Raw genomic sequence first — 1153433 nt, 5'->3', positions numbered from 1 at the left:
AGATGCTACCCATTGAGCTCATTTCCTGTTCAATAGCTGTATTGGGTTAAGCATTAACTTAAATGATTACGCTGCTAATGTGTCGTGGGCCACTTTAGACGTGCAATTGCATTTCAGATATCTACATTGTGCCCAATGATGTCTTTTCTGCTTTAGTTCAGCTCCGATATGTTGGAAAGGGGTTGAGACTAAGTGATATGAAGTATGTTTTAACATGTTTACAACTGAGAGATGTATTTACTTTCTTGAGAACTTGAGAATTCAGTTTTAATATTTCACCGAAAGCAAATTGGTGTACTTTATTTAGTGGTGTTCAGTTTAATGATGTTATCAATTCTATTGGAGTTTGGTAGAGGCATTTAGATGTATTTAACCTATCGTGGTGGGTTGCATGTGAAAGTGGGCTTCCGCTTTCCTCAGGCTTTGGCAAATCCCTCCAGTGTGCAGTGCCAGGGCCTGCTACCATCTTCATTGTTTGCTCATCCCTATTGCTAGAAATTAGAAAAACAGCGGAGCTCCGGTAGAAGGCTGACAACCTCCTAGGCAGGAGGAATGTGTCATTTTGCTTCTTACCTGTTGCTTCCGGGCTTGGTGTCCCAGCTGCCTTTGCAACCAGGAACAACGCTGGGTGGTGTCCACACGCAGCGTGGCCAGAGAAACACTTCAGTGTTGTCTGATGGTGTTTGGGTTGAGCTTTGGATTATCCCATGTGGATGTCCCCTCAAAGTATATTGAAGTCCTAACCCCCAGTACTTCAGAATGTGATCTTGATCGCAGGTAAGGTCCTTACAGAGATACACAAGTTAAAATGGGGTCATTTGGGTGGGTCCTAATCCAGTATGACTGGTGTCCTCATAAGAAGGAGAAGAGGACCCTGAGATACCCACAGAGGGAAGATGACGTGAATCAGGGAGAAGACGGCCGCACCAGCCAAGGAGGGAGGCCTGGACAGCTCCTTCCCTCACAGCCCACGGGGAACCAGCCCTGCTGACATTTGCTTTTTGGACTTTGGCTTCTAGAACTGTGAGATGATAAATTTCTGTTGTTTAACCACCTGGTCTGTGTCGCTTTGTTGCTGTAGCCCTCGCAAACTAATATAGTGAAGTTGGACCATTTCAACTCAGCAGCAGTCTGTGTTGGAGTCTGTGACCGTTTTCACCGCAACCTTCCCAACAACATGTATGATGATATCTTGAAATCTCTCGATATCCAGCACATGCCTGGCTAAAGCAGTATTCATGTTTGTTGAATAAACAAATTAATGATTATATTGAATCTGTGAACTTCTTTGGCTTTTTGCAAAAGCATCACCAATATTCCCTGCAGCAATGTGTGGGAATACCTAGTTGACACCTTGATGTTGACAGTTTGCTCCTCCAGCTCCCCCACCTTCTCCCCATCTCCGCACGCCTAGCCCAGAGCAAAGGAGGTTCTCATATACATCTAAGTCTGTACTTTCAGCATCAGTAGAGGACATCTTCACACATCAGGACAACGTTCCCTTGAACCCCTTGTCTCCTCAGAGGGGTTTCTTTAGGAAGCCTCTGTTCTCTTACCTCAGTAAGTTGCTGAGATCCTGGGTGTGAGCAAATTGGCAGCCCAAAGTTGCAAAAGACAGTTGACTGCTCTAATGCCAGGGCCGCTCTGGAAGGCACCCCATGGTGACAGAGTTCTTGCCTTGAGGATAGCTGGATGAAGATTCAGATGTGATCTCTAGTCCAGTTAGGTGTTGTAGGAATATGACTGCTGCCCTCAAGGATTCGTGCAAGGAAAATGTTTATTTTGCCCGGGACGGCCAGGAAAGACTTTTTTTTGAGACCCTCACTCTGTCACTCTGGGTAGAGTGCTGCAGCATCATAGCTCACAGCAACCTCAGTCTCTTGGGTTCGAGCAATCCTCCTGCCTCAGCCTCCTGAGTAGCTGGAGAAAAGACTTCGTGATTATAAAGCAAGCACCTTTTGGAGGTGAAGGGAAATATACTCCGTACAAGGAGACAGTGTACACAGAACTCAGAGTCATGGTCAGGATATTCCCAACAACATCCTCATAAAGCAGACCTGAAAAAAGGGCTGACAGTGGATGTTTTCCAGTCGGGTGGACGACTTAGTCACGGCCAAACTGTTCTTGCTGCACAGAGCCTGGGCTAGAGACTCGTGTTAAACCTTCGCATACCGTCCCCACTGGTAAACCAGTATACTTCCTTTTCTCTGTGTTACAACTTTTTTCCCCTCTCTTCCATGTTCTCCTCTCCTTTTTTCTTTTTTTGTCTTTCTCCAGAACTGATTGCAAGAAATACAAGGTACAAGTTTGAGGTTTTACTTATAACCCTTTCTTATTTCTGATTATAAAAGCAATAATCCTTATGAGAAAAACACTGAAAGTACAAAAATGGTGTAAAGAAGAAACAATTTAAGTCTTTATTAAACCCACTCAAAAAACAACTGATAATTATTATCAAAAAGACAAAAGATAAAAAGTGTTGTTGAAGGTGTGGAAAAAAGGGAAGCCTTATACACCATTGTTGGGGATGTAGATTTATGAAACCATTATGGTAAAAAGTATGGAGGCTCCTGGCTCGGCGCCTGTAGCACAGTGGTTATGGTGCCAGCCACATACACCCAAGTTGGTGGGTTTGAACCTGGCCCGGGCCAGCTAACCAACAATGTTAACTGCAACAAAAAATATCCGGGCATTGTGGCGGGCACCAGGAGTCCCAGTTACTTGGGAGACTGAGGCAAGAGAATCACTTAAGCCCAAGAGTTTGGGGTTGCTGTGAGCTGTGACAACACAGCTTTCTACCAAGGGTGACATAGTGAGACTGCCCCCCCCCCCAAAAAAAAAAAAAAGTATGGAGGCTCCTAAAGAAATTAACAATAAAATTACTACAGGAGCTAGCAATCCCTCTTCTGGGTATACACATATCCCAAAGAAATGAAATCACCACCTTGTGAAGGTGTCTGCTTCTGTGTTCACTGCAGCATTATTTACAGTAGCCAAGACAGAGCAACAACCTGTGTCTGCTGGTGGATGAAGGAATGAAGAAGTTGCAGTTAGTGTACTCAATGCACTGTTATTCAGCCTTAAAGAAGATCATGCCATGTGCTGGAACACAGATAACCTGGAGAACATTATGTTCAGTGAAATAAGCCAGGCACAAAGAGAAAAATATTGCATAATCTCACTTATATGTAGAATTAAAAAAGATAAACAACCCTCCCCAAATATATAGAGATACATAATAAAACAGTAGTTACCAGGGGGTGGGTGAAAAATGGGGAGATATAGGTTGGGAGCTACAAAGTAGCAGATGTGTAGAATGAAGAAATCTAAAGATCTAATGAACATGTGAGGACTATAGTTAATAATAAAGTATCCCATTCAGAAAAGAAACCAACCCAACTGTTAACCTTTTGGTGATTTTTCTATCCAGCCTTTCTACTGTACATACAAATTAAAATACATCTACAGTTGTAGTCATAGTTCATATACATTTATGTAATGATTTCCACAATGAAAGTTAAACTATGCAGCTTTTCTGATGTGTTAAAAAGTAATTATATGTGGCTCAGTGAGTAGGGCGCCAGCCCCATATGCCAAGGGTGGCAGGTTCAAACCCAGCCCCGGCCAAACTGTAACCAAAAAATAACCGGGTGTTGTGGCGGGCACCTGTAGTCCCAGTTGCTCTGGAGGCTGAGGCAAGAGAATTGCGTAAGCCCAAGAGTTAGAGGTTGCTGTGAGCCGTGTGAGGCCACGGCACTCTACTGAGGGCGGTACAGTGACACTCTGTCTCTACAAAAAAAAAAAAAAAGTAATTATAATATTCACAGCCATCGTCCATAATAGATAACATAGTTTATCTTCTGTTGTTTGACACTCAACCTGATCAAAGTCTTCGTCATTAACATGACAAATACCTATCTTGGTTTCTAATTATTTCCGCAACTAGATTCCTATATATATTTTCATCTTTTATATCCCTCTTTCTTTGATGATTGCTTATCACCCAAGGGGTGGGGAATGTATCATTTTGAAAAAAATACTCCCAAGGTGATTCTGATAAGTATACCTCCCTCTTCCCGACTCTGGTTAAGAATCACAGGATTGGTGGCGCCTGTGGCTCAGCGGGTAGGGCGCCGGCCCCATATGCCGAGGGTGGCGGGTTCAAGCCCAGCCCCAGCCAAACTGCAACAAAAAAATAGCCGGGTGTTGTGGCGAGTGCCTGTAGTCCCAGCTACTCGGGAGGCTGAGGCAAGAGAATCGCCTAAGCCCAAGGATTTGGAGGTTGCTGTGAGCTGTGTGACGCCACGGCACTCTACCAAGGGCGATAAGGTGAGACTCTGTCTCTACAAAAAAAAAAAAAAAGAATCGCAGGATTAAGGTAATGAAATGATGGTGTGGTAGCTGGGAGAAAATATAGTAAATGCCTGAAGACCTAGCACTCTGGGAGGCTGAGATGAGTGGATTCCCTGAGCCAGAGTAAGACCTCATCACTAAAAATAGCCAGCCGTTGTGACAGGTGCCTGTAGTCCCAGCTAATTGAGAGGCTGAAACAAGAGTAAGAGTTTGAGGTGGCTGTGAGCTGTGATGTCACAGCACTCTACTATAAAGACTCCGTCTCAAAAAAAAAAAAAAAAAGAGGAACCACAATAAACACCCAAATTGTGATATCTCTTTTTTCACTGAATTTGCCTAATTTTGCAAGCTCCCTGTGCTTGCATCTAGAATTCACAGTCAAAGCAGATGTCATCAAGAGTATTTTTTGCAGCAGACAGCAGTGGAAAGCTGGCTTGCTGCTCTTCCTTCCAGAACTTTCCCCCAGTGACCAACCTGGAGGGGGGGCAGAGGAGGCCTGGGGCAGTGCCTGGCTGGAGCTCAACTTTGCAAACAATTCGTGCAGTATTTGTATTTGGATTGATCACGGAAGGAAATAGGTAGTGAGGTTCTTTGGAGGATATCAGGTGATCTGCCTGGTAGGAAGGGAAGGAAGGAAACTCCTGGTTGATTTGCTTTTTAAGATTTCTTGCTCAACTAGAGCACAGACTCAGTGTGAGGATATCTGACTTTTTAATATCAGATACATGATGTCATTTTCTGAAATCAGATTCCTGATTTGTAGAGTACAAGATGTGGGTTCTCCTTAAGGGTGCTCCCAGTTCTAATGTTCTGTTTTCTCCACAGTCATTTTGCACACAGGCCTTTTTAGGAGAGAGCAGCTCTATTTTCATAAATCTTACCTAGCCTAGGTGTCTGCTAGGGTCACACCTTCTTTAGAAATTCAAATAAATGCTTTTATTATGAAGGAAGTGTCACAGAAAACAAAAAGACATAAAATGCATATGATCTAAAAACGGCCTTTACCTTCCCGTCACGTGTCAACACAAATGGAATAGATAGAACCAGAAATGAATAAATTAGAAAATAATGCTATAGCAAGAGCTGGTAAGCAAACCCAAAAGCTATTCCCTTAAGATATATAAATGTTGCAGGGAAGGCTCTGTCTAGAGTCATAAAGAAAAGAAAAGAAAAGAAAAAAACATTCCTCTTTAGGCACAAGAAAGGTACTCACAGATATGGAAGACAGTGTAGGATTGTAAGAGCTCGCAGTGCTAGGGGTGGTGTGTACCGACTATTAACAAAACATGAACAGTGTAAAAACAACAACCAACAATCTCGGTCCTCCAGCTATGATGCTTAACAAAGACAATGATCAAGCTGTCTAGATAACTAAACATACCCAGGACTGAACAAAGATTTGGAAAGGTCTGAACCGACGCAGTCTACAAGGTTTCCTTGAGACACGCTGTATAGGAAACCAGCTTCCCTTGAATCTGATGGGTGTTTGTTTTCCATGGGATTGGACAGGTTTGTGCAGCTGCCGTTCCCAAGCCCTGCCAGGGCAAGATTCCCAGTTGAAACACATAATCCTTACCTTACGTTCTATTTGTTCACAGCGTGTTTTGTTTGATCTGCTGTGTGACACCTGCCCTTCTCGTTGCAGTCTCCTGTTTGCTGTGTGTTTTCAGTCACTGATTTTCATTTTGATTGATGCAGGCAGGTAGCAGAAAGAGCAAGACCATTTGTAAGGATGGGCTGGATTTGTGGAGGATTTATTTATGGGTCATATTAGATATTAAAACATTTTGCAAAACTACCATCACTAAGTCACAACAAAAATAACAGCTAATGTTACTGAAATGTTGTGTTGTTGTAAGGAGGTGTTCTAAGGCCTAAGAAGTTGGTATGTACTAACTCATTTAATTCCTATAATAGCCCTTTGATGCAGATGTACTGTCATTCTCATTCAACAGTTGAGAAAACTGAGTCACATAGGAATTAAATAATTGTCCTGAGGTTATGCAGCAGCATCAAGATGTAAACTCAGGCAGGTTGGTGCCAGAGACTTTACTCTTAACCGTTACATTATTGCTGTATAATTTCAAAAGAACGATAAATCATAAATTATAGGAAAATATTGTTTACATTTTGAAATGGTAAAGTCTTCCTAAGAAATCTCTAGAATTTGGGCATGGCAAAGGACATAAAATTAAAAGACAAGTGATAGACTGAGAGCTATGTCTGTAAAACATGTAGAGACAGGTTATTGATAACCTTTAATATATAAACAACTTTTCTAAACCAGTATGAAAATAATAAACCATTCAATAGAAAATATAGGCTGGGTGTGGTGGCTCACGCTTGTAATCCTAGCACTCTGGGAGGCTGAGGCAGGCCGGTCACCTGAGCTCTCAAGTTTGAGACCAGCCTGAGCAAGAGCGAGACCCCGCCTCCAAAAAACAGCTGGGGCCTTGTGGCAGGCGCCTGTAGTCCCAGCTACTTGGGAGGCTGAGGCAAGAGACTTGTTTAAGCCCAAGAGTTTTGAGGTTGTTGTGAGCTGTGACACAACAGCACTCTACCAAGGGTGACATAATGAGACTGTCTCAAAAAAAAAAAAGGAAAAAGAAAAGAAAAAATATATAGACACAGGATGTAAATATACATTTCAGAGAATAAATAAAAATGACCAGTAAAAATGGAAAAACATGTTGTGATCTAATAATTAGATACCACCTTCTGGGCGACAAAAGTGAAAAAGATTTACAACAACTAATGTGACAGTTCAGTCAGATGGTCACTCTGATGCATCATTGATGGATTTTCTGGGAGCGTAATTTACTAATATCGACTGCAACAAAACCCTGCAAAGTCACTTCCCGTCATTATTCCACAGGAATACTTAAGTCCTCCTGCACAATTACATCGAAGTGTTACAACGTTTTGTACAAGCATAGCATTGTTGGTAACAGCAAACAAGTGAATTTACATCAAGATGGACTAGTTAAATTCATTAAGGCACTTTTGTATGATGGAGTACTCTGCTGCTGTCAAAGGACAAGCAGAATCCATCTGTTTGCCAGACTGGGATGTCCCTTCCATATTGATAGGTTAAAACAAACAAAAAACTAAGTTGCAAAACAGTATGTCTCTGACCCTATTTCTAGTACAAAGAGAAACTATATATAAAATACATGATCAAAACATGCAAATATATGTAAAATTCACCTGTACAACTTATTCCATATTCAGTGGGGTAACACAGCATTTCTACCCATTTTCTGAGGGTTTGGGGAAGATGGTATTTATCATTAGGGCTGATTTTCCTCTTCTATATACAGCCTTTTATGTTTCACTTCTGCTGTTGTTCGATCCTGCCTTGATCCTTTTACTTGATCCTCTAAAACACCTGCTTACATCAGCCTATTGATTTGGTGGTGACATTAGGGAATGAAATTGTAGCAGAGTACAATAGAAGACAGTATTTTAGTCATTTTTGGTTTTGGTTTTTTTTTTCCGTCATTTGTGTCCTTAAAAATCCTTTAAGCAAATAGTTCCTGGTGGCTCTCCCTGTACCGCCAGCCCACTGTCTCTTCCTCTTTCCCTTTCAAGTGAGCCCGAGGTCCCCAGCTTTCTGGTCATTTCTTCTGGACAGCAGTTCAGTGATATTTGGGTCACCGGGAAAGTTTTGAGACAGACTGACTTAAGGTCTATTATTTCACACATACTGTTATCATCCCTCTTCTAAAAACATTTTTGCTACTACCCTGGTTCCCCGAAAATAAGACCTACTTACAGGAAAGATAAGACGTCCCCTGAAAATAAGACCTAGTGCATCTTTGAGAGCACACCTGCAAATAAGACACTGTCTTATTTTTGGGGAAACAGGGTAGTTCGTCTCATAGATTAATATGTCAGGATTAGGTTAAGGTGTGTGTGAAAGAAAACTAAAAAACTGTACTGGGCTACGCAAGATTACGCAAGATAGAAGTTGATTTCTCTCTTCTAGGTAAGTGGGACCTGGAGGTGGGCGCTCCCAGGCTGGTATGGCAGCAACCTCATCTTCTTTCTAATTCCTTCCAGATCAAACTCATGGCTTTCATTTCATGTTTGAAGTTGGCTGCTCAAATGTAAGAATCTTAGAAGGAAAGGACAAAGAAGGGAGTATCTCTCCCCCTTAGGACGTTCCTGGAGGTTGCCTAGAGGTTGTTCCATACCATTAGGCAGAATTTAGCCCCGTCACTACTTTTAGCTGAAAAGATTGGGAAAAAATAGCTTTTTTTCTAGGGTGCTATATACTCAGTTGAGAGTTATGTTCTACCACCTAGGAAAGGGACTTTGGGGGTGGCCAGCAGTCTCAGCTACAATGTTTTATCTCACAGGGCAGGAAAGTGTGTTCGCGGCGGCTGGTACAGGATGTGTGGTGGGAGATCAGGCTAGAAAGACAGGCGAGGCCACCTTAGGAAAGACTGAAAGTCAGGCTAAGAAGTTTGATTTTGTACTATAGGCACGAGGGAGCCAAACATTCTTATACTTGATATTGATTCTTGCAGGATTTAAGTTGATGGTTTGTCTATAGGAACTCATTTTATATTTTTTACTGTAAAAATTGTAAGGTATGAGGCCCAACATTTAGAAAACAGAAACACTGTTATAGTCACAATATATATATGTTACTGAAAGCTTGAGTACCCAAATGCTGAGCTTTCAGTAACATATACACCCCCAAATCTGTTTTTTGTCTTTTCACAGCATCACGATCAACGACCTTCTTAAATATTATTTCTAAATGACTGTATGCTATTCCAGTAAAATAAATCTTCCAGTCATTTCCATAGTAAACATTCTACATTGTTGGCCATTTAGATTGGACATGGGTTAAATTTTGTAAGATGTTGGCAGCTTCAACTTCAGACTTTTATTACTTGATACTAAATCATTAGGAGACATTTGATTTCAAGTGTTATTCTAATATTTGAAATCCCTCAACTGTGGCTTAGATAATAAACACTGATTTAATTACAGCACATAATGAAAATTGAGAGGTGGTAAGAGGGCCAATAGTGTCAGGCTCTGGCGGTGGGTTTCCTGCTTGTCCTGAAATGCTGTTCTCCCGGCACCAAATTCTCACATGACAACACCCAAAGCATGAAAGGAAAGGTGTTCCTGCCCAGGCCTCCCTGATCTAACTGCTGAAGAACACTTTTCCCAGGAACAAGAAAGAAGGCTTTCCCCGGCTGGGTCGCATGGCCGCCCATACCTGCAAGGGAAACTGAGGAGCAGGAATCAGAAGATTCTTTTTTTATTCTTTTCTTTGAGACAGTCTCACTTTGTTACCCCTGGTAGAGTGCTGTGGCATCACAGCTCACAGCAGCCTCAAACTCTTGAGATCCTCTTGGCCTCCCAGAGTGCTAGGATTACAGGCATGAGCCACCGCGCCCAGCCTTAAGATTCTTTTTCATGGTCTTAGACAAACATAGGTTCTTTTAAGGAAGAAGAAATGACAGGTAGTCAACCTATGGTAAATAAGTTGGGACTTATTATAGAGACAAAGAAAACCATAGAAACGGTTTTTCAGGTACTCAAAACCTGCCCTTTATTTTCCACATGGACTAATAAGGAGAAACAGACCCTCAAAATAAATAATTGTGATTTCACATTGCTTTTTCTTTTTCAATGAAACTTCATTTGTTTCCTTTTTTAAATAAAAAATTCCCAGAAAACCAAAAAACTGAAGTGAAACCAAATGCTAGGCTAGATGTGTCCAGTACTTTCTTTGCCCAGCTGACACCATGATTTTATATATGTTATTAAAAATAGATTGTAATGTGTATCTGATTATAAAGTTAATCCTTACTGATTATTAAAAATTTGCAGAGTACAAAAATTGAAAGAAAAAAATTGTCTCCAATTTCACCTTTTGGAAACAATTACTATTATTATTTGGTATATTTACTTTTACCTTTTTGGACATATGAATAAATTTTTTAATATAAAATTGGGATTTTACTGCACAGTTTAGTCATGTATCTTACCCCTTATAACAATAAATCTATGACTCCTTAAAAATAACAGACTTTTTTCTATTTTTTGCATATCTCTCTTTTATTCAGTATGTACTTCTTATCATGCTATAATTAATTAGGAAAAGTAATTTGTTATCTTGGGGTTGGGAAATGCTGTAGAAGTACATTGATCCAGAGAGTTCCCTCGCTCATTGGCTGTGTGACCTTATATAAGTTGCTTAACCTTTCTGAGCTTCAGTTTTTCATTTAAAAAAATGAAGATGTTCATAATCATAGTAACATTGTTTTTTGCTATTTTTATGGTGATCTCATGATACATAAATGATAATATAGTATTTATAAATTCAATCTGAAAGATAAAAATTCAAAGTTAAAAGAAAACTTAGTGGCAGCGCCTGTGGCTCAAAGGTGCTGGCCCCATATTCCGGAGGTGGTGGGTTCAAACCCAGCCCTGGCCAAAAAAGTACAGAAAAAAAAAAGAAAACTTAGCAATGCTAATATCCTTTTAAAGTATTTTAGAAATTACATTATTTTATACTTAGAAGATTAATTTAAAAGACAGGAATTAGACAACAAAAATGATTTTCTTTTATATTTTGAATAATAAATATAGAGATAGGTTTACTCAAAATTGAAAAATCTGCTTTTGATAAACACTTGAGAATTTACATTTTTACTTAGAAAAAATGTTTTAATAGAAATTTTGCTTTTTTTTTTTGTAGAGACAGAGTCTCACTTTATGGCCCTCAGTAGAGTGCCGTGGCGTCATACAGCTCACAGCAACCTCTAACTCCTGGGCTTAAGTGATTCTCTTGCCTCAGCCTCCCGAGTAGCTGGGACTACAGGCGCCTGCCACAAGGCCCAGCTATTTTTTGGTTGCAGTTCAGCCGGGGCCGGGTTTGAACCCGCCACCCTCGGTATATGGGGCCGGCGCCTTGGTTTATTTGGTGAAAAATAAGTTAAAAAAATCAGATATTTGCTTATGACTAATCTTGAAATTTTATGTGTAATTTAAAATGTCCTTTATGCGGGAAATGCCCATTTAGGAGAATTTATAAAAATACTTCCTTTTCTTTTAAATGATTAAAAAATGCACAGCTACAATAATTTAGGTAATAATCATAATAAGAAGAAAATAGCAAGTTTTACTTTGAAACCAGATCTTGCAATCGTTGGGCAGCACCTGTGGCTCAAAGGAGTAGGGTGCCAGCCCCGTATGCTGGAGGTGGCAGGTTCAAACCCTGGCCAAAAACTGAAAGAAGAAAAAAAAAGAGATCTTGTAATCGTTGACTGCACTTGTAACAAACATGTTTTCCTCTAATAAGCGTCAAGCATTTCCCACTACCTCTTTCTTTTTGAGCTCAGACGCTGAATTAATTTCCCGGAAACCTCACTCTTTGAATTTTGAGTACTCCTTAATCTTCCCATGAAAAGATAAAACTACTAATATAGCCCAGGATATCTTTCCCAAGTGTCATTTCCATTTTTAGAGAAAGTTAAGATGGGGCTTTTAAGAGGTTTAATGCAAAAGTCTCCTTTGTTTTCAGAGTCTGTCTGGAAGTTGGAATTTGCATCTATTGGAATAATCTAAAAATGACCCTGTGAGGGCTAATGAGGAAGATGACTTCGCTATGTTCAGCTGTGGTTCAGCCATTCTCCTCTGAGAATCAATTGCTATAAAATTGCTGGTCATTGCGCAAAACACATTGCAGCTGAAGCAATGACAAGGATTTATAGAGAAAACGTAGGTGGACTTGCTCAATGCAGTTAAAACAAACAATAACTTTCCATCTGGTTTATATGAATAATAGATGCTCATTATAGAAAATCTGGGAAATACAGAAAAGCAAAAAGAATACCATGACAATTACTCATGACCTGTCAACTAAAGGTAACCTCTATAAACAATTGCCTTACCTATGGAGCAGGTTGAATTCAAATTCAAGTTTTATAACCTGCCTTTTTCACTTAACAACATATTGTGAGCATGTTTCCACATCATTAAAGGTTCTTTGATTTACAGAGAGCTGATTTTGGCTGCTTCTTAGTATAGAAATGGAACCAGTGCCTTCCAGAAGTAAGTGGTTGCCTGTAGTACCCGCACTTGTCTCTCTTTTGTTGCGCCCATGGCTATTTTTACTGACAAACAGTGGCAACTGATGTCAAGTCTCAGCAAGATGGCATGATTTTTTTTTTTAATCTGTGGGACTAATTGTAATTTATAAGTGAGAACAAACTTTTACACAGATATTTGAGGCTGGTTCTTTCCATGAAGGCTGCAACAGTAATAAAGTAAATGAAATTCACAGTTTTACTTGACTTACTCCACATCTGTCATTTATCTTGTCTAAGTGGATATTTCCAAGGCAAGAAGTTAATTAAAGAAGGGATATGCTAATCTGAATCTGTCTTCCTAAAGCTCTGTCTAAATTATTCCAGATTTGCCAGCAGTCAAATATCAAATATAAATTTTCTGTGGAAGTAAAGAAAGACTCAGGCATATATTACTTTCTGGTCAGTTCCTCTTGACCTTTGAAAATATTATAAATGAGAATCAGCACCTGTAGCACAGTGGTTACGGTGCCAGCCACATACACTGAAGCTGGTGGGTTTATACCCAGCCCAGGCCTGCTAAACAACAATGACAACTGCAACAGAAAAACGGCCAGGCGTTGTTGCGGGTGCCTGTAGTCCCAGCTACTTGGGAGGCTGAGGCAAGAGAATCGCTTAAGCCCAAGAGTTTGAGGTTGCTGTGAGCTGTGTGAGGCCACAGCACTCTACGGAGGGTGACATAGTGAGACTCTGTCTAAAAAAAAAAACAGAAAAACTATAAATGGAATCTTTAAGAAACAAAATCCACATTCATCCAAAGCCAAAAGGTATACATATTTGGGGTATTTGTGCAAAATAATTCTTTAACTGCTACATGTATCTAAAATGACACTGGCCATTTTATTTCCAACTCAGAATATACCCTGACTTCCTTTTGTTGGTTATATATTCCTGTTAGGTGCATTTAATTCACTTAAGAGAAATACCTGTTCAGATTATGACCTGACAAGCTGTATCACTTCTAGTTTTGTGTGACTCTCAGAACAAAGATACACCTCATCTATAAATCTGTAAATGTCTGTAACATCTTCCAAACCTTTTTCTGGAGGGCAAACGAAAGCCTTCTTTTTGGAGAAGAATCTCACTCTGTTGCCCTGGGGTAGAGTGCCAGGGCATCAGCAACCTCAAACTCCTGGGTTCAAACGATCTTCCTGCCTCAGCCTCCTCAGTAGCTGGGACTACAGGTGCCTGCCATGTTGCCTGGCTAATTTTTCTATTTTTAGTAGAGAAGGGGTCTTGCTCTTGCTCAGACTGGTCTCAAACTGCTGAGCTCAAGGGATCCACCTGCCTTGGGCTCCCAGAGTGCTAGGATTACAAGCATGAGCCACCGTGTTATATCATGTAAGTCATTTTTGCACATGTCCCTCACATTGTCTGCAGAGCGGTGCAGTAGTGAGTGAAATTTTTTCACTATTTGTATAGTGGCAATAACTAATAAAATAGCATTTAAAATCAAATGTCAGATGGGCATGGTGGCTCATGCCTATTATCCCAGCAATTTTGGAGTTGGGGCAGGAGGATTGCTTGAGGCCAAGAGTTGCAGACAAACCTGGGCAACATATCCAGACCCTTTTCCTACAATATATTTTAGAAACATAGCCAACAGTCAGGCATGGTAGTACATGCCTGGAGTCTCATCTGCTTGGGAGGCTGAGGCAGGAGGGTCCCTTGAACTTAGAAGTTCAAGGCTGCAGTGGGCTATGATTGCTTTCCTGCACTCCAGCCTGGGCGACAGAGTGAGACCCTGTCTACACATAAATACATAAATAACATAGAATGTCTCAAATTTATGTCCTATATGCTACAGCAGGAAAAAGAAAAAGACAAAAAGAGGCAAGAAACTGTTCTTTAAAAGTGCAAGGGACAAAGAGAGTCCACAGGAAAATGTTTTTTTTTGGGTAGGGAGCTAAGAATAATAGAAACTTTTGAAGTTTAAAATTGACTATTGTCAATGATCTATTTGGAATTCAGCGTCAGACAAACTAGCTTGAGAGGTTGGGGTACCACCTGGAGTGAGAGACCTAATAAATAATACTGAAATGATAGAGTTGTGTCCTGCAGTCAAGGATACCAACGATACTGGCAGAATTCAACTGGCTACCATCATAAAGAAGTGAAAAGATGAACTATGGGATCAGGCTATGTCGTTATAGCCTATGGGACCCTAGGCAAGATACTTAAGCCCTCTGTGCCTCAGTTTCCTCCTTTGTAAATGGAGATAACAGTGATACCCAGCTCCTAATTGCTGGTATGATGAAGTAAGCAAACATATACAATGTGCTTAACTGGCACATGTTAAGTACTCAGTAATACGTAAGCCAACGTAACTAGTAAGTTATATTATGATTTGTTAACGGGGTCAAGGGAGCCTAGAATAGCAAGCCTAAGAAGAAAGCAGCGTCATGACACTGGGTCTTAAAAAGCTCCCATTACCCTGGAATTTTCCAAAAAGCAATTAGCTTGGATCTCTCTAGTTATCTTTAGATGTCAGTGGTCTGTCTTATAAGACTTTCAGGGGCTGGGCCGAGTCAGGTGGATTGCTTGAGCTCAGTAGTTCAAGATCAGCCTGAGCAAGAGTGAGACCCTCGTCTGTACTAAAAATAGAAAAATTAGCCAGGTGTGGTAGACGCTTGTGGTCCCAGCTACTCAGGAGGCTGAGGCAAGAGGATAGTTTGAGCCCAAGAGTTTGAGGTTGCTGTGAGCCATGATGACACTGTGGCACTCTACGCAGGGCACAGAGTGAGACTCCGTCTCAAAAAAAATCAACAAACTTTAAAGGATTAAGAGAAGAGACTCAGAAAGCTAGAGGGGTGAGCATTAAGTGGAGGGTTGGAGCTGCGAGGTGAGCATGAACTTGGTCCCAGTGCAGAGCTGTGTGGGCAGCCCACTTCCACCCTGTATGAGCAGAAAAGGAAGCCGGCCTTCCGTCCGTGAAGAGAAGGCCAGGACTGGTGATGCTGTGACCATCAAGCCAAGGGATTTGTGCTGATGAAGTTAAGGACCATTAAACATTGAAATGACTTTTGGATGTTTTAAACACCTGCTTCATCGTCCCACCAAAGATTTTCCTGACCACTGTATTTAAATATGCACCCACACCCCAGTTTCCTATCTCCCCTCCCTGCTTTATTTTCCTTCTTAGTTATCAGCACACTGCGACATACTCGCCTGCTAAAGTCTCAAGTTCAAACTTATTTTCCTAATAAGTAGAGGTAAACTCACAAGGGCAGCTATTTTTATTCTTGTTGCTCACTGTTACCTCCCTAGCGCCTAGCCCAGTGCTCAGTAAATATTATAACGTATTCAGTACATATTTGTTGAATGAAAGGAAAGGCTAACTTCTCATTTATCTTAAGGCATTCGTAATGTGGCGATCAGATGATCTCAGGAGGCATTTCTGAAGATTCCGTGTTGTTTACATTATGAATAAGGAATTAACTTTAGCAATTTGGGTTTAAAGTTTCTGGACCCTTTTACCCATTAAGACAATAAACACATGACATTAGAATCCTATGCGTAACAAAAAAAAAAAAAAAAGAATCCTATGCGTGATGTGTGAGCTTGTATGACTTGATGCCAACAGAATTTAGGTTCTGGCAAAGCCTCTCAAATTTTGCAATTCAACGGTTGTTATTTAAAGAGGGGGAAGGGATGGAAAGAATAGCTCCAGAAGGCAAAATTCAAAACAGAAGCGGCTAATACTAGCCACCATGTTGAGTGTCTGTTGTATTCCAAGCACTATACAGCATTTTTTTTGATAAAATTCTCCCAAAGTGGATATTTTACCTGTTTTGCACATGGTAAGATCAGGGCCTCATCCACAGCAGTAAAAGGAGAGAGGGATTTGAATTTTGCTTTATCTGAATCCAAACTTAGACTTTCTCCAAAATTTCAGATTGCCTTTGAGTATAAGCTTCAACCCCTTCCCCCCAGAACGGTGCAGGCGATCTGTTATTTTGAAAAGATGTTAAGTTTAAGCTTGTCTGCTCTGCCTTCTAACTGAAATGTTTGCAACGCCCGCTCTGAGCAGATGTGCTGGGTTGCAGTTACCCTGTGATGTTTGTACCCAAACTGAAGATCCCTATCACACTAATGTGTAAAACGTGAGTCTGAGAAGAAGCAGGGATGGGCTTGTTCTTCACCCCTTTCTTTTTTGAAAAAAAAACAACAAAAACCAGAATTTTTACATCAGCACTCATGTTGTGTGCTTTGTGGTATGTCCCCAGTAGTTTGGGCACTCGACCCCACCATGCCACTTTTACTAACACCGCATTTCAAATTTCTCTTCTGGACTTAGTCTCAGAGTCTGTGGCACATGCTTTAAAAATGTCATCATCCGTTTAGAGTGAATTTGATTTTACAAGACAGCCATGTGGAACTACAGGCAGTGAATAGGTGAGTGAAAAAGCTGGATTATATTTTGAGTAAAAAACAAGGAGTGAATAGAATATGGTGATACTGGTTTTATTCTCTAGTTTATTAAACTGTCTCTGAAGGATACTGTAAAAAAGGTTCTAAAAGTGCTTTGGCTTATGTCTGCGATGTTGGAAAAGTGTGTCAGCTACTAAGGGACTGTGTTGAAGGGTGACGGTCATTTGACCACATTGGCTTTGCTCTGATAGTCTTTAAAAAAAAAAAAAGTTGTATGGTAACTTTAGAGCCACAGCTTGAATTACTACTTTGGGCGCTATCATCTTTTGCAACAAGACTCTATATTGTTATGAATTATGGCTCTGCAATGAAAAGAACCAGGATGTGAATGTTTGCCAGATAAACATAATTATACAGGACAAGCACGTCAGGATAAAAATGACAGTTGAGAAGCCTGAGAACCTAATATTATTCACTGAAACAAAAAATAATACATTATGTGACATTAAAATACTTGAAGAGAAAATAGGCGATCAGAATAACAGCAGGAGGAAATGATGTCTTTATGGTTATGGTAATAAGAAGGAAGCTAGAAGATGTTTAAAATGATATTCTTATCTGGTTAGGGAGGCTGTTGTTTATAATGAATTAAAATGCCAGAGGAGGAATTCATTCCTGAGCTTTCTAGCCTGTGGCATTTCGAAGATATTTCAATATTTGGAATTTTAAAGGGTATTTTATATGAATTTATTTTTACCCTGAAAGTGATGGGGGGGGAGGTGGAGCTGGGAAGAGAATAATTGCAGTAGTACTAATGCCCTGTCTGAAGTTCAAGGCGTTCAGATGAGGTTTTAGTACATATTTCCCATCTTCAGAACCCACGGAAATATTTTATTAGGCGGGGGTCTGTGTTAACAGTAAGAACTACCACTAAATCTAAATCATTTCAGCTTTCAGTTAGTATGTTAATAGTAAGAAGGAGGGGGAGGCATCTTCCCCAGGGTAGAAGCGGTTTAGTAAATGATTCATATTCATTACAATTGCAGTTGTCACTAAGAGTTCTTTCTGGCATGTGGCAGAGAGAACCTTTGCAGTCAGCGACAGCCGTGCACTTACCCATGAGTACGGGGTGCGCCGGCAGTGGTCATATTATTTAAAAACCCTCCATAAAAGAGGTCTTTGTTCTTAAGAGAACAATAAAATAAGCTGTTGTTTTGACATATCAGAGAGCATTTCAAACAGAGGTGGTTTTTTTTTTCTTTATTGCTTGGGATTCATTGAGGATACAAAGAATTAGGTTGCATTGATTGCGTTTCTTAGAAAAAAGTTCCTTACCCCAAGAGTTGTGCCCTACACTGTGACCTCTCCCTCCTCCCCTCTCCCTGCTATCTCATTCCCTTACCCCACCCCTTGTATTAGCTCCTCTACTACCTTCATATTATAATTGAGTACATTGGATTCTTGCCTCTCCATTCTTGTGATGTTTTACTAAGAAGAATGTGTTCCACCTGCAAACAGGTTAATACAAAAGATGTAAAGTCTCCATCTTTTTTAATGGCTGCATAGTATTCCATGGTATACCTATGCCACAGCTTGTTAATCTTCCTGGGCTGGTGGGCATTTAGGTTCAAACAGAGGTGTTTTTGAGAAAGTAAGTCTTTGCTTTTGAACCTGACAGGTAGGGGATTGTGTTCGCCTGTAAGCAGTAAGCCTTGGGGCTGTGGCGCCCCTTCCTCCCCACAGAGGCTCACTTTTCCCCTTGGGAGGCAGCAGAGTGAAAAGTCAGGACCAGGGTTGGGGAGTGGGGGCCGGATCTGGGTTCTGCTTTTCCTTCATGGGCAGTAAGCTTTCATGCAAATCATTTAAGCAGTTGAGGCTTCTGTTTCCTTGGTTTTAAAATGGTTACCACAGACGGTGGCTGTGAAGGTTAGACAGGAGAATCAATCTATTGGTCAGCAAGTGGTTATTTAGTGACCAGTGGGATATCTCAGTAAGCAGGGCTGGGCCCTGAGCCTGGGGACTTTGAACGTGGACATGGCAGGGCCGTCTGCTGAGTGCTCTGGCACTCTGGGGAGCACTTTACCTGGCTGTTGTCAGCAGCGGAAGTGGGTGGTGGTCACAGTAGGCTTCCTGGAGGGTCCAGGCCCATAGTCTCCTTCCTTTCTGCCACTCGGAGGTCCCCAGGATTCCCTCCACTCTGTCCCAAACCTGGAGCACACAGCATGAGGAGTGACACCCTGAGCTTTGGGCCATGTTTCCACGTGTGTCGGTGGCCGTGTGAGTGGGGTCCGCATGTGCTGTCAGTGTGTGTGTGCTTGTGCTGTCAGTCATTTGCTCTCCCCATCACCCCTACTCCTGTGGGTTAAAAGTCTGTTGAAGGAACGAGGGGAGGAGAGAGAGACAGAACACCAGAAAGAGAACTTTCAGGAAGGGAACAGAATGAGACGCATGTCCCCTCCTGTTCCTCCCAAGAAAATCCCCTCAGAGAAGAAACTGCATGTGAGGATTTAGACGTGTGTAGGAGGCAACGGGATAAAACAGATTCTCCCCGGGACCATGCGGAAGCGTGAAGCTGGCCATCTAAAACTGGCAATTCCATGAACAGAGAGGCGGTGGGAAGAGAAGGGTGGTCAGCCAGGGAGCCGAGAGGAACAGCGACCCCTCCAGCCAGACGTGGCCGTGCCTTCTCCAGTGCTGTCCAGGATGTGGAGTGGGGAAGTTCTTGGGCCCGCACATATACCCCGTTCTGACCCTGGAGTACTTCTACCCTTTTGTGCATCAATTTTTGTACAGCTGAGGCCCTGAGCTGATGAATCATGCTCCGGGTGCTTCTTGCTTTGTTCTCCAAAGGGCAGGGTCTGGCCTCCCCTTCAGGAGGGGCGGGAGCTGTCATGCTGGCAGCTGTCCTTGTCTGCCTCCTCTGCTTTTTTAAGAGGACAGGATCCCACTGAGACACTGAGAAAACCACTGGATCTCCTGCTGGGCGAACAATCAGTTTTGAACTCTGGGTCACCCTGAACCTTTTATAAGCTTGGATACGAGAAATCTTGTACCCAAATTTTCTAAAGCACATCTATGGATTAAATTGGAACATCAAAGCAGCCCTGTGGGGCAGCAAGCACCATACTGATTCCCTGCCACACTCTCTCCTGCTCCCACAGTAGGGCTGCTTTTAGTAAACTCTTTGGCTAAAGTCAGCCTATGTTGAGGAATAATGTAAGGACCCACCCCACAGACTTGTGGCTGGCTGCATTGGGGCTAAGCATGGTGTTTCCCCTGAGCCATGATGTCCTCTCTATGCGGATTCAGGGGCAAAGTTTCTCTGTAGTCTCAGCCCTGGGGAGCCGGGAAGACCTTACCATCCTGAACAACACATTCATTTTTATGCGGCCAGCTCTGGATTTTCTATGTGATCATTTTTTCCCGTTTCCTACCAGTTGCCAAAAGGCCTAGACCCACCCGGCACACATTCTCTGTATTTATCTCCCCTGTGGTTCTAGCTTCATTTTGGTCTTCATTGCTCTTGACCTCATTTTAAAATATCTTGTTTTGAATTCATTTTACCTTGCTGTGGTGTATAGATTTTTTTAAGCTGTCCTAAATCCTTTGACGAACAAAACCTGAGGTAAAGAAAGTAGCCACACACCGTATGTTCTGCTCATCTAATAACATCAGGATGGTGATGGAGTTGCCACAGAGGGGTTTCTAGGAGGAGAGGACATGCCCAGGAGAGGGCTCCAGGGTCTCACCTGGAAGACTGGGTTCCTACTGTACATTAACAGACTGACACCCGGGTTCATGTCGAGTCCCCTGAGAGCTCGGTAATTGTGTGTGCAGCTGTGATGATGCCCATCTGGTACCCTTCGTTCTCTCCATCACTACAGACCAGATACATTAATCTTCTATAACTTCTTTTTTTTCCTTTCCTCTTTTTTTTATTAAATCATAGCTGTGTACATTAATGCAATCCTGGGGTACAATGTGCTTGTTTTATATACCATTTGAAATATTTTCATCAAACTGGTTAACATAGCCTTCCTGGCATTTTCTTAGTTATTGTGTTAAGACATTTGTATTCTACATTTAGTAAGTTTCACATGTACCCTTGTAAGATGCACTGTAGGTGTGGTCCCACTGATTACCCTTCCTTCACCCATCCTCTCCTCTCCCCTCCCCTCCCTATCCCCTTTCTCCATATTCTTGGGCTATAGCTTCATATGAAAGCTAAATTTAGTTTCATAGTAGGGCTGAGTACATTGGATACTTTTTCTTCCATTCTTGAGACACTTAGCTAAGAAGAATGTGTTCTAGCTCCAGCCATGTAAACATGAAAGAGGTAAAGTCTCCATCTTTCTTTTTTTTTTTGGGCCAGGGCTGGGTTTGAACCCACCACCTCCGGCATATGGGGACCGGCACCCTACTCCTTGAGCCACAGGCACCGTCCGTCTCCATCTTTCTTTAAGACTGCATAATATTCCATGGTATACATATACCACAGTTTATTGATCCATTCGTGGGTCAATGGGCACTTGGGCTTCTTTCAGGACTTAGAAATTATCTTTGACCTCCTTGAGTGTGCCAAGCTGTTTTCTGTGTCAGGACCTCTGCACACACTGTGTGCCTCTACTTGGAAGGTTCTTCCTCCCACTCTCTCCAGGTTGCCTCCTTCTCATCCATTAGAGCAGCGGTTCTCAACCTGTGGGTCGTGACCCACAGGAACTGTATTAAAGGGTTGCGGCATTAGGAAGGTTGAGAACTACTGCATTAGATGGATATTAGCACGTTAGGCTAATTAGGGGAGTTAAAATAATATTAAATAAATATAAATATTACTATAATATAAATATTAATAATAATAATTATTAATATTATTAATAAATATAAGCTTAGGAAAAAGCCCCTTAGAACTTTGTTTAATATTTAAATAATTAAATATTAGCAATATTAATAATATTAATAGTAAATAATAAATATTATTAATAAAATAATATTGATGCCCAAGCCCCAACCCAGACCAGTTAAACTAGAATCTTTGCATTTGGAGCCTAGGCACTTATATTTTTAAAAAGCTTCTCAGATGAATTTACTGCTGGGACTGAGAGATGTGGCATTAGGTCCCTGCTTAAATGTCAGCTATCCAAAGAGGCCCTCCTCCAGCACCTCTAGGAGGAAGCTACGGTCTTGCCATCCAGCTCAGCTTCTTCTCCAGTTCCTTTGTAATAATGTTCATACTTTGGAATCTTTGGAATTGTTGCATTTATTGGATGTTTCTATGTGTCTTCCCCTGGTCACTCTTGAGATTTAGCTGCTGTAAGGACAGGGACTACGTCTGTCTCAGTCTTTGTGCTTTTTTTCTGTGCGGTGTCAGGCACATGAATGGATTCTGAGTCTGCCCCAGCGCTGAGGTCTGTACCCGCACATAGTGGGGGCTCTGTACACGCCCTTGGCATGAATGGAGCTGCCTGGATCCTTACTGCGGGTAGGTATTCTGACCAAGATATCAGCTGGGTGGTAGCATTGACAGTATTGGGGGATTTGGGACACAGAGGGTTGTGAAAAGTTCAATTTGTTGGCTTAGGCAATTTAGCCATAATTTAAATAGTTGCTGATGGTTTCTACAGCTGGGATGGCACAGAAGGACAAAACAAGTCAATTTGTGTTTTTAGGCAAATAATGAAACTCCGAGGAGTCTGAAAACAACTCACAGTCAAGTCCCCTGCAATCCAGGTGGCCATCCATGTGGGGTGAGTGTGTGGGATGCCTGAGTTCTCGCTATGGCTGTGTCTGTTCTCTCCAAATTATTATCTGGTGGTTTTTAAATAAAGCAAAGCAAACCCAACAACTTGCCTACTGTTCCCCCCACCCCCACCCCGTAGTTAGTATGGTCACCAAGCTGACCTGGAAGTTCTAAGGGGCTTTTTTCCTAAGCTTAAATTAACCAAGACTGGTCAGTGGTGGGGACACTTTTTTTCTTTTTGCTTTATTTCACTTCCTTGAGGAATCATCTTGGTTTATTTCACTTCCTTGAGGAATCATCTTGGTTTTTTCACTCTTCCTCTCAGTTTCACGAGGTGACTGAGAGGGGAGGGGAGGATATGGGCTGAAGGTGGGGGAAGAGGGAATAAATAAAACCCAAATCCAGCCATGTAACAGAGGCCGTATTCTGCCTCTTATCTGAGGAGGTGTTACATTCTCATGGAGCGGAATGCGCGTGCACACACACACACCTCTGAACCCACACAGATGAAACCCCCTCTGCGGAGAAGCCGGCTACAGGAAATTGACTTGTGCACAGGAACTTGCTAATCTCTTTTGTCACATCGGGCTTGTCTCTGCCACCTCAGTCGCCACGCACACTCAGCCTGACCATCTTGGGTTGGATTCTCTACCAGCCCAGCTCTTCTGTTTTCTGTTCTTCTGATGTGAATCAGTTACATTCTTGGGGAAGAAGGAGAGATTGATCCTGGAAGGAAGTCACCACAGGGTGACCTGGGCTTGGGCTGCTTTGTTTTTTACCCACCAGTGCCGAGCACACTTGACTTCCGGAGTCAGTCCTTTTGGCGTCAAGAATTTTCTTCAGTATTCCACCACAGGTAAGACTTTTGCTTCTTTAAAAATACTTCTTTAGTGTCAAAAGGAATCTTTCTACTTCCACATAGTATTTGCTCTAGGCTGAAGGTGGTAAGCACCCTGTTCTCCCAGTTTACAGGGAGAGGACAAGGGGGTTGCTGTGTTATCTGCTGTGTCCTCCACCAAAGTCTTAACAAGATGCTTATAGTCTTTGAAACATTAAAAGTTGTAATAGTTGGCTTTTTTATTTTCCCAGATGTTCTCCTCCAGAATGCTTATGCTTGTGCTTGACCATGACTGAGATCACCTACATGGGTAGTATAAATATCTCCCAAGGTTTCATGAAGTAAAATATAAAGATCCTCTTAGGTACACAAACATGAATTTTAAAATTTTCTAGTTCAGAAAGGAAACAGAATCAAAGTCTAAATATATAGACTTGGATCTGGGATTCCGAGCTTGTTTGTTTCACCTGTCACCACAGCTGATGTCCATTTTCTAAAAGTGGTATATGATATGTAAGTATTCTTTTTAAATTAAATCAAATTTTGGTTTTGGAAATGGTTTGGCGTGGAGACACGCTGTGAGGTACCCATCAGTACAGCCCGAGTTGTAGCTAAACAAAGTTTGGGAAATCACCAGGTTTCAACGCTTTACTAAATTAAAGCTGCCCTGGTATATTCAAGCAAACCACAAAAACTTGATTACTTATCAGTTCTAAGCTGGTGCTGTGGAGGCTATAAGAGAAATATGTACAAAGAAATCTCTACTTTGGAGGACTTTGTAATCCAGTAGTTGTGGTGAAAAGTAAAATTTAGGAAGCAGTGTGAGATGGGAATTCAGTGATAGACAGGGTGGCATAGGCTTTGAGACTTACAGGAGTTCCAAGAAGCGGTTTGGGAGTGGACTGGAGTATTCAGGAGAGGTGGACTTTGCAGGAGGTGAGGTCTGAGTTAGTGGGAAAGAGCAACATTATTTCGGACTTGGGGGACTGTATGGGGAAAGACACCAAGATGAGGCTGATTTGGAGGTGACTAGTCCATTGACGAGATGGCTGGAGAAGACAAGAAAGCTTATTTTACACACTGCAGGAAATAAGAAAGGCGAGTTGGGGTGTGGACAGATTAGGGAGGACCTTGCCAGGCCACGGGGGGGAAGAGCCTCCATTTGGTAGTTTCTAGTCATCTGCCTTTCAGCGTTTCCTCACCAGCTCTTGCAGGCCCGGCAGCATTCCGTCTCCGTGGGAACGAGGGGAGCTTTGCCTCCTGGTGTCGGGGCTCTTTCTGCATCCCTGCATCCGTCTGCGGTCCCTTGTTTGCCCGCTGGTACTATCTTCCCTTTGTACATCACGGATGCAGAGGAAGGTTTGTGTGGCATGGAGTACCTGTCAGACCTCCCCCTCTACAGTTTTAGGAGGCCCTTCAATCATCCAGTAATTGAAGTGGCCTTCCTCTTGGGAGAATACGTTGGTTGATGATTTATGAACAAGTCTCTATTTCTCAGAAGGCTGTCTAACAGTTCCATGAAATGTGTGTTCCTTCCTCTGTCTAAATGGGATAGTATGGATTTGCTTCTGTTCTTTGGACATTCCTTTAGTGAGTCAATGGATCATAATGATTCCAAACACCTTTTTTCTGCATCACAAAATATCTAAATCCATATAATAACAAACGAATGGTGAATAAGAACCCACACTTTGGAGTCAGGTTGCTTCAGGTCGAGTCCCAGTTCTATCATTTCTGGGCTGTGGGAACCTCAGACACGTTACTTCTTCAATGGTCAGATTAAAAAAAAAATTATAAAATAACTACAGGCAGTAAAAATAACTGAAAATACCTACTACTTCACAGGTTTGTTGCAGAGAGAAAATGAGATATGTAAAGCATTTAGCCAGTGCTTGGCATAAAATAAACTTTCAATAGATTTAGTTATTATGGATCTTATTAAGAACTTGGCTATGAAAAGCCAAGTGCAGTGGTTCATACCTGTAATCCTAGCACTCTGGGAGGCCGAGGTGGGTGGATTGGTTGAGCTTAGGAGTTCAAGACCAGCCTGAGCAAGAGGAAGACTCCGTCTCTATTAAAAGTAGAAAAACTAGCCAAGCATTGTGGCAGATGCCTATGGCACCAGCTACTTGGGAGGCTGAGGCAAGAGGATTGCTTGAGCCCAGGAGTTAGAGGTTGCTGTGAGCTGTGACACCATGGCACTCTATCCAGGGTGACAGAGTAAGACTTTGTCTCAAAAAAAAAAAAAATGTATATATATATATATATATATATAAAATAAAGAACTTGAGGCAAAAGAAGATGATATGATTCCTGGCTTGGGAGTAAGAAATCTGAAAACTAACTTTTTAAATGTCAGTATTCCTATCAAGGGAAATTGGGGGTGACAGGCGGAGGTTGTGAATCAACATTTTTTTTTTTTTTTTTTTTGAGACAGAGCCTCAAGCTGTCGCCCTGGGTAGAGTGCTATGGTGTCACAGCATCACAGCATCACAGCTGACAGCAACTTCCAACTCTTGGGCTCAAGTGATTCTCCTGCCTCTGCCTCCCAAGTAGCTGGGACTACAGGCTCCTGCCACAACGCCTGGCTATTTTTTGGTTGCAGCCATCATTGTTGTTTGGCGGTCCTGGGCTGGATTCGAACCCACCAGCTCAGGTGTATGTGGCTGGCGCCTTAGCCACTTGAGCCATAGGCGCCAAGCCTGAATCAACATTTTTTAAGCACTGAGTATGGACTAGGCACAGGGGTCGAGTGTTTTATAATGATAATGCATATCACAAAAGACAACAAGATTAGGAACTGATTTTTGAACCTTTCCACGCCAGGTTCTCAGGCTTAGAAGAGCCCTCCTCTGCGGAGCTGCATGATGGTGCTCCCTGAAGGCTTTGCCTGGAACCATAGAGGTGCTGGGAATTAGAGACAGAGAGAATGACTTTTCTTCCTTGGCCAGTTTAAATTAAATTCTTTAATTTTTTGCTATTTTAATTTCAACACAAGCAAGGCACAGCTAAAAATCCATTTTTATTGAGGAGTTGGGGACCATTTTGATAACAAGCGTTTATTTGGGTTCTGGGTGTTTGGATCTGGGTGGAAACCAAGATTAAAAGGAATCTGTGTGATTAAAAAACATCCTGCTTCCCCCATTCCACGTTCTAGATTAGAGGTTCTGTGGGATGAGAAATCTCCCCTTTAAAAATGCATATACAGCTGGCATGTTAATTATGCAGAAGACTCTCAATTATGTGTGCAGATGACTTCAGTGAAGTGTTTTCCTTCTAGAGGAAAACATTTGAGATCATAGGGAGGACATTTGGGGGCATGGTGGATGGCAAAGGATAGGCATGGCCAGGATGGGGTGCCCAGGCGAAGGCTGGCAGGCAGCAGGAAAGTCCAAGGGGCTGGTCAGTCAGTGAGAGCAAAGAGGGTGTCAGAGATGGGGCAGGTGACCAGAGGGTACAAGGAAGGGTGCCAGAAACATATGGCTCCATTGTAGCTTTACAGCAGCTGCTTGAATGCCCTCTTGACAACTTGCCCAAGAAGTTGTCATTCTGTTCCCCAGATATGGACCCTTGTTCAGAGATGAGGTTGAAATGTCTGGTTCAGTCCTAGAAGAGCAGTTCCTAAGGCTGTCTGGACCTCGGCTTGGGGAGCTTATAAGAAGTAGGAATTTTCATGTACCATAGCCCAGCCCTAGGGTTGGGTCCAGGAATCTGTGTGATTAACCCTAAAACAACTTACAAACATTTCACAGTAGGGACTGGGGAGCCATCAAACCAAAATTCTACTGCTAGGGTCCCCAAAACCAAGATGGTAAGTTGAATAACTGTTTATAATGCTTTACATATTATTTCATTTCTCTCTGCAACAAATCAATCCACTTTCCACTGTGATTGATTATTACGTTCACGCAGAAAGTGTTTCCCTTTGTTTCAAATGTGTTCCTTGGAATGAGCTCCTGGAAGTGGATGACTGTGTCAAGGGTGTGAGCATATTTAGCTCATGTACATTTTAGCATGTAAATATAGGGCATCACTTCTTTAAAAACTCTGAAGCGTCATATACATGCAGAAACTATGTATTATTGCTCAGGGAGAGCCCAAAGAAAAGAATTTGCTTTTTAGGGACAATGTGCCAAATCACTTTCCCATCTCTCTATTCTGGTAAAATATAATATTAATGCGTTACACTTGGAAGAAATTTCCAGAGCATTACTGAATGTTCAATAGCTTCTTGGAGAGTGAGTTAGAGCTTTCTTATCTCTCTGCTTAGTTTCTTGTAAAACTGAAGTCAGCAGTGATCTCTTCCTCATTTCGTAGAAATCACCAAGGAAGAGAGTGGTTAAGTAATAGTGGTTCTCCTCACATTTGCCATGAGAACTACACATAGACATCTGTTCAGTTCATTGTTAAGGTGAGTAAATGACCGAATAGTTTGCATACAGGACTTGGGGGGGGGGAACACTGTAAAATGAATGTCTTGCAGACAATGAATTGACCCAAATAGGAGACAGATACCCCACTCTATCCTTTTTCTGTTTTTATTGTGTTTTATTCATTATTTGTATGATCTGCTGACCCCAAAACATGGTCATTGTTTGTCACCAAATGGGAATAAGGTGAATTTTCAATGGCTTCATTGAGAAAAAGAGATATGCTCTTGCAAAATACCAAGTGGGGTATTTACAGTGGTGTTCTAGAACTAGCCTGTGCTTGTTTGCAAAAGCTGATTATAATATTTTCTGAAATGTTCCAAGCCAGGGAAGTTATTTTCTTCTATTTATCTCCGTGACGGAAGTACTGTACAATGGTGTGCTCTTTGAACATTTCTTTTTAGTTTTGCATTCAGTGATGCCATGTAGCTTGACATTGGCCACGGTAGGAAAAAAATCAGCAAACACAATAAATTGGGCTCCTCCCAGTCCTTTTTCGGGTAAACCTGTTGTAAAACCATTCACTAGCATATGATTGAGGAACTGGGCAAAATACAAATGCAGTAATTTGGCAATATGTATTAAGAGCCATTAAAATGTTCATACATTTTTATCCATCCCTGGCAATTTATTCTAAATAAATAATTCAAAGGAGGAAGAAATAGCATGCATGAACACATTCACTGTATTATCACTAATAACAGTAAAATCTGAAGATCTGCCAGCACACAGCAATAGAGTTTCTGGTAGCATTAACTCTGTGGGATGTTTTATAGTCATTAAAAGTTGACGTTCTGGCTCAGCGCCTGTGGCTCAAGTGACTAAAGCGCCAGCCACATACACCTGAGCTGGTGGGTTTGCAGCCAGCCCGGGCCCACCAAACAATAATGACAACTGCAACCAAAAAAAAATAGCCGGGCCCAGCTACTTGGGAGGCTGAGGCAGGAAAATCGCTTGAGCCCAGGAGTTGGAGGTTGCTGTGAGCTGTGATGCCACGGCACTCTACCCAGGGCGACAGCTTGAGGCTCCGTCTCAAAAAAAAAAAAAAAAATTGAAGTTCTGATAGTTATGAAAATATATTTTATACGATAAGTTAGAAAACCAGGATTAAAATTTTTAATTATATTCTGATTTCATTATAATTGAGAATAGATGTGAGCCATAAAAAAATGACAATAGTTGGTGTGTTCGAATGATGAAATAGTAGAACTTGTTTTTGCTTCATTTAATGTAGCATTAGTGTGTGTGCATTTAAAGGATTTGGAGGACACCTGTAAGTAAGTGATCTCGAGTAGTTTTAATTTTGATCCTTGGTTTTGCTCTGTTGTCCAGGGTAGACTGCTGTGGCCTGATCATAGCTCACTGCAGCCTCCTACTCCAGGGCTCAAGTGATCCTCCCACGTCAGTCTCTGGAGTAGCTGGGACCATGGGCACATACCCACCCTGTCCAGCTAATTTTTAAGCTTTTTCTTTTCAATTGCAGTTTAATATGAGGGTACAAACAACCAGGTCAAAATGTTTGCATTTGTTAGGTAGAGTCCTTCTTGTAGTTCTGACCCACATTCACAAAGATGTGCCAAACACCCCTACACCCTGCCCATGCAGTGGGAGCACCCCACCCCACCTCTCTGCCCCTTCCTTGTTCCCCCTGCCCCCAACTTGAATTGAAATGAGCTTTTCTCTTATGTGGGCATGCACTAGATCAGAGGTCCTCAGACTTTTTAAACAGGGGGCCAGTTCACTGTCCCTCAGACCGTTGGAGGGCCGGACTATAGTTTAAGAAAAATATATGAACAAATTCCTATGCACAATGCACATATCTTATTTTGAAGTAAAAAAACAAAACGGGAACAAATACAATCACACCGCCTCATGTGGAGTTTGGGGATCCCTGCTAGATAGTCTACTGGCTTCATATTAGTATTGAATACTTGGATAATTGCTTTTAAATTCTTGTGAAAATTTAAAAAATTTTTGTAGATGCCCAGGCTTGTCTCGAACTCCCAGCTTCAAGCAATTCTCAACCTCTCAAAGTGCTGGGATTACAGGCGTTAGCCACTATTCCTGGCCTTATTAATATTTAAGAGGAAGGCTGTGAATTTCCTGGAGCAAGTGAAATTTGCTTTTAATATGCAGATGTTACTGTAAATCCCTGGGCAGGACATCATGAAGGGAGTTTGGATCTGGGATGTCTTGAGTCTGGAGGTGTGGATGCTAAGGGGGTTTCTTTATAGCAGCTCAGGAAGGAGGAAGAAGTGAGTAGCTGGGTGCTGAAGACTTGCTAAGCTAGATGCAGGGGATGAGAAGTAAGCCCAGACAGAAGCTGCCACCAAGAGAGAAAAAGGAGAGATTTCTTAGGAAGAGCAAGGGGATGCTAATCTCAGAGGTGAACAAGACAGATGTGAAAATAGTTCCATTTTGACCAAAAAAAGAAGCCCTAACCAGAGTGGAAATGATGCTTCCAAATTATTGGTTCTCAAATTTTAGCGTGTTTAAGAATCACGTTGATAGGTGGGGGACGTGTTAACTAATATACCATCCTAGGTTCCATCCCTATGTTTTCTGATACAGTTGGTCTGGAAGGTGGCAGGAATTTGCTTTTTTTTTTTTTCTTTTTGGAGACAGAGCCTCAAGCCGTCGCCCTGGGTAGAGTACTGTGGCATCACAGCTCACAGCAACCTCAAACTCCTGGGCTCAAGCAATTCTCCTGCCTCTGCCTCCCAAGTAGCTGAGACTACAGGCGCCTGCCACAACACCCGGCTATTTTTTTGGTTGCAGCTGTCATTGTTGTTTGGCAGGCCCGGGCTGGATTTGAACCCACCAGGTCAGGTGTATGCGGCTGGCGCCTTAGCCGCTTGAGCCACAGACGCCGAGCCGGGAATATGCATTTTTAACAAGTCCTTCTACCCTATGAAGACTGATGAGAATGGTCCCCAGATTGTATGTACTTTGAGAAACACTAACAGATTAAAGGTAATGGTTTGGTTGGGCTAATGTAGGGGTGTGTGTGTGTGTCTTGTGGCTTAGGCCGTTGCCTGGAAGCTTAGAATCTAAGGACTTACTACGTGATAGGGAAGTGACAACAGAGAAAACCCAGAAGGGACAAGTTATGTATTTATTACAGAGATAAACTGAAAACAGAAGGTTGTACTTAGGATATTCCTAAAAGGAACACAGACTGTACCACCAAATTCCTTTCTACAGTTAAACAGCTTTTGTCCAGCATTTACACCAACGGAAAGTAGCCGTGAACATGGGGGGAGTCCAAGCACAGAGAAAGGCTGTTATGGGGAGAGCCTGGGACCCACAGACATTCTATTTCAAACTGCTGAATGAAGGCAAACTTGCAGTAGAAGATGGGGGCGCTATGTACAGAAAACGTTTTGGGCCTTAGTGTATGATGGACATTACATTAAAAAAAGAAAGTATAATTTTTGATGAAATGTATGTAGTATTTTATGTATAGAACTCTAACACTTAAAATAGTAATAGCAATTAGAAATATGCCATAACAAGAATATACCACAAATAAACCTGTTGAAAGGAAATGACTTCTTTGCCATGGTCCTGAGATGATCTATTTCAAATGGCGTTAGAAATGTACTAATTGTAATGAGCTCTTAAATAGCCTTCCAAGTTCCTCGGTGTTCTTGCACTGAAGATGATTGTTTTACTTTAATCGTGTTCTCCATTATCCAGGCCTCTAGTCTCTCGGGACGCGGTGAGATAAGTAAAGATGTCACAACACGGTGTCTGTTGGGTGTGCAAGGGCCTCTCACCTCAGGTCAGACCTCCTTCCACAAGCACCTGTCCACTGGCCTAGTCTCCAAGTACAGGGTTTCCTGTGGATCTGATTTTCTTAATACTTTGTTTCTTTTTTTTTTTTTTTTGTGCTTTTTGGCCGGGGCTGGGTATGAACCTGCTACCTCCGGCATATGGGACCGGTGCCCTACTCCTTGAGCCACAGGCGCCACCCAATACTTTGTTTCTTAATCACTTTTTTTGGTCATAAATTCCTTTGAGAATCTCATGAGAACCAAAGAGTTTCTCTTCTTACAGGTGCATATACATTTGCCATATAGTTTTAGGGGATTTAGGGACACTTTCCAGTCCATCCATGGACTCCCAAGGATCCAGAGGCTTCATGTTAAGAACTTGGGCCTCAGATGCCTCAGTGTAGCAGAGGAAGCTTGGCAGAGGCTGTGAGAGTAAATTCTGGTTATTGCTGGCATCAGATTAAGCCCCTAAGGAAAGAAATGCTGACTCTCCAGTTGGTGGCTGAAATGACAAGATGGCGGATATGTGAATTGCTTTATAGCATCGGATTCTTAAATTGAGTAGCACCTGGCGGGAGACTTGGTTCCTTTCAGGGCATATATGATTCATGTTCTGAGTCCCTAGTTCTGAACTCTCTTACATGAAGCCAGGGTCAGTCCCTGTCTGGGAAAGCAGTGCGGCTCAAGATTCCACTTTAATGCCTTGCTTTCCATCATGTGAGCTGTGGATGGCACAGGAAGTACAGGCGGGTCGTAAATACCAATCTAGAAAGCCTCTGTGCGTGGTGCGGGGTCAGCTGATGCCCCTCAGCAAGTCCTGGATTCCCAGCTGGGCTGCCTTTAGGGGACAAGGCATGGGCCCTGATGGCTCTGGAGATAGTTCTGGTCCTGTGTAGACTTTGGACCATGGAAGCCCAGTTAGCCATCTTCCATTAGTGGGTACCCGACTTGCAATGTGGGGGAACGGGGTGTTTTCAGTTGAAAGCTCTTGCTCTCGTTAATCTCCTGTCCACTGTGAGATCAGCCAGAGTCTGGAGGCTGGGTCCAAACCCATCTGTATATATTAGCCACCTCTGCTGAAAATGACCAGATGAGACCACATCCTCAGGTCGCGGTCACTGAGTGCATTGACACAGGACGGGAAGAGGAAATGCAGCCCGTCTTCAACCCTCCAGAGAAAAAGTCTGTGAAATTGACTAAATACCGTGTGAGCCAAAGTTCTCTTGGTCTGGGACAGTATAAAGATCACAAGTCTGTCTTTGGTAGAAAATGAAAATCTATAACTATATTTATGTAATTTGTATACCTTAACTTGTGTAACCATTTTAATTATTGTACATCCATGATTAGGTTTCTTGCTAGTTTCAATATGTATTTTAATCATAATACAGCGTCATATCACCTCCAGGCATAGTCCTCAAAACACAAATGTTTCATATATACCAAAGGCCAGTAGCGAACTCTCTTATCTCCATCTCCTGGAGATTATTTCCATTTTTTGGTCATTATGTCTGGGAATCTAGTTGCTGAAGCAGGGAACTGCCTGGCACATACCTTTTCCTTGGTGCTTTTCTTGTTTGGAGGCAGGATCTCCACTTTTGCTTCATTTCCCCCCATTTCTGGTTCAGCTATTATCTTCTTAAGCATTTCTTTCTTTCTTTCTTTTTTTTTTTTTGCAGTTGGCCCGGGCTGGGCTTGAACCCACCCACCTCCAGCATATGGGGCTGGTGCCCTACTCCTTTGAGCCACAGGCGCCGCCCCTTCTTAAGCATTTCTAAATGTGCAACCCTCACCATGAAGCTTTTCCTCCCTTTCTTGCAATGTTTTTCAGTTGCCACAAAAAATTCTACCATCTTTACTCCGACTGTCAGCTGAAAATGATCCCCACCATGGTTGAGCGATGTAAGAATGCCTGTGATTTTAACAAAAAGAAGGAAAACTGTATATATTGGGCTCAAATTTATTTACTTTTATTTTTTTGTTTTTTTTAAATTCCATACGGGTTACTTTCTATTTTTATTTTTTTGCAGTTTTTGGCCAGGGCAGGGTCTGAACTCACCACCTCTGGCATATGGGGCCAGCACCCTACCCCTTTGAGCCACAGGCACTGTGCCCTGGGCTCAAATTTAAATGATGTAAAACCATTGATAGCGACTTCAAAAACACCTAAGGGATCTAGAAATCTCCTTCGATGTACTTTCTCTTGGTAAAACCTGATTTTTCTCAAGCTCCAGTATCTTTGGGGAGTCACTTGCTGGAATTTTTATTGATAGTCTCTCTTTCTTCCTCTGGGTGTGATAAAGGAGAAAGAAAAGGTGTTGGAGGTATGTACAGGAAATAGGAGGGGAAAGGCCAGAAAAACCTTACATCGTGACAGTACCACAATTTCCTACATCTGCCAAAACAATATTGTCACTATATTCCTATGCACAGACTGGCAATATCAGAGAAGTATCTGTAATAATGTTAGCTTTAAAAACACGGTAGTAATGGCTCAGGGCCTATAGCTCAGCGGCTAGGGCGCCAGCCACATACCCTGGAGCTGGCAGGTTTGAATCCAGCCCAAGCCCACCAAACAACAATGACAACTACAACCAAAAAATAGCCAGGCGTTGTGGTGGGTGCTTGTAGTCCCAGCTACTTGGGAGGCTGAGGCAAGAGAATCGCTTAGGCCCAGGAGTTGGAGGTTGCTGTGAGCTGTGACGCCATAGCACTCTACCCAGGACGACAGCTTGAGACTCTTGTCTCAAAAAACAAAACAAAACAAAAGAAATCCATAATTGTAGCAAATGTGGCTTATGCCTTTTGACTTAAATATGCTTGTATACATCCTATTTATGTCTTTAATTAGGTTTTTATGTATTAAAACTTCCATCATCCCAGTGTTTTCCCTCCAAGATGTGCAAAATCTATAGAAAGAAGCTTAAACATTGCTTCCTAGTATAATAGAAAAAAAAGCTAATGCTTAGAAGAATCATTTGCATTAATGAAGGACAACAATGGGTATCTTTTTTGAGACCTATGGCCATCTTTTCATTTTTTTCATTCTTATCTTAGGAAAGCCAATTAAAATGTAGATTGTGGCAATGTTTCCAGTAAATTCTGGAACCACAAAAATATATGGATAGTTTTCACATGGGAGCAGGGGAGTCCAATCCAAAGTTCAAGACCCCAACCAATAATTTTGGATTTCCCTAAGGGATACCCATTTGACGTGTCATCCAGGAAAGACCCATCACACACATATGTGGAAGGAAAATTTAAGGTTTCTCTTCCAACAGGGGCTAAATGCTGTGGTTTCTGTTTAAAACCAGATTGTGCAATTGTACTCAAGAAGAAAAATCGTCAGTGCTTTCAGCTTAAGTTCATGTTCACTTTTTTTTTTCAACCTGTAACGAACCAACCTTATGAAGTTATATTACCTTAAAGCTTCCTCTGATTTATTGATCCTTTCTTTGGACGACTGAAATGATCATCCTCTTTATTTTCCTGTGTTCACTCTGTTTGGAATTTAAACATCAGTGCTCTTTCCTTCATAAATCTGGGCCTGGACTGGTTTCATTTCTCAACAGGTATGTCGCTCTTTATTTTAACCACAAATTGTAATTATTTTATTTCCTTTGCCAATTTTGAGAATGCTTAAAAACTCTTAAGAACTATATCCTGATTGAATAACTAGGGTAAAATGCAGAATAAATAACAAGTTTGGGTGTCTTTAATTCTTTGAGGTTTAATTGGAAACCTTTAAATTATAATCAAGTTTTTCCTTTTTCTATAAACTATTGGTCAATTTATAAGTAATATCACCAGCCCGTCATGGAAAAGAGCCAGATGACCCCTTCTCTCTACTAAATATGCTCTGCCTAAATTAATATTTTTGAATTGTTTTAGGTGGCTGTAGAGAGGCCTTTTTTTCTTGAAACATTTCAGCTATGCATGACCAGCTTAAAATGTTCATAGTCTTTGACTAGCAATATTTGATGTTCTATTATAAAAGCAAACCTTCTCGGGCGGTGCCTGTGACTCAAAGGAGTAAAGCGCCAGCCCCATATGCCAGAGACAGAGGGTTCAAATCCAGTCCCGGCCAAAAACTACAAAAAAAAAAAAAAAAAAACAACTTCTCAACACGATATTTTAAATAACAGAGACACCAAAAAGAACCTAAAATTTTTATCTTTGAGTTTGTTAAGGATTTGCTGCTATATTTTTGAAAAATGGTTAGCGACAAGTGAAAGAAATTGGAATATGAAATTACATATTTTGTATACATAAAAATGGCCCATCTATGCATTTTTTATAATGTTAAAAGTTGTTTTCTAGTATGTGACAAGATTACATGGGACTTTAAAATGTTTTCCATTGGTCCTATCCTTTCTGTAATTAGCATGTATTATTTTTATGTAAAAAAGGCCAATAGGCCAAGCACAGTGGTTCACCCCTGTCATCACAGTACTTTGAGAGGCTAAGGTCAGAGATGGAAGAATGCCTTGAGGCCAGGAGTTGGAGACTAGCCTGGGCAACATTGTGAGACCCTGTCTCTAAAAAAAAGGCCAATTATTAAAAGAAAGTTAATTTTTTTTTGAGAGGTAAACAATGAAACTAATAAGATAATTCTGACATGAGAATTATTTTGACATTTTGAAGGAAACCTAATGCTTGGAAAGCTGTAAATCTATAATTAAATGTTACCTAATAAAATTAAAGTTCTTTAGGTTCAGAGGAATTTTGATTTTCTTGGTCTTGAGCCTTGGTAACCATAGAAACCATTTTTTCCCTACTGTATCCCAGCTTCCAATCTGAAGGAAAACCATTTTTATTTTTTATTTTTTTTTTTGAGACAGAGTCTCACTTTATCACCCTCAGTAGAGTGCTGTGGCGTCACAGCTCACAGCAACCTCCAACTCCTGGGCTTAGGCAATTCTCTTGCCTCAGCCTCCCGAGTAGCTGGGACCACAGGTGCCTGCCACAACAACGGCTATTTTTTGTTGCAGTTTGGCCAGGGCTGAGTTCGAACCCGCCACCCTCGGTATGTGGGGCCAGCACCCTACCCACTGAGACACAGGCACCGCCCTGAAGGAAAACCATTTTTAATGAGAGCCATGGGAGTTATTAAATATTTGTGAGTGGTTTTGTTTTAAAGACAAGAGATAAGAATTTAAGCAAAATGTAAAATTTTGAAGTGATGAATACTGATAATTGTTTCTGAATTTTTAACATATGAAATGGTTCCCAAAGTGATTCTTTAAGAAATTTTCTTTATGCATCTTAAATATTCAATTTCAAATCATTGTTTTTCAGATATTTTGAAAAACTTACCTCTTAGGTAAATCATAAATGTATTCATTTGGATATAAAGTAGGAAAATAAAGGAAAATTACCTTGGATCCTTTCATAGGCATTTTCCTTTTTTTGTTTGTTTATTTATTTTTGAGACAGAGTCTCACTATGTCACCCCTTGGTAGAGGGCCGTGGCATCACAGCTGTAACTCTTGGACTTAAGCAATTCTCTTGCATCAGCCTCCCAAGTAGCTGGGACTACTGGTGCCCGCCACAACGCCCGGCTATTTTTCTGTTGCAGTTGTCATTGTTGCTTAGCTGGCCCAGGCTGGGTTGGAACCCACCAGCCTCCGTGTGTGTGACTGGCACTGTAACCACTGTGCTACGGGTGCCGAGCCTTTCATGGGCATTTTCTATACAGTAATACCAAATATCTAAAAGTTTGTTCATTTCAAATGCCAAATATTAGTTGGAATATTATAAAATTCTTTGAAAAGTTGATCAGGTTTGTGAAAAAATGTTTTCCTTTTTAAAAAAAAATTTTTTTTTTTAGAGATAGAGTCTTACTTTATCATCTTCAGTTGAGTGCTATGGTGTCACAGCTCACAGCAACCTCCAGCTCTTGGACTTAGGGGATTTTCTTGCCTCAACCTCCCAAGTAGCTAGGACTATAGGCGCCCAAAATGTTTTCCTTTTAAACATAAGTGAAATCTCGTGTCTCATTTGTGTCATATTCCTGATTACATTTTTTGTCTGTGCTTCTTTCTGGCTGTGGTTTGGCAATAACTCATGACATGTTAGGACAGCTATTGTCTGTGAGACACAGCATACCGAGGCAACAAGATTTCAGCTGCAAGTTATACAATACCTGACTCAGAGGGGCTTAGACCAACCCGGATTCATTTTGTCACATTACAAAAGCTTGGAGGTCTGCATTTTTGGCACCAGTTCGATGACTCAATGAAACTGTCCCTGCAGTTTTCTTGTCATGGTTGCAAGATGACTGCTACAGCTCTGAGCCTTCTACTCTGTTCAAGAGGCAAAGGAGGGTGGAGGTGGACAGGAGGGAGCTTTGGCAGTATCTGTCTCTTTTTTCCAGGAAAATAAGAATTTTCCCAGAGACCTCCCAAATAGATAATCAGCTTCTATGTCATTGGCAGATGGGGATACAGGGGCATCCAAGCTGCCAGGAAGGTGGAGAAACAGGAAAGAGAATAGTTATAATTGCCTCAAATCATGCATTCTTAACAGGGATGGTGGGCAGGAGTGAGGGTGGTGGTGGAGGTGGGATGGTGCTATTAACATCCTCCCTAAGGGGAAAAACATCAGGGTTTTTGGTAGGAGGAAAAGGCAGAAAAAAAATCTGATTGTTTATGTATATAAAGCACAGATAGACATACAGAGCCTAAACATGGCATGAAGTTTATCTATAGGGTGTTAAAACCTCACGGATGGGGCAATTAGGAAAAAAGCGTCTAAAAATGAAAGAAAAATTGAGAAATACTGGCCTAGACCACTCACGATCCATTGCCTGAGGTTTTGCAGATTGTCTGACAAACAAAATTGAATTCTATTACTTGTTACAGAGAACAGAAAACTTACAGTGCCATAGATAATGTCATAAATGAATGAATCGTCTACATTATCCTGTTGATCATTTCTCATGGACTGCAAACTCCATAAAATTAGGAACTATGTCTTATTTGGGCGTGTATCTTTGTATATTAGTAGTGTACTAGTCCTCAATATATATATATATATATATATTATGTAGTTGAAAGGAACAAAAATTTTACCTAATGCAGTTTATACCTGGACTGTCACCCCCAAAGGTCGATTTGCACATATTTCTCTACCCCAAAGCCTTTGTCGGCTTCCAGCAGATCGTAGGCACAAGGTCCAACTTCTTCTTCCTACTGCTATTTCAGGAACAGTAGGAAGAATGTCCTTTGGAGTCCAGGAACAATGAGCCACTTGGTTCCTTAACACAACTTTGCTTTTAGTCCTCTGAGTACTTGCCACCCCCCTCTTCTTGCTGTCAAATTCTTTTCCCTTCTAGTCTATTTGATGTCCCTGCCTCTGTGAGGTCTGTAGGCAGGTCCAAATATCAATAGATAAAATGAGAGCCAGCAAGTTGTTGGAAATCCTGTTCTCTTTGCAGTTCTAGAACCCACCGTATTTGTGTTTCAGCATAGCTATACCAAGCATCATGGGGATTTACTCATAAGGAAAAAACGTAGAGGCCTGACTTGCGAGCCAGAACAGCCACTAGCTCTGTTCTGCCTTCCAGCTCCAGGAAGAGAGTGTGTGGGAGTGTTGGAGGCACCGAGATGTTGCCTAAAGCTTAGGATTTTGGAGTTAGCCCTGAGGTTAAGTCAGCCCTGGCTCTGATACGATTCACTGTGAATCTAGGACAAATTATTTAATTTCTTTGGCCCCAGTCATCATGTCTAAAAAATGCTCATAACATTGGCTACCGTGTGGGATAGTTGTGAGGATAAAATGAGGTTGTATATGAAAGTTCCTGCTTCATGATTGGTAAATGGTGTTGTGTATGTTTGGGGGGCAAAATCCCTTCGTTTGATTGAGTTTTCTTCACAGTATTGTGTGGAAGAAAGGAAGTCTCTTAGCTGTAATTGTCCAAAATTGGGATTTCTATCAGAGTAGTTAAAATAAGAGTAATACCCACATTTCTTAGCATTTTGAACTGGAATGAAACCCTCTTGCTTTATGGATACAAGCCCAGTAATTTGCTCCTGATTACAAAGGCAATGGCAGAGATGAACTTGAGTCTTGAATTCAGTTATCGTCATTCCTGATTAGGATTTTTTGTTTGTTTTTTTAACTTGTCTAAGGTTGTTAGATGTAGCAAATAAAAAATACAAGATTCCAGTTAATTTTTGGATTTCAGATAAACAACAAATAATTTTATATATAGGTATGTTCCATGGCCGTTAGTTAAAGAAATATGTACCACTTTTGGAGAATAAGCTAGGAAAAAAATGTGCAGGGGCTATCTGATACATAATTATGCTTTGGGCAAGCTGATTCAGTAGGCAGTGGGAACCTACCTTTAAATGGGGAAAATGGCACTTTGGGAAAGTGAGTATATTGATTTTTTTTTTTTTAATTTCTAACACATTCAAAAGAAAAGCAAGTAGTAAAATCAGTCCCCATATCCTATCACTCAAATTTAGCAATTGTTAGGGTAGCCCCTATGTGTTTCATCTCTTTTTCTCTCCCTTTACTGAAGCAGTTTAAAGTAAAGCCCTAAAAGTCACTTCACCCATATGTACTTCACTATACATTTCTAAAAACAAGAGTATTTTCTTATACACGTACTACCATGATGCCATCTTCCCACCTAATAAAATTAGCAGTAAGTAACCCTTGAAATTGTCTAACACCCAGTTCACATGTGTTCCTTCCTAATTGTCTCAAAATATATACTTTTCGGTGGGTTTATTGAATTCAGCATCCAAAGAAAGTCTATCCATTATGTGGTTAAGTCTCTTAAGTACCTTTAATATTGATAGTTTGTTTTTAATTATTTGGGATTCATTGAGGTACAAAGAATTAGGTTCCACTGATTGCATTTGTTAGATAACATCTCTCTTATAATTGTGTCCCACCCTTTAGAGTTATGCCATATACCTTGACTCCTCATCCCCCTCCAATATTGATCGTTTTTAATGGTTAAAATGAAGTGATGAAGGAAATTTAAGAGTCATCGTTATTGTCTTTGGGGGTAGTTTTACTGGGTTCACAGCAAACTGTCCGACTGCTCTTATGCAGATGGTACGGACCCCAAAGAGGTTTGATTGTTTATGAGATAATCAGATCTGATAGTTCCGTTGCTTTATTTGTAAGAGATAAAAAGAAAGAACATGGGGAGAGATTGTTTTGTTTTGATTTGTTTATTTGGCCTCACTGTTTTTTCCTGTGCCTGAGCAGTTTGAATTGTAGAATGGAGGATGATAATGTAATAACCCGTCCTCCGCAGATCATGATGAAAGTCAAGTGAACAGCTAAGGAAGCAGCACCTATAACAACAGGGTTTTTCCAACCTGACTGCTCTGACTTACCCTGGTACTTTTAGTTTCCCTGGCTCCCCAGGCCTGCTGAATGAGAATGTCCTCACCAGGGCCCAGGAAAGCAATTGAAACAGCCTCCCAGGGCAATTTTGATGCTCAACTTTGGACACCTCTGACTTCACCCTGGGGACCTTGACTGCTTTATAGATTATGAATAATGATACTTCCTAGGCCTGCGGGGTGGGTAGCAAATGCAGTGAGTAAATTGCCAAAGGCTTCCTAACGCCTGAGTTATGATCAATATTATTAATCAAGGTGATCTTTATTGACGCACTGGACGCAACTTTGGAACAGATTAGAATCTCTATTTACTTCATCTTTTAACATCTAGTACATTGCCCAGGGCATTGTCAGAATGCAGTACGTACTTGAGGACTGATTCTATGACACATCAGATTATTAGGCCACAGAGGACGTAGGAAACTGAGGGGCCGCCAGGGCTAGTCTAAGTCAGTAGGGGCCCAGACTTACCAGGAACGGCTCAGAGAGTGGGATTAACGCCAAGTAATGTGTATTTTTGATGCTCCTCCTCTCTTTTGTATAGATGATCTTTACAAAAACTTCCTTGTCCTCTGGCCAAAAGTGGCTTTGAGGAAGGAATAGAAGTGGAACCACATTCATGTAAATGAGGAAAGGGGATACGAGGCTTTATCTTCTAAGGGTATTTACATGTCGACAAAGTACCGAGCCCCAAGAAAAGGGGCTCTTCCAATGGTGGAAGGTAAATTTGGGGGAGAGGGGACTTCTTATCACCTTTGATTCACTCCATGCAGGTGCCTTCTGGTCCCCCTGGAAGGGGACTCGGTGGACTTGCTGTGCCAGTTGGCTTGTAACCCCAAGGGCCGAACTTTCTTGCAGGGGCTCATTACCAGCAGGGGTGGCAGCCGCTCCTGCTCCTGGGGAGCTGATTCTTCTGCAGTCTCCCCAGAGGGAGGATTCCCCCAACCTGAGCCTCTAATAATCCCAATCTAAGAGGCATGCTGTGGGAATCTTATCAGATGTTTCTGACTACAGTCCTTCTTAAAAATGAGAGGCCTAGAATACTTCATTTTATGCACGAACAGCAGTGATGACTCATAGCTAGGAAGACACTGGAATTCAGCCAGGAGAATTTCATTAAGGGTGGAAGAAGAGATAATAGAGTTTCATGTGATTAAAGCCTCCTATATCATGATGTGCACAGTGGTGCCAAAAGGAGGAGATACAGTTTACCATAGACAGTTAACTCTCGGCTTACCATGGGCAGTTAACTCTATGGTAGTGATGTTTCCTAGGATCTTGTTTTAGAAAAATGGTAAGTCTGGGTCTCGCTCTTCTAGTTCCTGATCTATCTATTCCTCTCTCTCTCTCTCTCTCTCTCTCTCTCTCTCACACACACACACATCTTGGGCCAGTTAGTAAAGGAAATGGAACATAGAGGAGACAATGGGAGTTCTCAAATATAATCTTACTAGGTAAGAATTATTAACACAAAACAAAAATTCTCTAAAACAAATAAACCCTTGTTGGGATTTGGTTGAGAAAACCAATAAGAACACAGCCATTAGAGCATGGTTACCAAAGAGTTGCTCTGGTAAGAATGAGGGTGGGGTAATAATGCAGAAGGGTGACTTCCTTCAAAGCCGTCATCAATCCTGGGACAACTGGTCTGGACCCCTGCTCCTGCACCTGTCCCTGGAATGTTCCTTCCTCGAGATCCTGTGTTTTAAAAGCTTATGTTCACAAAAGCGTACAGTACTGTGAAGATTTGCTTAATATAAATTCAAGTTCTTTAATATCCATGTTGGATTTTTGATCAGTGAGCTGTTTTGGGCGGCACTTGTGGGAAAACCAAAGGAAGCTTTCTGATGGACGTCTGCGTGTGTATCTGAGTTATGAGACAGGAGCATAACGCCCACGTGAAGGACTAGTGAGAGAGGTGATTTTCAACTGTGTGCCACGGAACACTGGCCTGCCATGAGAGGCTCCTAGGTGCGCTGGGAAAAATTTTAAACAGCATTCATTAAATTATTTTTGAAAGAAGTTTCAAGGACAGTCAGTATATTCTTTCTTTACTCTTTTTTTTTTTTTTTTTTTTATGAACATGATTTAAGCGTGCCATGGAAGTTTAACTATAGGTTGAAGTGTACTGTGAGATAAAAAAAGGTTGAACAACACTGGATTAGAGGATGGTGGAGGAGGTTAGGGGATTATTTTCTGGTGCAATTCAGATCACTTTGGGATTATAGATTTAAGAAGGTTGGTTAGCGCTTATGTCATGGGGTTCTCTTTAGGAATTCTACTATTGTCTCTCTTTTTTTTTTTTGAGACAGAGTCTATGTCACCCTTGGTAGAGTGCCGTGGTGTCACAGCTCACAGCAACCTCAAACTCGTGGGCTTCAGTGATTCTCTTGCCTCAGCCTCCCAAGTAGCTGGGACTACAGGCGCCCGCCACAACACCCAGCTATTTTTTGTTGCAATTGTCATTGTTGTCTAGCCGGCCCAGGCTGGGTTTGAACCTGCCACCCTCGGTGTATGTGGCTGGCGCCCCAGCGGTATGAGCTACAGGCGCCGAGCCACCATTTGTCACTTTTCATCTCCATTTCTTTCAGTTGACAAATGTTGTTTACCTCACTGGGTTCTCATTTTCTCTTAGGTTTTGGCCTAATAGTTCCTGACGTATTTTCACCTCTGTGCAACTTTTAAGAAGATGTTCTTATATTTTAGACATTTTAAGGTTTTGTTTTATTTCCATTAGAAAGAAGATTGAGGCCAGGCGTGGTGGCTCATTCCTAGAATCCCAGCAATTTGGGAGGACAAGGGGGGAGTTTGGGAGTTTTGAGGCCAGGAATTCAAGGCTGCAGTGAGCTATGATGGCACCATTGCACTCCAGCCTGGAAGACGGAGCAAGACCCTGTCTCAAAACAAAAGAAACAAACAACAAAAAGGAGGGAAAAAGTACAGTTTGCCATTATCAAACATAGCAGTGTTTGATCATTAAAAATGTAGTCTTGGGCGGCACCTGTGGCTCAAAGCGGTAGGGTGCTGGCCCCATATGCCAGAGGTGGCGGGTTGAAGCCCAGCCCAGGCCAAAAAAAATAAATAAATAAAACTGCAATGAATAAATAAATAAATAAATAAATAAATAAAAATGTAGTCTTTATCCTTATTAGTCTGAAGCTGTTTATTTTTAGTCTCAGTTAATAAAATCTTTAATAAGTTTCTAAACCTGATTTTGGGTGATCAGAGGATGAATTTACTCAGAGTAGTATTTTGCTAACTAGATAGCAGGCCAGTTTGTTGCTATCAAAATAGCCCTGAAATAAAGTTGTTCCATATTTTTTTGCACAATAAGAATAAAAATGTCTGTGAGCTGTATTTATGGGATTTTATATGATTGATGAGATGGATTATTTCAAGCTTCTTCAGTATGGGTTCTATTTGTTCCAAATATAGGTAACATTAAATCTGCAGTAAAATAAGTTATGAAAATGCCTTATTTGACTAAATCAAATGCTGCCCTTATGAACTAATGACTACCCTGTTTCTTGGTAACATCAGGAGAGATCCAAAGATTATTATAATCTTCTTGTGTGCCTTATTCAAAATCAACAAATGAGTGTCGGGTTAGCCTACTCCAAGGATTATTTACCTACCTGACTCTAGGCTGAATTATTATTATTTGTTTTGTAGAGGCTGATGAACAAAATAAAGGAAAGGAAATAGAACAAATAAAAAAATAAACACACAACTCCTTCCCACACAAATATGGGTCTTTAGGCAAGAGGTTTATTTCTCTGGGAATTAGTTTTCTCAACTGAAAACTTTGAGTATTAGATTGCGTATATATTACCCTAAGTACAATATATATATCAAAGGTGGTAAACAAGATCTTTTTAGGGCAAGCATTTTAAAAAAGTTTTTAAAAATATAATTATCTATTTCTTTCAATATTTTCAGAAAATATAATTGGCAATCAAATCTGATTTCATACATTTTATTGCTTCTGTTCAGGGGTGTCCAACCTGTGGCCCATGGACCACATGCAGATTTTTTGAGGCCTATTTTGCTTATCTGTGGCATTGGATATCTAGAAAATTATGCACAGACATTTTTTATGCTCATCAGCTTGTGTTAATATTTGTATATTTAATGTGTGGCCCAACACAATTCTTCTTCCAATGTTTAGCAGAAAAAAAAAAAAAGATTGGAGACCCCTGGGACCTCATGAATTCACTGGAGTTGATCTTTATTTTTATTTATTTATTTTTATTTTTAAAATTTATTATTTTATTTTATTTTTTCAGGTTAATTTGAGGGTACAAAGAATTAGGTTACAGTGTTTACATTAGTTAGGTAGAGTCCGTCTTATAATTATGTCCCACCCTCAAGAGGTGTGCCATATACCCATTAAGTGGGAGCACACCCATCCCCCACCCTCTTCCCCTCTCCCCACCCACCCCCTTGAATTGATTTGAGTTTTTCTCTTATGTAGGTGTGTAATAGATCACCTACTGGACTCATATTAGAATTGAGTACATTAGATTCTTGCTTTTCCATGCTTGTGATATTTAAGAAGAATGTGTTTCAACTCTATCCAGGTTAAAATAAAAGATGTGAAGTCTCCATTTTTATGGCTAAATAGTATTTCTATTAATTTATTTATTTTGAGACCACTCTGTCACCCTTGGTAGAGTGCTGTGGCGTCATAGCTGACAGCAACCTTAAACTCTTGGGCTCAAGTGATTCTCTTGCCTCAGTCTCCCAAGTAGCTGGGACTCCCAGCTCCACAACTGGGCTTGAACCCGGCCACAACTCCCAGCTATGGAGTTGATCTTTAGAAGATATCAGGTAAATAATAGTTCAGGGCTCAGTGCCCGTAGCACAGTGGTTACAGCGCCAGCCACATACACCAAAGTTGGTGGGTTTGAATCCAGCCTAGGCCAGCTAAACGTCAATGACAACTGCAACAAAAAAATAGCCGGGCATTGTGGCGGGCACCTATAGTCCCAGCTACTTGGGAGGCTGAGGCAAGAGAATCACTTAAGCCCAGAGAGCACTGAGAGTTGCGATGCCATGGCACTGTACTGAGGGAAACATAGTGAGACTCTGTCTCACTCTGTTGCCTAGGCTAGAGTGCCATGGTGTCATAGATCACAGCAACTTCAAAATCCTGGGTTCGAGTGATCTCCCTGCCTCAGCCTTTTCAGTAGCTGGGACTAGAGGTGTCTGCCACAACACATGGCTAATTTTCTTTTCTTTTCTTTTTTTTTTTGGTAGAGATGGGGTCTTGCTCTTGCTCTTCCTCAGGCTGGTCTTGAACTCCTGAGCTCAAGCCTTTCACTGGCCCTGGTCTCCCAAAGTGCTAGGATTACGGGTATGAGCTGCCGCACCTGGCCACCTTTAGTTGTTTTAAGGTTATCTAATGCTTTATCCAAACCCCAGAACTGTGTCCTTGGTGTGGACATTTGGGAGGCAAATGAGCGATGTGGTCTGTGGCTGCCTTTTTGTCTAGGAAGGCATGAGGATGCCTCAGAGAACCGAGAGGTTTCGTAGAGTCGAAATGACACATCTCTGGGCCTCTCAGCTACCCTGGCCACCTAATCCTTCTGCCAAGGTGCTGGGTGGTTTCTCCAAGCCGTCTCTGAGAGCTCTTTGAGACACTCATTATATGCAATTTATCTTTGTCACAGAGTAAGCCAGTGAACTCTAAATTGATCTGGAACATGTTCCCAGGCAAAGATGCCCAAATTCTTTCTTGAGTAATTTCTACGTACGTAGTATTTTGTGTAAATCTAAGACAGGCTCTGATCACCCTGAGCTGCCATCTACATGTGACACTGGGGAACAGTCTCAGCTGCCACACTGGCTCTCCGTTTACATTTGGTCTTACAGTATTTATATTTTAAGATGAATCCATAGGACCAGGTGTGCTGGTTCATGCCTGTAATCCCAGCACTTTGGATCGCTTGACTCAGGATTTTGAGGCCAGCCTGGGCAACACATCAAGACTCTGTCTCTCCAAAAAATAAAAAAGAACTGGTCATGGTGGCACATGCCTATAGTCCTAGCTACTCGGGAAGCTGAGGCGGGGCAGATAACTCAAGCCTAAGAATTGGAGGCTATAGTGGGCGATGGTCACACCACTGCACTCTAGCCAGGGCAACAGAGCAAGAGCCTGTCCCAAAAAAATAAATAAATAAAAATAAAAAGAAAGATTATTTATAACTGAGGAGGCCTAGTTTACTCCTCTACTAAAGGACTGTGGCTCAAAGGAATAGGGCACAGGCCCCATATACCGGAGATAGCGGGTTCAAACCCAGCCTCCGGCCAAAAACTGCAAAAAAAAAAAAAAAAAAAAGAATCAAGAAACTAAAAATCTCCTGAAATGTTTTATGATACATTACCAAGAAAGGCACCGTGGAGTATATAGTATAGCATGCTACAATTTGCATGTAAAAATGCCTGTGTGTGTGTGTGTGTGTGATGATTGCCCACATGGATTCTTATGTCTGTGCGTGTGAATTTGTGCAATAACGCAGTAGCTTTGGGAAAATGCATGAGAAACCCAGTACAGTGGTTGCTTCTGGGGAAGTGTCCTGGGCTCTAACTGGCAGGACAGGAGGAAAACATATTTTTTTCGCTTCTGTACTGAATTTTACTACGGGAATATAGTAACTATTCCAAAAAGGACATGAGAAAATATTTAAAGATGATATGTGAGCTCAAGTAAGGGAGAAAAATAATGCTTTCTGGGAGTTTCTGGAAGGCCTCACGGTAGAGGTAGGCTCTGGAACGGTAGATGTTTACCAGGAAGGGTCAGAGCAGAGAAGGTCGTATTTTAAGAGAAGAGAACAGCATGATTAAGGTTATTGATGCAGAAAAGGGCAGGGAGAGGGTAAGGGATATTACGTAGTCTGGAGACATTGCAGCAATGGCTAGGTGACGTGGGGACAGGGCAGAAGAGGAAGGTGGGGAGGGAAAAGGTTGGCTGGAGGTTGCTTTCTCCTTCACGTGGAATAAAGGACCCTTTACAAACTGGCCCCACTGTCCTTTTCCGACATCATCTTCCACCTGGCTTCAGCCGCAAGAGCCAACTCTCTACCCTGCAAAAACGCACAGGCCTTTCCCATGTGTGCACCTGGGCATCAGCCACCCGCCCCATTTTCTTTGTCTCCTCCGAGACCCAGATCAGACGATCTTCCTCTCCACCCCTCCACCCTGGCAGATTTTAACACTTTATCCTCAGTATTCTCTTGGCATTTTGCATTTACCTTTATACAGCACTTGTCCACTTAAAATTTGATGTTTTGTGAGATGAAGCTGAGAGCAAGATCATTTATATGCAGAATGTGGCTGCTCCTCTCTCTAATTCAGCATTTTATTCTCGCGGGTCCCAGCTACGTGGGACCTTACTATGATGAAGTGCAGCCACATCACTGCCTTTTCATGGCCATTGCATGACCTCTTTTCACGAAATCATTTCTTCTATAGACAAAAATAAAATGTGAGTACTGGAGACATAATTAAGTAAAAAATAATTTATTTTAAACCTCTAGGCCTAGCCTAAACTATATGAACATTTTCTTTATTATCTTGTGCCCATTAGACTCCTTAAGAATAGGCCTAGTTTCAAACCAATTAAAGGAAACTATTCTGTCATTTGTTCTCAGACATCTATGAATTTGGAATTTAATGTTAATTGAACATTACGTATTCATAAGCAATGAATGAATCCATTAAAAAAGAATTTTATTCTGGAACATCCTGCAAGTTTCAGGGTCATTACACGCTTGTTTCTTCTAATTTCTTGATCTTTCTGATCAAGTCCTTGATCAGAAGCGGAACATCTGGGGAAGTATTAAATCCCGTTACTACGTATCTGCCTTTTGTCTGTATAAAAAACACATGGCTTTATTCCAAAAGGGGATTCAAAAAGTTTAAGAGAATCTGTACAAATTTGTTCTTAGATTATTCCTCCATGCTCCTCTTCTCCTTTAGATAATTTAGGGAGTAGCTGCTATTTTCCTAGTGTGGTTTTAGCTCCATTCTTTTTTTTTTGAGATAGGGTCGTCCTCTGTTGCCCAGGCTGGAGTGTGCAGTGGTATAATCATAGCTCCCTATAAACTCGAACTCCTGGGCTCAAGTGGTTCTCTCACCTCAGCCTCTCAAAATGCTGGGATTACAGACATGAGCCACTGCACCCAGTTTATAGACTTTTTAATCCAGCAATTCCTGCTTGCTTTTTATCATACTCTTCCTGGGCAATACTCATACACTGACCTAATTCTTATTAATGCTGTGTCAGATGCTGCCATTCGGATATGGCATAGTTAAATAATGCCTCTTAATGGACTTTTCAGTTATTTCCAGCTTTTTTCTGTTATGAATAATGCAGCAATGGAAATTCTTGCATGTCTTGAGTACTTCTGTAGGAAGAAGTTCAAGGCCACAGTGAGCTGTGATTGCACCACTGCACTCCAGCCTGGGCAACATGTCTCTAAAAAAAAAAAAAAAAGGTATATAGATTATATATGTTTTTTTTAAATTTTGAGACAGGGTCTCACTCTATAGCAGAATAAGTTCTTTTTTTCTTTTCTTTTTTTTTTTAATTTATATATTTTATTAAATCATAACTGTATACATTTACAGGAGCAGAATAAGTTCTTATGGTGTGCACAGATTTCACGAGAGCTTTGAGGGCAAATTACGTCTCTGACCCCTGTGGACTATATATTCTTGAGCTTTAACAGTAGATTTGAAATAAACAATGATAGTGCAATGATTGTGGAGACCATAAAACAGAACTTGAGTTACTTCAATGCTGTTATTCTATATGACTTCCTGGACTTTTGTATTTAAATTTAAAGGCAGAGGCCAAACACAGTGGCTCACACCTGTAATCCTAGCACGCTGCAAGGCTGAGGCAGGATTGTTTGAGTTTAAGAGTTAGAGACCAGCCTGAGCAAGAGTGAGACCCTGTCTCTACTAAAAATAAAACATTAGCCAGGCCTTGTGGTACACTGGAGAGGCTGAGGCAGGAGGATTGCTTCAGCCCAGGAGTTTGAAGTGGCAATGAGCTAAGATGATACCACTGCACCCACCCAGGGCAACAGAGTGACTCTGTCCTACAAAAAAAGAAAGAAAAAAATTAAAAAATTTAAAGGCAGAGGGAAAACTACAAAATATAATTTGTTTTGATTGGTAAGTACAATTTTAGTTCATCCATGAAATATTTTGCTGAATTCGAATAATTTTTTGAAGTTCAGTTTTCTTTGTGAATTTTAACTTGTTTGTTTTAAAGGTAAAGAATGAATTCAAAGTGATTTTGTGCTCACACATTATTATGAAAATTATTTTGTCGTACAGAGGAGTGAGGTTGAAAAAATGATCAGCTCCAGGCATCAAATACAGTTTGCCACCGGATGCTGTTCATTGCTGTCTACAAAGATGGCCGCCTTCTGCACATCTACCAGTGATGTGGGAGAGTGTCTGTTAGGAAGAAAGAAATCTTTCAAATGCTGTTAGAAATCATGGTAGTAAGAAAGAGATCACCCACCAATAGAAAAATGACTTTTCGGCTCTCCCTCTTCACCTCCTGCCTTTGTTTTGGGATTGTCTGTTTCTTCAGGGTTGAGAGGGTAGGCAGACTCCTGCCAAGGAGAGGTGGGGAAGCGGGTACCAGGCTCACAGACGCTGGACCTCAGGGTTCAAACCCCAGCGTCTCTCCTCTCTGGCTTGCTCGCTTGGCCACGATACTTTACTTCTCTGGGCCTTAGTTTCCTCATCTGAAAAATGAAACAAAACGGCATTTTCACAAAGCTTTTAAATCAGTGTCTGGCAAATGTGTTTATTTTTATGTGTGTCTATTAAGGGTCAGGCTTATATATGCAGGCCTAGGAGATAGATTTTTTTTTTTTATTTGCCTTACAGACCCTACAATGGTGGATTTTTATCTACATTTTGCAGTTGTTAGTTACACGATTTGCCCAAGGTTATATTACTCATGGGGGAGTTGAGAATTTAACTCAGGCTCCTGACTCTCTGAAAATGATCGAATATTGGCAATTTTATACATCGAATCTAAAACTGAATTGCTTCACTCCATTTGGTGCTCTGGGCTAACTATCTGGAACAAAGTACCTTCACTTCAAAGTAATCTATAAATGAAGGGTTTAGCCTATAATAATTCTAGAGAATGTTGAAAAGTTTAGTGATCGCCCTTAGGTGAGATGAGCCAAATGGAAGGAAACCAATGAGAATGGGAACAGCTGTTTGAAAAGCATTTTGATATTAAACCAGAATACAATAAAATCTATCTCTGGAGAAAAGGCAAAACTGGTTACTGTACTGAATGATTTGGAATCTCTAACTACCCTGTTTTCCCGAAAATAAGACGCTGTCTTATTTTAAGGTGTGCTCCCAAAGATGCGCTAGGTCTTATTTTCAGGGGATGTCTTATCTTTCCTGTAAGTAGGTCTTATTTTCGGAGGATGTCTTATTTTCTGGGAAACAGGGTAGCTATCACTATAGGCTTTGTGCTTAAAAGATCAAGGAAAGTAAGGATGGGCTATAAAATATAGACAAAATGTGTCTTTGAAAATGCTTTCTAGAGGTAAAAAGCATGCTGACCGAGCTGGTTCAGTTTCTGGGCTTCAGTGAGCCCCCAGAGGCTCAGCCGCTTCTCTCTAGTTCTTGACTTCCTTGCGGGGAAACGAGTGGGTTGAATGAGATGACCTTTTGTGCGTCTCATCATACTGAGTATTTTTTCCACTGAAGGAGCCATCCTACTTTACACGATGATTAGGGGTTGCTCAGTGATGGGAGAGTAACAAGAATTTGGGGGAATTTCCAGAATACATGGGCACAATATGTGTGTGTGTGTGTGTGTGTGTGTGTGTGTGTGTGTGTACATGAGAGTTGTCCTGAAAGTATCCAACCATGTATGTCTCTATTTTTCATGTTACATGGCTGAATACTTTCCGGAAAGCCCCCCCCCCCCCACACACACATACACGCATATACTTGTAATACTCAAGTCACATTTGAGTTCTCCAATTACAAGAGAATACAATTCACAAGATAATAGTTACCAGTATATATTGAGTATTATAATTTTAATACAGTTTTTCCCTTTCTTCAAATGTGTATACTTTTTGGCAACTTCCGCATATATATGTATATATATGTATATAAATAAAACATTTGCAGCATACTTAATCAAGAAGAGATTAATATCCTTAATGTTAATACAACATTACGTTATTAATAACAACTTTTAAAAGATTTTGAAAGTTAAAAAATGGTGACCATCTTGCTAGAAAAGTAGGTAACACCAATAATAATGTACAGAGGAAATGGGCATGTTCAGGGTGGTATCGCCATAGACATAAACCAATCATTTACAAAAGAAAAAATATGCACAGTCAGAAAACAGATGGGAGAATTTTAATCTTCAGCAATCATACATGAAATGTGAATGAAAACAAGTCAAACTGGCAAATACTATACCCAGGGATAGTTGATAGTGTAATGAAATGATGGTCTCATACTTGGTTTATGAAGTATAAATTGGTTCAGTTGGTTCAATTTTTCATCTCTTTAGTTCTAGCAATTGTACTCACATCTATCCTAAACAAATCATCATATATTTATACCCATTTACGTTTAAAAATGTTCACGCAATGTAATTATAGTAAGAATTAGAAACAATGAAAAACCAAAGTAGGTAATTGGTTTAGGACACAATACTATGTTTGCATAAGGAAACTAAAATTATGTTTGAGGAATCTTGATCTGGTTAATGTTTAACATATAAATGTTAAATTTAAAAAGCAAGATGCCAAACTGCATACTAAGTACGGTATTAGTTTAAAAATAATGTGAGGCAGTGAAAAAAGAGACAGGAAATGATACACTCATGTTTTACAGGTTTTGGTTCTAGGTGGTCATTGGTTTTTGCCTTCTCCTTCATATCAGTGTTGCTGAAATGTTCTAACCTGTCTTATGTCCTACTTTCATGATCAGAAAATAAGGTTATACAGAAACAGTCTAGAGAAAATGAGGGGAGAAGTTAGCCAGGATGGGGGAATCACTTTCGGTCTGTTTGGTCCAGCAAATAAGAAGGGGATGTGTTGTTCACCACGAGTCATGGTGCGGCCTTGACCAATGGATGGTTTGACTGTGTGTCAGATGGCAATGGTGGGGGTGGGTCCCGGCTGGCGTCTGGGGGAAACCCAGGAACATGACAGTTTTCTTAATCATAGATCTTGCTTTAGAGCTTGGAGGTATCTTGGACTTGGTGGACGTCCAAGATGTCAGTCAGATATTATCACAAGTAAGACAAAGAGCTACTTTAAACCTAAGAAGAAAACTTAAAATCCTAAAATAGAAACTTCATTGACCTCTCACCTTTTCAAATAAAAAGACACCCCACCCCACCCCACCCCCAGGGCAGAGGGTCTCCCTCACACTCCAGGTTCCTTTGATTTATGGTCTGGTTTCCTGTAGGTAATCCATTTTCACTCTTGAGTTTCTTTTCTTTCAAGTTATTTTCATTATGACTTTTTGCTCTTTTGCAAAGAGCTAATTCTGCAGAATTAGGGCAGGAGGGCCAAGGGAAGTCAGTGAACATAGAACTATCAGCTAGGAAGTGAAGAAGTCCAGTAATCTCAAAGCAATGTTAACAGCATGCTTTGGCTGGAATATTTTTTTGGTGCAGGCCTGGATAGCGATGTCTCCACTGCATGGCACAGTCTGAACTCGAAGCCTAAGACTTTCTTCTACAACTTGTCTGGAGAGCCTTTCCCAGGGCTGTGGCTTTTCCTCCTCCAGTCCCCTCCATCGGGATACAGGCTCTAAGCCTTTGCACTGTCATCCTTTTGTCACTTGCTTATTTCATGCTTCAAATACTCGAAAAAGTCACTATAGCATAAAGTGTACTTTTTTTTTTGATGATACTTTTCTGCATTTTCTCTATAACTAGAGAGGGAGAATGAAACTGCAGATTAGACAAAATGCCGTAGGAAACAGAAGACTCCACCCTCTAAAACTTTTAGCACCTACAGTTTTAGAATAAATTACTACAATGTGGTGTACTCATCACTTCAACAGCTCTTATCCCTTTCCCAACTTGTTTCCTCCATCACCTCTACTTCTTGTTGTTCTTGTTTTCTGGAATAATATAAAATAAATCCCAGACATCATATTTTATTAAACACTTAATACATTTCATCAAAACATCAACATCTCTAACACATAAAGACCTTAAAAATATGACAATCACTTAACAAGATTAGCAGTTGTTCCTTAATGTCATCGAATACCCAGGCCATATTCACATTTCTCTCAATATTTTACAAAAATCTAAAAAGGACTTTTAGAACTCTGTTCTGAGTAAGGAGGAGGAGATGGGCTTGGGGCTGAAGATACTGTGGTCAGTGAAGAGAGAGGAGGCCAAACTCCTCAGCTCTGCTTATCTCCTTTCCAGGAAGGAGCTACCATAGGCTATGCCTATTTTTTCCAGGCACTGTTTTAGGCTCATAATATATGGTTGCTCACAGTACCCTTTTAATAAGCCTTCAAGGTAAATGATAATAATGGTAAATATTTCTGTAGTTCTCATTCTGTGCCCAGTGCCATTCAACATCCTTTACATGCACTACACATTTAATTCAGTACAGCAAGCTTGTAAAGTAGGAACTGTTATTACTGCATACTTACAGTTGAGGAAGAGAGGCTTATCATGGTTATGTAACTTTCATGAGATCCCACAGCCAGCAGTTGGTGGGGCTGAAAGGCAGAGTTGATGCCGTAATCACTATGCCACACTGTCTTTGTGGTTAAAGGAGCTGAAGCTCAGAGAGGTTAAGTCATTGGCTCAAAGTCACACAGTTAGTGGCAGACATTAGAGTGAAACCCGAGCCTGCCCGACCCTCCTTCTTACTCTGCACTGGCTTTCTGTTTATAGCAGAAGCCAGCACACCTTTTGTGAAAAAGACAAGATTGAAAATATTTTAGGCTTAGTTGAGCCATAAAGTTTCTGCAGCAACTTTGCACTTTTGCCACAAAGCAGCTATAGGTAATATGTACAAGAGGGCGCATGACCGTCCTCTAATACAGTGCTACTTATAGACACTGAAATTTTGAGATTTTTATAATTTGTGCATTATAAAATTCTTTTCTTTTGATTTTTTTCCAGCCATCAATATATGTAAAAACCGTTTTTAATTTGTGGGCCATACAAAAACAGGTATTGGAGTGGATTTGGCCCACGGGTGGGCCTTAGTTTGACAATCTTGCTTTACAGCACCGTGACATCATACAATTAGAGATGCATGATTGATGGGTCCCTTTGTGCACTCTCTCCTTAAATAATTCAGCTCCAGCTCCAAACATGCATACCCAACCAAGAAAACATAAGACCTTCAGTAAATGAGATTCACATTCCTTAGAAAGAAGTTCAGAGACCGTGTAGCCATCCTTGAGTAGCCCCTTGGGGGTTATACCTTCAACTCCAAGCAGTTTGTCAGAGCATTCCATTTTTTCCATCGCTTTAGTTTTGACATGAGGTACGAGCATCCCTTGAGGGTACTCTAGACCGTCACCTAGGTGGCTAGCTTTGTATTTGACTCTGAACTTGGACCATGAACCCACAGTCCCTGGATTGTGCTCCTGACAGAGGAAGAGACTAGTCAGGGCAGGGCCACTGGAACCGTAGAGGAGAAGGCTAGAGGTCACAGGGGGAGGGTGCAGAGAGGCTTCTAGATAATGGGATGACTCAGCGCTTGGGGGCCCTGTTTGTTTTAATTCAACTATGCAGGGGCTAAATGGGCTTCAGGCTTACAAATGTAATCACTGTGGAATCTTGACTCTGGGAACAAACATACATTAAACATTGTAAGCCAGCATCTTACAAACAAACTTCCAGGACAAAATCTGTTTTGAACAGAAATGATCTGTGCATAAAAATACATGGACTTAAAAGTGATTTCTTTTTGTGATTTTTGAGGGGGAATTGAACGATTATTTGTAGCAATTAGCAACATGCTAGGGCAATGTTTCTCAGCCTTTTTTATCTCGCTGCACACTTGAACCTGTAGTTAGACTTCTATGGCATACTTAAATTATGAAGATCAAAAAAAGAATAAAAAAGGGATCTACTTACTGTGCTTTGAACTTCTTTAGAAAATAATTTGTTTTGTTTTGAGACAGAGCCTCTAGCTTTCACCCTGGGTAGAGTGCCGTGGCATCACAGCTCACAGCAATGTCTAACTCCTGGGCTCAAGCGATTCTCCTGCCTCCACCTCCCAGGTAGCTGGAACTACAGGCACCTGCCACAATGCCGGACTATTTTTTGGTTGTAGCTGTCATTGTTGTTTGGCAGTCTGGGGTGGATTCGAACCTACCAGCTCAGGTGTATGTGGCTGGCGCCTTAACTGCTTGAGCCACAGGGGCTGAGCCTGAAAATAATTTAATTGATGATCTTAATAAACTTTCAAGATCCTTGGGCGGCGGCTGTGGCTCAGTGAGTAGGGCGCCGACCCCATATGCCGAGGGTGGCGGGTTCTAAACCCAGCCCCGGCCAAACTGCAACAAAAAAATAGCCGGGTGCTGTGGCGGGCACCTGTGGTCTCAGCTACTCGGGAGGCTGAGGTAAGAGAATCGCTTAAGCCCAGGAGCTGGAGGTTGCTGTGAGCTGTGTGATGCCACGGCACTCTACCAAGGGGCATAAAGTGAGACTCTGTCTCCACAAAAAAAAAAAAACAAAAAACAAAAAACTTTCAAGATCCTCTCATGGCACACTAGTTGAAAATAACTGCACTTGGCTGCGTGAAGTGGCTCATGCTTGTAACCCCAGCACTCTGGGAGGCTGAGGCGGGCAGATTGCCTAAGCTCACAAGTTCGAGACTGGCCTGAGCTAGAGTGAGACTCTGTCTCTAAAAATAGCCAGGCATTGTAGCTGGTGCCTGTAGTCCCAGCTACTCCAGGGGCTGAGGCAAGAGAATCGCTTGAGCCCAGGAGTCTGAGGTTGCTGTGAGCTATGACGCGACAGTACTCTAAAAGGGGCTACAAAGTGAGACTCTGTCTCAAAAATAAAAAAAGAAAATCACTGCACTAGGGGGATTATTAAAGTAGGACTAGGAATTAATGAGATGAACTCTTGCAAGATGAAACTTGACAAAATACCACTTGAGAAGATGAAACCTTATCTTTTAAGATACTTTTTATGCAGTTTAATTTACCTATAGAAAAAGGGAACATACTGCACGCAGCTTGAGACATTTTTCCATACTAAACTTACCCGTGGAACTGCTTCCAGATCAGGAAGCAACAGACTTCTTTTAAAATATCAAGAACTGATTTATTAGCTGTGGGAAGAGAATGGGAACGGGAACTTGGTTGAAGGGATCTCTTTATTTGAGATGCCTTTGAGACGGCTGATGAAAATTACGGTGTGTGGGTGTCACTCAGAGCTGCCGCTGCTTTGGAGTCAGACTCGACCTGGGTTTACTTCTGCTTCTGCCATTCCTGCCTGTGTGGTTCTGGGCAAGATTCTCAACCTCCCGAGTGCTCTGTAGTTGTGACCCAGTCATCTCTTGTTCACTATTGCGTCCTTAGGACCCATCACAGTGCCTCACACACAGGATACTCTAAGCAGAAAAAGTATTAAATGAATAAAACAGCTAATCAATATTATGTGCAAAGTACTTAGTACAGTACCTGGAAGAGGCACAATAACGTGAAGAAAGTCACAAAGTGACCCACTGACCCAGGAATGCCGTTTGTCAACAGATCCCTCACGAAAATCATCCCACGGAGAAGTAACTCATCTATCTGCATATATGTAACATACGTGCACATATCTATATACATACCTACACATCCGTATGCGTGGACTTCAAAAAGTTCATGGAAAATGGAATTAAAAGATAACATTAAAAAATATTTTCTTTTCAACATAAACTCCACCAAGTTCAAGACACTTTTGTAAGTGCTGACAGTGGCCACATCCCTAAAGAACTAAGCGTCCTGGGAATTTAACCATGTCAACATAGTCTTTTCTAGATTATTGATGGAAGGAGAATGGGCGCCCCTTTATGGGTGCCCTTTTTTTAAGATTAGGAAACAAAAAGATGTCAGAAGGAGCCAAATCAGGGCTGAAAGCTGGATGCTTAATGGCTTCCCATAGAAACTCTTGCAAAATCTTCCTTTTTGAGGAGAGGAGTGAGCAGGAGCTTTGCCGAGGTGGAGAAGGACTCTCTGGTGAAGCTTTCCCAGGAGTTTTTCTGCTAAAGCTTTGGCTGACTTTCTCAAAACATCTCATAATAAGCAGATGTTCTCGATCTTTGGCCCTCTAGAAAGACAACAAACAAAATGCCTTGAGCATCCCAAAACCTGTTACCATGACCTTTGCTCTGGGCCAGTTGGCTTCTGCTTTGACGGGACCACTGCCACCTCCTGGTAGCCATTGCTTTGGTTGTGCTTTGTCTTCAGGATCGTACTGATAAAGCCAGGTTCCGTCTCCTGTTACAAGTCTTCAAAGAAATGTTTCAGGATCTAGGTCCCACTTGTTTACAATTTTCATTGAACGCTCTTCTCTGATCTCAGTGCAGTGGTTTGGCACCCATCGAGTGAAAAGTTGCTCAGCTTTAATTTTTCAGTGACAATTGTGGAAGCTGAGCTACCTGAGATATAGGTTAGTATTTCTGCTGGTACCCTTGCTTCTCTTTATTTAGGGTAAAAGATGACGTTTTTTCTCATAAATTGATGTGGATGGTCTGCCACTGTAGACTTAATCTTCAAAATTGTTTCAACCTTTCTTTCTTTCTTTTTTTTTTTTTTTTTTGAGACAGAGTCTCAGTCTGTCACCCAGACTGGAGTACAGTGTTGTCATCATAGCTCACAGCAGCCTCAAACTCCTGGGCTCAAATGATCTTCCTGCCTCAGCCTCCAGAGTCCTTGGGACTACAGGCCTGTGCCACCATGCCTGGCTGATTTTTCAGTTTTTTTTGTAGAGATGAGATAGGGTCTTATCCTTGCTTAAGCTGGTCTCAAACTCCCGACCTCAAGTGATTCTTCTGCCTTGGACTTCTAAAGAGCTAGGATTAAAGGTGTGAGCCACCAAGCCCGCCTTAGCTCTTCCTAAAATGAGTTATACATTCATACACCGATGATTTCTTTGGGGGCATTGTTCCCGTAAACCTTTTATAAAGCTTCAGGGATTTCACCATTTTTCCATCCAAGCTTCATCATAAATTTGATGTTTGTTTTTGCTTCAGTTTTTGCAGAATCCATGTTGCTCCAACTGGAGCTCTTTTCAAACTGATGTCCTGTTTATCTTAGTGTCTCAAACTAGATCCTGTTCAGACATGTTATGCCAAGTTAGTACATGTCTATTTTAGTGGAAAAAAATTTTGAAATCCATGCATAGTTTTTCATAATATGCATTTTCCATGAACTTTTAGAAGACCCTTCGTATATCCTTAGTTATGGTGAAATACTGGAACTAATTCAAAGACAATGCCAGCAACGAGGAATAGCTGTGCAGTTATGAATTGTTGAAACAATGAAAAGCTATTTAGCTAAAACCCGACAAGCATGTAGACTATGTTAAACTAAAAGAAATTTTAAAATCTGAAAAAATGTTTAGAAGATATGCACAGGTATATGTTTATATATGAAAACTGAGCAAGAATTTGGAATGACAGTTTAGAGATGGATATGCTTTTTCTCTATTAAGTTGCCTAAGATATTTCCTAATTTCTTCCCTTTCCCTCCACAAGAAAAATAAACAAAAACAAGGCTCCCAGCTCCCCTTGCTAGTTGGGGAGCTCCCAGGGGTTCACCTATCCCAAGCAAGATTTGCCCTTGCTGTGACCTCCCTGAGAAGCTGTGAAGGGGCTGCTGACAGAAGGTGCTGGCTGGATGGGGGTTGCTGAGGAGATGGTGACTTCTGGTCATCTCAATGTATTAGGTTCAGGACAGAATCAATTTCCTTGATGAACAAATTGGCTGCTGCCAGCACAGGCACTTTGTTCAAAGGTCTTTGAAGAGGATGACAGTTAGATGTATTCTCTGTTATTGATAGGCTGTCTCTGGCTGAAGGTTGCCATGCATTCCCATTTTTGAAAAAAGATAACTGCAGATTCCATGAGCATTCTGAAGTCGGCCGCCTCCCCCAAAGGCCAGCTAAGCCCAAACCTGCCGTAATAATAATGAGTTCCTAGTCGTCAGGATTCCTCCTCAGTTTTATATTATGCTTGTATTGTTTTAAAGGGACTTTCTCCCAAAACCGACAAGACGGTTTTTCCAAATGTGCCTGCTATTGTGAAAATAACAAGCACAGACCACTGCCGTGTTGCTGTCATTTCTACCTGATCCTTATGAGTGCCCTGGGAAGGAGATAGGGCAGATCTTACCCAATGAGGGCTACACCCCGGAAGGCCAGCCAGTGCAGCAGAAAGTGAGGATTTCTACCAGAAATGTACCTGGAGGGCATCATGGGGACACATCCAGGGCCTGACCTAGCAGGGGCGGCCTGGAGGGCTTTCAAGAAGGGGTGGAAGTTGGGGATTGAGCCAGGGGCAGGAGTGCGTGTGGGAGGGTTTCACTGACAGAATGGGTGACTGTCAGCATGGCCACCATATCTGATGCTAACATGAAATGATGTTTTCCTCCGGGACAGCCCTCAGTTACCCAGAGGAGAAAATGGATTAGGAGACCTCATTCTTCCCTTCTGTTCACCTTTGTCCCAGAGCAGGCAGAGGGCCCAACGCCTGGACTTGTACATGAACCCCGCTTCCCTCCTCGGTCTCTCTCTGTGTGAACCATAGGGCCTGTTGAAAGTGCTCTTGCTATGAAAATGGTGCAAAGAGGAAAAAGGGCAAGAAAAACCAAATGGAGACCTTCTAGGTTCTGGGGCTGAAGGTTCATTAATTCCTGTCTGATCCAAGCCCAGCCTAGGGGGTGATAGAGCGTCGTCACCCACGATGCTATGCAAGACACTCACAGCCTCTCTTCTGTATGAAGGACAGATACTTGGGCACCCTTGCCTGTGAAAATGCCACTGAAAACTCACTTTTACTTTTCACCTAGAAGCCCTTTTAGGGAGGATTTCTCCCTTGAGAAGAAATTCCACTGAAACCAAGCCCATCAACCTTATACACAGACATGAATCACAGCCTCTCACTCTCAGGCATGTGACCTGCTCTGAAGATAATCTATCATGTCTATATAGGGTATTGCTCTAACCTGGATGGGCTCCTCCCCTGACCCCTCTTCTTCTCCCCCAGCTCCTCCTCCTGCTGGAGGCTACGGGTGTCCTAAGGTTGAGCGTCCATCTTTACTGCTGGGGAATAAGGCCGTAGTTTATGTTGTATTCACTGTGGCAGGTAATAAACATGATAAAGATTTCCCCTTTAGTTTCAGTTTTAATAGAACCACAAAGAAAGCTAATCTTATCTAACTACAGTAGAACCCCATAGTCGATTGCCTCCTTGCATTGACCACCTCCTTGAGTTGACCTAATTTTCATTGACCAGACATGCACCATATGTACGTATCAGTACAGTAGGCCTGACTCCCTAGATTGACAGGTTCGTGATGGTCTCTTGGGTGGTCAACTCACAGAGGTTCTACTGGACTGTATAGTTTAGGAAGCAGACTCTGAGAGCTGACTTGATGTGCTCCCCAGGGCTAGCACTGGCTGGCACATGAATGTCCCTTGATTGAACAGAGCCTTTTTCTCCAGTCTCACTCTTTGGGGCTCTCTGGGTAGCAAAGCTCAAACAGGCATTTGTTTGTTCACATAATACTTTTGTTAGTTTTGTTATATTTTTTAAATTTCAATAAAAAAAGGTGTATTTTTTTTTTTTTTTGAGACAAGGTCTCACTTTATCACCCTGACTAGAGTGCCATAGGACCATTATAACTCACAGCAACCCCAGACTCCTAGGATCAAGCAATCCGCCTGCCTCAGCTTCCTGAGTAGGTGAAACTACAGGGATCCATCACCACACCCAGCTAATTTTTTTATTTTTTGTAGAGATGGGGTCTGGCCCTCACTCAGGGTGGTCTTGAACTTTTGGCCTCAAGCAATTCTCCCACCTTCGCCTCCCAGAGTGCTAGGATTATAGGTGTGAGCCACTGCATCCAGCCAACATTTTTATTTTTATGATACAAAAAGAAATCTCTCTCTCTTTTTTGTTTTTGTAGATTGAGATCAGAGCACCCTTTGCTGGAGAAACTTCTTTTAGTGCTACTTCAAATTCCCCACTTATAATGAGGAATTGTTTATCATTATGTTTAGTAATTATTATTTAACAATGTTACACATATTAGTAGGGACTATTTATTGTGTGGTTACTATGTACATATGGTATGTTTTCAGTATGTCCTCTGCTAAGGATTTTATACATCTACACATGCTCTTAATACTCTCAGAACCCTGTGATTCTGTGATATAGATATTATTACATTAATTTTACAGAGGAGGGTTAGGGAGTTTGAGAGAATCTTCTAAGGTCATCACACAAGGTAGTTGGTTGCACAGCTCAGATATAGCTCCATGTCTACCCAACCGTAAAGCCTGTGTTCTTAACAATTATGCCTCATCGACTTCCTTTTACAGATATTCACCTCTGGAAATTTGGCGTTAGCTCAATCAATTTATTAGAAAGGTTTCATTTAAATTAGCAAAAGCCTGACATATTCACATTTTCCTTAACTCTGGTCCTGCTGCCTTGGGGTCAAGGTAAAACTGAAACCTGGACACAGTGGCTCATACCTGTAATCCTATGGCTTTGGAAATCCAAGGCAGGAAGATCGTTTGAGGCCAGAAACTTGAGACCAGTCTGAGCAAGAGTGAGACCCCATCTTTACAAAAAATAGAAAAATTAGCTGGGCATGGTGGTGGGCACCTGTAGTCCCAGCGACTCGGGCAGTTGAAGCAGGAGTATCATTTGAGCCCAGGAGTTTAAGGTTATGATGAGCTATGATCAGGCCACTGTACTCTAGCCTGGGTGACAGAATAAGACCCTGTCTCATAAAAACAAAACAAAACCTCCTTAAAAATGTCTTAAGAGGTCTTGGCTCTGGACTAGGTCACAAATATATATATATTTTTAAGTGGTCCTCTGGTCTAAGCAACAACTGAGATCCTATAGATCTCCTGAGGAGTTCCTCCACAAAGGTCTGGTGACAAAGAGGGTCTAGGACCATCGTGCTGAGAGTAACCGGGTATGAAGTCTTCAGAAAGGGTCTAGGCAAACATTTGGCATCCCATATCTATGCTATGGATGTTCAAGTTGGGGTATTTTTGTTTTATTTTATTTAGCAGGCCTGGGTCAGGTTCAAAACCACCAGCCCTGGTACATGTGGCCGGCACCCTAACCACTGAGCTATGGTGCCCAGCTGATTTGGAGTATTTTAAATGCATAGTAATGGAAATAGATAACTTGATGTCTCTCTGTAATTCCTGTATGCCAAACTCTCAACCTGCGATAATCATATGAGGAAAGCGCTTTTCTTTCTTCATTTTTGTGAGGAAACAAGGAAACAAAGACTCCGAGAGGTTAAGTAATTTGACCAAGGTAACCCAGCTTACTTATGTTTAAAAACACGAATATGTGAAAATCATGTGAATTATTTATTTCACTGGCTCATTTACAAAGAATATTAGGTATAACTAAACTAAGTGGGTTGACAAGAGTAAAAATGGCTTGGAAGGGATGTCCTTTAGGATTGAGTTTTAAAAATTAATTAGGAGTAATTTCAAAAAATTATGTTTCTGTAGGTTTGTTTACTTTTATCACTTTACATGTCACATGTTGGGAAGATGACCAATGGGTGGTTATAGCCCCAAATGGAATTAATCACCTTTACTCTGAATTTTGTTCTGAAGATAATTCCTTTGAAGCAGGGGTGGCCCTGTGACGACGCGCCTTGACAGACAGGACAGGGTCTGTGTGGTGACAGAGGTCTCTCACCTGCACTGAATGAGAATTTATTTGGCCTTTGCTTGAAAATCAGATTCTGTCACATTTATGCAGTCGTGTTTTAGTGACAGACATGGAATATGGTTGCTTTCAAGCAAGTTATTCTGTTTAACCAGAGGCCTAGCAGAGTTCCTGATATGCAGGTGGCCATGCAAAAACGTTAAAAGAAATAATTCAGTCCTGACAACATCTCTGAGAAGTGGTTTCTAAGTTTATCACAATCTTGCAGATGTGTAAGCTGAGGCCTGGAGTCTAAGCCATGTGCTCAAAGCCACACTGTTACGTAAGTGATGGAGCCTAAGTTCAGACTCAGATGACCCCCAGGCCCGTCCCTGGCAATGATAGCCAGATTTGGAAAAAACTCAAGGAGGAAAAATCATAGCAAATTTTTGGAGTTCTGATGATTTCTTTTCTCCTCCCTCAACATAAATTCCCCCATCAACCAAAGACTGAGTGATTGATCAGTAAATGAAAGGAAATTCATAAAGTGCCTGCCACTCACTACACTTCTCTTTCTTGCAGTTCCCAAGGTCGCGGGAACCCACTGTGAGAGGGGAGTGCTCTCAGCCCCGCTTCCCCACTTGGAGCAGACGCCTGGAAACATCTCATTCACACAGCAGGTGCTACTGAGGTCTTTTTCAAGTTGCCGTCAGAGAAGTTGCTTATATTTTTATCACTAGGCTGATTTAAAATCAGCTTCCGCTTCTTGACCAGGAGGCGTTGTGGGGGAGGGGTGTTGGGAGGGGCAGAGACAGAGCTTTCTTTGTGAAGGGGAAGAGTGGAGTTGCACAAAAGGGTCCGATGGCCACGCTGAAATCGGCCCACATGTAATCAGCTTGTCAACCAGCAAGCTCCCCATCCTCAAAAAAGGCAAAAAAGAAAGGCTCACTTTCCTTCCTCTCTTTCTGTTTCAGTTGAAGACTCAGCTTTGAGGTTTTCGAAGTAGCTGGTGCACATCTTTCAGATGGATGGGGAGAAGTAACAGTCCCCCAGTTGGGGGCAGAGGTCCTGTAAACTCAACCCTGTCTGGCTGTCACCCCCCTTGCTAAATGACACTTGCTGCAGCAGCCCACTGAGGGCTCTTTTCCTTGGTTAGGACTTGTGAGTGGGACGCTGGGCTGGGAAGAAGATGCTGAGCTCCATCAAGTGCGTGTTGGTGGGTGACTCCGCTGTGGGGAAGACCTCTCTGTTGGTGCGCTTCACCTCTGAGACCTTCCCCGAGGCCTACAAGCCCACGGTGTACGAGAACACCGGGGTGGACGTCTTCATGGATGGCATCCAGATCAGCCTGGGCCTCTGGGACACAGCCGGCAATGACGCCTTCAGAAGCATCCGTCCCCTGTCCTACCAGCAGGCAGACGTGGTGCTGATGTGCTACTCTGTGGCCAACCACAACTCGTTCCTGAACTTGAAGAACAAGTGGATTGGTGAAATTAGGAGCAACTTGCCCTGTACCCCTGTGCTGGTGGTGGCCACCCAGACTGACCAGCGGGAGATGGGGCCCCACAGGGCTGCCTGTGTCAATGCCATTGAAGGGAAGAGACTGGCCCAAGATGTGAGAGCCAAAGGCTACTTGGAGTGCTCAGCCCTGAGCAACCGGGGCGTGCAGCAGGTATTTGAGTGTGCCGTCCGGACTGCTGTCAACCAGGCCAGGAGACGGAACAGAAGGAGGCTCTTCTCCATTAATGAATGCAAGATCCTCTAGGCCCCAAGAGACTTTCACCCAACTCTTAGGTACTCACCCCAAGATGAACAGGGAAAGGAAGCGTGGACAAGCCAGGAGGGGTCAGTGCTCTTTCTGGTGCAACTTGAACAGCATTTCCTTTTGGATACAGTTATTGTCAAGGCTTGGCCACACTCCACAGAGGAACTCCTTCCCCAGTCCAATTAGAAAATTCCTTGGGAAGCTGTAATGAATATTTCATCTTCATTTAAAAAATAAAATAGTCCATGGGAGGGGTGGTGTGTGGTGTGCACCTGTAGTCCTAGCTACTTAAGAGACTGAGGCAGCAAGATTGCTTGAGCCCAGGAGTTTGACATTGCTGTGAGCTATGGTGCTGTCCCTGCCCTCTAGCCTGGACGACAAAAGGAGACCCTATCTCAAAATAAACAAACAGATTAAAACGAGTTCCATAATTTTGGACAACAAAGTGACTTCTCCAAAGAATTCCATATTTAAAGACACATTTTATTTAAATAATAACAAAATGTATTGCTCTTGTATATATAATTAGTTTTCACACTTGGAAAATCTTTTCCTACATACTCAAAAACACAAACTGCTGTATGTGTGAAAGAACCTCGTGGGTCTCTGCCATGTGTTTGTAGTGTCATTATTTTTGTCTGAATAGTAATTTTGTTGAAACCACTTGCCTGCTGGATTTCACTAAGTAATCAGATTTTAAAACAACCGTAAACTGATCCCTTGCAATTCATTTCTTACCTACCTGTTATTCAGAGTTGTATATAAAATACAGTTCCATAAAATAGTCTAATACTGCCTAATGCCTTTAAAGTTATCCCTGTATTTCCCTGTAATTATAAAAAAGTATTGGGGCGGCGCCTGTGGTTCCAGGAGTAGGGCGCCAATCCCATATGCCAGAGATGGCGGGTTCAAATCTAGCCCTGGCCAAAAACCAAAAAAAAAAAAAAAATTATTTATTTATGATATTACCTTTCACTTAACTCCAACTATGCACTAAGTATCACTTTCTCATTCACCAAGACAGATTGAAGCAAAATCTTTCAGGTAAGGGATCAGACTGCTCTGAGTCACAGCCACAGAACTTGGAGCACACGTGAGGAGTCTCTTTTACCTCTGGAACTTCTCCTTGCCCCCTTCTTCTGACATGGTGGTTCCTCTCTTGCTGGAAGTCTTGTGACACAGAGAAGCCTCAAAGTACTGTGTGATGGTAAATTTGACACAGAAGGGAAAAAAGGTAGAATTGGTAGCATTTCATGAATGTGAATCACTGGGATGAAAAAACATCACAAATTCTGAGCACAGGGCATAGGAAAGTCATATAGCAATTGCTCAGATAATAAAATTCTCAGGGAAAATTCTAAATAAATAGGGACACACCCCATCCAACCCCATTCTGTCTACTAGATCAGATGTTCAAGTTGAGAACAGAGGACGATGTGAGTTGAGGGAGAAAGTGCTAATAAGGCTGGCACCCACATATACCATTTACTACTCCGATCAAGTAACACATAGAAACACTGAACCACATTTATGAAAGTACATCATTTGGGGGTGGGGGGCAATGTGGTTATTGCATACAAAAGATAAGGTAGTGGCATAAATGATTGTGATTAGAATTATGTTGCCATAACCAAAGCAATTTTTCTGTTTCCATGTGGGGTCAAGTCCTCATAGCTATAATCAGCGTACAGACCAGATTTGTGCCCACCTCCACATCGCTTTCTCCTTCTGATCTCTCTTCTCCCATTCACAGCCAGTGAAAGGCCTGGCCCCCAGTCCTCATAGCTATAATCAGCGTACAGACCAGATTTGTGCCCACCTCCACATCGCTTTCTCCTTCTGATCTCTCTTCTCCCATTCACAGCCAGTGAAAGGCCTGGGCCCCCAGTCCTCATAGCTATAATCAGCGTACAGACCAGATTTGTGCCCACCTCCACATCGCTTTCTCCTTCTGATCTCTCTTCGCCCATTCACAGCCAGTGAAAGGCCTGGCCCCCAGTCCTCATAGCTATAATCAGCGTACAGACCAGATTTGTGCCCACCTCCACATCGCTTTCTCCTTCTGATCTCTCTTCTCCCATTCACAGCCAGTGAAAGGCCTGGGTCCCCAGTCTTAGTCTCTGCTGGGAGAGCTCTGATGGTATCTCAGCCCTCCGGTCCCAGGCTTGTCCTTGCCTCTTTGTCACCAGCATGCATCCCTTGACTCGAGAGTCCCTAGCTCCAGACCTCAGCATAAGGTGTCCTAAAGGTTAGGGGCTTGAAGGCTGACCAGACCAGGATTGGTGGGGGTGGGGGGAAGATGGGTGCTCCTGTCCTGTGATGGATCTCCCATCTTCTTCCTCCCCTCCCCACAGGGTCTTAAATAACAAATACAGATCTTCAAGGCTAGTCTTTGTGTGGGAGGTATTTCATTCAGTAAGAATGAATTTCTGTTTACTAAAGTTGGCTGTCTTTCAAGCTTTTCTTTCTTCCTTGTTGAGGAAAGATGGGGGGTTGTCTGAAAGGGGGAAGGGCCCAGGAACCTGATTCTAAGTAAGGAAAGAGGAGGTGGTTCTTTGGTGGAAGTGGAGGAGGAAGGAAGGTCAGAAAGGGCACAGTCAAATGCTTTTGCTGTCACCTAGGCAGGGTGCCACACATGAGACCTCTCCTGTTGGCAGGAGCCAAGCTCAATGGCTCCCTGTGGGAACTCTCAGTGCTGAGACCAGGAATCTGTGTGCAAAACCTCCCCAGGGCTGGAACTTGGCAGGAATGGCGCCAATCAACATCTGTCTCTCCTGCCAAACCCCAGTGTTCCCAGGGCCCAGCACAGGGAAGGAAATGTGGCCAAAGTTAGGCTGAGTTGAGTTGTAGGGAGGAAGACAGGAATAGGGCCTCCCTGTGGCAAAGTGGGTATGGGCAGTGCAGACCCTCACCAGCCCTGCAGGGGAAAACAGGCCATCTTGATGGAGTTCACATACTGGATGTCTTTTGAGTGAGCAAATATTTATTTCTGCCTGCCTAGATCCAGACATGTTTCTTACATTTCAAAACTTATAGTACCATTTTGTTGACTATTATATGTCTATTCTTAACTATTCCAAATAGCAACATGAAATATGCTCTTGTTGACATTAAAGAGTTGATTTGAGTGCTCGTCTCAGTCAGTCTGGGCTACTGTGGTGGAATCCACCGACTGGGTGGCTTAAACCGCAGAAACTTATTCTCGTGGTTCTGGAGGCTGGAAAGTCCAAGCTTAGGCCCAGTTGGTTGGCTTCTGCTGAGAGCCTTCTGCCTGCTTTGCCATGGCGGTCTTCCTGCTGTGTTTTCAAGTGGAAGAGAAAGACCTAATCACCTCCCAAAGCCCCCACTTCCAAATACCATCCATTGGAGATTAGGCTTTGACATTTCAGAATTTGGGGGGAACACAAACATTCTGTCCATAGCAATGTTATTCTGTCTTACGTTTGCTGACTGGTTACATGGGCAGCAGAATCCAATGTAATGAAATTAGGCTTAGCGACTAGAGAGCTGGCAACAGTCTAAGGGTTAAAACTTGTTCAGTGTCGCAGACGTGACGGGCAAGTGTGAAGCACTTAGCCTTATTTATGTCACCGCGTGTGTAGAAGGTCACGCATGGGGAAACTGAGGGTCAGCTTGTGGACAGGACAAGTCCAAGCCCGTGTGGCAGGTGAGAGGCACCACCAGGAGTCGTTGAGCTGGTCTGGGTGACTCCAAAGCTCTGCTCAACACCACTCTGCCCCATTTCCACCCAGGGCCCCTTGACTGATGGCTTCGCCACTTCCGACCCTGGTAGTTCGCAGGCCCCTCCTCCACCAGTCAAGTGGCCTAAATTTAAAGAATTATTTCTAAATAAGGTATTCCAAGTCTGATCTTAGTTTTCCCCTTTTATTTTTCTTTCCGACAATAAGAACAGGACCCACCTAAGTCAACAGAGCACCTTCCTTTGCAAAGATGCCTGCTCTAATTATTGGCTTTTAAGTGTAATTTCATAGGCTGATTTTGTGTAAATTGGCAGAATGAAATGCATCATGATTTGATAGTTTTAAAAAGCTTGGGAAGTATTCTCTTATCTCATTTTTCCACCCCTTAAGTTTCAGGTATTTCCTTTGAATTAGGGAGTGACGGGAGAGGAGAGTCCGGTTCTTTCCTTTTAAGGATTTTTACACAAAATGAGATGAGGTAGCAGGATTCTGATTTGGTACATCTGTAGGGTTACATGTGGCAGAGGGGAGAGGGTGTGAGTGTTCCTTCCCAATATTGAGAAGGCAATATTTGCAGGCTAAGTAAGATCAGCACAACTCAATGGTACAGACTTGCTTTTCTTGAGACCGTGCCTCTCCTGATAAAGCAAAGAAACATAATCAATGGCCAAGATCTCAAGCGGTTCAAGAAAAAGACCAAATAAACTATGGAAATTACTTGTGATATAAATTAATAAGTTAATAACTTGTGATATAAGTTAATAAGTTAATAAAGAGTATTTGATTAAACCTAAAGTCCATATGAATTTTTTGGACCTAGCACTACTCAGTGGTAGATAGAAAGTCACCACAATTGTGGTGAAGTTTGGAGTCAGAAAACTCTGCAGTATGTGTTTTTCAGTCTCAATTTCCCTTTTTTAAAACAAAGATACTAATTGCTGGGATACTCTATAATTATTGGTACAATAATGACAGTGGAAGTGCTTTTATCTGTAAACTATGTCTCAAATGGTGGTGTCATCATGTTTTTGGTAGATTGCCTACGCAGATACGGAGGCTAAATAGTCCAGATCAGATTAGAATATTCTAGAACACGTCCATGTGGGCCATATGATGGGAAACCCACACAGAAGCAGGCTCCATTTGTGACACTGTTAACAACAGTAAGATGAGTAAAAAGACACATATGGATAATGAACATGGTAACAAACTACATAAGAAGGCATCCTGGTCCCAGGCCCGGTGTTAAGCACGGCTCATTTAACGCGCTCACAGGGTAACCTCTTTCTGTTGATCAGAAAATGAGGCTCACAGAGATACACAGAGATATTTCCCTTTTACAGTTACTTTTCAGAATGTCCCAGTTTTACTATATAATTTTGGTATAATTAAACTTGACCAGCCAAAAATTGTGTCAATAATGACACCCAGTGTTCATTGAGCTAAGAACCGTAGCGGCGTGGTGGTGGTTAGGGTCAGGCAGCCTTTGCGTACAAGCTTCCTTTTGTCATTCTTCTCATAAAGAAGTCTCAGCTGCTTCAGCCCCAGCCCACCCCCGTCCTGGTCGCCTCTTCATTTTCCACCTTTCCCTGCCTTCCTCTGTGCCTGCGATGCCGACGCTGTGGACTGAATCACCCAGTATCTCTTCCTGCCTGGCTTGCACTTAGGTTCAGCCAATGAGAGACTTTGGTGGGAAGTCATAGGGTAAGAGGAGAAAATAGCTGGTGTTTATCCCCCATACCTTTCCTGCTTTGGTACTGCTTATTTGGCAATAGCTCTGCATACCCCTCATGGCTACAGCTCCTGCCCAGCTGCTCGTCCTCCACAGTTCCAGCTTCCAACAATGCTTCCTCCCCTGCCCCTCAGCCCTAAAGGAGGTATTAGAGGCACCTGACCTGACCCCTTACCTCAGACTTCTACTTTAGTACTTTCATTCAAGCCTGTTCATCTAAACCACCTGGAATAAATGTGGTTTCCTGCAGGACTCTGAGTCCTAAAGTCACTAAATATTAAGAGTCATATTCTATCACTAAGTGATTACTCACATCCCTATTGAAAGGTATAAGCTGGCAGCCTGGATAACTGCCTTTTCTGGAGTCTCAAAGCCTAGGAAATATCACTCTCCACATCTGTTTGCTTGGAAGAGAAAGGAGGATTATGTTGATTCATTCTAACTGAGTAATCCAAAGAATAGGGGGTAGCAATGTTCAAGAACCAAAAGTCTTCTAATAACACTTTTTTTTTTTGAGACAGAGTATTATTTTCTCGCCCTCGGTAGAGTGCTGTGGCATCATAGCTCACAGCAACCTCAAACTCCTAGGCATAAGCAATTCTCTTGCCTCAGACTCCCATGTAGCTGGGACTACAGGCACCCGCCACAACACCTGGCTATTTTTTAAAGATGAGATCTTGCTCTTGCTCCGGCTGGTCTCAAAACTGTAAGCTCAGACAATCTACCTGCCTTGGCCTCCCAAGTGCTAGGATTACAGGCATGAGCCACCGCGCCGGGGCTTTAATGACACTTCTTAATATTTAAGGAGCTCTACAATTATCCATACTATACAAAGAGTGATCTTGAATCAACAAGAAACACAGTCTGATGTTAAAATGGACATTTCCCAGAAGAAATATAAATGACCAACAAACACTAGAAAAAGTACTTAATTTCCCTTGCACTCAGGGAAATGAGTAATCTGCTAATGAGATATTTTCAAACTACTATGTTGGCAAAAGAATTAAAAAATGTGACAACACCAAGCACTGGCCAGGACACTTACATAGGATTAAAAAAGCAATAGGAACTCATATGCTGCTCATGATTGTGTAAATTGGTATAAAATTTTGGCCTTACTTTGTAGTGCAGAATATCCTATTCTCTTAACCCAGAAATTTCATGTCCGGTATCTTTGCATAGATTTCCTGGGAGACATGCTTGAGTTTACATTCTTAGTAGTATTGTCAGGAACAGCAAAAACAACCCTATGTCATCAACAGAGAAGGGCTAAATAAATTTTGGTGTATTCATACATAGAATACACACAGCAGTGAAAAATGAATACACTAAAGCTATACACATCAATACATATGGATATGGATGAGCGCAGACTATGTTGAGGGACAAAAGCAAGTAGCAAAATAATACACCCGTACGCAGTATGACGACATTTATATGACGTTCAAATGTAAGCCAAACTTAACAATGTAATATTTGGGGTTTAAAAAATGTTTTAAGCACAGAAATCATTAACATAGCCTTTAAGTGAGTAGTGATTGCCTCTCCCTGGGTAGGAGAAGGAGCTGGAGCATGGTCACCCAAGAGTGTCACGGGGTACGTTAGTGTCCTACTTCTTCAGTTTGGGAAGTCGGTGCTTGAGTGTTTGTTAATTTTTTTCTATTATTTTGTCCTCAAAAATATTCATATGGTGTGTGGTGGTTCACCCTCGTAATCCCAGCACTTTGGGAGGCCAAGGTGGAAGGATGGCTTAAGGCCAGAAGTTCAAGACCAGTTTGGGCAACATAACAAGACCCAGTCTCTACAAAACAAACAAACATAAAAAAAATAACTAGGTTTACTGGTGAGTATGCTAAAAGAAACTTATGTATATTATACAAGGTGGCCATAGTTTGTGTGCAATTTAAAATCGCCCTGAACTTTATGGCCACCCTGTATATTCTTTTTTTTTTTTTTTTTGTAGAGACAGAGTCTCACTTTATGGCCCTCGGTAGAGTGCCATGGCATCACACAGCTCACAGCAACCTCCAACTCCTGGGCTGAAGCGATTCTCTTGCCTCAGCCTCCCGAGTAGCTGGGACTACAGGCGCCCGCCACAACGCCCAGCTATTTTTTGGTTGCAGTTCAGCCGGGGCCGGGTTTGAACCCGCCACCCTCGGTATATGGGGCCGGCGCCTTACCAACTGAGCCACGGGCGCCGCCCTCACCCTGTATATTCTTTATGTGTATGACATAAATTAATTTTAAAATCATAAAAAGTGGCGGCGCCCATAGCTCAGTGGGGAGGGCACCGGCCACATAGGGACACCGAGGCTGACAGGTTCGAGCCTGGCCCAGGCCTGCTAAATAACAATGACAACTCCAACAACAACAGCAACAAAAATATCTGGGCGTTGTGGCAGGCGCCTGTAGTCCCAGCTACTTGGGAGGCTGAGGAAGGAGAATTGCTTGGGCCCAAGAGTTTGAGGTCGCTGTGAGCTGTGACGCCATGGTAAAGGGGGACATAGTGAGACCTTGTCTCTAAATAAATAAATAAATGTATGTCATAAAAGTTCAAGTTCTACAGTCCAATTGCCTGGACTTGAATCCCAGCTCTGTACTCACCAGCTCTGCAGCCTTGTGTAAATTAACCTCCCTGTGTGTCAGTTTCCTCATCCATCAAATCGAGAAAATGTCATAGCACAGTGAGCATTAGAGAAGCTATTACAGGTAAAGTCTATTCTATATCTGGCACAATAAATGGCAGCTGTACCGTTCAGTTGTCGGATACACACTTCAGAGCTGGGGGGAGCCCTGCTGTTTTATGGATAAAGGCACTAAGGCCTTGAGACCATTAACTGGCTTACCCAAAGTCCTACAAGTTGGTGGCTGACCCAGACCACCTGCCTTTTCTTTCTTTTTGTTGTACTTTTTTCTTTTTTTTTTTTTTTGAGACAGAATCATACTACGTCACCCTCGGTAGAGTGTGGTGGCATCATAGCTCACAGCAACCTCAAACTCTTAGGCTCAAGTGATTCTCTTGCCTCAGCCTCCCGAGTAGCTGAGACTACAGGTGCCTGCCACAATGCCTGGCTTTTGTTTTTGTTTAGCAGGCCCAGGTCGGGTTCAAACCCACCAGCCCCGGTGCATGTGGCCAGTGCATGTGGCCGGTGCCCTAACCACTGATCTATGAGCGCTGAGCCTATTGTTCTTTTTTCTACACTTGGTAAGTAGAGAGGAACTTGGATTTCTACTTGCTCACCTTTTGTATGTTTTGTTTTCAAGCCGTGTTTCCTGTCCTTTATAATTTGTAGTACTGTTTCTTAGCACATCTTTTAGTATCTTGCCAAAGGTATCAACAGGGCTCAGTTCCTTTTTGCACGTGGAAACAGACCTCCATTCACCTGTTCATCCATTCAGCACATACTAAGGCCTTCAAGTTCTCTGTGGGGTTGGTTCAGGGAAGTAGAGGACTCGTTGACTAGCAGAGAGCACATGTCCATTGCTGGACTTGCCACATTGTTTCGTAAACATTCATTTGAATTTCCAGCTCTTTCATTGCACCATGGTCTTCTTAATACCAAACTGGGGAAATAGCCAAAGTTCCTGCTTTCATGGAGTTTAGATTCTAGTTCAGGATAGGTGTGTTGATAATAATTATGTAAAGAAATAAGATCAATGTGGATGTATGATCAGTACTATATGGAAAATAAATTAGTATAAAAGAGTTCAGTAGTTTGGCAGCAGAGGGAGGCCTCATTGAGGAGAGGCCTGGATAATGATGACAGATTGGGTCAGCGACTTACTTTTAACACAAACAACCCCTCTGAAAAAGAAGGCAGCATGCGTTTTTCCCTGCCACCCCAAGAGAGTCATCCACGCTTTCCACAGTGATCAGCGTTCCAGGTTGCCCAGACTACTCCGGAAGTGACTGCCTTTTCTGGGGACTTGCAGCCATGTGGTTGCCAGCTGGGAATGACTGGATCAGGGCACCTTCAGGGGATTGACTGGAAAATAGCTGGGGACAGAAAACTGACATGATTCATAGAAGCAGGGGTGCTGGGGCTTATACAGGCAAATGGTTTCTAACGAATTTTGGAAGGAAGGAAATGACGAGAACTCAGGGCCTAGATAGAACTCAAAGTAGAGTCAAGAGCTCGCCCTCTGGGCCCTGCAGAGCGATTCCAAGAATCTGCAGCTGTGCACATAGGTGGCAGAGCCAGAATGGTTACAGCTCGTAGGAGCCTAGCTGTTGATGCCCCGGGATGTCATTTACAGCCATGCCGTCCTAATAGAACACAGGAAGGTGCCGCCACCTGCGTCTGGAACCTTTACCCTGATTGAAACAGGCAAGGATGCAATTTATAAGGGAGGCAACAAGCTCAGCATCTGTAGCTCAGGGGCGAGGGCACCAACTCCATACAACCGAGCTGTTACCCGGGCCTGCCAAGCAACAATGACTACGACAAAAAAACAGCTGGGCATTGTGGCTGTGGCGGGTCCCTGTTGGCCCAGCTACTTGAGAGGCTGAGAAAAGAGATTCGCTTAAGTCCAAGAGTTTGAGGTTACTGTGAGCTGTAACGCCACGGCACTCTACCCAGGGCGACAACTTGAGACTCTGTCTCAAAACAAGCAAACATACAAACAAGGGAGGCAACAGAGTTATCCCAAGGGCAAGTCGTATGGTAGACGGTCACCTCAGGGAACTGATGTACAGAGGATTTGGAGTGAAGGTTTTTTAAAAGTTTTCAGAGAGCCCCAGATGTATGTATCCCTGCAAACACGTACTGCGCAAATATATCTCCTCTCCCTCCCCTTTCTCCTCCTCCTCTTCAAGACATCTCTCTGCAGCCAGGTACCCCTCTCACCTGTCTTTGAAACGGTGCTGTGTCCATTCTTAAGTGATTCGACACTTACAAGCATCATTTCCACACATTGATTCAGTTAGCACTATACGATCTGCCACACTGCTTTTTCTTGTCTTGGCTTTATTTTCTATTTTTATAGATTTAGGAGACGTAAGTGCAGGTTTGTTACATGGATATATTGCATATTGATGAAGGTTTGGTATACTGGCACTTGAATAGTGTACATGCTACCAACAGATATTTTTTTTTTTTTTGAGACAGAGTCTCACTATGTCACCCTTGGTAGAGTGCCGTGCGTCATAGCTCACAGCAACCTCAAACTCTTGGGCTTAAGTGATTCTCTTGCATCAGCCTCCCAAGTAGCTAGGGCTATAGGCTCCCACCACAATGCCCAGCTATTTTTTTTTGTTGCAGTTGTCATTGTTGTTTTAGCAGGCCCGGGCCAGGTTCGAACCTACCAACCTTGGTGTATGTGGCCGGTGGCCTAACCACTGAGTTACAGGCCCCAAGCCCAACAGATAATTTTTCATTCCTTACCCCCTCCCACCTTTCACCTTTCGGTGTGTCCAATGTCTATGGCCCACTCTGTATGCCCATGTATACCCCCTACTTAGCTCCTCTTAACAAGCGAGAACATGTGATACTTGACTTTCTATTTCTGAGGTATGTCACTTAGGATAATGGCCTCCAGCTCCACCACGGTTGCTGCAGAGAACATGGTCTCACTCTTTTTCATGGCTGAGTGTTATCCCATGGTACACACCACATTTATCCTCTCACCTGCTGATGGACACATAGTTTGATTCCATGTTCCTTGTCTGATAATTATTGCCAGTATTTGGTTAGCACTTCATAAAGCACTTTAAGTACACTGTCTTCCATAACACTCTAACAGTGCTGTGAGTTATTATTCTGTTCATTTTGCAAGACAGGAAGCTAAGGTTTAAGAAGGCTAAAAATGAATCTATGTGTGCATAATTAATGCTTGCAGAATCAGGTTTGTGTTTGCGTCTCTTGCTCCAAAATTCCCTTTTCCCAACCCAGCCTTCATGGGAGGCTCAGGATGGGAGAGGGAGCGATGAGATCCAGGAAGGTGACATGGCTTGTCCAGGCCACGTACATACAGTTACTGACCAGAAAGGAGGTCTTGTTCCAAGTCATAGCTGTCATATCATCAGCCTCATTATTAGACAGAATGTATGTATTTTTTATTTGCCCTATTACTGTGTGATTGTCTGCTAAGCGCTCATTAGGTGGTAGACAGATCTAGATTCTATCTCTGTCTGACAAATGGAAAAGTCTGAAAGAAGGAAATTATCCATAAGTCCAGGCTCCAAACCATATTTGGTTTTATTCTCTGGTAAACTACATACAAATCAGTATGAACTTTCCCCTCTCCTCTTAGTGTGGGTATTTTCATTAAGTCTAATATCCAAATCAACATGGTAGGACATTTTCTTCTACTTTTCTGTTAGTTCCTAGACTCATGTTTTTTGAAGTTGGCCAAGACAAGGAGCATTTAGCTCAAACCCATCACTTTACAGCAGAAGACGTGACTCTCCTACTTGCCCAGGGATACACAGATGGCATTGGGCAGAGCCAGGACTCTAAAGCCTCAGCTCCCAGGTGTCCCTGCCTCCCCCTGCAGCCTTCAGCCTCCAGCCTCTATCCTGGAGCTTTGGATTGTGCCTATTTGTTTCAGGTTACAGTGATGGACGTTTACAAGCTTTACTCTTTGCTTAAAATGTTGGGAGAGTTTGCAGGTGCTTAAAGAAAAAAAAAAGTATGAAAATGTCAGAGGCAAAGGCCATCATGGGAAGCCAGCAAGAGCAGAGAGGCAGGCAGGAGGACACAGGCCAGCCAGCCAGGCAGGGGCATTACCCTACTTGTTAGTTACAAGCTCAACCACCAGCTGTGAGCCCTGAACAATGAAGTCTGGGGCTTCAGGAATCCTGGGGCACCCCAGGATTCTCTCTCACCCACCTCCATCCCCACCTTCCATTTGTTGAAATCCTGGGGCGCCCCAGGATTCTCTCTCACCCACCTCCATCCCCACCTTCCATTCGTTGAAAGAAAACCTTCAATCCAACCTGGCCAGCACACACTAAAGGAATCATAAAGGGAAGAGATTCTTTGTACAGTTGTTTTCCCATTATAGATCTGTCCTCAAAAAAAATTATAGAAATAGTACATGCTTATTGTTGAAAAGATTAGAAAAAGCAGCAAAGCAGTGAAATGATGATAAAAATCACTCTGATAGCCACTGTTATAGAATTTTTGTCTCTAACCTTCCAGATTTTCTCTTACCCACATATGTGTGTATTTTTACAAAAGTAAGATCATATGGTGCAATCTGATTTGCAATCTGCTTTTTTCACTTATTATATTGTGAACAGCTTTCAATGTCAGCGTGTTAATGAATATACATACTCCTACACTGTTTTGTGTAATGGCAGTGTGGCAGCTAGCCCAGATTTTGCCAAGGAACCTGTAACCACATTTGCTGATTGCATCTAGGGGCTTCCATTGAACTTCACAGTGGAAAGTGTCTGTATGTGCTTGTGCTTATGTACAGATGTCCCTGTGTGTGAGTGTAGTCTTGCCACAGTACTAACCACAGATATATCCAATACTATATCCTTCACATACATTAATTTACTTCCTTCTTGTTAGCGCCCAAGATAGAGGTACTATTATCATCCCCATTTTACAGATGAGGGAGCTTGCTCACAGTCTGACACCAGCATGTGGCAGAGTCAAGATTCAATCCAGGCAACCTGGCTCCCAGCCCATGCCCGGTCTTGACCACCATACTGCCAGTGATGGCTCCACAGTCGGGGCTCTATACCCTGACTCCTGGGTTGCAGAAACTGGGAGAGAAGACTCCGTTCCAGAGTGACGCCCTTCTCTGTCTGGTCCCTTCTGCTCCTCCTGCTGGCCCTGCCCCTGTATCTTTTTCTACCTTCTCTGCCCTTCCCCACAGGGCTGGGCTCTGAGTTGGAGGTGAGGCTGCCTCAGACCCCATTTGTCTCTAGAGGAAGCTCAAGCCTTTCAGATTATCTGGGGTAAAACAGCTGTGAAACAAAGCCCCCCCTCTTGGCACCCTAGACACCTGTCACAACAGAGCTGCTGAGTGTCAGGCTCGCCTAGTCACTTTCCTCCATTTTACCAGACTTCCTCCCAGGAAGGGCTGGGAGGGGCGGTGGGGAGGAAGGAAAGGTGGGGGCAAAGGGGGGGAGAAAACCCCCATCCTGCCACAACACAGAGCCCCGGATTTTGCTCTGCTTTGATGCCAACGTCTCTGATTCTCCCTGGTTCTTTCTGAAGTTTGCGGGTGGGGTAGGGAGGAGAGCTCACGAGTGCTGAGCCTCCAGGCCGCGGAAGCTCTAAGACCGCTGTAGAGGAGGACCCCGGAGGGGATACCTCTAATTTCCCTCCCCTTCCCCCCCAAAAGCTAATCATTTTAGGTGGGGCTGTTACTAGGTTTGACTGCTGAGGGTTTATGTAGCCGGGACTCAGTATTCCGTTTTCTGCCAGGGCATTTTCTTAGAAATGGAACTTCGCATAGGCTAAAGAACTCCATCCTTTCCAATGGGTCAGGGACCTTCCGATTAAACTGGTGTGCTGTAGGATCTTTCCTTTTAAAAAGTTTATAGTCGGGCAGTGCCTGTGGCTCAAAATAATAGGGCACCGGCCCCATATATCAGAGGTGGCGGGTTCAAACTTGGCCCCAGCCAAAAACTGCAAAAAATAAATAAATAAAATAAAATTTGTGATTATAAAAGTTTCCAGTCATTGAAGAACAGCACAGTGAAGTCTGAGATGAAAAAAAAAAGCCAAAGAGTAATAGGAAAAAAAAAAACAAGGGCATATTAAAATGCAAATCTGGGTTTTTATTAGTAAATTAAACAGACATCGAATCTAATAATTGCTATCAAACTTTTAACATCCATCATACTTTTAATTTCTATGCTTTGTCAACCTAAAGATGGAAACTGGGGCAAAGTTAAGATCGTTTATTTGGGCCAGGGTTGAGGACTGTAGCCCAGGATTACCGGGAGTTCTCCCAGGAGCAAAGAAGAGACAAGTTTTCAAAGAAAAAAGAATGAATCGGGGGAGGGGCCATGACAAAAGTTGTTTTTGAGGAATTCTCACAAGTTCATGGGAATCACATTGGTTATTTATTGATTGGCTACGCATTGTTGACCTGTAGGGTATGAACCTGGCATTGCTCGGTTAATTTATAACTAGTTGTGCAACACTCAGTCTATTAAGCTAGTGCCTTCAAAATGATTAGAGGTGACTACAATCTCATTGTAATGCCTCTCTGGGCCTAATAATTTACAGGGGTGTGTATTCCTCAGATAAAAAGTTCTTTTTCTTTCTAACCTTGCCATGGTCTAGAAACAGTTTGCAGACACGCCCTGAGGGCAGACGGCACTTTGCGCAGCGTTGATCTAATCCGCTCATTTCTTCTCTCTTTAGGAAAGTTCACGTGTTCACTGAGTAATATTCATTAAGTATATTGTAAGCCTGTCATATAGGTGATACTGACTTTCTCTGTCCCCAGATGATTGGGTGACATCATGATCATGCGTTATCACCATTACATCATTGAATTGCAATAGTCATTTAACAAGCAATAGAGTGCGATGTTCACTGGAACAGCATTGAAAAGGGAAACAGTCCCAGACCTGGTCTGGGACAGACCCATTTTGTGCATGATATAATTCACAACTTCCTTCTGGGAAGAAACAGTGCTCCTGATAAAATTCCGAAGCCACCTTCTGGGGGCTATAAGGGGATTGAGACTTGTTTGGGGAAACCAGTCACCCCTTCCTCCCCCACCCCCACAGGCTTTCAGACAACAGTCTAGCTCAGTCTCATGGACCTTGACCCAGACATTCCTTTCCTTCTGTGTCTCCTCTAACAATGACCATCTGCCATTCTCTATGCCTATAAAAAGACCTCTCCCAGAGTGAGAATCTTGGAAATGGACTCCCAGACGCCTTCCCATGGAAGAAAGGCTGCAGTATAGTCGTGACACATGACCGTAACTGAAGAGGCGGGAGAAGATAATTCTGACGGGCTGATGGAGTTGGTGGGAGTAAGTGACCCGAGCAAGCTTCATCATATTTCTGAGTCTCGGTCTTCTCATCTGTGAAACGGAGACAATAATACTTGGGAGGTTGGTTGTGAGGATTAAACATCGAATGGAAAGAGTTTATTACCATGCCCAGCACATGTTAGGGTACCATAAATGGTCACCATTAAGATGATGACAAGTATGGCCCCTGAAGAGGTTAAAAATATGCCCCCCCCCAAAGATGCCATTCTGGCGCCTCAACCGTTTAAGTTAAAGGCACTTGAAAAGCAGCAGGTGCAGGAAGAACACTCTGACCTTTGCGCTGTTTCTTAAAAGCAGGAGATGAAATTCCTATGTGCAAAATGCAGCCTCCTTATCCTCAAGGATGGAAAGTAGAGACCAAGCCTAGTCTGCACAGACCTTGTTAAAATAACTTACCTTTTAAGCTTCCCTGCATCCTTTAGTTCCTTCCTCGTGGCTTACTACTCTCTGTCCAATACAAGATATAAGTAACTGACTGTGACTGCTTATCTGGAGTCCTCATTTCCTTAGGAGGACTCCCGTGCCATGTGAAGCTTGTGTGATATAAAGGTGGAGCTTTTCTCTGGTTATTCTAATGTCAGTTTCATCCTGTGGCTCAGCTGGGACCCTGCAGGAATGGAGGGGGAGTTGTGCTGTCCCTCCATCTCTTGAAGTGAAGGGTCCTGGAGCACCAGGCTCCTAGCGGTCCCAGCCAAGTTCTGGGCCCAGTCCCTGAACCTGGAAGGCCCAGCTGGGCTTGCACATAGGGGAAAACTTCCATTTCCCACACTTTCCAAGCAAGGGCAGAGGGGAAGAAGTGAAGCCGGAAGGAGCATGGGGGCTCCTGGAGCCTGGGCCACAGCAGGTGTGCAATCTGGAACCCGGCCAAGCCGGATCACCCCACAACTGTGGAAGAAGGCAGGGCCCTCCTGTGGTTTGAGCTCTGCGGCTGTTGCTCAGGTACCATTTCAGGGCTGTTCTTTTTTGCAGCTTTTCTCTAGCTCCAGGCTGGGTTGAGGGCAGGAGGGAGGCTGCGTATTCTGTCTGCATCTCTTTTCTTTCTGCCTGTTGGTAGGAAAAGCACACTTGTCACATAGTGATTTTTCTTTTTCAATCCTAGTCTAATCTACTTACTCTGAGAAAGCAAAGTCCATGTGTAAGAGACTCTAGAAAAGGGAGAAGAAGAGATGGCAGTCTGACCAGAGTCACCAGCCTGCGTGATATCGTGGAGACCACAAGCAGGGTTCTCTGCCACGGCTCCCTGTGGTAAAGGGAAGAGGAGGAGGCTGGAGGACAGAACAGAAAGAGCAGAGCGTGAGGCAGGTGGTGCAGCCCTGCTAGCCTGCGGCATCTTTGTGAGGCTCAGAAATGGCGCCTGCTCTGGGTGCTCAGGGCCTGGCCAGCCCAGCATAGGCGGGGTTTTAGTCCTCACTGTTCCGCTACCTAGAGCCTTGCTCAGTGAACAGCCTGTGCAACTGTGCCCAGCAGCCCTGATCAGGGGAAGATTGATCCCAGCTGCTGTGGAAGATGAAGGCTCACAAGGAACTGAGATAAGTGAAGATGTGAAACCTGCCCTTGGTTATGGCTACAATGTCTGATGGGTGTAAAGGTACAGTCTATTTCCAGAAAGCCTTACTATGAGGCAATCACTCCTACTCTTTGAGTATAACTCCTTATGTCCTCCACTGAGGCACTCACCAAACCCCACACAATCTAGTTCAGCTCTCTCTCTCCTCTTCCCCCAGACTTGGACTCAGTCCTTGTTTCCAACCCTGTATTGATTTGTTTCACTTCTCAGAAAGAAGCTTCCTACTTCTCAGAGCGAAATTTTTACCCCCAAACTTTCCACTCCTAATATTCACAACCAGTAACTGGTGCCTAAAAAAGTCTTTTTCCTCCCCCTCTTATCAACGATAAAGTAGAAGAAAAGGAGATTTGAGGGCAAGGGAAGCCGAGAGGGGAAAAAATCCTGCCTAGCCACACACAATTTTTTTGCTTTAATTCACTTTTTGTTCTTAGAATAGCTAAAGCTTTTTCTCAAAAGAGTCCGTGACCACAGAATTTCAAGAGCCACCTCTATGAAAGGATTCATAAAATTTCTAATAAAAGGGCTCAGAAAGTTCAGGGAGGTTTATTAAATTCATTTTATCCCACTGTCTGATTCTTAGCAGGTTATCTAACTCCTTTTAGACCATGGGCATGAAGCATGTTGCTTATTTTCCTGAGTGGCTTGTGTGGCCCCCAGCATCACATTATTCTAATTGCAGGTGTCCCATGATTCAGCCCCATCACCCTCTCAGCCACCTCACTGTGTCCCCAGAGTTGTCATCCAAGGCTTGAAGCTCCTGTGTCCTTACCTATCTGAACACACCTTGCTGTTTTCCTCAGCCAGCTCTCCTGATGGTCAACATACTGTCCACAATGTGGGCGTCATGGCCATCTGCCTCCAGGCCACCGTTCACAATATCCTGTCACCTTTTCTCCTTGGTTCTTCACATCCTCTCTACAATTTGAGGTCAGCTCTTTCAAAGTGGGGGGCCTGCCTCTGTGTTCTAGTAGAACCCCACTTCCCCTATTGTGGACTCATCAGGGTTGTGCTAACTCTTGTCTGGCCAGTCCATCTTGTCTACTGGTCTAAAAGTATTCAGAGTCTGTGTCAAGTTCATTGGTGTCTGAAGGGGGCCTGGAACATGGTATAGCTTGAGAAATGTTTGTTGAATAATTGAAGCCTTCTCTGACAATGGTAGGGCATTTTGACCCTGTATTTCCCCAAACTTCTATTGTATTTATTGTTTTTACCAGGGACTGATGATCAGAATTACTGAAAAAGTTATCATGAAATACAAATTCTCAGAGTTCTAGCCCAGCTTTACTGAATCACAAACTAGAGAGGTGTGGCCCAGAATTCATGTTTTCACGAAGTTCTCTAGATGATTCTGATAATCGAGTTGGCTTTATATTTACAGTTCTCAAATTTTTTGGTTTGGGGACCATTTTATGCTCTTAAAAATCCTTGGAAATCCCAAAGGGTTTTTGTTGATGTGGGTTGTAGACATTAGTATTTACCACATTAAAATTATAACTGATAAATTATTAAATATTCATATATTCAAAGTAACAATAATAAACCCATTAAATGTTAGTAAAATAACACATTTTCAAGTGAAAAATGACTATAGTTTTCTTTTTTCTTTTTTTTTTTTTGAGACAGAGTTTCACTTTATGGCCCTCGGTAGAGTGCCGTGGCATCACACAGCTCACAGCAACCTCCAACTCCTGGGCTTACGCAATTCTCCTGCCTCAGCCTCCCGAGCAGCTGGGACTACAGGCGCCCGCCACAACACCCAGCTATTTTTTTGTTGTAGTTCGGCCGGGGCCAGGTTTGAACCCGCCACCCTCGGTATATGGGGCCAGCGCCTTACCGACTGAGCCAAAGGTGCTGCCCATAGTTTTCTTTTTTCTTTTTTGGGACAGAATCTTACTCAGTCGCCCTGGTGTTGAGTGCCAGGCATTATTGCTCACAGCAACTTCAAACTGTTGGGCTCAAGTGATCCTCTTTCCTCAGCCTCCCGAGTAGCTGGGACTACAGGTGTCCACCACAATGCCTGGCTATTTTTAGAGATGGGGGTCTTGCTCTTGCTCAGAGCTGGTCTCGAACTCATGAGCTCAAGTGATCCACCTGCGTTAGCCTCCCAGAGTCCTAGGATCATAGGCATGAACCCGGATTAACTATAATTTTCTTAAGCAAAAAATTTTGGTGAGAAGAGTGCCATTGTCTTATATTTTGCAAATTGCTTGAATGTTTAACTTAATAGGTAATGCTTCTGCATTCAATTTGGTGCAATTTGCTGTTTTGGATTCAATATATGAAGAAAATAGCAGCTTAATACTTATTTAGTTAGGACAAAGACAACTGTTTTAATAGTATTTTCAGATAATTATGGATATTTTTTCTTTGACAGTACTCAAAAAACTTAAGTTATGATTACTTATTTATCAATAGATACAAGGTCTCACTCTGTTCCCCAGGTTGGTGTGCAGTGGCGTGGTTATAGCTCACTGATGCCTCCAACTCCCAGGATCGAGCAGTCCTCCCATCTTGACCTTCTCAGTAGCTAGGACTATAGGTGAACACCACCACCCTGCTAATTTTTTTAATTTTTTGGCATCTTGCTACATCACCCAGGTTGTTCTCAAACTCCAGGCCTCAAGCAATCCCCTTCGTCTCAGCCTCCCAAAGAGCTGGGATTATAGGTGTGAGCCACCACACCTGACCAAGTTACAGTTTCTTAAAAGTTAGTTGCAATATGGAATCTGAAACTATATCCATGAACTTACTGACTTTGGGGTAATAGTAAAGGGTGAGATTGAAATAGACAAATAAGATATTAGGGGCAGTGCCTGTGGCTCAACAGAGTAGGGCACCAGGCAGGGTTCAAACCCAGCCCCGGCCAAAAACTGCAAAAAAAAAGATATTAGTGTTATCATGAAAATAATTTTGGCCCCAGGGTCCCCCTAAAATCTTGAGAAACCCCAGTGTTTCCTGGGCCATACTTTGAGAAATGCAGCTACATTCTTCAACATTTAGTATTTATATTTTGTTCTCAGATTATTGTATATTCATTTATTCAACAAATATTTGTTAAGTGCTGCTGTGTTCCAGGCAGTGTTCTGGGCACTCGAGTTCTAAGTATAACTGATCAATGACCAAAGGGAAGACAAAAGTCCCAATTTCTGCCTCTTGGGAACCCAGCTTCAGGGCTGCTGCTTGGCCATTTGGCACCTAAATTAGGAAAAGTCAGCCCATCTGAACAGACATACCTCTGCAAGCTGAGCCCGCTCTGCATCAAGTGGATGTTACCTGGTCCTGGACACAGAGCTTAGAGCAGCGTGGGCAGAAGTACAGCCGCTGCTCAGTCCTTGGCCGGGCATCTTTATGCCGTGAACAACTTAGGCAGCTGCTCACGACATGCCTACACGTACATGGTCTGTATTTCTCTTGCTCTCTAAGCTGGTAAGCCTTGGAGCCAGAATTTGAACTCAGGCAGTTAGGTTACAGAAGGCTCTACTAAGTCCGTGACCTTAGTCATAGACTACACGAGGTCTGATGCCTGGTCGGGCCCCACTAAGCGACAGTGGTGGAAGTAGCAGCAGTTGAGAACGCTACACCCACCTCGGCTCGCCCATCTCTGAGGAGTTTCTCTATGCAGACTTGATTACTTGGTACGTCCTGAAGACAGAACAAAAGCTTAGTTGAAAAGAACTGAATATTTCACAAATGGACCTATGTGTGGTTGACTTCAGCAGAAATATACAGAGGGTGCCAAAAAATGTATACACACTTTAAGAAAGGAAAAATCTGTATGAAAATTGTTAATACTTAGGTCCCATTTGACTTCGGCAGTTACAGGATGTGCTCAAACATGACTTGTATTCATTTTTTGTTGCTGGTAGATATTGAATATTACAATTCTAATACAGTTTTTTTCTTTTTTAAAAATGTGTATACCTTTTGGGGGCACCCTTTGTAGACTGAATACCTACAAAGAATACTGGTTTACTTTGGTGTTAACTACTAAAACTTTGTCCCCAGGGCATTGATGAACCCTTTAGCCTAGGGACATCATTATCTAGGGGACTCACCTTGGCTTTAATTATGTCAAATACTATTGGTGATTCAGATAGAAGAGAACTGTCCCTGGGATTTATTAGCAATAACCTTCCTGAGAGCAATCTCTAGCAAGAGGATGTTGGCAAAGGCTTGCTTGGAGTGTGTTCCACTGAGAATTTTCCATTTGGATCTAACACATTTTAAGGAGTGGGCTTTTATTAGTTATATTTCAATAGATCTCTGTATTTGGTTTAGTTATTACCTTACTATGTTTTGTGTTGCTATTAAAGACTATCGCAGACTGGGTAATTTACCAAGTTCTAGAAGCTAGAACGTCCAAGGTCAAGGGGCTTGCATCTGACGAGGGCCTTCTTATTGCATCATCTCATGGTGGAAGGCAGAGGGACAAGAGAGCACAAGTGTGTGAGAGAGATGGCAGAACTCGTCTTTCTTTTTTGAGACAGAGTCTCACTTTGTCGCCCTGGGTAGAGTGCCGTGGCATCACAGCTCACAGCAACCTCAAACTCTTGGGCTTAAGGGATTCTCTTGCCTCAGCCTCCCAAGTAGCCAGGACTAGAGGCGCCCGCCACAACACCTGGCTATTTTTTGTTGAGGTTGTCGTCATTGTTGTTTAGCAGGCCCAGGCCGATTTCAAACCCGCCAACCTCGGTGTATGTGGCTGGCGCTGTAAATTAATCCATTCATGAGAGCAAAGCCCTCAGGACCTAATCACATCTTACAGGACCCCCTCTGTACCATTGCTTTGGGAAATAAGTTTCCAAAATATGAACTTTGGGGGACACATTCAAACCATAGCAGATAAATTTCACATCTTTGCTCCTACATGGATCTGTGCAAGGACAGGACATGCAATGCTCGACCAGGTCTGCCAACATCTCAGCTGCAGTTGCCTTGATGTGGGGGGATGCTCTCTCTGCTGTGGTGGGCTGAGGATAGCTTGGGTCTGGGGGGAATCTCTCAGTTCTGTCACGACCCATAGGAACTGTATTAAAGGGCCGTGGCATTAGGAAGGTTGAGAACCACTGGCTTAAACAGAGCTCGCTCTGTAGACCATCCTGCCGCCTTCACGCAGAGCTTTGTGAATACAGGCAGCCAGGGAAGCACACAGCTTGCTGACCCAGGGCACAAAGATGTGCTCAGATGGCGGGTAGAGGAGGGAGTGAGGGAAGGAATAGGCACAGGGGAATTTTCAGTGCTTCCAAGAAGCATCTGAACAGAGGTTAAAACTCCCCGAAAAGGACCAGGAGAAAAGTAAATGAAGGCTGGCAAATTTGACCTACATTGGAGCTGCACGCGGCTGGGTGGGTGACCTGCTCTCCCAGCCAAGTGTCTTCAATTAAATACAAGAGGAGGCCACTGGTCTGTATGGCTGGGAAGGTCCTGTCTGGTGCTCTGAAATGGTACCACACAACCGCAAGTTCCATGGACTTAGAGTAATTAAAACAATTTTATTTTTTTGTTTTTTGATGCTATTAACAAGTAGAGACTAGTGTTTCAGAAGTGAAGTTTATTTTGGAACCCAACACTGCATACAAAGAATAATAAGATATAACTGTCTTCTGTTTTCATTACTCTTCTAATACAAGCAGTCTATCTTTTTTGGACGTGTAATGTGAGTTCCTCGATGTTTTACAATTTAGTCAAGAGTAGGCGGTATGAAGGTTGAAAACCAGATTTTAGCATTATTAGATGGATCTGAGTTTAAGTTCCGTTTGTGGCTATTTGTTAGCTGTGTGATCAAAGGCAAATTATATAGCATTTCAGAATCTCTGTTTTCTCTACTGTAAAATGTGGATAATACAAGTATCTTTCTAATAAGGCTTTTGTGGAGACTGAACAAAATGAATAATAAGATACACAGAGGTACTTACAGCTGCCATCATGATGACCACCATTTATAAAGTAAGAAAGAGCAAAAATCAACTCATTTTACAGATAGTAAAATGAAGAGTCAATGTTCAACTGGCCAGATGCACAAAGAGAATGACGTTCCATCAAGCTCATCAGTCAAGATGTCTTTATCGAGTTGCCCCTCCCCATTGTTAACATAAAACAAAAAAGTACCCACATCCAAATAAATTCTTGCTTCGCACTCCTTTAGAAGAATGTCAGAGTGGTTATAGGGACTTTTACTCAGTAGTAATACCCAGAAGGAGGAAGATTGTCCTTTTCGTGTGCAACCACAGGGTACATGCTGAAAGCTCAGTGTGAGTGGAACACGGTAGGTGTGATGTTCTATCACGTAACACGGAACTGGGGCTGTGTATCCAGGGAAGGCTGGTCCACCTGCTTGGCTGAGTACAATATCCTCTCCTCACAGATAATTTGTTATCACCCTTAATATCGTGTGATCTGGAGCTAGATGTGTTAAATTTTTGTTCTATTTTGTTTGGCTTTTAACTACAAGTGAGGATGATTATGGGTGTGAGAATGGGAGCAAAGAAAAAGCTCTAAGGGCAGGCATTCAAATTGAGGGCTTTAGGAGAACGAATTTTTTTTTGCTTATACCTATTTAATAGATAGTTCTTATGGCTTCTAATAAAACATACCAATCCTTTAAATGTATTGATAAATGCCAACCAGATGATATGATATGAGTAATGATATGACTTAATTATTTGCAAATATTTACACTTTTATGATAGTATAGTATAATGTTTTACATTTTATAAATTTAAAATTGTAGTATGCTTGTTAACTATTTTATTAAAATCTTATAAACTTGGGATGACAACTATTTATGCTATTTATATAGTAATCTAATCATTTCTTTTTTCTTTTTTTTTTTTCTTTCTTTTTTTTTTGTAGAGACAGAGTCTCACTGTACCGCCCTCGGCTAGAGTGCCGTGGCGTCACACGGCTCACAGCAACCTCTAACTCTTGGGCTTACGCGATTCTCTTGCCTCAGCTTCCCGAGTAGCTGGGACTACAGGCGCCCGCCACAACGCCCGGCTATTTTTTGGTTGCAGTTTGGCCGGGGCTGGGTTTGAACCCGCCACCCTCGGCATATGGGGCCAGCGCCCTACTCACTGAGCCACAGGCCCCGCCCTAGTCTAATCATTTCTAATTGTGGTTATATTTTTATAGAATTGCAATGAATGCATATATACTATTTTATGCGTGGATTTTTTTCTTGCTTAACATTGTTTTCTGAGCAACTTTTCATGTTTTCTCGTGGTGATATTTATTTTGTTGCTTGAATGGATGTTATAAATATCTATGTGTTTTTGCTTCTGTTTATCTCTTTAGGGTATATTTAGAAGGTATAAATATTTTATAATTCTTATAAAAGTTGTTTAATACTCAACAAATTGACATTGTTTTGGTATCTATCAGTTCTTAGGTTATTTGTAAAACAGTAATTTTCTTTAAAGTTCTCTTTGATTGATAACTTTCCGGACCAATGTATAGATGATCAAAAATTCTAACAAGGGAAATGAACAAAAGAAGTTTTATTGACCATCTATGGGGCAGTGGCAAGCACTACGCATGGATTTAGGTAGTAGGTGACAAATCTGGAATTTTTTTTTTTTTTTTTGAGACAGAGTCTTAAGCTGTTGACCTGGGTAGAGTGCTGTGGAGCCATCATAGCTCACAGCAACCTCCAACTCTTGGGCTCAAGCAATCCTCTTGCCTCCGTTTTTTCTATTTTTAGTAGAGAAAGGGGTCTCGCTTTTTGCTCAGGCTGCTCTTGAACTCGTGAGCTCAAGCAATCCATCAACCTTGGCCTCCCAGAGTGCTAGGATTACAGGCATGAGCCACAGTGCCCACCCTCAAATCTGGAATTAAAACCGTGGCAATGTAGCCTGGAGTTCATTTACTAAGCCACCATGCCATTCTGCCAAGCCTGACTCAGTTCTAGAAGGATCCTTCAGGCATGTGTATTTAACCGCCAGTCTTATGAAGAAAACTAAGACTGAGTGAATTAAGAGCTCAAGCTGAAGTGTATATGAGTGTCAAGCAGGTGTGTGTGTGGGGGGGCAGTGTAAGAACATATAGTCATCCCTTGGTATTGAGGAGAATGGTCCCAAGACACCCCCCCCAGATTCTAAAATTGGAGATGCTCAAGTTTCTGATTTAAAACAGTATTTGCATAGAAATTATGCATTTCTTCTTATATACCTTAAATCATCTCTAGATTATATAATATAAGACATTGTAAATACTATGTAGGCTGGGCAAGGTGGCTTATACCTGTAATCCCAGCAGCTTGGAAGGCTGTCATGAGAGGGGGTCTCTTGAGGTCAGGAGTTCAAGACCAGCCTGGGCAGTATAGCAAGACCCCATCTCTGCAAAAAATGTAATAATTAGCCAGTCCAGGTGGTATGAGCCTGTAGTCCCAGATGCTTGGGAAACTAAGGCAAGAGGATTGCTTGAGCCCAGGACTTCCAGGTTACAGTGAGCTATGTTGAAGCCACTGTACTCCAGCCTGGGGAACAGAGCAAGACCCCATCTCTAAATAAATAAATACAGACATACATACTGTATAAATAGTTTTTACACAGTGTAACCTGGCTTATTGTACCCTCAATGAATCCCCAACCATAAAAAAAAAATAGTTTTTACAGTATATTGCTTAGGGAATAAGGAAAAGAAATAAAAGTCTATTTATGTTTAGTACAGACACTTTTTCTCTGAATATATTTTTTAACTTTTTAATCTTGATATCAGACTTTCTATTTTCTATCAGCAGTTGTTTGAATTCACAAATGCAGAGCCCATGGGTACAGAGGACTAACTAATTTTTTTCCTCTGCTCTCCCATATTTCTCCCTAGTCTTTGCAATCTCTTTTGTATACAAATATTTATAGTCATGGTTATAAGAACCATTTTAGTTTACTGTCAACCCAATCAATGAGAAAAGCAGTATCTCGGGAATGATGGTTAATGGCAGCTGTCACTCAGTCACTGTGTCACAGAGACAACAGAGTGTAGCATACAGTTGGGAGCTAAAAATTTCATGCCTCATCTTAAGGGCTTACTCGGCCCCAGCTAACAGTTTGTAATGAGCAACAGCAGGCCCAACATGGCTGGGTGTATCAGTTAGCTATTGCTGCGTAACAGATTAACCCCCAAACCCAGTATCTTACATCAATAGGCATTTGCTATTGTTTGCAATCTATGAAACAACTGAGACAACTTCTCTTTCTTTGATATGGTCTCTCATCCTCCAGCAGGCCAGCCCAAGCTTGTTCAAATGAGGCCTTTGCGGCTTATGTGAAAGAGAGAAAGGAAGTGTACAAGGCCTCTTTCGTCCAGGTTCAGAATTGGCACAGTCATTTCTGCCATATTCAAGAGAAGAATATGTCACAAGGCCAGTCCAGAGACATAGGAGGGAGACAGAGGCCCCAAGCCTTTATGGGAAAAACTGTAGCAACAATGCAAAGGATGTGAACAAAGGAAGAAGTAAAGAATTTGAGCCGCTTTGGGCAGCACCTGTGGCTCAGTGGGTAGGGCACCAGCCCCATATACTGAGGATGGTGGGTTTGAACCTGGCGCCAGCCAAACAGAAACAAAAAAATAGCCGGGTGTTGTGGCGGGCGCCTATGGTCCCAGCTACTCGGGAGGCTGAGGCAAGAGAATCGCCTAAGTCCAGGAGTTGGAGGTTGCTGTGAGCTGTGACGCCACGGCACTCTACCAAGGGCAATAAAGTGAGACTCTGTCTCTTAAAAAAAAAAAAAATTAGAGCCATTTTTGCTCAATCTACCACAGAAAGTCTCCCAAGTTTTCAGAAGAAGCCAGAAATCCAGATCTTTATGTGAAACCTCCCAATTTTTACAAACTGTCAACTAATCTACAAGCTTTTAAGACACTAGTGGGTCAAAAATGTATAGGTCAAACAGATTTTATCAGAGCTGGATGTGGTTTGTGGGCCATCGGTTTGCAGTCTCTGTAAAAAGTTTCCCTGGTAATTGGCTGAGGAGAAGAATTGAACCTAGGTCAGTCTGGATACCAGGTCTCTATTCATTCAGCAAACCTCTATGTGTCTTCTGAGTGCAAGACTCACAATTTCTTCCCTCAAGAGGCATTTCTTTTATTCATTCCACAGCCTGGAGGTGGATGGGGGAAACCACCATGTATGTCCAGCTCAGTTCTTCCCTTTATTCTGTTGGGGCCAGGCCTGGCCGAGGGGCGTGTGGTCTCCTCCCTGCCTTATGTGGCAGATCCCCTGGGGGCATTAGCTGCCCCCTGTGAAGCACTGCTGAGCATCCCCTGATCCACCTGCTCAGGGGCTCCTTCAGCTCACTCCCCAAGCTCTCTCCCTTCTTACCTAGCTTGAGCAGCAATAAAGGTGACGGTTGGTCTCCAACCTTCTCTTCACTTCTATGTCTGTTCTGGACCCAGGTAGGGAAGCGAAAAGCCATTTATTGCGGGGTCGACTCAGAGGCCTCCCTGGTGGTACGATGATAGGGTCTGTGTATACACACACACACACACCCCTACAGAATACGCACATGGCTGGGTGAGGGCCCTGCCCTTCTCCTTCCTCCCAGAACTCTTGAGTTTGTGTGCACCTAGGTGGGGATGTAAGTTCCCTGTTCAAACCAAGGAAACAGAAATGAACACAAAAACTGGTGCTGAGGGAAGGCGCCTGTGGCTCGAAGGAGTAGGGCGCTGGCCCCATATGCCAGAGGTGGCAGGTTCAACCCCAGCCCTGTCCAAAAACTGCAAAAAAGAAAAAAAAAAGTATCAAAAGCTGGTGCTAAAAATGCGGAGCAGCCCTGCACCCCAGCACACAGCGGCACTTCCCATTTGGATGCCTTCTTTTCCTTCAGGAGTCTCCCTCCCCAGATCTTCACCCTGCCCCAGCTTCACTCTCCACCTCGCTGCTCCTGCACTGTCTTAAGCTAAGGGCACATGTTTCCCAGGAGAAAATGGGGCTGATTTCGAAGGACTCTGTAGGCTGCTTCTAGGGTCTCAGTGTCTCCTGAGTTTATTCTCCAAAAGGGTCCTGCACACCTGCTGGGGGCAGCTGAGTGCTGGACGATAAGGATGTGCAGGGCTATATCCTCACCCTCCTATGCTCCAGGCTCCTGGGGGAATATGCTGCCAAGACAGGGCAATAAGCGAGTGCCCTGATTGTGCCAAGGAACTCGAGGTCCAAGTAGAGAACTAGTGAGGGGCTGAGGATGAAAACTCGGTTTCCTCAGATGTAGACCTTGTTTCCCCGGGTCTGTTTCTCCCTGGTAGCGCTCAGTGTCTGTCAGTGTTGTGAGCACAGTCTGAGGGCACCATCGCGTATTTTCCATTTGTCCAACAGAGATGGCAGCTTGTCAGGAGTCGGGCGTGGTGCAGCCCAGAGCGAGCGTCCTCACCCACTGGCTCCCTTTCCTTCTCTCCGCTTTTCCTTCCTCTCTAGCAGGGTGAGTGGAAACTGAGTCAAATGCAAGGAAGTTCATTTCTCTCTAGCAGTTTGACAAGGTTAGCTTGAGGGGGAAGCCACATCAAAGGAGAAGGCTCTGTACCATTAGGTGTCTGCAGTCCGAGTGAGTCAGCTGGCCTGCGTTTCCGTGGGACGCCCATAGTAAACCGGGGGCAGCTCATGTTTTCCATTCCCAAAGGGTATCCGTGACCATTTTATGGCACATGTGTAAGAGTCCCCATGACATAACATTACCCACATCACCTCATGTTGACAAATCAGTTGGGACCTGCAGTGAACATTAGTCTGATTGCCATCAAAAGGATGCAGATTTGTTCTTTGACCAGCTTCCCTCTCAAGCTAATCTTGCTAAATGGATAGATGGAAATAAAATGCCCTTTCACTTCAGAGAAGTGAAAACCACGTCAGATGACCTGAATTCAAAATCTTCAGTGATCTTGGGCAAGTTATTAAACTTTCTTTTTTTTTTTTTTTTGAGACAGAGTCTCACTTTGTTGCCCTGGGTAGAGTGCTGTAGCATCACAGCTCACAGCAACCTCAAACTCTTAGGCTCAAGCAATTCTCTTGCCTCAACCTCCCAAGCAGCTGGGATTACAGGCACCCATCACAATGCTCGACTGTTTTTAGAGGTGGGGTCTTGCTTTGGCTCAGGCTGTTCTCAAACCTGTGAGCACAGGCAATCTACCTGCCTCAGCCTCCCAGAGTGCTAGGACCACAGGCATGAGCCACCATGCCCAGCCTTACTAAACATTCTAAATGTCAGTTTCCGTGGTCCCAGCTGCTTGGGAGGCTGAGGCAGGAGGATCACTTGAAGGCAGGAGTTGGAGGCTGCAGTGAACTTTGATTGCATCTGTGAATAGCCACTGTGCTCCATCCTGGGCAACACAATGAGAGCCCATTGCCATTTCTTTAAAAAAAGAAATTAAATATTATTTTTCTGTCCTGTAAAATAATAATTTTTTATTGAATAGGACAATACTAGTATCCATCTCATAACATAATTACAAAGTTTAAATGAAAGAATGCATGGACACTCAGTAAAAAGTTCAATTCTGTCATTTGATGGGGGGCATCCTCAGTCTTGTAAGTGAGGGTGAAATAAAAAGGAGGGGGAACACACCACTTGGTCTAACATAGGTTGTCTGCTGTGCACACAACGCAGGTGGTCCCTGGGTCTTTGTGAGTTGGGGGAAGGCCTTAAGAAACTGTACCCAGAGCTGAGGTCTTTCCTCATCCCCAGGGCAGGGTGCATATGGCCCGGGCACCTGGATAAAGCCAGAAGAGCCCATATTCCAAATACTTTAGGCCAAAACACCCACCAGAGGAGATCTTAAGAGAGACCTTGAAGAGAGGGTTCTGAGGTCAAGTTGTTGGAAAAAGGATGAAAAGAGAGAGAAAAGAAAGATTGAGTGGGAAATAGGGATTTGCACAGCCTTCCACCCTCAGCTGATTCTGCTTTCTCTTTTTTTTTTTTTTTGAGACAGAGTCTCACTATGTCACCCTGGGTAGAGTGCTATGGTGTCACAGCTCACAGCAACCTCAAACTCTTGTGCTTAAACGATTCTCTTGCCTTAGCCTCCCCAGTATCTGGGACTACAGGCGCCCGTCACAACGCCCTGCTATTTTTTTTTTTTTTTGGAGTTGTCGTTGTTGTTTAGTAGGCCCGTTGGGTTTGAACCAGTGAGCCCCGGTATATGTGGCCAGCGGCCTGACCACTGGGCTACAGGCGCGGAGCCAATTCTCCTTTCTTCTCACCTCCTTGAAACCTGGGAGGAAACACTGCCTGGTTGGGTTGGGGCTGTTTTCAAAAGGAAGGCAAATACAGCAAAACTCTCAGCCCTCAGAAGTCTTAGCCCTTACCTACTTCAGGAGAGAAGCTTCTTGTGTGAAGGGGGCAGGGCCCAAGAGCACCCCCAAGGACAGAGTGTCCTTAGTAGGTTGGCAGCATGCCCTGTGGGGAGGTGGGAGCGGACAAACCAGCCCTACAGAAGATGGACCTCCTCTCCTCCTGCCATTGATTTAGGCTGATTTTCACTGTCGGACTCATACAATGCAAGCCCCAGGAGTGGGTTGCCATGGTTATACTGGTTTTAACAGCGAGGGCTAAGTGGCTTCCCTCGGGCCATGTAGCTTTTAGCTGCTGATTTTGGATTTTAATTTTTTCTCCCCACAGTCTCTCTGCTCTGCAGGGGGGAAGGAAAGAATCAGCGTGTGGACAGGTGTGTCCTGGGAGCAACTGGGGAGGTGGGTGAATTTGACTTGAAATAGTTTATGCTTCGCCCATAGACAGGAGATGGAAAAACGTAGGGGTGAAGTGAAAGGCTTGAGAGCAGCAGTTCTCAACCTGTGGGTCGTGACCCCTTTGTAACAATAAAAACACATCTCAGCATTAGGAAGGTTGAGAACCACTGCTTTAGAGTCAAGTAACTTAGCCTGAATCCTGGCTGTGTTGGGTACCTCCTGTGGGCCCTTAAGCACATTACTTAACCCCTCAGGGAAACAGGGATGACAGTAGCATGCATATCATAGGACAACAGTGAGGGTGACTAGACTGATGCAGAACCCGTGAAAAGCGCCCTGCGAATGTTGGCCTTACCAGGTCCTTTAATTCTCATTGTCGTAAGGGCTCCCAGAATGACTCTGGGACACTGACTGTCAACACCATCATAATTTTCCAGAGGAGGGAAAACTAGCTGCCATTATTACACTCAGAGACTTCTGTCGCCAGCCTTTGAAATGGACACATGCCTGCTTCTCTGACGTCATCTCCCAACACTGTGCAGTGGCCACACCGCCCTCTGTGCCTGACCCAGGCCACCCCAGGGCCTGCCCCTCACAGCCCCCTCTCTCTGAGCCACTCTTCCCTGGCTTTTCATGACATTTGCTCAGTGATTTTCAACTGGTGTGCACACTGGTGAGCCATGAGAGGTTAATTAAATTATTTTTTAAACAGTTCAAAGTACAGTAAGTATATTCTTCCTTTTAGTCTTTTTTTGGGATCGACACAGGGCGGCGCCTGTGGCTCAAAGGAGTAGGGCGCCGGCTCCATATACCAGAGGTGGTGGGTTCAAACCCGGCCCCGGCCAAAAACTGCAAAAACAAAAACAAAAAGGGATCAACACAATTTAAGTGTGCTACCAAAGTTCAACTACAGGTTCAAATGCATCGTGAGATAGAACGTGGATTAGTTCCTTCTCTTCTTTGGGTTTCAGCTGGAGCCTGGAGACCGTTTTTCCTCAGCCCTACTCCACTAGTTACTTACTAGTTAATGTCACTTTATTTTCTTTAAATGAATCATCATCACCTGGAATTATTTTGCTTATTGTCCTTAACATACAACGGATCACAATCTAAAATCATTCTGTTTGCTATCAGCCAACGGATCACAATCTAAAATCATTCTGTTTACTATCAGCCAACGGATCACAATCTAAAATCATTCTGTTTGCTATCAGCCAACGGATCACAATCTAAAATCATTCTGTTTACTATCAGCCCGCCATGACTAGAACAGAACCTCCTATGTCACAGGGCTCCTGTGATAGGCCCCTGGTTTGACTAATCCTGGGGACCCACTGGGGTCTGCGGTAGAGTTTGGGCTCTATGAATTTGGATAGAAAAAAAAATTACAACTTTATTTTCACCAGTCCCCAAACTGAAATGTAGAATTTCCTTCCATCATGAACACAGAGACAATGATCCATGGTATTATGAACTGGGTTTCAGACTTTGTCCCATACTCCAGTTTTGCAGATATCTGGAAATATCATTTATGCTGATCATTAATATATAGTTTTTAGCCCTACTGCTAGATCTTATTATTTAATGAAATAACAAAGAAAGATGTATGTTACTATATCACAATTCTTAGATATTATGGTAACTGTTTTAATACATTTGGGTCCTCTTATGAGCCTCTGTGTTAATTTTATGCGTTTGAAAAGCTTTATCCTGAGAAAAGGTCCGTAGGTTTCACTAGGTTGCCGTAAGTGTTCATGGTTCGAAAAAGATTAACTATCTCTGTGGTCTAGAACACTGCTTGGCACGTGATAAGGGCTCAATAAAAATGTTTTTGAATGAATGAGTTGGCTGGAAGGAAGATAAAAAAGGAAAGCCTATACTAGGTGGAGGAAACTGCATTCGAAGGCAGGGAACTTTGGTTCTAGAAACAGAAAAACTGGTATTGTTTTTGCTTAGAAAGCTGGAGAGCGGGGCGGTGCCTGTGGCTCAGTGAGTAGGGCGCCAGCCCCATATGCCGAGGGTGGTGGGTTCAAACCCAGCCCCAGTCAAACTGCAATAAAAAAATAGCCGGGTGTTGTGGTGGGCGCCTGTAGTCCCAGCTGCTGGGGAGGCTGAGGCAAGAGAATCGCGTAAGCCCAAGAGTAGAGGTTGCTGTGAGCCGTGTGACGCCACGGCACTCTACTCGAGGGCGGTACAGTGAGACTCTGACTCTACAAAAAAAAAAAAGAAAGCTGGAGAGCGTGTTATAAACTAAAACTAATCAGGTAACTGATTGGAATTTATCCCAAGGTGGTGGGACACCAGTAGAAGGTATTAAGCAGGGAGAGGAATGATAACCATTTGGGTTTAAAAAAAAATCTCTTTGCCTGTCAAGAGCAGAGAAAAATGAAAAGGCAAATGTGGATGCCGAGTAAGAGGCTACTGTGTGTGGCTTGAAGTAGGCTGGTGGTAGTGGAGGTAGAAAGTAGATAAATTTGAAAGCAAATTCAGAAATGAAATAGACGCAACTTGAGGACTGATTAGATATAGGGGGTATGGAAAAATAGGAAGTACAGAAAGATGGTAGCTTTCTGTGAGTTCCCGAGTGGATGGTGAGCCTCTCAGTGTCCTGATACCGAGAGCAAATACAGTGGAAAGGAGAGGGAAAGTAGGGAGTAGCCTGAAACCTCAGTAAAAGTCTTATTATTATTATTATTTTTGGTAGAGACAGAGTCTCACTTTATCACCCTCAATAGAGTGCCATGGCGTCACACAGCTCACAGCAACCTCCAACTCCTGGGCTCAAGCGAGTCTCTTGCCTCAGCCTCCCAAGTAGCTGGGACTACAGGCGCCCGCCACAATGCCCAACTATTTTTTTTTTTTCATTGCAGTTTGGCCAGGGCTGGGTTTGAACCCACCACCCTCGGTATATGGGGCCAGCACCCTACTCACTGAGCCACAGGTGCCACCCAAAGTCTTATTATTTTGTTCTCAACCTGCCCTTGGGACTCAAACGATGGAGACCTTAGTGTTACCTCTGGTTCTGCCACTAACTTGGCATGTTTGGTGCTGCTATGGTCCGAATACTCACTGTGGCTCCCAGCTGAAATCCTCACCCATACATATGTTGAAATCTTGACCCACATGATGGTATTAGGAAGTAGAGCCTTTGGGAGGTGAACTTCTGCCCTCATGATGAGATTAATGTCCAGAAAAGAGGCCCTGGAAAGACCCTCTCCCCTTCTGCTGGATGAGATTAGGTTAAGAAGTCAGCTGTCTAGGAGGAAGTGGGCCCTCACCAGAAACAGAATCTACCAGTGCCTTGATCTTGGACTTCCCAGCCTCCAGAACCGTAGAAAATAAATTTCTATTATTTACAAGCCAGCCAATCTGTGATTTTGTCCTAGCATCCCAAACATGTGAAGACAGATGCCTTTCTCAACTTGTCTGTGCTCTCATCCGAGCAATGGTGCTCCTAACCCTTGTTCCTCACAGGCTGAAGCAAAACTCTCCTCCCCACTCACCTTCCCCAGGTCAAGGAAGAAACATTTGAGCATCTGACTTTGCCAAAGGAGTCTCAAACTGATTTTTCTCTGAGCCTTGAATGAGAGTTTGGGCTTCATATTAATATTACAATGAAATTAGCTAATGTTATCATTAACGATAAGAGCTAATCCTTACTGATCCATACAGAAGCCCTCTGCTAAGTACTTTAGGTACATCATTCCTTTTACTTCTCTATGACAAGGCTATGAGGTAGATATTAGTATTATACCCAATTTACAGAGAAGAAAAATGAAGCTTAGAGTTGAAGTAACTTCTCTGAAGTTACATGGTTGTAGGTGGTAGAGACTGGAGCTCACGCATTCTGACTCTAGAATCTGGACTCCCACCTACTACACATTCCTGCTTCTTGGATTAATTACTATGTTTTCATTCAGGAGTCCATTGGGTTATTCTGTTCCCTAGGACTTAGATTGAAGTAAATCATCGTCTGTTCCATATTCTGTGCAAAGTTGAGACCCTCCCTGAGATTCCTGTGAATTCAGGTGACCGTCCATTGTCATGGAAGTTACCTCAGTTTATGGCCCGTGCTGCACTGTTCTTCTTGGTCTGTAGTCTGTGGAAACCAGTTTCCTTCTGAGATTCCTACCAAGACTTTCACGCACTCAAGGCCTTTATGTTTGTAACAGATTTTGCCAAAAGTCAAGAGAAGGAGGGTTTACCGTATAGAAAATGCAAATTTTATTTCTATTTATTTATTTATTTCAGGCCAGTATGAGGGTACAAATAATCAGGTCACCATATTTGAGTCTGTTAGGTAGAGTCCCTCTTGTAGTTGTGCCCCACACCCTAAAGGTGTGCCGTACACCCCCACTTCATGACCCCTCCTTTCCTCTTCCCCCTCCCCCCAACTTGAACTGAATTGTGTTTTTCTTCTATGTGGGTATGAAAACACAAATTTTAATAATTGAATAAGATTTATCTTTACTTTTCAAAAGCCCCAGAGTAATTTCTGCCCTTGTATTAGCGGAGATTTAGGCTAAGGTGCTGAAACAACAATACCCCCTAGCCCTTCCCATTCTCAGCAAACCTTTGTGGCTTTCTCTCTCTCCCTAGGGATGCAAGCCACAGTTCTTGCTATCTTGTTGGGTTGCCATCCCCTAGGAGGGTGTGTGTCCTCATCTGCATGGTCAAAGCCAGGTCAGATCACAGCCACAAACGGTGAATCAGAAGGATGGAAGAAGAGGGTATGGAGGCCAAGGATATCCTTCCAGGGAAGCCGTTGTTCACATCACTTCCACTCTTGGTCCATTGGCAGGAACACAGTCACGTGATCACACAGGCTGCAGTGAAGCCTGGGAAACAGAGTCTGTAATGGGGCAGTGGTGTGCCCAGCTACAGCACTGTGAGTGCACAAGAAGAGGGGGGAAGGTTTTGGGGGGAACAACTGGAGGTCTCTGCTTCAACCGACCTGGTTCCTGGCTTTGCTTAGTGCTATGCTCTCTTCCCACTCTTGTTTTATCTCAGCTCTCTCTCCCTGGCCCCTGACCCCATTCTTATTTATTTCTAAAAGGCACATTTTAGTCACCTCTCATTTTTCCCTCTTCTGTTCTCCTGTATCTCAGGGTCTCACTTTCCATCCCAAATAACCTACAAAGCTATTGTCCTAAACAGAGACACTTCATATTCAAATTGGGAGTTTGTGCCAGCCGTGAAGATTATGTTCCCTGTCCCACTACATGGTAAAAATAAAGCAAGGCACCATTTTAAGACACTTTTCCTAAAAACAAATGAGTTAAGATTCAGAGAGATCCGCTGGTCTGTCATGTAAATACCCCAAATCTTAAGTGATTTAACAAACCTTGAAGAAACACAGGCTGTTCCTTGCTTAAAATCAAATAATTTCACACTATGGCAGAGCAGAAAATCCAGACTTCCAAGAAAAAGTTTCAGAAGAGACAGCTGTTCCTCTTATTACTTGCAATGTAGAAAAATCTTCATGAGAGAGTTCTATGTTCTTTTTCCCCACTTGCTAGGGGCCACCTGCTCTCGGTTCAGCCAAACCACACAACCACTTAAAGTTTCTGTTAGGACAAGTATAGGTCATGCCTGATTACACTGCATTACGTTTTGTTGGGCTAAGCAAGTGATGTGGACAAACCCCACAGAGCAGGAATGGAGGCTCCTCCCGAGTGGGCCCTGCAAGTCACAAGGCACAGGACCATCTGCCTAAAGGGAGACTGTGAATACTCCAGCACAAGGATCAATTCACTGGATGCAAGGGGTAGGACCAGAGTGGAGAGGGAACCTGCAACAGAGGGATCTCTGAATGTTAGACCTTACAATTGGAACTTTATTGAAAGGCTGCCGAGAATCACCAAAAAATTTTGAGCAGGGTGGTGATGTTATCAGGGCTATGCCTTAGGAATGCCGAGGAAGAGCATGACCTGCTCCACCTTCGGAACCCACTGTGGTAGGAGGAATAAAAAAAGCTGAAGTAGTAGATCATTACAAATCAGAACTTTATTCCTCCTTCTATTCTGTCCCCAGCTAGCCAGATGATGGGTCAAGCCACTGCCTTAGTGTTCTCCAGAGAAACAAAACCAATAGGATAGCTCTACCTCCAACTCTCTCCATCTACCTCTGTCTCTAGCTCCATATCTATCCCTTTCTCTGTCTCTGCCTCTATCTCTGTCTCCATCTCTATCCCTTTCTCTGTCTCCATCTCTATTTCTATCTCTGCCTCCATCTCTGTCTCCATCTCTATCTCTGTCTCCATCTCTATCTTCATCTCTATCTCTATCTCTGTCTCTGTCTCCATCTCTATCTCTGCCTCTATCTCATCTCTATCTCCATCTCTATCTCTGTCTCCATCTCTGTCTCTATCTCCATCTCTATCTCTATCTCTGTCTCCATCTCTATGTTTGTCTCCATCTCTATCTCCATCTCTCTGTCTCCATCTCTATCTCTATCTTTGTCTCTGTCTCCATCTCTGTCTCTGTCTCTGTCTCCTTCTCCACCTCTATCTCTGTTTCCATCTCTATCTCCATCTCTATCTCTGTCTCTATCTCCATCTCTATCTCTGTCTCCATCTCTATCTCCTTCTCCATCTCTATCTCTGTCTCCATCTCTATCTCCATCTCTATCTCTGTCTCCATCTCTATCTCTATCTTTGTCTCTGTCTCCATCTCTGTCTCTGTCTCTGTCTCCATCTCTGTCTCCATCTCTATCTCCTTCTCCATCTCTATCTCCGTCTCCATCTCTATCTCCATCTCTATCTCTGTCTCTATCTCCATCTCTATCTCTGTCTCCATCTCTATCTCTATCTTTGTCTCTGTCTCCATCTCTGTCTCTGTCTCTGTCTCCATCTCTGTCTCCATCTCTATCTCCTTCTCCATCTCTATCTCTGTCTCCATCTCTATCTCCATCTCTATCTCTGTCTCCATCTCTATCTTTGTCTCTGTCTCCATCTCTGTCTCTGTCTCTGTCTCCATCTCTGTCTCCATCTCTATCTCCTTCTCCATCTCTATCTCCGTCTCCATCTCTATCTCCATCTCTATCTCTGTCTCTATCTCCATCTCTATCTCTGTCTCCATCTCTATCTCTATCTTTGTCTCTGTCTCCATCTCTGTCTCTGTCTCTGTCTCCATCTCTGTCTCCATCTCTATCTCCTTCTCCATCTCTATCTCTGTCTCCATCTCTATCTCCATCTCTATCTCTGTCTCCATCTCTATCTCTATCTTTGTCTCTGTCTCCATCTCTGTCTCTGTCTCTGTCTCCATCTCTGTCTCCATCTCTATCTCCTTCTCCATCTCTATCTCTGTCTCCATCTCTATCTCCATCTCTATCTCTGTCTCCATCTCTGTCTCTGTCTCTGTCTCCATCTCTGTCTCCATCTCTATCTCCTTCTCCATCTCTATCTCTGTCTCCATCTCTATCTCCATCTCTATCTCTGTCTCCATCTCTATCTCTATCTTTGTCTCTGTCTCCATCTCTGTCTCTGTCTCTGTCTCCATCTCTGTCTCCATCTCTATCTCCTTCTCCACCTCTATCTCTGTCTCCATCTCTATCTCCATCTCTATCTCTGTCTCTATCTCCATCTCTATCTCTGTCTCCATCTCTATCTCCATCTCTATCTCTGTCTCTGCCTCTAGCTCTATCCCTTTCTCTGTCTCTATCTCTATCTCTATTGCTATCTCTTTCTCCATCTCTATCTCCTTCTCCATCTCTATCTCTGTCTCCATCTCTATCTCCACCTCTATCTCTGTCTCCATCTCCATCTCTATCTCTGTCTCTATCTCCATCTCTATCTCTGTCTCCATCTCTATCTCCATCTCTATCTCTGTCTCTGCCTCTAGCTCTATCCCTTTCTCTGTCTCTATCTCTATCTCTATTGCTATCTCTTTCTCCATCTCTATCTCCTTCTCCATCTCTATCTCTGTCTCCATCTCTATCTCCACCTCTATCTCTGTCTCCATCTCTATCTCTGTCTCTATCTCCATCTCTATCTCTATCTCCATCTCTATCTCTATCTCCTTCTCCATCTCTATCTCCGTCTCCATCTCTATCTCCACCTCTATCTCTGTCTCCATCTCTATCTCTGTCTCTATCTCCATCTCTATCTCTATCTCCATCTCTATCTCTATCTCCTTCTCCATCTCTATCTCCGTCTCCATCTCTATCTCCGTCTCTATCTCTGTCTCTGCCTCTAGCTCTATCCCTTTCTCTGTCTCTATCTCTATCTCTATTGCTATCTCTTTCTCCATCTCTATCTCTCTGTCATGCATTTCTACTTCTTTTTCTCTTTTCATTTATCGATCTATCTATCAAGAGATTGATTTATTTTTATTTTAAAAAATTAGCTCACTTGATTGTGAAATCGGGCAAGTCCAAAATGTGCAGAATAGGCTGACGGGCTGGAGACCCAGGGAAGAGTTCCTGTCACACTTGTGCCCCCTCTTCCTCTGGCGAACTTTGGTCTTTTTTTCTCTTAAGGCCTTTGACCAATTGGATAAGGCCCACCCGCGTTATGAAGGGTCAAAGTTTAATCAAAGTTCACTGATTTAAATCTCGTCTTATCCTAAAAATACCTTCGCAGCAACATTAAGACTGGTGTTTCAACTAATACTTGGGTGTTGTGACCTAGCTGAGTTTACAGGTAAAATTAACCATCACTGCCACGTATCCCTTCATCCTTATCTTTATAATAGGCACGGATTTGGCTGGGCTAATGGGATTGCACGGGGGAGTGTCTGCTGGCAAAGAAATCAGTATGAACAACAGGCTGTGGGATCACTGACAGGGTCTGACATCCAGCTCAGGCTGCCACCCTCCTGTGAAACCTCCTGGGGGCAAATCACCTTCCAGGAGGAGCATTAGTGAAATGTTCCCACCTCTTCAGGTCAAGACCTTATGACCCTTTCCCTGGATTAAGACACTTCCTTCTCATGCTGCCACTCCTCGTTTCAAAGCACAGATTTGTCAGACAACCCCCCCCACCCCGCCCCATTGCATTCCTGACTGAGGGCAAGCACAGGAGGGCCTTTAACACCTGATCCCAACCTGCTCCAGCAGATCCACCCCCCATCATCATGCTGCAGGGATATCCCGTCTTGGGTCCCCAGTCCTTACTACCCTGTAGCCTCATGGGCCACTTCCTGGGAGAGGGGTCTACTATTGCCCCTACACAGTCAACCTGAGTTCATCTACTGGGCTCTCACTTACAGTTTTCTTTGTTGTTCAGAAAGGATTCTGTGGTGAGGAAAAAGTTTGAAGGATACTGTTTTGGTAATGCCAAACTGCTCATAGTTCACCAGGCCGTTTCCGCCTCTGGGAATGCCCATTTTTCTTATGTATTTATTTATTATTTGGGATTCATTGAGGGTACAAAGAATTAGGTTACACTGATTGCATTTGTTAGGTAAATTCCCTCTTTTAATTGTGTCCCACCCCCTAGAGATGTGCCACACACTGTGACCCCCAAGCTCCTCCCTTCTATTTTTCTGTCCCCAGGATTTACTCATCCTTTGCTATGGACTAAATGTTTGTGCCTCCCCAAAATTCATACGTTGAAATCTTCACCTCCATTATGATAATGTTATCTCCACTTTATTTTCATTTATTTATTTATTTAACACTGTAGTTTTCAACTACTTATTTATTTTTTATTTTTTTTGCAGTTTTTGGCAAAAAACTGGGGCTGGGTTTAAACCTGCTACCTCCAGCATACGGGGCCGGCGCCCTACTCCTTTGAGCCACAGGCACCACCCCACTTATTTATTTTTAAAAAGTAATTTAAGGAGGCCTTCTAAGACCTGAACCCAACCTGTTCCAGCAGATCCACCCCCCCATCCATGCTGCAGGATATTTATTTAACACTGGAATTTCCAACCACTAGGTATTCATCAAAATTTTAGTTAGTTTTTTTTAAATTTCAGATTAATATGAGGGAACACGTGATTAGGTTACACTGTTTGCATTTGTAAGGCAAAGTCCAAGTTGTAGTTGTTTCCTTTTTTTTTTTTTTTTTGAGACAGTCTCACTCTGTCACCCAGGTTAGAGTGCCACGGCATCAGTCTAGCTTACAGCAACCTCACACTCCTGGGTTCAAGGAGTTTTCCTCCCTCAGGTTCCCAAGTAGCTGGGACTACAGGCACCTGCTACCACACCCAACTAATTTTTCTACTTTTGGTAAAGATGGGGTCTGTTCTTGCTCAGGCTGGTTTCAAACTCCTGAGCTCAAGTGATCCTCCTACCTCAACCTCCCAGAGTGCTAGGATTACAGGAGGGAGTCACAGTGTCCAGGCTGTAATTATTCCCTTCACCCAAGAAGCGAGACTTATACCCGCACGTGGTTCCCTTCGGGCAGGAACTTGTCAAATGCTCCCCTCCCCCATCATCTCCACTTTAGAGAGGAAGAAATTGAGACAGAGAAATTATGTAATTTGTTCAAGGCACAGTAAACAAACTATTAGAGTCCTGTGTGTCTGTGTGTGTATGTATATGAGTTAACTTTCACATAAACACTCCTTTTTTTGTAGCTGCTGAGGGTTGTAATTTTTACATCCATAAGTGATGAAGCCAAAGTTAGCTTGTAGAAACATTTGGCAGTTGGCTGATGTTTGGAGACAACTTCTGCTTTATTATCTCCAGTCAGACACACTGGGTCTGCCTTGTGGTCAAGGTCCTGCTTCTCTACTGGGTCTAGTCCTGCTTCAAAGAGAACTTCAAGGGTCAATTCACTCTGCAGCACATTGGAAGGAGAATTGTTGTCTTGGGCCACACATTAAATATACAAACACTAACGAAAGCTGATAAGCTGGGAGAAAAAAAACAAACTAAAATGGGGGCGGCGCCTGTGGCTCAAAGGAGTAAGGTGCCGGCCCCATACACCAGAGGTAGTGGGTTCAAACCAAGCCAAAAACTGCAAAAAAACCCTAAAATGAACAAAATATATTTCCCCAGTATCCAACACCACAAATACACAAAACAGGCCTCAAATAATCTACATGTGGCCTGTGCTTGGACACTCCCATAAGCTTCCCCAGTTTTGATGGCTTAGGGAGATATAGGAAACTTCTCAGGGTATTCTAAGGAAAGATTGCCTAAGAAGTATAAAGTGACTCTTATTTCCAGTTCTTGTGACAGACTTCTTTTTAAATAAATTAATTAAAAAAATTACTGTGAATCATAAGAATGTTTGGTAAGTGCCTAATAAAATTGATTTTTATATATTATGACAATAAGTGTTAAACTAACAGCTTCTAAGAATCAAAAGTCTACAATAACCAAGTTCGTGGTAGCTAACAATGACCGTAGGTAGAGCTTTGTGGAATATATTATAGTGTTTCAGTTATTATTGAAGTATGACAAACCACTCCAAACTTAGAGGCATAAAACAAGGCTTCATGGTTGTCTGGGCTCTAGGGGTGGTTCTCACTTGAAGTATTTCATGAGGTCCCATCAGAGAGTGACAGAAGGCTGTCTGCTCACTAGGACTTCAATTAGGGCTGAGAATCAGACCCATAGGTCTGGCCTCTCTGCTGTTGTCTGGTCTTCCTCCTATCATGGCAGCCAGGATAGACAAGCATCCCAGGAAAGAAGCTAGGCTGGAGGTCACAGTGTCACTAGGTCCAGCCCATATTCAAGGATAAGGAAATTAGAATCTACCTCTTGATGGGACCAGTGTCAGAGAATCTGTAGACATATTTTAAAACCATCACATACAGAGTTTCGGCAAAGGTTATGGATTTCATCATAGAATGATTATTCATACTTAATAGTGGACTTATCTTCCAAAATGTCCTGGGCACACATAGATTTTCAGCACACTGACTGGTTCTCAGAGGTCCCCATACTGGATGCCACCTTTTATGACAAACAGCTCTATAATGCCATCTAACTCCTGGCTTTTGTCACTGTCTTAAAAGAAACCCTTGATGGATCTAAAAGTGCTCTGTGGGGCCTGCCATGATTCCCGGCATGCAGCTTTAAAGGGGAAAGACTGTTGGAGCACAGTGAGTTTTTCTTTGTCTTGTGGGCTTCTCCTACCCCGATCAGGTACAGAGGATGGCCAATAAAATGGAACCTTTGCTTAGGTCCACAGCAGGTAGGAACTGGAACGAGAAGAGGGTACCCATGAGACAGGGAAAGAGAAAGTGGAGCTATCCTTTGGGCCGTGATTATATAGCAAATAATACGTATCATCTATGGAGCGCCTCCTGGGCGCCAGACATGCAAACCACGTTACCTGCGTTAATCTCATTCAACTTCTCTTCTTACCAGGCTTAGCAGTAGGCACCATGTTTATCCTTACTTTACAAATAAGAAAACAGCGGCCGGAGTGGTCAGATGACTTACCAAGTCACACCTGTAGCAGACAGAGCCTGGATCTGAAATCAGGTATGTTGGCCTCCAAAGGCAGCACAGTGGTTAGGAGTTTAAACACTGGAGTCAGACCACTTGGGCTTGAATTCTCACTTGGGGTAATCTTTGACAATTAACCTCTCTGTGTTTCAATTTCCTTGTTGGTGTGGGGGTAGATGATACACACACACAAAGAGGATGCCAAAAACTGGGCACACATTTTATGAAAGGAAAAAAAAGTGCATCCAAATTATAATAGTCAATATATATCAATAACCGGAGATGGAGCACTGCTTGTATTTGCAGAAGTCAAACGTGACTTGAGTATTACAATTTCATTAGTTTTTTTCCTTTCTTAAAATGAGTATATATATTTTTGGCACTGTGTGTGTGTGGCTAGTGCCTCATAGAGATTTTAGCATTAAATAGGAAAAGCTGTTTCAAGTGTTTGGCATTTGAAAGCTATTGTTTCTCTCTCCTATACTACTTACATCTGCTGGGGATGGTGATTTATTCAAAAGAATAATATCACAGAAGTCCAGAAATATGAAGAGGTGCAGGATGAGGATGTGCTGGCCACCTGCTCTCAGAACTGGGCGTCCGGAGACTCACTTTACCTCCCTAGGTCCCCTCTGTAAAGTGGGCTCAGGGACAATGAACAGAGAACCTGAAATACTTCTCCCCTGTGGCGCCCCAGTGCTTTCTCTACTTCCAAGGCCAGCTACATTTGCTGACCATTCTCCAAACCAAATGTAAATGTTACGTAATGGAAATTGGTTGGGGAACTCAGAGGCAGAAAGGGCTGCTCACAAACCGTCTCCACTTTCTTGCTGGGCTCAAAACACTGTCCAGTTCATAGAGGGGCCAGGAACTGGTCTTTTCTTTTGGGGTGAAAACCTGGACGGTGAGAGTATGACTTCCTGGATGTGTTTAGACTGCTACCAAGTGATGGGGTCTGTCACACAGGGTTCCATCCATTGTCTCCACAAGTAGCTTGGAGGCTGGGGCTAGAAAGGGCCCCAGGCAGGGTCTGGTGGTGCGATGGCTGCCACGGCCATCGCGGTCGCTCAGCTCTGTCTGATCAGCGCTGTCTTCTGAACACAGAGACCTGGAGGTTTTCACGGTGTGTGGTTGAGCCCCCTCCCAGGTAGGCTGATTTGTGAATGCGCTGAACTCCAGCACACCAGCGGCCTAACCACAGAGCCGTGTTTTGTTTCTCTACCGGATACACCTGCCCAAAAGGCAGGGTTCGCTTATGCTGCAGACTCTGGTTTGTATTACTTTTTAAAAGATTGTACCCACTAGATAAACCAGAGCACACAATTGTGTGCACTGAGAGCCAGCAAAGGTTGAAGAGCCATGAAATTTATTTTCTTTTATATTCTTTTGGGAGTGACAGGCAATTCTATACATCCCCCACTTCAAGTGAAATGCTCCATTTTCACATGGGTCATTATTCCCAAAAGAAATCATCCAAGAGGATGTTAGGGACACAAGGACACAGTGTGGAAGATCATTGAGCGCACACTGAGAAACTTAGAAACTTTTCAATGCTTTCAATCTTTCTGGTTGAAGAAAAACGTTTTCCTTTGAAGTTAGTATATCTTTAACATCTAACCCTTGTTAATCTCCCTGTTTAAAAAAACGAAAACAAAATGAATGCAGACCTCAGATTTGGAGCCTTCATTTGATGAAGTGTCTAGCTAAATGTTATAATCTCGTCTAAATAAAGTTTGCTAATATTGTTTTGTCTTTATCGTGATCATTTTTAAGATTACCTTTAATTGTTTTTTTTTTGTGGATTTAAGTTAAATTTTTTTTTTTATTAAGTCATAGCTGGGTACAATAATGCAATCATGAGGTACAATGTGCTGGTTCCGTATACAGTCTGAAATATTTTCACCAAACTGGTTAACATAGTCTTCATGGCATTTTCTTAATTATTGTATTCAAACCCTTATACTCTACACTTAGTAAACTTCACCTGCAGCCTTCCAAGATGCACCCTAGGTGTGGACCCACCTAATTGCTTTTTTAATTTCAAAGTATTAATGGAGTACAAATGTTTATGTTACATGGATCACTTTGGTAATGTTCGAATCACAGGTATAAGTGTGCCCACCACCCAAATAGTGTTTATTATACCCTTTGGGTAGGTTTTTGCCCCACCCCTTCTCTCCTGGGGGTTACCTTTAATTTATGGCAAGGGATAGCAATCTGCCATTTACTTTAGGACTACTAAGATTTATTTTATTGTATTTATTTATTTATTATTTTTTTACAGACACAGTCTCACTTTGTCGCCCTATAGAATACCATGGCGTCACAGCTCACAGCAACCTCAAACTCTTGGGTTTAAGTGATTCTCTTGCCTCAGCTTCCAAGTAGCTAGGACTACAGGCTCCTGCCACACACCTGACTATTTTTTAGAGACAAGGTCTCCCTCTGGCTCAGGCTGGTCTTGAACTCGTAAGCTCAGGCAATCCACCCGCCTTGGCCTCCCAAGTGGTGGGATTACAGCTAAGATTTATTTTAAAATAAATATATACAAATTTTTTAAATCAATTAATTTAAAGAAAACTATGAAGCAAAGAATTATATGTGTGCTATTCATAAGTAACAAAAGTCATGAGGATAGTATGTAGTGATATTGAAATCTAATGAAAATTGTGAAAGGAATACATAAATATTTAATGGGTTTTCGAACAAGACAAACTTGATCTGAATTACTGTCGACCACCTACAAGGAGGATGAGCAAATGATTTAACCTAGTTCCATCTATAAAATCAGAAGACTAGCAATCCATTACCCACCTTAGGATTTCTGTGAAGACAATCCATGTAAGGGTGATATACAGGGCCCCAGACCATTGTATATGCTCCACAGAGTTAGCCATTATTTTTCTTACTGCCAGGGAATCTAATTCCCCTTTTCAGAACTGTGCTTGTGTGAGCACAGTGCCTGGCACACCGTTTGCTCCTACATGTGCAGTGTGCTCACCAGCATCACAGATCAGTCTGCTGAGGAGCAGATGTCAAGATATATTAACTGTGCAAGAGACGGATGAAGTTCAAGCCTGTGAAAGGGTAGGAAGGAGGAAGCCGGAGGAAGCCAGGGAGGGGTGCTGACTTCTGTGATAGGAGGGATGACTGGATCGGAAGACCCTGGGGCCGGAGCCACAGTGGACTGTTGGAGTTGTCTCTGTTCTGGCTCAGTCAGTGGCTGTAGCAGCTCACAGGGTGTTGGATCCAGAGGGCAGCTTTGGGGTGGCACTCAGTCCTGGGTCCCAGAGCCCCCGTTCACGCCTGCTGTGTATACCATCCACTGTACACCTGGAGACGAAAGCCAGAGTTCACGTACCTGGTTAACTAACTACCTGGTCATTGGATTCTTTCATGGCCAATTCATGATTTTCTCATGTTTCAATGTCCAACTAACAAACCAAATAAATGAATTACTTTGATGAGTTTGTCTTGATAACAGCTCTTTGCTAAGCCTATTTGGTTTTTAGCTCTAATTCTGAATTTCAAAAGTTTTGCATTTCAGGCAGAGATTTAAGCACAACAAACACTTGAATGTGGATTGAATATAAGATAGAGTCCCAAATGGCAGTTCTTGGGCCGTATCCAGTCCACAGAAATGTTTGGCCCACATGGGTTTTTTTTTGTTTGTTTGTTTGCAGTTTTTGGCCGGAGCTGGGTTTGAACCCGCCACCTCCAGCATATGGGGCCGGTGCCCTACTCCTTTGAGACACAGATGCTGCCCGGCCCACATAGTATTTAAAAAAAAAAAAAAAAAAATTTATTGGGCGGCGCCTGTGGCTCAGTGAGTAGGGCGCCAGCCCCATATGCCGAGGGTGGCGGGTTCAAACCCAGCCCCGGCCAAACTGCAACAAAAAAATAGCCGGGCGTTGTGGCGGGCGCCTGTAGTCCCAGCTACTCGGGAGGCTGAGGCAAGAGAATCGCGTAAGCCCAAGAGTTAAGAGGTTGCTGTGAGTCGTGTGATGCCACGGCACTCTACCAAGGGTGGTAAAGTGAGACTCTATCTCTACAAAAAAAAAAAAAAAATTTATTATTTTAGCCAATATTTTAAAATTGGGAGATTTTCATAGTTTTGTTTTTTTTTTTTCTGAGACAGAGTCTCACTATGTTGCCCTCAGTAGAGTGCTGTAATACCACAGCTTATAGCAACCACAAACTCTTAGGCTTAAGTGATTCTCTTGCTTCAGCCTCCCAAGTAGCTGGGACTACAAGTGCCTGCCACAACGCCCGGCTATTTTTTGGCTGTAGTTGTCATTGTTGTTTAGCAGGCCCTGGGCCAGGCTCGAAGCCACAGCCTCTGTGTATGTGGCTGGCCCCCTACTCACTGAGCTACAGGCACCAAGCACATTTTCATAATTTTAAAAATGTTGATTTCTGACTGCTTTTGAAAACCAGCAGATCTGGACATGGAGCCTGAATTTCTGTGTGATATTATCTAAAACGAGCATGGCTGCTGCTTAAAGTAGGGCCCTCCTGTTTGCTTTGTGCTCTAGCCCCCACAGCAGATATGACTTTGTACTTGAGGGTTCACTGACTTAGTTCCTGTCAGGTTATTCATGCAGACAGTCCAGCGGCCTCCCAATAGACATTCTCTCCTTCTTCCACAGTACTATTCCAGCTGGGGTCAAGACTGCCCACCTAAGCCTACGTTTACACCCTCTGTTGGCTGCTATGTGTGGCCCTGTGACTAAATTATTGTCAAGGGGATGAAAGTGGAAACGATATTGGAGATTTAAAGACTGTGCTTTTAAAGGAAAGCAGGATGTCGGCTCCTGTTCCTTTTGTTCTTCCTGCTGTGGATGTGGATGTGATAGTGGGAGCGGGAGCAGCTGTCTGAGATCACAAGATAGAAGTTATGTATTAAGAAAGAACAGCAGAGCAAAAAGACAGGAGGAAACTGGATTCCCAACCTCACATACCCATACATGTGCTCTGGAACGCTGGTGCTCAGATTCTTAAATCAGAAAAATAAACTTCTAGGCCAGGCCTGGTGGCTCACATCTGTAATCCTAGCGCTTTGGGAGGCCGAGGTGGGTGGATCACCTGAGCTCAGGAGTTCAAGACCAGCCTGAGAAAGAGCGAGACCTCATCTCTAAAAATAGCCAGGTGTTGTGGTGGAGACCTACAGTCCCAGCTATGTGGGAGACTGAGTCAAGAGGATTGCTTGAGCCCAGGAGTTTGAAGTTCCTGTGAGCTATGACTCCACAGCACTCTACCCAGGGTGACAAAGTGAGACTCTGTCTCCAAAAAATAAATAAATTTAAAAAATAAACTTCTATTTCTGTCTCTTTTTTTACAGCAGTCCAAGCTACTGTATCCTGTTTGCAAGTGGATCTGTGGCCCCTGGCTTAAACCAAGAAATTCTGGAACTGATGTATAAAGGCAGTGATTTTCAACCAATGATTTAAAGATCATTCATTAAATTAAAGTGCTTTGGCACACTGGTTGAAAGTGTGCCCAAGTGCTGGGAGACGATCTTAGGTGTGGCTCGACAAAATGTAAAGATCATTCAATTATTTTCTAAAGAAGTTCAAAACACAGGAAGTATTTTTTTTTTACTCTTTTTTTTTTTGATCAACATAATTTAAGTGTGCTGAAGTTTAACTATAGGTTCAAGAGTACTGTGAGATCAAAAATGTTGGAAAACACTGCATAAAGGAAAAGACACTTCATGATTCTCCAAGTTGTTTTTCCTCATAAATGGCACCCGTGCGGGCAGCATCACATCAAATTGCTCGGAGAGCCAAGACGAGCCGTAAACTCCTTTTTATGGTAAAATGATATTGGAAAACCCTTTCCGTGTCTTGAAGGCCCTGTTTGCAGGTGGCTGTGAACTGGTTTGTACAAATGGTTCCCTCGGGGCCACCGTTCCCCACAGCTGTGTCTCAAGTTCACAGGCCTCAGGACCGCATTCTCACCTCTTTTCCATTTCCACCTTTAAAAGCCACACTTGAGCAGGCAGCCCTCCCACCCTTTCTCGGCAGTACCCTCTGAGTGGAAGTGAGGCTGAAACTTCACTGGTCTGGTTTCCAAGGGGCTGACAGAGGCTTCCTGGTGTTAAGTGTGAAACCATTGGGGATCCTGATGGTTTCAATCTGAGCCACCCTTGTGTATTATGTGAGGGTAAAGAGCCAGCTATGAAAATGACCAATGCAAAAAAATGTTATTACTTCCCCAGAGACAGGTGCCAAAAATGACAGGTTATTGTGTTCCTTAGAATGATGAATGAAAACAGTGAATGAAATCTGGGTCTTAATAATATGAAGCCATTTAGTGTAGCCTGGGACATTTTTCTTCCAAGCCAGGACTATTTGGAGAACAGGAGGGAAGAAAGGAATTGCTATTTAATGAGCACTTAATGTGCTATAGTAATATGTACATTTTCTAATTTAGTCACCTCAAAAATCCTATGATGTAGTACTATAACTCCTCATCTATAAAAATAGCCTAGAGACAGTCTCCCTCTGTTGCCAGGGCTAGAGTGCAATGGTGTCATCATAGCTCACTGCAATCTCAAACTCCTTTGCTCAAGCAACCTCCTGCCTCCGCTTCCCAAGTAGATGGGACTATAGGCACACACCACCATGCCTGGCTAATTTTTTAAATTTATTTTTATTTTTATTTTTTGAGACAGAGTCTCACTTTGTTGCCCTTAGTAGAGTGCTGTCGTGTCATAGCTCACAGCAACCACAAACTGTTGGGCTCAAGCGATTCTCTTGCCTCAGCTCCCAAGTAGCTGGGACTACAGGCGCCTGGCACAATTGCCCGGCTATTTTTAGAGAAGGGATCACACTCTGGCTCAGGTTGGTCTCAAACTTGTGAGCTCAGGCAATCCACCTGCCTCAGCCTCCCAGAGTGCTAGGATTACAGGCATGAATCACCACGGCTGGCTTCAATTTTTTTATTTTTTGTAAATATGGAGGGCTCACGATGTTGTTCAGGCAGGTCTCAAGTTCCTGGGCTCAAGGAATCCTCCAGCCTTGGCCTCCCAGAGTGCTGGAATTACAAGCATGAGCCACCGTATCTGGCCTATAACTCCATTTTAAAAAAGCAGAAATGCTAAGAAAAGTTATGTAACTTGACAAAACTTCATAGGAAGTTAAGCATAGTAAAAAGCCAGGACTTAAAAAAAATTATTATTAAAAAAAAAGAAGTTTAAAAAAAAAAAGCAAAAAAAAATTATTATTTTAATCTCTATGTTAAATTTCTCTGATAGGCTTCTGAATTCCTTTTCTGTGTTGTCCTGAAGTTTAGTGAGCTACTTTAGGACAGCTATTTTGAACTCTTTGTCTGAGAGGTCACCTATCTCCATCACTCCAGGGCTGTTCCCTGGTACCTGATGTGGTTTCTTTGCTGAGGTGCTGTCTTCCTGCATATTCTTGATGCTGTGGGTATTTGTTGCTGTCTGGGCATTGAAGATTTAGGTATTTATTTTAATCTTCACAGTCTGGGCTTGTCTGAACTTCTTTAAAAATGGTTTGCACTGGGGCGGTGCCTGTGGCTCAGTGAGTAGGGCGCCGGCCCCATATGCCAAGGGTGGCGGGTTCAAACCCAGCCCTGGCCAAACTGCAACAAAAAAATAGCCAGGCATTGTGGCAGGCGCCTGTAGTCCCAGCTGCTCTGGAGGCTGAGGCAAGAGAATCGCGTAAGCCCAAGAGTTAGAGGTTGCTGTGAGCCATGTGACGCCACGGCACTCTACCCGAGGGCGGTACAGTGACACTCTGTCTCTACAAAAAAAAAAAAAAAATGGTTTGCACATACTCAGAGGGAATTGAGTGTTGTGGTCTAAGTTTCTGGTCACCGCAGCCGTATCAGCATTGGCAGTGACCCAAGCCCAGTAATGCTGTGACTTTTGCACACTTCTGGTGGTACGTCCTCGCTGAGATGATTTTGGTTCTTGTGAAGGTACTTGCTTGCATGGATAGTTGTTGGATTAAGCATTTGTGTAAAGGGACAATTGCTGGAGGTTTCTATTCAGCCGTCTTCCTCTGACCCATCTAGCAAAAGGCCAGGATTTTAATGTAAATCTAGTGACTTGTGTTTATTCCCTATTACTCAGTCTCACGGGTGCTTGAAGGCTAGCCTAATCAGGGGGAGAAGGCAAGAAAGATAAAGGTCAAGGGCTGCGCCTGTGGCTCAGAGGAGTAGGGCGCCGGCCCCATATACCAAGGTGGCAGGTTCAAACCCAGCCCCGGCCAAAAATTGCCAAAAAAAGAAAAAAAAAAGATAAAGGTGAAAATCTCTGGGGAGGAAAGGATCTGGGTGGGGAGGGTAGTTTGTAAAGGATGCAGAGATAGTGAGTGAAGAAAATGGGAAAGATACATCGAAAGGTGCTATACCTGCATCAGATCATCCAAGGACCACACAGATTACAGAGTCAAGTCCATTGCAACTCTAGTCTATAGGGTAGAAGGGATGTGCGAGAGGCAGTTGGCAGATAGGTCTGGGGAGGGCTGATCTGGCAGTGAGACGAGAACAATGTGAAAAATAAATTTGACAATGAATGTTCTTTACAGCGAATAATCTTGCTGAATAACTGGTAGATATGATAAGGGATAGAGAAGGAATTACCACCTAATAGTCAGCCAGACAGAGGAATTAAGAGCTCTCCATATTTAAATGGGTGTAGTTTTCCCATCCCTGGCAACTACTTTAGTTTTACCCTACGTACCCAGGTGATTCTTCTATATAAATGGGCTTTATGTCTGTTCATACTGTTGTGCAGATCAAAGGAGAAAATAATTCCTGAAGCAATGTTCTGGGACGTGGGATGTCATCAAACATCAAGCAAAATTGTATCAACATTCATTTTTTTTTTTATCTCTTACCTTGTACTTCTTCAGAGAGGCAGTTCATCTTCACATTCATTTAGAGGTAAAACATTTTTCTAACAGCATCAGCAAAATTCTGTTGGGAGTTAATGGCCAGCTTTTTAGACATGACAAATGCAAGCTCTGTTTGGCACAAAGTGACTGCCAACAGATCTTTTAATATGTTTCTTTCTTGGCCATTGATGGGTGTCTGACAGCTCCAAAGTCCTACACTAAGCTGATTAGAAGTTGAGGAGTTGTCTGAGCTGTGGCTGTTTACACTTGAGTGGCGGAAGGTGGGCAGATGGGCTCCAGATGTCTGCATTCAGGCTGTAAACGAGAATGATTCCCTCTCAACTTGGGCTGTCAAGCTTCATCTCCAGGATGAGTCTCAGGTGATTGAATATCGTCCTCTAGACAGGAGTAGGGATGGATAAAATAGAGACATTGATAAGGCCTGGAGAATGACACTCCAAGGCCATTGGTAGTCCTACAGACTTATGTTTATGCTTGAGTTACAGCAGGCTGAGGATGGAGGTGAGGCTTGCAGAGAGTTGCAGAGATACTGAGAAGGACAAGGACTTCTGGTTTTCAGAAGGATTCTTGGAGATTTCACCACACATAAACCTTCCAGAGCTGGCATATGGGCTTAGTGGTGTGGAGGACTCAGATTCTTCCTTTTTGCTCTGCTATTCTCAATACATAACTATATTTCACCAAGTACCATGTGTCCTGTTTGCCCAAAGTTTTGAGGAGTACTAATCCCATATCTATATAAACGTTTTTAATTATTTACATTTATGCATTAAAAGTGTAACTCTTTCTACCATAATTTGTTTTGTTTTGTTTAGAGACAGGGTCTCACTCTGGCTCAGGCTGGTCTCGAACTCCTGAGCTCCAGTAATCCATCCGCCTCAGTCTCCCAAAGTGCTAGGATTATAGCCGGGAGCCAGCACGCCCGGCCCATAATCCATTGAAAAAAATGCTAACCTTCCTTATAATACAAAAAACAAGTACAAGTATTTGTTTTAAATATAAACAAATAAAAATTTGAATTAAAAAGTGAAACAAAAGATTTTTCTTCCTGAAAGTGTGGGACAAAAACATTGTCGTGCATTATACGCTGAAGCACATTATATACGGCAAAATATGGTAAATGCCTTCTGGTGATGTCAGATGGGAGTGAGGTAGTAGACGAGGTTTGCTTCATTTATTCTTGACCCATGGTGCTAATAAGAGGCCTTGTGAATGGGAACCTGCTAGATTTGAGGTCAGAAAGAAAAACAAGCGTGATGAGGAGTTAATGTTGTTGGCAGCTGGAAAATTGATGACATCACCGAGCTCTCTGATTTAAGTCCTTGCCTACTTTGCATTGATTAAAATGGAAATGTAGCTGGCCCAGCACCGCAGAAAACAGTTCTCCATCACTGTGACCTGGGGGTGCTTGGGAGGAAGTGATACTAACTGGGGCTTCATTCCCTCTGTCCATTCTTCCTGTGGGGCCAGGAGAAGCAAAGGGTTATTCATGGGAAAGGGAAAACATGGTCAGAAGTGGAACTTTGGGGTCGAGAGTTAAGCAATTTCCTTTTTCTTGAGGAGTTGCTATTTGACCTCATCTTTTTTTTTTTTAGGTGAAATTTCCAAGTAGAAAAGGCAGAACTTGTCAAGTGCTACAATTTACATTAGGCTGACTGGGTTCTGAGCATGAAGGCCCTTTTCCCTCTCATGATATTTTTATTTTTTTAATTATTATTTTATTTATTTATGTAGAGACAGAGTCCCACACTGTTGCCCTATGTAGAGGGCCATGGAGTCATCATAGCTCACAGCAACCTCCAACTCTTGGGTTCAAGCGATATTCTTGCCTTGGTTTTTCTATTTTTAGTAGAGACAGGGTCTTGCTTTGGCTCGGGCTGGTCTCGAACTCCTGAGCTCAAGCAATCCACCTGCCTCACCCTCCCAGAATGCTGTGATTACAGTTGTGAGCCACCACGACTGGCCCTCTCATGATATTTTTAAAAAGTTATAATAGTCATGTGGCATTAGCACTAATTTATAGGTTCTTCCTCATTTGCCGCTCTGATAACCCTCTGAGACAGCCATTGTTGTCTTCTTACGTTGAAGACTGTTATCCTTCAATAGGGAGACTGAAGCTCAGAGAGAAGCAGCTGGGCCAAGGTCACATAGTTGGTAAGTGGCAGAGTCCAGGATTTTCTCTTTCTACCACAACTGTTCCCCTGGTCTCAGGGATGAGCAGATGCTTCAGATACCTGTTAGGGTCTCTGTTATCCCCGGGTCTCTGTTATCTGCAGTCCTCTGGGCTCAGTGGGCTCAGTGTGATCCACTCACTTTGTTCAGCTCCCTGCAGTTATGTAATGAGCCCCTGCAGAAACTTCTGTCCCTCCTTTCTCCCAATGCATCCAGAGCTGCAATCACTAAATTGCTTTATTGTTTTAGAAGTGCTAAAAAATTCTCAGAGGGGAACTTATTCTTGGTGCAGAATTGGCAGCCTTCATTCAGAAGGCACGCCTTCTGGAGCATGCTGTTCTGGTGAGAGGGAGACATTCTTAGAAGTAGAAGACAAATTTAAAAAGGGAGCAAGAGAGGCCTAGCTGAAGGGAGGATGTTCGGGTGGGATAAGGAGTCAGGCCCTCTTTCCTCTGACCCCAGCTGGGTCACTGTCCTTCCTCCCCACCTCAGCTTTAGGCGTCTCAGCTTCCTTCCCTCAGGAGAAAGAAAGGACGGCTGCCTTCAAAGTCAAACAGACCTTGCTTCAAATCCTAGCTCTGGTGGAAACTCTTGAGGAAACTCTTTAATCTCTTTGAGCCTCAGCTTTTTGTCTAGAAAACAAAGATAATGATATTATCGCCTTCTTCGCTGGGTCACTGGAAGGATTTGGTGAAATCATTCCGTGTTTTTCCAAGTGTGACATGCACAGGACAGGTGGCAGTGACGTGAGTTTCTGGTGACACCAAAACCCAAACACCAAACCCATCATTTTCACACATCTTATTGCTTAGGGCAAGACTAAGTTAAAAATGCAACCCAAGTCAAAGACTATTTTACTAAAAACATTAAACATGTTGTAGAGAAGGACTGGAAAGGGGGCCCGGATTTCATCCGGGATCCCCCAGTGAACGTGCATGAAAACTGCCCGCCCTCTCTGCTCCACTCCAGTTTGGTTGAAGTCTTCACCCTGGTTGACTTTTGACAAAGAAAATCAGGAAGACCAGGTTGGCCAGGAAGGCTTGTGATGCTGGGACCTGAACCTAGCCATCCCCTGGAGTCCCTGGACTTTCACCTCCTGCTACTGCCCCCTCGTGGTCGCAGGCTGTCCGGAGCACAAGACGAAGCAGAGCTTTTCCGACACCCGGTCACCTCTGCATTTCCCTGTCCGCCTACCCCGAGCATCACTTCCTCTTGCAGCAGAGTCCCAAGCCCTCTCCTCCCCCAAGACTGCTCCCACACCGGCAAACCATGCTCCTGGTTCTCAGGTGTGACCATGAGCGAGCTTAGCATTCCCAGGGGACATTCCTTTTAAATGAGGAGAGGAACCAGTTTAACAAACCCAAATGAACTCAAATCAGCAGGAAGTGAAGGAGCTATATTTTTCCTTGGCTCTCAGGGGTTTTTCCTACCTTCTCTTTAAGAAGGCATCCAGGGGGCGGCGCCTGTGGCTCAGTGAGTGATATGAGTGATATGAGGGCACCCATATGCTGAGGGTGGCGGGTTCAAACCCAGCCCCAGCCAAACTGCAACAAAAAGATGGCCGTGTGTTGTGGCGGGCACCTGTGAGTCCCAGCTGCTGGGGAGGCTGAGGCAAGAGAATCGCGTAAGCCCAGGAGTTAGAGGTTGCTGTGAGCTGTGTGACGCCATGGCACTCTACCCGAGGGTGGTACAGTGAGACTCTGTCTCTACAAAAAAAAAAAAAAGAAGGCATCCAGGAATGAAATCCTTCTATTTCTCTCCAGGCAATTTTGCCAGAAACTTTGAAATAGTTGCACTTTGGGTGTTATTCAGAGGGAGGACTGAAAACCCTGGATAACAGTGGGGTTTTCCCCCTTGTAGAGGCCACCCAAAGCTAGGACGGTGGCCCCCTGATCACCAGGTTCCTTCTGTCTTGTTCCAATCTTTTCAATACCTGACCGAAGAAGGCTGTTGTAGCTGTAACTTTGGGTCAGCAGTCTGGTCACTGGTCAGGAGGGAAAGGCTGGAGAAAGGTACACTCTGTTCCTTCCAAGTGCTCACCCTGCTGAGGAGGACTTGGGTATGAGTTCACTGGAAGGCATACTGGGGAATGTGGCTGCCCCCAGCAATTTGATGTTTTACTATTGAAGTTGAAAGGATGGATTTTGGAACCAATCTGCTGCGGCTATGAGAAATGTTCGCACCTGCGTAGGAGCAGCTCCCAGGACTAAAGAGAGGCTCTAACATTCTCGTTCTGCCATTGTAGACATGCCACTGGAACAAGGGCTAGTGCTTTGAACCCTCAGCCCAGTTTGGCTCTGCCACTGTCCACTGCTGAAAGGGGTTTGGCAGTGTACCCAGAGATGAGACCAGAAGCAGTTCTGGCCAAGTTTAATGAACAGGGATAGAGACCGGCCTAGACAAAGATGGCGGCTACACTGACGGTAGTTGGGGGCATGTTTTTCCAGTGGGCATAGCAGGAGGAAGATTCCACAGGTGGCTGGAAGGTTTTGGCTGACTAGGGTCTTTCCTGTGGAACTCCTGGGGCAGGGCCATGGAGGCCTTTTGTTCTGGGAGGGGAGGAAAGGGAGGGTTTAGGCTCCTAACAACTACTATGGCCTTGAGAGAGTTGTCTAACATTCCAGAGCCTCAGTTTCTCTAAAACAAATTTACTTCCTCCTGTAACATTATGACTTCATATAATACTGCCATGGCACCTGTAACCAAACGACTGAAAAGAAAGTCAATGTATTATCTCCCTTTCCATTGTGAACATCCAATGCTGTGAATAATTAAGAAGAGAGAACTCGTTGCTGGGTCTCACTTATCCTTTAACCTTGCCATCCTTCAGCAAAACTCCCTCCTGAAGGAACTGGCTAGAAATGGAGTCTTTGGCCAAGAGATCCATTTTCTTTTCCCACCGAGCTTTGGAAGCAGAAGGTCTGAAGTGACTGACAAAGAACCTCGTGGCTGTGAAGTCTCTGTTTATATCAGGTCGTAGTGGCTGTAATCGCCCATCTTCAACCACAGGGACAGGAAGCTTATGCGGCCAGTTGATAAAAGGGGTGTCTGCTGTGAGTTCTCTAATCTCGAGGAAACAGTGATGCCACAGGCACCTGGATTAGCCACAAACTCAAGGAGGCTTTCCTCTCGGTTGCCAAGACACTATGTTTGAAAAAACACCTCCCATCCCCACCCAAAGGAGGAAAAACAGAACTGGCCATTGCTCAATTCCTTACAGACAGCCAATGCGCCCTGTCATGGGCCTTAACAAATGGCTAACCTGAAAAAAAAAAAAAAAGCCACTTTTTCTGCTTTTGAGTCAAGAGAGTGAAGCTGTGTGCTAGTTGGTCTCCATGGCTACAAGACATTGCTTTTCAGGTTCCATGTGACAGATTGGATGGGCTTGATGACGGCAGGAAGAGGGTAAACAGTGCATCAGAGTAGGAAATGGGGCGGCAGATGGCAGCCCCCAGTCCCAGGCTGAGCCTTGCTCCTGATTTGGGAGAGACTCCCCAGACACTGGCCATCTGATAAGGAGGACAGGCACTCCCAGATGTAGCATTTAGTGATGAAGGGGAAAGGACCCAGAAAGTTCTGGAGTGAGGCAGAGTGTATCTGGAACTGTGGTTAAAAAACAAAAAAATGGGCCAGGTGCAGTGGCTCATACCTGTAATCACAGCACTTTAGGAGGCCAGTATGGGAGGATTGTTTGAGGTTGGGAGCTCAACGTCAGCCTTGGCAATATAGCTGTACAAAAAATTAAAAAATTAGCTGGTCATGCTATAGCTATGCACCTATAGTTCCAGTTACCCAGAAGGCTGAGGCAGGAGGATCACTTGAGCCCAGGAGTCTGACGCTGCAGTGAGCTGTGATCACCCCACTGCAATCTAGCCTGGGCAACACCCCTGTCTCCAAAACAAACAAACAAACAGTCTCACTTTACTTAAGTGAGAGCAAGTTCTCCCTGTGGCTGCCCCACATTTTGGCCCCTGCCTGTTGCGTGACCGGAGACGCGAATGAACAGGAGCTTTGCCGTGGGTGTAAACTCGCTCCTGTAATTATTAAGTCAAGAAACAGACTACTTGAGATGAGATGGCGTGTAGCAAAGATCTTTATTTAGGGGTTTGATTTTATACCTTTCTAGTCACGTACACACTTAATCTATTATCTATTAGTTTCACCATTACCTCAATTTACCTATCTGAAATCAACTAAAAAGGAAATATCCTGTTATCACATCAACACAATCACCTTTGCAGTAAACATCTTCTTCTAAACACTGACTAATCTCTGGGCAGGTGTGTAAACAAAATCATAAAGAAGAAAGTAGCCACAGGGGAACAGAATTAATGGAAGAATATCTTCAAGCATTCACTCAGTTTGCTCAGTATGAAGTAACGACTGTGTCTTTTCCTCAGGGCAGAGCACCTATAGCCTCTGACAATATGTTGTTAATATACGTCAACCCTCTGGGCCCTATCTCTGAGGAAGGGAGGCATGCCCTTTGATCTTAGGCTTCACGGAGTGTACAGCTTCAGAGAAATGGCTTATGGAATTTATAACTCCAGGGAAGCCAACTCTGCGTGTATTCCAGGTCCCTTAAGCCTCTGGAAGAAAAGTAAGTCATTTTAAACTCACACTGAGTTCACTTTGTGTGCTTGATGTAGGATATGTTTATTTTTGAATATTATCCTACACTGCCTGACTAATCCTAGATCCTCCGTGTCAGCTTTGATGGCTGCTAACTTTGGCATGAGCCCCCATACACATTTTTATTCAATGCTGGATGGCCAACATTGATAGCTTCTCACTGAGCGCTCACTGTGTGCCAGGCTCTGTTCTAGCATGTATTTTCTGATTTGATCTCATGGCTACTGTTATCCCCACTTTACAGGTTCCAGTGACTCACTCAAGGCCACACAGCCAGCTCCAGGCCCTGCCGGGCTCATTGAGCACCTACGGTGTGCAGGCACTGTGTTTGGTGCTGCTTGTGATCCCGATTTTGACGCCTCAGCTGCCTGCTCTGACTTTGACTGGGACGGAGGTGCTGGGTAGCTCTACTCTGACAGTGTGTGGCCAGGGTGTAGGACTGGCTCTCAGCTGGTGGGCACCGCACTGGCTGTCCATGCTGCTTTGTTCTGATGGTTGGATGCCATGTCCTTCCAGTTGTCATGTCACCCTTGCCAATGCTGCCAATGCAGCATATTCAAAAAATGAAAACCTTGAGTTGGTCATGACCAGCACAAGCTTCCATGGGCACCCCAACTTGCTATCATCTTATTATTTGCCTTCTCATTCATTTTAGTTCCTTTTCTGCATTGGAATTTGTTATTCCTAGCCTATCCTTTGATCAGCTCAAGCCGGGCCTTACACTGGCTGCATGGTTTCCCAATGCCTAGGCCTGAAAGGAGGGATCAGAGGGAAGGTGGGATTTAGAGCCTTGGAGGTGGGATCAGCTGGATAGAGAGTCATTTCTACCTGAGTTTAAGTAATATTTTTAAAAAAACATAACATTGTAAAATATTGTCAGTGTGTCTTGGGCTGTGGTATATTTTATTTTATTTTATTTTATTTATTTATTTGAGACAGAATCTCGCTATGTCGCCCTTAGCAGAGTGCTGTGACATCACAGCTCACAGCAACCTCAAACTACTGGGCTTAAGTGATTCTCTTGCCTCAGCCTCCCAGGAGCTGGGACTACAGGTGCCCGCCACAATGCCTGTCACTTTTTTGTTGCAGTTGTCATTGTTTAGCTGGCCCCGGGCCAGGTTCAAACCTGCCAGCCTCGGTGTATGTGGCTAGTGCCGTAACCACTGTGCTACGGGCACCGAGTGGGGCTGTGGGTTTTTTTACTAAGTTCTTTCATTCTTTTACATAATAGGGAAAACAGAAAGTTGGAGGGGAGGGGAAACTTGGAATCAAAACAGAGTATGTAAACAAAATGGAATAAATGGAATGCTGCTCCCATGACCAGAGATCCCCCATCTGTCTGGGAGTCCTTCCGTTTCTTCTAGTCTAACTCACTTGTTACTTCCTTCCAAACTCTCAGAAGGGTTACATCATCCATTTTACATCACATCTACTTACTATATTTTATTTTAACAGCAGCTAACACTTTTGAACGCTTACTGTGTATCAGACAGTAAAGTTTAAATACTTTACCAAGGCCAGGGCTCATGCCTGTAATCCTAGCAGTCTGGGAGGCCAAGGCAGGTGGATTGCTTGAGCTCAAGAGTTTGAGCCTCGCTAAAGCCGGAGCGAGACCTCGTCTCTAAAACTAGCTGGGCATTGTGGCAAGCACCTGTAGTCCCAGTTACTCAGATAGCTGAGGCAAGAGGATCGCTTGAGCCTAAGAGTTTGAGGTTTCTGTGAGCTATGACCCCAGTTACTCAGATAGCTGAGGCAAGAGGATCGCTTGAGCCCAAGAGTTTGAGGTTTCTGTGAGCTATGACCCCATGACACTCTACCCAGGGTGATGGAGTGAGACTCTCTCTCTCAAAATAATAATAATAATAAAAATATACAATAAATAAATACTCTACCATTACTGATTTATTTAATCATTTTGACAGTGCTCTGAGCTACATACACTACCATTATCCCCAATTCACAGATGGGGAAAACTGAGGCACAGCCATGTTAGGTAACTTGCTTAAGTCATACAACTTTGAAGCAAAAGAACCTGGGTTCCAATCCCATCAGCCTAGCTTGGGAGTCTGTGCTCTTAACCATTCTGCCTCTCTTTGCCCAGTCATTTAGACATCAGCCTCCCAACCAGCCTGTGTGTTTGTAACACTCTATTTTACTTGCACAGAGTGTGGCCCTTGGGAGTGTTCAGTGATGGAGTTGATGTACACCCAGCCCTGAGTGTTGGGAGAGAGACCTCTTAGTTGGGAAATATTCAGCGTCAATCCTTTCTTACATCCTAAGACTGTCCAGGGCAGCATGCTGTTTCTTTGGGTGAATTCTCTGAAACCAGAGCTAGGAATGTTCCTTTGTTTGGAGAGGTGGTAAGGCTGAAAGCTTTAGAGCAGGAGAGTTGCATGATCTGATTTTAAAGCAAGGACATAATAGCCAGGGTGAAGGGATGACTTGCACCAAATCTGATGCAACTTGACCGCCAAAATAATCAAGGACAGGAACGGAAGATGAACAATTGAAAAGGAGGAATGCACACGTGCACCCTGGCAAGAACTGGATAGGGAAAGGGAGGGATCTTGCCTATGGGGTGATGCCAAGTGCTAACTGGTAGATGTGCAGGATGAGCGAAAGTTGGAAAATCACCATTTGCAACCACTCAAGTAAAACCTGGCTCAGGCAATCTTTGATGGTTGCTAAATCTAAGTGGGAATTTGATGACGAGCATGGTTTTTGCATGGCCTGAGAGTGCCTAATCATAGATTGCTTTGGGGAAGCAAAAACGAGGGAAAAAATCTAGTGTGGACATGGGCCTGGTTAAATAGTTTCCTGGGATATATTATCTAATTATTATTAAGCTAAAGCTCATAAAATGGCTAATTACCTTGCAAAGATTTCTGCAAAGTATCTATCCACAAAGATAAACTTAATAATACAAACAAGTGAATTTCCAAAATAGTGTGTTTTTGGTGGACAAAGGGAAAAAGTAGTGACTGTAGTGGAGAGGTCAAGCAAGGCCTTGACAAGGTGATTAAAATGTATGTCACCAGTAAAGGGCAGATGGACCTTGAGTGCTAAGATTACAGGCGTGAGCCACCAGGCCTGGCTCCAGCATCAGACTCGTGGTTGTCACTTTAAACCATTCCTCTCTCTTTGTCTCAGTTGCTGACAACTCTAGCTCTGGGTGGCCGAGGCAGGCGGATTGCCTGAGCTCAGGAGTTTGAGACCAGCCTGAACTAGAGTGAGACCCTGTCTCTAAAACCACCCAGGTGTTGTGGTGGGCGCCTGCAGTCCCAGCTACTCAGGAGGCTGAGGCAAGAGAATTGCTTGAGCCCAAGAGTTTGAGGTTGCTGTGAGCTATGATGTCATGGCAATCTACTGAGGATCACAAAGTGAAACTCAGTCTCAAAAAAAAAAAAAAGAGTCTAGTATTAGGGCCAGGTGGCTCACGCCTGTACTCCACCCAGTCTGTATTAAAAATAGGAAAACACTAGCTGGCGCTGTGGTGGGCGCCTGTAGTTCTAGCTCCTCAAGAAGCTGAGGCAAGAGGATGGCTCAAGACCAAGAGTTTGGGGTTGCTCTGAGCTATGACACCACAGCACTTTACCCAGAGTGAAAGAGTAAGACTCTGTCTCAAAAAAAAATCTAGTGTGGTCATGGGCCTGGTTCAATAGATTCCTGGGATATATTATCTAATTATTATTAAGCTAAAGCTCATAAAATGGCTAATTACCTTGCAAAGATTTCTACAAAGCATCTATCCACAAAGATAAACTTAATAATAAAAACATAGGTGAATTTCCAAAATAGTGTGTTTTTGGCGGACAGGATTCAAAGAGTGGTCAGAAGCATCCTTCTTCCATTTGGATCTAGGTGTATCTGTGAGGTCTCCTTCTGAGACAATGATCCTTAAAATCAGTGATTGAAACATGCCAAGTTTAAAATCAGACTCCATGGGTTGTGCCTGTGGCTCAGTGGGTAGGTCGCTGGCCCCATATACCGAGGGTGACAGGTTCATACCCAGCCCTGGCCAAACTGCAACAAAAAATAGCCGGGTGTTGTGGTGGGCACCTGTAGTCCCAGCGACTTGGGAGTCCCAGGATTTGGAGGTTGCTGTGAGCTGTGTGACGCCATGGCACTCTACTGAGGGTGACAAAGTGAGACGCTGTCTGTACAAAAATAAAATACAATAAAATAAAATAAAATCAGACCCCAGAATAACTACAAAATGGGATGTTAAGCCAATATTCTTACATATAATGAAGTATATACAATCACATTGCTCTTATCAAAAGAGTGCATTTCCTTTATTACAATAATATTGTGTATGATTTATCATTATAGAAATAAATAATGTAACATATTTATTTCACTTTTATTTTGCCCCATTAAGATGTCCATTTTGTGTGTATTTCTATCATGTATATCATATGTTCATGAATATATGTAATTTACATGTGTGACACACATATGTAATTTATAAACAAATATATGCATAAAGGAGTGTATGCTCAAAATTTTAACCAGTAAGTATGGAGATCAGGAAAGTTTTGGGAGCTCTAGATCAGACTATAATATTACAGCTAGATAAAGATGTTACCTTTGTCACCATCTGTCCGCTGTTCCTGCAAAGGTGTGGAGTGGATGGAACAGCTTAGACCAGCGGTTCTCAACCTGTGGGAACTGTATTAAAAGGCCGTGGCATTAGGAAGGTTGAGAACCACTGGCTTAGACTCAGATCCCATGCTGGGAACCCAGCTCACTGAGCATGTGTACAGTCCATTAATGTTATGGGATGAAGAGGGTCCAGCCGCCTGTCACTGTCAGCCAGTATGCAGAGACAGAGCTAGGTCCACCAAACTTTGTCAGAAGGCCGGAATTCTGGAGAACAATGAGAGTAACCTTTCCAAGATCGTTCTGTTCTTTCCATTTCCAAAATTACAGTTTTATACATTAAAGTTCAAAGTGAAAACCAGTTAACCCTTATAAACAATAATTGGCAGAACCCATGACCCATAGTAAACAATAATATTCTAATTTAGAAGTTAATCTCCTAAATCAGGGGTCCTCAAACTCCACATGAAGCGGTGTGATTGTATTTGTTCCTGTTTTGTTTTTTTACTTCAAAATAAGATATGTGCAGTGTGCATAGGAATTTGTTCATAGTTATTTTTTTTTTTTTAAACTATAGTCCGGCCCTCCAATGGTCTGGGGGACAGTGAACTGGGCCCCTGTTTAAAAAGTTTGAGGACCTCTGTCCTAAATCAATCCACCCAAACTACTCAAGATAGGCATCTTTAGGGTGGGAGCTAAATTTACAAAGCAGTGAGAATGGGAGTCGGGGGGTGAAGGTCAGGCAGGACCTGAACCGACCAGGTCAGCTGTGTCCTGTGGGCCCCAGCCTGACAGACTCCATCTTTTTCTCATCACATGTGCTTTTGTTAAGAGGTCTTTGTCTAGAGCAAATAAGTGAAAGTACATCATCTAATGAAATATTCTGCAACTTGTAGAAGAATGGATCAGTTTGGATTGATATGGGAAGATGTCTGAGATACAGTAATTCAAACAAGCAAGTGTTGGGTAAAACAATGTGAAATGTCAAATAAACAAATGATATATATGTGCTTCCACATTCATAAAAAACTTCTGGTAGAGTGGTACCTGGAAGAAGTGGAGGAGAAAGGAAAATTCACTTTATATCTGCTGCTTTAATTTTTAAAAAATCATAAACATGTATTACCTTATGTTTTAAAGAAATGGTTTTAAAATGTTCATGCTCTTTGAAACTCCTTTTTTGGCTGGATGCAGTGGCTAATGCCTGTAATCCTAGCACTCTGGGAGGCCGAAGTCGGTGGATTGCCTGAGTTCAGGAGTTTGAGACCAGCTTGACCAAGAGCGAGACCCTGTCTCTAAAAAAATAGCTAGGTGTTGGGCGGCGCCTGTGGCTCAAAGGACTAGGGTGCCAGCCCCATATGCCAGCGGTGGCAGGTTCAAACCCAGCCTCGGCCAAAAACTACAAAAAAAAAAAAAAAAAATATATATATATATATATATAGCCAGGCGTTGTGGTGGGTGCCTGTAGTCCCAGCTTCTTGGGAAACTGAAGTCAGAGAATCACTTGTGCCCAAGAGTTTGAGGTTGCTGTGAGCTATGACAACACAGCGCTCTACCAAGGGTGACAAAGTGAGACTCTGTCTCAAGAAATTAAAAAAAAAAAAAGAAACTCCTTTTCAATTTTATCCTGAAGAAAAAAGAGATATAATAAGTATTGTGTACCAGAATTATCACCACAGCATTCATTATAATGGTGAAAGATTATTACTAATCTAAAGGTCCAGTGGAAAATGGACTGTAGTATAATGTAACCTTTAAAAAAATTAAGTTTCTGAAAAATTTTGCCAGATGGGGAGATGCTGGCAATATGGTAAGTAAATTCAGTATTAATCTCAACATAAAATCAGTATTAATCTCAATGATATTTAAAATGCAGAGAAAAAAAAAGGATAGAAGAAATAGCCCTAAGTGATAACAGCCATTACTTCTAATAGTGAGATTATGGCAGATTTTTTTTTTTTTATTTCTGGATCTTTATATTTTCACATTCTTTCCAATTTTCTGCAATGAGCCTGCATTATTTCATGATGTGAAAGAAAAAGAAAGTAAATACCAAGAAAACCATGATGTGTAATCCTAGCATGAGTCAGGAGCTGAATTTTCATGTTTAAATTAGTTTCAGAAACACAGGAGTGGTTTCTAGGCAACCTGCTTGGGAAATTATGTTCATTTCCATTGTTGCTGGAACGTACGTGCCTCAAGGAAAATGTAAGAGATGAACCCTTGCGACAGCAGGCTCCAGCTAAGGAAAAACAAGCTTTGCCACCCAGTTTTGGTCATGGGGGCTTGAGTTACTGCGACCCCAGAGGCACATGGGGCCTGAGATTTCTTTTTTTTCTTTTTGGCAAAGGAATGATTGATGTTAATGAGGATTGCCATAGGTAGGCTACAGTGTGATAGATGTTCCAGTCTCTGTATAGGGTGTAAGAAACTCAGGGCGGGAGGGAGTGGGGAGAGCCCTAAACAAAACCCCCTGCCGGATGACCGTGCTGAGAATCAGGGCTGTGAATTCAGACAGTTGTAAGGCTTTACAAGATGAATTGCAGCCCAAGATGTGAAAAGATTGCCTCACTATCACTAGAACCATAGACAAAACTGCTGAGCCAAAGGGCTTTTAATCAGAAGGAAACACTGAGAAAGGGGATCAGGCCTAAGAAGCCTTTGGCCTAGCTTGATGGGCTGTGGAGGATGGACTGAGTTTTCCTCAAGGGAGAACCAAAGGTTTGCAGAAGGCACAGAAGTTGCGGAAGGTATTGTTCTCAGCCTTCAGTGTGTTGCTGATCTGACTACACTCCTGGGAAAGAAAGAAAAGGCATTTTGCCTTATGAATGGGGTCAGAGCTCAGCTGCTAGTCCCTGGGCCCCCTAGTGGTTGTCTTTTGCAACCAAAAAAATTCAGTGCCTTGAAATAAACAGTAGGCACTTGGAGTGATGAGGACAGTTTACTGCCTTTGACCTTAATTCCCCCCAAGACCTCCTCAAAGATCAAGAAAGAGGTCTTCAAAATCAAGAGCTCTAGGCAAGGCGTGGTGACCCACTCCGTAATCAATCCTAGCACGCTGGGAGGCTGAGGCGTGTGGATTGCTTGAGCTCAGGAGTTCCAGACCAGCCTGAGCAAGAACAGGATCCTGTCTGTACTAAAAAATAAAAAATGAAAAACTGAGCCAAGATGCTCACTTGAGCCCAAGAGTTTGAGGTTGCTGTGAGCTATGATGCGAGAGCACTCACTCAGGGCCCCAGAGTGAGACTCTGTCTCAAAAAAAAAAAAAATTTAGGAGCTCCAGCCTTGGGAGAGACAGACCCATTTTCTCACAGAAAGTGAAACAGGAGGGCAGGAACCTCCCAAAGTGGATGAAAGAGCTTATTGTGTCTCCAGGTCTCTGAGCCAACACCCCGCATTGTGCTTATGGCTTCCTGGGTCTACCCAGCCCTCCTTTAAAATGACAGACACCTGGAGGGTAAAGAAAGAGCAGAGCCTTAACATTCCTGCCCTTCCTCAGGTGGTAGTTCTAGAGGGCAGGCCCTTCTCTTTCTTTCTTTGTTCTCCTGAGCTTGTCACAAGGCTTAGATGACACAAATATTTGTGGTCTTGCATGGTATATGGAGCCCATGGAGGTGGATGACATCGTTTCTTGTTTCACCGATGAGGAAACCGAGGTACAGAGAAGTTAAGAAAGTGCCAGAGGTCTCTAGCTAATAAATGGCGGAACAGAAACTCCAACCCCAAATTCTGAAGGATCTGCACTTTTCCTTCTGCCAAGATGCTCAGCCACCTTGCCCTGCATCTTGCTGGTGCAACCTGTCCAACGAGAGCCTCCTTTTGATCAGTTCACCCTGAGGGGCCCCACATCCTCTCCCTTCTCTGAACTCCTGGTCCTAACCTGTGGTTTGGCAGTGACTCACCCCTTTAGGTGTATTTCTTCTTGCATTACTTTTTTTTTTCTTTTTTATTGTTTGGGTTACATTTGTCAGGTAAAGTCCCTCTTATAATTGTGTCCCTCCCCCAAGAGGTGTGCCATACACTGTGAGCCCCCTCCCTCCCTGTGGCTCCCTGGGCCTGTGGCTCAAAGGAGTAGGGTGCCGGCCCCATTTGCCAGAGGTGGTGGGTTCAAACCTGGCCCCAGCCAAAAACTGCCAAAAACAAAAAAAAGTAGGGGCCAGGCCCCATGGCTCACACCTGCAATCCTAGCACTATGGGAGTCCTAGGCAGGTAGATTGCTTGAGCTCACAAGTTCAAGACCAGCCTGAACAAGAGCGAGGCCCTGTTCCTAAAAAATAGCTGGGCATTGTGGCAGGTGCCCGTAGTCCCAGCTGCTGTCCTTGGGAGGCCAAGGCAAAAGGATCACTTGAGCTCAAGAGTTTGAGGTTGCTATGAGCTATGATGACACTTGACCAAGGCCAACAAAATAAGACTCTGCCTCAAAAAATAAATAAATAAATAATAAAGTATACTTTATAAAAAAAAAACAAAAGTAACTCTCCCAGCCCCCACTCCACTGAGGGTCTTCTAACCTGAGAGATGTTAAATACACGTCTCTTCTCTAGAAGCTTAGACTCTGGAATGTATACTTAGCTTGGCTGTTTCTATACTGCATTCAGGTCAGAGGTGGACTCTAAATTCATTTAGTTCCTTCTGGAATCTGCCAGTTCCCAGGCCAGACACACACAGCCTTTCAGAGACAGGGATCCACTCAGACACGCTAGGTCACTGATGAGCCGGGGAAGAAGCAGAAGTAGCCAGCTTCTGTGCCAGGCACATCTTCATCCGGGTTCGTTTTCTCTTCCTTTAGGGAACCACGCTTGGCACGAGGATGGACACCGCAAGGTGGGGCCCCAAGGACTCAGCAGCTGCCCTCCTCTCACAGTGAACACAGGGCAGTGCCAGCCAGGACTGCCAGGGGGAGTGTGGCGTGGGAAGAGGTGCTAGCACTCGGGAGACCCCGACCTGCCTGGATCTTGCCACTATAGTCATGTATTTCATAAGCATTTATTGGACACCTCTTGTATGCCAGGCCCTGGAGATACCAAGACAAACAGAGCCTTTGGGAGATGGTGTCATACTAGTTGGGGAGACAAATATGTGAACAATTAAACATAGGACAGGTGGTAGACGTACATACCAGAACCTTCGAGGACATGGAAGAGGAAGTTCAGAATTCTGCTCAGAGATGATGGGAAAGGCTTTCCCGATTAGGTGATTGTCAATGAAAGAGAAGTTGTTCACTGGTTGGGCAAGGAGGGGACAAGTACTGTGGTGGTGGGGAACAACACAGGAGCAGCATGGGGACAGGAAGAACACGGCAGGTCCACCTAGCAGGTGAAGCATCTGGTGAGGAAGGCGGAGCTGAGGATGTGAAGGGCCAAGTCCACCAAGCTTCAGAGCAGGGGCTTCCTCCTGCGGGTGGTGGGCACATGAGAGTTTCAGATGGATGGAGGCGTGCAGCACCGTCAGGGATCACAGAATCTGTGTAATGACAATGTGAGGGGGACCAGAGCAGGAAAAGCCTGAAGGTAGAGGGACCAGCCTGAGTCCAGGACATGCTCCCTGTAGGGTGTTGGGAGGAGAGAGGGGTGGTATGTGTTGGGGGCCTAACATGAACCCCCTCCTCCTCCTAAGACAAAGAACATGAAAGATCTAGTTAGCCTCACCCCTCGAAGTTTGAGGCAGAGGACTCTAACCCACCAAAGCCTTCTGAGCAAACTGTGAAATTTGCCCACCCTCTATGGCCCCATATAAGAGGGTTCTCTAACTGCCCACAGGTCCAGGCACCATCTTAGCGCTGCCCAGGAGGGGCGCTGTCCCTTTCAATAAATCAGACCTAAACTTCTCCGCCCTCTGGTCTCATGTCTGGGTGCAGCCGCTTCTCCCTTCCAGGGTGGGTTCAGCAGATGGGACCGATGGAGCCTGCTGGCAGGTGGGAGGGGAGTCCCAGGCGGCTCCTACGCTTTGTCATAGGGGACTGGAGAAAGGTGGCTTCATTCACAGAAATCAGAAACATGTGACAGGGAAACGTGGCCGGGGATTGTGAATTAGGTTTGGCCACGTCTGAAGTGCTTGGGGGACATTTACATGGAGCTGTCCAGTAGGTGGTTGTTTGTGGTTGTTTGTGGACATCTGAGCTTGGGGAAAACACTGGCTGCTGGAAGACAGAGGCTGGGCGGGGCTTCTTTCTCCATAGACACTCAGTAAACATTGTTTTGAGCAGCTAATTAAAGATTATAGGGAGCTGGGAAAATAGAAGGATGGATGCAACATAAATGTGGATGCTCCTACAGTAATGGACTGATGGTTGCAGAAAAGCTGAAGCTAAGTAACACTAATTTTTCAGCTATAAATAAACCTGCCTCTGCAGTCAGCGTTTTCATATACACAGCAGAAAAAAAAAAAAAATGCAGCCATGGAAACAAGGAAGAGGGCTCTGCAGAGGGCACAGCTTGCCTGCAGGGCAAATATATTAGCAGGTTCCAGCCAAAATGGAGAGGCAGTGATCCCACCAGGTGGCAAGGAGATGCAAATCTAACGTCCTGAATTCAAGTCCAAGTTGGGTGTCAGTAATACATTATCAGACATGTAACGAATGTTTAACTGGCTTTTAGAGATCCAGTCACTGTTGTAAGCTCTTTGTGTGTGTATTACCTCATGCAATCCTCAGAACAACCTCATAGCCGGTCCCTTATTCTGCCTCCTTTAGAGATGAGTGAACTGAACTTGGAGAGTTTAAACGACTTACCCTGGGCCATCACCCAAAAAGTGGCCATTGCAAGATTTGAACCCAGTCCCATCTGCACCCAGAACCCTTGCAGGTGCTCTGAACTGCTATGCTATGACTGCCTCTCCATATGATAATTAAAAAATTAGGAAATATCCTTTGCGGGGCCTTCACTTTCTTAGCAGTCCATGGATTTCATAAAGGGCAAGTGGCATAATTTATATTAAGGCCTAAATTCCAGGTGTATATTTTCATTGTGTTCTCTTATGCTTGGCCCTTTGAGGAAGCAATATTAAAAGATTTGCCCCAGGTGATGCCTGTGGCTCAAAGGGGTAGGGCACTGGCCCCATATGCCCGAGGTGGCAGGTTCAAACCCAGCCCCGGCCAGAAACTGCAAAAAGAAAATAAGAAAATAAAGGGAGAATAATAGCTGATGTTTAAAAAAAAAGATTTGCCCCAAACCTTCTTCGTAGAGAAAGTTCTGGGAGTTCCCCTAATTCTGTGACTTTGTGTTTGCCAAACACAGCAGGTGACCTGAGCAACGCTACAATTCAGCATCAGAGAGCACCATTTATTTCTGAATTCGGCACAGTAATAATGACTATGGGCTCACAGTAGAAGAGACCTTGGTTTTGTCCTAGCCCTGCAACTTACACATGCTGCTAAAAACTCTCCAGACAACCTCCCATAAATGGGATAATACTAGAAATCTTATAGGGATATAAAGGTTACAAACTGTCTCCACTGTGGCTCACAATCCAGGTTAAGAGAATCATTAAACTCACAAATGGGCATGCAAAGATGGGGGAGGCACATTCTAGGAAAAATTGCGGAAGTCTTGGGCTGGCTCGGGAACTTGAGTTGTTCAAAATGCCACAAGGTCAACAGAGCAGTGAGACCTTCTCATAAATTTGTTAAGCAATTAGCATTCTTTTACATGATCAATGGTCATTATTCATACAGTACATATAAAACTAATAAAACAAATCCTATGCTTTTTTTTTTTTTTTGGCCAGGGCTGGGTTTGAACCCGCCACCTCCGGCATATGGGACCGGCGCCCTACTCCTTGAGCCACAGGCGCCGCCCACAAATCCTATGCTTTTAAGAAAATAATTTTCCTCAAACTCTTAAACATGGATTAAAAGCAAGCCTGAATTAAATTCTTCTGTTTGTATAATTAAAATCACAACATGAACACATTGTATCTTCCTAAATGCATTACTTTAAAATAGCTGATAAAACATACTAATTATGATATAAATTTGATTTAAAAATTACTAATATCATGGATTTAAGATTGTTCCATCATCTCCATTGTTATGCATATTTTAATTCTTAATTTTATTTTTTATCTTCGTAGGGTTTCTATTTCTATATCAGTTTGGGATTGCAACAATCATACAGATTATCCTTCCTCCTCACCAAAAAAAATTCAGGCTAGCCAGAGCTATGGATTCTGAGTTATAAAATAATTGATTTTTCGTAGGGATATTCGGCCTAGTAATTCAGACCTGTTGTCTTCAGATTGAACCCTTTAAAAAGTGTGGTTTTGTATCTGATGTCATGGAATTTTTTTTTTTTTTTTTTTGAGACAGAGTCTCACTATGTTGCCTTGGGTAGAGTGCTGTGGCGTTATAGCTCACAGCAACCTCCAACTCTTGGGCTTAAGCAATTCTCTTGCCTCAGCCTCCCAAGTAGCTGGGATTACAGACGCCCGCCACAACACCCAGCTATTTTGTTGTTGTTGTTGTAGTTGTCATTGTTATTTAGCTGTCCCGAGCCAGGTTCAAACCTGCCAGCCTGGGTGTATGTGGCCAGAGCCCTACCCACTGAGCTATGGGCACTCTCAGTAGAGTGCTGTCGCATCACAGCTCACAGTAACCTCCAGCTCTTGGGCTTAGGCGATTCTCTTTCCTCAGCCTCCTGAGTAGCTGGGACCACAGGCACCTGCCACAATGCCTGGCTATTTTTTGTTGCAGTTTGACCGGGGATGGGTTCAAACCAGCCCTCAGTACATGGGGCCGGCTCCCTACTCACTGAGCCTCAGGTGCTGCCGGATGTCATGGAACTTTTTTTTTTTTTTTTGTAGAGACAGAGTCTCACTTCTCACTTTACCATCCTTGGTAGAGTGCCATGACATCACAGGACTCACAGCAACCTCCAGCTCTTAGGCTTACGCGATTCTCCTGCCTCAGCCTCCTGAGCAGCTGGGACTACAGGCACCCGCTGCAACGCCCGACTATTTTTTTGTTGCAGTTTGGCAGGGTGTCATGGAACTTTTAAGTCACTTTTATGTTCACATAGATTTTGAGCTTTAAAAACCAGAAGCATGACTTGTTTAAATTTTTCACAATCTACATTTCTGATCGCACAGTTCGGCCATGCTGATGTTACTGATGTGGTCTGTTGGTGTATTGACAGTCTAGGTAGGCTTTACCCCTTGCTACTCAGCAAGCTGTCCATGGACCAGCAGTCAGTATCCTGTGGAATGCAGAACCTCAGCCTTACTGACTCAGAATCTGCATTTGAACAAGACCTCATAATTTGCACTTTAAAACAAAGGAGGCATCAGCTAGAGGTGAGTGACCAGGTCCACAGGTGCACTCCTCTTCAGCAAGTGCAATGAACATCTTAGAACCCCTATTGCTCCTTCTTTTCTTACAGCTTGAGACTTGATCATAACTGCCGAGACATTCTGCTATGTTGACCAAGAGAAGAGGTCTGGAACTGAATCCTGAGAAATCCAACGTTGGGGGAGTTGATAGATGAGGAAGAGTTGCCCAGAAAGAAGAAAATCAGAAGGATTTCATTGCCATGGAAACTCAGAGAAATGACCTCAGGATAAGCAGTGAGCACCCCATTGTCAACATTAGCCATTGGTCCTGTTGTGAATACAGAAGAATCTCCACAGCTGACGACTTCCCTACACTGACCTCCTTGGGGTGACGCAGTTTTCATAGACTCAACATGCACCCCATGTACATATCAGCACAGTAGGCCTGTTCCGTATGTTGCCCACTCTCCTGTTGACCAGTTCATTACAGTCCTTTGGTGGTCAACTTACAGAGGTTCTGCTGTATTCCCAGCAGTAGTTTTAAAATGAAGAACAGATTGGACAGGCTGGAGAAGCTCAAAGAGCCTTATTACAGAGCTGTCTCCCAAGAACCATTTGCCTGGACCCTCAGAGGAAGGATCGTGGTCCCCCTGGGGCAGTAGTTCTCAACCTATAGGTCACGACCTCTTTGTAACAATGAAAATACATCCTGAATATCAGATATTTACATTACTATTCATAACAGTAGCAAAATTACAGTTATGAAGTAGCAATGATAATAATTTTATGGTGGGGGTCACCACAACATGAGGAACTGTATTAAAGGGTCCCTGCATTAGGAAGGTTGAGAACCACTACCCCAGGGTATTGAACAAAGAAGGGCTTATTTGCAGAATTAACTCAGAAAAATATTGAATCAGTTTGTTCCCTGAAGTGTTACATTTTCTTTTGAGTGCAAGGTGAGGTCATGGAGGGAAGGATGATAAGCCTAAACTTATCTTTAAAGAAAAGTACAGCTTTCCACCACTTTGATTTTTGGGCTTTAGCACATCAGATATTTCTTTTTTTTTAACATAAGCAAACATTTTTTATTTTTTGAGACTGTGTCTCACTATGTCACCCTCAGTAGAGTGCCATGGTGTCACAGCTCACAGCAACCTCAAACTCTTGGGCTTAAGAGATTCTCTTGCCTCAGCCTCCCAAGTAGCTGGGACTACAGGTGCCCGCCACAACACCCAGCTATTTTGTTGTTGTTGTTATTATTGTTGTTTAGCAGGCCCGGGCTGGATTCCAACCAGGAAGTTCCTGTGTATGTGGCTGGCACACTACCCACTGAGCTACAGGCACCCAGCCATAAGCAAATATTTTTAATACTGTTTCCAAAATTCGCTGCCTGAAGGTAGTGGGTAAAATCTGGTCCTGAGAGTCTCGTGGAGTACTGTTTTGGTCTTAAAGAACTGTTCTGTACTAGAAGTTTATCCAGCTAACTGATAAGGAAAGAATAAAGCAGAAACATTCTAGAAAGTATATTTATTTTTATCAGAGACAAAATGACTCTGATAATCCATTCTTTAGCTTAAATCTGTTAATAGATTTTATTATCATAAGCATTTGGCTATTAGCCAGAAATGTTGGATAAATGGATGGATTGCTGTGAATTTGGTATTCGAGGCTGTCATATGTCACACTGGCTGGTGTGTGGGTGTGAGTCATCTCTTCAGAGTGGGTTGCAAACAGCAGATTTCGTAGCTGACTCGGCTTCCTGAGCAGAGACCTGAGGGAGTTCACAGAGACATCTGGTGGCTGGGAGCGGGAACTACATCGGCTTTGTTAGCAGATAAAGGATTTGAATTGCGTCTAAAATTTCATTTGTTTTTGTGGCTGAGAATTTCACTCTTCTAATTCTTTTAGTAGGATTGCAGTTAAATATTTTTTTAAAAAGTAGACTTTGATTTATTTATATTATTTTTTGGAGTTCCTAGTCTTTGTTCCTAAAAAAAATCGTCTACCAGGGATTTGAGCTGCTTGTCAACTAGGCTAATCAGGGCCAGAACCAGGGAGAGGCAGGGACTCTATCTCAGTGTAAATTTAAGGGGGTGCCGACAATCTTAGTAACGAATATAGATAGTATTTTAATGTAATATTTTTAAGGTCAAAATTAATGCAAAAAATATTTTATTATAAGCAGAACTATCCAAACTTTAAAAGCAGGATTAGTATTACTGATGTTCTTTTTTATCTCAGGCTCCAAGATGGCTCTGAAAGGCGTTGAAAAGAGCTAAGGTCCCCAGAGGCCTGTCTCCGGGCCTGGCTCCTATATGGTGCCCGGATGTATGCCCATCCTCCCTCCCCTCACAGGGGTGCCCCTCTCGTTTTTGCGGCTCTCCTGGTCTCCTCTCATTCAGCTCAGGTCTACAGAGCCTGGGTCAATGGAGTGGTAGGTGAGAAGAAGAAGTAGAGAAAACTAAAAAGTGGCCCTGAGAAAAGAAATTGGCAATTAGAGCTCCGGTTCCCCTGATATACTTTTTAAGACACTTCTCCTGCCCTGCAAAAAAGTGAGGACATGAGGCCACAGGGTGTGCTGCTTCTTGGGGCACACAGCTGTGGGAGATGTCCGGAGCTCCCCCATAGCCTGGGAAGGGGATCCGTTTGGTTTGCACAGTGCTATCTCCACATTGCCCCTCTCTGCAAGGATTAGAAATCTTGAGGTTGCGTGTTTCTGTTCTTAGGAGGAGTGTGTCCCCTTCTGAGGGGGCTTTCTCTGGTGTGTCATTTGCCTGTTATATTGTCATCAGAAAGACAGTGCTTGCAAGCAAATAGCAGAGAAATATTGTGCAACTATGACCACACCATCTGTTAGGAAAAGAGGAAGTAAGTAGAGCCAGTGGGGTGAGAATATACCAGGTTGAGAAAGCCTCAGAAACTCAAGAACAAAGAAAAATTCCAAGTTCCAAGAAGCAAGTGGCCCATCAAGGAGGCTAGAAATTTCTTACGGACAGGGTATCCTTGGCACCCAGTAAAGAAAGACCCCAGAAATAAGAAGAAGCCAGGAGAGACTGAGTTTTAAGGCTTTCAAATATATTCCCTTAGAGCATTTCAGGGAGAACAGCATGTGCCCTCCAACAAGGCACAGACATCAGAGCCCGCCACTGTCCCCCGGATCATTCACCAGGACACACTGGATACCCCGTATCATGTACCAGCTGCTCTCCTGACCCAGAAAGGCATGCCTCCTATCACCTGCTCACGTCTCTTCATGAACTTCTCTTTTCTGTTGGCAGTGTAGTGGGTTTTTGTTTTATTAGTTGGCATTTTGCTGACTACCGTAGCCCGTGTGGGTTAGCAGGGGAAGTCATGGTCACATTTACCGAGAGCCTGCTACAGGCCAGGTGTGTTCCTGGCTCTCTGCTTTCTCTTTCGTCCTCACTGTAACCCTTTTGGGTGAGTATTACAATCCTCACTTTAACAAACGAGACAATCAGACTCAGATAAATTATTGTTACTGGGCAGCGCCTATGGCTCAGTGAGTAGGGCGCTGGCCCCATATGCCGAGGGTGGTGGGTTCAAACCCCGCCCCGGCCAAACCGCAAGAAAAAAATAGCCGGGCGTTGTGGCGGGTGCCTGTAGTCCCAGCTGCTGGGGAGGCTGAGGCAAGAGAATCGCGTAACCCCAGGAGTTGGAGGTTGCTGTGAGCTGTGTGATGTCATGGCACTCTACCGAGGGCGGTACAGTGAGACTCTGTCTCTACAAAAAAAAAAAAAAGGAAAAAAGAAATTATTGTTACTGACTTAACTAGTAAGTGCTGATCCTAAGACTTGGCCTTGACCTCTGATGTCCTTGTGTTCTTTCTGTTGCGTTAGGGCAGCAGAGACATAGGGAGATACCTCCACCCCGGCTCATGCTCCTGTGGCAGATGCTGTTGACGGATCTTGGTGGTGGCTCTCCTTGAGTGAGGACTACGGATAAGGCACAGGCTTTGGACACAAGGGAAAAATTATGGCCCATGTTGTCAACGCTAAAATATAACATGGCAGTAGCCTAACAATGTAAGACTGTAAATAACACCCCAGCCATCACTGCTAAAAAAGATCTGGGAAGTTTATGAATCATAAGAAATCCATCCACCACTCTTCATCTGAAAGAGTGGCCTGTCCCTACTTTTTAATTTCTTAGATTTCTTTTTTACTATCAATATTACTCAGTTATGCCATCAATAAATAGCTTTTCTATATCTGGGAGACCAGCACAGAATAAGACCAAGCCCCTGCTCTCATGAGACTTAATTTCTAATAGGGAGACAGACAATAAATTAATAAGTGAGGTTGCACACACGTGCACACACACATGTCCGCTAGCTGTTAAGTGTGAGGAAAAGCCAAGCAAGGAAGACGGGGCGGGTGGAGGGTAGAGTGTTGCTGTGTAGGGCCACAAGGGGAGACTCCTAGTGAGGTGGTCCGGGCTGCTCTATGACAAAAGAGAGGGAGGGAGTGAGAGCAGAAGGCCAAGGGTAGCCCTGCAGAGGGGACAGAAAGAGCACAGGCCTGAGCAGTGGGGGTGGCTGTGCCTGTGGAGCGGCAGGGAGGGCAGATGGGGCAGGCGTCAGAGAAGGAAAGTTGGGGAGACATCGTGTACCACCTTGTAGTCGCTGCTGAGGATTTTGGTGAGAATCCACTGCAGAGGGCTGAGCAGAGGTGACATGACCAGACTTGTGTTTTCAAATGACCACCGCAACATTGTGAGAAGATGGGCCTGGGCTGGCTGTTAGCAGGAAGCGCAGTGGTGCCCGTGGGCGTCAGAGTGACTTGGACCAGGACGCAGGTGGGGAAGGTGGAGAGAGGGGTCTGGGTTCCAGACATGTTGAGAAGGTGGAGCGGGCACGGTTTGCTGACAGACTGAACGCAGGGTGTCGTGGGTTGAATTGTGTGCTCCAGTTCAACCCTGCTACCCACGCCCTAACCCTGCTACCAACGATCATGACCATATTTGAGGATAGGGTCTTTATAGATTAAGGGGAGGTCCTTGGGTTGGGACCAATCCTGTCTGACTGGTGTCCTTAGAAGAGGACACGTTTACGCAGAGGGAAGACCATGTGGAGACACAGAAGACGGCCATCTCCAACCCAGGAGAGAGGCCTCAGAAGCAGTCCCGCTGACACCTTGATCTTGGATCTCCCGCCTCCACAATGGTGAGAAAATAGACTTTTGTTGTTTAAGTCACTGGGCAGACTAACAGGTGGGGCGTGAGAGGGAAGCAGTGAGGTTGAGGCCCAGGAGTCAGGTGTGCTTTAAGTCATGGTTAGAAAAGTCAGAGAATGGGATGTTTCCTTCATGAAGCTCAGAGGCACCAAGAGAAACCATCCTGCTGGGTTTCACAAGAAGAGCTTTCCAGTCCGCGACACATCACTGGAACACCAGGGGGAAAGGGTAAGACGCGTCCGTGCAGCTACAGGAGGACTTGGCCCCTGCCCCGTGTAAACCGTTCTGGCGCCCATGCTGCAGTGAGCTCTGTAGCTACTGTTCCTCCTTCCTTGCCTTCCTGAAATCCCTTTTGTTCTAACGGGTGTCTCCCCAACTCATACGGATTTGGGCACAATTGAGGGATGAAGGTCAGGATCCTAGACACGAAACAGTGTTCTGGGACTCTGTACCTCTTCAATGGCCAGAGCCCTGCCCTCCAGGCCCTTCCTCACTCCCAGGGACCAGAGAGACTCACAGGAACTTCTAATGTCTCTCTGTTCTTCACCCTGCCAGCCCCTGGCCTGGCTGAAGCCACAGTTCCTCTCCTCACTGGATGTGTCACCCATATCTGTGGACTCTAATTCCTTGTCCACGGCACTCTAATGGTCACTCTGTGGAAGTGTGGAGGTTGCCCAGCCTTTACACATCAAACAGGGCTGCTGCACACTCTCCAGCGCCCTGCATCAGAAAGCCTCCTTCTCCGACCAGAGCCTCTGCTGGAGAACAGGTGGAGTCTCACTGGCTGAGCTGTGCTCTGTACCAGCCCCAGCCCTGGCACACACCCACCCACATCAACTCTCTTTGCCCTGCAGGCTTTGCTCTGCCTTCATCTGGGACACTGAGTCCTATTGCAATTTGCACAAGCCTGGGTAAGTAGATTTATGGATCTGATGACCTATTTCAGGGGCCAACAATTATGGCCTGCCATCTATTTTTGTAAATAAAGTTTTATTGGAACACAGCCACACATTCATTTTGCCTATGGCTGTTTTCACAGTACCGGCAGAGAAGAGTAGTTGCTACAGAGACCATATGGCCTACGATGCTGAAAATATTTACTATCTAGCTCTATACAGAAAGAGTTTGCCAATCTCTGTGATAGATTTAGAGGGAGTAGCTCTCACAAAGTGAATAAGAGTATTAAAAAGACTGCTACAAAAATAAGTAAGTAAATAAATCTGCCGTGGATTGACAATAATGTTAACATTGCAATAAAAAAAGGACAAGAAGAAAATGGCAGAATGGATTTTCTCCCACCCCACAGTGTAAGTTACTTGTCAGATAAAACAATTTATAATTATCCTCTAACTAGGTCTGTCAAGAAGCTGGCGGGGGCAGGGAGATTGAGGGATGGGAGGGAGAAGAGGGAAGAGGAAGAGAGAGAGGAAAAGAGGGAGGGAGGGAAAAGAAATGAAAAAGAGAAAGAGAAGAGAGACTGTGGATTTGCAACTACAGATTAGGTTATATGCTGGGGTGAAGTTTTCCTCTTTAATTATCACTTATTTAGCCAGATGCAGTGGCTCACGCCTGTAATCCTAGCACTTTGGGAGGCCGAGGTGGGTGGACTGCCTGAGCTCACAAGTTCTAGACCAGCCTGAGCAAGAGCAAGACCCCGTCTCTAAAAAAACTAGCCGAGCATTGTGGTGGCACCTGTAGTCACAGCTACTTGGGTGCTGGGACTACTAGGCTGAGGCAAGAGAATCACTTAAGCCCAAGAGTTTGAGGTTGCTGTAAGCTGTGACACCACAGCACTCTACTGAGAGTGACAAAGTGAGTCTCTGTCTCAAAAAAAAAAAAAAAAAAATTGCACTCAATTTTAGAAAGAAGCAGGGAAATAGGACCCAGGCACAGAGTTCCACTGAGGTCTTTCCTGCAGATTCAGTGAGTTGTGAGCACTGATGAGCAGGTGTTGCCCAGGACAATACTCCTTGGCTAAGTGCTCAGGCTCAAGGGGGGCCGAGGGTCTCTGATGGAGACCCTAATGGAGAATCAGCTGCCTCTTCTGTCCATCCACATTCCTGTGGGGCAGATCGGGGTCTCACTTGTCCTTGGCTGAATGTATGTGTCCTAAACATGCACTTGGCTGTGGTTTCTACTGAGCTTCCTTGCTGGCTGCTCTGGTCATCAGGAGCACTTTGGTTAGAGTCAGGCAGTGGGTTCCTTGCCCAGATAACCACGCCATATTAGGAAGCCGCCTCACCTCTCTGGACCTCAATTTTTTCATCTACAAAATGAATGAGCTCAGCTAGAGGGTGTCTGAAGACTCTTCTTGGGTTAGAAATGTTCTGATTCTGCATTTAATGAAATGAAGAAAACATTTGTGCCATGTCAATTTGTGGAGGAATGAAACTCTTGACATGTACTCTTGACAGGGTGCTCCACTTTTGCAGTTTTTGTTTCAAAAATACATGTAGGTATTTGTCTTTCTTGCCCTACCCACCCTGTTGCGGGGGAGAGGGTGTTTTAGCAAAAGAATTCACTAGTACTCTTTGTCAGAAGGGAGCCCGATCCCAAGGAAGGGCCGCGCCATCACCATCCTCCTGGAATGGAGCCAGGGAGGCCCCCTGAGACTTGACCCCAGTGGGCAAAGGTTCTCAGCAGCTACGCCCAAGAGGGGTCCCTGAGGGAAGCAGGGACTCTAAGTGGGAAAGAGGGGTAGGAAGGAAAGGGGTACCATTCCAGGTGGATCCTGTGTGAACTCAAGCCAGCCCCGTGAGTGCTGTGAGAAGTAAAAGAAATATGGAGTCTCTGCCCACAAGAAAGTCACCACCCAGACGGCATCAAATGCCATGTTGATGGAAGACAGTGCGGAGATGAATTGTGAGTGCTGTGATGAGCGAAGGATGGGGACAGGTGGTCTGGACCTTGTCTCTGGCCAACGCCACAGGGGTCTCTTGGGGCCTCAGTTTCCTTCCATGGAAGGGAAGTACCAGACTCAATTTCAAAAGTACCTTCGGCCTCTGAGATTCCAGACTGGATGGTTCGCTGGAGGAGGCCTGAGCGTGGGCGCCAAGAGTTATGTCATTCAATGAGTGAGTCAGACCAGGGGTGTCAGGAAAGTAATTATCTTCACAATCAACGCAAGCGGAAAGGCAATTAAGAAAAGCGCTTTGCTGATGGCTTGAGTGTCTGTTCCACGCACCGATATTCCTGAAGAGGGGTGGTGCGGCTCATCAGATGGCTGTAACCTGATGAAATCAAGCCAGCCAATTTCCGCGCTCTGATTCCAGGCAAACAAATTATCTTAGTTTGGTTTTCCAAGGCAGTTTCCCCAGGCAAATGAAGGAACAGACATGAATTCTCGGATATGGCAATGAGAAATTTGTGTGAGTAAAATTAGATGACATATGAGAAATGACTGAAATTTTATGTAAAGATTCAAATGCAAAAAGTCTCACCCTTAGTGAAGTTGGTTATGAGTCACCCTTGTGCTGATTTGGATAGCCTCTGAAACATCTACAATTTTTTTTTTAGAGCTGGTAAACCCCGAAATGACTTAGGAAATGTAGAAATTCTGGATCTGCAAAGCTGATCAGAGGTGAAAATCCCCAACATTTACAAAGTGTTCTAACATCCAGGATCTCCTCTCCTCTGGGGTGGGGGGAGGGAATATTTTCCCCAGCCTATAGTCAGGAAGGCTCAGAGAGGTTAGGGAATTTATTATATTGAATTATATTGCTAGTGAGGGTTTGAGCTGGCAGTTCAATCCAGATGCTCAACTCCAAATCCAATTCACAGAGCTGGTGCTTCTTGAGGGAGCAAATACTCTTCTCCCCTCCAACACGCCCCTCTCACACTCACACACATTGACTGCACAAGATCCGTGCCCAGCGGCACAGCCCAGGAGTGATCAGAAGCAGAGGCGGAGAATAGACCCCAATGCTGATGTGTTCTGGAGTTCATGGAACTGTTCAGCACGTAGACCCCTTCTGCGTGGCTGCCCCATGGCTGGATCTGTTTAGCTTCCCTTACTTAGTCTTGGCCCTTACTTCTGTGGGCTCAGGCTGGAACTGATTGCTGCAGGACTAGAAAGCTCTCATTCTGCTCAGGTGGCGTCTCTGGGGAGCCAGGCATAACCCTGAATCCTGCTCCTACCTTCTGCTGTTTGGGGGGATGTTCCTGCTGAGGGTGGCTAAGGATCTTCACCTGAGATGCTCCCCCCCCCCATACACTACTGGACTAACCCACCCTGGGTCCTGGCATCACAGCTACCGGAGCTGCCAGGCTCGGATTACAGGAAGGGAGGGAGGGCAGGTCTGGGTCTCAAGACCTCAGTCCCATGTTCAGTGCAAGCCCAGTTCTCTGTCTGCCACCACCAGACTGTGGCGCGAGGGCTGTCTGTGCCCAAACCCTTCATATTCACAAAGGAATAGAAGTCCCAGCTGCCTGACTGGGATTCCATAGGGGCTCAGCAAAAAGATGAACTGGTGCCATCCCTGCATCTCCTTTTGCTGGATTTACTTTGCTGCATCCAGACCCAGAGGTGAGAAGCTGGTGGCTTATCTGGGGCCATTTCTCTGGTGGAAGGTGGGTTGGGACAGGGAAGATAAAACCAAAATGACCCAACTGCACAGAAGGGCTCCGAGCTCCATCCTGACGCTCGCCGGTCTGGGTAATGAGTGCCAGAAAAACAAGCCATCCGGCTCGGCGCCTGTGGCTCAAGCGGCTAAGGCGCCAGCCACATACACCTGAGCTGGCGGGTTCAAATCCAGCCTGGGCTGGCCAAACAACAATGACGGCTGCAACCAAAAAACAGTTGGGCATTGTGGCAGGTGCCTGTGGTTCCAGCTACTTGGGAGGCAGAGGCAGGAGAATCGCTTGAGCCCAGGAGTTGGAGGTTGCTGTGAGCTGTGATGCCACAGCACTCTACCCAGGGCTACAGCATGAGGCTCTGTCTCAAAAAAAAAAAAACCAAGTCATCCATCAACCCACAGCTTGTCCCGGTTTTGACCTCAGATTGGTGTTCTTTGGCTTGAAATACACACGACACTCTGAAGGTTGATCTAGGTCTCTCTTTTTGAGCAGCTGTAGAAACAGCAAATGGAAAATATGCTCAGAAGTTGTTTAATGACCTTTTTGAAGACTACTCCAATGCTCTTCGTCCAGTGGAAGACACAGATAAAGTTCTGAACGTCACACTGCAGATCACACTTTCTCAGATTAAGGACATGGTGAGTGATGGATAGTGGTGAATCTTTGCAATGGTTCTTAGAACGGCAACAATCATGCTTTCCAAAGTGGATGGGGAATTTGAGAAGGAATTCAAGTAGATAGCTCTGGGTGCAAGCTGCCAGGGGAAGGAAGCTTTTTACAAGACTAATTAATTTCACTAAATGTTAGCTAATCTTGGTCATTAACTGTAATAGTCTAAAGAACATTGGTATTATATATTGTATGCTTCCATTTGCATGAGTTCTTCAAAATAGGCAAATCCATAAAGTCAGAAAGCAGAACAGTGGTTGCCAGGGGCTGGGAGAGGGGCGTGGAAATGGCCATGACTGCTTAATGGTTAATAGGGTTCCTTTGTGGGGGTGATTAAAATGTTCTGGAATTAGATAGTTGTGATGGTTATGCAACATTCTGAATGTATTGGAAACCACTGAATACTTTTAAACTAGTTTAAATGGTGAGTTTTATGTTACATGAATTTAATTTCGATTTAAAAAAAGGAAGGTAGTATTGTAAGATGATTATTGAATACTTATTACATTTAATCACACAATATTATGAAACTTGAAGGATTTTTCTTCTGTAAATTATATCATTTCCTCACTGTCTCAGTTGTGTGCAGCATATGAACTTTACAGCCACCCTGTATATCATTAGTTGATCAGTTTTCAGAGAAATTTGAGCAGATCTCTACAAAGATCCGAAGACTTAAAAATGTGTCTACATTGCATCCTGAACAATAAATCCAGAAAGAAAAAATAATGTGGTGTTGGTAGTCAATCAAAGGGATAGAACAGGAAAAAAGCTCTCATTTATTGAAAATAGAGTAATGTTCTTAAAATTCTTGTTATGAAGAACAATTGTCCTAAAGATGGAAGACATCTGGTTGAGGTGTCTGCTGGATAAAGTCACATCTGGATTCATGTGCAGGATGAAAGAAACCAAATTCTGACGGCCTATCTGTGGATCCGCCAAATCTGGCACGATGCCCACCTCACCTGGGACCGAGACCAGTACGACGGGCTGGACTCCATCAGGATTCCCAGTGACCTGGTGTGGAGGCCAGACATCGTCCTGTACAACAAGTAAGTGCAAGTCAGAATTAAGGCTTTCCAGGAGGGGACTAGCTGATTTCATGGAATTTAAACACAATGAAAAAGGAATGTTTGAAAACATGCAGAAAGTTAAGTATTAATCCATGTTCCTAGGCCTCGAAATAGTAGTCATGAAATCTTAAATAAATAAAATAGCAGGTCATAAAAGTTTAGAGCTGGAAGGAGACCATCCAATTCAATCTAGAGTCCCCCTTTTCAGGTGACAAATTGAAGGCTGCATTAGTTTGTTGGGAGGGTGGGTTCCTCTTAGGACTGCGAGAAAGAATCTGTTTCAGGCCTCTTCCTTAGCTTCTGATGGTTTGCTGGCAATTTTTGGTGTTCCTGGAATTATAGAAGCATCACTCTGATGCCTGCCTTCATCCTCACAGGGCGTTCCCCCTGGGTGGTCTCCTGTGTTCTCCCTGCCCTTCCCTATGTCCAAATATCACCATTATATAAAAACTCTGGTCACATTGGATTAGGTGTGCCCCCTACTCCAGTGTGACTTTATCTTACACACCTCTGCAGCAACCCATTCTCAAGGTCACATTCTGAGTGTGGGAGGCCAGGACTTCAACATGTGAAATTTTCAGGGACACGATTCAACCCTTAACAGGGGCACTCACTGTCCAAAATCGCACATCAATAACCACGATGCTACTTGGATTAGACTGAAATGGGCCATGGATTTTGGACTTTGAGTGGAGTGGAAGATGAACCCGAACACAGCGCACCTTTTCCTGATCTGAGAGTAAAGGTCCTTGTACACATGAGTAGGTGAGGTTTCTGTCTCCAACTGTAAAGTGCACACAAATCGCCCAGGAATCTTGGGTGATTCTGATTTGGGAGGCCTGGCATGGGGCCTGTGGCTCTGCGTTTCTGCCAGCTACAGAGAGTGTTGGCCTTAGGCTCTACTTGGAGAAAGGAGCTAAATCTCTCTGTCATCTGTTGTCGAAGGAGCTTTTTGCTCTTTGTATCTGGAACCCAAGTTTCTATGCATTGGGGAAGGGTCTTCTGCAACTCAGAACAATGCAAATGAGGGGCAGTTGGGGGCCTCCCCTGGGTGGAGGCTTCAAATGGGCATGAATTTCCAAGGAAGCGATGCTGGTGGGTTACAGCCTGGATTTTAGTCTCACTCTTTACTCAGATAACTCATCCATGGGTCCTGACTTCTTGAATCGAAGCCTTGATCCTCCTGGTCATTCCCCACCTCCATATCCTGCCCAGGAAAGAGAACATTTAGGTATTGGTGTTTTGTTACAGCAGTTCTGTCTCTGTCGTCTCTTTCTGCTTCTTCTAAACACAGACACACAGCATGGATAGAGTTGGAGGGAAAACTCGGAATTTACTTGGAATGAAAGCTTAAACGGTAGAAGAACTGAGAGAGAGTTGCGCCTTGGAAACCAAAGGAAGACGTGTCTAGGAACAACCCACAGGGTGAAATGCTGGGGCAGAGTGGGACAAGATGAAGACTCAGGTCTCTAGATTTTGCCAATTTGCACTTGTCAGAAAGAAGTCAAAATGTAGGAGTTGAGAAATAAAAACAAAATGGGACGTGATGACAGCATGAACATCAGTTTACTCTTGTGAGCAGCTTATGGAAGGAGAAGAAAGGTGGGGAGCTGGCTCGGCGCCTATGCTCAGTGGTTAGGGTGCCAGCCACATACACAAAACAGGCGGGTTCAAACCCAGCCTGGGCCTGTTAAACAGCAATGACAACTGCAAAACAAAATAGCCAGGCATTGTGGCAGGTGCCCGTAGTCCCAGCTACTCGGGAGGCTGAGGCAAGAGAATCACTTAAGCCCAGGAGTTGGAGGTTGCTGTGAGCTGTGACGTCTACCGAGGGCGACATAGTGAGACTCTGTCTAGCAAGAAAGAAAGAGAGAGAGACAAGGAAAGAAAGGCAGGGAGTGACTTTAAGGGGTAGAGGTTGGTAGGAGAGACTTGGGGACAGAGCTGGGAGGGGACTGGAGGGGAGGAGAGAATGACAGGGACCATGGGAGGCAGAGCTCTAAGGAGGCATTGGAGGAGAGGAGTCACAGGAAGGGAAGTGAATGTTGGAAAGGGGGGAGGACTTGGTGACAGAAAGAGGAAGGAATTGGGGCTGAACAAACAGACAAGTCTATGCCAAGGTTTCAGCATTCCCTATGAACCGAAAACCCAGATGACACTCCAGTTCCCTTGTCTGCCAGCCTGTTCCTCCCCACTTGTCACGAGGGGGCTTCCTACACCCACCACTGGCAAAGGCTTCTTCACTCAAGTGAAAAACAACTAAAGTTAGCTCTGTTTTTGATCAGATACAGAGGAGGAGGAAGGGCTGCCTGAAGGCCACAAAGTAAAATTTTAAAATGAAATCACAGGGAAACACACAGGGAAATGATGGGAGGCTCAGATTCTTGAAGAAACTTCCTGACCTCCATTTTGAATTTCGCTGCTATATTTTTTTCACGTGCTAGTTGAGAATGAAACCCGGTGAGAAACTGGTAAGTAGAAGGGAAGAAATTCACATGTATCAGGTACTGTGCACTGGCAACAAGGTGGGCCTTTAGCAAGTGTGTTGACAAAATCTTGCCCTCCCCCAAGTAACCACATTCTAATCCCCTGCACCCGTGAATATGCAATGTTACATGGCAAAAGAGAATTTGCAGGTGGGATTGAATTAAAGGTTAGCGATGGGAGGATTATCCTGGTGGGGCTAATGTGGACACAGGAGGGCCAGGAAGGGGACGCAGAGGCAGTGTCACCAAGGAAGAAGGGATTAGTGATGCCAGGAAGGGGCCAAGGAAAGCAGGTCGCTTCTAGAAGCTGGAAAAGGCAAGGCAGAATTTCTCCTGAGAGCCTCCAGAAGGAATGCAGCCCCGATACATGTTAATTTTAGGATTTCTGACGTTAAATTGAAGAATTGTTAAAATGATAAATCTATGTTGCTTTATGCGACTAAAACAAAGATGTGGTTTGAATACAGCAGCAATGGGAAATTAATATACATTGTTCCTTAAAATGAAATGTAACAGAAGACTTAAAGTAGTATAATGCCCACATACACAGAGAAATGACAGAGAAATAACTTGCTTAAGGACTCTGAATCAGATTTCGAATCCAAATCTTTCTGTGATATTGTTATGAGGAATAAATAAGATCTCTGACATCTAGGAACAAGCTAATAAGAAATGTATGTAAAACTACCTATAATATAAGGTGAAATGTAAGTCCTCTGTAACACACAAGTAAAGTGCTCTGGCCCTTCAAAGATAGAAAAACAGAGGAGGTGTCACAGAGAAGGTGACACCTTGAGCTGAGTCTTAAAGGATGTGTTAGATTGGGACATGAAGAAAGGGAGGCTGCTATCGGTAGAAAAAAGAGTTTAAATAAGGGAAAAACTCACATGGTATGTTTGAGCCTTGACTGGGGGACTGTGAGCGAAGGGACCTGAGGGAGACTAAAGCTAGAAAGTGCAGTGGGAATAGACCAGGGGATGTCGGGAACCCTAAAACAAGGAGCATGGAAAGTTATCTAGTGAGCCATAGAAGCCACCATGTTTTGAGCTGTATAATGAGATGATCAGAAAAAACCAGGGATATAAAACAATAATACCGAGTGTGCCCCAAAAATGTATATGCATTTTAAGCAAGGAAAAAACTGTATTAAAGTTGTAATACTCAATATATACTTTTTTTTTTTTTTTGAGACAGAGTCTCACTCTGTTGGCCTGGGTAGAGTGGCGTGATGTCATAGAACTCATAGCATCCTTGAACTCTCGCCTCAGCCTCCCAAGTAGCTGACTACAGGCTCCTGCCATAATGCCTGGCTATTTTTAGAGACAGAGTCTCAATCTTGCTCAGGCTGGTCTGGAACTCCTGAGCTCAACAATCCACCCACCTCAGCCTCCCAGAGAGCTGGAATTACAGGCGTGAGCCACTGCACCCTGCAATACTCAATATATAATGATAATGAAAAATGAATACAAGCCACTTTGAGCACCTCTTGTAATTGCAAAAATCAAATGTGATTTGAGTATTACAATTTTAATTCAGTTTTTTTTCCTTTCTCAAAGTGTGTGTACATTTTTTCGGCACCCTCTGGTGGTCACGAAGTGATTAAATGAAATTTTTTTGCGTGGTTCCTGAGTAGCTGGGGTGATGTTTTCCGTCAGTGGGTTCCCTTGCTGTGTGGCCTGGGGTTGGGGTTGGGTTTGGCCAATGGGAAGCACCAGGGGGCAATTTCAGGGAGAACAGGGAGGTGAGGGTGGGCTTTTCCCCTTGCTCCCTCCTGTCATAGTGACTTTTCATGACACTCTTCCTTTCCAGGGTCTGGTGACTGCACTTTCTCTTCCCTTCTTCAAACTGAGGGACGGTAATGGCTCTGCTGTCACTGGATGCAGTTGGTTCCCCACAGCTTATCCATTCCTTTCTGACTAGTCTTTTCATTAACTCTCCTCAAACTCTCTAATCTGAGTGAGCCATCAATTTCCTGCTTTCTGACCCCTAAGTCTCTCCTCTCACGATAAAGAAGCAGGAGGGGTAAGTGGTGGTCTCACTTCTTGTATAACTATATACAGATTTCTCATCATTCGGAGTCCAGGCATTTTAAAAAAATTCATTTTGCTCTTCACAAAGATTTGCATTAAAGATCCCTTTGGGTGAAGAAAAAGATCACTTTATCATAAGGACACTTGCACTAGATTGTATATGGAAGCTCAATTTACAATCACCAAGATATGGAAACAACCCAAGTGCCCATCAACCTATACATGGTTTAATAAACCGTGATACATAGATATCATGGAATACTATTCAGCCATAAAAAGATGGAGACTTGACATCTTTTGCATTAACTTGGATAGAAATGGAAAATATTCTGTTTAATAAAGTATCACAAAAATGTAAAAGCAAGTATTCAATGTATTCAGTACGAATATAAAGCCAGTAGATGAACTAATACATGCCCACACAAGAGAAAAACTCAGTTTAATCAAGTTGCAGGGGACGGGGTAAGGGGAGAACGGAGGAGAGAGGGGGATTGGTGAGCTCCCACCTATTAGGCACAATGTAAGGATGCACGGCACACCTCCTGGGGGCAGAGCACACTACAACAGAGCCCTTACCCAAGCACAGACATCGTAACCCAATCGTTTGTACCCTCATATTAATCTGGGAAAAGATTAAAAAAGATCCCTCTGGGTATGAAATGGACTCAGACCATTGCAGTTAACCCTGTGGTCCATAATTTTTAATAAGCAGGAACAAGAAAAAGAAAAAAGCAACCTTAAAGTATGTTCTGATCCAGCACATACTTTTCCAGCAATTAACCTAAGGAAAGAGTCAGGGAGTAGTCGCAAAGATTCAACTACACGGATGTTTCCTGCAACATTGCTTATATGAGTAAATATAAAAACAGGAACCAACCATAATGTCAAACATTAATAGATTGGCTAAACAACTATGGTATATCTATGTAGTAGAATATAAGGGGATTCACTTTAGCCATGAAAAGAATGTTGAAGAAGAGCATAAACAGATGACCACATACATTTTTAAAATTTTGTCTCATCCATTTTTTTTCTTTTTTCTTTCTCCTTTGTTTTCTTTTTGTAAATTGACTTTTACATTTTGGGATAATTTTAGCTTTGCAGAAAAGTTCCAAAGACAGGACAGAGTTCTCATAACCTTCACTTCGATCCCCTTAATGTTACACCTTACATCGCTGTAACAGATTTATCAAAATTGAAAGAATACCATTAATTAAACTGCACGCCTTATTCAGATTTCACCAGTTTTTCTACTAGTGTACTTTTTCTGTTCTAGGATTGAATTCGGGATACCATGTTACATTTAGCCAGAATATATTACAAGGAAAAAATTGTTAGGAAAAGTGGGGAACATATGCATCCAAATGTTAGCAGAAACGTATCAGTTAATATTCTTTGGTTATAGGCTCAGAAATGACTTGGGTACCTTGTGAACACATGAATTTGTTAGAAGATATGGTAGATCTCATTGAATCAAAGGAAAAAGAAAATGCTCCGTCCTTGGAAAGGACCAAGCTGAGACTGCTGTGGTGTTTGAGACAGCGGAGACTATTGAGCTACTTTATTTTACAGGGCGCCATGACCAGGGTGACTATTTTTGGTCTTTGGGTCACTCGGCTTGAGATCTAAACTCCGGGGCATGTAAATTAATTGCACCTGTTCAGCTTCACCCAAGCCAGTCCCCGCCAGGTGAGGCTGGGAAACCTTAACCAACAGATGCTTTGCCTTGAAATAGTGGTGGAGAACGAGTAATTCCCTAGAGAAAAATAGAAATTCTACACCCCAAAATGCTAGGTATAAATGTTGATAGATCAAAAAATACATATCTCCAGAATAAGTGATTATGTCTAAGCTGATGAGTGAATGACCCTTTTTCTCTGTTTTCCAAATGTTCCAAATAAACAATTGTACTTCTTACAACAGCAACAAAAAGCTATTGTTAATATGCTAACACCTACAGTAAACGAAGTCAGGTCAGCAGATTTTGGCCTTAGCAGGCTTACTTTTTGAATGGATGTTTAATTCATCATACCTGGACCAAAAGAGTAGCATTGGGAATAGGCGGGAGGAACATAGGGCACAGATGCTTTAAAAGAAGACCGGGGGAAAGAACTTGGTCCTGCCTAATTACAGGAGACGGAGAAGGGCGAATTAGAGTTAGTTCAGTCCAGATTTTCAAGCCAGGGTGACAAGCAAACTGGCAATCCATTGCCAAAGCACTGAGGTGATGGGCACAGGGCAGCTAGCTGTCTGGGGTAAGGAAGTTGGAGAGGGCCCCTGGCAAGCAGCTCTCGTTTTCCTCATCTAACCTCCAGGGCTGACGATGACTCCTCAGAGCCCGTGAACACCAATGTGGTCCTGCGGTATGATGGGCTGATCACCTGGGACGCACCAGCCATCACCAAAAGTTCCTGCGTGGTGGATGTCACCTACTTCCCCTTTGATAACCAGCAGTGCAATCTGACCTTTGGCTCCTGGACCTACAATGGCAATCAGGTGGACATATTCAACGCCCTGGACAGCGGCGATCTCTCCGACTTCATAGAGGACGTGGAGTGGGAGGTCCATGGCATGCCCGCTGTGAAGAACGTCATCTCCTACGGCTGCTGCTCGGAGCCGTACCCGGACGTGACGTTCACGCTCCTTCTGAAGCGGAGGTCCTTGTTCTACACCGTCAACCTCCTCGTCCCTTGTGTCCTCATATCTTTTCTGGCTCCCTTGAGTTTTTATCTCCCGGCAGCCTCTGGGGAAAAGGTCTCCCTGGGGGTGACCATCCTGTTGGCCATGACTGTCTTTCAGCTAATGGTGGCAGAGATTATGCCAGCCTCAGAAAATGTCCCTCTGATAGGTGAGTTCTAGCGTCTTACACTTCGAGCCAGCGTCATAGCCACTGGGGTCACGCCTGTCCTGTTGTGTATCTTCAGAGTTGTCACGAGCAGGCCAACTTCAGACACCACACAGGCTGTCAGTCATTCCTTTGGTGTCTGCAGTAGGCGACACTGAATAGAGATGTGGCTGTTGGAATCAAAACTGGCTTTATGGTCTTTGGGTTTACACAAAAGAACAATGAGAGGTGTTCTGATTTAGAGCAGCAATTCTCAGCTCATGGGTCTTTGTAACAATGAAAATACATCCTGCATATCAGATATTTGTACTACGATTCATAACAGTAGCAAAATTACAGTTATGAAATAATAACGAAAACAATTTTACGGTTGGGGGTCACCACAACATGAGGAACTGTATTAAAGGGTCACGGCATTAGGAGGCATTAGGAAGGTTGAGAACCACTGGTTTAGAGCAATGGTTCTCCAAGCGGTGGTCCCGGGACCCACAGCATCAGTATCATCTGGGAACTTTTAGAAACGCAAATTCTCAGGGCCCACCTTATACCTACTGAACGAGAAACTGTGGAAGGGAGGCCTGCCTGTCTGTTTTAACAAGTCTTCTAGGTGATTCTGATGCACTTTTTATTCAAGTCTGAAAACCACTGACCTAGAGGTGAAAGACCTGATTTTCAAGTCAAAAAACCCTGCATTTGAACGCTAACTTCACCACTCACTCCTTAATCAGCGGTAAGCAAATCACTTAACCTTTTAGTCCCTTTAGCATCTGCAAATTTTGTGTAACTGCTCCCTTCTGTGTCATTGCCTAGCTCAGAACCTGGCATATAAAGGTCTGTCAATTAAGTTCATGAACTTGTCCTCAGAAAAGTGCTCCATACCTCATTGCTGACTAACATATGGCCACCTTGGAAGTCCTCCCCTCGGGAAGCTCTGCACCAACGCCAGAGCCTCGTCCACCCTTCAAAGCAATTTTGGAAGTCTTTTTCTGGAATCGTCATCAGAGTTGGCATTTTATGGCACACAAAAACAGTAGTGAACACCACTCAGAAGACACTGCCACACATTGACAAGAACATAGCAGAGAAACACTGATATCCCAAGGTTATGATACCTCACCAAGTTGTTTGCACAATACTGCCGTCATAAGCACAGGGCAACAAGTTTGTAAACTTAATTGTCAGACCTCATACACAGAGAAGGAAAGAGAGTTTACTAATTTGCTAGCAAATGGATAGGTCAGCAGACTTCTGTCTCGAAAAAAGAAAAAAGAATACCAGCATCCCCCTTCTAAACAGAAGCACAGAGCTTTTAAAGGTTCTGATCAATCCCATAACCCCACCTTGGGCTAAGACAATCTCATGCCCCTGCCCAACCCTCAGTATTTAGATGATGTTATTACACCTATACAGAAGGAAGCTGAGGCCAAACAGGGTTATATATCTTGCCGTAGGCCACTCTAGTGAATGATAAAGCTGGGATTTGAACCAAGGAAGTCTGTTTCAAAAATCTCCATTGGCAACCACTCAGGGTAGACCACTTCCTTAGAAATGCTGTTCGCTTCTTTTCTTTTTAAGCCAGCCACAGATATGTGCTGCATAACAACATTTTCGGGCAATGACAGATCGCATATACTGTGCTGGTCCCATAACATTAGCATGTCATATTTTATTGCACTTTTCCCATGTTTTTTATTATTATTAAATCATAGCTATGTACATTAATGCAATCATGGGGTACAATGTGCTGGCTTTATATACAATTTGAAACCTTTTCATCTAACTGGTTAACACAGCCTTCACAGTATTACTTTTTCCGTGTTTAGAGACGCAGTCACAGTTACCTGCAGTAGTCAGGATAGCAGCGCAGGTGTATAGCCTGGACGTGTAGTAGGCTAGACCACCAAGGTTTGCACAAGTCACCCTGTGATGTTCGCACAGCAACAAAATCCCCTCATGATGCGTTTCTCAGAACAGATTCCCGTCACTAAGCGGCACATGGCTGTGTGAGGATAATTTTAAAGCTAATGTCATGGTTGTTTTGATTCCAGGTAAATATTACATAGCCACCATGGCCTTGATCACAGCGTCCACTGCCTTGACCATCATGGTGATGAACATCCACTTCTGTGGGGCCGAGGCCCGGCCAGTGCCACACTGGGCCAGGGTGGTCATCCTGAAATACATGTCCAGGATCTTGTTTGTACGCGACGTGGGTGAGAGCTGCCTCAGCCCACGCCACTGCAGAGAGCAGGACCACCTCACCATGGTTTACAGCCAACTCCCAGAGTCTGACCTGAAAACAGCCAGGAACAAAGACCTTTCCAGAAAGAAGGAACTGAACAAACTCTTCGAGAATGACCTGGGACGGCAGGGTGAGAATGCGGGGGACGCGGGTGCCGACTGTGCGCGGTACAGGGTGCTGACCAGGAACATCGAGTACATCGCCAAGTGCCTCAAGGACCACAAGGCCACCCATTCCAAGGGCAGCGAATGGAAGAAGGTCGCAAAAGTCATAGACCGATTCTTCATGTGGGTTTTTTTCATCATGGTGTTTGTGATGACGATTTTAATTATAGCGAGAGCAGACTAGTAGGCATTTGATACCTGAGGAGCAATTAATAAAATTCCCCGTGGTCTCCTCCGGGTTCTTCCCAGCCAGCTTTTATTCGTAAATGATGTAAGGGTATACTGTCTGTACTTTTTCTTTTTAAACTTCAAATAAAAAAAAACAACTTCAAATCCATATTGTATAATAGCTACCCGCCATGTTACATTAAGTAGGAGATCCAAAATCTCAAGGGCAGGAAGATGGAGAAAATTGAAGAGGACCCCTTTTATTGCCTACCCGAGTGGTACGTGACTGGCCTCTGGTTTATATAACTAGTCACCTCTTTAGCAGTGTAGATCGCAAAGTATACCGCTTTACTGCTCCACATTTAAAACAAAAAAGGGCAAAGCAACACAGCTGTGATTTAATTAAAAAAAAAAAAGGCAAAGCAAAACAAACTCACTTTCCCCTTAGTTCCTATTAAACCGTGCTTTTAAAAAAAGAAGTTAGTCATGGACACCCTGATGGGATTTATCAAAGTCTCAATGTTGCCTTTGTCAGACATAGTATATTTCAAGCCAAATCTGAAATGGTGAAATAAAGGTTTTGTCCCATATAAAGAAAGTCCAGGGTGGCGCCTGTGGCTCAAGGAGTAGGGCGCCAGTCCCATATGCCGGAGGTGGCGGGTTCAAACCCAGCCCCGGCCAAAAAAAAAAACACACACACAAAAAAAGAAAGTCTAAGATAGCAATTTAATGGAAAAGAGAGCTCTCTTCATAATGGTGATGTCGTATATGCTGGTTATATTTTATATGAACCCAAAAGATGAGGTCCTTCCTGCATTTGGCCTTTGATTAAAATTAGATAGATGGCTGTGACTCAAACATTGCAAAAGCGATCCACATAACCAAAAAGTTTGTATCCCCTATTTTGAAATTTAAAAAAAGTCATAAGATAGATGAGATTGTTCCTGTCTTTGAATTAAAATAAAGTGACCCGCAAGCCGGGTTCATTCATTCATTCACATTCATTCATTTAACTATGCACCAAACATTATTTTTTTTTTTTTTGTAGAGACAGAGTCTCACTTTATGGCCCTCGGTAGAGTGCCATGGCATCACACAGCTCACCACAACCTCCAACTCCTGGGCTTAAGCGATTTTCTTGCCTCAGACTCCCGAGTAGCTGGGACCACAGGCGCCCGCCACAATGCCCAGCTATTTTTTGATATGGGGCCGGCGCCTTACCGACTGAGCCACAGGCACCGCCCGCACCAAACATTATTAAGTTTCTCCTGCGTAGGATAAAGCTACATGGTTCACATTTGCATTAGGTGTCATAGCAAATCTTGTACACAAGCCCGATCACTTTTGACATTCACAACCGTTCTGTGAGTTAGGCAGGGCTGTTGCTGTTCTTCTGTCTCAAAGGAAGAAACTGCCTTTAAAAAGTAGTCACAAGACCTACCTTCTCAACCTCCAACAAGGTAGTAAGTGGAACTGGATTCCAGCCCTCAGTATTGTGACTTCAGGTCTAGTAACACCACACTGCTTTTGGCTATGACAAATTTTGATTTAGGACAGGAGAAACTGGGAAATTCTCATTCCAGTTCTGAACTTCTTTTTTTTTTTGAGACAGAGTCTCACTGTATCGCCCTCGGTAGAGCACTGTGGCATCACAGCTCACAGCAACCTCAGACGCTTGTGCTTAAGCAATTCTCTTGCCTCAGCCTCCCAAGTAGCTGGGACTACAGGCACCCACCACAACACCCGGCTATTTTCTAGTTCTGAACTTCTGCCCTAATTTATTTTCTACTTTTTTTTTTTTTTGTAGAGACAGAGTTTTACTTTATCGCCCTTGGTAGAGTGCCGTGGCATCACACAGCTCACAGCAACCTCCAACTCCTGGGCTTAGGCGATTCTCCTGCCTCAGCCTCCCGAGTAGCTGGGGCTACAGGCGCCCGCCACAACGCCCGGCTATTTTTTTGTTGCAGTTTGGCTGGGGCTGGGTTTGAACCCACCACCCTCGGTATATGGGGCCAGCGCCCTGCTCACTGAGCCACAGGTGCCGCCCTATTTTCTACTTTTGTCAACGTCTTTCCTACTTTCAATCAAATGTGACTTCAAATCACCCTCGCCCATTCCCACTTGAATTTAAATGATCCAGGTATTAATATATGTTCCCTAACTCCTAACTCTTCAGCTATTCTTTTTCCAGCTAAAAATGAACAAAGGAATAGAGGTCAGCCTAGGAAGAAGATGGTATTTTGTTTAAACATATAGACATTGTCTTTTTATTCTTGTGTTTATTCTTGTTTTTACCCCACTTGTTGTGTACCTACTATTTACTTAGTTATGCTAGCCTTGGAGAGAACAAATACAAAACATAACATATGTCCCCAGCTGCTCACAATTCAGTGGAGAAGACAGTCAAAGAAATAGACAAACACAATCTAGTGTAAAAAGTATCATCACAGAACCATGGATAAAATGCCAAGGGAACAAGGATGGTAAATCTGCTTGAAGAAAAGCTTGGGAAACACTTTGTAGCAGTGTAACATTTGAACTGAGTTTTGAAGGATGAGTAGGGGTTTGCTAGATGGAAAAAGAAGTGGGGTGAGGATTAGAAGTCATTTTTTTTTTTTTTTTTTTGTAGAGACAGAGTCTCACTTTATGGCCCTCGGTAGAGTGCCGTGGCCTCATACAGCTCACAGCAACCTCCAACTCCTGGGCTTAAGCGATTCTCTTGCCTCAGCCTCCCGAGTAGCTGGGACTACAGGCGCCTGCCACAACGCCCGGCTATTTTTTGGTTGCGGTTTGGCCGGGGCCGGGTTTGAACCCGCCACCCTCGGTATATGGGGCCGGCGCCTTACCGACTGAGCCACAGGCGCCGCCCCCGAGGATTAGAAGTCATTAAGGAAGAGAAGAGAGTCTTCAGAGCTTAGAAGAACAGAGACCTGGGTCTGCCCTTAGAATGGACTGATGAGGAATTAGGGGGATGCAACTTGGAATTAGAAAAATTTTCTTCTTTAATTTTATTTTAATTAGAGAAGTAATTTTATCAGTTAGAATTGCATTTGGCTGCACGTAACAGAAATTCAATGAACCATGATTTAAGCACATGAGGTTAGTCATCTCACACAAAATTAAATCCAGAGCTCCAAGTCCAGGGGTCTCACGGTTTTTCCTCTCCTCTAATCGCAGAGTGTAGTCTGACAGCCTTCGGCGTGGTGCTTTGTGGTCGCAGACACCTGTTGCACCTGTAAGCCTTGCATCCACGTTCCAAATGAGAAGAAAAAGGTATGAAAGGCCAAAGGGACATACAGCCAAACCTCACTCTTTAAAAAAGGGATTTCTAGAAGGACATCAATGACTTTCTTTTACAACTCATTAGCTAGAGTACATTGGTAGGCTGCTCCTACTGCAAGAAAGTCTTGAGATATTTTTACCTTCCCAAAGAAAATCAGTTTTATCTCTGTTAGAAGGAAGGGGAAAGTATTTTCTTTTACTCTTATTATGTGTCTGATTCCTTTTTTACTATAATTATAATCACTGTGCATTTATTATTTTGCCATTTCTATTCATGTACTTTTAAATGACTATTCTTGAAAGTAGCTCTATCATGATTTACGCAATCATTCCTCTCTCACTGGACACATAATTTACTTCAATTTTTATAGAACCTGTGGTAGGCAGAATAATGGTCCCCAAAAGATGTCCATGCCTTAGTCCATAGATGAGTGTGTTAAATTACCTAGCAATGAGGATTTAAGGTCACCAATCAACCGACCGTGAGATGGGGAGATTGTTTTGGTTTATTGAGGTGAGTAAAGATCTTTTTAATTGAAAGAAGGAAGCAGAATTGAAAACCAAAGAGTTGACATCATGAGAACTCAGCCAATGATGCTGGCTTTGAAAAAAAGAAGGAAGCCATGAATGCAAGTAGCCTTTAGAACAGCGATTTTCAGCCTTTTCTATCTCACAGCACACTTGAACCTATAGTTAAATTTCCATAGCACACTTAAATTATGCTGATTTAAAAAAGAGCTTTTAAAAAAGAATATACTTAGTGTGCTTTGAACTTCTTTCAAAAATAATTTAATTAATGATCTTTAAAATTTTTTGAGGGATTCCTAAGATCCTCTCACAGCACCCCAGTTGGAAATCACTTCTCTAGAAATTGGAAAAGGCAAAGAAACATATTTTCCCTGGACCCTCTAGAAAGAAAGCAGCTCTTACGAAATCTTGATTGTAGTCCAGTGAGACCCATCCTACACTTCTGACCCTCCAGAACTCTTAAGATAATAAATGGGCATTGTTTTAAGGCACTAAATTTGCAGTAATTTGTTAATGTAGCAATAGAAAATGAATACAGGCTTGGGACCTGTAGCTTGTAGCTCAGTGGTTAGGGCACCAGCCATATACACCGGGGCTGATGGGTTCGAACCTGTCCCGGGCCTGCTAAACAGCAATGACAACTACAACAAAAAAATAGCCCGGTGTTGTGGTGGGTGCCTGTAGTCCCAGCTACTTGGGAGGCTGAGGCAAAAGAATCTATGTATTTCATATTTTGTGTTTTCATGTTAACTTTAATTCTCTAATTGTTAAGAGTATTATTATTTATACTTTTTTTCATATTTTAGATTATTTAATTGGGATAGATTTTTCTATAGGCAGATTGAGAAGGCCCTATTGAGCCACACTAACAAAAATGGAACATTATCTTAGAAGCACTGGGAACCACAAAAAGATTTTAAGCAAGGGAGTGATAATTTCAGAGCTGTGTTTCAGAAATAAAACTGTAGTGGCAATTAAAAGATTGCAGGAAAAAAGAATAAAAGCAAGAAATCTTTGGAGATTTTCTTTTAACCAGGGAAGTGATAATGAAAGCTTGACCAAGATGGTGGGAATAAGAAGATGGAAAAGATGGGCGGCGCCTGTGGCTCAAGGAGTAGGGTGCTGGTCCCATATGCTGGAGGTGGTGGGTTCAAACCCAGCCCTGGCCAAAAATCACAAAAAAAAAAAAAGAAAATGGAAAAGATTACAGATCACAAAATAGTTATGGTGTGAAGTAGACAGAATTCGGTGACTAACTGGATATCACTGAGAATTATTCAGACTATTGGGGTGAAGAGGAAAGGAATACAAGGTTTTGGAGCTAATAATTCTGTGTAGGACATTTTGAGTAGGAAATGCTAATAGCACATCCCGATGGAAACATTTACTAGGTAGTTGAACAGGCATTTGAAGCTTTGGGGAAAAGCGAAAGCTAAATAATTTAAAAATTAAAAATATTTTAGGCCGGGTGTGGTGGTGGCTCACACCTGTAATCCTAGCACTCTGGGAGGCCAAGGCAGGTGGATTGCTTGAGTTCACAAGTTCAAGAACAGCCTGAGCAAGCATAAGACCCCTTCTCTACTAAAAATGAAAAATTGAGGCAAGAGGATCGCTTGAGCCCAGAGTTGAAGGTTGCTATGAGCTATGAAGCCACGGCACTCTACCCAGGGTGACAGCTTGAGACTCTGTCTCGAAAAAAAAATATTTTAAGGCATTCACAGTAATTGTTACAGCATTTATTAAATGATTTCAGTGAGTGAGACACAGTACTGCAAACTGTGAAGAACAATTGAACAGAAACATATTTCTTGCCAGAATTCCAGAGGCTCACAACCATCCTAAATCCTTAAAGCTTTTACCTTGTTATACGGTCATTTCTTTATTCAGCCATCTGCTTCTCCCAGTGTATTGACGTCCCATCCAGACCCAGGTTCAGAAGCTATGTCACTATTCTTTTAATCCTTTGTGATACAGTTATTCTCTTTTTATTCTTTTTTGGCCCCCCAAAGAGCTTCATGTGTTATTATTAGCCATTAAACTATTGAAGAAATGATTGTTAGCCATTAAACTATTAAGAGTTAGAGACTGGCTTGGCACCTGTAGCTCAGCGGCTAAAGCGCCAGCCACATACACCAGAGCTGGCGGGTTTGAACCCAGCCAGGGCCTGCCAAACAAAAATGACAACTATTACCAAAAAATAGCCGGGTGTTATGGCAAGCGCCTGTAGTCCCAGCTACTCTGGAAGCTGAGGCAAGAGAATCACTTAAGCCTAAGAGTTTGAAGTTGCTGTGAGCTGTGACGCCACCGCACTCTACTGAGGGGAACATAGTGAGACTCTGTCTTAAAAAAAAAAAAATTAAGTGAAAGGGAGAGCTGTAAGAGAGCCCAACAAAGTACAACAGAAATGCCGGAAAAGATTCTCCTCATGTGCAATACAATACCTTCAAAACAACAGCTCTTGAACTGGAAACAGATTTCTCCTCTGCAACAATAGAAGCCATAAAACAATGAAGTAATATCTTCAAAATGCTGAAGAAAAAGTGACTGTCAACTCAGAATTTGTCTACCCAACTGAACTATTCATGTAGCAGAAAAAATGAGGATGACAAAAAATTAAAATATTCACCTTGCTCCTTATCCCTGCCCCTGAATCTAAACAACCATGCAATTTCAACAAGAGGAAAAGGGAATCTAATGGAAAGGAGAAAAATACAAGAATCAACAATGAGAAAAGCATCAATAAAATATAATTTGTGTGGCTTGGTGCCTGTAGCTCAGTGGCTAGGGCGCCAGCCATGTACACTGGAGTGGGCAGGTTCGAATCCAGCCCAGGCCTGCCAAACAACAATGACAACTACAACCATGGTTACAGCACCAGCCACATACACCAAGGATGGCAGGTTCAAATCCAGCCCGGGCCAGGCTGGGTTCAACGACAACTGCAACAACAACAACGACAACTGCAACAAAAAATAGCTGGGCATTGTGGCGGGCACCTGTAGTCCCAGCTACCTGGGAGGCTGAGGCAGGAGAATCGCTTGAGCCTAAGAGTTGGAGGTTGCTGTGAGCTGTGATGCCATGGCACTCTGCCAAGGGTGACATAGTGAGACTCTGTCTCAAAAGAAAAGAAAGAAAGAAAGAAAAAGAAAAAAACAACTACAACCAAAAAATAGCCAGGCATTGTGGCGGGCTCCTATAGTCCCAGCTACTTGGGAGGCAGAGGCAAGAGAATTGCTTAAGCCTAAGAGTTTGAGGTTGCTGTGAGCTGTGACACCATAGCACTCTACTGAGGGCAACATAGTAAGACTCTGTCTCAATAATAATAATAATAATAATAAAATTTGTGTAATTATTGCAATAATACTCATATTAATAATAATAGAAAGCATGTTTGAATAAAAGATAGAGCAATAACTCTACATAAGGATTTGGAAAATGTAATTTCATTGAGTAAGACAAACTACTACAGACTGCAAGAAATAATTGAATAAAAACCTGTTTCATGCCAGAATTCTAGAGGCTTGCAACCATCCTGAATGTTAAAACTTTTGCCTTGTTATACCGTCATTTATAGTATGATAAGATGGTACCCAACCCATGCTAACATCTTTGTGGGTATCAAAGGACTTTTAGCATTGGTAAAATAAAATAAGTAAAGTTTGAACAAATGTTAAAAAATTAAAAGTCAGCATTAAGAGTACAGAAATATTGGCTCGGTGCCTGTGGCTCAAGCAGCTAAAGTGCCAGCCACATACACCTGAGCTGGCGGGTTCAAATCCAGCCCGGGCCTGCCAAACAACAATGATGGCTGCAACCAAAAAATTGTGGCAGGCGTCTGTAGTCCCAGCTACTTGGGAGGCAGAGGCAGGAGAATCGCTTGAGCCCAGGAGTTGGAGGTTGCTGTGAGTTGTGATGCCACGGTACTCTACCCAGGGTGACAGCTTGAGGCTCCGTCTCAAAAAAAAGAGGGGCGGTGTATAGAAATATTAGTTGTGTCGGGTGGCGCCTGTGGCTCAAAGAGTAGGGCGCCAGTCCCATATGCCGGAGGTGGCGGGTTCAAACCCAGCCCTGGCCAAAAACCAGAAATATTAGTTGTGTCTTCCAAGTTGAAAAGGAAATAAAAGGATATGTCAACTTTTTCCTACAGAAAAGAAGACAAGAAAGGGGGGAAAGTGACACTTTATTAGACTGCTCTCAGCCACGGGTACGCAATGCAGACAGACACAAACACAAAACCAAAATCGATGGCAAAGTGGGAAGGTAAATGTTAGGTAACTCTTGGCACAATCAGACAGTAGTATACAAAAATGAATTGCAGATGGATTAAAGACTTAGATATAAAAACAAAAACAAACCAGCCAACCAACAAACAAAAAGGCTTGTGGCCGAGCCCAGTGTTAACGTGTCATCCTAGCACTCTAGGAGGCTGAGGCAGGAGGGTTGCTGGAGGTCAGGAGCTCAAGACCAGCCTGATCAAGAGCAAGACACTGTCTCTATTAAAAATTGAAAAAATTAGCCAGGTGTGTTGGCACACACCTGTAGTCCCAGCTACTCAGGAGGCTGAGACAGGAGCATCTCTTGATCCCAGGAGTTTGAGGTTGCAGTGAGCTGTGATGACACCACTGCAGTCTACCCAGGGCCACAGTCTACCCAGGGTGACAGACTGCAACTGTGTCTCAAAAAAAAAAAGCTTGTAAGAAAATTTAGGAGACTTTCTGCATGAAGTTTCCCACTTCAATACCTTTTAAAATGTGGTAGGTGCTATTAAAGAGCCCAGGGCTCCCTGAAGGAGAGTAACCCAGGGCCTGGGTGGTGGGTGGCCAGCTGATGAAGGCGTGTCCAAGATGGAGCTGGCCAGGGTAAGAGTTGAGGAAAGTGCCAGATTGCAGGTCAGAGCTCAGGCTCAAAGGCAGAATGGGGCGTATTACTTCTGAGAAAGAGAAAAGAGGTCCCGAGGTGGAGCAGTGCAGTCAAACCAGTGACCCACAAGAGATGCAGAATTGGGACTGGCCAGGTGAGCAGGGCCAGGCCATGCAGAGCCTTGCAAAGTTTAAGAAAACACCCACTGCTTTGCTTATTGTCTGACTGCTTCGGTGCACTGAGGTGTGTCTGGGTTGGTTGAGGCCTTGACCTTTGTTATTTCTCCTTCTTTAGCCTCTGTATCTGCTTTTCCATCAGCTCAGGGCTCAGACCAACACTTGCCAACGCAGCCATGGGCAAAGCAGGCAAGTGGAGTGTCTTGGACAAACTGGAAACACGAGTTCTAGGACATCTGAAGCTATTGTGGTGAGGCCACTTGTAATGGCACCAACTGGCTAGCTTTGCAAAAAGCACTGTGCTGGTTTCTTCCTTCCTCTCAGATTACACTTTGAAATCAGACCTGGCTATTAAAACTTCATGGACTTGTCAATATATCCAAGCCTCTCCAACCCTTAAAAAATAAAACCCCAGGACAAACCTCCCTTGCCTCTGTGTATTTCTATCTCTCTGCTCCTCTCAGCCACAAAACATTTTAATAAAATACTTCTTGAGGGGTTAAGGGGGTAGAGTCGAGGGAAGGCTCTATAAGAAGGAGAGGAGGCCAGTTCAGGCGCTAGGAAAGGCTTTATTAGAAAAGAACAGAGTGGAATCTGACCAGGAACCAGCTCAGCTTTTACACAGTTTCAAGAGGCTTTTATTACCCTTTACCAGTAGGGTTGAATATGGTAGAGTTTCCAGAAGTCATCGCTTTTGCAGAGGGACTAATTTTTTCACTCAAGACAAATCTAAAAGTTCCTCCTTCAATTGGCTACCAGCCAGGGCCACAGTAGAGGTTACTGTTCTGTTTCCCAGGAACGCTGGCCTTAAAGCATACCAGGAGTTAGGCAGGAGGTTTGCAGTGATCATACCATTTGGTTCCCAGCTTCCTTTTCTCACCAGCTATCTCCCAAAATGGCTGCACTCTTGTCAGGGCCATGAGGATTTTTTCCCACACTTCCAAGGTGTGGGCAGTGATAGAGAATCCCAGGCCCAGCAAAGATGAGCTATTTCAGCTATGAGGCCTGAGGAGTGGTCAGAGGGTGTGGCAACCTGGACTGGACCAGAGTGTGACTGCTGGTTGAGTGAGTGCAGCAGACCCCTCCGGGAGGGAGTTGGGGGTATATATCCCTCCCTCACTCTCCTTCCCCCCAGTCCCCTCCAGGGCTCACCTTCAGCCAGCAGCCATGGGAATCTCTTGATGTCACCTGCGTGCCCAGGACAGAGAGCAGAGTGGGAAGGGGGTGAGCCTGGAGCGACAAAGGGGAGGCATCTCGCACATTCCCTCCCTCTTGGCCTTCACTCTGCATTTAAAACCTGACTTCTTTTCTCCACACTCAACTGAAGCTGCTTCTGCCAAGTTCACCCTGAACTAGGTCATTGTCAGGTCCACTGGAAGCCTCTGAGGCCTCCCGCTGTCTTTCCCAGGGAGGCAGAGTCCTCCCTCCTTCCTGAAACAACTCTCTTATCTTCCCGTTACCACTTCCTACTTCTTAAAAGGCTGCTGCTCAGAAGCTCTGTCTGGCTCTGATTCCTCCTCTTCTGGTAAAAGTCAGTGTTCCTCAGGGTTCCATCCTCAGGGCTCTTTCCTTACGTATTTTACACCACTTATATCCTGAGGACTCTCAAAACCGGTTGTCTAATCTTACTCTCCCTTTAACCCCAAACCCAGAGCGATTCTCATGTCTGCTGCTTCTCTCCACTTGGACGTCTCACAGGTCTTTAAACTCAACATGTCCCCAACCAGGTTCCATTATGTTGCCCCCAAGTCTACTCCTCCTGTGCCTCCTGAGTCGTTTAGTTGTACTACCGTCCTGTCCATCACCCAGGCTAGAATCTGAGCAGTCATTCTGGAGTCTCAGCCAACCCAGTATCAAACCGGTCACTGCCCCTGTCGGCTGCACCTGCTAAGTGGTTTTCAGGTCTGTCCACATCTCTCTTGTGCCCCTGACAATTGTTCCCTCAGGTCTCTGTCATCTTTGCCTGGACTCTCAGGGTCACACCCTAAATTAGCCTCTGACTTCCTCCCCTCAACTCCATCTTCCTCACCGCAGCCAAACTGATCTTGTGACTTTTCCACCTACAACTTTTAAATGGCTAACTAAATGCCTACAGGATAAAATCCAACTTCCTTAATACGATATAGCAGAGATTAAAAATGTGTGTGGTGTTTTCTTTTTTGCTGCTCCAGGACGAGCTGTCCCTTTGTTGACCCCAGTCATGTGAATTAGCTCCTTGGCATAGAAAGTAACCACCCTCCAACCTCTTTCAAAGGAAGTGGTCAGATCCCTCCTGCCATGAGGGTCTGAGCCCCCTGGGATGATGATGAAGTCAGTGTCTTTGTCATGGGAGAGGACAGAGAAATGAGACCTTTGGGGGCTGACAGTTTAGGAAGGAGGAACAAAGCTGACTTTTTACCCTGAGCGCGTGACTCTGGCTGAGCCAGACGGGTCCTTCACCCAAGACCTTGTGTGTATATGAAAAATGGACACCTAATACCAATCAGAAAGGTAAACACAAAGAAGACCGTGAGGGTTCTTGCCTGAGAGGAAACTGGAGGTCATAGTAAGCAAATCAAATTGGGATTGGACTAGGATTAGTAAAAAAAAAAAAAAAAAAAAAAAATTTAATTAATTAAAAAAATAAAGAAAAAAGAAATCAGTAGAAAGGAATAGAGAATCCAAAAATGGATCCCAGTACATATGAGAATTTACTGTAAGATAAGAGAAGGTTAAATCAATGAGAGAAGCCTCCCTTAGGGAAAAAATCAGCCCCTTGTTTCATATAGAATATCGAAATTAATTCAAGATAGATTAAAGACTTAAATGCAAAAAGACAAAAGAAACAAAAAACATAAATCTTAGGAGTCTACATGTAAGAAGCAGAGATCTTACAAAAAGCAGAAACACGATAAAGAAAACAGAGACATATTTGACTAGATAAAAAAACAAAAATTGGGGTGGTGCCTGTGGCTCAGTAAGTAGGGCGCCGGCCCCATATACTGAGGGTGGCAGGTTCCAGCCCGGCCCCGGCCAAACTGCAACAAAAAAATAGCCGGGCGTTGTGACGGGCGCCTGCCGTCCTAGCTACTCTGGAGGCTGACGCAAGAGAATTGCCTAAGTCCAGGAGTTGGAGGTTGCTATGAGCTGTGACGCCAAGGCACTCTACTGAGGGCGACAAAATAAGACTGTCTCTTAAAAAAAAAAAAAAAAAAAGCACCCAAAATTTTATGTCACAAAAGGTATAATGAAAATAGTTATAAATCTGAAAGGATTAAAAAAAAGGAAATAGTTAATGAAGTTAAGTGATAGATGATAGACTTGAAAATACCTTTAATTCTGCTCATATGCAAATGACTCTTCCTAACTGACAAAAAAGAGTAAACAACCCAATCAGGAACAATTAATTCAATAATGTGAAAAGATAATTCACAGAAGAACCAATTGATGTGGCTAAAAAAATCCAGGAAATACAAATTAGTAAGATGTCATTATTATATTACCTTATTGTGGAAAGCATTCTAATGACATTTTAAAATATTAAAAGTAGGTCACTGTCTGGGCGGCGCCTGTGGCTCAGTGAGTAGGGCGCCGGTCCCATATGCCGGAGGTGGCGGGTTCAAACCCAGCCCCGGCCAAAAACCACAAAAAAAAAAAAAAAAAAAAAAAGTAGGTCACTGTCTACAGAAATCCGACTCCTAGGAATCTAGCCCATAAAAATAGGAACAGAAATATGTAAGAATATATGTCCAAAGATGTCTCTTGCAACAATGGTTATAATGCCCATAAACAGGAGAGTGATTGGATAGACTTATAGGATGGAATGTTAGGCACCCACCAAAAAGAATGAATTAGAGCTCTCTGGATAGAAATGGAGGGATTTCTGCAAGGTTTTGTTGAGGAAACAAATATACAGAAAACATCTATAATATGATCACAGTTTTATAAATGAACAATTATGCTCGGCACTTGTGGTTCAAGCGGCTAAGGCGCCAGCCACATACACCTGAGCTGGCGGGTTCGAATCCAGCCCGGGCCTGCCAAACAACAATAACCGCTGCAACCAAAAAAATAAATGAACAATTACCACATGACTGATTACCTAAGTATGGAGAAAAACATGGAAAAATAAATACAAGAGTATTAACAAGGTTAACTAGGGTGGGGGTTGCTGACTGACATGGGTTGACAGGGGAAGAGAGAAGAAAAGGAGCTAAGCACAAAAGGGAGAAAGGATTCCCTTTAAAAGACCAATGTTTTGGTATATAAAGAAAAAAATTGGGGGCAGTGCCAGTGGCTCAAGGAGTAGGGCGTGGGCCCCATAGGCTGGGGGTAGCTGGTTCAAACCTGGCCCTGGCCAAAAACTGCAAAAAAAAAAAAAAATTTACATTCACCTTCTATTGCAAAACTTTCCCTGTGCTTCTAGTTTGTTAATTATCCCCTCCCTGGTGTCGCCTCCACAATGTGTACATTTCCACATTCATACTTGGGACACTTTTTTTTTTGCAATTTTTTGACCAGGGCTGGGTTTGAACCCACCACCTCCGGCATATGGGGCCGGCGCCCTACTCCTTTGAGCCACAGGCACCGCCCGGGACACATGTTTTAAAATGTGTAATTTAAAAATGTCCACAGCTGTGTCTTCTAGCCTGTGACCACCTGATGACAGGAAGCGTGTTTTATTTATTTTCACATTTCCATCATTACGCTGGGAGTTGTCCAAGGGCTACTAGAACCAAATATCATAAACGAGGTGGCTAAAAACAGCTGCAAGTGATTGTCCTACAGTTCTAGAGGCTAGAAATCCAAAATGAAGCTGTTGGCAGAGACCTGTTCTCCTGTAAGACTCTAGAGGAGACTTCCTTGCCTTTTCCCATTTCTAGCAGTTGCTCACAGTCTTTGACGTTCCTTGGTCTACAGTGGTCTACAGCTCTGGTGCTCTGTGCTGGACCTCTGTCTCTTCATGGCTTTCTCCCTATACGTCTTTCTCTCTGTGTCCAAATTACTCTTTCCTCATATGAATGCTGGGCATTGGATCAGGGCCCCCCTCATCCAGGATGACATCATTTCAACTTGAATACGTACGTACATCTGCAAACACCCCATTTCTAAAAGATCAATTGGCAGATATCAAGGTTTAGGACTTCAACGTATCTTCTTCAGTATACAGTTCAACTCATAACAGGCATGCATACTTGATAAAATTGTAGAATCTTCATATTAATAGAAAAATTCATAGAGCTTTTAATAAGCAATACAATTTCAGAGATCTAAGGGAAGGTATAATAAAAGCTACACAAAAATACACTGATTTGTAGCCCATCATTCGTGTCAATTGGTGGGAGTGAAGTAACAATAATAAAATAAGTACATATGTGTATGAGAGGTGTGGGGATCGGGATTATGAGGGCTATAATACATCTCATTCCTTTTTTTTTTTTTTTTTTTTTTTTTTTTTTTGGGTTTTTGGCCGGGGCTAGGTTTGAACCTGCCACCTCCGGCATGTGGGACCGGTGCCCTACCCCTTGAGCCACAGGCACCACCCATCTCATTCCTTTTTACATGTTTCCTTGTCCAGGTCATGGAATCCAATTATAATAGAATTTCTATTTTATTTTTGTGCCTTGATTGCATTTAGAAATAAATGACTCACCACAGGTTGAAAGTGCAAGGATTAGGATTATTCAGACTAAAACACACATTCCCAAATCAAGAAGAGGGCACTACTTTAGGGCACCCAGAGGAAGAGAAATGTGCCTGTGGTTCAAGAATGAATATTCCACACAGCTATTGTTTTCACTAATCAAACCACAGGGAACAAAGCTGAGTAAATCTTGGCTGGGAGGAGTACACAGAATTCAAGGTGAGAAAGCTTTGAAGGGGGCCTGAGTTTAAATAAAAAGAGTTGAGAAACTGTAGGTAAGTAGAGACAGTGGTGTGATTCAGAGGGATGAGCTGTAGAACAATTCCCTGCTTTTGTGCAGGCAAGGAAAGTCTGATACTTCTGTGAGTCTGGGGAAACAGTATTTTCACAAATTCTGCCTGGGAGGTCCCCTGTCTGGCTATAAACCCAGGAAAGGTTTTCTTTGCTCTGTCTCTGGCTTGAAGACTGGCGTTAGAACCGTCTGGGCTCAGTCGTTTACAGTCTAGTAACTCCATTTGTGGGATACATAAACCCAGAGAAAATGAATGACTCTGTTCTAATGTCTTGGAGATTCAGAGTAGGGCTGTCTTCCCCAACCCCTGAGAGTCTTGGGCCAGGTTGAAATGAATTCCAAGCCAAAGTTGATATTATCATCTTTGTTTTCTTAATTAATTCAATTAATAAATGGTACATGACTGTAGTTGTAATTGAACAGTTGTAAGGGCTCAGAAACAGCCCACAGGTGTCCCTGTAATCCTTAAAACCTACCTACAGAGAGGGATTTGTCTCCTGTGCTAGCTATGTTGAATTCTTAATGGTTGGTTTTGTGGGGAGTAATTTAAGCCGTAAGATTATCTGAGCTTTCATAGGTAATATGGCTGTAGAACATATAGCAATTGAGATTCTCACATCAGATAATTGGGCCAAGGTCCAGAGACCAGCTACTAGGCAGCGAGATGGCTGGCATCCAGGTATTCTTTGTCCCCAGGAGCAGACTCTCAGCATTCTAATTCTTGCCCCATCTTGGGCAACTGCCGCAGGCTCAAAGCTACAGAATTCCAGGAGTTGTATCTTTTCATAGGAACTGGCTCTAACATTCAGTTCAACCCTTCCTAAGAGAACTTGGGAGGTAGCAATTGAAACTATTCTGGAAGATGTTCTGTAAGTGGAGCAAGTAATAGAAAAAAGATTTGCAAGAGAAAGCCTTGAAAAGTAGAATAACTTTTTCCTACTTTTGTCAGGGAACAAAATCCTTCTCAAAGGCTTCCGCAGTATTCTTTCTGTCTTGGCCAGAACTTGGTCACACATGAACCCCATGATCCAACAAAGATGTGGACTACTGTGACTCACTTTAGAATAATTAGGTTTATTCCTTGGGGAAGGGGTGAACTCTGCCCTGCTCCCCCACTGCACTCCCAATATCTAAGCAATAACAGGCCTTGGGAGGAAGGTTTTTGTTGGGTGCCCAGCATTATGGACGACAACAACATTGGAAAAAAATAGAAAATAGGGCACCAATTAATTTGGGTATCCACGCATCACTCTTTATGTAACAATATAAATTTGTCCCTGTCTTGTCAAAGTGGACATCATCCTTGAATGGGGAGCAAAACTTCTTCTCTATGTAATGCATGTTGCAAAGAGTCCAATTACATAGACCCCACCACCAACTCTGATATCAACCAGCCAACAGCAACATAAGGTTGGCTCCCAGAGCCTGCTGAAAGCATGAAACTTCAGTCCTGTACTATTTTTTCTTATTCTTTGTCTGGTTTGATACATTGTAAAAGAATACATAAGGAGAAAAAGAACTTTAGAAACCAAGGGGATATTATGCCAACATGAAAATCAGAAAAAAGGCTCAGCGCCTGTGGCTCAAGTGGCTAAGGCGCCAGCCACATACACCTGAGCTGGGGGGTTCGAATCTAGCCCGGGCCTGCCAAACAACAATGACGGCTGCAACCAAAAAATAGCCGGGTGTTGTGGCAGGCACCTGTAGTCCTAGCTACTTGGGAGGCGGAGGCAGGAGAATGGCTTGAGCCCAGGTGTTGGAGGTTGCTGTGAGCTGTGATGCCACAGTACTCTACCCAGGGCGACAGCTTGAGGCTCTGTCTCAAAAAAAGAAAAAGAAAATCAGAAAAGAGCAAAGCAAACTTAATAAATGTTGAATAAGACTTTGAAGCTATATCACTATGTCATCCTTAATGCCCATGAATGACCACATACTACCCAGTTTTGAGCGACAGAAACAATATAAAATGAAAGACATTTTCATTTCATAGCGTAGAAAAAATCTATGCTATGTTGTTTTTGAACATAAAAATATATGTGTGTGATGTATCTGATTGTATTAATAGAAAATCCCTTTCTCCTGTCTCAGCTAAAATAAACAATGAACATTTACTGAGCGTAGCTTTAAAGAGGTGCCACTTACTGCTCGGCCTCGAGCAGCTGGTCTAGTTCTGTCGGTGAGGCCATCCGCAAGGGACAGAGCCTGTGGCATTTGGAAAGCTGGCCTGCAGCACTGTCACCTCTACGACTTTGAACAGGTCCTCAATCTTATTGATTCTCAAATCCTCATTCATAAAATGGGAACAATTTCTCTCAGATTCTTGAGACATGGTAGTTACCTTTTAGTCGCCGCCAGGTTTATTAAAAGCAGTGGTTTTCAATCAGATTTATTTCAGCATCGGCCCAGCCAGGAACTTGTTAGATAGACATGCAGACTCTGGGGCTCTACCCCAACCCAGCTGAATCAGGAACTGGGGTGACCATCGTGGCCAGTGATTTACAGGTCCTCCTGGGATCCCGATGTTTGTTGGGTTTGAGAACTGCTGGGAGGAGCACAGGCGGTAAGACAGACTGGCCAGGATGTAAACCAGCTCCACTTCCTCTATCTGTGTGATCTTGAGCAAGTGATTGAACTTCCCGTGCCTCAGTTCCCTCATCTGCACACCGAGGATAATAGCAATCCCTGCCTCACGGGGCTGCTGTGAGGATGCAGTGAGTTCATACCTATGAGTGCTTAAGACAGGACCTCACCTAGATCGAGGGTTTAATAGATGACAGCTGATATAATTAATTATTAATAACCCCGCTCCACTTCTTGTTCTGCTCCGAACATTTCCCAGGCAAGGGCTAGCAGGGTAAGGTGGCGTGCACGCTGGAGGATGTCTTGACATCCCTAAGCCTTCCTCCTGTTCTGTAGCTTCTGCTCCACTCCCACCCAAACTGGTTTGGGGAAACTTAGGAACAGTAGGAATATACAAGAAATATGCCTTTGCCAAGAAATTGCTACGTCTTGTCATGTTGAGACATTCATTGAGCTGCTGAAATCATGTCTGAACTGTTTATTGTTTATCCTGGGTTTTAACAAGGCTGAACTTGTTCTTATGAGTTCAATCTTATTTTTTCAAATACTAATAGGGGATTTTGTTTTTATTTAAGAAGTAATTCGTAGAAAGAACTGATACTGTATGGTGCCACTTATTTGAGTTACTCAAAGTAGGTAAACTTTATAGAGACAGAAATTAAAATGGTTGTTGGGCTCGGCGCCCATAGCTCAGTGGCTGGGGCGCTGGCCACATGCACCGGGACTGGTGGTTCGAACCCTGCCAAGGCCTGCTGAACAACAATGACAACAATACAAACAAACAAAAAAAATAGCCGGGCATTGTGGCAGGAGCCTGTAGTCCCAGCTACTTGGGAGACTGAGGCAAGAAAATCGTTTAAGCCCAAGAGTTTGAGGTTGCTGTGAGCTGTGACGCCACAGCATTCTACCGAGGGTGACATAGTGAGACTTTGTCTCAAAAAAACAAAAACAAAAACAAAAAAACGAGGCAAGAGGATTGCTTCAACCCAAGAGTTTGAGGTTGATATGCGCTATGACAGCCACAACACTCTACCAAGGGCAACAAAGTGAGACTCTGTCTCAAAAAAAAAGATAAAAAAATCATCTAGGTATAGTGGCACGTGCCTGTGGTCCCAGCTACTCAGCAGGCCAGGGTAGGAGGATCATTTGTAATGCCACTGTACTGTAACCTGAGCAACAGAGTGAGATCTTGTCTCAAAAAGAAAGGTAAAAAGGATAAAATTTATGCTGTATTTTACCACAATAAAAAACAAAAAAAGAAGTAATTCCTAAAAAAGTAACACATGGACTCAAAAGGGTAGAATATGCAGAGAAAAGTATTTTCAGAAAGAATCCCACAATCCTGAATTATAGGCAATATTCTATTCCTTAACCTAGATGGTGGTTACATAGGTATTGATTTTGTAATATTCCATCAGGCTATTCATTTATGTAATTTTCTATCTCTTTGTTAGATAGTTCACAATGAAAAGCTGGAACAATGTATGGGAATGATACACATTTCAGAAACACGAGGATACAAATCTATCCAGATATAAACACGATCAGTGATTTGGAATATTTTCTTCCTTTTTTCCTCTGCATATATCTACATATTTTTCACTCATTTGGTCAACCAATATTCACAGTGCACTATTTTCAGTCCTGTAGTATGTTAGCAATCTATTGCTGAGTAACATATTTTGCTAAAATTTAGCAGCTTGAATCAAACATTCGTCAGTTTACAATTTCTGTGGGTTGGGAAACTGGGCACACCTTGCCTGGGTGCCTCTGATGTAAGATCGCTCCTGAGGTTGGTGTCAAAATGGGCCATGGCTCATTTGAAGACTCGCAAGAGGATCCACTTCACTCTCCTTGTGGTTTTGGAGTGAACCCTCGGTCTCTTGCTAGCTGTCAGCTGGAGGCCTCCACCAGTTCCTTGCTACATGCTGTCTCGACGGGGTCTTCTGTCTTCTGCCCTTGCAAACCTAGCATCTATTCAGAACCTGGCAGTGAAACTGATGCTGTTAACACGTAAATACACGTTAGGAGCTGAATTGTGATCCCTTTCACCAAATTCATAGGTTAAAGCCCTAACTCCCAGTACCTCAGAATGTGAGTGAATTTGGACATAACACCTTTTAAAAGGTGATTAAGGTTAAGAGAAGTTCTAACAGTGGGGCTCTAATCCACTGGGAAGAGACCTCAGGGGTTTGTGCCACATGAGAAGGCAAAGAAAGTCTGCAAGCCACAGACAGAGGTCTCAAGAGAAACTGACCCTTCTAACGCCTTGATGTCATACTTTTGAACTGTGAGAAAATGAATTTCTGTCGTTTAAGCCACCAACGTGTGGTATTTTGTTATGGCAGCCCCAAGCAAACTAATGCGTTAGATTATACAATCCTTTTTCAAAAACTTTGTGGCTTTCTGTTTTCTTCCTTGTTGACGCTGAAGTTCTTACAATGACCTTCAGGGCTCTATGCCATCCAGCACCACCCCCTTCCCTTAACTTTGTCTCCTGTGGCTGCCTTGCTCTTCCCTGAGGAGTCCTGCACCCCCCAGATGTCTGCCCCAGGGCCTTTGCCCTTATTACATCTCTGCTGAGAAGACCTATTCCCAGATACCTATGTGACCTCACTTGTCACGCACTCATCCCTGGCCACCTTATCTAAGGGTATACCCACCTCAATCCCCTCTTCTCTGTTGCTCGACTGTCCTTTCTAGCACTTATCAATCATCTAACAGACTATATATTTTACTTATTTATATTTTATTGTCTGTCTCCAATAGTAGAATGACATTACCAGGAGGGTGGTATTTGTGTCTACTTTTTTTTTTTTTCTTGCAGTTTTTGGCTGGGGCTGGGTTTGAACCTACCACCTCTGGCATATGGGGCGGTGCCCTACTCCTTTGAACCACAGGTGCAGCCCTTGTGTCTACTTTTTTCATGCTGACACTCTAGCATCTGAATGGGGTCTTGCATACAATATGTGTTCCCTATTTACTTCTTGTATAAACAGACACATGATTTGACAGGCATGAAAATTTTTTTTTGAATTTGAACTTATTGCCAGGTGCAGTGGCTCACACCTGTAATCCCAGCACTCTGGGAGACCTAGGTGAGTGGATTGCCTGAGCTTATGGGTTAGAGACCAGCTGGAGCAAGAGCGAGACTCTGTCCCTAAAAATAGCCAGAGGTTGTGGCAGGTGCCTGTAGTCCCAACTACCTGGGAGGCTGAGGCAAAAGAATCACTTAAACCCAAGAGTTTGAGGTTGCTGGGAGCTAAGATGCCATAGCACTCTACCAAAGGTGACAAAGTGAGACTCTGTCTCAAAAATAAATAAATAAATGTAAACTTTTCGAGTTATTAATGATGCTGAACCTTTCTTCCAAAAGCATTTTAAACATTTTTATTTATTTCTCTATGTTTTGTCTATTCATGTTCTTTGGCAATTTAAAAAATACAGGGTCCAAAGACAACTGTGTCTCCTCCAAACATTACTAACTAGCATGAGTTATAGACTAAGGAGATTAAACCTTTTGTCACCACATTTTACAACATACATATTTTTAGCTTGTGATTAGCTTCTTAATGGTCTTTTAAGATAAAACAGTTTATATTTTTATGTAGCTAAATATACTGTGAGTTCTTCCTGTTAGGTGAGCTTGTTCTTAGAGCAGCAGCTTTTCATAATTCTGTCAGTTTCCCGGGCAATCTTCCCTTTTCTTATTTCCAGAGACCCTCTGATGCTCATTTATCTGAAATTCATTCTCTTCAGGAACCTGACAGTAAGCTCTTTTCCTGTAAGGAGTGTCTATGAAGAATTTTTATTATAGTAACCACACATGGATTTTGCCCTCATTAAGCTGTATCATCAGCAAAGAGTCACGTGTGCCTAGGATGTTTTTATGGGGCCATCCAGAGCCCATTCCCACTAGATTGGCCTTGTGTATGACTGATGGTCTATTTCAGCTGCAATGCACAGGACTATCTCAATTTCTAAGCTGCCTCTCATCATCCTCAGATACCAATCACCAAATTAGCAGCCTGCCCTTACTCCAACTCCAAAGGGCATCGTGGCGCCTGGCAAAAAGATGAGGAAACTGAGGCTTAACAATGTTTAAGCAACGTGCTAAAATTTACACAAGAAGAGGCGGATATTCAAAACATTTAATGACCTACATAGTAGAGGCCAAAAAAACTGACCAGTCAGAATAGACACTAGATTGAAGTCTGACCAATCAGAACAGAAGCCAGAGATGAGTGACCGTATAGCCCCACCTACCGAGGACAGGCTCTTTGTGAGAGGTAGGTCAGGGGCTCTGGAGCCTTCCCTCTCCCGTGCATTTACCAAGCTCTGAATATGGTAGCATCCTGAAGAAAGAGAGAAGAGGGAAGCCAGGCGTCCCTTGGAGAGTAGTGTCAGGAGTGTTTGAGATGAACTTCACCCTGGAGAAAGGTTATGGGAAGGCAGAACCGACCCACACGGCAGCTGTCTAGGTAAGGGATGACAGTATTCAGCAAGTCCCAAGATTTTGAGAAATCTTTGGAGGGGAAATAGATTTTATACAAACATAATATAGGGTGGCGCCTGTGGCTCAAAGGAGTGGGGCGCGAGCCCCATGTGCGGGAGGTGGCGGGTTCAAACCCAACCCCAGCCAAAAACAGAAACAAACAGAAAAAAAACACTGCAAACATAATATATAGGATGTGGTTTCAAGATATCATCATTATTAATATGTTATTAAAGGAATGGGTGAGCCAGAAGAGTGAAAATGTTGGGAACGCTTTGATAGACACATTGAAAAGCCAGGGCAAGGTTTTTTTTTGGCCGGGGCTGGGTTTGAACCCGCCACCTCTGGCATATGGGACCAGCGCCCTACCCGCTGAGCCACAGGCGCCGCCCCAGGGCAAAGTTTAAGAAGACCATTTTCAGAGTCAGACAGAGGTCTAGGTGTGACTATCACACTTACAAGTTAAGTGACCTAAATCAAGCCTCCTTCCCCAAATCTTCTTAATCTGTAAAATGAGTGTAATAGTAATGTCCACTCCCTACAGCACTGGAGAGGGTGGACAGGAGTAACACTTGTGTCCAGTTGCTGAGTGCAGTGAATGTCGAGCTTCACCATCACCATGATCTCCAAAGCATTAAGTCCTTAAAAACACACTCACAGGGCGGCGCCTGTGGCTCAAGGAGTGGGGCGCCGGTCCCATGTGCCGGAGGTGGCGGCTTCAAACCCAGCCCTGGCCAAAAAACCACAAAAAAAAAAAACACACTCACGGATACAGAATAAAAACCCAAGTAGAGGCTGGGGCAGTGGCTCACACCTGTAATGCTAGCACTTTGGGAGGCTGAGGCAGGAGGATTGCTTGAGATCAGGAGTTCCAGACCTGCCTGAACCAGAGTGAGACCCCATCTCTATAAAAATAAGAAAAATGAGTTGGGTGTGGGGGTGTGCGCCTATAGTCCCAGCTACTCAGGAGTCTGAGACAGGAGGATCACTTGAACCCAGGAGCTTAAGGCTGCAGTGAGCTATGATATGTCCCTCTCACTTGGGAAACAGAGTGAGACCCTGCCTCAAACAAAACGAACAAATTCCATAACCCAAGTAGGGATGCTTGTATATTTCTAGTTTCCAAATGCAGAAGATGAGAAAGCAATGATGCAAATTAGAAACGAGAGAGGTGCCGGGCATTTGAAGCAACACTTAAAATAAATTACTGGGACCTGATCAAACTAAAAGGCTTCTGCACAGCCAAGAACACAATAAATAAAGCAAGCAGACAGCCCTCACAATGGGAGAAGATATTTGCAGGTTATGTCTCCAACAAAGGTTTAATAACCAGAATCCACAGAGAACTCAAACGTATAAGTAAGAGAAGAACAAGTGATCCCATCACAGGCTGGGCAAGGGACTTGAAGAGAAACTTCTTTGAAGAAGACAGGTGCACAGCCTACAGAATTTGGAAAAATGCTCATCATCCTTAATCATCAGAGAAATGCAAATCAAAACTACTTTGAGATAGCATCTAACTCCAGTAAGATTAGCCCATATCACAAAATCCCAAGACCAGAGATGTTGGCGTGGATGTGGAGAAAAGGGAACGATTCTACACTGCTGGTGGGAATGCAAACTAATACATTCCTTTTGGAAAGATGTTTGGAGAACACTTTAGGGATCTAAAAAATAGACCTGCCATTAGATCCTACAATTCCTCTACTAGGTATATATCCAGAAAACCAAAAATCACATTATAACAAAGATATTTGTACCAGAATGTTTATTGCAACCCAATTCATAATTGCTAAGTCATGGAAGAAGCCCAAGTGCCCATCGACCCATGAATGATTAATAAATTGTGGTATGTACACCATGGAATATTATGCAGCCTTAAAGAAAGATGGAGACTTTACCTCTTTCATGTTTACATGGATGGAGCTGGAACTTTACTTCTTAGTAAAGTATCTCAAGAATGGAAGAAAAAGTATCCAATGTACTCAGCCCTACTATGAAACCAATTTACAGCTTTCATATGAAAGCTATAACCCAATTATAGCCCAAGAATATGGGGAAAGGGAAGAAGGAGGGGGGGGGAAGGATGGGTGGAGGGAGGGTAATTGGTGGGACCACACCGGTGCATCTTACAAGGGTACATGTGAAATTCACTAAATGTAGAATATGAGCATCTTAACACAATAAATAAGAAAATGCCAGGAAGGCTATGTTAACCAGTGTGATGAAAATATTTCAAATTGTATATAAAACCAGCACATTGTACCCCGTGATTGCATTAATATACACAGTATGATTTAATTTAAAAAAAAAAGAAAAGAAAAGAAAAAAAGAGCCGGGCGCGGTGGCTCACGCCTGTAATCCTAGCACTGTGAGAGGCTGAGGGGGGAGAATCGCTTGAGCTCAGGAGTTCGAGACTCGCCTGAGCGACAGTGAGACCCCGACTCGTGAAAAAAATGGAAAAACCCAGCCGGGCGCCGCAGCGAGCGCCTGTAATCCCAGCGGCTTCCGGAGGCTGAGGCAGCGGGGTGCCCGCAGCCCGAGTCTGAGGTTGCCGTGAGCTACCACGCCCACTGCACTCTGCTCAGGGGCATAGGGTGGGACCCTGTCTCAACAACAACAACAAAAAAAAAGTGAAGAAAGAAAAGAAAAAAAGAAATGAGAGAGGTGGAATCAGAGGGCTATGAGAAAGCTGCTGTGGGGGCGGTGCCTGTGGCTCAGTTGGTAAGGCGCCGGCCCCATATGCCGAGGGTGGCGGGTTCAAACCCAGCCCCGGCCAAACTGCAACAAAAAAATAGCCGGGCGTTGTGGCGGGCGCCTGTAGTCCCAGCTGCTCGGGAGGCTGAGGCAAGAGAATCACATAAGCCCAGGAGTTGGAGGTTGCTGTGAGCTGTGTGAGGCCACGGCACTCTACCGAGGGCCATGGAGTGAAACTCTGTCTCTACAAAAAAAATAATAATAATAAATAAATAAATGAATTTTTTAGGGCAGTGAAACACTGTCCATGATACTATAACAGCATGTACATGACATTATACCTCTGTCCAAACCCCATAAATGGTGCTACACAAAGGGAACCCTGATGTAAACTGTTGACTTTGGGTGGTAACGATATGTCCGTGTAGATTCATCCATTGTAACCAATGTGCTGCTCTCCTGGAGAGTGTTGATAGCAGAGGAGTGGGTGAGGTTATATGGGCTATCGTTGTACTTTCCTCTTAATTATGCTGTGAACATAAAATGCTCTTTAAAAATAAAAAATAAAAATAAAAATAAAGCCAGGCACAGTGGCTGACGCTTGTAATCCTAGCACTCCAGCAGACTGAGGCAGGTGGATTGCTTGACCTCAGGAGTTTGAGACTAGTCTGAGCAAGAGTGAGACCCCGTCTGTACTAAAAAAAATGAAAAACTGAGGCAAGAGGATCACTTGAGCCCCAGAGTTTGAAGTTGCTGTGAGCTATGACTCCACAGGGTGGAGACTACCCAGGGTGAGACACTGTCTCAAAAATAAATAAATAAAATATAAAGTCTTTTAAAATACAGTAAAGCCGGCTGGGCACAGTGGCTCATGCCTGTAATCCCAGCACTCTGGGAGACAGAGGTGGGTGGATTGCCTGAGCTCACAGGTTCGAGACCAGCCTGAGCCAGAGCGAGACCTTGTCTCTAAAACTAGCCGGGCACTGTGGCAGGAGCCTGTACTCTCAGTTACTCAGGAGGCTGAGGCAAGATAATCACTTGACACCTGCGGTGCATCTTACAAGGGTATATGTGAATCCTAGTAAATGGGGAATGTAAAGGTCTTAGCAAAATAACTAAGAAAATGCTACAAAAGCTATGTTAACTAATGTGATGAAAATGTGTCAAATGATCTATGAACCAAGTGTATGGTGCCCCACGATCATACTAATGCACACAGCTATGGTTTAATAAAAAACAAAAACAAGGGCGGCGCCTGTGGCTCAGTCGGTAAGGCGCCGGCCCCATATACCGAGGGTGGCGGGTTCAAACCCGGCCCCGGCTGAACTGCAACCAAAACATAGCCAGGCATTGTGGCGGGCACCTGTAGTCCCAGCTACTTGGGAGGCTGAGGCAAGAGAATCGCTTAAGCCCAGGAGTTGGAGGTTGCTGTGAGCTGTGTGAGGCCACGGCACTCTACCGAGGGCCATAAAGTGAGACTCTGTCTCTACAAAAAAAAAAAAAAAAAAAGATAATCACTTGAGCCCAAGAGTTGGAGGTTTCTGTGAGCTATGATGCCAGGCACTCTACTGAGGGTGACAAAATAAGACTGTCTCAAAGAAAAAAAAAAAAAAAAGGAGACCCTCCATAGTTGATCACCTCCCTACATTGACCACCTCCTTAAGCTGACCTAATTTTCATAGACCGGACATGCACCACGTGTATATATCAGTACAGGGGCTTAATTCCTTATGTTGGCCACCTCTGCATGCTGACCAGTCTGTAACAGTCCCTTGGGCAACTTACAGAGGTTCTATGATGCATTAAATAAAAACCCATTTCCTTCTTTTCTTTTCTTTCTTTTTTTTTTTTTTTTGAGACAGAATTTCACTATGTTGCCCTCAGTAGAGTGCTGTGGCGTCACAGCTCACAGCAATCTCCAGCTCTTGGGCTTAGCCAATTCTCTTGCCTCAGCCTCCCGAGTAGCTGGGACTACAGGCTCCTGCCACAACTCCTGGCTGTCTTTTTTGGTTGTAGTTGTCACTGTTGTTTGGCAGCTCCGGTGTACGTGGCTGGTGCCCTAGCTGCTGAGCTACAGGCGCCGAGCCTTTTCCTCCTTTTCTTTCCTCCTCTGCTCTCTTTCTTTGCAAACCAAGAGCCTGGTTATTCTGGTAATGAAAGCAGACCATGACCCACGTGGACTTTGTCCCTGGTCCTCCTCTCTCCCTTTGTTGGTCTTGCTGGGGGCTTTGGACTGGGGTCACATGGCTTCCTCCAGGGTGACGGACCTCCACAGGGTATGCCACTCAACAGCCACATTGTTGGGGTCCAAGCCAAACTGGGCTGGCCACCTCACCAGCAGGGACACTCCAGGTTTACTTCAGCATACTTTTCTTAAAATTCATCTTGTTTCAAAGATCTCAGAATAAGCCCAAGGAAGTGGGAAAAAGTGGGAGGAGAGAGGATAGTAGTTTTCTTATCCAATAATACTTTTACTTAGCAAATTAAGAGTCATACCTGGTGGCCTCAGTTTGGATGAACTTGGTTGATGAGAACCATTTTAGTCTCAAACCAAGCAGAAGCACAGTGTTTGAACTTTTTCCATAGAAGAGGTTCATTCATTCATTCATTCATTCATTCCCAGCTCCTTCTCTATGCCAAGCATTGTTTTAGGCACTGGGAATATACCTGTGAATAAATCAGGAGAACTCGTCCTTGATGGAGCTTATTTACTGGGGGCAGGAGTCAATGTTGAATAGTACACTGAAGAAAAATTAAGCAGAATAATGGAGAAAGGTGGGGTAAAGTGTGTGTGTGTGTGTGTGTGTGTGTATAGACAGAGTCCTGGGAAAGCCCTCTTAACAAAGATATGTGAACACAGGCCTGGAGGAAGTGGGACAGAGAGCCCCGGGGTATCTCCAGGAAGGGCTTTCTAGGCAGAGAACAGCAAGTGTGAAGACCCTAAGGCGGGGATGCCTGGGGGGTAGAGAGGAGGCCAGTGTGCCCAGGAATGGGGTTGCAGAGTTATGGGAAGGCAGGGCCATGTGCAGCCCTCCAGGCCTTTCCAAGGGCTTTGCCTCCCCCTTAGTGAAATGGAAAGTTACAGGGTGTGTGCAAAGGTGGTTCCCAGCCTTGGCTGCACAGGGGTCTCCTGAGAACTGTAAAACGAATCATGAAGCCTGAGTCCCACCCTCAGAGATTCCAAATTCGCTGTTGAGTCCTAGGCATCCAAATTTAAAAAAACTGATTTTAATGTGAAGCCAAGGTCGAGAACTACTGATGTCAAGGGCTCACTCTGGCTGTTGTGAGGAAAAGAGAGAAGTGGGGACAAGGCTGGAGGTGTGAGGACAATTAGGACATGCCTGCAGTAGGCCAGAGGAGGGAGGTGGATGACTTGCAATTTCTGTTTGTCAGTTTTACCCTAATACAGATGGAGAAAAATGAAAGAATTGTTGAAGTTGGGGACAAGGGAGGGAGCTGGAAACATAAAAAAGAGAGAGATAGGGGTTGAACTGCTTAACACTAAGATTGCAAACAGATTGTTAGTGACAAGGTCTAATGCGGTGATTTTCAACTGGTGTGTGGTGACAAGATCTTAGATGTGTTGTAAAAAATTTTAAAGATCATTAAATTATTTTTGAAAGAAGTTCAAAGCACAGTAAGTGCTTTTTTTCACTCTTTTTTGATCAACATAACTTAAGTGTGCTGCTGAAATCTAAGTATAGGTTCAAGTGTGCCGTGAGATTAAAAAGTTGAAGGCTCAGCGCCTGTGGCTCAAGTGGCTAAGGCGTCAGCCACATACACCTGACCTGGCAGGTTCGAATCCAGCCCAGGCCCGCCAAACAACAATGATGGCTGCAACCAAAAAATAGCTGGGCATCGGGCGGCGCCTGTAGCTCAAGGGATAGGGTGCCGGTCTCATATGCCTGAGGTGGCGGGTTCAAACCCAGCCCCGGCCAAAAAAAAAAAAAAAAAATAGCTGGGCGTTGTGGCAGGTGCCTGTAGTCCCAGCTACTTGGGAGACTGCAGGAGACTCTCTTGAGCCCAGGAGTTGGAGGTTGCTGTGAACTGTGATGCTATGGCACTCTACCCAGGGCAACAGCTTGAGGCTCTGTCTCAAAAAAAAAAAAGTTGAAAAACCTTGGTTTAAGGTCTGACCATTGCAGTGGCCGAGGTGGGATAGAGGACAAAATCACCCAAGGAGAAAAGGAAACAGTGCAAAGTAAAAAAAAGTACTGAACTTGGCATTAGAAGTCCTGGGTGTGAGTCCCTGTTCAGTCACTGACCAGCTGTGTAATCTTTTTTTTTTTGAGACAGAGCCTCAAGCTGTTGCCCTGGGTAGAGTGCTGTAGCATCATAGCTCACGGCAACCTCAAACTCCTGGGCTCAAGCAAGTCTCCTGTCTCTGCCTCCCAAGTAGCTGGAACTACAGGCGCCCACCACAACATCCAGCTACGTTTTGGTTGTAGCCAGCATTGTTGTTTGGTGGACCCGGGCTGGATTCGAACCCGCCAGCTCAGGTGTATGTGGCTGGCGCCTTAGCCGCTTGAGCCACAGGCACTGAGCCCAGCTGTGTAATCTTGGAGAAGGCCCAGCCCTCTACCACGCTGAGCCTCCTTTTCCCCACCTGTGAAATGTCAGTCTGTTGGGCAATGGGAGCCCCTAGTGGTGTAATATACGTGAAGCTCTTTCATAATCTGGAGGACATACTCTCTTTTGGGGAGGGATTGTAACCACTGGGAAAGGATGCAAAATGACCTTTTCATAGTTAGTGAACCAAAGCAAGAGTCAACAGAACTCTGAACTTCAGGATCTGGGACGCTGAACAAGCTGAGAAACTTGTTCTCAAAGAGAAATGAAGTGGCTGAATGGGTGACTGTGAGACTTGCCCGCTGCTGGTCTTTCCGGTTCTCTTTCTGTGATGAATAAGTCTAGAAGTAAAGTGTTTGATGACATTATTTCCTTTTGCAGGTGAGAAGAGCGGCTTTGATGTCAGAGAGAAGGCACAAGAACGGAGGGGAGAGAGACAATTAAGTAATCCAATCATTGAGCAAAAGAGTGGCTGCTAGATTTAAATTGTGTTGGAAGCTGAATGTGTTAAAGGAATTTTATTTACCTTCAAATACAAACATCAGGAACACAGGTTGGAAAAAACACAAGCATGGAAAGAAGGAAGCAATTGTTCTGGAATTCATGCAGAGAAAAACATCTATCACACCTGCTAACAAGCCTACGGGATACTGAAATATATAATAATAAATATTTTAATATTGGTAAATGACATTAAAATAACAATATTTACAAATATTACATATTAATCATTACATATTAATGTTAAATATTAAATAACATTTAGTAATTAATTGTATTGATGTTAAAATATTTATTATTATATATTAAAATATTAAGATAATATTAATATTATTTTAATATTTCATATTGACTGCCTTTGACTTTGTCCTTGACTCTAGTGACACTAATCTTTCCTGCACCCCCATAATCTGACTCTCATCTTGCATTTCACCCTTCTAACAAAAATAGGTCCTTGGGCAAGGTCAGTGGTTCACACCTACAGTCTCAGCCTTTTGAGAGGATCACCTAAGGCCAGGAGCTCAAAACCAACCTGGGTAACATAGCGAGACCTCATATCTACAAAAAATGAAATAAAATAAATTAGCTGGATGAGGCTCGGCACCCGTAGTTCAGTGAATATGGGTGCCGGCCACATACACCAAGGCTGGCGGGTTTGAGCCCAGCCCGGGCCTGCTAAACAATGATAACTGCAACCAAAAATAGCCGGGCGCTGTGGTGGGCACCTGTAGTCCCAGCTACCTGGGAGGCTGAGGCAAGAGAATCGCTTAAGCTCAGGAGTTGGAGGTTGCTGTGAGCTCTGATGCTACAGCACTCTACCCAGGGCAACACAAGGAGACTCAGTTTCAAAAAAAAAAAAGCTGGACGTGGTGGCATGTGCCTATAGTCCTAGTTACTTGAGAGCTTAGGAAGCTGAGAAGGGAAGTTCTCTTGAGACCAGGAATTCTAAGTTACAGTGAGCTGTGATTGTACTACTGCACTCCGGCTTAGGCAACAGAGCAAGACCCATCTCTAAGGCGCAGCACCCGTGGCTCAAAGGGGTAGGGTGCCAGCCCCATAGGCTGGAGGTGGTGGGTTCAAACCCAGCCCTGGCCAAAAAACTGCAAAAAAAAACATTTCTAAAAAAGAAAAAAGAAAAGAGATTCCGTTTCTGCTCTGTTTTCCTTTCTAGTATTCTATTTCTTTAAGAACTGAGGTCCTACCTTGGTCTTAAAGTACACAGACTTTAAAGTCAAAGATTAAAAGTCTGAAAAGCGAGGCAGATGGATTGCCTGAGCTCAAGAGTTCGAGACCAGCCTGAGCCACAGTGAGACCCTGTTGTGGTGGGCACCTGTAGTCCCAGCTACTGGGGAGGCTGAGGCAAGAGGATCGCTTGAGGCCAAGAGTCTGAGGTTGCTGTGAGCTATAATGCCATGGCACTCTACTGAGGGTGACAAAGTGAGACTGTCTCAAAAAGAAAAGTCTAAAAAAGACGAAAATCAATTGCAATCAGTGTAACCTGGCTTATTGTACCCTCAATGAATCCCCAACAACAAAAAAAAAAAAGACAAAAATAAAATAAACATCCCCTCTCATTTGAAATAAAAGGATATTGGCTAGCCGGGCGTTGTGGCAGGCGCCTGTAGTCCCAGCTACTTGGGAGGCTGAGTCAAGAGAATCGCCTAAGCTCAAGGATTGGAGGTTGCTGTGAGCTGTGTGACACCACGGCACTCTACCGAAGGCGATAAGGTGAGACTCTGTCTCTACAAAAAAAAAAAAAAAAGGATATTGGCTCAGCGCCTGTAACTCAAGGGGCTAGGGCGCCAGCCACATACACCATAGCTGACAGGTTCAAATCCAGCCCAGGCCTGCCAAACAACAATGTCAACTGCAACCAAAAAATAGCTGGGCATTGTGGCCGGTGCCTGTAGTCCTAGCTACTTGGGAGGCTGAGGCAAGAGAATCATTTGAGCCCAAGAGTTGGAAGTTGCTGTGAGCTGTGATGCCACAGTACTCTACCCAGGGCGACAGCTTGATACTCTGTCTCAAAAAAAAATAAAATAAAATAAAAATAAAAAAAATAAAAGGATATGGGAGGGTTTGAAAATAATAAATGGAAAATTGCAAGTAAAGTAAACCATAAGAAAGCTAGAGTAGGAATTTAAATAATAAAACAGAATTTATGATGAAAATAATCACAAGGGACAGGGCACACATTAAATGGTGGTTAAAAGAACTGTAGATCAAGACTCATAAACACTACTGTTTAGCCACTAAGAAAGATGGAGACTTTATATCTTTTGTAGTAACCTGGATAGAGTTGGAACACATCATTCTTAGTAAAGTATCACAAGAATGGAGAAGCAAGAATCCAATGTACTTAATTCTAATATGAAACCAGTAGATGAGCTAATACATACCGTCACAATAGAAAAACTCAAATCAATTAAGGTGGGGGGCAGGGGAACAAGGGAGAGGGAGAGAGGATGACGGAGAGGAATGGGGGTCACAGTGTAGGGCACACCTCTTGGGGGCAGGACACAATTATAAGAGGGACTTTACCTATCAAATGCAAACAGTGTATCCTAATTCTTTGTTCCCTCGATGAATCTGAAACAATAAAAAAAAAAAGTCATGAACACACAGGCACCTAATAAGACAGCCTTGGAACGTGTGAAGGAAGCACTCACAGACTGATAGGCGTTTAAACATCCTCCTAAGAAATGGATAGATCAAGCAGGCTTTTTTTTTTTCTTGCAGTTTTTTGGCCAGGGCTGGGTTTGAACCCACCACCTCTGGCATATGGGGCCGGTGCCCTACTCCTTTGAGCCACAGGCACCATCCTCAAGCAGGCTTTAATGACTATCAAACTGACCTGGGCTCACCACTTACTAGCTGGGTGATGTCATTTCGTTACCTATACTTGATGCAGCTCCGTATTCTCAACGTGAGTAACAGGAATGATAACATCAGCCTCTGAAGGCCGCTATAAGCTTTTATGTTGAATCTCACTCTGTCTGCCTGGGTATCGTACAGTGGTGTCATCATAGCTCACTGCAACCTCACACTCTTGGGCTCAAGCAGTCCTCGTGCCTCAGCCTCCCCAGTAGCTCAGGATGTAAGATGTGTGCCAGCATGCTGGTGTCCTGCTTTGCTCAGCCCAGTCTTGAACTCCTGAGCTCACGCAATCTCAGTCCTCCTGCCTGAGCCTCCCAGAGTGCTAGGACTACAGGTGTGAGCCACTGCACCTGGCCTTGCCATAAACTTTAAATGAGATAATACATACAAATTGTCCAGCACAATGCCTGGTCCATAATTTGTTCTTTATAAATGGCTGCAATAAAAATTATCCTTTAGATGAGATCCCTCATCCCTAACCCACCCATTCACCTGCTATGTTCCAGTTGGGTCTTTTGATTTTGAATACAGGCTATCCTTAGCTTTTCCATTATTAAAACTCTAGAGATATGGGCGGCGCCTGTGGCTCAAGGAGTAGGGCGCCGGTCCCATATGCCGGAGGTGGCAGGTTCGAACCTAGCCCCAGCCAAAAAAAAAAAAAAGAGCACCGAACACAGAGTCAGGTAGATGTAGGTTCAAATTCCAGTTCTGCCACTGACAATCATGCAACCTTGGAAAACTCCTTAATCTCTTTTGGTCTCTGTTCCATTACTAAAATGCACAGGGTTGTTGGGAATATACAGTGAGGTTCCACCTGCTGAAACTCTGAGCCCAGTGCCTGGTAGATAATAAATGCCTGTAAATGATAGCTAAGTTAGTATTGGCTCAGCACGCAAGAACCATGACCGTGTGAACCGTATTAAGATTCTTAAGCTTTGCAACCAAGCCCTGTGTTTTTTTCTAGTCCTCCTTGTTTGTTTTTCTGGAATTCTTAAGAGAGCCCTTCAAAGAATAAAGCTATGTAAACACATATCCTTGGGGACAGCTAGAATGAGATCTTACTTTGCAGCCATCCTGGGGTAGAATGGAGGAGCAATGAGAACTCCAAGGCATGGGGAGGGGCAGCTTTCAAGAGGAAATGGAAATAGTTTTGAGTACCTGGGGCTTGTCGAAAAGAAGAAAAGAGGAGCCCAAGGCCTGGCCCCTAGAAAATAGCTTAAGGGAAGATGAGAGGGTATTTCCCCACCTCCACCATGCAGGTTTCCCTTCTGCCTCTCTCACAATCAGGGCAAGAGCAGGGAGAGAATATTCCTCTGTGATTCACTAATCCCAGGGTGGCTTTCCTTGTTCCAATCAGGAAACAAGGTCAAGTCAAACTCCCTCTCTCAGTCAATGCTTCATTGTTTATGGAACTGAGGAAGTCCTTGGTGCAGATTTTATAATCCAGACCAGACCAGACCTTTAGCATATAATGTCACTTTTTAAAAGGAGTCAAAGCCCCTTTTCTTCCTGACATTTCAAAGTCCAAGTAAACCCAGTCACTTCCAAGCATTCTGTCACTTGGCTACCTCTTTGAAGCCTTTGACTTGAACATAGGAAGAACAGCAGGACTGCACCATGAACCATCCAGCCAGATCTCTCTCCCAGTTTCGTACAAGGCAAGTGTGACAGGTGGCTTTTCCCAGAATGTGTTCCATTGTGAGCTGTTTAAAACCTTCTATCGGGTGGCGCCTGTGGCTCAAGGAGTAGGGCACCAGTCCCATATGCCGGAGGTGGCAGGTTCAAACCACAAAAAAAAAAAATAAATAAAATAATATAAAACCTTCTATCATGGGCGGCGCCTTTGGCTCAAAGGATTAGGATGGAGGTGGTGGGTTCAAACCCAGCCCTGGCCAAAAACTGCAAAAAAAACCCTTCTATCACATGTGTTCTTACATCTTCTGCCTTGTAAGATTCACAGTTGAAGTGAGTGCTGGCCTTCTTAAACTCCTTGGCTTTCCTGTTGTCTGTACAGGTATCAGGAAGGTATCTGTCGCTGGATGCTGACCAATAATGGCAGGAAAGGAATTGATAGAAAGGTTACTCATAGAATCAGTGAGAAGGCATGAGCAGCAGGCTTAGAAACCAGCTCCTGCATGGAGGAGCCTCTCAAAATAGCCACAGAGAAAGCATTCACTCTATGGTGGAGCCTGTGGCTAAAGGAGTAGGGCACCAGTCCCATATGCCGAAGGTGGCGGGTTCAAACCCAGCCCCTGCCAAAAACCACAAAAAAAAAAAAAAAAAAAGAAGAAGAAAGCGTTTACTCTAGCTGTCCCCAAGGACAACTACGTATCTTTATTCTTTTAAGGGCTGTCTTCTTAAGAATTCCACAAAAACAAACTAAGGGAATAGGAAAATACAAAGGGGTTAGTTGCAAAGCTTAAGAATCTTTTTTTTTGAGGGCGGCGCCTGTGGCTCAAGGAGTAGGGCTCCGGTCCCATATGCCGGAGGTGGTGGGTTCAAACCCAGCCCCGGCCAAAAAAAAAAAAAAAAGAATCTTTTTTTTGAGATGGAGTCTCACTCTATCACTCTGGGTCTCTATGCTGTGGTGTCATCATAGCTCATGGCAACCTCAAATCCTGGGCTCAAGCGATCCTTCGTTTTGTTTTGGTTTTTGTTGTTTTTGAGACAGAATCTCATTTTGTCACACTTGGTAGAGTGCCGTGGTGTCAGAGCTTGCAGCAACCTCAAACTCTTGGGCTCAAGTGATTCTCTTGCCTCAGCTTCCCAAGTAGCTGAAACTACAGGTGCCTGCCACTATGCCCTTCCAGTTTTTCTATTTTTAGTAGCTATGCAGTCTTGCTCTTGCTCAGGCTGGTCTCGAATTCCTGAGCTCAATCAATCCACCTGCCTCAGCCTCCCAGAGTGCTAGGATTATAGGTGTGAGCCACCATGCCCAGTCTTAAAATTTTTATATGGTTCACATAGTTATGGTTCTTGCAATGTGGCCAGGATGTCACTACCCTTGCCAACCAAGGTCCCCATCCTTGGACACTAATCTTAATGTTAGACCACATTGGCCACCACCATGGATCCAGTATCACTGTTCCTGTAATTTTGCATGGTTCAGAATCCTGGATGGTGGTGCCCTTGAACCTATATGGTCTCTTTGGCAACCAAGGACAAGAGGCCAAGGGCAGCGCCTGTGGCTCAAGGAGTAGGGTGCCGGTCCCATATGCCGGAGGTGGCAGGTTCAAACCTAGCCCCGGCCAAAAACCGAAAAAAAAAAAAAAAAAAAAGGCCAAGATTTTTATCTTTTAGCTTCTGTACAATGTATGTGTTGGCTAACAAGCAGAAGAGTCAGCATAATTACACTGGGTTCCCTTGCCTCTGGTCATTTCTTAAGATCCTGGTACCAGAAAAATGCCTGACAACATTGGGGAATTCCTCAAAATTAGGAAGGGGATTTAGTTGCTGGGCAGCAAGGAATAAACAAATAATGTCCACTGACATGCCGGAAACTTGGACAGTGTTTATAGTCCCAGGCCTGCCGCTCTGCCCTCACCCAGCCTCTCCCGTCTGGGGATCGGGCCTGCCCCAGCCCTGCCATGCTCCAGCCCCTAAGCAGGTGCCTGTGCTGCCTTCCAGGGTCTGGCGTTCTGCCATCCGTTTCTCAACCCCAAGCTCTGTTGTTTTAACATTTGGCCTTCAACTCCAAGACTTCTTCTGGCTGCAGTTCTTGGAGTCAAGTTTCCTCTCACAAAGCTGCATGTTGCCAGCTAAGCCAATCATGGATCTGGGGACTTTGATAGAAATGACCTTTTTTTTCCACCCCCAATTCTTGGCTCTCCAAACCCTGAATTCGAAAAAAGTGCTAAATGGAAGCTGGGAGATGCAGATTTTTGAACTGTAGACTTGGGTAAGTAATCTGACATTAGGAGCCTCGGTTTCCTCATCTAGAGACTGGGAGGTGGTGACTGCAAAGATTTCTTGAGCTGCAGAGTCTCAGTGATTGTGATTCTAACATGAGAGTCTTTGTTCTCAGCTCTACTTCTCGGGCTCCTGACTTCTCCGACTCTCCTGCTCCGGATTCTGGTCTGTGTCATTTCTGTCCCTTTTGCTCATTTTAACATACTAGTTACGGAGCCACTGTAAAAATGGAAATTTTCCATTCTTCGCTTAACCCAGAGTCCTCCCACTCAATAACGTGCATATACTGCCCTAAATCACTCAGCCTGTGGAGTCTGACTTTTCTGGGGTCATAAGAGCACAGAAGGGCTGGGCCCTCAGCATCTGATCCTTGCCCTACAGTGTGGGAGTCAAACATCCTAGCCATTTTCCGAGTAAAAACCTGGATGGTCCTGGTTACATGATGCTCCTTTTTGACAACACGAACTGCCACGTCAGAATGGTATCTTTGCTCCAGAAGGAGAAAAAAACATATAAAGTGACCTGTTGCTATTTTATGTACCAGAGGATCTTCTTACAGGTTTTTCCACCCTGCCTTTCCTGTAGTCTTTTTGGGTTCATTAAAAATAATGGCAGCCACCATTTACTCACAACCTGTTAGGCACCAGGCCCTGAGCTAGGTGCTGGGTCTGTTGTTTCACATGACCTTTTCCTCAGGAACCCTGCCTAGCAGGCCCCACAGAGAGATTTTCTTCTTCCCAGAAGCCTCCCGCAGTTTCCAGAGCATCAGGAGCCTTGCCATGAGGCATTTCACAGGCGCTGTGTAGAACCGAAGACTTCTTGGTCTCATAATATTCTGGCTCTCATAGAAGCCACAATGCCGGGTGTGGCCAGGCGGAACTCGGGCTCCTGAGGGCACACACAGGGAAGATGGTACTAACATAGCTCCTGAGCTTTCTCAAGGTTAGGGGAACAGGAGTGGGATTTGAAGCCTCTGATTTTATCCCTTTGTCTTTGACGTGATTATCCCTCCTATTCCAGATCCCAAGGATGGTGACATGTCTAGCCTCTCTCATGCTACTCAAAAACATTTCCCATGGGCGGCGCCTGTGGCTCAGCCGGTAGGGCGCCGGTCCCATATGCCGGAGGTGGAGGGTTCAAACCCAGCCCCGGCCAAATTAAAAAAAAAAAAAAAAACATTTCCCATTCCAGTTTCTTAAATTTTATTTTTTCCTTTTTATTTGTAGCTCCTCATCAGTCAACTTGATTCCATTTCTGTTCAAATCAGGGAATAATTAGTTACAATCTTTGAAATATTCGTTTCCTTCCTTCCTTTTCCCTTCTTTAAAAAGAGCACAAACCAAGAGCTCTGGGGGATTTTTCCTGCCCGTCAAGAAGCACACAAACTAATACCACAGGATAAAAATGGGGGGATTAATGTGCTTTTCTTTTTTGATTTTCCCTAGTGGTGGAGGAACCCTTGCATCTCCGGAGGGAAAGGAAGTGATTAGAATGGTTCCCAAAGGAATTCAAAGACAAAGAGAGTCAGTGTTCAGTTCCTGACACTGAAACTAGGATTTCACAGTGAGAGAATGACTTGACTGCTAGGTCTGGGGTGAAACAGTTTTTCTGAATCCCTTCAGCTCCCAGTTGGTTGAGATCCTGGAGTTTCTCCTGAAAGACAGAGATGATAACTGTGCTCAGGGTTAGGTTGAGCTGCAATTCGGTTGTCAGGAGTAAGGAAATCATCAAGGTGAATGAATTTGCTGCCTCTTCTTGTTCTGGGTGACTATGGGAAGAGGAAGCCAGGACAGGAAGCTGAGAGGGAGGGAAGTGTGGGATGTGTGCTCTGATGTCCCTCTGAAGGGCTTGCTCTGGAGCTGAGAGGCACAGGGAAGACAGGGCTATGCTCCCGGTTTACGACTCTGGAAGGAGCAATCTGGAGGCAGGATGTAAGGTCTGGAGACCTAAAGCTTCTAGAAGGTAGGTGGCCAACATGGAACAAACAGCAGGTGGCTTGCCCAGCAGTGAAAGGAGCCACCCCATGGTTCCATCCGAGGTCCAGTTGATCCAGGGTTTTCCCATCCAGGGCTGGACAATGACCCCTGTTTTCCAGGCCTAAGCAAACAGACCTTTTCTTTCCAAACTCACTCTCTTAATATGAGCAAGATAGGAGAAAAGCAGTTTTTCCTGTATTTCATGTAAGTTGGGCCTCTTCTGGAGTAGACTCCCTGCCATTTTGCCCAGAGCTGGAAGGGACTACATTCATTTGTTAATACACTCATTCATTCATTAATCACCTTGGACATCTGCCAGGTTATGGCCAAAGGTAATTCTCAAGATCTCCCTATTTACAAAACAATATATAGCCCCTAGACAGACCTGCAGGGGCACTCTCACTTGGGTCTCCCCCACTCTGCTAGAGGCTGTGGGGCCTTTCATTCCTTCTATTCCTTTCCAGCTAATAAATTCTATCTTATCACTGATCTCCGTGGTCTGTGGGTTCATTCTTCAAATCTCCCAGATCAAGGATCTACTGCAGAAATAAATTCCATCAATACAGTGAGACAGCCCTGATGTCTACTGCTCCAGGAAGGCAGAGGGAGAATGGGCAAAGCTCTGCTGGATCCTTTGCTCCAGAAGGAGCTGAAGTAAGGTGAAGGGTCGGGGGTGGGGAGGTAAGGGCTGACCAGTGATCACCACTGAACCCCTAGGGTTGAGCACCCTCAACTGCTCCCTAAGCACCTGTTCAAGGCCAAGGTGCCTTCTTGCTCCCTGACAACTCCATGGGCCATAGACTCAGACACCTTTTGAGGGGGAACAGGGAGAAGCCAATAGAATTAAGAAACCCTAGGGCGGCGCCTGTGGCTCAAGGAGTAGGGCCAGAGGTGGCAGGTTCAAACCTAGCCCCGGCCAAAAAAAAAAAAAAAAAAAGAAACCCTGAGCAGGACCCAAAAGGGACCAATGAAGCTATTGACTTGGACTAAACTTTTTTTTTTTTTTTTGTAGAGACAGAGTCTCACTACTTTATGGCCCTCAGTAGAGTGCCTTGGCATCAAACAGCTCACAGCAACCTCCAACCTCCAACCTCCAACTCCTTAAGTGATCCTCCTGCCTCAGCCTCCCGAGTAGCTGGGACTACAGGCGCCCGCCACAACGCCCAGCTATTTTTTGGTTGCAGTTTGGCCAGGGCCCGGTTTGAACCCGCCACCCTCGGTATATGGGGCCGGCGCCTTACTGACTGAGCCACAGGCGCCGCCCGACTTGGACTAAACTTTAAACTGAACTGGGCATTTAGTTATATTTCTTCTCTGTGCCTAGCAAACAGCAGCAAATAAGGAGACGAGACAACACATGCAAAAATATTTTCCCTGCACATCCAAGTTGTATGATGAGTGTATTTAAGTCATCCCAGATTTTAATAAAAGAAAAGCAGCCCTTTCTATTTCAGGCTGATTTAGTGGTTTCAGTTCTTGTAACGTTTCTTCTTATTCTTGGTTCTCGTTGCTACCCTCAGGAGAGTTCTCCTACTTTTATATCCCTCTGAATTTCTAGTCTACGTTCCCTTCTTCCTCCTCAACATCAGCAACAACAAGAAGCAGGGAAGCCTTACTGTTACTGGGCTGGATTCCAACCTTCACAGCTCAGAATGCGACTGTGTGTAGAGACAGGGCCTGTGAAGGCGTTGTTAGGTTAAAATGAGGCATGAGGATGGGCCTGAATCCAAACTGACCAGCGTCCTTCTAAGATGACCTGGGGACAGCAGGAATGCAGGGGCGCAGAGCAAAGGTGGTCATCTGGAAGTCGAGGAAAGAGGCCTCAGAAGAAACCAAACCTCTCACACCTCAATCCCAGACTTCCAGCCTCCAGAACTGCGTAAGAATAAATTTCTGCTCTTCAAGCCACCCATTGCATGCGGTATTTTGTTATGGCAGCCCTGGAATACACTCAAGCTTTTTTTGTTTTTTAACCCAGATGACAGAATTGTTCAAATAAATGTGCCCCTGCTTAATGAGAGCCACATTTGGAGGGCAGTGTGGGCACACTTTTTATAGAAATGGGACATCGTTCTACAAGGCCCATGCTCCTATTTGGAAGTTTTTGCTGATGTATTGTCATCGTTTAGCAAAAAGTGTGGTCATGGAAGGAAGGACCAGTGAGCGAGCTATTAAATACAGGTACATGGCTCAGCACCTGTAGTTCAAGTGGCTAGAGCACCAACCACATACACTGAAGGTGGCGAGTTTGAGCCCAGACCAGGCCTGCTGAACAACAATGACAACTGCAGCCAAAAAGTACCTGGGTGTTGTGGTGGGCGCCTGTAGTCTCAGGTACTTGGGAGGCTGAGGCAAGAGAATCGCTTAAGCCCCAGAGCTGGAGGTTGCTGTGAGCTGTGACACCACGGTACTCTACTGAAAGTGACATAGTGAGACTCTGTCTCCCAAAAAAAAAAAAAAATACAGGTACATGACCTCTGCAGCCCTTGCAGCCCTCACCCCTCTGAGCCTAGGCAGCAGACAGGCTGGGAGGTGTCCTTGCCCACTTGAGCCACTTTTCTGTGACAGAAGCTTCTTTTACACTGAAGGGGAGGCATGGAATTAGCACAAAATGAGAAACAGTATAAAAACTGAAATGTGATCTTGAAAGTTTATCCTAGTACAAGCCATGTAGGGGAAACTTCTGGAAGTTTGTCATTTAGCAGAGACCTTCCAGCTGGGAGGGTGACAGAAACCCTGTGACTTGTCATCCAAAGCGCTAGGGTCTTGTGAATATTCTTAATGAGAACCACATTTTACCAGCTGGAAAGCAGCTCCTCCTTAACTGACATCTGAAAATTTCTTTCCTTTTTTTTTTTTTTGAGACAGAGTCTCACTTTGTCGCCCTGGTGGGTAGAATGCCATAGCTTTATAGCTCACAGCAATCTCAAACTCCTGTATTTAAGCAATCCTCCTGCCTCAGCCTCCGGAGAAGCTGGGACTACAGGCACTCACCACAACAGCTGGTTAATTTTTCCATTATTATTATTTTTTTCTTTTTAAGGTTTTTTTGTGTGTTTGTTTGTTTGTCTAGAGACAGAGTTTCACTCTGTCGTCCTCCATAGAGTGCAGTGGTGTCACAGCTCACAGCAACCTCCAGCTCTTGGGCTTAGGTGATTCTCTTGCCTCAGTCTCCCAGTAGCTGGGACTACAGGTGCCCGCCACAATGCCCGGCTATTTTTTGCAGTTTGGCTGGGGCCGGGTTTGAACCCACCACCCTCAGTATATGAGGCCGGCGCCCTACTCACTGAGCCACAGGCGCCACCCTATTATTATTATTTTTATTGTTGGGGATTCATCGGGGGTACAAGAAACCAGGCTACACTGATTGCATTTGTTAGGTAAAGTCCCTCTTACAACTGTGTTTTACCCCATAATTTTTCCATTTTTAGTAGGGATAGAATTTGGCTCTTTTTGTTCAGCCTGGTCTCAAACTCCTAAGCTTAAGTGATCCTTCCAACGTGGCCTTCCAGAGTGCTAGGATTACAGGTGTGAGCCACTGCGCCCGGCCAACATCTGAAAGTTTCTAATGGAAATTAGAAGAGGCCTCCAAACAAACAGGCTGTGAGAAAACATGAATTGTAGAAAATGTGCTCTACATAAAACCTAGGGTTTTCTATTTTTCTAGATTTGTTTTTATGTAGATGAGGCCTATCCTAGATATTCTAGGAATGAGCCAGTGTGCGTTATTTAGCACGAGGCCTCAGAGACCTGAGTATGTGGGAACCAATTTCCCTTTGCCTTGTGTACAAGGTACTCAAACCTTATCCCATGATGTGCCTAAGGACATCAGGACAACCCAAAACACTAGGCAGGTAAAAGGCATTAATAGGGTTCCACCTGCCTTCAATTTTCATTCCCTCCATCCGGGAGACACCAGCATTGACTCGTCCACCCATCGCTCCCTCTGCGTGATATTCATTCAGAAGGAAGAGCTTTTGCTGCATTCAAGCAGAGTCCAGAGGGAAATTTTTCTAAAAGTGGGGATCTGTCCTATCTCCCCCACTGCCCACCCCCTGCCTGTTTAGGGGGTCAAATCCCAGGAGATGGTGGGTGGACTCTAAACAAATGCTGGTGTATCTGTCATGACCCAAGCCCAAATCCTATCAATTCCCACTTCTGAGCAGGTTTTGCTATGCCCAGGCCCTGCTGCCCAGAACCCTTCCCTCTTCTAATCCTGTATTTACAGAAACAGCCCAGTTTTCTCCTTGTCCCACAGCCTTGGAACTCGATTTAAGGGGAGGGAGTGAACAAGCCTTCTCAGCTGACAAAGCTTTTGCTATCTGAGCATTGCAACAGCAAAAACAAATGGCCTAATCTTTTACTTAGATAGGCAGGGCCAGAGCTGAGCCAAAGAATCCTGTTTGTCCTAGAATGATAGAATATGCTAGAACCAGGCTACCTTGAGACCATCTGACCCACAGGGCACAGATGAGGAACTACGACCCAGAAAGATAAAATACCTTGCCAAAGGTCCTGCAGACAGTGGTAACAACACTGGTCACTCCAACTTATTTCAAGCACCTATTACGTGATCTACTCTTGGGCAAAGATGTTATCTGCATATGACTTCCCACAACAACCTTGCAGGATGGACACTATAATCTCTGATTTACAGAAAATAAATGGAAGCCCAGAGAAGCCAGGTGACTTGCCCAGCACCTCCCACCTCCCCAGCTGAGCACAGAGCCCCGTTCCGACACACTCTGGGCCACCACTCTCCAAAGTAAGACTCTTTTTCGGTGGGATGTCAGAATGCTGGCTTTTCATATCTAAAACATGAGTGGCAGGTTGCAACTGCTGCTTCACAAGTGACCGGTACAACAGGGGTAAAATACCAACCACCTGGCCTCCCTACGGCGAAAGGATTATACCTCCCAGCTCATCTTTCCACAGCCCTCTCCAAAAAGGCTGCATGAAATGCTGACAAACGGGTTGAAGTAGGGTCAGGTGTCAGCCCCTGGGCATTTACTTCCTGATTCGCTGTAGCCCTGGCACTTGTTGTGGGGAGACAGAAAAGCCAAGAGGATGTTAGCCTTCTCAGAGGCTGTGGCAGCTCTGGGAGGGGCCCCAGCTGGCTGGCATCTCTTCTTGTCCCTTCCCTCTCATGGGGGGCCTGGTGTCTTTTCCTTCACATCCCCAGGGTTCTCCGCAGGCCCTGCTCCTAGTCGGAACCTTTGCCCCAGTCCTGCCTTGCTCTGCCCCATAAAGACCTGTCCCATGAGCCATTTCTAGGGGGCCTGTGCGCTGCCCCAGGCCTAACTGATAAGCTGATCCATGTGACATGCTCCAGGGAGACTCTTGTTCCCTTTAAGTAACACAGCTGAAATTGACAGGGTAGAATTGTTAAGTTTCTGAGCAGTCAGTCAGGGATCCACTGGAGGCCAGGAAGGCCTTGGTGGGGACACACGCTCAGACTGATTCACTGATGACTAGGGTCCCAAAGAGCCTGATCCTCTGCTTCCTGTCCCCCAAGTCCCCAGGGGCAAGGTTTCCAAGTTCCACCTGTGCAAAGCCTGTAAGGAGGGGAACTCATTTGCATCTGTTTTCCCATACAGGGGCTCTACCTAATGGGACTGGGGACCTGGTAACTTCCAATTCTACCGCAGGTCATTCATTGCTCATTGTCTTTCTGTGTGCACAGAAAAACTGAAATTATGCTTAAAAGTATGCAAAATAATATTAAACTGGCATGTTCAAACACTTCCTGTTTATCAGACTCCGTATTAGTCTCGAATCTTTATCACACTTTCAGAGATCAATATTATCATCCCATTTTATTGATGAAAAAACTGAGATTTGGTGAGTGGCTCAAATTTTCATAAGAAGTCAGAGAAAGGTTTGTCTCACATCATGGCCCTTGTCCATTTATGCAAAGACATACGTCTCTTAGCATAAAGTGTGCCTCTCAGAGCCCAGGCTGGAGCTGGCTTGTGCTGGCTCATGAGAGCTGATTGCTTAAATTTCAGGGATGTGGCATGCCAATTGTTAAACATAGGTAGTATTAAAAATCAAACTTAAAATGGAATTTAAATTTAAATGAAATAAATTTTATTTTATTTTTTTTATTTTTTATTTTTTTTTGTAGAGACAGAGTCTCACTGTACCGCCCTCAGGTAGAGTGCCGTGGCGTCACACGGCTCACAGCAACCTCTTAACCCTTGGGCTTACGCGATTCTCCTGCCTCAGCCTCCCGAGCAGCTGGGACTACAGGCGCCTGCCACAACGCCCGGCTATTTTTTGGTTGCAGTTTGGCCGGGGCTGGGTTTGAACCCGCCACCCTCGGCATATGGGGCTGGCGCCCTACTCACTGAGCCACAGGCGCCGCCCATGAAATAAATTTTATTAAAAACAAAAGCAATACATAAAACTCACCACCATTATCTGTGCTCTTAAGGTTATTCACATCTATTGTATCTGGGTGCTAGACATACCATTTAACATCTCTCCCCACGTTTGTGTTCAGTGCTGGCACTTTGGTAGTTTGCAAGCAGCAGTGAGGAAGGGTGGGTAGTATTTGTACAACAGAAATTGACAAATGGTACTATCAGCTGGGTGGGGTGGCTCACGCCTATAATCCTAGCCCTCTGGAAGGCCACACAGGTGGATTGCCTCAGTTCAGGAGTTCAGAGACCAGTCTGAGCAAGAGCAAGATCCTGTCTCTACTAAAAATAGAAAAACTAGCCAGGCATTGTGGCAGCGCCTGTAGTTTCAGCTACTTGGAGACTGAGGCAAGAGGATCGCTTGAGCCCAAGAATTTGAGGTTGCTGTGAGATATGATGATGCCATGGTACTCTACCCAGGGTGACCGAGTGAGACTCTATCTCAAAAAAAAAAAAAGATATTGGGTGGCTCCTGTGGCTCAAAGGGATAGGGCACCGGCCCCATATGCTGGAGGTGGCAGGTTCAAACACAGCCTCAGCCAAACACAGCAAAAAAAAAAAAAAAAAGATAAACACTACAATCATTTTTTTTTCTTTCTGGAGTACCAGCTGTTAAACATCAGTTAATAGCTACTAGTAAACCACTGCTCTAGTCCAGAACCTTCTGGGGTGTCCACCTTTTTTTCTTTTCTCCCACACATTGGAAGAATAAAAGCTATCTTGGGTCCCACATTAAAGGCACAAACACCAATGAAATCTGATTAGCAAAAAAAAGTCCTCTGCATACTTTTTGTGATATCCCACACAAAAGAAAGATAAGCTCAAAAGAAAAAAATGTCCTCAAGAAATCAGCATGCAGGCTTGGTGCCAGTAGCTTGGCAGTTAGGGCACCAGCCACAAACATGGAGGCAGGCGGATTTGAACGCAGCCTGGGCCTGCTAAACAACAATGATGACACAACAACAAAAAATAGCCAGGCACTGTGGCGGGCACCTGTAGTGCCAGCTACTTGGGAGGCTGAGGCAAGAGAATCCCTTAAGCCCAAGAGTTTGAGGTTGCTGTGAGCTGTGACAGCACAGTACTCTACCCAGGGGGACAGCTTGAGATTCTGTCTCAAAAAAAAAAAAGAAAAGGAGAAATCAGCATGTAAGGCGGCACTTGTGGCTCAGTGGGTAGGGCGCCAGCCCCATATACCAAGGGTAGCAGGTTCAAGCCCAGCCCCGGCCAAACTGCAACGAAAAAAAAAGAAAAGAAATCAGCATACAGCCTGTGGGGTGCAGATTGGACACCCCCACTTAAAGCATGGGGCTAAAACCATAGAAGAAATCTAACTTGATGGTCTCCAGATTTATTTTATCCTGAGGGAAATTATTTTGACAAATGTTGGGCAGCAGCCTAGACCATGACAGGAAAAAGCCGAACTGGTCTAGTTGGTGTTCTAAGCCTTTAAGTTTTATGGTCGATTTTTGTGTAGCAATAAATAATTGAGACATAGGGTTTTCCTCCCCCTTCTCTGACTGTGGCTTCTCAGGGGCACACATGGGCACCTTCTGACTGCCCCCTAATCCCGAGTGTTCCCAAAGCTCTTGTCACGACCTGTCTCCTTTGTCTGTGAGTATTCTCTTCCCGTCGGATCTGTTCCACGTCTCTACCTGCCAGCGTGTCTTTTCCCCTTCTGTAGTCTGAATAAACTGAAAAACGAAACAAGGATTTAAAAGCATAAAAATCAGATTTGTTTCTACACATGACCAATGAACAAGCTAAAAATGAAATTCACAATTCTATTTACGATAGCATCAAAAAGAATAAACTAGGAATCAGTGTAACTATGGTGAGAAGCTCTGCATCTTCAGGGTGGTCTCCGGGCTCTGCTGAGGCAGTGAGCTGATGTCACCTGTTCCCTGGGTGTTTTGGGTCCTGGTGCTGCTTGGTGGGGTCTGTGGCCAGTGAATCTCTGCTTTTTTTTTTTTTTTTGTAGAGACAGAGTTTCACTTTATCGCCCTCGGTAGAGTGCCGTCCCATCACACAGCTCACAGCAACCTCCAACTCCTGGGCTTAGGTGATTCTCCTGCCTCAGCCTCCTGCACGAGGCCCGGCTATTTTTTTTTATTGTTGTTGCAGTTTGGCCGGGGCCGGATTTGAACCCTCCACCCTCGGTATATGGTGCTGGCGCCCTACCCGCTGAGCCACAGGCGCTGCCTCTCTGCTTGGTTTTCTTAGCAGGCACCAGGAGTTTGGCTGCATCTTCCATCTAGATCACTGGGGCAGCTGGTGTTGGAACTACAGACTCGAGTCTGTCACACCCTCCCCCAGGTCCGGCCTTGGGTGAACATGACACCCTTTGCTTTGTGTCACCCTTGTTACCACTCCTTCCCTGCTGGGTTGGGGACTGTGGGGAGTGGGGGGCAGCAGGTGGAAGTATAATGTAAGATTGTGGGGAGCACAGGCAGATGGAGCCAGCAGCACTGTCGCAGGTAACCCAGCCAGCACATTGCAGCCAGTGTTGAAGCACCTGGATTCTGTGGTCAGACTGCCCAAGTGTAAATCCTGATTCTGTCACTTACCAGCTGTGATACCCTGTGTAACCCACTTAAACACTCTCGCCTAAGGTTCCGAGTCTGCAAATGGAGATAAGAATGATGCCATCTCACTGAGTCATCACAAGGATTATGTGGGCCAATTCATGTCAGGTGCTAGCACAGAGCTGCCTGGGAATGTGAGCGCCATGAAACTGACCACTGGTCATCTGACTCCCAGGCCAGAAACCCGTGAGTCAGCCTTCCCTTCTCTAGGCCCTGTCATGTACTAGTCACCAGCGTTAATTAACTCTAACGTAACACCTCTTGAGTCCTTTCCCTGTTCCTTTGCTATATTGCATTAGTCCAGCCCACTGTCACCTCTCACCTGCTTTCTGCAACAGCCTCCGACCTGGTTCACCTGCCTTGGGCACCCTTCCCGTTCCAGTCTAGTCTCCAGGCTCTGGCCAGAATATTCTCTTTAAAGTGCAGTTTGGATCAAGCCACTCTCCGGTTGATGATCAATCACTGACTCCCCAAAGTGGTCAAGATGGAGTCTCATGTCAGAGTCATTGGCACTGCACACCTCCTGCCCCCACACACGGCTCCGCATTGCTTTTCAGTTTCCCATCCCCAGCCTCCGCTCCTGCCTAAGCTTTCCTTATTTTATTTTGTGTTCTTTACAGACCCATTGTTCCCTTTTTCTAGAGTCCTTCTACCCCTTCTCAGCCTTCAGACGCCAGCTTAGATCTCCCCCCCTCCAGATCAGCTCCCTGAATCCTGAGTCTGGGTTAAGTGTCCCTTCTCTTTGTTCTCCAAGCACCCAGGATTTATTTTGTGCTAACCTTTTTGTCCCTATTTTATAACTATTTCTTGAGTTATCTGTGTTCTCACTAGAACAGAGCATTCTTTAGGGCAGGACTTTTATTATTTTTGTGTGTGTGTGTGCAGTTTTTGGCAGGGGCTGGGTTTGAACCCGCCACCTCCAGCATATGGGGCCGGCGCCCTACTCCTTTGAGCCACAGATGCTGCCCTAGGGCAGGACTTTTAGCTTTCTCTCTTGAATGCCAAGTACAAGTCTTGGTATCAAGTAGGTGCTAATAAATGCTTGAAGAATGAGTGGGAGTTTGTCAAGTAGACACTACTAGAGAGAAGGGAGCTTTTAAAAAGAAACTGCAGGTTCGGCGCCTGTGGCTCCAGCGGCTAAGGTGCCAGCCACATACACCTGAGCTGGCGGGTTCGAATCCAGCCCGGGCCCGCCAAATAATGACAGCTGCAACCAAAAAATAGCTGGGCGTTGTGGCAGGCACCTGTAGTCCCAGCTACTTGGGAGGCAGAGACAGGAGACTCGCTTGAGCCCAGGAGTTTGAGGTTGCTGTGAGCTACAATGCTATGGTACTCTACCCAGGGCAACAGCTTGAGGCTCTGTCTCAAAAAGAAAAAAAAAAAGAAACTGCAAATAGGCTTGGTGCCTGTGGTTACAGCACCAGCCACATACACCAAGGTTTGAAACCGGCTCAGGGGCCTGCTAAACAATGACAACTGCAACAACAATAACAACAAATAACCGGGTGTTGTGGCAGGCTCCTGTAGTCCCAGCTACTTGGGAGGCTGAGGCAAGAAAATTGCTTAAGCCCAAGAGTTTGAGGTTGCTATGAGCTGTGATGCCATGGCACTCTACTGAGGGCAACATAGTGAGACAAAACAACAAACCAAAACAAAAAAAAACAAACCAAAACAAAACAAAACAAAAACTGCAAATAGTCTGCAGAGATAGTGGAGAGGATGAAACAAAGCTGACATCTTCACTAACCAGCACAGGCACTGGTCAGAAGGACACCAGCAGTAAATGACCACAAAGGCCATACTGACACACCCTGGCTGAGAATCAGTGCTGCCTATATGCAACCAGCCGATATAATTCCAGACAGATGTGCAGAGGCCAATTTATAAAAGACCTTGTGTAAGCTAAAAGCATCTGAACTTTCAGTAGGATGTCCCTGAAGACTTTTGACACGAGTGACATTCAGATTTATTTTAGGAGGATCACTCTGCTCACCAGTGATCTTTAAAACACCAGAAGCCAGATTCTCCCCTTGGTGATTGGCCAAGGTAGGACTGACCTTGGGAGAAAAGAAGGAACATCTGAAAGTGAAAGTGTAACCTTGGTGGGTCCATCTCCCTCCATCTCTGGGGTATCCCTGCTCTGTCCCGAACAGAATATTTAAATTAAATTAAATTAAAGCCTCAAGCTATCATTGCGTGGTTTTGTTTTGTTTTTTGAGACAAAGTTTTACTTTGTTGCCCTGGTTAGAGTGCTATGGCGTCCTAGCTCACAGCAACCTCGAACTCAGGGCTTGAGCAATCCTCTTGCTTCAGCCTCCCAAGTATCTGAGACTATAGGTGTGTGCCCCAACACCTGGCTAGTTTTTCTATTTTTAGTAGAGACAGGGTGTTGCTCTTGCTCAGGCTGTCTCTAAAAATTAAAAACAAAAAAAACAAAAAAAAAAAGAAAGAAAAGAAAAAGAAAAACATTTCTTTCTTTTTCTTTTTTTTTTTTTTTTGTAGAGACAGAGTCTCACTTTATGGCCCTCGGTAGAGTGCCGTGGCCTCACACAGCTCACAGCAACCTCCTACTCCTGGGCTTAAGTGATTCTCTTGCCTCAGCCTCCCGAGTAGCTGGGACTACAGGCGCCCGCCACAACGCCCGGCTAAGAAAAACATTTCTTTTTTTTTTTTGCAGTTTGGCCGGGGCTGGGTTTTGAACCCCACACCTCCGGCATATGGGGCTGGTGCCCTACTCCTTGAGCCACAGGCGCCGCCCCAGAAAAACATTTCTTGATTGAAAGAATGGCAAAGCAGACAAGAAGGTCTTCTGTACTCAGGATTGTCATGAGGCTCAAGTGAGACGGAGCTTGGGAAAGGCTTCAGTGGGTGGTGAAATTATATTCGAAGATAAGCTGGTCATCCTTGATTGGTGTGTCTTTCCAGCATTTTATACAATAAACTGGACACTGGTTGTTAACACTGTTCAGTGAACTCTTCAGAGGGTTTAATTATTCGACTCTCTAGACTTTGTGGTGCAATGTCATGGGGGCAGGGGAAGGACCTCCTGACCTTTGAACTCATTCTCTCTATTTGACTGATTGTGGCCTTGAATTTCAAAATTGGGGCTTTATTCCTCAGCTTATTGGATAAGGGATTTGTTCTTAGTGAAAAACATGTAACTCACTTCAGTAGGAAGTTCGTGTCTTCCTTCCCTTTCCTAGGGTAAAGTTTGATAAATGGTGTCGTGAAGTACCAGAGAGGCACCAGGAAAAATTAAATATAGAAAGATGATCCTACTTGTGATCTGGGGCACGTTATTAAACCTCTTTCCGCCTCCTTGTTCTCCATCTGTAATGTGTGGTGATAGCAGTAGCCCATCTCAAGTATGAAACAATGAGCCATGCAAAACAAGGTGGTTAGGAGTCAGGCTGGTAGTCTCTCTTGATGAGGCAGTCACTGAAAGGGGCCACAGGGAAGCTTCTGGAACACTCGTCATGTTCATCATCTGGATGCTGGTGATGGATGTGCTCAGTTTGCAAACACTTACCAAAGTAAGGCTCCGCACCTGTGGCTCAAGTGGCTAAGGAACCAGCCACATACACCTGAGCTGGAAGGTTCAAATCCAGCCCGGGCCACCAAACAATGACGGCTGCAACCAAAAAATAGCCAGGCGTTGTGGTGGGTGCCTGTAGTCCCAGCTATTCAGGAGGCAGAGGCAAGAGAATCGCTTGAGCCCAGGAGTTAGTTGGAGGTTGCTGTGAGCTGTGATGTCATAGCACTCTACCCAGGGTGACAGCTTGAGGCTCTGTCTCAAACAAACAAACAACAACAACAACAAAAACTCACCAAACTAATACGATATGTACACTGCTATGTATCTCTATTCTTTTAATAAGAAGTTTTTATTTTATTTTATTTATTTATTTTATTTTTTGAGAAGGAGTCTCACTATGTCATCCTTGGTAGAGTATTGTGGTGTCACAGCTCATAGCAACCTCAAACTCTTGGGCTTAAGCGATTCTCTTGCCTCAGCCTCTCACATAGCTGGGACTACAGGTGCCCGCCACAACTCCTGGCTATTTTTCTGTTGCAGTTGCCATTGTTGCTTAGCTGGCCTGGGCTGGGTTTGAACCCGCCAGCCTCGGTGTATGTGGCTGGTGCTGTAACCACTGTGCTACGGGCACAGAGCCGATACAAAGTTTTTTTGGCCAGGGCTGGGTTTGAACCCATCACCTCCGGCATATGGGGCCGGCGCCTTAATCCGTTGAGCCACAGGCGCCGCCCTGATACTAAGTTTTTAAACATCCGTGTAAATTACTTCATGTATAGTAAGTATTCAATTGGCACATAGTAAATTCGTAGCCATTACCCTTATCTTCTGCTGAGTAATCACCATTTAAGGCTTTTAAGTCATTCTTAAAACATAAGGAAAATGAAGAACAAGGGAAAAGAAACGCTCGCTGAAGGTAGCCTTGACTGTGTGCTCAATGTATGGATATTTGTACTTAAGGGCTGGGAAATTATGGTAACTAGATTATTATTATTATTATTATTATTTTTGGCTGGGGCTGGGTTTGAACCCGCCACCTCCAGCATATGGGACCGGCGCCCTACTCCTTGAGCCACAGGCACCGCCCTATATATATATATATATTTTTTTGTAGAGACAGAGTCTCACTTTATGGCCCTCGGTAGAGGGCCGTGGCATCACACAGCTCACAGCAACCTCCAACTCCTGGGCTTAAGCGATTCTCTTGCTTCAGCCTCCTGAATAGCTGGGACTACAGGTGCCCGCCACAACGCCCAGCTATTTTTTGGTTGCAGTTTGGCCGGGGCTGGGTTTGAACCCGCCACCCTCGGTATATGAGGCCGGCGCCCGACCAACTGAGCCACAGGTGCCGCCCGGTAACTAGATTATTTTTGCTGTTGTCTCTCCTCTTCCTTTCTTCCCTTCTTCCCTCCTTCTCTCTCTCCCAGGCTACAGTGCTGTGAAGACAGTCTAGCTCACAGCAACCTCAAACTCCTGGGTTTAAGCTATCCTCCTGCCTCAGCCTCCTGAGTAGCTGGGACTGCAGGAAACCGCCACCCACCCAGCTAGTTTTTTCTATTTTTAGTACAGATGGGGTCTTGCTCTTGCTCAGTCTGGACTTAAATTCCTGAGCTTAGGAGATCCTCCAGCCTCGACTTTCCAGAGTGCTAGGATAATAGGCACGAGCCACTGTACCCAGCCCGCTGTTGTTTTTTATGCCAGAAAGGTTCTCTCTGTAAATGCTAGAGCATATTTAGAATTAGCTGTATTTTCAGAATTTCTCTTCTTAAGGGAGCATTTTATTTGGAGAAGGTTGATTAGCTGAGTCTGCCTAGTACTTTATATAAGATTGAGAAAGTGTCAGATGACCATATTTGAGTTGGGATAGTAAAAATGGTGAGGTTGTTGGAAATGATACCACCCCTTGGTGCTACCACAGTTTAAAAGGAATGTCCTGAAAGAGGAGAGGAAAAATCCCAGTGAAATCCAACTTGTATGGCCTGGTATTATCCTAATACCGTAAGCTCAAATGTCTTGACCCAGCACCCCCAGCAAGGTCATCTCAGAAACAACTGGGCTTTGGCGACATGTCTTGCCTACCTGGGAATGACTAAGGCCTATTTGAACCTCATGGTTGGTTAATCATTATTGGAGATTTCTGACAAACAAAGTGGAGCAAGCCAAGAAATGAGGGTGGCTAAAAATTAGCTCAGCAAAGGTCATAGCAAACCCAACTGAGTATTTCTTGCACATGCAGGGTTTGGTGTTGGGGTCCTAGTACCGTATGAGGAGCAGAGTTGCATGGAGATACAGTCCTACTGGGGAAGCCAATGCTTGGAGGTCTTACTTGGGATCCTCCATCATCTGGAGAACTACAGGCCTCCTCACCAATTGCTGAAAAGGCAGTATTCCATCCTGAGGGGGTTTCCTAGGGACAGTGGGGACACCCTGAAGGGCACCCCAGAGAGAAAAGTGTAGAAGGTCCCGGACGCTAGATCCTGGACCAGAAGAAGGAAGGGGTGGGCTACCCTACAAAGTCACCTCTAGGCCAGACCGATGTTGGTAGGCAGCCCCTGGGGCTGGGAAGGCAGCAGGGAGGCAGCTCTCCGGTGCACAGTAACAGCCAGTTTCAGCAGTGTGGATAGACCCAGGGCTCCATTAAATGATGTAGGGTTCTCCCCACTTAATTATTGGCTCCCAGCTTCCTTGTTGTAGAGACTAAGCCTTTTCCTTCCACAGTTAATTCAGAGCCACGAACCACATTTACTGTTGGCTGTGTTTCTTTCACACCCTTCTCCTTTGAGGCAGCCACCTTGAACTGCTCTTTTGGGGACATGACTGTGTTTCCTGTGGGCCTGGTTTTCTCATCTGCCCTAACTCCAACTCATTTTGTAGATCCCTGCACCAAAGAAGCAGCATCTCCAAAGCTGCCCAAGCCTGGGTGAGTGGGTGCTCATCCCTAAAGCATTATCTTGTGCCTGATGTTTCCAGAAGGCAGAGGGGGTCAATTTTGTTGACCACTGCCTCCCATTATACTACCCTGTTTCCCCGAAAATAAGACAGTGTCTTATTTTAAAGTGTGCTCCCAAAGATGCACTAGGTCTTATTTTCAGGGGATGTCTTATCTTTCCTGTAAGTAGGCCTTATTTTCGGAGGATGTCTTACTTTCAGGGAAACCGGGTAGCACGTAGTTGGCCCTCAACAAATGTTTATTGAATAAATGGATGAACAGAAGAATTAAAAGGCTTAAATGGAAAGGCTTGATAAAATTAACATGGAGGAATACATTCACACGAGTTTTAAAAGGGAAAGGAAAGAACTTTCTAGAAGTGTCTACAATACAGCAGGCTCTTTAAGATTCATTAACTCATTGGATTTTCTCAATAACCTTATGAGGTCAGAATTATTACCTTTATTTTACCAATTAAGAAACTGGTGCACAAAGAGGCAAGAAGTCTTTCCCAAGGTCAAATGACTGGTACTCTGGAAAGCTGGGGTTTCTCTCAGGAGTTCTGACTGCAAACCCAGCCTGTTCAGCTGGCCATGGGACTTGCTCATAGAGGTTAAGTTATTTGGGCAATCACATTTTTCCCTAGGTTTGCTGGCATGAGGATTTGGGAAAGAGGAATACTGGGCATCTAGAAAGGGTAGACTAAGTTTGTGGATGTTCTCTGAGTCTCTTCTTTTGTTTAAACCTCATCTTACATTTTACCTTGGGGGTTCAAAATGGGGAATATGTCAAGGAAGAGAAAGTGTAAGGTCAACATATCTGTGTCATCTTACTCAATATATTTTTTTTAAGCTGAAGATGTGGCTCAGCGGTTAAGGCGCTGGCCACATACACTAGGGCTGGGGGATTCAAAACCGGCCAGGGCCTGCTAAACAACGACAATAACAAAAGAAGCCGGGAGTTGTGGCGAGCACCTGTAGTCCCAGCTACTTGGGAGACTGAGGCAAGAGAATCGCGTAAGCCAAAGAGTTGGAGGTTGCTGTGAGCTGTGATGCTACAGCACTCTACTGAGGGTGACATAGTGAAACTCTTGTCTAAAAAAAAAAAAAGCTGAAGATGTATTTTGCTTAGGGTCGTGGTGTCAAAATGTTACTTTGTCAAAATGGCCATGCCAGAATGTTAAACTTTATATTAAAAAAACAAAACAACAAAACCCCAAACAACCCTGAGATAAAAGATGAGAGCCCAGAACATATATTTGTGATAAATGTCATGTGCAAATTAGGCAATGTATAAGAAATAATCAGATGTTTCCTAATTGTTCTGACTTTCAACTAAGTAAGTCCTTTGTATTTTGTGCATGGACATATTTTTATCATTTAAAAATGGGGCCTCTGGCTCGGCGCCTGTGGCTCAAGAAGCTAAGGTGCCAGCCACATACACCAGAGCTGGCGGGCTGGAATCCAGCCTGGGCCCGCCAAACAACGACAGCTGCAATCAAAAACTAGCCGGGCGTTGTGGCGGGCGCCTGTAGTCCCAGCTACTTGGGAGGCGGAGGCAGGAGAATCGCTTGAGCCCAGGAGTTAGAGGTTGCTGTGAGCTGTGATGTCACAGCACTCTACCCAGGTGACAGCTTGAGGCTCTGTCTCTACACACACACACAAAAGGAGCATTTGCTTCAGTGAAGAGTAAGAGGGGTGTGGATTGCCTGAGCTTACGGGTTTGAGATCAGTCTGGGCGAGAGTGAGACCCCCTTCTCTAAAAATTAGCCAGGCGTTGCGGTGGATGCCTGTAGTTCAGCTATTTGGGAGGCTGAGGCAAAAGGATTGCTTGAACACAAGAATTTGAGGTTACTGTGAGGTATGACCCCACAGGATGACCAAGTGAGACTCTGTCTAAAAAAAGTATAAGAGGAAAATATAGCTGATTTCCTATGATAGCTCTTTAGCCTCCTCCATAATCTTTTAGACGGGCTTGCGGATAGAATTCCTTAAATGGACCAGTGTACACACTTTCCCCAGCCCCACCCCCATACCTATCGCACCTTCCAGCTGACAGTGGGCGTTTCTACCCATTCTTTCCACTCCCTAAGTTACACATGAAAACACACAGAAAAGCCATCAGAAACTACACTGGCACACAAGCTTTTCTTTTCTTTTTTTTTGAGACAGAGCCTCAAGATTTTGCCCTGGGTAGAGTGCTGTGACATCACAGCTCACAGCAACCTCCAACTCCTGGGCTCCAGTGATTCTCCTGCCTCTGCCTCCCAAGTAGCTGGGACTACAGGCGTCCACCAGGACGCCCAGCTATTTTTTGGTTGCAGCCGTCATTGTCGTTTGGCAGGGCCCGGGCTGGATTGGAACCCACCAGCTCAGGTGTATGTGACTGGTGCCTTAGTGCTTGAGCCACGGGTGCCGAGCCAGCTTTTCTTTTCTTATTCTAAAAGAATGGGTTTGCTCATTTCCAGGGCCAATGTACTGCTAGAAGGAATCTGGGACTTGGGGTCTGAGTGCTGATTTGAGTCCCGGTTCTCACCACCAGTGGGACTTGGCCAGTCACATATCTGCTCTACCTACTTCACTGAGCTATTGTGAGGTCCACCTAAGATTACGGAAGCCAAGGAGCCTAGTGACTCCCCTGACATACCATTGACTCATTTTGTCTGTGTTCTACCACTGTAAGATGAGCCATAGTGCAAGGTTTTATTCTTTCTGTAGCTGCAGCCCCTCAGAGAGGTATAACGTGATTTGTATGATTTTTTTTTTTTTGTAGAGACAGAGTCCCACCTTATCGCCCTCAGCAGAGTGCCGTGGCGTCACACAGCTCACAGCAACCTCCAAATCCTTGGGCTCAGGCGATTCTCTTGCCTCAGCCTCCCAAGTAGCTGGGACTACAGGCGCCCGCCATAACGCCTGGCTAGATTTGTATGATTGTTAATCATTTTCTTCTGAGGCAAGAATCTCACTTTGTTGTCCTTGTTAGAGTGCTTTGGTGTCACAGCTCACAGCAACCTCAAACTCTTGGGCTCAAGCAATCCTCTTGCCTCAGCCTCCCAAGTAGCTGGGACTATAGGCACCCACCACAACACCTGGCCATTTTTACAGACGGGTCTTACCCTGGCTCAGGGTCGTCTCGAACTCATGAGCTCACGCAATCCATCTGCCTCAGCCTCCCAGAGTTGTTAATCCCTTTTCAAACGAGATAAATCTAATTCTGAATGTATTCAGCAACTTTAAGGGCATCTGTACTTTTCTACTAGAACTAGAAAGAATCAGCAGACCTTGTTGCCCTTAATAACATTGTCTAATGATCTTTCATTTGGGGAAGTTTCCCAGCCTGTTCTGTCTCTAAAAGGGACTTCATCCATTTTAAGAGGAAACATTCCAAGAAATGGGAATTGAGAAGCCATAATCCAGGTTCAAATTTCTTTCTTTTTTTTTTTTTAAGATAATGTTTCACTCCATTGTCCTGGGTAGAGTGCCATGCCACCATCATAGCTCACAGCAACCTTAAACTCCTGGGCTCAAGTGATCCTCTTGCCGGCAGTATCCAGAGTAGCTAGGACTACAGGTGCCTGCCACAATGAATAATTAATTTTTCTATTTTTAGTCGAAATGCGGTCTCACTCTTGCTCAGGCTGGGCTCAAACTCCTGACTCAAGGGATCCTCCTGCTACTGCCTCCCAGAGTGCTAGGATTACAAACATGAGCAACTGCACCCAGCCTAGGGCATAAAATTCTTAATCACCAGCAAACCTAAACAGAACGATTTTTAGAAGTAACTCCACTGATAACCCACCACCTCCCCTCCTATCATTTGATCGACTGTGCTGATAGTATCTGAAGTCAGTGGTGTTCTCTAGAGAAGTGTTCTGTTAACCTTGCTATGCAATGTGAAAAGAGAAAGGAGAAGGCTCTGGTTTCAAATGCAGGGATCAACATCAAGGTCATCCCAGCATATTCATGAGACCACAAAAAAAAAAAAAAATCAGCATGATTATCAATTGTCTCCATTAAGGGCTCTCAGTATAAAGCTTTTCTGATTATAAACAAACTTCAGCCCTTAGATCAGTGACAGGCTTTGGCATAACCTATTTCAATTCTGATGCTGAGGTGTTTGAGCTGAAGTTTGAAGATTCTGATAATTCACCAACTATGCAACCCATCTTCAACGGGAATTCAAGCCAAACACATGACTATAACTCGCCTATTTCTCTCACTGAAAATACTAAATTAGTCAGTCCCTTCTATGTTGTAAGAGTTTTGTTAATTTTGCTGGAAAAAAAAAATCAGTATAAGGAAAACACAATTTAAAATAAAATCTTGAAACTGCTTTAAAGAAAGCTTTATTTACTACATACATCCTAACAACGTACTATAAATGGAGCAAATCTACATAAAAGCTTTTCAAATACAGAGCAGCTAAAGATAACTAAACTACTAGCATGTTTGAAAACAGAACTCTAAAACTTTTTTTTGTACTTATATAGTTTGTTCTTAACCCTAAAAAAAAAAAGTTCACATTTCAAGTTATAAACTTACCTCAGTAGTGTACATGAAATGGTTTTGAAACAACAGGAACAGACAGGTCCACAAATAGGAGGCTCATTGATACTTAACTGGCTATATCACCAACATTTGTTTAGAAGGTAGTTTGGTAGTTGCCATGTTAAGATACCTTTTTTTTTTTTTTTGCAAATAACTTACAGGCACATGTAAAATACAGTAAGAATACTGGGTCAGAACTTCATCCGGTGAACCTATGTGACAATCCTTCACAGGAAGGAGAGAACTTCTTTCACACAGCCAAGGGATGAGGATCTGATCCAAAATGCATTTTGTTGGAATTATTCATTCCAACAGATTCGAGTTGGGATGCAGCGTGCTGGCTACAGCATCATCAGGAACATTGCACAATTACGTTATGTCATTCGGGAAGGATGGAAGGGAATGCTGGGAATGTTTAAAGGCCTTAGCAGGCACTCAATAATTTTATAGAATAGTTAAATAAATATTGCTTATATATAAAAACTCATCTCATCCCAAGATGGGAGAAGGGGAAGGGCATTTGGAAATCTCTTAATTTAAAACAAAATAAAAGTACTGGTTAAGGGCATGATCCTATTATTAATCCACAAGTTAAGAATTCAGCCTTCAACAAAAATCCAGTGAGTGGACAGATTTTCTGGATCACTAACATGACATAAAAACACAATTGCGTACTTGCTACCTATTGCACACCCCACTTCCTTGATTGAGCCTTAAAAAAAAAAATTCCAAGCTGGTCTATTTCATAAAGTAGGTGACAATCTTAACATTTTACTGTATTTTACATTCACTCTGCTAAACAAAAGCCTTGAAACAGGCACAAAACACTGCAACAATACATTTACTTCCTAATAAAACAACCTCTTTAATACCATGAAAATAATATGGCATAATTTTGCATTAAACTACATACCATGAACTTCTGCAACATAAAAGGACTAAAAACAAGCATGAGAAGATATTTACAAACTATCTTTTAACTCCTATAGGTCTCTCCTCCTTCTCCTGGAGGGGCATACCCCAATTCAGTTCACCTGCAGAGAACACAGCTACACAGGAATGCCCCATTCCATAAACAGAATATCACCAACAGCCTCGAGGACAGACATTCTGCATGAAACATGGTAAGGTAACAAGCATCATTCTCCACTGACAAGAGTCTTTGGGGGTCTTCCCTACAATTAGCATACATTCTTTGCCCCTGAAAACTCATACTTCAAAAACAAAAGCATTAGAACGGGAATTAAGATTTTATACTGGGCAATTAAATAACTATGCAAAGGTGTCTCCCATAAACCTATTAAAACCTTGTGCTTACTCTGCTATTAAAAATAGCACACATAGAAAATAATACCTCCCCACCAACACGACCCAACAAAAAAACACAAGAAAACAAACACAAAAAACCCAACAAAAACCTGGGGAGAAGCAGTATAAAATCCATCAGCTGTTCTATCAAGACTTATCCATTTGTCCTAGACTTGCCAAACACAGAAGCGGGTTTGGGCATTTGGGGAGGAGGGAAGCAGGTAAGAGATGGAGGTGCTGGGGCATTTTTAAGGGAAAAGGTAGGTGGAGAACGAGCCCTGGGAAATGGTGGCTGGTGGGCACTTTCCAGTGTTTGGACTCAGAAGTGTGATAGGTCTTTTCAATGTTGGCTGAAAGAGAGACTGGGTGTTTAATTTCTTTTAAAAAATAGAACCACCATGGGTAACGCCTGGTAACACCGTCAACCCTTAATGCCAGCAGAAATAAAGAGGTTTTACTCATTTTAAAATTGCACTTTCCAGTATAACCTTTAAAAGAACGTTTTATGTAGTATTTTAAAGCACTATTGTTTGTATCTTTAAATATTGAATATATTTTTCAAAATAGTTCCCTAGCTGCTCAAGTGTGCTTTTTTTTAATATACAGTTGATATTTTATCAAAGGTACTACAAAATAGAAATCTCTGGAGTGCAGAAGTTAAGAAAATAACCTTCATACTGAAAATATATCCTTAAAAAAAAAAAAAAACCTCTATACAAATGTAGTACAGCATATAAACTTTTAAAAGATGGTGTCAAGGCATGAACCATTGCAAGTATCTTAGAAATGTATGAACGCGGGCCTGGCTAAATGGAAAATAGTCTTAAAAAACTAGTGAAAACTTCATGTATATAAAATATCTCAATATGACATCTGACAGCATTCTTCACTTTCGGGTGTGCGCTGATCCGACACGTTCTTTCTTCATTAATAGTACAGCGTTCCTTCAGTGGTGTTTCTGTGGTTTGTCTTCGTGCTCGTCCCCAGGCTCAGTATGTCTGGTAGACGTCGGGAATGGGGACCTGAATAGCAGCAGCTGGGAAGGCCTGAGGTATGTAGCCCGCGTACCCCCCGTACACGGCGGCCGCGTTCTTCTGTAGTGTGGCAATAGTGGCCGTGGCCGGAGCAGCAAATGGAACATAACTGGCCCCGTAGATCCCGGCAGTGGGAATTCTCTGAACATTGGGAGCCACGGTGTATACTGGAGTTATTGGGCGGCCCTGAGGAGGAAAAACAAAAAGAAACCCTTCCTGAACACGTGCACATACCCAGCACCTGTTCATTCCACTAGCACCTCCCAGGCAATGGGAACACAAAGGCAAAAGCAAAGGTTTCCAGGCTCAGGACAGGAAGGCGCAGGTGGACGCAAGTAACAACCACTGTAAGGCAGCAGGATGAGAGACGTGGAAAGAGGGAAGGTGGAGTTGCATCTTCCAATTCAGTGATGTGACCTCAGGGAAAGTGAGAGACCTGGAGAGCAAAGGGAACGCTAAACTAGAGATGGCTTTCAGGGGCTGGGCGCGGTGGCTCATGCCTATAATCCCAGCATTTGGGAGCCCAAGGCGGGTAGATTGCCTAAGCTCACAGGTTTGAGACCAGCGTGAGCAGGAGCAAGACATCATCTCTAAAAAATTGCTGGACGTTGGGGCGGATGCCTGTAGTCCTAGCTACTTGGGAGGCTAAGGAAAGAGAATCACTTGACCTCAAGAGTTCGAGGTTGCTGTGAGCTATGATGATGCCTCGGCACTCTAGCCTGGGTGACAAGAGTGAGAATCTGTCTCAAAAAAGAAAGAATACTGAATGACATACATACTGATGGATGAATAAACTTCAACAGTTTGGTCCACTGTGAATAATGCAGTCAAGACTCAAGTAGGCAAAGGCAAGTAAGCAGCAACCTGCTGCAGAGGTGTGCCAGCCTGCCGCTGCTCCATAATCATGAGAACTTGTGCAAGACATGAATTCTAGAACCCCAGCCCAGTTCAACTGAATTGCAATCTTCAGGGATTTGAGCCTAAGAATCTCTGTTTTTTAAACACACGGCCCTGGATAATTCTTATTCAAATAGGTGAGAGACCCTGGGCTTGATTATTAGCGATTGGTGCTTGCAATTCTCTGCCTCTTATTTAGAGAACAGCTCTAAATAAGACTTTTTTTCTGTTAAACAGATACATTCTCTATGCACTAAAGATACATAGAGAGAAACCCTAAGACATAGCTTTTGGCCTGAAGGAGCTTCTTTAACTGGGAGAGAACATATGGGCAGTCATATGCTAAGTAATAATTTCATAAGAGAAGTACAGGAGAGCAGATTTCTCTAGGCGAGGTGGGTGGGGAAAGATTCTGCAGAAGAGACGAGACTGAAGAAAAGGCCGCTAAGATAAAACGAAGGTGGGGAAGGAGGCCAAAATGGTAGGATTAGTTTGGGAAGAGATAGGAGAATAGTGGGAGAGATTGGTTAGAGGAGAGGATTACAGGCAGATTTTGTAAAATTTCACATATCAGCTGGGCAAGTGGCTCACACCTATAATCCCAGCACTCTGGGAGGCTAAGGCAGGTGGAATGGTTGAGCTCAGGAGTTTGAGACCTGCCTGAGTCAAGAGCAAGGCCCTGTCTCTAGTAAAAGTAGAAAAACTAGCTGGGCTTTGTGGCAGGGCGCCTGTAGTCCCAACTACCCAGGAGGCTGAGGCAAGAGGATACCTTGAGCCCAAGACAGTTTGAGGGTGGTGCCCATAGCTCAGTGGGTGCTGGCTACATACACCCAGGATGGCAGGTTCAAACCTGGCCCGGCCAGCTAAATAGCAATAACAAGTGCAACAAAAAAAAATAGCCGGGCATTGTGGCAGGCACCTATAGTCCCAGCTACTCGGGAGGCTGAGGCAAGAGAATCACTTAAGTCCAAGAGTTTGAGGTTGCTGTGAGCTGTGACGGTAACAAAATGAGACTCTGCCTCAAAATAAAATAAAATTAAATTAAAAAATAAAATAGAAAGTTCCATATCTACGTACATATATCCTTTCTCTCCCCTTCTCTACATACATATAAGTATATACTCACACACACTCACATACGTATATGGGTGTAAATATCTTTTTAAAAAATCTTTATTGAACTTCATTGAGCTGTGGTTTGGAATGTGGAAATGTGAAAGACCTCCCTGGACTTTCTGTCAGCTCTGTAATGACATGAGCTAGAAAAATTATCCAATGCCATTTAAAAATAAATGGTCTTTGTACTATTAGGGCACCGTGAAATCACACGTCATTTTCTCATTCTGCTTCCCGTCCTTTAATACAACGGTAACATTAGGGAAGTAAATTATTACTTAAAATTGTTCTCGTCTCTTCTGTCATCATTCACATTAAAAATACTGTCGCCCAAACCCGGGGTTCTAAGAGAGTGAGGCACACGGTAGAGTCTCCGTGGTGAATACAGAAAGCACATGTGACGAGAGGCGCGTCACACACAAGTGGCAGCGGCTGCGTCAAGAGCTCAACCTGGAAAGGTGGCGGTGTCGACACGGCAGGGATAACAGCGGCAGCGGCGGCGGCGGCGGCGGCAGCGGCACTGGCTGGGTCCGGCTGCACCGCAATAGGGCTGATCATGTGCTCCATCGTGTGAATTTTGCCGTCTTCAATCATTTTAGGTGCTGGGGCTGCCGGGAACATGGAGTACTGGGCCCCGATGGCAGGGATGGCCACTGCAAGACAAGGAAGAGGGACAAACAGGTGTCTCCCTTTCAGTCACCAACAAGAGTCCATCAAACGCTCCGGGATACATTTAAAATCCACTTAGCATCCCCGGCCTCTCCCTGATCAGCATAAGCCATGTGGCCAGGTACTTGTTCCCCAACAGGAAAGTGGCAGGTGACTATTGCCCCTGCTTGTCATTCAAAAGGAACCACAGGGCATGGGGGCTCCCAATAGATCATCACGGAAGGGAAGCCCAGAGTTAGGCTTTTGCACCAACGTGTTCTACTATTTCTACAGAAAAATTCATTTGAAACTTATTCTTAATGCCCTCCTGAGAAGAAGGGCCTTGTGACTCTGGGATAAGCGAGATCAGAGGCTGGGGCCATAGCACGTGAGAGGGTGAGTCTGCGGGTCCCTCTCACCCAGCTCACTCATCACCAGAGAGACGGCCTTCTGGACTTTCGCTGCTTTTTAAGAAGCAGTGTTGCTCAGAGATCTGTGCATATCCTCCTCATCTTGAATTTCAGATTTCAACATTACTGATTCAAGGAAAAACGTAAGAAATGAGGGGATTTTTTTTCTTTTGAGATAGTCTCACTATGCCACCCTTGGTAGAGTGCCATGGCATCACAGCTCACAGCAACCTCAAACTCTTAGGCTTAAGTGATTGCCTTGCCTTAGCCTCCCCAGTAGCTGGGACTACAAGTGCCCGCCACAATGCCCAGCTCTTTTTTTGTTATAGTTGTCATTGTTGTTTGACAAACCCAAGCTAGGTTCGAACCTGCCAGCCTCAGGGTATATGGCTGGTGCCCTAGCTGCTGAGCTACAAGGCACCAAGCCAGCGGGGATTTTTTTTTTTCCAGTTTTTGGCTGGGGCTGGGTTCGAACCAGCCACCTCTGGCATACGGGGCCAGTGCTCCACTCTTTTGAACCACAGGTGCTGCCCCCAGTGGGGATTTATTTTATTTTATTTTATTTTATTAATGTCTAGGCGTAGTAGTGAAGCAGTGGAGTGACTTTTTATTTTCTTTGGTGGGACCTGCCAATACAAAAAAATTTCTGTAAATGAAGTCCAAAGGACTGACTGCGATCAGATTCAAAAACACAGTAGGTATTAAGTGTCAATGTATGATAAGGAGATCAAAAGGACATCAGCCCTGATTTAGGGGAGTTTGTGTATGTGCTTGTTGTGTGTTGAAAAGATGAGTCAAAAACACGGAATTTATACACAAAGAATCCTTTCATTTATGGCTTTTCTCTAACTGTATGTACATTTATTCTATTAAAGACCCACTTGATTGGGCAGCACCTATGGCTCAGTGGGTAGGGCACCGGCCCCATATATATTGAGGGTGGCGGGTTGGAACCCAGCCCCAGCCAAACTGAAACAAAAAAATAGCCGGGTGTTCTGGCAGGCGCCTGTAGTCCTAGCTACTCAGGCAAGAGAATTGCCTAAGCCCAGGAGATGGAGGTTGCTGTGAGCTGTGATGTCACAGCACTCTACCAAGGGTGATAAAGTGAGACTCTGTCTCTAAAAAAAAAAAAAAAAAAGGCGGCACCTGCAGCTCAAGGAGTAGGGCGTTGGCCCCATATACCGGAGGTGGCTGATTCAAACCTGGCCCCGGCTCAAAACTGTAACAACAAAAAGACCCACTTTATCTTTTACTTGACTTTCCAACCATATCTTCCATTGATCTTGTGCCTATGGGCGGTGCCTGTGGCTCAAGGAGTAGGGCGCTGGTCCCATATGCCAGAGGTGGCGGGTTCAAACCCAGGCCCGGCCAAAAACCAAAAAAAAAAAAAAAAAAAAAGAAAAAAAGATCTTGTGCCTAGATATTTCACTACTTCCCTGGTGCCTTTCTTCAAATACAAAATTCTAATTTTCTGGATGATCGGAAATAGAATTTTAAAGGAATGAGGCCCAGAGAGGGTTCTGAGTTTAAGTGACATGGGGCTGTACTAACTCTAGAGTTATTTTGGATACTATGCCATAGGAATTTCTATCTCAGGCCCCAGGTTGCATCTTTACTTGGCTAAAGATTGTTTAACCATTCTTTTCTCTTGCTAAATAAAACTGAAGCTTTCCCAACAAGTAGAAGCAATAGTTCCTATATCCAGGGTCTGTTTGTTTTATGTAGCTACTGAGCTATAGGATCAATTTTTAGAGACAAGGTCTTGCTGTGCTGCTCAAGCTGGTGTACAGAGGCACAATTACAGCTCACTGCAGCCTCGAACTCCTGAGCTCAAGTGATCCTCCCACCTCAGCCTCCCAAATAGCTAGGATTACAGGTGTGAACCACCACACCTGGCTAATTAAAAAAAAAAAGGGTATTTTTGGTCAGGTGCAGTGGCTCATGCCTGTAATTCTAGCACTCTGGGAGGCCAACACGGATGGATTGCTTGAGTTCTAGAGTTCAAGACTAACCTGAGCAAGAGTGAGATGCCGTACCTACTAAAAATAGAAAAAGAGTTTGAAGTTGCTGTAAGCAATGATGATGCCACGGCACTCTACCCAGGGCAGCAAAGTGAGACTCTGACTCAAAATAATAATCATAATAATATATATATATATATATATATATTTTTGTGTGGTTTTTGGCCGGGGCTGGGTTTGAACCCGCCACCTCCGGCATATGGGACCAGCGCCCTACTCCTTGAGCCACAGGCACCGCCCAAAATAATAATATTTTTTTAGAGATAGGGTTCACAACGTTGCCCCGGCTAGTCTTAGACTCTTGAAGTGATCCTCCTACCTTGGCCTCCTAAAGTGCTGCATCTGTAGGCATGAACCAATATACCCAGCTGCCAAGAAGAAAATACAGTCTATGCAGTCACTTAACTGCAAAGATTGCATGATTTTTAAACAGGCAAAAAAATCATCATTGGATTATTCAAAAGAAGGCTCTGCTAAGAAAATGCTTTTTAGCCCTGTGAGGCCAGGGAAGAAGTATAGAGTCTCAACCAGATGAAAACCAGAGTCGCTGAGCTTTAAGCACCTCTTCAATCTGCCCTCCATGAAGCCAGAAGAGGTCTAGAGGAGGATCATTCCAATTACCCATGACTGAACCTTCCACCTGTTTGGATGCTTGTGTGCTATTAGCAAGTTTGTGCCAGACTCACAAATGGACCTAATGTTTTCTGCAGGTTTGGATCTGAAGTCCTACCTCACATTAGGGAACCACGGGCACTAAAACATTGGCAAACTAGTTTGTGGGGCTTGGAGGTGAAAGCAAAGTTCAAGGTCCCTAGTCTGAGATACTTTAGTGTCCCCACACCCAATCTCCTGGCCCTGGTGGAAGAGGAAATGAGTGATGATAGTTAGGGAATTAGCAGATGCAAAAACGTTCACTGCTACCTCGTCCCCAGGCATTCCTATTTGCTCGGACTATGACAAGGGACAAATGGTGCTATTTGCTCCTGAAGGGGAATTTTCTATCCTGCTCAACAACTCCTAGAATGAGCAATGAGCTGCACCCTCTGGTTTCCCATGATTGGGGTAGAATCAGGCCTGAGAAGACCTGGAGAGCCTCACATTCTATCATTCTCCTTCTCCCCTCCACATCCCTGACAACTCTGCCTACTCAGCTGCAGATGGAGAAAAAGCCTAACAAGTGGTGACATCCACTTGAAAAACTTACCATCAGAAAGTTTGATGTGAACATGGTTAGCACTAGACCATCCCCTTAAGTTGTAGCTTTGCTTCTGTCTAGTCTCTAGCTGCCTACAAGCAGAGGAAGCCATGTACAGAATCCCAGGAAGGCTGTACTCACTGCAGAAAGAGGGCTGGAATTTGGCTGAGCAGATGCAATCTCAATCTGGTTAATACTGACCTGTACCAGGTTTAATGGCAACTGGATTCACGGCAGAGATTTCCAAATTCGGCACAAGTTCATATCCTTTTTCTTGCTGCTTTCCTTTTCCTTCATGATATCGGCTATATATGCCACGGCCAGCAGAATATCCCCCAAGGTAGGAACCCCTGGGCCCCGGGGCTCTGTTGCCAGCTGCACCTCGCCCTCGGCCTCTTATGCTGCCTGCTTATAATGACAGCATAAAAAATGATGAGCACCCAAAAGGGACAGCACAGGTGGCAGACCTTAGCACACAGTTCTCGGCATTTAGTTGTTTGCCCTGAGTCTGCTGCAGGTGGCTACACCTCTGTTGTTTCATGGGCTGGTAAATATTTTCCCAACATTCTGTTTCAGCCTAGAATTATACTTGAAATATATCTGCATAGTCCAAATGTCCCTTAGTGCAAACTCACAAGGTGAGCTCCAAAGCCTGTATTTGCCATTTCAGCAAAGGAAAACATTCACAGGCTGTAAAAAAGTTAGATGTGGAAGGGGATGTGCTGGTATACCTTCCGCATTTTATGCTTGAGAAAACAGGCCAGGGAAGGTTAAAGTGACCCACTAAAGTCACTAACCTAGTTAATCAAAGAGCAGGGCTCAGAACTTAGGCATCTCATCCTGGTCTCAGTCTATCCTACTCAGTGAGTAATAAAAAACAAACAAACAAAAACCATTGCCCCCACCCACATCTTAAGATTTAATATTAATTAAAGCTGATTTTTTTTTTTTTTTGTAGAGACAGAGTCTCACTGTACCGCCCTTGGGTAGAGTGCCGTGGCGTCACACGGCTCACAGCAACCTCTAACTCTTGGGCTTACGCGATTCTCCTGCCTCAGCCTCCCGAGCAGCCGGGACTACAGGCGCCCGCCACAACGCCCGGCTATTTTTTTGTTGCAGTTTGGCCGGGGCCGGGTTTGAACCCGCCACCCTCGGCATATGGGGCTGCCGCCCTACTCACTGAGCCACAGGCGCCGCCCCAATTAAAGCTGATTTTAAGCCAAGAAACTGTTGGACGAGCCCCAGGTCTGGCACTCTGGTGAGGCAGAATGCAAGAGCTGGTGTACACCCCATGATTTCACGGCTCAACCCACAACGATTTGTATTTCTTTCAAGGCTACCGAAGGGACAGAACTCAGAAGGGAAACGCAAAGCCCGCGCGCCCTGCCTGGGAGGCGGGGATCTCGCGGGCCGGGGCGGGAGGTGTGTGCGCACCCAGGAGAAGGGTCCCCACTAACCTTTCACGAAGTAGTCCCTGTTGGGCCCGATGAGCGCGTTGTAGGGGTAGCCGTAGTAGGCCAGCGTGTAGGGGTCGCACGAGTACACGTAGCTGGGCGGCTGCACCGCCGCCTCGGCCGCGCCGCCGCCCTTGGCCGCCTTCTGGTAGCGCGAGTACTGCTCCTTGTCCACCGGCTTGGCCAGCGTGACCTCCAGGCACGAGCCCTCCAGCTCGGTGCCGTTGAGGCTGTTCATGGCGTGCACGGCGTCCTCGCGGCTGCTGAAGTGCACGAAGGCGTAGTCGCGGATCTTCTTGACGCGCTCCACGCAGCCGGGGTTGAACTGGCCGAAGCTCTTCTTGATGGTGTCCTCGGTGGTCTCGATCATGAGGTTGCGCACGTAGAGGATCTTCACGGTCTCCATCACGTCCTCGTCCACGTCGATCTCAGGCTCGGCCCAGTCCACGGCGATCTGGTGGCCCCACAGCTGGATGCGGCCGGGCATGAGCTTGCGGCGCGCCATGGCGGCCGCGCGGTGGCTCTCGTACTCCACGAAGGCGAAGCCGCGGTTCTTCATCTTGTCGGCCGCGCTGGCGTACACGATCACGTCCAGCACGCCCTCGGTGACCTTGGCGATCTCCTCCAGAATCTCCTCCCGCTTCTTCATCTTGGGGATGCCGCCGATGAAGAGGCGACAGTTGTCCACGCTGCAGCACACGCCCAGCAGGCGGCCCGGGCGGATCTCGTAGTTGTTGAGCTCGCGCACGGCGCGCTTGGCCTCGTGCTTGTGGCAGTACATGACGAAGGCGTAGCCGCGGTTCTTGCCGTCGAAGTCCATCATGAGGCGCAGCTCATAGATGCGGCCCACGGTCTCGAACACGGGCACCAGCTCGTCCTCGTACACGTCTCGCGGGATCTTGCCCACGAAGACCTCGCAGCCGCGCTGCGGGTGCGCGCCCTCCCAGCCGGGCGGCGGGCCGCCGTACTTGCGCTGCCCGTTCTCCTGCACCAGGCTGTAGCCCGTGCGCTCCATCAGTGCCAGCAGCGCCGCCTCGTTGGGCGCGCCCGCCACGCCCTCGGGCACCTTGGCTGAGGACGCGCAGGCCGAGTCGCTGCTCATGGCTGCGGTGGAATCCTCTGCGGTCATAATGTCAAAGGCATCCACGGCTGGTGGCCACCTGGGGAGGCAGAAGGCAGCGTGAGTGGGAAATCCGCATCGCGGGCAGCGGAACCGGGCTCTGTTTTCTTGCTGCCTTGCAAGGTGCGCGCTAACCCTCATAGAGGGGAGGGTTACATGAGAAATTGGATGGGGGCCTTTTGGAAATGCGGCAGCCCTAAAAATAATCTGAAAGCGAGTCAAGCTGTCTTGCAGCAAAACCCAGAAGTGACTTGGAAAACAACCAAACAAAAAACAAAAACAAAACCAGCGTGGTTAAGTATTTCCGCTTCCTTAGGACCCAAGTGCTTTGAATCGTCCTTGGTGAAAATCTCATATTCTTGCACACGAATGGCAAGATCTTTTTGCTTAATTCCCACACTGTCAACTCAGGTTGATTCCCCCTCGGTTATATAGCATTTAACTAACCTCGTTGACTTTGTTGGTGAACACAGCCTTTTTCTATTTTCTTTTTTAAGGCTGTCATTTTCATTGTAGAAATGAAACTAGAGCAATGTATTTACAGTGAAGACTTTAACTTATTAACGAAAACTTTGAGGAAGTGATATGTAACTACAGAGCTGTGTACTAAAGCTTTTTACAAGGAAGAAATGCAACCACCACATTGCCACGGACTTAGTCTAGGAACTACAGTAATTCTCATTTTTCTGATGTCATTCAGGCAAAATTCTTGATATGAAGCATTCATGAGTTTGAAGTCAGTCTACAAAGAGCTAGATTAACTTCAACCTGGGAGACCTGGAGGCAACATCTACCTACCAGGTAAACCACGCTACAGTTTTCAGAGAACTAACACCTGCATTCTCTTATTTAGAACCTTAAATCAAAACAACAATATAAAATAAAACAAAGTAAAATCCTACAAATGTAGTAAATGGTATTATCATTAGTTCCAAGTTGCCCATGGGGAAATAGGCTTAGAGGGCTTGAGAAAATTGCCAAGGATACTCAGCTACTCTGTTCCTCAGTTTTCCTACCTATGAAATGGGAATAATGATAGTATTAACCTCATTAAATTTAGACGAATAAATGTGTTACTATACAAAGTACTTTGAACTGTGCCTATAACAGTGTAAATGCTGAAGAAATGAAAGTTAGGGCGGTGCCTGTGGCTCAAAGGAGTAGGGTGCCAACCCCATATACTGGAGGTGGTGGGTTCAAACCCAGCCCCGGCCAAAAACTGCAAAAAAAAAAAAAAGTAAGTTAGTATCTTTCATCCAAATTTTTGAGTAAAACTTTGGACCAGTTCTTTCCATTTTAAAGTTAAATTTTAAGGTCATCCCCCTCAATTCTTTAAAACACATCTGTTCTTATTTTTTGTTTTCTTTGCTCTTCAAGTACTTGGAAGCTAATTTGACAACATCTCTAGTTATCATGAAGTTTTTTTCAGTACAAATTTGAAAATGAGACATTAGTCCTGGAGTTGCATGTCAAAAAAGAAATTTCTTCTTTTTTTTTTTTTTGTAGAGACAGAGTCTCACTTTATGGCCCTCGGTAGAGTGCCGTGGCCTCACACAGCTCACAGCAACCTCCAACTCCTGGGCTTAAGCGATTCTCTTGCCTCAGCCTCTAAAAAAGAAATTTCAATGTCAGATTTGAACATAAAGGTCGTTCCCTCCTTCCAAATGGAAGATAAGGACATATTTTTTAAAACTGTGCAAAACACATATATGTCTAATCTGTAACTTGGGAAGGAAATGTCAGGTATGTGTGTAAAATGAGGCAATCAGGATTACACCTGTTGTACCACATCACGAACATTACCCGATCAAGTCCAAAGGAACAGAACTTCTCACTCTGCAGAGATGGGTGGAGTGGACATTTTATTTTCCTAATTGTACTTTAAAAAAAAAATTTTCAGGGACGGAGGGAGGGGGGTGGGGCCTTGGTGTGTGTCACACTTTATGGGGGCAAGACATGATTGCAAGAGGGACTTTACCTAACAATTGTAATCAGTGTAACCTGGCTTGTACCCTCAATGAATCCCCAACAATAAAAAATAAATAAATAAATAAATAAAAACAATTGACAGTAAAAAGAAAAAAAATTTTTTCAGAATATTAGGGCCACACATCTTTTGTTTATATACTTGTTTTTGTACCGATTGAGTCAAAGTTATATACATGAAGTGTGCCCATCACTCAGATAGTGTGCCCTCAGTGCCCAGCCCAACTGTACTTTGAAGCTACTGTTTTACATAAAAACAGTATAATGGTCAGGCTGTGGAGTCCTTTTACAAACCCCCCACTCCCATAATTTAATCAAAAATTCTGTTAGCTTTTGGTCTGAAACCTGATTTCAGTAACAATAGTCTCTTTAAAAACTTTAAAATAATTATAGTTTATTTTGTACCTCAGTGAGTCAAGAAAAGCATTGTGCTTTTGTCATCTCAAATAAACCATGTTAGTGACCCTGCGTCCCTTTTCTTGTTGGCTACTAGGAAGTTCAAAATTGACTAGCCATTTTATTCCAAATTTAATAGGGGCATTACAACACACTTTCATGTTCATCGAATTTGGGCTATAGTTTCTTTTTTTTTATTTTCTTAGTTTCTTCTATATTCCTAGTGCCATGGATTGAGCTACTTATATTAGTCACCCCCAACTTCTTAGAAGCCATGTGACATAATTTTAGTGCTAGTGGAGGAATACATTCATACATCCGTGCCTATATATACCCAGTGTGCAATAGATGTTAATTAATGTAATATCCAAATTTACTGTATATTGGTACTACCTACAAATACTGCTTAAAAACCAGTCAGAACCACAATGAAATACTACTTCACACTTACTGGCTTGGTTATTATAGCAAAAAGCAGAAAATAAGCATTGGCAAGGATGTGGAGAAGTTGGAACCCTTGTGCAATGCTGGGACCATGTAAAATGGTATAGCAACTGTGCAAAAAAGTGCAATGGTTACATAAAAAAGAAATTAAACATAAATTTACTGCATGATCCACCAATTCTACTTCTAGATATATACCCCAAAGACTCAAATGGATTATTTGTACACCAATGTTCACAGCCGTACCACTCACAATAGCCGAAAGATGGAAACAACCCAAATGCCGGTCAACAGATTATGATAAACAGAATATGGCACCTATATACCATGGCATATGATTCAGCTTTAAATAAAGTTATGATACGTGCCATATTTAGAAGAACTTTGAAGACATGACAGTAAGTGAAATAAGCCAAGCAGTAAAAGACAAATGTTATATGATTCCACTTCAGTGAGGTACTTAAGAGTTCTTAGAAGAACAGTGGTTACCAGAGGAAGTTAGGATTTAGCAGGTGTGGACTTGAGGTTAGGGGTGATAAGACAGTTCTGCAGATGGATGGTGGTGATGGTTGCACAACAATGTAAATATATTTAATGCCACTGAACTACACACTTAGAAATGGTGAAAATTTTGTTGTATATACTTTACCACAGTAAAAAAAAAAAAAAATCCTTAAAGTAAGAAGGTTTAGAGATGCAAAAAGGACAAAAATAAAAGTAAAGTTAGAATTTCGTGGGAGGCCACTAAGTGGCAGGTAAACACATTTAAGAACATCTTTTAGTCTACAAATTCTTATCATTCTGCTTAATATACCACTGTTAAACAAATGATATGATGTGCTGCTTGGTGAATTCTTAAGGCCCAAGGCTTGGATATATTAGAGGATAAATGATTGTCAGATGTGGTGGCTCTTGCCTATAATCCTAGCACTCTGGGAGGATAAGGCGAGAGGATAACTGGAGCTCAGGAGTTCAAGACCAGCCTAAGCAACAAAGCAAGACCCTGTCTCTACAAAAAACATAAAAAAATTAGCTGGGTATGGCGGTATACACCTGTAGACCCAGCTGCTTTGGAAGTTGAGGCAGGAGGATCACTTGAGCCCAGGAGTTTGAGGTTGCTGTGAGCCCTAAGGATGCCACTACATTCTAGCTGGGACAACAGAGTTTTATTTTCTGTTTCCAAAAAATAAAAAATTTTAAAAATATGAATAAATGATTTATTTAAGGCCTTGGAAAAGGAAACCATACAACTAATATATTTTAGAGATTTAATTGAATGCTTATTACAGTTATGCTTGGTTGGGTGGCGCCTGTGGCTCAACGGAGTAGGGCGCCAGCCCCATATGCCGGAGGTGGCGGGTTCAAACCCAGCCCTAGCCAAAAAAAAATTATGCTTGGTTTAGCAAACTACACCTATGGGCCAAGTATGGCCTACCATCTATTTTTAAAAAGTTGGGCACACTAAAAATGTGGTAGTCTTCTCCAAAGCCTGTTAGCATTAAATAAACATGGTGATATATTCAAGACAAATCATTTACTCACAATTGGGCATATAAAACAAACATAGAAAAATATACTTGGTGTGGCACCTGTGGTTCAAAGGAGTAGGGTGCTGGCCCCATATGCGGGAGGTGGCAGGTTCAAACCCAGCCCCAGCCAAAAACTGTAAAAAAAAAAAAGAAAGGGAGAAAAATATACTTGAAAATCAAGCCATTATTATTCTGAACTATGAGCTAGAATTTCAGGGCAAACTTAGGTGTAAAGCAGAAATCATCAAGGACTTGAAGTCCCTTTTTAGTCTTGGTCCAGGGTATCTTTCATTAGGATTTTAACTTTGAACTGGGAAGTCTTAGAGGTCAAGAGATAACACTGCACTACTGGGAAACATTTCTAATGTTTACAAACCTGTCTTTAGAAACAAAAACAGCATGAGTTTACTCTAGAATTATTCAGACTACAAGTTAGCTTAGGCTCACAGCTTTTGGAGGGTGAATGGGGGTTGTGTGTGTGTTTGAGATGACTATACCATTTGGAATTCTTGGGAGAGTTTTATTTGTTGACCAAGTGACAAATAGCAATTTACAAATCTACTTGGAGGGGTGCAGTGTACAGATATAATAAAACATAAATAAAATAGAATATATTTAATATAAAATACATAATTATCACAAGCAAGGACCCTGGAGTCAAAGAAATACAAGTTCAGACCATCACAATGCCACTTACCAGGTGTGTCTCCTGAGGCATATGACCTTACTTCCATTTGCACACCTCTGTGATGATTCTAATGACAGCACTGTATCTGAGAATTGGTTCCAGCATGAAGTGACATATGACAATGTCTGGTGCACACAATGTGTTTAAAAAAGTCAGCAATTATGATTACTATTCCTTTAAAGAAGGTCGCTTAAAGGCCATAAATTCAAGTTTTTGAGATGGTTGTCACAAAAGTTGACAAAAACTTTGTGATGTACAGAAAAATTTTGTAAAGGAAGACACTGTCCCAAATCAGGGAGTTAAAAAAAATTGGAAGGGAAAAAAAAGACTAGCTTGTGTAAAAAGTTTCCAAGATCTGGCCTCACCCTGAGCATTTTATCTGATCGCCCAGGTCCAAGTTACCACAACCCACCAGAGTAAACATTAGCAAGAACACTCCCCCTGGCCGCCAGACTCTGGCACTGGGAGTTTCTGTTAACTCAGAGTTTGAAAGTGGATGAGTTCTGGGCGAAATGGAGACGAAACACTTAGAATTTACCTTGGGACCTAAACAATAGTCTGAAGACTCGGAAACAACGGTCTCTTTTTCTCTGCCTTAGCCTGTCTGTCACCTTATGCTATTTAAAGGCATGGCCCTTGGGACACATAAAAATCTTTCCCCGATGAATCATCTCTTTAGGATAGAGACACGGTGGATGATGACCTACTGGGCCATCCCTTCTGCCCACCTCTGGCTGATCTGAGGAAGAACTTGTTCATAATGGGTCTTAACTGTGTTTATTCTTGTACAGATATTGCTACGGCAAAGCAGTCCTTCAATGAATGTTTGTATTGGATAAATAGATGCAAAGCCAAGAGGCTCAGTTTTCCCAGACACTTGCTATGAATACATCTCTGAGAACGTGGGATTCTGCTGTGGGTTCTCAGGGACCTGGGCTGTATCCCACAGAAGAGGTTGAAGCCACCTGCCTAAAATCGGTGAGGTGGGGGGGGATTTTCTGCAGGTATTTGGCAGCACAGAAATACCTATTAGGAACTATTATTTTGTTCTCTTTAAGCATTACTCATTTTATTCAATAGGTTGATGGGGTGATACTAAAAAAAAAAAAAAATAATGAAACCCACAAATTCAGCACACATACGCCTCCTGGGCTAACGTTTTCCCAAACTGTGAACAAACAGTAGGAGGCGCTTGTGGTTTCACTCCTTATCTTGGGTCCTTGGACATAAGCCTTTGAAGGCTCTGGCAGGGAACAGAAAGGAGGAGGGAGAAGCCAAGGTGGCTTATATCATGTAACAGGAGCTTGAGTTTCTGCAATGTTTTGTATGTATTATCTAGTTGCACAAAATCCCATAATTCGAGCTGCAAAGGGAATTTAGAGATTTATCCCAGGGTTTCTGAACCTCAGTCCTGGGAACAAGTGGGGTATGATGATTCCATGCTGTGGGCCTGTGCTGAGCGCTGCACGGTGTTTCCCAACATCCTTGCTCTTTGCCCACGAGATACAGAAGCACCTCTAACCCTGACAACATTGGGACAGCCGAAATGTCTCAGGCTTGGCGCCTGTGGCTCAAGCGGCTAAGGCGGGTTCGAATCCAGCCCGGCCCACCAAACAATGACGGCTGCAACCAGAAATGTCTCCAGACACTGCAAATGTTGGGGGTAGGGAGTCTACACAAAATTGCTTTCTGTTGAGTCTGTCTTGGAGCTATGAACTAGGATTATATACTTGTATGTGGCAGCGACTCATTAAATAGTAGGAGAAGATTTTAATTTTCTTTTTTTAAAGACAGGGCCATTGCCCTGGCTCGGGTGCAGTGGCATCATTGTAGCTCACAGCAACCTCAAATTCCTGGGCTCAAGCCATCCTCCTGCCTCAGCCTCCCGAGTAGCTGGAGATACAGGTACCCACTACCACACCTGGCTAATTTTTTCTATTTTTTTTTTTTTTTTTTGGCCGGGGCTGGGTTTGAACCCGCCACCTCCGGCATATGGGACCAGTGCCCTACTCCTTGAGCCACAGGCGCCGCCCAGTTTTTTCTATTTTTGGTAGAGACAGGATCTCACTTTTGCTCAAGCTGGTCTCGAACTCGTGAGCTCCAATGATCCTCCCACTTCAGCCTCCCAAAGTGTTAGGATTACAGGCATGAGCCACTACACCTCATCATTTTTTTTTTTCCTTTTTAGAGACATAGTCTTGCTCTGTCACCTAGGCTGGAGTACAGTGATACAATTACAACTCATGACTGTCTCAAACTTCTCAACTCAAGTTATACTCCCACTCCAGCTTCCTGAGTAGCTAGGACTACAGGTGTGTGCCACTTACACTTGGCTAATTTTTACATATATTGTTTAGAGATGGGGTCTCAGTATATTGCCCAGGCTGGTCTCAAACTCCTGGTCTCAAGTGATCCTCCTGCCTCAGCCTTCCAAAGTGTTGGGATTATAGGTGTGAGTCACCACACCTAGCCAAAAAATTGGTATTTTATACCATCTGTCTGCAACATGGGCTGACTTGATCTGACTCTTACTGTCAAGGCTATCAAGAATGAAAAATGAAATGAAAAATGAATGAAAAATGTCAAAGGTTTTAATCTAGTTGTGTGTACCCTCACATTAACCTTAAAGAAAGAAAAAAAAAGAATGAAAAATGTGGGGGAGGCGCCTGTGGCTCAAGGAGTAGGGCGCCGGTCCCACATGCCAGAGGTGGTGGGTTCAAACCCAGCCCTGGCCAAAAAAAAAAAAGAATGAAAAATGTGTAACATTTCCCAAGGGTTTAAGTAAATGTCTCCATGGTACCACACTACTTACTAAATTTAGTTGAAACTCTATGAATGTAATTTTTCAATCCAAACAACTACCACCACATAGCTCTGTCAGACTGATTCTGTTATTTAATTAATTAATTAATTTTTTTTTTTTTTGGAGACAGAGTCTCAAGCTGTCGCCCTGGGTAGAGTGCTGTGGTGTCACAGCTCACAGCAACCTCCAACTCCTGGGCTTAAGCGATTCTCTTGCCTCTGCCTCCCAAGTAGCGGGGACTACAGGTGCCTTCCACGATGCCCAGCTATTTTTTTGTTGCAGTTGTCATTGTTGTTTAGCAGGCCAGAGCTAGGTTCGAACCCGCCAGCCTCAGTGTATGTGGCCGGTGCCATATGCACTTAGCCACAGGGCCACCTGTTTAATTGATTGGCCTGGGGCACACAAACTCCACTTTGAAATCAGTCTAAGGATCTACTAAGTACCAAACCGAGTGTCTCATTTAAATTAAGAACGTGCTGCTTTGTGGACACATGAAAACTGCTGGCAATCGGCTTTTAAGACTTGGACCATTCTCAAATGACGTTACTGGTTTCTTCAATAATGTAACAACCCTCACTTAAAAGTCACACTTAAAGAAAAAAAAATCCGCATTGTCAGCAATCACTGAAAATATACTCCTGTAACACAGTTAAGTCACCGGTGCTACAGCCAGGCTCTGTAGCTCTATCTGCGTATACACTCATTCATTTGCTCATTTAAATACTAAATGAGCGCTTGCTGTGTGTGAGGCTGTGGTGGGTATTTGGGGAAACAGTGGTGACTAGTGCGCAGACCTTGGAGTTCACAGTCCAGCAAGGGTGGATGAAGAAGAGAGAGGAGAGATAGAAGCGGGAACACCACAAGCCAAGGTGAGCATTTACAAAAATGCAAGAATAGCCCAGAGTGGCTGACATGTAGGAAGCTGGTGTGAGGCACAAGAGGAGGCTCAAGAAAAAGAAAGAAGCAGCACAGGGCCTGTAGCTGAGTGGCCAGGGCGCCAGCCACATACACCGGAGCTGGCAGGCTCCACCCCAGCCCAGGGCCTGCCAAACAATGACAACTACAAACAAAAAATAGCCGGGTGTTGTGGTGGGCACCTGTACTCCCAGCTGCTTGGGAGGCTGAGACAAGAGAATGGCTTCAGCCCAAGAGTTTGAGGTTGCTGTGAGCTGTGACGCCACAGCACTCTACCCAAGGGACACAGTGAGACTGTCTCAAAAAAAAAAAAAATGAAGAAGTCAGATCCAGAAGGGTTCAAATCTTTCATTTTCTACAGGAGACAGTGGAGAACTCTGAAGCTTCAGCTGTGTGTGAAAATCACAGGCTGAGTCCTCAGTGAAAGAACGAAGAGTTCTTGCACTAGTGGTTTATTCAGAGGGATATAAACAGTTTCACTAACATGTTCATGAACTATTCTATTCTGTTAAGCAAACAGGGTCTTAATAACTGTTAAGCAAACAGGTGGTCTTATAAGGGGACGGGAGGCCCGAAACTCAAGAATTAAAGGCACAAGATAAACCTGAAGTTCTGTATCTGGTCAGCCTTAGTCTAGTGCGTGCCATGTCAAATCGCCTGTTCATTGTAGACGCCCCCCTTTCATAACACATATCACTGCTGCCTTTATTTTTCCTGAGTCAGTCTTCTACAAGTAGAATGTAAAGTCTAAGAAAGCAAAGTCCATGTATCTTCTTGGTCACCACAGTGTCTTCAAAGCTTGACACTTAAAAGACAAATATTTATTAAATAAATAAATGGACTGTGATTTCCTTCTTTTGTACAAAGCACTGTGTAAGAAGCAATGGCCATGGGGTAGGTATGGGAGCACACAAAGCCACATAAGATCTTTAGCCCAGGCCAGGCCCCCTAGCACTCTGGAAGGCTGAGTCGGTGGATTGCTTGAGCTCAGGAGTTCAAGACAAGCCCGAGCAAGAGTGAGACCCCATCCCTACTGAACATAGAAAAATTTATTTTAGGCAAAAAAAAATAAATAAATAAAAATCCCGTTTTTAAAAAAGGGGGTTTAAATATTGTTGAAATTCATTTAGAGGGAAATATTTTAAGCCAAAAAAAAAAATCCCTTTTTAAAAAAGGGGTTTTCGATTCACAAATGGATTAATAAATTATGGTACATGTACATCCTGGAATATTATGCAGCCTTAAAGAAGATGGAAACTTTACCTCTTTCATGCTTACATGGATGGAGCTGGAACATAGTCTTCTTAGTAAAGTATCTCAAGAATGGAAGAAAAAGTATCCAATGTACTCAGCCCTACTATGAAACTAATTTATGGCTTTCACATGAAAGCTATAACCCAGTTACAACCTAAGAATAGGGGGAAGGGGGAAAGGGAGGGGAAGGAGGGGGGAGGTGGGCAGAGGGAGGGGGATTGGTGGGATTACACCTGCGGTGCGTCTTACAAGGGTACATGTGAAACTTAGTAAATGTGGAATGTAAATGTCTTAGCACAATAACTAAGAAAATGCCAGGAAGGCTATGTTAACCAGTATGATGAAAATGTGTCAAATGGTCTATGAAACTAGTGTATGGTGCCCCATGATCACATTAATGTACACAGCTATGATTTAATAAAATAAAAATAAAATAAAACAAAAAAGGAGTTTAAATATTGTTGAAAATAGAAGTTAGCCAGGTATAGTGGTGGGTGCCTGTAGTCCCAGCTACTTGGGAAGCTGAGGCATGAGGATCACTTGAGCCCAAAGAGTTAAGAGGTCGCTGTGCGCTATGATGCCACAGCACTCTACCAAGGGTGACAGAGTGAGACTCTGTCTCAAAAATAATAATAAAATAAAATAGATATTGTTCAGTCCTAAGAGGTCACACATATTCTTTCAACAAACCATTATTAAATGCGCAAGCTAAGACACTAGCTTGGCCAGGTGTGTAGGCAACAACAGACCTACGTCAAAACAGACCTCAAGGAATGCTCCAGCTATAACATGTAGGCTGAAAATCTGCCCATTTCTGGTTTAATGGAAATTTTGCAAGGGTAGAAGCTCTCTTTATCCCCTTACACTTAGAACTGTGTCATCATATACCACATTATTACACATGTGACACACAACGATGTTACAGAATGAATTAAAATGATGAAAATCAAACTCTGGTTATTCTGAGCGTTTTTCTGAGTAAGACATTCTGCTGACTGCTGTCATTTAGCACCGTGAGAGACTGCAGAGGAGGATCCTGTTCCACTGTATGGCTGGTATTCCAATAATGCAAAAGTGGCTGTAGAGTGTATTTCATTCACATACTAAGACCAGAACAGGGCAAAAGGAGAGTAGATGGCTTAAAAGCAATCCTGCCTAGAGGGAAGCAGATGGATTACAAATAATCTCTCAACTTTCCTTAATGTATGATTTAAAAACTCGGGAGTCAAGGATGGCTTCCATTTTTCTTGAACACTTATGTGTAAAAGACACCTTGATTTTTATAACATTTCTGTAAGTAACAGTCAAAAATGTGGGCCCTAGAGCAGGGGGTCAGAAAGCTACAGCCAGGGGGGCCGAGTCTGATCCTCAAGTTTTATTGGGACGAGGCCATGCTGTATTTTTACATGTCCACGGCAGCTTTTACACGACATCAGCAGAGTTGAGTTGTTGCAGCAGAGACCGTTAGGCTAGCAAAGTCCAGGGTATTTGCTGTCGTGAACCTTCACTACAAAGGTTTGCTGACCTTTGCTGTAGAGTCAGATTTTCCTGGCTCTTCAACCATGTAGCTGTAAAGTCTGAGTTTCTTGTTTTTCTTACTTGTAAAATGAGAATAATGGCCATAAGAATCAGTATCTCAAAGCGGCACTATGAGGAATAAATGAGATACTGTATGTCAAGTGCTTAGAACAAGACTAAGTTCATATTAATAATAAGGGTTTCATAAATGATAGCTATTACTGACCCATTCTAAAGATGCAGAAAGAGTCAAATAACTTGATCAAGGTCAATGAATCGAAATGTAGGTCAATCTGACAACAAACCCAAACTCAATTATACCTTGTTACTCTTTCTTGCTAACAGGTTTAGTGACAGCCAGTGTTACCAGAACGTGTCACTATATAAGTGAGACATGGGGGGCGGCGCCTGTGGCTCAAGGGGTAGGGTGCCGGTCCCATATGCCGGAGGTGGCGGGTTCAAACCCAGCCCCGGCCAAAACAAAACAAAACAAAAAACACTATAAGTGAGACATGGATACTGGCAGATACAGCTGAAGGAAATTCAAGTACAGACCCATGGTAAAGTGGGTGAGAACTATTCCTTCTTTTTTTTTAGAGATCATCTCACTCAATCGCCCTTGGTAGAGTACTGTGACATCACAGCTCACAGCAACCTCCAACTCCTAGGCTTAGGTGCTTCTCTTGCCTCAGCCCGAGTAGCTGGGACTATAGGCACCCGCCACAAAACCTGGCTATTTTTTGTTGCAGTTGTCATTGCTGGTTAGCTGGCCTGGGCCGGATTCGAACCTGCCAACTTCAGTATATGGGGCCAGCACCCTACCCACTGAGCCACAGGCGCCGCCCATATTCCTTTCTACCATACTCCCACTTGCTCTTCTCAGCTTCCAGAGAGTTCTGAAAAATATCCATGGACTATTTTTGGCTCTTTGGAAGGTAGTTAACATAGTCAAATTATTTTTTTTTTGAGACAGAGTTTTACTCCGCCATCCTGGGTAGAGTGTCGTAGCATCACAGCTCACAGCCACCTCAAACTCTTGGGCTTGAGCAATCATCTTGCCTCAGCCTCCTGAGTAGCTGGGACTATTTAGGGGATCACCACAATGCCTGGCTATTTTTAGAGATGGGGTCTTCTTGCTCAGGCTGGTCTCAAACTCCTGAGCTCAAGCAATCCCCCTGCCTTGGCCTCCCAGAGTGCTAGGATTGCAGGTGCGAGTCCAGTCTTCAAATTATATTTAATTTAATTTATTATTCAAATTATATTTTTTAAATTTATTATTGAATTAAATTCTTAAACTAATATTGAAAGACAAGAATTTGCGTAATCCAAACATCTAAGTGAGAATACAAGATCAGGAAACACAGTGGCTGGCTACACACAGGGTCTGAGACCAGACTACCTGGCTTCCTACCCTGGCTCCACCACTTGAGAAACAAATGCCACCACGTAAGTTGCTTTAATCTCCCTGTGCCTCAGTTTCACCATCTATAAAATGCTGATAACACCAGTAACAATGTTGGGAGAATCACATAAGGCAACGCAAGCACCTGACCACAATAAGGAGCTCACAACCCTTTATCATTCTTATTTTTGTTTTTCAAAAAGAGTAGATTTTTTCAAGGATCTTCTCTTTATAGAGAATCACACAATCACAGTTTAGAATCATAACTTATCTGCCAGAAAATGTCATTTTTTTTTTTTTTTTTAGAGACAGAGTCTCACTTCATGGCCCACGGTAGAGTGCCGTGGGCTCACACAGCTCACAGCAACCTCCAACTCCTGGGCCGAAGCGATTCTCTTGCCTCAGCCTCCCAAGTAGCTGGGACTACAGGCGCCCGCCACAACGCCCAGCTATATTTTGGTTTGCAGTTCAGCTGGGGCCGGGCTTGAACCCGCCACCCTCGGTATATGGGGCCGGTGCCTTACCAACTGAGCCACAGGTGCCACCCCAGAGAATGTCATTTTAAAAAAGTAAAACATAAGGCCGGGCACAGTGGCTCACGCCTGTTAATCCTAGCACTCTGGGAGGCCGAGGCAGGGTGGATTTTCCTGAGCTCACAGATTCTAGACCAGCCTGAGCCAGGGTGAGACCTTGTCTCTAAAAATTAGGTGGGCGTTGTAGTGGGCGCCTATAGTCCCAGCTACTTGGGAGGCGGAGGCAAGAGGATTGCTTAAGCCCAAGAGTTCAAGGTTGCTGTGAGCTATGACACTACAGTACTCTACCTAGGATGATAAAATGAAACTCTGTCTCAAAAAAAAAAAGGTAAAATGTAATGAATCTGAGGGAATTTACTCCCAAATGTTCATGGTCCAACTGAAAGGGAATTTACATAAATATTACCTTCCATATTTATATGGGAAACATATGGTTGCAATGATGTACTTTTAAAACTAATGATTATGCAAAAAGCTAACACTAGGATCTCTTTTGTACTTTTCCAGTTCCTTGAGTATTATGTTCTTTGGATCACTTCTCACTATTCCCACACGAGAGCTTTGTGCCTACCCAGTGAATAGTAGTAGGTCCTAACAACAACATCAAATAAACCATGAGTTATTCTCTTCTATAAATAATTAAGTTGAATGGCGGTAGTTTTCAACTACCAATGATGGGTGCAAGTTTAAGAAAGAAACTTAGGCATGATATTCTCAGAAAAGTTTCATGTGCCAACAGTTGAATATATGAACTGGTAGTTTGATGGATGACTTTTTTATTATGAAAAATAATCATTAGGGGTGGCGCCTGTGGCTCAGTGTGGAGGGCACCGGCCCCATATACCGAGGGTGGCGGGTTCAAGCCGAGCCCCAGCCAAACTGCAACAACAACAAAAAAATAGCCGGGCATTGTGGTGGGCGCCTGTAGTCCCAGCTACTTGGGAGGCTGAGGCAGGAGAATCCCGTAAGCCCAGGAGTTGGAGGTTGCTGTGAGCTGGGTGAGGCCCCGGCACTCTACCGAGGGCAATAAAGTGAAACTCTGTCTCTACAAAAAAAAAAAAAAAAAATCTTTAGGGGCGGCACCTGTGGCTCGTGGGTAGGGCGCTGGCCTCATATACCGAGGGTGGTGGGTTCAAACCCGGCCCCGGCCAAACTGCATCAAAACATAGCCAGGCCAACGTTGTGGTGGGAGCCTGTAGTCCTAGCTGCTCAGGAGGCTGAGGCAAGAGAATGACCTAAGCCCAGGAGTTGGAGGTTGCTGTGAGCTGTGTGATGCCACAGCACTCTACCGAGGGCCATAAAGTGAGACTCTGTCTCTACCAAAAAAAAATCTTTAATTGCAAAGGGATTCATAATAGAGTTCCTTTGTGGGGAAATTTTCTGTGTCATTTAGAATATGATTGAAGTTTTTGAAAAATTGCTATCTGTGTGTGTACATAAATACAGTAGAACCTCCATAGTTGACCACCAGCCTACATTGACCACTTCAAGTTGACCTATTTTCATAGACTGGCCCTGCACCACACAGACCTGTCAGTACAGCAGGCCTAGTGCCTTATGTTGACCACCTCCATATGTTGACCAGTTTGTTAACGCCCTTGGGTGGTCAACTTACAGAGTCCTACTGTGTTTATCTGTCCTGTTTGTACTATTGCTATGTAACTGTACATATATATTCACAATGCCGTGTAAAAGTCTTAGTCTCATTTTCTTTCTTTCTTTTTTTTTTTTGTAGAGACAGAGTCTCACTTTATGGCCCTCGGTACAGTGCCGTGGCCTCACACAGCTCACAGCAACCTCCAACTCCTGGGCTTAAGCAATTCTCTTGCCTCAGCCTCCTGAGTAGCTTAGTCTCATTTTCTTGATGGAGAAACTAGGAAGGATCATGTGCTTAGCTCAAAATCACAATTAGATAATGGTAAATCTGGGATTATAATCTAATAAAGATGCCTTACTGTTGGTGATACTCTACAATTTAACTTCTATTTAGCACAAGAGTCATTTTATATTCAAAACAAAACCAACACAAATAGTCCAAATATAGTAAAGTTCAGATACACACAGCTTTTTAAGAATTCCAAAATTTGCATGTAAAAGGTATTTTTCATTTGTTAAATTTTCTTTTTAAAATTTTTTGAGAGATGAGGTCTTCCTGTGTTGTCCATGTGGGCCTCAAACTCCTGCCTCCAGTTATCCTCCCACCTCAGCCTCCCAAGTAGCTGAGTCTTATTGGCGTGAGCCACTGCACTCAGCTCATGTTCAATTTATTGAATTAAGGCCAAAACAGATTTAGAAAGTGATTTTTTCCAAATATAAGCTAGGTAGTCATGATGATGGTTTGTAAATGCTCTTTTCCCCCTAATTTCAAACTACTGCAGGTAGTTTGTAGTAATAGTAGTTATGTAGTAATAGTATGGTCTGTTGTTATTGCAGTTTTTTTTTTTTTTTGGCCGGGGCTGGGTTTGAACCCACCACCCACGGTATGTGGGGGTATACTCCTTGAGCCATAGGCGCCGCCCTGGGTCTGTTATTATTATGTCCTATCACACACAAGGGCATATGCTAAAGGATGTGTTCTATCATTATTAATACCTTCTGGTGGTATGTCAAATAGTATATGAGAATATCATAGGTCTCTTTGTAAGAAAAATGACAAATTGCTTGTACTGGAATAAAGGGTCTGAAATAGGGTGACACAGTCAAACGTTAGTTTCAGTTTCAAATGTGACCTGATTTTATTTGATTAACCTTGGTCATTTTTGTTGAAACTATAAAACAAAATCTGCTAGCAAAGAAAAAACCCAGATCTTGTTTAATATTATGGCCTTGTATTTCAATGACCAAATATCTCAACATTGAATAAACCACGAGTTACTCTCTTCTATAAATAATTAAGTTGAATGGGGGTAGTTTTGAAGTTAAAAATATTCAGGCTCGGCGCCTGTAGCTCAGTGGTTAGGGCGCTGGCCACATCCACGGGGCTGGCGGGTTTGAACCCAGCCGGGGTCTATTATAAACAACAATGACGATTACAACAACAACAAAATAGCTGGGTGTTGTGCAGGCGCCTATAGTCTCAGCTACTTGGGAGGCTGAAGCAACAGAAGTGCTTGAGCCCAAGAGTTTGAGGTTGCTGTGAGCTGTGATGCCACCACACTCTACTGAGGGCAACATAGTGAGACTCTGTCTCAAAAAAGAAAAAGTATTCTTAAACTATAACAGTATTTTATGGCAATATAACTATAGTGGGTTGTTTGTGAGAAAAAATTTTAAAAGGAAGTGAACTTTCTAAGGGGAGATGAGACAGTATACATTAACATACAATTTTAAGCCAGAAAATACACTTCCTTTTCATTCATTACACCTTTAAATGTTGTTGTTTTATCTAGCTCTTTAGCTTTACAGTTTCTCTGATGATATTCAAACTTTTCTATTTTTTGTATGTACTGAGAAACAAAAATGATACCTAATGAACAGGTCCTCCTAGCAAAAGTACAGCTCAGGTTAAACCTTAATAACCCTTAGCTTAATTCTTTTTTTTAAAATAGATTTTATTTTATTTATTTATTTATTTTTGTGTGTGTGTGATTTTTGGCCGGGGCTGGGTTTGAACCCACCACCTCCGGCAAATGGGACCAGTGCCCTTCCCCTTTGAGCCACAGGCGCCGCCCCACCTTAGCTTAATTCTTTACTACAAAAACCTGGTGAAGAAAAAAGAACCACGAATCCACTGGTATCAGAAGGAACTTGGGTCACCCTGTGGTGGGTATTTGTGAATACCATGGGCTGTTTGATAAGGGTCACTTATTTTTAAGTCTTTTCAAAGGACTCTATTAGAAATGGGACCATCTGTGAGAGTGTTTTTAACAAAAGAAAAAGTAAAGTGCATTTTTCTTTTCTTTCTTTTTTTTTGAGGCAGCGTCTTACTTTGTCCCCCTCAGTAGAGTGCTGTGGCATCCTAGCTCACAGCAACCTTAAACTCCTGGGCTCAAGCAATCCTCTTGCCTCAGTCTCCCAAGTAACTGGGACTACAGGTGCCTGCCTTAATGCCTGGCTAGTTTTTCTGCTTTTAATACAAACAGGGCAGGGAGGGGAGAGGAGGGAGGGTCTCACTCTTGCTCAGGCTGGTCTTGAACTACTGAGCTCAAGCAATCTACCCGCCTCAGCCTCCCAGAGTGCTGAGAATACAGGCATGAGCTCCTGCACCTGGCCATCATTTTCTATTATGACTTGATTCTACACTATTTGAAATATCTTTTTTTTATTTGAAATATCTTTAAAAAATTAAGACAGTATGGCCTATACCCTTATTTCATTGGCCATAATTGAAGCTTTAAAAAGGCAGGAATAACATTTTATCCAGGGATCCTTATTTTATTTGGTGGTCACTGCCTAGCGCTGCATGAAAGGATGTTTTAAAAAAAATGAATGAATGTAAGAATCAATGAATGAGTACAATGGTCTTTCATAAGAAGTATGGTACGACAAAGCTACAAAAAGAATTTTATTATCTGACATAACTACCACTAAGTTGCTCTGGACATTTTTTTTTCACCGATCCAAGTTTTATGGTTTACTTGCATCTAGAATTGTGTACAATAGTCACACCACGCATTGATCGCTGGCATGTTTGCTGACGAGCTCATCAGAGAATGGACAGACCAGCTTGGGTATGGAGACCAGCATCTCTAATTCGCAGCACAGCATCAGGAATGTCAACTGAAAAAGTTATACCAACCCCCGCTGGACTATCCTGAAAGCCAGTGTTACAAATAGCTTTTTTTTTTGGGGGGGGGCATGGTGTTTTATTAGTCAAGAGATACGTGAGTTATATATGCTTCACATGGCCCCATGCTCAAAACTAGCCTACGTTAAGTACAATTCACATGGCAATTAATGTGTAATACCCCTAGAGCAGTGGTTCTCAACCTTCCTTTTTTTTTTTAAGAGACAGAGTCTCACTTTGTCGCCCTCGGTAGAGTGCTGTGGTGTCATAGCTCACAGCAACCTCCAGCTCTTCGGCTTAGCTGATTCTCTTGCCTCAGCCTCCCAAGTAACTGGGACTACAGGTGCCCGCCACAATGCCTGGCTATTTTTTTGTTGCAGTTTGGCTGGAACCGGGTTTGAACCGGCCACCCTCGGTATATGGGGGTGGCACCCTACTCACTGAGCCATAGGCACTACCCTTCCTTTTTTTTTTTTTATTAAGTCATATACACATAGATCATGAATACATTTTGCATATGTGGGGTACGATGTGTTGATTTTTTTACACAATCTGACATAGTTACATCAAACTAATCAAACAAAATAAACAAAATAGCTTTCGCCTCATTTACTTGATTATTGTGTTAAGACATTTATGTTCTGCACTTGACAGATTTGACTTGTACCCTTGCAATATGCTCCATAGGTAAAATCTGTAAAATCCACCCCCCCCCCGCCCTCCCTACTCCATTTCTCTCCTTCATCCTGGGCTATCCTGTGAGTAAGTCGGGTTTCATAGAAGTACTGAATACATTGGATACTTTTCCTTCCATTCGTGAGACACTTTTCTCAGGAGGTTCTCAACCTTCCTAATGCCGCGACCCTTTAATACAGTTCTTGTGGATTGCGACCCACAGGTTGAGAACCGCTGCTCTACAGCCTTCTTGGTAAAGCAGGTACTGGTTAGGCAGCTGTAATTTCCACGAGCTTTTTGTCCTTTTGCTTTAGCTGATAACCTTAGCTTCTATTATATGGTCTCAGGAATTTGGTAGAGATGTTTTGCCACGAGGAAATACGTAGATAAATGGGGCCTGAATATGAAGGCAGAATGCAGTTGCTCTTTTATCTGAAGCTAGGTTTGAGAGGCTGAGAATTACAATGCTTGAGCTGGACTACTTGAGATTAAGTGCCATTCACCAGCTGTGTGACTTTCAGAGGGTGACTGAATCTCCTAAGCCTCAGTGCATGCTCTTAAAATGGGAATAGTAAAAATAGCCATGATATAGTGTGGCTATTAATAAGGCACAGGACACCACTATGTTATTATAAACATTTAGAGTATCTCAAACAGGGGCACTTAGTAAATACTCGTACCAGCTGTGATAAGTGATCATTAACTTTGTTTGTTTATTTATTTATTTATTTATTGAGTCTCACTATGTTGCTCTCAGTAGAGTACTATGGCATCACAGCTTACAGCAACCTCAAATTCTTGGGCTTAAGGGATTCTCTTGCCTCAGCCTCCCTTGTAGCTGGACTACAGGCGTCCACCATAATGCCTGTGTTTTTTTGTTGTAGTTCTCATTGTTGTTTTTAGCAGGCCTGGGCCAGGTTCGAACCCACCAGCCCCCGTGTATGTGGCTGGTGCCCTAACCCCTGAGCTAGGGGCGCCGAGCCTGATCATTAACTTTAATCTACTAATTTAAAGATGGATTCTCTGTGTGCTTAGTTTTATTTTGTTTTATTTTTTGTGACAGAGCCTCACTTTGTCACCCTGGATGGAGTGCCGTGACATCACAGCTCACAGCAACCTCAAACTCTTGGGCACAAGTGATTCTCTTGCCTTAGCCTCCCCCAAGTAGCTGGAACTACAGGCACCGGCCACAACAGCTATTTTTAGGCATGCGGTCTAGATCTTGGTCAGGCTGGTCTCAAACTCCTGAGCTCAAGTAATCCACCAGCCTTGGCCTCCCACAGTGCTAGGATTATAGGCATGAGTCACTGTGCCCGGCTCCATATATGCTTAATTTTAAATGAGGGATGAAGATTCTCTGATTTAAGTATAGAAAACAGACCACTGAATACAAGTGCATTTTGCCAAAGACTGAGGAAGGCACTGCGATGGGGACAGGGTCCCTTTCTCCCTGGGGTGTCTATGCCTCAGGGCAGTCCCCTACTACGCAGCAGAGGGTACTGATGAGTTGGGAACAGGTCACAAGTTAGCCTGATCCTCACCTATAATACAGCTATGAAAAGGTGGAACTATGGAATCGAAGGTTCTCAGTCCACTGCTGCCACTCACATACTCTCCCCTCCGTGTTCCGTGAGTGGCCACACTGGGGGGAACATCCTGTGTAGCAGATGGAGAAAAAGCTGGAGAAGCAGCACAGGGAGGCTGGATTTAGCCCTGCCAGCTTTCCTCTTTATCCCCCTTCCCTTCCCTTCTCCTTCCTTCCCTTTCCTCTCCTCTCTTGCTTCCTTCCTTTCTTTTCCTTCTCATTGCAAACCAAAAGTAAAACCTTTTCGTTTTCTTGTTAATAGGACTTTTGTCTCTCATAGCAAATTCTCATTTAATACACTAGGTTTTCTAATGCAAAGACCTTGGTTAATAATTACCCCAGAGTAACACGTGGGAACGGAGCAAGGATGCAGTCTGATGAGCTGTTTGCATTAATCCTTGTTTATATTTTTAAAAAGAAAGAAAAGAAACCCCAAACACTTTTTAAGGAGTATAAACAAAATGTAGCAATATAGGGTTTAAAGTGAGGAAAGGGAAGAGAGCTTGTCAATTAAAAACTAGTGAAATGCTGGGCGGCACCTGTGGCTCAAGGAGTAGGGCGCTGGTCCCATATGCTGGAAGTGGTGGGTTCAAACCCAGACCCGGCCAAAAATCACACACACACACACACAAAACAAACAAACAAACAACAAAAAAAAAACTATTGAAATGCTAAGTGTATGTATGACTAATTTTTAAGGTGGAATTTGCAGAGATTTGAAAAAATGAAGTTGCTCTATTGACTTCTAAGGAAAGATACTTATAAAAAGGAGAAGAAGGGGCGGGGAAGAGAACCAGTTTTCCCAGTCTCTATAATTAACCTAGGCAGTTAAAAGTTAGTTGGAAATCATTAAACGTTACATGGGAAACAGAACTATATTAATTCAAGAAATGTATGAAATATGCACTCAGATTAAGAATGGAAAACAGAAAATACATATCCAGAGTTTTACCAAAACTACAGTATTTAAAATGAAGCGCTCAAATGTTAGGAAACATATGATTTTCTAGGTATATCGAACTCCTGTGATTACTGGATTTCTTTGTTGTTCATGTCTTATGTACTCTGAACTTCCATTGTGTGCACTTGGAGTTAATATTTCAATTGAGAAACTAACATACCGGCCCGGCGCTTGTAGCTCAAGTGGCTAAGGCGCCAGCCACATACACCGGAGCAGGCGGTTTCGAATCCAGCCAGGGCCCGCCAAACAACAATGGCAGCTGCAACTAAAAAATAGCTGGGTGTTGTGGAAGGCGCCTGTAATCCCAACCACTTGGGAGGCTGAGGCAAGAGAATTGCTTAAGCCTAAAAGTTGGAGGTTTTGCGGTGAGCTGTGATGCTACAGCACTCTACCCAGGACAACAGTTTGAGACTCTGTCTCAAAAAAAGAAAAAAGAAAAACTAACATACCAGTAAAAACAGCCCTGCTTTGAGCTAATCATTTATTCCCAGTCTCATGGGGAAATATTGGATATTCTTTGAATTAATAAAGTGTGAAATGACTTTCAGGCTTCAAGGGAAATATACTATACCAGTCTTGCAAATTATGTATAGGAAGGATGGCCTATCTTATCCCAGAATGCTGGGTGGCATTCTGCTGCACAGGTCCCCAAGTCAGATTTTAATAGATTTAACATCCATCAACTTATTTGGAATTTGGGCACTTGGTCACCAATAATGTTGGGAGTCTAATTGAGAATCTGCTTGCGTGGAGCCCTGAGACTGTCGGTTGCATTCAAGTGGTGCTACTGTTGTTATCTCTCCGACACCGGGAGAGTGGCCAGCCCCGCGCAGACATCTGGTATGAGTGAAGACATCTTCCACAGCCCGGGGGTTTCTTCTGACTTGCCAAGATCCTACAAAGGGAACTCTTAAGGTTCTGTCCACAATCAAACAGAAGTAGGACAACTGTTTGGGAAACACAGTTAGCACATAACTGTGTCTAATCTAGTTTTGTTTCTTAAAGTAGCAAGAAGAGGTTTATTTTTGTATCATACAAACCATGTTTTTATCTACTGTAGCCCACACGGTTCACAACCACATCTAGTGTGTCCTGTCCCCTTTCCCTCTGCTGCCAAACGTATGTACCTATACAACCCACACGTGCTCGTGCCCATATGCTCACACACGCTTTTCTACTAGTCTGAAACGCTATCTGGCTCCGTTATTCTTGGGGATTTCTTCAAGCATGTTTACATCAAAAAGCTTGCTGATCCCAGGCACAGCCTCCCTGTTATATTCTAGCTACAGGGGCCATCGGTTCCCCCAAATGCTTTCTTTCACCTGTCTGTTGGGAAACCACCTAAGCCAACTCCAGGAAGTAAAATAATTCAGAACAAATTTGGGGTGCGAAGATTTGTGTTTTTACTTAACCAGCTGACACAGGCCTTCACTGAGACTTGGTGGGAATGAAAAGTACACCCTTAAAAGAAATCTGGCTTGGCTCAGTGCGGGTGGCTCAAGTGGCTAAGGCACCAGCCACGTACACCTGAGCTGGTAGGTTCGAATTCAGCCTGGGCCTGCCAACAACAGTGATGGCTGCAACCAAAAAAATAGCCAGTCGGGGCGGTGCCTGTGGCTCAGTCGGTAAGGCGCCGGCCTCATATACCGAGGGTGGCGGGTTCAAACCCGGCCCCGGCTGAACTGCAACCAAAAAATAGCCGGGTGTTGTGGCGGGCGCCTGTAGTCCCAGCTACTCGGGAGGCTGAGGCAAGAGAATCGCGTAAGCCCAGGAGTTGGAGGTTGCTGTGAGCTGTATGATGCCACGGCACTCTACTGAGGGCGATAAGGTGAGACTCTGTCTCTACAAAAAAAAAAAAAAAATATAGCCAGTCATTGTGGCGGATGCCTATGGCCCCAATTATTTGGGAGGCAGAGGCAGGAGACTCGCCTGAGCCCAGAAGTTGGAGGTTGCTGTGAGCTGTGATGACACAGGACTCTACCTGGGGCGACAGATTGAGGCTGTCTCAAAAAGAAAACAAAAAAAAGAATCCTGGCTTTACCTTACACTATGTACAAAAATTAGCTCAAACAAACGAAACACTTAAATGTTAAGAGCTCAAATGATAATAATCCTAGAAGAAAATCTAAAGGGAATGTTTCATGATATTGAATTTGGTAATGAATTACTGGATGACACCAAAAGCACAGGCAAAAAAGAAAACAAATAAACTTCATCAGAATTAAAAACTTTTGTTCATCAAAGGACACTGTCAAGAGAGTGAAAAGGCTACCCATGGTGTAGGAGAAAATATTTGCAAACTGTATGCTTGATAAGGGATTAGTATCCAGAATATATAAAGAACTTCTATGATGACAACCAAAAAAAGCAAACAACCTAATTGAAAATGAGCAAAGGATTTTTGAATAGATATTTCTCCAAAGAAGATAGATGCCTGGGCGGCGCCTGTGGCTCAGTGAGTAGGGCGCCGGCCCCATATGCCGAGGGTGGCGGGTTCAAACCCAGCCCCGGCCAAACTGCAACAAAAAAAAAAATAGCCGGGCGTTGTGGTGGGCGCCTGTAGTCCCAGCTACTCGGGAGGCTGAGGCAAGAGAATTGCGTAAGCCCAAGAGTTAGAGGTTGCTGTGAGCCGTGTGACGCCACGGCACTCTACCAAGGGCGGTACAGTGAGACTCTGTCTCTACAAAAAAAAAAAAAAAAAAAAGATAGATGCCTAATAAGAGCATGAAAAGATGTTCAGCATCATTAAGGAAATGCAAATCAAAGCCACATTGATATACTACTTCACATGCATTATAATAGCCATTATCAAAAAAACAAAACAAGTGTTAATTAGAATGTAGAGAGATTGAACCCTTGTTCACTGCTGGTCAAATGTAAAATGGCACAGCTGCTATGGAAAACAGTAATGGTGGTACTTCAAAACAACAGCAAAAACACAGACATACCACATGAGCCAGCAATTCTACCACTGGGTATATATCCAAAATAACTGAAAGCAAAACTCAAACAAATATTTGTACACTATCACTCTTAGCAATATTAGTCATAATACCCCCCCAAGTGCAAACAAACCCAACGTCGATTGATGGAGGAGTCTAACATGACAGTTATTTTTATCTCATATGACAGGTAAGCAAATAGAAACTTAGAGAAGGTATGAGGATTGCTCAAAAACACAAAATACTATCACACTGAATCCAGTCTAGTTTGTACAAAGAAACCCTTCCTTATGTCCTACACATTGAAAGGCAGTCTGATTGCAATACTGTGGACCTCAGGTGGCATCTGTGGCTCAAAGGGGTAGGGCGCCTGCCCCATATGCCGGAGGTGGTGGGTTCAAACCCAGTCCCGGCCAAAAACTGGAAAAAAAAAAAAAAAAAAGAAAGAAATACTGTGGCTCTCTTTTTGTGGGGGCTACTAGGCAGATGTATAAGCAATACATGATTATTTTTTGGGTCTTAACTCCTAAGAAGATGCTCACAGATACATACAGAAGCAGCTGTTTTCCTTAGTCTATAAAGATGTAAAGTGTCCAAAAAGGTAAAGATTATCATGGCTTCCAAATGACTTAACATGTTGTTTCTACAACTAACAATCCCCTAAACGCATCCCAGGTGCACAATGTCCACGAAGCAGACAACATGGTTGATAGGAATGAAAATTTAGGGCGGCGCCTGTGGCTCAAGGTGCCGGTCCCATATGCCGGAGGTGGCGGGTTCAAACCCAGCCCTGGCCAAAAACCACACAACACACACACACACAAAAAAAAGGAATGAAAATTTATATTCTTCTTTAAGTGGAAAAGAAAAGATCCCAGGAGGTGTACTCACCAAAAACAACCAATTTGATCTGTCTGGTTCTTTGTAAGATGTAGAATGAGAGGATACAGGCAAATTCGGGCAGCTTGCTTGTGGCTTCTCTAGAGTTCAGTTTTCAGAGGGCCCTTTGAGACAAATCCTAGAGGGGGAAAAAAAAAGAAATGTTTCCTATTTCAAGATGGTTTTCATATATGCATTAGGAATTGGGGGGAGGGGTGGATTTTCATCAGAAAATGAAATACCATTACTCTACAAATGAAGAAACGCAAGCCTTCTCCTATTCTAAAGAAACATGGATCAGTAATAAGAAAATGACCCGTTTCTCCCACTTGTTGCATTTTTCTCTCTGCCTTTTTTACAGCACACATGACTTCAACATGGACATAATGTTTATAAAGGAATACAGACGTGGCCTATGTTTTATACTTATGATCCCGTGAAAAGATGAAGTAGGGCCCTGAGTGGTGAAAATATTATCTAGCTCATGGCCTCCCCAGCCCATTTGGGGGCTTATGCTTACATAACCACTAACAATTCAGCACAGTCTTCCTATAGATTTCAGAGAGGGTCCCCAAAACCACTGAAACAAGTACTCCAGCTATCCACTACCAATCAGAGTTGTCATGAAAAAGACTTATTCTGCCCCAAAATACATAGCTAAGACTCTTCTGAGGATGTTCTTTGCATGGAGAGGCCTATGAAAACTACAATTTGGGGTTCCAGCATCATCTTAAAAGTCATGCTACAGAAAATATTCAAATGAAAAGGATTTAAAAGTTCAAGACAAAGTTGATTTCAGATGAGGCATTAAAATATATCCTAGTTCTGGTGCCTGGGGCTCAAGCGGCTAAGGCGCCAGCCACATACACTGGAGCTGGAGGGTTCGAATCCAGCCCTGGCCCGCCAGTGATGGCTGCAACCAAAAAATAACTGGGTATTATAGTGGGTGCCTGTGGTCCCAGCTACTTGGGAGGCAGAGGCAGGAGAATCGCTTGAGCCCAGGAGTTGGAGGTTGCTGTGAGCTGTGATGCCACATCACTCTACCCAGAGCAACAGCATGAGGCTCTGTCTCAAAAAAATAAAAATGAAATATATCCTAAGGGTGGCATGGGTAGCTCAAGAGGCTAAGGTGCCGGCCACATACACCAGAGGTGGCAACCCAGGCCTGCCAAACAATGACAACTACAATCAAAAAATAGTTGGGTGTTGTGGTGCCTATAGTCCCAGCTACTCGGGAGGCTGAAGCAAGAGAATCGCTTAAGCCCTGATGCCACAGCACTCTACCCAGGGCGATAGCTTGAGACTCTTATCTCAAATAAGTAAATAAATATCCTAAGGCCATCATTTTATTATTATTATTATTGTCATTTTTTGGCCAGGGTTGGGTTTGAACCAGCCACCCTTGGCATATGGGGCCAGTGCCCTACTCCTTGAGCCACAGGCACCGCCCGCACATCATTTTATTTTTATTTTACATGTGGAAATATAATCTGCCTGATTCTCTCAACTGCTGAGAGTCCTCATGGAACCATCTGAGCTCCAAACGACTTGTAAGTGTCCGGATGTGTAAGATTCAATATGGCACGGTGGTTGAAACACCGAACTGGGAGCGAGATGGCTAGTTTTAACTCCAGCTTTGCCATGCCCTGTTCTGTGATCTTAGGCAAATCTTTTCATCTCTCTAAGCCAAAGTTTGCTCCCCTAAAAAAAATAAAGGAATTGGATTATCAGTAGTTTTCACACTTTTTTTCTTCATTTTTTGGGGATAGTACCTTTTCTTCCACCAAAAATCTAAGTAGATACAGAAGCAAATAAAACCAATAAACAAGAGCTGGCTGAGTGCAGGTAAGGGATGAAGTGTGTGTGTGTGGAGCGAGTGGAGGGTGCCTCTAGCTCCATCATCTTATGTGGTCCAGGGGAACCCTACAGGAGGGGATTCCATAGAGTATAATTGGACACTTCTGAATTAAGTGGTCTCTGAAGTCAGTTACAGCTCAAAATGATTCTGCCATAACTATCTTCATGTTGGAATGACTTGCAGCTCAGTGCCATTTGTAACCTTATGGGATTACAACAATACTTAAGCATCACCTAGTTTTAATCCTTACTGATTTCCTTTCCAAGAAAAGGTACACCCTCAAACACATCATAGAGTAATACTCCCATGTTGACTGCAGCACTATTTACAATAGCCAAGTGTTAGAATCAGCCTAAGTGTCCATCAATAGGTGAATGGATAAAGAAATTCTGGTACATAAACACAATGGGATATTACACAGCCACAAAAAAGAATGAAGTCCTGCCATGGGAAATGACTGGGTTGGAACTCGAGAGGGTGAGTGAAATAAGGCAAGCACAGAAAGACAAATCTCACATGGTCTCAATCATACGTGGGAGCTAAATACTAAAAACAATGGATCTCATAGAGGCAGTGAGTAGAAGGGTGGTTATTGGTGTCTAGGAAGGGAAGTGAGAAGGGGGGATAAAGTGGGGATAGCTAATGGGGGCAAAAATGTAGCTAAGTATTTGGATAGAATGAACAATATTTGATAGTACAACAAAGTGACTATAATCAATGCTAACTTAGGGTATACTTTAAAATAATGAAAGAGTGACCTTAGAGTGTTCCTAACGCAAAGAAATGATAAATGCCTGAGCTAATGGGTACCCCAATTACTCTGATTTGCTGAATTCACATTATATGTCTGTACCAAAACATCACATGTACTCTATAAAGATATACAACATTATGCGCCTATAATAATTAAAAAGAAAAAAATTACAGAGCAATAGCTGCTAAACAATTTCTCAATGCATAGTCTTCACCCAACTTTGTGAAAAGAGAATTCCCTAAAGGCTATATCCTAGATAATAGCTAATAATCAACATCAGGGTGTTTGATAAAAACTATGAAAATGAACATGCAGATTACAAAAGGTATGTTGTCATGAAACTAATTTGACACACCGTGAAGACAATGGACTAACATTTAGATGGCTGTATCACTCATTTACTAGATAAGCAAATCCGGACAAGTTTATTCAACTTTTTGGAGCCTAAGTTTTCACGTCCATAAAATGGAGATAATTCTTAGTCGTACTATCATGGAGAAGAGAGAAAATATATATAAGCACCATTCCTGGCTCATATTATTGATACAGAATTATGAATTTTCACTCTTTCTACAATGGTACTATTTCCCTCTTTAAAATGTCATATCAAGGTAATAGAGTATAAACTCCAAACACAAAAATTGTACAGTTATGTTCTGTATCAGAGAAAGGGAAAGAAGGATCACTGATGTGCCTCTTGTGGCTACTCCAGGAACAGAAAATTTCCAGAACTTTCCAGAATGACTCCTAACACAATCCATTTTATGCATTTTTAAAATATTGTTCTATTGTTTTGCCACCAAAACCTCCAAACAAAACCCATTTGCCAAGTATGTCCTGTGGTTTTACATTCCCCATGAATGTTGGGTACCCCAGGGGACCTAGTCTGAGAAGTTGAGTTCTAATGTAAACCGTTGATTTCACGACAGAGGAAACTGTCTTAACGAAGGTCACACTGGTGAGTAGAAAATACATTTATTGGTTAGATTTGTGGGGCGGTTCCCAGGGAAATGAATTGGCTTCCAGACATTACTAGTGTTCATTCATTCATTCCACTCCCGCCCCCAACTCCTTGTACTGAGCTGTTGTGGATTTGCTCACTGCGTGACCGAGTTTCATGAAGATCTAAGGGGGAAATTTTTGTAGATTCCAGTAGTAGGGAAAGCTATCCTGAACAAAATCCTCTCAACCATGGGACTCTTACAGATGTGCACGACCCCTTCTTGAGTAAATGGTGGGATCTGAGGACAAATCTTATGTGAATTTGCCTGCCCTGAGTTTTTTGCCCCATCTTCTTTCTTCTTTCTGTGCCATATGAAGTTTTGAAAGCTGTTGTTTTGTTTTGTTTTGTTTGAGACAGAGTCTCACTTTGTCACCCTAGGTAGAATGTTGTGGCATCACAGCTCACAGCAACCTCCAACTCCTGGGCTTAAGCGATTCTCTTGTCTCAGCCTCCCAAGTAGCTGGGACTACAGGTGCCCGCCACAACACCCGGCTATTTTTTGTTGCAGTTGTCATTGGGATTTTTTGCATGCCAGTGTGTATCTATTGAGGTTAAAGGAAATGGGAAATTACGCGGTGGGTTTTTTCTTGTTTTGTTTTGTTTTTTGAGACAGAGTCTCACTTGTCATCCTCAGTAGAGTACGGTGGCATCACAGCTCACAGCAACCTCAAACTCTTGGGCTCAAGTGATTCTCTTGCCTCAGCCTCCCCAATAGCTGGGACTACAGGTGCTCACCACAGTGCCCACAACGTCCAGCTATTTTTTTTTTTTTAGAGATGGGGTCAGGCTCTTGCTCAGGCTGATCTTGAACTTGTGAGCTCAAGCAATCCACTTGGCCTTCCAAAGTACTAGGATTATAGGTGTGAGCCACTGAGCCTGGCCCTCGAAAGGTGTTTCAAATCCACTTTTGGAACGAGGCAGGGCATACATAAATATGGGACATTAAGAAATTCATTTTTTCGGGCGGCGCCTGTGGCTCAGTGAGTAGGGCGCCAGCCCCATATACCGAGGGTGGTGTGTTCAAACCCAGCCCCTGGCCGAACTGCAACAAAAAACTAGCCGGGCGTTGTGGCGGGCGCCTGTAGTCCCAGCTGCTCAGGAGGCTGAGGCAAGAGAATCACATAAGCCCAAGAGCTGGAGGTTGCTGTGAGCCGTGTGACGCCACGGCACTCTACCGAGGGCAGTAAAGTAAGACTCTGTCTCTACAAAAAAAAAAAAAGAAAGAAATTCATTTTTTCCCAAAAAGACACTCCAGTCTAACATAAGTCATGTCCTAGTCTACTTTCATCATAAACCTGGGCTAAAAATAGCTTTCTTACTCCAACCCTCCACCAAGGAATGAAAATTCTATTTCTTTAAAAGAGATCCATTTCAGGAGCAGTGGCCCATGCCTGTAATCCTACCATTTGGGGAGACCAAGACAGGAGGATCCCTTGAGGCTGGGAGTTCGAGACTAGCTTGGGCAAAATAGCAAGACCCCGTCCTTACAAAAAATTAAAGAAATAAGCTGGGCATATAGCAGTGCATACCTGTAACTCCTAGATACTGAGGAGGCTGAGGTGGGAGGATCACCTGAGCCCAGGAGTTCAAGGCCTCAGTGATCTCATCCACCAAACCATTTCAACCTGGGCAACATAATGAAACCCTGTCTCTAACAACAATCCCTCCCCCATCCTTTCTTATGATAAATCAACTGGCCACACCCAGGGATGTTAATACATAGGCCTAAGGCTGCAACAGGGTGCCAGATACCAGAGTTCTAATTCTCACTCTGCAACCTGCATGGTATGACCATGGACATGCCATGTAACTTTCTGAGCCTCATCATCCTCACTCATACACTGAAGTTGATGCTAGGAACTCACGTGAGGTCCTTACAAGGACTAGATAAGATACAACATTAGAAGGCATCCTGTAAACTGCCAACCACCGGCTCCTGCTTAGATACCTGCCATAGTCTCAGCTGACTTCATCCTGGCCACCGGGGCCCATGACAATCAATCAGAGTCTCCACTTTTAAAAAAATAACAATTTGGGGCCAGGCCTGGTGGCTCACACCCGTAATCCTAGCACTCTGGGAAACTGAGGTGGGAGGATCATTTTAAGCTAGGCATTCAAGATCAACATGAGCAAGAGTGAGACCCTGTCTCTACCCAAAATAGAAATTAGCCGGGCAAATAGTCCCAGCTACTCAGGAGGGTGAGGCAGGAGGATAGCTTGAACCTGGGAGTTTGAGGATTGCTGTGAGCTAGGATGATGTCACTGTACTCTAGCTGGGGTGACAGAGTGAAAATAATTTGGTCATACCACCCTCCTGCTGAACCTTCCCTCCTACATTCTCTTCCCATTGCCCTTAAAGTCAATGTCCTTCATAAAAGCCCATGAGGAACACTCCAGGTCCACCTACAGCCTCATCTTGTGTCACTTTCTATCGTTAGGTGCTGTTGCCAGCTTCAAACCATCTCCAACCCCCTGCTTTGCCAGCTGACACCCATTCCAAATTCATTCCTCCCGGGAAGCCATCGCTGGAGCCCCCTGAGGTACGTTCCTCCAGCATCATATCCTTCATAGCACTAGACTGAACCATATAAAAGTAAACAGTAGAGGGGCGGCGCCTGTGGCTCAAGGAGTAGGGCGTCGGTCCCATATGCTGGAGGTGGCGGGTTCAAACCTAGCCCCGGCCAAAAACCAAAAAAAAAAAAAAGTAAACAGTAGAATGTTGACAATTTTGTTTGGTTTAACCTTACTGTAGGCTGATGCCTGTGACTCAAGGAATCAGGCGCCGGCCCCATATATCGAGGTGCTGGGTTCAAGCCCAGCCCCAGCCAAAAACTGCAAAATAAATAAAAAATAAAAAAATAACCTTACTGTAATTGCTATCAGGGGTCATCCTTAGTCCAATTTTAACTCCACAGGGGCAGAATCTAGATCTGACTCACGACTATAATCCTAGTGCCCCACACCCAATCCTAGCCCATCCTAGGAGCTTAATTAATGAATGGGAGGCATCATATTACCTTTTCAATTCTAAGCACATAATTATTACATTGTCATTAATAGTTAAAATCATGCTTTTATTCAAATGCTATTTTTACATTCCATAGGAATGAAATTTTTAATAATAGAATTTTTAAAAATCACTACAATATTTTCATTTCTGGCATTTCCACAAAGCATGAATTCTAGTAAGAGTAATATTATATATTATCAAGGACAGAATTTAGCCCACTGGTAAAGTATCGTTTATGGATTTTATTAAAAGCTCCAGTGTTTCTCACTACTTGGCAGAATGAACAGAACTCTCAAAGGAAACCAGATCATTTGGATTTATCTCCTTTTACAGCTTTTGCCATGTGACGGCAAATCAGCAAGGAAAAAAGATAGCATCTAAAAGAGGGCTACACTTGACATTGAGCAACGTTAAAATACACACACCCCTGACATTCAAATCACCTCATTCCACTATGTCATAGCTGTGTTCCTCATGAAATGAACAAAGACCAACCTGTAACCATGTTGGAATAGTGGGCAGGGTAGCCTAAGCTAATTTGCAACCCAAGCGATGTAATAATATTAAGCATGGCTGGAACAGTGAATACCTTTGTATTTATTATGCACGAAGCACTGTGCTAAGCATTCCACAGACATCATGTTATTAATCCTTGCTATAACTCCAGGAGGCAAGTTCTACAACAGAACCCGAGGAGCAACGAGGCTTCCCATTTGATAAGATCCCTTAGCTGGAAGTGATAAAGTTGGGATTCAAAGCCAGGCCTTCTATGGAACAACCTAATTGCTTCTGTTCCCCAGTTTGGAAGAGCAGAAAGTTCAAATTTGTGTTACCACAAAATCAACAAATGATCCTCCATGTCTAAACCCTATTGCAGCTTCAGAGTTACCATGAAGCATCAAAACTAAACAGCAAATCTCTGAACTGTCAAGGCCATCTAAGAATTTCTTCAAGAGGCCCAATATTCAACTTATGAACAGTAGAGATATTCTCAACCCGGGTTAGAAATAAAGATAGGAGTTCAATTTTACGGGTGAAGAGTAGAGAAAATCAGATGTGCATGACTACCACAGGTTCAGAAATACTTGGTAGTCCTATTTGTTCCCCAGATTTTTACAAAATGTCACCTTTTAGAAAGATTTTGAGAAATCAGAGACTCCACAAAATGAGGAAATGAACCTGCAATTTTACTTCCTACTTGTTAGCCAACAATCTCTCATCAGACAGATCTTTCTTACAAACATTTAACAAAATTATCTACCTCTTTCAGTAGCAGAGAAAATGAACAGGCTAGCATTCACACAGTGGAAATATAATTTTAAAGATAAACATGAATTACTGAAATCTTAGGATTCATAGATGGTAGTTATGAGATTATCACTCCCCTCCCCCTTCCCTCTATGTGCGTTGACATTTGGCCCCTTTTATATTATGCACCTTGTACCAGGGAAACCTAAGGCACCAGCTAGTTACTCATTAAACTCAGGTGGCAAGGGCTAACTTGTACAAATTATGCTGTTAACTGCACAGACTGGCCTGTGTGCAAAAGGGGGAAAAGGCAATCATCATAGCTGTGAAATTCTGTCATATCGGCAGAATTGAACCACGAATTGCAGCAATTCGGGCCTGACCTCTGATCTGTGAAGTTAGTCTAGACCTTTGAGCCTTAGCTTGGAATTAAGAAACAGCATTATTTAGACTGGGGAAGATGGCTAGCAAGTCTTTTGCACTGTGAAGGATTAACACTGTAAGTTGTCCCCCACACCTGCCTCCCCTAGGAGTCAACCAGAAAAAGAAACATCCAAATGGGGATGTCTTGCAAAATGGCATTAGGAACAAATCTAATACAAATAGAAAATTTCAGGGCGTAAATCTTCTAAAATGAATATGGCAGAATCAGAAAAGGGATTCTGAGATAATTGAAATGATTAGAAATTTAATACTCAGTGGCTTGGGCACTGAGAGCATTCTCTTGACAAATTAGACGAAAGGAGTGAAAAACTAAATATTTAAGATAATTTTTAATCCAATGGTGCCATTTCTCAATAGCTCTTTGTTACAAAAATACAAACCCATATTAAGCCATATTTGGAAAAAAAAAGGCATGGTGGAAAAGCAATTATACTTTTCCTTGAATCCAAACTTGTCTTTTGATACTAAACATTAGTTGTGGCTAATAATCACATATAATAATATGCATTTCTCAGGTATACATTTTGTTCCGACATGGAGTCATCAAAATGAAGAGGGATTTTACTGTGAGGGCCAGGGGCTCCTTACCAGGAAAGAGTATATCTTTCTTTTGAAGAATAGCTTCTATTTCAAATGCTATCCAAATCGCTCCCTTTCCAGATAGAATAAAAATTTTCTTTCTCTGATCATGTGAGTTAACATAAAAACAAATGTCACACACCATATAAAATGTAAGTAAACGAAAGTGAAACTTATTTCAATGTTTAAAGCAGATAACGTACGCTGAAATAATTCCCTTTTGTAAACTTAAATATTGGTTTGAAAAAAAGGACTGACATTTATCTCTATATCAGAACTTTTCTCTGAAAGGAAATGTCATTATCGTTAATTATGTATTAATTATCATAAAGCTAATTCCATTACTTTTTCTTATTTTTTATCATCACATCTTAAAATTACAGTCTTCTCTACAAGATTCTCTCATGATTTTGGAAGACAAATGTGGAAATTATTGGTAAATTCCTACTGTATCCTAAGTAGCAGCAAATTGCAAAAAAAGACTTTATTTTGTAAATATCCAGATTCCCCACCTGTGGGGAGTGAAAAGCTGCTACATGAACTGATTTTTTTAAAAAAATGTTGTAACTTAAGGATTTTGGTTCTACTGCAGGTAAGGGAAATTGTGCAGCAGTTGAAATTCTTACAAACTTCCAAATTTTCTTTTTGCCTTCCGTTAAAAAACAAACAAAACATATTATCTGTTTATCTGGCCAGACTTAAATTGCTTTAGCAAAACACAATCATCTCCTCCTCTCTTTAATTAAAACAAATAAGGCTTCCCCTACCTTTCCAGTCTTGAAATCTGGATGCAACAGGCTAACTGTAACAAAAGCTTTGCTTAAAGCAACCTTCGATCCTGATCCCAGGAACTGCGTAGTTTTGGTATATATGGCACAGGTCTCCTCATTGGTCAATGAAATGAGCTTTGGCCACTTAAATACCTCCGGAGTCATTTGCTAAAGGCACCTGGAATGAGCTTGAGTGGGTGGTACAGAAAGAAGGGAGGTGTTAAAACTGCCACATAGAAAATGCACCAGTGACCTGAAACGTATTGGAAAACCTAGTGCAAAAAACGGACTTGGGGGAGCCCCAAGAAGACAAAGCTTTGGCCTTTCATAGGGAAGGAAATTTCACTGAAATGTCTTATTGAAACCCCAGTAATAACCAAAAGGAAACAAGCAATTTTTTAAAAACCCAGCATAATAGAACAAGATGAGTGACCATAACCTTGTACTGTTGGATGCACATAAGGTAGAGGATAATTCCTACCCTATCCAGGTTGTCACGGGGATTCAGTAAACGAATACACATAAAATGTTTGGAAATGCTCCCGGCATGTAGAAAGCACTCAAAAGATGCCCCTATGATTTCTTAGAAATGTTATATTTTTAGCAAATGTTGCTCCCCCCTCCTACTTTCTAGTTGAGACTTTTGGAGACGGTACCCCTTCGTCTTTTCTCTTAATTGCCATTAACAATCATGTTTATGATAAGTCTGGTGGAAATACATATATAGGCAAAAATTACTAAACCCTCATTTTATTTTCCTTTATCAGTTTGGAGCTGGAAACGGATTTGCTGGTAATTAGTGGAGAACAGAGAAAGAGCCACAGAATGAAAAAGGCGGGGATGATAAAACTTGATTTATGACAATAAAAGCATCTGTACATAACAACGGGATCAGAAGGGCCTGAAGCACTTAGGCCCAGTAAACACACTCCTTTTCAGCCAAAGTCCCTCTGGAGGGTGAGCTTGTCAGTTCAGGCAACTGGGAGATTAGAGGAGAGGGGGAAAGAAGAGGCACTCGAGAAGGTCCTGAAAGCAATGTGACATCTGGGTCCCCTCCAGGAGGTCCTGAAAGCAATGTGACACCTAGGTCCTCTGAACTACGATTACAAGGAGCTCCATAGCACACAGGAGAGTGATGAGCATCTGTAACTCTCCCCAAAACAAGAATTTCCCATCTCTGGTCCAACTTACACACATCTGTTGGTTGCATCGTTGTTCACCTTATTCAATTAAACCTTAGCAATGTGAGCAACTTTACATCCACAGTGGGAAGTAAAAAAAGGACAGAGTGACAAGAACATTTTCAATCTCTTCACCTCCCCATATTTCTAAAGAAAGACAGTTTTATGACTCCTAGATAAAGTAATCTAAAGCTATCCATAGCAACTATAAAATATCAAGTTAATAAACGGTCAAAATTCAAAACAAGTCCAAGGTTATAACCATGTTAAATATTATATAAAAATAAATTGCTAAGTTCAGACTGGAGGAAAACCAAAGCAACGCTTAGTTACTAAAGGCAGTGTTTTAAAAAACCAGCAATTTGAGGTAAATTTGAATTACTCTTGACTACAAATGGGATTTGGAAATCTGTTTTTATGTAATAGTAATTAAGTCTATCATATAAGAAAAAATTCTGAATGTATAGCATGTTTTAAGTGTTAGGAAAAGAATCTTTGGGGTTTGGAAATTGGTGAGTGGGTATGTGTATTCTTTCCTAAACATCATTTCCCCCAAAATGCAAAAACTTAGGAAAACTGTCTCAAGATGATAACTTTTTTTTTTTTTGAGACAGAGTCTCAAGTCGTCCCCCTGCGTAAAGTGCTGTAACTACATAGCTCACAGCAACCTCCAACTCCTGGGCTTAAGCAATTCTCTTGCCTCAGCCTCCCAAGTAGCTGGGACTACAGGCGCCCACCACAATGCCCAGCTTTCTTACTTCTTTTTTTTTTTTTTTTTGGTTGTAGGTGTCATTGTTGTTTGGCGGGCCCGGACTGGATCCAAACCCGCCAGCTCGGGTGTATGTGGCTGGTGCCCTAACCGCTGACAAACAGGCCCCAAGCCTCAAGATGATAACTTTTAAGAGTCAGAAGGTAAGGACAAGGCAGCTTTTCACTGAATTCCTGAAAACAATAAGTACAAGTATAGCCAGCCCTAAATAAACACAAGCAAATTTTTCTTCCTTGGTGTTGAACACGGTTAATTAAAAAAAAAAAAATACAGGGCGGCGCCTGTGGCTCAGCGGGTAGGGCGCTGGCCCCATATGCCGAGGGTGGCGGGTTCAAACCCAGCCCCGGCCAAACTGCAACAAAAAAATAGCCGGGCGTTGTGGCGGGCGCCTGTAGTCCCAGCTACTTGGGAGGCTGAGGCAAGAGAATTGCCTAAGCCCAAGGATTTGGAGGTTGCTGTGAGCTGTGTGACGCCACGGCACTCTACCGAGGGCGATAAGGTGAGACTCTGTCTCTACAAAAAAAAAAAAAAAAAAAATACACTCACATATATATGCATACTAGTTTTAACATATTCAAACAATATAGAAAAGTACACAGTGGGCGGCGCCTGTGGCTCAGTGAGTAGGGTGCCGGCCCCATATGCCGAGGGTGGTGGATTCAAACCCGGCCCCGGCCAAACTGCAACAAAAAAATAGCCAGGCGTTGTGGCGGGCGCCTGTAGTCCCAGCTGCTCGGGAGGCTGAGGCAAGAGAATCGCCTAAGCCCAGGAGTTGGAGGTTGCTGTGAGCTGTGTGACGCCACGGCACTCTACCCAGGGCGGTACAGTGAGACTCTGTCTCTCAAAAAAAAAAAAAAAAAAAAGAAAAGTACACAGAAAAAATAAACGTCACCCCTTCTACTGACATTAAACAGTGGCGTCTACTAGAAAGTCCTCTGTGTAGGCAAATGTGTAAAATTTACATAAATGGTACCATGGAAGACATGTCACACTACACGGGCCATGATAGATCCGGCTTGCAACAGGCTGAACTCTCCCCTAGAAAAATGGTCCTTTGTCTTCACAACACACCTTTGTTTTAGAGTAGAAATTCAGCAGGCAAATCAGAGGTTTAAGACTGAAAAAAATAGGCTCAGCGCCCATAGCTCAGTGAGTGGGGCGCCGGCCACATGCACGGAGGCTGGCGGGTTCGAGCCCAGCCCGGACCTGCTAAATAACAATGACAGCGCAACCCAAGAATGGCCAGACATTGTGGCGGGCACCTGTGGTCCCAGCTGCTTGGGAGGCTGAGGCAAGAGAATCGCTTGAGCCTAAGAGTTTGGGGTTGCTGTGAGCTATGACGCCATATACTCTACCAAAGGCGACATAGTGAGACTCTGTCTCGTGGATAAAAAAAAAAAAGACTGAAAAAAATAATTTAGGAACAAAATAGAAGCTTGGGACAAGATAAGCTCTAGGGTAGATTTGAAAAAAGGAGCATGAGACAAAAATCAGAGAGGTCTGGGAGAGGAGCACGCAGGGCACAGGTAAGATGATCCGTAATTATGTGGGCTATTTTAAATATAGGTAATATCTATAAAAGGCCACCATGCCATCCTACTAAGAGAGCATTATTTTTTATTTTAATGTATCTAAAGGCTTTAGCCCATGTAAAGATCATGTTTAGTGTGTATCTGCTTTTGTATATTAACATTTGTCTATCATGTTCCAGAAGTCAATTTGACAGTCTTTCAAATTTCAGAATCTTTGCTGAAATAGCTGTTTATTGTAAGAAATTATTCACACACATGTGTGAGCACACACACCTCCATCTACACAGGTGTCAAACCCGGGCGGTGAATTCCTATAACTGTATTGGTGGTGTCAACTATTAGCAGTTGGCCATGAAACCAATGAACCGGTGCTGGAAAAGAAAGGAGGTCAAGGGCAGAACCGGCCCACCTGGAGGACTAATGTACCACAGTAGCTTCTGGTGCAATTGTCAAATATCTTGTTATGGTATCAACAAGCACAGAGAAAAAATAGTTAAACAGCAGACATTGCCATAGCTGGAATGAAAGGTTTATCTTACAGGACATTAAGAATGATCCGAGGGCTTTCACTTTAAAATTTAAAATGACATCCTTTCAATTGTATAACTGTTTTTTTTTTTTTTTTTTTTTTTTGTAGAGACAGAGTCTCACTTTATGGCCCTTGGTAGAGTGCCGTGGCCTCACACAGCTCACAGCAACCTCCAACTCCTGGGCTTAGGCGATTCTCTTGCCTCAGCCTCCCGAGTAGCTGGGACTACAGGCGCCCGCCACAACGCCCGGCTATTTTTTGGTTGCAGTTTGGCCGGGGCCGGGTTTGAACCCGCCACCCTTGGTATATGGGGCCAGCGCCTTACCGACTGAGCCACAGGCGCCGCCCATAACTGTTTTAAAGAAAGAGCAAAGTTATAACAGTAACTAGCATTTGCATAATATAGTTCATCTATTGGTTCTAGGCACTGGGGCTGTAGCAGTAAGCAAAACAGATGAAAATTCCTGCCCTTGGGAACCCTGTGGTCTCATGGGGGAGACAGACATTGGATGAATAAACCAGGAAAATGTATAGTGTGTGAAATTATGAGAGAACTAAGGAGAAAAAATAGCAGGAAAAAATGGATCAAAAAAAAATAGCAGGAAAAGAGAATAGGAATATATGTTTGTAGAGAAGACTGTGGCCCCATGGTCTCTAATTTATAATTATTAGGGAAAGTATATTTATTGCTTACTAGTTCTAAAGACTAAGTATGTGAATCCCTTAGATTTCTCATGGGATATACTAGAACGCTAGGCATATATCTAAGGTCATTTAAATCATATGTTAAGGCAGAGTGCCTGTAGCTCAGTGAGTAGGGCGCTGGCCACATATACCAAGGGTGGTGGGTTCGAGCCCAGCCCAGGCTTGCTAAACTACAATGACAACTGCAACCAAAAAATAGCCGGGCATTGTGGCGGGTGCCTGTGGTCCCAACTACCTGAGAGGCTGAGGCAAGAGAATCGCTTAAGCCCAAGAGTTAGAGGTTGTTAGAGTGACGCCATAGCACTCTACAGAGGGCAACATAGTAAGACTCTGCCTCAAAAAAAAAAAAAAAATATGTTAAATACTTCCTGCTCACATGGCAGTAGCTATCTAATGTGGACATAGGCCAGGCAGCAGAATACAGTAATAGGACCCACGTATGGGGTAGTACAGGGGAAAAATATCCATGAGTGAACATAATGCTGTTGGATTGACTGTTTTAAACTGAAACTAGAGGGTGTTCAGCATGCTCCCTGGGTGAAGGGCTAACTACAACTTGAACTTTACCTTATAATTGAAAACAATGTAACCTAAACTTTTCTACCCTTATATTAATTTGAAATTAAAAAAAAAATTGAATCATAGGAAACGGGACCATCTACATTATCCACAAAAACTATCACCGTGTAGGTGCTGGTAATATTATTTCCATTATCTCTTGCCTCAGTTTCCAAAGAGTAGATTGGGAGTTATTGGAGTTGTCAAGATTCAAAGGCTGGAGAAGGGTAACTGTGACTAATGAAAAGAAATAAAATGAAGACAGATCGTCAAACTCAAAACAAAAAAAAAAAAAACTAATTTCCTACAGATCTCTCAGGTTAGCGGGAACTTCAGAGGGTTTAAACTGGCCAGGCTGGGCTGGGCTGGGATCTCCACCTCCCCCCCAACTCTCCCTCATTATCACCCATCCATGCCCTTTAAACCACAATCTTTAGCCCCTGCTCCCCCCCACTGCTGGTACACTTACAGAACCCCTGTCCCTCATATAACCAGGACACTGACTCCCAGGGAGCAAGAGAGATGTGTGGGAGTGGATGGATGTGGACTCACTTTTCCCAAGATGAAGGGTTCCAGCCCCCAATACTGGATGAGTAAATCAAAAGCTGCGCAGTATTAGGTGTTATCACACCTACTGTGCAGCCGGCAACTAACTTCTTAGACACTGAATGAATGAATTAGCCCATATAATAGATCAAGTAACTCTACCTACATCTCAACCAACTCCTCTCCCAGGCTTCACTCAATCAAGCAAGGGACATTTCTATTTTTATCTTTACATTGAAACTTGTCACAAAAGCAGTCAGCACAAGTGTTCCCTACGATCCCGTGTAACAAGCGGTCTTCTAGCACCCCCATCTGCTGCGTACGGCGCTGACGTGAGGACATGTGGTGAGGCAGCCCCTTCAACGCATCACCTCCATCTGTAATAAAACAACGGTAGCGGGCAGCGCCTGTGGTTCAAGGAGTAGGGCGCCGGTCCCATATGCCGGAGGTGGCGGGTTCAAACCCAGCCCCGGCCAAAAAAAAAACAACGGTAGCTAACTCCCATGGAGAGTTTGTTCTACTCCTGGCACTCTTCAATACATGAACACGCGAAGTCCTCATAAATATGCTGAGGTAGGGAGTAGTATCATCGCCACTTTATAGATGCAAAAACTAAGGCACGAAAAACAAAGTAAATTTGTACCGGATCAAAGGCAGGCAAATAGTGGTGTGAGGATTTGAACCCAGGCACTCTGGCTGCTGCAGAGCACGCGTTCCCACCTGGAGATAAGCAGGTCATCGTCTCTCTCCTCTCATACTCACCTACCTCGCTACAACCCACTGCTGCTCTGACAGCCCACCAGTGACAGGAATTTTTAGACTGAACAGGGAAAACTTTGGAACTTTGGAGGTACCTTTGGAGCTAGGTATGAAAACCTATAATGCTTGATGTGAAAAAAAAAAAACGGGGGGAAAGCCACAAAATCTAATTTGAATCTAAAGAGAATAGTTCCCCCTAAACCCTTCCTCTTTGCTAGGCAGCACTCTTCATTAATTCTTAGACACCTGTTAGATATTGTGGTGATCACTTTCTGCCCCTCTAACACAGCAAGCCACAGCAGCTCAGAAGCTAAGTACTCACCAGTCTTCACTCCATGTATCCTGTGGTGGTTTTAACAGACTTTTTATTTATTTATTTATTTTGAGATAGTTTCCCTTGGTCACCCTCGGTAGAGTGCCTTGGCGTCACAGCTCACAGCAATCTCCAACTCTTGGGCTCAAGTGATTCTCTTGCCTCAGCCTCCCAAGTAGCTGGGACTACAAGCACCTGCCACAATGCCCGGCTGTTTTTAGAAACGGGGTCTTGCTCTTGCTCAGGTTGGTCTCGAACCTGTGAGCTCAGGCAATCCATCCACCTTGGCCTCAGAATTTTTATTTTTAAAAGAGAAAGTTCAGGCTTGGGGCCTGTGGCTCAAGCAGCTAAGGCGCCAGCCACATACACCTGAGCTGGTGGGTTTGAATCCAGCCCGGGCAGGCCAAACAACAATGACAGCTGCAACCAAAAAATAGCCAGGCGTTGTGGCGGGCACCTGTGGTCCCAGCTACTTGGGAGGCAGAGACAGGAGACTTGCTTGAGCCCAGGAGTTAGAGGTTGCTGTGAGCTGTGATGCTATGGCACTCTACCCAGGGCAACAGCTTCAGGCTCTGTCTCAAAAAAAAAAAAAAGAGAGAAAGTTCACTATGTAAGTATTGAATGCAGGTACAGAGCAGATATAAAGTAAATATTGAAGGCAGGTAGAGAGAAGGTTCCTATTACAAAGTCATAAATAATATGTAAAATCAAAACCCATGTTCTACGTTTGTTAGAGAAAAGCCAGCTGCATTAAGTCACAATGGGAAAAGTAGTTATTTTTTTCCTCCCGTAGCCTAGCAGTCAGGTTAACAAGGACCCAGGAAGTGTGTGGTTTTGCCAAGTATTCTGTGAGTTTTACTCTGTAATAATTAAACAATGTTTTAATAATTTCCTCAAAATGGCCACACACAAAAATCCCCTGCCATTCCAGATTTACCAAGGATTGGGTTTATTCTGTCCCATCTGGGGTTGTTTACTGAGCACTTTCCACAATATTCTGAGATGTACTCAAACTGTCAACTAATAAACTTTTGGGGGCAATGATTGAATGACAAACAATAAGAGCATGTAGAAAACAAAGCAAAATGAAGCCCCAGGTCCTGTCTACGCAGTGAGGCAGTCAAGCCAGAGCATCACCTAGTTAGACCAGGGTCCGCGGGGAAAGCTTCCTGCAAGAAATGTGACTAGGCTGCATTTTTATTTACAATGGTATTACTTCACAAACCCTACTGCTTCAAAATAGGCATGTTTCTGTATTTGTTTACCTTGTATTAAAAAAAAAAACCAAACAAAAAACCCCCCACCTCTTTCCTTTAGAATCTTCCTATTTCAAGAATTGAGCATTACCAAAATTAGAACAAACCTTAAACACAGGATGTCGTATACGTAGGTTATAATAATTAACCAGGAAATGGAATCTTATCAGGGTCTTGATAAGCTGGCCAGTTACTAAATAAGCTACGTCTGTTCTAAAAAACTGACAATTTTATTCAGAAGACCTTTGAGTTCAGTTCTTACTTAAGCTTAATTTCCTGTTCAACATGGTCTTTTACCACTCTCAGTTTTCTGAGAAATAAAAATAGATATGCTAAAGAAATGTGTAAAGAATATGGAAATGATAGAAATCATGCAAAAAAAAAATCTAACATCTGCTGCAGTGGATCTGTACACAATGGTTACATCATTCACGATTACAGGTGAAATTAGGAACAAGAGGACATCTTTACAAGGCCGAACGCAAGGCTGATCAGTTGAGATAGGATGTTATAATTAGCATGGAGTGTAAGTTCAGGACAAAAGAACAACATAAAATACCTACTGAAGCAAATAATTTAGACACGGTGAACCCAATTTTCTACCAGCAAATGGTAACTTTGGCATTCAATTTTATATCGGTTGCATGAGTCATTCAATTATCCACTAAATGGTTATTGATCATGGGCGGTGTGTGGCTTTGTTCTAGCATCTGGACCCTCAAGACTAGGTGGTGACAAGCAGACCAAGTCTACCTATCCTGTAGGGGATACCATAAAAACAAACAAATACGTATGTTTAGGAGAGGGGGCGTGGTGACAAATGCCATGAGGAAGAATTGAGCAGGGTTAGAAGGAAAAACGCTGTATTGGTGGCTGGATTGGTTAGGAAAAAGTCAGGAAGCCTGCTAGTTTTTCCATTTTTAGTCGAGACGGTCTAGCTTTCTATTTTTTTTTAGTAGAGAGAGGGTCTCTCTTTTGCTTAGGCTGGTCTCAAACTCCTGAGCCCAAGCAATCCACCTGCCCCAGCCTCCCAGAGCACTAGGATTACAGGATTCCACAGAGCCTGGCTGGAAATGCTTCTAAAGAAATTTGATAATCTATATAAAGAGCCTTGGAAACACTCATTCTCTTCACTTAGCACTCCCCAGAATCTTTAACTATCATTAAAGATCTCGCCTAAAGAAATTTAAAAAATGAAGTTTACGTATAAAAATGTTATCTCAGAATTCTTTTTTTTTTTTTTCGTGGAGACAGAGTCTCATTTTATGGCCCTCGGTAGAGTGCCGTGGCCTCACACAGCTCACAGCAACCTCCAACTCCTGGGCTTAAGCGATTCTCTTGCCTCAGCCTCCTGAGTAGCTGGGACTACAGGCGCCCGCCACAACGCCCGGCTATTTTTTGGTTGCAGTTTGGCCGGGGCCGGGTTTGAACCCGCCACCCTCGGTATATGGGGCCGGCGCCTTACCGACTGAGCCACAGCTGCCGCTCTATCTCATAATTCTTCATAATAAATTGAGACACTGCCGTCACTAATACCTTTATGAAGAATTTTAATGTCATAAGCAAAGGTTCATGATATATGAGATTAAGAAAAACAGACAGTAGAGAAAGCTTCATGTAAGAGAGTGTGATTTCTCCTGAGACTGTGGAAATAAAAATTAGAAAAACAGTCCGGGTGCAGTGGCTCACGCTTGTAATCCCAGCACTCTGGGAGGTCGAGGCGGGTTGAGACCAGCCTGAGCAAGAGTGAGACCTTGTCTCTACTAAAAGAAAGAAAAACTAAGGCAAGAGAATCACTTGAGCCCAAGAGTTTGAGGTTGTTGTGAGCTATGACACCACGGCACTCTACTGAGGGCAACGAAGTGAGACTGTCTCAAAAAAAGAAAAGAAAAACATAACAAAATGTTAATAGTCATTCTTTCTGAGTATTAAATGGGTGATTTTTAAAATATATATGATATACATGTTAAATATTAGTAACATATATAACTCTGATCAGCAAATTTAAATAATTTGGCAAAATAATGCCTTTGTTCTATCCCCTATTCCTTCCTTTTCAGCCCATCACTAAGTTCTGCTAATTGTTCTCTTTTCCTCTCTTACTGAATGAGCTCAGCACTCCCCATGCACAACTTCCCACTCCCATGCTTTTGCTTTCCTTCCAGACACTTTTCCCTGCCAACCATCTCCAAAGCAGTAGGAAGAACCATCTTCCTTTAGTGTGGTTGGGGTCATGCTCCTCCCACGGAGGAACCGGCTGTGCTCCTTGGTCATCCATAGTATTACAAGCTTGGATCACAAACTGCAAACCTTTGGTTTACTTCTGATTACAAACCACTGCCTAGAGCCTGGGGTGGTGGCTCATGCCTGTAATCCTAACACTCTGGGAAGCCAAGGACGGGGGATTGCCTGAGCTCAGAAGTTTGAGACCAGCCTGAGCAAGAGCGAGACCCCCTAAAACTAGCCTGGCGTTGTGGCAGGAGCCTGGAGTCCCAGCTACTAGGGAGCCTGAGGCAAAAGGATCACTGGAGCCCAGGAGTTTGAAGTTGCTGTGAGCTACGCTGCCACGGCATTCTACCAAGGATGACAAATGAGACGCTGTCTCAAAACAAAACACCACTGCGTAATTTCCCATTTTCTTTAACCTTAATAGACACATACTGACTTGCAAAACGTCCCAAGACCACCCTTCTTCTTCCTGTCTACCAGATCCTTCTTTTCCTGCATAACTCCTCTCGAATAATCTTCAGAAAGGCTTTTTATCCAGGTGTCTGCATTTCTACAGATAACTTTATTTACCAGCACACTACCTCAGCCTTCCTTCTTTTCTAAGTACTTGGCAATTGTGTGTTTGTTCCTTGCAATCAGCCTTGCAAAGCAGATGGGAATTCTTGTTTATCACAACACTACCCCCACAGCAAATGCTTCTAAGTGTGTATAACCACTTATACACAAAATTTAAGGCTGTCTCTTATAAAAACTGTTTTTGGCCAAGCGAGGTAGCTCAGGCCTATAACATTAGCACTTTAGGAAGACTGAGGAGTGACGATCCCTTGAGGCTAGGAGTTCAAGAGCAGCCTGGGCAAGACCTTATCTCTTCAAAATACACATTTTTTGTTTACAAAATTGACAAAAGTTGTCCTTTGTTTGCCTGACAAGCTGATAGTTCCTTACAAAGTATAGCCAAGGCATTTGCTTTCAACCTCTCTCTCCATCAGGGTATAAACACAGAAATTCACCAATTTGGGTGCTCTGCGATTATTCACAAAAATTCTAAACTACTGGTCAAATAGTTTTTACTCAAAACATGGAGCCAGAAGTCATAAGAAGGGGCAGCGCCTGTGGCTCAAGGAGTAGGGTGCCAGCACCGTATACCAGAGGTGGCCAAAAAAAAAAAAAAAAAAAAAAAGAAGAAGATTTAATTTATAAAGAATTATTGTGTCACGCCTGTAATCCTAGCATTTGGGAGGCTGAGGTGGGTAGATTGTCTTGAGCTCACAGGTTCAAGACCAGCCTGAGCCAGAGTGAGACCTCGTCTCTAAAAATAGCGGGCGTTGTGGCAGGCACCTGTAGTCCCAGCTACTTGGGAAGCTGAGGCAAGACAATCCCTTGAGCCCAAGAGTTTGAGGTTGCTGCAAGCTATGACACTACAGCACTTTACCCAGGGCAACAAAGTCAGAATCTATCTCAAAATAAATAAATAAAAAATTCTTATGAAATAAAGACCTTAACGCTCAATCTATTTATCTGTTTAGTAAACAACTCTGGAAATGGAAAAGCAGGTTACCAATGTATGTTTTTAGAAATGCCAGTGCTGAAATTACCAGTCCTCCAGTTCCAAGGCAAACTATAATTACCAGAGGACAACCATCGGCTCAGTCATTACTCCTGGTAATTGCTCAGATAGACAATTTTTCAAATTGTCAAGACATATTCCTGTGATAACGTACTTTTATAAAGAGAAAATAGACACGTTACCCAAACATACAAGCACGTGGTGGTATACGGTAATTGTTTACTACATTTGAGTGGTTGTCCCTAATGCATTTATTGGAAGTAAAACTACAAAAAAAAAAAAAAATAGTAATAATGATTAATTGAAAGACTAGAATACCATTAGTGGTACTCAGCTCTCTTTCAGAAACAAAGTAGGGAAAATTATAAGAACTCTCCATGTAAGACTCCTTATGCGCCAAAAGACATACAAGTTTATAATTATACTTAACTTGGAGAATTAAACAACTAAACACAGTAGCTAAGGCAGAAATTGAGAATTTATCTAAATTTCAAACTTAAGTAAAAAATATGGTCCCAATTACTCTTTTCCTTTTTTGAAGAACATTATATAGAATTTTAAAATATTTACTAAAATGAAGCAAAGACAAATACAGATGGGGGTGGGTTGTTAAAGAGTCAGTTTCCTTAATACGATATGCCAGAACTCGTTTACATATCAATGAGAAAACTACAACCCAACAAACATGAGCAATGATACGAACAGACAATTTATAGAAAAAGAAAATATAGGCGGCACCTGTGGCTCAGTGGGTAGGGCGCCGACCCCATATACCAAGGGTGGCAGGTTCAAAACCAGCCCCAGCCAAACTGCAACAAAAAATAGCCGGGCGTTGTGGCAGGCACCTGAGGTCCCAGCTACTCGGGAGGCTGAGGCAAGAGAATCGCCTAAGCCCAGGAGTTGGAGGTTGCTGAGGGCAATAAAGTGAGACTCTGTTCCTAAAAAAAAAAAAAGAAAGAAAGAAAAGAAAATATTAGGGGCTAGAGCCCACAGCTCAGTGGTAGGGCACGGGCCACATACACCAAGGCTGGTGGGTTTGAACCTGACCCAGGCCTGCTAAACAACAATGACAACTACAACTACAACAACAAAAATAACCAGGCATTGTGGCAGGAGCCTGTAGTCCCAGCTACTTGGGAGGCTGAGGTGAAAGAATCGCTTGAACTCAAGAGTTTGAGGTTGCTATGAGCTGTGACACCATGGCACTCTTTCGAGGATGACATAATGAGACTCTGTCTCAAAAAAAAAAAAAAAAGAAAAGAAAGAAAGAAAAAAAAGAAAACATTAGGCCAGATGCCATGGTTCATGCCTATAATCCCAGCACTTTGGAAGGCCAGCATGAAAAGATGGCTTGAGGCCAGTTTGAGACCAGCACGGGCCACATAGCAAGACCCCATCTCCACAAAAAATTAAAAAAAAATTTTTTTAATTAAAAAAAAACTGGCCAGGCATGGTGGAAATCACCTGTAGTCCCAGCTACTCAAGAGGCTGAGGCAGGAAAATTGCTTGAGCTGAGGAGTTGGAGGTTACAGTGAGCTGTGAGTGGCCCCACTGCACTCCAGCCTGGGCAAAACCCTGTCTTAAAAAAAAGTAAAAAAAGAAAGAGAAAAGGAAGAGGGGACGGGAGAGAGAGGCAAGAAGGAAGGAAGGAAGGATCCTGTGACTAATAAACATGAAAATATGTTCAATTTTCTTCAAATTGAACTTTGTTCACTTTAAGTAGATGGAAATCTAAACATTGAGTCCTATCAGATTAGTGAAAATTTAAAAATTCGACAATAGCTGGTATTGGTGAGACTTAATGAAACAGGCGCTCACACGTATTACAGTGGGGACATACATCAGTATAAAGACCGTATAAAGAGAGGGGACACAGAGTGAAGTCTTTCTAGTCCATACTCTTTGAGCTGCCTAGACTACTGGCTTCCTTGAACATAGATGCTCAATAAAAATTTGTTAAATAAAAATATATTACTTTTTTCATTTCATGTTCATTTTGATCTAGCTTTAGTCTTTTTTTGAGACAGAGTCTCACTATGTTGCCCTCAGTAGAGTGCCGTGGTGTCACAGCTCACAGCAACCTCCAGCTCTTGGGCTTAAGCGATTTTCTTGCCTCAGCCTCCCAAGTAGCTGGGACTACAGGTGCCCGCCACAATGCCTGGCTATTTTTTGTTGCTGTTGTTTAGCTGGGCTGGGCCAGGCTCGAACCTGCCACCTTCCGTGTATGTGGCTGGCACTGTAACCACTGTGCTACGGGCACTGAGCCAATCTAGCTTTAGTGTCATAAGAAAAAGAAGAAAATATCTTTATATTTTCAGTAGTAAAGATAATTACTAATATTTGTATAGTGTGGCATAATGTATAAAATTCACTCTTATCTCAGGGTACAGGATAATTAAAATATCCTTCTACATTTAGACATGGATCACACATACAGAGTACTTTTTCACAATGTTAGGTCTTGTAGTGGTCACAGATTTAAATGGAAATGGTAAACTAATCTACTCCCAGTTTAGAACCTCAGAGGAAATGGGGTTGAGAAACATTGGGTGTGATGTCTATGAATTTACAGTCAGGCAGAAGAATTCCTCCCTGTGACTATGATTCAACAGAGCACACACATTCTGTTCAACAACAAAGGCATTTATGCAATAATTATTGCACATTTCTAGGTAACTTACAAGTTGCTCGATCTGAATAATCCACATACATTTTTAGCCAATCCTTAGCTTTTAGGTAATCCCTGATTATTACTGTTTCTTATAGTTACCCATAGAGACATTCTGGGTCCACTCAGGAATCCAGGTTTATTTTGGATTCCTAAAGTCAATGCCTGTACTTCCTCAAAACACTCATTAGAGTAGAAGTAGTCTTAAATCCTAAGACTTTGGTAGCCAACAAAAATCATTCTCCATATTCCCCCATAAAGGGGAGCTACCATGCATAACCTTTAGGATGTTCAGGGGTCATCGATATAAGCTCTTTCAGAAGACACTGGAACCTTCACTGGGGATTGGCAGATGGAATTGAGTGACACGAAAAAGATGCTAGAATAAGTTAGGGTCTCAGGAACTGAGATGTCTCTCATGTTCTGCATCATCTGATGATGTTAATGATTTCAATTCAACATCTTCTGTTTCTTTTCCATTGAAAACTAGAGTTAGGCCTGTGGCTCAGTAAGTAGGGCACTGGCCCCATATACCAAGGGTGGTGGGTTTGAACCCGGCCCCAGCCAAACTACAACAAAATATAGCTAGGTGTTGTGGTGGGCACCTGTAGTCCCAGCTACTCGGAAGGCTGAGGCAATGGAATAGCTTAAGCCCAAGCCCAAGAGCTGGAGGTTGCTGTGAGCTGTGAGGCTATGGCACTCTACTGAGGGTGACAGAGTTAGACTTACTAATGTCTGGACTGGACATAGTGGTTCGTGCCTGTAATCCTAGCACTCTGGGATGCTGAGGCAGGAAAATCCCTTGAGTTCAGGAGTGAGCAAGAGTGAGACCACATCTCTACTAAAAATAGAAAAACTAGCCAGGTGTTGTGGTGGGCACCTGTAGTTCAGCTGCTCAGCAGGCTGAGGCAGGAGGATGTCTTGAACCCAGGAGTTTGAAGTTGCTGTGAACTAGACTGATGCTACAGTACTCTTCTCTGGGCAGCAGAGTGAAACACTGTCTCAAAAAATAAATAAATGAATTAAAATTTAAATTAAAAAAAAAAACCCCACACTAGTGCCTAGATATAACTATACACACGCTCCCTTTATTACCCGTCTCACTGTGTGTGGTTAACTTGATGAATACAGTCAAGGCCCTCTTTGAAAATGATCATCTAAGGTGCTAGTGATTTCTTATTCTGGCAAGTCTAAAAGTTTTGGTAAATAATAAATGGTCAATAAAATTTACTGATTGATATTTGTTTTGTTTTGTTTTGAGACAGAGTCCTTCATAAGCATGGCTACTCAAGGAATAAGAATGGCACACTCGGGTATGAAGAGATTTAGTCTTCCAAAAAATAAATCTACTTTTAACCCATCCTTGGTGTATATACTCACCTGATGCGTTTGCCCCAAAAAGTTGATTATCAGTTTGTATACTAATGGGTTTCCTTCACTTTCCCCTAAATATAGCCTAGTATTTTTAAAATTTCTTTGTACCTACAGGGCTGGGGTGGGGGTGGGGGTGGGGGTGATGGAAATCTAAAAATAGACATTTTTAATGCTACAGTGATACGTCTGATAAAATAGAATAATGGTGAGAGAGAGAGAAAGGAAGGCAGGCAGGAAGGAAGGAAAGTTGGTTGGTTGGTTGATTAGCATACTGGCTTGTGCTTATCCCAAGTAAAATGGGAATAATTATTTCCCTGTAACAATCTCAGAGATGTTTTGAAGGGAAAAATACATACAGTAGGAGTAGAAATATTCCGAGTTTTCAGGAAGAGAGGCAATATCATTAACCAGAATGCATTATGACTAAAATATTAAATATTTTAAAATATTATTTAAACATGAAATATTAAAATCACATTCAAAGTGTAATAACACCAAAGTATTATCTACCTATAGCTAAAACTTTTTATATTACTAAAATATTACTTTGGGGCGGTGCCTGTGGCTCAGTGAGTAGGGCGCCGGCCCCATATACCGAGGGTGGCGGGTTCAAACCCAGCCCCGGCCAAACTGCAACAAAAAATAGCCGGGCGTTGTGGCGGGCGCCTGTAGTCCCAGCTACTCGGGAGGCTGAGGCAAGAGAATCGCTTAAGCCCAGGAGTTGGAGGTTGCTGTGAGCCGTGTGACGCCACGGCACTCTACCTGAGGGCGGTACAGTGAGACTCTGTCTCTACAAAAAAAAAAAAATTACTTTGCCTAAAGGTTTTAGGATTATTTTAGCTAACACCATTCCTAAATAACTTGAGTTTGTTTTATTTTTGTTTTAAAAGAGGCTATGGGAAGTTTCATAATGGGGAATAATCCATGCTTTTCTTCTTGTAAAAGTAATGGCCATTCTTTGACTGAAGGATGAGAGTAATAATGTATGTTTTGTTTTTCAAATCCTGAAAGGGCAGGGGGAGAACATCCTGGAAACATACAGCCCTGACTAAAGGGACTTTTAACAGATCTGGTGCATTCAAAAAGTGCGCGTCTATCCCCCTCTTAAACCCATTGACGGAAACACTGCCTCTGTTCTTGTATCATTACTTGTTCTCATATCATCACTCTACCATGGGTGGATGATCAAATAAGAAGGCCTGCAACCTGTCTGAGAATGGACCTCATTTGGAAGTGACATCCAGGGCTGCACAGCCAGAAATGTGTCACAGCTCCTGGTGTCATAAGCAGGGAAGGTCATGGATGGTTGGCAAAGAGGCACTAACTTCTGGGAGCACAGCTGTAAGCGTGGCAGCTGCTTTGCATGGAATTGACTCAGCATATGTCCACCGGCCCTAACAACGAGATGAGAACAGCTAACCTTTACTGAGTATTTGCCCTGTTCCAGCTCTAGGCTCAGTGCTTCACATGTTACTCCTCTTAATCCTCACAACAACACTATCGGGTAGTAACTATCTTTCCGCTTACTTTACAGATGTGGAAATTGAGGTAGAGAGCTTAAATAAGTCCCCGAGTGTCTCATAGGTATTAGAGGGCAGAGGCAGAATTCACACCCAGGCAGCCAGATCACAGAACCACAATGCCCCACAACCTCCACCCCAGTGGGAGATCAGCGTCCATCATGCTCTGTAAACTCCCCTCCTGCTTTCAGTTGACCTGTATCTGTGTCTCCAAGGGGGACACGAGTCCCCCGACTCATTTTCAGTAGCCGCCATTCCCACTCACAAGCTGTCTTGTGAAACAGAGCTTGGGGATGGAGACAAGAGTTAAACAATCTAGGCTGCCACTTGAACAAAGCAGAGAAAGAGGAGCAAACTCAATCTGAAACACTATAAGGAAGGGAAAAATTTAAGTGGAAAAAAGAAAAATAGACACCAGAAAAACAATAAAGAAAATTAATAAAACCAAAAGTCAGTTCTTTGAAAACATCCACAACACAGACAAACTTCTGGCTAGAATGACTAAGATAAAAGACTCATGGGTATAAGGCACATTTCACGGGTGAAAGACAAAACTACATCTCAGACTTTACCTTACAAACACAGGCAATGTAACCTAATCATATGTACCCTCATATTAATCAGACATCAAAAAAAAAAAAAAAAAAGAAGGAAAGACCCAACTTCCTAAATACGGTATAAAAGAGAGAACATCACTACCTACACATAAAAATAAAAAGGATTGTAAAAGAATAATATAGATAATTGTGTGCCAGCAAATTAGATAACCTAGCTGTCATGAGCAAAAATACCTGGAAAGATACAAACCACCAAAATAGAAGTGCAGTTTTCCCCAGGAATGTAAGGTGGGCTTAACAGATAAAAAAAAAAAAATCAATCAGTGCAATACACCATATTAATTAAGGACAAAAACTTATCCTACTAACACCAAAAAAAATTTTATATAATACAGTATTATGTTTCACGACTAAAACACTCAGCACAGCAGGTTGTACCTCTTCAATCTGAAAAAGAACATCAATAACAACAAACCCACAACTAGCATATTTAATGGTTAAAGACTGAATTGCTCTTCCCCTCGGAGCAGCAACAAGGCAGAGACTTGCACGCTAGTCACTTCTATTAAACATTGTACTGGGCTCAGTGCCCATAGCACAGTGGTTACAGTGCCAGCCACATACACCAAGGGTGATGGGTTCGAACCCAGCCCAGGCCAGCTAAACAACTGCAACAAAAAAATAGCCAGGCACCTGTAGTCCCAGCTACTTGGGTGGCTGAGGCAAGAGAATCGCTCAAGCCCAAGAGTTGGAGGTTGCTGTGAGCTATGATGTCACAACACTCTACCGAGGGTGACAGAGTGAGACCCTGTCTCAAAAAAAAAAAAAATTTTTTTTTTCAGGTAGGTTCTGTGAAGTAATTGATTGAGTTGATCCTAAAATTCATACAGTAATTCAAGGGACCCAAAACAGCTGAAACAAACTTGAAAAAGAACAAAGCTCAAGGACTCACAAGTTTTTGGTTTTAAAGTTATTACAAAGCCACAGTAAACAGATAGTGGGATACTGACATAAGGACAGACATAGAATAATTGAATGGAAATGAAAGTATGGGGGGAACCCCCAAAGCCTAAGTCTATGGTCAATTGGTTTTTGACAAGGATGCCAAGACCATTCATTATGAAAAGAAATAATTCTAGAAAAACAGTGTATCCACAATGCAAGAGAATAAAGTTGGAGCCCTAATTCAAACCATACACAGAAATTAAATCACCAAGGATCAAGCACCTAAAGCTAAAACTGTAAAACTCTGAGAAGAAAACACAGATCAGGCAAGCAGTAGCCTTTTAGATAGGAGCTCAAAAGCACAAGTAAAGAAAAAACAATTAAACTGGACCTCATCAGGTGGTGCCTCTGGCTCAGTGAGTAGGGCACCGGCCCCATATATGGAGAGTGGTGGATTCAAACCCAGATCTGGCCAAAAACTGCAAAAAAAATAGCCGGGCGTTGTGGCAGGCGCCTACAGTCTCAGCTACTTAGGAGGCTGAGGCGAGAGAATCACCTAAGCTCAAGAGCTGGAGGTCGCTATGAGCTGTGACACCACAGCACTCTACCATGAGAAAAAAGTGAGACTGTCTGAAGTAAGTAAACAAAGGGCGGCGCCTGTGGCTCAAAGGAGCAGGGCGCCGACCCCCTATGCCGGAGGTGGCAGGTTCAAACCCAACCCCGGCCAAAAACTGCAAACAAACAAACAAATAAATAAATTGGACTTCATCAAAAGTACAAGTTTATGAACCTCAAAGGACATCAGTAAATAAAAAGACAGCCCACAAAATGGGTGAAAATATTGCAAATCATACAACTGATAGTAGCCTTATATCTATAATATATAAAGAACTTCTATAACTCAATGATAAAAAGACAAATAACTCAATTTAAAAACAGGTAAAGGATTGGAATGTACCCTCTCCAGAAGACCCACAAATGGCCACAGGCACACAGAAGGCTGCTTAAGTCCATGAACATCATTCAGGCTTCAGGGAAACGCAAATTAAAATCTCCATGAAGGCAGGGGTGGTGGCTCATGCCGGTAATCCTAGCATTTGGAGAGGCTGAGGCAGATGGATTGCTTGAGATAGAGAGTTATTGGCCAGCCTGACTAAGAGCCAGATCCTGTGTCTACTAAAAATAGAAAAACTAGCTGAGCATTGCAGTGGGCACCTGTAATCCCAGCTTCTCAAGAGGCTGAGGCCACAGGATCACTTGGGCCCAAGAGTTTGAGGTTGCTATGAGCTACAGTGCCACAGTACTCTACCCAAGGTACAGATTGAGAGACTGTCTCCAAAAGAAAAAAAAATTAAATTAAATAAATGTAAACATGAAACAACAACAAAAACCAGGATGAGATAACACTTCATACCCAGTATGATGGCTGTAATCAAAAAGGTAATAATAATCCACGCTGGTACAGGTTGAGGAAATTAGAGCCTTCATACTCTGCTGTTGGAAATGAGCGGGGGTACAACCACTTTGAAAACTGTCTGGCAGCTCCTTCAAACATTGGACACAGCTACCGTAAGACCCAGAAATTCTCTTCTGAAGTATATACCCAGGAGAAGTGAATCGCCATGACCTCACAAGAACTTGTAGTGAACTTGTAGTGGCCGCCTAGCAGCCCAAAAGTAGAAACAACTCAAATGTCCATCAACTGATAAATAAATAGGTAAATAAAATGTGTTATATATTCGGCGATAATAAAAAGAAATGAAACAGAGGCAGTTCTCAAGTTACAAACGTCCAACTGATACGTGACTCACACAAATAGAGACAGTTACAGGTACCCTGTTTCCCCGAAAATGAGACAGTGTCTTATTTTAAGGTGTGCTCCCAAAAATGCGCTAGGTCTTATTTTCAGGGGACGTCTTATCTTTCCTGTAAGTAGGTCTTATTTTCGGGGAAACAGGGTAGTAGGCCAATGTACTTGTTCCAACTTACAAACTCAACCCAAGGATGGAGCTCCAGAAGCTATCTTGTTCATAACCCAGGGCCTGCCTGTATTAATTACAGGCTCCAACTTAGATGAACTTTGAAAATATGCTAAGTGAAAGAAGCCAGCTACAAAAGACCACACACGGTATCCTTTTCTGGGAAATGTCCAGAGTAGACAAATCTATGGAGAAGAGAAAGCAGAGAACAGCCATTGCCAGGGGCTGGAGTTGGGGGGGGAGGGAAGTGACCAGAGTCAAGGACAGTGGATTTCTGAAGGGGTGACAAAGATGTTCTGAAAGTGATTAGAAGGATGGCTGCACAATCCGTGACGATACTAAACCTACTGAATTGTACAGTAGAAAGAGATGAACTTTATGATATGTGAATTACATCTTTAAAAAGCTGTTATTTAAAAGAGAAAAAAAGCCATGCATATAAATAAGAGCAGAAGAAGTATGGCTTCCCCTAAATCACCCCTTTTCCAACCATTATTTCCCAGGAATAAAGTTCAGGCACGCAGCTTGGCATCCATGTTCCATCTTCTCCCTGATTTCTTTTCAGACTAGAACCCTGCAGGGGAAGCCTCACTGTGCAGAGTAACCTTACAGAGAAGGTTCCGATGATGCTATTTTTATGTCCCAATAGACACTTTAGTGTCCCAGCTCTTTGTCATTCTCACACGGAACAGTTTCCAATGAAATGCTTTCTCTGGTCACTGGGGTGCGAACCAAGGGGTCACAGCATTGCTGTTAAACTGAGCCATGTGTCAGCCTCCCTCCCCAGCCTCAGCAAGTGACAGCTCCCCTTCCCCTTCCACACCCCCTGCAACACCCTCATCACACCCACCAATGCTGCTTTCCAATATTCCCAAGAGACCAACCTGGACGAAGCAAATGTCCAGCCGAGCAACAGGAAGAAAACAGGCCTTAGGGTCTGGTAGACGGAGTGCAAACCCCAGAGCCCTATCACTTTCCACCCAGCAACCTTGGGCAAGCCTAAGACAAAGTCAAATTTGTCAAATAAAGACCACACAATACCCACTGGTAAGAAGCATTTATAGAGTCCCCACCATGCGCTGGGGGCTGAGGTTCCAACCTGAAAAAGATACAGACTCTGTAGTTGAGAAGCTCACAGTACAGCAGGAGATGGAGAAACAGAAACCAGTAACTACACAGCAGTGGGATAAATGCACCAGAGATGGTGGCGAGGAGGAGGGAATGGTTAATTCTCCTAATCTAGGGTGGATGTGCGATTTCAATAGGACAATGTGTCCAGGTTGGGTGCAGTGGCTCACACCTGTAATCTCAGCAACTCTGGGAGGCCGAGGTGAGAGGATCACTTGAGCTCAGGGGTTTAAGACCATCCTGAGCAAGACCCCATCTCCACTACAAATAGAAAAACTAGCCCAGCAAGATGGTGGGTGCCTATAGTCCCAGCTGCTTGGGAGGTTGAGGCAAGAGAACTGCTCAAGCCTACGAGTTTGAGGTTGCTGTGAGCTATGTCACCACAGCACTCAACCACAGGGCCACAGAGTGAGACTCTGTTTCAAAAAAACAAAGTAAGACAATGTGGCCACAGAACACGAGGTACATAGTAGGTACTCAAAGAGTGTGAAGTTCTTTCCAAAATGTAGGAATTTAGGGGGTGAAAAGTTGTGTGTATGTACAGAGGATGCCAAATGATGTCTACATTTTAAGAAAAGAAAACCTGGTATTAAAATTGTAATACTCAACAAAAGAATACAGGTCACATCGAGCACCTCTCGTAGCTGCGGAAGTCAAACATGACTTGAGTATTACTAAATTCTCACATTATGGCCCTCGGTAGAGTGCCATGGCCTCACACAGCTCACAGCAACCTCCAACTCCTGGGCTTAAGCAATTCTTTTGCCTCAGCTTCCCGAGTAGCTAGGACTACAGGCACCCGCCACAACGCCTGGCTATTTTGTGGTTGCAGTTTGGCCGGGGCCGGGTTTGAACCCGCCACCCTCGGTATATGGGGCCGGCGCCCTACCGACTGAGCCACAGGCGCCACCCGAGTATTACTAATTTAATATAGTTTTCTTCTTTCTTAAAATGGGTATACATATTTTTGGCACCCTCTGCATATATGCTTTGGTGAGAGAGGTGGAAACTGGAAAGGCTCTGGCCAGACGATTACCAAGGGCTAACTCAGCTACAGGAAGTGGTTTGTCCTGCTGACAAACATGATAACCAGAAAGATACCAATTATAATAAATTTATAGTAGAACACATAAATGTTGATCTCCTGGGGTTATATCGTGAATTTCAAATAATAATTCTAATTCTGCCAAATAAGGACATTCTGGAAAAATGGCCAAAAGATTTTTGATCCTTCCTTAAGTCAACACCTATCTATTGCCTCCGTTCTATGTGATACCAGGCGACAGAAACACAAAACTGAACTTAGAACAAACTTACAGATGACTAGGAAAGATAAAACAAGCCTCAGTAATTATCATAATGCACAGCAGAATAGCATATTCCCTTTATTCTTCCATAGTAAAGATGTTTTCTTGGGCGGCGCCTGTGGCTCAGTCGGTAGGGTGCCAGCCCCATATACCGAAGGTGGCGGGTTCAAACCTGGCCCCAGCTGAACTGCAACCAAAAAATAGCCGGGGGCGGCGCCTGTGGCTCAGTGAGTAGGGCACCGGCCCCATATGCCGAGGGTGACGGGTTCAAGCCCAGCCCCGGCCAAACTGCAACAACAACAACAACAACAACAACAACAAAAAATAGCCGGGCGTTGTGGCGGGCGCCTGTAGTCCCAGCTGCTCGAGAGGCTGAGGCAAGAGAATCATGTAAGCCCAGGAGCTGGAGGTTGCTGTGAGCTGTGTGATGCCACGGCACTCTACCAAGGGCAGTAAAGTGAGACTCTGTCTCTACAAAAAGAAAAAAAAAAAAAATAGCCGGGTGTTGTGGCAGGTGCCTGTATTCCCAGCTACTCGGGAGGCTGAGGCAAGAGAATCGCTTAAGCCCAGGAGCTGGAGGTTGCTGTGAGCTGTGTGAGGCCACGGCACTCTACCAAGGGTGATAGAGTGAAACTCTGTCTCTACAAAAAAAAAAAAAAGATGTTTTCTTGCTCTTAAAACAAAGCAGCAATGTAACATTGGTCCCTTCCTGATCAGCCCATTCCTGTACCCTCATGCTAATTTCCAGAACTACTTATTGATCAATGGGGTTTCCCTTGGTGAAATAAGAAATGATAAAGTTTTTCAGCAGAGATAAGTCAAGTCCTTGGTGTCCTCAGAACAAAATCTTGCTGAAATGATAACACCGCTTCCACTTACAGAGGAACAATCCTGAAAGTCAGTAAAGCCTTGGCAGGGCAACAAACAGGGGTTACTCGACTCTGGGGGCAACAGACTCTGTGGGGATCCCAAAGCCAGAAATCAACGAGGCACCTGTCTTGAGGAGGAACACAGGTGCACAGACAACACCTGTTTCTCCCGCCCATTCACCTTCCCAGGTCTTCCAGAACAGACTCTTCCCCTCACCTCAGAGGTCGGGAACAGGTCCAGAAGCGGGTCAATCAGAGTCCTTTCGGGGATTTATATGGATCCTACACTTGGGAAAGCTAAAGCATTTGCCTCAGGAACACTAGAAAATAAAACCAGCACCAAAGACAACTGAGATTAAGAGATATACAGAGAAAAACAGTCCCAGTGGCCTCATTTGAATATTGTCACGCTCTGCTCTTTGGAATTTCCAGTTAGACATATATATATACACATATATGTATATGTTTTTATGTATTTGTTGTATTTGTATTGGATGTATTTGTTTTTTTTTGTGGATTGAGTCTTTATTTGGGGCTGGGTTTCTGTTACTTGCTACCAATAAAGTCCTAGTTAAAGGAACTCAGAGGGGCTTTCTTCCTTGGAATATATTATTATGGGATTGGGATAACCAAGGTCACGTGGAAATCTCATCTGGGGGCAGAGCCCGTAGCTCAGTGGGTAGGGTGCTGGTCACATACACCCAGGCTGGCGGGTTCAAACCTGGCTCCGGCCAGCTAAAGAACAACAACAACCACAACAACAAAAAGCCAGGTGTTGAGGTCAGCGCCTATAATCCCAGCCACTTGGGAAGCTGGGAGAATCGCTTAAGCCCAAGAGTTTGAGGTTGCTGTGAGTTGTGACGCCACAGCCCTCTACCCAGGGCGACAGCTTGAGACTCTGTCTCAAAAGAAAAAGAAAAAAAAACTCATCTGGGCCAGGTGTGGTGACTCACGTTTGTAATTCCAGCACTCTGGGAGGCTGAGGCATGTGATCGCCTGAGCTCATGAGTTCGAGACCACTCTGAGCTAGAATGAGACACCCCTCCCCCCGCCTCTAAAAAACTAGGCATTAAAGAAAATATCAAAAACAACAACAAAAAAACCCAGGCATTGTGGTGGGTGCCTGTAATCCCAGCTACTTGGGAGGCTGAAGCAAGAGGATGGCTTGAGCCCAAGAGTTTGAAGTTGCTGTGATGCCATGACACTCTACTGAAGGTGACAAAGTGAGACTTTGTCTCAAAAACAAAAAGAAAAAAGAAAAGAAGTCTCATCGGAAATTTTTCCAGTTCCAAAGCTTTTCATGAGAAAAATTTCCCTCTTCAATTCGTTTCCTAAAGTTTTACTCTATGACTCTTTGCTCTTTTAGAAAAGGACATTTAAGGCTTGGCTCCCATAGCTCCGTGGTTACAGCGCCAGCCACGTACCTCAAGTCTGGTGGGTTTGAATCCGGCCTGGGCCTGCTAAACAACAATGACAACTGCAACAAAAATAAAAATAGGCGGGCATTGTGGCAAGCGTCTGTAGTCCCAGCTACTTGAAAGGCTGAGGCAAGAGAATTGCTTAAGCCCAAGAGTTTGAGGTTGCTGTAAGCTGTGATGCCACTGCACTCCACCAAAGGCGACATAGACTCTGTCTCAAAAAAAAAAAAAAAAAGAAAAGAAAAAAAGGAAAAGAAAAGGACATTTAATCATTTATAGAGAGTTTTTGGCATAACAGAATTGTGGCGCTCATCTAACGTTTCTTTGAAAAGAGGAGTGTGAGCTTTCAAACAGGAATTTGACAAACACACTTTGCTAAAAGAAGGCTCCTCCCAGATAGTCCTTGTCTTTAGCTTCTGAAAAGTTGTCAGATCACTCTCTCTGTCCTCTGTAGCAGAAACTAACAGAAAGAACTCCCATTCATGGAGAGAGCCTTTTTTCGATGATTATAGCTGATTGCTGTCTAAGTGCTGCCCCTAAAAAGCCCCCTCTCCTGTGGATCCCTCCTCTGTATCTGATGTTCACTGGGATTGCTCAAAGGACCAACAAGCCATTGATCATCCCCATCCTTGTATTTCCTTTTATTTTATCTGCCTTCTGCTTCCCTCTGAGAACAAAGGCGTGAGAGCAGACAGGGTAATGAATAAAGTCTAGGGCGGCGTCTGTGGCCTTAAAGGAGTAGGGCGCCAGCCCCATATGCCGGAGGTGGTGGGTTCAAACCCAGCCCCTGCCAGGCAACTTTTACCAGAAACTATGGAAAATCTGTTAAACTTTTTGACCAGGGTTGAACTAGATCAGCACCTGGTCCAACTAGTATACATCAACCTTGGCTGGAGAAGGTTAAAAAAACCCTAGAAGCTTTGTAGGGTCCCAGGATTTGGCAGTCTTTTTCTTTCTTTCTTTTTTTTTTTTTTTGAAACAGAGTCTCAAGCTGTCGCCCTGGTACAGTGCTATGGCGTCATAGCTCACAGCAACCTCCAACTCTTAGTCTCCAGTGATGTTCTTATAATCCCAGCACTCTGGAAGACTTGTAGTCCCAGCTACCTGGGAGGCTGAGGGGGCCTAATAACCTGAGCTTAGGAGTTTGAGATCAGCCTGAGCAAAAGCAAGACATGGTCTCTAAAAATAGCTGGGCATTGTGGTGGGCGTCTGAAGTCCCAGCTACTCAGGAAGCTGAGGCAAAAAGATCCCTTGAGCCCAAGAGTTTGAGGTTGCTGTGAGCTATGACATTACAGCACTCTACCAAGGGTGAGAAAGTAAGGCTCTGTCGCAAAAAAAAAAAAGCTCACTGATGTCTTTAGAATTAAATCTCCTCAAAACTCCAATTTGTTGGCTACACACTGCATTTTCATAGAATATTCATTGTAATTGAGCCTTGTGAGCTTTTCCAGTTGATGAAATCTTTAAACGACATAACAATGAAGATGAATAATTAATTATGCTGGGCGGTGCCTGTGGCTCAGTGAGTAGGGCACTGGCCCCATATACTGAGGGTGGCAGGTTCAAACCCTGCCCTGGCCAAACTGCAACAACAAAAAAATAGCTGGGGGTGGCGCCTGTGGCTCAAAGGGGTAGGGCGCCCACCCCATATACGGGAGGTGGCAGGTTCAAACCTGGCTCTGGCCGAAAACTATTATAAAAAAAAAAACAAAACAAAAAACAGCCAGGCATAGTGGCAGGAGCCTATAGTCCCAGCTACTCAGGAGGCTGAGGCAAGAGAATCACCTAAGCCCAAGAGCTGGAAGTTGCTGTGAACTGTGACGCCACAGTACTCTACAGAGGGCGAAAGTGAAACTCTGTCTCAAATAATAATAATAAATTATGCTGTAAGTTAATACTGTAATTACAAACTTTTAAGAAGTCTTAGAGAAGATAAGCAGATACTGAGTGAATGTCATTTATATGAAATTCTATAATAGGCAAAACAAGTATATGATGGGTAAAATCTCCGGCAGACTCTGGAGGTGGAGGGTGGGAGTGGCAGTCACTTGGGAGGGGCACGAGGGAACTTTCTAGTATGGTGTTAATGTTCTCAGTCTTGTTAAGGGTTGAGGTTACACACGAGTGTGCCTTTGTTTTTTTTTTTTTTGTTTTTTCTTTTTTGTTTTTTTTTTGTGGTTTTTGGCCGGGGCTGGGTTTGAACCCGCCACCTCTGGCATATGGGACCAGCGCCCTACTCCTTGAGCCACAGGCGCCGCTCAAGAGTGTGCCTTTGTGAAAGTTCCAGAAATGTACAATTAACATCTGTGCATTTCATTGTATACAAATTTTATTTCAAAATAACAACAAAGAAATGGTGTTGAACTTTAGTTAATAACGAACTTCAGGGAGAATATTGCAATCTTCAGCAATCTGTTTTGAAGAGCATAAAAGATACCATGAATTGGGTGTCACCTGTGGCTCAAAGAGTAAGGTGCTGGCCCCATATACGGGAGGTGGGTGGCAGGTTCAAACCCAGGCCCAGCTAAAAAAAAAAAAGATACCAGGAATTCGTGGATAGAAGATGGATTAGATCATAGGTAGAAATATGATAAAGCAAAATAAAAAAAAGAAATATGATAAAGCAAGTACAGCAAGATTTTAATGTCATAATCTATGTTTTGGGTATGTGGGTATTTGTTGTAAAATTCAAATCTGCTGTGTATTTAATAAGATAATAATAAGATAGTGAAAAATGACATAGAAAAAGCATATTCTGCAGATGTTGTCTGGTGCTTAATAAAGAAACTATGACAACTGAGGAAATGTGCATATGATGATATTGATGAGAGGTATTGATGGGTATGATAAGGAATGATCACAACATACAAGTTATAGAAGATATTCTCCATATTTCTCAAGATGCATTAAAATACTACAGGTTAAAAAAGACGATGCTTTCTCAAATTTGCTTTAAAAGATTTAGTCAAATGGAAGGTGGAAAGATAGTGTAGCAACCTTCATGGCTGTGCAATCTGTGTGACGTGTATACTGAAATTTGCATTTTATTCCCTTGGTATTAAGACTACCAAAATCCGAGGGCTCGTCAAGGTTCTCTGAAATTTTTGAAATTATAGCAATCTGTGATTGATGTGATTGCACTCTTTCATCGAAAGTGCTGTTAGCTTTTAGATTTTCTTTTTAAAATTAAAGTGTATATGATTTCAGTTTGTTACTTTATTTTTTTGAGACAGAGTCTCACTCTGTTGCCCTGGCTAGAGTGCTGTAGTGTCATAGCTCACAGCAACTACAAACTCCTGAGCTCAAGTGATCCTCTTGCTTCAACCTATGGAGTAGCTGGGACTACAGGTGCCTACCACAATGCCTGGCTAGTTTTTCTATTTTTAGTAGAAGTGGGGTCTTGCTCTTGCTCAGGCTAGTCTCAAACTGAGCTTAAGCAGTCTGCATGCCTTGGCCTCCCAGAGGGCTAGATTTACAGGCATGAGCTACTGTGCCCAACCTGTTACTAGAATTTTAAAAATTAAATCCTGTGACTTCTTGGAATGAATTAAAAACATCCAGGTCATAACTGTGAGCCTTAAAACCACTGGATTAGTCATAATAAATTAGAGAGTGTACTTATTCATTCACTAAATGTGTGCTTAATGTCTTTCTTTTGCAAACTCCATAGTAATAGAAACCTCAAAAAACATTCTATAAAGATGACATAAGATCCTAAAACACTTTGGGGGGGTACCCCAAAACTACCAGCTGTGCCTAAACAATTCTAACATATCTACTTGTGACATTCAAAAATATAACCAAAAGGCTCAGGGCCCATAGCACACTGGTTACAGTGCCAGACATGCACCAGGCTGGCGGGTTCGAGCCCAGCCTGGGCCAGCTAAACAACAATGACAACTGCAACAAAAAAATAGCTGGGCGTTGTGCCAGGCACCTGTAGTCCCAGCTACTCAGGAGACTGAGGTACGAGGATGACTTGAGCCCAAGAGTTTGAGGACTCCATGACACTCGACCCAGGGTGACAAAGTGAGACTCTGTCTCGAAAAAAGGAAAAAAAGAAGTGTGGTTGATTTCTTTCAAGATTCAGAAGATGTATAGATGAGAGTCAAAGAAAGCTTCCCTTCCTGATCCTGACGATAATTACACATACAGTCACCCCCGGCCCCTCAAAGCAAGGTCCTGGCAGATACAACCCTTCTTCCACCGTGTCCTGTCTCCCCAAGCTCAGAAGTTTCCATTCATGCCGTCTTCAGCACTAACACCATCTAAAAACCTTGGTGCTGACCCATCAGCTCATCACAATGAACTTTACACAAAGGTCAAGGTCGAGTAATTTACTAATATAAATTAGTATAGATTATACTAATTATAGTATATTTATCATGTTGACTATCACACAAAAATATCACGTTATATTTTTATCATGCTGACACATGTCCCATAGCAAATTTGTTTGGTGTGTCCTCGGTACTCTGCTCAGAAAAAAAAAGAGTCCTGAACTTCACTCAATGAATACGGCCTGGTCTGAACTGAGGGGAAGTCAAGCATGAAGAAAGTGGCCTGAACTCCGAGTGCTGTTGAGAAATGTTTCCCCAGCTGTGACAGGGTTTTTGCCATCTCTGTAGCGGGAGTTGGGGGGAGGAGGAGTGTCAATGATTACTTGTGAATCAGTAAGCCTTCAATGACACAGAACCTGAAAACAGTTGAATTTGTTAAGCCTGAACAGATGTAGGACAGTGCTGTATCACAGACTCAGAACCAGGGACTAACATCAGATGTTTATATCTTCCTTCACTTTCTGTCCTTGAAACCAGCACTACAAAAAATTGACATCGGGGCGGCACCTGTGGCTCAGTGGGTAGGGTGCTGGCCCCATTTACGGAGGGTGGCAGGTTCAAACCCAGCCCCAGCCAAACTGCAACAACATAAAAAAATAGCCGGGTGTTGTGGTGGGCACCTGTAGTCCCAGCTACTTGGGAGGCTGAGGCAAGAAAATCGCTTAAGCCCAGGAGTTGGAGGTTGCTGTGAGCTGTGTGACGCCATGGCACTCTACCAAGGGCAACAAAGTGAGACTCTGTCTCTAAAGAAAAAAAAAATTGACATCAGAACTAAAGATGAGAAGGAAGAACAAACGTAATAGAAATATAATGAGTTTGTCAGGCCCAGGGGCTCACGCCTAACCCTAGCACTTTGGGAGGCCAAAGTGTGAGGATCATTTGAACCCTGGAGTTCGAGACCAGCCTGAGCAACAAAGTAAGACTCCATCTCCACAAAAATTAGCCGGGCATGGTGGCATACTCATGTAGCCCCGGCTAGTTGGAAAGCTGAGGCAAGAGAATCACTACAGAGCCCAGGAGGCTGCGGTGAGCTATGATTGGCCACTGTACTCTAGCCTTGGTGACAAAATGAGACTCTGGCTCTGCAAAAAATAAAATAATTTTAAAAAGTAGTACGATGACGAGTCTGCTTTAGGCAGGGGGACTCTCCCCACAAGGTGGTTTCATCAGGGTGATGAAAGGAGCCTGGACAGATGTTTCTGGAGGTGCCAGTGGTCATCAGTAGGCGATGGGCATCAGGAAGAGAAGCTGGACAAGGGTTATTCATGAAAGGTGATTGCAGGTCTGCCTCTGAGGGAAGGGGGAGTGTGGAAAGGACCAGTGGGTCAGGGCAGCGCCTGTGGCTCAAGGAGTAGGGCGCTGACCCCATATGCCGGAGGTGGTGGGTTCAAACCCAGCCCCAGCCAAAAAAACTGCAAAAAAAAAAGAAAGGACCAGTGGGTCAAGTAATGTCAGTCCTGGATATTCTGAAAAGACGCGGGAGATTCAAGTGATTGCAACTGAGGCCAGGCACATGGCTGACTTTTGGCAGCTGATATGGAAGGATTTCATGAAACCAGAAGTTCAAGACCAGCCTAAGGGTCTCTCACCTTCTCTCCATCTTAACAACCTATTTCCGTGCTCTAAACTCTCTCTTTAATCTTCCTAAATAAAATCTCTCTTTGTAACTCTGAAAAAAAAAATAAAAATAAAATAAACCAGCCTGAGCAAGAGCAAGATCACATCTCTACGAAAACTAGAAAAATTAACGTGATGTGGCAGGCACCTTTAGTCCAGTTACTTGGGAGGCAGAGACAGGAGGATGCTTTAGCCCAGAAGTTTGAGGTTACTGTGAGCTATGAGATGATGCCACTGTACTCCAGCCCCCGCTCCTGAACAACAGAGTGAGACCTTGTCTCAAAATCAAAACAAACAGCAAAAGAAAGAAAAGTGGAAGGTCAACAGGCACCTGCCACAACGTCTGGCTACATTTAGAGACGGGGTCTCACTCTAGCTCAGGCTGGTCTGGAACTTGTAAGCTCAAGCGATCCACATGCCTCAGCCTCCCAGAGTGCGGAGTTGGGTTTTTGTTTTTAATTTTCTGCATTTCTTTTTATTTTATTTTTTGCAGTTTTTGGCCTGGGCCGGGTTGGAACCCGCCACCGCCAGTATATGGGGCCAGCACCCTACCCCTTTGTGCCATAGGTGCTGCCCTGAGTTGGGTTTTCTTATGGCAGGGAAATGGCACCTCACTGCAGGTTGTAAACCAGTTTTTTTCTTTTGTAAATAAGACTGTTTCTTTCTACTTCCTCCCAACCTCAGATTCTATGACAAGGCTTTGTTAATAGAAATTGAATTAATAGGCGGCGCCTGTGGCTCAGTCGGTAAGGCGCCGGCCCCATATACCGAGGGTGGCGGGTTCAAACCTGGCGCCGGCCAAACTGCAACCAAAAAATAGCTGGGCGTTGTGACGGGCGCCTGTAGTCCCAGCTGCTCGGGAGGCTGAGGCAAGAGAATCGCTTAAGCCCAGGAATTGGAGGTTGCTGTGAGCTGTGTGAGGCCACGGCACTCTACCGAGGACCACAAGTGAGACTCTGTCTCTACAAAAAACAAAAGAAATTGAATTAATAAATATTGGATTATTTGTGTTGCATGTCCCTCCCACCAAAAAATTATCACCATTAATTTAATTTATTCACATTCTACTCAGATTCTTTTTTTTTTTTTGGTAGAGACAGAGTCTCACTTTATGGCCCTCGGTAGAGTGCCGTGGCGTCACACAGCTCACAGCAACCTCCAACTCCTGGGCTTAAGCGATTCTCTTGCCTCAGCCTCCCGAGCAGCTGGGACTACAGGCGCCCGCCACAACGCCCGGCTATTTTTTGGTTGCAGTTCAGCCGGGGCCGAGTTTGAACCCGCCACCCTCGGTATGTGGGGCCGGCGCCTTACGGACTGAGCCACAGGCGCCGCCCTCTACTCAGATTCTTTATTTGGTTATAATTTTCATGCCCAGAAAAATGCCATTTGTGAGGTATCTATCAATTGTAGATTCTTTACCAAAGAGGTACTTAGGGCTGCCAACTTCTAAAGGCAATTGAGAAAATAAAAACTTTTTCTAGAGCGACACCTGTGGCTCAGTGGTAGGGTGCTGGCCCCATATCCTGAGGGTGGCAGGTTCGAACCAAGCCCCAGACAAACTGCAACAAAAAATAGCCAGGCGTTGTGGCAGGCACCTGTAGTCCCAGCTATTTGGGAGGTTGAGACAAGAGAATCACCTAAGCCCACGAGTTGGAGGTTGCTGTGAGCTGTGACGCCACATCGCTCTATTGAGGGTGACAAAATGAGACTCTGCCTCAAAAAAAAAAAAAAAAGAAAAGAAAAACTTTTTCTACAGTTTCATATAAGTTCAATAAGAACAAGATTGTTTAACTTTCCTTTTTGAAAAGATAAAGACTTTTGGGAGGCGCCTGTAGCTCAAGGAGTAGGGTGCCGGTCCCATATGCCGGAGGTGGTGGGTTCAAACCCAGCCCCGGCCAAAAACCACAAAAAAAAAAAAAAAAAAAAAGAAGAAAAGATAAAGACTTTTATCTTTAAACGATGCTGGACTAAAATTTATAAGCCAGCATTTCCTGATATTTAATTTTTCTATAATGACAGTACAGTATTCAAATAGATCTTATCTTCTAGAATTAAAAATATATATACTTTGGCCCAGCACAGGGGCTCACTCCTATAATCTCAGCACTTTGTGAGATTGAGGTGAGAGGGATCACTTAAGCCCAAGAGCTAGAGACTAACCTGAACAACATTGCTAGACCCTGCCTCTACAAAATAATAAAAAATTAGCCGGGCATGGTACCATATGCCTGTGGTCCCAGCTACTCAGGAAGATCACTGGAGCCCAGGAGTCTGAAGTCGCTGTGAACTGTAATCAGGGCACTGCCCTCCAGCCTGGGCTACAGAACCAGAAAAGTAAGTAAATAAATACATATATTAAAAATATATACACATATGTATTTTTTCCACTGGGCAAGTGCTCCTAGGAAACATATAATGTGAGTGCTGTACAGACGACAGTGGCTAAGAACAGAGAGATATTTCTCTAAGTCACAGAAGCAGTCAGAGGAAAACTAAATAGATAAATAAGTAAACCTGCATCTTCAGGATATTCCAGAAGAAGCAATCAAGTAGGTTAATCTCCTAAAAGTAAAATAAGATATTATCTGTATTTCCCTGCTCCAAAAAAAGGAAACCAGTCAGAGGAAGGCTCAGGAGTTGAACATGACCTTGATTCCATGTCCTTCCCACAGAGCCCATACTCTGATCATTTTTTCTATGAAATTATTCGATTTTGAAATTCCAATTAAAATATTTGTCATTTTATGTAACAAAGCCTTTATCATCATATAAGTGGGATTATAGACAATCTTCAGCGGGGGGTGGGGGCAGGGAGCTGTATTTAATACCTTCATTATAAGACCTCACTTTCTCTGACATATCTATTATCAAACAACAGCGAGGACTATAAACATGAATTGCTCTACTACTATTACTACAAAATGAAAGAATATCCATTTCATCCGGCTTTACAATGAAAAGCCATTTTATTGGAAAACCACCATAAAAGGCTTTGTTTTGTTTCCACCCAGAGTCCAAATTTGCATTCGTGATTGACAGATGATGCTTACGTAAACATCGACTAATTTAAATGTTTCACAATCCTCCAGGGGGAAAAAAATGTCACCTGAGACAACATTCAGTCTCTTGAATTCAGTCTTCAGAAAGAGTCCCTTTCTGTTCACATGAGCAAACTTCCTGCTAGGGAATCCTGTTGGAAGGGAAGGCAAACTAAGATGTCTCGGACGCCCCTGTTCTCCATCATCTCTGCTAATCCCAACAAGAACCAAAAGTCGATTTATATTTGCAGAAAAAGTCAAAGTGCTGTGCAGAGAAAGGTGCCGCCCTGGGAAGGACAGAGGCTCGGCTGCTGACTGGCTCTTCTTACACAGGACAAGACCGGCGGGAGGTCAATCTCATGACAAAGTTTTTTTTGTACCCAACTGGCTTCCAAGACACCTTTCTGGCTGACTCGGTGTCTCTGAGACCGCTCTGATCGCCAACCAGCATTTGTACCTTGGTGCTGGACATCACTCAATTCAGCTTCTTCTGCTGTCTAAAGACTTTGCTCTTTGGTGAAGAAAGACAATATTCAGAAGGAACCAAACGAGCAACGGCTTGAATGCTTCTCTCCAATTTTTCTTCACAACACTTTGAGAGTTAAAGAGATCTTGGGGATCACCTGACCAACCTTCTCCCTAAGGAGTTGCCCTTTCTACAATATCCCCAACAAGGGGTCAGCTCACCTCGCTGAGGAAGACGCCCCGCTTCAGACACAATTGACCCCATGGCAACCTAGCCTGGTTTTCCTACAGCTCTAATTTAAAAACCAAATCCAACCCAGGACATGTCTTTGTCTAGTTCCAAAGAAAACACCTGTTTGTGTTTTTAGCAGAGTATACTGAGCTAACTCTGGTCAACAGTCTGTTCTAGGGCTCTGTACTTGCCTCAATTATAACTGAGAAGATAATTAGAAGATGTTACTTTCTGACAGGTGGCAGGATGACACAGGGAAACAGATGCGCTCTGGGGGGTCAAATTAATCTGGGTGTGAAGACAGTCTCTGGCATCCTGAACAACGTGGCTTTGTGCAAGGCACGTGACCTCTTGGTGCCTTGGTTTCCCCATTTGTAAGAAAGGGTTAATGATGCCTCGCTAGCAGAGCTGTTGTGAGAATTGGGAATAATACACGATACTTGACTGACTACAATATACTATACTAACATACTAAGTACTAATATACTAAGACTGGACTGAGTCTTCAAAGGCAAGACTTAAGACTTGACTAATATACTACACTTGACTAAGTACAATATACTATACTAATATACTAAGTCAAGTACTTAGTACAATATAAGTACAATATACTAAGTACACAATAAAACAGCACAATCTGGCTTGGTGCCTGTAGCTCAGTGGTTAGGCCACCTGCCACATACACCAGCGCTGGTGGGTTCAAACTCGGCCCAGGCCAGCTAAATAACAATGACAACTACAACAAAAAAAATAGCCAGGTATTGTGATGGGCACCTGTATTCCCAGCCACTTGAGAGGCTGAGGCAAGAGAATCGCTTAAGCCCAAGAATTTGAGGTTGCTGTGAGCTGTGATGCCATGAGACTGTCCTAAAAAAAAAAAAGAAAGAAAGAAAGAAAAAAAGAAACAGCACAATCTCAGAAGCCATCATAGCCCAAACAGGGCTGCAAAAGCAACTTTTTTTTTTTTTTTGTAGAGACAGAGTCTCACTGTATTGCCCTCGGGTAGAGTGCCGTGGCGTCACACGGCTCACAGCAACCTCTAACTCTTGGGCTTACGCGATTCTCTTGCCTCAGCCTCCCGAGTAGCTGGGACTACAGGCGCCTGCCACAACGCCCGGCTATTTTTTTGTTGCAGTTTGGCCGGGGCTGGGTTTGAACCCGCCACCCTCGGCATATGGGGCCGGCGCCCTACTCACTGAGCCACAGGCGCCGCCCGCAAAAGCAACTTTTTAATGGCTGACACAGTTCCCCAAATGCTGTACGGGTGGCAGTGTGAGCCAGTGGAAAGAGCTGGAGGTGGAAAATCTGTATGTCAGCTCTTTTTTTCATGGCCAACTCATGATTTTCTCATTTTTCTTTCTTTCTTTTCTTTTTTTTTTGTGTGTGTAGAAACAGAGTCTCACTTTATCGCCCTCAGTAGAATGCTGTGCCGTCACACAGCTCACAGCAACCTCCCCCTCTTAGGCTTGTGATTCTCTTGCCTCAGCCTCCTGAGCAGCTGGGACCACAGGCGCCCGCCACAACGTCCAGCTATTTTTTTGTTGCATTTTGGCCGGGGCCAGGTTTGAACCCGCCACCCTCAGTATATGGGGCCAGCGCCTTACTGACTGAGCCCACAGGCGCCGCCAGATGTGTGACCTTAGTGTCTCCAGTTCAACTTTCTGACATATAAAATGGGTGTGTTTAACTTTACAGAATTAAAAAAAGGGGGCGAGGAAACATGAAATTTAAGGAAGTATTTTCTTTAAAGTATGTAAATACAAGGTATCATTCCTGTGGTTCATACAGTTAAAAAGAAACATCTCAACCCAACCTGTGATGACTCCCCGGGAGCAGTCCCATATAAAAAAGCTTTCTGGGCAGTGCCTGTGGCTCAAAGGAGTAGGGCGCCGGCCCAATATGCCAGAGGTGGCAGGTTCAAGCCCAGCCCCAGCCAAAAACTGAAAAATAAATAAAAATAAAATAAAAAAAAAAAAACGAAAAAGCTTTCTATCAACCGTGAAAATGAATACAGTCTTTGTAGCACAGAATGTGGGCATCTCTTGCTCTTTCTAGAAGTGACTTAAAACATCTGACTGAGACACTACCGGAGCATTTTATGTTCTGCTGGGCAAAGAATGGGTTAACCAGCCTATCTGGCCTTGTTGAAATGATGACGTGAGCACACGCACTTTATGACATTAGCGCAAAATTTAAAACACCACCTCTTTAATTCACAATTAGAAAAAAGTGGGTGCATATTCCCTTTTGTTAGTCTGAGTGAAGGACATTTGGAGCCAACGTCTGGTAACTTCTTTGTATTATGCATTTGTGTGAATGTGTATGTTGGTAGGATGGAAAATTGAAGAAGGTAGTAATGAAAGGGAAATTTAGAAACTTTAGGCCCTTATCCCCACTCTGAACTCTGTTCATTTCCAGAATGTTCAGTGAGGCTCCCACATCCATCAGGTCAACAGCGTCTTCTGTGAGATAGAATTTCAAGCACTTTCTTAAACTCTACTTTAAAGCATATGACCTTTGACTCCCAGGACACTACTCAGTGATTCTGACTTGAAATTCACCTAACTTTCTTATAGTGATTAAATATTGCTTTATGGGCTTGGCACCTGTAGCTCAGTGGCTAAGCCCCTAGTCACATACACCGGAGCTGGCAGGTTTGAATCCAGCCCAGGCCTGCCAAACAACAATGACAACTACAAAAACAACAACAACAAAAATAGCTGGGCGTTGTGGTGGGCACTTGTAGTCCCAGCTACTTGGGAGGCCGAGGCAAGAGAATCACTTAAGCCCAAGAGTTTGAGGTTGCCGTGAGCTGTGATACCACAGCACTCTACCCAGGGTGACACAGTGAGACTGTGTCCCAAAATAAATAAATAAATATAAATAAATATTTCTTTAGGCATACATCCTAAAACCTGATCTTAAAAAATTTCAAAAACTAGGGCGGCGCCTGTGGCTCAGTCGGTAAGGCGCTGGCCCCATATACCGAGGGTGGCGGGTTCAAACCCGGCCCCAGCCAAACTGCAACCAAAAATAGCCGGGCGTTGTGGCGGGCGCCTGTAGTCCCAGCTACTCAGGAGGCTGAGGCAAGAGAATCGCTTAAGCCCAGGAGTTGGAGGTTGCTGTGAGCTGTGTGAGGCCACGGCACTCTACCGAGGGCCATAAAGTGAGACTCTGTCTCTACAAAAAAAAAAAAAAAAAAAAATTTCAAAAACTGCTAAACACAGATTTTAGAATATACCATGTGCCCTTGAAAATAAAAATTCTTCAAAAGCGGGCGGCACCTGTGGCTCAGTCGGTAAGGCGCCGGCCCCATATACCGAGGGTGGTGGGTTCAAACCCGGCCCCGGCCAAACTGCAACCAAAAAATAGCCGGGTGTTGTGGCGGGCGCCTGTAGTCCCAGCTACTCGGGAGGCTGAGGCAAGAGAATCACCTAAGCCCAGGAGTTGGACGTTGCTGTGAGCTGTGTGAGGCCACGGCACTCTACCGAGGGCCATAAAGTGAGACTCTGTCTCTACAAAAAAAAAAAAAAAAAAATTCTTCAAAAGCAAAAATTTAAATACAGGAAGAGGCTTATTTTTAAAGCTAGGCAAATGTGAACGGAAAGAGAGAAAACGACCTAAGGAAAAAAGTCAGGTGAATGGTCAGCTTTCTAAGAGAAGAAATACAGGTCTGCACTGTTACATAAACGCTGAGCCTTGGGAGGCAGGGGTGGCTGCGCCTCAGCAGTGTTCTGATCATCTTTTTGCCAAGGTGGAGTCACGCCCTGGTGTAACTGACAATTCTTGGTTTTAGTTCAGCCCAGTTGCAAGTCATGAAACTTTTCTCATGCACAAAACAGTGGCAGTCGCCTCCTAGAGCAATTATTTCGGTTAAACAAATAACTCACGTAGAACACTCAGCAAATACACGCCCAGAAACAGACTTCCCGCGCTTCCACCTTTTCAGGTGATAACATTTCCATCCCACCTTTTACGAGATCACTTGACTCTAAAGAGCTGGCACACACAAGGAACGATCTTCAGCTCATCCAGTCCTAGTTTTAATTCCCTTGAATTTCTTACATAGGCCCTGTTCTTACTCTGCAGAAACCAAAGACTAAATTATAACTATGTGAAACTACGTAGATGAAAATCACAGACATACATGTCGAGTGAAAGAAACCAGATATAAAAGAGCACATGCTCTATCATTCCATGTTTACGAAGTACAGGAACAGCCAGAGCTAATAATCTGTGGTTTAGAACTTGGTTTTGTTTGAGATAGAGTTTCACTCTGTGCCCTGGGTACAGTGCTGTGGCATCATAGCTCACAGCAACCTCAATTTCTTGGGCTCAAATGATCGATCTCCTTGCCTCAGCCTCCCAAGTAGCTGGAACTGCAAGCACTGCACCTGGCTAGTTTTTCTATTTTTAGTAGAGATGGGGGGTCTCTTGCTCAGGCTGGTCTAAACTCCTGAGTTCAAGCAATCCACCCGCGTTGGCCTCCCAGAGTGCTAGGATTACAGGTATGAGCCACTGGGGCCTACCTGGTATAGAACTTGGAATAGTGGATAGAAAGTAGTAAGAGGTTAGTGAAAGAAAAGAAAAAGAAGTGAGAACAGTGGTTACTTGTTACAGGTAGGTGACAGGAAGAGCAGAACAGGGAGCTTTCTGAGATCCGGGTGACAGTTACACAGCTGCATATATAATACATGCAAAAATCCGTCAAACTATATACTTATGAGCTGTGCATTTTTTTTTTTTTTGAGACAGAGTTTCAAGATGTCACCCTCAGTACAGTGCCGTGATGTCACGGTTCACAGCAACCTCAAACTCTTGGGCTTACGCGATTCTCTTGCCTCAGCCTCCCAAGTAGTTGGGACTATGGGGTGCCTGCTTATTTTTCTGTTGTTGTGGTTGTAGTTGTCATTGTTGTTTAGCAGGCCTGGGCCTGGTTCAAACCCGTCAGCCCAGGTGTATATGGCCAGTGCCCTAACCATTGTGCTACGGGTGCCTAGCCTGAGTTGTGCATTTTACTGCCTTTATGTTATACTCCAATAAATGTTTTATAATAATTTTTTCTTTTGGGGCGGCGCCTGTGGCTCAAAGGGTAGTGCGCCAGCCCCATATGCCGGAGGTTGTGGGTTCAAACCCACCCCTGGCCAAAAAAAAAAAATAATAATAATAATAATTTTTTCTTTCTTTCTTTTTTGAGATAGAGTCTCAAGCTATCACCCTGGGTAGAGTGCTGTGGCATCACAGTTCACAGCAAGCAACCTCCAACTCTTGGGCTTAAGCGATTCTCTTGCCTCAGCCTCCCAAGAAGCTGGGAATACAGGCACCAGCCACAAAGCCCGGCTACTTTTGGTTGTAGTTGTCATTGCTGTGTGGCATCCAGTCCGGGCTGGATTCGAACCTGCCAGCTCCGGGTGTATGTGGCTGGCTCTCTAGCCACTAAGCTTCAGGCGCCGAGCCTACAATGATTTTTTTCAAAGGACTTTTTTGACTTAATCTTAAATTTTGGTCTGATTCTTGCCAGTCTCTTTCACATTTACATGAAAGATATACTTTTCCTTGGTGCCTCAGGATTGATTATTGAATTTATCCATTTAAGCAAGAAAACTATTGCTTTCTTGGGTAAAAATATTTCTACAATAGTATGTTCTCACTACTATCTTATTTATTTATTTTTTTTTTGTAGAGACAGAGTTTCACTTAATTGCCCTCGGTAGAGTGCCGTGGCGTCGCAGCTCACAGCAACCTCCAACTCCTGGGCTTAGGCGATTCTCCTGCCTCAGCCTCCCGAGTAGCTGGGACTACAGGTGCCTGCCACAACGCCCGGCTACTCACTACTATTTTTTTTTTTTTAGCCGGGGCTGGATTTGAACCTGCCGCCTCCAGCATATGGGACCAGCGCCCTACTCCTTGAGCCACAGGCGCTGCCCTACTCACTACTATTTTAAACAGAGCCTATGAAGCATATTTTCGTGGCAAACCAGGGTCATCTGTAGAACTCGTGTAATCAAGCTCAGCTGAGATGAAGTTAGGTTTCAGGGACCCTTGCTCCTACACGGGATGAAGTCATTTTTGCCTATTCTTTGCTGCTGTTCTTCACTGTTGCTTGCCTGTCTCTAACCACCTCTGTCCTGTGGTCTCTTTCATTCATTCATTCATATATTGGGTACACATCTTTTAAACACCTGGCTATGCCACCCACTGGATATAGTGGAGAATAAGACACTTATAGTCCATGACCTAAGGAAACTTTTAGCAGAAGAGCCAAGTATAAATCAAGCATGATATACGTCTTGAAGGCAAAAGAATAGGACCTCACTTAGGGGTCTGGAAAGGTCACCTTGAAGAAGCGACACTTGAGAATTGAGAGATAAGAACCCAGGCAAAAGGGAGCCCTTGGTATTTTTTGAATGAACAAATGAACAGTCATTAGCCAGGTAAAGAGGAGAAGGCAGAGTTCTGAATATATTATGCAATAAGAAACCAGAAATTTTACTGAAAAATGTTTAAACCAGTTGCGAGGCACTGAGTGAGGTGCTGGTGGAATTTATGGCATTGTTTTTGGCTTCCAGGAAGACTATTTTTTGGCCTTACCCAAGACCCTGAGTTGTTGGACATGTGGAGAATTTTTAGTTACCACTTAGCTAACCTATACACATTCAATTTTTCATTTCATCTTGCAAAAACAAAACCACCCACAAATGGTCCAAGTTTCCATGAAGGCTCCCCCAGGCTGCTTGTGTGGTTCTGACCCCATGCCACTATGCATGTGACTTCTCTGGCACAGTCACCAGAATCACCTTGAAAGGTTGTCACCCACCTAAGCCTTAGCAAAGTCACAACAGCTCTGTGCAGGAAGGCCAAAACGGGCCTCCTTGGGCATTATCCCATATTACAAAATACCATTTAATTTGGGGCCTACTATTGTCCCCAGAGATCTCACCTTAATGACATTTTACACGTCAAGAACTTCTGGTCTAGGCTCGGCACCTGTGGCTCAAGCAGCTAAGGCGCCAGGCACATACACCTGAGCTGGTGGGTTCGAATCCAGCCCGGGCCCGCCAAACAACAATGACAGCTCCAACCAAAAAATAGCCGGGTGTTGTGGCGGGCGCCTGTAGTCCCAGCTACTTGGGAGGCGGAGGCAGGAGAATCACTTGAGCTCAGGAGTTTGAGGTTGCTGTGAGCTGTTATACCACAGCACTCTACCCAGGGTGACAGCTTGAAGCTCTGTCTCAAAAAAAAAAAAAGAACTTCTGGTCTAAAAGACAGAAGAAAGATAGTAACAACCACCATTCTGGAGAGGATGCTACTCAGTTCTGTTTTATAAAGCCAACCTGACATAAAAACTTCATCATCCTATCACCTTTAACAGTGGCAGAGCTTACAGTGCCAGAGAGGTCGGTGAAGTTAACTTGATCCATCAACCAACTACCACGGAACTCTAAGAACCCCCTAACAAGAGGGGTAAATACAGCCGTTAACAATCTTAGTTTCTTTATAGTTCCCATGCAGCTCTTTGGAACTTGAAATGTGAAAAAAATAAATGAAGAGATGGCATAAAATACAGACTTTCCTGATGAAATAAAGGGAAAAAAGGAGTAACAAGTATCTAGAAATGATTTGTTTTTAGACTTTTCCCCAGAGTCTTTCAGTTTCTTCTGATAAACTGCAGTATTGATCTACTATAGAGAATACAGGAGTTCTTTCACTAGCCAGGGTCTACATTTGGGATTTTTGTCCTATCACAGAAAGTCAAAAGCTTCACAGACTCTTTTTTTTTTTTTTTTTGTAGAGACAGAGTCTCACTTTATGGCCCTCGGTAGAGTGCCGTGGCCTCACACAGCTCACAGCAACCTCCAACTCCTGGGCTTAAGCGATTCTCTTGCCTCAGCCTCCCGAGCAGCTGGGACTACAGGCGCCCGCCACAACGCCCGGCTATTTTTTGGTTGCAGTTCAGCCGGGGCCGAGTTTGAACCCGCCACCCTCGGTATGTGGGGCCGGCGCCTTACCGACTGAGCCACAGGCGCCGTCCGCTTCACAGACTCTTAAGCAATCTAAGTATGTCTATATGACAGGAATAGATATAGCAAGTAAAAATCTTTTTTTTTTTTTTTTTTGGTAGAGGTAGAGTCTCACTTTATTGCCCTCGGTAGAGTGCCGTGGCATCACACAGCTCACAGCAACCTCCAACTCCTGGGCTTAAGCGATTCTCCTGCCTCAGCCTCCCAAGTAGCTGGGACTACAGGCGCCCGCCACAACGCCTGGCTATTTTTTTTTGTTGTTGCAGTTTGGCCGGGGCTGGGTTTGAACCCGCCACCCTCGGTATATGGGGCCGGCGCCCTGCTCACTGAGCCACAGGCGCCGCCCAGCAAGTAAAAATCTTAAAAAAGAGGTAAGAAAAGGTTAATCCATTTGTCAAAAGTTACATAAACTTTCAGTGATCACGGCAGTTTAATGATTTGTTGCTAAACTTGGTTTTCTTTTCTTTTTTTTTTTAGAGACAGAGTTTCACTTTGTCACCCTCAGTAGAGTGCTGTAGCATCACAGCTCACAGCAACCTCCAAGCTCTTGGGCTTAGGCGATTCTCTTGCCTCAGCCTCCTGAGTAGCTGGGACTACAGTTGCCTGCTACAAAGCCTGGCTATTTTGGGTGGGGGGGGCTGGCGGGGCAGGGGCTGGGTTTGAACCCACCACTTCTGGTATATTGGGCCACCCCCTAAACTCAGTTTTCTGATACATATAAAAAGATAACAGAGGTATGTGCCATCCCTCCAGCAAACTCAATGTCATTTGGCCTCCACAGTTGTTAGATTTAATCCTATTTGACTAAATGGACAAAGCCTGAGGTGAGTTCATCCCAGGGAGGAAGTTCCTTCCAATTCTGAAACCATCACTTCTTCCAGCCATTTCAAACAGACTAGAAAGATCATTGGCTTGTTACTGCCAGCTGACACCAGGCAAAAAAATGTACCAAAATCGTGTCCTTGCGTAATTGATGAGCTCCTTGACTTTATACTTATGTCCCCTGCTGTACGACACAGTAACAGGCCGAAGAGTCCATACTCTTGTTATACTGCAAACACCTTTCCCCAGGAACTGGCGATTGTAGAAATCTGCTAAGCTATTCTTCTCCTAGATTTTCCCACTTAACTGTTTGGGTTTTATCCATTAATAACACAGGTATAGCTATCTGTGTCTGGAACCTCATTATTATAACTTATCATATATAAATATTTGATTAAGGTCCTAGCTTTAGCCCATGTGCTCCTATTTTCTACCCACCAAAAGTTAGAATATAAAGATTTAGTATTCCCAAGAACTATTTACCCATTAATTTCTCCAAAACCATGACCAGCATACAAAAAGTCATGCTGTGTTCTAAAAACACAGATTTGGGGATAAGAGGCAGTGTTTCAAGCTGACCTTTAATTTGTTGTTATCTTGTCTAAATTTAACAGAATCAGGGCGGGGACTGGGGAGAGAAAGTTTAAAAGTATTTTCATGCAACCAGAGCCACCATTTAGCAAAACCTTTAAACGGAGTGAGTCAGCCGTACACGGAAGTGCAAATCGCAAGGTTACACATCGCCTCCTAGAAACCCAGCACCTTGGTTCCCACCTCAGTGCTCAAGTGAACACGAACATCTGATTTAGCCCCCGGTAAAACCTCAAACAGGTGCAGGATTTTACCTCAATCTCTGTGACACACGGGTCCCTCTAGCAAAATCAAAAACAACGCACGATGGAAACCAAAGATTACAATTATCCAGGGACGCTGAGCCACCGAAAAATAAGAGTTTGCAGAGAAGTCCCTTCTGCTCTTGTCTTCTCTTTTTACCATTCCTGTCCCTTCTACAGAAGAGAACGCGAATCCTGTGTTATCTGAAATTTTAAATATTAATAAACACTAAAGTAGGAAGCACATACCTGCCAGACACCTGGCTTTCTCTTTCCCTTGCTCGCTCTCTCCTCCCACACTCTGGCAACGGAATGCCCTTCAAAATCATGGCTCAGTGCTTTTGGTAAATGTTTTACGAGACACTGAACAGCCTTCTGTCCCACCCTCAGAGCAAACACCATTGAAAGAACACAGTATAATGGTCGAAAAGATATCGTATAATGTACAGTAATGAAAATGAACAAGGAGGGTCTATTTCCACACTTCCCCTTAAGGGAGGGGGGGACATCTAAACTTTCAGATGGTGGGAGTGGAGGAGGAAGGGCTCTCAGAAATAAACCCTGATTCTGGAAGCAGGTTGTTTTTTAGAGGTTTTTTTTTTTTTTTTTTTAAGGTGGCATTATTGTAAGCTCATTGTTCTAATCCTCAAACGAGTGTTGGCTTGCCGAACTAAAAAAGTGTCAAAGGCAAGAGATGATGAAGGGTAGAGTTCACCAGTGAATCTGAAGACTCACGGTAGCATCTATACATTTACCACATTTACGAGAGAAGATGCAACGTGAAAAAGTTTTCATAAACCATTTTTTATGGGATAAACAAGGGATACTCCCAGTTTTCTATATCCCTCAAGTTATTCACAGTTAAAACTCAACTCTGCTCCAAACCAGAAGTTTTACATTCCATTCAAGTTAACAATTATAACTGCAGGATAACAGAAACTGGCTGGCACCAAACTATTAGCATACCCAGAGTGTCAGGTGCCTCTCGGTACCACCAGGGTTAACAAGATAAAGAGAGGGTGCCCAGGGATCATCGGTCTGCCTGGTTTTACAGAAACCACACATGGACATTGCCAGAGACTTGAGCCCAGGTGAGAAAACACAACTTCGTGCCCTTGGAGCTCTGAGTGACACAGTCCAAGAAACGAGAAAGGAGAGAGTTGAATTATTTAGCTACCATCAAGCCTGGTTGCTGAAAGGAGGCCAAGTCCATTTAGAGAAGAGTTTGGCTTTGGCTTTGGAATCACATACACACACACACACACACACACATACACACAGGTTAGGCAAATAAGATAACCTATTCATGTCCCCACCCCCTACCCCAGTGCTCAAGAGCACTCAGAATTCTGACTTTCATTCTCATACCTTCAAGATGTTTGGAGAGATGGAAAGCAAACTGACCTTAAAACCAAGACCATGAGTTTCCTACACTCCAGCTGTGTGACCTTGAGCAAGTACCTTAACCTCTCTGACCCTATTTTCTCATCTATAAAATTAAAACTTCTAGAACCACAAAAATTACCTCAAAAAACTGACAGCTCGCCAAGTCCAAGCTTCCAGAATGTGAGCCAAAGAAGTTATTCACATTTTCAGAGCACCAAAACCCTTATGTCGTTGCAATTTTTTTTGCCTTGCCCTACCTTACACGGACGGGTCCCATCTTATTTTCAGTCTCCTCCCGTTACAGTAGCTTCAGGTTAGTTCTGTGACTAAGGGCAATTGACTTCACAGCTCCAGGCTCTGATTGACTACTCTGTTAGGGCGGATATCAGAAATGCCCGGTTATCTGCCTGCTGGGGCGTGGCGCCAGGGCCTCCCCGCCCTCCAGCCCTGCCAGTCAACTCCCTGGCTTTCACAACACTTCTCCCCATCTCGCCCTCAACCTCAATGAGCTAACCTGCCTTCTCAGGTCTCCTGGCCTCTCTTTTCCCTCTTCCTTCTCTCTTCTTTCCCATCCTTCCCCTTCCGTTCCTGCCTTGCTTCCCCCAGAGATGTGGTGGGCATGGGGGCAGGGCAACTGCTGTCATTCTATTTCTTCTACTGTTGGCAGTGACATGTCAAATAACCCAGTGCAGAAGTCAGACAGATGTTATGAGTGCCCAGATTCTACAGATGAGGGAGCCGAGATAGAATGAAGATCTAACAACTGGCCCCAAAGCCATTTAGTGTCCTGAAAACCCAGGATTTCCTGTTGCCACGCAAGCCACTGACCTCCTCCTCACTCCAGCTGTACCTCTTCTCAGGCCCTAGGTCCCCCTGGTCTAATCTGCTCTCCCTTGCCTGCTGTGGCCTGTTTTCCTCTCCAGCACCCCTCTCATCTCCGTCCGTCCTCCTCCTGGCTGCTCGGCCTGACTCTAATTGGTGGGGTCTGTCTCACTTGACCTCTCCATACCCTACGCCTGGATGCTCCCGTCCCTTGTGTGCCCTTTGTTAGGCAGACCCAGCAGGAGCAGATCCTCAAAGTGACAGCCTGGATGCGGGGGCGGGGGGGGGGAGATAAGTGTCCCCTTTGCAGGCGTCTCCTATGAGTACCTCTCCTGCGTCACGCGTCCTGTTACCCTCTGCACTGAGGCACTCGTGTGTCCTACGCTGCTCACCACCGGAACGCTCAGTCATGGTCCCCACGTTCACAGCTGCCGGGCACACCATCTCCACTGTGCACGTGGACAGTGCAGCCAGAGTTCATGTACCTGGCTAATTAACACCTGGTTATTGGATTCATTCATGGCTAATTCACGATTTTCTCAATTTTCCTTTCTTTCTTTTATTTTTTTTTGTAGAGACAGAGTCTCACTTTATCGCCCTTACAGTAGAGTGCCGTGGCGTCACACAGCTCACAGCAACCTCCAACTCCTGGGCTTAAGCGATTCTCTTGCCTCAGCCTCCCGAGTAGCTGGGACTACAGGTGCCCGCCATAATGTCCGGCTATCTTTTTGTTGCGGTTTGGCCGGGGCTGGGTTCGAACCTGCCACACTGGGTATACAGGGTCAGTGCCCAACCCACTGAGCCACAGGTGCCGCCCACTTTCTCCACTTTTTCTTCTTAGCCTTAAGAAAATTTCCGCTGTACACTCTGAAATCTATTGATGAACTCTGTTTATTATTAAGGCCCCATTTAACCCCATTTTACCTTAAAACCTAACCAAAGAGTATGGATTCCCCTACCTTAGGGTAAGCTTTTCATGTTCATTTTTTTCTGTGGTCACATATTTGACCTTAAATCCTGCAGGCTGTGTTAGAATTCCCTGTGTTCTTTTTTATTTTTATTTTTTCTTATGAAGGGTTCTTTTTTTTTTTTTTGTAGAGACAGAGTCTCACTTTATGGCCCTTGGTAGAGTGCCGTGGCCTCACACAGCTCACAGCAACCTCCAACTCCTGGGCTCAGGCAATTCTCTTCTCTTGCCTCAGCCTCCCGAGTAGCTGGGACTACAGGCGCCTGCCACAACGCCCGGCTATTTTTTGATTGCAGTTTGGCCGGGGCCGGGTTTGAACCCGCCACCCTCGGTATATGGGGCCGGTGCCCTACCAACTGAGCCACAGGCGCCGCTTGTTGTTGTTGAGTCCCACCCTATGCCCCTGAGCAGAGTGAAGTGGGCGTGGTAGCTCACCGCAACCTCAGACTCAGGCTCTTGGCATCCCGCTGCCTCAGCCTCCGGAAGCCGTGGGGATTACAGGTGCTCACCACGGCACCCGGCTGGGTTTTTCCATTTTTTTCTTGAGTCGGGGTCTCACTGTTGCTGAGGCAAGTCTCGAACTCCTAAGCTAAAGCAATTCTCCCTCCTCAGCCTCCCACAGTGCTGGGATTACAGGTGTGAGCCACCCTGTGTTCTGTATAGCACCTGGCACGCGACCATATTCAAATGTTACCTCTCAGGCTACTCCGAGATTACATTCTGTGTCCCTGAGAAAGGACTGCGCCTGCTGTGCAAAATAAATGTTTTAGAATAGCATTTCCAGGCCGGGCACAGTGGCTCACGCCTGTCATCTAACATTCTGGGAAGCCAGGAAGGGTGGATTGCCCGAGCTCACAAGTTCAAGACCAGCCTGAGCAAGAGCAAGACCCCATCTCTAAAAATAGGCAGGCATTGTTGTGGGCACCTGAAGACCCAGCTACTAGGGAGGCTGAGGCAATAGAATCCCTTGAGCCTAAGAGTTTGAGGTTGCTGTGAGCTGTGATGCCATAGCACCCTACCAAGGGTGACAAAATGAGACTCTGTCTCAAAAAAAAAAAAAAACAATAGCATTTCCCACCTCCAGCCACACTATTCTCAGTGAAATGCTTGCTCTATTGCCTTTGATATGCCAGCGTGCGAGTGGTCTACCTGTAGGATGTAGAGTGTCCCACGGCAGAGTTCTGATAGTGCAAAACAATTCACCCGTGCCAGTGCTATTCTGTTCCAAAGCAAACGTCAGCATTGGGGGCCCATTTCTAGCCCACATCCCTTTGAAGCTAGCATATACTTGGTCTGCAGAATAGTTTCAGATTCTGAAAAGAAGTTTTGAGCTCCCTTGGACATGGGGGAATAGGAGAGGTGACAGGAGAGGTGGAGATTTGATCTGGATGGTCTAAGTCTCCTGGATTCTCCCAAAGGCCTTTAAACTCCCATGAATCCCTCAAGCCCCTTCAGTTCTCCAGAGAGGGCTTCAAAGAACGCTGGGAGTGAGGCCTCAGAAACAGCATCACCCAGCACAGCCACGTCACAGAACTCTCAACAAGGTCCCAGCTGCCCTTGGTATTTTCCCAAGTCGCCAAGGAAAGAGAGGCTAGAACAGGTGAGGGGAGCGCAGGATGTCTGGGCAGCGCTGTCTGTCTGTGGGCACAGCACCCAGGAGCCCAGAAATTCTCAGAGTGAAGTCCCCAGGTCCCTGGGAAATGCCAAGACCCAAATAATATTATAACATATTTTTCTTTTTCACTCTATTTACATTTGCTCCAGTGATGGGTAAAATTCTTGGCACTATGCAAGGCAATGCCACCAAGCCCACTAGTAATTACAGCATTTTTCGTCACCACTCAAAGTTTCTTTTCTTTCATCTTTTTTTTTTTCCAGTCAGTTTTCCTGAAGAATGTATTTGATAAGCCAGGTGTGGTGGCTCATGCCTATAATCCTAGCACTCTGGGAGGCTGAGGCAGGTGGATCACCTGAGCTCAGGAGTTTGAGACCAGCCTGAGTACCGTCTCTACTAAAAACATTCAAATGTTACAAACAGAAAAAACTAGTTGGGCATTGTGGCAGATGCCTGTAGTCCCAGCTACTCAGAAGGCTGAGGCAAGAGGATTGCTCGAGCCCAAGAGATTGAGGTGGCTGTGAACTATGACAATGCCATGGCACTCTACCCAGGGCAACAGAGTGAGACTGTCTAAAAAAAAAAAAAAATGTATTTGATAAAGTAGTAAAATATTAATTTTATTAAATCAATTCTTAAGTATTTATTTTAATATTCTGTATGATGAAGTGGGAAGTATGATAAAGTACTTCTACTGAATAACAATTATGATCATTGTCTCAAGAAAAATCACTTGTGTGACTGAGTCATAGGCTAACCTAGCTGCTTTTGTCCTGAAATGCCATTTGTACTTGAAAGAACCAACTAGGGTTATTCAGACTTGAATATTTGGCAGACATTTTCCAGAAAATGAACAAGCCGGTCACATCAAACTGATAGTATTTGTTTTCAATGACAAAATCAAAACTTTCAAAAGTTAAAATATAGGGGAACTTGTGTTTACCGCGAGGAGCTTCCCTGCTGTCAATAAAGAAAGGCTTTGCTAATGAGATCAGTTGTGATATGAATAAATGAGATTTTTTAATATTATATGTACATGGAAAGGTATCAACATTTGGAAGATGTTCACAACTCAATGAACCAATATTTTCCAACGGATCAATGCTTGTTTATTTATTTATTTTTGTAGAGACAGAGTCTCACTTTATCACCCTCGGTAGAGTGCCGTGGCATCACACAGCTCACAGCAACCTCCAACTCCTGGGCTTAGGCGATTCTCTTGCCTCAGCCTCCGCGCGAGTAGCTAGAATTATAGGCACACGCCACAATACCCAGCTATTTTTTTGTTGCAGTTTGGCCGGGGCTGGGTTTGAACCCGCCACCCTCAGTATATGGGGCTGGCACCCTACCCACTGAGCCACAGGCGTGCCCCCAAAGGGTCAATACTTGTTACAGAATCATGCACTGTTAAGGGATTTATCCAAAGTTCAAGACAGGCCAATAGATTGTAATGCAAAAGAACATGAAAAGGTTCTTTTTTGTTGTTGTTGGGGTTTTTTTTTTTTTTGAAAAAGAGCCTCAAGCTATCATCCTGGGTAGAGTGCTGTGGCATCACAGCTCACAGCAACCTCCAACTCTTGGGCTTAAGCAATTCTCTTGCCTCAGCCTCCCAAGCAGCTGGGACTACAGGCGCCTGCCACAACACCTGGCTATTTTTTGGTTGTAGTTGTCATTGCTGTTTGGCAGGTCCGGATGGATTCGAACCCGCCAGCTCTGGTGTATGTGGCTGGTGCCCTAGCTGCTGAGCTAGAGGCACCGAGCTGAGACTCTGCCTTAAAAAAAAAAAAGAAAGAAAAACTTTTGGATTATGAATTTTTTTTTTTTGAGACAGAGCCTCAAGCTGTCGCCCTGGGTAGAGTGCTGTGGCATCACAGCTCACAGCAACCTCCAAATCCTGGGCTTAAGCGATTCCCCTGCCTCAGCCTCCCAAGTAGCTGGGACTGCAGGTACCGCCACAACGCCCAGCTATTTTTTGGTTGTAGTTGTCATTGTCGTTTGGCAGGCCTGGGCTGGATTCGAACCCGCCAGCTCTGGTGTATGTGGTTGGCGTCTTAGCTACTTGAGCTATAGCGCCACCCTGAATAATTTTTTAGTATAAAAAATATGATTTTGAGACATTCTTATACTAAGAAATTTACTGCTTATCTGAATGTCTTATCAGCATGTTAAAATGTCCAGAGCTCAAAAAATTTGAGAAACACTGCACTGGCCCATACCCCTACGCGAGTGCTGAGACACTACTACACACTCACTTAGAACCTGCTGCGTGCCAAACACAGTGCTTAATTCTTTTTTTTTTTTTTTTGTAGAGACAGAGTCTCACTGTACCGCCCTCAGGTAGAGTGCCGTGACGTCACACGGCTCACAGCAACCTCTAACTCTTGGGCTTACGTGATTCTCTTGCCTCAGCCTCCCGAGCAGCTGGGACTACAGGCCACAGTGCTTAATTCTAAACATACACAGTCTTAAACATACACGTACCACTATGATCCCTATCTTCTCAATAAATGAGGAAACAGAAACCCAAAGAAGTCAAGTGACACAAGTCATTGGTGGAAGGCAGGACTGGAACCCACCACTCAGCCTGGAAGTACTAGCCTCATCCTGAACTCTCAACACAGGGGATTCCCACAGCAGTTGGCTTCTTTGTATATTTGCATCTTGAATTTTAGTACATCAATTTCTGCTGGTCATTTTCTCTCTTTCTGTCTTGTACCTGTGTGTTCTGCATTAGTTGCCATGTTCGGAGAATTCTAACCAGAACTGCCATCTCCATTTTTGGAGAATTCTACCCAGAACTGCCATCTCCATTAGGAACCTGGATGCTTTCCTGGGCATGACGACAGTATCATTCCAGGCTGAGAATTCCAGCATGACGCAAGAGTGCACAGCCCTGCTCATTACTATTATTAATTAAAAGACCCTGGGGTTGAGGTGGCACCTGTGACTCAAGGAGTAGGGCGCCAGTCTCATATGCCGGAGGTGGCGGGTTCAAACCTAGCCCCAGCCAAAAACCACAAAAAAAAAAAAAAAAAAGACCCTGGGGATAAGTGTAACCTGGCTTATTGTACCCTCAATGAATCCCTAACAATAACAATAAAATAAATAAATAAATAAAAATAAATAAAAAGACCCTGGGATCCAGCGCTGGGCTACCATCATCCTTGAGAACAACTTGTGAATTTCTCCAAATGCACCTCTACCAACTGAAGCCAGCCAGCCATGGCTGAAGGAAGCCAAAGTCCTGTTTCTCGCATTGATCATGACCCAGGTGACAGGATAATGAGCTCAGGCTTGATAGTAGGGAAAATATTTTTACGAACCAGCATGAGGGCAAGGATGTGCACCCCACAGTGCCATATGACCTGCAAATACAAGAATGAATTTGCTTGCCACCAGCTAGGGGGCCTCCCCAAAATACCAGCTGCCATGATGGACCCTACAGCATAATAATAAACATGAGGGAGAAGTACTGGTCTTTTATATGGGAAAGATGGGGTGTGTTTAAACAAAGGGAAGATTTGCCTTTCAAATATTTTTTGTTTTGTCAATTTAGATTTTTCTTAGAGGTGAGGCACATTGGATTATGCTAAGCACAGTTTGTGTATACAACAGCCAAAGACAACAGAACTTTGAAAACAGCCTGGAGGAAAGAATGAGACCCAGAGAGAAGAAAAAAGAATAAATAAGGGAGGGGAAGCTGCCAAAACCAGCGTGTTAGATAATTAGGAAGAGGTGCATTTGAGAAGCTAAGACTTGGTGAAAACCTAGAGAAAGGTAGAAAGAGGGTTTGGGGAAGTCCAGAAGCTCTGGATACCTGGCCAATGGGCAGCAGAAAGTAAAGTAAGAGTCCTTAAGAGAAACTGTCAACTTTGTAGCCAGCCTCCCCAGCTCAGTTCCTTGATCTGCCCACCCAGTCTAGAGCCCTCAAGTGTCGCCAGGAGAAGCAGCTAGAACAAAAAGAAAAACAGGACAAACTGAAATGTAACATGGGCCTTAGCCCTTAGACCAGGGACTCTCACAGCTCTCCCCTTCATGGGGCCTTGAGAATTAATTCCTGCAACGCTCAGTGGCAAAGAGGACACAGCCAGGAACTGTGACTCATCAGATTCCTGAAGCCAAGTCCAGAACATGCAGACTCCGGATCCAAGGACTGGCTCCTCACCTTCTCAACAAAGGACCCTGCCTGCTTCCTAGTCCATGTTCAGTGCAAAGGTGACGCATTGAAGTGTCCCCAGTCTCCTCCCCACCAGTCTGGTTGCCTGTCTCCACCTACAGGGTTCTCTGCAGTGCAGAGCACAGGAGTTATATTTCAGTGTCTGAGTCATGAGCCCTCCTATCACTTCAGAAAACGAATTGCCTTAAAAAGCGGTTGGGTGGGTCTGTCCACAAAGGTCACTTAGTACAGGAGGTGGCAAACTTTTTCTGCCAAGAGCCATGTGGCAAACATTATGTGCTTTGCAGGCTATTGGTTTCTGTTCCGTCTTTTCCTTTTTCTTCCTTTCTTTCATAAACTTCAAAGGACTACAAGGTTACTTTTGCATAAAATCTTTTTTTTTAAGATACAGTGTCAAAAAAAAAAAAAGATACAGTGTCAGTTCCCCTCGATAGAGTGCCCTGGCTTAGCTCACAGCAACCTCAAACTCTTGGGCTCAAGAGCTCCTCTTGCCTCAGCTTCCCAAGTAGCTGGGACTACAGGTGCCCACCACAACACCTGGCTATTTTTAGAGATGGGTCTCACACTTGCTCAGGCTGGTCTTGAACTCCTGAGCTCAAGCAATTGGCCTGCCTCAGCCTCCCAGAGTGCTGAGCCACTAAGCCCAGCCTTTTTTTTTTTTTTTTTTTTTTTTGAGACAGAGTGCTATGGCCTCAGCCTAGCTCAGAGCAACCTGCTAGTTCAAGTAATCTTCCTGTCTCAGTGACCCAAGTAGCTGGGACTACAGGCACTGGGCATAATGCCCAGCTAGTTTTTCTTTTCTTTCTTCTTCTTCTTTTTTTTGTAGAGACAGAGTCTCACTTTATCGCCCTCAGTAGAGAGCTGTGGCATCACAGTTCACAGCAACCTCCAACTCCTGGGCTCAGGTGATTCTCTTCTCTTGCCTCAGCCTCCGGAGTAGCTGGGACTACAGGCGCCTGCTACAACGCCCGGCTATTTTTTTGTTGCAGTTTGGCTGGGACTGGGTTTGAACCGGCCACCCTCAGTACATGGGGCTGGCGCCCTACCCACTGAGCCACAGACACCACCCTAGTTTTTCTATTTTTAGTAGAGGCAGGATCTTGCTCTTGCTCAGGGGTCTGAAACTTCTGAGCTCAAGGGATCCACCCGGCCCTGCCTCCCAGAATGCTAAGAATACAGGCATTAGCCACCGTGCCCAGCCACGAAACTGTGTCTAACACAGGGCTGCCTAATGTAACTTTCTGTAATGGGGAAAAGCTCTGTATCTTCTTTTGGTGGGGGAGGGCTCTATATCTTTGCCGTTCAATACAGTAGCCAGTGGCCACGTGTCTACTGAGCACATGAAGTGTGGGTCCTGTGACTAGGAGACTGAACTTTGTAATTGTTCACATGCCCGTCCTCTTAACATAGGGCCACATCCTGACAAACCCAGCGTAAGTCAAAAATACCTTAAGTTGAATATGCATTTAATAACCTGATAAATCCAGCAGCAAGTTGGAAAAATCGCTAAGTGGAACCACATTTAATTTTAACTAATTTAAATGTCAATGGCCACATGTAGCCAGTAGCTACCATATGGGACATTGTAGGTCTAAAAGGGTGGTCATAGATCTGGATGGAAAACGGCACAGGCCTTCCGTCATTTCCCCTTCTGTGCCTACAGCAGAAACTACCCTTGATCACAGAACTCTCACCCTGTGAACAGAGGGGCTGGATCTCGAGATTCTCCACCCAAACATTTTCTACTGCCTGGATTTGGTGCATAAAGTGAAATCTTTCCTGTTGCAGATCAAAGGTGACAAAGGTGAGCTGAAGGAGGAAGTACTTGAGCTGAGCTTGGAAAGGGGCTCCCCACGGGGAGGAAGGCAGGAGCAGAGGAAGTAACTTGCTCTCCCCTGCTCCTAGCACAGGAGGATGCTGGCCACTCAAGAAGGGAGGAATGTGCTGGGTGGGCTGGGAAAAAAGTGCACAGACAAGGGTGGGGCTGGGTTAAGACTGTCTCACCTTAGCAACAGGAGACTGCAGAGTTGAGCAGGGTAATGACTGAAGAAATTGTTTCAGGAAGGCACTCTCCTATCCTCAATAGGTTATATAATGGACATATACTTTCAGAGACCAGTAGAAAGGCTATCACAGTACTGGCTTTGGTTTTCCCTCAGGAAAGCAATACTTGTTTAGTATACAAAATGTATATACCACAAAAAAACAGAGATGGAAAGAATTCAAGCTGGGTGTGGTGGCTCACGCCTATAACCCCAGCACTTTGGGAGGCCAACTCAGGAGATTTGCTTGAGGCCAGAAGTCTGAAAATAGCCTGAGTAATATAGCCAGACCCTGTCTCTACAATCAATAGAAAATAAATCAAAATAATTTAAAGTCACACATGTCCTGTTCAAGTCCAATCACTGTTGACATTTTGTTTTTATTTTTGTTTTTTGAGTCAGAGTTTCACTCTGTCCTCTTGGTAAAGTGCTGTGGCCCCACTGTAAAGCTCATAGCAACCTCAATCTCTTGGGCTCAGGTGATCCTCTTGCCTCAGCCTTCTTTTTTTTTTTTTTCCAGCCTTCTGAGTAGTTGGGACTACAGGCAACAACAACAGTGCCTGGCTAGTTTTCCTATTTTTAGTAGAGATGGGGGTTTCACTCTTGCTCAGGCTGTTCTTGAACCCCTGAGTTCAATTTATCCACCTGCCTCAGCCTCCTAGAGTATTAGTATTACAGGGGTCAGCCACTGCACCCGGCCCACTGTTGGCACTTTGATGTACTTTCCTCCAGTTTTTTCTTCCTTCAATGCTATTTATTTATTTTTATTTTTTTTAAACAGTCTCACTACGTACTCCCAGTAGAGTACTATGGTGTCACAGCTCACAGCAACCTCAAACTCTTGGGCTTAAGCGATCCTCTTGCCTCAGCCTCCCAAGTAGAGTCTCACTTTGTCGCCCTTGGTAGAGTACTGTGGCGTCACAGCTCACAACAACCTCCAGCTCTTGGGCTTAGGTGATTCTCTCTTGCCTCAGCCTCCTGAGTAGCTGGGACTACAGGTGCCTGCAACAACACCCGGCTATTTTTTAGTTGCAGCCGTCATTGTTGTTTGGCGGGCCTGGGCTGAATTCAAACTGGCCAGCTCAGGTGTATGTGGCTGGCACCTTAGCCACTGAACCACAGGTGCTGAGCCTATTTTATTTTATTTTATTTGAGACAGAGCCTCAAGCTGTTGCCCTGGGTAGAGTCCTGTGACATCACAGCTCACAGCAACCTCCAACTCCTTGGCTTAAGCAATTCTCCTGCCTCGGCCTCCCAAATAGTTGGGACTACAGGTGCCGGCCACAACACCCAGCTATTTTCTGGTTGCAGCCATCATTGTTGTTTGGCAGACCTGGACTGGATTATTATTTTTTTATATATATTTATTTTACATTGGCATTTTTTTAAGGTTCACAAAATGATTAAAACTGAAGTACAGGCCGAGAGCTCACACCTATAATCCTAGCATTCTGGGAGGCCAAGGCAGGAGGATCCCTTGAAATCAGAAGTTCAAGACCAGCATAAGCAAGAGTGAGACCCTGTCAGTACTAAAAAGAGAAAAACTAGCTGAGCATTGTGATAGGCGCCTATAGTCCCAGCTACTTGGGAGGCTGAAGCAAGAGGAGTTTCAGGTTGCTGTGAGCTGTGACACCACAGCATTCTAGGGCATCTAGCCAGAGCAACAGAATGAGACTGTGTTTCAAAACAACAACAACAAAAACAAAAACAAGCACTAGAAGATTCCCCAGAGCTAAAAACAGTTCAAGGGTCAGAGGAGCAGTGCAGGATCCATACTGTGCCATTACCCATACTGTGCCATTACCAAGTTCCTTAGTCATGGGGGAACCAGAGGCCAGATTGCATATTAAACTACATATAGTTTCTATTTCAGAGTGTAGGGTCTGTCTTTTTCTTTCTTTCTTTCTTTCTTTTTTTTATTGTTGGGGATTCACTGAGGGTACAATAGACCAGGTTACACTGATTGCATTCGTCAGGCAAGGCAAAGTCCCTCTTGCAATCGTGTCTTGCCCCCAAAAGGTGTGGCACACACCAAGGCCCTATCCCACTCCCTCCTTCCCTCTTTCGGGTCTGTCATTTTCAACGCATCCTTTGGTCATTTTCACTGAACTGTTAAGTTAGAGCACCGAGGACCTGGCTGGATCATTGATGAAATGTGACCTTTCCTAAGGATCCTTCAGCCCCCCACGGAGCTAGTATTTTAAAAGGGCAGGCTGTGGCCTTAGTGTGACTAGGTGTGACCTTGTGTAAGTTCCAGATTTTCTTTTAAACCCCAGCATCCTTATTTGCAAAATAGGAATCCTGACACCTTCTTTATAGGATTATGGTAGAAATCAAGAGTCTACACAAGGAAAAAAAAGAATTCTCTTGCACCTGGCTACCACAGTAAACACTCCGTACATGTTAATGATCCTTGTTATTTTCATCATCACCTCTAGAGTTCCTTCTAACTCTAGTATTTTGCGATTTAAGACTCATTTGGATTATACAAGTACAGAGATGAACAAAAATTGATCAGTCCCGATCAAGGCTTCCATTGAAATGCCTTATTCTTGTTTGTGTGCAGCACCACTTCATTCTTTGCTTGGGGTGTTCCTTATATTTTGCTCATCTTGTTCTTAGTTTCAAAAGAATCTCATTGGTTTTGCACATAGAATACGAGAGCAATATTGTTGTTCTGTTACTGTTATTTCTTGGCAGCCAATACCAGCACAGACACCCATAAGCACGGCTGAAGTGAATGTCAGACATTCTATTTCTGTCGGCTCTTGGTGCCACAACTGAGGACACACCTGGGGGCGACCCGTTCTAACCAACACGCGGTCTCAGATGTGGCCCCAATTCATAAGGTGGATGCATGTCTAATGATTAATCTGAAAACCTTGTTCTCAGAAACTTCAGGGCTGACATTTGAGTGTCACCCATGAAATTTGCCTAAAGGTTTGATGTTGACCTTAGCCGCAGATTTCTGCCTAATAACTTTGGAGTATGCTCCTTGCTTTTCAGAGCCTTAAATAGCCTCCCACAAAGCATAAAGCCATCATTGACTGTTATTCTGCCAAAAGATACATACGTTTTATTAATGCCCACAGCTTTCTTTTTCCTTTTCCATGGTAAGAACAAACTTCTTCCTCTTAGGAAGACAGACCTCCTTTTGTAGGCAAATATCTGCTTGTTTGCCAGATTATCACACCCACCTCTTTCCCTTTTCAGTTTTGAAAAGTCATCAAAGAGCAGGTGGCCAAAGGAACCACTAGATCTGTGAAAAGCTTGATCACATGAATAAAATAATTTTTTAAAAGGGTAAGTCATCAAGTTTAACTCTCTGTTCTTTTACCATACAAAAACCTGTTTTTTCCAGTTATTTGAGTTCAGAAAAGACCATCTTAGTTATTACAGGAATGTCTTATGATGAAGTCCCTGATCGACCATATCCTCAAAGGGGCCAATAAACTACTCCAACACTAAGTCTTGGGAAGTTCTTCCTTTTTTTTTTGCAGTTTTTGGCTGGGGCTGGGTTTGAACCCACCACCTTTGGTATATGGGGCCGGCGCCCTAGTCCTTTGAGCCACAGGCGTGCCCCTCTTTTTTTTTTTTTATCATCATGGTAATTACAGATTTATATGCATAAACTGCAAAGGTCTACAAGGTTACTTTTACATAAATTCTTTTTTTTTGAGACAGAGTCTCACTATGCCGCCCTCAGTAGAGTGCTGTAGTGTCACGGCTCACAGCAACCTCAAGGTCTTAGGCTTAAGCAATTCTCTTGCCTCAGCCTCCCAAGTAGCTGGGACTACAGATGCTTGCCACAATGCCCGGCTATGTTTTGGTTGCAATTGTCATTGTTGTTTTAGCAGGTCCAGGCCAGGCTCAAACCCACCAGCTTTAGTGTATGTGGCCCGTCCCCTACTCACTGAGCTACGAGCAACGAGCCTCTTTTTCTTTTTTTTGAGACAGAGTCTCACTCTGTTGCCTTGGGTAGAGTGCCATGGCATCATACCTCACAGCAACCTCCAACTCTTGAGCTAATTTTTCTATTTTTAGTAGAGACAGGATCTCACTCTTGCTCAGGATGGTCTCGAACTCTTGAGCTTAGGCGATCCACCGTCCTCAGCCTCCCAGAGTGCTAGGACTAGAGGCATGAACCACCTTGCCCAGCCTGCATACATTCTTAATACCAGGAGGCCCCATACCGGAATTAACACTGATACTGAAATGGATAAGAGATTAGACAAAACAAAAGGAAAGAGAGAGCTCCAGTCAACAGGGTAATGGATTTACTCTCTAGTAAATCTGGATACGTATGAGAAAAGGGATCCATTAACTTCTATTGCATTTTTCTTTTTTTTCTGTAGAGACAGAGTCTCACTTTATTGCCCTTGGTAGAGTGCCGTGGCCTCACACAGCTCACAGCAACCTCCAACTCCTGGGCTTAAGCAATTCTCTTGCCTCAGCCTCCCGAGCAGCTGGGACTACAGGCGCCCGCCACAACGCCCGGCTATTTTTTGGTTGCAGTTTGGCCGGGGCTGGGTTTGAACCCGCCACCCTCGGTATATGGGGCCGGCGCCTTACCGACTGAGCCACAGGCGCCGCCCTCTATTGCATTTTTCAAAAATATTTTTATATATTTTGAGTTATGATATTCTTTGTTCTAATTCATTCTTCTTTTATTGTTAGCACTTTCTATCAACTAATTATTTATTAAACTCTCACTTTTTTTTTTTGTGGTTTTTGGCCGGGGTTGGGTTTGAACCCACCACCTCCGGCATATGGGACCGCCGCCCTACTCCTTGAGCCACAGGCGCCGCCCTAAACTCTTACTTTTAAACTCTGCTGGGCGCAGGATAATGTCTCAATTATCTTTGCATTCCTCATGAACTTGCTCCAGTTATCTTTCATGACAGTCCTATGTAGGTTCATTAATTTGAGTCTAACTAAATTATGAGCCATTGTCTCCCCTCTTTGCAGTACTGAGACATGTTGTACAAAAGAAACAGTAACAAGTAATGTGTGAAGGGTAAACATCTTTTCCGCTTTTAAGTGAAGAAGTAGAAAACTCACTTTTAGAACCTGCCTTTGGGATTGCCTTGAGCAGCCTGAAGTCACTTTGTGACAGATCCTTTTTAATAGCTGTCTGTTTCAACTCAGTTGTTTGACTTTTGGAGTATATTTGTTCTTTTATAGGTTTTCTTCATATGAACTATATGAGTTGTACAATTCTAAAGACATTAGCTTAAGTCCTATTTGGGTTAGAGTCTGCCTTTTTGGAACAAAATGACGGGATGTCATTTTCCAAAAGATGTCTCTTCTAGATGTCATTGAAAGGTTTTAGGGTAATTTGTTTCTAAGAGATCTGTGATGGCTCTGAGCTACAAATCAGAAACCAGAAGAACCACTTACCAAAGAAACAATTCTTTTTTTTTTTTTTTTTTGAGACAAAGCCTCAAGCTGTCACCCTAGGTAGAGTGCCATGGCATCACAGCTCACAGCAACCTCCAACTCCTGGGCTCAAGCGATTCTCCTGCCTCCGCCTCCCAAGTCGCTGGGACTACAGGCGCCTGCCACAACACCCAGCTATTTTATGGTTGCAGCCGTCATTGTCATTTGGTGGGCCCGGGCTGGATTCGAACCGGCCAGCTCAGGTGTATGTGGCTGGCGCCTTAGCATCTTGAGCTACAGGCGCTGAGCCAAGAAAAAATTCTTTACCAGCCCACCTTTTCCTCCTTTGCAAATGCAACTTGCATTTTCAACTTGTAGGTTATACAATACCCATGTCCAAATTTGTTAACTTACTTGAGATAAAAATTTAGACTATGGGGAGGCGCCTGTGGCTCAGTGAGTAGGGCGCCGGCCCCATATGCCGAGGGTGGCGGGTTCAAACCCAGCCCCGGCCAAACTGCAACAAAAAAAAAATAGCCAGGCGTTGTGGCAGGCGCTGTAGTCCCAGCTGCTTGGGAGGCTGAGGCAGGAGAATCGCCTAAGCCCAAGAGTTAGAGGTTGCTGTGAGCCGTGTGACGCCATGGCACTCTACCGAGGGTGGTACAGTGAGACTCTGTCTCTACAAAAAAAAAAAAAAATTTAGACTATGATTAGGAAAGGGTCAGGACTTGAAATGTTTTACAGTTTTATTCAAAGTCCCCATCAGGAATTCTGTGACTTTTTCCCACAGGCCTTTCCCAGGGATCTCCACGATCAGCCTCCTGATGGCCACAGGTTGACAAAAGAACACATATTTCCTGTGGCCTGAGAAAAATTAGCTGGTAACTTGGACATTAACTTTTTTCTTGAGAGAATCTCAAGCTGTCACCTGGGTAGAGTGCCTTAGTGTCATATCTCACAGCAACCTTCAACTCTTGGGCTCAAGCGATCCTCTTGCCTCAGTTTTTCTATTTTTAGTAGAGACAGGGGTCTTGATCTTGCTCAGGCTAATATTGAACTTGAGAGCTCAAGCAATCCACCCGCCCCGGCCTCCGAAGTACTAGGATTACAGGCATGAGCCACCACGCCCAGCCAGGCCGTTCCTTTTAAAAGGTTAATGTCCAGGCTCACACCTGTAATCCCAGCACTCTGGGAAGCGAAGGTGGGTGGATTGCCTGAGCTCACAGGTTCAAGACCAGCCTGAGCCAGAGTGAGAACTTGTCTCTAAAAATAGTCAGGTGAGGCTTAGTGCCTATAGCTCAGCGGCTAGGGTGCCAGCCACATACACCAGAGCTGGTGGGTTCGAATCCAGCCTGGGCCTGCCAAGCAACAATGACAACTGCAACCAAAAAATATCCGGGCATTGTGGCAGGTGCCTGTAGTCCCAGCTACTTGGGAGGCCGAGGCAAGAGAATCACTTAAGCCTAAGACCTTGAGATGCTGTGAGCTGTGACGCCATGGCACTCTTCCCAGGGCAACATGGTGAGACTCTGTCTCAAAAAATAAAATAAAATAAAAATAGCCAGGTGGTGTGGTAGGCACCTGTAGTCCCAGCTACTCAGGAGGCTGAGGCAAGAGAAACACTTGAGCCCAAGAGTTTGAGGTTGCTGTGGGATGTGACTCCACAACACTTTACCAAAGGTAAGAAAGTGAGACTCTATCTCAAATAATAATAATAATAATAAAATAAATAAATAAATGGAATGGAATAGCCAATGAGTTTACTAAAAGTCCACACTAAAAGTTCAAATTTCTGACTCGGCGCCTGTGGCTCAAGCAGCTAAGGCGTCAGCCACATACACCTGAGCTGGCAGGTTCAAATCCAGCCCGGCCCACCCAACAATAATGACAGCTGCAACCAAAAAATAGCTAGGCATTGTGGCGGGCACCTGTAGTCCCAGCTACTTGGGAGGCGGAGGCAGGAGAATCGCTTGAGCCCAGGAGTTGGAGGTTGCTGTGAGCTGTAATGCTACAGCACTCTACCCTGGGCTACAGCTTGAGGCTCTGTCTCCAAAAAAAAAAAAAAAAAAAAAACGTTCAAATTTCTTCATATTACCGAGGGTGGAGGGTTCAAACCCAGTCCCAGCCAAACTGCAAATTTCTTCATATCATTCATAGCCAGTGATTCTCTTTCCTCCTGTATGGTGAAAACTGACCAGTCTCATCTCAGACTGAAGTAAAAGTTTTCAAAAAAGATAAAAAAATGACACATCTATTAAAAATATCAGTCTAGTTCTGGTCAGCCCCTGCACTCAACGGACTTCTCGGAAAATGACTGCACCAAATTTACTCATGACTAAGAAATCCGCAAGTTTGAGAGATGATAGATTGAGTGGGCTCAGGGCTCTGGGTATGCTGTGTGGATGCCTGTAAGTGTGTCAATTTCTGTACCTGTCAATTCAGATACTGGCCAAAGTGCCCCAGATCAGCAGGATCTGCAATAGAAAATGTCAACACAGGCTTGGCGCCTCGTGGCTAAGGCACCAGCCACATACACCTGGGCTGGCAAGTTCGAATCCAGCCCAGGCCCACCAAACAACGATGGCTGCAACCAAAAAAAAAAAAAAAAAAAAAAATAGCTGGGCGTTGTGGCGGGTGCCTGTAGTCCCAGCTACTTGGGAGGCTGAGGCAGGAGAATCGCTTGAGCCCAGGAGTTGGAGGTTGCTGTGAGCTGTGATGCCACAGCACTCTACCCAGGGTGACAGCTTGAGGCTCTGTCTCAAAAAGAAAAAGAAGAGAAAGAAAATGTCAACACAGAGCACTAAGGTTTGAAATCTGAGAATCCCACACTGCTCCAAAAGTAGCTGGCCTCTCTGTTCCTTCTGTTCAAAGCGTCTATCTTTTGTTTAATCTCGCCTTTGGATGGGGGAGTCATATTCATAGACCAACTATGCCCATGAGCGCCTTTCCTGGCTGCTATCAAGAAAGCAGAGAAATAGCGGGGCGTTGTGGCGGGCGCCTGTAGTCCCAGCTACTCGGGAGGCTGAGGCAAGAGAATCGCTTAAGCCCAGGAGTTGGAGGTTGCTGTGAGCTGTGTGATGCCACGGCACTCTACCGAGGGCCATAAAGTGAGACTCTGTCTCTACAAAAAAAAAAAAAAAAGCAGAGAAAAAGAAAAGTAGGCACATTTGCTTGTGAAAACCACCTTTCCTTAGAAGTGGATAACCATCTAGCCAGGGGAATTGAGAACACAGATTTGGGGGAAATTGGCAGCACTTGGGATTCTGCTCCAGGAAATAATGCTGATAGATGAGGTTAGGATTTTTGTCTGAACCACAAAAACATCTGATCATCAGTCTGAAATCGATCTCTTTAAGGTTTTCGTAAGAATCTTCCGGAAATTTGGCTAAGTCCTCATTTTACAAGACACACCTATTCATCTGAAATTACTCTCCCTCCCCATTTCTCCCCACCAGGCTCATGCTGTTCCTTGAACCTGTCATTCCGTCTCCAGAGGTGGGACCATCACCCAGGCTGCCTGGCAGTCACTACGGTCCATCCCCAAGCCCCTTCTGCCTAGTAGACCATTCCTTGTCCTCCAGGGCTCAGTTAAAACAAGACTGAAACTCCAGGAAACCTTCTCCTGATGGTCAGCCCCCAAGCCCAGATTACATTGGGTCCTCTAGTTTTTTTTTTTTTTTTATTGTTGGGGATTCATTGAGGGTACAATAAGCCAGTTACACTGATTGCAATTGTTAGGTAAAGTCCCTCTTGCAATCATGTCTTGCCCCCATAAAGTGTGACACACACTAAGGCCCCACCCCCCTCCCTCCAGGGTCCTCTAGTTTTAAACTCCCTTAACACCTCACGATTCTTCATCAGCCCACTCATTATTCTTAACTATTTAATGTCTTCCTTGACAATTAGAGTTGCCCTGTGGTTGCCTCTTAATTAGTAACATCGAGCACCCAGCACAGGGCCTCGCACAGTGCCTGGCACGTAGCAAGTGCACAGAGAATGTTAACTGATTTGCCTGTATCTCTGTGGATTCTAAGATTAGTGCATTGTCACCTGTATGGCCCCATAACATGGACATTTTACAAATTTTTTTTTTTTTTTTTTTTTGTGGAGACAGAGTCTCACTGTACCGTCCTCAGGTAGAGTGCCGTGGCGTCACACGGCTCACAGCAACCTCTAACTCTTGGGCTTACGTGATTCTCTTGTCTCAGCCTCCCGAGCAGCTGGGACTACAGGCGCCCGCCACAACGCCCAGCTATTTTTTTGTTGCAGTTTGGCTGGGGCTGGGTTTGAACCCGCTACCCTCAGCATATGGGGCCGGCGCCCTCCTCATTGAGCCACAGGAGCCGCCCAAACTATTAACAGTTTTTTTTTTGTTTGTTTTTTGGCCAGGGCTGGGTTTGAACCCACCACCTCTGGTATATGGGGCTGGCGTCCTACTCCTTGAGCCACAGGCGCCCATTTTACAAATCTTAAAGTCTGTATTAATCAGGCCCATGTGCCCTGGGGGACCAGGCCCATGCTGTGGCTTTAACTCTGAAGATGCTATTTCTCCACACATTTAACACGGACGTGGACCTGGACACATTCACAGTTAAACAGAGGACGATGGCGAAGCATTCTGGGATGCAGCATAGGGCATTTTAGTTGCAAACTCCTAGCAGCATATTGCTGGAAGGGAACCTTAGAGAGAGAGCAGGATTCAGGGTCCCCCGAGCTGGGAGTCTATCCATTCATTATCTCATAAGGGCTGTTCCACCGACCAGCTTATGAAGTCCTCGGTCTCCTAATCTCAAAACCATCACAAAAAATTTACAAACCTAAATTCTTCCTTTGGTAATAAGAGTTCTTATTAATTTGCTATTTATTATTCATCCCCATTAAAAATTCAACCCTTTAAGACAAGAAAAAAAGAAAAGAAAGCAAGCACTTGTATTCTGTGAAAAAAAAAAATTTTTTTTTTTTGTGGTTTTTTGGCCGGGGCTGGGTTTGAACCCGCCACCTCCTGCATATGGGACCGGCACCCTACTCCTTGAGCCACAGGCGCCGCCCGTATTCTGTGAAAATTTAGAGACAGGGAACATTTAAATGCTGGTCATTTGGGGATGACCAGTGAAACACTGTGTTTCACCGAGACTAAGTCTCCATAATTTTGGACACGTTAAATTGGGTGTGAAGTGAGGGTGGGAGCAGGAGGCGAGGATGCACTCCGGAGTGGTGACATGCAGTGCACAGGTGACACTATGGGAGGAACTTACATGTGTGGGAAAGTAGCATCTTCAGAGTTATAGCCACAGATAAGACTTTGGTCCCCCAGGGCACGCGGGCCTGATTTATACAGACCACCAGCAATTTCCATGCAAATCAGTCTTCAAAGAATTCAAGCAAAATCCTTCAAATACAGCTCTGTAATTCTCTTTGACGTGGGAGTCCTTGGGGACAGTCATGCTTACAAATACACAGGGAACTCTGGCCTAGGAAATTAAGCAAACACAAAAACAATACGTGTTTGGGTGGCGCCTGTGGCTCAAGGAGTAGGGCGCCGGTCCCATATGCCAGAGGTGGTGGGTTCAAACCTAGCCCCGGCCAAAAAACAAAACAAAAAAAAACAACAATACGTGTTTGTAAAAAGAAAAAGAGAGAGGGATTAGCACTGGATGTCACAATGCCATGCTCACCTACTTTTCCCCACCCCTGGATTATGCTCATCGGAGCTGTGCTGAGCCTAATGCTGACTTACCAAACTTCTCAGTGTGCCAGGGAATTGTCAGTCCCTGCTGGGTGCTCTGGTGCCAGCGGCCACTCTGATGCCTTGGCCACATGAACTATGAAAGGGAGAAGGTGGCCCTGTGGACTCAAAGATGACAAGGAGTCTGCAGTTAGTGACCACTAAATGCAATGGAGGAGAAAGGGGAAAGAAGAGGAAATAGGATAATTTGCTGTTATCACGCCCCTTCCTGTATGCATGGAATTCTAAGGGAAGGCACAGAACCAGGCGCTATTGAAAATTTCCACTGGCCTAGATACATGGGGTGGGGGTGGGGGGAATAGGTCACATCCTTCTGCCAGCTCTTCAAGGCTACTTGTTTTTTTTTTTTTTTTATTAGACAGAGTCTCCCTATGTCGCCCTCAGTAGAGTGCCATGGTGCCACAGCTCACAGAAACCTCAAATTCTTGGGCGTAAGTGATTCTCTTGCCTCAGTCTCCCCAGGAGCTGGGACTACCGGCGCCCACCACAATGCCCAGCTATTTTCTTGTTGCAGTTGTCATTGTTGTTCAGCTGGCCTGGGCTGGGCTTGAACCTGCCACCCTTGGTGCATGTGGCCAGCGCCAGAGCCACTGTGCTTACAGGCGCTGAGTCAAGGCTATTCGGTTTCATGTCCTTAGTGAAAAGACATTCAAAGAAAAAAAACACCTTACTCTGACAAGGAGAGAAGGAGCAGAAGGTATGGGGAGGTGGAGAAGCAGGAAGAAGAAACCACACGTTTGACCAGGTTGCTCAGGAGTCTGCACTGCGGCTTGGCCAACCTTCGTGAGCCTCTGAGTTTTTCTCATCTCACGTGGGCCTGATGTTACCCAACTGTCAGAGCTATTGTGACAACAGGTATATAAAGTCCTTGGGGCCTGGCCCAGAGAAAATGCTCAGTGATGGGCAGCTATGATTAACATGCTCATTTAAAATTCTTACCTTACATTGTGGTCTTGTAGGGAAATCACCACACTAAAAATCATTTAAAGCATTGTGAATTGTTGATGTTTTTATTTATTTATTTATTTGAGACAGAGTCTCACTTGATCACCCATGGTACAGTGCCATGGCATCTTAGCTCACAGCAATCACCAACTCCTTAGATTCAAGTGATCCTCTTGCTTCAGCCTCCCAAGTAGCTGGGATTACAGGCGCCCACCACAATGCCCGGCTGTTTATTTATTTATTTAGTTAGTTTAGTTTAGCAGGCCCAGGCTGGGTTCAAACCTGACATCCCTGCTACAGGGAGCTGGTGCTGTAATCACTGAGCTATGGGCACCCCTATTTTTCACTGTTTTGAGGCAGAGTTTCACTTTGTCACCCTCAGTAGAGTGCTATGACATCATAGCTCACAACAACCTCAAACTCTTGGGCTCAAGCGATTCTCCTGCCTCAGCCTCCAGAGTAGCTTGGGAACCCAGGCGCCGCCACAATATCCAGCTATTTTTCTAGAGACAGGGTCTCCCTCTGGCTCCTGTTGGTCTCAAACTCCTGAGCTCAGGCAATCGGCCTACCTTGGCCTCCCAGAGTGCTGGGATTACAGGCGTGAGCCACCGCGCCTGGCCTGAATTACTGATGTTTTAAATGTCCCTTTACCTCTGGGAGCCCTTTACAGCTGTTTTTTTTCTGCCTATACATCAGTAACTATTCAACTTCATATTTAAGTAAATGTTTTTTGTAAGCTAGGTTCTGTGGAGCAGATTTTATTATATTCTTAACTCCACCAACAATAAATAAAGCTGGGTCAAGTGTCTCTCTCCCACCACTCCAATAAAGACCACAATCTGTTGGGTAAGAAAAGACTGACTTATGCTAACTCCCACCATCCAACTTAGTAATCATTTGTTCCAAAGGTCTTCCCGACGCCATGGCCAAATTAACCAAGGCTGAGCTTCTGATTAACGTACAGTGCTGGAAGGAACTTTGACCCACAGAAACTTGGCGTTTGACTTGCTTCTGAGTGCAACCTGTGTCACGAGTATCTGTGCCCGTTTCAAGGGTAATAAAGGACCTGGTTGTTTGCTTATAGCAAACGGAGGTGGTGCCATGTCACTGCACCGCTTTTACCTCTGCTGTTTGCAAACTACACACCAGTTTTTGGAACGAATGAAAGGGTATATATATATATATATTTCCAAACCGAAAGCACCTAAGTTCTACCTGGCATTCTGACTGCATGTCAGTTGTGTAAGAAACATGAATATGACCCCAAGATCAAAGTGAGCAGACTGGACATCGGGTGTCTGAGCAGGTGCACATTACAGTCACCTAGATTCTGCCGCTGTGAGCAGAGTGCACTCTGATAGTTCCTGGGCCCCTCTGATTGGCATGTTACAAAGCAGGAGTCAGATAGAAAGAAGAGATCTCCATATTTGAGAGTTCATGGCTTTCCTGGGATAGCAGCAGTCCCAAACCTTCTTGGCACCAGGGACAGGTTTCCTGGAAGACAACTTTTGCAGGGATAAGGAGTGGAGGGAGTCTGTGATGGTTTCAGGATGGTTCAAGGGTATTACATCTCCACCTCAGATCATCAGGCATTAGTCTCTCTCTTTTTTTTTTTTTTGTAGAGACAGAGTCTCACTTTATGGCCCTCGGTAGAGTGCCGTGGCACCACACAGCTCACAGCAACCTCCAACTCCTGGGCTTAAGTGATTCTCTTGCCTCAGTCTCCTGAGTAGCTGGGACTACAGGCGCCCGCCACAACGCCCGGCTATTTTTTTGGTTGCAATTCAGCCGGGGCTTGAACCTGCCACCCTCAGTATATGGGGCCGGCGCCCTCCCGACTGAGCCACAGGTGCCTCCCAGGCATTAGTCTCATAAGAAGCTTGCAACCCAGATCCCTCGTGCACACAGTTTATAGGAGGGTTAGTGTTCCTACGAGAATCTAATGCTGACTCAGTGCCTGTAGCTCAAGCGGCTAAGGCATCAGCCACATACACCAAAGCTGGCAGGTTCGAATCCAGCCCGGGCCTGCCAAACAACAATGACAAATACATCCAAAAAATAGCCAAGCGTTGTGACAGGCACCTGTAGTCCCAGCTACTCAGGAGGCTGAGGCAAGAGAATCGCTTAAGCCCAGGAGTTGGAGGTTGCTGTGAGTTGTGATGCCACGGCACTCTACCCAAGGAGACAGCTGGAAGTTCTGTCTCAAAGAAGAAAGAATCTAATGCTGCCTTATCTGACAGGAGGTGGAGCTCAGGAGGTGATGCGACTATGGGGAGCAGCTGTAAATACAGATGAAGCTTCACTCCCCGCCCCACTGTGCTCGCGTCTGCCTCATCTCCACTGTGTTCCTAACAGGCCACAGATAGGTACTGGTCCGCAGCTTAGGGGTTGGAGACCACAGTGTTATAAGACAGATCATGTCCCCCCCAAAATTAATAAATTGAAGTCCTAATCTCCAATACATCACAATGTGACTGTACTTGGAGACAGGGTCCTTAAAAAAGTAATTATGGTCAAATGACATCATTGGGTGGGCCTTACTCCGATATGACTAATGTTTTTATAAGAAGAAATTAGTGCTGGATGCAGTGGCTCAGGCCTTTAGTCCCAGCACTCTGGGAGGCCGAGGAGGGTGGATGGCTTGAGTTCAAGACCAGCCTGACCAAGAGCAAGACCCTGTCTCTAAAAATAGGTGGGCGTGTGGCGGGTACCCATAGTCCCAGCTACTCGGGAGGCTGAGGCACAAGAATCACTTGAGCCCAAGAGTTTGAGGTTGCTGACAGCTGTGATGCCAGGACACACTACAGAGGGTGACAATGTGAAACTGTCTCAAAAAAAAACAAGAAATTAGTTTACAGGTAACACAGACCAGAGGATGATTGCGCGAGGACACAGCAGGAAGGTGGCCATCTACAAGCCAAGCAGAAGGGCTTCCAGGGAAGCCAAATCTGCTGAACACTTTGATCTTGGACTTCCAGCCCCCACAATTACCAGAAAATAAATTTCTGCTATGGAGGCCACCCCTTTGTTATGGCAGCCAAACCAAATGAATACATTGCTTGTCTTCTCCCATCCCCCATCCTTATGTCCCCACTGTGGGGATCTGGTGGGTAACAAATGAGTGATATAGGCTAAAGTGCATGATTCTAGGAGATCTGCAGACAGCGCTAAACAGGAGTGCGCTGTGTCTACTGGTATGTTACTGTATCTACAGCTATCAAATCCACAAAAGGTGGCCAAATCTTGATTATGCTGGTGGGCCCTCAGTCCACAATCCCCAGACTAAACCATTTAAAAACATCCACTAGGGGGGCACCTGTGGCTCAAAGGAGTAGGGTGCTGGGTTCAAACCCAGCCCCTGTATGCCAGAGGTGGCGGGTTCAAGCCCAGCCCCGGCCAAAAACTGCAAAAAATTAAAAAATAAAAACATCCACTATTTATGTTTTCAGCAAATATGAACTGAACACGTACTATAAGCCAGGCCCTATGCCATGTGCTGGCAATAGCAGTATTGAATAAAGTGGCTGGATGTGTCCTCTACGGCCTAGACGCAAGTTCAGGAACTGAGCTGGGTGAAAAGACAAAGTCACTGCCATATAGCAGGTACAGACCAATGAGGCAGGGTTGGAATGAGACGATCATAAAACAGTGTGACACTGGCTATAATACACAGGGCAGTGGAGACTGGGGAAAAGACGACCCCATGTCCGCCTGGGCTAACCGAGGATGACGTGAGGCAAGTCCTGAAGGATGAGTTACTGTTCACCCTGCAGACAGGGATGGAGGACGAGAGGGCATGTTCCGGAAAGAACAGGCAGTGCCTACATTCAGGGAACGAGCGAGCGTAGCATCTTTGGAGAATGACAATGAGATGGGCCCAGCCAGACTGAGGTGGGCAGCGGAGTGAGACAGAACGCGATGCTGACAAGGCAGGGAACCAGGAGTTCACGTCCTACTGCACGGGGAGCCATTGAGAATTTTAATCAGGAAGGTGACATTACCAGAACCGCATGTTAGAGAGAACAACCTGACCACAGTGCAGAGGAGGGTGAAAGGCAGGGTGACCTGCCAGCAGATGAAGGCAGGAATTAGGGAAACAGATGCAGGGATGCTTGGTGTTCAAGGCTAGGCGTGCAGGACTGGGATAGTCCTGTGGTCCAGACATAGCCATAGGTGGCACTGCCCAAGGGCATCACGTACAGAAAGAGAAGCACTGGCTCTTTAACCTGGGTTCTACTCTGATCAAAGAGAAAATGTATTTCTTTTTTTTTTTTTGAGACAGAGCCTCAAGCTGTCGCCCTCAGTACTGCCGTGGCATCACAGCTCACAGCAACCTCCAACTCCTGGAGGAATTCTCCTGCCTCCACCTCCCAAGTAGCTGGGACTACAGGCACCCACCACAAAGCCCGGCTATTTTTTGGTTGCAGCCGGCATTGTTGTTTGGCGGGCCCGGGCTGGATTTGAACCTGCCAGCTCAGGTGTATGTGGCTGGCGCCTTAGCCGCTTGAGCCACAGGCCCCGAGCACAGAAAATGTGTTTCTTTTTTTTGGTAGAGACAGAGACTCACTTTATGGCCCTCAGTAGAGTGCCGTGGCCTCACATAGCTCACAGCAACCTCCAACTCCTGGGCTTAAGCGATTCTCTTGCCTCAGCCTCCTGAGCAGCTGGGACTACAGGCGCCCGCCACAACGCCCGGCTATTTTTTGGTTGCAGTTCAGCCGGGGCCGGGTTTGAACCCGCCACCCTCGGTATATGGGGCCGGCGCCTTACTGACTGAGCCACAGGCGCCGCCCGAAAATGTGTTTCTTAAGAAAAGCAATAAAGGTGAGACTCTATCTCTAAAAAAAAAAAAAAAAAAAAAAATTAATAAATAAATAATTTCACTTCTCTTCATTTCCCATCAGGAAAGAAACCTTACTCATGCCTTTCTCAAAGCATGTGTGATGGTACCTCAGTTTCCTTTTATTTTCCTTAATCTATAAATGTTGAGTACTTCCCTCATGGGGAGGATCCCTTGAGTTAAATACAACCACTTAAGTATAATAAATGTTAATTAAAACAGAAACAAACATGAAAGAACAAATGGGCAATTAGTGACAGTTCTCTCTTTTATTGAACATGAGCCAGATTAAAGCAAGCACCACAGCTACATGGGTGAAGGGCTCAACTACAACCCGGACTTTACCTTAGAAATGAAAACAATGTAACTGCAACATTCGTCCCCTCATATTAACTGAAATTAAAAAAAAAAAAATACAAAGGGTAAAAACCTGTATAACTGCCTTGGTATAAAGCTGGGTTTGATTTCCTTGGATGACTCCAGAGTTCTCCCACAGCTTCCTCTAATGGGCCATATTATTTACGCATGATCAATACTTTACTTTATAAAATGCTTTGTCTCAGGTAAAATGTGTCCAAGTATTCGAGGTTCAAGAGCACGTGGTAAGACTGACGCTAGAGAGGCATGAGAGAACGTTTTGGAGAGATGAAAATCGGGGACTAATCGGAAGGGAGTGAGTTACCTCACTTGACGGCTCACAGTCGGTCAGACTGAACTCCTTGTTCTATTTTTACCCGTCTTCTCACTACACACTTGACTAGGTTTAAAAAAAACCTAGTATCTTGATTGGGGCAGAGGTTCCACGGCTGTATACTTTTGTTAAAAGTCATCACTTAAAAATGTGTGACATTGGCTAGGTGCCTGTTGGCTCAAGCGGCTAAGGCACCAGCCACATACACCTGAGCTGGCGGGTTCGAATCCAGCCCGGGCCCACCAAACAACAATGATGGCTGCAACCAAAAAATAGCTGGGTGTTGTGGTGGGCGTCTGTGATCCCAGCTACTTGGGAGGCGGAGGCAAGAGAATCACTTGAGTCCAGGAGTTGGAGGTTGCTGCGAGGGGTGATGCCACAGCACTCTACTCTAAACAAACAAACAAAAAAATGTGTGACATCAGACGGCGCCTGTGGCTCAAAGGAGTAGGGCGCAGGTCCCATATGCCAGAGGAGGCGTGTCCAAACCCAGCCCCGGCCAAAAAAAAATAATAATGTGTGTGACATTTAGCCAGGCAAGGGGGGCTCATACCTGTCATCCTAGCACTCTGGAAGGCTGAGGTGAGCGAAGTGCTCATTGAGCTCAGGAGTTCAAAACCAGCCTGAGCAAGTGACCCCTGTCACTCCTAAAAATAGAAAAACTGATGCAGGAGGATCACTTGAGCCCTTGTGTTTGAGGTTGCTGTGAGCTATGATGACACAATGGGATTCTACCTAGAGCGACAGAGTAAGACTCTGTCCACCCCCCCAAAAAAACCCTTAAAACATATGATATTTATTATATGTAAATTATACTTCAAAAAAGACTGAAGGGAAGGAAGATGGAAGAATAAGAGACTCTAGGAGAAATGGGTATCCATATTCCAAACAGAAGGGAAAAACAGATCGCCAGGAAAGAGCTTAACCTCAAACTTTTAATTTCCAAAATTATCCTTTCTTTGAATGGAAGAACTTGGCTAGGAATGCAAAAAGGTTTCCTTATGCAAGAAACATTTGAAAAAGTCAGATGTCTTCGTCCTCATTATCCTATGGCTAAAGAACAGCCCTTTTCCACCCTTAGGTTCACCGGATGAGCTGCCCTCTTGTGGTTTTGATGTTATTTCCTGAGCATAAAAGTCGGCAGTTATCAAGCTGCGTAGGTAGCAAGCTCAGCCTGCCCACAAATATTTATCCAAGTAACATAGAGTGAGTGAATCAACCTGCTTCCACGGGAGAGGGTCTACAGATCATTATGGGACTTAGGTCACAGTTTTAAATAACTAAGAAAAGAGGGTTGCCACAAAATACATATGCTTTGAGGCTGACCTATTCCAAAGACGATTTCATCTCAATTTAAAATGCAGCTTAATTTTAATGTACTCTAGAACAAACTTTCACTTCTGCTGCACAGAATCAGCATATCTCAAGCCTGTCTCAAACCAGCCCGGTGCAAAGAAAGCAGGACTCCACGTTCCAATTCTACCATCTGTGAATATAGTCAATGTTCTCAAGATATCCTTGTACAAAAAAAAAAAAAGGCAATGAAATCAACCAAATAGTACCCAGCGTCGTTTTACATTAGCCTTAGCGTGAGGAATCCAGGCGTCTCATAAAATATTAAGGATTTGCTTTAAAAAGAGAGGGAGGGAAGGAGAGAGAAAAGAAGGAAGTAGACAAAAAGGAAAGAAATAAGAGAGGGAGGTTCAAATAGCATATTTCTTCAAAAAGTGAGCTAAAAACAGAACGGGCACGGACTCAAAAAATGAGTTTCTATTGCTTTCGCTTTAGAAAGCAATCTGTCTTCATATAAGACCTATTTTAAAAGAAAAATACAGTTGTTTTTAAAAGATAAGAATATAGATGGAAACAAATGCTGCATTTCACCTGTTGAGATACAAAAATTCTAGTCCAGATGCTGTAGTATCCGGCTGGCCTAAAGTAACTTGCACCTGGGTTAGGCTCATTCCTGAGAAATGGCTGCTGAGTCCAGACTCAGTGTAGCAGGTCCCTCTCCTTTTAAATCCAGTCACGTCACTTCCCTTCTCAAACCACTCCAATGGCTTCTCCGCACACTTAGAATAAAATCCAAAGAGTTTCCCTCTTATGAGCCTGTGTGACATGGCTTGTCTCTTCTTTGTTCCTGCCTCTCTCCAAGAGCCTCACAATTCTAGCTACACCATGGCCTTCTGGTTCCTTCAACATGCTGCTCATTTCCTCTTCCTGGACTTAGCATTCACTGTTGCCCCCACCTGGAACTTCCAGGCCCACCTTTTACCCTCTCTGCCATCAGCTGTCTCCCTGACTGGATTTAGGTTTTGCTCAAAATGTTACCTCCTCCACCGTGTCACCTCACTGTCGGTTCGTGGAAAAGAATCCTCCAATCACCAGCCTTGTATTTTCCTTTTTCATCCCTAGCTTTATTTTACTACTCTGCACATATTATTAACAGAAATTGCATTACATATTTTTTATTATTTTTTAGTATCTGTCTGCCCTACTGACACCTGAGCTCCAGAAGAAGAAACTTTCTCGGCTTGGCGCCCATAGCTCAGTGGGTAGGGCGCCAGCCACACACACAGGGGTTGGCAGGTTTGAACCTGACCAAGGCCTGCTAAACAGCAATGACAACAACAACAACAATAACAAAAAATAGCCAGGCACTGTGGCAGGCGCCTGTAGTCCCAGCTACTTGGGAGGCTGAGGCAAGAGAATCACTTAAGCCCAAGAGTTGGAGGTTGCTGTGAGCAGTGATGCCACAGCACTCTACCCAGGGTGACATAGTGAAACTCTGTCTCAAAAAAAAAGGAAGAAACTTTCTCCAAGGTACTCCCACTCCCAAAGCAGAGCCTGGCAGTAGGCAATATTTAAGAAATAAAACACCCCTGCTGGAGAGATAAGCCCTTACTCAAACCTGTTCTTTTTTTTTTTCAAACCTGTTCTAACACTACCACTATGAACAAGTCCTTCCAGCATCTACCTCAGGTCCCTCCTGTTGCAATAAAACCCCCATGGCCTTGGCTCAGTGAGCAGGGCGCCGGCCCCATATACTCAGGATAGCGGGTTCAAACCCAGCCCCGGCCAAACTAAAACAAAAAAATAGCTGGGCGTTGTGGCGGGCGCCTGTAGTCCCAGCTACTTGGGAGGCTGAGGCAGGAGAATCGCCTAAGCCCAGGAGTTGGAGGTTGCTGTGAGCTGTGTGACGTCACGGCACTCTACCGAGGGCAATAAAGTGAAACTCTGTCTCTACAAAAACAAACAAACAAAAAACCCATGGCCTTTACTTCAATCCCAGAGTGATGGACAGTGGTTGACCCACACCCTCGGCTAAGGGATTCTTTGAGATCACAGACTTTTGAAGGTAAAATGGGGGCTGAGTTGTAACCTACTCTAACCCTTTTGTTCTGAAGCCGAGTACTCAGGTGCTGAGAGGTTACCTGGGTTCTCCAGGCTCACTCAGAAATGCTGACCATCAGCAGACTTGGGACCACTTACAGGTGCAGAGTGCCTTATTCATCTGCATAACCCCAGGCCTCCACAAAGGATGAGCTCAGCAGAATTGCACCCCAGCACCACTGCCCTCAATCCGCTCTCAGTGCTCACTCGACTGAACCGCAAGCACTTCCTCTCATTACCATCCCAGCCATGACCTCCCATCCGAGAGCCCACTCAGTCCTGTGTCATTACTTCCTGTCCTCTCTCCTTTTCAAGTGCAGTCTGACAACACACCATGCACAATAGTGAATCTGAGGTCTGGTTTGATTCTAACATCATTCAAATAGCCCAGCATGGAAAACAGGTAAGAAAAAAGTGGATATGCAAAGCAAACTTAAAAAAAAATTGTAAGACAAAAGCGCTTAACTCCATGACGGCGCCTGTGGCTCAGTGAGTAGGGCGCTGGCCCCATATACGGAGGGTGGCGGGTTCAAACTCAGCCCCGGCCAAACTGCAACAAAAAATAGCCAGGCGTTGTGGCGGGCGCCTGTAGTCCCAGCTACTCGGGAGGCTGAGACAAGAGAATCGCTTAAGCCCAAGAGTTAGAGGTTGTTGTGAGCTGTACCGCCACGGCACTTACCCAGGGTAATATAGTGACACTTTGTCTCAAAAAAAAAAAAAATTCCCCTTTAGTTTCCTGGGGCAAAAATTCAAGACATTTCCCTCTACATTCCATATAACCATAAAAAAAAAAAAAAAATCCCTTCTGCTTTGTGCCTTCACTGAATGATTCACCTCCAGTGGCTATTTCTCTTATTGATGTCACAATTTGGTCACTTTTTCTAAGACTGTATACTTGTGATATATTTATAATACATTTTTCTAGCTAGGTGAGGTGGCTCGTGCCTGTAATTTTAGCACTCTGGGCGGGTGGATTGCTTTCAGCTCAGGAGTTGGAGACCAGCCTGAGCAAAAGCAAGAGCGTCTCTAAAAAATAGCTAGGCATGTGGCGGGCACCTGTAGTCCCAGCTACTCAGGAGGCTGAGGCAAGAGAATCACCTAAGCCCAGGAGTTGGAGGGTGCTGTGAGCTGTGATGCCACAGCACTCTACTGAGAGGACAAAGTGAGACTCTGTCTCTTAAAAAAATAAAAAAACTTTATATATGTTATCTCGTCTAATTCTCCCAAGACATACACTTCACCTATATGAGAAAGACTACAATTCCAAAAACCCAAGTATTTTTTAGAAACAATTTAGCAGCAAAATCTGATTTCAAAATCCAAAAACCCAAGTATTTTTTAGAAACAATTTAGCAGCAAAATCTGATTTCAAAATCCAAAAACCCAAGTATTTTTTAGAAACAATTTAGCAGCAAAATCTGATTCTCTAGTTGCTCACGAGACTCTCTACAGACTTCACTTTGTTCAGGTGGACATATCCACACGCTTTGCTAAAGAAACAGTGACGCTGTTAGGATATCAGAACTAGGCCAACCCCTCTGCTAACATGACTCAACTGTCTGTAGATAGCATGACTCAACTGTCTGTGAATAACTGCCCCACCTGCGTGTGGGCTATGCGGTTGGTTTTTTCCTATAAAAGGGGCCTGAAACCCCAAACCGGGGCGGACTCTTGTAAAACAGTCCGTCTGGGTGCTGCACTCGAATAAATTCCTCCTGCTTTTGCCTCAAGGATCGGCTCCGCGTTTGATTGGGTGATCTTCTCAATCCGAGGGCTCTTTGAGGCCCTTACAACGCGTCTGCTGGCGGAATGCTGCCCAGGACCAGTGGTGGTAAGCAACACTGGGTATGCGCGACATACTATCTTTCTGAATTTTGAAATATTTTTGGATTCTTTTTTTTTTTTTTTTGGCCGGGGCTGGGTTTGAACCCACCACCTCCAGCATATGGGACCGGCGCCCTACTCCTTGAGCCACAGGCACCGCCCAATATTTTTGGATTCTAAAACACATCTGACACAAAGGGTTTCAGACAAGGATGTGTCCAATTTACATTAATGCAGAGAAGTAACTTATCCATGTTGCAGACTAACAAGTGGCAGAGCCAGGACTGGAATCGGAGGGCCTAACTCTACAGCTCATGCCTGCGGCCACCACAGCATATGTTCTCTCTGATCGTTGACAGGGTGTGACCTGAAAAATCAATGATTGCTTCAACCGTGTTCCTCATGTGGCTCTAAGAAACAGGATCCAGCAAGGTGAACAGCTGGGGTGGCCTTGTGTTGTCAACTAAGAAGACCTATTTGGACTAGCAATGACCCCAGCTGAGTATAGTAACTCAGGTATAGAAACTGCACCACTGCGGACTTGCTAAATGTCATGGCCCACATCTGGGAAGATTCCGAGGCTTTGAGAATCAAAAGTCACTTCCCTGAGCCTTTAGGAAACATCAGGGCAGGCAGGCTAGGGATCTGGAATAATCTTTCCACATTCTTTTTTTTTATTAATTGTTTGGTATTCATTGAGGGTTCCGCATTCTTTTTTAAATTACACTATGCTTAGCTCTGCGCCAGTAGCTCAGGGATTAAGGTGCCAGCCACATACACTGAGGCTGGTGAGTTCAAACCCAGCCCCGGTCTGCTAAACAACGACAACTGCAACAAAAAAATAGCCGGGCATTGTGGTGGGCACCAGTAGTCTGAGCTACTTGGGAGGCTGAGGCAAAAGAATCGCTTAAGCCCAAGAGTTTGAGGTTGCTGTGAGCTGTGACAGACTCTGTCTCAAAAAAAACTTACACTATGCGGTGAGATGGAAGAGCTAAGGTCAGAAAGTGAGGTGAGAGTGTGTGCGTGGGGGGCAGGGCACACATGTGGGAGTGTGGAAGTGTATGCTCATTCACAACTGATTTTTCTCTCATGCCCAGAATGCAGAACAACTTTTTTCCTACCCCCTAAATGAATTATCTGTAGAAATAAAAGTGCTGGCTAGGCACCTGTAGCTCAGTGGTTAGAGCACAGGCCCCATGCTCCAGGGGTGGTGGGTTTGAACTTGGCCACGGCCTGCTAAACAAAAAGACAAACAAATAAAAAAAGAAAAGATGCTGCTTCATTTGGGGTAGGCATGTTCTTACTTCACCACGTCCTGGGGATTACCTCCATTCTCCAGATTTCAGTGCAAGTGCCAGTTCCTCAGGGAAGCCACTCCCCACACCCCAGGTTAGATGTTTCCCTCCTTTCATTCTTCCTCGTTCGTGCTGTAAGCTTTCCCTACGGCACTCAGTGTGGGTCATAATTAAGTTCGTGTGGCTTTCTTTGTTCACTGTCTGGCTGTCCCCACCAAACTATACCCTCCACGAGGACAAGACTTGTCCATTTGGTCACCTGTGTCCCTAGCAGGAAGCCTAGCCCTTGACACATCCTAGTAGCCCAATAAGTATTTGTTAAAAATGAATGAGTGAGTTTAGAATCTCACAATTAAAAAAAACTGGGGTTGGCCAGAACTGCCCCAGCAGACGTGCTCCAGGCCTTCTCCCACCTCTGAATTATGAAATCGCTATTTGCCTGGGTAACCCCTGTTTGGCAATTGATTATATGCCACCCAGTGACCTGTTACCTGTTATCCCTATAGTTTGGGGTTGTTGCTTAACTTTATTATTCTTATTTAACTTTTACCTTAGTTAGATCTTATCTTCCTGACCAGATTAGAAACATGCTGAGTATAAATTATACTGTCTTGAATTTCTGAAAGCTCTCATAGTGGTGTTTTTTTGTTTGTTTTTTTAACACATACCCTTTTTATGCTATTGCTTCATTTAGTGTTCAGAACAGGTATTGTTATCCTTGTTTTTTGCAGATGGCAAAATGGAGGCTCAGAGAACTTAAGTGGACTCACAGTTCATACGAGTTGGGGTTTGAATTCAGACAGGCTCCTGCTCTTTCCTTCAGATAGACACGTCTCATCAATGCAGGTTCAGAAATCATTTTTCCTCTCTGTGAACTTGTGGTTTTTCATCTTTTTTATTTTTTTTTTTTATTATTCTTAACTCATAGCTGTGTACATTAGTGCAATCAAGGGGTACAATGTGCTGGTTTCATATACAATCTGAAATATTCTCATCAAACTGTTCAATGTAGAAAACAGTTCATTTTCTTAGTTACTGCATGTAGACATTTGTATTCTGCCTTTAGTAAGTTTCGCCTGTACCCATTCTAAGATGTCCCGTAGGTGTGGCCCCACCTATTACCCTCCCTCATCTGTTTTGTCTTTTGCTGTATTTTATTTTACTTTATTTTATTATTTTATATTTTAGAGGGCTGTGGCATCACTGCTCTTAGCAACCTCAAACTCTTAGGCTCAAGCAATTCTCTTGCCTCAGCCTCCCGAGTAGCTGGGACTACAGCTGGGACTACAGGTGCTGGACACAATGCCCAGCTATTTTTCACTCTTGCTCAGGCTGGTCCTGAACCTCTGACTCAGGCAAATCTACCTGCCTCAGCCTCCCAGAGTGCTAGGATTACAATCTGCATTCTATGATCTATAACAGGTAGACATTCATTTACGCAATCATTTATTCTAAGAAATATTTACGGCACTTCCATTATGTAACACACACCATACAGGTCATCTTGGTGAGCAGAGCAGACCCAGCCTTTATTTTACCCACATGACATGGTTGGATATGCTACTGTTATGGAGATAGCACATTTCTCTCAGTAATGGCTTTTTCTTTAGACAAGTGAGTTTCCACCAGTGTTCCATGAGAGAATCTTAGGTGTGCTGTGAAAAATTTTAAAGACCATTCAGTAAATTTTATTTTTGAAAAAAGTTCAAAGCACAGTGGGTATAATCGTTTTTTCACATTTTTTTTTTTTTGATCAACATAATTTAAGTGGGACACAGAAGTTTAACTACAGGTTCAAGTGCACCACAAGATAAACAGTTGACAAACACTGCTTTAGAGGCTACTAAATCAAACTGGAATGTACCTTCTGGGAAGGTAGGGCCTTTGCCTCTCTGCATCTGGCAGAAAGAAAGAAAGAGCCTAATAAATATTTTTCAAGCCAGTCTAACATGAAATCAGATTGTATCTCTTAAACACAGACCATAATATGGGTAGCCCATAATGTGGGCGATATTTCTATAATAACAAGCTCCGTTTACAAGAGTATGCAAAGTATCACTTCAGAAGCTACACAGATAAGCTGCGTTTTTCTCCCTACATTCCAAAGTGCAGAATAATGTCAAATGAGAGAGTCTGAAGCAAACACACAGATTTTATCTTAATTTTTAAAAAATAAAACTGCTAAGGAGAAAAAAAACTGTGGTGTTTACATGTAAAATATAGATCCTATCTTTGCTCCTATGGGTGACCAACACCAGGGTAGAGAAAAATCTTGATTCAGCAAAGTTCTTTTGAGTTGCATGAAATACCCTCTCCTGCCATCCTCGAAGGCCCCGCCCAAACCGGGAAGACTTTTGTGGCACCAAAGTAAGATTATTGTTGTTTTTGCTAAGTCAGTCGCTTTATTATAGAGTAGAAAAAACACTTGTTCCCGATTTCTCAATTTTCTGATTCTTAAAGCCAGCACAAAATACGTCCCAACCTTGATTCTCAAGACAACAAACCACAAATGAAAGAGATAACTCAGTGTTCCTTCCAATCTATAAATTTCAAGCAGTTTCTAGTGTTTACCTTTTTTTTCTGTTTTGGTCACATTACTGAATAGCTGTTAGACAGATTAGCAAGTAGGCCTGCGAGTCATTCACCCATAACCATGCACTCACTTTCACGACATTACCTCCTTCTCATTTTTCCATCCCAATCTTTGTAGAGGCACAACACTTAAACACCAGCCCAGTGAGCTGAAACACTGTTGTCAAAACCCAGCCTAACTATCCGGTGTTCTCACAGTTGTCAGGAATTTCCTAACATGGCCAGGGTCGCTGACAGTTAAAGGGCTCACCTGCAACATCTGAATCCACTTCATGAGAAGTGCAGAAAAACCTCCAAATGCTTTCAGCACTCACTCGAGTCCGACGTTAAAACACAAGAGCATGGAGATTCTCGGTTGTGGCTGTCTCCACTTCCCCAGGGCGCAGGTATTTCAGACGAGCAGGAATGTGTATGGCCCAGCGCTTTCTTCCCACTCTCAGACGACCCAAAGAATTCAAAGCATACTCGCCAGGTTAATTTAAAAAGAAAAAAATTCCAATGGGAGCTCACAATACAAGAATTCCTCAGATTGAATGACAATACCCTGGCTTTCCCCTCTCCTCCTAATGTTGGCGTCGGGTCACTGGGAGCCTGAGCAGCCAGTAGATGACCTCCTCTGCCACCCTCCCTGCCTTCTTCTGAACCTCATGTTGTCATCTATTCTCCATGTCCTCTTTGCTAACCACCAAAATCAAAAATTGTTGCCGTTTCCCTTTCTTTCATTATTTGTAGAGACAGAGTCTCACTTCATCACCCTCGGTAGAGTGCCATGGCATCACACAGCTCACAGCAACTTCCAACTCCAATTCAGGGGTCCTCAAACTACGGCCCGCAGGCCACATACAGCGGTGTGATTCTATTTGTTCCTGTTTTATTTTTTTTTTATTTCAAAACAAGATACGTGCAGTGTGAATAGGAATTTGTTCATAGTTTTTTGGTTTTTCTTTTTTTTTGAGACAGAGCCTCAAGCTGTTGCCCTGGGTAGAGTGCCATGGCATCACAGCTCACAGCAACCTCAAACTCCTGGGCTCAAGCGAGTCTCCTGCCTCCGCCTCCCAAGTAGCTGAGACTACAGGCTCCCGCCGCCACAACGCCCAGCTAGTTTTTTGGTTGCAGCCATCATTGTTGTTTGGCGGGTCCAGGCTGGATTCGAACCAGCCAGCTCAGGTGTACGTGGCTGGCGCTTTAGCAGCTTGAGCCACAGGCGCCGAGCCCATAGTTGTTTTTTTTTTTTTTAAACTATAGTCCGAGGGACAGTGAACTGGGCCCGGTTTTAAAAGTTTGAGGACCCCTGAAGGTGATTCTCTTGTCTCAGCCTCCCAAGTAGCTGGGACTACAGGCGCCCGCCACAATGCCTGGCTATTTTTTGGTTGCAGTTTGGCCGGGGCTGGGTTTGAACCCGCCACCCTTGGTTTATGGGGCTGGCACCCTACCCACTGAGCCACAGGCGCCACCCTATTTGTCACATTTTTTACCACTGTGTTAAACAAGACCATGCGTCTAGTTTTATTCCTCTCCACCACCAAGTTAGGTAGGAACTGTTAAACCCATTTTCAGTGATAGAAACTGAAGCCCAGAGAAACTCTCTTGTTAAAAAGCTTCTATGAGGTAGGCTGGGACTTAAATCTTGGTCTTTACGGAATAATCTCATTCTCTTAAAGTAAGAGATCTTTCCTCAAGGAGATTAGAAATCTCTGCCCTTTCTAGCCCGGCATTGTGGCCGGTGCCTGTAGTCCCAGCTACTCAGGAGGCTAAGGCAGGAGTTTGAGGTTGCTGTGAGCTAGGCTGATGCCATGGCACTCTAGCCTAGGCAACAGAGCGAGACTCTGTCTCAAAAAAAAAAAAAAAAAAAAAAAAAGGAAAGAAAGCAAAAAGAAAGAAATCTCTGCCCTTCGTTCATTGATTTACTCATTCAGCCAAGCAAGCAGTCAACATTAATTCATGGTCCTCTCAATGACTTGAAAGTTGTTTCTTCCACTCTATAATACACTAAATTTTACATTTTAACATTTCTCAGATAACCTATGTGTATGTTTACTCATTTTAAAAGCTATCAGTAAATCAACTGCATGTTTTACAATCAGCACAATAAAATCACAATCCAGAGAACAAAACCCATTGAGAGATAATCAGCAAAATCCACTAGATTTAAAGATATGCAAAATCAGTAGAAAGAGACCACCTGGTCTGTCTGGCTCCAAGACAGCAGGAGGGGTGACTAATTAGACTGTAGGATTAAAATGATCAAAGAAAAAGGTGGCTATCAGGAGGAGGCGTGGTCCTCCGTTAGAAGCCTAGGAAACCGAGGACAAGTACAAGTTGATGGTGCCCACTGAAGCACAGACCAGAAGGGTGACTTTAGAAGATTTCCGGACCCAAAGACAGGACCATTCTACTGTGAAATAGACTGCAGTCTCATCAGTCTAAGGAGGCAGGCGTCATTAAATTCCGGACCCCTTCTGCTCCCCAGTTCCAATCCCTGCTCCCCTAATAGTCTTCTCAGCAGGACATGACTCCCCTCCCCCACTCACCTACCCAAGGCTGCCTGGACAGAAAGAATGTACTCTTTTTCTGAAAGTAACCTTACTTACTAACTTTCTTTTTTTTTTTTTTAATGCTTATTAAGGGAGCTCCCTTATTGAGGGAGCCTGTAATCCTTCCTAGCACTCTGGGAGGCTGACGCGGGTGGATTGCGGGAGGTCAGGAGTTGGAGACCAGCCTGAGCAAAAGCTAGACCTTGTCTCTAAAAACTAGGTGGGCATTGTGGTGGGTGCCTATAGTCCCAGTTATTTGGGAGGCTGAGGCAAGAGGATCACTCGAGCCCAGGAGTTGGAGGTTGCTGTGAGCTACGATGTCACAGCACTCTACCGAGGGTGACAAAAGTGAGACTCTGTCTCAAAAATAAATAAATAAAATGTGTATTGAAATTTATTTTTTATATCTCTGACTAACATGAGAGTACATACCATTAGGTTACACTATTTGCATTTGCAGGTGAAGTTGGAGTTTTGTCACTTCACTCAGGAAGTGGGCCACACATCTGTGCACTGTACCCAGTAACCTTATTTTCAATGTTAAGCAACACTGACGCGGGGTATGCTCCAAGCCGATGCCATGCTAGACGGTCTCCCTGATTTTTTGCTCCCGGGTCCTTACATGGCAGTTCTCATTCTCGTGTTGACCCTCAAAGGACCCTTCCTCTGAAAGGTTGGGGACCCTCCACTCTAGCTGTATTTAAATATCAGATTCCCACAGGACTGGTGGCTCAGGCCTGTAATCCTAGCACTCTGGGAGGCCCAGGCTTGCAGGAATTCCAGACCAGCCTGAGCCAGAGACCCCTGTCCCTACTGAAAATAGGAAAACCAGCCAGGCATTGCCACCGATGCATGTAGTCCCAGCTACTCAGGAGGCTGAGACAAGAGGATCGCGTAAGCTCACGAGTTTGAGGTTGCTGTGAGCTTCGATGATGACACAGCCACTCTACCCAGGATACAGAGTCTCTGTCTCAAAAAACAAAAAAAAGAAAAGAAACGTGTTGTGAGCCAGGCTGACACCAGGGCACTCCAGCTTTGGGCAACAGAGTGAGACTCTGTCTCTTTAAAAAAATCAAATAAAATCAAGATTCCTGGGCCTTGCTCTGTATCTTCTGCGTCAGCATCTCCAAAGAAGAGGTTTTGAAATTTCTCCTTCTAGACAGTACCCCAGCAATTCTAATCACTAAGCAAGTTTGCCCATCACAGTTCTCTGGCGATTCATTCAGCCAGCCTATTGTGGCTGTGGACCTGCTGAAAGGCAGCACATCCCAGGGGGAGTGATACACCAAAGATTCAGGGGTTTGAAAAATGCTTTGAGAAATAACACTTCAACAGCTCCTAGTATCAAATCAAAGACCCTTTTTGCTTAATCTTCTGCCCCAGATCCTACCAAATGAAGTCACAGAAACTTAAATCCTGCCCCATTGAAATCCCACCTGACATAATCATCAGAAGATCAGCTAAGGTTACGCTGCCCGAGCTAATGCTAATATTCTAAAATGCTCACAAGACCTGTAGCCCAGTGCCTTGTGCAAATAGGCACTTAGTACTTTTTTCAACAGCCTGGATTGGCTTTTCCAGGCCGAAGCCTCCAGACATTTTCATGTGCACAGTACCTTGTTTCTTACAGGTGATGCCATGTACACATACACGTAGCTTGCCCATGAAATGTTTCCTTTCTATTATATTTATGACTGCTACTCTCTAGAAGCTAAATAAAGCTTGTTTCAGTAGCAATATAAATATAGGGCTTCTCAGAAGCCATGTTATTCTTGGAAGAGACGACAACAATGAACTACTCTAAGGGGTGAGAGTCACATTCGGAAGTATGATGTTCCTAATGCCATAGGGAGGTCAAGACGGGTGGATTGCTTGAGCTCAGGAGTTTGAGACCAGTCTGAGCAAGAGTGAGATCCCATCTCTGAAACTAACCAGGCATGGTGGCGCCTGTAGTCCCAGCTATCAGGAGGCTGAGGCAAGAGGATCATTTGAGTCCAGGAGTCTGAGGTTGCTATGAGCTATGACACCGTGGCCCTTTACCCAGGGGCAACAGAGTGAACTCTCTCTCAAAAAAATCCCAACTTTGGGCGGCTCCCGTAGCTCAGTGGGTAGGGCGCCGGCCACATGCACCAGGGCTAGTGGGTTTGAACCCAGACCGGCCTGCTTAAAAAAAAAAAAAAAAAAAAAAAAAAGCTGGGCATTGTGGCGGGTCCCTGTAGTCCCAGCAACTTGGGAAGCTGAGGCAAGAGAATTGCTTAAGGATAAGAGTTTGAGGTTGCTGTGAATTGTGACGCCATAGCCCTCTACCAAGGGCAACAAAGTGAAACTCTTGTCTAAGGAAAAAAAACAACTTTGTGCTTATGCTATAATTATCCTGTGACATGACCTATGAGCCAAATTCTTAGAATCATGCCCTGAGAAATACCTTGGATATCAACTAGTTGATCTAGATAAAAAGAGAGACTCAGAGGGACAGGCAATTTTCCCAAGGTCACACAATAGGTCAGTGGTCAGTTGGGTGCCCCGAGCCGATCACCAAATACCTGGTGATTCCCAGAGAGGGTGGTATCCTCTAAGCAGATCTGGGGTTTCCTCCCCCACATGCTAAACTGCCATAAATTCTGCTCCTTGAAGACTTGTCTCATGCAGAAAAAAACACCCCTCCCAGGGCGACTGTGTCACCAAGACTACTTCTTGAAATTAAAACTAAAGGGGAGAGATTAAAGATGGCGGCCAAGTAACAGCTTCCCAGCAACTGAGAACAGCAAGTCTGGGGAGACAAGACTCCAGGCACCTCTGGCCGGTGGGATCTGCCTATAATCATCCCTTTAAGGATACAGGGAGCCAGCAAGGGACTTTTGGACCCCAAGAGGAGGACAAAAACAGTGGAAAACTGGCAAGTGGTTGCGTGTGTTGGGTCGACCTAATAATGCCGGCAACCGTTTGTACCCAGAAGACCAAAAGCCGCAATATAACAAAGACATCTGTACCAGAATGTTTATTGCAGCCCAATTCATAATTGCTAAGTCATGGAAGAAGCCCAAGTGTCCATCAACCCACAAATGGACTAGCAAATTTGGTACATGTATACCATGGAATACTATGCAGCCTTAAAGAAAGATGGAGACTTTACCTCTCTCATGTTTACATGGATGGAGCTGGAACATATTCTTAGCAAAGTATCTCAGGAATGGAAGAAAAAGTATCCAATGTACTCAGCCCTACTATGAAGCTAAACTATAGCTTTCACATGAAGACTATAACCCAACTATAGCACAAGACTATGGGGAAAGGGCCAAGGAAGGGGAAGGGAGGGGGGAGGTTTTGGTGGAGGGAGGGTAATGGGTGGGGCCACATCTACGGTGCATCTTAGAATGGGTACAGGCGATTGCACTAATGTACACAGCTATGATTTAACAATAAAAAAAAGAAAAAAAAATTAAAACTAAAGATCAACAGAGCTGCTAATGGCACACAACAGCAATTGCCCAACACGCAAGTTACAAAAAATACCGGTATAGAGGTCACCCCCTTCTCTGGTCCACAACTAGACCACAGTTCCCACAGTGCAGTGAGGCAGGACCATTGCCTGTGCTCTGGCTGATGGATGGAGAGGAAATGGAGTGTGTTCTCACAACGTGCTGTGCACCTGGCCCATATAAATGTACCACACACTCTCCTCTGGCTAACTGGGATGGTGATGCCCAGGCAACCTGGGACATCATGGGTTAGGAAAGGCAGTGCTGCCGGCTCAGATCTCCAAACGAGTTTATGGAGGTGAGCCAACCCCAACCAGCACATACACAAACACACCCCCAGGAATACTTCTTAAGCAAGAAATACATTTCCATTGGATAAACCACTGATATTTTGGGGGCCTTTTATGTTACTGCCACTTAGCCTGTCCTAATGAATACACAGGGACTCTCTGAAGATTAGCAACGTGTGGCTTTAAAGTAAAGGAAATAAACACATCTGTTGGCCTATCATCAAACATAAAGCAACTGGAGGAAATCAATAGAATTTGGGGAAGAGTAAAACATACTAAACCAGGCTGGGCATGGTGGCCCATACCTGTGACCCTAGCACTTGGGGAGGCCGAAGCAGGTGGATCCCTGGAGCTCAGAAGTTCAAGACCAGGCTAAGCAAGAGCAAGACCCTGTCTCTACTAAAAACAGAAAAACTAGCTGGGCATTATGGCGCCTGTAGTGCCAGCTACTTAGGAGGCTGAAGCAGGAGGATTACTTGAACCCATGAGTTTCACATTGCTGTGAGCTATGATGCCATGGCACTCTAGCCTAAGCAACAGAGCAAGGCGCTTGTCTCAAAAAAAGAGAAAAACTACCAATTCAGTTCCTTCTAGAATGCAAGAAAATTTTTAGAAAAGCTCCCGATTTTTAAGTTACTTTTTTGAAAAATGAAATGCTGCTCAGAGCCCATAAGTAGGGCAGTGAGTAGGGGACCAACCACATACACCAAGGCTGGTGGGTTAGAACCCGGCCCTGGCCTTCTAAACAGCAATGACAACTGCAACCAAAAAAATAGCCAGGCATTGTGGCAGGCACCTGTAGTCTCAGTTACTTGGGAAGCTGAGGCAGGAGAATCACTTGAGCCCAAGAGTGTGAGGTTGCTGTGAGCTGTGATGCCACAGCACTCTACCCAGGGCGACATAGTGAGACTCTGTCTCAAAAAAAAAAGAAAAATGGAATGCCTTTCTCAAGGAAAGAAATTTAGAAATGATTTTCAGGGCCACAGGCCCTACTGAAAAAATCTTTTCTTTTTTTTTTTTTTGGGCGGCACCTGTGGCTCAGTCGGTAGGGCGCCGGCCCCATATGATGAGGGTGGCGGGTTCAAACCCGGCCCCGGCCCCGGCCAAACTGCAACCAAAAAAAAAATAGCCGGGTGTTGTGGCGGGCGCCTGTAGTCCCAGCTGCTCAGGAGGCCGAGGCAAGAGAATCGCTTAAGCCCAGGAGTTGGAGGTTGCTGTGAGCTGTGTGAGGCCACCGCACTCTACTGAGGGCCATAAAGTGAGACTCTTGTCTCTACAAAAAAGAAAAAATCTTTTTTTGCCCAAATGTAATAGAAATAATTCCAAAAGTAACACTAGTCTTTTGGTCCTCCGAGTCCTGAGGGTCCTCTGAAAGGAGAAAGGGTTCAGGCAGAGAGTGAAAAGAGCTTCTTCTAAGCAAGGGCCCAGGAACCAAAGGCCTGGAAGGAGTAGGCTGAGTGGTGCAAGTGAGGAGAGGACAGGGGCTGAGCATAAAATCAGCATAAAAATTGCTTTGTCCACAGAAGTGAGTCTTCATTCTATACTTTCCCAAGGGAGGCAGAGAGTTCAGCTAAGCTTCCACAGTGTTTCTGATGTGATCCCAGGCAGCATTTTCATTAATGAGCTGTGAAGTTACTTTCTCATTCACCCTGAACTCCCCCAGTGCTGGTAAGCAGTACTCAGCACGCTACTTGATACTACAGGGCCGTGTGGTTAAGAGCAGGGGTGCCTCAAAGGCACCACCACACCTCAGCCAGCAGCCTTCATGCACCTGCTGGGCTGGACAGTAACCTTTTGGTTGCTGGGGAAGGGGACAGGGAAGGTGGTAGCCGCAGCTCTCCACCTAGAGCAGCGGTTCTCAACCTGTGGATCGAACCACTGACCTAGAGGGTACAGAAAGACTTGAACTTTCTAGCCTTTTTTTTTTTCCCCAAAGAGATGGTCTCTCTCTGTTGCCTAGCCTTGAACTCCTGGGCTCAAACGATCTCCTAAATCAGTCTCCCAAGTATCTGGGAGGCACACAAACTTGGGTAATTCTTTTTCTTTTTTGTAGAGTCAGGGTCTTGGCTATGCCACCAAAGCCAGTCTCAAACTTCTGGCCTCAAGTGATCCTTCTGCTTCAGTCTCCCCAAAGTGCTGAGATTTCCAGCATAAGCCACCGCACCCAGCCTGACTTGAACATTTTCACAGCCAGCACTGCTGTACCAACGCATACAACTAGCAGCCCTGGGGAAAAGTGCAAGCTTTGGAGACAGACCTGTGCTCAGATCTTAATTCTGTTACCATCCACCTGTGGGACCTCGGGCAATTTCTTGTTTATATTCCTTGAGCCTTAATTTCTCAGTAAATGCTACTCTCCTTAACTCCCTCCCCAGCTCACACCTGTTCAGAGCAAGCCCAAAGCACAGGAACTGGGGGGGAAAGTTAGTAATAAATAAGGACATACAATTAAAAAAAAAAAATAGGAGGAATGAAGAAGCAAGAGAAAGGGAAAAAGAGCAACTTGGGCTTGGTGCCTGTAGCTCAGCGGCTAGGGCATCAGTCACATACACCAGAGCTGGTGGGTTCAAATCCAGCCCGGGCCTGCCAAACAACAGTGACAACTACAACCAAAAAATGGCTGGGCGCTGTGGCGGGTGCCTGTAGTCCCAGCTACTTGGGAGACTGAGGCAAGAGAATCGCTTAAGCCCAAGAGTTTGAGGTTGCTGTGAGCTGGGATGCAACAGCCCTCTACCCAGGGTGACAAAGGCTCGGCGCCTATAGCACAGTGGTTACATCCTTGGCCACATGCACTGAAGGTGGTGGATTCAAACCCGTCCTGGGCCTGCTAAAACAACAATGAAAACTGCAACAACAACAAAAAATAGGCGAGTGTTATGGTGAGTGCTTATAGTCCCAGCTACTTGGGAGGCTGAGGCAAGAGAATCGCTTAAGCCCAAAAGTTTGAGGTTGCCATGAGCTGTGATGCCACAGCACTCTTTTTTTTTTTTTTTAGAGACAGAGTCTCACTTTATGGCCCTCGGTAGAGTGCCGTGGCATCACACAGCTCACAGCAACCTCCAACTCCTGGGCTTAAGCGATTCTCTTGCCTCAGCCTCCCGAGTAGCTGGGACTACAGGCACCCGCCACAACACCCGGCTATTTTTTGGTTGCAGTTCAGCCGGGGCCGGGTTTGAACCCGCCACCCTCGGTATATGGGGCCGGCGCCTTACCGACTGAGCCACAGGTGCCGCCCCATGCCACAGCACTCTTATGAGGGTGACATAGTGAAACTGTCTCCAAAAAAAATAATTAATTAATTAATTTTTAAAAATGCTTTAAAAAAAAAAAAAAAAACTTGGAAGGTGCTGCTGAGAAGTGCTTCAAGAATGGTCAGTGGCCCCAGTGGCAGGGACCACCACTGCTAACTGGATCTGCAGCTTAGCTGGGTGCTCATTCTTGGAATAAGTTACCTACCAGAAGCTCCATATCATGTTGGAAGATGAACTATGGAGTCACTTCTGGGCCAGCATTGTTAAGTTATGGACTGTCTTGCTATAAGACAGCCCTGTCACTCAGCTGTATGTGTAAATCATTCAACCTCTCTGTATGTCAGTTTATTCATCTGTACAAAGGGGATAATCATAGCACAGTAGCTATCTTCTGGATAATAAGGATAAACTGCATCAATACAGGTGAAGGGCTAAGAGCAGTGCCTAATTCATCAGGACCAGACACCTTAGCTACTATTTATTCCTATTAGTCCTTGGTGGCGCCATGAAAAAGGCACTGGACTCAGAGACAAGAGGCACTGCCACTTCCGAACAACTTAGGGATTTTACTGAACATCGGAAGATACACGTACCAAAAAAATGTAAAAATACCAAAAAGAAGTTATATGCACAATGAGAGTTTTGCATTACAGCCAACATTTACTGAGTAGTTACTAGGAGCCTGTTATTACACAAACTGTTAAGTTCTCATTTAATGCTTACAGTAGTACTTCAATGAAGAGTCTCTGATTATGCCTATTTTCTGTGTCTTCAAAACAGTAAGTATCCAGCCCAGTGTCACAAAGCCTAGCCAGGATTGAGCCAGCTCAGTAAGACAACAGATCCTTCTCCCTTACACAGTGGGTAAGGAATCCCAAGAATCTAAAAGGCACTGGAAGCATGGGAATCTCATACGGTGCTTTAAAGCACAGCACATGCTTTTGAAGAAGATTGCAATTCAGTGTCCCTAAAAAGCAAAAACGAGGGGGCGGCGCCTGTGGCTCAAGGAGTAGGGCGCTGGTCCCATATGTCGGAGGTGGCGGGTTCAAACCCAGCCCTGGCCAAAAACCACAAAAAAAAAGCAAAAACGAAGGCTCGGTGTCCGTAGCTCAGTGGTTAGGGCGCTGGCCACATACACTTGCGCTGGTGAATTCAAACCCGGCCCAGGCCTGCTAAACAATGACAACTACAACAAAGAAACAGCTGGGCATTGTGGCGGGCGCCTATAGTCCCAGCTACTTGGGAGACTGAGACAAGAGAATCGCTTAAGCCCAGGAGTTTGAGATTGCTGTGAGCTGAGATGCTAGGGCACTCTACCAAGAGCAACATAGTGAGACTCTGTCTCAAAAGAGAAAAGCGAAAATGAAAATAAAGAGTGTGAGAGTTTTATCTTAACTAGACTACCACTAAAGATATCCTAAAGGGGCCAGGTGTGGTGGCTCATGCCTATAATCCCAGCACTCTGGAAGGCTGAGGCAGGTGGATTGCTTGAAGCTCAAGAGTTTGAGACCAGCCTGAGCAAGCGTGAGACCCCTATCTCTACTAAATAAAAAAAATAAAAAATAAATAGAAAAATTAGCCAGACACAGTGGTGGGCTCCTGTGGCCCCAGCTACTAGGGAGGCTGAGGCAAGAGGATCTCTTGAGCTTAGGAGTTTGAGGTTGCTGTGAGCTATGTCACCTGGCTCTCTACCCTAGGTGACAGAGTAAGTCTCTGTTTCAAAAAATAAATAAATAATTTTTTTTTTTTTTTTTTGCAGGTTTTGGCCGGGGCTGGGTTCAAACCTGCCACCCCCGGTATATGGGGACAGCACTCTATTCCTTGAGCTATAGGTGCCACCCAATAAATAAATTTTTTTTAATTCAGTATATTTATTAAAATTGTTCACACATATACCCTTTCACCTATCAATTCTAGTTTGGGGAATTTATCCTACTTATATACTTTATGCTTACAAAACGATACGTGCACAGGGTGATTTATTACAGCATTGTTTGTAATAGCAAAAGACTTAACAGGGAGGCACCTGTTGCTCAGTGAGTAGGGCACTGGCCCCATATACCAATGGTGGCAGGTTCAAACCTGGCCCCGGCCAAACTGCAACAAAAAAATTGCCGGGCGCTGTGGTGGGTGCCTGTAGTCCCAGCTACTTGGGAGGCTGAGGCAAGAGAATCGCCTAAGCTCAGGAGTTAGAGGTTGCTGTGAGCTGTCTGACGCCACGGCACTCTACCCAGAGCGATAAAGTGAGACTCTGTCTCTAGAAAAAAAAAATTTTTTTGGAAGAATTTACTAAGAAAGATAATTGGAATTTCCATATCTGCCAAACATTATAAAATTTTATTAGGCATTTTTTTGATTTAAATCTTCACTTGTTAAAGGCTAAAAGGTGGGTCAAATGCCTTTTGCCCCAAAGCTGGCATAACAACTGAAGGTCAGTGTTTAGAATATTTTTCATTTAAATAATGAGAAAGAATGAGGATGACTGCCCAAAGTTGGAAGAATCTGGATTGTGCAAGAGGTCTTCAGTCTGCAGCCTCTCTGCAGGTATTGGGGATTCTTACACTTGATATTTAAAATATTCTATTAAGGGTGGGTGGCGCCTGTGGCTCAGTGAGTAGGGCGCTGGCCCCATATACCGAGGGTGGCAGGTTCAAACCCGGCCCCAGCCAAACTGCATGCAACAACAACAAAAAAATAGGCGAGCATTGTGGCAGGCACCTATAGTCCCAGCTACTCAGGAGGCTGAGGCAAGAGAATCGCTTAAGCCCAGGAACTGGAGGTTGCAGTGAGCTGTGTGAGGCCACGGCACTCTACCGAGGGCGATAAAGTGAGATTCTGTCTCTACCAAAAAAAAAAAAAAAATTCTACTAAAAATATAAGAAACTCGGTTCGGGCCCGTAGTACAGTGGTTACGGCACCAGCCACATACACCGAGCGTGGTGGGTTCGAACCCGGCCCAGGTCAGCTAAACAAATGCAACCAAAAATTAGCCGGGCATTGTGGTGGATGCCTGTAGTCCCAGCTGCCTTGGAGGCTGAGACAAGAGAATCACTTAAGCCCAAGAGTTGGAGGTTGCTATGAGCTGTGACACTACAGCACTCTACCCAGGGTGACACAGTTAAGACTCTGTCTCAAAAAAAAGAGTATAAGAAATTCCTTTTAATGGTTTTACGTAGAACAGAATTTTGCTGTTTCTGAAATTGCCTGGGCAAAGCTAGTACCATGAAAGGGAACATGCTTTCTAGTAAAAAGATGAAGTTTAGGTATATTTTTTCTAAGAAATGAAGACTTTTATTTGCTTGATTCCAGAGAACCTCAGGGGACACCCTGCTGAGACAAACTGAGAAGAGAAGAATTTCTAGATTCTATATATAACTCAAGGGAATGACTTTGTAGACAGACAAACCTGAGTTCTACAGGTGCACTTTAAAGTTTCATGAGTAATCACAAGATAAAAAATGACAGGAGGGGAGGAGAAAAAGGCAAAGGAGCTACTAAAATATTGCAAATAGCAAAACTAGAAGAACAAAAAAAAAATTAAGAAAAGGTTACAAAGGTCATTACTCGATCATTTTCCTGAATCACGGAAGCTGCTGAGGACCTCAGAGCAATGGTTTTCAACTGGGAATCACTTGGGACAGCATGAAGTTAACTGGCAATGCCTGGAGACATTTTTGGGGGCGGGGTGCTACCAGCATCTGGTAGGAAGAGGCCAGGGATGCTGCTAAACATTCTATAGTGCGGCCAGGTGCGGTGGCTCCTGCCTGTCATCCTAGCGCTCTGCGAGGCCAAGGCAGGCAGACTGCCTGAGCTCAAGAATTGGAGACCAGCCTGAGCAAGAGTCAGACCCCACCTCTACTAAAAATGAAAAAATTAGCCGGACACAGTGGCGGGCACCTTAGTCTCAGTTATTCAGAGGCTGAGGCAAGAGGTCACCTGAGCCCAAGAGTTTAAGGTTGCTGTGAGCTATGATGCCACAACACCCTACCCAGGGTGACAGAGTGAGACTCTGTCTCAAATAAAGAAATAAGTCAGTAAGTAAATAAATAAACATTCTATAATGCACAGGACACCCCCTACACAGAGCAATCCAAAATATCAACCACGTTGAGCTTTCTCCCTCTAACTTGGAGGGAGAAATACCAGCCTCACAGAAACACTCAACAAACACAATTCACAAGAGGAAGATTAACACAGCCACTTATAAGGAAAGACTACCGAACAGCAATCTATAAAGGAGCCTCAGGCCAGGTGTGGTGGCTCACACCTGTAATCCCAGCACTCTGGGAAGCTGAGCTCAGGAGTTCAAGACCAGCCTGAGCAAGAGCAAGACCTCTCTAAAAGTAGGTGGGCCTGGGCGGCGCCTGTGGCTCAAGGAGTAAGGGCGCTGGCCCCATATATCGGAGGTGATGGGTTCAAACCCGGCCCTGGCCAAAAACTGCAAAAAAAGTAAAAATAGCCGGGCCTTGTGGCAAGAGCATCAGTTAAGCCCAAGAGTTTGAGGTTCCTGTGAGCTAGGACGCCATGGCACCCTGGCACTCTACCCAGGGTGACACAGTGAGACCCTGCCCCCCCATATCTATGTATATACATATATATGTATAAGGAAGTCTCACCAAGTTATCCAGCCTTACAATTTCAATATTTAATCGTTTGTCCTTAATCCCCCTCAGGCACTTTGATGAGGGCTAGCTACCACGTGCCAGCTTGTCCAGAACTGATTTTAGCGCTGAAAGAACAAATGAAGTCACTCCCTTCACCAAGAGCACAGTGACATTTGGTCATTTGGAATTTTCCTCACTTGGAGAGAAACACCTGCTTCCTTCCTGGTGTTCTGAGTGCTTTTTCTTACACAATACACCAGTGGTTCTCAACCTTCCTAATGCTGCGAGCCTTTAGTACAGTGCTCGTGGGTTGCGACCCACAGGTTGAGAACTGCTGCATTACACCAGGCTCCAGAAGGGAAAGGGTTTGATCTCAGAGAGGCTCTCTGCCCTGGAGGGGGCCCAAGACTAAGGAGGACCTGCCCAAGGCAGGTGGTCAGTGGGATGGGTGTTGCCAATACTCCACTGGGTTCTACTCACACCCAGGGCAGGTGGAGTCTGTCCTTTGGATGGGGGCCCTGGGGAGTGAGGCCCATGGGTTGGGGCCGGTTGGGGCGGTCCCCCAGGCAATGGAATGCATTCCTTGAGAATGGAGTCCTTAACTGTTTTCCCTTATCTCTCCCAGATCCAGATTATACTCTGGCGTCAGCCTATTTCTTTTCTTTTTCTTGCAGTTTTGAACCCGCCACCTACAGCATATGGGACTGGCACCCTACTCCTTTGAGCCACAGGCGCCACCTTTTTTTTTTGAGACAGAATCTCACTCTGTCACCCTGGGTAGAATGCTATGGCATCATCATAGCTCATAGCAACCTCAAATTCCTGGGCTCAACCCATCCTCTTGTCTCAAGCCTCCTAAGGAGCTGGGAATACAGGGTCCACTACAAGGTCCAACTAGTTTTTCTGGTTTTAGTAGAGATAAGACTTCCCTCTTGCTCAGGCTGGTCTCGAACTCCTGAGCTCAAGTGAACCACCTGCTTCGGCTTCCCAGAGTGCTAGGAACAGGCATGAGCCACTGCACCCGCCGATCAGCTCACATAATATATATGTAAGCATTTCACAAACTGTCAGATAAATGTAACACAGCATGTCACAAGGAGAAATCATTTCTATCTTTGAACTTAGCAATTGATGTTTGCTTCTGTAAACACTTATGATTACTGTGTGGCAGGCACTGTTATAAATACTTTTCATGTGTTATATAATATCCACCAAAACATCTTATTAAGTGTTATTATGTGGCTCAGTGCCTATAGCTCAAGCGGCTAAGCGCCGGCCACGTACACCAGAGCTGGTGGGTTTGAATCCAGCCTGGGCATGCCAAACGATAATGACAACTAAAATCAAAAAAAAAAAAAAAAAAAAAGCCAAGCCTTGTGGCGGGCACCTGTAGGCCCAGCTACTTAGGAGGCTGAAGCAACAGAATTGCTTAAGCCCAGGAGTTAGAGGTTGCTGTGAGCTGTGATGCCACAGCACTCTACCCAGGGCAACAGCTTGAGGCTCTGTCTCAAAAAAAAAAAACAAAGTGTTATTATGATGATGCCCATTTTGTAGATGAAGAAAGTGAGGTAGGGTGACATTACATAACTCTCCCAGGGACACACAGCAGGTGAAGCTGGGAGATTAGCTTCAGATAGGCTGGCTCCAAAGTCCACCTTGAATGCTACCCGTGACTCCAGCCAGGAGAAAAAAAGGGAGTTGCTCAAATAAAGTGCCCCTGGCAGTAATGAATCATTAACTTTCAGCCCACCCCAAGCTCTCGGTGGCCTGAGGGCCACGTGCTGCAGAGGAAACCCTGAGCGAGGGGCTTGGGAGCACATGACTGTGCTCTTACTTCCTCGTAGGCCTGCTTCCTGAAATAGCCTTCCAGGAGTGCTGAGCCAAGAGATGAGCTGGGACCAGTTTCATTCAGTTCTGGGAAGAGGCTAAACCCTGTCCGGCCAAAGCCTGTGCCCACATCAGGATCTCCACAAGCTGGTGACCAAGTCTTACCCAGGCCACAGGGACTTCCTCAAACTGGGAGCTGTCAAGGGCCCTCAACATCAGTCTGTTTGCAGACTAAACAGCTGACCGGCAGCCTCAGAAAAACCAGACAGAGAGACAGCTCTGGAAAATGGCTCAAGGGACAGTCCAAACAGCCTGCAATGGACACCTGATTAGAGTGTAAAAAATAAAGACACTCCTCTCTGCTGTGCTCTCCCTCCTCCCATATCCCAATTGTTTAGAAATCCTGTTTTCCCTTCCCTGGTCCTCCTGTACAGTGTTTCATACTTAAAAAAAAAAAAAAAAATGTCTGCAATAAACATAGAGTCACAAAGAACTGGAATGCAGCCAGAGAAGAAACCAAAAGCCCCAAGTCTCCAGTGATCACAGACAGTTTCAAACCGTGGAGCTTTTTCTGACTACAACACAAATCTCATGACGAGGCAGATGTAGTGCCATTGGGTGAAGAAACCAACAAACTGTCCAATAAAAATTTTAGGAAGCCGGGCGTGGTGATGTGCACCTGTACACAGCTACTGTCCCAGCTACTCAGGAGGGACAGTAGAGCTGAGGTAGGAGGGTCACTTGAGCTCAGGAGTTTGAGGCCAACCTGAGCAACACAGACCATCCCTTAAAAAAAAAAAAAAAATATATATATATATATATATATATATATATATAGCCATTGTTTTAGGCTAAGCTGCTATTCTAGGCCCCAAAATCCCAGACTGAAAATCAATATGGAGTCACCCTTGCTAAAGTTCCAAACCTGGTCATCTGACCTTCAAAAATAGCCAGTTTCCCAAACAGGCTAATTTGAACTCTTTAATCAGCATGATGAGGAAGTTCTCTCTGCTTTAATTCTCACACCAAAAAAGGTGACCTGAAGTAAACTGACGTTGACTAATCAGTTATTTTTTTTGTTATTCTGCGTCCCTGTCCCACCTTACAAGAAAAGTGCCTGTGAAACAATTAATACTCATTGTTCTTTATTTTTGCTTTCTTCAGCCCTTCTCTAAGGCCAACCTCTGAGCAGAAGAGATTGTCCTTAGAGAAGAGCTGAATTAGAATAACGTGTTGTCGAATTCTAGCATCTCAAATAAAGCCAATTAAGGCTGTAAACTAAATTAGTTGCAGTTTAGTCTTTTGACAAAACTTGTATGTCGTTTTTCTTCCTTACGACACATAATAGATGTTTGTTTCCTCTACCTGTTTTCTGTTTTCATTCATTTCTACATCTTTACCTTGTGTCAGCCAGAGCCTACTCAAATGTCATTGTTCTAATATCTGGAAACTTCTTTTTAGGCCTTTCTTTTCTTTTTGGTGAGACAGAGTCTCACTTTGTTAACCCTGGTAGAGTGCTGTGAAGTCACAGCTCGCAGCAACCTCCAACTCTTGGGCTTAAGTGATTCTCTTGCCTCAGCCTCCCAAGTATCTGGGACTACAGGTGCCCACCACCGCATTGGCCTGGCTATTTTTAGAGATGAGGTCTCGCTCTGGCTCAGGCTGGTCTCAAACCTGTGAGCTCAGGCAATTCACTCGCCTTGGTCTCCTAGAGTGCTAGGATTACAGGTGTGAGCCACTGCATCTTTTCGTATCATTTTCTCTTTCACCTTATTTTCTACAGATACTGTATTACTCAGGGTATCAAGAGGACAAGAGATGTCACTTCTCTGTGCCTCGGTTCCTCCATTTGTGAAGGGTGATGTGGGGCAGGACCTGCTGAGGGACTGAGTGGGAAGACGCAGGAAGCACTGGGCATAATGCCTTTGAGAGTAGGTGCTCAAAACACAACAGCAAAAAACGTAAAGTAGATGGGATCTACTAGTTCTGATTCTCTATCTAGGTAATTAAAAAAAAATTTTAAGTAGGCGGCGCCTGTGGCTCAGTGAGTAGGGCGCCAGCCCCATATGCCGAGGGTGGCGGGTTCAAACCCAGCCCCGGCCAAATTGTAACCAAAAAATAGCCGGGCGTTGTGATGGGCGCCTGTAGTCCCAGCTACTCGGGAGGCTGAGGCAGGAGTATTGCCTAAGCCCAGGAGTTGGAGGTTGCTGTGAGCTGTGTGACGCCACGGCACTCCACCAAGGGCAATAAAGTGAAACTCTGTCTCTACAAAAAAAAAAAAAAGAAAAAATTTTAAGTAATTATTTTTAAATTATAAAAAATAAGATTTGACTCAGGGACGGATCTAATTTAGGAAAAGGGCTTGAGAAAATTCACCCATTTTACAGAGTTGGGTCAGTCCATATTCCCAAGAAGCTCCAGGGAAAGCCACCAAAGCATTTTTCCCTGAGGGTACTTTCTCTGGGGGAATGTGAGCCTTAGGGTAATTATTGACCAACGGGAAAACAAGGCACTTTCCCCCAAACTGACCATTACTATGCAGAAAATCTCATGCAAAATCGAAAACTTTTTTTTTTTTTCTGAGACAGAGTCTCATTCTGTTACCCTGAGTAGGGTGCTATGGTATCATGGCTCATAGCAACCTGAAAGTCTTGGGCTCAAGTGATCTTCTTGCCTTAGCCTCCCAAGTAGCTAGGACTACAGCTGCCCACCACAATGCCCACCTAGTTTTTCTATTTTTAGTAGAGACGGGGTCTCTCATTCTTGCTCAGGTTGGTCTCGAACTCCTTAGTTCAAGCAATCCACCTGCCTCAGCCTCTCAGAGTTCTGGGATTACAGGCACGAGCTACCTGGCCAACTAACACATTGTTTTAAATCCAGAAATGCTTTTAGAATATTCAAAATCCTAATCTAGTCTAAATATCAGAAGCCTCTCACATACAAGAAATCTTTCTCCCACTGAACCTGGTTTACCTATCAAAGTCAAATGATTTCACTTCATGAATATTTTCTTCATTTGTTTCCTTATACCACTTTTTTTTTTTAGACAAAGTCTCATTCTGTCACCCTAGGTAGAGTGCCATGACACCGTAGCTCACGGCAACCTCAAAGTGTTGGACTTTGTACTCAAGTGTTCCGCTTGGACTCAAGTTCCTCTGGACTCAAGTGTTCCGCTTCCCTCAGCCTCCCGAGTAACTGGGACTACAGGCACACACCACCATGCCTGGCTAATTTTTCTATTTTTGGTAGAGACGGGGTCTGACTTGCTTAGCCTGGTCTCGTCCTGAGCTCAAGGATCCTTCCACCTTGGCCTCCCAGGCTGCTAGGATTGCAGGTGTGAACCTCTGCACCAGGCCTATACTTTTTTCCCTTACATCTTAGAATCCAAGTGACTTGCCTGTGTGCTTGAATTCTTTCTACTTTCTCATTTTCCTCCAAGTTTCTCTTTGTTGTGAAAGATAATCAAACCGAACAACAAATAAGTTTAGTTTCCTCATTTAAAACCTGAACTCCCTGGTTCTAAAAATCCCTCAGAACTCTGATATGACACAAGATCAGGAATCTCAGGCACAAAAGGTGGTCAGCTGATTAGGACGGGTGCCAAAGGGGAGGCCAGTGACCGACCATAAATAAGCACAGTGATGGGAGGTCTAGAGGCTTTGGGGAGAAGGGCCTTGAAATTTTGGTTGCCAGGATCCCCACCTCATCCACGGTCTCTGGGCTACACTCACCAGCATGTGCGGGCAGTGCCAGCTTCCCTGACTTGTCCCTGCCCACACCCCTCATGCTCCCTGCAGTGGCTCCCTGACCATCCCCAGATCTGTCCTCCTGGCTAGCCAGCTCTGTGGTCCCACCCAGCCCCAGCACAGGATTTAAATGTGGATTCCAGCCATCCTCATCACAGGGTGCCCACACACACAGCACCTATCTGGCCCTTGGCTTCAGACCGATGCGAGTTTAAAGGCTGAATCCTTCTCTTTCTCGCTGCTAATTTGGGGACTGTGAATCCATCTCAATTGTAAAACCAGGATGATCATACCAACCCCATACCAACTATCTGAGTCTCTTGAAGGTCAGATAGTCCAGTGCCTTTCCAAAGAAGCGGCTATTATTTTTTGTTACATTTTGGGACTCTGTCTACATCCCGAGCTCCTAACAAATGTAAAAAAATAGATTGTTAGAACGTAACTATGCCTTTTTCACATCAAATTAAGTCACTTTTTTTCCTCCTGAAATATACCACTTGGTAGGAACTCCTCACTAACCTTTTAGTAATAATCATCCTCAGAGATGGAGAAAGTGCCCTGGGGGAGTCAGCAATTGTCCCTTCCCTACACAGAAGGAGATAATTTTGTCTGACTTGAGAAGAAAATGGAGTTTATGGTTGTGGCCACAAATGAGGCACTAAAACAAGCAAAACAACTCACAAAAATGGCCGTAGTGGGCACCCTGGTACAGTGACAGTGCTGTTATGGAGGGTTAGATCGCTATTGGTCATTCCTACCATTTACCCGAAATGCCGTGGTTCAGAATGTATTTGCTTGGCACAGTCTCGTCATTCAATTAGGCTCAACCTCACATACTAAGGACCAACCCCCTAGCTCAGCTGCCACACTGATGGGGAAAGATGGGCAAGGCGTAAGTAAACAGGTAAATAAGCTAATTTCAGATAGTGGTAACTACTGTGAGGTTAATAAAGCAGGGAAATGGGATACAGAAGAACAGGGACTGGTCAGAGAGGCCCCTCTGAGATCTGTGTGCTGAGAATTGAAGGAAGAAACGGGAGACCCAGCAGAGATCAGTCCAGGCACAAACAAATCAGGAACAAGTCTGCGTGTTTAGTCAGTTTTGATTCTAATTCCTGGAACAAAAGATGGTAGCTGGAATCCGGTGAGGCAGAGGTGGGATCACTGAGGCTGGGAGGTGGCCAGGGGTCAGCAGGAATAATGAGGGCCCTTAGGAGCCAAGGCAAGGTGTGGGTTTTATTCCAAATAAAAGAAGAAGGCACTGGAGAGTTAAGCTCTGCAGGGGGACCCCTGGGGAGATGGAGCATGAGAAAGCATCCACAGAGAGCCTGGAGGAAGACTTCTTCCGGGTTGGTGTAATCTGCTGTGGGAGGAGAGAAGAGGGGAGAGCAAATTGTCCCTTCTTCAGAAGACAGCTCATAAACCACCAACAGAAGGTGCCTTAAAAGATAACCTGGAGAGTGTTCAGAGTGTGCAGTGGGCAAGGGAGGCTGGAGTTGGTGTGTGTGGCAGGGAAAAGACATAACAAGAGGAAGAGACGGCAGCTGAGACGGTGGCTGAGCTCAGGACCTGCCCTCTCCCCCGGACGCCAGCCACACAGAGCAACTGGACCTCCCCGCTCCACTGCGAGTGCCTCAGACGCACCATACCCAGCACTGGCCTCATTTCCTTCCCCCAAGCCTGCCTCTCCTCCTCTGCGCACATCTTGGCAAGGAGATCACCACCCCCAAGTCACCAGGCCATGGTCCTGGCTGGTGTCTCTGTCCCCTGCTCCCTCGCACCCCTCGGCCTGAGACTTCCTGAGTCCATCCAGAACCTCCCTGTCTCATCTCCTTTCTATCCACACAGACAGCGTCTCAGTTCAGGCTTTTCACTGGGGTTCTCACAACAGCTTCCTAACAGGTTCCCTCCCCAAATCCAGCCCTTGTTGCCAATGGATCTTTCCAAAACTGGGATCTGATTGTGTCACTACCAAACAGTGGGCAACACATGACTATTCATTCATGGAAACAATCCACTGTCACTTCCTCCATGAAGTTTTCTGTTCACCACCCAGGTAGACACCGAGCCTCATTACTGAGCTGCCCACACTGTGCCCACTTCCAACTGCCATCAGCGCACCTGCGGCATGTTACTGCCATTATTTATGAACTCTCTTCCTGTGCTAGTGAATCAGGACCTTTGTCCTGCTAGCTCACCGGTTCTCAACCTGTGGGTCGTGACCCCTTTGGGGGCCTCCTGCATATCAGATATTTACATTACGGTTCATAACAGTAGCAAAATTTTTTTTTTTTATTGTTGGGGATTCATTGAGGGTACAATAAGCCAGGTTACACTGATTGCAATTGTTAGGTAAAGTCCCTCTTGCAATCATGTCTTGCCCCCATAAAGTGTGACACACACCAAACAGTAGCAAAATTACAGTTATGAAGTAGCAATGAAAATAATTTTATGGTTGGGGGTCACCACAACATGAGGAACTGTATTAAAGGGTCACGGCATTAGGAGGGTTGAGAACCACTGTTCCTCTCCAAGAGCTTGGCATACAGCAAGTGCTCAGAACACACAAGACAAAGTAATAGAAACTTCAGGGCTAAAAGGCTAATTACAGATTGGGGCAAAGAATAGGGAAGAAGAAATGGAGACAAATGCAAGATCAAGGCCAGACAAGGTGGCTCACACCTATAATCCTAGCACTCTTGGAGGTCAAGGTGGGAGAATTTCTGGAGCTCAGGAATTCAAGACCAGTCTGAGCTATATAGCAAGACCCTGTCTCTTCAAAACTTAGAAAAATGAGCTGGGCATGGTGGCACATGCCTGTAGACACAGCTACTTGGGAAACTGAAGCAGGACAATAGTTCGAGCCCAGGAATTTAAGGTTGAGCTATGATGACACCACTGCACTCTAGCCAGGGTGCCAGAGTGAGACCCTGTTTCAAAAAAAAAGCAAAGTCAAGTCAGCTCATCAGGATTACCAGCAAGGAATGCAAGTAATAGTAATACCCTGTTTCCCCTAAAATAAGACATCCTCTGAAAATAAGACCTACTTAAGGAAAGATAAGGCATCCCCTGAAAATAAGACCTAGCATATCTTTGGGAGCACACCTTAAAATAAGACACTGTCTTATTTTCGGGGAAACAGGGTAGTAAACACAATTTGCAAAGGAATGACAGCTCTGACAATCCTTCCGGAGACAAGAGGAGATGGCAGAGAGGGTCTTTGAGGACAATGCTAAATATTTGATAATGCCAATAATATAATAATACCAACAATAAAAAGTACAACAATCAACAACTGAGTGCCGTCCACATGCCAGAAACTTTGCACAGGTTATATCTTTTAATCCTCACACCCATGCTGTAAGGTCCGAACTACCATTGTCCCATTTCATAGATGAGGAAACCAAGGCTTAGCAAATTTATGTTACTCATCCAAGATCACACAACTAGAAAATGGCAGATCGGGAAGTCAAGTCCAGCTGCGACTGACCCCAAACCTGAACTTTATTTATTTATTTATTTATTTTGTAGAGACGGAGTCTCACTTTACTGCCCTCGGTAGAGTGCCGTGGCGTCACACAGCTCACAGCAACCTCCAGCTCTTGGGCTTACGTGATTCTCTTGCCTCAGCCTCCCAAGTAGCTGGGACTACAGGCGCCCGCCACAACGCCCGGTTATTTTTTTGTTGCAGTTTGGCCGGGGCTGGGTTTGAACACGCCACCCTCGGCATATGGGGCCGGCGCCCTACTCACTGAGCCACAGGCGCCGCCCCCCAAACCTGAACTTTAAACCACGATCATCATGGTGCTTATAGCATAAAGTATTTAAACACTTTATAAACACATTTACAACTTGATTCATTAAACCATAGTATGAATGCCTCTCTTAAATCAGCTGAAGTATTTACAATTTCAAAGCTTAGACTTGGCGCCCATAGCTCAGTGGTTAGGGTACAGGCCACATACACAGAAGGTAGCAGTTTTGAACCCGGCCTGGGCCTGCTAAACAACAATGACAACTGCTGGCTCAGTGCCTGTAGCTCAGCAGCTATGGCACCAGCCACATACACCAGAGCTGGCGGGTTCAAATCCAGCCCGGGCCTGCCAAACAACAATGACAACTATAACCAAAAGATAGCTGGGCGTTGTGGCGGGTGCCTATAGTCCCAGCTACTTGGAAGGCTGAGGCAAGAGGATCACTTAAGCCCAAGAGTTTGAGGTTGCTGTGAGCTGTGATGCCACAGTACTCTACCCAGGGTGACAGCTTGAGGCTCTGTCTCAAAAAAATAAAAAATAAAATGAAATAAAATAAAATGCCAGTCTACCATTAATCTATTTCTGTTCAGGTTTTAAACTGAGCTCCTTATAACGTTCTTACAAGGTAAACTGGTAAAAACCCATGAGCCATGATGTGAAACCTCCCATGCTAATCCAAAACGCGAGTGCTATTCATTAATGAAATGCAACGGGAGACATCAGTATGATGTTAAATTTTCTAGGAGTCACATTTTAAAAGTATTTTTGAGGCTCGGCTCTTGTAGCACAGTGGTTATGGCTCTGGCCACATGCCCTGAGGCTGGTGGGTTCTAACCCAACCAGGGCCTGATAAAAAATGACAACTGCAACAACAAAATAGCTGGGCATTGTGGTGGGCTCCTGTAGACCCAGCTACTTGGGAGGCCAAGGCAAGAGAATCGCTTAAGCCTAAGAGTTTGAGGCTGCTGTGAGCTGTGACACCACATCACTCTACCGAGGGCGACATAATAAGACTCTGTCTCAAAAAATAAAATAAAATAAATAAATAAATGAAAGTATTTTTGAAAGGTGACCTTTTTGGGGCAGTTTTTGGCCCTGGCCGGGTTTGAAATAATCCTCCGGTATATAGGGCCAGTGCCCTACTGCTTTGAGCCACAGGCGCCACCCCGAAAGGTGACAATTTTGACAATATTTATCTTTTGGGGCGGCGCCTGTGGCTCAGTGAGTAGGGCGCCAGCCCCATATACTGAGGGTGGCGGGTTCAAACCCAGCCCCAGCCAAACTGAAAAAAAAAAAAAAAAATAGCCGGGCATTGTGGCGGGCGCCTGTAGTCCCAGCTGCTCGGGAGGCTGAGGCAAGAGAATCACGTAAGCCCAAGAGCTGGAGGTTGCTGTGAGCTGTGACGCCACAGCACTCTACCAAGGGCAGTAAAGTGAGTGTCTCTACAAAAAAAAAACAACAATATATCTTTTTTTTTTGAGACAGAAATATCTTATTAATTACTAAGACTTCCCCATTGGTTGTGTATTTTAATTTATAGCATATCTCAATTTGGATGCTAGATACTTGATGTGTGTCACATAAAATTCAGCTGAAAAAGCAGACTTCACACACACACAAGTGTGCACTGCTCCCTGTGTACTTACAAGCTTCCCCATAAAGTTGTGTTCACCAAAAGAAGTTTACATTACTCCACCTTTTAAATTTAAGTTAAATGAAAAATTCAAGTCAGTCATACTAGGCGTGTTTCAGTAGCCACAAGTGACCAGTGGCTCTTGTATTGGACAGAGCATCTGTAAACGGTATTTTTTTTTTTGTTTTCTTGAGACAGAGTCTCACTCAGTTGCCCTGGGGTTGATTGCCGTAGCATCACAGCTCACAGCAACCTCAAAGTCCTGGGCTCAAGCAATACCCTTGTCTCAGCCTCCCAAGTAGCTGGGACTACAGGCACCTGCCACAACAGCCAGCTATTTTTAGAGCTGAGGGTCTCGCTCATTCTCAGGCTGGTCTCAAACTCCTGAGCTCAAGGAATCCACCCACCTCAGCTAGGATTACAGATATGAGCCATCGCGCCAGGCCTCAGTGTTTTGGTTTTTTGTTTTTGAGACAGAGTCTCACTTTGTCACCCTCAGAAGAGTACCCTGGCATCATAGCTCAAAGCAACCTCAAACTCTTAAGCTCAAGTGATCCTGTTGCCTCAGCCTCCCAAGTAGCTGGGACTACAGGAGCCGGCCATGACACCAGCTATTTTTAGAGATGGGGGTCTCACTCTTGCTCAGGCTGGTCTCAAACTCCTGAGCTCAAGGGATCCACCCACCTCGGCCTCCCAGAGTGCTAGGATTACAGGTGTGAGCCACCGTCCCAGCCCGTGTTTGTTTGTTTTTTTTTTACACATGGCCAAAATGGAAAGATCAGAAAACTGAATAAAACATTAGCTGACGGGTGGCGCCTGTGGCTCAAGGAGTAGGGCGCCGGTCCCATATGCCAGAGGTGGCGGGTTCAAACCCAGCCCCGGCCAAAAACCACAAAAAAAAAAAACCATTAGCTGACAACATGTAGGGCCTGCTCCTATTATGGAAGCAAATTGACCAGATCCATGGTTCCCATGAAGTTGCACCACCTGTGGTTGAAAATGAAGGCAGAGAAAGTGACTGGGGGACATTATTAATTCACTGCTTTGTTTTTCTAACAGGTTTTACTGGGGGGGTGGGGGTGGGGTCATTAAATGAATACCTAGTCCATGTGACTGGACTACTTAAAGATTTTATCCCAACAAATCCCTGTTTGCAAATTCAAGAAAACTAAGAGGATTAGGTGTTTCCATGATAGTTAAACTAGGAAAACAGAGTCGCTGCTGTTTATCTTAAAACTGCTGTGCACGGGGGTGGGAGTGGGGTGGGGGGGTGGAATTGATATGGAATGGAATTCATGGGCCAAAGGAAATAGAAAGGGGAAAATAAGATCAAGTCCCTTTGAGCCTAATTGTTATGTATCCTTTTTATTTCAGAGCTCCAGAATGAGACTGTAACCATTAAGAACTAGGACTTTTATTGCAGAGGTAGGAAAGCAATGCATTGCCCCATAAATATTCCTAATTGTTTCATTAGGCTCTAATAAACTGACTTTTAAAGGTCTTGTGTAAAGAAAAAAGTACATGCATTACAACTGCCCATTATTACTCTGCAGCCTTGGTTAACCAGAGTTACCACAATGGTAGAGCAAAACTTGTCTGGGCACCCATACTGCCCAGAAAAACCAAAGCAAACCCAGGCATCGCCACAAGACACAGGTGTTGTAGCACACCATCAAGCGCAGTTTATTAACCAGGCCTCTGCCGTCAGTAACGCAATCATGACAGGTCGGCCAGCACAAAACAGAACAGAGATCTTTAGGGCAGACATAGTCCATTATTCACAGCGGATGCCCAGCACCAAATACAATGCCTGGCAAACAGGACTCTAGAAATATTTGCTGGATGAGAATGAACTAGTATGTTCTGGGGAACAGAGCAGAGTAGAATCCCTTGGTAGTCTGGAAGGTGAAAAGCAGGAGGGTTTTCTTTTTTTTTTTTTTTTGTAGAGACAGAGTTTCACTTTTGCCCTCGGTAGAGTGCCGTGGCGTCACACGGCTCACAGCAACCTCCAACTCCTGGGCTTAGGCGATTCTCCTGCCTCAGCCTCCCGAGTAGCTGGGACAACAGGCGCCCTCCACAACGCCCGGCTATTTTTTTGTTGCCGTTTGGCCGGGGCTGGGTTGGAACCCGCCACCCTCGGCATATGGGGCCGGCGCCTTACTCACTGAGCCACAGGCGCCGCCCCGCAGGAGGGTTTTCTTTACCTCTTTCCCCACCAGCCAAAAAGACATTCTCCCCACACCAAGCTTGTTCCTTAAAATACACTGGATGTGTCAAAGCCACTCAGTCCAAGTACTCACTACATGCCCAGGCTATGCTAAATATCATAAGAAACTAAGAGAGGCGGACACGGTAGCTTTCACCTGTAATCCCAGTACTTGGGAAAGTCAAGGTGGCTCAGTTGAGATCAGGAATTTGGAGACTGGGCAGATTAAGAGTGAGACCCCCATCTCTACAAAAAACCCATAGCTCCGTGAGTAGGGCCCCGGCCACATACACCGAGGCTGGCAGGGTTCCAGCCCAGACTGGGCCTGCTAAACAACAATGACAACTGCAACCAAAATATAGCCAGATGTTGTGGTGGGCGTCTATAGTCCCAGCTACTGGGGAGGCTGAGGCAAGAGAATCGCTTAAGCCCAAGAGTTTGAGGTTGCTGTGACCTGTGATGCCACAGCACTCTACCGAGGGCGACATAACCTGAGACCCTGTCTCGAAAAAAAAAAATAAATGAAAACAAAAAACGGAATTAGTTGGTGCCCGCCTATAGTCCCAGCTACTCGGGAGGCTGAGGCAAGAGGATCATTTGAGCCTAAGAGTTTGAGGTTGCTGTGAGCTATAACACCATAGCACTCTACCCAGGGCAACAGAGTGAAAATCTGCCTCAGAAAAAAAAAAAAAAGAATTAGCTGGTGTAGTGAAGTAGACCTATAGTCCTAGCTCCTCAGGAGGCTGAGGCAGGGGGAGTTGTTTGAGCCCAGGACTTCTGAGGTTGCTGTGAGCTATCAGACACCACTGCACTCTAGACTGGGTAGTGACAGAGTGAAAAACCAAAAACAAAAATAAGAGAAAGTGTAACTTCTTAGCAAAAGAATATCTCAAGGAAAAGGCATAAATGCTCCCATTCCCACGTCATCCTCCATGGCATCCTGTATCAAATGTGGGGGTAACTGCACTGTGCTCTGAATAAATTCACCTGACTGAGGTTTCAGGTAAGGAACCCCACGGAGTGGTGGCGGTGGTAGGTGTCTTCTTAAAAGAATATGATAATTCTGAATGTTAAATACCCTGAAAAGAAGGGGATCCTCAAATCAGAAAGAAATCTGGAAGGTGAGCCTTTGACAACCAGGAACAGAACCTCCTGCTATTTGAGGCTTTCCCTGGGGGAGTCAGACTTCGGGGAAGTGGGCATGCTGGAGGGTGCTCCTGGGTAACGGGGGTTAGCGAGGGGGAGCAGAGGCCCTTTCACAAGCAAAGATGAACCGGTAACCGGAGCATCTAGTTGCACATCCCCTCCCATGTTTATTTCCCCAGCCAAGCATCCAGTATTCAGGTTGACGCATCCCCAGTTGTAACATGGAGCGATACCCCTGCGAATGGGCAGGTGGGGGCATCGGTACCTGGCCAGAGCTATCCAGGAAGGTAGCCCTTGGAAACAAGAGTCACAGCGAGGCAGAGCAGGCACCCCGCTGGTGACCCTCTCTCCACGGCCAACTGAATAAAGGTTGTTTTCTGAGTTCCCTTCTAGAAGACCGTGTGTACATACAGGCTGCATGACGGGTGAAGAGAGGGGATTCAGAACAGCCGTGTGTGCCGGCGGCGGGCACGTATCTTAGAAACAGCGTGACCTTGGACCTGTCACATGACTTCCGTGGGTCCTCATCCATAAAAGGAGGGGGTGTACTGGCTATTGTCAAAGGAAACATCCTGCTCTGACATCAGCCACCGACTCTTACACTCAAATGTGGGACCCAGGCCACGCCGAGAAGGGAGGGCTTGGAAAGAGGGACAGGGTCCCAACAGGGGCCGAGGAGCAGGAGATGCTGGCATCTAGCAACAAGCAGGGGGAAGGGGAAGAACAGTTAGAACAGATTCAGAGGCTGGGATCTGGGGATGCACGGGGTGCATTTGGGGAACCCTCACTGCTGAGTTGGGGGGGCCCTATGGGACCACAGAGGCGGTGCTCAAGAAGGAAGTGTGGGGAGATGGGGCGTTAACACTAAGACAGACCCCAGAGGCCCTAGCCGCGCACCTCCCTCAGGGCTCCAACACTTCATACTGATGCTGTAGAGGACCAGGGGAGAGAGAAACAGAAGACCCTGCAGATACGCAGACAGAAGAGTGGAACTGTCTTTCCCCTCCACTTCTCTGAACTCTTTCCCCCTCCAGGCATGGAGTTCATTTTAAGTTGATTTCACCAATAACATATTGGGCATTAATAGCACTTTTTCATACAACTGAAAGACCTTCTGGCACTTTCTTTAACACTCTGCGCCTTGGTTCTTTGGCTATATAGTAGACGGGATCATAGCCCCTGAAGGTGAGAATTATAAGAGATGGGGGTTTAGTGATGGGAGTGATGCCCCCTGAATTAGGATTGTTAATTAAATTAGACAACTGAATGGCAATCCCCTATTTAAACGCTGCTTTCACTCCAGGGAAGAAAAAAGGACAAAATTCTGCTTGAGCCCAGGACTGTGAGGTTGCCGTGAGCTGTGATGACGCCACTGCACTCTAGCCTGGGCAAAAGAGCAAGGCCCTATCACAAAAACAAACCAAAAAAGGGGGTGGGGGAGAGAAAACTGCAGTTCTAAGGAATTATAGTAAGTTAGCTAAGGTCAAGGTGACTAAGCCAGGACTTAAATTAGGCCTCAGGCTGCCCTCTGCCAGACAGCACTGTTTGTAACACCCCAGTTTGTGCTTTTTGATTTGTCAGCAACATGACAGAGTCTCTCTTCTGCGGTGCAGCTACGTGGTTTGCAAAGGGGACCCCAACCCAGAGCCTGCCCCATGGGGGGACTTGAGACGCTCTCCTGGACCTGCATCTGAGGACCTGTGACTCAGAGGACCAGTGGCACACAGCAAACACAAAGCCACAAGAATATAGCCAAAGAGCATGGGCAGGTAAAAGACCGGATACCCAGTTAAGTCTGAATTTCAGATAAATGACCAATTAGCTAAATATAATGACCTTAAACCAACTAGAAACTCAAGGGTGCCTATGGGGTAAGCCCAGCAGGTTGTGATTCTAGCTTCCCCAAAAGTTTCTCCTTTAAAATGCAATGATTCTAGGCGGCGCCTGTGGCTCAAGGAGTAGGGCGCCGGTCCCATATGCCGGAGGTGGCGGGTTCAAACCTAACCCCGGCCCAAAAAAAAAAAAACCACAAAAAAAAAAAAAAAAATGCAATGATTCTAAAGCAAGGTAATTATTTCTGGGGAAGTTTCCCTTTCAGAATTGAATATTCAAAGAGAATACTGACAGAATTTGACAGGTCCTAACATACATCTAATTCAAACTGCACCTCTTACTCAAAGGAGAAACAAGGGTAGGAAGAAGTGTTAGGATGGGGAGGAAGCTATGACCCCCCCCCATTATTACACCATAGAAAGCATAAAGGATTTTATTCCTGAAATTCATAGAATAGGTCACTGGCTGGGATGACCCACTGGCTCCCAAGGTGTGATGGGAGCTAGAGTTTTGATCAAGGAGACGAATTATTTGAGCTACAACTATCTCCATTCTCTTGAATTCCCGTCAGACACTGTTGTCTGGTTAGTCTTGGGACATAGTAATGAGCTGCTTACAACCATGAGTTCTTTTGCCAGAATTAAGACTCCAAAGAAAGATCCTGTATTTACTGGACCAAGGAAGGAGACTGTGTCATGAGTGTATGAGGGAAAGCAACAAGGGGAGGCAACAGGGGAGCGCTGTCCTGCCCAGGCAGTGGGGGACCCTGGCTCATTCTCCAGCAGTGGCGCTGGAATCTCGGCCGACATGTTCGGTGTTGTACTATTTACTCCCTCAGTCCCTCAGTTGAGACCACAGGCACACACACCACCAAGCCAAGTTGTGCTTACCTTAAAAAGCCAACATCCAAAGGGTAGAGAAAGCAAGCCCGTGTCCATCAACGAATGAATGAATGAATGAATACACAAAATGCGGCTCAGCACCCATAGCTCAGTGGTTAGGGTGCCAGCCACATGCACCAAGGGTGGTGAGATCAAACCCAGGCTGGGCCAGCTAAACAGCAATGACAACTGCAACAAAAAAAAATAGCCGGGCGTTGTGGCAGGTGCCTGTAGTCCCAGCCTTGGGAGGCCGAGGCAAAAGAATCACTTGAGCCCAAGTGTTGGCGGTTGCTGTGAGTCGTGATGCCACAGCACTCTACTGAGGGCGACATAGTGAGACTCAGTTTCAAAAAAAAAAAAAAAGAATACACAAAATGTGATCATGTTCATACAGCAGAATAATATTCAGTCTTTAAAAAAGTAATAAAGTAGGCCAGGCACAATGCTCATGCCTGTAATCCCAGAACTCTGGGAGGCAGGTGGATCACTTGAGCTCATAAGTTCAAGACCAGCCTGAGTAAGTGTGAGACCCTGTCTCAACTAAAAATAGGGAAACTGGCTCGGCGCCTTTAGCACAGTGGTTATGAGACCAGCCACATACTCTAAGGGTGGTGGGTTCGAACCCAGCCCGAGCAAGCTAAACAACAATGACAACTGCAACTAAAAAGTAGCCAGACTTTTTGGCGGGTGCCTGTAGTCCCAGCTACTTGAAGCAAGAGAATCGCTTGAGCCCAAGAGTTTGAGGTTGCTGTGAGCTATTATGCCACAGCACTCCACTGAGGACGATATAGTAAGACTCTGTCTCAAAAAAAGAAAAAGAAAGAAAAAAGAAAAACTAGCCAGGTGTTGTGCGGCGGGGCGGGGGGGAAGGCGGGCGGCACCCGTAGTCTCAGCTACTCGGGTGGCTGAGGCAGGAGGATTGCTTGAGCCCAAGAGTTTGAGGTTGCTATGAGCCATGACGCTACAGCACTCTATCCAGGGCAACAGGGTAAGTCTGTCTCAAAATAATAACAATAAAGTACTGAGACATGTCATAATATGGGTGGTTCTTGAGTGCATCACATGATGTCAGAGAAGCCAGACACAAAGAGCCCCACACTGTGTGATTCCACTGACATGAAACATCCAGTCCAGTAAATCCATTGAGACAGAAAGCAAATCAGTGGCTGCCGGGGACGGCAGGAAGATGGGATGAGGAGTGACATTTAAATGGGCACGGGGTCTCCTCGAGGGTCACGAAAGTGTGTGGGAACTAGACAGAGGTGACAGCTACACCATATTGGGAGTGTACTAAATGCTGATGAATTATACACTTTAAAATAGATAATTTTATGTTCCACGAATTTTGCCTAAATTAAGCATCTGGGATAAGAAAATAAGCAGTGGCAGGTACACAGGGACAATTTCCCAGGCTCCTTGGTGAGCAATGAGATCTACCAGGAATGTCAGAGAAGGGGTCCCCAGGGCAGGGGCTGGAGTGCAGTTCTCCAGCCGGGGAGGGCACGGGACGTGTCACGTGGGAAGATACATGGGAGAAAGGCCGTGCAATGTTCAGGAGCTGGCAAGAATTTGGTGGGAGATAAATCTAAACTGGAAATGAATCCCTCACGGTTAATATATATTTTGGATACCCTAGGAGACATTCACTGTGGTAATCCCAGAATGGATCACTTCCCAAAATAACATCGCATAACTCAGGAAAAGTGCCTGCTCATTAACAAAATGATCTACACTCATTTGTAATTAGGAGTCTCCCCATTTCCAAGCCAGATTTCAAATGCAGAATCTTCAACTTTTGCTTAAAAGGTCACTTTCTCCTCAAATAGGTATTTCTTCTTTTTCCTTTTTCCTGGCTCTTCGTTGGTTGAATAGATGTCTGTTCTCGGGTCTCTGCAAACCCCAGCGTCAGTAGTGCAGGGGCCTCAACCTTTCACGATCAATACTCATTTCCACCACCTTCTATGACCCTGACTTTTAAGTAACTACTTGATAAGGCCCAGCTAGATTGTATCAGTTCAAGGTGTTTATCAACTGTTCTTTGGCATCTGTGAAGTAATTTTGTTTTGGTATGAAAAAAGAATCACCCCAATTAAAACTACTATGAGATACCTCTTTTTCCATTAAATTAGGACGTCTTAGAGTAACAGAAAATAACTAGTGTTGGGGAGGATGTAGAGAAATTGTAACCCTTACTACTGGTGGGAAAGTAAAATGTTGCCATCGCTAAGTGCAAATGGTAGGGTGGTTCCTCAAAAAATGAACACAGAATTACCGTGTGATCTATGAATTCTGTAGATATCAAAAGAATCAGGCCAGAAGCCGCCTCTTGTGCCTACAGTCCCAGCTACTCTGGAGGCTGAGGCAGAAGGATTGCTGGAGCCCAGGAATCCAAGGTTGCAGTGAGCTATAGGATGACACCACTGCACTCTAGCCTGGGCAACACAGCAAGACCCTATCTCTTAAAAAAAAAGAAAGCAAACACTTAGAGGGGATATTTGTATACATTCGTTGCAGCATTATTCACAACGGGCAAAAGGTGGAAACAACCTGTATCCACGAACAGCTGAAGGAATAAACAAAATATAGCACTATATGCATTTCTTAAAAAGGAAGGACATTATGCTGATTGAAATAAGCTGGTCCCAGCACTCGGGAAGGCTGAGGCAAAGGATTGCTGGAGCCCAAGAGTTTGAGGTTGCTGTGAGCTATGAAATCACAGCACTATACTGGGGGCAACGAAGTGAGACTCCGTCTCAAAAAACAAAAACAAACAAACAAAAAAACAACTAGATACAGTACTGTGTGATTCCACTGATGAGGTACCCAGAGTAGTCAAATTCAGACACAGAAAGTGGAAAGGATGTTACCGGGGAAGTGGGGTGGGAAATTAGTGTTTCGTGAGCTTCAGTTTGGGAAGATGACAACATTCCATGGGTGGATAGTGACAAGGCCTGCATGACAGTGTGGTACTTAATACCAGCGAACTAGCCACTTAAAAATACTTAAAATGGCAAATTTTATGTTATATGTAACTTACCACAATGGAAAAAGATTTTTTTTTTTTTTTTTTTTTTTTTTTTTGTGGTTTTTGGCCAGGGCTAGGTTTTGAACCCACCACCTCCGGCATATGGGAAGGGCGCCCTACTCCTTGAGCCACAGGCGCCACCCCAAGATTTTTTTTTCTTTTTTTTTGTAGAGACAGAGTCTCACTTTATGGCCCTTGGAGTGCCATGGCATCACACAGCTCACAGCAACCTCCAACTCCTGGGCTTAAGCGATTCTCTTGCCTCAGCCTCCAGAGTAGATGGGACTACAGGCGCCCGCCACAACGCCCAGCTATTTTTTGTTGTTGTTGCAGTTTGGCCCGGGCCGGGTTTGAACCCGCCACCCTCGGTATATGGGGCCGGCGCCTTACCGACTGAGCCACAGGCGCCGCCCCTGGAAAAAGATTTTTAAAAAGAATCACCTTTCACACCAGGTGTATGTCAAAAGGCAGATTCAAAAAAATAAAAAGGGCAGATTCCCAGGCTTCACACCCAGAAACACCTACTCTCAGAGTCTGGGATGGGAACCTGAGTATTTAGCAAGAGCCCTAGAGTGATTCCGAAGCAGGAACTTGGGCTTCTCACACCTGCAGCATCCCTCTTCCTTCGTGTCAACACTGACGTGGCATCAGTAGTTAGGTATACGCACCTCCTCATCCAACTTGGTATCAGTGAAAACAATTTGGGGCATATTTTATTATAAAAACATGAAATTGCCAGGCGCAGTGACTCATGCCTATAATCCTAGCACTCTGGGAGACTGAGGCAGGAGGATTCCTTGAGCTAAGGAGTTCTAGAGCAGCCTGAGAAAAAGTGAGACCTGGTGTCTACTAACAATAGAAAAGTCAGCTGGGCACTGTGGTGGGCGCCTGTAGTCCCAGCTGCTCGGGAGGCTGAGGCAAGAGGATCACTTGAACCCAGGAGTTTGAGGTTGCTGTGAGGTAGGCTAATGGCATGCCACTCTAGCCTGGGCAACAGTGAAGTTCTGTCTCAAAAATTAATTAATTAATTATAAATGTTTTATTCACTGAACCAATGTTATCTAACTGAATAACTTCCGGACTGAAGTAAGGAGGCCCATAAAGGCCAAATCAGAAGTACTTGCAACCCTGATAAATGCACATTCTTACGAGTCTAAGGCAATAGCTTAGAAAACCATTTCTCATCTCCTCCCCCACTCCACCCACTTCAAATATGAGCATTTCCACTTTGGCCTCTTTCCACCACCAAAACAGGGCAGGAATAAGACAAGAGAGAACAATTCCACCTAGTCAGGAATATTTCTCCTGCTCTGAGAGGGACGGAGCGATGAAGGCCACTGCACAATGCCTCTCAGACTGGCTGTTCCTGAGCTGTTTTGTAAAACAGCGTGTTCCGTGTCTTTCACATCTTTTGTACGGAGATAGCAAATCTGCACGCAGTGCCACTGGACCAAGATAGGAAAAGTCAAGGCCTTGTGGGATGGCATTCTTCCAGAACTGAGGGCAGAGCTCAACCCAAAGGCTGTCTCTGCATGCTTAGACACCTCACTGGTAGGAGCATCCAAACTGCCATCGCTACCAAATTCCTCTGCCGGGCACGCAAGGCCTCGCCCAGCCAGACCTCAATCCTATCTCAAGTCTTTTCCCTGCCTCTGCTTCCCTCCCTACACGGTCACTGGTCTTTCCTCCCTGTGTGCAACCTGACAGATCTGTCTCTGTGTTTTTTCCGTACTATCCACGGGGCCGAGAATATCATTGCTCTACATTCCATTGATCCGAATCCTTGCTTTCCCCTGCCACTTCCTTCAAGCCCTTCAGAGGGTCTCTCTCCTTTCCACTCCAACATGTCCTCTCTATCTCTTTTGTAAACGTTATCACCCTCTGCCTTCATTTTGTAATATTTACCATTTTCTATAATTTCTTATTTTCTTTTCTTTTTTTCGTCACCCTCAGTAGAGTGCCGTGATGTCACAGCTCACAGCAACCTCCAGCTCTTGGGCTAGGGTGATTCTCCTGCCTCAGCCTCCTGAGTACCTGGGACCACAGGCGCCCGCCACAATGCCCAGCTATTTTTGTTGCAGTTGCCACTGCTGTTTTAGCTGGCCAGGGCCAGGTTCAAACCCATCACCCTCCGTATATGGGGCTGGCACCCTACCCACTGAGCCACAGGCACCACCCTAGTTTCTTATTTTCTCTCAATTACTCTCCTAAAATGACTCTGAGGTTGAAGTTTATTATTGTGTTATTAATCTTTGTATTCCATCCTTTTTTTTTTTTAGACAGTCTTACTCTTTCACCAGGGCTAGGGTGCAGTGGTGTCATCAGAGCTCACTGCAACCTTCAGCACTCCAGACTCAAGAGATCCTTCTGCCTCAGCCGCCACAACACCCAGCTAATTTTTTTTAGAGATGTTTTTAATAGAGATAGGATCTTGTTCTTCATCGGGAGGGTCTCTCAAACTCCTGGCTTCAAGCAATCTTCCAACCTCAGCTCCCAAAGAGCTAGGATTACAGGCCTGAGCCATCACACGTGGCCTCTGTCTATTTTGGCAGACAACACAGATCATCCACACAACAGCCATTCCCCTCTTCTTTGCTAACAGATGGAATGCTTGGCCTTGAAGCCTTTAAAACTTATCAATGCAATATCAAGTAGCCTCCTGCTTAGCAACACTTGCATTCTTCAACTATGCTTGGAGGAGGAAATAATTTCACGAAATTCTGCCTTGGGAAAGGGGAAGATCCTTCATTAAAGAAACAAGAAAGAGGATTTTTATGCTTTCTTTTTTTTTCTTTTTTTGGTTTTTCAAGAGAAATTAAAATATCTTCATCAAATTTTATTCCTTTTAATATTTTTCTTTTTTAAGTAAAGCCTTGCTTTATTGCCTGAGCTAGAATGCAGTGATGTCATCATAGCTCACTGCAAGCTCAAACACCTGTGGCCAATCGATTCTTCCACCTCAGCCTACTGGATAGCTGGGACTACTGTTGTGCACACCATGCTAATTTTTTTCTTTCTTTGACTAATCTGTTTCCTTTTCTTTTTTTTTTTTTTAAATAGAGATAGGGGTCTCACCATGTTGCTCAAGCTGGATCCTTTCATAATTTAAAAGATCATTTGCTCAATTACTCTTTTGCCAGCCTTCGCCTATCTGTAGCCAGTGGACAGTGTCTGTCTGTGTGTAATAAGGCAGAATCCTAAGAGACAGAGGACAAGCAACCTAATCTACAGCACACCCAATCACAGACATAGGCAAAGTGTACTGCTAAACTGAGAACTTTCCCGAGGAAGCAGGTGGCTATCCTTAGAGCTGATCTTTCTGTCACAGGACGAATGGAATTTGCTGGGTTTGTAGACAGGAGGGTGGGAAGAGTGACAGGAAAAGAAGCTTAAAAAGCAGAGGAATGAGATATGATGATTCAGGGGCTGGGGGCTGGAAGGGGAAAGGGCAATGCTGGCTGATCTCCTGGGACAATAGGGAAGGACAAGGCAACTCCTGGGCTTTCTTTTCTTTTCCTTCTCTGAAGTCCTTTTGTCCATTTAGCCTTGATGTAGTGTGCGTGTACATGCTAGATCAGGGGTCCGCACGCACGTTGCAGAATCATACAGTAAATGCATGAGGCTTTTTGAGCCATATAGCTTCAGTGGCAATCACTCTCACCTGCCAGGTTGTGCAAAAGCAGCCACAGAGGATTGGGTCTTAGGCTGTGTTCCAATAAAACTTTATTTATACACACTGAAATTAAAATTTTGTATAATTCTCAAGCATCACAAAGGATTATTCTTCTTTTGATCGTTTTTCCCCCCACCCATTAAGAATGTAAAGACCTTCACGTTGGATGTGGGTACATACCATAGGTAGTAGAGGCTAAAAGGTTACCTGTGGGAATGACAATCACCACACTCAGGGGAGACGCCACCCCTGTGAACGGACAAAGGAAATCAAGGTGAAGGCCTTAAGGGTTTCAATTCTCTCACCAGTGTTTTATTCCTTATGTTGGGTCATATGTAGGGGTGTTTGATGGCCATTTCCTGAACTTTTCAGTAGGTTTGAAATACTTTAATAAAGCAAAATTTAAAATGCCAAAGTATTTACAGTTTTATTTTACTGACGTATTTCAACATAAAAATAAAACCAAGAAAAAAGGCATATAAAATAAGTGTACCCAAGTTAATTTCTGTTTTTGCAAGAAATGATTTTGTTAGGCCAGGCACGGTGGCTCATGCCTGTAATCCTAGCACCCTGGGAGGCCAAGGCAGGTGGATAGCTTGAGCTCAGGAGTTCAAGACTAGCCTGAGCAAAAGCAAGATCCCATCTCTACTAAAAATAGAAAAAACAGAGGCAAGAGGATCACTTGAGCCCATGAGTTGGAGGTTGTTGTGAGCTACAAAGCCACAGCACTCTTCCAGGGCGACAGCTTGAGACTCTTGGAAAAAAAAAAAAATGATTTTGTCAGTAAAAGCTAAATAAATAAGCATACCACCAATCCCAGGCCATGAAAAAATTCTTAATTCAGTTTTTCAATCACCATGAAAGATTTTCCCAGGGATCTCAAGTAATAAGGAGCAAAGCAGCTGGCAAAAATAAATTCCCATCTCTTATCCAAAGCACCCTGATTTTACTCTCGCATAAAGCATTTTCTGGTGTTCCAAAACATTTTTTGGTCAATTTAGCATTCCAACTGCTCGTATAACTCCAAAAAATGGACTAGTCTTAAAGCAGGGAGCCACATACAGTCCCCAACATTTCCTTTCTGAAAATTCTTTAGTGTATTATTGCATAGCAGAGTAGTGTGACAAGGATCAAAAGATTAGAAACAATTTCAATTAACTCTTTCTGCCAATATAGGTAGAAGAATGACCCCTGGCTTTTGCCTCAATTTCTAATGGAAGATAAAGAGCATGCACAAAGCTCTGCCATGACCAAAATCATAGAACTTTTTTTTGTGTGTGGTTTTTGGCCGAGGCTGGGTTTGAACCCACCACCTCCAGCATATGGGACTGGCGCCCTATCCCTTTGAGCCACAGGCGCCGCCCGATCATAGAACTTTAAAACGCTGCTTCAAAGAATCAAAACACCACAAATACTTTGCAGGAATGAAAAGCTAAAAAAGGATGTAATAAGATAAAAGTATAAATGAAGCTACTTAAAAGCCCCTTTGATATAGGGTTTCTACATTTACTACTCTGAAGTGCCCATCTGTCCTCTGCTCATGTGTGTTTGAGCCACAAGTTAATAACCAGAAGTCTTTTATCCTTACAGGAAAAAAAAAAAAAAAAAAGGGTCTGTCCTTATAGGATTATAGTACTAACAGGTCTATCCTTAACTTCAGCAATTAATTAGTACTAGTAAAGATTGTGCTATATAAATAAAATAATTATTAGAAAAAGAAGTCCCCAAAGTTCAAATGCCCCAAAACAGAAGAATTAAGTTCGGCAGGAGAACTTTCAAACTCCAACCCAGGAAAATGGAAACACATTTTCACATTTTGCTTTATTGAAGTATTTCAGACCTACTGAATTTGTCAGACTTAGGTTGATCCTTAGTAAAGCAGATTAAAAATGGCTACAAATTCTTTGCCATTCCTCTCTTTAAGAGGTGGGGTCTATATTTGGTGCACTTGAACCTGAGTAGGCTCTGAGCCTGTTTTGACCTGGAAGTGACTCTGTTCCAACTTCCAGGCCCAGGTCTGAAGGGACTGGTAGCTTTGGCATCCTATCTCTTAGAACACTCATCCTACACTCCTATATCCCTTAGCTGAAATGTGGGAAGCCCAGCTACCCTGCAGAAGAGACGTTATGGAGAGGCCCTGAGACTGTCCCTGCCAAGGTGCCAGGCATGTGAGTGAAGCCATGTTGGATCCTCAAGCCAGAGGAACCCCAAGCTCAGTACACCAACGGTACCAACATACCCCAGGTAGCAGAAGAATCTCTCCCAGCTGAGTCCTGCCCAAATCACAAGATCATGGGCACTCAGTGGTGGTTCCCCTAAGATATAGGGTGGTTTGTTATATACCAGGTGATAAACAGAGCCCTTGACATCATTCTAGAAACTACAGACTAATATTAGACCCTCAATGAAAATTTTTGGATGGGTGGCTTTTAAAGGGGGGGAGGATCTTGGTCGGATATGGTGGCTCACACCTATAATCCCAGCACTCTGCGAGGCTGAGGCAAGTGGATTGCTATTTATTTATTTATTTTGAGACAGAGTCTCAAGCTGTCATCCTGGGTAGAGTGCTGTAGCATCACAGCTCACAGCAACCTCTAACTCCTGGGCTTAAGCGATTCTCCTACCTCTGCCTCCCAGGTAGCTGGGACTACAGGCACCTGCCACAACGCCCGGCTATTTTTTTTTTTTGTAGAGACAGAGTCTCACTTTATGGCCCTCGGTAGAGTGCCGTGGCCTCACACAGCTCACAGCAACCTCTAACTCTTGGGCTTAAGAGATTCTCTTGCCTCAGCCTCCCGAGTAGCTGGGACTACAGGAGCTCACCACAACGCCCAGCTATTTTTTGGTTGCAGTTTGGCCGGGGCCGGGTTTGAACCCGCCACCCTCCGTATATGGGGCCGGCGCCTTACCGACTGAGCCACAGGCGCAGCCCACGCCTGGCTATTTTTTGGTTGCGGTCATCATTGTTGTTTGGCAGGCCCAGGCTGGATTTGAACCTACCAGCTCAGGTGTACGTGGCTGATGCCTTAGCCGCTTGAGCCACAGGCGCCAAGCCGAGGCAAGTGGATTGCTCGAGCTTAGGAGTTCGAGACCAGTCTGAGCAAGAATAAGACCCCATCTCTACTAAAAATAGAAAAACTACCAGATGTGGTGATACACGCCTGTAGTCTCACTTACTCAGCAGGCTGAGGCAAGAGAGGATCTCTGGAATCCAGGAATTTGAGGTTGCTGTGATTATGACACCACGGTACTGAACCCAGGGCTACAAAGTGAGACTCTGTCTCAAAAAAAGAAAAAAAAAAAAAGAAAGGGGGGAAAAAATTTTTTTTAAAGGGGGGATCTTAAGTAATATTCTTTTTTTTTTTCCCTTAAGTAATATTCTTGAGGCAGAACTTGGCTTCAAAGATAAAAGTTACGAGAAAGAAGACTTCAACTAAACATTTTTTTTTTTTTTTTGTAGAAACAGAGTCTCACTTTATGGCCCTCAGTAGAGTGCTGTGGCCTCACACAGCTCACAGCAACCTCCAACTCCTGGGCTTAAGCAATTCTCTTGCCTCAGCCTCCCGAGTAGCTGGGACTACAGGCGCCCGCCACAACGCCCGGCTATTTTTTGGTTGCAGTTTGGCCGGGGCCGGGTTTGAACCCGCCACCCTCGGTATATGGGGCCGGCGCCTTACAGACTGAGCCACAGGCGCCGCCCCAACTAAACATTTTTTTAAAAAGACCTTCCAGGTATCGGTTTCCAATCCCAGCTTGAAACATCTCATGAAAATGACACAACCATCACTGTAAGAATTCAAGACGAAGATGGAAGGATGAAGGGGCACAGAAGTGAGAAAGCCCTGAAAATGCATCTGTTTTGCTATCTTTAGCTATGTGTTTTAGGGCAAATTGCTTACCCGCTCAGAGTCTATTTGCTCAACTGCAAAACAGAGATATTAATAACAACATCTTGAAGAGCTGTCATGAGCACCTGCCCCAGGAAGCTTGCGGTGCACACACTTGTCAGACTTTGACCATCGCTAACATTGAAAAGGCTCTTCTGGGCGGCGCCTGTGGCTCAAGGAGTAGGGTGCCAGTCCCATATGCCGGAGGTGGCGGGTTCAAACCCAGCCCTGGCCAAAAAACCACAAAAAAAATAAAAATAAAAAAAAAGAAAAGGCTCTTCTGCATCAGATGGAATGTGGAACCAAAAAGCCCGTGTGCTCCTGTCCAACTGAAAACATGCTCGATAATTCCATGACCACTCATGGAAAGTTTACATCGGCAGAAAGCAAACTCAAAGCAGCAGCAAAGATTTCCAATTACAACTCCATCAAGTCAATGGCATTCTCTTTCTGTTAACTGGAAGTTATTTCATTTGTACTTAAGAGCCTTAATTATTTAAGCAGAAAAGCAGCAAAAGAACAATGGATTTAACTAACTCACATGCCAAAAAAGCTTTGCCTGTTTGTTTACTGGCTTGACATAATTAGTTACAAGGCCTCCATTCTGGGGTTATCATGTAGACTGCCCCTCTTCCCTCACCTAGTGCCAGCCTCCTGCCTCTGCCCAGCAACTGCCAGCCCCAGGTAGCCCTGAGTGGTGGCAAAGAAAAGAACAGGACTTAGAACAATGGCTTCAGTTCAGTCGCTTACTAGCTCTGTGACTCCAGACAAATTAAGGAATGTCTCTAGGGATTAGTTAATTAGTTTGCTTATCTAGAAAATGGGTATAATTAAGGACACTTCATAGAGAATGTTCTAAGATGAAATAGAATGACTCTCTATGGTTTGAATGTTGTAAAACAAAATGCAATGGTAACTGTTAACTTTTTCTTTTTCTGGCAGGGGCCAGGTTTGAACCCGCCACCTCTACTGCATGAAGCCAGCGCACTACTTGAGCCACAGGCACCACCCGGTAACTGTTAACTTTTACAACAAAAACATGACAGATAAGAAATCCCAAGATAATTAAGCCAAATGGACAACTGAGAGAAACAGCAGCTCAGGAGCTCTGATTCATTCATAATTTCTCTGCTTATTTTTTCAGTAAATTGGATTTTTATTACTTATTTTTTCTGGGATAAATATTTTTATTTTCTTATTTATTTATTTATTTTTTTTGTAGAGACAGAGTTTCACTTATGGCCCTCGATAGAGTGTCGTGGCGTCACACAGCTCACAGCAACCTCCAACTCCTGGGCTTAGGCGATTCTCCTGCCTCAGCCTCCCGAGTAGCTGGGACTACAGGTGCCCGCCACAACGCCCGGCTATTTTTTTGTTGCAGTTTGGCTGGGGCTGGGTTTGAACCCGCCACCCTCGGTATATGGAGCTGGCGCTCTGCTCACTGAGCCACAGGCGCCACCCTTTTATTTTCTTATTTATCTTTACTAATCCGTTTTAATTTTCTTCAAATTAAAAAAAAAAAAATTCATTTCTGGCTGGGGGTGTTGGCTCACGCCTGTAATCCTAGCACTCTGGGAGACCAAGGCAGGTGGACTGCTTGAGCTCAGGAGTTCAAGACCAGCCTGAGCAAGAGCAGGACTCCATCTCTACTAAAAATAGAAAAACGAGCCTGGGGTAGTGGCGGGTACCTGTAGTCCAACATACTGTAGTCCCAGCTACTCAGGAGACTGAGGCAAGAGGAATGCTTGAGACCAAGAGTTTGAGGTTGCTGAGAGCTACGAATCCACGACACTCTATGAGGGTGACAGAGTAAGACTGTCTCAAAAAGAACATGAACCAAATAGCATTAAAAAGCCCTTTCTTTTGCCACTGATACTGAAACAAGCTTGGACTTGGATTTCTTTTTTCTCTCCTGTCAACTAGGCCTGTTTGTGCTGGGCAAACATGCAAATCCTGAACTCAGAGATTGTTGCAGCACTAACAGTCTTGCCTGTGATGACACTGTTCTACCTAAGTTGCTGTTACTAAAGCAGGTACGATTCTAAGATCCTGGCGGGGAAGCCACACTGACTGCTGAGCACGTTACAAGGTTAACATAAGCAGCAGCAATCCCACAAACATGGCACCGTTGAATGAGGTGAAGTGTTTTTTTTTTTTGTAGAGACAGAGTCTCACTTTATGGCCCTCGGTAGAGTGCCGTGGCCTCACACAGCTCACAGCAACCTCCAACTCCTGGGCTTAAGCGATTCTCTTGCCTCAGCCTCCCAAGTAGCTGGGACTACAGGTGCCTGCCACAACGCCCGGCTATTTTTTGGTTGCAATTCAGCCGGGGCCGGGTTTGAACCCGCCACCCTCGGTATATGGGGCCGGTGCCCTACCGACTGAGCCACAGGCGCCGCCCGAGGTGAAGTGTTTTATGTGGACATTCCTGAGAGTGGCCCACTAATCCCGCTGTCATCACTGATCTGGAAAACCAAGATGACATGAAATATGTGAGCCATCTGCAGTGTTTGCCTGCGTCTCCACACCTTTGCTGTGGAGGCAAGTAGGAAACGAAAAGAGATTAAGGCGCAACTTAGAACATGTGGGTCACGTTCTGGGCTCCACTTGAACTAAAGCACATTTCCACCCTCACCCTCTCTGAGCCTCAGCGTCTGCCTCTGCAAAAGGACGATGAACATCACGGGGATGAGTGGGGATCAGGTGAGCTCGAGAGACGGACAGGAGTGCCTGGGACTGCAATAATGGGTCAAGGACAACTATGTGAAAAAATATGCAAAATATTAAAAAATAAATTGCAAAAGCTAATATGGCTCTTTAAGAAGTAAGAACCTTGGGCAGCGCCTGTGGCTCAGTGAGTAGGGCACCGGTCCCATATGCCGGAGGTGGTGGGTTCAAACCCAGCCCCGGCCAAAAACCACAAAAAAAAAAAGGAAGTAAGAACCTTGTTGATTTTTTCTCCCTTTTAGCTTCCAGTTTTCTTTCTTTCTGTGTTTTGCCCATGAGATAAAGCCCTTACCATCTGGCTTCTTGTCTCTTTAGCTATACCACATAGATCTTTCCAGGCTCCAGGATTCCTCCCCAAATGGCAACTACTTGTTTTTCATCTCTGAATTTCTTTCAAGACTCATTCAAGTATCATCTCTCATTCTGCAGCCTAGTCACTTAAGTTCAACGTCTGGCTCAGGCCTTACTGTGCAACCCCAGGCAAGGTATTTAACCTTTCTGTTTCTCAGTCTTCTCATCTGTAAATGGGGATAATAATTGTATGTATTTCATAGTGATCTTAAGTGGATTAATAAATTAATCTTTGCAAAGTGTTTAAAATGGGACCAGTGCTTAATATGTACACCATGGAATATTATGCAGCCTTAAAGAAAGATGGAGACTTTACTTCTTTCATGTTTACATGGATGGAGCTGGAACATATTCTTCTTGGTAAAGTATCTCAAGAATGGAAGAAAAAGTATCCAATGTACTCAGCCCTACTATGAAACGAATTTATGGCTTTCACGTGAAAGCTATAACCCAGTTATAACCCAAGAATAGGGGGAAGAGGGAAAGGGAGGGGAGGGAGGGGGGAGATGGGCAGAGGGAGGGTGATTGGTGGGATTACACCTGCGGTGCATCTTACAAGGGTATATGTGAAACTTAGTAAATGTGGAATGTAAATGTCTTAGCACAATAACTAAGAAAATGCCAGGAAGGCTATGTTGACCAGTGTGATGAAAATGTGTCAAACGGTCTATAAAACCAGTGTATGGTGCCCCATGATCACATTAGTATACACAGCTATGATTTAATAAAAAAGAAAAAAAATTAAAAAAAAAAATGGGACCAGGCACATAACACGCGCTATGCAAATGCTAAGTACATTCCAAGTTTTCTCAGGTTTTCTCAGGAATTCCCTGAGCATCTCCCTCACCCTCTGCTATGTCCTCTCGCATTAAACTGATGCTACAGATTCTTATCATAGCGTCTAGAATATTTTGTAGTACTCTTTTTTTTTGAGATACATTTTTTTTATTTCAATATACTTAGGGGGTACAAGTGATTTTCTGATACATGGATAAATTGTATACTGTAAAAGTCAGGGCTTTTAGTGCACCCACCACGTAAACAGCATACATTGTACTTGGTAGGCGATACTTTTTTCAGACAGTCTCACTCTGTTGCCCAGGCTAGAGTGCGATGGTGTGACCATAGCTCACCACAGCTTTGAATTCCTGTGTTCAAACTATCCTCCTACTTCAGCCTCCCAAGTAGCAAAGACTACAATCACATGTCCCCATGTTTGGCTAATTTTTCTTTTTGGTAGAGACTGAGTCCTGCTACATTGTCAGTCTTAAACTCCTGGGTTCAAGTGATCCTCCTGCCTCAGTCTCCCAAAGTGCTTGGATTATAGGCATGAGCCATCAAGCCTAACTCTGATAGATAATTTTTGATCCTTCATTCCCCTCCCCCTTTCTGAGTCTCCAAAGTCCCTACTAGGCCCCTTCATATCCCCACATACACCCATCATTTAGCTTCCATTTACAGTGAGGACAGGCAGTATTGGTTGTTCTATTTCTAAGAATTCTTCACTTAGGATTATGACCTCCAGTTCTATCCGAGTTGCTGCAAAAAAACAGTTCCTTCTTTTTTAAGGTTGAACAATATTCCATGGCCTCTGTGTGCATATATACCCATACCATATTTATACACACACACACACACCACATTTTCTTTATCCACTCACCCGCTGATGGGCATTTAGGTCGATCCCGTATCTTTGCAACTGTGAATTGATATGGCACTCATCTTTCATGCTTCACTCCCTCTAGGTAAATGCAGGCCCCAAATAAACACTTTCCAGTGAATCAGTGAATGAATAAATGAGTACCTCTATTACAGGAAGCACAAAAGAATTTTTTTTTTTTGCTTCCTTAACCTTAACAGAAAGGTTAAATAACTTGCCTAGGGTAACACAGCTACAAGGGCAGAGACAGAAGTTGAACTCAGATGATTTGGCTCCAGAATTTGAGATATTACTTGAATGAGTCTTGAAAGAGCTGGTACGTGAGCTCCTTAGCACCCACAATACTCTTTATGCCTTTTGTTATCTCCAATGTCTGACACAGAACCTACATCCATTAAATGAATAAATACCTAGACTTACTAAAAACCCAAAACAGAATCTTCAAGAAGAGTTTTGGAAGCAAATTTGAAAATATTATTCAAGACTTGGGCAAAACCACAGAGCACCTATGACTCAATGGGACAATTTGTCCATTACATCTTATCAAAGATAGAATTGATGACACGCAGACATGAGGAACACCTAAAACAATCAAGCATTAGGTGTGGACCTTCCACACAAGACTCAGGCCTTTTTAGGAAAGAATAGAATTCAATTGTCAAAAGAATGAAGGTAGGCAGGCCCAGTGGCTTACCTCCAATCTCGGCTCTTTAGGAGGCCTAGAGGGGAGGACTGCTTGAGGCCAGGAGTTAAAAATCAGCCTGGGCATAGAGAGATCCTATCTCTACAAGAAAAAAATTTAAAAAATTAGCCAGGTAGGGTAATGTGTACCTGCAGTCCCAGCTTCTTGAGAGGCTAAGGCAGGAGGACCACTTGAGCCCCAGAGTTTGAGGATGTAGTGAGTTATGATCACGCTACTGTACAAGTAGTATGATCCGGCCTGGTCAACAGAGCAAGATGCTGTCTCTAAGAAAGAAAAGGAAAGGAAGAGAAGAGAACAGAACAGAAAGGAGGGGAAGGGAAGGAAGGGGAGAAAGGAAGGGAGAAGAGAAAGGAAGGGAAGGGAAGAGGAAGAAAAATGAAAAAAAAAAAAAAAAATGGCCAAGAGTCAGTGCAAAGGTAAATTAGCTACCTAGACAAGCAAAGTCTGAAAGTTAGCTTTGGAGGGAAGAAAAATAAGTATGCATTTAATTAAGACGTTTCTAGGGAATGTGAATGAATTTACTGATTGCGTGTCTACTACACGTGGGTGTGGAAACATAAAGATATCTAGGGTCTGTTTCAAACTGACAGTCAAGAAGTGTAACTAGAAATTCCAGGTGTGATTTTGTTCATATTCACCGAAGGCTGAGAAAGACTGAAACTGGGATGGGCAGGCAGCTCCTCGTCTGATCCACAGGGCATTTGTGGAGCCGTTGTGACCTTAAGTGACCTGGCATAACACAAAAGTTCATTAGAGAATTTCCCAGTGTCATGGTACACATTTGCCTTCCATTTCATCAAACCTGAAGGTATTTTGTACACATCAAAAAATGGGAGCTGTGCCTGTGGCTCAAGGAGTGGGGCACTGGCCCCATATACCAGGGGTGGCAAGTTCAAGCGCAGTCCCGGCCAAAAAAAAAGGGAGCTCAGTCAGCTGCACTCTCTTTCCTCCACAAGGAAGTCACACCTGGAACCCAGGACAGTCTTCAGAGAGTTCCTCATTCACCATGCTCTCCCTTAGGCTTTTTTCATTTTCTTTGGTTGCAATTAATTTCTTATGGAAACTAGGTAAACTTAGCTTCCTGCAGCCAGCAACAACTGCAAACACAGTTATCTTTCTTCCTCAAATCCACCGGACATCAAATATTGACTAAAAAGTTTCTTCAAAGGAAAATGTCAGCCTAGTACACGGAGTTCATTTCTAGCCATCCTTGACTATTGTTTTCCCAAAGTTGCTGGCAATGAAGTTATACCCCAGCATGTATTCATTTAATATACAAGGTCTGACAATGAAGTTCGAGAACTCTTCCTAGACTAAGTGCTGCATTCTTCACTGCTGAATATCACTTTTGAAGGTGATAGACCTTTGAAGGCTGAAGGTCACCTTTGAAGTACTCCCCTTGGGAAGCTATGCATGAACTCCCGCGCCTAGTCCACCCTGCAAAGCAATTCTGGAACTCATTTTCTGGGATATCCATAACTGTTGTATGAGGTCTGAAGATAAAGTTCATGAGCTCATCCTAGAAAAGAAAGTGTTACATGGGCTCGGCGCCTATGGCTCCAGTGGCTAAGGTGGCAGCCACATACACCTGAGCTGACGGGTTCAAATCCAGCCCGGGCCTGCCAAACAACAATGACGGCTGCAATCAAAAAATAACAGAGTGTTGTGGGTTGGGCGCCTGTAATCCCAGCCACTTGGGAGGCGGAGGCAGGAGAATTGCTTAAGTCCAGGAGTTGGAGGTTGTTGTGAGCTGTTATGCCACAGCACTCTACCCAGGGCAACAGCTTGAGGCTCTGTCTCAAAAAATAAAAAAATAAAACATGACTTTTTGAATCAGAATTTTACATTGCTTCAGATCAAAGTTTTATTTCTATGAATTTGGAAGTATATGCTCAATCTTTTTTTTGTTGTTGTTGTTGTTGTTTTAGAATAACCTCTAAAAGGCTGTGTGATTCCTAGCACTCTGGGAAGTGGCAGGTGGACAGACTGAGCTCAGGAGTTCAAGAGCAGCCTGAGCAAGACCAAGACGCCAACTCTACTAAAAATAGAAAAATACAGTGCATGGGCCCCTGTAGTCCCAGCCACTAGGGAGGCTGAGGTGAGAGGATCACTTGAGCCTAAGAGCTTGAGGTTGCTGTGAACTATAATGATGACAAGGCACTATACCCAGGGTGACAGCAAGACTCTCAAAAAAAAAGAAAGAAAAAGCGTAACCCCTAAAAAAGTGGGGCAACTTGCAGTTGTGACACTAACAATGAACAGATACGGCTTCCACTACTGGAAAGTGCTAAAAGCCCCATTTGTTGGTCACCATCCTATCCCGAGCTTGCTTTGGGCTCAGCTCAAAACCCGGTTTTGCTAGAGATACAAATCAGCCTTCCATAATGTGGTTTTCCTTTTTGTGTGTGTGTGTGTGTGTGTGTTTTTTGGCAGGGGCTGGGTTTGAACCTGCCACCTCTGGCATATGGGACCGGCGCCCTACTCCTTGAGCCACAGGCACCGCCCCATAATGTGGTTTAAAGTGGGTTTGTATTGGCTTCAAGTTCCACCCACATAATATGCAGAAGGGCAGCAGGCCCTTTATAGAGTTAAGTAAGGAACAAGAACTATACTTGCTTGTTCCTTGCTCACAAGAACAATAAAACACTAGTATAGTCTAGTTCCCGGGGTGGAGGGAAGAGGGAGGGAGGTGGGATCTCACCTAATGCGCACATTGTGAGGGGGTATAACACACTCCCTGGGTCAGGGGCTCGTCTACAAATGGAACTTTACCCTGGAAGTGACAAGGTAACCTAAAAATGTGTACCCTCATATTAATTTGAAAAAAAATAAATTAATTAAAAAAAAAGAAAGAAAGAACTATACTTGCATGTTCTAAATAAATCTTTTTTTTTTTTTTTGTAGAGACAGAGTTTCACTTTATTGCCCTCGGTAGAGTGCCGTGGCATCACACAGCTCACAGCAACCCCAACTCCTGGGCTTAGGCGATTCTCTTGCCTCAGCCTCCCGAGTAGCTGGGACTACAGGCGCCCGCCACAACACCCGGCTATTTTTTTGTTGGAGTTTGGCTGGGGCTGGATTTGAACTCACCACCCTCGGTATATGGCGCCGCCCTAAATAGATCTATTTTTACAGCGTCAATATTTAGGGTATCAATTTGCATGTCTCTAAGTGGTTGTAATTCTAGAGGAATTCTACTGTTTCATCCTATAATGTTTTCTTTCATCTTTTGTCATGTTGGTTGAATCTCTTTGTTCATTCAAAGATTTACATTTAATTTTCTTTTTTTTTTTTTTTTTTTAATTTGGTCGGGGCTGGGTTTGAACCCGCCACCTCCGGCATATGGGACCGGCACCCTACCCGCTGAGCCACAGGCGCCGCCCTTACATTTAATTTTCATTATTAAATTCCAGAGATGCCAAAAAAATGTATACATGCTTTAAGAGATCTTGTTGTAAGTAAAGTTGATCATTCCCCAAAAGTGCATGAATTGCAGGTAAAATGGATGTGTGTAGAACGTCCAGGTACACTTGACCTACAACGGTACCTTCAATTCAACTTTGAAAAGTAATACTTAGAAAACTTCTCTTAACTCTGTATACATCCTTTTGTTGCCTTCTGTTTATATGTTGGGAAGGGGAAGAAAGATGGGGAGAGATTTGTGAAAAGCTACAAAATTACAGGTAGGCAGGAGGAATAAGTTCTAATGTTTTATAGCACCATAGAATGACTATAATGAAAAATAATAATGTGCACAGTTTCAGTTAGCTAGAAGGAAGATATCGAATATTCCCTACACAAACAAATGATGAATGTATACGATGATGGATATGCTAATTACCTTGACCTGATCTGATACATTATACAGGGTGGCCACTGCACACAAACTATATGGCCTCCCTGTATATGCCAGCATCACCTTGTACCACACAAATACTTACAATTAGTATACATCAATTTAAAAATAAAAGAAAGTTAATTACTTAAAAAATCCCAGAAAATAACAAATAAATGTCATTTTTTACCAAATATGTGTCATTCAATGTTGTAAATTAAGTATATACATATGCTGAATATATATAAAATAATATGTACTAAATATATTAAATATATCGAATGTATTCACTATTGTTTATATATAAATGTACTATTTAATATATAATATTTTTATTACCATAAGTTACTTATTAAACATGTTTAAGAATTGAATTTTAGTAAACATGTAAGATTCATTTGAATTAGAATATTCTTGATGACTGGAACTATACTTTGTTTTTAAAGTTTGGTCTCCTAACCCACTTCCCCATGTACAATTTCTCATACAGAATAGATGCTCAATTAGTGTTATTTTGTCATCTGTGACATATAAGTAAAAGTCACACACTTTACGTTTGCAAATCTGGACATAGTGAGGAGAAAAATACTGAAATACAAAATAATTGCCTAGAAGAATACAAGGGAATGGAGGTGTCCCCTGCTCTTGCTGGAGGTGCTGGGATGTTTTCACAGGCATCTCACAAAACATGCCCCAAACTGAACTCTTAGTCCCCAACCGCCTCCCAAACTTGTTCTCCCCCAGGTTCTGCCACTGCACCCAGTAATACATGCCAGGGTCCCCAGTCCTCTCCCCCACCTCCACATCCAGGCCACCACCAACACTTGCTGTTCTGACCCTCAAAAAAGAGTTCCTGCTGTCTTGCTTTGAGGCTGTAACAGCTTCCCTCCAAACCAGCCTGCACTCAGCCTGCAGTCTGTTAGCTTTCACCCAGGAGCTCCTCTTTGACAACTTTCCTTTAGGCTTGCAGTAACAAAATGCAAACTCTGATGGGATCTACATGCTGAGCCTCGGGTGGCCCCACAACCCTACCTAGCGCCCAACTCTCTGCAATGCAGCATCCTGGGATTTCCTTAAGTGCCTCTTTATGCCAAGACTTCCCAGCCTTAGAATCCTAACAAACGCTGCTCCAGTTAAGAGAGATGCACATCTTCTGGTCATCAGATGCCATCAGAGTCACCTCCCTGGAGGATCCTTCCAAGCCCCAGCTAAGAGATGCCCACCTACTATTGTCTAGTACTTAATCCCACCCCTTGCCCCCCATGAGGGCAGAGAACTTTTATTCACCACTAGTACTTAAGTGTCTGGCACATAGCAGCTGCTCAAAAAGTAACAATTTGTGCCTAACAGAGGTAAAATACATTCTTTCAATGTGCCTAGTTTAAACCCGAGAATTTTTTTTTTTTTTTTGAGACAGAGTCTCACACCATTGCCCTTGGTAGAGTGCCATGGCGTCACAGCTCACAGCAACCTCAAACCCTTGATTCAGGCAATCCTCCTGCCTCAGCCTCCCCAGGAGCTGGGACTACAGGCACCTGTCACAAAGCCTGGCTAGTGTTTTCTATTTTTAGTAGAGAAGGGGTGTTGCTCTTTCTCAGGCTGGTCTTGAGCTCCTGAACCAAGCAATCCACTTGCCTCGGCCTCCCAGAGAGCTAGGATTACAATCATAATGACTATTTCTATATTTTGGTAAATAATTCCCACCAGCTTCATCTACACAGTATATTATTAAAAACAAGTCTAATTTGACATTATATGCAACTCATTTCTAATGCTCCATTCGGTCCATATGTTAAATAATAAACTGATTTGCAAAAACAACCATGGCAAACTAATAGCTCTCTGTTTATCAGATATATTTTGTACGTGGTTTTTCTTAACTTTTCAACAAATTGCCCAGTTACTATCCATGGTGATGATGGCTTCCAAATTAACTTAAAAGAAAAAAAATCCAAATAATCCTGTATTAGTCACAAGCCATGATCAACAACAGTCAAAAATAACCATTAAGAAACCCAGACTCTTCATCCACTCTCAGCAGACTTCATATACTCTTGTCTTTTCTTTTTTTTTTGTTCTGACTGCAAAGACCCTTCTGGAAGTCTCTACAACTTTTAAGAAGGGTGGCTGAGTGCCCATAGCTCAATGGGTGATGAGTTTGAACCCAGTCTGGGCCTGCTAAACAAAAAAAAAAAGAGAGAGAGAGAGAGACAGAGAGACAGACATGGGTTCTAGGGTCCCCAAGACCCTAGTCATAGGATTCTACCAGCAACTGAAAAAAGAGCTCCTCCCTTTTCTGTGAATTATGAACCTGAATCAGGCAGGGAAGCACACAGAGGGCGGTGCACCACCAGGAAAAGCAACTTTGGCAAACCGAGTCCTCAAAGGGGAGGACTTGGTCAGGACTAGCAAACAGGCACTACAGATCAGAGAATTGTTTTGCCACTCAGTAAAAGGCACCACCAAGGTTTTGGAGAAAGGCGCTGGAGAAATATTAAAGACTCAGGCAATGACACCAGTTAGACCCAACCGAGCTCCACAACCAAGAACAGTCCATGTGGAATCCTCCAGCAGGTAGGACTTGGTAAAACCTCAAATGTCAAAAGAGATAGTACAGAAAACTAGTCCTGGCAGTTATTTTCAGAACGAGCATTAATTACAATTAAATCATTAAATTACAATAAAAAGTGATCAACAAAACAGTAACATACGTTAGGCAGGTGTAATTATCTGTAGAGCACAGTTCACAAAACTGGTTCAAAACAGAGGACTCTATGACTTCGAGAGAAATCACAAAAAGATTGCCAAAGAGGAGGCTTTGATTTGGAAACAGGGAAGTTCTGAAATGGGGAAGTGCTGAAATGATTGCAACATCCCGACACTCAGGCCTGCCCTGCACGTTACTGAGTCATCCGCCGGCATCAGGGGTTCCTGGTGGCCCAGAAAATAACGCAACCACAGAAAACATGGCAGCTTCTTAAGAGAGCTGGGAGGAAATCCATGCCCATTCAGAATGGTATCACAGTTGTATTTTGAGTAAAACACACAAGTTCCAGTACACTTTCAGTAATGTTTTTAGCCTGTGTGTTTCATTCATTCATTCAATAAATATTTAGGGAGCATCTACTCTGTAGCAAATGCTGTTGTACCATATTGGGGATATATCAATATATGAAGCAGATGTTTTAGTTGGGGAGAGACAGGAAGCAAATCATATAATTAGAAAGCATGCTTAAGAGTAATAACCAGCAACGGGGGAGAGGGCAGGGAGATAGTGCCAGGAGGAAGGAGGAATTACCGTCTTACATAGGGGGAGGCAGAGGAAAGATTTGAGGGAGGCGAAGGAGTGAACCATGGGGGTATTTGGAGATGTTCAGGGAGATGGAACAGCCAGTGTAAAGGTCCTGTAGCATGAACGTGCCTGGCACATAGGTCAAAAAAGCAAGTGGAGTTTGGGCAACATAGCAAGACCCTGCCTCTACAAAAAAAAAAAAATTAAATCAGGCTTGATGCCTGTAACTCAGCAGCTAGGACGCCAGCCACATGCACCAGAGCTGGCGGATTCGAATCCAGCCAGGGCCTGCCAAACAACGATGACAACTACAACCAAAAGTAGCTAGGCGTTGTGGCAAGCACCTGTAGGGAGGGGAGGCAAGAGACTCGCTTAAGCCCAAGAGTTGGAGGTTGCTGTGAGCTGTGATGCCTCAGCACTCACTGAGGGCAACATAGTGAGGCTCTGTCTCAAAAAAAAAAAAAAAAAAAGAAGAAGAAGGAAGGAAGGGAGGAAGAAAGGAAGGGAGGGAGGGAGAGGATTAAAGCAGAATTAAGGGTGTGTGTAGCAGGAGGTGGGATTAAGGAGGTTAAGGTGGACAGTCACTGGAAAGTTTTCTCCAGGAAACTGACAGGCTCTGACTACCATGTTAAGAGTCACTCCGACCGCTGGGCCAAGAACAGAGGGTATGGGTGGGCGGTAAGGGCAAAGGTGTGGGCAGGGGAGCAGATAAGCAGATTCTGCGCCCCCGCCATCCCTACTCTTGCATGACTAGCTCTAGCCAATAGAGAAAGGGCAAGACCCTTTCCATGACTAGTGTGTGTGAAAACACAGGCGTTACTGTTGAATTCCAGGGTCTGTGTGCCTCCTACAGCTCCCACTGGGGAAGTGACTCTCAGCTTCCAAGCTGGGCTCATTAGTATCCTCTGAGCTGGCAGTTTCTGTTTACTCCCTGGCAAATCCGCCTATACCTTGAGGTGGATCCTGGAACCCACAAAGTAGGGCAGAAAGCAAAGGAGGTCCTTGGGCCAAAGGATTGTTTGCACCCAGTGGGAAGGGCTAACTTGTTATTTGATCCCCTTTGCTCTGCAAATAGGGTTTCACCAGAGGCAATTCTCTCAATGCTTATTTCTTCAGCCACCTGTCCTTTCTTAACTAATCTTTTCCTTAACCAAGACTACAGCCCCAGCCCAGAAAAAACCGCACTGCTCAGGCTCATTCACCTGATACTGCCCTTCCTCTCTTGGATTTCTTTTTTCACGCATCCTAATTTTTTAAGAAATGAGGGTCTCACTATGTTGCCCAGACTAGAGTGCAGGGGCAAGTCACAGGCCCAGTCATAGCACAATGCAGCCTCAAACTCCTGGACTCAAGTGATCCTCCTGCCTTAGCTGCCCAAGGAGCTGCCATACACCACTGCACCCAGCTCTTCACTCTCCCTAATTTTGAGAAAATGTACCTTTTCCTTCTAGTCATTATCTAGTAAGTTCCTTCTAATGATTATCTAATAAGCCCTAATTACGAAAAAATGGACTTTTTTCTCCTCCTGATCATTTCCTATTAGCAAGTCTGAGCCTTTTAAAGGATATTACAGAGCAGAAAAGAGGTATATATGGGTGGCGCCTGTGGCTCAGTGAGTCGGGCGCTGGTCCCATATACTGAGGGTGGTGGGTTCAAACCCAGCCCCGGCCAAACTATCATAAATACTAAGGGATTAAAAAAAAAAAAAGAAACAAAGAAAAGAGGTATACACTTCTAAACGATAGGTGATGGGCACCTAGGTGATGGGCACTGGAGCTCTGGAACAATCTCCCCTTCCCTTTGCCCCCTCCCCAATCTTGCTGTGCGTTCTGAGTCTTGGCTGCAGATGGGGTTTCTTGTAACTGGCTCATTCCTGCCTATGTTCACTACAGCTCTATCATACTGCCTCCATCTAACAATTTTGGTAAGGTACTTTTTTCTTTTTTGAGACAGAACCTCAAGCTGTCGCCCTGGGTAGAGTGCCGTGGCATCACAGCTCACAGCAACCTCTAGTTCCTGGGCTCAAGCAATTCTCCTGCCTCTGCCTCCCAAGTAGCTGGGACTACAGGCGCCCGCCACAACGCCTGGTTGTTTTTTTTTTTTTTTTGTAGAGACAGAGTCTCACCTTATCTCCCTTGGTAGAGTGCCGTGGCGTCACACAGCTCACGGCAACCTCCAAATCCCTGGGCTTAGGCGATTCTCTTGCCTCAGCCTTCCAAGTAGCTAGGACTACAGGCGCCTGCCACAACGCCCGGCTATTTTTTTTTTTTGTTGCAGTTTGGCCGGGGCTGGGTTTGAACCCGCCACCCTTGGCATATGGGGCCGGCGCCCTACCCGCTGAGCCACAGGCGCCGCCCTCCTGGTTGTTTTTTGATTGCAGCCATCATTGTTGTTTGGTGAGCCTGGGCTGGATTCGAACCCGCCAGCTCAGGTGTATGTGGCTGGTGCCTTAGCCGCTTGAGCCACAGGCACTGAGCCTTGGTAAGACAATTTTGAAAAAAATTTTAAAAGTTTTATAAATAAATATGACATATAATACACACCCCTGGAATAGAAAAATGCGATTATTTTAGATGGCAACATACTATTTGTTGTTATTTTATTTGTTGGGTACTCAATTGACAAGTTCAAATATTATATATTAGGATTATGACCAGTTAATATTAACCAATAAAGTCATAATAGGAACTATTGAAGTTCGATGTATTACATTCTTATACACAGAAAACGTATATTTTAACTATCTCCAGAATCTATGCTCCAACCAACAAAAGAGGCTACAGAAAACTCTACCATAGAATGGGGTAGTGGGATGAGAATTCCAACTCTGAAATACATTCAAATACCATGCATATCACGTTGACTATATACACCATGTCAGGCACTGTTCTAAACTCTGTATGTACAACAGGTTAATTTAGTTCATCCTAACTAATAACAGTCGTGGAAACTGAGTCACAGGTTAATTAACCTACCGAAAGTCACACCACATAAGTGGCAGATCCAGGATTCAAACCTAGGCAGTTTAAATGATGAATAACTGCCATTCCCTTTCCCCAAATCTTTATTACTCTTGCTAAACCACTTTCCTTTCTCTCCAAGTGTGACCAAACTTTGCTGATTATTTTGAGAACAAACTCAGAGATGAGCTTTCCCCTGCTGCTGCTGCTTCACCGTTTATAATCTAATTAAACTCAGGGGTAAACCGGCAACCCCCGTTTTCTTCCCTGGCCAAGCCTAAAATAGTAAGATCAAAATATTTCATAGATATCCGCTACTAGAACCTAAAACAAAAACCATTAGGCCATTGAATTTTCTGTTTGTAATAAGTTGCAGAGCCCTGTGGAGTTGTCTGTGTCACCCAATCCTCCCAGTTGTAATCATACAAAGGCAACTTTGTCTTGAGAAGGCTGCTAAAATGGGCCTAATCTTGGCAAGGGCTTGGTATACCGAGAACCCCATTATTATTTTTAAAACCAAATGACAACAAACAGGAAGAACTATTATTTAAGCCATTTTTTTCAAAAGTTATTGACATGGAACTCTACTTTTTCAAAGGTGAATGTTCGCCGCTTGAAAGGCTCCACTACACGTTTTCAGAATGGGAATCAAACTAAGAGAACAGGAAGACCTGGAAAAAAAATCCTCTCCCTCTTGTTAAGAACTTTAGTACTTTTTTCTTTTTCTTTTGGCACATGCAATGCTTTGCAAAAATGCTTGAGCCAGGTCTCGGTGCTCTGAAAGGTCGATACTTTTTCTTGTCATTTTTATAGGTTGGCATTTCCTTGGTCAGGTGCAGACGTCCTGTCCTGTTCCTGCTTTGGTTGCACAATGCCCCACATTCATTGTGCACCCACCCACCGCCCATGGGTACATGGAGTTAACTCTTGCTCAACCATGTGTAGATTATCCATAGCTTCTGGGAACAGGCTGTCTTCCACCAGCTGGTGGCTACTTGGGGAATATGAGCCAAATTGACTTTTAGCCAAAGCAAAGCATGATCAAGAAGCTAAAGCTGTCAGTAAAACTCTCCTTTGATTCAACATACACCCACCTGGAGCCTCCTATGGTCTTGGTACTGGGCTGCCACATTCCTAAGAACCACAAACACACATAGAATCCCCATAGCCAAATACCGTAATTTGGGGAGACTGGAGATTGTTTTCTTCATTAACGTGGCTGACTATAAAGTATATATTTTGCAGAAGCAGGAATCTGCTGAGGCCAAAGGATTGATATTATCCCAAAACACAAAGCGTTTTCAGGGTTACACTAAGCACTTTGTCTTTTCCTAATGCTGGTCTCTCTCAAACGGCCTTCAGAAAAGTAGAGATTGTGCTTTTGATTTCTTAAAATGACCCAACTCTAAAACCTCTGATAGGGTGTACCAGAAGAGCTATTATAGTCAATCACTTCTATGGTACCCATTTATTTATGTTTTGTATTTTACAAACATATAAACTATACACATTTAAACCCATCCACAAACTTTTTTACATAAACTAAGTTCCTATGACGACAAAAACTGAAAATTCACAACAGAAAAGAATGTTCACATTACCAACGGAAGTTGCAGAGACTGATCTGTGATTTAGTTTTTCGGGTGTCCTTAAACCCAGTAGGGAAAGTAGAGGAAAGGCAGAGAGTGGGAGCACGGATGAAGGGCGTGTGCATTTTGTAATCAGTTCACTTTTGGTTGTACCCAGAGATCAGATCTTGAATTCATTCAAACTAGTGTCTATGGCAGTACTAGGAACATTTGAATTACAAAAGGGGGAGTGAGCCTCAAATCCCCACAGTCACCAGGACACCTGCAATGGCAACAGCTTAAGGTTGATACACTCCAGGAGAGAGTTCTGGTAAATTCCACACTACCAACACTTTGAGAATTCACCTGCTGCCTGGCCATTTATTCCTCCAGACACTTTTCTTTCTGCTTCATTGGCAAATGAAAGTGTTCCTCTCCCACAACTTTTTCAGAGCAAAAGATAAGAGATTCTTAAAGGGGGGTGTTCACAGACTCTAAGGGGAGGATATTCCTCCCACACACCCACCTCCTCCCCCAGAACAGAAGGGGAAGCCATGAGAAAATCCAGCTCAGACTATCTCAGGAGTGTTGTACTGACAAGATGATTCCGGACCACACACAAAAAATGGCATGATGCCATTTCCCCCTGAATCCCTCTAGCAAGTTCCCAATCACCTGAGGTGACGATGATTAATCATTTCTATGATAGTTTTCGGGAGGTTCCAAAGGCCTCCTATCTTGTAACCCAAGTCATCTCTGCATTGCCATTATTGAAAACCTCTGTTCAGTTGTTCTTTGAGGTCATAGCTCTGAGCAGGTGGTTGTTTTGACTAAATACACACCTTACTATATTATGATATTAAGCTAGAAAATCAGCATCTCATAAGACACAGAGACTCCTTTCAAGAGGAAAATTACATCTTCTAATTAAGCCAGCAGTTGAAACATTGCAATATAACCTTTAAACTTGGAAGCATTGGGACAAGCCTGTCAAGTGGCAGCTCATGTCTTCACTGTAATATCACCAAAGTTTGGCACATGGATTCTACATTCATGCAAAATGTATCCTTTGTCTAAGTTTCATGAATCCCAAACTTAAGCCCTCTTCGCAGTAAGTTTTTTTCCTGGATTATGTATCATCGGGAATAACTTAATTACAGTTTCACTTGAGCCTGGGTCCAATTTTCAGAAAACCTACTTTCACCAACACCCCTGTAGTCACGCCCCTGCTCGTCCCTAAGAAATGAGGGATTTAAAACACGGTGGTGCAAACTTGTCTCGAAAAAAAACACAAATACTTTTCTATAGCAGTCAAATCTCAATCTTTTGGGACTTAATCTTGAGTTTCAGAGTAGAGATTATCTAATAGTTTTTTAAATCATTCCCTAGAACAGGTTAGATTACTACGAGTAAACCAAATAGTCTAATCTGAATGTTTTTATCATGTGAGTAGTCTTAAACACCAGTTAGAGGAAGTGTGGAGAACACATGTGCCGAAGTATGTAGGTCCCCTGTTTTCAGTCTTTATTTCATCCTCAGTATCACCAACTACTTTCGAAGGAATCCTTTTAAAATTTAGTCTATAGCATCCCAGTAAGGAATCAAAAATAAGTACACTGACTTTTAAAAACTATAGCGATGGAAGTAAAAGGATGATGCCAAATCTTCAGTCATACAAACTTCTGAAAATGCAATAACCCAAATGAAAGTAAATCTTTAAAATCGGGTCCATGTTCAGCACATCAGGAGTCAAAAAACACTCTTGACCTGATAGATTAAAGTATAGCCAGGTCAGGTGAAGGGCGGCAGAGCCACGCTACAGGATTTTGTCTTTGTCAGCTTATTTCTTCATTTGACACACACTCCAAGTTAATGATTGTGAAATTTCTGATTCTCCATCCTCCCAGGCTGCAGTAAGTCAAAGAGGCCAAGGTGTGTATACACGTATCAGAACAAGGTGAAGGGTAAGGTAGACAAGAAAAATACAAAAAAAGCAAACTATCTTCTCCTTTCTCTTCTTCTTCCTGTGTTTTCCTTTCAAACTGGGTTTTGGTTCCCTCCAAGATTTCAAATCACCTGTCTCACAAAGACTATTGTTTAAATTAATAGCAATGCAAACTCCCACAAAGTGCTGTCTTATTTACTTGGTTTGTAGAGGTTGTGTTTTCTGTTGCGGAAAACCTTCCACCTTTTGGAATCCGTACCTGCAATTTCCTTTTTTTTGCAGTTTTTTTTTTTTTTTCTTTTTTTTGGCCGGGGCCGGGTTTGAACCTGCCACCTCTGGTATATGGGGCCAACATCCTACTCCTTGAGCCCCAGGCGCCACCCCTTACTTGCAATTTTCAAACACTCCACTAAACTGCCAACATTTTGCGCTCAAAACTTCAGCAACCCCTTCATGTTAGGGGTTGAAAAAGTCATGACTCTGCCTTAAAACTTTTAAAGAATAAGCTTGTAACCTATATTCCTGGTAAAGAAAACTGAGTGAGCCATAAAAATACAAAAAAGAATTGCTTGATTTTTTTCATTCAAGTCAATAATGGCCTATAAAGTAAGTACCTTGAGGACGGTATCTTTCTATCCTATCTTCTTGGTAAATCTCAAGAAAGAAGCCACATCCCCCAAATGCCTTAAGATCCAAGAGTCCTTTAACTTTTACCTAATTGAAAAAAATGGGTCACTTAAGTTAAAAATTCCATTTCCATTTATTTTACCTGATTTCTAAAATATCTGGTGACTGCTGATGTGTCAGATGTCAGAATTCGCCATTCCCATCCTTTTCTACAGGTTGAATTTTTAACTAGAAACCACAAAACCTCCACGGAGCTACTTTCAGAGGTAAATCACCGCAGGAAGACCCCCCTCTGCCTCGGTTAACACTTAAATGAGATGCCTGACGTCATGGAGGCTTCCTCAAAGTCACTGTAATAATCTGACTCCAAAAAGTCACCTGTCCCTCTGGGCAGCCCAATCATGTGTTTTCAAGAGTGGGAAAAAAAGTCTTTCTTTTATGGGAAAAGATTCATCACTATAGGAAACGCAAACATGACTATCTACCTTTCCAGAAAATGATGCTTTTAAAATCTTTTTATAAAAACGCTTATTTCTCACTAAATATAAATATTTCCCACTAAAAGGAGTGGTAGAATGAGGAAGATACAGGCCAAAGAGAAAAGAAAAAGAAATATATATGTATTTCAAAATCGGGACCCCAATGTAAGATTAAGGGACAGTCGTTGGAAGGATCACCAAAAACCATCTTACCTCCGTTAAGAATTCGGAATCGCCACTTCAGAAATTAACACCGTTCACAACCCCGTAGCAATTTACACAGCTAGGAAGTGACCCACCAGATCTTCTCTGCCGCCCTCTTTTTAATGTAAAACAAAAATAAGGAGTGTCCAGCGACTCCCCACCGCGCCGCTTAAGGCAACAACAGATCGTTTTGGGCTCCAGTCCCAGCTCTGGGACTCCCAGCGGGTCCGACTCTGTCCACCCCGCAGACCTGCAGACAGAGACCCGCAGCTGCCCGCCCGGCTGCTCCCCGTCCGGAGCTGCGCGCTCCAAGGCGGGACCCCGCGGCGCTGGCCCGGGGGCAGCGGCTCTGGGCGGCTCAGCGCCCGGCCCCGGTCAGCCCCGGCTGCTCACCGTCCCGAGCTGCGCGGTCCAAGGCGGGACCCCGCGGCGCTGGCCCGGGGGCAGCGGCTCTGGGCGGCTCAGCGCCCGGCCGGGTCAGCCCCGCGGCGCGGCGGGTCCCCAGCAGCGCGGCGCCGGGTCCACTCCCGGGACGGGGACGGACGCCCCGAGCTCGCCCCTGCGCCCGCCGCCCGCCGCCGGCCGAGGCCGTCCGCCTCACAGTAGCGAGGTTGTCTCCGTGCACTCCCTTTCCTTAAACTCACCAAACCAGATTTCTACTCCCAACACCGGCAACTTCCCGTAAATCTGCACTGAAATTTTATCCAGCTCGCTGAGCCTCCGCTGGCTGAAGGCCAGTGCAACATTCCTGTTGTTTTAGGAGTGCAGATACCTTTGCTGAAGGTTAAAAAAAAATCGGCCTTGATGGGAGGAATTGGGGGACTTCAGCAGATGGCCTTCTCTCCCCATAGAAAAGTCGCACCCGTTCCAGACATCCAGGAGTGGTCCCCGAGGTGGCACCTGCTCCACCTGTGAACGTGCGTCCCAGCCAGACGTCCAGCCCACTTTGGGCTGTTCAGAGAAACCCAGCCAGAACCATGTTGGAGGAATAAGGAACCTACTGTTGGGTCACAAGGCGATCGGCACCACCCCGCTCTCCTTCTCCCCCAGTAAAGAAGTCGCAGGAGCAGGTGGGATCTCGGGGAGCCCCGCGGCGGGCCGGACGGAGGGGACCTCCCAGTGTCCCTACCTGAGGCCGAGCATGGCTCGCAGCGGCGCAGGAAGGAGCGTCACGCGGACCAAGCCCTGACCTCTGCTGGGGCCTTCGCAGCAGGGCCTGGGGCCTGGGCGCTGCTGGTTCAGAAGTAGCTCATTTTAATACGCTCTGCCCTAGAGTTACAGCTGGTTTCTAGAAAGGGAACAAAAAACACTGCGTGTAGAAGCAGCAGCCAAGCCCTCTCTTCACCTCGCCTGATCTCGGGGGAGTTGGCTCTCACCCCCACCCCGTCCCCATCCCAAGGAGCCCAGATGCCCGCAGCCCTGCCCCACCCCCCTCCGCCGTACCTGTTTATACAGGAGCTAAGGAGCCTCCCGCATTTCAATAGAGCGCTAAGCCTGTTTGTAGGCGAGTAATCGGCCAACAGGAATCGAATTCTGTGACTAAACAAACTAGAAGAGGAAGCAGGCCCACCAGGAACCTAAGACGGAGTTGTGATTTCGGGTTGCAATGTCATTCAACTGAGAGGGGGGAAAAGTGTTTTTCATTGGGCAACTTTAGTGAAGGAATGTTCTAAAAATGGGGTTTTTTTGGCTGGTAAATGAGTTAACCCATATAAAGAGCTTAGGACGGTGCCTGGTACATACTATTAGCTGCCATTATTATTATTTGTGGTTCGGATTTTTCCTGAAGAGGAGAGGGTGTGGTCAGTCAAAAGTGGGCTCAGGGCCCAGCACTGCCACTCACTAGATGTGGGGCCTTAAGCAATAATAATAAATAATCCCCTCCAGCCTCAATTTCTGGAAGATTCAAATGATGAGATTTTTGCAGCTTACATTCATTGTGGACAGTCTGGAATACAATGGAAAAGAAAGTCCCTATAAAGGGATGCCCAACTGAATTTCCTCTCTCTAAAAAGTTACAAGATTGATAAAACACATAGAGATAAATTTGCTGGCACATTCCATGAACCTCACTGACAGAAAGGAAACTCAGGACCCAGCGACCAACTGTTTGTGTGTGCTTAATTCTAGTTTGGAGTTAGGCACTTGACCTCATGTCTTACCCCAGGAGAGCCACTTATCCTAGACTGTGCTGGACAAATACTGACCATTGCCATTTGAGAAGCAGTTTGAAGTAGTAGGAAATAATTTTTATACTCCTCAAAATGTTACAAAGTGATTATTGAAAGCTAAAATGTGACCAGTGTCTCAACCTTTATCTTCCCTATTTAACTTTACATTTCAAGAAAGAAATCATAATCCCTTTACATTAATGAGGTCCTTTGCACTTTATGAATCACTTTCACTCACCTTCCCGCATCTGATCCTTACACATTGATCCTGTGAGCTATTTTATCTCCATTTTGCAGATGAAGAGGCTGAGGTTACAGAAGTGGAGCTGTGACTAATGTTCGGTTAAATCTAAAAGCAGGGTGGCGCCCATAGCTCAGTGGGTAGGGTGCCTGCCACATGCACCAGGACTGGTGGGTTCAAACCCAGCCCGGGCCTGCTAAAACAAAAAATAGCTGGACGTTGTGGTGGGCGCCTATAGTCCCAGCTACTCGGGAGGCTGAGGCAAGAGAATAGCTTGAGCCCAGAAGTTTGAGGTTGCTGTGAGCTGTGACACTGTGGCACTCTACCGAAGGCAACAAAGCGAGACAGTGTCTCAAAATAATAATTAATTAATCAAAAAATCTAAAAGCAGCACTTGCCACCTTGAGAAAAAGTGATTCCTTAAAACCAGCAAAAAGCTATGAAACAGTCTAACTCCTTTTGAGCTTTGATATTCCCATGAGGCAAAATTTAACCCTGACTAATTCAATGTTTTCTGAGTTTCAGATTCATTCCTTACGAATACAAACCAGCACAGGCAGCGAACAGCAGGCAGTGAGAACTCTCTCAGATTCTCACCAGACCTCAGGCTCCATGCTGCCAGGTATGAGCAAGTGCTCTACAACTTCAAGACAACTTAAAAACCCGGCTCCGCATTAGCCTGAAGTTTTCTTTTCTTTTCCGGAAGTACCTGGATTGTGACTTTATGAGCCTCACCATTAGAGAAGCAAAGATTCAAGGGAGGAAATTCTCTGGCTCACAGATTTTTCTACCTCAGAACAGGTTTTTCCATAGGAAGCACTGGACCAAAGCCTAGGGAATAGTAAAATGAGTCTCTCTCTCTCCCATTTTTTTTTTTTTTTTGTAGAGACAGAGTCTCACTTTATGGCCCTCTGTAGAGTGTCATGGCGTCACACAGCTCACAGCAACCTCCAACTCCTGGGCTTAGGCGATTCTCCTGCCTCAGCCTCCCGAGTAGCTGGGACTACAGGCGCCCGCCACAACGCCCGGCTATTTTTCGTTGCAGTTTGGCCGAGGCTGGGTTTGAACCCGCCACCCTTGGTGTATAGGGCCAGTGCCCTACCCACTGAGCCACAGGCGCCGCGCCTCCTTTGCTCTCTTTCTTTCCTCTCTCTCTTTTCTTTCTTTCTTTTCTTTCTTTCCTTTCTTGCCCTTTTTTCCCCCTCCCTCCTTTCCTTCCATCCTCCCTTCCTCCCTCCCTCCTTCCCTCCTTTTTGGAGACAGTCTCACTCTTTTGGCCTGGGTAGAGTGCCATACCTGTCATAGCTCACAGCAACCTGAGCTCAAGAGATCCTTGTGTCTCAGCCTCCCAAGTAGCTGACTGGGACTGCAGGTGGCTGCCACAATGCCTGGTTACTTTTTCTATTTTTTAAATAGAGATGGGAGTCTCACTCTTGCTCAGGCTGGTCTTGATTGAACTCCTGAGCTCAAGCAATCCACCCACCTTGGCCCAGTAAGATAAGTTGAACGTGTGGAAGCCAGTGACTCCAGGAGAACTGGAGCTGGAGTCAGGGAAGACTTGTGAAGAGGTCCAGGTTCCAGAAGCTCCTCCTCATGGCAGCTCTAAGTCACATACCTTCTCTCACACGTTGCCTGGCACTTCTGCTCCTTCCTCAGTTTTGCCCACAGGTGCCTATGAAATGGGTATTTCATAGGCACCTTAGCTGTTTCTCACTGCCCTCCTCAGGAACATGGCAAAAATAAAACAGATTTTTTTCTTTTTTTTTGTTTAGTGGTGGGATGTGACAAAATAAATGTGAACTTCCATTATTTCTTTTTTGTGAGTGACTTATGTCTGTTTTTTAAAATAATAATTATAATTATTATCATTTTATTTGTCAGGCAAACTCCATTCTCCTGGGACATTTTAGACTGTGCTTCCTTTTTTCCCTTCTGCCAGTGAGATGGTGTGTGGAGTGAGTGCAAAGAGCATGGAAATTGGCTTCCCATAGATTTGAGTTGGAATCTTAATTTTATCTCTTAGCTTTGTGATGCTGGACAAATTGCTTAAACACCCTGAACTTCAGTTTCTTCATTTATAAAATAATAACACCTATCTCTCTGAATTTCTACAAGAGTTAAATGAAAGCTGAAATCTCAGCATGGTTCCTGGCACATAGAAGTTACTGGGAAAAAATGGTATTTCCTTTTGTACCTGAAAGAAAATCTGTTCCATAGCTCACAAAGAATTGTCTTTTCCATATTTAAGTCTTAGATAAAATAACACTGCCCAAGGCACCTTCATCAAGATAGGCCAGGCTCAGACTTATTGTAAAGAACCACAATATAACAACAACTTATGTACATAGCATGTGCAGTGATGTATTATTTATGATCTTTGATCATCACAACTATGGGAGGTAAATACAGATAAGACACAAAGCATTTGTATCACCCCCTTGCTCAGATGAGGAAACTGAGGTTCTCAGCCATTGTTCCAAGCAACTAAGGTGCAGAGCCAGGTGTTGTTGTTTATTTGCTTTTTTTTTTTTTTTTACTGTTTTTCACTATTGTATCCTACTGGAACTATGGCCGTTCTTCCTATACCTAGAAAACAGAATCAAGGTGTTCCAAAAGATATTTTAGCTAGAAGAGTTTGACCGGAGTATTTGGACAACCCAAAAATAACTCCATCAAAGATCTGTGCCCTGTAAGAAATGGGTTACACTGAGGCTATGGAGTAAGCTTCTAGCTCCACAGACAGCAAGATACTGATATTTTGGGCTGGAAATTGGGATGATCAAGATCTGTATCTTTGCAGTTGTAAGCTCATGGATAAGGCACCTAACTCTCGAAGCCAGGGGTTCTTAACCTTCCTAATGCTGCGGCCCTTTAATGCAGTTCGTGACCCACAGGTTGAGAACCACGGCTCTAAGCTCTGAACTGTAGGGTCAATGTGAAGGTTAAATGAGATGACACACATGAAAGCACTATGCTAACTATAAGCCTGTTAGTTATTTTTCTCAAAGATCAGAGACCATGTATTAAAATGGTACATGGGAGGCCTAAATGCAAAGAGCTTAGCAAACAATGCCTGGCTCATAGTAATTGCGGTATAACTGTCTGTTAATTATTGTTGTTGTTATTATTTCTCTGTGTAAGAAAGCTTGAGAACAGAGGGGATATCATGATAAATAGTTGACTTTTTTTTTTTTGAGACAGAGCCTCAAGCTGTCACCTGGGTATAGTGCTGTGGCATCACACAGCTCACAGCAACCTCCAACTCCTGGGCTCAAGCGATTCTCCTGCTGCTGTCTCCCAAGTAGCTGGGACTACAGGCACCTGCCACAACACCCAGCTATTTTTTGGTTGCAGCCGTCATTGTTGTTTTGGCAGGCCCAGGCTGGATTCAAACCTGTCGGCTCAGGTGTATGTGGCTGGCGCCTTAGCCGCTTGAGCCACAGACTCCGAGCCGATAGACAGTTGACTTTTGTTGGGAGTGCTTTATTTCTTAGGAGAGCTGACCTGTTAGGTACCATCTTACAATATGAATAAGGATGATAACTTCTCAAGGGTTTTACACTCTACCCGTTTCCTTCCTCCTAATTTCACCTGAAACAGAAAAATGATTGCCGGATGGGATAAAATCACCAACCTGAACCCAAGCTTTCTGTTGAGGCCGATGATACTTTTCCCAACAGAAATTATTCTGTTGGGAAGAGGAGGGAGATGATGGGAGGGGGGAGGGGAGAGGGGAGATCGGGAGGAGGAAGGTATTTGGGGGAACCTCAGCTAATGTGCACAATGCAGTGGTACATTTCAAAACTATTAAGAGTAGAGTATAGGGCGGTGCCTGTGGCTCAGCGGGTAGGGCACCGGTCCCATATGCCGGAGGTGGTGGGTTCAAACCCAGCCCCGGCCAAATTAAAAAAAAAAAAAAAAAAAAAGAGTAGAGTATAAATGTCTTACCACAACAAACAAGTGAGGTGATGGTTATGTTAACCAGTTAACCAGTAAGCTTTCCACATTTATACCAAATCAGCACATTGAACCCCATAAATGCATTGACATAAACAGTTATGATTTATTAAAAAAAAAAAAAAACTACAGTAAAGAGAAAAAAGAAATTATTCTGGAAATATACCCCATTTTAACCCAGAGCATACAACTTGACTCCAAATTGTCCCCACAATTTCTATAGGCTTCCCTTTCCCCATAGGGCGGCCACACCTATAGAAGCCTTTCTGAAAAATTTTTTCATTCTCAATCTTTATATTAAATTTCCACTGAATCTAATATGTGCAGAATTAAGACATGTTATTGCAGGGCAATTTTTAATCCCAAAGATGTAGCCCAGTAGATGCAGGCATCAGCCCACAGGACCGGGGAGGGCCACGCACAGCTCTCTTAGCAGACAGTCTGGATTTGCAGTTTCCATGCCCCACCATAGCACGGCCCCTGACTGAATTTTAAAAATGTACTGAGTTCACAGAAAAGGGAATTAAGTATAGCAGGGGTTCACTTCGAACATTAATCTCAGAAGCCAAATCCTTCATTTCGAGAAAGGCCTTCAATACAAGGAGTCCCTTGACCTTCGTTCTTGCACAAATAGCTCTGCCAAAGCCTATCCCGCTGAGATGCAGGGAGCACTAATGTAAATTGTAGGCCCTTAAAGGCAGACTCAAGAGCAAGAAATGGTTTTGTTATGGCAACAAATGCAGTTAATTCCTCCGTATCCCTTTAAGACTTATTTCCTACCAGAGAAGATTTCCAGATTTCTTTTTATTTTACAACAGAAAACAGCCCCACATAAGAAGCTCAACCATTCAGCAATAACGTATCAGAAAAGATTGCCAACATAAAATTGCTAGCATTTAGTAAGTGCTTACCAGAGTATTTGCCAGACACCGTGCCAGACACTTTACTTGTATTAACCATGTAATCCTCACAACACCCCCATGAGATAGAGACTGTTGTTATACCCATTTTTTCGATGAAGAGACCGGGTAAGTGACACTGCTGAAATCCCACAACTTGGTTTCATCCAAGCAGTCTGGCTTCTGAGCCTGTGATCCTAACAACTACACTATGTGACCTCCTCAAAAATTCCATATACATCTATGATTAGGTTGTGTGTGTGTGTGTGTGTGTGCGCGCGCGCGCGCACTCTAGTAGCAGTACTGTTAGGGTCGACAACACTGCCTGGCACACAGTAGGCACTCAATAAATGTTCTTTGAGGCTTGGCACCTATAGCTTAGCAGCTAGGGCACCAGCCACATATACTGGAGCTGGTGGTTTCGAACCCTGCCGGGGTCAGCCAAACAACAATGACAACTGCAACAAAAAAATAGCAGGGCATTGTGGCAGGTGCCTGTAGTCCCAGCCACTGGGGAGGCTGAAGCAAAAGAATCACTTAAGCCCAAGTGTTTGAAGTTGCTGTGAGCTGTGACACTACAGCACTGTACTGAGGGCAACATAGTGAGCTCTGTCTCAAAAATAAATAAATAAAAATAAAAAATAAATGTCCATTGAATGAACAAGTGAATGTGGATATACATTCAAGCGTTAGGAGCTCAATGTTTGGGTGTCAAGGGAGGCTGGATCTACCTCATCTAGGATCTGAGGTTGAGGGACACATTTGAGAGGGATTAGAAATGTGATTTCTTTTTTTTTTTGCAGTTTTTGGCTGGGGCTGGGCTTGAACCTGCCACCTCCAGCATATGGGGCCTGCGCCCTACTCCTTTGAGCCACAGGTGCCGCCCGATTAGAAATGTGATTTCAAAAACAAGGCGAAGCAGCACGGCACCTGGAGCCTAGTGGTCACAGCACCAGCCCACATATGCCAAGGCTGGCCAGCTAGGCAACAGTGACAACTGCAACAAAAAATAGCCAGGTGTTGTGGCCGGTGCCTGTAGTTCCAGCTACTTGGAAGGCTGAGGCAAGAGAATCACTTAAGCCCAGGAGTTGGAGGCTTAAGTGACCCCACAGCACTCTACTGGGCAACACAGGGAGACTCTGTCTCAAAAAAAAAAAAAAAACAAGGTGAAGTTTTGTTTTTTTTTCCAAGGTGAAGGTTTTTTTTTTTTTTTTTTTTTTTATTTATTTTTTTGTAGAGACAGAGTCTCACTGTACCGCCCTCCGGTAGAGTGCCGTGGCGTCACACGGCTCACAGCAACCTCTAACTCTTGGGCTTACGCGATTCTCTTGCCTCAGCCTCCCAAGCAGCTGGGACTACAGGCGCCCGCCACAATGCCCGGCTATTTTTTTGTTGCAGTTTGGCCGGGGCTGGGTTTGAACCCGTCACCCTCGGCATATGGGGCCGGCGCCCTACTCACCGAGCCACAGGTGCCGCCCAAGGTGAAGGTTTTAATTTAAAATATACTGCAGGGAATGCAAATTTTACTGGACAAAAGTAATTATAATGGCTACATTTACTGACCATAATAGCCACACAAAAATAGTATGAACATTTTTACCTCGGCTTCTATTATTTCTCTTGGGCAGTGCCTGTGGCTCAGTGGGTAGGGCACCGGTCCCATATATCGAGGGTGGTGGGTTTGAACCTGGCCCCGGCCAAACTGCAACAACAACAACAAAATAGCGAGGCATTGTGGGGGGCGCTGGTAGTCCCAGCTACTTGGGAGGCTGCAGCAAGAGAATCGCCTATGCCCAAGAGTTGGAGGTTGCTATGAGCTGTGACACCATGGCACTCTACTGAGGGCAATTAAGTGAGACTCTGTCTCTAAAAAGGGAAAACTATCTATTATTTCTCTTCCTGGAACACCTTTTCTATCTACCATCTGTCTGTTGCCAGTGTTACGCATAGTAGCTAAGGATACAGTCTACTCCAACACAAAGTCGTGATAAATGTTTGAGGTGACAGATGAACTAATTACCCTGATTTGACCATTACACATTGTACCCATGTATCAAAATATCACACTGGACCCCATAAATATTTGCAATTAGTTTGTGTCTTTTAAAAATAATAGAATAGATCGGGCGTGGTGGCACACACCTGTAATTGTAGTACTTTGGGAGGCTTAGGTGGGTGGATTGCCTGAGCTAACAGGTTCGAGACCAGCCTGAGCCAGAGTGAGATCTTGTCTCTAAAAATAGCTGGGCATTGTGGACAATGCCTGTAGTCCCAACTACTTGGGAGGCTGAGGCAAGAGAATCGCTTAACCCCAAGAGTTGGAGGTTGCTGGGAGCTGTGATGCTATGGCACTCTACCAAGGGCAACAAAGTGAGACTCTGTCTCAAAAAAAAAAAAAGAAGTTGGAGTAGAGATGACAATTTCATAAATGTTTATTGAACACCTACTATGTCCCAATTAATGTTCTAGACCTGGGGAAAAATATAATGAGCAAAGGCACAAAGCCTGTCCTCCTGCCTCGTGGGGGAGGAGACAGAAAAAAGCTAATCAGGGTTTGGCACCCATAGAACAGTGGTTATGGCACCAGCCACATACAGAGGGTGGTGGGTTTGAACCCGCCCTGGGCCAGCTAAACAAGTGCAACAAAAAAATAGTCAGGTGTTGTGGTGGGTGCCTGTAGTCCCAGCTACTTGGGAGGCTGAGGCAAGAGAATTGCTTAAGCCCAAGAGTTGGAGATTGCTGTGAGCTGTGACGCCACGGCACTCTACCGAGGGCAACATAGTGAGACTGTCTCCAAAAAAAGAAAAAAAAGCTAATCAGTAAAATATAAAGCATGTTTGATGATGGGAAGTACTAAGAAGAAAACTAAAGTAGAGAAGGCAATAGAAAAACAAAAGAGAGAGAAAAATGAAAGCTGAGCTGGTTGTAGTATCTTCAAGTTGGCCTTGAGAAGGTGATGTTAGGTGAAGTGAAGATGGAGAGGGTCAGATGAATGCAGACAGCCAGAGGAAAGTACTCCAGGCAGGCCGGGAGTGTGCCTGGTGGTGTAGCTGCAGTGAAGGGATGAAAGGACAGGTAAGAAATGAGATAAAGGGCAGTGCCTGTGGCTCAAAGGGGTAGGGCGCCAGCCCCATATGCCAGAGGTGGTGGGTTCAAACCCAGCCCTGGCCAAAAAAAAAAAAAAAAGAAATGAGATAAAAAGACAATGGGGCCAGATTGTGCATGGCCTGGTAGGGCTCACAGGCCGTTGTAAAGACTGGCTTTTGCTCCGATGGTGTGCAGAGCCATTAAGGAGAGAATGGTCTGGTGCTAGCTTTAACCAGGCCACTAGCCCTGGGTGTGACGTTAGTGCACACTGCTCAGGCAAGGTCAGCAGCAGAGAGATCAGTTCGGGGGTCACTGCAGTAGTGCCCAGATTCAGCTTGGTGCTCTGAACGGGAGGTGCCTATGGGACACCCACACAGCTGCCTACTGAGCCGTTCGTCAGGTCCACCTGGCAGACAGAAGAAAGTGTGCCCCATACATGGGGCACAAGTTTGATGTCTTGGCAGAGAAATGGTACGGCTTAAAGCCATGAGATCACCCAGAATGTTGAGGGAATAAGAGGACTGGAGACTGCAGCTCTGTCCTGGCAAAGGGAGCAGAGCCCATGAAGAAGGCTAAGAAGAAACCGTCAGTCCAGGAAGATTAGATTTGAGAAGGAAGGCGTGTTTGCAGAGTCAAGTGAAGCAAAGCGGCTAAGTAGTATTAGGACTGAAAACTAGATGATAACTCGTGTGCCCGTCTTTTGCCATTTTGGATCTATCAGACATGGCACGGCTCTGCTGTAGACGACGCAGTGGTGTCCTTCTGATCCTCAGATTGCAATGCAAGTGGCATGTCCCTGACCACAATAGCTCCAGTGGGGTTTTCAGATTCCCTACCTTCCTGGTTGCCCCGGACATAGGTGATTTCAGTAAAGTGGGAAGGCCGAGCAGTGACCAAGTGAGTAGTGAAGGAGTGAGATAGCAAATACAGATACCCTGTCAACTAACAGGGCCAGGAAATGAAGAACAGCGTTAGGAGAGTAGCCAGAGGAGCCAAGGAGAGCTTGCTGCCGTGATGAGAAGATCTTGCCATGTCTATATGCCAGTCAGGGCTTTGGACTGGGTGTTCCTGCAGCTCTGGACAATTCATTTGTTCCTTCATTCATTCACTTGTTCAACAAATACTCATTATCTACCCTAAGTCAAGCCCTGGGGATACACAGAAAAATATAAACAAGATCCATTCCATCACCTGGGAACCACAGACACATGTATCATCATCCACAAAACAACATGTGGAAGGGAATAGAGGTGCATGGAAAATGCCAGAAGAATGCATTAATTCCACCTGGTGGGGGAAGGGAGAGAGGAAGGAAACTTCCTAGAGGTGGTAACATTTGCACAGAGAATTAAAAACGAGAAAATGAAGGTCAGCAGGGGAACCATGTGAACAACAAGATTGGGGTGTGGGAGGGGGTGGAATTAGAAAGCACTTAGCATCAGTCAGGGCGGAAGCCGGGGGTGTGGTGAGTGTCACAATTTGCAGCTGGTAAGGTGGGTTGGGCCAGATAGTCAAGAGCTTTGAAAGGTGAATGGTCTTTATTCTTATAGGTGATGGGAATTTTAGCAGAAAAGTGACATAATCAAGGGTGTGTTTTAGAAAGAAAACTCAAGCACAATATCAAGAATAGATTGAAGAAGAAAGAACTTGGGAGCAGAGGGACTGGTGACGAGGAAATTGCAACGGCCCAGGTAAGAGATGACAAGGTCCACAGGGCAGTGGCTGTTCAAGAGGTCAGTGTGGGAAATTCTGCAGACGACTTCATTCCACTGTCCTTTCAGTGTGCCTTCCTGTACTAAGAGGCCACAGCGCTAGAAGCTACCTTTTCCAAACTCCCTTGCAGTTCCAAAAGTAATGTAAGTTCTGACAAACCCATTTGTGCAGGATTTGGAAGGTCCTGTGAAGGAGAGGCCAGGCTTCTGGCTGTTTTCGGTTGTTTCCTCCAGCAAGCCCCATCATAAGCACGTCGAATGCTCCTGCAGCAACCTCCCAGCGTATTGCTCTAACTTCATGAGTATGGAGAGACAGGGCGCAGGTGCCTGTCTTTTGCTATTCTGAATCTATCAGACACGACATGGCTCTGTTGCAGATGACGCAGTGGTAGCCTTCTAATCCTTAGATTGCAATGCAACTGGCATGTTCCTAAACACAATGGCTCCGGTGGGGTTTTCAGATTCCCTACCTACCTGGTTGGGGTGGATTCATCAGCTCCCCTGGCAGGCCAGTTCTACAGTGTTACTATGGACATCATTGGTCCAGCCCAAGTGCCTGCTCTCGCCAGGTGCAGGGGCTCACACCTGTAATCCTAGCACTCTGGAAAGCCAAGGCAGGAGGATTGCTTGAGCCAAGGAGTTTCCGACCAGACTAAGCAAGAGTGAGACCACCATTTGTACTAAAACTAGAGAAAGCCAGGCATTGGGGGCTCCTGTAGTCCCAGATACATGGGAGCTTGAGGCAAAAGGATATCTTGAGCCCAAGAGTTTGGGTTGCTGTGAGCTATGATGCCACCGCACTCTAGCAGGGTGACAGAGTGAGAGTCAGTCCCAAGAAAAAGAGTGCCTGGTGGTGCCTGTAGCTCAGGGGGCAGGGCGCTGGCCACATACACAGAGACTGGCGGGTTCGAATCTGGTCCTGGCCAGCTAAAACAACAATGGCAACAACAACAACAAAAAATAGCCGGGCGTTGTGGTGGGTGCCTGTAGTCCCAGCTACTTGGGAGGCTGAGGCAAGAGAATCGCTTAAGCCCAAGAGTTGGAGGACTCTACCCAGGGCAACAGCTTGAGACGCTGTATCAAAAAAACAAAAAAAAGTACCTGTTCTTCCAACAATTGTATAAGCACCTAATTACATATATAAATCTCTTTCTGCTTAAAACGGCTGTAGTGGTTTCCAAGTGCTGTAATTGAACTCCCCTGATAGGTTGAATAAAGAGAACTGAGAGAATTTGATGACCAGTTGAATGTGGTAAGGAGAAGCAAGTGGTGGCAGGCTGTTGCCGTAGGTAGTGTGCCGTGGTGTGATGACAGAAGTCACAGCAAGTTTGGGCTTCATATAGCCATCAATCAAAGTAGGGATGCAAAATAAAATAAAATAAAAATAGAAAATAAAATAAATAAATGTATTAGGTGGGAGAGTGGGGCACCTCAGAATTAGCCAGAATGTGTTCTCTACAGTAACCAGCTTGAGGCAGGCAGTTGAAACTAGGTCACTGCCTTCAACAGAAGGAGATTTGGTTCTAGACCAAGTGGCACTATTACTGCAGTGCATATCTGACCCACACCGTCAAGCCCAATTTTTTCTTTTTTTTAAACAGAGTCTCACTCTGTCACTCTGGATAGAGTGTCGTGGCATCACAGCTCACAGCAACCTCAAACTCCTGAGCTCAAGCAATTCTCTTGCCTCGGCCTCCCGAGTAGCTGGGACTACAGGCGCCCGCCACAATGCCCGGCTATTTTTTGGTTGCAGTTTGAACCCACCACCCTCGGTATATGGGGCCGGCGCCCTACTCGCTGAGCCACAGGCACCACCCCTCATTTGTCATTTTTGTATTCATAATAAAACACAGAGATTTATACAATTGTCATTAAGTATGTCCCAAGTGAATTCATTTCTTTTTCTTTTCTTTTCTTTTTTTTTTGAGACAGAGGCTCACTCTGTAGCCCTGAGTAGAGCTCGATGGCATCGTAGCTCATAGCAACCTCAAAGTCTTGGGCTGAAGAGATCCTCCTGCCTCAGCCTCCAGAGTAGCTGGGACTACAGGCTCCCACCACAATGCCCAGCTAGTTTTTCTATTTTTTGGTAGAAACAGGGTCTCACTCATGCTTAGCCTGGTCTCAAACTCCTGAGCTCGGGAAATCCACCCACTGCAGCCTTCCAGAGTGCTGGGATTACAGGAGTGAGCCTCCACGCCCGGCTGTGAATTCATGTCTTAATGGACATGGGGACGGGAAGCAGGAGATAGAAAGGAAAATTTGTAACCTTTGATAAATACTAACGCACCTGTTTTGCAACCAAAAAGACCCTTGGTAGGACTTCAAGAGATGCAATAAACAGGCCTTTATTGGAGCAGACATGGCAGTTGGTTATACTTAAGTAGATGCAACTTTCTGTGTTCAAGTGGCTTACAAGCCTCCTCTCGGTGGTACAGAAGCTGTCTCGTCGAACTGCATTTCCTCAGCTCCAAAGAGAATTCCCCAAGGTAGGTCCTCAAGGAATGCTTGATAAATGATCAAAGGAATTTTCTAAACTGGGGGTCAAGAGACATTTATTTGAGTACTGTCTCTGCTTTAGTTTCCTTGGTTATGCAATGAGTTTTCAGAAAGTAAGTTCTATTATACCTAGGAAGGGCTTCTTACCTGTAAACAGGTTTTTTTTTTTGTAGAGACAGTCTCACTTTATCACCCTCGGTAGAGTACTGTGACGTCACAGCTCACAGCAACCTCCAGCTCTTGGGCTTAGGCGATTCTCCTGCCTCAGCCTCCCGAGTAGTTGGGACTCCAGGCCCCCGCCACAACGCCCGGCTATTTTTTTGTTGCAGTTTGGCCAAGGCTGGGTTTGAACCCACCACCCTGAATATATGGGGCCAGCACTCTACTTACTGAGTCACAGGCACTGCCCCTGTAAACAGTTTTTGATCCCTATGGGAAAAGACAAAAAAAAAAAAAAATCTTTTCCTAAAAATTTTGAAGTATGACTGTTTAGTGAATTCAGTCTCTGCCCACAGCACGGGGATGTATCGAATGACCCTGAAGGTTCTTTGTGGACTCTGTCTATGATAACAGGCCCTATTAATTCTCCTCTACCTTGAGGTCTGTGTCAGAATCGCTGGGTGTGGGGCCCCATTCCAGAAACGACTTTGGTGTCTGCAGTGTTTCTATTTTCTTCTTGTTTATCATCAGGATATTTCCCCTTTCCAGGGGGATTTTCTGAAAAGTTCACACACCCACTTCACAAAACTGTCCTTTTGTTGAATGACAATGATAGCCTCTTTCTCTGGTTGGCAACCAGAAGCAACTGCTATCCAAACTAGGCAGAAAGAGGGTGCTTGGCCACTTAGCAACCTCAAAAGGCCAGAGGAAAAGTCCAGGCAACCTCAACCTCTGAGTCCAGAGGAAAAGTCCAGGCTTCTTTGGCGATATCAGGACAGCAGCAAAATGACTTCCCTAGAAGTGACAATTAGGCAAAGTTCCGCTGGAGCCTTGCTGGAGCTGCATGGGGAAGGGAGCATCATTTATGACAGCTCTGGGCTTCCAGGGAAGGAACTCCAAATGCTTCTGAGCATCTTGTCAGCAACGCCTTTCCAGTCCACTTACAAAATGCATACACAAGACAATCAAGGCCCTTTGGATTAAGGATAATCCTGCTATAAGCACAGTAAATAGTTCTGCACAGAGCTGCGAGAATAAACTAACCTAGACATCCGTCACTCAAATACTTTCTGAGTCCTTGCCCTGTGCTAGATTTTGAGCTAGGTGTCAGGCTCAGGATGGTGAATGAAATCATAATCCCTTGACTGACAGTCTGGCAGGGGAGCACAGGCATGCAAGCTCACCATGATGACAGCACAGCTTCGAAGCCCCCTGCTTCGCCTGGGCGTACAGAAGAAGCAGGTGCTGGCAATGTGTCCATCCGGAGTGCCGGCAAAGCCAGTGTCCACGTGTCACTCCACCTTCCCTGTCACAGCCCATATGTTTACGTGGCTCTCTGCTCATCTGACCGTGTCACTCTGCTACCCAGCGTCCCCCACGCCATACTGAATAAGGTATACCCTTTGGCTCCCACTTCCCTTTCAATTTACATCTTTCCGTCCTTTGCAGCGCTCCTTCATGTCTCACTGCCCTTGGTCCCACGTGGCAGATGCTGAGGGCCTGGCTCACATCTGGCTGCACAAATCTCTACAGCTCTCTTTCTCTGCCTTTTCTTTGGCTGTGGGAGTCCCTGGAGGCAATTCCCCACCAACTTCTTTGCCCTTCTGTTGGGATGACTCTGAGGCTTGTTGGACATTGACCCTCAGGGCTGTCTGGTGGGGCAGAGGGCTGAGCACCCCCAGTGGCCGCCGTCTTGTTAAGACACCGACCGATCTGTTCTCCCCCCACCCCGACCCTTGGCTCTCACACTGCCGTCACCAGTGGTGGAGTTCCCCCTTCTTCTCCTCCTCTGCGATGTCACTGTCATTCTCCATGTTCCACCGTGTGCAGTGTGAGGAGCCCTTTCCTCTGAGATCACTGGACCTTAACACAAACCTCTCTTAGGATGAGACCCACACCGCATTGTAATCATGTGCAGGCCTACTTGACTTTGCTCACTAGGAAATGTGACTTACTCTTCTTTCTAAACCAAGGCCCTAGCAGAGTACCTTGTACAGCATAGATGTCCAGTACATTTTTGACAAATGAATAAATGACCCCTGTGCTGTGGTTTCCTGGCTAGAACGCTTAGGTACACAGTAAGAAGTTGGAAGCCATGTTCCCAACCCACCAGCTCTAGGCCAGGAGGAATTGTTATTGTGCCTTAAAATGAGGTTAGGAAACATCTCCTGATCCCTCCCACAAGGCTGCTGTGATTGTGATCTTATTGCAAAGAAGGGGGGCTCCCTTTCATTGTAGGGCAAGTCTCCAAGCAGACTTGCCCCTGCCTTCAGGAATCCATGGAGCGAATTCTAAGAGTGTGAAAATGAGTGAGGCCTGAGGGTTGGTGCAAATCCAGCTAAATGGCCCCATGAAAATTGCCACAAATGAGCCTGAGGCATCTCAAAGATGCCATCACTCCTGCTATCTTCATAGTTATCACAGGGTGAAAGCAAAAAAAACCCAGCTCTGAGCAGTAACCGAGAGCTAAATAAACTGTCCAGAAGAAGATCTGGTCCAGTAGAGGAATCCAGAACGGTTGGGTGAGCAGGCAGCTGGTCTTTCAGGAAGGCTGGTTTCAGCTGACTTTCTGTGCTTTGCCTGTGGTGTCATTTAAAATTTGCTACCAAAGAGGACCTGATTCCATCTGAAGAACCAAGATTAGCAGGAATGGAAGACACAGGCTGATCCCCTGCAATATTAGACTTCAAGCAAACAGACAGAAACATAAATTCCAGAGCCAGGAGAAGGAAAGGTGGTCTTCCCCGACAAGTGGAAATGGAAATGAACTAAACCAGGCCGGGCTGTAAGAAATGGGGAGTTAGTGTAGGAAAATGAACCCAAGTTCAGCCATGCTGTTAGTGGAAATGAGAAAAGAACCAAGAAAGGTTTTAACAGGAGGAGAAGGGGAAGGAAGAGCCATCAGCATTTGTTACTGGCTGTCCTACACTAGGCGGGTCACAGGTGTTTATTTCTGGTATCAGCCCTGTGAGTTATTGGTACCTATTATACAGAGGGAAAAATAGAAGCTCAGAGAGGTTAAACCAACTTGTTCAAGGTCTCCCAGCTAGTAAGAAATGGAATCCAGGTCTACATGACAAGAAGAGTTTGAAAATAATTTGTACACTGTTGAAAACACAAGATGACCACTGTCTGATTTAGCTCATTATGCTTAAAGTAGTCGGGAATCCTCACAACTCAAAAATCTGTGTGTGCGCAGTGCCACAAGCATGGCAGTGCTCCCAGCTACTCTGGAGGCTGAGGCAGGAGGATCAGGTGGGCCCAGGAAGTTGAGGCCAGCCTGGGCAATATAGTGAGACCCTCATCTCTAAAAAAAATTAAAAACAATTTCAGAAAAAAAGAAATCATACTCTGCACACAGATCTCATTTTCCTCCTCCGTGGACTGGAGGATTGCCTTCTGGGGCCTTGTGAGGGAGGCCCTACAGCTGTGGGAGAAAGAAGGGAGAAAGGAACTTTCAGAGGACCAAGTTTACAAAAGGCCTCTCTTTTGGAAAATCTCCACATTGGGGTTTACCAGTATGCTTGGCCTAAAAAGGAAGAAAGGAAATAAGGAAGGAAGAAAGGAGGGAGGGAGGAGAGGAGCCTACAAGCCTGGGATTTAAATGTTCATACTTCCTAATCTTGGTGAGGACCCGAGAGAGACACCGAAATACCATGGGACTGGCGAGTACTGCCCTACTTTCAATTCAGCCCAAAGCAGGAAGGCTTAGGTATGTCACGAGGAAGCCTCTTGTTACCGCCCTAAGACCAGAACAAAAAAGTTGGGAGGAGACTCCCATCTTGAAAGCTGTGATTTCCAAAGAAGCCTAGCTAGTCTTATGACTGCTGGCATCTCGAGTGTCACCATGGTGTAACCCGCTGATATTTAAAATGATCCCCGAATCCATCCCGTGGAATTAGGAGGATAATGTCTATTCATTTTAGTTAAAGTGTAAAGGAGGGATAACCCTCATTGATGAGCAAAGAAAAGAAATCTGGGCTGGGATGCAACTGCACACACCGGTTCCACTTCTGGCTCTTTCTCTGGTTTTCCCTTCACTAATTTGAACTTACTCTGGTCTCTTGCTCTTCTCTGTTTCATGAAAAAGCTGCACGAGGTGACATTGAATAGAACTCCCAACTCCAAACATCTAAGGGCGTCTTCAGAGGCTGTCAAAGAGGTAGCCAATTGAATCTAAGTTCAAGTTGTTTGGCTGAAAGATGACGGGTGAGAAAGCATTCCAACAACTGGTTTTATCGCTATACATTTCTAACTTCGTAATTTGGGTTCTATTAAATGAAAGAGGAGGAAGAAGAAGAAAAACTATCAAGAAGTAAAGAGAAATAAGGAAAATGGTACATAACATTTCTTATTAACAGCAAATACTATGCATCTTTTTAATGTGTTAAATAACAACACCAGGCACTTTTAGTGCAATGTCATACCGTGGAAAGAACTCTGGTGGGTTTTGAATCCAGAAAACCTACATTTGAATCACAGCTTTATTACTATGGTAAAAACAATCCCAAGTACATCTCTTCATCTTCTTGAGGCTTAGTTTCCCCATCCAAAAGGAGAATAATGAGAATAGTTTTAATAACTACTGTATTTTTAGGGGGGGGTATGTGCTAGGAACTGAGCCTGGCTCTGTATTGTCTCTGAAGCCCCCCCCACAACTTTATGGATCAGATATTACTGCCCCCAATTTACAAGTAAGGACACTGAGGGATTCAAACCCAATTTGAAGCTTATTCTCTTATCTACCCTCCTATACTTCCCCAAAGGACAATAGTATAGATCAAATAAGATAATATTGTAAAAGATACTTTGTAAGTGATAATGTATAAGTGTTCTGTAAAAAGGAAAAAAATTTTTTGAGAGAGAGAGTCTCAAGCTGTCACCCTGGGTAGAGTGCCGTGGCATCATAGCAACCTCCAACTCTTGGGCTTAAGTAATTCTCTTGCCTCAGCCTCCCAAGTAGCTGGGACTACAGGCACCCACCACAATGCCTGGCTATTTTTTGGTTGCAATTGTTGTTGATTTTAGCTGGACTGGGCTGAGTTCGAACCTGCCAGCCTCGGTGTATGTGGCTGGTGCCCTATCAACTGAGCTATAGACGCTGCCAAAAAACATTTTTTTTAAAGAGACAGACTCTCATTCTGTTACCTGGGGTAGAGTACAGTGGCCCAGATCATAGCTCATTATAGCCTCTGACTCTGTGGGCTCAAGTGAGCCTCCTGCTTCAGCCTCCTGAGTAGTTGGGATTATAGGCATGCACCACCATGTCTCATTAATTTTTAGTAGAGACAGGGTCTCACTATGCTGTCCAGGCTGGTCTCAAACTCTTGGCCTCAAGTGATCCTCTCACCTGGTCTCCGAAAGCACCAGGATTACAGTCATGAGCCACTGCACCTGGCCCAATATTCATTATTAATAAAACAATTATAGGGCGGCACCTGTGGCTCAGCGGGTAGGGCACCAGCCCCATATACCAAGAGTGGTGGGTTTGAACCCGGCCCCAGCCAAACTGCAAGAACAAAAAATAGCCGGGCATTCTAGCGGGTACCTGTAGTCCCAGCTACTCGGGAGGTTGAGGTAAGAGAATTGCCTAAGCCCAGGAGTTGGAGGTTGCTGTGAGCTGTGACACCACAGCACTCTACTGAGGGCGATAAAGTGAGACTCTGTCTCTAAAAGAAACAAACAAACAAAAAACAATTATAGTAATTATAGTAATAATGTAGTAATAACAAAAGTAATGGTGAATTTCTAAATGCTCATAATTGAAGTATTCCAACAATGTATATATGTATATAATGTTCTAATTATATGATAATCTATGATTATATAGAATATATAATTTGATTTGAAAGTTAATCAAACAGGATTTAGATATGATCTAAGGCTATCACTAGGAGCTTCCCTCATCATTTTCTTTTTTTTTTTTGTAGAGACAGAGTCTCACTTTATGGCCCTCGGTAGAGTGCTGTGGCCTCACACAGCTCACAGCAACCTCCAACTCCTGGGCTTAAGCGATTCTCCTGCCTCAGCCTCCCGAGTAGTCCCTCATCATTTTCCATCATTGAATATCTAAGTTTTGGGGGCTCAGAACAAAGTTTGCCCACATGGAAATGTTGATACGTGAGAAACAGTGCAGATGAGGTATAGAACATAGTGAAACCTCTTGGTCTGAACGGTTTTATCACCGAAAGTGCCATCTGGCGAAGCACAGCAGAAAATAACCAGGTTACTAACTAACAGATTTTACCACATCAGAAAATCAAGCAAGAGACTCACTGACCTATCAGTGCAATCGTTCTGGCTTGTGGTCAGAATAAAATAGGTAGCAATCTATCCCTATGGGTTATCAGAGCCAAGAAAGAATCCCGTTGGCCTTTTAGAACTGGACCATGTTAACTTGAAATTGAATCTTAACTGTGGCAGGATGGGGCAGAGTCCCTTTAAAAGAGGATGTGGGAAAACAGCTCGAGCAGGTGGCACAGTCAATCTGGGAGTCTCTGTCCCACTGACATATCAGTACCTGTTTGAGGAACCATCCTCCTTCTACTAATTGTTCCACTTTCTTAAGTTCCCTTAAAAAAAAGTGCTGGCACTTTTCAGACCTGTTAGAGACAGACACAGACTGTTAGATATGAAAGGGACCTCAGAACTCATCTTGTCAAATGTTCCCTTGTCACAGGTGAGAAAACAAAGCCCCAGAGAAATAATCCGAAGGCCAGAATACTCATTAGCAGTCGGGCAGAACACGCAGCTCCCGCTTTCCATACAGTGTTCTAGCATCTAAACGGCTTCATCCTGCCCTTCCTGTTTCCCACGCTAACTTTTTACTTTGACACAAACAGATTTGCCTATTACATTTGTATACACAAAGGTATTTGGGAGAACAGTAACCCTTGAGTAGTATTCATAGGAAGCAGATAGTATTTTCTTTCTCTTTTTTTTTGAGACAGAGTTTTATTTTATTGCCCTTGGTAGAGTGCTATGGCATTATAGCTCACGGCAACCTCAAACTCTTGGGCTCAAACTCTTGGGCTCAAGTGATTCTCTTGCCTCAGCCTCCCAAATAGCTGGGACTACAGGTACCCGCCACAGAGCCTGCTATTTTTTTGCTGTAGTTGTCATTGTTGTTTAGCAGGCCTGGACCGGGTTCAAACCCACCAGCCTAGGTGTATGTGGCCGGAGCCCTACCCACTGAGCTATGGGCACCGCTCAATGCCTGGCTGTTTTTAGAGAGGAGGTCTTGCTCTGGCTCAGGATGGTCTCAAACCTGTGAGCGGAGGCAATCCACTTGCCTCAGCCTCCCAGAGTGCTAGGATTACAGGCGTGAGCCACCCCGCCTGGCTGTAGAAAATATTTTCTGTGTGCAAAGGCAGTTTACACATATCAACATAAGAATCTTTATAACACCCCGAAGAGGTTGGTACTAATAGTATCTCTATCTGGTAGAGACACAGAGAGGCTGAGTAATTTGCCTGAGATCACACAGCTAGTCACTGGTATAGCCAGGATTTAAACTTAGCCCAGAGAGTTCTAGTAATGTTCATGTTCTCATCCCATTAGCCGGCATCTCTGAAAAGGAGAAATGGGAGGGCTAAGTGTCTGGGATGGGAAGATTTTCCTGTAAACCCTGACTGACTGTTCATACTTTTGCCATCTGCATGTGTTACCTTTTTAATAAACAAACAAATATCAACTACTGTAGATAGCCTTTTAAAATATAGTAGAACCTCTGTAAGTTGACCATCAGGGGACTGTAACAAACTGGTCAACATATGGAGGTGGTCCACATCAGGAACGAGGCCTGCCGTACTGAAACGTACACAGGATGTATGCCTGGTCTATGAAAATTAGGGTCAACTTATTTTTTTTTTTTGAGACAGAATCTCATTTTTTTGCCCTCGGTAGAGTGCCATGGCATCACAGCTCACAGCAACCTCACACTCTTGGGCTTAAGTGATTCTCTTGTCTCAGCCTCCCAAGTAGCTGGGACTACAGGTGCCCGCCACAATGCCTGGCTATTTTTTTTTTTAGCAATGAGGTCTGGCTCTGGTTCTGGCTCAGGCTAGTCTTGAACCTGTGAGCTCAGGCAATCTGCTTGCCTCAGCCTCCCAAGTACTAGGATTACAGGCATGAGCCACCATGCCCGGCAAATGAGATCAACTTAAGGAGGTGGTCAGTGTAGGGAGGTGGTCGACTATGGAGTTCAACTGTAGTTCTACAAAGGATAGTAAGGATGGCTATGCAACATGGAGGATGTACTTAAATGTATATTTAAAAAATCATGAAAATGGACTAGGTGTGGTTGTGCCTGCCAAGTAATCCACTACTTGGGAGGCCGAGGCTAGAGGATTGGTTGAGTCTATTTTTTTTTTTTTGAGACACAGCCTCAAGCTGTCGCCCTGGGTAGAGTGCCGTAACATCACAGCTCACAGCAACTTCCAACTCCTGGGCTCAAGGGATTCTCCTGCCTCCGCCTCCCAAGCAGCTGGGACTACAGGTGCCTGCCACAATGCCCAGCTATTTTTTGGTTGTAGCTGTCATTGTTGTTTGGCAGGCCCAGGCTGGATTTGAACCCACCAGCTGAGGTGTATGTGGCTGGTGCCTTAGCCGCTTGAGCCACAGGCGCTGAGCCAATTGGTTGAGTCTAGAAGTTGAGACCAGCCTGAGCAATGTAGCAAGACCCTATCTCAAAATAAAATTAAAATGGTAAACTTTGTAATTTATATTTTACTACCAGAAAAAAATAAGGCTTTTTTGTTTTTTTTATTGTTTTTGAGACAGAGTCTCGCTTTGTTGCCCTCGGTAGAATGCCGTGGCATCATAGCTCATAGCAGCCGAAAATTCTGAGGCTGAAGTGACCCTCTTGCCTCAGTGTCCTGCATAGCTGGGACTATAGGCACCTGTCACAATACCCAGCTTTTCTATTTTTAGTAGCGATGAGGTCTTGCTCTTGCTCAGGCTGGTCTTGAACTCCGGAACTTAGGCTATCCACCTGCCACAGCTTCCTGGAGTGTAGGGTTACAGGTGTGAGCCACTGTGCCCAGCCACAAAAAGTAGTTCTAAAGACCCTTCTCGCCAATGATGGGGAATACCTGGACAGAGTTTTCCAAGATTTCAAGTAGCAGATTTGGGTCCAGAATTTGAATGGTGCAAGCATTTATTGTGTACCTACTGTATACAAAGCTCTGTGTCAGGTATGGTGGGGTATATAAATATGATGAAGCCATAGTCTTTTCTCTCAAAGATGAATAAGAGGCACTTCAGAAACACAAAGTGAAGAAAAGAAGCTCCTCTTTGGTAAGTGACGTTGCATAAGCTACTCTAAGGACATTGGTGTATATTCATTGATTCAACAAATATTTCTATAGTATGCTCCATGACCAGGCAAAAAACCTGGAGTCTCGGCTTGGCACCCATACTCAGTGGTTAGGGCGCCGCCTCGGACACTGGGGCTGGTGGGTTCAAACCTGGGCCAGGCCTGCTAAACAACAATGACAACTACAACAAAAAAATAGCCGGGCATGGTGGCGGGCCTCTGTAGTCCCAGCTACTTGGGGAGGCTGAGGCAAGAGAATTACTTCAGCCCAAAAGTTTGAGGTTGCTGTGAGCTGTGATGCCACGGCACCCTACTGAGGGCGACATAGTGAGGCTCTGTCTCGAAAAAAACCCAACAAACTAGAGTCTCATATTATTATTCTGTCCATTTTACATCTGTGAAATCTGATCCCCTGGAAGGTTAAGTAACTTTCCTCATCACACAGCATCATCACATCACTCACGCCTGGGCTACCTGGTTCGAGAGTCTATGCTTGTAACTACTATAGGAGTGATTTAGATGACTTCCTTTGTTTACTAGTCATCAATCAATTCTCAGGGGGACAGGACAAGCCAGGGCTAAGAATGAGATAATTTGGATCCATTCCCACCCACCCTGACAGCACAGGCTATCTCAACCTGACCGTGGCCTCTTAACTTATTGGGTAACACTGAGCCGTCACTTTTCTATGGGCCTCCATTTCCTCATCTGTAACTTGGAAAAATAATACCTACTTACAGCCCAGGACATCATGAAGACGAAAAAGATAATGTGTGTGACAGTAATTTTTTTTAAAGTTATATTTGAATAGATAATGGCTGTACATGGATAAAGGACAAACAATATAAAATGCTGTGCTGTAAAAATGCCATCTCCCTTCACTCCAATCCCCCAGGCTCCTAGAGGTAATTGCTGGATGTGTGTGTGTGTCTATGTGTGTTGTGTGTGAATTCTCTCAGAGATGTGCAGCAGATAGACAACCACACATCTCTTCTCTTCTTTTTTCCATAAATAGTGACACTTTTCTGCCCTTGCATTTTTCAGCTGCAATTTAATCTAAGATGTTTCTTTTTTTTTAATATATGCTTTTGAATCTGCCTCACTGCTATTAATATTCCATTTGTGCAATTGCCAAAATTTATTTGACCAGTATCCCTTCTGATTGATATTTATATTGTTTCCGATTTTTTGCTTTTAGGAACAACACAGCGGACATCGTGGACATACTCTATGCTTGTGTTCTGAAAAGCACTTTCATGGCTTGATGCCTGTAGCTCAGCGGCTAGGGCGCCAGCCACATACACTGGAGCTGGCGAAACAAATAAATGAACAAAAAATGTTACAGATCCTTGGCTTGGCGCCTGTAGCTCAGTGAGTAGGGTGCTGGCCACATATACTGAGACTAGTGGGTTCGAGCCTGGCCCCAGCCTGCTAAACAACAATGACAACTGCAACCAAAAAATAGTCAGGTGTTGTGGTGGGCACCTGTAGTCCAGGCTACTTGGGAGGCTGAGGTGAAAGAATCGCTTAAGCCCAAGAGTTTGAGGTTGCTGTGAGCTTTGATGCCACAGTGCTCTATCAAGTGCGACAGCTTGAGACTCTGTCTCAAAAAAAAGAAAAGGAAAGAAAAGCACTTTTGTTATGATATATACAGTATTATAAAAACCATGTTATTATTAATGTGTAGAGCATATTATTCCATTTAAGAAAGAAAACAAAAGGCATTTGTTTTCGTGACAATCACTTTTTCCCAGATCTGGAATTTGTCTGTTCTTAAGAGCACCTTGGAAAGCCTATGAGAGGCCTGTATTCATTCTAGATCACTTGACTCATTTAACCAAGTGGCCAACTCTTCAGAACTTCCATTTTTCCATAGACAAAATAGGAATAAAAACAAGGTATATAAAAGTCCCTTTTGTCCTATCTTTATACCACCAGCAGAACTGAAAGAGTAGAAATTTAATGAATATCAATTATTATTATTAGACTCTTCTGAGACTGACTTTTCTCATTTTGTAAAATGACACCCTTGAATAAGGTAGCATACAGACTATAATTGGGAATGGCAATGAAGGTGAGAATAACAATTCTCACAGAAAAGAGAAGCCCCCGATGAGAATAGTTCACTCCATTTTGAAGCAACAGGCCTGCTGTCTTCTTCCTGGCCCCAGACCTCTGCCTTGGTGTCCTGACGGTGGCTCTGACAGGCTCCCAGAACTGATGGCTAATTTTTCAGAAACACAACCATTAAAGTAAATTTAGCCAGGTGCAGTGGCTCACCCCTGTAATCCTAGCACTCTGGGAAGCTGAGGAGGGTGGATTGCCTGAGTTCAGTAGTTTAAGATCAGCCTGAGCAAGAGGGAGACCCTGTCTCTACTAAAAATAAAAAAACTAGCTAGGCGTGGTGGTGGGTGAGCCTGAGGCAAAAGGATCGCTTGAGCCCAAGAGTTTGAAGTTGCTGTGAGCTATGATTCCACTGCACTCTATGGAGGGGGACAAAATGAGACTTCTAAAAAAAAAAAAAGTAAATTATATAGATTTATAATTAAATATATTACATTTAAAATGAAGCAACAAATGTTCACAGCTATTACATCCTCATTATTTTATTACATTTACTATTATCTATGTTTTTAAGGTGGTTTGCATCTATTACATTTGAATGCTGGAAATGGTATAAATTTAGTGATGTCAGATTAGTAGCTTGAAGCCAGTAAGAGTGGGAACATTTACACTACAGATATCGGCCAACACTATAGTCAGTGCCCCCATTGGTGGTTAAACACAAGCACATCACTGGCTCAAACCATCACGTTTAATCCAGGTCGGTCTCTTAAACGGAACTTCCTTAATCCCAGTCGGTCTCTTAGAAGGAACTTCCTGTTGCTCTCAAACAGAAGAGTGCATAATTATTGCACATTGCATTTAAATTAGGGGCCCATAAAGAAACAGGTAATGAGACATGGCCCTTTCATCCTCTGTTTCCTTAACCAAAATGAAATAAATCATTCTGAGTGCTTGGCCCTCAGTTCAATTCTTCACCCCGTTTGTGAGAGCTAATTACAGTGAGGGGCGTGCAACACAACAGTTCTTTGTGTTTGGAGTGAAATAATGGCTCAGTCACCACGGAGAGTCTGAAGGTTCTGTACCCCTCACTGCAGTGAACACGAATCCCAATCTGATGGTGTCTGACTTTTTCTTTTTCTAGATGAATCAGACTTTATGAATAGCAGTTGAGCTTTCCTCCCCCAGCTCTGATCGTCCTGCCAGTAGTGTATTTTCTGTTTTTCTGATTGAACTGACTTAACAATAGTTTTAGGAGCCTGTTGGTTTGCATGTTTAGTTCTGATAATATCAGAGAGAGCTGGAATCCTTGCTTTGCAAACTCCCTGATTATATAGCAAGCATTTGACTTGGGTTTCGTTTAGGGGAAAAAAAGAAACCTACTTATAAAATAGAGAACTGAGCCCTGGGCTTGGAAAAAAAACTTTTCTCTCCAAGTTTCTGAGGCAAAGATTAGCCAGAGAGCCAACCCACCCAAGGTCTTAGTGCTCTGTCTGTAGACCCAGGCCTGGCAGGGTGACTGTGACCTGCTGGCCGGATCACCATTAGATGCAGTAATTTAAGGCCTAAAGGATAACAAGTGTAAAAACACTAAACGGACCAGGTGCAGTGGCCCACGCCTGTAATCCCAGCACTCTGGGAGGCTAAGGCAGGTGGACTGCTTGAGCTCAGGAGTTTGAGACCAGCCTGAGCAAAAGGAGACCCCATCTCTACTAAAAATAGAAAAACTAACTGGGCATGCGGCAGGTACCTATAGTCCCAGCTACTCGGGAGGCTGACACAAGAAGATCACCTGAGCCTAAGAGGTTGAGGTTGCTGTGAGCTATGATGCCACAACATTCTACCCAGGACAACAGAATAAGACTCTGTCTCGATAAATAAATAAATTAATTAATTAATTAAACTAAACCCTGGCAAATCTCAATGCTCCCTAAGCCACAGGTAATTCAAAATAAAGTTTCCAAATAACAGAAAACCTATGTGAATGGCAGTGTAGCATCTTGAGCAAGTACAAGGACCTCTAAAGCCAGACTGCTTAGGTTTGCATTCTGGCTTCCCCATTTATCCATTTGTGACCTCACAAAGACCACTGAAAACCTATGTCTCAGTTTCTTTCTCTATAGAGCAAGGATAATGAAAATTACCTGCCCTCAGAGGGTTGGTGTGAGGATTAAATATGTTAAAACTTGGAAGATGCTTAAAACTTGGCACATAGTAAGTGCCATATAAATTTAGCTATTGTACAAGGGGAACTCATCCTAGAAAAAAATGTCTATACCTCATTGTGGAATGTCAGTACGGTCACCTTGCAAGTATTCCCCTTGGGAAGCGATTCACTGATCCCAGCACCTAGTCCCCTCTTCAAAGCAATATTGGAACTCTTTTTCTGGAGTGGCCATCAGAGCTGTCAGCGTACGAGGTCTGACTATTAAGTTCATCAACCCCTCCTAGAAAAAGTGCTTTGAAGTGTGGACTAGGCGCTGGTGTCGGTGCATAGCGTCCCAAGGGGAGGACTTCCAAGGTGACAATAGTGATACTTAACAATGGGGTATGTAGCACTTTTTCTAAGATGAGTTCAAGAACTTAATTGTCTCACCTCATATGAATAGCAATATTCTTTCTGTTTTCAGATTGAAAAATTGTCAATAGGGGCTCGGCGCCTGTGGCTCAAGCGGCTAAGGTGCCAGCCACATACACCTGAGCTGGCGGGTTCGAATCCAGCCCGGGCCCGCCAAACAACAACGACAGCTGCAACCAAAAAATAGCCGGGCGTTGTGGCGGGTGCCTGTAGTCCCAGCTACTTGGGAGGCGGAGGCAGGAGAATCGCTTGAGCCCAAGAGTTGGAGGTTGCTGTGAGCTGTGAAGCCATGGCACTCTACCCAGGGTGACAGCTTGAGGCTCTGTCTCAAAAAAAAAAAAAAGAAAAATTGTCAATAGGTTAATTGTGGCTGAACTCTTCCTTATTCTTTTTCCTATTTCTTTTCTTTATTTCCTGATACCCTAAGTATATGACCTAGCTCTGGGTCACCCAGCAGGTGTCTCATGGTGCAGTTTCAGCTAATCATCAAACAAAGCCTATACATGTATTCTAGTGGTGAAGAGTCCAGGCTGTGAAAGTCAGATGCAGAGAGTTCTTTTTGTTTGTTCGACTTCTTTTTAAATAATTGTAGACTTACAGAAGAGTAGTAAAAATAGCACAGAAAGTTCACCTCTACCCGTCACCCAACTTCCCCTAATGTCAACATCTTATATCACTATGGTACAATTACTAAAGCCAGGAGGTGAACACAGATACAAGTCTGTGAGCTAAACAATAAACCTTATTTGAATTTCATCAATTTCCTACTAATGTCTGGGATCCGACACACTTTGCCATCGCATTTAGTTGGTCTGTCTTAGTGTCTCCTTGACCTTGACACTATTGCTGGGTACTAGCTAATTATTTTATAGAATGTCTGGCAATGTGGGGGTGTCTGATGTTTATTCATGATTAGACTGAAGTTTGCCTTTCTAGCCGGAGTAGCACACAAGCGATGCTCTTATGCCCCTGGTGTATCATTTTTTTTTTTTTTTATTAAATCATAGCTGTGTACATTAATGCGATCATGGGGCACCATACCCTGGTTTCATAGACCGTTTGACACATTTTCATCACACTAGTTAACATAGCCTTCCTTCCTGGCATTTTTTTTTCTTTTCTTTTTTTAATTGTTAAATCATAGCTGTGTACATTAGTGCAATCGCCTGTACTCATTCTAAGATGCACCATAGATGTGGCCCCACCCATTACACTCCCTCCACCCTAACCTCCCCTCTCCCTTCCCCTTCCTTGGCCCTTTCCCCATAGTGCTATAGTTGGGTTATAGCCTTCATATGAAAGCTATAAAGTAGCTTCGTAGTAGGGCTGAGTACATTGGATACTTTTTCTTCCATTCCTGAGATACTTTGCTAAGAAGAGTATGTTCCAGCTCCATCCATGTAAACGGAAAGAGGTAAAGTCTCCATCTTTCTTTAAGGCTGCATAATATTTCATGATATACATGTACCACAATTTGCTAGTCCATTCGTGGGTCGATGGGCACTTGGGCTTCTTCTATGACTTAGCAATTATGAATTGGGCTGCAATAAATATTCTGGTACAGATGTCTTTGTTATATTGTGACTTTTGGTCTTCTGGGTATAAACCTAGTAAAGGAATTATAGGATCGAATGGCAGGTCTATTTTTAGGTCTCTAAGTGTTCTCCAAACGTCCTTCCAGAAGGAACGTATTAGTGTGCATTCCCACCAGCAGTGTAGAAGTGTGCCCTTTCCTCCACATCCACGCCAACATCTCTGGTTTTGGGATTTTGTTATGTGGGCTAATCTTACTGGAGTTAGATGCTATCTCAGAGTAGTTTTGATTTGCATTTCTCTGATGATTAAGGATGATAAGCTTTTTTTCATGTGTTTGTAGATCTTGCATCCGTCTTCTTTAGAGAAGTTTCTCTTCAAGTCCCTCTTCCTGGCATTTTTCACCGGTGTATCATTTAAGGGCGATATTCACCTTGATGACTTGGTTAAGGTTTTTCTACTACAAGGTTGTATGTCTATTTCCAGAATAACCACAGCAAACATTGTTAGTAACCTTGGGAAGATTATTTTAGCATGACAGCCTCTGTAACGATGCTCAATGAAAGATTGTATACGTATCAGCCATCATCTCAGTGTGCTTTCTTTTTTTTTTTTTTTTTTTTTTTTGTGGTTTTTGGCCGGGGCTGGGTTTGAACCTGCCGCCACCTCCGGCATATGGGACCAGCGCCCTACTCCTTGAGCCACAGGCGCCGCCCTCAGTGTGCTTTCTTATGTGAAGTACTCTAAGAGGGAGAACTGCTTTACAATACAGCTGTGGGCCCTGTGCCTATAGCACAATGGTTACGGTGCCAGCCACGTGCACCAAGGCTGGCGGGTTCAAACTCAGCCTGGGCCAGCTAAACAACAATGACAACTACCACCAAAAAATAGCTGGGCACTGTGGTGTGCACCTGTAGTTCCAGCTAGTTGGGAGGCTGAGGCAAGAGAATCACTTAAGCCCAAGAGTTTGAGGTTGCTGTGAGCTGTGATGCCAGGGCATATCAAGGGTGACAAAGTGAGACTCTGTCTCAAAAAAAAAAAATCACATATGAGCACCAATAGCTATAATTAAAGGTTTGTATTTCATAAGCTGTTAGATATTGATCAACAGAATGCCTGAGAGGGACAGACTCATTCCGACTGTGATGGTGGAAATCCTAGTTATATTGGCTTAGAGCGGATGGACCTTGGTGGACAGGCAGGATTTCATTTTCAATTCCACACGAGGTCTTCCTGCCATTGTGAAATAAAAAGGTCGTAATCATGTCTCAAGTGTACACAAGGTGTCAAACCATATGACATAGCCATTTTTATAGGTTAAAAAAACAGTTGAGTATTGACAAGTGCGTAGAGTTCATTCTACTAATCTGGTGTTGTCTGAGATAAATAAAATTCCCTTTAAAATTACAAATTCTGCTGGGCTCAGTGGCTCATGCCTATAATCCCCCCGCACTCTGGGAGGCTGATGTGGGCAGATCCCCTGAGCTCATGAGTTCAAGACCAGCCTGAGCTAGAGTGAGACCCCATCTTTAAAAACAACAGGTCATTGTGGTGGGTGCCTGTAGTCCCAGATACTCGGGAGGATGAGCCAAGAGAATCGCTTGAGCCTAGGAGTCTGAGGTTGCTGTGAGCTATGAACCACAGCGCTCTACCAGGGGTGACAAAGTGAAACTCTAAGAAAAAAAAATTACGAATTCTTTGAAGATGCGGACTATTGTGTACATCTTTGCATCTCCTGGCTGCCTTTTTTTGCAGAGTAGGCACATAAATATTTATTATGTGACTACTTGAATCTCCATAGTTTTTTTTTTTTTTTTTTGCAGTTTTTGGCCAGGCCTAGGTTTGAACCTGCCACCTCCAGCACATGGGGCCGGCGTCTTACCCCTTTGAGCCACAGGCACTGCCCTGAATCTCCATAGTTTTATGTAACAATTGATTACTAGCAGTTGGCACTTTTAGAATTTATTTATTTATTTATTTATTTGAGACAGAGTCTCAAGCTGTTGCTCTGGTAGAGTGCTGTGGCATCACAGCTCACATCAACCTCCAACGCTTGGGCTTAAGCCATTCTCTTGCCTCAGCCTCCCAAGTAGCTGGGACTACAGGTGCCCGCCACAACACCTGGCTATTTTTTATTGCAGTTGTCGTTGATTTAACTGGCCCAAGCTGGGTTTGAACCTGACAGCCTCGGTGTATGTGGCTGGCGCTGTAACCACTGTGCTACGGGTGCCGACCCAGATTTTGGAATTTATTATGGGGCTATAGATTTTCCTTCATGGAACTATTCACAGAACTATTCATAGTTCCTTAGAGCTACATGTAGGCAGTTTCTCCTGTTTCCATGTTTTCTGTGCTCTCTCAATGGTAAGCTCATACCTTTACCTACTGAGTTCCAAGAATTCCTAACAGGTGCTATGCGTCTGCAGCCGTCTGCAGAGGCTTGGCCCACGGTTACAATCAGCATCTTCACCTCAACTCCTGAAAGAACAGCCTTCCCGGGAACGTGCACTCCTTCTCCTGGACCCTAATTTACGTGATCTGAAGCCCGTGGACAGCTTGCACAACCCATCGGGGCTATCTGCCTCACTCCTGGGTTCCCAGTCTTATGGACATTAAGAGGATATGTCCCATTTCTGATGGCAAATGCTCCTTACAGGCTTTGCATCTTATATTCGCACTAAAACTAAGGATTTTAAACCTCCACAGCCTCTGAGGGATGCACGTTCAGGTCTTGTTCCTTTCAAACTCTTGTGGAGCAGCTGAATGCCAAGAGCAGCACCATCATGCCTGCTTTGCTGAAACCCACCCGGGGTTGAATACCTCAGTGTGAACCTAGAGCTACGGCCGGCAGGAAGGGCCTCCGAGGCTGGGCTGAGTCCATCTCAGTGATGTGCACCTGTTCTTTGGACCTGACTGGTCGCTGGCACTGTCAATTGATGAGGCTGTAATGACTTCCCAAAGCCAAGGTCACGAACCTAGAGCTTATTTTTAAAAATGTAGCAGAGGATTATTTTAATATCTGTGTGGGGATGTAAGGGGGAAGATTTTTGTTGATTAATAATTAAATGGTTAGATTTGGGCCCTGTCCTAGGAGGGTGGACTCAACCAAAACATGACGATGAGATTATTTTGCACAGTGTATTAAAATTCATTTTACAAAAAAAACAGATCACGGGCCAGGTGCCGGGGCTTACGCCTAGCACTCTGGGAAGCTGAGGCAGGTGGATTGCTTGAGCTCAGGAGTTTGAGACCAGCCTGAGAAAGAGCGAGATCCCATCTCTAAAAAAAAATAGCCAGGTGTTTTAGTGGGAACCTATAGTCCCAGCTACTTAGGATGCTGAAACAAGAGGATCACTTGAGCCCAGAGTTTGAGGTTCTGTGAGCTATGATGCCACAGCACTGTACCGGGGCAAGAAAGCAAGACTCTGTCTCTAAATAAATAAGTAATAAAAAAAAAATCTCTATGTACCATTTCCCACTTAAAACCCTCGGGTGACTGCCTATTGCAGGCAGAGTAAAGCACAGCTCATAACCAAGGCTCGGGTGGCTGACTCATCCTGTTTTGCCCAGGACTTTCTCAATTTCAGCACTGAAAGTCCCACATCCCAGGAAACCCTCAGTTCACCCTAGCTGTGGCCTCTGAGGCCTCCCTCCCAGCCTTATCTCCTGCCATGTCCACTTACTCACCCCTTGCACACTGGCCTCTGGCCCCAGAGCATGCTGGCCCTTTCCATGCTCAAGGCCATAATGGTCATGCTGGCCTCTTCCTTTGCCCTATTGCTCTTTCCCTGGTTGGATGTTTCCCATCCTTTAAAGCTTATCTTATATTAATGACTTTTGTGTTTAGAGAAATAAAAATAAATAAATTAATTAAAATTTAAAAAGCTCAGCTTAAATGCTTCAGAAAAGACTTCCCTGAGCCAAGTTAACCCAATAGCTCCTATCTGCTGTTCCCTACCATAGCATCCTTGTATTTCCTTTTTAGCATTTATCACTAGTTAAAAGAAAAAAAAAACCCCCACCCTTTGCTCTATACTCTCACAGAATGCTTCTGACACCAAATATCAAGTAAACCAGGTGGTTTTTCCACACTAACCAGTTCTCCAGTTCTCTGCAGGCAAGAGTTGGGTGTCTCACAATTTTACTCAATCCTGATATGAATTGTCTGGAGTTAAAATAAACCCCATAGGCTAAGAGACTGCTCATACTTAGATGCCAGCTGTAAATTCAGGCTTTTTTTTTTTTTTTTTTTGAGACAGAGTTTCAAGCTGTAGCCCTGGGTAGAGAACTGTGGCATCACAGCTCACAGCAATCTCCAACTCTTGGGCTTAAGTGATTCTCTTGTCTCAGTCTCCCAAATAGCTGGGACTAGAGGTGCCCGCCACAACACCTGACTATTTTTTTGTTGCACTTGTCATTATTGTTGTAGCTGACCTGGGCTGGGTTCGAACCTATCAGCCTTGGTGTATGTGGCCTGTGCCCTACTCACTGAGCTACTGGCGCCACCCCCAGGCTTTCTATACTTCTGACCAACTGGCTATCAATCAGGGGTTATCATGACCCCCCTCCTTGGGTTCCATAATTTGCTATCATGGCCTGCAGAACTCAGAAAAGCACTTCATTTACTATTATAGTTTATTATAAAGAAAACAACTCAGGAACAGTTGCATGGAAAAGACACATAGGCAAGGTGTGGGGCAAGGGTGTGGAGCATCCATGCTCTTCCCAGTAAGCCACCCCTCCCCGCATTTTCACTTGTTTGTTCACTGGCCTGCATGGTTCATCTACCCAGTTATTTAGGGCTTTTATGGAGGTTTCATTATGGGGCATGATTGATCGAATCACTGGCCCTTAGTGATTGAACTTGATCTCTGCCCTCCCTGCTCTCCCCAGAGGTTGGGCATTGGGATTAACATTCCAACTCTCTAATCAGAAGGACAGTTCCCAGGCCACCAGCTCCCCGTCCTTAGGAGCTTTCCAAAAGTCGTTTCATCAAGATAAAAACTCAGGTGTGGTTGAAAGGGTCTTGTTATGAGTAATAAAAGATGCTCCTTTAACCTATTAGGAAATTGCAAGGGTATTAGAAGCTCTAGGCAAGAACTGAGAACGAAGGCCAAATACAATATATATTGCTTATTATATCACAATATCAAACTGGTCTTTTTTTTTTTAGACAGAGTCTCACTTTGTTGCCCTGGGTAGAATGCCACAGGGTCACAGTTCACAGCAACCTCAAACTCTTGGGTTCAAACGATCCTCTTGCCTCAGGCTCCACAGTAGCTGGGACTACAGGCGCCTGCCACAAGGCTCAACTGTATTTTTAGAGACAGGGTGTCGCTCTTGCTCAGGCTTGTCTTAAACTCCTGAGCTCAGGCAATTCACTTACCTTGGCCTCCCAGAATGCTAGGATTACAGGCATGAGCCAACACCCCAGCCCACACTTTTTTTTTTTTTTGAGACAGTCTCACTTTGCCACCCTCCATAGAGTGCCATGGCATCACAGCTCACAGAAACCTCAAACTCTTGGGCTTAAGCAATTCCCTTGCCTCTGCCTCCCAAGTAGCTGGGACTACAGGTACCCGCCACAACACCAGCTATTTTTTAGAGATGAGGACTCACTCTGTCTCAGGCTGGTTTGGTAAACTCAGGCAATCCACCCACCTCGGCCTGCCAGAGTGCTAGGCGCCACCTCGCCCAGCCACTAGTCTTGATTTATTTTCCATTTACCTGTTTATTTTCGGATTACTGTCCCCAGAATGTCAAAGGCCAGAGACCCTGCCTGCACTATTCACTGTGGTATCCCCAGCGCACAGCACATAACAGGTGCTCAGAAAAATCCTTACTGAACCCACTTTTTAGTTCAAGCCTCACCAAACAATTGGTGAACCCAGGCCCTGAGGCGACAGAGATTAAGGTCTTAAAACACCAGGACATCTGATCAACCTGGCTACCTACAACCCCAAAGGTGACTGAGACCTGACCTCAAAGAGATCTCAAAGACATTTTGGGTTATCTGGAGGCCTGGAGAGGTTAAAGGACTTGCCCTAAGTTACACACTCAGTTTACATTTAACGCAGGGCTAAACCCAACTTTTTCTGATGCCGCATCAACTGAGTTCCATTTTCAAAGCCTCTCAGTGTAGGAAGAATTCTCCAGTCCCCATCTGCTCCAGCTCCTTCAAACGGGACCTTATCATGATCCCCATTTAAAAGATAAGACTTCTGGAGCCAAGAGAAATAAACAACTTGTACAAGGTCATGTGTCTACTGAAAGACAAGGAAAGACTTGCTTTTTTGTTTTTTACACCACATCGCCTCTAGTTTTTAATCTTTTTAATTATTCTAGATTTTATACAACCATGCAATCAAGTATCTTTTCGATATTGGACCCTATTTGACCCTAATATAATATATTAGTATATTAGCAAATACTACTAAAAAGAGAGAGAGGGAAAAAAGGTAAGTCCAAGATAGGTTGGGAGTGACAAGTTATTTGAACAGATGCAATGCTTTGTCCCCGATTCATGAATGCATTCAATAAATATTTGAGTCCCTACTATGTACAATTTATGTGCCATAAATTGTTCTGGACACTGAGGATACAGCAACAAATAAAACACAAAAAGCATGTGCCCTTCCACAGCTTATATTCTTATTTGGGAGAGAGTCAAAGACAAACCAACAAGTAAATATATTTTTATATCTAAGGCATATCAGGTGGCTGAAGTGCCACAAAGAAAAATAAAGAAGGATAGAGAGATAGTGACAGGCAGAAAATATCACTGCTTTAAGTAAGACGGTCAGGGAGAGACACTCAGTAAGATGCTATTTGAGTAGAGATTTGAGTGAATTAAGGGCAGGAAGGAGAGGGAGCATATTCGATGCCAGGGAGACGGAGACACAGTGACCCAAGGCAGGACAGGACTTGGCACATTTAAGGGAGAGTCCAGAGGCCCTGTGACCAGAGCGGAGTGAGCAGGAAAAGAGGAAGGAAAGGTCACGGAGGGAGCTGTGACTAGATCCTGCTGGTGACTGTTTTTTAAAACTCTTCCTTTTTAGGCAGCGCCTGTGGTTCAGTGAGTAGGGCACCGGCCTCATAGACAAAAAAAAAAAAAGAAAGAAACTCTTCCTGGGCGGCGCCTGTGGCTCAGTGAGCAGGGCGCCGGCCCCATATACCGAGGGTGGTGGGTTCAAGCCCAGCCCCGGCCAAAACTGCAACAATAAAATAGCCGGGCGTTGTGGCGGGCGCCTATAGTCCCAGCTACTCGGGTGGCTGAGGCAAGAGAATCACCTAAGCCCAGGAGCTGGAGGTTGCTGTGAGCTGTGTGATGCCACGGCACTCTACCATGGGTGTTAAAGTGAAACTCTGTCTCTATAAAAAAAAAAAAAAAAGAAACTCTTCCTTTTTAAATGGCCGTGTCTTTTTTTTTTTAGAGACAGAGTTTCACTTTATCACCCTCAGTAGAGTGCTGCGGCATCACAGCTCACAGCAACCTCCAACTCCTGGGCTTATGTGAATCTCTGGCCTCGGCCTCCCAAGTAGCTGGGACTAGAGGCCACAACACCTGGCTATGTTTGGAGATGGGTCTCACTCTTGCTCAGGCTTGTCTTGAACCTGTGCACTCAGGGCAATCCACCCGCCTCGGCCTCCCAGAGTGCTAGGGTTACAGGCGTGAGCCCCTGCACCTGACTTCCATAAGCAATTGTTGATATTAGCTTTTTATTCATCTGCCAAAAATAGACCAAACTTATACTATAGTGTGAATATTTGTATGTTAATGTTTCACATGGACCATTTTCACAGATATATATTTAACACAAATAATAACTTCCTATTTTATTCTGCGCCATGCTCTTCTTCACGTAGCAATGTCTCTTGGAGACTCTTCTGTCTTAGCACAAAGAGCTGCTTCATTCTCTTTAATGGCTGCAAAATATTCTACTGTATTTGTAGCCAACATTTATTTAACCAGCCCTCTGTTGCTGTGCATTAAGTTTCCAAATTTGTTCATTACAAACAATACTGTGATTAGTGCTCTTGTATATAGGTCAATTTGTATATCCATAAGAATATATGCATGGTGGCGCCTGTAGCTCAACGGCTAAGGCACCAGCCACGTACACCAGAGCTGGCAGGTTCGAATCTGGCCTGAGCCTGCCAAACAATGACAACCAAAATACAGCCAGGCATTGTGGCAGGTGCCGTAGTCCCAGCTACTCGGGAGGCTGAGGCAAGAGAATGGCTTAAGCCCAGGAGATGGAGATTGCTGTGAGCTGTGACGCCACAGCACTCTATCCAGGGCTTGAGCCTCTGTCTCAAAAAAAAAAGAAAGAATATATGCATGATAAATTTCTATAAGTGGAATTGCCAGGTCAAGTCCTATGTATGGTGTTGACACCTATTGCCAAATTGCCAGGTTGTATCAATTTACACCCCCTCTAACAATATACAAGCACCTGTTTTCTCACCAAATCAGTAGGTTAGCCAAAGTTTTGATCTTTGCCATAGACCTTAAGCTTGTCTTTAGACCCCTGGTGCAATTCACATTTATTAGCAAATCTAGTAGCAGAAATAGTAGGGATCTTCTTATTCATAGTCCCAACAGCATAGACAAACGGCCTTTTGGAAACCAGCATTCTCTAGGGCAAAAGCTAACCAAATCTGGCTTCTGTCTCATACTCTGTGGTAACAGTCTAACTTTGCAAGATTGCAAAAACTTTACTCCTGTGAGGATGAGATTTAACAAAGCAAAGATCTTCCCCAGGCAAACAGTATGCCTTCTGCTTTGGATGTTCAATTGGTCCTCGTAAGGTCCACATGGTACTGGGACATGTAAAAGGTGGAGCGCTTGCTATTTTTGATCCTTTCCATCCTTTAGGTCCTTTTATTTTGAAAATGGCTCTCAACAGGTACAACAGAGTTCTGTGTTCAGAAGCCAGAGTGGGCAAACACCAAATTGCCTGAGCATCAGCATCAAAGTACAGAATCAACCAGAAAAACACTGAAGTCAGTGACTATCTGCATTCAACAACCCTGGACTTTGTTTCTTGCTGAGAAGCAGTGTGTATCCCTGCCTGGGAGGAGCCAGGAGCCACCAGCACCCTTGGTAAGGGAAAGAGGTTTTCTTCCTTGGACTAATGCTCGTTGTTATTCATTACCTATAATATTATATTCATGATATAGTTTACTTGCACTTTATTATTTATGTGATAACAGCACTTGATTCAATAAAAGTGATTTTGTGTAGCAGAATTCTGTCTGTTTTGGCACATATTTAGAAAGGCCAGATGCTGCAAGCCCAGGTAAAAATCTACCTTTTTTTTTTTGAGACAGTCTCAAACTGTTGACCTAGGTAGACTGCCATGGCTTCACAGCTCACAGCAACCTCAAACTCTTGGGCTTAACTGATTCTCTTGCCTCAGCCTCCCAAGTAGCTGGGACTACAGGTGCCTGCCACAACTCCCGCCTACTTTTGTTACTATTGTTGTTGCAGTTGTCATTGTTGTTTTAGGTGGTGTGGGCCAGGTTTGAACCCACCAGCCTCGGTGTATGTGGCCGGCGCCTTACCCACTGAGCTACGGGTGCCACCCAGATAAAAATCTACTTTTTAAAAAGTAATAAGGTTTAAGGCCAGGCCCAGTGGCTCATGCTTGTTATCCTAGCACTCTGGGAGGCTGCGGCAGGAGGATGAGTTGAGCTTAGGATTTCAGATCAGCCTAAGCAAGAGCAAGACCCTGTCTTTACTATAAAGAGAAAAAAGCAGCTGGGCCTTGTGGCTAGCATCCATAGCCTCAGCTACTTAAAAAGCTGAGGCAGGAGAATCGCTTGAGCCCAAGTTTGAGGCTGCTGTGAGCTACGATGATGCCATTGCACACTAGCTGGGTAACAGAGCAAGACTGTCTAAAAAAAAAAGTAAAAATGTTTGAGTGATAGATCTTACGTTTTGGAATTACACACAGCTAGCTGTAGGTTAGATATTTTTATTCCTCATCCTTCTTGACAAGAGCTTATCAGTTTTTGAAAAATTTCACTTTGAGCCCAGAGTTCACACATTGTATTTGTTTTGAATCTTTAATTGATGTGGTTGGAAGTTTGATAAAACCCTGCGTTTGAATGTTTTTTCTTTCTTTTCTCTATTTTCCAGATAAGATTTTGTTTAGATTGCAATCTTCCCTGAATGGCATATAACTCTTCTACCTCTCTCCCTTTTTCCATGACAAGGGCATCTAACTCGTGAGGACAGACATCACATCCCTTACAGGGAGAATTACTGCGAAGCCAGCTGTGCACGTAGCATCTGCTTGCTTTTTTGTATCATGCGTGACCAAAATAAAAAAAAGTGAATGAGCCGTCTTTATTTGGTCTTGAACATACTCTTATAGGGATGACTCCACAGATGTAAAAATATTTCATACAGGCTCAGTGCCCATAGCACAGTAGTTATGGCGCCAGCCACATACACTGAGGGTGGCAGGTTCGAACCCAGCCTGGGCCAGCTAAACAACAATGACAACTGCACAAAAAATAGCCGGGCATTGTGGCAGGTGCCTGTAGTCCCAGATACTTAGGAGGCTGAGGCAAGAGAATCGCTTAAGCCCAAGAGTTTGAGGTTGCTGTGAGCTGTGACACCATGGCACTCTACCAAGGGTGACATAGTGAAACTCTGTCTCAACAAAAAAAAGAAAAAAAAAAATTTCATACAGCAGCCTTGATATGCTTAGTCATGAAATTTCTTATTAGACTTCAAAAGGAGCTGCAGCAACATAAATTTGCCAGTAAGTATTCCTGGGAGGTAGGAAGTTCCTGGACCAGTGTTTATTTGGTCTTCAAACTGAGCCAACTAGGAGTTACCCAGAACTCTTTAATCCTACCTACTTTACAAAGTACACAGCCTGAAGAGATGGTTGTACTTTTGGCTAATGGCAGTTTGTAAGTCCTACAGAGGAAAAAAAACAGATACGTGTTATGGACTGAATCATGTCCCCCCACAAATTTATATGCTGAAGGCCTAACCCCCAGTCAATGTGTCTATATTTGAAGACAGGGCCTTTACAGAGGTAATTAAGGTTAAATGAGAAATTGCATTTATTTTTATTTATTTATTTATTTTTGAGACAGAGCCTCAAGCTGTCGACCTGGGTAGAGTGCTGTGCCATCACAACTCACAGCAACCTCCAACTCCTGGGCTCAAGCGATTCTCTTGCCTCAGCCTCCCAGGTAGCTGGGACCACAGGCGCCCGCCACAACGCCTGGCCATTTTTTGGTTGCAGCCGTCACTGTTGTTTGGCAGCCTAAGCTGGATTCAAACCCGCCAGCTCAGGTGTATGTGGCTGGCGCCTTAGCTGCTTGAGCCACAGGTGTTGAGCCATCCTTTTCTTTCTTTCTTTCTCTTTTTTTTTTAAAGACAGAGTCTCACTTTCTTGCCCCCCATAGAATGCCATGGTGTCATAGCTCACAGTAACCTCAAACTCTTGGGCTTAAGTGATTCTCTTGCCTCAGCTTCCCAAGTAGCTGGGACTACAGGCACCTGCCACAGCACCCGGCTATTTTTTTGTTGCAGTTGTCATTGTTGTTTAGCTGGCCCAGGCTGGGTACGAACCTGCCAGTTTGGGTGTACGTGGCTGGAGCGCTACCCACTGAGCAACAGGCACCGCCATTTTTTTTTTCCTTGAGACAGAATCTCACTCTGTCTCCCTGAGTTGAGTTCCGCCGCATCATCACAGCTCACAGCAACCTTACTCTCTTGGGCTCAACAGATCCTCTTGCCTTAGCCTCGAGTAGCTGCGACTATAGGACCCCATGACAATGCCTGGCTTATTTTTCTATTTTTAGTAGAGTAGGGGTCTCACTATGTATGGCTCAGTCTGTCTCTGATATCACTGAATGAGGAGTTAGGAAAAGCTGTGAAGTAGCACACCACTTATACCATTTCCAACATTCAAACACAATAGATAAAAATCACGTTAAAAACACAGATAATAGTAAGCTGTAATAAAATAATGGGGATGTGATATTTTGAATATTTATTGCTTCATTTTAAATGTAATATATTTAATTGTAAGTCCATATACTTTTTTTTTTCTTTTTTGAGACTAAGTCTGACTTTGTTGCCTCCTGTAGAGTTCTGTGGCGTCATAGTTCACAGCAACCTCAAACTCTTGGGCTCAAGCAATTCTCTTGCCTCAGCCTCCTGAGTAGCTGGGACTACAGACACTTGCCACCATGTCTGGCTAACTTTTCTTTCTCTTTCTTGAGACAGAGTCTCTGTGCCCTGAGTAGAGTGTTGTGTCATCATTATAACTCACAGCAACCTCAAACTCTCAGGCTTAAGCTATCCTCCTGCCTCAGCCTCCCTAGTAGCTGGGAATACAGGTGCCCACCACCATGCCCACCTAGTTTTTCTATTTTTAGTAGAGACAGAGCCTCACTCTTGCTCAGGCTGGACTCAAACTCTTGAGCTCAAACAATCCATCTGCCTCAGCCTCCCATAGTGCTAGGATTATAGGCATGAGACACCAGCCTGTATTTCTTTTATCCCTTTAGTTTCAAAGAAAAAAAAACTGTTTCATCATCATTAAACTTTTCTTTTTTCTTTCTTTCTTTTTTTTGAGACAAAGCCTCAAGCTGTCACCCTGGGTAGAGTACTGTGGCATGACAGCTCACAGCAACCTCCAAGTCCTGGGCTCAAGCGTTCTCCTGCCTCTGCTTCCCAAGTAGCTGGACTACACGCACCCACCACAACGCCTGGCTATTTTTTGGTTGCAGCCTTCATTGTTGTTTGGAGAGCTCGGACTGGATTCAAACCCGCCAGCTCAGGTGTATGTGGCTGGTGCCTTAGCCACTTGAGCCACAGGTACCAAGCCATCATTAAACTTTTCAATGGCCATGTTCTCTCCACTCTGTGGCTAGCCAAAGGTATTATGTACTGGAAAGAGGTGGTGACTTTGATATAAGCTGTCACAATTAAAAAACAGACTGTACTCCCAGCCAACTTTCAACTGAGAGTGTGTATTTTCACAGACACCATATGCTAAACCTTGAGCCAGTCCCTAAAATGTAGTTGTAATTACCATAGCATGGATGTTTTTCCAACCAGTGTCGACATGGCTATGCTGTTGCTCTTAACTCTTTCATAAATGGAATTTAATTTTTTTTTCTTGAAATTACTATTTGCTGAAGCCATTTTTGTCTTTGGGAGTAGGTGTAAAAAAAAACAAACAAAAAAACAAAACAAAAAAAAACCCTTTCCTTGACTTATGGGAAGAGATAAGCATTTCTGGAGGTGACTTTGCCTTCCAGAACTGAATTTCTGCCTTTCTCTTTCCTCCCTCCTGCTAACAGAAATTACCAGGAAATTACCAGAAATGACTGCGGGATCTAAGGACAAGGGCGGGTGGTGCCCCAGTTTTTTCTGAGAGGTTTGTGAGTGCTGACTCATGCCTTTCTTTAACTGGAAGCCATACTTAAATTCTTGATTAGCCTTCACTTTCATTTTCTTTTCTTTTTGTTTCTTTTTCTTTTTTTTTGAGATAGGGTCTTACTATGTCACCTGAGGTATAGTGCTGTGGTGTCACAGCTCACAGCAACCTCAAACTCCTGGGCTCAAGCGAGTCTCCTGCCTCAGCCTCCCAAGTAGCTGGGACCACAGGCGCCTGCCACAACGCCCAACTATTTTTTTTGTTGCAGTTGTCATTGTTGTCTAGCAGGTTTGAACCCACCAGCCTCAGTGCAAGTGGCAGGCGCCCCACTCACTGAGCTACGGGCGCTACCCTCATCTTCTTTTCTTTTGTTAAGGAGATAGGGTCTCTCTCTGTCACCTGGGCTAGTGTTCAGTAGCTTGACCATAGCTCACTACAACCTAAAACTCCTGGGCTTAAGCCATCCTGCCTTGGCTTTCAGAATAGCATCAAGTATACGCGTGTGCCACGGCACCTGGCTAATTCTTCTATTATTATTTTTTGTACACACTTGATCTTAGCCAAAAGGCCAAGAAGCAATTGTTTTTGTTTTTGTAGAGACAGGGTCTTGCTCTTGCTCAGGCTGGCCTCAAGTGGTATACCCCACATCAACCTCCCAAGGAGCTAGGATTACAGGTGTGGGCCACCTCTCTTAGCCCGTTTTCTTGTTTTTTGAAGACTTAACCTGCACAGTATCCTATGTGGATACATTATCCAAGTCACTCTGGGCCCTGGATTCTACCTCCTGTATGTTGTGTATGTGGGCTGATTTACACTCAGGTTTTAGGATTCCTTTTCTTACTAATTATTGCATGCCTTTCTCACCTCAACCCTTGCTCTAGCTGATCCTTACACATCTTTGAGAATATATTTATTAGGATTTTGGAGTTCTCTTACTTAGAAATTTTCTTGTTGGATTACCTCCACCTTATAGAATCATGCTAGTTTGGGAGCAGTGGGCAATCTAAGGGTTCTAGAGGTCATTAAAAGGGAAAATGTGGGGCTGGGCATGGTGGCTTGCTCCTGTAATCCCAGCACTCTGGGAAGCCGGGGCCAGTGGATTGCCTGAGCCCATAGGTTTGAGACTAGTCTGAGCCAGAGCAAGACCTCATCTCTAAAAATAGCCAGGCATTGTGGTGGGCACCTGTAGTCCCAGCTCTCTTGGGAGGCTGAGGTAAGAGAATAGCTTGAGCCCCAGAGTTTGAGGTTGCTGTGAGCTATGACGCCAGGACACTCTACCCAGGGCAACAAAGTGAGACTCTGTTTCCAAAACAAACAAACAAACAAAACGAGAAAGTTTTATTGGAAAAATCTCAGGCAGTACCCTTTGTAATGATTATGGATCTGATAATGGAAATGAAAGTAAAAAGTTCTGATACCTCAAAGAAAATGGTACCATTCTTAGCAAAAGAGAAGAGAAAGAACTCTCTAGAAAGATGCAGATTAAAGGGACAGTGCAAATCTCCCATGGAAAGAGTAGCAATCCTTCCAGAAAATAAGCAAAATGTTCAAGACTATTAAAACCACAGATTTTTGGCTGGGTGTGATGGCTCACACCTATAATCCTAGCAGTCTGGGAGGCTGAGGCAGGTGGATTGCCTGAGCTCACAGGTTCGAGACCAGCCTGCGCTAGAGCAAGAATTCATCTCTAAAAAAAAATAGCTGTGTGTTGTGGCAGGCGCCTGTAGTCCCAGCTACTTGGGGGGCTGAGGCAAGGTGATCTCTTGAGCCCAAGACTCTGAGGTTGTTATGAGCTATGACTCCATGGCACTGTACCCAGGGTGACAAAGTGAGAGTCTGTATCAAAAATAAATAAAAATAAATAAAACCACAGATTATAAAAAGAGTACTAATTAGATATATATTCCTGAGGAATTTTCCTATCTGTAGTGTCTGTCTTGTCATTACATCAAAAATATTGTTGTTTAAAGTAACTCAGATAGTTGGTTCTTTTGACCCAGCCGAGCACCACACACTCGGCTTCCCTTGGCCCCTGCATACACGGGCATTGTTCTCCTCCTCCAAAACCTCTTCCAGGTTTATGCTCTGACAAGGAGGAGATTCATTCCCTAAATGCATTCAGGCAAAACCATCCAGAGCTCCAGCTTCCTAACTAGGTGAGGAGAAGGGAAAGGTGCCTGTTTATAACCCAGCAGCTGTCCCCAGGCACAGATTTCCATGTGTTTGAACATATCATCTCCCCCGTAACCTCTGCACAGATTAGCCTCAGCACATCTGTAAGCTCTCACAGCTGTCAGAAGATTGTCATGGAAAGATGTTGATCAGCTGTTCTCCATGGATCCGAGGGTCGAACAAAAGGAAAGAAGCTGAAAGTCAGCAAGGGATTTAGATGTAAGTGAAAGTCAGTGGGGCCGGGAGGTCCTGGATACAGAAGCAAGTTTCCAGCCTGTCTGTCTTATTCAGCTCTAAATATTGCCTTCTCCACCAGGCGGCTTCTTTTGTTTATTATAATGACAACAAAAATAACGATACTAGTAAATGCTGGGCAGTGCCAGTGGCTCAGTGAGTAGGAGACTGGCCCCATATACCGAGGTTGGCGGGTTCCAACCCAGCCTCAGCCAAACTGCAACAAAAACATAGCCGGGCATTGCTGCAGGAGCCTGTAGTCCCAGCTACTTGAGAGGCTGAGGCAAGAGAATTGCCTAAAACCCAGGAGTTGGAGGTTGCTGTGAACTGTGATGCCACAGCACTCTACCAAGGGCGACAAAATAAGACTCTGTCTGTAAAAAAAATAAAAATAAAATAGTAAATGCATAGGCAGTTCTTAGTTGTGCCAGGCACACCTACTAAGTTTTTTATTCAAAGTCACTCATTCAGTATGAACAGCTACACAATGACATAAATTCTATGGCCATCCCCAATACACAGGCAAGACAACCAAAACAGAGATGGTGAAAACTTGCCAAAGATCTCGCAGTCAACAAATGGCAGAGCCAAAATTTGAAGGCTGGGCCAACTGTCAGCACTAGAATTCTATGAAGCTAGTCTAGATGCTGCGCTAGAAAAGAATTCACGGACAGGATACGGGGAAAAGGGCTCGTGAGTTGGCACAGAGACTGTAGGAGATTGATGTGAAGGGCCACACCCCTGTGAATTCACCCATGTCCACCCCTCCCACTGTGGATCTGAACCAGTCAAAGGTGATGGAAGGAACTTTCAGGACTTCAAGCCTAGGCCTTAAGAATTTTGGAGTCCCGCGTTCTCTCTGAGAACCCAACTGTCTTGTAAAGAGGTCCAAGCCATCCAGTTGTGGAGAGAGGCTGTGTGCAGGGAGAAGCGTTGGAGGTTAAGACACCACGTGGAGAACAGAAGTACCTCAGCTAAGAGCCAGCACCACCAGCTAAAGAACGCCAACCTGGGCTCTCCAGTCCCAGGTGAACCCTCCCGGGACACACTGCCACAGAGGGCAGAGATGAGCCCTGGTCCTCCAAAAGTGTTGGGATTTCTTTTCTATTGTGGTAAAATACACAACAAAAAATTTACCTTTTTAAGATTAATTAAGTAATTTTGAGACAGAGTCTCATTCTGTTGCATAGGCTGGAGTACCATGGCCTCAGCCAAGCTCACAGCAACCTCAAACTCCTGGTTCAAGTGATCCTCCTGCTTCAGTCTTCTGAGTAGCTGAGACTACAGGCACACCCCACAACACCTGGCTAATTTTTCCTATTTTTAGTAGAGATGGGTCTCTTTTGCTCAGACTGGTCTCGAACTCCTGAGCTCAAGTGTTCCTACCACCTCGGTGCTAGGATTACAGGTGTGAGCTACTGTGCCTGGCCAAAATTTACCATTTTAACCATTTTTAAGAGTTCAGTGGCATTAAGCACATTTATATTGTGTAAACATCACCACTGTCCATCCATCTTCAGAACTTCTTTTGTTTGTTTGTTTGAGGGTACAAACAACCAGGTTACACTGTTGGCATTTGCTGGGTAAAGTGCCTCTAATAATAGTATCCTGTCCCCAAGAGATATGTCACACACCGAGGCCCTCCCTCCCTCTCTCTGCTCCCCATTTCCTTCCCCCAGCCATGTACCAGCATCAATTGTCCTCACATCAGAATGAAGTACATTGGATTCTTGCTTCTCTTCTTGCTTTACTAAGAAGAATATATTTCAACCCATCCAAATTAATACAAAAGATGTAAAGTCACCGTCCTTTTTAGTGGCTGAATAGTATTCCACGGTGTATATATATATATATAGATTATATATATACACACACACACATACAAATTTATAAATATATATATATACAAACTATGTATATATGTTTATATATATATATAAGTAGTCTAGTGCAAATGTCCTTATGATAAAATGATTTTTTTTTCTTCTGGGTAGATGTCAGTAACGGGATTGCAGGATCAAATGGGAGGTCTAATTTGAGGTCTTTGAGGATTCTCCATACTTCCTTCCAAAAAGGCTGTATTAGTTTGCAGTCCCACCAGAATGTAAAAGTGTTCCCTTCTCTCCACATCCATGCCAGCATCTGCAACTTTGAGACTGTGATGTGGGCCATTCTCACTGGGGTTAGGTGATATCTCAGGGTGGTTTTGATTTGCATTTCTCTGATGATTAGGGATGATGAACATTTCTTTTTTTTGAGACAGAGTCTCACTATGTTGCCCTTGGTAGAGTGATGTGGCATCACAGCTCACAGCAACTTCATACTCTTGGGCTTAAGAGATTCTCTTGCCTCAGCCTCCCAAGTAGCTGGGACTATAGGCGCCCACCACAACACCCGACTACTTTTTGTTGTTCTTCTTGTTTTTTTAGTTGTCATTGTTGGTTAGCAGGCCCGGACTGGGTTTGAAGCCCTGGCCTATGTGGCTGGTGCCCTAACCACTTAGCTATGGGCACCAAGCCACAATGAATATTTTTTTCATATGCCTGTTAGCCATTCATCTTCTTTAGAGAAGGTTCTATTCATTTCATGTGCCCATTGATAGAAGGGATTGTTGGCTCTTTTTTCGTTGCTTAACTTGAGTTCTCTGTAGATTCTAGCTATCAAGTTTTTGTCCAATTCATAATATGCAAATGTCTTTTCCCATTCTGAGGCTTGTCTATATTCAGAACTTTTCCATAATCCCCTCTTGACACTCTGTACCCATTAACCAACCGTTCCTCATTCCCCTCGCCTCCCGGCCCCTGCTAGTCATGGTTCTACTTTCCGTCTCGGTAAATTTAAGTCAATGCGTTTTAAGGTGGCTTGTTAAGTATCAACATGCAACTTCTTATAGATACTAATAGATTTAACAATCAACTTTTAGAATACATACTAATGTGTCTGTTAGTTTATTATAAGGAACACCAGAGAGTTGAAGCACAAGGAATCGGCCCAGACCTTCTGTCCTCTTTGTCATTTGTACACTTAATTCTAATGTATTGTGGTCTATGGTGTCATAAAATTATAATAATTTAATTTTAAAATTACATAATTATACCTAACTTTTAAAATTGAGCAGTTTCACCTTTAATATATCATTTTTCTTTCATAACAGCCTTGTGAGGTAAATTTTGGGTTTTTTCATTTTATAGGTCAGGGGACCGAGGATCAAAGTGTTTAAGCGACTTGCCCAAGGTCATAGAGCAGAACAGGCTGGTCTGCAACTATTTATTGATAACTCCTATTTGGGAGAGAACTCAAAAGACAATTCAGCAGCTTGAAAGAGGAAGATGCATCCAGCCCCCCAGAGCCTCTACCATCCCGGAAAACACTCTGTGTATCCCCATGAGAAAGCCCTTTAGTTGTACACGATACCAACCAGGAACGCTCCCCATAAAGGGTTTTATAGGGTTGCTTGTCTGTATGTGGGGCAGGAAGAGCATGATGAGGCAAGCCAGGTACAGCCCATGAAATAAAGCCACAGAATCAGGTCCCCTTCATAAAAGGGACATGATGTCACTTCAATGGGCCACAAACAATGTGTTTTCTGAAATGAGATAGAGCAGAATTCACTGCATGTGGTAAGTGCGCCACCATAGCCGTGTCATTTGGGAACTGGGTCACAACATGAAATGCATTTCTTCCCGCGGTTGCTTGTGAAAGTTGAAAACCACCGCCTCACTCTGCTCCTCTCCTGGTCACAGCCTCCCTCAAACTGCAGAAATCTCCCGTTGTCTCTGCAGAAGTATACCCTGTCTACCAGCACCTGGGCAGACAGAGTATAAGAAAGACAAAGACTACCTCAGCACAAGGTAAGTATGGACTGACTGACAACGTTGCATGTAAAACTTTGCCCATGCGCCCAAGGAGACCTGGCAGAGAGGCGCAGTCCTACAGTGCAGAGAGCGCTGGCTAGACAGAGACAGTGGGGTGCTAGTCCCCATTCTTTCCAAATACTGTACTTCCTTGAAACTTTCTGGGCCTCTGTTCTCCCAGAATAAAGGGATGAAATAATTTTCTCTCTCTTTTTTTTTTTTTTTTGGTGGGTTTTGGCCGGGGCTGGGTTTGAACCCACCACCTCCGGCATATGGGACCAGCGCCCTATCCCTTTGAGCCACAGGTGCTGCCCAATTTTCTCTTTTTTTTTTGAGACAGAGTGTCTCTCTGTGCCCTGGGTAGAGTGCCATGGCATCATAGCTCACAGCAATTTCAAATTCTTGGGCTCAAGTGATCCTCTTGTCTCAGCCTACCAAGTAGCTGGGACTATAGGCGGCTGCTACCACACCCGGCTTTATTGATTGCTTACTTTCTTTTTTCTTTTTTTTTAATGTTATTTTGTTTATTTGTTTATGTTTTAGAGGTGGGGGATCTCGGTACATCATCTAGGCTGGAGTGCAGTGGCTTCTTTTTCTTTTTCTTTTTTTTTTGCAGCTTTTGGCCAGGGCCGGGTTTGAACCTGCCACCTCCGGTATATGAGGCCGGTGCCTACTCCTTTGAGCCACAGGCACTACCCTTTTTTTTTTTTTTTTTGAGACAGAATCTCAATATGTCACTCTTGGTAGAGTGCCATGGCGTCACAGCAACCTCAAACTCTTGGGCGTAAGTGATTCTCTTGCTTCAGTCTCCTAATTAGCTGGGACTACAGGTACCCACCACAATGCCCAGCTATTTTTTGGTTGCTGGGCTTGAACCTCACCAGCCTCAGGGTATGTGGCCAGTACCCTACTCATTGAGCTATGGACGCCGAGCCATATTTATTTTTTGAGACACAGTCTCACTTTGTCCCCCTTGGTACAGTGCCATGGTGTCACAGCTCACAGCAACTTCAAACTCTTGGGCTCAAGTGATTCTCTTGCCTTGGACTCCCAAGAGAGCTGGGACTATAGGTGCCCACCTCAACGACCAGCCATTTTTAGAGATGGGGGTCTCACTTTTGCTCAGGCTGGTCTTGAACCTGTGAGCTCACGCAATCCACCCGCCTCAGCCTCCCAGACTGCTAGGATTATGGGTGTGAGCTATCCTGCCTGGCCTAAATAAATTATCTTTAGGCAAAGTCTTCCACCAAAAGAAGAAATGCTGAGAAGATTTAATTTCCCAAAGAGCCACAGAGATATGGAATAGTGAGGGAAAAGCTATATCTCTTTTTCAAAAATATGTCCAGTTTTTTGTTTATTTTTGTTTGAGGTTAGCAGGAATAGACAAACACTGTCTTTAAAAGACAGCTAATGCACATTTCGCATTGGTGACCTACCTGTAGTACCCTGCCCAGTCTGTATGTCTATAATCATGACCCTCACATGTCACTTTATTCTCATGAACTAAGTAATAGACTGTAATGGTCTATGTGTGGCAGGAAGTCATGGCACCTCAGCCACATGAGAAATTCCATCCCTATAATTAAGCCATGTATATATTGAATAAAAAGGTGCCTGGAATTCCTCAGGAGTTAAAAGCCCATGATCATGGCAATTCTTTACCCTGAGCTGAGGAAACATAAGCTCCTTCCTGTTGGCAGGATTTCAATCCTGGAGTCCACACAGAGGGAAAAGAGCTGGGCGACCACTGGTGACCACTGGCAGCTCCTGGATGCCATGAAAGTCTCCACGGCAGAAGAAAAGGCAGCCCAGACACTGCCAAGAGACGCTGTAAAAAAAAGTGTGGAACCTCAACGGTATGGCTCTGCCTTGCCGATGTCAGCAGGGAGACAGGTGTAGACGGCTCTGAGGAGCTTGTCTAACCATGGACAAGGGCCCAAGAAATGTCCCCATATCCTGCGCTTCTTGCCGTGCTGGGCTGACTCTGAAGCATTTCCAGGTACTTTCAAATGCCTCCGGGACTGACACGTGAACTTAGTAGCTCTGTTTGCAACTTAAGAGTAGAAATTGTGGCTCAAGCAGCTAAGACGCCAGCCACATACACCTGAGCTGGCGGGTTCGAATCTAGCCCGGCCCGCCAAACAACAATGACGGCTGCAACCAAAAAATAGCCGGGCATCGTGGCGGGCACCTGTAGTCCCAGCTACTGGGGAGGCAGAGGCAGGAGAATCGCTTGAGCCCAGGAGTTGGAGGTTGCTGTGAGCTGTGATGCCACAGCACTCTATCCAGGGCGACAGCTTGAGGCTCTGTCTCAAAAAAAAAAAAAAAAAAAAAGAGTAGAAATAGTTTCCATCAAACAGAAGACATCCTTGCCAATTTGAATTTCAAGCAAAGTAATGTTTTTTGGGTTTGATTTAAGCAAATTCATTTTCATTGAGGAACTCTACATTTTTCCAATTTGGGGAGAGTATAAAGGAATTAATTGCTCAAGTTGCTTCCTTTGTATTTTCTCACAGTATAAAAAATGTATGTGATTCTATGGCTAATTTCTTTTCACAGTATTTTTTTTTTTTTTTTTTGAGATCGAGTCTGTCACCGTGGGTAGAATGCCATGGCATCATAGCTTACAGCAACCTCAAATTCCAGGGTTTGAGGAATCCTCTTGCCTCAGCCTCCCAAGTAGCTGGGTTCATAGGAGGCCACCACAACGCCTGGCTATTTTTAGAGGCGGGATCTCGCTTTTCTCAGGCCAGTCTCAAACTGGTGAGGTCAAGCAATCCTCCACCTTGGCCTCCCAGAGTGCTAGGATTACAAGCCTGAGCTCAGTAATTTTTCTTAAAAGAATTTCTTCAGACAAGGTGCTGTTTAATAGAGTTGAATATTGCCCAGCTGCCTAGTGGATATGATAAAAAGCTCAGGAGAGGACAAATTAAAGGGGAAAGGAAGAAAAGATTCATTAAAGGGAATTATAAACATAACATTAGAGCCAGCGATTCCTCCCTCTCTCTCCCCAAGCTAACCCCAAATCCAGCTTGTCTAGATAAAAACCAAAGGAAACTGAATCTTAGCCTCTGCTATACATTCTGGCTGACATTTTAAACCCTGTTAGAAGTCTTGTTGGCGTCCAACCACATGCAATACTAGAATAGAGAAATAGTATCGATAACTATCTCCTTTTCCTTTCACTCTGAAACATTGACAATGATTCTTTGTACAATGTCTCAGGACATTGAAGGAAGTTATCAACAAACATTTTGCAGAAATCTGTCAAGAGCTGATTATTGCAATTTATATGATGTGGATATTGTATTTCACAAGCTTCATGTGTTGCGTGATTAAAACATGTGTGAAAGGTAGTGGGGTCTTCCGGCTGCCCAACACAGGAGCAACCAGGAGGGAAGGTACAGGTTTAAAGGGTGGTGTTTTCAGCCCCTGAGAGGACAGAATAGTGACGTCAAGTGACATGGGTAGAAATACTGGATAGAGACACACCAGTCTCCTCCCAACCAGAGCAAACATTAGTCAGCAAAACAGGAGAAATCTACACTTCCCTTCCTTTCTCAGAAATCCCTGCAGATGTGCAGGTCTCAGCAAGGAGTGATTCATGAGAAGTCCTTGCTGTGTGGGATGGCTAGACATCTGAAATTCACACTCAAGCCCTTAGCTTAGCAGTTTAGAGTCAACCGATTTCATTTCACAAAATCTCTTACCCAGGCCAGTCTCTCCAGCTACCGGTCCTTTCGGGGCTCTGCAGCTTTCCAGAAGTCCACTTCAGCACCCTTAGACCCTCCAGTCTCCAGCATGCCCGGACCGACCCCCAGTGGTACTAATGTGGGTTCTTCGGGGGGGCTCTCCCAGCAAAGCAGTGGCCACCCAGGCGGCAGGATCCACTGTCCAGCAAAGGAAAAATGCCAGCTGTGGAACAAGGAGCGCTGGCCGCACGACCTCGGCAGGCACTGGGGGCATGTGGCCGTTCTACACGGAAGATTCACCTGGGCTCAAAGTTGGCCCTGTTCCAGTATTGGTTATGAGTCTTCTGTTCATCGCTTCTGTATTTATGTTGCACATTTGGGGCAAGTACACTCGTTCGTAGATTCAGTTACATCCATCTGTCATCTGAAGAAGAAGGAAAAAACCCAACATATCTTGGACCAAAAGTATAGCGATTTTCTGTTCATGAGAAAGAAATTTTAAGTCTGCTGTTTTATAGGGGACTTAATAAGAATTGATTTTGAGAAATCAGTTTTTTTCTATGGCTAATAAACTTAAATTCATTAAAAAAAAAATCTCTTACCCAAGGCATACCTTAACCAAGGCCAAGACTGTAGGCAAGATTCTACCCTCCTCCCCATTCACATCCTGCAAAAGGAACTACTGAGTCACAAAGAGATCCCAAGGCTGTGGCTCAGACCCAAACTGGGTTAGAGCCTTTGGACATGAACACCTGCAGTAAGATTTCATTACGATGTCACACAGCCCAGCAGGTTTACCACACTAATTCTCAGAATCAACCACCCAAGGCTGTTTTAGATTTTTTTCTTTGATAAGTCTGAAGACTTTTTAATGTGGGGGAGAGAAATACTACTTGCTGTAGGGTTTTTATTTGAGATTTCACCTCTTCCCGCCTACTCTTTCTCCCAGAAACAGTAGCCCACTCTCACCACTTCTCTCTACAGACACAGGAATGTCATGCTTGCAAATGGCTAACATGAGGGTACTGTCTCCCTCCTATTCTTCAGTAAGGACAATGATAGCTCAGTGCCTGTAGCTCAAGTGGCTAAGGCACCAGCCACATACACCGGAGCTGGCGGGTTAGAATCCAGCCCAGGCCTGCCAAAACAATAACGACAACTACAACCAAAAAATAGCCGGGCGTTGTGGCGGGCATCTGTAGTCCCAGCTACTTCGGAGGCTGAAGCAAGAGAATCGCTTAAGCCCAAGAGCTGGAGGTTGCTATGAGCTGTAACGCCACGGCACTCTACCAAGGGCGACATAGTAAAACTGTCTCAAAAAAAAGGGCGGTGCCTGTGGCTCAGTGGGTAGGGTGCCAGCCCCATATACTGAGGCTGGCGGGTTCAAACCCAGCCCTGGCCAAACTGCAACAACAACAAAAAATAGTCAGGTGTTGCGGTGGGCACCTGTGGTCCCAGCTGCTTGGGAGGCTGAGGCAAGAGAATCACCTAAGCCCAGGAGCTGGAGGTTGCTGTGAGCTGTGACGCCACAGCACTACCCAGGGCGACAAAGTGAGACTCTGTGTCTAAAGAAAAAAAAAAAAAGACAATGACTTTTTTTATGACATAGTATTCTAACATGTCAATGGTAGTTAGGTTAAGATTAGGTGGAATATATATATATGTATTTTTTTAAATTTTTTATTATTTTTTTTTAAATATGGAACGCTTCACGAATTTGCGTGTCATCCTTGCGCAGGGGCCATGCTAATCTTCTCTGTATCGTTCCAATTTTAGTATATGTGCTGCCGGAGCGAGCACAATTTTTTATCTTTTTGAGACAGCTTTCACCCTGGGTAGAGTGCTGTTGCATCATAGCTCACAGCAACCTCCAACTTGGGCACAAGTTATCCTCTTGCCTCAGTTTTTTTATTTTTAGTAGAGATAGGGGTCTTGCTTTTGCTCAGGCTGGTCTCGAACTCATGAGCTCATACAATCCACCCACCTTGGCCTCCTAGAGTGCTAGGATTACAAGCATGAGCCACCACACCAGGCCTGGAGTCTATTTTTAAAGCATTTCTGGATCCACATTTATTTCAAACGAGCCTATGTATATATATGCACAGACACAGAAAGCAATCATTACGCGAAAGTAAATTATTTTTACAGCCATAATTTCAACTAGTCACTGCATGAATCCTTTTTTTTTTTTTTTTTTGGTTATTAAGCTAATTTAAATAACTAAAGGTAGTCAGTTTGTTCATGCCATAAAAACACAACTGTAATTGATCTCTACAGATAAATAGGTAGTATGCTGATGGTTTCCATAGAAATGCAAAGTCTAGTCAAGCGGAGAGGTTCCTTTCCTCACCTCTGTTCAACTTTCATTCCTGGGTGAAGAGAGATCACACTTGCAATTCACCAGGCGTTTGAGAAATGCTACCATTGTGCTTCGTAACAATCTCGGTGTGGAAGCACCATGTGAAACTTATGGCCACCCTGTATAGTTCACAAAATATGCACCTATATTGTTTCATGAACCCCACAATATCCCTGAGAGGCCAACAGAGCAGGAATTGTAACTTCTATTTGTAGAAGGGAAACTGAAGCTGGAAGAGATCTGGGAACCTGCCCGGCGCACACAATCTTACAAACCGGCCCTCAAACCCAGACCTTCTGATTCCTGATCCAAGCTCTTTCCTATTCATTGTACCCCCTCCCTTCTCCTCCCCAAATCCTGGTATTTTGAGAGAGACTAAAAATCTATTTTCTTGCTTCTTCCCCTAAAATAAAAACACAAATAACTTACGAGTTCAATGCAGTTGGCACCACTGCGTTGCAACCTTATTGGTTACAGGGGCCTCTGCCAACAGGAATAGCAGTCTATGCGTTGTATGGTGGGGATGGGCATCTAGGCTGCCTAAGGGGGGACAATTTGTGCAATCACAAAAGGGCTCCAAAGCTCTGCATTGAGCTATAGCCACCAAGTGTTCCTACCAATCAGACCCCATGGCTCCCAGTGGTTCTGGCCTGCTTTCTTGTCCTCTGATAAAGCATAAGAGAAGGGAGCTGGTACCGGAAAGAGCTGGTCCTGCTGGAAGGGTTGGCGCGGCTCCTTGTAGACACATGAAGTAGGGAAAGAAGTCCAAGATGGAAGATACTGGCCACAATTCTTGGAACTTGCCCCAACGGAGGGGGCCAGGAAGCTTTTATATAAAGCAGCAGAACATGAAGTGCTTGATCTGGTTCTAGGTCTCCAAACTACATTTGGTGAGCTAAGGAAGACGCTGAGAGGTCAAGTCCATCCTTCATCCATCCATTCATTCATTCATCTGCTCATTCACTCAACAAACAATTATTGAACATAGACAGGTAGAGAGGATACAGCAGAGAACAAATCACACATCTAGCTTACATTCTAGAGGGGAAGAGACAAACATTAAGCAAGCAAAAGCATATAGGCACACCTCAGAGATATCATGGGTGTGGTTCCAGGCCACTGCAATAAAGCAAATATTGCAATGAAGCAAGTCACATGAATTTTTTGGTTTCTTTGTTTTTTTTTTGCAGTTTTTTTGGCCGGGACTGGGCTTGAACCCACCACCTCCAGCATATGGGGAGTAGGGGTCAGCGCCCTACTCCTTTGAGCCAGAGGCACTGACGAATTTTTTAGTTTCTTAGTATAGAAGTTACTTTGCTCAGATTCATCAGAGGAATCACTGTCTACGGCAGCTATGGCCTTACAAAATGTTTGTTTTTTTTTTTTTTTTTGAGACAGAGTCTCACTTTGTTGCCCTAGGTAGAGTGCCATGGTGTCATGATAGCTCATAGCAACCTCAAACTCCTGGGCTCAAGCCATCCTCCTGCCTCAGCCGCCTGAGTAGCTGGGACTACAGATGCCCGCCACAGTCCCCAGCTAGTTTTTCTATTTTTAGTAGAGACAGGGTCTCACTTTTGCTCAGACTGGTCGCAAACTCCTGAGCTTAAGCAATCTACCCTCCTTGGCCTTCCAGAGTGCTGGGATCACAGGCGTGAGCCACCAAGGCTGGCCTGATGGCTTCTTTCTTTTTTTTTTATTTTTATTTATTTTTATGTTTTTATTATTAAATCATAGCTGTATACATTAATGCGATCATGGGGCACCATATACTGGTTTTATAGACCATTTGACATATTTTCGGCATATGGGACCGGCACCCTACCCGCTGAGCCACAGGCGCCGCCCATTTGACATATTTTCATCACACTGGTTAACATACTTTCTGGGCATTTTCTTAGTTATTGTGTTAAGACATTTATATTCTACATTTACTAAGTTTCACATGTACCCTTGTAAGATGCACCACAGGTGTAATCCCACCAATCACCCTCCCTCCGCCTACCTTCCCCCTCCCTCCCCTCCCTCTCCCCTTCCCCATATTCTTAGGTTATAACTGGGTTATAGCTTTCATATGAAAGCCATAAATTAGTTTCATAGTAGGGCTGAGTACATTGGATACTTTTTCTTCCATTCTTCAGATACTTTACTAAGAAGAATATGTTCCAGCTCCATCCATGTAAACATGAACAAGGTAAAGTTTCCATCTTTCTTTAAGTCTGCGTAATATTCCACGGTGTACATATACCACAATTTATTAATCCATTCGTGGATCAATGGGCACTTGGGCTTTTTCCATGACTTAGCAATTATGAATTGGGCTGTAATAAACATTCTGGTACAAATATCTTTGTTATAATGTGATTTTTGGTCTTCTGGGTATATACCTAGTAGAGGAATTATAGGATTGAATGGCAGATCTATTTTTAGATCTCTAAGTGTTCTCCAAACATCTTTCCAAAAGGAATGTATTAATTTGCATTCCCACCAGCAGTGTAGAAGTGCTCCCTTTTCTCCACATCCATGCCAACATCTCTGGTCTTGGGATTTTGTGATATGGGCTAATCTTATTGGAGTTAGATGCTATCTCAAAGTAGTTTTGATTTGCATTTCTCTGATGATTAAGGATGATGAGCAGTTTTTCATATGTCTGTAGGCTGTATGCCTGTCTTCTTCAGAGAAGTTTCTCTTCAAGTCCCTTGCCCAGCCTGTGATGGGATCACTTGTTCTTTTCTTGCTTATACGTTTGAGTTCTCTGTGGATTCTGGTTATTAAACCCTTGTCGGAGACATATCCTGCAAATATCTTCTCCCATTCTGAGGGGTGTCTGTTTGCTTTACTTACTGTGTTCTTGGCTGTGCAGAAGCTTTTTAATTTGATCAGGACCCAGTAGTATATTTTTGAAGCTGTTTCAATTGCCTGGGGGGTCCTCCTCATAAAATACTCGCCCAGACCGATTTCTTCAAGAGTTTTCCCTGCACTCTCTTCTAGTATTTTTATACTTTCATGTCTTAAGTTAAAATATTTAATCCAGTGAGAGTCCTATCTTAGTTAATGGTGAAAGGTGTGGGTCCAGTTTCAGTCTTCTACAGGTTGCCAGCACCATTTGTTAAATAGGGAATCTTTTCCCCACTGAATGTTTTTAATTGACTTGTCAAAGATCAAATAATGGTAAGGAGCTGGGTTCATCTCTTGGTTCTCTATTCTGTTCCAGACATCTACTTCTCTGTTTTTGTGCCAGTACCATGCTGTTTTGATCACTATCGATTTATAGTATAGTCTGAGGTCCGGTAGCGTGATTCCTCCTGCTTTGTTTTTATTTCTGAGTAACGTCTTGGCTATTCAAGGTTTTTTCTGATTCCATATAAAATTAAGTATTATTTTTTCAAGATCTTTAAAGTATGACAGTGGAGCTTTAATAGGGATTGCATTAAAATTGTATATTGCTTTGGGTAATATGGACATTTTAACAATGTTGATTCTTCCCAGCCATGAACATGGTATGTTTTTCCATTTGTTAACATTTTCAGCTATTTCTTTTCTTAGAGTTTCATAGTTCTCTTTATAGAGATCTTTCACGTCCTTTGTTAGATAAACTCCCAAATATTTCATCTTCTTTGGCACTACTGTGAATGGAATAGAGTCCTTAACTGTTTTTTTCACTTGACTATTGTTGGTATATATAAAGGCTACCAATTTATGAATGTTGATTTTGTAACCTGAGACACTGCTGTATTCCTTGATCACTTCTAAGAGTTTTGATTGCCTTTTCTTCCCTAATTGCGATGGCAACTTCCATTACAATGTTAAAGAGCAGTGGAGACAATGGGCAGCCTTGTCTTTTTCCTGATCTGAGTGGAAATGATTTCTATTTAACTCCATTCAATATGATATTGGCTGTGGGTTTGCTGTAGATGGCCTCTATCAGTTTAAGAAATGTCCCTTCTATACCAATTTTCTTAAGTGTTCTGATCATGAAGGGATGCTGGATATTATGAAAAGCTTTTTCTGCATCAATTGAGAGAATCATATGGTCTTTGTTTTTTTTTTTGTGTGTGTGTGGTTTTTGGCCGGGGCTAGGTTTGAACCCGCCACCTCCGGCATACGGAACCGGCACCCTACTCCTTGAGCCACAGGCACCGCCCTGGTCTTTGTTTTTTAATTTGTTTATGTGCTGAATTATATTTATAGATTTACGTATATTGAACCAGCCTTGAGACCCTGGGATAAAACCGACTTGGTCATGATGTATAATGTGTTTGATGTGTTGCTGGATTCTGTTTGTTAGGATCTTGTTGAATATTTTTGCATCTATATTCATTAGTGATACTGGTATATAATTTTCTTTTCTTGTTGGGTCTTTTCCTGGTTTGGGGATCAGGGTAATGTTTGCTTCATAGAACGTGTTGGGTAGTCTTCCTTCTTCTTCTATCTTTTGGAACAGGTTGAGTAATATAGGTATTAGTTCCTCTTTAAACAGAAGGCTTCTTTCTTTAAACCTCATGAACCACGCTCTGTAGCTTCAAACTTTTCCTCTGTGGCTTCCTCATCTTTCTCAACCTTCACAGAATTGAAGAGAGTTACAGCCTTGCTCTTTGCTTAAAAGAACATGATAGCTGGTTTGATCTTCTGTACAGACCACTCCACTAAAACTGTTTCCGGGTCATCAATAAGCCTGTCGTGCATTCTTATCATTTGTGTGTTCACTGGATTAGCACTTTAAATTTCCAACAGGAAGCTTCCCTTTATATGCACAATTGAGCTTACCCTTTGCTACAGAAGGCTAGTGTCAACCTAGCTCAGCTTTCGTTATGCCTTCCTCACTAGGCTAATCATTTCTAGCTTTTGATTTAAAATGAGAGATGGGCAATGCTTCCTTTCACTGGAAAAGTTAGACACCATTATAGAGTTATTAACTGGCCTAATTTCTATATTATTGGGTTTCCAGGAGACAGAGTGAGGTGGTGGAATGGCTGGTTGGTAGAGCAGTCAGAACACACAACACATTTATCAATTAAGTTCATAGTCTTAGATGAACTTCTGACTAACTCATATAATAATCTTAAAAGACGGTCCAATGCCCGTAGCACAGTGGTTATGGCACCAGCCATACACGGAGGCTGGCAGGTTCGAACCCAGCCCGGGGCCAGCTAAACAACAACAACTGCAACAAAAAATATCTGGACGTTGTGGCAGTGCCTGCAGTTAGCTACTTGGGAGGCTGAGGCAAGAGAATTGCTTAAGCCCAAGAGTTTGAGGTTGTCATGATCTGTGACACCACGGCACTCTATCGAGGGTGACATAGTGAGACTCTGTCTCAAAAAAAAAAAAAATCTTAAGAGAACCCAGGGTGCACTTCCTGGTGCCCCTAAATAATTCCAGTGACAACATCAAAGATCACTGATCACCACAACATTTATAATAATAATGATGAAAGTTTCAAACACTGCAAGAGGCTGGGCGTGGTGGCTCACACCCATAATCCTAGTACTCTGGGAGGCTGAGGTGGGTGGATTGCTTGAGCCCAAGAGTTTGAGGTTGTTATGAGCTATGATGCCATGGCACTGTACCCAGATGACAGTGAGACTCTGTCTCTAAATAAATAAATAAATAAAATACTGCGAGAATTACCAAAATGTGACATGGAGAGATAAAGTGAGCACATGCTGTCATTGGGAAAACGGGGCCAGTGGACACAGGATTGGCACAAAGCTTCAATGTGTAAAAAACCAATGGCAACATTTGTGGAGTACACCGAAGCCAGGTGAGCCTGTAGCACGGCAGCCGATGATAAGTGCTGTGAAGAGCAGGGAAACAGGACAAGAGGGAAAGGGGCTGGCTGGGGCTGGAGGCACCTTTTGGCTGCGCTGATAAGATGTTGACTGCTGACAATGGTGTTTGAACAGAGACTTGGAGCAAATGAGGAAAGGCGCCAAGAAACACGTGATGGGAAGAGAATTTAGAGCAGAGAGAACGTCCTGGGAAAGACTCTGCTGCAAGGAGAGCTTGGCAGGTTGAAGGGATAGCTGTGAGGCCAGTGGGGCTGGAAGGCGACAGTGTAGACAGTTCAGAGAGATTGTGGGGCACAGACCTCCAGGCCAGTGTTAGGCTGGGTGAGATGGTGGCCTGCTAGAGGGCAGGGAGCAGGGCAACCATACAGCTGACTTCTTTTTTTAGAGACAGAGTCTTACTTTGTCGCCCTCGGTAGAGTGCTGTAGTGCCACAGCTCACAGCAACCTCCAGCTCTTGGGCTTGAGGTGATTCTCTTGCCTCAGCCTTCTGAGTAGCTGGGACTACAGGTATTTGCCATCAAGCCCAGCTAATGTTTCTATTTTTAGTAGAGTTGGGGTCTCACTCTTGCTCGGGCTGGTTTCCAACTCCTGGGCTCAAGCAATCCTCCTGCCTTGGCCTTCCAGACTGCCAGGATTACAGGTGGGAACCAATGTGTCTGGCTGGATCTGGCTTTGGAAAATATTCTTTAGGCTGTGCCATGGAACATGATGAAAATCTACTTTATTCCTGGAAAGCATATTACTCAGTTGCCCTCTGATTCTCCAGGCCTGTTTTCATGCTCCTCCCTGGTTTGCATTTGTTTGCTTTATTTCTAATCATCAGATTCTTTTTTTGTTTTTTTGAGACAGAGTCTCACCCTTGGTAGAGTGCCATGGCATCAAGCTGACAGCAACCTCAAACTCGGGCTCAAGCGATTCTCTTGCCTCAACCTCTCATGTAGCTGGGACTTCAGGTGCCCGCCACAACGCCCAGCTATTTTCAGAGATGAGGTCTTGCTCTGGCTTAGGCTGGTCTTGAACCAGCCTAACGCTCTAACGCTCAGGCAATCCACAATCCACTGCCTTGGCCCCCCAGAGTGCTAGGATTATAGGCGTGAGCCACCTTGCCCCGGGGCCCCCAGTCATCAGAGTCTTTAAAGTTCACAGTCTGATCCTGTCAACATTCCCTTCCCATCCCCAACCTAAACGTTTTTAATGGCTTTTACTTGCTCTAAGGAGAGAGTCCAGATTTTTTTATTCTGACCTAACAGGTCCTGCAGGATGTAGCCCTCACTCACCTCCCAATCCCTTGATCTCCACTGTGTCTCTCTCTTTCTACTCCAGCCACGTGGTCTTTTTTTGGCCCTAGTACCGACCTTCCTCCTCATCATTTCTTCCTCCTGGTTTGTTCTTCCCTATGTCTGTAAGGTTCATCCTAGTATATCCTCTGCCTAAGGGCACCAAAATTGTTGGATTAGTTAATACTCAATTAAATGCAGTCCATAAAATGAGGTCACCACTGAATCCATTGTCTGGACTTATTTCTGTTTTGGAAGAAAGCTCGGATTTCACTAAGTTCACTCAGTGTTATTTTAAGTTATATGGATAGATTTTGAAGTAAAAATATGTGATAGTCGTAAATTCTGTGACTATTTCGGAACATCTTCCCTAGATGTTATAATTCTAGTTCACCTTCCTACCTCACTGCAGCATAATACAATACACAAAATACCTTGTTCAATGGAGGCTTGTTCCATGACAGGACATGGAGGAAATAGAAGTGCAGGTTGCTGAGGGAAAAAGGCCAGTCTATTCCAGCTGCATGACATGCTAGGAAGCCATGGAGACGGCATGACAAATAGTGGTTGCCAGCAAACGAGAAGGATGGAAGAATAAATAAATAAAATTAAATTAACAGGGAATTTTAGGGCAGTGAAACTAATCTGTATGAAACTACAATGGCGGTTCATGCTATTATACATTTGTCCAAACCAATGGAATGTACCACACCATGAGTGAACCCCAGTGTAAACTATGGACTTTGGGCGATAATGGTATGTCCACGTCTGTTCATTGACTGTAACATGCCCGGGTGCTGATGTGGTGGGGAGTGATGGTAACGGGGGAGGCTACATGTGTTGGGAGGAAGGCATATAAGGAATATCTCTCTACTTTCTTCTCAATTTTGCTGTGAACATAAAACTGCTCTAAAATTTGTCTTTTTTGTTTTTGAGACAGAGCCTCGAGCTGTCGCCCTGGGTAGAGTGCTGTAGCATCACAGCTCACAGTAACCTTCAACTCCTGGGCTTAGGCGATTCTCTTGCCTCAGCCTCCCAAGTAGCTGGGACTACAGGTGCCCATCACAATGCTCACCTATTTATTTGTTTCAGTTTGGCCGGGGCTGGGTTCGAATCTGACACCCTTGGTATATGGGGCTGGTGCCCTATCCACTGAGCCACGTGCGCTGCCAAACAGGTTAAATTTTTTAATTATAATGTATTTGTCATCCCAATGCCTGTTAGTGGACATAACATTAAGATTTGCTTAAATTTTCTCCATAAATGGATAATTTGCATACAATTTATATATAATTAATATACCTTTACTTTGAATATATGTTAAGGAGGCTCCTCTTTTATATCATTCAATATTTACTGAGGGTTTATCACGCACCAGGCACTCTTCCAGGCCCTATAGTAAACACATTCTTTCATATCTCCTTTCAGAGGGATGTACAAGAGAAAGTCTTCTACAATGGCAAACTTGAGCTACAGTGCGCTATCATCACGTTCATTACATGACAATCAACGAAATGAACATTTAAAAAGCCATGAACAGTTTATCGATTACTTATTTCTTTATTACAAAGTGCTTTGCACATAAGGAAAATACTGCCAACCAAATGCAAATCAATCAGCACTCACTATTTACAAGACAAACGATTGCTGTGATCAATTATCCAAATATTTTGCAATAATATGTCTACAGAACATCCCAGTAAGCTTGAAGAACTTCCCACAGGTGTTCTTTCCCTCATCCACGTCTTTCATTTCTTCCCACAATTTCTATGTCACATCGGTTGAAGAAATTAGAGCACAGCAAGACAGAAGGACTCAAACTAGAACATAATTGACTTGAGCAAGGCCAGGACCAGAGCTGGAACCTGAGGCTTTCATTGTCAAATGTTCTTTAGTCATTACCACTTACCCCAAATTTAAGCCATTAGTCAGAAAGACAGCTCCAGTTTGTAAGCACACTTTGTGTTTGTCATACACAGTATTTCTGTTCAACTTGAGTGAAAACCTTTTTCTTCCTATTTATTCTCATTCTACAAACATAAAAAAACAGGAAATACCAGATGAACCTGGAAGTAATTAATGCATAGCAAGCTGAACTTTTTACCTGCAAGATCACTTTTTCTGTAAACAGTGATAATTGAAATGTGAATAGCTGGCCACTGGGTTAAATGCTTGGCTTTTCCTCAAATAAATTTTCTTTTTTTTTGGCTACATGTGGTGGTTCAAGACTGTAAACCTAGCACTCTGGGAGGCCAAGGTGGGTGGATTGCTTGAGTTCACGAGTTCGAGACCAACCTCGGGAAGAGCAAGACTCCATCTCTACTAAAAATAGAAAAAAGTAGCCAGGCATTATGGTGGACACCTGTAGTCCAAGCTACTTGGGAGGCTGAGGAAAGAGGATCACTTAGGCCCAAGTGATCCCGGGAAGCTTTGAGCTCTGGGGAGGTTGCTGTGAGCTATGATGCCATGATAACAAAGTGAGACTCTGTCTCAAAAAAAAAAAAATTATTGCTTTTTTATTCCATTGCTTTGGTCCCCATCTCCTGGTCCAACCACTGAAATACCTTACTGATAAACTCATGCCTTTGCCAGTATATTTTTTCCACTTCTGATTTATGGTTTGGGGTGGCCACCGGGTTGATACTTTTTCCAGAGCGCTACGTGGCAAATTAAGGGATAAACGTGGGAGTGGCAGTGGTGGTGGAGGGGACCGCATGAGTCAGGGCTCGCTAAGGGCCACCTTGCAGTTCTGATCTGGAGTTTTTGGCAGATCCCGAGAAGCTGCGTTTACGTGTCAGTTTTCAAGTTAACTACAGGCTGACAGGAGGAATTCTCTTGTCAAAATCAGCTTCCCTGGAGCCAGCCCAGACCTGCTGTCCTGGTGAATGCTGAAATTGTCATAGTTCCCATTAAGCACGGGTACAAAGGGACTGGGACACAGTGACTGTCTTCACACAGGCAGCCCCCTGCCCAGCGCGCTTTTCGATCCTACTATACCTAGGCCCCTTCTTGCCATGGTCCGCCTCTTTTCAGCACCACAGATCTCTTTACACAGTCTAAGAGTAATGCTTTTAAGTGGATAAAATACATATACAAATGACCTTAAAACAAATTATTGTTTTTAATGCATTAAAATACAGTTAACTTTTTTTTTTTGAGACAGAGTCTCACTCTATTGCCCTGGGTAGAGTGCCATGGTGTCACAGCTCACAACAACCTCAAACTTTTGGGCTTCACAGACTCTCTTGCCTCGGTCTCCTGAGTAACTAAAACTACAGCTGCCTGCCACAACACCCTCCTGGTTTTTCCATTTTTAATAGAGTCAGGTCTCGCTCTTGCTCAGGGTGGTCTCAAACTCATGAGTTCGGGAGACCCACCTGCCTCAGCCTCCCAGAGTGCTAGGATTACAGGTGTGAGCCACCCACCCAGCCACAGTTAGCAATTTCTTTTAAACAGTAATACGGAAGTTTCCTTACTTACACACCAATTAACAAGATCTTGATTCTAATAACTACCATACATTTGAAGTAGCTCAAATGACATTTCCAAGATATTTGCAACAACTGTAATGTGATATGAAAAGACCTGTGATTTCTTCGAATGAAAACTTGTAGGTACTACTAATATTGCTGGGCTTTATTGCTTATACTCATTATTCTTCAAAATACTAAATTTTATTTAGAGCTTTGGTGTAAACAGGAAATGTATTCTTCTTGTCTAAGATCACCCTGAATTATGTCAGTGGACCTGAATTGTCAGGGCTAATAATCCCTAGGATATTTGAAAGCAAACAAAAACCTAACTAACAAACAGAGTTAAAGACCCAGATAGCACCTGAATGAAAATACTTCCGGGCTAGGGATGTCACTTCTCTTCTAATCATTTCATTTTAAAATCTCAGTCCCTGTTACCCAGCAAAGGATTACTCCTGCCCAGGTTCACAGTGTGCGACCATGTTTCTCAGCAATGAAAGCTCCCTCAGAGCAGATATTTTTCTAAAAGATATATGCCCTCAAAAAGATAATTATTTAGCCAAGCAAGGTCACTCATGCCTGTAATCCTAGGCCTCTTGGAGGCCAAGGTGGGAGGATCGCTTGATTTCAGGAGTTCAAGACCAGCCTGAGCAAGAGCAAGAATCCCATCTCTACCAAAAAAAAAAATAGCTAGGCATTATTGTGGCTGGTGTGCCTGTAGTCCCAGCTATTCAGGAGGCTGAGGCAAGAGGATCACTTGAGCCCAGAAGTTTGAGGTTGTGATGAGCTAGAAATGTAGGGAAAATAGGACACTTACATGACTGATTAACACCCACCTGTGATTCTGTTTTCAGCTCCTTTACTTATGGAAAAATTAATTCAATTAAGAATCATTTGTTGCCCAGCCAAATACATTTTATAAATTTACAATTAGAGGTCAACAGATGATGTTCCATCAAAGCCTCGCTTTGAGGCAATTAAGATTGGGTTGAACTAAGAGTCCCAAGGATTACAACATTGGAGTCATCTTTGATACTAGTTTTTAAAAAAAATTTTTTTTTTGAGACAGAGCCTCAAGCTGTCGCCCTGGGTAGAGTGCTGTGGCGTCACAGCTCACAGCAACCTCCAACTCCTGGGTTTAAGCAATTCTCTTGCCTCAGCCTCCCAGTAGCTGGGACTACAGGCGCCCGCCACAACACCCGGCTATTTTTTGGTTGTACTTGTAATTGTTGTTTGGCAGGCCCAGGCTGGATGCGAACCCTCCAGCTCTGGTGTATGTGGCTGGCGCCTTAGCCACTTGAGCTACAGGCGCTGAGCCTAGTTTTTATAATTTTATACAAGTACTATTAGCAGAAACAAAACAGTGAGTGGGAAAACAACTCTTGTACTGACAGAAAGAATCATATTAACAACAACAATAATATCAATTAAGGCACTATCGTTATACAGTGACAATATTACTACAAACTTTAGCAAGAGAAACTTTTCTTTCTTTCGTTTTTTTTTAAGAGATAGAGTTTCACTTTGTCGCAACCTCCAGCTCTTGGACTTAGCTGATTCTCTTGCCTCAGCCTCCCAAATAGCTGGGACTACAGGTGCCCACCACAATGCCCAGCTATTTTTGTTGTTGTTGCAGTTTGGCCGGGGCCAGGTTCGAACCCACCACACTCGGTATATGGGGCCGGTGCCCTACTCACTGAGCCACAGGTGCCGCCCAGCAATAGAAACTTTTCAAGCTAAAACTTAGGCAGTTATTCTTTTTCTTTTTTTGTTTTTGATGACATAATTACCAGTTTCAGGCAATTATTCTTTTGTCGAGGTAAGTTCAGGCTGGGCACAGTGGCCTGTAATCCTAGCACTCTGGGAGGCTGAGCTGTAGTCCCAAGCTACTCGGGAGGCTGAGGCAGGATTGCTTGAGCCTAGGAGTTTGAGGTTGCTGTGAGCTATGACTCCATAGCTCTCTACTGAGGGTGACAAAGTGTGACTCTGTCTCTTAATTAATTAATTAAATTAAATTAAAAAAAATAGAAAAACTAGCTGGACATTGAGGCAGGTGCCTATAGTCCCAGCCACCCAGGAGGCTGAGGCAGGAGGATTGCTTGAGCCCAGGAGTGTGAGGTTCCTGTGAGCTCTGATGCCACCACGCTCTCCCCAGGATGACTGAGTGAGATCAAGTAATAATAATTAAAAAGTAATAATAATAAATTTAAACTTCAATTAACAGATGAGGAAAAATAATTTAATTTCTATTCCTGATTTTAAAAGAGACATTACCATATATACCAGACAAAAGAAATGAATTTCTTATGCACAGCATATAATTTAAAAATATAATACATTGGTTCTCAACCTTCCTAATTGCCGCGACCCTTTAATACAGTTCCTCATGTTGTGGTGACCCCCAACCATAAATTATTTTCGCTGCTACTTCATAACTGTAATTTTGCTACTGTTATGAATCATAATGTAAATATCTGATATGGAGGATGGTCTCAGGCAATGCCTGTGAAAGGGTCATTTGACCCCCAAAGGGGTTGAGATCCATAGGTTGTGAACTGCTGGTATAATAGGTAACTACTAATGGGTGGCGCCTGTGGCTCAGTGGGTAGGGCGTCGGCCCCATATACCAAGGGTAGTGGGTTCGAACCCAGCCCTGGCCAAACTGCAATAAAAAATAGCCCGGTGTTGTGGTGGGTGCCTGTTGTCCCAGCTACTCGGAAGGCTGAGGCAAGAGAATAGCCTAAGCAAGAGTTGGAGGTTGCTGTGAGCTGTGATGCCACAGCACGCTACTGAGGGCGACAAAGTGAGACTCTGTCTCAAAAAAAAATAGGTAACTACTTTTGCAAAAGATCAGTGGTTACTGCAGGTAACACATGAGAGGGTGGATATAAGGCTGCAAGGAATGTGTTAATAATTCTCATAGTTTTCAAGAACATAACTGCTCATCCTCCATCCTCCCTCCCCTCCCTCTTCCCCATCCCCATATTCTTAGGTTATAACTGGGTTATAGCTTTCATATGAAAGCCATAAATTAGTTTCATAGTAGGGCTGAGTACATTGGATACTTTTTCTTCCATTCTTGAGATACTTTACTAAGAAGAATATGTTCCAGCTCCATCCATGTAAACATGAAAGAGATAAAGTCTCCATCTTTCTTTAAGGCTGCATAATATTCCATGGTATACATATACCACAGAGGATGGGCGGAGAGAGGGTGATTGGTGGGATTACACCTATGGTGCATCTTACAAGGGTACATGTGAAACTTAGTAAATATAGAATATAAATGTCGTAACACAATAACTAAGAAAATGCCAGGAAGGCTATGTTAACCAATGTGATAAAAATATGTCAAATGGTCTATAAAACCAGTGTATGGTGCCCCATGATCGCATTAATGTCACAGCTATGATTTAATAATAAAAAGAAAAGAACATAACTGCTTAGGACTATGTTTTATTCTAAAGCAAAGTACAAATTCAGAAAGTTAGCACCTATCATAAAAAGCTTTTAATACTTACCATTCATGTAAATAAAGCTTTATTTAAAAAAAAAACTGATCTAAACTGAGGCCTTATTCATTGCAAATAATATCTTGCTTAATTTGAAAACATTTTTAAAACTATAAAAATTTGTACTTGCTATAAACCTTGACATTTAGACTGAAGCAATCTGAATTTTAGTAATAGCTGTCTAGAATCGTAAGCAAACAAGTTATCAGATATTTACAAGGTTCCTCATGAACCAAACCATTGAGAAATTGTTTATTTTATAAGTAGATCTGCCAGTTAAGTACAAAACTATTGATTCTGTTTAAAATTATGACAAAATAAATTTATAATTTTTTTTTTAGTATTATTCTGTGTTCTGTTGCTTTCAATTAATTGAAAAACCAAATGAATTTCCCTGAAAAAAAAAAATAGCAGAAATAAAATTTGGTGTGAAAACTACGCTCATAAAGAAAATGATTTATAAATTGGAAATTTATTTTTCTGTGCTCTTTACATTCAAAATGGTAACATTTCACAATTATTCTCTTTGGGGAATATACAGTTTTCTAGTTCAAAAAAGTAAACAAACATAATGTGATGATTGAGTTCAGCAAGGTTGTAGGACACAAGATCAACATACAAAAATTAACTGTCCTTCTGAACACTAGCGAGGTTCAATGTAAAATAAAATAAAATAATTATTCTGTTAATAAAAAGAACAAAATACTTCGGAACAAAATCATAAAACTTATACTGTGAAAACTATAAAACGGTGTTCAAAAAAATTAAAGAAAACCTAAATAATTATATAGAATTGCCATGTTCATGAATGGAAAATAATATTGTTAAGATGGCAATACTCTCCAAATTGATTTACAGATTCATTGTGATCCCTATAAAAACAGCATCTGGTTTCTTTGTGAAAATTGATAGGCTGATCTTAAAATTCATGTTAACTCAGGGACCTACAGGAACTAAAATAATCTTGAAAAAGAAGAAAAAAGTTGGATTTTAAAACTCACTACAATGCAACAGTATGCAGGATAGTGTGATCCTGGCACAAGGTAGACGTATGGATTGATGAAATAGAATTAAGAGTCAAGAAAGAAACTCATATATCTGGGCAATTGATTTTGACCAGCCTGTCAAGGTCATTCAGTGAGAAAGAACAGGTTTTTTTTGTTTGTTTGTTTTGGCCGGGGCTGGGTTTGAACCTGCCACCTCCACTATATGGGGCCGGCACCCTACTCCTTTGAACCACAGGCTCCACCCAAAAGAATAGTCTTTTAAACAAACGGTGTGGGGAGGCCGGGTGTGGTGGCTCAGGCCTGTAATCCCAGCACTCTGGGAGGCTTAGGCTGGTGGATAGCTTGAGCTTGCAAGTTCAAGACCAACCTGACCAAGAGCCAGACCCTGTCTCTACTAAAAATAGAAAAAGTGAGGCAAGAGGATTGTATGAGCCCAAGAGTTGGAGGTTGCTGTGAGCTATATTCTTTTTTTTTTGAGACAGAGTCTCAAGCTGTTGCCCTGGGTAGAGTGTCGTGACATCACAGCTCACAGCAACCTCAAACTCTTGGGCTTAAGTGATTCTCCCGCCTCAGCCTCTCAAGTAGCTGGGACTACAGGCGCCACGATGCCTGGCTATTTTGTTGTTGTTGTTGTTGCAGTTGTCATTGTTGTTTTAGCTGGCCCAGGCCGGGTTGGAATCTACCAGCCTTGGTGTATGTGGCCAGTGCCCTACCCACTGAGCTATAGGAGCTGCCTGACAGCAAGAGCTTAAAGAGATATTTGGGCATTCATGTTCACAAAGTATTATTCACAATAACCAGGAGGTGGAAGCAACCAAAATTCCTTGACAAATGAATGTACCAAAAAAAAATAGAATAAACATAGAATATAGCCTGAAAAAAGAATGAAATTCTGACACATGCTCAATGAAATAAAAGCAATCATAAAAAGAAAAACACTGTATGATTCAGTTACAGGAGGCACAGACAGCAAATTCACAAAACAAAGTAGCATGGCGGGCGCCAGGGTCTAGGGGCAACGGGAAAGGGAGAGAAGGTACCTAATAGGTATGGAGTTTCAGTGTTGCAAGATGGAAACGCTCTGCAGGTAGGTGGCACAACTGTATACTTACAAGGGTTAAGAGGGTGGATTTTATTATGTGTATTTGACTATGATTCCAAAACATTCTGGCATTGCCTGTTTTCTACATACTCGTAACGTTCACGGCTGTCAGTTTATGCAGATGATGCCCAGATCCGTGACTCTCTCGCCCCTAACTCTTGAGAGGCTGAGGCTGGTGGATTGCCTGAGCCCAGGAGTTTGAGATCAGCCTGAGCAAAAGTGACAAACCATCTCTCAAAAAAATAAATAAAATAATAACATTTTATTTTATACACCCTAGCTCAAGCAATTCACCTGCCTTGGCCTCCCAGAGTTTTAGGGTTACCGGTGTGAGCCACCTCACCGGGCTCCTAGTGGTCACTTGTATATCTTCTTTACAGAAATGTTTATTCACATCTGTTGTCTGTTTTTTAATTGGGCTATTTGTCTTTTTATTGTTGAGTTGTAAGGGTTTTTTAAAAAACATAATTTCTGGATACAAGTCTCTTACCGGTTATATGATTTGCCAATATTTTCTCTCACTGAGAGCCTTTTTGCTCTCTTAATGATATCCTTTGCATAACAAAAGTTTTTACTTTTGATGAAGTCTGATTTCTTTTTTCCTCCTTCATTTTGCCTCTTTCTGTTCCTTGTAGTGTGTGTGAGAAGTTGGGGGGGACAACTGTTTCACCGATCTTTTTTTTATAGAGACACGGTCTCATTTTATCACCCTCAGTAGAGTGCGGTGGCGTCACACAGCTCACAGCAACCTCCAACTCCTGGTCTTAGGCGATTCTCTTGCCTCTGCCTCCCGAGCAGCTGGGATTACAGGCACCTGCCACAATGCCTGCCTATTTTTTTGTTGCGGTTCGGCCGGGGCTAGGTTTGAACCCGCCATCCTCAGTATGTGGGGCTGGTGCCCTACTCCTTGAGCCACAGGTGCAGCCCACCTTCTCAAGTTTCTGTAGTTAGTGCGTCCCAATCAAATTAAAATGAAAGCACATTTAAAGTCATTTTTTTCTCACTAAGAACTCTCAATTCTGTGTGGTGCCTATGGCTCAGTGGGTAGGGCGCCAGCCCCATATACTGAGAGTGGAGGGTTCAAACCTGGCCCTGGCCAAAATGCAACAAAAAAAAATAGCCAGGCATTGTGGCAGGCGCCTGTAGTTCCAGCTACTTGGGAGCCTGAGACAAGAGAATCGCCTAAGCCCAGGAGTTAGAGGTTGCTGTGAGCTGTGACTTCACAGCACTCTACCAAAGGTGACAAAGTGAAACTCTGTCTCTAAAAAACAAACAAACAAATAAAAACTTCTCAATTCTAAAATGGTCTAGATGAGCGATATCTTTTTTTTTTTGGCTGGGGCTAGGTTTGAACCCACCACCTCCAGCACCCTACCCTTTTGAGCCACAGGCGCCGCCTTGGATGAGCAGTATCTTATCCAGTAAATCCTGAAAGTTTAATTTACCCTGGAAACACACAATGACATTTCTCATAAGAAGCTATTTTCTTGCTATTGTGCAGAGGTTAATTTTAAAGCCAACTCAGGCAAATGAGTTCAGAAAAAGCAGCACATTCATCTAATCCATTTAGCGAATGTTGCAAATCAACTTCTAGTTGAATAATAAAATGAAGAGATTTGTGAAACTATACCGGTTGTCAGTTTCGGTATTGTGTTGATGACAGTCATTTCAGGCAAGTCCCATATATATGGGGAAGGCAAAAAGCAGAAAAACATTGTGACGCCTTAACAGTTCTTAGACTTCCAACAATTATAGACTAATTTTGTTTATGAGCTGCGTTACCATACAGCATTCTTCAGAGTTTACACCTCAAACATAAAAAACCTTGTTGCCACCTTGAGCAGATATATCGGAATTACTTTCTTTTAGCTTACTTTCTCTTTTCACTCAGGTCAAGTAAAAAAATGGGAGACACTTTCATATACCACAAAGGTACTACAGCAGGCAGAGGTCACTCTAATCAAACTGGGGGCGATTCCTTTGTAAAATCCATTGATGCCTTCTTTCCTCCAAGGGTTTGTGATAACATCCGTTACGCCACTGTAACACATGCGTTGGTCCTGAAGATGAGCTCTCACAACTTGATATGAGTATGTTGCTGCTACAGCAAATATTACGGATAGTGCTGCAACAGGTATTTATTCTACTGTGCTCAACTGTGCTTCTGGTAATCTACTGTTATGCTGGTTGTACTTCACCTTCAGCAGTTCATGTGCCATAAACTGAAGGGCACCGTGGGATGTTCCAAACAGCCCAGGAATAAATCCCTTATACAATCCATGCACACCTTCTTTTTTTTTTTTTTTTTTTTGAGATAGAGTCTCCCTATGTCACCCTGGGTAGAGTGTTGTGGCGTCACAGCTCACAGCAACCTCAAACTCTTGGGCCCAAGCGATTCTCTTGCCTCAGCCTCCAAAGTAGCTGGGACTACAGGTGCCTGCCACAACTCCCGGCTATGTTTTTGTTGCAGTTGTCATTGTTGATTTTAGCTGGCCTGGGCTGAGCTTGAACCCCCCCAGCCTCGGTGTATGTGGCCAGCACCCTACCCACTGAGCTACAGCGCCACTAATATTTATATATGTTCACAAGTGTATCAAACATTCCTTTATATTGCTGTTGTGGGAAATTAACAACACCATCATACTATATCAGGTGAGTTTCTGTTCCCATAATGGGTTTGTAATGCAGAGAGTCATGGCTTCAGCTTCAGCAGCTGAGATGAGGTATTCTGTTGCCTCTAACCATCCAGCTCTTCCCTCAGTTTTATATGATTTGATTGCATTGTAAAAGAAAAAGTAGAGTCCGCAGGAGAAGCCTGCGGATATGATGGATAAAATTACTCCTTGATTAAGTCCCCATAGTCCATGAAGTTTCCAAATGGTAGTCAAGCAATGTAAAGTTCCTTTATATTTTGGTCTCAGTTCCAATCCATCGCTCATGGCGAAATGGATCTTCATGAGGTCGAGCAGGTGCAGTGTGAGGTTGGACAGGACCCCTCCACTCATGCCTGCTACCAGGTTCTCATGCTGGACGTGGCAGAAGACCATGCTCCCCGCTGACGACTCGGACGCTGACTGGCCCTGGCCCTGGCTGGTCACAGGCTCCAGGGCCACAGCGGTGGGACGAGATGCAGTGGCTGCTACTGTGGCGATGATTGCTGCCCATGATAAACTTTTGTTATTTTTATAAATAAAATTTAAATTTTGTAGGTTTATTTACATAATTTTATATCCTTACATAATGTTCTGCATCTTATTGGGAGATTTTTTTTTTTTTGATACCAAGTCTCACTTTGTCGCCCTCAGTAGAGTGCTGTAGTGTCACAGCTCACAGCAACCTCAAACTCTTGGGCTCAAGTGATCCTCTTGCCTCAGCCTCCCTAGTAGCTGGGACTAAAGGTGCCCACCACAATGCCCCGCTTTTCTTAGAGACGAGGTCTTGCGCTTGCTCAGGCTGGTCTTAAACTCCTGGCCTCAATCCATCTTCCCACTTCTGCCTCCCAAATCACTGAGCTCTAGGCATGAGCCATTGCACTGGGCCTTATACCTTTAGTATTATTTATAAATAAGTCACCCCCTGAGATGCAGTGTTTCCCCCACCACAGTGTTCTAATCTGGCTCTACTTTCCCCCAACTTTCCTCCACCCCACAGCTAGGACTGTTGGGACGTTTCCACTCATTTTCCTTTTCCACTATTCTCCTCCTTTCCATGGAAAATCTAGCACCCTCTTCCACAGATTTTAATAGCCAGAGGACCTATTGTCTCCTAGTCTCAATTAGAAAATATAAATAAAGCAACTAAGAAGTCCAGCTTTAGTTATTTCATGGAATGTTGGGGCCTAAAATGGGAATACTTCTCTGCAAGGACTTTGTGAACTATGAGATGGTATACGAACATTACGGAGAGAGGCTTTGTACATCTTAGAGAGGACGTGACATGTACATCTTAGTCTCCATGGACGGCTGTTAATAGGAGGGATGCCAGTCTCTGTGCTTCTGTGCCATGAAGTCAAAGCACTTCAGCTGAATTATTAGGTCCAAAAGCACCATTACTTGGTAGTTTATTAAGTAGTAAATGCATTTAATGGACACATTTTAAAAGGGGACATCTTAAACCATCAAAATCAATTCATATTGTAGAAAGCTAAATATCCTAGGAGGCACCCGTGGCTCAGTGGGTAGGGCACCGGCCCCATATACTGAGAGTGACGGGTTCAAACTCAGCCCCAGCCAAACTACAACAAAAAAATAGCCAAGCGTTGTGGCGGGAGCCTGTAGTCGCAGCTACTTGGGAGGCTAAGGCAAGAGAATCGCCTAAGCCCAGGAGTTGGAGGTTGCTGTGAGCTGTGACACCACAGCACTCTACCCAAGGGTGATAAAGTGAGACTCTGTCTCTAAAAAAAAAAAAAAAAAAAAAAAAGCTAAATATCCCACAGAAAAGGGACTCTGGGCAAAGAAGTTCTTATGGGAAGGGGTATCGTACATATTAAGAACATATTTTAAGTTAACATATCCATAATAGTATCATTTTGGCATATCAATATAAAAAGTATGAATGAGATCTTTGACATTCTTGTTTTCTTATTAAATCTTTGAACTCTGGTGTGTATTTTACACTTATAGTGCATCTCAATTTGGACTAGTTCAAGTACTTGACAGCTATTTATGGCCAGTGGCTGGCTGAGGGAGGACAGTAAATACAGCACAATGCTGAACTCTCCCACCCCTCACCTCTAGTGGAAATCACCAGGCAGCCACAGTATCCTTTTTTAATGAGTCCTGATGTGGTCTCACAATCCAGCACAGACAGACCCTCTTTTAGGACTGGCACTCTGTAAATCCAATAGAAGATTAGCTTCAGAAGGGTACAGTTTGGTCTGTTTTATTCACTCCTGTATCCAAGCACCTATATTTCAGTAGTGAAATGTATTGGACACGCAATAACTACTTACTCAATTAATTACATCTGTTTGCCATCTGAGTTGTAGAGTCAGTGAACACAGCTCATTTCCAATAATTATTATTGCTTGAAAATAATTTTAAATGAAATCTAAACATAAAGAGAACATTTTCAGAACTTGTGAATGAAAATAAATTCTAAATCAGTTTTAAAATTGAAAAGAACCAATCCCTCTCTTTTTTCATGGTTGTACTACTGCCGAATAAAAAAAAATTGAACTTTTAAAGACTTCCTAGTAGGCATTATACTATGAAAAAACAAAGGAAATTGGCCTAGGACTGTATTTATTACAATGACTATAATCACATTGGTGAATATGTTACTGTAGTACGATACAATAAAATCTAGGGCTGGGCACAATGGTGCATGCCTATAATCCCAGCACTCTGGGAGGCTGAGGTGAGTGGATTGCTTGAGCTCAGGAGTTCAAGACCAGCCTAAGCAAGAGGGAGACCCAATCTCTAATAAAAATAGGAAAACTAGCCAGGCATCCTAGCAGCCACCTGTAGTCCCAGCTACTTAGAGGCTGAGGCAGGAGCATCATCTGAGACCAAGAATTTGAGGTGGCTGCGAGCTATGATGCCATGGCATTCTACCCAGGGAAAATAAAAATCTAAACACTTTGCAAAGTTCTCTATGATTTCAGCCTATTTCTTACCATATTCCTTTAAGAAGCACAGCATCAAATAAGCAGGCTTATTCACAGCAATCAATCACATTTTGGACTTAAGTCCTTGCATTTTAGAGCTTTAAAAAAGGCTCTAAAGCAGGGGTCCTCAAACTGTGGCCCATGGGCCACATGAGGTAGTGTGATTGTATTTGTTACTGTTTTGTTTTTTCACTTCAAAATAAGATATGTGCAGTGTGCATACGAATTTGTTCATAGTTTTGTTTTTTTTTTGGCCGGGGCTGGGTTTGAACCCACCACCTCCGGCATATGGGAACAGCGCCCTACTCCTTGAGCCACAGCCACCACCCCCACCCTATAGTTTTTTTTTTTTTTTTAACTATAATCTGGACTTCCAACAGTCTGAGGGACAGTGAATTGGCCCCCTGTGTAAAAAGTTTGAGGACGCCTGCAAAGAATGTTAGTAATTATGGTCATTGTCATGATTATTAATAATAACTATCATTTGAGGAGTATTAGTAATGTCCTTAAGAGCAAGGCTGGGGCGGCGCCTGTAGCTCAGTCAGTGGGGCGCCGGCCCCATATACTGAGGGTGGCGGGTTCAAACCCGGCCCCGGCCAAACTGCAACCAAAAAAAAAAATAGCCGGGCGTTGTGGTGGGCGCCTGTAGTCCCAGCTACTTGGGAGGCTGAGGCAGGAGAATCCCTTAGGCCCAGGAGTTGGAGGTTGCTGTGAGCTGTGTGAGGCCACGGCACTCTACCAAGGGCCATAAAGTGAGACTCTGTCTCTACAAAAAAAATTAAAAAAAAGAGCAAGGCTAAGGGTTTCACATACATGATCTCATTAAAGCCTTAAAATAATGCCAAGCATCATCCAGCCAACACATGAAATATCAGGATTAAAGCCCTGGTCTGCATGACTCTCACATCTGGAATCTTGTCGACTCGGTTAGTCCAACTTCTGCATTTTTGTAGATGAGAATATAACCAAGCCCAGCAAAACTATATGAGTCGCCCAAGATCACACAGCTAGTAAGAGGCAGAAGCTGAGCTAAAACCTACAGTTCCTGCTCTTCAGGCCTCATTGTCTCCTTTACACAACACCGTCTGTAAGCGCAGAGCACAGGACACATAACTTTACTTAAGATTTTTTGTTTTTAAATCGTTGCAATTAAAAAGCGGACCTTCAATTAGAGAAAACTAGTAATGACTGATTTTTAGTGTTGCAGTCAACAGCAAAGAACTGTATTCAGTAGCCAGGGTACAGCTTGGGAAAGCAAGATTGAGCACTAAACGGGATACATAACCACTGACCCTGATCATAAATGGAGCCGATGAAGCGAACCGTTTATCTGTGAAAGCGGATGGCCATGAAATGTTACTATGGCATGGTCACAGTAGAGGAATCCGTGGAAAAGCACAGAAAGTCCTGGAGCTAAGAAGCATGGAAGTCAATTTAAAGGTGAGAGAGCTCTCTAGTGTTGCTCACAGAGTGGAAACTGTCTCCCCAGATCCCTCCAAAGGCCTACCTTCCCTGTACTTTTGAATCTCCAGCTCCTGGACAGCCGGGGGCCAGGGGCTGGGCCAGGGCGTCAGCTCTGGGTGTTTTCAGGGCTGACCTGAAGGTTCAGCTCTGGAAAGCAGCAGGTGCCTTGTCAATCTCAGTAAACCCCAGGAGGACTTAGAACAATGGCCTCCTCAGTCCTGGCAGTCACAGCCAGCTCTCCCCAAGGCCACCTCCCTTCCTTTAAGTCCCTTTTTATTGAAGTCAGTTGAATGCTGTCTTATCCGAATTAAGGGGGTTTGGGCTGCTCAAGGCCACAATTAGATTTTTATGCCACCTGGACATTAAAAGTTCATTTCCAGTGCCCCACCATTCCTGTGGGTTTTTTTATTTGAAGTTTACAATTAATTTTTTTTTTTTTGCAGTTTTTGGCTGGGGCTGGGTTTGAACCTGCCACCTCCATCATATGGGGCCGGCGCCCTACCCCTTTGAGCCACAGGCGCCACCCAAAGTTCACAATTAATTTTTGATCAGCAAAAATTTCAGTCTAGATGAAATAAAAACTAGACTGGTACACAACACACAATAGTAGTTGTGTTACACAGGAAGTGCAGTGCAAGACACATCAGTGACTCATAATCAGTCGTGAGAGGTATGCTCACTAGGGTCTCAGTTCCAGTTGAAATTGTTCCTGTAACTCCCCTTGCTGGCCACTGTGAAGAGTGACACAGGATAAAAATTCTGCACACTTCCCACTCTGATACCACTTCCTCTTACCTGATATTCAAATACCTCAAGATCAGAAAAAAGAAAATCCAATACTCAACTGCAGACTCTAGAAGTGCAAACAAAGTTGCCTATTATATGCACCCTTATGTTAGTCCAAATCATAAAGGAATAAACAAAAAATAAACAAAGATACTTTGTCTTCTTTTTTTTTTTTTTGTAGAGACAGTGTCTCACTTTATGGCCCTCGGTAGAGTGCCATGGCCTCACACAGCTCACAGCAACCTCCAACTCCTGGGCCTAAGCGATTCTCTTGCCTCAGCCTCCCGAGCAGCTGGGACTACAGGCGCCCGCCACAACGTCCGGCTATTTTTTGGTTGCAGTTTGGCCGGGGGCGGGTTTGAACCCGCCACACACACACACACACACACACGCACCCCTTATATGGGGCCGGCGCCCCACCGACTGAGCCACAGGCGCCACCCGATACTTTGTCCTCTTAATGTTATATGAAGATAAAAATGCATCTTTGATGTGTTATTCCTGGCAATACATTTTGAAAAGTAATATTTATTAATTTTTTTGTATGAAAACATGAAAAAAAATAAAACAAAGAGCTCATGGACATTACAAAAAATAGGGAAAAATGGGAAGAGAAAAATCTAGTGTGAGGGAAGTAAAATAGATAGCTTTGTTTTTCTGGTTTGGGGGTGAGGAGGTATCAGCTATTCAAATGGGAAATGCAATGAGATCATTTTGATGAAGAAAACTGCCTTTTCCAATGAAAAACTGCCTGCTATTAACCTTCTGGTTACTCGTAAGAAGAGAGGAAGTGACATGGACAGGCTGTATACCCAAAGCACCAGAGAGTCTAAGTAAGTCAGAGCCATGACCTCCACCTAATTCAGGGTGGTGAGTGAAAATGAATTATATTTGTTGAATCTGGAACTAATCATGATGAATTACAGATGCAATCTCACTGAAATGACATTTTTAATTCAGAAAGAAAATTCCTCTTATATATGAGGTCTGGCAATTGGATTCCCAAACTTGCCGCCATGTGCTTATGTGGGCAGCACTTTACAAACAGCTCAGTAAGGTTCATTACCTTGGCATATCAGTATCTTGACAAGTGGCATTCATTGTTATTGTGTGTTTTTGTCTGCTATAGAGAGAATGTTTGAGTTTAATTAGAGCAATGAACAAACATTCATAAATTTCTTATTAAACTTGACAAGAGTGGAAGTGAAATCAGGGACATGTTTTCCATGGGGATAATGCCATGAAAAAATGGCAGTGTACCAAAGGATTAAACATTTTTCTGAGGGAGAGAAAGCATCACTGATAAAGAGAGGTCAGGGCAGTCAACAGTGAGCAGAACTGATAAAAACATTGCAAAAATTCATTGACTTGTGTGTCAAAATCATTGGCTGACTATGAGAAGCATCACAGACCCAGCAAACATCAATGAATAGTCAGGAAAATCTTAGCTGAAAATCTTGGCCAACAACTCATGACTCTTGCATCACAACCATGCACCAGCTCTGTGGCACTGTCTGTGAGGGAGTTTTCAGCCAGTAAACAAATAACTGTATTGGAATAACCTCCCTAATCACCTGAACTAGCCCCAGTGACTTTTTTCTTTACCCAAAGATAAAGGAAATATTGAAAGGAAGACATTTTGATGATATTCAGGACATCAAGATTAATATGATGACACCTCTGATGGCCATTCCAGAAAAAGAGTTCCAAAATTGCTTTGAAAGGTAGACTTGGAACTGGCATCCATGCATAGCTTCCAAGGGAAGTACTTCAATGGTGACTACAGTGATATTCAGCAGCGGAGTATGTAGCACTGTTGCTAGGATGAATTCTCCAACTTAATTGTTAGACCTTGTATATTGAGCAATTAAAACACTGGCACTATGATCAATCCACTAAATTCGATGAAAAGGTAACACTGGGAATGTAATCCATCAAATTTTCAAATTTCTGATAAGTATATTCATTAGAATATTTTAGTATATATAAGTAAGTATCAGCTCTTAAAACGCAGGGTCATTTGAAATTAAAGTCATAGTTCCTATGCTCTGGAGTCTCGTCTTTTTTTTTTAGAGGCAGAGTCTCACTTTGTCACCCTCGGTAGAGTGCTGTGGCGTCACAGCTCACAGCAACCTCCAACTCCTGAGCTTAGGTGATTCTCTTGCCTCAGCCTCCTGAGTAGCTGGGACTACAGGTGCCCACCACAATGCCTGGCTATTTGGAGTCTCGTCTTGATGCAACAGATTTGTCCTTTCCTGTGGTTCTGCCCGCATTAATAATCCCATCACTAGGTCAGTTTCTGATCAGGCTTCATATCTGATGGCCATTTTGAGGTTTTACATTAAGTCCCTGAGTTCTTGCTGTGTTACTTAGTGCTTTTATGCTCTTCTAATAATTCACAAAACAATGTTCCCTTGGCAATTATATTCATTATTGATGATACAGAGTGACTCTATATATTACAGAATTTCATGAGTATTCATTGGTAATTTTAATCAGTTAGTTAACGCAGAGTAAAAGATTTCAAAGATGAGATCATTCCCACTAAATTGTTAAAGATCTGACTATCCCCGATTTCCCTCATTTATCTACGTTCTTCCAGTGACATGGAGTATTGCAATCTTTAAAGTATGGTGTCAAAAATATGGGCAATGATGTGGCCTTTGATGGTCAGCTCAAGCTGGAATGTTGTGCAAGATTGAGGGGCTTGCATTTGGATACCACATTCTAAAAGAGGTGTTGTCAAATGGGAGGGCCAGATCACAAAAATGATACCCAGGATAGTAATGAGATGAAAAGCATGTGATACCAGGAAGATGAGATTGCCTTCTCCTTACACAGCACCTTCTCCTATTTTCACCTCTTTCCCTTTACAGTTTAGATTCCGTGGCCCATCACCGCAGCTATTCTCTTGCAACACAGCTCCATCATCCTTACTGCATTTCATTTTTCCATTGTAACTGCCAGCCAAAAAGACTGGGTCTGGAGATTCCTGGGAGTTCGAGACCAGCTTGTACAAGCATGAGACCCTGTCTCAACTGTGGAAAAATTAACCAGGTGTGGTGATGTATGCCTGTAATCTCAGCTACAGAGGTTGCAGTAAAATAAGATAATGCCACTGTACTGTACCTGGGTGACACAGCAAGATTATATCTCAAAAAGAATAAAAATTGCAGCATAGCAGTCATTTAGTGTTTTCCTAGGTGGCCTTTTCTTTCTACCACACTTCCCAGAATTCAATCACTCCGCTTTCCTCCAACCTCCTGACACTAGCATACAACCTACCTTCCTCCCCAATGGAGAAGACAATGCTATTTAGATCAGAATTCACTTTTCTGCCCAGACCAGTGATTGCCTAATCCCTGGATCTCCATGGGTCTGAGTATAGGAAAATGCTTGCTGATTTCCTTGGTGTAAATATTCCTTTGATGGCCGAACTCCGGCTAGTAAAGATGATGGTAGCCAGCTTGTAAAATACTTGAAAATGTAAAAATTGGCTCCTGCGAGCTCATAGAAGCCAGCTCCAGCACCCACTGCATGACACCCAGAAACTGAAATGGTCCCAAGCATTGTCTCCTCCTCCTCTGCGCTGAAATGGAAGAGAGGTCTCTCCGATCCTCTTCCCTAAAGTAACCATCCCTGCCCTCTATGATATCTTGTTCTATCTAGTCAGTTCCTTCTCTCCTACATCTTCAACTTCTCTCTCTTCATTGGCTGGCTGATCTTTTTAATCATTTAAACTTTGTCCCACTTTTGCTTTGAGACAACTCCATTTACCACCACTTTTCTCTCCAGTGAGTCACAGAACCATTTCTTAAAAGAATTTGCTTCCACCACCTTATCTTCAGGTCCCTCATCTGCTTAGTGAAATCTGGGTTTCTACTAAAATCCCTCAGTTGCCACAACTTCCTTGTTACTAAATTCAGTAGAGAATGTTGGTCCTTGTCCTACTGACCTCTCTTCACTACTTGACCCCTGTGGCCACTGCCTCCTTATCTTGGCTTTTATGACACAGGGATCCTGTTTCTCCTCATTTCTCTTGCCCTCACTCCATCTCCTCCCTTCTTTTTCTTACTTGTTGGTGTTCCTCCTGGGTCCCTTCTGAGATCCCTTCTCTTCTCATTCCCCTTCCCTGGGATCTCATTTCCTCCTGGGGCTTCCATCACCATTTCCAGGCTGTTAACGCACTATGGCTCCAGGCCTCCTCTTCTGAGCTTTAGCAGGGTTCCACCTACTGCCTAGCAGGCATATTGGTTAGGCTCCTTTCAGATGCACCTCCAGGCTAAATCTCCCCAGGTCTCCTCCCCTTCCGTACTCTCTGCACAGTGAACAACCTCAGGTTGCCCATGCCAGGACCTTGGAATAACCCTTGACCCTTTGTCTTTAATATCTCATTCCAGTTCATCTAAGTCAGTGGTTCTCAACCTTCCTAATGCTGTAATGTATTTTCATTGTTAAAAAGGGGTCGCTGGGCGGCGCCTGTGGCTCAAGGAGTAGGGGGCCAGTCCCATATGCCGGAGGTGGTGGGTTCAAACCTAGCCCTGGCCAAAAAAAAAAAAAAAAAGGGGTCGCAACCCACAGGTTGAGAACCGCTGATCTAAGTCCTATTGATTCACCTTCCAAAACATCTCCTTTTATGTACCTCTCACCATGCTCTGGGCCACCCCCCGGTTGGTTCAGGCATATTATCTTTCACCAAGATCATCCCTCCTAGTCCCCTAACAAGTCTTTCTGCCTCCAGCCAGGACCCACCCCAATCCGTTCCTCTTTCCACAGTGATATCTCAAAAATTCAAATCTGATGGTGTCACCTGCCCCACACCTTTGGATGGTTCCCTTTTGTTTGGCTAGACTGAGACTTCACCCTCAGCTCCCTCTCCCTGCTTCCCACCCTGTCGCCACTGATGTGGAAAACACCTCTGTGCTGTGTTGTCTTGGGGCCTTTGAATATCCTGTTGGCTTTCCTTCCTGCTGCTCCCAGCCCTCCTCCTCTTACTCATTCTTAGGAGTCTCTTACTATGCTAGTGCTAGTGGCTTGTCCTCCCAACCACTCCCCACCCCACTACCTCTTCATCTGTAACGTACTGTAGTAATTTTTTTGTTTTGTTTTTGTTGTTTGAGACAGAGTCTTGCTTTGCCACACAGGTTGGAGTACAGTGGCATCCTCCTACCTCACGGCAACCTCAAACTCCTGGTCTCAAGTGATCCTCCAGCCTCAGCCTCCCAAGTAGCTGGGAAATGCTTTATGGGGTCTTGCTATAGTGCCCAGGCTGGTCTTGAAGTCCTCAAGTGATCCTCCCACCTCGGCCTCCCAAAGTGTAGGGCTTACAGGCACGAGCCATTGTGCTAGGACTACAATGATTGTTTTACTGTCTCCCTCGTAGACACTAGTTTCCATGAGAACAGGAACCACGTTTATTCTCTTCACCGCTGTATCCCCATTGATTTAAATCAAGAAATTCCGTAACCATTAATAGTCATTCCCATCCCACCTCCCTCCAGCTCTGGTAACAACTACTCTCTACTTTCTGTCTTTATGAATTTCAACTTCCCTCAGCATTTGACAGAAATACTGAGCCTGGACCTACTACTAACATTTAAAATGAAATTACTGAGTTATTAAATCATTGCAATTTATTAAACCCTCTATGCATTATTTTCCTTAGCCATGAAAGATGCCTACACATTTAAGGTTCCAGGCTGTAAAATGAGCTATAGTTTTAATAAACCAACACTATAGCAGTTGGATTTTGCATAAAACTTTGCATTGCTCAGTTTCTCATTGAACATTTCGGTCAATTCACAGAATATGCAATTATAGGAGTGTTGAACTCTGTGAGGAGAAGCAGCGCCACTCCCAGCGCTTTGAAGAACCTTCCGTGCTGTCCTGGATTGTTCCTCGCATTCCTACCTTCTAGGCTAGAACCTCCCCTATTCTCTACACATTAGTTTCTACTTGATTCTGGCAAAGTAACATTTTAAAACCTGTCTTACACACAGTATTATATTGATCCTATTAAAAATTTATCTTTTATTATTTATTTATTTATTTATTTCAGAGACAGAGTCTCACTTTGTCACCCTCGGTAGAGTGCTGTGCAGTCACAGCTCACAGCAACCTCCAGCTCTTGGGCTTAGGCGATTTTCTTGCCTCAGCCTCCTGGGTAGCTGGGACTACAGGCGCCCACCACAACGCCCGGCTATTTTTTTGTTGCAATTTTGGCCAGGGCCACGTTCAAATCCACCACCCTTGGTATATGGGGCCAGTGCCTTACTCACTGAGCCACAGGCGCTGCCCTAAAATTTATCTTTTAGCTGGGCGCAGTGGTTCATGCCTGTAATCCCAGCACTCTGGGAGGCTGAGGCAGGTGGACTGCCTGAGCTCACAGGTTCAAGACCAAGACCCTATCTTTAAAAATAGCCAAGTGTTGTGGCAGGCGCCTGTAATCCCAGTTACTTGGGAGGCTGAGGCAAGAGAATCTCTTGAGCCTAAGAGTTTCAGTTTGCTGTGAGCTGTGACATTACAGCACTCTACTGTGATGAGAAAGTAGAGAGGATGAGAAAGTGAGACTCTGTCTCAAAAAAATAATTAAATAAATACAATTAAATTTATCTTTTAGTTAAGTCTTTTTTAGGCTTTTAGTTTTTGTTTTCAGAAATATATAATGAACACTAATATTGAAAAAAGTAACAGACATTATTTTAAGGGAAAGGTATATCTGCCATCTCCAAAGAATTCATTGACTGCTTTGTGAATTATAACTGAAGAGAAAGGCTGATTAATTAATCTTTTCCTTGCATATATTTAATGCTAAGTGAAAACTATGAGGTATTGGGCACTAGTATTAAAACCTTATTTACATTGCCATTTTTAAGCCCAATGCAATCAGCAAGGTAGAAAATATTGTTATCTCCATTTTACAGCTGAAGCCACTGAGGATAAAAGATTTAATAATTTGCCCAAGGTGACACAGCTGGTAACAGAAGGTAAGCATCTAGGTTAGTCTCTGACTACAGAATCCATTATGTTCTTTTTGAGGAAAAAAATTAATGATAAACGTAAGTAGAAGTTTAATCACATGTTTCCTACCCCTGAAAAATAGTATGAAATTCTGTTTTAAGCGTTATAGCATTTAATTTGAACATATCTTTTATAATAGAATATTATAAAAATAGTTGACCACCTTCTTAAATTGACATAATTTTCATAGACTGGACACACACCATATGTATGTTATCAGTACAGGAGGCTGAGTTGCTTATGTTGACCAGCTCCACATGCCAACCACTTTGTTATGGTCCCTTTAGTGGTCAACTTACAGAGGCTCTACTGTCCATGTGTATGGTTAAACATGGAGTCTTTGAGAAACACTTGTGTTTCCTTTTTTTTTCTGTGACAGAGTCTCACTATGTCCCCTTTGGTAGAGTGCTGTGGTGTCACAGCTCACAGCAACTTCCAGCTCTTGGGCTTACATGATTCTCTTGCCTCAGCTTCCCGAGTAGCTGGAACTACAAGAGTCTGCCACAACACCTGGCTATTTTTTGTTGCAGTTTGGCCTGGGCTGAAAACCCGCCACCCTCGGTATATGGGGCAGGCGCCCTAAACTCACTGAGCCACAGGTGCTGCCCTGTATACTTAAATTTTTAGGCCAGATAAACACATACTGTGTAATAGCATTACAAAGAATTACTCTTATGTCACTGTTAAGTTTATAAATCAGACACAATTAATTTTATTGCATGGTCTATACAGATTTGATTTCAACCATACATTGGCACTTAAAATAATTTTTTTTGAGATAGGATCTTGCTATGTTGCCCAGGCTACCCTCAAACCCATGGGCTCAAGTGATCCTACTTCTGCCTCAGCCTCCCACATCCCTGGAAATACAGGTGTATGTCACTGTGCTCCACTCTCTCTTCATTTTATCTTTCTTTTTTTTTTTTTCAGACAGAATTTTACTTTTGTGGCCTTTGATATAGTGCCATGACATCATAGCTGATAGTAACCTCAAACTCTAGGGCTCATGTGATTCTCTTGCCTCAGTCTCCCGAGTAGCTGGGACTACAGGTGCCCACTACAACGCCTGGCTATTTTTTAGAGATGAGGTCTAGCTCTGGCTCAGTCTGGTTTCGAACCTGTGAGCTCAGGCAATCCACCTGCCTTGGCCTCCCAGAGTGCTAGGATTTTAGGCGTGAGCCACTACACCTGGCCTCTCTTCATTTTCTTGACAGGGTTTTTTACATCGCTGAAGTTTTTACCCTTGATTAAACTTTTTTTATTTATTTATTATTTATTTTTGTTTTTGTAGGACAGAATTTCACTTTATTGCCCTTGGTAGAGTGCCGTGGCGTCACACAGCTCACAGCAACCTCCAACTCCTGGGCTTAGGCGATTCTCCTGCCTCAGCCTCCCGAGTAGCTGGGACTACAGGCGCCCGCCACAATGCCCGGCTATTTTTTTGTTGCAGTTTGGCCGGGGCTGGGTCCGAACCCGCCACCCTCAGTATATGGGGCCGGCGCCCTGCTCACTGAGCCACAGGGGCCACCTTGATTAAACTTTTGATGATGTCTAGTTTATCTTTTTTTTCTTTTGTTGCTTGGGCTTTTGGTGTCATATCTAAGAAAGCGTTGCTTAATACTAGGTCACTAAAACGTATGTTTTCTTCTAAGAGTTCAATAGTTTTAGTTCTCATATTTTGGTCTTTGGTCCATTTTGAGTTAAGTTTTATATACGTGTTTAAAACAATACACTAGTGCTTTAAATTTCTATGTGCACTCATATATGTTATCTACCATTGTTTACACAGAAGTAAAATAAAAAATTATAGATTTAATAGTAGAAATCAGGTAATCAAGCGTATTAAATAAGAAATTACAGAATATGCAATTAATCATAACAAAATTAATTATAATATAAATAGAACATAAATGTCCTTTGTATGTTATGTTAAGCTCAGCAACTTTTTCATAATCCTGGTTTCATCTTTATCTGCAGGTATTCCTTCTGTTATATTTTGAGCAGATAAGAGAGATTTTGGTAAACCTATACTATGATATCATATATTTTCAGAAACACAGCCAATTTTAAGTTGTTCTGTTTGAATGAAGTAGAAAAAAATAGTGAACAATATTAGAGAGATTTCCTTGTTCAGTAGTTGATATTTGAAAGTTGATATTTGATAGTTGATATTTGAAGCAGAGCAATGTAAAGGCGTCTATTCATCAGATCCACTGAACACCTTTTGTGATCACACATTTCAGTTTGAAAGCATTTTAACAACAGTATAAACTTCATACCCAGGGAAATGGGACGGACAGCAGGATTCAAGAAGCGGACAAAGAAAGTTCAAGCTGTTTGACAAACAGTGGGTCCCGTGTCTGAAACAACTGTAAAGCTTTGTGATATTTCCATTTTATAAGATTTCTGTAAATCAGAGTTTTTTAATTTAATTTTATTCCATTCGATTTTATTTTTGAGACAGTCTCTGTGGCCCTGGGTAGAGTGCTGTAGCATCATTGTAGCTCATAGCAACCTCAGATTCTTGAGCAATACTCTTGCTTCAGTCTCCCGAGTAGCTGGGACCACAGGCACCCATCAGAACGCCCTGCTAGTTGTTTTATGTTTTTTTCTTTTTTTTTTTATTGTTAAATCATAGCTGTGTACATTAATGGGATCATGGGGCACCGTACACTGGTTTTATAGATCGTTTGACACATTTTCATCACACTGGTTAATATAGCCTTCCTGGCATTTTCTTAGTTATTGTGTTAAGACATTTATATTCTACATTTACTAAGTTTCACATGTACCCTTGTAAGATGCACCGCAGGTGTAATCCCACCAATCACCCTCCCTCCACCCATCCTCCCCCCTCCCTCCCCTCCCTCTTCCCCTTCCCCATATTCTTAGGTTATAACTGGGTTATAACTTTCATGTGAAAGCCATAAATTAGTTTCATAGTAGGGCTGAGTACATTCGTTTTATTTTTGGTAGAGATGGAGTCTTGTTCTTGCTCAGGCTGGTCTCAAGGGATCCACCCGCCTTGGCCTCCCATAGCGCCAGGATTATAGGCGTGAGCCACTACACCTGGCCTAAAACGAGAGATTCAAGTCCAAATCATGAAGCTCATTTTAGAGATGAAGACACTGTTAATTATTGGGTAAAATGTATCAGAGGTATAGTTCCCTTTATAATTAGCATTGCTTACATCCCAACATCATAATTTATATTAATCCTATATTGAATCCAAAGTTCTGAGAAAAAAAAATTGACCATGATAAAAATGTAGATTGTGGGGGTGGCGCCTGTGGCTCAGTGAGTAGGGCGCCGGCCCCATATGCCGAGGGTGGTGGGTTCAAACCCGGCCCCGGCCAAACTGCAGCCAAAAAATAGCCGGGCGTTGTGGCGGGCACCTGTAGTCCCAGCTGCTCGGGAGGCTGAGGCAAGAGAATCGCGTAAGCCCAAGAGTTGGAGGTTGCTGAGAGCCGTGTGACGCCACGGCACTCTACCCGAGGGCGGTACAGTGAGACTCTGTCTCTACAAAAAAAATGTAGATTGTGGCAAGGTGTGGTATCTCAGACTCTGGGAGGCTGAGGCAGGTGGATCACTTGAGCTTATTAGCTCAAGACCAGCCTGAGCAAGAGCAAGACCCTGTCTCTACTAAAAATAGAAAAATTACAGCTTAGCGCTTATAGCTCAAGCGACTAAGGCGCCAGCCACATACACCAGAGCTGGCAGGTTTGAATCCAGCCCGGGCCTGCCAAACAACAATGACAACTACAACCAAAAAATAGCCGGGCATTGTGGCGGGCACCTGTAGTCCCAGCTACTTGGGAGGCCGAGGCAAGAGAATGGCTTAAGCCCAGGAGTTGGGGGTTGCTGTGAGTTGTGATGCCATGGCACTCTACCCAGGGCTACAGCTTGAGGCTCTGTCTCAAAAAAAGAAAAAGAAAGAAAGAAAGAAAAATTAGCAGGGCATCATGGCAGGTGCCTGCAGTCCTAGCCACAAGGAGGATCGCTCGAACCCAGGAGTCTGAAGTTGCTGGGAGCTAGGCTAACACCACGGCACTCCACCCAGGGCAACAGAGCAAGGTCCTGTCTTTAATAAATAAATAAATAAATAAATCAGCCAGAGCCTGAAAAGAGCATTCCAGGTGGAAACAGAATGTCCCTGTACTGGAGGCCCCACGCCAGCTCCCACAGGTGCCATGCAGAACAGACTGAGGGGCTGCAGGGTGGACACAGGAGCAGTTGCAATGAGGAAGACGAGTGGCTTAGGAGTTTCTGGGTGCCAGAAAATTTTAAATAATGAAGATTTTTAAATAAGAGCTACTACGTATTTCTGCTTGGACCCCCTTCCGTCTTTGGGAGAATTTAAAGTTCTTTTATGGCTAACTTCTTTAAAGCAATGTCATTCTGTGATTATGCCACAAAAATCACTGCTTTATAAACCTTACGTGTACTTGTTTACCATAGCTGATTAAAGGAGAAGAAAGGATGGTAGGACATGGAGAGAAAAGAAAGGCAGAATCACACACAGCAAGGCCATGAAATGCGTTTCTTGCTTCAGGAGTAGGAAGCACCTATTTCATGCTGGATTGATAAAAAGTGGAGGGAACCACGTCTCCTGTCCCAAGGAGCTCATTGTCCAATGGTAGAGGAACTCAATGCATCATCCAAAATGCTGGTTATCATCATTATTTGTTATTTGTATCTGGGACCAGACAGAACAAGTCCAATACAATTCAGCTATAACCAAGTTTTACTGAGCATCTACTAAGTGCCGGATGCTTTCTAAGAAGGGGCTGGGGGGAGCAGCACCTAACATCAGGGGCTGGCCTTAAACTTATAGCTAAGGCTGAGTGTGACCAGAAGCCAGCCTGGAGCTCATAGCCAGGCCAAGTCATCCTCCTTTCGGATGTAAACAAACTCACAGAACACTACTAGTCAAGGTCACTCTGAGACCATGAGGAAGTGAGACAAAACAAGTCCACTTCTTTGTCTAAGCACAGATCACTGGGCAACTTGCAAAATACCAAATAGCTTCTCTCCCAGCTAATACCAGTCACTCACTGCTGATTCTTTATCTTTAGAAATTTAGCATCACTCAAGTCAACTCTCCCTGTAAATACTGAGATAGCCAGTCTTAGATTGCTGCATCCTCACAGCATAAATCACCCAACCTCAGCCTGAATCCAGTAACAGGTCCTTTCTAGTCCCTCTTCCTGAGAAGTTCCACAGTCCCCATGGTGTGTGTTCTTCCTCTAAGCACAGGTATGCTCCTGGTAGGCTCTGGCTAGAGGGCATTGTTATTTCAAGTATTTAAATTAATCTTTATAACAAGAGCATGAGCTTGAATTTACAGATGACCTCAAGGCTCCTCAAAGTTAGTTTCATTCAGAATTACAGGCAGAAAGAGAGAAAGATGGGATTTGAACACTGGCTGTTTGAATGCTTCTCACTACTTCGACTGCTTGAAGACAGGGAGCCAAGAAAGGAAAGGAAAGAATGACGCCACAAGGCCAATGGTCAAGGTGGCTCACACCTGTAATCCCAGCACTCTGGGAGGCCAAGGCGGGTGGATTTCCTGAGCTCAGGAGTCAAGACCAGCCTGAGCCAGAGCAAGACCCCATCTCTAACAATAGCTGGGCATTGTGGCAGGTGCCCTGTAGTCCCAGCTACTCGGAGGATTGCTTGAGCCCAAGAGTTTGAGGTTGCTGTGAGTGATGACGCTAGAGCACTCTACAGAGGGCGACAAAATAAGACTCTATCTCAAAAAAAGAAAACAAAAAAAAAAAGAAGAATGCCACAAAAGAGACTAAAAGTTGTTTTTCTTCACCTGCTTTATCTACCATTTTCAAGGAGCAACATCTCCATCTTGCGATATTTTATAATACAGGTTATAAATTAAATGGATTTTGCAATTATAGGAGATCATTCAGACACAACCAGATTTAAGAGAATATACAGGGTTTTTTTGTTTTTTGCAGTTTTTGGCTGGGTCCAGGTTTGAACCCGCCATCTCCGGTATATGGGACCAGCGCCCTCCTCCTTGAGCTATGGGCACCGCCATATATAGGTATATTTTTATTTGCTACATAGGCAAAATAAAATTAGACCATTAAATTAGAAATTATAGCTATGGAAGAAAGAAATGTCTTTTATTGTCATCTATCATATTTTTTTTTTCTGAGAGACAATCCTCTTGCTTCTTTTCTTTTTCTTTCTTTCTTTTTTTTTTTTTAGAGATAGAGTCTCACTTTGCCGCTCTCGGTAGAGTGCCAGGGCATTAACAGCTCACAGCAACCTCCAACTCCTGGGCTTTGGCTATTCTCTTCTTGTCTTAGCCTTCTGAGTAGCTGGGACTACAGGCTCCTGTCACAACACACGGCTGTTTTTTGTTGCAGTTTGGCTGGGTCTGGGTTAGAACCTACCACCCTTGGTATATGGGGCTGCGTCCTGCCCACTGAGCCATAGGCACGGCCCCTCTTGCTTCCTTTCACATGAAAATAATTTCCTTCCTTAAACAGCCTGAAGATCACCTGGAATATATTGGTAGCCTCTGTGTCTAGAAACTTTTGGGTACCTGAAGCATGGTGAGGGAGAATTTGCACCGGATATTCTTTTGTATTTTAAAACAAACTAAGAACATGTGTATATATTACTAATCTAAAACATAAATGAAGGGCAGCACCTGTGGCTCAAAGGAGTTGGGCACTGGCCAGAAGTGGTGGGTTCAAACCCAGCCCTGGTCAAAAACTGCAATAAATAAATAAATAAATAAATGAAAAATTTTAAGGGTAAAAAATAAAATATAAATGCTATTTTTTTTTGTTTTGAGATAGGGTCTCTGTCACCTAGGCTAGAGTGCAATGACGTCATCATAGCTCACTGCAACTTCAAACTCTTGGGCTTAATTGACCCTCACACCTCGCCTTAGGCTCTCAGAGTGCTAGGCCACCTTGCCAGGCCTAAATGTCTCTTTAAAAATTTATTTATTTATTTTTACTTACTTACTTTATTTTTTTGAGACAGAGTCTCACTTTGTCGCCCCTGGCATCAAAGCTCACAGCTCAAACTCTTGGGCTCAAGTGATCCTCTTGCCTCAGCCTCCTGAGTAGCTGGGACTACAGGTGCCCCCCTACAACTCCCAGCTCTTTTTAGAGGTGGGGGTCTCGCTCTTGCTCAGAGCTGAACCCATAAGCTCAGGCAATCTGCCTGCCCTGGCCTTCCAGAGTGCTGGGATTACAGGTGTCAGCCACTGTGCCTGGCCTTAAAAAATTTTTTTAAAGACAAGTAGAATCTGCAACTAAGATGCTATAAAGACGATAATTAATTCTTAATTGCTCAAATGGAAGACGGTAGCAGCAGGAAGAACTACTGGATATAAGAGCTCAATTAGGAATACATAAAGTAAAAGAAAAACGAAAGAAAAAGAGAAACAAGGAGTCAAATATCAGGTAGAAAGGGGAAGGAAGGCAACCATTTCATGCTGGGGCAATGGAAATATAGAGTATAATGTAGCAATCCCAAACTATCATGCTATCAGGAGTCCAAGTACACCTTTTATGAGTCACATGAAAGAGTGTAAATTCTAAAGTGAGAACAAACTAGCTTTGGTGTATAGAGTAAATTCTGTACTGACATACTTATGCTAATAACTTATTTGTTGTTTATTTAAAATTGAAATTTAACTGAGTATCTTGTAAAGTACATCAACCCTGAGTATACAAACATCAAACAAAACAAAACAAAAAAACACAGACAACTTATCAATTTACCAGCAGATGGCTCCCCAAATCTAGTCTAGAATCAAATACCATATTCAAACCCAGTGACGTTATTGTTTCAGGGTTTTTGTTGTTTTGAATGTTCGTTTGATTAGCATGGTCTGGTTGGATTAGTTGTTCTGGGAGGGAGTGGACATTTTTTATTTAGTAACATAAAATGTTAAATATCCCTCCCCACCACTTTATATGATACTTCATGATCCTTAACTGTAGGATTAAAATGACAAAGAAATCATCATTTAATTTTCTATATTTTTTCTTTTATATTTACTCAAGCATTTAAATGCTAAGGCAACACCCATAATTTCAGAGTAAGGGGACTCTGGCATTTCACAAAGGAGCTCCATATCTATCAGATTAAGTGTACTGAGCTTTAGGTCAGGGGTCTTCTTATAAAAACTGTCTGTTCACCTCTTTCATGCCATCTGATTTGCTAGGGTATTTTAGCACTGAGGCATGAATTTTGGTTTGACTCAAAATTACACATCCAGTGATCCCAATGAAATCACCGATTCATGAAATTTTTAAACCTGCCACAATTTTACCAACCCTCTGCTATTGCCAGAATGCCTGAAAAGATAATCTGGCTTAGCTTCAGGTGAGAGCTCAAGAACCATTACTAATAAATACTGAATAGTTAAGTTGTATTTTCAACATTTTTTTTCCTTTTTTTGAGACAGAGACTCGCTCTGTCACCTAGTCCACAGTGCACTGGGGCTCAGCGCCTGTAGCTCAGCGGCTAGGGCACCAGCCACGTACACCGAGCTGGCGGGTTCAAATCCAGCTCCGTCCTGCCAAACGACAATGACAACTATAACCAAAAAATAGCCAGGCATTGTGGCAGGCGCCTGTAGAGGGAGAATCGCTTAAGCCCAGGACTTTGTGGTTGCTGTGAGCCGTAACGCCACCACACTCTACCCAGGGCGACATAGTGAGACTCTATCTCAAAAAATATATAAAAATAAAATTAAGATCAGAATGCAGTGGGATCATCATAGTTTATTGCAACCTCAAGCTCCTGGGCACAAGCTATTCTAGGAGCTTGCTACCATGCCCCGCTGTCAACATTTTTATCAACACAAAGTCAAATTGTATTTTAAATTTTTAAAACTACTGTCCTATCGTATTAATTCTTAGTTTCCCGCTGGTTTAAAAAAAAAAAAAAACCTTCAAAGAATGTAAGCTCAGAGAAACCAAGATTATTCTTTCCTGCCTTGCAAACAAATTAGGCTTGAATGTCCTGACAGAATATGAAGGGAACGATTATTTATTTATTTATTTTTTGTTTAGCAGGCCCTGGCTAGGTTTGAACCCACCACCCCCAGTGCACTACACAGGGTTGCGCTCTAACCATTGAGCTATGAGCGCCCAGCCTGAAGGGAACAATTTTAATGTGGCATTCACGATAGATTATATTTTGCCACTCTAGAAGCTCTCTCCATTCTCCAAACTCTGTGCCCTGGGAGGCTGCCCTGAATGGAACGCTCTAGCAGGGGTCCTCAAACTTTTTAAACAGGGGGCCAGTTCACAGTCCCTCAGACTGTTGGAGGGCCGGACTATAGTTTTTTAAAAAAAACTATGAACAAATTCCTATGCACACTGCACATATCTTATTTTGAAGTAAAAATACAAAACGGGAACAAATACAATCACACCTCCTCATGTGGCCTGCGGGCCATAGTTTGAGGACCCCTGCAAGGGCTCAATTGCTTTCAGGCTGGAGTTGGATTCAGCCAAGGGTAGCCACTGCAGCAGACCTGGAGAGTGGAAGGGAGATCGGAAATGGGCGCCTCAGCTCCCTCTCTACTTGAGAGTTGCCATGGGTTGGATGCTAACTTCTACTGAAGGTTCTATCAGGTGGTCATTTTACTTATTTATTTATTTTTGCAGTTTTTGGCCGGGGCTGGGTTTGAACCCGCCCCCTTCATACCCCTTTGAGCCACAGGCGCCGCCCATGTGGTCTCTTTTAAAAACAAAACCTGTCTCCCTGGAGCCCTTCCCTCACATCTTGGCTAGAGTTTCCTGTTAGCTACAGTGGACCCTTTGCATGGCTGTATTTGCTACACTGTAAAAAATTTTCTGACAATCTCTTACAGCTGAAAGTCCCCCCAAAACTAAGAACTGGGTCTTGTTTTCATCCTAGCACATAGTAGACATTCAGTAAATCTTCATTACATCTAATAAATGAAAAAATCTTATAAATGGTTTAATCATAAAAATTATTTCTCTAAATCTTTGCACACAACTGCTGGGTCATTTTTTAAAAATTAGGAAATCTTTTTTCTGGGAAGGCGACAAGTTGGCAGAAGTGGAGCAAAAGAAGAAGCGGACCTTCAGCAAGTTCACCTACTGTGGCGTGGTCCTCAACCAGGTGCTGGACGTGTCCTCTGCCCCCTGGGTGCAAGCTGCACTCGCTGTGAAGCACTTGTGTGAGGCTGAGATGGAGGCGCCGCCCATGGAGAAGCCAGAGGCGCTGAAGACACCGCTGTGGGACATGATCATCCTACCTGAAGTGGTGGGCAGCATGGTGGGCGTCTACAATGGCAAGACCTTCAGCCAGGTAGAGATCAAGTCTGAGGTGATGGTCACTACCTAGGAGAGTTCTCCATCACCCATAGCCTGTGAAGCATGGCCAGCCTGACATTGAAGGTGCCCACTTCTCCCGCTTCATCCCCCTCAAGGAGGCTGCTCAGCCAATAAAGACATTTCTCCAGTTAAAAAAAATAAAATTAGGAAATCTTTAATGAGTCATTCTAAAGGCTGATTTAACATTCTTCCCTTAATAAATAAAGAAAAAAATGAGTGATTAGTAGATGGGTCTTGCTATGTTGCCCAGGCTGGGTTTAAACTTAAGACTGAGCTCAAGTAATTTTCCTGTCTCAGCCTCCCAAGTAGCTGAGGTTACAGTCATGCACCACTAGGGCAGAATTCAAAATTTTAAAGTGATTTTAAAACACAGATGAAAAATACTCATGATATTTTATCTGTAATATATACTTTATAGCCTTTTACAACATTATAATATTTCATGACCTTTTTCCCCTGCATATGAGATCAATGTTTATTTTCAAAAAGCTAATCATGTTAATCCATGAGAACAATGTTTGGTAGCCATTATGTTACCCATAGAAATGAATAAATAGAGCAGTGCCCGTGGCTTAGTCAGTAGGGCGCTGGCCCCATATACATAGGGTGGCAGGTTCCAACCTGGGTGCCATGAAACTGCAACAACAAAAAAAATAGCTGGGTGTTGTGGTGGGCACCTGTAGACCCAGCTATTCAGGAGGCTGAGGCAAGAGAATCACCTAAGCCCAAGAACTGGGGAGGTTGCTGTGAGCTGTGACATCATGGGACTCTACCAAGGGCGACAAAGTGAGACTCTGTCTCTAAAAAAAAAGAAATAAATAAGATTTGATCCATTCTTTTCTTTCTTTCTTTTTTTTTCTCCTTTTAGGCCTGGTGCAGTGGCACACACCCATAAACCTAGCACTCTGGGAGGCCAAGGCCGGTGGATTGCCTGAGCTCAGGATTCAAGATCAGCCTGAGCAAGAGTGAGACCCCCATCTCTAAAAATAGCCGGGCATTGTGGGGGGCACCTGTAGTCTGAGCTACTAGGGAGGCTGAGGCAAGAGAATTGTTTGAACCCAAGAGTTTGAGGTTTCTATGAGCTATGGCGCCATGGCACTCTACCGGGGGTGACACAGTGAGATTCTGTCTCCAAAAAAAAAGAAAGAAAAAGAAAAAGAAATGTAGTTATTTTCTTCCTTGCACTTTCTTTAGTTTCATTTGCATTCTTTTTCAAGTTTCTTCAGGTGGAAAGATAGCTTATTGATTTGACGCCTTTCTTTCTTTCCTTTTTTTTTTTTTGAGACAGAGTCTCAAGCTGTCACCCTGGGTAGAGTGCTATGGCGTCACAGCTCACAGCAACCTCAAACTCTTGGGTTTAACTGATTCTCTTGCCTCAGCCTCCCAAGTAGCTGAGATTACAGGTGCCCACCACAACGCCTGACTATTTTTTTTGTTGTTGCCATTGTTGTTTTTAGCTGGCCCGGGCTAGGTTTGAACCTGCTTGCCTTGGTGTTATATGGCTGGCGCCCTACTCACTGAGCTATGGGCGCTACCTTGATGCCTTATTATCATTATTATTTTTTAGAGACAGAGTTTCACTTTGCTGCCATCGGTAGAGTGGCATCACAGCTCACAGCAACCTCTAGTTCTTGGGCTTAGGCAATTCTCTTGCCTCAGCCTCCCAAGTAGCTGGGACTATAGGTGCCCGCCACAACACCCGGCTATTTTTTGTTGCAGTTTGGCTGGGGCTGGGTTTGAACCTACCACCTGCAGTATATGGGGCCAGCGTCCTACTCACTGAGCCAGAGGAGCCGCCTGATGCCTTATTTTTTGATAGGAATTAACAGCTATATATTCCTCTGAGTACTGTTGTGGCTGCTTTTCATAAGTCTGGTATGTTCTGTTTTTATTTATCTCAAGGTATTTTCCAGTTTCCCCGGTAATTTCCTCTTTGACCCCTTGGGTATTTAGGAGTATGTTGTTTAATTTCCATCTATCTTTTAATTTTCCATATTTCTTGCTGCTGTTTATTACTAATTTCATTCTGTTGTGACTGCAAGACATACTTTGTATGACTTAAATCCTTTTGAGTTTACTGAAGGCCTAGGATGGTGGCTCACACCTGTAATCCTAGCACTCTGGGAAGCTGAGATAGGCGGGCAGTTTGCTTGAGCTCAGGAGTTGGAGACCAACCTGTCTCTACTAAAAATAGAAAAATTAGCTGGGCATTATGGTGGGAGACTGAAGCAGAGGATAGCTCACTATAGCTCCAGCTATATGGGAGACTGAAGCAAGAGGATGTCTTAAGCCCAAGAGTTTTAGGTTGCTATCAGCTAGGATGATGCCATGGCACTCCCAGGGTGACAGGGTAAGACCCTGTCTCAAAAAAAAAAAGTTTACGGAAACTTATTTTATTTTCTAACACATAGTCTATACTGAAAAACATTTCTTTTTTTTTTAAACACACGAGCTGGGTAACTGGAAAACATTCTATGAATGGAATATGAGAAAAAGAATGCATTATCTACTCTTGTGGGTGAAGTGTTCCATAAATGTCTGGTAGGTCTAGTAAGTTTACAGTTTGTTCCAGTCTTCTATTTCCTTGCTGATCTTATGTCAAATTGTTCTGTTTATTTTTGAAAGTTACTTTGCTTCTGGCTCGGCACCCGTAGCTCAGTAGTTAGGGTTCCAGCCACATGCGCCAGGGGCTGGTGGGTTCAAACCCAGCTTGGGCCTGCTAAACAACAATGAGGTTGAGGTAAGAGAATCACTGAAGCCCAAGAGTTGGAGGTTGCTGTGAGCTGTGACGCCATAGCACTGGACATAGTGAGACTGTCTCAAAAAAAAAAAAGGAAAGAAAGTTACTTTGCTGAATGAATTCTATAAATTTTGCATTCCCTGGTGTATGTGGCCCTTGAAATCTCTTCTTAGCTATCCTAGTGACCAGCATACCATTGGTAAGAAATTCTCCTAAATGCCGAGGATCAGTAAGAGCATAGGTCAAGTTGCAGAGTTGCAACATTGCAAATTCTGCTGTTCTTACTGAGGCATGGCAGGTGTGTGAGGTCTTTTAAATAAACATTCCTCAAATTTTTGCAAACCTTTAGTTAATTGCCAGAGCTCTGAAAAAGTTGATTTTGACAATGTTTATGTTTTTTTGTTTTTGTTTTTTGTTTGTAGAGACAGAGTCTCACTTTCTCACCCTCCGTAGAGTACTGTGGCATCACAGCTTACAGCAACCTCCACTTCTTGGGCTTAGGTGATTCTCTTGCCTAGCCTCCCAAGTAGCTGGTACTATAGGCGCCTGCCACAACGCCCAGCTATTTTTTTGTTGCAGTTTGGCCGGAGCCGGGTTTGAACCCACCACCCTCGGTATATGGGGCCAACGCCCTACTGACTGAGCCACAGGCGCTGCCCAACTTAGGTGTAATTTTTAAAAACCACATTATCGTATATATGGTTAATAACTTTAAAAGTAATATATTATTTCAATTTCTATTTTTTTTTTTTGAGACAGAGTCACACTTTGTCACCCCCAGTAGAGTGCTGGGGGGTCATAACTCACAGTGAGACTCTGTCTCAAAAGAACGTAATAATAATGATCACGGAGTCTGGAGAACATGTAGTGAGGCCTCTTTGGGGGTAGTTTTGGAAAAATAAAGGAAAACATTACCCTTTATATTGAATAATGAATTGATGAAATCACTCCCCAGAAGCAAAGTATCAATATGGCCCCTCAAAAGACTTAGGAAGACATTTGATGACAATATTAATATCTACCTTTTCAGAAAATATATTGACTCTTCAAACCATTGGATTTTATCCTTAATCTGCTTCCCCCTACCAATCAACCACCCCTATTTTGTTTAGTTTTGTTCACAAGGAAGAACAGTATAAGCAATGGTAAGGTATTTATAATGTGAAACATGGTGTTAATAAGAAGGAGGAGAGACATTTCATGAAAATCCGAGGCCAGGAACCATAATCCAGGAATCTCCATCTCATTGATTTCTGCCATTCCTGCTACCTATTTAATCTTCACCATTCACTTTCTTTACACTTAATCTCCAGTTTCTGAAAAAATATAATAATAAACCATGCTAACCTGAAGAGAGGGTATACACAAAGTGGACATGTTACTCCTATAACTTCCCAGCAGAAAAAAAAGACCCCTACAAGTGTACAAGATCTGCTATGAACATTATGAAATATAATTTACAGCCTCTCTTTGTTTCTTTGTTTTATAGTGGGGTAAAAAATCACAAAACTCTCATCAAATTAGAAAATAAGAACAATGACATACCATAAGCACCTTGTAACTGACAATGACATCCCTCCCCCCTTTTTTTATTGTTTGGGATAAAGAATTAGGATACACTGATTAAATTTGTTAGATAAAGTCCTTTTTTTTTTTTGAGACAGAGCCTCAAGCTGTCACCCTGGGTAGAGTGCTGTAGCATCACAGCTCACAGCAACCTCCAACTCCTGGGCTCAAGCGATTCTCCTGCCCCCACCTCCCAAGTAGCTGGAACTACAGGCACCCACCACAACACCTGGCTATTTTTTGGTTGTAGCTGTCATTGTTGTTTGGCAGGACCAGGCTGCCAAACAACAACCACCAGCTCTGGTGTATGTGACTGGCGCCTTAGCCACTTGAGCTACAGGCACCGAGCTGAAAGTTCCTTTTATTTTATTTTTGCTTTTAATTGTCTTAGTTTGAAGTTTTATTTAATTTTATTTATTTATTTGTTTATTTTTTATTGAAACAGAGTCTCACTTTGTGGCCCTCAGTAGAGTACTCTTGCATCGTAGCTCACAGCAACCTCCAACTCTTGAGCTTAAGTGATTCTCTTGCCTCAGCCTCTCAAGTAGCTGGGACTACAGGTGACTGCCACAACGCCTGGCTTTTTTTTGGTAGAGACAAGGTCTCACTCTGGCTCATGCTGGTCTCCAACGTCTGAGCTCAGGGCAATCCACCGGCCTCAGCCTCCCAGGGTGCTAGGATTACAGGTGTGAGCCACCACGCCTGGCCTAAAGTCCCTTTTTTAATTGTGTCTGTCCCCAAGAGGTGTGCCATACGATAATGACATTTTAATTGGCACCTCTATACCAGACTCATATTAAGCCTGGTGTAAGGTAGGAGTTTATTTTCTGATGCTCACGTATCTTGGATGTTTGGTGAACTGCTTCTTTACTCTCTTTTATCTTTGCTCGTTTCCTTTATTAGGGCCTAGACATAGAGAGATCCTTTGTATCACATAAAGCCATGTGTGCCTTTAAAATATTTTAGTGACACTGTCTATGCTAGCTAGCTAGGGCCTCCATGTTGCTCAGCAACCTACACATTTTATTTTTGTTATCTTGACTTCCTATCACTTTTTTCCTATCCACTGTTAATCCTCAGTCTCTTTGAGTCCTTTTCCACCCACTGTTTTCTTAGTAAATGAATCATAGACTTGAACATCTGAGGAAGTAACTATACAGAGTGAAGAGACTTGCCTGTGGTTATGTGACTGATTCATGACAATACAAAGACTGGAAACAAGATCTTCTAACTCTAGTTTCAAAATTTCTGCTGCCTCATGGCCATGTGAGTGAGCTGAATCAATCTAGGACCCAAAATGGTTCTAATTTCTTTTTTTGCCAATTCCTGATTTTCTTTTTTTTGAGACAAAGCCTCAAGCTGTTGCCCTGGGTTGAGTGCTGTGGCATCACAGCTCACTCACAGCAACCTCTAGCTCCTAGGCTTAAGCAATTCTCTTGCCTCAGCCTCCCAAGTAGCTAGGACTACAGGCACCCACCACAACGCCCGGCCATTTTTTTTTGTTTATTTGTAGTTGTCATTGTTGTTTGGCAGGCCTGGGCTGGATTTGAACCTGCCAGCTCTGGTGTATGTGGCTAGTGCCTTAGCCGCTTGAGCTACAAGCACCGAGCTAATTCCTAATTTTCTTATATTTGCTCCCTTTTGTTTCAGATGAAGTTCTGTTCCTCTAACTCACTCTTGAACTCGAATCTCTTAATGTGGCATTTCCCAAAGTAAGGGCAGTACCACTGAAGGTTTGGGCGATGATCTAGGTGGTATGCAGATATGGCATTGAATAATATTTAATCACATGGTGAGAAAGCCTCTTGATCCAATGCTCTTTCAAATCCTTGCAACAAGGAGAAAGTCTCATTTCTGTGTGTATTTAATTCTAACATTGCCACCCCCCCCTTTTTTTTTAGAGACAGAGTCTCACCTTATTGCCCTCAGTAGAGTGCCATGGCATCACAGCTCACAGCAATCTCCATCTTGGGCTTAGGCGATTCTCTTGTCTCAGCCTCCCAAGTAGCTGGGACTGCAGGTGCCCGCCACAATGCCTGGCTATTTTTTTGTTGCAGTTTGGCTGGGGCCGGGTTGGAACCGCCACTCTCAGTATATGGGGCCGGTGTTCTACCCACTGAGCCACAGGTGCCGCCCCCCTCTCTTTTTAATAAAGAACTGTCAACCAGATAACTTTATAAATAAAATTAAAAGAATAAGGAAAAGAAATGCAGCAAAGAAAAGTGACCATATTGTTTCTAAGAAACAATAACTGGAAATTGAGTCCCGATGTTTAAGAACGTTAGTTAAAATTCTATTTCTTATGCTTTTTACATTTATATTACATGTAATATGCTTTGGTGGAACTGGGCACAGTTTCATGTGTTCTGACCAAATGTACGCAAGTGAGCGAATGTATTTTGAACATGGCTAACACATGCTAGTACTCTGAGTCAAATGCAAGGAATGTTAATTTAAAAATATTTTAAATACTCTACCCCCTGGGGAAAGAAAATCATTCCTTTAAGTTCCTTTGGCAGAAAGTCTTAGGTATCTTTTATTTTTTTACCCAGCTCTGATCTAATGTTCTGATACATTACACAATGTAACTTAAAGACTATGTATTTTTTTTTACTACCTTGCTTTCACAACAGTTGAAATCTATATACCTATCTCTATGGTTACTTTTTTATGCTTTTATCCCACCCTCCCTTCCAAAACATTAAGTCCACAAAGAGGCTATAAACTAGGAGTGAGAAGTGAAGAGAAAGGATTATACTCACGACTAAAGTAAATAGCAACCATGAATTTGCTAACTCAAAACTGTTTGCCCAATCTCTGCTTTGGGGATAGAGTCTCTCATTAAATTTTGTTTTCAATACAGTGAAGAGTCATTTTCATTGAACTAGCAAAAAAAAAAAAAGTTCCTCAAATTATATTTTGAAAGACAATAATATTTTCAGGTTTGTAGCTATCTATCACCTCACATTTTCTCCAAATTGTACTGTGTAGTGCATGATAAAATACAACATGACCTCTAAGACTCCTTCCATATTTGTAATGGTCTATGATTGTGAAAGAGTGATACATTGCTAGCATCTGGGAATAGAAAGACATGTAACAAAAATTAAAAGATAAAGATATAATAAACTATTTTAGAATATGTGTTGTGTGGGCAGAAAGATGGCAGGAGAGGAATACAGTTATATACACAAATATTTATAATACAAATGAAAGGGTACTAGAATACAATATCCATCCATTAATTTCTTGAGGGCAAAGTCCCTGGTAATTTCTGTACATTCATTTTTTATTGTAGGGATTAACACAAGGCTAGACACACACTAAGAATTTAATGTATACTCCGATGTCTTCTCTATTTTTCCTCATTGAAGGATTTCTATATTCCACATAATAAAGTAAAATGAAACTCTGAAAAAAAAGAATTTAATGTATACTTATTAAATTAATGAATGTCTGTATGAAAAAATGTTATAGGGACATAGAAGAGGGTATGTTTGACACTCAGGGGATAATCAAAGTGGTGAACTGGTGGGAAAATGGGGCAAGGGGAAGAACTCCATACCAGAGATTGCTAATTTTTTCCCCATTATTCATTCCACCCTTCTTCTATAGTAAAATTAGTAGTTTTCTTGGTTTTTAGCTGGACACACTTACCGATCATCTTACTACATATTTCACGTGACTCAATTCTGGCCAATGGAATGTGAACAAAAGTGAGGTGTGCACCTTTTAGGTCATCAAAAGGTCTGTGCATGCCCTCTTTTCCCCCATTATCCTACTAACCTCTGGCCATGAATGGCCATGATGATAAGCCATCATGGACTAAGTGGGCAAGAACAAATCCCTTAGATGCAGCCTAAAGGAGGAGTTTGGGTCCTTGATAACTTTTGGAGTACAGCCACCATAGCAAGAGGATTTTACAAACTTATGTTTTGTTTAAGCCAATGGTTATTTTTGGATTTTTGTTGCAGGGGTTAAGTTTATATCTTAACCAGTACAAGCATTAAGAAAGTCTTTTGTAGAGATGATGGCTGTGCTGAGTTTCAAAGCCTGAATTAGGAGGGAAGGGCTTCCGAGCCTGAGGAAACTGAATGCATAAAGAAATGAAAGCTTAGGGACTGGCTTCAGCATGCCACGCAATGAAGCTGGAAAAGCAGGCAAGGGTCAGGTCACTGAAGATCCTACCCTGCCTTGCTTAAAGATTTGGATTTTACTTTGTAGACAAGAAGATATTTTGTGGTAGGTGTGTGGGATGATGGAAGGAAGACTCCAATAGCACCATTCACATGCAAAATAAGCATGGATGATTAATCTATTTTATAGAACAGAAATCCAGAGAGACTAAAATACCTTTCTACGTAAGAGACAGAGGTGGAATTAGACCAGGAGCCTTTCAGCTACACCAGTTTTTCAAACTGAGGTCTTTGGCCTGACTGCAGCAGAGTCACAGAGCCACCTAGTAAAGATGCAAATTCTTAGGCTTACCTTTTTACTACTGACTCAAATCTCTGGGTTCCAGAAATCTGAATTGTTAACAAGGGCTTCAGATGCTTGAGAGTCAAAACCACTTAACTATATAGCACACGACCTCAAAAATAGGACTTTAAAAAATGTTTTCTCTATACATATACATGTGTTTATTTGGTTTTCACTTTTTGCCTTCACAAAATTAAAAAGGCTCAAAATTTAATAACTACAATGTTTAAGATATGGACTAGAAACAAAAACCTCGTAAAGAACGAAGATAATACATTCAGAAAAGAAAAAATATGACTGTTTACAAACACGGCCGCGGGTAAGCACGCCGGCCCAGCGCGGTCACACTACGCGAGGGACCCCTGGCTTCGAGGGGCTGAAACAGGAAGTCGGGGCACGCGGGAGGAAGAGCAACTCTCGGAGAGAGAGGCGGGGCCTTTCAAATCTCGCGGGAACGTGCGGCGCGCGGAGTCCTCAGCTCCCGGTTGCCTTGGAGACCCGGGCGCAGGACTCGTCTACAGTGAGCTACCGGGGCGGCTGACCCTGCCGCGGCCTCAGCCCGCCAGGGTCCCGGCGCCGCGCTCACCCCTCTCCGCTGCCCAGTCCGTAAAGGCCTCTCGCGCAAGGCCGGGCGAGGCCTCGAGGCGCACCCTGCGCAAGGAACCGGAGCGAACCGAGCACCAGAGGCCGCGACCCCCCCGCCCGGAATCCTGCCGGTGGAAGTGGCTGCATTTGAACTAAACGGCCTTCGCGGGACGCAGTCGCCGCCGCCGCCGCTGCCCCACGGTCCCGAGGGCCTGTTACCGACACCAGCCACCGGTGTCCCAGGTGCAGCAGCTGCCGCGTCTCGGTCCCCAATCCCCGGAAACATCCGTCCTCGGGGTAAGGGCGGCTTCTCGGGAGCCGGTGAAGGGGGCGCCCGCCCCGCGGAGGCCGCGCCCGGGGAGCTCCGGCCCCTCCCCGGCCACGGTCAAAGCGATTCTGCAGCCCTCTCTTCCCGCTCTTCTTCTCCCCACCCCATTCCTTTTGAGTGTATAGAAGTTTAGTTGTGGCTTGTCTGGCTGGAAATACGGGATGTTCGAATTGGCCGGTAAATGCCGTCGCTCAGTCTTTAAGGCCACAACGAAGGGGGCCACCGAGTGGGGTGCTGCAGAAACAGTGATTCACGGAGATAATCTTATCTTTTCACAGAGACGATGCTTAAGGAACAAGGGAAACAGTTTCCTGGAACATCAGCCTTGTAATTCAAGCTTGAGTTACGACAGTCCAGGGGCAGACATGCTCAACTCCACAAATGAACTGGAGTTTTCGAACAAAAACAATACCGCCATCTCCCAACTCACTTCTCTGGGACTGTCGGATGACAGAGCATCCTGCGGAAAAAGCCCACCTGGTGTGCCTGAAAAATCTGGCTATCCGGACTCCGTTTACGTTATGGCGGCGAACATTTTTCAGGGTATTCGAATCGAAAAATCGCCAGAGAAAGTCTTAATAAAGTATGGGCATGAACCCCTGCCGTCCTGTTACGAGTCTGAGGATGAATCCTTTCGTCGTTTGTCCTATGAGCTGGCTTTTAGTGCCCTGAAATGTGAGTTGTGCCCATCTTGAAGATCAGCACTAAAATCTGGAATGTAGACCCACCCCCCGCCCCAACACACACACACACACACATCCAACGTGCAGCTCGCTGATTTTTGTGAGGACTTTTTTGGCTGCATACAAAAAGTATGCACGGATCTATTTTTTTTGTTAATTAGCTTTCTTTTCTGTTTGTGTATTTAATATGTGGCCCAAGACATCTCTTCCAGTAAATAAAAAAGGGGAAAAAAGGTTGAATATCCCTGGTTATGCATGTGCCTATCTGCTGTCTTTTGCAAATATTAAGGAATTTAGGAGAGTTCTGGTGAAACTAGCTCTTGCAAACCAAAACCGGTTTTTACTGTAGGTGCTTTGGAGCCAAGCACTGTGTCTGTGGTCCTTAGATAGGTGTCATGCTCAGTCATCAAATTAAACAGGGAAACAATCTGATTAGTCTCCGTTTCCCTCTCTCTGTGTATTTGTTTTCATTCCCTGTGTTTATATCTTGTATTTTAACTTAAGAGCTTAAGCCAATATAAAACTCCAGTAAGGGAGGCTGGGGAGAGGAACAGAGAGATGGAATAAAAAGAAAAGGTGTGATATTAAAGAATATTAACATTAAATCAAGCCCAATTAAAATCCCATTTATAGCCAGTTTGTCATCATAGAGAAAAATTTGTATGTCAAGAAGCAGTTTCTCTTTAGTTATCATTTCTTTGTTCTTCTGCTGGTGAGGATTTTTTTTTTTTTTCAGTTTTTGGCCGGGGCCAGGCTTGAACCCACACCCCCCAGTATATGGGGCCGGCACCCTACTCCTTGAGCCATAGAAGCTGCCCCACGCTGCACAGGATTTTTTAAAACCGTTTTAACCATTTTTCCTCCTCCAGTTTAATCTTTCAGATTCTGTTTATCTCTCTCCTTCCCTGTCCCTCAACCAGAGTGTTGGATTTTACACATTGAATCAAATGAACATTTTACCTTCTGTTCTTTGCAACAATAAAATGTAAAGTAGGCAGCTGTGTTGATTAATTGGTGATGTTAATGCTAGATTTCTCTTTCAGGCGATTTGTTTTCCTAAAAGAATATTAAATCTTACCTTTAGAGAGCAATAAGAAAATATTGAATTATTATTCTATGTAAAATTAATGCTTTAACTAGATGGTTGTTATAGTAACAGCTGTAATACATGTAGACTGTTTTCTTCCTTTCAGTCTTATTTTCTATTTTATGAAAGATCTTGTGACTATGTAATCTTTCTTTTTCTTTTTGTAGAGACGGAGTCTCACTTTATCACTCTTTGGTAGAGAGCTGTGGCATCACACAGCTTACAGCAGCCTCCAACTCTTGGTCTTAGGCAATTCTCTGGCCTCAGCCTCCTGAGTAGCTGGGACTACAGGCGCCTGCCATAGTGCCCAGCTATTTCTTTGTTGCAGTTTGGCCCGGCTGGGTTTGAACCCGCCACCCTTTGTATATGGGGCTGGTGCCTGACCCACTGAACCACAGGCGCCACCCTATTTTATCTTTCTTAATGACCCAGAAAATCCCATGAAGATAAATTATTGTCTTTGGCCTTTATAAACCTGGTTTTCTTTGCAACATTCATTTTTATAAATTTAAATTATGAAATAAGATGGCATTGGTTGTTTACTTACGAAAAATATTATTTTCCACTTATTAAAAATATTTTCTTATAATACAGTTTTGGTTTAGAGGATCAGTAAATATTTCTGAATTTTCTTATAATAATACAGTTTTGGTTTAGAGGATCAGTAAGTAATTTCTGAATGTGCAAATGGAATAAAATCAGAATTCCTAAACGCAGTGAGTTTTCCAAGATAATTAAGAACCTGCTATTTTACTTTTAAAATATTAGAGGCTCTTGTACCTTTCACCTTTATCTTCTGTGTTATTAGTGTTCTATCAATACTTTCACATGTGATACTGTGTAAACTCACCTTTGGTTTATGTGGTATAGGTTCAGGGAATCATGGTTCAGAAAAGAAAACTTAGCATTTCTTCCTTAACATTTATAGGAGCAGTAAAACTGCAAAGGTTCTTAAACAAATTAAAGAGAGCTTGGGTAATGGCTCCTTTTGTTTGTAAGTTTGTGAACAGGTAATTATATTAGCATAATTTTTAAGGAGGTAGAAGGAGAAGAAAACAGGTAACAAGAGGAAATCTCGTAATTACACCAATGTTAAGTATATTCTTTGGTTGTGATCTGTGCTTTTTGGTTTTATTGCTTGTTCCTTCCTTGATATCCTTTCTTGTATACTTATATGAGCTCTTTCAAGGTGGGAAGTGTATTTATCTGATTAACCTTTTAAAGATTTAAGGCTTTAATTTCATGTTTTTTGAAATGGAGATGGCCACTAGTTCTGCCTTACAAAATAACCCCAAGGTCAGTTTTTACTGGTAGAATTACTAATGAAGAGTAGCCAGTTAATTTTGAGTTCTGTAAAAGAACTAGAGTAATAGCCACTAATTTATCTTTTCAAATCTATATTTTGAGGAATTCTAAATATTAAAAAAAAGGAAAACTGGCGCAGTGGTTTCTTAATAAAAGAAATGAATGAGTAAGAACTTGAAGAAAGAAGTGAAACTGCTGATTTTTTTTCCTGGTTTAATTCTTTCTCCAGCTTCTCAAGTTGTATATTGTAGTTGGCGGACTTTGACTCCCAGGAACTTACTGTGGCATTAACTTGGTCATTTCAGAATCATGTAATCTGTTTGGTTATAGTTTTGGGGAATTAATTGTAGGCAGGGGTTCCCAAGACCCCCTCAGGTTCAACTTGAAGGACTCAGAACTCTGCAAAAGTTGTTCTAGTTTGTTTCAGTGGAAAGATAACAGATTAAAATCAGTAATAAGGTGCACAGGGCAGAGTCCAAGGGACACCATATGCAAACTTCTGTTGTCCTTTCCCAGTGGAGTCTTCTGGATAGTGCTTCCTTCTTCCGGTTTCTTCAGTCTGATAAACTTATTCTTTTTTTCATAGGGGCTGGTAAACACTAGGAAAAGAATCCACGTGTTTCTCTAGGGAAGGCCCTCCACCTGGAAACAGGAGGAATGAGTAAAGAGTTTCCTGCAGCAGCCTAAAGTGAAGAAGCTTTGTTTAGTGGGGAGGGGATTGGAGCCATTAGGTTGAATTTCAGGTTAGGCAGGGTTTCCAACTTTGAATTAAGTACTAATGACCTAAATCAGGCACTAATAGTGTAGTTTTTTTTGGCTGTTTTGGTTTGGTATAAGAGTGAGGTAAGGAAAGGTAGCATAGCATTGTGGTGAAGTGCATGTATTTTATAAGTCAGACTGCCTGGGCTTGAGCCCTTAACCTGCCACTTTTGTATGACGGTGAACTTGTTATTTAACTATCCTGTGCTTCATTTCCTGTGAAATAAAATAACCTAATTCATAGGGCTGTGGAGATAAAATGAATTATTATATGAAATACATTTAAACCATTGCCTAGCACATAGAAAATACTACACAGATGGTCTCAACTTACAGTGGCTCAGCTTAACGATATTTTGACTTTACAATAATGTGAAAGCAATGTGCATTTAGTAGAAACTATACTTCAAGTATCCATACACTCATCATGTTTTTCACTTTCAATATAGTGTTTTAATGAACTGCATAAGATATTCAACATGGTACTATAAAATTGGCTTTGTTAGATGATTTTGCCTAACCATAGGCTAATGTATTTTGAGTTAATTAGGTTACTTGTATTGAATTCGTTTTCAATGTATATTTTTCACTTAAGTGTTTACTGAGACATAATCTCATTAAATCAAGGAGCATGACATTTAATCACCAGGCAGGGGATATGAAAATAGAAGAGGTAGAGGCCGGGCTGGGTGGCTGCCTGTAATCCTAGCCCTCTATAATCCAACCCAGGTGGGTGGATTGCCTGAGCTCATGGGTCTGAGACTGGCTTGAGCAAGAGTGAGACCCTGTCCAGGGGACATTGGATGAGCATTGCATTCACCCCTGCCCCGAGCTTTACGCCTTGTCATTTGAATCTTAGACTAAATGTCATGACATCAGTGTCTTCCTTAGTGAATTTTACTCAGTAGTTAAGAAATATAATACAAATCTAACAATTCTGAGAGAGGAAAGAACAGTTCCCACTCATTTTACAAGCTAACATATCTCTGACACCAACACTAACAAGGATATTACAAGAAAAACATTATAGACCAACATCCCTCATGAACATAAACATAGAACAAAAATTCTAAATAAAACATTGGTAAATAAAATCCAACAATACATAAAAACGATAAGAGGACAATTGTTCAATATTATTAATTAGATCCTCTTTATTTATTTATTTTTTTTTGAGACAGAACCTCAAGTTGTAGCCCTGGATAGAGTGCCATGGCATCACAGCTTACAGCCACCTCAAACTCCTGGGCTCAAGCAATTCTCTTGCCTCAGCCTCCCAAGTAGCTGGGACTACAGGTGCCTGCCACAATGCCTGGCCATTTTTTGGTTGTAGCTGTCGCTGTTTGGCCGCTGTTTGGCGGGCCTGGGCTGGATTCAAACCTGTCAGCTCTGGTGTATGTGGGTGGCACCTGAGCCGCTTGAGCTACAGGCGCCGAGCCCTCTTTAATGGTTTTCAAAGGACATAAATTGTAAGTTGAAGTTCCTTTATTACTATTCACATGATACTTCTTTGACTATGATTCCATGTGGAGCCTGGGTCATAAGGGTCCACCATCATAAAGGTTATAAATATTTCATCATGTTAAGAATTGAGGTATACTTTAGATAAAAAGTAAAATTTATGGTATTTAAAGTGTATTTTTACTTCAAAGTTTTCATTTTCAGTTTCGGTATTTTTAGTAACAGGCATGTCCCTTATCTTACAGATCAAGATATTTTGGAAACTATATTAATAGACAGCTATCTCTTCCCAAGTACCACAATAGTAAGTAGACAACTTTTAGAATTAGCTTGTCTCGTGATTATTGTTTTTAGAAAGTATTAAAAAGGCTTCTGTTTTAAAGGATATCTAGTTTACTTTATACTGAGACCTCTTCAAAATACAGATTCTTTCCTACTACTTTGTTTAGTAATTTTAAAAATTTTGATCTTTTTTCTTTCCTACTTCTAATTCTCTTAATACCTTTCACATTGATGAACATATCAAAAATTGTCTTTTTTGAAAAGTTTATTTTTCAGTAGATTTTTTCTATTTTGAAGACCTTTCCCATCTCCAAATCCAACCACACTGTATGAAAATAGTTAAAGTCCTATTCTGATATGAAAAATAATGGAATGGAAAATATTGCTATTAGATATTGTTTGTATACCTTTCTTCATATATGTTTCCCCTTGGTAGCCAAATCATTTGAGCAGTCTTATTATCGTGATGCTGTATGATTTCCAAGATAGAAAATTTCAAACTCGTGTTCTTTCTGAGAATGAAGAGTCTATATCAGAAGTTCAGGAAGTAGAGAACCTTCTTACAAGGTAATTATAAAAGTGAAAACAATGTTTTATATGAAATCAATATTAGTATTTTTATTGGTGAAATTGTATGTAGCATAATATGTAGGGATTAAAATTTATAGAGAAAAATATAAAAGTTTATAAATTTTTTTTGTTCCTTTACAGTCTTAAAGGAGTTAAATATTTTGTTTAACATCAGTCTATTTTACAAAGACTGAATTGTGAGATCTAACGTATAACAACTAACATATATCAAATAAGAAAATTATAGTAGTGCACAAGAATCCAGTATTTTGCCAAATTGATAAAAAAAGTCTACTTAGTTAAGAACAAACTAACTTTTTTTTTTTTTTTTTGAGACAGAGTCTCAATCTGTTGCCCCAGGTTAGAGTGCTGTGGCCTCAGCCTGAGTCACAGCAACCTCAAAACTCCTGGGCTTAAGCAGTGCTCTTGCCTCAGTCTCCTGAGTAGCTGGGACTATAGGCGCCCACCATAACACCCAGCTAATTTTTTCTATTTTTAGTAGAGACAGGGTCTCACTCTTGCTTAGGTTGTTCTTGAACTCTAAATCTCAAGCAATCTACCTGCCTTGGCCTTCCAGAATGCTAGAATTACAGGTGTGAGCCACCACGCCCAGCCCAAACTAACATGTTTTAAATTTGTTTTCTTTTTGTCCTAAGTATCGGTAGAAGCCTACTACGAGGATAATAAATTCCTACCTCAAAGGATGGTTAGGAAAACTGATTAAACTAATACATGTGAAATGCTCAGTTTAGAACCAGACACATAACAAGAAAATGGTTAGTAAATGTTAAATGTTATTTTTGCGATGGCTTGAGTATGTCCTCCAGAATTCATGTGTTAGAAACTTTATCCCCAGTGTGACAGCCTTGGGAAGTGGGGACTACTGAGAAAATTCTTGCTTCTCCTTTAATATTTAGCTTGAGCTTCTTCTCTTAGAAGTCCATTTGGGCTGGTTTTGGTATATTTCTTCTTTTTTTTTTTTTTTTGAGATAGGGTCTCACTTTGTTGCCCTCAATGCTGTGCTCTGGTGTCATAACTCATGGCAACTTCAAACTCTTGGGCTCAAGTGAATCTTTTGTCTCAGCCTTCCAACCAGCTGGGATTACAGGTGCCGGCCACAATGTCCAGCTGTATTTTTAGAGATAGGGTCTTGTTCTTGCTCAGGCTGGTCTCAAACTTCTGAGCCTAGGCAATCCGTCTGCCGAAGTCTCCCAGAGTGCTAGGATTACAGGCATGAGCCACCATGCCCAGCCTGGTATATTTCTTCTGATAAATTTGATCTGTTGTTCTGTTTTACCACCAGACTAAATTACTTATGTGTATAAATTATCTTTTAATCTTTATAGTCCCAGGTCTGATCACAGTACTTAGTGAATAGTACTGAAAAAATAAACATATTAATTATCTTTTCTTGCCTAGCTTAACTTTAAATAAATTTTCATAAGTATATGAAGCAACTCTAAAATTGTGGTACTAATTGCTAAAGTAATTACTAATTCCTGGGGCTTAGAGAAGGTACATAACTTGCCTAAAGTCAAATAGCTAGTAATTAGTGGAACCAGAATTTGAACTCACATAATTTGATTGCAGAGTCCAAACAGTACTCACAAAAGAAAAAGAGTTTCGTTTATAGTGTTACAGCGTTAAAGACCAAACAAACAAACAAAAAACAGCAGAGGAGAGAAAGAATATGGAAGAGAGAGAAAAAACAGACCTGATGTGGCGTGTTACAGGAGTAGCAAAGAGTCTGGTATGTGACTGGAAATACATTTCTACATGGGAGTGGTAGGAATTAAAGCAGGAAGAGTTGGCTCAAGTTAGACTATTAATATACTAGAATATCATGATGAGGAGTTTAGATTCTAAGATTTAAGCTTAGGAATTACATAATTATAATTTAACATTTACAAAGTGAGCTCTGACTGTGTAAGAGGGATGATGGTAAAAGAGATTGATTGGACAACTCTGTGATAACATACAAATTCTCATCCAAAATGTTTACTGTCAGGAAATTAGGAGAATTATTTCTCCCTACACTCCCCTCATATACACAACACATTTTTTTTTCTAGAAGTTGTATTTCTAGTCTTTATATTTAATAATTGAATAATTCAGTAAATAGATTTATTATAACTTTGAACTAAGTATATATTTGGAAGTACTATTCAATCAAAAATGTTCTGTACTCAGAAATATCTCATGTGTATTACAGTGAACAGTAATTCATCAGTAATTCATTAATATAATATGGTTTTTGATGTGCATTAATATACTATGCCATTTTTTTAGTGTCTTGTGCTGTAATTCAGTGATATTGACGCATAGAACTAGACAAATGTAATTTTATTGCAGTCCTAACAGGCTTTATTTTTGGAAACTCTTCTCCCAAAATGCCCCTACATTCCCTCTTATATACATATACACATGCTCCCACATAAACAATTTTTGGGGTAAGAAGTTCTCATTCTATTGAGTGGAGGAGAAATTTAAACTAGGGAGACTGCAGACATGAGGAACAGAAACAGTGGTGCTAAAAAATAACTGAGATGCTCATTTACTACCCGTGCCCTGTCTCTGAGCATCCTTTGAAACAATTTAGGTGGGCCTGATGCTGATTCTCTGAGAATATCCTCTCCTTCCCTTTCTCTGCCACACATCAATGCCAACTTCAACTGAGGCTGTAATTGACCGTGTGCCACCTCTCCCCATTTCTCACTCAAGTTTACAGAATACTGCAGTGTATTTCAATTAGATTCCTACTATGAAAATGCTATGAATATGGGTCAGGAATAAGTCCTCTATTCTTAATTTATTAAAAATTTGTGTGGTGGGCGCCTGTAATCCCAGCTGCTTGGGAGGCTGAGGCAGGAGAATCACGGAAGCCCAAGAGCTAGAGGTTGCTGTGAGTACATCATGGCACTCTACTGAAGGCGGTAAGGTGAGACTCTGTCTCTACAAAAAAAAATTTGGGCTGTGAGATTATGAAAAATCATTTGACCTTCATGTTGATGCTAACCAGTTCTTGTTTTTCTTTGCCGTTATTTGAAACTTTGTATCATCAGATAATGAGAAGTGGGAAGGACTTCAGACTTATGAATAAGTTCTTTAGTCTTTTATCAAGACTATATTGTTGATACCTATGATGACAATAACTAGCCTGTAATGAGTGTCTGCTATGTGCCAGGCACTGCGCTAAGTATTTTGCACACATGGTTGATAATCACTACATTAACAGCAAGGTAAGCTGACCCTTTTTTACAGATGAGAAAACTAAGGCCGAGAAAAGAGAATAAGTAACATTCTTGAGGTCACACAGCTCGTAAGAGATAGAACTTGGAGGTACTTGAAGTCTGACTAAATCCTATACCCTTTTCACTAAATAAAATTTATCTTTTAACCAGAGGAGATGCTAAACTATACAGGGACAGCAAGAAGAGAAGAAAAAGGAATGGAGATGACTGGATATATCTCTGTTTTCAAAATGACACATTTTTATTTTAGACTTCAAAAATTTGGAATGGAATTATAGAGGACTTTGTTAAAATTCTAAATGTAATTTGTTAATGTTTCTAGTGGGAAATTGATAGATCTCAAATGTAGTAGTTAAGAATGGATTTTCTGTTTCTAGTTTTAAGACAAAATTGGCTGCAGCATTGGCAAGATGTCGAATCAAACATGATGCCCTTTCAATTTACCACATTCTACCAGAAACCGTTAGGAAACAGGAACTAAGGGCCTCCACTTTGCCACTTTATGCTTGGATAAATACTTGTAAAATCAGGTAAGAGTTCAAATTATTTATATTTCAAGTCTCTATCCTTTTAAAATAATGTGATAAGAAATACTACCTTTTTAAGGGGTAGAGCCACATTCTGGGGAAGTGATTAGGGAATCATAGTTCAATTCCAGGATCTCATTACCAAATTACGAAAGGTAATTACATAAACATATTAACTTTTTTGTCTCTATTTTTTTAACTTATTGTTGGATCAAATTGTGAGTTCCATTAGATGTAATATATGCAGTGATATTTTTGTTGCAGGAAAAAAGTGTTAGCATTAAATATGTTTATAATTATATTTGTAATTATAAGCTAATATTGTATATTTACAGCCCTGAAGAAGTTTATAATAATTTGAAGAAAAGAGGCTATAAAGAAGTCAAATCTGTATTGCATATTAATGATAAAGTCTTTGCTGTGGACCAACATTGCTATGATGTCTTAATTTTTCCATCTCATCTTAAAAATGATCTTAAAAATGTAGATCTTTTCAAAGATTATAAACTTATTTTTCAGGTAAACTGATATTTATTTTGATCATGATTTTCAATAATCTAACATAGCCAAAGAATCTCTCCACTTAAAAAATAAAAGCAACACTGCGTACATTTTTTGTGGATAATTAGGGAGGCGTGTAAGGCCTGTCACCTTAATTATAAAAGTAACACCTCTACAGTAAGTGTTCTTATTATACCTTGGCATGTTTGTCTATCTGAAGTTATAAAAAAGATACTCTCTCAGATTCCATAGTTGGGAGATTCGTGTGGCTGACAGCTGAAAGTCGTACCTTTTCAAGAGAAAGTACAATGAGACCTTTTCTTCTTTCTATTTCTTGGGAAGATAGTAGTGCCATCTTGCATATGAAAAGGCAATGTATAATACTTTAAAAATAATCTTTTTAACTCAGTCTCAGCTTTGATGTGTAAGAGATACATAAGGGCTATCAATACAGGAAGAGAATGTGAGATATAATTTGGTTTCTATGAAATGGAAATAAAAGTTCCAAAAATTAGGTTAAATTTATTTTTATATCTTTAGATTCCCATTCTTGCCTCATCACCTTGGTTTTCTAAGGTTTTTCCCTTCTACACACTCATATTCTTACCCAGTCAAGTACTAAGATCAACTCCAGGAGCCCAGTATGTCAAGCTCCCTTTTGCAAACTTCTCAGACATCTTAATTTCAATCTTTGAGCTAGTATCAATTTGAGTGGCAATGTGATGAGGAAGAAAAGATGGCAGTAGCAGCTGTGTGAGTTTTTGTGAGGGAGTTAAGAATGGGAGGTAAGACAAAACATCACTAATCTATTAATCATAATTCAGAGATGTGGGCATTGTCTTATAACTAGGTGAAATACAATTACAGTCATAATTTATGCTAAACAAAGTTAATCTTTTCATTTTAAACATACCAGTTATCTTTGTTAACTTTTTATTTAGATCTATTAAATTAAAATAGATTAGGTATTTTCTTTAAGATTCCTACCAGGTACTTTCTTTTATCTAAAGCAAAATAAAATTAGCTTATGTTTCTAGTCATACCCTTCGAAATTCCAGTCATACTTTTATCTTGTAGGACAAATCTCGAAGTCTTGCTGTCCACTCTGTAAAGTCTTTATTAAATATGGATGATGATGTCTTAATGGTCAATACAGGCTCTTGGTACACAGTTGCCCATATGTCAACCTTAACAAGTAATAATACCTCAAAAATATTTGTATGTGGACTACAGTCACAAGCTAAAGATTTGAACTTCGTGAACCTTTTTGCAAAAATGGGATGTAAAAGTATGTATACGTATTTATTTGTTTGGTTATTCTATAGAATTTTAGAAATATTAGAAATGCTTTAATTTACTCATTTTTGTAATATAAAAACTATATATATGAACTATACTCTTAAAATCCTCACTAATCTATATCAGGCTGTTAAATAATGTAGATTGTATTAGTATATCCGTACTCTGGAATAATGTTTAAGAGTTAGCTACTACAGTAGATTTTTTTTTTTTTTTTTTAGAGATAGAGTCTCACTTTATCGCCCTTGGTAGAGTGCTGTGGCGTCACAGCTCACAGAAACCTTCAACTCCTGGGCTTAGGCAATTCTCTTGCCTCAACTTCCTGAGTAGCTAGAACTACAGGTGTCCACCAGAATGCCCAGCTATTTTTTGTTGCAGTTTGGCGGGGGCAGGGTTTGAACCTGCCACCCTTGGCATTATATGGGGCTGGCATCCTACCTGCTGAGCCACAGGTGCCACCCTGGTTAAAGTAGATTATAGAAATTTTATTATTTAGGCTCGTTGCCTGTAGCACAGTGGTTATGGTGATGGTTTCGAACCTGGCTCTGGCCAACTAAACAACTGCAACAAAAAAACAGCTGGGCATTGTGGCGGGCACCATAACCACTATGGGAGTGGCACCATAACCTCCAGCTACTTGGGAGGCTGAGGCAAGAGAATCGCTTAAGCCCAAGAGTTTGAGGTTGCTGTGAGCTGTGATGCTACAGCACTCTACCAAGGGCGACATAGACTGTCTCCAAAAAAAAAAAGAAAAGAAATTTTATCATTTAACAAAGAAGACTATAATCACTAAATGCTTAAGTGATAATAATACGATAATAGCTAGGACTAGAACCTAAGTCTTTTAGACTTCTTGTTTTTAGAAACTTTTCCATTGGACCATGCTAACTAAAGATCACATTTTATTATAGGTTCAGTGAAAACCCAAGCTAAATTTTAACAGATTCATAGGGATAGGGAGACAAAAAGTAGAATTCAGGATTTCAGTAGGAACACAGAAGTTCACCCTAGTGATCAGCCATCCAAAGAATTAGAGCCCAGATTCCAGTTATCTTAATTCCTAGTTAGATTAAGATGATCTGGGATTGGTTGGCGCCTGTGGCTCAGTGGGTAGGGCGCTGGCCCCATATACTGAGGGTGGCAGGTTCAAACCTGGCTCCGACCAAATTGCAACAGAAAAATAGCTGGATGTTGTGGTGGGTGCCTGTAGTCCCAGCTACTTGGGAGACTGAGGCAAGAGAATAGCCTAAGCCCAAGACCTAGAGGTTGCTGTGAGCTGTGATGCTACAGCACTCTACTAAAGGCGATAAAGTGAGACTCTGTCTCTACAAAAAACAAAACAAAACAAAAAAACAAAAAAAGATGATCTGGGATTGCTAGTGCCCAGTCTTAGCTGACTGCCAGAAGTAAAAGTAAATTCTTTCTCTGCTAGGCAGGGTGGCTTACACTTATCCCAAATCTTCGGGAGGTTGAGGTGGGAAGGTAACTTGAGACCAGGAGTTCAAGAGCAACCTGGGCAAGATAGCAAGACCCTGTCTTTACAACAAATAAAAAAAATATCTGGGTGTGGTGATGAATACCTGTAAACCTAGCTACTTAGGAGGGTGAAGCAAGAAGATTGCTTGAGCCCAGAAGTTTGAGGCTACAGTGAACTATAATTGTGCCACTTCACTCTAGCCTGGGCAATAGACCAAGACCCTGTCTAAAACAAAAAATGAAAGTAAATTCTTTCAAGGAAAAAGTCACGCTAAGTTTCTAATTATCTCTTAAATTTTTCTAATGCAATGTCTGCCACTCAAGTTAGAAAAACCCAATAAGTAAGGAAAAATAAATGACAAAGAGATGACTGAAATAAATAGAAGCAAGACCCACAGAAGATCCAGATACTGGATATGTCAGATGTCGATTTTAAAGTAACTATGATTAATACATTGGAAAGACTAAATGCCCAAGTTTTAGAATTTTTTAGAAAACTGGAAAGTATAATCAAAAAAAGAGCCAAAAGAGAGTTCTAGAACTGGAAAATACAATGTGTAGAATTAAGAAATAAATAGATAGAATTTAACAGTAAATTACACAAAACTGAAGAAACAATAAGTGAACTGATAAGCTGGGAGAATATATCCTGATGAAGTACTGAGAGACAAAAGGATAAATAATACAAAAATGGTCATAGACCCATGAGAGTCAGTGATTGAGTGATCTCACATATGTTTGATTGGAATTGCATAAAGAGAGGAGAAAAGGAATTAGCAAGAAATAGTATTTGAATTGCAGGCTGGGAATTTTCTTTCTTTTTTTTTGCAGTTTTTGGCCGGGGCTGAGTTTAAACCCGCCACCTCCAGTATATGGGGCCAGCGCCCTACTCCTTTGAGCCACAGGCGCCACCCAGGCTGGGAATTTTCTAACAAAAGAAAAACATTAAGCCCTGTAAACTCTCACAAGTATAAACATATAGAAACATATGCTATGTTTGTGTCCTCCTAAAATACACATGAAAAATCCTAACTCCCAGGGTGGTGCTTGTGGCTCAGTGAGTAGGGTGCTGGCCCTATACACCGAAGGTAGTGGGTTCAAACCCGGCCCCGGCCAAACTGCAACAAAAAATAGCCGAGTGTTGGTTGTGGCAGGCACCTGTAGTCCCAGCTACTCGGGAGGCTGAGGTGAGAGAATTGCCTAAACCAGGAGTTGGAGGTTGCTGTGAGCTGTGACGCCATGGAACTTTACTGAGGGCAACAAAGTGAGACTCTGTCTCTAAAAAAAAAGAAAAAGAAAAAGAAAAATCCTAACTCCCTAGAGAAAAAAAAAAATATCCTAACTCCCAAGGTGAGGTGATGGTATTAGGAGGTGGGACTTTTGGGAGGTGATTAGGTCATGAGGGCAGAGCCCTCACAAATGGCATTAGTGCCCTTATGAACAAGACCCCAGAGAGCTAGCCCTTTCCACCATGTGAAGACAGAGCAACAAGGTACCATGTGAGAAAGTGGGCCTCACCAGATGCTGAATCTTCTAAGGCTTGATCTTGGACTTCTTCACCTCCAAAACCGTGAGAAATGAATTTCTGTTGTTTATAAACTATGCATTCTCTGGTATTTTGTTAATAGCAGCCCAAACAGACTAAAACAACATATTAAGCATATTATAGGATAACTGCTGAAAAACAAAGAAAAAAGGCAATGTAAGCAGCCAGGAGAAAAATACATGTTACCTTGAATGGTATGGCAATAAAACAAACTAATATTTTATCAGAAACAGTTGAAGCCAAGAAGATTCAATGAATGTTAACACTGAAAGAAACTACCAGACTAGATCTTTATATTCTGCAAAAATATTCTTTGAAATAAAGGTATTCTCAGACGAACACAATGTGAGAATTCATCACTAGTAGACACATTAAAGCATTAAAGGAGATACTAAAAGTATATTGTTTGAATAGAAGTAATATTATTTAGAAAGTTGGAGATGCTTGAAGAAAAAAAGAAAATAGGCTCAGCGCCTGTAGTTCAGCGGCTAGGGCACCAGCCATGTACTCCAGAGCTGGTGGGTTCAAACCCAGCCCAGGCCTGCCAAACAACAATGACAACTACAACCAAAAAAAAAAAAAAAAAAAAATAGCCGGGTGTTGTGGTGGGCGCCTGTAGTCCCAGCTGCTTGGGAGGCTGAGGTAAGAGAATCACTTAAGCCCAAGAGTTTGAGGTTGCTGTGAGCTGTGATGCCATAGCACTCTACTGAGGGCGACATACCGAGACTCTGTCTCGAAAAAAAAAAAGAAATAAAGAAAATAGGTAAGTCTAAGTCAGTGGTTCTCATCCTTCCGAATGCCGTGACTCTTTAATACAGTTCCTCATGTTGTGGTGACCCCCAACCATAAAATTATTTTTTTGCTCATTTTATGGTTGGGGGTCACCACAACATGAGGTACTGTGTTAAAGGGTCACGGCATTAGGAAGGTTGAGAACCACTGGTCTAAGTGATTAGAATCTAGTGTACAATGGGTTTGCAAATGTCTGCGGAATTAAGAAGAGGTATGTTATATGTAACTAAGAAATGCAACAACAGCTTACAGTTTTATAGAGAGAAGAAAATGGAATTAATGCATTCTATGGTTTTTGCTTTTCTACGCAGTGGTAAAACTAGTATATTAAGTCAGTAATGCATGCTGTAATTTCTTGGAGGATCAGTAAGCAAATAAAAGAATGTATAATAGCTAAAGGAAAGAGGAACGGGGTATGAAATTGGAATCCCAATCTAAAAAACGATAAAGAAGGAGAGTAAGATGGACATAGACAAGACAAATAGAAGGCAGAAAGGATGGCAGATTAAACCATAGGGTATATATTTAAGCTTATGTTATATATTTTTATATAACATTAAAATATTATATAAATTTTTTTTAGAGACAAAGTCTTATTTTATCACCCTCGGTAGAGTGCTGTGGCGTCACAGCTCACAGCAACCTCCAGCTCCTGGGCTTAGGCGGTTCTCTTGCCTCAGCCTCCCAAGTAGCTGGGACTACAGGTACCTGCCACAACGCCCAACTATTTTTTGTTGCAGTTTGGCCGAGGCTGGGTTTGAACCCACCGCCCTTGGTATATGGGGCCGGCATCCTACCCCCTGAGCCACAGGCACCACCCCATATATATATTTTTTGAGACAAAGTCTCAAGCTGTCACCCTGCACCCTGAGTAGAGTGCTGTGGCATCACAGCTCACAGCAACCTCCAACTCTTGGGCTTAAGTGATTCTCTTGCTTCAGTCTCCCAAGTAGCTGGGACTACAGGCGCCCACCACAAGACCTGGCTATTTTTTGGTGTAGTTGTTGTTGTTTGGCAGGCCCGGACTGGATTCAAACCTGCCAGCTCTGTGGGCAGCGTCTGTGGCTCAGTGAGTAGGGTGCTTGCCCCATATACTGAAGGTGGCAGGTTCGAACCCGGCCCTGGCCAAACTTCAACAACAACAACAAAAAAATTGTTTCAAACCTGCCAGCTCTGGTGTATGTGGCTGGTGCCCTAGCCGCTGAGCTACAGGTGCCGAGCCATAAAGTAATATATTTTAATCACAGTAAAAATACATGGATTGAATACATGAAGCAGAGGACAAAGAACGTTAATATTGGATTTTATTTTATTTTTATTTATTTTTTTGAGAAAGAGTCTCACTATGTCACCCTTGGTAAAGTGCCATGGTGTCACAGCTCACAGCAACCTGAAACTCTTGGGCTTAAGTGATTCTCTTGCCTCAGCCTCCCGAGTAGCTGGGACTATAGGTGCCCATTACAATGCCTGGCTATTTTTTGGTTGCAGTTGTCATTGTTGTTTTAGCAGGCCTAGGTTGGGCTTGAACCTGCCAGCCCTAGTGTATGTGGCCGGTGCCCTACTCACTGAGCTACGGGTGCCAAGTCTTAATGTTGGGTTTTAAAACCGCAACTACATGCTGTTTACAAGAAAAGCCCTTTAAAAAAAGGATACTAAAAAACTTAAAAGGACAGAAAAAGTTATGCTGCATATATGCTGACAGAGCTACATGGATCATTATGAAAGTTTTGAGATACCCAAAAATAAAGAAATGTAAAATCTGTGGGGATGGAAACAAATGAAGCCTTCCCAGCAACACCCGTAAACTGAGCAAGTTGAAACTTGCACAGGTGAATCAGAAGGGATGCTGTTGACTATGTTTCTTGGAAGTAAAATAATGGACCAATAACACAGTCTTTCTCAAAACTTTCCTAGCCACCCAGGTACAGACAAACATATTAAAGTTAAGAAACATTGCTAAAGGGCAGCAGTGCCCGTGGCTCAGTGAGTAGGGCGCTGGCCCCATATACTGAGGGTGGTGGGTTCAAACCCAGCCCTGGCCAAACTGCAACAAAACATAGCCAGGTGTTGTGGGGGGGGTGCCTGTGGTCCCAGCTACTCTGGAGGCTGAGGAAAGAGAATCGCCTTAGCCCAAGAGCTGGAGGTTGCTGTGAGCTGTGATGCCACATCACTCTACTGAGGGCAACAGAGTGAGACTGTCTCTTAAAAAAAGGAAACATTGCTAAAAATAGATGTTTGTAATTATGAAAGGTTCAATTCTGGAAAATGCAACAGTATTAAAGATCTGTGTACCTAATATGAAGCATTGTCTCAATATATAAAGTAAAACTATCTAGAACTGGCAAATATTCTTTGTATACAAAAATCCCAAGGCATCATAGGAAAATATATTAGAACTAATGTTAGTATAACAAGATTACAGGATACAAAATGAATATGTAAAAATGTATTATATTTATATACACTAGCAATGAATCTAAAAATGAAAGTAAGAAAATAATTTATAATATCAAAAATGTAATTCTTGGGAGTAAATTTAATAAAAGAAGTGCAAGACTTGTACACTGAAAGTCACAAAACACTGTTTAAAGGAATTAAAGCCGTAAATAGGGAACATTCAGTATTTACGGATCAGAAAACTTAATATGGCAGTCCTCCCCAAATTGACTCACAGATTTGTCGCAATCTTTATAAAAACTGTAGCTGACTGTTTTGCAGAAATTGACACACTGTTCCTAAAATTCACATGGAAATTTAAGGAACCCGGAATAGCCAAATGAGTCATGAAAAGAACTAAGTTGTAAGACTCGAATTTCCTAATTATAAAGCTTACTCTACAGCTACTGTAATCAAGTGAGTGTGGTATTGGCATAAGGGTAAACATACAGATCAGTGGAATATACTGAAGGTTAAGAAATAAATCCTTAACATTTTCAGTCAATTATCGACATGATTGCCAATACCACACAATGGAAGAACAGTCTTTTTTTTTTTTTTTGGTAGAGACAGAGTCTCACTTTATCGCCCATGGGGTCAGCTCACAGCAACCTCCAACTCCTCCAACTCCTGGGCTTAGGTGATTCTCTTGCTTCAGCCTCCCGAATAGCTGGGACTACTGGCACCTGCCACAACGCCCGGCTATTTTTTTGTTGCAGTTTGGCCGGGGCTAGTTTTGAACCTGCCACCCTCAGTATATGGGGCCAGCGCCCTACTCACTGAGCCACAGGTGCCACCCAGAAGAATAGTCTTTTCAACAAATGATGTAGCAACAACTAGATAGGCACTTGTAAAATAATAAAATTGGACCCGTACCTGAGAAATTAATTCAAAATGGATCAAAGACCTAAGTGTTAGAGCTAAAACTCTTATAAGAAAACATAGGACAGGCTTGGCACCTATGGCTCAAGCGGCTAAGGTGCCAGCCACATACATGTGAGCTGGTGGGTTCGAATCCAGCCTGGGCCTGCCAAACAACAATGACGGCTGCAACCAAAAAGTAGTTGGGTGTTGTGGGTGCCTGTAGTCATAACACCTTTTTCTTTTTTTTTTTTTTGAGACAGAGTCTCAAGCTGTTGCCCTGGGTAGAGTGGGTGGCGTCACAACTCACTGTAACCTCCAACTCAGGCTCAGCGATCCTCTTGCCTCGGTTTTTCTATTTTTAGTAGAGATGGGGGTCTCGCTTTTGCTCAGGCTGGTCTGGAACTCTTGAGCTCAAGCAATCCACCTGCCTCGGCCTCCCAGAATCTAGGATTACAGTTAAGTGATTCTCTTGCCTCAGCCTCCCAAGTAGCTGGGACTACAGGCAACTGCCAAAATGCCTGGCTTTTTTTTTTTAAAGATGGGGTCTTGCTTTTGCTCAGGCATGAGCTCAGGCAATCCACCTGCCTTGGTCTACCAAGTGCTGAGATTACAGGTGTGAGCCACCATGCCTGTCCAATTGGTTTAATTATTAAAAATCAATTTGTGTAATCACTTTAATAGAAACAGAAAAATATTTCAATAGATTCACTAAAGGAATTGAGTAAAATTTAATATTCATTCATGATGTATCTACAGTAAACATCATACCTGATGAAGTGTTTGAAGCTTGCTTTCTGATACGAGGAATTAGACAAGCATTTTTGTCATCACTGCTTATAATCAATATTGTACTGGAAGTCAAAGGGAATGCAGTGAGGAAAGAAAAGAAAAAATAAATACTGTAAAGGAATAAGTAAATCTTTGTAGTTGACAAGATAACATATATGAAAAATTCAAAATAATCCAGAACTATAGAATTTATTTGTGGTATTTGCAAGGTTACTAGGTATAAGGTCAGCATTTAAAAATTAATTTATTGCTACATGCCAACAACAAAAACTAGAGAATGACATTTTAAAAGAAAATACCTTTTACAACAATACCACAAAACAAAATAATTGAATGCATCTAATAAAAGTTGTGTAAGATCTCATAAACATTGTGGAACACATTACTGAAAGAAAGAAGACTTAGGTAAATGGAAAACTAGATTATGTTCATGAATTGAAAGACTGTGTGTCACAAAGATGACATTTATCTCCCAATTGTTCTATATAGATTCAGTTTTAAACCAATCTAAATTCTAGTGCATTTTTTTATGGAATTGATAAGTTGATTTTAAAATTTTTTATGGTAACACAGAGGGTCAAGCATACCAGAAAATACTGAGGATAAACAAAGGTGGAAGATTTACTTCACTGGATGTCAAAACTAAAAAGTTACAGTAATTAAGACAGCACGAGGGTGGAAAAATAGACCAGAGGAACTGATCAGAGTCCAGGAAAGACCCACATATATGAAGTCACTTCATTTGTAACTAAAACTACAATGCAGAGTATTGAGGAAAAGATGGTCTTTTCAGTAAATTGTGCTGGGAAAAAAATGAAATTGATTCTTACTTCACACCATGTATACAATAGAAAACGCCTAGAACTTATTATAAGAGAAATACTTCATGATTTGGGATAGGTTAAGTTTTCTTAAACATGATACATAAAACCCTAGCTATAAAAGAAAAGACTGATAAATTAAAACACCAAATAAAAATACAAATACAAAAAAATACAGCAAATTAAAAAAAAAAACCTCTGTACATTAAGAGGGTGCAAAGGAAACAAAGAGGGAAGCACTTAAATTAGTGATAAGCTTCCATCAGTGGTGTGTGAAGAATTTTTACAAACTAAAAATAAAAAAGTGACAGCCCCATAGGAAAATGTGCAGGAGACATGACCATGTGTTTCACAAACGAGGATATCCAGATGCCAAAAAAAGTAAGTACCAAGCCCCACTAGCAATCAGGGAAATACAATTAAAATAACAATGACAGGCTTCATGCCTGTGGCTCAGCGGCTAGGGCACCAGCCACATACACTGGAGCTGGCAGGTTTGAATCTGGTCTGGGCCTGCTAAACAACAATGACAATTGCAATAAAAAATAGCCAGGTGTTGTGGTGGGTGCCTGTAGTCCCAGCTACTTGGGAGGCTGAGGCAAGAGAATTGCTTAAGCCCAGGAGTTCGAGGTTGCTGTGAGCTGTGCCACTGCAGCACTCTAATGAGGGCAACAAAGTGAGACTCTTGTCTCAAAAATAAATAAATAATAAAATAACAATGACTTTCACCCACCCACAGAATGATTAATATTAAAAAGACTGCCAGGGGCAGTGTCTGTGGCTCAAAGGAGTAGGGCGCTGGCTCCATATACCAGAGGTGGCAGTTTCAAACCCGGACCCAGCCAAAAACTGCAAAAAAAAAAAAGACTGTCAGTCCCATGTGCTGGCAAGGCAAGGAGCCTCAAGAATGCTTAAAGAAATGCTCAAACTGTAACGATTTGAAAGCTAGCATGACTTGCTGAAGTTTAATGTATACCTACCTTATGAAGCTTACCTTACAGCATGAGAAAGAATGAAAAGACATCAGTGCATACTGTGAAGAACTAGATAGGTTAAAGGGCTAGAGAGTGCTGCTCTTTTACATGTGGTGATCAGGAAAGGCCTCTCCGATAAAGGGATGTTTTGAGAAGAGACTTGACTGAAGTGTTGGAGACCTGGGTGAAGTGAAGAGCATTCCAAGCAGAGGGGTATAAAAGAAAAGCCCTGTGGTGGTAGTGCGTGAGTTGAGCACCTTCCAGGAACTGGAGGAGTCTGTGGGGCTAGAACAGATGAATGAAGGGTGTGATGAGGTCCAAGGGTGTGTCTGGGAACAGAAATAGGGCATCCTGCGCCTGGGAAGAACACTGACTTTCAGTGAAAGGAGAGTTCATTAGAGGACTCTGGGCAGAGGAGTCCTGCTCAGAGGAGGACGCCATATTTAATAGCATCTCTGTGATGATACTGACTTGTCCCAGGGCGGTGGCAGCGGAGGTTGTGAAAAACGACAGATTCTAACTGTATCTTAAGAGTGTGCTTCCCAGGAATTGCTTCTTTGATGGGATGTGAGCCGTGAGAGAAGGAAGAGTCAGGACGGACTGAGGTTTTTGGTTTGTTCACTGGATGGGGTTGCCCTTTGCTGAGATGGGGAGGACTGTAGTAGGATTTAGGTTTTAGTTATGCCAGGGTTAGGGTGCCTGGGGACACAAAGTGGAAATGTCAAGCAGACAGGCAGGTGACTCTTGCAGTTTAGGGGAGAGGCCTGAGATACAAAGTGGGGACTTGTCAGCATGTAGGATGATATTTAAAGTCATGATCACTAAGGGAGTGAGTGTAGGTAATAAAAGAAATCTGATATCTGACTCCTGGACACTCCCAAAACTTAGAGGCTAGGGAGTTGAATCGAGAGAAATCCAGCAGAGAATCCATAAGAGAAGCAGGAAAGAATTAAGAAAAAGTGAGCTGAGGAACGGGGCTGGTTATTACTTTACTTCCTGTCTGGTGCGTGTCCTCTGCCCTGCTCTGTGACCTGTGCTTTCCATGGCCAGCTGGCTCGGCGTGAGCCCTGTCAGTAGACAGTGCTGGAGAGACTTGACAAGACTGGAAGAGGATTATTTTTTTATTTTCTTATCAAAGGGCCTTGGTGAATGCTCTTCCTTTGCGTCTGCTCACTGGTGAAATCACCTTCCAAAACCTCAGGCTCTGCTCCTTGTTGGCTTTCCCTCAGCCGTGGAGGCATCACTCCATCTGTAGATCACTACCTTTCACCTCGTTAGCAAGAGAGGAAGGGAACCACGGGTTACCTAGCAGTAGACGAGGGGGAAGTTTCTCATTTTAGAAGAATTCCAGCTAATAAATAAAAAAGGAGTGATAGAATTAAAATATGAGTATTTTGCAACCCCTTGGGTGGTAGTACAAAGGCAACTTAGTGGAAGAATGTGACACTACTTGTAAAGTAGCCTTGTCCCTTTTTCCCTCACAAAAAAAGAGAAAAAAGTTGTTGACTCCTTAAGCATCTCCTTACTAATTTATTGGCAGTAAGAAGATAGGAACAGGTTAAACTACATTCTAGGGAAGCAACTAGAAAAATCCAGACTATGGGAAACTCTAGTAGAAATAAATGGTAAGAGAAAATGGGAGGATAATATATAAATAAAAAGAAATGTAAAATAAGACTCATTGACCAATTGCCATGTATGTACCTTATTTAGATCCTTATTCAAACAAACTTAACTATAAAAAATTTTTGACATATATGAGACTATTGGGAAATTGAGCCAAGACTGGATGGTATATAGAATGATAAGGAAATATGATGAATTTCCTTATATGATATATGAAATATGATGAATTTCCTTATATGATATATATGAAATATGATGATGAATTTCCTTATATGATGATAAGGAAATATTTTTAAATGTTTTGGTGTGGTTATATTTAAAAAGAAGTTCTTATTCCTTTAGAGACATATGCAGAAACGTTTATTAAACCATAGGGGATGAGTGGGCATGGCTGCCAAGAGAGATGAAACAAGACTGACCGTGAATGGTCACTGCTGAAGCTCCCCCATGGGCAGAATTCATTCTGTTATTGTGCCTATCTTTGTGGATGCTTCAACTTCTCTAATAAAACATTTAAAATGGCGGGGGAGGGGCGGGGGAGAGAAGACCACTTTATATAAAGAAAAAACAATTTCAAAGAGAATAGGAAGAGGGAAAAATTGATCAGGTGAGAGAAAGGGAGCAGGTGGGGCAATATCAGGAGTGATTGTTCAGCAGGTAAGGGGATTGGAAGCCAGTGCAAAAGTGGAGGGTTGATCTTAAGTGAGGGCACAGATGGCTGTAACTTGGGAGAAGGAACCCACTCTAAAGAGCTAAGTTACAAGGTCCCTAAAGGTATGGATGATGCTTTACACCAGTTTGTGTGAGTTCAGCACCTTAAGCTAGGAATATCAGTGTGCCTCATAAATGCTAGTGATACCCTTCTTCTTCTGGGGAAGAGAGAATATAAAAGGGGATAAAAAATAGGGAAGGGAACTAACCAATACTGAGTATTTACTGTACACCAGATACCACACTAAGCTTAAACTACTTTATCTCAGTCTTCACCACAATTACATGAGGTAGGCATCCCATTTTATGAGTAAGGAAATGGAGGCTTTAAGAGATTAAGACACGCAGCTAGTAAATAGTGAAGTTGGGAGTCAAACTTGAATCTTTTTGCCTCCAAAGCCTATTTTTCTACATTGCATCATGCTACTTTAAGTTGAACCTGAAGTTCAGAATGGGAAATTTAATTTTAAATTTCAAAAGCAGTTCTCCCAGGTGAAAAACAGTCTATTAAGAGAACCCCTCTATGAACTTTGGGAAGTTCTCAGAGAATAATAACCCTCTCTTCTTTTTTCTTTTTCTGTTCAACTTTTTATTTTTTTACTTTCTCATCAAAGTTTCTCATTCACCTTGTGAATGCTCTTTCTGTGTGTCTGCTCGCTGGTGAAATCAAGATGGTGAAACCCTGACACCTTCCAAGCCCCCCATCATTTTCTTTCTTTGACAGAAACACAGAGCTAAACCTGATCTCATCACAGCAACACAACATTCAAGGAAGGCCAACCTATTTTAAGTAGTTTCAGGTGATAGATTATTGATGAGCTACAGACGGATGGATCACACAGGAGAAAAGTTCACTAATCTGGACTGATAAAAGCAGAGAAGACGCACATCTCCACTTTCAAGTGTTTACTAGGTGACATCACACCGTGGATTTACCCAAAATGCTGCCTGGAGTATCCAGTCAATGTCACATAGTAGTACTTACGTAGCTCAGATAAGCTTGGAACACTGAATCCCCAGTGCGAGACATAAGATGAGCGCATAATCTTAACTTGATGTCATTTCACTTTTTGATTTTTCAGATATAAGTCTTAATTCCATAAATGACATTCATCTTGTATAGAACTACATATTTGTTTTAGAAATTCAATCTAGTACTCTAAGACAGTTTCCATATGTGCATAAGAAAATGTACGATTGAAATTTTTGCCTTAAATTGGTAAATGAATACCACAATATTCATCAGGGAAATATCAAAACAATAAGATACCACTTTACACCTGCTAGGGTGGGCTACAATCAAAAGACAGATAATTATAAGTGTTGACAAGGAGGAGGAGCAACTGGAACTCTTACACTGCTGGTGGTATGGTAAAATTGTGCAGTCACTTTAGAAAACAGCCTGGCAGTTTATTGCTTCTTTAGTTCTTTCATTTATTATTTAAACTATACAAGTTTTTCATTATTTGGAAAGTCTGCATCAGAATTCTTATTCTGTAGAGACAAAAATTTCTTCTCTACTAACACTTTTAAATCTGGTATTTTTTCTGGATGTTCTTCTTTTACATGATTTATTACTGATTGAACAGTATTTACACAGTTGTTTAGTTGCTGATCCATTATGACAAATTCACCTTGTCCATAGTATATTCCATATTCACTTTAGTCTGATTTTCCACAAGATCCAAAACAACACTAGACGCTGTGTCTGTCCCAGAGTTGATACATGCTTTGAAGTTTTTTAATGAGGAGAGAGCAGACTTTGTACCACTGAAAGATATGAAACCAGTTGAATCTGAATTAGAATCTAATGCCTTGGCATCTTGAAATTACTGCCTGGCCGTCCAAGTTATCTCAGAGTGACTGTACCCAACTTCTCCTCTCTGGACCCCAACTCTGTTTCTCAATCCCCTTTGCCAGGGCTCCTCAATAGCCCTCTCTTCTAACTACACCAAAGTGCGTTTCTGTGGGGGTGAGGATTTAAAAATGTACAACAAATAGAAATAATCACACACTGCATTATGATTTTTAATATTTTTACATTGGTTTTTTTTTTTGTGTGTGTTTTTCTCCCAGATGTTGAAATACTTAATGAGACATTCATTAACATTGAATCAAAGGATCACAGGTTACAGAGAGTTAAAGTAATTCTGCTGCTACCTCGCTGTTCAGGACTGGGTGTTAGTAATCCAGTAGAATTTATTTTAAATGAACATGAAGGTACTTGTCTTAATTTCTAAATTATTGAAATTAGTTGATAACTTAAAAAATAAAATTATTTACAATCACTAAAATAGCATATTTTCTATTTTATTTGGTATATAATTAATAAATAATAGCTACCATGTATGAAGTGTTTACTGCATATGAAGTGCTTAATCTGTTACCTCATTTTATCCTTACACCTGTCCTATAAGAGATGGGCAAGGGTGATATTCAAAATATTTAATAATTAGAATAATGTAGGCGATCAGAAGAGATGCTGGCCAGTCTGCTACTGTGGTATATACTAGAGCTCTTGATGTAGGAATTAAAATTTATCAGCATTCTATAGATGAAAAAACTGAGATTCAGAAAGATTGATTCATTGTTATCAGGTCATATAAGTAGTTAATGACAGAGCTCGGATTTGACTTTAGGTCTGCATGACTCTGCACGTCTCTAACCATGATCCTAACTCATAATTAGGTTATTTCAAACTTACAACTTTTTTGTCCTCCAGTGTATATGTTTTACTGTACAAATACCTCATATTAAATATTAATTCTAGGTAACTTATTGACTTCTTTAATAAATTTTAAAATTATTATTTAACATCAACATTGAGCATTCATATGTAAGGCACTGAGCTAAGCGCTTGGGTGATTTCATTAAAAGTTCATGAGAACTCAGTGAAGTAGATTATCTCCATTTTATGAATAAGGACTCTGTGGCTTGTGAAAGTTAATGAAGCCTCCTAGAATCACTGGACTAGTGTCGGAGCCTAGTTTCACACACAACCAGTATGACTCTGATCAGGGCTAGCACTTTTAATTACTCTCTGAAACCAATTCTTACTCTTATTCCTTGTATTGAAAAGCATAGATAAAGTTAACTAGAATATTTGAAGTGACACTTTACCAATATTCACTCCATCATAGCCAAAAGGCCAAGATGTGATTCTACTGATATTCAGAATATGGTAAATATTTTTCTATTTCTAGCAAGCACAGAACAAGGAGGAAAAGAAACTGAGGAGAAGGAACTAATGTTTATTGAACACAATGTCTTAGACAATATTCTAGGTGGTATTCACACTTTGTCATTTAGTATTCATGATAACTTTTTGAGGATAGCCTTGATATTCCTTTTTTTTTGGAGACAGAGTCTCACTACATGGCCCTCAGTATAGTGCTGTGGCATCACAGCTCACAGCAACCTCAAACTCTTGGACTTAAGCGATTCTCTTGCCTTAGCCTCCTGAGTAGCTGGGACTACAGGTGCCTGCCACAACACCTGGCTATTTTTTTTTTTTTTTTTTTTTTGCAGTTTTTGGCCAGGGCCGTGTTTGAACCTACCACCTCTGGTATATGGGGCCTGTGCCCTACTCCTTTGAGCCCCAGGTGCTGCCCTCTGGCTATTTTTTTGTTAATGCAGTTTTCATTGTTGTTTAGCTGGCCTGGGCTAGGTTTGAACCCGCCAGCCTTGGTCATGTGGCTGGTGCCATAACCACTGTGCTATGGGTGTTGAGTCTGTTATCTCCCTTGAATGAATAAAAACCAAGACTCAGAAAAATTAATCAAGTTGCTTATGGCCGTGTAGCTAGTAGGCAGGAAAGCTGGGGTTCACATTGAAGTCAGCACATGGGCTTACACTGTACCATGTGCAATACTGATTTGCTATAAAAATTTCTTTTCACAGAGAGTTTAGGAGAAGAATAGCCAATTCAGATTAAATGGTAGGCTGAGAAAGTATCTCTATGAACTTGGGGAAATAAAAAACAAATAGTAGACACTGAAGGCAAAGGGTGAAGAAATAGCAGCCACAATAAACCTAGCTGTCAGGAGAATGGGAGCTTACAGCTATGGGAGGGGCTCTGTCTTATCCTGGGCCATTTTGATATGGAAACCCAGAAAAAAATAAGGCATAGATGAAGATAAAATACAGAAGAGGGGAGAAAAACGCAAAGCAAAAGAGAAATGGCAAAAGGAGACAAAACATTTCTTAGGTGTTGGTAATGTTCTGGAAGCCTTGAGGAAGTGGCGACAGGATAAGCTAAGAAGTGGTCATGTCCTGAAATCAGGGGCACTTTTGAAGGAAGCCGAGGAGCTCAAAGCCAGAGCAAATAAGGAGTTTCTAACTTAGTGCTGATGATAGCAATACTAGCCATAAACTTAGCGGGGGTGAATCCAAAAGATTATTATTATTATTATTATTATTATTTTAGAGACAGAATCTCACTTTGTCACCCTCGGTAGAGTGCTGTGGTGTCACAGCTCACAGCAACCTCCAGCTCTTGGGCTTAGGCGATTCTCTTGCCTCAGCCTCCTGAGTAGCTGGGACTACAGGCACCCGCCACAACGCCCAGCTATTTTTTTGTTGCAGTTTGGCCGGGGCTGGGTTCTAACCTGCCACCCTCGGTATGTGGGGCCGGTGCCCTCCTCACTGAACCACAAGTGCCGCCCCCAAAAGATTATTTTTAATTAGACTTAGATTCCAGGTAGAACAGACTTAGATTCCAGGTAGAATAGAATAATAATGAATTAGTTTTGAAAAAATTTTAACATTAATAAATATTAGAGGCTTGGCACCCATAGCACGGTGGTTACTGCACTGGCCACATACACCCAGGCTGGCAGATTCGAACCTGGCCCAGGCCAGCTAAACAACAAAGACAACTGCAACAACAACAACAAAAATAGCTGGGCGTTGTGGTGGGCACCTGTAGTCCAAGCTACTCAGGAGGCTGAGGCAAGAGAATCGCTTAAGCCCAGGAGTTTGAGGTTGCTGTGAGCTGTGACTCTACAGCACTCTACAGAGGGCACTCACAACATAGTGAGACTCTGTCTGAAAAAAAAAAAAGAAAATTACAGGGCGGTGCCTGTGGCTCAAAGGAGTAGGGCGCTGGCTCCATATGCCGGAAGTGGCGGGTTCAAACCCAGCCCCAGCCAAAAACTACAAAAGAAAAGAAAATTAGAACCACTGAGAAATGTGTGAAGTTGGTCCTTCCTAACAACATGGAATTATGTTAAAGTAGAAATATAGAATGCTATGGATGATACAGTTTGAGTGTAATAATTTGTAAATAGTCTTTTTAAAAATAATGAACAGTTTTAGAACAGAGATAGAAAAATATAAAGTGTAAAACTAAATTGGGAAGAAATAGAATTTAATTAACTTTTATTGACATTACTTTAATGAGGAATAACCAGATACCTGGTATGAATAATTGGCTATCATGCTCCAAAGGGGTTTTAGAGAGACAACATAAAACAAGAGTTTAGAAGTCAGATTTCCAAGTTAGAATCCTGGCTGTATACATAGTAGCATATAACCTTAGATAAATTGTTTAATGTTTGTTTAAGCAGTTTTCTCACTGTTAAAAGAGATAATAATGCTTCAAGGGGTTGTTAAGTAAAATGATCTGTATGAAATAGCATTCAATATATTTTAGTTAATATTAAGAAATATGTTTAAATTATTTTTCAAAACCTAAAACGTTTAAGACATTGTTTCTTAAACTATTATGAAGACATAAATTTGCTTTTGTGGTTTTTTCCTTCCAAGATTTCTGTAAGTTAAGTTAAAGTTTTAAACTATATCATCGTGTGTTCTTTCCTACCCAGATCTCAATAGCCCATCAGTTTGTACTTTGGAAAATCTTATTGTCTCTCTTCTGTTATTAGTCTCCAGACTGACTGCATTCTGTCTTCTGTACCTAAATGATTTGATGACTATTTGGATGACTGTTTCATAGGAACTTGAGAAAAACAATATTAAATATATTCCTTATTCCTTTTGAAAAACAACATTAAAACTAAACAAAATTGGCCAGGTGTGGTGGCTCATGCCTGTAATCCTAGCACTCTTGGAGTCTGAGACAGGCAGATTGCTTGAGCTCAGGAGCTTGAGACCAGCCTGAGCAAGAGTGAGACTCCATCTCTACTAAAAATAGAAAAAAACTAGCCAGGCGTTGTGGTGGGTGCCTGTGGTCCTAGCTACTTGGGAGGCTGAGGCATGAAGATTGCTTGAGCCCAAGAGGTTGAGTTTGTTGTGAGCTATGTTGACACCATGGCATTCAATCCCAGGGAAATTCTGTATCCAAAAAAAAAAAAAATCCTAAACAAAATTTTGCCTTTATTGTTTTAATTTTTAAATCAACATTTTAATATTACTATTTTCCACGAAAACTTTCATTAGTAGGTAAAACAATTGAAAAATGTGTGATAATAGCAATATATGGAGAGTACTTAATAGTGATATATTTTAAAGTCTTTATTTACTTTGAAATTTAGATACAGATTTACTTAAAGATCTATCTCAAGGAGGCACGTCAGAAGATAAGCTTCATATTCTTGCTCAACAGCAGTATGAACAGCTAACGCATGCAATGAAATGTAAGTTTGTCATTAGGATGGTCATAGTAAAATACCATGTAAATGTTATAAGCATTAGTCTTTCATTTATCCATTGTAAACAAGCAATTAAGTGTGAACTAGAAGCAAATTTTCAGAACATTCAGTCTTAGTGCCCTCAAATAACAAAATATTTATTTTCACCATATTAATCTAAATCTTCTGAAAATATATGTTTTTAAACAGGTTAGAAAGCATAATTTAATAACTTTTTAATACTGAATCAGTGAAATAATTATGTGTATTCATAATTATACAGTTTAATCTTTCCTGTTTCTACTCTTTGACCTCTTACTTGATGTAATTTTTCTGTTGTCATTGTTCCTATGCCTAACAATTCTTCCACCGTCTAAATTAATTAATTAGATTTCAGTAGAGATGAGGTCTTGCTGTGTCACTCCTGGCCCTGAGTGATGCTCCTGCCTTTGCTTCTCATGGTGCTGGGATTAGACGTGTGGACCACTGCACCCGCCAGCAGTCCAAGGTTTATTCAAACTCTCAATGCTAAACGGAGAACAGAGAGATTCAAGTACAGATAAAGCTTAGATCTCTTGATTTGAAGTCTGAGTAATAAGGCTGTGTGAGTAATTTATATCATTGCTCCATTCACTCCATTTAGATTTTGGGTGCCACTGCCCTTCCACATGTGGGCATAGAAATGTAAATGTCTCTGAGATATTAATCCACTTTTACTAATTCAGCCTATGTTTATCAAGTGCCTACTCTGGGTCAGGCATTCAGCTGGATATAAGGCTTAGGAATGTGAGTCTGTCCTGATTTCCAAAGGCTCAAAGAATTAAGTGTATAGAACGGACAATTCAGTACCTAAAGATATAACATATATGAGGTAGAAATAAGGCAAAATGGTACAAAGGAGGTATGCCCTTTTAGTCGATAGGGTAAGAAATATTCATTTGAACATGATAGTATGTATACGATTTATGAAATAAGTTGGTTGGAAGATCAGGATGTTAGTAAATAATACATTTTTTACTTGATGCATTTTTATTAAATTTCAACCGAATATTTAAAACTTAAAAGGCTTCAGAAAGAATCATGAAAAGCAAAGAGATTTTAATGACATATACTCTTTCATGATGCCAAATAAACGTAAACTTTGGCAACTCTTGAGATTTTGACAGTTTACATTAATGGAAGTTATACTATAAATTGAAACAAAGTTGTCTTTGATTTTCTCATAAAATAGGTCTATCTTAGGTAGTTAAGTGCCCAACCAAATTTTGATAGAAATGGCTAAAGGCTCTGTTTGATTCCATTTGAAATCAACCATGTAAAAGGTAACTATGCTCGATTCTCTTATTAGTTGTGGAAATAATTTCTAAAATATTTGAACGTTTATTGATCACGTGTTACGTGCCAGGTGCCCTGCTGTTCGTTTTATATGTATTATTTAATCCTGATCATGTCTTTTCCCTTAGCTTCCATGCCTTCTTTGGCCACAGTGACAGGGGGAGCCCAGGCTCTTCTAATTCCCTTATCTTCTAAACCTGACGGCCTTGCCATCATGGGAAACATGTCTCACTGTGTCCTTTACGCCTATGAATGACAATTAACTCCAGAAGCCCCCGGCCCCAGCTCACTCCCCAACTCGTCTGCTCTGCTTCCCACATATGTAACTCTTTTCCTTTACCCTTGTATGTCCACATCTCTCTCTCTGCACTCTGGAATTTATAGTCCTTCATCAACAAAAATCCCATTTTAACTTTTTTGAATGTTCTCCCGTTTCCCTCTGTAACTTGGCAGTTCCGCTGAGCACAAATGCTTTTCTGAATCTCTCCTCTCATTCTTTTTTTGAGCCTGTTACTGTCACTCTTTCACGGCTGCCACTAAACTGAAATGGTCTTGTGAGGATCACGGGGGACCCCATGCTGCTGTGTCACTTCGTAGTCCTCATCTCACATGACCTCTCGGTGGCAGCTGACATGCTCCATCACCTCCTCTTCTTTCCCACTCCCTGGCCGCCCCTCCTTCGCCTCTGCTGGTTCCTGTCTGTCTCAATATGCTCCTGACGGTGCGAGTGTGCCACAGTTGCTGCCTCCCGACTGTCACTTAGTAACAGGAATTTAACTCCTGCTCTTCCTCCTGCCATACCTGTGCCTCCCACGGGGCTGCCATTTCAGTTAGTGACAGTTTTAGCCTTCCACTTGCTCAGGCTAAAAGCCTTACATCACCCACGACTTTGCTTTCTTACCTACAGCCAGTCTGTCCGCAAATGAGGTAGGTTCTACATTCCACATAACAGCCAGAATCCCGCTACCTCCACCCGCTACCCCTGTGGTTTCGTTTTGTTTTTCTCCATAGCATTTATCACTTGAGGATACTATATAGTTTTCCTATTTATTGTCTTTCTCTCCTGCTAGAAATTAAGCTCCACTGGGGTGGGAACTTTTGTCTGTGTTGTTGGCTATATCCCAGAGTGCCTGGCGCATGGTAGGTGCTCACTAAGTATGACTCAATGAGTGATTTGCAGGTAGTAGTATCACCTCACTTGACAGATGAAAATGGGAGAGGTTTAAGTAATTTGCCCAGGTTCGTACAGTAGTAAGTGACAGAATTGGGATCCACATCTAAGTCTGTGTCTGGAGTCCTTTCCGCTAAGTAGGCAATGTGGCTTGTGGAAGAATGGCTGGAAGTATCAAGCTCATGCTAATCTGCAGCATTGTTTTCTTTGTGTTTGTAACTAAGTTGGTCACATTGATTGAATTTCCAGTTTCCCTAAAATCCAGTTCAATTGACCTTACTTATGACCATAGACTACATTACTAATACAGCTTTTGCTTTTAAAGGGAAAAGCTCATTCAAGCATCTGTGGAAATCATTCCCCTCACAGCCAGGTAGTGTTAGTATCAAATAGATGGTTGAAAACATAGCAGATTTGTAGGATTGTTGATAGGATCATTATATTCATTGAATCTTCTTTAAATATAGTTGCTAAAGCTCAAGCAGTTGTTTACTGCACGTGTTCAGTTTATCCAGAAGAAAATGAAACTGTTGTTAAGAAAGCACTGGAATTTCAAGACCGTGGGAATAAAATACAACCTTATAGGTAAGAAAAGAAGGGACTCTTCCAAACAACTCCCAACTATCAAGTATTTTTGAGAGTGAAAAATATGATTTTCTTTTTTTTTTTAGAGACAGAGTCTCACTTTGTCACCCTTGGTAGAGTGCTGTGGCGTCACAGCTCACAGCAATCTCCAGCTCTTGGGTTTCGGTGATTCCCTTGCCTTAGCCTCCCAAGTAGCTGGGATTACAGGTGCCTGCCACAACACCTGGCTATTTTTTTGTTGCAGTTTGGGCAGGGCTGGGTTCGAACCCACCACCCTTGGTAAATGAGGCCGGCACCCTACTCACTGAGCCACAGGCGCTGCCCTGATTTTCTAAGTTGTATAAAGACAGTCTGCTTTTTATTATACTTTAATGTGATCAAATAGCCTAACTTCCTACAACTTTAAAATAGATTCTGTAGAGCCTGTTACAACAGCTTGGCCTGAGCATTTTCTTACATGTTAAAATAGTCTTTTTTTTTTATTGTTAGCTAAAGGTATTTTGGCTTTGACTTGATTGGTTTCTGGATAAACTGGGTCCAAATTTTACACCCCCATTTTAGATACATGTATACCTTCGTAGAAGAAAAATAAGTATATAAAATATTCCTAGAAAGCAGATAGAAAATTGGATGTTTATTTTCTGAAAACTTGTACATTTCTTAAGCCATTTTAGTCTTTGGTACCCCTCAGGACTGAGGTAAACATTACCCAGATATCTACAGTCGCTTCTGAGTAAAATGCTGCAATAAATTAGTGCAGTGATTTCCACCTGGGGTGTTGTGGCACACTGGCGTGCTCTGAGAGGATCTTAGGGGTGCTGTGAACAATTCGAAAGACCATTAATTAAATTAATTTTGAAAGAAGTTAAAAGCACAGTAATATTCTTTCATTTATTCTTTCTTTTTGATCAATCTAATTTAAGTGTGAAGTTTAACTGTAGTTTCCAGTGTGCCCTGAGATAAAGAAGGTTGAGAAGCACTGATCTTGGGGTGCAGAAAGGGCACTAACACTCCCAGTCTGAATTGTGGACATCCAGAAAAGGAGAGATCTAAGAATGGATGGCACACGTTAGTTACTTAAGACTGTTGCAGTGAATAAGGCATTCTAAACCTCTGTTCCATTTTTTTACCTATTTCTCCAGCTGTGAACTTTCCCTCCGATTCGTAACGTGCAACGTGGGTGTAGTCTGCTCCCTCCTTTTGACATTTTCCCTTTCACAATTGTTTATCAAACCTTATTTCCTTTCTTGCTGACTCTCTTTTCTTATTTAGTAGCTCTTGTTGGTGGCTGGCAGCCAATCTCCTGTTCTGAGAGCTCTCCTAAATCACTGTCTATCCAGCACAGTGATTTGCAATTTTTTAATCTCACAGCATACTTGCACCCATAGCTAAACTTTTGGGGTACACTTAAATTGTGCTAATCAAGAAAAAAGAGTAAACAAAAAAATACTGTGCTTTGAACTTCTTTTGAAAATAATTTAGTTAATGATCTTGAAAAATTTTCATAGCACACCTAAAATCCTCACACGGCACACCTGTTGCAAATCACTGAAGCTGCTCAGGGCATTCTTGCAGGTGTATAACGAAGTTGGTGAATGTGGAATGCATAACTCTTGGTTTGTCAGGGATAAGATTTTAATAATATAACGTGGCAAAAATGTAGGACTAGTTTATCTCAGGTTAACTGTGATTAATGATTATTCTATAATATGGTATAGAAGACTTAAGTAATATATTTTAAAAGACATGCTATAAAGGCAGAATAATTCATTTTCTAGATTGGTCTGAGAGTTGAGCTCAAACTGGAGAATGTATAGTCAAGAGGTTTATAACTACTCATTGGGCTGCTGTCAAAAGAAATGATGCATTGCCTGGGAAAGTACTCTAGATGCCTCGAAGAGTCATTTCTTAATTCCCTGAAGTAGTCGAATTTAGGGTTTTAAGCAGTATTACATGTCATCCAGTCTAATCACCTACCAGTTGCTTTTATTTCCTTTCAATATCCCAGAAATATTTAGCTCATTTTGAACTTAAGCCTTCATGATACTTACCTTAGGCCTATGGAAATTTTTTTAGTCCTGGTCACCTATTGTAAAAACCTCACATATTACTAAGTACTAACTAAAAAAGAAAAAGGTTTCCTAAATCCCATCCTTTCATATATAACTGTTCTTAACAGTTTGATTTATAGTCTAGATTTCTTTATTTTTTATTTTTGTATTAGATTTCTTTTTTGAGACAGAGTCTCACTTTGTCACCCTTGGCAGAGTGCCGTGGTGTCACAGCTCACAGCAACCTCAAACTCTTGAGCTCAAGTGATTCTCTTGCCTTAGCCTCGCAAGTAGCTGGGACTACAGGCGCCTGCCACAATGCCTGGCTATTTTTAGAGATGAGGTCTGGCTGTGGCTCAGGCTGGTCTTGAACCCATGAGCTCAGGCAATCCACCCTCCTCCGCCTCCCATTTGCTAAGATTATAGGTGTGAGCCACTGCGCCTGGCCCTAGTCTTCTAGATTTTTCCAGCACCCAAGAATGTGCATATTTTAAGTTTTCATTTGTATTCTTAAATTATCCACCAAAATATTCACTCTTACAAATCTGTTTCCCCACAGCTTCACAAATGCTAAGTTTTACTAGAATTTTAAATAGTTGTCAGGGCAAGGTGTAAAAAGATGAGATCTCATTGTTTATTACTTTTTCATTTCTCTGTTAATCAGGTCAAGCATGCTTCCTGTTTGCTGCCTGGGCGCTGTAGTGTGGAGTAGTTAAAAGTGGGGATTCTGGAGAGTGGGCTTCAAACATTTTTGCTCAAATACTCCCAAGGAGTAGGGTGCCAGCCCCATATACTGGAGGTAGTGGGTTCAAACCCAGCCCTGGCCAAAAGAAAAAAACACAAACCCTGCAACAACAAAAAACCCCCAACTTTTTGAATAACTGTGTATCTTGTTTTTTATTTTAAAGCTAATGTCTAACATTTTCATAAGTTTAAATAGTTGAAAAATACATTATTTCTATACTATTATGATATATATATGTTTTAAATATACAGTCGAGCCTGCATAGTTGACCACATCTCCACATTGACCACCTCCTTAAGTTGACCTGCTTTCCACAGACTGGACACGCACCACATGTAGGTGTCAGTACAGCAGGCCTGCTTCCTTAGGTTGACCACCTCTGCATGTTGACCAGTTGTTGCAGTCCCTTGGGTGATCAACTTAGAGAGGCTCTACTCTATTTCTGTTAAATCTTTAGACCTGCAGATTTATCTTGTGTGATTGATGTGTGGAAAAATGCCAGATTTGCCACCTATTTTACCTAGTTTGTCAAAACCAGATTTACCTTGTCAGATAAAAATTTGACTTTATTCTTTAATTCAAATAGACATGTTCATATTCTCTTGTGAAAACGTCTAAATTTTAATCCTAGGATAGATATATAGAAATAAGGAAGGGAAAGGAGGGAAATGGAAGGAAGGAGAGAAGGAGAGGGAGCAGGGGAGGGAGGAAAGGAAGGAGGAGACACTGCTTTGCCGAGAATCTGGCGCCCTCTTGCAGGTTTCTTACCTAAACTCTGCTTGGCTCAGGGAGAAGAGAGCACATTCTTGAGTTGTCCCTTTGTTTAAAATCTCCACCTAGGAGATTTTAACATCTTGGGACAATGTACTGTAATAAGGTAGGTGATAGTTATACCATTTTTTTCCCTGTTAATTGGCGGGTTATTATGAATGGAGAGGAGGGTGAGGGGGCTGTAAAAATATTAATGGCATTACCTACTTATTAGATCCTTGTGGGGATTGAATATGTTAATTCATGAACAGTACCTGGCATATAACAAATTCACTAATTTTTAATTGTTATTGGTATCTATTTGTAAATTGCATGTTCATGTGCTTTCCTACCTTTTCAACTGCATTATTCTCTTTATATGTCTTATTGCATAGTAGGAATATTTACTACATTTCATATAAATTACAAAATTTTTAGATTATCTTTTTATTTTTTAATATTTTAAAATAAAAACTGTAATTAAAAATTTGCTTTTTTAAACATATATTTTTAAAATGTTATATTGATCCCAAGATTATGAATGCTTTTACCGTTGTTTTTTTTTGTTTTGTTTTGCTTTTGAGACAGTCTCTCTTGCTACAGTAGAGTGCCATGGCATCATAGCTCACAGAGACCTCAAGTTCTTGGGCTTAAGCCATCCTCTTGCCTCAGCCTCAGTCCCAAGTAGGTGGGACATAGGTGCCTGCCACAATGCGTGGCTATTTTTTAGATATGGAGTCTTGCACTTGTTCAGGCTGGTCTCGAACTTGTGAGTTCAGGGGAATCCACCTGCCTTGGCCTCCCAGAGTGCTGGAATTATAGGCATGAGCCACCATGCCCAGCCCTACCAGTTTTAGTTTATTTTTTAGAGACAGAGTTTCACTCTGTCACCCTGGGTAGAGTGTCATGGTATCACAGCTCACAGCAACCTCAAACTCCTCCTGGGTTTGAGCGATCCTCTTGCCTCAGCCTCCCAAGTAGTCCACCACAACACCGGGCTAATTTTTCTTATTTTTAGTAGAGATCAAGTTTCATTTCTTGCTCAGGCTGGTCTCCAACTCCTGAGCTTAAGTGATCTGCCTGTCTCAGCCTCCTAGAATGCTAGGATTACAGGCATGAGGCATCACACCCGGCCACACCAGTTTTCTTTTAGTATTTTTATAATTTCATCTCTTTTTGCATTTAAGTAGTTGATTTTCTATTTATTTTGGTAAAGGAGTAAAGTATGGATCAAACTTTATTTTTTCCCCAAATAATTTTTCCCTGCCCCTTCCTCTCACTGATTTTAAAATGCCATGTTTTTACTGTGCTATAATCCCATATATACTTCTGTGTGAGTCTGTAATTCTGTTCAATTGATACTTGGCTATTTCTATGAAAATATGACAGTGCTTTAACTACTATAGTTTTTTTTGTTTTTCGAGACAGAGTCTATGTTGCCCTCGGAAGAGTGCCGTAGCATCACAGCTCACAGCAACCTCAAACTCTTGGGCTTAAGGAATTTCTTGCCTCAGCCTCCCAAGTAGCTGGGACTACAGGGGCCTGCCACAATACCTGGCTATTTTTTTGTTGTTGTTGCGATTGTCACTGTTTAGCTGGGCTGGGCTGGGTTCAAACCCACCAGCCTGGGTGTATGTGGCCTGCGCTGTAACCACTGTGCTATAGGCACCAAGTCTAACTATTATAGTTTTAAATGGTTTTCTCAAATTTTATTTTTGTTAATTATAAACCCCCCACCCTTATCAGCATATCAAATAAAAATCCAAAAATGCATAATGAAAAGTTAATAATTTCCTTCATCTCTCCATCTCTAAATCCCCCAGTTTCCCCTTAAGGGGAAACAGCAGAGCCCTGGAGGGCCCTGATGAGCAGGTGTAGTAACCTTGCTTATCTTTATTACGTAAGGGTCTGCAGGAGCACTAGGGTTGCTGGGGCAGCAGCAGGCAGGAGCCTAGGAATTTTGATATTTTATGGCTGATACAGCCATACCAGTGTGTATGAGCTGAACGTTAGCATGCGAATGTGTGTGTTATGTTATGGATGGTTTATACACTATATGTAACTGTTCCTATTTTAGTAAGTGTTTTGAGATATAATTCACATACTATATAGTTCATTTTTATGAATATATTTAAAAAGTATCAGTTCAAGGCTTTTTAGATATATTCATGAAGTTGTGTAACCATCATCCTTGTAATTAATTTTTGCATATGGCACGAGTTAGGGTCCAACTTCCTCTTTTGCATGTGACAACCCAGTTGTCCCAGCAAAATTGAAAAACTATTCTTGGCTAGGCGTGGTGGCTCACGCCTGTAATCCCAGCACTCTGGGAAGCCAAGGTGGGTGGATAGCTTGAGCTCATGGGCTCAAGACCAGCCTGAGCTAAAAGTGAGAACCTGTCTCTACTAAAAATAGAAAAACTGAGGCAAGAGGATTGCTTGAGCCCAAGAGTTGGAGGTTGCTGTGAGCTGTAATGCCACAGCACTCTACCCAGGATGACAGCTTGACACTCTGTCTCAAAAAAAAAAAAAAAAAAAAAGAAAAAACTGTTCTTTTCTCTTTGAATGGTCTTGGCATCTTTGTTGAAAATCAATTAATCATAGATGTATGGGCTGATCTCCAGACTCCCATTCTGTTCCACTGATTTATGTCTGTACTTAAACCAGTACCACAATACCTTTTAAGGTTTTGAAAGCCACTGGTGGATGCGTAGTTTTATGAAGAGCTTTGCAGTATTTAATGTGATCAGATGTTATTCTCATCTGACATTTTAACATGGTAGTTTATTACATCCTTTTCTAGTAGTGGACAGTTTCTAAGCTTGGAGGCTAGGTTGTGTGGTACTCCTCACAGTAACTAGTAATTGCATATTTCTTGCTTCTCATGGATGATATGCTTGCCTGGTCTCATCCTGTTTTGCTGTCAGTGAGCCCCGTTCTGTAGCAGCATCTCCTACTACCCTGTTTCCCCGAAAATAAGACAGTGTCTTATTTTAAGGTGTGCTCCCAAAGATGTGCTAGGTCTTATTTTCAGGGGACGTCTTGTCTTTCCTGTAAGTAGGTCTTATTTTCGGGGAAACAGGGTATTGGACCTGGCCTACATGGGAAGCTGCCACTGCGCTTCTCACTGCTGTGCCCTCCCCAGTACGGTCCTTGTTGCGCTGATGAAGGGTCCACCCTCGGGCTCTCCTCTGGTGGGCTTTCCAGCCTTTGCGGTATATCCACAGCAAGCTCACGCCTGTCTTCTAACCCTTTATTCTGGTGTCAGCTGTCTGCAGCCTGGCATTTCTTCCTCACTTAGGGTGAGCCATGGTGTATTAATTTTCTGTTTCTGCCTAAGAAATTATCACAGACTTGGTGGCAAAAAGCTCCTATTAGCTCACAGTTCTGAAGATCAGATGTCTGGCTTCTTTGCTCAGTGTATCAGCCAGGCTGATTTTTTGTAGAGGCTCTGGGGAGTAGTCCACTTCCAAGCATGAGCTTACGGTCCTTGCTGTCAATCTAAGACTGCTCTGAGCTACTAGGGACAGCCTTCATTCCTTGCCATGAGGCTCCATCTTTTTTTTTTTTTTAGTCAGTCTCAAGCTGTTGCCCTGGGTAGAGTGCCGTAGCGTGACAGCTCACAGCAACCTCCAACTCTTGGGCTTAAGTGATTCTCTTGCCTCAGCCTCCCAAGTAGCTGGGATTATAGGTGCCTGCCACAACACCCAGCTAAGCTCCCTCCATCTCTAAGCCAGCAATACCACAGCATATCCATCTTAAATTCAATCTCTGATTTCTTCCATTCTCTATCTCTAGACCCAGATTTAAAAGGCTCATATGATTAGGTCAGGTCTACCCAGATAATATCCATATCCTAAGGTTAACTAATTTGGGAATTGAATTACACATCTGCCAAAATCCTGTATCCCATGTGTATCAGTTTCTTGGGCTGCTGAAACAAATTACCCCAAACTGGGTGGCTTATAACAAAAATTTAAGGAGGCCAGAATTACTTAATCAAGGGTTTGGCAGCCTAGGCTCCTTCTGGAGTCTGTGTGCCCTGCTCTCTCCTAGCTTCTGGTAGTTGCTGACAATCCTTGGTATTCTTGGGCTTATAATAGTATATAGAAAAATAATAAAAGATTTCCTGATATTTTAATTCATGTAGAATAGTTTATTGCTTTGACTTATAATTTATTCTAAAGCATGGAAACAATCATCATGAATGAATTACTAATGAGACATAATATAAAATTTAAAAACTAGAATTTTATTTTAAATCTATTAGTGATTAGAAAATTTTATATTTTTGACGCCAGATCTTCTTTCTTGAACACTACATATTTATACTCAAAAAGTGACTGGGAAGAATAATGTGGTTAAATGATAGGCTGTATTTTAATATTGTAACCAAATATTGCAAAAAGTAACCAAAACAGAAGTCATACCTGTTGTATTTTGATATGTGGAAGAATAGGAAATGTGGGATAACTTTGTGCTCAATATACATATGGATCTGTTTTGATAATGGAAGTCTTTTGTTAACATTAGTGACTTTGAGAAGATTTTAGTTTGTCAAAATTTGTTATTCTTGAAATTGTTGTTTAAAGATGGAGAACTTGGGGAATATAAAATTATGAGCTAATATGAAACGGAGCTTTTAAATTACTAGTATTTTTGGAAAGAATGCATCAGCAGTTTTTTCTTATTTGGAATTTCTATTTAAATGATTAGTAAAGCATAACAGAAGAAAATTTAGCTGAACTTTCTTTCCCCCTCTTGGCAGAGCAGCCAGGCTAACTCCTAAATGTTTGTTCGTACCTCCTGCAGGCTTAGTCCTCCTGTTCTTCCACTGTGCTCTTTAAAGGACATACATTTGTCTACCGATAAATTTTTCAGAATGGAGCCGTCAGAAATTACCAACGGTTGTTTTCTTTCAGTTTTAACAAGGGAGGTAAGAAAAGAAAAAAACTCAATCTGTGTTATACTTTGGAATTAAGAAACAACAAAGCCTCGTACAAGGACCCTGAGAACTCTGTGAACATTTTGTAAAGATGAACTTGTATTTTATAAATAGCTAACGGGCAGGAAAAAGAATTATTGCCATATGGCAGATAGTATCTATTCTCCATACTTCTCCTGAGTATTCATTCCTCTTTTGCCTGCCCCGGATCCCCACCTCTGCAAGCACCCTGCAGCATTTAGTGCGTCTTCCTTCACACGTGAGAAATAAACTATGAAATCCTTTTCTATCAGGTTCATAAATGGGGACGTTTAAGTAAAAATAAAAAAGTCATCTGCTGAGGTTTATGAGATATATTAGGGACTAAGGCCTAAAAAACATTTCTCGTAGTATAATAAAGACACTCTATTTCTACTGCAACATTGATAAATACTTGCAATATACACAATAATGGCAGAATCCCACATTTAGTAACTGCTTCTCTTGTTGTAGCGGGACCCATCTGAGGCAGTGTCTGTGAAAGATGTTTTGGCCCGAGCTGCAGCCAAGGGTCTACTGGAAGGGATTGAGTTGGGTAAATCATCCAAACGGGAGAAGAAGAAGAAAAAATCTAAAACATCATTGTTGAAAGCTTCCATTACTGAAGATAATGGCATCCAAATGAAAATTGCTGAGTTCCTGACTCGAGAAACTAAAGCCAGTGCTAGTGAGGGGGAGACATTAACAAAACCACCTCTTCCCCAGAAAAACACTGCTCAAGTGGGGGCTCCCGCACAGGTCAGAAAGCCCAGCAAGCCCTCCCCCAGTCCTTTAGTGCCTACATTTACAAAGAACACGCGTCCCCTTAGACTATACGAACGGCAGACAAACTTCATGAGACCTCGGCCAGAAGAGAAAATGGTTCCTCTGAAACCCATTGAGATTGTGCTGCCTCCAGTAATGATTCCACTTACAACTTCCGAGGGGATCAGATCACATATACCGACTCCACATTTTTACTGTCGTTGGGTTGGACCTAAGACTCCGGTGTCCAGCTGCTTTCCCACACCATCACTGTCCAGAAAAGGGGAAAAGCCTAAAGAAAACTTACCTTTCTCCCTACTCAGGCATCCGCGGCCATGGCTTTGACTGTCTTCCATTTTTTACTGGGGCCAAGAGCAATTGATTTTTTTTTTTTTTTCCTAAGTCTAGTATTTCTCAGAAGATTACATATTCCTCACAAGATACTTTTGGTTACTTAGTATCTTCTAAATGTGATTTTACTTTCAAAGAATTAAGACAAGGGAGAAGCAATAATGGAGGCAAGTAAACAAAGCACATTTCAGAGATTACAACCGCATAGTCGTCATCTGTTTTACAACGTCTAGTGCAGACTCAGTGTCAGCTGTTAGAACTTGTCTCATTCCTCTTAATTTTCCCTCTGGACTTAGGGCTGCAACAGTTTCTTCTGAAGGCCAACACTGCCTGCCTCGCCTCGTCACAGGCCTCCTTTCAAAGTTGTAAGGCAAGTTCCTTAGAGAGCAAGGATGTGGAAAGGGTGCGGGTTCTCTCCCACCAGCCAGAGCCTGCTCTTTGGTATCCAGGCAGTTGTGGTTTAAATTTTTCAATCACGATTGAGGTTGATTTTTTCCCTTAAATATCAAACTGTTCTTTGATCAGGACATGGCATAAGTTTTTGTAATGGGCCTGAGATTGTGTATGAACAGGAAGCATAGGAAGTTCCAAAGGGCCACCTGTAGCTCAGATGTCCATTTATAGAGTGAAAAGTGTTTCTCATTGGGAGAACGTCCAGGATTCTGAGTAGATTGAACACAATCGTATCTCCCTTCCTACCACTTATGCCAAACACCGCTGTAAAAAAGTGTGAGGAAATTTCCATCTAACTGCTAATAATTCTGAAGAAGAGGCAACCCTTTTGAACGTAAGTCATACCAATTGTTGAAGAAACTAAAAAAATTGATTCTATTCAAAGATCAGGTGATACAGCAAAATGTACAAGTCATTTCAAATGGCACACAGTAATCAAATTTTGGTCATTTCTAATGCACATTAATTATAATAAATGTTGATTCATCTTGATTATATTATCAATTGCCTGCCAAGAATTGGTATGATGATCATTTCTGGGTCTACTGATCTTTTTCATCATGGCAATAGAAACTGACATTAAATAAGATACAGCTATAAATCTTCCTGTTTAAAAAAAGTTCATAGACACATTCATAAAGTTTGAATTCAAAGTATTATTTTCAGGATTCACTTGTGTAGAAGTGTTAGGTAAATTCCTAAATGCTCGGTTCAGGTGGCATGATTTTAGTAGAATAGTATCCTCTTCAAGATGACTATTTAGGTCTATTTCAGCTCTATTTTATTTTTCATTTTCTTATTTGAGGTAAGGATAAAAAAAGAATGGTGAATTTCATTTTAGTAGTAATCATTTTTCTTTTAGCTTAAGATTTACATTTATCAATAAAATGTCAGTGAACCAAGCTTTATATTTTAATCCTCCCCCAAATCTTTATTACTCATAAAAAATACAGAAATGTTTTAAATGCTCAGTTTTACTAATTTCAAAAATCAAAAATTATATATCTTTTTGCTCCGAAATAGTATGTGGTTTGTTCTCTTATTGCCACCGACATCTCTGTCTGGCGTAGATGGGCGCCCCTGGTCTCTAGGAGGGCAGTGCAGTTCAGCTTTATGTAACATCGGTCAGCAAAGACCTGGTGTTTTAGCCTAGAATTTTTACCCTTTCCTGACCCTCTTCCTCCACCGCAGGCTAAAAAGTATTTCACTGTTGTAAAGTAGGCCTGAGATTTTTATTCTCCTGTGTATTTTCTGTGATAAGTTAACTCTCATGGTTATGAAATTAAGTTTAGGATATTTTTCTGATCTTTCTAGCAGCATGTGATTGATATCACCCATTAAAGCCACTTATTTTCAGTTATCACCTAACAAGCATTTGAGCACCAAATTATTTTTCTCTTTGGAAGTGTATGGAGATTCTGAATTAAAACAAATCTTTTAAGGACAGGATCAATTATTTAAATACTTTGGTAGGAAAAAAAGGGGGGAAATACTTTAGATAAAAGCAGTTTGCACAAATTCTAGTGAAGGAGAATATTGATTATACTGATTTTTTTGTTTGGCGTTTTATGTTCAACGTTTTAAAGTACTGCAAAAATATAAGGAAATTACTGGCATTTAGATACTCCAATAGCAGATCCATATTTTTATATGAAATCACCACTTTATAATGCCTGAAACCAGAATGACATTTCATCCTTTCTGAGTTACTGCCTTTAATAGGGTAGGGGATAAACCTGGGGGGACACAAGATGAACAGAAAGTGGGGGCTTACCTTTCACATGCTTACTGGTCAAAACCGCATTCAACTGATTTTCCTAGTTATCTTTCATTCTGCATTTAGACCCTGTACATCTCTATTCTTTTGAAGTCAGTTTCCCAAAGGAAGTGAGAGATAGACTTTGTGCGGAACTTTTTAGAAAGACTGCTTACCAAAGACTGCAGTGGTAAGACTACGTAGCCTTCTGTGTCCAGAATGCCATCTGTCCTCCTCCATCACCAAATATGGACAGGGAATTACTCAAAACTGAAACTTCCTAGTTCTTACCAAGTGGAAATAATTAAAGCAGAATCCTCCGTTACTAAAATGATTTCTAAAAAGTCTGGGGTGAAAATCATGTAAAACTGACCAGCAAAAACACACTAAATTTATGTTTCTGTTCCTCATATATATGACTAAAATGCCAGAAAAATGAGCCAAACATTTTATGCAGCTAAATTTATTCACACAAATTACATTGAGATGTGTAAAAGTGGTCAACAGCAAAAGGGGCAAAAAGGAAAACAGTTCTTCCAGGATACGTAAGCCACTCTGGAGGCCAGGGAATGCTCGACCTTTGCCCTGAAGCTCAAGTAAGTTAAACTTCTTTTGACTGGCTGCGTACCCACGTTAGGTGTGCATTAGCCTAAGCCTGGCCAACTAGAGAGCTAATGGTCTTGTTAAATTGTGCTATTATCAGTGAGGGAAACGGTTTTCATCAGTGACCTCTTGAACACTTGTGTTGCAATGCCTGTGAAATGAGTGTGCCATACGAGGATGAGGACGGACATTTGTGGCTTCTGGGAAATGGCCTTGTGTGATCTTGCAAATGTCTATCTGAAAATCATAAAGTGGATTTTAAAAAAGTAGCAGTGCCACAGTTTATCACCAAAAACTTATTTTAATGGAAATGGTCTAATGTCCCTGCATGCAGTAAGACAAACAAAAAACAATGGTCCTAGTTTGCTATGAGTGACCTTAAATCCAGGTGGAAGCAAAGGCCACGAGAACACGGATGCGTCTTGGAGACGAGCGCACACGTGTGGTGACACGGGTATAAAAACGAAGCACCGAGCAGTGCTTCAGACAGCAAAGTTGTAGCCAGAGGCATGTTGGCTATTCCCCTTGAAGCTGCCAAGGAGCAGGCGTATGAGGTGGCAGGGCTGTGTCTCTCTAGCTGCTTTTAAAAAATAAAAGGACCTTTAAGCAGTATGCCCTTTCTTCTACATATTCCAATAGAAATGTGACTACAAATCATTACAAAACCACCTTAGGCAATGTGTATAGTTCACTGAGATTACTTAGGCCTGGATACACTGTGAGATAATATCCAGTAAAGATAATACATTAACACAATAATGCAGTATATTTCAGTAAAAATAGAATAAATAAAATAAAAATATTTTAAGCTGTATTTAAAAGGTTAATTAAAAACATGGTAAGACATACAAGGCCTCGTGAACATGGCTGCCTGTTTACCGAATCGCACATGTAGAGAATGCATAGATAGGGTAACTGGAGTGCTGCCGAGACAGCAGGCAGAACACTGGCGTCCTTTCAGACACACACGCACTCTCATACACACTTTTTGGCCATGGAAGAAAGTGTCTGAACATACTGTTTAACAGAATTAATTTTACAAAATTAATTTGCATTAGTATGCAAAGCCATTTTCAAAACAAAGTATTTGCAGTAAAGTTTTCCATATGTAAAGGCTATCATTCATCTTAATGCATCCTATAATTGCATATATAAATCAGTTTGCTACTTAAAGCTAGCTCAGTATTCTCAATCCTGAAAACAAACAAACGTATGCCTTAAAAAATGAACAGGGAGTTGTGGTAGAGATTTCCAAGGTAAAAGTGGACTACTTGTTTAGAATTTCGAAGTTTATCACGCTAAAACGCTTAACTGTGGAGCTCAAGATGAATGATCATTGGAACTGAATTCTCAACAGCTTTTCAGAGGGTATAGTAAGGAATTTCATAATGCCACAACTTCTCATGATGCCCTCAGTTACTTTAGATAGAACAGTATATAAACTGGTGAGAAGTATAATGCATTTCTAGAATGATACCGTTTTTGTCATAACATTAGGGTGCAGCAAACGATTTCAGCCCTCTTTCTCCCCATCCCGTGAATTCTGAGGGGGAACTGCAGGCTGTCTGCTCTTTCCATCATGCTGTAAGGTGGCTAAACACCATGAGTTTGGAATATCTCTACAAGGAATGTCATCACTGGAAACCCCCACGGACCGAACAGGCTGTGTACTGAATGTGGAATCCTGTCCTGGATAACACCTTTGAGGTGCACTGCAGTAAAGCAGTCCTGGACAGGGGAGAGGCGATAATTCAAACCCGGTGTAAGTGATCTGGGCGTATTTCCCCCAGTGGAAATTCTAAGGTGGTCTGACAGGATTTCCCTACCTGCTCTCCTTGTATACATCTAGAGTCATTTTGGCAAGGTTTTTCCTGACTGCTGTGGAGACAACATCAACAGTCAGGGCGGGGCTGGGAGGCTGGGAGGCTGGGGCCCTAGTCCTGTTCCCCAGTGAACTTTGGGGAGATCTCAGCCAGCTGAGTTAGCCTCTGGGCACTTCCTGTTTTTATTTCTCAAGTGTGTTTGTACCTTTTCTACCTTATAAGGCTCAACTGTGGTACAAATGTGGAAACCATTCCGACAAGTACATAGCAGTGCATAAACATACAGTGGTACTTTCATAACTGGATGTTAATTTTGACACTAAAAAGTAAACAAAATATTGAGACTAATCTCCTTAAGCAACTTCCTTTTAAAACAACAATGTTGACAAGAGTCTAAATTTGTCTTCATAGCTAAGTTTCTTATCTATATAACAAGAAGCAGGAAAATGCTGCTTTGGGGAAACTTGTTCAGTAGTCCATTATTCTTATTCGATTTTGCGATGATATGAGATTTTTAAGTCTTTAAAGTAAAATGGAAAAAAGGTAACAATTTTAAAATATATCTAGTTGAGTCCAATGAATTATAATATGAAATACATAAATCCAGGAAAGGTTCAAATTAATGTAGTTTGTTGCCATGGACAATACGTGATGGACAGACAGCTTTCTGGGCAAAAAGCATTGGTATAAGATTGAGCTAGATGCAAATTCTAGCAGAATATTTTCCTCTAGCGTGTGAACTAATAAAAATAACGTGGTGGTGAGGGTCCAAAAGAACTGTGTATGACAGAAATATAAATGACATTTCCTCAACTTCAAATTGCATATTGGCTAATTATCCAACTAAGGATGAAAGATTGATGAGTAATATTCCGCTGAATGTTTATGGAGAAAATGGCCATAGTGAACTGTAATTCTCTAGCTGCACTGTACAGTATAAGGCAGAAGTTTGAAATAAGTCCTACCCAAACACATTATGATTTAGCTAATCTCTTCTTTAAAGTAATCAGTTTGAAAACCATTTGAAAAGGCTATTTTTGTTCAATTTTAAACCCTGAAATTTAGTTTTTCATCAATTTTCAAGTTTCACTTTTTTCTAATATCCCACAAACAGCTGTAGACATGAAATGGTGTCCATGTGTCAAGAGAGCTTGTCAAGGAAAGCTACCAGTTGGTCTCCAGACTGATGCCAACAGCCCATTTTGTCAAACAACGTGTTCAATTTTATGAAAAACTAAAACAAAAACTCGCCATCCTATTTTTATAGCAGTTCAGTGGTATCTGCTAGGAAGTGTCTATTCCAATGTTGAAAACAGGGCAAAGTGCTGTAGAACTTAAAAGTTGCTTGTGAAAGATCCCCAGTCAAGAAGCCAGTGAAACTAACTCAGGCATCGTTCACGCCAAGACACAGCGTTAGTTCACTAGGAGGGGTGTGGCCACATCCTTCCCTGTGTGTGTGAAGTAATGTTCACAATATTTACAATAAGAAAAAGACCTTCCACTGCTCATGATGTAACTTACTGACAGCAAAAAAAATTATTCATGCTTCTTTTCATATCACGTGATGGTGGCAAGACGAGAGGACATGCTTGTCTAACACTGTTTGGTTAAGGATAAATTCTCTGAAGACAAAGCATCAGCAACTGAATGGAAGGTCAGATGTCAGTCCATCTTCTTGAGCGTAGCTATTCAATCTTCAGGGCAGTATTAGAGTCTTTACCATATGCACCTACGGCGTTTCTGTGACAGGGCGTTTCTGTTTCAAAGTGTCAATAAGGGACAGGACCCCTCGCTTTACATTGGTAGTGACTCTTCTGGTCACTGAGTCTGCTGGCGGTGGAGGCGGTCGGGCTTTCTGTGAAGGTGGCCTGGCTACCAAGCACTTCTGATACCGTAACTGAAATAAAACAAAAAGTGTTTTAAAGTAATTGATAATGTATTATTTCCTCTTCCTCCATATGAGGAATGAAGTCATATTAATTCCCTAAAGTGAACAACCTAGCTCCTCCACATAAATCCAGGAGTTTATATTTTTCTTAATGTATTTTAAATTTTAAATGCTCCTAAGAGAGTATTAGACTTAACAAAGGTGTTCTGGCTCCCGCCCATTTCACCCTCTGCCTGTTTTCCATATGGATAGGCTGCAATTAATACACTGCATACATGAGTCAATGAGCTGATGAAACCAAAGTAAGCTGGTAGAGAGTGTAAGATTTTCTTTCTTTCTTTTTTTTTGAGACAGAGCCTCAAGCTGTCGCCCTGGGTAGGTAGAGTGCTATGGCATCACAGCTCACAGCAACCTCAAACTTCTGGGCTCAAGCGAGTCTTCTGCCTCCGCCTCCCAAGTAGCTGGGACTACAGGATTCCGCCACAACACCCAGCTATTTTTTGGTTACAGCCGTCATTGTTGTTTGGTGGGCCCAGGCTGGATTCAAACCCACCAGTTCAGGTGTATGTGGCTGGTGCCTTAGCCATTTGAGCCACAGGTGCCGAGCCGAGAGAGTGTAAGATTTTCATCAGAGATGGACATGTGGGTACGTGCACATGGCTCCCTGAGATGGCATGGAAGAGAGGGCACGGTGTGAGTCTAAGCTCTATCACTGTGAACCCCAGGCAAGCTATTAAACCTCAGAGCCTCAGTTTTAACTATAAAATGGCTGAAGAGTGGCAACACCCTTTACAGAGAGTGTTATGATTAAATAAGGAATATGTGTAGGGTGCCTAAAATAGACTTGACACCACAGAGGACACCATAAATGTTTGTTCCTATTTCCTAGATTTCACGATACGTTTTTTAAATAAAAGTCTAAATCCTAATGGATTTATTTTCATTAGCATTGCTACTATAGACAATCTCTGTCCTTCAGAAATAAAACAACATAGGCTACTTGGTTTTGTATCAATGAGGACATAAGTAGTTCTTCAAAATTAGGTAAAAAGTATTTTATAAAAAAAATTTCTTTTTCTTTTTTTTTTGAGAGAGAGTCTCACTATATGGCCCTAAGTAGAGTGCTCTGGCATCACAGCTCACAGCAACCTCAAACTCTTGGGCTTAAGCGATTCTCTTGCCTCAGCCTCCCAAGTAGCTAAGACTACAAGTGCCCGCCACAATGCCTGGCTATTTTTTGGTTGCAGTTGTCATTGTTACTTAGCTGGCCCAGGCTGGGTTTAAACCCGCCAGCTTGGGTGTATGTGGCTAGCGCTGTAACCGCATATATATGTGAGATATATATATATATATATATATATATGTATGTATGTATGTAATGCCATGGCTGATTTAAAAAAAAAGTCAAATATCAATAATAGGTCCCTTAGTCCCATTATGGAACAGGCTGATGTCTTCCCTAGCAACATCAAATATCCACAGCAAGCTGTCTTGGGGAAGGAGGGACGTCAAATATCCACAGCAAGCTGTCTTGGGGAAGGATATGTCATTTCTATCATACTCCATAGGCTGTAAAACTAGCCCTTTTCAACTCAGTCATATGAAAAATGATGACTTACTCCATGTTTCCTATGTGAAAGGCATCTTGCTAAGTCCACACACATCTCAAAAACGTGTTTAGACTGGACGCGATGGCTCATGCCTGTAATCCTATCACTCTGGGAGGCCAAGACAGGTGGAACTGCCCGGCCTCACAGGTTCGAGACCAGCCTGAGCCAAAGTGAGACCTCTGTCTCTACAAAATAGCTGGATGTTATGGTGGGCACCTGTAGTCCAGCTACTCGGGGAGCTGAGGCAAGAGGATTCCTAGAACCAAAGAGTTTGAGGTTGCTGTGAGCTATGATGCCACAGCATTCTACTGAGGACAGCAAAGTGAGACCCTGTCTCAAAAAACAAAACTAGCCCGGGCCAAAAAAACCACCAAAAAAAAAAAAAAAACCACCAACCAAACAACAACAACAAGAAGCATGGGTTTATACATGGGCAAATATGGCAACCTGGGATGCTAGGACTTGGAACTTCAAACAGCTGTGATATATATCCAGTGTGAATCCAAACTGTACCTAAGGAATTTCATCCTTTCTATCCTATTCTAAATCTCACCAAATGGCTTCAGTTGGGCTTATGCCACAGGTATAGGTACATCTTAGCTATAAAATATGCCCAAATGTTATATGGATTCAAAAGAATGTGTTCATGCCACAGATATTCCAGATGGAGAATCTTGCAGATGCGCATCAAGAAGAAAGCCAGCGAGTTAGAAAAGCTGGGTTCCAAAAGGGTGGGAGGATTGATTTTGTCAACATGCCTTATACTGGATTGAGCTGGTTCAACTGGCTACAATGCCAACTAATATAGTTAAAGTGGGAAGCAAATGAAAGTTTTTTCCAAGATGGAAAATGAGTCTGAGAATCAGAAAACAAACTGTAGCCAAGTGATAAAGCTAATTATTTGTCATCATCATTTAAAATGTATAATTAAGGCCGAAAGCCATTCATTTTATGACTAATACCATCTGGTCTGATCCATTTCAATTTCATCAAATACCTAAATGGTCGCCATCCATTTTTGCTTCACTGAAATCTCGTTTTCTATTTTCTTCACGTAGCCCCTTCTTCCCATCTTGACTCCTGCACCTCACTAGTGGGCTCACCCTCTGTCCGGCCCTGCTCAGACCTGTCTGAATTAGCAGCCCAGCCCACAGTACTTGAGGGGGAGCCAAAACCTCAGACAGAGTTCCTTCTCCCTCCCTCCTGTTCCCTTTCAAAGGAAAAAGGTCAGCGGGCTCTTCCTGTTCCTCACTTTTGCCATTATCCTCCCACCACTGCCTTCCAGCTTCCCTTCCCTGAGCTCCCCCATTCCTAGTTCTTAGCCCCTGTGGCCTGACTCTAGTAGACAGTCCCCCAACCTCCACCCCAGGGGGCAGAGCTGCTCCTCCTCTGAGCTCTCCACCTGCTACCATGTCCTGGGAGACCCTGCCACAGCTGTGCAGGCGATCCCTACTGCAACCCAGCTGCATCGGTTCCTTTCCCTCAGCCTAACAAAATGTGCATGTCAGGAAAAGAAAAAGGCTGGGCAAGGTGGCTCACGCTGTAATCCCAGCACTCCAGGAGCCGAGGCAGGGGGACTGCTTGAGCTCACAGGTTTGAGACAAGCCTGAGCCAGAGCAAAACCCCGTCTCTACTAAAAATAGAAAAACTGAGGCCACAGGATAGCTTGAGCCCAAGAGTTGGAGGTTGCTGTGAGGTATGATGCCACAGCACTCTACCCAGGGTGACAGCTTGAGATTCTGTCTCAAAAAAAAAAATCAAAATAAAGGTAGCTTGGTGTGGTGGTATGAAGATCACAGATCACTCGAGCCAAGAGTTAGAGTCCAGACTGGGCAACACAGCAATACCCTACCTCTTAAAAAAAGAAAGAAAGAAAAAAGAAAAGGGTGCAGGCTTCCTTGGACCTGATTGGACACGCCCCCTGCCACCCATCACTGCGACGTAGTCTGAGGATTGAGAGTTACATACTTTTAGGGCCTCCAGTTCCTCTTCCTCCCAGTCACTTCTCAGTCCCCACAGTCTCATACTTTGATTTACAGCACTTTCTACACTGTAACAGAATTTTGGTTTATGTGTCTCCCCCACTATACCTGAGTCTCCATCATGCCAAGGCCCACAGTTCAGTCATCTTGAACTAACTCCAGCCCAGCCCACAGTGCTGGACTGTAGTGAAACTCGGGGGCTTCAGACGCAGCACCCCTTGCCCAGCCAGGCAGCCCTCATCGCCTCAGTCCCCATGGGGCTGCCTGTCCCCCACTGCGCCCTCCTGGCTCAGACCCTCCCCTTCTCTCTTGCCAGGACTAGTTACCTGGCCTGACTGATCTCTCCACTTGGCCTTATTCCCTAACCTACCCTCCACTCTGCTGTTTTTAATTTTTACTAGAGTGCAATTTGAAACCTAAATATGATCGATTTACTGTCCTGCTTGACAGTCTTGTCTGAAGAGAATCAAACCTCGGCATGACACCCCAGACCCTTCCTGATCCCTCACCTCCTTCCACCTGATTCGAGACCCGCCTGAGGCTGCTAAACACACCACACACTCAGGCTCTTTTGCCTACACTCACACAGTCCCTCATTTTTTTTTTTGGCCAGGGCTGGGTTTGAACCCGCCACCTCCGGCATATGGGGTAGGTGACCTACTCCTTTGAGCCACAGGCACCTCCCTAGTCCCTCGTTTTTATGAGAACTTCTTCAGAGTCTGGCAAAACTGGTGCTCACAGGACACCTGCTGAAGGAATAACAAGGTATTCTTGTTTGTTTCTTTTTTTTTTTTAATTTATTTTTTTAAGGAATTTTTTTTTTTTTTTGTAGAGACAGAGTCTCACTGTACTGCCCTCGGGTAGAGTGCCGTGGCGCGATTCTCTTGCCTCAGCCTCCCGAGCTTTCAAATCACATACTCAACAAAAAATGTCCTGGCTGTGTGCCAGGGAGCCTTGGGGTTGAACTCAGGCTGCCCTGCGGCCCATCCTCTAGTGTCTCTGTGTTCTCAAAAATAGAACCACCACTTCACAGAGGTGTTGTAAGAACTGAGTTAATAAAGTAAAATATATGCATTTAAACCAATTATTTGAAATAAAAATGCTTCAACATGAATTTCTTCTCATTTTTTAAGACTAACTTGAATCCAAACAGTACCAAGTCATGGGTGATCACCATCTCCTATTCACATACTGAGATTAGTGTGGAATCAAGGATTGATAATCCTCACAGTCATGGTTTGGAAGGGCATTCTTTTCACTGTTTAGTTAGAGTCTCTCTTGATCCAGCCTTGGCTCCACTGTTAGGAGTCCTGGCCTTCTGATGGTTGGCCACAGGGATGAGAGCATTGTAACATAAAGCATTACTTTACAGATTACATTGTTTCATTTAAATGAGCAATTCTGCTCTAATTTCTGGCATTTTTTTTTTTCGGTGGAGACAGAGTCTCACTTTACTGCCCTGGGTAGAGTGCCATGACGTCACAGGACTCACAGCAACCTCCAGCTCCTGGGCTTCTGCGATTCTCCTGCCTCAGCCTCCCGAGTAGCTGGGACCACAGGCGCCCGCCACAATGCCCGGCCATTTTTTTGGTTGCAGTTTGGCCGGGGCTGGGTTTGAACCTGCCACCCTCAGCATATGGGGCCGGGCCCTACTCACTGAGCAGCAGGCGCCGCCCTGTCATATATACTTATGTTGTGCCAAATAGGCGCCGCTGGCATATTAAAGAAGAGGGGAGACGACCCACTGTAGCAGGATTACTTACCATGCAGGCGGCCTGGACTGCCTCAGACACGTTACCAGCATTGGGCTCACACCAGAAAACATGGCACTCAAAGCGCTGGTTCCCAGTGTCCATGATGAAGGCAAACGTGTGGGCGTCCCTCCCGACACCCATGAAGGACAGGAATCGCACTCGGCACTCCACCAAGACCTCCTCTTCATTCTGCAAGAGACGCTGGTCAGCACCCTGCTCTCTGCGAAACTGGGGACAGTCACGCGCATTTTCAGATCTTAAACAAATGAACCAAGCTCCGCGTAGCATAGATAGGAACTGGTATTAAAAACATACAGCCAGGCTGACATCAGAAAGGACTTGTGCTTTTTCAGAAAGGCTGTCACTGCCAGGTGTCTCATGCCGGCAGGTCATTCTTGAACCGCGCTGCTGTTGCGGGACATAATGTGTGTTCTGTGGTCTCTCTCTCATACCAGGAGCCTGAGAGCTCGTAGTGGGCCGGAATTAATGTCATATATATATATTTCTTTTTTTGTTTGTTTTGTAGAGACAGAGTCTCACTTTGTCGCTCTCAGTAGAGTGCTGTAGCATCACAGCTCACAGCAACCTCCAGCTCTTGGGCTTAGGTGATTCTCCTGCCTCAGCCTCCCGAGTAGCTAGGACTAAAGATGCCTGCCACTACGCCCGGCTATTTTTTGGTTGCAGTTTGGCCAGGGCTGAGTTTGAACCTGCCACCCTCAGTATTTGGGGCTGGCGCCCTACTCACTGAGCCACAGGCGCCGCCCTGTCATATATACTCTTTATGTTGTGCCAAATAGGCGCGTCTGCCCAGGCGAGCCCCTGGAGCTTCAGGAGAAAAGGATTCACAGTCCCTCCTTTCACCCAGTTCTTACTGAAGTTAAACAGCACATTGAATTACATTTCTATCTAAAACCATGTAAAACATAAAGTTGCCAAATCAACAAAAAGTTGTAAAGTCATTTCTTTTTCTTTTTCACAAGCTGGTGTCCATATGGCATCCAGCAAAGAATGCTCAGAATCAGTACTATAGTTATGAACGCTGCATCCTTCCCGACAACTGCAGGCAATTTCTGGATGAGTAAACACACCCAGAACACCGACTTTAGGGCCATTAACATTTTGCCGTATTAAATAATCGCATGCCAGGGGAGGTGTTTAAGAAGCAAGCTACACTAGACTGAGCGGTCAGGGCATTTTCTTGGGAGAAAGAAGGCTTAAGTTAAGAACTGGGGAAGGGCTGGTGTGCAGAGGGTGTGGCCCTGGCAGAGACACGGAGGCAGGAAAGCGTGTGCGGTGGCTGAACAGAAGGAATTCCAGGGTGGGAGGCGGGCAGGCTGTGAGCACCCAACTCCTCACAGGTGGATGCGCCAGCCGTGAACGTGACCTGCTGCTGGACAGAGGCAGGAGCAGGCCGGGCACTTCCCGGAGGCAGAAGGGAGAGCTGTGAGGAGTCTGGAGACACGGCCTGGATGCAAATGCTGGACCTGCTACCTCCAACTGTTTGATGTTGGGCAAGTTACCTAACCTCTCAGAAGTTGTAGTTTCTGCAACTACAAAACTGGGATAATCAGGGTTGAGGCTAATGCTGGCTTTCCTCGCGATGACCAACGGCCCCTTCTACCAACAGGACAAAGCATAGGAGTTCTCTTTAACACTTCCACGCCTCACCCAGACCACACAGCTCAGCAACACTGATGCCCTTAGAGTGACTGGCCAGAAAACCAACTCCCGTTAGGGAACCAAAGTCACACAATCACCTCCAGCAAATGATTGCCCTCTTGGGGGGAGAAGAGGGAGGCAGAATCACTCAGGAGCACCAGAACAGAAGTTTCTACATCCACAGGAAAGCAGAGCCATGCCCAGATTCAGACTCACAGGGTAATTTTTTTTTTTTTTTTAAATGTAAGCCATTTTAGTCACAAGGAAGGACAATTTCCAAGAGGTCAAGCTTGGCCACGTTTCTCAGTCTCACAGCAGACTGTTGTGCGCAAAGGTCCCTGTGACCCAGACCGGCCAAGGTCATCCACTGCTCCTCCTCACCTTTTCACTGATGACGGTCACAGTAGCATCGGCCACGTTCATGTTCACTGACGGCCAGTCCTCCTTGTTGGATGATGTCATAAGACTTTCTATGGCACTGTTCAGGGTCTCCATTCCTGCAGATGGACAGGGGAACTGAAAACATCCTGAAGACATTTATCACTCTGAAATGTAGGCCCAAATCACCCAGAGACTGTCATACCCAGATCCATCTTTTTTGTAGCCTCAGATGAAACTTCATTCTCATATTTGCTCAGAAGAAAAGAAATGGCAGTTTTTTCAACCGACAAAAGGTGGGTCACTAAACACTCTATCAGGTCACTGACCTGGTGTGGACCACTGTGCTCCCACCTGTCTCTCCCACCTGCCTCACCCCAAACCCCCTTTCTACAGGTGGTGTGTGCTACTTAGTGTAGCCCCTTTGCTGGGTGATCCCACTGTGGTTTTTTATGGGGGTACAGGGTGAAACAACAACTCTGAAGAGCTTTCATTCATATACAATTCACACATATGAAGTGAACGTTTTTATCACAGAAGACACCCAGAGACCCTGTACCTCGGAGGAGTTGCCTTCCATTTTCCCTGAGCCTGACAGGCAGCTGCTTACTCACTTTCTGTCTCTAGAGATTTGCCTATTCTGGACATTTCCTATAGATGGAATCATTCGTGTACAGTCACGAGGGAATAACTTCTTTCCCTGGGCAGGACGATTTCAAGGCTCACCCAGGCCACAGCACCTGCAGCACTGTACTCCTTTTTATTGCCAAATAAAATCCCGTCATATGGAAGTATCACATTTGATTTATCCAACTGATGGACATTTGGGGTGTTTCTACTCTTCGACTACTGTGACCTATGCTGCCGTGGACACTGGTGTGTGAGGTTTTGTGTGTGCAGATGCCTAAAAGTGGAATTGCTGGATCAAAGGTAACTGCGTTTCCCCTTCTGAGGAACTGCCAGGTGTTTTTCTTTTTTTTTTTTTTTGACATGTATTAGACATTTAATATTTCAAAATGATTGATAATTCTTTGGGGTGTTAAGTTTTGTGACTGTTTTAAAGAGCCCTTATCTTGGCGAGATACATTCTGCAATATTTACAGAATAATCTAATGCCTGAGATCAGCTTCAAAATAAACAGAATGGGGCATGACAAGTTGCAGGTAGTTAGTAGAGCTGCGTGCGTTCTGGGTAGACGGGTTTCGTCGTACTACTCTGCAGTCTGTTGTGCATATTCAGAATTCTTCCTAACTGAAAAAAGCGTAAAAAGGAACTTGGCAAAGTTTGACTTCCACTCCCATCCAAACTTCTCCTCCTGGGGGAACCTCACAATTTGGAGAACACGTATGTCCGCGTCTTTACTGCTCTAGCTTCCTGCAAAAACAGCATCAGGGAAGGCAGAGGAAAGGGAAATGCTTTAATAGGGGTCCCGCCGGCTGCGTTGGGCTCCTCAACGGCTCAGCGACTTGCGGCCCTTGAGCATGCGGTGAAGGGTGACCGGGACGCCAGCCGGCGTGCTCGCGCTAGCGTTTGATATTGCTGGGCTGATACTAGCTTCTGCGCGCCTTGCCCCGCGCCTGCTGCAGGGTGGGAAGGCCCCAAACGTCCGGGAGCCCTAGCCAGGGGCAGGGTTGGAGCCACCTGCCACCCGGCAGCGCCGCCGACCTACCCGCGGGATCCAACAAGGATCCCACAAAGAAAGCCATGTCCAGCCGCCGGTCCCGCGGTCCCGCGATTCCGACAGCCTCTGCCAGGTGTTTTTCAAAGCAGCTGCACTTCTTCCATTCCCCACCAGCCGTGTGCCAGGATTCCCACTCTCCACAGCCTCTTCCAGCCCAGGTAAAGGCTCCATCTCTCGCCTCCTCTCAGCTTGCTAAGTTCTGCCACGGGGATGTGAGCTAAAGGCTGTGGGTGCCCCTTCTGCGTCACATCTTAAAGGGTGACATGAGGGTTCCCTCAGCCCTGGCTCCGAGCCCACCAGCTGATAGAAGTGAGGCAGGAGCCCTGGCCCCAGGGACAGAGGCCCCAATGCAATGGCAGAGCCCTTCCTCAGCCCCAGGTGGAAGGTCTCTGGACTTCTGGCTAATGAGAAGCACCTGCTTGTCAAAGTCCCTGTATCTCAGGACCACCTGTCAAAATAGCTTAGCCTTTCCTCTGTGGCTTTTTTTTGAGGCAGAGTCTTACTTTGTCACCCTTGGTAGAGTGCTGTGGCATCATAGCTCACAGCAACCTCAGACTTGGGCTCAAGAGATTCTCTTGCCTTAGCCTCCCAAGTAGCTGGGACTATAGGTACCCGCCACAATGCCCAGCTATTTTTAGAAACGGGGGTCTCACTCTTGCTCAGGCTGGTCTTGAACCTGTGAGCTCAGGCAATTCACCCACCTCAGCCTCCCAGAGTGCTGGGATTACAGGCGTGAGCTCAGCGCCTGGCCCAGCTCTATTGCTTTTCATCAGGACTGTTTACATCCTCTGGCTAGTGACAGTGTGAGGAACAGTAACCTCTCCCTCCCACGTGCTCCCACACACTCGCCCAGTGGAACGACAGTAAGTGTTTCACGCACCGACCGGTCTGTCTGCAGGTAACATGCCCAGGTACCGCACGTGGAACTTCTGCACCAGCTCAGTCTTTGGTGTTGGAAAATCTACTGTAGGGAACAAAAGCATCACATCTTTCTCAGTGGTTCCAACAAGCACGTAAGAAACAGCAATTCCTCTGTCAACCATAATGCTCAGAATGCCATCTGTCCCATAATGTCCTGTTTCTGGATGTAAATGTGACAATGGTCCTCTAAGAACAGCATTTCTTACTCCAGATACCAGAGCACTGTCAGTCAAAACCCTTTTCAAGTTTCAGTTCAAGGTAGGAAAGCATCCAAAAGCAGGAAGTGAAGTCTACGCGTTAAAGCTGCTATTGGCTCTTTGCTATGTGCTAAGTAGCAGCTTTTGATGTCCCGTTAGGGGTGGTTGATGCCCAGAGAGGATTTAATCACAAAGGACACAATCACAGACTCAGGAAAAATAAAGAGTCTTAAAAAGAAAAAAAATCAACCCACATATTTTTAAATTAGCTGGTCCTTAACCCCGGGCTGAACATGAATCATAAAACCACAATGTTCTTTAATTTAATCCAACAACAATGAAAGTCATCCTGGCCCTCTGTGCCTAACCCTAGTGACGTAAAGTCAACTTTGTGCCACTGCAGGGCCCAAAGTGCAGCTCCACACGTGTCTGTGGAGTCGAGCACACCCTTCGGGGGGACTGGCAACACCAAAGAGCCATAAAGAAGGGAGGTTTGCTGCCGACCTACCTTGCAAAGGAACATCTAGGTTCACATTGGTCCTTTCCTGTAAGGAGCTGCAGGCCAGGGCTTTGGCATTCTTCCGCTCGGCCATAATCTAAAGAAGGGACAACAGCACTGGCTGGTGGTTACAGGTCTCCATGCCTTCAGCGACTCCAGCCCATAAAGCATCCGAGTTGATTTTACTTAGTGCTTCATTTCTTACCCCCAATTTCTGGGCTAAATGTTCTGAGAATTACGCTCATCGTCCCAGGGGATAAGTGAATGACTACTGCTCAGTGTAATAGTCTCCTAATGGCTTAGGATTTACTTCTTCCATTCACCAGCTCCCACCTCCATCAAAGACAACCCAAACATTCCCAGGGGTGCCAGGCCCTGGCCCTGTAGCCCTGCGGTCAGGGGAATATAGAGTGACACGCCCCCAGTGACTCTGGATGTTATTAGAGAGCCTTTTGCAGGGCTCTGGAGGCAGAAGACACCTCTGCCTCATTCTGGCTTTGTCACCTGACCCCCGTCTCATTTGCTGATCCCACGGGGATGATAATAGCACTTATGTCGAGGGCAGGGTGAGCCTGTCAAGCTCTCGGTAGCCCCAGATGGTGTGAAGTGCTCATAAAAGTTCGTCACTGCCTCTCTTCTGTTTGGGACACTGACATCTGCTTTACCTCAGAGTCATCACTCTGTGCCCCTCTTCCCTTACAGTTACACAGAGCTGTGGGTTTAGGGACTGGAAGAAAGTCACCCTTTGCAGACCTTAAAAGGAACGGAACCTACATTATTTCCATCCCAGACCTGGCATGTGTCTGGCTCACCTGTAGCACTCAGCTGTTTGCTGCACGAATGAAATGAGAAGGAAATGGGGGTGGGGGCGGGGGGGATGGCAGGCGCTGCCACGGACATCCCTGTCTCTTCAAAGCAAGAACATGGCCAAGGGCCACAGCAGCCTGGTGGGCTCTTTTCTCATTCAGGGGCTGGGCCTCACCAGCTCAGAGGGAACTGTGGGAGTGAGGCTGAGTGACTACGTCAGCCTGAGTCAGACAGGTGATGTTTATTAGAAGCAACACCAAAATTCTGTATTTAAATTCAATAAATTAGGCCAGGCATGGTGGCTCACACCTGTAATCCTAGCATTCTGGGAGGCCAAGGTGGGTGGACTGCTTGAGCTCAGGAGTTCGAGACCAACCTGAGCAAGAGTGAGATCCCGTCTCTACTAAAAATATAAAAATAGCTGGGCGTTGTAGTGTGCACCTGTAGTCCCAGCTACTCAGGTGGTTAAAGCAAGAGGACTGTGAGGTGGCTGTGAGCTATGACACCACAGGACTCTACTCAGGGCCACAGAGTGAGACTCAGTTTCAAAAAAAAAAAAAAGAAAGTAGGGTGGTGCCTGTGGCTCAGTGGGTAGGATGCTGGTTCCATATGCTGAGGGTGGCGGGTTTGAACCCAGCCCCAGCCAAACTGCAACAAAAAATAGCCGGGCGTTGTGGCAGGGCACCTGTAGTCTCAGGTACTCAGGAGGCTGAGGCAAGAGAATCGCCTAAGCCCAAGAGCTGGAGGTTGCTGTGAGCTGTGATGCCACGGCATTCTACTGAGGGCGATAGCTTGAGACTCTGTCTCTAAAAACAAAACAAAACAAAACACACACACAGCTATCTGGAGGGCTGGCCTGCAGACACATAGCAAGTAGTGGGAGGAACCTTTCTCTGATGCCCATACTGCGGATCTCAAGTAAGTACCCGTAGGTCCTAGCGAAGAAGATTGCAGATCAACCCAAGGAAAGACTCTAACAGCCAGGATGAACTCTATCAACCACAGCCACTCAATAACAGAGCAAATGCCTGAAAAGCGAGAGAATCCATCTATGGAAGAAATCCCTGGAAGTGCAGGGCCGAGGGCAGGGGTGTCTGCCTGGGGAGTGCTGCGCTGGACAGCGGGAGGGAGGCTGGCCAGTGCTTGACTCTTCTGTTCTGGTTCTGTGGCTCTGTGACTCTGGCTAAGGAAGCGGGACCAGCATGAGACAGTGACCACAGCCCTGCCTCTCGGCTGGACAGAACGCTTCCATGAGCTGCTGTGTGTCCTCATGAAGTCAGTGCTCATGGCAACCCCCAGCTGCATGCACTTCCAGACACCCCCGATGGATCTTACCACCCTTCGCCCCTGCCTGTGTGCTCGCTCTCTGGCCAGGTGGCCCTGCCCCTGGAAAATCTGCCTTAGCTCCTCCCCGCCCTTGTTTTGGAGAAATGCCTATCTCCACCAGTCACCTGCCACAGTTCCACACGCTTGTTGCATGTATCTGTACCCCAGCTGGGGGACGGTCCCTGGCTCTCCCATTTTCTAGGAAGACTGCTATGTGGAACAACAGCTGGCCTGTGGCAAGAGTACTTTAATGCTATCGGCTGAATAACCCACCTACCTCTCCCTGAGCTCACGATGCAGGCCACAGTGCCACCATCCTGTTCTTCATATCCCTTTATCTGCTCACACAGTGAGAAAAAAGAGAGGGGTGGCCTACTGTGGCCCGACCCGCCTTACCTTGGAACAGATTTCGTGCAGACTTGTGGCGATGGCTTTTGCTGGGGTGTCACATCGAAATACATGACATTTCAAAATTCTTGTATCTTTGTCTCTTGCTACATAAGCAAAATCCCTGCGCAAACAAAATTTATCAGTCCATTAAAAAAAGGAACTGTTTACCAACACAGACTCTAGTTAGGAATGTTAACTGAGCTAGCAGCCAGCATGTCAGTGATTAAAAATAAAACAAAAATGAAATCTTAACAGCTACCTAACACAGGGCAGAGTTTCATGGACAGCAGAAGTTCATTCCTGAGTGAAATGACCACAACCTTCTCCCACCCTGGTCTGCTGAACTCTTGGAATCACTAACAACTCTTTTTTTTTTTTTTTTTGTGATTTTTTTTTGGCCGGGGCTGGGTTTGAACACGCCACCTCCGGCATATGGGACCGGCGCCCTACTCCTTGAGCCACAGGCGCCGCCCGGAATCACTAACAACTCTTAATGAAAACTGAATTTCATAGAATCTTCCAGCTAGTATAACAAAAATGATGATTATAAAACAGGCTTGAGAAGCACATGAATTGCATGAGTGATATAAAAAAGCAAAACAATGGGCTCTGATGTGTACACGTGTGCACAGACAATGGGCCAGACCACAGCTGGCTGAGAAAGCTGATGGGCAGCCCGGGGGTACCGGGACATGCAGAAATACTGCAGGCAGACATCCTACCTCAGGCATTCAATTCTGTGAAACCCCCCAGACCACAGACCTCAGGCTGATGGCAGCAGCATCCCATCACATGCCAGGGACCCAGACACCTGGGTGACTCTGCCACGGATGCTCAACTTCAGCCTTCATCCTGCTGATAAGCAGAACACTGACCCGGTCATTATTTGGCTTCAAAAGAACCATGCGTTACAACCATGTTTCTCACCATTATCAGTAGAGGACAGTGGTTCAAACATGAAAGTATTAAAAAAAAAAAAAAAAAAAAAAAAAAAGCCCAGCTCTATCCTTCTGGTAGTGGACCCCAATGACTTATTTGTGTATGATGCTAAGCCAGGATGCTGCCTGCACATATAACTGCAGCTGAATTTATTGTTAAATTATGTCTCTTTATGTAATCAAAACTGGCAGTGTTTTCACAGACTATGACAAATACTTTCCCCAAGACATCTGTGGCTTCCTTGGGAAGGTGCAGGGATCTTCCACTGGAAGCAACCGGCCGTCGAAAGTCTGGCCAGAAAAAAACATGGGGCTTAGGTGAAGGAGGCTGCCCCCCACCAGCCACGCCCCAGGTCAGGGGCACTTTAACCTCAGCCCGTCCACTCCTCTGCCCCTCCAACCTTCTGTTCTTCACGTTCCAGCTCAGCTGGCATTCTTCATGCTGGAACCTGTGCACTCACACTGCGTGCGCCCCCCTCCAGGAGACATGGGCCTGCAGCTCGCGCCCCTATTTCCTGCTGGGCGAGTTGGCCCTTAGGCCTGAGTGGGCTCCAGGACAGGGGCTGAGGGCTGGGCCCAGGCTCTGAGGGGGGAGCACAGCCTTGCTCCCCACTGTGTTGCCCAGCCCTTACCACCCCAGTCTCAGTCACCATCAAGGCAATGTGCTACTTCAGAAAGAAACGAAAAGGCAGCCCCGCTTTTGAAGCTCACATTCCTGGGCTGCCCTGTTTCTCGTCCTCTAACTTTAGCTACTGTCCTTCCCGAGATGGACCATTAAGTGACACACAACCTCTCCCCCACACGACTCTTTTCCCTAAAGCATTCCTACTCAGCCACCATTTTTCTGAGGCCCAATCTCTCTGTCCAACAACTCTGTCTAGATTTTAAGAGTTCCAAAATTTGGCTTGGTACCCATAGCACAGTGGTTATGTGCCAGCCACATACAACAAGGGTGGCAGGTTCGAACCCAGCCCAGGCCAGTGAAACAACTGTAACAAAAACATAGTTGGGCGTTGTGGTAGGTGCCTGTAGTCCCAGCTACTTGGGAGGCCGAGGCAAGAGAATCACTTAAGCCCAAGAGTTGGAGGTTGCTGTGAGCTGTGATGCCAGAGCACTCTACTGAGGGTGACACAGGGAGACTGTCTCAAAAAAAAAAAAAAAAAAAAAAGTTCCAAAATTTGTTGTGCCAACTTTCCAGCATTGCTCCCCCGACTGAAGAGGGCTCCACTCTGCTCCACAAAAGGTGAGTCTCCGTGTCTCCCTGTTGTGACATCTGCCCTCGCCTGGTGTCCAGCGGCCCTCCCTACACCGTCCACTGCACCCCCGTCTGCTCTGCACAGCCCTGGTCTAAAGCTTGCCTGGCACTCTGGCCTCCAAGAAATTGCTTATGTCTAAATACAGTTTTAAAATTCTGTGCCAGAAAAGATGAACGCTCGTCACACCCCAGCCTTTATGATTACTGTATAGGTCTCAACTGTGTCTTGTCCTTTAAGACTGCGGTTCCCAACCCCTGGGCCATGCACTGCATCCAGTCTATGGCCTGTTAGGAACCAGGATGCACAGCATGACCTCCTGACCACCACCTCTTGCCCCATCCCACTCCCAGTCCGTGGAAAGAATGGTTTCCACGAAACCGGTTCCTGAAATTTGTTTGGGCAACAATAGGAACTAATATAACTGCCTTTTGGCATTATATTCTAACAAAATTATAATATAGTATTAAAGAGTATTTTTTAAAAAAGCATTCAATTCACTTCCACAAGTACCTGAGCCCTTACTATGGACCAGACACCAGAGATGCAAACGTAGATGAGGCTCCAGCCCAGGATGCCCACTGTCCAGTGATACAGATGGGCCGGGATATTTGAGCTGCATTTTTGTTTTTTTTTTGAGACATAGTAATCTTACTCTGCTCCCCAGGCTAGAGTGCTGTGGCCTCAGCCTCACTCACAGCAACCTCAAACTTGGTTCTTGGCTCAGCCACTTGAGTAGCTGGGACTATCGGTGCTCACCACACCACCTGATAAATTTTTTGTATTTTTAGTAGTGACAGCCTGGGCTTGATCTCCTTAACTCTGGGGGCCACTGTTGTGGTGCTGGGGAGGGAGGAAGAGCACGGAGCAGGCTATGTTGGTGCCTGTGAGAACAGGCAGAAGAGACAGCCGCAGTGCTGCAGGGAGGGAGGGATCATGAACAACCCTGGGTTCCTGGGGAGGGGGAGGTTTGGAGAGGGAGCTGCTGAGCTCCAGGGTGGATGGTGAAGTGTCAGCTACTCCAGGTGCTGAGGCCCTGGGCAGATGGACGCTGGTCCCTGTGCTCAGATGTGAGGTCTGGGCAGGAAGTGAGGACCTGAGAGGCAGCTGAAGCCAGGCCGCAGGTGAGCAGGAGTGAGAAAAAAGACAAGACCAGACCTGGCACCAGCTGAGGTGGAAAGACCAGTGGGAAGGTGGAGGCAGAGTGCTGGGAAGAGGGCAGGGAAGCCCAGGGGAGACTGGCTCCAGAGAGGCCAAAGGCCGGCTGATCCAAGAGAGAGGTTTCCAGGGCCAAGAGGCTGAGCTGAAGGCAGCAGACCCAAGGGTCTGGGCCACAGGGAGGCTCGTGGTGACCTCTGCTGGCCTCTTGGGTTCTTTCCCTGGAGAGGAGAGGTCAGAACCCCAACTGCAGAGCCTGAGAACTATAGCAGTTAGAAGAACAGAATTCATCCCTCTCTCCCATTTTTTTTTTTTTGTAGAGACAGAGTCTCACTGTATCGCCCTCGGTAGAGTGCCGTGGCGTCACACGGCTCACAGCAACCTCCAGCTCTTGGGCTTACGTGATTTTCTTTTTTTTTTTTTTGATGTTGTGACCTGTTTTACTCCATTTACTGTCAAAGACACGTTTATCGGAACCTGGGATAAGGGCCGGCACGCACAGATATCCGCTCCGTGCTTGTTCCTGAGTCCAGCGCGGCTGTTACCTGCTGGTTTCCCTGCCCGCATCCATGCCCCTGTATCTGATCTTAGCCCACCCCTGTGTTTGGGTTGGCTCCTCCCAGGCCCAACCAGGCAGTGTATTCATTCCTCTTGCCCCAGACGGACAGGCACAGGGCCGAAGTGGCACGGATGATGTCAAACTCCAGAGTGACGCAGAGCTACTGGGGAGAAGCTGCCTGTTTCCATGGCGGGCTTACGTGATTTTCTTGCCTCAGCCTCCCGAGCAGCTGGGACTACAGGCGCCTGCCACAACGGCTATTTTTTTTGTTGCAGTTTGGCCGGGGCTGGGTCTGAACCCGCCACCCTTGGCATATGGGGCCGGCGCCCTACTCACTGAGCTACAGGCGCCGCCCCTCTCTCCCATTTTTATACTTCTTATTCTGGAATTTTCCAAACACAAACATAGAGAAGATAGTACATGAACTCCACATCCTATGGACAGGCTTCTGCAACAATCAAAAGGTCGCCAACTCACTCTTTACATAGCTGGGTTTCTTCTCCAGTGTTATGAGGGATGCTGAAAGTCATCATGGCCTCATGTAAGATCGATTTAATATTTCCTAGAGATTTTCCTGTATTCTGAGGGGGCAAGAAACTGCTTTCCAGTAAACACACCTCCACAGTCAGTGTATTCCTGATAGACTCTGAAAACCTCAACAGGTATGATCAGCCCTGGAGACTGCGAGTGTAACCTTGGGAGGAGAGACAGTACCAGGTGCCATGCAGCCCACAGGGCCCACAGCTGGCTCTGACACTGCGGGGCTGGCGTGGCTGGGCCACTGCAGAGACCTTTCAGGAGCCTCTACATGGGAGCCCATAATGGCTCTCTCCCTTCCAAGCCACTAGTCGCCCTCCTGGCTTCCGCAGTGCTGGGAGAGTCCTGTCTCAGGGACAGGCTTCTCCAATGCCCCGTTGGCTGGGTGCCTCACAGCCACATGACCTCCAGGGCCTCAGCATCTAGTCTGTAAAACCATGCACCTGGCCCCAGGCATCCTTGAGGATCAGAGCATGGCTCCTGGTTTCTCAGCACATTCCTCTAGTATCTGAGATGTTCTGACGCTCAGCAGGAAGAACTATCTCCGCCCTGTGCTCCAGCTAACTCCAGTGACAACGCTGGACCACGACCCACCAGCTAAACAGATCCGTCTGCTCCTCACACACCTATGGAGTCTGGCCCACTGATTTCCTGCAGTCACAGGAACCATTACATTTTCTTTCATAAACTGGGAAGCAGAAGGTTTATAGCTATGGCTTCCTGTGTCTTTTCCTTAAACTATACCAGATAGCACCAGGAATCTCCTACCTTCTCCCGTTTGGTTACTGAGCACTTGTGTTTCCAGCTCCCGCCCTTCTGCTTTGTTCTCCCAGTAATTATTCCCCCGAGGACCAGCCTCGAGTTTTGCCAGTGCTGTCTTATCTGGCAGCCTCAAATTTCTCAATGGCGCAGAAATAGGGCCAAAGATGGCTTTTAGCATTCTCAGTTGTACAGCAATCCACCATCTTGCAGGGACTTGATCCAACTTCAGGGAATGAATGAATGATTCTCTATTTGAGTGCTTTCTATTAAAAAAAGCCAAGACAAAACTGCTCATCCTTTCCCCACCTCTCTCCCTGAAACTCCCTTGGGGTAAATTGAATTTGCTTTTGTGTTTCTCTCTCCCCCCAACAGGAACTTAAGAGGCGTCCACAGGTCTCTTAGCTGTGACTCAGGCTGACTTCTTAAAGTCCCTTGGGTAGCAGTGCTCGCAGCCGGGGCCTGCGCGCTTCAGTGATAAGAAATCTCGTTTTATTAACGAAGCGGCCCGTTTGGCTGGTGGAACGCTCTCAGTGAAACTAAATATATATTTTTTTTTTGTAGAGACAGAGTCTCACTTTATGGCCCTCGGTAGAGTGCCGTGGCCTCGCACGGCTCACAGCAACCTCCAACTCCTGGGCTTAAGCGATTCTCTTGCCTCAGCCTCCCGAGTAGCTGGGACTACAGGCGCCCGCCACAACGCCCGGCTATTTTTTGGTTGCAGTTTGGCCGGGGCCGGGTTTGAACCCGCCACCCTCGGTATATGGGGCCGGCGCCTTACCGACTGAGCCATAGGCGCCGCCCAAAATATCTATTTTTTCTAAATGATAAGCTGAACCTTGCCTTTTTTTTTTATTTGAGACAGAGTCTTATTACATCGCCCTCGGTGGAGTACTGTGGAGTCACAGCTTACAGCCGTCTCCAACCCTTGGGCTTAAGCGATTCTCTTGCCTCAGCTTCCCAAATAGCTGGGACTACAGGTGCCCACCACAATGCCTGGCTATTTTTTGTCACAGTTGTCATTGTTATTTAGCTGGCCCGGGCCGGGTTCGAACCCGCCATCCTCGGTGTATGTGGCCTGCGCTGTAACCCCTGTGCTACAGGCGCGGAGCCTGAACCTTGCTTTCTTCTAAGTCAGGTTTTGCTTTCTGGAGAAGCTCACAAACTACCTTCTCAGTTGCATGACTGCCTACGAAACGTGCCCTTCTAGCTTTTCCATTGAAACCAATTTTCCATTCTGTTCTCCTCTGCTGGAATCCCTTACCAAGCCTCCATGACTTTATAACATCTTTCCCATAACCCATATTTTCTCAGGTCAAATACATGGTATTTTTTTTTTTTGGTTTGTTTTGAGACAGTTTCATTTTGGTGCCCTCGGTAGAGTGCCCTGGCGTCACAGCTCACAGCAACCTCAGACAGACACTCGGTCTCAAGCGATTCTCTCACCTCACCCTCCCAAGTAGCTGGGACGACAGGTGCCTGCCACAACGCCCGGCTATTTTTAGAGATGGGGTCTTGCTCTGGCTCAGGTTGGTCTTTAACTCCTGAGCTCAGGCAATCTACCCTCCTCTACTTCCCAGAGTGCTGGGATTACAGGCATGAGCCACCGCACCCGGTCTAATACATGGTACGTTTTATGCAGGGAAGTTTGTGAAGATGGCACATGATAGGCATTCAATAAATGGTAGTCAGTGTTATAAATGACTAAGAAAAAGAAAAAAGCCAAAGAAAAAAGCCCACTTTGAAATACTGTCTCCTATTCCATGAGGAACGTTTTAATAAATATTTGCAGTCACATCATTTATACTAAGGCTTACAAAAATGTACCCAATTGCCCTTTCCTCCCAGCTCCTCTTTCTGTTGAAACACCCCTTCCCTCATGGAGTCATGACTACCTCAGTGGGCAGGTCCTGCTTGCGAGTGAAGATAAAGCAGCAGCAAAGGGATTCAGCCCACACCGCATGTCTAGACCCCGGGACGCAGGCCTTTCTCTCCTCTTTCACCCATATAGGGCCTGGCACTGGATCCAAAATGAGTTCGGAAGGTGGCCCACGTGAGGCCTCCTGGGCGCCCCCAAAACTTGGGCGGGTGATAGATTGTACGAAGTCTGGAGGAAGAATGAGCTCCCTTTTCAAGACTGCATGCTCTAATTTTCTTATTATACTTCGAAAATTTTATTTTAGGAGTGGGAGGAACAGGGAAGACAGACAGGACATGAGAAATTTCTTCCCTCTAGATGGCCAATCTAGAATGTTCCACACACACAAGGAGTTTTTTTTTTTTTTTTTTAGCCCCATGTCATTTGCACCATATGCAGGCGCCCCTAATTTTACAAAGCTTAGACTCCAGCCTGGTAACCTTAACTGTACCCAAAATGTACAAAAATGTACCCAATCGCCTTTCTTTGCAAGTTCAAGAAAATGCTGTCCTTAACTTCTGAAAGGAGAATCCCAACTACTAGAAACCTGGATAAACACAATGTCTTGTATTTTTTTTTTTTTTTTGCAGTTTTTGGCCAGGGCTGGGTTTGAACCTGCCACCTTCGGTATATGGGGCCGGCGCCCTACTCACTGAGCCACAGGCGCCGCTCTTAAACACACTTTCTTGGCAAGGAATTTTTCAGTGGCCACTTTCATGGGACACATGGATTATGTAAATGGCAGATTTGAAATTCTACCACCTGCGACAATCGAGATGGCTTGGGCACAGCAGAATTTGTAGCCCTCTCTGGAATGGAGTCTTGCTATTAATATTCAGTACAACTGCTTCCGCAGTGAAGAGGCTCAAATAAACAGAGGTAGGAACTACTACAGCAAACATCTGGAAACACCCCCACCACTGACTCAGATGGGGCTTGTCGCTATTTTAGATGAGAGAGCTCGCACGTACACACACAGCCCTCCTCCTCCAGAGTCTTCCTCCACCTCACCAGGCCAGGTCTCCTTAAACTGATTTAAAACTCAGTTTGTGCAAATTCTCCTCATCACAGCCTCTGGAAGACCCATCCTAGAAGTGTCACCCACCCAGTCTGTGCAGTCTCCTTCCCTCCTGAGCACTGGGCAATGACAGCAGCTCATCACAGGGACAAAAATAGCTGGAGGCAGTCACAACAGCCAGGGACAGAGACAGGAATGGCTCCACGTCAGCCGGGGCAGGCAGGTCTGCGTTTCCCAGCTCCCACTCAGTGGGGGCGTCTACCTGAGGACCCCACACAGAGGAGATGGCCTCCGCACTTGGCCTACCAGTAATGAATGATCATTCATTCAAGGAGAAAAATCTCAAAACTCCCTTCTCCCATCCCAAATGGATATTTTATTAAATGACAGAACTATGGGACAGCGGAGCTAAAAGCCCTCAAGCAAACGGGCTTTCCATTGCTACACCCTTCTCCTGGTGGGGAAGGACGAGAAAATTCCATAAATTTTGACGAATAATTGATAACAAAGTGGAGTCAGTGCTTCTGGCTAGCGGCCTAGTGCCCAACCTCACAAGGCGCTCTAGAGAATACATAATGTAGGCCCTAATATTAATTTTTCAAGAAGCATGAAAAGCCTCTTTCTATACCATGACATGTAACCTGAATATTTCCACATGTTTACTCCCTGGCATGCTGCTTAGATTTTTCTCAGCCCTTAGCAACAGTGACCCTGTCATTACAGGGAATCACTCGGCCCATCACCTTCCCCAGACAGGGTCAAACACAGCAGAGGATTAGCAACCACGACTGTTTTAAATGCTGGTGATAAAAGGTGAAATGAAACAAAACAGAGTTCTGCCTTTGGAAGACAAGGATGGCTGTGAGGTGGCAAGGCGGATGAAGAAAGCCGGTGAGTGCGGCCAGACATGGAAGACACCACGGAGGGGAGAAGCAAAAATCAGCTGGTTACCTCTCGCTGTGTCCGGGTAGGCATGAGGGACAGAGCAGAAACAAGACGTTAGCATTCACGGCATCCGGGGGCACACAGCCCCGCTAACACAACTCCCCACCCACGGCCCTCACTCCCCAACTTTGCAGCAGGTCATAGCCTTTCAGGCTTTTTTTAAGCTGAACTCTATCACCCAGGAGTGTGTATTTTGAGCCACGTTATGATCAAGCCAAGAAACGCCAGCTGAATTTACACAGGCAACATATCAACCGGGGGAGGTAATCAAGCTTAAAATATCTCAAATACAGGAAACTATTTGCAGTAAACACTGGCAGAGGACCCATCTTCATTTTCCAGCTCCACCTGCTTCCCCTCAACAACATCCAGAAACAAGGATGCGGACCCCACCTCACCTGTTCTTCGACTCTCCTGACACTGCATAATAAAGCTACAACACTGAATCTAGGACCTTCCACTGAGAAGCATCCTCAGAGGTGACAGGGAGGCAGGCAAGGAAGGAGGCCAGGGCAGAGGAGGGAGGGACAGTGATGGAAGCGCAGAGGGTGGGGGGGCTCAGGGCCCAGCTAGGGAAGTGGGGGAGGGGACATGGAGGGGAGCAGGGAGCGGACAGCAGCTCCAGGTTTGGGGGCTCATGTTTGGACTTCCATCTCCAGAGCTGCTCTGAGCCATCTGGGACCCTAATGAAGTCACCTAACCCCTTAACCCTCCGTGCTCACCACTTCCTCTGGCCTTGAGGGCAGAGCCCCCAGGTTGGTCACATGCATGTGCTGACCGTAGAGCAGCTGGACTGAAAAGGGAGGGGGCTCTGATAGATGAGGAGGAGGAGGGGCCACCTGGTGATCACAGAAACTCGCTCCCTTGGGGACCCTGCGGCTGGGGTCATGGAGCGGCCAGCAGAGCCCTGAAGCCTGGGGCCAAAACCAGGCGTGGGACACCAAGTGCATCAGACAGTGAAATGCACAGCCCATGACGCTTGGAGAGGCAGGGCGTGACACCTTGACACAAAACAATGACCCAGGCACACTGGGACGTCTCTTGTGAGAAACAGAATGTTTGAGCATGTATTTTAACACATACATAGTAAAAATTCCAGAACATAATATCCAAACTGTCAACTGCAATCTGGAGGGGGGATTATGGAAGATTTTGTTTTAAAATTATACAATAAACATGCCTTTTGAGATAAAAATATGTAAACACCTACCTCAATATTTGAGGGAAACCACTGTGACAAGCGTGCCCCAAGGCACAGGTAATAAGACTAATAAACCCAACAAACACCCCTTAGTGAGCACTGGCTCCGCATGGCCCCTACCAGCCACTAGACAAGGTCAATATTACTGTTCTCCCCGACAGATGAGGAAACAAATTCTGAGAGGTTAAGGGACTTGGCCAAAGTCACACAGCTGGGATCTGGGGAAGACAGAGCTCAACCCTGGGCGGCAGGACTCTGATTCTAGCCCTCTTAGCTGCACCTGCAATAGGTACCCTATACCTCTAAATGGCCCTGGAGAGCTGCAGTGGGTACCCTACACCTCTACATGGCCCTGGAGACCTGCAGTGGCTAGGTACCCTACACTTCTACATGGCCCTGGAGAGCACTCTACTGGTCTGTCTCCTAAATGAGACACCCAGAAAGTCCCTATGCACAGGTGTCCGGGAGGACAGAGGGTCTGGCAAAGATCCTGGAGTTTTAGAGGAACAGGGAATCTCTTTCCCTTTGGTGAATTTTCTGCAGGGACAGGTGGTGGAAAATTTTCAGGAGAGGCTGTTTAGGCTGAAGAGGCAGACAGTGGTTCTCGAGTCCAGACGGTGGGATGTTCCTCTGGGACGCTACTTACCTTCTCTTTGGTCACTCAACACAGATCTCCCAGTCTTCCTCTGCGCGCCAGGCACACCGTGTTACCTGGTGTGGGCCCTGGGGCCTGTCTCATCAGTGACAAGGGGATGAGGACTCCTGGCTCAAAGTCTTCACAAGAATGAAACTAAATGAAATGATACGTGTAAAGGAGAGCCAGGCACACAAGGCAGGTGCAACAGCCAGCATCGCGGCGGTATCACCACTAAGTCACCTGACGGTTTTGCTTCAGTTGGGTCGTGCTGGGCAGCATGTGAGATGGACTGTCTCCCATGGCAGGGGCCCCCTGGAGACGTAGTGGTGACCCTCCCAGATTTGTGGGCACCACCTGCCCCAGAATGATGGCGAGTCACCTCCTGCTCAGGTCCCGCTGACACCACCTCAGCACAGCCAGTCTTCACAGGTAATTTAGATCATCAGCAAAGCATCCAGAGCCCTGGATTCTAATCCCAGTTTGAGTAAATGGCTGTGTATCATCAGGTAAGTCACATAACCCTCCTGAGTCCTGGTTTTCTCATCCAGGAACAGGTGCTCAAGGAATTTCCCAGTGTGCAGCTTTTTATCAGAAAAATAATGTTAGTGTTTTGACTCACTGGTGATTTAGGCCAAAAGTTTTTTATTTCTTATTCTTAATAAAAAGCCTATGCCTAGGGTATGACAAAAACTTTTAAAATCTAAAAAACCTGAGAAGACAATGTTTCCTTTGTGTATAAATATTACCATAGTCTTGGAGTTAAAAAAAAATCAGACCCATGGCTAGTGATTCACTTAAGTACCATCAATACATGTTTTTCCCTGAAGGCAGAACTTGAAAAAATGATAACGCAAACTTTGAACACGGTTAATTCTTTGGGGATTAATAAACCGTGGTTGACACAAGTCTCAAAGTGAAAACCAGCCATAAATAGAGACCTCAGAGTGATCTCTGAAATGTCATTCAAAGATCCAGCAGAGTTCCAGACAGGTGCTAGCTGCTCTATAGATTCAGCACCTTGTAAATTTGCAAGGGAAAAAACCCATCAGCCTGAAGCTGGGCTCCTGCACAAGGCAAGTCATTTCTGAGAGTGGAGACGGCTAAATTTAGAGTTGGGCGCAAGCTTACTCTCTCCTCGCTGTACAAGATGCCAGTGGGAAGAAGCGAACCCCAAGATTAATTCCACACGAGCTGCATACCCAAGCTGCCTGATCAGCATGCTCTCCATGCTGTTTCCTGGGAAAATGAACGTGGGAGTAATCGGCAATGTTTTCCTTAATATAAGCCCGAAATAACAGAACCAATTGGCGTGCGTAACTGGAATCTAAATGAAGAGGAAATTCCTCAAAAAAGCCCAGCACACCAGGATGAAAATGTCTGTTTCGGCTTTTAGGTAGAGGATGCTATCGCTTGTTCCTGGACACAGCCACTTACTTCTTATGCCACACGCAGCCGCCCACTTTGCAAGCTTACTCTCTCTCTTGGCTTGCCAGCGGGCCTCTCCCACGTTCTTGCAGAAGTTCCTATCACAAGCTATGTGTTGACGGTTGTCTTTCATCACTGGGAGTCTACTGAGCACACGTCCATATGACAAGAAAGCAGAAAGCGTGAAACTTTATGTCATAAAAAGTCTTGCACCAGCTCCTGACAGTTTATTTTTTTCCCTCCAGTTGTAAGTTTTTTGAGTGTCTGACATTTACTAGTTGTTGGCCTTTGGCCAAGGCCCGGTAGCCTCTTGGTTCTTCAGTTTCTTCATCTGTATGATGGGGGTAATGGTGGTACTCACCTCTGGAGAGCGCTGTGCAGGTGACATTGGTTAATGCAGGTAAAGTCTTCCCGGGTGGGGGCTCACAGCATGGCCCTGACATGCAGGCTGGCTGGTGCACCACTGCCCAGGATTTGGGGGGGCGCAGCCAAGACAAAGGAAAGGTCTCTGGTCTGTTTTGAACCATGGGTGGCACCTTTTGGAATCTGATGTAACCACTCCAAAAAAAGGTGCATGAACTCATAATTTTATGCGCGATTTTGAAGATGGGTGGTATTGGGAAGGTTCAGTGATTCCTGAAACTCACTCACAGCCCCCTTTAGAATCTGCACCCTGCAGGTAAAAGGTCTCTGAACGGAAATGAATACCAAATTTATGCAAATTTACCATCTGGTTTCTGATGATATTCAGAGAATTCAGCTCAGGGAAAGAGTTCTGTCCTTCTCAGAACCAAAGGATAGGAAGACCTACCTTTGTCCAAAGGTGCCTTCCTTTCCAAAGCCATTGCCCCCCCCCCGCCCCCATCCTGCCACCAGCAGGAGGACGGGACAAAGTTCCGGAATGTTTAGGTGAACAGCTAGGATTTAAAGCAGCAATGTTATTGAAATTCAAGGCACATTCTTCTCTACAAAGGACTTTCTCATGCCAAGGGAGAGAAGACACAACAGTCACCAGTCAGCCTACTAATGGGGGTGGGGCAAGGATATTGAAAAGAGCCCAGAACATGAGAATTTTTTAAAGTTCATTTTTGAACACAGCGAGAATTAGTGAGCTTTAGTTTCCATCGGTGCTATATTACAATAAATAAAACACAAAAACCTTGCTTCTCTGAATATTTAAGAGAATACACACAGCTTATATTTAGTTCTGAGAGGGAGGTAACTCCTGCCAGGTTTTGTTTTCAACTTATTTATTTTTTTGAGACATAGTCTCACTATGTCACCCTCGGTAGAATGCTATGGCATCATAGCTCACAGCAACCTCAAACTCTTGGGCTCAAGCGATTCTCTTGCCTCAGCCTCCCGAGTAGCTGGGACCACAGCGCCTGCCACAACACCTGGCCATTTTTTTTTTTTTTTTTTTTTGGTTGCAGTAGTCATTGTTGTTTAGCAGGCCCGGGCTGGGATTGAACCCACCACCTTCGGTATATGTAGCTGGCGCTCTTCTCACTGAACTATGGGCACCTGCCTGTTTTCAACTTCATAACATTTAGCAGAGGCGTCCAACCTGCAGACCTGTGGACCACATGCTGATTTTGTCAGGACTTTTTTTTTTTGCTGTTGTGTTAGGTATCACAATAAGGTATCACCATTTTTTTGCTGATTAGTTTTCATTAGTGTTTGTGTATTTAATGTGTGGCCCAAGACAATTCTTTCAATGTGTGGCATAGACAAAAAAAGGTTGGATACCCTTTGCTTAGGGTATAACGAAAGGATAAAATTTATGTGAGTTGTACTTGAATGGTGAAAACTTGGGCTGGCTTCCTTTCTGAAAGGAGAGAGGGTAAAACAAAAATATTCCGCACCCAGAAGGCTCCTATGTGAAGTCACGGTAACTCGTGAAGGACTCATACAGAGCAGAGAAGATGACAACTCTCCTACAGGCCTGGTGGTTTCTAAGCAAGAGAGCCATAAGGACACACACTTCTGGCAAGGTCCAGATAAGACTCCTGGATAAAAACTAGTTAAACCCAGCCATGTGGAGGGCCTCTTGTGGGTCAGGCACAGCCTTAAATCAATTTCTGAATTTTCAAGGGGCTTTCTTTATGCAGTTGGAAGGAATACCAGGTAACACAGAAAGCCAATACATTTGGCCCTCATTTGAATTTTGTTAACTTCCAGGTAGAAACAAGCATTCCTGATACTCTTTTTTTTTTTGCAGTTTTTTTTTTTTTGTAGAGACAGTGTCTCACTGTACCACCTGAGGGTAGAGTGCTGTGGCGTCGGTCACATGGCTCACAGCAACCTCTAACTCTTGGGCTTACGCGATTCTCTCGCCTCAGCCTCCCGAGCAGCTGGGACTACAGGCGCCCGCCACAACGCCCAGCTATTTTTTTGTTGCAGTTTGGCCGGGGCTGGGCTTGAACCCATCACCCTCGGTATATGGGGCCGGCGCCCTACTCACTGAACCAATTTTGGCCTGGGCTGGGTTTGAACCTGCCACCTCCGGCATGGGGCCCGCGCCCTATCCCTTTGAGCCACAGACGCCCCCGCATTCCTGATAGTCTGTAAACTCAATTAGAACCTAAAGAAAAACAAATGTCAGCACTATGGAGGCTGATGACCACTGACCAGGTGACAATAGATTCTACCAGCCTCTACTTTGTGAATCACCATGGCACTCAGTAGGCTCTGGCAGGGGAAGGATCACAACTCTCCTTTTATAAATGAGGAATCCTAGGTTCAGGGAACTAAGGTAACCTTCTCAAAACCCCACAGCTAGCAAGTGAACCCACAAACAGGCCTCCTCGCCTCCCTCCCTTCCCCCGGTTAAGCAGCTCTCTCCTAACTGAGAGAGGCCTTGCTGGAGAGATGGCCTCTGCTGTCTTTTCTGTCTCTACTGGACTTCTGGTTCCACCACTGCAGGAGCTGGTGACAGTAATTAAGTGTTGTGCTGGTTTCAATTATCTTCCTTTCCTTCTCAATTTAGCAGCCACTTACCCTGTTGTGTTCACAGTTTCCCACTCTAAGTCACTGGGACCCTTCTGCTGGGAAGCACACAGCTCTGGCTGGTCCCCCTGCCTAAAATGCTCATTCCCAGGTTCTTCTGATCCTCTCTTGCCTCCTAAAGACCCCTGGGGAACCCCCAGTCACTGTCCACGCTCACAGCCACCTGAAACCACCCTGTTTGTTTATCCTCTGCCCTTCCCTTTCCCTACCAAAAAAGGTCAAGTCTGTGTTAGCAGGAACCTTTCTGTCTCTTCGCATTCCACGCTGTGCACAGAGTGGGCAATCGATACATTTTATTTTATTTATTTTTGAGACAGGGTCTCAAGCTGCCGCCCTGGGTAAGTGTTGTGGCATCACAGCTCACAGCAACCTCAAACTCTCGGGCTTAAGTGATTCTCTTGCCTTGGCCTCCCAAGTAGCTGGGACTACAGGTACCCGCCACAACACTGGCTATTTTTTGGTTGTAGTTGTTATTGTTGTTTGGCAGGCCTGGGCTGAATTAAAACCCGCCAGCTCTGGTGTATGTGGTTGGCGCCCTAGCCGCTTGAGCTATAGGTGCCCAGTCGATACATATTTTTGAATGAATAACTAAGTGGGACAAAGAGAAGCCCTCTCCTTCATTCCTGATCATGCTGGAAACACCTAAGGGAATGATGCCACAGACAGCAGGGGGCTGGTTGGGTTTCTCCCTCCCCAGCTCTTGTCTGTTATAGACGGCACTTTCAAAATGACTTCAGTTCATCTTACTTCCAGGTCATCTGAACCAATGTTAATGAAACACATGATTCTGACAAGATTACTAATCTCTTGTGACTCTATTTAAAAGCAAAGCAAATCTATACTCTACTCATCTCTGGCAGAAATAACAATGATGTTTCCAGAGCCCCTAACCAGGTTCCTTCTTTGGAACATTTGTCTAAATGAAAAACAGCTCTTTTGCTCTTGAAAAGAAAAATCCATATATAAACTTCCCTTGTATATTGATTTCCATCTAGATTTATCTACAGATAATTTTCTTTATATGTGTACTATAAAAGAAAGTTCTGTTTATCAGTTAGGGCAAAGTGGCAAGATAACACATTCCAAACCTGCCGTTTGAGGCAAAGGACTGAATAGCTACAGGATGAGGGTGGGCCACAGAGCACCCCAAGATGGACTAGGGTATTATGGCAGGAACTGACTTTTTTTCCTTTTTGAGACAAAAATCTGTCAACTCAGCTAGAGTGCAGTTGTGTCATCATAGCTCACAGCAACCTTAAACTCCTGGGCTCCAGGGATCCTCCTGCCTCAGCCTTCTGAGCAGCTGCGACTACAGGCGCCCGCCACCAGGTCTACTTTTAATTTTTTTGTAGAGAGGGGTAAATTCCCATTACTGGGCAACAGTTGGTTATGGTGATCTTGTATGTTTTCACATTTACCCTTGTAATTCCCCTCCTCCTTCCTTATTTTGGTTTATTTAAAATTGTGGCCTCCTCTTAAAATGAAGATGTTTCATGAAGTGGGAGGTGGTCTAGAAGCAGAACCCTGATCCCAGAGGAGCATGGAGAAGAAGGGAGGAGGAAGGGGTAGATGGGGATTCGCTAGTTGCTGAGGCTGGCCTCGAATTCCTGGGCTCAAGCAATCCTCCTGTCTTAGCCTCCTGAGCAGCTGGGATTATAGGTTGGCACCATCGTGCCTGGCTTTGCGACACTGCATTATTTGTTCATGTTTGACAACTAGAACAAACACCATCTTAGAGAAGAGGCTCCAGTGTGGGAACAGTGGAAACAGCCTGACCTCCTGCAGGAATTCTTAGTTTTCAGCCCTTCCAAATAACCCTATTTCAATAATCACTGTGGATTCCCCTCAGGTGCCTTAGATCAGGGATCGGCGCATTCTGACCCCAAATCAGCCATGACTGTTTTATGAATGAAGGGTCAATGGGACCCTGCCACACCTGCTCACCCAGGCCTAGGCTGGAGCAGCTTCTGTGCTACAACCGCTAAGCTGAGTAGATACAGAGACCCCGGGGACCCCAGAGCCTCAAATATTTAATATTTGGCCTTTCACAGAGAAGGCCCACCAACCCCTGCTCTAGAAGATGATCCCATTCAGGGCTGAGACATGAAAACATTAGGCTCCTTGTTAAAAGTTCAGTTTTCAAGCTTAACGGCGGAGTGTAAACCAGGCGTGGGGCCCTGTGACTGGCAGGAGACGATGGAATGATTCTTGTCCCAGGTGACAAATTCCAGGGCTGCTAGAAACTATTCCATCAAGATGCAGGAAGAAGAGCTTTTCCAATCTGCAAATTCTTTAGAACCAAAAAATGTTTTGCTCAACTGAAATCTTATCTGGATGCCCCACACGTGAAACAGCAGACCTATAGGTCTCCCACCCAGCCATTGCATTTCAAAAAGGTCATTAGCAGCCTAGGACTCTTAGAATGTTTTAAGGGGGAGAGGATTAAAGAAAAAGCACACCAGAATTCTCAAAAACAGCATTTTCAGGTAACTTGGCAAAAAGATACATGCTTTGCCGTGACAGAATCAGGCCAACATGGCCCCAATTGTCAACTGCATTCTTGGCTGCAGCTTTTTCTCTATCATAATTATTTCAACTGTCATAATTTATTCATCCCCAACAAGCGTACATGTTGTAGGGTAACTAGTCCAGTCTTCCAGATCAGAAAGGCTGGCAGCCTCAGTCACTTCTGCCCCTTCCCGTCTGCTCAACATATTGACTGCAGAAGGAATATTTTGAGGGCCAATATATATGTACATTTTTTGCAAAACCAAACTAAAGTTGATTTTTAAACCACTTCTCTGACAAAGATGCCATAAGCTTTCAAGTTCACAATTCTGTAGCTGGAAGGAGGGGGCAGAAAATCCTATCAGAAATTAAGTATTTGTTTTTCTACTGTACAGACATACAGAAATGGCTTTTCTAGTTCGCAAAATGTTCAATTAATTTCCTGTGAAGCTGTAAAGACATTAGTCAACTCTCTGATTTGAAATATACACACAGCAAGTTCTATTTATAAGAGATTACCAGTTGTTGGAACTACAGAGGATGCTGCATGCGAAATAAACAACTCCAAACACAATTATCAATGGTTTCTTATAAAACTGGGAGCAAAGGTAGAATAATCCCATGCACATTAAGGCTGAAACCTGTCCAAGATGCTTAACAATCTGATAACCAGTTAAGAAGAACAGTCAGGGCATCAGAGGGTAAAAATGTCTTGGCAAAAGGACTACAACGTGTAAGACTCCACTGGAGATGTTCGTTCATTCACATTTTGGAATAAAAATTAAGTCAGGGTCTTGACACAACACCAATTTAAAGGAGTCGCTCCACTAAATAACTTAGTTCTTGAACAGTCATGATTTCTATTTGATATGAACATATTTTTCCAACAGAAATCAACAAGTCTAAGAATCCAGGAGTGGCCCTACCGCATTCCCCTTCCTGTGTCTTCTACCACCAACCCTGCCAGCTCAACCTCTGTTAACATCTCCCTGACGCGCCGCCTCCTGCTCTCTGAGCCCTCCACCATGTCCCTGATCTCTCCTGGACCAGGACTGGCCACCTGGTCCCTCTGCTTCCTGCCCCAGTATCCATTCCCCTTAACAGTGTTCCTTGAGATCTTTCTTTATGAAATAAATGAGATCCCGGCATTCCCCTGGTTACCACTCTTTGAAGCCATCTCATTGTGACCTTCAACTATCACCCTGCAAACCCTGTCTGATCTTGTCACCACCATTCCAGAGTGCTGGCAGCCTCCAGCCACACTGGCCTCCCCTCAAACCCTGAACCTGCTGAATGCTCCTCTTCCTCAGAACTTCCTACTCTCCCTGGGTGGCTGGCTTCTTCTCTGCCTTCAAGCCCACAGGAAATGTCACCCCTTAGGATGGACTGCCTCCTGATCTAGAGAGTAACCAAGCTTCTTGATGTTGCCTCATACTGTTGGTCATTTTCAAGGCACTCAGCATAATCTCTATCATCTGCTGCCTGAGCTGTTATTCTGGGTATGTTCTGCCTCTCTGGATTGGGACATTGTCTGTCTCATTCCCTCATGGACCTCACAAAGTGCCTGGCACATAGCAGATACTCCACATCCACTGAAAAATATATACCACCTATAGATTATATGTATTAAGCACATTTGATGGTCACATCTACACCCTGAAAACAGACAATGAAGTAGTTTCATCTACGTTCATTCATCTGCCCATTCAACAATAAAGCTTTCCTGGAGAGCACCCTATGCCAGGTATGATGCTAGAGCCAAGGACTCTAAAGGTCTAAAACATCAAAAGCGTTCTGTTCTGTGTTAGACATAGGCGCTGAAAAAGAGTAAGTTACACTACTACTTAGTACATTTCTATGTGATCCTAGGGATTTGTGGAAAACCCAGATGAGTAAGGAGTTATATACCATCAATCCACTCCCCCAAACCCGTGAGAAGCACACGGAGAGTAAATGGGGGTTTTCCAACTACATTCCAGGCTCCTTAACTGGTTTCATCATCTCTCAACACTCGGGATATGGGACAGATGTAAAGCTTTGCTCAGTCAGTGTTATAAAATGAAACTGATTTCCTTGAGGGCTGTTCAAGATAAAAGCTGTCAAGGTGAGACTAGCAGGGTATGGACTGAGAGTTTCTCTGACAGACTGGAACTGCCACACCCTAATCAGTAATGCCAACACTCAAACGCTTCAAACTCAGCCCTGGCCCTCCTTGTAGCAGACTCCTTGACAATTATCCGTGATCAAGGTAAGTCCAAGAGGACGGACTCCAATGCCAAACCCACTGGTGACTAATCCCTGCACTCCTGGAGTGGAGATGACCAGACCCTACCCACCCGCTTACACCCACAGCCTGGGCTCAGGTAACCTCCAGAGCAGCCCCCAGCAGCCTCTTGTCTCCCCTCAGTGTCCACTGCTTCCCAAGTTTGCCCCAGCTCAGAGGTCTGACAAGGGCTTCAGCCCAGCACAGCGTGAGCACCAAGAAAGCAGGAAGGTACCTGCTGTGTTTACCAGTTAACCATCCAAGCCAACACTCAGGACACAAAGGTGTTTAACAAATACTTGGTAAATAACTCATCCCCATTGCTGAAAAGCTAGAGAGATTGATGAAAATTTTTCAGATTGTATATGAAACCAGCACATTGTACCCCTTGATTGCACTAATGTACACAGCTATGATTTAATTAAAAAAAAAAGAAAGAAAGAAAGAAAAAGAAAAGCTAGAGAGAACTCCAAAAACGTGCCAATGGCCAGAAGAGTGAAGTTCTCACCACTGAGCTAAGGACCATGGCACTTCTCTGGTGATACTGGCTGCTGCTTTGTGAAAAGTCTTTCCTCCATTAAGTGCTTAACTCACATGCCATTTTGGACGACATAGCCATTGATAACTTTCACATAATTATAGACAAAATCTACACATGTGGATTTAAGACTTTTTCTCACAAAGTCTGCTCCTAACAGTCTGCTCTCTCAAAATGTTCTGCTCCTAACTTCTTAAGAGAAGCTTCAGGACACTTAATAATTCCTTTCTGCAAGTAACTAACAAAAGGCAGTAGCCAAAACCTTAACTTTAGGGAGAAAGGTATACACCACAACAGTGTCAGAGGCTGGAGGAGGGACCCAATGTCTAAGAACCCCCCCCCAAATGTGAGCAGGGCAGTCACCCCTCACCCCAGTGATATAAGTCAATGCCAGCCTGCAGCTGCCGTGTATAGAAAGAAAAAGACTAATGGGGTTGCCCCCTCCTCCCTCCTTTTCCCACCCAGGCAGTAATGAAGATTCACAGCTACACATTAATTACCAATCCAGAGACCTGCCTGGTTACAATACTGGTACAGGGAAACAGATAATAGATGGGAAAGGCGCAGATTCCCCGAGAATCGAATCCAGTGTTGTAATCAATATTTAAATTACCACGTTTTTCTTTTCAAAAAACACTTTTTCAACGCCAAGAAGAAACGCATCCTAAGTTGGCCACTCTTTTACCTTTTGGGAATTTGAGACATTTTCTCACATGCAAGTCACACCAATAGCCTAAATCATGCGACTAAAATGATTCGACACCAAAGAAAACTGCTTTTAATCCAAGTATTGGATTACCACACACCCTGCAATTATTTTTCACTCCCGGTATAGACAAGATGGACATGCGGATTCACCAGGGGACGCTGCGAGGAATGCATCACTTATTCAATCAGTAACGCTGGTCACGACAGAAACGCCCGTGCAGACCAGTGTCCAGCACAAACAGCTTCTAGCTGCGCTGGGAAATTGGGACCGAACACCCACCCCCTGCAAGACCCCACTTAATGCAACCAATCCTCACTCTTCCCTCCGAGAGGCAGAAAGGGCCCTCTTTCTAGCCCTTCCAGCCGCCCACAACCAGGCGTCTCGCTAAGCTCCGGCTCAGCAGCCTTTGTCCCGCGCGTCTCTGTCCCCGCCAGCGAGCTCGGCTCCAACCCGCTATCCCTAAATGCACGCGCAGACAAAAGCGCGCCCCCCCGCCCCCCAACTTCCTCACCTGTGTCTTGCAGTTGGTCTGCTGGGGCTGGGCAGGGATGCTGCCCCCAGCTAGCGGGTGCGGTCACTCAAAGCTCAGCCCCGAGTCCCTCCGCTCTCAACTTGAAGCGAGTGGCGCCCGCCACTCCGGAGCTGCCCGCCCGCTGCCCGCCGCCCATTGGCTGCTGCGGAGGCGCGTGGGCCCCGCCCCGCCAGATGCCCCAGGCAGGTGCCTCCGGCAGGTGCTCCCAGCTGCTGGGGCTGAACCCTCAGTGAGCAGAGCGGATCCCCGCACCCCCCAAACACACACCCCCTTTTTGGACTCTCAGGACCCAGAAAGCTCATTCTGACACCACTCAACTGCATTAGAAAGTGGAGGCTCCATGGGGCAGCGCCTGTGGCTCAGTGAGCAGGGCGCCAGCCCCATATACCGAAGGTGGCGGGTTCAAACCCGGCACCGGCCCAACTGCAACAAAAAAAAACATAGCCGGGCGTTGTGGCGGGCGCCTGTAGTCCCAGCTACTCAGGAGGCTGAGGCAAGAGAATCGCCTAAGCCCAGGAGTTGGAGGTTGCTTTGAGCTGTGTGACGCCACGGCACTCTACCGAGGGCCATAAAGTGAGACTCTGTCTCTACCAAAAAAAAAAAAAAAGTGGAGGCTCCAGGCCCAGGTTCATGATGTCTAGTAAGACCCTGTCTAATTGCGGGATGGCGCAGCTGATTACTGCAACCTACAGGCAGAAAGTCTGTGGAGTGCCACTGACAAGCAGAAATCAGAATAATCTCATCTCAAGAGGCAGCAAATTATTAAGTGAGCTGGAAGGTGTTTTCTACAGGTTGCCTGCCAATTTGCACAAAGCACTTCCTGCAGCTCGCCCCTGCAGCCCTTTGCCACGCCTTCCGCTCTGAAGGAGGTTTTTGTTCACAGCTGACTTGAAACCCAGATCACACTGGCACCTCCAATATTGTCCTCTCTAGCTGAGGGCCACTCCCCTGTACACATGAAGCAGAAAGCGTCCAGTTGGCAAAGTGACAGCATTTTAAATAAGAGTGCTGGCCAGCCAAAATAAAAGTGTTTTAAAGGAAAATCCAAGGTCTCTTGCAGACTACACTCTGTGGTGTGCTGAAAGTGCTTCCTCTTTCCTTGTTTCCAGGCAAGAATAAGTTATTTGACCAATTAATACAGTGAAATGGTAAGAGGATATTAGCTGTGTTTTCTGCTAAATTCAAAGTTCTGTATAGTATACTTTTAAAAAAACCAGGAAGGAACAGAAAATAGGAAACACACATGGAAAATCGAAGGAGTCTGTAACAGGAGGCCTTGTCTGTGGTGCTTGTAAAACACACAAGTGCACAGGAAACTTTTAATGTTCATGTTTCAAAAGAGGACTCACTCAACATTTCTTAAGCTCCTCCTAAGTGCCAGGCTCTGCTCTGACAATTTTGTTTGTCTTTTTTGCTGAACCATTGTCTTTCTAGGGAGGGCAGCATTTGATTCGTGGTGTATCTGAGTCAGTTACTGAGAACAGTGATTTACAGAGAACTGCTCTGAACCCCAACTGCTTGAAACACAAGTCTCGACTGGAAGCGGGGCTGGAGGAGGTCTTGAGACTTGGGGTTCAGCAGCCAGAAGCGACATCACCAAGCCCAGAGACATGATTTCAGAGGATTATACCTGTCACCCCTTCAAAGGCTGCCTCTCCTTCCTTAACTGTAATTGTGATGAGTTTGGTTATCTGATGCTCTGTGTGTGGCAGGAAGCTACAAATCAGATGGGCTGCCAGATGCCCACAGGGTGACAGCACAGTGTGACAGCTGAGGGTCTGCTGGCAGGAAGTATGCTTGACAAGTCCTGCCAACTCCCCTCCTATTGCTCTTTAAACTGGTCACCCTTTCTCCAACTCCATGGCACCAGCCATCACTTTCTCTCACAGGACAACTGCAGTAGTTTTTTTAACGGTCTCCACTCTTGTCCTCAGCAAGCTAGTGTCACATTAGCCACACACATTATGTTCCTTAAAAAAATACACACCCAAATATGGGCATCCATGATCCTGCTGTGAAACCAGACAGTGGCTTCCTATCACATGGAGATGAAAGTCCACAATCTCTTTCAGGGTTTCCAAGGCCAGCTGGGACCTGGTTCCGGCATCGCTCTCCAAAGCTGCCACCACATTCCCTCCACTTTGTCTCGGCTCCAGCCTCATCATCGTGTTTGTAGAACATGCCCAGCCATTTCACATCTCAGAGCCTTTGCACTGACGATTCCCTGCTCCTGAAATGCTCTTCCCTGCACTGCCCATCTGGCTAATCCCTCTCATCTTTCAAATCTCAGTCTAAAACAGTGGTTCTCAACCTTCCTAATGCTGTAACCCTTTAATGCGGCTCCTTCCTCATGTTGTGGTGACCTCCAACCATAAAATTATTTTCATACACTTGTATTTGTATGGGGTGTATGTGACGTTTTAGGTGACCCCTGTGAAAGGGTTGTTCGACCCCCAAAGGGGTTGCAACCCATAGGTTGAGAACCGCTGGTCTAAAAGATCCTAAAAGTTATTCCTTTGGAGTAACTTCCTGACCGGCAGCATCCTCCCTTACCACAACCTGGGCGTTTCCTTCGCAGTCCTTGTGGCAGCCTGGCATTATGTGTTTGATAATCATCTATTTGTTATTCACCCCCCTCACTTTATGGTGAGGTCTATAAACAATCGGAGTCTGGTAAAGAATTTAACCTTAGATAAAGAGAGGTCTGGTGTCTGCCCTGGGCTTCTGGGAGGTAATCTCTGAGACCCTGGGACGGCATGGCTGATACCAGTGTTTCTATCTGCCCAGGGGCATTGGGTCACACTAGAGCAGGGGTCCTCAAAACTACGGCCCACGGGCCACATGAGGTGGTGTGATTGTATTTGTTCCCGTTTTGATTTTTACTTCAAAATAAGTTGTGTGCATAGGAATTTGTTCATAGTTTTCTTTTTTAAACTATAGTTTGGCCCTCCAACCGTCTGAGGGACAGTGAACTGGCCCCCTGTTTAAAAAGTTTGAGGACCCCTGCACTAGAGGGTCTTCCGGGGTCATTAAGGGGGAGGGGGAGCTTCTGGTCATGCACTATCAGCTCCACCTTCGGAGGGTCTGGAGACTGAGAGCCCTGGCCCAGTCCAGCATGCCTAGGCGATGCAGGCCCAGTGAATATTCCAGACATCAAAGCTCAGACGGGCTTCTCCGTGCTACCGTCAGACTGCAATACTTGGGAAGTTGTGCTGTCCATGACACCAGGGAGGGAGAAGACAACGGAGGGCTCCTCACTGTGCCTTTCTTGGACTCTGCAGCGCTTCCCTCGCCTAACTGTAATCTGACCCCTTTACCTGCAAGGGACCCTAACCAGGCACAGTGCAGCACTCAGGGAGCTGTGTGAGGCTTTCTAGCAAACTGCCAAGTCCCAGGTGGTCTGTGGGCTGTTCTCTGACTTCCACTTCCTCCTCGAACGTATTTCCTGACAATAACGGCTTCTATATACATTATAATGATTTAATACTTTTTCTTCAGGTATTTTTTTAAATGACCATGTAATACCTTTACAATTTAAAGGACAAGTTTCCATTTTGCAAGCTATTTAAGAGTGTGTGTCCAGCTCGAATGTCATCTCGTCCATGAAGCCTTTCCCTGCTCGCCTTTGTGTTCCCTGGTCCATCACTCTGCTTTCACAGCAGTTGGTGGGGTGGAGACATTTGTTCTTCTGGAGGCCCGTGTTAGCCCGAGTCCCTAGCACTGGGCATGGTGCTCGCACAGAATAGGCGCACCAAAGCTGTCTGTAGAACGAAGGCGATGTTAAAAAGCACCTTTTGTTTATAGAGAGATAGGTTCAATTGTATGTGAAATTCTGGTATGTATTACAGCTCATTCCCTGATAAATAAGATTGCCGTTACCGTAGTAACTGAGTATTATAAAGGTGCTCTATTTTCTTTTCTTTCTAAAAATAAAGACATTCCTCCAAATTATTATCCGCTTTAAAAATCTGATATGCTTTAAATACAAATATGAAGGCAGCTCACCAAAATTTTAAAAGGCATTTGACTTCCTAATTAGAACGAAACATTACAGTTTATTTACATAATATATAAAGAAAAAACCCTAAGAAGCCCAACCACTAATCTTTCCCTCCTTCATACAAACCTAATTGAAAATTCAAAAAGCATGCCGATAACCTACGATGTCCCCAAGTAGCACAGAAAAATCAATTTTATCTCCTTCAGATCTGCATTTAAATGGATAATAACTGATATAAAGTGCAACAACCATAATCCAATTTCAGTGTGTTTGATTAGATGAGTCTAAACATTAAACAAGAAAGTCGCAGGACTGTCATAACAACGTGCACACTGTTACCTCATTATGGAAAAAAAGCGTTGCAATTTGCTCCTAGATAACAGGCCACTAGAAAATACATAAATATGAATTTGAACTATTCTTAAGTACCATCCACAAAGATCCTTATATTGCCTCCGCCAAAGATTAAAAACAGCTTTGACCTCCCCTTGAATTTATGATAAGAAAGCCTGGAGAGATCCTTTAAATTTTGGAGACAATTTAAACAGCCCTTTGTATCACAACATCTAATCACAGAGAATATCAAAGCAGCACCCAGCTCTGTGGTTCTTAAACTTAAGGAACGTAATGACACTTAAAATGAAGGTGCTATAGCCGCCCCCCCCCAGTCTGATTCTGTAGGTCTGGAGCTGACGCCCGCGGTTTCCCCTAAGCACCATCCTCTCTGACCCCTGACTTGGAGGCATGCGTCTTGTGGACTGTACACTGAGAGAAGGGTATTGGTACTTTATGGGGGTGACAGATAAAGCCAATGGACGATGAGATGTTGCAGCTTTTTCTCTGCCCCTCATTACACTGAGCTCCCTGAAGGTGGCAACTATGCTTTACTCATTTTTGTATCACTGATGGCCAACTCAGCATAAATTACTGCATTCTGAGCAAAGTAGCATGCACCCGCACTCACACCTACGTGGTTGTCAGGAGCATTCGCCAAGGCGACATTTCTGAGGGTCACATATTACCCTAAAAAGGCTATCCGCAGAATAGGCAGGATGTTCCAGAAGGACCTTGGAGTAGCTTGATGCCTCTCAAACTTCAAAGGCAAATGTATTGTCTCGGGATTTGTTACCAGGCAGATCCTGCACTTGATTTTAGCCAAAAGGCCGAGAAGTGAAGCCATGCAGAGTCTGATTCAGTAGGTCTGGGAGGACCTGTATCTACAGCCCCCAGGTGATGATCTCACTCAGAGGCTCCAGTCAGAGTGGCAAGAACCCAGATGCAAATTATCCAAACCATGATCACAAGGACAAATACACAGCAAAAGGGATTCAAGCTCAGGTTTTGGATGAACCTGAAAGCCAGGGAGTTGTGGACCAAGAAGAACATTCTCAACTTATTTTAAAGGACTGTGCACTGCATCATTGCTCTTGGAGGACCGTCTAACGTGTATTTGTAAAAGAAAACCCCCACTGCCCCACAAGACTTAGCAGGCGCAGCAGAAGCTTTGCTTGCACTCACAAGAGGATGTGACCTTTATCTAAAAGACCTCCAGGCTTACAGCAGTATCTCTTTAACTTGGCTCTAACAAAGTATTTTGAAAAAAAAAGAAATTCTCCTGCCCAATGGCTTGGAGGCTCTTCCTGTTCTGCCTATAAAGTGTAAAGGCTATTTATAATAAATGTGTACAACAAGAATCTTTGTAAGTGGAGGTGGTTTCCAAGCCCCAAGGCAGACAGCATAGCTCATTTTCTTTATGCAATATTCAGCAGACAAAACCTCCCACTACTTCAAAGGCCGGGCAATTCCTTGGTGTTTACTGTACTATAAAGAGATTTGACTCCCCTCAGCCACCACCCCTAACAGTTCCCGTATCCCCAGCATGGAGGAAGGGGATCGGTGAATATAAATCCTTATTCTCTGTGAATCAGAATCCTAAGAGAATCAGTACGATGCTCAGCGCTCAATTCTTAAAATACTCAGCTCCAGGAGTTCAAGGTTGCAGCGAGCTCTGATCGTGGCCCTGGACTCCAGCCTGGGTGACAGAGCGAGACCCCATAAAACCAAAATAATATAAAAAGGTGCTCAACTAGCTCCCTACTCAACCTCCAGGATTGTTGTCTGTTTGGCAACTCCTACCATTATAATTAGAGAAAAATTATGTTTGTGTTTTTGCAGCAGAAACTCAAGCTTAAATACTAAACCTATGGTCGGGAAGGTGGGGGCGGCAGAGTGAAGCCAAGAGAAGTCCTTTAAAAACATAAAACAAACAAACAAACAAACAAAAAACACATAAAAACATTTTCCCTCCCCACCAGCCCCCCACTGATCTGATTCCTGTCCCTACAGTTCTGCCTTCTCTAGAATGTCACATAAACGGAAACCTGCGGCAGGCAGCTTTCTGAACTTCTGCTTTTCCCACTTAGCACATGAACGTGGAGCGTCGTAGTTTGTTCCTTCTTCTTGCTGGGAATTCCATTGTATAGATGTACCACGGTTTGTTCATCCATCTATCAGTTGGCAGATATTTGCATTGATTCCAGTTTGGGCAATTATAAATGAAGCCAATAAGAAAAAAACCAACAACATAATCTTTTTTAATGGGAAAAAATTTTGGATAGACCAAAAAAAGATAAATGGCTTTCATAAGCACATGAAAGATTCCCAATACCATGAGTTATTAAGAAGACGCAGAATAAAACCACAATGAGTTACTGTTTCACATTTTGGAATGCTAAGACAACCCCACCACAAACCACAAACAAAGCCAAAGAGCCTGGCACCGATATCAAGTGCTGGGAGGGGGCTGAGCCCACGGAGCTCTCTTAGTTTGCCAGTGGGATGACAGAGCTACAGCAGAAGATGATACAGCTACAGCAAAAGTGGCTTGGCAGCTTCTTCTAAGGCTAAGCACAAACTGTCACCACACAACCCAGCAATCCCAATCTTAGGTGATATTTAAGAGAAGTGAAAACTTATGTTTCACAAAAACCCATATATGAATGTTCACTGCAGCTGTATTCACGGTTCAGGATTAATCTCCCTTGTAAGGTGTACGGGCAAATGCCTTTTAATGGATTCATCTCAGTTTCCTATGTTCGCAGACCTGGGCACTACTGGCAATCTTTAAAAATTAATTAGGATGTTACAAAACAGAAGACTTTAGTTTCTTGGTGGCTGCAAAACCCCATTTTTAGGAGGTTGCTGTTGAGGCTGAATCCCCAAGGAGAGTCTAAGCGGGAGCTTTCTTTATCAATGCTGCTTCCAGTGTCAAGAAGCATGAAAAGAAACAAGCTGGTGTTTTGACCCTCAATGTTCTTAACCTTGCCTCCCTCCTCCTCTTCACATGTTTTCCCTGTTCCACTCACGTGGCCTCATCCCCCAAAGAGACACAGCTGCGGAAGGGGACCATGGAAACTAAGGCAGATACAGTGTGCCAGCATTTTGTTTTATCTTCATTCTCAACTGGAAGTTCCAAATTATAAGTGATCAATGATCGATGCTGGGTCAATTTTGGTACATCACTACACTGCTGCCTTTTTTTTTTTTTTTCCTTTAAGAGACAGGGTCAGCCTGGAGTGCAATGGCATGATCATAGCTCACCACAGTCTAGAAGTCCTGGGCTCAGGCGATCTTCCCTCCTCCACCTCCTGAGTAGCTGGGACTATGGGTGAGCCACTGCACTATTTTTATAAATAAAACTATAATGAAACACAGCCTGACCCATTCATTCATCTCCCATCTGTGGTTGCTTTTGCCTAACAATGGCAGAACTGGGTGATTAAGACAGAGGCAGAATGATCCCCTAAACCCAAAATATTTAGTGTCTGGCCTTTTGTAAAAAAAGTTTGCTGACTCCTGATCTAACACAATGGACTTTGAACCATCCTGTTAATATGTACTATTAGTGTGCTATTTGTTAGCTTTGTAGAGCTCCTACTAACATTTGTGCATTTGATATCTTCAGAGCATTTTTCTTATCATGTCATTATAGCACCCCATTAGCCTTATTAAGTCGGCTATTACCATGCCCTTTTTAGAGACAAAATAGGTTCAAAGAGAGTAAGTACCCTCAATTATAAGAGGTAAAACCAGAATGAGTGCATTTTATTCTCCAAATCTTCTACTCTTGTCACAAATTGATACATCACGCAGTAAGCTGATTACGTAGTCGGCGGCCTCAGATCATCCTGAATTTTTATCTGCCTAAATGCTTCCTTGAGCTCAATTAAAGTTCCACGCAAAAGTTCACATATCAGGCTCATGTCTTCTGAGATAATGGCCCCATTTACCCTTATTCCTGGTGCTTAGAGATTGCTTAACCTACAAAAAACTTGTTAAAACCTGTATTCTTTTCATATATGCTGGTTAATCACATTAGTCAATTAGTAGGGGGCTGACCTAGGTTTTTTTTTGTTTTTTTTTTTGGGAGACAGAGTCTTGCATTGTCGCCCTGGGGTAGAGTGCCAAGGTGTTATAGCTCATAACAACCTCAAACTCTTTGGGCTCAAGCTGATACTCTTGCCTTAGCCTCCTGAGTAGCTGGGACTACAGGTCACCGCCAAAGCGCTTGGCTAGTTTTTCTATTTTTAGTAGAGACAGGGTCTTGGTCTCACTCAGGCTGGTCTAGAATTCCTGATCAAGCAATCCACCTCCTAGACCTCCTAGAGCAGTGGTTCTCAACCTTCCTAATGCTGTGACCCTTTAATACAGTTCCTCATGTTGTAGTGACCCCCAACCATAAAATTATGTTCGTTGATATTTCATAACTGTAATTTTGCTACTGTTATGAATCGTAATGTAAATATCTGATATGCAGGATGTATTTCCATTGTTACAAAGGGGTCGCAACCCACAGGTTGAGAACTGCTGTCCTAGAGTGCTGGGATTATCGGTATGAGCCACTTACCAGGCTCCTGATCCAGGTTTTGTGAGACCTAAAGCTCAGACAAGTGGGGGGTGGAGAGGGGCTTTCAAGAAAAGAATATAAAGATATCTTCTTCATGCAATTTTTATAAAAGCCATGTGAATTCATTGCTAGACCTCCTCCTAGGGCTTTTGAAAGGGACCCTAAACTTTAACCTTTATTACCATAATGGCAAATCTTCTTTGTTGTTTTTTCTTCTTAAAGAAAGGGAACTTTTTTTTTTCAAATGGAGCTCCTAGGAAAGAGTGGCGCTTTCTGGCTGAACAGCCTGATTATTTAAATCTGCCACCATCCCTCATGACCTCCTTTCAGGCACAGAGGAAGGCGCTATGCTCACCTCAGCAAATTCTCTTCTAAGCTGAGGGCAGTGGTTTTTAAACTACCCCACAGACAAGAAGGCGCATCACTGGAGAACTTGTTAGAAATGCAAATTCGTAGGCCCCACCCCAGACCTACTGCACTAATCAGAAGCTCTGAGGATGGGCCCAGCTGCTGAGCTTTGTACAGCCGACTCCATGTGCCCTCAGGGTGAACCTCAAGGTGAACCTCATGCTGCTCTGCTACGCCATGGATTCTACCTCCTCTACTCACGGGGGAAATTTTTTGAGGAAAAGAGGGGAAACTGTGTATTAAAATAAGCTTTCTAATTGCTCTTTAGGGACACACCATCTGATGACCAATTTTGACAGTAAGCAATTCCAGTTTTAGAGTTTCAGAAATCTGTGACACGTGCCACCTGTCAGGATCAACCCAAGGAAAGAAGTGAATCCCCACAGTGCAGAGTCTGCTTGGATGACTGCTGACCACACTGATGATAAAGTGATCACGACTTATTAAGTGGAAAATGTGTATTTAAAGACTCCTGATTCAGTCAGAAGACTAAATCAGTAATTCCAAACTCTGAATCAGCTTAGAAGTCAATGGAACTTCCCACAAAGCAGCAAAATGCCTTGTTTTTAAAAAGTTGGGGTTGGACCAAATTGGTCCTTTCAATCACCAAAGAGCCATTTTATTATGTTAGCCACCGAGGACCTCTTATTTTAATATCTACTTCTTGTTCATACAAGTTAACCTCAATTGGTCCCCATACCACTTTCCTCTGTTAAAGGTTTCCTGAGCCACCAATCATAACTTCTGATCTGCATTAACCAAGCAGCGTTCTCTCTCTCAGTTGATATGTTTTAATTTCCACCTGAAGCAAAGATCCTTAACATTTCAGTGGGCCTGTGGCAGAACTATTGCACAGATGTAATTTCCCCTTTAACCTCTTCTCCTCTTTGAAACACAAATAATAAAACCTGCCTCCTAAGGTGGGGACTAAAATTTAAAAAACAAAACAAAAACATAAGCAGATATAACTAGCATAGCACCTGGCAAATGGTAGGCACCCAAACACGGCAGGTGATGTTCCAAGTTTATTAGTTAGGTTGAGTGACATTGTGACATGAACTCTGCAAGGCACACTGGTTGTTGGCTTGTCTGCCCACCCTAACCTAGGTGGCACAGTGGGTCCTTGGCTGACATTGTATGTAAGGTAAGCCCATACTAGGTTAGAGTCTCTTCCGTGAGGAACTGGGAATTGAACCTGTGTTTTTATACTAGTTGGAAAGGAAATGCACACGGTCACTTTCTACCTTATGAACTAAGAGGCAGAGAAAAGCATGAAGCCTAGGAGAGAGATGAAAGGCAGGGGTGCATCCTGACACTGCACCAGCACCCGGTCCCTTCTCCAGGCTTGGCCACCCTCTCCCTTGGAGCTCCAGGAGACAACCACATTGTCTTTTTTTTTTTGGCTGGGGCTGAGTTTGAACCCACCACCTCCGGCATATGGGACCAGCGCCCTACTCCTTGAGCCACAGGCGCCGCCCCCAACCACATTGTCTTTTGCTTAAGATCGGTCCAGTTGTTTTCTAAGGCTTATTAAACCAATGATCTTTAACTAACACCCCAACCTCCACCTAGTAGAACCCCGTAAGTGCAAGGTCAGTCTCGACTTAGCAGCACCTGACTCCAAGGACGCACACTGGCAGCTGGGACAGCTGTATCCTCAGCACATGCCCAGGGAGCTGCTCCGCTATGTGACAGTCCAAAAAGGAGGGGTCCTTACACCGTAAGCTAAATTCAGTCTCATTAGAGGTGAAGATTCCCATTCAGCCAGAGGCTGCAAAAGGAGATATTCAGCAAAAAGGCTTCTGTGCTGGGGTCTGTCACCCGCTGGCTGTGGGATCCTGGTTAAATCATGTCACTTTCTGAGTCTGAGTTTCCCGTGGAGTTTCCTCCAAAGGAGAAGAGGCAATGATGACAAAAACTGTGACGACTGTAGTTGCTCACACAGTGTCTGTCAGCCGGGGTACCACCAGGAAAACAAAAATGGGTCTACACGTTAGAATGGAAAAAACTTAATGGATTTGGTGACATGTGTGATGGAATCACTGAAAAGCAAACAGCAGACACTGCTGCGCTCAGAGATGGGCAACAGCAGGGAGCTACCACCGTCCCGGGCTGAAGGGCCCAGGGAGAAGGGGGAAGAACCAGGGCCAAGGGGTCAGGGCCTCCCCCAGTAGCCACACGGTGGCCAGCCTAAGCAGAGGCAGCAGGAACAGCCACCAGGAGCCGAGAGAGGGGACGGTACCCTGGCTTCTCCTTTCTCTAGTGCCTCTCATAGGCCAGACCCAGTCAAAGCCAGGAAATGGACTGCAGAGGTCAGAGACCAGCAGGGAAGATGGGGACAGAATGCAGGGCCAAAGGACCAGGACATTCACTGCGCATGTGCCAGGTATGGCTCTCAACCCGACCTGTCTCCTCCCCCGAGGTCAGCAATGTGACGAGAGGGCTGAATGACGCACGTGAGGGTGCGTACAGCAGAGGTGGCATCCAAGCCCTCCCTGGGCTTGTGCTGAGGATCTTAATCCATTTTATTCCTTCCAGTGGTGTGGTTAACAAAGGGCCACGGTGATCAAGCACTATGTGTCTGGTGCTGGACAATGTAAATGTTTTAAACTCTAATATTGGACACCACACGTACGCCGTTTACATATAACAAACACCACAAACCAACAAATGTACAAAAGTTCTCAGTTGTTCTGAACAGTGCCTACTGCTCTGTGCCCCGGGAGCCGCTATCACCTCAGGGATTTCCCGAGTCATAATCAGTTCTTAAAAGCGAATTTTACCTTAATGAGCATGTCACTGTTTTCTAGAAAATTTTCTTCCCTTCTTCAATAGATATTCACCAAGAAATGACTACATTTCAGATTTGATGGTAGGTATGGTGCATGTTCAAGATTTGACAATATTTGACAATATTCTCACCCTTTGTATATAGAAATTGCCAACCAATGACGCTGGGACCGCTGGTCACATACACCTGACAGTGTAAGGGCCTGAGGGAAGTGACTCTGGTCATCACTCAGCGGTCAGGCAGTGTCAGGCCCCACGTCCACAGAACAAGCCTAGTTCTAGTGTCACAGGTCTTCCCAACTTGGCACTCCATGCTCCGAATGCCATTATTTCAGAGATGGCAAATAAATCCTATTTACTATCCTAGCATTAGGATAAAAATGTTCAAAAATAAGGTACATGTCTCGAGGGACTGCTGCCAGAATTTTAGATTCTGAAAGGAGATGATGACTCTACGAGAAACTGTAAAAATGTCTGAGGACAAAAGAGCTATATTTCTTGGTTTATACCCTTTATATTCTTTCCTTACCAATTATATAATCGCTTATTTTTCTTCAGATGCATTTATTACTAAATGCCCTTTAGTAAATACTAAAATTTACTGGAATTTATGAGCACCCACACATCAGGTTCTTTATGTTATGCTACAGAAATGGAAAAATGTGAGGTCGAAGAATGCTCTGGTTATGCCACTAAGCACGTGGGCACCTCCTGGAATAAACGGAGCGTGAGTGAGTGTGCACATGACACTTCCTTCAAGTCTGAACGGCAGGGAGCAAAGCCGAATCCAAGTGTCTAGAAACTTACACGCCAAAGCTTGTTATACATCATCTTGGGGGAAGACATACCTCTCTGGCAATAAACTCTTCACCCGTGAAATGAAATAACCCTCCTAGGAAAGAATGATCCATTATTTAATAAAGACTGTACGCTTTTAAAACGTTATAGAGAAAAATAAATGAGAGGAGGTGGCCCGGGAATCTCAGTGGTAGTGTGCACTGCCCTAGTCCGCTATACCCAGCACCGTGGGTGCCGGCGAGGGAGAGCCGGAGGGAGGGGCGGGGCAGTGGGATGGACAGCATCCTCTACTGGGTGCCCATTAGAGGCTGTGCCAGGGCCTCTGCCATTTGTTATCTCACAACCAACCTGCATAAAGGCTCTAAGCTTCCACCTGTGCGTAAGTAGAGGACACTGAGGCACAGAGGCTGTAACTTGCCCAGAGTCACTTGGCCACAGGGAAGTGGACCCGCAACTCCATGGAAGTGCACCTGACTCCAAAGACCCTTGGAGACACCATGTAACCTGTACCACCCAGAGCCGAGAGAGCTGGTGAGAGGAGAGCCCAGACAGAGGGGCTCCCACCACCCTCACAGTCCCAGGCAGAATAATGACCTCAAAGGGATCAGGGCCTTATCTCTGGAAACTGCACGTGTTACCATGAGAGGGAAAAAGGTCTCCGCAGATGTGACTGTGTTTAGGATTCTGCCTGATCATCTGAGTGGGCCCTGAATCCAATCCTTAGTGTTTTTTCTCAGAGATGGGAGATGACCCGCACAGAAAAGAAGGTGATATGAGCCTGGAGCCAGAGAACCAAGTGATGTGGCCACAGCCAAAGAACGCGGCGGCACCAGGAGCTGGAGCAGGCGGAACGGGCTCTTCCCTAGGGCCTCCAGACGGGGTGCAGCCCTGGGAAAGTGACACTGAACTTCTGGCCTCCAGACTGTGAGATAAAAATTGTTCTTTGAAGCCAGTAAGTCTGTGGTGATTTGTTATGGCAGCTCCAGGAAACTATAGGATGTCCCAAAGGTCACCTGTAAAGTTGCCGTACACAGGGAAGATGGGTAACTGCGGCTAAATGTACCTTTATGTACAAAATGTTCATTATAAAATCTGACCAAAGTTTTACACAAATTATAAAATATCCTCTATACGTTGGTAAAATCAAAAGTAAAGACTGGCCATAAAGTTCATGTCTAACTGCCATGAACCGTATTTTAAAGCATCTAATATAGGCCAAGTATAGTGGCTTGTGCCTGTAATCCTAGCACTCTGGGAGGCTGGGGAGGAAGGATCACTTGAGCCCAGGAGTTTGAGACCAGTCTGAGCAAGAATGAGAACTCTGTCTCTACTAAAAATAGAAAAAATTAGCCAGGTGTGATGGCACACGCTTGTGGTCCCAGCTGTTAGGGAGGCTGAGGCAGGAGGATTACTTGAGCCCAGGAGTTTGAGGTTGTTGTAAGCTAGGTTGACACCATGGCACTCAAGCCTGGATGATACTGTCTCAAAAAAAAAAAAAAAAAAAAAAAAAAAAGAAAGAAAAATTTAATATAAGGCTAGCATCATGCTGAGTTACACATGCAAGAAAGTGTAAGACCAAAGAATTTATAATTTAACTGGGGAGACAGATATCTGCAATACAAGGTTGAAAAGATCCAAGTACCATTAAGATCTACACAACTGCAGAGATGAAAGAGACCACAGCCCATGACGTGATGGGAACATTCAGTCCCTTTCTAAGAGAGGTGTATATTTCATCTCCTATCCCCAAAAGTCAGGCTGGGCCATGAAATATGAGCACAAGTGGTGAGCATCACTTTCAGGGGGAAGTTTTAAGAGTCAGGGCATCCTTTCTGTCACCCATGGTTGGCAATACTGTAGAAGTGACTGTATCGTCAGCTTTGGACACAGGACAACTACCACAGGAAGAGGTCCCTGCAAAAACAAATGAAAAAAAAAAAAAGCGGTGCCTCCAGCCCACCTACAATGGACATTTAGCAGAAAGAAAGTAGTTTTAAGACACTAAGATTTTGGGCGGCGCCTGTGGCTCGGTGAGTGGGGTGCCGGCACCATATACCGAGGGTGGCGGGTTCAAACCCAGCCCCGGCCAAACTGCAACAGAAAAATAGCCGGGCGTTGTGGCGGGCGCCTGTAGTCCCAGCTACTCGGGAGGCTGAGGCAAGAGAATCACATAAGCACAAGAACTGGAGGTTGCTGTGAGCCGTGTGACGCCACGGCACTCTACCAAGGGCAGTAAAGTGAGACTCTGTCTTTACAAAAAAAAAACAAAACAGAAACAAAATAAAGATACTAAGGTTTTGGGTTTTTTTTTGCAGTTTTTGGCTGCGGTTGGGTATGAACCCACCACCTCCGGTATGTGGGGTCGGCGCCCTACTCCTTTGAGCCACAGGTGTCACCCGATTTTTGGTTATTAACACAGCATAAGTTAGCCTGTGCTGATACAAATGGTGACAGAAAGGCTAACAAAACAGGTGGGACCGTGATTAAGTCGTAAGGACAGGCATGTCACATAACACCTGGATAGGGCTTGATAGTTACATTTACAAAGTGCTTTCAGGGGACTCAAGGATCCATGTAATTAGTTGCCTCTTCCACTTAGCACATCCCATGAGGGCAGGGACCATGACATTCTCATTTACAGCGGCACACTTGGTACCATGTGACTGGTTGACACGTAGTGAAGACTTCATAAATGGGTATCTAATAAATCCTCAGTGGGGAAGACAGGATCATATAACCAAGGAAGAAAGTGGGGAGAAAAAGGAATTCCACAGCTTGACTCCAGTGAAAAATAAGGAACACGTGGCATGAATGAAGGCAGCCAATTTCACAGATCCCTTTAAAATATGCAGGAATACAGTTAAAAAAGACAGCGCTGTCTCTGTCCTCCCCTCCTGCCCCGATTAGCACACTTCAGTGTCATCTGCTCTAACAGCACGGTTCCAAGGCCTAAGAGAATGATCGTCAATGTTATGATTAAATGTGACCCAAGATTTGAGGACTTAAAATTTATACCATCTTCTTTTTTCTTCTTCTGAAAGAAGTACTCTAATTTGTACAGAACAGATATATTTAAAAAAAATTTTTTTGAGCCAGGTTTCACTGTTCTCGGTAGAGTGCCGTCGCGTCACAGCTCACAGCAACCTCAAACTCTTGGGCTTCAGCGATTCTCTTGCCTCAACCTCCCGAGTAGCTGGGACTACAGGTGCCTGCCACAACGCCCAGCTATGTTTTCGTTGCATTTGTCATTGTTTAGCAGGCCTGGGCCAGGTTCGAACCAGCCAGCCTGGGTGTATGTGGCTGGCACCCTACCCACTGAGCTATGGGTGCCACCCATCTTATTTTTAAAAAATTTTATCTCTATTATCTTCAACCCTTGACTGAGTGAATTCAAGGAATTTTAGGTTGCATTTTTCTTTTTTTTAAAATTATTTTTATTTTTATTTATTTTTTGCAGTTTTTTTTGACCAGGGTTTGGGTTTGAACCTGCCACCCTTGGTATATAGGACCAGCACCCTACTCCCTGAGCCACAGGTGCCACCCGGTTGTATTTTTCTTAATAAATATATTCTTCGGCTTTTCTTATGTCAATAAAAAAGATGAAGCAATTCCTATACTCAAAGCTATAAAGAGATAAATCAGAACATGTCGCTTCATCAAGATGGGGTATAGACAATTATTCTAGGCTGCCAAATTTGTAGGGGAAATATATTAAGAAATTCCATTAGATATAATGCTTTTTAGAAATCACTGCATATCTTTGTAATGGGACTCCTGGTGGTGGCAGAAACGAGTTTGGCAGGCAAGTACCTATAGGGCTGAGGTGGTTTCTGTGACATTATTATACTCTAACTCAGACAGAAAGCCACAAATGTCATTTGGATGGGTCAATAAATATTAATTGGCTGTAGAGACATATTTTTTACTTTGCTATGTTTTAGCTGCTCAGGGATTTTCTAGGGGTAAAAAAAAAAAAAAACCTTCAAAATACTCCTGTTTCAGAATGCACAATACTTTCCAGTTATTGAACAATAGGGAAGTCAGAGAAAATCTGTATTTCACAGACTCTACTGGTTGATGGGGCATCACAACCGAATTCTAGTTCTGAAAATTTATATCCCATTTGCTTCCCCAAAGAATCAAGCAGTTTACAACAAAAGGCACACACTGTATCTGGTTCTAAAATTAAAAAAGTAAAATTTAAAACCAAATAGAAGGAAGAGATAGTAATTCTAAAAAACAATTAGGCTAAATATTAGTTGGAACCACATTTAACCATTTCTGATCCCCCAAATGGCAATGTCACATGGTTCTGTCAGATATAATTACTGCAACTAAGAATTTAACTCGAAACTTCCTAGTAGAAAGGAAAACATGACAAATGATACAATTTTCACTGTTAAGCAAATTCTTACATGCAAATTCTTTGAGAGACAATATTTTCTATTGGTAGCTCAAGCGGCTAGGGCGCCAGCCACATACACCAGAGCTGGTGGGTTTGCATCCAGCCTGGGCCTGTCAAACAACAATTATGATAACTACAACAACAAAAAATAGCTGGTTGTTGTGGTGGGCGCCTGTAGTCCCAGCTACTTGGGAGGCTGAGGCAAGACAATCACTTAAGCCCAGGAGTTGGAGGTTGCTGTGAGCTGTAATGCCACGGCACTCTACCTAGGTCAACAGCTTGAGATTCCGTCTCAAAATATATATATATATATTTTGCATATACTAAAATCTTAAAAGACATTTACATTTCAACTTTTCATATGACTGCAATTTAGCAATATACACATCTTCAAAAATGACATTACCAAAAAGTAGAGATTTCCTTTGATGGGTCGTCACTTATAAACTGTACTGACTGTAATGGCAGTGGTGTTCGTAAGAATATACCACTTCCACAGTCAGCTGGCCACGGTGGCTCACACCTGTAATCCTAGCACTCTGGGAGGCCAAGGCGGGGAGGAGGATCGTTTAAGCTCAGGAGTTCGAGATCAGCCTGAGCAAGAGTGAGACCCTATCTCTACTAAAAATAGAAAAACTAGCCAAGGTTGTGTGGTAGGTACCTGTAGTCCCAGCTACTCAAGAAGCTGAGGCAAGAGGATTGCTTAAACCCACGAGTTTGAGGTTGTTGTGAGCTTTGACACCATGGTACTCTACTCAGGGAGACAGAAAAAAAACATGACACTTTTTCAGGGAACACTCGACAGGGGGGTGCTAAGCAAATGAAAGCCTAAAAATATAGCTCTGTTGCAATGTAACTTGGTAGGAATTTATCACTCACAGTCCCTTCATCAGTGTCCCTAAGTGGTTTCTAGCCTGGCAGGTCCCAGAAAGGCTCACCGTTTGGAAGTTCACTGGAATGAAGCAAATAATGTGTTTTATGCTCACAACGGGTTAAATGCAGGAAAGCTCAGCGCCTTCAACAGCTAAGACGTGGGTGAGCAGCTTAGTCTAAGCACAGGATATTGCATACAGCATTTCCCCAAATTATTTGACCATGGGATCTTTTTTTTCTTTAACACATTGCTACACTTTCTAGAAAAAAATAGTTTTCCTTGGGGCTCCCGATGTTTATTACAAAAATAGAATAAAAATTTCAAAAACAAAACTATCCTAATTTAACGGAAAATGTTGTTTTCTGTGCGTGAGAACTACAATGCAACTCACACTACAGTAGATCAATTTTTACACTGCCTGCCACGTGAATTGTGACTCACAACATACTGAGTATGTTTCTCAGAATTGAGTCTTTTGTCATTTCCTAAGTATTTAGTTTCGTCTGGAGTGGACCTTGGGTGGTCCTGGATACCAAATTCTGAATCATACCCCCTAAGTATGTACAAATAAATGACACATCACTGCATATTAGCTTATTGATCTCAAAAGGCTGCCAGGCAAACATTCAAGGCAAAATGCACATCCAGAAGTTATGGTAATCAGAGAACACAGGGCAGCATGTGTGGTATGCTTAGGTAGGTGGGCAGGGCAACAAAAGGTGGGGAGATATGATCAGAGGTTTCACAGCTTCACAAGGCCTGGGATCAAAACTAGCATGAGTTAAATCCAACTCACATGGCAAATAATATACATATATTTTTGAGACAGAGCCTCACTTTGTCACCCTTGGTAGAGTGCAGTGGCGTCACAGCTCACAGCAACGTCAAACTGTTGGGCTCAAGTGATTCTCTTGCCTCAACCTCCCAAAATAGTTGGACTACAAGCACCTGCAACAATGCCCAGCTATTTTTAGAGACAGGGTCTCACTCTACCTCAGGCTGATCTCAAACTCCTGAGCTCAAGCAATCCACTGGCCTGGTCTGGAATACAGGCATGAGCCACTGCACCTGGCCTGGCAGTTAATATGTTATGTGCTAGTTGTTAAACTGGTAGAGTATTCAGCTCAAAAAATTTTTGGAAAAGTTGGCTGAGTATGGTGGTTCACGCCTGTAATCCTACCACTTCGGGAGGCTGAGCGGGAAGGATCCCTGGAGCTTAGGAGTCCAAGATCAGCCTAAGCAAAAGCAGAACTCTGTTTCTACCAAAAATTGGAAAAATTAGCTGGGCATTGTGCCTGGTGGGCACCTGTAGTCCTAGTTACTTGGAAGGCTGAGGCAGGAGGATTGCTTGAGGAGCAGGAGTTTGAGGTTGCTGTGAGCTACACGGATGCCGCTGCACTGTAGCCTGGGTAACAGAGTAAGACTATCTTTTTTTTTGAGAAAAGTTGACCAAAAGCAGTGTTATTCAAATTATAAGTAGCAGTCGCAAACTTTATTTTACTTGCTTATTTTTTTTTTTTTTTTTGAGACAGGGTCTGACTCTGTCTCCGGGGCATCATCACAGCTCACAGCAAACCTTAGATTCCTGGGCTCAAGCAATGCTTCTGCCTCGGCCTCCCAAGTAGGGGTTTACAGGCACCGACCATCGCACCTAGATGACTTTCCCAGTTTTTAGTAGGGTCTTGGTCTTGTTCTTTCTGGTCTTGAAATCCTGACCCCAAATTATCCTCTTGTCTCAGCCTTCTAGAGTGCTAGGATCATAAGTGTGAGCCATGGCACCCGGCCCACAATGAGAATTTAAATAAGTAGAATATAGTAGCAAAGAAAAAAATAAATCAAAGGCCAATGATGCAGTGAAGTTAGAATTGCGTGAAATGTTTGTTGGCTCCCTGTATAAAGGCACAGTGAGTGTAAGTGGGTGAGTGACCAGCCCAGCTGCGCTGGCTGGGAGGTGGGCAGGCAGGGCTGAGACCTGGTCACACCTTGGGCTTTGGCTCCATCCTGTGAACAGCAGGGAACACCTGTCATAAAGCAGTGTGGCAGGTTGTAAAGAGACAGATGGGGGAAAAAACAAGCACAAGAAGTGACAAGAACCATTAGCCCACGCTTGGAAATAAAGGAAAAGGAGGACAATGCGTCTTTCAATGTCACAGCAGAACATATCTAATAGACCCCCAAAGGATTTAACGCACTAGGGCAGTGCTGTCCAACAGAAACATAAGGCCAGTTGTGACTCCAAGTTACTGAACAGCTCAGCTCTGGGGAAATGTGCCTTTGTCTGACATTTTGCTCAGATCCTGTGATATTCGCTAATAATGTGCAGACCATTAATAAGCTGCAAGTAATTTCTGCTTTCAACTTTTTGCTTTAAAAAAGAAATAACCTCCCAGAAGGAAAGAAATCCTTTTATCATAAGGACACTTGTACTAGACTATTTATTGCAGCCCAATTTACAATCGCCAAAATGTGGAAACAGCCTAAATGCCCACCAACCCAGGAATGGATTAACAAGCTGTGGTATATGTATACCATGGAATACTATTCAGCCATTAAAAAAAATGGAGACTTTACATCCTTCGTATTAACCTGGATGGACGTGGAAGACATTATTCTTAGTAAAGCATCACAAGAATGGAGAAGCATGAATCCTATGTACTCAATCTTGATATGAGGACAATTAATGACAATTAAGGTTATGGGGGGGGGAAGCAGAAAGAGGGATGGAGGGAGGGGGGTGGGGCCTTAGTGTGTGTCACACTTTATGGGGGCAAGACATGATTGCAAGAGGGACTTTACCTAACAATTGCAATCAGTGTAACTGGCTTATTGTACCCTCAATGAATCCCCAACAAAAAAAAAAGAAATAACCAAATATGGAGAAACCTCAAAGCACTCAAGCCAGACCTCCCATTTGATCCTGCAATCCCATTACTGGGCATCTACCCACGAGGAAAAAAAATCCTTTTATCATAAGGACACTTGTACTAGACTATTTATTGCAGCTCAATTTACAATCGCCAAAATGTAGAAACAGCCTAAATGCCCACCAACCCAGGAATGGATTAACAAGCTGTGGTATATGTACACCATGGAATACTATTCAGCCATTAAAAACAATGGAGACTTTACATCCTTCGTATTAACCTGGATGGAAGTGGAAGACATTATTCTTAGTAAAGCATCACAAGAATGGAGAAGCATGAATCCTATGTACTCAATTTTGACATGAGGACAATTAATGACAATTAAGGTTACGGTGGGGGTGGGGAAAGTGGAGAGCAGAGAGAGAAAGAAGGAGGGAGGGGTGGTGAAAGGAAGAGCAGAGAGAGGGAAGGAGGGAGGGGGTGGGGTCTCTGTGTGAGCCACACCTTTTGGGGGCAAGACACAATTGTAAGAGGGACTTTACCTAACAAATACAATTAGTGTAACCTGGCTTATTGTACCCTCAATGAATCCCCAATAAAAGAAAATAAATTAATTAAAAAAATTAAATTAAATTAAAAAAAAGAAATAAGCAAGCAGTGCCTGTAGCTCAGTGGGTAGGGCGCTAGCCACATACACCAAGGCTGGTGGGTTTGAACCCTGCTTGGTTCGAACAACAATGACAACTGCAACAAAAAAATAGCTAAGTGTTGTGGCAGACACCTGTAGTCCCAGCTAGTTGGGAGGCTGAGGCAAGAGAATCACTTAAGCCCAGGAATCTGAGGTCACTATGAGCTGTGACGCCACGGCACTCTACCTAGGATGGCAGCTTGAGACTCTGTCTCAAAAAAAAAAAAAAAAAAAAAAAAATTAAAACCAAACCACCCCCCCCCCCCCAAAAAAAAAAAAAACCCAAAGGCAAAGATTTTATTGCCAGCAGAACATTAGATTTGTAACTAACATAGTCATCTATTTTGGCATTTTCTCTTTTCCTCTGGCTGCTGTTAGGATTTTCATTATGCCTTTGGTTTCAACCATTTGCCTAGGTAGGGGTGTGTGTGTGTGTAATTCTTCCTACTTGAGATTTTTGTGATTCTTGAAAGCTCAATTGCTTCCAGGTGACTTGGTTATCACAGTTCAGGAAGAGTCCATCCTTTCCTTTATTCCTCTGAAATTGGCTTTGTTATCCTGCTAGTCCCCTCATTCATAAATCTTTGGCATGTACTCACTAGATTTTTTTTTTTTTATTGTTGGGGATTCATTGAGGGTACTACAAGAAACCAGGTTACATTGTTTGCATTTGTTAGGTAAAGTCCCTCTTACAATTGTGTCTTGCCCCCAAAAGGTGTGGCTCACACTGAGACCCACTTCCCGCCTCCTTCCCTCTCTGCTCTTCCTTTCCCCACACCTCCCTCCTTCTTTCTCTCTACTCTCCCCATCCCCCAGCCCCGTGTCACTAGTTGTCCTATCAAAATTGAGTACATAGGATTCATGCTTCTCCATTCTTATGATGCTTTACTGAAGAATAATGTGTTCCACTTCCATCCAGGTTAATACAAAGGCTGTAAAGTCTCCATTTTTCTTAATCGCTGAATATTATTCCATGGTTTACATATACCACAGCTTGTTAATCCAATTCCTGGGTTAATCCAACTCCTGGTTAGGCTGTTTCCACCTTTTGGTGACTGTAAATTGGGCTGCAATAAACAGTCTAGTGCAAGTGTCTTTATGATAAAAGGATTTTTTTCCTTCTGGGTAAATGCCCAGTAATGGGATTGTAGGATCAAATGGGAGGTCTAGCTTGAGTGCTTTGAGGTTTCTCCATACTTCCTTCCAGAAAGGTTGTACTAGTTTGCAGTCCCACCAGCAGTGTAAAAGTGTTCCCTTCTCTCCACATACACGCCAGCATCTGCAGTTTTGACATTTTGTGATGTGAGCTATTCTTGCTGGGGTTAGGTGGTATCTCAGGGCGGTTTTGATTTGCATTTCTCTAATAATTAGGGATGATGAGCATTTTTTCATATGTTTGTTAGCCATTCGTCTGTCTTCTTTGCAGAAGGTTCTATTCATGTCTCTGGCCCATTGATATATGGGATTGTTGGCTTTTTTCATGTGGATTAATTTGAGTTCTTTATAGATCCTAGTTATCAAGCTTTCGTCTGATTCAAAATATGCAAATATCCTTTCCCATTGTGTAGGCTGCCTATTTGCTTTGGTGGTTGTCTCCTTAGCTGTACAGAAGCTTTTCAGTTTAAGTCCCATTTGTTTATCTTTTGTTGTTGTAATTGCCATGGCAGTCTTCTTCTTGAAGTCTTTCCCCAGGCTGGTATCTTCCAGTGGTTTTCCTATGCTTTGAGGATTTTTATTGTTTCATGCCTTAAATTTAAGTCCTTTATCCATCTCGAATCAATTTTTGTGAGTGGAGAGAGGTGTGGGTCCAGTTTTAGTCTTTTACATGTGGATATCCAGTTCTCCCAGCACCATTTATTGAATACGGAGTCTTTCCCCCAGTGTATGATCTTGTTAGGTTTATCAAAGATTAGGTGGTTGTAAGGTGTTAGTTTCATTTCCTGGTTTTCTATTCAATTCCAAATGTCTATGTCTCTATTTTTGTGCCAGTACCATGCTGTCTTGACCACTATGGCTTTGTAGTATAGGCTAAAATCTTGTATGGTGATGCCCCCAGCTTTGTTTTTATTACTAAGAACTACCTTAGCTATACAGGTTTTTTCTGGTTCCTACAAAACTCAGAATCATTTTTTCCAAGTCTTGAAAGTATGATGTTGGTATTTTAATAAGGATGACATTGAATCGGTAGATTGCTTTGGGAAGAATAGACATTTCAACAATGTTGATTCTTCCCAGCCATGAGCATGGTATGTTCTTCCATTTGTTAATATCCTCTATTTCCTTTCTTAGGGTTTCATAATTTTCTTTTCTTTCTTTTTTTTTTTTTTTTTTTGTGGTTTTTGGCCAGGGCTGGGTTTGAACCCGCCACCTCCGGCATATGGGACGGGCGCCCTACTCCTTGAGCCACAGACGCCACCCTCATAATTTTCTTTATAGAGGTCCTTCACCTCTTTTGTTAGCTTTCATTTTCTTTGAAGCTATGGTGAAGGGAGTTGTGTCCTTAATTAGTCTCTCATCTTGGCTGTTATTGCTGTATACAAAGGCTGACTTGTGGACATTGATTTTATATCATGAAACATTACTGTATTTTTTTGATGACTTCTAGGAGTCTTGTGGTTGAGTCTTTGGGGTTCTCTAAGTATAAGATCATGTCGTCAGCACAGAGGGAGAGTTTGACCTCCTCTGCTCCCATTTGGATTCCCTTTATTTCCTTGTCTTGCCTAATTGTATTGCCTAGAACTTCCAGCCCTACGTTGAATAGTAAAGGTGACAGAGGACAACCTTGTCTGGAAAAGGAAGAGGAAAAGCTTTCAGTTTTATTCCGTTCAGTAAAATATTAGCTGTGGGTTTGTCATAGATAGCTTCAATCAGTTTAAGAAATGTGTCACCTATGCCTATACTCTTCAGTGTGCTAATTAGAAACGGATGCTGGATTTTATCGAATGCTTTTTCTGCATCTATTGAGATCATCGTATAGTCTTTGTTTTTGTTTCTGTTGATATGGTGAATAACGTTTATGGACTTGCGTATGTTAAACCAGCCTTGCATCCCTGGGATGAAACCTACTCGATCATGATGGATGACTTTTTTGATGATAAGCTGTAATCTATTCGCTAGGATTTTGTTGAGAATTTTTGCATCTATATTCATTAGTAATTGGTCTGAAATTCTTTTTAGTTGGGTCTTTTCCTGGTTTTGGTATCAGGGTGATGTTTGCTTTGTAGAATGTGCTGGGGGAAGATTCCTTCCTCCTCAATTTTTTGGAATAATTTCTGTAGTATGGGAATAAGCTCTTCTTCGAAGGTTTGATAGAATTCTGGTGTGAAGGCATCTGGACTAGGGCATTTTTTTGTTAGAAGATTTTTTATTGTTCCTTTGATCTCAGTGCTTGAAATTGGTCTGTTCAGGAGCTCTATTTCTTCCTGGCTAAGTCTAGGGAGCGGGTGGGATTCCAAATACTGATTCGTTTCCTTCACATTGTCAAATTTCTGGGCACAGAGTTTCTGGTAGTATTCAGAGATGATCTCTTGTACCTCTGTGGCATCAGTTGTAATTTCCCCTTTATCATTTCTCATTGAGGTTTTACTAGAGATTTTACTTTTCTATTTCTAGTTAGTCTGGCCAATGGTTTATCTATTTTATGTATTTTATTTTATATGTATTTTATGTATGTATTTTGTTTCATTAATTTTCTGAATGATTCTTTTGTTTTCAATTTCATTGATCTCTGATTTGATTTTGTATATTTCTTTTCTTCTACTGGGTTTAGGCTTAGATTGTTCTTTTTCCAATTCTGTAAGATGGCTTGTGAGTTTGTTGACGTGTTCTCTGTTTTTCGAATGTAGGTATCTAAAGCGATAAATTTTACCCTCAGAACTGCTTTTGCAGTATCCCACAGGTTTTGGTAGCTTGTGTCTTCATTGTTGTTATGCTCCAGGAAGTTCATGGTTTTCTCTGTTATTTCTTGCTGCACCCAACTGTCATTCAACAGAAGGTTGTTTACTTTCCATGCCTGTGTGTGGGGTTGAACGTTTTTTGTTGGAGCTGAGTTCCGCCTTTAGTGCCTTGTGGTCTGAGAAGATACAAGGTAAAATTTCAATTCTTTTGATTCTGTTGAGGTTTGTGTCCTAGGATATGATCAATTTTGAAGAATGTTCCATGGGGTGATGAGAAGAATGTATATTCTTTAGCTTTGGGATGCAGTGTTCTATATGCGCCTATCAAACACAGTTGTTCTAGGGTCTCATTTAAGTCCCTTACATCTTTAATTTCTGTGTAGAGGATCTGTCCAGCTCTGTAAGAGGAGTGTTAAAGTCCCCTGTTCTTATGGTGTTATAGGATATCAGATTGCTCAAACTAAGGTCTGTTTCAAGAATCCGGGAGCATTTAAATTGCGTGCATAAATATTTAGGATTGAAACGTCTTCTTGCATTTTTCCCTTGACCAATATAAAGTGACCATCTTTGTCTATTTGACTTTAGTTGCTTTAAATCCACATGTATCTGAAAATAAGATTGCAACCCTTCTCTTCTTCTGAATTTCGTTTGCCAAAAAACTATCTTCCAAACCTTAACTCTTGAATTTTGCCTTTTGAAGCTACGTGTGTTTCCAGATAACAGGAAATGGAAGGCTTGTGTTTTTTAATCCAATCAGCCAATCAATGCCTCTTCAGTGGGGAATTCAAGCCATTGACATTTAGTGAGATAATTGATAAGTGTGGTAGTATTCTATTCATTTTATTTTGTGAGAGTCCATTGCTTAGTTTTATCTTTTTCATCATTGTGGAAGCTACATTCTGTCCTTTAATTTCTAAGTTCTTACTTTGCTGTTGATCCATTGTGATGGTCAGTGTGTAGAACAGGTTGAAGTATTTCCTGTAGAGCTGGTCCTGTGGCGAATTTCCTCAGTGTTTGTATATCAGTAAATGATTTGATTTCTCTGTCAATTTTAAAGTTTAGCTTAGCAGGATATAGAATTCTGGGGTGGAAATAGTTCTGTTTAAGTAGATAAAGGTAGATGACCATTGTCTTCTTGCTTGGAAAGTTTCGATAGAGAAGTCTGCGGTCACCCTGATGGATTTGCCCCTGTACGTCAACTGGTGCTTACTCCTGGTAGCTTGTAGAATCTTTTCTTTTGTCTTGACTTTGGACAGGTTCATCACTTCACTACGTATTGTTTTTTTTTTTTTTTAGAGACAGAGTCTCACCTTATCGCCCTTGGTAGAGTGCCATGGCGTCACATAGCTCACAGCAACCTCCAACTCCAGGGCCCAGGAGATTCTCCTGCCTCCGCCTCCCGAGTAGCTGGGACCACAGGTGCCCGCCACAATGCCCGGCTATTTTTTTGTTGCAGTTTGGCCTGGGCCAGGTTTGAACCCGCCACCCTCGGTATATGGGTCCGGCGCCCTACCCCCTGAACCACAGGTGCCGCCCTTCACTACATATTTTTTTTTTTTTTTTTTTTTTGTAGAGACAGTTTCACTTTATTGCCCTCAGTAGAGTGCCATGGCGTCACACAGCTCACAGTAACCTCCAACTCCTGGGCTTAGGCAATTCTCCTGCCTCAGCCTCCCGAGTAGCTGAGACTACTAGGCGCCCGCCACAACACCCGGCTATTTTTTTGTTGCAGTTTGGCTGGGGCCAGGTTTGAACCCGCCACCCTCGGTATATGGGGCCGGCGCCCTGCTAACTGTGCCACAGGCGCCGCCCCCTTCACTACATATTTTTAAAAATACTTAACACAGCCTAAATGAGGCATAATCAACATACAATACTCCATATATTTAAAATATGTAATTTGTAAGTTTTTACACAGTTATAGAGCCCTGTGACTATCCACCACAATCAAGATAGTAAGTGTATCTGTAACTGCCAAAGATTCTCCTCATCTCTTCATAATCCCTGCCTTCTCTCCCTCTCCAGGCAATCACTGATCTGCTCTCACTATAAATTAGGTTACTTACATTTCCTAGAATTTTATGTAAATAAAATCCCACAGCATGTACTTTTTTTCAGGGGGATGGATCTGGCTTTTTTTCACTCAGCACAGTTATTTTGAGATTTGGCATTTTACTTTTTCTCAGGATAACAAAGAGAGGTTTTATTTAGGAAGAACAAAGAGAAAATTTAGAACACTTCCAAAGAGAGTTGGAAGTGGGTCCCTCTCGTGAAGGAGAAACGGTGAGAGGGACCTGGCCTATTGTGCATACAGTTGTCCCTAGATATCTTCAGGGGATTAGTTCCAGGATCCTTGAGCAGCTCAAGTTTCTTATTTAAAATGATGTGGGATTTGCATAAAACCTACGCACAGCCTCTCATGTACTGAAATCATCTCAAAATTACTTATACAATATGACTGCCATATAAGTAGTTGTCAAACTGTATTGCTTTTTAAAATTTATGTTTTTATTTTTGTATTGTTATTTGTGGGGGGTTGAAACGGACGCAGAACCTGTGGACAGGGAGGGCCGACTGTATCATCAGGTGATTCCTTTTTATTGCTGAGCAGATTATCTGCTATATGGATATACATTTGTTACCTGTGTACCCACAGGATGGATATCTGATTTTTTTCTAGCTCTGGTTATTACTTGCTGCCTGTATGAGAGGTAGTTTTTAACTCTGACCTAAGTATTGAGGAATTGGCACCTTCAGGGCCCGAGTACTCGCTATGCGTGGGGAGGGGGAGCTCCCATACCACTGACTGGAGGCCCACCAGGTGGCAGAGTTGTTAACCACAGAGGGCTGGGCGTGAACTGAGCGACGGACACACATGTGCACAGATGTGCGAAGGGAGAATGCAGAGAAGGAACAGCTTTGAAAATGAAGTCGGGTGTGTGGAAGTTTAAACATAACCTACTGCCGGGTGTGGTGGCTCATGCCGGTAATCTTAGCACCTGAGGTGGGTGGACTGCCTGAGCTCAGGAGTTCAAGGCCAGCCTGAGCAAGAGCTAGACCCAGTCTCAGAACAACTAGCCAAGCGTAGTGTACGGTGCCAGTAGTCCCAGCTACTCGGGAGGCTGAGACAGAACGATCACTTGTGCCCAAGAGACAGAGGTTGCTGTGAGCTATAATGACACCATGGCACTCTACCCAGGGTGACAGAATAAGACTCTGTCCCAAAATAAATAAAAATAACCACCTCTGTTTTCAACACAGTGAGCTTAACAGATTTACTCTGGTATCCAGAGGGCAGCTGTTACTCAACTGAGGCAAAGTGGCCCAGCCCTAGGCTGTCCCCAGTGTTTATGACCTTCTGGGATATGTTAGGAAAGAAGCTTCTTTCAAAAGTCTGCTGAATTCTTTGGAGCTCAGTCTGATTTAGGAATGATTTCTGGCCTCTCATTCCTGGCCGGATCCTCATTACAGGTATACAGAAACGGACAGGGCTGGGGATGTCAAGGACCCTGGTCCAGGGATCAGACATGTTAAACCTGAACTAAGCGCCTATTTCACAGATCCATGATCAAATAAGGGTCAACTCTTATAATCCCTGCAGAGTGATCCTGCTGCGCTGTTTAGTTTGCCTGCTGCGACAGACCCGGTTTCAGTACCACATAGAAACATTTGATTTCTACTGATTTGAAGATCAAAACCTAATGGCACCTGGCTTTGTTTGCACCAAGTTTACACTCCAGAGCTCTCCTTTGGGGGGGGGGGGGTGGCAAGGAAAGACTTAGGATCAGAGTTAGGAGCCACCAGTCATGAAAAATTTTCCAATAGCAAAGTGACTCTTCGCTCGAATATGACCAGCCAATCCTGGACCACAGGACTGGTGGGCTGCCCTCTTCACTGAGCAGAGAAAACCAAGCCCTTGAAAATGCATCCGGGGCCACTTTCCCAATGAAGAATTATCAAAAGCGTCAGGCAGGGCCTGCAGGGAGAAAGGCGGCCACGCGGACCAGTCTGTCTCCGGGTCAGCCATCCCTAACCTCTACCCTCCTCACCCTCCATTGCTTGCTGCCAGGGCTCTCTTAGAAACTGCAATTGTGCCCCTGCTCTACCCTGGGACCCTAGTACTCTCAAACACTTCTTCCTCCCCAACACATTTTCTAGGGTGACAAATCTGACTGAACGAAAATATTTTCTGGGTTTTATTTTTCTGACTCCCTTGACCCTGTCACTTCTCTAGACATGTGTATGGGGCCAGAGCCCATCTGTCACCCACTGAGTTCCTTTATTTATGGTCTGATTCTTCCTGAGTTTAGCAAGGTTTACCTTTCCCCTTTTAAGTCAACTCTTTGGCTATTTGTATATGGCCCAAATCTGATTTGGTATTCCCATTCTCTGGATGTCACAATTACACCCGTGTGATTCTGCTCCTGGGACAGTTTTATCTTTGGAAATTTGATGTTTGCTTGGGGACTCCGAATTTATTTGAGACAGAATACCACTATGTCACTCTTGGTAGAGTGCCGTGGCATCACAGTTCAGAGCAACCTCAAACTCCTGGGCTTAAGTGATTCTCTTGCCTCAGCCTCCCAAGTAGCTGGGACTATAGGCACCCACCACGACGCCTGGCTATTTTTGTTGCAGTTGTCATTGTTGTTTAGCAGGCCTGGGCTGGGTTTGAACCCGCCACCCTCAGGACATATGCCTGATGCTATAACCACTGTGCTACAGGCGCCGAGCCGGAATTTATTTTTTTGGGGGGAGACAGCCTCACTTTGTCACCCTCAGTAGAATGCTGTGGGTGACAACCTCAAACTGTTGGACTCAAGCGATTCTCTCACCTTAGCCACCCTAGTAGCTGGGACTACAGGAGCTCCCCACAATGCTTGGCTTTTTTTCTCGCTCTGCCTCAGGCTGGTCTTGAACCTGTGAGCTCAGGCAATCCACCCGCCTCAGCCTTTCAGAGTGCTAGGATTACAGGTGTGAGCCACCATGCCTAGCTTTTTTTTTTTTTTTTTTTTTGAGACAGAGTCTCGCTCAGGTGCCCAGGCTAGCATGCTGTGGCATCAGCCTAGCTTACAGCAACCTCAGACTCCTGGGTTGAAGTGATCCTTGAACCTCCTGTACTCCTGAGTAGCTGGGAGTACAGGTGCCCACCACAACACCTGGCTAATTTTTTTTTTTTTTTTTTTTTTAGACAGAGTCTCCCTATGTCGTCCTTGGTAGAGTGCTATGGTGTCAGAGCTCACAGCAACGTCCAACTCTTGGGCTTAAGCTATTCTCTTGCCTCAGCCTCCCAAGTAGCTGGGACTATAAGCCCCCGCCACAATGCCCGGCTATTTTTTGGTTGTAATTGTCATTGTTGTTTGGCAGGCTTGGGCTGGATTCGAACCTGCCAGCTCTGGTGTACGTAGCTGGCACCCTAGCCACTGAGCTACAGGCGCCAAGCCTGCTCTCTCTTTGACACAACAGCCTCAGGTCCCCAACTGGATTGGCTGGGGCTGAAACGTTTATGAAGAAGGCTGGACCACGTGATGAACCAGAGGGGCCAAAGTGGATGACCTACTTCTCAGAAGAAAACTGTCATCTTCCTACAGTCACCGACAGGGACAGGACCACCAGAATAGTCGGTCTGGAAATGCTCTCACACATTCCTCTGAGGGAAACTTTTCTTGGACATCACTTATGATGTCTTTCCTTAAAGGTTATTCTACGCCGAAAAGGCAGCAAGCATCCCGTCGTGATTAATGGAAGGCAAGGAGGCCACTTTTTAGGAGATAAAATACACCATGGAGTAAGTCAGCAAAACAGTCAAGTAAATCCTGATCCTCTGCTTATCATGGGGCTGTATTAAAAAGAAATTAGCTGTAGAGGTCAAGATAATACTATAGCGCAGGGAAAGAATTATTGCTCTCTCCCTGAAGACTTTTCTCCCCGAGGCAAGACAGCACACAGCCCAGATTAAACTTTCATCAGCAGATCACAGAGCGCCATCAATCTTTCCTTGCTGTCTGGCTCCAAGAACCCTCCACTACATGTCAGTAGGAAACCCTCCGTCTTCCACAGAGACCCCACCAAATTATGCCTGGGAAAAGAAACCACAGCCAAGCAAAAATAGAGATAGCATTCAGATTAGCTCAAAAACCAAGAGACCCACATTATTTCTAAATCTGTCACCTAAAACGTAAATACCATTACCCTTTTTTTTTCTTTGAGACAGAGTATTATTTTGTTGCCCTTGGTAGAGTGCTCTGAAACTCCTAGGATCAAGTGATCCTCTTGCCTCAGCCTCCCGAGTAGCTGAGACTACAGGTGCCTGCCACAACACCCGGCTGTTTTTAGAGACGGGGTCTCGCTCTTGCTCAGGCTGGTCTTGAACTCCTGAGCTCAAGTGATCCACCCATCTCGGCCCAGCAGAGAGCTGGGATTACAGGTGTCAGTGACTGCACCCTTTCCACTAATTTAGAAAGGAAGTCTACCTGGCCCAAGTGCCACAGGGTCACCCCGAATTTGATGCTGCTGAGCAATGAGAACAGCTATACTCCCTTGCTCAGAAATTTTCCAAGGCCAGGTGCGCGGGCAGAACTAAGACAGGAACAGGATAGGAAAGAAAAGGAAGACAGTTAGAAAGGACTTGGCCCTTTCCATGGCAACTTCCTATATCCAGCAGCCACACAGATCATTTAATTCTCTTCTGAATGCGATATTACTCGGATCTTCTTTCTATAAAGAGTGAGTTTGTGCTGGGTCCCCCACATCTGGGTCTGGGTCTCTCATTCTTTTTTTTTTTTGTTAAACAATGCTTTAAAACTATAAAAACCATTCTTTACTCCTAGGTCATGCAAAACAGGCCTCAGAAACAGTTTGTCAACTTCTGCTTTCAATGGGACAGGAACCATGTCACAGATATCCCTGTCCCTGAGGCTGCCTAGTATGGTATTCAGTGCACATCGGACTGTCCCTCTCTTCTCCTGATTATGTAAGACCATCCGTCATCCCATGGCAGGATTAACAAAGCAGCTTCTTTTTTTAGAGACAGAGTCTCACTCCATCGCCCTTGGTAGAGTGCCGTGGCATCACAGCTCACAGCAACTTCTAATTCTTGGGCTTAGGTGATTCTCTTGCCTCAGCCTCTTGAGTAGCTGGGACTACAGGCGCCCGCCTAGCTATTTTTTGTTGTAGTTTGGCCGGGGCCGGGTTTGAACCCGCCGCCCTCGGTATATGGGGCCAAGGCTCTACTCACTAAGCCACAAGCCAACCTCTATCAGAGGAGCTTCTTGGCTGGGCGAGGTGGCTCATGCCTGTTATCCTAGCCCTCTGGGAGTCTAAGGCGGGTGGATTGCTTGAGCTCACAAGCTCAAAATGAGGCTGAGCAAAAATGAGACCCCATCTGTATGAAAAATAGAAAAATTGAGGCAAGAGGATCACTTGAGCCCAAGTTGGAGGTTGCTGTGAGCTATGATGCCATGGCACTCTACCCAGGGTGACAGCCTGAGACTCTGTCTCAAAACAAACAAACAAACAAATAACAACAACAAAAAACCAGAGGAGCTTCTTATTTGAACTGGCAAAATACCTGGGATCTGTTCTCTGCTGTTATAAACTAGATGGGTCAAAGGTAAATCACAATATTCTTAGTTTCCTAATTCCTAAAATAAAGTGATTGAAAGACACCATTACTAGATTGCCTTTGACATCTAAAGGCCTATAAGTGAAAGTTTTGCAAATTCTAAACAATGTACCTGAGTAGTATCCAGGATCCATTGTGCTTTTCCCAAACCTTAAGCAATATCTTCAAAAGAAACCAAGGCAAAACAGCAAAACACCACTGGCAGGAAAATAAGAGCATTAACCATGTGTGGCAAATACTTTAAAACAACTTCAACTGTGGTCTTTGTGAATAAAACCAGTTGGGAATTATCTTTTTTTTTTTTTTCCGTCCCCTTTATCGCCCTCAGTAGAGTGCTGTGGCGTCAGACAGCTCACAGCAACCTCTAACTCCTGGGCTTAGGCAATTCCCTTGCCTCAGCCACCCAAGTAGCTGGGACTACAGGCGCCCGCCACAACGCCCGGATATTTTTTTGTTGCAGTTTGGCTGGGTTTGAACCCGCCAACCTCGGTATATGGGACCGGCGCCCTATCCACTGAGCCACAGGCACGGCCCCAGTTGGGAATATCTTATGAAAAAAAAAAAAAACAAAACAAAACATTCAGTCCAACTGAAACTAGCTATGTTCTCCTGAGATCATGACCAGATATAATAATTGACTCAATGATAATCTTATTTGGAAATTTATAAATAATTACAAATATTTTATTATAAAAATTATTCATCAAAACTAGAAAAGAAGTGTACTAAACACCTCCTAGGAAGAGAAGTTTGCTATACAAACTATGAGAACAATTGATATTATAGGGTAAACATTTCATCTATATATAAGAGCACGTTTTAAAAACCACTTGTGTACAATGGCTGTTGATGGTTGCTTTTTTGGGTTTTTTTGCAGTTTTTGGCCAGGGCCGGGTTTGAACCCACCACCTCCCATATATGGGGCTGGTGCCCTACTCCTTTGAGCCACAGGCATCACCCTGATGGTTGCTATTAATCATGAGGAATTTTATCTTCGTTAGACAGGCCTAGTGGCATCTCTACTTATGACAGTTATTAAAAGTAATTCAAATTTTTCTTAATAAAAATAACAATTTAGTGTTGCCACTAATTTAATGCAAAGCATTAAATTTATTAACCAGAGCAGCATTTCCCAAAGTGTGCCACGTGACCGCATTTCTAGGAAAGAAAGGTTCCTGTCTGGTCTGAAAAACACTTCATTGGAGGGTCCCCGTGCATATCTGAACAGGGAAACCTTTGGGAGAGCTCAGAGTGAGGGGGGGCCTATTGCACTTTGTTTTACTCAGTTTCCCAAGTGATTCTGGAACCTTTTATCCTCCCTCAAGAAAAGCCTATGAACATCTGACCTGATTAATCCTCACTGATACTGAAGCGACTTGGGGAAAATTGCATTTATGGGTCTAAAACCCTCTGACACCACCACCTGTCCATTTTCCCTTCTCATGGTTAACACATGAGATTAGCAGACTCTATTGTCTACTGTACACAGGGATTGTGATGCCCTTACCCCCAAAATGGGCCCGTATCTGCCAGGGGCAAGAGAGGCATCCCTGTTACAAGTTCCCTGTGTCCACAACTGATGTTCGTTTGCTTTTGATACTTCTGTAAAAGAATACTTCTGAGCTCTTACTCAGACTTCCCAAGATCTGAGTAAGAAGGATGCTGAGGCCAGACGTTACTTAGCACAGGCCTCTGAAACAGGGTGGTGATATCCCTCCCAGACCACGTGCAGGGGCGGTAGCTTGGCAGGCCCACAGACAGGCTGAGCTGTCCCAGCTGCCGAGGCCCAGAGCCGGGCAGGTCAATCTGGCTGCATCTGATTGGAAAAAAAGCAAGGCTCACGAATCTCCTTTCACTGGCCTCCATTTCCAGAAGCCGTGGTGTTTATCTCACCATGATCAATAGGAACTGAAGTACGGTATAACCGAGAGAGAGGAGGCAAACCCCACTTTGCTGTGCAAAAAAGCACATAAGCTCCAAGAAATGTCTCTCAAGGAGAAGACGAAACCTCACCCCGGTTGTGCAACAACCAAGCCCCGAGAAGACCAACACATGATGTGATGCAACTCCTTGTACCATGCATGAGACGTCTCTCCAACTCAACCTCAGGGGCTGGTGTGTGTAGGGGTGTCACCATCCATCATCTCCTGCAAAGTGAGCTTACTCCTTAAGGAGCTTCTGCAAAGCAAATCAAAACCACTTGCAAGTCTGAAGAAAAATGCCAAACCCAAAACACTTTGATAAATTCTGATACAACAGGGCTCACTGAAGCATGCTGGATTTTAAGGAAGATTTTGTGCCCTTCAAGTCCGTTGTACTATACATTTTTCTCATTCATTTTAGCTGCATCTAGAAATCCCCTAAGATTCCACTCTCTGAGCAAGGAAAGTTACAAAAGAGAATGCGAAATGGGCTCGTTTTGGCAAGCAAAATGAAACACTTTTATGTTTTATTCATGCGAAGTGAAAACCCTGTTCCTTTGCAGCATTACAAATTGAATTTGCTCTTGTAAATTGCTGTTAAAAAAAAAAAAATCAAAAGCAAAGCTTAAAAAAAAAAAGGAGTACAAAGTCCCCTTTTCCTAGGGAATGAAAACATGAAAACTCAGGGGACCAATAGGAAGAAATAGAGCCTTTCACTGGAAAATATCATTTTTAAATTTATTGTTTCTAAAAAAAAGTGACTCAAGGCCCCCCCACAAGTGCATGATCTCGTTCAGATTCTGACAGCCTGTGTGGAATCCTGGGTGTATTTCTAAATCACATTTATCTGCTAACATTGAGTGAGAATAAGAAGTGATTTAAAAACATGAGTAATGCAGCCCACATTTCAAAAACAGCCAAGGCAATGTAAGCTAATTTACACTGATCTCCTTTTGGGGGGGTGCGGTGGGAGGCTCTTCCTACTTTGTAGGACAGCTGAACTCATTAGTGTCCAGAACAGCTTCTTATCCTCTGTATCACATGAACAACTGTCCCTGAAGCCTCCCTGAGATCTGACTCCCTGACCCACACGGTTGCTGAAAGGAAGTCATGGCATCAGCTGCATTTGTTAGTGTACGTTGCTTTAAAAAGCAAAAGCTAATATTCACCGGGCACTTACCATGTCCCTGTCACTATATATATACACACACACACATATGCTATGGTCCTTATTACGACGTCAATTTCATAGATGAGGGAAACTGAGGCTCACACAGCTTGAATAATTTTATCAACAGGGGTTTGGATCATGTTTTCCTCCAGGCACGTAGTGTTTGGCTTCACTTTAAAGAGGCAGGATGAACTGAAGACCTTCTCATTAAAATCCACTGGCACCTTGACCTTAAGAAAACCTTGCCTTGGGTGGTGCCTGTGGCTCAGTGAGCAGGGCGCGGGCCCCATATGCCGAGGGTGGCGGGTTCAAACCCAGCCCCGGCCAAACTGCAACAAAAAAATAGGTGTTGAGGCGGGCGCCTGTAGTCCCAGCTACTCGGGAGGCTGAGGCAGGAGAATCGCCTAAGCCCAGGAGTTGGAGGTTGCTGTGAGCTGTGTGACGCCACGGCACTCTACCGAGGGCAATGAAGTAAAACTCTGTCTCTACAAAAAAAAAAAAAAAAAAAGAAAACCTTGCCTCATCTGGGCGTACACGTATGTAGTGATTCCCACCTTGCCTCCATCTTACAAATAACTTGGAGGACAGGAAACAGGAAAGGATCGAGCCTCTCACATGGAGGTCCTTCCACCAAAGCGAAACATTTTTAACCATGACCGGTGTCATCAGGTATTTATTTCCCTTATGCAATTAATCACTTCATGTCAATGCCTCAACCCCAGTGCTTCAGCTCTGGCAAGTGAGTGAGGGATAGCTGTGTGCACAGAAGCCCACCCACCTGCCCCCCAAAGCACCTGGCCTAGCTGTCATCACTCATCATCCTTTTATAAAAAGCTCCAAGATGCAACTATGCTCTCAGAAGGGTCTATCTAAGTAGTTGGAGAACACCTCAGCTCTCTCTCTGCAGAACAATGCTCACTGTAAGGACCAAATTAACTCCATTTTGTTAAAACTAACTTCATCTTGTCCCTCAGTCTTCATTTTGCAGCTGCATACCAAAGGTGTTAGGCAACCTGCTCCCTCCTCCGCCCCCCATCCTTGCCCCATGATCCATGCCCTTGCACAACATCTGCTCCGAGCGATAGCAACACTCTCCCAGACACCCAAGGACAAATACTGCTCAGTCCCCTAGACCCCTATCAGCTCGCCCCAGCGGCTCACCTCACACCCACTCCCTTTTCTTTCCTTTCTGTACAATTAAAAACCTCCCTCCTTTTTGAGATCGGGGCTTCTCTGCTCTCCTGCTGTGCCAGGACCAGGGAGCCCAGGCTTGAGCTTATAAATAAACAACCTCTTGCTTTTGCATCGGAGTTGGTCTCCAGGTGATTTATGTGGGGGATCCCGCGAGTTGGGCACAACACTCAAGTCTGCTTCAGGGGTCCTCAAACTGCAGCCCACGGGCCACATGAGGCGGTGCTATTGTATTTGTTCCCATTTTGTTTTTTTACTTCAAAATAAGATATGTGCAGTGTACATAGGAATTTGTTCATTTTTTTTTTTTAACTATAGTCCGGCCCTCCAACGGTCTGAGGGACAGTGAATGGCCCCCTGTTTAAACAGTTTGAGGACTCCTGGAGCCTTTGACTGATGACTACTTAGCCAACAAGCCTTCCTTTCTGGGTTAGGAATTCGAATGGAAACAAAAGCACTAATGTCAGCCTTGGTTGACAAAGGTCAAATAATCTAATGTAGACCCTCCTCCCCTAGCTAGAGAGGAACATGCAGCAGAAAGCCAGAATTCCCAGGATGGAACTACAAGCCCACGAGGGTCACCTCTCTGACACCTGAGAATTTTTTTTACAAATCCTCTTTTCCATTTTCAACAAAGCAACAAGTAATCATCTGACAGTCTGTCCCTAGATGCCAGCTAGAAGATCCTCTATTACCTTGGGAATTGCCAAAGATTGACTATAGTTCAATAATTAATTGCATTTAATGTAGCCCAATTACTTAACAATGGCCTCCAACCATGTGGTCTATGATAACCTCTACCTTATTAGCTAGAATACGTGCTTGAAAATCAGAACTTCATTGTTTCCAGTCATCTGGAGAATAGACAATTCACAATACATCAAAGAACGTTTTCTTACAAATAACAAATGTTCAGTAGAAATTCAGAGAGATACATAGCGAATGAAATTTTGATATGACCAGACCGTCCTTTCAAGTGTTAAAGTTCAGCCCATCTCAAATCCCGGAGATTCCTGAAAATCACAATTGAATGATCTAAGCCTTGGGATTAAAGGCTATACAAGGCCCCCCTTCCTGTAAGCTCTCAGTGAACAAAATACCAGTAGGAAGGCAGCTGGAAAGGCTGAGGCTCGACTGAACGAAACAATTAATTTTCAAATGACCACAGAAAAGAGGGGAAAAACGGGGGTTTGGGTCACCTGGGTGAATTGGCAATGCGGGTGAGTGGGGATGAGCAGGAGATTATGCAGAACAGGGCACAGGACCGATGTTCACAAAAGATCTGAGGCACAGAACCGAGGGAGGGAGGGAAGGAGACACACTTGCTTCCATTGTTTACGTTTCTACTCTGAGTGCACTGTCACGCTTCTTATGCAGTGAAACGCCGTGAACTCTCACTGGGGCACGGGTAAGGTGACAGCGGGACTCACCGGCCGTTGTCGCGGCCCACGCCCCACACACGGATGCTCACGATGGGCTGGGAGTGCAGCACGGTGCGGTCCATGGGGTCCACCAGGCTGAGCGTGTCGTTCTCCAGGATCAGGTACATGTCCTTCCCCTGGGAGTCAAGGAGAAAACATGCTGTCCTCCCCAGGCCGGCTCCACAGCCTCAGCCCATCTGTGACCAGCTGGGGGCGCCATTTCAACCACCAGAAGAGCCATCTTTGGGGGTAGTTTGTTTTACTAAGAGACAAACATCCTTTCCGGACTAAAATATTCATAAATCTTTCACATTTCCTCTCACATGCCCAATTTCTCTCTCCCTCTCCAAGTCTTCCAAAATGTGTCCCTAGCCTGCTTTTAGACTGCTCGTATTTTTAATGATTTACTCTCTGTATTTTTAAGACAAAAGGTTAACAGGGTCCCTGGAGAATCTGGTCCTTTGCCAACTCCAGGTCCATGGAACTCCCACAGCCCCTTCCTCCCAGTCCTCTGGCCAGGCCCTTCTGTGCCCATCACATCCCAGGTAGCATCCTATCTGCATGATCCGGCTAGAAAACAGCAGGCACAGTTCGCGACATTTCTCAGCACTAACAATAGCTAACGTCGATGTGACTGTTACTGTCTAAGGTATTATGCCATGTGCTCTAAATTGTCCCAGGAGAGCTTCAGTTGTTATTATCTCCAATTCGCAGGTGGGGAAACTGAGGCCTGAGGCTTAAAGGTTAAGTAACTTGCTCTAGGTCCCACCCAGCACCTGTGACAGGTGGAATGCCCAAGTTCCTTCTCCCCTGCGTTGCTACTCAGGTGCTTAGGCTTACAGGCCCGTCTCCCCAGATATGTTGGCTCTTTGGGGACAAGAATGCTAGACACCTCAACTCTACTCCCCTGGTAATCACAGAAGCATAATTTCAAGACATCATTAAACATCTGTTGCTCAGATGAAAGACTGTCCCTCCTATTGGTGGCCCAGATGCTGTGGTACTGAAGCTAGAAGAACAGGCTGGGCAGAACAGTGAGGCTTCTTGTAGGTCTTCAAATCTCAAATGGGACAGATAAATTGTGCTTTGGTATGGTTTTCATTTTGTTTTTAGAGACAGGGTCTCTGTCACCCAGGCTGGAGTGCAGTGGCATGATCATAAGCAATTCTTCTGCCTCAGCCTCCTGAGTAGTGGAGAATACAGGTTTGCACTGTCAACACTTGGCTAATATAAAAAAAAATTTTTAGAGAGGGGGTCTTGCTATGATGCCCAGGCTATTTTCAACCTGTTGGCTCAAGCAATCCTCCCACATGGCCTCCCAAAGTGATGGGATTACAGGTGTGAGCCACTGTGCCAGGCTTAGCATACTCTTTGAGAGTGATGTTTTAGATTCCCATGAAAGGGTCTCGGAGTGAATGCAGCTCCAGCAATCAGCATGGCAAGGATGATCCATCAGTGCCCCTCCCAGCCAATGTTGAAACTGTGGCCAGAGTCTACAGCTAAGATCCAGTATGATTTCAAATCTTCCCCAAAGAGCAGCTAAGCCATTTACAGATGAGAGCGCTGGCAGGAAATATAACTTGTGCAGACTGTTGTGGCCACACAGACTTCACAGAGCCCGGTTGCCTACGACACCCATAAATGTCAGCCATTCACATGTTAGTAAAAATGACAACAGCCTTCCTTCTAAATCCTGAGAATTGTTCTTTTGGAGGAGTAGCATTTGTGACTAAAGAGGAAAGAATACAGGTGAACAACTCCGCAGGAAAAATAGGCCTGGTTATTTGGGTGGGAGACAATAAAGTGAAACATCAAAAGAGTGCAAATGGCCTGTCTCAGGAGAAGATTCTTTCCAGTTCCCCCACCCGCCTAGCATCTTAAGAGTCTGGTTGGCAATTCGCTTCAGCACCATTTTAAGGTAGACAGACTCCACGGAAAGGTCTGGGGACCCACCTTCCATTGTTGCATGTTGCTGGGAAGAAACTGCCCAGTCAAAAGGCGAACTTTCCCACCAGCGCTGTGTTAACTGGGGACGGAGGGAAGGGAATGTATGCACATAGTAAGAGCCGTTCTCAGATGCTCCCAACATGCTTGTTGTACAAGTCTCGGAGCACAGGAGCAATGCAGCTTCTCCAGATTGTATACCAACTTGGTGTCTGTACTTACCACCTTCCCTCCTGAAATTAACATTTCAAAATGGAATCACTTTGTTGAAAATGAGAACGAAAATATAGGGATCTATTCCCCAACTCACAGTGTTCATTTTCAGACTGTAAATGAAGACGAGTGTGTGTCACCTTTTTAGAGCAGGAGGAGCTTGTACGTTTGTGCGTGCGTGGAAGTGACCTTGCCCTTTGAGACTATGCTTCTTCCTGGAAAGCTGCTCTTACAGATGGACACACGGACTCTGCAACTTCAGGGAAGTTCTGAGCCCTTCCTGTTCAGTCATGGATACTGAAAACCAGGTCATCATTTAGGTGCTGAGAAATGACACCCCCGGTCCCTATCCCTGAGATTTGGTGATGCCAAGAGGCCAATCGTGGGGTGCAGCAGGTCTACACCACCTGCCATCATGGGAGGGTGCCCCTAACACCACCTCGGAGCTCTCTGCACCACGTCTCACCGAGCTGGGGGGTTTCATGAGATGCAGCTGGATGAACCTTACATTCGTCACCCCACGTGTCACTCACCTCTCCCCAAATGCCCACGGTGTCTCGGATGTCATTTTTGCAGTAGGAAAGCTGCCTGATGCAGTTGTTGACAGCAACGCTACTTTTCCCGGGGGCGAGGTCCTCCTCTGCCATCTCCACCCATCCCAGAGAGCGCACAGCAAAACACTGGAAGACAGAGAGGACAGGAAATGACCGTCCCGGTCACACTACGGTCCCCAAGCAACTACAAGCTGACTTAGCGTGCTCTAGATGCCTCATTGTGCCTCATCATTTGGAAAAATCAAACTCTGACCTTCCCCAGTATTTAAAAAAAAAGTAATGATGAGGGTCTTCTTGCTTGACTTGTGTTTGTGTTCAGGTGTTTTCCTTAGGAAAGATTACCAGGAGTACAATTAGAGGGCTAATGGGCACAGAAATTTCTAAGCTCTCGTTGTAAGGCAGGTTTTTTTTTTTTTTTTTGAGACAGAGTCTTACTCTGTGGCCCTGGGTCGAGTACTTTGGTATCACAGCTCACAGCAACTTCGAACTCTTGGGTTCCCTGCCTCACCCTCCCAAGTAGCTGGGACTACAGGCACCCACCACAACGCCCGGCTAGTTTTTCTATTTTTAGTAGAGATAGGGTCTCATTCTTGCTCAGGCTGGTCTTGAACTTCTGAGCTCAGGCAATCTACTCGCCTCAGCCTCCCAGAGTGCTAGGATTACAGACATGAGCACCGTGCCAGGCCTGGTAGGGTTTTTTTTTTTTTTGATAGTAAGAAATGCAACCCCTGTGAGATCTGTTACTTGTTAAGCACCTAGAAAAAGTAGGAGAATGAATTAAATAAATGTCAGGTATTTGTTTCTAGTAACAATGAAGCAGGATATTTTCTCTGAAGCCCAGAAAGGGGAAGAATGGGGAGAAAATGTGAACACGTGTTAAGAAACAGGCCTGAGGTCTGACAGCATTCACGATTAGCACCAAATCCTGAAATACTCGAAAAGTGACGGACTTGTGTAACTTTAAAGCACAAATACCATTTATCCTTTTATCACCTGGAGATATTCTATTTGAGACCATACCCTTGTCTTCTTTTATAAAGTTCTGTTATTCAATTTTTTCCTTTAATTTAAAAAGCATTACAGGCTTATTGTAACAAGTAAAAAAAAAATCCAAAGATGATAAAGAAAATTCACAGCACGTGTGAGGGTGATTTGGCCCCAGCTTCTGCCCTGCTATTAGTTACCAGGACTGCCACACTCCTCCCTGTGGCCCAACCCCATAGGCCTCCCTACATCCTGGGGTCCCATCCAAGCTGCATCCATTGAGGAGACCCCCTTCCCTGGCCAGGAAGCGCAGACATGGAGCTGCACGGCCTGGCGAGCCGACAGACTGTGGATTTCATAACAAAATGAGAAATGCAGCCGAGGTCTTCCAAAGGGACCTGTCAGTCTAGTTCACCCTTCCCTCTTCCAGCCCCTGGGACTAGACTGAGCGCTCCCTCCTGATGTGGTAATCACACTTTCTCAAGAGGGAAAAAACCCACCAAAATACCAAAGACAAAAATAACTCATGTAAGCAAATAGCACACTGACCCTCACGTCCCAGAGACAATGTCTGTGTAACCACCTCCGCAGCCAATCCACGGACTGTATACACAGCACCTTTTACAAGTAAACTAAAGTGTAACTTTTTTTTTTTTGTTTGAGACAGTCTCACTTTGTCACCCTTGGTAGGGTGCTGTGGCCTGATAGCTCACAGCAACCTCAAACTCTTGGGCTCAAGAGATTCTCCTGTCTTCTAGGATTGCAGGCGTGAGCCACTGTGCCTGGCCAAGAAGTGTAACTAGTTTCTTTTCTCTGGTGGTTCCCAACACAGGCCTGATCAGTAAAATCACGATGTCCCAGCTGACACCCCCTGCCTGCCCTTTCAACTTTGTCACCTACCTCCTCTAGGCAAATATTACCTCAGGTAATCCTCATCAGAACCCTTTTCACCAATACCAAGTTACTGTACCCTTTTAAAGATGAGGAGAGTGAAAGAAGCACAAAGCTGGCGGAAGTGGCGGACCTAGGATTCAAGCCCAGGCAGCCTGGCGTCTGTACCCCCACACTGACCCACACTGCCATCAGCTTCTGAGCTTTCACTACAGGGACAGAGTCAGATGGGGCTCTGCCTGAAAGAAGGCTCAAGAAACAGTGAGTGACCTTGATACAGTTTGGCGCACACGTGGCTGGAGAGTAGGGTCAGCCTGCGTTCCAGGCTGAGCTGTGACTTACAGGTTCTGTGACCCCGGGCAAGCCATTCACTAAGTCCCAATTTTTTCCATTTGTAAAAGTGGGAAGAATAATACTTATCACACAGGGTTCCATGAGGTAGAGAACTTAGCGTAACACATCGAAGAAACACTCAGTAACATTTGTTCATGAACAAGCGAATGGACACTGCACGTAAATCTCCACCGGAGTCATCAAAGCAGAGAAATGAAAGCAGCAAGAAGATTGGTACGGAGGGTGATCACAGTCCCCCATCTTCCCCAGGCAGTGCTGGTGTACCTAAAATTACCAAGGGCAGCCCCTTCTACTCTCAAGTGTCCTGGGTCAGATGACAGATTATATCATGTCTCTAATCAAAATTACAGTCAGTGTAGCCCCCGACATGGAAAGTGTGCGTTGCCCAGAGAGAAATGGGGCTCAAGATCAACAGAAGCTTCACATTTCCAGTCATAAGATAAACAAAAAATCAAATCAATCAACAGAAGCTGCTATCAGTAGAGCATCTCTGATTCTGGCCGGAGTGAACCCTAGGACACCAGGGTCACTGTGGGATGGTCACATACTCTGAAAGCTAGAATTTGGGAAAACGTTTCCCCACTGCCTCTGGCTGCCTACTACAAAACCCTACGGCTAATGGATACTCAAAGGATTCACTAACAATGAGGCAAGAAATAATACTGGCTTTTTGTCCCTTCAGTCCAAGAACACGTGACTTTTTTTTTTTTTTTTTTTGAGACAGAGTCTCACTCTGTCACCCTGGGTAGAGTGCCATGGTCTCATAGCTCACAGCAACCTCAAACTCTCGGGCTTGAGCAATCCTTTTGGCTCAACCTCCTAAGTAGCTGGGACCACTGGTGCCTGCCACCAGGCCCAGGAATTTTTCTTTCTTTTTGAGGCAGAGTCTCGCTTTTTTGCCCCATAGAAACGGATCTCATTCTTGCTCAGGCTGGTCTTGAACTTCTGAGCTCAAGTGATCCTCCCCCACCTTAGCTTCTCAGAGTGGTAGGATTACAGGCCTGAGTTACTGGACCCCGCCAGAATATGTGAATTTCAATCTAAAAAAGCTCACTAAAAATCAGGAGTTTCATCCCTGGCTAAAAAAATGCAAATCACCCAACCTCACCACAGCCCATTAAGAATATTATTTTGTCATGCCGATTTAAAAAATAGAAGACCTTTAACAAGATTATAATGAATTTAAAATCCTTTTCCTCGTGCAGTCCTGCTGCTGTTTTAATTTCTCATCTGAAAAGCTTCACCACCATTCCATGTGGCCACAGCACAAGGAAACAGGTGTCTGGGGATTACTGAGCAGGGAGCCGCCCGGGCTTCTTTCTTCCCAGAGCCGGGAGAAGAGCAACATGCTGCCCCCGTGTGGCAGGAAGGTTTATAATCACCACTTTTCTCAAACTCTAGGAGTGATGCTTAGAACTCAAAATGTTCATCAAGCCACTTGCCTTGTAAAATATTCTTTTCAGAATTTGTAAACAAAAAAATCCAACACTAACACTTTGATGCTTGTTCTTGAATAGTTCTTAACCAAAAGGGCAAAAAAGAGTAACGACTCAGGGTACAACAATGTCATCAGGCAGGATTCTCCACCCTGGTGGCTCTGGGCCTGTCACTGTCAGTCACTTGTGAAAACAGAGTAACACTCCCCGAGCTCTCAGTGTGAGCGAGCACTAAAGATGATGGTGCGAGTAAAATGCTCAGCATGGTGCCTGGAAAATTCAAATATTATTGATAAATTTTACATTTTTAGTAGTGGATTTTAAGGATCTATCTCGTGTAATGGATTTCAGCCAAAGGAGGCATGTGGAGATGAGCCACCAGCCGGAGGCCTTCCTCAAAACACAGAAAACCAGGCCCCACCCTTGGTCTCTGACTCAGTAGGACCGGGCCAGGTCCCAGGATGTGCCTTTCTGTACCTAACAAGCTCTTGGATGCGAGCTCTGATCTGGGAGCCACTTGGGGAACCGCTGCTACAGACAGATGGCCCCTTTCCTTGCCCAGAGTTACGCTGCTCCTAAAAATGGTCCTGGAGGTAGAATCTGGGTTCAGATCCCAGGGGTGTCGCTTACTATTTGTGATCTTGGGTGAGTTAGTTGACTCTCTGTGTCTGTTTCCTCATGTATAAAAAGTGTGAATATTAAAAATAACCCATCTTGCAACAGCCTATCAGACAAGATGAGGATGAGCCGGGCTGAACTGGAGCTTGCTGCTGTTCCTGTTATTACAGCTCTGAAGGGGTTTGGGGTGACAGCTGAGCTAGAAAGGGGGCAGCTCTTGGCCCAGGCTCCCTTCTCTTCCATTTGTTCTCATCTTCCACAGCGGACTCAAGTCTGATGACCTGACCAGCTGGAACACTCATCCCGAGTACCGTTTCCATCTCTCTGCGTCCTGTATCAACCCAGACCCCTTCCTGGAAAGAACCTCCTCCTACAACATGTCTGTGGGCAGATCACAGTACAAAGTCTTGGTTTCTAGTCGTTACAGCCCAATCAGCAGGTGCTCATTCTCCATGAATCCAAGTTTACTCAGCTGAAAAGTGATAATAGGCTGGGCATGGGGGCTCACACCTGTAATCTTAACACTCTGGGAGGCCAAGGTCAGAGGATCGCTGGAGCTTAGGGGTTGGAGCAAGAGGGAAACCTCATTTCCCTCCCTTTATTTTTTGAGACAGAGTCTCACTTTGTCACCCTGGGTTGAGTGCTGTGGCATCATAGCAACTCTTGGGCTCAAGTGATCCTCTTGCCTCAGTTTTTCTATTTTTAGTAGAGAAAGTCTTGCTTTTTGCTCAGGCTGATCTCAAGCTATTCACCCACCTCAGCCTTCCAGAGTGCTAGGATTATAGGCATGAGCCACCACGCTGAGCCGGAAACCCCATTTCTAATAAAAATAGAAAAATTATCTGGACTTCATGGTAGGTACCTGTAGTCCCAGCAACTCAGAAGGCTAAGGCAGGAGGATCACCTGAACCCGGGAGTTTGGGGTTGCTGTAAGCTACGACTCCCACGGCACTCCACCCAGTGGGGACAGTATAAGACTCTGTCTCAAAAAAAATTGATGATAACACGAAGGTCACAGAGCTGCCAGGAGATTCCAAAGAAACGAAGATGGTAAACTGGCTGGGGATTATAAGGCCTCAGCATGTTCACGTCCTCCTCTTTTTTTCTGGCTCCAAAGACTATCATTTCATTCTTTGTTTTCTCTGAAGTGTGACGTGCCTCTTTTCCCCAGCTAAATTTCTAGGTGTCTTTTCTTCCCTGCTCTGAGCTTTGATGGGGACAAGGTAGAAAACTCAGAGACAACTGAGATAACGCCGGAAAGGCTATGTTAACCATTGTGATAAAAATGTGTCAAATGGTCTATGAAGCGAGTGTATGATGCCCCATGATCATATCAATGTATACAGTTATGATTTAATAAAAAAAAAAAAGGAAAAAAAAAAAAAGAAAACTCAGAGACCTCCTTGCTGGACCACGAGGTGGGGCAGGGGACAGGATGGGGTGAGACTAGGGAACTGGAGCCAGTGAGGGGTCTACTACAGGCTCTGCCTCCAGCCAAGTGAGCCGGAATCAGGGTCGGTACCCAAGAAGATGGTGATAAACTGAGCTACTATTCACCGAGTAGCACGTCCAATTCCCAGAACACAGTCACTGTTCTGGAAACATTGAGGAATGATGAAAAGTTAAATGGTATGAGAATTGACAGCAACACTAAATATTAAGAAAAATGTTCACATCGAAAAACTAAAATTTGGCATAACACTCCAAAGGTAGTCCCACCTGACACTCATCTGTAGGAATCACCACCGAAGCCCAAGTAACCTGCAGCACAGTATCAACTGTGTGTTCAAGACCATAAACATTTATTACCTTTTAGTTCCTGGACCTATGGAGAGATGAGACACAGTCCCTACTCTAGAGAAGCGTGTGATGGAACAGACACGTGGTGGGGCTCTATCAATGGCACCCCAAAATAAGCTTCACAGAGACACACCTAGATTGGGAGCTCACGAAAGGAGCGTTTTAGTTCAGGGAGGGAATGATAGGCAGCTTCTTAAAAGACGTGACCATGAGCGGAGTTTTGTAGGATGGATGGATTCATTCATTCATTCCACACACATTTATAACACGACAATATGCCAGGTGCTGGAGAATCATCACTGCCCAAACAGACCCAGTGCTCTGCTCTGGGCAGCATTTTAAAAAACTGGCAGGGCGTACTACTTTGGCTGCCACACCAAAGAGGTCACACAACTCCATGGGTCTTACTCCAAGAAGAATAAGATGCAAAAGGGGGGTGGGGGGCAGTGAGAACAGTGGTTTAGGGCCAGGAGTTCAGGACACTGCCCTGACTTTAGGGCAAATCCCAGCTCCGCCATGTGTGAGTCATGGCATCTCAGTTACTTAATCCTAGCGAACTTCAGTTTCCTCATCCGTGGCCCTGATAATAGTGTAGACCTCTCAGGGTACTGGGGTGATGAAACATAGCTTAAGTATCTTGCAAAGGGCCTGGCTCAAAGGGCATGGCTGAGAAAGGGGACTGCTACTTTCTCAAGGTTCCCTGGTCCTTGTCAAGAGTAACCCGAATGGGGATGACTGCCAACAGCCAGCTATGCCAGTCTGGTTTTGTCTTTCCAACTATTGAGTGTCACAGGGAGAAACAGAGGGCCTGGTGAGGAGGTGGGGGGGTGCTCTGTCCTCTTTAGGAGGCAGGCTCCACCTCATCAGTTGACTTAGGGGTTTTAACCAAGGGTGCATGCACCTGGGAGATCCACGGATGGGCTTCAGGAATTTCTAAACCCCCCTGAAAATACACCCAGAATTGTGTAAGCTTTTACCAGTTTTCCAAAGGTTGTGAGAACATAAAGTAGAGTCAGTCCTCACTTAACGTCGACAGGTTCTTGGAAATTGCGACTTCAAGCAAAGTATGAATGGCAGGTCTTCCAATAACAGCACTGTTCAACTTCTTTCAACATGTCATCACAACGTCAGTGAGAAATAAAAATTGGTTTTGGTACATGTAATCTTGCTGAAGGTTGCAGTTTCTAAGAACTTAATGATGTCAAGTTGAGGACTTATTGTACTTCAAAGGAATTCTAAAGGTTGGACACCAAAGTACTCACCAAGACATCAATTCAAGTAGAGATGTACTAGGAGCTTACTGGGGGCATCAGAGTCCATTTTTGATTAGTGATGAGGGAGCTGGCTAAGTGGCTTTACATAAGAGGTGAGGCATGTAGGGTGAACAGAAGGGATGGGTGCAGGGAAATGGAGAGGGGGCTGCAGGACTGTACCACCTCCGGCAGCAGGTGCGCCTGAATGATTTGCGGGACAAATCCAGCACCCAGCTTTTAACACAACACAAGAACTTTTCCTGGATATCACCCTTGATGCCCCAGCAAAAGCCTGTTATAGATTAACAGTTTCTAAGATGCTGTCAGGGTGCTCCCCTTCCCCTGGGGAGATGCCCGGCAGAGAAAAAGGAACACGCAGAAGTTTCAGGGTGGTGAAAAGGAGCCCAACCTAAGAGAAAACACAGGCCCCAGCAAACTGGCAGAGCTTCTGGGAGGAGACAGACTCTGCAGGACATGGCACTGGAGTTCAAGCCTGTCTTGCAAGATCCGGAGCAAGTGACCTTGGCCGTCACCCACTTTGTGCAGAGCTGCTCCAGAGACCCTGTCTATCTGGGCTCTTGGGGTCAAGTAAAAAAAAAAAAAAAAAAAAAAAACAGGTATTTTTGCTATGAGGATCTTTTAAATAGTCAGATTCCATATTGATGGCCTGATGGCCAGAATAATGTTCATCTAGGGCACATTCATTACACTTGATGTCCTTTGTTCTGTGACGTTTTTGTAAGTGTTAAGAAGAGCCCTCTGCCCTGGGACTTCCCCCGGTGACCCACTCCACGGGGCTGATATCTGCCCAGAGCTTTTCACCTGCCCAGACCTCACTGAGATAAAATGCAGCCAGTAAGCCAAGAGCTGTGATCCAAAACCACTGTCATGCAGCCTATTCCCCAAACGTGCAGGATTTCCAAGATTCAAAGCCCGTCTTGACTTGCCTCCAAGATAGGGACATCTTTGGTAAATTGGTGGTCCTTGCGGGTAGGATCGCTGTCACATAGTTTTATCTGCAATTAGGCTTTGTTATTTATTATTTTTTGGAATATCGAAATGCTTTCCGAGTCCAGGATATCAGCTGCTTCTGCAGGAGAGGTGTCCGGGGAATCTCTGGAGTGAAGCCTGACCTAGTTCTCCCTCCGGCCGGGGCAGGGACTCTGCCTGATTAACGATTCGGCACGGCAGTGACCTCCGGGCCAGGCAGGGCCCCAGTGAGCACTTTGGCTGTTCCTGCTGCTTCCCCCTGACAGTTTACAACACAGCAAGCGTGAGATAGGAACAGGGGACGACTGGGGGGCCCAGAAGTGCCATTTACTTAACTCTCCCCGTCTTCAGAGCATGGCAACGGAACTGGAAAAGCTCACGTCACAGGCCCCTCCACCTAGAGGCCTGGTGGAGCAGCAGCCCACTCACGTAGCACTTACGTGGTGCGGCATCCCAGGCACAAAGGATCAACCATAATCGAAATATCGTCCCCAATCCCCATCTCCTGCTCTGCCTGCTCGCCCGCTCGGGCTGGTCCCTTCAGACAGGTGGTTCCTATTCTGGGTCACCTCTTGCCTCTTCCCACAGGGCCAGGAATACCTGCCACCTCCCCAACTGGGAAATGCCTCCGAGAACATAAAGCTTCCTTGACACGAGGGCCGGAGGGCAGCAATGTGGGTGGGTGGCAGTGGGGACTGTCCCCGTCCATGCATGATGTAGGGGCTGGGCATGCTTCCGAGATTTAAAGCTTCCCTGGTAGTAGGTCCTTATGTGAAAACGTAAGGATTCTTCCCTAGCAGACGCGTCACTCCTCCTGCCCCTCTGTGCTTTCCCCAGTCAGCTCCTGCCTGCCAGGCCTGGTCCTGAACGTCCCCTGAAATACAAAACGTGTGTGCTGACTCGACTACGGCGCTGAAAAAAAGAATCATTTAGGGATTTATAAGGATTGAAGCTTGAACCACTGACGTGAAGAGAATGCTCGAGAGTGGTGTCACTTAGGCGGAGACGGAGATGAGAGTCTTTGTCTAAAGATTTAACTGCTGCTGGGCACTCTCGGCTTCCCCAGGGCGCTTACTCAGGGGAGTGAAGGCTCCTCATTCCTCCTGAGCACTTTGTGAGGCTCCGACTGTCCACCTGGGCTGAGCTGCAGCCTGGACTGCTGACCCCTCATGTGGCTGGAGTGGGGAAGGGAAAATGAAATTCAAAAGGTCACTGCTCTGAGGCCATTCTGGAGAGGGGGGCAGTGCCACTGGCCTCGTAAGACCTGGATGTGGCTTCTCATTTAAGACATATGTTTGTTCTCCAGTAAAATCATGACTTCAACGTGTTTGGCTTTTAAGACATTTTGAAATCATGATTTTAATACATTTAAAATAGTTTCTACGTATCCTTTTTTACCTTAAAAGCATTCTTAGGAGAGGGGGTTTCAAAGTTCAAACAAGGAAAGGAATTCCCATTTACTGAACTCCTAAGATGTGTGTTATCGATTATCTCATTGGAGTATAAATTCTCATGACCCAGTGAAAGAGGAGGTACTGCCCCCTTTTTTGAGAAAAGCAGCAAATACTCTAAAAGAATCCTGGCAAGTTTAAGGATTATTAAAACATTCTGAACAATGTGACTTGGAGGGATTATAGTCGTCACAACCCTGATCTTTTTATGTGGCGAGGAGGGAGCGGGGGCAGAATAAAGACCAAGGTGGCGGACAGGAGTGTATATGCACACGTATGCAGGGCAGTGCAGGTGCACACACGTGTCCACAGCGTGGGAACACAGTGTGCACATGAGTACATGTATGTGTGCATGTGTATGCAGATATGTACGCAGGGCGCTTAGCTCTTTTATCTCACTTAACCCGCATGGCGGCACGAGGTAGATGCTGTTAATATTTCACTTCACAGATGAGGACAGGCTGGTTGCTATGGACTGGAACTGCAGCTGCCCCCCTCCTCCTGCAATTCCTATGAAAAGCCCTGACCCTCCATATGACCATAGCTGGTGTCCTCATAAGGAGAGAAAAGGCCGTGTGTGGACGGAGCAACAAGGTGGCAGGGAGAGGGGCCCGGGAGACACAGCTTGCTGACTCTGCACTCCTGGACTCCCGGACTCTACAGCTGGGGGAAAACAAATTGTCTGTTGTTTCAGCACCCTAGTCTCCATTGTACTGTTACAGCAGCCCCAGCCGACTGTTACGTGGTGGAGTACACACTTAAGGTAAGAACCAACCTGAGCTGGCACTCAGATCCAAGTTTATGTCCTGACAGATTCCTGTCACCAGGCCTGCTTCCCAGGAGGGCAACAGCGGTGGCTTTCCTGCAGGAGAGAAGAGGCAGGTGTGCCTCACTCCACACCTAGGGACCTCAGAGGGCCTGACCCCTCTCGGCCTGATACACCCGATGACACGTTGCTCCCTCCACGCATGCATCTTGGGTAGCCAACAGCTAGACGGGACTGACACCAGAGGGTTAGAGGTGGCCCTGTTCTAGAGGTCCCAGAAGATTCAGGGAAAAGGAGATATTCCCCAAAGGAGGAATGAGTGCTTCAAAGCCCACCAGCTTCTGAGACATGTATCAGAGCCCACGGTGGGGGCGGGTCCCCCACAGGCTGTAACTAGCCAGCCCTGGGGTGGTTTGGGTGCCCTTGAGCACAGTGCCCGCCAGGGGCGCCACCTGGTGGACACACTGGTAACATCACTGGAGGGAAGGAGCCCCTCCAGGCAAAGGAAAAACAGCTGCCACCAACTGCAGGCAGGCTGCAGCCTGCTCCTCCCATTGTGTTCTGAGGAATTTTAGGATTGTTAGCCTTGGGGCAACCTGCAGAGGTGCGAGGAGCAGTCCTGTTTTTGCCCTTAGACAAAAAGGAGAAGAGCTTTTCTTCTGCTGTTAAAAAAAAGCCAGTACACCTCGGCAATCATGGTCACTTACTATGCCTAGTCCACAGCAACTCTTGTTAACCTGTGGGGTGGGAAGAGTCATCGTGCCATCACAAATAAGTAACACAAAATTTAAAATGAAAGCCAGAATGTCAACTTATTTACAGAGAGAAATGCAAGAATCTGGCTGATCGGATGGTCAGGTTGGCTAATGAAAGTAAGCAGCGGCTCTCTGGAGGAAATTCACTCCAGTTTTTCATCCCCAGCTCTCTGCAGGTGACAGACAAGGATGCAGGCAGAGGCTCCCAGGAGACATCTTGGCGGCCAGGATCCTGGGAGACTCTTCACTTGGGCCAGACACAGGTCTCTGGGTTGTGATTTAGTACAGAAATAGTTATTATGTTAGTCATTTCCTACCCAGGAACTGGGCTGGCATTATGAGGCCTATTTTTATCAATGGAAAATTCAGCAGAGGTGGGTTCAACTCTGAGATGTAGCTCAGCGTTTCCAGAATGTCATGGAACAAATTAAATGTATATTTGTTTAAACAAACTCATAAGCGTATTACATTAGACAGTGGTCTATGATCTTGTACAATCATCAGCATACTAGCAGTGACCTTTTATCAAGGGCTTACTTTGTGATGAGCATCCTATGTATGAATTAAGAAAAGTGACACGACTGGGGGACGCTAGGGTCACGAGGCTCATCTTGATTCACCATTCTTCACCCTACATTTCTGTTCTATAAACAGAAATGTTCAGTCCAAGGTAGCTCCTGGAGACCAGCCTGTTTGTAGACCTCTGCATGCCCACCACCCCAGAGAGGGCCTGATCCATGCTACACACTCAATATTTGTCATATGAAGATATTCAAGCTTGAAACAGACTCAAGTATCATTCTGTAACTGGATCAATTGCCCTCAGTTCATTCATCTGCATCACTGGAGATATAATCCCACCCTTGCTGAGGACTCGAATGTAAATCCTGGCAGGCAGCCTGTAGGAAGCAGGCATTTTTACTATAATAATAGTAAAACTGTATATAGCCTGGACTCTGAAGCCAGCGCACCCAGGTTTGAATCTCAGCTTCCCACTTAATTCTTAGGTGATCTAACGTGAGTGACAGACCTGCCCTGTGTGCCTTGGTTTTCTAATCTATAAAATGGAAGAAGCCACACTAGTACAGCTGACCCTTTAGGGGCACAGGTATGAACTGTGTAGGTCCACATGGATTTTTTTGAGCAAATGTGAATCAAAAATACAGTATTTGCAAAACCCGCAACCATATGGGTTGACTTTTCCTATCTGAATGTGAGACTTGAGTGTGTGTGCATGTGGGTATATGTGGGAGTCCTGGATTCAGTCCTGTGTACTGAGGGACAGCTGTAGTTTATGTTCTATGAGCATCAGGAGCAATAAATGGCATCATACACACAAGCGCTTGGAATGGTACAAGGTTGGCACGAAGTGTCTTAACTTTTATTACGATTAGCTCTAAATTATCAACAGATCCTTATCTAAGCCATGCTTAGTAACGTAACAGTCACATAAAATATCCATTTATCCACTAATGAGACCCGGGTCAGGTAGCCAATTCCAAGTGCCACCACTGTGGACCACAGAGCAGTCCTTCCTGTGGGCTCAGTCCTGCCCAGTACCCAAAGCAGGCCTCATCTTGCTCATCAGGAGACTCCATCTTCACAAGCCGGTGGCACCTTGATACCTGCAGACTAGAGCACACATCCACAGGTCCCAGGACACCAAGGTAGAGGAACATCCTGAGCTCTTACTGTGTCTGCAGACCTTGTTTCTGGGCTTATGGGTAGTTCCTGATCAATACTCGGGTGCCCAGTTGGGCTGAGCCTCTAAGCTTCGTGAAGCTTCCTATGGAGGTGCCACTGGCACCTACACAACGGTAATGCTACTGCCTCCTTCCTTCCCCCACCCCGACACTGACCCTGGACTTCAGACCCCTGAGATGCTGCAAGGGCCTCCTCACCACGTGTGACGCTCTGAACACTGCGCAGGCGCACGGAGCCTCCACAGGGCATGATCTGGGTCATTCCTGCAATCACTCACGCAATGTAGGACAAGCACAGAACTTAATACATTTTTAACTGTCTAAAAATTCAAAAGCTTCCCTTCGGCCATGTGAGGACACAGCCGGAATGCACCATCTATGCACCAGGAAGTGGACCACCACTGGAAGCCAAATCTCTCAGCACATGCCCTTGCACTTCCCAGCCTCCAGAACTAAGGTGACTTTCCTTTGATCACAATACATTGCTTCTGGAGTAATGAATGTCTCTTTTATTCTCCACACATTTTCGGATACAGCTGCTGGATCTGACAGAATTTGAGGACTCATCGAAACCCTAGTCCAGAGGCATGGTAATTTAAAGAGCAATAGGAAGTGAAAGGAGAATTAGGGCAAGGAAACACATGAAAGAAAACATGAGGAAGAATCAGCAGAAAAATCCTGGCAACATGAAAAACCAGTCCAGAACAACCCCGCCAAGGGACCGTGAGGTAGCTACTGCAGAGGATTCCACCTCTAAAGAAATGTTAGAAATGACAGGGAATTTACACATGAAGGAAATTATGGAAAAATGAAGGAAACTGCTGATAAAGTGGAAAATAACCAAAAGGAAATCCAAAACCAGAATCAAATAGAAGATGAACGATATGAAGAATATAGAAAGGATATAGCAGAGCTGAAGGAACTGAAACAGTCAATCAGGGAACTTAAAGATGCAATGGAAAGTATCAACAGATTAGACCATGCAGAAGAAAGAATTTCAGAGGTAGAAGACAAAGTTCTTGAGCTAACTCAGATAGTTTAAGAGGCAGAAAAGAGAGAGAAAGCAGAACGTTCACTGTCAGAATTATGGGACTTTATGAAGCGTTCCAACATATGAGTTATAGGAATCCCAGAAGGGGAAGAAGAATGTCCCAGGGAATGGAAGCCATACTAGAGAATATTATAAATGAAAATTTCCCAAATATCACCAAAGAATCTGACACACTCCTTTCAGAGGGATATCGGATCCCAGGTCGCCTCAACTCTAACCGAGCTTCTCCAAGACACATTGTGATGAACCTGTCAGAGTCAAGACGAAAGAAAAGATTCTTCAAGCTGCCAGGAGTAAGCGCCAGTTGACCTACAGGGGCAAATCCATCAGGGTGACCACAGACTTCTCTAATGAAACTTTCCAAGCAAGACGACAATGGTCATCTACCTTTGATCTATTTAAACAGAACAAATTCCACCCCAGAATTCTACATCCTGCTAAGCTAAGCTTTAAAAGTGACAGAGAAATCAAATCATTTACTGATATGCAAACATTGAGGAAATTCGCCAGAACAAGACCAGCTTGACAGGAAATACTTCAACCTGTTCTACACACTGACCATCACAATGGATCAACAGCAAAGTAAGAATTCAGAAATTAAAGGACAGAACCTAACTTCCACAATGATGCAAAAGATAAAACTAAGCAACGGACTCACAAAATAAGATGAATAGAACACTACCACACTTACCAATTATCTCAATAAATTTAATAGCTTGAATTCCCCACTGAAGAGGCATAGATTGGCTGTCTGGATTATAAAACACAAGCCATCCATTTGCTGTCTGCAGGAAACACACGTAGCTTCAAAAGACAAATTAAAACTCCAAGTCAAGGGTTGGAAGACAATTTTTCAGGCAAATGGACTTCAGAAGAAAAGAGGAGTTGCAATCTTATTTTCAGATAACATGTGGATTTAAAGCAACTAAAGTCAAACAGACAAAGATGGTCATTTTATATTGGTCAAGGGAAAAATACAAGAAGACATTTCAATCCTAAATATTTATGCACCCAACTTTAACGCTCCCAGATTCCTGAAACAGACCTTACTCAGTCTGAGCAATATGATATTCTATAACCCATAACAACAGGGGACTTTAACACTCCTCTTACAGAGCTGGACAGATCCTCTAAACAGAAATTAAAGATGTAAGGGACTTAAATGAGACCATAGAACAACTGTCCTTGATAGGTGCATATAGAACACTGCATCCCAAAGCTAAAGAATATACATTCTTCTCATTGCCGCATGGAACATTCTCCAAAATTGATCATATCGTAGGACACAAACCTCAACAGAATCAAAGAATTGAAATTTTACCTTGTATCTTCTCAGACCACAAGGCACTAAAGGTGGAATTCAACTCCAACAAAAACGTTCAACCCCACACAAAGGCATGGAAAGTAAACAACCTTCTGTTGAATGACAGTTGGGTGCAGGAAGAAATAACAGAGAAAACCATTAACTTCCTTGAGCATAACAACAGTGAAGACACAAGCTACCAAAACCTGTGGGATACTGCAAAAGCAGTTCTGAGGGTAAAATTTATCACTTTAGATAAATTTTCTGTTTTTGAAAAACAGAAACAGAGTGCATCAACAAACTCACAAGCCATCTTATGGAATTGGAAAAAGAACAATCTAAGCCTAAACCCAGTAGAAGAAAAGAAATATCCAAATCAAATCAGAGATCAATGAAATTGAAAACAAAAGAATCATTCAGAAAATTAATGAAACAAGGAGTTGGTTTTTTGAAAAAATTAAATAGATAAAACTTTGGCCAGACTAACTAGAAATAGAAAACTAAAATCTCTAGTAACCTCAATCAGAAATGATAAAGGGGAAATAACAACTGATGCCACAGAGATACAAGAGATCATCTCTGAATACTACCAGAAACTCTATGCCCAGAAATTTGACAATGTGAAGGAAATGGATTAAAATCTGGAATCACACCTTCTCCCTAGATTTAGCCAGGAAGAAACAGAGCTTCTGAATAGACTAATTTCAAGCATGGAGATTAAAGAAACAAAAAATCTTCTAACAAAAAAATGCCCTGGTCTGGATGGCTTCATACCAGAATTCTATCAAACCTTCAAGGAAGAGCTTATTCCCGTACTGCAGAAATTTTTCCAAAAAATTGAGGAGGAAGGAAACTTCCCCAACACGTTCTATAAAGCAAACATCACCCTGAAATCAAAACCAGGAAAAGACCCAACTAAAAAGGAGAATTTCAGACCAATTTCACTAATGAATATAGATGCAAAACTTCTCAACTAAATCCTAGCCAATAGATTACAGCTTATCATCAAAAAAGTCATTCATCATGATCAAGTAGGTTTCATCTCAGGGATGCAAGGCTGGTTTAACATATGCAAATCCATAAACATTATCCACCACAATAACAGAAGCAAAAACAAAGACTATATGATCCTCTCCATAGATACAGAAAAAGCACTTGATAAAAATCCAGCATCCTTTTCTTTTTTTTTTTTTTTGTAGAGACAGAGTCTCACTTTATGGCCCTCGGTAGAGTGCCGTGGCCTCACACAGCTCACAGCAACCTCCAACTCCTGGGCTTAAGTGATTCTCTTGCCTCAGCCTCCCGAGTAGCTGGGACTACAGGCACCCGCCACAACGCCCGGCTATTTTTTTTTTTTGGTTGCAGTTTGGCCGGGGCCGGGTTTGAACCCGCCACCCTCGGTATATGGGGCCGGCACCTTACCCACTGAGCCACAGGCGCCGCCCCCAGCATCCTTTTCTAATTAGCACACTGAAGAGTATAGGCAGAGGTGGCACATTTCTTAAACTGATTGAAGCTATCTATGACAAACCCACAGCTAATATTTTACTGAACAGAGTAAAACTGAAAGCTTTTCCCTCTTACAACTGGAACCAGACAAGGTTGTCCTCTGTCACCTTTAATATTCAACATAGTGCTGGAAGTTCTAGCCAATACAATTAGGCAAGACAAGGAAATAAAGGGCATCCAAATGTGTATAAAGGAGGTCAAACTCTTCCTCTTTGCTGACGACATGATCTTATACTTAGAGAACCCTAAAGACTCAACCACAAGATTCCTGGAAGTCATCAAAAAATACAGTAATGTCGGGTGGTGCCTGTGGCTCAAAGGGGTAGGGCGCTAGTCCCATATGCTGGAGGTGATGGGTTCAAACCCAGCCCCGGCCAAAAACTCCAAAAAAAAAAAACAAAACACAGTAATGTCTCAGGATATAAAATCAATGTCCACAAGTCAGTAGACTTTGGATACGGCAATAACGGTCAAGATGAGAGGCTAATTAAGGACACAACTCCCTTCACCATAGCTTCAAAGAAAATAAAATACCTAGGAATATACCTAATAAAGGAGGTGAAGGACCTCTATGAAGAAAATTATGAAATCCTAAGAAAAGAAATAGCAGAGGATATTAACAAATGTAAGAACAGACAATACTTATGGCTGGGAAGCATCAACATTGTTAAAATGTCTATACTTCCCAAAGCAATCTATTGATTCAATGCCATCCCTACTAAAATACCAACATTGTACTTTCAAGACTTAGAAAAAATGATTCTGCATTTTGTATGGAACCAAAAAAAAACCTGTATAGCTAAGGCAGTTCTTAGTAATAAAAACAAAGCTGGGGGCATCACCATACAAGATTTTAGCCTATACTACAAAGCCATAGTGGTCAAGACAGCATGGTACTGGCACAAAAATAGAGACATAGACATTTGGAATTGAATAGAAAACCAGGAAATGAAACTAACACCTTACAACCACCTAATGTTCGATAAACCAAACAAGAACATACACTGGGGGAAAAGACTCCGTATTCAATAAATGGTGCTGGGAGAACTGGATGTCCACATGTAAAAGACTGAAACTGGACCCACACCTCTCTCCACTCACAAAAATTGATTCAAGATGGATAAAGGACCTAAACTTAAGGCATGAAATAATAAAAAATCCTCAAAGAAAGAATAGGAAAAACACTGTAAGATATCGGCCTGGGGAAAGACTTCCTGAAGAAGGCTGCTGTGGCAATTGCAACAACAAAAATAAACAAATGGGATTTAAACCAAAAAGCTTCTGTATAGCTAAGGCGACAACAACCAAAACAAATAGACGACCTACACAATGGGAAAGGATATTTGCATATTTTGAATCAGACAAAAGCTTGATAACTAGGATCTATCGAGAACTCAAATTAATCCACATGAAAAAAGCCAACAATCCCATATATCAATGGGCAAGAGACATGAATAGAACCTTCTCTAAAGATGACAAATGGCTAACATATAAAAAAAAAGTTCATCATCCCTATCTATTAGAGAAATGCAAATCAAAACCGCCCTGAGATACCATCTAACCCCAGAGAGAATGGTCCACGTCACAAAATCTCAAAACTGCAGATGCTGGTGTGGATGTGGAGAGAAGGGAACACTTTTACACTGCTGGTGGGACTGCAAACTAGTACAACCTTTTTGGAAGGAAGTATGGAGAAACCTCAAAGCACTCAAGCTAGACCTCCCATTTGATCCTGCAATCCCATTACTGGGCATCTACCCAGAAGGAAAAAAAATCCTTTTATCATAAGGACACTTGCACTAGACTATTTATTGCAGCCCAATTTACAATCGCCAAAATGTGGAAACAGCCTAAGTGCCCACCAACCCAGGAATGGATTAACAAGCTGTGGTATATGTACACCATGGAATACTATCTAGCCACTGAAAAGATGGAGACTTTACATCTTTTGTACTAACCTAGATGGAGGTGGAACACATTATTCTTAGTAAAGCATCCTAAGAATGGAGAAGCACGAATCCTACGTACTCAATTTTGATATGAGGACAATTAATGACAATGACACAGTGGGGGAAGGGGAGAGCAGAGAGAGAGAGGAGGAGGGAGGGGAAGGGAAGGGGAGAGCAGAGAGAGGGAAGGAGGGAAGGGGGTGGGGTCTTGGTGTGAGCCACACCTTTGGGGGGAGCAAGGCACAATTGTAAGAGGGACTTTACCTAACAAATGCAATCAGTGTAGCCTGGATTCTTGTACCCTCAATGAATCTCAAACAATTAAAAAAAAAATGAGAAAATTCAAAAGCGTCTACAGAAGACTATCTTATATAACATGAAATGTGGCTCTCTCATGAAGGGGGTGGTGGTGCAGAAGAGAAGTCTTCTTAAACTCAACCTTTGGAAGTCTGGCATAGGGCACCAGGCAGCCCTAACCCGGTGCAGCCCAATGCCCAGAAAGATAGCTCAAAGTTATCACACAGCACCTCCAAGAATCGTGATCTGAACGTGACCATGGAGATTCTCCTGGTGGGATAGTGAACGTGTTAACAGAAGGGAACTTTGCCAAATCAGCTGCTGGAAACATCTGGAGGCCAGCCAAATCTGCGTCTGTGGCAGCAAACATCAGAGTCACATCCCGCCTTCTCCAAGCTTGAGTAAGAGCTGGTGAAGTTGAGGCCAAGAAGCTGGGCTGGCAAAATCCCACTTCCATTCCTGCCAATGGGCAGCAGATTCTGTGCTGCTGGGAAACCATCCTTACTCCCTGGGAGTGTTAAGTGTATTTTAGCCCTTTCGTGTACAAGTTTTTCGAGAAGACTGGGATGCAAGTCCTAGGGTCCACATGGCTGATTTACACTGCAGATGACGGCTTCTGCTGCTGCCGAGCTGAGGAACGTTATTTACAGAGTAAGCGGAGGATATAGCCTGGGCTCTGCGTGTTAAGTGGAGCATCTTATTTTCCTGGGGAAAACAAGGTGGCCACATGAGCTCAAGGGTAGATGCTAATGCAAAGGAAGCAGAGAGAGCCTGGCGTTAGGAGGCAGGCCGTGGCCTCCAGCCTGGGCAGGAAAGGCATGGTGAGAGCTGGGACACTGCTGGCCTATGGAGAAGCCACAAAGTTCAAATTGTCCTAACAGGTGTATGTGCAATGTAGAAAAGCAAATACTCTAACAGGATGATTTTTAACAAGTTTGCCACAAACATGCTCTCTAGGTGGTATCTGAGGCAATTCAGCACTAGCGTGAGCCTCTACCCTAAAATGTGCCCTAGCAGAATGACTCCACTAAGAATGGGCCACGGGGTCTTGAATAAAGTGCTTCTTCTGAAAAGTCCACGTGTAAGTATGTCAATTCTCATGTGCAGATTCTGTGTCTGCAAGTTCACCTACTCACTAAAACTGGTAACCCCAAAGTCATTACTCACTGTGGTTTGGGGATCACTCACGGACACACACAGAGGCAAAAGAAGTGAGTTGAGCACACATTCCCGGCTGAGGCTGAGCAAGTGACATTCTCATACTATGAACAAGTGTCCTTTTCATGGTCCACTGATTGCCATGTTTTTCACATTTTTTTTGTGCCTTTTGCTGGTGATTTTGCTGTTTAAAGGGGCTCCCAAGAGTAGCGTTAAACTGCTCCTAAGCATGAGACCTGTGTGTGCTTTATGGAGAAACACGTACGTCAAATAAGTCGGTTCAGGAATGAGTTACAGTGCTGTTGGCCGTGAGTTCAATGTTAATGAATCAACAGACAAGGCAGGACATACAAAACAAGGTTACAGATTGAACAGCTGATAAAAACGCTATGACTAGAAGCTTGCAGGAAACTAACTCTGTATTTCCTCTAGGAACGAAGCTTAAATATGGATTGAAAGCAGCGTAGCACACCACTTCCGTGAGTGATGAGAAGCAGCTGCATCCGCCCTTCACTGCAGATAAAGGATGGAGGGGCGTAGGGTAGTGGTGGGGAGGTGCAGCAGAGACTAATTACTTTTTTTTAATTTTATTAATTTTTTTATTGTTGGAGATCGAAGGTACAATAAGCCAGGTTACAATGATTGCATTTGTTAGGTAAAGTCCCTCTTGCAATCATGTCTTGCCCCCAGAATTACTCTTGAGCCTTCTGGAGCTGCTACTGACCAAGGTCATCCAGGGTGTCATCTGAGCTATTCAGGCCTCACTTTTCTCATCTGACAAATGACAGGAGGGAAAGGGGCAGTTAAGGAGGGAGAAGGGTTTGAGCTAGAAGATCTCTCAGAGCATTTCCAACCATAAAATAGCTCCCAAACACATCATCCAACAGTCGCTTACTTGGCTCCAGGGACATGGGCTCTAGGCTGGCGTCTGCTGGGAGCTTCCCCTGATCTGCCTGCTTCCCTCTTCCACTTCTTATTCAGGGTCACCTTCTGAGAAGTCTTCCCTGCCTACTGAGGGCTGCATCTGCTCCAGAACACCCTTGCTCTTTTCCCTGCTTTGGTTTTTCACTTATCCTCTCATTCCCCCTGTGTGGTTTTTTTCTTCCCACTTTGGAGGGTAAATGACATGAAGGCAGGATGTGGCCATAAGCACAGCATGATCATCCTGAGGGCTAAATGAGCGTACGAGGGCACAGCTAGGCTTAAGACCTTAATTAAAAGCCCAACTGTTCCCGGGATGGCGCCTGTGGCTCAGTGAGTAGGGCGCCGGCCCCATATGCCGAGGGTGGCGGGTTCAAACCCAGCCCCAGCCAAACTGCAACCAAAAAATAGCCGGGCGTTGTGGCGGGCGCCTGTAGTCCCAGCTGCTCAGGAGGCTGAGGCAAGAGAATCGCGTAAGCCCAAGAGTTAGAGGTTGCTGTGAGCCGTGTGATGCCACAGCACTCTACCGAGGGCCGTACAGTGAGACTCTGTCTCTACAAAAAAAAAAAAAAAAAAAAGCCCAACTGTTCCCAACCCTAAAGAGGGCATTTATAACGCTAGAGTTCTTGAAGTTGACTCCTGGAATTCCACACTGTACTCACATGGGAAAAGGACTTAGCCACTGCATAGACACTCAGAACACACGGGCTCTGGTGACCCTGGAACCCAACGGACTCATTTCACAGCTGAGTAAACTCTAGTCCCGAGGGCACTACCCGGAGCTGTTGCTAACAAAAGCTTGGATCTGAGTGATCTTGAGTGAGTGGAATCTGTCTTCAGCGGGTTCATTTGGTTTACTGAAGTGGTCCGTGACCAACCAGCACGTACTGTGTAATGTAAAGATGAAGCAAATATGAATAAACCCTCTGCCAAGACTGGATGGGAACTGAAGAAGAATTTTAATTATGGTAGAGGCTCTAAGTTGACAACCCAAGGGACTGTAACAAACTGGTCAACAAACCAGAGGTGGTCAACACAGGAACTAGGCCTACTGTACTGACACACACGTGGTGCATGTCCGTCTATGACAATTAGGTCAATGTAGGGAGGTGGTCAACTATGGAGGTTCTACGGTAGTTCTAAAGGACATGCTTTAATGTACAACAGACACTCTGAGTTCCTAAAGGGAGGAATGGACGTACATAGAGCTGCTAAGTAAGTTTTCAGCTGGTGGCACCTGTGGCTCCAAGGAGTAGGGCACTGGCCCCATATGCCGAAGGTAGCAGGTTCAAACCCAGCCCGGGCAAAACTAAAAAAATAAAAAGTTTTCAGTAACAGACTAAAGGCTAAAAAACTAAGGCCAGAGCTGAGGCAGCGTCCGAGGAGCTGACACCCCTCAGGTTCCACCTGCAGACAGAGGAGCAGACCTCTGAGCTGCTCCTCACAAGACTCAAAGCAGATGCTGCCACCGACGAGCTCATTTTAGAAATGTGTGTCATGTTCCTAAGACAGTGTCTTCCCACTCATTCTGCACACTGAGATCGGCAACTCTTACCCTGTATTGGCTGAGCTGAGGTTTTCAAAATGCACGATGTGTTGCCATTTGAACGAAACGGCTTGGCCTGTGTAGACTCAAGTGGCTGCTGTTCTGTTCCCAGTAGGTAATACACCCGTGTCCCAGTACAACCACGTCTGACCCTGTGTGTGGATACCAAAAAAGATGGATAGAGGGATCCTTAAGGAGGTCCGGTTGCTCCAGAAACTATCTGAAGATTGAGCGTGACTGACCAAGCCTGGTGACAACCCAAGAACAAGGAGGGAGGCCCCGGAGAACGAGGCAACACGATGGAACCCCAAATTCCCAGAGAAGCGACTGCAGATACAATCCCATCTCAAAGCCCCAAGACAGTGATGCAGGTAGTTAACAGGACAAGACGTGGTACCGCCCAGCAGATGGGGGTAGAGAAGCCCTGGGTGCCAAGTCTGTGTCAGGGGGACGTCAGACTGGCAGTTCACACAGCTGACAGGCTGTGGCACCACATCTCCGGGCTCTGCCACCCTGCAGACTTTTTAGCAGGCTCCCTTGGGAGGCCAAGCCCGAGCAGCAGCTCCCACACTCCCAGTGCTTCAGGCCCGACCCTGCGGGACAACTGGGCTTCTGTCACCAGATGGACTGAGGTGGGCCTAGTGATCCGAGGCCTTGCCCAAATTCGCTGAGAAGTCTCACTCCCAAACTCATCTCTCCCTCTTCCAAGCTCCTCTTACAGATCGTACCCCCATTTCCCCAAAGTGTCTTATTTTAAGGTGTGCTCCCAAAGATGCGCTAGGTCTTATTTTCAGGGGATGCCTTATCTTTCCTGTAAGTAGGTCTTATTTTCGGAGCATATCTTATTTTCGGGGAAACAGGGTAGCTCGCCTCTGGGCTGCTATTCTGAGTTAATCCCAGCTCCCCAGCTAGCTCAGCACCTTGTTTTAAAGAGCTTAACTCAAAGGTTTGGCTTGATGGGTAAGTCCATCACAAGGAAATGACTTGACCAAGGTCTCAGAGTCTGTGAGATGCAGGTGAGCAATGGATTCTCAACACAGCACTCCTTCCACTGCCCCCGCAGGCTCAGGAGGCCAGGGTCACCCTTTTTTTCTATATACCTACGTAAGTGCCAAGAAGATAACCGGCACTTAATGTCTATGATTTTTTCTTCTAACGAAAAATTTCAGAATATCCAGAGAAAAATCACAAAAAACAATTAAGGCAACATGAGTCCCATAAATTATGAAGGTAAGAGAAGTTTAATATTCTCAAAGAATAAAAAGCTTATCTGAAAGCACTTAAAGTGTTGAGGAAAATGCCAACCAGAAGTTGCCCTTCTACACAGGGTATCAAGAAAGAAGTTGAAGCTTTGGAATTAGGAGAATTGGAGGGCAGTGATGGTGAACTTCTTAGGAAAAAGATATACCACATATTAAAACAAGGGCTCCTCTGTCAAGGGAGCTTTTTGTCCCTGGGTAAAGGTTTAAAGACAGGATGATCAGTAAACTTGTCCTTGGGAACTTTCCTGGTTTCAACAGAGCTGACTGGGTCAGAGTCACTAGGCTCATTCAGTATCCAGGTTGCTAATCTGTAGGCCACATGCAACCTCTGCGAAACCTCTTCCATGCTAACACAGTGGAACTCCGACCCTCCTACTTTTCACATAATGCTGGGAACAGGCTTTACATCTTGGAGCAGAGGGTGGCAGCTCACCTTTAAGCACCCCTGGGGCACCAATTAGTACCAGTTTGTGGCCGGTTAGGAGGTGAGCAGACAAAGCTTCAGCAGGTATTTATTTACAGCTGTACCCCATCACTTGCATCACCGCCTGAGCTGCCCTTCCTGGCAGCTCTGCAGCAGCATTAGATTCTTATGGGACCATGAGCCTGACTATAAACTACATGCAGGGGACCTGGGTTGCACCCACCTTATAAGTACCGCTGGACGGTCTCAGGTGGAGATGGATTGTACTTGAACCATCCCAAAACCATCCTTGCCCTCAACCCTCCCCAACCCCAGGACTGTGGAAGAGTTGTCTTCCATGAAACCAGTTCTTAGTGCCAAGAAGGTTGGGGACCGCAGCTTTAGCCATCATATAGAACACAGACATTCATTTACATGTCTTCAGAATATCCTTCACTTATTAACCCCAGTGCTGACCAAACACCACTGTCTAATTCTACAGTTCAATCAAGTGGGAAAGGAACTAACTTCAACCTCGCCACCCAGCTGCAGCAGTGTAGTTAATGGGCGCCGGCCCTCTCTCTACAGACTCCACAGCTTTTAGAGGTCCGCAAAAAAGTTCAAGGACTGTGAACTTGAAGGACATTCATATGCAACACTGCACCAAAACAGGCTTCCACTCCACTGGGGGATTTCTCAGTGTTCTGTCCATTGTCCCCCAATGTCAACTTTAAAAAAAAAAAAAAGATCTTAGGGACAGTGATTTTGTAGGTGCCACCTTATTTATCAACAACCCGTCCCTTTGACAGTAAGAATGCTTTAATGCTGCTAATGGAACCAGGCTTAACCTTCAGGCCAGGTTCTGCTGCAAGCCCCCGTTTCCAGCATCCTTGACACTCCCTGAAAATCGACACACACTTGGGAGAACCATCAGAGCAACACGGGATGCTCGCAGACAAGCCACGTACTCCTGTAACGTGGGGCAACCTTAGTTTCAGTTCACGTTTGTACAGAACCTTGCAGTTTTTTTTGTTTTTTTTTTTTTTAAGTTAGTATAGAGCCCCTACTGACTAAAGCCCAAGGCTTTTAAGTGACCAGGTATTCAGAGGACAGGAACAGACAGGCTTTAACCTGGGTGTGAGGAAAGGGAGGAGGCTGCTACTGAGCTCAGGAGCCTCCTTCCTGCTCTGCTGAGCCACTAAGGAAGTCTGAGTTCAGGAGAGCTTTACATAAATGTGCTATGTTCTATACCATAAAGGAAAAGGGACGGGATATGAAACGTTAAAAATACACATACTGACTCACTAAAGCAGCCAGTCAAAAAATTGTTTCAAGACTTGTTTTGTCTGTAAGACGAGACAACATTCAATTTTTTTTTTTTTTTTGTAGAGACAGAGTCTCACTTTATGGCCCTCTGTAGAGTGCCGTGGCCTCACACAGCTCACAGCAACCTCCAACTCCTGGGCTTACGCGATTCTCTTGCCTCAGCCTCCCAAGTAGCTGGGACTACAGGCGCCTGCCACAATGCCCGGCTATTTTTTGGTTGCAGTTTGGCCGGAGCCGCGTTTGAACCCGCCACCCTCGGCATATGGGGCCGGCACCTTACCAACTGAGCCACAGGCGCCACCCAACATTCAACTTGTTAACACATAGGATGTTTCTTATATATATCGTCACTGCCTCCTCTTTGGAAGTTAGATTAAAACTTCATATGTTATTTATATAATCAGGTACACCATTTTCTATTTTAATTTTTTTCTAAGGTCTGGAAAAAATAAATTTATGTTGCTTAACTTTAGTTGTGGTACACTGTAAACTCCAACTGCCAAAATGACCCCCAGGTTGAGAGGGGAAGCAAAGTGGTCTCTTAGTGACCCATACACCAGGGACTGAGCTAAGCCCCAGCCACCTCCGGGGGGCGCTATCTACATAGCAGTCCAAACTGGTAATTCAACAGGACAGGACCCTGGGGAACCATTATACCAGAACATTTTAAAGAAAATTTTGGATGATAAAAATTGTAGTTGAGGCTGGGTATGGTGGCTCACACTTATAATCTGGGAGGCCAAGGCAGGAGGATTGCTTGAGCTCAGGAGTTTGAGTTTTCCACTAAAAATAGGAAAACTAGCTGGGTGTTGTGGCGGGCGCCTGCAGTCCCAGCTACTTGGGAGGCTGAGGCAGGAGGATCACTTGAGCCCAAGAGTTTGAGGTTGCTGTGAGCTATGATGCCACAGCACTCTAGCCTGGGCAACAGAGTGAGACTGTCAAAAAAAAATCATATTTGATGTTTAGACAGGACTATAGTTACTAAAGCATCTCTACACACACCTTATTTGGTTTTTACAGTAACACTGAGTTTCCCAGTCTAGGCATTAGTATCATCCCATCTTACAGATGAAAGAAACAAAATTCAGAGGTTCAGAGAGGTTAAGGTACTTCTTCAAAGTCACACAGCTCACCACTGACAGAACAGGGGCTAGAAACCAGGCATTCTGGCTCCTATTTCATACTCCTACTTGAAGCATGACCCTGTGTTAGGGACGATGACTCTGGCTGGTTTCTCTATTGTCATTGTGAGTCAACTGCTTGGGTGTGTCACTAAACAACCCCTTCCCCAGATATTTTTTCTCAGCCTTCAAAATAGTTGCATGTCCTTGGGTAAGCTTGAACTTCTGGGACAGCATTCCCACCACTGGAGTGCCATAAGGAATCAGAGAACCAAAGCAAACAGAGGCTTTGAAGGCCATAGAAAGGCCAATCTACTCTAAGAGGAAGCCTAGCCTAATGGTTGAAATCTTGGGTTCTAAAACCAGACTGCCTGGGTTCAAGTTTCAGCTCTGCTGTCTGCCAGCTTGTGAAGCCCTAAGCAAACCAGACCCTCAGCTCCCTCAACTAAAAATAAGAGAACACACCTCATAGGTTCGTGGGAACCAGAGCAGCGTGAGGCATGTGGTGGTGCTATGTGGCCTGAGTTGGCCACCCCCATTTACAAAGGCAGCAGATGGAACTGAAGAACACCGCTCTTGTCTAACACAGCCTTTGTGCATCCTGTCACACGTACTAAATGCTCGATGAATGTCAGCCACGGTCATTACTGTATCATTGGGAAGAGCACGGACTTCAGGATCTGCCTTCCTCGGGTTCAAATTTCAGTTCGTCCACATAATACATCTGTAACTTCAGATAAGTAACTTTGGTTCTGCCAATGTCCTCATCTGTACAACAGGGATGAGACATTCACTCACCACCGGGACTGTCCTGAGAATAAGATGACTTGCTGCGGGGAGAGGGCCCCCGACAGAGCTAGAACTGGAGACACTCTGGTTCCCTCCCCCATCCGCCCTCCTGTGCTGCCAGGTGCTGAAGATCTACGTGGGATGCCCATTCATTCCACTGTTTCTAGATTGCTGCCAAAACAAAAATATCCAAAGCAGAAGAGATGCGCTGGGTTGAGAACATGGTCTACCAATCAGCTCCAGGCTGCTAAAGAGCTCATCTGAACCCACAACTCTGAAAGAAATCGTGCTTCTCAGAAGTGATTTTTCGAGAAATCATAGGCTGTTGGTGCTAGGTTCCACCTATCTTTCTATGGTCAACTTTCTAGCTTTGCTAGAGACAGGGATCACTTGCTGTTCTATTGGTAATGTAGCTGGTGCAGGTGTGTGGGCCCCGGCAGGGACCTGTCTGCTCACAGAATAAGACTACAGTGGAATCCCAAGGGACACATTGATGACCTGTGCCCATAGCACAGGGGCAACAAAGCAGTGGCTGGCTGGGGTCTGGGTTAAGACTGTTAGTTTGACAGCAAAACATGGTTTTAATGAAGCGATCTGCAGCCTGTGGGGCTCCTAAACCCAAGTGGAATTATTTGTTAGAGAACTGATCTCAAACTCAGAAGTCACCTTCAACGTGAAGCAACCAAATTCCACGTATGGTTAGTTGCAAGTTCTCTCTTAATCCCAGCAGCACTGTAACTGTCATTAAAATATTACCAGTTTCTCTGTTGCACTGTTGTTTCCCTGCCCAGTCTGATCTTGCATGTAAAGCTACTGAACACAGGCCCAATGAACAGACGAGCCTGTGGCAGACCCACTGTCAGCGGCGGTCGCTTTTTTTATTAAATCATAGCTGTGTACATAAATGCGATCATGGGGCACCATACGCTGGTTTTATAGACCGTTTGACACATTTTCATCACACTGGTTAACATAGCCTTCCTGGCAATTTCTTAGTTATTGCGTTAAGACGCACTTGGTATCAGTTTTGTCTGAAATTATGGGAACCTGACTACTAAAATGATTCTTATAAGCACCAGAGCCAGAAGTGGAGGAAGAACTCAGACCCTGATCTTTGGCTGGGCTAGAAGACCTTGCACTTTGATGAGATCTTAAGATAGGAGTCCTAGGGGGACTGTTGTGACTTAGCTAGACTTGGTTTGACATCTGAATTATTCTGATGGTCCTAAAGGAGGAACTCACAGTTCCTACCAATTTTATTAACTGCAAATAAACAAGAAATGTTTTCGTGACCACCAAAATACTGGTATATGGCATTAAGCCCTCAGGCAGCAGGCCTGAGAGAATGAGATGGCTCTTTTCCCAGGGGCTTTGAAATGCCAGGTAAGGACATCCAGGACTCGATCAGCTGGCCCTTCTTGTTAGACTTGCTCGATGAACGTTCTGTGGCTGCATCCGCCTGAGGTTGCTTGGTTCTGCAACTCTTCGTGGCCAGGATCCCATGGGCGTAAGTACACGCACCTGCTGCCCCAACACTCTCGGGATGGCCACTGCTGGCTAGTGTCCATTACCTCACCTGTTTCCTTCATTCCTTCAGGGGGAGAGAAAGTCTGCCTTGCCTTGATTAGCTTTTCTAGGCATCTGCCCAGCACGGCGCAGCTGCCGACAGTTGGACAACAATGTGTCTTGTTTCACCAGCGCCCTTCAAAAGTCAGGGGCTCACACGTGGCTGCCAATTCCTCACCCGCTCACTCAGGCAAGTGTAGTGACCAGAAGTTAATAAGAAAAAGGGAGCCGTGATTGTGCCAAGACACAGCACTGCACTTGGCTGTGTTGGCAAATAAAGAGAAGAAAACACAAAAGCTGTTCTCTGGGCTAACAGACAAAATGAACAGCCAAGGCCAGTGGCAGCGGGCGTCAGCAACAGTCAGTGGAAACCACTGTGGACCAGGGGCAGGAAGCCTGGATTCAGTCCCACTCTTCTGTGACCAGCTACACATGCCCGGACAGGTCACTCTGCATCTCTCCACGCCTTCCACTTCTTGTATGGCTTGCCACTTGATCTTAGTCAAAAGGCTGAGACATGACCTTCTATGCTTGACTGAGCTGATCTTTGTTTTCTCCTTGTGAATGCCAACCTGAAAGCCACCCACAGAAAGTGAAGTGATGCCACATCCAGGAAGAGCCTTTGTTTACCTGGGGGCATGCCGGAGGTGGCGGGTTCAAACCCAGCCCCGGCCAAATTAAAAAAAAAAAAAAAAAAAAAAAAAAAAAAAAAAAAAAAAAGAAGACTGTTTACCTGGGGGCTTCAGCTTCCCGCATCTTACTAGACACCAGGTGAGAAGTATAACTGCCTACCTGAACACCACCACCGTGAGAAGCCTGAGCCACACGGAATGGCCCTGGAGATGAGATGTCCCATCAAGAGGAGCCCCACACCACTGGGAACCTCTAAGAAGCCATCTCGGAAACGAACCCTCTAACTCTGCCGCCCCACGTGGATCAGGGAGGAACTGCACCACTGAACCTTCCCCAAATTCCCAAAGCCACATCGTGAGCGAAATAATTGATTGTTTTAAGTTACCAAGTTCTGGTGCAGTTTGGTACACACTACAGAGGAATATAACAGAAACAATGTTATCCACAGTATTGGACAAACACAGATGAACCTCAGCTTAAATCTGTTCCTAAAAGCATTTGCTGAAAATGAACACAAATTTACATGTAAAATCACTTTCAAAGCTCCTGCACTTATATTTTTTGAGACTATTTCAAAAAGAAGATTATGAAATCCTGTGCAAATTCAAGTACATGCATTGCCTTAGCACCATCTTCTTCTCGGAAGCCACACGAGCCACCTCTTCTACCCGGCCAGGGTAGATGCCTCTGGCACAGCCTGTGTTCCTGCCGCAGTAGCTCAGCTCTGAGTGTGATGTGCTGAACCTGCCTGTTGCCCGTTCCTTGTAGACAGGAGCCCTATGGATTCCTGCTTGTGGTGGGAACAGTAATAATGGCTCATGCACAAGGAATACTTATTATGTGCTAGGGACTGTTCTAAACATTTGACATGTCACATTTTATGATGTCAACTCAATGTTTACAGCAGCTATGTGAGGTAGGTTTCATTACCCTTGTTCTACAGATGAGGAATCTGAGGCACAGAGAGGCAAAGTAACTTGCCCAAGGTCAATCAGCTGTTCAGCAACAGAGGCTAGCTTTGAACCCTCTGCTCTTAACCATTACACCGTTCAGTAAACACGTATGATCCTTTAGCTTTCAAGAAACGTTTTTGACTCAATGAATCAACAATGTAAATCACATCCAAACTTTCCGCACAGATCAGGATTTCTGAAAGAAGAAACCTGTACCATGTGGATAAAAATTATAACTACATGCAGCTGTAAAATCCCATATAAACGTTCAGTAATAATGAATTTGCTACACAGACTAGAAATAAATCTGAATAAGATACTCCTTACCACTTCCTGTTTATCAGTGCTAATCTAGTCAGCAGCTACTAATTACTTCATGAAACTCTATAGGAACCAAGGGAGACCACAGATAAATAAGCTCAGAGATGAACATTAGAATTTCATGTTCAGTCACTGTTCATTTCAGAAAGTTCCTCTGTCAAATATAACAGATGATTTGTGTCTTCTTGCTCTCTGTCCATAGCAGGTTATAAGAAAAGAGTAAGGAAACAGGAGAAGCTTCCACAAATCTAACTGCTGGATGATGGGGGAAAAAATAAAATCCCTGAGCAGCTGAGAATTGGCTGAAAACGGCTGTAACAGAAACAGCAGAAGAGGCACAGGAATGATGTTTTTTAAAAATCAGGCTTCAAACCTTATAGTGTGGTTAGTTCAGAGCTGTCTATACAGTATCAGCATCCCTGCAAGCTTAGAAATGCAATCCCCTTTCCTGCCTCAGACAACTGAATCAGATCTACACACATGTAAGTGTGAAAAGCACTGAAAGGGCTGGACCGTGTCTGGATCAGAAGGGTAAGGAGTCTGCCTTTCCAGTTTCCCCCACCCATTCCTACCTACCTCTAACAACTCTGCTACTTAATTCCAAATACCCATCAGCCAAAATGATCTTAATAAGCTGGGCGTGGTGGCTCACACCTGTAATTCCAATCCCAGCACTTAGGCCAAGGCAGGTGGGTCACTTGAGCTCAGAAGTTTGAGATCCGTCTGAGCAAGAGCGAGACCTGGTCTCTACTAAAAATAGAAAAATTAGCCGGGTGTTGTGGCAGGTGGCTATAGTCCCAGATTCTTGGGAGGTTGAGACAAGAGGCTCCACTTGAGCCCAAGAGTTTGACGTGGCTGTGAGCTCTGACACCATGGCACTTTAGCTTAGGACAACAAAGTAAGACTCTGCCTCAAAAAAAAAAAAAAAAAAAAAAAAATCTTAACACTGATGTAAGCAGTAATTGGGAACAGGCAGAGAGGACATTTTCTTGGGCTAGGAGTCAGAGACATGTAAGATCAAGGCCCAGTTCCACCTGTTACTAGCTGTGTGATAAAGCAAATTATTTAACCTATTCTAAGCATCAGCTGCTCATCTATACCCTGGGGAGATGACTCTAACGCCTTGTGTTTGCAGGAAGCGTGTGTGGAGGTGCCTTGCAGAGCAGAGGGCACACGTGGGGTGTGTGTTCAGGAGGGGAGCCAGCCCGGCTTCACAGCTCTTTTTCTTTGATTTTGAATACTTTTTCTTTCCTTCTCCAGACTGAATGCTGATCAGACTGCAGGATTTCATCTCCAGATGCCACAGACCGGGACTGCGACGTTTCATTTGGAATTGGAAAATTTCTCAGAACCAGAAGCGACTTCTAATTTGATGACATTTATTTTACAAATGAGAAAGCTGAAACTCAGAATTTAATGCTTGGGACAACATAATCTTCCTTGCTCATTTCCTTTTTTCTGTAATGCAAAGAATGCTGTTCTAACAGCAGTACTAAGGACCTCTCCTCACAAATATCCTGAAAACAATTTGTTATCCACCCAAGATAGCAGAATGAGGTGGCCAGAGGCTCAGGAGACCCGTCTTCAAAGACCATCTCCACCACTAATCCTGCAACCCCAGGACTCACTTTTTTCACCTGTAAGAGGAGGACCGTTAAGTCATCTCTAATGCTCCTTCCAGCTGTAAGTAATACTGTGATTCCTGAGGAAATCAAGTCCGTTTCTTTAAAGACGTAATTTCCAACATTTTCCACCAGGGGGCAGAACATCTTTACCGAAATCTGAGCAGAGTTACACAAAGGATAGACAAGAACTAGCACAGATTTTTCAAAGCATTAAGTTTTCTACAATTTGATTGTAATTGGTTTTTATTTTAATGTTAAGCATTTAGTCAGCAATGTGCGCCATGGGCTAAACTTGGATCCTAAAGAAGGTACTAAGGTAGGATGAGCATAGAGGTCAGACTGAACAGGAACTGAGCAGGGCTGCCCGGCCAGTCCAGGCATGGACAAACGAGGCCATCATCTACAAAAAGTCCCAATATAGAGAATTGGTCAAAACATCTTCGTGTGGAAAAGTGACACAAGAATGACTAAGAGAAAAAGAAGTGATTGGAGAGAAATACTGAGATTGCAAGCAGCAGATAGTTTAGAATTTTAAAATGTGGGCGACGCCTGTGGCTCAAGGAGTAGGGCGCCGGCCCCATATACCAGAGGTGACGGGTTCAAACCCAGCCCCGGCCAAAAACTGCAAAGAAAAAAATTGTTTTAAACGCATTAGGACTAGATGCAACGTGCTATTCTGGAATAGATCCAAGAAAAAAGACATTAGAAGAAAAACTGCTAATATAAGAATATTTAGTCAATAGTTTCATAGCCATGTTGATTTCTTAGTTTTGACAAATGTGCTATGGTTGTGGAAGACACAACGTTAGGGGACAGGGGTGGCGGGAATATGGGAACTCTGTACTACCCTTATAAATCTAAAATGATGTCAAAATAAAAAATTTACTTTCAACAATCATAGAAAAATGAGACGAAACAATAGCCAAGAATAGACAGCAACATAGTTTTCATAGCAAATGCCCTGCTCCTATGATCATTTATTAAGGGTGAAATTTGAAGACAGCAGCTCACATGCAACAAAACTGAAACCAGTCCATAGAAATGGCGGAGCCCAGAGGAAGCTGGGACACAGCCGGAAAGGCAGGTTCTAGCACTACACTCTCGGGTTTACATGCTGCTTCAATCTTTCTGGAAAGCAATTCTGCAGTAAGTGACAGAAGACATAAAATGGACAGTCTCTGACCTGGTATAATACCAGTTTAGGAACCTATTATACCAGGGCAATAATTTAAAAGAAAAGTCATCTATTTTTATAAGTTGTAGCTCTGCAGGAGGAAAACAGCTCCTGTGACAAGCACCTAGACCGATCATGGTGCTAGTGATTAAATGGACTATCACAAGGAAACGAAGAATGGCAAATCCGAGAACTGTGGAAAGGAACACGTGAAGTTAGTTTTATTAAAGAGCTCTCTACATGAGCGCAGTGTTCTAGACTGGGTTTGGGACAGAAAAAGACAGTGGAACAAGTTAATAAATGTTTAGTTAATACGTGGCAGATAGCCAATATTAATTTCTTAGTTTTGATCAACATACCTTGATCATGAAGATGTTAATGTTAGGAGAGGTCGTGTTCCCGTGTGTCCTTCACCTGGGCTTTCCTAATACTAACATCTTTATAGATCATGGGGACAGATTGAGAATTCAGTGAGCAGCACAACCGGGAGGGAAGGAGCGGGTGCCCAGCCTGCGGACGTGGGTGGAACTGAGCAGTCCCAGTCCTGTAACTGAGTCTACCTCGGTCACACGCATCACACATCCTGCCGCTCTGGTCAACTTCCCAGCAAGGCGTCATAGGTGTCTCTGCCTGGCCCTTGGTGGTAGAGAGGGCTGTGCCGCTCCTCCTCCAGCCTTTGCTGACAGACCCAGTAAAGCGCTTGGTAGCAAAGCAGACTATTTGGAGCCCGCCCTCCCTTCACTTCATCCCTTCCTTACCATAACATTTATCTTTAAAGGACAGCATGCCAACAGTAGTCCAAGGACTTGTTTAAAATACCACTGGCTCGAGAGTGGCCATTGTCTTATTGGGCTGTGCTTAAAATGAAGCTTAGTTGACTAGAAACAGTGGATATTTCATCGGGAGCCCTGAGATAGGTTTTTCTGTCTTTTTTTTTTTGGTTGCAGTGTGGCCGGGGCCAGGTTTGAACCCGACACCCTTAGTATATGGGGCTGGTGTCCAACTCACTGAGCCACAGGTGCCACCGATAGGGTTTTTCTTAACATTTTTTTCTTTTTTAGAGCTGAGTTGTCACTCTGTCACCCATACTGGACTCAAACCCCTTGGTTCAAGCGATCCTCCTACCTCAGTCTCCTGAATAGCTGGGACTACAGTCACCTGCCTCTGCACCAGCTCTGAACTCCAAGATTCTTTTTTTTTTTTTTTTTGGCCGGGGCTGGGTTTGAACCCACCACCTCCGGCATATGGGACTGGCACCCTACTCCTTGAGCCACAGGCGCTGCCCAAACTCCAAGATTCTTAAAGAACAAGGTAGTCCCCGCAAAGGAGTGAAGGTTTTGAGGCTACACTGTGCTCCCCACTGAATACTATGAAGGAAACCTGTTTGCTATTTTCTTTGTAGAGATAGATATGCTTTGCCAGTCAGAACAAATAAAAATCTGAGAAGATTCTTCCCCTCCATGGCATAGGGGGGTGCAGAAGGGTTTTAAAGAGGACATGGTGACATTCACGGCAGTTAGTACTGAGGATCAAGGGCACCATTTCTGAATGAAATATAAAAATACAGGGCCCCCTATTCAAAAAGAAAGGAAAAATGCTATAAAAGTACTTAAGCAAAGCTTTCTTTCCTCTGTATTCTCTTGACTTATTCGTAGTTGCCACCTAGTGTCACCATCCGTCAGGTGTGGGGAGACACTTGCAGGGTGAGCGCACACATTCAGGCACAGCAGCTGAGGTGCACACACACAGCACCGGCATCTGGGTCCCCCTCTGACCTGTTTCCAGACAGACGCACCACGCACTGGCCAGGGGCTGAGAAACAGAGCCAGCAATGTTCCTGGGGCTCACCACCTCGACCCACAGCAGAGAAGTGAGCCACAGGTGGGCTACAATGTCAGTGCTGAGTCCTGCTAGGTGTCTGACCTGGGGGTGGGGGTGGCAGGCAGAAGACTCACCTCCACTGAGGCGCCCGCTGAACGCACAGCAGTGCCCAAGGCCAGGGCAGGGCTGGCCACTACCACATCCCACCCCAAGACACCATGGGGCGTGCGCCTGACCCTAGCCCCCCAATGTTCAGGCTCTGCCTCCCTACTGGAGAAGAGATGGGGAAGTGTGGTGGGGCCTGGGGTGCCTGGGGAGGTGGCAGAAGTGAGCACAAGCCAAAGAAAGCCCTGACCCTCTGGTGCACGCTCCTTCTCCCCACTAGACTGTAACAAAATACAAATTTGCAGGTGAAACAAGAATTTCAAGACGGCAAGCTCATAGGATTAAACCCTATGTAGACAGGTCCTCTCACTGTGGGGCCCCGGGCAACGGCACTGGCTACATGCCACATGACTGGCCCTGCTGGTACCCCAACAGATGTCTAGAAATAAAATGGAAATGCATTTGCCTTCACTCCCATCATAACGTGTGTGCTTCTGAGGGGTGGTAAAGAGGTGGGCATGAGGGGTGTTGCCCCTGGTATATCTTTAAAGATGCCCAAAGCCCATCCATTTGAGTAATAATTTTAGCCTACTACCTGTGCAGAGAGCTGATGTAGTGAGATACAGGCAGAGTCTTGATGGTTATAGAAATCCTGTCAAACCTAACTTGATTTAGGAACGTTCTTCAAGAATCAGGGAGATTAGGAAAGAGAGAAGATTGAGGGATAATTACTTATCCAGTGGCTCTATGCTCACGTTTGTAAAAACTGGGCCATATCCAAAGTCCTAACTTTGATACCCGACTATAACCTGGTCGCTGAAAGCGTGTTTCTTACAAACCTTGGCTTCTGGGTCGCTGTTGATACTACAAGAATCGTCATCGTCAGCATGTGGGGCATTTCTAGAAAGAAAAACAGAAAACCGGACTTAGAATCCTATCGCACACTCCAGCTGCATCCAGACACGCTGAAACAAACCCTTCCAATGTCCTACCTGAGTTTCAAAGACGCGTAGCGTAGTGTAGCTCCTTCAAACTCTTTTAAACTGGGGTCTGGGTTCACTGTGGCTGCGTGTAGATCCTGGAGGAAGATAGACCCCTGTTAACTGACAGTGGGGGAGGGTCCATTACACTGCCTCAGATACCAAAGAGGAGAAAAGTCCTCTGTAAAGGGGCAGAGTGGATGTGAGCGTGGGCAGGAAAAGGCATGCAGGGGCCGCTGGGTGCTGACTTGGTGCAAGCGCCTGGTCTCACAAAACAATAAGGAACCCAGGGCGATCAGCCCTAAGTCACTCACAATGGGAGACATCAAAAAAAAAAAAAAAAAAAAAAAAAAAGGCAACACAAGCTGAACGCCCCTAGCAAGAAGCCAAATCACTCCATCGCTGCAGAACGCATGATACTCGTGAAGAAAAATACGCAGCCACAGCCATGCAGAAAGGAAAAAAGATTAAACGATCTGAAATCTGACAATATACTTGCCTTCCAAATGTCACTATTAATCTTTCCCCCATTCAGAACAGCAAAATCACTCCATGGCTGTTTCTAGACATACAATTATTCACATGGAAAAGAAAGCACATTGATTTAAAGAAAAAAAAAAAAAAAAGGAAAAAAAAAAAAAAGAAACGCAAGACACTGTTGTTAGCATTGATATTCACAGGATGGGTTAGGGAACAAATTAACTCTTAACACCAACTTGTTAGCACACTCTAAATCCAGACAACCGCCTGAAAACTATGGCAAGAGGAGACGGAGCCTTAATTACTTACCAAAAGACTGAACACTATTAGAAGCAGACAGGGGAGTTATTTTCGAAATGTAGTCTTAAAAGCAACCCATATGCTTGCAAGTAATAAATAACCAGCGGGCCTAATTCCACAGTAAGCATGTTCCTCCCTATTTACTGGAGGTGGGGTGAACCCAGGGATGGTAACTGCATTGGTTTAAAAACTGAGGAAGGTCCAGGGCTATGGGCACAAAAACCTGGGGCGGTCAAGCTATTTTCCTTTTAAAGGAGAATGAGGGGAAGAAAAGGGCAGTTAAGGAGCAAACGGACACCAATTATCTTGCTGAAATTTGACCTAACACAAAATAGCTTTAAACAGTCTACTATAAATTCTTCTAATTCATAAAAGGCTTTACGTCCTTGCCCCACAAGCCTCTTTGCAAATTCTTGATCATGAAATGATTTGTAAACATCATGGTATAAAGCAACCTGGCCTGGTTGCGAGGGCTCTTGCAACAGATCCTCAGATCTAAACTCCTTCCATTCACCTCAGACAATAAGAAAATGTCTTTTTCTTTTCTACTATGCTGAGGAAATACTCAAATATTTTTCATCTATGATTTGGGGAAATAAATGAAGCTAATAAAACCCAGAGGCAGTCTCATTAGTTTGTTAAGTACTGACCGGTTATGCAAATCTCTGTCCTTGGATAAAAGGATCAACAAAGGAAACTTTTCAACTGAAGCTCTTTAAACATGAGAAATGAATACTGACCCATAACTTCACAACTATAGTTTTTAAAACTACTAAAAATAGAAGCGGCTAAGTTCAATGACGCATCTTTCAACTCCTGGGGCATGTGAACTCTGCAGAACTCTGTATGAGGGCAAAGGCTTTGAAAAGTTAGATCCCTTGTCACTACTGAGAGGTTGGTGTTGTTTTGCTTTTTATTTATTTATTTTTTTGGTGGAGGCACTTGAATTTCAGTTTTTCAAAATAAGAAAATTTAGACCACTATATATTTCAAAATAAATTCTGTTAATAAATAAAACGGCTGGAATACAGCCCCAACCCTTACCTCTCCCTCACTCTAAACCCCAGAGCAGTTGTCTTTACTGAGGAAAAAATTAATAACCTAGGATGTCATGTTAGCTCAGAAAATGGGTGTTGGGTTCAGTGCATTGCCCAGTTTGTCTCATTTTCAGGTAGGCCAGTGATCAAAGGCTTTTTTTTTTTTTTGAGACAGTTTCACTTTGTCACCCTTGGCAGAGTGCTGTGGCGTCACAGCTCACAGCAACCTCCAGTTCCTGGAGTTAGGTGATTCTCTTGCCTCAGCCTCCCAAGCAGCTGGGACTACAGGCGCCCAGCACAACACCTGGCTATTTTTTTTGTTGCAGTTTGGCCGGGGCCAGGTTTGAACCTGCCACCCTGGGTATATGGGGCCGGGGCCCTGCCCACTGCACCGCCCAATCAAAAGGCTCAGAATCAACACTAGAGGGCTTGTAAGTACCAACCACAAAATAAAATTTTAAGCTAGAATGTCTTTTTAAAACAGAAAAGCTGATGTGGCTCAAAATCATCCCCATAATATATCTGTGAGTAATATTTGTTTTTTATTTAAGTTTGACTTTGAAAAAGGGTATCAGATGATAGATTAGGAAGACACAAAATAATTGCATCTTTGTGGAGAAGTTAAAAAAAGAGAAAAGTGTCTGACAAAAATGAATCCGAAATCAGAAATTATCCTTAAGAGATGCTATGTAATTAGGACTAGAGAGGTGAAATACAAGTATTTTCTAAAATAAGCACTCAGAAAAGCCTTCAGCACTTAAAACAGTTCTATGTTTGTGTGGTTTTAAAAATTCTTTATGTATTTATTCTTTGGACATAGGGGTCCCCCCCTTAAAGTAAAAGCTGACTACAGGTCTAAGCTAACAACTCGGTTCTTAGGCTATGCAAACATGAGTCTGCTGGCACGCTCCCCACAGTCACCTTTTACAGATTTAAATAAACAAAGACCCTACACACTGATTTTGCAAACTCTTAAAATAACACGGGCACTCCTAAAGAGAACCTTTAAAAGCACACAAAACTCAAGTAAGGAAAAATGGAAACCAGTATTAGATACTGTCTGTTTTGACTAGGCTACAGGTTTTTTTCTCCCTTCCTATATTTAAAAACATTTTGTACCAAAGACAAACTTTCTCCCCTGAATAAATGACCATAATTTTTCTTCAAGAAAAATTCTTTAAGGTTGCTAAAAGACAAAAACACTTTGCCTTAAGTTTTAAAAAAAAACGACATAGTCTATTCATATAATTTTTTTTCATTAGGAAGAGAATATTTTCTACATTTGGCCAATAACTTTTTTTTTTTTTTTTTTGGAGATAGTCTCTGTCACCCAGGCTAGAATACTGTGACATCACCATAGCTCAGAACAAGCTCAAACTGCTGGGCTCAGGACATCCTCTCGCCTCAGTCGTTCCTCCCCACCCCACCCCAACCCCTGCCTGGCCACCCTCACCCCTGGCTAGTTTTTCTATTTTAGTAGAGATAGGATCTTGCTCTAGCTCAGGCGATCCACCTTCCTCAGCTTCCTAGAGTGCTAGGATTACAGGCGTGAACCATGGTGCCCTGGCCAGTAACTTTCGCTAATAGATTTTTAAAAAGCAACCCAACAGAGATGCTTTGGTTGTACAGAAAGTCTGCAGCCAGCCTGAGATTCAGTGTGAGTGGTGGAGAGAGGGAGAGAGGAAGGCAGCACACAGTGAAGAGGAAAGTCAGGTGCACCAACAAGATGGGAAAGGGGAGAGCACAGGGTGAGCAGAGACCCTCTTCCACGAACCTCCTCTCAACCTGCGACCCTGCAGGCGAGGCAGCTAAAGCCTGGCACAGCTGAGTGACCTTCTGGTGCCACCGTCAAAGCTGGGGACATGCTCCTCGTACTGGTCCTGTACCTGCCCAGGTTGCAGCACCTGCTACTCTGATCACTGTGACCACACTCTGAGAAGGCCCAGCGCCTCAGCTTCTCAGAGCTCCCCTGTGCCCGGGGGCACTGACCCAGGGCCATGCGTGACCCGACCCTGTGCAGAAGCTCTGCGAGGGCAGACTCACTAAAGGAATCCAACGGTGCCAGCTTGACTACTGAGAGATTTCTTCCACACTTCTCTTCTGGGGTCTTGGAACACAATTTGACAGATGAAAAACAAACAAACAAACAAAAAAAAACAATGATGTGTTGTCTTTCTGCTGGAAAAAGGCCAAGACTGGAACTGCTTCTTTGACAAACTCAACAGAATGCTCGAGAGGATGAAGTTACAGGGGCTGGGAGTGTCCCTTACTATGCACAAGGGGACTTTCTTTAGGGTGCTAAGCAAGTCGCTAGGAAGTGGCAGCAACGTGCAAAGCAGAGCACGAGAACGGAGGGTCGGGCCTGCTGGGGACGGGCCAGAGGGAGAGAACGTTCCCCAGAGCTTCGCTGGGAGCCAAGGTCCTGTCACCTGTGTGTGCTTCAGAAGGGCTGATGTCACAGCGCCGTGTTTGAGTATTTGTCTTGTGAAATTTAATCCTCAACATGGTGGTATTGAGAGGTGGGGTCTTTAAGAAGTGATTGGGTTATAAGGTCTCTGCAGTCAGAATGCATTCCCTTTCATGGACTAATGGGTTATCACAAGAGGATGACTAGTGGCTTCGTAAGAGGGAAAGAGACCTGGGCTGGCATGCTCAGCCTCCCGCCATGTGATGCCTGGCATCCCCTCGGGATTCAGCAGAGTCCCCAGCAGCAAGAGGGCCCTAACCAGATGCAGCCCCTCAACCTGACTTCTCAGCCTCTGTAAGAAATTCCTTTTCTTTTAAATCACCCAGTTTCAGGTATTCTAAGCATCAGAAAGCAAACTCAGACACAGCCCACTGGAAAGCCGGGGGTCGAACTCTGCCTCTGCTTTCATTTCCTGTGACCTCAATTTCCTCATGTATCAACCAGGGCTAAGGAGATGTCCCATCGCCAGCAACGTGAGACAAAGAACGTCAGCTCTGGGCATGGTGACTGGCTGCCCAAAGATACCCTGGAAATGAGTTTCCTATCCTCTCTTTTTCCATGGAGGAAAAACGGTTTGGGGATTATAGAGTGTCTCAAATTATACTTCTCAAAGCTCAAATCTTGACAGAGTGGGATTGAGAGGTATGGCCTTCACAGCTGAAAATCTGGAATTCTGGAATTCCAAGGAATGGGGCAGGCAACGCCAATGAGGGCTGTATCACTTGTACGTGCACAGCTTTTCCTTTGGGGGAGACTGGGTCTTGCTGTGCTGTCCAGGCTGGGGTGCGGTGTCTCTTCACAGGTATGAGAGTAGCCCACTGCCATGCTAGGTCCTCCTTTTTAAAATGTTCCGTTTTTGGTGGCTGTGATACCATCAGAAAGCCGTAGCACTGTGGTTTATTACACAAACATGATTCAGGGAAGTTTAAAAATCACCAGTAAACAGGCTGATGAAAGCTTGTGTAATTAATTTAGCCCCTGTGAGCAGCAGCCACATAGAAACTACAATCTGGGGGGGGGGGCGGTCGGGACCCCGAGCACTGGCCCTGCCACCACAGCAAATAACTAACAGCTCCCTGGGCTGTGAAACTGGTTTTACCCCTTCATTCAGCAAACATTTAGCCAATGTCACTGTGTACCTGGCACTGTGCCAGGTGCTGGGGACACAAGATGAGGGTGACAACTACTAAGGGCTTCCTGGAGGGAGAACGACACTCCCCAGGTAAGAGAAGGGACAAAGGATCTGAGGGGACTAAAGGGTTTTCAAAGCAAAGGAGAACAAGAGCTGTCATACTTAGCAGAAAATCCCCTGGCAAGCTGTGGAGCCCAAGAGAGTCTGACTCAATGGCCTGGGGAACCAGGGAACCAGCATGGTTGACAATTCTGGAGGGTCTCCTGGGAGCTGTCCTCGCCTCACGGGCTGAGAAATCCTGCCATCGTGTTCACTGCGCCCTTCTCCAGGGTCCTTTCCATCTTTCAAATACCATGATTGGGTCAGGCAGTTCAGTAAAATGACAGAATGGCCCTTTGATGTTGTTATCTTATACAGGCACCAAGGTATCCATTGTGCCCCTCAGGGCGAGTCAGCTGCTCAGGCCACCCGAGGCCACAAGCACTTCAGCAAGAACAGAGAAACAGGACCAATTCCCCTTCCCTGGCATCAGACCCACCCTTCTCCAAACTCTTCTTTCGGAAACTCAAGAGCACCTTCAGTTAACAAGATCAGAAGACTTGGCCACGGGCTAACAGTTACTCAGACAAATCCTGTGTGTGGCTCTCCCTTCTCTAAAATTCGACATCCAAGTAACTTGGGAGGTAATTTGGAACAAACAAGTGGTTTGGGGGGACAGCGGCGTGTGCCAAATTTCCGCAGCAAACGCTTCCTGGCCAGTTTATAAACTTTCAGAAATGCTACTGGTGTGTGCAGTGGAAACACGATCCACTGCGCTTAACACTTCCCGAGTGAACTTTGGAATGTGAAATGTAAAATTTTCAAACTGTAAGGGGGCTTTCAGTCAAACTTTTGGGAAGCTTCGGTAACAGATGTAGCCCTTATTTGATTTTTTTTTCCTTTTTCTGAAGCTGGCTCAGAAAAAAAGCAGAATAAAATATGCGTTTCTAACACGACATATTTCCCTTATTTCTTCTTTCCCTTAACATTTTGCTTTCTCTGTTTTGAAAATTAGTTGAAATAGATTCTATTTAGGAATCAAAGAAATGGTGTCAAGGAAATAATCATTTCTCTTCAACTGATCTATGTTATTCAGAGAAGTCATTTTCTAGAAGGTTCTGCCTATGAGGCAGCCCTCCCTAGGGGTGAGATAAAAAGATTCAGGGGCTTCCAAGCCCCCATCATGGGGAACGCTGTGACACTTGGGGCTGAAGGAGGGTCATATTACCCAAGCGCCACCCTCTTTCTGCAACTCTGTTGTCAAACATAAAAAGTAACGTGACAAGGCTTTTAGCCTGACGCTGTATAAATATTTGCATTTTCTTAGCGCCTCTGGTTTAGTGTCAGTGTCAGGGGGCCTAACACAGCAACACACAGACCTTTTCCCCTCCTCCTCCTCCTCTCTTCCTAAGACAAAGACACGAAGGCGCTGGATAGCCCACCCCCTGACACACTCAGGCCAAAAGACCCTAACTTTCCAGGCAAGCTGTGGAATTTAACCACCTCTCTAAAGTCCCATATAAAAGGGGTGTCTAACTGCCTCCCAGGTCACAGGAGGGTCACCCCTCCCTTTTTGAGAAACCTGGCCTGCACATCTCCACCATGGCCGTGTCTCCTGGAGCCACTGCTTACACCTGTCACTGGGTAAACGCCAGGCTGGCTCCTTCCCCATCCTCTCCTTCCTGTTCTCTCTGCTCCTCCGTCTCTGCGACTTTAATTTGCTGCCTTTTAAATCTGCTTGGGGCCAGGTGCCACCCTGGTTCACTTTGCACTTTGGGAGGCTGAGGTGGCAGAGTCACTTGAGGTCAGGAGTTGGAGACCCTGTCCCTCCAAAACAATACAAAAATCAGCCAGGAGTGGTTGGTGCCTGTAATCCCAGCTACTTGGGAAGCTGGGGTGGGGGAGCTGCCTGAGGCTGGGAGTTTGAGGTTGCTGTGAGCTATGATGCACTCTAGCCTGGGCGACAGACTGAGATCCTGTCTCAAAAAATAAAAACAAATCTGTTTGGTTCTGTGACTTAACGGATGGCTTCATGTACAGCGGGTAAAATGTGTATGAGGAACAACTGAAAGGCTGATCTACAGAGTATCTACCCCACCGCTCTATGAAAGCGCTGGGTATGAGTCACTGTCTCTGAAATTCCTAAAAATACGCATCCCTTCAAGTTCCATGGAGGGATAAACCTTTGCTGATACAAAGGCACAGTTAGCAGCACGAGAGAGGAACAGAACTAATGGAAGGAGCAAGGTCAGCGCAGGGCCAGAGTGGGGACTGGGTGCATCCTGCCCGCACACCAGCGGCACAGCTCTGCAACTCCCAGCTCTCAGTGACCGCTTTTCTCAAGTGGGGCACATGAGGCTGTCTCTGCCACATGAGTCTTGAGAGGATCAAATGGAATGAAGCTTACGAAAATCCACTGAAAACCACAGCAACCTGTTAAGAGCAGCGAGGAGTGAAGGGATCCTGAACCGTGGGAGAGGTGGCAGGGAGGGTGAGCTGTTTGGAGCCCAGGAAGAGGCCCTGAGCAGTGGGTGGTACAAGGCTGGGCAGCCGGGGTGTGTGTGGTGGGGAGAACAAGTAAAAATAAACCCTGAAGAGGGTTAGGGATTAGAGGCCAACTCTGCTACCTGGGAGTTTTACCCAAGGCCAGCAGCCCACCCATGCTGTATTCTTTCCAAGATTTTTATGAAAAATATAGAAAAAATGCTAGACTTTTGTTGAGACAGAGCCTCAAGCTGTCGCCCCTGGGTAGAGTGCCGTGGCCAACTCCCGGGCTTAAGCGATTCTCTTGCCTCAGCCTCCCAAGTAGCTGGGACCACAGGTGCCCGCCATAATGCCCGGCTTTTTTTTTGGTTGTTGTTGTCATTGTTTGGTGGGCCCAGGCTGGATTCGAACCCACCAGCTCTGGTGTATGTGGCTGGCGCCTTAGCCGCTTGAACTATAGGCACTGAGCCAAAGTCTAGCATATTAATCAAAGAATAAAACACCAAGCCTCATAAGCCTCCGAATGCCCTTCTTGGAGTCTACACAGCCATGCTGTGGCCTCGGTGGGAAAGCTTTAAGGAGGACATCACTACTTCCGAATGCAGATGACATGAGATTCCTGGGACAGAGCCTGCAACTCGACCCTAGTCCAGTCCCCTCACCTCTGGGACAATGATGAAACAAAGCAGCTGAAATCTTCAAGCCAGGGAAGCTGAGTGAGACAAACTCTAGCCTAGGATTCCGGACTCAAGTTCCAGTCCCAGTGCTGCCACCGGTCACTGACCTCTCTCTGCCTCGGTTTCCCTGTCTGTAAGGTACACATATTGACATTCTGGAGAGGGCATTCCCTGTTGGTGAAGATGGAAGCCTGGAACAAAGAGATCCTTGGAAACAGAGATGCCCACGGAAAAGATGTGCAGGTAAGGAAGAGTGCCTACGCCCTGGCAAGAGCGGACGCCGATCCTGGCCGGCTCTGCTTCCCGGAGGCTCCACCCCAGCCGGGAGGCAGCTGTACAGAGGAGGGGGAGGGGGAAGCTGTACTTCATGCCAAGCTCCTTGAGGTCCAGGACTGTGTCAGTTCATGTCTATCCCCAGCACACCCGATACAAGGAGAACAAGTGACTGCAGGAAAACTGCCCAGCAAGTAGGAATATGATGCTTCAATAAAAAGTCACCAGTATTACCCAGTGACGAGCAACAAGACTGAAGCGTGTGCCTGGTTGTCAGGGCAAAACGCAGACACACCAAGGTCCTCGTCCACCAAGGAGGGCACAGCTTGCTCCAACCCATTACTTTCAAGGTGGAAAATCTGAGGTCCAGGCCGGGTAAATGAGAAGCCAAAGGCCCGAAATAGCAGGAATGTGATTAGGATGCAGGTATGACAGGTCCTACGTGTCAATAACCAAAGATTTAGGAAACAAGACATTGTGTACTTTTAAGAATAGGAAGGGTGATAGGAGTTGCAATCAGAGAAGCTTTGCAGGTAAGTGGAGTTCAAGTGCCCTTCACGTCCTCACAGTAAAATGGGCTTAAAGAACCAAACACTGCAGTCAGAAAAAGGCAGAAAAGCCTGGGTGTCAGAGATCAGAATACTTTTTCTCAAAAAAAGTCACTCCTTAATTGTGACCTTTTCAGACTGTAATCCTCTTGAATATTTTATCAGGATCCACAAACGCTCACAGCAGGAATCTTTACATTAATAAATAGCACAATGAAACTTTGTAATGCTCCGATTCTTGGTTTAAACCTCTAGATTTCTTCCTCGGGGCAGCAGAAATTTATGCTGCCTATTGTTTCCAAAATAACGTCACTTATGCTAAGTAAACACATTTTTTTTTTCGTAGAAATTAGGCTTTGGAGGGCTCTCCGGGGTTATCCTTGCAGACATCCTCTCCGCGCTACCAAACGAGCCCAAGGCTAATTAATAAGACGTGTAGTAATTACACACGTCTGGCCATGAGATGTTCTTCTCAGGGTAAATATTTTATGGAGCCAGCACCATAAAATGGCACCTGCAGGGTGAAGTACTACCTCGGTGAGCCCCAGGGAGTCTTAACCACATCTCATTAATCAGCCCCCCTGTTCCCATACCTGCAATGGTGTTTCAAGAGACCAAAAGCCATTAACAAATAAAAACATCCCTGAAAGATGGATATTAACACCATTTACTAAAAGGAAGCATTACTGAGATTTCAAATGCAACATGCATGACAATTGAAAAGCTTACCTCGATGACCTGTTGGGGGCAGAAGCAAGTAGTCTACAGAGAAATCACAAATTACATCTATTCTACTAAGCCCGTAAAAAAGACACTCCATTTTACCTCGTTCTCCGGGGTGGGAGATGGCGTTACAGAACTAAGTGAGCCTTTCCTAGAACCCTGAAGATCTTCTGGGATGGACACTGGACGTTCCCACTGGGTCGCTCCTGTAGGGATGTGCCAGTAATAGGTCCCTGCAATGTCACTGATCCTTTTCCAGCCAGGTGGCAAATCTGGGTCAGTCTGAAATGAGTGATCACTCCATATATCTGCTGAAAAATGGGGGAGGGAAAGGATTTTATTAAAAAAGGAAGAGTCTTCTGATATCAGTACCAAAATTCAGCTGAATCCCATAGGCAGATATGTCCACAGTCCAAATGATTTGTTCTTCTTGGTGTATTTGTGAAATTCCTCTATGCTGCCGTGTGGACGCTGTACTTGGTAAAAGGGATAATGTGAAAACAAGTAAAGAATTGGACAAGAAGGCTGACAATTGAAAATATGGACAAAAAGGTCTCATTATCGAGCCAGCCTACAGTTCCAAACATGCTATTCGTGAGGTAAAGCGCCATTAACCAGAATCAACTTCTCAAATCCTCATGGTTACACACACAGCCTACTGAGTGCTTTTGCCAATTAGTAAGATTTACTGGTTGGCATCATTTATTGTTCCCAGCTATAAATATAAATCTAACTTTCTTAAAATGCTTTCTATAAATGAACACTGTATTTATATCTTGCATGTGCTTTTAACAACCCCTCCCATTCGGCTGGGACACCTATCAGGGAGCAGCAGTCATTGGAGTACGAGCAGAGAACGTTAGCCGCACACAGATGACTCCCAAGGGCAACAGACCAGAAAAGCCTTGGAACTCGGCAGGGGCAGGACCCATCCAGAAACAGGCCAGTGATGTAAACATGGAAAGTGGCAGCCAATGGCCGTGGAAAACAGGCAAGTATCTACAAAGGCCAAAAGCATTCTAATTAAAATAATAATGTTCTAAAGCAGGCGTCCTCAAACTGCGGGCCACATGAAGCCGTGTGAATTGTATGTTTCCGTTTTGTTTTTTACTTCAAAATAAGATATGTGCAATGTGCATAGGAATTTGTTCATATAGTTTTTTTTTAAACTATAGTCCGGCCCTTCAACGGTCTGAGGGACAGTGAATTGGCCCCCTGTTTAAAAAGTTTGAGGACACCTGTTCTAAAGAGCGTGAGGCCCAAATATAATACCTGTACTGGATACCCTCAGACCTATCTAACCGTATTATACACACATACTGTCACTTTAATGAAGAACTATTTGCTTTTTAAAATCTCATTCTTGGCTTTGAGTTGAATATCCAAAGGATAAGTCCTAGAGGAGGAAGCAGAGAAGTGGGGGAGGGGGCAGTACAGTGAGACATTCGTTCGGATAGAGGAATAACGGGGGCATCGGGGGCAGTTGTATCAAGGTACGTAGCTGGGAAAACTTGAACTTTAAAAACTTTAAGAAGGGCAACACTTGTGGCTCAAAGGAGTAGGGTGCCAGCTCTGCATACTGGAGGTGGTGGGTTCAAACCTGGCACCAGCCAAAAACTGCAAAAAATAAAATAAAACTTAAAAAAATCTAAACCTGGGGATCACTTTATTCCAAAGACTAGACCCTTTTCTTTTTTGTTGTTTTTATTTATGTATTTGTTTATTTATTTTTTTGAGAGTCTCGCTTATAACCCTTGGTAGAGTGCCAGGGTGTGACAGATCACAGCAACCTCCAAATCCTTGGGCCTAGGCGATTCTCCTGCCTCAGCCTCCCGAGTAGCTGGGACTACAGGCGCCCGCCACAACGCCTGGCTTTTTTTTGTTGTTGTTGCAGTTTGGCAGGGGCTGGGTTTGAACCCGCCACCCTTGGTATATGGGGCCGGCGCCCTACTGACTGAGCCACAGGTGCTGCCTGAGACTAGGCCCTTTTCTATGTGGCGTACACAAGAGGCCAGAGCACTTTACAGTAATTCAAAGGAGAATGCATGTGGGCCTTGCCATGTGCAAATGTCACCGCACCAAGCCTGCTCTGCAGGCAGGCTCACCTAGGCTCACTCTCTTACAGTGATAAAGACAAACCAAAGAGAGCTCACCTAGGCAGGCTCACCTAGAGAGCTCACCTAGGCAGGCTCACCTAGGCTCACTCTCCAACAGTGAGAAAGACAAACCAAAGATGCCGATTAAGACTGTGGTCACAGGTGGGCAGGCACACGGTTCTCTGGCATCCTATATTCACTTTTCTCATTCAGTTCTGCCAGAGGCGGAAGTACCCTAGTCTCAAATTATGTTGGAAATTTCCCCCTCCCCCACTGGACTTTAAGCATGATTAAACATTTTCAAGTTATTCAAATTTTGCAGAAACAACTCTAACTAAACATGTGTTTCTTACTCTTTGCCCGATCTCTCTTTTAGGGGGTGGAGGGATCATTTTGCTGTTACTATTTATTTTTTGCAGAGTCTCAACTAGGTCAGGAAAGGTGAGACACAGAAGTTTGGGGATTAAGTTAGAAAACTCCAGCCAGAGGGTTCCCATGTCCTGTTTCAGTGGTTCACATATAGAGTTCTGGGGCTAAGGACCGAAAGGACACAAGCTTCTGAGGGTTCCGTTTACCTGGTTGTCTTTACCTTTGAGACTCAGCAGGTACAAAGAACAGCTACAAAGACTGCCACTATATGAAGCCACGTCAGACCAATACAGAGACCCAAGGTCAGTGTCAAGTTTGGCTGTATAAGGAGGTACCCAGCATGCAGCAGGAGAGAGGCTCCCTGCTGGGTGGCAGGAATCAGGCTGTCCTATCTTCAACCAAACCTACTCCACTTTTATCTGGTTTATAGTCTAAGTTACTGCTGAGGTCTTGTTGAAATCAAACTAAAAAGGGGTTCATTCTGTTGTGAGATGACCATGATGATACTGGTGACAGAAGGGGGTAAGTCTAAAATACGATTAGCAGTTCCGGAATTTACAGAATCCTTCCTACATCATCTATATGGTTTAAGTGTCTAAACTTTTCTTCCACACATAAGAATAAATGGTCTTGGAGCATAAATCAAATACAACACATACAAGATAAATAAAACCCTAACGAAAGTTGATGAGAAAAAAAAAAAAAAGATTTGTGTTTTTGCTTCTCTTTGGTGTCAAATATCTGAAATTATTAGTTTGAAATTCGTGTGAAATTATTAGTTATTTCACAAGTAGGCAATTATGAATTGAGCCACATAGTTGCCTAGTTGTATTTCATTTTGCTTAACCTTTATAGCTCTAATTTGGTTTTCCCACATTTATATAAGCATTTTGGACCTTATCCAAGGGGCCAGTAGTTTTCAACTGTTACCAAATTGGGGAGGAAGACAGTGGTGCAGACAGGTGGAATTCTAAAGCCCTTTCCAAACTTTGCTTTGAAATTTTTGCTTGCAATAAAGTTTGAAACCATAGCTAAAAGAACACAGGGGAGCCAAGATATCTAAATACTAAGAAGCTGATTCTGTCAAAAGATTGTTCAAAATGCTGTGCAACAGTTTAAGCTGGCTGCTCTCAGGTGGGTACTGGCAGACTCGGCAGAGGAAAGGTGGGCAGACCAAACCAGAACAGGAATAGCCACAAACTCTGGGCGATCAGGGGAGACAGCTTCAATCCTTTGGGGTTTTCAAAAATTACTTTAGTGAAGCTTTGCTGGTACTGCAGAAAGGAAAAGGTGGCTGATGGTTTTGTTGCCCTTCTGAGCCTTGGTTTGCTCACACCGAGTGTCTGCTGTGCACTCTCTTTAGACAGATCTGCTCAGAGCTATGAGATCACAACATGGCACTCTTAGTTTTCAGTATGAATATCCTAAGAGACCGCCCTCCTGGAGAACTTCTCTCTCTTAGGACCTCAGAGTCAGCGCTGGATTGCATAGATCACACCATGGGATCCCATCTCAGTTACCCAACCTCAAAACTAAAACTCAGACCAACTGTGGGAGCTACTGAAGGGAAAGATTAAGAGGAGTTAAATTGGAGAAATCTACAGAAAGCCTACAGATTTTAAATGTCTTCCTCATGTCACAACATAATAGATATCACTGCACACCAATCAACTTGGCAAAAATTAAACAAAATGCGCCACACATAGCTACCTACAACAATATGGACAAACTTCAAAGGTACCATTGATCAAAAGGAGGAAGATGATACCGGATGCTGGAGAGAAGGGAACACTTCTACACTGCTGGTGAGACTGCAAACTAATTCCGCCTTTTTGGAGAGAAGTATGGAGAATCCTCAAAGATGTAAGTAGACCCTCCATGGGACCCTGCAATCCCATTACTAGGTATCTACCCAGAAGAACAAAAATCATTTTACCACAAAGACGTTTGCACTTGAATGTTTATTGTGGCTCAACTCATAATTGCCTAGTTGTGAAAGCAACCTAAAAGCCCATCAACTCAGGAATGGATCAACAAACTGTGGTATATGTATACCACAGAATATTTTTCAGCTATTAAGATGGAGACTATATCTTTTACATTTACTTGGATGGAGTTAAAATACATTCTTCTTAGTAAAGTGTTGCAAGAATGGAAAAATAAAATACCCAATGTACTCTATACTAATATGAGATCAATATATAAACAATTACATGCTCATAAGAACAATAAAACACTAATATAATCCAGTTCGGGGGTAGAGGGAAGGATGTTTGGCAGAGGGAGGGCATGAGGCGGGATCTAACCTAATGTGCACGTTGTGAGGGTGTATAACGCGACACCTGGGTGAGAGGCTCGTCTACAAATGGAACTTTACCCCAGAAATGAGAGCAATGTAACCTAAAAATTGTACCCTCATTATTTGAATTAAAAAATTAAAACAAACTAAAAAAGAAAAAAGATGAAAGAACACATTCACTAAATGTCCATTCATATAAAGTTTAAGAACCAATGGTATAGAGACGCAGATGGTAAAACTGAAGAAATGCAGGGATACGGTTATCACAAGAAACAGGAGAATGAAAACCTGAGGAGGGCCGGAGGTGGTTATGATCAGAGAGGGATCTCTCAAGGGCTGCTGGTGACATGGTCGGTCACTTACAATATTTGTTAAATTGTACATTTGAGTGTTTCTGCATGCATTTTTTTTTTTTTTTACAATTAAAAAAAATACCATAGAGGAATCTTGAGATCAAAAGTTTCAGGTTTTTTTTTTTTTGGGGGGGGGAGGGGGCAAGAGTTACCCAGGTGAAGTGCAGTTGTGTGATCACAGCTCACTGCATCCTCCAACTGCTGAGGCTCAAGCCTTCTGAGAAGCTGGACTATAGGTGTACCCCACCTGTGGTTATTTATTTTTTGGTAGAGATGGAATCTATGTTGCCTGGGCTGGTCTTTTTTGTTGTTTGAGACAGAGTCTCATTTTGTCGCCCTCGGTAGAGTGCCATAATGTCACAGCTCACAGCAACCTCCAGCTCTTGAGCTTAGGCGATTCTCTTGCCTTGGCCTCCCGAGTAGCTGGGACTACAGGCGCCCGCCACAACGCCCAGCTATTTTTTGTTGCAGTTTGGCTGGGGCCAGGTTTGAACCCACCACCCTCAATATATGGGGCTGGTGCCCTACTCACTGAGCTACATGTGCCACCCACCTGGGCTGGTCTTGAACTCAAGCTATCCTCCTGCCTTGGCCTCCCCAAATGCTGAGGCTACAGGTTTGAGGCACCACACTCTGCCTCAGTTGTTTTGTTTTTGTTTAAAAGTCTACAAGCAGTCCCCGAGTTACAGATGGAGGCTTACAACAGAGGCTATTATAGGTAATAAGTAAATGTACTTGTTCCAACTTACATACAAATTCAACTTAAGAACAAACCTCCAGTTATCTTCCTTGTAACTTGAGGACTGCCTGTAGGCCAGAATAGAAAGCTACCCAAGTCAAGGTGTTCTTCTGTGCCTAAAAAGATAATCAAGCAAATATAAGGGATTCATTCAAGACCCTTGGTGGCTCCAGGGAGACCAGAGAGTCAGCAAAGGAGCCAGATGTGGCATTACACAGTCTGGCCTGGAAACCAAGAGTGTGGACCCTACAGGGACCTTCAGGTCTTGGCTCAGCCACTCACTATCTGAATGTCCTTGACAAGTCACCCAACTACTTTGGGCTTCAGATGTCTATCTGTAGAACAGGAATCATCATACTGTATACCTGTTAGGGTACACTGTTGGTTGACACATCATAGTATATACCTGTTAGGGTACCCTGTTGGTTGACAGAAAAAAAAGAGACTCCCTGTGGCTAAAATGAGACATGTCAAACAGAACCTAAGGCCACAGCAGGGTGAGGGTCATTTATCCCTTGTAATAACAATCACAAGGTGTTTCTTCCTGTAATTAAGAAAAATCCACTCCTGAAAAAACTGTCAAAACAACCACAGCTGAAAATTTCCCAAATGACCCTGAGAGCAGCAAACCAAATGCCCTGCCTTTTGGTGCCACCACAACGTGGGTAGGACAGGGCGTCAGCCTTATGGAAATACCTTCCTGATAAATGGCACACCCCTCAGGCCAGTTCCAGCCAGCTCATGGGGCGACCTACAAACCGTTCCTACAGTTCACTTTGACATAAAAAAGCCAAATTCCCTCTCATTTGAATGCTAAAGCCCCACCCGGAGGTACCCATGGGATGACAGTTACATATGTGTGTACCTGGGAAGCGTGCACCTGACTACCCTCAAAGCACTCAGATTTCCCCCCATCTGCTAACTACATGTGTGAGGTAGAGCCTGGGAGGCACAGATACCAGCTTCCCCCGTCTTCTGTGGAGGCTGCTTCTGATTTACACTGTAGGCTGTCTCTCCTCAATCTGCAGATTGTTTTTTATAGAAAACAATCTCCACAGATGTCATAGTCTTTTGTTAACAGACCCGAGTAGGGTGCAAAACACTCAGCTGGCATGTGATGGTCATGTTCACTACATGAACGTTCACTGTTATTCTATTATTATCAGAACCTACCACAAAACCTGACTAGTTATTATGTTTTTTTGAAATAGAGTCTTATTATGTCACCCTCAGTAGAGTGCCGTGGCGTCATAACTCATAGCAATCTCAAACTCTTGGGCTTAAGCAATTCTTTTGCCTCAGCCTCCTGAGTAGCAGGGACTACAGGTGGCCGCCACAACACCCAGCAATTTTTCGGTTGTAGTTGTCATTGTTGTTTAGCTGGCCTGGGCCAGGTTCACATCCACCAGCCTGGCTGTATGTGGCCAGCACCCTCCCCACTTTGCTACGGGTACTGCCTGCCAGGCTATCACCCTAGGTAGAGTGCCTTGATGCCATAGCTCACAGCAAGCTCAAACTCCTGGGCTCAAGTGATCCTGTTGCCTCAACCTCCCAAGCAGCTGGTTTAGAGAAGCCCATCTCAACACCTGGCTATTTTTTCAATTTTGTGTAGAGACAGGTTCTCCACTATTGCTTAGGCTGGTCTTGAACTTCTGAGCTCAGGTGATCCACCTGCCTTGGCCTCCCAAAGTGGTGGTAATACAGGCATGAACCTGGTCCATGTTCTGAATTTTTAAGATTTACTAAACTCTAAGGTTTCTCTCAAAAACAAATCAACCCTAAATTAATAAAGTTGTTCTGTATTTTTAATGAGAATCTTAAATTTTCCCCTTACCCTGAGACTGAGGCCTTCATTAGACAAAAGTTCCCCACCTATAAAGTGAAGTAGTCTTCATATACAATACCACATTTCATGCTCACATCAATCCTGGCTGGAAGGCAAGAGTAGATGGCAGGTCTTTCAGGGTTTAAACTTAAGTGCTATCATATTGCTAGGAAGTTATATGATTTCTGACAATTAAGTTCATGAGCTCATCCTCAGGAAAAGTGCTATACACCTCGTTGCTGAATAGCACTAGGGTCACCTTTGAAGTCTTCTCCCCTTGGGAAGCTATGCGCTGATGCCAGTGCCTTGTCCACCCTTCAAAGCAATTTTGGAACTCTTCTGGAATAGCCATCAGAGCTGCTGTGTCGTACAGCACACAAAAGCATGCAGCAATAATGGACACCACTCAGCAAGACACTGCCACATGTTGACACAAAGTTAGCTCTGAGACACTGATATACCAAGGTTATGAAACCTCACCCAAGTTGTCCGTACAGTGCTGCCAACAGAAGCGTGTAGTGGCAACTTCGGGACCTTCAGTGTCAGACCTTGTATGATGATGGCCTTGTGACGGCTCTGATACCATTCCAGAGAAGAGCTCAAAAATTGCTTTGAAGGGTGGACTCGGCATTGGCCTCAGTGCAAAGTTTCCCAAGGGGAGTACTTTAAAAGTGGCCAGTGATATGCAGCAATGATGTGTGTAGTGCTTTTCTCTAAAATCAGTCTACAAACTTAATTTTCAGACTTTGTAAAAGCTGGCGACAGCAACAAGGTCACTGAGGCCAGCTGGGTGCTATGTCACACACCCTGTATTATAGGCACTCGCAGCGTGGCCACAGCCACCTGAAGGAGGCAGCACTATCTATAGCCCCATTTCTGGGGCTCAGAGCAGACGGCAGATCTGTTCAAAGCCAGGATGGTAAACTGTGTCTTGATATAGAAATGGATTTTACTTTTTCAGAGTCCTGAGAAAACCAGTATAGACAGCTCAGGGAAATCATAAGATGAATGAAAAAGGGTTGAAAACAAACCCACGACCGCAAGATGGAGACTATGAGACCGAGACTGGCAGCTGACCTGACCACAGTCCAAAGGTCAGCAAGTGATGGCAGTGAGGTCTGCCCAGGACGGGCCTCCGAATCCTGAACTGCCTGCCATTCTGGGTACATCGGCTTGAGAACATATGTAGCACAGGCCTCTCCCCCTCATTCTGCTCCTGAAAATCCCAGCCAGCCACTCCGTCCAGCTGGCCCACATAGCTGTAAAACCTTCCTACCAGAAGCTTAAAGGTCAAATTCCACCCGGGCAGGCTACAGAGGCCGAGACCCCTGCTCTCTCCTCTCCCCCTCCCAGTGTTTCCCTGCTGAAGGTGCTGTCACCTGCTGATAGGCAGTGGCAACAGTGGGAGCTGAAGGCTGTGTCCTTCTGTGGCCCTTCCTTGTTTGTGCTTTTTGTTCTTTTCTGAGGGAACAGGAAGCAAGGCTTGGAAGTCAGGGAATAAAAATAGTGAGGCTGAGCGCCCCACAAGGTCTTCCTTGTGCTGGAAACCTCTTGGGCCCAAAGCAGTACTTTGGCACAGAACAGGGGCCCATCTGTGAGCAGCCGGGACCCGCCCCTTACAGCCACCCCCACGGCTGGTGCTAAGGGGCTGACTTCTTTGCAGGGACCCCTCTGGGTGGGAACACCGTGAATCCAGCCCACTTCTAACTATTCTCTCTTGTGGACTCAGTTGCAGGAACCCAAGGGTCAAATGAAAACAAATTAGCATCTCACAGTAGCCAGAGTTTTCCTCTCTTGCTGAGGAAGTCACAGGGAGGAGGAATGGATTCTAAGAGGAAGTCACAGGGAGGAGGAATGGATTCTAAATTTAGCAAGGTCTGTACTACAGAGCACAGATGATTTCCCTCAGGTCCTCAGAAAGCACTCATTCCCTTCCCGAACACTTGTGCACCCAGAGCTGTGGGTGTGCAGGGCAGGGGATAGAGGAAAGAGGGCAGATGGATTAATTCATTCAACACACACTTCCTGCCAGCCCTGTACCAGGCATTGTTTCAGAGCTGCAGATGAAAAGGTGATTACATCAGACCACGGTCCTGCACAGATCGCAGGGGCCACCCCCAAAGTTGATGACTCAGTGGAGGGGGGCGTCCAACAGTTCCAACAGTTCCAGGCAATGCTGGGACCACACTTTTGAGAACCACCGGCCTGGGGAAACAGAAAAGATAGTTGGGGTTTGATGGAAGAGAATCACTAACCACTGACTTCACAGAATAAAAAAAGTGACATGTATGTAGGTCACTATGAAAGTCGAGACAGACTGTGTTATGGTCCGCTACTTCACTTCCAAGTAGCACGGTTGACAGCGTCCTTTCTGAATCATGCAGCCAAGTTTCAACTTGCTTGGCTTATGGGTGTTGCTGGGAAGTCTTTGTCTCCATCCGTGTGGATTTTACATTTGATTTTTATGTATCTGAAAACTTTCATAAGGACCCACAAATATTCAAGCATTCATTAACTTGTCCTCTTACTCATCCGTTCTTTGATATTGAGGGCCTCCTATAAATGCCAATTATAGAAGCTGGCAATACGGTAATGAACAGAAGAGGTAAACTGGGTGATGTGATCACTTGTGTCTGGGGAGCAGGTGGGCTACGTAAACTGGATGGTCTGGGAAGGTGTCTGAGGCAGCCAGGTCTCCCTAAACAAGGAGTAGGGGTCAGACCTGGGAAGAGACACTAGAACAGCCTTTCTGGCACAGGAAATAGCAGGTGCAAAGGTCATGGGGCAGGAGAAAGCCTGTACGTCATTACAACAGGCCATTTTACCGGCAGTGAGTGGTCCATGGTAAGGTTTAAGGCCCCGCTGGCTAAAGATCACCTTTTATGCAAGGGAAAATTTGAAGGTCTTTTGTGATTTGTGTTTTAAAAATAATTTGCACAATGCTCTCATTCTTGAAGAAAAACAATGCCTCTTTTCCAAAGTCCTAGTTGCAGCCGCCACTAGCCAACTCTTGAGCAATGTTTCTCATGGAGCCTGATGCTTCGATCCAAACTACCTGAATGTAGCTAAGACTTTCTTTCTGATTCTTGCCTCCTTTGCCTTTTATGTTTGTTGGCCCAAGATCTTCACTGTCCGAATACAGCAAAGAGGGCTGCTCTTTCTTTTCTCCAGCTTCATCACCAACTTTAAGATAATAGCATGGAGCCAGGACTCCAGGTCTAGATTGTTCGTTAATAGGTTCGCGAGAGTTCCAAGCAGCAAACAGAAGCTGCTTAGAATTTGGTGTGAAACTATCCTCAGGCCACGGGAACTGGCAGAGACACTGCCTAGGCCAACAGCGGACAAGCCCCAAAGTGTCTGGAATTTGTGAGCTCCCAGAATACAAACCTGCCGGCCTGCCAGAGGGGAGGGAAGCTCGCCAAAACAGTTTCAAGGCCTTTAGATTTCTTGGTATTTATTTGCAAGACATAATTTAGACCTCGAAATGTCTATCACAGCCTTAGAAATATCACACTTTACTCACTGAGTTTTCTCGTGGTAACGTTATTTTAACAGTTTTAAGAAAAACCCTTAACAGTTTTGGAAGTGTTAATTTCCTAACACTTTCCCCCATAATTTTCTTCAAAAAATTAATATTAAGAGTATCCTTGACATAGGGAGTTATTTGTAGCTGTTAAAAATTCTTAAGTAAATATTCCAAGGATGTAATATATAGATGGTCCGTAAACTTGGGCCTTTTAACATTGCAAATGTAATAGATCAATACAAAATATCTTAAACTCATTAGAGACATATAGTCTTTGCTGGGCTTACTCTACAAAAATTTCCTGAGGCCTGTATTACCATCCAAAACAGGAGCCCTGCAGTCAGATCAACAGCCTGGATTTGAATCTAGCTTTAATACTTGCTAGCTGTGTGCCCTTGGACAAAAGGCTCAAATTCTAATGCCCTGTCTATTCACTAAAACGACAGAGCTGATGGCAGCTCTTACCTCACAGGGTCGATGTGGAACAAATAACCCAGCACCAAGTTGGGCACACAGTAATCATGCAGTAACTGTTTATTATTATTAACAATGAATTGCTTCATTCAGATGTGGCTTTGGGGAAAAAAAAAATCTGTAATACAAAACCAATGCTATCAACTATAATGTTTCTTCACTAAAAAAAAAAAAGGTTCTGAGAGTTTGCAACCAAACTTTTTATTAAAAAGGTAGTTGTTACTTAGATCAAGAAAACTAGATAACATAGGTCACTCATATTTAGAAATGATGGATCATGTGTATATAGCACCTCTTTAATCAGCAATGTGGTTGTTTTAGGTTGTGTAGCTCAGGCCCTTGAAGCAGAAATGAAGTCAGAACGAAACAGTTGAAGTCAGGTTTCTATTTAAGACATTTTTGTTTTGAGACTACTTCTGTTCCACCTCATGCTCTCATCAAAGAATGCAAATAGGAAGTGATCTGAGGTCGGTGGGAGATAGGGAAGGAAATTATACCCTCCTGTTCACAAGACTTAACCAAAATCAAAACCAATGCACTCTGGGGATTCTGCACACAAACAATAAAAGGCATGAAATGAAAGCAGCTAAAAATTACTCAGAAAGAAAATTTCTATTTGTAAATATCCAGCCACCTACCCACCCATCCGTCCACATACATATATTAGAGATTAATCATATGACCTGTTACAGAATATTTTAATTATCAGAAAGGCTAATGCTAAATACCTAAACACATTTTCTTACTAGTTATGAAAGGAGATGGTACAGTCTTGAGATGCAAAATACAACCTAAGAACACTTTCCTCTAAGAGTGTTCCCAAAGTACAGGGCAGCCTACTTTACAACCACTATGAGGAGGAGCCTCCAATTTAATGGTCTTTCTCCCCCAACATCTCAAAGATAAAAACTTAAATATCTGAGTGAAGATTCATATTTTATTTTTTAGAAAACTGACCATTTTGGTAACCTCGATTTTGTTTCCCTGAGAAGTACTGGGAAAACATTTCATTGAAACCAACAAACTTCCAAAATCCAAAACCTATAACTGTAATAATGAAATAATGAAAGAAGAATGGGTATTGATCAGCATGGTCTTGAAATCAGCAACTTTTTGATAACTTAAAAAAAAAAAAAAAAAAAATACAGGCTCGGCGCCTGTGGCTCAAGCAGCTAAGGTGCCAGCCACATACACCTGAGGTGGCGGGTTCAAATCCAGCCTGGGCCTGCCAAACAACAATGATGGCTGCAACCAAAAAATAGCCGGGCGTTGTGGCAAGTGCCTGTAGTCCCAGCTACATGGGCGATGGAGGCAGGAGAATCACTTGAGCCCTGGAGTTGGAGGTTGCTGTGAGCTGTGATGCTACGGCACTCGACCCAGGGTGACAGCTTGAGGCTCTGTCTTAAAAAAAAAAAAAAAAAAAATACAGATTACACTACATTTAGAGTAACTTGCCAGGCAGGCTTTATTCCTTTTTCTGGCAGTTGTCTGCCCATATACCACTCTTGTAACAAATGGCAGCCATACATCCTGCTCCATACTAGGCAGGATTATTTAGGTTTGGCAGAAATACTAAAAACTCAGGCATTGAATTCTTTGCTTTTGAGTCTAGGTTTTTAGCACCTAATCCTAACCACAGTACTCTAGGAAGATCTATGATTTTATGGAAATTAAGCAAAGGGTAACTGCATAACATCCTTCCGAGACTGTGTCCCGCTGCCAAATCCTCAGTCAATCCACCCTTACAACTCCATTCTATTATTTCAGAGTGAACAAAAATATAACCACAGGCATGAATCTTTCTTTGGCTTCACACAATCGCACTGATAGAATTACTACCCGCACCACAGGCTTTCAAGGTAGACAGGTTTGAAGGTATAGTAAATGGAGCCAATTTTCTTTTCCATTATTGTGGCAGCATCGTCAATTCAATACGCTTTTCTCTTGGAGTTGCAGTCCTCAGGCTGGTAGGCAACAGCGACAACTCCAAGGCGGAAGCTATTTTTGAGGTTGCCTTGACCAACTCCAAGGTCATTATTGTTCTGTATGTGACATGCCAAGACCTGCATCCCACCTACGTTAAACGTTTGAACAGAGAGGATTCCAGAGACTCTAAGTAATCGACACATTTTGACAAGGTGGCCTTTTATCAGCATATTACAAATGCAAGCTGGAGTGTGTACACGTTTTCTAAAATCAAAATCTGTGTGAGAGATGACAGCACTACATCCTCAGACATTGGAATGCACATGCTGTATTTTTGCTTCTGATATGTGGTGTGAGAACTAGAACATAGTGCTTCCAGGCCAGCACGGGACTTTCAGAGCGCTGTAACAAATCCAGTCGCATTTGGGCCCCCACAGAATCTCGCCACAGATGTAGAGGAGATGTCATTCCCATTTTACAGGTAAAGAAACAGATTTCGGCAATGTTAAATAACTTGATCAAGGCTAGGAAACTACATATCATTTGACTGTGGAAAAACCTTGGTATATTTCTATTTGGGAACCATTCTATTTGCTACATCTATTTTAAAGGTTAAATGCCTTCAGGAAAAAAAAAAAGTTAGCAGAACCAAAGTAAATTGTTCAGCCTGGCAGAATGGTTAATGGGCAAGCTTTAATATCTGATGTAAAAGAGAATTTTAGACCATAGATGGGGAGGAGGAAAATAGACAAAAAATGATTTTTGGAGAGTAAGTTTTAAAAACACACTTAAAGGGATCAGAATGAAAGCTCTTTTTACTCTTCTGAGATATTTATTCTTCATCTACATTGAAAAAGAATTTGAAGCAGCTGTATAAAGACATTTCAGTCAAAAAATAACATGAGAGAATAAAGCCATGATGTTGAGAAAATATTTCTTTTTTTTTTTTTTTTTGTAGAGACAGAGTCTCACTGTACCGCTCTCGGTAGAGTGCCGTGACGTCACACGGCTCACAGCAACCTCTAACTCTTGGGCTAACGCGATTCTCCTGCCTCAGCCTCCCGAGTAGCTGGGACTACAGGCGCCCGCCACAACGCCCGGCTAATATTTAATTTCTTGATCAAAACATTTACAAAGTGGCTGGGCACAGTGGCTCTGGAAGGCCGAGGTGAGGATCTTTTGAACTCAGGAGTTCGAGACCAGCCTGAGCAAGAGTGAGACCCCATCCCCATTAAAAGTAGAAAAATAAGCCAGGCACTGTGGCAAGTGCCTGTAGTGTTCCATCTACTCGGGAGGCTGAGGAAGGAGGACTGCTTAACCCCAGGAGTGTGAGGTTGCTGTGAACTAGCCTGGGCAACCGAATGAGACTGTCTCAAAAGCAAAAAAAATCTTACAGTTTTAGGCATTTAATAAAAGAAATTCATCAAAAAAAGAATCTTTTCCCTTAGCACAAAATCTAAAGTTTTTTCTATTTTTAGTAGAGATAGGGTCTGGCACTTGCTCAGGCTGGTCTCAAAGTCCTGAGTTCAAGCAACCCACCTGCCTTGGCCTCCTAAAGTGCTAGGATTACAGGCGTGAGCCACCCCACCCAGCCTGTTGTAGAGTCTTGTATTCCTAATACTTGAAGTGGATCCAAACTCATCTAATAGCAGAAACTAAATTCCAGACCTGGTACCTAGGAAAGAAACAGCTTCTAAGAGATTAGCTTTTCTGTCTTATATTTAAATATAAACCTATATGCACCTAAATTATAGAGTTGGGTTAAGAAACCCAAACACCTAACTCTCCACTTGACCAATACTCTTCCTAAAATATAATGTTGGAACGTAACTTTGTCAGTTAGGATTCATTCATTTCCCACCACCCAGCAATGCAAGCAACCTAACCTCATTTCCAAATACTGCCAACACCACCAAATGCAGACGCTGTGGTGGGCCTAATTTTTCACAGACCTTCCCAGAAGTACCTGCGGGATTCCAGCAACATCAAGGACAAGAGAAAAGCAAAGATTCTGCAGGAAAAACAGAACAATAAAACCCATTAGTGCCATAAACCTGTGGAACAGCTTGGTTTTCCTTCTCCAGCAATGAAAAAGTGATGGGCAGAGCTCTGAGTTTTTCAAAGATCCAGGGACAGACACAAAAGAGGCAGGAGCATTTGGGGTCCCACCTGCCAGGGTTGCCCGTGTCGAGAGTCACTTTCTCAGGCTTCTCAAAATAGAATCTAGCAAAAGACAGTATTAGGCAAATGAGCCAAAACTCCAGGACAGGAAAAGTAAATGGAATAATTATTCTCAAACCTCACAAGCAATAAATTAGTGCTCAAAGTTTAGAAGAACTTTCTGTAAAGATTAGGGCATGGAACAACTTAGTGTTGTGAGTTGGCAATAGCAAAAAGTTCAAAAAGGTCTCAGGTAGATGCTATGAATCCCAAATTAAAGAGATCTAAGTTCCTTAAAGCGAAGACCAGCCTGTTTTACTTTCTACTGTTAACCAACCAATGTACCACCATGTCTCCCAGGCCGTAGGTGAGAGTGGACCCCTTTTTCATCTTTCACTTTCAGAGAGGCTGCCTAGATCATGCCTGTTTAAATGAGAGCTACAGGAGAGAGGAAGACAAGAAAAAGAAAAATAGGAAATAGGGCTGGGATAGGACGACACCACCAAGAGGCGGCCTACTGAATCTGAATCCTGCTTTACTATGACATCAAAAAGGAACAACAATTGCTGTTTGCTATTTTTTAAATTCACCCACAAATAGACTAGTTAACCCGCTAGGCCTTAAATTCCAACCAATATGCTAAAATTACTTTCCTACAAGAATGATGCTCTTTAAGTGTTAGAGGTTTCTTATCTGCATGGTCTCTGGGAAGGACTCCAAATTTATTACACTACAGAAACAGGTTTTTGTTTTTTTGGTTTTTTTTTGGTTTTTGGCCGGGGCTAGGTTTGAACCCGCCACCTCCGGCATATGGGACCGGCACCCTACTCCTTGAGCCACAGGTGCCGCCCAGAAACAGGTTTTTCTTTTTCCCCTTTTCTCAAAATCTAAGCCTCTCCCTTGTGAGAACTAATTTATACAAGGTTTTTGTTCGGAGTTCACGGTTTCCTCCTTTCTGAATCTACTGGCAGTTAGTGTCCCCTTGTCAATGATGGTCTATCTGCTCTTGGATTCTGCTAAGTTCTCAGCATCTTCCCTGTCAATTCTCCCCATTAGCCCCTCTATGAAAGAAATTACTATAAAAAGGCCTTTGAAAGACGGCTCAGCTCATCACACACAAATGGTCCTTAGATCTCAGAAGGGGGTTACAGAGGAACATTCTTTGGAAGCAAATGAATCAGATGCTGTATCAAAGTCTTTCTCATTGCAAAAAATAATAATAATAATAAAAAGAAAAAGAAAAACTAGCCAGACACGAGCGGGGCCAAGGGTACAACACGACGGGGAGTTCATTCTGGGCAGTTTCCTTCCTCACAGAAACAACTCTGTTTTCTGTGCTAGAACTGCTTTGATGAAGGAACTGGGAGTCTTTACCCTGCTCTTTAGAAAACGTTACAGTGGGGCGTACCCCACCATGGAACCAGAAGCGGAGAGGAACTGAGTGAAAGAAAACAGATTTTAAAAATTCCCTTTGATAAAAGCAACAGTATAATTTACTGTTAAAAGCAAAAGTACATTTTCTTTTTTTCAAAAGTACATTTTCAGTGTAAATTTTTCACAGGCTTTTTTTAAGGTTGATACTTTAAAAAATCTTATCACTTTCTGATTCAATGACGAATTCACTTAAAAAATTTATTCTTCTCTGTTGATAAAAGAAAATTCGCCGTTCTTGCTCTATGAATAAGGACTACATAGACTTGCCCTTGGCCAGTTTTTGACTGGTCACCCTGGGAAAGCCTGATTCTCTTTCTGTTTAAGAAACATAACTATGAGAACTATAAGTTCCTCCTAAAAAAAAAAAAAAAAAATAGGACAAAGGCCGGGGCAAGGTGGCTAATGCCTGTAATCCTAGCACTCTAGGCTGAGGCAGGTGATCTATTGAGCTCAAGACCAGCCTGAGCAAGAGCAAGATCCCATCTCTACTAAAAGTAGAAAAACCAGCTGGACGCCATGGTGGGTGCCTACAGTGCTAGCTACTTGGGAAGATGAGGCAAGAGGCTCCCTTGAGCCCAAGAGACTGAAGTTGTTATGAGCCATATATGATGACGCCACAGCACACTACGACTGTCTCAAAACAAAACACACAAACAAAAAGTCCTAACTTGATTCACCTACCCATTAAAAGGGTCTGAATCAACCAACAATTGCAACGCTGTATTTTTCACTGAACTTAATTATATCCACATATTCAATAAAAATCTTTTTCTCCCCCCAAAAAGGAAATAACATATATCCATGGCCCTGCACTAAAGTATACACACCACACACCTTCTCAGGCAGGTCCTTTACAGGGGCACACAGGGTGCTCCCCACAAGACTATTTGGGGCGCTGGGGAAATGGGGGCAGTCTGGGAGTCCATCGCGACACGAGGAGAAAGGTGAGACGTGTCATATCCCCACCACGGAGCACCCGCAGCAGCGACAGACAGAGCACTGGCTGTGCACACAGCGCAAGGACGATCTTTAGAACATGGTGCATGGAACAGAAATGCGCCTGAAGACCAAGTAAATGGAGCACACGCACCTCTGAACATACAGCGCCACGTTCAGCTAATTAGAATGATTATGGGTGGAAAGAACAGAAGAGAGACAGGGCTTAAGGGCAGGTAAAAATGTAACCACATAAAACAAGAGATGCTTTGCCTGGACAGTGATGAAAACCCATCATGAGTCATGGCCTATGATTAACTGTCCACAACGAAAGTCCAAAACAAACTCAGCTTTTTACATTTATATATTTTCCTTAGCCATAAAAATACTAAAGAAAAATCAAAGATGCAGACATTATTTGGACAGCGACTGAAGGCAGACCTAGGGCTCTGAAAATCTCCCCACATTTTACAGCAGTGCTGTCCAACGGGTAGTTGTTAGCCACACGGGGCTACTGAGCACGTTCCATGTGGTTCGTACAACTAGAGATGCGCGGCCAGCATAAAACACACTGGAGTTGGAAAACTTATCACAACAAAAAGAATATGAAAATATTTGTAGATGTGGAGAGAGGGAAACACTTTGACATTGCTGGTGGGATTGCAAACTAATACAACCTCTATGGAGAGAAATATGGAGACTCCTCAAAGACCTTGAAGTGAACCTTCCGTTTGATCCTGCAATCCCATCACTAGGTATCTACCCAGAAGAAGCAAAACCATTTTATCACAAGAACATGTGCATTGGAATGTTTATTGCAGCTCAATTCACAACAGCCAAGACATGGACACAACTCACGAATGAATTAAACTGTGGTATATGTATATTCAGCCATAAAAAAGACAGTGACTTTATATTTTTTGTATTTACCTGGATAGAGTTGAAGCACATTTTTCTTAGTGAAGTATCACAAGAATGGAAAAGCAAGCATCCAATGTACTTAATACTAATATGAAACTAATAGAAAAACTATTACACACTCACAAGAGAAAAACATGAGTATATCAATGAAGTGGAGAGAGAGGTGAAGTGGGATTGGTAAACTGTCACCGGATTGTGTACAATGCAAGAGTATATCCAGCACACCCTTGAAGGGCTCAGCTACAACTTGAACTTTACCTTAGAAACCAAACACTAACCTGATCATCTGTACCTTCATAGTAATCTGAAATTTAAATATAATCCACATAAAATTAAAATATTTTATGTTAGATTAATATTTTAGATATTAGATTTAGAGGTTAATCCAGTAGGATTACATGAAATACATGATTAATTATTATTTCACCTATTTCTTTTTACTTATTTCAATGTGGCTATTGAGATAGTCAACATTATGTATGTGGCTTAGATTCTATTTCTGATGGACAGTGCTGTTTTAGAGTCTCCTGGTGAGCCAAGAGTTCAAGAGGGCCCCCTTTCATAAAAATTTCTTTAGAGCCTCCCCATCTTCCACAGGGAGATGCTTTTTTATTTTATTTTATTATTATTTTGTGTGTGTGATTTTTGGCCGGGGCTGGGTTTGAACCCACCACCTCTGGCATATGGGACCGGCGCCCTACTCCTTGAGCCACAGGTGCTGCCCCGGGAGGTGCTTTTAAAATCAAAATGACCTTAGGTTAACAATGTAGAGGTTATGTGTTCAGTAATCTTTTCCTACGTTCTCTCTGTTGCACAGGACTATTTTCCTTCCATGCTCTTGTATGGGACAGCTGCCACCTGTGAAAGGCCACTACCCTCCTTGTGACAAGATCCCTGCACTCTCATCTTTGTGCCCCTGGCACTAAGTGCAATGCCTGGCACATAACGGGTGGGGAACAACTCCCCATCAAATCGACCGAAGTGAGTGCTTCTAGAGGGGTAGGCTGAGATAAGTTTAGGGAGAACAGTGTCAAATCATTTACGTTCTTGATGTAGTTTTTAAAAAGATTATGGAAAGTGCCAAATAGCCAGCAGCGCTCTCACGCTTCATCAACATCAGGATTCACACTCAGGTCTACTCGAGTGCTCGAAGTGAGCCACACACCGTTGTCCTGAGCACTCTGTACGCACCGATAACTCTAAGGTTGGTGCTTTCTTCCCATATTAGAAGGGACACAGAGGGGTAACTGCCTCACGGTCTGGGGCTAGTGGGCTGGGATTCAAGCCAGCCAGCCAAATCCGGGAACCCGTGCTCTTAAGCACAAGTTGGTCAACATACAAAACGATCTGTTCCAGAAAGTGACTTCACAGTACAGCGCTCTTTCATTCACGCTCTGCTTGCTAACATGAACGCTGACTGCCTCAGCCTAAGCTCTCCAGAGCCTCAACTGGAATCGGTATGGTTTCCAGACTGGTTACTGTGACTACACTGCTCCTTCTTAGCACACTATGCAACTTCTCAGAGAACACACTCATTTCCACCAACCCCTGCTCCTCTTCCTGTACTGAGTGAAGAGACTCAGTGCGTGTCTGAGCATGGCGGTGCACGTAATGGCTTCCCCTCCCTCGGCCATCTCGCTCCCTATGCCTCTTCCAGCCTGGTAGCCACGTGGATGCTCACGGCTCTCACAACATCCCAAGCATTTCTGAGTCCCTTGGACGCCCTCGCTCATGCCATTCCCCCAGACTGCAATCTCCTTAGTCTCCACCTGAACCAACACCTGTTCACTTTTTCGGGGTCACTTCTTCCACAAAACCTTCCACACCCACGTCCCTCAGCTCCTACACCCTGGAGTCGACCATGTGTGAGATCCACCTGGATGCCAGGAAGACAGAAAGTCTAACGGGAAGCGCAAGCTGTTTTTTTGCAGGGCTCTACATGCCACACTCATGACTTTAGAATTTATTACCCAAGCCACGAAATGCTATCAAAAACTTTGGGCAGAGAATCCATCTATTTTGAGATCATTCTTATTGACAGACTAGATGAGATGGAGTTGCACTAGAGTAAAAATTATGTATCATAACACATGCTCAAAAATTACATGTCAGTATTAGAAGTGAAAATAGAGACAAAACAACATAATTACATATTTTACATCCCTATTTAATTTGCTATCAACATGAATCAGTGATTCAAAACCCAGTCACCGGCCATCTGAAAAGAGTCCTCCCCCCAGCATGCAACTGTTGTCATGACAACATGACTTCCAGCTGCACCTGTGATGGAGCTTATGCTTAAAGGGAGAGGGTGAGAATGAATCCAGCTAAATGAAGAATATACTGAACAATTTGAGACTGTAAAGGCAACATGTTTCAACCAGAGGTTACCCAACACGATCTTTAACACCCCCTTAAGTCACAGAATTAGGCTAGGCTTTTTCGATTAAAAAAAAAACTGTGCTCAGCACCTATACTATTTACAAACGATAACACAATTAAGTTCTGCACACCAGCCCTGTAACTAGGGATTTTTCAAAATATATCCTGACCTTACACTTACTGATAGTATTCCCTATACTTGCTAACTCAGGTCACCCATTTTTCCTCTGCCTCTCCCCTTCTTAAGGATGTGTTCTTATAAGGAATCCACTCCGGGATTCAGAGAGGCTCGGATGGGGAGAGACAGAACCAATATCCTGAGGGGGGCCATGGTCTCTCCTACCCACCCACATTACCCCATGTCGGACCTCTTGGCATGACTATAAAAATTAACTGCAAGATGATGTGAAAACCAGGAATTACCTATGAATAAGAGTCAAATGTGGATGAGAGCTTGATCTAGAAGTTCATAAACAGAATCAATTTCCTCATTTTTTCCCCCAAGCACTGAATTTTTTTTCTTCAAAGCCCATCACTCCAGAATTTAAGCATTGAATTTTTGATCAACATTTCCCCTTTCTCGCCATCTCCTCTTTTGAGCCAAAGACATTTATACTAATTGCATTTGGGTTTTTGTTTAAGACTGAAGGAAGCCTCATGACTCCTCCTACTTCAGCAATGGTCCATTGAGCTGGGCTAGATGCATTTCACACCAGGGACAGTTCCAATCCCCAGGGGACATTTGGAAATGACTGGGAGTGTCTGGGATTCTCAAAATGACTAAGGGTCACCACTGGGAGGCAGGGGTCAGGCACACCCTTGACCTGAGTGAGCCTGCCACTTGAGTTCTAGTTTCCTGGAACCTGGGAAACCCCTCAGTCCCAGGCAGACGGTCACCTCAGGTCCAGCACAAAGGAAGCACTGGTCCTCACACTGAACAGCTGCCCCTCTCATGGACAGTGAGTACACGTCTGCCCTATTGTCTTGTAAGATTTTTCTCTGGTGACCAGCCCCCTTCTGACTGTGCCATTTATTCAGTTTACATCTCAGAGGAAATACAATGTTCCCACACTTACTTACAACCTAAGTTCCCAGCTTTTGTAAGAATAATTCCTGCATTGGTGCTATGAAATTTCTTATTGCTCCAGGCAGCGCCTATGGCTCAAAGGAGTAGGGTGCCAGCCCCATATGCTGAAGGTGGCGGGTTCAAACCCAGCCCCAGCCAAAAACTGGAAAAAAAAAAAAAAGAAATTTCTTATTGCTCAGTATATTCCTACCAACTGATAAACTTTAGCGAAACATGAATAGGGGGGCTATTAACACAATTCTCCTCATTGAACTCATTCTAGGAGGAAGAAAACATTTTAATCCTTGATTCAAACTGCATATTGAGGAACAGATTGGTGACTTTTTAAACTTTTTTTTTTTTTATACACAAATAATTTCCTCCATTACCTTTAAGCTGAGAAGGCATTTTATACTACTGACAAGTGTAAACGCTAAATTCCCCACTTACTCATTCGAATAAAGGATGCAGTGTGTAGAGTGAGATCTCTGAGGACCACATTATACATCTGCGTGCAGAAACAGGAGACGCTTTCTGGGGGGAAATGGTTAAGTCAGCTACTTTCCATACTCTTTAAATTTCCCCATTCTGAGGCTATCAGACAACACAACTGCTCATGGATGCTACAGTATTTTGCCTAGAAATGTTTTCCTTATATGGTGATCGAAAGAACACTGGTCTCTGTCTAGTAATGAATGTTGGTGGCCTGAAGGAGTTGACGTCCTAAATACTAGAAACTGTTTTAAGAGTAGAGAAAGAAAACCTACCACGTAGGTTTTTCCTGACATCTTTTGATTCTTTAACGTCAGGTGGTGAATATTTTGCTTTAACATTAGAATAAAGGTTTTCTCCCAAATTCTTGATCTAGAGTCAAATTGTTAATTTAGATGTGAGAAGGCTACTGTGCATAATCCATCCTTTCATGTTCAGATTTGAGTTTTAATTTCATTTCAGTGCAGATTCTTCTGGGCCAATTATGAGAACCACAAAAAAAGATAATACATTCAGCTTCAGTAAAAGTGCTCTCAACAAGACAAAGTTCTCCCAAATAAAAATCTAGACATAAACAGGGCCAAAAAAATGTACACACATTTCAAGAAAGCAGGAAAGTGCATTAAGGTTGTAATGTTAAATATGTACTGATAACAAAAGATGAATACAAGTCACATTTGACTTCTGCAATCACAAGAAGTGCTCAGAGTGGTGACCACCAGTGTCCAGATGCTTCTGGTTATGGCCAACTGCTGCTTGAGCAACGCTGGCCAAAGTGACCGTGTGCCTCGCTGCACCTGCCAATTCGACTTCTTCCCAAAGTACCACCGGGGTAGCTGGTTTTCTACGGTACACCCCATCCTGCAGGGGTCCTCAAACTACGGCCCGCGGGCCACATGAGGCAGGCTGATTGTATTTGTTCCCGTTTTGTTTTTACACTTCAAAATAAGATATGTGCAGTGTGCATAGGAATTTGTTCATGGTTTTTTTTTTTTTAAACTATAGTCCGGCCCTCCAACTGTCTGAGGGACAGTGAACTGGCCCTGTTTAAAATTTTGAAGACCCCTGCTTAAGGCCTTCCATACTCACACCTCCATTATTGTACTTCCACAATGTTCCCAAACACCACTTCACAAAGGTGTGATGCTGCTCTAACAACTTTGCTTCTGCCATTTTGACCGTTCTGCATGTCACACGGTGACATATTTATTTAAGGCCATTTTAAGTGAACATCACACTACACATTGTTACCATAATTTAACTCAAAGAAGTAACAGACAACATTGCTTAAAATGTGTATACTTTTTTGGCACCCTCCATATACACTGTTTTAACATGTCTGCTTTCTTAAAGGATTAATCTCAACAATGCTTTAAAATAGCAAAATCTCTGCTACATTTTATTTGCTCAGTGTTATGTATTTAAGCGATCCCCTAATTCAGAAAGTCCTGAACAGTAAATAGTAACTCTTCATTTGTCAGTTCATTCAGTTAAACTGCGCCAGGCGCTGGGCTAGGTACAGGGACTTGGCAGTAAACACAGGAGACCCCATCACTGGTCTCCCCCTCGCAGCCCTCAGTGGAAAAACAGCACCCTGTTAGCCATTTCCAGGTACACTGAGTGTCCCGAGAAAAGTCGAGCACCCCATGGGAGTTTTAACTCTGGTTAATATAGTTGGTGCCCACGACACTGTATGTTGTGTGAGGGCAAGGACAGAGTTGATTTTGCTCAGTGCTCATTCCCAGGGCCTTACAGTAGGTGCTTAATAAAAATTTGTTAAATGAATTCCACAGCCCTGAACTTTAGACTGCAAAATAAAATTTCTGAGGACCCTACATCCATACCCGTAAGTATTTGTTGAGAACCAGCGGTATGCACAACGCTACCTGAGACATTCCATTCTCGCCTTCCCATAAACATGGAATGATTCGCACCCCGCTGTGCATCCTCAGAGGCTCAACTCCATAGAGGGAATCAATGGGTGCTCTCACCAGGTCTGGCTAGCAAGAGCTCAGCAGGCCATCTGGGTGTGGGAGAAGGAGGAGGTCAGAGTGTTAATTCCCCAGCTCCCTCTCTGCCGGGGCACAGGTTGGCTGGGGCTACAGCTAGCACCCCCAACCCTCCTGCCACCCTGTGGGTACTAGCTCTGCCTGGGTTCCCAGAACCTCCCCTTGACTTGGCCTTGCAGGCCTGGGCGTAGTATTGGAAACCTGCTGTTGCCAAGCACTGAAGGCCTCCCCATCCTTAGGTTCTTCTTAAGTCTGCCCTCACCCCTGGGCACTCTTCAAACCCTCGGCAGTTACCCCCTTGAGTAGTAGTCATCTGTTTCCCCCAGTGCTGTTTCATACAGAAATGTATTACAGTCATGTTCATTCCTGGGCCTGCTCTAACAAAGCACCACCAGCCGAGTGACAGAAAACAACAGAAACCTACTGTCCCAAGGTTCTGGAGGCGAGAGGACCAACGTCAAGGTGCTGGCAGAGCAGTTTCCTCCCACGCCTCTATGGGAGATCCTTCCTCGTTTCATCCAGGTTCCGATAATCCCTTGGTTTGTGACAGAATTCCGATTGCCTCTTGTCACATGGTGTTCTCCACCGTGTATCTCTGTCTAAATTTCCCTCCCTTTTTGTAGAGAAACCAGTCATACCGCCTCCAGGTTGACACAAAGACCTCATCTTAACTTGATAACACGTACGATGACCCTGACTCCAAATAGGGTCAGACTCACAGGCACCAGGGGTAAGACTTCAACATATGTTTTGGACGACAAAAATCAACCCTTTACCAACACTTAATGTATTCAGGTATCTTCTATCTCCAGGATTGTTTGAAGGCAGGGAGAAATCTTTACAAACTGTACTCTCAGGATCTAGCCCAGAGCCAGGGATATAGAAGGCACAATAAAAGTGTTCAAACCAACCCTCAAATCACTAGATGAATGACAGATACAGCTACTTGAAAAAGCTTGTGGCTGTCAGAATTCTAAGTGATATTGAACTTCCACTTTGCCTAGACATCCAGCTTCAGGCATGTCTAATTCTAGTATGTCCATAAGGGTCTGTCTGGAGATGTAAACCTCTTTAACACAATCAGGGAATGTCTACGAACAGTTCACTACTTTGGGTTGGATTTCTAAGATAAATTCTAGAAATGAGGCATGGTCACTGCCTTCAAGGAACTCAATTCTAGTGGGGTCCAAACAACCTCCCATATAGCACAAGGCCCTCGTGTGATGAAGCTCATGACTCACTTTCCTGCCTTAATAAGGTACTCAAAGCACAATTCTGTCTTTTTGGAGGCTCAAGGCCATTATTCCAAACATCAACTGCTACAGTGACACACAAATTCTCTACTTGGACCACTGCTAACCAACGTGCTCCTCGAGCTCTGACGATTCGGTCTGGGTCCCGGCCCTTCCCTTGCTCTCCGGTGCTGGGCGGTCACCTGGCTGGGACTCCACCAGCTTCCTCTGCTGATCCTTCCTCCCTTATCCAGCTCTAATGCACGACGTCTCATCTCCTGTCAACTATAAAACAATGTTAGAAATGTGTATAAATCAGAATAAGCTTTGCGGAAGGCTTAGATTCTTCAGTAACTGAAGTGAAAGTGTTTCCGTTCAGACAAGGCATTTACTTTTGCTTTCCAAAAGCCTTCTGCCCTCGTTTCAGCATCTCACTGATCTAGTTCTTCCCCCAGTGCTCCTACCACTGTGGTGGCTTCCAACACTGAGTGAGAATCACAACAAATTTAATTACATGTGTAACTGACTCCTGCAATAGAACTTCAGCTCCTCGAAGCTATAACCTCACGGAGGGATCTTTAGCACAACACTTGGTACATGCTACATGTTAATAAATACCTTCCTCTTAGAACACACACGAGCCTTACTATCCCGGGCACCGTATGAAACACTCCAAATGCCCTATGCCATGTAATCTTAGCACTGGCCCAGAAGGGAAACTATTACGCTGTGAGGTCTGCTGTACGGTACAGATTCCAGGGAAGGGGCTGGAATGCGGTAAGGAAGGGCAGGACTTCCCCCCACCTCATCTTTACAAAATTCTTTCCTATTTCTTATTACTTAACCCTAGACTTGATTCATTCTAGGAACTCTGATGAATACCCGCACGGTCCTTTAATCTGAACCAGCAAACTTATGCTACTCCAAAACTTTAAAAATGAATTTCAGGGCTGGCGCAGTGGCTCACGCCTGTAAGCCACTCTGGGAAGCCAAGGCGGGTGGATTGCCTGAGCTTACCAGCCTGAGCTACAGCGAGACCCTGTCTCTAAAAATAGCCGGACACTGTAGCGGGCGCCTGTAGTCCCAGCTACTTGGGAAACTGAGGCAAGAGAATCAGTTGAGCCCAAGAGTTCGAGGGTGCTGTAAGCTATGACACCACCACACTCCCGAGAGTGACAAAAATGAGACAAAAAAAAAAAAATGAATTTTCATTCCTTTTGGGCAAAATTAGAAAAACTATCAGCAGTATTAAGACCTATACAAACTCATAAAATATGAATAATGTTCCAGGCTATTTTTGTTTCACATAAGAATTTTATTATTTCTCTCCCCTATAAAATCCAGTGCGACAGACTTAACAGTTCTATAGAAAATTTACTAAAATTAGACTTTAACTGTAAATGATTTAGACCTAAAAAAACCTCCCCACACTGATGAATATGTAGTACAAATAAAAAGAAAATCTCAGCTCCATAGTAGTGAGTAGCAATTTTAAAGTGGAACTTAATTTTATATGAAATGTGTAACTTACTGTTTAAACGAAATAGTTAATGACTAGCAGTCACTCAGTGTGAGAATCAGCTGAGATGTTAGTTATCAGTCTGACACCAGGGGGCAGACATTTTTGCTTTCAAGTTGGTAAAGGTTTTCAGGACTGGAGACCTTTGGGAATCATTACTATAGGAACTTCCAACTTTCGAATAGTAGAAAAGTGTCTAAGATTAAACAGTGGTTAAAAAAACTTAACAGCTATGATCACAGAATCTTTGCCCACCACCACGTGTTTAATCTGCTGCGTGAGGGTCGTCGTCGTCGTGGTGGGCAGTGAGTCACAGTCTTGGGCTTAGGAGCTTCTAGTCTGGGGGGGGAGGCACTGACCAGACACTCATGAAATGGGCCTTCATAACACAAAGGAGAAGCGTTATGTACCGTCTTCAAACACTACACGGAAGAAACAAGGCTTGAGACAGGGAAACATCTCAAATATCTGAAAGTAGAAAGCATTTTGCTAGATGGTGAGGGGCAGTGGCTCTCAACCTGCAAGCACACGGGTGTCTTTTACTGTGTTCTTAGCAGCGATGGAGAAAGGAACCCAAATGATAATTCAATACATTTAAAAAAAACAACCCATGCTTCTATTAGTCTCGAGAGCATCGAAATATATTTGAACAAGAGGCACACATACATGAAACACTTGGCGTACAAAGAGACTGAATGATCTCCTTGTTCCCAAGAGGTCTGAGGCCCTTAAACTAGGAATTACTCCAAGTGTGTGATATAAAAATGATCACGGAAAGACATGGGAGGCACTGTCCTGACCTTAAGGAGCCTTTGTTCTAAGGAGATAAAGCAATGCACAAGTGGGTTTCATGTGAGGTATAATGTAATACACAAATGCCCACTGTAAGGCTCAGGAGGGATTGATACAGTGACATGGCTGACCATCAGGCTTCACGGCAGAAGCTGTGGCAAATGGTTCCGCCACTCTCATGTAGATAAAATAAAGACAGGGAAAAGCATAGTCAGCTATAGCCTTTGGCTGCATTTTTCTTGACCTTGGGATATAGCCCACAAGTGTGTCTTGACAACTGACAAAGACACGCCCAGACCCAAGTCAACAAGCAACTTTGCTTCACCCCATATCATGCAACTTTGAGGCTGGACCAAGTCATACCGTATTGTAATCCTCCACACTGGTTAAGGACATGTGGCTCCTTTCTGACTGCAGCCATGATCTCTATGCAGAGACACAATCTGGGTTTCTATTTGGCAATAGTCACTATTGAAGGTAAACACATATCTATCCACTTCTGAAGTCATTTAGTGAGACCAGAGAGGAAGCTCGAATATAAACCACTGTCAACAAAAAACGTTGTCAGCATGAAGATTTTACTCTGGAAGAAATGGAAAAATATTTTATCATATTCATTCTTAAAATAGTACTTAAACTATAACCATCAAGCATCACTGAACATTCCCCCTGGGGGTGGTGGTGGGGTAGAAAACACAGAAAATTACTTGATGAATATCAATCCAATTTTTAATCATGAAATGTGTTTTTTGTAAGGCAATAGGTCATATAAGCTTTCCCCAGTTTCCATTCCCACCCTTGGCTAATTCCTTGACTACATGGATCGTAAAAATTATGATGATTTTATACTTACACATAAACAACCAAAAGCTCATTTTATCCAAGATTCCATGCTGCATAGTAACTAATTCATATGCACATTAAAAGAAAAATGTTCCAATTCAATATGATAATGGGAAACAAAATTGTTCAGTGAAGTCAATGAGCTGCAGATTAATTAAAAAAACAAAAAAACTCTTAAGTACTCTCGACTAAGAGATACACAGCAAAAGAAATGATAGAAATGGCCCTGGTGTGGGAACCAGAAGACTCCAGCCTCTTCTGCTCCAGGACCTTGAGAAGCCTCTTCTACTGAAGTGGCTTTCTCATCTGCACAATAGGTACAGGTAACTGGAAATCTAGCATTTTCTGATTTTAAATTCTAGAAGAAAATGGTAGATATTGAATACTTTTCTGCATAATCACATGCTTCAAAAAGGTGCAATTAAGAGAGCTGTGCAGGGACCCACGATTGGCACCCTCCCAGACCCGGTAAGAGCTGCACCGGGACCCGTGATTGGCACCCTCCCGGACCTCCGGAAGAGCTGCGCCTGCCTAGATCCCGGTAAGAGCAGCATAAGGACCCACCACACTGCCCGCCGGGCCTCCCAACGCCCTTACCAGGAACTCTGGGAGCTGCGCACCCGGCGTCTTTCCTCCTGTACCCTCCCTGCCTCTGCGTGGAGCCCTTCTCCTGGCCAGAGACTGCTGGAACCTTGGGCCCTCTGTGCCAAAGTCACTGGGTGCCAGGGCACTCCCAGAACCGTGTGCACCACCCACAGCCCTGTTGCTGGATCTGGGTGTGTCACACTCCGGAGCTGCTCCCACAACCAGAACTCCCTGGCTGGGGCAGCCCCAGAAGAGCTACACAAGGTCACTCCCTACAAAGATCCAGCAACAATAGAGTGATCCCCCTGGGGTCTAATCTCGGAGAGACACCACCCCAACTCTGAGGACAGCTAGAGGCAACAGTGAAAAACAATCATGCGATGAAATCAAAGGCAAAACTCTGGCAATATGAATAATCAGAGTAGATCAACTCCCCGAAGGATCAATGGGGCACACACAGCGCAAGATCCCATGCACAAACAAATAGCTGAAATGTCAGAAATCGAATTCAGAATCTGGATAGCAAGTAAGATCGAATTAGAATTCCAAGCAGTAACCCAAAAGATGTCTCAAGAATTCAAGGAATTCAAAGAACAAACAAACAACCAAAGATTGACACATTGAGACAAGAAGTTGCAGTCCTCAAAGATCTGAGAAACACAGTAGAATCCCTCAGTAACAGAATGGAGCAAGAAGAAATGATTTCTGATATTAAAGACGAAGCTTTCGAACGCTCCCAAACTCCCAAAGAGGAAGAGAAATGGAGGGCAAAAACAGATCACTCTCTCAGAGAGCTCTGGGATAATTCTAAGAAAACCAATATTCATCTTATAGGGATCCCTAAAAGTGATGAAGTGGCTTCACAAGGCACAGAGTCTCTTCTCCATGAGATTATGAAAGAGAACTTTCCACACATGCCAAGAGATTCTGAATTTCAGATAGACAGTTTCAGAACTCCAGCATGACTCAACCCAAATAAGACATCCCCCAGACACATCATAATCAATTTCACTGAAGTTAATATGAAGGAGAAAATTCTGAAAGCAGCCAGATGAAAGAAAACCATCACCTACAAGGGCAAGAATGTTAGAATGACTGCAGATCTCTCTGCTGAAACCTTTCAAGCTAGAAGAGGATGGTTATCAACTTTTAATCTCCTAAAACAAAATAACTTTCAACCCAGGATCCTGTATCCAGCTAAACTGAATTTCATTTATGTTGGCGAAATTAAATACTTTAATGACATTCACATGTTGAAGAAATTTGCCACAACTAAACCAGCTCTCCAGGATATTCTCTCACCTATCCTCCATAAAGGAAGAACATTCTTTTCTTTGCTGGGTTTGGGGTTGGAAATAACCAAAATCAGAGCAGAACTAAATGAAATTAAAAACAATTATACAACAGATCAATAAATCCAGAAGTTGGTTTTTTGAAAAGGTCAATAATAGATTGGCCAACCTAACCAGGAAAGAGTAAAATTTCTAATTTCATCAATCAGAAATGGTAAAGATGAAATAACAGACCCCTCAGAAATTTAAAAAAATCCTTAACAAATATTACAAGAAAATCTACTCTCAGAAATATGAAAATCTGAAAGAAATTGACCAATACTTGGAAGTACGCCACCTACCAAGACTTAGCCAGAATCAAGTGGAAATGTTGAACAGGCCCATATCAAGTTCTGAAATAGCATCAACTATACAAAATCTCCCTAAAAAGAAAAGCCCAGGACGAGATGGCTTTACATCAGAATTCTACCAAACCTTTAAAGAACTAGTACCTATATTACTAAACCTCTTCCAAAATATAGAAAAACAAGGAATACTACCCAACACATTCTAGGAAGCAAACATCACTTTGATCCCTAAACCAGGGAAAGAACAAGAAAATTATAGACCAACATCAGTAATGAATATTGATGCTAAAATACTCAATAAGATCCTAACAGAATCCAACAACACATCAAAAAAATTATACACCATGACCAAGTGGGATTTATCCCAGGCTCTCAAGGCTGGTTCAATATATGTAAATCTATAAATGTAATTCAGCACATAAAAACTAAAAAATAAAGACCACATGATTCTCTCAACTGATGCAGAAAAAGCTTTTGATAATATCCAGCATCCCTTCATGATCAGAACCCTTAAGAAAAATGGTATAGAAGGGACATTTCTTTTTTTTTTTATTGTTGGGGATTCATTGAGGGTACAATAAGCCAGGTTACACTGATTGCAATTGTTAGGTAAAGTCCCTCTTGCAATTATGTCTTGCAGAAGGGACATTTCTTAAACTAATAGAGGCCATCTACAGCAAACCCACAGCCAATATCGTATTGAATGGAGTTAAATTGAAATCATTCCCATTTAGATCAGGAACCAGGCAAGGCTCCCCATTGTCTCCACTGCTCTTTAACATTGTAATGGAAGTTTTTGCCATTGCAATTAGGGAAGAAAAGGCGATCATGGGTATCCACATGGGGTCAGAAGAGATCAAACTTTCACTCTTCGCAGATGACATGATCGCGTATCTGGAAAACACTAGGGAGTCTACTAAACTTCTGGAAGTGATCAAGGAATACAGCAATGTCCTAGGCTACAAAAATCAACACCCATAAATCTGTAGCCTTTATATACACCAACAACAGCCAAGCCAAAAAAACAGTCAAGGACTCCATTCCTTTCGTAGTGCGAAAGAAGATGAAATATCTAAGAAATAGCTGAAGATGTTAACAAATGGAAAAACATTCCATGCTCATGGCTGGGAAGAATCAACATCATTAAAATGTCTATACTACCCAAAGCAATATATAATTTTAATGCAATTCCTATCAAAGCTCCATTGTCATATTTTAAAATCTTGAAAAAACACTTCATTTTATATGGAATCAGAAAAAAACTCAAATAGCCAAAACATTACTCAGAAATAAAAACAAAGCAGGAGGAATCACACTACCAGACATGAGACTGTACTATAAATCAATAGTGATCAAAACAGCATGGTACTGCCACAAAAACAAAGAAGTAGATGTCTGGAACAGAATAGAGAACCAAGAGATGAATCCGCTACTTACCGTTATTTGATCTTTGACAAGCCAATTAAAAAATTTCAGTGGGGAAAAGATTCCCTATTTAACAAATGGTTCTGCGTGAACTGGCTGGCGATCTGTAAAAGACTGAAATTGGACCCACACCTTTCACCATTAACTAAGACAGACTCTCACTGGATAAAAGATTTAAACTTAAGACATGAAACTATAAAAATACTTGAAGAACGTGCAGGGAAAACTCTTGAAGGAATTGGCCTGGGGGAATATTTTTGAGGACGACAGTATCAAAAATACATTACTGGGACCTGATCAAACTAAAAAGCTTCTGCATAGCCAAGAACATAGTAAGTAAAGCAAGCAGACAGCCCTCAGAATGGGAGAAAATATTTGCAGGTTATACCTCCAATAAAGGTTTAATAACCAGAATCCACAGAGAACACAAATGTATTAGCAAGAAAAGAACAAGTGATCCCATCTCAGGGTGGGCAAAGGACTTGAGAAACTTCTCTGAAGAAGACAGACGCACAATCTACAGATGCATGAAAAAAAGCTCATCATCCTTAATCAGAGAAATGCAAATCAAAACTACTTTGAAATATCACCTAACCCCAGTAAGAGTAGCCCACATAACAAAATCCCAAAACCAGAGATGTTGGCGTGGATGCAGAGAAAAGGGCACACTTGTACACTGCTGATGGGAATGCACACTAATACCTTCCTTTTGGAAGGATGTTTCGCAAATACTTAGAGATCTAAAAATAGACCTGCCATTCGATCCTTTAATTCCTTTACTAGGTATATACCCAGAAGACCAAAAATCACAATATATCAAAGACATCTGTACCAGAATGTTTATAACAGCCCAATTCATAATTGCTAAGTCATGGAAGAAGCCCAAGTGCCCATCAACCCACAAATGGACTAGCAAATTGTGGTACATGTATACCATGGAATATTATGCAGCCTTAAAGAAAGATGGATACTTTACCTTTCATGCTTACATGGATGGAGCTGGAACATATTCTTCTTAGCAAAGTATCTCAAGAATGGAAGAAAAAGTATCCAATGTACTCAGCCCTACTATGAAGCTACTTTATAGCTTTCAGATGAAGGCTATAACCCAACTATAGCACAAAAATATGGGGAAAGGGCCAAGGGAGGGGGGAAGTCGGGGTGGAGGGAGGGTAATGGGTGGGGCCACACCTACAGTGCATCTTAGATGGGTACAGGCAAAACCTACTAAATGCAGAATACAAATGTCTACATACAATAAGAAAATGCCATGAAGGCTACACTGAACAGTTTGATCAGAACTATTTCAGATTGTGTATGAAACCAGCACATTGTACCCCTTGATTGTACAAATGTACACAGCTATGACTTAATAAAAAAAGTTACAATTAGAATCAACAGTATTAGGGTGAGATTCCTGGAAAGTAACATTCACGTTTTATAGAGTTTCTAACAAAAGTCAAGATCTGATGCCCAACATACAACCATCAATTTTTGGACACCTTAACAGGCAGGATTCTAAGATGGTTCCAGGATTCCTGCCTCCTGAGACACATGGCGAGGACCAGGGGCAGCCTGTAGGGACAGAGTGTGACCCCAGTCTTTAGACAGAAAACAGAAACAGCAGTCACACACCTCAAGGAAACGAATCCTGCCAATAAGCAAGCCTGGAAGAGGAGAAGCCTCAGAAAAGAACACAGCCCAGGCTGACCCATGATTTCAGCCCGGTGAGAATCTCAGCAGAGCACCCTTACTCTGAGTATACTGGTCCATACTCACCGTCTTCACACACGGAAGGTCTGTTGTAAGTAAGCTGTTACATTTGTGATGATTTATTATGCAGCAACAGAAAACAAATATAGGACACTGGATTTGGAGGAACAAAACCAGGTGCTATTTCCCTATTTCACCACTAACTGGAAACACTGTCGTTTCTAGTTCATGATTGCCTGGAAAGCGCTCTTTCTCACATTTCTCCTGCATCCATTCTGGATTCATTTATTTTTCTACAACTCCAGCCTGAGAGAACAGCAGCCAACCCATGGTGGGGGGGGGGATGAGAAAAAAACAAAATCCATGAATGATCCATGAGGGGACACCGCAGAGCCAATGGGTGCCCATTTAGGGTATGACCACTTGCTTCAAAGGCATGTGACAAAGATGTGTAATACGGAGGAGAAAGTTTGGGGGGCGTGGCATCTGTAGTACAGTGGTTATGGCGCCAGCCACATACACCGAGGGTGGCAGATTTGAACCTGGCCTGGGCCAGCTAAACAATGACAACTGCAACAAAAAAAACAGCTGGGTGTTATGGCGGGCGCCTGTAGTCCCAGCTACTTGGGAGGCTGAGGCAAGAGAATCACTTAAGCCCAAGGGTTTGAGGTTGCTGTGAGCTTTGATGCCACAGCACTCTACTGAGGCAACATAGTGAGACGCTGTATCAAAAAAGAAAGTTTGGGGCAGTGTTACTAACAGTAAAAAATTAAGGCCCTACATTCAGATGGCTCTCTCCTACATCTTGTACAATCACATATGCTGAGTCTGTGGTTCTGGCTTAACTGCTGCACACAGGCACAAGATGGAATTCGGATTGTCTAGTGTTGATTACAAGCACCAAAATAGGCAGTAAGAAAAGGCCAAAGTTGTCATTTCATAATCTCTAACCTATTCCAGCTCCCAGGCTCTGTTCATGACAAGGCCATCTCGGATCAGCTTCTCCAAGTGGAATGGACGGACCACCCGCATCACATTCACGTCACTGCAGATTCCTGAGCCCCATCAGAGACCCTGCTCAGTCAGAATCTCTACGCACAAGGCCCAGGGAATGTGCACTTTATGATACACTGGATCTTCCTCACACTCAATTTACAAACAACCTACCTTCGCCAATCTCATCCTTTTATAAATGAACATGCGGCTAAGCAACTTGTTCACGGTGGCGTGGTTAGTAAGAGTGCCAGAGTTAGAACCCAGGATGTAAAATCTGCTAACACTGGAAATGAGTCCATGTTGTTAGATTTTCCACTCTAATGTGGTCCTCTATTAGTACAGAAAATTAAACACTGAAAATAAAATGACTAGTGATGGCAACATGTAAACACATTAGGAAATAAAATTCCCATCTCATGAAGGTCTGTGCTTAGTTCCCTGGGGCTGCACACATGGTCTCGGCTTCCCATGGACATTGAGGCCACCAGGATGATGCATGTGTCACAGTTCAGTATTCCTTCTGCTGTCAGTTACATTCCTGTTTGGGGCTATGTTTCTCCCATGTGCACAATGCGTCTTAAAATACCCTTCAATTTTACTGAATTTCCAAAAACAGCTATTGTTAGGGACTGAAATGTGTTCTTTCAAAATTCATATGCTGAAGCCCTAACTCCTAGCACCCTAGAATGTGACAGTACTTGGAGCCTTTAAAGAGTTAATTGAGGTTAGATGAGGCCATTGGGTTGGGGCCCTAATCCAATGTTATTAGTGTCCTTAGACAAAGGGGAAGATATACCAGGAATGTATGCATATAGAGGAAAGAGCTCACAGCAACAGAATAGCCATTTGCTAGTTGAGGAGAGAGAGGGGACTCAGAGGGAACCAACCCTGTAGTCAACTTGATTGTGGACTTTTAGCCTCCATGTGAGAAAATACATTTCTGTTACTTAAGCCTTCCAGTCTGTGGTATTTTGTTATAGCAGCTCGAGCAAACTAATACACTTACCTACAGCAATAATCCTCACTCAATATAAAATCTCCTACAAGAAAACCAGAATTGTTAAATTCTGTGTTTGAAATTGCATTCTAGCCACACCTGTCTTCAGACAAGAGTGATCTATTTCCTCACGACGACAAACTTTTCCAGATTAGAAAAAATCCATTTACTTGATGAATTAAAAAATACTCCACGTTTTCCCAGCAAGTGTTCAAAAATCTTGGTATTTCTTTAGGCACAAAGTGAGTCAAAAAAAATATTCATTTTAACAGCTAAACATAAATACATACAGGAGATCAGTTCTATAGAGAGAAAAACAAAGCCATTCTCCCCTTCCCCTGAGAATGAACTTCAATAACAGACTGGAAATCATATGGCCTGATTTCCTTTCCACTTGTACTCCTACCAGGATATAGACCAGCAGGGAGTTTTTTCCCCAGAGATGAAATATCCAAGTTCCAAAAATCTCCCCACTTGTTCAAATGTAGCCAAAGTATAAAAGGAGCAAGCCAGACCCTTCAGGGACCAACAAGTGACAAGTCCCCCCACACACCCAGGCTTTGTGCAGGTGTTCTGTCCTCTCTAGGGACCTGGGGCTGCCCTTTGTCATGCTCTTCCAGCCTGACTTCCCCCCGTACAGAGTGAAGGAGCATAAATATGGAGGCAGGCATGGGACACGTATTACTAGATTTGTGGTTACAAAATACTATTAACAGTGGCAGCTGACATTTATGAAGCACTTGCCGTGAACCAGACCCTGTTCAAGCACTTTATGTCTATGACTGACTCAATTTTCAAAACATTCCATTTCACAGACCAGGAAAACGAGGAACAGGGAAGTTCAGGGGCTTGCCCAGCGTCAGAGCTAATAAAGTGCTGGGATTCAAACCCAGGCAGTATTGTTCCATGCTCTGTGCTCCTAATCACATCATCACACTACTGGCTTCCCCTTCAGAACTAGAGCAAAAATGATTTAAAAGCATGCACATTAATCTACTCTCCCACCTAACACGTGTTCTGATTAGTAGTACTGTTCGTCACAATGAGTTTGAGTCTCTAAATCCCGAGTCCTGTTTACTGTGGTTTTTTGACAGTCTCTCACTTTGTCACCCTTGCTCGAGTGCTGTACCGTCACAGCTCACAGCAACCTCAAACTCTTGGGCTGTGGCGTCACAGCTCACAGCAACCTCAAACTCTTGGGCTCAAGCGATTCTTTCCTCAGCCTCCCGAGTAGCTGGGACCAGTCACACGCCCGGTTATTTTTAGAGAAGAGGTCTCACTATGCCTCAGGCTGCTGAGCTCAGGCAATCCACCTACCTTGGTCTCCCAAGGGCTGAGTCACAACACCCAGCTCTACTGTGATTTTTTTGAACTATGATTTTTATGATCCCTAAGTCACATGGTCTCTTGGGAGGGAAGAAAATATATATTCTTGATCACATCGCTGCTGGAGAGTTAATGGTTCATGAAATGATCTCAAGAAATCCCCGGCTCAGCAACCATCAGGTTAAAGTGCTGGGGGTGGACTATTCCACTATTTACAACTTGGTCTTGAGGCAAAAGCTATCCGTGGCAAGGCATCCTCGGCTGAGCTTTTAAACCTGACATAGGTCAATTGTAAGTGGCAGACACATGGCAACTTTCTCAGTAGTACCAGGGCAGTAGTCATATGTGAAACTCCTAGGGAGCTGACCTCCTAGGAGGCTGGCCACCGTCCAGATCTTTAACACCGGTGCTGTCTTACAAACGTTCAGGTAACTAAATCTAGACTTGGTTATCTTTGGGCGTGTTCAGAGCCTTTTTTCTGCCTTTCTGGGAAGTTGAAGAATTTGAGAAAAATGGAGGTCAAAAATTGATTAGGTAAAAATAAGCATCAATTTGGGGATTTCGAAAGTAGGTAAGTGGTTCCCAGTCTAAGAAATTCTTCTACCAAAGGCGCTGAGGCCTGAGTGGAGGGTGGAGCTCATGGAGGTAGAGTTCCCTGACACGCCACTTGAGATCATTTTATTTTGTGAAAATAGCCAGAAATGGTCATTTGGTTTGAGAGCCAGCCAGGCCTCCACAACTTTAAGGGACAGAGTAAAAGGAACAAATAGCAAAGAGGCAGAGAATAACCTGTTTTTTGTTTTGTTTTGTTGTAAAGAATATACCCCAGGATTCATATTATGAGAAGTATAGGAAATTAATGAAATACACTGTACTTGATTAAAAACCAGACCCTCTTGGTGAAGACCACATTCAGTGTTCTTCTGAAATGAGAATGGCTGCACCTGCTTTCTTTGGTTTCCATATGCATGGATTTTTTTCACATTTGTATTCCTGCTGAAATAAGGAAACATTTATGAACTGCTGTTTGTCATCACCTTGTTTATAAAAATAAAAGTTCTTGAAAAAGAATAGGTTAAAAATTATCTGGACTACTCCAGAGAAACCCATGCCCATATTCTTGAGATGTCTAAGAATGTTCATAGAAGACGGTTTGTTATAAGAAAAATAATCCAAAGACCCATCAATAAGGAACAATAAGACAAAACACACCTCTGAGACTTATGCAGCAGAATGAGAGGCTTTGCACAGAATTTGAACTAGACTTCTGGTACGAATTCTAACTCTACTACCTGATGGACAGGTGGCTCGTCCAAGAAGGTTGACCACTGCCAACAGAGCTGTGACAAATGGCAGCTGAAAAGCTATTTAAAGGTCTTGCTATATGGCCTTGGAAAAAAACCTCTGTAAGATCTCTGGGACTTCATTTCCCCAAACTGTAAAATGCAAATAACAATAGTGGTCTGCACACGTGGCTCGCGTGAGGCCTATAAATAAAAGGCTTAGAGTATGGTCTGGCATACAGTCAGGACCACGGCAATCTTAGCTACCAGTATTATCATTCCCATCCCCAATATGTGTTGGGTGGGTGGGGAGGGGAGGAACTATCCCACTTACATAAAATAAAACCAACAAGCCACATTTTCATGTTTCTCTCTCTCAAATACATAAACACACAGGGACCGCATTTATCTCTAGGGAAAGGAGAAGGCCGAATGAAGTAAGGGAGGGATGTTTTGACTTACAAGCAGTGGTTCTCAACCTTCCTAATGCCGCGGCCCTTTAATTCGGTTCCTGTGGGTTGTGACCCACAGGTTGAGAACCGCTGCTTGCAAGCCTATGTGTTTAAACAGAATAGCTTACCGCCTGAATCATCTACCCCAGCTTTCTTCAAGCACTCACCTCCCTCTCACCCCTAATCCCACATCAAACGGCATCACCTATATTATGTCTCCAAAATCACTCTCCTCTGGCAATTTCCTCTTAAGGGTAAATTCAAAATATGTTTGAATCCTCATTTTACGGTGCCTCTTCGCGTCTCTCAACAGTATTAATACTCTAAAAGGTATTTAGATCTTCGCTTCCAAGATACCTCTTTGCTACTCTGCCACCTTCCCGCTCTTTAGTTTCCCATCTCACCCCCAGCCCCAGGGCCTCTATGTCAGCTCATCGTTACCCAGGGCTCCAAGAAGCATCTCGCACCCTGACACACCTTATCCAGATTCATCCTCAGAGTTCCCCAGATCAGCTGCCCGCTGGTCTTTCCACCTGGATGTCTTAAATTTGCCTCGTCCAAGGCCTGGTCCTCTCACTACTATTATTACTGTTCATTTACCCAGTGATGGAAACCACACACTTTGGGCTCCTAATTAGTCCCTGTTCCTCATCCCTAAATCTATTTTTTTTTCCCCCATTTCACTTTTTTTTTTTTTTTAAGTCAGTCTCACTATGTTGCCCTCAGTAGAGTACCGTGGCATCACAGCTCACAGTAACCTCCAACTCTTAGGTGCAAGCGATTCTCTTGCCTCAGCCTCCTAAGTAGCTAGGAATACAGGCGCCTGCCACAACACCCGGCTTTTTTTTTTTGGTTAGAGTTGTCATTATTTAGCAGGCCCGGGCTGGGCTCGAACCTGCCAGCCTTGGTGTATGTGGCTGGCGCCCTACTCACTGAGCTATGGGCGCTGAGCCAGATCATCATTTCTCCCTGTGGGTTCCACACATTTGTTCTTCAGAGCTCAGGAATTGCCTGAGACTAGCTTTTCTGGCAATGGACAACAGATTCTTCAGAACAGTGGTAATGAATTCTTTCTGCTGTGATGGTTCCCTGCACCCTGGGCAGTGGGCATGAGCTTGGGCTCCTTCCCAGGAAAGATAGAGGTGGGGCCTGCAAAGGCTGGTGATTGGGTCTGTAGTGTAGTCCAGGCAGATGGCACGGGGGAGTTCTCTCTGGAAGGCTTGTGGGATGGAGGAATCCATTTTCCAGTGTTTGCTGTAGAAGTAATAATATGAAGAGAGTTCAGGGATCAGGGCCTCAAAATGCGGTGGTAGGAGGTTTCAGAAGTTTCCACAGTTAGCTCCAAAGGCAGTCTGGGTTCTGGAGAAGAATCTCATCCCTAAATCTAATCCCAGAATAGTGAACTCTCACACCTGCCTCCTTCCCTCCATCTCTACCGCCACCTCCTTCAGGCTGACGCAGCCTCTCACCTGGGCTACAGCCGCCTACCCGGCTTCCAGCTTTCACAATGTGGTTTTCTCAGAGGTTCCTAACCTGTAATCTGACCTTGGAGGGGAAAAATGATTCCGTCTTTATTTGTATTCATTTCAAATTGAAATTGAGCATTTTACTCAATCAGGACTGTTAGCAACAAACCATACTATGAGAATTTGTAGGGGTGGCGCCTGTGGCTCAAGGATTAGGGCGCTGGCCCCATATGCCAGAGGTGGTGGGTTCAAACCCAGGCTCCGGCCAAAAACTGCCAAAAAAAAAAAAAAAAAAAAAAAGAAAGAATTTGTAATTTTGCCACAACTGATTCCAGATATTTTCATTATCACCTGACAGAGGGGTGTGTGCATACAGTTTATAGTTATCACTCCTGGAAAGATTACAAAATCTTACTCAATGTTTTGAAGTACATAAACCACCTCACATGTGTGCTGAGTATTTTGACAACTATATTTCAATATATTCAGCCTCCTTGGTAATCCTATATGTTTTACTTTATAAATTTAAAAACATTACTCTTAGAACAGCGGTTCTCAACCTGTGGGTTGCCACCCACAGGAACCGTATTAAAGGGTTGCTCGTTAGGAAGGTTGAGAACCATTGTCTTAGAAGGTACCCTCAAGCTCCACAACAAAATAAAGGTCAATAACACCTGCTGGCTAGCTTTTCACACCATAGTTATTTTCTACAAACACAAAATGTTGCCCTCACAGGGCTTCCCAGTGTCTTGCTCCTAAGCACAAAGAACTCCATAATGGGGCCTCTGCCCACCCACTGCAAACTCACCTGGTACCACTGGGTCCTGTTCCCCAGTGTAGTGATACTAGCTGCCTTCCAGTGACTCGGCATCACCTGTCCCTGTCACACCAGGGCTTTTGCTAGGCTCCCTCTGCTGAAATGTGCTTCCCACCCCACCCCCAGCCCTCTTGTGACCCAGCTAACCTTCCCCCATCTTCAGACCTCTGTGCAAACATCACCTCCTCAGGCCGGCTCGCCCAGGAAAACCAGGTGGATCCCCTCCTCTGATTTGGAATCTAGTCTATTGCTGGCACATGCTAGAAAGTCAGTATTTGTCATATCAACGAGTTAAAACAAATAAATATCCAACAATGGAACAAACCAGTTATAGTACAGGATTCTACATCCAAGTTACGAAGAGCCATTGAAAATAGTACAATAAAGGGCGACGCCTGTGGCTCAAGGAGTAGGGCGCCGGTCCCATATGCCGGAGGTGGCGGGTTCAAACCTAGCCCCGGCCAAAAACCAAAAAAAAATAAAAAGTTAAAAAAAAGAAAATAGTACAATAAAGTGTATTTGCTGACATGTAAACTTATCACTGTATCTAATATTTGATTTAATAAGTGAATAGGGCAGGTTATCAAATAGTATATTTAGCAATTTCACTTGTTAAAAAGGACATGCACACATTTTTATATAGACAGACAATTCCACGGAAGTCTGAAAGCGCGTGTACAGAACATGTAACAGTTTCTACACCTGAGCAGTAGTTAGATGATTCTGAAATTGTACGTCTATTTTCATCCATGTTGCCTAACCTTGCCTTCAATGAACATGACTTTTTTGATGCAGTTAATGAAATTCTAATCTACTTATGTGAATCATTCAAAAAAAATTAAACTGTAGTGCCAGTGGTTGAGGCTAAGGAGGTTCACACTGGATTGGGACAGACCAGAGGACTGAAAAGCCGAAGGTAGCTGCGACATGCCCTTTATTCAACTCGCCTTCATCGGGCTGGGTGGGGGCAGGTGAGGGAGCACAGGGAGCTTCCCCCGCGTGGGAGGTCCACCTCGGGAGTTCCAGCACAGGTGGAAAGAAAGCCTCAGAGTCTTACACAGCGGCCAGAACAGCAGTGGCTCCTGATCAAGCATGATGGCGATTATTTAAGACAACACACACCTGTTCCTTTTTCACACACCTGTTCTTAGAACAATCTGGCGCCTCCTGGCCTTCAGGTGAGAAAGCCTAATGGACTAATTTTCCCTCCTACAACTCACAGGTGGTAAGCTCGGTTTACCTGAGCCAAGGTCCATTTCTACAATAGTCTTAGGAGGAAAGCAGAGCTTTCCAGGAGGTTACACAAAGGCTCACAAGACTTAAGTATGTGCCAACGGTGAGCGCAGGCCTGACAGGGAGACCAAGGCAGGTGTTTCAGTTAGCAGTAATATCTTGTGAAACCCGCTTTAGTGACACTGAATTTCAGGTTTCATACACTGACTAATCCACAAACCAAAGTAAGGGGTAAGACAAAAATGAGGGCCATTTAGTCATTATTAGAGGCAGATTTTTCCTCAGATATACTGAAATTAAATGTGTTTTTTTTTCCATTCTTTGTACTCTCACCACACTAAATCTCCAAGCATTAAAGCAATAGAAAGATAATGTCACAAAATTAAGTTAGAACAAAGCTGGGTAAAAAGATGAACACCAGTAATTTCTAGAAAGTTGAGCAAAGCATTTCTAGACATAAACCGTGTGAGAAAACCATCACTGATAATCACGAGTCTCCAGATCCAGTTTATATTTCATTAAAAAGTCAGTTTGCCTTGAATGAAAGCATTATGGCTGGAACAAACCTGCTGATTCAGATCATCTTGTGTACAGACTTTTTCAACTCAACTAATTTAATAGTTTGTCCTGGAGAAGAGTCTAGTAACACATGGAGAAAACAGAGGTTTTTATAAGAGATTCTAGCTCAGTTTGAAAACCTTCAAGCTCTAGGAATCACAATTTTCAAACTCCAACAATTGGACCCCAGGAAAGCCAAGAACTTGAACGTGAGACAATCTTTTCAAGCTACTCCATCAACTCAAAAAAAAAGTTCTGACACAATGCAGAAGCAGGATCTAACCAAGGAAATACCGTAGAGGTAAGAGACTACTACTTACAGGGTCCCGCTGCAACCGTGCAATCCACTCCCCACTGAGCCGCTCCCAGCATCCTCCGGGTCTTTAACTACACTCCCCAGTGGTTTCCTATCATCATTCACGTGCCTCCAGATCAGCTTCCCATTCAAATCAAGGCAAACAGCTTCACGTGTAAATGAGAATTTAGTTAATTAGCCCAAGTGGAATCAGATTTGTGTGTGGGAGAATGCAACAACCTCTCCTGTGTATCTCTGCCCGGATACCACATTGCCAAAGCTCCACATGCTGATGGCATCAATGATTCCTGATCCAGATGAGCTGGAACAAGGCTTCTATGAAAGGTGCCTTTGCCATGGAAATGCCTCCAGTTTGAAAGATACTAATGCAGGTCTTACTTATTCCATTTCAGAGTCAAGATCTAAAAACAAGGGCATTTCCACTAGGAATCTACTGTCTTACTCCCTCACCAATGAGTGACTCCTGAACAGCAAAACTCCTTACCCAGCCCTCTTGCAAGCACTGAAGAAACCATTCAAAAAGAGGTATTTCAATTGAACGCATAAAATAATAAAAAATTATTAAGGTAAGTTTAGGAGACAAAAGTTCTTCCCAAGGTTCTCAACCATCAATACTCCAAAGGAGCATGATGGGAATGGTGGAAATTGATTTGTGAAAAGCTATTAAAGAGAGTGCTGTTCTCATCGGAAAGTCCCTCCCCTTTTAACTGTAATCAATAACTTAAAGGAAAGCCAAAAAATCACATCAGCCAAAAGGACCAAAAAAACTCTTTTTTTCCTTGCACAATATAGGAGTAAAATTAAATTGGTGTCTCCTACGAAATTAATTTACCCTCAAGAGAATTAGTAGGCAAACATTTTAACTTTCCCACATCTTGCCGTTTTAACGTACTTGAAAAGAAAGGCTCACGGGTAACATGACACCAATTATATGTATCAAAATAATAATTATACTACTATATTTTTACTATTCAGATACTTTAATTCCTATCAAAGTTTAAAAAATAGGTTTGGAACTTGACAGGCACAAAACATATTTGGAATCTGGCAATAAAACTGTACAAAGTTGTTTTCTTCCTCAGCTCAGTGATTTTTAAAATCTAAAGTTACAAAATCATCAGCAGGAAGCTTTGATGGTCTGATTACAAAATTTTACTGAACCAGTTCATTTAAATGCGCTTTGTTCTCGTTAGTTATTGATTTGTGCCCTAAAGGATAAGAAGGTCTATTTAATATTTCATAACTTTTTTTTAGATTTGACATTTCACTCCAATGACTAAGCCTTTGAAATACAAATTTAGAAAGTTATCTTTTCTGCAAAATGAAGGACTGAACCTAGGTCCTACAACTCTTTAAACTGTGAATGACTCTGTGAATCATCTCTCTAAAAACCCCACGGATTCACCCCAAGCATATGCTCAGTGACCATCTCTCCAGGATGGAACAGATGGAAACTAGAAGGGACAGTTGTGTAGATAAAGGCAAAGGTCCCTTCAAATGCAAAGATTCTGTGGTCTTTCACTGCATGAAAATGACTTTGCATTCAAACATTAGCACTTACCAGATAGAATCAATCTCTCCAAACCTCAGTTACCTTGTCTAAAAAGTAGGGATGATTATATGCAGGATTATTTTGAGAACTGAATGAGATAATGAATGTGAACACTGTTCATATGGTGGATGAGAAACGGTCACCAGTACTGACTCTGTCCCTAGAATGATTCTAAGCCAATTCTGACGTAAGAATTGCAAAAGCCACATTATAGCCCCACACACAGCCCCAGCAATTGTTTTACTCCCATTGCATTTGTGCTGAAAGTCCTTTTTTGGATACTCACTGTAGTTGAATTCAAAAGAATTAAAGCTTAATTCTTCCCAACAACCTACATCCTTTGTTTTAAAATGCCAGGGACTAGTACATGGCATAATACAATTAATAAGGAGTTTGCTAAACAGATAAATAGTTTTCTTCCCACATCCAAAGTCTTCTCTTTCTGGATTTTTCAATGTTCGTGCAGTGGGTAAGAAACAAACTGATTTTTCAGAGGGGTGGCAAAGAAAGAGGTTGATAATGTGTTCCCCTTTCCCACCTTGCTCACGGACGTGCAGGGTTAAAGTCAGGTGATCATTGTTACTTTCTTGGCTTCTCAAAAAAGACAGCTGTCCCGTGATTCCTCGTCTCTTCCAGTACTTTCCGAGAGCCTAAGGCAGAAGGAAAGCCAAGCAAAGCTCAGAGAGGATGCTTCCTGCCTCAAAGGTCTGCTGATTACCAGACCTTTGGTCCAGAGTGGACCAGAAAAAATATGCCTTTCAGAGGTCAAGGCCTCCTCTGCACAAAAAGTTCATTTCTTGGAAACAAAACCCAAATCTCCGCAACTAAAAATCTATGCTTCCAAAAATTACTGTCTGTCACCACTTAGCTCTTAAGAAAACAATGTACAGATGAGCTTTGTGGAAATCAATAAAACACAAGAGTTTTTAATTTCCCCTGAGTAGAAAAGAAAGTACATTTTCTCCCAAAACCATCCCCAACATATCAGCTTCTCAAGCTAGCTACATATTTACTTTGTTAAATGGTTTTTATTATTTATTCTCTGCTGTATCCCAATAAACAATTGATAGTGACGGCTGTGCGTCCTGCCGACTCGCACAGAACCTCTCCTGGGTCTCGGGCTCTGCTGTTGCACGTTAGGGTGACCACGTGTCCCCAGAAGGAAACATGTTTGTTCATAAATTAAATTATCATGCAAGCATATTTTCTAATCTGATGGCAACAAAAATAACAATCGTTGGGTATTCAGGGAAAACAAATCCTGGCCTCAAAGGTATGTTCAGTGGACTGTGGGTTCAACTGGGAGAGAAGAGAAGCAAAGAGCCCAGACAAGACGCTGCAACTGTGCCGTCAGGGAGGGTCAGGAAGATGAGTGTGAGAAACTTACATTTAGTGCTTCCAAAAGAGAACAAGACTCCCTTCCCTTATTTTTCCATTGTCACACATCTGACTTTCATTCACATTCTCAGATAATTAAAACAAAATAAAACAAAAATTTAAAAAAGGGACACGGGACATGATACTGAAATAAGACAGACGTCAGTGTGACTCTTGACCATCTGGTCACTTAACTGTGCGACTTCAGCCTCATTCTTACGAGGTTTCTGAAAGCTTCAGCAACCTGACTTCTTTTAAAAAAATAAAAAAAGTAGCCTCTACCCTGTGTAGGATTATAGTGATGATTAAATTCCACAGAACCAAACACACAGTAGTTAGGCACCCCCAGAAGGGGAGTATTGGCAGTGACATTCAAGGAAGTGAATTTCTGAAAGGTTTATCAATGATTCTCAACCGTGGCTGCACAGTAGGGAGATGCAGAGAGCTTTGGATAATACTGACACCAAGTGTTGTTTTTAAAAGAATACTGCTTGCATCACAAATCAAATCAGAGTCCATGGTGGGAAGACCCAGCACAGATCATTTTGCAAAGCTCTCCAGAGGTTACAACATGCAGTCAGGGTGGGAACCACTGGGCTGAGTGGACGGCTCAGCGTGATCACGCGTGTTTTCTCATGACCCACCATCCACTTGTCTGCCCTAACTGGAAATGGTCAACGTGGAAACAATCTCAGTATCATCCACAGATGAACAGAGATGCGACAAAGTATTATTCAGCCTTAAATGGATGGAATCTACTGTTATACTCTCCTGAATGTGCTAAACCTCATCTGATTTTTTTTTTTCTTTGAGACAGAGTCTGACTTTGTCATCCTTGGTAGAGTGCCGTGGAGTCATGGGTCACAGCAACCTCAAACTCTTGGGCACAAGCGAATCTCTTGCCTCAGCCTCCCAAATAGCTGGGACTACAGGCTCCTGCCACACGCCCAGCTATTTTTTTTTTTGAGATGCATTCTTGCTCTTGCTCAGGCTGGCTCATCTGATCTCGGAAGCTAAGCGTGGTGGGGCTGGGTTAGCCCTGGGATGAGAGACTGCCTGGGAATACTGAATACTGTAGCTTTAAAATTTAAATAAGTAAATAATTAACTTGGAAGGAAATTCTGACACGTGACAACTCAGATGAATCTCAAGGACATTATGCTAAGTAAAAAGACAAATACTATATGATGCCACTTACATAAGGTGCCCAGAGTGATCAAAATCACAGAGAGAGAAAGCACAATGGCCACTGCCAGGGGCCGAGGGAGGAGGAATGAGGAATTACTGTTTAATGGACACGGGGGTTCAGTCCTGCAAGATGAAAAGACTTCTGAAGATGGATGGTCGTGACGGTTACACAATGTTATAAATGACTTAATATCACTGAACTGGACACTTGAAAATGGTAAAGATTGAAAATTTTGTGTTATGTGTATTTTGCCACAATAAAAAAAAAGTGGTAGGGATCTCATAACAATCCACTAGGATCATAAAGATAGTATCACGTCTTCTGTTTATATTCAGTTGTTACTCATTTATTTTTATTTTTTATGTTATATCCCTGCATACAATGTATTAGTATGTTACAAATGCAGATGATTTATACATTAATATACACATACAGTCAGAATGCACTCAAGTATCAGAATGGAAAAACAAAGTTAGCAAAATATTTTATATTTCCCCAAAATAAATGTGGACCTTCAGGCCACCTTAGAAAGCAGGACTGTATTTATTCAACTTGTATAAAATGGTGTCACAAAATAATACTTACTGTAATACTGACACAGTCTACTGTCCAAGATCATAGGAATGTTCCACTTGGATCAAGTAACATGAGAAAAAGTGTCCTTTTAGGAAAAGCACTAAAAAGAAGTGGCGAGATTCATCCCAAGCCCATCATTTCCCGAGACAGGTATCTGTGCCATAACCACTTGTTACACACACACACACACACACACACACACACACACACACACACACAAGGAGGGGGACAGGGCTCCGCAAACAGCTCCACACTTCCATGACTTGCCACTTGGACCACCTTTCAGACTTCAGAAGGCTCTTGACAGAGCTGTTCCAAGCTCCTGGGGGAAAGGCCTCCCCCCCACTCCCCATGAAATCCAGAGCAGATATGTCATCCTGCAGGAAATGGCTGGTAAGCCCAAGTGTGTCCATACGGGCAAAGTAACACAATTAAACAAAAACTATTTCAACCCAAACTACATCCATCACTTTAAAAACCGTGTGTCATCCATGCTACGCCACTGTACATGGCATCTTCTCGCCCTCTTCTCCGAGGCAAAGCCAAGGCTCTGAGACTCAGCATACAGGTGTACACTGGGTTTACATCCTCCTTGGAAGTGAATGGAGGACAAAGCAAGCAAGGAAACCCTCAACAGGGAGGGTAGGCGACCTAGGCCCTGACTACACAGATGTCCGCTCATTTTGGACTGGGTTTTGACTCTCCTAAACTTTTTATTTTGCTTCCTGGTATTGATAAAAAGTCCTTTGAAAAACGTTTTTCATTTTAAAGCTCTCATAGCTCTCTTTACATTAAACTATTCCATCTCTAAAATTAAGAATCTAACCTTCAATACACTGCAGATGAATTTATAATGGGCCAGGCCTGGCGCCCATAGTGCAGTGGTTACAGTGCAAGCCACATACACTGAGGCTGGTGGGTTCGAACCCAGCCCAGGCCAGCTAAACAACAATGACGACTGCAGGGCATTGTGGTGGGCGCCTGTGGTCCCAGCTACTTGGGAGGCTGAGGCAAGAGAGTCACTTGAGCCCAAGAGTTGGAGGTTGCTGTGAGCTGTGAAGACACAGCACTCTACCGAGGGCAACACAGTGAGACTCTGTTACCTCCTCCTCAAAAAATAATTATAATGGGCCAATGGAATAGATACTGACACAGTTTACTTTTTAAAAATATATGCAAAGAATATGGAAAAAAATTACCTATGGAATTCTAACTGCAGCACTTTCCTCCTGCTTCTTAGCTCTGAATTTGAATGAGGTCATTTTGTTTGCTTTTGGCCAATGAACAAAGAAAAGAAGCAAAAAATACAGAGTAGCTCTAAAAGTCCCAAAATAGATCCCTCGTCCCAAAATAGATACACTTGTTAATTTACAGGTTTAACAATGACCTGAGTAGTTCTTCCCTAACTCGGTGTCTCTCTCAAATTTTCTAGATTTTTGGGACTCTCCAGCCACACAGGGTGGCTAGGATGTGTCATTTGACTGGCTACAGATGTGGCATTTTAGCTCAGCAGCTGTAGGTTTGTCTTCTGATGCACTTAACACTGGACAGCAGACTTGGGTGCCTCACAGACATGCAGTCAGGAAACAGCAGACCGACCCTCGGGGAACTGTGAGGACTGTGAAATGACTGGATGGAAACTCTGGTCCTCAGGAGCAGAAGCCGGACCCCCGATGTCCAGGCTCAGACCCACTGAGCCTCGGGGGCAGTGGCCAGCAAGCCCAGATCTGCAGGGCTTGGTGGAGACCAGACCAGCCTTGCACATGCGATCCTGCGTTGTGTCTACACTTTCCGGTTTGTTCTACTGCTTATCTGAAGTGACTTTCTGCTTGTATATACCCGTGATTTTCACCCAGGGTGCCACGAGAGGATCTTAGGTATGCCCTGCAAATTTTTAAAGATCATTAATTTATTTTCGAAAGCAGTTCAAAGCACAGTAAGTATATTCTTGTTTGTACTCTTTATTTTGATCAACATAATTTAAGTGTGCCATGAAGTTTAACTACAGGTACGAGTATGCCGTGAGATAAAAAAAGTTGAAAAACAATGGTGTATGCAATCAGAGCCCCTCTTTCACTCTTTTTCTGTACCCCTCCTTTGCTGGGGAAGTTAAGTTTCATATAAGAATATTTATAAGATCACATTTTGGGGGCAGCACCTGTGGCTCAGTGACTAGGCGCTGGCCCCATATACCGAGGGTGGTGGGTTCAAACCTGGCCCCGGCCAAACTGCAGCAAAAGAATGGCTGGGTGTTGTGGCGGGTGGTCCCAGCTGCTCGGGAGGTGGGAGAATCGCCTAAGCCCAGGATTGGAGGTTGCTGTGAGCTGTGACGCCATGGCACTCTACCGAGGGTGATAAAGTGAGACTGTCTCTAAAAATAAAAAAAAAAAAAGATCACACTTTTGCCGTGCTCTCACTGCACGGCCAACGCCATGCTTGGAGCCCCTCGTTCTTACTGCAGTGAGTCAGCACCAGCACCCATTGACTACTCGTCCCATTCTCCAGAGGAGGGAATGCTTGACACTGAGTGACTCAGCCCCAGCCGTCCACTCAGCAGTGACAGAGCTGGGATGTTGGACAACTCAGTGTCTGTGCTATAGCAGCTTCTATCACAGATTCCATTTCAGGGTCAAGAACAAGAGAACCGACCCCCAGCGGCTTGATTTCTGGAGCACAGAGGCAATTAAGAATTATTCTTCTTGATTCTACCAAAACCAAAAAAGGAGATCATTTTTTTATAAAGAAAATAAATGTTTTCCACCTGTTTTTCATTAGGACTGCAATTTCTGTTAAATTTTAGCCAGCCCCGTAAGGAACATAGCACTCTACGCAGGATGGATGGCAGACCCCGTGTCAGGGGTGGGGCTGTGCTTCTCAAACTTGGTGTGCAGAGGAATCTCCTAGGCAGCTAGCTGAAATGCAGGTTCCTGAGACTCACCTCTGGGGCCTGCGGCTGTAAGGCATCGGTGGGGCCGGGGGTGGGGGTGTGGGGGTGGAGGGATCCACATTTTAAAATTCTAATGCAAATAGACTACAGGCCAAACTTCTAGGAAACAGCACCTAAACAGATGCAATAGGATTTCGGGATTGCTCTTGGAGTTAAAGTACAATAGTTGAATCAGCAGATGGATGAAGGCTAAGAAAAGGGAGAAGAATAAGACAGCTCCTGAACATAGTACGATTCGCCTTTAACTCAACAGAAAATACTACTATATCTTAAGAAAAAGTGTAATGGTCAGAAATACAGTACCTTATAAAAAGCAAACCATTCCCTCTTCTCCAAAGAAAAGAGAATCTTGGCCAATGCGCTACAAGGTCCCAAGGGGAGGAACAGGACACATCAGAATATTCCAGCCTGATACCATTTAAATATTTGATTAATCTAACTCCCATTTGGCTGACACCATGTTCCCCAAACAACCTTCTGCTATGCCTGGGTTCCCAATGTCGTTGTTCAATTATTTCTAGTTGAGAAATAATACCCTGACGTTGAAAGTATGCACTGGCCATGGAGTGTCAAGAAATCTAATACTCATAACAGAGTAATATACTGATATTTTGACTTTGGTATTTTAGTCTAATGAACTTGATTAGTGAGTCTATCCCTGTGAGATGGATCTACTTTCAATGCCTGTGTTAGAGCCTCTCAGCTTGACCCACGGCCACAGGGATTTCACCATGGTTCCATCTGTTGGTTGTGTTACCTGGCAGAGGCCAGCATGATTGTGGCGCCTTCACTTTACATAGGAAAAGCAAAATCAGAGACATGGGCTGTGTCTTCACAGCATTTGAGAGCTCACGGATGAATGAGATACCTAGTCATTTTTCTATTCATAGAAATATGGTTAAATTGAGTCTCATATTTAAAATGGGCCAAAAGAACAGCCTGATCAAAGCACCCTAACCATTTCACTGCAGCCCCCTAATAATACCCAATCTGGTTAAGCCATGCGTGTTTTTGCCCCATCCTTATCGGATAACTCTTCTAAATCTAAGCACAGCTAAAACAACAACACACACCAAAAAGAACACAGACATGTCCCAGAGAGAATTTGAGAAGTGAAAGAATTTGGCATCCAGGTGACAAAATCTGAATCTCTCACTGTTCCCACCAGCCACACCCCTAACTTCAGGATGTTACACCTTGGCTATTTTCTACATCATCTCAACTGACACATCTAAAGTAAATACATCCTTGCTCTCCAAAAACTAGTTCCTCCTCCCAACTTCACTATTCCTGAAAACCCGCATTTGCTTAGTCTTCAAACTGTTAGTTGACATCTATGATTCTACTCTCTCCCCACCCATATCCAATAAATTCTAGAGATTCATCCTGTCCTCTACTTCTCTTCAATTTTTAAAACCTAGTCTTGTCCAGGCCTCATACTCTTGAAGGGATTACTGTGGGACTCTCAGCATCGCCTGCTTCCTCCCCACCACCAAAACAGCCTAGCCACCTACAGATAATCCCTCTTCAAACTTCACCGTACGGGGACACTCCTTTTCTCAGAAGCATCAACTGCTTCTCATTAATAAAAGATTATGGCTAAGCATCCGCGATTTCTCTGGTCTCTCTCTCCCTTGCAATGATTATCCTTCCCAGACTCTTGTTTCCTGCCAATTGCTGGGAGCACCGATCCTCCCTCCCAGGGCAGAAGTTCCCGAAGAGGATTTCAGGCTTTCAAACGGAAACGATTTCCATGATACTAAATAACCTCTTTCACTGTGTTGATATTTAAGCGACGGGGGGGGGGGGGGGGGGGGGGGGGGCGGGGACGACACGCACGCGCACACGAAGATGGGTCATAATGTTGCTGGCATTTAGAAAAAAGCAAGACAGTGGTACAAACTATCTGAGTAGTTACAGTGTTCCCCAATCCCGTACATCCTCAGTTACAATGTCACTGATGAAGCAGTAAAATATTCCTAATTTGACTGAATCTCAACCCTTAAGTGTTTGTCCTTTTTTTTTTGCAGTTCTTGGCTGGGGTTGGGCTTGAACCCACCACCTCCAGCATATGGGGCCAGTGCCCTACTCCTTTGAGCCACAGGTGCCGCCCAAGTGTTTGTCCTTTTAAGGAAGCATATACTTTAGGCGCTTACACAAACTGTATACGTATACTTAAAGCTTCTACACAAAGCACTCCTGCCACACACTGATGTAGGATATCATTTTTAAGCAAAAAGCTTGCCCGAAACGGAGCCTCCAGCTGAGCTAGCTGCTGCTTCATACAACACCTCTTTTACTGAAAGAACTGACAAACCATGGTTATTCAAATTTGCATAGTGGGTAGACAGTTTCTCAAAAACTAATGAGGTAAGCCTGTCACTTCAAGGAAAACAACCGACGCTATTTGTTGGCAATGATCAAATGTAAGCTTTCAAGCAAAAATCAGACTTTTGGAAAACTTGTATCCGCCACAGCGAGCTTGACAACTTCCCAATAATGAAAGACTTTCCTGATGAGATGGTGAGATTAACGAATGTAATATTTTTGTATTGCATAATGAAATGTGTCAACATTTGGAAGATCTTCATAACTCACTGAACCAGTATTTTCCAAATAACCAATGCATGACGTTACAACTATGTATGGATAAATATCCATTCAAAATGTATGACAGACCAATAGGTTTTAATATAACAGAATACAACACTATTTATTATCATGGTTTCAGATTCCACACTGTAACTAACCTTTAAGAACATCATTTTTCTCACTAAATTGTTAGTTTTGGAAAAACTAGTGATTTTTCACTTAAAAAAAAATCTATGTTGCTGACATTAATGGGTTTCTTATTCCAATTTTTAAAATAAATAACTTTAAAAAATAACTGTGCTAATTTCGAATGCAATAAATACTGATACGAACCACATAAGCAAAAAAATCTTCAGGGTTCTCAGTAATTTGAGACTATCAAGGGGTCCCCAAGACTAAAAAATTTGAGAACACTGCATTAGAGAGTATTTTTTTTTTTTTTTGCTTTCTTCTGTTTTCCTCTTCCTAGGCGCCCACTTCTCTCCTTCTCCAAACCCTATTTGTTCTTTGATTCTATTCTCTCCGCACGTTGTCATGAGCCCTCCAAGTCAAGTGATGCCTCAGTTACCTGGAACTTCATGACCCTTACCTGTTCTATACAGTTTAGCACTTGGCAGAAATCTACCTGCCATCACTACTTTATACAGTAGCCCCCATTATCCATGGGGGATACATCCTAAGACCCCCAGCAGATGCCTAAAACCACAGATTGTACCAAATCCTACATATATTATGCCTGAATCTCTTTTTCCTTCTTTCATAGTTTCACGGAATATTCATTCTTAGCTTCCTTAATATAAGATCTTTTTTATTTCTTATTGAGAACATTTTCCTTTTCACTTAAAGGAAACAATTCCTGGCTTTTCTTTGGCATATCCAAATGTCAGCATCACTACTCCCATGCTTTTGGTCACTATTAACTAAAACAAGGGTGACCGGATGACAGCACTGTGACAAAGTGAGAGCTGGCTACTCAGTGACAGATGGTGGGTGTCACAGACAGTGTGGAGATGCTGGACAAAGGATGATTCATGTTCTGAATGGGACGAGGCAAGACGGGGTGAGATTACTCAGGGCAGCGCGCAATTTAAAACTTATCAAGTGTTTATTTCTGGACTTTTCCATGGGATAGTTTCAAACCGTGGTTGATCGTGGTTAACTGAAAGCACAGGAAGTGAAACCGCAGACAGGGCAGACTACTGTATTTTGAGGTAAGCGTATTTATTTTACAGTATTTATTGAACACAAGCGTGTTCCAGGCACTGTTTGTTCTAGGTGCTGAGCACACAGCAAGGAAAAGACCAGACTGGATCCCTCCCTTCCCAGCTTACAGTCCCGTCTCACTACTCACAGGTGCCCGAGGGGTCTGCATCACCCAAGAGTTTTTTTAAAAAGCAGAACTTCTGCAGCTGAAAACTTAAAGATTTTAATGCAGAATCTCAGGCCTTAACCCATATCTACTGTATCCAGATCTGTGTTTCAACAAACCCCTCAAGAGATTTTTTTTCCTGCAAACAGAGTTTGAGAAACAAAGGATTTATGCCTCTCCCTAACTCCTGGGAACTCCTTGGAGGTAAACTATTATCTAGTATAAATAACAGTTATTATAATAATAAACTGTTTATAGTACTATTAATAATAAATCAATAAAATTATGTTAATCATGCACTCAAACATGAATACCCATTGCAGGAATTCATTTCTGGAGACTTAAAAAACACACCAAAAAGAGCAAAAGGTAAAATGGCCTAGATCCTGAATGAACTTTCTATCTCATAGCAGAAAATAATGATGATGACAGCCAACATTTCAAAAATGCCTCCTGTGGGCCAGCAATTGTGCCATGGGCTATAAGTAACAACTTCATAAAATTGGTTATTACTATTATTATCTCCATTTCAGAGATAAGTAACCTGGAGCTCAGAGGGTAAAAGTGATGGAGCTGGAAGGAGTTAGGGTATCTTACCCTAAACCCTGGGAAGTAAAAAGATTTAAAAGAATCTCAAGGAGCTACAGGAAATACTGTGCCTCACTCTTGGAACCATCTAGAGCCCTACACTGGGCTCCCTGCACATATTAGGAACTCAGTGGACAGTCAAGTGAGTGACTCACGACAGAAAGTGAGTGAGTGGATTAAGGTTAACAAATAGTCTAGATTACTGCCAATCCAATGATCTTCCAATGGCTTCCACTACAACGGGCCTGAGGTGAAAATGGTTCATTCTGATTGATGTATTATGCGTGGTGCTCATTCCAACTCAGAGCTCTCGTTCCACAGCACATGCAGGAAAAACAGACCAGAGACAGAGAGACTTGAAGATTAAAGCCACTTTGAAATCCTGAAAACAGCTGATTCTTGTTCTAGAGAAGGGCGGGAAAGGCAGAAAGCCATGGAGTATCTCCTTTGCCCACGGTGAGCAAGAGATAAATGTAGGTCAAAGGTTCCCCACAGGAAGCAAAGGAGGGTTGGCCCATTACTGAGAGGTGTCCCTAGAGGCCTCCCTCAGCAAGAGGCCGCCCCTCCTTGCCACCCCTCACCCTGGAACTTCCTTTGCTATACTGTCCATCAGCCCTTCCCAGTGGTTTAGGGGTCATCTCCACTCTACTACTTTCTGACAATTCCACATAGAACTCAGACCATGTTTTCTTCTAGAACATTCTGGAAAAATATTCTATTAATAAAACTCCACGTGTCTATTAGGGATAAAATAGGCTTTTGTGGGCCAGCTATTTTGTATATCTTATAACCATCACATATATATACTATCACATATACAAGAAAAAGTGTTCTGGTAAAAAACAACAGACCAAAATCAGCTTCCCAAACAAGCCATTTATAGGATGGAGAGCTACTTTTATAACATCCCAGATGTGCTAATTCAGTGGGGTTCTATATTAAAAATTCTTCAAATAACACTGAGGTAGAAAAAACGTCAAGGAATGATGTTCCTCATGATACCAAGGAAATATTCTTGCGAAGATTAAGTTCAATCATTCTCAAGAAATCAATCTATGGAAAGCTAAACAAAAAGGAAAAAAATAAATAAAAGCTTACACACAATAAACACCGGCTCCCTGTTAAGCACGGACACTGATGGCCGGGGACATCTTGTTCTCTTCGACTACTCCCCATGGAACGTTAACCACATGATTTTTTTTTAATAGTCAAAGACGTTTGAATACGAAGCTTTCATTTCACTGTTTTGCATCCAAGGGAAACACAATAAATAAATTATAAGGGTAATTGGTTAACTCCTCTCCCATTTATGAAAGCGACCTGAGTCAGATTCAAAGCACAGAATTTGTGAACCACCCACATGGCTTGTGGAAAGCTAATGTTTGCTGTCCTCTAATCAGATTAACAGATGGAGAACTCTGAGAAGTCATCTAAAGATGTCTTTGGAAAATTTAACAAATGTGTTGCTTAACAGTTCATGTCACACTTTATGATTCTACCAGAAGGCATGGGATTGAGACTAGGGTGACTGTGATTAAAAGATGTCTAAGGATCCAAGGATGGTGCTACTAAGGCATTCAACTCATACACAGCGTAACAGGCAACATCAACATTAGCCTGGTTCTTTCTACCACCATAGTCCCAGGTGTCTGCTACAATGGCTGATCCAAGCAAGGTTCACAATCTCAGTTGCTTTCCACTGGAAAGGACAGAAGCCAACCTAGGGGGCTGCCACTGACCTATCTCTTTGGCATTTGAGCTCTGTGCTGTGAGATTTCTGAATTTATAAGAGAAATAAGAGGCCCATATTTTTACGAATTATCTCTCAATTTCTAAACATCAGCCTCTAATTCAGTATTTTCAAAGTTACAAAGAGCTATTATTGCACCACTGCACTCTGTCCTAGGTGACAGAGCTAGACCCAGTCTCTAAACAAAATAAACAAACGAACAAGATCCTGGGCTCGGCGCCTGTAGCTCAGTGAGTAGGGTGCTGGCCATATACACAGAGGCTGGTAGGTTCAAGCCCTGCCCGAGCCTGCTAAACAATGACAACGGCAATCAAAAAATAGCCAGGTGTTGTGGCAGGTGCCTGTAGTCCCAGCTACTTGGGAGGCTGAGGCAAGAGAATCTCTTAAACCCAAGAGTTGGAGGTTGCTGCAAGCTGTGACGCCACGGCACTCTACCGAGGGCAACATAATGAAACTGTCTTCAAAAAAAAAAAAAAAAAAGAAAAATGTTACAGATCCATTTTAATACCCCATGGATATAGAGAAGTTGAGTTTACTGACTACCTGGAATTTTCTGTAGCCCCCCTGGCTTTTAAAACAATAAATCTTTCTTTATATGTGTATTTATTAAAGTTTTATTATAAGAAAAATGAATCTAAACAAATAGCTCATTATGAAAGTTGACCAAAAAGTTTTTGAAAAGTAGCCAGGAGTATTTTTGTCTCTATGATCCCACTGAGCCACCTTCCCACAATCCTAGGAGCTATATGCCCTTTTCCAAGGTGTGAAAGCATCACCTAGTCGTAGGTTCTAGAAGAATCCATCCAGATACATCCTAAGCTGCTGCTCTCTGTTCACAGAACGAACCTTCTCCCTAGTAGCTAAGCAACTTGCCAAATTAAGAACTAAAACTTTTGTGTTCAGGCCGGGTGCGGTGGCTCATGCCTGTAATTCCAACACTTGGGAGGCTGAGAGGAGGCTTGCTGGGGAGGTCTTGCAATCCAGGTGGATTGCTTGAGCTCAGGAGTTTGAGACCAGCCTGAGCAAGAGTGAGACCTCATCTCTAAAAATAGCTGCCCTAATATCACCAGTGGCTTTAGAAGAAGAGAGACTTGAGCTGATACACACTCTCTAGTGCTCCTGCCATGAGATGCTCTCCTCCAAGCTATTACCCAACAAGAAGGCCCCCAGGATATGCCTGTGTCATGCCCTTGAACTTCCCTGCCTTCAGAACTGTGACCTAAATAAATTTTTGTTCACTCAGTCTCAGGTATTCTGTTATAGCAACAGAAAAAGGTCTAAGAAAAATGTGGGTCAACCTGCAATTCAAGGTAAAGTGTGAAAGCAACTGAAACCCAAATGGCCCTTTTCCTTGGCCCCAGCCCTGTAGACATACAGTGCTACACACTTGAAGAATGTTTGCTGTAGACTGAATTACTAACCCCGATGCTTCATCCCTCTGGGGAGCCTAACATGCATGTAAGAGTCACCCTGTCCATGTGCTCTAAACAATTATTCTTTTATACAAGCTGTGTTTACTTTTTCTATTTCTATAAGCCTACTGATGTAGGAAACATCAGCGAGCACCCATTAATGACTGTGACCCAGCTCTAGGCATCCAGTCAGCAAATGGTAATATTTATGGTCTTTCTACACCTTTAGCTAAATCTCCATTGCTTATAGGACTGGAAAGATCCTCTAACAGGGGTCCTCAAACTACGGCCCGTGGGCCACATGAGGTGGAGTGATTGTATTTGTTCCCGTTTGTTTTTTTTACTTCAAAATAAGATATGTGCAGTGTGCATAGGAATTTGTTCGTAGTTTTTTTTTTTTAACTACAGTCTGACCCTCCAACGGTCTGAGGGACAGTGAACTGGCCCCCTGTTTAAAAAGTTTGAGGACCTCTGCAACTGTCCATTTTCCAAATTCTCAAGACAACTGCCATATGTATCCAGTTGAACCAGATGAAGTCTGATACATTCTGCCTTCCAGGGCCACATGCGTAAGTCTCAAGAAAGACTGTGCTGCAGGGGACAAACACTGGACAATGTGGGCCCCAAAACCTGGGCTCAGGTCCCAGCACAGTGACCTGAGTGTGAGAAAGTCCCAGGAACACAATGTGGCCCACAGTGGGCCCACAGAACTATAGTGTGCCTTCCCTAATAACTCTGGTATTCAACCTCTCCTATCATGAGGCAACAGGATGAACTGAGTTATAAAATATGCAGCCAGTATCAAAATCAGACACTGATTATGATGTAACATCAAATGGCTTATTCAACACAATAGGAGATGGCTCAGCACTCGTAGCACAGTGGTTACAGTGCCACCCACAGACACCGAGGCTGGGAGGTTTGAACCTGGCTGGGCCAACTAAAGCAACAGTGACAACAGCAACAAGAACCAAAAAAAAAATAGCCTGGCATTGTGACAGGCACCTATAGTCCCAGCTACTTGGGAGGCTGAGGCAAGAGAATCGCTTAAGCCCAAGCGGTTGGAGGTTGCTGTGAGCTGTGATGCCACAGCACTCTACTGAGAGTGACATAATAAGACTATTAAAAAAACAACAACACAGTAGGAGCCATATTAGGATAGATAAATGGCCCCCATTTTTATTCAATTAATCATTGAATAAAAGATTAAAATTAATTCAGTTAATTTACTAAGTTCACTAGCTATATTCCAGGCATTGAAAGATAAAAAGAAAAATATGAACCAATCTTTGCCCTTAGGATTCACTAAGTCTTAATTAAAGTCAGAGTCCAGGCCGGGCACAGTGGTTCACACCTGTAACTGGGAGGTCAAGGCAAGTGGATAGCCTGAGCTCAGGAGTTTGAGACCGGCCTAAGCAAGAATGAGACCTCGGCTTTAAAAAATAGCTGGGTGGTGTGGCAGGCACCTGTAGTCCCAGCTACCTGGGAGGCTGAGGCAAGAGGATCGCTTGAACCCAAGAGTTTGAGGTTTTTGTGAGCTATGACACCACGGCACTCTACTGAGGGCGACATAATGAGACTCTATCTCTAAATAAATAAACAGAAAATCAGAGTCCAAAACATAGGTAATTCATAATTTAGCAAAAAGTAAACTTTAATATCACACTGTTGTACTGACAATAATGATTGCTAATAATTCCCACTAATATTTATTAAACTCCTGCTGTATGCCAGATACTGTTTTAAGAGTTCTTTGGAGATGTTTTCACTTAATCCTCACAACAGGTCTATGCCAAAAGACTATTATCATCCCATTTTATAAACGAGAGGCTGTGTGAACTGTGCAGATGTGGCAGAGATGGGATTTGAACTCAGGAATGTGGCTCCAGCGTCCAAGCCCTTAAAGATAAGTTAATGGAGCATGAGGCCGACTGCCACACCATCTAGATTTGGTTTTTCTCTGTGCATAAAGCTGCTTTGTACACTTCAGCAATGAACTTAATTTTGAAACAGCTGCTACACAAGATCTATCTAGTTTTATCCTCTTTTATTTTTAAGCCCCAAATTAAACATTAAGTTACACACTGGTACCATTTAAAAATATATACCCTCAAAATATGTCTCAAAATGATGCATTTTTCATAAGTTTTCATGAAGCAAACAAAATGATGTCTCAAAATGATGCATTTTTCATAAGTTTTCATGAAGCAAACATTAAACGCCAAGTGATTACCCGAGAGATGACACATAATCTGACCAACAGGTACTTATCTGAGCCACCGTGCTGACAGGGCCACTGGGGGAGATGCATCTCTGAAAAAACCCTAACTCGATTCCAAGTTCTCATTTTCAAGTACCAAGACACAATCCTTTCTTTAGAACCAAGGTCAAGGCACTCTTCAACTTTTCTGCACTCCTATGAAAACTCAGTAATTTCACAGATGCTTTTCTTTTTCCTAATAGCCTCTTGTTTTCTCAAAGGACAGACAACACAGGAGGAAAAGAGCTACAGCATATTGTATATGTGATTGATTGTGTAAAAAACAGTTACTCAGAAGCTGGAGGGGGCAATTCACAAAGAAAGGGAAATAGAAAGCAGTCAGTCTCTGGGTTGGGCAGTGTATTTTCTTTTACAAATAGCATTCTACCTTGGAAAGGATGCCCCTAAGGTAGAAATGAGTCTGTTCCACTTTTCTAGGCTCCCCAAATTGCAGTGTATAATCTAAAGATAATTGTGTCATGATTTAGTCATAAAACACACACCACTGTGGCTCGGCGCCCATAGCTCAGTGGTTAGTGTGCCAGCCACATACACAGGAGCTGGCAGGTTCAAGTCCAGCCCGGGCCTGCCAAACAACAATGTCAACTACAACCAAAAAATAGCCGGGTGTTGTGGCGGGCGCCTGTAGTCCCAGCTACTTGGGAGGCTGAGGCAAGAGAATCGCTTAAGCCTATGAGTTTGAAGTTGTTGTGAGCTATGATGCCACGGGACTCTACCCAGGGTGACAAAGTGAGACTCTGTCTCAAACAAAAACCAAAAAACACACACATACCACTGTGATGAGTATTTACTTAACACACAGAAAATCAACAGGCAGGTATATGCTTTTTATGTATGTCTGATGGCAGCGTACACTAGTACCTCACAAAATATTTGGTCTCAATTTTTTTTTCAACAGTTAAAATTTGTGTTTATTTTATATATTCTCTCTATACACAGGTACACACACACACCATGTAAAACACACACAATGAACACTAGTTTTACTAAATACAAGTGAAACATACTGTGTTTAATTTAGACGGATCATGATTATTTTAAACAATATGTTTCACTGGAGAGATGAAATGAAAAGAAATACCAATGCTAAGAAAAATGCTTACTTTATTTCACGTGCTAATTCAGGTAGTGTTTATTAGACCGATGTTCTTAAGGGTCTAATGAGGTTTCTTTTCAGTAGGGGTCCACAACTGCCTCTAAGGCGATTCCAAAAGAAGGCTCCCAAAATTATTAATATTACCATTTTGAGGCATTGCAACCTGCTAAACGACATGCATGGATCCCAGAGTGACCACCTGGCAGGCTGCCACAGGTTTGCATGTTAACATTTCAAAAAAACAAAAAACAAAAACAGCTAACATGAACTTTTGAGCACATCTGACCCAAACTCTATCCTTAGACTCTATTCTCATCAAGGGCCACCATCACATTGTCATCCTTACTTTAAAATTCAAAGGTCTTCAAGACCAACTTGGGGAAAGAAAACCAAACACATCCTTTTTAACAGTCAGAAAACTCTAATCTAGTTCACATCCTATGCCAAGCACCGTAACAGGTTCCATGCAGAAACCCACGGAAGAGAGGCCAGGACGTCGAGCAAATGAGGGGCAGGTGGCAGAGCAGGAGGGCCCGAAAGTTGTGAGGTGGAGGGAGGTGACAGGGAGGTGACAGGGAGGTGAACAGGGAGGTGAACACAGGTTTCGAGGGCCACAGGAGGAATGTGCGGCAGGCACAGGTTCAGCTTGAACTTTGTCCTCTCCACAGGCCCTTCCTGACACCAGCGCTTGGAAAGTCAAGGGGCTATGGAGAGAAATATCTAAATGCTCACCCGGGAGGGACCTGCTGGATACATCATGGAGCTTGTGGGCAGTGGAGGAGCACATGTAATACTAAAAAGATTAAAACAGACAAACACACTCATCTCCAACACAGACTCCTAATTGGAAAAAGCCAAGCATTCATGAAACAATGTGAGAAATTTTTATTTTAATTCTAAATATATAACATTAGAGAGAGAAAATAATGAACCCTCATGTACCCAGACCCAGATTTAATGATTAGTAGCTTATGGGCAATTTTCTTTTTTTTAATCCTCTCACCCAATTATTTTGAAGAAAATCCCATACCCAATATATATTATATAAGCATATAATATATATTATACTATTAAATATGTTAATTTTATATTAGGGTACATCTCTAAAAGATAAAAACTCTAATAATATCATTACGTATGTTAATATTTTATATTAGCATATATTTCTAAAAGATAAAAACTCTAATAATACCATTATCACAAAATTTGGGTAAATTTTTAAATTTATTATAAATCAGAGTAATATGACTAAAATGTTTTCTGGAAGGAAATATCAAAACAAAAACAATGTAGTATTGTTGAGCAAAGGAGCTAGAATAAGGGGCAGGGATATCTTAATGGTTCGTTTTCCTATCTCTTAGTTCAGTTAAAATTGGACTACAATGAACCCCTTGTGCCAGGAAGAGCACCAGAAAGGCTGCCCTGACCCAAGGGAGGGAGGGAGCCTTGGTGACGGCATTGAACTCAGCAGGTACAGCCAGACTGGAAGATGCTCAAGGAATCACTTATGTAGATTGGAACACTAGCGGGTGACAATGTCCATCAGCTATGGGACATGAATTCTCTAAATGGGCAAAAAGTAATAGAGAGCTGTGAACTCAGTGACATCACTAAACATAATTACGATTCCAATAATGTGCAGGGCCAGACATTTCTGAGACGAAATGGGCTCATTTCAACCTCCCTACTGTCACATCCAGCGGCACCATGCTGATGAAATCTATCACGTAAAGCACTGCTGGCATTTCAAAGGGCACTTCAAAAACACTTTTTTTTTTTTTCCTTTCAAACAAGTTAATGTTGTAACTCCTTCTCTTTGCCTTATCTTTCCTCCTTGTAATTTATCTGCCCTATACGTTGGGAAAATGTCACTTCCTTCCTTGGTGGCTCTATCTAGTCTATTTGCTGTATCATAGTAACACAGCCCTGGGACCCACTGGGTAGTCACTGGCCTCCTTTGTAGAAATAAGCCTTTATGAGGGCTTGTTTACAATGAATTCAGATAGACAGAGCTGCCACATCTTTCCATCTTATGAGTACAAAAAAAAAAAAAGAGAGAGAGATTAAAAGTAGGTGACTTTTAGGACCCTGATCACTTGTCACATTTTTAACACCTCGGACAAATCCAAAGAGGTTATAAATATAGACAAAAGTGCAGAAAGACAGATCTCGATTATACTAGTTAAAATCCTAAACTTCTGGTGGCGCCTGTGGCTCAAGCTGCTAAGGCGCCAGCCACATACACCAGTGCTGACGGGTTCGAATCCAGCCTGGGCCCACCAAACAATGACGACTACAACCAAAAAATAGCTGGGCATTGTGGCGGGCGCCTGTAGTCCCAGCTACTCAGGAGGCTGAGGCAAGAGAATCGCTTAAACCCAGGAGTTGGAGGTTGCTGTGAGCTGTGACACCAACACACTCTACTCAAGGCAATAGCTTGAGGCTCTGTCTCAAAAAAAAAAAAAAAAAAAAAATCCTAAACTTCTGAATATATTTTACAAGAAATACCATTTTCTCACTTTCGAATATTACTTGAACAAAGCTAATAAAATATTCCCCAGTAAAGGTCAAAAGAAAAATGCCTTTCATGAACAGACAACTAATATTTTAAACTTTTAATTGTTCATGAGCTTGAGCATAAATAAATTCTTCTGAGGACTTTAAAATAGTTGGTTCTCCTAATTGGATTATTAATATATCCTGCCCCAAGAAACTATTTCTTTTATTATTTTGCTTAACAAAACCCAATCTTTCTAGATCATATATAGGAATAGTCTACCTAAATATGGAAATATAATTTCTATATAGATAATGTTTTACCCTACTTAGCACCAAGGACCTATTTATTTTATAAAAATGCTTATCAGAACAACTTGTGACTAATCCAAAATGAAATTAACTTAAAATGTGGTTGAAGAATCTAACAATATTTTCCAGACAAATGGCCTAGTTTTACCCCAAGAAGCACATATTCCTTTATGCATGTAAACAGACATATCTGGAAAGTCTAGACTAGACATTCACTCCATCGATAGTGGAAAACACCAAAAGAAAGTGCCAGTGGAGCCACCCCTTTCCCGGGGTACCTGTTTCGTCCGGGGAGCTGGGGGAGGCACTGTCTTGGGACAACGTCGTCCAGCTGGACTCCTCATCGCTGGGTGCCAAGTTCTGGATCCGATGTAGTGCACAGTCTGTTTTGGCCCCTGTTTTAGGATGATCCTTCTTGGTCTCTGGGCTGGATGACACAGTGGCTACCTGACCGTCCTCGGGGCTGGAGTGGGGTTTGTTTGATTTCTGCAGCAGCAAATCGCCATTGCCCATAATGGTGGGGGCTTGGCTGTGGCCTGGCTGTGACTTCTCTTCTGCAACTCCATGGCAGCTGCCTACATTCTGCTCCAGTTCTCTGGCTGAGGTCTCCAGGTCTGCATAGTAATTTAGGAAGCTCTTAGTTCTCCTGGGCTGGGAGGGTAAAATCTCACAGCCCAAGGAATCCTGCGGATGGGGCTCTTTACCCTCTAACTTCTCAGAAGTTATGTTGATGACTGCGGTGGGGCTCACGTTTTCGTTGGGGTCCTGCTGCCCTTGATCTGCAGCCTTCCGGAGCTGGTTCTCCCCATTTTTCACCAGCTTGATGTTGGCAGAACCATTTCCCAGCAGGGGCTGTGCAGCTGGATCCGAGAGGCCCATTGCTGCCTGGATGTTAGTTAGTGCATATTTTTTCCTGCATTTGGGAGGTGTGCTGTTCTTGGTTTCTGTGTGTTTTATTTCAGCATTCAATAGTTCATTGTGGGAGGAACGGAGATTAAGGGTGTTCGGTGGTGTGGCTGGGCTGTTCCGATTTGCAACGTCTGTGGTTCCGCTGCTGGCCATAAACACTGCCAAGGTGTCAGCACCCGAATCAGCTGGAAAAAAAGAAAACTGGTCATTAGATGCCTGCCATGATTAAACTGTTCAGCACCAGTACCAGTAAACATTCTTACACAGAAAACTGAAAGAAGGCTTCTATTAAATGATATATTCTTGTAGGACTGACCCATTTTGTTCTTTATTTCAAATATCTGTTTATATATCAAATAGGAGACAATTAAGGGCTTACTGTAGATACCTAGAAGCCAATTCATAGAAAAGCTAAGAATTCTGAGGGTCTAAATATTACACAGAACAAAAAAGCATCTCTCTTTTGAATTCATATAAAAGCATTTTCTTCTTGTGGCTGGTCTTCATTTTTCACAACCTTGAAAAATCATCCCCTTTCCAAATTATTTCTACCATGTTTTTATTCTGTAGTTCCTTCAGGCAACACACCCAAAAAAATCTGCTCAAAATTCTTCCAGGGCTTCAGTTTTCTTAATTATTCTGAATGATACACCCTACACCCCAGGTAATTTTTCTCAACCGTGTTTCAAAACTGTGTTCTGAATGTTTAGAAAACCAAATCTCCACTCCAGCTTGCTGATATCTTTGTGAACATTTTTGACCTGGGTTTAGCATTTGCACTAAAGAGAAACAATGAAGAAATAGCTTAATTTCTCAAGAATACACATGCACCCGTACACATGAGACTATTACTAATAATGCAGCCCTTGGCTACAGACAACGTGTCATAACTCCTCAAGAATTCAGAATATATTCCACTGAGTTAAAATACCGACTCAGCTGTGTACAGTCATTGTACCCTTGCAGAACTCCTAGGAAAGTGACAGTTACATTCATCTCAGATATAGTGTGCACCGTTTGTGATTTATTCCATATGTCTCTTTTAGGCTTCAGCCTAGAAGGTTACAAAATTCATCAGCAAGAATTCCTAAGGTTTCAGATTTCTTGGTCTATGAGGAATGACTTCTTTCTTATCTGATGCTTCATCCTCCACAGACGTCAGCGATCTCTACATCAGCAGTACAGGAACCAAAGCACAGTTCCTAACATTCCTGAAATTGCATTCTGACAACTCCTTCTTCCTCCTTCAGGCAAAACAGAGATCTTCAAGGGAGAAGAGGATAAGAATTTCCCAGTTTAGAAGCTTAGAGGTATCTCTCCATCATCAAATACTAGGGTTGGACAATGTTAGAAAAGAGTCATTCATTCTAGAGGCCTCGTGCTCCTAGGAAGCCAGGGCAACATCCACCTGCTCTAGGCAATATCCATGTTTGTAAAGGAGTGACCTCGTGGTCTATAAAGTAGCTAAGGGCTATCACCTAACTGGTTAGACCCCACCCCTGTTTTTGATGTGTAAGGATTCCTGCTTACCCAGCACCCCACCTCAGCTCTTAGGCCTCTTTTTATAGGAACAGAGAATCCGGGGTATCTTTCTTTTAAACAATATTCTCACAATTGAATTTAAAAAAATGTATTACTGTTAGGCTACCAATTTATGAAAAACAATGTTTCGATTTATAATTCAACTCACTCAAGAGTAGGACGTAGTATGGAAAGCCCATGCCTTGAACCCACACGAAGTTTTCTCTGATACACATATCCACAGCAGAGACACACAGAAGAAAGTTATTTTTAGACTCTTGGTTATTTAGGGTGACCTTCTGAGAAAGTGCAAATCTGCTGGCTTCCTGAAAATCATGGCCAAAAATTTCTATGAGGCTATTTTATGATGTTAGTTACTGACCGTATTCTAGCGATGTTATTAGGGAGAAACTTTTATTACTTTATGTCTATAAACGTTTTCAGAAAGAATACTACCAAAACTTCTGGGTGATTATATTTCAATAGCTTTTACCATCCTAAATGTGACAGACAAAACCTCTTAGCCACAGTCTTAGACTTCTGGATCTCAACCCTCTCAGGGGCCTTGTACCTCTCTCTTTGCTGGAAATCACAGAGGGCAGGCAAGGAAAAGAGAATGAATTAGAATAGGACCGTGCAAAATACAAATGGGACAGCTATGAGTACAGTTCTGCACATGCTGCTTTAATATATCAAAGCCTGAACACAGTTTGAGTAACGTCTCGTACCTTAAATAATGGTATTATGTGGAGGCAAAATAAAAGGTTTAGTCCTAGAACTAAGGCAGACAAGCTATCCCATGAAGCATACGGGCAACTTCACGAGTTAATATGTCAGCTAGAAAGTCCTTGAGCTCAAAAGGGCCATGAAGGAGCTAGAGGTTAGCAAAATCCTAGAAAGATCAAGGCCACAGAAAAGCAGCGCTGAATGTGACAGGCAATGTCATAAGGGTTACGGGCACCATCCTCACATCAGAGAGTCAAAGGCTCAAGGCCTGCTGAGCGACTTACAAGCTGAGTGTAGTGGGATCCATCACCCTCAGTTTCCTTGTCTGAAAAATGGGAATAATAATAGTACTTGGTTGATGTGAAGATTCCAAGGAGACATGCCTGCCGACTTGAGCATGGTCTAGAACAAATGTGAGTTCCTGGTCCACGCCACAGGGCTGCCTGCTGAGGCACTCGGATTCATCCTCACCCTATTTGGTCCTAACATTTGACGTGGCCTCATTGCAGGGACACACGCACAGAGTAAACAGACCAATAGGAAGGAACAAAGAAGCTGGGCCTACAAGGGTTTAAATATGGGAAAAAAGTACAATCCTCAAGTTTAAGGAGAAGGAGGTTTGTGTTTCTTTTTAAATAAATGAAAATCTTATAATTTTTTCTTAAACTCTCTAATATTTAGCTGTTTACTTTGGAATCAAAAGGCCTAAAAAATATACCAAATTAGTTTTTTCTTTTCTTCTTTTTTTTTTTTTTGAGACAAGAGTTTCACTGTGTCACTCAGGGTAGAGTGCTATGGTGTCACAGCTCACAGCAACCTCAAACTCTTGGGCTCAACTGATCCTCTTGCCTCAGCCTCCTAAATAGCTGGGACCACAGGCACCCGTCACAATGCTCGGCTATTTTTTGGTTGCAGCCGTCATTGTTGTTTGGCGGGTCTCGGCTGGACTTGAACCCTCCAGCTCAGGTGTATGTGGCTGGCGCCTTAGCTGCTTGAGCCACAGGCGCCGAACCTAAAACCAAACTCTTAACATAGCAGATAAGTCGCTTCAACTCTGCATTTCCTTGCCACAATATGGAGATGATTATACCCGTATATCTACAACTCACTGAGCTTTGTTAGGGACTAAAAGACCGTCACACATTTAACACGAAGGCTGGCGTATTGTAAGAGCTCAAAACATGTTAGGCTTTAGTATCTATTATCTCACCCTCCTTCCCTGCATACTCTGTGTCTGACCACCAGCACTCAGGCCACCGTTAATGTCAGGTACTGTGCTAGAAATGGGGAAACCAAGACACAAAAAGTCACCGAAATCACACCGGATGGAGGATGGCAGTGCAGAGGAGGAAGTGGTCTTCTCACTTCAGGCTGGAGAGGATCTGAAGGGAACAGAGGTGGACTATCTCCAGGGAGCCTGAGCAGATGAAAACTCAGTAAAGGAGAGGTGGAGGAGACGCAGGGCCTGTGGCCAGGCAGAGTCCCTACGAGGCATGCTCTGAGACTCTGGCCTCAACCCCAGGCAGCTGGATGCTGAGTGTGTATGGAGAACGTTTGTGCAGAAGTTGGGCATCTTTCCTCACCGCATTTTAATTCTGTGGCATTAAAAAAGCAATGCAAACTAGGCGATTAAGACATCGGGTCACAAGAGGGACTTTACCTTAACAATTGCAATCAGGGTAACCTGGCTTATTGTACCCTCAATGAATCCCCAACAATAAAAAAAAAAAATATATATATATATATAAAAATTTCACATTCAATAGATATATAGTGAGTTTTTATCTAGGTCTTGATTTTGTAGTGCAGATCCCAGAGTTGTGAATAAGTAGTTCTTAATTATTTTATGTAATTAAAATAATTCCAGGCCATCTATCTTTCATCACATGTCGACATCAAGATGATAAGTTTTACAAATTCTTGCTGCAATATTAATCTGAGAGACGGTAAAAGATGTTATAGCATATCTATACGTTATCCTCATACATTTATACCTATCACGTGTAAAGAAATACACAAAGGGACAATGGTTTTTGCATTTGAAATAAAGTACAAATTTAAATTAAAAAAAAAAAAAAAAAGACATCGGGTCACAGAGAAAGCTGCAACAGAGGTGCACAGGGGCATCTCCCTTACCAACCACACAGGAAGGCTGGCCTCATCTCCAGGCTCCTCCTGGCTGGCAGCAGAGTGGACTCTGCCACTTACCAAAGAAGAGCAAGACCAGGCGGGAGGTTCTTGCAGGAGGCAGCCAGGGGAGTTCGGGGTGGGCAGGAGCGACTGGGGTACGGAGCAGGAAGGAAAGCCTCACGCTCTTGCTGCCGTAGTTCCCGCTCTGTCACTCATCTCCTGACCAGGGCAAGGTGAGGTTCTCATTAGCTCCCTCACACACTGAGTTCGAAGCGAGCATCAAAGGCAGCCTGGTGAATGGACTGAAGGGAAGGTCACTGGTGACTTCTGCCACATCAGCTTCAGGAGAAGGGCAGCGGGACCCTTCGGGAACGTCACTAAGAACAACGTGGGGGCAAATAGGACAGTGGCTAGAGGATGATCCAGGGCTGTGGGCAGGAATTTTAAATTTACGATGAGAGTCTTAGCCATGTTGTATTGTTTATAGGCAGTGAGAGCAGAAGACAAAGACAAAGAAGTGGAAACACAAGAGAAGGACGGACCGACAAGGCAGAGTCCAGGTGATGAGAGAAGAGACGGGGACCACAGCAGGTGGAGACAGTCAGCCCTGCCCAAGATAAGGGACGTGTCGCCCCAGGTGGGAGGAGAGGCAGGAAGCATGGGGACAGACACACACGTCACAAAGCTGGGGAAAAGCAAATTTTTCATGAAGATGAAGTCCTCCCCTGACGGAAGGCAGTCTAGGGGGTGACCTAGCAGGGGGTCGCAGAGAAGGGTGCTCAGGCCAACAGGTGAAATGCACGCTGGGATCTGGCCTGCAGCAGGAAGTACAGGAACGAGCCGGGGAAGCAGAGACAATGGAGCAGGCCGCAGGGGTCAGAGGGCTCAGAGAGGTTGAGAAACGGGCACGAAGGGAACGAGAAACTGTTTTCAACCCTGGCCCCGAGTGAGAACCACGCGGGAGATTTTTAAAAAGTATAGGCCCCTAGGCCTCACCCCAAAGATACATCCAAAGGTTCTTATTCAATTACCCTCAAGAAATTAAAATGTTCTTCGGGTGACTCTAACGTGTGGCCAAAGCTGAGAACCACTGGGATAAGGGAGTGAGAGACGAGAAAGAATAAGATGTTACACATCTGAGTTAATTTCAGAGGCAACTGCCATCTTCCTCAACCCTGCACATTCATATTCTCAGCTTCCTTCCCTCTGTCCACCAGATTTCTGCTCCTCTTGTAAGACTCAGGATAGATCTCTACTCTTTTGGAAGCCTAGGGTTCCTTCTTTTAGATTTCCACACCTTCACAAACATATCACCATTACAGCATCACTCACTGTTTTACATCTACTATTCACCCGTTTGATTTTCCCCCTGTGCCAACCAGCACGCTGGCCAAGCACATGGTGGGCACGCGATAAATGTTTGTAGACTAAATCCTTGCATCAAATGAAACAATTCAGTGTTTCATTAACATCTCAAGAAAAGTTTCCATAAAATGTCTAGAGAAAATTTCTGCATTTCTTATTGAAGACTGAAAGGAGACCACCATTACTGCCCAAATAGTTAAGTCGACAGGAAATTCATTTTTCCTTTCCTTGAAAAAGCTAATAAAGCTAATGATATAAGAAAAGGAAAAGGATCGGGTGGCACCTGTGGCGCAGTGAGCAGGGCACCGGCCCCATATACTGAGGGTGGCGGGTTCGAACCTGGCCCCCAGCCAAACTGCAACAAAAAAATAGCCGGGCATTGTGGCGGGCGCCTGTAGTCCCAGCTACTTGGGAGCCAGACGCAAGAGAATCGCCTAAGCCCAGGAGCTGGAGGTTGCTGTGAGCTGTGTGACGCCACGGCGCTCTACCAAGGGCAATAAAATGAAACTGTCTCTACAAAAAAAAAAGGAAAAGGATGACTAATAACCAGTTATCTCAGCTTTCACTCCATGGACAAGAGTTAAAAGAAAATCCTTCAATATAATGTCTAGACCTCAGTCTCAGTTCAAGGAAATTCTTGCCCAACGCTGCCATGTCTCCCTTGAGAGAAAGGACTGGTTAGAGTCAAAGGTCTATGCTTTGTGATCCAGGGCAGACTAGTGTAAGTCTCTGTCAGACACGAGAGCTCCTCTGCTGCAATCAATCATTTAGCAGTTCAATGATCTCTATTCTCTTTGCTCCAAGAAGCCCAAGAAGCCCAAGAAGCCCAGGAAGCCCAGCGGGACTGTGCTCCCTGCACACACATGCCCGCTGGGTGTCTCTGCAGCTACCATCATCCAGTTCTGGGCCTGCCTCTGGTCCTCACTTCCTCATACATAATAGCATCATTAACAAAAACAGACAGAAGAGAATTAAGTAGAATGGGAAATAGCAACATAATAACATGTAAAATTATGGAGAAAAACCAATACTCTGTAGATACAAAAACAAAAGAATGGCTCTCTTCCTCTCTTGCTCCCAGGCCCCACCCCCTTTTTTGATTTCTCTAGTCTACATGCAGGATATTTTTGCCTGCTTTCCCCACTCCTGAAGCTATACTGGGACTCTAATCAAATATTTATTAAGCAGAAAAATTCCATTTTTCTTTGCCTCATGTGATTTTAGTACAGAGTCTAGAAAAAAGAACACTTGGTTCTCTATAAATTGAAGGGAGGGGAATTAAATCCACTTGAAAACATGAGCTAGGTTTGAACTGACAACTCCTGACATTTACATTCTTCTAGATTCCCAGACTGGACACCCCTGACTGGGCCTTCAGGAATTTCTAATCCAGCCAAGTCCTACCAACATTTTCAAGTTTGTCGACATCATTTGAACGTGTTTCTCCAATACATCAAGTTCCCTTTCCTGACCAACTCCATGCCTGAAGGTCAGAGTTGAGTGAACAGAATAAGCAAAGTTAATAAGGAGTGAAAAAGCAAAATGCCAGGTACCATGATGGTTGGTCTCCTGGGTTTCTGGCGGGGGACTGGGCCTCCACTGATTTTGCCATCGCCTCCACCTCTATTCATCATGCGGCTTTGAGTGTGACTTATGAAGATCCCACATCAATTCGAGAGGATCAATTCCCATTCCAGACGTAGGCTTCAGTTCAGATTTAAGAGTGTGACAAGAGCTAATATGACCACTGCCGTCGCTCCCCAGCAGGCATGATGGGGAAACATCTGTGACAGCCTGGCACGTATTTCCTCCTTTTCTGTTAAAAGCCCCACAAATTTTCTTGCAGAATTAGCCTTCCCTACACCCATTCATTCACCTGACAGATATTTTTTGCATACTTCTGTGTGCCAGACATCCCTCCAAGCACTGAGGACAGAGCAGTGAGCAAAACTGACGAAGTCAAAGTACCTATAGTGCTAATACCCCAGGGGTTGACCCATGGGTTTTGGGAGGATATGACCGCACCCTTTGAGGGGGACACATGGCCATGACACAGCCAATTAAAGCAGCAAATCTCCACAGCTTTGGTGGCTGTTTTAAGGAAAAGCATGGGACCCACACAAAGCCAATCGGGAGACTTTTGTTAGAATGGTAAGAAGAGGGGCTTGCTTTTCTCTTTTACTTGAATTAGAAGATTTAAGCCTAGAGCTCGAAGGGGTCACCATGAAAAGACGACCTGGCTTAAGCATGAATCTAACAAATAAGAAAGCAATGTCTAGGCAGCGCCTGTGGCTCAAAGGAGTAGGGCGCTGGCCCCATATGCTGGAGGTAGTGGGTTCAAACCCAGCCCTGGCCAAAAACGGCAAAAAAAAAAGAAAGAAAGAAAGAAAGCAGAGCCCAGAGCCAGAGAAAAAGCAAGCAAGCCCTAATGACTGAATCCCTAAAATAGGCCAAGCCTGGAATATGACACCTCTGGGCTTCTTGGGTCAAATCCATTTATTCATTTATTTATTTTGCTTAAGCCACTTTGAGCGGAGTTTTCTTTGTTTTGTGACTAAGAAAGTGTTTTTACAAAGCCTAAACAAAATGAGATAAGCCAGGATCACTTTAATTCCTTAGTTTCTTAAACCCACAACTCAGCCTACATCCTAGTACAAACCTGTGCTGGATCCGTGGTGCCTCGAGGCTCCTCTCTTCCCCATTTCCCTTTTCTGAGACCTCCAGCCTTTTGTCAAAGGAAGAGCTTGTCAGTAATGATGGGAAACTCTTCCCTCTTCAGTAACCTGCTCTCTCCCTCTGCTCCCGGGACATGCCTCTAAGATTGGAAATGGACAAATGGGCCTAAGGAAGCCCAGTGTCTGCCTCATTCTGAAAGGAAAATTCTCATTTTCTTCATTTTTGTTTTTCTGCCGTACAATTTTATATCCAGGGAGGACGTTAACAGAGAAACTGCTACCCTGAAGAATGCTGCCTTTTGAACTAGACCTCAGAGCATTACGGAAATGAAATAAACTCAGATTTTTTTTTTTCCTGTTAGGAAGGGGAGGCAAAATAAAACTGGTTTCCTGAAATTACTTATGAAAGCAAACTTTCAACGTGACAAAAATGATAAGAACTTCTCTGTGAATGAAAGAGACAAAAGTGATTAGACAGCTGCTTGGGTCACAGAGCCAGGGAGGTTGCAGGATGAGAACCTGGTAAGATTCTAACAAGGAGAGCAGCTTCACACAGCTGATTCTCCCAGATACAGGGGAGATTCAACACGTGAGGGTTTCCCCTGCCCCATTCAACTTGCTTGAATTAGCCATTTCACAATGTATGCATATTTCAAAACAACTTGCTGTGCAGGATAAATACATATAATCTTTATTTGTCAATTATAAAAAAAAAAGTATACATTGTAAACAATTACATATTTCAAAACAACATGTTGTACATGATAAATATATTTAATCTTTGTCAATTGTAAAAAAAAAAAATCAGCTTGGGTGTTGAGAAAGCATAAATTATTTATAACACAAACTCACAATAGCTGGGGTAGGCAGAGGCCCTACATGAGCATGGGTTAGGGATGAGGACAGAGGGTTGGGGAAGGCTTCTCACAAGAGGAAGAGTTGAGCTGGGTCTTGAAGGCCTGGCAAGGAGCCCACCAGTGGACCAGAACAACAAGGCACTCCAGACAGGGCAAAGCTTGGCACTTCCAACATCACACCTGGCAGATGTGATGAATGGTTATTCAGAACACACAGCACAGGAAACGTGTGTATTCAGATAAGAATTAAAACATTTGAAGAAGTCACCTTTGGAAGTCACATGCTTATTCTAAGTCTATGTTCTCTGTTCAATTTCTTCCTTTCTTCTTACTTTTAGAGAGAGGGTATCTCGATGTTGCCCAGGCTGGCGTACCTGGCACACTACAGACCCAATCTCCTGGGCTCAGGTGATCCTCCTGCTTCAGCCTCTTGCACAGCTGGGTCTACAGATGTGCCCCACCGCGCCTGGCTCTCTTCTCTGCTCGGTTTCTAAGCTGTGTTCATTCTTTATTAAAGCCTAAATGTCACCTGAAGATTAATTTTCTTATTTTAACAGAGCCCTAGATTTTTATAGTCATGTCTGATGAGTATGGTCAATGATCTAGGTTGGGAATATTGGTTTATGTGAAAAAAAGTAGGTGAGCTATGAAGTGTCACATATTTTCTTGAGTAATAAACTGGGCCTCAATTCTAGGCGAAAAAAATATTAAGCACAAGCAGAAATGAGACAGCTACATTACCATTAACAGGGGCTAAGACCTGCTGGGAAGGGCTTCCTGAACTTAATCTTGAAGGGTCAACAGGAGTTTTAGAGGCACATGACAGTATTAATTCTGGTATGTTTGTTTTGTAAAAGGCTCCCTGAAGTCACAGCTGTTGAGAGTTAGAAGAAGGGTTTAGAGGCTTATCTCATCCCACTTCTGGGTCAGACCCTGCTACACTAGTTGCCATCTGAATTTTCAAGTAAATAAACAAAAGGGGGCTGGAATAAGATCTTCCACTGAACTAAGAATACTGCTTTCCTTGTAAAATGTGTTACATGTTATACCAATACATGAGCATAGGAGCTGTCATTTAAAAACCATGCTAGATAACTCCTTCAGCATCTTATATAACTGCCAAAGAATAAAGCAATTTGGGTACCAAAAAGAAGAAAGAAACCATCCCAAAACAAAGAAACAAAGTACAGGAAAAATAAGAGCTTTCTACAAGTTACTCTATTATTCACCTCCAGTGATGGGTGATTCAGAGGAACACACATCATTTTATGTTTGCCAACTTCATTCTTTTAATGTTTCCTTAATAAGTCTATCTTGCAATGCAACATACGATTTTAAAAGCTAAAGGATCCCTACAAAACTTATTCCCAATATTCAAAACATATTTTTGAAAAGGACACATGTTAGAGGCTGGGTATGGTGGCTCACACCTGTAATCCCAGAGCTCTGGGAGGCCAAGGCAGGTGGATTGCTTAAGCTCACAAGTTCAAGACCAGCCTGAGCAAGAGAGAGACTCCCCATCTCTACTAAAAATAGCTGGGCGTTGTGGTGGGTGCCTGTAGTCCCAGCTATTCAGGAGGCTGAGGCAAGAGAATCACTTGAGCACAAGAGTTTGAGGTTGCTGTGAGCTATGACACCACAGCACTCTACCGATGGTGACGAAGTGAGACTCTATCTCAAAAAAGGAAAAAAAAGGACACACGTATTTGTCCTGATTTTTCTAAAATTAATATGCCTATCCGGTATGTATTGATAAAGAAAATCTATACCCTCCCCAGATCATCACGTATGATTAAGTGGCCTCTCAGAAGCAGCTCGAAGTTCCTAGTTCTCCTGCCTCTGAACTCAGGTTTGTCATATTGCTTTTGGCTATTTTTTATAAAAGGATATTTTTTCTTGCCACTCATATACCCTCCACTGAGCTTGGTGTTTATTATGATTTTAGTTCTTTGTTGAAATGTAACATGCAAAGTGACACACCTGAATAAAACAGAAAAAAGCTTGAACATACTTAATAATAAGATTAATTTTAAAATTCAGAGACTTTAAATATCTATTTGTCCATGGTTAAACCTACTGATTTTAAGAAACAGAACTTGCTGAGTGTATCCTAATAAACATGGAATGTATCCAGATCTATCTGCCACTTGCAGTCCAATACAATTTTTAACTTGAAATGTCAAGGCAATTGCTTTTTCCTTATTATATTACTGTGAGGCTAGGAATTAAATCCCACACCATGTTATGTATATAAATATTAGAATCTATCATGAGACCAAGAAAGAGACATACTATAAAATTAAAGCAGTTTTTCTAAGGCCTGAAATTAATTAGCATTAGACCTAAGAATACTTAATGGGGGTTCTGTCCTAAATGAATTCTACAACCTGAGACTATCTCACAGAGACAACACCAAAACCTGGTCATTTGTCCACATTTAAATAGTTCACAAGCTACAATGTACAATGCTACATGATAAAATGTGACAGTTTCAAGTTCCCAGTTCAGTGAACTAAAATATTTTTACATAATAACATAAGTTGTCATGCAAATTATTAGACAAATACGGGAGTCCAACAGATGCTTCTAATTAAGATTCGTTTTTCTATTACATTAGTGAAGAACAATGAAAATCAAAACCATAATTAGCAAGTCATAAGTTTAACATTAAACGATGGTCTATCATTTTTTTCCCTAAGTTTTAATATTCAACTGCTTCTCTGCATTGAAATATGCGAAAACGTATCTGACCTGGAAGTACTTCTGACATGGATCACTGGACGTCAGCAATGATGCAGGAAATGGGTTATAATTTGAAATCTAAAAAAAAAAGGGGGGGGATCATTTGAGAAATTAAAACCCCAAATAACAAAGCATAGAAGGAAAAAAGCATAACAGTGAATATCCCTCCCAATGCTGTCAAAAACAATAAACAAGTCTTGGCAGAAAGAGTGCAAATTTTTGTTCATTTATAGTTGGTCATACCACTTTTGATTGAAATTTGAATTCCTGCTTACCCACATTTCCCACAAATATTCATTGAGGTTTTTCCCCATGCCAGGCCTAAACTATCTGTCTCAAGTTTCCAATGATTTTTCTCATTAAATACAAACACAATTCAGAAGCTGCTGAGAAAAAAAAAACTGGTCCATTTTGCCACATAAAAATAAAAACCTTCTGTCTGGGTGGGAGGGTAGATGCTAGAGATCCAGTAAAGACAAAAATAAATTTTTTTAAAAATTACCCCCATGGATGACGTAAAAGGGCCATTTTCCTTTATATAGAAAGAGTTCCTTGAAATCATTAAGAAGAATATGCTCAAGCCTATAGCAAAATGAGCAAAGAGCAGGAACCAGTCCCAAGAGAAACGCAAATGTCCACTAAAGATAAATAACTAACCTCACTCAAGACTTTAAAAAGAACGCCTTGAAAAGTTCACAAGGACTAACTGGACGGATTAAGAAGCTTGATGACACACAATGTAAGGCAAGGACACTGGGATAGGAATACTCGCTGGTGGGAATAAAGGCTGGAAAAGCCCTTTGGAAGGCCACTGGTAAATACCTCGGCAGATGTGGACGGCATGAACTCCATTTCCACTCCCAAGAATTTATTTTATAGAGAAACTCATACAGATTCTACTGTTCTAAAATGAAAGATCAGTATGACCTAACTGCTCAGTGGACAGCTGGTCCATTAAGTTCCAGGACATCCATACACGGAGGTACCACACCGTGGTTAGGGGATCCGTTGTACAAGAAGAACTCTACTGGTACCACTGTGACATGATCTACTTTGGGTAAAATTTTTATTTATTTATTTCGTTATTTAGTTTTTGTTAATCAGGCCCATTTAAAGGCACGTGTTTTTCTTTCATGTGTTTTTGAGTAAAATTTTTAAAAATATGCACATACATATATGTGCAAACACATCCAGGGGTACACTCACACACAGTTGTATTTACAAAAAAAATTCCTTTTTTTTAGACAGTGTCTCACTCTGTTGCCTTGAGTAGAGTGCTGTGGAGCCATCATAGCTCACGGCAACCTCAAACTCTTGGGCTCAAGGGATCCTCTTACCTCAGCCACCCTAGTAGTTGGGGCTACAGGCACCCGCTACAACGCCTGGCTAGTTTTTCTATTTTTAGTAGAGACAGGGTCTCAATTTTACTCAGGCGGGTCTTGAACTCCTAAGTTCAGGTGACCCACCCGCCTCAGACTCCCAGAGTGCTAGGATTATAGGCGTGAACCATCCCGCCCCTCCAGAATTGTGATATTTAAGAAACATTAGTCCTCAGCCTCTAGGAGTGCTAGGATTATAGGAGTGAGCCACCACATCAAGCCACAAAGAAAAATTCTTTCTGGGCAGGGCCTGTGGCTCAAGGAGTAGGGCACCGGCCCCATATATTGGGGGTGGCGGGTTCGAACCCAGCCCTGGCCAAAACTGCACAAAAAAATTTTCTTTTCTTTTTCTTTTTTTTTTGAGACAGAGTCTCACTTTCTTGTCCCTGGTAGAGTGCCATGATGTCATAACTCATAGCAAGCTCAATTTCTTGGGCTCAAGCAATCCTCTTGCTTTAACCTCCTGAGTAGCTCGGACAACAGGCACCCACTGCAACACCCAGCTATTTTTGGACATGGGGTCTCACTCTTGCTCAGGCTGGGTTTTTTTTTTTTTTAATTAAATCATGCTGTGTACATTAATGCGATCATGGGGCACCATACACTAGTTTTATAGACCATTTGACACATTTTCACCACACTAGATAACATAGCCTTCCTGGCATTTTCTTAGTTATCGTGTTAAGACATTTACATTATACATTTACTAAGTTTCCCACATACCCTTGTAAGATGCACCGCAGGTGTAATCCCACCAATCACCCTCCTCCGCCCACCTCCCCCCTCCCTTTCCCCTTATTATTACGTTATAACTGGGTTATAGCTTTCATGTGAAAGCCATAAATTAGTTTCATAGTAGGGCGCAGTACATTGGATACTTTTTCTTCCATTCTTGAGATACTTTACTAAGAAGAATATGTTCCAGCTCCATCCATATAAACATGAAAGAGGTAAAGTCTTCATCTTTCTTTAAGGCTGCATAATATTCCATGGTGTACATATACCACAATTTATTAATCCATTCATGGATCGATGGGCACTTGGGCTTTTTTCATGACTTACCAATTATGAATTGGGCTACAATAAACATTCTGTACAAATATCTTTGTTATGATGTGATTTTTGGTCTTCTGGGTATATACCTAGTAGAGGAATTATAGGATTGAATGGCAGATCTATTTTTAGATCTCTAAGTGTTCTCCAAACATCTTTCCAAAAGGAATGTATTAATTTGCATTCCGACCAGCAGTGTAGAAGTGTTCCCTTTTCTCCACATCCACGCCAACATCTCTAGTCTTGGGATTATGTGATATGGGCTAATCTTACTGGAGTTAGATGGTATCTCAAAGTAGTTTTGGTTTGCATTTCTCTGATGATTAAAGATGATGAGCATTTTTTCATATGTCTGTAGGTCGCATACCTGTCTTCTTCAGAGAAGTTTCTCTTTAAGTCCCTTGCCCAGCCTGCGATGGGATCACTTGTTCTTTTCTTGCTTATACGTTTGAGTTCTCTGTGGATTCTAGTTATTAAACCTTTGTCAGAGACATAACCTGCAAATATCTCCTCCCATTCTGATGGCTGTTTGCTTGCTTTACTTACTGTGTTCTTGGCTGTGCAGAAGCTTTTTAGTTTAATCAGGTCTCAGTATTGTATTTTTGAAGCTGCTTCAAATGCCCGGGGGGGTCCTCCTCATAAAATACTTGCCCAGACTGATTTCTTCAGCAGTTTTCCCTGCACTCTCTTCTAGTATTTTTATACTTTCATGTCTTAACTTTAAATCTTTAATCCAGTGAGAGTCTATCTTAGTTAATGGTGAAAGGTGTGGGTCCAGTTTGAGTCTTCTACAGGTTGCCAGCCAGTTCATTCAGCACCATTTGTTAAATAGGGAATCTTTCCCCCACTGAATGTTTTTAATTGGCTTGTCAAAGATCAAATAATGGTAAGTAGCTGGATTCATCTCTTGGTTCTCTATTCTGTTCCAGACATCTACTTCTCTGTTTTTGTGCCAGTACCATGCTGTTTTGATCACTATTGATTTATAATATAGTCTGAGGTCTGGTAGCGTGATTCCTCCTGCTTTGTCTTTATTTCTGAGTAATGTCTTGGCTATTCGAGGTCTTTTCTGATTCCATATAAAACAAAGTATTATTTTTTCAAGATCTTTAAAGTATGACAGTGCAGCTTTAATAGGGATTGCATTAAAATTGTGTATTGCTTTGGGTAGTATGGACATTTTAACAATGATGATTCTTCCTAGCCATAAGCATGGTATGTTTTTCCATTTGTTAACATCTTCAGCTATTTCTTATCTTAAAGTTTCATAGTTCTCTTTACAGAGATCTTTCACGTCCTTTGTTAGATAAACTCCCAAATATTTCATCTTCTTTGGCACTACTGTGAATGGAATAGAGTCCTTAACTGTTTTTTCACCTTGACTGTCGTTGGTATATATAAAGGCTACCGATTTATGAATGTTGATTTTGTAAGCTGGGATGCTGCTGTATTACTTGATCACCTCTAAGAGTTCTGTAGTATAATCCCTGGTGTTTTCCAGATATACAATCATATCATCCACGAAGAGCGAAAGTTTGATCTCTTCTGACCCTACATGATACCCTGGATCGCCTTTTCTTCCCTAATTGCAGTGGCTAAAACTTCCATTACAATGTTAAAGAGCAGTGGAGACAATGGGCAGCCTTGTCTGGTTCCTGATCTCAGTGGAAATGATTCCAATTTAACTCCATTCAATACGATATTGGCTGTGGGTTTGCTGTAGATGGCCTCTATCAGTTTAAGAAATGTCCCTTCTATACCAATTTTCTTAAGTGTTCTGATCATGAAGGGATGCTGGATATTATCAAAAGACTATTCTGCATCAGTTGAGAGAATCATATGGTCTTTGGTTTTTAATTTGTTTATGTGCTGAATTTTACTTACAGATTTATGCATATTGAACCAGCCTTGAGACCCTGGGATAAAACCGACTTGTTCACGATGTATAATTTGTTTGATGTGTTGCTGGATTCTGTTTGCTAGGATCTTGTTGAATATTTTTGTATTTATATTCATTAGTGATATTGGTCTATAATTTTCTTTTCTTGTTGGGTCTTTTCCTGGTTTGGGGATCAGGGTGATGTTTGCTTCATAGAATGTGTTGGGTAGTCTTCCTTCTTTCTCTACATTTAGGGACAGGTTGAGTAGTATAGGTACTAATTCCTCTTTAAAGGTTTGGATAATTCTGACGTGAAGTTGTCTGGTCCCGGGCTTTTCTTTTTAGGGAGATTTTGTATGGTTGATGCTATTTCAGAACTTGATATGGGCCTGTTCAACATTTCTGCTTTATTCTGGCTAAGTCTTGGAAGGTGACGTGCTTCCAAGTATTGGTCAATTTCCTTCAGATTTTCATATTTCTGAGAATAGTTTCTTGTAATATTCATTAAGGATTTTTTTGAGTTTCTGAGGAGTCGATTGTTATTTCGTCTTTGTCGTTTCTGATTGATGAGATTAGAGATTTTACTCTTTTTGTCCTGGTTAGGTTAGCCACAGGTTTATTTATTTTATTGAACTTTTCAAAACACCAACTTTTTGATTTATTGATCTGTTGTATAATTCTTTTGTTTTCAATTTCATTTAATTCTGCTCTAATTTTGGTTATTTCTTTTCTTCTACTGCGTTTGGGGTTGGAATCTGTTTCCTTTTCCTGTTGCTTGAGATGTCCCATTAAGTTAACTTCCTCTCTTTCCGTTCGCTTGAGGAAGGCTTGCAGTGCTATAAATTTCCCTCTTAGGATACCTTAGGATACCTCATTGGGCGGTATCCCAGAGGTTCTGATAATTCTTGTCTTTATTGTTGTTTTGCTCCAAAAATTTGGCAGTTTCCTTCTTAATCTCATCTCTGACCCAGCTATCATTAAGCATAAGGTTATTTAACGTCCATGTTTTTGTATGAGCTGGTGGGTTTGAATCCAGCCTGGGCCTGCCAAACAACAATGACAATTGCAATAAAAAATAGCCAGGCGTTGTGGCAGGCGCCTGTAGTCCCAGCTACTTGGGAGGCTGAGGCAAGAGAATCGCTTAAGTCCAGGAGTTTGAGGTTGCTGTGAGCTCTTGATGCCATGACACTTTACCCAGGGTGACATAGTTCGACTTTTACTGAGTTCAACTTTTATTCCATGGTGGTCCGAGAACATGCAAGGAATAATTTCTATTCCTTTAAATTTACTGAGTTTAGACTTGTGACCTAAGATGTGATCAATTTTGGAGTATGTTCCATGGGCTGATGAGAAGTATGTGTATTCAGTTTTGTTGGAAGGATTGGGCTGGTCATTATGGAGGATAGGTCTGAGAATATCCTGAAGAACTGGTTTGGTTATGGCAAATTTCTTCAACATATGAATGTCAGTAAAGTATTTAATTTCTCCATCATAAATGAAACTTAGTTTAGCTGGATACAGGATCTGGGGTTGAAAGCTATTTTGCTTTAGGAGATTAAAAGTCGATGATCACCCTCTTCTGGCTTGAGAAGTTTCAGCAGAGAGATCTGCAGTCATTCTAATATTCTTCCCTTTGTAGGTAATGGATTTCTTACGTCTGGCTGCTTTCAGAATTTTCTCCTTCATATTAACTTTAGTGAAGTTAATTATGATATGCCTGGGGGATGTTTTATTGGGATTGAGTTGTGTTGGGGTTCTGAAACTGTCTGCTATCTGAATTTCAGAATCTCTTGGCATGTCTGGAAAATTCTCTTTCATAATTTCATGGAGAAGGGCCTCTTTGCCTTACAAGGCCACTTCATCACTTTCAGGGATTCCAATGAGTTAGATATTAGCCTTCTTCGAATTATCCCAGAGCTCTCTGAGAGAATGATCCATTTTTTCTCTCCATTTCTCTTCCTCTTTGAGAGTTTGAGAGCATTCAAAGGCTTTGTCGTCAATGTCAGAAATCCTTTCTTCTGCTTGCTGCACTCTGTTACTGAGGGATTCTACTGTATTTTTCAGATCTTTGAGGGCTGCAAATTCTTGCTTCGGCACGTCAAAATCTTTGGTGGTTTTGTCTTTAAATTTGTTAAATTCTTGAGACAACTTTTGAATTTCTCCTCGAACTTCTAATTCTGACTTTTGAATTGCTCCTCGAATTTCTAACTCCAAAATTTCCTCCATTCTATTAATCTTGTTTGCAATCCAAATTCTGAATTCGATTTCTGACATCTTGGCCAGCTGTTTATGAATGGGATCTTCAGTTACATCTGCCATATCTTTCCTTGGGGGGTGGTTGATCTATTCTGGTTATTCATGTTACCAGAGTTTTTCTGCTGATTCCACCCCATGATTGTTTTACACCATTTGATATTTCCCCTGGAGCTTTGTCGAGGACCCGTACAGTGCTATGGTCTGAGAAACTGGGACCTATTTGGTGTGGTGGGGCTAAGTGGTTCTGTCTTGTTTTCATCTGGTCTCTGTCTGGCCCTAGTGAAACAATTACCCCGGGTTGAAGTCTCAGCTGTGGAGAAATACCAGCAATTAATTCCCCCCCCCCCCCCGCCACAGGCAACAATTGGAAAAGCAATATCAAACCTTCCTACAACCACACATCCAGGGCACCACCTGAATAGTCCTCGGGCGATTGGCTCAGTTCAAAAGGTCCAAATCAATTGTCTCAGTCAGCACCTGTCTCAGGTGGGAGAGTTTAAAAGGTCTCTGGCAACTGGATCACAGGGGTCTGGTGACTACTCTGATATGGCTTGCTCCAGTGCACTGTGGAGTCAGGAGGAGCCACCCAGCAAATAGATCAGTCTGGGAAGGTTGATGCCTCCTTCCCCACCTTGCACCTCTGTCACACTAAGTCACTGATAGCCCCGCAGGTCTGTGAACCAGTTGCTGTAGTGAATAGATACTCCTGGGGTTTGCACCTGCCTGAATCACAGGAAATCTATTCCTGCTCAGCCAGGCTGCTGTGCTCTGCCTCTATCTAGCAGGGGGAGGTGAGGCCTGACAACCTCGGGTGCTTGATGGAGGCCGGGGGGGTGTTCACTCAGTTCCAGCCCAGCCCCTGATTGATGTTACTGACAGAACAGAACAGAACAACTTTGCGGGAATTTGTTTCTGGTGTGGTGGGGCTAAGTGGTTCTGTCCTCTAAATTCCCCTGCAGCAGAGAAGCTGTTTTGAGTTCCCAGAGCCTGCACGTTTGGCCCTGTCTTTGCTCCTGCATGTTTGTATTCGGTTACCTGTCAGTTCTAGCCTCCTGTCTTCCTTTGTCTATAGGCTGACGATCCCCTGAGGGCCAGGTGCGTCTTAGGCTAAAGCAGTCCTCTGTTGTCTGCCCCGCCCTGGGAACTTCCCAGCTCTGCGCCTGCGTTTCTAGTCCCTGCGCTCCATCCAGGCCAGCACCGTCTCAGGCAAACCCTTTACTCCCAGGGCCTGTGTTTCCATCCCGTATCTGTTCCGTGGTGGTTGCCACCTGAGTAGATGGCCGGCCTCCTCTGGTTGCCCAGGGAGACAGGGGGTTTGGCTTCAGAATATCTGGGAGTGAGCCCTATTGTTGCTAAAAGACGGCTGCTGCTCTGCACCTCGGGGCACTGCTGCTCCGGTGTGGTTCCCTCTCAGCCAACCGTTCTCTCCTCACTCCTGTGCCCCAGAGACAGCACTGACCAGCTGCAGTTTAGGCCCTGTCCACACCCCTGGAGAAATCACCCAAGAATCTGGACTCCTGGGGGACAGGCCTCCAGACCTCAGAGTGAGAGTGGAGGGGAGTGCTGGGAGCTCAGAATTGCAGGTAGAGAATATACACAGTTTTATGCCTGCAGGAGAACGCCGTTGTACCCTAGTAGCAGAGGTAGGTTCAGTTTTTAGAGGGTCTCTCCGGTGGAGTGTAGTGGGAGGACCTTTGAACTCTGCTCGTTTGTTTGTGGGGCACTCCGAGCTGTTCTCATGGGGGAGGGGACTCCGTCTGCTTGGTGATGGATTTTGTACCTTTTATTTGTATCCTTAGGGTAGCAGTTCACCTCAGCAGGATTGAGGTGCGTTCTTCAACCTTCTCTCTTGGTACAGCTCTAATCCACCAGGTTACATGCTAAATTTCTGTTCTTTAACTCTCCTTCTGGATGGGAGCCTCTGTAGAATGCTGGCTTCAGTCAGCTATCTTGTCTCCACCCCCCTCAGGCTGGTCTTGAACTCGTGAGCTCAAGCAATCCACCTACCTCAGCCTGCCAGAGTGCTGGAATTACAGGCTTGAGCCACAGAGCCCAGCAAGAAAATTCCTTAAGATCAAGAAACAGTAGGAAGCTGACAGTGTACCGAATTAGACACATGATGGGGAAAACTCAAAACAGACCTTGTTTTCAGTAAGGTGTTATCAGGAATGTCACTTAAGAGTGATAATTTGTTACATTAAATTCAATACAGATACGGCATGATTCCATTTGCATAAAGTACAAAACCAGGAAAAACCGATCTTTGTCGGGATACTGGGTGGGAGTGGGTAAGAGTCAAGAAGGCAGCTTCTGGGATGCTGGTCATGGTGACATGGTGTTTCTTGGTCTGTACATGAAAACTCATCAAGCTGTGTCATTATGCACGTACTTCAGTATGCATATTATGCCTCCACGAAAAATTAAAAAAATGAAATGCTAGAGGTTTGCTAAAGCATAATTCAAATTGAGAAATTTTATACTTGCAAAAACCCTAAATTCTAATCTAATCTTTCCAAACTAGAAACGTTTAATGGGCATTACTTTCTAACCTTCTGATTCTAGTAAGGACCTGATAACCTGGTCTACTGACAGACCATACATTTGTAATTGTATTTTCACATTTTGTGGGTGGGGCTCATCACTCTGTCATTATTAAAAGGGTAGGTTTATTTTAAACTCTCCTCAAACAGCAAGCGATGCTTCCTCTATGTACTTCTGTCTTTGACCTATGCCACCTCAGCTCCTTCCAAGTACTTCAAAATTCAGTTTTCCTTTTATTTCTCAGTTTTTTCTTCAGCGCCCCTTATACAAATGATACACAGAGACCGAGATGAGGCAATTCAAGGAAATGAATGCCAGGAGGCAGAAAGCCAAGAAAAGGCATATTTGTGTTTTAAAAAGGCTTGAACAGAATCTAAGAATCTGCACACAATCGGCCTTCTGGACCATCAGGTTCTGCGGTCACAGATTCACCCAACCTCGGATCCAAAGTGTGCTTAGGCCTATAACGGTCGCCTCTGAACTCAACACGTACAGATCTCATTTTTGTCATCATCCCTTAAATGGCACAGTATAACAACTATTTATATAACATCCGCATTGAATTAGATATTATAAGTATTCTAGAGCTGATCAAAGCATACAGGAGAATGGGTGTATGGTATACGCCAATACAGGCACTCCCTGGGTTACAAACAAGATAGGTCCTGAAGGTTTGGCCTTAGGTTGAATTAGCATGAAAGTTGCAACAGGTACATTTACCTATCACCAGTAACAGCTTCTGTTCATAAGTGTGATCAGTCAGATGTTTGTAATTCGGGGACTCAGCATAATAGCCCCTATTCGTAAGTGTGATTTGTACATTAAGTCTGATGTTTGTAACTCAAGGACTGCCTGTACTATGCCAGTTTATGTAAGGGATTTGAGCATCCTCAGATTTTGAGAAGCACGAGAAGTCCCAGAACAAATGCCCTGTGAGAACGAAGGGATGACTGTATTTTTTAGTGTCTTAAAATAAAATATTCCCGTTTCCTTGACCTGAAACAAACCCAGAAAACCTCAATTAAATTCACGTGGAGGAAGGGAAGGGGTTGGGTAAATTCCCACCCTATGGGTACACAGGGGTAGGCTAGGGGTAGGCTGCACAGGGGTAGGCAGGGGGTAGGCTGCACAATTCCTGGGTGAAGGTTACCAACTACAACTGGACTTTAACCATCTGAAAAAAACTATGTAACCCAACCATATGTGCCCCCATATTAATCTGAAGAAAAAAAAAAAAGCTAGACATTCTGCTAACAATCATTTCATATGACAAATGGCCCCATGCTATCATCTAACCGATAATTCCTCCATACCTGCCATATGCCATACATTATGCTAGGAGTAAGGGATGCTTTAGCAAATAAAATCACACTCGGCCTCTTGTGAAATTTACACCCTACTTGGGGAGATGGATATTAATCACAAACTTACTGAAATCAGTGTCTAAATACGTTCTGAAGGCTGGCCATGGTGGCTCACACCTGTAATCCCCACACTCTGGGAAGCTGTGGCAGGTGGATTGCTTGAGCTTATGAGTTCCAGACCAGCCTGAGCAAGAGCAAGACTCCATCTCTAAAATAGCCAGGCATTGTGGTGGGCACCTGTAGTACCAGCTACTTGGGAGGCTGAGGCAGGAGGATTACTTGAGCACAAGAGTTTGAGGTTGCTGTGAGCTATGATGCCATAGCACTCTACCCAAGGCACAGAGTGATACTCTGTCTCAAAAAAAAAAAAAAGTATGTTCTGGAAAAAAATAACTCAGTCATATCTTGTTAATAACCAATAGTGCCTGTACTTTGTTCAATGTTCTCCAAGTGAGATTTCAAAACCAATTCCAAGAACACCACCAAACCAAGAAAAATATGTGCAGAAAGGGAATAAAGCCTGTATTCTGAAAAGTATCTCAGGGGAAACCACCAACAACTCTAAAAGAAATATTTTCAAGACAGAACATTTAACGTAGATTTTTATATTTAAGAGTTACCTTTATAATCCTTACCCAGGAATTTTTTAATGAAGCAGAAGCTTTATGCTTCCCCCTCAAAAAGATTTGATCCCCAATTTTCACATTTCAAAGGCATTACCATCTGCGGTTCAGAAATAACAGCAATGTTTAATGCTTCTAAAAAGTGCCAGTTTAAATATGCTACTGCCCAGCTGTGGGGAATGATTGCATTAATGGTCCCAATCACCAGCCTGTCTGTATTCCTGCCCTTGCTCTACAACTCTACAGTCCCTTTCTACTGGTTCTGAGCTGAGCTCTGACTCATTCTGGTCAGTTAGATGTTAGCAAATGGGAAGATACGTAAGCTGAAAGGGTATGAGGTCATGTGCGGTCCCCGAAAAAGGACAGGACCTGTGCTGCTGCCTTGAGGCCTGCCTAAGTTGGCCTGCTGGAAGAACGCTGGAGACCTGGGTAGAACAGCTGCATCCTCCTGGTCCAAGGCCGTCTTTGACCAGCCTGTACCAGGCAACCACACAATGTGTGTCAGAGTATTGCCAAGATCAGATCTGCAGCTGAGCATGGCGAGCCCAGAGGGACTACAGAAGAACAACTCCGCCATCCTCAAAATAAGCCATGAAATTAAGGGTGTTTCTCATTACATAGCATTATTGTGGCAATAGGTAAATTACGTACCAGCTATACCCGCAACAACCAAATCAGACTGTGGAAGAGCCACTGGGATTAAACCATAATTGATGCCGTGGTAAGGATCCTGTTGTGTGGAATCAGCTTTTGGGGGGGAATTTATGCCCTCCCTAGGTTACACGGGGCTGTCTTGATAATCGAGGCAGCAGCTTTAGGCTCTTCTGCTAACTGCTCATTCATAGCACGCCACATTAGCATATGCTGTGACACAACGAATTGTACATTTATCATAAGGACATACAGGCAGCAGTGTTTCTATTAGGAAAAACAAGTTAACTGACCATCAATAAGAAGCTGATTAAATGAAGCATCACATCCTACAATGGAATATTCCACATCACTTAAAGGTGGGGATGCTTCTATATTTAATTACACAGAAAGATCTTTTCTAAATATTACAGAATGAAAAAAAAAAAAACCCAGTATGATGAGTACATCAGCATTCCCTAGACCAGTGTTTTCCAACCTTTTTTGTATCATGGCACACTTGAACCTATAATTTTTTTTAAATTGCTTTTTATTAAATCATATCTTTGTACATTGATGCATTTATGGGGTTCAGGGTACTGCTTTGCTATACAATGTGAAATGCTTACACTGAAATAAGTAACACATCTATCACAATTATACTCATTTCTTATTTTCACAGGACTTCTGGGAGACTCATAAACCAAATTACCTGAGCAGGTAATTTTAATCCTTTAGAGAGCTCCTTAGGAAGAAGCAGCATTAGTCTCCTTTGGATCATAATACTTACTCATCCTGGAACCCCCTTGTGGATTGTTTTTAGCTTACTCCACCTTGTGGAGGTAGCAAAACAGAGAAAAATGCATTCACATGAAAAACAGCAAGCATGAAAACAATCTTTTTTTTTTTTTTTTTTTATTAAATCATAGCTGTGTACATTAATGCGATCACGGGGCACCATACACTGGTTTTATAGACTGTTTGCCACATTTTCATCACACTGGTTAACATAGCCTTCCTGGCACTTTCTTAGTTATTGTGTTAAGACATTTACACTCTACATTTACTAAGTTTCACATATACCCTTGTAAGATGCACCGCAGGTGTAATCCCACCAATCCCTCTCCCTCTGCCCACCTCCCCCCTCCCTCTTGAATCTGTAATTAAACTTCCACGGCACACATCAATTATATTGATCTCCCAAAAAGAATATGCTTACTCAAAAATAATTTAATTAATGATCGTTAAAAATTTTCACAGCACACTGATTGAAAATCATTGCCCTCGATGTTTTCAAGTTTTCTGTCTGAAAATTATTATAATAAAAAATTAAGAGGGGTGGTGTCTGTGGCTCAAGGAGTGGGGTGCCGGTCCCATGTGCCAGAGGTGGCGAGTTCAAACCCAGCCCTGGCCAAAAACCACACAAAAAAAAAAAAAAAATTAAGAGAAAGGCAGTATAGACAATGTCATTCTTGCATAAAAATATTTCTAAGAGCCAGGCATGGCAGCTCACTGTAATCCTAGCACTTTAGGAGGCCGAGGTGGGAGGATCACTTGAGCCTAGGAGTTCAAGATCAGCCTGGGCAACACAGTTAGACCCCATCTCTACAAAAAAAATTAGCTAGGCAGCTGTAGTCCTGGCTGAAGCTGAGGCAGGAGGATCACCTGAGCCCGGGAGTTCAAGGCAGCAGTGAGCTATGCCCACTGCACTCCTGGGTGACAAAGTCTCTGTCTTAAAAAAAAAAAAGATTTAACCTTTTTAATGGTAAAATACAGACTGAGAAAACCACACAAACAGCTTCTTATTATAAAGAAAGCATTGTTATAACTACCACCCAGATCTAAAAAACCAGACTTTGCTTGTCCTCAATGCACTTCTTCCCTTCTTCCAAAAGTTAAAAAATTCTTAAATTTATGGTAATCATTTCTTGGCATTTCTTTATGATTTTATTTCCCACGCTTACAATCGTAGTCACTTATAGTTAAGTGTTGCCTATTTTTTAAGATTTGGTAAGTCTTTAAAGTTACATTTAATCTGTATGTGCCTTCCATCCTTTTCTTTCCTTATAATTTTCTGTTAAAGACTGTGGGGTCTGAGCTATGGGGCTTCCACAGTACAGATTTTGCTTGTGCGTGTTTAACTTGCCCCTCTAATCTCAGTTGCAGAATCTCCTGCAAATTGGCAGCTGGATTCAAAAGCCTGAACAGACTGAAATTCAGTCCGTTTTTTTTGGTACCATCTTTCATCAGAAAACATATGATATTTGACATTTGGTCTTTCTCTCTTTTTTTTTTAGGACAGAGTTTCACTGTTGCCTGGGTAGAGTGCCACGGCATCATAGCTCACAGCAACCTCACACTCTTAAGCTTGAGCAATCCTCTTGCCTCACCCTCCTAAGTAGCTGGGACTACAGGCATGTACCACTACAAACACCCAGGTAGTTTTTCTATTTTTAGTAGAGACAGGGTCTTGCTCTTGCTTAGGCTGGTTTTGAACTCCTGAACGCAAGTAATCCACCTACCTTGGCCTCCCAGAGTGCTAGGATTGCAGGCATGAGCTACCACGCCTCGCCTTTCACGTTTCTAATGATAGCAGCCACTATTACTCATTGCCTAGAGGTAAAACAGTGATATTCTAATTCTCTCATTTCATTTTCGTTTATTAGGTGGAATAATTTTAGGAGACGCTTTCTTCCATCTAGTTCTTGGTTATGAAGTGGTGTAGTTCAGGTAAGAAAGGGTAAATACTTAATTCTTTCCTAACTACTTTCAAGATTGGTGTTCTCTTAACCTCACAAGGTAGTTAATAATTGTGGGATTTTGTTTTTCTTTATTATTTTTTTAAGTATAATGACCTCATCGATATAAACATAATTGCAATTCTTACTTTTTGGCCACTAGAAGCCTCTTCAAGGTGTCTCCTAAGACTTGTTGACAGCTCTAATAATTTTTGATGGCTTCTTTACTATTATCTGGAGATGTCCCAGACTTGTATCTCCCCAGGTATTTTTACTGTTTGAACCTCACTCTCTAGGAAATTCCTTGGAACAATATTGATTCCACTGACTTCGTATATGCTCAGAAGTTTGTGTTCTTTAAGCCTGAAGGTCAATTTTGCTAGATACAAAAATCTTGGCTCAAAAAACCTTGGCTCAAATGTTCTTTCAAGCATCTTAAGTAAGCCGTTCCATTTTCTTTTGGCAGAAAAGTTTCTGTCCAAAAATCTAAGAACAATCTAATTCTCTATTGCTGTTTTTTGTCTAGATGCCCAAAGGATTTTTTCCCCTAATCCAATAGCAGACAATCCTGGCATGGGCTGGTCAATGGTGAAGTTCTAAAATATATGATTTGCTCTTTCAAAATGTAGTTTCAAATCTTTTTTTCAGGAACATTTTCTTGAAATACAGTATTTGTACCAGTCCTTTGCTTTAGTTCTCCTCTCTCCTATACGCTGGGTTTTCTGTGTCTAGGTTCAATGTTTGCCAACTTTTCCCAAATTTTCTTTCTTTCTTCATTTCCTTTTGATTTTGACTTTTCTCTTTTTTGCCCTTTATTTCCATTAGGGTAACATTTGTGATATTTCGCTTATTTTGTGTTCCTTTTCAGAATTTATGTTTTCTAATTTTTTATAATTTCTAATTCCTTCTTGACTTCTGTCACCTTGTCTCTGAGTTTTCCTGAATCAGATTTATGTTAGTTCGTTCTCGTCCTGTGTAATTTTATAATAATTTCTGTTACCTTCTTTTGAGACAGAATTGTTTTAATCTTTTTCTTGAGCATGTCTTTCAGCCTGTTTCCATTGTCAAAGGACAGTGCTTGATTTTGTTTTTTAAAAATAGAAAGTTTGTATGGGATTGAACCTTTAGAGTTCTGTACTTCCTTAAAATTTCACATACACTCTCCCTCTAGAAGAGCAGGGACTATGTTTCTTTTTTATTTTTTTTTTAATTTTTTAAATTTTCTCTATACATACACATGTGTTTATTTGGTTTCCACTTTTTGCCTTCACAAAATTAAAAAGGCTTAAAATTTAATGACAATAACAATGTTTAAGATAAGGACTAGAAACAAAAACCTCATAAAGAACGAATGAAGATAAATACTTTCAGAAAAGAAATCAGATGATTGCTGCAACGAAATATTGAGCAATAATAATAATAATGTAAAAAAAGTAACATTCACATTGTCAGGTAAGAGTATGTCTATCATAGAATACTTTGACTCTGAGGTTCAGTATGGAGTCATCAGTTAAAATTTCTTTTTCTTCTTCTTTTTTTTTTTCTCCAAAGAAAAAAATAATTATTTCTTTCTTTTGTAATTTCCCTTTATAATAATGTATTTTTTCCAATTTTAATATCAGGTGTATCCAGATGAAGTAGAATGATTTTGAAGTATTTCTTCTTTTTCTATTTTCTATAAGATTTGGCATGATCTCTTTTTTGAAATTATCTTTTATTTTTATTTATAAATATTAGTTGTCTATTTTTTGAGACTTTGGGACTACGTTTCATTCATGAGTCTGTTCCTGGTGCCTGGGATACAGCAGATGCTCAATAAATACCTGCTAAAGGAATGAATAGAAAAGGTCATCAAAATGTGAACAGTGATAACCTCAGCGTGGCAGGATTTAGAAAAATATCTTCTAATGTTTCATACGTTGCTGATTTATCCAAATATTTTTTTGTTGTTGCAGTTTTTGGCCGGGGCTGGGTTTGAACCCGTGACCACCTCTGGCATATGGGGTCGGCACCAAACCCTTTTGAGCCACAGGTGCCGCCCTATTCAAATATTTTTATAATGAGCATGAAGTCTTAATATTTTTATATTTATAGCAAAATGGTTATTTTCAATTGGAAAAAAATCTGTATCTGAAGCTAGAGATACGTGTGTGTGTGTGAGACACACACCATTAAAAAAAAAAAAGAAGTACCCCTCCCTCCCATATGTCTTCTATTCCTAAACAAAAGTTCGGGGTTAAAGAAGGTGATCAAGCTGCGTTTCACTAGCACAGACTCGGTTTGTAGTTTATGAAAAGGAAGACAGCAACCGCCCATCTGCTTTCCGTGCTGCATTTGACAGATTTTACTCTATAGCTCAGAAAACCTGTTCATAAGACTACTCTCTGTGACAGGAAGGGACTTAAAAAGCAGTGAGTCCTGTTGTGATAGTTTGCCACTGCACGGAAACAGCTCACAGTGCCTGTGCACGGAACAAAGATAACAGCCTTCATAAAATCCACACTCTTAAGATTTCCCAGGTATACAACTGAGAAATGCCAGGGGCTGTGACCTAAAAGAACCAAGCAGAACAATCAGTGAGTAGGGCGCCGGCCCCATATACTGAGGGTGGCAGGTTCGAACCTGGCCCCGGCCAAACTGCAAAAGCAGAACAATCCCCAGCAAGAAGGAGATGAAGCCTTCGTTTGCTCAGGGCCTCCACACACAGGTCTGTTAGAGACAGCGTAGCAAGAAGAGATGGACCACCTCCTAAAGCAGATGGTCTTCCTCAGCGTGGGTGCTTTTTTATGTTTTTTTTTACAAGATTATTAAAGGGAACTAAAGAGCAAGGATCTTGCTAAATTGGCCAAGGCAAATGATTTCCTGTGCAGTAGAACACATGAGTTTTTGAATAAAAGATTACAAGTTTCCCCATAAGGTTGACACAGGTCCTGTGGTGAGTCCCACATCAGAGAGGGAAGCCGTCGAGGGCGATCCTACCCTCTAAACACACAGGGGACCACCCTGCAGGCTCTCTGAACAGAGGGGAGAGTTGGGGACCACCCTGGCCTTCCTGGAAGAGCCCTAGAGTGGGGTGTCAGCACACACGGGTGCCGCTCTCTTGACCTGCGACTCTGAGGAACCTACCCTTTTGTCACTGTTAATTTTTCTTAGAGAAATTTATTATCAATTCCCCTATCCTGTCTTGATACTGAGGACAAATGAAAAAAAAAAATTTTTTTTTTGAGACGGAGTCTCACTCTGTGCCTTGGGTGCTGTCCCATTCCAGCTCACAGCAACCTCAAACTCTTGGGCTCAAGAGATCCCCTTGCCTCAGCCTCCAGAGTGGCTGGGACTAAAGGTGCCAGTCACATGTTTTTTCTATTTTTAGTAGGGGGAGGGTCTTGCTTTTGCTCAGGATGGGCTCAGATTCCTGAGCTCAGGGGACCCACTTGCCTCGGCCACCCAGAGTGCTAGGATTACAGGCGTGAGCCACCGCACCCCTGGCCTGGACAGATCATATTTGTGAGGAAAATCTCTGTCCAGCATAGACCACAAGTGCAATAGTGTTAGTTCATAATGTAACTTTGTTTAAATAGCTCTCCTGCGGCATATACAAGTCTTATTAGGCAGGGAGAATTGGGGGAAGGGGATCAAGGTGGTTTGAACCCAACAGAAGATGAAAATATCCATTTCTGTTCTCCTCTAAGCTCTTAGACACATTTTAAGGGAAAGGAGAAGCAAATGACAGTGTATCTGAAAGAAAACTCAAACTATTCATGCTAGATGCTTGACTAAGACAGTAATAGAAGCCAGGAGTCTTTACTGGTTGTGGGTCAGGATTCAGCCAAAAAGGGCACTGTCCCTAAATGTCACCACCCCTGGCTGAGCTGCTCAGCCTGAGTTTCTAACCCAAGCCTGGGGATAGGGCCCTGGGTAATGTCAAGTCACTAACCTGTTTAGCTCCTCTGGGCTAAACACAGTGCACACAAGCTCTTTTGGTTCTCAGACAAATCCTAGGAGGTTGGTACCATTTTCTCCGGTTTCACACAGGACACCAAGCTGTAGCAAGGTTAAGAAACTTGCATAACACCAGGCAGCTAAAAAGCAGCAGAGCCTGGGCTCCCATCCTGGTCTAAGGATTCCAGAATTCTTAGTTGAATGTTCCACTCCGATGCCTCTTCCAGGAAGTAGAACATGGGATGAAGCTAGGAAATTCAGACTCCAAAAGCCCCATTTACAGAGCTTACTGGGTTGTAGGACTAGGTAAGTATCACAACCAAGTGATAGGAAAGGTTACCCTTCAGCCAAGTCTCAACAGCAAATGCTGCGCAGCTTTCTTCTGACCTGCCTCCCCATTATCTCTGGATCTCCCTTGGTCTCCCCACATTCTCAGAATCATTTGAATTTTTCGTTTCTAACATCACATCCTCAATCCTTCTGCATAAAAACCAAATTCATTTTAAGTTTCAAAACCATCACATGACATCCCATTTCAGTATGTCATATAAACAAGTCAATCCTGACTTCACCATATACAGGCTGAGAAAATATTTGGAGTTTTCTTATCAATACTGCAGGTTGAGCACCCCAAATTGGAAAATCCAAGATCCAAAGCACTCCAATAACCATTTCCCTTGGGCGTCATGTCAGTGTTCAAAAAGCTTTGCATCTGGGGGTATTTCAGATTTTGGAGTTTTAGATTTGGGATGCTTAACCAGTAAGTCTAATGTAAATATTTCAAAATCTGAAAACTGAAATACTTCTGGTCGCCAGCGTTTGGATAAGAGATCCTCTTAATTTCTAATACACACATCATGTTGACTATTTGCCAGGCATTGTAGTAAGACTTTCTCTATATTAAGCATTTTAATCCTCTAACCACCCTGTGAAGAGAAAACACTATTATTACCCCCATTTTATAGATGAGGTAACAGGTAGCAAGATACTAAATCACTGCCAGATACCAAGCAGGTGGTAAAGCTGTGCTGTTTTAAACCTTGCTGAACCTTAGTTCTCTCTTCTTGAAAACAAAAATGATATTTACCTCCCATGGTTACTATGCAAAATGGAATAATATACAAAAGGCAATTTTGTATATTTACATTTAACATAACGCTTGGATTCCCCCTCCCTCTGACTCTTGCTGGGACCATTCCAAAGGACAATACAGAAACATTTAATTAGATGAGAACAAGGAAATAAAAAAAGTGCCTTGCCTGCTTTCAGATGTGTTATCTCGTTTGCGTGTCCAACGCCCTTTCGAAGTAAACGTCAGTATTCCCATTTTACAGATGAGAGATCAGAGGACTCACGCTTGGGCATTCTGCTGATGTAAACCAGGGTTTGAATCCACACACACTCATCGTTTTTCTAGCAGTTTTTAAGGGGTTTGAGGACAGAGACAGCCGCATCCTCTAGGTCCCCTCATCGTCCCCATGCAGCCTCCTATCAGTTCCAGGCGGAATCAATGCTCATGTGACCTGCCAGGGTTACCTTTCCCCGTGAAATCAAGACGGAAAACCGCAATACTAAGTATGGTCACATTTACCAACCCTGCGCAATTAGCAACTTTTCTGATAAGGGGGAAAAGAAAATAGCCAAGAGGGAGGGAGGAGGGATTGAAGGAGAGTGGAGGGAAGAAAGGAGGGAGGGAGCGTGGAGAGAGGAAAAAGGAAAGAAGAAAATGTCCCAGCCTCCAGAAATGGTTGTCAAATGTATGCCCCAAATTGCAAACTCTGTGTTCTGCTATCCACTCCAGGATTTTCTTCCACAAAGGGATCAGCTCCTTATCCTGGAATAACCTGCTATCCCTTCCTGGACCTTCAGCCAGGGCGGCACAGAGAGGCCTCAGAGAGGACGTGCCTGGCCAGGTGGCAGAGGCAGCAGGAGGGAAGAAGCCCGGTCAGCCTGACCCCCGGCTGAGGCCACCCCAGGAACAGGGTGTTTCCTTCAGCACAGGATGTGTGTTCACAAAGAAACACCAAGAGCCTCCTCTATCTCCACCAAATCTCCTCATCAAAACTCAAGGGCAGGAGGGGGAGCGGAAGTCAACTCACAGCCAGGGAAGCTGAAACAAAGGTGGCCCCTGAAATGCAGACCCACGCCCTTCCCCTCCTGTTTCACACCCAGATTCTTAAGCTGGGAAGAGGACAAGGGGCCGTAGAAACAGTCAGTGCCTCAGTCACAAACTGCCTTGAAAACTGCTGAGAACTGCCGTGCTCCTAATACAATGGTAAGACAAATGAGCGAGGCAGAGACAGAAACTCACAGAAATCTGTGAGGACACACTTACTTGCATTCCTAAGTTTCCCCCAGATTCCCAGGTTAAGCACCACTACACTAGTTGGTAACAATGTGAGAAAATGGGGCTCTGTAAAAATAAATCACCACCCTCCCGCCAAATCTCCTCAACTTCCTCAGGTCAGTTATGCGGACATCCAAGGTAACATCCCAATCCCAGGAGCAATGAGGGAGCTGGCACCACGGGTCCATCCTCTGATGTCACTAACATCTGAATTCTTACTGTCTCCAGACCAGTCACCTGGCCCAAGCTCTTACTAACTCTGCTGGTAGCCTGAAATCTGTCGTCTCATCACCTGTCTGCCCTCGCGCCCCAGCACGCTCCTGCACGCTCACCTTTCCAGGAGAACCTTCCACCCTCCTCACCAGGTATACTCCAGACCATGGTAAGCCATGGCTCTAGGCTGGGCCACCTGGGTTTGAATTCTGTGACCTCCATTTCCTATAAGTATCTCTTGGGTAAGTCATCTCACCCCAGTTTCCTCAATTATATGATGGAAATAATGAGAAGAAATGAAAATATGTACACCAAAGGCTGGTTATGGGAATTCAACAGGTGTGTGCAAGAAAACCACTCAAAATGGTGAGGGCACACAGTAGGTGCTATGTTCAGTGTCAGGGGTCACCATCACCAACATGGGTATTTGAAGAGCTCTGTGCTGATTACTGAGTAAAATCCCACCCTCTCCTGATGGGCTCTTAAGACTCTTACAGTTAGGGCCATAAGGGCAGAACTAGCCCCAACTTGGCCCTAATCTGTACAGACATAAGCCATTCCTCAACTATCTGACTCCAAGTGGAGACCCACGCTGGGCGCCCCAGTGCTCAGTGCACCATCTGCTCTGTCTGGAGTGCCCTGCCTTGTGTTGGCACCTGTCAAACCCTCACCAGCTCTCCAGGATCAGCTCAAATGCTGGTCCCACATAAGGTATCACCTGCCATTCCAAATTCCAGTGACAGCAATTAAGATGTTAACGCACCTAGCAATTTCCAAAGTCCTGCTCCTGTCCACCCCAGGGCCACTTCCTGGTCCACCTTAGAGAAATAACCTTTCCTCTCAGTAAAATGAGGCTGTCAAAACAAATGACTTATAAAGCCTTCCTGTGTGGGCGGCGCCTGTGGTTCAGAGAAGTAGGGCACCTCATAGTGACACAAGGGCTGCCATGCCAATCAGACCATCTATCTCATCAGCCTTCAAAGCAGAAAGAAAAAAGCAATGACAAGCACTGACAGGACAGTAAACCTTTCCCAGAACCCTCACCGCATCCCAGTGCACTTATTCTCACATGTCAGTGGCCAGAAGTCGCTTCCCTGGCCACATCTGTACAAGGAATGCTGAGAAACCGGGGCTGAGACCATCATGTTCTATTTCTGAGGCTGATCACCAGGCCACTCTGAGTTAAGCCAACGCTCTGTAAGCAAAAGTGGAGCAGGATATGGGTACTGAGTGGGTGACTGTGTCTCCATTTTCGTGTCACCACCTTGGGAAGAAGAAAGTCATCAAGAAAGTGTTTTCTATTCCCCAAAGCGGGTCCCAGTACCTGTAACAAACTCAAACTAGTGAACCTTTGACGTTGTCTCTCTATACAGACAAGTACAAATCGGCAGTCAAACGGCTCAAAAGTGGGGTGAGGTCTTGTTGCTCTGAATCCTGATCACAGCCTGACCACTAAGAAGTTTTGCTTGTGATGCGGTTCACTGTTCCTCAGGCAGAAAAGCTAGGTTAGCTGCAGTTCAGACTTTCAAGGTGCTCAGCTGGGGAACAGCCTCCTAAATGGACCTTCCCCAAACTGCTTCTGCTCTGCTCTCAGCGCCTCCCTGCCCCTCGGGATCACACAGGTGCATCCACTTAGCAGCTTGGATCTTCCATCAGTTCATGCCCCCGACTCATCTTTTAGCGGCTTCCCACTGCTGGTAGGAAAGAGGCAAAATTCCTCACCAAGACCCTCCAGTCTGATCTGGCTCTGCATCCTCCTCCAGCTTCATCTACCACGCTCGCTCGGTACGCTCTGGCTGCCCCAGCCCCTTGCTAGTCCGTGAACAGTTCCTATCCCCTAGGCCTGGAATGAGCTTTCCTTAGTTCTTTATAGGCTGGGTGTTGCCCATTCTTCAGATGGCTGCTCAAACATCACTGCTTCAGGGACACCTTCCTTGGTCACCCAGTGTCATGTGAGTCTGCCCAGTAACCCTCCATCACGCTGTGCATGCCTCCACAGCACGTACTGTGACCCACGATTATCTCCTCTGCTGGAGACAGGCTTTCCTATCACCTGTTCCCATCAGTGAAATGAACGGAAGCTGCACAGGAGTGGAGACCTTATCTCCCATCTGCACAGCTCTACCCCCGGGGTCCGACACACAGAAAGGTCCCTCGCCTGTCAGGGTTACCATCCTGGTTTCTGGACTTGCCTGGTACAGTAGCCTCTGACTCCTCCCTGTGTCACTAACTCCTCTACGTGGCCACCCAGGGACATGGCATCCCCGGGACCTGCGCCAGTACAATCCTGACCATGGAACTTCCTCTCTCCCCCACCACACCTTTCACTTGTCACCCCCTTTCACTCCTCTCACACCCACTGACGCATGGACAGCGTGGCGAGGGCTACAGACCCTGGGGCCAGGAGGCCTTGGTTCAAATCCCAACACTCCAGCACTTTCCCTGTGGCATCAAACAAGTTGCTTATGTTCCCCGTGCCTCAGTTTCCTCGTCCATCATGGAGTGATAACAGCAGCATCTATGTCACATAGGTGTAGTGAAAACTAAAGGAACACACATTAAGTGCCCAGAAAAGCAACTGACTATGTCAGTGTTAGCCATCAAGTAGTAAAAATGACCTGTGACTTACGGGCACGCTGTTCTCACCAGCACACGCATTCCTCTGGCCCCTCCCCATGTGACCCCAGTTCACTAAGTCCCTCTATACGATCCAATTTCATGTGCCCTTTAAATATGTAGGTCATTATGGAAGTTTTGAGATATGCGAAAAATCATATAAGTCTGCAGGGAGGACAGAAACAAACAAAACCCTCCCAGCAACACTGGTAAGTCGAGCAAATTGAAACTTTGCATGTGTGAATCATAAGGGATGCTGTCAACAGTGTTTCTTGGAAATGCAATAATGGCCCATAACATAGTCTCAAAACATTCGTAGTGACCCGTGTTACCACCCATGGCACCTGCAGCCTCACGTCTGATCAGCTAACTGCAGGATCTGAGTCACACCCACTTCCCGACCACCGTGTCCTGTTGGAGGAAGGGGCTCTGGAAATCGCTCTCTCCCTGAGTGTCACTGATTGCCCATCTTTACCAGCCTCCCTCCCCTCTATACTGCTCTACCATATAATCTGATTCTATATGATACAGTTTCCACCTTTGGTCACATCTACAGATGAAAAATATAAACATTTTGAGAGCAATGTGTAACTCTTCCTGGGACTGCACAGAAGTCCGCACACATCAGAGCACAGCAGGCATGGAACTGGTCTATCTCTTCGCCAGCTTTGATCACTCTTCTGCCTTGATTCCACCTTTTCCCTCAAACCGAAAAAGAAAGCCTCTTTAAATTGGACGCTGGAGCCTGCAGTTTGAGGAGCAGAGATCTCAAAGCCAAATGCTTCTATCAGTATTCAAGAACACACAGGAAATTCTCTTTATCCCTAACCAAGCCCCAGTCACAAGTACAGGACGATAGCAGGTATGTGTGACTTCCAGAGTTAGCCACCCCATGTGACCCCAGTTCCAAACAAGCAGTAGGGGACGTAAGCTCTTTGGGGGATTTTCATGTACTCTTGGGAAAGGGGGGATCAACTTTCCCCCAAATGGGACATTCCTAGGGAAGAATTCAGGGGAGAAAATAAATAGAACCATGGATTTAGGTATCTTCCATAAAATCAAAAGAGAGAGACTGACAAAAAAGTCAAGATGTTCCTTTCACGAAGCATTCTCTACAGAACCTTCAATATACATGCTTGCTGTTTTCTTTTCCTTACTATAGATTCACAACAGAAAGGTCTAGAAGTTATAGAGGCTGACAACAAACCAACTTATCTCATGACTCTGAAATATGCCAAGCCATTCATTCCTTTCAGAATTCCTTCGGTTTTATTTTGCAAGGATTTGTGTGGCCTTCATTCAGGTCATCAGAGTTCACCTTCCCTGAGAACAATTTCAGGTTTGCATAAATGGACAAGTGTCCAAGAAACCTGGAAAATGAGACGATTTGCTTTGGATTCAAAATTGCCCCATAAAAGTTACATACTTTTCTCCTTTCCCTTCCGGAGGCTGCTCACAGAGGATAGGTCTTAAGTTCCCAGAGTCTGGTTGGGGTATTTCCTCCCTGCGACTCCCTGAGCACAAGGTGCTGTGGCTGCTGCCCTGAGGATAACAAATTCTTCTCATGGCTTGCTGGGTCAGAGCCTGCCCTCGTAAACAGAAGGGAGCATTTCTAATCTATGCCCATCACTCAAATCCTCTTCACATGGAGCATGGGGAAAATGCCAAATACAGTTATTATCCCCAAAATACGAGGCATGGAGTCTACAAGTCCTCACCGAACTCTCTAACAGGGTCCCTTGGAACAAGAAAATTAGTCTATAGAAAGAGAAGAAAGGGGAGTCACACTTAATTCCCTCTAAGGACTGTTCTGTCAGCACACTCTCAAGAGTCTCTTTCTGAAAAAAAAAAAAAGAGTCTCTTTCTGCAACAAAAGCAGACACCCAAAGTGGCCTCTTTACAGGGTGTCCAATTCCTACTATAGAAGATGGGTCACAGACCAGTCACAGTTCCTGAAATGGGAAGTGATAGTTCCCGAGCACCCAAAGGAAAATAAAATAAAATAAAATACAACAAAATAAAATGTCAAATCTCCACCTCAGAAGGAGCAGATTCCAGGGGAGGTTTTAAAAAGAAGCAAAGCAAAGTTACAAAGGAGGGATTCTAATGTGGACTGTCCAAATTTAATTTCTTTCTTCGGTGAAAGATAAATACACAGAAGTAACTTTACTAGTGTTAACGCCAAACTATAACCTTATTTACCAGGCTTATAAAAGCAGGGTCCACGTTTATGAGTACCGAAAAATAACAGCAGCAGACAGGCCTTGGATAACCAATTTCCTAGCTTGCCATGTAAAAATCTGGAACCGAACTTACCGACTCTCATAAAAGTGGTGTCCTACGAGGAAGTGGTGTCCTAGGAGGCAGCCCTCCACAAGACATACACCTCACTACATTACCAAAAACATTCAGGTACCTGGCATCTCAATAGAAGAATCTGTAGAACATTCAATCACTGAATTAATATTTACTTAACGATTGCTATGTCTAAAGGTCTGTTGAAATCACAGATTGCAATCTGGTGACTAAAATGTCTTAAAGGTCTTTAATCACACTCTGGTGATAAAGTTTCCAGTCAACAAGATAAGCGGAGATGTCCGGGAAACACTCTCTCTGCCTGTTTCAAATACACAGAAAAACTAAATCAGAGATAATTTAACAACTTTTAAGTAAAAAACAATTCCAAATCATAAGAAATAAATACTTGGGCCCGAACTAAAGACAGAACTCAAAGTCCGTGGAAAGCTGAAGCTTTGAAGACATATAGGCTATTAGAACAGGGCACAGCCTTTATGTCCAAAAGCTAAGGTTCTGATGACCTACAGAGCTTAAAAGGTCATATTTCACTAGGAAGAAATCACAATTTCAAGACAGCTCCTAAGAAGAGGTATGATATCCAATATAGAGAAAGTGCCCCCCCTAAATGTACACGTTGTAAGAAAAAAAAAATTGTATTAAAATCATAATACTCAGGCGGCGCCTGTGGCTCAGTCGGTAGGGCGCCGGCCCCATATACCGAGGGTGGCGGGTTCAAACCCGGCCCCGGCCAAACTGCAACCAAAAAATAGCTGGGCGTTGTGGTGGGCGCCTGTAGTCCCAGCTTCTTGGGAGGCTGAGGCAAGAGAATCGCTTAAGCCCAGGAGCTGGAGGTTGCTATGAGCTGTGTGAGGCCACGGCACTCTACCGAGGGCCATAAAGTGAGACTCTGTCTCTACAAAAAAAAAAAAAAAAAAAATCGTAATACTCATATAAGGTGCTGGAACCTATTCCCCATGAATAGTCATGCAAAGCTTTGTCACATTCAATGGCAAGACACCTCCCTGAGCCGCTGGAACCTTTTCCCTATGAGTTCATGGCATAATAGGTATTAAAAAAAAAAAACTACTACTACTGCAAAAAAATAAAAAATAAAAATACCCAAATCATGTTCGACTTCTGCAATTTTAAGAGGTGCTCGACAACTTGCATTCATCTTTTGTTATCAGTATATATTGAGTATTCCAATTCTAATACAGTGTTTTCCTTTCCTAAAATGTGTACATTTTTTCTTTGCACCCTCTGTAGAATGTCCATGTAGCACCAGGTTGTCACATCAAGAAAACAATACAAACACTAAGTCACACGCAATGACATCCCTGGGGCAGTAACTGGGGCAAATGAGGAACGGCCCTGGGTTTTCACGGTCCTTGTCACAGGATTCCCAGATCCAACTCCTCCCACTAAAAAAGTCCTCCTGGTCAAAGTTTAACAACCAACAAGAAAACAATTCGCCATAAGAAACAGCCGACAGAAGTGGGAAAATCTGTGTCCCAGGGTTAGAAATAGAACAGTCTAAAGAGACTTTAAAAATACATTCAAACAATTGAAAAGAGCAAAAATAGGACAGTATGAAAGGACAGCAGATAAAGTTGTAGAAAAACTACTATAAATTCCCAGAGTGAAGGAAGAAAGGAAGAAAAGACTATAGAATATATACAGACGTATTTACTTCACTGAAATGAAATACTCAACGGACACACAAAAGCAACATGCAAAAATTAACTAGCAATGAAGGAATTACAAGTGAATTTTTTAAAAAAAATCAATTTTATGTTAGCACCAAAAAGAATAAAATACCTAGAAATAAATTTAACAGTGACAGACGGGACTGTGTTTGGCACACCTTTTGCGTGCAGGACATAACTACAAGAAGGACTCTGCATAACAAATTCAAATATTTTTACTTGGTTGGTTGTGCCCTCACATTAACCTGAAATTAAAAAATAAACTTAAATTAAAAGAAAATAAGAGAGATGAGCTGGAAGTTGTACTTGCAACCCACCCCTTTTCTCCTCCCACAATCCCTCGCGCTCTTTCTTTCCAACTTGGGCTCAGCAGAATGCCTCCCGCAAAGAAGGGCCACTCTGCCATCAACGAGTCGAGACTACACCATCAGCACTCACAAGAGCATCCATGGAGTGGGCTTCAAGAACCTGCCCCTCGGGCACTCAGAGAGATCTGGAAATTTACCACGAAAGAGATGGGGGTCCAGATGTGTGCAGTGATACCAGGCTCTACAAAGCTGTCAGGGCCAAAGGCATAAGGAAGGAATGCCCCATTCGGTACCCATGTACAGTTGTCCAGAAAACATAATGAAGATGAAGATTCACCACAGAAGCTCTATACTTTGGGGTGGCGTCTGTGGCTTAGTGGGTAGGGCGCCAGCCCCATATACCGAGGGTGGCGGGTTCAAACCCAGCCCCAGCCAAACTGCAACAAAAAAATAGCCGGGCGTTGTGGCGGACGCCTGTAGTCCCAGCTACTTGGGAGGCTGAGGCCAGAGAATCGCCTAAGCTCCAGGAGTTGGAGGTTGCTGTGAGCTGTGACGCCACACCACTCTACTGAAGGCGATAAAGTGAGACTCTGTCTCTACAAAAAAAAAAAAAACAGAAAGAAGCTCTATACTTTGGTTACCTATGTACCTGTTACCACTTTCAAAAATCTACAGTCAACATGGAGGAGAACTGACTGGTGATTGTTAGACACATCTAATAAAGTTAAAAAACCAAAGAAATTTAACAACAGAAGTAAGATTTGAACACTGAAAACTAGAGAAGTCACTGAAAAAAATTAAAGACCTGAATAATGTAAAGATATCCATGTTCATAAACTGAAGACTTAATATCATTATTATTATATTTTTAAAGAGATAGCACTTCACCATGTTGCCCCGGCCGGCCTTGAACTCTTGCACTCAGTGATCCTCCCGGCTGCAGCTGCCCCGTTAGCTAGGATTATGGGCACGTACCACATCACCCAGCTTAGATTTAGTATTACTAAAACAGAAATATTCTTCACAATGATCTTCAGAAATAAACTGAAAAGCTGATCCCACAGGGGGAAAGAATGGTCCTTCTGTTGCTGGCTACCCACCCAGCCCATCTTGAAACAAGGATCAAGGAATCTTAATAAAATATGTGCAACTCGGTGATTCACATCAAAGCCACTGAGGGGCGATGTAGGTGAAAGCTGGTGTGCTCACTGGCTGGGGCAGCCCCCAAGGCTCTCTGGTCCAGCAAAGGCACATCACCGGGTTGTCTCTCCCACCATACAGGGAGGTGAAGGCCAAGGGCATGTGTTAGGACCTGAAAGATGGTAAACAGTGCTGGGCAGGGGCAAAGCCAGAGGAAACTGGGGGAGGTCCAGTCCTGACTGACGAAGTATACAAAGTGTACAAGAACAGTTTGGAATACCAGGAGACCTACAGTGAGTTAAGTACCAAAAGGCAGTTTATAAAATCAGATGAATAGTAGGTTCACAATAATGCTTAATCCAAATGTACAGCCAGACACACACACGCGCGCGCGCACACAACTGTAAGGATACGTGCAGAATAATAAGGATGGGATTTTTTCCTTGCGCTCTTTGATATTTGCACATTTTCCAAAATAAATGGATTTTGTTTCTTCCTCAGGCAGAAGAAAAATCTAATATGTGCTATTTTTAAAATCTTGTTGCCTTTAACCTTCCCCAACTCCCACAACTACTCTCCGTTTATGGAATCTTCATACCCAAACTGTGAGACGCCCCAAAGGCCCCAAGTCTGGACAATCTGGCAGGGCTGCCTCCCGCACCGGCAGATCATTAAAACCAGAGCAGAGAGCCCCTCTCGGGAGACTCCAGGCCATCCGCACTGTGCTGGGTGGTAAGACCCACTTGGCGATTAACCATCTTGAACACGGGTCTCAGGGTCCTGCTTTTAACTCAGAATCCAAACATATCCTCAAACCCTGGCTGAGCGCAGAACTCCCTCCCCGTCTGAGATCTCCAGTTCTGCTGAAGCTCACCCTCCAGTATTGCATAATCCCTGGGCCACTGGCTTTTCAAACTGACAATTTCATGAAAATCAAATGAATGGCTCCTGAGCAGCAGTTTTTAACCATGATGAAAGTTTCCCCTTGGCCAGGAGCAGAGGCTCATGCCTATGTATCCCAACACTTTGGGAATCTGAGGCAGGAGGATCCCTTGAGCACCAGAGTTTGAGACCAGCCTGGGCAATACAGCAAGACCCTAGATCAAAAAAAAAAAAAAAAAGTAGCTGGGCATGGTGGTGCATGCCTGTAGTCCCAGCCACTTGGGAGGCTCAGAGAGGGCAGCTACTTTAGCCAAGCAGGTTGGGGTAACAGTAAGCTACGATCAGGCCACTGCACTCTAGCCTGGGCAACAAAGCAAGACTCTGCCTTTAAAAAATAAATAAATAAAAATAAAAGCTCCTCCCTCTATCAAGGTGAATCTACCTCACTGCGCTCAACTGCTTTCACTGCCTCTCTCGGGACCATCACATGAATAAGTTCACCACAGGCCACAAGTGCTTTGGGGTCACTATGAAGGTCAATAGATTGATTAGAAAGATATTTATCATACTCTGTTGAACAAACAACTTGTACAACATTCTTCCATTTTTGTCAACAGAGAAGAAACCTAGGAAGGCAGGATAACTGAAGCACAGAAAAGTCCTCAGCCAAGTGTTAAAAAGCGGTTCTTCCCTGGTGTTTAGGGTTGTGAGACCTTATGTCCTCTTTTCTTAGTTTTCTATATTCACATGTATTTATATGTGATTTTAAAGTATTATTACCATTACTGTATTAATTATTATTACTCCTTCTATAATCAAGTGTTCTCCTAGGGCCTTCGTACTGTCTATGATTGGGGGTTTAGTTAAATAAAAGAAGAAACACAAGATCAATGCCAGATGCTTTTCACGCTCAATCTTTTAAGCCTTGAAGACCCACATTACCAGAGGCCATGCTGTAGGACATAGGTGAGGGGATGTCACCAAAACGCAATCCCCCAAGCAATCACCAAGTCCCCTGACAGCCTGGCAGAGGAAACACAGACGGAGGCAGGGAGCAGATAAAGCTAGACTCAAACTGCAACTCCGCAAAGCAAGCTATTGTTTCGAGCCTCTGCTTCCTCATCTGTGAAAGGCAAATAATAAGGGGAACTTTTCAAAATTTACCTAATTTGAAATAAAATCCTTCCAGGTAAACACAGGACACGTGTGGCATGGAATGGTACCTCAAACGAAACCTTTCATCAGAGAAAGCAAAAAAGTCAAGGAGGAAAGGCCAAAGAAATAACCGTATGTGCCTGCTACTGTTTAAAGGTTTTTTTTCTTAAGACAGAGTCTCACTCATTGCCCTGGGTAGAGTGCTGTGGCATCGTAGCTAACAGCAACCTCAAATTCTTGGGCTCAAGCAATCCTCTTGCCTCAGCCTCCCAAGTAGTTGAGACTATAGGCACCCACTGCAGCGCCCTTGTATTTTTCAGAGACAAGTTCTCGCTTTTGCTCAGGCTGGTCTTGAACTCCTGAGCTCAGGTGATCCACCCATCTTGGCCTCCCTGAGTGCTAGGATTACAGGTGTGAGCCACTACAACTGGCCTGTTGAAACTTTTTCAATGGCATTTTCTTGCAGGCATAGAAAGAGAAGTACCCGCTCTCCAAGTGAGAGGGAAGGAAAGGCAGAAAGCAGGCTGGGATGGACGAGCGGCCGGCAGCACAGCCTGCAGGCTGCTCCGGAGCCCTGAATACTTCTGTGCTGTGGGGGCTCTGCAAGCTCCCTGCAAGACACTGTTCGGGAGCTTCCCAAAGATGGGTCCGCCCCTAAGCCCAGGGCGAGGGCATGAATGCTTAAGCACTTAGCACAGACAGAACAGTGTTCTCATGCACAGGGGAGAAGAGAGAAACGTTCAAAGTATATACGAATGCCAAAATACAAGATGTATTTGGGATGCAAGCTATAGGAGTGAGATTTAAGAGCTGCTTCCAGTTGGGCAACTTCCTAGGAAAGAGGGAAACTCTGCTGCACCTTAAAGCAAGCGCAGGATTTCAACAGGTTATCAAAAGATGGATCAGCACTCCCGAGAGGGAACAGCACAACCAAGTGAGTGGACAATGACTCAAGGGCAGAGTGAACCCCCGCCAGAGAGACCACAGAGGCTAGCAGGAAATCCCTACTGGATCAGAGTAAGACTAACAACAACACAGCGATTACTAACCGGGAATAATGGGTATTAAAAACAAGAAGTAGTGACAGAAAACGCAGTGCCTGTGAACTGGGGGGACATGGGGGACATTTTCAGCAGGGAAGCGGAGTGATCAGAGCTGCGCCTTGCTGAGATTAATTTGGCCGCTGTGCGGGTGTGGAATGTGCAGGCATAGAGATCACAGGCCCGAGGTCTGGAGACGACTGCATCAGTCCGGACCCTGACAGCCGAGGCAGGAGCGGTGGCTGCTCTAGGAACAAATAGGTACAAATAATAATAAACGAGGACATGATTTCATTAGTAATTCCCAGGGATACATTCTGAGAAATGCATCGTTCAGTGATTTTCTTACTGCGAACACTGTAAAATGACTGACACAAACTTAGACGGCATCACCCACGACGCACCTTGCTACGTGGTCCACCCACGACGCACCTTGCACCTTGCTACATGGTCTAGCCTCCTGCTCCTCAACTACAAACCCGCCTGGGGGCCCTGCACTGAACACTGTAGGCAACAGTAACACAATGGTAACTAATTGCATATCTAAATGTAGAAAGTTACAGTAAAGACACAGTATTATAATCTTTTATTTTAATTTTTTTTTTTTTTTTTGTAGAGAAAGAGTCTCACTGTACCGCCCGAGGGTAGAGTGCCATGACGTCACACGGCTCACAGCAACCTCTAACTCTTGGGCTTAATCGATTCTCTTGCCTCAGCCTCCCGAGCAGCTGGGACTACAGGCGCCCACCACTCTCGGCATATGGGGCTGGCGCCCTACTCACTGAGCCACAAAATATCTCTCTGCCCATCCCCCTCCCTTCCCTCCTCTTTTCCCCTCCCCCCACCTTGAATTAATTTGAGTTTTTCTCCTATGTGGGCCTGTATTAGATCGTCTATTGGCTTCATATTAGCATTGAGTACATTGGATTCTCACTTTTCCATTCTCATGATACTTTACTAAGAAGAACGTGTTTCAACTCCATCCTGGTTAATACGAAAGATGTCAAGTCTCCATCTTTTTATGGCTGAATAGTGTTCCATGGCACACATACACCACAGTACCTGCACTCTGTCACCACGTGAAACGTCGCCACGCAACACGTGACTCTAACATTAAAACTCTGGGATTAACACAAGCACAAACATTTGTACAAAAAGTCAGGGAAGGTCAGTCTCTTATTTTACTGTCCTCTGGATGCCTTTCCACATTCCATCAAAGAACAGCATTGTGTCCTGACAGGCCAGATAGCCCTGAAAGGCCGAACAAGGATCCTCGAACAGAAAGAAAATTCAAACTCCACTGTGACATATGAGCCTCAAAAACCATCCAGAGCCAGAAAAACCATCCAGAGCCAGCACCATGTGCTGCCAACCCTCAAGCAATGGTTCTGATCATACTTAATAACAAAATTATACACTCCAGAGAATGTTTCTCTTTTTCTTTTCATTTTTTTTTTTTAACTAGTTTCCCTTCTCCAGGGAACGGTATGTCCCTCTTCACACCAGCCTAGCACAGAAGCCCCAAGTCAACTTGTGGGCAAACAGAGTCACTGAGGCTAAAGATTCCTTCTGCTAGGAATGGCCTTACAGAATGTTATTTAAAAGCCAGAGGATGGGCAGCGCCTGTGGCTCAACGGAGTAGGGCGCTGGCCCCATATGCCGGAGGTGGCGGGTTCAAACCCAGCCTTGGCCAAAAACTGCAAAAAAAAAAAAAAAAAAGCCAGAGGAAGCAAGGTGCCAAGGAGGAGCTGGAGGGGAAAATGGAGAACAAACCAAACAACATGAATGACAGCCTTGGACTGAGGGATCGACAACACTGCTTAAAAAAAAAAAATCAAAGATAGAAACTAGGAGAGAGTGTGACCCACACTCTATTCTAGACCAAGTGCTATGCAGATATGTGGCCCCTGGGAAAGGCAGCCACTGTCTCCTTTCCACCAGAAAAAGGCACGAGGGACAAGCTCGGCAGGGACCGGGGTAACAACCACCATGTTCTTGGTTCTGAGAAAGGCTGGCACAATCCCAGTACCCAGCAATGGTAAAAGAGGAAGAGTTTTCTCCTAGAGGGCTCTTGGTAAAAAATAAGTGAAAAGAAGAGCTTCCTTGCAACTGGCACAGGGCCCCACAGCTCGGGGCCCTGTGTGACTCTGGAAAGTCACCTGACTGATGGCAGATATGTCATTCCCAAAACACTTAAAAAAAATAAGCATTCCCACAGATAGGAATTTTCCAGATAAATTACTTCTTCCACATGTTAGAATTTTAACCATTGGAAAGGAAAATGTCCTCAAAATATACCAGACTGAACCATGTGAAATTAACATTGTTTTGTAGATCAAAAGCAATCAAATACTAAGCATTCCATGTGGGTCAATTGCAGCATATGCCTTCCAACTTTCTACAGCGGGGGTAGGCCAGCTTTTTCTCAATAGGATCACAGATACTTTAGGCTTTGAGGGCCACAAGATAAAATAGAAATTATGTAGGTACTTACATAACCATTTAAAATGTAACCATTTAAAAATATAAAATTACTGCTCGGCATGGGCATGGGCTGGGTTTGGCCCAGTGGCCAGTTTGCCCACCTCTATTCTACAGTATAAAAATATAAACTTTATTATAATTATGTTCACTATGAAAACGGCTAATTTCAGAGTAAAACAGCAATACCCTTGGAGGTTCTACATGTGAAAAAGTTGTTTACCTGAATCTGCTGGCTTTGAAGTTAGTCATGGGTCCAAATCCCTATTCTGTTGTCAAGAATTTTCCCCTTCTCCCCCTGTTACTATAAAACGTTTTTAATGACCTGGTTTATTTTATAGGCAATTATTTGGTGTTTCTAACTTTTCTGTAAAGGAGAAAATCTGTGCTATACAAGGGAATGGGACTTAAAGGTGAACGTGAATAAACAGTTGGGAGCAAAGGTCCTCTGAGGAGCTCCCTCCACTACACCCCTCATTTGAAGCCAAAATTCCAGAGGGTTCAAAGGAAGCCACAAAAACAAATTATCTATACAGCTGGCCCAAAGCTGAAAGACTAAAGGGAGCAAAAAATAATTCCAAGACAAACGACCCTTTATATAAATAAAGAGCATTCAACGGGCAGTCATCATTTTTTCTCCTAAGTTAATTAGGGCTAACAGCAAATAGGAAAAGGCTACATTTGTAGCAGTTCCCAAAAGACTGTTGGAAAACTGCAGTGTTGGGAAACAAAGAAAGGCATCCCAAGAGATCCCCAAGAGTTCCCTCTTTCCAGAATGTTGAGAAATAAAAGCCAGGAACTCTCTCCCAACACATACTAAACCAAGACATACCCAGAGGACCTGTATTCTGGGTCTATGAATTTTTTTATTTCAAAGGAATTAACCCAATCACTGGGAAAGGTTTTAAATTATGGCACTCCTATTGTTTCAAAGGTTATATATTGTGATGAAAAAGACAAACTGAAAAAAAAAAAAAAAGGAGCCTGTATATAAATGGATGCATTGAAACAGAAAAGGGAAATCTGCTGATAGACACATCCGGTCTTACAGGCCCACTGGATTATATAAATCCTCCTTCAGATGACAATTGTTACCATTCGATGTTAACAACTCACCCTGGAGCAATCCATTCCTCTGTATTTCTAACCACTCTTGTTCAAATCTTATAAACCTTCACCTGTTCAGTACACTACAATATTCTACAACGAAAATCAAAGGGGAAAAAAAGGACAGAGACCAGTCCCATACGTACAAGAGCTGCCTGGAAGACGGTGGGCCTCCAGGTACCGTCTGCCCATAGCGACAGTCAGCACAGTGCAGGTGCCTCGGCAGTTCCCAAGTACGCGGGAAAGACTGAGGTGGTTAGCCGCGCTGGGGGGAGACAAAAAAAAAAGGTAGAAACAAAACAGAGACTTAGGATAATGGCTGCGGTTTTTTCATTAAAATGCTAATGATGACCACAAATTTCCAGATAACCGTGTTTATGAATTATTCATAGTCACGTGCGAGATGCAGTCTCCCTGACACGGCAGGCAGGCCCGGGGCTTGCTGGTGATTAGCATGCAGGCCCTGGAACAAGTGTCACGGGCGCACAGGTCACCGCAAGTCTCTCGATGAGGGCTGGCCCTTGTTAGAAGTCCAGAGAATCCCATTGGCATTTCACCAACGTGCTTAAATTTCATTCTTCCTAATATCAGGGAAAAGTACTAGCCTGGCTCTTTGCTGTGATATCTGAACTGATATCCTGTAAACATCCTAAAAGCTTGAAAAAAGAAAATTTTTGGTCTTGGAGAGGTTACGCATCAAGTTGATTTAAAAAACAAAAAACTTCTCATTGAAGTACAACACAAATATAAAAAAGTATACACACCACGAGTTGACAACTCAATGGATTTTCCTAAAGTGAACACACCAGATCAAAAAGGAGAACATGACTGGCGTCACAGGGGTCCCCTTCATGCTCCCTACTAAAGGTACATGTGTAACTCATATACATAGATGACTTTTGCCCACTTTTGTGGACATCAAACTGACTTACTGTCCGTCCTAGTTAATCTTTCATCTAAAAATCATATTCTAAACACCCACTATCTGCCCAGCCCTGTCCTAAGTACTGGAGCTACAAAGATGAGTAAGACACCATCTCTATGTCTAAGGAAAGTCAAGTCTGGGGGGAGGGAACGAGGGACGCACGCAAACTGGCCCCATCGGGCAGCGGGATGAGTGTCAAGCAGGGCCACCTAGCCTGGAAATGGAGAGGCCAGGGAAAGCTTCCAAGAAAAGGGATGCCTCACATGTCCTCTTGGGGTGGGAGCTGGGGATGAGGCAAGACCACGGGAAAGGCAGAGGTTAGAAACTACGTCCAGCACTGCTGGACACTGTCCAGGGTGAACCAGGGAAGAGAGCTGGAGCCAGATCGCAGCCCAATACACATATCAAAAAACTCCGACTTTATCTTGGTTGCAAAGAACCACAGACTCAGAATCAGTATCCTGGATGGGTTTGAAGAGGGCAGCGCGGAGGCTGGGAGGCCCTCGAGGCCGGTGTGGTTGTTACAATCCCTCAGACAGGACAGGAAGGGTGGAGAGAAGAATGAGCTCTTAGAACCATTCAGAAGCTAAAAGCAGAAAAACCTGGCTGACTTCACACAGGCGGACGGCAGTGACAAGTGAGGTCAAAAACACAGCAGCAAGAAGACGGTAGGCAAGGTTCAGGCAGTTCAGGCTGAGCCTCAGGGACTGGGGCGTGGGAGCTTGAGGTGGGAGGACTCACATATTCTTTTTTTTTTTTCCTCAGTCTGATACAGAAAGATTTACTTACTTCCAGGAAATGTTCACGTAACAAAAGACCCCATGATGCTGTTAGAGGCAAAGTACAGTGGAGGGCAGAGAGGGGCTGCCGGGGGACCCCAAGGCTCAAGCACCTGCTGCAGCCACCAGCCCCACAGCAAGCCGCTACACAGCCTCATGGCCAGAGGCGTGGGTGCCCCTTGGCAGGGGGTCGGCGGGGCATCACCCCAAGGTGCAGACCTGCACAGCATGGGTGTTTTCTCCTGGCACTGCAGCCACCTTTGGGCACCAAGGGTATTTGGCACAAGCAGCCAACCCACATATTCTTTAGTATGAAGCTTGAGGAAGAAGCCTGAGGCATACAAGGGATCACAACATAGAAAGTGGCAGAGACCGTGTCAGTGGGGACATCGCTGAATGAACACAGCAGAGGGAGAAGATTACAGGATTGGGGCTAAGAGCAGAACCCAGAGAGGATGGCAGACAGGTACCAGGATATAAAGAGATGAATAAAGATCAAAAAATGAAAACTACACACCTTTGGACCTGACATTTAAGAGTGGCTGACCACCCTGACTGAGGGTGTTAGTGAGGGATAGAGAGGCGGAGATCCAGAGCTGCCAGAGGGGGTGGGAGACTGAGGAAGGACCACAGACGCCTGCGGGGAGGCTGAGCACTGCCAGGGCATGGCCGTGGGCTGCAGGACTCAGATCTCAAGAGAGGACGGGAAAAGGCTCAGGAGTCCAGAGGAAGGGGCTGGCCTGGAAGAGGAAAGGGAATCTACAACCCTTCGACGTTAGAAGGTTCTCCTCTTATCCACGGGGGACACACTCCAAGACCCCCAGAAACTGACAGGTAGTCCCGAATCCTATCTACATCTACTGTGTTTTTTTCTATACATCCATACCTAGGATAAAGTTTAATTTATAACTTCCCTACAGTAAGAGATTAACAATAACCAGTAATAAAATGCAACACAACAACAAATTGCTATAATAAAAAAATAATACCATAGCACAAGTGATTAAAACCACGGAAAACGAAATCAAGGATACAAGGTTACTACCGTAAAGATAAATCTGGCTACAGTAACTTTATAATTAACACCATGGGGATGCTGGAGGCAACAGACAAAATGACATCAGTGTTCTTGAAAATAGCTGGCAAGGCTCTCTGTTGACAACAAGGAAACGACTGAGGACCCAGATCTTGAAATTCTTGGCTTCTGGAATGCTAGCTGGCAAAATTAAAGCAGCCCAACCCTGCTTCAAGGTAAACAAACATGCATGCCAGTCTATGTCAAGGTAGAAAAGAGCATTTGTGAGGTAAGCACACCCAGAGTAGAACTTAGAGGAGTATCAAAAAAATTAGCAAAAGATTTAGAAGAAGGCTCTTCTTTAAATGATCTTAGGTTTGGGGTGCCAACTTCTCTGGAGATTTATACATAGTTTTGTTACCACCATCTTACAAGCCTTGCTTCTTCAGAAGCTCCACTCAATGATCCTTCCTAGTATGAAAAATCGAATGAAAATAAAAAGAGGCAAACATTTGAAAGGAAAGGCAAGAGGTAGGGGAGGGTGGGGCAGGCAGAGGCACCTGCCCCTGGGACTTTCTGAGCCTCCTGCCTCTTAAGACGGCAGCTGGCAGCTACGGGATTCCACTTCAGTCTCCTGCACACTTTTCCATAGAGGGTTTCAGCAAATTCAGAAATGGGGTGAAATCACTTAGTTCTTGGAAAGTATTCCAGTAGTGTCGAAAAGCAATAAGATTCATTAGAAACCTAAAGCCATAGGAATCAGCTTTTATGCTCTGCAGGCTGCCTTCTGATCTCAAAAACTCTGGGGCTACCCCACAGCTCATCTATTCTGTTAACACGAATGCAATCCAGGCCTTCTTTGCAAATGAAAAGAATTTTACAACCCTGATGTCTTCCCTGAACTCTATCAGCAAAGAGAGGGTTCCCAAAGGCATCAACTGGGTGCCAGCTAAACTGTGTGGGCATCTGATTACACAGGCTACAGTAAACAGTTAATAAACACATAATAAGGCCTGGCGTGGTGGCTCATGCCTGTAGTCCTAGCACCCTGGGAGGCCGAGACAGGTGGACTGCTTGAGCTCAGGAGTCTGAGACCAGCCTGAGCCAGAGCACGACTCTGTCTCTAAAACAAATCTCAGTCTTCTTTCTGCTCTTAAGAAAGTGAAGAGACCAAGACAAACAACGCACCACTTGCTTGAACGCCAGCCATCCAGGAAAGGAAGGGAATATATGTGCCAGCCCGCGAAGTGTTTACTGTGCAGCTTTTTAATTACTCCATTTACGGCACGATCCGTAATATATTCACCACTGCAAATGATCTACCAGGTCATTAATCCTCACCAAATACATTGATGCCTCCCTCCTCTCCTACAAATTCTTATTATGCTGATGTGGGGAAAAATGCCAAGAATTCTCTCCAAAATAAACATGTCAACAGCCACCAGGGCTACTATCTGCCCTTCGCTATTCTACAACATAAAAGTATTTGCTGCTGTTGACACAAAAGATAAATTTGTAAACATTTCTAAAAAAAAGGCATTGCTTACAGCAACATTCTTTAAAGATGGTGCTATTAAAAGGTTGCTTATGCTCTTCAAAAATAATATATTCTATAACTTGCTAATCTCTGCATCAATCTGTAGTTACAGTTTAATTTCTGTTTTTTAGAAAACTCAAGGAACAAGACATTGAAAGTGATCAACATTTTCATAACAGTTGAAGGACTACCCATGTAAGCATTAAAAATGGGTTTAATTTCAACCACAGTGGATTACATTTTTTTTTTCTGAAAGGTACTGGCTCCTGTAGAGATTCTAGATGCCTGTTTGGTGACACGAGATCATCCATTAGTTTGCTCTGCTGGAGCATGATAATACTAAGTCCAAGGAAAAGGCACTGGCCTAGGAGTCACCAGGCAGGGGCTGGCTTTCTGCTTCCACAGAGCCAGCTGAAGGGAGATCCAACCAAAGCATCCTGGTGCGCAGAGAATCAGAGGGAGGAGCCCCTTGAAGTTCAAACACCAAGGAGAGCCTGGGTGTAAACAGGCTCTGAAAAGCCAAACGTGAAATCCAAGCTACAGAGTCAGGTCCAGAGCCAAGATTTACAGAGTCGGGATTTGAGTGGAAGGTAAACTGAAGGGAAATAGAAGGACCGGGTGTAAGGTTGGCTTTAAGTGTGGCAGCTGGGCTTAGCCTGCTCTTAGAGGACCGGCGGCAAGACAGCTGTTCTTGGAACTTTCCAGGCACAGAGAAAAGTCTGTCTGCTCCTCCACCCAAAGGCTTTGAGGTATTTTATCTGCCTCTCATAGTTTGGCTATTGCCTCTCCCTTGCTCTAAAGAGTTACAATTCATTTTTGTTAGAACACCAACCTACCCCTTCAAGTCAGCTATGATTTCGGAAACCAAATAAAATAATGAAGTTTAAGAAAACTAGACTTAAAACACCCAGCTCCAGGTGAGATCTAAAAGGCACAGTACACATCCTCTGTTTATTTATGACTTATTTATATATGACTTTTCTGTTTACTTCCAAGTTCTTAAGGAGGTCAAATAGTATTTCTTAGACAGAACTTTCTTTTCTTTCTTTCTTTTTTTTTTGAGACAGAGGCTAAAGCTGTCACCCTGGATAGAGTGCTGTGGCATCACAGCTCACAGCAACCTCAAACTCTTGGGCTTAAGCAGTTCTCTTGCCTCAGCCTCCCAAGTAGCTGGGACTACAGGCGCCCACCAGCTATTTTTGTTGTTGTACTTGTCATTGTTTTTAGCAGGCCCAGGCTGGGTTCGAACCCGGCAGCCCAGGTGTATGTGGCCAGCACCCTAACCTCTGGGCTATGGGTGCGGAGCCAGGCAGAACTTTCATTTGAAGTCAATTAGTACAAACACAGCCGAACTTAAAACATGCGGGGGGGTGGGGGGGGTGGTGGTGGTGGTGGTGGTGGTTTACTGTTATTTAACAAGACCTCTTTTAGAGAAATACAATAAGCACCATCTTTGGAACCACGAAAAGAAGCAATTGCTCTGATAGGAAGTACCTGTGGAAAATGTGGGACCAAGCTCAAAACTTGGAGAAGGGACAGTTTTGCCACTGCTTATTGTAAGTGGCTCTGGACAAATTACTTAGCTTTCTATGCCTCATTTGTAAAATAGGCTAAGGATGCCTGCCTTGCAGAGGTTTGAATGAGAACAAAATGAAAGGTGCAGGATAGATCAACAAATGTGAATTAAACCTTAATGAAGTAGAAAAAGTATAAACCACAACACACAGAGGATTGTTTAGAGCTGGGAAGGTCACAAGCCTAGTGGGTTCCACATGACTCTCACTGTCCCTTATGATAAGACTTTTCCAAATTATTTTCAACAGAACATTGCTTTGGCTAATTAATAAAATATTTTTCACTTAACTGCTCGAATAGGAAGTTCAGGTACTAATGCATTTTCAAATTAAAAAAAAAACTAAAATGTAAAAATGCCCCATTAGGATTTCCCCATTTTGTTTCTTCCTTTCACAACTTCTTATTCCAAGTTATTTCTTTTTCTTGTTTTCCTTTATAGCATCTTTGTGGATCTTTTTTCTCACTTTAAGTTCAATCCTTGCCAAAAAAAGTTAACACCTGCATGTTATTTAGCAGTTTACAAAGCGCCTTCAAAAATATTATCTTATTTTTCTTAAATTCTTTTACTTTCTTCTCTTTATTTTCTCTTGCCTCACTTTCAGAAACACAGAACTTTCTAAAACCAGCACAGAAGTAATTTTTCTCCTTGCACCAACTGTCTCCATACTAACACACAATACTTCGCAGTCAAGTCTGTCTAAAACAAAGCAGACTACATCCGCTGTACCTAATCCTGGCACATCCAACTTTTTGCAAATAGTTAAGTTTCAAGGTAATTATCTCTTTAAGTTAAAACACAGTTAGAAATGTGTAAATGTACCAACATATTAGAATAATACAGGTAAATCCCTTTAAGAATCAAAAATAACAAATGAAAAGTAAAAGAAATGAGAGGGGAAAATTGCAGAAAGAAAAAGGAAAGGAATAAAACTGTTGTTATTTTAGTTTCCAGTAAAATTTAGGGCGCCGGCCCCATATGCCCAGGGTGGTGGGTTCAAACCCAGCCAAACTGCAACAAAAAAATAGCCGGGCGTTGTGGCGGGCACCTGTAGTCCCAGCTACTCGGGAGGCTGAGGCAAGAGAATCGCGTAAGCCCAAGAGTTAGAGGTTGCTGTGAGCTGTGTGATGCCATGGCACTCTACCCGAGGGCGGTACAGTGAGACTCTGTCTCTACAAAAAAAAAAAAAAATTCCATCATCTGTTTTATCGGGGCTATTTTTCCCCAAGCTCTGCATTAAATACTCTAATCATCACATCTGCAAAATCCACAACAGGGTATACCCCATCTCATTAAAAAAGATGATCACTTGAGTTATGATAATGAGAAGGAGCATCTATTTGTGGTGTTAAGGACAGAAGTATTTCACACTTCCAGCAGTAAGCTTTCTTGTTACTTTTTTTGTTATTGTCGTTGCAGTTTGGCCAGGGCGGGAATTGAACCCACCATCCTTGGTATATGGGGCCGGCACTCTACTCACTGAGCCACGGAGCCGCCTCCAGTAGTAAGCATTAGCATGAAACAAACACCTGGTACTTTCAATCTGTCGTGATGACAACAGGACCCTTGAAACCTTAGGTTTCCTCTCAGAACTTCCATATACTGTCCATCCTGCTTTATCAACAAAGGAACATGAGGTGTCTGAAACAAAAATATTAATTCTACTACGTGAAAGTAAACATTGATTTTTTTTAAACAAAGAGTTTATAAACTCTAGATAAGAAATTAGATCAGATTGCCTTACACATTCAAACCCTGGAGGACATAAAACCTTCAAGATTTGAACTAACTACCCTTTTGCTTTACAATGGGTAAGGCCCAAATAATTCAAAAATAATCCTTGATGTACTTTAACGATATATTAAACACTCTAAAAAAGTCAGTTGTTAATCTTAAAATTGGAGGACTAATGAAATTAAGGAGAAAAATTGAAAAAGAAAATGTTTGGTTCTGATTCTGCTGTGGTTTACTTGTTCAACGGATGCAAGCCTTTGACACATGATGAAACCTGCATTTTGCAAAAGAAACTCTGAGTGACTTTTATCATAGGAAAGATGTCAAGATCTAGCATTTTTTGATAGAATGTAAGGAATCATGGAAGCTCAGTTCCCTACAGAACACAACCGGAATCCCTGGATAGAAAAGCTCTTGGAGGCTCGGCGCCTGTGGCTCAAGCGGCTAAGGTGCCAGCCACATACAGCTGAGCTGGCAGGTTCGAATCCAGCCTGGGCCTGGTAAACAATGATGGCTGCAACCAAAAAATAGCCGGGCGTTGTGGCAGGCACCTATCGTCTCAGCTACTTGGGAGGTGGAGGCAGCAGAATCGCTTGAGCCCAGGAGCTGGAGGTTGCTGTGAGCTGTGATGCCATGGCACTCTACCTAGGGTGACAGCTTGAGGCTCTGTCTCAAAAAAAAGAAACGAAAAGCTCTTGGAAACTACTGTATAGAGCTGAGAAAGCTGACCCACGTGAGACCATGGCTCCAGGGAAAGGAGGCCATTTTTTTGTAATGCTGGAAATATTGTTATACTTGCGACTGGGTTTGAGGTCAGACCTGGAATGAACACTTTAGAGATAACTGTCCATGCTCCCCCTATTTCTCAAATCAAGAAAGAGTAGCACTCAGTTCATCCTGAAGTGAGAGCAACAATCTTTGAATGAAAGTGAAGAGTGACCAAATTAACCCCCCATTAAGTGGACTGGACAACCACATATCTAAATTCAAATGAACCTCAAATTTTTTCAGTTACATGTGTTAGATCACAATCACGGGCTCATAGCCATTCCCTCTCAAAGCTCCACTGAACGACAGTACGTGAGGGGCAGAGACAAGCTCATGAGAAAAAAAAGGGAGAGGACCAAGGAATGGGGAAAACTGCTAGAAAATGAAAAGCAGAGGGGTGAATTTGCAAAGCAGAGGCAGACAAAACTTACGCATCCGCAGGAAGAACTGTCCAAAGTAACAAGCCAAATATGGGACACAGAATTGGAAGAACGTGCAAGGTAAGGCACAAGGTGATGGGTTGAGGGGAAGGCAGAGAATTGCTCACATGTGTTTTAAGGAGCAAACCTCCCAGTGGTATAGTTCTTACGCCATGAAGCTTGGTAACGACCCTCCTCCCAACACAGCAGAAGAATGTTCACGTTTGCTCCTTGCAAAGGTTCAACTCACTTGACAGGGTGTGGACTCGGGACACGAGGAGGTGCCACACTGACAGAGGGCAGAGGGGAAGTGTGCACTCCAGCCCTGCCCTGCTGGATTCCCAGGGCGCTGGATGGGCAGGAACCGGGAAGATTTTTCTGGAGAAACTCCAGCCCAAGTAAAGAGATCCACAGTTACCAAAATTGAAAAGCAAGAAGACTTCTACAAGAAGGTGGTCATCCTATGGCGAGGCTACCAGTTGACAAAGCCTCGCTCAGCGCCTTCTCGGAAACAGAAAATGACAGTGTGAACGCCAGACATGTGATGCAGGGTCCAGAGTGACAGACAGAAGCCTCAGGAGGAAAGAGAGTCAGCGCAGGGAGAAAACGTCAAATATACATGTTTAATAACCCCAAGAGAATAAAAGATACCACATCTAGAAAGCAATGAAGAACAGGATGCTATAAAACAGAAATACAGAACCTCCAGAGTTGACTGCCCCCTACACGGACACCTCCGTAAGTTGACCTACTTTTCATTGACCAGACACGCACCACATGTAGTGTCAGTCCAGCAGGCCCAGTTCCTTATGTTGACCACCTCCGTGTGCTGGCCAGTTTGTCACAGTCCCTCAGGTGGTCCACTTACAAGGTTCGCTGTATTGTGAGAATACAAAAAAGCTCCCAGAAGTTAATGTTGTGACCACAGAAATAAAAAATCAATAGAAGGGTTAGAATAATGATAAAGGTAAATGTTCCCCAAAAGTAGAATACAAAGATACAAAGATGTGTATCAGCATTTTTTTTTAACAATAATTAAATTGGAAGAAAACCCCAAGACTTCCAGCAAATGACCAGTAGAAGCTGCAGAAAAGAGGAAACAGAACAGTGGGAAGAAAATTACCCTCTGCCCTCCCCACACGGAAGCTGCACAGTGGATGAGAAGTCACATCACGTTATGACAAAACCTCAGAACATTGGGAAATTTTTTTTTTTTTGTAGAGACAGAGTCTCACTTTATGGCCCTCGGTAGAGTGCCGTGGCCTCACACAGCTCACAGCAACCTCCAACTCCTGGGTCCAAGCGATTCTCCTGCCTCAGTCTCCCGAGTAGCTGGGACCACAGGCGCCCACCACAACGCCCGGCTATATTTTTTTTTGGTTGCAGTTCAGCCGGGGCCGGGCTTGAACCCGCCACCCTCAGTATATGGGGCCGGCGCCCTACTCACTGAGCCACAGCGCCGCCGATTGGGAAATTTTTTAAAGTACCCTAAAAGCTTCCCAAAAAGAAAAAAAAATGTTATATACAAAGTAAACAGAATTGGAAGAGTATCCAACAAGTGAGCAACAAAACAGAAGAAAATGGAGCGGAGTCTCTAAAAGTCTCTGAAGTAATCTGCAACTGTAAATCCAATTTAAATCATGAGAGGTTAAATGATATTGTCACAGGTTCCAGATCTAAACAAACAAACAAACCCATGCACACTTTCTCACAAAGCAATTGGGCAATGCTTCCTAAAGAGTCAAAACAAATGCCATCCAGAAAAGTAGTCAATCTTTTTGGCGGGTGCCTGTAGCCCCAGCTACTCGGGAGGCTGAGGCAAGAGAATCGCCTAAGTCCAGGAGTTGGAGGTTGCTGTGAGCCGTGACGCCACCGCACTCTACCGAGGGCCATAAAGTGAGACTCTGTCTCTACAAAAAAAAAAAAAAAAGAAAGAAAGAAAGAAAAATAGTCAAGAACTTCCGTATGACTGTAAGGGAAAATTCTAGTTCCACAGCTGTGCATCAGGCCCAAGAACAAATAGTCCAGGCCAGGTGTGGTGGCTCACACCTGTAATGCTCATGCTTTTGGAGGCTGAGGCAAGAGGATCATTTTAGCTCAGGAGTTTGAGACCAGGGTGAGCAAGAGCGAGAGCTAGTCTCTACTAAAAGTAGTAAAATTAGCCGGCATGGTGTCACACACCTGCAGTTCCAGCTACTTGGGAGGCTTAGGCGGGAGGGTTGCTGGAACCCAGGAGTTTCAGGTTGCTGTGAGCTATGATGCTACAGCACTCTAGCCTGGGCGACAGAGTAAGTCCCTGTCTCCAAAAAAGAATAAACAGTCCACAATGGAGCAGACAAGCAGAGGGCTCCAGGAAAAATGTCAGGCATACATATATATAAGAACCAAGAGGTGAGCCATTGTGTTTTATTGTGTTGCAGAATTAAGACAAACACACAGCATATAAATACAATACTAAGCACAAAAAAAGAAAAAAGATTTTTAATATGCTACACAAGAGAGAAAACACAACAGTATACTGCATAGCTCAGAGGTGAAAAATATTTACAGTGAAAACAAACGGAGATGGCACTACCTTAAAGCATAAAGGGCAGGTATTTAAAGGAGGGAGAATTGAAGAAAGCTAACCCCTCTTCTTCCTTTTTTTTTTTTCCTTCTTTTTTTTGCCGTTTTTTTGGCTGGGGCTGGGTTTGAACCCACCACCTCCGTCATATGGGGTTGGCACCCTACCCCTTTGAGCCACAGGCATCGCCCCCCTCTTCTTCCTTAATGGGAAGTCAAGTTGAATGCCTCAAATTGAAAAGATAATTTAAGAAATACCAATATAAACACATAAATCTGTTACACGGAAGTAAATACCAGAAGAAGAGCTAAATGAACTGAAACTGCTTTCAAGAAATGTAAAAAGTCGATGCAAATCAAGTGGGGCAGGAATTTGTAAGCTATATGCACACATGTATTATTGCAATTAAAAATGGATTTTTAAAAGGGTAAAAGTTGATCAATGAAACATATAAACTACTCAGCTGTGTAAGACAAACTGATAATGTGAATTTCATTTTCTATATAAACAAGAAAACAGATAGATCTTAATCTGTGCCTCGTATGTTAACATTCAACTTAATGCATTTTATCTTACTTTAACGATCACACTGAGAGGTCAAACATTTCTAAATCTTCATGCCTATAGCTTTAATTGAGACATAGGAAGGTCCCTGGAAACCAGTACACAAGGAAGAACCAGTCATCTTGATATCAAAGAACTCATTAAACTCATTAGCTGCAGCTCCATATGGATAAAAACGCCTCGGTTACATCGTAACTTCCAGGGCTTGCCATCCAGAGTTCCTACCGGTGCTTCTTATAAGTTTCATCCTTGTGGGAGAATAAGGATAGGGGACTGTTCAGCATTTAGATTCCATCTGTCTGTATTTGGAGAATTCTTCGTCATGTGATTTTTGATGAGAGATACATCTTTCAACATAGAAGCAACAAAAGAGGCTGGGCACAGTGGCTCACACCTGTAATCCTAGCACTCTGGAAGGCTGAGGCAGGTGGATTGCCTGAGCTCAGGAGTTTGAGACCAGCCTAAGCAAGAGAGAGAACACGTCTCTAAAAAAATAGCCAGGTGTTGTGGCAGGCGCCTACAGTCCCAGCTACTTGGGAGGCTGAGGCAAGAGAATAGCTTGAACCCAAGAATTTGAGGTTGCTGTGAGCTGTGATGCCATAGCACTCTACCAAGGGTGACATAGTGAGACTCTGTGTCAGAAAAAAAAAAAGGAAAAGAAAAGAAAAACTGTCAAAGGGCAGAGAGACAGAAAAAGATTCCAGGGTGGCGCCTGTGGCTCAGTGGGTAAGGTACCGACCCCATATACCCGAGGATGGTGGCTTCAAACCCGGCCCCGGCCAAATGGCAACAAAAAACAGCCGGGCATTGTGGTGGGCGCCTGTGGTCCCAACTACTTGGGAGGCTGAGGCAAGAAAATAGCTTGAGACCAAGAATTTGAGGTAGCTGTGATGCCATAGCACTCTACTGAGGGTGTTAAAGTAAAACTGTCTCAAAAAAAAAACAAAAAAACTGTAGATACAAAAATGGATGGACACTCACCTTTCCAGAGTCTCTTGCAGCCTAGGTAGGAGCACACAACTTAGCCTTGGCCGACTCCAAATCTAGAACTAGAGACACAGGAGGAGTTGGGTCAGGGCAATGGTGACAACCCCCAATGCCCAGAGGCAGCAAAGGCTAAGGTGACAGAATTGGGACCAAGCTTCTGGTCCCCATGGGGTGGTCGACATGAACACCAATGTCCAGTGTTTGGTGACAGGCTCCACCCTGCAGAGACCTAGGCAGACTGTTTGCCCTTGGCTATGAATCTGGCTGTGTACTCTCCTTTAGTTCCTTGTTTTTCTCTCTACTTCATGCAAGTTCAGAGCCTACCCAGTATCTTCTCTTCCAGATCATTCAGCCATTCTCCACTGCTTCTGGGTAAGAACCCTGACGGGTCCATTGCCCAGGATATGGGTCCAGACAAGTGGCTGTCTACTCACTCAAGGATGACATGTTTATGTTTTACAGTCCGAATAAAACTATGTTTTGTTATGGGTTACAGAAATTCTGTCAGACTCTACTGCTTTCTACCGTTAACCAACACAAAGTTTTAAACCATAAACTGACTATACAATGAACTTTACTTTGGGAATAGAACCATTTGTGAATTGGGAGCTGCCACTATTCACATCTGGCCAGAGACGGGCGCCCACAATCCTTAGTACTGTGAGTGGGCAAAAGAATAGTGGGTGCAGAAGAAAAATTCTGTCTTTCCACATAAGCACGGCTTTCTAAGCGATGAGGCAGTTTGAAAATCAGTGATGGGGAACGACACCTGACCACAGAAATGCAAACCAAGGCGTCTAAAGATTTATAATGGAGTGTAGAAACATCAATATTGCTGCAAAGCTGCATCCATCCATCAAATCAGCGTACTGCAACATATTTACTCCCAAGTCTCAGGAAGCTGAACCCAGGCAATGTATCTGCATGTCTTGGGCTAACCGCACGAATTTCGCAGATGAAGCTAAAAGTTAAGACGGATAGATGAGAACGAGCTATTGAGGGTGACCAGAAAGGCTTCCTAAAATAGTCAAATGCAGTACCAGCATGAACAGAAATGTGCAGGCAGAGAAAGCCAGTCTCTCGCTGGGCCCATTGTCTCTGGAAACTGAGGAAGTCTTTCATGACAAAGAACAGTTACCTTTTGTTAGCTGTACACAACCAGATTATACACACCCCATAAAGAGAGCTTAGAACATAAATCGCAGAGCTTGGTGCATACATATAATTTCTCTTCCTGCGGTGTTTATTTCATAGACACTTGCCAAGAGATCAATCCCTCAGTCACTGAACTCAGGACCATAAATCACGTTGGGGAAAAAAAATTAATTTTATTTTAGTTGGTGATGTAAAGGCTCCTTCGAATTCCACCAACTGCCAAATCATCTTTACCACGTATGCCAAAAGTCAAGTCCCTCGACACATCTACTGGCTGCTAAAGCAAGAGCTTCATTTCATCCACAGCCATCTAAGGGAATTCAACGATGCTCACATAGTGTCTTTCAAAGCTGAGGTAAATTTGTCTGAGTCAACCTCAAATTACCCTCTTGTTTGGGGATCACAACAGGACGGGGATTCTGCACAGCAGTTTTGTGTGTGTATCAAAATACACGGTCTAATCACCACCGGTCTGTAAAGAACATGGCATAATTCTCTCTTTAGGTTTCAGAAATGAAAAAAGAAATAGGAAAAAAAAAAAAATGCCAAAGCCATTCCCAAAAGCTGTTTCCAAGACTGGGTTTTTGAGAAACTTAAAACTCGAAGTCAGTTTTTTGCTGGGGCTGGGTTCAAACCCGCTACCTCCGGCATATGGGCCAGTGCCCTACTCCTTTGAGCCACAGGCGCCATGAAGCAGGCAAATTCACAGCCAGCTAATGACCTTGCAATGACAGAACCATAATAAATGGCTATTTGCAAAACCGACTGATTGTATCCAATGCCTGAATTGTTGATACTTAGTTATATAGAAATATTTTTTTGTTTTTTTCCCCACTACAAAGGCTTTATAGACCCTCCAAAAATTTATAGAGAGGGGCTTTATTTTATCTAGTGAAGGTTCCGTTTCTAACCATCACAAGTAGCAGAATTTTAAACTTTTACTACAAAAATCTTTATTGGTGTAATCTCTCAAACACCTTCTCAATGTGAGATTTTTCTAACTAAATAAATATGAGATAGAACGAAAAATGGCATTGATGTCACCAAAATCACAGAATGTCAATTGACAGTGAAGTTTTGAGGAAATCATAAAATAGCAAATATTGTCATTCATTTGAAAAAGAAGTATAATAGAAAGTCAGTCACATGAACCTGTTAGGAACACAGTCCTTAGTGGGTAGAGAACAGGATAGAGGTGTGTGACACAGTTAAGGGACACGAGGCGCTCAGCACGTTACAGAAACACAACGTGTGGAATCTACATCACAGACCGTGCAGGACACAGGTTTAGACTTGAAGAAAAAGGAGGTTAGACAGGTCAGGTGGAGCCACTTTCTGTCAGGCAAAATTTATTTTATTACACGTGACATGGTATGTTCATACCTTGCATTTTAAACGACACCGATCTACAATGCTGCCAAAGTCAATTTCGTGCAACTAAGGGATTCTGCCCATGTCTTTCCAGCATCCCTCATCACACTGCACTATATAATCTGTGATAAATCCTACTGTTCCACTAGACAATGAGATTATCCAAGTCAGACAGGTATCCTGTTTAACTTTGATTCCTTAGCTCTTGGAAACTACTAAACACATAATAATACAACGTATTCTTTGTGGACAGATGGATGAGTGAAAAAATTAATGAATGAACAGTGTTATAGCAATAGCTATTTAGTCAGTGATTTATTTAAATATGAAGGTTGATTCTTCACAATAAAAGACAGTTCAGGGGTCTTCTACAAAAAATGGTCAAAATTATAACTAAAAAGTACACAAAGGAGTTGTTCACCGAATCATTCCTATTCACAATAGGAAAAATGGCAACAATCTAAATTTTCAATGTTGGATAGTAGGCAGTTATTGTTATGGTCATACACTAGGCAGATTATGAAGTTTGTGTTTGTGTGTGTGGTTTTTTTTTTTGTTTTGTTTTGTTTTTTTTGAGACAACAGTGTCACGATATTGCCCTGGATAGAGTGCCATGGCATCACAGCTCACAGCAACCTCAAACTCTTGGGCTTAAGCAATTCTCTTGCCTCAGCCTCCCAAGTAACTGGGACTACAGGCGCCCGCCACAACGCCCAGCTACTTTTGTTGTTGTTGTTGTCATTGTTGTTTGGCAGGCCTGGACTGGGTTTGAACCCACCAGCTCTGTTATACGTGGCTGGCACTCTAGTCACCAAGCCTGTTTTTTTGTTTTGTTTTTGAGACAGAGTCTCAAGCTGTTGCCCTGGGTAGGGTGCTGTGGTGTCACAGCCCACAGCAACCTCCAACTCCTGGGCTCAAGTGATCCTCTTGCCTCAGTTTTTCTATTTTTAGTAGAGATGGGAGTCTCACTTTTGCTGAGGCTGGTCTCAAACTTGTGAGCTCAAGCAATCCACCCACCCCAGCTTCCCAGAATGCTAGGATTACAGGCATGAGCCACCATGCCTGGCTAGATTAAGTAGTTTTTGAAAATGACCAATACAAATGCCTATAGCAGGGGGAAATTAAGATACAACAGTAATAAAAATAAAAGGAGCAAAATAGGATATATGCTATAACTATAACCAAAAATAAGTACTCATGCAAAAGAAAAAAAAAAGACTTGAATGGAATACATATAAAAATACTTAAGTATGCTGGTTTAGACCTTATAAGTAATTTTTTCCACTCTAAACTTTTTGTAAAACTGTTAATGGTCATTTATGGGTTCTATTAATTATTACAATGGTCATTAATAGAACTCATTTCATCAGCTCTAACTGCTGTTAACCGAAAGATGCACCAATATTTTATGTATTAAAAATAAAAACGGAAGTGCTGCCGGTAATAGCTGTAAAATGTTAGCAATTACAAGAGACATCAAATTTCAAAGATGTTAAAATGTGAATTTTAAAATGGAATACATATTATAAAACAGTAGTATAAGAAATATTTTTTGGTGAAGTAAACTTGATTTTTAGTACTGATTAGATAACAACAAATTACGATATCCATGGAAAAACTGACAAAAGTTTCTTAAAGAAATAAATGTTTTGATTGACAAAAAGAAGTTCTGAGTAAGGATGAAGGCAATAACAGACACAAGGAGGTTGGGAACGCAGAAGGCAGGTGTATGCCATATCCCTGAGATAAAATGTTTCCAGTCCAAAAGGACTGAGTACATAGAATTAAAAAAAAAACCAAAAAACCACAAAACTTAAAAGTGCTCACTTTGGCAACAGTTTAAAATTGCACACGAGCTTCAGAGAAGATTAGCGCGGCCCCTGCACAAGAATCACAAATTGGTCGAGCGCTCTGCGTGTTTAATCAGCACACAAAGCATACGTCTATCCAATCATCACGGTGTACGCTTTGAACATAGTATATAATCTTTGTTAATTAAATATTAAAAAAACTATGTAGCTAGAAAATTCCTGATTTACAAGGGGGAAAGGGGAATAAGAAAGAGATGAAGGAACGGAGGGAGAAATTAAAGTATACCCAGAGGCCTGAACGAGAGTCTCAGCTTCCGCGTAAAAGAAGTCATGAAATGAATTGTTTAGAATGGCATTTCCTTGAATTGTTTTAACATTGAAACTGCCTGTGGCTCATAATCACAGAGAGAGCAATTCCCTAAATTCTGGAACTGTCAGATTTTCTACATAGGGGAGGTCGGATGGGGAGAGGCAAGGGATCTACATGCTGGATGACACATTATGGTTCATAAAACTGAAATTAAAATTTGGAATTTTAAATTCTCCAAGCTTTCCTAAATCAATTAGCTTTTTTTTTTTTTTTTTTTGTAGAGACAGAGTCTCACTGTACCGCCCTCGGTAGAGTGCCGTGGCCTCACACAGTTCACAGCAACCTCCAACTCCTGGGCTTACGCGATTCTCTTGCCTCAGCCTCCCGAGGAGCTGGGACTACAGGCGCCCACCACAATGCCCAGCTATTTTTTGGTTGCAGTTCAGCCGGGGCCGGGTTTGAACCCGCCACCCTTGATATATGGGGCCGGCGCCTTACCGACTGAGCCACAGGTGCCGCCCTAGCTTTTTTTTTTTATTAATATTATTAGCTTTCCATTTAATATAATGACAATGAATTAATCTCACCTGAACTTGTACCAGTTCAGTGTAAAGAAAATATAAGAAACTTTCAAGAAAAGAATCAAATCCCGGGACACTACTTAACGGTAAGAGAGTAACCACAATAATGTAACAAATTATAAGAGGGCGGGCTTTGTGACTCTCCCCTGTAATCCCAGCACTTTGGGATACCAACACAAGAGGACTGCTTGAGGCTGTGAGTTCAAGACCAGCCCAAGCAACACAGCAAAACTCATCTCTACAAAAAGTTAAAAAATAAGACAGGTGTGGTGGGCACCTGTAGCCCCAGCTACTCAGGAGGCTGAGGCAGAAGGATCACTTGAGCCCAGGAGTTTGAGACTACTATGAGCTAGGCTGACACCACTATACTGGCCCATGCATCAGAGTCAGACCCTGTCTCCAAAAGAAAGAGAAAGAGAAGAAAAAAAGAACAAATTGCAATGAGCAGTGTGACAAAGGGAAAAATAGCAGCAGAGGCACTCAAGTTCATTATTTTAAAGCTCTGGTTATTTAAACCCTTTCTACAGGGTGGCCATAAATGTTGCATGCGATTTTAAATTTTAAATTGCAAGCAAACTTTATGGCTACCCTGTACATCTGTATGTGTCAGGTAATAAAATCTTTTGCATTGCTAAACTACAAAAACAAAATACAGAAGCCCAACACTAATCTGAAATATCAATTTGCTTAGGGCAAGAACGATTTACAAATAGAAGTCAACCTCTGAGAAAAATCTACACAATCAAGAGTTGCTTCTTCAAAAAGTCCAAAATTGACAAACCTGTAGGTAGACTAAGAAAAGAGAGAAGAATGTGGCTCGGCGCCTGTAGCTCAAGCAGCTAGGGCGCCAGCCACATACACCAGAGCTGGCGGGTTCGAATCCAGCCTGGGCCCGCCAAACAGTGATGACAACTACAACTTAAAAATAGCTGGGCATTGTGGCAGACACCTATATTCCCAGCTACCTGGGAGGCTGAGGCAAGAGAATCACTTAAACCCAAGAGTTTGAGGTTGCTGTGAGCTGTGATGCCACAGCACTCTACCCAGGGTGACAGCTTGAGACTCTGTCTCAAAAAAAAAGAAAAAGAGGGTGGCGCCTGTGGCTCCGGGGGGTGGGGCGCTGGCTCCATATGCCGGAGGTGCCGGGTTCAAACCCAGCCCTGGCCAAAACTGCAAAAAAAAAAAAGAAAAAGAAAGGAGAAGAGTGAAATAACTAAAATCAGAACTGAAAGAAGGAACACCACTACTGATTCCGCAGAAATTAAACAGATGATAAGAGCACAATTGAAGGTCAGTAGTGGCCGTGACCAGCTGACAGTCACTTCTAAAGGTGGGGATTCGATGTTCTGAGGCCCTTGCAGAGGGTCCAGGGCCTGCCCAAGTCAGCAGCCAATGTGATGGCATGCTCCGAGTTTTGCTGAAAGTCATAAAGTGAACTTATGTATTCTGTAGGGAATTAAGTGTGTGTTTCTAAGTAAGGGATAGAGCGAAAAATGGGAAAGCGGACGGCCCAAAGAGCTGTCACAGTACTGGCAGCCATGATCAGCAAGATTCCCAAGGGAAAGGGAACTTTTGAAATCAAAGCATGAAGTACAGGCTTATCTCACCATGTGTAGACGGTTCCCTTTCCTGATCATTTCAGAGGAGGCATAAATGTAACCAGGAGTCCCAGTGGGTTTCCTTGCAAAGCATCACAGGTTAAACAGAGATTTCTGGACATGGCAACTCTGGCTGATAATCAGTGGGTGGTGTCCTGATGAACACCTAGAGTGTCTGCAGTCGGCATCCTTTCTGATGGGCCAGAAACTGGCTGATAACTGAAGGCTAAGTATCCCTTATCCAAAATGCGTGGGATCTGCATTATATACCTACTGGTTCAGCATCCCTAACCACAAAACCTCAAATCTGAAGTGCTCCCCTAAGCATTTCCGCTGAGCATCACCTTGGCACTCAGAGCGGTTCAGACTCTGAAGTGTCTGAGCTTTTTGGATTAGGAATGCTCAACCTATGTTTTAAGTCTCACCCTTCCAACAATCATGTGTCTCTCCATCCTCAGTATTTGCTACTGATTCCTGAGCCTGGAAGAACACTGACCTTGGTCATATATATTCAGTATTTATCCATTTGAGACTTTGGAATTAATAAAAATCCTACTAATAAACTATGCAGTAGCTATTAATATTTCCATTTTATTAGCTAAAAGTCTGAGACTCAGGGGGAGAACTCAATGATAGCCAGTGGCAGAGCCAGAATTTAATTCTAAGATGAACAGAACTTTAGGAATACACAGAAACATTCCCTCTACTCTGCAAATATAATCCCCTGGAAGAGCTAATATTGCGGGGAACAAGTAACGGTGGGACCTGAAGGCAAATGCATCACTACCTCATAAAATATTAATATGGAAAAGACTGATCAAAAGTATGTTTTTAATCTTACCCCCACCTGTCATACTGCAATTTTGTCAAGCATTATCTGGACACTAAAAGCTTTTACATACATTTTTGTACAACAAAACACTAATTTGTTTCCTCAAATCCATGTATATGAACTATAAAACCAGTTTAACCAGTTTTTCTCTTAATGTATTAAGAGAAAAACATACATTCTATTAATGTCCTTGGAGTCCCTATCGGAGTATCTATTTGATTAAAATATTACTGTCATTTTCATCAAAAGACGCCTTATCAAAAGATTTAAGGAAAAGGTAATCCAAGCTACTCGGGAGACCGAGGCAGGATTATCGCCTAAGCCCAGGAGATGGAGGTTGCTGTGAGCTGTGTGACGCCACGGCACTCTACCGAGGGCAATAAAGGGAAACTCTGTCTCTACAAAAAGGAAAAGGAATACAAGTTAACGGGTGGCGCCTGTGGGTGAAAGGAGTAGGGTGCCGGCCCCATATACAGAGGAGGTGGGTGGCGAGAAAAACTGCCCCCTCCTCAAAACCATTTCGTTGAAAGAGTTCGTCTGCAGGCACCCCCGCCCTCCGCCCGCATATTTCGGAAGTGGCGGGTTCAAACCAAGCCCCGACAAAAAACTGGAAAGAAAAAAAACAAGAAAGAACGAAGGAAGGAAGGGACGGATGGAGGGAAGGAGAAAGGTTGGGACGGAACGATGGAAGGAAGGAAGGAAGGAAGGAAAATGAAAGAGTAAAAGTGGTTCAGTGCCTGTTCCTCAGAGGAGTAGGGCACCGGCCCCAAGTTCCAGAGGCGGCGGGTTGAAACCGGGCCCCAGTCAAACACAGCAGAAGAAGGAAAATATTTAATAAATAAATAGATAAATAAATAGGCTGGCGTGGCGTGGGGGGGTGGTGCATAGCACAGTGGTTAAGGCACTAACCACATCCACCGAGGAGGCTGGCGGATTCCAGCCCTGTCTGACAAGCTACACAACAATGACAACTGCAACAAAGCAAAAATACCCTGGCGCTGTGGTGGGCTCATGCAGTCCCAGGTACTTGGGAGGCTGAGGCCAGACAATCGTTCACGCCCAAGAGTTGGAGGTTCTTGAGAGCTGTGACACCACACCAAGGCAATCTACGGAGGGTGACTCAGTGAAGGTCTGCCTCACCAAAAAAAAAAAAAAAAAAAATTCAAATGAATTCAAGTTTGAATTCAAAAATTCAAAAAATAAATTAATAAATGTTAAAATTGATCTAATATAGAAGTAAATAGACACGTAGCACACTTCCTGGAACAGAAACTCTTCCTCTCCCCGAACCCCCGCTTTCCAATCCAGAAATAAACTTCAGTAATGAAAAAAAAAAAAAAAAAAAAAAAAAGATTTAAGGAAAAAGTCTGAATTTAACAATTTACCCTCCAAATCATTTATTTAGGCCGTTGACAAAATCTCTGTTCCAAGAGATTATTTCCTTTACTTTCTGTGTAGAAAATAAGTGAAAATGCAACTGACTCAAATTACAATTGCTGTGAAAACACTGAAATTCTAAATAAAAAAGACCGTAAGATTTTATCAAAGGATGCTAGTTCCCTAGACACTACCCATCACCATAATAACCTTTAAATCCCCTTTCTCATATGGCTACACCAGCGCCTAGTTGTAACTCAAGTTTATTTTATTGAAATCAATTGGTTTTTCTCTATGGTACTTCTGATTCATTTCAGCTACTGTTTATTTTCTCTTTTTTCTACTTAGTACTGACCATTATACTAAGATATTAGTCTAATATGTAATCTTACTGGTACGACAACCATGTTAACTCATCAAAGCAGTCCACACGCTGTAAAGATTTCTGAAAATATACAGAATGCTACAAAATTCCTTTAGTAGGAGAGCGGTCATTTAATTTGGACACTTCTAACACAGAGAGGTCAGAATCAGAAATTATATCAAAACAGTAGGCACAGCTAAGACAGTCCCAGAAAACTGACCATGTAATTCAGCTTATTAAGGAGACAAACACTGCACTTAGAAGCAAAAGTCTCAAGAAATGAAGTCCATGGAGGAGAAGGAGGCATGTTTCACACGTGGGCAAAAAATCCAGAAGAGTCAAGTTAGAAAGTCAAAGAAGGTTAAAGTCTCTCCCAAGCATCGAAATCCAACGGCATTTCCAGATTACTTAAACACTGCTTCTCTCCTAGTTATTGAAACAGTTTGTACATGTGAACTAAGCCTCCAGACAACATATGATCTCTTTGCTTATTCGTTGGTTTATTTTATTGTCACCCTCACACTCTTCCTTGATGCCACCTGAACTTATCTCCCCATCTTTGAATTTCCTTTCCCTGTTTTCCTAATTTTATTTCCCAGCCCTGAACCAATAGCCTCGGTTACTGGGTATTTGCTGTGCACCAGGTGCTATGCTAAGTTACCTCCTACATAAAACGGGAAATCCGAAGCCGAATTAGACATAGTTCTGCCCAGGTAACTGTCCAAAATTTTTGTTTGCGAGACTTTGTTAAATCCCAGTACGGTTTTGCTCCAGCTTCCACCTCTGCATGTCCTCAAAGAAGTATAACAGCAAAGTATTGTAGAGAACCCCCCTCCTCTAGTTGTAGATAATTTTACAGAAAAGAATGAAAAACTAAACTTTTGTGAAGGTGTCAGAATTTCTACATCTTAAAAAACTCTATAAAAGCTCTCCCAACCAACACACTATAGCCTTTTGGGGGTACAACATATTATACACTTTCTTGCACCCCCTATTTCCTCTTTGAAGCTGATGAAGAACTGATTGTCTTGTCCACCCTCAAATTAGCGACATCCTGCAGAGTGCGTAGCAAAGCAGACACTCAAGAAATATCTGCTGAGTGAATGAATGAATCAATGAATGAATGAAGGGCTTGCAGTTGACCACTATGTTCTTGATCCCAACTCCTCAAGCTATCTGCTCATTGGTTATGAGGCAGAGCCCTTGTACTAACAGCTCTGAGTACCGTTCCAGCCCAACACTCCAGCTCAGTCCGCAGTCACTTGATAGCAATACAACCTTGAGCAAGTTTTCTATGCACTCTCTATGCCTTATTTTTCTCATCTACCAAATGGTCCCAATCATTCTAAATACCTTATTTGTCTTATCTGTACAATAGACATTCTGGTATTTGTGGGATTTAAACACAGTTTATGTGAAGAGCTAGGCAAGAAACTAATAAATGTTGGATGAAAGACTAAATTGCCACTCTGTTCTGTGGCTCCAGATCAAAAGGTAACCATCAAAATCTAATTTGCCAAAGCCGATCTTCATTCAAACAGCAGATATGCACCAAGGGCTATAACACACAACTAGAGTGTGTCTGCTGTTAAACATTAAAGGAAGAGTTTAACACCTGCTTTTAAATGTAGGAAAACAGTAATTAGTTAACAAGTAAAAGGGAAAGGTGTACAATCCAATCTTATCTTCCTTACCAAAGTATCACACTATTAAAGGATTACCAGCTTACAGGAGACTGAAGCTTTTTTCCAGGGATCACAGAGTGGGGCCAGGCAACCCTGGAAGTGAGTTTTTGAAAACGCAACATTTATTGATAGCTCCGGCTTTTCACTGACAAGAATGCACACGCAAAGTTTGCCCTTAAAGTGCAAAAGCCAAGTCGCCACACACTACCAGGATAAGACTTGGTGTGAACAGAGGTCTTATCCAACCCTGCTTGCTCTCCCAGCCATGTAAGACGTAAAATTTCATGGCAGTGTCCTTAGCTCAGTGGGTAGGGTGCCAGCCACATACACTGAGGCTGGTGGGTTCGAACCTGGCCCAGGCAGCTGAAACAACAATGACAACTGCAACAACAAAAAAATAGCTGGGACTCGGTGCCTGTAGCTCAGCAGCTAGGGCACCAGCCACATATACTAGAGCTGGTGGGTTCAAATCCAGCCCGGACCTGCCAAACAACAATGACAACTACAACCAAAAATAGCCGGGCATTGTGATGGGCACCTGTAGTCCCAGCTACTAGGGAGGTTGAGGCAAGAGAATCACTTAAGCCTAAGAGTTTGAGGTTGCTGTGAGCTGTGACACCATGGCACTCTACCCAGCGCGACAGCTTAAGATTCTGTCTCAAAAAAAAAAAAAAAAAAGTGAAAATTCAAAAGAGGAAACATGGGGCTCTGTACAATTTTGAGTTTATGAAAGAAAAACTCTGTCACAGGAGTAGCTCTGTTTTTGCTGTAAAACAACATTCTAAGAGACCCGTTCTGAGGCTGCCTCACTGCTCCCTCCAGCCAGGCAGTGGCCAATGGGAGTAAGAAGCTTCTTGCGTTCTATTTTCGGAACACCGGAATTTACCATCCACCGAGGCTTGAAGAGCTCTTTAGAGGCCTTACCTGCCTCTTTTCCAGTAACGCTGGCAGAGAAAAATTACAAACCTTCCTAGGGTTTGGTTTCCTTTCTCACAGCTCCCTTGTGCTGCTCCACTGAAGATGAAAAAAACAAAACCAAAAGTAAAACGAAAAAGCCCAGAGTTTTTCAAAGCCTAGAAGCAATGTTGATCTCAAATAACATTTTCCATTTTCTTAAAAGTCATCGTTTCCTACTCTACCTGGGCACAGAGTGTGAGGTAAAACTTAAGCTACCCCCTTACAGGTAATGAGGGCAGATGCAGTCAGGATTTAGAAGAAAATGTGAACTCGGCTTTAAAAACAGCAAAAGGTGATCCTGGGCTAAACACGGGCCACGACACTGAAGTGTTAAATTCCATCCTACAAGCTGGCAATTTTGGCCTCTGTTGAATGGTATCTGAGCAAAAGTGGATCCCAAGAGAATGAGGATGTTTTTCTTCCTAAATTTCCGATAAACTAGATACATGAACCTATTATTGCCATCTGTTTCCTTACCCATTCTCATTTTGCAGACTCTTCTTTTGTCAAGGGCCACAGGCGAAGGATACCAACCTATGCAGGCTGACCCCGGGGGCCTCTGCTAATCGCAGGCCCTGAACAGTCTCTTTGTTGTCTAAATCCAAGTCCAGCAGAGACCAGAGTGACCGTCAGTGACCTGAGGTAATGCAACGTTAATTCGCTTGGCTTAGCCATTCTCCAGCATACACATATTATAAACCATCATGTTGTGGATCATAAATATATATAATCATGGTCAATTAAAAAATACATATATATATATATATATATATAATAAGGAAAAAAAACAAGTGACTTTCAGCACTAAGCCTCCTGAGTTTACAAACTGAGGTCCTTAACCATATGAATGACTGAAGCTTTTTTTACAGACTCAAAAATATCATGTGAAACATCTGAGTTTTATACCTGCCACAGCAATGAAGCAGCACCAGCTTCTGATAAGCCTACAGAAGGGCTCGTGAGAAGTGCGTTTCAGCCTCCGAAAGCAAGTCACAAGTTCTCTTTCAGATAAAACAGCAAGTAGGACTATCTGGAACCATTTTTTTTTTTTTTTTTGAGACAGAGCCTCAAGCTGTCACCCTGGGTAGAGTGCTCTGACATCACAGCTCACAGCAACCTCCAACTCCTAGGCTCAAGTGATTCTCTGGCCTCTGCCTCCCAAGTAGCTGGGACTACAGGCGCCCACCACAACATCCGGCTATTTTTTGGTTGCAGTCGTCATTATTGTTTGGCGGGGCCGGGCTGGATTCAAACCCGCCAGCTCAGGTGTATGTGGCTGGTGCCTTAGCTGCTTGAGCCACAGGCGCTGAGCCATATCCGGAACATTTAGCCATCAATCCAAATACCAAGCTCACATCCAACAAACCCCTTCTACTGAAGTATAACTGCAGCTGAAGCTTTACCTATATGATAAAAAATTATTTAGTTTTAGAAGACAGGGGAATCTTTGAGATTATTCATCTTATCAAGCATAATTTATTAAGTCTTATCAATCATGTTTGATTGAGCAAGGAGCTACACAAGACAACAAAGTTAATGAGACCTAATCCCAGCCCTTAACAAAATGTTACATAAATAACTATGACCCAGTTCAAGTTACAACAATAAAAGACAAAATCAGGACATGTTATCAGAGAAGTTTAAGGACAGTATTGAGGGAGTTCAACACACAGAACAGATCCTTTCTAAGCACGGCAAAGTGGTTCAGAGCACAAACTGAGAGGCACACAGTCCTGGGTTCAAGTCTTAACAATGCCCCTCCTGAGCTGGGTCACATCAGACAAGTAATTTAACCTCCTTGGGCCTCAGTTCCAAAGTTTTAAAAATGGGGTAATAGTATCTACCACTCACCGCTAAAACAAAATTAAATAGATAAAACACACAAAGCTCTTACTGCAGTTCCCAGCATCCTGTCTGGGTTAAACAACTGCCAGCAGCAGCCGCTCGTCCCAGACCTGTCCTTTCTCCATCCCTCCTGCCTTGGCTCCTTGTCTTGCCAATCCCCTTACAGGCCCGTCAAGAGTCCTGCTGGAACCTGTTATTAACTCTCCTTTAAAGCCGAGGAAACAGGCTTTCAAGGGTGGGAATATGGCCCGTGACATGCAGGAAGCAGCCCCCATTCCCACCCCCAAACCCTTAGGTCCCAGGGTACACTGTTGTTTCTTCAATAGTCTAATCCCTCTTATTATTTTTTTTTTCTCCTAAATCTTTTTTTTTTTTTTTTTTTATTGTTGGGGATTCATTGAGGGTACAATAAGCCAGTTACACTGATTGCAATTGTTAGGTAAAGTCCCTCTTGCAATCATGTCTTGCCCCCATAAAGTGTGACACACACTAAGGCCCCACCCTCCTCCCTCCATCCCTCTTTCTGCTTCCCCCCCCCATAAACTTAATTGTCATTAATTGTCCTCATATCAAGATTGAGTACATAGGATTCATGCTTCTCCATTCTTGTGATGCTTTACTAAGAATAATGTCTTCCACTTCCATCCAGGTTAATATGAAGGATGTAAAGTCTCCATTTTTTTTAATAGCTGAATAGTATTCCATGGTATACATATACCACAGCTTGTTAATCCATTCCTGGGTTGGTGGGCATTTAGGCTGTTTCCACATTTTGGCAATGGTAAATTGAGCTGCCATAAACAGTCTAGTACAAGTGTCCTTATGATAAAAGGATTTTTTTCCTTCTGGGTAGATGCCCAGTAATGGGATTGCAGGATCGAATGGGAGGTCTAGGTTGAGTGCTTTGAGGTTTCTCCATACTTCCTTCCAGAAAGGTTGTACTAGTTTGCAGTCCCACCAGCAGTGTAAAAGTGTTCCCTTCTCTCCACATCCACGCCAGCATCTGCAGTTTTGAGATTTTGTGATGTGGGCCATTCTCACTGGGGTTAGATGATATCTCAGGGTTGTTTTGATTTGCATTTCTCTAATATATAGAGATGATGAACATTTTTTCATATGTTTGTTAGCCATTCATCTGTCATCTTTAGAGAAAGTTCTATTCATGTCTCTTGCCCATTGATATAAGGGATTGTTGGCTTTTTTCATGTGGATTAATTTGAGTTCTCTATAGATCCTGGTTATCAAGCTTTTGTCTGATTGAAAATATGCAAATATCCTTTCCCATTGTGTAGGTTGTCTCTTTGCTTTGGTTATTGTGTCCTTAGCTGTACAGAAGCTTTTCAGTTTAATGAAGTCCCATTTGTTTATTTTTGATGTTGTTGCAATTGCCATGGCAGTCTTCTTCATGAAGTCTTCCCCCAGGCCAATATCTTCCAGTGTTTTTCCTATGCTTTCTTTGAGGATTTTTATTGTTCCATGCCTTAAATTTAAGTCCTTTATCCACCTTGAATCAATTTTTGTGAGTGGGGAAAGGTGTGGGTCCAGTTTCAGTCTTTTACATGTAGACATCCAGTTCTCCCAACACCATTTATTGAATAGGGAGTCTTTCCCCCAAGGTAAGTTCTTGTTTGGTTTATCGAAGATTAGGTGGTTGTAAGATGTTAGTTTCATTTCTTGGTGTTCAATTCGATTCCAAGTGTCTATGTCTCTGTTTTTGTGCCAGTACCATGCTGTCTTGACCACTATGGCTTTGTAGTACAGACTAAAATCTGGTACGCTGACGCCCCCAGCTTTATTTTTGTTACTAAGAACTGCCTTAGCTATACGGGTTTTTTTCCAGTTCCATACAAAACGCAGAATCATTTTTTCCAAATCTTGAAAGTACGATATAGGTACTTTGATGGGAATGGCATTGAATAGGTAGATAGCTTTGGGAAGTATAGACATTTTAGCAATGTTGATTCTTCCCATCCATGAGCATGGTATGTTCTTCCATTTGTTAATATCCTCTGCTATTTCCTTTCTGAGGATTTCATAGTTTTCTTTATAGAGGTCCTTCACCTCCTTCATTAGGTATATTCCTAGGTATTTCATTTTCTTTGAAACTATGGTGAAGGGAGTTGTGTCATTAATTAGCTTCTCATCTTGACTGTTATTGGTGTATACAAAGGCTACTGACTTGTGGACATTGATTTTATATCCGGAAACATTACTGTATTTTTTGATGACTTCTAGGAGTCTTGTGGTTGAGTCTTTGGGTCCCTCTTATTATTTTAAATGTAATTAAAAGGCAAGTAGAACATCCTGGTGTGCAAATTTTAAAAAGCTCTCTCCCTGGATAGGCCCAGCCCCGTAAGTACACGGCTTGGAGAGTAACGTGCCAGGGGGTTGCCGGTCCCCTCATCCACTGCCCACACATACTTGTGCAGTGAACAATCTACAACCTCACATGGGGACCCTGGGTCCCAGCCTCCAGTTTTTTCTTTTCCAAACTATATTCCATGCTGCCTCCCAACTGGTCTTTAAAAAACTCCCATCTTATGTTATTTCTCCTACTGTAAATCTCTGGATTGCTTTGTTTAGAAACCCCAAGTCTCTAGCATGGCACACACGTGGCCCTCCTTACTGGCAAGGTGCAGCCTTTTTGATCCTAGAGCCTCCTCCATTCTGCACCATGCCCCAGGCCTTAGCCTCAGAGGAGTTCTGGCCTCTCTCTGAATGTGACCCGAGCTCCCATTCCTCTGGGCTCTGACATCCGCTTTCTCTACAGCCTCAACTGCTCTGGCCCCTTCTCTCCTTCTCCTAACTCAGCACTCAGCATTCCGTGTCTGCTCTTCACTGTGGCGAACACATTTCCTGATTTCTCAGCTGAAATGACCACCTGTTCATTTCAGCTGAGGGCATACCCATCACCCTTGTGAGTCTGCCTTCTCTGCCACCTCATGGGAGTCTGGAGGATACTTCGCGGCTTTAAAGTTAGATGAATCAGAACTAGGATCCCAACATAAAACACCTTCCAGCTATGTGAATATAAGTGACTTTCCCCTGAGATTCCCCAAAATTATTGTGGAGATCAATGATGTAATACTATGGCTTCCAAACTTGCTCAGACCATGGAGTGAACGATACCATGAAATCTTTTTTTTTTTGAGACAGAGTCTCACTATGTCACCCTGGGTAGAGTGCTGTGGCGTCACAGCTCACAGCAACCTCCAACTCTTAGGCTTAAGCGATTCTCTTGCCTCAGCCTCCCGAGTAGATGGGACTACATAACGCCCAGCTATTTTTTGTTGCAGTTGTCATTGTTGTTTAGTTGGCCCAGACTGGGTTAGAACCCGTCACCCTTAGTGTATGTGGCTGGTACTGTAACCACTGTGCTATGGGCACCAAGCGGATACCATGAAATCTTTACATTCATATTTATCAGGTGAAGTAAGAGCTATTACACCAGCAAAAAACTATGACCATGCTGTATGTATACATGCATATTCCCAAATATACATTTAAAAATCCAAATATAAAATGTGTATATGAAACGCACATTCACGTTTTCAAAATCATTGCCCTAAGTCTATCAATTAAGAGTTTGGTATTTGTCTATTAACTTTTTTCCATTTGCTAATTTTACTTAACAAGCAGTAGCAGGTGCCAAAAGTTTAAGAAAATATTATAAGAGAAAAACACTTAAAATTGGAAAATTGCCTTCCTGAATGATTTTGGAGGATATGGCTCGATAAATATTATTACTAAATTTGACTTGCTGAGCACCTCATCAAAGAACATCTAGTCCACTGCTTGTCACATGATACCTGCTTAATAAATACTATTCCAATATGAATTTGAAACTCAAATTGTCAGCTGGGCACCTGTGGCTCAAGCAGCTAAGGCACCAGCCACATACACCTGAGCTGACAGGTTCGAATCCAGCCCAGGCCCACCAAACAACAATGATGGCTGCAACCAAAAAATAGCCAGGCGTTGTGGCGGGTGCCTGTAGTCCCAGCTACTTGGAGGCTGAGGCAAGAGAATTGCTTGAGCCCAGGAGTTGGAGGTTGCTATAAGCTGTGATGCCACAGCACTCTACCCAGGGTGACAGCTTGAGGCTCTGTCTCAAAAATAAAACAAAAAAAAAAAAAGAAACTCAAATTCTCTTGAAGCAAGGACATATTTCATTCATATTTATTTCATTCATATTTGAATCACTAGCTCCTAACAGTACCCAGCAAACCATAGTTGCTCAATAAATGTTGGCTTAATAAATGAACTAAAAATTGAGAAAGTACACAAAAATCTATGAAGTATTTTGCATTTCTAATTAATCTGGATTGTAATTTTTTCCATAAATAAATTATATTCCAAAGTCTATCAAATGTTCCTTCTGTACCAATCACTTCAACTGATATATTTACAGTTTCTTTGGAAGAAGAAGTTTGTAGGTAGGATCCTCCTTTAGGCACAGAAATACTGATTAAGACAGGTAGACAGGAGGAATATGTCACTCGCATTCTTTTAATATGACAAACAGACCAAAGAAAATACAAAGCTTTATAACCTGTCAACCTGTCAGCAAGTGACACTGTTCTGAACACATAGACTCACAAGCCTCTCATTCAAACTGCATCTGGTTATAGGAAACACTGTGCAAATCCTTTTCTATTCTCGCCAATAAAAACCCCACACCAAATATTTTACATATTTCTACTCCTTTCTAACTGAAAGTCAGGATGGCCTAAAATTAAACAAAAGGCTAAGATCCTATTATTTCTCTTTCACTAAAAATGAGGCTGTGCATAAACGTTTATTAGCATGGACACTCATTATTTATTGTAGGGTGGTAAAGTCACCAAGCAGTCTGGAGCATACGCTACTTTTTTAGGAGTAACAAAAAAATAAGCCTATACTTAATAGTGGTTCTCAACTTTCCTAATGCCGCGATATGTTTTCATTGTTACCAAGGGGTCTCGACCCACAGGTTGAGAACTGCTGCTATGCTATATGTATTATATAGAATAAAATGTTTTGTTTTGTTTTTAAATGACAGCAGGGTTTTGTTGTTTTTTTTTTTTTACTTCTTTTGTAATAATCCATGGCTAATTTTGTGAAGGTACATTTACATTTTGTCACCATTACAGAATCAAGTTTCCAGAAATCTATCTCAAATAATGAAATAAAATGCATTAAACAAGGACTTTGAAAACACATATGTGATTTAAAAAAACAATGAAAGTAGAGGACAGAGATTAAAAAGAAGTACGGAGGTTGTTTAGAGTTCTGAATTTTCTCTAAAACTATGTTTGCCTAGAAATCACCAAGACATTTAAAAATTCCTTAGAGTGTTCAAGGTACTATCAGAAAAATCTCTTATAACTTCAATAAATTTCAGAAAAGATGTCTCCCCCTCCATCCTCTCATGTTAACTTCCATATAATTAGTTTCTCAGCATTAGATTTATATGCAGCGTATTTCTGCATTACAACCACCTTCTTCTTTTATTATAAACTTCGGGATAAATTGTGAGCATCCTTCTGTGCATGTAAATACTAACTTAGATCAGTTTTAGAAAGCAGAGATCTTTCTCTCATAGTCCATACAGTAACACAGTGGGTGTCTTTAGCTTATTATTGTACATACAGGTTCTACAGATGTCTTACCTCTACAACATGGGAACATAACTTTTAGAACAGTGCCACAATGTATCCCAAAAGGGAATATTTTGGTATAATGGATGAAAAATATTACACTAGAGACTACAGTGAATTTTAAAGAAATACTACAGGACCAGACACAGTGGCTCACACCTGTAATCCAGCATTCTGGGAGGCCAAAGCAAGTGGCTAGCCTGAGCAAGAGCAAGATGCCATCTCTTCTAAAAACAGAAAAACTAGCCAGGTATCGTGGTGGGTGCCTGTAGTCCCAGCTACTTGGAAGGCTGAGGCAAGAGGGTCACTTTAGCCCAAGAGTTTGAGGTTGCTGTGAGCTATGAGGCCAGCACTCTACAGAGTATCACTCTATCTTAAAAAAAAAAAAAAAAGAGAAAAGACAAGAAATGCTACACTACTTGCAAAGCAGTTTAAATAGCTTACTTTCTGAGGCTAAGTTATATACCAATCTAAAAACATCACTACAAATATCTACATCCTGAAGCCCAGAGAACTAATCTTTTGACTTTTTCATTCCACTTTTGTGGAGAGATTGATGGCTTCCAATAAAATCCTTTTTCTTTTTTTGAGACACAGCCTTAAGCTGTCGCCCTGGGTGCAGTGCCGTGGCATTACAGCTCACAGCAACCTGCAACTCCTGGGCTCAAGCGATTCTCCTGCCTCCACCTCCCAAGTAGCTGGGACTACAGGCGCCCACCACAGCGCCTGGCTATTTTTTGGTTGCAGCCGTCATTGTTGTTTGGCAGGCTCAGGCTGGATTCGAACCCGCCAGCTCAGGTGTATGTGATTGGCACCTTAGCCGCTTGAGCCACAGGCGTCGAGCCATAAAATCCTTTTTCAAACACAAATCCTTCAAAGATGGAAGAACAATTACAACACAAAAGACTTCCTTTAAGATTAATATATGATTACAAGACAACAAAATTCAACTAATTCCTATAATTCTTAAGAAGTCCACTGACAATAATATTCATTATTGCAATTATTTCACTATAACAAATAAAGTTACTTTTGGTGAAAATTTTCAAAGTCCTTACTTTCAATAGATTTCTATTTTAGCACAGAACTGAAAGCCTACAGAAATAATATTCGTGTATACATGTGTGTGTACATGCATGTTAATATTTTTTCAGTACAAATACGTGACTTCGAGGAAGCTCCAAAATGGAAGACCTTACTTATAATTATTAAAAAATAATACACAATTTAATCATAATAAAACTTATAGTAAACATAATAAAATCTATAGGACTTTAGTTCTCTTTCCCATCTTGCAAGATGGTGGGTGAAAAAGTTGAGAAGCCGGTTTCTAAAGGGAAGAAAGCTGTTAATAAAGAGAAGAGGCCTAAGGCCAAGAAGGGGAAGCCCCACCGCAGCTGAAATCCTGTTCTTGTCAGAGGAATAGGCAGATATTCCCGATCTGCCATGTATTTGAGAAAGGCTATGTGTAAGAGGAAATACTCAGCAGCTAAATCCAAGATTGAAAAGAAAAAGAAGGCGAAGGTCTTGCCACGGTTACAAAACCAGTTGGTGGGGACAAGAGTGGTGGTACTCGGGTGGTTAAACTTCGCAAAATGCCTAGATACTATCCCACTGAAGATGTGCCTCGAAAGCTATTGAGCCAGGGCAAAAAACCATTCAGTCAGCATGTGAGAAAACCGCGATCTAGCATCACACCCGGGACCATTCTAATTATCCTCACTGGACGCCACAGAGGCAAGAGAGTGGTTTTCCTAAAGCAACTGGGCAGTGGCTTGCTACTTGTGACTGGACCTCTGTCCCTCAATAGAGCTCCTCTACGAAGGACACACCAGAAATTTGTCATCGCCACCACCACAAAAATTGACATCAGTAATGTTAAAATCCCGAAGCATCTTACTGATGCTTATTTCAAGAAGCAGCAGCTCCGGAAGCCCAGACACCAGCAAGGTGAGATCTTCACCACAGAAAAAGAGAAATTTGAGATAACAGAACAGCGCAAGGTCGATCAAAAAGCTGGACTCGCAAATTTGACCGAAGATCAAGGCTATTCCTCAGCTCCAGGGCTACCTGCAATGCGTGTTTGCCCTGACAAATGGAGCTTACCCTCATAAAATGGTGTTTTAAATTTCTTAAAGAGAACCTAATTAAATGGCTAATAGATAAATAAATAAATAAAAAATAAAATAAAATCTATAAAATCTGATCTTACTATTTAATGCTTCTATAGAACTTCTATAACAAAATTCTGTCTTATTTTGTTTTAAAAATGTACCAACTAGTTCATCTGTATTGTTAGGAAGGAAAAGGAGCTATAAAACTTAAGGCACACAAAATTTAGAAAAATATCCAGGAATCTAATGGGATAACAAGTTCCCACTGTCAATGAAAATAGTTTCTGGAACATGCCAGAAAGGAGATTTGTTTGCGTGTACACAGAAGCACGTTCTGTTTTGCATACACTCTTATGGGCATTTGATCAAACTTCCAAGTAGTATCCACAAAAAAAAAAAAAAAAAATTGACTTTATTATCTGTAAGACCCATTTTTACTTTTCTAAAAGATCAAGAAATGAAAACAAACGTCTGGCCTCAACTTTTTTTCTAAAAGACAATAAAAACAATTCATATAAGTGTCTCAATTATAATGTCTTCTAGTACCTCAAAAACTTATAAAACTGAGAGGTGTATCAATTTTTCCAAGACCAAGCTACATGAGGAATTTAATGGACAAGCACTTTTAAATCTAGTTTTGCTTTCAGACAAGAAAAGAAGCAAGCAGAGTTTATTATTAAACATCCAGAATCAAAGAGCCCATCCAAAATGTCTAAAAGTCAGAAGCAGCTGAAGCTGGAGCAACTGGACTAGCGTTTCTGTTACATCACACTGCACTCTGCCTTATCTTCAAAGTTTAACTCGTCAGCTGCAAACCTTATACAGGCTTTACCACAACCTTGAGGACTTGGCTTATAAAACCCAAAAGAAATGGCACCCTCATCCCTTGGAAATTTTTGCTTTTTTACAAAGCGGTCTCCTGAGTCCTCTGCAAATTACAAATTCATAAAAGCATAAAAAAATATTATTAAGCCAGAAATAAAAGTCCACAGAAAAGCCACGGGCTCATTGCTAACATTCTGAGAGAAGTATAACTGATTTATTTAAAGCAAGTGTAAAGTACTTACTTTCCCCAGGTCTTTGGTACGAAGCTCAGAAAGCAAGCTCCCTTTTCCCCACGAAGCCTGTTAAAGAACAGTGATCACCCACGGAGGTGAGGCGCTCCAAACAGATCTAGAAATTGCATAAAGACAAAAATTTAAAATTCTGATTATAAATTAAAAATCAAAATACCCCACTGCTATTCAGAGTATCTGCATAATTATAAAAAAGATTTCTCTTTCCTTTTTTCATATTATACCAACAAGGCCTTCTAAATCTAGATGGCATCTTGATCTGTCTTCTTATTAAAGTTCCTAAAGCAGGAACTAGCAATGCTGGTTGGCAACCACTCCTGTTAGAAATGTCCTTTTCAGAGAGTCATAAAAAGGAGCTGGGGAAAGATGCTGAGTTCTCATTACACTGTGACTTGGGAAGGAAGGTCTTCCAAAATCACACTTGCCAGCCCCCCTTTCTACAATGAGCTCATCTCCTAAACCCAAAGTGGTTATGAACAGAAGCAAACCATAACAACTTTTAAAGAAAATTATCAACCATTTTTAAACATTCCTCAAATGTATTAACGTAAGCACACTTCTCTTTTGCAGGTGGGAATAAGAGGACATAGTTGTGTTCGTTTTTTTCTAATAAAACACAAAACCTGAAAATTCTGCATGATTAATAATCTCACTTAAAACATAAATTACTTCACCAACAATTCTGCCAATGGATATACAGGTAATAACTCATTAATAAGATAGAATAGCTTAAGTAGGCGAAACAGATACCACAGGTGACCTATAATCTAATGTCGTGACCTAAAGACCCCACGCCCCGTCTTCTCCCATTATGGACTTTCCGTTAGTTGTAATTCTAAGAAACGTGATAAGCTCATTTACAACCCACAAGAGACTGAGAAATCAGTCCACTAAAAGAGGCACCATTACAGCAAGGAGTCCTAACTAGAAAGCAGCCGGAACCCAACAAATACCAGTAAGCATCATTTATTACGGTCACCGCTGTCATCTACAGCATTCACACTGCGTGGCCTCTTATCGTGTTTTATACATATTAACCCTACTTAGGGAAGGGACAAGCAGAATTCCATATTTCTTTTCTTTTCTTTTCTTTTTTTTAGAGACAGAGTCTTAGTTTGTTGCCCTCAATACAGTACCTGGTGTCACAGCTCACAGCAACCTCCAGCTCTTGGGCTTAGGAGATTCTCTTGCCTCAGCCTCCCGAGTAGCTGGGACTACAGGTGCCCGCCACAACACCCGGCTATTTCTCATTGCAGTTTGGCTGGGACCGGGTTTGAACCCGCCACCCTTGGTATATGGGGCCAGCGCCCTACTCACTGAGCCACAGGCGCTGCCCAGAATTCCATATTTCAGTTTGTAAATGTTTTCTAAATCTTCCCGACATCACTGTGTATCACATGTACATTCAGTTCTGCTAAAACACTCGTGTTTATTCCAAGAGAATAATTTGAATGTAACTCGAATTCTGTGTTTGTTTATGCACGATTTCATTGTGAGAACTAGGTAATCGCAGAAGATTGCACTCAGGCTGAACCCAGCTGCCAAGGACACACGTGGTCCATGCCTCAAATACGAAGCAGCTACCTCAGTGTCCTCCAGTGCGCTACGAGCCACACCTGTCCCCATGCAGAGTCCTGAGTCTGCCAGCTTTCAGGTCACCCACCTTGCACCTCGTCCCAGTAACGTAAGCAGCAGCCCTTCCAAAGCAAATGTCAAGATTTTTTTCAAGGTAAAGTCCCACAGTTATTGTACTATTTATCTATTTTTAACTATTTATAGTATGTTTTTTAAATTATGCTATTATTTTTATTCTGTTCTCAACCTTTCTTCATGTGTCACTGACAGTTTCTTGAGTACTGCGTCCTTAAACCCATTTTTCTCATAAGCACTGTGGGTTTTCTACATGATTTCCATATTATGGTAGTTTTTAGGAATAAATACATTATATTTTAGCAGAACTGGCTGTACCATAGCTAAAGTTTATAAGGATGCTTGCGATTTAGTCAGAAGGGGTTAAACTGAGGTTTTCATACTTTGTCAACATGTTTAAGAGTATGGTGATACACACACAATTAATACAATTTAAAACAGATTTTCATTCACAATATTTACGATTACCAAATACAGACACTTAAGGGTCACTTTTAATTATGTGAAAAATTATTTATGAGAAGTTCCCTAATGGTGTTAAATAATTTTTTTTTTTTTTTTTTGAGACAGAGTTTCACTCTGTTGCCCAGGCTAGAACACCATGACATCAGCCTAGCTCACAGCCACTTCAAACGTCTGGACTCCAGTGATCCTCCTGCTCCAGTGAGCCTCCCATGTAGCTGGGACTGCAGGTACCGATCAGGCACAACACCCAGCTAATTTTCCCAATTTTTAATAGAGATAGGGTCTCGCTCTTGCTCAGGCTGGTCTTGAACTCCTGAACTCAAAGGCTCCCCCTGCCATGGCCTCCCAGAGGGCTAGAGTTACAGGCATGAGCCACCATGCCAGGCCTGGTATTAGATATATTGAGGTGTTACTGTACCATTTTGGACAAACCAAGGTGATAGTGTTTCAAAGATCGATTCTTGCTGCCAACAGAGCTCAACCTTATTGCTGGAAAAGATAAAGTGAATGAAAACTTTTCATTCCTTAAAACTAAAAAGTTTAAAACAGACTCTGAATTTTCTTTTAAAAAAGTTTAAGACATGCATAAAGATATACAAAGAAGTGTATTATAAGTAACATCATTGCAAAGAATTCTGAAAACATAAATACCCAACAATGGATAATTGGTTTTTTTGTTTGTTTTTTGAGACGAGTCTCACTATGTCGCCCTGGGTAGAGAGCTGTGGCATCACAGCTCACAGCAACCTCAAACTCTTGGGCTCAAGCGATTCTCTTGCCTCAGCCCCTCAAGTAGCTAGGACTACAGGTGCCCACCACAACATCCAGTTATTTTTTTGCTGCAGTTGTTATTGTCGGTTAGCTGGCCCGGACTGGGTTCAAACCTGCCAACTTCAGTGTACGTGGCTGGCACTGTAACCACTATGCTATGGGCACCAAGCTACAATGGATAGTTTTTTAAACATCTGTAGAATATTTAATAAGATGGGTAAATGTTCTCAATCAGACTATAAAGCACCATGCTCAGTATCATCCCAGTTTTGTTTAAAAGTATCTACAAGTAGAAAAAAGATCAAGAAAAAAATGCCAACATTTCAAAAGCTCCTAATTACAGACAGGAGAATTAAAACAGTAATTTTTACTTTCTTTACATTTTGCACTTAGTGGGAAAATTCTCTTTTTACCCCCATTTTAATTTCATATGTGAATCAAGCCAGTAGAACAAAGGCCTAGGAACAAGGAACATCAGAAGTCTCAGCAACCGCAAGTCCTGATCGGTCCAATTACGCGGTCAAACTTTTGAAAAGTACTTTCTATCTCATAATTCAAGGACAAATACTAGCATGTTTAAAGGATTTAAACCCATCAGAGAGGCCAAAATATAATTTTCTTTACATGGCAAAAACAGTCATGGATTTAGTAAAATCCAGATGAAAGATTTTTAATTATATAATTGTATTCAAGCTGTCTTACTGTCTGAAAGAAATTTCATTCTGAATAAGGAAATTGTGTTCTATATAAAGCTCCTTTTAAACAAGATCAAGATTAAACAAATACTAGAGGGATGGATTCTGGCCTGGGGATGAACTTCTAATCCAGAGAGTTTTAAATAGAAAGTAAGCAAAGAAAGGCTGATCTTTATAACCTCCAAAAGAACTCAACTATATTAAAATTCTCCCAACAACAAAATGTGACTTTTTAAAAATTATTATTATTGTTGGGGATTCATCAAGGGTACAGAGAACCAGATTATACTGATTCCATTTGTTAGGGAAAGTCCCTCTAATAATTGTGCCCCACCACCAAAAGGTGTGTCACACACTGCGACCCCACAGCCCCTCCCTCCTTCTCTCCCTCTGCTCTCCCCTTGCCCCACCTCCCATCAGGCAGTAGCACGAGTTGTCTACATATCAGAAGTGAGTACATTGGATACTTGCTTCTCTATTCTTGTGATGCTTTACTAAGAAGAATGTGTTCCACCTCCATCCAGGTTAATACAAAAGATGTAAAGTCTCCATCTTTTTTAGTAGCTGAATAGTATTCCATGGTGTACATATACCACAGGTTGTTAATCCATTCCTGGTTTGGTGGGCATTTAGGCTGTTTATCAAAACTTGACTTTGAAAGTAATCCATTTGCCAAAAATAGTGACTCTTTAGTCATTAGTTTAATCCCACACACTGACATCACAGAAGAAATGAATGTTGAGGATATTTAAGGATCAAGGGCCAATTTGGGACAACTCGGCCACTATACACTCAAGTTTACTCCCCTATGCTGAGATAGCAGCACATTTAAAGGATGTGTCCCTTTTTATTTTCTTAGCATACCTGCACAGCCAATAAGTACTTGGTATGGGGCAGTTACTTTATTTAATATGACTCCGTTCTCAAGAATGTGCTGAGGATGCAAAGTCAGTGGTTATATGTGTGTGCATGAGTGGGTGGTTTGGTTCCATAAAATTATAAAGCATCTTTAACATTCACCATACACATCTGAATAATAACCATCCACGCAAGGCGCAGATACAGTAAGCAGTCTTTGTTGTGTTTTTTTAATTTTGTTTTGTTTTTTCAAAAAATGCTGACATACATGAAAAACAAAAACAAAAGCCTTATGTTTTAAATTTGCTTTTATATTTTTAAGCGTTTTCAAAGATTTCCTACCAAATTACTGGCTTCATGTTTTAGTTTAATGAACAGTAAAGGCAAAATAAACATTTTAATCATAGATTAAATGTGATATAGAAAAAGATCATGGAAGAGATACTGAACTCCAGAAAAATCACTCGGAGTTTTCAGGGGAGACCCTCCTCCGAGACTCAATCATTCTATCAAATGCACGTCAATTACTTTGGAAAATAATTTTGAAATTCTTGGTTTCTATGTCTCCCACATTACTGCCTAAAATGCTGCACATATGCACCTTTAATAATTAACAACCAACAGTATAATCAGCAAACAGATTCAGAGACTATATCTAATCGTAAGTATTCAAAATAAAAAACTATGAATTTTAATGTTTAAAAGACCAGCGAAATAGGCACCCAAGGATACAGACCTCACACTGACTCTGAAAACACAGAGCACTTAGGAACTCGGTGTGGAAACTAGATTTCTGAAATTAGCATATGTATAGCTCAGGGGAATACATTCCCTTACCATTACAAGATATAAAAAAAAGCAACCAATTTTCAGAGTCTACCTGGAAAATAAGCCATGAGATTTTCTCAGGCTCTCTAGTCAGTCCTGGGGCAGAATTCCAATGTAATCTAAATTGGTTTTTAACGCCATCTCATTTTCCTTTTCAGACCTTCCCTCTGGACGGCATCCTTCACGGGTTCCTACCTTCCAAACATCTAAACTCCCAATGCCACCATGGGGTTAATCTTGGGAGGAGAGGGATTTAAACAAATGACTAATGACTTTTAACTTTTTATAAAATATGTGCATTTTTTTTTTTTTTTTTAATTTTTGTAGAGACAGAATCTCACTTTGTCGCCCTCAGTAGAGTGCCCTGGTGTCACAAGCTCACAGCAACCTCCAACTTCTGGGCTTAGGCGATTCTCTTGCCTCAGCCTCCTGAGTAGCTGGGAATACAGGCGCCCGCCACAACACCTGGCTATTTTTTCATTGTTGTAGTTTGGCCAGGGCTGGGTTTGAACCCATCACCCTAGGTATATGGGGCCAGCGCCCTACCCATTGAGCCACCAGTGCTGCCCAAAATATATACATTTTTAAGGAAAAGCCCTAGTACCCAGATCTTGATTTCTAATACCTTAGTTCATTAGAGAAATAAGTTCAAGGCAAATAGAAGGTTTGGGTCAAACAAAGTTACAAGATAAGTCGAGAACATCTTACTATGCTAGAAAGCAAGAGAGTGCTCAAATATTAATGGCAAAAGGGCATAGAAGTTGCCTTGAAGGGGCTCCCACTAATGAAACATGGGGTGGGCTGAACAACAAAAAAGGACGATGGTGATACCCGTAGCTCAGTGGGTAGAGCGCCGGCCACATACACCCAGGCTGGAGGGTTCAAACCAGCCCTGGGCCAGCTAAAGCAACAATGACAACTGCAACAACAACAACAACAACAAATAGCCGGGCATTGTGGCGGGCGCCTGTAGTCCCAGCTACTCGGGAGGCTGAGGCAAGAGAATCGCTTAAGCCCAAGAGTTGAAGGTTGCTGTGAGCTGTGTGACGCCACAGCACTCTACCCAGGGCGACATAGTGAGACTCTTAAAAAAGAAAACAAAGAAAAAAAAAGAATGATGTTGACAAATGATAACACAGTGAATAAAAAAAGAAACCATAAACCCATGGATATTCATGAAAGAAAGGATAAAGGGAAGCTCTTCTTTATAAAGGACGCCAGCTAAAAACATCAAAGAAACGGCAGAGGAAAATCTCACTTTGCAATACAAGGAAATAACTGATTCAGTGGACGATCATTCAATGGATGCCAAAACCATTAGGAAATAAGCTGTATTATTACAGGGTATTCTCGGGCTTCAGCTACCACCCCACAGATTACATGCCATTTACTAGAAGTATCCTTACAATAATGGGCCCTGGCAGGCTGCTTCCTTCCACTGGTGCTTGGCATAGCCAATCACACAGCAATCAAACGTCATGTATCTATACAGCCGCTCTGTGGTATTTGTGCCAAACATGCTTCATCTGTATCTAATCATAATGACGAATCCAGACTGGGCTACATTCTACAACACAAAGGTATCTTCCAAAAGATCAGTGCTATGAATGACAAAAACAAAACAAGTACAGGTGACTATCCTAGATTAAAGGTAATGAAAGAGACAAAATGTAACGAATAACTGTTGGCTGATCTTGGTTTGGGTGAGGGGCTATAAAAAATAATTAGAATATCTATTAGAGGGCGGTACCTGTTGCTCAGCGGGTAGGGTGCTGGCCCCATATACCGAGGGTGGCAGGTTCAAGCCTGGCCCCAGTCAAACTGCAACAAAAATACAGCCGGGCATTGTGGTGGGCACCTGTGTGTGGTCCCAGCTACTTGGGAGGCCGAGGCAAGAGAATCGCCTAAGTCCAGGAGTTGGAGGTTGCTGTGAGCTGTGTGATGCTACAGCACTCTACCGAGGGCAATAAAGTGAGACTCTGTCTCTACGTTAAAAAAAATATATATATCTATTAGAATAACGGGTGAGATTTGAATACGTATTTAAATATTATCTAAAGATCAGATAATATGTCTTGGTGATAACAGTATTACAGGTTAGGTAGCAGAACATCTGTGCTTGAGAGAGGCATGTTGAAATATTTAGGACGAAAGCGTCATGATCTCTACAACTATTAATAACGCAAATCATTCAGCAAAAAATGTTTTAGTGTGTGTGTGTCTGTGTAGAAATACAGAGACATTAACAGCAGAGAACCAGAGAGAGAGAAAGAGAAAAGGCAGGTTGGGCAAAATGTTAGACTTTCTTTTTTTTTGGCCGGGGCTGGGTTTGAACCCACCACCTCCGGCATATGAGACCGGCGCCCTACTCCTTGAGCCACAGGCGCCGCCCATGGTTGGGCAAAATGTTAACAAAACATAGCACGCTAGTCTTAACCTGCAAAACCCAACAGACAGGGTTACCGGCAGGCTATGCCCACTCTGTACAGAGACTGTAAAGGGGCTTACGATAGAAAAGAAACCGACAAACGGAAATACAATTCTTTGGTGACAGGACGTTAGTCCATTTTTCAAAATACAATTTTGAATTCTGTTTCTCTTCTCAAGCAATGAATGGTCCTTAGGAAGAAGAACATTGAGAAAGAGGATGACGGTGGGTAAAAACTACCAACAGAGATGTCTGAAGAAGAGGCAGGTCTCAAGGGTGAAAAAAACCTTACCTTCATTTCCCATCCCGGGGAGGAATTCTGTGCAGGGATAGACACCTCCAAGGACCAAGAGTCCCTTTTCTTTTTCCTTTTTTTTTTAACATTTAAAGAAATCCCTTTTCAACATTTATACCAACCAACCCCACTACCCAGGGAGGGCTGAGGACTTCACTCCCTGCCTGTCCCTGGAACAGGGGCCTCATGTGAGTAACACCCCACAAATGCAAACATGCAGCCCAGACCTCCATCTGTCAGCAGTCACCCCCCACCTGATGTGTCTGAGACAGCAGAATCTACTCCCTGCCTCTCTTCTCAGTCTACACAGGCTCAAAACCGCAGCGTCTTCATTTGCATCTCTCTTCCACCCCTCACCCCTAGTCGCATCCCCAAGGCCAAATAGAGCACAAGGCTTCCCATACTTCGGGTCAAAACGACCGCTCTTTTCTCTGTTCTTCCTCAGTATTTTCTGTCTACGGCACTCACTTGGCACTTTTTTAATATCTTTGCCCACAGCATTGATTCCACACCCGCCGCAGCCCAAATGCTTTGCTATGTCATCTCATTTTTAAAGGCCCTATAATTTTGTGAAGTCGTTTGTATCATCTTATCCTTCTTTTACAGAAGAAATGGATGCTCAGATCTGTGAAAGAATTTGTCTAAGGGCACAGCCTTGTACAGCTGACGTTCAGACCCATGTCCTCTGGTCCCACCCTAATACCAAGGTGCTTGGTATAATTTATGGTTTTAAACACGGCCTCCTGTTCTGAAACCAAACATAAAATCCTTGAAGGATGGGGTCCATTTTATCCATCTTTGTGCTCTCTCCAGAACCGAGTGATACTTGTGACTCACTCTTGCTAATTTGTATTTCAAGACTCTGTCCAGAGACCGTATTTCTTTCTGACTTCTATACCCCATCCCTGCAAAATGAATTGCTCCCTCCTCTCTGCCCTCACTCCTCTGCTGCAGCGTACAGCAGCCCCGCCCAGGGCCCAGGGCTCCGTGTATGTGCCTGGCACACAGGAGGCACCTGATGAATGTTCACTGAATGAAACAATGATATATGAGACCACTGGATTTCTCAACAGGGCTGCTGTGCCTTGGTAAAACCTCTGACCTCTTTTTATCCTTATCATACACTGATATAGCCATATCACAAACTGGGGAAGAGTAACAGGGAATGGAGGTCCTGGCCCCGCTGGGTCCGCTCTCCTTCACTGCTGCTGGGTAGACCGTGTTCTTTTAGAAACGTGCTTCCAAATTTTAACGTATGCATAACAGCATTCAATACGAATTATGATTCAGAGTGTCTGGGGTGGATCCTGAGATTCTGCATTTCGACCATTTCCCAAGAGATATTTACACTGCTGATCCACGGACCACACTTTTAAGCAACAAAACATGCTAGTTATGATGACATTATGCCCATTTAAAGAGATATAACACACAGACTAAATTGACTAGACATAAACTCACAGAACGTGAATGCTAGTTGTCTCTGGGTCTCTTTTTCTGCTTTTCTATAATTTCCAAGTCCACTATAATGACTCGTGCTGATGGAAATCATAATTTTAAACACTATATATACATACACGCCCATAAAACCCCTGTATATTTCCATTCTGCATGGCTACATCTTTATTTAAGCAACAGATATACTTAACAGGACCAGACAGGAGATAACGGGTTGGTGAATTCAGCAATTCCCAATCTTCTCATTTTAACATGCAAATTAACATAAGACAGCAATTAACCTTAAAAAGTGGTTACCGCAAGTATTGTTTTTCTCAGGTTCCTTTTCCTCAAAAGAAAAGAAAAAGAATCCATTCAGTTGAAATATAGCAAAAGACAAGCCAAATTAAGGACTTAAGGAAAAACACACAGGCATTGCACAGAACCTCTTCCAAGTGGGTCAACAGAACCACATGGAACTTGGAAGGGATGGAAGGGAGACGGACAGACGCACTCTTCTCAGACAGAGGTGGCACGAGCTGGGTTCTGAAACAAGGCGGGATGAAATAAATGAAAGCAGAGCCCTGTGCACCTGCAGGTGAGATGGAAAGAAGAGATCCTCAGAGGAGCCCCGCTTCAAAGCATAGCAAGGCGAGATCTTCAGAAAAAGGCAACCAAAGGGGGAAAATTCGCAAGAAAACTCTAGCAAAGCACCTCATTCCCCTGCAGGGGCAGTTCAAGTGGAGACATTTGTTTGGCGTCCTGGAGGGCCAAATCAAAGCAGCAGCCCAACAGGCCCACAAACACACACAGGGCGCTCCTGGTTACAGCAGAACAGGGCCCTGCGGCCTCTGCTTTCCACTCCTCCCCATCCAGGAGAGAGCTGCCTCCTCACACTATACCTCACCCACAGTCTGAAGGATGTCTGGCCTTAAAAATAAAAATGCCACAAGAATGGGAAAAAAGTATCCAATGTACTCAATACTAATACAAAACCAATATATAAACAACTACAGGCCCATACTAGGCAGGTCTAGTCTAATGGAAGGGGAGGGAAGAAGGACAGGGGAGGAGGGAAGGTGGAGAGGGGAGGGAAAGGGAGGAGAGGGGAGGGAGAGGGAGGAGAGTGGAAGGAGAGGGAGAGGGGAGGGAGAGGGAGAGGGGAGGGAGAGGGAGGAGAGGGGAGGGAGAGAGAGGAGAGGGGAGGGAGAGGGAGGAGAGGGGAGGGAGAGAGAGGAGAGGGGAGGGAGAGGGAGGAGAGGGAGAAGAGTGGAAGGAGAGGGAGAGGGGAGGGAAAGGGAGGAGAGGGGGAGAGAGGAGGAGGGGAGAGGGAGGAGAGGGGGAGAGAGGAGGAGGGGAGAGGGAGGAGAGGGGGAGAGAGGAGGAGGGGAGTGGAGGGGAGAGGGAGGAGAGGGGCAGGTTAGGAGAGGGATTCTGGGATCTCACCCGCTGTGTACAACATGAGGTGTTCATCACCTCCCCTGGGTGAAGGGCTCAACTACAACTTGAACTTTGGCTTAGAAATGAAAACAACGTAACCTAAACATCTGTACCCTCATATTAATCTGAAATTTTAAAAAATCATGAAACTTACCAGGAATTCCATGCAAAGTCTGAAACCAAGTGTCCAGAGCTTATAAATACGATGATGCCGAAATCACATCTGTGGTGTCTACATGATATTGTTAGGGATGTGGCTTCATGTCTGTGAAGTTTAAACACGCTAGACAGGTAGCTCAACAGAAAATAATGTCATTGGGCAACAGAGCCAGACACGGTCTCAAAAAAAAAAAAAAAAAAAAAGTGCTATTTCTCTCCTGAATTCTTTGAGTCTGGTGCTGTACTGTTCAAGACACGTAAGCATATGCCGAATCATTAAAAATGGGATCACCTGAGGTTTTAAAGTGAGCCATCAAGGTCATCACCCTGGTGAGGGGAAAAAAATCTGCCTCTACTTAGACTTCCTCACATGTATATTTTTGAAATTCTATATTGTTTCTATTTTTAATTACATTGATATTAGGAGCAAGGACAGGGGAAAGCTCCATAATCTTTTTCAATTCTCTAAAGCCTAAAAGTCAATAACTTGCTGCAATTTCAAATTTAAAGAGATATTAAAGGCCTAACAACCAAATGCAATACAACCCACAGCTTTCTGCCTGGATTCTGGTTTAAAATCCTGGCACTCTGGGATGAGAAGGCAGGTGGACTGCTTGAGCTTAGGGGCTCGAGACCAGCCTGAGCAAGAGTGAGACACCATCTATACTAAAAATAGAAAAAATAATCCAAGTGTTGTGGTGAGCACCTATAGTCCCAGCTACTCGAGAGGCTGAAGCAAGAGGATCACTTGAGCCCAGGATTTTTTTTTTTAATTTTTTTATTAAATCATAACTGTATACAATGATATGATTATGGGGCATCATACACTCACTTCATAAACCATTTGACACATTTTTATCACAGTGGTTAACATATCCTTTCCGGCGTTATCTCAGTTACTGTGCCAAAACATTTACATTCTACATTTACCAAGTTTCGCAAATACCCCTGTAATATGCACCACAGGCCCAGGATTTTGATGTTGCTGTGAGCTGTGATGACACCACGGCACTCTGCCAGGACGACATTAAAGACTTGGAGGATGAATTTGGGAAACGTGACTATGGGTTAATATTTAACAATATATGGGGGCTCGGCACCCGTAGCACAGTGCTTATGGTGCCAGCCATAGTGCTTATGGTTCGAGGCTGGCAGGTTCGAACCCAGCCCAGGCCAGCTGAACAACAATGACAACTGCAACAAAAAATAGCCAGGCGTTGTGGCGGGCACCTGTAGTCCCAGCTACTGGGGAGGCTGAGGCAAGAGAATCTCTTAAGCCCAAGAGTTGGAGGTTGCTGTGAGCTGTGATGACACAGCTCTCTACTGACAAGTGAGATTCTGCCTCAAAAGAAAAAAAAAGAAAGAATAAAAAACTTCAATATACATCCATCTAAAGAATTTCTGACTATATAGCTTCATCGCTCTTGCCACACTATCTTGCCATATTAGATCACAGCCCATCTATATTACGTAATTTCCTTTCCTCTGGTTGTCATTTTCACACCTCCCACTCTTCTGCACCTTTGTGGAATATGTTGTCTCAATCTGGCATTTTTTCTCTGGTCGCTGTCCTCTGGTAAAAGCAGACCTGTTCTTTTGGTTCCATCACAAATACTAACTTCTCTAGGAAAATGTCTCTGACGCACTGCCCCCAACTTCAGGCTATCTCCCCTTTTCTGACTCACCGTGACACTCTGCTCCTCTCATCACAGGGATCACATTCTATCTTGCAAGGTAGAAATTCCAGCTGGCATTTCCTGAGAGTTCCCCCTGTGAGAGGCTTGAGTCTGGAGACACCCCCTCACATGCATTCTTATCCTTATTTTATTCCTACCTCAAGGAGGTAAAAACTATTATTATCCTCTTTTGACAGGTAAGGAAACTGGGTGAGAAGTGGGTGACTTGCCCAAGTCAAAGGTTTGGGATCGGCTGCACCAGGGTCCACTCACACTCAGTCCTATCTGGTTCCAAATTCCTAAGCATAGTGTGGGTATAGTCTGCTCCATGGCCTAATCCCTCTCTATCACATTATTAAGAACACAAGGACACTTAGAGCACCTTATTTATTAATTCAGCAAATATCTGTGCAAAGTCAGTATGCATTAAGCAACAACTGCTCTATGGGATGGATATAGTGGCAAGTAAAAAAAGACAGTCTTGGACCCAGCTCGCAACTAAAACAACCTGAACAAATGATAGACTTCAGGTAATAATAATCACATGTATTCACTAAATATAACAGAATGCACCATATTAAATCTATGATGTTAATAAAAGGAGAAAAAGGGTAAGAACATGTGTGGGTAATTTGTACAATCTTCTCAATTTTTCTAGAAATCGAAAAGCGTTCTAAAAAAATGCAGTGGTTTCCTTAAGTCTTTTTTATTTTAAAGCACAACCATGAGGTTGGTTTTCTTGACTAGCTCAAAAACTACAGTAGCTGTTCACCCAATTCCAAAGAAGAGCAGTCCAGTCACCTTCAGCAACGGGGCGGTGGCGCACGGCACGTACAAAGGGGGCCTCTTTGGGGAATGTGTTTGGACTGGGATCTGCTCAACCACACTGAATGTGTGGCGTGCGCTTTTTAAACCTAACTTCATACATTTATATTCCTCCCCTCATAGATCACGAACATGTTTCAGGCCCCCAGTTCTCCAGCTTAATTCACTATGTTCTAATTAACATGCCCAGGAAGGCATTCACCACACCTCCTACTCCTGTAAGTCAAGTCAAGTAAGACTCAGAAAGGTTCTAAAATTTCCAAGTAAAGAAAAAAAGTACTGGCTTTTTTTTTTTTTTGCTTAAAAATCACAGTCCTAATTCCCAAGTTCCACTGACAAGCTCAACTCCGAGCTTCATTCACAGTACGGTGCCTGATTACCCCCCGAAAAGGGAGCGCAGCCTTTCAGATACTCGTCCAGAGACTTCTCGCCACAATAGATGACTCCTCACCGCACTGGGGAGACCCGCTACACTCCCACATATCCACATATAAAAACCTTCCTGTGTGGAGCTGCCTAATAATCACCAGGAAAAAGGGGAATTCTTCTTTAGATCAACTCCTAGAAAACTATAGATATGAGACCAAGCATCACGAATTCAAAACTCCTGAACAGATGCCATTTCATAATGTTAACAATAATAATGACTAAAAGCATTAGAGAGGCGGTGCCCATAGCTCAGTGGGGAGGGCGCTGGCCACATACACTGGGGCTGGCAGGTTCAAACCAGGCCGGGCCCGCTAAACAACAATGACAACTGCAACAAAAAAATATCCGGGCATTGTGGTGGGCACCTGTAATCCCAGCTACTAGGGAGGCTGAGGCAAAAGAATCACTTAAGCCCAGGAGTTTGAGGTTGTTGGAGATGTGATGCCACAGCACTCTACTCAGGGCAACAGTTTGAGACTCTGTCTCAAAAAAAAAAAAAAAAAAAAAGAAAGAAAGAAAATAAAGAAAACAAAAGAAATAAATAAAAAATAAAAGCATTAGAGTATTTCACTGTTGATGGTGCAGGGTGTAATGTGGCCTCATAAAAACACTGTGACATGAGTGGTAAGGATATTATCACCACTTTATAGATGAAGAAGATAGAAGCTTATGAATTAAAGTCAGACACAGAACTCATTCAAATCCACGGCAGCTGACTTTGATGTTCTTGGGATCCTTCAAAGCCTAGCTCCAAGCCAGCTGTTTCCGTGCTATCTCTCCTCTTAGAACTTTCCAACGTCCTCCCTTCATCATGGAGGTTCTCTTCTTCCTCTGCAGGCTACTTACCTGTTCATAAATCCAATCTCCTAAACAGAATTATGCAAGCCAACTCAGGACTAGGACACTGGCTCACTCATGCTCAGACCCCACTGCATGAGTACAGTGCCTCACACAGGGGGAGTCCCCTAACCCCGCGACTCATACCCACGTGAACGACCTTGTGCCAAGAATCAAATCCAGACCCTGTTCCAGTGCTCCAAAACTTACAAGAAATTCCAGGTAACTTTCTTCTTTGACCTTAAAATAATGTTTAAGTTCTATAACATGGCTGATAACCATAAATAGAAAAGAGTTTTCTTTTCTCCAGGGGTCCTCAGTCAGGCCTGGGCTACAATTCTTGGTTTTCAGCCAGATCTCAGAAAAAAGGAGAAACATGGGAGTTTTGCCGTCCATGCGACTTGAGTTGCTTTCATAAGCACACCCCCTACCAAATAAGGCCTAAAATCTGCTTTTTCAGATTTCTCTTGCTCACCACGTCAACCATCCTGTTATTAGAACTTCTCTTTCTCAGAACCTAACTCAAATGAAGAGTCCAATATCTTTAAAAGATCAAATCATTTAAAAAATTCACCTCTGCCCCCGGTATGAAATACAAAGCTCTGTCTTTACACAGATAGTGACTAATTCAGAGTGTTAACTGCTCGTGCCTGAAAAGACACCCAAGGCTCTCGGTGCACCAGGAAGTCACAGAAGTTGCTGGAAGCAGCAGTTTGCTCAAGGGAACTCCTGTCTCTTCACAGTTTTAATATGTCCAGCTCTAGAAAATGAAAACCATTTGGAGGGAAGTGATGAAAATTCAATGCCTGCTTTGTTTTTAACCAGAATAACCAAAACTGAATAGCGTTCCCCAAGGTTTTTAATTTCCTCCTCACCGGATTTTTCCATCTGTGTCCAACTACAAATTGATACTTTAAGAAAATAAAAATAAAAAGTTTAACCCTACCATCAGTAACACGTGTGCTTTGAATTTTTTTTTTTTAATCTGGAATGGAAAATGAGACATGCAGAGCTACCCTCACCCTCCTCGTGGGGTTTCTACTGTACAGGCAAACGCCACAGAAATAATGAGGAATGTTCTCACAGTTCACAGTTAATAGCTCCTCTGCTCTAGTCAGGAAAGTGATCACAGAATACCAGGGGGGACCCTGGAGTGTATGTGACCAGGCTGGTGAGTGCACGTCGGTGGCATGTCTGGGGGAGGGGTGAGGACAGAGTTGGGACTCAGATAAAAATCTCGAGGTGTCCCCTCAGATGGTTCTCTTAGAATTGCCTGTTCTGGAAGGCTCTCTTACCCACTGGCTCCCAGGTGGGTCAGCCAGAAGGACAGAAGAGCTGGCTCCCTCCTGCAGGGTGCCCTGGGTCCTATCAGGGGCCGTCTACACAGAGCCCTTAGTCCCCCACAACTGCTCCGCCCTCCCCCAGAGGTCCAATGTGTGGGAGAAGCTCGGCTGCCACAGCCCCAGGACACTGCACTATCCGTTGTGGTCCCCTGTGGTATACCCTGTCCCCAATTTGGATGTGCCACTGTTTCTTTACAAGACCCAACCTGATACGGGGACCTAAAACCTTTGAGCACTTCCCTAACAAGATCCTGCTCTGTAATTACTATTGTTTTGATCCCATTTCTGTGGCATGTTTCGGTCGCTGTACGAACGGTGTACTGATATGCCCTTTGTTTCTTTTAATCCACAAAATGCCATTATCTGCAATAAACCACACGGTTGGAGAAACGTCTTGTAGTTTAAGCCATCATTTCAAAAAGGTCAGATCAAGTCAGTTCTCTGCTCAAAACCTTCTCCTCTCTCTCAGAATTGAAAATGCTGAGGCTTCTTCTGTTCTGCAGTGCGCGTTGCTCCACCCTATATTTTTCTGACTTCACCTCTGGGCAGCTCTTCCCTTTGCTCACTCTGCCCCACAGAACAGCTTCCCCGTCTCCCAGTTGTGCCACCTGGTCCCACCTGAGAGCCTTCACCCTGCGTTTCACTCTGCCTGAATGCCACCTCCTGGGTCTTCTAATTCCTGCTCACCTGTCGCTGCTCCAGGAAGCTCAGACCCTGTCAGCATCTCCCACAGCCCTCCCTGCCCCCAGCTCACTTTCTCCTTTTCTTCACTGTGTTTATTACCCCACTATATATTTATTATGATCCACCTCCTCCCATGGTCCCCGCGCAGGGACCTTGTCTGTTAGGATCAAGGTACAGCCCCGTGGCCTACAGCAGTGGCTGGTAGACAGCCGGCGCTCAGTAAATATTTGATGAATAAAGGAATGATTCGGTTAGAGAGAGAGAGAAAAAAAAAAAGAAAGAAAGAAAGAAGAGCTGGTCTGCTTCCTTAATGACTGCAGCCTAAATTTCCATTATCAAAAAGATGGCCAGTGGCCCTCTTGTACCTATATTGAAGGGATTCTGTTTAAATTAAAAGGTGAGTTTATGAAATAACCTGCCACCCTACATAAAGCTATCTCTACACTGCAGATCAAAACCATGGTAAACAATGTTCACTGCAGCTCAATTCACAATTGCTAGGACTGGGAAGCAACTCAAGTGCCTATCAACCCATGAATGAATTAATAAATTCTGACATGTACACCAGAGTATACTATCCAGCCATAAAAAAGGAATAGAAACTTTATAACTTTTGTATTTACCTGGATGGAGTTGAAACACATTCTTTTTTTGTAAAGTATCACAAAAATGGGAAAAGAAATATCCAACGTTCTCAATACTAATATGAATCCAACATATAAACAGCTACACAAAAGGAAAACACAAGTATATCCTACTGAGGGGGAGGGGAGGAGAGAGGAAGGGAGGAGGGAGGGTGATTGGCAAATTCTCACCTAATGGGAACAATGAGGGTGTTCAGCACACCCCCTGGATGAGGGCTCAACTAGAACTTGAACTTCACCTTAGAAATGAAAACAATGTAACCTAAACATTTGTGCCCTTACACCAATCTGAAAATAATTATATAATTAAAAATCAAATGTATCTATTTAATAATACTGAATAGTTATTAAATATTTAAGGCAACTCATAAAATGGTCAAATTTAAATATAAATTTTTAAATAAGGGCAGGAAAGATTTTCTATAAAGGGCCAAACAACAAATATACTTGGTGGGCTGCAGAGTCTCTGTCACAACTTAGAGCAGCCATCCATAACACATGCTAAGCATACTGTGTTTCAGTAACATTTTAATTATAAACATTAAAATACGTATTCCATATTTTGATTTTTTTAACCATTTAAAAATGTCAAACCCATGGCCTGGTGCAGTGGCTCACGCCTGTAATCCTAGCATTCTGGGAGGCCGAGGTGGGTGGATTGCTTGAGATTACAAGTTTCAGACCAGCCTCAGCAAGAGTGAGATCCCACCTCTACTAAAAATGAAAAAGAGGAGCTCTAGAGCCCAGGACTTTGTTGCTGTGAGCTATAACACCACAGCACTCTACCAAGGGCAACAAAGTGAAGTGAGACTCTGTCTCAGAAAAAAAAAAAAGCAAAACCCATTCTAAGGTCATGGGCCATTTGACAAAAAACTACAAACAGGCAGCACCTATGGCTCAAAGGAGTAGGGCGCCAACCCCGTATGCTGGAGGTGGCGGATTCAGACCCGTCCCCGACCAATAACTGCAAAAAACCCAAAAATACTAAAAACAGAAAAACGGGGTGTTAAAGCAGGATTTGGCCTCCAAACTAGTGTCCTGACCTTTGGCTTAAAAGATTTATACAGGTGGCTTTTTTTTCTGTAGATAAAATACATTCTGGTCCATGAATCTATTGGATATTCTACAACTAAATATGGAATAACTGTTATCTATTAACAAACAACAGGGTGGGTAAAAAAAAGTTTATTTGGTTAAATAAAGGTCACTAATTCATTCATCTAAGCCTATCTTTCCACCCAGATGTTGGTTATCTCACATAAGCTCTGTGAGTACCTTTTCTTCATTTCGGTCTAGTCCTCTGCTGCCCTAGTGATGAAATTCCATCACATTCCTCCTTCCTTTACAGAGATGGGAACTGTAACAAAACCTTAGGATAGGGAGGAGAGGGTGGCGGGCTGCCCAGGCTTTGGGGCAAAGCAGATGCCAGCGTAACATTTTATGACTAAGTGTATGACAACATGTATCTTTCACTTTGCTTTCAACTACTTTCACACACCCTGTCGTGTGGCCCTGGAATGAGAACTATTTGGATGACAGGTACTGCTGGAATTCAGGGTCATCTGTCCCCAGGAGCTATAAAACATTCTGTAAAGTCCAGGCTCAGTGGATAGCACAGCCAAGACATGTTATTTCAAAATTTGAAGCAGATTTTAAATTTCACTCAAATAAAATGGTCCTAGCCTCTCACATAACAGCAATGTGAAAATAGAGGATTTGAAGAAACCTTCTTCATGGTTATTACTCAGAAGAGTGACCCGCACGAAGCAAAGAGATGTGATTAACACCAAGTGTACCTCTACTGATACAGCAGAGAAGAACACTTTGCTTTGGGTCTCCAGATGTTTTAAATATCATGAGGTTGGGTGTCCCAACAGCCCGATCAAGATAAAACTCAAGAGGAAACGTTTTCAACATATAGGCTTCTCGCCTTATGCAAGCCTCAGAGACTTGGAACGAAACCAAAATTTACTATAACCAAATTAATGACAGATTCCTCTTGCCCTACCCATTTTGAAAACAGATCTTTTGGAATGTGAAATGAAAATTTTTTTTAATCTTTAAAAGAACTCTGAGTGCTCTGTTTCTTGAAGAATTTTGAAGTAAATCAAATTCAAACAAACAGGGCACAGAAAGCCAATGGTTTTCCAACTCCTACTGTAAGTAACATGCCATACAGAGTATGAAAAACAGGGATTAAACTAAGCTCACTTAAAGTTCCAAGCTGCCTAGGACAGTCTCTCCTGAGAGAGCCAGCATGGCTTGCAATCCTGGCATCACACATATAGTCCTTTCCATACCAGAGACAGGAGTGCACAAAGCTGTCCAGGCTCAGTGGGAATCTCATCCATTCGGCTGGGCTTGGACTATCCAGAGATGACAGGCCACACCCACATGACCTGCCCACCATCCCACAATCACATTTCCCTTCCCAGCTTCCCTGGTTGGGGCACTTGTTTCTCCAGCCTCCTGACTTCCCAAAGACAAAACTTAGGAGCTATTTTATATGCTTCATTCTCCTTCAAAACCCTCCTGGGTGTCTAATCAGCATCTCCAGCCTTCGCCTCCTCTACCTGCCTTTGCTAATACAGACAGCATGATCACCACCAACCTGCCCACGGCTCCAGCTATGATGGCTCTACCCTCTGCACCTGCACTCCCTGTCATTCACCAAATCCTGGAGTTTCTTTGCGGCTGAGACTTGCACCTGCTCTGTAGTTCTCCCGTCTCTGCTGAAGGGCTTCTGAGGCTGACACCCCCTATAAATGATGAGTAAATTTCTTTGCAGGGAAAAAAAAAAAATCCTACCCCCTGGATTCCCCCCCATCTCTAAGGCCTCTCCATTCCCAAACCTGGTCATTCTTCTCCTGGGCTAATACCACATCCTCGCTAGAAGATGAAACCCATAAGGAGTGCAGAGCCTTCTGGGCACCTTCCGATGCCCAGCCCCCAGCACACGGCAGGAAGCCAAAGCTCCTGTGAGTGGCATTCGAGGCTCCTCTCACCCGGCCCTATGTTCCATTTCCCACTTTGTCTTCAGCCACTGCCCAGCAGCAACAGGCCCCCAACTGCACAAAAGCAATTCCTGCCTCCACACTCGCCTTCACTGCTACTTCTCCCTGCCTGTGCCTGGGAAAGCCCAGATCAGCATGCCAGACCTGCCGCAGAAAAGAATTACTTGATCGCTTACTCACGTTTGTACCATGTTTTAGACATATTCTAATAGATCAACACACCGTGTTTTCCTGGCCATTGTTCCCACCGGACCGTGTGCTCTGGGGCAGGGCTTGCGTCACCTTTTTTTGAGTTCTCAGTGTGTGACATGTGATGTATCTCAAGGTCCTCTGGAAAGCCACTTTCGCTTTCCTTCAGCAGATATTTACCGAGTACCCACGCCCCAGCGGGCACTATTTTAGGTGATGAGGATATAGGGTAAACAAAAACAAACAAAAATCCCTGCCTTTGGAATTTATATTTATAAAGTTATATTTACATAAATTGCTTTTGGAATTTATACTCCAGTGAGGGAAGAGTCATAGAAACTTAACATGTAAGTAAATGAGGAGTGTGTTAGAGGGGATAAGATCTACAGGGAAAAAATAATAAGGACAAGAGAGGTTTAAGGAGGAGAGAAGGAAGGTTTACAATTTTTAATACATAAAGCAGGCTAGACTTCACTGAGAGAGTAACAGATAAACAGAGATTTAAGTGAGAGGGCATGAGTCATGTAGTTATCTGGGGAAGAGAATACAGGAAGCAGAAACCACCAGTGCAAAGGCCCTGGGGCAGAAGTATGGCCCGTGTGTTCAAAGGCCAGTCTGGCTGGAGCAGAGTTAGCTAGGGGAGGCTATGGGACTGGGTTAAGAAGGAGAGGAGGGCGCATCGCCAGGCACCTTCAGGCAATCATAAGGACTTTATCCTTTACTGTGAGGACAGACAAGAGTCACTGAAAGTTTTGATATGAGAAGTGCCACAGCGTGACTTGACTTGAGTTTTAACAGGATCACCCTATTGAGAACAGAGTGGCGAGAGGCAGGACAGAACTGGGGCAAGCAGCCAGGTCAGTAGAATGATCCAGGCAAGACGGAATGGTGGCTTGGGCCAACGGCAGCAGGGGATATATTCTGAAGTTCAAGTCAATAAGATTTTCTGAAGGACAGGACCTGGAAACACATCTATGTTTCTTCCTTCTCGTTGATAAACTAAGCCCTATCCTTGACCTTTTTCCTCATTCGTAGACAGCTGTGAAGTCTAGAATGTTCTCCCCATTCTTGACTCTCTCCTTTCCCTTCATCCTACAAACTGTAGTAGGCTTGGTCCTGGAATGCTGCACCCATCACAGGACCCACCGAGGCCAGTCTCGAGGGCCCACCGCTGCCCTAAGTCCTTACCTCCCTCATCCACTTCTGCTCCCCATCAGCCCTCCCTTCTCTCCATGGGCCTGAATCCCAAGGCCCTTTAGCCTTTCAAGTTTCACTGCAGACCCCTCCTTTGTGAAGTCTTCCCGGGATGGTCTGGCTCACACCAATCCCTACCACCTAGGGGATTCGTGGCCTCTATCATCCATGCCACTTAGTTTATAAGCAGCTCGTCCAACTCAGTAATATTTATTTTTGCTTTATCTTCCTCTTTCTTTATAACCTCTGTACTGGTATCTGAGCCTGTTAAACTTACCCATGCCAGGAACTACAGCCCAAATAACCCTTCACCTGCTCCACATGAACCCATCCCTAGAAAGCAAGAGCTACCCCTTCACTTCTCAGGTCCCATGATACCCACCGCATAGGAAGCAGTTACGTAATTCTGACAAAGAACATCACGGCAAAGGACGCAAGAGAGCAACGTTTTAATTTTTTTCAGTGTGTTTCCCACACTTGAAGACCGGAGGCTGTCATAGAAAGCTTCAAATTTCTGGCTTAGCACCCTTAGCTCAGTGGTTAGGGCACCGGCCACATACACCAAAGCTGGCGGGGTCGACCCCAGCCCAGGCGTGCTAAACAACAATGACAAATGCAACCAAAAAATAGCCAGGCGTTTTGGCAGGCACCTATAGCCCCAGCTACTAGGGAGGCTAAGGCAAGAGAATCGCTTAAGCCCAAGCGTTTGAGGTTGCTGTGAGCTGTGATGCCATGGCACTCTAGGAGGGTGCCATACTGAGACTCAGTTTCAAAAAGAAAAAAAGCTTCAAACTTCTGCCTTCTTTTGGAAACACTGGCCCATGTCCTGCTACATTAAGCCCTCCTTCCAGAGCAACAGGCACAGCGCAGCTGAGTAGCAGCTGTGCCCTCCCCCTCCCCCTCACACCCTGATTTACTTGGGCCCTTGTAGGCACTACGTCTGTGACCCCCATACTAGACATTGATTACCCTAAGTTTTTAAAGTATCAGAGTCTTTTGGGAACTGAATACTCACTGAAGATAATATCAGTTCTTCTCATTCATGACATCAAGCAGCAACAGTGTTGTTTTGGACTTTTCTATATAATAAATCCAAATAATGACAAACTTACAAACGCACACACATATAGAAATACACAGGCATATGGGTGTGCTTTGGAAACCGTCTCCTTTAATCTCCTAAATAGATTAAAATTCCTACACTGTGGTTCCAAACCTTGACATATGGGAATTATCATTCCAGGCATGGCTAAGTTTAAAAGGGTCAGATATCAGTACAGAAGTTGTAAAGAAAGAGAGGAAGAAAGACAAAAATAAATAGTACTGACTTGTATGAGCTGCTTATAAAGCCACTTTAGGAAAATAGTTTCTAGAATTCTTATGAAATTAGAAAATGCACATCATTTACTGATTATTAAAAATGAAACATCAAGGGTCCACGCCCGTGGCACAGTGGTTATGGCACCAGCCACATGCACCGAGGCTGGTGAGTTCGAGCCCAGCCTGGCTCGAATGACAATGCAACAAAAAATAGCTGGGTGCTGTGGCAGGTGCCTATAGTCCCAGCTACTTGGGAGGCTGAGGCAAGAGAATCACTTAAGCCCAACAGTTGGAGGTTGCTATGAGCTGTGACACCATGGCACTCTACCGAGGGCAACGTGAGAGACTGTCTCAAAAGAAAAAAGAAACATCAAGTATTCCACACTGAAATATACAGGGTATCCCAAACGTCACCTCTAAAGTCACTACACATAGAAAAATGGAAAATTGCAGCTAAATGCATTTTTTTTTTTTTTAGAGATAGAGTCTCACTTCAGTAGAGTGCCGTGGCATCACAGCTCACAGCAACCTCCAGCTCTTGGGCTTAGGCGATTCTCCTACCTCAGCCTCTCCAGTAGCTGGGACTACAGGTACCCCCCACAATGCACAGCTATTTTGTTGTTGCAGTTTGGCGGGGGCTGGGTTCGAACCCACCACCCTCAGTATATGGGGCCGGCGCCTTACTCACTGAGCCACAGGCTCTGCCCTGCTAAATACATCTTTTAAAAGTATTGATTACAAAATTTTACAAAATGTTTACAAAATATTCTCTATGCATTGGCCACCCTTTGCAAAAATTTTGTGATGAATATTTTGTAAATGAAGGTACGTTTAGCTACCATTTCCCATTTTCCCCATGTGTGGCAACTGCAGTGCAAGGCACCCCGTAGGTAAGGGATAAGGGATATCAGAATGGGCTTATTACTCCCTGGACCACTGCTGCCTACATGCTAAAGAAAAATGTTCATCTTGATATTTATCATTCAATTTCAGCATTCAAACTAAGACTAAAATCACATCATCGAGAAACAAATAGAATGTACCAGACAAGCCTACCTAGATTGAAGAGTTCTATCGGAAGAGTTTAAGGGATTCAGCTCCTTTTACCTGTGACCTTTGTTTAGGGGTTTTAGTTAAGAGAAAAGCAAAATGTGGATAGAGAAGCCAAAAGATATTTAAAAGTCAAACTGGCTTTATCTGTGCAGCAGCCATTACTTCAAATCCAAACAGGCAGCTTTTCTCAGCAAACAGTCTTCCTGATTAGCAAGCAGACTTGGGAGACGTCCGTGGCCTCCTCCAGCCTTCTGGTCTGAAAGCGAATACAATTCAGTCCAAAGCTCCTTTTAAAGCAAACAAACTGAGTAAAGGTACACCTTCAGATGCACGCCAGCCAGGCGGGGTTCTCTGTCCTTCAAGTCACATTTTGGAAATACCGTGTCCTTTCTATTTCGCAACTCGGTGTTTTAACTCCTAAGCTTTCATGGAACGTTAGCTAGCTTAACACATCCTTTGCCCCTCTTTCCATAAAAATTACCTACTTCCACTAAACTCACAGAGGACAAGAAAAACTGACAAAGGAACATTAGAAGAAAAGACCACAATGTTTTTAAAACATTTCATGTGTTTTTACAGGATACATTGAAACATAATGAAGGCTGGGCCTGGTGGCTCACACCCGTAATCTCAGCACTTGGGGAAGCCAAGGCAGGAAGATAACTTGAGGCCAGAAGTTTGAGACCAGACTGGGCAACACTCCAAATCCACAAAAAATTTAAAAATTAGCCAGGCGTGGTGGTGTGTAACAGTAGTCCTAGCTATGGCTTGACCCCAGGAGTTTGAAGTTGTAGTGAGCTACGACCTCTGCACTCTAGCCTGGGCGACAGACATCTCTTGAAAAACAGATGAAAAACAAAAAAACAAACAAAAAAAACACAACATAATGAAAACTAAAACAAAACAAAAAAACACAACATAATGAAGCAAAATGCTACATTATTATACTGCTCAACTAGCGCCTGATTTCTTTTCAGGAGAGAAAATAAATAAACATAGTTAGAAAATTCAAATAATACAGGAAGAAAAGGAAGGTTTTCCAGTGTATTAATGGTTGCCCTGTATGTCTTCTTATTTAGGAAAAACATGTGCATAGCAACATGTGCACCTTCTAAATAAACTTACAAAACAGGGAACGGTAATCAAATGATTCCACGAAACACTTTTTCATTTTATATGTGTGTATGTTTGTGTACGTGTGTGTATATCTCAGAGATCTTTCCACAAAAGCACGCATACAGAGCTACTTCATTCTTTACAAAATACGCTGCAACGTAACTGGTACAAATATCTCAGTATAGTTTTAGGTGAACCTATTTATGAAATGGCTGGTGATTTTAAGTGCTGACACATATCATCAAATTGCCTTCGAATTGGGCCTACTTTAGAAGATAATTTAATTTACAACAATAGTCCCTTTTCCGTATTATGTTTTAATTATTACAACTAACCCGCTTTTTCTCAAACTGTACCACAGAACTGCGGGACAACCAGCCCACAGCAGTCCAAGTCAAGCTCTTCTAGACAACACAGACTCCATGAACCACACTATAGCTCAGCTGGAGGTTGGCAATCACAGCTTTGCAAAGGGTTCTGTGCAACTTAACCTTTACTTTTTGTCTAAGAGCAGACACAAGAGCAGGAAAAGAAAGCAGGGATGGCTCAACACCTGCTAAGTACTTAACTAAGAATAGCTAAAAATATTAGGAAAGCAACAGAATGACCAGAGTCTCAAACCATCATTGAGTTAAACACCTGGGTCCCTCAACAATGAAAGATTCTAGGGGCTCCCAGACAAGGACTGCAGAATGGGGGTGAGGGGTCCAGGAACACCCAAGGCTTACCTTCTCCCTTACTTCTCCAAGCAGCTGTTTGGGAGACTCTGATCCTCCCAGCAACCAAAATACCTCTGGGTAACTCACAGCCAAATCGATGAAGTGGATGGCTGGGCCACAAACGTGGTAATAAAACCAAGGATAAACTTCCCAAACATGCCCTGCTATCTCATTTCCACCTCTGAAGATCCGATGAGATTTTTCCCTCAGGTAAAAATGCTTAAAAATCCTTACCCACCGACTATCTCCTATCTCCCACTAATTCATCAAAAATAACAGAGGGACTTTACCTAATAATTGCAATCAGTGTAACCTGGCTTATTGTACCCTCAATGAATCCCCCAACAATAAAAAAAAAAAATGCCACTTCCCCGGATTAACCTATATTCAAATTAAACATTGCCTCCATGGAAATTTCAAAGCATTCTTTTTTTTTATAAATTCTTTAAATTAAATTTCTTTTAAAAATTCCATATTTCTATAACACTTGGGACCTTTATTATCTCGTAAGTTATAATAATGATGAAAATATATAAAGACAGATACGGACAGAGCGTTTGCTATAGGTCAAGCACTTTCTAGGTGGTGCTTTTACTTACACAGTATACTCTGGAGTTTAAGGAGTAAAATCTAGATTTAAATTTAAATTAGTGGATATAAAACTTGGACCAAAAAATCATTTGGTCTCTATAATCTTCTCTATAAAATAGGATAACATTACCTCTCGCACAGGATGCTGTGAAGATCAAATGAATCCCCCTTCTCCCTGCAGCCAGCTACATACATTCAATAAAGTGTCAGCCCAAAAGGGCTTATATTAATATTTTGGCTATCTCGCCCCATGACACTTTATTTTGTTCTCTCCAGCAACTACCATAGCAGTCTTCTTGGGCCTCCCACACAAGATAGTGTTAACAAGTTCACTTGGAATTTAACTCAGTTCCAGTAAAGTAAAACTAACTCAACATCCTTTATCACTGATAAGTTAATGCCTGCTTAAGTCCAGTGGTCGTTTTCAATCCTATTTCAGAATCAAGGGTCTAAAGGTGTGGTTGGAACTACAGACATTTTATTTCTATTTTTTTTTTTTTTTTTTTTTTTTTTTTTTTTAGGAATAGACTCTCAGTTTATCACCCTCAGTAGAGTACCATGGTGTCACCGCTCACAGCAACCTCCAGCTCCCAGGCTTAAGTTATTCTCTTGCCTCAGCCTCCCAAGTAGCTGGGACTACAGGCACCCGCCACAGTGCCCAGCTATTTTTTGTTGCCCTTTGGCCGGGGCTGGGCTTGAACCTGCCATCCTCGGCATATGGCGCCAGTGCCCTACCCCCTGAGCCACAGGCGCTACCAGAGACATTTTGTTTCTCAGATAAATCCTTAGTAAAGTCACTAGTTACCATCTTACTTTCGTGGGCACTTTGACACTTTAACCAGACACCAGAAAAGAGCCACCACAGAAGCAACCTATCTGTAACCTTAAGTGCCCTCAAGAAAAAAATCACCCTCAGGAAATCCAGCAGAGAATAATAAGATTCTATAATCTGTCCCCAAAGGACCTCAGCTTCATGATGAATACAGTAAAAAACTATTTTCTTTCATTTTTACAAAGTATACACCAGCAACCTGCACAGAACAATTTTCTATTGCAAGCCAGACGGATATTGATATTCATTTTTTATAAGTTACTGGATTGCATATCGTCTATGTAAAAACATCCAACAGACTATTTATTGTTCATGAATGAGGCACAGGATCAATACTTATCTGAGCAGATAATCAATTTGGAAATTCCAAAAATTTTAAATAGTTACCATGGACAGCATAATCAAATTAAATGTTTTATTCATCATAGATCAGCATGAAACTGAGAAAATACTACTTATTCTTTCATCAGTAATTACATTAAAATAACCGAATATATGTCATTCACATATGGTATCTGAGAAGCCTTCTAAAGGAAAGCTATATTTCACAGATTATTTAACATAAAAAAATATAAAGACGAACAAAATATCAAAAGATGTAATATTCCAAATTCTTTTTTTTATTATTATTATTAAATCATAGCTGTGTACATTAATGCGATCATGGGACACCATACACTGGTTTTATAGACCATTGGACACATTTTCATCACACTGGTTAACATAGCCTTCCTGGCATTTTCTTAGTTATTGTGTTAAGACATTTATATTCAGGCGGAGGGAGTGTGATTGGTGGGTTACACCTGCGGTGCATCTTACAAGGGTACATGTGAAACTTAATATTCCAAATGCTATTAATGTATTTATCATGAACATCCTCATTGCAAATTTATATACACATTACATGTGGTTTCTACTAATGAAAGCAAATTCCAGACACTCTTGTTATTCTTGTCTTAGCTCAGTGACTATGTCTAAGTTGATTTGATTTTGCTTTACCTCCAGTCAAACAAGGATAAACAGTCCAGAGCCTTCAGAAGTGCAACTGTAACACAACTCAAACTTCAGAGGCTCAGTCATTCTGCACCCCTAACTTCAAGTCAGCAAAAGGCTCTCTTCAAAGCAAACTACGGTTAAGAGCTTACAGTCACCCAGCCATAATTTTGTTTTAGTTCCCAAAGAAAAATAAGACCAGTAAGATATCCTCCCAGCACTTTATACTACACTCCCATAGTGTCATTCTGTGAATAGGTCAGAGATGTTCCAAAGGGCACTAAAGAGAAAGAAAAGATGATTTAAAGTAACTGGGTTCACAGATCATAACACCCATTCCCAGGGTCCTAGAAATATAAATGAAAACGTAACGGATGCCTTTTTTAAAAAGAAACAGTAAAAAGAATAGCTCCATGTTGCTCTTTGGATGTATTTTTATAAAGTGACATTATCAGCTAAAGGACTACCCAGAAAAGTAAAGGGGCCAGGTAGGAAACATGTCAGTTTCCATCAAGCCGGTCTGCTCTGGTTGAAATGAGAAGATTACGAAGAAAGCAGGAAGCAGATAAGCCAGCCGGAGAACTGAGCCCTCCGGGAGCTGGGAGGCATGGCCTGACCTACTAATGGGACTGCAAACAGGCTCCAAATCGGGCAGTGTGATTCTAATCCTCAATCAAAGCCCAGTGGCCATGGTCAGCTATATGCCAGAGAAATGAAACGTCTGCATTTCACCAAGACCAAGTTTAGATATTTTTTCACATTAAAAACAAGTCATGTGCCAAACAAAATTATAACTTTATTAGGAAACAAATAAGAGAAAATGGGCAACAAGAATCCAAACAACACAGCAAAGCTCTGACTTTTTAAAAATTTCCTTTTCAATTTTTATGCATTCATATTTTTTACATGATTGTAACTAAGGAAAATATACAAATTTGTAATCTTCACGTTTCTAATATAATTATCTCAATGTCTAAGCACAAAAAGACAGCGAACATTTTAATTTCACCATGAAAATGTCCAATTTTCCTAGAACATATAGAACCATGCTATGTTATCTAACCCAACCAAGACAACTTTAATTCATATTCTTTATTTTGTAAAATAATAGTTTTATGAAATTCTTATTTTTTTTGTATGAGACCCAATTCATATCACTGCCAATGAAAATGCTTGACATAATAAACCAGAGTTGTAAATCCTTGATTTAGTAGTTACTGGCAATGATTAAAACAAAGGTTGAAAAATTGAACCTGTTTTACTCAAATGTAGAATGGACACAAAACTGCTACCATTGCATAGATTTCAAATAAAAGATACAGTGACTTAGAAAATGCATCTAGATTGATTCCACTTTGTTCTCTACCTTTTAAGATTCCCATAATAATTCCAAAGAGAAATCACTGGAGACTAGTGCTTTTACCAGAGTAACTCACAAAGTAACGGAAAGGAAGAGTAGCACATATATAAATATATTTTTAAAAAGGAGACTTACTGCATCTTAAGTCCATCTCTTGAATGAACTTTTTCATAGAAAAATGGCACTGCAAAAACCTAAGTACAGGGTAGTATTAGCATAAGGATAAGCATATATACCAAAAGAACAAAACTGACAAAACAGAAACAATCCCTTGCATTTCTACTCAACTGATTTTCTGCAAAAGTACCAAGACATGTCAGTGGGGGAAGAACAGTGTTTTCAGTGACTGGTGCTGGTGCTCACATGCAAAAAAAATAAGATACAATGAAGGTACACCCAAGTCTCACACCACACGGTGAAATTAACCCAAAATGGATTAAAGACCAACCGTAAGAGTTAAACAAAAATGTTCTAGAAAGAAAGAAGAAAATCTTTGTGAGCCTTGCTAGCCAAACAGATTTGGAGAAATGAATAACAAGAGAAACCAGCTTTGGGAGTTACAGTTATACTTCCTGCTCAATTTTCCTGTGACCTACGCTTCCCTCCCAAATAAAGTCTATTCATTTTAAAACAAGTAAACAATGTTGACTATAAAATAGTGATAATAAAGTCTATCATGCAAAAGAGGAAATAAACATTTGAAGACTCACTGAATGTACTCAATTCTGCTGAGAACAGAAAGCCAACCGAGGTTTTGGTGAGAACAGCAGCTGTTACCCTGTGGTGTTAAATAAAATAAACTCTGCATGACTTTCTGATAACTTCTCATTTGGCTGCTCCCTAAACAATTGTTTTTACAGTAAATAACAAGATTCCACTACTAGCAAGGCTCTGAAATTATCTTCCTTATCTGCAATTTTCTTTAACTCTAGGCTCTGGAAAGCCTCCCTTTTAGACTCAAAAAACAAGTAATCGAATTCAATGCATTTTTTAAAATGTTCCTGAAGACTAAATCCTATTTCTCCTTTGTTAAACAATAGCCCGCTCTGCTAGCCTCCCCACCACCCAGAAGAATTCATAATTCCATCTCTGCTCCCACCGAACTTTGTTCTTACTTCTGATGATGTGTGTCAGCTACGTGGGTATCTGTCTGGCCTATCCCTTACACCGTGCCCTAGAAGACGGACTATGCCACAGTCACCTTACACCAAGACCTCGCATCTATAGGGCACTGCCAATCAGGATGTTTTGAATGTAAGTGACAGACACGCAACTCAAGCTACACTGCCAGGAAAGAAAACAGGAGATGCTGGGTTTAGGCGCTGTAAATTGGGGACCAAAGTGGTATGTGTGTGGTGTCCCTCCCTCCTTCCTACCTCCTTTTCTCCCTCTCCCTGCTCTGATTTCCTATACGTTGACTTCGTTCTCAATAAGGTTTTCTCTAAATGGTACCGAGAATTTGCCACTAGCAGCGCCAGCCTAACAAACACAAAAGGACTACTAGGGCCTCTCCGTAACGGACGGTTGTGACTCTACTGGCCACACTTATGTCACAGTTCCACGACTAAGTCAATTGTGGTCACCTCCTCCAACAAATTATAGTCAACATGAGGTTAAGGGCAACTGCCTAGGGAAAACCTGGGTGATTTATTAAAAAGGAGGAGGATAAGGACGCTGGGTGAGCAAAGCCAACAGACATTCACTCAGAGGTTCTCGAAGACTGTTGACTTAATCCTTTCTAGTATTTATTAACTGCTTATTACGTGTAAAGCTGAATTACCCAATGAATCCCTGATAGGAATTGTTTGCAGTGTCTGTCTCTGTACAGTATCTGTCCTCAGACTGAATTATTTTCCACTTTACTGCCACATAATGGGGTTATCTACGCTGTTTCATTCTTCTGCTCCACAGTGAGGCTATTTTACATTTATTTAAGCATTTCTCTTCCCTTGTCCTACCTGAGTATCTTACGGCCAAATGTACACAGTGCAGAAAACGAACGTGTGGGTAGCTTTTGTTTGAGGGAAGATAAGGGTATACAAGATCTTGCCAAGCAAACCAAGGGTGACAGCTAGAATTACCCCCGCAAAAAACGGCAGGTCTCCATGACCCACCCTGCATAGTGTGAAAATACAAATGAGTGCAGATCTCGGGGAGCACCGAGGCAACTCCACGAGGTTAGACTCTGCTTTCTTTACAGAATAAAGCCAAGAGCATTGAGAGCATTGAGGCTGACCTCCGGTTGTAGCTTCTTTGATGTTTGCACCGAAGATCACCCTCTCCTCTGAGAGAGGAAAGGAAGATAAAAAAAAAAGGATGGGGCAGAGGAGAAGGGAGGAAGAGAACAAACAGTCCACTGTACACAGACGGTCAGGACATCTCTGCCATTTACACAATGCTGGGAATCTCTCAAATAACTGGGAACAATTATTTGGGGTTGTCTCCAAAATGCTTATGAAAGGAATGAACGATTTTTCCTTTTATTCAGCCTCTCTTATCTTATACCAACCTGATTTTCCTTAAGTTACCGTCTTGCCTCAGCTTTTCACAGGACCTTTCTTTTATGGATTTTCCATCCAGCAAATGTTTCTGTTCCACGGCTGGGCAGATCCGACCACAGCATGCTTGGCGACAGACCCCAGCGGCTCACCCACAGACACTCGAACCTGGAGGGGCAGAGGCCAGAAGCCATTAGAAGGACTCGTATTCACAAACATTCTTTCTTTCCCCTCTCTCTCAAGGGTCTATCTATTGGGCAAGGTAACATCAAACATCTTCCAAATGCTTAAAATCATTAATGAACAGAGACAATAGCTTAGCAGGTATCCTAAAACCAAATCTGGACCATTCGCGGCGGGGGAAGTAGGGGGCAAAGTATTTAATCATTATTGAAAAAGTTTGGCCTAATGACTATGCTCTGCTTATGGAAAATTTAAAAGCCAGATGCTTTAATTAACCATGGAAAGCACAAGCTACAACTAAAATTTCATGAACACACTGATCTACCCCATGGAAAACCACAGGAATGTTCTGGCAGGGCTCAGTCTGAATTCTTGGGACACAGAGGGCTGGAATCATTCCCCTCAGGAACTCAAACAGAAAATTAACTTGCTCAATATGTTTTAAAAAAGTAAAGTGAAACCCAGATTTAATCTCAAATATAAAACATTTCAGGACTTCAAAGGGCACCACCAAAAGATACAGAGTGGGGGCGGGGGGAGCCATACAAAATTCTAACATGCTTCAGGATTTAGATCGTATCCACAGTGCAACTTGAACGAGGTATGACAAAAAGTTTTAGAGGCTAAATAATCCAAAGGGAAAACTAACCTTTCATTTCCTAATAGAGGAAATTATATACAAAACCAACATTCAACAAGTAAATCACAAATACTATCAAATGTGTAATCTATCGGGGCAAAAGGAATCCCTTAACTATTTTACTGCCAAATATGTGGCCTCTACCAGGCTTGGGCTGGAAGAAATCAGGACACTCGGAAAAAGTGTTAAAATAACTTACGCTCACCGATGTTGCAGCAAGAAATTCTGGCACAGAAAACTCAATGAGGGAATCTTATGGAAAGCAATTAGTGAATAATAAGAACTAATAGATTAGGAAGTCTTCATTTGTTATATACAGTAATAATCATGACAACATCTGCATATGCCAAATATTGAAAGCTTATTCAGGAGGGAGCAGGGCAAATGTTGTTCTCAGATACGGGGCCCACAATTCTATTTCTGTAAGTCGAAACACTCCCTGCCACATGTGTGCCAAGCACAATATTACACTAATCTCTATTCTCATTTGAAACCCCAGGCCTCAAAATCATCTCAAAAGGAACGCAGCAGGAAAAAAGCCAGATATCAAGTAACACGCAGATGGTATGATCCGAATTTTGTTCTACAAACTTGAGTGTGTATAATCTGACGACACTCATGTGTGAACAGCAGCATTTCTAGGTTATAGAATTAGAAACTATTTGTTATCTACTCTTTGGTATTTTCCAGATTTTCTACAATTACCATGTATTACTTGTAGAGTTACAATATTTAAAAATAAAGTGTTTGTTTAAGAATATACGTGTAAAAATACAAATCAGACACGAGCCGTCTATGCTATCGTAGCCTGATCTGTGGTTTGCCTCTTATCTGAATAAAAGAGCCAGTAAGTTGGGTGGCGCCTGTGGCTCAGTCGGTAAGGCGCCGGCCCCAGATACCGAGGGTGGTGGGTTCAAACCCGGCCCGGGCCAAACTGCAACAAAAAAATAGCCGGGCGTTGTGGCGGGCGCCTGTAGTCCCAGCTGCTCGGGAGGCTGAGGCAAGAGAATCACCTAAGCCCAGGAGTTGGAGGTTGCTGTGAGCTGTGTGAGGCCACGGCACTCTACCCAGGGCCATAAAGTGAGACTCTGTCTCTACAAAAAAAAAAAAAAAAAGAGCCAGTAAGTTAAGAAGCATTATTGATCTGAACTCAGCAGTTCTTAATTTAGAAGTTCAGACCCCGAGAGCCCAGTAACACTAGCAGTTTCCTAGAAATAAATTCTTATTCTGCAAACTTACCACAGACAAAAGAACATAGTTACTTCCTTCCCTTAACTGTGGCATTCAATCTTCCATCATTGGCTACCACATACAACTGTCACTTAATTAAAAGAACGCCTCCTGGTGTTACTTAATGGTTTCACAGGAGCAAGGGTGTGCATGACCCCTCCCACACTCCATTTCTGATACTCCTAGCATCCCCCCAAAACACCAACAATGATGCTGGGATCCTGACACTAGAGGCCTTGGCAACCATCACTCCAAACAGCCCACACCCAGAGAATGGGTAACATGTCTCTCCCACAGCCATGCAGGCACCAAGCAGCGATGAGAGTCCATATCACCTGCCTCCCCTTCAACCTAAGGCTCTTTCCAACACAAAGACCCCCCAGCATGCACTCCTGGAAATAAAGTTTGTATGAATCACATGCACACGCTAAATTCTTATCAGCAAAACTAGAAGAACAGGGAAGACATACATTCCACCAAGCATAAAATACATGCAGAAATAAAAAGTGAAGACTCAACTCTAGATCAAAACAGACATGGCTGTGCCCAGAGTATGTTCCATCAAAGAAAACAATGGCTGCTCTGTGCTCGGGCAGCAGGTGTGCTGACCAGAAACTGCCTATCACACCGAAAGCTTTCTGGTCCTACCACTGGCCCTTCTGCTAACAGTACAGTCCCACTGCTCACTCCAAGCAGGACAAAAAGTTGCAACAAGATAAAATGCCACTTGCACCAACCACCTGCGAGAGGAAAGATCTGTGCACACCCGAGCTAGAAACAGGTCACTTACAGCATCAAGTCTGGGCCTCTTACTTCCAAAACGACCCAAGTCTTAAGAGAAAGACATTAGCGGTTTTGAAAATTAAGAAAACAGATAAGAAGTAAAATAAAATCATCCTAAGGCTTCTTATCTTACATTGTATACAGCCCTAGAGAATGACCAGGCCTCTTCTCTTCTCAGAATTATTTCTCTGAAATATGCTCACCTCCACTTCTTTCCTGGCACCTGCCCTGGCTGTCCCCACCATACCCATCAGAAACGCAGGAGTCTCGTGCCATGTGAAAGCCTAGAAAGCAAAAGGAGAGTGGAGGGCAGATGGCAATGACAGACACAGAAACGCCCTTTACTGAGCTCACTCCTTGTCATCTTTCCCTACTGAACGACAAAGGCATGAACTGTGAAGCTGCTAATCAAAAAGCCACATCCACGGGTGACGCCATCCAGCTTCGCGAAGGGCCTGAACAAACACAAAGGCTCTGTCCCGCCTCGATGCAGAAGCCAGGCACTGGACGAAGAAAACGATTTTTTTCCCACCCAAAGCTCCTCTGAAATCCCCACCCACAGTCCCATGACGGTTCATGGAGGGGAGACAATGGCCGCAGTTTGTTTATTCCCTTCCAGGCTTCAGTTCTAACCTTAATGTCTACAATGGGCAAAAGGAATTAGGTTCTTTTTGATGTTTCACAATGAAATCATGGCTTTGTGATTTGCTGAGTATTGTCCAGAGTAACTCTGAAAGTCAATTTGTAAGATAAAAATAGTTTAAATGTAGCCCTCTGATAAAATGAACTCTGACCTACAAACCACAAAATGAATAAAATCTTGCTCAAGTCGCAAACTATCTTTCTTTTTTTGTTTGTTTTGTTTTCTTTTTGCAGTTTTTGGCCAGGGCTGGGTTTGAACTCGCCACCTCCAGCATATGGGCCCAGCGCCCTACTCCTTTGAGCCACAGGTGCCACCCGCAAACTATCTTTCTTAACAGAAGACTAAACAGAAATTAGAATGAGATCAGTGTCACAGATTCTGAAATCCTTTTGGAACTGGAACCTGTGTGTTGTCTGGTCTTTGGCGTGAGTGAAATGAGCACCTAGGTTCTGCCCCTATTTGAGAATCTTAAACGTTTGGCCTTGCTTTTTTTTTTTTTTTTTGTCTATTCTAATGTCACAAGGAAGTTCTCTCCTTCCAAAAATATTAGCCAAGCCAATTCAACACTGCAGAAATTTCTATCTCAAAATGACAGGGCAGCAGACAAGAAAGATCATATTGAATATGTTTGGGAACAAGTCTCTCATAGTGCTGTCTGATTTTAAAAACTTACATTTGTAGTATTGAGAAATTTACATTTTAAAATGTTTGCAGAGTGTATAAATTATCTCAAAGAATAAGGGCTAGTTGCTTCTTTTCGTAATTTTTAGTTTTCCAGAAAGAATCTATCATAGGCACCCATCACAAATAACCAAAAAAGAATGATTATGAAGGGCGGCACCTGTGGCTCAAAGGAGTAGGGCACCAGCCCCATACGCCAGAGGTGGCTGGTTCAAACCCAGCCCCTACCGAAAACTGCAAAAAAAAAAAAAAAAGAATGATTATGAATAACTCAAATGGGCTCCCAACAAGTCTGTGGCTGATGACTAAGACAACACAGCAATTCGTAAAAAGCTTCACATAATAACTTTCCTTGTCATACTCTCAAGTAAAGAGGGTTTCCTATGAGAGCCAGCAGGGGGATAATTAATGTTCCCCAATGTTTTAAAGGCAGTTCTGGAACAAGGGATGCAGAAATTTACAGATTTATTAGAGTTTGTGGTCCCAGCTCTGCTATTTATGACCCAAAGCTTTCTGAGCTGACTATCTTAGCCTCTTTAAAATTCCATCATCTGGCAGCGCCTGTGGCTCAAAGGGGTAGGGCGCTGGTCCCATATGCCGGAGGTGGCGGGTTCAAACCCAGCCCCGGCCAAAAAAAAAAAAAAATATATATAAAATTCCATCATCTGTAAAGCCAGGATGATACTATCAGGCAATCTCAAGGGGTTGCCAACCTTGATATCAAATATGATATCATTATGGAAACTATAAAGTACTACGTATTCATTCCACAAATATTTACTACTAAGCTACTGGTGCAGCCAGACAATACCCAGAACTAGGAATAATAAGACTCAGCTCCTTAGGCTGGGCACATTGGCTCACGCCTGCAATCCCAGCACTCTGGGAGGCAGAGGCAGGTGGATCGCCTGAGCTCATGGGTTCGAGACCAGTCTGAGCAAGTGCAAGACCCTGTCTCTAAAAAATAGCAGAGTGCTGTGGTGGGCGCCTGTAGTCCCGGCTACTCAGGAGGCTGAGACAAGAGAATTGCTTGAGCCCAAGAGTTTGAGGTTGCTGTATGCTATGACGCCACAGCATTCTACTCAGGGCAACAAAACTGAGACTCTCTCTCCCCCCCACCCTCCAAAAAGACAGACTTAGCTCCTTACAGACAGAGTTAAGGAGCACTGTGGCCTGCGGGGAGGCACACTAGGCTATGGGACACACCTGACAAATAACAGGCATTTTTAAAGTGAAAGTGGGATTTTTAACTTTGGTCAATGGTTAACCTCATTCATTCGGGACACTTTTATTGAGAGATGACTTTGTGCCAAGTACTATTCTAGGTGGTGGAGATGTAGCACTAAACAAGGTTTCCACTTTAATGGGGCTGACATTTCAGTCATCCCTCCTCCATATGGAATGTGAAATACACCTACAAAATGTGGCTTCCGCTGCGATGTACTCTTTTTTTTTTAACCAAAGTATCCACACACAAACATTAAAAGGAATATTCTAATTGATCTTGATCTGTACCCAGTAAATATGTTACTTCTTATTTTCATCTCTAGACCACATCTTACAATATACCCAATAACCACCACTGTATGAAAGGCACTCCTAGGGCTGAGGGATGACAGTGTGTGTACCGGCCTGGAGCGAACACACCCCAGAGCTCCTTCTCCTCCAGGAACAGGAACACGTGCTGGAATCCCTTCTGGTTTAGAAGCATTTCCTGCAGTCATTTTTTTTAAAGGTTAAAAAAGGTTGAATTATTTATTTTAGAAACTAAACTCAAGTTCAATTTTAACATGTCAAAAGTCTACCTTAGCAAAGTTTCTTTTTTAAAAAAACTGCTTTATTTAATTAAAAAAAAAAAAAGCCCTGAAGATAGAACTAGTCGATCCTGCTATACAAAATTCAATACGGGCTGGAGAGGAAAGGATGGGGAAAGGGAGGGGAAAGAAGGGAAAAGAGAAAGGCAGGTACAGGAGTGAAGACCCACACACTAATCTCTAGGGCTAATAACCTGAAGACCCACATACCCAACAACTATCTAAGCCCCAAGGTTAGAAACACCGCATAGCAAGGACAAAGCAAATAGCCAGGTAAAAGTGACCAAGATGTTACTCAACTCCAGAGCAAGGGTTCCCAAACCTGGGGTTCCTACCTAAAATACAAAGCCCAAATACTCTGACATAGCAGGTCTTGTGTAGCATGTCTGGGAATCGGGTATTTTTTTTTTTAAAATGTTGGCAAATGACGCACAGCCATGGCTGAGAACCACTGATTTACTGTATTTATTTACTGGAAATAAGCACTGGAATATCTTTATTATAATAATGGACAACTGTTTCTGCTAAGTGCTTGTCCTTAATCCTCATATCCATCTTGAGGTGGGAGCCATTACTATGTCTGTTTTTAAATAGGGAAACTTGAGGTACAAAAAGGTCAAATGACCTGATGCCTGGTACACAGAACCAAGGGTCTAGGGCTCTTACCCAGATCTGCTCTGCATCACACTCTCTTAGCTTCTATGATCTGATGAACTTTAGTAAGCTAACGATCTCTCGATCTCTTTTCTACTTTATTCTAATGATTTTACATGACCACTCATCTTAATAACATACTCCCAGCATTAAAGTTTTCCAAACTTAAACCCCACACTTCGGTAATAACATTGCGTAATTTATGATGTGAAAATCATATGTTAAGCGTGGTCTACTTCGAGCATAGGGGAAGTCTTTGGTCAGCTCTGCAGTAATTTTAATTGCCTTCCGACTTCTGACCTCAGGGGAGAAAAATGCTCCATCAACATTAGATCTTTACTGAGGCTGGACACAGTAGAACCCCGCTCATTAGGAATTATGGCTGAGGCATCAACCCCTTTTCCTAACTTCATGCTTTTGTTAGGGTTACTCCTTCTGTCTTGACTACCCCGTCCTACTATTCGGATGTGCCAATTATTCATCCTTCAAAACCCAGCCCAAATATTACCTCCTCCATGAAGCCTTCCCAGATGCTAGAAGGCTCTAAGGTTTTCACTGCTTCTCCCATCACGTGTAGCAATCTGATTCAATAATACACAGTCCTGATCATGACAGTCTCTGCAACATCTTATCTCCTCACCCTTTGAGTCTCAGGTTGCCTCAGTTCCTTCTGGTTCTCCCCTAGCTCTCGGAAAACTCCTGAGCTGCTTTTTGGGTTCCTTTCTACCTGACCACTAGAACATTAAACAGTTAAATATCACCCTCCTAGCACTTGACCCAAACCTTCCGAGTGACGTCAACCACACCGCCAGGCTCAGGTCCGTATCTGTGCTGCCTGCTACAGTAGTTACTAGTCATGTGTACCTTGAAATGTGGCTTGTAAGACTTCAGAACTGAATTTCTTTTTTTTTTTTTTTTTTGTAGAGACAGAGTCTCACTCTATGGCCCTCGGTAGAGTGCCGTGGCCTCACACAGCTCACAGCAACCTCCAACTCCTGGGCTTAAGCGATTCTCTTGCCTCAGCCTCCTGAGCAGCTGGGACTACAGGCACCCACCACAACGCCCGGCTATTTTTTGGTTGCAGTTTGGCCGGGGCTGGGTTTGAACCCATCACCCTCGGTATATGGGGCCGGCGCCTTACCGACTGAGCCACAGGCGTCGCCCCAGAACTGAATTTCTAACTTTAATTTTAACTGATAAGATTTATGCTACATGCTTACCAATTTCTTCGTTCATCATCCCTTTTGCCACTCAGCCCTTCGCCCTACAATCTTCCTGAAGTATAGCCTTTAAAAAGTTTCTTCCTTTAATGGTAGTGAGATGGTATTGATTTGTATTTTCCTGATGACTGTACTCTATAATAAATTCTTCTGTCAAAATTAAAAAAAAAAAAAAACTGAAAAAAAAAAAAGTTTCCTCCTGAAGTATAGCCTTTAAAAGTTTCTTAGTAAAGGTCTGCTGTGGCAAAATCAGGTTCAGTGTTTCAGAAAAGCATATTTTGCTTTTTTCTTGAATAACAGTTTTGGTGTCATATAGTCAACACTATTTTCTTTCAGCATTTTGAAGATAATTTCACTTACTTCTAGCTTCCACTGTTGCTGTTGAGAAGTCAGCTATCTATCATTCCTTTTTAACAATCTGTCTTTTCTTTCTGAATGTTCTTAAGATCATCTTTTTTTTTTATTTTAGTATATTAAACTGCATTTACCCTTACGGGTATACGTTGTGGCTCCTTTATCCCCATAAACTACTTGGATTTAAGGAACACTGGTCATTTACGTCATTCATAAACGCCCTGTAGAAATTATCCATATTCTAGATCTTCAAATACTACTTACTTTCATTTATTTTTATTATTTTTCTGGAACTCTGAACAGATCTCATTGCAGCCTTTATATCCTTCAACTACCTTTCCGTGTTTTTCTTCTTTATGCTACTTCTGGTTATTTCTTCAAACTTTTTTTCTAGTTTATTAATTCCCTCTTTAGCTACTTCTAATCTAATTTATTTAGATTTTATTTTGACAGTTCTAACATTTTCCTTAGGTTTTATTTTCCAAATCTACCTGGTCAATTTTAATGTCATGCTATTTGCACTTACTTGTGGTTATATATTTTATATAAAACATTTCAAACATAGTTTATTTTATATTTTGTATGAGGTAATCCTAATATTTAAGTCCTAAGGGTCCTATTATTTTTTTACTTGTTTCTGCTGACTCTCACTCCTGGTGGCTTGTTTTCTGGTAGGACTAGAGAGATCTTTGATTCTGAAGTTCTATTTGGTTGATCGTAGGACAATTCTAAGAACTAAAGTGGGGATACCTTCCTCCACAATGGATTTGTTTGCATTTCCTTCCAGCAGAAGCCAAAGGGGACTATCTACCTAGAGTTACATCCGCTCCTATTACAGGTCCCAGGGAAACGCAGGCTCTTCCACCTCAACATCGACCAAGGCTCAGTGTCCAACCATAGTGGTGATACTATAGGTTGAGCCTTCCTTATCCAAATGCTTGGGACCAGAGATGTTTTAGATTTCAAATTTTGTTCCAATTTTGGTATATTTGCAGAATGCGCACTGGTCGACCATTCCTAACCTGAAAATCTGAAATCTAAAACCTCCAATGATCATTTTTTCCTTTGAGTATGTGTCAGAGCTCAAAAAGTTTTGAATTTTAGAGCATTTTGAACTTTGGATTTTCAGGTTAGGGATGTTTAACCTATAGCATTTGCTCTTGAGGCAACCTATCTTTTGTATTTACTTATACAGAAAGCCCCTGGCTTCAGTTGTACCTTACCCTTTGATGGGTGGTTGACCTAATTGAAGTGAACAGCTTTGGAGTCTAGCATCATCCTGGGAACATAAGCAGTATCAGTCTCGAACTAATCATCTTCCCCTAAAACCTACTTTTCCTCCATTGTTCCGCATGTTGCTAAATGGCACCATTCACTCTCACCCAAGTCTGCAACCCCAAATTAGGGGCACCAATGACCCCTCTCTTTTCCTCCACTACCCTACAACCTTCAGCATGAAGTCCTAACATCTAGCTTAACCAAACGTGGGTCTGCATTCATGGTTCTGAGCTTGGCACCTACTAGTACAACTTTAATCATTAAGGCCAAATAAAAATAAATGTAGCAGAATTAAAACCTAAATCCTGCATTCCTGCTGAAAGAGGGCACTTTACATGGATGAAGCTCACAAGACAGGGACGCAAAAGAAGGTCCGAGTTTCACAAGGATCTCAGAAGAACTGGCCCACTGGCTGTCAGAAACATCATATTTTCAAGGCGAGGTTTTAACTTTAGTCAAAATTACCCATCAGGATAAATTAATACTAATTTGAATTTTATTGGTCTTATAGTTTTGTTTGAATTTGTTCTATAAATTTGTCATTGTTTTATGGTTAAGTAAGAGCTGGAAGAATAAGGAGTTCATGCCTCGTTTTATGTTCAGGCATACTGAAGCTACTTCACGATAAAAACAGTTATTACCGGGGATGTTAGTAATTTATGGGCCTTCTTATTTAAAGGAATAACTTCTGAGATTTAAGAAACAATGGTGTATATATACTTTGCCACCTTTGATACATTCATCATTCTCTCCATAAACGAATAGAATAAAGAAATATAGAACATGATAGTGCAAATAAGAAATCATCTGCCGGGCGGCGCCTGTGGCTCAGTGAGCAGGGTGCCGGCCCCATATGCCGAGGGTGGAGGGTTCAAACCCAGCCCCGGCCAAACTGCAACAAAAAAATAGCCAGGCATTGTGGCGGCACCTGTAGTCCCAGCTACTCAGGAGGCTGAGGCAAGAGAATCTCCTAAGCCCAGGAGTTGGAGGTTGCTGTGAGCTGTGTGACGCCACGGCACTCTACTCAAGGGCGGTACGGTGAGACTCTGTCTCTATGAAAAAAAAAAAAAAAGAAAAGAAATCATCTGCCAACTCCAATTTCTCCCCAGTCCTCCAGCTGTTCCAATCATGGCATTACAGATTCATTGTTAGAGGGAGCATGCTTTGTGTCTTTCCTCCAAAAGAGACAGGTTTCTAATATGTAAAATGACTGCCATCACCCACTTCTACTTAAGTTATTACAAAATAACACAAATGTACCTGGCAACGGTGTGTGTCAAACCAGGGGTAGGACAGACCTTGTCTTTAGGAAATTCAATCCTGGTCAGGTTTCAAAAACTGGGAATTTAGGGAAGCAAAGCATCATTTTTCTGAATAAATACAAGAAAACTACCCATTATTTATTTTTATTTTTTATGGGCTGTAGTGCTCCATAGACTTCTTTTTAAAAGTCCTGCTACCAAGATAAAACTTTTTCTCTCCAACATACTTGTCCGTGAGTCAGCATCTTGTATTTCTCTTCTCTCAGGGTCCAACTCAATCGGAATAAGAAGGGAGGATGTGGCCATGTCCACATCTTTCCCTAAAATAGGTAGGATTACCTTGAAAATGGGATTTCGAGTCTGCAGCTCTTATGTAAGGACCATGGAAATTTGCTAAGAACTGGCAGCTTCTTTCTCCACCGACCCTGTGTTGTTTTTGTACATCCTGGCCCAATCCAGATGGGCATGGACTCTGCACTCGGGCTGCGTGAGTGCGAAGCCTGGCCACATCCCAGCCCAGCTGTGTGACCTTGGACCATCATGTAGGAGGGACATAATCATATCACCTAAGCCTACCTTGGAGGGCTGCTATGAGAACTGAATGAGTTAATGTATGGGAAAGTACCCAACCTGGCCTTTATTACTACTGTGAAAACAACAGAGGAGCATCCCGGGGCCTAGAGTCACTGAGCAGACTGGCAGAGACCACCAGTTCTCCCCAGTCTAGTCACCCAATTCTGATTCATTTCACTCATTTTAAATCATTAAGTAGTATGAACAATTTAAAAATGAATTTAAAATTAATGAGTTTGGCCATCATTCAACTTCTTTTTTAAGTAAAATGATATTCTGCTGATAATATTTGAGGCTATCCACAGTATATGAAATGCAAACTCTTGTTTGAAATCTAATGAAAGTTTCTGAAATTCTTGAAACCTAATTTCAGGATTCTTACTTGGGAGGGCTGTTTTTTGTTTTGTTTTTTAAGTACATTACCTCAGTCAAAATGAGATTAACTTCTGATTCAAAGAGACAAACCACAGGTAACTCTAATCCAGCTAGTCTCAAATTCAGATTCTCATGGGGGAGACAAGGAAGTGCACCTTTAACAAACACAGTCACCTAAAATGCTGATGGTCTCAAGGCCACTTGATGAGAGACACTAACCTATGTGATGTTTCTAAAGATAAAACACAAATTTTTCTACAATTTCTTTCCTATCTTCAAGAAAGGAAGGAGGAAAAAGGAGGAGTAGAGAGAAAATCCAGAACACACACTAGCCAGACAGACTGCACCATCAGGAACGGTGTTGCCTTCAAACATGTAGGAAAGTGGCTTGAATAGAACATTCCCGAACTCTAGCCTAATAAATTATGCTGAGAGGTGCTGTTAAGAATTTTTAAAACCAACTCAACACAGAAATGGATCTATCACCCAACAAAGAGGTGAACTAAAGTCACAGACTTGTCTGGAGTTTGGCAGATTCCAGGCCCTCAAGAAATATTTGTTTAATTAAGAAGCAACTCCAGCTCTAGCTAGGAAATCTATTAAACAACAGGAGAGAAATCATCATTAATACAATCACATCTTACTTCCCCCCGTGTTTGTTTCCTCAGGGCATCTATAATGGTTGGGTTGGAAATGAAACCATAAGTATTATAACAACAACATTTGTTCATGTATTTAAGTAGTTCATAAATTGATGGATATGGCTTTATTGTTTTCAGACTTAAAGAAAAATCTAAAGTCTGCAAAATTACCTTATCCACTAATCAATATTTGCAAGCAAATATCCCTACCTAGAAAAGATAGGTAAGGGAAAAGGAAAAAGGGGGGGAAATAAGAGGTGTACAAAATCAAGTATAAAAAAGTCAGAAGATAAATGCAGCTAAAAATACAATTGCTACTTCATGGTCCAGATACTGTAATATGTTATTTTTAACATAAAAGGGGGAAAAAATCCCCAGTAGACTTCTTCAAAAGAAGTTGAGCGCTCCTAAGGACACTGGGGGAAGAGGACTCTCCATGTTTTCTATTTATCAATCACAAGTCCACCTTCATCCATCCATCCATCCATCCATCCATCCATCCATCCCTCTTCTTTCATTTCCACCATTCACAGTATTACATATTATTTATTTTATTCCAAAGAAAATGCTCATGGTCCATTAGGGGGAAAAAAACATTTATTTTCAAATTTCTATCCCCTGTGAAGCTGAGTATACACCCATTTTCTTTTATAGAAGACTGAGCACTATTACAGAAAGTTCATGGACTTAAGAGCCTGAGAAAAATGGGTTCAAATCCTGAGTGCATGCTTGAGTATCTGCGTGACCTTGGGACTCCTCATTTAACTTCCTGAGTCAGTTTCCTCCTCTGTACCACAGGGAACATAATAGCCACTTCCCAGATTGTGTAGGGATTGGGGATAAAGCGTGAGGAAGCACTCAGTACAGTGCGTGGCCCTAGCAAGGGGTCATTTTTATTGTTTTGCACACCTGCTGCATTTCCCTGAAGGTGCCACAATTTCCCGGTTTGGGCATGTCAGTCTAAAGCAAATCTTCCCCAGACCATTTTATATTCTGTTCAGGCTGCAAAGAGCTTCCCCATGAAAACGCTCCTCCAAAGACCATCTACCACTAGGCTTGTTCAAACGGACAGGCCCTTGGGAGCAAAGAACTCTTAGTCTACCATTGAGTTATAAGAGAAGAAGTCAAAGAAATCACCTCCCAAATTCTCACCCCTGGAGGAGGCTAATCCCAAATACTTTATCCACAGGTGAGAAGAGAGGAAGGAACAGATGTGAGAGGTGGGACTGTAAATCTGCTTCATTCTCCCCACCCACCCATCAGGACACACAGTGCCTGGGTTGGAGGAATCCTCCTGAAATCTGGATTGGGCCAGGATATACCAAAACAGCAGAGAGTCAGTGGAGAAAGAAGCTGCCAGCTCTTACCAAATTTGCATGGTCCTTACATAAGAGCTACAGACTCCAAATCCCATTTTCAAGGTAATCCGACATGAAATTAAAGAGGCAGAGATCAACAGGGGTGAGGGCATGGACTCTGCACTCAGGCCGCGTGAGTGCGAAGCCTGGCCACATCCCAGCCCAGCTGTGTGACCTTGGACCATCAAGTAGGAGGGACATAATCATATCACCTAAGCCTACCTTGGAGGGCTGCTATGAGTCCTAAATGAGTTAATATATGGGAAAGTACCCAACCTGGCTATTATTATTACTGTGAAAACAAGCCATCCACTGTCACTGATGACAAGAGTGTACCCGCTCCTCAGAAAAGGACTCCTATATCCCAAAGGGGCTGTGCCGAAACTGAAGTTCTATCAGTTGAATCACATTTTAGACACACTAAGATTAGTCATCCTGATCTGTTGAAAGCAGTGGCTGTAAGCTAGAATGGCATCAGGAACAGAAAGGTGCATGTCTGGGCAGCAGGTCTGGAGCCCAGATGTGTTATTTGGACAAAGCAGTGTCACTCCAATGCCTACCAGAGGTGAGAAACCCTGGCTGAAAGCAAGTTTCAACTCTGCAAGACAAGCCTTCCCAGGGGTAGGGAAAGTTCAGGGGTGTTTAAAGTGTATTGATATCCACAAAAATGCCTCTATAACCTGTCTGCAGCTGCCTGAAATTAACAGGAGTTTTCTATGGCACAAACCAGAATACCTTTTAAACTAGAAAAGGAACTAACATTGGTGGGGCATCCTTATACATGGCATCCTCAAGGTCATCTATGGCACAGGTAGGGACACTGAGAAGAGAGGTTCCTAGAGGAGTGAAATCCCACACTGCCTCGGGTCTATACCTGGAGACCCCACACCGCCTTGGGTCTACACCCGGAGACCCCACGCCGCCTCTGGTCTACACCCGGAGACCCCATGCCGCCTCTGGTCTACACCTGGAGACCCCACGCCGCCTCTGGTCTATACCTGGAGACCCCACACCGCCTCGGGTCTACACCTGGAGACCCCACGCCACCTCAGGTCTATATCTGGAGACCCCACACCGCCTCGGGTCTACACCTGGAGACCCCACGCTGCCTCTGCTCTATACCTGGAGACCCCATGCCGCCTCTGGTCTATACCTGGAGACCCCACGCCACCTCTGGTCTATACCTGGAGACCCCACGCCACCTCTGGTCTACACCTGGAGACCCCATGCCGCCTCTGGTCTACACCTGGAGACCCCACGCCGCCTCTGCTATACCTGGAGACCCCCACACTGCCTCTGATCTATACCTGGAGACCCCACGCCACCTCGGGTCTATACCTGGAGACCCCACACTGCCTCTGATCTATACCTGGAGACCCCACGCCACCTCTGGTCTATACCTGGAGACCCCACACTGCCTCTGATCTATACCTGGAGACCCCACGCCGCCTCGAGTCTACACCTGGAGACCCCACGCCACCTCTGGTCTATACCTGGAGACCCCACACTGCCTCTGATCTATACCTGGAGACCCCACGCCGCCTCGAGTCTACACCTGGAGACCCCACGCCACCTCTGGTCTATACCTGGAGACCCCACACTGCCTCTGATCTATACCTGGAGACCCCACGCCACCTCTGGTCTATACCTGGAGACCCCACACTGCCTCTGATCTATACCTGGAGACCCCACGCCACCTCTGGTCTACACCTGGAGACCCCACACTGCCTCTGATCTATACCTGGAGACCCCACGCCGCCTCGGGTCTACACCTGGAGACCCCACGCCGCCTCGGGTCTACACCTGGAGACCCCACGCCACCTCTGGTCTATACCTGGAGACCCCACACCACCTCGGGTCTATACCTGGGCTCAAGAACCTTGGAGACAGCTCCACGTCAAGGACAATGAAACTGGACTAGAGGGGGAACTTCACACACACCCCACCCCATCCTCAGGTCTTCCCAGGCTGTGCTGAACCAGGATCCTTGCCGCCTCCTCCTCTTCTTCCTCCTTTTGGGATAAGTCTCAAACTCACCAGGCCTTAATGCTACATCTGCACAACAGAAATATACTAGCCTTAAATCAACCCTCTCCCCTCTAATAGGCAAAAGGAAGAGAAAGGAACAAATGAATGAGTACAAAGTCAGTTAAAGTGGAGAGAGGGGCCCAATCGACCCCAAAAGAGCTGCTTTACTTTGAAGCACAAATAAGACGACAACATCCACAGTCCCATCAGGGAAGATGTCCCCAGCCTAATGGGTGCCAAGGTGACAGCCTCACAGAGAGGGGCCCCGTCATTCCTGTTTTATGGGTGAGAAAACTGAAGTGGAAAAACATAAAAATAACTTGTCCAAAGACCCACAGTTAGTGAATGGAAATTCAAACCCAGGATTACATCTCACCTTTTCAACTCTTAAACTAGTATGTTATCTTGTCTAGAATATCACTATGTAATCTGCCAAGTCTGATAGAGATGTTACTTTTCTTAGTAGGAAAATTGTCATGAACCATAAAGTGCCTTAAAGCTGCAGAAAAAGCAAACGGATGTGGATGATCTATAAATTGGAGTTTCATCCCTGGAATAAATAAGAGAGGCTTGTAAAACTATTTTTAGCTTAATGAACAGAAAATAAACAGAAGCATCCAAAGAAAATGAAAGCAATCCAGAAACAACATTTAGAAGGGAAGCAATAGGCTTAAGGGCAAAGAAAAAAAAAGAAAAAGGTGGGTGGGGAATCACAGGATGCCGCTTTGTGGGTCCTGGAGAAACAGTGTTACTGGGAAATTTTCAAGGATGTCAAGCAAGGCCAGGGAGGTGATTCACACAACAGTAATGTGATGAGCCAGGGCCTGGGACAAGCCGGGTGTAAGGAGCGGGTAGGGGCTTCCCAGGTGCTGCCGGCCTGGCCTCTGGCCCCAACAGGGAGGACAAGGGCCTGAGATCACCGAGCCTCAAAGAGGAAATGACAGAAGCCCAGCTGCTTATGAAGTGATTAGTCAGGAGGAACGCTATGCGCACTCCCATTTCCCCTTCTTGCAAATGCTAGAGCATCACCAGACATTCCTTCCCAACAGAGGGGATGCTTTTTGAAATATTAGATCAGACAGAGAAAATGTTTCTCTCCAGAACACACTCTGGTTAGCAAGTAGGGCACCAAAGGAGACGTCAGGGAACTAAATGTCGCAGCAGAAATACCCAGCAATTAGGGGCCCGGGTTCAGGATGTGACTCCCGCAGAAATACCCTGGGTCAGACACCTGGGACAAATCCCACAGTGACTCAGCCTGGCAGCATCCTGGAGAAGGTGCTGGGGGGAGGACAACCTCTAAGAGGAGACGTTCTCATGACTCACTCCCTTCCCGGGTCGCCCTGGTGTCCCTGTCACACTGCACCAATCCTCCAACCAGCGTAGGCACCGAAAGGGAAGAAGGAATGAAGAAACCAAGGATGACAAATGTGCTGCCACCTCAACAGTCTTCCCCAGAATTGGGAATCCTGAACACACACAAAACCAGAGAGCCGGAGGAAATAGCTCCCACCTTTTATTGTGCTATTACTGTGTGCCACAGTTTAAAGCACTTCACATGTACTATTTCACTTAATCCTCACACAGCCCCATGAAGGAAGGAGGTAATAAGTCATCGTCCAAGGGACACAGCTTGTGGTTAGGCTGGGATCTGAATTCTGACCTCTTAATCACTACGCATGCAGGATTGACTGTGGCCATGAGACTTCCCAGTTAATCACGAAGCCAAGTTTCTTTGCTTTGGACTCAAATTCTAACTGATGATCTGAATTATGGAGTGCTGCAAGCTTCCCTGGGGAAGACAAGGTGACAAATTGGAAGTCACCAACGAGCTGGCAAATAAACAGCTGGAGTAAAACCATGACCTCCAGACACACGGCTCCTTGGTGCTAGACTCTTTCTCCCCAGGCCAGGCCCACAGTCTCTCTCAAAAGTACAGCACACCAGGGAACCACCGACAATGAGGACCCCACCCAGGCAACTCCTTATTTACTCAGGAGCCTTAGTGAGGCCCAGAAATGTTGAATAAGGGGCTCTGAGGCACACAGGTCATTAGAGAGAGCCAGGGCTACAGTCTGAACCTCCCAGATACCAGTTTAAAGTTCTTTCAATTTTTCAGAAACATGACCCAGGTCCAATCCCTGATTTTATATTTTACCTTTTATTATACAAACTTTAAAACACACATAAAAGTAGAAAGAATGAATGAACCCCCTCCACCCATCATCTAGCTTCAATAATTATCAACTCACAGCAAATCTGGTTTTCTCTGCATACCCAACGACTCCCCCTGCCTCCCCTCCAGGTTGTTTTGAAGTAAATCCCTGGCATCACATCCTTTCCGGGTGTCAAGGTTCGTTTAATCAGAATCCACATGAAGTCTACACATAGGAAATGGATAATACAGCTCTTAAAATCTCCTTTAATCTCTAGGTGTCCTATTCATCCAGCTCTCTTTGGCCTCTTTTTTTTTAACCATTTATTCATTGACAAAATCAGGTCAATTGTCCTATAGGACAAAGTTGGGATTTTTGTGAGCTTTCTTTTTGTCTTTACCAGGTACTATATTGTACCTTGCAGAAAGGAAGCATGCTTGGGCTCAGCCAGACGCCTTCTTTCTCCCTCTTTCTCTCTCTCTCTCCTTCTACACCCATACATACATACATATATATATACACACTTATTATAAAACGTTTTATTTTATAAAAGTTATTAAAAAATGAATTCCATTCAACAAATGTCAACTCAGTATCAGTAAAGGTGAGGTGCATGGAGTAACAGGTGACGAGATCTCATCCTTATCTCTGGGAAGACACAACCCAATAAGGGGTTATAATTAACATTATAAATTCTATAATGTTAATTCAAAGAAGACAAAGGAGAACTCAGAAGACTCTGGAAAAATTTCTAGGAAGAGGTAGGACCTAAGCTAGACTTCGAAAACGCTGGTTTAGGTCCACATACAACAGTGTGCAACAATTCTAAAGGGAACAGCATAGGTAATGTTTACCAGGACGCCATGTTTCTGCATATTTAACACTGACAGCAGCACTGGTAGGTAAAAGATTTTGTGGGAAAAGAAGATGGCAAGGAAAGACTGAATATGGCCAGGCATGGTGGCTCACACCTGTAATCCAAGCACTGTCGGAGGCTGAAGCGGGTGGACTGCCCTGAGCTCAGAGGTTCGAGACCAACCTGAGCCAGGGTGAGACCCCAGTCTCTACAAAAAAAAAGCCGGGTGTTGTGGCAGGCTGCGCCTGTAATCCCAGCTATTTGGGAGGCTGAGGCAAGAGAATTGCTTTAGCCCAAGAGTTGGAGGTTGCTGTGAGCTGTGACGCCACAGCACTCTACCAAGGGCCACAAAGTGAGACTCTGTCTCAATAAAAAAATAATAAAGAAAGAAAAAAATTATAAAAAAAAAAAAAACTTCAAACTAAGACAATTGAAAGCAAAATTAAAAAAAAAAAAGAAAGAAAGAAAGACTGAGTATGTGCAGAGGGATTTAAGAATCACCCAGCAGGACTGAACAGAGCGTTTGCGGCGGGTCTGCGGTACAGAGCGTTTGCAGCAGCTCTGAGAAGGTACCGCAGCGGGGAGATCCAGTCTGGATTTCAATAGTCCAGCTGATGGGTCCCTGAACTAGGTCAACCAGGTGACCAAAGACAGAAGGAAATGACACAGTTTGTCAAGGAAAGCCTGGGCCAGAAGGTGGGAAGAGTAAAAGACACTGAAAAAAAGGAGATGATTTTCATGAGGAAAAGGGAAATTATTTCCATAGTACCTCAAAAAAAAATACATGCCTTTCATATTATGAGCAAATATCAGTACAAAATTCTTGCTGATTGTTGGCGATGGGTATCCTGGACCATAGATTCTAGAGAACATGGGACCAATCCACGCTCTTCAATATGGGCATAAATTTTACTTTCCTGAGACTCTCCATACTATGGACATGGGAATCTAAGACAAAACTGTATTTTCTACATCAATTTTTTTTTCTTTAAAAAGAAAAGATATTCAAGCCTGAAAAATCTGAGACCACCTTTACACTGTAACATCTCAAGTACCATAATTTCATAGCTTTGTATTAAATACAGATAAAACATGAACATTCTCGGCTCGGTGCTGTAGCACAGTGGTTATGGCACCAGCCACATACACCAAAGGTGGTGGGTTCAAACCCGGCCCGGGCCAGCTAAACAACGACAACGGCAACAAAAAATAGCCAGGCATTGTGGCAGGCACCTATTGTCCAGCTACTTTGGAGGCTGAGGCAAGAGAATTGCTTCAGCCCAAGAGTTTGAGGTTGGTGTGAGCTGTGATGCCATGGCACTCTATACCAAGGGTGACATAGTTGAGACTCTGTCTCAAAAAAAAAAAAAAAAAATATATATATATATATAAACATTCTCTAATGTTTCAAAAACAAGGAACATAGGAAGAAGAATATTGATTCTAAGGAAAAGTATACAAGGGATACCTATCTATAAGGTATACAAGTTGAGTATCTCTTATCTGAAATGCTTGAGACCAGATTTCAGAGTCAGCTGGATTTTGGAATATTTGCATATATGTAATGAGATATCTTGGAGATGGGACCCAAATCCAAATACGAAATTTGGCCGGGCATGGCATTATAGGATCACATCTATAATCCTAGCACTCCGGGAGGCCAAGGCAAGTGGATTGCCTGGGCTCACAAGTTCAAGACCTGTGTGAGCCAGAACAAGACCTGGTTTCTAAAAACTAGCTGGGCGTTGTGTTGAGCACCCATAGTCCCAGCTATTTGGGAGGATGAAACAAGAGGATCATTTGAGCCCAAGAGTTTGAGGTTGCTGTGAGCTGTAATGCCACAGCATTCTACTAGGGGCAATGAAGTGAGACTCTGAAAAAAAAAAAAAAAAAGAAAGAAAGAAAGAAAAAGAAATTCATTTATGTTGCTGGGTGGCACCTGTGGCTCAGTGAGTAGGATGCTGGTCATATACTGAGGGTGGCAGGTTCAAACCTGGCCCCGGCCAAACTGCAACAAAAATGTAGCCAGGCATCATGGCGGGCGCCTGTAGTCCTAGCTACTTGGGAGGCTGAGGCAAGAGAATCACCTAAGCCCAAGAGCTGGAGGTTGCTGTGAGCTGTGATGCCACAGTACTGTACTGAGGGCGACAGTCAGACACTGTCTCTAAAAAAAAAAAAAAGAAAAAGAAATTCATTAATGTTTCACCTACACCTTATCCACATAGCTTGAAGATACTTTTATATAATATTTTAATAATTTTGTGCATGAAACAAAGTTTGGACTGCAACCTTTCACATGAGTGAAGTCAGGCGTGGAATTTTCAGCAGCCACAGGTTGAAGGGCCGGGTCCCACACAGCTGCCCTCATTCAAACACCAGACGTACCCAGGTTACCTCCACTTCTGTCTGACTTGTCTACAAACACTTACCTGGCTTGCCCAACATTACACAGCCCGAAAATAGCATGCCTGGGGTTCTTCGGATTCCAAATCTCAAACTATCTCCTACATGTGTGTCTCGCAGACAACTCAGATGGCCAAATAAAATATAAATTAATCGATATTTTTACAGGGGAAGCGTTAGAGAGTCAATGGTCTAGGAAAATGATTAATTACACTGATGGTGAAACTTTTTGCAAACACAGGGTGTCCAAAAAGTTCGTGTGCAACTATTTAAAATTGCCCACCAGGGTGGTGCCTGTGGCTCAGTCGGTAAGGTGCCGGCCCCATATACTGAGGGTGACGGGTTCAAGCCCGGCCCCAGCCAAACTGCAACCAAAAAATAGCTGGGCATTGTGGCGGGTGCCTGTGGTCTCAGCTACTCGGGAGGCTGAGGCAAGAGAATCGCTTAAGCCCAGGAGCTGGAGGTTGCTGTGAGCTGTGTGAGGCCACGGCACTCTACCGAGGGCCATAAGGTGAGACTCTGTCTCTACAAAAAAAAAAAAAATTGCCCACCAACTTTTCTGGCCACCCTGTACCGTCTTAAAGTCCTTTGAAAAATAAAAGTGAAAAGTGAACGTGAAATCCAGAATTACTTGAAGAAGGTGGACTCTGTTAAACTTAATATGTATTTCAATACCTGGATTCAATGTAGCCCTTGAAAACATGGCCATGTTTGAAGAGATCACCTAGGATAGTGGTGCTGAACCTTCCTAATGCCACAGACCTTTAATACAGTCCAAAAGGGTCACGACCCACAGGTTGAGAACTGCTGACCTAGGAACATTCCTAATTGTTGGGGGTTCCCACATAAGCATCCCCCATTCAATAACTCAGGAAAACACTTTGACTCATGTTTATTTGCACATACACAAAGGTGTGCCATAAAGAATACAACTCAAGAGGCTTGCCACCTGTAGCTCAAGCGACTAAAGCACCAGCCACATACACCTCGAATCCAGAGCTAGTGGGTTCGAATCCAGGGCTAGTGGGTTCGAATCCAGAGCTAGTGGGTTCAAATCCATCCCAAGCCTGCCAAACAATAACAACTACAATCCCCAAACTAGCCGGGCGTTGTGGTGGGTGCCTGTAGTCTCAGCTACTTGGGAGGCTGAGGCAAGAGAATCACTTAAGCCCAGGAGTTGGAGGTTGCTGTGAGCTATGACACCACGGCCCTCTACCCAGGGCGACAGCTTGAGGCTCTGTCTCAAGAAAATAAATAAATAAATAAATAAAAAGAATACAACTCAAGAACAGCCAAATGAAGACAGGCGCAGAGGAGGCGACAGGGACACACACACAGTTTCCACCCTCTTCCAGCATGCCACCTCCCCACCTCCTTATGTGTAAACCAGGCCGGAAGCTCTCCAAACCCTACTGTTTAGGGAGTTTTCATGGAGGTTCCATAATGTAGGCATGATTGATTAAATCATGAATCCCTCTCATCACTGGAGGTCTGGAAAGGGGTAAAAGTTCCATTCCTCTAATCATAATTTGGTGGGGTAAGCAGTGGGCAACCTGAAGCTATCTAGTCCCCCTACCCCTAGGAGTCACCTCATTAGCATATGAAAGACACTCTCGTCACTCAGGGGACTGCCAAGGGTTTTAGAACCTCTGTGCCAGGAACCTGGGACAAAAACCAAATGTTTACTTTTTCTTATACCACAGCCTAAATGTAAAGTGTAATGTAACCATACAAGGGACGGGGGCCCTTCCCCTTAGCCAGGCAGCCAGCTGATACCCCTTTGTTGCTTAACCCTGATTACGCTGAATTTTCTGCCATTTACAATTGAAACTATTCCACTTGGTATAGAAAAATAAAAAGGAAGTAGCAACCCAAAGTAAGATGAGGAAGAAGAGAAAGAGGGAGGTTAGATACAGCACCAGCCGAGTGTAGAGAATTCCAATCGCTACCTAAAACTGCTAAAATCAAACTGGAGAGAAAAAATCCATTCACAGTCATATAATCAGATAAAGACTTTTCACAGCCTGCAATTAAATGACCACCTTGAAGGATTTCCTTCCTTTAAACAATGAACCGATCAAACACATTTCATAGTTTCACCCGTCTCAGCAACTGCCAATTCCGAGGCAGATGAATTCTCTTCAAGTAAATGTCACACACAGTGGGTAGTGATTTCATTTTCCGAAATTGTTGTCAAAGCTTTGCATACTAAAGCTTCCAAAAAGGAAAATTGGAAAAATGACAATTTGGAGGTGGGAAAGAAACATGAGTGATTTCAAAGCAGCAGCCTGCAATATGGTAAAATCTCTTTCCTACACTGCCTTCATCAAACATTCTCCAAGCTGTAATCATTTCAACCACTGGCTTGCACTATTTATGCTAAAATTTAGCTGATTTATTTTTATACTATTTTACCAGAGTGAAGAGCCAAAAACTACTAAAAAAAAAAAAAAAAGGAAATAAAATATTACAAGAGTTTTAAAAAAAAGTAAAGGCAAGAACTAGAAATGGGAAGAGTTAGGAAACGAAGAATGAACTTTGTTAAGAAAAATCTTGGCTTGGTGCCCGTAGCACAGTGGTTATGGCGCCAGCCAGGTACACCGAGGCTGGAGGGTTCGAACCCAGCCTGGGCCAGCTAAACAATGACAACTGCAACAAAATATAGCCAGGCGTTGTGGCAGGAGCCAGTTGTCCCAGCTACTTGGGAGGCTGAGGCAAGAGAATCGCTTAAGCCCAAAAGTTTGAGGTTGCCGTGAGCTGTGACGCCACATCACTCTACTGAGGGCGGCATAGTGAGACTCTGTCTCAAAAAAAAAAAAGAAAGAAAGAAAAGAAAAATCTTGACTAATTTCATTTCTATTAACCTAAGATGATCCTAAAACAGAATGAGGTTACTCTAAATTCAAATTCCATGTATAACAGATAAGGTAAGTTGATCATGGGGGGTAAATACCCCCTTTCAAAAGCCAATTCAAGGCCAGCACCTGTGGCTCAGTGGGTAGGGCACCGGCCCCATATACTGAGGGTGGCAGGTTTGAACCCAGCCCGGCCAAACTGCAACAAAAAAATAGCTGGGCGGCACCTATAGTCCTAGCTACTTGGGAGGTTGAGGCAAGAGACTCGCCTAAGCCCAAGAGCTGCAGGTTGCTGTGAGCTGTGACGCTACAGCACTCTACCAAGGGCGACAGAATGAGACTCTGTCTCTCTTTTTTTTTTTTTTGAGACAGACCCTCAAGCTGTCACCCTGGGTAGAGTACCGTGGCATCACAGCTCACAGCAACCTCCAACTCCTGAGCTCAAGCGATTCTCCTGCCTCTGCTTCCCAAGTAGCTGGGACTACAGGTGCCTGCCACAACGCCCGGCTATTTTTTGGTTGCAGCCGGCATTGCTGTTTGGCGGGCTTGGGCTGGATTCGAACCTGCCAGCTCAGGTGTATGTGGCTGGCACCTTAGCCGCTTGAGCCACAGGTGCCAAGCCAAGACTGTCTCTTAGGGGAAAAAAAAAAAAAAATCAATTCAAGGCCAGGTAACTCCCAAATCTTATCAAGATGATACAGTCTCTGATAAGTGAGGCTTTAGGACAAGTAAAGCCATCTAAAGTTTTCCTAGCTGGGGTCCAAGGACATTTTCCCCAGTGGAAAATCTAAGATTTAGGAACTTTCTACAGTATAATCTCCACAGCTGAGAACAGTACAATACCATCTCCACTTACCTACACAGACCCCTCCCTACCTTGACCAATTTTCACGGACCAGACATGCGCCACATGTACAGATCAGTACAGCAGGCCTCGTTCCTTATGTGGACCACCCCTGTGTGTTGACCAGTTTGTTGCAGTCCCTTGGGTGGTCAACTTACAGAGGTTCTAATGCATTTCTTTTTTTGTTTTCATGATGAGTTAGAAAATTAATATATAATTATTAGTAGATGTATAATAAATACAGGGATAGCCCAGGCTCCCTAGAAGGCAACCTCACTCTAACCAGCTCATCTCAATTCCCACATTTGCCTTCCTGAGCACACTGGCCCCAAGATCACTTAAAACTAGAGGTCTCACTTTAGCACTTCTCAGGCTATGGTGCTTCCAAACACAGTCTCAGGGGTGAACATTAGCTCGAGTTTAAGAAATTTGGGCTTTGTTAACTGTATCACACCCGTATGTCGGGAAAAACAAGTAAATTATGGTTACAAACAGAGAAAGGTGATCCATATGCCCTGAGAAGCACACACGACTTCCATAAGATGCTTACTATGTCGTGTTCTTAGCAAAAACACATAACTGTTATTCATTCAGGAGGAAACAATCCAAAAATTCGAACTGAGGAGCATTCCACAAAATAACTGGCCAATATGCAAATGTGAGAAGTGACAAGGTTATGAAAGACAAAAAAAAAAGTGAGGCACTGTTCTACACTAAGGAAGACAAAGGTCAGAACTAATGCACCACGTCACTTGGACTGGATCCTATACCAGAAAAAGGACATTAATGTGACATTAAGGGCAAAATTTGAATAAGGTCTACAGATGATAGTACTATGTCGATGTTAATTTCCTAATTTTGATAACTGTACAATGATTAAAATGTTAACACATAGAAAAATCCCGGGTGAGGGCGGTACCTGTGGCTCATGGGTAGGGCGCCGGCCCCATATACCAAGGGTGGTGGGTTCAAACCCGGCCCTAGCCAGCTAAAACAGCAGTGGCAACTGTACCAAAAAATAGCCAGGCCTTGTGGTGGGTGCCTGTAGCCCCAGCTACTTGGGAGGCTGAGGCAAGAAAATTGTTAAGCCCAAGAGTTTGAGGTTGTTGTGAGCTGCAACACCATGGCACTCTACTGAGGGCGATATAGTGAGACTCTATCTCAAAAAAAAAAAAAAAGAAAAGAAAAATCCAGGTGAAGAATGCATGGGATTCTTTGTACTAGTTTTGCAACTTTTTTAAAAGCCCAAAATTATTTCAAAATGAAAAGTTAAAAATAATAAGAATGTTTAAATAGACAAGGAAAGGCAAAGACTAACAAAAAGGAAACCCAAGCAGCCAGAATGTATTAACCTGTACAAAATCTAATAATGTCCAAGGACTAAAGTACAGGGTTACCTTGCCAGGTCTGCAGGGATGGCCCTTAAGAAAATCTAATCAACTCGCCATGTCAGATTCTGATTTGCCTTCCCGTGTGAGTTTCCCTCCAGAACCCATGTCTAGACCCCATCCTTGCTCTAACTATCTGGCATTTTAGTTTTTACATCACTTATGATTTGGGATAAAGAAAACCTATTTCCCAGAGCCCACTTTATACATGTACTGAGAAAAAAATGATTCCCAGCTTATCAAAACTGAGAGTCAGGGGCCAGGCACAGTGGCTCATGCCTGTGATCCTACCACGCTGGGAGGCCAAGGCGGGTGGATCTGTTGAGCTCAAGGGTTCAAGACCAGAGCAAGAGGGAGATTCCGTATCTAAAAAGAGCCAGGCACTATGATGGTCACTTGTAGTCCCAGCTGCTTGGGAGGCTGAGGCAAGAGAATCGCTGGAGCCCAAGAGTTTGAGGTTGCGGTGAGCTATAATGTCATAGCACTCTACCACGGGTGACAAAGTGAGAGTCTGTCCCAAAAAGAAAGAAAAAAACAACCAAAAAACAAAACACGGGAGTCAGACCCTGGACTAGGGTGATAAAGAGCTGCTTGCCCAGTAGGCCCCGGCCAGAGATGGTCCACAATCCTGGAACCCCCTAGATTGCTTTGTTCCACACCATCTGACAAAGGTCACTGGTGGCTCCAACAATAACGTGGTCCAGGTACAGTCCTTTGCAGCACAGGAGAAGACACTGGAGCAAACTTTGAATCGTTTGAATAATCAGGATCCCAGAAGACAAAATAAGAGCCAAGAACCAAACACATACTCAACTCAGCAAAGGCTTAGCGATTGCTCAAGCTGAGTAACCGTTTTATAAGATTCCTCGAAGACCTGTATCCACAGTGTCCCAGAATGAGCTTTACAAAACATGTATCTAGCCACATCCTTCCCCTGCTTAAAACTCTTTAGTAGCGGGCAGCGCCTGTGGCTCAGTGGACAGGGCGCTGGCCCCATATACCGAGGGTGGTGGGTTTAAGCCCGGCCCCGGCCAAACTGCAACAAAAAAATAGCCGGGCATTGTGGCGGGCGCCTGTAGTCCCAGCTACAAAGGAGGTGGAGGCAAGAGAATCGCCTAAGCCCAGGAATTGGAGGTTGCTGTGAGCTGTGTGACGCCACGGCACTCTACCAAGGGCAATAAAGTGAGACTGTCTCTACCAAAAAAAAAAAAACTCTTTAGTAGCTTCCTACTGCATTTAAAATAGAGCCCTAATTCCTGGACCCGGTCTGGTGCCCTGGCCCCTGCCTGCTGTTCCAACACCCCTCCAATCATCCTCCCTGCGCCCTGTGTATACTCCCGGCTGGAAGGCAGCCTCCATCATCACCTCAAAGTGCCCTCGCTCCATCTACCATGACTTCCCATCCCCACCTGCCACCCCCTACACATACACTGCAGCCTACCTAACAACCATGCACCAATATTTACCCAGGTTTCAGCTTAAATGTCACTTAACCTACAAAGGCATCCCTGAGCAACTCTGGGGACCAGGTGAGCATCCTGTCTTTTTATGTTCTCATAGCACCTATAATTTCTTTTCATAGCAATTACCGCCACTGGCTCGGTGCCTGTAGCTCAGCAGCTAGAGTGCCAGCCACATACACCAGAGCTGGAGGGTTCAAATACAGCCCAGGTCTGCCAACAACAATGACAACTATAACCAAAAAAAAAAAAAAAAAAAAAATAGCTGGGCGTTGTGGTGGGCACCTGTAGTCCCAGCTACTTGGGAGGCTGAGGCAAGAGGATCGTGTAAGCCTAAGAGTTTGAGGTTGCTGCGAGCTGTGATGCCACAGCACTCTACCCAGGGCTATGTAGTGAGACTCTTGTCTCCAAAAAAAAGAAAAGAAATTATCACCATTTCGAATTATGTATTCGTAAGGCTCTTGGTCTCCCCCATTAGATTAGGAACATCCAGAGAGAAGGACTAAGTGTGGTTTGCAACTATCCCAGCCTAATGCCTAGTACAGTAGTTTGCGTTTGTACAATGAAAGTAGATGACCCTGCCCACATGCCCAGCTGGAAATGAAACCCACTGCATGAAGGCCATATGCTTGAAATCATGGACACAGCCTTCAACCCGTACAACCAGAATGACGTTGACATGGCTTCCCTCTGAATATGCTTGACATTGAACATTGCTTTTTCTTTCATCTTATTGGGAGAGGGGGGAGTCAGCCTGGCAAAAGATGCCAAGTTGTCATTTTTTTCAAGGATACTTCTTGACTGTCAAATCAGCTCATTTTGGAATACTGAAAAACTTCAAATTGCAAGGTAGAATATCAAGAAAGGAAATGCTTCTAAAATTAACACACTACATTTTTGCTACTCTGAAATAAATCTATACTCATCATCAGTACATTTTCACTTTTCTCTATAGCCTCATTGTGGCCTTTTCTTTCAAAATCCTAATTATTGCCCCCACAAGGACATTCTGTCCCTTTTCCTAACACGGAAGACTCTACTAATAATTTTCATGAAAATGAATATTAACTATCCCTAAAATTTCATTTGCTTAAAAACAAAACATGAGGCTCAGCGCCTACAGCACAGTGAGTAGGGCACCGGCCACATACACCAAAGGTTATAGGTTCGAGCCTGGCCCGGGCCTGCTAAACTAAATGATGACAACTGCAACCAAAAAATAGCTGGGCATTGTGGCAGGCACCTGTAGACCCAGCTACTGGGGAGACTGAGGCAAGAGAATCGCTTAAGCTCAACACTCTACCAAGGGCAACATAATGAGACTATCTCAAAAACAAACAAACAAACAAAAAAAAAAACATGAAAAACTTGCTTGCATCTCAATTATAAACTAAAAAAAGCAAGATAAATCATAGGTATCCTAAATAGTCCCTGTTCCTAGAAGGATTATCATCTAAAATCCTAAGTTAACTATATAAAACTGGGCTATTGAAACACCCAAGCTAATCATTTGGTCAGGGTGTGTTTCACTGTAACAGCAGCTAATCATCCTGGGCCCAGGTGATACACTTGGGCAAAGGAAGAAGGAACCAAATACAGAGATTACTTATGGAATAACTAGGCAGATTCTTACTGACCAGGGAAGAAGCATCAGAATTCAAGAGTTCATTGGTCTTAATAGAAAACTGTACTTCAGGGAACCTGGCTCTACAGCGTTCTCAAGTCCTGAAAGGGCTACATTACAAATAAAAGCCATGCACCATGTTAATAATGTTTCACTCAATGACAGGCTAGGTAACCCATCCCAGTTTCATAAGATAATAATACCACAGGGGTGGGGGTGGTCACAGTGTGTGACACAACTTTTGGGGGCGGGACACAATTATAAGAGGGACTTTACCTAACAAATGCAATCACTATCATCTATAAACCTGGCTCTTTGTACCAGCAATAAATCCCCAACAATAACAAAAAGTATATATATATATTTAAACTCAAAAAATAGAAAATTATTCCTAAAAGATAAAAAAATTGTACTTCTTTGCGTCTATTAGTAGTAAAGTTTAACAGTTCTAGAACCAATGATAAAATTTAAGTGTCAGTAAATAATGCATCTTATGAAATATAAAAAAGATAATACTACTGTATTTTTCCTGTACCTTTTCTGCATTTAGATACACAAACATTTAGCATGGTGTTCCAGTTGCCTACGGTATTCAGTACAGTAGCATGCTGTATAGGGCTATCCCATACAGCCCAGTGTGTAGTAAGCTAGACCATCCACGTTTGCTGAAGTGCAGTTTATAATGTCCACACAACTAAATCACCTAACAATGAGTTTCTCAGAACATGTCCCCGTTGCTAAGTGAGGCGTGACTGTGTATTATGTGCAGCAATGCCTGGCAGCCACACACAAAGCCTACGGGGGATTCAGAGATGGACTAAAACACGATCCTTATCCTCACAATCATGGGATAAACACTGCATACAACCATGCATAGGTACACACATCTGATGCAGTGTTTTAAGGCAGAAAACCACAAGAAAACTATGAAAATTCTAGAGGGGTGAGTTAACTGATCTGTTAATTGACGTCTGCTTAACCACTCTGCCGAATGAACCAGCACGTCCTCCTCCCTCTGTAGAACACACTGGCTGATGCTGGACCCCACTAGCAGCTTACAACTAGTGGGCGATTCTACTTGAACACAAGGATTACTCAGATGTGGTTCACACAGGGGCAGATGTGCCAAATGCTTGTTCTAGTTGCCCATGAGGAAGGTGCAGAAATGGAGAGCAGACCTTCAGAAACATATGGAGCCATGAGTCATGGCAGCACCACCCAAGTGTGTAAGTAACAGGTTCACTGGCCACTTCCACATTACTGACCTTGGGAGGTGCGTGTGGCACCAGCTGCCCACTAGTCAAGCTCCAAAGAACTACATGACTACGAGTAATAATTCATGGTTAGCTTATCAAGTATAATACAAAAGAATCATAATTAGGAATCCGGCCAGGCATGGTGGTTCACGCCTGCAGACCCAGCACTTCGGGAGTCTGAGGCAGGAGGATCCCTGGAGCCCAGGGGTTCAAAGATGCAGTGAGCTCTGATCGTGCCACTGCACTCTGACCCGGGCTACAGACCCTGTCTCCAAAAAAGATGAAGAAGATCAGGAATCCATTTCTTACGTTGAAAGAGCATTTAAATTTAACCATAAATTTATAAAATAAATTGTTGTAACTGACTTCTAAGGAAGGATGTAAGCCAAATTTTGACACTATTGTATCACTTGCTTCATTCGGTAGAACAATTAAAAACAAATATCCTGAGCTTTTTGCAATTACTTGAAAATGTCTTTTTTGATTCATTCTCATAACACCCCTCTGTAAGAGAGGTTCCTCTACCATGAGTGCTATTAAAACAAGACCACGGAGAGTTCAGATACACATTATACAGTACACCTTAGCCCTGAGATAAGCTTGTCACCAACCCAGTCTAAAAAGAATACACAGGTTAGGTGCATCTTACAAGGGTAGATGTGAAACTCAGTAAATGTAGAATGTAAATGTCTTAACACAATAACTAAGAAAATGCCAGGAAGGCTATGTTAACCAGTGTGATGAAAATGTGTCAAACGGTCTATAAAACCAGTATATGGTGCCCCATGATCGCATTAATGTACACAGCTATGATTTAATAAAAAAAAAAAAAAGAATACACAGGTTAACAAGCAAGAAGTAAACTCACTTGTGACATCAAAAGCTTTAAATATTGGTAAATATGGAGTTTGGTCAAAGTATACACAGAGGCCTTTAATGTGAAGAATCATCATTTTAGCTATACCCTTTTGTTTAGTTATAAGTAGAATAAAAGAATTAGCAAGAATATGGTGGTGCCTGTAGCTCAAATGGCTAAGGCGCCAGCCACATACACCAGAGCTGGTGGGTGTGAATCTGACCCGGGCCTGCCAAAAAATGACAACTAAACCAAAAAATGACAACTACAACCAAAAAATAGCCAGGCGTTGTGGCGGGCGCCTGTAGTCCCAGCTACTCAGGAGGTTGAGGCAAGAGAATTGCTTAAGCCCAGGAGTTTGAGGTTGCTGTGAGCTATGATGCCATGGAACTCTACCCAGAGCTATCGCTTGAGGCTCTGTCTCAAAAAAAAAAAAAAGAATTAGCAGGAATAATAGTGATCCTTTATGTGAACGGCCAATATATACAAGCTCTCAAAAAACATGTACAGATTTTGTATTTTTTCCTTATGTTTGTTCCAATTATAGTCACTGAAATGTAATTTTATTTCTGTTGTTTTAAAAATTAAGTTTAAAAGTTAAGGTTTGAATTTTGTATATCTTTTTTATTTCTTCTCTCTCTCTCTTTTTAATTTACAAAAGTGCAAGTCCGTGACAGATTAGAAATAAAGAAGACTGACTCTAGTCCGGTTTAGAGTACCAGTGGCAGGGTCAGACCTCACTGCAGCCTTGAACTCCTAGGTTCCAGACTCCCAAAGAGCTGGGATTACAGGTGTAGGAAACAACCCTCTGTTCCCACCCACCAAACTGTATCCTTTCTTAGGGTCAGATGTGTTTAAACCTAACCTACTTATGCTAGTTGATCTTTTAATTTAATTTAATTTAATTATATATGAACAAAGAGTAAATTTTACATAAACACAGAGAAATCAATGCTTCCATAAAAATGAAGTTGAATACCTGAATACTTTGAAATAATTCAATAAAAGTGAAACACTAAAATAATAGCCACAATATAGGTGTAAGGAAGAAATAGCGAAGGACTAGGAACCACACCAGAAAAATCTGGAAGGATTCTACACTTGGGATAGTTCACACGTATTTTAAAGTTCTTGTTGTGCTTTAAAACAACTCAAACTAAATAACATATAGACCAGGCATGAAGAGCGCAAAATACAACCCAGAAACCACTCATCAGGACTTGGCCCTCCACGAGAAATTAGCAAACATGTATTTGACTTTAAAATGTTTGCGATATGAATGTAACATTTTTCACATTTCTCCAACTTAAATAACTGACCGGCTGCTTATCGTGATATTCCCAGATAAGAGAGCTTATCCTGTAAACACAAGATTCTGTGCAGAATATTCAAGAGATTCTGGCCCCCTGGTTCTATTACTGAAATATAACCACTTGGTGATAAAACACAGACAAAATAAAATGTGTGGAAAAGACTCACATCACAGAAAGCATAAGGAGTCCAAAAAAGAGATTCTAACCAAATAAAGAAAATGAAACAATTTGTAAAACTGCAAGCTTACTGTCTCTTTCTTAGTAACATATTCACACTGGATTCCCACAGAGACTGTATTTTTTTTCTAACTGTTAACAGGATTAACTAAATTAAAGCAGAGCCCCCAGGGAACAAACTGGGTGCTCCAGACTGAAAGCATCTTTCTCCTTTCCTCCCCTCACAGCCCTGCTTCTCCTGCAAAGCAGAGCCCACAGGCCAAAAAAGCAAAAGCAAAATGAGCAAGTAATGCATAAAAAGTCCCTTATGAGACTCTGCAAAACATCTCTCCTGCTATCACTACAAAAAAATGTCAGCGATTCTAGCCACAAGCCAAACTATTAATAACTAAGCCAGGGGTTTAGTCTAATTCTCCTTCACACTTTTTGTAGCTCATCCACATCAGCCATAGTTTAGGATGCCAAAAAAAAAAAAAAACCCAAACCAGAAATGTTTTAATTTAATTTAGTGTTAAGAAAAATAAGCAAAACAAATGAAAAGGATAATAGCATGATGAGGGAAAATAACACAGGATGGCTCATTCTGTAAAGCACTTCGTATTGACAAGACTAAAATTAAAAGACAAAAACCTTAAAGATTTTATTAATATCTAAATGGAGATCATCTGAACACAAAGTAATTTAGAGCTAATAGCCAGAGCATATCCTATCTCCATTCCTCCGTGCTGGGACTTAGCTACGTAATACAAATTTTCATTGTTAATGATAATACGTTGTACAAATGCAATAAAATGGCAATAATATACCAAAAAAAGGGCATGGAAACACAGGAACATGTAAGGTTCAAACAGGCCGTGGGGAACCATTGCACTGAATTCTGGGCCCTGCTCTCTGATTCTGGCTCTGCCCGTAATTAACACTGAGGCCCCAGGGAAGGCTCTCGTCTTCATTTTGGGGGTTTCCATCCATGAACTCACGGAGTCGGTTCACACACATGCCACAGATGCTAGCTACTCTCAGATTCTCCTGCCCTAGAACTAAATGCACATTTGACAGAGAAGGGATGCTTTTCTGAACACTGAAAGATAAGAGGCCGACAACATCTGCCACAGAGAACGGTCTGGACACTGACTCAGATGACGGCCATTCTGGTTACAAAACCAAGGACAAAAATGGGGAGCAATACAGCCCCGAAAGCAACACCAAGGACCACCAAGCTCACTGGTGGTCATAATTCCACACTGCAAAATGCAAACTGCTGCATACAAAATATCTTGCTTTAGGCTCGGTGCCCATAGCACAGTGGTTATGCCGCCAGCCACATACACTGAGGCTGACAGGTTTGAACCTGGCCCGGGCCTGCCAAACAACAATGGCAACTACAAAAAAAAAAATAGCCAGGCGTTGTGGCAGGCACCTATAGTCCCAGCTACCTGGGAGGCTGAGGCAAGAGCATCACTTAAGTCCAAGGGTTTGAGGTTCCTGTGAGCTGTGATGCCACGGTACTCTACCGAGGGTGACACAGTAAGACTGTCACAAAACAAAACAAAACAAAACTTGCTTTAAAATAGGTGCTTCCCCTAATTTTGTAATTAGCAAAGGCAAATAGGAGGAAGGAAATATATCAAAATAAAGAGATTCAAGTCATTATATAAAGGTTACCTTATCTTCACTTACAGAGTATTAAATTCTTTGTTGTTTTTTTTTTTTTTTTGGTTTTTGGCCAGGGCTAGGTTTGAACCCACCACCCTCGGTATATGGGACTGGTGCCCTACTCCTTGAGCCACAGGCACCACCCTAAATTCTTTGTTTTAAGAAAAGGGGATTAGGCAGTGATGAACACAGCCTTGGACCACAAGGCCTCCTCCCAAGCCCTACTTACCACCCACACCTCAGACAGCCTGTTAAATTTCCTCATCTGTAAAATGATGGTAAGATACCTACGGTCTCTACAGCAGTTGCTGGGAGTTAACTGGAGTCCTAGACACAAGTATTTTTTATCCCCAATGCTTGGGACCAGGAGTGTTTCAGACTTAGAATCTTTCTGGATCTTGGAATATTCTCATTATACTTACCAGTCAAATCTGAAATCTGAAATGTTCCAATGAAGCATTTCCTTTGAGCATGATGTCAACACTCAAAAATTTTGGAATATTTCGGATTTCATATTTTTGGATAAGAGATGCTCAACTTGAATACATAAAACACTAAAAGTTCAGGGTCTCTGACACCGAGACCCTACCTGAGTGTTTGCTAGTATTTTATACCAAACAACTTCATGTTTAATTAAAAATAGACATTCACTGATAAACCTAATACAAACCATAGAAACATCAAGAAAATCTCACTTTAAAGCATCAATATTACACAACAAAAACATTATGGTAATTCCCAGTAAGAGAAAATTATATTATATGACAGTAGTTTATTCTCCTGGATGCCAATCCTTTGTCAATCTATCTCCTATGCATACACAACAGATTAAACTTCCTAAAGCAACGCTGGGTCTAAGTCACTCTTGCTTAGGACCTGTACACAGTCCACAGGATAAACCTCAAACCCCAGAGCCAAGCTCTACTCCCACCCAGACTGAGTGAGTCTGTACTCTTGTACTCCAAACTTCCCAGACTTTATAACAGCCTGCAATTCCATATTTGACTGATTATTTGATTAACATCTTTCTTACCCACCAGAATGAAAGACAGGAGGTAAAGTCCATGTTTTATCCACTACTATATGGCCACTGTCAACCATCAATCGTGGCCTACTGCAACTGCTCAGTAAATATCTACTGGATGAATGAACCTCATTTTCCATCAAAGCTCGTGCCACCTCCTAATATGCATGATCCTTCACAGTCTGCAAAACACTCTCATACATTTTCTCCTCAGAGCCTCATAACTCTTTGGGGAAGACAGGGTAGATGAGAAAAAGAAGGTCCAAAAGTTCACTGAGTCACCCAAGGCCATGTTCTTAGTAAGTGGCAAAGAACCAAGCATGTTAACCCCAAATCTGGGGTTCCTTCCAGAACATAGTGCTGCCCAAGTTAAATCCAATACAAATAGTCAGGCCTTGGCCTGGCCTTGTACTTTCCAGCCTCTGCAGTTTTTTTTTTTTTTTTTTCTTTTTTTTTGGCCGGGGCTGGGTTTGAACCCGCCATCTCCGGCATATGGAACCGGCGCCCTACCCGCTGAGCCACAGGCGCCGCCCCAGCCTCTGCAGTTTTTACACTCCCCTTCCGCCCACTGAGAAATGCCTCCTATCTCTCTTCTCACTTTTCATTCATAAAACAAATATTTACTAAGGACTGCGATTGATGGGCAAACTCTCCTTCCCTCACAGCCCACCACTGTGTCTATATATGCCACTTTTATTACATAAACATCCATTTATTGGCTCAGCACCTATACTCAGTGGCTAGAGCACCAGTCACATACACCAGGGCTGGCGGCTTTGAACACAGCCTGGGCCTGCAAAACAACAATGGCAACTACAACAAAAATATAGCCGGGCATTGAGTCCATGCTACTTAGGAGGCTGAGGCAAGAGAATCACTTAAGCCCAAGAGTTTGAGGTTGCTGTGAGCTGTGACACCACAGCACTCTACCCGGGGCAACATAGTGAGACTCTGACTCAAAAAAAAATAAATAAATAAAATCCATTTATTCACTCAACAAAACATTTTCTGTTATAAGGACATCTGTTCTTTCAATACAATAGTGAACACCTGCCAAGTGAAAACAAGGTGTGAGGTTCCAGTGAGAACTGTTTAGTGGTGTCCCAATGATCTGAAAAACTCCTGAAATTTCTCAAAAAGAGTTCTGGCAATGTAAATTAACCAGCCCTAAAAAACAATACACCTGCTGCCATTCACAGATTGAGATGTCCCAGGTACCTCCACTGAGGTACAGCAAACACCAATAACCACCAAAAGAATATACATCATATCAATTTATGTATCAGTTTAAAATACATATGTAGATTCATCATTCAAAAAGTAGACTCACCGGGTGGCACCTGTGGCTCAGTGAGTAGGGCGCTGGCTCTATATACCAAGGGTGGCGGGTTTAAACCTGGCCCTGGCCAATCTGCAACAAAAAAATAGCCAGACGTTGTGGTGGGCGCCTGTAGTCCCAGCTACTCAGGAGGCTGAGGCAAGAGAATCGCCTAAGCCCAAGAGCTGGGGGTTGCTATGAGCTGTGACGCCACGGCACTCTACCAAGGGCAACAAAGTGAGACTCTAAAAAAAAAAAAATTGACTCACCCAACAACATCCACAGGCAGAGTATTCCCAGGTCTACTCCATCAGAATGGTTTTTACCCATCAGGTCTGTTAAATGGTTAATAGCCCTTCTCAACCTCATCAGCTCAAAAGCACACAAAATTAAAATGGAAACAACAGATTTGCAGATCTCATGCCTCTAAATTACTAGCCCAGAACCACAACTCTAAATAAAACAGCAATAAACCTGCAATATACTTGTGAAATATAGTATCAATTAAATGTTGGTGCAAGAAATGTAATGCAGAATTACGGCTATATTAACACTCCCTGAAGATTAATCACTGAAGATTTTGAACAAGTGAAAATCGATTCTATGAATATTTAACACAGCTGGCTTTATTTAAAATTCCCCATACCAGGCATGGAAAAAGAACTACAAAGGGTTAATCATGCTAGATCATATATGAATTCAGAAACAAAAAAGATCTTCCTTATCTTGGAAATGACAGTATTTTAAAGCCTCGGGGAACACAGACATGGTAATATTTGATAACATGTTAACTCATTACAGAATTTAATAGAAACAATACTCAACTAAACCTCCACCTTCTTTCAGACCTAAATTTAAATGCTGAATTTAAGAGACCAAACTCAGAAAAGATAAAAAGGGAAGTCGCAAGGACAAACACTTCTCAGGATGGACAGAAACCTGTCTCTAGGGGCAAAGGTTTGGATGCTGAAGAATTTCCCTCAGTGTATGGCAACCTGACCGTCTCCAATCTCACTGTCTCTCTCAGGGACACAATTGCTTTTACGCACCATGTTCCTGCCTTACATAAGCCTCAGGAAACCTGCATAATAGTGAGGTTACCCGTGTTTGCTTTGGGGTCTCTGAGAATAAACCTGCCCACATGTTTTCTTGTACCTTCTGAGATCAGACAGACACCCACCTCCAGGCTCTCCTGATCACTCTAACTTGATCATCTTCAAGGGGGAGATTTATAAATCCTGCTCTCCCATCTATCTACTCTCTCCCAATCTCACGGCTTCAAATACCTCCAAACACCCTCAAGGAGGCCTCATTAGGAACAATTTCCCAGGTATTAAATCTAAAGCTCTTCCCATTGTGCTATTTAATTCCACTTCCTTTTTTTATTTCCCTCTGTGAACTCAGCGGAGGGGAATAAACCTCTATAAGAAAAAGCCCCTTTCATCTCACAGAAAAATAATCACATCTAGCTGGATGAATTCTGTACGTTAACAGAATACTCCTGGGTGCCCTCTTCAAAAAATGAAAGACATGAGTGATCAAATTTAATTCCACCAATTGCACCCAAAAAAATTTTTCAGACCTAATATGGCCTTGATGAAACTAAGCATCGAATATTTCCTTTGATTGTGAATTTGTACAGATCTCCCTGAACGTTTAAGTTTGCACTTTCACTCACATTCAGTTTCAGTGGGCCCAGGCAGCTTTTTCTCAATGGTTTCACTGACACCACGGCAGGGTGAAGTGGAAAGCTGCAGCTCAGGGCCCTTTGGTTTCACTCTACTCCTTCAGTTGCCTTTTTGGGTCTTCTCCCCCCTTACCTGGGATAATAAGAGGAGATGAAACTCAAGTCTGTTAATTGCACTTTGTTTATAACGCTTGATTTTAAGATACGTGAAGAAGGAAATTGAAGTGCAGTTAAAATTGTTTTTGGATATACATTATCCTGAGAGCTAATTATGTGCAATTTGTTCATTTTCTTTATTCATGCGAGTGAATCCCAGATAAATATCCTCTTAGTCAAATACTTCTTCCCTTATGACTTCATGATAAATCTCTACGTAACCCTCACATTGCCTGACTCACCCCTCAATAGCTCAATATTACTACACTATTCTGTAAGGAATAAAGAAGCAAAAATGTGTTTGAGAGGTACTAGAATAACGTGCTTTGGCATGAAGTACTGGGCAAAGTTAAAGTTAAATAACCTTGTAACAGAAAAGGGGGGGCTGAGAAGCAGCTTACCTCCCTTCTCAGGTTATATAAAGGTTTCCTGGAAGTTTTTCCATCTTCAGCACTTGAGCGACTCTGTGTCTCTGGGATCAATGTGGGACCACACGCCCAGCAAGCAAAGTCAAAGAGCTGGTCAAAGACACAAGCACTGTCTATATTTGTAGCCTCTATCTCCCTCCTTCCATCGAGTTCACTCATTCAAGCTTTCACTCCTACCTCATTCCATGAAAACTGCTCATCAGTCAAGGTCACCAGAGGCTTCTGTTTGGCCAAAGCCTAAGGGTGGATCTGGACCCTCGTCCTACAGGCTGATTCTTGCATCCTGAACCCAGCACGAGCCTTCTACGTCCCCCTCTGTGGGCTCTTCTCTGCTCACTGACCTCTCCTTCTCAGGTCTTCTTTGCTGGTCCCCTCTTATCCACACACTCAGACTCAGGAATCCCACAGGGGGCCTTGTATCTGTCCACACTCCTGGTGATCTTGGTCACGCTCATAGCTTCATACATACTCACGATTTCCGACTGTATCTCCAGCTGAAACTTCTCTGCACTCTAGAATCTCTCACAGGTCCAACTGCCTACTCAGTATCGCCACATGAATGTTTTAGAGGCATCATAACCGTTAAGTCTCCCCCCTCCCCCGAGACAGTCTCACCCTGTCACCCTGGGGTCATGGCTCACAGCAACCTCACCCTCCTGGGTTAAGGTGATCCTCCTGCCTCAGCTTCCAGTAGCTGAGACTGCAGGCGTGTGTCACCATGCCTAGTTTTTCTATTTTTAGTGGAGACTGGGTCTTGCTCTTGCTCTTGCTCAGGCTGGTCTCTAGCTCCTGAGCTCAAGCAATCTACCCACCTTGGCCCCCCAGAGTGTTTGGATTACAGCATGAGTCACCATGCCTGGCATAAACCTAAGTCTTAAACCAAATTCCTAAAGTTACCCCCAAACTGACTTCTCCCAAGACCTTGCTCATCTCATAAAATGGCGGTTCCACCGTTCCAGGTGCACGGGAGCCATCCTTGCCTCTGCTCGCTCCCTCCCTCTCAGTCCGTATCTAACTCATAAGGAAATCCTTCCAGCTCTGCCTCTGTCCAGCACCTGTCCGCTCACTGCTTCACCTGGAGCAGCCTGGCCCAGTAGCCATCATGTCCTTCCTGGCTTTTCACAATGGCTGTACTTCCTCCCTTCCTTCTCTTCCACAGAACAGCGATCCTTTTTAAAAACTAAGTCAGATCAGATTATCCCTCTGCTCAAAATCCACTATTGGCGGATGGCACCTTGGCTCACTGAGTAGGGCACCGGCCCCACATACTGAGGGTGGTGGGTTCGAACCCAGCCCCAGGCAAACTGTAACAAAAATAACAGCCAGGTGTTGTGACAGGCGCCTGTAGTCCCAGCTCCTCAAGAGGCTGAGGCAAGAGAATTGCCTAAGCCCAAGAGCTGGAGGTTGCTGTGAGCTGTGATGCCACAGCACTCTATCGAGGGCAACAAAGTAGCAAAATGGCTTCTCACCTATTATGGGTTGCACTGTGTCCCTCAAAAATTCCTACACTGAAGTCTTGACCCCTGTACTGTGGAATGTGACTTTATTTAAAAATACTGTTGTTGTGGGTGAAAGATGAGGTCATTTGAGTGGGCCTCAATCCAATATGACTAATGGACTTATACCACATAAAAGGGCAAGTATGGACACACACCTGGGGAAAACACCTTGTGACAATGATGGCAGAGACTTGTAAGCCAGGGAGTGCCACACACTGCCAGCCAACAAGACCACCTAGGACAGAAGGATGGAACAGAGGGCGGCGCCTGTGGCTCAGTGGGCAGGGCGCCGGCCCCATATGCCAAGGGTGGCAGGTTCGAACCTGGCCCCGGCCAAATTGCAACAAAAAATAGCCGGGCATTGTGGTGCGTGCCTGTAGTCCCAGCTACTTGGGAGACTGAGGCAAGAGAATCACCTAAGCCCAGGAGTTGGGGGTGAGGATGATAAAGTGAGACTCTGTCTCAAAAAAAAAAAAAAAAAAAAGAAGGATGGAACAGAGCCTCCCTCTCTCACAATCCCCAGGAGGCACCAACTCTACCAATAACCTGAGGTCAGACTTGCAGCCTCCTCCACTGTAAAACAACAAACTCCTGTTGTTTTTGCCACCCAGTTTGTGTGTCTGTTATAGCAGCCCTAGCAAACAAACATACCTCTTCTTGTAGAATAAAAGGCAAATTCCTTACAATGGCCTGCCTCCACCTCCTTCTGGTTCCAAGTATTGATCATAAACAAACAGCCCATTTCTGAAACTCCACCTCCATGGTGGCTTCTGGAGAGCCCAACCCGAGACACTCACCTCCCTCCCTCAGCTCGAACCCAATCTTATTGAGGGCACGAATTTTGCTTCACTGTATTCCCAAAGCCTAAAACAGTGCCTGGACAAAACAGAAACTGATTAAATGAAAACGCAGGGAGAGCGGGAGGAAAGGGGCAGGGCAGGGGGGGTGAGGGGGGCGCGGGGGTGGAGGGGTATCAATGATTAATTTGGATAGATGACTACCTCCTGGATAAAGCAAAGGCATCTTAACATGGTCATTATCTGCCACAAGAAAAAAATAATTCACTATTACAATGTGACTAGGTGTGAAGTTTCGAAAGTGCAGTTTGGTGTTGACTGTAGAGACTCTTAAAAAACACGTAAAAGCTCTACAGTTTGGGCTCGGTGTCGTAGCACAGTGCTTACAGCACCAGCCACATGTGCGAGGGTGGCAGGTTTGAACCCAGCCTGGGCCTGCCAGACAACAATGACAACTGCATCAGAAAATAGCCAGGCGTTGTGGGCACCGGTAGTCCCAGCTACCGAATCACTTAAGCCCAAGAGTTTGAGGTTGCTGTGAGCTATGACGCTACAGCATTCTACCAAGTGTGACAGCTTGAGAATCTGTCTCAAAATAAAGTTCTAAGGTTCACTCAGTATCTTGACACCCTTGGATTTCAATGTCACAACCTCAAGTTCTACCACCAAGAGGGTTTCAGAACCCTAACCTCTAAAATAGGGAAAATGTCACCACTATAATTATGGTTCAATCACTTTGCAATACCTTACATGTTTCTCCCATTAAAAAGAAACTCTGCTCTGCATTTTATCATTATAAATAGTTTATTAAAGCTTTTCCTCTTTATTGACTGTGTCTTATATCAAGCCTCATTCAAAATATTATTCTTCTTCTTTCTCAGAGAATTGTCTTTCACTCTATTGCAACACTTTAATTGCATTCGGCTCTGGCAAGCAATTGCAAATAGATTTTCCATGCCCTGTAGACGGCTACTCATTTAGATCCAGATAAACCTGATTTCTGCCTCTACCCGGTCACATACCTGAGCCAATTCAATCCGTGTGAAGTCTGACTACAGAGTAATAAAGCCGAGGGGGTTTGTGTGTGTTTGGGTTTATAGAATCACTTTCATTTCTTTGCATACCACTGCATGATGACATTCTAAGTAAAAAACAGAAAGTCATGTTTCACCCCGAAAACAACAAAACTGCCCCCAAACTGGAGCTACTGTTGCCATAAGGGCCTGTAACCATTCTATGACTCTCAAAGACAAATGTCTTAGAACACGGTCGGTATGTTTACAGCCCAAGCATGTCTTACTTAGATGTACCTGGGGTATTTTATAACCTTAAATATGAATAACAGTCTTCCTAGTCAGACCTAATTTCATCAGCCTTCTGAAATTACATCTTTCACGAAAGCAGGCAGCCTCAGGGCACAAATGCAGTAAGATAACATTAATTAAAATACATAAAACCATCCAGGAGTAGTGAGTAGTATGCCACATTTTTTTAAAGAGCAGAAATTGAACTAAAAATAGTCATTACTATTTTGCCAGCTTTAAAAACTAGGTCCTACGTAGTGCCTGAAGCTCACTGCTATGACTGTCACAGGTGGGTGGTAATTAGCGTGGTGTTCACCTGTCTGGTATGGACCTGACTGTGCGGGGTGGCGTGCGCACGTTCACGTCACAAAGAGCTTCAGGGCGCTGCCACCGGTTTGCCTTGAGCAGGACCCGTGAAGTTCCAAAGCATAAAGTGCCAACCCTTACCCCTAAAGAACCAAATTTTACCACTAAATTCCTAGCCTCTGCCCATGCACAGGAATCACCAGTATAGGAATACCATTCTGTATTCTTTTTTTTTTTGTAAATTCTGTCTTTTCATTCAAGATCATTTCAAGTAGCAACAACCAAAGAACCCCAGCACAGACATGAAATCAGCTCTGAGATGAGCTTCTACAAGAAGTTTTTCCCCCTCAGGACGTGTTTCTCTCTTTCAAAAAGATACAGTCAGGCTACCTATTTCACAGGGTTGCTCTAAGAATTAAACAGCAAACCAAGGCATTTTTATGTGCACATGCGTACATCCAGAAGCTGTGAAGTATCAACCAAGGTTATCTGTTAACAGTCAAGATTTTTAAAATCTAAACTGACAGATCCTTAAATAGAAAGTATTCTCATTCATTTCTGTGACATGAAATTATCTGTTTAGGGCAGCGCCTGTGGCTCAAAGAGTAGGGCGCTGGCCCCATATGCCAGAAGTGGCAGGTTCAAACCCAGCCCCGGCCAAAAACTGCAAAAAAAAAAAAAAAAAGAAAAAAGAAATTATCTGTTTATATCTTAGCTCTTCTAATCCAAAATTACTGCAGAGGGAAAGGACAAAAGTATTTATGTGAGTATATATATATATGAATATATACACATATTTTTCTCAAATAACATTCCCAATAGAATGAAAAGGCATTACTCCTCAATTTTCTCCAACATATATTTATGCAAAGGAATTTAGACTTTACATTGTAGCCAGTTTTAAATCAGATTTCCATTCGATTCACGCTAAAATGCCTATAATTGTGATGGGTGCTTTTAGTTATGTGTCTTTCTATTCTAGGGGAACATTTGGAGGTTGGCTTGTAAAAAAAAAAAAAAATCTAGAGACAGAACAGCCAATTAGCAGGTTTCACTGTCATCATGGTGGAAAAAAAAAAAAATGAAGACAACTGAAGACTGAAAAGAAAAAACAGATTCCAGAGCAGTTTCAGAAGATCGAGGAATTATCTAGATGAATTTAAAAAAGAATCTTGAAGAGGCAGGAGGGTTTCCAGCTTTGGTGCCTGTAACAGACTGAATATTTGTGTCCCCCAATATTCATATGCTGAAACCTTCACCCTAAATGTAATGGTATTAGGAAGGACAGCCTTCGGTGGGTGATTAGCTCATGAAGTGGAGTCCTCCTGATGTGATTAGTGCCCTTATAAAAGGGACCCTAAAAGACCTCTCTCACCCTCCTGCCCCCACATGAGGACACAGTGAGAAGATGGCCATCTATGAACCAGAAAGCAGGACCTTAATTTGCCAACACCTTGATCTCAGATCTTCCAGGCTCCACCAACAAACTTAACAGTAGAAAATTAAAAAACAAAAAATGAGGAAGACTGGAGAAAAGAACAGATTGGCACACACAGACATTTTCTGCACTTTGTCTACACGACTCACAGCCTTTCAAGTGGGAATTACTGACTTTGGCCTGTGGATGAAGAAAACTGAGGTGCGTGAAGGTTTGAGGTCACGGTGACAGAGCTAGGATCTATAGCAAGAACTGGACGGAGCCCTTCCCCTCCATGGTACTCCCCCTGGCAATCCTTGGCTCTCTAATTGGAAACCCGCACTCCCCAAGGCTACCTTCATCAGTGAGCTTAACGCGTTCCTTGTGGAGCCTGCTGTTTTCTGCCTTTCTGCATCATCACATCTGCAGGTCTCCCGGGACCCATCAGGCTACAGGACCACGGCTGTCACTGAGATGGCAACTGTTTGAAAAATATAGCACAGCCACAGGCAGGCTGGAAGAGTCCAAACAAGGAGAGACAGAAAGAAAACAGCCAGGCACGCACACAATGAGCAGGTGGACGTGTGTGTATGTCCAATGACACAAACAGAAACAGCGGAACTCACTGCATCAAAGAGGACGTGAGCAGAGATTTCACAACATATAGAACAGGGATCACATAGCTTTTCTGACAGGTCAGTGATACATGAATATCTAGCACATTAGCCTCTACTTTTTGGAAGGTTCGTATATTAGAAATATTTTGTTAACTGAGAAATTTATAAATACGGATATACAGATACCAGTATAGATATACTATAAATAGGCACATCTGGAAGGTTATCCAGACTATTGACGATGAGACTTCTAGGGAACAGGAAGAGAGAATGTACTTGAAACCATTCTGTACACTGAGAAATGAGATAAAACCTAAGGAACACAATTAAGTTTCAATGATAATCACTACAGTTTACACAGAGATGTGATTTATTTTGACATCTGCTCCAGCAGATCCCGCCTCTCCCTGAAATGCACTTTGCTGGGCTCTGAGTGTCACCCTCTTGCCTCAGCAGCCTGCTTCTCCAGCACCCCTCACTACACCTTCCTCACCTCCCCTCCATGGCTGATTGTCACAATCCCAAACCTCCAGCCTCAGCTCAGTCCTTCCCCCTGAGCTCAGACTCACAGATCCAACTGCCTGAGATGCCAATTAACCATCCATGCCCATGTCCCCACCCAAGCTCCCCACCAAAACCCGCCCCACCCCACCTCTGTTCGGAGCAGCCTCAAACTTTCAGCTGCTCCAATGAAAATTCTGACCATCAACCTTGACTCCCCTCTTCCTGTCACACCCCACAATCAACCCATCAACAAATCCTGCTGGCTCCGCTCCGAACATATATTCAGAATCCAGACATCTTTCACCATTTCCATTGCTAACACCCCCACCTGAGTCTCCATAATCTCTCAAAGCAGATTACCACAAGACTCTCTTCACTGGTCTCCCCCACTTCACTCCAGCACCCCTAAAATCTTGTTTTCATCCCAGCTGTCAGGGGACCCTTGTAAAATGCAAGTCAGATTATTACCCTTGCTTGGCAACTTCCCGTCTTAACACGGCATCAGTGTCAAGGCCCTTTTAAAGGCCTGATCAGCCCTACGGGTGTTTCACCACCTTTGCCCTCACCTTTCTCTGTGGCTCTGATTCCCTCTACTTCCTCCTCCCTTCGTTCATCCTCTTCCCACTCTGCAGACATCCCCCAGCACCGAGTTGCCTCTGCCTGGAACACTCCTTCCCCAAATATGCACAGCACAAGACACTCCCTCTCCCATTTAAAACTGCACCCCTCTATTACTCAACCTGTTCCAAAAGGTAGAAAAAGAAGAAAGACTACCCAACACGTTCTATGAAGCAAACATCACCCTGATCCCCAAACCAGGAAAAGACCCAACAAGAAAAGAAAATTATAGACCAATATCACTAATGAATATAGATGCAAAAATATTCAACAAGATCCTAACAAACAGAATCCAGCAACACATCAAACAAATTATACATCATGACCAAGTTGGTTTTATCCCAGGATCTCAAGGCTGGTTCAATATACGTAAATCTATAAATGTAATCCAGCACATAAAAAATTAAAAAACAAAGACCACATGATTCTTTCAATCGATGCAGAAAAAGCTTTTGATAATATCCAGCATCCCTTCATGATCAGAACACTTAAGAAAATTGGTATATGGGCGGCGCCTGTGGCTCAGTTGGTAAGGCGCCGGCCCCATACACCGAGGGTGGCGGGTTCAAGCCCGGCCCCGGCTGAACTGCAACAAAAAAATAGCCGGGCATTGTGGCGGACGCCTGTAGTCCCAGCTACTCGGGAGGCTGAGGCAAGAGAATCGCTTAAGCCCAAGAGTTGGAGGTTGCTGTGAGCTGTGTGATGCCGTGGCACTCTACCGAGGGCCGTAAAGTGAGACTCTGTCTCTACAAATAAATAAATAAATAAATAAAAATAAAAATAAAAATAAAAATAAAAAAAAGAAAATTGGTATAGAAGGGACATTTCTTAAACTGATAGAGGCCATCTACAGCAAACCCACAGCCAATATCATATTGAATGGAGTTAAATTGGAATCATTTCCACTGAGATCAGGAACCAGACAAGGCTGCCCATTGTCTCCATTGCTTTTTAACATTGTAATGGAAGTTTTAGCCACTGCAATTAGGGAAGAAAAGGCGATCAAGGTTATCCATATAGGGTCAGAAGAGATCAAACTTTCGCTCTTCGCAGATGATATGATAGTATATCTGGAAAACACTAGGGACTCTACTACAAAACTTTTAGAAGTGATCAAGGAATACAGCAGCGTCTCAGGTTACAAAATCAACATTCATAAATCGGTAGCTTTTATATATACCAACAACAGTCAAGTTGAAAAAACAGTTAAGGACTCTATCCCATTCACAGTAGTGCCAAAGAAGATGAAATATTTGGGAATTTATCTAACAAAGGACGTGAAAGATCTCTATAAAGAGAACTATGAAACTTTAAGAAAAGAAATAGCTGAAAATGTTAACAAATGGAAAAACATACCATGCTCATGGCTGGGAAGAATCAACATGGTTAAAATGTCCATACTACCGAAAGCAATATATAATTTCAATGCAATCCCTATTAAAGCTCCACTGTCATACTTTAAAGATCTTGAAAAAACAATACTTCGTTTTATATGGAATCAGAAAAAACCTCGAATAGCCAAGACATTACTCAGAAATAAAAACAAAGCAGGAGGAATTACGCTACCAGACCTCAGACTATACTACAAAACAGCATGGTATTGGCACAAAAACAGAGAAGTAGATGTCTGGAGCAGAATAGAGAACCAAGAGATGAATCCAGCTACTTACCGTTATTTAATCTTTGATAAGCCAATTAAAAACATTCAGTGGGGAAAAGATTCCCTATTTAACAAATGGTGCTGGGTGAACTGGCTGGCAACCTGTAGAAGACCGAAAGTGGACCCACACCTTTCACCATTAACTAAGATAGACTCTCACTGGATAAAAGATTTAAACTTAAGACATGAAACTATAAAAATACTAGAGGAGAGTGCAGGGAAAACCCTTGAAGAAATCGGGCTGGGTGAGTATTTTATGAGGAGGATCCCCCCACCCCCGGGCAATTGAAGCAGCTTCAAAAATACACTACTGGGACTTGATCAAACTAAAAAGCTTCTGCACAGCCAAGAACACAGTAAGTAAAGCAAGCAGACAGCCCTCAGAATGGGAGAAGATATTTGCAGGTTATGTCTCTGACAAAGGTTTAATAACCAGAATCCACAGAGAACTCAAACGCATTAGCAAGAATAGAACAAGGGATCCCATCGCAGGCTGGGCAAGGGATTTGAAAAGAAACTTCTCCGAAGAAGACAGGCGCTTGGCCTTCAGACATATGAAAAAATGCTCATCATCTTTAATCATCAGAGAAATGCAAATCAAAACTACTTTGAGATACCATCTAACTCCAGTGAGACTAGCCTATATCACAAAATCCCAAGACCAGAGATGTTGGCATGGATGTGGAGAAAAGGGAACACTTTTGCACTGCTGGTGGGAATGCAAATTAATACATTCCTTTTGGAAAGAGATATGGAGAACACTTAGAGATCTAAAAATAGATCTGCCATTCAATCCTGTAATCCCTCTACTGGGCATAGTAGACCATAATAAAACCTCTACTGGGGTTTTCCCTGCACTCTCCTCTGTGACCAAAAAGCACATCATAACAAAGATATTTGTACCAGAATGTTTATTGCAGCTCAATTCATAATTGCTAAGTCATGGAAGAAGTCCAAGTGCCCATCGATCCACAAATGGATTAATAAATTGTGGTACATGTACATCATGGAATATTATGCAGCCTTAAAGAAATACGGAGACTTTACCTCTTTCATGTTTACATGGATGGAGCTGGAACATATTCTTCTTAGTAAAGTATCTCAAGAATGGAAGAAAAAGTACCCAATGTACTCAGCCCTACTATGAAACTAATTTAGGGTTTTCACATGAAAGCTATAACCCAGTTACAAATTAAGAATAGGGGGAAGGGGGAAAAGGAGGGGAGGGAGGGAGGAGGTGGGTAGAGGGAAGGGGACTGGTGGGATTACACCAGCGGTGCATCTTACAAGGGTATATGTGAAACTTGGTAAATGGTCTGTAAAGCTAGTGAATGATGCCCCATGATCATATCAATGTACACAGCTATGATTTAATAAAAATAAATAAATAAATAAAATAAAATTGCACCCCTCATCCTAGCCCACCCCCAATATCCCTGGCCCCTAAGTCGGGATCCTTTTTTCACCACAGAGCTTAGACCCTGTAATGTCCATGATTTCTCGCCATTAGCTACTTTCTATAGTCATGACCAGGGGTCCTCAAACTTTTTAACAGGGGGCCAGTTCACGGTCCTGCAGACCATTGGAGGGCCGGACTATAGTTTAAAAAAAAAAAAAGACTGTGAACAAATTCCTATGCACACTGCACATATCTTATTTTGAAGTAAAAAAACAAAACAGGAACAAATACAATCACACCGCCTCATGTGGCCTGCGGGTCATGACGGTGGGTGGGTGCCACTTCCACCCCAGGTCAGATCTGTGTCTACGGCATCAGCCTCTCAAGCAGCTGGGACTATAGGCGCCCGCCACAACGCCTGGCTATTTTTTTGTTGCAGTTTGGCCGGGGCTGGGTTTGAACCCGCCACCCTCAGCATATGGGGCCGGCGCCCTACTCACTGAGCCACAGGTGCCGCCCTTCCCTGAACAATTTCTATATAAGATTTTCCAAAAGCCTCACTCACCACTCTGCCCAATGCTGGCCCTCTCTGTCCACGTGGTCAAGAAAGGCCTAATTTTTTTTTCTTGTTTGCAAGTAGGAAGCTTAGAAGGTTCTACCCCAAGTGTTAACAATTATCATCTCCAAACATTGAAATTTCCAGTTATGTTTACTTTTTGATTGCTTTTTGCCTGAGTTTTATCAAAAGGAGGCCATTTCCTTTCATAATCAAAGAAAAGTATAATTTCAAAATGGCCTAAAAATAAAAATAGACGGCACCCAGCCGAAATCACGCATTTGCTTAGTCGCAGCTCTGAGATGTGTGGCTGAAGAAATCCCCAACCACACCCTGCCTTTCGTCTCTAGGCTTGTGCAAACTGAGAAGATGGCCCCAGAGCTCTGTGTTCTAGTGGTGGTGACTTTTTAAAAACTATATTAGTTCAGAGCGTAAATGATGTCATTGGGTAATTTGAAGGTAATTAACAACAAACCAAAACCACGTTTGAACTGATCGCTTAAAGATACAGGTGGTTCACCAGATTTAAAAACAAAACAATGTTGGTGCAACATGTTGGTTTATTTTTTTTATTTTGCCTAATCAGCAATCTGTACACAGCTTTGTGCCAATGTCTCGCCTATTTTTAATACTTGTTCCCCCTATTTAAACAATATGCACTGTATTTTTTTCTACCTCCTAATATTAATGTTCAAATGGCAAAAGATGTTTTCAAGAGAGTATATGGACCCAGGGGTACAGCATTTATCCAAGCCCACAAGAATCAATGAACTCAGCTAGGAATATTAAATGAGCTTTCTTCGCCCATCTTCTAATAGCAAATATGAGAGTAGTAACAGTAAATAAAGCCAGTATCTTTTGAGCACTTATTTTTGCCACGCACTGATGTAAGCACTCCAAGTTAATTTTCTTAGTCTTCCCAAAGCCTGTTATCCTTAAAGATGAAAATGCAGGGGCACAGAGAGGTTAAGAAAGTAGCTGAAGGTCACACAGCAGTAAGGAGTAGGATTTGAATCTTGTACCATTGTTAGTGACTGGTGGGTGTCTCCTGTACTTGTTATGGGGTTAAGACCTTTGGAGATACTACTCCCACTCCCCAGGATGTTCTATCCCTCCTTTGATACCTGGTGAGCTCCTACTTAACCTTCAAAACCAACCCCCACAAAATACAAAACACCTCTTCTTACACTCCCAGGAGAATTAATAATGCTCCACTTTCTACTACCACATTCTTGGTTCACATGCTATTAAACTAACATGTAAACAAATCAATTTCCCCTGTTTTGACTCTGAGTTCCACAAGGAAGGGGCTTCATCTGACTTATGCCTGAACTGTCCACACTTAATAAATAGCAAAGGAATGAATTTACAGACTTGAGACCTTTCTGGTCTCATTCTACAATATAACAATACCCATTAATTGCTTACTACTATTCTAGGTACCCTAAGTATTTTAACTCACTTAACCCTTACAACAACCACACTGCAGAGAAAAAATTAAAGAACCAGAATTTGAACTCCAGTAGCTTCATGCTCACTGCTTCCCAGAGACATATCCAGAGGATATGAACAGGTCAGACCTAGTTCTTGCCCATAAAGATGCCACGTAGAACAGATCTTTCTTTCTTTTTCACATGAATAGAGTTCAGAATAATCACCTGAAGACCCTGACCCTGGACACTCACTGTGCAGCATAGGGCCTGTCATTAAAAAGGAAATGTCAATAAATTTTTCTGGTGAATGATCAAAAATCAACTCCATTTAGCTTCGTAATGATAGGTTTTTAAAATATAATGGCACCAGACACTGTTCAAAGTGCTATATACGTATTTATCTTTAAAACAACTATGTAGGGAAGGTATGCTATTTAGCCCAGATGAGTAAACGTAGGCATCACAAGGGTCAACGACTTGCCCCAGATCATGGAGTTAAAAACGTGAAGCCAAGATTCAAACTCAGGCAGTCTGACTCCCAAGGCTTGTGCATTAGTTTCTTGTGGCTATTGTGACAAATTACTACAAACTGGGTAGCTTATGACAACAGAAATTTATTCTGTTAAGAGGTCTAGATGATGTAAGTCAGGAATCAAGGTGCTGACAGGTCACGTCCCCTCCCAAGCCAACGGTGGAGAATCCTTCCTTGCTCCATGGAGCTTCCAGTGGCCCTGGGCAGTCCTAAGTTTCTGCCTCTATCTTCTCGCGGCATCTTTCCTCTATATTAATGTGCCCCTGCCTTAACAAGACCTTCTCCCTGTGCTTCTAGTCCAAATGTCCCTCATCTTATGAGGACAACAGTCATAATGGATTAAAGGCCCACCTACCCCAGTATGACATCATCTTAACTTGATCATATCTGCAAACGCCCTTTCCAAATACGATCACATTCCCTGACAGTGGAGATTAGGAGTTCACAGTATCCTTTGGGAAAGAGGAACAGACACAATTCAGCCTATAACAGACAGCCTGTATAGAAATGACTCCAGAGACGCAGAGAAATGACTCAATTTCTCTAACCAGTCACCCTCTTGATTAATGCAAGATTTGCCAGTGCTCACATCACCCCTCTGAATAAGAAAAGTGGTTAAGGCTCGGCACCCATAGCACAGTAGTTACGGTGCCAGCCACATACACCAAGGGTGGCGAGTTCAAACCCAGCCCAGGCCAGGTAAACAACAATGACAACTGCAACAAAAAAATAGCTGGGCTTAAAGAAAAAAAAAAAATAGCTGGGCTTTGTGGCAGGCACCTGTAGTCCCAGCTACTCGGAAGGCTGAGGCAAGAGAATCCCTTAAGCCCAAGAGTTTGAGGTTGCTGTGAGCTATGACGCCATGGCACTCCACCAAGGGTGACACAGTGAGATTCTGTCTCAAAAAAAAAAAAAGAAAGAAAAGATAAGTGGTTAAAGGTTTGAGATTCAAGGTTTCTCTATATACAAGGTAAAAATAACACATTCAAAATGTAACCATACTTTAAGGGAATGACAAACCTTATCATAAAATAGCAAATAGTTCCCAAGAATGGAGCCAGTTAACATACCAAAAAAAATTCAAAGCATGGGAAATACTTACAATCTGCCTACCTTCACACACTGCTAATTTATTATATAACTCCTTTTCTTCCATTAAGGCAACACTTTTAAATTTGGACTAATGAATAATAATTACATAATGAGACCCAGGTACAGTGGCTCACGCCTATAATCCCAGCACTCTGGGAGGCTGAGGTGGGTGGATTGCTTGAGCTCAGGAGTTCGAGACCAGCCTGAGCAAGACTAAGACCCATCTCTACTAAAACTAAAAAAAAAAAAAAAAAAAATTGAAAAAGTAAGGCAAGTAGACCACTTAAGCCCAAGAGTTTGAGGCTGCTATGAGCTATGACACGACAGCACTCTACCGAGGGGGACAAAGTGAGACTGTCTCAAAAAAAAAGATGATGATGATTACATAATATTTTATGACAACTGCCTGTAATCTCTGATATTTCATATTTAAAACTCCTAATGCAAAAGTGCCCATTTACTTTGATTTTTTTTTTTTCAGTCAAGCCCAGGCAAGGCTCGAACTCACAGGCCCTGGTTTGCAAGACCAGCGCTCTAACCACTGACCTATGACACTCAGTTTATTTTGAAAGCTCAATGATTCTCTGGGATCTGCAGTTAACAAGTTAAGATTACCGGTAACTTTAAATTTTTTTTTTTTTTTTTTTTTTTTTAGAGATAGTGTCTCATTTTATCACCTTTGGCGTCACAGCTCACAGCAACCTCCAACTCCTGGGCTTAGGCGATTCTCTTGCCTCAGCCTCCCAAGTACCTGGGACTACAGGCGCCGGCCACAACACCCAGCTTTTTTTTTGTTGTTGCAGTTTGGCCGGGGCTGGGTTCGAACCTGCCACCCTCAGTATATGGGTCCAGGGCCCTGCCCACTGAGCCACAGGCACTGCCCTAACTTTTAAATTTTTATTAACCTGACCAAAACTAGCCTCCAAGGAAAAATGTAAAAATGTAAACAAGGCACAAAATTATTCAAGTAAATGGGTGTGTTTCAAATTTTTTCTTACTGATAGCTTCACTGGCTCTTCCAGAGTCTATTGTGAACTTACGCTTCTGCTCTACAACCATACTTTGTTCCCCTGTTGTCGTGAGAAATACACTTACCGCATACTAGCAGCCTGATTTTCTCTGTGTGCTAGGAAAACAAGCAGAAATTTCCACAGCTGGCTAATTCAGAATTTGGTTCTTTAAACAGATTCAGGGACAGTGTCTGGCATGAATAATTGTTAACCAACCCATGGCTCAAGCATTATTCTTTGAAATGATTTTGTTGGGTGACACCAGATATAACTAATTAAATGAATATATTCACACTACTCACTTCAAAGGTGAAAAACACCCCATCTGTCCCTTAACTCACTTTACACATCCAAACACAGCATTCAAGTCAAAATCCACTGGTCAAAGCAAACACTGGGAAGAAAATATTTCCTAAAATCAACTTTGACCCAAAATTCTGTCTGCTTTTTTGTATTCCATCAATTATCCTGACTTAAATAGTAGTGAAAGTTCTAACAGGTGATTCCAAAGGATAATTCAACTATTTTGGAAGAAATGAATAACCCATATTTTGTTTTAAATAAAATTAGAGCCCTTTTCTAGAAAAATTATATCACTATTAACACAGAATAATTTAACAAGTAAAATTCTATTTTGCTAGTACATATTAAAATGCAATTTTCAGACTAATGTATTTACAGAACATTTTAAGAGCTCCAGTTGCTCTCCCCAGCGGCTCCTCCGTAATTATCCTGAGCACATTCTCAGGATGAAATGCTCTATGATTAGAGAAATAACTGATTTTTTTTCCCAAAGAAAACATCGCAACACCAGTTACATCTTTTAAAAGTATGTATCACTCCACAGAGAGTGTAGAAATTTTCTTTGTTTAAAAAGCAATTATGAAAAAATGCAAAGCAGCTAGAGTGACAATCAAATACATGACCTTTCTCACACTGGCTGCTCCTCAGACCGCTCTATCCTTCTGGGGAAGTCCCAATTTCAAATCTAGTAGCTCTTATGGGTTTTTTTGCAGTTTTTGGCCGGGGCTGGGTTTGAACCCGCCACCTCCCGCATTTGGGGCCGGCACCCTACTCCTTTGCACCACAGGTGCCACCTGTAGCTTTTATGTTTTAAGACAATATTAAGGGGTGTATTTGCACACGTGCATTCATTTACTGAGAGTCCACTCCTTTGCAAGTTCTGTCACCGTAATCTTCATCCAGCCAGCTCCAGCTGTGCACGCCTTCGGACAGGCCTGGTGCACCTCAGCTTCCCCATCTGTATCAGAGGACCAGGACTGTACCTATCTCAGAGACAGAGGGGCTACCCGGGATGATCCCCGCAGAGCGTTCGTCACAGTGACTTGTCTCACAGGGAGGGCTCTGTGAACATCAACCTCTATAATTCCTAATGAATCCTCTTCCAGGTCAGGAAAGGGAGGTACCTTATTTAGGGTGGCTGCTGATCACTTTCACCCAGGATCAAATTCCAATCCATATGTCTGCCAAGTATATCAAACCGTAACATGAGAAGTCAAATGCACTAAGGGAGTGGTGTCTACATTTTCTGAAGATAATTCTGAAAGGGGGAGGGGAAAAATAAGAAAAAAAAAAAGATCAAGCAGTTGGTAGCTCACTCCTGTAATCCCAGCACTTGGGGAGGCTGAGGCAAGAGGATCACTTGAGCTCAGGAGTTCAAGAACACCTGAGCAACAGAGCGAGACCCCATCTCTACCCAAAAATTAAATATTTGCAGACATGTAGTCCCAGCTACAAAAGGGGGTGGGGGGAGCAATAGAGAGATACAGAGAGAGAGAGAGAAAGGATGGTTTGAGCCCAGGAGTTGGAGGCTGAGCAACAGAGCAAGACCTTATCTCTCAAGTAAATAAATAAACTGTATTTTAAAGCTACTACAGGTAGAATAGCCCTAATTCAAAAATGCATTATTAGAAATGTCCCAAAATCTGAAACTTTTTGAGCACCAACATGCTATTCAAAGCAAATGTTCACTGGAGCATTTTGGATTTTGGAGTTCCAGATTAGGAACACAGAACCTGTACTTATTATAAATCTCTCACTATCAGCCTTTAAAAAAAAAAAAAACTATCTTTTTAATATTTAAATTCTAAATGATATGTAAGTTTTTAATAAAGGACCATCTTCTGTAGCACAATAACAAGTAAGGAGTTTATAATTTAGAGTGCTTCACCCTAGTCAACCTAATGGTCGCCAAGAGTAAATAAAGTAACTAAATATCTTGATCACTTAACCCTATCAAGTGTTTCACCTGTTATCACAGTAAACCCTCCTCACAACATGGCCATGTAGGTAACACTAAAGATAATTTTACAACGAACTGTGGTGCAGGGAGGAAAAACCATTTACCTGGGCTGCCCACCTCCATCTACCCATGCCAGAAAGCGGCCTGAATTTCAACCCAGATCTGGCCAGAGCTAAGGCCAATGGTTCCTTTAGAGCAGTGGTTCTCAGCCTTCCTAATGCCACGACCCTTTAATATAGTTCTTCATGTTCTGGTGACCCCCAACCATAAAATTATTTTCGTTGCTACTTCATAAGTGTAATTTTGCTACTGTTATGAATTGTAATGTAAATATCTGATATGCAGGAGACCCCCAAAGTGGTGGCGACCCACAGGTTGAGAACTGCTGCTTTAGAGTATCACGAACAATGCTCGCTTCAGCAGCACAACTAAAATGGGAACGATATGCTGAAGGTCAGTGTGGTCTCTGCAAGGGTGACACACAAATTTGAGAAGTATTCCATATTTTAAAAAAAAGGGGGGGAAGAAAAAGAAGAACATCATGGACAGAGCAAAAGGTTAGGACACCTAGTTGCTCGGTTTTGAGGGTACACTCAGTGGGGCAAAGGGGAGCAGTGCCACAGTCTTTGAGGACACACCAGTGAAGGTTCCCGTTTACCAAGATACTTCATCTCCGTGGTGGAACTCAGTAATATACACAGCCCCGCCCCTCCACCCAAAATGCCCTACATAGATCATACCCAATTCACAATTGCAAACCTGACTAGGTGCGTATCAGTCACATAAAACAAAGCTGCTGAAAAGAGGGGAGCTTGTCTCGTTTAGCTCAGTGGCAGCTATGACCCGCCCCCTGCTCTGGAGTCTGTGCCCTCCCCAACCCTCATATTGCACTGACTTTGGAACAGCCCCTCCCAGGAGCTTCCGTCCAGGGCTGATTAATAATTTGACCATTTTAACATATACAGTTCTGTGGCATTAAGTACATTCGCACTGCTGTGCAACCATCACCACCACTGATTTTCTTTTTTTTTTTTGTAGAGACAGAGTTTCACTCCATGGCCCTCGGTAGAGTGCCGTGGCCTCACACAGCTCACAGCAACCTCCAGCTCCTGGGCTTAAGCGATTCTCTTGCCTCAGCCTCCCAAGCAGCTGGGACTACAGGCGCCCGCCACAACGCCCGGCTATTTTTTGGTTGCAGTTTGGCCGGGGCCGGGTTTGAACCCACCACCCTCAGTATATGGGGCCGGAGCCTTACCGACTGAGCCACAGGCGCCGCCCTCACCACCACTGATTGTCAAACCTTTTCATCTTCCCCAGCTGAATCTCTGGACTCCCTGAATAACAACCCACAGGCCTTCCTCCCCACAGCCTCTGGCACCTGCCATTCTACTTTCCGTCTCTATAAATCTGACTGCTCTACCTCCCCACATACAAGTAGAATCATAAAATACTTGTCCTTTTGTGATTAGTTAACTTCTCTCAGCATAATGCCAGTTTTTTCTTCCCAGTTAGTCTCCTTGAAGAAACACCCCTGAAATGCACATCTTTTAGATGAAACAAAAATGAGCATGTGAGAACTGTTTTTTTTCCTCCCTTCTACTCATGACTAACAGGATATAAAAACACTAAGGATGCTTGGGAAAGACGAAAAGAGAGAAAGCCAAAAAAAACATCCGCAGTCCCACCAAGGAACCATACTATTTTCATTTCTATTCATTCTCATCATCTTTTGCTCCATGCAAACACATTTTTTACAACTGTGTGACACTGTAACGTTCACATGATAACACTCCACTGCGTTCTTAATCATCTCTGAGCTTGTCAAAAATTAACTTTCGAGGTCAACACTAAGGAAAAATAAATGTACTTTAATGAAAACCTGTACCCACCAAGCTCTCTTCTTGTAGAAATAAGTTTACACTGCCTGAAACTTCCCTGACATAAATACAGAACTTGTTTTGGCCAGGTAATAGTGTATTTTTAATAGTTGGTGCTGCTTGGGCGGTGCCTGTGGCTCAGTTGGTAAGGCGCCAGCCCCATATACCGAGGGTGGCAGGTTCAAACCCAGCCCCAGCCAAACTGCAACCAAAAAATAGCCGGGCGTTGTGGCGGGTACCTGTAGTCCCAGCTACTCGGGAGGCTGAGGCAAGAGAATCGCTTCAGCCCAGGAGTTGGAGGTTGCTGTGAGCTGTGTGAGGCCACGGCACTCTACCGAGGGCCATAAAGTGAGACTCTGTCTCTACAAAAAAAAAAAAAAAAAATAGTTGGTGCTGCAGAAATGTACAAAAATCATTTAAATGTTAAGCAAAACTTTATATACACACGTCAAATCATCTAAGGAAAATCCTGTTTTCTTTACAGGAAACAAAGATAATAATGCCATGAATCAACATTCTCAGCTTTTTTTAAATTGATTTTTCTTGCAATCCACATGTTGTCAGAACTAGGAGGGGGGAAAAAACATAAAAATACAATAAAACTCCAGATCGTGTTTTTCTTATTTCTACTTGTAGCTTGTAACACAAATATATAAAACATACACAGGTGTGCGTGTATACATGGATACCAAGGTCAATGCCAAGATCTCCTGCTAGTAAAGGAAGATGCTTAAATAAAACTCAAGTCAGCAGGAGATGACTTTGATCATGAGATAATGACACACAAATTGATGGAATGCACAACTTCCTTTATTTATTTTAGTAGAAATGATCTCAAGTCCTAGAAAAAAGGGCATTTTTAGAAAAGGACACTGACCCAATCGCTAAGTCTCATGAATAAGAACAGGGAGTGGTAATTCTGTGGTAGCATTGGCCATGTCTTCTTGTGCTCAAATCACTGGAATATACTTAATTTGAATGCAGGAGTTTTTTCCCCCGAATGTTGGGACGCAGAGACCCTGTGCACAGTAATAGTTCCCAACAGTCACGGCTCACGCTAGATTCCCTTTCTCATTTAGGGAGAGGACAAATGCCACAAGGGGACCCAGGACCACCAGTCTTCCCAAATTCAAAGTCAAAGTTCCTAGACCCAGAAACAACTTCCAGGGACTCCAGGGCCTAATTCTCATCCACACTCTCAGCCTGGTTCCCTTCCTATTTCTTGGGCTGTCCCCATCTTGGTCTTCAACTCTGTTAATCCCCTTCTCAGTCAAGCCCCCGTGTGTTTTTCTGGAAACTGCCTGCAGCCTGAGCAATCAGCAGCACAGGACAGAGGTCTCCTCACATCCTTAACAACTGAGACAAATACTCTCTTACTCTCTTAATTATTTTACCTTAACAAACACACTTTACAAAATGACTCATGCCAAACTCTACCCCAAATGAAAATCTGTAGTGTGCTTGCCCCACCTGGTTGGCTCACAGAAGAAGCCTCTTCAGAAAGATGGACCTAGTCCACCCACTCTGACTTCAGGAAGGACCAAAACTAAACATACCTCCATTGGAAGGAAATCTAAAAGTCAATACGTGTAAATTGTGATTAAGATTTCCAAATGTCACGGCACTCTACCGAGGGCCATAAAGTGAGACTCTGTCTCTACAAAAAAAAAAAAAAAAAAAGATTTCCAAATGTCAACGAAACCCCCTACAGCGTTAACTGACTCGCACAGATCAGTCTTCTTCCCCTACTTCTAATTAGTCAGCTGACATCAAAGCAATGTCTATATGTCCAAAAGAAGATAGAATGAAGTCACGATTTAAACAACCCGAGTCAAAAATCCACTATTCATTAAATTGAGGCAAAAGCGCGAGCAAAAACACCTTGAGACCCACGTGACATTAGAGCCAAATCCTCCCTGAATGTTTCAAAGGAGCAATGATCTCTGGGGCTCTAAACGCCAATTCATCGCTGGACACAAGTCACTGAACTGATCGACTGGGCACAAGGCATGAGAAAAACCAACGTGAGAGGTTGAAAGATCTTGCAGTCCTCTACACAGACCAGAAAGCCCTGAAGGGAGTGGGAGGCAGAGAGTCCACAGAAGCACTGTTGCAGGTGTGCAGAAAGAGAGACCTGCGGAGCTGGCTGTCCAAGCCGTGCACCAGGAAACACCAGTACAGAAACTACCTTGCAGAAAGAATGCACGGTCGAAGGCTGGATTAAATTAACATCAAGGGGCGGCGCCTGTGGCTCAAAGGGGTAGGGCGCCAGCCCTGTATGCCAGAGGTGGCGGGTTCAAACCCAGCCCCGGCCAAAAACTGCAACAACAAAAAAGTACTACTAATAATAATTAATTAATTAACATTAAGCAAGCTTCTTTTCAGGAGGTCTTTTGACTACATTAGTGGGGACGGAGCATGAAGTTTTCTGAACTTGATGGCAGAAGTCTTCACAATATAGTTCTAATAACTTGGGTTCTATCAGCACACTTTGAGAAGAAGCATGGCGTTACAGGTCAAGGAAGCAAGGTCAGAGCCTGTCTAGGCATGATAATAAGGCATCATCAATCCAGTCTTCAGGAGGACAGAAGCAGTAAAGCTCCTTGGAGAGCTGGTTTAAAGTGCAGACCTATGCACCGTTCTTTAAGCCTGAAGCTGCTGCTCTTCGGGTCATGACCTTGATGACAGCGATCGCTTACTGTCAATCAGAACACAGCATCATGGTCACCGACTCCAACCACTTGATCTAAAGGAGCCCCTGGGCACTCTGCATCACATCACCCCTCTATTTTCATCATAGCCCCTTCCCCCAGGAGAGCTGAGAGTGCTTTATTCATAGCCAAACCCCCAGGGCTTCCTGGCAAAAGAACAGGTACTCAATAAATACTTACAGGTTGGGTACAGTGGCTCAGCCCTGTCATCCCAGCACTTTGGGAGAGCAGGGTGGGAGGAGGCCAAGAGTTCAAGACCAGCTGGGACAACTTTGTCTCTAATTAATTAATTAATAACTGCAGAAAGAATAAGTAAATGAAGGATTCTAGTATCCCTCCCTGTGGCTTAGAGAAATGATCATTTAGACTTTGGTTACATAATTTCCGTTTAACCTAACTTAATTTTAGTTCAATGTGATTTATTATTTCAAAGACAGGGGCCATGCTCCTGCTGTGGCTGCTTAGCTAAATGATATCTGCATTTCCTTTGGACTCATTTTCTTTCTATGCAGACTTGATCCTACTGAGCCATTACAAGAGAATGATGTATTTTTGAGTCATTCTAGAAATAATGAATTTAAAGTAATCTCCTCAAGACTGTTCTAGAATTTAGGCCCCCAAACGGCACAGTTAATAGGCTTGCATGTAAACCAAACTCGCGCTGACCTTATTAACATCATTGCCATAAACCAAGGATCATAACTGGGCATAAACTCTTGAAGAAAAAATAGATGCTGAAAATGTTCTGGTGCATATTTATTAGAGCTTCCAATGATAAAATTCTTTTTCATTCATACATTCATTTTTCAACAAACACGTATTAAGAACCAAGGATTTCTAAACCTGGGAACACAAAAATAAAGCAGCTCTGTGTTGTCCCTCAAGGGGCTGACAGACTAGGACAGAAGCTGGGGAAGTGAACAGTTTAAGAGGGATGTGGCAGCTCACAGTGGGAGCAGGAAGAACCAGCTGTCCTGTCCTGGGCGATCATATACACCAGTGGACTCGTAGACCCGGTACGGTTCTCAGACCAGCGGCTTCAACTCCCCCTGAGCGATTATCAGAAATGCAGACTTTCTTTAGGCCACACCACACAACACTGAATCTGAAATTCTGAAATTCTAGCTGAGTTCCAACTTGATAAGGAGCCTTCAGGTGATTCTGCAGCACCCTCAGGCAGATGTTTAAAGTACTCAGGAACAGCAGGGCTCGAAGCAGAGCTGTAGATCCAGATGCCCTAAAGAACGGCAGAAAAGGAGATGCCTGGGAATGGCCTGAGCATCCTTGCTGGAAGCTTCACTCAACACTGTCCGCCCCACACCCAACCAAGGCAGGTGCTGGTCTGGGAGTGCTAAGGACACACATCACACTGTATGGTACTCTTCAGCCTTTCTCTACAGAGAGCTCCGAGCAGGCAGAGGCAGTGACCGTCCTGGTCAATTTCCACATGCTGCACTTGGAACAGCAGCCAGCACTGAGAAAGCCAAACTGAATGACAGAGCTGGACAAGCCAGGAGGCCATAGCTCTCCTTCAGTGAGAGATGACCGTGTCATGGGGATGGTATTAGAAAGAGATACACTGTAATAGCTCAGTCTTAAGTCTATGAATACTATACAAAGACACTCAATGAAACTCCTTTCCAAGATAATTTTGTCATGAAAATCCAACAGTAAATTTGATCTGTTGAGTGGAATCCAAAAAGCTCACCTCCTTGTAAAAAGTCAGAAAGGAGCATGGTTTGAGCACTTTTTTAAGGCCCAATTCCAGGCCTCAGAGCCCCCTGATTGACATAGTAAGATTGCTTTCTTTTGTTTCAGGGTAACTCTGCAAAGCCTCAGTGGAAAGGATGGAAACATTTCAAATCCCGCTGACACAGTCTGCGTGTTTGCTTTGATTTTTAGAAATGATTCCAAGCAGGCAGATAATGTTGTGACCCAATTAGAGGTATTTTGGAAGTAGCAGGCACCTGACTTGGGGGCGGAGCTGGAGGGCGTAGGCAGCACCACCTGCCTCTCGATCCTTCAGGGAATTTTACAGAGATGGGAGCTCTGACAATTAGGAAGTGATGCCACGTCTCCCCTGACCCGCTTCCCGTTTTCTCACCGTTCCCAAAATAGACGGAGCTAAGGAAAATCATAAATATAATTCTCAGCCCTCCAGGGGAAGGCTCATTGAGGACATAAATTTGGGTCCCTGGGGAAAAAAAAGGATGAAAGAAGCAAAAGCACTGAAAGCCCTAGGATGAAGAGGTGGAGACAGTGGAAAATAAAACCAACGGGCAAAAGGGAACCGGAGAATCATAAAACAACGTCCAACTCTTATGCCAACGCCTACTTGGAGGTGGTGCTAACAATAACAAGCTCAGCTCCCTGGATTCTCCAAACTCAAGCTCTTTAGAGTCAAAAGGTAAAGAGTTTGTTTAAAACTAAAAACAATAGTAATGGTTAAGGTCTTATTTCATGCCAAGCATTTTTCTAAGCCCTTATCGTATATTAACTCACAAAATCTTCCTAAGAACCACACTTTCCAGGCACCATTAGTATTCCCATTTGCAAATGAGGAAACTGAGGCACCCTGTAATTCTATTGTCCAAGTAGAATTCTATCGTTCTTGGTCATACAACTATTAAATTGCAGACCCATATTGGAACCTTAAGAGAGTGGCTCTTAACCACCACATCCCCTTTTCCTCCTTGTGGGGCTGTCCCGTGCATGTATTATAGGAAATTCAGTAGCATCCGTGGCCTCTATCTACCGGACACCAGTAGTTCTCCCTCTACCATCACAACAATCAAAATGTCACCAGACATTACCAGATGGTGGGAAACACTGACCTATTTGAGAACTACTACTCTAGAGGTCATATCAAAGGCCAAATCCCTAGCTCCCTCATAGAAATGGCAGGTCTGAGGTGCTGAGAAGGGTAAGGCTACAGGAGTTCCACTGAGTTACAAAAAGCTGGGAAAGGAGACAGCTGAAAGCTTTGCTATAGTGAGGATTTCATATCAGGAGGCAACGAAAGCCCAGCACAAAGTATGTACTCAATAAACACTGCTGAATAAAACAATAAGTACAAGATGCTGAAGTTTCTGGGTGTCACCCAATAAATGTCTCTCCTCACTAGTGAAGGTATAAATAGACCTTGGTTTCTGGGGAGGATATGAGGTTATAATTAGACAATTTGAAAAATTAGAGGTTGAATCACTGCTTCCCAAGATATCTACACCCATATGAATTCACTGAGCATTCAGACCGTGCCTCAGCTGGGTTTAAACTTTTAACTGTATTAGTTCACCAGGAATGAGTCAAGTCAAGAAACCTATTATGCCCACAATCCTGGCACTCTGTGGGGGCTAAGGAGCATCGCTTGAGCTCAAGAGTTTGAGACCAGCCTGAGTAAGAGCGAGACCCTCATCTCTATTAAAAATAGAAAAAACTAGCCAGGCATTGTGTTGGGTGCCTGTAGTCCCAGCTAGTCAGGATCCTAAGGCAGAAGGATTGCTGAGCCCAGGAGTGTGAGGTTGCTGTGAGCTAGGCTGAGACCCTGGCACTCTAGCCTGGGCAACAAAGTGAGACTCGTCTCCAAAAAAGAAAAAGAAGAAAAACCTAACTCCTAATACACAAATTCTAATTCACTCATTTCCACTGACAAAGACTATCACCCAGCAAATCAGTATACTCAATGTGGCAAGCTGACTGGCTCTCTTGCCCAGGACAAAAGTCTACTTGAACCGAATGAAGATCAGAAAATAAGAACAGAACCAGCACCATGGGGCAAGCAGGCTGCTCCCAGACAGGAACCTCCATCCAGCAGGCCCAAAGCTCCAGCAGCCAGAAGCATCAGATCAGCCACCGGGCTGCTGCCAAAGACAGGGGGCCTCACCAGGAGCCTCTGTCAGTCATCCCAGCCGTGCTCTGTGATTGGCACTGGACAACTAATTCAAATCTGATGTATTTTATAACAGAAACGCTCTAGACTGGCATTTGCCCTGAGAAATCCAACAGGGCAACCCTTACTTTCGGACATAATCAGAAATTATATTCGGATTTTCCCACTAGAGAACTTGCATTCAGATGAAAGAAATGGATATTGAGGCCACAACTCCACCGCTAAGTACGCAGACTCAAATTAACTGTCCATTTTGAAAATGGACAAAAGGTGAATTTTCACCTTTTCTCCAAATGCTGAATTTAGGTTCATGATGTGGTGAAAAAAAACAAGAATACAGGCTTTGTTTAGGGCTCGGGCAACTCCTTTAACTTTTCTGACCCACACAGTTCGTTTCCTTACTTGTAAAAGAGGAAATAAGGAGGTGCCCCAAAGGAATAAATAAAATATTTCCTGAATCCCGCCAGGTACCCGGCGGGCCTTGATTAGCCGATGTCAGCTCTTCATTTTGTCAGTTTTTTGCTAACTCGTGGACTCCCCGCCAAACCCCATATTGATTACAGTTCCAGGGCAAGCATCACTGTTCACCATGCAGTCTTTAGGAAAAAGAAGCTCAGTTTTCTTATCTCCAAAATAGGAACAGCACCACAGATTAAACAGGATAATAGCTATAACGTTCCCAGCACTAAGAACGAGCTCCACAATAATATTAATGTTATTACTGTGATCAGCGAGATCCAGATATAACTAAGCACATTTTTTTAAAGTACTATCTGAAAACACATTATTTACTTTCTTAAGCTGTTATTTAAAACTCAGAAATAATTTGTTGTTTTCTGACTCTAGCTCCAGCAACCAATACTCAATAATAGCAATTCCATAGCCAAATCATTCTTAAACTTCCTCTAGCAATTCAAGGCTTACCTGCAGGGCCTGATACTGCGGAGGCCCAGGCCAAGCTGGCTATAATTCTTGGTTCTACGGCTTAGACTCCATCAGCATTTCCTAGAATCACCACCAAGAATTGCTAAAGCATATTGTTTTGGCAGAAAGAGGCCCACACGCAAACCAAACACCAAGATACCGCTGGAGGCTTGCCTGCTCAAATTCACCTTTCAATCACTTGCCCTTTCAGCTCCCTCAGACCCTTATTGTTCATCTTGATGCTTTTCTTGTCATTTTTGAGACATTACCAGGGCACTTGCAAAATTAGCTCCTTCGCAGCCCCTAGGACCTTGGGTCTATACCCCTGACTCTAGATCCCTAGAAGGCCCAGGGTCCCCATGAGCACACGCACAAGCCCTACACTTTGGCCTGGCCTCCCCCACTCAATCCCTAGGGCAAGCCTCTCTGCATCTCAGGCCCACATTCCCAGAATTAGCAATTTCATGGACCATTAAGCTGCCAAATAAGAATATCCCCATCAATTTCTAAGCAATTCTTACCCCCAAATCAGAAAGGTATAATCTCAGAGAAAAGGACATATCTCATTTGAACATTTATGACATATTCACTACACTGTCATCGTCATCACTGTGAATAAGGCAGGAAAACTTCGCCAACAAACAAAGGACCAGTGGGCCTACCCCTGTGCTTTGCAAATAGGAGACACTCAGTTACTTTTAAATTCTGTGGAAAGTGAGCTCTCATTTATATGGAAACTAAGCTCTGGTTTATAAGGCAGTGATTCTGAAAATGCCTCATCCCATACATACCCCTGGTAATGCCAATAGTGGCAATTCCCTTTATCCTCTGGAACTCTGCATGCAAATTCTCTCCAACCTTGTTCTACTAAATGCACACATCTCCTAGCTCAGTTCCAAGAGTCTGCATTCTTTTTAGTCAACTTAAAGAAAACAACAATCCTCTTCCTCCCACTCCAAGCATTCCTGAAACCTGCTTGTCAGCAAAGTTAGACTTTAGAAACTTTAGTTAATATCTAGCAGAAAAAATTTTGCACAATTTCCACAAGAGGAAAGGAGAGAAAGGTTAACTTGATTAATCACTGTCAAGTCAGTAACTTTAATCCATCATTCGACATCACTCACTTTTTTTCATGTTCTCTTCCCATCTGTGTCCATATAATCAGTACATTTTATATACCAATAAATTATACATTGGGATTTTTTCCTGATTATAAAAGAACTGCATGTCCATTACAGAAGACTAGATAAGATTCAAACATTATGGAAACAGACGGTATAGAAAGGGACTATTTCTTCTAACTCTACACCCAGAGACCTCTATACCTTTCAACCCATCCAGGCTTCTTCCTTCTTGCCAAGTTGCAACAACCTGACCTTCCCCACTCTACGCCCTTCCTCCCTCACAGCTCTCGTCTAATGTTTGGAGCTACTGTCCCACTCCAAACTATCAGGGGTCCAGGAACCCTGGAGCTTGGTTATGACTGAGGCAGCAGAGTCACTGTCACCAATTATTTAAATGCGGTGACAACGCTGGCTGCTACTCCTTCCTCATCTGCCTCACTTCAAGGTGAATGAAGCAGGGTTTTGTGAGCAGCCTGAAAGTCAAGTGCACAGGAACACCAAATGGGACTGGTTTCCTTTGTTCTCTGCCCCATCATAGATTGCCAGGCCAAAAAAAAAAACAAAACAAAACTCACAATCCTGCTAGTGACACCAAGCAGGTGCATGCCACCAGCTACCACTCCTGCTACCGCAGCAGGCAAGCACCTGCCCAATATACTGATGGTGCAGACAATAAACGACAAAAATCTTATTCCAAACCATGACGGAGGACAGAGGCCAGGACACAGGGAAGGCTTGCCAAAAGTTCACATGGGTGGGCTCGGGAACCAAAATATAGGACACCCTCCTCTGCAGCCCAAGGGACGCTTCTTTCTCAGATTGTGTGTGTGCCCAAAGCAGAAAGTCTCCCAGCAGCAGATGCATAGCACTATGGGCCGAGTAGGAGGACCGCTTGAGGCCGAGAGTTCAAGGTTAGTCTTGGCAACATAGCAAAACCCATGTTTACAAAAAATATTTAAAACTGACAGGGTGTGGTGGTGCACACCTGTAGTCCCAGCTACTTAGAAGGCGGAGGCAGGAGGATGGCTTGCACCCAGAAATTCAAGGCTACAGTGAGCTATGATTACACCGCTGCACTGCAGCCTGGGTAACAGACTGAGACCCTGTATCAATCAATCAATTAATCAATCACTAAGATGCTATGAAATGGTTTCAAATACCTAATACACTTTCCCCAAATCTAATTATTACCTCATCTCCTATCTAGACTGGTGTAGCCACAAGCAGTTAATTTTAAGACCACCCTTTTACAGCAAATGAAAACTGGAAGGGAGGTAGGAATTGGCCAAAGGAAGGAAGGACATCCAACTGGCCAGACTTGGGGAAACCCCAAATCAGCTACATGTAATGCTCCCCCAGGGGGTCCAACTTGTAGCCCCCAGGCTGCATGCAGATTACATGAGGACTGTTTTATTTTTCTGTGGTGCTGGATATTTCGAAAATTATGCAGGACCTTTTCTTTGCTCATCAGCTTTCGTTAGTGTCTGTGTATTTAATGTGTGGCCCAAGACTACAACTCTTCTTGCAATGTGTAGCAGAGAAGAAAAAAGGTTGGACACCCCTACATCTCAATGAAGCCCTCCCTCCCCAAACGGCTGCATGGCAAACCGGTGGACTGGGACAAGAAGGACCTTGTAGTCAGCCAGAAGGTGACCACGACTCTCTCAGCTTACAGATGAGAAAACTGAGGCCCAGAGAAGTGAAATGACTTTTCCAAGGTCACACGGTGAATTAAAGGGATGAGCCAACCCCAGAGACAAGTCTTTAGAATCCCCGGTTGGTGGTTGCTCCTACAAGTCCCACCAGACGGTTTATGATGGAGAATTTGTGGTTCTGCCTCTGAGAAACCATTTCAGCTGAGAAGAACACCAGCAACCCATATCAACATGCAGAATATGCACTAATAACACATTAAAGTGAAAAGCGGGCAATCTGGATTAATCTCCCTTACATTCGATTTTATTTGTTGGTAGTACAACACTGTTGAAAATAAATGAACACAAAACGGTTTTAAAAGCTGGAGAGAAGCTTCTTTAAAACATTCAAATCATTCTGAAGACATGCTGTTGCAGTCAAATTTAATTCTAAATAACAAATCAAAGATGTTTTAAAAGAGAACGCTTAATGAATAATAATGGAACGTCACTGAATGAAGGTATCTCATATGAGATAAAACTTTAAAGTTCTCTTGCTGTGCATTCAGTAGAGCACCTACCCCCTCAGAGGAATTTTCTTAGGCAGCTGACATTTCTACAAAGATGTTTATAGCATAAGATAGTATATATAAAGAGCTTAATATGAGGCTTGATACATAATAACACTGAACAAATGCTAGCTTCCTAGGTAGCAAAATGAGTATCTCTCTCATAAAAGTAATAATTTACTACAATACTTTTCCTGAGTCTGTCCTATCCCCTTAGAAAACGTAAGGTGTTATATCACAAGACTATTGTCTATTTTAACTGAAAAGGGAAGAGACATAATATTCATTCTTTCTTAAAAGATAAATTTAGATATCCAGTAATCAGGGTAATCAACATTAACACTAATCTAATATTACAGCAAGGCTTTCAGCATTCCTGCCGGAACAGAAAAACAATTCAATGTTTGCTGCTGTTTCTCTGCTGGCTGGAAAAGAAAACAGTAATCAAGAAGTTGAAACATGGGCAGCACCTGTGGCTCAAAGGGGTAGGGCGCTGGCCCCATATGCCAGAGGTGATGGGTTCAAACCCAGCCCTGGCCAAAAACTGCAAAAAAAAAAAAAAAGAAAGAAGTTGAAGCATGACATAAAAAGAGTAGCAGAATTAAAATATTCTACGTTTCTACATGTGGATTCTTGCAATATGTAACAGTCTTTTCCCAAATAATTTTGTAGTCAGTATTCATGTTACTCCAGCTAAATTAAAACATCCCTCCCTCACACTTTAGCACATCAAGCTTTTCAACTGCTACCCTGTTTCCCCGAAAATAAGACAGTGTCTTATTTTAAGGTGTGCTCCCAAAGATGCGCTAGGCCTATTTTCAGAGGACGTCTTATCTTTCCTGTAAGTAGGTCTTATTTTTGGAGGATGTCTTATTTTCGGGGAAACGGGAGTACTTTATAAAAGTTTTAGCAAGCAGGATCATGCTGGCTCCTTAAAGGTGAATTATTCAGTTAAAAGTATACAACTGGAGAGAGAATAAAAATATAGGATATAGAAACCTTCCTTGGGAAAGGATCTCATGTTTGGACTCTGAGCAACTACCTACATTCTAGGTTTATGAAGACCATGGGTGATTTTGCAGGGTCATCGATAACAAATGGACAGCAATGGTAACCTTGCATGTCTCCCCACAGCCAGGATCAGCCCACTGGACTCCACAGCCACCTGTGTTCTTTGAGCATTCCCTCAGCCTGGAGGTTCCCCCATCCTCCTGACAAAAATTATCCTTTCAAAACCCCAGGCCATTTCTAGAATGCTGCAAGTTACTACAAACAACTGTTGAACAAATACTGCTTTCAAGCTACAAATTGAAACATGGCAAGGCTGCTACCTAAGTTCTTAAAGAAATCCCCTTTCAAGGATTCTGTCTGTTCCCTAAAAGTCAGCTACACACATTCCTATACTCTTAATTATCATGGCCATCTGAGGAGGAGATTTGAAATATAAATACAGGATAAGAAAAAAGATTTAAGAGGGCTACGCCTGTAGCTCAGTGGGTAAGGGCACTGGCCCCATATACCCAGGGTGGCAGGTTTGAGCCCAGCCTGGGCCAGCTAAAACAACAATGAGAATTGCAACAAAAAATAGCAGGGCACTGAGGCCAGCACCTGTGGTTCCAGCTACTCCGGAGGCTGAGGCAAGAGAATCACTTAAGCCCAGGAGTTGGCAGGAGTTGGAGGTTGCTGTGAACTGTGACACCACAGCACTCTACCGAGGGCGACAAAGTGAGACTCTGTCTCCAAAAACAAAAAAAAAAAAAGAAAGAAAAAAGATTTAAGAGATCAAAAGCAAAAAACAATACATCAGACTGCCACTCTTCGGTTTTTAAATCGTGAAAATGTAAAGCAAACGACAAACCCATGACAACCTCACAAAGTTTACTCATTTCTTGGAATCCAAATGCCAACGCTGGCATCATTTTATAATTCTTTAAGTATTTCACTTAAGTCATCAGGCACAATGAAAAGCCAGTGACTGAGGGACTTCTTGGGAAAAAACTGTGCCCTGGAGAGCCCAGTCTGGTCGGAGCTTCCAACATTGACCTTTTCTCCTCCCAATTTTGGCCCTCCCCAATCACCCAATCCAACCAAAAACGTCTGTGACAGTCTTGGTTCTAAAACTGCGCAGAACTTGACTACAAAACGGTCACAACTCACAATCTGATTTCTCCAGGTAATTTTTTTTAAAAATTGAAGTCCCACGCTCCTCTGCTCTTTGCCTCGACCCCTCTTCTGTTCTAGCCCTCTTAGCCAATGTTAAGAACACCTTTCATTGTTTTTACGGGACTCGCATCCCTCCCTCGGGCCGGCTCCGTTCTCACCGCACAAATGTCATTTCTGGCGTCCAACCTTCCATTCCTCCCCGCAGATCGTGGAGGGGCTTTCAAGACCGGGTAGCCAGTTTACCTGCTTTGGTCCCCTTGGCACAGCCATTTTCTAGTTAAAGGCTCTCTCTGCCTCCAAGGGGGAAAATGAACTTTTCCCCCCTTTCCTTTCTCGGTGGCTGCTCTCTGAACCCCAAGCCGAGAAGCCGGCCCCGGCTCCAACTCCCGGGAGGAGCGCACAGCCGCCCCGGGAGGGACAGCCCAGGCGCGCAGAGGAGGCCGGTGCCAGGGCAAGGGGGCGTGCGCTCTCCCCGCGGCGCCCACCCTCACTTTTCCCTCCGCAGTCCCCACCCGGGCGCACCGCCTCCAACCCTGTCTCTCCCGCCCAGGCCGTGCCAACCCTGGGCTGCTGCTGGAAAGAGGGCGCCGGGAAGCAAGAAGGATGGAAGTCAAGGAGTGAGCCCGCAGTCGCCGTGCCACCGGCCCTGCGGCACGGGCGCAGGGCACACGGGACTCCGCAGCGGGCGTCCGCTGCAGATGCGGCGGCAGCTGCTGCAGCTGTGGCTGCGGCTGAGCGGGCAGCAGTGGCCGCGCAGCCCTGGGGCCGGCAGCAGGAAGGGAGGCAGCCGCCGGGGGTACCCGGAGCCACTAGCCGCACGCTGCCTCCGCTGCCCGGGTCTCTCCCCGGCGCTCCAGGCTGCCCCGGATTCCGGGCAGAAGCAACGGAGAAAGCAGGGCTTACCAGCACTGCGCGCAGCGCCAGCCTCAGCTCCGGCGCCCGGCGCTCTGCTCCAGTCTCGCCCTCCCGGGAGCGCCCGATCAGCTGCCGGCGCAGCGCACGAGCTTCCTACTTGAGACCAGATCGGGCTTCGGCGACTGAGCATGCCCAGTGCCGCTCCGCGAGTCCCGCGCACGGAGTGGCGCCGGCGAGATTCCACTTCTCCAGGCTTTGGCGGCGGCTGTGCAAGGGGAGGCTGCAGGGACCCGGAGGGGCGGAGGCCCGACTGGAGAAAGGCGGGGCCGAGGGCCGGGCGGAAGGGGGCGGGCCGCGCTCCCAGTGCGACCCCTGCAGGTGAAGGCTGCGCGGCCTTTGGTAAGCGCGCTGCCCCAGTCGCAGGGGAAGACCGTAGAGAGGCAGCGGTACCCGACTGCCACGCAAAGGCTGGCGGCACCGTGCAGACTGGTATCCCCTCCACGTGGTCTGGCGTTTGTTTGCGCCAAAAGGCATTTGGGTAACCTTATCTCCAGCTTTTCTCCTACATGTCTGCATTCCCTTGCAATGGGAAAATGTCCCCAAATGAGAAGTGCCCACACCCACGCAGGCTAACTGCAACTTGTAGGCAGGACCTTCTTCCATCTGCCTCATTATCCCCACTCCACAAACACACGCACAATTCTTTGATCTGGAAATCACAACAAAATGACACATGGGGAAAAGCATGCCTGCCAGAAAAGAAAAGCACTTCTCCACCCACCGATAGCTCGAATTTACAGTCTATAAATTGTGTATAAGCAAGGCCCTGCTAAGAATGGACTCTCAGTGAGTAAGTGGTAAACAGGGCTCCCGAAGTATCCTTAGGGTTGCTCTTCATCAGGGCAGTGGTTCTCACACTGGAGCCTGAATCAGAATCGCCTGGAAGGCTTGCAGAAACAGATTGTTGGGTCTCCATTCCTGAGTCTTAGATAGACAGTGGGTGATACATCTAAAAAGTTAACCATGTGATGCTCATGCTGCTGGTTTGAGGACACTTGGAGAAATTTACACATACACAAATACACAAAGACAGCCATCCCTATGACCTCAAATAATAAACTCAGTCCCCACCGTTCCTTATTCTTCTGGTGAGGCCTCTATACAGTGGGGGTAGGCATTCCTTTATCCTTTCACACATCAATTTATTGAGGATCTACAAGATCTTGAACTAAACCTGGAAAGAGAGGTGAACTATTAATAAAAACTCCAAGCCCTTGCTTTCACGCATAACAGGATAACAAGCATCCATCAAACAGTAACTCAGACCCGTCAGTCACTTCAAATATGGAGCGAGGGTGCTAGGAGGGAGACGCACAGGTGCTAAGACAGTGTATAATGGGACCCTTATGCAGAGTCAGAGTGGGGGTTTCTAGCTTGTGCACTCCTATAATGTCCCCCAACGAACAATTATTTCCCCCAGACCCAGCTGGAGGCCAACAATCATATGGTTCCTTCCTGCAACAGAAAGACAACATTGTCATAGAGAAACTCTTAGAAATCCCTGAAAGTGTTCACTTCTCTGGATCGGAGGCCATGCACAACAAGATACACTATGGAGCCTGTGGACCATGGACAGTCGAGGGCCGCAATAGCCCTCTTACAGAAAACACAGACTGTGAATGGAAATCTCTGTGGTTCTAGTCTACGTCCTTCAGGCCCACAAGCGAGGAAATCAGCCTGAGACCACCGCGCTGTCAGGAGCACAATCTACCAGCCTCCAACCTGGCAGGCAGGTCCTCTCCCATAGCACTCTAATCCCTTGGACCCCGCAGTTCCCCTAGGATTCCCAGACCCCCACCTAGCAGTGCCCCTCTCCCCGGGGTCCCGGGGCAGTGAGCGGCGCCCGCCCCTCCCGCTGGGTCTCCTCCAGAGCCGGAGGAAAACCCGCGGTGGAGTCCTCAGTGGCAGGGCGGGGCGACGCGCGCAGGCGCAGTGGCCGCCAGGTTGGGCCGAGGAGGCGTCCTGCTCACACCTGATGCAATCCGCTTTCCGGAAACAGGCCCGGCCTCCGGGCTCACCCAGGAAACGCTTCCGCGCCCTCCTCCGGCCGCTGCGCCCCGGCCCGGGTTCCGAGCCTCCCCGCCCCTCGACTTCGCCCCGGGCGGAGGCGAAGTGTCCCGCAGGAGGAGTGGGGAAGTCACCTCCTCAGCGAGCAAAATCCCTGGATGCCCTGACAATGACGTCCAAACGGCCACCTAGCGTTCCCCGGCTGCAGGAGGAAATTCCCTTAATTATCTACTGCCAGAGAGGACCGACCCGGGCTGAAGGAGAGGCTTTCAACCTTCCTTTCCTTTCTTCCTTCGTCCGCCTCCTAACACGCATTTTCTTTCTCTCTCACTGAAAGGCACGTTCATGGTCATCGCAGTTTTAAAGCGGCATGGAGAGGACTCCTTGATACCCTCTGTGTCTTGATAAATACGTAACAGCATATTAGTAAAAGCAGTTAGCGCTGCCTTCCACCCCGCAATCATTTTATAAATAAATAATTGGTTTCTCTATACCTCATTTAAGTTTACAAAGAAAATCGCTTCTCATTTCACCATCTCATGCAATTTTGATATCCATTGTGAGTGGGTTTTCCTTCGTGCTGACTCACTCATGAATTGTTTTCCAAGGAAATGAGATATTCCAAGAATATTCCAAGAACATGTTTTTCTAAAACATGGAAGTAAATGCCATAAACAGTATATCAGAATTCTCTAAGTCTCTTAAAGCCAAAGGTCCTCCTAAGGGATGGAGAAGGAGGCAGATCCAATGCATGTTATTTCGAAAGATACTTAAGAAATCATTCTAGCCTTAAACCATCGTGACTCTTAGATTTTGCGGATGACATTTACCTCTGTGTGGCCCAGAAATGTAAATGATTTTTTCTTACTTAAACAAACAGGGACAGAACGGGTACTTGAACTCAGATTTCTTAAAACTTCAATCTAATTTTTTTAATGTATATATGTAAACATCATAGGGAATGCAATCCTGTATTACAATGCTATTTTTCTTTCTTTCCTTTTCTTTTTTTTTTTTGAGACAGAGTCTCACTTTGTCGCCCCTCCGTAGAGTGCTGTTCTGTCACAGCTCACAGCAACCTCCAGCTCTTGGGCTTGGCGATTCTCTTGCCTCAGCCTCCCAAGTAGCTGGGACTACAGGCACCCGCCACAATGCCTGGCTATTTTTTTGTTGCAGTTTGGCTGGGGTGGGTTCGAACTTGCCACCCTCGGTATATGGCACCCTACTCATTGAGCCCCAGGCGCCGCCCTACAATGCTATTTTTCAATCCAGCCATTACAAATTAACAAAATTAGTGGCAACAAAAGACATCTATTACTTGTTCCTATTTCTGAAGTCATTCATGTATAAATAGTCCTTGATCAACAACAACCACTTCTAAGTGGCATTAAACAGTCAAAGACTAAACTTTAAATATTTCCTTAAAGAGGTATAAGCCCAGTGTGGTCCCCTATGCCTGTATTCCCAGCTACTGGGGATGCTGAGTCTGGGGCATCCCTTGAAGCCAGGAGTTCCAGAATGCCCTGAGCTATGATGGTGCCTGTGACTAGCCACTGCAGTACAGCCTGGGCAACATAACAAAACTGCATATGGGGGGGGTGGGAATCTTTAGAACTGGGCAGTGCCTGTGGCTCAGTCGGTAGGGCGCCGGCCCCATATGCCGAGGGTGGCGGGTTCAAACCCGGCCCTGCCAAACTGCAACCAAAAAATAGCCGGGTGTTGTGGTGGGCGCCTGTGGTCCCAGCTGCTCAGGAGGCTGAGGTAGGAGAATCGCTTAAGCCCAGGAGTTGGAGGTTGCTGTGAGCTGTGTGAGGCCACGGCACTCTGCCAAGGGCCATAAAGTGAGACTCTGTCTCTACAAAAAAAAAAAAAAAAAAATCTTTAGAACTACAAAACATCAAGAAATCTTTTGTGCCAACATTTATAGCTTCTAGTATTTTTATCTGATCATGTGGTATATGTGTAACTGAGTTTAAACCAGGAGAATTATAATGATCACAATAAAATATCATTTGTTTCTGTAATGATTTAAAGTTTTTCTTTTCCTTTTTTTTGAGACAGAGTCTCATTCTATTGCCCTGGATAGAGTGCCATGGCGTCATAGCTCACAGCAACCTCAAACTCTTGGGCTCAAGCTATCCTCTTGCCTCAGCCTCCTGAGTAGCTGGGACTGCAGGTGCCTGCCACAATCCCCATCTAGTTTTGGGGTGTTTTTTTTTTTTTTTTTTTTTTAGTAAAGACAGGGTTTTGCTCTTGCTTAGGCTGGTCTCAAACTCCTGAGCTCAAGAAATCCATCTGCCTCAGCCTCCCACTTAGCTGGCACTGCAGCTACCCACCACAGCACCCAGCTAGTTTTAGAGAAGGGATCTCGCTCTTATTCAGGCTGGTCCATAACTCCTGAGTTCAAGTGATCTACCGCCTCGGCTTCCCAGAGTGATAGGGTTACAGGCCTAAGCCACCATTTCTGGCCTTGATTTAAAGTATTTTAACAATATAGAGATTAAAGTCAAATATAAATTACTACAGAACTCATACCTGCAATAAGCTAGTATTTAATAAGTCCTCAGTACTCTCTCTACCTTTTATTTTTGATGAATGTATATTTCTTTTTATTATTATTATTATTTCTTTTTTTTTTTTTTGCAGTTTTTGGCCGGGGCCAGGTTTGAATCCACTACCTCTGGTATATGGGCCCGGCGCCCTACTCCTTTGAACCCCAGGTGCTACCCGAATGTATATTTCTTTTTGAAATGGTCTGACCTTTAAAGAGTTGGGAAAATACCTCTACTTAAACAAAAATAGAGTCCAGTAAATGTCAAAATACAGTGGTACAAAGTACAGACCATCACAACAAGGCACTAGTTATAAAATTGCTAACTTTTTTTTCAGGTTAATGTGAGGGTACAAACAACCAAATCACAATATTTGAATTTGTTAGCTAGAGTCCCTCTTCTAGTTAGGTCCTGAATCCAAAAGGTGTGCCAAACACTCCTACCTTGAAAATAGCTAACTTTTACTGAGTGTTTAGCATGTGCCAAATACTGGCTAAACATTTTATATAGGTTATTTACCGTAACCCTCACAGCTGCCCTATGAAGGAGGTATTATTTCCCTAAAGGGAAAGTGAAGATTGAGAATGTGAGTGACTCACAGCACCACACAATCAGGGGCAGAACTGGGATTTGAACCCAGGCAGTTTATCTGAAGCTGGAGTTGTTTGTTTGTTTGTTTGTTTGAGACAGAGGCTCAAGCTGTCGCCCTGGGTAGAGTGCTGTGGCATCACAGCTCACAGCAACCTCCAACTTCTGGGCTTAAGCGATTCTCCTGCCTCCACCTCCCTCCCAAGTAGCTGGGACTACAGGCACCTGCCACAACGCCTGGCTATTTTTTTGTTGCAGTTTCGCCGGGGTTGGGTTTGAACCCACCACCCTCAGTATAAGGGGGCCAGCGCCCTACTCCTGAGCCACAGGTGCTGCCCTCAAGAAATCCTCTTGCTTCAGCCTCCAAGTAGCTGAGACTAGAGGCACCCACCACCACACCTAGCTAGTCTCTACTTTTAGTAGAGACAAGGTCTTGCTCTTGCTCAGGCTGGTCTCAAACTCCTAAGCTCAAGCAATCCCCAGCCTCGGCCTCCCAGAGTGCTGGAATGACAGGCTTGAGCTACTGCACTCAGCCAGTTACTTAGGTTTCCAAACCAAATGTCTCAGTCATCTTCAATTCTTCCTTCCTCCTCTCAACTACCCCCATCAGATTACTCAAGAAGCCCTACTGCTGCCAACTCAAGGATGCCTCTCCGATCTACGCCCTCCTCTCTGTCCCCACTCCCACGGTTCTCCCCAGCTTTTCATGCTCTATTTCAGAATTCTGCTAACCAACCTTGGTGTCACCCATCATTCCAAATCCAAGCCCTTCCTCCACGCTGCTGCCACCATGATCCTTCTAAAAAACAATGCCGAGGTGTCACTCTCCTCCTTTAAAACCCCCGATGACTTCTAGTTGCTTAAGGATAAAATCTCATCTGCTAAACTTAAGGACTCACATGACCAGCCCTCACTCCATTTTAAGCTTACAGTTAGACTCTACTACCAACCTCCCTTTTAGCCACCCTGCCACCAACTCATACCCGTCCCTATAGGCCCCACACCACACCCTACTACTCAGCCACCTAAGCCCATGATGCAATCCTGGAGCCCTTAATGACTTTTCATGTCTCTGCCCTTGCACAGACCCCTCTCACGCTGGACTAACACTCTTTTTTTTTTTTCTGTTGAGTGCGTGACGTCACAGCTCACAGCAACCTCAAACTCTTGGGCTTAAGCGATTCTCTTGTCTCAGAATCCCAAGTAGCTGGGACTACAGGTGCCCACCACAACGCCCGGCTATTTTTTGGTTGTAGTTGTCATTGTTTAGCATTGTTTAGCAGGCCTGGGCCGGGGTCGAACCCACCACCTTTGGCCGGCGCCCTACTCACTGAGCTACAGGCACCGAGCCAGGACTTACACTCTTATAACCTTCTTTGTTTGGCAGAATCTTACTTACTCTATAAGGTCTGGTTCAGATAGACTATACTCTTCTATAAAAGCTCTTTCAACTCCTTTAGGGAAACGTCGTCACCAGCTCATCTGTGATTTAAGAGTATATAAGCTATCTTTGGGCTTCCTAAGTTTAAATCCTGGCCACACCACCTTCCCACTGATGGTTGGGCAAATGAATTAAGCTCTCTCAACCTCAGTTTCCTCATCTGAAGACAATGATAATCACAGCATACACATGTACATCTTAGTGCTCTTACTAAAGAATACAAAACAATGTACATAAAGCTTATAATAATATGCCTGGTTCATGAGATAAGTTCTCAATATATCTTACTTTAAAATTTCTGCATCTTAGAATGGGTACAGGCAAAACTTACTAAAGGCAGAATACAAATGCCTACATACAGTAACTAAGAAAATGCCATGAAGGCTACGTTGAACAGTTTGATGAGAATATTTCAGATTGTATATGAAACCAGCACTATGTACCCCTTGATTGCACTAATGTACACAGCTATGATTTAACAATAAAAATAAATTAAATAAATAAATAAATAAAAATAATATAAACTTTCTGCTACTGGTTCGGTGCCTGTAGCACAGTGGTTACGGTACCAGCCACATACACCAAAGCTGGCAGGTTCGAGCCCAGCCTGGGCCAGCTAAACAACAATAACAAATGCAACAAAAAAGTAGCTGGGCATTGTTGTGGTGGGTGCCTGTAAACGCAGCTATTTGGGAGGCTGAGGCAAGAGAATCACTTAAGCCCAAGAGTTTGAAGTTGTTGTGAGCTGTGACACCACAGCACTCTACCCAGGGTGACAACTTGAGACTATGTCTCAAAAAAAACAAAACAAAACAAAAAAAACAACTGCTGCTACTATGAGTAATTATACATCTTACCCTTTGGTCTCTATGTGAATCTTTTTTTTCTACATTTTAAACAATGTTTTAATTTTTAAAAAATATTTATGTGTCATATTTACATCTGATTTTTATGTTAAATAGAAGTGATTTATTACAGAAGTACTTCATATTTACTGAACAAAATTTAGGAAATTCAGATACCAAATCCAAAAGATTAAATTTTCTATTTTTTGACACCACTCTTGGTTGCAAGCAAATGAAACTCATTCTAGTTTACCTATCCAGAAAAAACATATAGCAAGGTTGTCAGGTAGCTCACTGTATTAACATAAAGGTGTAGGATCAGGCTGAGACAAGGATCAAGATCTATGGAAGAGCCGGGCTCGGTGACCCACGCCTGTAATCCCAGCACTTGGGAGGCAGAGGCAGGTAGATTGCCTGAGCTCAGGAGTCCAAGACCAGCCTGAGCAAGAGCGAGACCCCATCTCTAAAAATGGCCTTGTGTTGTGGCAGGCGCCTGTGGTCCCAGCTACTCGGGAGGCTGAGGCAAGAGAATCGCCTAAGCCCAGGAGTTGGAGGTTGCTGTGAGCTATGTGATGCCACAGCACTCTACCGAGGGCGATAAAGTAGGATTCTCTCTCTACAAAAAAATAAATAAATAAGTAAATAATAACCTTGTGTTAGGCACCCATATCCAGCTACTCAGGAGGCTGAGGCAAGAGGATCACTTGAGCCCCACAGTTCAAGGTTGCTGTGAGCTAACACACCAAGGCACTCTACCAAGGGCGACAAGTGAAACTGTCTCAAAAAAAAAAAAAAAAAAGGGCGGCGCCTGTGGCTCAGTCGGTAAGGCGCCGGCCCCATATACTGAGGGTGGCGAGTTCAAACCCGGCCCCGGCTGAACTGCAACCAAAAAATAGCTGGGCGTTGTGGCGGGCGCCTGTGGTCCCAGCTACTCGGGAGGCTGAGGCAAGAGAATCGCTTAAGCCCAGGAGTTGGAGGTTGCTGTGAGCTGTGTGAGGCCACGGCACTCTACCAAGGGCCATAAAGTGAGACTCTGTCTCTACAAAAAAAAAAAAAAAAGCTATGGAAGACTGGCACAGACATCATGGCCCAGAATGTCTCCAATGGCACCAGCCCATTGGCCACTTGCCATGGCCACTATTCCTGAAGCTTAGTAACTTAGTAAAAATAGGAAGACTGTCTCACCCCATCTCCAGCCTGCCTCCCCCACAATCTTCACCCAAACTTGATCACTCAGTGGCAAACATATTTATGTACTTCCAAGCTTTGGTACCTTCACTTATGCTATGCCCTTTGCCTGGGAGATCCTCTCTGCTTTATCCATGAGTCACTATGAAAGTTCTGAGATACACAAAAATCAAAACATAAAAGCTGTACCAATGGAAACAAATGATGCCCTCCCAGCCACACTGACAAGCCAAGCAAGTTGGAACCTGCCTGGGTAAATCAGCAAGGACTCTGCTGACTGCGTTTCTTGGAAGTGAAATAATGAAACATGACACAGTCTGTCTCAAAACTTTCATAGTCACCCTAACCTCGTCCACCTTCTACTTTTCTGAACATACTTATTCTTTAGAAGCCACGATTCTTCCTTGAATCTACCGCACAGGGCAATTGCTCACTTCGTGCTTCTGGAGCACAGGACGTGCCTCTGTGACACTTCATGGACACAGTCCTGTTGTACATCCTTGGTTACTATACTGCAAACTCCTATTTCTGGCCTTATCACATGAAAGACACTTGATAAGCACCTGCTTAATGAATGAAGGAAATAAATAAGCAAATTCAATTTTAGGCAATATACTAAGCACTTACATTAAGTTACTTACATTAAGTCAATTTAGTCTCATCTTACAATTCAGATTTTCCTCAAATAGGTTGTATCAACATTTTATTTCATTTTATGTATTTTTTTGAGACAGAGTCTCACTCTGGGTAGAGTACTATGGCATCATAGCTCATAGAAACCTCAAACTCTTGAGCTCAAGAGATCCTCTTGCCTCAGCCTCCCAAGTAGCTGGGACTAGAGTTACACACAGTGCCTGGCTGTTTATTTTTTAGTAGAGATGGGGTTTCACCCTTCCTCAGGCTGATCTTTCTTTCTTTTTTTGAGACAGAGTCTCACTATGTTGCCCTCAGTAGAGCACCGTGGTGTCACAGCTTACAGCAACCTAAAACTATTGGGCTTAAGCGATTCTCTTGCCTCAGCATCCCAAGTAGCTGGGACTACAGGCTCCTGCCACAATACCTGGCTATTTTTAGAGATGGAGTCTCACTCTAGTTCAGGCTGGTCTCGAACTCACAAGCTCAGGTGATCCACCCATCTTGGCCTCTCAAAGTGCTGAGATTACAGGCATGAGCTATACAAATATTTTAAAATAGAAGAAACCAAGGCCAGAGGAGTTATTTCCAAAGGTCACACACTTACTAGGGACAAAGCCACTATTTAAGCAAAGTAGTCTCACTCCAGATCATAGGCTTTTCTTAACTAAAGAAATATTGTGCCTCTGCAAAAGGTAACACATGGCCCCTTTTCTAGGGAATTCCACCACATAGGGATTTTTTGTTTTGTTTTACACTGAAAACAAAGCCCTGACAGCCTCCTGGTAAAAACGTAAATGCTTCCATATAATATTTTGACTACTGAAAAACATATTTAGTAAATTCCATAAACATTTCACGGTTCTTGAACAATGGTAATGGTTGGCTCTCTGCAAGAATTCATAGTAACAACTCAAGTAAGTCCCAAAGCACACAATGACATGCATCACCCTCTGTCTCTGCCCTCCCAGATCACTAGCAGTTGTTACTGGGGACCCTAGCATCTAATTGAACTGGTTCTACCTACAAAGAATTTATGTTCTCATGCTCAGGGCAATCTCCTTCCTTGACTGTATGGTATCCTCTCCCCTCTCCTAGAATCCTTGTTTTGCTTGTCATCAGACACCAGAAATTTGAGTCCAGGATATGGGTATACCTGGTGTCTCACAGTTAATCATCTGCACAGGTAAGAGTAAGAATTTAAACCTTGTGAATGGAGGAAAACCATCACCTTCATGTTCAAAGGATACATCAGCAACACCATCAAACCTAGGAAAATACTTAATTTTAAATTCATACAAACATAATTAAATTGGAAGAGGGAAAAGTGGAATGAAGAACACTGAAGAGAAAAGGCATTTAAAAAGACCGAGAGGCTGGTGCAGTGGTTCACACCTGTAATCCTAGCACTCTGGGAGGCCAAAGGTAAGACCAAACTGAGCAAGAGTGAGTCCCTGTTGCTACTAAAAATAGAAAACAGGCTCGGAGCCTGTAGCTCAGCGGCTAGGGCGCCAGCCACATACACCGGAACTGGCGGGTTGGAATCCACTCCAGGCCAACTGCAACCAAAAAATAGCTGGGCATTGTGGTGGGCACCTATAGTCCCAGCTACTTGGGAGGCTGAGGCTAGAGAATTGCTTAAGCCCAAGAGTTTGAGGTTGCTGTGAGCTGTGATGCCAAGGCACTCTACGGAGGGCAACATAGACTCTGTCTAAAAAATAAATAAATAAATAAAATAAAAATAAAAACACTAGCCAGGCTTCATGGTGGAGCCTGTAGTCCCAGCTACTCCAGAGGGTGAGGCAAGAGGGTCACTTCAGCCCAAGAGTTTGAGGTTGTTATAAGACTCTGTCTCAAAAATCAATAAATATACTTGGGAGGCTGAGGCAAGGGAATCGCTTAAGCCCAAGAGTCTGAGGTTGCTGTGAGCTGTGATGTCACAGTGCTCAACCAAGAGTGACACAGTGAGACTCTGCCTCAAAAAAAAGACAACAAAATAAATAAATAAACAAATGAATAATGAGAAGAACTGGAAATCATTCAGAAGAGAAAAATGCTTTGCTCACACCAGACATGGACAAGAAATATATTGCTAACTTGCAAAGGAATCGGTAATCTCCAGGATGGAACTAGGGATTTATATTCTCCTTTCTCTATTTGTTCCTACAAAATATCTTCTAGGGCAGCACCTGTGGCTCAGTCGGTAAGGCGCCGGCCCCATATACCGAGGGTGGCAGGTTCAAACCCAACCCCGGCTGAACTGCAACCAAAAAAAAAAAAAAAAAAATAGCCAGGTGTTGGGTGTTGTGGCGGGCGCCTGTAGTCCCAGCTACTCGGGAGGCTGAGGCAAGAGAATCGCTTCAGCCCAGGAGTTGGAGGTTGCTGTGAGCTGTGTGAGGCCACGGCACTCTACCGAGGGCCATAAAGTGAGACTCTGTCTCTACAAAAAAAAAAAAAAAAAAATCTTCTACTTTTAATTGCCTCATGACAAGTTCTGAAAAAAGAAAAAGGAAAGAAAGATGGAGAGAAAGACCTAAATATCTTTTTTATTTTTAAAAGATCATTATAATAAATAAATATTTATCATTGGGTTAAATGAAATCCAGCTCCTTATAAATATTGGACAGTATAAAAACAGAATTTGAAAGAAAATGGACATGAGAATAGGAAAAAGAAGTATGATTAAAAGTAATAGTACAGAATGAATACCAAACGTGGAGGTTAGCTATTAGGGGAAAAAAAAAAAAAGATTCTTGGTAAGGTCAATGAGAGAAAAGAAAAGACCGGAAAGGGATGTAACAAGTGCTCCATCCCTTGAGATTTTAAAAATCAACCTGGACCAAGAACTAGAATTTATTTTGTAGAAAGCTACCTTCCTGACAAGCTGGTAGATTAGCTCTAATTGATTTTTCCACCTCTAATTTCTTTGAGTCTCTGAAATGCTATTCTTAGAAGACAAATGAGTTTTCTTTGAGGTTGAATTTTCAAGTCTCAAATGAGATATGATTTCTCAAGAAAAATAACTTCCAAGCCAATGACTTTGCAAGTTATAATTCTCTTATTTAGACTATAAAAGTTTAACATTTAAGTTACAGTATAAGTAAACATGATAAATCATAATGCAGGGTGACTATAAAGTTCATGTGTAATTTAAAATAGTTTAACCTAAGGCTGGGTGTGGTGGCTCACACCTATAATCCTAGCACTCTGGGAGGTTGAAGAGGGTGAATTGCCTGAGCTCAGGAGTTCAAGACCAGCCTGAGCAAGAGTGAGACCTTGTCTCTAAAAATAGCCAGGCATTATTGCAGGCACCTGAGTTCCCAGCTACTTGGGAGGCTAAGGCAGGAGGATCACTTGAGCCCAAGAGTTTGAGGTTGCTGTGAGCCATGATGCCATGATATTCTACCAAGGGTGACAAAGTGAGACTCTTTCTCAAAATACATAAATATAAAATAGTTTAACATAGTAAATTGCACGTGAACTTCATGAAGACCTGTATATTTTCTTCTATCATGCACTAGCAACAGTCTTGGAATAAAGTTCCTAAGAAGTTAGGCGTGGCGCCTGTGGCTCAAAGGAGTAGGGTGCCGGCCCCATATGCCTGAGGTAGCGGGTTCAAACCCAGCCCCTGCCAAAAACTGCAAAAATAAAAGAAAGTTCCCAAGATGTCAAAGAATAGGATGCAGTCCAAAACCAGGAAAAGTGGAGCAAGCTAATATTTTGTCCGTTTTTAACCATTTTGTTCATAACCTATCTAGAAAGTTATAATTGAAAGAAAAATAATTATGTTGAAATTACTTCAAAGCCTGTATTACTGGATAATAGTTTTAAAGAGATGAGGTACAAAATCATATGTATATGATTTATCATAAGAAAAGAGCTAAGTTAAAATGTACTGGAAAACTCTTGCCTAAGAGCTTTGAATTTTCTTAGAGAACACTTCAGGAGAGAAGAAGAAATACCAGTAGAAAGAGGATAGATCTCTATGTAGTAATCTACATACATAGTGATGTGCTATATATACACAGTGATTTTCTTTTTTTCTTTCTTTTTTTTTTTTTTTGTAGAGACAGAGTGTCACTGTACCGCCCTCGGGTAGAGTGCCGTGGCATCACACAGCTCACAGCAACCTCCAACTCCTGGGCTGAAGCGATTCTCCTGCCTCAGCCTCCCGAGTAGCTGGCGCCCGCCACAACGCCCGGCTATTTTTTTGTTGCAGTTTGGCAGGGGCTGGGTCCGAACCCACCACCCTCGGCATATGGGGCCGGCGCCCTACTCACTGAGCCACAGGCGCCGCCCTACTCAGTGATTTTCAAAGCCGTTCCTACATACTTTGATGAGTGTTACTGTTCTTCTATGAATCAAAATAGGACTGGAAAAAATATATATTTTTTTCAAGACAAAATCTCACTTTGTCACCCTCGATAGCTCACAGCAACCGGCATCATAGCTCACAGCAACCTCAAACTCTTGGGCTCAAGCGATTCTCTTGCCTCAGCCTCCCAAGTCCCAAGTGGGACTACATGCACCCACAACACCTGGCTATTTTTAGAGATGAGGTCTTGCTCTGGCTCAAACTGGTCTCAAACTCGAGAACTCAGGCAATCCACCTGACTCATCTCCCACAGTGCTGGGATTACAGGCGTGAGCCACTGCACTTGGCCTGAAAAAAATATTTTTTTTTTTTTTGAGACAAAGTTTCACTTTTTTGCCCTTCGTAGAGTGCTGTGGTGTCACAGCTCACAGCAACCTCACAACTCTTGGGCTTAAGCGATTCTCTTGCCTCAGCCTCCCAAGTAGCTGGTACTACAGGTGCCTGCCACAGTGCCCAGCTATTTTTTTTTTTTTTGGTTGTTGTTGTCACTGTTGTTTGGCAGGCCCGGGCTGGGTTCATACCGCCAGCTCCAGTGCATGGCTGGTGCCCTAGCTGCTGAGCTACAGGAGCCGAGCTGGAAAAAATATTCTTGATTTTAAATATTTAAAGAATTGATGCATTTTAATCAAATATCATGGGTTTGATGAAAGAAAAGGTTTTAACTTTTTCTATGAGAAAACTATAAGGCTTCGTTTTCTTTTGTTTTCTTTTGAGACACAGTGTCACTGATTGATTGCCACATGAAGAAGTGACACACCTGTAGGCCAAAGAGCACCAAGGACTGCCCCTGTCAACAGAAGCTAAGAAGAAGCGTCAGGCAGATTCTCCTCGGAGCCCTCGGAAGGAACTCATCCTGCAGACACCTTGATTTTGAGCTTATAGAATCCAGAACTGTGAGTGAATACATTTCTGTTGTTTCGAGCCACGCGGTTTGTGTGATTTGTTGCAGCGGCCCTAGGAGACTACTCTGCCTATCCATTCCATTCCAGTACCTCTATAAACAGATGAAAACTGTACAGGAAGAGCAAAAAAAAATTTTTTTTTAATTTTTTTGTTGCTTTATTAAATTATTTATCACAGAATTCCTTTTTTTTTTTTAATGAGAACATTATTATTTTTTTTTTATTGTTGGGGATTCATTGAGGGTACAATAAGCCAGGTTACACTGATTGCATTTGTTAGGTAAAGTCCCTCTTGCAATCATGTCTTGCCCCCAGAAGGTGTGACACACACCAAGGCCCCACCCGTCTCCCTCCTTCCCTCTCTCTGCTTTTCCTTCCCCTCCATGACCTTAATTGTCATTAATTGTCCTCATATCAAAATTGAGTACATAGGATTCATGCTTCTCCATTCGTATTAACCTGGATGGAAGTAGAAGACATTATTCTTAGTAAAGCATCAAAAGCAAAAAATTTTTGAGACAGAGTCGCACTCTGTCACCCTGGGTAGAGTGCTGTGGCTTCACAGCTCACAGCAACCTCAAACTCTTGGGCGTGAGCAATCTTCTTGCCTCACCCTCCCGAGTAGCTGGGACTACAGGCACCTGCCACAACGCCCAGCTATTTTTAGACACAGGGTCTCACTCTTGCTCAGGCTGGTCTTGAACTGCTGAGCTCAAGCAATCCACTACCTTGGCCTCCCAGAGTGCTGGGATTACAGGCGTGAGTCACCGTGCCCAATTCTGGGAAAATTTTTATTAACCTAAACTAGTATGTCTAAACTTTATTTATTTCTTTATTTATTCATTTATTTATTTGGACAGAGTCTCACTCTGTCCTACTGAGTAGAGTACTGTGGTATCATAACTCACAGCAACCTTAAACTCTTGGGCCTAACCTCTTGCCTCAGCATCCGGAGTAGTTGGGACTACAGGCACGCACCATTAACACCTGGCCAGTTTATTTTTATTTTTATTTTTCTGTTTTTAGTAGAGACAGGGTCTCCCTCTTGCTCAGGCTGGTCTTAAACTCCAGAGCTCAAGCAGTCCACCCACCTCGGCCTCGATTACAGGTGTGAGCCATGGAGCTGGACCCTAGGAAAAAAATTTATTTTCCTTTTTTTTCAGCTTTTCCATAAATAAAAGTGAAAAAAATATTTATTAACTGAAACAAGTATGTCTAAACTTTAGAGGCTGTCAGAGGAATCAAAGACAAAATAGTCAAGTCTAAAAAAATCCTGCAAAATGTTATTGTCCTTTTCTGTGGTGACACATTGACGGCCCTTAAAAAAACTCCCTAGATTTGGGCGGCGCCTGTGTCAGTCGGTAAGGCGCCGGCCCCATATACCGAGGGTGGCGGGTTCAAACCCGGCCCCGGCCAAACTGCAAAACCAAAAAATAGCCGGGCATTGTGGCGGGCGCTTGTAGTCCCAGCTACTTGGGAGGCTGAGGCAAGAGAATCGCTTAAGCCCAGGAGCTGGAGGTTGCTGTGAGCTGTGTGAGGCCACAGCACTCTACCGAGGGCCATAAAGTGAGACTCTGTCTCTACAAAAAAAAGATAAAAAAAAACCTCCCTAGATTCAAGGAATTACTTCACCTCCATTCTGTCTCAGTATTGATTCTATACCAATATGCTGAATGCACAGCAAATCTAATAAGCGGATCCTCCAAATGAGATTTCTGGAAACAAGAGACGCACAGCCAGGTCGCAAGTCTTGGAGTGCGATCTCCCCGGGGACTGACTCAGGGGAAGGGGGAGAATAGGAAGTTATTGTTTTATGGGTCCAGAGCTTCAGTTTTGCAAGAGGAAAAGCGCTATGGAGATGAATAGTGTTGATGGTTGCACAATGTGAAGGAATTTTTTTGTTTTTGAGAAAGAGTCTCACTCTGTCTCCAAGGTTAGAGTGCTGTGGCATTATCATAGCTCACAGCAACCTCGCAGCAACCTCACGCTCTTGGACTCCAGAGATCCTCCTGGTTCAGCCTTCTGAGTACCTGGGACTACAGACACCTGCCACAATGCCCAGCCAGTTTTTCTATTTTTAGTAGAGATGAGGTCTCTCTCTTGCTCAGGCTGATCTCAAACTCCTGAGCTCAAGCAATCCACCTGCCTCACCCTCCCAGAGTGGTAGGATTAAAGGCGTGAGCCACCGTTCCCAGTCAATGTGAATTTATTTATTTGTTTTAGAGACAGAGTCTTACTTTGTCGTCCTCAATAGAGTACTGTGGCGTCACAGCTCACAGCAACCTCCAGCTCTTGGGCTTAGGCAATTCTCGTCTCAGCCTCCCAAGTAGCTGGGACTACAGGTGCCCACCACAACGCCCAGCTATTTTTTGTTCAAGTTTGGCCAGGGCCGGGTTTGAACCCACTACCCTTGGTATATGGGGCCAGCACCCTATTCACTGGGCCACAGGCGCTGCCCAGTGTGAATGTATTTATTGCCACTGAACCATACACTTAAAAATGGTTAAGATAGCAAATTGTGCCCCTTAATATCTTAAAATAAACACCCCTAAATAAATAAATAAGAAACCAATAAGAATCCTCTCAAATTTTCACATTGGCTTATATATGTGTGTTAACTAGGTAGATTTTATCTATATTAATAAACTCTTAAATATGCTAATGAACAAAAATGATGGTAAGTTTGCTACGTGTATTTTACCACAATGCTAAAAAAATAAAAAAACTGAAAAAAGGTATTTGTAATCAATGCTTCATCGCTGCATTTGAGAACACATAGTTCATACAATAATCTATGTTTACAGAGCAATATCATTTTTTCACTGGAGTTGGGGAGCAGAAAAAAATCTTATTAAAGAGGACCCACCATTTTAGTCGGGCAGTAAGTGACAGGGCCAGAGGAGGCCTGAGCAAAATCGGGAATGGGTTGGAATGTGTAACTTGGGCGTCTAGGGAAGGCTGGTGGTGACTAGAACTAGTGGACTGAGAGGGCGTCATGAGAACGGGGTCTTTCTCCAGCTCTGTGCCCTGCCTCTCTACTTTCATCCAGTGCCAATCACCCTCTGTCAGGGTCCCTGCCCACAGTGGCCCCACCACCGTATTAATGGTTGCACAAGGTGTGAGAATTTTTTTTTTTTTCTGGAGACAAGAGTCTCACTCTGTCGGCTAGAGTGCCATGATGTCATCATAGCTCAAAACAACCTCAACTCCAGGGCTCAAGCAATCCTCCTGCCTGCAGCCTCCTGGCCAGCAATTCCATCACCTCTATCCAAAGTCCTGGAATTGAGGGCCTAGCCTGTGTCATGCCCCCCGTGAAGCCAATGACAGCAGGGGAGTGGGGGAGGCCAGCTCCTCCAAAGCCAATGTCCAGGGAACTAGTGAGCATGCCCCTGCCCCTCAAAATGTGTTGTTAATAAAAGGGGAAATGGGGTGGCGCCTGTGGCTCAAAGGAGTAGGGAACCAGCCCCATATACCAGAGGTGGCAGGTTCAAACCCAGCCCTGGTTAAAAAAAAAAAAAAAATAATAATAATAATAAAAATAAAAATAAAAAAAATAAAAGGGGAAATGAATGCTAAGGAAGTAAAATCAACCGAAGTCCACTGCATGAAGCAATCAAATGTCCTCTAAAATTTAATGTGGGAAAATTACATTTGTTAAATAGCCTCTATATGTAGAAAATAGCCTCTATACCCTCAAGGAAGTAGATATTTCATTAGCTGATAAAAATGATCTATATATATGTCCAATTCTCTTAGACCACAGAAAACACAGGTCCAAATTAGGAAAAATTAACCTAGAGGTTAAAAAACATAAAAATAAAAGAAAAAAATCAAGATGGTTAAATTCTTAATCCAGAGAATGTAAGTCAAAGCAGCAAAGATCACATCAGTGTAACCTGGTTCTCTGTACCCTCAATGAATCCCCAACAATGAAAAAAAAAGAAATTATGCAAACCTTAATAATAGAAGGTTGTTGAAGATAATGAAGCAATATCTTGTAAATACTGAAAGGAAAAAAAAATGTCAACCTAGAATTCTATATCCAGTGAAAAAATAAAGGCGAAATAAAGACTTTCAGATGAAAAAAAAAAAAAAAAGGCAGCAAAGGTTCATAATCACAGGTGGCTTCTATTCCCTGGTCCCCACAACAGCTTCAACAAGAGAAGGCAGCGTGAATTAAGCCTATTCAGCACGTGAAAATGATCACGTAAAGCAAATAAACAGATGACCTATTAACAAATGGACCTATTAACCAGAAAGGGTAGATGCTGTGATGATCACAGGGAGTCCCTGCCATTAAAAAGCATGCGGTCTAGGCTCCGTGCTCATAGTACAGTGGTTACGGCACCAGCCACATGCACTGAGGCTGGTACATTCGAGCCCGGCCCCGGGCCAGCTAAACAACAATGACAACTGCAACAAAAGAAATAGCGGGGCGTTGTGGTGGGCGCCTATAGTCCCAGCTACTCGGGAGGCTGAGGCAAGAGAATCACTTAAGCCCAAGAGTTGGAGGTTCCTGTGAGCTATGACGTCACAGCACTCTACAGAGGGCGACAAAGTGAGACTCTGTCTCAAAAAAAAAAAAAAAAAAGCAGAGTTCTTCAAGCTGGAGAATATAGAGCCTGAGCTCACAGACAATGGAATACAAAGATTTCCCCAAAGATATACTAGCACGGATAATTTTTTAGAAATTAATTTTCAGAGTCTTAACTCTCATAAGTACCCCTTCCTAAAAGCCTGCCTGGGAACAGGCCTGAGTCAGGCCTGTCCTACTTCTCATCTTCCCTTTGACATTCACCCTGCATCCTCTCTGCAGAAGAAAGGCACGCCTCTCTCCATGACTCACAGCCTGCCTCAGACATGGACCAACGGGCACTAAGCAAGGGTGCAATCCAACAGACAATTCCGTCGTGTGCAGGTAGCTCAAGACTATACAGACAGGACTGTTTTTCAAGTTCAGTGATTTCCAGCTCTTCACTATTAACAAAATGAAAGATACAAGGAATGAAGCTGTCTCCTGGTGGATGACTAAACATACTCTTTATAGGATTTTTGGCATATAGAAAGAGTGATATGTGCTAATATTGCTACCACAAAATTCCTTCTACTCTCACCTCTTCTTTGTTATGTGAACAAGGTATCTTAGAGTTTGTATCTGTAACACTGAAAAGTAAGAAGAGAACTGATGTTAGACCTTGTTTCAATAATAATAACAGTAAGCCTTCTAGCAATAGTAATACCTTTCTTTATTCAACCACAAATACATTTTTTAATGCAGTCTCATTCATTAACAGATGCACTTTCAACAAAATTTTACTTTTTATGTTTAATCATTATGCATAAAATGTATTACATATTTATAATGCTTTAATTTATTGCATTCTAGTTTTTTTGAGACACAGCCTCAAGCGTTCGCCCTGGGTACAGTGCTGTGGCATCACAGCTCATAGCAACCTCCAACTCCTGGGCTCAAGCGAGCCTCCTGCCTCCACCTCCCAAGTAGCTGGGACTACAGGCGCCCGCCACAATGCCCGGCTATTTTTTGGTTGCAGCCATCATTGTTGTTTGGTGGGCTGGGCTGGATTTGAACCTGCCAGCTCAGGCGCATATGGCTGGTGCCTTAGCCGCTTGAGCCACAGGTGCCAAGCCTCTAGTTTTTTTTTGAGAGAGAGCCTCCATCATTCTGAACCCACCGATCTCACACAGAATTCACTTCGGTACTTCCCTGTTCTTTTCTAGTCTTTTCCCATTTGCAGCCATAATTTTCACATAGTTGCATTGTTATAATTTTATATTCTTCTTCTGAAATTGCTACAGAAATCTTTGTATTTTTCATTTTAATAGATGTATAACATATTAAATAATTTCATTTCAATTCAGTTAACATTCCTCTGCTGCTAAATATATATACTGTTTCCAGTTTTTGTAATTTTAGCAATAAAGAACTTCATGTCTTTAAAAAAAAGAGAGAGAGAACCTCAGTCACACCTGGGTAGAGTGCCATGGCATCATAACTCTCAGCAACTCTAACTCCTGGGCTCAAGTGATCCTCCTGCCACAGCCTCCTGAGTAGCTGAGACTACAGGTGCCCCCCACAACACCCAGCTATTTTTGGAGACAAAGGTCTCTCTCTTGCTCAGGCTGGTCTGGAACTCATGAGCTCAAGTGATCCACCCACCTCGGCTGCCCAGAGTACTAGGATTACAGGCGTGAGCCACCAAACCTGGCCTGAAGACATTTTAGATATTAAAGCCTTAGGTCACAGAAAATAGAAATAAAATTTTTTTTTTTTTTTTGTAGAGACAGAGTGTCACCTTATCACCCTTGGTAGAGTGCCGTGGCCTCACACAGCTCACAGCAACCTCCAACTCCTGGGCTTAAGCGATTCTCTTGCCTCAGCCTCCCAAGTAGCTGGGACTACAGGCGCCCGCCACAACGCCCGGCTATTTTTTTTTTTTTTTTTGGTTACAGTTTGGCCGGGGCCGGGTTTGAACCCACCACCCTCGGTATATGGGGCCGGCGCCCTACCGACTGAGCCACAGGCGCCGCCCTAGAAATAAAATTTAATTTCAACTTATATACTTATGTTTGTATATGCATATTTGTTGAATTATGCCAGAATGATCAATAAGACTTGGGTGCAAAATAAATTCTAATAAATATTAGAATAAAACTTTCTGGGAAAAATAGAATGGAAATACAATGTAAAGGACACAAAGGAACAACATAAAATTTCTGCTAATGAATAGCTGGGGTAAGTTTTTTTTTGTTTGGGGTTTTTTGTTGTTGTTTGTTTTTGAGACAGAGTCTCATTCTTCCGCCGTGGGTAGAGTGAAGTGGCATCAACCTAGCTCACGGCCACCTCAAATTCCTAGGCTCAAGTGAACCTCCTGCCTCAGTTTCCTAAGCAGCTGGGACTACAGTGCCCCCTCCCCCACAACACCTGGTTAATTTTTCTTTTTTTTTAGTAGAGATGGGGTCTTGCTGTTGCTCAGGCTGTTCTCCTGAGCTAAAGCAATCCACCCTCCTCAACCTCCCAGAGTGCTAGGACTATAAGTGTGAACCAACACCCCTGGCCCTGGTAGAAGTATTTTTAAGATATATAAGGGTGGGTATCAAATTGGTATGGTATTTAATTACATTAGATACATTCAAAAGAGTGACACTTTCTCAAGATATCCAATGAACTAGAAATCATATTCTTTGCAATGGGTTAAAACTTATAAACTTTTTTTTTTTGTAGAGACAGAGTCTTACTTTGTTGCCCTTGGTAGAGTGCTGTGGTGTCACAGCTCACAGCAATCTCCAGTTCTAGGGCTTAGCTGATTTTCCTGCCTCAGCCTCCCGAGTAGCTGGGACTATAGATGCCTAGCACAACACCCGGCTATTTTTTTTTTGTCGTTGCAATTTGGCTGGGGCCGGGTTCGAACCCACCACCCTCGGTATATGGGGCCAGTGCCCTACTCACTGAGCCACAGGCACCGCCCAAAACTTATAAACATTTTTATATCTCAAATTAAAATTGTGTTAGGGGGCTTGATGCCCGTAGCTCAGTGGTTAGGGCAACAGCCACATGCGCCGGGGCAGGTGGGTTTGAACCTGGCTCAGGCGTGCTAAACAACAACAAAAAATAGCTGGGCATTGTGGTGGGCACCTGTAGTCTCAGTTACTCGGGAGGCTGAGGCAAGAGAATCGCTTAAGCTCAACAGTTTGAGGTTGCTATGAGCTGTGATGCCACAGCACTCTACTGAGAGCAACACAGTGAGACTCTGTCTTCAGAAAATAAAATAAAATAAGTGTTGGGGTACATAGTTTATGGTTCATGCTAACCAACAATGTTTGAAGAACACTGATTTGAAGGAAGAGACAAGATGGATACTTCAGGGCCAGGTGCGGTGGCTCACACCCATAATCCTAGCACTCTCGGACATCAAAGCTCTCTGAGGATCACTTGAGCTCCAGAGTTTGAGACCAGCCTGAGTAACAGCCAGAGCCTGTCTCCATAAACATAGAAAAATTAGCTGGGAGCAAAGACGCACGCCTATAGTCCCAGCTACTCAGGAGGCTGAGGCAGGAGGATCGTTTGAGCCCAGGAGTTTGAGGTCGCAGTGAGCTTTGACGATGTCACTACACATTAGCCAGGGTGATACGGCCAGATCCTGTCTCAAAAAAAAAAAAAAACATGGATACTTTTAAAAAATGGATTACTTTTAGAAGAAAGTAATAAGCCAGTGGTAGAGTCCTAAATGGCAGGCAGACAAGCAGATACAAATGTTCAGGAGTTGGTCATATACATCACGGTCTGATGTTTATGAAGGTGCTGGAGGACTTAAGTTTCACGGGCACAGTTGGGTTAGCCCTCAAAACTGGGTCAGAAGTTCAGCTTTTATTTATTTATTTGGAGACAGAGTCTCAAGCTGTTGCCCTGCATAGAGTGCCATGGCATCACAGCTCACAGCAACCTCCAACTCTTGGGCTTAAGCGAATCTCTTGCCTCAGCCTCCCAAGCAGCTGGGATTATAGGCACCTGCCACAACGCATAGCTATTTTTGTTGTTGTTGTCGCTGTTGTTTAGCCGGCCCAGGCTGGGTTCAAACCTGCCAGCCCCAGTGCATGTGGCCGGTGCCCTAACCACTGAGCATGGGTTAGACACCATGCTTTTAGTCTCAGAAACCAGATTTCCCTGAGCACCAAAACAAGGTAAGGCATTACCTGAGACCACGTTCCTACCTGGTTATTTTCCCTTCCATATTTTGCTTCCCTCCTTAAAGGCTTTTCCTGGAAAGTACTCTATCAATAAATCGTGGTGCACTGAATTCTTCTTCCTGACCTGCCTAATCAGGAAATGCCCAAGAGAGCCACCATCCAGAAACCACAGTGGTACAGGTCCTCAGAGAGGCTGAATTCCTGCTTGAAACAAAGGATCTGACTTCACTGATTCCTCTTGACTAAAGAGATCCTAAGGGCAGGGAGTCAGTCTCTGTTTCTCAAACTAGGTGCTTTACACTCCAGGAACATCAACAACCACATTCCAGGAGTTACTGGAAATCATGGGATAAAGCCACATCCTCCTGGGGTGACAAACGTGCTAGGAAATTTGGAGGAAATATTGGATATTACAACAAATGCATATCTATTAGGAAGTCGAGTGCAAAGCGGGAACAAATGTTTTAGATGAGACACTCTCCAGAATTCTGCTGTTCTCCTGCTGGGAGAGGTACATACTTGAGCGGAAAGGCTCGACTGCCTTGAATCAGGGGGAAACAGGCTCCACTGCTCAGACCAAGCAAGAAAATGAAGAGAACCTGGAATCAGCCTGAGCCTTCATGGTTGAAATCAACCTACAATATGCTTTATGCTTCCAGTGCTTTCCCTTAAAATAACTAACACCCTCGGGGGCTTCCTATTTGCTTAACACTGTACACGCGTGAAGCCATTTAATCCCAGCAGCACTCTGTGACTCGGGTACTATGAGCAGCCGCATTTTACATTAGGGAAAAGTGAAATTCAAAGAGGTAAAATAACTGGGAAAATATGTGGGTATTCTTAACCATTCCCACTTCGTGTCTTCTCTACTTTATGCTCAAAGAATGTAGGACGTATGCCAGGCTCGGTGGCTCATGCATGTGATCCCAGCACTCTGGGAGGCCAAGGCAGATGGATTGTTTGAGACCAGGCTGCACAACAGCGAGACCTTGTCTCTAAAATATAGCCAGGTGTTGTGGCAGAAGCCTGTATTCCCAGCTACTCGGGAGACTGAGGCAAGAGAATCACTTGAGCCCAGGAGTTTGAGGTTGCTGTGAGCTACAACACCACAGCACTCTACCGAGGGTGACAGAGTGAGACTCTGTCTCAAAAAAAAAGAAAAAGAATGTAGGACATACAAAAATAGAGAGAGCCAAGAACTTGGTGTTTCTAGAATAAAATGTCAGTGAAGTCCAAAAGAGCTCAAATCTTGCCTGAATTAGAACATTTTATTCTCTACCTCTTATCCTAATGTTCATTTTATACTTTTGTTCTCTTGATTTTCGTGTTTTTTCAGCTGGATATTTTAAACAGAAAACTTCAACTTCTTCCTTTTACATGCCATATATATTTCTCTCTTATCACCTATACAGAGTGGTCATAAAGTTCGTGTGCAATTCTAAAAAGTGTGCAGTGGCTCACATCTGTAATCCTAGCAATCTGGGAGGCCAAGGCAGGTGGATTGCCTGAGCTCACGAGTTCGAGACCAGCCTGAGCAAAAGCATGACCCCCCCCATCTCGACTAAAAATGGAAAAAAACTGAGGCTAGAGGATCCCTTGAGCCAAGTATTGAAGGTTGCTGTGAGTTATGATGCCACGGCATTCCATCCAGGGTGACAGCTTTAGACTCTCTCTCAAAATTTTAAAAGGGTGCAATTTAAAATCGCACACAAACTCTAGGGCCACCCTGTATAAATGTTTTCCTGTGTATAATCTCTTTGGCCTTGCATGCTACATAAAAATAAACAAACGAACAAATAAATAAAAGATAAGTCTAAAAATACCAGAGATCAGAACAAGCAAGTTTCACAAGTATAGCAGTCATAAAGAATCTCTTGGTAAAGGTTATATTTTGTTTATTTCTCTATTACAAAATGTCCAGGTTTCATGGGGGCAAGACATGATTGCAAGAGGGACTTTACTTAACAATTGCAATCAGTGTAACGGGCTTATTGTACCCTCAATGAATCCCCAACAATAAAAAAAAAATAAAAAATGTCCAGGTTTCACATATACAGTTCATCTTTCTCTAAAAAAAAAAAAAAGATTTAAATGCTGCTTTGGGGTCTCAAATCTATAACTTGGAAATTTTCAGGCGAGAGAATTGAGGCTGATTTATTTCTCTTCTCAGCAACATCATCATGTAAAAAATTGCTTAGTACTTCCCTCTTATTCCGCTGAAGTGCAAGGCACAAATCTGGGAATCTGAGACTTACATAGCCAGACACTAAAGATGATTTCTATTCCTTTCCAGCTTACATTTTTATAAGTTTGGTTCATGGATCAATTAATGTTCATATCATAGTTTCTTGTATCTTTTTAAATACTCTTCCCCAAAAGATATAGAGCATTATTTTTCACAGGTTATCCAAAATACTTAGAAACTTTCTAGAAGCATGTGTTTTCTGACACTTAACTATACAAGTACAGATTACAGCAGGTGCAAATAATTAAAATCACTCTTTAATTAGATACATAGTCATTTAAAATACTCTGAAGGTCTTTTCGTTCCCTTTTTGATAATATTCAATAATTTCAATACTTTTTTCAGGGTATCATTTTATTGCTTGTGATATCAATTGTTTTCTACCTAATCTCTTTAAAATATTCATAGATACAGCTCGGTGCTGTAGCTCAAGCAGCTAAGGCGCCAGCCACATACAGCTGAGTTGGTGGGTTTGAATCCAGCCCGGGCCTGCCAAACAACAATGACAACTACAACCAAAAAATAGCTGGGCGTTGTGGCAGGCACCTGTAGTCCCAGCTACTTGGGAGGCCAAGGCAAGAGAATCCCTTGAGTCCAAGAGTTTGAGTTTGCTGTGAGCTATGATGCCTCAGCACTCTACTCAGGGCAACAGCCTGAGGCTCTGTCTCAAAAAAAACAAAAAATTGTAGATACTAAACAAGTATTTTTTTTTTTTTTTTTTTTTTTTGTAGAGACAGAGTCTCACTTTACGGCCCTCGGTAGAGTGCCGTGGCCTCACACAGCTCACAGCAACCTCCAACTCCTGGGCTTAAGCGATTCTCCTGCCTCAGCCTCCCGAGCAGCTGGGACTACAGGCGCCCGCCACAACGCCCGGCTATTTTTTGGTTGCAGTTTGGCCGGGGCCGGGTTTGAACCCGCCACCCTCGGTATATGGGGCCGGCGCCTTACTGACTGAGCCACAGGCGCCGCCCACTAAACAAGTATTTAGGTAAACATATGTGATCCCTTAAACATAAAGCTATCATGTTAGTCTAATAAATATAGTGATTAAAAATCAACCTGAAACACTGTGGCAGTTTTAGAGAGTCACAAACCAAACATTTTTGCTGCAATTTCTTGTATTATCCTAATAATCTAGCTACCTGAGTGTGAAGATGGTGATAAAGATTCACTGCAAACAAACACCTTGAAAGAAAAAACTGGAGGGGCCAGGTGAGGTGGCTCATGCCTGTACGCCTAGCACTCTGGGGGGCCGAGGCAGGTGGACTGCCTGAACTAAGGACTTCAAGACCACCCTGAGCAAGAGTGAGACTCCCATCTCTACTAAAAAGAGAAGAACTAGGTGGGCACTGTGGCAAGTATCTGTAGTCCCAGCCACTCGGGAGGCTGAAGTAAGAGGATCGCTTGAGCCCAAAAGTTTGAGGTTGCTGTGAGCCATAACACCATGGCACTCTACCCAGGGCAACTGAGTGAGACTCTGTCTAAAAAACAAACAAACAAGAAAACAAAACAACAACAAAAAATAAAAATAAAATAAAATAAACTAAGGAAAGAAGGAAGGACGGTAGGAGGACCAAGGAAGGGAGCAATAGATGGAGGGGACCCAACCGACCAGGGGTTCCCTTTAAGCACTTTTCAGGCATCTTTCTAAAGAGGACAGTAATTCTAGGGACATCAAAGGCAGTTTCTACAGTATATGTCTCTGTTCTGGCAAGTGGAAATAAATGGCATGGAGGGACGCTTTTTCCAGAAAATACCACATTGTATTTTCTGAGGTCCTTGTCAAAGTTGAGTTAATGGCTAAGACTTTTGAAATGCAGTCTTAGTGAAATCTCAAAGGAATCATCTTTCCAGTAGCCACACAAATAAGCAAGAGGCATGTGGCCTAGTGGGTTTTGTCCTACTTTGGCCACTCCCTGGCATTATAACTCTTGACGATTCATTTAACCACTCGGGGCTTCACTTTCATCACATCAAGGTGACAGGCAGAACTGGGTTGGAATTCCAGGTCCATCTCTTAATACTGTATGACTTTGTAACAGAAAAGTTATATAACATGTATGAACCTATTTCTCCAACCATCAGATGTGAATAAGTCATCAAAACTTTGTTTGGAAGAAGCCAGGACAAAAAGAAAGTACATGATGTATACATTTATATAAAAATCTGGAATTGCCTGTAGTCCCAGCTGCTCGGGAGGCTGAGGCAAGAGAATCATGTAAGCCCAAGAGTTAGAGGTTGCTGTGAGCCGTGTGACGCTATGGCACTCTACCCGAGGGCGGTACAGTGAGACTCTGTCTCTACAAAAAAAAAAAAAAAAAAAATCTGGAAAATGCAAAGTAGTCTGTTAGTGACAGAAAGGAGTTCAATGGCTCCCTGGGGACCTGGAATTCAGAGAGGGGTGGGAAGGAAGAATTACAAAGGAACCAAAGGAATCTTTTGAAGTCCTGGATATGTCCACAATCCTGATTTGGTGATGGTTTCATAGGTATATACATAGGTCAAACTTAGAAATTATACAGTAGGGCGGTGCCTGTGGCTCAACGGGTAGGGCGCCGGTCCCATATGCCAGAGGTGGCGGGTTCAAGCCCAGCCCCGGCCAAAAATAAAAAAAAAAAAAAAAGAAATTATACAGTAGATCTTTTATACATTTATTGTAAGTCAATTATACCTTTTTTCTTTTTTTCTTTTTTTTATTATTTTTTTATTTTTATTTTATTTATTTATTTTATTATTATTTTTTTTTTTTTTGGCCAGGGCTGGGTTTGAACCCACCACCTCTGGCATATGGGACCAGTGCCCTACTCCTTGAGCCACAGGCACTGCCCCAATTATACCTTTTTTCAAAAATGGCCAGAGAGTAAATGAAATAGGATGTGCAAAAAAAATTAGTGCAGGAAATGGCACAATCAGCCTCCAGAAATGAGGTCCCCTCCCCCTCACTCAATTAATGTTAAAGGGCTGCTTACAATGGTGCTGTACTTTCTAACATCCATGAATATTAACCCCACTGAAATCTCCTCAGCAATTTTGTAGCTTGATAAAGATATTCAAAGAAAAATAAGAGACAATATGAATTTTGCAGCTCATTCAGAATGTCTTGTGTGTGGCTTTCTTTCAAGTCTTTATTAGAGAAATATTTTACATTATTGGAATCACATTTTACATAGAACTTGCATGCTATTTTTCCACTCCATGGTTTGTCATAAAATGTGTATATGCTACTTTTAATAACTGCCTCATCGTTTTCTCAGAGGTAAGAATTCTGGAAACAGGGCAGTGCCTGTGGCTCAAAGGAGTAGGGCACTGGTCCCATATGCCAGAGGTGGCGGGTTCAAACCCAGCCCTGGCCAAAAACTGCAAAAAAAAAAAAAAAAAAAAGAATTCTGGAAACAAGCCACGCATAGTAGCTCACACCTGGAATCCTAGCACTCTGGGAGGGTGAGGAGAGCAGATTGCTTGGGCTCAGGAATTTGAGACCAGCAACAGTGAGACCCCTCTCTCCTAAAAATAGAAAAACTAAGGCCAGGCGTGATGGCTCATGCCTGTAATCCTAGCACTCTGGGAGGCTGAGGCAGGTGGACTGCCTAAGCTCACAGGTTCAAGACCACCCTGAGCAAGTGCAAGATCCTGTTTCTAAGAATAGTCAGGTGTTATGGCTGGTGTCTATAGTCCCAGTTACTCAGGAGGCTGAGGCAAGAGAACCAGTTGAGTCCAAGAGTTTGAGGTTGCTGTGAGCTATGACACTACAGCACTCTATTAAGGGTCACAAAGTGAAACTCTGTCTTAAAAAAAAAAAAAGAAAAACTAACTGGATGTCGTGGCAGGCAGCTGTAGTCCCAGCTACTCAGGAGGCTGAGGCTAGAGGATGGCTTGAACTCAGGAGTTTGAGTTCTTACTGTGTGCTATGATGACATCGCAGCATTCTACCTGGAATGACAGAGCAAGACTCCATCTCAAAGAAAAAAAAAAAATTCTGGATACATTTTGAAGGTTGAGTTTCCAGGAGTTACTGACAGATTTAATTAGGGATATGAGAGAAAGAGGACTCAGGGATGACATTGCAGTTTTTGGCCTGAGAAATCAGAAGTTGGATGAAGCTGACATTTTCTGAGAAGAGAAGGATTTGTAAAGGGCAGATTTGGTGGGGAAAGAAAAATTTAGTTTTGAGGACAAGTATAGAATATCCAAATGGAAATGTGGAGTAGGAAGTGGACATGAGGTTGGACGGGACGTCTGGCTGAAGATAAACATTTGGGAGTATCTGGCATAAAGATGGTATTTAAAGCCGTGAGCTGGAGGAGGTCTTCAAAGACACGAGTATAGAGAACAGAAGATGTTCAACCACTGAGTCATGGCGGCCCTGGAGTTGAGGAGGAATTAAAGGTGACAGGAAAGCAGTGTCAGCAAGGAGGGAGGAATCCAGAAGCATGAGGTGTTCTGGAAGCCAAGTGAGGAAAGTGACGGGAAAGAATGGTGCCTCGTGAGTCAGGGAGTGGATATACCATGGACACTATGATTAGAGTGCATTTGAAAGGTTATAGTAAATAGAAATTTCTCCTTAGAAGACACACAAATGGCCAGTAAGCATTATAAACAGATGCTCAATATCACTAGCTATCACAGAAATGCAAATCAAACCCACAATATATACCATTTCACACCCATGAAGACGGCTAGAATCAAAAGAAAAATAATGTGCCGGTGGGACTGGGGAGAAATTAGAGCCCGTATGCACAGCTAGCGAGATGTAAAATGGTGTAGCACTTTGGAAAACAGTTTGGCAGTTCCTCAAAAAGTTAAACATAGAGTTACCATATGATCCAGCAATTCAACTCCTAGGAATACACCCAAAAGAAATGAAAACATATGTTCACATAAAAACTTGCACATGAATGTTCACAGCAACATTATTCATAATAGCCAAAAACTGGGAAAAAACAAATGTCCGGTTTTCAGCAAAAAATGATAAGACATGGAAATAAGCAAGAAAAGTATATTCCTATACATGGGAGGGAAAAAGAATCAAGAGAGACTGTTCCAGAGGAATGCCCGATGTTGGACTTAGTAGACAGACTTTAAATCAGCTACTTCAAACATGGCTAAAGAGCTAAAGGAAACCGTTTCTAATGAACTAAGAATGTATAAGACCAAAGTCTCCCTAAGTAGAGAATATGAATGAGAGACAGAGGGACAGCACCTGTGGCTCAGTGAGTAGGGCGCCAGCCCCATACACCGAGGATGTCGGGTTCAAACCCAGCCCTGGCCAAACTGCAACAAAAAATAGCCGGGTGTTGTGGCAGGCACCTGTAGTCTCAGCCACTTGGGAGGCTGAGGCAAGAGAATCACCTAAGCCAAAGAGCTGGAGGTTGCTGTGAGCTGTGATGCCACAGCACTCTACCGAGGGCGACAGAATAAGACTGTGTCTCAAAAAAAAAAAAAAAAAAGGAAGAGACAGAAATTATAAAAATAACAAAAAGGGCCCGGGGCAGTGGCTCACGCCTGTAATCCTCACACTCTGGGAGGCCAAGGCAGGTGGATTGCCTGAGCTCACAAGTTCAAGACCAGTCTGAGCAAGAGCGAGACCTCGTCTCTAAATACAGCTGGGTGCTGTAGTGGGCACCTGCAGTCCCAGCTACTTGGGAGGCTGAGACAAGACAATCACTTGAGCCCAAGAGTTTGAGGTTGCTGTGAGCTGTGATGCCCACACTCTACCAAGGATGACAAAGAGAAACTCTGTCTCAAAAAGAAAAGAAAAGAAACAAAGAAAAAACAAAAGTACAATAACTGAAATGTGATTACCCTGGAAATCAGATCCCTCCCCACCCCCAGGTGCCACAATGCCTGGCTACTTTTTTGTTGCAGGTTGGCTGGGGCTGGGTTCGAACCCTCCACCCTTGGTATAGGGAGCCGGCGCCCTACTCAGTGAGCCACAGGCACTGCTCTCATTAATCAATTCTAAATGTCAACCTTGTTTATTGATAATCTCTCTTATACTTTATCATCTGTTTCTATTCATGATTATCTAATCTTTTTCTATTTGCCTTGAGTTTATTTTGTTGTTCTTTTTTTGCCTTAAATTGGATGCCTAGCTCTCTCTTCTTTTTAATGTTATGAATTTCCCATAAATACTATTTCACGGCATTGCATAAATGTTGATATTTAACCTTTTATTATTGTTCAGGTCTAAAGATTTTCAAGTTGCTATTATGCCTTCTATTTTGACCCAGGATTTACTCAAGACTGTGAATTTTAATTTCCAAAGTTAATTTTATAAGTCTCATTTATCATTTTGTTATTGGTATTTAAATCAGAGAACGAGGTCTGCATAATACTGATTCCTTAAAATGTGTTGAGTCATGCTTTGTGAGTAGGCATTTCATATTTGCAAAGTCTCTATGTACCCTTGAGAAGAACACACATTTTAAACCACCAGCTGCAGAATTTTACAGATGTCCATCAGGTTAAGATTGGTAATTGTGGTGTTCAATTGAAAAATTACTTTTAATCTTTTATATGTCAGAAGTTCAGCTGAGCCGGGAGAGAGAGTGAGTGAGAAGGAGCTGAGCTGCCAAGCAGCCGAGTGGCCCATGAAAGCAGCAACCTAAAAATGAGAGTAAAGCAGGTCACTTATGTGATGGAACAAGCAAGAGCTACGCTGGAGAAAGCCCAGCCCCCTGTTCCGTTTTCCCTGTGGAACTGCACACCAGCAGAGGGTCAGGTGGTTCACTACAGCTGTGGGGGTCACCTCACTATTGAAGGAGCCTCCAGCAAATGACTCCAGAGATTAATGGATGCTGGAGCTGGGATAAGGTCAAGTGAAGGCTGGAAGTGGAAAAGTACTGAGTAGGTACAAGCATCTTCAAGGTGTCACCCTCCTCTCCCCATAAGGAGGCCTAAGCCAAGGTACCTAAAAGAAGACCTCTGCCCACAGCCCCAGATGAGGAGACCTACAAAAGAAGGTTCCAGAGCTCCAAATGCAAACCTGCTAAGAGCATGGCCAGGCGGGCGGGCCTGAGTCCTTGAGACCAATTCCCCTAAGAGGCTGTAGTGCACTGGCTATGCCCAAAGTCTGGTGTGGTGGTGGTGGTGGGGGGAAGCTATTTACCTGGCAGCTGTGAGGCCTGCCAGGTAAACCCTTGGTAATAGCCTATGGTCAGGCCCAAAAAAAGCAACACAGATTCTTCACCAGAGGCCAGACTCCTCATTCTATTCTCTGTTTGATTTGAAAGGGGCGGGTTCACTATTTGGATAAAGAATATTTTTATACACAAAGAATATTTATTTATATTTATATACACTTTCATTCTGAATACTGTTTTTGTTTTGGAGACAAAGTCATTATGTTTTCCCAAGCTGGAGTGCGGTGCCCAGGCACTATCATAGCTCACTGCAGCCTTGAACTCCCGGCTCTAGTGAATCTCCCACCTCAGTCTCCAAAGTAGGCTGTATGCAGCCTAAATTTTGTTTGAATACTTTTATTTTTTCTTAAGACTATCTACGTGATCATTTTCTTAGTCAATTACATCCTTTAGAAGCGTTTCTTTTGTTTAGGGTATCTTACTAATAAACTCAGATCCTGTTTACTTATAATTTTTTTCACCCTTTTTTGAAAGATAGTTTTGCTGGATAAAAAATTCAAGGATGACAGTTATTTTCTCTCAACATTTTGGGATTTTGGGGATTTTCATGTACTCTCTCTGGCCTCCCTGGGTGCTGTTGAGGAGACTTGTGTCATTTTCATTTATACTTTCTTTATGGCTGATTCTAAAATCTTCACTTCACTATTGGTGCTCTGCAGTTTCACTGCTTATATCTAAACATTGATTTCTTATTTTTCATTTTTGAGATACAATGTGTTTTTTAAGCTTGTCCTGCTTTGAAACACATTATGGATTTCTTTTTATTTTTCCTTCCTGAGATACACTCCACCTTCCATTTCCTTCAGTGAATGGATGACCCTGACTGATACTTCAGCATGAAGTGGCTTGGGTCTGGCCAGTTAGGCAGATGGCAGTTTTTAAGTAGTGGGTGGTGGTAGTGGTACAAGTTCGGTAGCTGATAAAAAGACACAAACTCGATAACTGCTTCTGGCGTTATGCCTGACATAGTGAGAATTTTCGACACAAATGGTCAAGTACCAGAAGAAATATTTGGAGAATTTCAACTGTAAATTTCTTAGAATGGTAGATTTATGAGTGAGTGGAGTTCCCCTCAGGGTTTAAGCTGTTCATTTGTTCTCTTTTCTTAAAACTGCTTCCCATTCTTAGAATATTGAAGCCAAATATCCAGAGAGGGCCAAGACACTAGACATCTACATACTGATAAATTCACTCTAAGGATTCTGAAAACTGCTTTGTTAAGTGTTAGAACTCAGCCACGTGCTCAAGAAAACATTTCTTGGGCAGCGCCTGTGGCTCAGTGAGCAGGGCGCGGGTCCCATATACTGAGGGTGGCGGGTTCAAACCCGGCCCCGGCTAAACTGCAACCAAAAAATAGCCGGGCGTTGTGGCGGGCGCCTGTAGTCCCAGCTACTCGGGAGGCTGAGGCAGGAGAATCGCCTAGGCCGAGGAGTTGGAGGTTGCTGTGAGCTGTGTGACGCCACGGCACTCTACTGAGGGCAATAAAGTGAGACTCTGTCTCTACAAAAAAAAAAAAAAGAAAGAAAACATTTCTTCCTGGTATATGTCTAGGTTTAAAAGAAATGTCTGCTTGTCCTATTCCTCACTAACCTTCCAGTAAAAGGAGACAGGTATCAGACAGCTCTAAAGTACACTCCAAAAACCAATTTTGGACATGAAAAAGGTCTAATGGCCAGAATTAAGGAATTAGAGATGAGTATAGACTTAGCTCAAGCTTTTACATAAAAGGGTCTGTAGATCTCTTATTTTTTACCACTCAAAGGCCTTGGCATTCTGGAATTGGGAGAAATTTTAGAGGTCATCTAATTCTCATTGAGGAAATAGAGATGCCAAGAAATTAATCCATCTGCCTGTGTTCACACCATCGGTGGCTGACCTACGCCCTCCAAAGCCCCTTAACTCCAATTTAATAACGCTATGAAGAAAAGTAACCGAAGCACAACGATCAGCATTCCACTTGCACTCTCCTTATCTATGACCAGTTCTGTCACGTTTCTCCTGCGTCCTCAGCCCTTTCTCTATACCCTATACCTAACATGTTTTTCCTTCATCATGGATGGAGCCCACTGTTAGCTATCTTCAACACAAATCAACTTGGAAGAACCTGATTTGAAAAAAAAAAAAACAGATCTAATTTTCCTTGTTTCTGAGATGCACATATTTTTTATGTTTAAACATTTTTGAAAAGAAAAACACACATTTTAATCCACTTTTCCTGCCTCTCTCCCACACCTGAAAAAAGCAATTCTTATTTATTTTTGAGACAGAGTCTTGCTTTGTTGCACTCAGTAGAGCACCCCGGAATTATAGCTCACAGCAACCTCACACTCTTGGGCTCAAACAATCCTCTTGCTTCAGCCTCCTGAGTAGCTGGGACTAGAGGCGCCCACCACAACACTCAGCTATTTTTAGAGACGAGGTCTTGCTCTTGCTCAGGCTGGTCTCCAACTCCTGAGCTCAGACCATCCACTCACTTTGGCCTCCCAGAGTGCAAAAGCAGCTCTTAAATGGATAATTGCTCTTAAAATTGATAACATTTCTTAAATCTAAGAAATATGGTCTATTCTTACATCTGTCACCTGCCAACTCCACTCACAACCCAGGTAAGCCTAACATAGAGTCTGGTACATAGCAGATTCCCCCAAAATATCTGTTGAATGAAGAGATGAATACAAAGGTGGAATTCAACGAGCGCATGCGTTCTTTTCTTTCACATTTAGCTTTTTCTTCCTCCAGATACTCTTGTGACTACCCCGTTAATGAACTGCTTGCAGGAAACAGGAGGAAAATTGACTTTACCATGGGAACTAAGTGCAGTAATTTCCTTGCATTATATATCATTTTTATTGTGCTATTTTTAACTTTAAAATATCTAGATGTTGGAACCTTGCTTCTGGGGAAACATTATTGACTAGGGAATTGCCAAGTAAATTTTAAAATGTTGAGGAAGTACTATGTCAATAATTAATGTCATGTTAATTATAAATTCAAACTAGACTCTTAAGTTTCAAGGTGAGCCATGCTTATCAGAGAGTTAGGTGACTTGCTCTGCCCTTCCACATTGACATTACTTAAGTTCTTTTTTCCTCTGCAAGGGAGTTTAACCTATATTTCTAGTGGTAATGATAAGGCAGTAGGGGTGGGCCTTAGGTGGGAGGCAGGCAGGAGAGCTGAATGTATATAGGCTTTGAAATTCAATGAAGCTGGGTTCAAACTTTCACTTGGCCAATTAGTTGCTCTGTGACATTTAGAAAATTAAACAGCCTCTCTGGGCCTCAATTTACTTATCTGCAAAATCAAAGTAGAAATGTGGATGTCAGAGGTTTAGTATGAGGATACGATGGGGATAATGTATACAATAATCTTTGCATAACCAAGTAAAAAGCTAGCACTCTTTACAGTTTCTCCCCCTCCTTGAGTCACTTCTGAGTTCAGACAGAAATATATACTCTTCAAAATATTGGGGTGTCATTTCCTTGTTTCAAACATTTCCAGTGTTTGAGTATACTGCCTTCAAAACTACACTGTATATTGTACCCTTTCTACTTAAGAAAGCAGAATTATCCTATCTTCCCCATTTGTGATTTTTGCCAATTCAGGAAGACCAATAATATTATTTATTTAGCATATTTTATACTTAGCCAAAGATACATATAAATGAACGTGCAATTTTTATGATACATATTATAACAGATAAATACTATCATATGTTTGTGATTCACCTGAAATGATCTATGTCACACGGGTATATATGTAGCATATGAATGTGGATGTTTAGAACTACTCTAGGTATTTTTTTTTTTGAGACAGTCTCAAGCTGTTGCCGTAGGTAGAATGCCATGGCATCATAGCTCACAGCAACCTCCAACTTAGGCTCAAGCAATCCTCTTGTCTCAGTTTTTCTTTTCTTTTCTTTTTCTTTTTTTTTTTTGTAGAGACAGAGTCTCACTTTATGGCCCTCGGTAGAGTGCCGTGGCCTCACACAGCTCACAGCAACCTCCAACTCCTGGGCTTAAGCGATTCTCTTGCCTCAGCCTCCCAAGTAGCTGGGACCACAGGTGCCCGCCACAACGCCCAGCTATTTTTTGGTTGCAGTTTGGCCGGGGGCCGGGTTTGAACCCGCCACCCTCGGTATATGGGGCCAGCGCCTTACCGACTGAGCCACAGGCGCCGCCCCCCCCCCTTTTTTTTTTTTTTTGAGACAGAGTCTCACTTTGTTGCCCTACGGTACAGTGCGTGGTGTCACAGCTCACAGCAACCTCCAGCTCCTGGGCCTAGGCAATTCTCCTGCCTCAGCCTCTCGAGCAGCTGGGACCCCAGTTGCCCGCCACAACACCCAGCCATCCCTTTTTCGCAGTTTGGCAAGGGCCGCCAGGAACTTGCCACCCTTGGTGCATGGGGCTGGCGTTCCACTCACTGAGCCACAGGCACTGCCAGTTTTTCTATTTTTAATAGAGAAGGGGTCTCGCTTTTGCTCAGGCTGGTCTCAAATTTGTGAGCTCAAGCAATCTACCCATGTCAGCCTCCCAGGGTGCTAGGATTACAGGCATGAGCCACCATGCCTGGCCTACTCTAGGTATTTTAAGCAGAAAGGGATTTAATAAAGGGAATTAGGTATTTACAAAACCACTGGAAGTGCTGGAGGACAAACCTTGTAGCTAGGTCTTCAGGATTGACTCCTATAACACTGGAGAAGTGAACCGCCAAGGAAATTTACCTGATTTCAAAACATACTTTAAAGTCATAATAATCAAGACAGACAGTAATCAAGATAGACAAATAGCTCAGTGGAAGAGAATGAAATGTCCATAAATAAGTCATTACATTTATAGCCAAAAGATTTTTTTTTTTTTTTTTTGAGACAGAGCCTCAAGCTGTCACCCTGAGTAGAGTGCAGTGGCATCACAGCTCACGGCAACCTCCAACTCCTGGGCTCAAGTGAGTCTCCTGTCTCCACTTCCCAAGTAGCTGGGACTACAGGCACTCGCTACAACATCTGGCTATTTTTTGGTTGCAGCCAGCATTGTTGTTTGGCGGGCCTGGGCTGGATTCAAACCCGCCAGCTCAGGTGTATGTGGCTGGCACCTTAGCGGCTTGAGCCACAGGCGCCGAGCCTAGCCAAAAGATTTTTAACAAAGGTGCTAAGGCAAATGAATGGAGAAAATATGACCTTTTCTTTTTTTTTTTGGTTTTTGGCCGGGGCTGGGTTTGAACCTGCCACCTCCGGCATATGGGACCGGCGCCCTACTCCTTGAGCCACAGGCGCCACCCAAAATATGATCTTTTCAACAAATGGTTCTAGGTCAATTGCATACATATACAGAAAAGGTGAATTTAAAATCTTACTTCACAACATACACAACAATTAACTCAAAATGCAGCATAAAGGCTTGGTGCCCATAGCTCCATGGTTAGGGCACTGGCCACATACACCAGGACTGGCGGGTTCAAACCCTGCCCAGGCCAGCTAAACAAAGACAACTACAACAAAAAAACAGTCAAGCATTGTGGCAGGCACCTGTAGTCCCAGCTACTTGGGAGGAGGGTGAGGCAAGAGAATAGCTTAAGCCCAAGAGTTTGAGGTTGCTGTGAGCTGTGACTCTACAGCACTCTACCGAGGGCAACATAGTAAGACTCTGTCTCAAAAAAAATAAAATGCATCATAAACCTAAATATAAGAACAAATTCTAAAATAAGGAAAATGTAGGAGAAAGTCTTTGTAACCTTGGATTAAGCAAGAATTTCACAGATGATCCATAAAAGAAAAATTGATAAATTGGACTTGATCAAAATTAAAAACTTTTGCTCTTCAAAAACACTTAACTACACAGGAGACTGAATTTCAAGACCAGCCTGAGCAACAAAGTGAGACTCCTGACTCTAAATAAAGAAACAGACAAAACTACTAAAAAATGCTAAGTAGAAATCAAAATAAAGTCACAGACCAAAAAACAATATTTGCAAATGTGTATCTGATAAGGATCTAGTATTCAGACTATATAAAGAACATTACAATGCAATAAGATGAAAAACTCATTAAAGAAGGGGAAAGATTTAAATATTTCACCAAAGAAGATACTTGAGTGGCTAATTAACACCATGAAAAGATGCTAATGACAAAAATCATTTGTCATCAAGGAAATGCTAAACGCAGTGAGATACGATTACATACCCGTGTAAAGACAGTAGTGTAGTTAAAAAGGCTGACAATAGCAAAGAAGTGGGGAAACTGACTTTCAAGCAGCTAGAAGGAATGTGAAACAGCACAACCCCTTTGGAAAACAGTTTGGTGTGTCTTAAAAGGTTAAAAATATTCAAACTTTCACATCAAGAGGCATTCTTAAAAAGATTAAAATTGGGGGCGGCGCCTGTGGCTCAAGGAGTAGGGCGCCGGTCCCATATGCCAGAGGTGGCGGGTTCAAACCCAGCCCTGGCCAAAAAACCAAAAAAAAAAAAAAAAGATTAAAATTGGTTCCCATTCAACCCAACATTTCTACTTTTAGTTATCTACCCAAGAGAAATAAAAATATCCATCCACATAAAGACTTACATACGATGTTCATAGTAGTGCTGTTATTCACAGTAGCTAAAACTGGAAGCAACCCAAATTCCCATCAACCAGTGAATGGATAACAAAGTATGTTCTATCAGTACAATGGAACACTAACCAGCAATGAAAGGAAAGTGACTTCTGATCCACGCTAACACATAAACGAACCTCAGAAATACGCTAAGAAGGCAGATGTGGAAAACGGCATATTACGTGATTCCAGGCACATGAAATACCCAGAATAGGCAAAAATTTTATTTATTTATTTTTTTAGAGACAGAGTCTCACTTTATTGCCCTCGGTATAGTGCTGTGGCATCACAGCTCACAGTAACCTCCAACTCCTGGGCTTAGGAGATTCTCTTGCCTCAGCCTCCCGAGTAGCTGGGACTACAGGTGCCCACCACAACACCCAGCTATTTTTTGCAGTTTGGCTGGGGTCAGGTTTGAACCCACACCCTTGGTATATGGGGCTGGTGCCCTCCTCATTGAGCCACAGGCACCGCCCCCAGAATAGGCAAATTTATATAGAGAGAAAGCATCAGTAGTTGGCTGGGTTGGGAGAGGAGATTGATTACAAAGGGCAAGAGGAAATTTTTGGAGGTAATGGAAAAGTTTTAGAACTAGATGATTGCGATGGTTCTACAAATATGCAACTCTGCTAGAAAGAACTGAATTGTACACTCACAATGAGGGAATTTTATGGTATGTCAATTACACCTCAATAAGCTGTTAAAGAGTGTTGTGATTATCTGAGAAGATAATACGTTTGAATAGAAACCCATCAAATGTTTGACAGAGCAGAAAATTCATCTATTCCTTCTCAGCCTCAAACTATATCCCTAAGCATGTTCAGTTTCAGCTACTTAACAATAAGTGTCTATTAGTTATCAGAATCATCAAAGGTAGTTTTTAAAGAGTCCATCCCAAATCTTTTTTTTTTTGTAGAGACAGAGTTTCACTTTATGGCCCTCAGTAGAGTGCCATGGCATCACACAGCTCACAGCAACCTCCAACTCCTGGGCTTAAGTGATTCTCTTGCCTCAGCCTCCCGAGTAGCTGGGACTAGTCCATCCCAAATCTTAATTACTGGTGGAAAAATAATGCTTATGATAAAAAATTCTATTGCTGGTGACTCAGAAATGACATCTTTATTTATGAAGAACAACTTTTATTTATCCACTGATTTGGTTTCTCCAGCTACAAACATACCCAGATGGAATATAAAATACTTAGGATTCTAAACAAGGACACTGGAACCCTAAGGTCACACCATTCTTTAGTGGTAATGTCAGAACTAGAATCAAGGTCCTCTAAATAAGCCTCTAAATACAGTGCTCATCATCACACCAGTTTGCACCCTTACTTCCTTTTTTTTTTTTTTGAGACACAGCCTCAAGCTGTCGCCCTGGGTAGAGTGCTGTGCCATCACAGCTCACAGCAACCTCCAACTCCTGGGCTCAAGTGATTCTCCTGCCTCTGTCTCCCAAGTAGCTGGGACTACAGGCACCCGCCACAACGCCAGGCTATTTTTTGGTTGCAGCCATCATTGTTGTTTGGCGGGCCCAGGTTGAATTCGAACCCCCCAGCTCAGGTGTATGTGGCTGGCGCCTTAGACGTTTAAGCCACAGGCACCGAGCCCTTATTTCTTTTTACCTTTGAAGACACACTGGAATATCTCATTATCAGTGAAAAGGAATTACTTACTGAAGAGAATCATAGATTATTAAAGCAAAAAAAGGATGCTGGAGGTTATAGATTTCAAGCTCCCTGCCCTCCCCTCTCCAGCAGAAGCTCTTTTCACCACATCCCTAGGAGACATCCGTCAAGTCTTTGAAAGGTGACGGGCATGGTGTGACAGCTTTACTCCTACCCCATTCCTTGGTGGCAGAGCCCACCTTACTCCTTAGAGACTAAAAATGTGACGTTTTAGACATATTTACTTTCTCAGCCTCTCTTTCAGCTAGTGCATGACCATGTAATTAAATTCAGGCCAATGGTACTTGACAAAATTCTTCAGAAGAGTGAGGCTTCTGGAAAAACTTCTCCTTCATACTTGAGGGAGAGCAAGAGTAAGAGGATCATTTTCTTTCTTGCCTCTGGACCTTGGGCAAGGATGTGATTCTTGGAACGTCTGTGGGCATCTTACAACCCTTATGGTTGACACCTTCAACACTATGAAGACAGGAGTGGGAAGATGGAAAACCCCTAAATCCCTGACCAGATCATTGGGCCATACGTCCAAGTTGTCTTTATCAAAATGGAGTCACTTGTGTTAAAAACAGTAATGATGACTATAAAACAACTCTGACAAACAGAGCTGGGAAAAGCCACGCACAGAAGGGCTCTCATGCCTAAACGCCTGATAACAAAAACGATCACAAAAGGCTCCTTCAAAAAACTACAAACTTGTACATAAAAACAAAGAACAACAACAACAACAACAAAAAACAAAACACATCTGCAAGATTATCTGCCCAGCAACTACCTATCCATTCTTGGACTGGTGATCCCTTTATTACTGACCCTTGCAACCAGAGATAATTATCTCAAAACAATTATGTAATCTCTCATTTTTCCTTTAAAAATCTTTTTCTTCTTGTATTTCCCTGAAGAATATGCACATACTTTGCCCTAGCACAGGTATTCCCATTGCAGTGCCCTGAATAAATAGCATTTTGTTTTAGAGAACCTCTCTCTGTTTACTATTTATGCCAACACTTGGAAACAACCCTAAAACCACCATTCTCATGTAGTTAAGAGAGACAGTAAGTGTTCCGTGCTTTAATCACTCCTGGTTGGGTATTCTGCCCTTTGGGGAGGTACTGCCTGTGGTCAAATTTCATTTTTCATGATTTAAATAACCCAGCCAAGGGACTTAACCTTTCTGACCTTCATTTCTAAATGGGAGTAATAATAGTTATGCATCTCATTGGCTGGTATGATGATTAAAAGAGTTAATAAAACACATAGAATTAGTTATACCTGGCACACATAAGCACTCAATAAATGCCAGCTACAATTACTGCTGCTAAAAGCATGCTTACTGATGCACATGAATGTTGAACTGCTCTAATTTTTATTATTATTTATTTCAAAATATTAAGGGGGCATAAATGTTTTTATTACATAGACACCTTTTTATAAATCTAAAGTCAGGGCTTTTAGCATGCCCATCACCAGAATAGCATTCATCATACCAGGTAAGTAAGTCTTCAGGCCTCAACCCTTCCAGAATTCCAGTGACCTTTACACCTCCTTTTGCTCGTATGTGCCACTGTTTAGCTCCCAATTATTAAAAAGTACATGCAGTATTTGTATTTCCATTTCTGAGATATTTTGCTTAGGATAATTGTCTCCAGTTCCATCCAAGTTGCTGTGAAAGACAGTATTTCATTCCTTTTCATAACCCACTTTAAGTATTAATTGCTCTCTTCTATAATTTTTTTCTTCTGATTTCTGTTTCTCCTTCCTGTTTAGTGAAGATTACTCTCTCCCTCTTTAAATTTTTGAGCATAAGTATCATGTAATTACCCTCCTCCAGGGGAAAAGAAAAGCCCTTTCTCTTCTCTGCATCATAGGCTATATTCTCAGTTTCTTCAACTATTTTTGCTCATTATTTTCATTCTCTCTGTAAGCTCTCCAATATGTCAGTATCTCTCTTGAAGTATAGTCATTTAAAATTTTCAGTTGAAAAGTATTTACTGAGTGTTTATTATAGTCAGGCACTGGACCTCATAATTCTGTGATAATCTGGTCAATTCAGTGGGTGGACTGACTAGATTGTGAATAGTACTGTAGCCAAAGGGCAGCAAATATCTGGTTACCCTTACCAGTTTCTTTTCTCACACTTACGGCAGACCTGACTAATCAATCACAGCATTTTTTTTCCCCATTGAGTTCAGGTACATTCTTAAGGCAGTACTTCAGGAACACATTGTGATTAAAATGAAATCGAACCCCTCACTCTTGGTATAGATGAAGATTGTGTTAGCTTTACAGTCAAATTATAGCACCTAAAATACTTGCATTTTTTCTCAGGTCCTGCTTACAAAGCCAGTTCCCATGTTTAATTGATTTTTTAATGTTTTTCCTTCTGATCTCCATGCATTTACTTTTAAATGGTTATAGTCAACCTTTTATGACTTATTTTTCACTTGATATTTTTTCATATTATTACATACTTTGTATCCACAGAATGAAGAAAAAAGTTAATAAAGATCAACTGTACTTTAGTAATTGTCATGGAGAGCTTTATACATATCCCTATTAAAACTTTAATAGCTTTATAGAAATACGTCAACCCATTTAAAGTTTCTTTCTTTTGAGAGAAAGAGAGAAAGGGTTTTGTTCTGTCACCTAGGCTACAGTACAGTGGCATAATCATAGTTTGTCATAATCTTGAATTCCTGGGCTCAGGAAATCCTCCCAATCAACCTCCCAAGTAGCTAGGACTACAGGTGCACACCACCACACCCAGTCATTTCATCTCATTTCTTTTAGAGATAGTCCTGCTATATTGCCCAGGCTCATCTCAAACTCTTGGGCTCAACCAATCATTTCTCCTAGGCTTCCCAAAGTGTTGGGATTACAGGCATGAGCCACCACGCCCACCCAGCCTTATACTTGTTTTAATACGTTTACAGGGTTGTGCACCATCCCCCAAATCCCTGTGAAATTTCATCATTTTATTTTTAACTTATTTCTCTAAATCTCATAATCTGCCGTTTAGATGGTTTATTCTTTTTTTTTTTTTTTGTAGAGACAGAGTCTCACTTTATGGCCCTCGGTAGAGTGCAGTGGCATCACACAGCTCACAGCAACCTCCAACTCCTGGGCTTAAGCGATTCTCTTGCCTCAGCCTCCTGAGTAGCTGGGACTACAGGCACCTGCCACAACACCCGGCTATTTTTTTTTTTTTTTTAAGAGACAGAGTCTCACTTTGTTGCCCTTGGTAGAGTGTCATGGCATCACAGCTCACAGCAACCTCCAACTCCTGGGCTTAAGCGATTCTCTTGCCTCAGCCTCCCGAGTAGCTGGGACTTCAGGCGCCCACCACAACGCCCGGCTATTTTTTGGTTGCAGTTCAGCCGGGGCCGGGTTTGAACCCGCCACCCTCCGTATATGGGGCCGGCGCCTTACCGACTGAGCCACAGGCGCCGCCCTAGATGGCTTATTCTTGCTCGCATGTATGCACTATCTCATTAATCAAATAAAATGGCACAAGTCAGGGTTAAAATCATTGTTGGGTGGCTGCAGGTTAAAGTAGCTCCATCCGACAGCCCCCCCTCGTTAGCCAGAGTCAATTAAATAAACTATAAAACCAATTCAACTATAATCTATAAGATCAACAACACCAACCCTGGCAGCATGAAGTCTACAGTGAGAACAGTGTTCTTCCTGTCCATTCAACTAGTCATTCCACCGCCCACCCCGCCATCAATCAATCAATCAATTCTGGCTGGCAGAACTTGTTCTAAATGCATCCATCCTATTTTTCTAGAGTTGTAAATAATGATGTCCTACAATTTGGCTAATGACCAATATAAAATCTCCTGACCTACAGTTTCAGCAATACATTCACACTCACTCTCTACTTTTTTTTTTTTTCTAAAGATCAAGTTAAGATTTGTTCATGTCCAGTCTCTGGCATGTGCTTTTTTTTTTTTTTTTAAACAAATAGAAAAATTAGCCAGACCTGGTGGCACACACTTGTAGTCCCAGCTACTTAGGAGGTTGAGACAAGAGAACTGCTTGAACCCAGGACCTTGAGGTTGCTGTGAGCCACAATTATACTACTGCACTCTAGCCCAGGCAACAGTGAAGACCTGGTTTCAAAAAATGTGTGTTTCAGTTAAATGAGGTCTAATAAAGAATTGGCATGTCCTTTCAAGCAGAAAGTTGTTTTATTCACTCCTCCAGTGCTTTCTGGCACATGGTGGGCCCTCAATACATATTTATTGAGCAAATGAATGAATGCCTTCAACAAAGATTTCTGACAGTGATTTCATGACTACTTTGACTAGTTACTTTGGCATTAACGGCCAACTACTAACTTCTGTTTGTCCATTAACCCTTAGATTAAATTTCATTGCTTTTGTGAAGCTTGATCCCCCTATTCCTGATCTCTGCTCCCCTTTCCAGGACCCTTTACAACTGTTAAAAACTGCAGGAGGGAAATTTTCATGGATATTTACTGTGTTCACCTTTGTATCTGCAATTCCATGCTTTCCAAGCCCAGTAGTAGGTTCTTTATCAATATTTGTTGAATGAATGAATAAAGTAAATTGGGCAGGAAATTTGTCTTTGCCTAAAGGCAAGAACTCATTCAATTTAACCTATTCTGGTTAAATTGGTGAAGGTCTGGACCTTCACATCTTTTTTTTTATTTAACAATTTTATTGATGTATGTATTTCCATACCATAAAATTTACCAGTTAAGTTCTAACATTGTTTTCTCTCTCCTTTTTTTGTGCAAAGGTCATTTTCTAATGGTAAAAATGATCTTGCACTCCTGACCTCAAGTGATCTTCCAGAGTAGCTGGGATCACAGGTGTGTGCCATCACCCCTGGCTTTCACAGTAAACACGGAGAGAAACTAAAGCAGAAGATGGTGGAGTCTTGGGTAGAAAATGGCCTCGTAGAGCCCAATTTACCTGGGTTTACTTCCCAGTTTTACTTTCCAATTGTAATCTTAAGCGAATTCGCTTCTCTAAGTCTCAGAATCTGATCTGTAAAATAGCACCAGTAAGAGTTTCCTCATTGGATCTGCTAAGGATTAAGTGAGATGACAAAGAAAAGGCTCCACAGTAGGAGCAAAAACTCAACAAATGAGGATTGTCTCCCTTCCCTTTGTTATCTGTTCACCTTGCACCTCCTAAGAGGTAGGTCTATTCTTTCACCATCATTATTTTATTCTGAGCATATTTTTAAAAATACCCAGGCTTCTTGATCCCTTAGCTTCCTCAGTATTTCTTTCTTTTTTTTTTTTATTGTTGGGGATTCATTGAGGGTACATTAAGCCAGGTTACACTGATTGCAATTGTTAGGTAGAGTCCCTCTTGCAATCATGTCCTGCCCCCATAAAGCTTCCTCTGTATTTCTGCAGGCCTCACTTCTTTATTCAGTTCAGCTTTCCTGGCATAATTCTTACAGATTTTAGTTCCTCTTTTTATTCATTCTTGAGCATATGCTTTTTCTCTCCATCTTTTGAATATTAGAGAACAGTGGATTCTCTGCCATTCCCTTTCTTCTTCACTGAGAGTATTCTATCGTGAACTCAGAATTGTTTTGTTTTCAAAGCCTCCCATTCTTTAAAAATGCTATTCCTTTTACTGCCTCTCATACGATATACCTATCTTCTCTTCTCCGTGGTTTGTATCACCTCAGGTTTCTACCCCTTCCCCAGGACCAACCAATTCTTCCCCGGGAGTCACATTACATCAGCATTACTAAGGCATTATCTGTCAATACTCCTGATTATGTTTATCTTAGGCAGTCAATCAAAAACGAACCTTGGTCCTGGTTTGATTTAACATGGAGGATGAACTGCTTAAGGTTAAATGCAAACTGCTGCGATATTTGAGGGTCACACATTTATATTCATATTAAATATATACCTGTTGAAATGTGTGCTTTTTCTCAAGGCGTCAGAGACCCAAGCTTTCGGGTGATTGGCATGGCGGAAAGGTGGGTTTCCAGAAACTTCTCCAAAAATTAAAGATGCCAGCAAAAGGACCGGCTCCACGCACTCAAGGAACGCCCACCAACAAAACCCATCTCCACAACCACCAGATTATCTCACCGGCCAGTGAGACTGCAAGGTTGGGGACCAGGCCGTACCACTCTGCGCTGCGCACGGGGGGTTCGCACCCACTCGGCGGCGACTGGCCGTTTCCCCCTCGCTTGGTTTTGCCCCTGCTCCCCCTGCGCAAGCATCCATAGTGTGTCTGGCCGGCGCTTTATAGCGGCAGCTTGGGCGGCTCCGCTCGCTGTTTTTCGTCTTCTCTGGGTGGTTTCTGGCTGTTGGCTCGCGAAGATGCAGCTCAAGCCGATGGAGATTAACCCCGAGGTGAGCGCCAGGTGCACCATGGCCCGGAGGGCGCAAGCCTGCGGGGCAGCCCTCGCCAGGTGGCCATATTGCTGGCTGGTCTTGTTTTATCGTTTCTTTTTTCTTTGCATTTGCCTTTCAGATGCTGAACAAAGTGAGTGGCGTCTAGTGCTGCCTGTCCCCCGGAGCGCCAAGGCGGAGGCGCCCAGTGGCTCTGGCTGTGGGCTGTGGCCGAGCCGCGCACTCCAGGGGCGGCGAGGCGGGGGCTGGGCACTCTCCTGCCCTTGCGTTTGGGGGGTAATTCTGAGAAACCCGATCAGGGGGCAATGGAGGAGGCTGCGCCCTGCTGCGAGCGAGCGCCGGGCGGAGTTCCCGAGGGCGTGGCGCGGGCAGCGGGGACTCGTCTACACGGGCTTCGCGGGAGCCACGTGTGGGCCGCGCTTTGTGCTGTGTCACTGCGCCGCCGAGGTGGGGGTGGCAGGGCGGGGCCGGGGCTCCTCCCAGGCTCGCGTGGGTGCGCGGAGCGGGCAGGAGTGCGGGCCCTCGTGACTGGTCTGGCCTTGTCCGCCTGGCCGCTCGTCTCCCCTCGGCAGGTGCTGGCCCGGCTGGGGGTCGCCGGCCAGTGGCGCTTCGCGGACGTGCTGGGGCTGGAGGAGGAGTCTCTGGGCTCAGTGCCGGCGCCCGCCTGCGCGCTGCTGCTGCTGTTCCCGCTCACGGCCCAGGTAGGTCGGGGCCCGGGATGCGCGGGTCCTGGCGGTGCACGCTGCTCCAGACCGGCGCAGAGGGCGCGCGGGCCCAGCCTGACGCCCCCTCCCGGAGGCGATCGAGGACCAGCCTCCCGGGGAGGGCGGAGCCTGCCCTTTCGAGGTGCCTGCTCTTTGGGTACCTCTGATAGCATTTATCGCCTCATCGCCCATCAGTCCAGAATTGCTTTAAATTTGGAAGAGAGGCAGCATTTCAGTTACATCGTTCCAGATAGCTGGGGAAATAATTCATCCTACCTATGCGTTCCCTTGAATTTAGGCTTTTTTGGAGCCTTCCACGCGGGGAATGGTTATTTGGTTCCCTTTAAGGGCTGGGTAACCTGGCAACTGTTGTGTGATTCTCAGATGCTCACCTACCTAAATGGAGGAGGGGAGGGCTCGCCTAAATCACGGGGAAACTGTTAGGGTCTCTAATTCTTCACCTCCCCTTCCTGGGTTTCTGATGCACTTAGGGGATTCTTCCCTCCCCACCCCACCCCCGAAACGTGCATGTGGTTTTCAGCCTCTCGGATGTTCGTTTTTAAGTTTAGCCTTTTGTGTGTGCGCGGTTTTGGTGCGGAAACTTCTTTCCTCTGCTTTTCCATTCTGTTCTGAGCTGGTAGCTAAATGAGATAGGTGGTTATTAGCACAGCCTTAAACACCTTCTCGTGGTCCCTGTAGATGGTCTTCCTCCTACAAGTGTGCATGGATATATGTACCTCAAAGACTGAGCATCAGATATAAAAACCTAGGTGGGATATTGGTTTTCTTGTGATGTGTGGAATCCCAGAAGTTACTACGGCAATGTCTTGTCTATCTTCTGTTGCTGTCACTTGATCCCTGACTTGGGAATGGTTGAAATTGGCATTAGCAAAACCTGGGACATTAGTATTTGAAGCGTCAGGTCAAACAAAGAATGAGGCCGCCTGAAACACCATCTTAAGGCCAGATGTTCTAGAATCATCTTCAGCCTAAAACCAAATTGTAGGGGGAGTTCTAGGCCTGCCTTCTAGTAAATCAGCTAAGTATTATGGGATTAAAAACACTACAGCTATTCAGATAATCACACTGACAGGTTTTTATTGCTAAAGCCTTTACTTGGGCAGAAAGGGAGCCAGCAAATCATTGCCGGTCAGATAAACTTCCTTGTTGACCACATCAAGCAGCCTTCTGCCTCCTGCTGAAGCATCTCACAGAGCTGTTCTGTTAGAGCGACCATGATGACGTGGGGGTTTTGAGCAGCATTCAGAGCCAAGGCCTCTGGGAGGCAGTGGTGCAGTGGGGTTTGCCTTTGAAAGCTCCCTGGTCTTTTGCTGGGCCAGGTGGATCTTGTTAGAGAACATTCTAGTTTGAATGGCTGTGTGTGAACCAGCTCAACACTTTGTTCCTTAATTACAGTTCAACCTGTCAGATTAATTGAGCACTTAAACCTGCTACAGAAATGCCTGCTGGGCACAACACTGAAGTAAATTTAAGGAAAATTGAGGTTCTGTAGATTGACTTCCAAACAAGCTAATGGTAATGTAGAATGTAATTCTGCATATTATTTTGACTAAAGAAAGGAAATGTTATAACATCCTGAATGGGCCACTTCTAAAATCTGATTTTAAGTAATGGTGCAGTGTCTATAGAAATATCTTTGTGCAAGAGCTCAAACGGCCCTAAAGGATGGGGCTAACCCATTTAAAAATTGTATCTAATTAGCCTAGAAAGTGAAAACATACATTTGACCGGCTATTATACGCAGAAACCGTTCATGTTACCAGGTAACTCGTGACCAGTCAGCAATGTGTTAATACTCAGTAATAATTTAAGGATCAGGTAGAGAGGATGTGAGAATGTGCTACTAGTTGGAGTTTAAGTTGATCTAGTGGGACAAGAGAACTTTCTCCTTGTGCCACACAGCAAGCTTGAACTTCACTTCTATGAATGGTAATTCAAGGCTAATAGGCTCAGAAATGCTTCTGATGTCTTGTGTGAATTTTGCTGGCTATGAGAAACAGGTGTTTCTATGGCATTTACTTAACTGAGAAGTCAACTTTTAAACTTGTTAGTGAAAGATCCAGGCAGGATCACTGAATTATGATACGAAAAGCTAGCAGAGGTCTTCCTCACTTTCCGGTTTCCAGTCTCTTCCCCAAATTGCTAATCTGACCTCAGCATCACCTCTTCCTCTTGTAAAGTCCCTCCCCTTAAAAGGGGATGGGAATAGGTGATTTCTGTGGCTTGGTCCTTTCAATAGTTAGGTTTGTTTTCGAGAAGTGTATTTCGACAGAAGAGAAACAGAACTTTAAGGAATGGTGAAATACAAACTCACTCGTGTTCTTGTGGGGCATTAAATTGGCCAAAGCTCGATTAGGATGCCTATGTGAAATACAGTTGTTAGTCTTGAAGAAAATACTGAACTGGTCTCTTTGTTTGCTGGCTTCTTGACAAAAGGTTGCAGTGGTATCTAGACAGGGCCTTGGGCAGCATCCAAGGCATTTACTGCACTGCAGCATCTGGGTGGAGTCTCGGGACCTCTCAGAGCCCTGCTGGCTGGCGTGGGTGTGGGAAGCAGACGGGCCCTCTGGGCACTGCCAGCATCTAGAACCAAGGCTCCTGGTCACACATCCCACTTGTGTTTCCCTTCAGGTGCTAGAACTCACTGTACTTGCCGTCTGTTCTCTGTATTTTCATCTTGAGATATAAAAATGTTTTTCACATTGACAGCATGAGAACTTCAGGAAAAAACAAATCGAGGAACTGAAGGGCCAAGAAGTTAGTCCTAAAGTGTACTTCATGAAGCAGACCATCGGGAACTCGTGCGGTACGGTCGGACTCATCCACGCCGTGGCCAACAACCAGGACAAACTGGAATTCGGTACGTGTGGGGTTTGAGGCCAGTCTTCCTTGATTTGAACTGGAAAATGTGGAGTTTAGAAAGCAGAGTTCACTCTGACACTTCATTTCAGAAACCTCCAGGGTCTATTCAGCAAATTGATTGCCTTAAGATTTTTTAAACCTTATTTCATCATGGCTGCTCTTTACCCAGATACAATCCTTGAGTGCTCTTTAAGGGGAGGAAACTCATTGAAGAGGCATGGTTGGTTTTGCTGCTTACACTGGAGTGGACATCCGAGTGATAGGCTGTTGGGTCTGCACACAGCTTCAGGGGCTCTGCAGGGAAGGAGAACATTTGAGGGCCGATTAGTGTAGTGATTCTCACATGCTCCTGTTCAGTTCTCAACAATGCTGGAGAATTCAAGGTGATCTTAAGCCAGAAGATAATTGACAATCAGACATCTAATTGTCTTTAATGGTTCATAAGCAATAGGAGGGCCAAACTGGCTTAGAGCAGTGTGAAAGTTCCTGCAGGGAGACATAGCAGCAGGTGGAAACCTCAAGCAATACAGCTGTGAACGAAGTCAAGTCCAGGGCTTTAGCTCACCTCCAGTGAATGCTGTGGAGGATACAGGGGTAATGGGTCCCAGCCCTGAAGCTTGACAGAGGTACAGTTAACAGCACTGGAATATGTTCAAATAACATGGCCATTGTGTGTGATTTAGACTAAACTTTGTTAAAGGCCAGAGAGTAAATCTTTTAGGCTTTGAGGCCTAGGGGTCTGTGCGCTGTGGCACAAAAGCAGCTATAGATGTGGTTAGATATAAACTAGTGGATGTGGCTGTGTGTTCCAGTAAAACTTTATTTATAAAAATAGGCAGCAGTGGTTTTTAGACTCCTGATTTAGACAAGGGCAGGGGTGGTTAGGAATTGAATAATTTTAATAGCTGATACTGTTCCGTTTAGCAGGTCAAAAGCAAACTTCTTTTTTTAACAAGGAAAGTATGACTAAGACTTTGCTATTAGTATACTTTAAAAAAAATTCTTTTTTATTTCCTAACCACTAGTAACCGGGGATCTTAGTGCATTAGTACACTTTTGAGATTAATAAAAAGGCTTATCTGTTCATAAACATCCTGATCATTTAGAGATTACTTTTTCAAATGATTGACTTGATTGAGCCACATTAAAAACTTGCAGCTTGATTCTTTATTCTGCATAAGTCTCACTTAATAATACTGTGTTCTGAGGTCAGAGATACTGTAACTTTTTTAACATGGTAATGACAGTGTCAAATATTTGCTTCCTTGGAAAGGTAAGATTTCTATCACTTCCAAATTTCAAAATGGTCTGTTTAACAAATTTAAGTTCATATTGAAGTCTTAAAATCCTAAGTTGCTGTTGAGGTACTGTGTAATTAGTATCTCTTAGGTTTATCCATGAAATATTCATGCTAACAGTCAGCCAGCCGGATGTGTCTGTGTGGTACTATTTGGTTCTTCAGATTTCTTCAAAGTTCTATCTGGAAAACTGAATGACTAAAATTGAATTTTCTGGGGCCAGGCATAGTGGCTCATGCCTGTAATCCTAGCACTTTAAGAGGCCAAGGCAGGTGAATTGCCTGAGCTCATGAGTTTGAGACCAGCCTGAGCCAGAGCACGACCTTGTCTTTCAAACTAGCCGGGCATTGTGGCAGTTGCCTGTAGTTCCAGCTCCTTGGGAGGCTGGAGCAAGAGAATTGCTTAAGCCTGAGAGTTTGAGGTTGCTGTGAACTGTGATACCATGGCACTCTATTGAGGGTGACAAAGTGAGACTGTCTTAAAAAAAAAAAAAAATTGAATTTTCTATCACGAAATAATTTTGGTTTGGGAACTGTTGTTTTGAATGGGATTGTAACATCATGTATGTGATGGGTATTAATTGTACATTGTTAAGTGCTACGGATACAGCATTAGAAAAGTTATCTTGTCTTTGTGGCCTAGTAATCTCAGAAATGTTTGTTACAAATAGGTAAGTGCTATGTGCTATAAGAAAGTGATAAGAGATTTGAGAAATGAATTTGAGGTGGAAGGGGAGAGGGATCAGAGGCGGCAGGAAGCAGAGGCAAAGAAGAGCTGGCACACTGGAGAAACAGGCCACTTCGGCTTGAATGCAGTGAGTAGGGAGTTGCTGGAAAAAGATGCTGGAGAAAGGATCGCTTGTCCACATCCTTGGAAGCCATATTAAAGATTGAGGTTGGTCACGTGACCAGCCATGCAGAAGTACACGTCAGCAATAAATGTGAACGTATATGTATTATTTTATCTGTATTAATACATGTGTTTTGTTTGTTTTTTTAAGAGGATGGATCAGTCCTGAAACAGTTTCTTTCGGAAACAGAGAAGATGTCTCCTGAGGACAGAGCCAAGTGCTTTGAAAAGAATGAGGTAGGAAGCAAACATTCAGAGCATTGCTTTTAAATAACTCAGGAGATGTTCATGCTCATGATTTTCTCTTTTCTGCAGGCCATCCAGGCAGCCCATGATGCCGTGGCACAGGAAGGCCAATGTCGGGTAAATGCAAACACAAATCAGAGCCAGGCTGCCCCAGTGCTATCTGCATTTCTACTGACATATGGGCAGGGGACTCTTACTGGAATCAGCCAAGGTTACCCACTGCAGACAGTTAAGGGGGACTCTTACTGGAATCAGCCAAGGTTACCCACTGCAGACAGTTAAGGGGAACTCTTACTGGAATCAGCCAAGGTTACCCACTGCAGACAGTTAAGGGGGACTCTTACTGGAATCAGCCAAGGTTACCCACCTGCAGACAGTTAAGGGGGACTCTTACTGGAATCAGCCAAGGTTACCCACTGCAGACAGTTAAGGGGGACTCTTACTGGAATCAGCCAAGGTTACCCACTGCAGACAGTTAAGGGAACTCTTACTGGAATCAGCCAAGGTTACCCACTGCAGACAGTTAAGGGGGACTCTTACTGGAATCAGCCAAGGTTACCCACTGCAGACAGTTAAGGGGAACTCTTACTGGAATCAGCCAAGGTTACCCACTGCAGACAGTTAAGGGGGACTCTTACTGGAATCAGCCAAGGTTACCCACTGCAGACAGTTAAGGGGACTCTTACTGGAATCAGCCAAGGTTACCCACTGCAGACAGTTAAGGGGGACTCTTACTGGAATCAGCCAAGGTTACCCACTGCAGACAGTTAAGGGGACTCTTACTGGAATCAGCCAAGGTTACCCACTGCAGACAGTTAAGGGGGACTCTTACTGGAATCAGCCAAGGTTACCCACTGCAGACAGTTAAGGGGGACTCTTACTGGAATCAGCCAAGGTTACCCACTGCAGACAGTTAAGGGGGACTCTTACTGGAATCAGCCAAGGTTACCCACTGCAGACAGTTAAGGGGGACTCTTACTGGAACCAGCCAAGGTTACCCACTGCAGACAGTTAAGGGGGACTCTTACTGGAACCAGCCAAGGTTACCCACTGCAGACAGTTAAGGGGACTCTTACTGGAATCAGCCAAGGTTACCCACTGCAGACAGTTAAGGGGGACTCTTACTGGAACCAGCCAAGGTTACCCACTGCAGACAGTTAAGGGGGACTCTTACTGGAATCAGCCAAGGTTACCCACTGCAGACAGTTAAGGGGGACTCTTACTGGAACCAGCCAAGGTTACCCACTGCAGACAGTTAAGGGGGACTCTTACTGGAACCAGCCAAGGTTACCCACTGCAGACAGTTAAGGGGACTCTTACTGGAATCAGCCAAGGTTACCCACTGCAGACAGTTAAGGGGGACTCTTACTGGAACCAGCCAAGGTTACCCACTGCAGACAGTTAAGGGGGACTCTTACTGGAATCAGCCAAGGTTACCCACTGCAGACAGTTAAGGGGGACTCTTACTGGAATCAGCCAAGGTTACCCACCTGCAGACAGTTAAGGGGGACTCTTACTGGAATCAGCCAAGGTTACCCACCTGCAGACAGTTAATACCAGAGAAGTTTACCCAAGTAACGCTATGACTAAGACTTGTTCATAAAAATGGCTCTTCAGAAATCTAACTGGGAGTTTAAATAGTCTTGAGTCAATTCAAATGGACAGTTTTTTTTTTTTTCCAGTTTTCTATTTAGATCCAAATGAGTATTGTAGAGTAATACTTCTCTCTCCTAGTAATTGAACATTTCAAATACTCTACTTACAGACTGTTAGGAGAATAAGAGAGATTGACCAAGATAATCTCTAGGAGGCTTAAATGCCCCATGATTCTGAATGACCTCCAAGTCAACTGCTAAACTTAAGGAGGTGACAGTGCCTTCATAACTACAGTTGGCTTTGCCACCTCCTAATCTTGACTATGGTGAGACACTTACCTTCCTGGAGCCTTAATCTCCTCCTCAGTAAAAAGTCTGTAATAGTAGCATCCCCATGGAGTTGTTCTGACAGTTACGGTGTATCTATTTTAAGAGTAGAGCTAGTGTGTTGGAAATACACAAATAACAACTGTAATGATTTTTTTAAAAAAGCGAGTTGGGTTCATGCATATTTCGCTAGAATTGCACGATAATTTGAACAAGTTCAGCTATTTTCATTAAAAAAATTTCTTGACTCTTCAGGTAGATGACAAAGTGAATTTTCATTTTATTCTGTTTAACAACGTGGACGGCCATCTCTATGAACTTGGTATGTTTCCATTTTTATGACCCAGCATAGTTTCATGCATTCTTTCTGACTTAATTTCTCTTAAAGTATTGCGTGATTTTATGGCACTTGGCATATCATTTTTAAAATGCAAGTGTTAGGTAGATATATCACATAATGGTAAAGTCTGGGCCTTTACCATGTAACCATCCCTGAAATAGTGTACATTGTGCCCAATAAGTAATTTCTCATCCCTCAGCCCCTTACGCTTGTCCCTATATTATTGTTTATATAGCCACAATAAAAAGGTGGTCTCATGGGGAAACCACCAGAGCAACTTCCTCAGGCACCTGACGTGCTAACGGAATGGCTTTGGTCACAGATCAGATTGCCAGTTCAAGGTGTACGTGTTCAGACTTTGCTCCTACAGCATCCTCTGATATCAGCCTTTTCAGGTAAAGAATACTTCTGGAAAAGGCTTGGTGCCTGAAGATGACCTTATTTGTGTAAAAAGAATTTGGACATCTGTTAACTGGTTTATGGCATCAAGATATGGCATCAAGAAAGATTATCTTGTAAGGTCCATCACCTTTGGATTAATGGAGAAAGACTTCCAATGGTGTTGGCTCAAGTTGAGACACTTTCCATGGGCTTACAAGGACAGAGGAGAGTTGGGGGCAATCTACAGTCATTGGAGGGCAAATGAAATCTCAAGTCTGTCCTCTTCTTGCCCCTACCTTTTCTATAACCCAGACCTGTGTGCTCTGTGGTCCTTCCTAATGGGGCACAAGCCCCTTTATTACTGTAGCAGAACTGACCTTGTGCGTGACCTTATTAATTGAAGATTAGAATTGCCTGGGATGGATATCTAGGCACACTTGAGCTTCACTGGCAGCCTGTTGCTTTAAAACCAGGCTTCCTTTTATGGGATTTGCGGTGGTATTCAGAAGAATCTAAAACTTCCCTGTGGGCTTGGCACGGTAGGAGAAAATACGCAGAGAAAATTGACATGCCTGGCTTCTTTGTTTCAGATGGACGAATGCCTTTTCCAGTGAACCATGGCGCCAGTTCAGAGGACTGCCTGCTGCAGGTAATCTTTGGAATGGATCTCTTTCTACCAGGGCCCTTGTGGCTTTGGCTAAATTGTCTCTTCTAAATGGCTAACGCTCTGTCAGTACAGCCGGCATCAGTTGTCTGGGTTAATAGCAGTCTTTAGAGCTTAAAGATCTTCTTAGTAATTCTATCTACCTTATTTTATAGCAAGTGGTTTGAAACAGGATCCTTCAAAACCCTTGACTAATCTGTTTCGTGTGCTGTCTTTAGTCCACAGTGAGAATTAGCCTGAAAGCCATTGCTTGGCTTCCTTGTGGGATTAGGGTGACCATTGTACTTCTGTCAGGTTATATCAAAGCCAGAGATTCTCAGAACAGCAACCTGAGCCTTTCCTAATCCCTCCAGCATTGCTGGATGCAGGTCAGTCTTGTAGATAGTGTACTGCGCATTCTTTTTAGGCAACTAACTTCAGGAATTTTTTTCTTCCCACCTGGTCCACTATTACAGGACGAGAGAAGCAGATTCAAACATACCTGGCAAGAACTTTAAGATCAGGGATTACTGTGCAACCGTCCAGGACAGAATCCTCTAGATTCTGGATAAGAATTGGTAGCCTGCTCTAGCCCTCTACAAATGAGTCTCTAGAGTCAGTTTATCATTTATTGTGATAAAATACAAAATTCGGTTAAGGTTTAGCTACTTCGTTTGTTGTAGTAATGATAGCTAATTCTTCTTTAGCTATTATGCAAACCAGGCGAAAGCTTTTTCCATAAAGAACCAAACAGGAAAGATTTCAGGCTTTGTGTGGCTTATGGCTTTGTTCCGTGTATTCAGTTCTGCTATTAGAATTCTGAGCAGCCCGTAGACAGTATCTGAGTAAGTGTATCTGTGTTCCACCAAAAGTTTTTTCACAAGAACAGTCAGCAGGCTGGATTTGGCCCCCAGGCTGCACTTTGCTGAGCCCAGGCTAATTGCTATTCTAGGTGATTTATATCATTTTAGAATTCTTCTAATGACACAGTAAGGTATATATCCTCATCCCTGTTTTACACATGAGGAAACTTGGGTGTAAAGGTTTTAAATAATGCCCAAGAGCAGTGACTTAAAGGTAGAACCTAGACAGTCTGCAGTTAGTCTGTGCTCCCAGCCACTCAGTAGTACTCTTTGTAAGAGACCTTTGGAACATCACAGACCTGATAGCCTTAAGATGCTGGTGGACCAAATTCTGTCTCTGTAGGAGGGAGGGTCACTTTAGCTGGCTGTCGTACACACTTGAGATCAATTCAAACTAATTCTTGGTATGCAAGAGGTATGCTGCTGAAATAGTCATGAGGGGCCGGGTGTGGTGGCTCACGCCTGTAATCCTAGTACTCTGGGAGGCTGAGGCCAGTCGATTGCTTGAGCTCAGGAGTTCGAGACCAGCCTGAGCCAGAGTGAGACCTTATCTCTAAAAATATAGCAGGGCATTGTGGTGGGCATGTGTAGTCCCAGCTACTTGGGAGGCTGAGGCAAGAGAATTGAGCCCAAGAGTTTGAGGTTGCTGTGAGCTATGATTCCATGGCACTGTACCCCATGGTGACAAAGTGAGACTATCTCAAAAAAAAAAAAAAAAAATTAAGAAAGTAGAATAGTCTTCAGGAATTGAAGAATAGATCTAGAGAGGAAGGATGAGGGGGTGTTGCATGAGGGAGTCAGAAATGTACTTGTGGGAGAGAATAAGAACAACGGCAGAATTTCTGGTCTTTCATCATTTGGGGGAAAGACTGTTCCTGTTAATAAAACGTTTAGATACTTGCTAACTCTGATCTAATATTATATACCATAAAAATGTGCCCACATCTGGATTCCTGAATCTGTTACACGAGTAGAATTTGTGAGGTAAGGGGAAGGAAAAACCTGTTTTTTTTTTTTAAACTGTTCTAGTAAGAATCTCATTTACAATGAAAAATTCTAATCAAGTTCAACTAGCATCTTAATTAAGTTCTTCCCCTAAATGTGGTTGGTTCTAAATTAAAGACATTTTAATATCTTTAATGTCATACTGAATTGTTAAACTGGTGAGAAATACATAAACTTTAAGTATTCTAAACTTGAATGAATTAAATCCCTGAACATTGGGTTTTTAAATGTGGTTACAAAGTGGGAACAAAACTCCAGTGTGGTTGATGCTTTTTTCAGGGCCAAGTGCGTCACCGAATGGGTGATTTCCAGACTTTAGGAGCTGATGTTCCATCACTGTTCTGTGTCATCTTCAATGTAGCTTGCAAAGCTGTCTTGCTACTGGACTTTTTTTTTAATCTCTATAACAGTGTTTCTCAATTCACTGGACTTTTTACAGATTAAAGATAGTGATTGCTCTCAAAGCATTTAAACCCTCGAGTTTGGTAAATAACTTACACTGGGATCAGTTTTCTGCTACCAATCATTTTTTTTTTTTTTTTTTTTTTTTTTTTTGAGACAGTCACTCTGTCACCCTCAGTAGAGTGCTGTGGTGTCACAACTCACAGCAACCTCCAGCTCTTGGGCTTAAACGATTCTTTTGCCTCAGCCTCCCAAGTAGCTGGGACTGCAGGCACCCACCAAAACGTTCGGCTATTTCTTTGTTGTTGTTGTCATTGTGTTTAGCTGGCTGGGGCCAGGTTCGAATTTGCCAGCCCTGGTGTACGTGGCCGGCACCCTAACCCCTGACCTATGGGCGCCAAGCCTGCTACCAGTCTTTTTAATCTAGATCTTAGAATTTAGTAGCCCTTGTCTCTCCTATAAACCTCTACAAATCCATCACTTGTCTGTACCTGGGATACTAAATACACTTTAAGGCTCTTCTGTAAAATTCTGGCTTAGAAGAAAATTGTCTCTACTCCAGAAATTCCTAAGTTAGGAGAACTTTTATGCCCTCTTACAGAAGAGAGATCAATTTGCTATCTTGTTTAAATTTGAGGAAATGAACATTAATAGTTTAGTTTTCCTGCCAAAACCAGGCACAAGGTATGAGAAGCGCAGAGCATTTGATGGAATTAATATAAAGGAGTCAGTTTCTGAAGTCAAATCCAGGTGTGTGTTCCTGTCTCTCCCATCACGGGATTTTTTTCTTCTTTCCTTAAGCCCTGGTTTTCAAGTTTAATGAGAGATTTAAAGTAGATCACAATGAACTTTGAACAAGGCCTTGGAGGTACTTTTCTCTTTGAAGTTTCTGTGCTGAGCTCTTGCTGTTTGGATATTAATGACATTCTTCCCTTTCAGGACGCAGCCAAGGTCTGCAGAGAATTCACTGAGCGTGAGCAGGGGGAAGTCCGCTTCTCTGCTGTGGCCCTCTGCAAGGCAGCCTAGTGCCCTGCAAAAGGGAGTTGGCTCCTTTCCCTTCGACATGAAGATATATACCTCCCCACCAGTCAAAATGCTCCAGTATTTGTGAAACATAGCTGTTCTTCCATTCTGCAGACACGCTCTTCCCCTCAGCCACATCCAAGCACGAGCTGTCCATCAAGCCAAGTTTGGTGTGAGCTTCAGATGGTGAAGCATTTCCCCTTATCATACGTCTTGTACCTAAGTATCTAATGCTTTAAATGGCTACTTTGGTTTGTGTCTGTAAGTGAAGGCCCTGGATGTGGTTTAATTGTTTGTCCTTAAAAGAAATAAACCTTTTCTGCTGGTAAGATACAAGCCTGCACTTTTTCTCATTTTCTTCTACGTTTCCCCCAAGAGATCTCAAATTATTTTCATACGGATCTACAAGTGTCTTTCACATGAGCAACTCACAGAGCACAGCTAAGAAAATGACCATAAAAACAGTGGTTTGTCGTGACTCTGGACTTGTATGCATTTATGGTCTCTGAGTGTACCTGTAGCAATTAAGGCTTAAAAAGTTCTAAATATAGGGCAGCGCCTGTGGCTCAGTGAGTAGGGCGCCGGCCCCATATACTGAGGGTGGTGGGTTCAAACCCAGCCCCGGCCAAATTGCAACAAAAAAATAGCCGGGTGTTGTGGCGGGCGCCTGTAGTCCCAGCTGCTCAGGAGGCTGAGGCAAGATAATTGCGTAAGCCCAAGAGCTGGAGGTTGCTGTGAGTCCTGTGATGTCATGGCAGTCTACCGAGGGTGGTAAAGTGAGACTCTGTCTCTACAAAAAAAAACAAGTTCTAAATATAAAAAGTTTAAATAGATTATTTTTATTTTTATTTTTTTTTTTTTGTGATTTTTTTTGGCTGGGGCTGGGTTTGAACCCGCCACCTCCGGCATATGGGACCGGCGCCCTACTCCTTGAGCCACAGGCGCCGCCCTAAACAGATTATTTTTAGAAAAATTATAGAAAATTTTGGAAACTTATAGAAAAATTAATATTCTAGAGTTCCCATCAACTCCACCCACCCAGTGTCCCCTGTTACTGAGATACTGACACGTTGCTGTTAAACCCAAGTCCGGGGCTTATTCAGATTTCCTTATTTCCTTAGTTTTTACCTAATGTCCTTTTTGTGTTTCTGGATCCACATGATAGATATTCAGTTGTGGATTGTTAGGCTCCTTGTGGCTGTGTAAATTTCTCAGACTTTGCTTTTGATGGTCCTGACTGCTGTGGGGAGTATTGGTCACTTATTTAGTAAGATGACCCTCAGTTGGCCAGGTGCGGTGGCTTGGGCCTGTAATCCTAACACTGGGAGGCCGAAGCTGGTGGATTGCTTGAGACCAAGAGTATGAGGTCTCGTGTTTGAGACAAACCTGAGCAAGAGTGGAAAAAAACAGATAAACTAGCCAGAAGTTGTGGAGGGCATCTGTAGTCCCAGCTACTCGAGAGGCTGGGACAAGAGGATCGCTTGAGCCCAAGAGTATGAGGTTGCTGTGAGATATGATACTACAGTACTCTACCCAGGATGAGAGTGAGACTCCCCCCAAAAATGCACCTCTACTAGGATTTGTCTGATGTCTTCCTGTTAATTAGATTAGGGTTGCAAGGTTTAGGGAGGATGACCACAGAAGCAAAGTATCATTTTCTTCTCAAAGGGTTCAGAAACATGATTTACCATTCATTGTTAATGTCCTTGGTCACCTGGTCGAGGTAGCGTTTGTCAAGCTTCTCTCCTGTAAATGATTTCACCTGCCCTGTCCATACTATACTCTTTGGAAGGACATCAGTACCTAAAACCCACACATAAGGGGGGATTTATGTTCTATCTCATTGAGGGCAGAGAATCTAAATTTTTTGGAAAGGAAATTTGTGTCTTTAATATTTTATATCAACATGAAGTCATGTATGTTAAGTTCTGGGTTTGTATTATAATCCGATGCTACTTGCTCACATTGTCCCAGCTTTCGTCACTGGAAGCTGTTTCAGTTGGCTCCTGTGTCCCTTAGGTACACCCCCTCTCAATATAGGTTTGTTTGTTTTTAAACAATTACTTTCAACAAAAAATTGTTTTCAACAGATACCTTCACTTTCTTACTTAGTAAATAAGGATACACTAATTCATAGGCTTTCACTAAGATTAAACGAAGACATTTGCGCTCAACTAAAGAATGCTCGAATGTAACCATTCCCTTCTAGTTACAAAAATAAAGGGCCATGAGGAAAAACCTTGATGCTTCCTGCTTTTGTTGTCCTCAAAGAAGAGCTCTATCCTGTCTGCTGCAAGGAATCCAGATAATTTGGATGTCAGTGTTTTTATCTCTAATTCTTCCAGCTTCTAAGTAAAGGATATCTCAGTTTCTGGAAAGAAAAGTGATCACATCTGTTGACACCCTGTTAGAAGCTATGCAGTGATTCAGGTGATTCTGGTTCTTAGAGTTGAAGTTAGAGGGCTGCATTTTAAACGCTCACATGGTGTGTGACTCCCGTTCAATCACCTGGAAGGTTGACTTACGGGAAGGAAGCAGAACAAGGCTCCTTCCTGCCTATAGGAGCTGCAACCAAGGTGGTTTGGGCCTCAGAAATTATACCACTAACCAGAGCTGGAAGACTCGTCTACTTCATATATGAGATGGATATTTATTTCAATGCTCTCAAACTGTAACATGCCTGAGCATGCCACCCCGTGGAAGGTTATGCAGCTTGTGATGTGTGGGTGATTGAAACCCCAGAGATGCAGAGACATTTCAGTTTCCCTGAGGAACACAGGGTCAGTGACATGTCCAAGTTCTCATCACTAATCACTAGGGAAGCCAGGACTTAACACCCTGGGCCTAAGGGTCGCTATCCTGGGCTGGGAGTCAATATACAAGGGATTCAGGATTTATCAAACCTGTCTTTGACCTCTGTTCCTGCCTCTGTGACTTTGGGCACAGGAATTACCCTCTAGCTCATCTTCCTTGTTTGATGTTGGGGTAGACAGTAAAGATGTTTGGGAAGGGCCTTACCAGAAAGGACTGGGGAGCACCCACAGGTCTGCAGTCGGCTCTGCCAAGTGCAGAGGATGGAAGGGGACAATGCCCTGTGGAAGGAGCGCTGAGCTACAGCCAGCCCTGCAGACTTCACAGATTCCTCTCCCGAGTTTTTCTCACACAGGACACATTTGTCGGTGCCACTTAATGCAAAATAACACCTGCTCAGTCCATTGGCATTGACCTGAGGGATCTCAGGAGGCCAACACCAGCAAGCTCTCCGCAGGGAGAGACGGGGATGCAGGTGTGTGGTCCCTCCTGATGATCCTCACAGCCTTTTATTAAAATCTCAGGCATGAGAAAATGGAGCACGGTGGAAAGCTTCAAAGAGAGTCAAGGTTAAAAAACAAGGGGTTTTCCTTTAACTGTGTGACTGAACTCTTCACACATTGTTTATTGCACTTCCGTCTAGCCTTAACCTTATCACTTGTGACTATGACTTAGGGTTGAGACAGTTCGCTGTGTCTAGTGCCTATTGTTTTTAGTACTCAAACAATAGTAGCTCAGTGGAGATGCTCGGTTTTAATGCAGATCACTCTGTCCTTAATGCCTAGCACTTTAAGCCCTATGCTTTACCCTACTGGGCCTGACTTCTAGAAGGTTCCATCCAATACTATCATCGTCCCCCCTGCTCTCCCTGGGCCCTCGGCCACACAACCCCAGGGGGTACCATCCACTCGGTATGAGAAGGCAGTACCTTTTGGGCTTGTGCCACTCAGGACCTGTTTCTCCTGCAAGCCCTTTTACACGACAACTTGGGTTCATCCAAGATCTGTGTATGATACACTTATTCCCTAAAATGTTATCAGTCTTTGGTGACGAAGGAGACTTTCTAGGGCTTTCAAGGGCTTGTGATGTTGGTATTATTCCCATTGTTGGCCTCCTGAGATTCCTCAGGCAAAGCTAGCAGAGGGTAAGCACCTTTTTTTTTTTTAAATAACACCTCAAATTTCTAATTGAGTCTTTAAGTTATATATCTATTCAGTATAACACTTGGACTGATTGAAACATTCATGAACGCGGAAACATGTTCACATATGGCTCAGGACCTGCAGCTCAGAGGTGAAGGCGCCAGCCACATGCGCCAGAGCTGACTGGTTTGAACTCAGCCCAGGTCTCCAAACAACAATGACAACTACAGCCAAAAAAAAAAAAAGAAAAAGAAAAGTGTTCACATATGAAACTAGCGAGATAGTTTTGTGAAAGGTGTTTAGGTGCTTAGAAAAGGCAGCACCATTAATAGTTAAGTGTTTACATATGTCAAGTGTTAGGGCAGCGCCTGTGGCTCAAAGGGGTAGGGCACTGGCCCCATATGCCGGAGGTGGCGGGTTCAAACCTAGCCCCAGCCAAAAACTGCAAAAAAAAAAAAAAACATGCCAAGTGTTTTCCACTTTTTAGGCTTGTGATGTTGGTATTATTCCCATTGTGCAGATAGAAAACTGAGGCTTATTAAAGCTTAAACTACTTGCCTAAGGTGCCTAAGGTCACTCAGTTAAAAAGTGATGTGCCTGAGCTTCCAACCCAAGCAGACTGGCTCTGATGTAACTGATGGTTCTTTCTGGGCAGAGGTGGACCTCACTCAAGGTGAAGTTTAGGCTTTATGGCCTCACACTTTGATGAACTTAATGACTTCCAACTGTCTGGCTTGTGTGTCTTTGTAAAATTTGCGATGGTAAGATGCTATACAGAGTGTCCAAGAGTCACCCCTAAAGTCGCCATACGTAGGGAAAATGGGAAATTGTGGCTAAATGTACCTTTATTTACAAAACATTCGCTATAAAATTTTACAAAATATTATCTACACGTTGGCTACCTCTTTATAAGATTTTTTTTTTTTTTTGAAACACAGCCTCAAGCTGTCGCCCTGGGTAGAGTGCTGTGGCATCACAGCTCACAGCAACCTCCAACTCCTGGGCTCAAGCAATTCTCCTTCCTGCCTCTGCCTCCCAAGTAGCTGAGACTACAGGTGCCTGCCCCAATGCCCGGCTATTTTTTGGTTACAGCCGTCATTGTTGTTTGGCGGGCTCGGGCTGGATTCGAACCTGCCAGCTCAGGTGTATGTGACTGGCGCCTTAGCAGCTTGAGCCACAGGGGCCGAGCCAGATTTATAGGTTTGTTTGCTTTGGTAGATATTGAAGGGTCTTTAGTCACTAAGATAAACATTTATATGTCCAGTACTTAAACATTTAAATCCAAGTTGAAGGGCAGGAAAGGTGGCTCAGGCTTGTAATATCATCACTTTGAGAGGCTGAGGCAGGAGGATCAGTTGACCTCAGGAGCTCAATATCAGCCTGGGCAATGTAGTGAGGCCTCATCTTTAAAAAAAAAAAAAAAAAAAAATTAGCCAGGTGTTGTGGCGAGGGCCTGTAAACCCAGCTATTTGAGAGGCTGAAGCAAGGGGATTGATTGAGCCCAGGAGTTTGAGATTGCAGTGAGTTATGACTGTGCCACAGCACTCCAGCCTTGGAGACAGAAAGAGATTCTGTCTCTACAAAAATAATAATCAATCAATCCAAACTGTGTGGCTTATACCTGAATTCCCTATTTCACATCCAAGCACATTGATTAAGGCAAGAATGATTTATTCAAGGCCATACTCATTATTTCCAGTAGGTGGCAGCATAGGAAAGCTTATTATGGCAAGGCGGGCTCAGCGGGAAAGACATGCCCGTCGTGGTAGCGGTGGCGACGGTGACCTTTCTGACAGATAGTACACGTGCCTTTATTTTGGCTCGGTATTTTGGACTGGATGAAGTAGTCCAGATACAAATTGCCCAAAGCTAACATTTGAATTGGGAATTGCTCGTTGGTCCATTCCTAATTTTGACCAAAGTCTATTTCTTTTTCTGAAAAAAATAAATACAAATAAATAGTAATAATTTCAAATCACAAATTCTTTTTTTTTTTTTTTGAGACAGAGTCTCATTAGGTCGCCCTCGGTAGAGTGCCGTAGCGTCACAGCTCACAGCAACCTCCAACGCTTGGGCTTAAGCGATTCTCTTGCCTCAGCCTCCCAAGTAGCTGGGACTACAGGCTCTGTCACAACACCCGGCTATTTTTTGTTGCAGTTGTCATTGTTGTTTAGCTGGCCTGGGCCAGATTCGAACCCTCCAGCCTCGGTGTATGTGGCTGGCTCCGTAACCATTATGTGCCGAGCCTCAAATCACAAATTCACTATACTGAATGTTTTCTCTGCTGATGTTGACTGAGTTAGGTATTGCCCCAAATCTAATTGATTTTATATAATCAATTCTATAATCAATTCTACATTTAGTCAAATCTTGCTTTCAATAGTGGAATTATTTATATAATAAGGATTGGCAGATGTTTAGGAAAACATTTTCTTCAACATTTCAACTAAACAAAGTTGGTTATTTTTGTGTTATATTAACCAGATCAACCCTTCTGTCAGGAGAACCGGATCTGGTCCCAACATTGACATTAATCAGTTGGGTGATAGTAACCAATTCTCTTCCTTTTTTGATCTTCATTTCCTCATTTTTTTTTAAATAAAAAATTAAGTAGATTTGAAGCCTACTAAAGTCCCTTTTTTCTTCTATGAGTTTAGGTACTATAAACTCTGAAGTGTATCTTGAGAAAATAGTAGTATCAGTGAAATGAGTTATTATTTTCCAGGATGATAATTTTAAGGGATAAATACTCATTTGGATGTGTAAATCCTAATAACTCTCATTCCCTTGTGGTCACAATTCCAACTATGGCAATTTGATAGATATGGCAGGTCTTGGACGGGAACAGATCAACTTTAGAGTTTTTCCATATTTTACACTTTTTTACTTAATGCATTTTTTTCATTGTAATAAATTTACTTTTCTTTTAGTGCTTTTTTCTGTATTCTTAAAATGTAGCAGAAAATCTTTATTTTTTTTTTTGGCCAGGCCAGGTTTGAACCTGCCACTTCTGGTATGTGGGGCTGGCACCCTACTCCTTTGAGCCACAGGTGCCTCCCAGTAAGTGTTTTTTTTTTTGTTTTGTTTTTGCAGTTTTTGGCTGGGGCTGGGTTTGAACCTGCCACTTCCAATATATGGGGCTAGCACCCTACTCCTTGAGCCACAGGCACCGCCACGCTTTTTTTTTTTTTTTTTTTTGAGATAGAGTCCTCACTTTGTCACCCTGGGTAGAGTGCTGTGGTGGGCGTCATAGCTCACAGCAACCTCAAACTCTTGGGCCCAAGAGATCTTCTGACCTCAGCCTCCCCAATAGCTGGCACTACAGGTGCCAACCACAACACCCAGCTATTTTTATTTTAGAGATAGGGTCTCACTCTTGCTCAGGCTGATCTCAAACTCCCGAGCTCAGACGATCCACCCACCTTGGCCTCCCAGAGTGCCAGGATTACAGTTGTGAGGCACCTCCCTGGATAAACCCACCCCTTCTCAAAGTGTAGTCTGGGAATGCCTGGGGCCCCTAGAGACCCATACAGTGACATCAGAATTATTGGCATGATAATACTAAAACCTTTTCTACTGTCAAGATGCACGTGATGTGTTATTATAACAGATTGAACACAGAAGTAGATATGCAAATTAAGCCCATATGTTAAATAGAAAAATGTAAAACAATGCCATTGTTCTCCTTAACTCTTTTTTTTTTGAAAATGTAAGTTTTTGTCCCCAAATGAGGGTTGTTACCATATTTATAATTTTTATTTTTCAATTAATAAGCCCTTTAAATTTTTCTCAGCTTTGTTAAGATAGTATGTTATCAATAGACATGACCCCCCTTAAAGAAAACCTATTTGAGGCTTGGCGCCTGTGGCTCAAGCGGCGAAGGTGCCAGCCACATACACCTGAGCTGGCAGGTTCGAATCCAGCCCGGCCTGCCAAACAACAATGACGGCTGCAACCAAAAAATAGTTGGGTGTTGTGGCAGGCGCCTGTAGTCCCAGCTACTTGGGAGGCGGAGGCAGGAGAATTGCTTGAGCCCAGGAGTTGGAGATTGCTGTGAGCTGTGATGCTACAGCACTCTATCCAGGGTGACAGCTTGAGTCTCAAAAAAAAAGAAAAAAAACTATTTGAGGTCCTCAGTAATCTTTACAATTATAAAGAGGTTCCTGAGGCCAAAAACGTTTGAGAAGTGTTGGACTAAAGTCAGTTTGTCTCTCAAGTGTCTTTAAATATTTATTTTGTTTCCTGTAGCTTTTACATAATTACAGCAAGCTATATGAAGAATATCGTTCCTTCGTAAGTTTCCACACGTTTCTATAACCCTTACTTTTATATTTGTTATCCTTGTTATGCTCTATGACTGTGGTCCCCATACTGGTTAGGGCTTATTAGCAACTGGGCTGCACAATAGGAGGTTAGCAGTGGGCAAGCCAGTAAAGTGCATCTGTATTTACAGCCACTCCCCATACATCTGAGTTCTACTTCCTATCAGATGGCAGGGTTGGAGGGTGACGGGGCGGGGATGGGGGGTGGCATTAGATTCTTAACAGGAGCTCCAACCCTACTGTAAACTATGCATGTGAGGGATCTAGGTTGAGGCTCCTTATGAGAATCAAATGCCTGATGATCTGAGGAACTGAGGCGGTGATACTAGCCCTGGGGAGCAGCTGCCAATTCAGATTATCATCAGCAAGGGAGGTTTGACTGCACAGAGACCATAATAAATCAATTGCTTGTAGGCTCATGTCAAAACTGTCCCCAGCCAGGCACAATGGCTCACTCCTACACTCCTATAATCCTAGCACTCTGGGAGGCCAAGGCAGGTGGCTTGCTCGATTTCAGAATTTCGAGACCAGCCTGAGCCAGAGTGAGACCCTCATCTCTAAAAACAGCTGGATGTTGTGGGCACCTGTAATTGCAGTTATTCCAGAGGCTGAGGAAAGAGAATCGCTTGAGCCCAAGAGTTTGAGGTTGCCGTGAGCTATGACTCCACAACACTCTACCCAGGGTGACAAAGTGAGACTCTGTCTCAAACAAAACACAACACAACAAAACAAAACCATCTCCCCTCTTCCCCAGTCCGTGGAAAAATTGTCTTCCATGAAACTGGTCCCTGGTGCCAAAAAAGGTTGGGGACTGCTGCTCTATTTAATGTAATCATCCTTTTAGAACAGAATGTTTCCAACACCACCAGAGTGTTGAGAAATAAATTTCATTGTTCTTGCTTGTTTAATAACTAATATTTTACCTACTGCTCACAGGGATGGTTTCTTTATTGGGACAGGAGAGAAGCAAAAAATGCTTGGTGGCTCCGTTGCTCCCTGTTTCTCTGTCTTCTGTCCTTGAACAGAGGCCTTGACTCTCAAATTTGGGAAAGACCTTAGAGGCTTCTGTCTGGTGCTTCTGCACTCATCTAATATTCCTATCCATTGTTCTGCCTTCACTGTCTAGAGAGATTTTGACAAATGTCCTTGGCAGTCCTGCCAATATTTACATGGCTTCCATTCAGCCCTCTTAAGTCATTCCAAGCTGAGCTCAGTGGCTTACACCCATAACCCTAGTACTCTGGGAGGCTGAGGTAGATGGACTGCTTGAGCTCAGAAGTTTGAGACCACCTCAATAAACCCCCAACAATAAAATAAATAAATTAATTAAATAAAATAAAACCAATTAAAAAGAAAAAAAGGTGAAGCCCATGAAAAATGTCTATGTTACAAAATGGGCAGAGGGAAAACATGCTTTTGAAAATGATTTACTGCATGAAATAAAGTAAATTCCAATAGGAAAAAAAAAAAAGGAAGTTTGAGACCAGCCTGAGCAAGAGTCAGACCCTATCTCTAAAAGCAGCCAAGTGTTATGGTGGGCACCTGTGGTCCGAGCAACTTGGGAGGCTGAGGCAAGAGCATTGCTTGAGCCCAAGAGTTTGAGATTGCTTTGAGCTATTATGCCATGGCGCTCTACCCAGGGTGACAAAGTTAGACTCCGTCTCAAAAAAACAAAAAACAAGCAAAGTCATCCTAAAGCCTTGAGCCCTGAAAAACAAGTGGGGTTTTATCAACTGGAAATACAGAGACAGAAAATCAATGAGTGGTGACCTAGGGCTGGGGCTGGGGACATAAGAGTGATAGCTAATGAGGTTGAGATTTCTTTTGGGAGTGAGTAAAATGTTCTGAGATTAGGTCGTAGTGCTGGTTACACAACTCTGTCAATATACCAGACTATACATTTTTAAAGGGGTGAACTTTGTTTTTGGAGACAGAGCCTTAAGCTGTCGCCCTGGGTAGAGTGCCGTGGAGTCACAGCTTACAGCAACCTCAAAGTCTTGGGCTTAAGTGATTCTCTTGCCTCAGCCTCCCAAGTAGCTGGGACTATAGGCACCCGCCACAATGCCTGGCTATATTTTGGTTGTAGTTGGTATATTGTTGTTTGGCAGGCCCAGGCTGGATTCGAACCCGCCAGCTTTGGTGTATGTGGCTAGTGCCTTAGCCGCTTGAGCTACAGGCACCAAGCCAGGGGGAACTTCTTGATACATGAGTTACATCTCAATCAAGCTATAATTTAAAAAATTGTATAGATTATGTCTGACTTTAGAATTTTAAATTTGTGAAACATCAGAAGTAGAAGTGACCTTGGAGGTTAACAGAGTCAGGTTTTTCTTTTTCTTTTTTTTTTTTTTTGTAGAGACAGAGTCTCACTTTATGACCATTGGTAGAGTGCCGTGGCCTCACACAGCTCACAGGAATCTCCAATTCCCGGGCTTAAGCGATTCTCTTGCCTCAGCCTCCCGAGTAGCTGGGACTACAGGCGCCTGCCACAACGCCCGGCTATTTTTTTTTTTTTGGTTGCAGTTTGGTCGGGGCCGGGTTTGAACCTGCCACCCTCGGTATATGGGGCCGGCGCCTTACTGACTGAGCCACAGGCGCCGCCCCAGAGTCAGGTTTTTCATACTTACTGCTACTCATACATACATACTACATATATACATACTACTCAAAGTAGCCACGCCCTTGTTTGGAATAAAATCCTATATCATAAATAAATAAAATGCATGGTACAAACTGGTATGACTGTAAAAAGTTAAGTCTGGTATGCACATATAGAACAAAGAAAAAATAATATTGCTTTGGCAAATGCCATTTTAGATCAACCAAAACTATGATTTTTTTCCGTATTTCACTTTGATTAAAAGTCATCGTAAATGGCATTTTAATGGTGTTTTTAAATTTTTTATTATTTATTTATTTTGAGACAGAGTCTCACTATGTCGCCCTTAGTAGAGTACCATGGTGTCACAGCTCACAGTAAGCTCAAACTCTTGGGCTTAAGCGATTCTCTAGCCTCAGCCTCCCAAGTAGCCTGGACTACAGGTGCCAGCCACGATGCCCAGCTATTTTTTTATGTTGTAGTTGTCATTGTTGTTTGGCAGGCCTGGACCAGGCTCGAACCCACCAGCCCCCGTGTATGTAGCCAGCACCCTAACCACTGGGCTACAGGCGCCAAACCTTAATGGTGTTTTTAAAAACATCTCACTTGGGCAGCACCTGTGGCTCAAAGGAGTAGGGCACTGCCCCCATATGCTGGAGGTGGTGGGTTCAAACCCAGCCCCAGCCAAAAACTGCAAAAAAAAAAAACCATCTCACTTTAGGGCTGGGCATGGTGGTTCACACCTGTAATCCTAGCACACTAGGAGGCTGAGGTGGGTGGATTGCCTGAGCTCCCAGGTTCAAGACCAGTCTGAGCCAGTCTGGCAGGCACCTGCAGTCTGAGCAACTTGCCTCTAAAAATAGCTAGGCATGCACGGCACCTGTGGCTCAGTGAGTGGGGCTCCAGCCCCATATACCAGGGGTGGTGGGTTCAAACCCAGCCCTGGCTAAACTGCAATAAAAAAATAGCTGGGCATTGTGGCAGATGCCTGTAGTCCAGCTACTCTGGAGGCTGAGGCAAGAGAATCGGCTAAGCCCAGGACTTGGAGGTTGCTGTGAGCTGTGATGCCACAGCACTCTACTGAGGGTGACAAAGTGAGATTCTGTCTCTAAAAAAAAAAAAAATCTCCAGGCATTGTGGCAAGTGCCTGTAGTCCCAGCTACTTGGGAGGCTGAGGCAACAGAATTGCTTGAGCCCAAGAGATTGAGGTTGCTGTGAGTTGTGATGCCATGGCACTCTCCTGAGGGCAGCAAAGTAAGACTCTATCTCCAAAAAAACATAAAAAACATAAAAAATAAATAAAACATCTCACTTTGTAATCTCCAAGGTGACAGCATAGGGAGATTGTTTTGGTTAGCTGGAACGGCCATAACACAATACTATGGACTGGGTGGCTTAAACAACAGGAATTTACTTCTCACAGTTCTGAGATTGGAAGTCCAAGGTGACAGCAGGTGCCTGGTGAGGCCCCACCCTTGGGTGGCAGAGGGCCACTCTCTCAATATACCCTCATGTGACCTTCCCTTGGTGCCCACAGTGGGAGAGAGCAGGCTCTCCAGTGTCTGTTCTTCCAAGGGCACTAATACCACCACGAGGGCCCCACCCTTGTGATCTCATTAAACCTAATTACCCCCTAAAGGTCCCATCTCCAATTACCATCATATTGGGTCTTAGGGCTTCAATGTATGAATTTGCCGGGGGGGGGCGGTTTACACAATTTAATTAATTGTAGAGGTTTACTCCCAAAGGACCTAGCTGCACAAGTTCACTTCAAGTATAACTTACATAAGATCAAATACATTTTATATTAACGTAGTACACTATTAAATGTTTCTTTTTTGAGTATATGATAGTCAGACAACATAATATAGTGTACGTCCAGGGTTGTCAGTTGGGGCCGATTTCTCAATCTGTGTCAGGGGCTGACTGTCCTCATCAGAAGTCCTTCTGTCCTCCAGAGAAAAGACAGCCACAGAATCACTTGTTCAGGCCCCTCCAGTCTACCTGGGTTGTATGACTGGCTTGATCAAGGAGCCTTTGATGTTCCTTCAGCTGAGTTCAAAGGACTGTTCCAGCTGCCATAGCTACAGCACAGTTCTATGTGATCAGACTGGCGCTTTGTTCCCAGGACACATTTATTCCTCCTGTCCTCACCCCACCTGACTTCCACGCAGCAGTGCTCTCCCCTCCTGGACAACCCCAGCCTCAGCAGTTGCGCACTATAGACTCTCAGCTCTCAATTCTACCCGACCCATGGCCCCTTATTATCAGTATTTTGTAATTTTCCCTTTACTATTCTGAAGTAAAATCCATAGCTAATATAACTTACCTACGCACATAATTATTTATTTTTTAGAGACAGGTCTTGCTCTGTCACCCAGGCTGGAGTGTAGTGGCCTGAGTATAGCTCACTGTAGCCTCAAACTCCTGGGCTCAAGTGATCCTCCTGCCTCAGCCTCCCATGTAGGTAGGGCTACAGATATATGCCCTATTACCTGGCTAATTTTTAAATTTTTTTATAGACATGGGGCCTTATCATGTGGCCCAGGCTGGTCTGGAACTCCTGGGCACGAGTGATCCTCTTGCCTTGGCCTCCCAAAATGCTAGGATTACAGGCATGAGCTACTGCTCCTGACCTAATTTAAAAAATTCAATTTAACAAAAGAAAATTTGTGCTTCAACATGTAAATTCTCAGGTATTAGTAATACCGTAGGGAGAGACTTACACATGAAATCCATGTGACAGGGACAGCTACCACAGCAGATGGCATCAGGGGCAGTGGACCAACAATGTGCAGCCTTGTCATTGCTCATGGGATGTTTCCAAATGGTCAACTGTCTTGGTAACATTCCAAATGAAATAACTGCATTCTTCCCTCAATTTACCCAGTAATTGCATTTAGGGAAAATTTAGTGCAAAAACTCTGCAAAAAGCATTTTACATAGAGAGTCAGAAGATTATACACAGATTTTCACCTGTATGAATACCTGGAGGGAACTTCAAAAGCTGTGTACGATGCAGCACAGACCCCTCATTGGGTGAGACTGTCTTCTCGAAACACTGAGCCTGAACACTTGCTGCCAGGGAAACCTGCTTCCCATCAAGACAACAACAAAATGTTTGCCCAGAAATTTCCAAGACATCCCTTGGAAGTTGTCATTACTACCCCTAAGAACTACTTAGCTAGACTGGCAAATCTTTCCTAGGTAATTTGGGGTAGGCAGAATTCTAAAATGGTCCCCAGATTCTAGCCCCTGGGGTATAAACACCTCCAAGAATTTAATCCAACACTAACCTTCATGCTGCTTTGAAGGGATTTTGTAGGTATAATTAAGGTCCCAAATAAAGATAGAGGGATTGTCCTTGGTCAGCCTGACCTAGTCCTTAAAAAGGACCAAGCTCTTCCTGGCAAAGGAACGTGGGCAGCCTCTCAGCACCGAGAGTGGTGTCAGCTGACCATCAGTAAGCAAATGGACATATACGTTCCACAACCACAGGAATTGAACTTGGCCAACAGTCCTGTGTGAGCCTGGAAGCCGATTCTCCCCCAGAACCTTCAGAAAGGAACACAACCCGGCCAGCTCCTTAATTTCAGCCTTGTGAGACCCTAAGCAGAGAACCCAGTCACTCCGTGCTGAACCTCTGACCTCCAGAATTACGCTCTCATAAATGGGTGTTGGTTTAAGCCTCTAAGTTTGTGGTAATTTGTTATGCATCAATGGCAAACTCACACATCATTTAATAAGGCAACATAACATGTTCATGGAGGCGCTGGGCATTTCCCTGGTCAGGCTTTGTACACCGCCCAGCTGCTTTCCTGCCACTGATCCTCATCTCATGGCTAGATAAGAAAAAAGTCAAGAAGTCATACTGATGACTTGCCCTTTTCCTCTCCTCTCCTCTCCTCTCTTTTCTTTCTTTTTTTTTGAGACAGAGTCTCACTTTGTGGTGTCATAGCTCATAGCAACCTCCAACTCTTGTGCTTAAGCAATTCTCTTGCCTCAGCCTCCCAAGTAGCTGAGACTACAGGCGCCTGCCAGTGCCTGGCTATTTTTTGTTGCAGTTGCCACTGCTGTTTTAGCTGGCTGGGGCTGGGTTTGAACCCACCACCCTCATAGCTGGCTGGGGCTGGGTTTGAACCCACCACCCTCGGTATAATGGGGCCAGCACCCTACCCACTGATCCACAGGAGCTGCCCCTCTCCCTTCCTTTCCCTTCCCTTTTTTTTTTTTTTTTGATAGATTCTCACTCCATTGCCCTGGCTAGCATGCTATGGCATCATCATAGCTCATAGCAACCTCAAACTCTCAGGTTCAAGTGATCCTTCTGGCTCAGACTCTCAAGTAGTTGGGCCTACAGTGCCCACCACAATGCCCAGCTAGTTTTTCTATTTTTTTTTTTTTTAGAGACAGAGTCTTACTTTATCACCCTCAGTAGAGTGTCATGGCATCACAGCTCACAGCAACCTCTAACCCCTGGGTTTAGGCAATTCTCTTGCCTCAGCCTCCCAAGTAGCTAGGACTACAGGCGCCCGCCACAACACCTGGCTATTTTTTTTGTTGTTGCAGTTTGGCCGGGGTTGGGTTTGAACCCACCACCCTCGGTATATGGGGCTGGCACCCTACTCCCTGAGCCACAGGCGCCGTCCTAGTTTTTCTATTTTTAGCAGAGATGGGGTCTTGCTCTTGCTCAGGCTGAGCTCAAGCAATCCACTGGCCTCAGCCTCCCAGAGTGCCAGGATTACAAGCGTGAGCCACGGGGCCTGGCCTCCTTGCCCTTTCTGTCTCTCTGAACATGAGAGTGTAAAGAATACACTAAAATTCCAGGAACTGACCACTAGATCCTTCCTGGGGAACTTTGAGGTCGTTCAGGTTCTCTGGTCCGGCTTGCAGCCAGTGTCTGCCGCAGGAACGCCGTCAGACCCTCTGCTGGTGCTTTTCATCACAAGGCGCCAGGCTAGTGAAACATAAACAGGGAAGGTGGTGCGTAACCTTAATTATTTACTGAAATCTGATCTGCATGTTTTACTCTGCTGCAGAAGGTCACATAAATCTCATCTGTATGAAAACAATGAAAACTAATGTTCTTAGCATGCACAGGAGTGAAGCACTTTGCACTTTGTGTGCAGAAACGAATCCCGGGCCCTCAGGTATGACCTATTTCTCTCGGGATCTATTTCTTCTGTATCCCTCCCACCCCTGTCATGCTCAGAAATGCCACCCACAGAGCCAGTTTCACTCTGGAAGGCTCTCTTTTTTGTTCCTGTTCAAAACATGAAAGCCACATTTGAGAACTGTATGATAATTATTATTTTAGCATTTAAAGCTTATAAAATTGTCTTTGAAATAAAGAACAACAGTTGGTTCAGAGACCAAGCTGGGGTTTGCTACTTCATGAAGTAGCTTCTGTGGGATGCTGTGGACCCCATACTTCTATTTGTAAAAACACTTGGTACCAGTAGAGAGGCCGTACGTTTAGTATTATTTGTACAAATTGGCTAATTTCCTGAACTTGCCATTGGACTTTCTTCTGTTGGTCTTGAGCCCATCGCAAAAAGGGCCTTCTAGTATATTATAGCATCCTCCCTGCCTCTCTTCCTTCCTTCTTTCTTTCCTATTTTCTTTCTTTCTTTTTCTCTCTCCCTTCTCCCTTCCTCCCCTTTCTTTCTTTCCTTTGTGTTTTGCCTTACATTACACTCTTTATTTCTCAAACTTCTAAAAGCATAGTATGAACTTACATTAATGGTCTTCCTAGTCTTCCCCTCTGTTTACATATCTTCTTCATATTCTTAATATTAACAGTTTATTAAGGTATAATTTACATGCACCCATCGTAAGTGTACGATTTACTGTTTTAGTGAATTAGAGCTGTTACATCATCACCATGAATCCAGTTTTAGAATGATTCCATCATCCCTAGAAGTTCTCTCCGATCTGTTTGCAGTTACTTCTTTTTTTTTGTTTTGTTTTGTTTTGTTTTGTTTTGGAGACAGAGTCTCACTTTACCGCCTTCAGTAGAGTGCCATGATGTCACGGGAGTCACAGCAACCTCTAGCTCTTGGGCTTCTGCGATTCTCCTGCCTCAGCCTCCGGAGCAGCTGGGATTACAGGCGCCCGTCACAACGCCCGGCCATTTTTTGGTTGCAGTTCAGCCGGGGCTGGGTTTGAACCCGCCACTCTCGGCATATGGGGCCGGCGCCCTACTCATTGAGCCACAGGCGCCACCCGCAGTTACTTCTTTTTTTTTTTTTTATTGTTGGGGATTCATTGAGGGTACAATAAGCCAGGTTACACTGATTGCAATTGTTAGGTAAAGTCCCTCTTGCAATCATGTCTTGCCCCCATAGAGTGTGACACACACCAAGGCCCCACCCACCTCCCTCCTTCCCTCTTTCTGCTTCCCCCCCATAACCATAATTGTCATTAATTGTCCTCATATCAAAACTGAGTACATAGGATTCATGTTTCTCCATTCTTGTGATGCTTTACTAAGAATAATGTCTTCCACGTCCATCCAGGTTAATACGAAGGATGTAAAGTCTCCATTTTTTTAATGGCTGAATAGTATTCCATGGTATACATATACCACAGTTTGTTAATCCATTCCTGGGTTGGTGGGCATTTAGGCTGTTTCCACATTTTGGCGATTGTAAATTGAGCTGCAATAAACAGTCTAGTACAAGTGTCCTTATGATAAAAGGATTTCTTTCCTTCTGGGTAGATGCCCAGTAATGGGATTGCAGGATCAAATGGGAGGTCTAGCTTGAGTGCTTTGAGGTTTCTCCATACTTCCTTCCAGAAAGGTTGTACTAGTTTGCAGTCCCACCAGCAGTGTAAAAGTGTTCCCTTCTCTCCACATCCACACCAGCATCTGCAGTTTTGAGATTTTGTGATGTGGGCCATTCTCGCTGGGGTTAGATGATATCTCAGGGTTGTTTTGATTTGCATTTCTCTAATATATAGACATGATGAACATTTTTTCATGTGTTTGTTAGCCATTCGTCTGTCGTCTTTAGAGAAAGTTCTATTCATGTCTCTTGCCCATTGATATATGGGATTGTTGGCTTTTTTCATGTGGATTAATTTGAGTTCTCTATAGATCCTAGTTATCAAGCTTTTGTCTGATTGAAAATATGCAAATATCCTTTCCCATTGTGTAGGTTGTCTCTTTGCTTTGGTTATCGTCTCCTTAGCTGTACAGAAGCTTTTCAGTTTAATGAAGTCCCATTTGTTTATTTTTGTTGTTGTTGTAATTGCCATGAAGTCTTTCCTCAGGCCAATATCTTCCAGTGTTTTTCCTATGCTTTCTTGGAGGATTTTTATTGTTTCATGCATTAAATTTAAGTCCTTTATCCATCTTGAATCAATTTTTGTGAGTGGGGAAAAGTGTGGGTCCAGTTTCAGTCTTTTACATGTAGACATCCAGTTCTCCCAACACCATTTATTGAATAGGGAGTCTTTCCCCCAAGGTATGTTCTTGTTTGGTTTATCAAAGATTAGGTGGTTGTAAAATGTTAGTTTCATTTCTTGGTTTTCGATTCGATTCCAAGTGTCTATGTCTCTGTTTTTGTGCCAGTACCATGCTGTCTTGAGCATTATGGCTTTGTAGTACAGACTAAAATCTGGTATGCTGATGCCCCCAGCTTTATTTTTGTTACAGAGAACTGCCTTAGCTATACGGGGTTTTTTCTGGTTCCATACAAAACGCAGAATCATTTTTTCCAAATCTTGAAAGTACGATGTTGGTATTTTGATAGGAATGGCATTGAATAGGTAGATTGCTTTGGGAAGTATAGACATTTTAACAATGTTGATTCTTCCCAGCCATGAGCATGGTATGTTCTTCCATTTGTTAATATCCTCTGCTATTTCCTTTCTGAGGATTTCATAGTTTTCTTTATAGAGGTCCTTCACCTCCTTCGTTAGGTATATTCCTAGGTATTTCATTTTCTTTGAAACTATGGTGAAGGGAGTTGTGTCCTTAATTAGCTTCTCATCTTGACTGTTATTGGTGTATACAAAGGCTACTGACTTGGTGGACATTGATTTTATATCCTGAAACATTACTGTATTTTTTGATGACTTCTAGGAGTCTTGTGGTTGAGTCTTTGGGGTTCTCAAAGTATAAGATCATGTCGTCAGCAAAGAGGGAGAGTTTGACCTCCTCTGCTCCCATTTGGATTCCCTTTATTTCCTTGTCTTGCCTAATTGTATTGGCTAGAACTTCCAGCACTACGTTGAATAGTAAAGGTGACAGAGGACAACCTTGTCTGGTTCCAGTTCTAAGAGGAAAAGCTTTCAGTTTTACTCCATTCAGTAAAATATTAGCTGTGGGTTTGTCATAGATAGCTTCAGTCAGTTTTAGAAATGTGCCACCTATGCCTATACTCTTCAGTGTTCTAATTAGAAAAGGATGCTGAATTTTATCAAATGCTTTTTCTGCATCTATTGAGAGGATCATGTGATCTTTATTTTTGCCTCTGTTAATATGGTGGATAACGTTAATGGACTTGCGTATGTTAAACCAGCCTTGCATCCCTGGGATGAAGCCTACTTGATCATGATGAATGACTTTTTTGATGATAAGCTGTAATCTATTGGCTAGGATTTTGTTGAGAATTTTTGCATCTATATTCATGAGTGAGATTGGTCTGAAATTCTCCTTTTTGGTTGGGTCTTTTCCTGGTTTTGGTATCAGGTTGATGTTTGCTTCATAGAGTGTGTTGGGGAAGATTCCTTCTTCCTCAATTTTTGGACTAATTTCTGCAGTACAGGAATAAGCTCTTCCTTGAAGGTTTGATAGAATTCTGGAGTGAAGCCATCTGGACCAGGGCATTTTTTGGTTGGAAGATTTCTTTGATCTCAGTGCTTGAAATTGGTCTGTTCAGGAGCTCTATTTCTTCCTGGCTGAGTCTAGGGAGAGGGTGTGATTCTAAATATTGATCCATGTCCTTCACATTGTCAAATTTCTGGGCATAGAGTTTCTGGTAGTATTCAGAGATGATCTCTTGTATCTCTGTGGGATCAGTTGTTATTTCCCCTTTATCATTTCTGATTGAGGTTACTAGAGATTTTACTTTTCTATTCCTCGTTAGTCTGGCCATTGGTTTATCTATTTTATTTATTTTTTCAAAAAACCAACTCCTTGTTTCATTAATTTTCTGAATGATTCTTTTGTTTTCAATTTCATTGATCTCTGATTTGATTTTGGATATTTCTTTTCTTCTACTGAGTTTAGGCTTAGATTGTTCTTCTTTTTCTAATTCCATAAGATCTCTTGTGAGATTGTTGATGCGCTCTCTTTCTGTTTTTCGAATGTAGGCATCTAAAGCGATGAATTTTCCTCTCAAAACTGCTTTTGCAGTATCCCACAGGTTTTGGTAGCTTGTGTCTTCATTGTTGTTATGCTCAAGGAAGTTAATGATTTCCTGTTTTATTTCTTCCTGCACCCATCTGTTATTCAACAGAAGATTGTTTAATTTCCATGGCTTTGGGTGGGGTCGAGCATTTTTGTTAGAGTTGAGTTCCACCTTTAGTGCCTTATGGTCTGAGAAGATACAAGGTAAAATTTCAATTCTTTTGATTCTGTTGATATTTGTTTCGTGTCCCAGGATATGATCAATTTTGGGGAATGTTCCATGGGGTGATGAGAAGAATGTATATTCTTTATCTTTGGGGTGGAGTGTTCTATATGCGTCTATCAAGCACAGTTGTTCTAGGGTCTCATTTAAATCTCTTATATCTTTGTTTAATTTCTGTTTAGAGGATCTGTCCAGCTCTGTAAGAGGAGTGTTAAAGTCCCCTGTAATTATGGTATTATCAGATATCATATTGCTCAGACTGAGTAAGGTCTGTTTCAAGAATCTGGGAGCATTTAAATTGGGTGCATAAATATTTAGAATTGAAATGTCTTCTTGTTGTATTTTTCCCTTGACCAATATAAAGTGACCATCTTTGTCTTTTTTGACTTTAGTTGCTTTAAATCCACATGTATCTGAAAATAAGATTGCAACTCCTCTTTTCTTCTGAATTCCATTTGCCTAAAAAATTGTCTTCCAACCCTTGACTCGGAGCTTTAATTTGTCTTTTGAAGCCAGGTGTGGCGCAGTTACTTCTTATTTCTGCTCTCAGCTTGTGAATCACTGATCTGTTTTCTATCTCCTCTCTCTCTCTTTAGACAGCTTCTTGCTCTATCACCCAGGCACCGCAGCCCCTCACCGCAGCCCCACACTCTTGCACTCAAGGGATCATCCTGAGCAGCTAGGACTATCGGCGCGCACCACTACCCCTAGCTCAGTTTTAATTTTTTTTTGTAGGAACAGGTCTTTCTATGTTTCCCAGGCTGATCTGGAACTCCTGGCCTCAAGTGATCCCAGCACCCCAAAGCACTGGAATTACAGTGAATTACAGTCATGAGCCCCCGTGCCCAGTCCTGGCTCTACAAATTTGCCTTTCCTAATATTTCATCTAAATGGAATCATACAAGTGTAGTCTTTTGCATCTGACTTCTTTCACTCAACAAGTTCATTCATGTTGTATTATTATCTGTGTCATAACAGAGGTGACAACTTACCCCGCTTCTGTCAGGAGCAACTTGGAATCAAACCCCCCTAACAGGAGCTGGGGCCATTGTCTTTACCATCAGGCTTTACAGCTGGGAAGGTTTGTGGCGTAATGCAGGTCAGGCTCAGGCGGGGCTGGAAAGAAGTCGATCCCGTCCTACAACAAAAGTGGGGTCTATATTGCCCCATAAAGGGTGGGGTCAATGATCATTTGCCTTTTATCCATCAGACTTTCTGTTAGAGAACAGGAGAATGGAATGCCCTATATTTGTATTGATATTCCCAGCACCAAGGTTTGGCCTGGAGCTTGGTGGGCATTTAAGAAATGTTGGAGTTTTGTTTTTTAAGTGAGGGAAGGTCATGTTAGCGGGGGAAATATCCTTTCCTCTGTCTGAGCGCGTATCATGCTGACTGTGCCTTGGGGAGCTGAGCTCACCTCTTAGGTGCCCGTAAGGAATTGTCTTCAGCTCTCTCTGGCAGGAAGACTGAATGCAATACGTTCTGGATCATGGACTGGAAGCCCCAAGCCCAGCCCAACATTGACCTTCAGAGTCCTTAGCACCTAGCCTACAGTGGGAGCTCCATAAACCTTCATTGGTTGAGCAGAGGAGAGCCTTGGTAAACATGTGGTTGAATCAAAAGCAATGCTCAAGTTTGCAAAATATAGGAAGAGACCAAGACCCTGAAGCTCCTTTTCCAGAAGGGAAAGTTTGAGTTTTCTGAGTGGGACCACCAGCCCAAGGGACTAGAAATGGGGCTTAGAAAGAGGAAAGCAGGATTGAGAAAGGAGAAAGTATTCCTGGGAGACCCTTTCCTAGTGGAGAAGCAGTAAAAGGAAAAGATTAAAGTAAAATATTTCCAAACACTCTCTATTACTGTTTTAAACTTACAATGAGGCTGGATATGGTGGCTCACGCCTGTAATCCTACCGCTCTGGGAGACCGAGGTGGGTGCACTGCTTGAGCTCAGGAGTTGGAGACCTGCCTAGCCCAGGAGTTTGCAGCTGCTGTGAGTTATGATAACGCCACTCTACCCAGGGTGACAGAGTGAGACTCTGTCTTTAAAAACAAACAAACAAACAAATTTGCAATCAGAGGCAGTGTACGTTAGTAAAACACTTCCAATTCACTAACTATCTGTATTTCTGTGGACAAGTAGCTTAACCTTGATTTTTTTTTTTTTTGGAAAAGCCTCTTTTATTTATTTTTTTTATTAAATCATAGCTGTGTACATTGATATGATCATGGGGCATCACACACTAGCTTCATAAACCGTTTGACACATGAAAAACGCCAGGAAGGCTGTGTTAACCTTGATTTTTGATGAGTGTTATTTCCATAATCACAATCACTCTTTGACGTTCTCTTGGTCACCTGCTTTCCCTCCATTAATATCTTCTTGAAGTGAGGGACTTTGTCTTTTTAGCACTTTATTTTGATGCCTAGAATAACGCTTGAGAGATTGTAGGACTCAATAAGCAGTCTTTTTTTTTTTAATTTCAGAAACTATTACATTTCTTTCTATGAGATATTCCCTTGTTTCTGTCTCTTATTTAACTTTCTGTAGTCTCCCACCTTCCATGAATCTCCGAATCAGTGGAAACAAACGTTTCTTCCAAGCCTCTCACATCACAGCTTCTAAGAAATCAGTAAACTTTAGAGTAAAATTTTCCAGCCGCAAGTCTAAAGATCTGTGGGAGATGTTTGGGGAGCTCAGTTTCACCACCTGTAAAATGTGAAGGAAAATGTTTTTCCTTTCCAGCTCATGTTGAAATGAGATTATAGGTGTTGAAATAGTCTGGAAGCTTTGAAAGTGTTTTGAAAGTGGGGTTTCTCCTCCTTTCATGTTCCCTGTCTTGAAAAATGCCCCGCTCACCTCCCAAGATTGAAACCTAGAGTCCCTCCCCTCATTTCTGCAGACACTCAGTTCAGGCTCTGAGCATTTCTTACCTGGCTTACTGCAGCAATCTTATTTTCTCTTGTCTTAAAATATTGCTTAATATTTTTTCCATTGTAGCAAAATATACGTAACAGAAACTTTACCATCTTAACCATTTTTAAGTGGCATTAAATCCCTTCCCCAAGGTATTTGGTGTTGTACAACCATCAGAACTCCATCATCTCCCCAGACTGGAATTCTGTGTCCATTACCACTAATTCCCTATTCTCCTCTCTCCCCACCCTCTCGCAACACCCATTCTGCTTTTTGTCTTTATGAACCAGATTGATTTCGGTCCATCGTATAAGTAGACTCATAGAGTATTTGTCCTTTTGTGGCTTAACTGAGCATACTGTCCTCAGAGTTCATCCGCGATGTAGCATGTGTTAGGATTTCCTTTCATTTTAGGGCTGAAAACTATTCCATTGTGTGTTTACACTGTACCATCTTTGTTTATCCATTCATCCATCAAGGGGCGCTTGGGTTGCTGCCCACCTTCTGATTATCGTGAATAGTGTTACTATAAACATAGATAAACAAATATCTCTTTGACACTCTATTTTTATTTTTTATCATCGTTATTATTATTTGGAGTCTCTACCTCTTGGTAGAGTGCTGTGGTGTCACATGTAACTCCATGCCACTCTCAGTCACAGCAACCTCAAACTCTTGGGCTCAAGCAATCCTTTGGCCTTAGCCTCCTGAGTTGGGACTACAGGTGTCCACCACAATGCCCAGCTATTTTTTAGAGACAAGGTCTTGCTCTTGCTCAGGCTGGTCTCGAACCTGTGAACTCAGGGAATCCACCCACCCTGGCTTCCCAGAATGCTAGGATTACAGGCATGAACAACTTTATGGCTGCTTTTGTACTATAATGGCCAGGGCAGAGCTGAAGAGGTGTCACCGAGATTGTAAACAAAGGCTAAAGAATAGCTGGCCTTTATGGGGCCACTATTTGGCCCCATAAAGAAAAAGGCTACGGACCTTAAATTAGATGCCCCCCTTTTCACATTCCTATGCTCACGCTGCCGTGGGAGAACATGCCACAGTGTCCGCCATCTCCTATCTCTGTCCTCCCTCTTGACTCCTGCCGGAGTAGGGACAATGCTGGCACATAATTTGTGCTCTAAATAGGTCTGTTGAATTAATTAAAACATTGCTTTCATAGAGTATTATCACAAGATTACTCTAAATAAATATATTCATTCCCTTGTCTCCATTCACTGAATGAAAACCTTTGGGATCATCCCCATGGCTAGGGGCACAAAAGCAACAGGAAATGTGGTCCCCATTCCGGAGAAGGACATAAGAAACTAAGGGTCTTGATGGGGCATGAAAATAAAATTAAGCAACACTTCACAAAGAGAATGGCTCTGAGCAATGTGGGGATGGACTCAAGGGACGCAGAGTGACAGCACGAGACCCCGGTGGGATCGTTAGCAAAGGTTTTCCAGAGGACAGAATTTGATTTCACACCATCATTTCCCAGAATGTGTCCACAGGCAATCTTGTTGATTTGGTGGGGATATAGTCTGGGCATCTGCATGTGTTTAAAGTCCCCAGATGAGAGATGAAAGTGTTCTGGAACTAGACAGGGGTGATGGCTGTACAACACTGAGGATGTACTGTCACTAATGACATCTTTTATGTTTGTGTATTTAATGCCCCCCCACTCACACACGTAAGTTCCCAGATGGTGCTGATAGCACGCCAAAGCCCATATCAATGTGCTTTTGTTATCATTTCTCCAGTAGTAAGAATCAAGTGGAAGTCTTTACTAAATAAAGAGATTGCCAGACCTCTGAGCCAGAATGCCCATTGTGTCAGTCTGGAGGGGAGCAAAGGAATTTGTGTCTTCAACTAGAGCCCTGGGTAATTCTTATCACAGGAGAAGTCCGGGGAACTTGGACTTGCTCGGTACTTTCCAAGCAGGCTGCACTATAGGATTCCCTGGTTGCCCCTGTTAAGCTTTCAGAGCCATTCACAGGCCCCACCCAGACCTATTAAAGCAGGATCTCCAGGGGAGGGTTGAGACTCAGTGGGTTTAATAAGCTACCCTGCTTATTCTTTGGACCAGGCAAGTTTGAGAAACACCACCTAGTCTAGTCCTCTACAAACCCTGTAAACTGAAAAAAGAAAAAAAAAAAAATTCCTTACTCCCAGAGATGCTGATTCTGGGCTGGGGCCCAGGCAGCCACAGTGTTTTGTTTTATAAGGTACCACCTCTAAATTTGAGAAATAACTAGGGTTAGTCATCATCATGGCCATTCTTTATGAAATCAACTTTTGCTTGTGTTTCCTGACGACACGTTGGGTCCTTGAGGGTCCACGTTTCTACCTGGCACTGCGTCCAGAAGGTGAGAATCAGAAGGTGAACGGTCCAGACCTGCATTCTCAAGAGGCCGGAAAGACAGTCACAGAGGAAGAAAGAGAAGGGTCCAGATGTGCACAAACGAAACAAAGCGCATCCTCCGTGAGAACATCCCAACGTGCGGTTGTGTGCCTGAAGCAGAGATCCTGCTGCACTTGGGTCTCTCCTGCAGGGGCCTGCCTGGCAGAGTGTCCGAGACTGGGTCTTGGGGGGTGTCCCTGGTGGGCTGTGTCCATCTCTAGTCTAGCCCGGTCTCAAGCTAATCACAGTCAGGGAGCTTGGTGACTGCCTCTGATCAGGATATAGTTCTACCTGGGGCAGAGAACCCACAAGAAGATGAATTTTTTTCCAGTATCGTGGGCTTTGACAGGAAAAACTTGTGTCTGATAGTCAATTATGATGAATCAAAATTCATTTATTTCAGTAATTTGCATATCTAGACAAGGGACTTCTCTATTTTACTCTGCCTATCCAAGTTATCAGTTTTAAATTATCTTATATACTTGTCATAAGCTTTTCCTCTTTGCCCATGCCAGCATCTACATGGTCTCTCCTCTCTCTCTTTTTTCTTGACAGAGAATCTCACGCTGTTGCCCTGGGTAGAATGCCCTGTGGTGTCATAGCTCACAGCAACCTCAAACTCTTAGGCTTGAACCATCTTCTTGACTCAGCCTCCTCTGAGTAGCTGGGACTACAGGCACCTGCCACGATGCCTGGGTAGTTTTTCTACTTTTAGTAGAGATGGGGTCTCACTCATGCTTAGGCTGGTCTCGAACTCCTAAACTCAAGCAATCCAGCCTCCTTGGCTTCCCAGAATGCTAGGATTACAGGCGTGAGCCACCACTCCGGGCCACACATCGTCTCTTCTTGTGTCGAGAGTCTAGGGCAGTGATTTTCTTTCTTTCTTTCTTTCTTTCTTTCTTTCTTTCTTTCTTTCTTTCTTTCTTTCTTTCTTTCTTTCTTTCTTTCTTTCTTTCTTTCTTTCTTTCTTTCTTTCTTTCTTTCTTTCTTTCTTTCTTTCTTTCTTTCTTTCTTTCTTTCTTTCTTTCTTTCTTTCTTTCTTTCTTTCTTTCTTTCTTTCTTTCTTTCTTTCTTTCTTTCTTTCTTTCTTTCTTTCTTTCTTTCTTTCTTTCTTTCTTTCTTTCTTTCTTTCTTTCTTTCTTTCTTTCTTTCTTTCTTTCTTTCTTTCTTTCTTTCTTTCTTTCTTTCTTTCTTTCTTTCTTTCTTTCTTTCTTTCTTTCTTTCTTTCTTTCTTTCTTTCTTTCTTTCTTTCTTTCTTTCTTTCTTTCTTTTTGAGAAAGAGTCTCACTATGTTGTCACTATGTTGTAGAGTGCCATAGTGTCATAGCTCACAGAAACCTCTAACTCTTGGGCTTAAGCGATTCTCTTGCCTCAACCTCCCAAGTAGCTGGGACTACAGGCGCCCGCCACAATGCCCGGCTATAGGGCAGTGATTTTCAACTGATGTGCCATGAGAGGATCTTAGGTGTGTCAAGAAAAATTTTAAAGATCATTAATGAGATTATTTTTGAAAGAAGTTCAAAGCACATATATATATATGCATATATAGATATAGATGTGTATATATAGATAGATGTCTATTTTTTACTCTTTTTTGGGTCAACATAATTTAAGTGTGCCTCGGAAGTTTAACTACAGGTTCATGAGATAAAAACGGTTCAAAAACCTTGGTCTAGAGGGAAGTAGATACAGGCACGTCACTTTGCACAGTCTTCTTGAGAATCAAATACACGACAGATACATAGAGAGAGAAATGCACCCAAACCAGTGACCCATAGGGTGCTGCTTACCTGGCTTTGCCCATTCTGGTCACTAGACTCTGGGCTGGGTCAGGTAGGTCCCGAGAATCTAGTGTTATTCTAGATGGGAAAGAAACAAATTACAGTCATAATGATGTATAATATAATGATGTTTCTGTCAATAACGAATGGTATATATAACAGCGTTTCCATAGATTATAAAGGAGCTGAAAAATTCTTACTTCCTAGTGAAGTTGTAGCCATCATAATGTCATAGCACAACAGATTACTCATGTATTTGTGGTGATGCTGGTGTTAAAGCACTACTGTGTGGGCAGTCATATGAAAGTCTAGAACAGGTTGGGTGCAGTGGCTCAGGACTAATCCCAGCACTCGGGAGGCTGAGGCAGGAGAGTTCTTTGAAGTCAGGAATTCAAGATCAGCCTGAGCAAGAGTGAGACCCTGTCTCTACTAACAAATAGAAAAATTAGCTGGGTGTGGTGGTGGGCGCCTGTAGTCTCAGCTATTTGAGAGGCTGAGGCAGGAGGATTGGTTGAGTTATGATGACACCCTTTGCCCTCTAGCTGGGGAGACAGAATGAGAGTCCATCTTTAAAAAGAGAAATGGTCAGGTGGCGCCTGTGGCTCAGTGAGTAGGGCGCCGGCCCCATATGCTGAAGGTGGCGGGTTCAAACCCAGCCCTGGCCAAACTGCAACAAAAAAATAGCCGGGTGTTGTGGCGGGCGCCTGTAGTCCCAGCTGCTCAGGAGGCTGAGGCAAGAGAATTGTGTAAGCCCAAAAGTTAGAGGTTGCTGTGAGCCGTGTGATGCCATGGCACTCTACCTGAGGGCGGTACAGTGAGACTCTGTCTCTACAAAAAAAAAAAAAAGAAGAAGAAGAAATGGTCTAGCACTTAAGTTATGTGTATTATGTAATACTTGATAATGATAATAAATATGTCATTGTCTTATGTATTTATTATACTGCTATGTATATGTATTATTTTAGAGTATACTACTTCAAATTATTCCTAAAAAGGTTAACTGTAAAACAGCCTTGGGCAGATCCTTCAGGAGGTATATCAAAAAACGCCCTGTTATCATAGGCGATGACAGCTCCATGGGCTTTATTGCCCTGGGAGACCTTCCAGTGGGACAAGATATGGACATGGAAGGCAGTGGTAGCGATGAACCTGACCCCCTTTTTTACTAAAAAAGTAAAAAGATGAAAATTTTAAAAATAAGAAAAACTTATAGAATAAGGATATAAAGAAAGAAAATATTTTTGTAAGTTGGCCAATGTGTTTGTGTTTTAAGCTAAGTGTTATGACAAAAGAATAAAAAAAGTTGAAAGAAAGTTCATAAAGTAAAAAAGTTACGGAAAGCTAAGGCTAATTTATTATTTAAGAAAGAAAAAATTGGGTGGCGCCTGTGGCTCAAGGAGTAGGGCACGGGTCCCATATGCCGGAGGTGGCAGGTTCAAACCCAGCCCCGGCCAAAAACCACAAAAAAAAAAAAAGAAAGAAAAAAATTTTTAAATAAATTTAGTATACCCTAAGCATACAGGGTTTATAAAGTAAGGCTCCAGCAGTGTACAGTCATGTCCTAGGCCTTCACATGAACTCACCGCTCACTGTCACCCTGGCCAGCTGTCTGTTCTACAAGCTCCATTCATGTTAAGTGCCCTATACAGGTGTACCATTTAAAAAAATCTTTTCTGCCATATTTTTATTGTACCTTATCTATGTTTAGACACACAAATACCATTATTTTACAATTTCCTACAGTATTCAGTACAGTAATATGCCATACAGATTTTGTAGCCCAGGAGCAGTAGGCTACCCCATCTAGCCTGGGTGTGCAGTAGGCTAGACCATCTAGAGTGGAAGTATACTCTGTAAGGTTTACATGTGATATAGTCACCTATTGATAATTTTCTTATTTGTTTATTATTATTATTATTTTCTTTTCTTGAGGTAGAGTCTCACTATGTCACCCTCGGTAGAGTGCTATGGCATCACAGCTCACAGCAACCTCAAACTCTTGGGCTTGAGCACTCCTCTTTGCCTCAGCCTCCCAAGTAGCTGGGACTACAGCACCTGCCATGACACCCAGCTAGTTTTTTTTGTTTTGTTTTTTTTTCTAATTTTAGTAGAGCCTGGTCTTGCTATTGCTCAGGCTAGTCTTGAACTCCTAACCTCAAGCAATCCATCTGCCACAGCCTCCCAGGGTGGTAGGATTATAGGCATGAGCCACTGCAACTAGCCAACCTGATGATGCTTTTCTTAGAATGTATTCCTGTTGTTCTTTTTTTTCAGTTTTGGCTGAGGCCAGGCTTGAACCCACCACCCCCAGTATACGGGGCAGGCGCCCTGCTCCTTGAGTCACAGGCGCCACCCCTGTATTCCTGTTGTTAAGTGACACATAACTATGTAAGTATAAGTAATCTCCTGCTAAATTACTTATTTACACATCTGTCTGCTGGCTAGACGGGGAACTTATTGAGAACAGGAATCTGACTTTCTTTAGTTATGTCTCCAACAGTTATCTCAAGGTCTGGCACAGAATGGGAAGTTGTAATTCTTGGTAAAATTAACAAATGAGATAGACTCTGTCTCTTTAGAAGTAACAAAATTGTGATGTTTAAATATGTAAGAGAAATAGAAACTGCTGAATAGATAGATAATCCATGCACTCGGTGTGTCTACATCAGTCTTCTGCAAATAGTGTTCCAGCCGTCTAGCATTCTCCAAATAAATACTTTCTGCTCCTGTTCTTAATAATTAAGATCTGCTTCATGTGGCTTGCATGATCTTTTGTTTTTGGCTCTACTCGCAATTGTACGATTTGAAGACAATGTTCATGCTTTCTTAATGTGCTTAATTTTGTCAGCTGTCAACTTTTTCCAGTTTTATGTACTCACAGTTTGACTTCTCATCAATTCCAGCACATTTTGAGTTCCGCTATTATCTGGATTTTCTAACTTCAACAATAATAATAGAACATGAAGGTGGAGATCCCGGAAAACTAACATTAAATCTCAGCCTAAAAACACAATAGGAGATCCCGGAAGTTTTTGTCTGAATAATTGCCACGTAGAAAGGAAAACCACAAGAACATGAGCTGGAAATGTTGGTGACTGTTAGCATCATCACCGGTGACCTGGTTAGGCAGAGGCCAAACATCGTGTGACCTCATCCTCCTAATGTGTAGCACCTGACTCAGCATTCTGGGGGAAAAACAGAACAAAACAAACAAAAAACCAACGCTCGCTTTCAAAGTAAGCTTGAATTTGGATGACTTGTGTTTCATGAGCTTGTTGAACAGCAGCACGATTATGTTTGCTAAGTTTAATTTTTTTTTCTAAAGAATCTATGTCCCCGGGGCCTTCATCTACACTCCAAGTGGTATTGTAGTACTTAAAATGCAAAACGTTCAGAACCCACAGCGAGTACAAGGAATGAGCTGATTTTCCGGATATCACCGATTGTTGTTTTATTTGGGACTCAGCCTCACATGCTAAGATTTTTCAATATGAAAACTCAGATTTAAGTCTAACTTTGGGTCAGTGTGGAAATGGAACAGAAAAACCATCTCTTCCAAAGATCTACCCTGTTTCCCCGAAAATAAGACATCCTCCGAAAATAAGACCTACTTACAGGAAAGATAAGATGCCCCCTGAAAATAAGACCTAGCGCATCTTTGGGAGCACACCTTTCTTATTTTCTGGGAAACAGGGTAGGAAAGCCATGATCACATCCTTGGAAACATCATTTGCTGATGATGACTAGGGTCTGATAATGTAACTGGAGAACGTCTGCCTTGCATTTCCAGAACCTTCTTATTTGAGGGCGTAATTTAAAGAAGCACCAAGCTATAACACCCCACTGATAGTCTGGAACATTTCTCAGCAGCCCAGGTTCCAGGCTGGTCTTCCCTGTTAGGCTGTCCCCCAGGGCGGACCTCTTTGTAGAAGTATTTCACTTTTGTTACCTGCTTAGGGTAGGAGATCCAGAGAATGTTTACTGGATGAGCTTTAGAACTCACCGACAGTTACAAGGTTTTCATTGCCCAGAAGCATCAGTGGCAGACGTCTGTGTCCAATACACACGCTCCTGGGGCTGTGCCCGTCCATACCCAGACGGCTTCTGCAAGAGTGCCATTTTTGTATATGACTCCATCTTTTTATCCTAGTTGCGCTGAGTCTCTTCCTTGAATTTATTGTAATATGGAGAAAGCCAGTCTATAGTAACAAACAGTAGAGCCAAAATGGAGAGAGAGGCCAAGAGGAGCGACCTAGTGCAGCATTGGCTGGTCTGAGGACCCCGTTTCCACTTGGTTCTTGAGCTGAGTCACATCCCTGCTTGGATTGGTGGTTTCAACACCCCTTGGGGTTTCTAGCACTCTAAAGCAAACAAATGCTATGTCAAGAGTAGTTTATGTCAAGAAAGTTTCTTTTTCTAGAGCATACTTGAACAATTTGTATGTCTATATTCTATTTAGTTGCCATGACAGTGTTGTCTGAGTTGCTCTCATTAGAATTACCGGAGATTTCCTTTTCTCTTAATACAAAAAGAGGCTATTGCTGACACTCTCCAGAATGCTTTTTAATTTTACTTTTAATTATTATTATTATTTATTTATTTATTTGCTTTCTTTTTTTAAAGACAGAGTCTCATTTTGTCGCCCTGGGTAGAGTGCCTTGGCATCACAGCTCACAGCAACCTACAGCTCCTGGGCTCAGATGATTCTCCTGCCTCAGCCCCCCAAGTAGCTGGGACTACAGGCACCCACCACAATGCCTGGCTATTTTTTTTGTTGTAGTTTGGCCGGGTGGGGAATGCCGGGTTTACACCTGCCATCCTTGATATATGGGGCTGGTGTCTTACCCACTGAGCCACAGGTGCCACCCCATTTTTTCTTTTTTTTTAAGACAGAGTCTCAGTCTATCACCCTGGGTAGAGTACTATGGTATTATAGGTCACAGCAACTTCAAACTCTTGGGCTTAAGTGGTTCTCTTGCCTCAGCCTCCCAAGTAGCTGGGACTACAGGTGCCCACCACAACGCTCAGCTATTTTTTGGTTGTAGTTGCCATTGTTTTTTGGCAGGCCTGAGCTGGATTTGAACCCACCAGCTCTGGTGTATGTGGCTGGCGCCCTAGCTGCTGAGCTACAGGCGCCGAGCCCAATTATTATTTTTTAAAGGCTGGTCAAGTGAAACAGTGGGAGTGGAGAAGGAACAAAGAAATCTATAATTGATTGTGATCAATAAGTTGAAAGCACCACTGTACTCAGACCAGCATGGAAATAATCTTTGAATAACTTTTCTAACAACGATGTTAACCTTAATGTTATTTGAATTTTATTTTATATTATTTTATTTTGTTGTGATGATGATGATGATGATGATTTGATATATCACCCTCTGTAGAGTGCGCTGGCATCACAGCTCACAGCAACCTTGGGCTTACGTGATTCTCTTGTCTCAGCCTCCCAAGTAGGTGGGATTACACGTGCCTGCCACAATGCCTGGCTATTTTTTGTTGCAGTTGTCATTGTTGTTTAGCTGGCCCAGGCTGCATTTGAACCCACCAGACTTGGTGTATGTGGCTAGTGCCATAACCACTGTGCTATGGGCGCTGACCCTGTTTTTATTATTTTTTGAGACTTTGTCTCACTCTTGGCCGGTGGGTAGAGTGCTGTGGGGTCATAGCTCACTGCAACCTCAAACTCTTAGGCTCAAGTGATCCTCTTGCTTCAGCCTCTTGAGTAGCTGGGACTATAGGTGCCTGCCACGATACACAGCCAGTCATTTGAATTTTAAAAACCACACACCGGACACTGGCCATACGTAGGCAGTGAGCACATAGAGATAAAAGGCCAGTTTTTTTTTTCCTACAGAAGCTCATGGCCTCATCCAACGGTGCTGAAAATGAGGCCTTCTCATAGCATTGTCCAGAAATCTGTGAAAAATGCAAGCGAATCAGAAACCCAGTCATCTGTATCCTAACAAGACCTCTGGGGCAGGGGTTCTCAACCTGTGGGTTGCGACCCCTTTGTGACAATGAAAATACATTGTGGCATTAGGAAGGTTGAGAACCACTGCTCTGGGGGATTCTGATATCACTTAAGTTTCAAAATTGGTGTAGAGACTTACTTATACACACTTGCTTACCCAAGCTTCCTTCTCGCTAATGGCACGAATTGTAAACTATAATGCAAACCCAAGCCGTGATATTTTTTTTTTTTTAGACAACAGCACTTTATTTTAAGACTTGACTTTTTTGCCATGATTTTCTATAGATTCTTCCATGATGCTATCATCTTCTTCAATAGTGACCAGGACCTTCTTGCCCACCAGATTAAAGATGTCCTCAGGAGGATAGACTTTGGGTTCGCGCACTTTCCCAGTAAGCATGTCCAGTGTCAGAATGGTGCCTTCTGGAATTTTCACTTTGGCCACCACAGACTTGCCTAGCTTTTCATTGCAGGCCGTCTCACAGGGCAGCAGCCACTTGGTTGGGGAGCCCAGGGCCCTCTCCACCAGGCGCACAGCCCGAACCAGCTCGGCCAGTTCTCCAGGGTCCAGTGAGGCTGAGTGGTCACTCCCCTTCCAGGTCTTGTCCAACGTGATGTGACGTTCCAATACCTTGGCCCCCAGAGCCACTGCAGCCACAGATATGGCTATGACTGTTTCATGCCCAGAATACCCTACAGGAATGTCAGGAAAGACCTTCTGGTATTCCGAGATGACCCACAGGTTGACGTCCTTGGGCTGCAGCGGGTAGGCGCTGGTGCACTGGAGGAAGCAGAAGTTGGGGTTGAGGGGCTTCACGATCTGATAGACCTGCTTCATGGTGTCCATCGACTGCATCCCGCTGGAGATCACCACTGGGAGACCTCGTCCATGCCGGAGGCAGTGAAGAAGATCTCCACCTCCTCGGCATATCTCTGCAGCTCCCGGTACTGGTCATGGCTGCACTCCAGGTGCCGTTTGTGCTCCCTGTATGTCTTTCCCTAGGAATGCTTCGAAGTGTACGGCCTCTCCAAGGCTTTCCGATTAAACTTGAATTCCAGCTCACTCTTCTGGAACTTGGCACAGTCAGCCCCACACAGTCCTTGGCGGTACGGATCATGCGCTTGGCCAGGTCCAGGTCTCCCTGGTGGTTCTGGCCGATCTCGGCAATAATGAAGCACGGGTGTGGCTGAAAATGGAAATCATTTTGAGCTTTCTGGACAAGCTGCAAAAATCCTGGGAAAATCACTCCTGTCCTTGCTCCAGGGCCAACGATAAAGGTAGGTGGGTGTTCCTGGACTGTCTACAGTGGCTCCAGTTTATCTGAGCAGATAAAACAACATATGGAAATCACTCCTAAGGGTGAGCCCCTGCGGGCCTGGCCCCCACCTTGGCAGGACCTCACTCAAACCTGGTCTGTGAGCAGGGAGGCCGCGCCAGTGCCTCTGCGGGGAGGTGTCTGAGAAAGTCAGCGCTATCAGTCCTCAAACCACATCACAGGCCTCTGGCCCTCTCCTCTCTCTATCAAAGCTTCCCACTTGGTGCAAAAAGAGACTGGAGGGATAAAATGAAAATTAACTAAGATCAGAGTGTTCAGAGACAGCACACATCCTCCACCCTGAGAAGTTCTAATTGTCATTGGCTTTCTAAAGACTACCTTAGCTGCCTTCTTGTAAAGAACTTTCAAATGATTCTTTTCATCCTTGTGTTTCTTCATGTCTTAATTTTCTGTCCAGTTAAATATTAATTTTCACTCAGTCCAGTTAAATATTTGGCGAGAACCTAGAGGTAAACCAAGCAGGACAGGATGACTAAGATTCAGTGCCCACTCTCATGAAGCCTGTATTTGGTGATATTGCACAGGCACCAGCCATCACTGGAAGGCTGAACTATGTGCCAGGCCTTGAACTAGGTTTTGAGGGTTCAGAAATGGGCACACTCAGGAGCCTGTGCTGAAGGACCTCGTCTTATGCAGGACTGTCGTGGAGGTGAGAAGGCGTTAAGAAAACACAGAGGCAAGAAGGATGGAATCTCCCTGAAGGAGCTGAGGACATCTGGAAGGAGGATCTGCCTCGGAGCTGGATTGGCCACATGAAGCGTGGTGGACAGAGGAATGACATGTGTCAACATAGTGTCTAGAGGGCGGGGAGAGGTTTGTGGTGGCTCAAGCTCAGGTTTTACAGCTGAAGGTTAGGATTGCTAAAGTAGGCTAGGGCTAGGTTGTGAAGAACTTCTTTTTTTCAAATTGCAGAGTAATATGCAGTTACAAACAACTAGGTCACATTATTTGCATTAGTTAGGGAAAGTCCCTATTGTTGCTGTGCTCCTCACCCATGAGGTGTGCCACATGCCCTACGCTGTGCCTGTTAAGTGACAGCACATCGTCCCCCTCTCTCTTCCCCTCTCCCTCCTTCCTCCTCCTCTCACCTCCAACTTGAACTTAATTGAACTTTTCTCTTGTGTGGGCATGTATTTGTTCATCTACTGGCATCATGTTAGAGTTGAGTACATTCGATAGTTGTTTTTCCATTCTTATGACACTTTACTAAGGAGAATATTCTCTAACTCTATACAGGTTAATACGAAAGATGTAAAGTCTCCATCTGTTTTGTGGCTGAAGAGTATCCCATGGTATACATAGACTACAGTTTGTTAATCCATACTTGGGTTGATGCCACGTCTTGGCAATTGTAAATTGAACTACGATAAATGATCAAGTGCAAATGTCTTTATGATAAAAGGATTTTTTTTCCTTCTGGGTAGATACCTAGTAATGGGATTGCAGGATCAAATGGAAGGTCTAGTTTGAGTTCTTTTGAGGATTCTCCGTATTTCTTTCCAAAGAGGCTGTATTAGTTTACAATCCCACCAACAATGTAAAAGTGTTCCCTTCTCTCGGTTATGAAGAATTTCATATGCCACATGGCAGGCTTAGGAGTTGAGGCATGATTCTGGAAGGAGTAGAAGTTTATAGGGTTCTTTTTTGTTTTGTTCGTTTGTTTGTTTTTTGAGACAGAGTTTCATTATGTCGCCTTAGGTAGAGTGCTGTGACATCACAGCTCACAGCAACCTCTAACTCTTGGGCTTAAGTGATTCTCTGGCCTCAGCCTCCCAAGTAGCTGGGACTACAGGCCCCTGCCCCAGCTATGTTTTGTTGCAGTTGTCATTGTTGTTCAGCAGGGCTGGGCTGGGTTTGAACCCTCCTCCCTCAGGGTATGTGGCCAGTGCCCTAACCACTGAGCTTCAGGCACTGAGCCAGTGGGGGTTTTATTAAGTGGGGAAGATATGGTCAGATCTAGGTTGTAGAAAACAGTGTGAAGGATGGATTTGATGGGATAAAGGGAAGAAGTGGGTGTTCTAGTTATCAACCACCTTGTAATAAATGACCCAAACTTACTGACTGAAAACAGTGGTGACTTTTATTGCTCACAGTTTTGTTAGCAGAGCGCCACCTCTGCTGTGCCATATAGGAGAGTCACAAAGGTGTAAATTAAAAGAGGCTGGTTTATTGGGACCACACAACTAGAAGGTTATTTTCAGAGTGTACGCAATAGACCACGAGAAACTGAAAAAGTCAGAGGTGATGTGAGTGGAGGGGAGAGGTTATTTAGGATATAAGAGAATTAGCCGTACAACAGGACACTGTGCTAAACGCTCAGGGGGGAGTTACAGGCAGAGTGCTTTGTACAGCAGGTCGCAGGGGTCATTGACACTCTCGCCTCTATTCGCTTCATTTGCCAATCCTCCATCCCTCAGCCGTTCTGAATGTCGGCTGGTAACAACTCACAGCTGTTCCTCTCTTTGGAAAATTGCCCTTGACCAAACAGGAGCTGTCTTCCAGGGAGGGGATATACTCTGCCCCCAGATTGTTTTGCACAGGGCACAAAGGCCACCCCTTGCCTGCAGGTGGGACTGACTCAGTGGTACCGTTAGTGTCTAGCACTTCTTTGGACTGAAGCTGGTCAGCAGGTGAGCGCACATCCTGGCTTGCTACCTCTCCTGCCCTGTGAGGCATCCCTGTGCAGCATCCCGGCATGGCATCCCTGCACGGCATCCCTGCTGCCCTTCTCCTGAGGGCACACCCAGGAGACGTACTTCTTGGAAACCCAACGTAAGAAACAGGCAGAGAAAATATTCAAATAGGAGCTGGCATTTCCAACGGGCTCTGTTCCGCCACCCTTCTTTCATTACGCCCTTTTCTCCATCTATTTGCAGTTCACATTTCTCTGCCTATAAATTAGTTTCCCTTCTTAAAGATTTTTCTGCACAACTGGGCAGATTTGTGTAAGAATCCTTTCAGGAGTGTCCAGCCTGTGGCCGTGGTCCACGTGTGTGTTTTGTGAAGACGTCGTCCTTATCTTTCCTGTCGGACATCGTGAAAAGTGGGCACGGACTTTGCTTTTGCTCATCAGCTTTTGTTAGTGTTTGCGTATTTAATGTGTGGCTCAAGACAACTCTTATTCTTTCCTTGCAGATAGATTTCTTCAGGCCCACAGAAAGACTCATCTGCCAGGGTGTCCAACCATTTTTCTTCTCTGCCACACATTGAAAGAATAAAAAAAGTCTGGATCCCTGGCTGACGGTTCTTTCCATGGGCCCAAAGAAGTCTTTCAGAAAGAAATCTGAAAAAGATTCTGGGTTTTTCAGAAGGGAAGCGAACGAGATAGGATTAACCCCTAAAGATAATGACCTCAGTCTTGTAAAGTACTAGTTGTCCTGTGGACAAAGAACATGACTATGAGTTTGAGACCTGGCACAGTAGACATCTATTCCACTTTTCTTTACCACCCCTGGTACAGCCTGGCCATGTTCTTCCCATGGGGCTCCATTTCTCATTCAGAAGAAATCATGTAACCAAATATCAACCAATCAGAACATGATATAACCCGGAGCCAATGATGGGGTCCTAGATACATACATGGGTCACTACAAAGGTTTTTTTTTTTTGAGACAGAGACTCAAGCTGTCACCCTAGGTAGAGTGCTGTGGCATCACAGCTCACAGCAACCTCCAACTCTTGGGCTCAAGCGATTCTCCTGCCTCCACCTCCCAAGTAGCTGGGACTACAGGTGCCTGCCACAATGCCTGGCTTTTTTTTTTTTGGTTTCAGCCAGCATTGTTGTTTGGCGGGCCTGGGCTAGATTTGAACCCACCAGCTGAGGTGTATGTGGATGGCGCCTTAGCCACTCGAGCCACAGGCACCAAGCCACTACAAAGGTTTTGAGACAGGCTGTGTTATGGTCTGTCATTTCACTTCCAAGAAACCCAGTCGACAGTCCTTTCTGATTCACCCAGGCAAGTTTCACCTTGCTTGGCTTATTACTAGAAGGACTTCATTTGCTTCTGTCTGTGTGGATTTTATGTTAGTTGATTTTTGTGTATCTCAAAACTTTCAAAATGACCCCTGACGTATCAAGTCAGGCTAATTAGAGGCAATCAGACTCCATTAAAGACTTTGCTTGAGTTGTCAGAGAAGGTGTCTGCTTTTGTTCCTTGGGTGGGAGTCAGGAAGTATGGAGCCCCAGGAGTTGCTGGCAGCTACTGTTTCCTGGGGAGGGAGGCGGAGGAACCTGAGCTAAGAGGTAGAGGCAGCCTCTGCCGCCACGTGAGCTCCTGTATGTGGCTGTGCCTCTTTTCTATGGACTCTGTAGTTACAGGAGCCAATAAATATCTTTTTCTTAAGCTAATTTGAGCTGGGGCCTCCTACTTGCAAACAAAAGAGACCCAACTAGAATATGTACATCCATGGAATATTCCTTCAAATGAAGCACTTGGTTTGTTCTCCTCGGAGATTCACTTGCTGTTTGTCAGACACATGCAGTGGATAAGAAGGATTTACACGGATAGTTAAGCAGAGCTAAAGCTCCTTAATTAGAAAGACTATGAAGCAAAAGGAGACAGTGTTGGCTGAAGGAAGACAAACAGGTGGGAGAGAAAAACGGGAACTCTTTCTTACCCAATCCTGCCACAAAGTCACCCCAAGATTGGCCGTGGCCCATGACCTTCCGGTGCAGCCTCATGTCTGATTCACAGGAGAGCATGCCAGGCGGGGCCAGCGTCCGCTCCATCCTGGCACACCAGTGCCATCCCACAGCAACTCTGCACAGATGCTCCACCTGCTGTCTCGTTTCCATTGTGTCTTTGGAGATGTTTCTTTCTCTCCTTCCTTTTTTTATCTTTGTTCAGGGATCTGACTACACATTGGAGCCATCCCAGGGGAGAGTTAGACAATAAACATGCAGACAGATAACATGTGTCATGACAGGTGGTAACAAGTTTTGTGAAGAAAAAGCAAGGAAAGGGGGTTAGAAGGGATGGGTGCTATTTTACCCAGTGTGGTCAAGGAAGGCATCTTGGAGGAAGGATGTTTGAATAAAGACTCAAGTGGAGCAGAAAAGTGAGGTATGTAGCTTTCTGGAGAAGTCTCCCGCACAGAAACCTTCTCCCCATCACAGAGTGTCATCAGCTGTCATTTATAGTCTCAATGTGCATCCACTGGACAGGCTGCCCCAACTTCCCTTGCAGAAGAGTGTCTGGTGGGGGCTGGGGCGAAAGGGAGACAGATGCTGACCACAGATGGGAATCCGCCTTCTCAAAACTCCAGCTGCCCAGAAGCTGTGTGGTAACCATGTTGGGTCCTGGAATAGAGGAAGGGCACTAGGGGATAACTGGGGGGTGGGGGGAGGGCATCTGAATAAAGTCTATAGTTTAAAGTAACATTTACCAATGTTGATTCATCTAGTTTTGATAAATGTACTGTGATTGTACTAATGATAATTATATTAATTATAATATAATATAAATCATAATATAATATTAATTATATGAATGATACTCAGATTAGGCAAAGCTAAGTGATGGGCATGGGGGAATCTCTGTATTATTTTTGTAACTCTTAATCTAAGATGATTTCAAAATAAAAAGTAAAACAAAAACAAATGCAATCCACTTTATACTAACAAATATTACTGAAACTATAATATATTAGGCTGGGTGCAGTGGCTCTCACCTGTAATCCAAGCACTCTGGGAGGCCAAGGCAGGTGGATTGCTTGAGTTCACAAGTTTAAGACCAGCCTGAGCAAGAGTGAGACCCCATCTCTAAAAAAATATATATCCAGGTGTGGTGGCAGATGCCTGTAGTCCCAGCTACTCGGGATGCTGAAGCAAGAGGATCACTTGAACTCAAGAGTTTGAGGTTGCTGTGAGCTATGATGCCATAGCACTCTACTGAGGGTGACAAAGTAAGACTCTGTCTCAAAAAGAAAAAAGAAAGAAAGAAAGAAAGAAACTACAATATATTACTGCAACGAATCAGTCAAGACCTAGATAAATGAAGAAATACATCATCTTTATGGATTGATAGATTTGGTATATAAAAATAACAATTTCTTCGGGCGGCGCCTGTGGCTCAGTGAGTAGGGCGCTGGCCCCATATGCCGAGGGTGGTGGGTTCAAACCCAGCCCTGGCCAAACTGCAACAAAAAAATAGCCAGGCGTTGTGGCGGGCGCCTGTAGTCCTAGCTACTGGGGAGGCTGAGGCAAGAGAATCGCGTAAGCCCAAGAGTTAGAGGTTGCTGTGAGCTGTGTGACGCCACGGCACTCTACCCAAGGGCGAGGTACAGTGAGACTCTGTCTCTACAAAAAAAAAAAATAATAACAATTTCCTATAGCTTTGATATAATCCCTCCTAAATCCCAGTAGGTTTTATTTATGGGTAAAAATTAGTGATTCCAATTTATATGGAAAAGCAAAGGACGAAGATCACCAAACACAATCTTGAAGAATATGCTAGGTATCAAGACTCACTTAACACTACCATAATTAAGACAATGACAATAGAAGTATAACAGAGACTGGGACAAAATAGATGGTCCAGAAACAGACCACACAGTCCCTAGGTTTATGATCAAAGGACAATGAACCGTAAGATAAAGAATGATCTTCATATGTAGCCCTGAATTAACCGGATATCCACACAGGAAAAACAAATCACAGCTTTTACAATACACAAGCCTATACTGGTTACTTTTAAGGAGCGTGTTTAGTGACAAGAAAAGGACATGAGGGTGCTTTGGGGTCCTGGTAATATTTTATTTCCAGATCTGGGTGTGGTATTAAGAGATGTACTTGTTTATGATTTGTATACTTTTCTTTTTTTTTTTGAGACAGTTTCACTATGTTGCCCTCACTAGAGTGCAATGCTGTCACAGCTCACAGCAACCTCAAACTCTTGGGCTCAAGCAATTCTCTTGCCTCAGCCTCCCAAGTAGCTGGGATCACAGGCGCCTGCCACAAGGCCTGGCTATTTTTTGTTGTGGTTGTCATTGTTGGTTAGCTGGCCGGGTCCAGGTTCTAACCTGCCAACTTTGGTGTATGTGGCTGGCATCTTAACTATGTGCTACGGATGCCGAGCCTATTTGTATACTTTTCTATATATGTGCTATACTTCAATGAAAGTCTGTTAAAATGTGCCAGGTGAGGTGGCTCAGGCCTGTAACCTTAACAGTCTGGGAGGCTGTGGCAGGTGGACTGCCTCAGCTCAGGAGTTCAAAACCAGCCTGAGCAAGACCCTGGCTCTACTAACAATTGAAGAAAACTGGGCGTGTGGCAGATGCCTGTAGTCCCAGCTACTTGGGAGGATGAGGCAAGAGAATCCCTGAGCCCAAGAGTTTGCTGTGAGCTATCACACCATAGCACTCTATAGGAGGCAAGAAAGTGAGATTCTGTCTCAGAAATAAATAAATAAATAAAGTCCGTTAAAATGCTGTATAGATTAATTGGAGAGAAAAGTCTAGATTGAGATTACATGAATAAGTCTGATGACAGGGGTGGTGCCTGTGGCTCAGTGAGTAGGGTGCTGGCCCCGTATATCGAGGGTGGCAGGTTTGAGTCTGGCCCCGGCCAAACTGCAACAAAAAAATAGCTGGGTGCTGTGGTGGGCGCCTGTAGTCCCAGCTACTTGGGAAGCTGAGGCAAGCGAATCACCTAAGCCCAAGAGCTGGAGGTTGCTGTGAGCTGTGATGCCACCGTACTCTACTGAGGGCGATAAAGTGAGACTCTGTCTCTAAAAAAAAAAAATTCTGATGACAGAATTGTATTATCTACACCATTGTATCATCTACTCATGTCTAACAATTATTCCAAAATTTAGCAGCTTAATACAACAAATATTTATTATCTCATACGGTTTCTGTGGGTCAGCAGCCTTGGCCTGGATTAGCTGCATAGCTCTGGTTCAGGGTGTCTTACCAAATTGCAGACAGACTGCTGACTGGGGTTACTCACCCGAAAGCTTTCCTGGGGCTGGCAGGTTCATGGCCACGCTCATCTGCCTTGCTGGCTGGCCTCTGAGCCTTGCCAGCTGTTGGTGGTTCTTCAGTCCGTCAGGATGTGGTCTTCTCCACAGGCTGCTTGAGTGTTGCCAACATGGCAGCTGGCTTCCCCCAGAGTGAGTGCACCAAGGGGAAAGGGAGCCCACGATGGAAGCCACAGTGTTTTTGTTTAAAAACCTGACTGCAGAAGCAACCTTCTGTCACTTGTGCTGTGTGCTACTGACCACACAGATCAACCTCCGTATGGTGGAAGCAGACTGCCCAGCGGTGTGAGCCCAGCTGGAAAGGATGATTTGGAGCCAAGCTGGGACTGCCTTCCATACCCATCTTCCTCAATACCCCTTGCAGAATATTTATAGAAATTCTAACATTTTCAAACTTCCTATCTCTCCCGTTATAATTCATTAATACATACAAAGATTTCCCACTGCTTTCAAACTGGTGATCCCATTGGAACTTGCTGGGGGTGGGGGTGAGGAGAAACCCCGGAAGAGTTTCAGGGTTTCTCTCATTGCTGTGTCACAGGGCATGTGTGCTGTGAAGATGACCTTTCCAACCTGTGATTTCAGACAGTCTAGTGGCCTCCCTGGTACCTCAGCATAACTTGATCACTGATGCCGGAAGTAGCACTGGTATAAACCTATGCCCTTGGCAAGAGATATTGTTTTTTCACAAAATGCAGGCACCCCTCTACCCAGGAGAGTAGAGTAGTGGTTCCCAAATTTGGCTCATTAGAATGTCTTGGGGAGCTGATAAAAGGACTAATTCCTGATTCCACCTAGACGCCCTGATTCAGACTCTCTGGAGGCAGACCCTGGACTCTGCATTTTGAGAAGACATCTCAGGAGACTGGGAAAGTTGGCCAAACATCTGGCAGTTGGAACTTTGGTGGTATCTGGAAACCACTGAGACAGGCCATTAGCGCACGAGGATTTCAGACCCTCTCTGGGGAGTGAGTTTCAAAGGGCCGGGGAAGGGGGTCATTTGTCCACAAAGAGCCCATTTCCCTTTCTGCCTCCTCCTGCTCTGCGTGCTGAGTGAGATAGCACCTCCCGGCCCCTTTGAAGGCCTCCTTGTTCCTCTTACTGCACTTTGGTTCCCATCACGTCAGCCTTGGAGGTGGAGTGGCCTGTCAGCACCGGGGGCTTGTGACGGGAGCCCAGAATCACCTTTATCTCCCCAGCCTCAGACTTCACTGTTTGGGTCCAGGCTAAGAGGGGTCCAGTGACTCAAAGTTAAGAGGACGCGTGGCCATCTCTTGACCCACACGGGAGGTGCTTTCTCTTTGGCGATAAAAGGACACAATGCTTTGTAGAGTTGCCATTTACTATAAATGTGATCATAGTTTGTGGACCGGACAAACCTAGATGCCGTTTTTTCTCCTATGGGAAAATGTGCAAGGCCCGTGAAAATTCTTCAAAGCAAAATTTTGAAACAAGCATTTATTTACTTTTTCATTCATTCACTCGACAATGAGTGATCTGATCTACTATTCTTGTTATTCCACTCCAGCTGCTCTTCTTAGAACAAACCAGGCGTCCTTCTGCCTAAGGAATCCGCTCCAGCTGCTCCCTCAGCCTGGAACATTCTTACCCGTGTCTGCTAGGCTGACTTCCTCATCTCCTTCAAGTCTTTGCTCAAATCTCACCTTCTCGACAGGGCTTAACCTGACTGCCCTATTTAATCCCTCCTTGCTCTGTTCTACCTTTTCTTTGTTCCACAGCATTTTTTATATCTTATTTATTTAGTTATTTTTTTGATATAGATTCTCACTCTGGCATCCTGATTAGAGTGCCGTGGCATTATAGCTCACAGCAAGCTCAAGTTCTTGGGTTCAAGCGATCATCTTGCTTCATTTTTCCCTTTTTCTTTTTTTATTTTTTTTGAGACAGAGTCTCACTATGTCACCCTCGGTAGAGTGCTGTGGTGTCACAGCTCACAGCAATGTCAAACTCTAGGGCTTAAGTGATTCTCTTGCCTCAGCCTCCTGAGTAGCTGGGTCTATAGGTGCCCGCCACAATGTCCAGCTAGGCAAACAGCTTTAATGGCAATCATGCCAATCCTTGACTTGGTTGTTCACTGAGGGGGGTTAAACTGTCTCTGAAAGGGATGGAAGGGCTTCATTGCAAGAATCAGATTAGCCTGGAAATTTCTCTGCCCCTAGGGAGGGGACTGGCGAACGGCATCCTGTTATACACCCATTACCTTTATTTCTGATAAAGGCCTGTGTCGTCACCCATCATTTTCTTTGCTACATTGATTTTTGCCAGTTGTATCTGTCAATCTCAGGTGCTGACTGTAACAAAGGTTTATTTTTCATTCATTCTACAAATCCGCTGCAGGTAGGCTCTGCTCACCTTACTCATTCAGAGAGCCAGGTTCTCTGTGGCTCCAGCAGCACATATTTCCACAATTACCTTGCAGTTCAAATGGATGAGGCCATTCCCCAAACGACTCTTCAGATTTCTTCCTGAAAGGGAGACATTTCATTGTGCTCAAAATTCACCAAAGCAAGTCACGCGGTCACACCTAATTTCAAGAAAGCAGAAAAGTGCAATCCTATCATGTGTCCAGAACAGGGGGGGCACTGGGAAAAGCTGATGAGCAACCCAAAGACAACCCTACCAAGCAGACTTGGGACAAAGGGAAGAGCCGCTTTAAATGGAATCGCTACATTCAACTTTAGGGCGGCCCAGCATTGCTGACTGAGAGCAGAGAGTTGAGAATTTGAGGAAGAACTTCACCTTCCCAAAGCAGTTCAAAGTTCAAAACCATTTCCGTGCTCCTTCTCTCATTTATTTATTTATTTATTTTTGCAGTTTTTTGCCGGGGCAGGTTTGAACCCGCCACCTTCAGTATATGGGGGCGGCACCCTACTCCTTTGAGCCACAGGCACTGCCCTTCCCATTTTTTTTTTTTGGAGACAGAATCTCATTGTGTTGCCCTCAGTAGAGTGCTGTGGCATCACACAGCTCACAGCAACCTCCAACTCCTGGGCTTAAGCGATTCTCTTGCCTCAGCTGCCCAAGTAGCTGGGACTACAGATGCCACCACAGCGCCCGGCTATTTTTCTGTTGCAGTTGCCACTGTTGCCCAGCTAGCCCGGGCCGGGTTCCAACCTGCCAGCCTTGGTGTATAAGGCCGGTACCGTAACCACTGTGCTGTGGGCGACGAGCCACTCTTTCTTTCTTTTAACCTTTACAAGATGCTGGATGATAAACCACGTGAGTTGTTATCCCCATTTTAAAGAAAAGAGAGGCCCAGGGAAAAATGATGCTTTTCCAGCTTACACAATGCCTGAATGGCAGGCTCAGGGGCTTCCTGTCTCTATGTACTTTCCATCACCACCACCCCCACTCCCGGGTGCTTTCTTGGGCATTGCCAGTGATGCCTGTGCCCCAGTCTGGGTGCTGAGGCAAAGAGTGATATGAGATTGAAGCTGAGAGCATTATGTGATGAAAATAAGATGGAGTCAGTCTCGCTAGGGCCTGTAAGACCCAGCCGGTCTGGTCATTTTACGTCTCCCATTTTTATTGTTTTATAAATTTAGCTCCCACCCTAAAGATGCCTATCTTGAGTAGCTTAGGAGAATTGATTTAGGAAATAAACTTTTGAATTGGAATGTTGTAATAGGTCACTGAGTTGTGCTGATTATTATTTATAAGAAGAGTTAAGGTAGTCTTTGCTTTGAACCTTTAAGTACAAAACTATGGTTTTGGAACAAGAGGAACAGAACAGTCCTATAGAGGCTGCTGTCACTGTTATCCAGCATTGCTGGCCTTCTGACAAAGTGTAGTGGACCTATCCTCGTCTGTGTCTGTTGGCTGACAGTGACAGGAGGTCGGACCCTCTTCCTCCTGTAACGAAGTGAGTAGCTAGGAAGCAATTAGCTTGATGCTCTAAGTGAAGAGTTGCCTAACTCATCAAGAATAAAATTACAGGGACTGGGCATGGTGGCTCACGCCTGTAATCCCAGCACTCTGGGAGGCCTAGTCTGGCGGATTGCTTGAGCTCACAAGTTCTAGACCAGCTTAAACAAGAGTGAGCTAAAAATAGAAAAACTAGCCATTGTGGCAGGTGCCTGTAATCCTAACTACTTGGGAGGCTGAGGCAAGAAGATCCCTTTAGCCCAAGAGATTGAGGTTGCTGTGAGCTAGGCCAAGGGGTGACAGGGTAAGACCGTCACACACACACATAAATAAAATAAATAAAATTAGAAGTCAATATAACTTAAAAGATTGCTTTTTGGGTCATCTAAGCAATACATGGCCATTATAAAAAATGTGGAAAATACAAAAAATATTCAGAAGAAAGTAAAAATCACCTACCCAGATATAAACCCTATTAAAAAAAAACTTTTTGTACAAGTAAAAATTTTAGGTATGTAAAAATATATAGATCTCATGGATACAGGGTAAAATGATGATTACCAGAGGCTAAGAAGGGTAGCAGAAGGTGGGGGATAAAGTGGGGATAGTTAATGGGTACAGAAATATAGTTAGGTAGAAGGAAGAATATTTGATAGCACAATGAAATGACCATAACCGACATTAAGTTGGGGCATACTTTAAAATAACTAACAGAGTGGAATTGGAATCTTCCTAACACAAAGAAATGATAAGCGCTTGAGGTAATAGATAACCCAATTACCCTGATTTGATTAATACACATTGTAAGCTTATATCAAAACATCACGCGTACCCTTTCAATATATACAACTAGTACGTACCTGTAATAATAAAAATGTTTCTAGAAGATAAAAAAATTAAAAAATAAGAAACCCAAGTGTATTTTCCCTGCAGCTTAAAAAATAATAATTATAATTGCAATTGAAGTCCCCTCTACAGCTTCCTAATCCTCTCTAATCCCTCCAGAAATAACCAGTATCCAGGATTTGGTGTTTCTAAAATTCCCTGCATGGCCTTCTGTCTAGTACGAAGGAGTGTATTCATAAAAGTATGTAGCATTTTTGTACATGTTTTCAAATTTTATATAAATGACCTAAATATCGTACTGTTTGGTAACTTGTATTTTTTTTTTCTCTTAATATTATGTTTTGAGAGCTGTCCAAGTTGACACAGTGGCCCTAGTTCATTCATTTAACTGCACAGGACAGCACTTCTTCAACATTAATTGGCACACAAATCACCAGGGTCTTGTTAAAATACAGGTTCGGTGTGTCAATAAATAAGTCCAAAAAGGTAAAATAAAAAATACAGATTTTGATTCGATAGCTCTGGAGTTCTCAGGTGAAGTTGTGAAATAAATTAAAATCTTCGCAACTGATTGCCTGGACCTCCTCTTGGCCAAGGGGATCCCTAAAACTGAATTGCTAGCTCGGAGAAAGGAGATCAGACATGCCTCAACATGCCCCCTCCCCTTCTTGGAAATGTGCTTGGTGACTCACCAACAGGCCTAAGGCTATGCACAACCTACTAGCTGGGTCTTCAACCTGCATAACAAATCTCTTGATTCAGGGCACAGTCTGGTAGTTTGTCTCTGATTTATAGACCCTTATCTTAATTCAAGTGTCCTTTTTGTTGACTTCTGGCCTATTAGGCAAAGACTAACTCTTCCAGCCAATTCTCAGCTAAAGAAGTTTGATTTTTAAACAGTTTTTAAAATTCATTTTTTTTTTTTTTTTGAGACAGAGTTTCATTTTATCACCCTTGGTAGAGTGCTGTGGCATCATAACTCACAGTAATCTCTAGGCACCCACCACAATACCTATTTTTAGAGATGAGGGTCTCGCTCCTCTTCAGGCTGAGAGAGGATACCTGGAAAAAGTGAGGTCTAAGAGAACAGAGGTCTTTTCAAGGAGACCCCAAGGATACACCTGTGAGGTCCTTCCCGTGGTGACTCAGCTTTTAGGAATTTGTAGAAACTTAACTTCCTGCGACCTGGAAACTAATGTTTGCTTCCTTCCGTAAAAGCCCGGGCCCACTTCTCCAGCTTGATTCAAACTGACCGATGAGAAAGGGCCAGAACTTTTCGACTGGGGATAAAAAGGAGAAGTCAGAGCCAGTCTGAGAGCACCGCCATTTTGAATTCTTCTGTGCCTTTGCTCAACCCGCTGAAAGAAAGCCCTTGCTCTTTTAAACATGGTTTTTGGCTGTTTGTTCTCTCCATTGTGCCCCGTCTTTCTGCAGCAAGGCTGGTCTTGAACTCCTGAGCTCAAGCAATCCACCTGTCTCTGCCTCCCAGAGTACAAGGATTACAGGCCTGAACCACAGAGCACAGCCAGCTAAAGAATTTTTAAATCCACCTGTAACCTGCAAGCCCTCACTTTGAGATGTCCCACCATTTGGGCCAAGCCAATGTATGCATTCCATGTATTGATTTATGACTTTCCTTGTAATTCCTGCCTCCCTGAAATGTATAAAACCAAACTGTAACCCCACCACAGCAAGTCTGCTTGCTGAAAGTTTCTTGGGTGCAGCTCTGGGTCCTGGTCCTCAAATTTGGCTCAGACTAAAACCTCTTTAAATTATTTTATACAGTATGACATCTTTTCCATTGACAAAGACAACCTGCTGCTCAGTAATCACATTTTGAGTAGCAAGGCTGTATAGGATTCCTTTGAATACATGTGGCACTTTTTTTTATTCATTCCCCCATTGGCACTTACTTGTTTTAAATTTATTTTTACCATTACATAGCATTGCGAACGTTACAGTGAATATTCTTTTGCATACTTTTTGGCACAGCTCTGCAAGAGTTGTCTAGGGGGTGTATATATCGAGGAAGGCAATTGCTGGGTCACAGGTTCTACCACTGTTCAATTTAATGACTGCCATCTTGTTTTCCAAAGCAGTAGTTCCCACCCACCACTCTACCAGCAGTTTAGAAGAATTTATTGTGTTTGACCTGCTTTCTGCACATGGTGCTTTCAGTAGTGGGTGTGTCTTTTAACGTATTTACTGAACATTTGATTTCTTTAGTCTTTTTTCTAATCTTACGTGGCGAATACTAATCTCAATGGATACTTTGAAAATATGACTTCTCTTTGCCAAAACAAGACTTAATTTTAATTTTGAGCTTATATCTTGCTAGACTGGTAGAAAATCAATCTTAATCAGTTTGGGGTCCCTTCATCACTTCTTACCTCTGAGATTAAGTCTAAGTTCCTGGAAGCGTGCGTAGTTCCTTGGTGTTAGGGTGTAGGCCCACAGTCCCTCCTTTCTGTGTGTTACCATTGAGATGTCCTTCATTCCTGCCAACCTAGCCCTTCTGTGTCAGCTTTGAGTGTGGCTGAACCATCTGTTGTTCTTGCCATGGTGGGGTGAGGAAATGTCTGCAAGACCTCTCTAAAGACGTAGGAGCTTAGATTCCCTACCCAGCAATTTCCTCCCTGAGCTTTGAGCTTTGTGCTTCTGCTTACTTAGGAAAGCCTGTGGCTCATCCAACAGCTGCCAACTGGGACTGCTAACAGCTGTCTTATCTCTTCTTTCTGGCCTCTGGTTCTCTTCCCAGCCCTGGAGGAAACTTTCCTTTTCATTGAGGATCTGGGTGGAGTGGAATGAGGGAAGTCCTCTCTAATCCCTTTTGTTTATTCTGTGAGTTTCTCACTGGTCCCCTAAGGGTGTAGCCTTTTGGAAAAGCAAGTCATCAGGACACGCCTTTGTTTCTTCTTTAACCCGTCTCATCCTTCTCTTGAGGCAATGGAAAAAGAAAGATCTAGATGCTTGAATGGAGGAAAGGAGGAGAGTAATAGAGTTCCAGCGGCGTGAACTGGTGCAGCCAACTTGGAAACCAGTCTGGCAGTTTCTGGAAAAGTTAAAGGTAGAGTTGTCACATGATGCAGCAATTCTATTCCTGCAAATATACCCAAGAGAAATGAAAACATATGTCCACCCGAAAACAAATGCTCACGGCAGTGTTATGTATAACAGTCCAAAATGAAAATAATCCAAATGTCTATCAACTGATGAATGGATAAATAAAATGCTTGATATTCATACAATGAAATGTTAGTGCTGAAGAAAATGTACGTACTCAGAAGGGAAAAACATTTTAAAAAAAGAAATACTAATTAGCAATAAAGGCTCCGTGCCCGTAGCTCCATGGTTAGGGAACCAGCCACATACACAGAGGCAAGTGGTTTTGAACCTGGGGGGTTTGAACCTGGCCCAGGCCTACTAAACAACAATGACAACTGTAACAAAAAATAGCCGGGTGTTGTGGTGGGCACTTGCAGTCTCAGCTACTTGGGAAGCTGAAACAAGAGAATTGCTTAAGCCCAGGAGTTTGAGGTTGCTGTGAGCTGTGATGCCACAGCACTCTACATAGGGAGACTCTGTCTCAAAAAAAAAAACAAAACAATAAAAATGAAATGCTAAAAGGGGATATATCATTGAATGAACGTGGAGAGCATTTATGGGAAGTGAAAGAAGCCTGATATTTAGACCTCAAACTGCACAATTCCATATGTAAGAACGTCACAACAGGCAAATCTATAGAGACATAAAATAGATTCGTGGTTGCTGAGGGCTTAGGGGACTGGGGAAGAAACGAGAGTGACTGCTAATGAGAGCTGGGTTTCCTTTTAGGGTAATGAATGTTCTAAAATTGATTGTGGTGATGGTCACCCAAATTTGTGAATATACTAAAACCATTGTGTTATGTATGTTTGATTTATTTATTTGTTTTTGAGACAGTGGCTCACACCATTGCCCCAGGCTACAGTGCCTTGGCTTTATAGCTACAGCAACCTCAAACTCCTGGGCTCAAGGGACCCTCTGGCCTCAATCTCCCAAGTACCTGAGACTATGGGCACCCACCACAGCTCTGGGCTAGTTTTTCTTCTTCTTCTTCTTTTTTTTTATTGTAGAGATGGGGTCTCACTCTTGCTCAGGCTGGTCTCAAACTCCTGAGCTCATGCAACCTATCCACCTCAGCCTCCCAGAGTGCTAGTATTATAGGCGTGAGCCACCAGACCTGGCCAGAGTTGAATATTTCCGATTGGTGGATTGTACGGCCTGTGATTTATATCCTGCTAGAGCTGCTAACAAAGAATCAATTGAAAAAATACTGGCTACTCCCCTTAAAGCATTTTTCAACTATTGCACATCATACATATCACAAATATTTTAAAAATTAGAAGCTGACCTCATATGCAGGTTATTCTAAATATGTGTTAAGTGCCTACTTTGATCAAAGTACCGTGGTAGGTTTCCATGGAAATACAAAATGAATAGACATCTCCCTTCCTTTGAGAAGCTTATAATATGATCATTTCTATTCACTTGAAATGGTATCAATTATTCATTTCACCTGTCCAAATTAACATTGACACACTTTAGTAAGTTGAGAGCAACTGTTAAAATAATCAAGAGGACAGAAATATTCTGTGAGAAGTCATACTAAAAATGCCAGGTGTAATCTTAGCACTCTGGGAGGCCAAGGTGGGTGGGTTACTTGAGCTCAGGAGATGGAGACCAGCCTGAGCAAGAGCGACACCCCATCTCTAAAAATAGCCGGGTATTGCAGCAGAGGCCTATAGTCCCAGCTACTCAGGAGGCTGAGGCAAGAGGATTGCTTGAGCCCAAGTGTTTGAGGTTGCTGTGAGCTGTGATGCTACAGCATTCTACCCAGGGTGACAAAGTGAGATTGGCTCAAAAACAAAATAAGTCATACTAAGGAGTTTTTTTTTTTTCTATTTTTTGAGGCAGACTGTGGCTCTATTGCCCCAGAACTCGCACACTAGAGCAGTGTCATCATCGCAGCTCACTGCAATTTCCAACTCCTGGGCTCAGATGATCCTCCTGCCTCAGCCTTCAGAGTAGCCGGAACTGTAAGTGTGCACAACCATCCCTGGCTAATTGGTCTTTTTTTTTTTCCTTCCTTCCTTCCTTTTTTGGAGACAAAGTCTCACTCTGTCATCTCGTCTAAAGAGTACAGTGACATCATCATAGCTCACTGCAACCTCAAACTCCAGGGCTCAAGCAATTCTCCTGTCTCAAGCAATGCCTCCTTGTAGCTGGGACTACAGGTGCACACCACCATGCCTGGCCAATTTTTTCTTTTCTTTTCTTTTTTCTTTTTCTAACTCTGTTGCCCTCGGTAGAGTGCCATGGTGTCATCATAGCTCACAGCAACCTCGAACTCCTGAGCTCAAGGGATCCTCATGCCTCAGTTTTTCAATCAATTTTTAGTAGAGGCAGGGTCTCACTCTTGCTCAGGCTGGTTCTTTTTTTTTGAGATAGAGTCTCACTTTGTCACCCTTGGTAGAGTGCTGTAGCATCACAGCTCACAGCAACCTCCAGCTCTTGGGTTTAGGCGATTCTCTTGCCTCAAACTCCCGAGTAGCTGGGACTATAGGCACCCGCCACAGCGCCTGGCTATTTTCATTGTTGTTGCAGTTTGGCCGGGGCTGGGTTCAAACCCGCCACCCTTGGTATATGGGGCTGGCGCCCTACTCACTGAGCCACAGGTGCCACCCTCAGGCTGGTCTTGAACTCCTGAGTTCTAGCAATCCACCTGCCTCATCTTCCCACAGTGCTGGGATTATAGGCATGAGCCATCGGGACCCACTAATTACTTCTATTTTTTGTAGAGATGATGTTTTCGTCTTGTTTGGGACTCCTGGCCTCAGGTGATCTGCTTCGACCTCCCAGAGTGCTAGAATTAAAGGCATGATCAACCATGCCCAGCCAAACACAGATGTGGAGAAGAGCTAAATTGGCTTGAACTGATGTGTGTCTTCCAAATCTAGAAATTCTCCACTTTGGAATTTTGGAGGAATCCCTGTGCTATACCCATTAAGCCAGACGCTAGGTGTGAAATGCAGGCATAACGGGTCCTTAAAACTTCACACTTGATCCCAGTGTGCAGCCAACATTGAAAACAACTGACTTAGACACTTTAAGTAGTTTGCTGCAAATAAGGAAAGGGGGAGTGCACTTCTCTTACATGAGAGAGTATGTCTGGAAGATTAGGCTACACCTGGGATGACCCACCTGGGTGCAGTGCAGATGCAAATGTAGCAGGTGGCTCCCATTGTGTTTGTGACAAAAAACTGTCAGAAGGATAGGGGTTTACAAACCAAGAAATGGAATTTGGGTTAGAATCCAGAAGCAGTTATCAGTGCATTAAAATGGAGTGGCTGGGCGGTGCTCGTGGCTCAGTGGGTAGGGTGCCAGCCCCCATATACCAAGGGTGGCGGGTTCAAACCTGGCCCCGGCCAAACTGCAACCAAAAAAAAAAAAGCCAGGCGTGGCGGATGCCTGTAGTCCCAGCTACTCAGGAGGCTGAGGCAAGAGAATCGCTGAAGCCCAAGAGCTGGAGGTTGCTGTGAGCTGTGATGCTACAGCACTCTACCGAGGGCCATAAAGTGAGACTCTGTCTCTAAAAATAAATAAATAAATAAATAATTTAAAAAAAATTCCTAAAATGGAGAGGCTAAACCAAAACAAAACAACAGTGTTGAAGTACCTCCAAGAGGAAGAGGAGGAAGTAAGAGACGGAGGAATTTGTGAGTTAACCCCTTGAACAGTGATGACTCTGCAGGACAGTCTTTGGGGCTCAAGGCAGAAACGTTGTATGGCAGAGTTAGTCTTAGGAGGCCTCCAAAGCTGCAATTAAGGGCAGTTAGAGATACTTGAGGCCCATCACTACCTCTTGGGCTTTACATTGTGAGGAGTAACCACCTCATTCCTTCAAGCATTCATTAGTTTCCACTCTCAGAAACAAAATATAGGGCTGAATAGATTGCCATTTGGTCTGAATTAGTGGTTCCAATGTTCTAATGTCTTGCATTTATTTTTCTATTTTTTTCTGTTGTTGTTGATTTGCATGTCCAAAATGAGAAGGAAATTATGACTGGAGGCCTTTGTCCACCACATGATCCAAGCAGGGACAAAGGTTCCTCTGTCTGCTCAAGGCTCTGTGCTGGACAGGATGCACTTTAGAAACGTTTTTTGCGAAGCTTTATTCCTCAGTAGCAGTGGGATTAACACAGAATGTCAAACTCCATATGATTGGGGTCTTGGCAGGGGAATTAGTCTTGGCACCCGGAGCTGTTTCCTGGTACAGGAACCGAGACGAACTGCTTTCCTGTTATGCTTCAACAGTCCAACTCAACTATCTTCTTTCCCAGTGGATCCAGCAAACAGGGCTCACTTGGTTGTGGGAAAACTTCTCCCAGGCTTTTAGGACTGGTAGACGGGATTTCCCATGGCAGAAAGGCTGAGTATGCATCGGAAGGGTCCAAGAAAGAGTCAAACCACAGTCATATGGAGGAGCTTTAGTTGGGGCGCTCCAGAAGCGTTTGGGTTAGGATTAAGCCAGAATTTACTTGGCATCCCCAAAATAACCCTACATGGAATATCTGAAGAGATCTGATGGAGGAGCCATTTGATAGCTCATTCCCCCCTTTGATTACTTTTTAAAGTATGTTCCCCCAAGTTGCAATTGCTTATAGTCATTTTGAGAAAGTCAGGGCATTTGAGATTTTATAGCCCATGTGCTGGGAAAGATAAGTGAAATAGAATTTCCATTCTGCCAACACGGTCACAAACAAGATTGTAGTTTTGCAAAAGCAAATGACTTTTGGGTGGGTTTGATTTTGATTTTGATGGGATTGGTTGATTAGTGATACTAAAGTTGGAGGAATGAGTGAGATGTCGGTGTAACAGACACTGGATTTGTGTTATCAGTGTCTGTTCTAATATCTTCTCGTTTGACTACTGGTCAAATCTTTGAGTTGGAAAAACAGAGTTAAGGGTTAGAATTGTCTCAATTTTGTTTTTACTTTTAAATGTTGACATTATTTGATTAAAGCCATTGCACATTCCATTTATTTTCTTAAAGTTTGTTACAAAGGCAACCAAAGTTCTACAGATTTGTAAATAAATTTTATCTAACTGTACAGAACCTGGGTTACATTCTTGAGTGAATCACATCAACATTGGCAGAATGTTTAAATAAACATGCTAGAAAAGGTTACATAGAGGTTAAACAGTTTATTCTCCTCCTTCATACCAAGACCTTTAAGTGTTTGCATTCACCCGTAAAAATTTCTGTTTTACTCAACAAAAATATTAAGAACAAAAAAATTATGATCAATCTTAGCAAAAACTACCAATATTCCTTTATATAAAAGCATGCCAATCTTTTACTAATTGCTCATTTAGTCTAAATACATCATTAAAAGACTCACTGCCCCTAACTGTCATAATATAAAAACTATTTGCTAGAGATAATTTCCCTGTACTACCTATAACAGCAATAGGAATTTCAGGCTGGGTGTTGTGGTCCATGCCTGCAGTCCTAGCACCCTGGGAGGCTAAGGTCGGGGGATTGCTTGAGTTCTGGAGTCTCTACTAAAAAAACAGAAAAATTAGCCAGGAGTAGTGGTGGGCACAAGTGGTCCCAGTTATTTGGGAGGTTGAGGCAGGAGGATCATTTGAACCCAGAAGCTTGAGGTTGCTATGACCTAGGCTGATGCCATGGCACTCTAGTCTGGGCAACAGAGTAAGACTTTCTCTCCAAGAAAGAAAAAAAAAACAAAGAAGTTTCAACTTTTCAACTTTTATCAAGTTTATTGATAAAGTGGAACTTGGGGGCGGGGGGAAGGATGTAAATAAATGACTTAGAAAATTGGATTTTCTTTGTATTCCTGTTGAGGCCCAGCACCCTTAAATTCTTTCCATAACAGACCTTATTTCTTTGAATACATGACCCAAACTGGGCCAATTACTGTTCTTTACACACCCTTGACTTCACGTGACCCAGTTTTAGACCTTTCCTGAAAATTTTCAGTCAGAGGTTAGAAATAATTCTTTTTCTTTTTTGATCAGGAAGCTATTAGGATGTGAGTCCATCACCACAGGCCACCATATTCCTCTTTGCATGGAGAATGTTATTTTGGAGTATGGGAGAATGAAGATAAAGGCAAATAAATAAACAAAAAGAAATGGACATGGTGACAGTCATAGGAAATTTGTAAAAAATGAAACACACTGGAGTTACTTAAGCCCAACTCATTGCTTGGCAGGCATGTTGGGCCTGGCAAGAAACCGTTGTATTTGGTCCTGGGATGCTATTGAAGATGTTCATTCATTATATCATTTAGTGTATCCTTTGTAAGGCAAGTCAGTCCTTACTCTTCCTGTTTCTTTACAGAGAGAGATCCCTACTATCCCACGTCTGGCCTCTCTCACCACTTCTTACCTCTCCCATGGCAAATGGAATGAATGGGAAGAAGGAAGCAAGTGGGTGCGCTCAACTAACTGCCTCTCTCTCTCCTGTCTTCAGGGCTCTGCCTGCCTCCAGGGGGCTTGAGTTCTGGTCTGATTTAATGCTATGCATACTGAAATATTTAGTGGGAGAAAATTAAGATGATTCATGGATTGAGAGGATAGATGGATTCCTAATTCAATTCTGCTGTCTGAAAATTTTCATACTAAAAAGTTGGGAAAAACCAGTATGCTCACAATTCCTTTACTAGGCATCTACTCAGAAGAAAAAAAAAATCATTTTATCATAAAGACATTTGCACTAGATTATTTATTGCAGCTCAATTTACAATTGCCAAGATGTAGTTACAACCTAAATGCTCATCAACCCAGGAATGGAGTAACAAGCTGTGGTAAATGTATACCATGGAGTATACATGTATACTATTCAGCCATAAAAAGGATGGAGACTTTACATGTTTTGTAGTAACCTGGATGGAGTTGAAACACATTCTTCTTAGTAAAGTATCACAAGAATGGAAAAGCAAATATTCAATGTACTCAATACTAATATGAAGTCTGTAGACGGTCTGATACACGCCCACATAAGAGAAAAACTCAATTCAATTTAAGTGGCAGGGATTCCCACTTAATGCCTGGAAACCAGGCATTCCATTTGCCATGGAGGGAGGAGACATGAGGGAGGGGGCAGAGAGGAAGAAGGGAGGGGATTGGCGTGTTCCCACTTAGTGGGTACCATGTAAGGGTATATGACACACCCTTTGGGTGTGGGACACAGCTACAAGAGGGACTCTCCCTAATAAATACAAATGCAGTGACTTGGTTGTTTGTACTCACATTAACTTGAAATTAAAGAAAAAAGAATCAGGCTTGGCACCTGTAGCTCAGCCACTAGGGCGCCAGCCACAAGCACCAGAGCTGGCAGATTTGAACCCAACCCCGGCCTGCCAAACAACAATGACAACTATAACAACAACAAAAACAAAAATAGCTGGGTGCTGTGGGGGGCGCCTGTAATTCCAGCTACTTGGGAGGCTAAGGCAAGAGAATTGCTCAAGCCCAGGAGTTGGAGGTTGCTGTGAGCTGTGACACCATGGCACTCTACCAAGGACGACATAATGAGACTCTGTCTCAAAAAAAAAAAAAAAAAGAAAAAGAAAAAAAAGAACCAGTATGCTTGATGATGGTCTAGCTTGACAAAGGCATTTGATGTAAGTCGGGAAGCTGACAGATACTGTCTTCTTAAAAAAGAGCCTGGTATCATATTGAGTTTTGCAGATTCCATTGGTATTGCCACCAAGTGTAAGTCTAGCCTTACAGCTTCAAAAAGTGACCAAACAGGTCGTACTAGTGATTGTCTAGGAGCGGCAATTCTTCTGACTTGTGAAAGCTGTTGCTTTATGCACTGGCAGGAATTCTGAAATGCTTCTCTTTATCAGAAGACCAAGAAATAGAAACTGGATATTTGGGAGTTGAGGAGAGTAAGGTGGGTGGGGTGTAACTTATTGAAATAATGTTTGCAAAATGCTTAGCATGTTGCCTGAGTAAGCTCTTAATAGATGTTAGTGGTAACTGTAATTAGCTTCTTAACCAAGAAGAAAATTATATACAGGTGTTATGTTATAGTGGGTTAAACTGTATTCCCCCAAAAGACATGCCCAGTCCTAACTCCTAAGAAATTGCAAGTGTGACTTTATTTGGAAATAAGTTCTTTGCAGATGTGAATGAATTACAGATCTCAGGATAAGAACTGATCTCAGGTGAGTCCTAAATCCAATGACTGGTGTCCTTATAAGGAAAAGGAGGGAGACAGGCAGGAAACGCAGCCATGTGAAGGCAGAAACACAAATTGCAATTATTCTGCCACAAATCAAGGAAGGCTTGGAGCTTCTGGCTAGGATTCTCCCCTAGACTGTCAGAGAAGTGTGGTCTCTCCTGCAACCTTGAATTTGTGCTTCTGGCTTCCAGAACTGTGAGAGCATGAATCAATTTTTGTTGTTTTAAGCCCCCCAGTTTGTAGAAATTTGTTAGAGCAATTTTAGGAAACCAATGCAAATGTTAAACCAAGAAAAAGCCTTTAATATGGTCCGTCTTGTGGTCTTTTACAACAGAATAGTATGGATCAGACCAGGTGTGTCTGGCGGGGACATATTGGAATCTCCTGGAGGACATTTCAAGCCTCAAGTCCCTTCTTTCCAGGGAGGAGGGCACCAGAAAGGGAACCTGCTGTGCTTTGAAAATCTCTGCCATGCGGGGTCCCCAACTGGGCTGGCTCTAAATAAAAATAGGAGAACCGGCTTTATAGATAATAGTTGTGGTATTTTGGATGGAGATCAGATAATAACCATCTAAAGAAATGCCAGTCTATTTTGTTGCCTCGGCAACATAGCAAAGGAAAATAAATTATCTGTACTTGAGCCATTGAGCCATTTACATGAGAATTAAAATGTTGAGATATTGAGTCTAGTATTAATTCTCAAGGTCTCTCGCTGCCTGCTGAGAGAAATGGTTCAGTTATTTTTATAGTTATTTCCTAGAATGTTGGGAAAAATCCCTATTGACGTGGGCTTGTGGTCTGAGTCCTCGGTTCTCATTTCCAACCTGTGTCATTCAGCCATGGTCCTGGTATGTTTCAGCTGATCTCAACTACTTTCTATGTTTTATTTATTTTGTTTTATTTTTTATTTTTTCAAGACAGAGTCTCACTCTTGTCTCCCTGGGTATCATCATAGCTCACAGCGATCTTAAACGCCTGCGGTCAAGCAATTCTCCTGCCTCAGCCTCCCAAGGAGGGAGTACAGACGCCCCCACGATGCCTATTTTTTAGAGACGAGGTCTCACTCTTACTCAGGCTGGTCTCGAACTCATGAGTTCAAACAATCCACCCACCTCGGCCTCCCGGAGTGCTGGGATTACAGGCATGAACCACCTTGCCCGGCCCTGCCTGGCCTACTTTCTATTTTTTAAATAAAATAAAGAAATCAATAGCACAAGTAATCCATGTGCATTATAAGATAATTAGAAAACACAAAGTAGCCAAACGGCTGCAGAATTTAAATTACTCACAATCATGTCAACCAAAGATCATTACTGTTAATACTTTGGAGAAAGTCTTCATAGACTTTTTCTATGCAAACGTAAGTATAGACTTAGAAGAATTTCATCATAATATACACAGTAAGTTTTTCTTCTTTTTAACTGTATACGTATTACAAGCTTTGAATATGTTAGTAAGTATAAAGCTACCACAATAATTTTTTTTAATTTTATTATTTTTTTTTAGACAGTCTTACTCAGTCACCCTGGGTAGAGTGCCCTGGCTTCATAGTTCACAGCAATCTCAAACTCTCGCGCTCAAGCGATCATCTTGCCTCAGCCTCCTGAGTAATTAGGATTATAGGTGCCCACCACAGTGCCTGGCTATTTTTAGAGATAGGGTCTCCATCTTGCTCAGGCTGGTCTGGAACCTGTGAGTTCAGGCAATCAAACTGCCTTGGCCTCCCAGAGTGCTAGGATTATAGGCATGAGCCACTGAGCCTGGCCCTAAGTTTTTTTTTTTTTGTAGAGACAGAGTCTCACTTTATGGCCCTCGGTAGATTGCCGTGGCCTCACACAGCTCACAGCAACCTCCAGCTCCTGGGCTCAAGTGATTCTCTTGCCTCAGCCTCCTGAGTAGCTGGGACTACAGGCGCCCGCCACAATGCCTGGCTATTGTTTGGTTGCAGTTTGGCCGGGGCTGGGTTTGAACCCGCCACCCTTGGTATATGGGGCCGGCGCCTTACCGACTGAGCCACAGGTGCCGCCCAAGTTTTCTAGTTTTAATAGAGATGGAGCCTCGCTCTTGCTCAGGATAGTCTTGAACTCCTGAGCTCAGGCAATCCATCTGCCTTGGCTTCCCAGAGTGCTAGGATTACAGGCATGAGCTACTGTGTAGGCTTACAGATGAGATTTTGTTATAACTTGTATTTCTGTGATTATTGGCATGAAAAGGTGATATTTATTCCACAAGTCAGGTGCAAAGGCACTGTTTATTTCTCTGTACCCAAACTACTTTTTTCAGCTTTTGAGTCTTCACTGGGGAGATGGAAAATCAATCTCAGTCTCATACAGTTGTCCCTGTATCACGGCCAAATTCCAGGGACTAAATGTTAAGGCACTGGGCATGGGTGTCGGGGTGTGTGGCTGGAGGCCCGGCTGACTGGCCGTGTCACCCTTTCCACCCTGGTATCTACTGACGTGAGGTGGCCATCTTTCCATTTGGTCCTTGCTCTTTCATCCCTGCAGGATGCAGGGACAGGAAGACATCCCTTATTCTTGTCCATAAGGATCTTTCGGTTCTGGCAGCTCACCTCACTCTTTCTCAGGTCTCTTTTGGGACACAGGCAGGCTGGCACTTAGGAGGGACTGTGAAGGTGTGAAATGTTCCATTTGACACACCATCACTTCCCTGAGGTGGTCATTCTGGAACACGGAGCTGCTCAATGCAGTAAATACCAGTTTCAGAATATTATCCTACCACATTGTTGGCCAATAGTACTAATCATTTTTGTGACATGTCTGTTCTGTTTTTAGCTCGTGCCAACTACTTTCAGTTTTCTCAAAGCACCAGACTCTCTTGTACTGCCAAATGGCTCTGTGCATACTTTTCCTTCTGGTGACTCCTGCTTCAACTCTTTGTGTTATCACAGTTCTATTTCCTTTATAATAACACACATCATGCTATATTGTAATTGCATGTTTATTTGTTTGTGGGCAGTATAGATCAGTGGTCCCCAACCTTTTTGGCTGCAGGGACTGGTTACATGGAAGACAATTTTTGCATGGATAGGTGTGCTGATCTGTAGCCCCAGATTGGAGACCACTGGTGTAGATAATAATGCCTGCTAAAGCAATGGTTCTCAGTGACATTCTATACTACTTGAAGTTAAGGACCACATCATAGCCTTTAGTTTTTCATCCTGAACATATTCTAAAACAGATTTAGATATAGAAATAGTTTGTTGGGACTCAGTGCCTGTGGCTCAATCAACTAAGGCGCCAGCCACATACACCTGAGCTGGCGGGTTCAAATCCAGCCCGGGCCTGCAATCAACAAGGACAGCTGCAACCAAAAAATAGCCGGGCATTGTGGCGGGCGCCTGTAGTCCCAGCTACTTGGGAGGTGGAGGCAGGAGAATTGCTTGAGCCCAGGAGTTGGAGGTTGCTGTGAGCTGTCATCCATGGCACTCTACCCAGGGTGACAGCTTGAGGCTCTGTCTAAAAAAAAGAGAAATGGTTTGTTGGGATGGGGCGGCGCCTGTGGCTCAAGGAGTAGGGCACTGGCCCCATATACTGGAGGTGGCGGGTTCAAACCTGGCCCTAGCCAAAAACTGCAAAAAAAAAAAAAAAGAAATAGTTTGTCATGGTGTATGGCACACTTATTGAGGGTGGGACAAAAGTATAAGAGGGACTTTAACAAATGCGATCAGTATAACCTCATTCTTTGTACCCTCAATGAATCCCTAACAATTTTCTTAAGAAAAGAAATAGTTTGAACTTTGGCAGGCCAAGGCAGGCAGATCCTTCCAGCTCAGGAGTTCGAGACCAGCCTGAGAAACAGTGAGATCTGATCTCTACTAAAAATAGAAAAGAATAAATAGCTGGGTGTTGTGGCAGGCACCTGTAGTCCCAGCTATTCGGGAGGCTGAGGCAGGAGGATCACTTAAACCCAAGAGTTGGAGGTTGCTGTGAGCTAGGCTGATGTTATGGCACCGTAGGCCAGGTGACAGAGTAAGATTGTCTCCATTTTTTAAAAACAGTTTAAACTTTTGGTAAAGACACAAACAAAAATGAGGATAATAGCAGTAGTGGTTTAATGCACAGGTTTTACAATCAGACAGAATTGAGCAAAGCTCGAGTTGGTTATTTACTAGCTATATGACTTTGGGTAATCCACTCATCCTTCTAAGCCTCAGTTTTCTCTTCTATAAAGTGGGGAGCATTGTAACGGCTTGGTAGGTCGTTGCTGTACAGCACACACAGAAAGCAAGCAACAAGTACAGGTGAGGTCATTGTTCATAAATACTATTAGGTGGAAAATGGAAAGGCTGACGCGCTGTGGTTTTATGTTTGTTGATTCTTAATAAAAAGCACTGCCAATTACTTAAATCAAATAATTGATGGTAGAGAAGCCAACAAGTGATTAATATTTATTTTGTTACTCCGTGTGTTAGGCTGGTAGAAATACTGTATTCTATGAGCTAGCATGACATGTTTGAGCTTCGGAGTTTGGGTATTATTTTTAGGAAGTGGATGTTACTTGAATTTATGGCAGGAATTGTAGATGCAAATGTTGCAGAGACCAAACAGCTACCACCCATGAATGAAGCAGGCAAATGTAACCTGGGAAGGAGTGACAGAGACTGTGACAAATGGGAGAGCCACTCCCCTTCCGGGGGCCGGTGGAGGGGGCAGCTGTTACTGACTCTGGCTTCCACACGGCAGGAGTCCACAGCCAGCCACAGTGTCCAAGTTTTCAAGAAAAAGGGGAACTCTGGAGTTCTTTTCAAATGGAGTTTCCCAATTTCTAGATGTTGGCAATTAATTCAAGCATTATTTTAAAACACTTTGCTGGCCAAAAAGCCAAGTCTGCAGGCTGGAGCTGGTTCATGGGTCACTAGCTCGTACTGATGAGAAACAGTACTAACATTTTCAAGAAGCAATAGAAATCTGGCCAATTTTAGAGTTTAAAGATGGTAAAACATTTCACAAACTTGGTCCAGTGTAATGAGAACTGTTCCTCATATCTCATCTAGTCAATTTGCATTAAAGAGTGATTAACATTTTAAAAGCGCTTCCACAGTACATTTTAACCCCTTTCATCCTTCTCACTAATTCAGTATGAAGGTTCAGCTGGGTCTGTTTTCCATCTTGACCTCCTAAAGGAAACAGCCCAGGGAGTTGCTAAGTAAACTTCATTCTCCTATCAGGCCTCTGCATGGTATTAGCTGCAGAAAACCCTGTAGCTCAACAGGCAGATGGCAGTAAGAAATTAACTTGAACTTCAGCAAGGCTGAGGTTTCCATGGGAACAGAGGAAGCAGCCATCCTGCCTGGCATTTGAACTGAATAGGAAACAGGCTCCAGGCAGCATGGTCTTAGAAAAATGGCTGCATTCTTCCCACCAGTCTCTCCATATACACTTAGTTTTTCCCTTTTAAAACGCTTTAACTTTAGTTAATAACAGGATAATAAATGATACTTAGGTACGATGTAAAATAAGTTCAATAAAGTGTTTGTGAGTATCAAATATGAGAAAGTATAAGCATTTTTACTTGTTCACATCTGAAAATCATTAACAAGTTTTAGTGGTCTCCACCAGAAAATGTGTGTTCTTTACTAAGGAAGCAATGTTTTCATTTTTGTTTGCTCTAAAGAATAGAAATTCAAATAAATTTGATTTTTCTGTCAATGTGGTTTTCTTTTTGGAATAAATTCTATCATTAACAAGTATTTTGTCTGAACTTCCAGGCACTCAATTAACATGTGAGGAATCAGCTGGTCTGGAAAGTTCTACGCTCTTCTGAATTCATGGTTGAAGGAGTTGATCTCGCTGTGTCTCTCTGTTATCAGAGCTGAGGAAGCTTAAGATTCCTGTCCCCCTTGCTTGAATTGGCCTCTTCCAAAGCCCTGGAGGGGGTGGGTGGGGGTGTGTGTCTTCAGATTATTCACATGGTCATGTATTTTGCTGAAATTTTTGTCAAATTCGTAAAGGATATATTTTTAAAAAAATGTTTTTTTTGAGACAGAGCCTCAAGCTGTCACCCTGGGTAGAGTGCTGTGGCATCACAGCTCACAGCAACCTCCACCTCCTGGGCTCAGTGATTCTTCTGCCTCCGCCTCCCAAGTAGCTGGGACTACAGGCGCCTGCCACAACACCCAGCTATTTTTTGGTTGCAGCCGTCATTGTTGTTTGGTGGCCCGGGCTGGATTTGAACCGCCAGCTCAGGTGTATGTGGCTGGAGCCTTAGACACTTGAGCCACAGGGGCCAAGCCTGTAAAAGATATTTTAATAGCAATTGGTTCAGGCTGCTGTCTCTTTCCACTGAGACTTCCCTCCATCACGATTCTACCTTGTGCTATGGGCCAGCAATTCTTAACACTGTTACTGAGGAAGTATTCCTCTCCTACACAACCTTCTGCTGATAACTACTGTTATTAAGGTTTTATAACACAATATATATGTAAGATTTAATCAGCCAATTTTTAAAATTATTAATCCTTTAACCAGCATTGTATTCTCCATAGGAGTTGTTTGATAAACTCGCACTTACCGATCAACACTAGGCATACATTGACTCAGCTATGAGTGTTATTCATCCATCTGTCCATCTATTTATTATTTGTGTTCTCTTTTTTGAGATAGAGTCTTGCTCTGTCACCCAGGCTAGAGTGCAGTGGTGTTATCATAGCTCACTGCAGCCTCCAACTTCTGGGCTCAAGCGATCCTCCTGCCTCAGCCTCCAGAGTAGCTGCGACTATGGGCAGGCAAAACCGTGCCTGGCTAATTTTTTCTATTTTTAGCAGAGTTGGGATCTCACTCTTGCTCAGGTTGGTCCTACCTCCACCTTCTTGCGTGCCAAGATGACAGGCATGAGCCTGCGTGTTATTTCAGGAGTAAATTCATAAAGGTTCAGAATCACTTCACTTTGCTTCCAACAGAGATTGTGTTTCTATTCTTGGTGATAATACTTCTGCATTTAAACGGCCGCTTCTCAGCAAACAGTGATACCTCAGTAATTGTAAACATGCATAAATAGAACTCCAATTACTTCGGTATTGTTATTTTCCGTGTAAACCAACCTCTGAACTTTGCAGTTTACTTTTAGAAAGCAATTTTTCAAAAGCTTGTCCCTCTTTTAAAAATGTATTGTTGTCGTTAAAAAAAGCCATCCATTACTTTTGTCCTTTTTCTACTATAACGGATATCATGATTTTTTATTATTTTATTTATTTATTTTTGAGATAGAGTTTCACTTTTTCGCCTTTTGTAGAGTGCCATGGTGTCTGTCACTCACAGCAACCTCAGACTTTTGGCCTCTAGTGATTCTGTTGCTTCAGCCTCCCGAGTAGCTGAGACTACAGGCAACCCCACAATGCCTGGCCATTTTTAGAGATAGGGGTCTCTCTCTTGCTCAGGCTGGTCTCAAACTTGTGAGCTTAGGCAATCCTCCTGTCTCAGTTATTATTTTATTTAAAAAAAAATCTTTTCCTTATCCTATATGCATAAGCATATAGATGAAGTTTAATAAAAAAAGGCTTCAATGGAAAAAACTCCAAATGTCAGTTTACCATGCTAGAGATAAGACTGAATAATCTCTTTGTCTTCTCCCTTAAAAAAAAATAAAATAAAATAGTTCCCATGTGTAATCCAGCTACTTTGGGAGGCTGAGGCAGGAGGATCCCTGAGGCCAGGAGTTTGACCTTGCAGTGAGCTGTGATGATGCCATTGCACTCTAGCCTGGGTGATAGGAGATCCTGTTTAGAAAAAAAAAAAAAGAAAGAAAGAAAGAAAAAGAGGCTGGGCATGGTAGGTCTCCCAAGTAATCCTAGGACTCTCGGAGGCTGAGGTGAGGCGGGTGCACTGCTTAAACTAAGGAGTTTGAGAACAACCTGAGCAAGAGGGAGACTCCGTCTCTACTAAAAATAGAAAACAAACAAACAAACGAAAAACAAATAAAAATCTCGCTAGGCATCATGGTAGGTGCCTATAGTCTCAGCTACTTGGGAGGCTGAGGCAGGAGGATTGCTTGAGCCCAAGAGTTTGAGGTTGATATGAGCTATGGTGTCATAGCAATTTAGCCCACAGCACTGAGTGAGACTCTGTCTGAAAAGAAAAGAAAAGAAAAGGATTATACAAAATGTCATATAAAGAGGGAATTAAAGAGGTACATCCCTCTCCTTCGAAAAAAAGGTATGACAAAACATTATAGAGATGCATTAGGGCAGTTAAATAACAAAAATAATTATGTGATTCTTTTGGATTTTACAATGGCTGTGCTATATGACAGCATCTTAAAACTTGTCATTTGTTTGATTTCTTTCATCATTCTAAATATCTATTCACTTTCTTTTTTTTTTTTTTTTTTTCTGTAGAGACAGAGTCTCACTTTATGGCCCTCGGTAGAGTGCGGTGGCCTCACACAGCTCACAGCAACCTCCAGCTCCTGGGCTTAAGCGATTCTCTTGCCTCAGCCTCCCCAGTAGCTGGGACTACAGGCGCCCGCCACAACGCCCGGCTATTTTTTGGTTGCAGTTCGGCCGGGGCCGGGTTTGAACCTGCCACCCTCGGTATATGGGGCCGGCGCCTTACTGACAGAGCCACAGGTGCCACCCTAATATCTATTCACTTTCAAATCCAATTTTGTATTTGTAACTTATAAAAAACGCTTTGGGTCCACCAAAACATAGATCCACTTGTAGTCTCATTCCTCCTACAACAGTGAAGTCAAAGTTTTAAAGGGTAGAATGACCGGTAATGAAATGCACAACTCTTAAGTACAGTTCACTGAATTTTTTTAGAGCTGGGTAACCATCACTCGTGAAGGTGTGAAACATTTCCATCATCCAAGAAAAAACAAATTTAAAACTCTAATGTATTCAGGTGTAAGCAGTGAATATACCCACAAGAGTGTTTTGCTAAGAAGCAGCACTACTTAGTAAACATAATGAGATAAAATTGTAGTGACTGCTATTTAAAATGCAATGAAAGACTCTGAGGTTAGGGAAGGCACCCACGACATCAAGCAGAAAGACAAAAAGATGGGACATATTAGAGAAAAATCAACAGGAACAACTCCAAGAAATAGGGGCCCTAAAAGAAAGAAAATAGAAGGGAGGAAACTTCGAAAGAAGTAGACGTTTTAGACTTGAAGAATGACAGAACTCCTCAGATTTTAGGGGGTTACTTAGTGTCCAGAAACTAATGGTTCAGAAGTGTTACCATGATAATTTTACTTATATTTCTCTTACAAAAATCTCCCTAAAATTTTATGAAACAAGTACAATCGAAAAATTAAAAAGATAAAAAATGTTGAGTATTACATAAATATAATTTACATACCCCATGTAAATGTTATATATTAGGAAAGTATTTGGCCCTCACACTAGGTTGATTCAAACTATGTGTTCCAGAGTATATGTGGCCATTGTCTTTTATCTAGCCATATAGCCATCTGTCCATTCATCCATCATCCAGAACTTGGTGCTAAGTCCTGGGAGTGCCAATCTCAAGAAGAAGTGATTCCTGCTGTATGTCTAACCACAGGGAAGCATTACATATGCAATTGTAGGGGTGTAAAGAAGCAGGTATCTCGGTATTTCCCATTGTTATTAACCATGTCTCTCTCTCTCTTTTTAATATAGATTTTATTTGTATTTATTTATTTATTTACTTTTGCAATTTTTGGCCGAGGCCGGGTTTGAACCCACCACCTCTGGCCGGCACTCCTTGGGCCACAGGCACTAAAGTATGTCTCTTTTTAAAAAATATAGGTTATCTTGAATTCTGTGCTATCTGAATCTAATGATTTTTGTGTTGCATTAATTTCAAAAAAATTCTAGCAACTATCTTTCAAAATATTGCCTCTCCCATTTTCTCCAGTCTCTCCTTGTACGATTCCTAGTAATTGTTTTGTGGGATCCTCACATTCTCTTAAACCATCTTTACTATTTTCTCCATTTTCTTCATGCCTCCTTCCATATAATTTCCAAAGATCTATCTTCTAATTCACACATTCTTTCTTCATGTTTGTCTAACCTGTACTTTAACCCATCCTTTGAGTTTCAAATTTATAGCTATATATTCCATTTTTAGTTTTCTTTTCATATACATTTATATCTGTGTGTCCTTTTATTATTCTGCTTTTATTCATTATTCTGCATCCTTAATCTTTTTAAAATTTATTTTTCAAACATTATCTGATGGCTCCATTAGATGAATTTCTAGGTAGCTCTGTTGCATCTCAATCTTGTTTAGATTGCATTGTTTTTGCGTTTTATACTTTGGGATTGTACACTCATCTTCAGCAGGGTGATACATGTGGAATCCCGTGAGGCTTGGGCTGAGGGCATGCCTGCCAAAGTTACATTTGCTTCTTCTAGGTGCCCTAGAGGTGCTAGACAAAATTGTAAGTTAATGTCTTAGCTGGCAGTTGGGAAGCATCCTGGATCAAGTATATTTGGGTCACTATGACAGTTATGAGACAGACTGTATTATGGTCCGTTATTTCACTTCCATGAAACACCGCTGACAGCGGCCTGTCTGATTCACCTGTGTAAGTTTCAACTTGCTCCGCTTACTGGTGTTGCTGGGAGGGCTTCATTTGTTTCCATCTGTGCAGATTTTATGTTTCTTGATTTTTGTGTATCTCAAAACTATCATAAGACCCACGTATTTTGTCCATAAAGAGATTAAAGACCCACGTATTTTGTCTGTAAAGATTATTAGGCTTATATTTATACATTTTCTTTCTTTCTTTTTTTTTTTTGAGACAGAGTCTCACTATGTCGCCCTCAGTAGAGTGCTGTTTCATCACAGCTCACAGCAACCTCCAACTCTCAGCCTCCCAAGTAGCTGGAACTAAAGGTGCCTGCCATAATCCCGGGCTATTTTTTTGTTGCAGTCGTCATTGTTGTTTAGCAGGCCCTGGCCGGGTTTAAACCCACCAGCCCCAGTGTATGTGGCCAGCGTCCTACCCACTGAGCTACGGGCACCACCCATATTTATACATTTTCAAGGGAGGTTCATCCTTACCCACTGCCCTTGTCCTACACACACCCAGAGCTGAGGTCAAGACAAAGAACCCTCCTATTGCATGTACCCTTCTACAGTGGTAGTAGAAAATTTTCTGGTCTATTCTTTCTCTGTGGGAGTAGCCTTTGTGTGTGTGTGTTTTGGGGGGATAGTGCCGCCAAGTTCCCATTCTCCACATGGCACAGGCCAGGGCCTCTACTGCTGGCAGTAAGGCCTGAGGTTTCTGAGCCCAGCAGGTACAATGTTTCTCTGCTGGGAAGTCAAAGGTCAGCTCATGGACTTACTGCTCTGGCTTTATCTTCCTTCCCCAGTTTGCCTTCTGGGGATTTCCATCCGTTTCTTTTCATCTCGGCTATGCATGTGAGGAATCTGAAGCTGTGCATGCAGAGAATACTATGTACAGTTTATGTGGCATTTATGGGAGTTTTGTAGTAGAGAGGTGATTCAGTGTGTCGTAGTCTAGGAATTAAAATTATTTGCGTTATTTTTAAATGGCCTCAAATGTCAAAGCAATGATGAATGCAGAGTACTTTTCATTTTTACTTTTGAGACAGAGTCTCACTCTGTCACTCAGGGTATTATGCCATAGTCTCAGCCTACCTCAGAGCAACTGCAAATTCTTGGGCTCAAGTAAAATCCACTGGCTTGAGCAGCCCAAGTAGCTGGGCCTATAGGTGCCCACCACAACGCCTGGCTAATTTTTCTATTTTTTTTTTTTTTAGTAGCGATGGCCTCTCACTCTTGCTCAGGCTGGTCTCGAACTCCTGAGTTCAAGCAATCCTCCTTCCTTGGCCTCCCAGAGTGCTAGGATTATAGGCATGAGCACCTGGCTTCAGAGTATTTTTCAAATAATAAAGATTCTTATACCTACTTTCTCATGTTGAGAATACCTATGTGATGGAAACACAGATGTGACTAATATTGACTTGTGGCTGAGGACGCCTTCATCAAAAAGGTAATATTTAAGACAGAACTTGGGAAATTTCATAAGTACTTTTTCCATTCAACCACAAGTTTTCCCAGTATTCTATGTGATGAAATTTAGAGTTAGGGCTGGGTGACTAACAGATATGCATATTTCAATATATGTGCAATGTTGCCAAAGTGATTGTTAACCACTGATATCTAAGTACCAGGCAAGGAAATTGGTACTTTTCAATAAAACTGAGACTCGGAGAGGTTAGAGGATAAAGTCATTCATATAACAGAATGAGTGACAGGGCGGGATTCAAATTTTAGTGTGGTGACCATGAAATGTGCCCCTTAGGGAGCTTAACTGACCAAACACCCCAGCTGTTGTGCTCTGAACTCCCCTGTGGCTTTGGCATTGACTGCTTCCAGTCAATTAACTGAAAATGACAGTGATAGCAAAGCAAGCCTGTTCTTGAGACCCAGAACTCCGGTACTGACTTTGGCTCAAGGACCTCCTGATGGCTTTGTTGAACTTCCTTTGAAAGTGCAGGTAGCCTAAGGATGCTTCTACCCAACCTTCCATCCCCTTTTCTTCTTCTTCTTTTTTTCTTTGAGACAGAGTCTCACTCTGGCACCCTGGATAGAGTGCTGTGGCATCATAGCTCACAGCAACTTCAAACTCTTGGTCTCCCAAGAAGCTGGGACTACAAGCACCAGCAAGCATGCCTCGTTAGTTTTGCTACTTTTAGAAGAGAAGGGTCTTGCTCTTGCAAGAGTCCCGAACTCCTGAACTCAAGCAATCCACCTGCCTGGGCCTCCCACAGTGCTAGGCTTACAGGTGTGACCCACGGCGCCTGGCCTCAACCTCATTTTAGATGTGGAAAGGGAGGCACACGTTGTAAGTGGCAGAGTCTGGATGGGACTCGGTCAGGAGCAGCTTGGTCAGCTTGGACGGGGCAGGTCTGGCTCCAGGCCATCTTGGCTTGAATTGGAGCTTCCCTGCTCACCAGCTCCGTCCTCGGGCTTCCTCGTGGAGACAATAATCGATTATTTGAAATGCACTTAGAACAGTCCCGGATGCTGCCCAAGCGCCACGTAGGTGTTTTCAAAGTAAACAGAATAAAGTCTGTCTGACTCCGAAGCTGCTAATGGTGGAATTTCAGGCCTGTTTTTTGTTCCATCTCCTACCCTAGCAGCAGAATTAGACAAAGGCTAAACTTGTCCTCCTGCCGCCATCAGACACCTCTGGCCAGCTAGCGTTCTAAAACGGAGGGCGCCTTTGCTTTAGGGCAGCCGGACTCACCAGGCCGCAGCTCCGTGCGGCCAACCAGGTGGGCGTGTCTGGCCTGCGTACCCCACGTTGTCACGCCCACCTGGTTCTCTCCGCACCTCAGTCCAGCCACCCAGGTGGCCAGCTGTGGGTCCCTCTACCCCCACCGAACTCTTCCTACCTCAAAGCCTTGGCACCCATCTGGAGATGTTTGCCCCAACTGTGGCACTCGTCACTCTCCCCCATTCGTGTCCCCTCACTCACCATGCCACCTCCTCCGAAAACTTCCCTGGATCCTTGTTGTCTCTCATGCAAAACAGGCTCAAGTGGGGGCGGCTGAGAGGAGTGTGAGCGGCTGTTAGGAGAAAGTCAGCACGGTGGGGAAACCAGAATGGACGGGCCGTTGCCATCTCCAGGCCTGGGACGTGGACGGGGCGAGAGGGGACAGGCACCTTTGGGACCCTGAGGAAAGCAACCAGGGCGGGAGCGGCGGGCAGAGCTGCAGCTCTCAGCAGAGCGGCGTGACTGAGCCTCGCCAAGGAAGGAGCAGGATAAAGACGCTCCGCTCCCCTCCGGCCACCTGGCCTCCTCCCACCCCATCTGTGGAATGCGGAACCCCCCACCCATCTGTGGAACCTGGACCCACCCAATCTGCCATCTGTGGAACCCGGACCCCCCCACCCCATCTGTGGAACCTGGACCCCCCCACCCGATCTGTGGAACCCGGACCCCCACACCCCATCTGTGGAACCCGGACCCCCCCACTCCATCTGTGGAACCCGGACCCCCTCACCCCATCTGTGGAACCTGGACCCCCCCACCCGATCTGTGGAACCCGGATCCCCCACCCCATCTGTGGAACCCGGACCCCCCCACCCATCTGTGGAACCTGGACCCACCCAATCTGCCATCTGTGGAACCCGGACCCCCCCACCCCATCTGTGGAACCCGGACCCCCCCACCCGATCTGTGGAACCCGGACCCCCCCACCCCATCTGTGGAACCCGGACCCCCCCACTCCATCTGTGGAACCCGGACCCCCTCACCCCATCTGTGGAACCTGGACCCCCCCCACCCGATCTGTGGAACCCGGACCCCCCACCCCATCTGTGGAACCCAGAACTCCCCACCACCATCTGTGGAACCCGGAACCCCCCACCCATCTGTGGAACCTGGACCCCCCCCAATCTGTGGAACCTGGAACCCCCCACCCCATCGGTGGAACCCGGAACCCCCCACCACCATCTGTGGAACCCAGAACTCCCCATCTGTGGAACCCGGAACTCCCCCCATCTGTGGAACCCGGACCCCCCCCATCTGTGGAACCCGGACCCCCACCAACCTGCCATCTGTGGAACACAGACCTCCCCCCACCATCTGTGGAACACAGACCTCCCCCCACCATCTGTGGAACCCGGACCCCCAGGCCCGTCTCCCTGGCGGAGGGTGGAAAGGCTGTCGGAAATTAGCCCGCACTTTCTTTTCCCGAGGAGCGCGAGGGGCTGTTCATTTCCCTCCAGGCCAGCTTCCCTCTCTGGCCCCCACCTCTTTGTTCATTTCCCTCTTTTTATCTCCTTAACTGCACTCTCTGCAACCATCTTCTTTCGATTTACTTGTTTATTGTCTGTCCCCACCCCCAATTCTCTCTAGAATGTAAATATCTTGAGAACGAGGACTTCGAGTTGCTTTTTTTTTCTCTTTCACTTTTTGTCTGAGTGCCCAGCGCCTGGCTCGGTGCCCGGCGCATAGTAGGTGGACAGTTAACTGTTGGTTGAATGAGTCTACAGGCTGGCACACGGGTAGCTGGCCTGGTGGGAAAAGAAGCTCGTCGGGGTCGTTTTTCTTTTTTTTCTTACAGAAAGATCAGGTGGGCGGACACTTCCCGGAGCCGGGGCTGGGGCTGCCTCTCTGGCCCCCACCTCTGCGGCCGGCCGGGCAGGGACGGCAGGTGCCAGCGCGTCCTCCCGCCCGGCTGCCGCAGCGCGGCTCTCCCGGGACGCTCCTGCCCCGCTCCGCGCGCGGCTCCCAGGTGCGGGTCGCCCTGCCCGCCCCTCTGCAGCCGGCCGGGTGCGGAGACCTGCGGGGGCTTCCGGGGCGGCCAGCCGAGTCCCCCTCCCGGGCCGGCGTGAACGGGTAGGGAGACATCCAGCGATCCCTCCGGGTTATTTTTAGCCGGTAGCCGAGCCCCCCCCCTCCCCGGGGGCGGAGCGGCCGGAGAAGGTGGGGAGCGGAGCGCCGGAGCCCGGCGGCGCTGGGAACAGCTGCAGCCGCGTCCTCCGGCAGCGCGCGGCTCTCCCGGGACCTGCGCCGGGCGGGGGAGGGGACGGCAGGGGAGGGCGGAGCGGGGAGCGGGCGGGCGGGAAGGGGCGGGCAGCGCGCTCCTGCGGCGCCGGCGGCCGTCCTCATCCCGGCGCGCTAGTGGACGCGGGGCTTCGCAAATGGCTTGTCCCGCTCTTGGTCTGGAAGCTCTTCAGCCCCTGCAGCCCGAGCCGCCTCCCGATCCTGCCTTCTCCGAGGCGCAGAAGTGGATCGAGGTAGGTGCTGGTGGCCGGCGGGCGGCCTTGCAGGGGCGCCCGGAGCCAGTGACCCGCGCACGCTCGGTCCGCAGGTCCAGCCTCGCCTCCCCCCACTTTCTTAGGCCAGGAGCTCTGGGTCACCCGCCAGGGCCTCGGCGAGCTGTGATCCCCTGGAGCTTCGGTATTAAGTCCGGGTGAGGGTGGGCGTGAACGGGGGACCCTGCAGTGTAGAGTGCGCGCAAGGGGAGGAGCGGTCTCCCACGTCCGCATCCTCCTGCCGGCCGGCTGCGAAAATCTCAGCTCCAGCCGCTGCCAGTCGCTGCGGAGGGAAGCGCAGTGCGAGCAGAAGCGCTGCAAGGGCGCAGAAGCGCGAGCCCCGGAGTCCTCACAGGGGCCGCATTTCGGGGTGTTTAGCTCCCTGCCCCACATTCCGCCTCGTGGCCCCCTCTCCGCGCTCCCGGTGCGGAGCTGGCAGTGTCTCCACGGAGGCGCATACCCTCTGGAGCCTCTTGCTGTATTCCTGGCCCCGGGTCAGGTGTGTGGCTGGCACCCCGCACAGGGCCGGGGGAGCCTGCGGGAACCATCCGCGAGCTCACCATCCGCATAGACGCTGCATCTTGGAGACGGCGGGGTGGGCTCCGACGTGCCGGGGACCCGTCTCGGTCAGCGTATTTCACTTCTTAAATGACACGGTGGCAGGCCAGGGAAATCACTGGAGCTCTCGGCTCGGTCCAGGAAGCGCTAGCCGGGTGATCTTGATTCACGATGTCTATCTGTAAATGCAGCTTGGAAGCCCTGGGCTCCGGAAATGACCTGTCGGCGGTGGTCAGGACACTAGAGGGGTTCCAGGCGGGAAGGTGACCCCTGTGATCCGTGTAAGGAGCCTCTGTTCCCATGGGTGGCCTTTCTCGAGGCTTAGTGAAAGGTGTGAATTTGGCCTCGATCTCCAAGGCCAAAACTACAAGCAATTAGTTCAAAGAAGCGAGTGTACCGCTAAGTCACGACCCAACCGTGATGAAGCTTCCAGTACTCAGACGGTCCCTTAGAGACTCCCCTCCTCTGGGCCCTGTAGGTGCTGCCGGGATAACAGGGCTCAGAGCGGATATAAATCCGCTGAGCTGCGTGCACACACCACCCGCATAAGATGCTGCTGTCATGCTCCGCCAGACACCTGCACCTTTCAGGGTTAACATGCTTTATGCAAGCAAAATATCACTCTGAATTCAGAAGCATCTATTTAAAAACAGGGTTAAAGAAACAGAACAATAAACTCCAGGCTTATTGCTAATAGCCTCAGGCATGTCCCTATGAGATGAGAAAAGACCTTGGCCTTTTATTTTTTTATATGTGGCTGGAACGGGTTTGGCGTGTGACAGGTGCTCTCTCTCTCTGGGCTCACGGGATACTCAGGAGACATTTGTAGTTACCGGCTTAGTGCAGAGTTAGATGACTGTATGTTTCAGGTTCTTGAACTTTAAAATTCTCTGGGGAAATTGTAGGTGTGGGTTGAGAGGAAGATATAAAACAGAATAGTCATACTATTCTTGAAGGCGCCTGATGTATTCCCAGTTTCCTTAATTGTAAGTAATATCAACATACTCTGCTTTTAAAAACACATTGTGGTGTGAGTTATATCCAGGAAAGTAAAGTGTACAAATCCTAAGTGTCCCCTGCGTGAGTTTTGACCTATGTATATATTATGATAGCCTCCACCTAGATCAATATATAAAACATGTCTCCTTTGGCCCAGACTACAGTCTGCTTTTATGAGGTGGTAGATTTCAGGCTGAATATTATACAGTACAGAATATTAGCTTTATATTAGGTTTAGTAAAAGGAAAAGGGGATTACTTAGCAAAGTAGTGACCTGTTAGGTGCTAGAGAGTTTGGTGTTATTCTTGATACTTTATCAATTGTACCAATGTAAGAATGGGAAAACCGTCATCAGGTGTGCGTGCCTGTAGCACTCGGTGGTGGCCCGGCCAGAGCACACGGCATGTGCATTATTGAAGTGGCCTATCTCCTTTCAATTGCAGAGTTCAGTTTCAAGGAAAGGCGAGCTTCCCCCTCCCAGACTGTATAAAAAGATATTTGCTCCTGGGGAAAGATAGAGAACTCCCTCTTCCTTTCCTGGAGGTTCCTCTTGAAATGTAAATGCCATGTCTGCAAACCGGGGGAACCCAGGAGCAGTAACAGATGGCTTTGCTCGCAGTTGCCGTGTGAACAAAGATTCCTTGGCTAGTAGAGCAATAATGTAGTAGTTAGTGCAGCTGAGTTCCTGGGGGGATTGATATCTGGAGACAATTTCGTCTCTTTTAGGGGCCTATTGTCTCTGACAACATCCTCATTGGAAGGGCTTTGTTTTTCACTTTTGTTCACTTGGTGATTAAATTTCCCCCTAGGTTTTTTTTTTTTTTTCCTCCTCTTTCCTTTATTCTTTTTGAGTAGTGAGGAATTTCACCTTTTCAGAAAAGTGTTCCCTTGGGTGTAGCAGGTTAATAAACAAACTTTGCTGCTTGGCTTTCTAACTCAGTCCCTGGTCTTCTTGAATCATGGATTCATGAGAAAACGTCCATTCTTAACAAAGGCTCAAGGAACAAGCTCCAGGACGTAACTTGCTGGTGAGGAATTTCTCGGCCTGCAGCCTTGGCTATTTGAGGACTGTGTTACTGGGCAGGAAATGTGGCCTGGGAAGGATCCCCCCCAACCCCCACTTCTTCCTTGGCTGGCAAAGGTGAAAGCTGTAATGGAGCTCGCCATGGTCAGAGACAGTGTGGGGACAGCTCACAATACTGCCAGTGACTTTTCATAGCTGTAGGAGCAGGCTGTGCATCTTACCGTGGTTTGGGAAGCCTCAGGAAGGAACAGCAAACTTCAAATAGTAACCCTGGTTATGCAGGGAGGAGCATGACTAACTTCCATCTGCCTTTTCTAGAAGGCCTCCCTAAGGAAACAAGGGGCAATAAGCAGAGCCCAGTGGCAGAGATCAGACCTTGTAGCTGAGCATCCTGGGTTTGAGTCTGGGTCTGTTGGCCACTCGCTGGGTGACCTTGGGCAAGCCGCTTTTCCTCTCTATGACTCCAAATATTTTCTTTGAAAGATAGCTGTGGTTGTTAACTACAACAAAAATAACAAGGGGAGATTGTTGGAAGTGGCTGTAAAACAGGATGCTAATAATAGCGCACCTACTTCATGGGAGTGCAGTGAGGTCTAAATAAATTAATACATTTAAAGTATAAATTAATACATTTAAAGTATTCAGAATAGTGTCCAAGACTTCGGAAGTGCTGTGTAAGTGATGGTTGGTATTAATATTACCATCAGTATTACTGTTGTTATTACTCTTAGCCTCATCATCTCTACTACTGTGGTATCACTATCATTGCTATTGTTTTTTTCTGTTGTTAATAAAAATGAAAGTTGATTATATACATATACATATATATATTTATTTATTTAGACAGAGTCTCACTCTGTTGCCCTGGGGTTGAGCGCCCCGGCATCATCATGGCTCACAGCAACCTCAAATTCTTGGGCTCAACCAATCCTCCTGCCTCACCCTCCTGAGTACTGAGATTATAGGCAGCTTCCAAAACACCTGGCTAATTTTTCTGTTTGTAGTAAAGACAGGGTCTTACTCTTTCTTAGGCTGGTCTCGAATTCATGAGCTCAAGGAATACACCCACCTCCCAGAGTGCTATAGCATTATAGGCGTGAGCCACCATGCCTGGGCTAAGGATGATTTTAAAAGAAATTTATTCAGAACACTAAATGTCCAGGGTAGAAATATAATTCAGTTGCCTACCGATTTCATGCTATTACTTCATTTTATTAATTCTGGATATCTGGACCGGAAGTAGATGCTACATGTACTCTGACGAGCACTAGAAATGATTTTAGGGTCAGAGGAGAGGCTGTAACGACTGCTCATAAAATGATCCTGGTAGTCCATCTGGGCTTAGAAAATTATTCCCTAGTATTATGCTGAATATTTAAATGTCTTTGTTAGCAAACTCTAAGCAGAGTGCTTACTGCCCCTCCTCTTGTGGATAATCCAATATTAAATTGTTATACAAATAGTGGATGTCCAAACATTTATCTCAAATTCAGCAGTGTTTCGTTCACTGTTGTGTCAAGTTCTGCTAGAAAAGAAAAGATTTGTCATTGATTTTCCTTCCACCTTCTTCCCTTTTCTTTCTCTTTCTTTCTTCTGGTGGTATTTATTGAGTTATGAGAGAGTTTGTTAGTAGATGATTCTAATTTTCCTGATCCTCCTTCCTTGTCTCTCCACCCACAACAATATTTATCTGTTCTAATCTTCAGTTCTTCTTTTCAATGCCAAAGACTTTCGGAAGAAACAGATGTCCTTCAACTTAGTTTCAGTTGTGATTTGGACCAGGTTCCCAGGCCTGTAGGGAGGGGCTGGAAATTTCAACCCAACTCACCCTTCCTTCTCGACTTGAGCGGTTCCCTGGACTCCTTTAACTTTAATCATGGTAAGCCCCTGGGGCTTGGTGATGAATGCAATCTTATCTGTGACTAATCTATATTTCGCGTGAGTGGGAACGAGTGCTGGAAGGGATTGGTTCCTCATTTTGGTTCATTTCCCCCCACCCACATAGAGCTGCTTTCTCATTCAACTGGGGCCTAATCCTGGAGATTAAAAGTGCTGAGGACACCGTAGCTCTCCCAAACTGAAAGACATTGTATTGTTTGGTCGTAGGAAACATTGATGAGGAGCCTTTGAGATGACTTAGCATTTGGTGGCAGTAACCTATGACCTTTGTGATGTGATGCCATGTGTTATATATCTCATCATTCTAATTCTGCATCTCTGTAGCGACTTGACTCTTACATCCTGTTATTACAACAAGGATTTAACTTTGCAAATGGTCTCCAGCCAAGGGAGAAGAAAAAACTTTTCTGGCTGGATCAAGAAAGGAGTGGTGGTCTGAATAGATATGTAAATTTCAGCAGGCAGCATCTTTCTCACAATGACATTGAAATAGTCTAGCTTGTTTGTGTACAAGGGCTGCAAAGACACTCAGTGAAGGGTGAAGGGAAGGGTGGTAGGAAAACAGTGAGGTCCCACGGATTTGGGGGAAAGGGAAACCAGGAGGTTGGAGCTGGCACTTTTTGCTCCAGTATCTCCCTGGAAACCAATTGCATCAAGTAAGCTCCAAATGGGCAGACTGTACCCTGGCCACCATGGAGGGGTAGGCTGGGCCTGCATTCCCAGCAACTGAGCCTCCTGGCCTCCTGCTCTCTGTGGATGGGTGACAATAGAGCCGTGATGCAGACAGCTGGCCTCCATTCCGTGGGTGGCAGTCAGTGCCAGGTGGGACAAGGCAGCTCTTTTTAGGAGTGCTGGCGGCTTCTCTTTTTTCTTAGACCACTCTGAAGCTTTAAGTGTCATAGTGATGATAACTGTGGCGATGATGCTGATGTTGCTAATGAGAGCAGCTAAGATTCACTGAGTGCTTACCATGTGCCGGCTCGGGCGACTTGTGTACAGTTGGCCCTACGTGTCTGTGCGTTCGGCATCCATGGATTCAACCAACCTCAAAATGTCTGTTTCTGATCCTTTGTAAGTAAGTACTATTATCATCCCAACTTCTAGATGAGGAAATCGAGTTGCTGAGAGATTATGTATCCGTCCAAGATTACAGGTAAGTGTCAGAGCTAGGCCGTGAATCCAATGCCTCCTTGCTTAACTTCTACGAATATGTATATCCAGATATCTAAGATTTACAGTTGAGGAAACTGAGGCTTGTAGGAGTTGGGAAACTTGTCCAGGCTCACCTAGTCAGTAAGAGCTTGTCATAATCAGGATTCAAGCCAGGCTGTCTGACCTCACAGCTCCTGCTATGTGACATCTTAGATTGCTTTGCACACGTAAGGCCACGTGTAAAAAATCCTATAAGGACCGAGCTTTCTGTTCCTGTGACTGCAGAGGTCTCCTCTACACCACCACCTCTCTGTGTGGGAGCAGGATGTGGATTTCCAAAGCTGTGGCTCCCTAGACCATGTTTGTCTCTTTTGGCTGCGGTATGGAAGGGTCTCTTCCCTTGGACAGCTGACCTCAGCTTTATCTAGTACGTATTGCTGCGCAGTCCTCAGGCAACAAGAACCAGGCTCGTCACCTTTGCCTGCTGTCTCCAGACCTAAAATTCCCGAAGTGGAACAGAGCAGTGGGATCATATGTGGTTCAGAGTTGCTGGAATCCAGTTTCTGGGCCCTGTCATCACGACTGCCGCAGCCCCAAATTACTCTATTGAAGTTTTATTAGGCAGGTGGCTGGTAGGTAAGTGATTAATTTAAAAATGTTTTAAGCTTGCTGATGCATTGTATTCTGATTTCTTAAGAGGACAGATGGTATTAGAATATTTTATTTTTGTGGCATTAGGGACCATGGCTCTGCTTTTTGTAGCTTTGTCTCCATGGCTTGGTCTTTAGTGGCCAGGAATAAATGCTTCTAACATCTGCTAACTAACGGAGAAGGTGCCTTATTTTGTTTGGGTAAAGACCTACTATCTGTGTGGTCTGTTTTGGTTTGTTTTCCAAATATGGGTGTGAAGGGATATCTTTCTCAGCACGGATTTGTTGTACTTTGTTTTATTTTATTAATTAATTTAATTTTTTGAGACAAAGTCTCACTTGGTCATCCTCAGTGGAGTGCTGTGGCGTCATAGCTCACAGAGACCTCAAATCCTTGCCTTAGCCTCCCAAGTAGCTGGGACTATAGGCGCCTGCCAAAATGCCCAGCTATTTTTAGAGATGGGGGGTCTCACTCTTGCTCAGGTTGGTCTTGAACTCCTGAGCTCAAACAATCCACCCACCTTGGCATCCAGAGTGCTAGGATTACAGGCATGAGCCACCACACTTGTCACTTTTAAAAATTTTTTTAGATAGTCACTCTGTCACTCTTGATAGATTGCTGTGGCATCATAGCTCACAGCAACCTCGAACTCTTTGAGCTCAAGTGATCCTAATGCCTCAGCCTCCTGAATAGCTGGGACTACAGGCACATGCCACCATGTCTGGCTAGGATTTCTATTTTTAGTAGAGATGGGGTCTTGCTCTTGCTCAGGCTAGTTATGAACTCCTGAGCTCAAGTGATTCACCTGTCTCAGCCTCCCAGAGTATAAGGATTATGGACATGAACCATGGTGCCCAGCCTCAGCACCAATTTGTTTAAGTGCTGTTAGCACACTTGTCTGAGGCTGTAGTCCCTTCACCTTTCCTGATAGTTCCCATCTGGACAAAATTACACCTAGGGACGGTCTTGTTGAGTTCTGCCAAGAGGCAGGTCCTTCCAAGGGAGGAGTGGGCCAGCCTGTCCTCCAGCTCGGGCCCTGACGGAGGCAGGTCTGTGATTGCTGGCACTCTTGGCTGTGTGGACATCCCTATCACATTCCATTTCACCCTCATCATTTTGCATTTTGGCCTTGATTGTCACAGGTGAGGACTGAATCAGTTAACACTGGTTGATTTTTTTTTTTTACTAAACTACTATCATTGGAATCGAATTTTCTGTTTAAGCCCAGTTCACTATTTTGTGATTTTTAAAAATGTACAATGCAGTTTTGTAACATTTTCCCTCATTTGTTTCTAAGGATGTGTGTGTGTGTTTACATTTGATAGGATCATTTTTTGGAGGGAAGGGTCGGATAGGAAAAAGGATGACTTCAGTATAATTAAAATGAAATGAAAACATAATAGAACTTTGTTTTTAAGTGACAGAAATATAAAAGTAGCCTAAGATAGAGGGTTAATAGATAATATAGGGAAAAAATAGTTCTTGAAACAAAACAAACAAAAAAAGAACAGGACACTGGAAAGACTTCTGCCTGGCCACGAGATGTTGTATTTCAAGGAGGAAGGGTGTCGTGGAGTTCAGTTCTGCTGTGGTAAAATTCCGTGTTTGCAATTTTGAAAACAACACTTCCAAAGAGAAGTCCTGATGCATGTAACCCTGATGGGATGGGTATTGTATCTCAGGGAATTATCTTTGGCGTCAGGGAGAGGAAAGGTGGCATCATAATCATATAATGTGCACGTAAGGAACGGCTCGGTGGACAACTTTTCCCATAGTCAGCTCTTCCCTTTCATCTCTGCTGAGACCTTTAGCATAAAATCTTGGTTAGCCTGGGGTAGCTTCGTGTTTCTGCTGTCCCCTATTCTGCCTGTGACAGTGACGCCAGGACAGTTATTGCAGGACACTGTGTGGCCTCCTGGTCACTGTCGAGCTTTAGAAGTTAGGGACTACCCCACCCATTTATCCCTAAATAGCTCTTTAGGAGGCCATGTAAGAATACACCTTCCCTTGCCTTTTTAAAAAAGGTCAGGGGCAGAAAGGCTTGTGGCTTTTTAATTTCCATGACCTAGCACTGTTAGAAAGAAAAAAAAAATCCTCAGCCCTATTTTCTTTCTTTTTTTTTTTTTTTTTTTGTGGTTTTTGGCCGGGGCTGGGTTTGAACCCACCACCTCTGGCATATGGGACCCGTGCCCTACTCCTCGAGCCACAGGCACCGCCCTCTCAGCCCTGTTTTCTACCAAGTGGATTCACCGAGCAAGTTTGTACCAAGAGAGGAACTGAAGTTATGTCTATTGTGATAAGTACATAGTTTCCTCCCTTAAGAAATGTTTTGAAATGATATTTCAAGCAATTATTTTGTTTTCATTGAATATTTTATCTTTAAATAGATATCTTTATATATTATTTTATTTTATCTTTAAATAAATATCTTTTTCTTTTTCTTTTTTTGTTTTTTGAGATAGAGTCTTACGTTGTCACGCTCGGCAGAGAGCTGTGGCATCACAGCTCACAGCAACCTTGAACTCTTGGGCTCAAGGGATCCTCTTGCCTCAGCCTCCCGAGTAGCTGGGGCTACAGGCTTCTGCCACAGCGTCCCCCTAGTTGAATGTTTTATCTTAATTGAGTGGTGGCCAGGATGAGTTCGGTCAAATGGTTTAAAAGAGGAAAATAACAATTCGGGACACTTGGCTCTCACGTATTTGTAAGTTTGCTTCCGTATAGTGGCGAAAATAAACTTTAATTGTGAAAATGTGCTTCCTAAAGTTCCTTTCCTGAAAAGTATTTACTGAGCTTCAAAAAGTGTTTACTGAGTGCCAGGTGTAGTGTTAGGAACCAGGCTTAAGAGAGGAAGAAAATAAACATAGTAGCTGCCCTCATGAAGTGTACCATGTAGTGTGTGGAGAGATTCTGAATAATAAATACATAATTATAATTAGGGCTGTATACCATGAAGATGGCGGGGTTGGAGGAGGCTTAGGAGGAAAATACTCTTAGTGAAAACAATATTAAAGTTAAGGCCACTGAAAGGTTCTAAGCAGGAGAATTAGATTGGGACTAATTTATTGAGCAAAGATTTTGATAACACATGCTTGTATTATGATTATGCTTTGAATAAAGGTAGGGTAGAAATCCTCTCATAGCTCTTCAGGTGTGTGGGGGCGGCAGGGAAGGGAGTGGTGTCGGAAGTTCTTGAATATTCTTGCAGGCCACTCTTGAGTTTTCACGAGGATCTTCTGTACCTTTTGCGTCTGAGTCGCAGGTAAATTAAGAACTCTTATATAAGAGAAATGGCAGAGGACTTGAGGATTTATGTTTGAGCCTGAACTCTGGATTAAACTTTCTGGACAACATGGGGGCTGTGGAGGCCGCATTCCACTCTGAGGAAGAAGGGGCTGCAAGAAATTTGCTTGCTTTTCCGTGGGTGAGCAGAGCAATTTTGTGTCTTTGGGTGGTGACTCACAGATATTCTCTGATTTGAGAACTTGCTCCAAATTTCTCTGAAACAGGGGGCTTTATAAACTAATACAGTCATGTAGCATTTGAGAGCCCCATAAATTATAAACTCTGGAGGCCTGTGACTGCTTTCAACAGTTGAACCCACCATTCCCCCACCCCCTCCACCCCTTCCTCATGGTCAAATATGGCTGCCAGGGAGTCACCATCACATCGCCTTTCCGGGAAGCAGGATGGCGGAAAGGAAAATGACCAGTATAGTCTTCCCTTTTAAGATGACATTTGGGAAATTCTTCCAGACATATCTGCATTTTGTATATGTCCTGCCTAGAAATTCAGTTACTTGACCACTCCTGGTTTTAGGGAAGACCCTGGCGAAGGCTCTTTTTTCTAAGCAGTGGTAATTAATTCCCAGATCATAGTTTTAAGTTTTGTTCCTCAGGAGAAAGAGGCGAATGGCTACTGGGGTAGGGACACCCTGATACGTATTTTTTTTCCTAATGGAGGCATTTCAGTAAAGTCCACTTGAGTGTTTTCTTTTCTTTTTTGGTTGCCGTTTGGCCAGGGTTGGGTTTGAACCCGCCACCCTCGGCATATGGGGCCGGCGCCCTACTCACTGAGCCACAGGCGCCACCCTGGGGTAGGGACACCCTGGAATGCCTCTTCTCTGCTTCTCCAGGGACAAATCATTGTAGGACGGAGCTTAAATCCGTGGCACACTCCTTGATTCTTCTAAGTTCATTAAGCTGTCCCTTTTCTGTGTATACCTGACGCTAAGTAGTCACCTCTTTTAGGAAAGTTGTCATATTTTGCTGTAACGAATTTGTATGTGTGTCAGAGCGAGAGATCTGCCTTCTTGGGTAAACCTCAGAGTCCTGTGGCCCAGGGCTGAGCCTCAGTCATCACCCTGTCCTCTCCTTGTCTGACTCAATCTGTTCCCTGCCAGGGCCCCACAGCCACCTTGCCCGCTGCTTGAGAGATTTCTCAGTGAGTCTATGCCCAGCTACAGTTGCCTGGTTGGCACTTGGACGCTGCTGTGACCGAGAAAATAGAATCTTTTCATGTTGGAAGGCCTCATTCATTTAGCTGTGATAAAACAAGGCCTCATTAAAGAACCTTCGATTAGATACACTTAAAAATGTACATTGTTTTGTAAAAACCTAACTACATTATGTACTTAATAATTTCAAAAAATGAAAACTATTTGTTAAATTTAAAGTTGATTAGCCTCTTAATGACTTTTTTGTGTCTGCATTTGGATATTTGATTGGGTGGTTTCAATTGATCCCCTAGATGGGTATCAATTATTTGTGACCTTAATGGCATCTTGATTTGAGTTGGACAGGAGAATGTAAATTTGCAGCAACAAATGGTTGAAAAGCAAGAAAGCATTTTCAGGCATGTTGCTGAAGGCATGGGCATTCTACTGCATTTTTCTGTATTTAAACCGTCTCCTTTTTTTAGCATCAAACAATGAATTAAAAATGTTATCTACTGTGAGCTCAGTCAATTCCATCTGTAGTTCTTCAGGTCTCTTGGTGATATCAACTAGGTAAGGCTGAAATGCTAATTTAATTCTCAAAGTCAGTGAACCATTCATTGTATTCTCCAATTAATAGGTTTGTAACAGCTGCATATTCTTCAAAGGATTTGCATATATCACCCTGCTCACCAATGACGTTGCTAACTGGAGAAAATGTTCATCTGGAATTTTTTTTTGAAGGAGACGTGTTTTTTTTTTTTAATTTGGCCAGGGCTGGGTTTGAACCCGCCACCTCCGGCATATGGGACCGGCGCCCTACCCGCTGAGCCACAGGCGCCGCCCAGGAGACGTGTTTTGAAAAAGGATACGTTTTCTCAAAATGCTTGAATTTTTTTTTGTCACATGACATATATAGACTTAGTTTTTTTTTTATTAAATCATAGCTGTGTACATTAAGGCAATCATGGGGCACCAAACTATAGACTTAGTTTTAACTTGTAAAGAAATATTCATGTTGTTTTAATTTGACATAGTATCACACCAGAAATGCTGCGTTCCGATAGGAATCTTCTTTCAATAATTCACATTGCAGATTCCTTCTTTCCCTCCCTCCCTCCTTCCCTTCCTTCCTTCTTTCCTTCCTTCTTTCCTTCTCTTCCTTCCTTCTCTCCTTTTCCCTCCCTCCCTCCTTCCTTCCTTCCTTTTCACCCTGTTGCTCAGGCTGGAGTGCCATGGCATCAGCCTAGCTCACAGCAACCTCGAACTCCTGTGTTCAAGTGATTCTCCTGACTCAGCCTCCCAAGTAACTGGAACTATCGCCACAGCTGGCCACAACGCCCACCTAATTTTCTCTATTTTTAGTAGAGAAGGGGTCTTACTTTTGTTCAGGCTGGCCTTGAAGTCCTGAGCTTAAGGTATCTGCCCTCCTCGGCCACCCAGAGTGTTAGGATCTCAGGTGTGAGCCACTATGCCCAGTTATCATTGCTGATTCTTTCCTTCATAAAATTAACTATCTGTTCTGATAGAGATAAAATTTTGGTTAACAACTGTCCCTGTGATAGCCAAGGCACTTTAGAATGATAGGACAAATCCACACTTAATACCTAATTTTTAACTTTAGCCTGTTACAAAACTGATGATGCTGTATTCCATTTGCATGAATATAGTTAACAATAGTTATAACTTGTTGCAAAGTGTTACTTACTATAGTATCTTTAGCTGAGAGATTTTGTTGATGCAAGGTACAATAAAAATAAATGAGAGCATCTGGGTCTGTTAATACTTTTTTTTTTATCTGTGTAATAAACCCTTTATGTTTTCCTGTCAAGGAAGGTGCACCATCTATACATATACTCACTAAAGTTATCAAATCCCGTCCAACTTCACAAAATTTATCTTGAAAGTTACTAAAGGTATCTGTTCCCTGTGTTCTGTTTGCAAGAGTGCCCAAAGCAAGTAACTCTCTGAAGCAAAGAAGATCTTTATGACTTGAAGGAAGTAAAAAACCTGTGCTAAGTTGGTACTATCAGTTGCTTCATCCAGAGCAATTGAATGACATATATGCTCCTTTTGAAAGGAAGTTGCATAAAGTTGTTCTGTTAAGTTCAAGGCTAATTCATGGTGCCCATCAGTTATGGTTCTCCTTAAAAGAGGCAATTGTTTGTACTTTTGAAATGTTCTCAGGGTCTAAGGATCCTACAGTTTTGACAATGGAACCTTTCACAATTTCTGCATCACTCGATGGCTTCCCCTTTACGTAAGCTTTCCACATACATAACATACTTTATAAGTTGTTTCAGTGGCATTATTTCCAGATGTTATTGCTTTTACTTTTCATCTTTTAATTTCTGCAATAAAGGCAGAAAGGTACCTTTTGTACCTCTCCCTCTAATTTAAAGCTTTTGTGTTCCTTAAGAATGTTACAAGGCTGATGAGCCTTGAATTTCTTTAATGATGTCATTGCAGTATGACAAAGCAAGCAAATCATCATTAGCAGAAACAAGATAATATTGCAATTCTTAAGCCTCATTAAAAAGTCTGCTTTCTGCCTTCATTGTTCTCTGGGTCTTTTTTGACACGATGGGCTGTTAAGCAGACAGAATTAAAAAATACTATCAAGCTGTGCAGCTGTTCACAAATTCAAACAGAAACGCAGGGCCCCATTGTCAAAGCTGACAACAGACTGGTTGGTACCCAAGCCCCATAAACCCTCCCAACTAGCCTCGTGCAGTAATGGGAAGAGTCAGGCAGGAGAAGTTAGAACTAAGTCACGAGCGTAGGAGCCAACAATGTTCTCACTTGCTGGTCAATCTGGGAGGGTTATTTCATTGAAACAAACTGTATTCTTTGGTATTTTAAATATGTTCACTTAAAAAATAGAATAAAAACATAACAAATGAATACAAATGTATTCATAAAAATAAAAGGGTTTGTTCTGTAAAATTTGGATTCAGTCGAAAGGGTTCACTTAAGGACCTAGAAGGCCATAGTTTCCTTACCCCTGAAATAGACTCTGTTGCTGCCCTGATGGGAAACAAAGTACTTTTTTTTTTTTAAAGAGTGATTTTAAAAAAGCAGTTTACCCAGTAGTTGCCTGGAGACAGTCAGTGATTGGATGCACTGATTCCCCTGTTGGCACTTAGGTAGGTGATATCAGCTGAGGGAATTATTTAGGAAGCCAACTTTGCCCTCAGGACTAGGTAGGGCTTACTGAACTCGGAGTTCCTGGCTGCAGGGAGGGAGAGGAAACGTCTCTCTTCTTTAAGCCAACATGCCTCTGGCATTTGGCCTGGGGACTCTGGGCTGCTCTTTCTTTCCCTACCTCAAAGCAAACCTCTTTCACCTGTTCAAAACAAGTTTCTACTTCTCGATATGCAAGAATGATTGGAGTATTTCTGATTATAGGATAGATTTAAAAAGAAAAAGAAGTGTATTATTGTGGTCACCTGTATGGGTTCTTATTACCTGGATATTTTTAAAGGAAAAAAGACCCCATAAAAATGACCAACCTGTACCTTGTTTTAATAAATAACCACGGCTATGACCATTAATTGTCATGACCCAATGGTAACACTAATAACATCCTTTCTGCCTTTCCTATGGGAAATAAAAAAAAAAAAACGTTGCCTGCGGAGCTGAGTGTTGTCATTAGCCTGCAGATGTGGTCACTGCCTGTTTTCTTAGGGACCGTGCAAGATGTCATACATGGGAGTGGCTTGTGACAACCAGAAGCCTGATTGATGGTGCTGTAAGAGCTGACGGAATGTGACAATGGGAAGTGGTAAAGTGGCTAGTTCAGTGCCAAATTAAAAAAAAATAATAACAGCTTGCACACTTCTGGAACATTTATCACATGTCAGCACGAGTCTCAGTGCTTGTCTGAGTTGATGAGGCGATGTGCATGTGTGTATGTGTGTGTGTAGACACATTCATACACAGGACCCCAGCACAGGGCCTGGCAGATGAAGGGCTTCTCAGATAAGCACTGTTTCATGGCCATTTTACAGATGAGAAAACAGTAGCCCAGAAATGTTAACTGATTTGCCTGAAGTCACACACCTAAGAAGTGGCAGAACTGGGATTTGAACCCAGGCAATGTAGTTCCAGAGCTTGGACCCGTGATTGCCATGGTGTGCAGCTCTATTCTGAAGAGTGGCTCAGTATATATTTAATCATCAGAGAGGGTAACTTTCTGGAGTTAGTATTTGGGACCCTTGAGAAGTAAAAGTGAACTTCTAAAAAGATCATGATCCCAAGTACCTCCCTAGCCAAGCAGGTGGCAGATCATGATCCCAAATACCTCCCTAGCCAAGCAGGTGGCCTGCCCCTTCCCCCCTCCCTCTTCCTTCTCTTAACCATGTGTGATGCTGTTTGTTGAGCATTTCCCCTGTGGGGGGAACCTGTGGGATTCCTGAGCATGTTCTTTGCAGCTGGAGGCCTTTTTTTTTTTTGAGACAGATTCTCACTTTGTCGCCCTCAGTAGAGTGCTATGGCCTCGTAGCTCACAGCAACTTCAAACTCTTGGGCTCAAGCAATCCTCCTGCGTCAGCCTCCTGAGTAGCTGGGACTACAGGTGGCCGCTACAATGCCTAGCTATTTTTTCTGGAGACGGGGGTCTTGCTGTGGCTCAGGCTGGCCTCAAACTCATGAGCTCAGGCAATCTACCCACCCTGGCTTCCCAAAATGCTGGGATTATGGGCATGAGCCCCTTTGCCCAGCCTGGAGGCCTTTGAATGTGTTTTGAAAGGTGAGTGTTGTCGGGAGAGTGGTTGAGGACCTTGATGAAAGGCCGTTCCGGGCGCAGGGTGCACTGCCGCGGGTGGGACTATGGTCCCTTCTTTTCCCTTCACATCCCCTTCCCCCCCTCTTTCCTCTTGATTGGGACCTGACTCCTGCTCTGGATTCAGTAGTCCTGGATACTGAGTGAGATCTAGACTAAAAGTATGATTATTAACAAGAAGGAGAAAAATGTGGATTCCATGTGTCTCCCCGTCTGCCACTGTTAGGCTCTCCACCGTGGTGTCCCGGCGAGTCCTTGCTCCAATATTTGCTGCCTGCCCTCCACCTTGTCCCAGTTCCAGGTTCTCTGCTGTGCCTGTTTCAGGAAGTTTCTCCCAGGTTCAGCTTGGCAGGCAGGCCAGTCAGGACTCAGGTCCGGAGTGGCCGTAGATGGTGCCCTCCCGGCTGCCCTTCTCTGGCCTGCTCAGCCGGCACCTCCCAACTGCAGCTCTGCTCTGGGACCGCTCACCTGGCCTGGGCCCTGACCTCCCAACAAGTACGCCTGCTGTCATTTGTTTCTGTAAGGTGAATTATCGCCCATGCACTTGGGAAACAGAGGAAGGATGCTCGAGAAGGTGCAAATTACAATGGCTCATGTGAGATTTTCATTAGCACTTTTATTCTGCAGCAGCGAGCAGCAGCAGTTGACAGCAAGCTAGGGCAGTGTGGACGGCACAACCCCCCAGGACGTGATCCCGTTCTTGCTCCAGGCTCCATTCTGGCTCTGGGCCTCTGATTGAAAGGTCTGATTTCCCCAGATCTGTCTGCATTTTCCTCTTATCTCCATAAAGCAGCAGCCTGAGTCTTTCCTCACAGCCTTTCAGCAGGCACCCCTGTCGCCCCTCCCTTTTGCAAAATCCCACGTTTATCCTGTTATAGGAAATAGAACACACATTTTTATCTGTGGCAGCAATTTTTGATGTTCTTACTGTTTTTGTTATTGCTAATGCTCTGGCTACAAAATTGAATGGGGCTTGAGCCTTCTGCACCAACTCTATCTTTTCCATTAGGGTCTATTTTTTTTCAGTGTCGTCTTGTAGAATACAAGGACTTTTGCTGTGTCTCTTATTTTGGGACATTATTCATGCACTTGGAGTAATAGGTATGTTGTTTATAGTAAAAATACTCATGTGAATATTTTGCACAGGCAGTATCTTAGTCACATATGTATACACACAGGCTCGTGAAACAATACCTTGAGGATTTCCAATGCTGGATCTGCGATCTTGGGTCATACGGAGATGCCTTTTTTAAAAGAATTGCACAACCTTTCTTATCTGCTGTCAGAGGCCCTTGGGCCACATTTCCAGGAAAAGGTTTTTCTATTGTTTTTTGGAGAAAGTAGTAGAATAGTGCCTCCCCCCACCCCCTATTTTTTTTTTTAATGACACATATTTTCTTTGGGACGTGTTACCTCTTGGTAGTAATTGAAGCAGTGCTTTTCCCCCCCACAAGGGTTATTTACTGTGAGTGAGGAGCTTTTGGACGGTGAGCTGGAAATGAAGAGAGACTTGGGAGGAAGCAACTGGTCTAAGGGTGGCTGACTTCTCCACTTCCATTATTTCTTTGACATAGAGGCCTCTCTACCACCAGGATGTGGGCATTGGCAATTTGCCTCAGTTTGGGACACTATTCACGCATTCATTGTATATTTATCGAGCAAGTTCTAGGGACTCAGTGGCATGGGAGACAAATGCAGACCCCGAACACAGAATCACACACGTGATACATGTTCAGAAGGGGAAGAGCAGGTTGCGTGGAACACAGAGATGGCTGGAATCTCTTTGGTCTCCTGGGTCACGAGGCAGCCTCTCTGACAAAGTGCTGGTTAAGCTGAGAGCCAGGGGATGGGCAGGGGTTGGCCATGCAAAAAGGAACAAGAAATCATGTTTTCAGTGGAGGCTTAAGGATGTATAAAGATGCCTTGATATGGAGGAGAGGTAAAGGACGCCAGTCAGGCAGGAGCGTGGGGTGGGGAGTCTGGGAGGGAGAGGTGTTGGGTGGAGCTGGGGTGGGCTGGTGCAGAGGTGGGACTCCTTGGTGCCACCTGGCTTTGTCTGGGCTGTGGCTTGCTTTCTCTTGGAGGACAGCAATTAGGGTTTCTCTAAACTCCCTCAAGTTATTAATGCCGTAGTTTATGACAAAAATAATTTAAACATAGGTAATGAGGGCTGGTGGCCTGGCAGGCCCTGTTCTAAGTACTTAACCTCTCAAGCATCCTTTGAGTACGTGCAAACTCTCATTGCTACCATGATGTGGAGGAAGGTATGAACAGCCAATGGCCACACAGTCATTAGATGGTAGGTCTGATCTTCAAGTCACTGTAGTCTGGCTGCTTTCCCTGTGTTCATAACCACCACACTGTGGGGGGCAGCCCAGCTGTTCACCAGGGGCGTCCCTGAGGGGGATGGAGGATGGGGAACAGGAGTGAAGAGCTGGGTGGAGGGTGGGGAGAGGGGACACCGAAGGGTGCTGGAGGCCAGTGTGGCCCTACATGTTTTCAGTACTTTTAAAAGAAACTTCAAAAATAAGTTCTCTCAACCAATACCACTTCTTGACAATTGCTGCCACTTGGGAAGGTGAGTGATCTTGTCCAAAGGATGCTCCACGCCTCTCCCCAACACCACATCCTGTGCATGTGAGGACTCTGGTTCCCCAGTGTCAAGATGAACCCTGGCATTGCTCCGACATGATTGGCCACTGATTTTTTTTTTTTAATTAAATCATAGCTGTGTACAATAATGCAATCATGAGGTACAATGTGTTGGTTCCATATACAGTCTGAAATATTTTCACCGAACTGGTTAACATAATCTTCATGGCATTTTCTTAATTATTGTGTTCATGGCCACCGACTTTTAGTTTTCATCAAGAGTTGTGAGTCATATGACCTATTTAAAATTTTATTTCTTAGATTTTAATCTAGTGCATGTGTGTGTATTTGGTAATTTTTCCATTTACAATTTTTTTGTGTGTTTTAGTTAGCACATTGTTATGATTGCAAGCAACAGAAATCCAACTGAAACTGGCTCTAGAAGAGTAGTTTATTGGCTCAGCTGACAGTCTGCAGATAGATCCCTACTTGGGCGAGGCTGACTCAGCAGCCCCATGATGAGGCCCTGGATTCTCTGTCCACCGTGCTGTGCGTTGCCTGGCTTTATGTGCTGGTCTCCCATGCTACCAGTCCCCACACTGCCCTACCCCACTTCAGAAGGTCCAGGTTTTCCCTTACAGGCTGACTGGGGCTGACTGGGGAAAAGCGACGACCACAGAACCTCATGTTCTCTTTATGCCTCTGGGCTGAGAAAGAGGACATCTCCTTCATTCAGCATGCCAGGGGAACAGATCAGTTGATTACCCCGAGCCAATCAGGGTGTACCCTGGTCTGTCCCTATCAGAAAGGCTGCCTGCTACCCAACAGGGAAGCAGTGAATTTCCTAAAGGAAAATCTGGATACTTTTGGTAGAAAAAGGGGGAAAGTGGATGCTGCAGAGGCCACCACCAGTTGTTACTAACATTTTAATTAAAACGTGGTGATGTATAAGAACACATGCATGGGTGGTAAGGAAAAGAAGGAAAGAATTAAAATAAAATCCTCAGAGGCCTCTTTGTCTACTCGCCCTGACAGTGGAGGCTGGTTCACCCGCTATGGTGAACGTATGTTGCTCCTCTCTATAAATCCACCTTTCCCTTCCTCAATAAACTTCGTTTCATGCTTGCCTTAAAATAAATAAATAAATAAATAAAAACCTTAGAATAGTGCCTACTTCTTAGAAGTGGGCATAAGATTATAATCTGGGAGTGGTTAAAAAAGAGGCATTAAGGGCGGCACCTGTGGCTCAGTGAGCAGGGCACCGGCCCCATATACTGAGGTGGCGGGTTCAAACGCGGCCCCGGCCAAACTGCAACAAAAAATAGCTGGGCGTTGTGGTGGGCACTGTAGTCCCAGCTACAGCCGGGAGGCTGAGGCAAGAGAATCGCCTAAGCCCAAGGATTTGGAGGTTGCTGTGAGCTATGATGCCACAGCACTCTACTGAGGCAACAGAGTGACACTCTGTCTCTAAAAAAAAAAAAAAAAAAAAAATTGTTTTATTCCTATTTTTGTAAGACTAGAAAAGTGTCATTTTTAGAGGTATCACTGAATATCAGGTGTCTGAGTCAGCACCTGATTTGTTCTACGAGGTGTAAAAATGTGAGTGAATGAGCCAGATTGATTTTTGAAGTGTTGACTTTGAAAACAAAATTTAAAAGTCTATACCGGGTACCTCAATTCTCCTTTCTTCCCAACGTATGTGGACTTGTATAATAGATTATAAATTTATAATTATTTTATAAAATAACAGCTTTTAGAAGATGTTAGGAATGGAAGTATCCAGTACCAGTATCTGATTTGTTTTTCTCATTTAATTTTATGTAGGGTGTTCATAAAGTTCATGTGCAATTTAGTGCAATTTAATAAATTGCAGACACTTTTCTTTTTTAAGACAGAGTCTCACTTTGTTTCCCTTGGTAGAGTGCCATAGCTCACAGCAACCTCAAACTCTTGTGCTCAAGAGATTCTCTTGCCTCAGACTCCCTAGTAGTTGGGACTACAGGTGCCTGCCACAACGTCCAGCTAGTTTTCAGAGATGGGGGTCTTGCACCCTTGAGTTCAGGCAATCAACCCACCACAGCCTCCCAGAGTGCTAGGATTACAGACGTGAGCCACCGCGCCCAGCCCATCAATTGCACGTGAACTTTATGGACACCCTGCATTTCTCAGGTGGGGATATGTTTTTTGGAGTCTGAAGCCTACAAATAGCAAAACCATGCAGTTGCTGCTCACTGGGAACTCCAGGTCCAGGGAATGTGCGGCTCTGTGCCTGAGCCTGCCCCAGACAGGTGGGACCTTTCTAAAAGTGGATACAGCGGCTGTCGCCCACTGATCCTCTGTGTTGAATGACCCAGATTGGCACAGCACAGCTGGGTCCTACCCAGAGTGAGTGTGGGAAAGAAGAGGGTAAAAATAAAAACTGGTTTGGGAGATTAGGTAGAGTTGGGATGCTGGAAAGTTCACTGGTTATTTTGCTAATTCCTGCTCAGATCTTTTCTTTCTCTCTTTCTTTCTTTCCTTCTTTTGGGACTAGTGATGATTAGAATGACTCTGTTCTAGGGTCCTTAGATTTGGCAAAATAGTTTCATCCTGCAGCAAATACGTGTTAGAGGTGCTTTTTCTATATATAGAAAAAAATTCTTTTGAGATTAGAACATTTTAGCCTTGATGAGCTTCTTATTTATCCCATTATTCAATATTCAAGTTTTTATTTTGCAGTTTTTGGCCCTGTCTGGGTCTGAACCCTCCACCTCCAGTATATGGGGCCAGTGCCCTACTCCTTGAGCCACGGGGACTGCCCGACATTGAAGTCTTTAATACACTTTTTCCCAAAGGCATCTTGTATGGAGTTGCTCCCTGAAATAAGACATTTCTATCTGTCTTTCTCTCTCTTTTCTGTTAATCGAAAGAAACAAGCTTGGCTTTATAGATCCTTTTTTTTTTAATCCGCACTTTATAGATTCTTTATTGTTTTCTTTGTTATCTAAGAAAAAAAAAGTAGTAGAAGTTTTTAGGTATGGTGTTAAGCTGTCCATTGAGAATAGCTTTTCAATCTCTGACATTTTTTGGCATTTTGACTTTTTTTTTTGAAGTATAGATTTTTGAAGTGCAGATTTGCTAATTTTTGAAGCTCTGGTCCTTACTATTAGAAATGTTGAGATTTTATGTCTGGCATTTGATGAAGAGGTTTTTTATTTTCAATGCAAAAGCATAGTCTGTTTTGTACTTTCCCCAGTTACTGACAGCTTTGAACTCTATGAGATTATTTTTTCCCATCAAAATGCTTTGTAGCTTTTAATGAAACAATCTCTCTGTGATCTGTGGACTAATAACTAAATCCCCAAATGGCCTTTGCTTTGCTATAGCAATTAAAAAGAATATTAATATTTATATTTAAAATATATGAGAAACGTGGACATAACTTAAAAATAAAATGACCTAATATTATTCTAGTAAGATACATTTCTGGAAAATTTTTCTTTTTTGCAACATTTATATCATGGTGATAATTTGGAATAAGAGTTATTCTATGAATTTTCTTACATTTTCACTAACCAATTTGTTCACAAAATTTATTAAGAGATCGCTAGTGGCTATGGGTTTCCTTTTACAGTGACGGAAATGTTCTGGAATTAGTGATGATGTCTTCTTATTTGTTTGTAGTACTTAGTAAAAACATTAAAACTTTTTGAATCATACATTTTAAAAGAGATGAATTTGTTGGTATCTGAATTATATTTTAACAACAAAAAGTCTACTAAGAGCTCTTAATGTTTAAAGCACTGTTTTGAGCTGTCAAGATAAGTAAACAAACACATGAAATTAAGAATTCCAGGTGTATGTTGGACAGTTCTGGGTCCAGTAATGCAGTGTTATAAACCAGCCCCAAATTCAGTGGCAGGTAGCAATGATATATTTAATTTTTCTTGTTCTTGGGTTGAAGGGTCAGCTGGAGTGGTTCTGCTTTAGACTCTGGGTTGGCTGTACTTGACTCAAGGCTGTGGGTTGGTTCAAGTCTATTTCATGTGTCTCTGTTCTCCTTGGACTAGAGGCTACCTGGGGAGTATTCTCTTTATGGCAAATGAGTGAGAGGTGCATGGGAGCCCAGCCCAAACATGCAACAGACAGATTAAAGTCTCCACTTACATCACATCTCCTCACTTTCCACTGCAGAAGCAAGTGATGTGGCCAAGTCCAAAGTCAGCAGGGCAGGGAGAGACATTCTGCTCACCCGGGAGGAGAGGGGAGTGGATATTTTCTTAGTAATACTCTAATCCAGTAGTTCTCAACCTTCCTAATGCCGTGGCCCTTTAATACATTTCCTGTGGGTCGGGACCCACAGGTTGAGAACCATGGCTCTAATCTATCACAAAGTGTTGGGAAACATGTCTGTTTGGGGTTCCTGAGGCCACAACGGAAGAAGTGAGCATTCTGCCTGGGTAGGGACTGAAACGGGCCAGGCGATGGGCATTGAGTCCCTCAGCCTCTTTGTTTATTGTCTGTTGTGACAACTGAATATCACAGATTGGGTAATTCATAAAGAATGGAAATTTATTTCTTAAGGGGCTGGAGTCTGGGAAGTCCAAGGGTGAGGGGCCACACATGGTGAGGGCCTTCTTGTTGGTAGGGTCTCTCTGCAGAGTGTCCAGGCAGCACAGGGTGTCACCTGGTGAGAGGCCTCAGCCAGACAGCCAGACTGGCGTTCATAAGAGATCCACTGTCATGAAAACCAACCTTCTCCCGTGATAATCCATTAATCCACAAATGGGTTAATCCATTCATGAGGCAGAGCCCTCTAGACCAATTCACCAGCCAAAGATCCCACCTCTCAACACTGCAGTGGGGACCAAGTTTCCAACACAGGAATTCCGGGGCACAGTCACACTATAGCACTTGGGTTGAGTCTTGGTAATGAGCAAGTGTGGTCAGTAGGACAGGCAGATGAGGGTGGGGAGAGGTGAGAGCAGCTAGAACAGAGCTGGGAGGTGTGCAGGAGCGGGGTGCAGGAAGGAGGCAGCCCAGCTGGAGCGCAGCACAGGGAGTGTGCTGGTGGGAGAGGAAGGCCGCCCCGCCAGCTGGGGCCTTGCCCGCCATGCCTGAGGCTTTGGAGCTGGAACTAAATGGGCTGGGCTCTGAGAAAGACAGCCTGAGTTCAAAACTTGGCTCTGTCATTTATTTTTTAGAGGGGAGGTCACTTGCCTTACTTCCTCATCTGTGAAATAGTGAGGGTATGTTCAGTACCTTGTGAATTGTGGTTAGGATTAAATAAATTGATACACAAAGTGCTTGATATACAGTCAAGTGCTCAGTAGGTGTTAACTGCTGTTAGGTTTTTTTTTTTTTTCTTGAGACAGGGTCTCACTCTGTTGTCTGGTCTAGAGTGCCATGGCATCTTCATAGCTTGCAGCAACCTCAAACTCTTGGGCTCAAATGATCCTCTTGCCTCAACCTCTAGAGTAGCTGGGACTAAAGGTGCCCACCACAAGGCCCAGATAGTTTCTCCATTTTTAGTAGAGATGGGATCTTGATCTTGCTCAGGCTGGTCTCAAACTCCTGAGCTCAGGCAATCCACCTACCTAGGCCTCCCAGAGTGCTGGGATTACAGGCATGAGCCACTCTGCCCGGCCTCTGTTGAAAGTTTTGTGATGGTGATTTAGTTTCCTATTGCTGCATAACAAATTACCACCCTAAAACAGCAAACTTAAACCAACAAATATCTATTATTTCACAGGTTCTGTGAGTCATACATTTGTAAATTGTAAGTGACATGGTTCTGGCTCAGGGTCTTTCTTGAAGTTAAAAACAAGAAGATGTTGGCTAGGGCTGCTGTCATCTGAAGACACGACCGTGTCTAGAGGATCCACTTCTGAGGTGGCTCCCTCATGGGGCTGTAGGCAGGGTCCTCAGTTTTTGCTGACTGCGGGTGACAGGTGTTAGCTGTTTGCCATCTGGGCCCCTCTGTAGGGCTGCTTCTGTGCCCTTCCAACATGGCAGTCGATTTCTCTAAAGGGAAAGTTCAAGAGAGCAAGGAGGAAGCCACAAGGCCGATTACCACCTGGCCCTGGACTCCACGTGCTTCCCCATCTGCCAGATTCTGTTCCTTAGAATTCAGTCCCTAAGTGCAGCCACCCTCAAGAAAAGAGGAATTAGGCTTCACTGTTTGACAGAAGGGGCTTCAGAAAACTTGTGGGCCTCTTTTATTTTTTTTGAGACAGAGTCTCACTATGTCACCCTTGGTAGAGTGCTCTGGCGTCACAGCTCACAGCAACCTCAAACTCTTGGGCTTAAGGGATTCTCACGCCTTTGCCTCCCAAATAGCTGGGACTACAGGCACCTACCACGATGCCCATCTATTTTTTGTAGCAGTTGTCGTTGTTTAACTGGCCCGGGCTGGGTTCGAACCCACTAGCCTCAATGTATGTGGCTGATGCCATAATCACTGTGCTATAGGCACTGAGCCATTGTGGGCCTATTTTAAGTCCATCATAAGTGGCTACAGATGGAATATGTAATTGTAACTGTAACTGCTCACTTACCATGTTTTATATATAAGAGATTCAATATTAGATATTCTGATACTTAATCACTGGTCCCAATCTAATCTATTTGGATAACTTGTGAGTGTAAGATGTTCTATGTAGATATCTTTTCCAAATAGTTCAAGTCTTTAAAATTATAAAATTGTAAACAACAATACACCAATAATTAACAATATACAAGTAAAAGAGGTTCTTCCCCGAAGTCCCACTTGATACAGATAATCACCAGTAATATGCACTGTTCATGCCTAAACCCACATTACCCAAATTTTGCTTGAATCTGGAATCTTTTATTTATTTATTTATTTATTTATTTTTGAGACAGAGCCTCAAGCTGTCACCCTGGGCATCATAGCTCACAGCAACCTCCAACTCCTGGGCTCAAGCGAGTCTCCTGTCTCCGCCTCCCAAGTAGCTGGGACTACAGGTGCCCGCCACAACGCCCGGCTATTTATTGGTTGCAGCCGTCATTGTTGTTTGGCGGGCCCGGACTGGATTCGAACCCGCCAGCTCAGGTGTATGTGGCTGGCGCCTTAGCCGCTTGAGCCACAGGCGCCGAGCCTGGAGTCTTTTATTCAAACAAAATCTTACAGTGATTGGAAATCTTCTTAAATTTTATCTTTCAAGAACAAGCATGCCAGAATCATGACTGCCTCCCTGCGAGGGCAGAGCCTGATCTCAGCACTTCTCTACTCTGGCTGCACGTGAGAATCCCTTGGGAGCTTTTGATTTACAGTGATCTGGATTGGAGCTTGAGCATTGTTATTTTAGAAAAGTTTCCCCTAAGTGATTCCAGTTTGTAACAGGGCGGAGACCCCCGTGGATGACAGAACAAGTGAGCAGGTTGCACAAGGCAATATTGGTAGATGTGAGATTTAAAACTTATTTTAATGACTATTTCTGTTGGGGTGTGGGAACGAATGTGTATCCAGGGACTAGGGTTATATTTTGTCTGCCAACAACATCATTGCTGGTTCATGTGATGGAGGAAGATAATCAGTATTTCATAGTGAATGATAAAGAGCAGTGCAAAGTTCTAGACTCTAAAGGGATGATCCTATTTGATCACAGTTTCTTTAGGAGAATCTTCTGCATTTCTCCATTGAATCAGGGACATCCCAGCATGTAAACTCACATCACAGTCACTATCCTTAGATGAATACACGTATTTATTCATTCATTCAATACACAGGTCTGGGATACCTGCTGGGTGCCAGGAGGTATGTGTAATGCCCAAGGCGCTGAAAAGGGAGAACTTAACCAAAGTCTTAAACTATATTTTAAGACAGATTCTAGCACCAACCGAGTGATTCCCTATCCTAGGAGGGGAGCTAAGGAGGGAAAGGAATAAGTGGGAGCAAAGGCAACAAAGTTTTAGTAACTGTCTGCACAGCACCAGCCCATCGGTCACAATAGTGCCAGCCAGAGACTAGTTCAGGGAATGCTGGCCACCGTCCAGCCCCGCGCATGGGCCATACAAAGTAGAACACTTTGAAGACCCAAAGAGAGATGTAAACAAGAGGGAGCAGAGAGAAGGAAACACTTAGATTCCAAATTCATCTGTTTCCCTCCCAGAAGGAACAGAAGCAGCACGGCTGACTGTACCAGCATTTCCTCCCGTCCTCATACACACCCCTGGCCCAGTGGCTGGAGTTCGTTTGGAGTCTGTTTCCCGACCCCTTGGATCTGGGCAGGCCTGTGACTTGCTTTGGCCGATGGAACTTGGCACAGGTGGTGCTGTGACGGTTCTGACCTGTAAACCCCCTGGGGTAATTCTGTTGTCCTTGTTCCTGTCCTATCTCCATGACAAGATGCCTCATGGCTGGTGCAGGATGAGAGAAGCAGATGGAGCCACGCTGCCCCCGTCATCCCAGATGAGGCCGGCCATCCTAGATGGGCACCAGCCAGCTGACCCCTGCCGTGGGCTCTCAGCCACAGCGCCACGGACGTCAGAGGCTGGATGGTGGTTTGCTGTGGGCACTGTTCATTACGGGATGTTTAGCCTCATCTCTGTCCTCTACCCACGAGATACCACTAGTACCTTCCTCGGCTGCAGCAACCAGTAACATCTGCAGACATTGCCCACTGTCTCTTGGGGGGCAACACTGCCCTTGTTGAGAACCATTGACCCAGACTTACAGTGTGTCCACCAAGATCAGAATGTGACCTCGCTCCTGACCCCAGGTACCTGAGCAATAGAAGCTCCGTGCTGTTGCCACTGAAGTTTGTGGCTGTTTGTTGTGTGGCATTCTTATGGACTGAGTAGCTAATATAGTGACCAAAGACATGGGCCTGTGAAAGCGGGAGGTGGGCAGCAGAGAGTGCAGTGGGTGGGAGCTGTGAGTGGGTTGCAGGTGGCGTTGGCTTGGTGTGAGGTGCAGACAAGCTGGAAGCTCGGGGTGGGGTGCTGTACCCATGAGGTGTCAGGTGCCTTAGCACAAACTGGGGATATGATCATTCACGGGTGGAGGGGCTGTCAGAGGTTTAATTTATGTGTTTATTATTTATTTATTGGTCTATCCTGCAGGCAGCAGTAGGCAGGGGGATTTGGAGGTAGGAGGAAAGATTCTGTTGTAGTTCAGCTGACTCAGGCAGGAGGCCAAAGTTGGGAGAATGACCACAGGTTTGGAGTGGGAGGAGGTTCTGCTGGACACATTGGGTGTGAAGTTGACAGAGCTCCGTCACCTGTGCATTGCTGCCTTGGCACATTTGGTTCCCTCCGTCTAAAATGCTCCCTGTCCCCCAGTGATTCTCTACTCAGCCTCCAACACTCAGCTCAACACTCAGGGAAGTGTCTTTGGTGAAGTCTTATGGAGGCACAGCTTATATGGCTTTCACCATTGTTTCTTTCATAGGACTGTGTTAATTTATTTACTATTAAATTTTCCATTTTAACCAGTCAGTGGTAAGTCTGTCTATCCCCTATCATTTGCTGCTAATTCACTTGCTAAACACCTACTCTTGGCTTGGTGGTAGGTGCTTGGGCTACAGCTGTGAAATATGTGGTCACTGGTTTCTTGAAGCTTTCGGTATGGTAGGGAGTGACACAGATAATCAGGCGATTACTGACTACACTTGCTGTAATGTGGGAAATAAAGAAGGGGACAGGAACAGACAGGATAGACACTTAATCTGGAGTGGGAGGTGACAGGGTAGGCCTCTCAGAGGAGAGCTATGGCAAAGTGAAGGCCAGGGCTTATGACTCTGGATTAAGAGAAAACACAGCACGTGTAAGGAAAGAAGACTATTCAGTATTGTTGACCATGAAGAACCTTGTAAACTACAATCAGAGTTGTGTTGGAAACAATTACTCTGATTGATTTTCAGTCCTAGCTATACATCAGAACCATGTTACAGAGCTTTTAATGGTGTGGATACCTGGGCTCAGTTCTAAGCCTATTGAATCACTTGGCCCAGGTGTGTATATGTATATATTTAAAGGTCCATGGATGATTCTGGTGTGTGGCCAGAGTTGAGAATTGTAGGGCCACAGTGGAGAGGAAACACTGGAGAAGATGGGAGGCAAGTAAACCAGGAGGGTGGTGATGGTGGCTCAAACTAGAGTAGTTAAAGTGAGATTGGAGAAAACGTGTAGAGATTAACAGATATTTAGGCTGGCTGCAGTGGCTCATGCCTGTAAACCTTGCACTCTGGGAGGCTGAGGCAGGAGGATCGCTTGAGGCCCAGAGTTAGAGACCAGCCTGAGCAAGAGTGAGACCCCATCTCTACAAAAAATAAGAAAATTAGCTGGCATGGTAGTGTGCGCTTGTAGTCCCGACTATGAGGGAGGCTGAGGCAGAAGGATCACTTGAGGCCAGGAGTTGGAGGTTGCTGTGAGTTAGGCTGATGGCACTGCACTCTACTCTGGGTGACAGGGTGAGACCATGTCTCAAAAAAAAAACAAAACAAGAAAACAAACAAACCAAACAACAACAAAAAAAAAACAAGAGATATTTAAGAGCGAGAACCAATAGAACTTAATTGATTGATCCTAGAGGAGGAAGGGTGGCTCCAAGTTCTGGTTTCAAGTTTCAGAGTGGAAAAGTGGTGCTCTTCACTGATCTGGGAATGTTAAAGGAGGGCAGTTTTCAGTTTTAGATGCGTTTGAGATGCTCACAGACCCTCCACATAGGATTGTTCATTTGGTTATTAGGTATAAGAGTCTGGAGGTCAGGAGATGTTTCTGCCTGGAGAGAGAGAACCGTGGCTCCTCACCATACACCTGACACTTGAGCCTGTAACAGTGGATGAAATTGACCAGGGAATAGGTGAAAAACAGAAAGAAAATGTGAAGAACAACATGTATGGGATGAATAGAAGAGGAATCGAGACAGAGAAGTCAGAGGTGTGGGGAGGGAGGCATAGTTGTTAAACTCTGGAGACAGCTGAGTCTCAGAAGCTAAGGCGAGAGAAGCTTTCCAGAAGGAAGGGATGGATGCAATTGTCAAAAACTGCCAAGAAATCAAAGAACAAGCTGAAATGTGACCACTGAACTTGGCTAAAAATGTTGCCGGAGATCTGGGCTGGAATGGTGGAGCCGAGCAGTGAGGGGAGTAGAAAGGCTGGACAGTGACGGGTCCTCCAGGATGGGCTCTGTGTTCTTGGCCTTCATAGAATCCTTGGAAGTCAACACTTTTTAGATAACTGAAAATGTGTGTCTTGGGAGAGGAAGGGGTGAAGGTGATACAAAATTCATAGGTTGGCTAGTTGGGCACATGGCAAGGGCCTTTGCTGAGCTGTGAAAAAAAAGCAGGAAGAACAGACGGAGTTTGGTGTTGTGTTTTAGACGGGCAAGGGAGGAGCTGCTAAGTGCAGTTGTAGATGGGTTGCATTTGATGCTCTTTTTCTGATTATTCTAGAAGTGCAGCGTTGTCTGTCAAATCCATTCTAAATACTACCACGGACGACTTGAAGTTGATCAAAACTAGGGTTTTTCCTTAAATTTGTAAACTTGAGAAGGTGGCAGAGTTTCATAAAAAAAGAAATCTAGAAATTTAAGAAAACAGTATAAAAAACATCGCTTTTGTGTATATGTAAACGAGAACGGATGGCAAAGGAAACATGTCCTCTTTGGATGAGGAAGCTGGATTAGATTTACCTCTGTTGGGGTATTTTCAAATCACATACTCGATTTTTTAATGCATGTAACTTCTCTTTGTTCTTCTGAAGTTGGGAAAATTCACTTGTACTCTGACCCGGTGAATAATTGTCACCTGGCTCTGTTCCACTTGGGCCAGCTTTTATTTCCTTAATGAATGAACTTCCTTCCTCTGTCAGTGGTAAGTAGGCAAGTGAAGAATTCTTATCTGCAGATAGAGATTGAACATCTGTTTCTATTCCTCTGTGTTTCAGTTTAGACTTCTTAAAAATTTTTTTTTTTTTTAAATTTCAGATTAATGTGAGCGTACAAACAACTAGTTTACAATGTTTGCGTTTGTTAGGTAGAGTCTCTCTTGTAGTGATGTCCCACACCCAGGAGGTGTGCCATGGACCCTTACATTGTATCCATTAAGTGGGAGCACCTCAATCCCCCTCTCTCCTCCCCTTTGCCCCCTCCCTAGACTTCTTTGCTAAAAAATCCGTGTGAACAAATAACCCCTTTCTTTTGTAAAGCCATTTTGGTTTGAGAGTATTTGTTATCCGAACACCTTCTGTGCATTCAACGATAATTCTGATTTTTTTCTGATATTCTGAGTGATGCAGAAATCATTGTCATGGGTTTCCCTAAATGTCGGTGACAACACATTTCTTTTTTTTTGTAGAGACAGAGTTTCACTTTACTGCCCTCGGTAGAGTGCCGTGGCGTCACACAGCTCACAGCAACCTCCAGCTCTTGGGCTTATGTGATTCTCTTGCTTCAGCTTCCTGAGCATCTGGGACTACAGGCGCCCGCCACAACGCCCGGCTATTTTTTTTTTTTTTTTTTTTGGTTGCAGTTTGGCCGGGGCTGGGTCACCCTTGGCATATGGGGCCGGCGCCCTACTCACTGAGCCACAGGCGCCGCCCGACAACACATTTCTTAAAATGTAAATTTGTGGATCGTGACCATTGGAGGGGTACTGAGTTTATCCTGTGGGCATGCAAAATTTGTCAGAAAGCTAGAACACATTTTATTTTGCATATTGAAAGTGTTCCAGAAAGGAAAGCAAAAAAAAAAAAAATCACCATGGAAACACAGTAGAATGCCCTTATTTTGTTTTCCTGAAAGAAAAATTCTAAAACTGGATAATGAGGCATAAAAGAGCAGTACCGATTGTGCGTCTGGCTTCCAGGAAGTGAGCTCGGGGTTGGTGCCCTGTGTGGCTCAGTGGTATTTAGAGCCTCGTTTCCTTTTTCCTGTAGGGAAGAGCTATAAAAAGGTGGCTTATCCATGTCCATTGGTGCTTCCAAGACAGATCTGCCAAACAGCCTCCCGAGGTTTACTTTGTAATGTGACCTTTTTGGAGCTCCCTGCAAGTGTCAGAGCCAAGGACGAGTGGAGAGCTGGAGGGGCTGGTGGGGGAAGGTCCTTAAGATATCATCACACGATTTTTGGCACCTTGAATCCTGGAATAGTGTGACCAGGGTAAGTTTGAGTAGAATGATGCTGACAGATTATAAAAAAGAGAAATGATACATAGTGAGTGAATGGATGTGTCAGAAAATAAGATCGAAAATAGAAATCAAGCCGAGCACCATAATTGTAGCGAGAGTGGAGGCAAGCCAGTCGTCAGTATGGGACCCAGTGGTAGCACCAAACAGGTCCCCTGGAGCTCAGTGTCTGACCTCCAGACAGCCGCTATATGGGGCTTCTGTGTCCCCCTCCTGGAGGGGGAGAATCAGTTAAGCCCAAGATTAACTGATTAATGGGACGCCATATGGGACGTCTTTGTGCCCCTTCTGCAGAAGCACCATCCACTACATGGGGCTCCTGTGTCCCCCTCCCGGGGAAGCATCAGCTGCCCTATGGGACGTCTGTGTGCCCCTTCTGCAGAAGCACCATCCACTACATGGGGCTCCCGTGTCCCCCTCCTGGGGAAGCACCAGCAGTCTGGCAAGGACCTTGGCACACACATTCAGCAGAGGACGGGTGAAGCCCTCAGGCATAGAGCCCTGCTGACCCAGTTGGAATCCAGCTACTAATGAAGTCACTTGGGCAAGTTTCTTAACCTCTGCAAACATCAGTTTCCTTGTCTGTGAGATGGTTATGATGGTAGCAACTCATAGGGTTGTTGTGAGGAATACATGAGTTCATATGTGGAAAAGTTTAAGAGAAATACATTATCTGTTTGCATAGTAAACACCAGTTATCATGATGATTCAAGAAACTATAGATGTGACTTTTTCTGAACTGAGCATGTCTACAAAGTGGCCAGCCAAGCAATTACTTTTTGTTGTGGTTGTTACTCTTTGATGAGTTAAAATGGGACGAATACACCTGCGGAAGGGATATATTGATTCCTTCATGCGGCATCATGTGGAATACTGAGAGACAACTGAGGCCTAGAACATTCTGGCTTTTAACATTTAGGAAAAGTGTGGCTGTTTAGCAAAGATGTATCAAAGGAACAGCCTGGAGAACTGTCAGTTCAAGAGTGGGGTTTCTGATGTGCACCAAGTTCAGTGGTGGGTTTTCTGGTGTTATACCAGGAAAAGGAGTTTTTCCTTCCTTCCTTCCTTCCTTCCTTCCTTCCTTTCTTCCTTCCTTCCTTCCTTCCTTTTCTTTTCTTTTCTTTTTTTTTGAGACAGAGTCAGATTATGTCGCCCTCGGTAGAGTGCCATGGCATCACAGCTCACAGCAACCTCAAACTCTTGGGCTTCACTGATTCTCTTGCCTCAGCCTCCCAAGTACCCTATTTTCCTGAAAATAAGACATCCTCCAAAAATAAGATCTACTTACAGGAACAATAAGGCCCTATTTCCCTGAAAATAAGACCTAGTGCATGTTTGGGAGCACACCTTAAAATAAGACACTGTTGTCATTGTTGTTTGGCAGGCCCAGGCTGGATTCGAACCTGCCAGCTCTGGTGTATGTGGCTGGCGCCCTAGCCACTTGAGCTACAGGCGCCAAGCCATCTTTCTATCTTTCTCTCTCTCTCTCTCTTTCTTTCGACAGAGTGTTACTCTGTTGCCCTGGGTAGAGTGCTGTGGTATCAACGTATCTCCCCATAAAATCTTGGGCTCAAGTGATCCTCTCACCTCAGCCTCCTGAGTAGAGTAGCTGGGACTCCAGGCACGCGCCACAATGCCCAGTTCGATTTTTTTTTTGGTCTTTTTTTAGTACAGATGGTGTCGCCCTCTTGCTCAGGCTAGTCTCAAACTCCTGAGCTCCAGTGATCCACCTGCCGTGGCTGCCCAGAGTGCTGGGATTACAAGCGTGAGCCACCTTGCCCGGCCTAGTTTATGCTATTTTCTTTATCTTTTCTTAGCTCAAGTGGCCATTCATTGTAGCAATAAGCTATGCTGAGACACTGTAGCTTTTGATTCCAAGCTTTTAGATTATCTGGGCTTTCCTTTTTCCCAAATTCTGGAGAGTGATGAAGAATTAGCTAGTAGAGGGGGCAGCGCCTGTGGCTCAAAGGGGTAGAGTGCTGGTCCCATATGCCGGAGGTGGTGGGTTCAAACCCAGCCCCGGCCAAAAACTGTGCAAAAAAAAAAAAAAAGAATTAGCTAGTAGAAGGTATAAAAAGAATACAACACTATGTAACTTCTGAGACATAAATTGTTATCCATGACAATTAAATAAATACTCACCTATACCATATGTTTTTTTTTTTTTTTGTAGAGACAGAGTCTCACTTTACCGCCCTCGGTAGAGTGCCGTGGCCTCACACAGCTCACAGCAACCTCCAACTCCTGGGCTTAGGTGATTCTCCTGCCTCAGCCTCCGGAGTAGCTGGGACTACAGGCACCCGCCACAACGCCCGGCTATTTTTTTGTTGCAGTTTGGCCAGGGCTGGGTTTGAACCCACCACCCTCGATATATGGGGCCGGCGCCCTGCTCACTGAGCCACAGGCGCCGCCCTATACTGTATGTTTTAAAAAGTTAAACAATATTTGTTTTCATTTGTCTTATTATAGATGATAAAAATACAGAAAATAAAAAATGCAGATAAGTACAAAGAACGAAATATGATCATAATACTTTGATGCAGAAATCTACTTTCCTGAACATTTTCTAAGTACAAATATTTATTTAAATGGGGCTCATATGCTTTCCATTTTAAAATATATTGTAAACACATTTCCTTTACAATGAATATACATTCATGATATTATTGAGCAATTCATGAAAAAAATCAAAAGTTAGACCAAAAGAAGTATTTAGTCATCATTCTATTATCAACATGCATATTGTTTCCAGTTTTCATAAACATGTTCTAAATAGCAAGACTTGACTCTTGCCAGCCGTGCACGACAATGAGGCTCCTTCAGCTTAAAGGGTTATTTATTTGAAAAGCAAAAGAAGCATCTTCTCTCTGCACATGTATTTCAAGGAGGACCGTTTCCTCATGAAGGAATGGTTTCCTTCAGCATTTGATGAAAAACCCATACCATTTTTGTGGACGAGCTATACCTCAGTAATGAGCAAAGGAAGGACAGATAATGACTTGGGAATCTGTCCTTGGTAACTATTTCATAACTTTTGCCAGTTAAAAATGGATGTTCAGTTTCCGAAAAAGTTAACTTACAGGGGCTCCAGCAATTCCATTAGGTATCTACCTAAGAGAATTGAAAACACGTATCTATATGAGAGAGAGAGAGAGAAACTTGTACATGAAGGTTCATGGAAGCATTATTCACAATAGCCCCAAAGTAGAAAAGCCCAGATGTCCATGAGTCAGTGAAAGGATAAACAAAAGGTAATATCCCCATACAGTGGAATACTGTACTGCTTAGCAATAAAAAGGAACGAACGGCCGATCTGTGCTATGCTGTGGATGAACCTCGACAACATTGTCCTAAGTGAAAGAAATCAGATGCAAAAGACTGGACATTGTATTCTGCTATTTATCCGTAATGTCCAGAAAAAGTAGTTTTACAGGGAGAGAAGGCAGATGGCTGGTTGCTTGGGCTGGAGAGGGATGTGGGTATTAATTGCTCACAGGAATGAGGAGTCTTTGGGGGTGATGGAAATGTTCTAAACTTCATTTGCAATGATGGTCGCACAGTTTTATAAGTTCACTAAAAATTATTGAATTGGACATTTACAATGAGTAGATTTTATAGCATGCAGATTATGTATCCATAAACCTGTTTTCTTTTCTTTCTTTCTTTTTTTTTTTTTTAAGAATAAATGAACTGTGTGTAGTTGTCGATATGTTGGAAAGGAAAGTAGTAGGTAGTACATCTTCAGTACTTTCTGTTTTCAGCTGGACGAGGCTGGTTCCATGGTTCTCTTGGGTGGTTCCATGTCCAGGTTCATCCCACATGAGCTGCCTCTCCCAGGCCGCCTAAGTTCAACCCCAGTGAGATCAAAGTTGTGTATCTGAGGTGCATCAGTGGCAAAATCTGAGCACGTCTGCCCTGGCTTCCAAGATCAGTCCCCTGGATCTGTCTTCAAAAACTGTTGCTGAGGATGTTGCCAAGACAACCAGTGACCAGAGGGTCTGAGGATTGCAGTCAAACTGACCATTAAAACAGGCCCAGTTTGAAGTGATGCCTCTTGTTTCTGCCCTGTTCATCAAAGCCCTCCAGGAACCCTTGAGGGTCAGAAAGAAACAGAAAAACATTGAACTCAGTGGGTTGTCAACAATGCCCAACAGATGTGGCACTAATCTTTAGCCAGAGAACTCTCTGGAACCATTAACGACATTCTGGGGACTGCTCTGTCTGGGGGCTGCAATGTTGAGGCCACCCCCCGCATGACAGCAGAGCTGACATCAGCAGTGTTGCACTGGAATGCCCAGTTAGTTCAATACAAAGGGAAATATTTCAATGAAGGATCATTTGACAACCAACCAACCAACCAAACAAAGGGACATCATCAGAAGGTCCCAGCCTGACTGCTAGCCAGAATCTCATGGGGAAAAAAAAGAAAAAAAAAAAGAGTCCTGGGCCTGCCCCTACCTTTGGAGCCCCAGTTTTCAATGATCTTCCCAGGGGGCTGTCACGGCTAGCCAGGGTGGAAACCAGGGACCACTTCATGTGAGCTGTTGCTCTGATCCTGAACTGTTTATTCTCAAATGTACAAAGACACCCACAGGTGCTGATTTCACCTCCTCTTCCGGTGTATGCTGAGCTCCCCGTGGTTTACCTTACAGCTTTTCTTTTGCTCAAAGCTGGACTTGGTGCCTCTTTGCATTTATCTTAAGGAACTGAGTCACCCCAGAAGCATCAGCAGCACCATGATTTTTTTTTTTTTACTTGAAAGACAAAAAGGAAGCATTAGCCACAGAGCAAACACCATTCCTGCTCCCCTAAATCCTGGGGTCCCTTTCTGTGACCTTTCTGCCATCTTTCTTCCTTATCCCTTTTGCTCCCAGATTTTCCAAAGCTTGGATGACCCCATTGGGTCTGGCCTTTTGCTCCGCCTGTGTCTCTGAGAGGAAGCCGCCTCCTCAGGCTGGGTCACCTTTCTGCCTCCCTGGAATTCTGGGGGTGGGGGGTGCAGAGGAGCCCATTGTTGCTTATGGCCATGCATCTATGTGCCCTGCTTAGTCCAACTGAAGTCATCAAATAGTTCCAGAGTGAACGCGGTGCGTGAGAGGGCTGCTCACGCACTGAGAATCCAAGTGATGGATTCTCAGATGGCTTCGGAGTCCAACTAGGGTTGCCAGATTTAGCAAATAAAAACGCACGATGCCCAGTTAGGTTTGCGTTGCAAATGAATCACAAACATTTTTATTAGAAATGTCCTTTAATCTGAAATTTGAATCTTAACTTTGGATCCTGTATTTTTACTGGGCAACCCTAAATGGCTGACCAACCTGGCTTCCCTCTTGGTTTCCCTACTTGAGTACTTAGGAATTCAGGAGATTACTTAACATCTTTGAACTTTGGTTTCCTTACCTGAAAATTAGGGTAAATAGTGCCTATAAAAGTAGGCTCCCCTCCTTCTCAGGGGACTCTAAGCTTATGGGGAACAGTGGTTAGCCTTAGATGCTGAGTTTAAAACTTACGCTTACAATAACTAAGAAAATGCCAGGAAGGCTATGTTAACCAGTGTGATGAAGATGTGTCAAACGGTCTATAAAACCAGTGTGTGGTGCCCCATGATCGCATTAATGTACACAGCTATGATTTAATAATAATAAAAAAACCCACACACTGCAACTAATCAGTGGAAAAAAAATAAAACTTATGCTTACATTTTATTGTCTGGAATACAATCCAATGACCACGCCCATCTCTGAGGGTGGTTTAGACATGGTCCTTATTCCTGGCGGCCACGTGCCTAAGCTACCAATTAGGGATTTTATTATATGGGAAGAATTCAGGGACAATTAACAGTCTTGGCCATACATTTTTTTTTCCTGTCTGCAATCCCATTAAATAAATGCTATTGATTAAATACAATTAATAGGACAGAGGCTATTACCCAGCTGCAACAATCGAGAAATTGTGTTGGATCCCTGCCCAGGACACAGAGGAGGAGGGTGACTTTTCTCTTCAGCTCATTGACTGATTTGTCCTGCCATGTTGGAAGACTATTTCAATCCTTAAGCATTCTACCTTAAGAATTTGGTTTGAGGGCGGCGCCTGTGGCTCAGTGAGTAGGGCACCGGCCCCATATGCCGAGGGTGGCGGGTTCAAACCCGGCCCCGGCCGAACTGCAACCAAAAAATAGCCGGGCGTTGTGGCGGGCGCCTGTAGTCCCAGCTACTCGGGAGGCTGAGGCAAGAGAGTCGCTTAAGCCCAGGAGTTGGAGGTTGCCGTGAGCTGTGTGAGGCCACGGCACTCTACCGAGGGCCATAAAGTGAGACTCTGTCTCTACAAAAAAAGAAAAAAAATTAACTTTAAAAAAAAAAAAAGAATTTGGTTTGAACAATTTCATTTGTGTGTTCATTCTCTGAAAAAAAAAAAAATAAAGTTCCATGTTGATTTGGGCCACAGAAATAACTCAAATGATAACTAGCTACTACTCTATCTGAGGTTATACGTTATTTAGCTGGGTTTTGATCCCACTGTTGGTAATTCCAAAACATGTCACCAAATTTTGTATATGTCATCTTACCTTGATGACTAAGTTAAGGTGGAGGTGCATTTTTGCAGGAATTAGGTTCTAAAGTCAGCACACAAAGCTGACAAAACATCGTATGTAGTTAAAAGATCTGAGTATGGGCTGACATAGTGACTCACTTCTAACACATAGATTATTCAAAGGGAAAAATAGTACCTGTATGGTGGAGAAGCCTGACAGATGCCACCTTTACCCAGCAGTCAAGGTCAACCTCTCTGGCAATATGTCAGAATGGAGTGTCCCTGAAGGGTCCTTCTCTGCGCATTCTTCCCCCAATCCATATCTTAGGTTAGTGATGAGAAGGCATCAAACAAACCCAAACTGAGGGACATTCTACAAAATATCCAGCCAAGGACCTTTCAAGTGTCAAGATCATAATAAACAAGGGTAGACTGAGAAGCTGTCACCGACTGGAGGAGACTAATGGGTCATGAACTCTAAGTACAATGAGGATATTAGAGGAAAAACTGGTGAAATCAAATAAACTCTGTAATTAATAGTTTTGTACCTATGTTAAGGGGCGTCAGGGATAAAGTGTTCACAGTAGAGAAAGCTGGGTAAAGAGCATATGAGAGCCTTCTTTGCATCTTTTCCTAAACCTGAAGTTATGAAGAAAGAAAGTTTTTTTAAAAAAGTACTCCTGAAATTCTCTTGGGAATGTCTTAGGCTGAGGATGAGAACCATGAGCCATCATGAAGATTAACAGTCCAGTTTTGCTCCAGCTTTAGAGCAGATTACTGTTTGTTTGTTTTTTTTTAGTAGGTATTTAACATGGGATTTTCTGGGTGTTGGTGATATAGCAGTGAATAAAACAGTAAAAAGAAAAATCTCTGCCCTCACAGAGACTACGTTCCAGAAGGGGAGATGACAAATAAGAAACGTAAGGGAAATGTGTAGTGTGGTGAATAGTGTGAAGTGCTACGGGGAAAAATAAAGCAGGGCAGGATTGGTAAATGTTTAGTTTGCAGTTCCCCAAAGTCCTCCCTGAGCAGGTGACATTAATGTCCATATGTGAAGAAAGTGAGGGAATGAGCCATGTAGAACATATAAATATTTTGGAGAAAAGCCTCCCAGACGCAAGAAATAGCGTTTGCAAAGGTCCCGGCACAGCCCGTGCTTGGTGTATTTGAAGACCAGCAAGGGATGCTGTTTGCTCATTTGAACCTCAGGTGGAGAGTAGCTAGTTATCATTTGCAGTCTCATTGCAGGAAAAATGCCTCTTTATGACTTTGGATCACACTCAGCTTGCAGGAAAAATGCCTCTTTATAACTTTGGATCACACTCAGCTTGGTGAGATGCTCAGACTATGAGAGGCATGTGGAACTCTGCCCACATGAAGGGGCCGTCCCCCTCCAGCTCCTCAGTGCCGCAGGCTTACCCAGGAGAATGGAGAACTACGCTGTGCTCACTCTTCAAAATGTTCTTTTTTGGGCGGCGCCTGTGGCTCAAAGGAGTAGGGCGCCGGCCCCATATACCGGAGGTGGCAGGTTCAAACCCAGCCCCAGCCAAAAACTGCAATAAATAAATAAATAAATTAATTAATTAAATAAAAACCCCCAAATGTTCTTTTTCTATTTTTTTTTATTATTTATTTATTTATTTTTTGCAGTTTTTGGCCGGGGCTGGGTTTGAACCCAGCACCTCCAGTTACATGGGGCTGGTGCCCTACTCCTTGAGCCACAGGCACTGTCCCTTTTTCTATTTTTTAATCTTTTGGTGAAGCACCTATGACTTATGGTGAATTTGTTACAGGCAGATTGGATGTGGCTACAGAGTATGTTTATAATGACAGTACTGAGTGATTCTGGAAAGGATGAGTTATTTATTCCTAAACGGCTTCCCACTATTTCTGGACTTCATTTAGTGCCCACTCTCCCACCTGCTTGGGAGAAAAGTGCTATGCCTTTTTTCTCTTTTTAAAAAATTTCAGTTTATTATGAGGGTACAAGTGATTAGGCTACATTGTTGGCATTTGTTAGGTAAAGACCAAGTTGTAGTTGGGCCCTTTACCCAGGAGGTGTGTCCTAGACCCTACCTGGTGCCCCTTAGGTGAGATCACACCAATGCCCCTCCTCACCCCTTGAATTTAATTATGTTTTTCTCCTGTTTAAGTGTGTAGTTGTTTATCTATTGGTTTCAAATTAGTATTGAGTATGTGGATGCCTACTTTTCAATTTTTGTGATGCTTTATGGAAAGTCTCCATCTTTTTATGGCTGAAGAGTATTCCATGGTATACAGATACCACAGTTTATTAATCCATTCATGGGTTGATGGGTGCTTGGGTTGGTTCCACATCTTGGTGGAAAGTGCTGTGTCTTTAGTCCCTTTGGTGGATAGTGAGGATGTGGCTGCTGCTGCTGCTGTGGGTAGCAGATTATGAGGATTCTGTCTGCCCTCGTGAATGTCACTGTCACTGCCAATGCAGCCTGTGTTAATAAAGTCTGTGGGGTCGCTGCCCCTGGTTTGGGCATGTCCTCTGATAAGAATTCCTTTATTATGGGTTCTGGAAAGGCGATCTCTTTAAACAGACCTGTAAAGACAGGGCCAGATGTGTGTTCTAGTGACTCAGGGATAGCTGGTTAGTCCCTCGATGGAAGCTGAGTGGCCGAAAGCTCTGTTGGAAACCAAAGAAAATGAGACTTTCCCCTACAGAATAGGGCATCATAGTTTCATTTGAAACTTTGATACCTTATAACAGATACCGTGGCTTTAAACCCACATAACAAAAGGAAAAGCAACTCTTTTTTTTTTTTGAGACAGAGTCTCAAGCTGTCACCCTGGGTAGAGTGCCTTGGCTCACAGCTCACAGCAACCTCAGACTCTTGGGCTTAAGTGATTCTCTTGCCTCAGTCTCCCAAGTAGCTGGGACTACAGGCAGCCACCACAACGCCCAGCTGTTTTTTGTTTGCAGTTGTCATTGTTGTTTAGCAGGCCTGGGCCGGGCTCGAACATGCCAGCCTCAGTGTATGTGGCCGGCGCTATACTCCCTGAGCTACGGGCACCAAGCTGGAAAAACAACTCTTTAACCTGTAAAAATTGGATCCCTTTCTTAATCATCTGCAGTTGTATGTATATGTATAAACTGTAAAATTGGAAAGATCTGAAGATACTCGTACAAAAAGAAATCAAGTTTCCCTTTATTCAAAAGGTATTTTTATCATCTGGCTCAGACTTTTTATTTTTAGGAGATATATAAAATGAAACCCTTTCAATTAGATTATCGCAGGAGCTCTTTCCCCTGTGTCATTAGGAAAAAGAACAACAGTTTTGTAATAATATAAAATATCCTTGAGCCTGAAGTATATGGGTCTAAGTAGAAACTTTATATCATCTGAGGGCAGCTTTTTATTCTTGTTTTTGGGATTGAATTCTCTATGTAAACTTTGAAGTTTTAAAGTAACTACATGAAGAATTTTTCCTCCTTTTCTGTAGTGGACTGGGCCAAAATTGGTTCTGTTTTGTGTATTATTGACAGCTTGTGATTGAGTCCCCCCAGCCCTGCCAGGAGAAGATGGTTGAGTCTGTTGCCGTGGTACCTTAAGGAATGAACACTTTCAATAGGACTCCGGTTATAGCCTGATAGAATCAGAAATTGGAGTCTTGGGTTACATTTAAACCCTCCCAATGAAAAGGACTTTTTATTATATTATGAAACAAGAATGAAATATTCATTTGCTTGGAACCTGTTAAATTCTTAAATTTCATATAGGAGTTACAGAAGAAAGACCTATTGTTGACTAAACCTAATCTGAAAATCTCTATCATACTTTTCTGCAAGCTGTTAAGAGCTGTGCACTTGTACTCTGGGTCTTGGTATTTAAAACCTTTGGATTTCCTGAGATTGGTAGTGGAAGGGAGTACAGAAGTGAAAATGCCAAGGAAATTACTGCTGTTCTCCATCTGGGATTGTAGGTATTTCCATGACCTTTAATTCAAGAATCTTTATTATGAGTCACCTAAATGTTCCTTTGGAAATCACAAGTTTTGGGGAACACCTAAATGGCTCTCTTGGTTGTGTAATTGGGGAGTAATTAGGGCAGGGCAGATGATTCATAGCGCATCTTTTGTGGCTGGAGGAATCTGAGTGCCTGGAGACTTGGCAGTGGGTAGTGCATTTACATGAGGTGCTCTGAGCAAGCCTGTCTCCACACCAGAAAAGAAAGTAAGGATCTAACATAAGTTCTCCTAAATTCTGTGTAGTAGGCTGAGCCATTCAACCTAAGTTACCAGCCTCCCTTTTTTTCCTTTGGATAAAAAAGGACAAAACAGTGCGCGACGTCTGAGAAACTGAATTGTGAATGCCTTTACAGACAGTACCGGGGTGCCTTATTTTTCTTTAAAAAAAAAAAAAAGAGGAAAAAGAGAAAAGTTTGCCTGTGTTGTATGATTCTTGGGCATGAAATGCTAATTTTAGTAAAATAATTTGATTTGACTTCTTAAAACTTACCTTGGAGAATTAGAATTTGATATACTATTTTGTGTCCCCCCCCCCTTTTTTTTGAGACAGAGTCTCACTCTGTCACCCTCAGTAGAGTGCTGTGGCATCATAGCTCACAGCAACCTCAAACTCTTGGGCTCAAGCGATCCTCTTGCCTCAGTCTCCCAAGTAGCTGGGACTACAGGTCTATTTTGTGCTTTTACAATGGATTTTCTTTATTAGCCAGACTAATAGAAGTGCATGTACTCAGGGGTGGTATAATTGTGCTTACTTTTGACTTCATGAGAAAAAAACCTCTTGGTGTCTAAATCTCAATTGCCCTGCTCAGAGGTCTGAGTATATGTTTATAAAAGTCTTGAGTGTTTTTTCTTTTGTTTGTTTGTTTTCCTATTTTGGTTCTTTCTTATCCCCATTCATCTATTCAGCAAATATTTATTGAGCACTGCCCCCGGGGAACATATATTTTAGAGGGTGAAACAAAAAAGAGGTAAAAATATACATCGGACGTGGTAAGAGCTACTAAGAAAAATAAAGTAGGGCAGTGGAGATGGGAGCATTTGAGGAAGGGAGTCTGCTGGGCGTCTATGGTGGTCAGGGATAGTCCCACTGAGAAGGTGACATCTGAGCGGAGACCTGAAGAATGGAATGAAGGAAAAAGCCATAAAAGAAGCCAAAAGAAGGGAAAAAGCCTCCTGGTGATGGGAACAGCAGGGAGGCCATGCCCGTGCAGCAGAGTAAGAGAAAAGTAACAGAAGTGAGAGAGTTTGTGGGGCCAGATCTGTAAGATCATATTAGGATCATCTGTAGGATCTCATGGAAAAACATGGCTGGGATTTCTCTCCTGGAGTGTAAGTTGCTTCCTGATGCCTCCTTCTTTACTAAGCCCAGTTGATTCAACATCCAGACTTGTTAAGGTTTCAAAGGCAAACAAATAAATAAGCACAACGTAAATAACACTGTATTTTAAATGCAGATGTTGGCATCTAGGTGCCTACTTCTGTTAAAACTCTCTTCTCTATGTCATTTGCTGGGGAAAGCAGCATTTGCTCCTGACTTGTTAAATGTGCCAAGCGTAGGGTCCTTCCCAGTCTGACAACATGTACTTGACCCTCCGTGGGGATAGAATGTTGATACATTGGTTCGTGATTGTAGCGTGCGGCTCTTGGATTGTGCACCTGACTTGGGGCGCACCAGGGCGTTTTTAGGAAATGAGTGGTGAGAAGACAAGGTGTGTGGGGTGTAATGGTCATGATGGTTGATTCCCGGACGTCCAGTCCGCTCCACCGTGGTCCCTCAGATCCAGTCCCCACCCCAGTCGTGGCACTCCTGCGCTTCTTGCCAGTGATTGATCAAGGAACGGGCCAGTGACTTGGTCACGGCCAGTGCTGAAAGGGCTTCTTTGTAGGGTTTTCTTCCTTCAAAGAAGGTCACAAAGAGAAGATTGCCTTTCTTCCTCTGGTCACCGCTGCATCTGAATGTGATGCCTGACACTGATTCAGCCATCCTGTTACCAGCTTGAGAGGGAAGTTAGTATGTCCTGAGCTATAGAATCATCCATCTCTGGCGCCCACTCACTGTGGGCTCTTTATGGTGTTAGATAACATATGTCCTTATTGTCTGAGGCAGTTTATTTGTTTTATTTACAGCTGAAAGTATCCTAAATGACAGAGATTTGTTAATTCCCTTTCTGAAGTCCTTTTCAGAATACATTATGTGGATTTACATGTAACATTTCCCAGGAATACTTAGAGCCACAGACTCCTATTTACTTTAGAAGGTTAAAGTGGAAACACAGTGAGGTTAAGTTGCCCTTATACAATATCACGAGTTTTGTTACATGGAGAGACTATGATAATTTTGTGTGTTTAAAGAGCTGAAAGCACTCTTTAACTCATGTTAATTTATTCTGACGATCACACCAGTGCTATTTAAGTTAGCAATAGTTGAACTGACAATAGTAGAAAAGAAAACGTAAATTGTGAAATATCAAGCCTTGCCCATGTGCCAGATTCATGGCACCTTTTGCATGAGCCCTTTAAATTAAAAAAAAAAAAATTCTGGCGGTGCCTGTGGCTCAGTTGGTAGGGTGCCGGCCCCATATACTGAGGGTGGCGGGTTCGGACCCGGCCCCGGCCAAACTGCAACCAAAAAATGGCCTGGCGTTGTGGCGGGCGCCTGTAGTCCCAGCTACTCGGGAGGCTGAGGCAGGAGAATCGCTTAAGCCCAAAAGTTGAAGGTTGCTGTGAGCTGTGTGAGGCCACGGCACTCTACCGAGGGCCATAAAGTGAGACTCTGTCTCTACAAAAAAAAAAAAAAATTCTTTTTTCAAGAACTTGGAATTCATCCCTCTATCCCATTCATTTATTAAGAGTATTCGTAAGCACACGTAATCATGGCAAATTGAGACACCAAATGCAGGGGTTTCAAGGCGGCCGGACTGAGGGCTCATCAAAATTTCTGCCCTATTTCATCTTATGGCGGAGGTTAGTGGGTTGAGAACATTACCATTTTATTTATTTTAAAGAAACATTTGTGGTGTCCCTTGCCCTCAGTTCACCTATCTTTCAGTTCTTGCAAAAGCTGGGAGTCCAGCTTTGCCTCTGAAAGGCCGAGTGAGCAGCACATAAAAAGTTTGGCTAAGACCCTGGGAAAATGCTCACAGGGAGGGAGCGAGCGTCGTTTTTGCATCTGAACTGAAATCTGAGCGTTCCAAGGTTCTGCACAAGGTAGCTTTGTGCCTAGTTCTCTGATTGCTGAGCCTGGAGCGAGCTACCTGACAGAGGATGGCCTCTGATGGTCAATTCCAAAGCACACCCTATTCTCTTTTAAAATCTTGTAGGGAGATGTGGACTGAGAGTGCGAAATTAGTATTCTCTTTCCAAACTCCCCATCCCAAGTGTCACGGACAAATACTTAAAAACACCCATTTCTCTTTCTCCCTTTACTCCTAAATACAACAAACAGGTGACCCCAAATGCCTAGCTGGAAGATAGTTCCTTTTTAATTCCGGCAAAATCTAGAAACTCTTTGTGTTCTGGTGTCCAGAAACATAAAATGGGAGTTCTAGGAAAAGATTTCCACTAATGAATATTTACAGGGTACCCACTGGTAAACTGACAATAAAAGAAGGGAAATTGTGAGATACAGACCCACACCCACATGCCAGATTCTCTGTAGCTGTGAGTGAGCCTAGATAGTTTAAATTAAAATAAAAAATTGTTCAAGAACTTGGGTTGTACCCCCTTATTCCATCCATTTATTTAGAGTACTTGTGAACACAGGTGAGCTGCATTCAAGCTTTGTCCAGATAAATTAAAATGCGCTTTTTGTCTCCTTGCCTGTGTAAAGGGGAGAGCAGAGGCGTGAGAGGTTATTACAAAGCGAGGAGCTTGATTTTCATGCGAGGCTTAGTGCAAATCAGCTTACTGTTTATTGTGAAAAACACGCTGTTTTATGCAACACAGACTGTTTATTCGCTCATGTGTTGTATTAAGCTTGCTCAGTGGGACACACAAGAAAACGAACCTCATAAAATAGAGGAAATGAAGGGCATTGGGGGTGTGAGGAGGTGGAAGGACGTACAAAGATAAGAAATGCGTGGTTTGGGCAGAGCCTGTAGCTCGGCTGGGTAGATACCAGCTACATACACTGAGCCCGGCGGGTTTGAACCCGACCCGGGCTTGCTAAATAACTGCAACAACAACAACAACAACAACAACAAAATAGCTGGGCATTGTAACGAGTGCCTGTAGCTACTTGGGAGGCTGAGGCAAGAGAGTTGCTTAAGCCCAAGAGTTGGAGGTTGCTGTGAGCTGTGATGTCACAGTACTCTACAGAGGGCGACATAATGAGATTATGTCTCAAAAAAAAGAAAAAGAAATGCGTGGTTTGCCCAAAGGAGTACAGGAAATGAGGAGATGGAAGAAGTTGAGAGATCTGTTCCAGTGAAATAAAGAATTGTGGTCAGGCCCAGTGGCTCACAACTGTAATCCCAGCACTCTCAGAGGCCAAGGCAAGTGGATTATCTGAGCTGAGAGTTCTGAGACCAGCCTGAGGAAGAATAAGGAAGTGGATTATCTGAGCTGAGAGTTCTGAGACCAGCCTGAGGAAGAATAAGACCCCTGTCTCTACTAAAAATAGAAAAACTAGCCCAGCGTTGTGGCAGGTACCTGTAGTCCCAGCTACAGGGACTCCCAGTTCGGGAGATTGAGCCAGGAAGTTTGCTTGAGTTTGAGGTTGCTGTGAGCTACAATGCCAACTCTGTTTCAAAAACAAACAACCAAAAAGAATTATCAGCTGTGGGTAGAGAGAAGTCAGATTCCCTGATTATAAAGATCGTGCATGTAACTGGTCAAACGTAGATTCTAGACATACATTTCAAGAGAAGAGGTAATAAAATAAGAATATTGGCCAAGGGCTAATGAATGTTTACCATGTATGAACGGAAACCGGTGGGAAGCTGGACTCAGTTAATTTTACTCTTACTTAGTCTATGAGTTGGGTACTCTTTTCATTCCCACTGTTTTTGTTGTCTTGAGGAAGAAACTAAAGCTTAGAGAGATTAAATTTCGTAAAGTCTCTTTTTTTTTTTTTTTTTATATATATTTTTTTTTATTGTTGGGGATTCATTGAGGGTACAACGTAAAGTCTCTTTTTTACATGGTAAGTAAAAAAAACATGGTTTTGGACCAAGACTGTGCCCCTCATGGGTGTCTTATACCAGGCTTTTTTACTTGAGGAAATAAAATGTACAACCAAAACACTTTGCATATTTTTTTCGAACACTGGCGGTAAAAGCCTAGAATTTTCAAGTTTAAAAGGTCTTTAGTGTTCCATTTATAGAGACGGAAGCAGAAGTCCAGGGAGAATGTTTTACGTTTTGAAAACCACATCCTATGGTACATTGGAAAAATTAAGGACGATACAATGCAGAATCTACTCTGTCAAATTTTCTCCAGTTGTTCATTATAAGTGTAAGGGCAGGTATCTGTTTTCAAATCAGACTCTGTCGTGAGTCATAGTGGAAGAATTACATGGACTTAGCAATTTGTACTGCAGGCAAAGCGGGGAGAGAGGATCTTTTCCTCTGTTGTACTGTCTCACTCATCATGTGTAGGGGGAGGACGATGGGGCTCTAAGGTGGTATATTTAGAAAGTGTTGCATACCCATAGTAATGAAAAGTATTTTTGTGTGGTAATGCCCAGGGCTATAGAACACAGGTTAAACATCACTTGATGTTTTCTAGATAGATCTTGATTGCTAGCTAGAAAGAGATCGCAGTATAAAACAAAATGGAAGGTGCCGAAAATTACATTTAGAATGTCAATTCTGGGACATATTTGGATGAGGACATGAGATAGTACCCACAAATCATCCTTTGCACCATGAAATTTGCAGCAGAAATTTCAAAGCTAAGTATGTTTGAATATTCTTTGATCTCCCTTCTCGTTTTATTAAAAAGACCTATCCAAATGCTGAAAATTGAATGAGGAGGAATTACAAATGGATGAAATGGTCACATTGAAGATTTCACATAGCTATCATGATCTAAATATTTTCCCAAATTAAAAAAAAAAGAAGCCTAGAGAATGATATCTAGATAAACAGGCTAAAGCTATAAAAATGCCTCCACTGTCTATCCATTAGACATTTTATTGCTACATTTTCTCCTGAGAGATAGAATTTCCTAGTTGATTTATAACATGAAACTTAAGACGTAAAGAACTATGTTGTCCTTTCTATTTTAAGGGACCCATCAGTGATCTTAGTTTCCTTATTCTCCAATAGTAACTCTAATTTCTACCTAACTCTGACTGGTCCCCTGTATATTTTCAATGCATTATGCTGTGGTTGATCTACTGTGCACTAAATTCCCATAGCAAGCCTCATTAGTCTCATTAATGCTGTGTCCTGGAGAACTGCTGAGAAGAAAAGTTGGAATTAAAATAAACTTGCACATGAACCATTCTCCCTTTGTCTGTTTTGTTACTGTCCAAATACTTTTCATTAAAGGAGTATGATAAAATGAATTGATTTCAGATATTTGAGGTATAGTGTATTTGTGATTTTGTGTGTTTGGGCAACTGACAGGTGTTTGATACGGGGTACAGGCACTGGGGAAAAGGGAATGGGGTTTGATATACATAATAGTGTGTGTGCCAGAGCCAGGACGGGCTGGATTATGTGTCAGTAACAAGTGACCCCCAAACCTCACTGGCCTGCATGGTGGACATTTCCCCACTCGTGCAGTATACATCCAACACGGGTGGAACCCACCCTTCCTTCATGGTTGTTGAAGGAAAGTTGATGTCTGTTGGGACATGATTTTTGGGCTAAAGCAAGTGATGCCTTCCTGCAGAGAGGACGCAGAAGAGCCAGCAGATCCTTTCTGAACAGAAAATCCAGAAACCTGTGATAGCTAGGACTGGTGCCCAACTTTCCTTGAGAAAGAGCAGTGTCAGTAGAGGATTAAGGTGGGTACAATGCCAACCATTTCTGTATGGGGATATCTTCTTTTTAAAAGTCTATGAGTGAACTGGGCAAGGTGGCTCACACCTGTAATCCTAGCACTCTGGGAGGCTGAGGCAGGTGGCTTGCTTGAGCTCAGGAGTTTGAGATCAGCCTGAACAAGAGTGAGACCTTATCTCTACTAAAAAATAAGAAAAACTAGCCTGGGGTTGTGGTGAGCACCTGTAGTCTCAGCTACTCAGGAGGCTGAGGCAAGAGCATCGCTTGAGCCCAAGAGTTCGAGGTTGCTCTGAGCTATGATGCCACAGCACTCTACTGAGGGCAACAAAGCAAAACTCTGTCTCAAAAAAAAAAAAAAAAAAGAAAAAATCTATTAATGACATTGCGTACAAGGCCACAGCCAAGTAAGTGATCCCAGGGCATGTTTGTTTGTTCATTCTTTCCGTCATTCCTTTGTTCCTTCATCCCTTCAATAAATATTTATTGAACTATCACATGTCAAGTATATAACGTGTTGATTTTTTTATCTTATTGATTTTGAATTTGCTTGTGTAATCTTTGATGTTTGTTTTTTAAACTCTTTTAATGTCTTTTTAATTTTTAGTTGCACTCAGGAGCAATGTGTGTGTGTTTATTTTGAATTTTTTATTTTTGACTTCCTCCTGGGTATGGACCTGATCTGTTTTTGACTTCCTCCCGGGTATGGACCTGATCTGTTTTTGACTTCCTCCCGGGTATGGACCTGATCTGTTTTTGACTTCCTCCCGGGTGTGGACCTGATCTGTTTTTGACTTCCTCCCGGGTATGGACCTGGTCTGTTTTTGACTTCCTCCCGGGTATGGACCTGATCTGTTTTGACTTCCTCCTGGGTATAGACTTGATCTGTTTCACCATACTATGTTAATGTCTTCTTACTAAATATTTGATAACCATGGAATAAGCAGAGTGTTTTGGTTATATTTTTTCAATATCTCTGTGAGGCAGTTTTGATTAGAAAAATCATTCCGATCTATTAATATTTTAACTAGTGTCTTAAAATTTTATCTCTAGTACACAGATATAAATTTTCCCTTACTGTTTTGTTTTTTTCCTAGTACTTTGAGTTGCTGTTTTCTTTCCTGGCTGTTTTACTTGTAGAGTCAAATGAGTCTAGCCTGTAGCCTGTAAAGAGTAAAATTATCCCAAGGGAAGAATCTCCTATAGACAATGCAACATGGTCTGGTTCTTTTTTTTTTTTTTGCAGTTTTTGGCTGGGGCTGGGCTTGAACCCACCACCTCCAGCATATGGGGCCGGCACCCTACTCCTTTGAGCCACAGGCGCCACCCATGGTCTGGTTCTCGAGTGCAACTCAGTTTTATTTCACAGTAATCAGTTTCTCCTGGTTCATCTGGGCTTTGTTTTCCACACTTCCATTGCACGATCTGACTTGGAATGTGGTTCTGTAATTTTGTCTTTCTCAGAACTCTGTGAGCATAGGAAGTATCTTATTTATCTTTGCAGCCCACCACCCCTCCCTCACTCCATAGACCTCACACAATACCTTGTACGTAGGAACTGTTCAAGTAAAAGCTTATTAAATATTAAGGGGATGCATATTCCAATTGCCCTGTTTTGATTGTATGAATTAAACTATCATGTGAACCCCCAAATATGTACATCTATCATGTATCAATAAAGACAAAGAAAAATAGACAGAAAAAAGCTTCTTAAATGAATTTTATTTTCTTTGATGATAAGGGTTGAATTTTTGAGGCAATATAATGCAAAGAAAATTTCTGTTATTATTTAATTCAGAAAGTAGTTATGGAACTAAGGCTGAGGAGAGGTGGGACAGAGAGCTTGCCTTGACGGCTTTGTGTATGGAACGTTCTAGCCTGTTTGGATTGCCTTAACTTGTTACAAGGGAGAAATTTGTTTCTCTTTTCCTATGTAAAAATTAATGTTCTTAAGATTAAAAAACACACGAGAAAGCAGCTTTTTGATGCAATCAAGCCTTCTATCAATAACTTTTACACTTGTCTTAATAACTTTAGTATTTTCTTTTCAGGAGAGCAGTTGAAGCAAATTCTTCTGGGACCAAATCCAGTGTTTCTGCCTTGAAGAAACATAATTAACTGACACTTTAGAAGCCACATTATGGGTCTTTTCTAACTCTGGGCAAAGAACACTGCTCGATTGATGGTTCATGACTTGTCTACTGTCAGGATTAAGGTGGTTTTATGGTAGCTCTTCTAGTTGATGACTTTTACTTTTTATTTTTTGGTAAATTACCTAGAACAGCTGTAGTGATGTCATCAGAGACTTCACGTGAGTGTGCTTGGAAGACTGAGGACAGGAAACGGCTTCACAGAGAATGAATGCAAGGTCAAGCCTCTGTATGTAAGGGCAGGGCAATCCCTCATCGACATCTCTCTTCCCTGCCTCTCTAAGGAGGGGATGGCTGGGAGCTATTATTAACTGATCTTACTTTTACTATGGAATTCAAGGATTGGGGCATTCATGGGGGACAAATTATTAAAATTTCAAGGATTTTGTTTTGTGGCTTGAGTTGCCCGAAGCCTTATTCTAAGGGACCAAAAATGGGTTGCTCAAATAAAAAATATTGCACCAGAGTGCCTGGATAATCCGACCTTCCCTTCCTATGTGTGGTAATAATTCTTATTCAAGGGAGCTGAGGTGGGATATATGTTCGTTATGAAAGACTTCAGCAGGGAGATGATTTTTAGATTCTTCCAGAGTTACCAGCCTTTAGGAAATAGGATTGAGAGCTGGTGATGTTCACTCGCAAGCCATGGACTTTCTTGGCAGTTTGTGAGCTTGTTCGACCTCTGTGCTTCCAGGCATGTGTGACTACCATTGCTGGGTCTCTTGATGGTCTCATATATCAATTGGGACCCACATGTTTGGTGGCTTTCAGCTGTCCCAGTGGAACCCAGCGTCGTGTTCATGATAGTGAATCCCCTTCCAACTTCCTAATAAAGAGCCTTTGTGCTCTTGGGATGAAGGTAAAAGAAAAAATCTTTTGTAAGTCTAGATACCCCATAGGGGTCTTCAGCGTCCAAGTGGGGCATCCTGGAGGGAGTGATAAGTGTCCATTGATGGGGACTGTCAGTGTAGTCATTTGGCCTATCTGCACCCTTTGGGGCAGGTGCCAGGCTAATAAAAACAAAACGAAACCAGAGAAGCACAAACTTCACCTATCCCACAACCACTGGTGGCCCTTCCTGCCTGCTTCCCATCATGGTAGCCCTCACCGAGGCACGGTGGGTTGAGCCCCAGGGCTAGACTTGAATATCTAGTGTTTATTTATTTTTTAATTTAATTTAATTTAATTATTAAATCAGCTGTGTACATTAATGCAATCACGGGGCACCATACACTGGCTTTATAGACTATTTGACATATTTTCATCACACTGGTTAACATAGCCTTCCTGGCTTTTTCTTAGATATTGTGTTAAGACATTTATATTGTGTTAAGACATTTACTAAGTTTCACATGTACCTTTGTAAGATGGACCGTAGGTGTAATCCCACCAATCACCCTCCCTCTGCCCATCCTCCCCTCCTCCCTCTCCCCCTTCCCCATATTCTTTTATAGCTTTCATATGAAAGCCATAAATTAGTTTCATAGTAGGGCTGAGTACATTGGATACTTTTTCTTCTATTCTTGAGATACTTTACTAAGAAGAATATGTTTCAGCTCCATCCATGTAAACATGAAAGAGGTAAAGTCTCCATCTTTCTTTAAGGCTGCATAATATTCCATGGTGTACATATACCACAATTTATTAATCCATTCAAGGATCGATGGGCACTTGGGCTGTTTCTATGACTTAGCAATTATGAATTGGGCTGTAATAAACATTCTGGTACAAATATCTTTGTTATAATGTGATTTTTGGTCTTCTGGGTATATACCTAGTAGAGGAATTATAGGATTGAATGGCATATCTATTTTTAGATCTCTAAGTGTTCTCCAAACATCTTTCCAAAAGGAATGTATTAATTTGCATTCCCACCAGCTGTGTAGAAGTGTTCCCTTTTCTCCACATCCACGCCAATATCTCTGGTTTTAGGATTTTGTGATATGGGCTAATCTTACTGGAGTTAGATGATATCTCAAAGTAGTTTTGATTTGCATTTCTCTGATGATGAAGGATGATGAGCATTTTTTCATATGTCTGTAGGCCATGCGCCTGTCTTCTTCAGGGAAGTTTCTCTTCAAGTCCCTTGCCCAGCCTGCGATGGGATCACTTGTTCTTTTCTTGCTTATACGTTTGAGTTCTCTGTGGATTCTGGTTATTAAACCTTTTTCGAGACATAACCTACAAATATCTTCTCCCATTCTGAGGGCTATCTGCTTGCTTTACTTACTGTGTTCTTGGCTGTGCAGAAGTTTTTAGTTTCATCAGGTCCCAGTAGTGTATTTTTGAAGCTGCTTCAATTGCCCAGGGGGTCCTCCTCATAAAATACTCGCCCAGACTGATTTCTTCAAGGGTTTTCCCTGCACTCTCTTCTAGTATTTTTATAGTTTCATGTCTTAAGTTTAACTCTTTAATCCAGTGAGAGTCTATCTTAGTTAATGGTGAAAGGTGTGGGTGGAATATCTAGTGTTTAAAACCAAACTGCTGCTGCTCTCCCAGGTTCTCGCAATTTAAACTCTGGGCTACTTCGACTTTGGATGGAGGAATATTCACAATTAGTTACTCAATTACTTTACTGGGTGCATATTGCTGGATTAATGTTATAGGTATCATTTAAAAAATGTCCTGGACTGTGTGCAGTGGCTCATGCCTGTAATCCTAGCACTCTGGGAAGCCAAGGCAGGTGGATTGCTCAGGACCAGCCTGAGAAAGAGTGAGATCTCATCTGTACTAAAAATAGAAAAACTAGCCGGGCCTTGTGGCAGGTGCCTGTGGTCCCAGCTAGTTGGGAGTCTGAGGCAAGAGGATCGCTTGAACCCAAGAGTGTGAGGTTGCTGTGAGCTAAAATGATGTCAGGGCACTCTACCCAGGGCGACAGAGGTGAGACTCTACCTAAAAAAAAAAAAAAAAAAAAAAATTCCTGGAAATAAAATAAATAGGTTGTATCTGTAAAGTTATTGGCTCTTTGCCAGTAGAGTTTCACATAGAATATACAACTGGTCTCGTTCCGTACCTTGCCTTGCTCAGTGCTGGGTCCATAGTTAGGGCTCAAAACATAAGGTTGAATGAAAGAGGTGGCATGCCAGACAGATTTACTGATGGAACGCAGCAAAGCAAAGAGGCAAATTGGCAAGAGTTAGGGGGCTACTCTGGGAGGGCTTTATGGAGTTGAAGAAAAAGGCTTTTGGGCTGATGAGATTAGAGAAGGGTGAACAGGGGTGACCATTGGGTAGACTCTACCAGAGTGAGGACCATCCCAGTCAGTGCAATAAAGACTAAAAGAAACACTCCCGGGAACTCCTAACTTTCTTTAACTTTATGCAAATATAATATGACTCCACTGTGAATATTTTGGTGCTTATAACAAGGTGCACCACACTTACTGCTATCCCATTTTAGAGATAAGGAACCTGAGACTCAGATGAATCAAGAAACTTGCCTAGAGTCTCATACTTGGAGCCTCTTTGCTATCCTTAAAATCGGCATACATATACCTGTGTTAGAAAGGTCAGGTTCTCTGGTCGTCCTTTCCCAGCCAGCTGTGTAGTGTCTGTTGGCCCCAGGCAAAAATAGGAAGAGGATGAGAAATAAGAACCCAGCAAGCTCATTTTTGTGTGATTTTATGGAATCAAAAAGAATAGTTGAATCAACAGGTTTTAGTTCCATCTGAAATAACATTTTTTAAAATTAAAAACATTTTTTTTTTTTTTTTGAGATAGAGTCTCACTCTCTCAGCCTGGGTAGAGTGCTGTAATGTCATAGCTCACAGCAACCTTGGACTCTTGGGCTCAACCAGTCCACCTGCCTCAGCCTCCCAGAGGGCTAGGATTACGGGCGTGAGCCACCACGCCGGGCTGGAAATAACATTTTCATTTTGTTTAGTTCTTTCTTAAACATCTGTGATGGTTTCAACTCTTAGGAGTTCAGTTAACTGTACCGAGGTTAAGTTTCCAAGACGGAACAATTATTGGCTCCAATCTTCTTGCACTTAAATTAGTCATGATGTTTCTTATAAATTTCAGGGAAGATCAGCAATTTGGTCTCGAAATTAGGCTTTTTTTTTACTTTAGTTGTAGGAAGCAACAGCCCAGAATTACTTGTACCTATCTCTTGATTAGAATTATTTCATAAAATTTCTTAGTTTTGACTTGGTCAGTACATAGGTTATGTATAGATCAGCGTGGAAGAATGTGCTTGCTTCATTTTGAGAAGTTTTTTATTACATAAGCTTAGAAACTTGAAATTCTATAACATGACTTTATATTTCTGAAGTGATGCCAGGACTTGGCATATTTTTCGTGCCAAATGAAAAGAAATTATTGTTTATAAGCAGTTACATATGACCATGTACAATCTGACTGTTTGACTCATTATTACTCATCAGCAGCTGAAATCTGTGACTTGAATTTTGAGTCAGTTCATTAGGAAACGTTCAGCCAAAAAACATTTCTTCATGCTCCTATGGGCCTAGAATATCAGGGGGTTTAATGCAGCCAGTAGTAAAGATGATTATATTCCATTACGACATTTCAAATTTGAATATCATACCATTTAGGTGAGTCAGAAAATGGATTCAGTGATAACAGGAACAGCCTCATATTGGGAAAATATTGACTGATTGGATTAAAAATTAAAAAATTTGGACATCTTTGCTGTCATTTATACCAAAAATTCATCTATGTTGAGGAAAGAGGGGTGATGTGAGAGCTGTAGGCTGGTTGGGGCTTTATTCAGAAATTATGTTGAAATGAACTTATGGGCAGTTCCTATAAATGCGTCATGACACAGTAACACTGTATTCATCTTTTAGAAGTCCACTCCTGGCTTGTTTTACTCAAATAGTGTAGCCAGACTTTACAGCTGCAATGTAATTTGAAACAATGTGAAAATTGCACTGTTTACTCCTTCCAAGCAAAGGGCTTATGCTGAGATAGTTTTCATGTCATAAATTGATTAAACTGAGTAATCGCCAACTTCATTTACTGTTCCCTGGCCCCTTTTATTAAAGCCTTTCCTCCTTAATGCAATCATTTCCATTTAATTTCTTTAAAAACAAAAGAGAAAAAAATCCTAACAGCTATTTCTTTATCCTTTATCTGCCCTAGAAGAGCTCAGAATGGTTATTATGTTGGGAATTCCTGAAAAATGGGATCATAGAAGGGCTTTACATCTTAATGCTACCAAAATCTTTTTATGTAAACCAGAAAAAAAAAAATACAACCCAAAATGAACCTCCATCAGATTCTGAATGAAAGCACAGGGAGGAAAAAAAAAAGTCAGGGCTGGTTTTAGCAGAGAAGCCCCGGAGGATGAATGCATTGCCTTCCAGAAACAAGGGTAGCAGTTTCTGACTCAAGACCCAGTGAATACCTGTGTGCTTTCCCTGGAGGCTGTGTTTGCGATTCCTGGGGCCTGTAGATTGCATCTTGCACAATATTTGATTCTGCTCACTTCCGTTGGTTAATGCAATGCTTCAGTATAGCTTCTTTCGGCTCATTAAGATCTATGCTCCTCTCAGTTTACTTTTTCTCTTTCATCAAGGCCTGTGTTATTGACGCGGTAGGAAGAATGATTTCTTCCTGTTCCCTCTGCTGGGTTTTTATCAATGGTCCTTCTTTGCTCTTCCCCTGAAGGATATGCCCTCAAATCACTTTCTATCTCAACCTGGATGTGATAGCTCTGCTTGAATGCACTTAAATAAACCATGGTAGAAAATAGAACTCATTGTGCTCCCTGCAAAACAGTGCCCCTCCCCCACGGGCCAGCAGTCTCTTGTCCCATTCTTGGGATCTGGTGAGAAATATTTGTGTCCCAGGTGTTTTGGGGTTAATTTATGTGTTTCTGTTACATTTTTTTCTTTTTGAGACAGTCTCACTACATTGCCCTTAGCAGAGGCTGTAGTGTCACAGCTCACAGCAACCTGCAACTCTTGGGCTTAAGCGATTCTCTTGTCTCAGTAGCTGGGACTGTAGGCAAGTAGCTGGGACTACAGGCTATGCCCGGCTATTTTTTGGTTGTAGTTGTCATTGTTGTTTTGGCAGGCCTGGGCCGGTTTCGAACCTGCCAGCTTGGTGTATGTGGCTGGCACCCTAGCCGCTGAGCTGCAGCCACCGAGCCAATGTTTCTGCTACATATTGGTTCATTGGCCCATCCTCTGGCTTTCATCAGCTCATGCCTAGATTAGTGAAACAGTTCCTCCGAGTTTCCTCCATGCTTGGTGCAGACCTCAGAAGAATTGTTGTCATCTTTTTGTTGGGTCATGGGCACTTAACAAACAAACTAACAATAAAAAATAATAAAAAAACACAAACCAGAGATTGGTTCTCTCTGCAGAAACATTCTTATAGACCAGCGGGGCCTTAACTTTTTTTTTGCAGTTTTTGGCCAGGGCCAGGTTTGAACCTGCCACCTCCGGTATATGGGTCTGGCACCCTGTTCCTTGAGCCACACGGCCCCATGTTGGGCTACATTTAAGACTCTGTCTTTTCAAACTCGGCACTTGAATGGCAGTGTATGTTTGTGAGGCATTTTTACAGTATGGATTTTTACTTAGAATGTCTCACAGACATTCTCTAAATGTGGTCCGGCTGGGATTTGAACCCAGGCAGTCTGGCTCCAGAGCCCGTGTTCTTATATTTCTGCTTTATACTTGTGATAATAGATTAGGACATGAACAAATCCCCTTACATTTAACCTCTTCCTTTGCTTACGTGGCATTCTAACTCATCACGTCCACAATTTGTCAGTGCACCACCATGCCTGGTTAAATTTTCTTTGTTCTTTTTTTTAATTGAACCAGAATCTCATTTTCTTGCCGTGGCTAGAGTGCAATGGTATCATTATAGTCCACTGCAATCTTAGACTCTTGGGCTCAAGCCTCCTGAACAGCTGAGACTAATAGGCTTGTGCCATCACACCCAGCTAATTTTTTCTATTCTTAGTAGAAATGGGGTCTTGCTCTTACTTAGACTGGTCTTGAACTCCTGAGCTCAAGCAAATCTAGTGCCTCAGCCTCCCAAATAGCTAGAATTATAGGCACAGGCCTGGCTTGCTGTTCTGTTTTGCATTTTATCAGCAAGTTCCCTTGAAGGTTTAAGAAACCTTCAATTCTCACTTTTTCACCCCTCCCTGATGGCTGTGATCCCACTGCCTGACTGATAGCTCCGCAATCTACACCACTCGTGGTTCACCATCTGCCAGTGAGCTCAGCTGCTACTGAAAGAAAGGATAGTCCTGACACAGGCTAAAAACCCTGTTTAAAATAGATTGCAGAGAATGTGCATTTTTAAAAAGCCAATTCCATTAGCAGAGATTAAAAGTTCTATCCAACTTAAATTCTTTTTTAAAAAATGCTTTCCTGGGTAGTAAGGCTGTGACCCACCGTTCTCATCTCATAGTCACGTGCTGGACTTGGCTCAGGTGGGCAGCGATTTATTAGGTACAAATTGAAGATTTCATATGGAGCTTGGTCTTCCTCATGCCTCATGTAGCCAAATATTTTTAATAGTATCTTAAAGAAGCATCCAGATGAAAATGAAAAGATGCTAATGAATGAAATATAATTATGTCCTAAAGATATGTGGCAGCTGCTGTACAGGGAGCTGAATTTCGTATCTCAACCCATATTTCTTCCTCACTTTTCAGTTTGGAAGACTTTTAGATAATCCAAATGTTTATAAAGGTGACTTAAGGATACCAAGTGATGTGAGGTTTTATAGTCATAGGGGGAAATAGAGGTAAAATGGGAAACTCTAAAACATTAATATTTAGGGCAGTATGTAAAAAAGGAATATGCTAATTGGGTCAGTTTATTTATGTACGCATGTGTATGGGAAAGGAAAAAGGATTTTGGTATTTTATTCTAGTAACATCATGTATTAGAATAGTGTTTATTTTATTTAAAAAAATTTTTTTTTGAGACAGAGTCTCACTTTGTCACCTTTGGTAGTGTGCCGTGGTATCCTAGCTCACAGCAATCTCAAATTCTTGGGCTTAATTGATTCTCTTGCCTCAGCCTTCCAAATAGCTGGGACTACAGGCTCTTGCCACCATGCTCGGCTAGTTTTTTTAAAGACGGGGTCTCAGTCTTGGTCTTGCTCAGGCTGGTCTTGAACTCCTGAGCTCAAGCAATCTACTGGCATTGGCCTCCCATAGTGCTAGAATTATAGGCACGAGCCACTGTGCCCGGCCTGGAATAGTGTTCAATAGATGGGGAAATGAGCCTTGGAGAGGTTGAATGAGTTGACCAAGAGGTGTGAGGGAGTGTGGACAGAGCTGGGATTGAAATACATCTGTCTGGATTCAAGCACACTTGTCCTTTGTCTTCTGGCTGAAGGATCCACGTTGTCAAGAGAAAAAATTAAAAAGGAAGGTATTTATGTAGGGGATTAGTGTGAAATAGTTGACTGTGTGGGCCTTACCAGCTTTGTATACCTGGTAAGTTGCTGAATCTAAGGTCTCAAACTTGGAGATTCTCATATCTAACTTGAAAGGGTTTTATGAGAATGAGTTTACCTACCATCTCTGAGGACTGAGATCACGTACATAACGATATCTGGCACTTATTAATAAATGTCAAATTCCCTTCCCCTTCTTTAAATATTGATCTATGAGTTGTTTAAATTTTTCCTGACGGCACTATTTGTGTTCTCCTGAGTCCTCTGTCTTATAAAACCTTATGGAGAACCATTTGATTATATGCACCACGTTGATATAATAAGTTTTTTTAAAAAGTAGAGATTTTGTACGTTATAAGATTATAACTTCCAGGGCGTCATCATCCGGCCACATGGTCTGGAGTCTTGAGGAGCCATGAAAATGACATCTACAATTTAACTTTTAAACAGCAATGATGTGGCACAAAGGCCCAGAGAAATGGTGAGATGTTAGCATCATATACCATTGATCCTGGTGGCTGGGAATATTTATTTAGTGTGGTTTAGAATGGTTAGTGTCCACAGAACAGAAAGGTGACCTCAAGTAGGAGGAGGATAAATGGGTTTAAGAAACAAAAAGATTAGCAGAGGTTCCTGTGGTTTACAAAAAGGAAGTGGCTGAAGGAAGAGATTGATGACTGAGGATTAATAGACCAGGGAAAAAGGGTGCAGGGTTTAGGTGCAGACCCTAAAGGCAGAGGGGATGGGGGGCTCACCTCCATTCCTTTCTCCTTTCTGGTAGGATGGGAAATATCATTACAGGGTAATAAATACATTTAGTTTGAACTTCAGTTCTTTATGTTTATGCGAAAAAAGATTACAGATTTATTATAAGTCTTTCCCCAAAGTATCTGGGAGTAAATAAAAAACGAAATAATCCTCTATCATTCATATGAACAGGATAGGGGAGGGGGGAAGAGAGGGTGTGTGGATGACACAGAACAATGATGGCTGACAGACGCCCACAGAATTTTCCCCTCTTTCTCCTGACCTTCTTGGCTTGACACAGCTGAGTTCCCAGGAGGGAAGGGGTTGGAAGGAAGAGACAACTCACATACTACTGAAAGTTGGTGATCTTAAATTTAAAAAGCCATTATCCCAGTCTTAGCTATTTTTCTCACAGTCTGTGAAATATTCTTCCAAGGGCTGACGTGGTCCTCCCTGTAATAATTAGAATTAGAGGTTTACACACACTAAGCTAATGCAGTTTGACTTGGCCACCGTCGAGATCGTAAATTCATGTCAGATACGGGGCGATTGCCATTTTTGGTAGGAACATAAATTATGTCAGACTTGGAGCCTGATGTAAAGTTATGCATTATGTCACGTGTCAGCTAATCACCACGGAAGCCTCTGTTTGATGTCGGTCCTGATTGTCTAATTCTAGGAGTATGACATGCGATAAACGGTGCCAATTTCAAATTTAGGTGTCGGCCATGATGATAAAGTTTTACACATTTGTGCTTTAAAGCAACTTAAATCTTTTAAGTGGTTCTTAACATGAAAAGAATACAGTTGTTCCATGCTTTGAAAGAATGTTACATGTAGATTGCACTCAGAATATTTTAAAAAGAAAATGACTTCTATGCCTATCCCAGTTTACATTGATGAAATGTAAAAACACAACCGGGGGGTTTGGTACATGGACTTTGGAATCAAACCTTAGATGTTTGATCTCTCCTAATCTCATCTCTCCTGTATATACAATAGAAATAACATAATATATTATTAATAATATACATAATACCTGTTTGGTAGAGATATTGTGAATATTAATGAGATGATGGATGTAAAGGCTTTAGCCTGGTACATTATGAGTGCTCAGTTGATAAAACCAATAGAAATAAATAATAAAGGTACCCGCCCTGATGTTTCCTTCCAACCCCTTCCCTCCTGGGAACTCAGCTGTGTCAAGCCAAGAAGGTCAGGAGAAAGAGGGGAAAATTCTGTGGGCGTCTGTCAGCCATCATTGTTTATAGTACCTTCCTGAAAATGCAAAGATACCATCAGGATGTCGGTCCTGATTGTCTAATTCTAGGAGTATGACATGTGATAAATGGTGCCAATTTCAAATTTAGGTGTCGACCATGATGATAAAGTTTTACACATTTACAACAATGTTGTTATTGATGTTGATGGCGAGGAACATGTTTCTTTTTTTTAATTTCAGATTAATATGAGGATACAAATGTTCAGGTAACATTGTTTTCATTTCTAAGGTAAAGTTCAAGTTGTGGTTGGGCCCTTCACCGGGGGGCTGCTGAACGCCCTCACATCGCACATTAGGCGAGATTCCGCCAATTACCCTCCCTCCGCTCCTTCCTCCCCTCTCTTCTCCCTCCTCCTTGCTAGACTATACTTGTGTTTTTTCTTTCGTGTGGCTGTGTAGTTGTTTATCTATTGGTTTCATATTAGTATTGAGTGCATAATACTAATGGAGTACCCCCTTGCCCCCATTCTTGACATATTTTCCTAAGAAGAATGTGTTTTAACTCCATCCAGGGATGAGATGAAACACACAAGATGTAAAGTCTCTATCTTTCCTTATGGCTGATTAGTACTCCATGGTCTACATGTACTACAGTTTGTTGTCAATCCATTCCTGGGTTGGTGGGCACTTGTGTTGCTTCCACATCTTAGCAATTGTGAATTGAGCTGCCACAAACATTCTAGTGCAAATGTCCTTGTGGTAAAATGATTTTTGTTCTTCTGGGTAGAACCTTAGTAATGGGATTGCGGAATCAAATGGAAGGTTGAGTTTTAGTTCTTTGAGAATTCTTCATACTTCTTTCCTTAGAGGTTATATTTGTTTGCAGTCCCACTAACATATGTGTATATATATGTTGTCCTTTTGATCTTTAAAGCCACGTGGAGGACGTCAATAGCATATCCTGAAAGCTTATGATTGGGAGGGGATCTGGTAATGATTTTTTTAACCATCCAGTTAAAATGTTCTTTGAACTTTCCCTCCCCTCTCTCACACCCTCCCCTTCTTGAAGAGAAAGTTGGTGGCAATAAGGTGTATATGATTTCTTTGCTAGCACAAGACTCTAAATTCATTGACTTTTTGCAGCGGCATGCTGCAGGAGGGCTACAAAGGGCCTAGGTAACTTCTGTTACCTGCTAACGAAACCCACCCTTGCCGGTACACCTGCCTTCCACCGTGGCAGGCAGAGTTCGGAACCATGGCCAGCGCTGTGACGCTTCTGTGACCTTAGTCAGCCATCATTTCCTTTATCCACATGTCTAATGTTGGGTACTTGTGTACATACATTGTCCCTTATTATGCCGGGAACACCAAATGGTTATTCCAAACAATATCCTTTGCCGGCCTCTCACACTGCAGGGTTGTCGAGGGTATGTCACGCGTTTTTATATCCTCAGTGCTCAGCACAGAGCCTGCCCCTGAGTCCTGAGTTAGTAAAGATTGCTGAGTGACTGCATGTCCAGAGTCAAGCCAGGACTTAGGGTTTATTTTCTGGGTGTTTTGGGCAACTTATTACTTTTTTAAATCCACAACTTCCTTGTCTCTGAAATGAACATCGCATACAACTCACAGCCTACAAATAATTGATATGAGCCCAGCTGAACAAGTATGAATATTTTCTGTAATTTGAAAATGTCAGCAATTGAAGATAATAAAAATAACTGGTCATCATAATAACAATAATATGGAAACCAAGCCGTAGTGTTTACTGTGGTGTGGTTTATAGCAGTGAGGACTACAAACAGCTGAGCCATCACCAGAGTGTCTAATGCAAGGTAGTATCAGGCAGCTGATAATAGTTACCAGAGTTTTAAATTATGTGCTTTTCCGCAGTGAGTAGCTATAGGAAATCTTACCTCCAAAGACTCAGGGCACTAAGAGGCCAAAGAGAGAGGCTCAAAAATTCAGTTTCTCAGAAATGTTGAATAGGGACCAATCAACTGAATCAGCGTCTCTGGTGGCTGAGGGGTGAAGGGTCCAGAAAACGTCCTTTCTAGAGCAAGCTTTTTTGTAAAATATGCGCAGCTGGTCATGCTTCAGACTTCCTTGGCAAAGTTCATGACCACTGGGGAGGTTAGATAAACATCGTTGTGAGGGGTTATCTGTGCTGTGCTCATTGTTCCTCTACGGGGATTATCTGTGCTACGGGAACAAGATGGAGTCGCTCTTGCTGCGCACCAGGCCATCTTCCTGCATGTGCCGGGCCCTACTGCGAGCACTTAACAAACATCTCAGTTAATCTTTACAACATCCTCCTGCAACTAGATGCCATTATCCTCAATTTACAGGTGAAGTGGAACTGTCTGACCCAGTATAGAAAGACACACAGCATTTGGGGATGCAAATAAAAAGCAAGTTGGAGAGGGCTGTGTACAGTGGTGTGTGTGAGGATATGAAAAACAGCCTTGCTGGGTTATCCATCACTGAGCGAACGGTGCCTATCTCTGGGGACTTGAATTTCAGATGTAGGGAGTAGTTTTTGCTGTCTTTTCTTTTATTTTGGAGACAGAGTCTCACTATGTCGCCCTGGGTAGAGTGCTGTGGAGTCACAGCTCACAGCAACCTCAAACTCTTGGGCTTAAGCGATTCTGTTGCCTCAGCCTCCCAAGTAGCTGGGACTACAGGTGCCTGCCACAATGCCCAGCTGTTTTTTCGTTGCAGTTGTCATTGTTGTTCAGTTGACCTGGGCTGGATTCGAACCCGCCAGCCTGGTTGTATGTGGCCAGCACCCCACCCACTGAGCTAAAGGTGCCACCCTAGGTTTTTGTTTTCTACGAGGTACTTTTTCTGTTTGGTTTGAAAAAAACTTTTTCCAGTGAACACGCATTATGTTATCATTAACGAAATAAAGCAATGAATGATAATTCCATTTTGGAGCCATGCATTTTATGAAAAAGAAGTAGCCGAGGCAAAGCAACCAAAGTATGAATTTAATTCTCTTTTTTGGCAATGAAAGTTGTTCAGTTCCTGAGTTACAATAATGCATTTGAAACAAAAGATACTCAGAATTTCTTTTTTCCCTGCCCCTTCCCACCATTTTCATTGGTTTCTGGGTCACAGCAATTCACTTGGATTTCACATTCCTATTTGTGGGGATGGGGAAGTTTTAGCTAATGGATCATGCAGTTATTAAACCTCAGTGACTGTAAAAAAGACCACAACTTTCTCCTCAGTAAAGGCCTCTTTCCATTAGGATACAAATTTTCTAACTTTGGAAAATTTAATATAACAAACCATGCTTTTCTGGATTCTGTGGAAGTTGTAAAATTTAATGAAATCTACTGGCTTCACTGTCCACCTGGGTGAGCGGCTGTTTAAGCAGCGGGCACAGGGGTCTTCTGGTCAGTCCTGTACAGAGGCAGGACCATAAAAATGTCCAGATTTGCACTGGGAGTTGCATAAACACATCACTGGTGTTTATGTGCCTGTGACATCACCAGACTAGCTGCACCAAGGGGATGAGGCTGGGGCCCTGCTGGCGGACAGGCCTGGGGCCCCACCTGCGCCTTGCTGCCTGAGGGTTCTGACACTCACAGCCCGAGCTGCACCGAGGGGATGAGGGTGGGGCCCTGCTGGCAGACAGGCCTGGGGCCCCACCTGCGCCTTGCTGCCTGAGGGATTCCCGCTCTCTTTGTTACCTCAGAAACTTTTGTTACCGCAGAACTTTCTCACACTTACTAGCCCAGATGTTTGCAGAATTCCAGGGCTAGTGTGTGTGGTCAGGGAGCCAAATTCCAATTTTAGAATGCTGCGTGTGACCATGAAGCTCTGTTAACTCAGGCTTTTAAAAGGCTGACAGTGAGACAGGCGGGGGGAGAGCACGCTGGTTGTGTGTGTTGGGGACAGGACAGTGGGAAGACCCACAAATGCGTAATTTCCAACCCGAGAACAAACGTATATTTTGATTTCCAGGGGTTCTGAGGGTTAGCAGTGATGAAACAAAGATACCAGGGCAGAATGGTCCTGGCATTTGAAGGCATCCGAATTTCACAAAGGATTGCACAACGGTTCTTTCAGAGAGAGATGTAGGGTTTATTTCACTTCTGAATTTCCAGTTACTTTACAACCTCCCTTAGTAAAGTGTCTCAGAATTTGACATGTTCTAAGTCACAAAGTTCTTTCTGAGGCCACAATAAGCCTTTCTCTTTATGGGGGAATCTTCATCTCCTTCCTCCCTCCCTCACATACGTCAATGTCATTCTCTGACAGATTTTGTTATTGCTGTTGAGGATACAACTTTAAACCAGACAGACAGGTTCCTTTGCTCTCAAGGTACAGACATTCTTGTGGAGATAGCTAATACATAAATTAAAAAAGAACTTGGGATATTATTAAATGCCATGAATAAAACCAAACAAGATAATGTGATCGAAAGGGGCTGAGAAATTGGCAGAGGGGCTTTCTGCTTACAGTTGGGTGGTCTGGGGAGACTTCTCTGGGGATCTGACCTTTCAGCTGAGACCTGATATGATGAGAAATAGTGGGAGATGCTTCCAGCCAGACGCGGGGCTCCAGCTTTCCCAGGTATTAATGGCAGGACGGTAATGCCTACCCCATCGTTGGCTGGGATTAGCTGCGGTAACATGCCAGAGGCTCAGACAGCGGTTTGGTACTTCATAGCCTGAACCGCATCAGTAAGGCTTTAAAAATACTCCTCCCCTCGTGCTCGCTTCAGCAGCACATATCCTAAAATTGGAAGGACACAGATTAGCATGGCCCCTGCGCAAGGATGACACGCAAACTCGTGAAGTGTCCCATACAAATGCTCCTATCCCCTACAATTTTTCATGTCTGTTAGCTGAAGTAGTTACTATATCATCTGTATAAAAATGTGCTGGCTGTAGAGATCAGGATAAAAGGTCCACTAGAGCCATGCTTTGGGTCCAAGGTATAAGAGCAAACAAGATGATGCTGAATTCAGCCCTGCCTCGTGAGGTTATCCGTGGGATCAATTACGTCCCCTTCTTGGCCAACTTAATTTCAGGAGTTGGCTAGAATTTCGTTATGTGATGGATGAGTTGGACATAGGACTTCCCAACACGGGCCACGCCTTAGGTTTGTTTAATCCAATTCCTCCTCCCAAAGGAGGTGAGATGCAGGAAGCTCTGAGGCCAGGCCAGCGTGCTTGCAGGCCTCGGGAGTCTCTTGAGCTGTGCTCATGTGCTTGGCAGGTTCTCCGCTGAAATTCCCCAGTTCTGCACTGCAGAGCAGGCAGAGTTGGCTTTGGCTTGGAAGATCTGACAGCAGGTGTTACCTTGTGGCTGCCAAGTGGTAGATAAGAGAGATTCCTCATTGCAAGAATGCTGGAGAAAGCACATTTGACTGTGGGCCAATTTTGAATTTCTTCTTACTTGTTGGTAATTGCCATAGACTTTATTTCAAAAGCTGCATTCAAGGCTTGCTCAAGTACCACATTATATAATATTTAATCCTCTTGTTTGCATAGCATTTATACCTTGATCTGCTCTTTAGGCCTTACCACATCCTGGGGTCCTTAGGGCTAGCTCTAAGAATGGACTTCCCGGGTCGTGCGGCACAGGGGTCCAGAGGATCGAGACTCTGATGCTGGACTTCCAGGGGGTTGGGTCAGGTTTGACAGCTAGTTGTGAGACCCTGGTTAGCATACTCTGGGTAGTTAAATATGCTAACCGGGGTCATCTGTGCAAGGTGGGAATTACAGTACCTACCTCATGGGAGTGCTGTGAGGATGAAGTAAGTTAATATATGTACGCCCCTTAGATGTAGCATCGGATGGGAACCAGGACTTAAATGTGAAGGCGGGGGAGATTGAGACTCAAGAGGTCACATTGTCACATTGCAGGCTCGAGGGATCAAATTTGCAAAGTTGAGCCCCAGACATGAGTCTTTTGATCCTAATCTTTCTCCTTTTTCTTGTGTTCAACAGTTACTGGTTATGATTTTACAACATAAACTCAAAGGTAGAATATGAAGATATTGACGATGCTAGTAACACGACAGTATGTTATTCAAAGTAGTAGCACTGTTACCTCCACGGCTGGGGAAACTGAGGTACCTAACAGCTGAAATGACTCAGTGTTTTTGTTGATATTTTTTAGTACACCACTGGTCTATCAATAGTTCCTAATTTTATAATGAATGTGAAAAGCCTAAGACTGAAAATGGTATTTCCAATATTATAATTAAATGAGCTGTCCTGTAGGACGATGCTGTAAAACATACGGTTGTAACATATGAACCAGTACTTGAAAAACATCGCCATGAGATTAGAGACTTCTGAGTGATGCTGTCATCCACCAAATATAACTGAAACTCCTCCAGGGAAATGGCCTGAACAATGGTGTCACATTATTTTAAATAAGCTTTTAAGGTTGATGGTTATTTCTTCTTTTTCTGGAGACAAGGGTCTTGCTCTGATGCTGAGGCTGCAGTGCAGTGGCCCTTTCATAGCTCACTGCAGTCTCCAGCTCCTGGGCTCAAGTGATCTTCCCACCTCAGCCTCCAAAGTAGGTGGGACTGCAGGCATGTGCCACCAGGCTTGGATAAATTTTTGTTTTTTTGTAGAAATAAGGGTCTTGCTGTGTTGCCCAGGCTGGTCTTGTCAAGCTCTTGGCCTCAAGCTATCTTCCTGCCTTGGCTTCCCAAAGTGCTGGGATTATAGGTATGAGCCATCATGCCCAGACAATATTGAATTTTTTAAAAAGGAAAAATTTATTTGAAGATAAGTCTAGCAAAAATAAAATACAGACATCACTTGATAACTTTTTTGAGAAGTAGAAAGAAGCCTCAAAAGTAAAACAAAAAAATGGCGAATAATCAATTTGGGGTTAAAAAGCTGAAAGCCTGGTCAAATTATGATTTTCCCAAGTAGTTCCAATAGATGGGGGAGGATTTCAAATGGGGTTCTGTCACCCAGTGACAGCCTCGGTGACACCGGTGAGGCCCCTCTCTGGGTATTGCTGTAAAGCGACCATTCATGGGATGCTTGATAAACACCAGTGTCAGACACCCTCTATATGACATGGAGAAGTAAAGAAAAGTCAGCAAACTCATGAACCAACTTGAAGCCGTAACTTTTCTCTTCAAGTAATTGCTTAAAGGGAAAGCCATTTACTTGGCTAAAGCTACTGGCAAATGGAAAGATTTGAATTTCATGAAGTCTGGGAGAATTCTGGGTGGGAAACACACCAATATGATCAATAGGTTGTTTAAAAGGACTTTTGCAAATGAGCAAAAAATGATTTACGTTAAGCACAAGAATGCCATCTTGGGGTCAGAAGTGAAGCCGGCGGAGCTCTGAGGAGCCCACTGGCATAGTGGAGGGGAGGTGGGGTAAGAAGCTATGGGGATGGTCTGTTGGACGAGGCAGAGAAATGGGTAGGTTGATGTTAAGTAGAGCATCTCCTGGAGGGGGGAAGAGTATAGGGCGGGGGCAGTTTAACTTGAGGGCCCAGATCTATTCCATGTAATTACCCAGTTGCCCTCAGGCCTACCAGGATATACCTGAAGATGAGAAGTGTCTGTTAGGAGCTATAGTTCGGGGACTGTCAAGGTCAGGATCTTTCCTGCTTCAACAAAACCTGCCCAGAACCACAGATTTTCATTGAAAGCTATCACTTAATTTGCCTGAGGCAGCCCCTGTCTGTGGATGCCCCAAATGTCATGGAATATACCTTTTGTACTTTCTCCTAAAACATTTCTATCAGACATATAAAAGCCAGCATTTCTTTTATAGCTGATTTAATGTGAGATCTCAACCAGTGGCTGTGACGCTGGTTGTTAGCTGTCATGACAACTTACTTCACTCATGTTTTAAATTGAGTATCAGTCTTTTGAAAGCATCAACCTAAGTGAATGAGTGGTCATACTCAGGAAATGTATGCATTGAGAGAGGATTTTAACTTGGTTTGATATGAGGATAGGTTGCTGTTTTGAAGGTTGACATCATTATGAACAATATTGTAAGCTAGGAAAATGTTACACAAACATCTGAGTTGAAAAGACCTTTCTGTGTACCTCTTTTACTTAGGGAAGAGAATTCTCTATCCAGGAAAAGAAACATGAGCATTATTCTATCATTTTTATTTTTATTTTTAATTTATTTTATTTTATTTTGTTTTTAGACAGAGTCTCACTATGTCCCCCTCGGTAGAGTGCCGTAGCGTCACAGCTCACAGCAACCTCAAACTCTTGGGCCTAAGCGATTCTCTTGCCTCAGCCTCCCAAGCAGCTGGGATGACAGGTGCCCACCACAACGCCTGGTCATTTTTTGCTGCAGTTGTCATTGTTGTTCAGCTGGCCAGGCCGGGTTTGAACCCACCAACTTTGGTGTATGTGGCTGGCACCGTAACCACGGTGCTATGGGTGCTGAGCCTATTCTATCATTTTTAGACTGGGCCTTAGTTGGGAAAACAAGAAGAACTGCTCTGTGACCTTGAAAAAGTACTTATTGCCTCTAAGCCTCAGTTTCCTTATATCTAAAATAAAATTAATGAGAGTCTCTATTATTCAATTTTTGCTAGAATTAAATGAAACATTTAATGTTTCAAGTACAGCAACTTGCATATAAGTGTACTTTAAATATTTTTTTTAAAAAGCAGACTGAGTGACCGACCACATATCAATGGCTGTCCTCATAGCACAGTGAGGTGGGTGGCAGTCACCCTCTTTTAACTCTTGGAAGGGGAAGAATCATAGGATTCAAATTCTGTCTTCTTGGCCATGTATTTATATAACGATAGGACTGGGATTCAAACGCAGTTCTTTCTGTCTACAGTTCATATTCTTGCCACTGCGCTTCATTTTTCTTCTCATTAGTCTATGCTATAGATTAGTGAGTGAATAGTAGTTACCATATTTTGCTGTGTATAATGTATATTTTTTTGCCTAAATTTTTGAGGGACAAATAAGGATGTGCATTATTCATGGGTGGTCCTGCTGTGCATGGGGCCACCTCACCCTCCTGCTTGGGCCAGCTGGGTGCATGGGGTTCCAGTCCAGGAGGATCCAGGATCCTGTGGACATGGGCTGCAGTAGCCTCTGCTGAGTGCTATGATCAGAGGAGAGGGTGTTGGCTGGGCTGGCGAGGTGGCTGCAGCTGTGGGGGGTGTTGGAGGGAGGACTAAGGCCTGAAACCTGAGGGCTGCCCCGTGGATCAGGAGTCCCATGCAGGCCCCAGAGACCTGCCTGGCTGCCTGCAGCTGTTGAGACCTCAGAAGCTCCGGCTCCACTGGTTAGGAACATAGCTGTCTCTGCTGTGACCCTGACCCGGCAGGGAGGGAAGAGCTCTGGGAGAGAGGAGCGGGTAGCTGCCCAGGGTGGTGTGATCTGCATGTTTACTAGGGCAGCATCAGCTCTCCTCAAATGGGTTTCTCCTAAACAGGAGACAGCCACTTTCTTGAAGGGCATTTTTTTCCAGAAAGTTTAGGCAAAAAAATGTGGGTGTGCATTATACACGGGAGTGCCTTTTACACAGTAAAATATGGTAATTCATTAATCCCACTACTTTTTATTGAATATCATGCTGTGAGTCCATGATGTCTGGTAAATTGAGTTCACAAAATTATTTTGCCTTTCTGTGCCTCAGTTTCTTTATCCGTAAAATGGGAGTAAGACTGTATCTCCGTTTGGGATGATGTGAGCCTTAAATGAGTTGAAACACAAAGTGCTCCCCACGATGCCTGGCACATTCTGTATGCTCAGGAGATGCTGGTTGTTGTCAATGTCATGGTGATACCATAGTCATTACTGCTTCAGCGTGGCTCCTGGACTCCGTATTTATTATGAGTTCAGTGTTCCTTTGATGTCTGCTTTGCTGGAGAAGGGGGTTGCTCTCTCCCATTCTACATTCCCCCCCTTTTCTACCATCAGCCACCAGAACTAAAAGTGAGTGTTTGATAGAGCAGGCCAGCATATCTGTTTATGTGACAGAGGGTACAGGCACTGAATTAACATTCTAAAATCTGGAACATTCTGACATATGAGCTGTATCTCACCCTCAGAGTGTCAAGTCAAGGTCTGTGGACTTGTACTTGGAGAGACTACTTTAAGCAGCTAATGTGAATCTTTGAATTTTGAAACATTAAATTAAGTATAGGACTGTGTTAGGCAAACACCTCCAAAGTTCCTGCCTTTTCAAAGCTTACAGCTTGGGAGTGTGGAGAATGGGGATAAAAGTCCTATAAGCTAATACATTTCCATAGATTTCGGAGGTTGCTATGATTGTCCCAATCTAGGAGAAGTCTAAGTGAGGGCTGAGAATTGAGAAGTTAAATTTTTGAAAGGCTGAAAAGGCACAGGGTTTGGGTGAAGTTAAGTGTCTAACATGGGGAAGAATTGGAGTAGGTTGGTGGAGAGAGTGGGGAGGAGAGTGGGGAAAAATCCTATCACAGGGCATCCCCATGGTGTTTCAGGTCAGTGGGCCCAGTCAGTGGGTCACTCTTCCCTCTGAGTGATATTCTAGGCCTCAGAATAATTAGGGTACGATGTTAACCATCAGTGTGGTCCCCTTTCTCCTGCCCCTCTTCCTCCCATTTTGATATGATTAGCTCAGACTTTTTTTTGAGAGAGAGTCTCACTATGTCACCCTCTGTAGAGTGCTGAAGTATCACAGCTCACAGCAACATCCAACTTTTCGGCTTAAGTGATTCTCCTGCCTCAGCCTCCCAAGTAGTTGGGACTACAGGTGCCCACCACAATGCCTGGCTATTTTTTCTTGTTGCAGTTGTCATTGTTTAGCTGGCCTGGCTGGGTTTGAACCCACCAGCCTCGGTACATGTGGCTGGTGCCGTGGCCACTGTGCTACGGGTGCTGAGCCAACTCAGACTTCTTTTTAATGAATGTTTTTTCTTTTTACCGCATACGCTAACCCTACGCTTATGATACAGGGTTCCCTTTCCCCTCTCTCTTTCTTTCCTTTTGTATGCACGTGGAACTTTGTTGGCGATTTCAGCAGTGATAATGATTCTTATTCGTGACTTTGTTTTACATGTAAGACAAATACCAAATTTTGAGGCCTTTTGGGAATAAACACATCTAGCCTTGTACCAAGGACATGGTGGGTGTTTTTAAAATGTTCGTTTGAATGAAAGAAGCTAGGTTAAAGTTATAAGCTGTTTTTGTATATTCTTATTGGCTGCTTAAAGTAATTTTACCATGCACAGATCCATGCGAACTTCCAGGAAATTCTTGGGGCCAAAGACATTTAATATTTCAGAATTTTCCAGATTTAAAAAAATGTATACAGTGCATTTCCAGTAGCAGAACCCCATTTCAAACGTTAGTGTTGTTATTGTTGTTAGTTTTGGTAATGAAACGTGAATGTCCACATTGAAGAAATGAAGACGATACACAGTTTCAAGTCCGTTCAGGTCAGATTTTGTCGCTAATGGAGCGTTCACCAATCTTACATATTTTTGTTTTTTCAGGGCTTTGGGATTTTGGAATTGTGGATAAAGAACTGTGGCCTATAGTAGCTCTTTGAAATTGCTTCTTGCCTATGTTGCTGTTAGCTGTCGCCCAGGCTGCTTTTGAAACAATTGGATTCCTCTGGGTCAGACCGTGGCTATGGATATTATTCATCTCCTGTTTCCTGCAGGAAATCTGTATTTTTTTTATGCTCTGCAAAGAGAAAATCAGAGGAAAATTCATCTTTGGCCTTCCCTCTGGGTGTCTGTGCTGGATCCTGATTAGCTATGTCTCTCCATTGTAAAAGCATTCCTCTTGGCCACCAAATTCCCCTTGTCGCCCTGCTGGTCCCTCTCCCACTTTATCAGGGCTCAAAGAACATGACATTGCTCATTGCTTTTAACAACCCGGGCTTGGCCTTGTACAAAGGGATTCTTAAAAGGAGAACATATCTGGTTTTCTTTGGACCATTTAAAGGGACTTGAAACGTGCAACAGACTGTAAAGAGCGTAGAGTCATTTGCTAATGACGTCTAATGCTTCATGTCTGTGAAACTTCGTGATCCCATGAACTGTTTTAGTCCCATCTGTTTCTTCCTGATCCCTCTCCCCAGGGTCTTGGTTTCCATCTTTGATTTTCAACACTCCAGGGGGTGGGATGTGGCTTTCTTTTATCACCCCATCTCTATTTCTGCTTCTGCTACCTCCACATTTAAATCAATTACAACTACTTTTAGTCGTCTACCATCAGTGGTCAATTTCTGAGAAGAGTTTCCTAAAAGGAGGCCTTTCTATTTGGGATTCTGCTCACATGTGCAGACACTTAAATGTCTAGTTTCATGGCTGTTTCGGAGGACTTGGGTTGCTGGGCAGCTGAGGGCTGATGCCTGAGGTGCCGCTATTTTAAAGAACATTTATATTCATGTGAATAGTTTTGATCTGAAACAGAGACTGCTAACTATGAAATCTGAGAGAGTGAAAAGATTCTTCTAAGATTCCAGTTCATTCTTAGTTCTTTTCATAGCATGCATGGAAGAGGTGTTTTGTATGTTCTTTATAATAGTGATGGAGGCTGATAGCAGTAGATCTGTTTCATGGGAGGCTTTAGTGAAATTTATGAATAATAATTTTATCCTGGCAATTTCACTTTAGAAATACTATATGCTTAGAGTAATTCAGATAACTCAGTCTTTTGAAGGGGACTCTGCCTATTAGTGCCTCTTCCACATTTAAGGATAGGGTTGGAGAGGATTGTTCTCAGGGTGTAGTTAATTCTCTGAGTGGACCGCAGTTGTTTCCCACATAGCAGTGCTGTTTCCTCCCAGGGACTCTCCCTTTTAGGCTTAGGATTGGCACGGAAACTTTATTGCTCAAAGGACCCACCCCATTCCTGAGTATAGTTTGACAGGTCTTTGTAACCACACATCTTCAGCCTTGTTGAAATTAGTGGAAAAATGTAGGCTCTCATGTTTACAGTTGATGTTGGTTTTCTTTTTACCTAAAATATTCCTTACGGGTAAGGCACTAAGTAAAATTACATTCATTTTTTACACTTGGTACATAAAATAATACCTGCTGAATGTTTTCAGTGAAACTCCAGTTAACTCACAACTCTGTGGCCATGGCTGGAGATGCACCTTTATCAGTCTGCATCTCGTGCTGTTCACAATCTCTGGGTGCAGAAAGAGCCATCAAGTTCATGTTGGGTGAATCAATGAAAAATGATCGTTGGTTGCTTCTAATTCTACCTGGTGATGAGAGAAAGTGGCCAGACTTATGTTATTTTATATAAGAGCATTTCTTGGCAAGTTTGAAGTGGGAGATGTTTTGATAGCTTAAGATATTTTAATTTTTTTTTTTTCTGTAGAGACAGAGTCTCACCTTATGGCCCTTGGTAGAGTGCCGTGGCCTCACACAGCTCACAGCAACCTCCAACTCATGGGCTCAAGCAATTCTCCTGCCTCAGCCTCCCGAGTAGCTGGGACTACAGGCGCCCGCCACAACGCCCGGCTATTTTTTGGTTTTGCAGTTTGGCCGGGCCGGGCTTGAACCCGCTACCCTCGGTATATGGGGCCAGCACCCCACCGACTGAGCCACAGGCGCCGCCCGATATTTTAATTTTTGAGACTGTCCATTGCTCTTCCTCTCCCCTCTCTTTCCATTATGGATTATCTGGGGCCTCTATTGAATATTCATTTCTTCATACTCAAAGGAAGACCATCTCACGTGTGTTGTAAGTACCAAATGAAGTTTGTCTTCAAAGTAAAACTCCCTTTGCCAAGCTCCCAAATGACGGATTTTGTTGTCTTTCACCTGAGGGTCAGGAGAGTGGGCAGTTTTATATCTGTCAATTTGCACGGCCATTTCCTTCCTCCTACCCGATGGCCTTCTCCCTGTCAGGCAAGAAATCAGTTGGTTCCATGCAGTGATCTCCACTGGGTCAGACAATTCTGGAAGCCTTTGAGTGCTCATTTCCTTAAAGAAGTGGAAGGTAATGTGTTTGAAAGCAGGGCAGCTGTGGCCTGTTCCAAAACATCCATGTTGATTGTTTGTTTTTCTGGATTTTAACAAAGGAGTCTTTGCCAGAAGACCTTTGCACTCCTGCTCATGCAAGTCCCAAATTACAAAAATATATTACAAAAATAAAATGGAAGCCAGACTTAAGGTTATCTTACCAAAATAGGACTTCTTCCTT

The 1153433-nt window shown here is 43.6% G+C and overlaps 7 protein-coding genes, 2 non-coding genes and 5 pseudogenes across 42 annotated transcripts in view; 9 read left to right on the top strand and 5 right to left on the bottom strand.

The window, feature by feature from the left end:
* The first annotated feature begins 22980 nt into the window (after positions 1–22980).
* On the top strand, positions 22981–67442 carry RHOH (ras homolog family member H). 2 transcript variants are annotated; one of them, XM_053578167.1, is made up of 3 exons: positions 22981–23434; positions 64492–64589; positions 64884–67442. In XM_053578167.1, the coding sequence occupies exon 3, from the start codon at positions 65099–65101 to the stop codon at positions 65672–65674; it is 576 nt and encodes a 191-aa protein (XP_053434142.1). In that variant the 5' UTR covers positions 22981–23434; positions 64492–64589; positions 64884–65098; the 3' UTR covers positions 65675–67442. The 2 variants fall into 2 exon arrangements, with proteins under 2 accessions (XP_053434142.1, XP_053434143.1); XM_053578168.1 differs by lacking the exon at positions 22981–23434 and having other exon boundaries at positions 62538–64589.
* Positions 67443–147792: 80350 nt separating this feature from the next.
* Positions 147793–159762, top strand: CHRNA9 (cholinergic receptor nicotinic alpha 9 subunit). The gene is made up of 5 exons (XM_053578150.1): positions 147793–147944; positions 148487–148632; positions 149561–149715; positions 156568–157100; positions 159146–159762. Exons 1-5 carry the CDS (start codon positions 147881–147883, stop codon positions 159685–159687), a joined length of 1440 nt encoding a protein of 479 aa, XP_053434125.1. The 5' UTR covers positions 147793–147880; the 3' UTR covers positions 159688–159762.
* A 58068-nt stretch (positions 159763–217830) lies between these two features.
* On the bottom strand, positions 217831–310998 carry RBM47 (RNA binding motif protein 47). 3 transcript variants are annotated; one of them, XM_053577916.1, is made up of 6 exons: positions 310874–310995; positions 254500–254626; positions 228135–229291; positions 226879–227082; positions 222854–223056; positions 217831–220576 (listed from the first exon to the last, which is right to left on the bottom strand). In XM_053577916.1, the coding sequence occupies exons 3-6, from the start codon at positions 229258–229260 to the stop codon at positions 220346–220348; spliced, it is 1764 nt and encodes a 587-aa protein (XP_053433891.1). In that variant the 5' UTR covers positions 229261–229291; positions 254500–254626; positions 310874–310995; the 3' UTR covers positions 217831–220345. The 3 variants fall into 3 exon arrangements, with proteins under 3 accessions (XP_053433891.1, XP_053433890.1, XP_053433892.1); XM_053577915.1 differs by having other exon boundaries at positions 226879–227085; positions 310874–310994; XM_053577917.1 differs by lacking the exon at positions 226879–227082 and having other exon boundaries at positions 310874–310998.
* Positions 310999–462698: 151700 nt separating this feature from the next.
* On the top strand, positions 462699–463230 carry LOC128576010 (protein transport protein Sec61 subunit beta-like; annotated as a pseudogene). The gene has a single exon (XR_008377217.1). The product of XR_008377217.1 is annotated as a protein transport protein Sec61 subunit beta-like (transcript).
* A 1111-nt stretch (positions 463231–464341) lies between these two features.
* Positions 464342–464448, bottom strand: LOC128576180 (U6 spliceosomal RNA). The gene has a single exon (XR_008377285.1). It is a non-coding gene; the product is annotated as a U6 spliceosomal RNA (small nuclear RNA).
* An 18589-nt stretch (positions 464449–483037) lies between these two features.
* Positions 483038–490126, bottom strand: LOC128575798 (mitochondrial folate transporter/carrier-like; annotated as a pseudogene).
* A 14257-nt stretch (positions 490127–504383) lies between these two features.
* On the top strand, positions 504384–506561 carry LOC128575797 (40S ribosomal protein S15-like; annotated as a pseudogene).
* A 9380-nt stretch (positions 506562–515941) lies between these two features.
* NSUN7 (NOP2/Sun RNA methyltransferase family member 7) lies at positions 515942–565322 on the top strand. 2 transcript variants are annotated; one of them, XM_053577913.1, is made up of 12 exons: positions 515942–516070; positions 516380–516776; positions 521642–521700; positions 522115–522245; positions 525877–526029; positions 526362–526545; positions 527605–527815; positions 541938–542081; positions 546356–546457; positions 549425–549542; positions 557900–558023; positions 558525–565322. In XM_053577913.1, exons 2-12 carry the CDS (start codon positions 516467–516469, stop codon positions 559158–559160), a joined length of 2172 nt encoding a protein of 723 aa, XP_053433888.1. In that variant the 5' UTR covers positions 515942–516070; positions 516380–516466; the 3' UTR covers positions 559161–565322. The 2 variants fall into 2 exon arrangements, with proteins under 2 accessions (XP_053433888.1, XP_053433889.1); XM_053577914.1 differs by lacking the exon at positions 541938–542081.
* APBB2 (amyloid beta precursor protein binding family B member 2) lies at positions 565002–990553 on the bottom strand. Of its 15 annotated transcripts, none has more exons than XM_053577900.1 (18): positions 874761–874779; positions 871733–871889; positions 839370–839475; positions 825313–825452; positions 803946–804064; positions 755458–756273; positions 689546–689754; positions 679783–679845; positions 679296–679381; positions 679143–679203; positions 642449–642595; positions 639768–639895; positions 578900–579014; positions 576380–576467; positions 575634–575717; positions 573076–573191; positions 571045–571224; positions 565002–565698 (listed from the first exon to the last, which is right to left on the bottom strand). In XM_053577900.1, the coding sequence occupies exons 5-18, from the start codon at positions 803989–803991 to the stop codon at positions 565531–565533; spliced, it is 2307 nt and encodes a 768-aa protein (XP_053433875.1). In that variant the 5' UTR covers positions 803992–804064; positions 825313–825452; positions 839370–839475; positions 871733–871889; positions 874761–874779; the 3' UTR covers positions 565002–565530. The 15 variants fall into 15 exon arrangements, with proteins under 15 accessions (XP_053433875.1, XP_053433880.1, XP_053433874.1 ...); XM_053577905.1 differs by lacking the exon at positions 825313–825452 and adding an exon at positions 768114–768182; XM_053577899.1 differs by lacking the exons at positions 825313–825452; positions 874761–874779 and adding an exon at positions 990498–990553.
* Positions 837620–838315, top strand: LOC128576011 (60S ribosomal protein L6-like; annotated as a pseudogene). The gene has a single exon (XR_008377218.1). The product of XR_008377218.1 is annotated as a 60S ribosomal protein L6-like (transcript).
* A 223-nt stretch (positions 990554–990776) lies between the features above and the next one.
* UCHL1 (ubiquitin C-terminal hydrolase L1) lies at positions 990777–1003841 on the top strand. Of its 2 annotated transcripts, XM_053577684.1 has the most exons (9): positions 990777–990949; positions 991071–991082; positions 991522–991650; positions 994384–994534; positions 996835–996920; positions 996999–997046; positions 999107–999173; positions 1000163–1000221; positions 1003425–1003841. In XM_053577684.1, the coding sequence occupies exons 1-9, from the start codon at positions 990917–990919 to the stop codon at positions 1003509–1003511; spliced, it is 672 nt and encodes a 223-aa protein (XP_053433659.1). In that variant the 5' UTR covers positions 990777–990916; the 3' UTR covers positions 1003512–1003841. The 2 variants fall into 2 exon arrangements, with proteins under 2 accessions (XP_053433659.1, XP_053433658.1); XM_053577683.1 differs by lacking the exons at positions 990777–990949; positions 991071–991082 and having other exon boundaries at positions 991232–991650.
* Positions 1003842–1037249: 33408 nt separating this feature from the next.
* Positions 1037250–1041063, bottom strand: LOC128575796 (sialic acid synthase-like; annotated as a pseudogene). The gene is made up of 2 exons (XR_008377170.1): positions 1040815–1041063; positions 1037250–1038216 (listed from the first exon to the last, which is right to left on the bottom strand). The product of XR_008377170.1 is annotated as a sialic acid synthase-like (transcript).
* Positions 1041064–1077717: 36654 nt separating this feature from the next.
* LIMCH1 (LIM and calponin homology domains 1) overlaps positions 1077718–1153433 on the top strand; it is a 356706-nt gene continuing 280990 nt past the window's right edge. For 8 of the 12 annotated variants that reach the window (XM_053577488.1, XM_053577484.1, XM_053577482.1 and 5 more), the window contains exon 1: positions 1077718–1078067. In XM_053577488.1, coding sequence (XP_053433463.1) covers positions 1077972–1078067 — 96 coding nt within the window. In that variant the 5' untranslated portion in view covers positions 1077718–1077971. The remainder of the gene's footprint in view (positions 1078068–1153433) is intronic. The other 4 variants (XM_053577485.1, XM_053577483.1, XM_053577486.1 and 1 more) reach the window with 2 other exon arrangements.
* On the top strand, positions 1144017–1144118 carry LOC128576205 (U6 spliceosomal RNA). The gene has a single exon (XR_008377309.1). It is a non-coding gene; the product is annotated as a U6 spliceosomal RNA (small nuclear RNA).

The sequence above is a fragment of the Nycticebus coucang genome, chromosome 23 (assembly GCF_027406575.1).
Source record: "Nycticebus coucang isolate mNycCou1 chromosome 23, mNycCou1.pri, whole genome shotgun sequence".
Classification (NCBI taxonomy): domain Eukaryota; kingdom Metazoa; phylum Chordata; class Mammalia; order Primates; family Lorisidae; genus Nycticebus; species Nycticebus coucang.
The sequence above is the reverse complement of the archived record's forward strand: the minus strand, read 5'-3'. Positions and strand labels throughout refer to the sequence as shown.

Excerpts from the sequence above, each read along its gene's own strand:
- RHOH (XM_053578167.1), top strand. The coding sequence starts at position 65,099 with ATGCTGAGCTCCATCAAGTGCGTGTTGGTGGGTGACTCCGCTGTGGGG.
- CHRNA9 (XM_053578150.1), top strand. The coding sequence starts at position 147,881 with ATGAACTGGTGCCATCCCTGCATCTCCTTTTGCTGGATTTACTTTGCT. Across the intron at positions 149,716-156,567 it reads GACATCGTCCTGTACAACAA|GGCTGACGATGACTCCTCAG; the intron begins GTAAGTGCAAGT and ends TCTAACCTCCAG. Across the intron at positions 157,101-159,145 it reads AGAAAATGTCCCTCTGATAG|GTAAATATTACATAGCCACC; the intron begins GTGAGTTCTAGC and ends TTTTGATTCCAG.
- RBM47 (XM_053577915.1), bottom strand. The coding sequence starts at position 229,260 with ATGACCGCAGAGGATTCCACCGCAGCCATGAGCAGCGACTCGGCCTGC. Across the intron at positions 227,086-228,134 it reads CAGGGACTACTTCGTGAAAG|CAGGCAGCATAAGAGGCCGA; the intron begins GTTAGTGGGGAC and ends TGTCATTATAAG. Across the intron at positions 223,057-226,878 it reads TGCCATTAAACCTGGTACAG|TGGCCATCCCTGCCATCGGG; the intron begins GTCAGTATTAAC and ends CTTGTCTTGCAG.
- NSUN7 (XM_053577913.1), top strand. The coding sequence starts at position 516,467 with ATGCTCAACTCCACAAATGAACTGGAGTTTTCGAACAAAAACAATACC. Across the intron at positions 526,030-526,361 it reads ATAAATACTTGTAAAATCAG|CCCTGAAGAAGTTTATAATA; the intron begins GTAAGAGTTCAA and ends GTATATTTACAG. Across the intron at positions 526,546-527,604 it reads ATTATAAACTTATTTTTCAG|GACAAATCTCGAAGTCTTGC; the intron begins GTAAACTGATAT and ends TTTATCTTGTAG.
- APBB2 (XM_053577899.1), bottom strand. The coding sequence starts at position 803,991 with ATGGGCAGACGGTACCTGGAGGCCCACCGTCTTCCAGGCAGCTCTT. Across the intron at positions 679,846-689,545 it reads CTCCCACCCCGGAGAACGAG|AAACAGCCATGGAGTGATTT; the intron begins GTAAAATGGAGT and ends TTGTATGTCTAG. Across the intron at positions 679,382-679,782 it reads TTAATAGTGACATTTGGAAG|GATCTACACGCAGCCACAGT; the intron begins GCAAGTATATTG and ends ATCTTCCTCCAG.
- UCHL1 (XM_053577683.1), top strand. The coding sequence starts at position 991,255 with ATGGAGGAGGCTGCGCCCTGCTGCGAGCGAGCGCCGGGCGGAGTTCCC. Across the intron at positions 994,535-996,834 it reads CCAGGACAAACTGGAATTCG|AGGATGGATCAGTCCTGAAA; the intron begins GTACGTGTGGGG and ends TGTTTTTTTAAG. Across the intron at positions 999,174-1,000,162 it reads CGGCCATCTCTATGAACTTG|ATGGACGAATGCCTTTTCCA; the intron begins GTATGTTTCCAT and ends TCTTTGTTTCAG.